The sequence below is a fragment of the Phasianus colchicus genome, chromosome 7 (genome assembly GCF_987193195.1).
Source record: "Phasianus colchicus chromosome 7, bPhaCol1.hap1.1, whole genome shotgun sequence".
Lineage (NCBI taxonomy): Eukaryota > Metazoa > Chordata > Aves > Galliformes > Phasianidae > Phasianus > Phasianus colchicus.
In genome coordinates this window covers 33,181,128-34,102,500 of record NC_143442.1, presented here as the reverse complement: position 1 = coordinate 34,102,500, position 921,373 = coordinate 33,181,128, and the positions used below count along the sequence as shown (strand labels likewise).

The 921,373-nt window shown below is 42.1% G+C and overlaps 8 protein-coding genes, 9 long non-coding RNA genes and 1 other non-coding gene across 55 annotated transcripts; 9 read left to right on the top strand and 9 right to left on the bottom strand.

Moving 5' to 3' along the window:
• Positions 1–119: 119 nt before the first annotated feature.
• LOC116235996 (uncharacterized) lies at positions 120–67,308 on the bottom strand. 3 transcript variants are annotated; one of them, XR_016468048.1, is made up of 5 exons: positions 66,053–67,308; positions 65,339–65,384; positions 62,489–62,578; positions 27,550–27,677; positions 120–223 (listed from the first exon to the last, which is right to left on the bottom strand). It is a non-coding gene; the product is annotated as an uncharacterized LOC116235996 (long non-coding RNA). The 3 variants fall into 3 exon arrangements; XR_016468047.1 differs by lacking the exon at positions 120–223 and adding an exon at positions 25,649–26,608; XR_004168468.2 differs by lacking the exons at positions 120–223; positions 27,550–27,677 and adding an exon at positions 61,607–61,832.
• A 13,451-nt stretch (positions 67,309–80,759) lies between these two features.
• FN1 (fibronectin 1) lies at positions 80,760–130,049 on the top strand. Of its 6 annotated transcripts, XM_090144474.1 has the most exons (47): positions 80,760–81,012; positions 81,174–81,302; positions 82,716–82,853; positions 84,597–84,728; positions 84,834–84,971; positions 86,539–86,697; positions 87,905–88,105; positions 88,577–88,756; positions 90,213–90,389; positions 91,234–91,386; positions 93,209–93,337; positions 94,784–94,927; positions 96,926–97,047; positions 98,181–98,358; positions 98,495–98,671; positions 99,860–99,988; positions 100,097–100,186; positions 100,709–100,903; positions 102,308–102,580; positions 105,630–105,896; positions 107,352–107,446; positions 107,694–107,862; positions 108,122–108,208; positions 108,788–108,979; positions 110,089–110,361; positions 111,380–111,562; positions 112,508–112,597; positions 112,991–113,260; positions 113,436–113,552; positions 113,969–114,133; positions 114,794–114,949; positions 115,705–115,818; positions 117,277–117,546; positions 119,071–119,258; positions 120,308–120,395; positions 120,580–120,759; positions 121,291–121,380; positions 121,590–121,769; positions 122,584–122,673; positions 123,497–123,963; positions 124,487–124,625; positions 126,074–126,238; positions 126,839–126,964; positions 127,515–127,621; positions 127,862–127,972; positions 129,262–129,332; positions 129,928–130,049. In XM_090144474.1, exons 1-46 carry the CDS (start codon positions 80,856–80,858, stop codon positions 129,289–129,291), a joined length of 7,410 nt encoding a protein of 2,469 aa, XP_090000600.1. In that variant the 5' UTR covers positions 80,760–80,855; the 3' UTR covers positions 129,292–129,332; positions 129,928–130,049. The 6 variants fall into 6 exon arrangements, with proteins under 6 accessions (XP_090000600.1, XP_090000601.1, XP_031460435.1 ...); XM_090144475.1 differs by lacking the exons at positions 129,262–129,332; positions 129,928–130,049 and adding an exon at positions 128,354–129,218 and having other exon boundaries at positions 123,629–123,963; XM_031604575.2 differs by lacking the exons at positions 129,262–129,332; positions 129,928–130,049 and adding an exon at positions 128,354–129,218.
• A 2,784-nt stretch (positions 130,050–132,833) lies between these two features.
• ATIC (5-aminoimidazole-4-carboxamide ribonucleotide formyltransferase/IMP cyclohydrolase) lies at positions 132,834–150,301 on the bottom strand. Its single transcript, XM_031604576.2, has 16 exons — positions 150,145–150,301; positions 149,876–150,002; positions 149,432–149,508; positions 148,508–148,574; positions 146,556–146,644; positions 144,737–144,888; positions 144,460–144,616; positions 142,717–142,842; positions 142,458–142,565; positions 141,781–141,866; positions 140,853–140,942; positions 139,704–139,832; positions 138,847–138,939; positions 134,566–134,748; positions 133,656–133,811; positions 132,834–133,198 (listed from the first exon to the last, which is right to left on the bottom strand). Exons 1-16 carry the CDS (start codon positions 150,164–150,166, stop codon positions 133,079–133,081), a joined length of 1,782 nt encoding a protein of 593 aa, XP_031460436.1. The 5' UTR covers positions 150,167–150,301; the 3' UTR covers positions 132,834–133,078.
• Positions 150,302–150,313: 12 nt separating this feature from the next.
• Positions 150,314–157,066, top strand: LOC149917317 (uncharacterized). Its single transcript, XR_016468467.1, has 3 exons — positions 150,314–151,066; positions 151,678–151,778; positions 156,988–157,066. It is a non-coding gene; the product is annotated as an uncharacterized LOC149917317 (long non-coding RNA).
• Positions 157,067–174,326: 17,260 nt separating this feature from the next.
• On the top strand, positions 174,327–254,159 carry ABCA12 (ATP binding cassette subfamily A member 12). Its single transcript, XM_031604577.2, has 54 exons — positions 174,327–174,410; positions 178,859–178,952; positions 192,079–192,226; positions 194,790–194,878; positions 196,276–196,385; positions 197,119–197,304; positions 198,074–198,252; positions 200,671–200,783; positions 201,796–201,889; positions 202,013–206,152; positions 206,780–206,895; positions 207,588–207,694; positions 208,610–208,863; positions 208,988–209,100; positions 209,602–209,726; positions 210,449–210,622; positions 211,538–211,702; positions 212,711–212,909; positions 213,455–213,594; positions 214,145–214,264; positions 215,384–215,474; positions 216,809–216,988; positions 218,293–218,599; positions 220,910–221,024; positions 222,371–222,700; positions 223,572–223,641; positions 223,740–223,874; positions 224,567–224,719; positions 225,441–225,618; positions 227,179–227,397; positions 228,054–228,250; positions 228,574–228,734; positions 229,586–229,810; positions 230,046–230,184; positions 231,594–231,846; positions 232,999–233,085; positions 233,794–233,887; positions 235,402–235,529; positions 236,437–236,524; positions 237,820–237,925; positions 240,366–240,420; positions 240,833–241,010; positions 242,682–242,797; positions 243,362–243,521; positions 244,855–245,123; positions 245,736–245,946; positions 247,227–247,336; positions 247,887–248,031; positions 248,174–248,308; positions 250,506–250,609; positions 250,867–250,959; positions 251,406–251,511; positions 252,006–252,143; positions 253,393–254,159. The coding sequence occupies exons 1-54, from the start codon at positions 174,342–174,344 to the stop codon at positions 253,510–253,512; spliced, it is 11,931 nt and encodes a 3,976-aa protein (XP_031460437.2). The 5' UTR covers positions 174,327–174,341; the 3' UTR covers positions 253,513–254,159.
• LOC149917316 (uncharacterized) lies at positions 223,020–231,726 on the bottom strand. Its single transcript, XR_016468466.1, has 3 exons — positions 231,685–231,726; positions 224,539–224,642; positions 223,020–223,110 (listed from the first exon to the last, which is right to left on the bottom strand). It is a non-coding gene; the product is annotated as an uncharacterized LOC149917316 (long non-coding RNA).
• Positions 254,160–256,573: 2,414 nt separating the features above from the next.
• LOC149917315 (uncharacterized) lies at positions 256,574–265,559 on the bottom strand. Of its 2 annotated transcripts, none has more exons than XR_016468464.1 (4): positions 262,986–265,559; positions 258,221–258,449; positions 257,658–257,851; positions 256,574–257,360 (listed from the first exon to the last, which is right to left on the bottom strand). It is a non-coding gene; the product is annotated as an uncharacterized LOC149917315 (long non-coding RNA). The 2 variants fall into 2 exon arrangements; XR_016468465.1 differs by having other exon boundaries at positions 256,574–257,355.
• Positions 265,560–265,710: 151 nt separating this feature from the next.
• BARD1 (BRCA1 associated RING domain 1) lies at positions 265,711–307,546 on the top strand. 2 transcript variants are annotated; one of them, XM_090144473.1, is made up of 12 exons: positions 265,711–265,875; positions 265,974–266,030; positions 269,568–269,713; positions 277,460–278,427; positions 286,320–286,400; positions 287,098–287,270; positions 291,372–291,482; positions 293,886–293,994; positions 295,364–295,493; positions 296,413–296,505; positions 306,227–306,324; positions 307,010–307,546. In XM_090144473.1, the coding sequence occupies exons 1-12, from the start codon at positions 265,733–265,735 to the stop codon at positions 307,337–307,339; spliced, it is 2,439 nt and encodes an 812-aa protein (XP_090000599.1). In that variant the 5' UTR covers positions 265,711–265,732; the 3' UTR covers positions 307,340–307,546. The 2 variants fall into 2 exon arrangements, with proteins under 2 accessions (XP_090000599.1, XP_031460438.2); XM_031604578.2 differs by lacking the exon at positions 291,372–291,482.
• TRNAL-CAG (transfer RNA leucine (anticodon CAG)) lies at positions 296,779–296,861 on the bottom strand. Its single transcript has one exon. It is a non-coding gene; the product is annotated as a tRNA-Leu (tRNA).
• Positions 307,547–323,742: 16,196 nt separating the features above from the next.
• On the bottom strand, positions 323,743–327,281 carry LOC149917314 (uncharacterized). Of its 2 annotated transcripts, XR_016468045.1 has the most exons (4): positions 327,260–327,281; positions 325,617–325,785; positions 324,689–324,897; positions 323,743–324,361 (listed from the first exon to the last, which is right to left on the bottom strand). It is a non-coding gene; the product is annotated as an uncharacterized LOC149917314 (long non-coding RNA). The 2 variants fall into 2 exon arrangements; XR_016468044.1 differs by lacking the exon at positions 327,260–327,281 and having other exon boundaries at positions 325,617–326,384.
• A 3,830-nt stretch (positions 327,282–331,111) lies between these two features.
• Positions 331,112–368,676, bottom strand: VWC2L (von Willebrand factor C domain containing 2 like). 3 transcript variants are annotated; one of them, XM_031604579.2, is made up of 4 exons: positions 368,075–368,676; positions 365,696–366,162; positions 351,888–352,017; positions 331,112–332,350 (listed from the first exon to the last, which is right to left on the bottom strand). In XM_031604579.2, the coding sequence occupies exons 2-4, from the start codon at positions 366,104–366,106 to the stop codon at positions 332,202–332,204; spliced, it is 690 nt and encodes a 229-aa protein (XP_031460439.1). In that variant the 5' UTR covers positions 366,107–366,162; positions 368,075–368,676; the 3' UTR covers positions 331,112–332,201. The 3 variants fall into 3 exon arrangements, with proteins under 3 accessions (XP_031460439.1, XP_090000597.1, XP_090000598.1); XM_090144471.1 differs by lacking the exon at positions 368,075–368,676 and adding an exon at positions 367,188–367,346; XM_090144472.1 differs by lacking the exon at positions 331,112–332,350 and adding an exon at positions 344,370–346,063.
• On the top strand, positions 332,523–343,830 carry LOC149917313 (uncharacterized). 2 transcript variants are annotated; one of them, XR_016468462.1, is made up of 4 exons: positions 332,523–332,600; positions 333,535–333,642; positions 341,839–342,034; positions 343,750–343,830. It is a non-coding gene; the product is annotated as an uncharacterized LOC149917313 (long non-coding RNA). The 2 variants fall into 2 exon arrangements; XR_016468461.1 differs by lacking the exon at positions 343,750–343,830 and having other exon boundaries at positions 341,839–342,142.
• Positions 368,677–369,110: 434 nt separating the features above from the next.
• SPAG16 (sperm associated antigen 16) lies at positions 369,111–725,511 on the bottom strand. Its single transcript, XM_031604580.2, has 16 exons — positions 725,364–725,511; positions 722,140–722,186; positions 721,523–721,621; positions 716,351–716,478; positions 711,198–711,335; positions 706,305–706,412; positions 705,134–705,251; positions 703,779–703,848; positions 698,836–698,963; positions 666,832–666,962; positions 538,269–538,412; positions 519,007–519,192; positions 497,048–497,174; positions 468,599–468,664; positions 454,697–454,823; positions 369,111–369,460 (listed from the first exon to the last, which is right to left on the bottom strand). The coding sequence occupies exons 1-16, from the start codon at positions 725,422–725,424 to the stop codon at positions 369,282–369,284; spliced, it is 1,857 nt and encodes a 618-aa protein (XP_031460440.2). The 5' UTR covers positions 725,425–725,511; the 3' UTR covers positions 369,111–369,281.
• Positions 380,004–383,280, top strand: LOC116236064 (uncharacterized). The gene is made up of 2 exons (XM_031604581.2): positions 380,004–381,934; positions 382,350–383,280. The coding sequence occupies exons 1-2, from the start codon at positions 381,416–381,418 to the stop codon at positions 382,995–382,997; spliced, it is 1,167 nt and encodes a 388-aa protein (XP_031460441.2). The 5' UTR covers positions 380,004–381,415; the 3' UTR covers positions 382,998–383,280.
• Positions 725,512–726,645: 1,134 nt separating the features above from the next.
• Positions 726,646–744,151, top strand: LOC149917312 (uncharacterized). Its single transcript, XR_016468463.1, has 4 exons — positions 726,646–727,395; positions 732,862–733,037; positions 737,718–737,875; positions 743,349–744,151. It is a non-coding gene; the product is annotated as an uncharacterized LOC149917312 (long non-coding RNA).
• A 426-nt stretch (positions 744,152–744,577) lies between these two features.
• LOC116236066 (uncharacterized) lies at positions 744,578–764,153 on the bottom strand. Of its 3 annotated transcripts, none has more exons than XR_016468460.1 (5): positions 763,591–763,892; positions 760,682–760,768; positions 748,243–748,361; positions 746,737–746,863; positions 744,578–745,289 (listed from the first exon to the last, which is right to left on the bottom strand). It is a non-coding gene; the product is annotated as an uncharacterized LOC116236066 (long non-coding RNA). The 3 variants fall into 3 exon arrangements; XR_004168482.2 differs by lacking the exon at positions 763,591–763,892 and adding an exon at positions 763,926–764,153 and having other exon boundaries at positions 744,688–745,289; XR_016468459.1 differs by lacking the exon at positions 763,591–763,892 and adding an exon at positions 763,926–764,153 and having other exon boundaries at positions 744,991–746,224.
• A 130-nt stretch (positions 764,154–764,283) lies between these two features.
• On the top strand, positions 764,284–869,473 carry IKZF2 (IKAROS family zinc finger 2). 23 transcript variants are annotated; one of them, XM_031604584.2, is made up of 9 exons: positions 764,284–764,619; positions 767,077–767,125; positions 767,854–767,958; positions 822,054–822,320; positions 832,150–832,317; positions 848,651–848,758; positions 856,185–856,322; positions 862,925–863,068; positions 868,062–869,473. In XM_031604584.2, the coding sequence occupies exons 2-9, from the start codon at positions 767,092–767,094 to the stop codon at positions 868,784–868,786; spliced, it is 1,689 nt and encodes a 562-aa protein (XP_031460444.2). In that variant the 5' UTR covers positions 764,284–764,619; positions 767,077–767,091; the 3' UTR covers positions 868,787–869,473. The 23 variants fall into 23 exon arrangements, with proteins under 23 accessions (XP_031460444.2, XP_031460442.2, XP_031460445.2 ...); XM_031604582.2 differs by having other exon boundaries at positions 767,851–767,958; XM_031604585.2 differs by having other exon boundaries at positions 767,044–767,125.
• Positions 869,474–906,324: 36,851 nt separating this feature from the next.
• On the top strand, positions 906,325–917,969 carry LOC149917311 (uncharacterized). Its single transcript, XR_016468043.1, has 4 exons — positions 906,325–907,249; positions 908,393–908,495; positions 910,256–910,422; positions 917,857–917,969. It is a non-coding gene; the product is annotated as an uncharacterized LOC149917311 (long non-coding RNA).
• The last annotated feature ends 3,404 nt before the right edge of the window (positions 917,970–921,373 follow it).

The window sequence follows — 921,373 nt, the reverse complement described above, 5'->3', positions numbered from 1 at the left end:
CTCCGCTGTGTGCCTCTGACCCCAGCTATTGTACTCTCCCTACCTCCCACCCCACTCCAAACCACAGAGGGTTACAATGCTGAATACATCTGTTTCCTGTTTCAGAAATCGTACTTACACATTTCCAGCAGGCACTCTCGTCTCAGACTTAGAGGCAGGCAATTTGATTTACAAGTACTATGTGCTCCTGAACCTATCTGGCTCCTTTGTAAGGTACTGCCTGCTGAAAAAGGAAAGGTGGCCAAATATCATGCAAACCGCTTTCTCGTTATTTGGAGAAGTTTGCATTGTCCCCTTTTTCTCTCAGTGCTATTGAAAGTAAATGCGTGTCTGTGATGCCCTGATATATTTATCAGAAATAATTTAACCAAAGCAGACAGAAAACACATCTTCAAATCTGCAATGATGACTTCAACTCGTCATAAAAAGTCCTTAATAAGTTGTTATTAACATTGTTCTTGTTTGTCATAAGGACTTGTGGCCAAGTGAGCGTACGTGCTGGCTTCACTGCTTTGCTGAAGTGAGGCCAGTGGGTGAGATCCTGGCCAAGAGAAATTAGTGGTTAGAAGGCCATAGTGACTTGGCTACAAACTGCATCACACATTTCTGCAGAAATCTCTCACAGGCATCATTTTTCACCTATCCAGAACCAAAATGAAACTTAAAAATGAGCGCTCTTTACATATGCTGTTGGACATTATGTCTTTGGGATGAGACGTTGCCACCTGTGCTTGCTTGCATCCACGCTGCTGAGTGCACTGTTCATGGAACCATGGCATCACTAAAGCTGGAAAAGACCTCTGAGATCCAACCCCAACCCATCCTCACCATGCTCACAGACCAGATCCCTCAGTGCCACATCTCCATCTTTCTCCAACCTTCAGAGATGGGGACTCCCGCAGTTTTGACACATCAGAGCTCCTTCTCCTGCTATGACGGTAAGCAGTGAGGCTGAGAGAGCTGCATACATTTCACAACTTCTCTACTTCTGCCTTTCCTACCCTCTGGTGCTGTTTCACCAAGGACTACCTTCGAAAACAAGCACACCAGTGTTTCAAGTCTGAAGCATCGTGAAACACATGGGCCTGGCCATGTGCTTAGGGATAAACGTTTGAGTAAATATTTTCAGATGTAGATCCCTAATCTAGAGAACAGCACTGATCCCTGAGAGCATGTTGTTTATTAGTGTCAATCCTGGGGCATTACCAAAAACCCAGAGGAAAAGTCTGTGCTTCAAGATGCTTAGAGGACCGAGCTAACCTCAGACTGCTCAGCTTTTGCTCACCAGAACACAGCATCACACACCACTGGCCTATGATAGACACATAGCTTGAAGATGGAAATATGCAGGTATCCATATTGGCACTTTGCAGGACAAGAAGTTGCAGGTGCTTTGGCCAGTTCTAAGGCTATTCCAGGGAAAAGCTTGTGTGTCCTATCTGCATAAGGAATGAGGAGAGAGAAAGCAAAAACAAATACTCATTGTGCACCAGCCCTGCACCAAATAATAGCTACAGCACTTTATAATCATAGAATCATGGAATTGTAAGGGTGAGAAAAGTCCTCTAAGATCATCGAGTCCAACCGTAGCATGGAAAAGAGCAGCCCAAGCACCTGATGGACCTGTGGGTGTCTCTGTTCATTGCAGGGGAGTTGGAAAGATGGCCTTTCAGGGTCCCTTCCAACCCAAACCATGATTGTATGACACTGTGATGCCCTCTTGCAAGGTGCCAGCTTGTGAAGTAACTTTTGGACAAGACCTCTGCTAGATACGTAGCTGTGAGAGTGATTTTACAGCAGTCAGAGGGCTCTTTTTCTTGGATTGATACTTGATGTGGTAATGATTTTGCAAGAGAATAATATTTTTATTTACCTCATTTTTATTTTCCTAAACATAACAGACTTTCTGGTTATTATTTCTTCTTTTTTTAGCGCACATTTCCTCTCAAAGGAAGCTTTGATTCCCCTGTATCCACAGCTACGCTTGCTGGGAGATAATGGAGGCTTCTGCTTTTATAGGCTCTCTAGATTTCCAGCTGTATCTCAGTAGATTTGAGGGAAGGAAAAAGAAAACTTTGTGTCAGATCAGCATTAATTTCAAGAGAAGAAAGGAGGGAATCCTTTCATTTTTGTCACCCACAACCAGGAAACGCAGCAGACACATCTCAGCATCATCTGCTGTCCTTATTCGTTCCCCTAGGCTGAGGCCCTCCGGAGAGAAAGGATTTTGCAACCCCAGCAGAAATGTTTGTGAAATGTTTATCTGATCAGCTCGGGGCTTTGAAGACTTGCTTTGGGAAAGAGTTCTAACACTTCATAATTCAGATGCAACTGAGAGCTTTGGTGTCTCCTTCTTTTGCAAGGCAGGCTTTGTTTAGGGCAGCAAGTCGGTGTTCTGTACCAAGAGCAAGAGTTAGGATGAAGTCAGGATGTCAAAGTTCACCGGAAAAATATGTCTCTATGTATGCATATTTCAGGCCAAAGCTAGAAATGGGGTAACATGCTGTTCTTTACATGCTGTTCTCTTTCAAGTAGCGTTTCACGTTATCAGACTCACTGAGTAAGCAGTCCCTCAAGGAAAACAAACCCACAACCCAAAAGCCACATTTTGATGCTCACTGCGGTGATCATCTGCGAACGCACATTGAGATGTAATCTCCCTCTGAAAGAAAACCTGGTATTCCCCCTTATTGTCCTTTCTAAGCTTAGTTGAGGAGACACCAGAATCTGGAAAAAGCATGGTGTGCATCTCCTTGTGCACACAGTGAAAGTGGGGGCTTTTTGATATGGAAAAAACGCACACGAGCAACTTGAGAAGAACCAGTCTTCTTGGTTGCTGAAAAGTGGGCAGCAAGGCTCTGCTTCCTGCTGGCCTGCATGTGATAAGAGGAAGGCTTACAAAGAGCAACCCATTACCATCCACCATCATGGACATCCTGACTGGAATGGTCAGGCTCTATGGAAAGGTGAGCAGTCTCCAAATTGGAGCGCTATGGCCCATGTCAAGCTGAACTGTACAGCTCTCATAATGGCAAGCTATGCACTCAGTGCCCAATCTTCTTCTCTACCTGCTGTACACCAACATTCTGTGATGTGCCTACTCCTTCTAACCACCTGGGGAAATACCATTTTGTCATAACACAGCCACTCGCTGTGCAATGTCTGAGCTGCATCACAGAATCCTAGAATGTCCTGGGTTGAAAAGGACCACAGTGCTCATCTCATTCCAACCCCCTGCTGTGTGCAGGGTCGCCAACCACCAGACCAGGCTGCCCAGAGCCACATCCAGCCTCGAATGCCTTCAGGGATGGAGCATCCACAACCTCCTGCATCAAGTTCACTTTGACAGCTCGCTACCCTTCAGCCAACTGTGGTCCAGGAAACTTACTCTGTTTGAAGCTCAGCAATGCAGCGGTGGGGCTGATACTACAGATATCAGTTTGAAGCTAGCTCCTTTAAAATCTGCTTATGGATATACTTGGGCTGTGGTGGAGACGCCGTGTAGGCTGTGTCCAACATGGTGACGCCCAAACTGTCAGCAGGGAAATGTAAACCAAGCATACCATGGTGGGAAAGTCTCCCAAGAATGAGTGATGATCCCTGCAACTCCCAATAGCAATAGCTTGCTTAAACGCAATTAATTCCTACAAATCCCTTGATGATACCAGTTATCTCCTACTGATAACACCATAATCTCCCGTAATCTCTGAATGCAGAAAGAATTCTTTCTTTATAACTTTCATTTTCTCTATGGAAAATGTGGTAATTCTGCTTTCTCCATTTTAAGGGTCACAGAGTTGCCCTGGATGTTCCCCACTTCCCTTTTCCTTCACACTGTAGGTCTTTTTCATGATGTTTTGGTGTGTTGTTTTTTATTTTTTTTCCAGGAACGAGCTGTAATTGGATTGTATTGTTCCTGGTATTTCTTCATCTATGCAACTTTCATTGCTGAAGTAAATGGGCTTGAAGCTTGAGCAATGTGAGTTAAGAACAACAAATGAGATATCCGAGGCAGGAATGAGACAATATGATGCACCGCTCTTGCGTAAGTGCAATATAAATTGCTGAGGTTGTAAACAAGGGTTTCCTGGCGGACCAACAGCACAACATTACAGCAGCAGCAAAAGATGGTTTCAACATTTTCAGGGCTGTGGCACTAAGGATGAATTAGCACGTTTCGCCACAATTTAAAGTTTTTCACGTTGCCACAAGGCAATGAGCAACAAGCACGGCGTATTTTAATCTTTCCAGTTCCTCAAAGATATAGAAATATCTGAAACTTGCCATACTCCGTGGGATGCTGGGAGATATTCCTCCAAAAGGAAATTAAATTTGGGTTATCAGTTTTGAAAGTTCTACCAGCCACAAGGAAAACTTTGTTGTTATTATTATTATTGTACTGATCATTAAAAATGTTTCTAGTAAAAATTGCTGTTTATTTACAAATTTTATCATCACTACATCAGCTGACTAGACATTAATGAGAAAAGGTTGGTGCAATACTATTGAGTATGGAGTACATTTATAGGGAAAACTATAACTATAAGGAGGCAAATATAAGGAGGCCTGGAGGAGAATAAAATCAGGCTGCCCTGAGAGGCTGGGTAGTCTCTTTCTCTGAATATACTCGGGACCCATCTGGATGCTTATCTGTGCGACCTGCTGTAGGGAACCTGCTTTAGAAGAGGGTTGGACTTGATGATTTATAGAGGTCTCCTGCAATTCTGTGAAAATATAAATGGGCAGATTAGGAAAAGTGTAACTTAGACGATGATGTAGGCACCGAGAGACAGAAGGACCTACCACTGCTGCCTACAGAAGTCACACAGACCCAGATGATCCTACATTTCCTCATCCTATGCCAACAGTTTCATATCAGCATCATCTTTTCTCTCAAGCTGATGAAATTTGATGCATGCCCAAGGTGACAATGGTAGATAACCTCATGGAGAAGAATTCACTCCTTAGTGCTGTAAAAGGGACACTTTTTGTCCTTTTTTTTTTTTTTCTTTTTTCTTTTTGTGGTGCAGGGTCCATGGAAGATCTGAGCTGCCCTCCGCTCACTATTAACCGCTCAGCCAAATTAACTACTTGCTTCTGTGATATTACATCTGACACCATACCTGCTGATACCTTCTCTTTTCTGATGCTAACCCACTGAAAGTGAATGGAGTCTACATGGTTATGCCCATGTTGGGGTTAACTGGGACAACTGTATTGGTTTTCTTTTGTCATTGTCCCTTGAGCTTTTCACAAGGAATTGGGCTCCCACCTGGAAGGAGCTCATGTCTGTCTCAAGAAGCAGAGCACAGCATTGGGTTCACTAGGTTAACTACCTGAAAGCAGCAGCATCCTACTTTTATCTGAGAGCTCTGGATTGAAGTATGAGTCCCATTATCCCATGCATACAGTTTCACAGAAGATTCCCCATAGAGGAATCGTGTGACCTGCTCACAGCTTGCCTGCAAACAGAATAGATACTCAAACTCCCATGTCCAGCAGCTAATCACCACTGATCTACACATCAGCCCTTGCCTCATTTTTCCCATGCTGTGGATGGTTAGTCCTTGCCATTGAAGGACACGAGTCTGGCTGCTCAGAAGGAACATAAAGAAGTTCCAGAGTCACCAAAATCAATAAAAGCACTTTGAAATGTTGAAACGTGTATTTTAGGTTGAAACTGATTACTGCAGGCCGAAACATTCTTCTGAAACAAATACCCTGATAAGTGGTTCATGAAGGGCTTTGCTTTCCTCTGAAGCACCCAGTCATGTCTGCTCTTGTTAAAAGGAATCAGCTCCATGAACTGCTGGTTTAATCCTGGCTTGAGACACTTGGTTCTTAAAGGTTTCATGTGGGTATGGATATGTGCATATACATGTATGCATGTATATGTGTATAGTTCAGTATAGAAAATGAAGGGTAGATGCTTCTTAAGACTTGAAGGCAATCGGGATATCATTGCCAAAGCTCTACTCCAGCTTAGCAGCTACCATTCTCAGTTTTATTTGGATTTTACTGTAATCCTGAAGAATCCTGTAAAGTATACCTTCCTGGAAAATATAATACGAAAGGATCCTTCTGAAGCACCCACTGTCCTTGCCAACGAGTTGCAAAGGAGGGAAAAGACATTTGGAAATTTGTGTTCAGAGACTGGGCAAGAGGACTGGAAACTTTGCGGAGATGCTGTTCTGTTGTCCTGTCCTGTTTATCTTCTTTTCCTCTTCTTGTTCCGCTGGCCAGTGGTTGAAAAGAAGTGTTTAGACTCTTGTGAGTCATACTTACCAGAAACATTTTGCTTTGGGCATATCCTTGTGGTTGCCATGATCCTGGTTCCCTTTCTTTCTGCCTTTCCCATTTGAGTGGAAAGACACCAACTACTTTGTGGAAATATTACATGTTCTCATACGAAGAGCACTTCATTGGTCATGTCCAAATTTTTCCATTACAGCAGCCCAGGAACAAATGCAAACAACATTTGTGTCGAACCCATATGATGAACCATTGCTATCTGAGAGGTTCCTGAAAGCCGCTTAAACAGCTCCCAGCTCATGGGAAGGAGATGGTTACAAAGTGGGAAGAAAAAACAAAAGCACACAAAAAAAAACAAAGTTTGGCTGCATTCCAGACTCTTATCTGTGCTGGAAGCATGGAAGACAAAATAACAGTTTTCTAAAAAACACCACATGGGAAAACAACCATTGTTTCCTCCAATCTCAGTTGTTATCCTATGGGGTGGTGTAGTTAGCTCATGAGAGGAACTCTTACCAGAGACAAGCAGCTTCTCCAAGGGTTTCTGAGAGGGCAGAAAGATTGCACGTTGAGTGAAGTGTCACAGAGGGGGAAGCACATGGTTCCATGGAACGACTCCTTGAGCAGGGTGAGCCCTGCCTTCAACTTTGGGTGCTGAAATCGGTGGAAAGTCCCTCAGGATTTCAAGATACAGTGAGTCACAGCCCCTTTTCCTTCCTGAAGCACAAAGAAAAGAGCCACGCTATGAGGGAGCATCCCAGTCCCTTCTGCTGGGAGCCATGGGAGAAGCTCCCAGCTGCTGGCAGCCCTGCCTTCTCCTGGATACGTGATGGAAAGTGTGGCATCCCCCTAGACAGACAGGCTGGGCTTTCAGGTTTGGGTTTTGGTTGTAGACAAGGTTTTTTCTTGTTTCTATTATTAAATGCTACGAATTGCATTCTAGTCAACAGAGATCCACCAAACAGCCATAGTGATAATGGTCTCACCGATCCACCGATATAAACATTTTGTGGGATATCCTAATTATCTCAGAAGTTCTGAAATTCAGAAATGGGTGAATGCCACGACTTTCTGTCTCCTAGATTTCTAGATAGTTCTTCGTCTCAATTCTCCACACCGTGTCATTAACCAAGGGCAAGCACACCCTTCTTGGTATCTGCTGGCTGCCAGCTCTAGCTGAATGGTTCCCAAACGTCTCTGAGTAAAGAACCTCTCCCAGTCCTCAGCATTGCTCATTTTTCAACAGATCTGCAAGTGAAGGATGGTGACTTGAAGGTCACTCTACAGGGTCTAGCAAGCAGCCAGCAATCTTCAAAGATCTGGAACCACTGTGTAAGTGGAAAATATGAATAAGCACATGTTGCAAAGCCACAAAACTCCACCCAAAAGCTCGGTGGGGTTACTCTTTCACCAACAGCCTACCTCAGCCTCCAAGCTACTGTAACTGCTGGAAAGAGCTGGAGGCCTGGGTCATAACCGCTGCCTTTTGCAGGGCATGCTATAATAATACTTTACCAAAACAACCCTTTCCATGTCTTCTGATTCTGTTCACAACTTGCCTTGCATTCTGACATGCAAACCCATTGTGCTGTCCGTGCTCTGACTGCTCAGATTGCCAGGTTGCTTCATGTAATCCTTAACCTTCCTGGCCCTAAGAGGCTTCTCTTGGTCCTTAGAGTCCAACAGAGGATGTCTGCACCAGAAATCTTCCTCATTCAGCTTAACAATCTTGAGCTGAATATTCATCATTCTACCTCCTGAAATCAGTGAAGGCATTCCTGAGTCATCCCTTTCTTATCTTTAATTAGTTGATCCAAGCCATGAGGATCTGTTTTCAGCCTTGTTTTGATTTGTTTGGACTGGAACATGATATTCAGACCTCTATTCAGCCTTAACTCTGCTATATTTAATTTCCTACCTGATGTAACCCTCAGATTTTCCAGAAGAGCCCCAGCTGAGATTTTCAGCTCTGTACCACTCACAACCAAGTCCAGCAGACAAACTCACACCCCTCTAAGCACTGAGACATGCAACAACATTTCCAAGACAAATTCAGCATCCTGTACTTGGACTTCCAGGCTGAAAACAGCTTTGCCTCAGTGACAATAATTCTCACCCAGGAGGGCTGAGTGTTCCCTCTTAGGATAGGAAAAAATTGGTTGTGACACTCAGTGGCCTCACACCTGGCTGGGGTACACACGTCTGGTTTAAGTCCTGGAGTCAGTCCCTGGCCATCCTTGGTACCAATTCAAACCAAAGCTCATGCTGCTCTCACTTACACTAAGAGTCAGGATGAATGCCAAACCAACTCAGGATGCAGAAGAATCAACAAGTGACTTCCTTTGTTCTCATAAGGATGAATCCGTTCTGATCCGAGCTACAAAATGAATCCTTTAGAAAGCCAGCAGAAAGTGAAATCATCTTATGATGTTCCTGAATCCAGCTTGTGCTTTCAACCACGTACCTGGTGGCCATTTGCACTATGGAGCAGAAATCTCTGAACTTGACTCCTGCTAAAACAAAAATCATTGCACCCTGGAAAACTTCTGCAGTGCAGAACCTCTGGTTGGGTCAATGACCAGCATTTCCCAATAGCTTCTATGGGCTGAGTGCCTCAGAATCACAGAATCGTAGGTGTTGGAAGGGACCTCCAGAGATCATTGAATCCAACCCTCTGCTAAAATTCCCTACAATAGATGGCAGAGGTATGAAATTATCTCAGCTGTCATCAAAAGACCCCCAGCAGCAGATGCAAACAGATGTTCCATCACAGCCAAGCAAATGGTGTTCTGGGGAGGCGCATGGCACGCTGTAAAGCACAAAAGAAGGTAGAGGGGATGAGTTGCTGGCCTGTGGGCTGTTTATCAGCCCTGCTCTCACTTTTCTCATGCAGCTCTGTGGGAGGCATTTCTGTGGGACGTGGTAATAAGAGTTGAGAAGTTTTTCCACCCTTTTTTTTTTTTTTCTTTTTTTTTTCAATGCTTTGCTCTTGCTGTAGATCCCAGAGACCAGATGTCTCATATTAAAGAAAGAATAACTCATTTAACTTCTCTTTGGGGACCTACTGGGGAAGGAAGGGAGAAAGAGCTCGTTCTTTTTGAAATGAGAATTCAATTGAGGCGTAGTGGATAAATAGTAGGCAGAGGCCAGGCACGAAGTTGATAGAAAAGAGTATAACTGTACAGTGAGGTTGGTCACCACAGGAGTTGAAGGTGTTTTCTGAAAACAACTTTCACTGGGACAAGCTCTGTAGTACCTGCATTAGAATCTCTCCCCAGGCCACTCCTACTCAGCATCCACCAGTAAAATGTGCTCTCAGCTTACCTAGCCAATTCCAGGGATTTTTATATCTTTTCAGTTTCCTCCAAGTGCACTGAATTAAAACACATCCCATACGCTGTGGATTGAAGAGAGCTGCAGAGCAGCACTCCCTTGTCCCTGCCTATGCAAGCAGATGCCATGCAGATGGAACTGTGCCCTGCAATGCTCCTGAGGCCATCCTATGCCTAGAAGAGACCCAAGTGCTTGGTTTTCCCAAGGACCTTTGTCACAGAAAGCTTCCTTCGCACCTCCTGCATTTCCAGACCCCTCTCTGGAGCAGCCTTGCATGGAGCAGGGCATGACATCATGAGGGATGATGTAACTTCATCCATGCAGCTGCCTTGGCTCTGACAGCAGCAAATCATGGCAGTGCGCTGCGGTGCCTGCTGATTACAGACACGTTAGTCATCCTGCTGTTATTTGGGCTTCTGTGTCTGGCTGGCTTCATCTGCTGGTCCTTGTAACTCACTGACAACATAAGCCATCGTCTCGCACACAGCAAAGCCCCGTGGTTAGTAAAGTGGGACCCCAAACCCACCCAAATTTGAGTTTCTCACTCTTACTTCGTGCAGATGCCATTATTCATGGAAGAGGCTGTGCACAGACATTCATCCCCTTCACAGTGCTTGGAGAATGGGATATGGATATCACCGACTCCCAGCTGGGGCACTGAGATCACTTCCCACAAATCCCAGAGGTGCTTAGCCCAGCTAGAACCCACAGGACATCCATTCCACGCTCACCACAGCCATGAGACAGACCTAACAAAACAAGGCTGAGAGCTGAAAAGACCAAACCCTCAAAAACTTCACTGTGTTATGGGAAGGGAGTGAGACCTCAGGCATTTTGGTGTCCTGGTGGACAGCTGGTATGTCCTGAAGTCTACAGCTCATGCTGCAGAAAAAAAAAACAAGGGCAATGATCCATACCAGTCTGACACAGCAAATTGTTCCCTGGGCTTCTGTGCTGGTGATGGGCTTAAACATAAGTAGCAAGGGATCAAACCAAGCAGCTTCCCACTTGGAATCCATTAGGTATGGAAACAAAGGTGAGTGGCACAGGAAAACCCTGTAGATAGCAATCACAGGGTCATCTAGGTTGGAAAAGAGCTTTAAGATCATCAACCTGACCTACAGAACCCATCACTAACCCTTGTCCCTTAGTGCCACACTCCTGCAGAGCATAATGCACATCACAGATAGGGCAAGATGAGGTTTTCAGAGGTCTTCCATGAAACAATCGTAAGAAGAATGAATTTCAGAAAAAAAATATTAACAGCAGAGAGAGGAAGACTTTCTGTGTTGCCATGGTAAGCAAATGACAAGAGTAATGATGGAAGCAGAGCACCCAGCCTTCCAACACCAACACGCTGGTGAGACTCCATGCAATTGCCTGGATCGAGGTAATGGGATGGACAGGTTACTTCAATGCCAAAATCAGCCATGGTCAAAAAAGATATGCAGTGAGAGCAAGGCAAACGATCAGATGAATGCTGGGGTACCATTATGCATCATTAGCATGATCACAGAAATAGGCTGCAGCACATTTCAGGAAGAATTAGTTCCTGCATTGTTGGGCAATAACAACTACAAGGCACCACAGATTACTGCTGAGCTCCAGGTAACAAGGCTCTCCAAGAAGAAAGACCTAAAATACCCTAACAACAAAGTCTTGAAAAACATCAGCTCGTTCTCCCTGGTCTCTAGAAATGTCACTGGGCAGAGCTGAGCACCCAAAAACACAGGTTTTTGGAACCACTGAGAATCTGGGAGATGTAGACGTGTTGTGTGGGTTGGACTTACAGTACCCAGGACCATAAACATTAGATGTTGACACACTTTCTCTAGGATTATCATTTCTCTAAAGCAGCGGTCCCAAATCCTGTTCAGTGATTGCAAGAAGGGAAGAGTCGGGTAATTGTTTGGTAGGTTGGCTGTGCATTGTCCATCTACAAACACAGTAGAGCTCCCCAGAAACGTTGGCTTTGAAGAGCTGCCCATGGAGTGATGTGAACACCTAGCACATACACCAGCAAATACTTCAATTTCTTATTCCAATAGGAATCCTAATTCCCAATTAGCTGTTCTGGCCAAACACACCAGCTCTTCCTCTGTGTTTCCTTAGATGTCTACAGAAGTTCTGCTACCAGAAAAGACATCTGCCAATACCAAAGCAAGGGCATTTCAGTGTCTGGTGGCACTGACACATGGTAAAGCAGAGATTGCTGCAGTTACAGAAGGGTAGAACAGCTGAAGAATCACCACATGTTCCATGCGGGGCTTCTTTTAGTCTTCTATCTATGGTGTCCTCAACCAGGGAGCTTCTTTCCTTCATCTCTTTTGGAGACATGAAGTGTCATCCACTCCATTAGGATTTATTAGCCCCCATTGGGAGAGAGGAACAGAGATCCACGTGAGTCATTAAGTTTCAGTCCTGCCAGCAGGATGGCCATGAAAAATGATACTGAAGAAGGGTTTTCATTGGCACTGCTGACCCGTTAAATGCTTATAGTGTAATTGTTAATGGGAAAATGGCTGTTTTTAAAAAAGGCAAAACACCAAAACACACCAAACACAAAATGACTCCACAGAACACTGATAAACTCCAGATATTTCTGCAAAGTATTTATGGTGGAATTGGCTTTTCTGCTAATACTTGTCGCAGGGATCAGGTACTCTGTGTCCTCAGAAGAAAGATTATACCAGAAGCTTGTTTTTAATTAAAGGGTGAGCAAAAAAACCCTGCCTGCTGTCTGCTGCAGAGGTCATTAACATAACATAGACATGGTCAGAACTTTTTCTTGGAATATCCCATGTGGCATGAAATGACAAACTCAATGGATGCTTGGGTTAGCTTGCTTTTTTAATTTCATTCGACCCTAGGAAACCTGAAGTTTCTAGCCAAAAATCACTTGGCTAAAAAAGCAATAAAGCATTTGTGTGATCTGTGAATGATTTTTATTATTATTATTATTATTATTATTTTAATTTTATGTTATTTTATTTTGTTTTTATATTCTGGTATTTTGATTGGACCTAATGAGAACATATCTTAACTGAAAATGATTCTTAACATTAACTCTACCCATGAGCTCCTTAAATCTTTCCTTCTCTTTCCTTGCCAGAATTTAGGGCCAGACAACAGTCCTGTTTGATTTACTGAAATAGAAATAGAAGGACTGTGGCTGGCAGGCTCTTTGTGTAGGCTGATGTGGGAAATTCACAGCGTGTGTATGGCACAGCCATGCTCCATGAAGCACAGGAGGTTGGTGTGCAGCTCCGGGCTCCAAACCACAGGTGTTATTCCCTTAGGTATCTGTTCTGGGGTGCTACTGCTGCACATCTGCACAGGTGCAGATGAAGAATCCCAAGTGGGTTTGAGACTGGTCTAGACACAACCCATTGGTCATATAGAGTAATTACAGAGAGAATATCGACCCCATTACACAAACCCTAAAGGAACTGGTTTGAGCACCTGAACCCATTGTACAGCACGTAGCTTGAAACCACTCTGCCACACAAGCACTGCTTTGTAACATAGAGAAGTATGGGTTCCTTGGTGTTTGTTTCAGCCAGAACCATCAGCTCCTGATGGCCACCTAACTGATGCTACCAGGGCAGCAGGAGAAATTCGTCATAGTCAGAAAACAGACTATAATTAGAAATGGGTTAAAAACAGCTGGATGGACCTCATTACTTGTTTTTTGTTTGCTTTTACAAAACCAATACCAAGAATGGTTTGGCTTCTGGCCTCATTTCTGAGCTCATAATATTCATGGGTGGATCTGGGACTGGAGAAATGGTTTCTGTTAAGAGCTGTCGGCAGAAAAATAGCAAACTATTACCCGTTTCAGCATGCTTTCACATTTGTATAGCTGAACCCTCTCTGACCATCATCACGTGTCACTACTGGTTTGGAAATTAAATGACTAAATCAGTCTGTGCTGGATTATCCCTTCTCCATTCAGACTGGGACTCTGCAGAAGATGCACCTGCTCCTCATCCCAGGATCATCAGCTCTGTAAAGTATTTGCAGAGTGGCCTGGGGCCAACAAATATGGTTTACAGGAAACTCAGGTTCAGGTGTGAATATGGGGCTTTGATCATGCAGGATAAAGTCACCTCCCTACTCAGCTGGGAAATATTGGTAATGGATGGATGGTTGGACTGAATGATCTTAGAGGTCTTTTCCATCCCTGATGATTCTATGATTCCAAGATGACAGAAAGAGGACTTAACAGAGGAGGTAATTCCTGTTTCCTTTCCTCCCTCCTACTCACATCCATACATGTCTTCCTGTAGATGAGTGTCTGACCAAAGCACTGCCAAGTTTTACCAAAAGATAACACTACTTAGATCAATGGTGTTGTTCGAGCCACATCTACATGACCTGACATTCATACGAGCCCCCATACTTTAGGAGCCCTGTAAGTCTCTAGTTAATATGGAGTAAGACAGTTATAAGCACTGTTACTGCTGCAGAATTTATTAAGGGTCCTGCAATCTCAAATTAATCCAAGAAATGACTTAATCACAAATTCATCTTCCACACCACTCACATCCATCGGTCTACATCTGCATCAACACAAAGCTTTATAAAGATTTAACCAATAGAAAGCCCAGTGCTTTTCAGTGCATTAGCTTTTATGGAAAATGACTCCCAGCTGTTTGCCATTTCACCATTGTAGCATCAAGTGATGGAACATTACTATCCAACGTTTCCTTGGGTCTTATCACTCTCACAGTCAGACACCTTTTTAATGGGTTCTTTGTATGGAAACGTTGAAGTCTTACTGCAAGCGTGGTCTTGTTTTCAGTCATTGGCTGTTCTTCCCAGGCATTGGTTCTTCAGCTAAAAGATCTGCTTCTCCCTAAAGCACAGGCTGATCTACAAAGAAATAATCTACCAGCACAGCTACTGCTACAGAGAAGCAGCAGCACAAACCCAGGCACATTTCAGTCATCAGCAAGCCTGAACCCAGATTTATGGGGATCATGCCAGGGTGTAAAAAGGTATTTCAGACTGCAAGCCAGTCATTCCTATGTGATCCCTCCAGCCAGGGTGTGAATTCTTGTCAAATGAAGTGATTTCCAGTCCTACATCCTGTCCACAGTGTTGCAGCAAACCAACTTTCTTTGCACAGATACACAAACAAGCCGTTGCAAGATCTCTGGCTTAACTAGAGATGGAGATTCAATCAATTTCTGTGTGCAGGAAGCACTTGATGTATTACAATTCCATCAGGAAACAGAGTTGAAACTCATTCAGGCAGTGGCTGTTACCAATATGCTGCATGCTTTGTCGCATTGTCTTTAACTTATTCTTTATTGCATTTTACTTGGATTCTGGGGCTAAAAGTGACCTTTTTGTAAGTATAGCAAGCAAACATCATCAGCTCTTCTCTCCTCCTATTTAATCAGCAAGTTGTGCTATCAGTGGTGTTAGACCAAGTGTTTGCAGTTGCAACTCAGCCAGAGCTATGCCGATTTTGACTAAGGATCTAATAGCTCCATATTCCTTTGATTGCTCAAGCAAAGCTACAAAGCCTTAGCTGTGATTCTGCCAGCTTACATTGGTCAAGACTGGACTCTTCCTGGATGAGAGCTTTCCAAGAAAAACGCAGTGAGGAGCCAGCCTTCAGCACAGTTATGGGCACGGTGTTGTCTGAGGAGCCATGTTTCTGATGTGGTCATACCTAGGCATGGGTTCAGGATTGACTCAAAGGGAAGAATACCATCCTCTGAATCACCAACAGAGCTTCCTGCAAACCTGGAGGTTTCCTGGCTGTGCATCAGAAGAGATGGCTGTTCCTTTTGACATTGGTGTTTATCCTGGGTAATTTTCCACTACACCAGACTCTGTGGATTTTTCTCATTGGAGCAAGACAGACGGTGACCCACCTATCTGTGTGGATTTATGATGTGCCAAAGGCCTGGTGTCCTTCCTCTGCACACTCAGGTGAGGAATATGGTAATGGATCACCTGCTTTAGCTGACCCTGCCTACGAGGGAAGGTAGGACTTCATGATCTTCAGAGGTCCCTTCCAACCCTATCAGTCTGAGTTTCTAAATTCAGAATGAGAGAATCTGCCTTCATTCATTACATTGCCCTAGATAATCTTTTCCATTCAGTGGTAGGTTGCAACAACACCTAAGTCCTTGAAGGTCCTCAGGAGACATAAAATCCCTCAAGAAGCCTGAACTGAAGATGAAAAAAAAAACAGGCATGTCTTCTTGCATATGCCCTAGACTTCATAATTATGTTCAGTAGAGATAAAGGAGCTTCTTTTGTTATCTCCTTTACCTGAAACTGATGATTTCCCTGACTGCAGAGCTGGAATACAGTTCCCAGCCTTCTCTCCAAGTGCTTCTAGAAGCCTGGATACTTCCTTAAGCCTGTGTGGATTCGTCCATCCAGAGGCCAGATGCAGAGGTCTTGTGAGCCAGATGAACGCTGAGTGGTCATGACTCAGTGCTGCCTTGTTGCTACCTCTGATGGTGCAAGAGCAGTTATGTGTGACACAGCTACACTGTCCTATCTGTCCTCCTCTTGCTGCAAGAATCTGGGGTGGAGAAAGCTAGGAAAGGGATGGCTTCTAGAGAAGCACAAAGAAAGCAATTTCTATGTGTCCAGACTTCAAGGAGGAAGCTTAGAGGGATGAAAATCAGAAATTGTGTCTGGTCTGCACAGTGCCTGAGAGAGAATATGAATAGGCTACTGGCCCTACGAGATGGGCAGTGTGTAGGTCATAAAGCAGGAAACTGTTTAGAAAGAGAAAAGCAGAACTTACATGGGAAAGCACCTTAATAGGAAAGCTCTGATAAGGACTCAAGGGACAAACAGATGTAAAGTTTGCAAATGTTTGCTTCTCCCAGGTGCTTGTTGTTAGAAAGCATTATTCCAGTAAAGGAAAAGTAACAGGGCAAATAGAGGCAAGGGAATGACAAAAGGTGGTGTAAGTCTTGTAAGTCTTAGAGCTAGCAAAGAAGCTGTGTTTTGTATTGTGAAAATCTAGGCTTCCTGAGATAATTCTACAGCAATATCTGGTAAGGGAAGCAGCAAATCTGGTCTGCTGACCAGCTGAACTGATCCTGTGCTGGGGAGATCTACAAGCCCAGATTGTATCTAATCCTTAAACCAATTTCCTTTGGTTTCCATCCTGCAAAAGACATTGCGGCCAACTTTCATGTGCTTCAGTTCTTCTTCAGTTCAGCAGGGACTCTGTTCCACTTTCATAGAATCACAGAATATCCTGAGTTGGAAGAGACCCAAAAGGATCATCGAGTCCAGCTTTGTCCACTTTAGAGGACAATGGCACGTTCATATGTTTTGCTAAGGCCAGAGGGGGCTCCTTTACTCCTACACCTTACCTTGTCCATCACCAGGCCAACAAGCCTCTGTGGGTGGGAAATACCCTTCCTTTCCACCTAAGCCACCATTAACAAGACCAACACCCTGGGACTGACCTGGGACATATTTTTCAAGATCACATTCTTGAATGAAGAGAGGAACGTGAACCCTGATGGAAACGGTTATACTTTAACACACATTTCCTCTGCAGCCTTTCTGCTCCATCTCTTTGTTTTCAAAGCAACACAACGTGACCTTGCGAATATTTCCAATAAAACAGATTCAGTGTCCTGAGCCGTGCAAAATTCACAGATCATTCAGCTACAGAGTGGTTTTGGCCATGCCAAGGTCCCATTCTCGTGCCAAGCCCATGACGGGACTGGGGCTGGGCAGTGGTTCCAATGGAAAACACTTGCCTGGGCTGCGGTGCTGTCTGGGCATCTCTTAGGCTGTGTTAATTTCCCACCTGTGAGGTGGGAAAACACTGCTGTCTGTACTTTCTGAACAGGAGAAATCAGTCGGAGAAAGGTCACCAAAGAGCTTTGCGTATCCCAGTCCAGCCATTTACGCAAAAGGGCTTCCTTCCTCTTTTCTTTGCACTGCTTAGAGCTGACCTGGGGGAAAAGGTCAGTGCTCCAGACAGTCTGACAGCACCCCAAACATCACAGCTGGGTGCATCTTCAGCTCTGCTGTTTATTAATAGGTCAAAATGCTCCTATTGAGCATTATCCTCATGCCCTGGCTCATCATCATCGAAAAAGGAGCTGAAATGTTCACATGTGGCTATGTCTCCCTGCTCCAGTTCCCCTTTCAGGGCCTCCCATTCCTTTTGCAGAGCCTTGAAGGGCTGTTAGGATTCTACCCGGAGGCTTTGCAGAGCACAACAGGTCTGGTGCAGGCATTAGTAACCCTAGAGCCTCTGCATCCTACTGCAGGCAGGTACCGAAAGGAGGCAAAGAAGCATTGCTACATGTCAGAGCTCCTGCTTGTGTACTATATATTGTGTTCTCCAGCATCTCTATCCAACAAGGGTGTATAAAACTGCGTTTTCACACATCTCTGCTACATCCTCTCATGCACTCAGCATTTCCAAGCTTTATGTGCCATGGGAACACAGCAAAACTCGGGGCTGGAAACTGCTTTTAAAAACAAAGCCTGAAAGCACAGCTGATTTTGTATTTGTACCACTTCAGAGGTGCCAGAGCACAAAAATGAGCTCGGAGGATCAGACCAAGTACTGAGCATTCCAACTTCCCCAGTTTATTCCAGTAGGTAGTTCTGCATGGTTCCAACCTATAATCAGCCACGTCCGTAGGCTATGAAGAAATAAATGATGCATTTTTTTTTTCCCTAAGAACACAACACCAAAACTGCCCCTTCTTTTCTTTCTGCATCCGTTAAACAAAGTATTTTACAGAGATGCAAAAACAGAAATTCATCGCTTGGGTGTAACTAGCTGCTACTTAAGGAATTATATAATAACTTGCAGTGAAAGAGAGCCTCCCAGAAAACGAAAGTTTTTGCAAAGCCCTTTTGTTCAGTGGAAACTCGTTTAAAACTTGATTTATGGCACGCTGGAATGTAAAGCTTGGGATGAGATTAATGGTCTGTTTTCTGGTTACGTCACCTACATGGATTGTCAAGACAAGCCTACACTGAAATCACAAAGGAAATCGTGGTTATGGTCCCCTGTTAAAACACTGCTCTGACTGCTGTTTCTAAGTAACTCAACTGGATAACATAACAGATAGGCTTCATGAGAAATGCACTTGGAATTTCCACTGTATTAGTAGAGCGAGCTGCAGCAATGTTTTACATTACAGGTACAGGAACAGGCCATATATTTTTAAATACACCAAACATGACTCATTCCTCAGTTCATGCTCGGATTGGCTGAGAGAACATTTTTTCCCCATTTTGGACTGTATTTCTTTGTGGACTTGAGTACTATAGCAACCGTTTTTAGTATGCTTAGGTTGCAAGTAAATCAGACAGCACTCAGCACCACAGCATGTTGTTGTGAGATTCCTTAAGGCTAGACAGGGAACTCCATAAGCCATCATTATGATACTACACAGAGAGCTGTGGTTGCCCCATCCATGGAGGTGCCCAAGGCCAGGTTGGATAGGGCCACGGGCAGCCTGAGCTGGTGGGAGCAACCAGCCCATGGCAGGGGGTTGGAACTAGATGATCTGTATGGTCCCTTCCAACCCAAACCATCCCGTGATTCTAGATTACATGCAAGTACGGAACAGTAGAAACCAACCAAGACACTCTTTAGGACCAGACCTGCAAAGACCATGAGAAGCTCCCAAGGGCTCCAGCGTGCACCCAGAAGCAGATGGAATTCCATGCTCCCAGGAAGGTAGCCCCAAGCCAGCAGATAAATAATTGAGTAAACACAAGGTGCAGGGAACAACAGCGTTGGTTCAGGTGCAGCCAACCAACGCAGATAGCCGAGCAATTGGATTTGGCTCTGTTTCCACACAGTTTCAGTCCCTGGGGGTGTCTAGTTTAGAAAGCAAATTTCTTTACAATGAAATGTATTTGGCAGCCTGGCTGCAAATCAAGTTCATCTTCGGGGCAAAGGAAAGAAAACACCTCCAAACCTTGCTAAGTAGTTGCTGGGTAATTTATGTCAAATTATTGGTCGCTAGGAGGAATAGATCCAGATTTGCCCACGTTTACTACAGAAAAAAGATCTTTCCTTCAGCCCAGCAGAGCTCCTATTCATTCTGCCAAGTGTCTGATAAACGACCTTTGGGGGTCTTTGTCCTTAGGGGTTTTGTTTCTTTAACAGCCTTGTTTAAACCGAGGAGAAGAATAATAGCCAACTAAGGCTGAGCCATTTGTGGAGCTCTTGGATGTCCAATAAAACCAGAGTATTTAAGGCCATAAACATCTCAGATTTTTAAATCTCCAGAGGGGAAGGTGTGAGAAAGCCCAATAAAACCAGAAAAGTTGATCTTTCTTGAAGATACAAACCACCAAGAAGAAAAGGAAAGGAAAACAAACTTTCAACTATCTGGCACCCTAAATAAAATAAAAAAAAAAAGTTTTAAAACTACTTTTAGGGTTTATGGTGAACTAGCACTACTTCCTATTCTACTACAGAGAGTTGACATCCAACCAGGAGTAATCAAGAGTTAGTAGCACTGCACAAACTTCTATAGAAGCATTCACACTTTGCTGCATCTCAGATTTGCTCTGAAGGAATTATAGGATCCTCCTGAATAAATGGAAGCCTACTATAAATACAAGCCTATCTCTACAAGAATGGCAAATGGATGCATTTTTCCAACAGTCCAGCTCTCCAAAAGGATGGAGCTTTGTACCACGAGAGCTACTACAATGTCTAGCACTGATGTATTTTCTTTGCATGGGTTGAAAGTACGCAGTAAAGCAGCATGAAGGTAATTAAGGCTCTAATTGAAAGCCAGCACATTTATGGGCCCTAGTAGATGTTTTTCAGTAGTTCACAGGGCTTATCATGAAATTGTTTGCTTAACTGAGACCATTCACTGGATGGGGTTTTTATTCTGCTTTTATAGACCATTTTTCTAATGTCAGAAGTTATAATTAATGTAAAATCACTGTGCTGCAGTGCAGGATCCCGCATCTCTGCTTGGGCAGAAGTGCTGGGATGTGGAATGAAGCTCAGAGAACATCCACACACTCTGCTAGTATGGAAACCCCTCATCTTGGGGCCTTCTGGAACATCAAATCAGTACGGTAGGAGCTGAGGAACTCCAAGGGTTCTGTGCTTACAGCAAGCTGGAAGCTGCAGAAGCATAAAAAATCACCTTGTTTCCAACACAAGCAGGAGACAGAGCCACTGCATCCCCCTGAGCAGGAGGAAGTTTGCCTTTGGATAACCATTAACAGCAGCTCAATGTTAACCAAACAAGCCCTCTCTCCACCCACTCCTCCAAACCCCACGCTAAGGCAAACCCCAGCAATGAGTAGAGTTAGTGGGATATATGCCTGATGAGCCTTTGGGACTCTTCCCCGTTGCCTCCACTTTGCTTGGGGTACAGCCCTGTGTAGTACAGCACTCCATGGATCTGATGCCCTGTGATGGACAGGAGCCTTTCCTGAGCATAAGGCCATAATAAAGACTATGCACATATGTTAGTTTTGTGTTATGCATCACTGTGATATCTGGAAACCTTTGAAGACTTCAGTAGGTGTATCCCATTGCACTGATCACAAACCTGAAAAATAAACACAATTTTTTTAAGCTTGTTTTCCTTCCAACTTCAATTTCCTAGCTCCCACCTAGAGATAAATCTTACAGCACTCTGCCCTGGGTGGCAAACCACTAAGAGCTAGTGGAAGACAGATGGATATGCATGGAGGACTACCAGGAAAAGCTGCAGTGCTATAGCACACAGCAAGCAATACACCTGGATTCAGGAAGTCACATCAGCTCCTCTTACAGATCTAAGAACTGTTTCCTACCAAATAACACAGGGTACAAATATAACATACGTGCTGATCTACGAGGTTGTGTGCAGATGGGTGAAGCTTTGGAATTTTTGATTGCTCTTACTTTGGTCAAGAAAAACATGGCTAACGCTACAGTGCCTTTAAACCAAATCACTGCTGAAAAGAATGGAGTTATGCTGCTCTGGCAGAATGTGTGCTCTTAGATATTGTTCATAAGCCTGCTCTAGAAGCTGTATTTTCAAAGAAACCAAGCGCTTTCATAGCACTGTAAACCACACCTCAGTGAAATGCATTTTCAAAGTCCCACTGAGAAATAATTGCTTTTCTATTCTACGTAGAGACTTCTCTTCAACAAGATGTCACTGTGAATCACAGGCACTCCTTTTCCTGCAGTCTGTAAATCTGTATCCTTGCAATTACTGCAAGTTTGCTGCCATGGATTAAGCAGGATTAAGAAAGCCTCTCAGTGCAGTTTGTCCACCTGTGCCTTGATAACCATCTCAGCACACACACGACCAGTTATGTCATACTTGTATTCTGTTTGCAACGCACTTCACAGTAACCAAGTGAACACTGGGAGATGGATCACCCACACCAGGTTTTGTACAGGTCAGCAAAGGGAGAGGAGATAAAACCCAACCTAACAGCACAGGTTATCAGTCTCCAGCTGTTGTTATACGGGTGTCCCAAGGTATAAACAACAGCTGGACATCAACTACCTATTACAAGTCCCTCCGAGCTGCTTGGTACATCATCTCTTCCCCAAATTTCCTTAGAGATAGGGACAAAACAGTCCTGTTCAGATCCTCTCCCTTCCAATCTCATCGTTTCTGAAGAGATGCCATACTTTGGATAAAATACTCCCAAATAGGCACAAGACGTGGCCAGCTTTGAAAGACAAGATAAAAGATTCATCTGAAAGATGCATAATTCTTGAACTTGTGGGTCCTTTTGGAAATGCCAACTAAATTAACTCCTCTGCAGCTTGATTCTGTTCCAAAAACAAAGGAAAGATATCACAGCCCATGTAAAGAAATTCAGTTAAAAGCAAAAGACCTGCAGATGCACTTATAATAAACGTGCTTTTTATTAGATATATCTGGTATATCTTGGGTTAGATGTGGCCAGGGATTTATTTGTAGTTGTGTCAAATTGATTTGGTGCCTAATTTCCACACTACCTTTATCTCTTTACTCGTCTTTCTTTATGATTTCAATGCAATCCCCTGATTTTTATTCTTTTTTCATCATTAATAAAATGTAGAAGATTCCCAGCCTCTAAGTCCCTGCTGCTCAGCTCTGGATGTTGCTGCTGGATGCTTCATGTGTTAACATACAGCTGGCTTCATTCACAAGCCTCAATGCATTCTGCAGTGTAACAGGGCCAGATTCAGACCTGGTGCAAACAGCTGAGGCTCCATTCACACTACATGGAGCTCAGCCTTCTCGTGAGTGTGTCTTTCTATGGAAAGCCTTCAAGATCTACAGCAGATGGAAAAAAAAAAAACACGAGAAGTTCCCTCCTACTCCTTCCAACTTCAACAAGTTGCGTTTTTTTTTTTTTTTTTTCATTCATAAGCACCGGAGCTATTAATAAAATTTGCTGAATGAGAATGGTTAACCCCAAAAAGTGACACATACCTTACGTCCTGCCAGCCAACATGACAACAGTCAAAACAGAAATCGGCCTTTTGGTACATCAGCACGTAACGCTGTCTGCAGTTTCAAGAAAAAATATCAGACGACGTCCTATCAGCTGCAGACAGATGAGTCACTGGCAAGCTGGAGGCGAGCAGACCTAAAGTCACCTCCAGCCTGCAAAACACTTCCCGTCTTCAGTAAGAAGTGCCGGAGGATTCCGTCAATGAAGCGAAATGCCTGGCAAGCAGATGTGTGGTGTGAGCACACTGGGTTCCTGTCCTCTCCCAGGGCACTGGGGGTGGGGTGGTGAGGAGCAGGGGTCAAAGGGAAGGTGGGTTTCTCCTGCAAGATTTGCCCCTGAGCGCAAGAATGAATAACCAGCGCCACCAAAGGAAGACACTGGATGATACACAAATGATTGGGGCTTGGAAAGTGAGAAAGACTTGGTCTGGTTGGGTTTCTTTCTCTGATTTCATCAAGCAACTTGGAGCACAAGTCTTATAAGGAGAAACTGAGGGAACTGGGATTTACAGTCTGGAGAAGAGGAGGCTCGGGAGAGACCTTATGGCTCTACAGCTTCCCGAAAGGAGGTTGCAGTGAGGTGGGGGTCAGCCCCTCCTCCAATGTAAAAAAAAAAAGAGGGAAATTACTCCCTTTGCAACATTCCCCCTCTCTTATAGGCATTAAGGATGGCACAACCTCAGGCTGCTCCTTACCGTTAGACTCCAGTTGCACCCCATTGCTACCCAGGTCTCACCCCACCAGCATCTCAGCCCCACAGCAGTCATCCAGCTGCGGTGTTTTCAGGGTGGAGCAGGTAGGGCATAGCTCCCAGCTCCTGGAAAAACATCTCTGAAGGTTTGGCTGGCTGGCCAGCTTTCCAGCAGATCCACACCCAGATGTGGATGGGCAGAGCTTCAGGACAAACCAGTGCCCAACCTAAGGATGGGGGGGGGAGAAGCGCTGGAAGCTGGGCACACTGCTGGGCAAGAAATGAAACCTGGCATCTGCACCACAGCCAGGTGAGCTGAGAGTTGATGTAGGTGTCAACGTGCTGCTCACATGGCAAGCTTGCAGCTGTTGGCATAAGCCTGAATTTCTGCTGGGCTTTTGACGTGAAAGTTATTTCCTTTGGACAGCTTGCTGTGCTCAGAAGATATATCTGCCCAGGCAGGCGAGGAGGGGCCAGCAGTGAGGTGAGGGCATTACCCTCTCCAAAGGCTGGCAAGAGGGAGTAGGGCTGAGCAGCTCCACAGTCTACAGAAGAGGGAGAGGTTACGTATCAAAAGAGGAATGTGTGCTACCCTTCATTTAAAGCTTGAGACACAGGGAGGTATTTTTCTCACCCAGGGATGATTCCAAGTTCAAAAAAGCCAGATGCAATCCCTGGGTTTAAAACATGAATCAAATCTGAGTACTGGTGTTAGTGCAAAGGACCTCTTTTGGTAATCACATCCCAGATGGTTCAGCTCTACTTTGACCCTCTGGGAGTCACTAATTACCTCATGTATCTCCCATCCAAAGAACCTTCCTTATCACCTGGAGATGAGGGGACAAGGAGAACAGAATGAAAACGATCAAAATCAATTTCCTTTCCTGTAAAACGTTTCTGGTTTTAGAAGCTTTTGGTGGCTTTTTGCCATTGTGCAAGCAAAGCTGGGGAGGCTCACCATCCCCAACAAACCTTTTCCTTGCCATCTTGCAGCTTCTTGGGCTCTCGGTGAAGCTAAAGGCATTCAAAGAGCCCTACAGACCGGAGTTATGCTTCTCAGCATGTGGATTTGTTATCATTCCCCTCTTGGCTGAAGGGATTTCCCCACAAGGCTCAGGTGCCAAATGGATGAGTAAGGAGCAGGGTACTGGTTTCTCTGTTCCTGTTGTGGGGTTGTCTGGCCACACTGCCTCACGGGGGACACCTCTGGCCACAGGGTTGCAGAAGATGGGGTAAAAAAAAAAGTAACCACAGAGCATCTTTCACATGCACTGCTGGTCCCCCACAGCCACACCATGCCCTTTGCCAACGGAAAGGAAAAAAATCCATCTTTCTCCCTGTGAAAAGCATCATCTCATACAAAATTGTCTCTAACCAAACTACAATTTCTTGACCAAAAGAAAGCAAATATTGAGCTGGGTTTTTTCTTGTCCCTCAGCCAGGTGAGAAAGGGAGATTCCCTGTCTTAACTCAGCCCCTAGCATGGTGAGGGACTTGCCCTAAAGTTTTAATGGTGGTTCACACACATTGCCCAACGTTTCTACTTTCTAATAACACAAATACCTTGAGAGATGTAATGGTCATCTCTGTGTAGTGTTAACAACACCCAAAGAAGAATTCTGTATAGGAAGAGAGGCAGGGAATACTAGTGATGTAAAGCTTTACGCAAGGATAGAAGTACTTTATTAAATACCACGTGCCAAATGCTGTAGTGCCAATTGGCTCTGTGTGCTCCTTTGTCCATTTCTAAAGTTTCTTTAAGCCTTATTCAGGCCTTGTTTCAGGATATTCCAAGGAGATCTAAGATAGCAACACTTCTATTAAATATTTATAAAGACCATTAGAGTGTCAAGAAATTAATGTGCTTGTCCCAGTCCAGCAAAATACTTCTGGAGAACTTTTAAATAAAAAGGTATTTTGGTAAAGCAAATTTAAAAATCATTACTTCCTTTGTCCACAGCCTATTTTCATTAGCAGCTTATTCCCTATCTACAGCTCCATCAAATGACAGAATCTCCCCACTCAACTAGATGAGCTCCCAGCAAGGGATATGCATTTAAAGTGCCTTCAAATACCTTACAGTTAGCAGGACCCAAGCCAAGCTACTCCATACGATTGCCTTCCTTACTAATGTAATGGCAAAGCAGACCAGAGACTTCATGTCCCTGCTCCAGTTAAAACCAGAAAATAGACCAGACATATTTTGGATGCCATATATAACAATAACCATTTATCAGAGTTAAGGATCGGAGCCAAACCTATCAAGTCACTCGTGTCTCTTAATGTTTTTAACACTGAGGTCCTCTCATTTTAACTCCTAGCCTATTAGTAAGGTCACCACTTGCTTGCTGCAAGCCAGGTGTGAATCTCAACGTGGTTTTCAGCAGCAAATTTCAAGCAGCCATAAAGACATACCAAGATCAGACAGACCTCTCTGGAGCAGGAGGATTGATCCCACAAGGGGCAGTGGCCTTGAGCACAGCTGAAGGTTGGCCATCCCTGTAGTTAATAGCATAAGCATACGATCACTGCTCACTCACCTGGAGCACAGGTACATCTACTTAGTTTGTTTGAGCGTTCAGGTGGACACACAGACCTCTGTCTAGACATACATCCAAATAGGGCAGGTGGAGGCAACACACGTACAAGAAGAACGTGGGTGGCAGCAGGAGACAGCGAAGGGAGCAGTGTTCAACAGCACAGCAGATGGCTGGGCTTTCCGTTGTCTGACTGATGCCAGACAGCCTCAGGGGGATTTTACTTGGCAGACAGTCCTTCTCCTTGGTCTTGCTTGAGGCCACATCCTGTCACAAGCCTGCGTACCATTTGCTATCCGCTATCAATGCAGGCACGTATCAAGGAATCCATTTTAGCAGAGACCTGGCTGTAACGGATAACATAGGGATAAATGCATCAGACCCCTAAACTGTGCCCTTTCCTCAAAGGAAAATCTATGGATGCTTAACTAACTGGAGCCTCATCTCCTTGTTGAGGATTCAAGAGGAGAAATAGCACAGACAAAGCCAGACACAGGGCACAGCAGGTCAGACGGTCAGCTACATCCATCAGTACTAGATTTCCCAAAGGAATTCACACCAGCTCAAGTTATTTGAGGCTTTATGATCACAGAGAGAAAGGAGTTTGCAGTTGGAGGCTGCGACAAAAGAGAATCTTTCATTCTTGTCCCACATTCAAGCAGGACAGATGGTCTCACGCAACACTGAAAGCTCAGGCTGGGCAGATCTCAAACCATTGCTTAGCTGAGGATTTACCCATCAAGATACAACTTTACAGCAAACACTTCCTGGATCATTCCAGCAAAGCATCCATCCATCCAGATGGACATCTGCCTAGCCCACAGAGCTGTTCAAACAGCACTGCTGGAGAAGTGAGCATCCCAGAAGTCTCCAGTCAACTTTTTTTTAAACTTATTGTTAAGTCCTGAGTCTCCCAAATGCTTTATTTATAAAAAAAAAATGACTCTGCAATGCTGTGTCAGTGACCAAAGGAAATGGCAGGTCTCTTGCTAGTTAAAGTAATTACACAGCTTGTTTGTGAAAAAGTTCCCCTGCCAAAGGAAACAATTTTTAATAAATTTTCTTTAAGAGGCCACTTTTTAATAATCACTTTATAAAACAAGCTGGGAATACAGGCCCACTAAAATCAGATATAGAACTCAATATTGAAGTAAAAACAAACAGTGAGCAGAACGTGGTAAACCTTCCCCTTCTGTGTTCCAAGACCCCACAGAGCCGTCAAGCTGTGCGGTGCCTTGCTACGCTTTCAGGAGTTCCCATCCCCACTAAAACCTGGCTGCAGACTTACCTAAGAGCTGAACAAGCCAAGCTGTCCAATGTTAGCGAGCCATGTGGCTTCTTGCCAGATTAGCTGGGCCTTTAGCTCCCATCTCATTTCCCTTATTTTCTCCCAGCCTTTGCGTGTCTCGTTTTATTCTGAAAGAAGCAAAATGTGAAACGGTCCTTATGCACAAACTCAAGGCACCATCTACCACAGCGTGGCAAAAACACACACAAAACCCCAACTCATTGTTTCATGCTCATCTAGCAAATCTCCAAGAGTGCTGAGATACACCTGAGGACTCGTCACCAAATAGAAGCACAGATGTCTAGACAATAGTGAACAGATTTCCACTTGCCCCTCTGCTGGGATGGCCTGTGCAGGTGTACATATGCAATGCAACCTCAGCCTTGCTTCAGCACCTTGTATGGCTGTGTTGTGATTTCAATGGGGATAATTAGAGTAAGACAAACTCTAGAGTAGCAAAGGAGTTTATTTACTGACAAATATAGGGGATGTACGGTGGTGTGACTCCCCCCATTCTTTTCCTTCCCCTTTTATTAAGCCTCCCAATGCTTCATGCTACCAAAATCACCAGGTCATCTATCAACAGATGCTAGGGCAAAGCCATCCCACGTGAATCAGCCTCAACTACTGCCCATGAAAAAGTGCCAACGCACTGCATTTGCTTTAAACTCAAGCAGAGGGAAATTTTAAGCATAGACATATTCTTCTTCCATCCATCGCCCTACTTGTGTTTCAACAATACATGCTCATCCCATGAACACTGACATTGAGATTTTTTCCTGAACCCACATATTTCAGTTAATCTATCCATGCATGCATCTGTATGCTGATATAGGATAACCCTAGTTTCCCACTTTGAAAAATGTGAGCTGAGATGCTATAGCAGTCATCAAGAAAGCAAGCTTGGGGACCTGCACTTCCATAGATGCAGAGCTCATGGCAGGAGCTGATGCCCTCTACATGCACCTGAGACTCCAGGAGGAGCCATGCCTCCTTTGAAGTAGGCTTACAGCTGTGCAAATAATTACATTTTGGTTTGCTGGCCGAACATGAAAACACGATATTTTGTTTCAGATCCATCCAAAATGCATTAAATTTGAGTACACCAAAAAACAGGATTCATCCACTCCCTGTCTGGGGTCAAACAAAACATTGCATTCAGCCCAAAAAGATAAAATACTATTTTCAATGTACAGTTTTAGCCAGCAACGCTAAAATATACGTGACAGAAGCAAAACAGCTTCATCTGAAGGGCTTGCAAATCAGCATGCAAGTGCATGGCACTTTTCAGAATGCATCAGAGTGAAAATGTTGGCTTCAGTGCCTTCTGTAATGTAAGAGCTGGGATGAGGTGAGAACACACTTCTCACCTTCTCTTCGTGTGGGATTACTCTCTCCTGCTGCTAGAAGTGCTCCATCCACAGACAGAGTCCCTAATTGCAGTGACAGCACCTTTCTGAGCTCCGTTTGGCCAAGGAGAGCACAGGAGCCAGCGGGAGCCCAAGTAAGTGAGAACCTGGGAAAGGATCAGGGCTAGATGGGACAGGTGAAAGATGAGAGAATGAGAAAAAGCACTCTGTACTGCCTCACACTGCAAAAATCATTTCTCTTCCCTGGGCACTGCCATTATCCCAAATAACGGGCTGCATATAAGTCTCCTTAAAATAGACTGTCTATAAAGTGCAACTGGCATGCTTTGGCAAAGCAAAGCTGTACCTAACAGAGGACTGGTTGAAAAACGCTTGGCTGTTGCCAAGAATATTTCACCAAATCGGACCGGGCGACTGGCCAAGCTCTTGCTGTTCCAGATGTGTTAATGTTCAACTTCATTTGGGAGTGACTCAATGCAGAGCCACGCTCCAGGCTCAGCTCAGGGGGTGGAGGAAGCAAGCTGGTCCAACAGTGACATGCAGTCAGCAGGAGTCTATGTATTGTATTGAATGGCCCCAGACCCAGACCTGGCTGTGTTTGTACTCCCAGCACATGCTTCTTTTCCCTCACTGATGTTCTAGTGCTGCTTACAAAGCCAAGGAGACCTTCCCCAAACCTTCCTCTATTATCTCCTATATTTAGCTTGGAGATCTGAAATCAAATCTCTCCCACCTGAGTTCTTTTCTGTTTCATAGCATGGTGTTGTCCCCAAAATTAAATCCAATATTTTTCAGTTTCCGCAAACCTAAGTCAAAAAGTGAGAATGAGATTATTTAATTGCTTATCTTTCATTCAAATCAATTTTTTAATTCATATTGGAAATCGCTTCTCTTTTCTGTTGTTATATTTATAATTATCAATTGATCTGCCTTACATGTTCAAAAGAATGAAGAAGGGACATCATGGAAGCCCACACTAAAAAACCTCAGGGGCATGGCTGTTTAGAAATTGGTGATCTAAGGTCTAACTCTGCCATCCAGCTCCTGATGGTAGTTGAGGAATGGAGAGAAATAGTCCTGTACTCAACAGGGCCCAAGGCAAACGTGATGTATTAGAGAAGCAGAAGGAACAAGATGGAAGATAAGGCTCAACTGAAAGAGGTCAGGAAAGAAGCCGTGACTCCAGACAGCAGCTCAACTGTCCTTTGGGCAGCAGTTACCCTAGTTTACAATGCCAGCAGGAGCTCTAAGCCCAAATTTTGTGCTGCTGAAGGGATGTGAGGCTGAGTTTGCATTCAGATTTTCACTTTGTCCAAATACGACAGGCTGATCTTGCCATCATGATGCATACTGGGGTGTGCTTCACTCCTTTAACTGAAAGTCCAATCAAGTCTAACAGCAACAAACACCATAGAAGTAAATGTGCCTGTGGTTCTTGGAAACCTAGCAGAGTTAAACTTCCCAACAGCATAACACAAGCAACTAGGAGATTATTCAATGCGTTGTGGTGTTTATTAATATTAGATCACCCATACTCACTGGCTGCTTTTCTCTTCTGAGCAGCCAGAGATTTACTTCCTTCCAGATGATTTCTCCCTTTGTTAGTCAGAAGAGACCTACATGAAAGTCACCTTCTGGAAAAATACAGTAAAAGGAAAAAGCCCAATCCTTAAATTGCTCCTTCCCAGCAGTCTGAGTTAATCGCTTTTAAGAGAGAAGCAGAATAGCTCAGACAAGGCTTCCTTTCTGTCACAGAAGAGGCAAGACAAACTTAAAACTGCATTTGCATCCTCTTCTAGACAGAAGGTTGCTTTTCTTCTCCAACCAAGATATATACCTGGCCTGCCTTAAGGGACCCAGTGGTGATACTGTCATACTTCAGCCTTCTGAAAAAAAAATCCACATTGCTTTTCCTAGTGTATCAAGGCAGACTACATCCCCAAGTCAACCACTTGAGTCACTGCTTAGCCTTTGAAAACCCAGGAGGAGCTGCAGATGACAACACCTGACCGCAGCCTGCCAGCACTGTTACTTCTGATGGTTTGCAATGTCTTCAGCAGTGGAACTGCTGATCAGTTTTCTGCTAAACAAGGTGAAAGTCCTATACTGCCTATTTACAGCTTCCTCCATAAACCCTGCTTCTGTCAGGGCTCGAGAAGAGGGCCTTCCATCAACATCAGCACAAGTTGGATCAGGCCTGAAGCAGCTACAAATGTAAGCTTTCTTTACTTCTAACAGGACTTGGGAGATCCTATGCATGGAATTTTGCACTTCTGGATCCAAGCTCATCAGCCTCGCTCTCCATTTCTGGAAGCTTTCAGAAATGTTCAGCCTTTCTAGGGCTTGCATTCATGTAAGTTATCTTTACATCCAGATGCTAAAGAAATAAGCACCATAAATAAATAAATTTGCAAATTTTATTTCGCTTCAGCATGTTATTCACTTTTAAGTGGCTCAGACAGCAGAAGGCTGTAATCACAATTATGATATACTCCCCTCAACTGATAGATCACAGCTCTCATTTTTATTAGGTTGACTAAACCATTTGCAGGCGATTTCACTTTATTAAGGCAGGAAATCTGCCAGCACACGTCTGGGTTCACAGTGAAAGCAGCATGTCCATGTCATGTATTTACATAGGGCCTGTGAGCCTGGTGAAGCTTGGAAAGGAGTCTTTCCAAGGACTCCATGGATTTTGAGCTCAGCACATGAGAAAACTACTGCCATTCATGTTCTTGGAACATCTCTTTTCCATACTATCAATCACAGAGAAACAGTTATTTGGCCCATCCGCAGCACTGTAGCTGAAGGTTCATCACCACCTTCCTGACTGTTTCCTTCTACACCAGTGACAATTAAATATAACTAGAACATCATAATCCTCGGAAGTGTAATTACTGCCTTTCACAAAGCAAGAGTTCCATCACAGCCCTCAGATCAAGGGGGTTCATTTTACACACCCAAGAAAGTTCAGGCTGCCATCCAAAAAGGTGACCCATGCACAGTAGTGCATTTCCATTAATGCCTAACACGATGAAGTTATGGCTAATACAGTGTTTCCATAAGGACTCCCTATAACCACTCTCCATAAACACAAAGATGAATCACTCTGCAAAATGAGACGCTGCAGTGTAAACACAGTGAAGTTTGTGTGAAGATGTACAGGAAGGTCATACACAGCTGATAATTACTGTGTGTTAATCAGAGATGCATTTATTCTCACAAATAGCCTATTTCACCTTACTGTAATGTGAGTGGGCATGTCTATTCATATGAATACTGGCAGAATATGATCCTAAATGTATTATTTACAGTAAGTGGATACTTCAAAGAGTGATTTTTCTTCATTTCAAATTGTCATTAAAAAATCCCATCATAAACTAATAATGCTGATAACTCCCCAAGTACTAAAAGTGGGATTCTCACCTCCATTTAAATGGGATTTCTGTGTGTAAGCAAATAGAAAGACAGAAGAGGAGTTTTGTTCCTTGATCTGTTGGTCAGACAGCAAGAAGCAAAACAATGCATCAGTTCAGATTAAGGCTGGAATCTGGATTGCAGAATGCAGGAAAGCATGTGTAGAATGGAGAAGGGAACAGAAGACACCAGGTTGAGGGTCTGCTGCACAGCCAAAGCTATCTACAGACTTCTCTGCTACAAGTAGAGCTCAAGCAAGACATCAGATGTCTCCATTAAATCTTAAAGCACGAGAGCTCTGACGTAGTCAAACTATTTGTAAGGTAGCAGAAGCTCCTGGTCTCATTGGATCAGTGGATCATGGTGTCATTTTGATGTGTTTGGAGAACGTTTATTGTGAAAATTTAAATAGAGAAGCTTGATGTCATTTTGTCCTCATAAGGACCTCCAGGGTCAATCCTTCCCACATTTTATAACATAAGGGGTCTGGATTTGCAGTTAATTCCCATCAGTCCAAGAAGCAATTTATAGAACTCAAGATATGTAGGATCTCAATACGTGTAGTCAAGCTATAAGCTGCTTATAGCAAAAGCATGCTCTACTGCACACACAGTCTGTTAATCAGGACACTCCAAATGATATGTTACCTTGATGATTAATAAAAGGCACTTAACCTTTCTTTGATTCACAGACCTGCAGAAACACTACGTCCTCAATTTCATAAAAGACATAGCCTGATGTGCAACACCTTCAGGATATCTCGATAGGCAAGAGGGAATATTTTTGGGCAGGAATCATAGTTCTTCTCTGACTGCTAACATCTGTTTGCTAAAGCCTACAGAACTTCCCTGGAGTTTTGAGGTTTAAAAACATTGCTTGAAGATGACATACTAAATATTACGAAAATGTGCTTTATGATCCACACCCAAAACCCCCCAAAGAACATTTCATATTTTCAGACTTCGGTCAACAAAACTTTTTTGGACTGTTTTTAGTTCCTTAAATGATGGGTGTTAAATTAAAAATGAGCCCATGTACCAGAGTTAAGAGGGACCTAGACAGCCATAAACCCACAAGGCCAACTTTGAACTAGATTATGATGGGAAAACAGTGGTTACATCCAACACCACCACCCTATTGGGAACTGGAATCACTTGTAAACACACTTGGAGTCACCACGTATAGGTAAACAAACATTAGAAGGATATTTCCCATCACAGATACCCTTGAAAGGTCTACAGTGGCGTGGTATACTTCAGTAAGCTGTCATCATTCAGATGAGTGCTTAATTCAATTTTCAGTCTAATGAGTTGATAGCACATTGCTGACTTCCTGCAGCCATCACTTCTCCTAGATTGGGATTTACTGACACTGACCTTCCTACTGTTTTTCTGTACCAAATTTGCTACGTTTTCTCATTCTCCTCCTTCCCCCAAACTCAATCCTCTCCACACCTGTGACATGGTAGCTTCTCCCACAACCCCTCCATCCCACATTTGCTTTTCCTCACTGAATGTCTTGCTCAGATCAGTGAATCAGCCATTCCAAAGCTCCCAAGTAGGAACTTGCATGCCTACAAATCCAGGATTGTGCAGGTCCTAGTGAAGAAGGAGGCCTCTGCCTGTGCTAGAGAAGTAGCCAGAGAAAGGTACTCCCTCCTGTCAATAAAACAGGGCACGAAAGAAATAGGCATGCACATCTATTTAGATGCAGGTAATTCCTTCTTTGGAAAGATGCATAAAGATACACACTCCTAGGCATATTAAGGAGAAGATGTCCAAGTATGTTTTGAATCTAGCCCTCATCTTCTGAAAAACAAAGCCCAGGATGCAGAGGCTAAAAATATAAATGGCTCATAATCCTCTCATCCCAGGCTAACTCCACAGAACTGCAGCTGGCATTCCAGCCTTAGCCTATTGAAAGGGAAAGTTTTGCCTGTCTTGGAGGACTGGCTTAATCATAGGTCAGAACACAAGACCATCCAAGCCCAGCAACCTCTCCCCAAGAGCCAGCTACATAAGCAAGCACATGAGGACAGGCATTTAGCACCACCTCCCACTATTCTCTAAGTTTTTTTGGCTCAGAATTCCTGAGCCTTTGTTTTTAGCAACTCCCAAGAAACCTTCTTTCCAGCAATTTCTAACACCTTCTTTGGATTTCAGTAGTTGTCTGGCAATGACTTCCACACTTGACTCATGTGTTATGACAAGATATCTCCTCTCACTCATTGAGAGGAATTTAACTAATAATTTGATGTCTCTACTGTTGGAACCATAAGCAAACAAGCCTTTCTTACTGACCTTCTCATTGCAGGTCATGCAGCTAAAGAGTTTCTTCTTGTTCATCTCTCCCACAATTAAAGTAGTAACACTTCTACCTCCTGCACAAAAGGCATTTCAGAACATGTGCCTATTTTGTCTCTCTATATTATTTTACTCTCCAGTTTTGTATGCAGTCCTGAAGTGAAGGATGTACTGAGGACCTACACATTGCCACAGGCTCATTTTCTTTCTTTCCTTATCCAAGTAATTCCTCGATGTAATTTAACTTTTTCTTCCCCCAGCTGACTTTATTTGCACATGATCACCTACCTTGGGCAGGACTTTTAGGGACATGGTTAAAGGGCAATATCAGTGGTAGGTGAATAGTTGGACTAAATGATCTTAGAGGTCTTCTCCAACCTTAATGATTCCATGATCTATTTTGCCTAAGAAAATGGCTTTCAAAACATTCTCACTCATTAGATGCAAGACTTGCATGCGTGATGAAATAAAAGGTCACAGAGGGAAAACGCCCATATCAACCAAGGCAGTATGGTACTCTAAAGTGATGGTTCCTCTCCAAGCTCAGGATTTAAGAGAGGAAGCCTAATTTATCATCTCAAGACCTAGATGTGAAAATAGTCAGAGCAGTCAGACACCATCCAAAGGACAGAGCACTACTTCAACCCTTTAAGCAGGCAATGAGCAAACATCAGCTTGGCTGTAATGTATGTTTATATATGTATAATATATATGTTTATATATACGCTGACTTTTTTTTTTCCTTCTAAAGTTGATTTGAACTTTATTTTTAGGGCAGCAGACAGCCACAGATGAGAAGGCCTGTTCTTTGGCTGGGATCCAGCTGTGCACATTTTCAGAATCTGAAATGCTGATGAGCCTAGCTCTATTACAGAGAACTCCATACCACTCCGCTGTGCCAGCTCCCTGAAACAGCAGCCAAAGAGCACTTAACGTAACACTGTTCATAAAAGATGAAAGGAGAGTTAAAACACCTTCTAAAGCATCTCTCCAAAATCACTTTCAGGATCCAATGGGCTAGAAACTAACGTATCCGAGCTTGGCAGCAGGGAGGTATTAACATTTGTAGGTGGTAAAGACAGATCAGAACCAGACCCTTAATGAAGTCAGCTCACGCTGGTACAGCTCAACATCATCTCTAGTGCTCTGCAGGGTTTCTCACATAATGATGTCTCAGCAATCTTCATACCAGACCTAAGTACTATGGTCTACCTAGACAGAGCAGCTAGTTAAGTACTGGGCTGAGGTCCTTGCTTAGCTCTCAGCTCTGCTGTAGGCATGCCCTTTGGGCACTGATCTCCGCAGGTATTTTGCACACCTTTGTCTTTTCACGTTTGAGGCAGGCTCTACAAGTGTGGATCTTAGATTTGCCTGGAGTTTCCATGCTGTAAAATGGACCCAATTTCTCTTATTCTCCTCCAATTCTCTCTTGACCTTGCCCATTTGCAGCAAAACTTTTCAAGTAGGAAGTACACTCAAGTCTTAGACTTCCATATCAGCTCAGCTACCAAGAAAGAAATCACCAATATGTTCAGAATGCAGTAATTATTTAACAATAGGAAGCAACATAAAGCAATAACTTAATCTAGCACAGATAGTCAAAATAAAACATGGTGTTCTAAGTAAACAAACCATTCTTGCTCCTGTTTTGAAACTTCTGAAATCCGTTCTGTTATTAAGCCCATTTGTTACTGTTTCTTATTGCCAGTTATTTTCCTAAGCATTCATTTGGTGAATGCCAAAACCCATCACTCCTTCCTATTCAGCACTAAAGTCTAAGCACAATGCTTGAGTATTTTCAGTCTGTTTTGACTCTTTACATTTGCTCAACTGATAAATAAACACTACAGCAAGTTAAAAATTCAGAACAAGAACAGTTTATTAAAAAAAGACTCCACAATGTGAATTTTAAAGGAAAAATCATTACCATTTTGACTAGATTCCATCAAAGAGAGGAAAACAAGCACCCTACAGAAGTGGGCTCCCTTATGCCAACAATAGAAAAGTTCTGATAGCATGTCAGTGACCATCTTCCACTCCCAGTCAGTACCTATTTCCCATATCCTTTTCCCTATCAGAATAAACTGGACCAGTTTGATGTCAGTGCCTTCAGTTCTGGCAGCCCACGTAGAAGTGACTGAACCAACACCAAATGGATGCCTTTAAAGACTGCTGAGCACACAGCCAGCTCTGTGGTTCTTCATCCTCACTCCTAAACCCCCGCAAATAACAAATCCTGCTGTAACCAGAACAACAGATAGAAGGGGAAAAAGAAATCCTTCGGCTTTCCTGGCTATGCTGCATATAAGTAGACAACTTCCCCATTATCTGACATTGGAAAGCCTGGGTACCAGGTCACTGCTGGCCTTCACAGCTCTAAAAAGCTGCACAGCACCTAAGTTATAGAAATCTTCCAGGTACTAATTAATGTACTTTCCTTTCTCTATTCATCTGTTACATCTGAACAATCTTGCTTTCAATTCTGATTTGTCAGGACCTCAAGTGATGCAATGCTTGTTGTCTGTAAGTAAGACAGCTAAATTTTCCCCAAGGGGATCAGCCTCCCCCCAAAAAAACATCTGATTTGAAAAGTGAGCAAACAAATCTTTTTCAGCTAAGTGTTGAGCATATTCCTCTTAACTCAGTGCTTTTGAACACGTTGGCTTCCCTAGCTGCCCTCACAGTTTTCATCCATGAGACTAAGCACCACAAAGCATGCTTGGTTCAGCCATACAGACTGCTTCATCTCCAGCTCATCCTCAGTCTCTTAAGGTAAGACTGCCTGAGTTCCCTGCAAGGCACAGGGATGGAGAAGGTAGGCAGCTTCCATCAGCTGTACTCCTGAAACAGGAGGGACCAACATCCTACAAACCAACTGCAGACACTCAGCTTCAGGTTAGCTCTTCCGCAGCTCACATACAATACACTGAATGCATTCACTGTAATTGAACACTGCTGCTTCAGCTTAGCATGTAATTACATACCTAAGAGGCCACAGAAAAGGAGGGGGTTACCTTCTTGCACCCACAGGGAGAAGAGCCCATTTCTTTCACTAAGTTACAGCAGCAGGTTTGGCTGTTTTACTAATAATATCTTCCCAAACTCCATTTCCAGTCCTATTGACAGGAATTCCTGAAACTTCACCCCAGTACCAAGACAGCCATCAAGCACAATAAATATTAACTTTAATAAAATCTAAAAACTGGGTCTGTCTAGACAGGAAAGGATGAGTAATCAAGCTCTCCAATCAATCCAGCTGCACAGGTTTGTGAGGGTATTTGTTTTAGCCAGCATCCCACTTCTTACTGGCAAGTCCTACCTTATTGCTGATACTCCTATTATTCAGCTTAATTTTCTAACTTCAGGCTTATAAGACCCCTTATGAGAGGTCTTGTCACTTTCAACTGGCAACGCCTTCCAGCTTTGCACAGCTCCCATTTCTGCTGGGCCAGAGAACAGAGAAAACCTTTATAAATAGTTAAACTCCAATCTGATGGCCTGTCTAAACACATCCCTTGTGCAAAAGTAATCCTATTGAAGTCCATAGGGCCATCACATGAATAAGCCCATGCATTTAAACACTTTGTGCAATTACAAATCTAAGATAGCCACGAATGATACTTAAAAACAACAAGCAGTGATCTTTAACTCCCACCTATCAGTGCTGGGGAGAGCTGGGTAGTAGTAGAAGTCACTAATGAGTTTTGTGAGATCAGTAAATTGATGAGACTTGGCTAAAATGGCAAGTTGGGCTCTGCTTTGAATCACTGGTGGCCAGAGGCCCCAGGCTACTGAAGGAAGGGGTTTTCAGCTGACAGCAGTGCATTATCAAGGTCTTTTCAGTTTTACAAGTCTGCTCATGTTGAACACTAATTGGTATATATATGCAGTGCATGCATTATAACCTAAAAGCCATATTCTAAATGGACAAGGCAAAGGAAAATTACTGTTGTCAGAGGTAGCCACGTCAGAGGAAGGTCATGCAGCGTGGCTGTGCTCTTCCTCACTAATTCAGATTTTAAGTCGTTAGGGCTCTCAGCGTGACAGCCATTAAGATGCAACCAAAACAGACCGAGCAAAAACAAGGAGCTAAATGAGTGTAAGGCATGAATTGCTCTTTGTACGGAAAATGAGAATTTTAAGTAGTTACTGAATTCCTTGGACTAAGTTTAGCGCTGCAGTCAGGAACCCTGTGCCACGCTTCGGTCTGCAGGAGCTGTTTCTACACATAGGATTTCATATATGAGATTAGCTAGATCACCCAAAGTCATTAACTGCTCTTCTCTTGGAAGCAGTGTGCTCTAATACTTCAAAACTCAGCAAAACATCCTCTAAGGGCAAAGGGAGCCTCAGCTTGAAAACACTCAAGCAAAAACTCAGTATTTTTTAAGTAACTTTAGTAGTCTCATGGCACATGGCACGTGAGATTTTAATCTGCTGGACACCGTTTCCAAATTTCACCTAAGTCACCCCATTTGTGGCCATCTTTGTTGGCTCTCTCCAGCTACAGACAGAAAACATTGGTCTGAAAGAAATAGGCAATGCTTCCAGGACTGCTAAAACACCTCCTCAGATCAAAAGGCTCAGCAGCTTCCAACAGCTTTGGTTCCCAGAAAGAGACTGTCTCAGAGTGGGTGGCCATTTGGTAGAAATGCTCAGAAAGTGAAACCATTGCAATTCTCTTCACAGAAACATATCTATATGTTTACACTACATCATACAGGAACTCTTATGTAAGATGATGATCTTTCAAGGGTCTTTTCCAACCTAAATGATCATATGACCCTACGAGTTCCAACACTTTTCCCCTATTATTTCCAACACTTTTCCCCTATTATTTGTGGAATCAGACTACTCAGTATCTGCAGATATTTGGGCAGCATCCCAGTTCCCCAGACTTTCAGTACAACGAAGCCTTTGTCTGAGAATTCATTACCAAGTTGATTATTAATTGTACATAACACGCAGCAGTGCCAGTCACTCAGCTGAGGTGTAGAACAGTAACCAAGGGCAGAGGTGATGAATTGCAGCTCCCTTCCCTCTCTCACATCCAAGCTGTCTGACAAGCATGAAAAACCCACAAGCAAATTCATATTTGCCCACCTATCTACCTAGTGGGCTTCAGCACACGGTGGGATAATATTGCACTTGCCAACTACCAGTTTGGCTGGTTGCTTTTCTTCACAGTATTCCACATTCTCCTTTTAGCTCCTTTGGAGGAGTTCAGTTTGCTCTCTGGAAAGGATTTTGGCTCTGATAAACAGAGGAAAGAGTGATAAAGCTCATCTCTGTCTTTATCTGATGCTTACGTGTCTCAGTCTGCGGTAGGTTTGAAGCCAGTGAATTGTTTTGTATAGCAAAGGTGTTGGGTTTTTTTTTTTAGCCATGGCAGTTTTTGGCTCTACTTGAGTGGGATTCAAGATGAGAATAGCTAGCAGAAATGAATGGTCAGATAAAAAGCTTTCTCTGGAGTGTTTCCAATACTGCCACCTATGCAGACTGAACCCTGGCACAAAATCTGGAAAAATAGCTGGCTTGGATTTCTCATGTTTCCTTAGCACTGTGGGAAGCCTATAACTATAGCAAGTACTATTATCGTTTCTGCTTTAAATATAGCATCCAGCCCAGTTTAGTTTTGTCTGTAGTGATAACCGACAGCTCAAAATGTATGCTTATACACCAGCTTTGGCAAGGAGAATACCTGTTAGATGTAAAGGATGTCACACCACAGGTGTGAAAGCCAGCACCAACATTCAGCTGACATCTTCATTAGTCAGTGGCTCCCACAAAAGCTAACAAACCTACAGCATACGTTACCCTACAGACTGCCCACTATACTTCTGATGTCTTCCCAGACAAATGGCATTGTAACCATTGAGCCAGATGCTCCAGTTGTGGCACTTTAAGAATTGTTGCTACTGTTTCTGCATCTTCTTCCCCCATGCGTATATACATCATGTAGCTTTCTTTAGGGAGATCCTCTTCAAAAAAAAAAATGTGGTCAATGCAAGGAGCAGCTTATTCCTCACCACTCAGAGCAAGAGGCTTGATAAAAAACAGTTCATTTATGGTTTCATTTTATTCCAGTGGCTTTTTATGCCATGTCCCTAGATAACACTACAGTAAGGGCTGCCTGGTCTCATGCTTACTATATCAAATAGATGAGATTGACACCTCTGCTGCTTCCAACATCTGATCTGTGGTATCCTGTGTGTTCAAGGACAAACAGCCACAGTGATGCAAGAGAAGTTTTCAAGGTAACTAAAGAGAATTAAAAGGGCCCATGTGGGGAATGGGACACATTGGCTTCACTGAGTGCACCAAGCTTTATGGAGCAGAAATATACATGTGGAAGCAGTAATATACACTGAAATACTGAGAAAGTGGACCTGGAGTGATGCCTACATGACAGCATGGATGAAGTGGTATCTTACTAAGGGCACTGAGGTATCCACATGTAGATTAGGGCAATAGGGCCAGTGCTGGACCATTGCTGTGGTCTGAAGGTGAGCTGGGGAGGCAAGTACACAAAGTCAACTACATCTTGACTTTCTAAATATAAGCACAATCAATATTTTAATCAGAGACTAGACTGGGAAGCAAGGGAAATGAAAGGTACATTGCACAGAGGCACAATTTCCATCACTTAAACCACACATTTCAAAGCAAGCGTTAAAAATAGGCAGTTCAGACCCACACAAATCTAGCTCCAGAGTTGGATGAGTAAAACTGGAACTAGGTTTCCAGTTCAGTCCGCTAAGGTTACACATCTAAACGGACTGAGGCTTGTGCTAAAGCAAGGCAGTATTTATACAAAGAGTTTGGGTTCAAACTTCTTGAGTTTAAAGGTGAAAAGCTGGCTGCTGGGTTAGACTCACAGCTCTTTACATAGTATAGGTAGCATAAGAGGGATCTGCCCAATGACCCTCCCTAGAAGCATGCAGAAAGAAATGATACATATGAAACCTCAAGAAGGTCTCCAGTTTCAACACGTGCATTATATTGATATATTGAGACATCTACCAACTATTTCAGCTTTCCCCAAAAACGCACCATGAAAGTGATTACAGCTGACAAGATCTCTCCATCATCTTTTCAACAGCACAGTCACGGCTGATGTTTTTGTCTACACTTAACATGCAGAGCAAGGCTCACTGATAGGTTCTGGTGACCTTGCACTGCTCTGGCACTGTACAAGTGTTAATAGCACTGCTGTAACACCTCCTTGCTAATGGAGAGAAAACAGCCAAAATACACTGCTAGGCTTGCTAAGATTACGTTGCACAGAAAAAAAAGGAATGGAAACTTGCTGGATAATGAAAAAAGTTCATGATTAATAGGAAAAAAGCAGTAAAAAAAAAGTCAATATTAGATAACCAAATCAACTACAGAACTGAAATATCAAGTTATCAGCACCGCAAGTTTATCTTTGATAGAAAAGAATAATTGCTGGAAGTTATTGGCTGAGCAGCTGCTGATGAAGTCAGGCACCTGTAGGCACCTAATGTGTTTAGAAATTGTGGAACAAAAGGACCAAGTTAAGAGCTTTAGAATGGCTGGGGTTGGAAAGGACTTTAAGGATCATTGAGCTCCTAGTCTTATCATGATCAGACTGTGTAAAAAAAGTCAACTCTCCTCCTTGTAAGCTCCCTTCAAGTACTGGAAGGCCACTCTGAGGTCTCCCCTGAGCCTCCTCTTCTCCAAGAGCTACTCCAGGTCCATAAAGCAACACTTTTTTTTTTTTGTTTCAGGGCTATTTTTCTGAAAAATACATGCAACTTTTAAAGGCTCTCCATGACTTAGACTAGTTGATTCTTAATACATCTGCAGTTTTGGTCTTGTTGTATGAATACTTAGAGAAAAGTTAGTTCACTTTGCTCATCAGCACTTCAGAACCTTTTCCCAAAGAACACAGTTGCTTTGGAGTTCTGTGTCTAATCTAAAGGTCAGTGAATGTTAGGCATATCACAGCTAAAAATAAACTCTAAGCATGGCCCACAGCTCAAAAAAATCCCTAGAAACAAGGTAGGGGAAAGAATAAGCCCTCCATGAAGAAAACTGGCTGTACACAGAGACATGGTGAGATGCTACAAAGATTAGAGCTAGAAAGCTTACAGCATATCCTCTTCCCCACCAGCAATACAGAAATACCCATATATTTCCATGTGTGCAGCTGCATGAATTCTTATGCAAAGAGAAACAGGAAAAAACTGATCAACTCTCAAATAAGCAGGCCTCGCAGCTGCTCACAACCATACTTTACAGCACCATCAGTGCATTATAGCAGATGCAGGCAATAAGCAGAAATAACATCCAAAATGCCTACAAGCAAAAGAAACCACAACCGTTTCCATTTACTGACCTCTGGCTATTCAGCACATCTGAAATATTGCTGGTCATCAGGATTCACAGTTGTTTTACAGCTCCTTAATTTATAAAGAGCTCAGCAAGATGTGAAAGCGGTCAAGGATTTATCAAAGACTTATACAGTAATCTTTCATCACTAGCCTCTCAACAGCTGGTTTTATATACCTTCATAGATCTTCCCTTTGTCCCACGGAAGTCATTGAACACTATGTTAACTAACAGTTGCTCTTTTATTAGTCTAAAATGACTCCATGCTTATGTGCTACCAAATGGATGTGGAATTGATAACTAGCCCACCTCAACACCTTCAGCAGGTTTCACCATAGCACCTGCCTTTCAGAACCCCATTCCCCACCACCATGCCCAGCATGGAAAAGGGGAAGGTCCAAGCAGCTGGCTGCCCTGCAGCAGCAATCAGACAGGGAGTGACAGCAGAATCTCCCCCAGCATCCACATCCCTGTCTGCAGCACAGGGAGGAAATGGCTGGAGCCTCTGGGCTGACACACCAACCTTTCTGCCTGGGCCACAGCAGTGCTTTCACAGGAGTCCATTCTTCAGGCTGTGTATTTAAAGTCTCAGTAAATAACTACTCAGTAGATGTTTTTTTTTTTTTCAAACATACTAATGATATTTTTAAAGACCACTTTTACAGAAATAGATGGAGGAGGAAAAAAAAAATGTTTATTCAGAGTGTTTCATGGAAGCTCTATTAGCTGGCCTTTCACAGTAATGATAACAGTGTCCTGGAGACAAACATCTGGTGGGGCAGGTATATTCCTGTTCAACTAGCACAGGTGCAGGAGCTTATGCTTTGTGTAGACCTTGCTTCAGAATAGCTCACTGGGCAGGAATTCTGGGTGGTTTCTTATGCATTTGGAGAATTTTCCTCTAGCTCTGCAGTCGGTATGCTGTCCTTAGGTCTGCCTGCCACAGCAGGCAAGGGAAAGCAGCAGGAAAGGAGGGATCCAGTCTGGCAGCACTCAATAGTGTTCATACCAGGATCTTGCTCATGGTTTCTAAAAGCCTCTCTGAAAGAGGAACCCTGGAAAGTCAGATGTCTGTTGTGTTCATTGGCATCATGTCCCGCTCATGTTGGATTAAGGATGCAAGCTTGCTTTCTACCTTCATCACACCAAGGATGCTTTGCTTCAGTGCAATTCAGTTTAAGAGGGACACCACTAAAAAGCTCCCTGGAAGAAGCTACAGAAGTTCCACCAAAAAGGAACATTGCTTCAAGTCCAGTAGCAAGGGCTCAGCTTCACAGGTTGGCTCTTCAGACATGGCTAAATGCTCCCAGCTTCGTAAATTACAAGTGACATTTACAATAGAGACCCAGAAATGTTTATATCACACATATATTAAAGCTACAAACATGACAAGGCTTCTCTGCGTTGCAAGCAGCTCCCACACCACCAAGAAAGCCCCTCTCACCTTTAAAGAGGTCTTACATTGACCATTAAAAAAAAAAGGATGTTTTTCCAACACACCACCTCCATACCCTGAAATCACTTGCATTAATGTATTAAGTATCAGACAAAGACAAGCCTGTGAACTCTACAGTTGACCCTGCCTCCTTACATGATATGAACCTTGTAATAGATTTGCAAATCTATAACAGCTAAGCTGAAGTAAACGACTGCACAATGAGCACCTGCTTGCTTCTTTGTGTGCCCTCTCAATACCTAAGCAGGAAGCCCTCTGACCTCTCAATTTGTTGCTGTGAAATACCTTGTTTTATGTACTTAAAAGTCAGTGGGGGGTAAAGAGGCACATTCAGGCTCAGGCAGTGGCCAACAGGTTTCTTGTAGCTGGGTGAAGTTAGGAATGCTATTTGCTGGTTCATGCCCTATAAAACCCACCAAGGCAATTAGGCATGAGAGGTAGCCTTCAATCACATATGTACTTTGCCATGTGGTTCTTGTATTAATCAAGGCAAGTTCTTCAATACATCAAGTGGAGTTGCCTCCTTCTGGGAAACAATGAGAATCTGCTCAAGAAAGCATTTCTGAGAAATAAGGGGCCAAAGCATCTTAGCTGGCCCCACTCCACTGCAGCCAGAGCCCAGAAGATACTGCAGCCATACATTCCTAGAGCATGACTGCTCAGAAGTCTCTCCCAGAGGGGAACAAGAGAAACATTCTGATTAACAACTAATTAGAAAGGGTTATCTGGTCAGAAAACAACATTCAGCCACCTAGTTCTCATATATATAGAGTGATCTTTCCCAAATCATCAGCACTTCAATCTCAGAAACCTCTGAACTTTAGAGCAACTGGGAAAGAGAGAAAGAAACAGAAAAGGATGGGAGGTGCTCTTAAGTGGGAAAGTTTGTTTTCCTCAAAGCTAATATTTTTTAATGAGAACAAAGTTATCATTGTTTCATTCAGTTTAAGCACCAGATAAAAGGATTTTTAACAGTGATGTTCCACTAAGAAATTGCTAAAACCACCAGATTGGCATGACCAGTTAATTGCAAGAAACAAAATGCTTTAAAATTAGCGCTGCCAATTAGCACACAATGCCCTCTTAGTCAAAGTGCAACAACTGAGCACATCAGTCCTGCTGGTCCCTGGTAGGAAATGAAATGGCATGAGCTGAATTGGCTCCAGCAGAGTGGTGTCATTTCCAGACAGAGCAGGACATTCCCAGTACTGACAATTATTTCCATTGCCTGGCTCATACCTTGACTACAATGTTGTGTTAACAACACTTCTGCAATTAAACTGCATGGTATTCAGGTAAAAATCCCCCCACCTCTGAACTATTCAAGTCTCATTCTAGTCCCCAGGAGGGACAAACATTCATAGCATCTAAAAGCCAACTTGCCAAGTGATAACCAAGAAGTGTTCCAGCAAAGATTATACGTGAGGGCTGATATATCCTGAGATCTCAGTTCAAGTGTAGAATGGATTCAGGCTGTAGCCATCCACAGCCCTGTAGCCTCAAGGATTCAGGAAAGACCCACGGATTATGACACCTCGTTCCTCAAATCTGTGCTGTCTTTCAAAAGGGAGAGGCTCTAGACAAAGATGTAACTGGAAGTAGAATGTCACTATAAAATGAATTAAATAACTTCTACTTTTGAAGTTTAGTAGCATTTTTCAAGAGATACTTGGGTTTTAAGAAGGGCAACCTATTCTGCTGGAACTGTGAACAAAAATAGTTCTCCATATTTGAGATGAGGGAAGATAAACCAAGCATTAAGATTTACTGCTAAATATGTTTGTCCTCATTCTGGTGTACAAACCAAGTTTTCTTCTTCCAGGGAGCAGTGAATTTCCAGCACTACAAAGTTGAATTCATGCTGAGACATCACTTCCCAAAGCTGCTTTTGCTTCACATCAGCCCAGATATCAAGTCTCTCAGCCTACAATACCTGCCTTTGCAATGCATCTAATCTCATCTTCTGCTCTGCAATCCAAAGACACCAAAACCTCCCATACAAGACCTCATTTCCAAGCCTAGCTAAGCAACATTTCAGCAGCTCTTCTGCTTGCTCCCCAGATGAGAAATTCAGCTTAAGGACTGAAAAGTAATGGAGGCTGAAATAGAGGCTTATCTTTAAACTGATACTGCATTTCATTGGGTATGCCATTTGACAGTGGCATTTGACCACACTTAAAAACCATCAAGCTAAACTCTGACCTCCCAGCCGCTGAAATCAAACTCAGTTAAGCTGATGCCAATCTGGAAGTCTGCCACAACAAAACTGAAGTGGTTTCAGATTTGAGGCTCCAGCACTGTATCATCAAATGACTTATTCCTAACTTCCCATCGATTGCTTTGTTTCTCACATGCAAAGCTTGATCACACCTCAAGATATCATGCAGGTTTTTCTTAATAATCCTCATTAAAAGGTTTTGCAAGCCAATAGGTTAGAGAGAAATGACAGCATCCTAAATCACCTGTGAGCTCTCATCCTCTCAGACCAATTAGAAGACAGCTGAGAGATAATACCCTACAGATTCCAAATGTACTCATAGTATACAAGTGCACTACCACAATAGTGCTTCTCAAAACTGTGGGGATCTGGAAAGTTTATGCTGCTCTTGCACACGGACCATTGATATCCTGATGAAAAAGGACATGGTGAGGAGAGACACTGCCCTGCAAGAGGGATGTAACAGCTGGATGGCACCCTGGGAATCCAAACATTCTGAAGCTGTGGCAGACAGCTTAATCCACCACAGTCAGAAAAAAGTCATTTGCCAGTGCATTCAGAAACTCCCATCGCCCAGCTGTCTGAATGGTACAGCAGTCTCTGCCACGCTCACCTTTTTTTCATCAAGATCTGATGCAGCTTGCTGTAGAACCATGCTGCACAGAACACTGCCCTGCAGCACACTGAGCAGCACAGCTCCTTTTTCACAGTCCAGGCAGCAGAAAACTGGAGGGATGGAAGAGCCATACACAGCTATTTAGCCCACCTGCTGCCAGAGTTTTCTTTGGAAGTAGTATATCTAGGCAGCAACTCTGACAGCACTTACTGAAAGAACATGCTATTTTCCTTCTTAATTAAGAGCTGAGCATCAAACAGGGATTTATCATTACAGAGCTGCTATAAATAAAGGCTACATGCTTGGAATATGGCAAGAGCACAATTCATCTACCAGAAGTGCTACAAGAAAGGCCTGTCTGCTGTGAAAACACAAAACAAATGAGTGCAGAAGGCTAGCACAACAGAGCTGTGTTACTGCATCTAGCCCATGGAAGTAACCCACCATGTAACCAGGGGTTCTGCACCATCCTTCATGCAGCCTAATCCTAAATCCTTCCCTGATTATTTCATAGAATGATTGGAGGGGACTGTAAAGATCACCCAGCTCCAGCCCCCTTGTCATGGGCAGGGTTTGCAAACTACCAGATGATGCTTTCTAGGGCCCCATCCAACCTGGCCTTGAACATCTCCAGGGATGGAGCACCCACAGCTTCTCCAGGTAACTTGTTCCAGTGTCATTATTTATTATTTAGGTGGACACTAGTTTTGGACTCACCCATACCAGTGATCACAGCACAGAACTGATCTTTGAAATTGAAACAACAGTTTGAGAGTATTCAAAAAACAGTGAAGACAGATACATATGCAGTACAATCAATTTTACCTACTGTCCCCACATAAGCGTGGGAGCATCCTCATGCTAATTATTAGCTTTGGAATCTACAAGGGAAAGTACAAGCTTCAAGTACAGCTTTTACTCAACTTAGACCACTTGCAGGGAGTTCTTGGTGGGAACTCCCAAATATTCTGAGTAAGATGTTATAGTTACAGCTCATTTCCTCCATGTATATTGAGTAATAGTCAAAGCTCTAAAATAATAGCACATACCAAGTATGTTAATTATACAGGATTTTAGAGCTGAGATTCTTTAGTCATTAAGGATCTGATGAAAAACAGTGTACTTTACACCTAGGTTAAAGAGGAAGAATATTTGGAGATTGGAGAAGAAAAAGCAAGAAACTTTGAAATAGGACAAGGAGTTTCTAGAGCAAATGAAAGAACAAGAGATGCACTGGCTGGAAGAGAGCAAGGAGAAGTGACCAGAAGAGATTAAACTTGGATTTACCATCTCCCAACACCACTCCTCCTGAAAATTCACTGTTTATACATAGGGACAAGGGATTACTTGACCACAGCTGAATATAAATTAAAATCTTAAAGAAGCACATTACAAAAAAAAAGCAAGTTGTAAAAAAGCAAGGCAACTCAGGTTTTCCTACTTGTCTCCTTAAATAAATTTGCCTTCCAAAGAATGGACCCTCTAGACTACTTAATGAAAGCATAGATTATTCCTTGAAACATTCAGAGCCATAGAAAGACTCTGAACTCAGTATTTAATGACCAATTTGAGAACAAATACCAATATATAACAGAGGAGAGCAGCATTCAGGGGATAGGCTGCTACAATGCCAGGTCTTAGGGAAGGGTGACTCAAAGGCTTGTCAAGCAGGACAGAAGGAATTAAAGGATTAAAGCAACACTGATGGTCACCCAAAGCAAAAGAACTTCTGTGCAAAGCATGAATTCTCATCTGTAGAAATCAGATGCTCTTCCAGTCACACAAACCCAGATACCCACCTTTTCCTCTATATTAAATTATTGCCCCAAAGCAGAGGTAACAAGAAGGGTTGATAACCGTACAGTTATTCTTGCTGTTCCTTAGGGTATGTTGTGTTTATACAACAGAAGATTCAGGGGGTTATTTTGGAAATAGTACTTCAAAAGGGGGTGAAGTGTTCTTTTCCTGCAGGAAATTCACCATATCCAGCTGGAGTTTGAGATGAACCATTTCTTGAGCATATCTAAGAAACTCAAATTCTTCGTTTTAATCAATGTAAAATAGTTCTGAAGGCCTAAACAAAATCCCAGTGAAAGAAAATTCCTAGTTTGCAATGTGCATTGTCAGAAATACATGTGTCCATTATGGGATACACAGGGAAAGAATACTGTGGTTATATATTATTCTGCATGTGTGTATTTGCTATATTTAGACGAAACTTCATATGTTGTCCATCATATCATCCCATTTAGGGTCACTGTGCAATGATCCTCTCCCCAGTGAGGATCACTCTGAGCTGAAGACATTAAATATAAATGGGCCTCCCTCTTCATTTCATTATGTTTGATTTACAGCTGTTCCACAACTCCTGTATATTAGCATTCCTAAATTGTCAATCACATATCTATACATATTCAATAAGCTTCTGAGGTAATTCATATTTGTTGCTGTTTGGATGTGTTGAGGAGGAGATTGTGCCACATCTAACAGAATCCACCATCTGGCCACAGCCAACAGCAAGTCTGGAGGCACAGAGGATAGTTGGGCTGAAGGAGAATCCCACTGCACCCTCCAGTCTTTGGTGGTCATAAACACTTCACACTTCTGCATTCAGCACACCTTGATAAATTGTTACGTGAACATACACTGAAGTATTGCATATATTTTGGTGTCAGAAACACTCAAGAAGAAACTGTCTTTCCTTTTCCAAGCATCCTATTAGTAAGACTTCAACACAGAGGTTCTGTCTCCAGAGGGAGATCCCTTCTTCCTCCTGAGGATATTTGGGCATTGTGCAGCATCATGCTCTGCTTACAAACTCATCCCAACCCAATGCACGACACCCTGTTTGCAAGACATGCTGACATCCACACATGCATACTTGGCCTTTCATCTGAGTTCACTTTTACTAAAGTAACATTTTCCCTTTTATGCAATGCTCTTGAGAGCTCCAGTTTCCAAGGCTATTTGTAAGTCTTTAATTAAAAAAGAATTTCAAAACACCAGAACTTCCCAAACGAGAAGAACTCACTACTGCCCACTAAGGTCTAACACTGTAGTGCACACATCCCAGATAAAAGTCAGCTTGAAGGTAACAAGGCATTCCCTGAGCCTTCAGGGCTGCCTCTTGCAAAACTGCAGTCTGAAGTGTAACTACAGGCACTGGGGTGGATGACTGCATTGTGCATTCCAGATAAAAACAACTTCTGCTTATGTTTACTTATGACATTCATAAGAACTGCACTGTTGATACAACACTTAGCACGGGGAGAGTAGCTAAGATCAAGTGGAAAAAGTAGGATAGTCTCATGAATGAGAGCTGATTTTAAGCTGCTCACTCTATTTTGAGGCACATGTTAAGCACAACTATACACACCCCATTTATCATTGCCTTAAAGTGCATTGCTTTAATTTCTCACCTGTCCAAAAAAAAAAACCTTACCTACAATTTCTTTGTGAAATATCTAAGCATAGCACAGAGGAAGAATTGAGACAGGCTTCTATTTAGTTTGACATGCAGTGCTGCTTTCTGCTTAATGGTTTGCCTGATGGCATTTAGTTTGCTTTGCTGTTTGTATGTTTCTCTCTTAGCAACAAGGGGAAAAAAAAATAGTGCTTTTTAACTATAGGCAACTGTACAAAACCAGAGCAGAATATCTGAAACTACTTCTAACAAATCATTTACTGAGCTACAAACTGAAGACATACCTTTAACTTTGAAGGAATGTAATTGTGTGAACACAAACAAGCATTCAGAATTGTGATTTCTACAGAAACTTTCTTCCTAAAGAGCTTCACATGTGGAGCAGATTCAAATCCCAAGAAACTCCTGGGAATTGTTGTTCATAGGAATATTCCCAACTCGGTGAGATTATTCATTTATTTTAAATTAGTCACTAGTTTACTTGTAGAAGTGAGTCTGAATTAAAAATTTTTCTTATATACTGCTGAAATAAATACAAGATAAAATCTGGCAGCTTTATTCCACTGGAAGAAAAGAAATAAAGCCATCACCTTTGAGTAAGAGTTCAAGGAATGGGCAAAGGCAGCATGTATAAGACAAAGTTAAAACATGACCAGGCCTGGAGCTGACATCACTGGTTTGAGGACCCCAGCACCTCTTGAAGATAAGGCATCATGCAGTGAAGCTCAGAGAGCTAGAAGGGATCACTGCAATATTTCATAGCCTGGAGGCTACAGAAGTGATACTGAATAAAGTGGAAGGGGCAAGTTTTTACTAAAGATGAGGTATTACCTTACAGCTGGAGGAAAAAAAACCTCAATCTTATCTCACAAAGGTGAGTCTGATTTATGGCCTGTCAAATGCATTTCATGCAGCCTCCGGGTCTTCTGAGCACCTCACAACAGACTGGTGCAGTCAGCTGTCTCAAAGCCAATGAACAGCCCTGATCTCAAGTATTCCAAACACACTCATTAATGGTGAAGAATTAAGAAAATATGGTCAACTTTACTTTTTTCAGCACAATTGGGAAGTCGAAGACTTGTGAGCTGGCAGCACACCTTCATTGGTTTGGAGTGACTTCAGTGGACTCATAGCAAGGCAGAAAACAGGAATTAAACAAGAAGCTTCTCAGGGCACTGAGCTCTTCAAATTCCTTCTCCTTAATCTCCATTACTGTATAACTAGCTGCTGTTTGAGTTTTCTGTGGGAGGGGGAAGCTGGCTCTTATCAGATGGGGCAAGTCAAGGGTCAGAGCAAGAACTCAGCACTGCTTAAGCCTCCCTCCAGTTTTCTTCCCCTCCACCATCTGTATGTTAATCATAGCCTGAATATTGCCCAGAGGTAAGAGTCAAGCTCCCCTGCAGCTCTAGGAACAAAAAAGCACAAGATTATGATCTTAAAACAAGATGGGGGATGCAGATGTTATTTACTGCAACACTTTGGAAGGTCAGCAAGGCTCTAGCAGGACCAGCCATATGCTAAGTGATTCTGCTGAGAGTCAGGATAGCCCTTCCTGTTTTCATATAACATTGGGTATCAATGGCTGCCCACCTCCACCTGGCTCTTTGAACACCACAGCATCACCACTGTGTGCTGACATCAAAGCCTGGAGCTGCAAGCTAGTTGTATGTACTTAGCATTGAGCTGCATGAGACCAGTTTGCTGGTATTTTAAAATCTGCCTTCCCAGAGCCCTGCTGAGACAAGCAGGTGCCTCTGTGCTGTCCCAGGCTTAGCACTCAGGTGTGTTTAAATATTTGTGCATTGTGCCACATACTGGCTGCATCCACATGGCTAACACTCAATGGACAACTCTGAGAATCTGACCCAGAGATTCTGAGAGCTCAATGGGCTCAAGCACACAATAGAACTATGTGGATTTGAACTGTACATGCTTATGGGAAGTGGCAGGCTCTGAATGGCTGGCATCTCTTTAAGCTTACAAAATAATCACATTCTCTTTGGGTCTTGTCACATCCAGGTGACTTTGAAACCAAGCCTCACTAGTTCATACCACCTCTAGTAGTTCTGAACTATGTTTAGGTGAGCCCAGCATCAATGCCACCTATCAAGAATAAGGGGACACTAGCACACAGAACAGCCTATCCAGAATACTGAAGCATACATTTACTGGAGGAATGTAAAGAAATTAAAGTTGAAGTTGGGTTAATCTAAAGATAAGATCCCTCCAGACATACCACTCCCCATGTTACACTCCCTCAAAGCAGTTGCAACAGCTGGGTATGGTCAGCCTGGTAAGCAGCTATACCTCATCCCCTCTTAATGCATCCTGGAAGTGATCTGGTCAGGGAAGAATTTGAGACAGGGAGGCAAAGAACAGGCAGCACAAGAACAGGCTCTGCAGACTACAGCCAGTCTTTGAGTTCATTCTGGGGGCTTTGGTAATGGAAGGGACCTCAAAAACCATCTGGTTCCAGCACCCTGCTGTGGGGCAGGATTGCCAGCCACTGAATCAGGCAGCACAGGGCCCCATCCAACTTGGCCTTAAATACCTGGAGGGACAAGTCTCCCACAGTTCTCCGGGCAGCTGTGCTAGCACCTGATGCCCAATCCAGTACATAGATGCTCTGTGAAAGAATCATCTTTGCCTGCCATGGAAAGGCATAAAAGGAGCCTCATATGGGCAAGGCTCCTTCCAATTAAGGCTTTGCCTGCTGTAGGACTGAATGTACAAGTTTTGGTGTCAACAGGAATATAGCTAAGTCAATCCTTAAGTTAGTTACATAGTCTGAGGTCCTTACATAGCAAAGCCAAAAGCAGTTTAAGGGAAAGTTCAACAGAAAGTATTATGTTTGGACAGACAGAAAACACAATATATATAACTCCTCTGGTGCCAATTAAGCCTCTTCATCACAAAATGTGAGCTGTTAGTATGTGTAGGAGCAGCCTTAAGCAAAGAACATGAAGCTTTAAAAATAAACTGTTTGCATATCTCAATTAGATAGCTGAAAGAGAACCAGCCAGATGAATCAGAAGTTGTTTGAAAAATGCTTCCAGGACTTACCATTGACAAGGCTGACAACATTTTGGTTTCTTTAAATGATTGCACAGAGATTTGAAGGAAAGAGAGCCCTATAAAAAGAATTCACAGAGAAAAGTAAGCACTCCACCCTAATAGGAAGTCTCTCATCCCTTTGAATTAGACATTTTGTTATGGTTTCAAGCTTGAATATCAAATCCAGCATCAGAATATGTCCAGGTCTAACATCTACCAGACAAAATCTGGGCACCATGCAACAGGGTACTTGATTCTAAGCAGTGTCCTCACCAAAGAAAGGAGTGCTCTGGTTTCCACTTCCAGAAGCTCCTAGTAAGCTTTTCATATTCATCCTATTGAACATTTCCCCCTTTGGGGGAACACTTCACCCCTTTGGGGCACTCCTGCCTGTTGATGTACCTACATTTCCACTGTTGAGCCCACTGTGGGTTACACAGCTCACTGCACGTTCAAGGTGATGATTAATTCACAGCTGTAACAATAAACGTTTCCCCCAGAAGTAGTAAGATAAGTCACTTTAGATTGCATAGGGCAGTGACAATAAGAACACATTTGTACCAGTCAGATAAATACTCTGTACCACTCATCTAAACTCTTAGATAAGCTTCTTCGCCTCAGATACCAACAATTTCTAGAACAGAATGAGTCAAACTTTTTGGAGGTTCAGAAACACTGGAATTGAACATCCCTCCCATTTCCTCATTTGGAATGGGGCAAGACTAGTTTTAGCTTGAAGACTCTGAGAGTCTCTAACACTTTCCAAGAAAAAGAAATAGGAGCAAAAAAAAATCACCTTCATTAAAAAGAATTCTATTTCCAGAACACGATAACATTGCATAGAGGCTGCCAAAGCCAGATCCTCATTAGTTCTTAGACAAGCAGAACCAACCTGCCTTCTGAAATGAGTACATTTACAATCATGAGGCCAATTGTCTTTTGCCCAAAGAGTTACTTCACACTTTCAGTAACTGGCTTCACATATGCTTGAGAAAACAGTCTTAAGTTTCAAAGACTTGAAGTAGGAAGAAGTGGCTTGTCAGATGAGTGGACCAGCATGCGTTGCATGAATGTTAAGATAACAAACCACCATTACACCACTTAGGAATAATATTTGTCTACTGAAGTTCTGTCTGCTGCAAAGTCACCCATTTTGAACAGCTTGAAGAGGTACTAAATTAGAGTCAAAATGCTTAAATACACATCTTCATCTACAAGGAATTTGCATGAGGGTTGTGCTCTTAGCAAGAGCTGATGAATGAGGCATTAGCCTGGCATGGAGAAGACTGTGGGTGATGTGACCATTTAAGGCTTGATCTAAACAGGTTTTGGCCATTTATGACTCCATTCAGTACACTCGGACACTTGCATTCACTCTTGCAAGACCAGTCCCTATAAATCTTGGTGCTATTTCTTTTAGAGGTCTGAACCCATACAGAGCTAGGCATGTGCCAGTCCCTTGAACATGGCAAAGTGGTTAAGTAGCAAAGGACTGGCATCATTTGTTATCCCACCCTTAGAGTTACCACACAGTACTCAATTCAGGGCAAAAAATGTGTAAAGGATGCTATGTTTCTATACAAGTATCATTAGGGGTATTGGTTATTAGAGGGCACTCTAGTCTTATTTTTGTAACACAGAGTTCCACAGCAGACACAGGACACTGGCTTGTAAAGCAAGATTTCAAGTCTAGCTCTGGGTTTGTAACTCAAAAAAAAGACTTTTCTCCCTCTGCTTCAATATCTCATATCTATTTCAAGTTCCTTTGGAAAAGCCAGGGACAGGGGAGGGAGGATACAGCTCATGGTTTATTCATATGACCCAGAGGTAGAGGATTTACCCCCACACACTGACCAACAAGACAGCAGCGAGATGCATTAGAGTTGTCTTCCAGTTGTTTGAAAAGCCTGGCATCAGCAAGAAAGCAGGTGATGAATATTGCTTTAGGTGATAAACTTCCCTGGGTAAGAAATCATCCTCAACATGCTGTTCCCAGTGCAGAGCTGTGATCTTAGCTTTCTGGGGACTGCAGGGAAAAAAAACAAGACCAGCCCCAAACTGCTCCAATTTGTGCTAATAACCAGGCTACCTCATGCAATACTGCCTCAAACACAAGGAGGGACACAGAAAGATCTCTTTTGCTTTATTTTTTTCCCAATCCATTCACATTTTTGTCACTATTAACTGTTTCTTGTCTGGGGGGACTCAAAAGATCCAGCCTTCTGTGAAAGCATCCTAAATAGGCTTAATTCCCTCAAACTGTAGTGTCATTTGGGAGCCAGCAAAGGCATTTACTTTATCAAACTCTACATGCAACTCTTAGAAAGCTGTCTAAGGTGGAAGAAACCTTCCCACTAATGCCAAGCAGAAAATAACACATTTCTTGGCCAAAGAAATCTGTATACACCCCACAGAATATTTTAAGCCAACGAAGGAATCACTTCTTCAGCAGTGACTCAAAACGGCTGTATGACAGCAGGAGCATTTTGCAAAGTCAGGATCCTGTCTCCCCCATACTTACCAGAAGTGTCAGCACTCAAGATTTTCCAGTCAACACAGCTGAAATGTTTGTTTGCTCTTCCCTTATTGCGATGCCTTGGAACAAAGGCAGCTGCTCTGGGATGAGGTGACAGCCAGAGCCTTTGTCCTACAGCCAGGTAGGATTCCAAGATTAAAACTGGATGGCACCTCACTAGATAGCTTCCAAAGAGAGCAATCTACAGCTTCTCTTCTGTCACCAATTTCTAATGAGTTCCTGTGAACTTCCCCAAGCATTATGACCTATGTTATCAGCCACACAGAAATGCATTTATGAAGGTCATTCCTGGAGGAATATTCGGAACAAGATTTGCCATTTCCCTCACCCTGTCATTCCGAGTTGCCTTGTATGTGTTGGACAGACAGAATTCACAGTTGAAGACATACAAATGGACACTTGAACATTACTGAAAGCCTCCAAGTCAGTTGTCATCCCAAATTACAAAGTTTTGTTTCAACAATTAAGTTATCCTCTCCAAGTTATTGGAGTAAAAAAATTCTATTTCAATAAAAGAGAAGGCTTTTCAAACAGTGTTTTGAAATACACATGTACAATATTATATCTAAAAATGTTTCCAGTGAAAGCATTCTTCTGAAAGAAAACCCTTTGTCTCCAGATGCTTATAGTGACAAAGCTGCAGCGATGTCAGCATTTTGCCAAAAAAGTTTGAGTTTAAAGCATTCTCTTTCTGTGGAATCTTTGTCAGCAGACTTTCCTACCCCATCTGCTCTCAAGACCCAGTTGTCATTGCAAGCCTGTGTTGAGGAGGAGTCTGATTACAGCCATTACTACTAGCAGTGAGCATCTCAGCATTACTAAGAGGGCACTGTTTTCATCAGCAGGTTTTCAGTTTTATATCCCTTGTCACCCCAGCTTCTCTTCCTTGCCTTTCACATCAACCCCATTTTTGGGTGCTACCTCACGTTTTCTCGTGTATAGGTGAAGGAAAGCTTACATCTGTATCACTTCTAAAGGCTCCAATCCCAGTTTCTACCATACTCTGGGATGGTAATTATTTGGCTAACACCTCCACTGAAGCCATGAGCATTTCCCATAGGTGTTTCAGCCAGGTAAAAAGAAACAATCTACGAGAAGTATAAAATCCATGCCCTGGGAGAAGGCTCCAAAATAATTTTTGGAGAAATTACAAATAGCTAAACAAATTGTCGGCCTTAATATACATGACAGAATTCCTCATCTTTCCTACCATGTCCTACACTGTGTTCTAATGAGAAGGAAGGTATTTACAAGACAATGCTTTGCTTTCCTCCATTGCAAAGTCACACGTGGGCTTTCCTTATTTATATACATGCACCCAACACTTCCTGACTTTATATCATGCTCTTACAACTTTCCATCTGCACAATTTCTGTTCATCTCCAATGCAATGGGATGATGCTCTAGCCAGCTAGCATCTATGCTGAAGAACCTCTACACAGTCCCTCAAACCAGGCCAAGCTCTCAGCTAGTTAATAGCTACTAATATCTCCTCCTATCAAGCTACAGTCTCCCTAAATTGTTGGCCAAGTGGTTGTTTGGATAGCATAAACCTGATAACCCTCCACCATCATCCTGGCAGCCTGTCAGAGGGTTCCTTTCAGCACAGCAGAGAACAGCAGGCTGAAGCCCTAAGGCACTCATAGTCACAGTTGACTTAAAGGCAAGCATTTGGATTTGCATGTAATAAAAGTAACAGCCCTTGATATTTCAGCTTAAATAGGTGAAACCCAGCAGGGCCATTTGTTTCATGCATCACTGCTTGAGCTCTTGACAGCGTCCTTTTCTCTTACTCTTAAAGAATGGCTCTGACAATTGAGCAAGAATCATTTGCTGCTGATGCATCAGCAGAAGGCTAAGGAAGTTATCAACAAAACCTGCAAAGAAGGTGGTTGACATATCCAGGAGCCCCCAGCATTAAAGCAGTACCTGGCTTTTAGGAACTAGCATACAGGAAAGAATACACTTTGCAATGGACACAACCAAGAGCACCAGAAAGCTTTCCCACTTTGGTTGGTTATAGGACTACAAAATAATGAAATGAAATTTTAAGGTCTTTGAGGGGGGGCAGAAATTAGCAGTACCAGCATCACCCACATTTTGAAGAAATTCTCCAGGAGTACGGTTTTCCCAAGCCATTATCTATTTCAGTTTAGCACACACTGTTCCCAAAACAGACTCTTGCTAACAATAACAGAAATAAGTAGTGGTGTTTCAGAAGGATACCCTCCCCTGCCTGTCCCCTAGGGATAAGGAATGTAAGAAGGTGGGTCTGTGGGGGGGAAGAGAGCAGCTAGGAAAGGATTTCTCTAACACTTAACTGCTTGCAGCTGCTATCTGCACTGTACTCCATAAACAAGCCAGGCTTTGTCTCTGGCTGCATTGCTGTGCAACATCCAGCAAGAAGGGAAGCATCTCTGTCTAGACCCCCTTACAAAAGGACCTTCAGTATTTTCTGCAGGAATATTTGCACTTCTCTAAGTAAGAAAACAAGTCAGACCATTTTTCCCCCCCATGTGAGAATGAAGAAACTGTTTAAAAAGAGCACTGAAATTAAGGTAACTGAGAGAATAAACCACTTATTCACTGCCTACATGTTTTCTTAACAGAAATTTGCTTCCTTGTCCTTAGAGTTGCAAAACTGAAAGAAAGTCTTTTTTTTTTTAGGACAAGGTAGATTTTTTCCTTTGTTTCTAACAGGAAGTTTTTCAACATTGTATACCTGTCTAAAGAGCACAGGAAGATGCACTATAACAGCCATGCAAAAAGAGGAAAACAACAGTATTCGTGGTGCTGTTTATCAAGGATATTATGGGCCATATCCCAGATCTATCAGCATTTGGATCAGCATCTCTTCTCCATGGTTGTTCACCATCCATTCATTCATATCCTACCACTGTGAAGGTGCTGCCACAAGGTATCTGTCCTGTGAACAGCCCTGGTTTTCTCCACATGACAATATGGAGAGCTCTTTCAGAGAACTTGAATTCCTACTGCTGCATCTTGCAACTTGTTTGCACGTCAGCACCAAGATAGATCACCTTCCCTGTAAAACAATGAGGGCTTGAGGAAATTTGGCATTTTCCATTAAAATGCTGCTTTGGCCAGAAATTTCCAGCCAGTTTTCCTTTACACCAGACCTTTTAAAGGTAAATGACCCCGATGTGAAGGGGCTTTCCATTTCAAATCACACTCCTCATCCAATTCAAGCAAACCATACTATTTGCTTTCAATCCAAATCATTTATCTTTCCAAAGAGCTAGATTAGAAATAAGTTTCTTCCTATTACTATCTCAACCCTCATTTATGAAAGAAAACAGCAAAACAGTCAGCTCCTCCAAGTTACCAGTCCAAGAGCATCCTATATCTTACACACATGTAATCAGGCATGGATCAGGAGCCCCCAAAGTATCTTATTGCTATAAGGAAAGGTGAAAAAGGGAGAATGGAAGCCTTAAGGATTTGTAGATTCTCTGTGGATCATGGAAATCATGAAGGTTTGCTTGCCTTTAATCCTCAGACAAGAGTGATACTTACAGGCAGAGTTTGCTGTAAGAACAAAGGAAGGCAGCACCAATGGAAGGGCACTGAAAGAAAGACACAGCCACATATGTGCAACAATGGTTGCTTCCAAAAGAACCATAAGAAGTCATATGGCAAGAGAACCAAAGCCAATGACTCATCTGGTGTGATGCTCAGTGGTACAAATCAGCAATTAAGTTTTGCTGACTTAGAGAAGCTGGTGCATTCTGTCTAATGAGACTGCACACAGAAGTCTACTAAGTCAGCTCTCCTGAAGGCCACCAAGAGCCTGCCTGCTCCTCTGCACCCTACAGAAGGGTTTGTTGTTTTAAGAACCCCACGGAAGAGATCTGAAGTTTATGGTGGAAATAGGCATTTGCTCTCTATTATAATTAAACCATTACAGGCCCTGGTCAGCAGAAGAGACACTTTAGAACCCCACTTGTCACACATCTTACAGACCAGGAAAAACAAACACCTATTAAAAAGAAAATCACTAATGCTTGCCATTCTTACAACATTTCATTTTCCCTAAAACTCCAACTTCTGCATAATCTCAGAAAGAAGAACTGAACTCACTCAACTGGTGAAGGACCTCTATGGCCATACAGCACTCCTCTCAAGAAGCCCCAGCTCCAAGAGATGCTCTCCCTTCCATGGCTGGCCCTTAAATGAGCTCAGGGTGTTTTCCCCCTAAGTCAAACCCTTTTGGCCAGCTGGCGAGCAAAGGTGCAAACACTTTGCCTGTGCCCCCTGGGCCAGACACAGCCCTTCATCAGGTGCTCCATCACCACTTCAAGCCCTGACCTAACAGTTCTCCTACAACTGCTTTAGAACAGAGTGACATAAAGCATAAAAATCACAATTCTCAGTATTGGACTGCTCTGCCAGAAATAGCTGACTTTCCTTTTGATGACTGCGTAGCTTGCAAACATCTTGAAAGGGTGTTCCATGATGAGCCGGCAATGTCACATTAAATCAGCACATAGATTTAGGCTGAGGAGTTGTAGCATCAGACTGACAGATCAAAATGTGTAGGAGGGGACTCATCTGTGGCAGCCTGTCCCCTCTTCTGACACCAGACAGCTTTGCTCAGGCTGTTCACAGCCTTGTCTGGGCAAGTTATGAATGTATCCAAAGCCTCTTGTGTTATTCCAAGAAATACAAAGGGACCTCCAAGTTAATCTAGGAAGTCAGCAGAGTAAATTGGTTGACGGGAAGGCATAGGGAAATGAAGCATATATATTAAGGCAAATCTTATTCTATCACTCCTACCCCGCATAATGGTCATGAAATTGTTTTCTGACAGTTCATAGATTTGTGGACTTCCTGTGGCACGTCAGCTCTGGGCCTCCGTACTTTTATAATATGAGAATCTCCAAAGATCTCTACTGCGCCATCAACACTTTTAATTTTACCATTCATCTCAATGCATTTGGCACTTTTCTTAACAGCTCAGCTTCTAGAGACACAGAGCTGTAAGACAATGTCGACTTTTACAGTAAAAAAGCCCTGCTAGACTGTAGAGAAAAGCAGAACAGAGACCCTTACAAATTCAAAGGCCACAAGTCAAGAGCACTCCCCATTAATTTTACCCGTTCAACATGCAGTGAAAGCTGCTTTGCTACTGAGCCACATCGGATGTGTGGATTCTCAATCATTTCCCCATTAGCAAAGCTTTCATAACATCTCTCCTGGGCACATTCAGACCCGCTCACGCCTGAACTCACACTTCAATCTTTCCTTTCAGTCACAAGATCTCTCTCTCCTACTCAACGACTTATTGCCAAGATGCTTACAGGAACATAATTATCTCTGACATTTCTTCCCTGCTGGTGAAGTTGGTTGGCATTAGTCAGTGGGTTCAGAAGTTGAGGCAAGAGGAGTGTGGTCATGTAAGGGAACAAATGTTAGGCAACGCAGTTAAAACCAGCTTACCATTTGTAAACCATGCTCACTGGTCTCAGAGACCTGACTTCTCTCTAAGTGCCTGTCCTCGTGAGGTAGCAAAGCTGTGAGCAGAGTTTATCACACAGAGTGTCAAACGTGAAACGTATTACAGTTTAACATTATGGCCTGTGTATACAGGGAGATAATGTCAAGTTCTGTGCTAGGAAGTGGGAGGCACAGAAAGCAGCTGCTGAGAGCGTGACTACTTATTTAATATATTAAGTACAGACATGCCATAAAAGCAGACATTTCCACGTACTACTGAATTAAAAAATAAATATTATGGTGATTTATCCATTGGTTTCCTGTTGCTAAAGAGATTCTTGTCCCAGCTTTCCAAGGAAGTAGCGTTTTGTAAGCAGCTATGTAAGTCTAGCTGCTGTGTCATGTTTTAAAACAAGACTTTTTTCTGGGCTCACCACCTTTTTGTCTCTGCAAAAACGCTCTCCTTTTCTCTCTGCTGCTTACTGCCCTTTGTGTCTGAATGATGTTTCACTATGGGGAGTGACATAGCCTGTCCTTCCTCTGTTCACCTTACTCTTTTTTGAATAAGACTCTACTTGCTTCTGTTGAGCACCAGCTAATTAAGCTCTCTGCTTAATTTCCTGTGCTTGGAAAGTAAGGTGTTGTTACCTGGGATTGGCTCTTGATTATTTTTTTTCCTTCCAGCAATTCTATCCATCTTCACCAACTGAAAGTGGCTAGCATTTGTCCTTACCTTGACCCTGCCTTGTAACAGACAAATTCTCAAATCCCTGCTTTCAGAAACTTGTGGCAATCCCAGATCCATGAACAGAGCGATCCCATGCTGCAAGAAATGGGAATAAATCTCTCTTATTTTCAGACACATTGACTGGTTTTATACACTTAAATATTCATCCAGCATTTAATCCAACTAAGAGTCCCTCCCTGGATTTTAGGGTTCTCTAGAGTGTTCATCTCATCCTACTGCTCTGATCTCATACTAACTTAGTCCCCCAGAGACTCATCTGATTACTCTCATTTGGACTTCTGCTCTCCCTCATTCGTGCCGTCGGAGGATTGCTATTCCATTGGTGTGGGTACATCTCTTCTGGATGATATCCACTGTTATTGAATCACTTCCTTTGTAAGAAACTCTTTTTTTAATTAGTCTTTGTAAGAAGTGATGGTAAAACATTTTACAGTACGTGATGAAGAAGGCCCACAGGAGGAAAAAAAAAATAAGGTTTTGTGTCTGTTTCTGAATGAGCTTGTGCTATTCTGCAAAGGCAACACTTAGAAATCATGTTAATGAAAATACCCAACTTCATAAAGCCAGTTTTTAAGACTTGGTGTTCAAGTGTAAATGAATGGATTCCAGCCTTAGAATAGTAAGTAGGCTGTGTAAATAGCTTCTGACCTGCTAAATTACATGGCATTGTTTTTACTGAATGATTAAAACACTCCAACACCCACAAAAAACTTCCAAAACAGCCAAGTAAATGCTTTCAGAGAGTGCCACACTTTTTCCTTTCTATATTTGACACCTGCTCGTTTTCATGAATATATCTTAAAAAATATGGCCAGACAGATGTTTGCAGAAAACAAAGAAAAAGGGTCATAAAAGCCATTGAAACAAAATCAGCCCTGCTTTGAGCTGGAGAAGTGGTTCATGATTTCCTTTAGAGAATAAAACAGATTCATCTATCTTTATCAAAGAGTTACAAGCAGTATTTGTTGCACGCTGTCTTTTGAGCAGAGTGAAGGCCAGCATAGCTGTGCAACACCAAACTGACACTGAGGGAAGGGAGATTACAGAGAAAAGCAATAGAAAAGAAAGGCCAGAAAGCTTGCTAAAAGCAAAGAGCATCATTAATGGGAAAACAAAGCAAAACAAAACGAAAATCCATTCTATTAAACATACATTCTGAGGCAGCAGTGATCACTTTGGTCTTATCGTAGCATCACAAGGCTTGAAATGGTCAACAAGAATTGTAATGCAGAGTAATTTGTAACAAGCCATAAGAAAGTCCTTGCCTTGAAATATTTACTGCTTCAGAATGGAAGGTAAGAGGCACAGAAGCACCAAAGAGTTGTTGCAAAAGGTATGGGTGCAACAGCTCCCCGGTCTCTTATTTTCTTGGTGTATAACACGTGTCACTGAAGAACTGTTGGTAATTCTGAAGTCTTAAGGGCTGTCTTGTAAACCCATCAGACCAGTATTCTTGCTGGAGATACCTTCTTTTCAATAAGGCAGCAGGAAAGAGGTAAGGAGAGGATATCCCCATACACAGGAGGGGCCTGATCTACTTGCATTCCTGTGCTTAATGGGATTAAAGTCATACAACACAATTGAGTCCAAGAATAACAACAAAATAAAGGGCTACAGAGTAGAGTGAGGACATTTTGGAAAAAAATAAATCAAACTTCAGGTTGCTCCAGGGCACCATACGTGCTCCAGCATAGGATACACAAATGGTCCCCTGCCCACAACACCAACCAGAGGTTAAAAATAATCAGCGGCTGCAGCACTGCATCATGCTGTTGTGTTGGGCAATCAGACACCTCTGTAAAAGGAACCTTTCAAAGCTATGATGCTAATTTGCACCAGTCCAGTCTGAGGGGTGAACAAAGATCACTTCAGAGAAGAGATGTCCCAGCTGAAAACAAGGAAAATGAATTCATTCCATGGCCATCATCTCCATCAAGTCCAATGTGTGCACACTGGAACAGCTCTGTGCAAACAAACTCACACCAGCTGAACACCTTGACACTAACTACCTGACTTCAATGAAAAAAAGATTGAAGGGAGCTTTGGTATTCATATGTCTAGCACGAAAGAAATCCTTCTTTGTACCTATACACAGCAACAATCCTCCAGTATAACAACTATGGCCAACCCAGGGTTGTGTCAACAAATGACTCAGAAGAGGAGGAGGAGAGGATGGAAAAACAGGCCAAAGAAAGGCAAGACTGCTGGAAGAAAAGCAAACGAAAAACAGCAGTAAAAGCAGCTGTGTTCTGGGGGGAGAGTGCACAACTTGGAAATAAGTGAAATGAAGGAGAAATTCACCTTTCATACTTCCTAATATTTAAAACAAGCCAGTGTCACATTCTCAAAGGGGGCAGGGGAATGAAAGACGTAGTTTGGGATAATTAAGCAAGCATGGGATGATTAAGAAGTTAAAGTTTTTCTCCTTCCAATTCAAACCAACATTACCACCGCCCCAGCTCAGAGCACATTCCATCCTTATTTTTCAAATCAGCCCACTCCTGACCTGCCGGCTGCTTCCCGGAGCAGGGAATACAGCAGGTTTAGCAAGTAACCTGGCCAGGCGTCTGACCACGCACAAAATGCAACAGGAGCTGATATAACCCACACAGGTATTTACAATGAGAAGTTTTGAGGGAAGCAGCCCTATCCTGCATGTTAAAATTCATATTCAATACAGCGTGGAATCACAGACAACCAAAGACCCTGAAAAAAAAAATAGGGGATAGGTGTTTGTTGTCATCTGGTGTTCTCCCTGGAGATATAGAAGAAGCAATTAACAGGCATCAGGGATATAGTTGTGCAGAGAGGTGATGTTAGAGGCTTAGTACAGACCTGTGCTTGAGCTAATAGACCTGCAATCCATCTTTCATATCAGTATCTGAAAAGAGAAAGAAATAGATTCTTAAAAGGCATCCAAGCCATTGCACAGCGCTTCTGATGACTGTCACCTAATGACTGTTACACAGAACGAAATTCATTGCTGATGTAGTGTGTGCTGATGGAAAGGAATCCCATTCCTTCTCGCAGGAGGCATCATTCCAAACTTTGACTGTATCACACCATTAAAAACCCCATCACACTTGCCACAAGAGTAGGAGTGATAGCCTACAGCTCTGGCTCAGATTCAAATGGGATTTCGCCTACTTATAATTGCACTTGTGGTTTCAACCAGGAAAGTTGCTGTTTCCTTTTGTTCTCATAAGTGCTGTGTGTGTGGATGTTGTGCAGATATGCTGCTTCACTCCTCCTGAGTAATTATTTCCCTTGAATAAGTATTTCCACTGACTAATTATCCTTGTGAACAATTCAAAGCCCTCCAGCATCTCATAGGACAGAGATGTCTGATCAAAGTCCTGATAATCTGTTCCTCCAAACACTGGATTTAGTAAAGAAAAGCTTAATAAAGGAAAAAAAAAAAAGCAAACAAAAACTGTAAAGGACAATATGTGAAATCCACTGAATTCCTGGGGGTTTAATTTTTCATCATTCTGCTTGCTGTGGCTCCTCCACTGACACCTCTGCACAGCTCAAAATGCTGTCTGTCACCTTAAGCTTTTGCAAATCCTTCAGTCAACTGTAGGAGTGAGACATGCTCTCTTGTCCCTCACAGCCCAGTATAACCTCTGGTATGTCCTCCAAAACTGAAAGTTAGGATACAGAATTCAAAGGGAGCAGGGAATGATGCTATAGGCTCTAGAGTGTAGCTTTAGAGACTGGACAAAGCATGATCTCATGGGCAGAGGTGGCTGGGGTGAGTCAGATGATGGAGGATTTATCCCCACAGGTATCCTGGTACAAAAGAATCCCACGGGGTTCCTGGAGTCCAATTCTGGAATTCTGGTCTCTACAGTGGTAGAAGTTCATAGAATCACAGAATCCTTCAGGCAGTAAAAGACCACTAAGATCACCAAGTCCAACCGTCCCCACCACACCCACTAACCATGTCAATACAACGTCTGCCCTTTTCCTGAACACTTCCAGGGATGCTGATTCCATCACCACCTTGGACATCCTGTTCCAATACCTCACCACTCTTTTGGAGAAGAAACCTTTCCTAATATCCAACCTGAATGTTCTTGCAAGTGAAAGCTGTCACCCCATGGAGGATCTGCCAACCAGTCCCTCACTCTTCATGGCTGCAATACGGAGAACGGCCAAACCAGCAGCGCTTCTGGATCTATGTTTTCAAGTCTGTTGATGGAAGAACAACATCAGCCCTCAGTATACTGACGGGAACACAGAAACAGACACAACAGGTTAGGAACATAGAGTGAATGAAAAAAAAAAAAAAAACTGATTTACACAAGTGAGAAAACAATTGCCTTCTCTACCTGCCTGCCGGCAATGGATTTTTCCATGAGGCTGTGGTTCTAGGGGCTGCCAACATGTGTCTGTGAAGCTCTTCCAAAATGATTCACTGCAACTTGTTTTCAAAACACGCATATATACACAAGCACACGTACACAAGGCACTTAAAGGGCAGCTTGCATTACAAGCAGAATTGCTGCTTTTGTACAAAACTCCAAAAAGAAAGGAATCCTTGTTGGATGTTATTCCATCTGTACGCAAACTTTGCATATTTATTGGGATGTTACATCCACACTAATCAGAATGTATGGAAATAAAGCAACGCTCGTCACGTAATCTGTTTTCCACTTCTCTTCTGCCACTGCACATTATCAGCACTTCCAATGTAAATGCCCTGGTTCATTTACAAAGACTGTAAACAAATCACTTCTCTGATCTCTTTTGAAATCCAAGAGAAGGAATAGATAAGGTAGGATAAGGATTGTTTTACATAAGAGTACATTCAGAATTTCTTCAGTCCTGAATGTTCCTCTTTCAGGGACTGACTTTAGACTGAATATTCAAATTATTCCAATTAAAACATGGTTTTCGAGATGTCAAGAATAAGACGAACCTAATTAAAAAATGTTTCTGGCCAAAAGTCACAAAAACTTTCAAGAATTTCAAGGGTGGAGTCAGAATCTACAGTGACTTTGACGTTAGATTTGAAATCTGATAGAGACAAGTTGTGATTGCTCTAGGATAAAGGGAGCCTGTGTGGTTTGGCAGCAACAACTCTAGCAAAGAACTAAGGGGTAATGGAAATTTCAGATTAAAAACAATCAACTGCTGTTGGAGAAAAAAAAAGTCTCATTTTAAGCTACATTAGTGGGGAAATGCTTATTATATAGTAGGTAACACTCGGAGGACAAGTTCCATGCTCTGCTTGATCACTGTGATGCCACCACTGCTACGGTGCTCCAGTGTTTCAACTAGTTGGCAAGAGGCTGGGAAGAGTCTCAAAGGGAGCAGTAAGAAAGCTTTAAAAGGTGATCAGGTATGAAAAATGAAGAGACTGAAGAATCTGGGTTTTATCTAAAAGGAAGAAGAAGAAATAAAAAAGAAAGAGGAAAGAAAGAAAGAAGAAAGAAGAAAGGAAGAAGAAAGGGGTGGGGGAGAGGAGAGGAGAGGAGAGGAGAGGAGAGGAGAGGAGAGGAGAGGAGAGGAGAGGAGAGGAGAGGAGAGGAGAGGAGAGGAGAGGAGAGGAGAGGAGAGGAGAGGAGAGGAGAGGAGAGGAGAGGAGAGGAGAGGAGAGGAGAGGAGAGGAGAGGAGAGGAGAGGATAAAAAAGAGGAAAAAAAAAAAAAAGAAAAAGAGAGATGTACCATGTTGCAGCACCACAGTAGGTACAAAAACATGCTTAGGAAAACCAAGATCTTCTCCAAGGCCAACATCAACACAAAATTCAGCATAGATTTTAGTTGTGGTGGTTTAAGAAAAGCTTTCTGAGGTAAGAAGGTGCAGCCCTGAAAAGAGTTATTGAAACCATCTCCTTCACAGGAGGGCTGGAATAGCCTCCACCTCTGGTATGCAAGTTTTTTATGAATCTAAATACACTGGAGACACTGAATGCTCTTTATCTTCTGTACAGTAATCTCTTAAAAACAAACTAGCAAGTGTTTGCATACTGACACGTTAGCAGACTAAGTGGCTGACTTAAAGATCTGCAGAGCTGACATCTCCTCCATCTTTTCTTTCACTTATTGTACCTTATGTCATTCCCACCTACAACATCCAAAACAGTTTTGATGGTTCCTTAATAGACTTTGCAGGAAATTATCTTTGCATTAACAGATTTCCTTCTCTAGTTCCCTCAATACTGTTTTTCAAGTCAGTTACAGGATAATAGAAACCTTTGTGGATATCACACTGATTTATGATCTGTGCCTTTCAGAGAAGCAGTTAAGGGCGATGCTCAGCCTGAGGTTCCTGCAAATGCACTTTTTCCCCCAGCTTGGTCTTATGTCCTAATATGTTGCAAACAATCATAGGTTTCAAAGCCCACCTTGACTTAATATCCAAAAATGCCTTGCTGTGGAAGTATGTTTCCAAATTGCTTATATTTGTCCTTTTAATTCCCCAGATCATCTTGACAGCCTATAATATTTTTCAGATGCCATAGGTCATGCCATAGGTACCTGTACATAGGTAAGTACACTCTCTGTTAGAAGAAAATCAGACTTGTTCTCAGGAAAACTTTTCCCAAGATCTAGTTGTCTACAAATATTAGATGCAAGCTGTGTTAGAAAGTGCCCACCAGAGCAGCATGGAGCAATAATACATCTGTTAGCAGACAAAAACAAACACCTTCCTTCTGTATTTTGCAGTCATAAAATCCACTGCTTCCCGCTCAGGGTCCACTACAGCAAAAGGGAGCATTTGCTAAAAATGTCACAGCCTTAATTCTAAGTTTTGCAATCCAATATAGCAGCAATTTTATTTGGAGAGGCATCTGGATTTTATTACATTCATACACAGTTGGTAGGAGTTTGGAAGAGGAGAGAGAGAAAAAAAATGCTCTCTTTGGAATATTTCAAACCAGAAGCATTCGTCATGCTCAGCATACCCTTATAATATAACAAGGGGGCTTAGGGTGACTCTGCAGTTCACTGCAAAGCTATTGCTACCACAGTGAGTTATTGTATTTATATTTTCATTGCCTGTGGAAACTTGCAAATGGTGACAGGTGAAAAGCTTCCTTTCTTCTTTGTGGGATCGTGTATTTGCTTGAAGCCTCGCTCAGATTCCCTCTCAGCAGGAGAGACTGAAGGCTGCTTTCTAGTCATCCCCCGTGCAGTTATGGACATCAGTGGAGTTTTTTCCTTATAAAAATCTTTCTTTTGGGAAACTTCCACTCTCGTGCTTGTGAAGCTATCACTCTTGTTGGCTCTTCCAGCACTTTAACAAGGCTGTGTCTTCTACAAGCCAGCGTCTGAAGTCATCTGTGGTATCTGAATGTCAAAAAGCATTACCTCTCCTAGAGATGAATCTTTTCTTTAAACATGTACCTAGTGACAGTCATAGTGAGTGTTTGCACTGGTGAGAATTTTGGCCACAAAGGGGGAGAGTTAGAGGCAGATCAGCTGTGATCACACAGCGGTGCTCAGTAGGATGCGAAGGTGTCATCTTAACAGGGGAAAGACCATTGATGCAGTCTACCTAGACTTCAGCAAAGCCTTTGCCACTGTCTCCCACATTATTCTCTTTGAGAAGCTGGCATCTCACAGCTTGGACAGGTACACTCTTTGCTGGGTAAAGAACTGGCTGATGGCCAGGCCCAGAGAATGGTGGTGGATGGAGTTACATCCTGCTGGCAACCAGTCATGAATGGTGCTCCCCAGAGCTCGGTATCGATGCCTATCCTGTTCAATATCCTTACTGATGATTTGGACGAGGGTATTGAGTTCACCCTCAGTAAGTATGGGATATTCATTTTATCTTTGTATACTTTCTGGTTTCAAATGTTATGATTTGGGAACTTTATCGAGTGCACACAAGATTAGAGAGGTGTCGTGAATGCACTGGCATGTCCTTCCATCCCTAAAAAATGCAGTAATGCACACAGCATAAATAAATATACATAATAAATAAACAGATTCCTGAAAAAACTCAGTAGTATTGAAACCTGCCGCGTGGCACTCAAGGAAAACAGCAAATTTAATCACTTAAGATCATATTGAGGATGATTAAGCTCAGGCCATTCCCTTCACCAGTTTGGATACACACAGCAGTGTTGGAAGACACATTTTTGGTACTCAAGGACCGGATCTAAAAAGCCATTTAGTAACACTTGTAAAAAGCAGCTCTTAGCATAAATACACAAATATTAACTCATGATGTCTCACTGATTCTTGGTATAAACCCACGCAGACAACTGTAGCTCTCCAGGGAGAGGACTTTGAACAACATGTTTAAATCATGGGAGTGATATCCACAGCTGCCAAAGGCTTTAAGACCATTTTCATCATTAATCAGGCATAACAGAAGGATCCACAGTGTCCTTGAAAATTGTTCTCCTGGTGTTGGTTTCAATATGAAATCATCGGATGGGCTGCATCCTCCAGTGGCTCCATAACTGTTCCTGTCTTTCAAAAGGCTTCACTGCCTCCAAGGACAGCAAAAACTCTTACTAATGGGAGAGAGTTTAATCAGTATATTCATAACAAACACAGCATTGTGGCTTTCACTTCTTGTTTTTTGTTGATTTTTAATTAATTTTGACATTTATATATAAAATAGTTGATTTTCAAAAGGCCACTTGGAAACCCTCTTGTGGATTACCTCATCTAAGCACATATTTTTTGTGTGCATATTTGTAATTGTTTGAAGGTTTTCCAAACATGTCCTAAAGCCTCGCTACAGTTTTAAAACACAGTTTGAAGAGATTTTGCTTATGAAATTTAAGAGAAAAAAAGAATTTTGCGCAATAATGCTGCTTGGCACTTTGTGATGGACACAAGAGGTTGAAAAAATACTTAGGCCTGCATTCCATGAAAGGTCACACAGATTTAAGGATAGAAATGCACTTCTTTAGGGACACGCGTGTACAGTACACATGTTTTTGGGGGATAGATGTGATCTCCTTAAAAGCTGATTGCCTTTTATAGTTTTGAATTTGACTTTCCGTAAGGAAAGCAGAATTTCTAATGGTTTTAAAGCATCAATCCTTCCCTGAGAGGTTAGACAAAAAGAAAGCCTGCTCACAAAGAAACCAAGGTCAGAAATGGTCTCATTTCAACGGAACAGAATCTAGCAGTAAAATTTCTGCTTTCCTCTTAAATATTACTCTTCCTTTCCTTCTCATGTGTCTACCATAGCTCTCGTCTCCCCAGAAGCTGTGATCTGCTGCCAAGATTTGTTCTGCTCTCTGTGTTATTTATGACCCTGTCGTGCAGTTTATTCATCCACACTTTCCCAGTGGCCAGGCTGAGGATACTGACGTACTGAAGTGCTGCTCACAGAGTGCAGGGAGCGGGCTCTGGAGGGACAAAGCACAGCCCTAGCTCTATTCAGGTGACAGCTAAGGTTAATCAAATGGTGGAATTATGGCAGTGAGTAAAGCAAGATGCTTTAATTAATCTTTGAAAGATCGGGATTAGAATTTCTTTGTCTTAAATATTTCTTTGCCGTGCGCAGATGTTCCATCTTCTGAAAAAATATCCTATCAAAGTTATGTTCCCCTCTTTACCTTCTCGTTTCTCCTTCAGGTCTTTCCATATGAGAAATGTCTCAGGCAGTTATATTTGCCAGAGGAAAAAAGAGTAATTTTTAGAAGCTACGTTCCAGAAGAGACTGTCCAAAACATTATCCAAGGACAGCAGATGTATGTACATCCTTTACAGTCTCACATTTCCACATCCCTAAACACCTATGAAACAACATGAAAAGAGTGAAGAGTCAGTCAGGAGAGAAATGCTCTGTGTAGGATTTACTTTCAGTGTTCCACGTGACATTTCTGATTATAAACTAATTGAAGAGACATTCTGTCAAAAACTTGCCCTTTATTTAATGTGGATATGATCTGCATTTTATACTAACACGCTGTATGGAAAATATGAATGCTGTTCCTGGAAAGTAAGTTATGATCTCTCTCCAAATTGTGAGTAAATTTAGAGAGTATAATCAAATGCAGAAGTAATGTGTAACTCCAGACTCTGAAGATTCTACCTGCTTGTACAAATCTTTCAGTTCAGCTACAGACAGCAAGTGGGTTTGAACTAATTTAGCCACATTAATATCCCAATTAGATGAAGCATATTTAGGTGATGTTTGTTTTAATTTCTGAATGATCTGGCTAAGGAAGAATGTGTCTTCAATAAATATGGCTGGCTTGGGACATATTCAGTGAGAACAAATGCCAGATGCATCATCAAGAGCTTTGGGATATTTGTTTTTAGCATATGACCACAAGATGTGATGCATCTTAGCAAAACTTCCTACTTCACTCAACAATTATGCTCAGCTCTTCTGGTGTTGAAAGAAGCCATTCTGGACAGCATAATGGGAAACTTTCCTCCCTAGACTTGTGTCAAGCTACTTCAGGTTTTCTTTCCTTTGAAACCCCCTTTTTGCTTCTGTTAATATTTATCCCACTCGGAATCATGGAATCACAGAATCATAGAATCCTAGAATGGCCTGGGTTGAAAAGGACCAGAATGCTCAACTAGTTCCAACCCCCTGCTATATGCAGGGTCACCAACCAGCAGACCAGGCTGCCCAGAGCCACATCCAGCCTGGCCTTGAATGCATCCAGGGATGGGGCATCCACAACTTCCTTGGGCAAAAATCATCCTTAGATCAACATGCTAACAAGCCCAGATGCTGCTCCTTTTACCTGCCTAAGTGTCTATCCAGTGACTGCTCCTGTGCCTGTCCAGAAGATGTGGAGGCAGGAATGTGTGGGTTAAATTATGAGACAATCCCATCCCAACACACCAGTCAGAGGTGCTTGCTGGCCTTAGGAAGAAACTTCTGTAAGACAAGGGATATGTCAGAATTGCTGGCTTTCTGAGTTGTGATGGACAATTTGGAAAACACACTGAAGCTTTGAAGTGGTACTTAAGCACTTGGAGGAGATGAGAAGAGTTTCCAAAGCACTGAATGTCACTCCTTGTTCTGGCCAAAGCAATTCATTTTCACTTGTGACATCCTAGCAGTCCTCTTGTAACATACCTGCTAAACCAGCTGTGTGCATAACAGTGGCTAAATGCTATCAGCAACAACACTTTTGCTTGCATATACAAACACCTGTGGCTTGGCAGTGTGAGCTCAATGTAGATGGCAGAAATATTATATAAAATGGCTCATGAAACCATTATCTACTTATTGTTACTGCAATAATTCATCATTTCAAGAATGAGGAACACTTTAAATTCCACACATAGCGTTAGAAAGGTACAAGAAGTAAGTGATGACTGTTGGAAAGCATCAGCTCCAAATCTGAATGACTTCATGGATATATAGTTCAGTACAGGCTAAAAATATGAATTCCAAGGCAGTCCAAAAGGCAAAGCAACCCCAAAACCAGAACAAGGACTATAATCAAAAAACATATGTAGACAATTAACAGTTTTGAATGCCAGCAAAAATAAAAAATAAAATAAAAAAGTCCAGCTCACTATAATCAACATTTGAAAGAAAGGAGTTACTAAGAGGACTAATGACAGAGCAGAAATTGTGTGACTCAGTACAGAAAGTCCTATACATGAGATCCAGCATTCAAGCAGAGAAAATGGAGAAACAAACTGGATTCAGTACCATAAGACACCGTGCCTGTTCAAGAAAGCCAGAGAAGTAGCTTGACTTGGAGACTTGTTTTGCAAAGCCTCTGAGACAAGGTAGGCTAAGCTTAGGTTAGCATGCCTCTAACAGAACTTATAGATTAACAAGGCAAAACTCACAACAAATTGGGCAGGAATAACCTTCTGACTCCCTTACTTTATGTCCAAGCATATCAGCAGTTGTAAAATAATAAATCTAAGCACACTTAGGTTTTAACAGCTAAGCAGTGACTCCTTGGCTCTGAGTGAGCTCTGAATTCCTGAATGTGTGGCACTGACCTGACGTTAGCCACACATCAATCCACTGTGAGTGAATGGAATTGACTGACATAGAATGACACTCCAGCCCTGCTTCACTAACATTTCTTGCTATAAGCAAGATAATGCAGCTTTGTCTTGGAGAAAGGGTAAGTCAGAAACAGCCCTTCTTCCTTATTCTGGGCCTCTCTCTGGGCTGGATTCCCACCAACAGAAGATAAATAGTTGGGAAGTCCCACAGGAGAAGTGACACTATTGCTGGGCCACGGGAAACAATCAAGTTAAAACAAATAAACCAGAACCAGGGAGCATCTTGCTGTCCAGGAGACCTGGAATTAGCAGAAGGGAGAGGGTGGAAGAGTAGGGAAAAAGAAAATGACAATGAAGGCAGGGAGCAGACCCAAGTTCTTCCCCAGAAGCTGGAAAGTAGAAAAAGCAGCCAACAAGAACTCCTGGTTAGCACTGAAAAACAAGTGAAAGTGAGAGCTTTTCTCATCCTAGACTGCAGCCAAAAAACCAGGTTACCAACAGTAAAAGAAGAAATTTAAAAAAAAACAAAAAACACAAAACCCTTCAAAATTGGCAGCAGAGAGCTATCCACGCTCCTTGGCTCCATGTAAGGCTGGGTGGAAGGGGTAAGAAGGAAACAGGGGACAAAGTGCAGCTTGGAGCCAAAATATTTTCCTTCTGAACGCTGCTAGCTCAGTGCCTCTGTGACTCTCAAATTCAACCCGTTACGCACTCCCCCATATAATCATCATAATAAATAGCTGTTTGCTTGCTCAGTGTATTCAACTTCCTTGCATCAGGCCAAGCTCAACCCAGCACTAGCATTTCTTTCTGGGTTTTGACCAGGCTTGCCTAAAACCAAACAAGCGTTGGTGTGATTTGCCATATTTGTTGGGAAAGAATAAAAGCAAATGCACTCAAACCCCAGAGTTTGTGGCTAAGTTCACCTCATGCTGTTGGTGGTGATATCACCATTGCTTAACTTATTTAAGGACTTTTAAGATTGCTGTGGAAAAAGGAAGGGTTTCAATTCTTCTGCTGGGCTTTAAGGGAGACACAAGGTATTCCAATAACATTGTCCTTTCCATTAAGAGAAAATCCTCTGTTATTCAAAAGGGAAATTGTTGTTAGAGTTCTGTAATAGCAAAATAAAGGCAGCCACCGTAAGTAGGAGCCTTCCCCCATTGCCAAAAACAGTGGGATTTTGGCCAGAACACAAAAATTACAAAGAAAATAACAGCCATAAGAAACTATGCTTTTCCAGCTGTCGTAACTTCTTTCCCTCCTTCATCCATTCTTTGCATGTATAGGTTTGCACAAGATCATGGTTTCTCAGCAATCCTCTCTTTGGTGCATTTTGTCCCAGTAGCCCCATTTCTGAGCTTTTTCAAGTTCTCTCATCTTTGCTTTGGGGAAAAGCTGCAAGATCCCATTTCCTTCCATGTGAGGAGCATGACAAGTTGGAGGAAGATAGGAGGAGTGTCACTCATTCTCTACAGCAGTCTTTGGGGACATCTTACCCTCTAAAAGCAGGAAAATAAGTGACACAAGCAGCCAGTTAGAGGAGGATTTCCTTCAAGTGGAGTCGACATCAGCTGGAAAGATGGAACATCCTTCACTAAAACAAGACAGTTCCAATGCTGCCTAAAATAACACTTCTTTCAAGAGCTGACAACACCACACTTGTTGTCTCAAGCCACATTCAGCAGTACTCATGGCTCATCCTGAAAGTGCAACCATATGTCCTGAGGTACTCTGAGAAGTACCCCAGAAGTGCTACAGAAAATCCCCAGCAGGGCATGACATGGGATTTTCAAAGATTTAGGCAACCTGAATAGGATTTGAGTATCTCTGAAAATGTCTTCTTAGCATCTGAAAGTGTTATCAAGAACCTCACCTGGAGTACTATGTCTACATGTGGAGTCCTTAGGAGAGACATGCACCTGTTGGATACGGTCCAGAGGAGGGCCAATAAGATGATCCAAGGGGTGATACACCTTCCCTACAGGGGCAGGCTGAAAGCTGGAGTTGTTCAGCATGGAGAAGACAAGGCTCCGTGAGGACCTGAGAGCAGCCTTTCAGTATCTAAAGGAAGGCTACAAGAAGAAAGGGAACAGACTCTTCAGCAGGGTCTGATGTGACACAACAAGGGGAAATGGTTTCAGACAAAAAGAGGGGAGATTTAAACTGGATACAAGGAAGAAGTTTTTTATGGGAAGAGCACTGGCACAGGTTGCCCAGGGAGGTGGTAGATACCTCCTCCCTGGAGAGACATTTGAGGTCAGGCTGAATGGGGCTCTGAGCACCTGATGGAGCTCTGTGTTCACTGCAGGAGAGTTGGACTAGATGGCCCTTAAGGGTCCTTCCAACTCAAATGATTCTATAGAGAAGGAAAGGCTCAGAAGAGCCTTTTCAGAAAGAGTGTTAATGCATTGGCACAGGATGCCCAAGGAAGTGGTAGAGTCACCACCCCTGGAGGTGTTCAGGAAACATGGACATGTGACACTAAGATTTAGGGGGTATGGTGCCTATGGGTTGGCAGTTGGGCTAGATGATCTTAGACATCTTTTCCAACCTTGATGATTCTATTATTCTACAATAAGTTTTCAGCTCTTAAAGCTGGTATTGTTCTTGCATAAGCTTGCTCTGTGGATGAGGGTCTGTCATGCACTGCTCGTCTGCCACATGGCCACAGGCCTCACAGAAGTTCTCATTTGTCCTTGCAGTTCTGGCATCAGGAAGCACATCAGACTCTCAGCTACCATTCTTGCATTGCTTCATCTGTGATGTAAATCCTCCTTGCAGAATCAGAAAAACAAACTGAAACTTCAAAAGAAGCCTTCTGTACCTGGAAGAAAATGAAAATCTTGAATCCTGTCCCCGGGCTCCTCACCTGATTTTCCAGGGACAGATTCATGAATGGTTAAATGCCTGGAGCTGACTGTTCTGCAGAGCCAACTGCAAAGCAAGAGCCGCAGCTATGAACTTCTCACCACTGGTAAACTACAGTAGTTAGGTGACCAAGCAGAGTAACATAATCCACAGACAGCTACAGAAAGGAAACGCGTTTTTTGTGTTGATGACACCGAACGTTTAGTTATGAAAGACTGGGGAGGAGGGAGAAAAGCAGGGAATTTCCATCAAGAGTGCCAAGATGTAATTAATGCCATGTTAGGGACCATTTATACAGGATGAAATTCATTCCTACGCCGAGAGCTGGCGTAAAGTTACATACCGCTCAATTTGCTGGTAAGAAGCAGGAGGAATGAATTTCATTTGAGGAGTGATGTTCCAGATTCCTGGATGAGACTCTCAGAACGGCTGCACTTAGGAGTGAATGAAGCACTGTGCAAGAGAACCTCAGCAACGTTTGAAATGAATTCTGCTCTATCTAACTCAAACCACAGGCTTGAAATTTCTGATGATGCAGAAATTTTCATTTGCAAGAACTCGCACCAGGAGTTCTTGAAAAATATTTGGAAACTGCAGGAAGTGTTTAGTGGTCTCTCTATATGAAGGAACGGAATCCTCACCTGTTGTCTTTATGATTCCTGTTCTTATGAGTGATAATTCTAGAAGGAGATAATTAAGCCCATGTGGCCATTATTCTAAGGTTGCTAAAAGAATAACAAGTGACCTCGCTTGGTGCTTTCTCTGCTATCAGGACTTGCAGGAGAATGCTTTCAGAGCCAGACCATCCTCCCAGGCATATCCACAGCCCCCAAGCTTTGTGTGCAGTAAAGGAAATTAAGCCAACCCACTGGAGAAGCTTATCTGCAGAGCAGTACAGGGAACAAGAGAAGTCAGGAGGACCTTATAAGGACATGTGCCTTTTCTGGCCAAGAGTGAAAAGTTAGGATTTCAAAAAAGACCAAGAACATGAATCAGAATTGAATCAGAATATCCATGGCTAAAGCAGAGGTTTAGAACATCCTTACTCCTTATTGGGATGCAAAAATCATGGAAAGGTTGTTATAAATTCAGAGTGATCTCATCCTAAGAAAGACTTCAGGTGAATCTTTCTTTCATTGCTGTTAGCTCAAGGGATGAACGAACAGAAGGACAGACAAAGGAGTCACATCCATTTCCCAAAATAACTTAAGAGACATCTCAGAAAGTCTAACAGCATGCAATATAATGACTACTGCATGTTTGTGTCATAATTACTGTCAGAGATTCCTTTAGAAGTGAAACCAGACTGTTTCAAATTTTGTTGAAATACGACTCCTTAGATTATTTCTGGCTGCTAATAAATGATGGCTGTGCAAGAAACTAATTTGAGAATCACTGAAAATTATTACTTTGTTTTGTGCGCTTCCAGTAATGTTTTCTTAAATAAGATTCTTACATTTGTTCCCCTATTTGTGTAAGCAGTGCTGTGGTAAGCATTAGACACAGTCACACACTTGTTAACACTATTTCTCACTCGGTCTTCAGACAGAATAGCGTTTTCATTTTTGTGTAAGCACTCACATTGTCCTGGAAGACTTAGGTGCAATGCAGGATGACAAAAGACATAAATGAGGTCAACGGTTGACCATGCGGAGTATATCCAGTATATACACATTATGAATGCCATTATAAAAATAGTCTCTAAAAGCAGCAGGCTGGAAATTGGGTCACTAAAAGCAGCATGCTGGAAATGGATCTAGAAGTCGCATCTCTTTGGAACAGTTTCCTTATGCTTGAGGAGAGCTGGTAGGTGGCACATACCCAGACCTTCAGAGGTTAGAAACACCCTGAAGTGCCCTTTGGTTATGTTTGTACAGCACCTAGCACCGAGGGGGAGTCTTTCTCCACAAGGAAGACAGCTGGTTGCACCCACATGTTTGTTTGTTCCACCACAGCCAGTTCATTCTGGGTTACCTTCCACTTTAAGCATATCTCCTGGAGTGATTTTTCTTTACCATAATCCTCCTGGGCTTGAAGGCTCCTCATCACCTTTTCCTTCATCACATCAGTTGCGCTTAATTAGCAGCTCTCAGCAGTGAGACTTGCTCACACACCCTGTCCTTAAGAAGCACATCCCAGTTAGAAACGATCATACCTTCTCCTCAGGCTGGTTTCATCAAGAATTCCAGAGTTGTTTTAAGTTGTCATTACAGGACAACACTTGCTATCTCCAGTCTCAAAAAAGCAGGAAAAATCTCTGAAAGCAGGTTCTCATTACGATGATGTGTTCCATTTCTAAAGCTGTCCCTTGCTATGGTGATACTGGTTGTGTGATTATTTTGAGGGGCAATATGTCTCCGGTGGCTAAAAAAATGCAGCACAGCAGATTTAAAAATAAAAATTAGACAAGATGGGAATTGGCTCACCACAGCTCACCTCAATTGCCAGGTTAGGTTTCAATTTCCAGTAAGCTTTCAGCAGGGAAACTCGTGTTAATGGACCCGTGGACGTTTGTCAGGGAGAGGAATAGAAATTTCTTTGAGAACACATACCTGCCATTCCAACTGAGGGCTTTCTGGGAACAAAGCATGTGCTGGGGATGTGCTACCTATTGAATGTCTTCATCCCAAACAGATTATGGCTTGCTTTTCATTGTAGGTCATCCAATCAGAGGAATTAGAGCTTGGTGCCCATTCTGGTGAAGAACTTTCATGGAGATTCAGGAATGTTCAGTGCAAGACAGTACTTCATGTCCACGTTTGTCAGAATTGTTTCAATTGGTTGGGAACCAGAGGAATGTTCAGTGCAAGACATGTTTGTCAGAGTTGTTTCATTAGGTTGGGAACCAGAGTGGACTATTAGATCAATAACCCCTTTGCAAAGACAGAGGGTATCACAAAAACAATCAGCAGCACAATCTTTCTATATGATCTGAGCTTGAGCTCTGGTCCAAGCAGTGCACCAGGACAGGGTGTGCTGCAATACACATGCGGTGCTCTCCCCACCAGCAGCTTCCTGCTTTGGGGCCACAATTGCACACTCCGCTTTGGGACTTCCCTTCGAAGCAGGGAAAAGAGACACTCCACAACGCAGGAGATATGGCTGTGGGAAAGAGACGGGCAGAAGAGCGTGACAAAGTTTGTATGCAACTTGCTCAAGTTAGATTGTAACGGTGAAAACCCCGCGTAGTTCAAAGGGGTGCAAAACCTGGCTCTAACGAAAGAAAAGCTCTCAAAAAGAGAGGGGGAAAGCCATTTTGTCAGGGCAAACGCCCCACAAAACGGCACGGCCACTCCCCCTCTCCGCACCCCGACTCTTTGTGGCTGCCGGCGGGGCAGCGCCGCGTTCTGCTCGGCGGGGCGGTGGCGGCCCCCGTCCGTCCCCCGGCGGCTGCGAGGGCCAATGGGCTCCGGGGCGGCGGCGGCTGCTCCCCCCCGCGCCGCCCGCCCTATATAGCGCCCGGGCTGCGGCGCTGCCCCGACCGTCGGGCTGCCTGCGAGCGGTCCCGTTCCGTGCTCAGATCCCGGCGCCGATCCCCGCGCCGTTCTCCGAACCGTGCCGAGGATGCCGGGCCGCGGCGGTTTGCGGCTGGCGCTGCTCGCCCTCTGCCTGGGGGCGGCGGCGGCTGCGGGAGGGGGCGAAGGGCAGCGGCGCGGAGGGAAGAACCGGCGGCAGGCGCAGACCGCCTCGGTGCCGCAAGCCACCCCTGCGCAGGGCAAGCGTGAGTACCGGCACGGGCTGCGGGGCTGGAGCGGGGGCTGGCCGCCTCCGTGTCCCCGAAGCGGGTGGGGGTCCGCGGTGCTGCTTGGGCTGGTCGTGCCCTGCCCGCGCCCTCGGTGAGATGAAACTTTGCTTTCTTTCCCCCCCCCCTCCCCTCCGCAGAGACTTGCTTTGACAATGGACGCTACTACCAGATAAACCAGCAGTGGGAGCGCATTTACCTGGGGAACACGTTGGTCTGTACTTGCTACGGTGGAAGCAGAGGGTTTAACTGTGAAAGCAAGCCCGAACGTAAGTTGATGTTTTAGCTGCAGAGTGGCTTTTGGTGCAGATTAAGCTAGTGAGTTACAGCGAGCAGTCTGGGTTTTTAGCTGGAGTTTGGTCCTTAGGGTCAGCTAACGGATCTACTCTCAATTACACTGAAGATCTGGCTTGGGATTTTAAGACATGCTTTTCATTAGAGATGGGCCTGCCACCAGAACCCCAAGCCAAACATCACTCATCTCTCTGGAGGATTGGATCTAAACATTAACTTTGGAGCCAACCTCTTCTTTATAATGAACTGAACCGACTCCGCTCGCATGGGGAAGCTCAAATCTGGAGTCACTTTGCAGCTCTGGCTCCATGCAGTTTGATCGCTTCACCCCAACTTCTCATAGCTGTGCGGTGTCGTCAGCCTGTTTAAAAATATTTCAGCTTACAACTTTCCACAGCCCCCCAGCCTGTGCTGTGAGTGTTCCATCACTGAGTGTAAAATGAGATTGTTTAGTCTTCTGCAGTAAAAGTTTAGGTAACAGAAAAAACTTTAAACGCGAAGTCCGCTGGAAGATGTGTCTCTCTGGAATACAGCGTGGTTTAGGTAATCAAATGCACGCTATCTGCCTTTGGTCTCGAGCCATTGGTTTGCTGTAATTCCTTTATCTTGCTCTGGAGATGCAAGAGAGAAACTGGTTTCCTGGCTGATAACGTTCACGTAAGACAGATGGGAGCATCTCAGAGATCTGTTAGGGAAGACTTGAGTAAAGTCCTGCTAGGGTATTTTAAGGAGTACTCAGTTCCCTTGCTCCTCCATAAAAAAAAAAAAGGGTTTATTCTACATTTTCTTCCTCCCCATGTATTCCCAAGTTTTACACTCCCAAAGTCCAGTAGCAGCTATTATGGCACACTTAGCTTCATTGGTCTGGTAGTGAGGTCCTCAACATTGTTCTGTTGGAGACCTCAAGTTGTGTGACAGCACTGGTACAACCCTTCGGTAATCACATAGGCTTGGGCAAGTGTGAACAGGTCACAGGTGGGCCCCTTTGACTTCAGTAGGGCTGCTGCAGAATTCAGGATTAATGCACTCAAAAGAAGTGGATTAGCATGTCAAAACCCACAGCTTCTGGGGAATATTTGCTCCCCTCTGAGTTCTGTACTGTTGCACTTCAAACAGTTGGGGTTGATCCTTTAGGGTGTGCCAGCTCAGGTGCCATGCTCAACCCCTGGCTCACTGTGGGAGGGAAGCAGTGGTTATTCAGCAGCATGGAGATCCCAAGGGGGTTAATTTTGCCCCAGTTCCTTTCTGTTGTTCCATTAGAAAAGAAAGAAGAGGCTGATCTTCCCCCAGAAAAAAAGAGCATCCATGTGAGGAGGTGAAGAACATGCATTTTTGTTGGCCATACATGTTACTAGAGTGGTTTCATGAAGTTCATTTTTCTTTTACAGCTGAAGAGACTTGCTTTGACAAATACACCGGATCCACTTACCGAGTAGGGGAGACTTATGAGCGCCCCAAGGACTCCATGATCTGGGACTGTACTTGCATTGGAGCTGGACGTGGGAGAATCAGCTGCACCATTGCCAGTATGTAACCAAGAGCCTGTTACTAGAGCTCATTCCTTCTTGTCACATTTTCCAGAGCCATTTTCACAATTCTTCCAGTGCCTAATAACTAGAGTTAGGGGGATTTGATCCAAAGCGCATTAAAATCTTGTAAGTGAAAGTCCTTGTCCCATGTATGTACACTTTAAAAACCAAACTCCTCCTCTGTTTAAAAGGGAAAGTCCAATGTGTAAAAAGATAGGCCAGGATGACTGCTGGTGTCCAGCCATACATGTTAATACATTTAGTATATACAGGAATGTTTTGCATCTTCGCAGACACATTTTTCCAGTCAAAATATACTTGCATAAACATCAGGGTCTAATCTGCTATTGAGTCAAAGTTACCCTGTAAACATTAATGGGGATATTCTAAATATTGAGCACTTGGAAGCCATTCCCTTTAGCCTCTAAAAATGTCTTGTCAACCCTGGTCTCAAAGGGAACAAGGGTTTGATATCCAATGAGCCAGCTCTGTGCTTCTGCAATTCCGTTTTTACCTGTCTGCCCCATACTTGTTTCTTTCTGCACAGCTTTCCCTTTCACATCTGTCTCTGTCTGGAAATCCTTTCCGTATTGAGTCACTGAATTGTTCACAATTTCCCTTCAGTTCATAATTAGACTTTCTCTGAGCGCAGATGAAGTTCACTGTGTGTCAGGTCTTTTAGTCTGAGATTTCAAAGTCCCTTAGGCACCTTTGGAAAAGTCTTTCTTACAGCTATTCAGTTTCTTGTTTAAGACACGCAGTGCTGAGCCCAACAGCATTGCCACAAAGGGCTCGAAAGTCAGCCATCATAATAGCGTGGAAAGAAATGCATCAAATATAGCAAGTAGAGCTGGAGCCCTTCAGAATGTAATGGCATTTTATTGAGCAGGGATGATAAGTGTTGTAAGAAAAGAAAGAGTCAGTAAGGAAATTACAAACATAAGAGCAGTCTCATTTCTTCATCATCAGCCTGGTTTAGGGCTCACTGGAGAGTCTCATTGACTGCGACCGGATTTGAATCAATCTTTATAACTCTTAGATTGCCTGCTTTCATAAATGAGCCAATGAAACATTTTAGTGGCTCCTAATAAATGACCAGACGTGTGCTTCTTTCCTTAGAAGAGGATCTTGTTTGCTAACGGCTGTTCACTGCATTTACATTCCTGAGCCTGAGCTGAGCAGTGGGGCCAGAACACCTCAGGCCCATGAGGTGCAAGTAGACTGGGAATTGGCCTTTTTGGGGCAGGATTTCTGAATCCAGGAGGAGCAGTGTCATCACAGCATCACCTTTTCCTCCACACGTTGGCCTGGCTGCTGCATGCCTCAGCTGTGTAGGGATAGCCGTCAGTGTGCATCTCCTTGTCAGCACAAGATGGAAGCAAACCCTCATGAGGATGAAACAACATCTCCTCGGGCCCTGCCAGCCCTGTTTCAGCAGTCAGTCTTGTCTGCGGTTTGAAACCTGGCAGTGCTTAGCTGAGGAGAGAGGACAGGGCTTGGGTGGGCTGAGGTGGCGCCAAGGGAAAGATGGCGCCCTCTGAGGAAAACGGTGGCCGCCATTTTGCAGCATGAAAGAGGCAGCCATGATCGGCCCTTCTCCTCACCTTCTTCCTCCTTCCTTCACTTCCACCATCACAAAACCTTTTCCTACTCGCTGCTGTCCCCGTGAAGACCCCACATCCCCGTGGTGCTGGCTGTGGTGGTGCTCCTCACCTCAGCTCCCCTCTCTCCCACCCTCAGATCGCTGCCATGAGGGTGGCAAGTCCTACAAGATCGGCGATACATGGCGTCGGCCTCACGAGACGGGTGGCTATTTGCTGGAGTGCGTGTGCCTGGGCAACGGCAAGGGCGAGTGGACCTGCAAGCCTTTGGGTATGTGATGGCTTTGTCCTCCCTCAGCTTGGCTGGGGAGCAGTCTCACTGGGATGTCTCTGGTTCCATATGGGGCACAAACACTGACCCTTTTTTCTCCCTCAGCCGAGAGGTGCTATGACAACACAGCTGGGACATCCTATGTGGTGGGCGAGACCTGGGAGAAGCCTTACCAGGGCTGGATGATGGTGGACTGCACCTGCCTGGGGGAGGGCAGCGGCCGCATCACCTGTACCTCCAGAAGTAAGATGAACCACGTTACTGTAAATATTCTGTTGTTTTTTCACTTGCGAAGCAGACTGGGCTTGTAAAATCCAAAATCTCACTGCTTTGTCTGGCTTCTGCTTGAATTTTGCCAGGAACAGGCTTTGTTGTGGCTCTGTGTATCATTTTACAGCAGTCTCCTCAAGAAAAGTTGAACTTTGTACCTTCCACCTCTGTTGGGCAAGTTTTGAGGAGCTCTTTAAATTGCCTCCCATTCAGTTGCCTTGGGACACACAGATAATAGCTCTCTGCTGATGTAAACAGCAGACCTGTAAGGAACTAAAAGTCTGAGGAGGGCTGGGATTAAAACTGAGTATCTGGAGAGCCTTGGTTGAGAAACAAGCCATAAAAACCAAACCAGCCTTCACAATATCAAGTCTGTTAGAACACATGGGGAAATATCATTAACTGTCAAACAGGAATGAATAAAACAGAATGTGTTGTTTGTGAATTTGAGGAGATATTATTACTAACAAAAATGATTTGGCAGTATCTTTTCCCCCCCATAACTCAGGTCTGCATTGCTGTATTGTAGGGAAATTGTAATATAATGACCTGTTCATTTTTCATTTTATTTCTCAAATGTAATTAAATATATAAATTTGAATCTGTATATGTTAGATGATAGCTGTTGCCCAGAAAGTGTCATTATGCTTCAGAATACATGCTGTTAGATATCTTTTATGGCCAGAGTTTTTTAGAATCACTGCTGAATTCTGGGGGGGACATTTCAGCTTTTCATTGTCTAATTGGAAAATCTGGATGTCTGTAAGACAGGTTGCATCCCCAACCCCTTCCCCACACACACATTTGCTAAATTACTTTCTGAATACTTGACACCAATTTTGTGATAAATTACTCTGTTTTCGGTCATTTTAAGCAGTGTGAATTAGTAACGTGTTCTCCACATTGATATTTTATTCTGAGTGCTCTTTTAGTGTCAGGCTGGGATGATACATAAGTCCTTCTGCAGTTCTTCATAAATCCATGTGCATTGATCCGTGATTATATTTGAGCCACTGTATCAAGTTCTCCTTGAATGAGAGCATAAAACACTGTAATGGAAGAACTAGTTGATCCGTGTGTATCTGGCATCCAGACAAAAGTAGTTTGTTACATTGTCCTTTGAACCTGTTTATTCAATTCAGTGAGGGCTGTGAGTTAATAAAGACAACGGGGAGATTTAGGAAGTCTGATATTCCTGGTATTAACTTTTACTGACAGCTTTCCAAACACTTCTTTTGGAAAAACTGGTATTTAACATGTTACCCTCGAATAGGTTCTAGTTTTATTCCTGCTGAGCAAGGCATTAAAACAAGTTGATTTATTTTTACCATCAGGATTTTTGTGATCTCTCAACCTATGCAGTTTAACACAGGTTTTAGAGTATATAGGGCCTTGTAATAATGGGCTGCAAGAAAGGTTGGCTCTCAATAAAGGCTTTAAATTTATCGGCACGTTTGATGGTGTTGATGTTTCAGTACTATAAATGGCACAGTGAAGCCATCCAATGCAGAAATATCTAATAATCGTGTTCCTTGTACAGATAGGTGCAATGACCAAGACACCAAGACTTCCTACAGAATTGGAGACACTTGGAGCAAGAAGGATAACCGAGGAAACTTGCTTCAGTGCATCTGTACTGGTAACGGCAGAGGCGAATGGAAATGCGAAAGGCACACATCCCTGCATACAACTAGCACTGGTAAGTGGGACATAGCACAAAGTAGGGGCAGGAGTAATGAATTGCATGCTTGAAGTGGCTAGGAGATGGTGCTGAATTGCACCATCCTGCCTTTGGCACGTAGCAGATTTGTCAGAGAAAGACCAGCAGCACAGAGGGTTAGAATTCAGGAGATACTCCTTGTTTGTGCATGTGTAGATAAAATTAATTACACTTGGCTTCCTTGCACAGCTGGGGCTTGTACATACAGATGTGATTGCCTGCACAATCATTGTGCAGTAAATCACATGTAGAACCATACACCTACAGGAAATATCTACTAGCTTTGTTTTAAAAACACGGCATTTTGAGTTAGTGTTTGAACTTCATGTATTTTCCTCAGGGCAACTGCCTTGAAATGCCCTTAATTTAAACTCCACTGAGACCATCTGGTTTCTTTGACAAGATAAACGCATCTACTAATGGTTAGGCTTTAAAAAACAGAAATGCCAAAGTATGTATACAATGCAGTTTAGTGCACATAGATAGTTTGTAATTTTGGTATGAAATATTACCTGGTTTATAGATAATCTATTTCCTGCCCAAGGCTTAACAAAGTCCTTACCTTCTCAGTTTTTTTTGCCATTTTCTTTTGGTGTATGCAGTAAAACTTCTGTTTTTCTACAGAAACTACACTGAAACTTTCTTGATTAATGACTTTTAACTCATTAGCACCAGCAGGTTAGCTTCAAACTCTCAGAAAGTATGAACTTCAAAAGGCGTATCACTTCAATGGTGTCAGTGTTCTGTTTGCTGTACCTCAGCAGACCTGAATTTGTGAAGACTGCTGTGGGAATCTTTAGCAAAAACATCCATAATATAGGCGGACAGCCAGTGTTATTTTTCTTCAGTGAAAAAATCAAAATGAATCCTACCCTTGTTTGTTTTTTTTTGTGTTCTCTCTCTACTTTATCAGTACTTCTTTGTTGTCTGAGCAGTTGGTGATCTTACTCCTTTCTAAAGCAACTCAATGGTGGTAGAAACCAGAGGCTATGATTAGCACGAGAGAGGGTTGTTCTTTTAATTTTGAAGTTTACCAAATGGAATAATTAAAATGTGTCTAGGGAGGTTAGGAGTGATGTCTTCAATCTGATGTAGTGCTTAAGTGTTTGTCTCAGCATTTCATTGAAGCATTCTGTTCTTCAGCTCTGCATGTGACATCTCAGTTCTCTCCCATGTTCTACTGCAGGATCTGGCTCTCCCAGCTTCACGAATGTACAGACAGCATTGTACCAGCCTCAGCCTCAACAGCCCCAACCTCAGCCACATGGCCACTGTGTAACTGATAACGGAGTGGTGTATTCTGTGGGTATGCAGTGGCTGAAGACACAGGGCAGCCAACAGATGCTTTGTACTTGTCTGGGCAATGGAGTCAGCTGCCAGGAAATAGGTATGAGTTTTTGTTCAGTGCCTGTTCTGTCCAGTGAGATCTGTGGTTTTATTTTGATGGGCAGTCCCTTTGTATGTGTATCATATGTCTGCTAAAGAGGACATTCTGGAGAAAGATGCAAGAGGTGAAGAAATAAATAGTTGCTTTCGTTACTTGCAGCCTGATTCTGTAGGGCAGAAATATTTCCCAGTGAGTTATATATATAACATTGCTGAGGCCCATGGGGAACAACATTCATAATTTTATTCAAACCAAGCTGCAGTAATATATGTTTAGAAAAGAATGTAAAAGAATGACACAGCTGTGGGACTAAGTCTTCTCTTGGTGTGTATTGGCCCAGGTCCATGGCAGTCATTGTGGGTTCATAGCAGCCAGTGATTTGACCCAGAGGGGCTGTTGCTGTTTTAGAGCCCTAAGATTTGGGGATTGCTTTAAGCTGGAGTCTAATGCTGTACTTTGTTTATTTCAAAGCTGTGACCCAAACATATGGTGGCAATTCTGATGGAGAACCCTGTGTTCTGCCTTTCACCTACAACGGGAGGACTTTCTACTCCTGCACCACTGAAGGCCGCACAGATGGGCACCTCTGGTGCAGCACCACTTCCAACTTTGAGCAGGACAGGAGATACTCCTTCTGTACTGAGCAGAATGGTGAGTGCTTCTCAGATGGCCTTCGAGGAGGAAAGAACAAAAGTGTGTAGCTGTCTGAACAGTCCCGGCAATTTGGAGGGCCTCAGGGCATGTCCTAGTAGCAAGGCAGTTACATGAATGGAGGGCTGTCTGGAGTCAGGCCGTTTTTACACTCTTGGCATCTTTGGAGGGTGCTCATGTGTAGCTTTTGAGTCATGTTCTTTGTTCTTCAGGCTGACCATAGAGCATGCATACTTAGTCAAGACAGAGCTTTGGCTCAAAAGATATGTGGACTTTGTGCTTGGCTGAATTGCTACAGCATTGCCCATATTAGGTTGCAAAGAAGAGGATATCCATAGAGTACAACTTGTGCAGTTCTCTGTCACTGCCTCACTCCTGCCTATCTAGCCAGGTTGCCATATATAGCAGTAATCATAATGTGATTTGTGATTACTGTGATCAGAAGCTGGTGTGTGACTAATGCAGCAGCATTCCTGCTTGTCTGCGGATGGTCAGCGTTCCCTTCACAGCACAAATCTACCTGTGTGGTTGTACTTCCTGGAAAGCCCATCGGGCATCTGTGGAGCAGTATCCAGACAGGCTTCTCTGCAGTCTGACCTTAGAAAGAATTTTTCACATTCCAACACAAAATTGCTGCTTCTTACACTGTACAGACTTTTTAACCGCTCTCCTACCTCATTTTTTTTTTAATGATAAGCCTTTCTGCACAGCACATACAATACTCTTTTTAAAAAACGAAACAAACCCAACAGATACAAAGATAAAAAACCTGGTCCCTTGTCCACACATGGATGTGCACACACATTCTTGCTTTAGCAAGGCTTCGTGTGGTATTCTGTGGGGATTAAGAAATATTGATATAGCTGAAAACTTCAGCAAATACCTCCTTGCTCTCTATTATTTGTAAACCAGAGTTGTACAAGAGGTGAATAGTTTATGTAGATTAGAGCTCTCTTTCCACTGGTGCTTGCAAAACACGAAGCTTTCAACCTGCACAGAGTTTCTGACTTGTCCTGTTGTTCATAAATGAATTGTAACCCTTTCCTGACATCCAAGGTTTTTCTTTAAGCCAAAGGGCATGATTGAGTAATAGTCTCAGTGAGATAATACAGATATGCTGAGAACTGTGGGGTTATTTGATTCTCTAGACTTCGGTACAAAGGGTCTTCAAAGCCACTTCCCAAACATAGTGAGCTTTAGTTTTCCATATTCCCCAGGAAATCCCATGGCTGGGTCCAGCAACTCTTTCCAAAGCAATGTTTGAACTGAACTGACCTTGTGCAAGGCTTATATTTCCAGATCTGAATTAATTAAATCCAATAAAAGAGGCTAGTGAATAATAGCATACAGAGTACACATGGGAAAAATAGTGCTAGCGGTTTGTTTTTAAAGCTGTTCTCTGCATGCTATGGGAGAGCGTAGGTTTGATTTGCATCTGTTTCCTTTTTATCTCCAGTTTTGGTCCAGACACGTGGTGGCAATTCCAATGGTGCTCTGTGCCACTTCCCCTTCCTGTACAACAACCGCAACTATACCGACTGTACTTCTGAGGGACGGAGAGACAACATGAAGTGGTGTGGAACCACCGAGAACTATGATGCTGACCAGAAATTTGGCTTCTGCCCTATGGCTGGTAAGAATGAGAACTGTAAAGGGATTATAATTGCTTGCATGTAGCTCTTTGAGCTGGAAAGTAAGGATCTGTCTGTCACTGGTCAGTTATTGATGACTTCCAGCTTGCATCCAGGCCCAAAAACCTTGAAGGAATTTCTGAAGCTTTTTGTCCTGTTTTCCTCCCAGCTAATCACTTCTAGTAAGGACTCAGGCAGTGTCAGGAGAAGGCTGTTTTTGTTCCTCATTTGCTGCAAGCTAGGCATGTTTTTCAGCTGGTGCAAACTGTTGTAGGTCCACTAAGAAGCACTGAACTGTGTTGCTTGATAGCAAGTAATTTTTTTTATTTTGCATCTGCCAAAGCTTCTCCTTCATGGCTCATCACTTCCTCTTACCTAATGTGTGATTAGGAATATGTCCACACTTTGTTGTGGTCCATTTCTCCACTCCATGCACATCTCTGATCTCCAACACATGGGAGTTCTTAAATGAAAGGTGTTGTGATGAATGGCAGTGCAGCGTCTGAGCCCTTAAGCAGCTTGATGAACACTCAGCTCTTCCAATGGCTATGTTCATATAACAGCAGACATGTAATGAGAGCTGATTGTTTCACACAGCACGCTTTCAATGCCATACAGAATCTGTGTTAGCTTTCAAGTGCTAACCCAATGAACGAACCCCTGCAAGGGAATCTACGCTCATCATCCTGCAAAAATGATATTTGAAATTTCATGGGTGCATATGACACTCTTGTTAAGATGCAGAAACCAATACATGGCATGAAGGGGCACTGCAAATGACATAAGCCCTCAGTGCCTTGTTAACTATGACCTGATGAAGTGTTTTCTTACTTTCTTCCCAACCAGCCCATGAGGAAATCTGCACCACCAATGATGGTATCATGTACCGTGTTGGGGACCAGTGGGATAAACAACACGACATGGGCCACATGATGAGATGTACCTGTGTAGGAAATGGCCGTGGAGAGTGGACTTGCATTGCATACTCCCAACTCAGAGGTACTGCTTTTCATGTTGATGTCACTGCTTTGGTCTAAGTGTTGGAGATACAGAAGAAACTGGTTTTCTTTCCCATAATGGGGAATTCAAGCCCAGACTCATTTTTGTATTACTGATCTTTTCTGTGGAATCCAAAAGGAATCAGAGGGGATATGTAAAGCTCTTGTCTTGATTCCATGCTGTGAAAGTACCGTTTCAGCCTTTGCAGGCTAGCAAGCCAGGGAAAACGTTGACTAGCTTGATCAGTATCTAGCACTACCAATTCTTGTCTATTGTTAGCAGTCAGTGCCACTGAGACTTTAAAGGGATCTCAGCAGAAACCTCTCAAAAACAGACACAACCCCAGATTCATCTAAAGTTTGAATGCAGAACCATCCTGTATTATTGTTCCGCAGTGAAATGTTCGGTTCCTCTGCTGGAGGCACCCTTTGTGAGCTAATCTATATGAAAAGTTGGCAGGACAGCACTGACATTACTCTTATTTACTTATATAAATAAGTGGCCCAAGTGGAGAAGTGCTGAAGCAATACCAAAAAAAGACTTAAAAGCACAGATATTTGATCATCCTACAGCTAGCTCACAGCATTGGCTTGGTGTCTGGAAAAGGCAGGGGGGTTGCTGACGAGCAGCCAAGAAATAACTCTTAATACCACTGCTGAAATGGGATGTAATTTATAGGGAAAGGTCTATTCAAGGGCTTTAGGAGGGTTTTTTATGTGTCTCCTTCAGAACGATGAGAAATGCGCTGCTAGAAGTTTTTCTGGTCTGTGAAACTCCTTTCTCTAGAAGCACAACTAGTTCTCTGCTGTTTGCTTCTCAAGTTTAAGGGGTCTTTCTTGATGATGACATGGATATTGTTTTTTTCAAAAGGCAAAGGTTATCTAAGTAGAACTTTTAAAACACAGCAACTGGAGGAGGTCCTTAGCCCCCATTGGTGGATGTGACCAGTGTTTGGTTTATACTGACGCCATGCTTGTGTTGTGGGAAAGTATGATGGGGAAAGAAGGCCTGGGATTAACTGAGTCACTTCCCCAAGGACAGATGGTCTGTGACTGAGTCCAGAACTGAACTTGGGTCTCTTGGGTCCTGGTTAACAAAACAACATGCTTCTGGGGTGGTTTTATCATTTGTTTTGTCTTTGTGCTCCTTGCTGTGATTAGGCTGGCTTTAGGAATTCTGGGCCATGTCACAGGTTGACATATCTCCATTAAACCTAATAGACCGTACTTTAGCATGGAGTCTGGTTACTGTGCTTTGGGGGAGTAGCAGATTAGTAGGCACCATTAGCATCTTGGATATAATAGGTCTGCTCCAGTCTTCAGCTTACTCTGAGGTGTAGCAGAGAGATGCTTATGATGTTTTCTTGTTGCATATTTGTACCTCAGCTTGACATTTTTATGAATTTGGAGTAGCACTTTCCTTCTTGTGCAATTCTAATGATTTCAGACAGTATTTCCAATCTAGACTTCCCTAAGAGATAGTAGTGTGATGCTTTACATTCTTTCACGTGTGGAATCTGTTGTAAGACAGTTTCATAGTGAGTAATGGATTCTGCTTTGGACTGAATCCTATGGACCTTTTTTCTGCAAGTGGTGCTTTTTTGCATGCTGCTGATAATTGAACTCAGGAGCAGTGATGTGTATGCAGCACTAATCTGCCATGATATCAGATACCAGAAGGGCTCCGTTTTGCATGGATGGAGCTTGTCAGGGTTACTCTCTGTAAGCTGATCAAGAGGAGGGAAATATGTGCCAAGCAGAAGGATTTTGTCTTAATGCTTAAAGCTATTGCTGACAAAACATCTCTGCTCTTTCTCAAACAGATCAGTGCATCGTGGATGGTATCACCTATGATGTGAACCAGACGTTCCACAAGCGTCACGATGAGGGGCACATGCTGAACTGCACGTGCTTTGGCCAAGGCCGTGGGAGATGGAAGTGTGATCCCGTTGGTAAGTCACAGCTGTCCCCACTTGCACAGCCTGTGTTTGACAAGGACTGATTATGGTATGGTGAAACTGGTGTGTGAATGTGGACTTAGTCTTTGCCAACTTTCTGCCTTCTATTGCACAACTGTGAAAGGAGAAGTGACGCTGTATTTATTGGAGACATGCGAGATGGCATTCATGGTTTTTGGGAAGTAAGCTTTGGTTATCAGACATGTCCTAGAAGGATTCCATCGTACAGCATATCTTTTAAAACATAACACTCTTCAAACTGAGGTAACAGGGTGTATGAACCCCAGACTGGGCTGAATTGACTGAAGTCTGGTACCTTGTGCTGTTAGCAGGCAAGGTGCTCAGATTGAGTACTGATAAATCGATGTGCAAGCAGCTGGTGTTGCTAGGTGCAGTTTTTCTTTCCTTTCTCTATCCTGAAATCTTTAGGTCTCCTTATTGAACTGAGAGAAGAACATGACCAGCATATATTCACTTACCTCAGACTAAATTGATTTTTTTTGGATGCCCTTTGTTCTGGCAAAGAAAGCAAGCTCAGGATGAGAACATGTGTTAATAGCACTCTGGAGGTTAGCTGAAACCATCGTGGCTCTGTGCAGGAATGAAGAGATTTCATCTTTTCTGCCTCCCCTCTTCTCTAGTGAATCAGGATTGGAAGATAAGACATGACTGTTTGACTTGCAATTACTAAATCTAGAGAACCTGGGGCTATTGCCAGGAAAATCTATTAGCAAGTAGCAGTGGTTAAATTCTGCTTTATTTACAGTAATATCTATACAGTTTTACTGGAGGAATTTGGATTGTAAAGCCCCTGAAAATCAGTACTTTGAAAGAAGGGGAGATGATTGCAGTTCTCTGTAAAGGTGGAATTGGTTTAATTTTGTTGGCTTTCTCTAAACAAGACTCCTGTTAACTAAAGAAGCATAACGTTAGTTCTCACTGAAAAATTGTATAGAGCCAGAAACATGGGCAGAGGTCAGACTAGAAAGTGTACTGAAGCGTTGGTACAACATTGTATTCCCACTAGCTTAAGCAGATTTCAAATTTGTTTTGTCCTTCTTCAGTTTATAAGATGATAAATCTAGAATGACTTCTGAATATTAGTGGGTCACTTCAGATGTATGACCGAATTGTGCTTAAGCTAGTGGGAATTTTGCCACTGATTTCCTGGAGAGCAGCATGGTTTAGCTTTGGATTAAAGATGAACTCAGTTGACTGAAGCTGCCTGATATTTGTCTTAAAGCATGCAGATATGAATCAGGAACCTTGATTCAGGATTCAGTTTGTTACCATTTGCTCTTCATGCAGCACTATTTGTAAATAAACGTGGTTGCGTTTTCTGAGAAAAGCTATCTTCTGATTTACTCTTCTGTTTGATGTAGGTTTTTCACAATAGTTTTGATATCACACAGTGGTTACCTGTCTATTTTGTGCATTTAGATCAGTGCCAGGATTCCGAAACCCGTACCTTTTACCAAATTGGAGATTCCTGGGAGAAGTACGTCCATGGTGTCAGATACCAGTGCTATTGCTATGGTCGTGGTATTGGAGAGTGGCACTGCCAGCCTCTGCAAGCCTATGCTGGTAAGAAACTCAACAGATGACTCTTCTGCTAAGACATAAAGAAAGCAATCTCTCTATCCCTTACCTGTTCAGGTTCCTGTACATGATTGTACATCGTTGTCAAGTCCTATAAGTGGAAGAGATATTCACTGTATATCAAAAAACCAAAAAATTTTATTTCTGTAGTTTTCAAGGCCTGCTTATGGTTTATAATCTGCAGGTACTTCCAACCTTAGGGAGGTATTCCTTAACTGCTCAAGAGATCCTTTTGGTTTCCTTATTAAACAGAACGTTTTCCACCCACCTTCTTAGCAGACACAAATAGGTGTTACGATTATAAAGAGGGTGCCAGATTGTTAACAGCTTTTCCTGAGGCCAGGCTTAGCTTAAAGCATGACTATCACACAACAGCTTTGCTTTTCATCACCTCGTAGTGCTTAGCAGTGTCACATCTGTAACCTTCAGATTCTGCTGCTTAAAACTTGCATCTATAGCCTTTCCTTTTACACTCACTACAGTAGCAAAATCCACCAAAGAATGGAGCGTTTTCCCTGATCAGCGACCTGAAGAAATCAAATACTTGAACTTTGTTTGCCTAGTCAGTTCCAGGAAGTCTTCATGTAGATGGGCAATGCCTCTGTCAGTTGGGCTGTTCTTTTTCAGTTCTCTGAAACAAGGGGAACTTCTTTACCTGCCTGTTTCAAGTTGCAGCAATCGTTGTCTTCATCTGAAAAAGATGGAATATTAATGTTGCATTGCTCGTACTCTGTTGGGAGGAAGCTATGCTCATGTCATGGGTTCCCTAACCCATTTCTAAGCTTATTTGTGGAGGAACTGCATAAGAATTGGATGTACCAGCTTCAGTGTGAGCTGATTCTCTGTTCTTTTGCCATGATAGATTTAGAAGTATCTGTCCACTCAGTAACTGCAATGTATTTATTCCATAAGTGCCCCATAGTAGCAGAAAGGGAATTTGAACCTGAAGGCAAGGGGACTACCCCTTTTCCTATTGCCTTGTTTCTGGCTTACTAGCTGTATGGCAGTAAGACACCTGGCAGGCAGACCTAGGAGCTGCTTTTCTTTGGGGCAATGAAGTAAGAATGGCACGAATAGGAAGCAGGCTTCTTCTGCTCTTATTTTTTTTTTTCCCCTCAGTTCTTATTCAGGATTGCTGAGCTTCATTGACTCTTGTCAGACTGCTTAAACAAACATTTCCTTGAGCTATGTGAAATATGCATGCCTCCAGACTGGAGACCAGGGATTTAGGCTTTCTATAGACACAAGAGTGACTGCAAATGTGTAAATAAACCAAATCTAATGTTTCTGAATGTAGGTTTGGGGTTAGGAGAGCTTTGAAATTGTGTGTGGGCACAGGTTTATTTGCCTGGAAGTCCTGTTAAATATGTAGCAGGTATATATGTCACACAGTTGTCCAAATAAATTATAAATAGAAATGCTGGGAGCGAGGGAAGGCTGTAGGTATTTAATGGCTAAAACAACACAGTTTTCTGCAGATTCCATGCTGCTCTGTGATGGGAATTTCTGAGAACTAACACAAGTGCAGTGTTGCTGAGTGTTCAGTGAAACCTCCCCAGCAGGGCAGGGAGGTACTGAAAAGAGAACCACCAAATCCTAAAACCTTTTCTTCTCAGTTAGAGAGCTTTGTGAAGAGGTTTTGATGTGTTAATGAGAAGTTGGTAGTCTTACAAATCATAAGAACTTGTATTTTCATAAGCTTATGGACCTGATTTGTCACACCAATCTTTCTTTTTGTATATTGGGTAGTTCCAATTTGCTACTTCATGACACAGGAAATTAACCCAAACAGCACATGCTAACTTCTCCACAGAATGTATTCTAATTCATCCATTTTCTAGCTGAAACCATTAAAGAGAGAAATACAGTCTGACTAGTTTTCCATGTATTTAGTATGCAAACCATGCCTTTTTCATGACTCAGCAACAAAGGTGGAAGAAAACCATCTCCATTATCTTAAGAATGGAAACTTTTGCATTTTAGGAGCAACTGGACCTGTTCAGGTGATCATTACAGAGAGTACAAATCAGCCAAACTCCCACCCCATCCAGTGGAATGCTCCCAAAACGTCTCACATCAGCAAGTACATTCTGCGCTGGAGACCGGTGAGTGTTCCATTCAGCTGGACCTATAGATACATTCAGAGCTCCAGGAATCCACAGCTCCAGGCTTTTATCCGGAGAGTGTTCTTACTGTAGAGTGCTAATCCAGTGTCCTTGTCCTGCTGAGGTCAACTGTTAACAACCTGTGCTGTATAAACACTTGATGTTTTCATGCCCAAATATTATTACTGGTCACCGTGCTTGTGTAGTATCATATTAACAAGAGCAGTACCACAGTAGACAACTTTATATCCTTCCTCACTTTAAGCAATGTAAACCCTTGCAAAAGCTTTCTCAGTGTGTTAGTGCTGAGTGCATATCCAGAGATGAGAACTACAATACGTTATATGCAATTAATGAGCAGGTAATAAGTAGGATACAAAGATAATAACCGTTAGGAGAGAATTAAATAATTAGTCATCTCCCATCTTTTGCAATGTCTAAGCAAAGCTGGTTAACCACTGCTTATACCTCAGGAATAATTCATTCTAATGAATGATACAGTTAATATTACAGTTCCCCAGAGTATAGCTTCACAAAAGACCACTTAATGATTAAGTACACTAGTACCTCAGTGCTGCCTGTGATTAAGAGAACAATAAAGGCCTTGATCCAAAGCCATTAAAAGCACTCAAGTATTTTACTAACTTCAGTGTATCTTGGATCAAGGCCTGAAAGAAATGGACTTTAATGCACTGGAATAGAAACCTCAGAGGATGAAGCATTATTGTAGGGCTTCCCATAGAGATCAAGCATAGGATAGAAGGGACAAACTTTTTGGTATATTCTTTTCAGATGATGGCTTGGAGTTCTGTTGTGAACAAACTTCAGATAAGAATTTCTCAGCCATTCCTTCATGCCTTACTGTCTTTTTCATAGAAAAATAATTTTAGTTTATAAGTTACAAAGAATGTTCATTTTAAAGGAAAAAGTTCAAAGTTAGATTGCTTTTTGATTTACCCCAGTAAAATTTATAATCACCCAAGAAGTTGTTATTTCTGCTTCCTGGCACACCTTTCTGTTCTCTCTTTGTTCATTAGGCATTCAAGTCATTCAGACCTTGGGTCGCTAGATAGGCCTGCTTGCAGGCCATGGAGTCTCTCACTATATACCAACAAGTATCCTTGTTCTTGCAGAAAAATTCTGGAAGGCACTGGAAGGAAGCTACGATCCCTGGTCACCTGAACTCCTACACCATCTCGGGCCTGAAGCCTGGTGTGGTTTATGAAGGACAGCTTATCAGTGTTCAGCAGCATGGACCCAAAGAAGTCACACGCTTTGATTTTACCACAACTAGCACTACAGCAGTGACAAGTGAGTTGAACAGTGAGGTTGGACTGGCATTCAGAGAAACCTGCTGTCCTTCTGCGAGAACGGTCTGTAGGCTATTTCCTACATCCCAGTTAACACAGTGACAATGATTAACTAGACCTCTTTCTTCTCTTTTCAGGCAACACTGTTTCAGGAGAGACAACTCTTCTTCCTCCCATGGTTGCTACTTCAGAGTCAGTCACTGAAATCACAGCCAGCAGCTTTGTTGTCTCTTGGGTTTCTGCTTCTGACACAGTTTCTGGATTCCGTGTTGAGTATGAACTGAGCGAGGAGGGTGATGAGCCACAATATCTTGGTGAGACAGTATTTGAGTCTATTAGATCCAAGCATCTCTAACAACATCACTGTTTTCTGTAACAGTCAACAGAACTGGTGTAAATAGTGAGGTGGTGTAAATAGTGAGTGCTGTCCTTTCGTATGATTGATTCAGTTAAGGTGTGACAGTGGAGGACTCGCACAGATTACAAACTTGCCTACTTGACTGTCCTTTCTCCATCAATGGCCTTAAGGTCAAGTCCAGAATACTCCTGCAGAGGAAAACTCACTGAGCCAGAGGTGGTAGATTTGTAAAAGCTATGTGTAGATGTATTCTTTTCAGCATTTTTGTATTTATGTATTAATTTATTCTAAACTTACTATCTTCTTCAGTGTAGTGAAGGCAGATGAGGAGAGAGCCAAATCTTTTTGAGTTTACCACCCGGCTAACTTCCTTGTTGTTTTTTTTGTCTATGCGTCAAAACTGAAAACAATCTTTCCCAAATCCCCTCTTGGCTATTCATAATCTCATGGATGTCTGTCCCAGACCACTCTGTTGTTTAGTTTGGATCAGATCTTACTAGGCTTTGATAATATGATAACTTAGCTAAGCGAGGAAGCTTGTTAAAAGCACTGGACTTAGACCTGGGAAGTGGATTCACTTTTACTACATCTGATAGGAAGCCTCTCTCACCATATGTAACTTCATCTTAATCTCTTTTTCCTAATTTCCTGTTTTAACAATCATAATAGCAGTATCTCACAAGGATTTGATGTTACTGTAGCTATTAGGACATGTGCATGTGGTGGAAGAACAGCATGAGAAAAAAGAGTAGTACTCCTCTGACCTAGTATTCTCCCTTGCCTGCTGCCCTTTGAACTCAAAGGCTTGGACACATGAGCTTACACTAGGGCTGCCAGTGCCATCAGCACCTTTCTTGTCTGTACACTCCAGCTGCCCAGACAGCTGAGCTATGTTACGAAGCAATTCCTGAGCATATCTGTCTACAGATAGAGGCCTTCAGGCAAATGGAAGCACTTCCCAGTTTCCCATCAGATGTTTTCTACATAACTTCCCTGTTGTGAGCTGAGACCACAGTGCAGAGCAATTTTTTTTACTGCAGGAAAACTGATTCAGCCCAGATTAGAACAGAATTCTCTATGTCATTTGGTAAGAAAGCAACAAGGCAAAATTTCTAAGGCAGTTTTTATTTGCTACCTCTTTTAGATCTTCCAAGCACAGCCACTTCTGTCAACATTCCTGACTTGCTTCCTGGTCGCAAGTATATCGTTAATGTCTATCAGATCTCTGAAGAAGGCGAGCAGAATCTGATCCTGTCTACTTCACAGACAACAGGTATGTGTGGGTGGATGTAGCTGCACTTTGGAAGGAGGTTTTGTTTGCTCTGGTCAGTCGGTACGTTGCATCCTTACGCTTGTCCTCCTGTGTTGTTCTTTCAAACAGCTCCTGATGCACCTCCTGAGCACAACGTGGAAAGTGTTGATGACACATCAATTGTCATTAGCTGGAGCAGACCACAGGCTCCCATCACAGGTATGTCTAATTGGAGCGTGCCTATTTCACAATGCTGATAGGATCTGAAATCTAAGTAGAAAGGAAAATGAACTCCAAAATGGGTTAGTGCCTTCTGCCCAGGCTCAGAGGCCAGCTGGAAGGCACGCAGAAAATTTAGCTTTTGTATGCAAGCAATTAAGGAATGTAAAATCATTCTTCCTGCATTTGTGTTGGGGGAAAGAAAAATCAAGCCCTGTGACCTTCTCTGTACCTGTCATCCAGACCATGCCGTAACAAACATGAACAATATGAACCCTAAATCCACATGTCAAGAGTTACAAATTTTGATACAGGTCAAATGATGCAGTGTAGTTCATTATGAGCCCATGATCTGTAGTGGGACTCAGCAAAAGCAAGCCACAGGTGCTAAAGAAGTTCAGGACTGGCTTTGTGAAACCTCTGTAAAGACATTTGTTTAGTTCTTTTTTCTATCATTTCTTGTGCTGGCTTACTGATTGCACCTGAGAATTGTATGTATACTTCTTTTTATTCTTTTTTTAGGCTACAGAATTGTCTACACACCCTCTGTGGAAGGCAGCAGCACGGAGCTCAACCTGCCTGATACTGCTACCTCTGTAACACTCAGTGACCTGATGCCAGGTGTTCAGTACAACATCAGCATCTATGCAGTGGAGGAACATCAGGAGAGTACTCCTGTCTTCATCCAGCAGGAAACCACAGGCGTCCCACGCACAGGTAGTGACCAGAAGACCAGTCAGTACCCTAACACAAATGGCAGTGCAAGCTCTCATTACTCTAACTGAATGAGTGTTGCCACTCAGTCCTTACATGGACTTCTAATTATGCTTTTGTTGTTGTGTTGTTTTTTTAATTACAAATGTCAGACACTGAAGTTCAGTGGTAAAGTCAAATTTATGAATTGGCACAGTCAAAACACTACTCTGCATTAATACTGTTAGAGTTCTTCAGGATCAAGCTGTGGGCAGGTCAAAAGGTTAGTCTTGCATTGTGTCTATGGAAAAGAGAGCTCAGTTTTTCCTAAGTTGTCTTATGGGGATTCTGCTGAGAGATCTTATGAGTCTGGTAAATCATTTTGCCTCAGCACTTGGCCTACAGATGTTTAAGGTTATGTACTCAGACACAACAACACAAATCTAAAAAGTTCACCTGACTTCTCCATCTCCTTTCCAATCCTAATTGTTATTTTCCATCGCAGCCTGTGGAGATTGCTCAGCATTGGTTGATGTGCCAAAATAACACCGTACAATCTAAAATTGAGGGAGCCACAATAAAAAATAAGACAGTGGTTTCAGAGTTCTTAACTATCAATTGGGTTGAATAGCCAAACCAAAAGAAAAGACAGAGAAAAAATTAGGACCTGATGTGGTAACAGTGGAATGTGACGGTCCTGCAAGTTGCAAGCATATGTGTTGGCAAATGGGAGCCTACCAGGAAGGAACTCAGCTCACTGGCTATGGTTTGGCATCTGAGTCTTCTCAAAATGTGTGTTGGTTAACCTTAGGGCAGTATCACTCCTAATCTAAAGAAACTTAATTTGAATGTAGGAATTCATGGGTGCAGTACTGTTGGCCAATGCAGAGGAAACTGGATTTTGTCTTGACTACAATAGAGCCAGATCAGCCCCTGTACTAGTTTAATTATAAAAGATAGATTTATAAGTTAATTGTAGACATTCAGAACATGCTGTGGATTTTCTAAACTCTCTCCTAATTTTAAAAGCAGGGTCTTGTGTCCAACCTCTGAAGTTGTTCTGTTGTTGTTGCTCTTGTTAGTTTTTTGTTTTTCAAGGTTCTGGTTCTGCATATATTTGACATTCTAGCACATTATATTTGGTTTTTAGTTCTTTTGATGACAGCAAGATACTTTCTGCGACTGAAGACATTAAGTAGTTAAAGCTATGAGGTGACATTCTGAATTGTAGTCTGCTTGAATGTTGTCTGGGAACGTGTGTGTATGTATTCAAAATAAGGTTACCATGACTTCTTTTTGTTTGGTAAATATTCTTGGGCTATCCATTGTTCAGTCAAAATTCACTTCTTTTCCCATGTGACCCCCATAGGTTTTTTCTACCACTTGCTAAGGATCGCTTCTAACACCATTCTGCCTCTTTCTTTTCAGATGAAGTTCCTTCTCCCAGAGATCTGCAGTTTGTGGAGGTTACTGACGTCAAAGTCACCATCATGTGGACCCCACCCCAGAGCCAAGTGTCTGGCTATCGGGTGGAAGCAATCCCTGTCAATCGCCCTGGCCAGCACGGCCAGAGATTGCCCATTACTAGAAGCTCTTTTGCTGAAGTTGTTGACCTGCTCCCAGGAACGACCTACCTCTTCAAGATCTTTGCCGTGAGCCAGGGCAGGGAGAGCAAACCTTTGACTGGAGAGCAAACCACCAGTAAGTTCCTTTCTTTCTTGCTTTTCTCAACCTTTTGAGATGCTTATATCTCTGTCGCTTAGAGAAATAATATAAACAGAGCATTTAAATTGCAACAGTTGTAGCCCAGGAGGTATACCATAACTAGGATGACAGGGCAGGGAATTCATTCAGTCAAACAATGATCTCTTCAGCAGATTTATCTTCCTCCAGGGCTTTCCAATGGGAGTTTAACTCTCGTGGCACTTTAAAACAATTTCGAATGGCTGGAATTCAACTTTTTTATTACTGGCTGAGAATTGATGGGCCCTGCAGTTCTTTTACTGTGCAGATCACAGCCTGTGAGGTTTTTTTTTTTTTGGAGAATACTTACCTTACGGCAGATTTCAGCATGACATAGGAGCCTTGCTGAGACTGCTCTGAAAAATCCCTCTCTCCTTTCTGACAGCTGCGTGCCTATTCGGCTCCACTGTCTTTGGAAGGAATTCTTCATACACATGTAAGGGTAGGTCATGTAATTAAAAGAACTGCATCTTAGCTTTGCCAGGTCAGGTCTGGCTTTCCATAGCCTGTCTCAGCACCCCAGAAATTTCACTGTCATCCCAGTGAAACCTAGTGAACTGGCTTAGAAGGATCTCAGCAGGCAGCTCAGATAGAACCCGGGACCTGGTTTATTTGAAAAAATCCTGTTTACTGGACAGAGTAAGGGGTAACCTGGTGATTGTGCTGTTCTGCAGCTGGGTCACATTATTCCAAGGGCCAGAATTCAGCTATGCGCATTGGCTGCTGTTCTGACACTTTTTGGTAATGAGAGCAGCTTTTGAGAATCCAGCCGGACTCCTATGAAGAAGTAAGGAAAGGAAATGAAGTTATCTGAATATAGTCGTACTTTGGGGGAAATATTATTTACTTACATTCATGAAGTTAGGAACCATGAGTAGTGCCTCTCCCTTCTACCATCTCCCTTGGCTATGCAGGGAGAATAGAATCCTTATGTTTGTCTTTTGATGTAGATATGTGACTGTAGTGTCACACAGATGGTGGGAACAGCTTCTCTCCTCTTTAAAACAAGTCTTTCAAAAGCAAGGATACAACTTAGGAGTCCGAGCTGTCTTCTAAGCATATAGAATCATAGAAGCACCAAGATTGGAAAAGACCTCCAAGATCTTTGAGTCCAACTGTCCATCTACCACCAGTATTTCCCACTAACCCTCAGTACAGCATCTAAACGTTGTAGAACAAGAAGAGGTCAGTTCCCATTTAGATCTGTGAACTTTTTGTCGTTGCTCTCAGGAGCCTTGGCTAGGTGTAGAGCCTCTGTACATCAGAGCACAGACCATGAGATTCAAAAAGCACAGGGCTAGTAAAACGTCTGGAATCCTTTTCCATAGGTCTTGATCATCCACTTAACTGTTTTGCCTAAACCACATTTCAGAAAGTACCCATGTAAATTGCATCCTGTAATCACAAGTCCTGGGAAACAGAAATCATTGGGAGTTCCCAAGGAAAACCCTGCAGCAAAAGTCTCTTCCCACAGTGTAAACGTGATTCTTTTCTTGGCCTTCTTGGCAAAGAGCAGCGTACAAACAAACTCAAGTGTGTGTGTGGCTTTTTATCTTCCCTTTTTACTTTAATATGGGGAGAGGAAATGATAGAAGCCTAACGGAGCTGGCAAATTAAACTGTGCAGGAAGAAACTGAATGTAGATGACAAATGGATAAAGATCCAATCCCTTTCAGATGGCACAGAACACAGGTCTAGATACCAAGAAGAGCTAAGGCTGAATCTTCACCTGTTAGTTGGAGATGGTTCTAGAGAGGGTCACACTCATTCTTTCTCTATTTGAAATATTTTCCCCATCATTGGAAGAAGGGAGTCCTGGCTTCCTTTTCCCTCCCTCTTCAAGAAAAAGAAAAAAAAGAGGAAAAAAAGCAGGTAGAGAAACAAAAAGGCAAAAACTGCTTTTCACTGGATCAACAGGAAGGTGGGGAAAACATTAATTTTATCACAAAAATGTTGTTTACTTGAGGACCAGTGGGGGTGGGGAGCTTCTGCCATCAAAAAAAAAGCACTGATGGAGCCTCTCTTTACTGGTCTCAGTTTCAACCTGGGACTAGGAAAAGTGTGGAAGCTTGCTGCATAGCTCTCCATAACTCTTTGCCACATTGCCTGCTGTGAGCGAGTGAATTGCTTAAGTATGATTCCTCCCCTGAGTCTCATTCTGTCCCAAGAGCTGCTCAACCCAAGGTAGGGACATCTTTGCCACTCACTGGGGACTTTCATGCAGTGCTTAAGAAGTTATGGCACTTCAAGCTTGTTTATGTAGTTCTCTGGGTTAGCAGTCTCAGCAGCTTCCCAGACATAGTGATAAAATAGTGGAGGAAGCCTGATAAGAGCTATTGCACAAGCCCCATGGGAGTGATGAGCATGCTTAGAATTGTTGTGTGGTCAGTTACACAGCCTGATTAGTTTTAAGGAGAGCTAGGAACTGGTTTTCTCCAGAAAGTTGCTGACTTGATTATTTTATCATTAAAATGACAAGGCAGGGGTGCTGCTTAGTTTTGGGAAGGGCTTTTGAGCAGGGCAGGGAGTAGGATTGGGCAAAGATTTGAGAACATAAATCTTTTTGAACCAAAGAAAGAGCTGAAGTTAGGTTTCTGTGCTAATGCTGGTGTTTCTAAATTGAACTGATTTTTAAAAAATGCTCAGCATTCATGAGAAACTGTTGAAATTCCTGAGAGCTGCTGGGTTCATCTGTCTCGCCTCAGCTGTAAGCCTGACTTCCCCTGTGGGATGGCATGAATGGCAGCAGCCCAAATCAGGGCAGCCCAAATCAGAGCAGAATAGGTGCAGATTACTGGATGGCATCGAGGCATGGATATGGTTGTTGGTTCTACTTCCAGCTCCCTCCTTCTCTCTTCCTTGCTGCTAACACATGCCCTAAGTGAGAATTAAAGGCTCAACAGCTTCACTTTCCACCCATGCTTTAACGCAAGGTGATGAATGTGCTTTGGAATGAAGTAGGGGTTAAGCTGGAAAACTGATGCATGTTGTTCTTTTTCCTCCCCAGAGCTCGATGCCCCCACCAACCTGAGGTTCATCAATACCACAGAGCATTCTGTGCTGGTGCTGTGGACTCGGCCCCGTGCTATCATCTCTGGATACCGACTGACAGCAGGTCCCACGAGGGGAGGTCAGCCACGGACATACAATGTGGGCCCTTCTGCCACTAAGTACCTCCTCAGGAACTTGCAGCCTGGCACTGAGTACACGGTGTACCTCGTGGCAGTTAAAGAAGACTTGCAGAGTGCCAGAGAGACCGGAGTCTTCACAACATGTAAGTATAACGGGCACATATTCCTCTTCACTAATGCCTTGGCCCTTCTTCAAAACTGAAGCCTTGTGCTGGAAGTGGCTGTTGTGAATTGGTTTACAGAGGAACCTTTTTGAAGTAGCATTCCAGCAGAACTGCTTGGGAAGTATTCCCCGTTCTTCTCACTGAACTATTTGGCAGTAAGAGTTATTGGCATCAGAAAGCTTCCAGTAAAACATATTCCAGCACAAGTGAAAACTTACTATTGGTACCTCAGTTAACTGAATGACAAAGGAGCGTAATTTTAGGTGCTCCTTCCAGTTGTTTGGCTTTGGCATGGCTAATCAAGGAAAGCAAAGAGCTCCCTTAAAATGAGTAAGGAATAATTAATCTGTGATTTGTATGAAGCTGAAGGCAGTCATTCCTCAAGACCAACAATACTGTCTACGGCAGCTCAAGAACATTTACATAACTAACATAACATAAAGATAACATAAAGACTGCACACTATTGATATATAGTTATTTCATTGCAGTCTCTTACACTTGTGCTGCTTGCATGGAAGAAATACTCAGCAGATGTTGGATGTTGAGGCAGTTCTATAGGAACCCACTTGTGCTTCTAGAATGAACAAGTAGATTTACTTTTAAATAATGAAAAAGTAGTCATACAAACTAACAAAATTCAGTCATCCAAGCCCAGAACCACATCCTCTTTTCAAAAGGGAGTGTGGTTTCTTTTATAACAATGTGAAGTTAAAACAAGGGTTTAAACTTATCACCACAGCAACACTATTGACCTTGGCAGTGTGTTTTTTGCTGACAGACAGTTTTATCTATAAATATTTCTCAATTACATTGTCTGTCTCAGATGAACACTGCCTTTGAGTCCTAGCTGATGTGAATGAAACCATTCCAGTTTCAGACCATAGACGAATAAACCAAGTCTCTTCGTTATTAATGAGGTCAATTCAGATTAAACTCGGTGGAGTTCTTTAGACTGACTCTGAGATGGTTGAAACTTTGGCTTCTGTGTGATGCTTCTGACAGATATCAATGAGACCACAGAGTCCTCTAATTGGCTTTGTGCTTCCTATTACTCCACTGACTTGAAATGGACTGAAGATGTTGGTGAGGATGAGAAGGTCCTCGCTGAGGTCCTTGGAGAAGCTGGATGGCAGACAAGGGTGTAGTGTTGTGCTGATTGAACAACGTATGGTGGCTAAAGGGAAAAAAAACATGCTTTCTGAAGAACACTTCAGATATCATGCCAAAAACAGTATTCACTAAATTGGGGTTGGATGGACAGAAGGACTTAGGAGAGGTCATCTCTCAGATCCCTCCCAAACCACTGGCTTTTCCAAATAATGCAGTTCAGCATCTTACTACGTAGATTTAGCTATTTGGACTGCCATAGGTCAGGTTTTCTAACTATTCATCACTGCAGCAGCTAGATTTTGTCTCTTAATTCTCTTCACAGATCAGCCTGTTGGCTCTGTTCCTCCTTTTAACGCAGAAGTGACTTCGACTTCAATTGTCATCACCTGGACACCTGCCCCAAGGATTGGTTTCAAGGTAGGAGAAACCAAGTGCCATGCTCCTTTTCCTCTTTCTTCATTATGATTGGGAGGACTGATTACAGCTTAAGGTACAAAGCAACTCAGCTTGAGCTCTAGGTATCTAAAAGAAGTTACAGGATTAATGGTTGGTGTGGAGCATACAGACCCATGATACTCATGTTGGGTGACAAGACAAAATGATGATAATTCCATGGGATAGGAGTACTTAAGACTGAAAAGAAAACTTTGCTGCTCCTCTGCAGCTTGGTGTGCGCCCAAGCCAAGGTGGAGAGGCTCCCCGTGAGGTCATCTCTGATTCTGGCAGCATTGTGATATCTGGCCTGACCCCTGGTGTGGAGTATATCTACAGCCTCACAGTCCTGATGGATGGCCAGGAGAGAGAGACCCCAATCGTCAGGAGAGTGACCACACGTAAGACACGTTTGCTTTTCTGCAGCTATTACTTCTTCCACTTGCTTCTTCTGTACTCCTCAGATGAAAGTCTGCCTTCTGGAAATCTGTTGTGGGTTTTTTGATGCACAGGGGACTGTAGTGCTAACTTACAGGGTAACAACTTCAGAAGTCTTGGCTAGTTCTGAAGAATGAGAATAGAATCTGGGAAGAGGGGATGCTGAGGGAGCTAGCATGATTCTCAAAGCCAGAAATGACTCACTTATCTGAATGCTTACAGCACTGTCTCCACCAACCAACCTGCACCTGGAGCCCAATCCTGATACTGGAATACTGATAGTCTCCTGGGATAGAAGCACAACTCCAGGTATCTGTATGACCTCATGCTGACCTTGAAACTTTTGTTGTACCAGGATGGTAACACTTATTTCATAGTGCCTTGCAGTTCACTAAGGAGACATTGATGGGAGGCTTGCTACCAAGACATTTTGGGGGAAAAAAAATCTGGTTATATTCAAAGATATAATTCACAGTTAAGTATAGGTTGCTATAGGACTGTTCATGACTTGTGTTCTATATAAAACAGTATTTGGGAGTATAAAAGCATTCAAATATTTCAGCTGTTCTAGGGATTTGAAGGATTTGGTCAAATATCTTGACTGGTGTGAAAACAGGAAAGCAAACTAGACCTAAAAAAAAATACTTCTGACAGTGAAGAATGAGCTCATGTCACTGAGAATATGCATGGGGTTTCTGAAAGTGTTCAAGATGAATTCTTTTCCCACAGAAGCTGATGGGAGCTATGCAGTTGTTTTCCATAAAATAAGGGTTGAAAGGCTTTTGAAAACTCCACTCTCAGATGTAGCTCTTCTTGATGTGTCATGGGATTTTCAGCTTGGGAAGGTCTCAGAGGGAGCTGAAATAATGCTGGATATCTGTATTTCAGGCATCAGTGGCTACCGAGTGACCACTGCTCCTACAGATGGGCAGCAGGGCTCTACCTTGGAGGAGGTAGTAGGTGCAGATCAGACCTCCTGCACCTTTGAGAACCTAAACCCTGGTGTGGAGTACAATGTCAGTGTTTATGCAGTCAAAGATGACCAGGAGAGCATCCCCATCTCCAAAACCATCACGCAAGGTAATGAAAGCATTTTTAGCTACTCAGAGTTGAGCCAGAGAGGTCTACACTGAAGGACTCCCAGCTAATATCATGGCATAGGGCAGTAGAAGAAGTTTAATGCCCATCTCTGTAGGTGGTTTCATTTCATTTTTGTTTGTGAGGGCTCTGTTTGTGTGTTTTTGTTTCTGTTCAGCCCTGCAGTGATGCCAGCTACTGTGTTTGCTTGCTCTTATAACACTGCTTTAAGATGTCTGTTCTTCACTGAAGTACTGTTTGCAATCTGGAAGTGAACTAATACTGCATAATGAAAGCAGTGATGGCTTTAGCCCTTTGCCATCTTCTGGTGCAAGAAGGAGCTAAGAATGTATGTCTCTGGCTTTCAGCACTCTTTAAAGGTGATATGGTACATGTATTCAGTGCAGATTAATGATGATTTTACAGAAAATTGGCTTTTTTTGGCATCTATCCTGTGAAATAAGTTGGTTTTTTTTGTTTTTTTTTTCCCCAGCAGAACATTAAAATAGAATATAACCACTGTTATGGCATAGGCCAATGTAGTCCCTTCAGATGGGTTGATGTTTTTATGATCCCAGTGATAAAAGTCAGAGTTAACATTTGAACGAGGCAAAAAATCTATATCAATCACTAATATTTCAGAGGAACTTGTTTTGTTTATATTTTAATAGACTTTATTATCTTGTTTTTACCTGGGAAAAAAAAAAAAGGGTATGTTTTATGTTTCAATTTTCTTCAGAAAAGGATGGTTCTTTGTCTTTTCATTCAAAGTAAACTCGTTGCAAGTTAAGTGCCCAGCCTGTTCCAGGCCTTTTTGGAAATAGTATATCTGAAATGCATTGCTCTGGTGGATCTGGGTCCAGTTTTCAGCTTCTCTCTACTCAGAAAGGCAGCTGAAGACTGCATAGAAGGGTACAATATAAAAAGCAAAAAATACCCTATCCCCAAAATTCTACTTCTCCAGCCAAACCCCAAGAGAGATTTTTCATATCACCACAATTGCTTCTACATTTCTGTCGATGTTAATTGTGATGAACACTGCTTTTTTCTCCCTTGTCTTTCTTTTGCCTCTGTGTGTCTTTGCCCTTCCTGTTTGCTCTTTAACTCATTAGAGGTGCCCCAACTCACTGACCTAAGCTTTGTTGACATAACTGACTCGAGCATCGGCCTGAGGTGGACCCCGTTAAATGCCTCCACCATTATTGGGTACCGCATCACAGTAGTTGCGGCAGGAGAAAGTGTCCCTATTTTTGAAGATTTTGTGGACTCCTCAGTAGGATACTACACAGTGACAGGCCTGGAGCCGGGCATTGATTACGACATCAGTGTAATCACACTCATTAATGGCGGAGAGAGCGCCCCTACCACTCTGACACAGCAAACGGGTGAATGTTGATCATTTCTGTGTTTTGAGACACGGACGGTGTTTCATGCTGTCAGTAGCTGTCGGGACCGTGGGGCTTTGTCCAAAGAGGAATCGAGCCGCACGCTGAGGGAAAGGCACAAGGCAAGCAGACCCAGCTCACTCCTTTTTCTAAACAGCTGCTGGGATGGATATGCACTAATCAGCTTTCTGATTTGAATGGCTGCAGACTCAGTCACGTCCTGCTATTCAGATTTCTGGCATCCGGTTGGAACTGAGAGATGTATGTTCACCAGACTTTTAAGCTGTGCTTCCCCAAAATCAAAGTGCCAAAGTGTGGAGCAGTTCAGCAGCCATACTCCAGTTTATCCCTAGCCTTGGTAGCTATTGGAGCTTCAGCAGCCTGTTTCAGTGGCGGCCCCACTCTTTCCACAATGCCCTAAAAGGATGCAGGTGAAACACCACTCCCTGAGTACATGCCATTGACAGCCATGTCACACCGTCGAGGGTCTCTGTAGTGCATGGGCAGAAGGCGAGCTGGAACCTGGTTCTTGCATGAAATCCTATTGTGTTGGAAAATCCTGAGGCTGTAAATCCTTCAACACAAGTAGAAGTAGAGTTGTAAGAAATTAGTGGTATACCCTTTTCTCTCCTATGTGTGCATGTATGAATTCTAGATGAGATGACTTTTCCATCTGTAAGCTGCTGTATGGCAACTTTAAACCTTTCTTGGCTCTACATCTGTAATATGAAATCCAGCTGCAAGAAGCACGTTACTGAAACTTGCTATCTTGTTTTCAAATTAGTCCCACGAGGTGTATTGAAAGTACTGGGAAATGCCAGGAAGCTAAAGGAGCCTGACAGCAGTAAAGGCGTTCTTTTCTCTTAACTGTAGTGGAACCAACTGTAGTTTAGAAGTCCGTTTGCATGGGTCTGACACAGTAGTTTGTTATGCATGAGATACTTTCTCTGGTTTCCTTGTCTTGATCAGCTTTTACGTGTTGTAGAAGACTAAGATCTATTTGTTCTTTCCTGTGTAGCTGTGCCTCCTCCCACTGATCTCCGCTTCACTAATGTGGGGCCTGATACCATGAGGGTGACATGGACTGCACCAACTTCCATCGTGCTGAGCAGTTTCTTGGTGCGCTACTCACCTGTGAAGAAGGAGGAGGACGTTGCAGAGCTGACAATTTCACCCTCAGACAACGTGGTGGTCTTAACAAGTAAGAGGGTTACATTCAGAAGACAAATATAGGAGATTCCTTATATATGTAGAAATGGCATAAGGGAAGGCAGAAAGAACTGTTCCAAGTAGAACTGGCTGAATTCTCAGCTCGTTTAAACAGATGTCAGAGTAGCCTCATGCAAACTTGCAGCAAGTGAATTTTGGCCACTAGCTTTAACCAGGTTAAAACCAAACCACAGGAGCGTTTTCCCATCAGTCCAAGGACAGTCATGAATCAGAGTATGGGGTAATTGCTTTGATTTACAGCCTGGTTAGGTATTAAGAGTAAATACCTATTGCTCTCCTAGTTTGCCAAAGATATCAAGGGCTTGTAGTGCAGGAGGCCCAGAGGGATGATCATAATGTGCAAAAGGTCATTGCTGCTTGGGCTCTGTGTGTCAGAAAATAAATACTGTTTGGGACTTTACAGAACACGGCAAAAAAATCCTGGCCTGTTTTCAAAAAGTGGACATTGGTTTTGATGTTTGTTTGGGGTTTTTTTTCCTGATGCAGAAGCTGGGTTTTATTTGAAGTTTTTCCCCATCCTGCAAGCAGGTTTGTTGAGTGAAAGACAATACCTGCTTTCAGAATATGGGATCAGGTGGGAAGCTCACGTGAGTTAAAATAGCTGTGTGAGAAATCCTTGGCTCTATCCCAGTTTGTATCAGATAGAACTTTGCTGTGGCACATGACTAGATAGCTAGAAAGGACCCCAATGAAAACTCACTGCTTCAAGTCAGCCCCCACAAAAATATAACATTTCTAGTAACTGTAATGCCACAAAAAAAGCTGATTTAAGTTTATCCTGGAGACTCAGATCTTCCACCAGGTAAAACTTGAATACCTCCCTTAAGAAACACTGTTTAAAATAGCACCAATTTGTTAAGTGGCTTCTACCCTTAGTAAAGAAGTTTGTCTAAATCCCTTTACTTAAACTCCACAGATCTGCTTCCTGGTACTGAGTATCTGGTGAGAGTCTACAGTGTTTCTGAGCAACATGAGAGTGCGCCTTTGTCTGGAATCCAGAAAACAGGTACTAGACAAAACCTGAGATACACATGTAGTTAGTGTTGTCCATCGAGTATCTGTTCACTTTATCTTGCTGCTCTTCTTTGTCTACGTTCATCTTATTAACAAATCATCAGCTATATATTAAAGAGCAACGCAGATCTATATCCTGGGAAACACTAGGAAATCTAACATCCAATGTCTGAGAGCCAGATCTGCTGGTTATAAGCAAAGCTTTGTAGGCCCTGGTGTGAATTTACCAATCGTGTAGATGACAGTGAGCTTAAGCAGAGCCTATTGCATCTGTCACTGAGTCTTTCTTGTTTTCTAAGTGTAACAGAGCTTGCTGGTCATGTGTGTTGCCTGTGTAAGAGCAAATATTACGACATATCTCAACACATCTCTTTGAAACACCTAGGGCTCGATTCCCCCACTGGCCTTGACTTCTCAGATATAACTGCTAACTCCTTCACCGTCCACTGGATCGCTCCTCGTGCCACCATTACGGGCTATAAGATTCGGCATCACCCAGAGCACGGCGTTGGCAGACCCAAGGAAGACCGTGTGCCCCCATCAAGGAACTCCATCACCCTCACCAACTTGCTCCCAGGGACAGAGTACGTGGTCAGCATCATCGCCATCAACGGCAGGGAGGAGAGCGTGCCCTTGGTTGGCCAGCAAACAACCGGTAAGCCTGGAGGGATGGGTCAGCTGACTGAAAGTTATGAGGATTCTGCTGTCCTCTAATGGATAATAAACCAGATCTTCTCTTCCAGCTGGTGAAACTGTGCTCATGAGTAAAGGCTCTGTGGTACTGAGGTAAAGCATTATCTGTATCTAAACTCTCATCTCTGTTTTTCTAGTGTCAGATGTTCCAAGGGACCTGGAAGTCAACCCTACCAGCCCAACCAGCCTTGAGATCTCCTGGGATGCTCCTGCAGTGACAGTCAGATACTACCGGATCACTTACGGTGAAACAGGTGAGGGCAGGTGGCCGTGGCAGTTGCAGACCAGCAGCTGTAGTTTGAGGCCATTGGAAAGCTACAACAAATAGCAAAGGCAAGTTTGGCTGCGGCAGACAAAAAATTCCATTCTTATCTCTGAGATCCTTTCATCATGTCTAGAGAATATTGTCAAATATAGGGTTTATTTTTACAGGGTAGTAAATCTCCCTCTGAAAAAAAAAAGCATCTAGAGCACTGCAGTCATTTTAGAGGTGGTGATCTATGCATATTTCATGATTTTTCCTTGGTTGGACTGAAAAAGAATTTGACTCCTAACTCCCCAAAATCAACAATATCCTCTCTTCCCTTGGATGCTTATACAATTGTCCTGTATTTTTGAAATTATGTATATTTGAAGAGATCCATTTCTCTTTCCACCCCACCCTCTTCAGGTGGAAGTAGCCCTGTGCAGGAGTTTACAGTGCCTGGCACCATGTCTCGTGCTACCATCACTGGCCTCAAACCTGGTGTGGACTACACCATCACTGTGTATGCTGTAACTGGTCGTGGAGACAGCCCTGCCAGCAGCAAGCCAGTTACTGTCACCTACAAAACAGGTGAGATCTCTTTATACAACAAAAAAGCACACACCAAAAAACCCCACAACTTTAATTTGACTAACCCCCATAAAATAGCATTAATAAACCCCAATTTCTTTTCAAAGTCATGGGCTGTGTTCTGAGCTCATCATTTTCAGCAGAGCTGCATGTTGTGGTGGCCCAGCATGATAATGACATGATGCAGAAGGGCAACGTGGACTTGGACTTTTGGAGGAGGGAGACCAAACAGAGTCCAGATGGGAATGCAAGCAGTATGTAACTGCTTGCTGTGGAGCTCTCATATCAAGAGTGCCTGTTGGCTTAGCTCTAGTGCTTCTGGTGCCCTGTGATTCCAGTAAGCCCTGGATTTCTTACTCCAGAACTCTCTCCTCACTCTTGATCTGGACCTAGCCTACTGCTACTGCTAGATAAAGGCATCTAGTAAGCTTTGAAATCATGGAAAAGCTCAAGTAACCTGCATATGAGTTCACTCACAACAGCATGGATAAGACCTTCTTCTCTGTGCTGGCATGAGGGATAAATAAGTAGCTGTTTGTGTTTTCTGCTTTAAGAAACACAGCCTAGAAAAGGAAAAGCAGAACACAGTTCAGCAAGGAAATAACCACGGATGAAGGGTTTCTTTTAGCAGTGTACTCAAAACTTATTTTTCTTGCCCAGAGATAGACACACCATCCCAGATGCAAGTTACTGATGTCCAGGACAACAGCATCAGCATCAGATGGCTCCCTTCATCATCCCCAGTCACAGGGTATCGGGTGACAGCTGTCCCCAAGAAAGGGCATGGACCCACAAAAACCAAGAATGTTCCTCCAGGTAAGAGTACACAAAATCTCTTTCAACGTATCTATAAGGAACGCAAGACTTGGGGACTACTATCAGGCACTGAACATAAACTCTAAACCAGACTTATCCTGTTTGAACCTTTGTTGCTTTCCTGCTGGCTTCAGTTGGGTCTCATAAAGGGAAAACTAGGATACATTTTTGCCCTGAAAGCTTTACACTTCTGTGATGCTGCTCTGCTGCAAAACTTTGTTCTTGGCAACCTCTGTATCCCTGAGAAGCACCTGGATTTCAAGGGAATGCTACTGAATTTTCTAGCATCCAGCAAAACATCATCCAAAGTCCTGCTCAGGGTCATATTATGGGGCCCTTACTTATAGTATGTGATTGAGTCCATGCTTCAAGCTTGACCTCATGTAAAGAGAGCCAGGCAGCTCTCAGGTTCTCTCAGGAAAACAGGCAATGGGTTTGATGGGATTGGCAGAGATTAGCTGTCAGGGATGCTTATGATGCATTTTGTCAGTCCTACCTCAGAAAACAGTGAAAACAGCTCTGCTCTTGCTTTTTCTACTGTGTTAATCTTTTAGCCTTGGAGCCTTTGGGCAGGAGCAAATTGCAGGTGCCTCGTCCTGAACTGCTGGAGATCCATACTGCAAAAACTTACCTCATTTTAGTGATGTTCAATCATGAAATGACCGATATAGATCCTTCATTTGCAAGCGCTTAGAGGGAAATGCTCTGCAGCTTTGTGTGGATGCAAAAGTTCTAACAGTGTTCTTTCCTGCCAGATCAAACACAAGTCACTATTGAAGGCCTGCAGCCCACAGTTGAGTATATGGTCAGTGTCTACGCTCAGAATCAGAACGGAGAGAGCCTCCCCTTGGTCGAGACAGCTGTCACCAGTATGTATTTCACTTGGGGGTAACACAACAAATGTTATCTTTTGATGTCTGAATTCACTGAGCAGTATCACATCCCTGGTGAAACCAAGTGACAGGTCCCCAGTTCCCAGGAGGATGCAAGGTGGCCTGTCCTGTGTTCAGTATCACGCATCTAATAGCAGATGCTGGCAGAAATGCAGTCCTTCTTCCTACCCCCACAAAATGCTGCGCTTCTGATTTTCTTTCACTAAAGCTGCAGTCTTTTTGGGCTTTGTTTGCCTTCAGCCAATCGGTGGGAAAAATGTGCAAAGACTTCTTGCATTGAGCTAGGTGGCAAAGGTGATTGCTGTTAAGGGACTGGGCTGGGTTTGGAAGCATTTGCCTCTAATGTAAATCCCTATGTCTCGGGGGTAGGGATTTCCACGTCCATTATTCCTTTGCTCAGGCTTATATTCAAAACCACAGCTCAACCCCAAATAGTTACAGAACTGTCCTAAAGACAGCAGACACTTCTCTGAAACTTTTCAGAGGTGGGAAAAGAGCTCAAAAGTTCCTGGAAAACGCATCATCTTTGCCAGCTAGAAAATATAGAAAATTCAGAACTAACGTAACACAGCAAATGGAAAAATTGGAATCTTGTAGGAAAGCGTGATTTAGATCTGATGTAAAAAAAGGTTTTCCAAATCCTCCCATTTTGTGTATGGGTATAGCTCTGCAGTAGACTTCTGTGGAGCATGGCTCTCTTACTTTGCAGTCTAGCACTGAGCTTTGATCTTACTAGGAAAATCCAATGAACTGGTCTTGCTGGGAAGCGTGAGTATCACGCAGTTGCACCTGTGGACATTCCCTGTGCACGCAATGCAAAGCTGAGAAGTTTGCTTTTTTTGTTTTTAATTGATTTTAAAATATAATTTACTGGGTAATTTGCTTTCTTGATTGTGTGTTAATTGGATATTAATTTATGAAAGAAAAGAGTTGGACTGATTCTCCTCGGTCTGGGGCTTTGCACAGCAGCTTAAAATAGTGAAGAGGAAATACAGCATGAAGCCCAACTTTCCAAGCTGGGTGGGTTGTCTGCCTGCCTCAAGCATAAGGTACTGCTTGCTGGCTCTGGTAGAAACAGGGTCTAATGGCCATACATTTTTTTTCTCTTCTTGATCACTTTCAGCTAGCTGAATGCTGCTGGAGTTGTCTAAAAGGGTAAATTCAGGTACAGAGTGTGTCCTGCCTGATATGGAGCTGGTGATGCAAGTTCCTGTGGGTTCAACAAGGCTGAGACTGCCATTGTGTAGCAAACTCTCAGCCTCGCTCTGCACAGCTGTAAGCACACGTGCAAGGTGCAGCACAGAGGAGAATCAAGTGCCCTCTGCCCCGTGCAAAACCAAAAACTGCTTTGCATGTAATAGAGATGCTTTTTATTTTCCTCACCCACGACCTGCTTTTTATCACTTAACCTCTTACCATTAATTTGCCTAACAGACATTGACCGCCCTAAAGGACTAACATTCACTGAGGTGGATGTTGATTCCATCAAAATTGCTTGGGAAAGCCCGCAGGGGCAAGTCACCAGGTACAGGGTGACCTACTCAAGCCCTGAGGATGGAATCCATGAGCTATTGCCGGCCCCAGGTGGCGAAGAAGACACTGCTGAGCTGCATGGCCTCAGGCCAGGTTCTGAGTACACTATCAATATCGTTGCCATATACGATGACATGGAGAGCCTGCCCCTCACTGGGACCCAGTCCACAGGTACACCTTTAACTACACTGCCCAGCGGGCCACGGCAGCAGCAGCTTCTGCCCTGCTGGTGCTCTGCGCTGGGGAAGCAGCCAACGGGATGTGATTGCCCCCGAGAGGTGGCTTGGTTGGTGCTGGAGAGCTGGCTGCCTGCACAGTCAGCCTGTGTGTGCCCTAGGGAAGGCAGAGAGGCTCCTCCACTCCAAAGTCACACAGAGCCTCTGGGTCATTCATTGGCACTGCCCTAAAGCCCACGGCCCACATGGATGCCCACACCGTGCAGCCACATCTCCTCTGCAAGAAGAGGGCTTGCATTCCCTTATATGCCACTCTGGTTTAACTCTATGTAGAATACGTTTTAAAAAGGAAAAGGAAACTATTCCTTGAGATAAAGTGACATCCAGCAATAAGGAATTCATTTTAAAGCTGGCAGCACTGCCTGACGTGTCTTGGTAGCACCTTTGTAATAAAGGTGTCCCATTCATTTGTGGGTGAAAAGTTGGCACAAATAATTTCAGAGGTGTAATGAAGACAGTGTTACCTAGTGTACAAATTGCTGTACTAAACTGAAGGAGTGTGCTGTAAGGATTGAAACAGCTGGCTGACTACCTGACAGAAATGCAAATAGGGTCATTTTTAAAGCCCACTCTGTGGTTTAAGTTTTGTGGGCTGTTCAGAAGCATATATGAAGTCATTAAAGACTTTCCATTGGCTCTTATGGCCTTGAGATTGAGGTCTGTTTCAGCAAAGCAGCGAGGGAGAATCATCTTTTATTTCCAGTCCATAAAACTAGGAAAAACTTCACAGCAACATGCTAATAGCAGGCACTATTGTAAGGTCTATTTTTACCTGTTTACAGCCTGAGGATTACAAACAGTAAGGCAAGAAAATGTTTCAGTGGATGCTGCTTGTATTATGCGAGCATTTGTTTTTAAAGGTAATAGATACATTAGCTCACAAACTGCCTCTGGCGTGATGAGCCTTATGGCCACCACAGCTCTGCTTTTCCATTGCCTTGCTCTCTCTGTAGTAATTTACATTTGTGTAAGTGGCTGTGAAATGCTTCCCCTCTGCATTTGGCAGTATTTTTTGTCCTCTTTGCAATCCCTGAGCCTGCTTCTTACCTACTTGTGAAAATCATCAGTCACATTGTAGAAATGGACAGAGATGGGCAAGTGAAGCAGGACTAAACCATTAGCTGTGTGATGAAAAGCAGAGATGGGCAGAAGAATGAAAACAAATGGGCCTGCTACAGATGTAAGCACCTCCCAAAACGTTCACCTTATATCACAGCCGGTGCTGTTGCTCACCTAACTTCAGGTTGAAGCAATGAGATCTCCTTATTTTTCCAGAAAAGAAACACCTACACACCTAACCCCTTCCACAGTGCTCTGCGCCCGTGCTTGCAAAAGGCACGCTGCTTTCCCACTGGCATATTTCAGGCCTAAAACAGCCTTGTGTTCAGGAGAGAATGCTATTTTGTTTGAGGCTGCCACCTTCTTCAAGCTAACCACGTGCCAATCCTGATTTCTGCAGCAATTCCACCTCCGACCAACCTCAAGTTCACTCAGGTAACTCCTACCAGTCTTACCGTCAACTGGAACGCGCCGAACGTTCGTCTCACTGGCTACAGGGTCAGAGTGAACCCCAAAGAGAAGACTGGTCCAATGAAGGAGATCAACCTTTCTCCAGACAGCACATCTGCTGTCGTGTCGGGATTAATGGTAACTCTTTGCTTTGAGTGATGCAGACTGTGTTGTAGGAAGGAGACGTTAGAAACCGAAGCGATGTAAAATTCCTGGGTTCCTCATTACAGCTCCTAAGGGTCCGACTCTGTTTGAAGTCTGACCAGCCATCAGCTATAACTACTCGTTAGCATAGTTCTTAAAATGCAAGGAATTGGCCTGCTGGATCTGCATTCTTTCCCCTGCCTCATTTTGCACAGAGGGTGGATGCTTTAATCAAATGCAGATAATCAGGTTCGCAATCAAACAGTGACCCAGTAAGATGCCTTTACTCATCTTTCACAAAAGCAGTCAGATAAGTGACCTAATGCAGTGATTTTCAAGCTGTGATATGGGAGCTCTGGCAGTCCTTTCTATTTCTAAGACATCTGCAAAATGTAAGTAAGAAATGAGCGTCTTTTATGGGTATGCTTAAATTTGCTATATAGCCATCTTCTCCACGGGAAATATTTCAGTAGTTTGTGTACTGGAAAGAGCTTGAAAATCATCGCTTCTGTGGTTCCTGCTATCTTAAAAAGCTACTCGTCTGTTTTCAGGGAGTTTTATGAATCATTTTGAAAAGTGAGCCTTGAAATACATCCTAATTTAAGTGGTCTCCTGATCAGGTGCAGCTGAGGACTAAAGACCATGCTTAAAGCTATAACTTCCACCATTCTCCTTTCTTTACAGCAAGAGAGTTATCATGCAAATAGCATCCATTAACTCCAGGAAAATGAGGATATGAATTCTCTTTTCCTGAAGAGGGAGTTTTGAAGCACAGAGATCCCAAAATGGGGGATGACAAACTTCTTCTAGGACTTTCTCAGCTCCTGTCTGCGTGTGTGCATTGCTCATATTCTCAGTAGCAATGTTAGCAGGGTCCACATCTCTTATTACAAGTGGAAATCATTAGAATCATCCCACCAACCCTCACTGATTTATTTTAAGGTTTTTCATACTTTAATTGGTCACCAAGAAATGCGGCTCCGCAGAACAAAGACGTTTCTCAATGTCACTGCCATAACGTGGTGCAACTGTGTCTCTTTCAGGTGGCAACCAAGTATGAAGTGAGTGTGTATGCCCTGAAGGACTCTCTGACCAGCCGACCTGCCCAGGGGGTGGTGACCACTCTTGAAAGTAAGTGGTGATCCTCCCCAAGTGACCATTTCATTCTGTGATGGGCAAAGAGACCCAGAGACAGAGATTTTGACTGTCAGAAGCAGAGCTCTATGCTAAGCTCCAGCAAAATCTTTCACAAATACTTGGTTAGTAAATTCACAATCCTCGTGGTACTGATGGTGACCCTTTCCTTCTGGTGCAGATGTCAGTCCCCCTCGCAGAGCCCGTGTGACAGATGCCACAGAGACGACCATCACCATTACTTGGAGAACCAAGACTGAGACAATCACTGGCTTCCAAATTGATGCCATCCCAGCAGCAAGTGGCCAGAACCCCATCCAGAGGACCATCAGCCCCGACGTTAGAGCTTACACTATCACTGGTAAGTGAGATGCTTCAGCAGACAGGGACTTCCAGGGTTGTCAGTGAGGATGCTGACATTTTGTTCTTATTTTCTAGTAGAACTGCCATGATAAAAGTAATAAAGGGGGGAAAAAAAAAAGATGAGAAAAAAAATATTTGAGTCATGGCATCAGGTCTCCAAGAAGTTGTTGAAAGGAACTCTTGTGCCTGTTTTAGATGGCTTCCTCAGATGAATGTTACAACAAATAAAATCATAGAATTGTAGAATGGCCCGGGTTGAAAAGGACCATAGTGTTCACCCAGTTCCAACCCCCTGCTATGTGCAGGGTCACCAACCAGCAGACCAGGCTGCCCAGAGCCACATCCAGCCTGGCCTTGAATGCCTGCAGGGATGGGGCATCCACAGCCTCCTTGGGCAACCTGTTCCAGTTTGGAGAACCCCCACCTTTACCAGTGTGGAGAACCTTCAGGACTAACCAGAGCAGCCCTTGGTGCATTGCAGTGTACTTTCTGCAAGAAAGGCTGACCCTTTGTTTCAACTCCATTCTAGGCTTGCAACCTGGCAATGACTACAAGATCTACCTTTACACCCTGAATGAGAATGCCCGCAGCTCTCCAGTAGTGATTGATGCCTCCACAGGTGATGATGCTATCTGATTCTCTGCACATGCTAACACACAGCAATTGCCTCGGGTCAGGCAGAAGTTGTGTATATCTGACCTCATGTAATTATGTGACTCACAGCAACGTGTTTTACTCCTGAGCATGTAAAAGACTTCAGAATATACAACTTGCATAAGGATATTTGCCTTTTATTGCATCTGACTCTTTTCCTTTGTTTCCACCTAGCCATTGATGCTCCTTCCAACCTGCGCTTCCTTACAACCACGAGCAACTCCCTCCTGGCTACCTGGCAGCCTCCACGAGCCAAGATCACGGGCTACATCATCAGATATGAGAAACCTGGCTCACCAGCCAAGGAGCTTCAGCCTCGCCCTCGACCCGGCACCACTGAGGCTACTATTACTGGTTTGTGTCTCTGCTTTCTTTGGGAGTTCCTCATTTTAAATGCTTAAGATTTGCCTTCCTTTTGTGACTGGTTGGGATCTAAGGTGCAACGAGAGGTAGGTACGGCTATAGTGTGGGTAGGTGTGTTTTGGATTAAGTGCTGGGGGGAGCAGATTTAGCACAACTTGAATTTCTCCCCCCATGTAGGTACAGGCAGATAGCTGGGAGCTGTTTGGCTCCATCCTTTGCAGATGTAAATAGACTAGCTCATGCAGCTGGGTGACAACAGTGAAGGACAGCATTACTGCACGAAAGGAACCAAGCTCCCTGCCCACAGCAGAAAGATCTCACCTTTGTTCCTGCTTGGTTTCTGGGGGCAGTACAAAGACGAGTACAACTCAGAATGAGTTGAAATGTGACCATGTCAGCTGGGACTGCAGACACAAAACTTGAGTGTTCAGAATGCATGACTGATGAGGTGCCGGAGCCTTGGGCTTTTTTTGCTCGAGTGGAGAACAGCTGTGGCACCAGGGGAAAGAAATGTCAGTGGATTGTTCAGATCTGATTAGAGAATGGTATTGTATTTGTAGGACAGATGTGTTCTTACAAAACACTATCTTGCATTAGAAACTACAGTAAACGAACAAAGAATCGTAGTAAATATCCCAAGTTGGATGAGACCAAGGATTGAGCGTAAGGATCGAGTCCAGCTCATCACTCCATGCAGGACTACCCAAAAATCAGACCATATGACTGCTCTTTTTCTTAGCTGATCACTATCACATTTTATCATTAGGCTGTCAAACATAAAATTGTTTTTATGTCTTTTCCTTAGGCTTAGAACCAGGAACTGAATACACCATCTACATCATTGCTGTGAAGAACAATCAAAAGAGTGAACCACTGGTTGGCCGAAAAAGGACAGGTAAAACAAAGCTGTGGATTGTTGAGTGCTAACAGGACATGTTTTCCTCTTGGGGAATACTCTCTTAAGACTGAAATAATGATAGTTTGTAAAATATCCTGCTCACACCTTTTCAGCCATTCTTTTTGAGTCAAATAGGCTTTGTAAGGAGGCTTTTCTTCCTAGGGTGCAAGAGGTAGGATTCCTAAGTTACCTGAATGACATTTAACTGTGTTTGAATGCTAAGAATGGAACAACATGCTTGGTGTGGGATTCTTGCCTGGGTACCTGATTGATAATTAAGGTTAATGCTCATATTTCCTTCTAGTTTATCCTGCCATCAAAAGCAGAATCAATTAATTGGTTGCCTGTCTCATTTCTCTTACTCCAACTCCTCCATCATGTCAGATGGAGATCTGCAGCAAAGCAAACTACTAGCTGGACATCCAAATGTGATCTCAGGCCTAGTTTCTCACTGCATCTGAGTGGTTATCTTAACATGATAACAGAATCTCTCTTTTAATTGTCTTCTCAATTTGATCATTGATGGCTTCCGTGGGATGCGGTGTTCAAAACTGTTGCTCAGCTGAATGAAAAATTCATACCAACACACTTCTTATGCCTACGTATGAAATAAATTTATTTATACAACATATAAATATATACAGATAGATCAATCAGTACATTCGTAATAGTCAGAATGAGATCATAAAAAGTGTGTTGCATCTTGGGACAATTGCTAATCTTTGCCTGGATCAATGTACAACATCCACTCTAGCTGTTGAATTTGCTACTGTTAATTTGCCACGCTTTGCTTTATGGCTTCTAACCTTTCTTTGGCTAGATGATCTGCCCACGTTGATTACTGGACCTCACCCCAACCAGCCCGACATTCTCGACGTACCGTCTGTTGATGAGGGGACCCCTTACCTCACAAACAATAGGTACGACAATGGAAACGGTATCCAAATTCCAGGCACTTCAGGGCACCCACAGACAATAGGACACCAAGGTCAGCAAGTCTTCCTCGAGGAGCATGGCTACAGGCGGCCTGTACCCACCACAGCAACTCCCCTTAGGCCTGGGTCGAGACGGCAGCCACCAAATGTAGATGAAGCAATTGAAATCCCAGGGTACCAAGTGCCAATCATAGTTGAACCTTCATACCCCCACTCCCGTGGGCCCAGGCGCAACGACACCACTGGCCAAGAAGCTCTTTCCCAGACAACCATCTCCTGGAGGCCTTTGCTGGAGAGCACTGAGTACATCATCTCATGCCAACCAGTCAGCCAGGATGAAGATACTTTGCAGGTAACTGAACTGTCTTCCCTTGGGGTCTCCAGCTTTTTGCTGTGTTAAGGAGGTGGCAGTCTGTGTTGGCTCAGTCTTATTAATGTGTAGCAGAGAGCAGGAAGGATAAACACCTCTCTTGTAATTCACAGAGAAAAGTGAATTACAAGCTACAGAGAAAAGTGCTCAAACAGAAAGCCATTGAAAGGCTTAGTTAGCATCAACTTTTTGCCAGGGAAGGGAGTAGGCAGGGAGGCAACTGGGAGTTTGCTCCGGAGTTACAAAGACATTAGTGCTGCTACTCCATGACAAAGACTTCCTTAGCCCATCTCAGTTCTTTCTTGGTTTGTCTCCCTGAAATGGCAATAACAATATATCCATTGTACAGTCCATAGCAGTTAAAGTTGGTGTCTGAGGGGAGCAAGCTGGCTGCATCGCAGCACAGAAGTCAATCTAGGCACCATGTCTTTCCTGTGGGTGGGTTGACATCTAAAGAGTGATCACTTTTCCCTTTCTGGTGACGTGGCATTGCCTGTTCTTGCAGTTCAGGGTTCCTGGCACTTCCTCCAGCGCTACGCTCACTGGCCTCACCAGAGGGGCCACCTACAACATCATAGTGGAAGCCCTGAAGGATCACCGGAGACAAAAGGTGCTGGAAGAGGTGGTCACAGTTGGCAATACTGGTAAGTGAAAGCTTTATGGAGTTTAGGTGAACCTTTGATGATCCTGCCTTGCTTTCTTTACTCCAGCTTGGGCGCCATGTGGGTTGCGCTGAGAATAGTTCTGAAAGGAAACTTGTGCAGACATGGAGAGTTTGTAGCAGGATAGGGGGACAAGTGATTTGCGAGTCCCGTTGGTTTTGGATAAGCAGCTCACACTGATTGGGTGACTTAGAGCTGTTCTGATCTGTTGTCTAATCATGAAGAATGTGCCTTGAGGCTCCAGACCCTCCTCTAAGATCTGTGCTGGAGAGAAAACAAGAGATCTGGTATTTGCTGCTGTCACAGGAAAACAGGAATCATGCTGGTGTTGCAGATTCCTGCCCACCAAGGAAGGCTTGCTATCACAAGGACAAGGCATGCTTAAGGAAAGATGCTGGAAGATAACTGCTCTAATAGTAATTTGCTACTGCTTCTGTGCTGGTTATCCAGCAGCACCAGCAGACTGTTCTGAAGGTCTGGCAGTGGGGCAGACTGCCTGCAGAGATGCTGATTAAGCACAGACAGGCAGCACTTAGAAGCCTCGTGACCAACCACAAGTACGTGTGGGCAGATGCAGCCCTTGCCACAGCTGGGAAGCCTGGAGCCCACACACACCCTGTGGGACCCAGGCTTTGCTTTTAACCACACAGGGATCTGGTCGACAATCCTCCCTCCTTTGTTCTCATTCTGTGGGTACTTTAAGGTCAAAAAGAAGAGGGTAAGATGGGGGGAAAAAAAGGAAATGAAGAATTAAGGATTTATGCTGTTCACCCCATAAACTTCTCCATGCATCTCCCTGCTGTCCCCATTTCCTTGGGAAATAAGGCTGTTTTTCCCCTTCCAGCAGCCCAGCTGCCTTCCGTCTGTCACTGACTGAATCTTGCCTCTGATCTTGACTCCTGTCTCTGTACCAATGGTTGTAAAACACCTTTTTGATCAAGGCACGCATGCAGGGTGGAAATCTGTCTATCCAGCAGCATGGCTGTAAGTCTCTTTCCACTCTCCCACCATGAGCTATCGCCTGAAACACCTCCAGAAAGCACCCTTGCAGCCACCAACCTCCTGCCTTTTTCCCCCAGCCTCTCACAGCACACTTCTCATAAACAGACTAAGTCAGGTTGCTGCTCTTCACCAGCCGACACAAAATCTCACATTTGCTTGAAACTTGGCAGATCAAAATGAAAATAGCCTTCACGTCAGCTTTTTTTTTTTTTATCATTCCACTGCTCTGACACGTGCAAATGGAAAATAAATCGCAGGGAGTCTGAACTGCTGACAGAGCCATCAAGTGTATGCCCATGGGGTAGTTTCATTACTAGCAGGATATTTAAAGGAAAAAAAACCCACACATGTATTCAGTGAAAATCATTGTGCCTTTCAGTGGCTCCGATTGCTGTGTGTGATGCCTGTTTCTTCTCTTTTTGTTCCAGTGTCTGAAGGACTAAACCAGCCAGCTGACGACACCTGCTACGATACTTACACTGGCTCCTTCTATTCCATTGGCGAGGAGTGGGAGCGATTATCTGAAACGGGCTTTAAACTCTGGTGCCAGTGCTTGGGCTTTGGCAGTGGTCACTTCAGATGCGATTCCTCTAGTGAGTAGCTTGCTTCTCTCACACCACCCCCCTCCCCATCCCGTGACAACCCGAGCGCTAAGGGCATGTTTGACAGCACCCACCTGATCCAAACATGATGCAGACAGAACAAAAGCCTGATGGAGTGCTTCAATACAGCACATACTGAATTCATTTCAACTGTGCTCTCACACTGCAGAGGAAGCTGGGCAAACAGGGCATTTCTGTGACGTGCATAGATGCAGAAGAGTGACTGTGGGAGAGATGCTTGTTTTATAGGAGTAATATTTATATTTAATTACCTGATACATGTGTTTCACCCATTGAATTTCTGCAGTCTCTGTCATAGTTCTACAGGGTATTTGCTCAAACAAACCAACCCAAAGTGCATTGAAAACATTTTTCTCTCTCACTCTTTAGCCTGTATCTGTTAAATTCCCTTTCATTTCTTCTCCTTTTCTACTGCCTTCACATCCTACCCACAGTAGGACATCTCCCCCCTGGGACTTAGATGAGCTGAAGAGATGTTCTCCTGCCCCTCCTGAGCCAACATCAAGCTGTTCTCCCACTCTGTCACTGCACCTGTGGGATAACACCTACCTCTGTTGTTCCCTTCTCCAGAGTGGTGCCATGATAATGGTGTGAACTACAAGATTGGGGAGAAGTGGGACCGGCAGGGGGAGAATGGCCAGATGATGAGCTGCACCTGCCTTGGGAATGGAAAAGGAGAATTCAAGTGTGAACCTCGTAAGTCTCTTCTTGATTTGAGAAGTCTAAACATCCACCTCAGGGCTCTTCCATTCACTCTTGGCACTGCTGTGGTGGCATGCAGAGTATCAGTATGTCTGATTTGGGTTTTGGAGGTATTCCACTTGCATGGTGACTGATTGAATCTACTCTCACAGGAACGGAAAGCATGGGCCTCACAGTCTCATGCTTGAAAAAATAATTCTCTTTTGTTAGATGCTGTGTGCAGTAACCTGAACTGTCCTCAGCCCTGCAGCCTGCAAGAGGTCTGTCACCACCCTAAGTGGTGTAGGTTACTCCCAGGATGTTTCTGCAGGGCTTGGCACCTGAAGATCCTTTAGACAAGGCAGCATACATTAACTGCATTGCTTTTGTCAGGCAAATACTCTTACGGTCTAGTTGACAGTGTCTGGAGAGCTATCAAAATGATGGATTTTCCCTGTGAGCCCCTGGTCAAACAAACAAGGGGAGTGCACTGGCTGGAGGCTCCTGCTCTGATTGCCATACCGAGCTCAGGCCGTGCAGCTGAGCTCTGCCTGTTTCTCCACAGATGAGACCACGTGCTACGACGATGGGAAAATGTACCAAGTTGGAGAGCAGTGGCAGAAGGAGTATTTCGGGGCCATCTGCTCCTGCACTTGTTATGGAGGACAGCAGGTAGGCAGGAGGGTCTTGGCACCCTGGGAATGAGGAAAGGGGAGGCTGTGCTGTGGTGCAGTCTTAGGAGTGTTGGGTTTGGGGTCGATTGGTGGCTTAATGCCCAGGGCGAAACAGGCCTGTGTAAGAAGGAAACTCGTCAGTAGGGGTGTCTAAGGGACTTGGACTCACTGGTGCTGTATGAATGCTGGCAGCTCCATCTGTATCACTGTCACCTCACCACGTGTGCTCTCCCCACAGGGCTGGCGTTGTGACAACTGCCGCAGGCCCAGCGTGGAGGTGGCCCCCGAAGGTTCAGCTGGCCACACCTACCCCCAGTTCACACAGAGATACCACCAGGCCACGAACACCGTGAGTACACCTTCCTTCCCACCTCCCTTCCTGCGGGTCTGGGCCGCGGCGCTGGCAGATGGGCTCTGGGCAGGGCGTGAGGGGTGAGAGTAGCACGCAGCTTTGTGCCTGATGGAGAGCCGTGGCACAGCTGCCATCAGCAAAGCACCACTCTGCACAGTGCAGGATGCACGCTTGAGCTCACACTTTCACACTGGTGGGATTCATTCAGTGGCACTGGGAGGTGCCTGCATGCTCCGGCTGAGGCGTAGTGCACGTAGTGTTCCTAGATGTCACCTAATGCTGCAAGCCAGCTTTGTGCTGGGAACACCTCCCAGTCCAAACCACAACAGTGTCTGCCCTGATGGGACAAGGCTAACTGCTTTCCTTCCCTCCCGACAGAACGTCAACTGCCCCATTGAGTGTTTCATGCCCCTAGATGTACAGGCAGACACACAACATCCACGGGGAAAGTAACATCCAGCAAGACTTCTTGCGGCAATGGCAACAGACAAACCAAAGCATAAATACCTATCTGCCACGATTACCATCCAAACTGGAGTGATGCTAGCAAAACTGCATCTTTGAGAATGGCCCTTTGCTTCGGAGCCATTTTTCCAAGCTTAAGCTCAACTCACAGCTTCTCCAAGCGCCACTCTTGGAGTGTTTCAGACTTTTCTCACGATTGGTAGCAATGGTCTTGTTCTTGCTCAAAGTGTTGAATGCCAGTCAGTATTTACAAATTTAAAGGGGGTAAAAAAAAAAAAAAGAGAGGGTGGTGGGGGGAGATACTAAATCACAAACTGGTGGGGGATCAGAACGTCAAGGGGGAGGGAGAGAGTTAGAAGTGAAAGGTTCCCATACTATGCAAACAACATTTGAGTCCAACATTCCCAACCTTTAGAGATAGGAAAGTCCACCAAACACTTCTGCTTTCACATAAGCGTGCAGCCAGCAATAAGATAGGAACAGCAAATCCAATCACTGTGATATTTAAAATATGCACAGTCCTGATTCTTTCTCCATGATCCTAGTATTTTTCTAGCTGTATCTTTGTATCTCATACTGTTATTTATCAGTTTTGTTCCCCTGACCTTCAAGTGTTTTTATATGGGAATAAAATGGATTGAAGACACTTAGTAGGCAGTTGACAAAGAGGAATTTGGTGTAATTATGATCAGTGATTATTTTTATACTGTAAGTGCCAAAGCTTTACTACTGTGGAAAAGAAAAAAACAACTCTTTTAATAAAAAGATTTACAAACCAGGCATGCAGTTGAAGCGCTTCTCTTTGCTGCCGTGGAATCTAGGAAGAAGACCAATATTCTGATCTGGAGTAACATTGCCTTGAAACAAGATGGAGCAAACACCTCAATGAAATGTAATGTATACCTCGAGAGAATACTTGTAGAGCAGCTTAAAGGCTTCCAGCTGCACCCCTGCCCCATAGGGTGAGAGCCCCGCTCACTATGCATGCCATGCTGCAGGATGCAGCGGCCAGCTTTGTGGGAACAGGTGGAGGAGAGAGAAAGCTGGGGAGGAAAGGAAATTAAGTGCTGCTTTGGGCATGAAGGGAGGCAAAAGAGAGGGTCCTCGCTCCAGCCAGACGCTTTCAAGACCTAAAATCAAAATAGCTGAAATCAAGTATGGTCTCAGTATTTGAGGTGCCAAAATGCGTGAGGCCATCCACATCTGTGAAGTTTGTTCTTGGCCACATCACTGCCCCTGGTGCACTTCTTCCCCTAGAGATGGGGAAAGACCACAACTCCCTGCTCTCTGCAATGGAGGATGACTTACCTGTGACTGTCTAAAGGGCTTCTTTGGGGGCTGTCACGTTGTTCTTTCACATCGCAGCTATTCCACTGTGTGTGCAATGTGGTAGATAACAAAACTCCATACCAGTTTACATAACAGTGAGCGTGCTCTCAGGCACTGCTGTAAAGAAAGTCATAGAAATCCTTTTGTTACCTCTGCAGAATGCCTCAAAGCCAGACAGCACCTCGCTCTGTGCGGATCTCAAGTCTACCATGCTTAAACCTTGGGGTGAGGGCTACATAAAACTCCTTTTAAAGCACTTTATAAAAAAAAAAAAAAACAACCAAAGCTGATCTTGATTACAATGAACGAAATGAGCACTAAGTCGCTTCAGCTTTTGCTGCCATCCCTGCAAAACCTTTGTACAGCCATTGCAATGCAGAACATTAAAGGCTCTTGCCATGATTCCTCGGCCACGTTCCTCACTTGGCTCCAGCGGCGCTGTATTGCTCAAGTCATGCATTTCTCTGGATTGAATAAAGCATAGCATGGAAATAGAATCTGGCTTCTTGACACGAGAAACACACGTGGCAGTTGTTTTCACAGATTGCTATCTATAGAGCAACCAAAACAATTGCAAATAGGAAGATGAACGCAGGAGAAATCAGTTCTATCCCAGCAATCAATTTTCAGGAGTTAAATGATTATCTAAAACACATGCAAAGTAGAAATGGCATAGACAGATGCAGAAGAACACTTCTATGTTAAACCAGACTTCTTTCAATTTGTCCTTCTCACGGGAGAGCTATATATTTTGGACCAGAGATGAGTTGCCAAAATCCCTGCTCACTGTGCCATGAAGAAATGCATTCCAGAGGCACACAGGAGCCATGCTGAAGTTGTAGCCCATTTGATTTCCTCACTGTAATGGCAAAACAGCACAAACAGAGTAAATATTACAGGATAAAATGCTTTAAAAAATGCATTTGCCCAACCCCTCTATAGAGGTTTGTACTTTGAAAAAGATGAGGGTTCACATTGCTAGTAGAATTTAACATTGGATAGCCACCAGCAGAGCACGGAGACAGCAGAAACTCACGAGATCCCAAACATCAGCCCTGCTTCTTTTATTCTCCAAAGGATCAGCCACAGAACAAACTGCAGATTTTGAAGGTTCTCATGCTTCAGCCAAGTCGTAGTGCATCAAGTGACTGGAGCACCCTGCACCTGCAAGGAGCCCCAGCAGGCAGGCTGAAGGGAAAGGTTAAGCCCCTGCTGCTCCCTCAGCTGAGAATGCTTCTTCCCTGCCCTCTGTTTGCTTCAATGCTTCTAGGAGCTGCTCTGGCTGCCAGCACGGACCTGCCAAGGGCAAGGTGCCATATGGCAGTGGTGTGAAGCAGAGCTGTCAGCAGCCTGCTCTTCAAACATCAAGTGCAGGGACCAGACCCATCTCCTGTGAGAACAGACGTGCTCTCTGCTGTGGGAAATGGATGCTAAGCAGGGCTGGGGAGGTAGCTTAGAATCACTATAGGTATCCATTCAACTAGCAGATGAGCACAGCTTATAAGGAATACATCAGAAGGGGAGCTGGCTAGATGCTTATTATCAGCCTCTATACTTTAGAAGATCAGGATAAAGAACAGGGTAATGGATTCTGAGGGACACTCGTGGCATGGTATGCACCGGCTGCAATCCAAACAGTGACAGAAAAGGCACATTAGAAGTGGAAGAGAAGTCTCAAACTCAACTTTTTAGAAGTACATACTAATAAAAACCACAAGGACTCCAACCACTGCTATTCCACAGGAAGCAATGGCATAGCAAGCAGTCACACTGGCTAGAGCTGGGGTTAGCACAGCCAGCAAGGGAGCTTTAGAACATCGAGTAATGCACTGTTTTCATCCTGGGCTACTGTCTTAATCTGGTACTCTCAAGCTTCTCAGTTTTGCTCAGTTCTGGATAAGAGAGGCAAGACTGCAGCTCAAGGAAGTGTCACACACTTTGAAGGCATCTCAGTAAACTCCAAAGGGTTTTTCTCTGCTAACCTTCACATTTCAGCCAAGACTCGCGTGTTGCTGTGATGGTGTATAGAGAAGACAAGGTAAGGCAAGGTAAGGCAGAGAACACAGGGTAAGGCACACACATACAGGTGTGCACACGCATGCAAATGCTTGACAAAGGTGGTCTTCCCCAATGGCAGCAATGAGAAGCCTTTGTCAAACAGTGCTTGTTCCTTGCATTGGAGCAGCACAGCCTGAGAATGAAACCCCAGGTCCTGTGTCTGACCACCCCACAGGCAGCTCTTACTGTCACAGAGTCACCACCTCAAGTAAATCAAAACCCATGCCCATAGCTGTGGCAAAGCAGAAGCAGAACCAGGAGCAGCAAGACGTGACCTTCCACTCTCCCAGGTCCCTCTTACCTGTGTGCCCCTATGTTGGCTTTAGCAAAGGGAACACATGTGGACATTCCCCCCCGTACCACTGGAGATCAAAGCCATGACAGATTGGTTTATTGCAACACTGTGGGTTGCTCCTTGCCAAAACTGAACAGATTTTATAAAATGGAACCAAAATATCCCTTTGAAATGGTCACTGATTGCCAGCAAAAACGTGCCTGAACTGTTACTTCACTCATCTTAACTGTGCTCCAGATTTTCACTGTTTTTCTAATCAGAGTTCAAATCTGTTTAATACAAACTGTGCAGAGTGGAGAATGGAAGCAGCTTCAGGCAAATTGCTTCCCACATGCCTGTATCTGAACCCTGAACTGAGCTCTGTGCCTGGGAACAAGCATGACAAACTTGCAGGAATGAGCTTCGCCACCTTTAAGACACCAACCTGATGCTGCCTCCAGCCAAAAGCTCATCTAGGACATAAAGGATCCACAATGGATCAAATGCACCTGGAAAAAAGTACGTGCTAATTCCAAAGTAGTGGCTTAGACCAGTTTACAACCCAGACTTTTATCCATTTATTTAATAAGCTGGCCATAAGCCAAACTGACACCATTCCAACGGCCTTCTAATGAACTGGTGAAGTCAGTGCACAATGTATGCCTTAAGATTTACTTCAAAAATAAACCTCAGGACACAGTATTTGGATGACATAAGACAATCTTCATATAGCTGAGAACCATATGTTTATTTGTAAGAGACATGTAGAAATGTAGGAAAGACTCTTCTACGTTAGAGGTCAACCACCTGCACTATTATTCTCTGCTAGTGCAGGGAAAGGTCTTGTTTGCAGATCTTACAAATACCTGCTAAATAAAATACAGATTGCAGTTGCCTCCCAATCAAGCTGGTGATACTCCAGGTCACTGCTGCTGGTGAGACTGTGACCAATGGGGGCCACAACAGCCCACAGAAGCTCAGTGATGGAACAGCCGAAGGTTGGTGTGGATAAGAGTTATTCCCAGCTCATTGCAAGCTTCAATCACAACCTCGTCGGCAGCAGAGCCAGACGGGGCAGCGACGAACTGAACTCCACTCTGAACAAAGACAGAAACAAGCAGAGGGATTACAGGACTGAAACTGCCCTGAAAAGGAGCTGGCAGCCTCACTTCTTCATTAACATCTCACTCCAAGCACTGAAAAAACAACAGCCTCCACTGCCCAAAGCAATTCAAAGAGGAGTTTCTCATGTGAGTGCTCAGCTCTTTCTGTAGCCCAGGAGTAAAATGGCTCCTCTGGAAGTAATAGGCTTTGTCTTGATCTTAAGCTTTTTTTTTTTTTTTTTCTTTTTAAATAAAATTTAATACCCTTTTCATCCTAAACCAATAACCCAACCAATGGCAAGATAATCACCATCCACATGAGGCCAGTAACCACACCACCACCCTGCCCAGGACACACAACTGCAGCCAGCACCCTCATTACAGAACAGAGGCATTCCCCAGAGCTGTGCACTGCACTCAAGCAGGAAACCCAGCCATGATAAGACCTTACCCGTTTGGCTCTGTCAACATTATCCCTAAAAGGGAAGAACGCATCGGAGCTGAGGGAGACAGCAGTCAGCTTGGCAATCCACTGCTTCTTCTCAGCTTCTGTTAGCTGTGCGGGAACCTCTTCAAACATGGCCTGCCACTTCACCAGGTCCTCATCCTGGAGGAATGAGAAGTGCCAGCTCAGCCCCAAGGCACCAGCTGCTGGCAGTACCCAGCAGGGGCACATCAGGATGAGTGATGGTATCCCTCTAACCCAGTGCAGCTGTGCTTTCTGCTCCCACAGCTCTGCTGCTGACAACCTCACACCAGAAATTTTACAATCCCGAGTGATGGTGGGAATGCGCTGCCAATGTCAGCTCTTCCCGCATCCTTTAAACACCTCCTCCTCCCCTCTGCACCCCAAAACTCAAGGATCTCCTCCAAGATGCTCTGTTCAGCCTGCCTGCAGTGTGCTGCTCTGTGTCAGTGCCAGCACACACCACCTGGGTGCGGGGGATGACTTCATGAACGGCAAACAGCAGCTTGGTTTGTGATTCACCTTCTGAACAGCACTGAAGTTCTTATCCCCTTAAACCAGCAGCCACTCCAAGATGATTCATTCAGTCCCCAGTCCAGCTCTTGGCTTTTGATACTTAAAAAGGGCATGCTATTTTCTTGTCTCACTTTGTACTGAGGAGGTCAAAACGATTCCGGGAATCCAAAATGCCATAGAAGCAAACAGCAAAGCACCAGAATGAACAGCCAGCAGGCACGATGGGACAGGGAGAACTTAAAAACTAGGGATTTAAGCATGACCTCAACACTGGGGGCAAACATCCAAGGACACCAAGCTGCACACCAATGTGCAGAGCAGGCTTCAGGACCTCAGGAGACCTCAGGACCTCAAGGATCATCTCAGGGAACCCTCTTACCTCTCCAATGGTGCCAGTGACGTACTGATCGATGGCGTTGGAGATCTCTGCTCTCTTCACTCCTGCTTTGAACTTCATGGAGAGCACACGCGGGTGGTGTCGCAGCCACCAGCTGTTGGCCTTGTCCCCAGCCAGGCGTGTGCAGTGGATGCGGGACTGCTGGCCTGCCCCGATGCCAATGACCTGAAGAGTGCACACAAAGCACCATCACACCCCACTTCAGAGCAATTAGCAAAGACCTCCCACAAATTAGTTGCTCCTTGCTGGATCTGAGAGGAAGCACAGGTAATTAGCAAGGAAAACTAGGAAAATAACTGCATCCCCAATCTCATCACCTGGATATAGGGACAGACAACCTTGAAGCCATGTGTCACAGCCCAACACACAGTGCAAACAAGCCCTGGCATCCTATCTAGGTGAGTGCAAGCTTGCACTGGAGACAAAGCCAACTCGTAGAGTGCTGACACTACTGAAAATTAAATGCTGCTGGGGACGTCTTGGTTACTGGACACTGGCAGTACAACACCAGCTTCACTCTCCTCAGGAATCAGGGAAACTCAGTACTGTCAGGGTCAGCATATTATGCTTTCATACCTCATTACATTCAAGTCTGGAGCCAGACCACGCAATGCTGTGCATCTGTGGCAAGCTCTCCTGCTCCCCTTCAGCCAAGATGAAACGATCAGTGCGTAAACACAGCTACTGAGCTGGGGGTCTGCCTGCTGCTCCTCAGCCCTCTGCCACAAAAGCATGCCAGGCAAATACACCATCTAGTCGCACTGTGATGTCAAACCTCAGGCTGGTAGTTTTCCTCCACAGATTTCAGAGGTTCTGCTTTCCAAAAAGAGCTCCTGCCATTTTATACCAGAGATCTGTCAGAAAGCAAGACTCTCTTCCATAATTTCCTGCCCCTATGAAGCCAAAGCTGAACTGTTCACCAGACTGCTCGCATGGGGTATCACTCCAGGGATGCTGTGTTGAAGCCAGCACTTCTGGCCACCGCCTCAGAGTTTCCAGCTCAGGCTGCAGCAGATGGTAAAGCTATAAGTCAAGCACTGCCCTCAAAGGAATGAATCATTTGTCTTTAATTAATCAAGACACAGTGACTTCACCTCTTACCAGAACCATAAAAACATGCTGCTGGATACCGTTCCCTCAAGGAACAAATGAAAGAGTTGGGCTGCTATCTAATATCATCTGCTCAGCTGTAACTAAACAGTCATCAGCACTTAGTAAATTCATAAGGATATTAAATAGATTCCATGCTCCTCATGGCTTAAGGACACGTTCCCCCCCCCCAGCAAACACTCCTTGATGTCTAACCTAAGCTTCTCACACTCCATCTGTTTGACCTTCAAACTTGCATGGGATTTTGCATCTCAAGGGAGTTCAGTGCTAGCTGCACATAGCTACATGGCCTCATCAGTGGAAGCTCTTCTTCCCTACACATCCAAGAGGGATTACAGTCATCACACAGCACACACTTTAATTCACCCAGCCTTTAAGTGTGGACTTAGCAAGGCAGGTCAGGCTAGCACAGAAGTTCATAGCTGGGGTTGCAGACCAAGGAGAGTCCCAGACAGTATTTCAGCAAAATAATGTGTCCTGCAAGTTATACACTTTGGCTCAAAGCAAAGCCAAACACGTCCCATAAGTGGAATATGTGCAAAAGCATGGAGTGGACAAGATGGGCAATGCCCAAAGAAACTCTGAAAAATGATGCAGGTTAGCCTGAATTTGGTCAGATTTACTGATTAACAAGTGAAAATAGAAGTCCTGTACCTAGAGTTATAAAATCAAATAAAAGGTTTCACAATTGAGAGGGCAATGTGGCACTGGTAGAAAACAGTACACTAAATTAACAGGTTTGGTTTATCCTATTCTGCAGAGAATAAAGAAAGAATAATTTTGAATTGCTAAAGTCAAATAGTATCACTGGAGAAAAGTGTAAGCCAGCATGTTGCAGACTTTGGCTCAGCTGCACTGAAAGTCAGACAAAACGAGTGGAAGTGTTTATTGCAATTAGTGGCAGTTGACTTCCTGCAAATTAAGTGACACTCAGGTCCATTAATGCTTCCTCCCACTCCAGCCTTCCCCAGGACTCATTAACACCAAGCCCCAGCTGGAGCAGTAGTGAAGCCAGGCTGTCAAAAAGGCTCTGGTTATCTGATGCATGGGAGTGTTGAAACAGAACAGAAACAGTGCAAAGCTGAAACAACCCCTGGAAAAACAAAAACAATGGAACTGAAAGAAAACTGGATTCCCCCCAGCGTGGCTCACAGAACCTAAATAAGTCACATCCTGGAAATGCATTGGAACAGGAAATTACTTCTTGTTCCCCATTCTTGATTCGTGCTATTTTCTTTTGCACCCAAATATTCCTGAGCACAGCTGATGTCACATCATAGTAGGAGACAGGATCAGTATTTAATTCTGCACAGCATCACCAAAAGGAACCTGAACTTACCAGTATCTTAAGACTGATTTTCTGTGGACATTATTTCCTGCCCATCTGAACCTTGGGAACAGTGGTCTCACTGCTGAACAGTCTCAAGAGGCTTTTTTGACATTTTAAACCTGAGAGACAGCAATCTGAACTCCTCCATCATCACCTGTAGCATGCTACACTGCTATTTCTGCATTTGGACTGTTGTAAGTCTCATTAGGAAGACATTAAGCTTTGATTTGAAGACCCAACACAGATCTGCCACTCTTGTTGAGTAAGCGATTGGAATGGCTGCTGACCTTTACAAGACAGAGAGCAGCATACAAACCTCTCATCTTTGCCTCTTTGTCTTTTGTGTCACATATACAGCAAACCAAGACAATGTACATTAATACTTGACTGAAATATATCCCTGCAAATACACAGAGCATCAGTGAAGCAAGGCTGGTTACACCCCTGCCTGCCCACACTGCCTTCCACTCCTCCCTCATGCCTTTTTCCTTCCATATGGTACACACATTACCACACACATTGTAGAAACATCTGGAGCAACATGGTAAGTCTAGATTTAGAAAAGCACTAGGGAAACTGCTGCTGTACTAAGGGAAAAAGAGCAAAGATAGTGTCACCTTTGTTCTGGGGCTATGAGAATTAATGCTCTTGAGGACAGAGATCCATTCAAGAGCAAGAAAAAAAAAACTGTAAGGAAAGAAAAATGCCAGCTCTCCAGAGAGGTATTTTCAAGAACCATACAGCACGTGACCCTAAAAAATACTGTGAGGCAGTGCTGCAATGTTTCCAGGCTGTAAAAACAATCTGACACATGTAGATGCAAGAAGAACAGCACTGCAGTTCATTCACAGTCTGTACCTGAAACATACCATTTGATCATTTGTTTGATGCGTTTTGATAATTTATGATGACTGAGACCACCAGCATTCTTGGGCTTCTATTTCTGAATTATCATGATTTTTAAATAACCTGAGATATGGAAAAGTTGTCGTGGAGAGCACAGAGCCAGCTAAACAAAAGCATTACAAGTATGAGCCGCTGGACCAAAAAAAACCCCTATTACTTTCAACACATTTACATCAACTTTTGGATCACTGATTTAAACTGAACAGCTAGTGATGACTTAGGACTTTAAAATTCAAGATCAGGATCTCACCTATACATCTGATAATATCTCAGTGAATTCCAACATCCACTGTAAGCTCTTAAAAACCAAGAAGCACAGAAGATTTCTGATGTCCCCAGGGCATTAGAATGAAAATAAAATAAAATTACGACCCATTTGGACGGTCAGAATCCAGCTGTGAAAGCTACTGTCACTTCCTAAGGCTCTAACCAGACCACAGCATATGCACATGCCCTCACAAAATGATAAAAGGCAGGACAGTTACAAAGAAATGACTCAAGGCCTAACTCACAGAAGCACATAAGAGCTTTTCCAACCCTATCATTGAAAGACCCAGCCTTGTCATTATCATGAAAAAAATGTATTAGGTTTAGGTTTTGAAGCAACTTTAAGAGAAACATGTTTAGCTGTTGTTCTGTTCTAGGACAGTTCATCTATATTTCATAGAACCATGAATAGCCATAGAACAGAATGGCTGGGGTTGGAAAGAACCACAATGATGATTATCTAGTTTTAACCCCCTGCTATGTTCAGGGCCACCAACCACCAGACCAGACTGCCCACAGCCACATCCAGCCTGGAATATTTGTTTCATAGCTTCCTCTGTGCTAAATGATTTTAAACCCTGTGCCTGATCAAAGCACTCTGATCAGCTTGGCTTGGAAGCACAGTCCCCAGAGCAGTCTGGTTTGGTTACCTGCCCATCCTTGGCGTAGCACACTGAGTTGGACTGGGTGTATTTGACAGCAATGCTGGCAACGATCAGGTCTCGGACAGCAGACTCAGGCAGCTGAAACAAAATGCCATTGTCAATCTCACTGACTTAATCTTACCAGGTTCAGATTGTTCTATAGTGGCCCTCATCCTGTAAAGTCTTCTGTATTTGCTTCTTGTCCTCAGAAATGCTCACAGGCCAAAAGCTAAGCATATACTCAACTATGCACAGGACCATAATACTAACTCATGAAATCTGCATTAAATGTTGATTTAAGTACACTCCACTGCTAATTTATTAATATGATTTTTATTACCTCAAGGTCTGAGCTTGCTTCTGATCCTGTGACTAATAATGTACTCATTAACATCTGTTTTTTTAATGAGAACAGTGAGACACAGGAATAACTAATAGTTATCTGATGATGTGAAACCTAAGTGATGAGCAACATCAGGAAGGCCTGAGTTTATGTACTGTATATAAGAGGGAGAACAACACAGTGAGTCAGAGTGACATCACAGTGGACCCCTAGAACACACTGTCTCACCATAAGAAATGAAACAGTGACTTCTCATACATAAGAAATATAAATATTTTGGTAGTCTGAGATAAAGGACAGGGCCCAGCTTCTCTTATGTACACCAGGAATCAAAACAGAAGCAAACTGCACTGATTTGCCCAAGCACTTTTTGGCCAAAAAGCTTGCTGCATTGTTTTGTAGAAAGTTTCATGTCATTAAAATGACAGAGCTCTTAAAATAGAACAGGGCTGACTTCCTTGATGAAAGCACATCATTCAGCTCTACCAGTTTTTTAGCTCCTTTATTTTCTAAGACTTACAGTTTTATTCTTTGTAACAATGTTCTTGAACAAGGATCGGTCAATGACTGCATTGTTCCTCTTCTGCATGAGCTGCAATCCATAGAGGGTTCGAATCTCATTGTCATCTGGCTCATAATTAGGGTCCATCTAAAAGCCAACAGACAGGGCAATAAAACACTGAGCTCTTCAAAGCTCAAGTAACAGCTTAGGTTAGAACACTCTCAGAAGAATCCAGAAGAAGTGAACTGTTCAGAGAAAGCAGTGTTAGAACATCAGGAGGAGTTAGAATTAATTGGAGCACTAAGGTCTCAACAGCAGGAGGTGATAATGAAAGGGTGAAGAGGGGGAGAACAGTCTACATGCTTATATACAACCATCCATGTCGAAAGCCAAAAAATCTCCAGTCTTCCCATCTTACACAGAAAGGTAAAAGCATCCACACAAATATTTTGAGGAGGGTTCCTATACACCTTAATGTACAACTCCCAATGCCTTCAACACTGAACATGATTATTTCCAGAGATGCACTTCCTTGGGGAACACCCACACAAGCTTGCAGCACAGTTAAGCAACACAAGTCAAGTGTATGGGGCCAAGTTAAATGGAACTGTTAAAATGCATTAAGGTCTACCCAAGCATAGGTGATTTAGAGTTCTGATAGCCCCTGTTCAGCTAATTGAGACATGAAGTAAACCAGATTAAGGCTACTAGCTCCAAATACAACCATGTACACGCTTTGTATGGTTTTGCTAATCCTCTGAAGTTACTTCAGATCAACTTTCCATAGTATCCCTGTTCGGGCCCTAAAGCTACAGACTTAACCAGTACAACCTCATCCTTGCAAAGCTAATTGAATTCAGGAGGTAATCAGCTGCCAAGATTGTCTGCAATTTCATTCCTACTTGCCTGAAGCTCCGCAGCCATCTTCTACAGTTCCCTTGGTAGCAACACTACAATTGCAACTTCAGCTAAGCCCTGGATTTTCTTTCTGTAATGTTAATGTTATGTGCTCGTTGGTTGTTCAGATTCAGGCAGAAGTAGGATGTGTTTGGCTTACACTGCAGGGAAGCCTGGTCTCCCTGATCCAGATAGCTGTGGGTGTTATCCAGACACTAACATCTGGTACAGGAAGAGTACTGCAGGGCTGCAGGCAGCAGGACTACAAACCTGAAGGACACAGTAAGCACCATTCTTCTTTTTGGAAAGGATTTTGAGAGCTTCTTCCTCATAGCCAGGAGCTACCACACCATCAGATACCTGCAACACAGAGATCTCAGCACCTATGTCAAAAAGAGAGGGGCTAACATTGCAAACTCTCCCTGCCACATCCAGAAAGGCAAAGGTTTGCCTCTCAGAGGTCTCTAAGTACTATATAGTACCAAAGCCATTACTACAGCATCTGTTTCAGTCCTTGAAACAGGAAACAGCAGTGTTGTTCAGCCCATAGCAGGAGTTAGGAGGAAAAAAAAAAAAAAAAAAAAGCCTCACTTTATATCACTTTATACACAACAGAATTGATAAGTAATGTACTCTTCCAGGGGTAAAACTACCAATGTGTGACATCCTCACTTCTCAGCTCCAACATGCCTAAAAAAATAATTATATATGTATTATAGTTATTTCAACAGTAATCCTCTTGATGACACAGAATGTCAACAAAACACTGCCTTAACAGTGTTGAAGATAAGAGTTTACATTAATCAGTGCCATGAAGCATGAAGATTAAATGTATTTCGTTCATATTCTCATCACCTAACAATGATGGGTTTTTTTGTTTTGTTGTTTTAATAGAGTACCAAATGTTGTCCTCACAAACACCATCTTTCATTTATTTGAAAAGAAATCTCCAATGCACAAGACAGCCTCTTGCACTGTGCTTTCTCCTCTCAAGAAAATCAGAAGCAACACATTGCAGGATGAGTGTCCTGTAAAGCATCAGCTCCCAGCACCCCAGATACTGAATTATCCAAAAAGCCAATAAATTGTCTTGAGTTAAACAGGTCAAATCCAAACATGAATGGCTGCAACAAACCAATGACTCCATCCATTGTGATGCTCCCTTTTCCCTCAAATGATTTACTGCTGCTTAACGAACCTCTCTGGAAATAATCTTAGCAGTAGGCACATCACAGATATCAGACAAGGCAATGAAGTCACCAAAAGAAGACATCCGATCAGCACCTGCAAAATGACATTTTCTAGTCACTTATCCAACTATGGCAGAATATTTCCACCAATCATACAATGGTTTTCTGTGGACAATGACCAAAAGTGGTCCCTAAAGTAGTGAAAAATGAACGACACGTGCTAGTGTATCCTTTAACTTTACCTAAATTCACTTTGTCTTCCATAATGTCAGGTTTGTTTGTTTGTTTGTTTTGCCACAGACAATGAGATAATTAGCAAAGTACCTCAGCTAAGCTGAGGAGGAAATTTTGATTTGTGTTTGTTTTTTTTGTAAGCTCTGAACTTCAAAAGTATAAAAAAAAAATCATCCACCAAATACTGGGTAGAAACATTCCTGTTCAAGTAAGTATTCCCCAGCATCCCATCTGCAGTAGAAGGCTGAATGTGCTTCCAGCCTAGCTCACTTGGAGAGCAATTTCTGATATGTGGGCAGTTAGTTCATTTAGTCAGTTGCTTATGGAGAAAAACCTAAAGAGGAGGAGTAGACTACAAAGGGGAGAGCCAGCAAAAAGCAAAATATGCTATTCAGAGTAGAGCCTTACGCAGAACTCTTTGGACAGGTTAGTTTATTCCTGGGCCTCTCACCTCTGCTTCGAGCGTAGGCAGATGCCAAGGGTGTTAAGGTCTTGTGTAAATCATGTACCATGCAGACTTGTGCCTCCTCCTCGCTGAGAGGTATTCCAACAGCAGCACCTAGTGGGAAACACAAGCAGGGCACTCAAACCAGAATCCTTCCCTCGAGCCCTGCCCCTGGGGCCCTGTTAAGACACAGATACCACTGGCAGGGCCTGCCAGAAGTCAGTCTGTTCAAAGAGAAAAGTCTGGCAGCAAGGAGTCACTCTACCTGCAGGACTAACGTGTTTGAAGGAGGCTGCAGCAGGGATCCCTAATGCCTGCTTGAGTTCCTTCACCAGCTGCCAGGCGTTGAGAGCATCACACAGGTTGATAAACCCTGGAGAGCCATTTACCACTGCAAGTGTAGAGTACAAACAGATTAAAGCAGGCAAGGCCCTCTCCCTACAGTCTGCAAAGCAAGTAGAAGAGATTGTTTCCTCACCAGGAATGGGAATTGGTACAACACTGCTCTTTAAAAATTACCCAGGCTTCTCTGCAACAGGCTAACCACCCTGGAAAGCTTCAGTGGCTTTTGAGGAATGTATACGCTTAGGACTCAAAAGATGCAAATGTAATTCCCTTTCACAGCACACCCTTAGAGCAAGGCTTTGTCCCATTACATCTCCCCTTCTGTGAAAGAAAGGGAAGGAAAAAAAGGATATTCCCCCTCGTGTTTTTGAGTTCTTCAGCTGGCAGCAATTTGGAGCAGAGCCGTATCTTTCTGAGGGAGCCAAACAGAGCAGGATTTTGACAGAGATGTATAGGGACTGCTGTCAGGGAGGAACACAGAAAACACAGCCCTTGCTCCATAACACAGATTTTTTACAAGTCTAGTAAATTTGGGTGGCCGTGACTCAACGAAGTACTCAGGCAGTAGCCAAACTAAATACATGGCATCTCCAATTATTGTCAAATGAACCATTCACAGCCACAGAGCTTGGAGTAAGCTTTTAACAAAGTGCTTGATCAGGCACAGATTTCTGACGAAAGAACCAAGAGTAAAAGTCCTTTGAAAGTTTGCTCCCGAAACCTTTTGCCCCAACACACATAAAACTGCAAGATCAGCACTGACAAAGCAGGACTGGGATCATTTCAGAAGCTTAAACAACTCTTCTCTCTTGAAATGTAATAATACGAAGCCAGACAGGTGAACACAATATTGTTCTGCTGCCAAACCTAGGAGGCAGACTTGAAAGCAAATCAGCTTCCAGTGCAGGAGTAGAAAAGCCTCCTAGAAGATACAAGGCAGAGCTTCTTTTCACCAGCACTAAAAATGATCTTAAGAAAGAAAGTCTGGCTTTTGTTCTCTCCAAACTATAGAGATTCCCCTATGGCAGTAAGGCTATGGAGGGTGTGCACCTGGTAAAAAGGAGAAGACAGACACCAGACGTGTCTCAGCTTCTGCAAGTGAAACTGGTATTCCCTAACACTGTCGCCATTAGCAGCAACAGCACTCTGGAAAATTGAGGCAATAAACCCCTGCTCAAAACTGTCATAGAAAGAAAAGTAACAAAAATCATTCAAGCCTGGAGAAGAACGGCTTGATTTCTGGACAGCAACTGGTGACATGAAAAGACTGGGCATGTATTAAATACAGAAAATGAGCAGAAAAATATCTTGAAATGATGACAACTTTTTCTCTGCAAAATCTCAAGCTGATGTCAAACCAGATGCCCATTATGTAGATCTGCCTAAAGTGTCTTCAGTGTGGACACACCAACTTACACTAAGAGAGAATACGGAGCTACTGTTAAGTCTCATGGGGATAAGCAGTCAAGCTTTTCTGTCTCACATGGCTCAACCTTTCCATCACAAAGACAGTGCCCCTCAGTATAAAGTGGTTCAACATAAGACACTGCTGGGCATCCCTTGCATTAAGGTATGAGATGGTATCTCAGTTCTAAGGGGACTGGCAGACATGCCTGTTTGCCCACCCACCCTCTTTTATTGCTCCCCATTGCCAGGGCCTCACCTGTCAGGGGAAGCTTAGGCCTCGTGGTGTAGAGCTGTGCAGGACTCTGATGAGGATTCATGCCGTACCTCAGGGGCAGCTGGGACACCCCCTTGCTGTACTCCTTCCTAAAGTAGTCAGAGATGGCTGCATCATACTGAGCAGTGTGGGTGAAAGCCTGGGGACAGAACAGGGGATGCTTGTCAGCTTACAAACATCAACTTACAAACGATTCGGTGTTTAACAAAATGAATAAATGAAAGATATTCTCTTTCTGCTGTGAGCAAACATGTCTCACCTTCAGTGCAAGGTGACGTCTGGTTTCTACAGAAGTGTCTTTGTCCTTTGATGCTGCCATCTCTTTAGCTACAGAAGAATAGTCTGCGGGATCACACACAACTGTCACACGAGCATGGTTCTTAGCAGCTGCCCGGAGCAAGGCAACTCCTCCTGCAGAAGAAGCATGGAGGAATGAGGCACTTCTCATCTAGACTCAGCATAACCACATGTGAGGCCAAGAAAGGACGTGCACCAAGCAATCACTTGTGCCAGATGGATGCGCCCACCTCCCCAGGCTGTGTTGAGAAAAGGGGCCATACAGCATCTTGAAAATGCACAAGGCAGTCAGCTAGCATGATTCAAACCAGTGCTGAAAGTGCAAAAAATGGCACAGCTGCAGGGATGAGAAAGTAAACGAGTCCCATGCTGTGCAGAGCACTTGGGGAAAGAACACCTTCCAGCAGCACAGCCACATCCTGAAGAGGACAGCTATCTGCACATATTGCTTAAACACCATCCTCTGCAACGCTGGGCTGGGGAGGAGTCTACAGGAAGATTTATTTCTACTCTACCAAGCAACTGAGGTTCTCAAATCTCTCTGCAAATATTAATGAATACTGTGCAGGTCCTCTGTGTGAGATAAAATGCCATGCCTCCCCCTTAAATCTGACTCTGCACAGCGATTATAACACTTTAAATCATATAGGATACTAGGCTGTAGTAACAGAAAAGCAGAGGCTGGCATTGCTACATACAGAGCAAGTACTACTTCATAAAACATTTAATAGAGAGCTCTGCTGGGCATCGTTTGGACTAAACTACTGCAAGAAAATTCAATCCCAATCCAATCTCATGGCACAAAACTGTGGCTGCACTGTGCACAAGCTGCCATGCAGAGATGCTGCAGTGAAGCAAAGGCAAGTCTTTGGGGGTTAATAACCAGCACGAAGAACAGAACTGCTGATAATATAGGCATCCGTGCTTCAAAACTCAGATCCCTAACTACCCTCCTGCACATGCAGACCCACTTCTTTCCCTGTAATGTCTTCCTGGTTCAGCCTCTTCCCTCTAAAACTGGTTTTTATTTTTATTACATTGCCAGAGGTTCTAAAAGAGATTTAATTGGCTCTCAGTAGGAAGCATGCTCTACATTCTCTTTCCTTGTAGGCCCCTTATGTTGAGCAGTGCACACCTCCCCCGTTTACACAGCGTGGCCTGCCAACCTGTTTCAACAGCCACTTGCTATTGCTTAAAACCAATGAGGTTTACCCAGCTATGCCTCTCAGTCTCCTTGTAGTCCTCGAGCTCTTCTCTTCTAGTGCCTGACACAGAGAAGTTCCTTCTTGAATATTCTCACAACATACCAGCAGCCTGGCTTGGTTGTCATTAATTTATTGTCATATGCCAACTACCATGGATGTGATGTTTTGAGTGTTTGATGAGAATAATCCTGTTGCTGTCAAAATGTTCATAGATGACCTAGCAACTATTGCTAGGAGTAAGTAATCCATATGAGCTTAAGTGGCCAGCTCACATGGAGGCCACACACAAACATTTTAGGGTATAGGATCAGGTTTCCTTATCCCCTCCCTTGAGCCACAGCACAGAAAATGTTCCTTTGACAATAACTTAGAAAAGGAGTAGAGCAAAAGCATTTTGTTCCTGCAAGAAAGCATCCTAAAGAGTTACAAACTCACTTCCTGTACTTCTACATCAAACAGATGTCTGATGATTCCTTACAAGTGTGCAAGGCCTCCAAACAAAAAGAAGAGGACTGAGATCACTTAAAGAACCATTAAGTCTGCCTGGAGAATAAGTTTATTCTTCCTTTAACTTACCAATGTCAATCTTTTCCACTGCTTCTGGTACAGTTACACCCGGAGAAGATACAGTCTTCACAAAGGGGTAGAGGTTACACACCACAACTCTGAGAATTAAGGGGAAATCAGGGTTACCCAGCAAGAAATTGAAAGGTCAAGCTTGACTTGATATGCACAAGGTATTATCAGTGTTTTTGCGGTGTGATCAATGTAAGATTCTATAGGCAAGGCTTCTTTCTCCAGAAGACTTAAGAATGGTGGTGTGTAGTCATGAAGCAGGAGGTGTCACAATGGTGAAACACCAGGGATGGTGGTGGCATAGGCACATACAAGTTAACTCTATGCATTATACAGTGTTACAGTGGTTAGTGCCACAGTTTACAGCTAGCTAAGGAAGAATTTCTTTAAATGCGTGGTCCTGTGTTTAAACATTTTGTCATTTTGGTGAATCATTTCAAAGAACTTCAGAGTGGGCTCTCAGCACTACTGAAAATAAGCATCATCCAACTTTCACGTAACAGTAAGCACTGCAAACAAAGCACAACCAAACAATCTGATTTTCTTCAACTTTTCCAAGAGCAGAAGACAGCCTACATGCCACTTTCTGGCAATGACATTATAATAATTTAAAAAAAAACAAAAAACAACAACATATGAAACTTGAAAGGTATTTAGTGCACAGCCTGCATCCTACAACACCACCCTATGTCTCTGAATTTCTACTATAAGATCCTTTTTTGCCTGTTCTGTTCCCAGTACTCTCTTCTTCCCTCCATTCATGCCCCTGACCTGTTGCAAACCATCAGCAATCTGTGGACTTTTGCTAATGCTTTTATCTGTGGAAATCAAGATAATATCAAGGTTTCCTACCATGATGCGGGTAGGTAAACTTAATGCAACCATACAAAGACCCCCCTGCTGAGGATCAGCTCCTTCTGCTTTACATAAGATGATCTAAATTATTACTTTGGATGCAAATGCATGACTTGATGTCACTGATGTAAAAACATGACTCCCCTGTAATTCAGCAGAGCCTGCTTTAAAACGCAGTGTATTCTGAACAGCTCCCACTGCAGAGTCATCTATGAGGACTCCTGTGGTTTTAAATTCCAGCTTTTCAAATTCAGCCTGGAAACCCATTCATCCTAGGCACAGGTCTTTTAAAATCATTTTTAAAAAGACAGAGATGGACTCTGGCCTAATCACCATAGGCAATCTATACCCCTCTGTCTGGGCTACATCTACAATTTACTATGTATGATTCAACCACTTATTTCTAAATCTAAGTAGTGACAAAAGTGGTTGCTCACAATCTCTAGGTTAGATGCTAAAATCAAGTAGTTAAAACAGTCCCAAGCTGCCCTGCATAAGAACAACAAGTAAATGCATTCTAACAAAAACAGAAAAAAAATAAAAAATCTTGTGCACGTGTTAGTGCATGAACTGTGTTACTTCATTTTCTGGCTCCAATTCCTTCTCAGGGTGGCCAAGTAAGTTTTCTGATTTACATCTGTTTTCTGTCTGCACAAACGATGCATGTTCTTGACCTGTTTTGCATATCTAGTCTTTACTCATGTTGAAACTCAGTAAACATTATGTAAATCTCAAAGGGTATGTTTACTAAGCAAGTATTGCCATCTGATCAAACACCCAGAGCCAAGCTGAGAGGAGCTGCACCAGCTCCAAAAGCACTGAATTCAACTTTGCAGTAACAGTAATAAGGCCCAACAAGTCTCAAAATTTACAGATAAAAATTCCATGGAAAACACATTGTAACTTTGCTTAAATTATTTGTTCAGTGTAGAAAATCATACTTTTAAAAATATAACATCTCCCAAAAGGAAGTAGGAAGAAGACTGCAGTTCTTCTGGTGTGCAGATCCCCACTGCTCCCATCCACCAGCATTGACTGATCTCCAACATTCATTGCAGATTACTGATGAATTGCACCTCACCTTCCCCAAAATTTACCTTACAAGACTGAAATCTTGTTTGTTCATGTCAGCGTTATCTTCTGGAATATTGCGAGCCAAGATGCCTGGTTACAAAAACAGTACATGCTCATTAAAATAAAGGACTGACACCACAACAAACATTTTCTTAATTCAGCACTTCTCTTCAGACTGTGCTTCTCCCCAGATCCATAAGTTTTCTCACTCGAATTCAGATGGTCCTCAGCCTCTCTTCCATTTTCTTGGTTCTATGGCTGTTCAAATTCCATATTAACAATTTTTTTTCTCCCAATACAAAATTCTGGAAGATTCCAAGTGCTGAACAGCAACCTCAAAGCCATCCTTTATAAACATTCCCTTGGTAACATGGGAATGCTAAAGCTGACAAGGAGATTACGGAGAGGAAAAAGGCACCTGTCACTCATCAGCCAGCAATAAGCAAAGCCTATAAAACAACTGAAGCAAGAGGCTGTGCCTCTAGTGGAACAGCACAGGCAGCTGGTTGAGGTCTAGGAGCCAGGAAAGATCACAGCATGCAGAAATCACCCACTAAAGACTATGCTGTCATGTTCCTTATGCTGCACACCAGATTCACCCACAGGTTAAAAGCCAGTGGAGCTCTCTGCCTGTACAGGCCTGAAATTGCCTGAACAAAGAATTCACAAGTGCATTTGCAGAAGAGCCCCATTACTTCTAGCTCCAGGGATGAAAAGCTCTAATTGCAGAGATGCCAGCAAAGAAACAGAGGAAGTAATTCAGCCACCACATGCTTCTTCTCCACCTCGTGCATCATACCTCTCCTTTTGCTGCTAGAGCAAATCTGTAATCATTTCTCAGTTCTTCCTCACGATCCTTAAAAAACCACATCCCTCAATCCCTTCTTTCCACCCTGACTGCCCACGGATCTCTCTTCCAGACTGAAAACACACCATCAGAAACGTACCAGCATGGACTGCAGGATGAAGGGTTTTCACACGTCCTCCTAACATCTCAGGGAACCCTGTCAGGTCCGAAACATCTCTGCTCAATGAGAAAAACACACGGCATCATCAGTGCCACAATGACTTCACCTCTCGATTCTGTGTTTAATTACCCTTAGGGGACATTCTGATCTACTGGCAATGCTAAGAGGCATCATTCAGGTGCAGAAAGGTGGCAGGAAGAGCTGTATCTCTTAGATTTATTCAGGGAGTGGAATGTTGCCATCTTTTGCGATGCCATCCCTTGGGGATACTCATTCCCGTTGGGAGGGGAAAGCGACCATCCTTTGCTTTCGGGCTTCACTGATAACCAAGCGAGCAGGTGGGCAGTAAGTCTGAGCGTTGGACGGCAGAGGCTCCGTGTGAGGAGCAGCAGTCGCACAGCGCGGCCGGAGCCGTACGCGTACCTGACGGGCAGCCCCGCATCCCTCAGAGCTGTGGCCGTTCCTCCCGAGGCGATGAGGCCCAGACCCAAAGCGTTCAGGCTCCTGGCGAACTCCACCAGGCCCGCTTTCTCCGAGACGCTGAGCAAAGCTGAAAGGCGAAAAGGCCACCATGGGGGAGATGAGACCCTTCAGAAGCTCCGCAACTCACAAACCCAGCCCTCAGCTCGCATACGCCGCGCGGCCGCCATGTTGCGCGCGTCCCCTCCCCCCCCCATCCCGCCGCGCGTTACCGAGCTGCTGCCGGGCGGCCATGGCGCGCGTTGCGGGCGGGAGAGAGAAAGAGGAAGGAAAAGAACGATCGAAGGCGGCCCGAGGGGATTTGGGCTCTAGCAGCAGCACCACGTGGGACCTCCGCCCCAACCCGGGTCGAGAGGGCGGGGAGGAAGAGGCAGAGCTCGGGTTAAACGTTGCTGCTTAAAGCTTAAAGCGCGCTGCAGGGCTGCGCTGGGGTTGTGTGGGAGCTGTGCCCGCAGTGCTGGGCGTCCTCTCAGCAGCAGTTCTCAACGACGTGCCTCGTGTTGTTTTGGTTTTTTTTTTAACACAATCGTGGAGTTATTCAGCTAGAATCGTGCCTTCAGACCCCAGCCCGTCCCCCAGTGCCGCATCATGAATCCCTCTAGAGATGGTGACCCACTGCTCCCTCATGAGCACCGCTCCTTCTAAGAAATTATTCCTAAAATTCAACCCGAAGCTCCCCTGGTACAACTTCAAGCCGTCGACTTTCATCCTAAGTTTTGATTTGGGACTTCCCAAGCGTGCATCTGTAGGGTTTTTATCTTCCCCAGGAGCCGTTCCCTGCGTGCTGGTTGTGCGTTAGAAAAGAGGAAATAAATGCAAGTTTTCAGATCCTACAGAAAAGTGGGAAACGCACCCAGAAAAACCAGGCTGTTGTGATTTGTGGGTCTGTAGGCTTGGGCAGTATTGTCTGTGTAAGAAGGAGTCAAGCAAGACGTACAGAACACTAAATAAAGTTGGTATATGTATTACTCTGAGTAGCAGCTAGTGACAAGCAGTAATAAATTACTGCTCAGGAGCGCGGCTGGGGCCAAATGAAAATATACTGCTAAGTGGTACATGAGCACCATCATTATGAAAATACATACCTTGGAGAGAACTGCTGTTGTACACGGAGTGCAGAGCGGTGCAGCCGAGGTGGGCATTGGGGATGATTAATGGGTGTGAAAATGAAAGATTTGACGGGGCTCTGCATATTTATCTGGGGTTGGAGAGCAATTGCATATTCTGGGGCAGCATCTGAGATGCTAAAGGACCACTGTGGATGCTTCTTGTAAAGCAGGGTGTTTGGAGATGCTGCAGATGCAAGCGGATGGCCATGCTGGCCTATGCACGAGAGGACAGAGCTGATATTGCTTTCAGACAAACAAAGAGGCATTATCAGCATAAATAGTGGCATTTGGGATTTTTTTCGCTTGTCCAGCGAGTTTGCTGCCCCTTGGATTGAGGTGAGGCTCCTGTTTGCTCAGGGGCTTGCGTGGAAGGGGGGGAGGTTTGAGTTTACACCGTGTCCTCTTGGACTGTCCAGGGCTATCCTGGCTGTGTGCTCTTGTGTATGGATATAGATGTGACAGAAACATCCTGGTTTAAGGGTGGCCGCACCAAGAAAATAAATCATCTGCCTCCCCGAATGTTTAGTTTTGCTTTATAGAGCTTAACTAATTAACTGGGGTGGTTTTTCTTTGGTGATATTTACAGGATATTCAAATGTCTTGTGCTCTGCTCACATTCCTTTATTTATTCGATAGGAGTGATGTCTGACTGGAACTTTTCTGGTGTTACAAACTGGTGCAGAAGTTCACCTTGAACCAAGAACTCAGTAGCATTATACTGGAAATCATGGGAAGAGGTAAATACTACAATTATAGATACTAAATTAAGGTTATTTCTAAATTGTAGCAGGCCTACATCCAGGAGAGGAAATTCAGATTTAATTAGCAATGTGCTGTGCTGTGTTAGTGAAGAGATGTAAAAGGAGGGTGAGGTTGAATAGACATACAAAAGGGATGGTGTTCTTGGTTTTGCTGTTGTCAGAGCAATACTGTAGATTCCCTTCTCTTGAGACCATAGGGAGTAATAACAGTGCTTTCCAGCTTGGCTGTGAGTCCCTGTTTAATCTCATTCTCTATTGTTACTTTTTTTCACACCAAGAGGAATGTAGAAAAAACAGGTTAATCTGGCTGTGTGTTAATTTGTTAGGGTAGGAGGCCAACCTAGGTTTGTCCAGCTATCACTGCAGCTGCTTGGGGGCTGGCAGAAGAGTGGGCTTGACCTAGCAGTGAACCAGGAAAAACCCAATCCAGATGTAGGAAACAAAGCACAAGCCTCTGCAGCCCTGCCTCAATAAGGAAGGTGTCATCCATGGTGAGTGCTACAAAAGTGGCTTCAGCAAACATGCCTCACGGCCACGAGGCTGCTTTGATAAAAGCACATTACTGTGTGCATCGCTACCTGGACAAAAAGTCTTCAGCTTGGAAGTTATTCATCATACCACGTCTAGTTTCATAAATAAGCTTGATTCCCTGCTTTTATCTGTATGCCTCTCCATCCTCTGCTCATGTACAAGCAACCTCTTGCCTCTTTTATGTACTTTCTGTACTACCTTCATGCAGAAATTGCTCTGTCTTAGCATAGTCATATTTAGGAAGATGTAAGGCAGATGCATACATCTATAGCCAAACAGTTTTATTTACTGGCAGTTATTTAAATAGGAAATAGGGAAGTTGTGGAAATGCTGTCATGGCCTGAAGCAGTGATTGAGCACCTGGTGGGAAGACAGGGCCAACCCAGGGGAGCTCAGGTGCATGCAATGCATCTCAGTGACTAGAAGGGATGGAGACAGGATCCACCCTTTCCCAGACCTTATTTAAGGACTGGCAATGGAAGCAATGGTATTCTGCTGGAGATCTCTGTGTGTCTGAGGCCTTCTGAAGGTAAGTAGCTTTTCTTTTTTCCTTTGTTTCTTTGTCCATGGCTGTTGTGTTTGGGCAAACCCTTGCTTACTGTAGCTTAAGACCTTGCTACTCTGCTGTCGTTGCTCTGCTTTCTATTGCATTACAGAAGTGTAAGTGGGAAACATGTTACATCCAAAGCAGCTCTCCTACCATCTGCCTTGTTCTGGTACTTGGCATCTTCCTTCAGGATGCTTTTTGCCATATGCTGGACCTCAGTTTCTCTAGGTGCCTTATAGTCAGAGAGTATTAGTTTTGCAAGTATTTGTATATATCCCTACACTCAATATTATGAGGCTATGCATCACAGCATTGAGAACTCATAAAAGTGATTGTTTGAGCAGGCTTCAAATGCCTTGTCTCAAATATAATACAACAGGGATGGGAATGGAATGCATAATACAGATTGTTTTTCAATGGTTAGCACTGTATTTTTTTGCTGTTGTTTATCTACCTTTTTGCTTTAAGAGCTTGCAAGAACTGTAGGGTGAAGTCTTTTTGGGGTATTCCAGGAGAAAAAGAGCTTCTAAGCTCTTTAACCGTGATCAAAAGCTGCCTCATGCTGTCCAGGCCGTTTGCCACTAGTTATCAAACCTGTGAACTGACTTCAGCAGCTTAGCTGATGAATGGACTAGCTGGGAGTAACTGGAGAGACTCAAGAGCTCTCATTTTGTGTTGTTTTTTCAACCCTTGCACTGGCACAGGCTGCCTGGAGGAGCTGTTGTTGCCCCATCCCTGGCAGTACCCATGGCCAGGCTGGATGGAGCCCTGGGCAGTCCAATCTGGTGGGTAGCAACCAGCCCACAGCAGGGGCTGGAACTGAATGGGCTTTAAGGTCTCTTTCAAGCTGTGCTGTGAGTCTGTGAATCCTGAGCACCTTTTCTTTCCCTGTACTCTCATTTAAATCACCTCCCTGGGGTTGGCATCCTGTTTATTGGCTGTCTGTAAATCCATCATCACAGTCACATAAAGATGCAGAGATGATGCTAAGATTCAGAGACACCAGAGAGCTTCATGTGCACAATGGATTTTAAAGGTTATGTCTCCATTTCAAGCACCAGCATTAGTTGTTGGGTTTTCCCAAAGCTTTGCTATTACTTTCTAATGCTTTTTCTGCAAAAGAAACAATTTCCTTGTAATAGAACAAATTTTGCAGATTTCAGCCTGAGTTATTCTCATGACACCCTGGATTATGAATGAGACCCAAAGGTGCATAAACCAAACAACAATTTATTTTCTGAATGTTCCCATTCCTTTCCTCACAGTAGTTTGTTCCTATCCAAGCATAGAAATAATAATAATAATAAAAAAAAAAGTAAGAAATAGTTTCTTCTGTTGGCAAATTGTTGTGTATTCTATTGTCTGGAACTCCTATGCAGTGAGACAATGAATCTCAGGGCATAAGACCCCGTGTCAGTGAGTGAGGAAGAAGCCTGTGATGTGTAAGCAAAGGGGCAAAGCAGTGTCTCGCAGAGAAGGTGAGTTGTCTACTGCAGGGCTACTGCAGAGCTGTGCAGGGAGTGGGTTCCCACTAGGGTGCGCTAGGGCAGTTAAAATGGGGATGGTGTCCTTCTGGGATCAGGATGGAAGCAGTGAAGATGCCTGTAAGAAATGGCACCTTTGCTCTTAAGGCAGAGGATGTGATTAGTTTCACCATCTTTTGGTTACAGCTTTTCACCTGTGAAGCCAGCACTCAGTGTAGCTACCTGAGTGCACTGAGGTTTGGGCTGAAAGAGACCTTGTGGAAGAGCCCAGCCCATGCAATGACACAAGGAGAAGATGTGTTCATAAGCCTTTTATTTAACTTGTTTCTTCTCATAGTCCCCTTTTAGCTTATTGCTTTGGATAACAGAGGAAGGGGGAATCTGTAGAGCTCTGTGCATGTCAGCAAGGATAGGAATCCATCTCAAGGACTCATCCATGCCTCTTGTCCTTTGTGCCTTTCAGAGCTGCCCCTAATATATTTCCCCAGCATAACACAGGAATTTTCTGCCTCAGCCCAGGTCTCTCAGATATTAGCCCTTCTCTGCTAAGCTAGATTGCTCCATGTTTACTTAATAAGCTTGCTGGAGCGTGATTCCTTTCATGATCTACAACCCAATACATACAGATGACAATGAGTGAATGTTGGTTTAGGATTCAGTCGGCATGCTAATTCCCTGTGGTTCCTGAGATATTTGGAATTTGCTCAGACAAGATCTGGGAAATGGTGAAATGCTCCGTGGGTGGGGTGAGAGCCTGGAGGCAGAGGTGACGGTTCTGTCCACCAGGCATCATCTGTTGTAGAGTGAGGGGGGGTCTGCAGCAAAAAGCAAAACATAGTCACAGAGGAGTTCTTAGTACACAATACAAATAGTGTCAGGGCTAATAATAAAGTGTCAGGAAGCATATGGAAATCAGTGAAGCTTGGCTTGAGAGCCTGCAACAGATTAAGAAGAAACAAATGCATTTTATATAGCAATCCAATTTCAGTCATCTTTGGTTCACAAAGTCCCTGAAATACTTGTCTTCAGTCTCTCTCTTCTGTAGACAGTGAGGAAAAAACTGGATGGAAGACTAGCTTAGACTAGTCAGTGTTGAAGGGCTTAGGCACTGTTCAACAAACCCCACTGTTCAGTTCCACCAAAACATCCTGCTCATCTTTCTGTCAAATGCCAAGGAACGGCTTACAGGGAAAGGCCAACTCTGTGAACCTGCATTCATTTGCAGCTCACTGTGGGACCCAGGAAACCCTGTCAGATTGATAACAGGGTCATGGGAGACCTGACAGCAAATGCAGACAGAGTTGTGATATTGAAGCATGCCTGAGAAAATGGCAGCTGGCCAAAAGCAGCAGGAGACTCTCCTGGAAAGGCAGGCATAGGAGGCTGTTGATATGTGTTATGATTGTGGCTAACTGTGATCTGGACCCCAGAGAGCTGGCATATAAAGTAAGAAGGAGTCTTGCCACAATGTCTTGTGATCTCACAATAGGAATATGGCTAAACAGGATGGAAAAAGGCAGTTGTACATGTGACATGTCCAGCATCATATAGAAGTCAGTGCCACAGCTGGTGAGACCTTGGAGCTATCTCTAATTGGCAGATGTTTGTATTGTAATAAACATTCTTAGGGTTTTTTTTTTTGCTGATTTCACACATAATAAAAACAGGAGGATGGAGAGAGAATGAAGCTTTTTTTTTTTTTTTTCCATAAATCACTTTTATTTTTTTTAACCTCCCAGGAAACTGGACCAGGTCAATGCATTTTGGCTTGAGAAACATGGATAACATCTTACTGAAGGGGGAAAAAAAAGAAAAGAAAATGAATGTTTTTTTCTTTTCTTTAGTGCTCAAAACTCAGTGGCTTTTGATTCCTCAGGAGTGTCTTGTGCTTTCTGAAATGCTTCTACCCTGTATGCCCTGCATTCATAATCAGCTGTGGCTCTGTTTTTTGCTTCTGACCTTCCTTGCTCTGAGTCTCCAGTCACAACAGGACAAAATCTGGCTTTTCAGAACTGTCTCTCTGAAGTGCTACAGCAAGGAATGACCAGAGGAGGAAGTTTATTTCTCCAGAAAACATCACTGAACCAGCCTTTTTTTCCACCTAAATCAAAGCCAAGCTTTTCATTTAAAAAACAAACACCAAGCATTTGAAAATGATCAAGAGGCCTTAAAATTAACATTTCTTTGGTTGTAGAATAAAGAATAGAATTTTCCAGATAATACTTTTGAGGGGAAAATAGGATTTAGTCATGCAGCTAATTACTCTGGAACTGTGGAGCTGTGATGTTCACGGTTCCTACCAGTGTACAAGCTGTGTCCTGCCTTGCTTGTTGATTTCTGCAGCTCAGATGCACAGAAGAAACCTGCATCCGACCCCTCCGGGGAGAGAACAGGATTAGTGCTGGCTCTGCAGAAGTGCTTCTCTCCTCCCCGCTCTGTGCAGTTCAGATGTTGTAACTGTGACTGTGCCCATCTCTGCTTTGTGCCTCTTTCTCTGGAGTCACTGTGGCCATCAGTTATGCTTTCTCTGGGAGGAGAGTTGGCATGGGGAAGCATTTATAATGTTCTTGTAAAGGTTATTTGTTGTCTTTTTGAAAGTGATTTCATCTTTGCTGTTTTATAGGCACAGGCATTCAAAATTCCAGTGGCAAGCAGGAGCAAGAGTGGATATCCAGGCTCTCAGGAAGCAGCTATTATCACCAAGTTTTATTGTGACATGGATCAGTTGGCAGGAAGTGTATCTGTCAGCCCTCAATCACATTTGGAGGGCAGAACAGTCATTTGGCAGAGTTCAGGTTAGTCATCACCTGGTTCCCACTGCACTATGGCTCTAGGCAATGGGAGGGAACCATTGGCTTTGTTGCTAGCTGGGAGATGTAGGCCTCTATGATCCACCACTGCACCATAGGAGCAGGCAGTCAAATGGTGCCAGAGAGGCAAGGCTCTTTTCCTGTGTGAAATTAACAGGTGCATGGGAATTAAATGTGAGTTCAGTGGTAAAAACAGCCTGGGATGCTGGCCAAGGCAGCAAGACCAGAGGGAACAGTTAGAGTAATGTAATGGGGATTCCTGCAAAACACTCCTATGGACTTCTGACTGTATTCTTCAGTTTACCTAACTAATGTTTTCTTCAGCACTGCTTTTAATTATGATAATATCATTAATCACATAATTATGGGCTCATCCCATCCTTATGAGACTTGGGTAACTAATAAGGACTGGTAACGCTTCAGTTTATTCTGCTGTGTTTTATTGACTGAATTAATGTAGTTGAATAGAAGCAAGCATGCTGGGAGCAGAATCTCCAAAACATAAAATTTTCCTGACAAGATGCAGCATCTAACTATTTCTGGAGAGCAGAAGAATAGGGTTATTTTATTTACACTTGTTTTTATGTACGTTGCTTTCCCCTGTTAGAACCTGGCGGATCTGTTTAGATCTGGTCACATCCATTTAACTCACTTTGTGCCCACAAGCACACACCAGTGTTAGGACAAACACAGTGGGAAAGGATGATTTCTTGAAGTCAGAGGCTGTTTTATCACTATAGGTCAGGTAAATGTCCTTTAAATAGAACACAGGGAGTTCTTCCTTAAGAGATTAACTCCTGCTGAGGGGCTGAAATCTTGCTGTTAGACTGCTTCACATCCTGTTGGTGCCATAACACATGGCAATGAGGACGTTACATTAAGAATACATGGGACTGACTGAATCATGTGAAATGGTTTCTACTTTTATTGACTTGGATGTAATGCTGAAGGTTGGAGAAAGGCATGATGTGGAAAATTAGCCTTTCTGTTCACTTCTGACATTTCTCTGCCAAAGTCCACCTTTACTGTTTAAACTGTTCCTAATTTCAAAGGTTATCAGCATCATACTCTCTGGAAAGAGGGCAGATCTTTTCTTTAGAGACACTTTAGGCCAAGGAGATCCTTTTGTGAGCATCTTGGCCATAGAGAAGATCCTGTATAGTGAACTTCATGGGGCTCTTTGTTCCTGAGGAGCAAGGATAAAAGATGGCTGTAGGAAGTCCAGCATTTGAAGTCCAATCCCCAGCTCTGTCACAGATCTCCACTGATAATGGGAGCAGATTGTATCCTAGAACAACAGAAATAACCTGTGGCTATAGCAGAGAGTAGATTTAGCCTTTTCAGTTTAATCCATAAAGAAGTTTCCACATCACTCACGTTGCTTTCTGGAATCATTTTTATTGCATATCACAAAGCTCTTGATCTGTGTTCTCCTGAGCCAGCCAGCACTAGATCAATTCCCTTCAGTCCCTTCCCATCTTTGGATTTTACCTTTTCACTGCTGTCAGTATTTACGGTCTCCTCTTCCCAAAACTTTATTGTTAGTTGGTTTGCAGCCAGCTTTTGCTGATTGCAGATCTTGCAATAATTACTGGTTTGGGTATTTTTTTGAGGATATGATGAGACTGTTGGTGTTGTTTTGTTGGTTTGTTTTTTTTTTTTTCTTCCAGAAAGTGAAGCTTTAGTTTTTGTTACTGAAGAAAACTGAAAGTTGCCTGAAGGATGAAAACTGGAAGGCAAACAGAATACATAGAGTGCTTTTATAAACTCATCAGTTTTCAAGCTAGTTTCAGACTAACTGGAAAGTTTTGAGTGCTTGGTTTAAGCAGTACAGCACAAACAATATCAATTTCAAGCACATCTTGTATCCACAACCCTTTCATCATTGGCCCCATGGAAACACTTCTGTTTCTCCTATGAGTCTCCATGTAATATTATCCTGGCTAGTTTAAGATCCCAGTTTGTGCTGTGTCATGTGCTGCACCAGTTTTGTTTTCATCTTGCTATTTTATTTTTTTTAACTTCCACATTGGAGCTGAAATACTGCAGCCCTCTGATCTTGCTTTACTGTTCTCCCCTGATTTTCAATTGTGCTTAGATCAGCATTTACTCATCTCTGCTGCCCTTGTCTTTTCCCCTTGTTCTCTTCTCTATAACATGATCAAATTTTGTTTGCACAGGATTTCTATGGACTTCTGCCTTCACTAGCTATGGGCCAGCTTGTCTGTTGAAATTCCCCCTCCTCCCCATCAATATTGCACTTTGACATCTCCTGCTAACTGCCAATCCTTAGCATCCATTTCTATCACTGCCCTCCGTTTTCCAGGAAGAACTTCTGATTAGGCAATAAATTGTGGGCTATCCATCATCATATGCCTATAAGATGCTTGTCAGCCTATGAGGCACAGATCACTCTTAATTGATTGAAGTGAGCCATGGGTAAAACAGCTAAAGGCCTGATTTCCATTGACATCTCCCTGTGATCCTGTCTGATGTGACAGAAGTAAGGCAGAGCCATTGTAAGTGCTGTGTGGTGCAGTGCAGCATGGCTGATTAAAGACCTGCAGAACAAAGGTGGTTTTGCAGAAGTCATGTCAGTCAGCTTTTGTTTGATTTCAGGTTTTATTTTCATTTATTTACAGCATTACCCATTATGTGTAGAGTGTTTGCTAAACAATGAAGAATAATGGTCCTGTCCCATGTAGCTGACAGCAAAAGGGCTGACAAAGGGAAGGCATGCAACAAAATGGTAACTTATGTCTGAATCATGCTTCCCAGCCAGCTGTGCTGATTTAAAAAAAAAAAAAAGCTGGTTTTGTGGGGAGGCTGGGAAACAGCAACAATAAGTACCTTTGTGAAGAAAAAACCATGAAATATTTGGACCAGTAATTTGATTAAAGATGACTTGTTGCTGACAGCACAGGGAAGGGAGTCCTGGAGGGGCATTTAGATTTATTGGACACAGATCTTTGTAGGGGGAGATATTCCTAACAGAGAGCATTGTATTTGAGAAAATACTGAGACAGCAGCACCAGAACTTTGGGCACAGAACAATCTGAGCAGGCAAATGGCAGATGCTGAGTGTGAGATGAGAACTGCTAAGGTAGGGATGGAATGATGGGCCAGGGACAGTTGGTGAAGCAGGGGAAGAAGTGGTTGGAGGTATTTTTCTGCTGAATGACCAAGTAGTCCCATATTCATGTGATACAGAGGATTTAGAGGAAGGTCCCAAAGGTGTTCCAGAACCATGCAGATATGGCATCAAGAGGCATGGTCATTTGACATGGTAGGGGTGGGTTGATGGTTGAAATAGAGGTCTTGGTGGTCTTTTCCAGCCTTGATTCTGGGATTCATCCACTCAGTGTGACTTTGAGATTGGCTCTGTTCCACTCAGATGCAATGACAGAGTCCTACTGATTTCATGAGATCCTTAGAAATCAAAGAAAACTTGCTGTGGCAATCAGTAAATTCAATAAAAGGATCAATTTCCCCAGCTGGACAATTAAAGAGCATAAATGAGGGGTAGCTGATTTCTGTCTCTGAATTAATGTAACAAATTATCATCGATTTAAATGAGAGGAAACTATACTCCAAAGAAAAGGGTCTTCCCTACTAAAAAAATCCTCCATCCTATGTGTGTTGGTCTTCAATATGTCTGGGTAATGAAACTGCTTTTTCTACCCTATGAAGACAGGTTGAGGGAGTTGGGCTTGTTCAGCCTGGAGAAAAGAAGGCTGTAGGGTGACCTGATTGCAGCCTTTCAGTACCCAAAAAGGAGCCTACAAACAGGAGGGTAATCAACTCTCTGAAAGGATAGATAACAGCAGGACAGGGGGAAATGGTTTTAAGTTAAGGGAGGAAGATTTAGGTTGGATGTCTGGGGGAAGTTCTTTACTATGAGGGTGGTGAGGTGCTGGAACAGCTGCCCAGAGGATGCCCGTTCCTGGAGCTGTTCAAGGCCAGGTTGGATGGGGCCCTGGGCAGCCTGGTGTAGTATTAAATGTGGAGGTTGGTGGCCATGCATGTAGCAGGGGGGTTGGAGATTCATGATCCTTGAGGTCCCTTCCAACCTTGGCCATTCTGTGATTCACAGACAACTGGCTCACCACTGGCCATTTGTCAATGACCACAATCCCACTTTGCCAAGAGCAGGGAGCATATCTCAGTGCCCCAGCACCTAATTTGCAGTCTGGCTGGTGTGTATAGTTTGCCCACGGAGGCGGGTGCCATGGGTGTGCTCCAATGATGGAACAGAGACAGGGTTGCATCTGCTGCTCCTTGCTAGGGATGGTAACCCTTATGCAAAGGCAGGGCAGGCTGTAACATTTAAACAGCTACAGTTGCTTGCGTCAGTACACCAGTGTCAGGGCACTGACCTGGGGAACGTCTCATTTTTGCATTGATCCATTGGCTTTGACGTAGAGCAGCCTCACCTCAATAACAGATGTGACATCCTGACACATGCTGACCTGCCAGAGGTGCCAGCTCCTCTCATCACCTCGCAATAGTGGTTCACTGCTTTTGTGCTTGATGAGTTCTATCTTGTGGTGTTTTTGGTTTTTTTTCCTGGTAGCTCCCACCTGCAATAGAAATGTTCTGGGAGGCATCAGCAGACACGACATTCTTTCTACTGTTCATCACAGGGACAGGACTTTGCGACAGATGTGATATGTGTTGGGGCAATGCACCATTTTCAGGCAGCTGAGCTTTAGCAGAACAAGATGCTCAGTTCCAAGGGGAGAGGGATGTTTTCATCAGTCCCAAGGATGAAAGCTAAGCTGCTTTACAATGTAGTCTGATAGAAAGTGGCTGTTAGGGGGAAAAAAAAAGTCTTTAAAAGTCAGGTGTGGATTTGCATTCTGAACTGACAGTTGCACAGGCTGGTAAATCGTACATAATGAATACTTTATTAGCTTAATTTTGTCTGTTTGGGGTCACTGTGAACAGCCCATTAGAAAATAGCAGTTTTCTCCAAGGATGCCAAATAGTTGGTTATTATTTCTGCAAATAATACTGAACCTGTAACTTGTTTGAGAGCAGCTTATTGTGCTATTCAGAGGTCAAAATTAGAGCATTGACTGGATGGATAGCTGCTTAGTGCTTTTCTCCCTTGAACATGGCAGTGTAACTTCTAGAATCAAGTTTCTTGTGTGCAAAGGGCAAAGGGATGACCACAGGCTCAGTTTCACTACCCCAAACCAGCCCAAAACTGTGATATCTCTGCATTATGTGGTCTTTCTGATGCCAGTGTCTATAGACAATACATTTTTCAGCCTCTCACCTATTTTTTTTTTTTTTTTTCAATCATTAGGGCTACGTAGAGCTCTTATGTTTTAAGAGAAGATGGTATTCCCAATTATACCCCAGAACTTGGAACGTGAGGGGGGGGAAATGAAATACCTGAGAGCACCAAACCACAAATATTCCTTTGTAATAAAGCACGGGGTTTGCTCCCAGTAAACTGTCAGAGCTCCTGCTGGAAGTGCAGCGTGCTTGCTGAAAAGCACCATGTGAAGCAGCAAAAAGACTTGTTTAAAAATTCAGATATGTATTTATGGGCTTAGAACTTTTTCCCCCAGAAGTTACATAGCTCCAGTCTTGTAAGTGCAGGCAGCTGTCACAGAAGCTTTCTGTTTCATGGCTAGAAGTACCAGAGGCAACAGTGGTATTTTCAAGAGAGCTTTGATGCAGGATGTTCAAAAGCATTATTCTTATTCTACTCCAAAACCTGGCCCCCCAGAACCTGCTTTGACCTCTTCCAGGTATGAAACAGTTCTACGTAGGCTTTAATGCTCTTCTTAACATTTTCCTCTGTTCTCCCAACGTGCATCTTGCCAAAGAGATGGCTGAAATGTTACCAGCAGTGCTTTGTACTGCAGATGGATTCTGATTATTCATAAGATGGTCAGTGAGAATGGGACTATTTCATGTCTTGTCAAAGCAGCACAAGTAGGATGCTGCTTTTATGAGACTTGCTGCTGCCTTCTCTCAGTCATCTCTTTCATGTGCCTGAGCAGGACTGAGGTGACATTCTGCTTCATAAAGAGCCACAGCAGTGTGTGAGACAACTCAGGAAGCAGTTTACAAACAGCAAAGAGAAAGCTCAGAGAATGGAAATATTTTAAGCTGAATTTCTACTACTTTCCAAGTGAAGATTCCAGCATGAGTACATTAAATTCTCATATTACTCAACAGTCAGGGCTATTTAGCAATAAAGACCTCTGGCACTGAAAGAGACTCAAAACAAATCTTTCCAGCCAGCAATAAAATGCAAGGAGTGTCATGCTGAAGATCACTGGGTCGCGTAGCTTGTTAAGGCAAGAGGCTGGAGGCTCATTTGTGCAATTGCTGCAAGTGATCTTGTCTTATGACACACTCACTGCAATAGATATCTGCCTTGGAGTTTAAAAAAAATTAAATATAGTCCTATGAATACAGTTCTGTAGCCACAGTAAATTAAATTGTGCACATACACACAGAGAGAGCATTAGGGCTTTTTGAAACTCGATCCAGGCTGCATTTGGAATTGGTTTTATAGCTCTTGATTGTTCTCTCTGGAAAAAAAATAACTGCAAGTGATGCTTGTTGTGTGGCCTGGAAAATGAAGAAAAAAAGGCTCAAAGCCAATGTATGCAGCAGCATCTTGTCTGAAAGTCCCCAATTTCCAGTCCAGGGCAAAGGAAGAAAGCAGCCTGGGCTTTTCACCTTTTCTTATGTAAAATGAAGGTGCCTGACTGCACAGCTCTCCAAAGGTTTGAATAATGAAGCAGCTCTAACTAATGATTATATTAAAGTTTGATTTCTGCAGTGCTTTGCACTGCGTTCACAGCATGCAAAGTGCCTTCTAGCCACCAAGGGGAGGCCCAGTCCTGCAAGCAAAAAAAAAAAAAAAAAAACAACAAAAAAACAGCTGGTACCAAGTGCAGCTGAAGGCCCCTAGAGTCTAATTTTGTACAGGACCTTTTCTAAGATGGTCAAAGCATCTTAGCCATTTGTACCACTTCTTATGCTGAAAGTGATACTGGGATGTGGGACTGAGTGAGTCTCAGTAAATTCTAGTGGTACAGAAACACAGCATTTTACATTAACAGAGCCCCAGGGCTCATGCCTGACTCAAAATGATGTGTTCTTTGTCAACCTTTGTGTCCAAAGCAATATCAAAATAGTAATGCAGCACAGAATTGCTTACAGTATTTTATTCCATAGCTAGCTTTTTTCCTAACTTTTTTTTTGTGGAAATGCAGGAGACATTGCACTGATTCTGGCTGGGGGAAAGAGACATTAGCTGGGCTGGTCATGTAAGCCAGTGTTAAGATAAGAGTCCTTGATGTTGCTGTTCTTCTGCTGGGAGGAGAACTGTCTCCTATGGGAGATGGTTGATCTGTTGGTTGATGGCTTCTGCTATTGCATGTTATTTGTTTCTAGGTTTCTTCATATATGTTAAACAGTCTGTGCTGGTGAGAACATTAATGCCTTGCTATGTCATCTGGGCTGACACTGGATATTATCTACACATTTGTGTTCTAGTTTAACTTCTAGGAAGAAGTTATATCCCAGATATATACTACAATCCCATTTCCCCTCAGAAGTCTTTACTGTAGTCTCTGAACTATCAGCTCAACAAACACTGAAGCTCTTTTAGGCCATTTCAAGTGAAATACACATGTCTATGTGGTAGTCTGCCCTGGAACTTCTTTTGGAAAAGAAGACATCAGCTGGCTCCTTTAAGAGGGTTACACAGATTGGTGTCTACAGGGTGGCTCTTCTGTGGTATTTTTCCTCAAGCAGATGTCTGGTCCTACTTCTGTCTTCTTGAAGGCAATGAATGTTGTTTCTAGTACATCATCAAATGTTTTGTTATTAAATAATTAGAGAGTGGTTTTTATAAGCATTCTGACTGCAGAGTTATTGTTGTTATTATTATTATTATTACTGCCTGCTGGCAATGGAGAGGAAGACAGTGATCCTCCCTTGATGTCTGTTGAAACAATGTGAAGAAAATGGGCAGACCTTTGGATCCTAAATAATGCTCCTATCCATAAATAACGCTCCTGAATCCATAAATTCAGGGCTCTTTCTAGTCAGACTGTATCTTCCTGCCAAAAGGCATTCATCCTTATGCACAGGCACAGTGTCAGCCCTGTGCTCCTCTCTCAGCACTGGTCCAGCTGTGTTTTGTGGCTGTGTATTTCTCATAGAACATCTTTTTTTTGTGGTTATAATGGCACCCCAAAGGACACACATCTGCTGGGTTTTCTGATCAGTTCAAAAATTTTCCATCCATAAATTTTATCTGTGTGATGAGGAGAAAAAAGCAAGAAGCAATAAGCAGTCATTTATTTGGGATTTCCAAATGTCCAGGCTGGAGGTGACCGGAATTCTGGCCCAGTTTTGTAACTTGGTAGCTGCAGAACTCAGCACATCCCCTGGGGATGTCTTGGACTCAGAACAGAGAAACCCAGAATACAGTCATCAAAAAGCCTTCTTGCTAATAGCCAGGGGCCTTTTGCTGTGCCCATAGTGCAACTGTACAGTGGTATTTGTTCCATATCTAAGAAAGCACAACACAGTCACAATATCTATTCTTGTCTTAACTTTCTTCCATTTCTGTTTGAAAAATAGAGCTGTAGCTGTAGCTATGGATGGATCAATCTAGCAGCGACAGCTATCTGAGGCATAACCTATCATGGGATCTTGCCCATTTGGTCACCCAGGGACGGGTAAGCTGTAGCTCAGGAGCTCCATGTGTAACGAGGGCAACTCCCAAGATAATGTCATGGCGCAACCCCCAGTGAGGGCGTGCTGATGGCAGGCTCCTGGCTAATTGCAAATTCCAGGTCTCCAATTGAGGCTCAGGTACGTGACAGCACATCCTATGGCAACTCCCAGGGAGCTGCTGTGTTTCCCAGCATGTGTGGTACACACCTGGCTGCCCAACATGCATGCTGTGTGTAGAGATTTGGAAACGTGAGCCAAAATCTCAGCACATGCCTTAAGTTTTTCTCATGTGCACAGTACTGCCTTCAGCTTGGGGAATCAGACCAGAATTCTATGTGAAGGACTTCACTGTTTGCTCTTCAGAAGGATGCTGGGGTGATAGTCATTAGGGAAAGGAGGGCTGAACACTCTCTCCCAGGCTGGCTGTGAAGCCTCAGGATGAGCCACATTCCTTCTCCCATTCAATGAAGATTGCCCATTTCCATCATATGAGTCAGAGGATCAACCTCACTTTGACAGGGCATCTGTCATGTAGTAGTAACCTGGAAAGAGGTTATCTAACCTTTGCTCTGCTAGAGCTTAAGGAGCTGTCAAAACCACAGTCTGAATGGAAGCAAGCCCTACACCACTTCTGTCCGTACTCCTCCATCACTGCAGTACTTGTGTGAGATTATTTCAACACATATTTTTCTTCTACAGCAAGCAAGTTCCCAGCTCTAGAGGCTGACAGGCCTTGTGTAACTTGGCGTTACTCATCAGCACTCCCAGTACTCGTTTGGATCTCAGGGTGTGGTCCTAATTAGCTGATTTTGTAACAACAGCCAAGTGACTTGGTGAGGGATAGACATCCTAGAAACCTATTAAATAGGGGTATAGTGACTGCTTGTCCTTGGAATACTCTTTTGGATTGCTGTTTGCTTCTAGAAATTGAGCCTTTGGGATTTTTTGTCCATCCAACCCGAATAGCTTCTAAATCTGTTGAATAAATTCAGCTAGGTTATGCTGGTGGATAAATCCTACAGAAATGATCAGCCCTGTAGAGATTTCATAAAAACATGCAACCTGGTAGAAGAGTAAGAATAGTTTAAAGGTCTTTATTGATAATCTTGTGCTTGTTTAGGAAACAGAAAATCCACATGGAAAGAAGCATGCATGAATATCCAAAGTATGAGGAAAAAACATTGCTCACAACTCAGTTGCTAAATCTGAGCAAACTAGACTGAGTATGTGTTTTCTTATCTCCTGATAAACTTAGCTTGTGTTTTTCTGTTGCTGCTTTGAAGATCTCTTACCTAAATGGGAAGATATCGCTAAGCTGATTGCTGGTCTCCTGTGGTCTTCAGCAGACATCAACCAAGTCTCAAGGCTTCGACCAGAAAGACATGAGCTTGGGCAAGGACTGCATAGTATTTGAGATCAGGTACAGTCAGACATGTATAACCAAGACTATGCTGTTTGGAACAAAACAAGGCTTTGTTTTGGTTGTTTTTATAACATGGAGCAATATTTAAATTTGTTGGTTGCCTTTTGAATAGTTCAATAAAATCAAGTGCAGGTTCAGCTTTTGCTTTATCTCTGTTTTGGTGTGAATTGATCACCTTTATTTTTTCAGTTGTGTCCTTTGATTTGGAATAACAAGCTTTTCTAACCTTAGTCAAACCCATTAAACACTTTGTGAAGGTTGTCTGTCTCTATGTAAGCATACTTGCTAGTTGCTTCCACCTAGATATTGGATAAGCCAGACAGTACTAGTAATCTCTGCTCTGTTGATACTGGCATCACTTTCTGTGTTTCATTATCTATCAGGAAATACACTCTTAGTGTTATCTCTTTCCAGTGTTTTAAGACAACTGGCTGTGAAGCTAGTCCATCATTTCTTATGGAAGAAAGGAAAAGCCTTTTCATAATTCACATGATTGAGGGTTTAGCTTTCCATCATGCGCAGATGACCACAGTTAATTTTTAACTTCATACAATTTGCATCTTTCAGAAAATGACTGTTTTCATTGCATACAGAACAGCGTGCCCATGGTACAGCTGTTGTCATAAACACATCTTGCTGCTTCTATTTCCTTAACCTTCCAGTCTTTTAGTTATTTTGATTTGGAAGCTTTTTTCTTTTTTTCTTTTGCATCTTTGACGCTTTCATTTCAGCAGCTCACTTGTCCCCAGCCTCGGAAATACCCACTGTTCTTTGCAAAGTCAAATCCATTTTTCATAGTGACCTTGCTTTGACCTTGCTATCTGTCTTTCCTTAAATTCTGTGGGTTCTAATTAGTCCATCTGTCAGCTGTCCAGATTCACGTGACAGGACATGAGCATCGCCACACAGATTGGAAGCTGGCTGAGTGCTTGAAAATGATAAATGGGAAATGTCAGAGGATTTGGATGCTGGTAGCTGTCTAATGTCTTATTGCAAGCCTTGGCATTAGATCTGATCTGAACATTGTTAATAATCAGGAAGAAAGGTTAAAGGACATCCTAATGAAACTGGCAGTGATATCATCTGCTTGCTCTTACAAAGCAAGGCTCTTGAGCAAAGTTTGCCATGTGTTGTATCAGTTAATGCCCTCTTGGAAGCCTTGAGATCCTGTGGGTTTGTGTAGATTGAAAGTTAGACCCTGGCTCAAAGATTTTGACAAAGGGACTTAAGCAAGCAGATGCTACGCATTCCTGTCTGAGCACAGTGGTGGCCAAACTAGTGGGCTTGAGTATGTAATCTGAAGAACTGTAAATTGCCAAGCCTATTTGATGAGCAACAGGGTGAAATAGGAGGGATTCATGGTTTACTGGCTAGCTTTTACTACACCGGGGGGACACTAATGAGCTTATTGCAGCTGTCAAGATCTATAAGCACACTGCCTTTCCCTATCTGTTTCTTGTAGCCCCAACTTTTTTCTAGCTAACCTTAAATCCTGATTCAGCATTGTGCATGAATGGTATCGTGGGATTTTGTAGCTGGTTGAAAAGTGGGTAGCCCGGGAAGGTAGATGCATGTAGGAACCTCACAAATAAAGGGCTCAGCTGCTGGGTGTGGTAAGATGTGATTCATGGAACTGCAGCTTTGCTAGGACCTGATGTAGATGAAAGTGTCCTTAGGATGCAATGGATAGCGCAAAAAACTGGCTGGTGATGCTTATTCCCATCTGAACAGAGGCTTTAAAACCAAAAGATGCATTTCCCTACTGTTCCCTGAGTTTGTTCCCTCTGAACTTGTTATAAGGGGGGTAAACAAAGCAATCCTGAGCTCTTCTGAAAATCCTGTTCCAAACATTTTAGTGTCAGGCGCTTCTAATTCACTTGCACAAGACTCATACATTTTCATTTTGGTGCTCAACTGCTCTGATTTCAGAATATCCCAAAATTCACACTTCATTTGAGGTCTCGTTCCTGAAAACAGGACTGCTCAGTAGAAATATATAGCTGATATCCAAGGACTGTGAGCCAAAAATCAGCAACACAGTTCTCTGTGAAGGCTGTGGATGCAGTCCTCTCTGACCCCTTGCATTTCCAAGCTCAAACACATTGAACATGAGAAGGAAAAACAAAGTCAGTGAAGAAATTCTGGAGATGTCTTTGCTGGTGGCTAAGTAGTAGAGCAGTGGTGTGGTAATGCCATGTCACCTGCAGTTCCCATTAAATATTGCTGCCTGTAGGCATTCTGAGGGCCCTCATTTCTTTTCAGAAGTACTCAGTGATAATCCTTCTAAAAACTGTGCCATTTTCAGGTGCTCGACATTCAGGAAATAGGGAAGAACTTGCATGGCTCCTGCCATGCCTTTGGAAGGAATTTGTAGTGGCCGAGAGAGCAGGTGCAGTCATGCACAGGAAATGCTGTGGGCTGCTTGACAAAATCCTTTTTCATAGTTTTTGCAAGTGGCATACCAGTTAACATAAGACTCTTATGCCTTTCCACCATCATCTAGCACTGTTCACAGTGTTGCCTAATGCTGTCAAGGCCTCGGGCAACTGCTGTCTTACATGTGAAGAAGCCAGCGTTTTAGGTTAGCTGTAGACTTTAACTTTTGCATTTGTTTATGCAGACAAATGTGATGTTCTTTGATTTTTTTTTTTTTTCCTACTCATTCAGGTTTCAGAGTGTCCGGAAGCTTGGACTTCATAAAGATCTACTTTTTGCTAGAGGTATACCCTATGAAACAGAGCTACCCAGCTGAAGATTGGTAGTATCCATTGCATGAAGGCTCTTCTTCCCCTTTTCTGCTTCTATAGCCATTCTGGCAGAAAGAGTGGTACCATCTTAGTGGATGTCATCTTAGCAAAGCATGCTAGCAGGCCACATAACTTGTGTCCATATTTGAGCAGCTAGGTCTGCTCAGCACTGGTCTGCTAGTGCCCTGTGAGTTGCAGGTAAGAGTGGGGGGCTGCAGGCTGCTCTTGCAGTGCTCCTTGGCCTGGCTTGATTTGTTGACAAGAGATCTGTGTGGACAGCTGAAGTCCACACATGGCATCCCTGCGATTCCTTTGCAGATGGAGTCAAACATTTGGTCAATATTAGGTTACACAAACCATGAGGAATGCCCCGCCGCTGCAATTCAGTAACTAAAGACACTGCAGAGTATGCAAGAGGAAAGTACCAGAGTCCTGCCTCTTTGATGAGTCAGAGCATTGCCCCACTGCTCCCCTTACAGATCTTCTTTAGTTCATTCTGCTTTGCATCTATTTTGTGGCATGGTAGTTCATCTGGTTATGCTGCTTCTCTCACTGCTGGAGTGATCACTCCTCCTCCAGGCCCCTGAGGGTGCCTAAGCACTGTTCACCTATGTGTCTATGGAAGACTCTGTGGTTTAGTTGTAGCATGCACAGTCATTGCAAGATTAGTGTTTTGCTCTTGTTTGTTTGTTTTCCTCACAGCCAACAGATTGTTTTCTTTTTCCAGCACTGGCTTCAATGGAGTAAATATTCTGCCCTGGCAGATTTGCTCCAACTACCCCTGTGTTAGACAGTCTTGCAGATCATCAGTCACTGACTCCATCCTCTCTTCTTCCCAATTCTGTCTTGCATCACTTCCCTAAGCTTTCATTTCTCAATAGAGCTAACTTGGCGCACCTGGGAAGTATTGCATTCATTTTCACTGAAGTAAAAGCTCCTCTACTTGAAAGAACTTCTCAAGGAAAGGACTCAGCGTTTGTGAGTTCTTGGTGCAAAGCAAGAAACTTTTTGCCCCAGACTCTGTGCCCCTTGTGTGACATCATGGTGGGCCATAGCCACATGTCAGGTAATGAGCCATGCCTCTAAAGACTTGCTTTGAATGCAATCAGAGCTCCCCTGAGGATTTCTACAGCTGCATGTTCACAGAAGCAGGTTCTGCTTTTCTTCCCCCTGCTCTGAACCACCAGTTTGCCCCTCTGCCCAGAAGAGATGAACGACAGTTCTTCAACAAGAGAAATAACATACTTGACAGTTTATTGGTTAAAGAATTTCGCTTTTCTCTCCTCTTCCCTCTCTGCTTGCATGCACCTTAGCACTTCACTGGAACATCTGCCTGCTCTGGTCGCTCGGTCAGGAATGGCCATGTAGTTGCACAGCCTCCTGTGCCATCTGCAGGAATTGGTAAGTAAAGGAATTAGAAAGCAAGAAGGTATAAGGGATTAATGAAGTTCTCATCTTGCATTTTTGAGCTGGAACTGTGTGGTGTTTGGGGAGATGAGTACAGGCGCTCTGAGAGCCAATTGACATTGAGTTATTCTGGTTTTACAGTGGTGAACTCGAACAAATTACCCTTTGGGTTCTTCCCAAGGGGAATGTTTGTTGTCTCGGTTCACAAAGGAACTAAGGATGTGCATTTGCTAGGGAATATTATTATCCAAATCACAGTGTTCTTTTGAAACAGTTTTTTGACTGAATACCAAAAAGAAGCAATCAAATGCTTCCCTCAAAAGACCTTGGCAAAGCAGTGAATGGTGAAATCATAAATTTCTTCTCTCCTGTTCCCTTAGAGCAAAATTATCTATTTCTGGATATTTTTTTCTGGCCTTGGAAAGGAAGTGAATCAAGTTTGCAAATGGTGTTTGGATCAAATGAAAGGAAATCTTCTGTGCCTTTTACATGTAGCTAAACTAGGGCAGTGTCCTGAGGAGCACTGCTTGTTCTTCACCCACAGACCTCTCTCTCCTTAGGAAGTTTGGTAGAAGAAACATCAGTGTAGAGCAGAGAGTTTAGATGTTCAGGTTTCTTCTCATCACTATCAAAATTTTATCAGGGAAGAACTTTAAGCTCATTGAGCAGCACTTTTAGCTACCCTTAGATCAAAGTTCCTCTGCTCCAAGATAGTTCTGGTTGGCAGGGTTGCCTCTTCCATGTTTACCCTTGGGTGAAGTTTGGCGAGGATTCATTCAAGGTGTTCTTCATTTTTGAGGCATAATGTTGGTTTGTGGCTAGAACAAATGGCATGTAGGAGAATCTATTTTGATCTCTTGTATGAAATATGCTGAGAACAGCAAAGTCTTCTTCCACAGCTTGCCGAGATACTGAAGGACATGGGCAGCATGCTGCTTGTTTGGTGTTTTGTTCCACGTTAGGGCTTGATATTACGTCCCAAGGCTGGATGCTGGGTGTTGAAATCTAACCTTTCAGGGTTTTGATAGTGTCGCCGTGTTTGTTCAAATGTAGTTTCATTTACTGTTCAGTTCTAGTTAATCAGGGAGGGTTAGGTCTGGTTGTATCATGCCTTAAGCAGCTGGAGGCTGACCACTGTGTGGTGGACAAGACTTGCATCCACTGGCAGGGTCCCACGTTCCCCAAGTAGCATAGTAAGCTGAACAGCATTGGGGTATAGAAAATGGGTTTGTCCTTTGTCAGCCCATGTACACCGCTCAGAACGGGAATGAAAACCATGACAATAGATCAGGGTAATTGGAGCTCTTGTAATTGCAGTCTGATGAGTCTCCTTGCCCTGCTGCCAGTGCAAGAGCTTTCATAAGTGAGCAGGGATCCTTTCAGCACTGGAGAAGAGAAGCTGTTCCATCCAGCACTGAAGAGTCAGTGTCTTAAAGAAGTTGGGAAAGCTCAATTTTCTTCCCATCTGGGAAGCTGGGAAATTTGAGGAAAGAGACATAGAGCACAACTTTCATTTCTCAGGAAGTTGTATTGTGTTATGGAGATGGATAAATAGCCAGATTCTTCAATAATCTGAGGAGGATCACTTTACTCGTTTGATGAATTTTAATATCTGGTCTGAAATATGTCATTCTTCTTGGAAAAATGTTTGTGCCCTAAAGAAGTCAAACCTAAATTAAATTTAGAAGTGACCTCTAAATTTTACCACGAAATTGATAGATGCAGATATTTTCATCACTGTCAAAGTACTCCAAGCCATTTTTGGTCAAAACTTCAGTATTTTGCTGTATTTTTTTCAGTGTTAGCAGATGGGGTGATTGAGTGTACCTGGTCTTCTCCTGGGTGGGATATGAAGCACTGCTGGATGACCTAGAGCTCATCAGATAAGTTTATATCAGATTTACAGTCCATGGTGCTCTGAGCAGTCCTATCTGCTGCCAGTGCTCCCCCTGCACTTTACTCTTTCCTTTCATCTCCAGTTTTTAGTCGAATCTCACCACTAGCTGCTGGAAAAAAAAAAATCAACAATCAATTGAATAATAACAGTGCTCAAACCTCACGTCTGTGCTGAAATCTTTGTGGGGTCTGATTCTGCTGTCTAGATTTAATGTTACATTGCATTCAGTCAAGATGCCAGGACTGATCTCTCTGGAAGGAAATGGAAGATGTAGGAAGCTGGGTAATTAGATTTTCATTTATACGTGTTTCTCTTGTTTCAGCTTCTGTGTTGTTTGTTGTTTTTTAATTTCCCTGGGTGGGTAGGCTTGAGATACTCACAAGTATTAAGAAATAATTCCAGTTCAGTGATGCCAGGAAGGTGCAAGCTATAGCTAAGGGTACTTTCTTCTTCCCAGCACTTTCTTGTGAACTCAGGGAAGCTGGAGAGGCCTGGCAAGCAGCCCAACTCCTTACTGCTGCTGACACCTCTCCAGCAGAAGCGGTGTGTGGGTAGGCAGGTAGTTTCATCACAGGGAGGAGGAGGCATGCATCACCTTTTGTTTAAGCAGAAGCATCTTTTTGGAATGCTATCCATTTTATCGGTTAGGGCTTGAAGAAAGAGCAGCCAGGAGAGGCTGGATATTATAATTAATGCAAGTGGAGGCAGGCTGCTGCGTCTGCCTGCCTGCCTGGAGAAGAATAACCTGTTGAATTTGCTAGGCATTGTTGCTGTGAGGACAAAAGCTACGGTTACAGGGAGCACAGCAGCAACAAGTGGATGAAGTAGCTGCTTCAGAGCTATGCTGTGGGGAAGAGACAGGGGCCTGGATTTTGGACACTGGATACCCATTTGGGTTAGAGCCTCCACTTTTGCTTCCTAAACCTGGGGAGGAGGAATACGCAGCCTGCACGGTTTTGGTTGGGTCAGCTGAGGATGGCTGCGCTCTTCCAGCACTTGAGGATCCTGCTGTGGAAGAACTGGCTGAGTGTCAAGAGGCAGCCGGTGAGTGTGAAAGCAAAGCCGTAGAGGAGCGGGAGCTGGAAACCATGGGAAATGCTCCAAGGGATGGAACACCTTCCCTCTGAGGACAGGCTGATAGCATGGATAAATTCTGGAGGAGACCTGATAGCAGTCTTTCAGCGTCTAAAGGGGGGGGTTGTAAGGAAGGGCACAGACTTCTTAGCAGGGTCTGTCATGATAGGACAAGGGGAAATGGTTTCAAACTCAAGGAGAGGAAATTTAGATCAGATATAAGGAAGCTTTTTGCAATAAGGGTGGTGAGGCACTGGAACAGGTTGCACAGTGAGGTGGTGGATGTCCCTTCCTTGATGATTTTCAAGATCAGGTTGGATGGGGCTCTGGGCACCTGATGGAGCTGTAGGTGTCCCTGTTCACTGCAGTGGAGTTAGACCTTTGAGGGTCCCTTCCAACTCAGTTGATTCTATAGAATGAGGAGCAAAAAGGATTCTACACCAGAGGAAAGTCATGGTGTTAAAGTATAAATATTCTGGAAGCTGTCAGTAGAGACAGAGAGGGAAGGAGAAGAATGACATGGAAGAGAAGATGGTCATTTAAGCCCAAGTGGTTGATCTTGCACTGGGGGCTCAGGAATCCAGAATGAGTAGCAGGGGTGCTTCTGTTCCCTTGGACCAGTGGTCTATGCAGACTAAACCATACACAGACTCATGGGCAGACTTGAATTAAGGATGCTTAAATCCTTACCAGCGTGAACAGACCCTGCTCCCTGCTTGAGGGCACTAAGGCTATCCTCTGTAGCCTTTTGTAACAGATGGCCAAAGGAAAAGGACTCTGAGAGATATGGATAGGGCAGATTTCCACTGCAGTCCAGTACGTGGCAAATCAAACACACCAGATGGTCTGTCTTTCCAAAAGAAAGCACTGCCAATGGTGTCCAGAGAGCAGTGTGAATTGCAGAATCATGGAGGCAAATGGTCCTTTGGGTGGCATGGCATGTCTAGGCAAAGCCTATTCTGGTAGTTTTCTTGGAAGCTGGTTTCAGTACAACTGCACTGGAATTCATGGACTGGTGTTGCAACCCATCCCCTTGCTAGTAATCCAAATGTGATGACTTTTAAACTTTCTAGTTAAATGGAAAGCATTGGCAGGTGCAGAAGAGGCTGACAAGATAAATGACCATGGAGAGTGTGATTTAATGATGGAGTGAAAGACCTCATATCACTGCATGCTGCTGCAAGGTCCACTGTGTGCCTGCCCTGTCCTGCCTCTCAGGTCAGGAACCTGATTCAGAGAGTCTTTAATCTGAGTCCTTGTGATCTTCCCCAGGAGCTGCAGACATGCTGCGTGCCTCTGAGCTAAGTCTGGGCCTGCTGCAAAGGATACTGGAGAGTTTTTGTGAGATGCAGAAAAATACCAACAAATTATCTCCAGTTTCTCAAGAGCAATTTTAACAAGGTTGTTAAAACCTGAAGGCTTGGGTCTCTTTCAGCTCTTGCATCTGGAGTAAATGCTAACCTAAACCCATCTGACTGTACAGTCTCACTTGCCCTTGGTTTCTTGTAGAGATGAAACATCTGTAGAATAGAAATGTCAATTAAAAGTTGCATTCCATCCAACTCCTTCCTTTCCCTCTCTTGCCCTAAATTAGGAATCTTGCTCAGACTGGAGGGAGTGTGAGGCCATAAACCCACAATTCTGCTCCCAAATGCATCCTGTTTTTCCTATCCTTTCAGCTTCCTCCTTTTTTATTTTTCACGTGTGTAATCTGTCTGCACCGATGGACCAAGCTTTCAGAAAGTTTGTTGTGTGTGTTTTTTTTTTCCTGTGCTCATTTTGCAGGGGAAGCACTCTGAGCTTCTCTGTTTCTGATAACCCATGAATGCATTCCTGCTGCTGCAGCGATGTTCATTGCCTTCCCCAGGGCTGATTGGCATGTCACAGAGCACTCTGACACAAGTCAGCTCCCATCCCTCTGCAGACTGAAGTGTTTTCCCATTGCTCTGTTTATCAGCCTCTCCTGTGCTAGCAAATAACATTCGATCCTGCATTTTGCTTTATGCTTTATTTCCTCTGTGCACTTTCTTCAGAGCCCCTGAGAGATTGCTTCTGCTTGTGCAGCGTGGGGAGAGCTACAGATTGCTTGGCCATCAATTTGATGAAATCAGCTGAAGCTCTTCATCCATACCCAGGGAAAGCCTCAACACAGGTTACTACTGCTGAGAAAGGAATGGCCATGAGTTGAGGTGGCAATCTTCAGGGAGCAAGGTTTGACCTGACTACCAGAGGGAACTGGAGAAATCAGTGCCTCTTGCACTTTTTTATTGTTTTCCATCTGTCACTTCTTTGCAGTATGCTTACTTAAAAAGAGGCAGAAGGCAGAAAAAAAACATCCAAACACCCAAAAATCTGAGATTTTTAATCTGCTTTTAGCAGTGAAAGAGTCCAGTAACCAAAGGATTATGCAACATGTGGCACAGTGCTTAATCCCACAAACTGAATTGACGTTGATTATGGCTCCATTCAAGTCAGTGTGTTCTACCTGCACAGGTTTGGCCAGGCTGGTTGTCTTGTTTTCATTAACTAGGAAGGCCTGGGACAGTGAGAACACTGTTGTGTGGCAGCTGACATATCCAGCTGCTGTTAAATCCCATTAAATCAAAGGATAGAGATTCTAAAGGAAGAGCTGTCTGGGAAGTGGGGAATGTTAGCACTTTATTAGCTCCAAACAGGGAGGTACAAAGATTTTCTTCAGTATAGGCAATCAGCATTCATTTCTTCCCCCAAAATATGAAGGATATCTTGCCATTCCTTTAGGCAGCCTCTGACTAATATCAATTTCAGTGCTGTTACCCCATAATTTTACTTTAGCCTACATGGTACTAAACTAGGAGGATACCTTAATAATACCACGTGCATATGAATTAATCCAAGTTAAACACTGTGTTTGTGATCTGATTATAAGGCAAATGTGATATATTATATAAAAAGATGTTAGTATCAGGGATGAATCTTGTTGTATAGTGTATGTATAAAGAAAATAGTGTCTGTAAAAGCTAAAATGCTGCTTTCTGAATGCTGAAACTTGAGGAAGACTTTCTCTAAAAGGATGCTTTAGGAACTGGTTTGACACCTGTCAGCTCCCTGTTTTGGGGCATGAATCCTGTTGCCACTTCTGTGGCTGTGTATCATGTCATCAAGGGGAGGTATGGAAGGACTTGCTGTAAAACAACCATCTTTAAGCTCATCACTCTCCAGGATTTGTCTGTCTGTTTGTTTTTTTACGTTCCAAGAAGTGTTACAGGAAATGAAAACACTGTTATGGGCTTGGAATTACCTTCAGAAAAATGGTGTGGGGTAATACGTGCTGATCTGAAAGAAACAGCAACACAGCAATGAAAAATGGGATGATTTTGAAGAAAGACATCTTTTGGAGTTTCAAAAATTGGCATGAAGATAGCACAGCAATTTCGCAGCACAGGGCACTTGGAGATGTACTGGTGGATGGAAAACTCAAATCCATTAAACACAGTACCAAGGTAGCCAGCTAGTGCAGAAGCAGTTAATTATTTGAAGAATTGCATTTTCCTAGCTTATGAAACACCAAGGCTTGCGGTTTTAATACTGACTTTGGGCCTTGTACTTAGATTGGCTTATTACACTGGATGATTAGTAGATTCTGTTTTCTTCATTCTCATCCATTGAAATGGGCTACCCTTGTGTCAAAGGCAAGAGATCTATAAATCTTCATATTTTTTTTTTCCAATGTGTCACGCTGGTTTTGCATCATTTCTCTTTTATCTCAGCTCATCTACATAAGTTGCTACAATTTGGCAGTGGAGTGGAAGCAGGGAGTTAAGTTGTGTGATCAGAAGCTCACATGAGGAGTGACTGAATGGGATTTCTCCAACTGATTGGTTTCACAGCTCTATAATAAACCCCTTCCTTCACTGTCTTGTAAACAAATACTATGAAAATTCTTTCTTTCGGCTCTGCTTTTTGTGAAGGATGGTGAAAACTTCTGGGGAAAAGAAAAAAGTAGCCTTGTCATTTGTATGTCAAATGACTTTTGACGAATAGTTAATCAAATCAAAGTCATCTTTACTAAAAGCAAAACCAACCGTTTCCATTTTTGCTGTTAGGTTTTGTGATCATTGCATCCAAAGGTCTTGTACCTCTAAGGATGCTTTTACTATTACGAGCAGTGTCTCAAATCAGTACAAAATATATCAACAGCCAAACTGAAACACAGGAAAGCTTGTGTTTTTTCAGTCTTATTATTTACTCTTAAAATCTTATGTAGTTTTTCTCCTGCATAGATAATTCTTGAGTTTTAGTAATATGCGTTCCAAGACAGGCATTATTTACAGTGTATGTTATAACTCATTTAGGGTGGAACTTCTGTATTCTAGACAAGCCCTGGGACACATCAATACAACAAACATAACCGATATATTTTCATTGCTGTTTTATAGGTATGGTCGTTCATTTTAATTTCCTGGCCTGTGGTTGTTTTCATAATCTTGGCTATCATCCGTCTCAAATTCCCCCCAGAACCACAGCCAAACTGTAAGTAACTGGTTTGCTTTTATCTCTTTGGGGATTAGTTCTCATTTCAGTGACTGATGTGTTAATTTGATGCTTTTTGTTACTTTTATAAATTCAGTTCTTTGCAGCTTCCAGTGGAGACTTCCTGGGATGTAGCACACTGTAAATAAAGTGTCAGTGTTCCTCTGAGGTTGTTTATATTTATGTTTCTTTCAAATTAGTTTCATAATTAGAAAACAACTTTACAGAACTGTCTCATCAAGATGTGCTCAGATACTGCTGTTGTAGCAGCAGTATAAACCTACTTGATAAATTGAGGGACAAGAGAGCAGCTGAGGGGATTCACATTCAGTGAAATGAGTAAGGGTATAGGATTCAACTAGGGTTAAGAAAACATAGTAAAAACAGTGTGGTCATCATGAAAGATTCGCCTTATGTTTGCTAAAGGAAAAAGCACCTATTTAGGCACTTACTGCTAGGGCTCAGCTGAAAAGTGGTAACTTATTTGGCTTCTGGGACATGATGGTGTATATGAACCTCTACTAGCAAGTCAAAGAGCAGCTGGTTGGTGTGTGGATAGTTGATAGTGCTTAAATGGGTGAAGAGTTTACAAGCTGGTTTTCACTTGCATACTTAGTTTCCTTAGTCAGGAGAATGGTGTCTGTATTTCAGAATGTGAGTCCCCTTGAATCTTCTCTGAAAAATTTACACTGAGTTCAGTGGGTACCACCAAAAGAAGCAATCTTGCACTCAACCCTGGCTATGTTTGTTTAATGAAATTACATGATAAAAAAAATAGCAAGGAGTTTATCCAGTTAGAAGTCTTTTTCCTTTCCACAATGTTAATCTTGGTTTTAATCTAATCCCTGGTTCTGCTCATTGCAACCTTAACAAGTGCAGACCCAAGGGAGGGGAAGGGTCTGGTCCCTCTTTTTAGCAATAGCCTACCTTTGTGTTGGGAAAAATCAATCACAGAGCTGTACCCCCTTCACTATCTGCTCATCAGAGGGGTTCCTCAATATTAATTGCAGAGGCACTGAAAGAACATGCAAGATTCATGCTTCACATCTGACATCTAGTTTGCTAAGTTACATCCTTGTACAGGGAGCAATTACTTATAGCCACATTTTCCCAGCACAGGGTAAGAATAGGCCTTCAAATTGCCCTTATTAAAAGTTTTGCTACACCTGATACATAGGAGAGGCACCACCATGGCCTACCAGCATCAGACTGACACTGAGTGGACAAGAACAAAGTAATGTCATGGGAATGCAGGATGTTTATATTTGAGGCAAGGAGGCTGATACAGACTGGGGAGACAGACTGACAGCAGCAAGGACAAGCAGTTGGCTTCCAGTGTTTGTAGCTATCAGATGTGTAAAATGTATTTGAGAGATCTGTACTTGATGGTATGTGCACTGGAAATGTTCCAACTGGGTTAATAATGTGCAGTTCTCTGATAAGAAGTGTTTCTGTGCTTCAGCGTGATGTATGAAAAAAGGCCACATGGTAATAAACACTAGATATGCAATTAGGATAGCCCTTTTCTCAGAGAGCTTGCAGCCTACTCTGGCTAAAAATTTGTTTATCTAATTTGTAAGCAATGATGGAGAGTCAGAATAAGGGATTTTCTATAAGTTTCACAAAGTCTTAAACAGAGAAGGACGTTCTTCGTGTGTTAGGCTGGACTTTTAACCCCAAGCCCATCTGCTGCCAGTGAAAGGCCTCTTTAGGTTTGTTACGTATCATATGTTCTGCCCAAATTCCCATGAACCAGTTGGAGAAGGCAGGACAGGACGTGTTGTACTTAGCAAGAACTGCAGTCTTTTGGCCAAGTGTGGAAATGGCATTCCTTACACGTGGCTCCAATGGTTGTACTTCCTGTCCCTGAGAAATCAGATAAGGCCAATGTTGAGAGTGCCAGCTGGATGGTAAAATATTTATTCATTTCTGCACATGGCTATTAATTTGAATGTGTATTTATGTTTGCTCTGGGGGATTACATCTGTGAATGATTGGATTGGAAGGAGTTTTCCTAGTAGCAGCAAGTATTTTCATCAGTTGTTCTTTGCAGGAAAGGAGAGTCTGGTCAGTATCTTTGGACTTGTTCTCTTTTCCTGCATGGATGAATTTTGGGGCAAATCTCAGCACCTGAGTAGTCTTTCTATCTAAAGTAGATGACAGGAGCTCTATTGCAATGGAGGTTTTGGGCTGGAAAAGTTGTTAATGGTTGTTGTATACTCCTGTGATCCATGTTATTTAGAAGTCATCTAGGAATCCAAGGGGGATGAAGAACAACATTAACTTGGGAATTGAACAGCTATTTCCTGCTGTTTTTCTAGTTAAATAAGAATACCCACTTGAAGATTACCCTCTTTATTTTTGACAACTAGAAAAATGTATCAACTTTTCTCTTGAAAGCAAGAGAAATCATTTGGGAGCTTTCTTTTCTGATAGGAAACAAACAAAAACAATGTGGGTGGACACGTAGGAAAATGATTACAGGTGAGGTTTTTATTCAACAGGAATTAGATCCACTTTATACCAAATTCCAGTGACAAGTTTAATGGCACAATCATTAAATGGCGACAAGAAGCAGTTTCCAGTCCTTCTGCTGTCAAGAGATTATTGCAGGCAGACAAAAGGAAGCAGGAAGCATAGAATCAAGGCACAGAGATAGAATAAGCTACTCAAAAGCTGAGTTCTGAAGCTTTAGATAACCCCACAAAAAATCTAAGCTTACCTCATATGTTCAGGGCCACAGAAATATCATGAAATCTATTATTTGCTCAATTAAATTAGCTCAAATTTGAGATAAGTTCTTCTGAAGTATGTCTAATACACATTTAATGGTTTATTTCGAGAAATTACCTAGCAAATATCCATCAAGAATGAACAAGTGGCAAGAGCTTCTTGGAAGTGCAAGTCATTTACTTTCCTTTATGTTTGTGTAGCACCTAATGCAACGGGGTCTAGCACTGGGCTGAGCTCAGAAGAGAAACGACATGCCAAATAAACATCACCAGTCAATCACCCTTAGGAACACTAAGAACTGAGGTAAAGTAGTAAGCTGGAATCCAATTTGCTTCACGATTAAAGCATGTAGTATCTTAAAGAAACAACAACAAAAAAACCCCAACCCACTCTTCTTCCCATGTATTTGTTCAGTGATGTATTTCCTGGTCAGCAGAAATTAATATCAGAAGGAAAGGGAGATTTGTTTCTCTGCATACCCAGTTCCTGTGGTGATCCTAGAGTCTCACCTGACAAATTTACCCATCTCTTCGTGCACGTTGAAGTTGTCTCTGTTCACCTTTTGTTACACTCCTTGCATTTGCTGGCAGATGCTGGGTTGTGCTTTGTTTAGTGTGTGTGGTAGGAAGCTCTGGATTGGAAGCCTGCAGCATGGAAGCCACTGAATGGGGTCTGAGGTATCTTCCAGTCTTTTGTGTCTGTATCACCTGTTTTCTAGAGTGAGTGGGGACAGAAGTCCCTTTACGTCACTACAGGTTTTTGCAAGGTATGGGAATTGTGTGAGAGATACAATCTGTCCCTCAGGGCACAACCCACTCAGTCTATAGGGAAGCCCAATTATACTCTTTGCTTTAACTAGCCCTGTCACACCCTACCCGCCCGCTTTCTTCCTTTTCTGCTCTCCTTCTTTCCCCTCCTGTCAGTTTGACCTCATCCTCATTCTCCATAGAAGCTCTCTTGGGTGTGGTTGGTTGCCCACTCATTCTGAAACCCTGCTTTTCAGTGCTGTGAAGAGGATAAGGCTTTGCTCTCCTTTTAGACTCCCTCTGGCTTTCTAAGGGTGAAAGTTAAACATGGTCTACAAAAGCAGTGCCTCATTCACAAATATTTTTCCTTTTTCGCGAAAAGAAGCTGTGCTCTTAGGTCTGGTCTGAAAAAACACCAAATTCCTAATGCCAGGGAATTCCTTTCCTCCTCTTGGCAAAGGACGTTTTCTCCTTCACCTCTGCCCGGAATTTTCACCCAAATTTCATCACCTCCATGGAGAGATGCCTGCATTCACTCAGGTATTTGTGATAGACTCAGTAACAGAGTGCTCCACCAGTCTGTCCTTTGGAGCCTTTGCTGAGTAGTATGGAAAAATTAATAGGTTCCCATGGTAATTATAGGTAGTCAGGATATGGTGACTACACAGGCCACTCCATTCATTTGGATAAGTCATGGGTATTTATGTAAGGTATGATCCACCCTAAGAGTTCAGCCTACTCTATACGCAGACAAGCACACATCAGACTCCCAGCTCTGCTCCATCATTTGCCTGTGGTGCATCAGTCCCATTCCTCTGTGTTCTTTGCACTGCTGTCTTAAGTTCTTGGGAAAGTTCTCTTTGCCCAAGGAGGTTGTGGATGCCCCATCCCTGCAGGCATTCAAGGCCAGGCTGGATGTGGCTCTGGGCAGCCTGATCTGGTGGTTGGCAACCCTGCACATAGCAGGGGGTTGGAACTAGATGAGCACTGTGGTCCTTTTCAACCCAGGCTATTCTAGGATTCTATGATTCTTTTCTATTAGTTTCTATCTGCCCTTTTCTAGACAACTCAACACCAGTTTTGTCAGTGCTTGACTTCAGCATGATTAGAAGAATAATCTCTTCAGATCTCTCCTTAAGTGTCCTTTGATTTAGGTTAGCCTAAGCAAATTGCTGCGATCACAAAATCACAGAATGGCCAAGGTTGGAAGGGACCTCGAGGATCAACCCCCCTCAACCTCCCTCCCACAGGAGGGGCCATCAACCTCCCCATTTAATACTACACCAGGCTGCCCAGGGCCCCATCCAATCTGGCCTTGAACACCTCCAGGAACGGGGCATCCACGGCCTCTCTGGGCAGCTGTTCCAGCACCTCACCACCCTCATAGTAAAGAACTTCCCCCTGACATCCAACCTAAATCTTCCCTCCCTCAACTTAAGACCATTTCCCCTTGTCCTGCTGTTATCTGCCCTTTCAAAGAGTTGACATCCCTCCTGTTTATAGGCTCCCTTTAGGAACTGGTGATGTTTCTAATCAATAATCTTAGAATGGTTTGGGTTGGAAGGGATCTTAAAAAACCATCTGGTTCCAACAGCCCGGCCACTGACATTTACACCTTCCACTAGAACAGGTTCTTCAGAGCCCCAGTCTGCCTTAGGAATCTTCCAACAACAGGACATCCACAGCATCTCCTGGGAACTTATTCCAGTGTCTCACCAACTTCATCTAACCAATTTAAATCTACTTGATTTCAGTTTAAAACCTCTACCCTTTGCCTGGTCACTACAGACCCCCTTTATATGTACTGAAGGTAACAATGAGGACTCTCTGTAGCCTTCTCTTCTCTGGGCTGATCCATTTCTTTGTACAGGCTTTTGCCTTGTGAGGTGCAACTGGAGGATGTTTAGATTTGGAGCCGGAAATTCCTGAGTTCCTAGGATTTTTTTCTCCCTACTGAATTATAACAAGGCCTTGGGGCAGTCACTTAATTCTGATGGGCTTCCTGAAGCACCTGTAGCCAGGTGCTGGGACCTAGAAGCACAGAAGTATTTTTCCAAAGGTGCCGAGGAATTTGGATTGCACTGAAATTAGCAGTTGTTGAGGTCTGTGTTTCTGGAAATGAGGGCGCATTTGTTTAAAGAATCTAAGCACAGACTCTGGAGGCTAGCTGAAGACATTCACCATTGAAAGAGAGAAGCTTTTTGTGTCTCCATCAGCTTTGCCCTGCAGTGCAGACATAAGCTTTATCAGTTCTACATCCATGCCTCCTAGAAGGTCTCCATCACTATTCCTTTCTTCTTTGTGTTGGGTTTGGAAGTTCATTCTCCTTCCTTTACGCCTGCTGCTTCTCCCACTCATTTTCAATTTTTATACTCTGCTCTTTATTATCTCCCTGTTCAGTACACGAACCCAAGGCATTCATAGTCAAGGGCTGATTTCTAATTTATTAAATAAGGGGGTGGAAGGCCAAGGTCTGTGGGCGAGCAAAACTAGCTTGCCTAGTCTTAATAAGCGTGGAAGCAATTGCTGTCTGCTCTGGGCTGGTCTTATTATTTGCAGAGCCTGAAATGCTAGAGGGAAGAATTGGGCAATGAGATGCTTCCTCCACCGAAGCCACCAACACAGGGAGGAGCCTTGCAGTGAATTGTCTGCTTGTTCCATCTCACTGTCGTAGGCAGACAACTGAGGACATCATGTTATTGGGACATTTGAGAAAGCATGAATGCCAGTGCAATGAGGATGAAAAATTCAAGTTGTTGAATCTCGCTTAGCCCCGCTGGGCTTCTGGAAAACTGAATGGAGGCCTGGTGGGATGAACAGAATTATGTGGGGTCCTGCTGTGCTTTTATTTAGAAAAATAGGAGCTGGGTCATGGGTGTACAACTTGTGAATGAGGGTAAGCTGTGTGGTAGAGAGGTGGACTGGTGCATGCATAGTAGCACCTCACAGCATCTTTTGGTTACGTTATGATTTGCATGGGGGAAATTAAAATAACTCCATTTAGAGCTGAGGGGAAGATGGCCAAGTATGACATTGCTTAATGCCTAACAGCATGGCAGAGGAGGAATGCACCTATTCCAGTGCCAGAGAGACTTGGGCTGACACCAGCTCATTGTAATGACACGTGTGGTGTTGGGCCCAGCTGCTGGGAGACTGTGCTCACATACAATGATGGAGGCTCTCAGAGAAGCAAAAGTGACCTCACTACAGGTGCTGAAGGTTCTTGGTGTCTGGCAGTGTTAAGGTAAACTCAAGGGAATGTTTTCCTCCAGTGCTGTCAGCTTAGCAGGGGAAATAGCAGAGAGGTAAATGGCAGTTCTGCTGGTTGGTCAAAAATAGGGTGAAAGAAATCACCCTGTTAGCTCTGCAGTGGTTTTAAAAACAAGCTTTGTCATATGAAAGGCAGTCTAGGTAGAGAGGGAGTGTAATATCAAACCATTAGCTCTGACCCAGAGCAACTCTTAAGTACACATTTAACCTGAAGCCTGAGTAATCACATTAAAATCAGTATGGCTAATCGCTGCTATGCCACGGGCTTTAGACACACTGAACAAGATTTGAGCTGTACTGCTGGGAACTGTAGCACTTACTATCCTCATCCATTTTATTTTCTCAATAACTCTAGGATTTCTGAGGGCATTGGTCTTGCAGGTGTGAAAGAGGAAAGGTTCTGAACCTATTTGACTGTGGGGGTCCTTTGGCTCCTTGTCCTGCTCTCACCACGGCCCTCATTCCAAGGTCTCTAAGAACACATAGATCCATTTTTCCAGGTTCATGGTAAGACATGTTTCAGAGCACGTGAATCTTTCACACAGCATTGCATCAATACAAGCACCATAGCAATTAAATATTCTCTTTCCACTGATGAAAGGATAGGCCAGCCAGTTGTTTGGCTCCTTCTCCATATGCATAAAAAACACAACCCTGCTTCAAAATTCATGTTATCCCATGGGTTTGATTGTCAGGCTTCAACTTCGGAGAGATATCGTGGCTGCTAGCATTACCATAAGGCTATCTACAAAAGATAGCTGGAAATGGCAATTGTGTATGGTTAAAGAGGAATGGTTGCAGTCATCATGTCATGAAAGAGGCATGTGCTTTGTCTTTTTGTCTCTGGATATGTAGCCAAGTGAAGAAATAAAGTTTAAAACAGTGCTGTGCAACTCTGGGAAAGATGAGGAAGAAGTGAGAATGCTGTACGTACACAATTTAGTCCAACATTTTGCTTAGAAAGCTGGGAGGAGGACACCATAGCAGTAAATATTTCCCTTGTATGTTATGTGACTGCTTAGATAACTATAAATCACAGCTGATAGACAGAATTGCTGCTCTGGGTTAGACCTCTGCTGCTGCTCAGGGATGATTGAGAGAGCTTGCAGGAATCACAGAGAGCATATTGAGAGAGCTTGTGAAGCACAGAGCAAGACTTCCACCAGAGAAGCCTTCACAAGTTGAAGGTTTCTTCAGCCAGAAAGTAGATGGCTCGAATCCAAATATTCCTTTTTAATAGCCACTGAAATATCATCTTTGGAGGATTTGTCCAATTTGTTCTAAAATGAATGTCTGCTTTACAGTATATAGCACAATATTTTGGTGTTCATTTAAAAAAAAAACTTTCCCTTTTCATTGTCTGTTGCAAGAAATGATCATTTACTCACTCTTTGCATAACTGATCAAGATGTTACTTATTTATTCGACACACCACTTTTTGGCCATCTTTTTCTTGGCCCAAGAGTTATTAAGTTATTAAGTCTCTTTGTGTGCTGTAGCAGAGATTGAATGCATTTTCAAAGAACATAATAATCCTAATGAAGTCATTTGCTTATCATTGCTCTTAATTCACTGGGTGGAGAGTTGAGATTTGTATGGATTTTTTATGAATGGTGACTTAATGTGTAAGGTATATACAGTATCAATGTATGTGAAATCTGAAGCCAGGAGAATGTTTTCATGCACAAGTAGTGGTAGGGAGACGTTGCTAAATTATGGCTGGATAGAAAACAGGAAAACCTCAACAGGACTTCTTAAATTAATAAGAAAAGATCCAAAAAAGGTAACATACCTCAGTTTATTTAGAAAGTAGCCATTCATAATGGGATTCCTTATCTTTGATGTGATTAAAATGGGATATAGATTTTGTCTGATTTTGCAGGATGGATGGCATAGTTGGGTAGCAAGCCCTGAAAGCAGAACTTCCATGACCTGGTTGTTGGTTTCCACCAGAGACCCCTGACTGCTGGAAATAAGACTCTACCTTGTAGCTGGGTGTGGGTAGGAATGCCTTCTTTGAGGCATCCTTGATGAATTCCAGTGGAAGTGGGTGATGTTAGGGGCTGCACACGTTGCATTGTACCTGCACTCTGCTAAATGCCTCATTCCTTGCAGAGAATTACTGTACACAGCTAGTGCAAACCCCAGCGCGAGAAGACAACAAAACCATTGTGGCAGGGTAAAACATGGTTCATTTAGATTTGGACATTTCAGTCAATTTCAATTAATCTTATAGATTGTAGTGAAACAGTAATTTTCATCTGTCTTATGTGACATTTATTATTAACTTGACATTTTTCATCGTTATTATATCAAACACCTTTACTTGAAAAAAAAAAAAAAAAATGCGTTGCTTCTGCTGAAGCATGATGGAATCTCAGGCATTCCACAAAGTAAAAGCAGTAAACTTTCTCAATTTTATTCCAAAGGAAAGCAAATGTGGAAAAGCCAGAATTCCCAATAGAGTAAAAGCCTTGTTTCTTTTCAGCTCTTGAGGATGTGACCAGACTGGCTAGATGCTAATGAGCAGGGAGAACCTGCCAGCCCATTCAGTGCTGAGCCCTGGGCTTCGTCTGCCCTTTGGGATGCCTGCCTTGTTTGCTTCAGATTCAGTGCCTTTCTTTCAAGCCTGACAGAAAATCAAAGCACTCCACAGTGAGAGAGGACAGCAAAATACCTCTATGCTTCAGTTTCCATTGCTAGCAGCAGTCAGTCTTTACTAATAAGATACAGATCTGGGCTCAAGTTTTGGTTGCAGACAAATAAATTTGACAAGAAATCTGTGGAGGTGATGTCCCAACAGAGCTAAGAAGGGGCACAAGTGATGCAGTGATCTCTCCCTCTGGACTCAGAAGCAGTGTAGCAATATCCTCCAAGGGTAACTGGATTTTCTGGAAAATATAACATTGAAAGCTAAAGGTTGTGACAGTGATAAATGATGTCAAGTGTTGTGGATCTACTCTATCATGGGATTGTAAAGTTGGGGTCTGCTGTGCACAGGAAGTCCTTTTTCCTTGGCTTTGGCACTGCAGAAGACTTGAGTGGGATATGGAGATGCTTTCTGAAGGCATTCCCTACAGGGAAATATGACAGAGGTCATTAATGGTGATAGTAAGCATTGTGTTTCAGATTGCAAAACAATCACCATTGAAACTGTGTCCTTCAAGATTTGCAGGGCGTTTACAAAACTCCTTCAATAAAGTTTGGTATCTAGTGCTTATGCTGTGTTTGAAGTACTGGATAAATCCCAGCCCAGGGAGGGACAGATGGTCATAAACATCTCCCAAAGAGAGCCTGCTTCCTCCCTGGTCATCCTTGCAGAGGTGTGTGACACAGCCAATGGATGTGTGCATGTGGGTAGAACAGCTCATGTGGCTCTGTGGAGTCACAGCTCCATGCCACAAGAAAGTGGATGGAGGAGGGGAGGAGAATGGGATAAGACTTGCATCAATCTCTTGACTCATCTTCTCATCAGTAAACTTCCTCCTTTGCAAGATGAGAGGAACTTACAGGGAATTTGGCCTGGACATTTCAGATTGTTCTGTCTATGGCCTTTCATGACAAACTTCCTTGATTCTCAAACTGCTGTTAGAGTCCAGCCTCTTCCAGAGAAGCCTTTTCTGGCACCTCCCCTGCTTTAGTGCCACAAGCAACACAGGGTTGTATCAGTTCATCACTGATGGATCAGGCCACTTTGCTTGTGATACAGCAACTGATTGCCTAATTTTTCCACTTAGTTCAAGCCATAATGCTTCTGAGTCTAATTCTAAAATATGGCATTGCTACTTACATCTCACAGGAGGATCTTCTGCTTTGGTTGCAGGAGGATCCCTTGTGTGATTTTCTCCTTAAACATCTTTCATCTTTCTACAGTACATGAAGGACATGGAGCTCTCAGAGTGGGTCCAGAGGAGGGCACTAAGATGATCAGAGGACTGGAGCACCTCTCCTATGGGGAAAGGTTGGAGGAACTGGGCTTGTTTAGCTTGGAGAAGAGAAGGCTCTGGGGAGACCTCATTGTGGCCTTCCAATATTTGAAGAGAGTGTATAAACAGGAGGGGGAACAGCTGTTTATGAGGATGGATAGTGATAGGACAAGGGGGAATGGTTTTAAACTGAGACGGGAGGTTTAGGTTGGATATTAGGAGGAAGTTTTTCACACAGAGGGTGGTGAGGCACTGGAACAGGTTGCCCAAGGAGGTTGTGGATGCCCCATCCCTGCAGGCATTCAAGGCCAGGCTGGATGTGGCTGTGGGCAGCCTGGTCTGCTGGTTGGTGACCCTGCACATAGCAGGGGGTTGAAATGAGATGGTCATTGTGCTCCTTTTCAACTCAGGCCGTTCTATGATTCTCTAGCAAAGAACAGTGCTCCCAAGCTCCTGGCATTGTGTTTGTGTTCCCCCCTCTGCTATGCTACTTCAGAGTTACAAGGCTTTAGCCCTTATTTGCTGATACACTGGTAGATGCAGATGGCAGTAGAAGGTATAGCCCTTTCCCTCCTACCTGTCTGCCTTTGTGTATTTGAGCTTTCTGTCCTGAATCTCGTAGCTTTCCAGTTCTTTGGGCTAGTATTTTGATGAAGGTGCTGATAAAGTGAGGTCTGTGGTGTGCCTGTTTGGGTTGCAGTACAAGTTGATTTTTGTCAAGGTGCATGAGAATGCTGGAGATCAGAAGGAAAACAAGGAAAGTGTCAGGGTGTGCAGAAGGCCATTTTGCAGGGCTGTAATTGGTGATCTCAAAGGGCAAGCATCCCAGATGCAGTTGGGGATATTCAAATGGATGCTTCTAGATGAAAGTGCCCTACCGTGCAGTTTCCCTCGTGGGCAGTGGACTTATTTCCACTTCAAAACCTTTAGAATAGCATATGTTTGGTCCTTTGGCCTCAACCCCAGAAGGACAGCCTACAGAGACAAATGAGATCTTTCACTCTGCTTGGTGCTCTGCAATTACTGGGAGCTGGCTCAGCCTGCATTGTAACTCCTGGTGGTGCGGAAGATACAGCAAGCATTGGGAGGCAAGTAGAGCTCTGCTTTTCTCCTATGATAGGGCATCTTCTTTAGTTTTCTTGGGCAGTTCTCTGCTCAGGTACAGAGGAATCACAGCAACATCTAAAATGGGTGCTTGACACTGCAGGTCTTAGCAGCTGCGTGCCTGTTGCTACGTGATATAAAGCAGTGTGAACTCCCATGCTAAACTATGAGTATTTGCAGTTCCACCCAAAATTCTGCTGCCTAAACATTCCCTCTTATTTCTGGGGACCAGCACCACATTACACGGCCATGGGTTGTGACCAGCCTTCCTGAGGAAGGTTGAGAAATGTCTCTTCAGGGAGAGTGGCAGCCAGATATTCCATCTAATACTGTCATTTCCTTTGGGAATATCTGATTTTTGACCAGTGCTATAACAAATGAATGTACTACAAATGTAGGATGTGCTTGTTGAAGGTGCTAGAGATAAAGCTGCTCTGGGCAAGAGTCATAGGTCATCTTTGGAGACTGAACAGCGAGGTAATCAATTACCACAAACTTGCCTGCAGGCCTTCTGTAAATCTGGCTCCGTTCCATAGAAGAAATAACAGCTATGTCCTTTGCCAGGTAATTTTCCAAATGATTATTTTAAATAATACATTGCTGTGATCCAGCAAAAGAGTTTTGAGATTTATTAGAGCGTTTGTCATGGAGAGGAGAAGCATTTGGTGAACTCTGCAGGCTGGCAGTGAGCAGCATGGGGCAAGTGGCACACAAAACACCAAAATCTCTGATTGCTCAGGTCCTCTCGGTATTTTTGGAAATGGAAGACAGGGACATGCATCTCATCCCTGGGCACTGGCTGCCTGCATCACTGGTCACCAAGCAGATGGCACTGGAGCTGCTCTGCAATAGCAGGAGGCATAGGGAGGAGTGGTGATAGATTGCTCTTCTCCCTTCCTTGGGCAGGTCTGCACAAATCGCAAAGGATGTTGTCTGGTCTTGAATCTATTGCTCCTTTCTACAGTAAAAACTGAGACACAGTTCTCTTTTATTATCCTGGCTTGAAGCTGAAGCTTATGGCTTTCTTTGCACAGAAACCAAGTCTTGGAGAACACGTTCTTATAGATGCTTCAAGTTACTCTGGCCATATGCCTAGTTTTATTTAAAATACAAATGCTGCAGTTGCTTTGGGATTGACAGGTATCTACTTATTGGCAAATAGCTTGACTTTTTCTCATTAAATAGCCCTTTCATGGCTCTGTTGGTGTTGAGAAGGGGCTTCTAGTGGAATTTGGCAGAGATTGCTGCCAGGGTGAAATAAAAGAACCTCTGTGAAACTGAGAAACATATGGCAACAAAATGCATGTCTGCATCATAATAATGGTATTTTTTTTCTTCTTCCTCCAGGTTATCTTGCACCCCGAAACCTTCCAAGTGCAGGCTTCTTCCCATTCCTGCAAACTGTGCTGTGTGATTCAGATGCCAGATGTAAAGGCACACCATACACACCAGAAGATCTGCTGCCAAGGCTTAATGACATCTCATCTCTCAGACTGTAAGGAAATTTGAATATACCTGGGTGTTGCAAGCTGTGGAGCAAAATTTGCTTTGAGGTAGAGGGTGCAGCCATGCATGTGTGCATGTGCAAGTGTGTCCACAACAGGCATCTATCAGGTGTCTGTTACAACAGATGCAGTTTCAGATATTTTGGCACTTAGAAATGAGAATGTGGGCTGAAAAGCAGGGAGTTATAAAAACGTTCACATTAGAGACAGCTATTGGTAATGTGTCAGTTGTGTTTCAGGTTTGATAGTAAGAGTTTTACTTATTGAAGAAAATGCTTCTGATTACACAGATTTCAGAAATCAGAGGAAATATATGTATTATATATCATTTATTGCATGATTGTGGCTTGGGTCATACGTGATGTTAGCTGATAAGACTACATCAAAAGAGCCCAGCATGCTTACCTGCCTTCTGTAGTGATCAGATCAAGATGTGTAGTGTGGAAGTGGCAAATGTTCCCCAACAGCTCTAGTTTCTGAGATATGTTTATTCTGGACGGACTGCTCTTTCAATAGAGACTCCAGGTGGCGGCCAGAGTGGTTGTCCTCTGTGCATGCCATTAAACATATAGGCAAACAGATGAAAAAGTGAAACATTTTTTCCCCCCGTAAGCATGTTGATTTACAGAGTGGAGCTGGCTAAGCATGTTTTACTGGAACGCTGGTTTGCTGAAATGCCTTCACTGTACATTTCAATTTCAATCTCAATGATGTTCCAGTGCTAGCCAAGAAGCATTTGCTTTGAGATGTGCCAGCCAGTGTTGTCTCTACATTTTGGCTCCCAGATTCTGGCATATCCCCAGGGAACATGCAGGTCTGAGGTCTGAGAGCAGAAAATGTACACATCTCTCACATCCAAGGTCAAGTTGGTCATCCTTCTTTTCAGGTGACAAGTTGCTCCAGAATGGCTATGCCAGAACCTCAAAATCCCTCCTGGCCAGAGACTGAGAGTCTGAAAAGCTAATGTGGGCTCCAAGTCTTACACTAGGGACTCCATCAGATAGGATCCTGGGTATGGTGCCTCCTCAGGGCTCCTTTGTTCTAGGGACAAGTCAATGGTTAGGATCTATCCATTGGTTAGAAGGAGTCTGGATGATTAAACGTGTGGATAACTGAAATTATACAAGGTGAATCAAGGTCACACAGCAGAACACAACAATGCTGTGGGAAGACAGTGTGTCTGGATGCTCTTCACTTGCTTCTTCAGTATCACTGTTTTCCTGGGCGTGTTAAACAGTGGTTAATTTGGGGCACTGAAACAAAGAAATGGGGACTTGCAGTGCCAAAGCTGGAGGTTTTCCATGGTTTTTCCATAGCTACAAATCCTTGTTGCTTTCTGGTTTTGATTTCTTTACAGCTGTTTAGGAAATAACTATTTTTTCTTGCCAAGTGAAAATCAAAGGATTTAGTCAAAATGTAGCTCAAGTCACATGAGTCCTCAATAAGCATCTTGGTCACTACTGATGCTAGAAATTAGCTGTGTGAAGTATCACACAAGTGTGGATATACTTCCCCTTCGGTTGTCAAGGTTAGCTTTAGAAATGCATCATATTCTACAGGAGAACTTTAAAAAAATTAACTAGGCACAGCAAACCTCACAAGATACAGTAGAGTATGAAACCCCATCAGCAGGTTGACTGGGTAGGAGAAAGTTCCAGTAGCCAGCACGTATAGAGTCAACTCTGCCTCAAAAGCAGAATCATGATGGATGAAATTGTCATGAAGGGGAAAGGCTTAAGCTGTGACTCTGATTGTCTGGATGTACTGTTGTTTAACATTACATAGTTTGTAACATTCAGCTAACCCAGAATGTTTTTTCTACACATTCTGCAAACCTCTGAAACTATTTTCTAACTTGCCCTAAAACTCTGTCTTGCCAGTGGTCAGCAGAGAAAATAGGCAAGGTTCTCATCCTTTATTCTGTTCCCTAGAAGCATTTACCAAGGTGTGCAAATAGTTGAAGTTTCCCTGAATAGAAGGGTACTAAGTACAAACACTGAGCTCAACATCAACATCTCCCAACATTTTTTCCCCTGAAGTGAAATGTTTGGGAAGGATGAAGTAAGGTCTTGATGTCTTGAAGGATTTCTTGGTAGAGGTGTACAGCCTGCTGTTATAACTTAGAGCTGTTTCAGCTTACATCAAGGCCACTCTGGTCAGTCTGATCCTCATTAGCAGTGTTGTGAAATTCTGCTTCTTCTGTTGAGCATGCATTGGTGGGGGATACAGTGAAGCCTTCTTTCAAATAAGTGGGAATTGGTTTAAGAGTAGATAACCAAAAATGTATGTCAGTTCTTACTGTCCCTGTGTATCAGGCATGAATGCAATCCCCTCCATCCATTTAGCATTCAATAGCACTGCAGTGTTCTTTCCCAAAATACATACCAATCTTCTAGACAGAACTCAGCATTTACACAACCAGGGTTTCAACAAAGCTGCCATAAAATTCTGCTATAGACACATCCTGAGTTACACTGTAGTTAAATGTAAGCTTAATCATAAGAAACTGAGTTTTCACAGATAACTTTTTTTCTTTTTCCTTCTTTCCCTCAGTAAGCGGAGGAGCTCATCTAGAGTGTCCAAGGACAACCATCCATCACCATGGAGTGCTGAGGTTCCTAAAAGCAGGAATGCTTCACTGGGTAGGTTATTCACAGCTGTCTGCAAAGCCCTGCTCTTTAAAGGGTGATCTTTCAAAGCACTCTCAACACAGATGCAGTTCTTAGAGCACTGCTAAAATGATTTGTGTGTTCTGTACAGGCACATGACGGGTCATGACATTAGTGCAGATTCTTGGGAATAATTACAAGTAACTGTCTGTAGAAAAGAATTCTGGAATCTGACCAAGAAATCAGGGTTAAATTGTTACACTTCACAGGAGCTATGTGAGATTGCAGACTGTTTGGACGTTAATTAAAGACCTGGCTATTTATGGAATATTACCTTTTTACTGCCAACGAATTTTCCATGAACACCTTATGATTTTTTTTTCAAATGCATCTCTTAGTCACGTTTATCCAGCAAACAAGTCTTCTTCCGTGCCACAGTGGATATTTATTGCTGGTGCTGTTCTCCTCTGACGTGTTTCTCTTTCCTGAAGGAACTTTCAGGCTTAAATTTTCAGTAAAATCATTACAGTTATTATTTATTTGTGGTAATGGCTAGTACTACCTACAAGTCATTATGATGAATAGCCCTTTTGCCAGGGAGCTCACAATCAAATGAATGATTACAGATTTGCATTCTGTGACTGTTCTGCCCCTGTCGTTCAGCGTTCCAATTAACATTCCTGGCAATGCATTCACTCCTTGGTGCATGGGCACACAAAAGGAACTGAACACAGGGGCACAGGGAGAAAAATCAATGAGTGTTTATAGGAACTATCAACTCATGCTGATGGCCACAGTGAAGAAAGAACTCCGTTTTACCCCATATTTAAAAGATAAAATAAAAATCATAAGTCATAGCCTTGGCTGATGTAAACTGGCATAGCTCCTTTGATTTCATGGAGCTGTGTGTTTTGCAAAGAATGCTGAGTGCAAATGTTGGCTTTGGTGTGCATCAGTGGTGACCTAACAGTGTGCCACGATGTGTAGCAGGCAGCGGTGCTCCAAATCTGTCTAAGCTGTTCCTGAATAATGACTATCACCCACTGGTGCCAAGGATACCTGGAGAGCTCTCCCTTATGGGACTGCAAGCTTGAGCTTGTGTGGGCTTCCTTGTAAGGCTGCCTATGTCTCTCCCTGTGTTGGGGAGCTGTGGGACTGTAGAATACAGATGGAAATTAGCATTTGACTACAAGCAAATAGTTAAATACCTTTAATTTCAAAAAAGTTACAGAAGGAAGCAACGTAATCCAGGATTTAATTACTTCAGAAGAAAATCTTAAATAATTACAGGGTGCCATTGGTTGTACCTTTGGAGATGGATTAATGATGGCATGCCCAAAGCTGTAGTCAGTTAGCTAATGTGTAACATGATGTAGCAAAGAGGTTAAAAGACTTAATGTAAAATACAGTGTTTTAAATTGTTATTGCAGCATTCAGGGATTCGGTATCTCATGGAGAAAAGACACTTTGGAATATTTCATCACCATCCAATTTGACTTCTAGCCTCAACATGTTCAACAGAATCCTTAGTTTTGGGAAGGTAAGTCTGTATAATAGCCGTATCTGAGCATTTATGTAGAGGTATATGTAAAGAATTAAAAGCTCAGTGTACCACATATGGCCTTTATTTCTTTAGCATCCTCGTTATTATATGAATTTTCTTTATTTTGGGAAGAGGGAGACAGTTATTGTGGATGCACTTTTAAATTCTGTGGTAAATTCATTATTCTCTAAGTAGAAACCAGATAAACCATATACCTTGGGACATAATACTTTGAATGACCAAAAGTGGCAAGCAGTAACCTGAGGCATTTTCCTCAAAACTTGTCTGAGTTAAGGTGTTCTTTCATGTGAATTTAAAGATGGCTTTGCCACTGAATTCTATATTTGCTCACAGTGGTGAAGCAGTGGTGTCATGTACTGTATGTTTATTATGTAGGTAATTGAATCAATATAGGAATAAATCCTTTGTAATTGAAGCTTGGTAGCACATGAGGGACACCAGTATGCTAGGGACATTTTCTGCTATTAATGGTAGAATATGCTTGCTTATTTTATTAAGTCCTGTAAACACATGCATGCCTGTTTATCTGCATGACTTCCAGAGATTTCAGTGATGCTGTTCACCTGCTAAAATTCTGCATTTGTACTTGTACTGATAGTGCTTTTCACATGTCACTGCTACCCTGTTAAACAAAAAAAAAAAGTCTCAGCACTGTTTAAAGCCATCACAAGTAGAGTATTTCTTTAACCTTGAACATTACACCCTCTAGGGCAAGGTGCAATATTCAGTGGGAGCAAATCTCAAAGTCATTCTGTGTGAGATCTTGTCACGATACGTACCAGCTCCTGGTCTCACCGAAGAGAAGATGGCAGCCAACATCTACAGGACATTCTGCTTTACTGACTCATCGCTTTTAGAGTCCTTTACCCAGGAGTTTAGAAGTCAGTTGTCTCAGGTGAGTGCCTGGGACTTTTTCATGATGTCTGTTAGTAGCCGTGTTAGTTCACACACTTCAACACGGTGTTTTGGAGGTACAGCATGTCCCCACCTGGCTCAGAATAGCTCATCTCTGTACTGAAGTACGTACAGCACATGGAGGTGAACTGGATTAGCACAAACACACAGATCTTTGGGAAAGGCAGAGAGAGCCAGCTACCAAATAGTGGCCATTAAGAGCTCCTTACCGTGCCGTGAGGTTTTGTTTCTCGCCTTTATTGCTTCCTCCAGTGACAAGTAGATAGAGCAATGTGAGAACGTGGCATAAATAAGAATATTTAAACCTAAGGGAGGCTCTAAATTTCATCCTGTATTACACCAGCCATATAACTTCATCCAGTAACTCCTGCATTTGATCCAACAACTCATGACTGAAGCAGCACTTGTCTTTGGGGAAGCTATATAATTAAAGCAAATGGATCCTTTAAAGGTAATGCCTTATTTTTTGCCAGTGTGAGGATTGATATTCATTTTTCTTGTATTCCTAGTCTTTGGACTGTTTAGGACATTCTGAATTTTAAGGCTTGTTTAAACAGAGAATTTATTGAGCAATCTGAGGTGTGAAGTTAAAGCACAGTCACTCTCAGTTACCGCCTGTCACAAGAGTCCTTTGAATGCATTGTTTGTAGAGTTGTGTAAAAGTGCAGTGCAGACTGAAAAGCATAAAAAGACCCACTAGCAACAGGGTTTTTTCTGCTTAAATAATTTCTTCATTGTTATTTTTTAAGGTGCAACACAACCCACAATACCAGGCAGCATTTGTCAACGAAATGGTCTCATTTCTAACGCTCATCTCCCAAGTGCAGAATGACACCTCCCTGTGGCATCTCTTTTTGTTGGCTCCAGATGTGTTTCAGGGCAGCATGCAACTCCAAGATATAATTGATTTTCTTCAGAATGCGAGCAGGTAAAAATAAAATGCCAGGAAAGGCACTGAAAGGTGATGGGCTTGCGCTGAACACTGAGGATGCATCATTTTCACCTTGAAGGGCATTAACTTAAAAGCATAATTGATTTGGGCAATGCCATGGCACCATTAATGCAGCTAGCAGTGCTTTGATTTTCCATGACTTGTTCACTTTTTAATTGGGATCTTGATATGATCTATTAGTTGTCTTCCATCCTACTTCCATATGCATATAGAAAGAGTGTTGAGCAATACCCCCTGTCCTTCATTGAAGGAAAGCCCTCTTTGCTGGATAGTTGTTCTGCCAAAATGGCAGCTAGCCACTTCCTTCCCAGAAACAACAGAGCCAAATTCAAGTGGCTCTGAACACCTCAAGTATTTGTAGGGAAGGCAGAAATTCACTTTAAAGAAAACAGTTACCAGTTACTGCTGTTTTATTCTTCAAAAATGAATCCCAAGAAAGCAGAGGAGGGAGGGATCCTGGTTCTTCTCGTACAGAGCTTTGAATACATTTGACTTTAAGAAAGTACCATTTATGTTCTTGCTCAATGGTTTTATGAGAAAACAGAGCAGGCTTAACTGCATTAATTAACTGTGCTGAAATATTCAGTGTTGTCTTTAGGAAGCACATTAAAAACTCTTCTAAAATGGGCTTAGCCTCAGAATGCCTTTCCTGGTCTTTAGTTGCTCTGAACTCTCACTTTCCTCTAATGGACGTGAGTCACCCATGAGACTGGGGAATCTGTACCAAATCATCTATCTATCTATTGACTGTCTGACTGCATTTGCTAGAAAATATTCTGAAGTTTCCTTTTGTTACAGCATGTGGAGGAAAGCAAGCAACAGGTCTTCAGACATTTTTGTTTTTCTTATACCTATGAACAGTTAGGCAAAGATGTCAAAAGGCGATATAGAAATTTTATCACTTTGGTTATACTCAGGCTTAGAGAAGCTTGCTTTTCATCACTAGCATGTTGCCAAGGCATTTAAAAACCTGTATATCTAGTATATATTTAGTCGCAGGATTATTGTATTTGTTCACACTTACTGGCTTGAAGTATCAAGCTTGAGAACTAGCACCATTTTTGTGCCCAGGAGGAATTAATATTTACTATGTTGCTCTGCTTTGTTTTATGACTGCAGAGTTGGGCAAAGTTTTCAGAGGCACAACAAAGAGGCACAGAGAATTTCACTACCCAGGACCGCAGTGCTTTTATGTCTAGCACAGGGCAGTGTAAACTCATGAGTAAAGAGTTACTGCAAATGGATTGCACAAATAGTATTTTTAATGAGGCTTACAACAGAACATCCTAGCTAGCCTGGCCGTGTCTTTTACTCAGGCAGTTCTGACCTCCTGAAAAATGCTGTGAAGGGAATTTCTTGTACTAAAAAAAAAAAATGTGGAAGACAAGAAATTGCTCTCAACTAAATACGTCATTTATAACAGCAGCTTCTTCACCTCTGAGACAGGTGCTAACAAGCACCTCTGCAAAATGGAAACCGTGTGCACGAAGTCCACAAAACCTTCATGGAGGCATTATGTTAAATGAGAAGAGATCCCTGGTGCTCTGTTCTCACTGGCAGTCTGTTCCCACAAATCACTATATATATATTCATACCACTAGAATCAGCTCAGTTAGGTGTTGTGTGCATCACCAGTAGAACTCTGAGCAGGCAAGAGATTATGCATTCCACAGTGACCTTAGCTAGAGCAAAGAGTTGCTCTTTATGTAGGAGAAGGAAAAGGGACAAATAATCACCGTGAAGTTTTCAGTAACCTGCACACACTGAACAGGCAATCTTTCAAATAGCTTTGTCTGTGATACAATATGACTGATTGTCAGCTTGTTCTTTCCAGAGACTGAAAAAATGTATACATATAGTCCTTGCTTCCCTGAAAGCCTGGTTATTACAATATAAAAGAGGAAAGAAGGAAAATTGGACATGGTAGAAGTTATGTATTTGTGATTGCTTCTTCCATCTGCAAATACCATCTCCAAGGAGCCTGTTCTCTCAGGAGCCTTGTCTGCTCTGCCTCTTGCTTTCTCTTAGGAGGAGTTTCACCCACAGCAGTGAATCACAAGGGCGGTGTATCACCTGAGTGTTTTCTAAGCCCTATTATGAGGATTTAAGTGGTCTATAGATTTTGCATAACCCATTGAATAAATGCTTCCAATGAATGCAATACGCACATTACTGCTAATATACCACCACGGATCTCCCTTTGAAGCCCTTTATCTTTGTATCTTGTGCATGATCAAACAAATACTTAAAAATAGGAGCATTGTCTTTTCTATCAGAAGTTTTAAGAATCATAGGATGTACTCCAGCTGTTTCTTATCTGAACACTTGCTTTATTTCTTCTCGTAAACCTGCAACCACTATTTATTTTCCTTGTGCTTTTTTTTTCCCCTTTAGTGCTGTGCTGGCAGCTCAGAATGTCTCTCCATCACTTGTTACTGATGATAGATTCAAAACTGTTCAAAACGGGGTTACAGATCCCCCATATTCCTTGAATTGCTTGGAGCAAGGTAAGATTCCTGCACACAGTCATATCTCTACTGAAAACCTGTGGTGCCCAGGATAAGCAAACTGCAGGCTAATAAGTAACCATACCAACTGCATACTGTTCAGGGCTCAGCATAATGAATTCTCCTTTCAACTTTTTACAAACATGAATAAAGTACCTCATTTTGACTGGAAAAGCAAAAAAGCTTGGTTTTGTCAGGAGATTATGCATTAACATGAGTTGCAGTCTCAGTGGAAATGGAGAGCAGTAATTTTTACCTTGAGTTTTTTTTTGTCAATACCTGCCTGTAGCTGTGAGCTCTGTCAAACTCTTGTGGCTATACCAAAGTAGGGATTGAGACTGGACTTGTACATGTCAGGAGTAGCCATTCTTTTACTCCATTCACTTTCTGTTTACAGTAGAGATAGAGACATCTATCTCTTAACTGAGGTAATATGAGTGGGCAAGGGAAAGGTTCAGCATGTAAGTGCTGCCAGGGACAGACTCTAAATGCCATCCATTCTCTACTTGTTGGTTGGTGGAGTTGGTGGAAGTTGGGGTGAATAAGAAAGCAGATTAATGACGTGCAAGTAGGAGAAGACATGGAGATGTGAAGAGTGGAGAGGCCTGGACCACAAAAAGATATCAAGATGAGTTTAACCCTGACAGAAATAGATTATGCAGTCAAAACTCAGGTGCAGGTAGTAAAAAGTTTCCCTATATGAACGGTGAGAAATCCAATAATAATATTAGGCCAATTTGTGCTGTGTTACTGATAGAAAAGTGGTCCTAAATCAGGAGGAGACCTCTGTTTGCACTCAGACCATTGAACTTTTTCTGAGATAGAAAATCATTTCTGTAATGGCAAGTAGGATCCTGACTTTCCACCCTGAAGGGGCAGTTCTATCTAGTATCTTGTGTCATGTCATAGGAACCTAACAGCATACATGCATATTTTATGTGACAGATTTGCTAAACAGCTCTTCTCAGTTTCCCAGACTAATATGAATATCACCTTTATCTGTTTGCTGTAGATAAAGAAAAAAGTTTGGTGATCAGATATATTTGTAATCACTTCAACTGGAAAGATAAGTGGACTTTAGTATCAGAGTTGGAAGAAGTTCTGAGGTAAGGCATTGACTAAAGGGATATTACTAACATTACAACTCAAATCTATGATCTTTGCTCTAAATCACATTTCTAGTTGCATTGATTTCATATTCACTAAAATGCTCTTTTTTTTCCCTTCAGAAAAATAAAGTTACCAGAGATTGGTGGAAAAGTCTCCAAGAGGTCCATTAATTCAGATGATTTAGAAGCCATACAAAAGTCTCTACATCGTTTAAAAGGCTTTGAGAAAAAAGTGAATAGAAGTGAATTAAAAAGCTTAAATCTATTCAGAAATTTGAAGAATGAAACATTACAGAAATTGTACGCAATTCTTGAACTGGGAATGACTCCACATCATGATTATAAATTAAAGGAAGAATATAATAAGGAAATAATTGATGAAATCTATAACTTGACATCACAGCAATTACAGAGCAACTTTAACGGGACTTCCATTTTCAATATAATGGCCCAGTGGAAAGAAATTCAGGGTGCTTTAAAATTAGCTACAATGATTTGGAATCCAGTTTTGTTAAATAATTCTAATTTTAGTATAGCACAAACTGAGAATGCTCTCAAAACTTTACTCACCATTAGCATGCCATCATTTCTGGGAGACTTAAGAGATCGTTTCAGTGGAGTTGAAGAAATACCGTCTTTGATTTCTGATTATCTTCTTAAACCTGTGTCGTACAGAAGCTTTCCAGACCAACTCCTAGCTCTCCAAAAGATATTTTTTATATTGACACATGAAAACATAGGTTATGACTACCTACTGTTGCCTGTGTTTGAGCTGATGCGGAAAGTAGAAAGCTCCATGGGTGAATCGCGGTGGCATGAACTGAATGGCTATTGGCGCCTTGCTGAAAAGCTCAGATCAATGCAATGGAATAATACAGGCATCGTAGCCTATGGGCAGTTTTTAGAGGTATTAAACAGCCATTTTGAAAAGCTGATTAATAATTCAAATAGTCTTTTCAGTGAACAGTTTGGTCAACTGTCTGAATTTATAGCAGCTGTATTTAAAGAGTTTGATGGGGAAAACTCTGAGGTAGCCAATATCTCGCTAGTTACTCAAGCCATACAAAAGACCTTGTATGTATTAAAAGACTTACAACTCAACTATAATGTCAGTAAATTAAAATATATAGATCTGTTCTTTAATTTTGACAATAAAACCTTTGAGAGATTTTCTGAACTTCTGAGGACAGGAATGAAAATCCTCCACTATAGAGATGCCAGTGAAGCTTCCACTGAAGAAATGATTAATGCTGTCTATAACTTAACACGTCTTGTACTGCAGGAGTTCAGCGAGTCTTCCTTACCACACAAGGCAAAAATCTGGGAGTTTTTGCATGTAGCCTTGAGCCCTTTTCTTGAGAATAGAGACGGCAGTGCCAGAACAATCCAGAATTGCTCTGCTCAGGATGTGCTCCACGTAACACTTCAGATGCTTTTTGAGAATGCCTCCCTAAGTGAGTCGTTAGCCTCAAGCCCCTGCAAAGACCTCTTTGCCTCCATGGATGTCGAGAGTGGAACTGCGCGCAATGAAACCTTCACCAAAACGTTCCAGCTTGCCATAAGGAACTTGAAGCTGTCTCCAGAGTTTGCTGCTGTCTACAAGAACAGCAGTGAACGCTTTTCCAAGGAGCTGTCGTGCACCATCCAGTCTCTGCAGTTTTCCCTGCGTTTCCTTTCCAAATTAAAGCTCATCTCTGAGGTGGAAAACTCTTGGGTAGAGGAGAAGATGAGAGCTCTGGCTGCTCTCCTGGAGACACTGCTGCAGGGCAATGCCTCCTGCCCCATCCCAGCCCAGGAGGTGGGTGGTGGGCTCCCATCTCAGCTTTTGAACATGCTCCTTCCTTTTGTGCTGAATGAGACAGAACTGAATTCCCTGAATTTCTCTGCCAGCTCTGCAGGCTGGCGTAGGGTGCCTGTGTTTTCTCATCTGTTACCAACTATTTTCACTTGGAACAACAGTATAAATGAACTACTAAAGGTTGGTGGAAATGCTTCCCACGGGTCTGAATGGGGTCACTTTTTGCGTCTGTGGCACGCCACTGGCAAGGTGCTGACCACCAAATGGAACCTAACGGAAGTGGATGAATATGTGAAACTCCTGGAAATTGTGAAAAAAGCCCTAATTCTTGTGGACTTTGGGCTAGCTCCTGGAAGAACATTAGTATATAATATTTTTGGTAATTCTTCTGAAGGAATGAAATCCTCAGATCTGAATGATTATTATAGTTTATTGAAACACTTCTTCAATTCCACTTCTGCTACAAACAGCACGCTGGAATTGGAAGGAATGCTTCAGGAAATGATCCCACTGTATGAGACAGGTGGTGAAGGATTGTTTTACACTAATCCCCAAGGGAAGGAAAATCAAGATATTCTGTCCACAGCTGCAGTGATTTGGAATCGGATCATCTTAAACAAGACTCATTTTAATACAGAGAAGACATGGGAGGTTATCAAAATGATTGCACTTCATGCAGTTTTGCTTGAAGACATAGAAAATTATCCCAGTACGAGTGAAGAAGTGTCATCATTATTTTCTGACTTCTTGTTGACCCCTATAACTTCAGAAAATTTTGCAGAACAGCTCTTGGCTCTCGAGAAGCTTCTTGCTGCTGTGGCAAGGGTGAATACCAGTGATCATTATCTGCTGATCTCTTCTTTGTCTAAGCTAATGCAGAAGCTCCAGAGTTCTCCTCATCGAAGGCAAGGAAATGAACTTCATGCTTTCTCCCAGATTGCTGAAGTTGTTCAGTCCATGAACTGGGACAGCACAGACAGTCTTTCTTTCCAGTCTCTTCTAGACATACTGCAGAATCAGTTCGGTACCATGCAAAATGACTCAAGTCTTCCTTTCAGTAAGGAACTGAAGCAGATAATGGCCTTTATTTCCTCCATATTTGAGCTGTATGATGAAGATGACTCCATGGGAGCCCTATACTCACAAGCCATACAAAGGAGTATCTTTCTTGTAAAAGATTTGCAGAAAAGTTACAATATCAGTGACCTCAAAGCTATTAACCTATTATTTGATTCTTACAGCAACTCTACCCAAAGATTGTTTGAAATGTGGAGAGCAGGAATGAAAGCCCTTCACAACACGAATGTAAACAAAACATTTGAAGAAAAAACAGACATTGTCTATCATTTCTTCCATCTGTTGCTGCCGAAGGAGTTCAGTGAGTCTTTCTTACCACGCAATGCTTCATTAGAGGCTAGAGCAGTGGATCTGATGTTCTTAGCCTTGAGCCCTTTTCTTGAGAATGGAGACAGCAGTGCCAGAACAATCCAGAATTGCTCCGCTCAGGATGTGCTCCATGTAACACTTCAGATGCTTTTTGAGAATGCCTCTCTAAGTGAGTCGTTAGCCTCAAGCCCCTGCAAAGACCTCTTTGCCTCCATGGATGTCGAGAGTGGAACTGCGCGCAATGAAACCTTCACCAAAACGTTCCAGCTTGCCATAAGGAACTTGAAGCTGTCTCCAGAGTTTGCTGCTGTCTACAAGAACAGCAGTGAACGCTTTTCCAAGGAGCTGTCGTGCACCATCCAGTCTCTGCAGTTTTCCCTGCGTTTCCTTTCCAAATTAAAGCTCATCTCTGAGGTGGAAAACTCTTGGGTAGAGGAGAAGATGAGAGCTCTGGCTGCTCTCCTGGAGACACTGCTGCAGGGCAATGCCTCCTGCCCCATCCCAGCCCAGGAGGTGGGTGGTGGGCTCCCATCTCAGCTTTTGAAGATGCTCCTTCCTTTTGTGCTGAATGAGACAGAACTGAATTCCCTGAATTTCTCTGCCAGCTCTGCAGGCTGGAATAACCTGTCCATGCTCTTCAGCATGACACAGAGCGAGCTTCTCATGAACAACATGCTGCAGAGGTTGCTGGATTCTTACAACCTCACCAAATTGAGCTATTTCTCAAGCATCTGGGATGTAGTTGACAGGTCACTGAACAGTGAAAGGAATCTAGCTGAAGTGGCTGCTTTTGCAAAGTTACTGGAAGCAGTGGCAAACAACCTTGCCAGCAATGTGTCAGCTCTAGACATGATAGAAGCTGGCCACTATGTTCTTAAGCTGCTGAACATCTCTGATCTGCTAACTGAACGCACTACAAGTTCCAGCTCAGCTTCTCTCTCCAATAAAACTATTTTGGATGCTGTGTTTGACATAGTCACTCATCACTTCATTGACATGGCAGAAACCCTGTACAGCAAGACCCTGCCTTGGACTCAAAGTGACCAAACCCTGTCACCCACCAGTCTCATCACACGGTGAGTTTGGGTTTTGGATACTAATTTTTTTTTTTTTTGTGAGTCACAACTATCATTTACTTCCAGCATTACAAAAAGTTTCTTCCAGTTGTGCAATTTTGTTCTGAAATCACCTTAATTCAAGATACCAGATGTAACGTGGGTTAAATCAAAGGACAGTAAATTTCTGTCTGAGATGCACATATAATTGAAAGTAGGCTTTCAAAAAATGTCTGTGTTGATATGTCTCAATTCACAGTATAAGTAGAATTCTGTAGGAGGCTTCCCACCAGTAGTAAACTCTTTGGAATCCCTTCTTTTGTGATATGACTTTAATTTTTGTTTCTTAGCCTCCTGTAAGCATGCCTTTCCCTAAGTATTGCATCCACAGTGAATCTTTCAAGCATGTGTTCTTTTACTTATGGTTTGAGAGTAAATGACAGCTTTGGGAGATAATGGCAGAAATAATGGATGAAATAAAAGAGGATGGGTATCCACTTAGGAAATATTGTGAGAGATGCATGGCTTCATCTGGGATTCTTATTTACAGCTGCCAAGGAGCAGCATCTGCACAGCTGACAGGTCGCTTGCTAACATCCCTTGCTTCTGAAGGAGAAGCTGATTTAAATTCCTACCTTATTTTTTCAGGTTTCTGTTTTTAGAATTTGAAAGCACCATCTTACAAGTGACAGTGAATAACAGCTATAACCCTTACCTGATGTGTTTAATAAATGCCACTGAAGTTGAAGACAGCGAATTGACAGGTAATCATGATTCCATTAATGTTGTGGGACCTCAGCTGCAATATGTTTGTGTCTGACTTTTCAAAGGGTTCTGTGTAATGGTGGGAAGGAATAGTGCTACATGTTTTCATCTGCTTGCAATTAACTGCAGCTGTGAGGCTTAGGGAAGCCAGACTCCTCTTTGTTTGAGTTATGTCACGTTGTGGATGTGTTTTCCATCCAGCTATATACAAAAGGCACATGTGCTGTTCTCTGTGTGATGACAGGTTGCTGACACTCAGATAACGAATCCTTATGAATAGAAACCTATTTTCCCTTCCAAGCTTTATGTACCCTTAAGATGACAGCAGTTATTTTGAGAGCCAGCATGATATTTCAAGAAGATATTCATGATATATGCTTATTGTAAAACCTCAGAGGTTTATCTGCTGACAGAATAGAGATGCCGAGCATGCTCTGAAGCTCACTGTTGGAAGTCCTGTTTATAGTGTGGGGTGTGTTTCCTTAGGAGCTGAGCACCTACTCAAACTGGATTAGCAGGTTGCAATCCAGATCTTGGACAGTGATTTCAGAGGTCCTGAGCCAACTGAATGTTGTAGAAGTTAACAATGCTCAGTAGGCATTGGCATGAAAGTGCCAATATCCCCATCTATGAAGTTTCTGTAAGTCTGGTGTTTTTGTTTCGAGTAACTTTTGTTTTCATCTTCCCACAGAAAACATCATGCTGCTCTTGAAGCAAACTCATCTGAAAAAAAACTATTTTATGCAAAATAATACCTCTGAGGAACATTCATCCATACCAGAGCTCCTGAAGCTAAAAGTGAGTCTGCTTAAAATGCTGACTTGAAGGACATCCTGCAGTGATACATGAATATGCAATGGAAATTTTGGAAAACAGCATATGAAGAAAAAAGTCTTCACAGAACAGCTGATAAAAGCTAGAAAGGAAACTGTCTTCTGCCTGTACTTAAAAGTCATTACTTTCCTGGGCTGATGAACTTATTGCTATACAAGTCCTATGCACAGTGTGTACCCAGTTTTCTGAGAGGGTAGATGCCTTACAACACTGCAGTAGTTTCTGAGATCAAGCACCCAAGCAATATTTATTTATGGATTTCCCTAGCCAGCTTTGGATTTAGCAATGCCTCACTTGAATAAAATACTTCTCATATCATATATGTTTTAGGTGTACCATGTATGCACTTTATTCTGTCTCAAGAAGAGAAATAGAAGAAAGTACAAAAAAGCATATTTTTAAAAAGGATAAATTTTCCATGCTGTTACTGCTTATTATATCTATAAAAACAATATTATGAGCTTCTCTGTAACATGTACTCAGGCATACAACAGATGGCAGTTCTTGCTATGGCTGATAATGTAAAGAGGGATGTCAGAAAAGAGGAAAACCCATGGTAGGAGACTAGACAAAGGATTGTAATTTGCACATCAAGCTGGCAGAGGCAGAAGTTCTGACTTATAGCTGGCTGCTGTTCATATGCTGTTTTCATGTACTATTGTAGGGATGACCAACTGGTATCCACATAGCTATACCTATCACAAAAGGAATAATTGGTGTGAGTTGTTCTATTTGAGACCTTTTGGATTAAATACAACTAAAAATACTAATAACCCTACAGAAAAACGCAAAGGAACAGCTAGACTTTAAAACTTACCTTTTTAAAATTCTGTCTTCTAACTTGTGCATTTGTCTTCCTTTTCAAAATGTTCTTTGAAGATATCTTTCCTCCGGAATCTGACAACACTTCTTTGTGACTACGAGAGCTTTAAGTCAATACAGCATATTTGCCATCTCCCTAATGTTAGCTTTGGAGAACTCTGTGAACAGAGTCAATCTCATGAACAGCTTCTCCGTGCTATTGAGCTGAGCAATCAAGTTGTGACCAATGTACTGAATGGCAGAAGGGTCTCCAAGGAGCTTTGGAACGTACTGATTGGAGATGCCACAGATGTCCAGGCACAAATGAAGTGGTGAGGCTCTTCCTCCAAGTTAGACTGCCGTAATATTCTATTTATGAAACTATACAGTGGCTTCTTATCTTCTTCTCATATTCCCAAATTTGTGGTTATTATTATTATTTTTTTTCCAATTTAGGTTTCAAGAAAACGTACCAGAAATTGCTTTTTTTCAAGAGATTCCTCAGTATATGACAGCTTTGAATTCCATGTTGAACATCACAGAGAATTTAACAGATTCCAGCATTCCAGGTACTTTTCTGTATTTTCTTTACAGTGTTCATTTGTGAACATCATCATTGGCATCATAACTTCTACTGGAAATCTCAAGACATGTTTAGCTGCTACTAAGAAATAAATCCTGATTATTGTGATTAAATTAATGAAGTAACTGAACACCATGTCCCATGTCCTTGGGATCCTTTGTCTAGGATAATTCTAGAGACAGTGCTAGGCCAGCCTTGTTTATTCTGTACTGCCCCAAGACTTTGAGCAGTGAAAATCCCAAGTCTTTGTATTTGTGCAAACTTTGCTTTCACTAAACCTGTCATCTTTAGCTCATAGTGGGCAATCGGACTGCAAAACTAAGGAAATAGGACTCTTCTACAAGTTTTTTTTTTGTTTTTGTTTTAATTTGCAATGATATACGGCACTTCCACCTTTTACCAAAAGTAAAGTCCTCTCTATGTTCTTGAGGTCACTGTACATCTGTAGAGAGCTGTTGTATCGATTTCTGTTTGATTTCATTCACAGAAAAGTTAAGAGATGTGTTTAAAAATGTGGACCAGCTCAAAGAGGATCTCAAAAACACAACAAGAATGTCCACAACCAGTATCGATGCTCTTCTGGAAGCATCTCTCCCAGAAAACAGCAGTCACGTAAGTTTGTTGTTATTGTAGTGAGAGATCCTGTTGACAGCACAGGGAGAACAATGGTCCAACAGGGACAGACCAGCATAGCATGTTATAAGTCAGATTAGCCATCAGAAATGCAGTCACTGGTGCCAGTTCAGCCATTAGAGAACAAGAGCCATACGATCTCTTTGGCTGTCACCAATAGCTGGTAAGCTGCTACTGCTATGGACTGCTTGATGCATGATTGCTCCAGTCTGTAGCTGGGGCACAGGTCACTGTAACAGACTAATGAAGACCTAGCAGGGTTGTTGTTGGGGTTCTCAGTGCTGAAAGTTGTTGCTGTCTAGATGGAAAAGCACAGTTCTAGTCAGGATTCGATAATTAGTCAGGGGTCCAAAATAGCTTCCTGTAATGAAAGGTGAGCTTTCCTTCCTTAGCCTCATGTGCAAATGGAGCTCCAGATGCTTTTCCTCTTCCCAGCTATCTTCTCTGGACTGAACCCTAAAGAGTGCTCTTTTCCAGATTTCATATACATCAGTCAATAGAAACCACAAAAGCTTTTGGTACTGTGCAAGCTGAGCAGTAGAACACAATCCTTAGGATTTTTCCCTTGGAGTCGGAATTTTCTGGCATTTTCTGAAATTCCATCCATCAGTGTGGATGGAACAACAGCTGGGCAAGATTAAACGATGTATACTGGAGCAAGTAGTCCAGCCCTTAACAAATCTTTTCTTTCTTTTGCACAGTTAATTTCTCAGATTCTCCAACTGGAGTCTTGTAGCATCCATCCTTCTGACCCACATCTGCAAATAGTAGCAGAAGAGTTCTGCAATCTCTCTCTTTCAGAGAGGACTCGTGAGACGTACATCCTTGGGGTCACCCTGTTACGACACTTAGATGTTTACAATTTCTTATACAAGGTTAGTATTGGATTTGAAGAGTGCTTTCTGTAGTCTTTGCTGCATGTAGTGGCTGAAAGGATTGCAGTGGCCAAAAGCAATGCTGATTTACACAAGCCAAAGATCAGGCTTTGCTCATGCAGTAATCTTTATTGGATATCCGTGCTGTGACAGTGTGGTTGGAAATGAAGATCCCAGATGGTGTAAACCAGCAAACCTAATTTAAAGGCACTGGACTTACTGTAAATGCTTCCCTATCTGCTAGTATCACCTATGTGCTGTCACAACCTATTGAACATTCCCAGCTGAGTTCAGGCTTCCCAAAACAAGGCACTGGGCTAATTATTTTTATCCCTTGAAAAGGAAAGCCTTCAAAAATGTCCCATAAAATGTATTTTCCCAATTTAGTTGTCACTGCCAAATTATTAAATGATTCAAATATCTCACGCATGCACAAGTACATAAACAGCAAGTAAAAACACTGTTCAGTGAGTACTATGTATTGAATACACATTTTAAAATGCCATAGAAGTGATCCTGAGGGGAAAAAGTTGCTAAGTGAGAATGCCAGTCAATTTGGCTGAGGTCAAAAGTCACTTGTAGTGTTTGACATTTGTGTTGTGCTAAATGCTACCTCTTAGAAACTTGGATTACATCCCAGTGAATACCTGATACACGTTTCCCAACTGCAGGTGTTTGGAAACTTGTGCCATTTAGGATGTGTAACATGTATGAGAGAGGGTTGCAAAAGCATGTGGGGATTTAGAAATACTAATCCCATTTATTTCCCATGGGACATCCACTCCCTAAGCCTCCTGACAGTTTTGAACATCCCACAATTTCCATCTTGGAATTAGCAGGAGATCATGGGCGTGTGCCTGCATGTGCACACACATTCGTGCAAATTGTAATTGATTTCCTTCCTGCCTCTTGCAGATGTTATTCCCTAAGGAAATTCAGAAACCTGTGGACAAGATATTAAACCTTCTGACAAAAATGAAATATTTCCGACACCAGGTAGAGTCTGATGTTGATCCATTGCTACAAGCCATTCATTCACTGAAAAAGCTCCGGCAGTCTAGAAGGATGCCACTGAGTAAGGTATGTGTAGTCTGCATTTGCTTTGGAGGTAAAATGCCATTGGAACAGTTTCCACTGGAATTTCTTACCTTAGAAGCTGAAGGTGCACTAAAGCATAGATTGCTGCTTCCTCTTTTAAAGCAGTAAAGTCCTATGACTAATCTCTACTAAACTCTTGCGTTGCCTTAAAGGGAGCACTTAGATTTGATGCAGTGGGACAGGTATGTGTTCAGTGTGGTTGGAGGAGGGAATGCTAGGAACGAAAATGCAGAGAATGAGCAACTGGGTGATAGAGCACTGGAACAAGCTGCCAGAGAGGTCGTGGAGTCTCCTTCTCTGGAGATATTCAAAACCCACCTGGATGTTTTCCTATGCAACCTACTCTAGGGAACCTGCTTTTATCTCTGGGATTTGACTGGATGATTTACAGAGGTCCCTTCCATCTCCTATGATTCTCTCATTCTGTGAACTGTCTTGAAGGACGGTAGACTTCCCCCAAAATATTCAGGTGCACTAGAAGAAATCAGATGGTGAAAACTTGGAGAACTTCCCACTACAAACCATCCAAAACCATTTAAGCCAAGAGCAAAAGTTTGTTCCAGCTTTGGTGTGCTTTACACCATGTCTGCAGCCTCAAGACTGCCCAAAATATTCAGTACAAACCCTGCTGCACCAGCAGTAATAACTTCAGATTGCACTAAAACCATTGGATCCTTTCCTCTTCTGATCTACAGTCTTGTACATATGCCTCTGGATGGCCTTGCTGCACATGTTATGGGCAGTACCCACACCAACTCCCTTACCTTGAAATGATTTTTTGACCTCTAACGTAGCAGAGGTTAGCCATAAAAGCATGCTTTCCCAGGAAAGCCTCTCATTTTGAACAAACAAACTTCTTGTAATAAATCAGTGTAAAAGTACTTAATCCTTGCCTTCTAATTCTGTTATCTCTTTTTCCTCTTCAGAACAGGATGCTTGTAGCATACGTGATATATTTGTGTGCTGCTTTTTTTTCCCCCTCTTCTGCAGGTGCTACTTAAACCAAACAACTTTAGGGTAACACATGGCACATTTAAATCCATGTCAAAAGTTCTCTGCAATCAGGAGATCACACCCCTGTTCTTTGAGTCCTTGCTTCCTGATTTTGGAGACCCAATAAGAAACAGTTCTGCGGAGGATGTCCACGTCCAAAAGATGATGAGGAAATATGGGATTCCTCATGATTCCAGTAAGTCTGGCTTTTTCCATATATTAAATACATTTCAAAGCTCACATTTCCAAAGAGATCCATCACCGATCTTGATGTTTCTCTGAGGGCTCATGGTTTATGCCAGTTGAAGATCTGCCTCACCCAAATTACTGGTGGCTTATTTTTATAGGCATTAAAAGGCAAGCAGCCTGCACAGCCCAGCAGTATTTGATACTGCACCACTTCCCATTTGTTGATGGTACAGTTCTAGGACTTGACAGGTCACTGTTTTTTCTTGATACGTAGTTTTCCCAACTGTGCTGACATTATTAGCTCCACTGAGTTCACAAAACTCCATTTAACCTCCAAGCAGAGAATCCTGGCTCAAACAATGAGACTCTTGTTGTCTTGAGTTCAGCAACAGGAGATTTTGGGGATGGATTGCTTTTGTCAAGACACATTATATCACTCAGTGAAGAGAGGCCTGAAGTCATTTGCTGGACATAGCAACAAATTGGGCCAAGCTTTCTCGTGTCTGGTCTACTTGTGCTCTGTACAATTTATTTGTTTTTCTCCCTTTGCAGCACCGTTTTGTTTATCTTTCTACCTGGATCTGGTCAAGACACCAACTGGAGCTTTAATTTGGTCTTTTTTAAAACCAATGGTGTTTGGGAAGATCCTTTATACACCAGATACACCAGAAACTCGAGCAATCATGGGAAAGGTATGGCTCTGCTTTTGCTACATGAAGATACACCCTCTCAAAGGGATTTTAATTTGTGTCTAGCACAGGCTGGTTTCTTTCAGAAGCAGAACTCTATTTTCTGATTGTTAGGAGTATTAGTCAGATTTATTTTTTTGTAGTTCCATTGCTGGTTGTATGTGTCACTCTTTAACTTTAAATGAATGTTACCTCAAAAAAAAAAAAAAATTGTTCTGATATTTATAGTACAGGGTTTTTTTAAGGCTTTCAGTTCATGAGGCTTTACCTCCATATTTTCAGCTAGTAACAGAGATGTCTCCCAGAATACTCACCAGTAGTAGCAAACAGGCCAGTGATAGGAAGAAGGCATGCTCCAAATGCCATGTATGAAACTGCATTTTTAAGTACTTATTTGCAGAGGAATTTTGCCAGCCAGTGATAGAGTGCAAAGTAAACCCTAAAGAAACCAAACTGAATCTCAGCTATTTATTTTCCTCAATTATTTTTTAAAGCTTTCATGTAAGTAATTAATAAATTGAAACTTACGTGTTGTTGTGGACTTTCTTTATAGTCTAATGCCACCTTGAAGCAGATGGCTGATCTAGCCCTGAAGTCACAGGAATGGCTGGATAAGTCTCCTGCCATCATGAATTCACTGACTAAGTTAAACCAGACGGTTCCAATGATCAAGGTATGAGATCTCACTGTCTATCCTTTTCTCCCACAGGGAGGATGGTTCCTTTCACTAAGAAAAAAACATGGGGTTGGAGTAATGACAGGGACACCTGAGCTCATGCTTTTGGCCCGCACTTCAGTTTCCATGCCTGTCTGCCTGTTCCCATCACAGAAATACTCCTGATGTACCTTTCCATGCAAATCCCTTTTATGAAATGATATGTCTATAATACGCTTTCTGACAGTGGCCTTGCTGAGGGCTGCTGGAAGGCTAAGATGAGCAGGGAATGCTCTTCAGTTTGTAAATTAACTTTCTGCTTGGTGGAGTGATCCAGCCAACCAAGACCAGGCAAGAAATGACTTTTTCAGAAAATGAAACAGTATCTATAATAAGCATGTAGCTCTGGGTGCACACATAAGAGCTTGGAGATGTCTTTGTACCTCAGTGAATATAAATAAAATTTCTTTTTCCCCTTCCAAAGAGCCTTGGTTGGATGCAAAAAGCAGCAGGCTGTAATGCTTTACATACATGCGTCACGTTTGCCATGGTACAAATTGTCACCTTTTCTTAAAAACTATGAAAATGAGATCTCTCAAACTCTAAAGCATTCAAAAATAATTTCAGTGGCTGGAATTCATTGTAATTTCCATGGCACAGAGAAAAAATCCAGAGCAGAAAATGCAAAAGTGAAATGAAATATTTTCTGCTGACTGCACTCAGTGGTGGAATAATGAAATATTCAGCCAAATAAAAAACTGACAGACAGTCTCCAAACTAAATTTTGGACCCTACCCATTCTGTGCTGGCTGTGTTCACAGGATTTAAAACACACAAGTGAAATTAACTGCACTTTTAGTCCTCATATTAAAGAGTATGCTTGATTTTTTTCCATGGGGGTCTAATGCCTGGTGGAGAGTCAAGAGGCATCTTCTGCTGACTCCAGCAAACATTCTTTCTTCTTTTCATTGCCAATGCTTTCCCATCTTGAAACACAGAGTGAAGAAGAGCAAATCAAGAAAGGAGCAGGAAAGTACAAATGCTACTGAAGACAGCTGGTCTGCTGTATTTTAGCAATACACCAAATAACCTTGTGGGATTTGTGGTCAAATGCTTTTTCTCTTTGCTTGTTGACAGAATGCCCTACAGAATCCCTTTGTGCAGGTTTTTATCAAGATGATGGTTGATTTGGATGCAGTTGAATTGCTGAGTCAAATAAACAAGCTTGGTAAGTTGTTTCATGTACCCTACCTTCGTGTTTGTACTTAAGGTCTGGGAGCTCCAGAGTCATCAAACCGTAGTCATCCTCCAGTCCTGCTCTCTCTGGCCAGTATTGGAGATGAAACAGTCTCAGATGTGATTCTAAACCTTGTGGTTTGTCTATGGGAAAAGACTCTTAGAAAGCAGAGGGCTTGTGTGAGATGTTTCTCCTGAGAGCCATAGGAATGGTAGAATGGGAATCTCTGCAGCTGATTGTGGCCACTGGAGGACACTGTTTAGCCATAATTATCACTTCAAATGAGCTACCTGGGACTCTGATGGGAAATGCTGAGCTCACTTGCATCGCATCAGGGTTTCACTTAAAAGTTTTCCAGAGCAGGGAAGGAAGGGATGAGCCCATGCTGGTGAGGCCAGGAGCATCATTATAAAATATCCCCTAATGCCATTTGCTGTTTTCTTGAGTGGTCTTTCAAATTGAGAATTGCTGATCTGCACTGTGGGAATCAGTGCTACCAGCACTGGTGGATGTGTTACCTGTTAGTGCACAGTATGGTGCTCACAGCCCCTCCTGGCTGGTCTCATTGCCCCTGCTCACTTTTCAGTGTGTCCATACATCTCAACGTAAATCTGATCTATGCCAGAAAAACCTAGCATGAGCCAAAAGTAGTTTTAATCTGTTAAAGTCCAAACAATGTGAACATGCTGTTCATGATGACCCCTGTGTTATTTTATGAGTAGCATCTCCTATCTGAACTCCCCATAAAATCATCATGCCTGCAGCAGCTGTTCCATATTAGTTACGCTGCGTTATGCAGTCACCTTTTAAAACAGCCAGCAAACAGCAGTATCTTTATTAAACTTCATTATCAGGTTTAGTACACACATCAGCACAACAGACATAACTTTCCCTTGATATGCTTGGATAATGCCCATTCTCCCCTGAGACAGAGCAGTTCAGCAGACGTGTTGATTACATCAAAAACCATAAGATGCAGAATGAACAGTCAGCATCATATACAGGTCTAGAAACCCAGCAGGTTAATGGCAACTTCTGATTTGGGATGGCTGTCACATCACATCGCTGGCATCCTCCCAAAGGCAAACTCATGAGCATATTACAAATGATTAACATAAAAATTGGGTCAACAACATGCCTTCATTGCACCGCAAAGTGCAGAAATGTGTTTGTTAATGTTATGTGTGTGATGTCTTTTCTTCCTTCATGGTGTCATTGTTGGTATAAAGAGCAGGATGATTTGATGGATTTTTTTTTATTATTATTATTTTTTTTTTTTGCTATGTGTACTGATGCTGTTGGTCTTATTTGTGTTTATTTTCTAGATGATATTCGGCTGGAATTACAGAACAACACTGACATTGTTGATCAGCTGAACACATTAGCTACCCTTGCAGTAAATGTGTCCTCCTGTGTCTCATTTAATCGCATTCGGGCAGTCAAAACCTTGGAGGAAATGGAAAAGATGGCTAAAGAACTCTTCCTAAAGAATGAACTGTTTGCAAGTATGTGGCAGAGTCTCAAGTCTCCCTGTCAATTGAAGTTAGCTTGGTACAGAGTGCAAGCAAAGCCTATGAGGCTTGGCTTTCCACCAGTGACTGTTGTGGGCACAGCTCCCACCACACAGCAGTCAATTTTCACCTAGAGATCTGGGAACTGCACGCTCAGATTTCCTTGTGGCAGTGTTTTTATGCTGTCCTCTATATACCTTCTCTTGTCTGTAAAGAAAGCCTTTGGTCATCTGGCATTTTCTCTGGGTTAATGCTCAGTGGAAATAAGTTCCTCTGCCCTTTGCAGGTCTTTGTGACAGAGTTGCCTTCTCTCAGGCCTCCAAAGGGAAAAGATGCTTTATTGAAAAAGAGACAGTTGAATTAGATGATTGCAAAGATCTTAAGATGCTCCAGTCCTACACTGCAGTATCATCATGAATCTTTCCAGTCATACCTTTAACATTTGTGGGATTGGATTGCAGCTTCAAATCACACTGCAGGGAATAAGAACTTAGACTGATTTGAATGATGGGATGTGTCTTAGTTATTGAAGAATGCACAGAACTCCACAGTTAGGATTTATTTGTCAGTCCTGTGACCTGCTGGTCTTACACCTCATAATTAAGTGTAGGTATAAACTTTTTCTGTTCTTTGAACTTCAGGCCCTGATAATATTTGTCTATTCCCATAAAAAAGGTTTTCCTCTATGTTTGTCCTCCATTCCATTGTATTTACAGCATGCAGTTTCCTAGCAGGACTTTGTAAAGCTTTTATTTTCCCACACATTTCTCAGCTTTGCGGGAGTTCGTGCACACAAAAATATGTGTATAGGCCATGAACCATTGTCAATGCCATGCTCCTTAGGTGTGTATTTTACAGCACCACTATGTGAGCTCTGTTGATGGAGTACAGGTGGGCATGTTCATGAGAAGTGCATGTGGTAAGGGACACACCCGACAGATTTGTGACAGTCCATGTTAACAGCAGGGTTTTTCCAACACAGCTGGTTATTTTGAGAGCCTTTCATATTTGAATGCTCAATAGGAAAAGATGTGGAGGCTTGGAGTATAGTTAGCACCCAGAATCATCAACCACGTTTGGAAGTATAAGGAGCTGCAGTGATGCTTGATTTCCAGTATCAGACCCTTGGTAGTGAACGTTAACAGCCTACCTACCTGAGCATTATTTGTGCTGCAAAGAAATGGGATGATGGACTGTAATGTAGACAAGACTTATAAAGATGAGGAGTTCCTATGTATCTGTGTGTACTGCTCCAATTCTGTCAACTCTGAAGAAAAACCTTTTCTTTCTCTCCCAAGGTATCATTTTCAGGCTGCCATCAAGCTGGAGCAGCCCAGCCCGTGGGGCTTTGGCCCTCCCTCCTGTGCTCAACTACACCATCAGAATGAGCAGCAGAATCACACAGACCACCAACAGGATCAGGGAGCGCATCTGGACTGTGGGACCACACAACTCCACCTCTCAGAGCCAGATCTACAGCCGGGCATTTATCTATATCCAGGACAGCATTGAAAGAGCCATTATTCAGCTGCAGACTGGCAAGAAACTAGAGGAAATAGCTGTTCAAGTCCAGGCCATGCCTTACCCCTGCTACAATAAGGATATGTAAGTTTGTGGGGTTTCCATCTTCCTATAAAATTTGCTGTCCTTCTTTTACTATGAAAGGTAGAAATGAGACTGGGTTTGGCAGGACTTGGGTTAAATATGAGCCTTGGCTTGTTCTGCAGGTGTTTTCATGCAGACAGTGCAGTAGAACTTAGAAAATATATTTATTGGGAAAAAAAAGCCCCTAGGTTTATGAGCTTTGTTCCTACAGATTGCTATCCAGCTGTTCCATTTGTTATTCATTCCACTGATTCCAGCTAATGTTCAGTGTATAGTGAATAGTTCTCCATACAGGTGCCTCTCTCACAGATGCTTTAAGAAGGATAAGAGTGTGAAATTGTACCATTCATTGCCACTGTAATGAGGGAGGACAGAAAAGCTTTTGATGAGCCAAGTTGTTAGGATTAACAGCCTGTTATACTGAGCAGTGCAGCATGAACTGTGTATGGACCAAAATAAGTTTTGAATGGTAAAGCAGATCAAAAAGTTTTGGATCATCTTCCTTTCCACTCATCTTGAGCCAGATCTGAAGCTAATATAAACCATGTCTCTGCCAACTGCAACAGAGAGAAGCCAATCTCTCACAGCTGAGCACTGGTCCCTCTGGCAAGGAAATTTTGGTTGGTGTTGGAAAGCTGGCATCACGGTACATCCTCAGATTTATTACCCTGACCACAGCTGGTGGCCAAGCAGAGTGGAAAACACGTAGGAAAATGATTTCATGTCCATAAGCAGGCTCTGAAGGATGTTCAGCAAGTAATATGAGTAGACTGGGCAGTCAATCCACAATACAAGGGTCTTTCTTAGACCAGGAGTACAGAATGGACAGAGGAGCTTTGCATACCTACTGCATGAACAAAAAAGATGATCTGGGAGCTACAACAGACCTATTAAAATCTCGTGTCAGCCTTGACAGCTGGAAACTCATCATCTCTCCTTAACATAAACGCATGCAAAGTGCCTGCAAGTATGCAAGCAGGTGAGCATTCAAACCAGGTGTCAGCTTCCAGCAAATGTGTGGATTATTGCTGTGAGATAGTTTTCCACAATGATTAACTGGCTGCTGGAGGCACTTAACTTCAGTTATCTATTCTTTTGCTTTTTCTTGGGCTGCTGAGAAAACAGCTTGCCTTTGAGTGTCCCTCCCCACCCTGGGTTCAGGGGGCCATGAGATGCTCAATTATTAAAATACCTAAAGGCTTCCTATTTCCATCCAGTAGAAGTCATCAGAAAATGGCTGTTTATTGATTGTTATCACATAGTTAAAGTCCTGTAGAGAAATGGAGTGAACTTATATACCACCTCACTGAAGGTATAGGAATTCTGGATTTTTAATGGCCTAGAGATCATGCACAAAGAGATAAGGAAAAACAACTGAACAAAAAGCAAACAAAACAAAACAAAAAACCCTTTCCCAACAACAACAACAGAAGAACCAAAAGAACAAACTAAGAAAGAAGAGACTGAAATGCCTTTTCATCGTTCTATATAAATATTATGACCTTGTTTGCTCAGAAGGAAGAAAAATTTCTTGCAAGTGCTGAGTTTTGGAAACTTTTTGACATTATGAGTTAAAAATGTAATTAAAAAACCAATCATATTGGTTTCCTACTGCTGTCGTACATTAAACTTTTCCTAAGAATTATGCTGTTGGGTTTTTTTAAGCCAGCTTTAGAAAGAAGGGAGGAAAGCATGAACCCTGTAGATACAATGAAGTGAATCTCCTACAATAGAAACTTGCTTTCCATCACAAAAGGAGAAGTTTACTTTTGGCCACTGTTGCACCTTCTCTCAGCACACAACTGGCATGGGAGGAAGGTTGTAAGGAGGAGAAACCAAGAATTGTGAAGCCTGTGTGGTAGATATGGCTCTATAATAACCATCCTCTGGAGTAATAGGAGAGACACTCCAAGGAGAAGCATTGATATCCAACCTCAGGCACAGGGAAATACAGCCTGATAACAAAATCAGGCTATTGTACCTATTGACAGGATGGCTGACTGCTGTGGTGTTTCCAAGTGGGATGCACCCACCAGAGTCAGGAGATGCCACTGCTGGTTTCTGCTCTTGCCAGTGGTGCTGCTAAGCAAAACTGTTTCAGAACCAGGCTGGAAAAATTCCTATGTTTTCTAATATATATATATATGTTTTTAACAGTGCAGGAATCTCCTAATAGAATCTTCAGTGCAACAGCAAAGCAGTCTTTTTTTGTAATTATTAATTATACTCCCTGAAAAAAGTCATTCTGTATAAAGCGTTAATCCTTACAACATTTTACATTCAACTAAAGCCTGCATTTGCCTTTTACAGGTTCTTAACCAGCGTGACCTACTCTCTTCCATTTGCTCTGATGGCTGCCTGGGTGCTGTTTATAGCTGATTTTGTTAAAACTCTTGTTCAAGAGAAAGATCTGAGGCTTTATGAGGTATGCTGAAACTTTCTGGGGCGTGCAAAATTATAAACAAGTTTTTCTTATTAGTGGGTAGTAGGTCTCATGTGCAACATTAAATGGAGCAAAACAAACATTAAGGAAAATAATATTGCAAATACCTATTGTTTGACCTGCAGCTTTCGAGTTGTGACATTGTAGGCAATTTCAAAACTATAGAAATGCAGGGCATTTGCCCTTCAAGTGGTGAGAATATTGCTTTGCTGTTCTGAACACTGGAAAAATGGGGACCTTACAAAATTACAAGTTTTTTGAAGATTTAAAGCCCCCTGAAAATTGACTTTGAGTCATACCTACTGGGAACAAAGACATGAAGAGTGACTTACTTCCTATCCTTGAAGTTATTATAATTAACATTTCAGAAGGTGCTACATATTACATCAGCTCCTCTGAAATGAAGTTCTTCGTTCAGGTTGCCTATTGGAAAAGAAATCACATTGAGGCATAGGGAATTTATTAAATTAGCTCACGTTTTCAGTGTGAACACAGTCAATGGAGATGAACAGCAGAGAACTTTCTGGGAGGCTAAGCTTCAGCAAGCAATAAAGCTCAGGCAGATTTGTTTGTTCTCTGGTACCATGGAAACAAACACTGAATCACCAAAGAAGTATATCCAAGAAAGAGCACCCTATGAACTGCAATGAGATTGACAATAAGAGTGTCCAGTTGACAGTCCCTGAATATTGTTTTGGGAACACACTTTCATTGCCTCTGTGATCCAAGGTGTCAGTAATCTTTCAGCTGTGTAATCTGCAACAAGACACCAGCATCTCTCATTTCTTTTGGATTTGGCAAGGCAAATTCTTGTGACTTGATCATCAGCTAATATAAATTAATATTACTTCCATATAAATATGCAAGTGTATCTATTATTTGTTGCTCGGGGGATGTGTGTGAAGTGGTTCACCAGCTGAACCAAATGGTACATTTGACTTCAGCTGTACCTAAGAGTATTTACACTCAGGCCACTGAGTTGAACAGCGTTATCTAAGACAAATAAAGTAGCCAAGATAGCCAAGATGCTTTAGTAAAGTAGCAAATATAAGTCCAGCATCTGCTTTGAAACTTGTGGGTTGTGTCCCATGATGCTTGCAGATCCTGCCTATGCTGTTCCTTTCCAACGGGCTCCTTGCAAACCAAGAGCATTCCAGAAATGTGAATGCATGGTTTCTCTCTGGTTATCAGCCTGGCAGTATGCTGAAGTATGAGAGAGCATATTTTGTTTGTGTGCCCTATCCAGACACTGAAAAAAAGAAAAACGAAAGATCTCTTAGTAAACAGTTATAATTTGTAATCCCTGTTATTTTGCTTTCTCTCTGTAGTACATGAAGATGATGGGTGTCAATGCAAGCAGCCATTTCATTGCCTGGTTCATAGAGTGTGCCATCTTCCTTCTAATCACAGTCACCTTCCTCATCATTGTCCTAAAAGTGGGTGACATCCTTCCCAAAACAAATACAGCGCTCTTGTTCCTGTACCTTATGGACTACAGCTTGTCCATCATAGCCATGAGCTATTTCATCAGTGTTTTCTTCAACAACACCAACATCGCAGCATTGGTGGGCAGTCTTGTGTACATCCTCACTTTCTTCCCCTTCATTGTATTGCTTGTCATTGAAAATCACTTGAGCTTCTCTGTGAAGAGCCTACTGGTAAGTTCTGCTTTTCAATAACAAGGGTTATGTGTGTGGAAGCAAACGTTCACCTTCAACACACTTCAGCTCTTCTTAAGGCTTGTGTCACCAATGTACATGTTTGTAGCCATTCTAAATTCCACCAGTGGGTGCTGACACATGCTACATCACATAATGAGGGAGCTGGCTGTAGCCTGGTGGGAGAAGACCTGTATCCCTCCACTGAAAGCAAAACTTGTGGTATTTTAGTGATTAAGCACTTCCAGCTGAATCAAAGTAGTGTGAGCTATGCATTTTACCCTCCCAAATTGCAAAGCAAAAAACAGCTTACCTTCAACTATAATGAGGAGGAAGGCTAGACAGTAAGGAGTTGAGGTTGCAGGACTATGAGGGAAGGCTGGCTCTGTTCATTCCTTGGTTGTGTGTGCCTCAAATTTGTAGCCATGGAAAAAGAGAGAAAGCTTTGTTACTTGCCAAGAGTGGAAGTAGGTAGGTATTTAGTACCAGAAATCACATTTGTTTTCAAGTTCACCAAATCTGGGAAAGGATACCTTTTAAGTCAAGTAGTAAATTCATTAGCCATGTCAGATAATTTTATATCACTACTTTGTTTCAAAAGCCTAAATTAAACCCCTGGATGAGGGATAAAGTTGGATACTGGGAGTGGAAGCAAAAGGAAGAAAGACTCTAAGGGGATATTACAGCCCATCATCAGAAGTTCTGCCCATCAGAAGCTTGGTCCACTGTTCTTTGTGTCTGCTGGAAAAGATCTTACTCATTTTTCCACCTGGTGTACCAAGCCGGGGAGGTATCTGATGGGTTGTCTGACTTAAAATCTCTTTGAGACTAATTAACAAATCCTTTATTTTCAATTTTGTTTATTCCACAGAGCCTGTTGTCTCCAACTGCATTCAGTTATGCAAGTCAGTACATTGCTCGCTATGAGGCACAGGGCGTAGGTATGTTTATTGAAAACAAAAATACGCTTTGAGCTTCCATGGTTGTGACATTCCATTAACTAATGGACTCTCTTGTATTTCTAAATTCCTTTCTGCAGGTCTGCAGTGGGACAACATGTACAAATCTCCAATGATTGGAGACAACACATCCTTTGGCTGGATGTGCTGGCTCATTCTGATTGACTCTTTCATTTACTTCATCCTGGGATGGTATATAAGAAATGTATTCCCAGGTAAGGATATGAAGCACTGAGGCTGGTGATGTATTGTTTCCTGTGGAAAACAGTGAATACAGCACTGACTGATTCCACGATCCAGGCACTCAGGCACACACAGGACACCTCTGTTCCTAGAGCAAAGGAGCCATATCTTGGAGGATGTGTTGAGAGTATTAATGATGCTGGGTTAAGGAAGGACTAGAGTTCCTTCTGCTCATCATGTGGGTAGGTGGAACCTCTGAAGAAGCTGAAGCCAAGGACACAGGAGAATATGTTTGCTGTCTGGTTGGTGAAAATGAGAACAGAGCATCTTAGCCAGCATTTGTCAGTTGAGTGATTTTGTGTTGCGTTACTTATATCATCCGATTGCAAAAAGTAATTCCTGCCTTGGGCAAGAGACAGTACATTTGTCTTTTGCTTTTCTTCCCCACCTAATGAAGCAGTCCACTGGCACACAGAAATCTACCCAGTGGAAAATGTAAAGTATTCCAGCCCTCCGGCTATGAAGTTACTCAGAATAACAAATGAGCAAATGCTTTCTATTTTGCCAATTAGGGGAAAATCCCTTCCAAGTACCAGTAGTACATGAAGCACATCAAGAAAGGAGAGATCTCCATGGAGTTCATTTTTGTTATTTTGAGTGCAGTCCAGTAGTGGTGCTTCCTGCAGAAACAGATACCTGAATGAGCTTCCTCTTCTTCTTGCAGGAAGATATGGCATGGCTGCTCCCTGGTATTTCCCACTGCTTCCATCTTACTGGCTTGAATACAACTGGCTCCCCTTCTGGAGTGAGAAACAAAGAGGCTTCATCTTCACCAAGCTTGTGTTAAGGAAAGAAGCCAGCCCCAGCAATCGGATATGTATGTGAATACTGACATATGTTTTAAGTAAACAAAGCCAAATTTGAGAAGGGCACCATGCTCAGAAAGCACAATTTTATGTTAATCCTTACTTAGTAGCACAGGAAAAACTGAAAATTATTACTTATCCAAATGGAGATTTGGCTTTTAAATTGTTTTGTTTTGTTTTGTTTTTTTCTTCCAATTCGATGTGGAAATCTAGTACTGACATTCACATGCATAGTAGTTGAGAGGATACCTTGGGTTCATATACCTCACCCTACAGTGCTCTGTGTAGAAATACATTTTTGTTTGTGAAAGGAAACAAAAGGAATGTCTGCTGCTCTGTCCATTTCTTTAAATATTTAGCCTATAAAATTTTATGAGATCACACATACAAACTTTCCAGTTCTACCTAACAGAAAGTAACTCAATAGCTTTGCTGTATTTCCTCTAATTTTATATACTTGTTTAGTGTAGATTAAGTTAGGTGCTCTGAAACATCTGAATGTAAGACCTTTTCACAAGAGATTAATGCTTCTTGTCAGAAATTATAAGAAGTTGCAGAAGTGAAAAGGAGAAATGCAGGAGAGCTCAAAATGTCTCAGATCCTATGAAATGTTCTCTGCATTCCTCATCGAAAGCCACCTGCTTCTGCTATATTATATGCTATCAAAAGCCTTGCTTATCTCTGAGTTGGAAAAAAGTAACTGTCATCTAACCCTTCCCTTTGGTTTTGAAGGTGCCCCCCCGCCTCACCTGGAGCCAGAACCCACTGATCTCACCTTGGGAGTCTCCCTCCATGGCATAACAAAAGTTTATGGATCCAAAGCTGCAGTGGACAACTTAAGCCTCAACTTCTATGAAGGGAATATAACTTCCCTGCTGGGACACAATGGAGCTGGGAAAACTACAACCATGTACATGTCCTTTAAAGTTGGGATTGTTTTGTACCGTTGGGCTCAGCTGGGTGGATATGAGAGCAAGTGGGGCTTCTCAGCATTGGGAAGCTGAATGAAATGCTTTATTAGGACAGATCTCTCTTGTAGTTTTATCTTACTCTTAGATGACCTCAGCAGTCCCTTCATCTACTAGAATTGAAGGTCCCTTTCTGCTTAGGAATATGCTTTTTAGTCTGGTAGAATCCCTGTAGTACGCAGCACAGCAATTGTTCCAGCATTTTGTTCCACAAGGCTTTGGTGCCTGGGGCTGGGTTGCTCTGAAAGCTGTGGGTAGCTTGTGCCAAATTTGAAGTGATATTAGCAAGAAAGCCTAATAAAGGTATATTTCAGCTGTACAGGGTCGTGTGTTGGCTGGGCTAGAATTGCAGTAGGTTAATGGTGTAGCCTTCCAGCCCTTCCAGCGTTGCCATTTATAAATTATAGTTTAAGGTGTTGGATAACATCACTAAAAGAAACCTGTGGAACTTGATTTCTCTACTGATATATATGTATGCGTCACTCTGAAAGCAACATTAAGCTGATAAATAGAAGCCCCAGAAGAGCCAAAAACAGTAAGACAAGACAGATGTGTGCTTCATCTCAGCTTATTATAAATTCATCTCACGTCCTCATAGTAAGTGTAGGCAAAGGTGATGTACAGAAAAATATAATAGCTTCTTGAAACTTAGTGCAGGCTTCAAATCCTGAGTAAGGTCACAAGGTACTTCTCCTCTCCTTTTTAATGAGAGTTAAAAGTCCCAGGAGAGAGTGCAACTCAGGGATAGTGAAGGGCAGTCTGAGATGCATCTTCTCCCTTTACTCCCTTGCAGGACAGCTCTAAAACCAGCCTATATTGTGCAAGTAGTCATTCCACGTAGAAGGTGTTTGACTCAGGTCTGCTAGGTACTACTTGGAAGGTAATTATTAGCTTGAACTAGATGAAATTGCTGCCCTCGCTGAGGTGCCTTGTCAGGATATCCTCCTCCATTCCTTCTTAATAATGGCAGTGAAATCAGGTTTCTCTGCTGCGATGTGGTTAGTATGATGAAGATGTGGTTTTCAATCTCTGAAGTGGTTTGCAATATGAGACTGTCTGGATACTGCAGACAAACCCCAAAGAATGAAGAGTAACTGCATTATGTGAATTCCCAGTGATTAAATTGGAAGTGAAGGGTATTCATGAGTATTGATGTAAGGAACATGCAGTGGTCTGACTTAGGGAGGGCGAGACCAAAGAAGATAAAAGTATATGTGAAAAGTAGCCAGAGCTCAGTGTGTGAGCTTGGTACTTGCCCTCACAATCCCACAGGTAGGGGGAAGGAGGATGTTCTTTGATGTTAATTGGGCACTGCTCCACCAAAGCATGGAGAGACTGCAGAAGAAACTGTGTTCAGTGATTTCTGGCTGCAAGGAGTGTGCTAGTGATGGAAGGAAGCTTGGCAAGTAATGATAACTACAGGAGAATGGAGAAAAAATACCTATGGCTTTCTCTTTTTTTTTTGTTTTTAACTTCCTTTTCTACTTATTTTTCCCTTTCAGATCTATTTTGACTGGGCTGTTCCCTACATCATCAGGCACCATCGTTGTCTATGGCAAAGACATCAAGACTGATCAGGAAGTTATCAGGAAGAACATGGGTATCTGTATGCAGCACAACGTGCTCTTCAACTACCTCACCACGAAGGAGCACCTGCTGCTCTATGGGTACATCAAAGTCCCTCACTGGAGTAAAGAGGAGCTCTACCAAGAAGTTAAGAGGTATAAAAACAGCAGGGTGGGAGAAGAGAGAGAGGGCTGTGAAAATTATGTGTAGTAGCACCATTGCAAAGCTCAGTGAATGGTTTTGAGCACTGTTGCAAACCCAGCCTAGAGTTCAAATAAATGCCTTGATCTGACTGGAGGAGTACACTGAGTGTTGAAATCTGTGGCTGTAAAAAAACAACATTTCTTCTCCAGGAGTTTACAAGCTTCTGTGGCAATTCTTTGGAGATGAGTTTGTAAGCCTAAGGGTCTGATCCTTGCTTCTTTACAGTTTTCCCCAAAAAGAGATTTGATCAACCAGTCAGAAGATGATGCCAGCTTTACTGGTTCTGTGGAGAAGTGAAACAGCCAAAACATCCCAGGGAATTTGGATTTTGGTGATCTCTGTTGATGAGGTTTTGCCTTTAACCTTAACTTGCCAGATGGAATCTTTGAAAACATCCTAAAGAAAAAATTTTTTTAAATTAAAATCTCAGTGCCTGAGCTACATATAGGATGAATCATCTCAGTGCACTGTGACCATTCAGTAGAGCAGTCTGTACTTGAGCAGTTCTTCATTTGCAGTTACGCTTTTTGGATATTTTCAAATATTCTGCTCTTAAAAGTTGCCTGAAGGGCAACATTTGAAGACTGTTTTTTCTTTGTTTTTGAAGGACTTTGAAGGCGACTGGACTCTACAGCCATCGTCATAAGCTGGCTGGTTCCCTGTCTGGTGGGATGAAGAGAAAGCTGTCTATAGCTATTGCTCTGCTGGGTGGATCAAGAGTAGTGATCCTGGATGAACCAACAACAGGGGTGGATCCGTGCTCTCGTAGGAGTATTTGGGAAATTATCTCCAAGAATAAGAAAGGTACTGTGATGAGATGAGATGAGATGCTGCCCAGAGGTAGAGATGCTTTGTGTCCTGAAATTATGGTGCCCCATCCCTAGAGGTGTTCAAGGCCAGATTGAATGGGGCCCTGGGCAGCCTGGTCTAGTATTAAATGGGGAGGTTGGTGGCCCTGCAGGTGGCAGGGAGGTTAGAGATTCATGATCCTTGAGGTCCCTTCCAACCCTGGCCATTCTGTGATATGAAGTGGTTTTGAGCTGCATCATTCAATGCAGCTTTCACCTGTCTCATGTAATCCTGTATGTTTGTTCTGTGTGGGTTGACATCAGCTTCTTCTTTTCCAGGCAGAACCATCATTCTCTCTACACATCACTTAGATGAAGCAGAAGTACTGAGTGACCGAATTGCCTTTCTAGAGCACGGAGGGCTCAAATGCTGTGGGTCTCCATTCTACCTCAAGGAAACTTTTGGTGATGGCTATCACCTAACGCTCACAAAAAAGAAGGTTCGTGTCAGAGTTGGTCCTAAATCTTCAGCCTCATCTTAAGTTAAATGTATGCTTTTATGATAGGCATCTTGGGTGGGAAAATAAATCAGTTGGAAGCAAGGAAGGAAGGAAGGAAGGGAGTCATAGTATCCAACAGAAATGAAGTCCATTGCAAAAGGTTCATATCAGTCTTAAATTTCTGCCATGAAATAGTTATTCCAATCTAATTTCTATGTTGAAAGTAGGATGTGTTGGGTAGCCCTGCTACCCAAAGTCATGCAGCTCTAACAGATAAGGCAGAGGTATGAATCTGAGCCTTATGTGACCCAGGTGAAGTCCTCTTCATCCTCTCTTCCCTGCTGGACCCTAGCTTGCTTTCATGTCCATTGTGCACATCTATTGGGAGGAGCTGAGAATGGTAGCAGTCCCAAAGTGGTTGTGTTTGATGCAGAGAGGCACCAAAGAGCTATGGAGGATCTGCATGTGAGCATACTGCTTCTCAGGAAGAGATATTAACAGAGCATCTTCCTTGAAGCAGAGGGACACTCCCAAGCCAGTCCCCAGGGGGGCCATCAGACCTGCTTCTGGGGCTCTCAGAAACAGGAAATTCATATCTCTGCTCTGGTGGAGAACTGGGCATCCTTGATAGTTAAAGGCAAGGCTGGATGCAGTGTGAGTTCTGGAGTTCAGAGTATCAGATTGGAAGAGATCCATTGGTAGTTCATCTCCTTTTGGTTTTAAAAATGAAATGCTGCATGTCTGTGCTGAGATCACCCACCAACAGGACATGATCCGAGCTGAATCCTGCAGCAGGAATTTTGACATCAGCACCTCCTGGTTGAATACTGAGTGTTTTCCTTCTTTTTCAGAATATGATAGAGGAGTGTGACACCGCTGCAGTGACCTCCCTGATTCAGTCCCACCTCCCAGAGGCTTATCTCAAGGAGGATATTGGTGGAGAGCTCGTGTATGTGCTTCCCCCCTTCAAGTCCACAGTCTCAGGGGCTTACCAGGCACTTCTCAGAGCCCTTGATACCAGCTTGAGTGATCTCCACCTTGGTTGCTACGGGATTTCAAACACAACTGTGGAAGAGGTAGGTGGTGGCAGGTTTTGGATGGAGGAGTAACAGGGAAGGGAAGAAATGGTTTTGTTACTCACTGTGCTATAGTTATGAACGTGGGAAGGTGTAGATGTATGCATAAGTCTATACATCTAGCAGTGCACGAAGCACACCACTGTCTCACCTCTCAGCATTTCACTTAGAGAATGAGATGTTGGAGTATTGAGTATTTTTGACCAATTTTCGTGTGTGTTTTCTTGTTGTGTAGGTATTTCTCAATCTGACAAAAGAGCTAGGGAAGGACCCACAAGAAGATGCAGGACTATCCCAGCGAGAGCCTGGAGCCACTGGCCAAAATGGTGGTGACGAAATGTCTGTGAGCACGGATACTTTCACAGAAAGAGATGGTACTAAATTACCTCCAGATTTTAATCCAGATTTGTCAGAGATACAAACAGTGACAGATGGACTCTTTCTTGTTTAAAAACACATTTCACCCAACCAGGAACACAAAGCCACTGATTCCCTAGAAGCTCAGTGCTCAACAGTTGTCTTAGATCCACTGGTTTGGAATGTCTGAATCACAGAACAAATTACAGAGGGGTCTTGTTTGCATCCGCCTCCCCTTAAATTGATTCCAGTTTTAATCTAATCAAATACAGTGTGTGGGTGAAGTAGCAAATGTATGGCTCTGAAAGCAACTGCTATAATTGATGCAGAGAATTATTTCTATGCAATTAGTAGAATTTGAGAGAAACTTCATGGGAAAAGCAGCAAAGCTCTGAGCTCCATCCGCCCCACTGCTTTTTGTTCTGTCCCAGCAACTGCAGTATGAGCCACACAGCAAAAAGGGACACATCCCATCAAAAGGGATGAATTTACCTTCAGAAGAGAATCAACAGGCCAGGTTGGATGGGGCCCTGGGCAGCCTGGTCTAGCATTAAATGAGGAGGTTGGTGGCCCTGCATGTGGCAGAAGGGTTGGAGATTCATGATCCTTGAGGTCCCTTCCAACCCTGGCCATTCTGTGATTCTGTATGTTGAGGGTTTGAGAGCTGCCCAAGAAGGCATGGTCCAGAAAACATCCTCATCATCCCTTCTGACAAACTAGAGATGTTTTTTGCTTATGGATATATCATTTATAGTTAAGAAAGTGGCTAAGGGACAACACAGAAGTGTTTTTGTACTCACTTCTCAAAGCTGACCTGCATTGTAAATGGGCAAATCCATAAGAGGTAACACAGATGCTTAGAAAAGTGTTTTATGATACCCCTAACGAGAGCACTGAAGATGATTTGCCTTGTGTTGTATTATACAGGTTAATATTTCATAAAGAAGAATAGGTTGCATAGGGTTCAGCTCTGCTTTTATCATGCTGCAACCTTGTCCATGCAAGTGATTGATTAGTTTATGTGCCTTGTTTTCTTGTTCCCTAATGAATTCCCTTATTGATTTGCCTTGGGTCATGCTTTCTAAATGATGAGAATTTTCAGTTTGCAAACACAAAAGTTGCAGCTGAGTAGGGAGGGTGCAGATTACTTCTTGTATCTGGAAGTCTCTTTTTGTCTTGCAAGATGTCAGAATGTGTATGCTACATGTATGCATTTGAAATCAAGCAAAAAACTGGTGTTATGTATCATGACTTGAGCCAGAACCTGAATTCTGTCCAAATGGGGTGTGGTCCAGCCTACTAGTTTTGATTTTTCCATCTGTAAAGGAGAACAGGCAGCCAAAGTAACTCCCAAGGTCCAGTGAGCATCAGTTCTCTGCATTTCATGAATACTGATCCATGGCAAAATGTGTTCTTTTGTACCCAGATCAGCTCCTGATCAGATCTAAGAGCCTGCAGGGTTTACCATTGCTGCTTAAGAAGGCATCAGCTTTATTCATTAAGAGATTCCACCATACCCGGCGCGATGTCCGAGGCTTCATTGCTCAGGTCATCCTCCCAGTCCTCTTTGTGATGGCAGCAATGGGACTTGGAACACTGAGGACTAAAGAGACCGAATACCCGGAGCTGATTCTTTCCCCCTCTCTGTATGGCACATCAGACCAGGCAGACTTCTTTGGGTGAGTGGTGTTGCTTTTCAGCCTTCAACCCATAAAGGCCCAGTTTTCTTATTCTCAAGATTGTTTCTCAAAAGGTGTTATGCAGACAACACAGTGATAAAATCCTGTTCCTAGGAGTATCTCTTGGGGAGATGGCTTGGCTCACACCAGCAATCAGAAAGCTTTAGAAAAACAATCTTTAAGCTGGAATTAACTGTGAAATATGTCAGAAATACTTTTTGTTGTGTTCGCCATTGGAGCCATCTGTCCCTGTGACATCCATCCTGCCTCAAAAGGATTTTTAAAAAGTATTTAATCTTCCCCAGTCTGAAATGGAGGTGCAGCATTAGTTGGGTCCAACATTACAACTATAGGATCAAGTGAACTGTCTGATTACCCTCCTCTCTGTCAGTATAGGAAGATATGCTGTTCTGTCCAGGACTCACTAGTCCAAGGCATGCAGTGATCTAAAGGGCATGATTAACACATCACCACTTACTGATTTAATTGTGCTTAAATATCTGGTTACCAAAATGAATACAATTTGTATCATTCTGGTTTCATGAGGTAAACTGCATTTCTCCAGTGGTTCTTTAGAAAGCAATATAAAATCCATCTCTAATGTTGTTACAAATCACACGTCTGCTGTCAGATGTTCTTTCCTGGGACTGCTCATGCCTTTCTGCTTCAGTACTGCTGGATGGGTGGATGAGCCACGTGTCTTCAAGTCCTCTTTTCCTAAGGCTCCCTGCTTCTCCTGGTAGATCATTGCAGGGGAGACAAATGTATTTTCCTGAATGACCTAAAGCGAATGGACTTCACTGGTGTCAGAGCTGATTGAGATGAGAAGTCATGTCTGGAAATGTCTGTGGATGCTTTTTCCATGAAAACAGAGTTTTGATTGTTCAGAAGTTTCTCTGTATGTTGCTTAGACCTGGAGGCAGTGAGTCACTGGGGTAGGAGAGCAACTATAAGCAATGAACAGCTCTTTTAAACTATGTATCTGCCCTCATGTGCTGCATGTACTGAAGTAGTTTGCAGAGCTAGCACCAGGACGTTTGTTTAGCATCCTAAATAAATCCCATTTCTTTCAGACAGCTTTCCTTTGCTCAGTGGTAATGGAAGTACCTTGAATATTTTCCTTTTTTTGTTTGTTTGTTTGTTAAATTGTAGGAATTTCAATGAAACAACAAATGCTTTAGTTGCTTCGATGCTTTCTTTCCCTGGGACAGATAACACATGCATGAATGAAAGCAATTCGTAAGTACTTCTTGTCTTTTTTCCCCCCATTTAAATCCTGAGTCTGCAAGAGAATTGATGTAACTCCATTAGCCACCAGACCCTCTTTCCATCCTTGATTGTTTGCAAAATTTTCATACGTCGATGCCAGAGGAAAAAAAGTTTCTTGCCTCTTTCCAGACTGACTTACAGATTCTTTAAGCTCACTACAGATATCTAAGTGGCCTTTGGCAGGCTGCTGCAAGCTTGCTCTGCTCATAACTGCATTCTCAACATAGCTGTTATTCATTAATCAAAGCTGTGCCATGAGGACTGGACTGTTTGGGGCTCTAAGGATGAATTTCAATGGTAATACAAAGGGCAGCTTTTGTACTCAAGTGTGCCTCACATCAGCACACAAATGTTTATGTTGAGTATTTGTTGTGGCTGCTGTCAGTATGGCCCATTGCAGCACTCTCTAGGTGTATCCCCTATTTCTGTATTGGAAGATGATTTTGGCTTTGGCCAACTGCTGCGAGAATGAAGCAGTGTCTGGATTCTTTCTAATCAGCTGGATGAATCCAGGCAAGGGGAACTGTGCTGAGAGTTCTCTACCAAGTCAGTAGGAGGACAGGTATTTCCAGAGCAGGCAAAAGGAGGTCTCCTTTTCTGCTGAAGCTTACTGCCATCTTAGTAGCATTTGCACGTCTGGCTATAGAGACCCTCAGAGGAGAATGTGTTCATTTTCAGGCAGTGTTTAAATGAAGACATGCTTGGCCCATGGATCGCCACTGGAAACCCCTCAACAAAGTATTCTGCCTGCAACTGCACTGATGGCATCCAGGTAACTGGAATAAACCCAAAAGAGAGGGAGTTTGGTGGGAAACTATCAGGTTGTGAATGGGGATCTCTGGCAACTTGGTATTCAAAATCCCACCTGTCTCTGGTCTTGTTGATTTTGTACTTTGGATAATGACTGAGTGCACCAGCTTGGGGACAGGAAAGGAAACAGTAACCTCAGAAGATCTGCATGCTCACGTATCTGCCTTGCTCATTTCTGTGGGAAGAGGTTTAATGGTGTTTTTGAATGTTGTATGATTGTCCCATTTAGCAGAGGTGAGTGTATATTCAAGAGGAAAATTGCATTTTATACAGCACTGTCATTATATGAAAGCACAGCTATCATTGCTGTTTGCTCTTCAGAATTTAACTGTATGCAAAGTCTAGATCCATCTGCTTTTGCACCATTCCACATTGTGAATAGTGGTGATTACCAATATTAGTTATTTGCCTTGCAGTAGTACATACAGGACCAGATATGGGTCCTTCTGAGCTCCATGTCTTTAGATGCATATGGGGGAAAGGCAAATTCTGACCAAAAAAAGTTAGAACTTAATGTGTCCAGTTAAGATTGAACTCTCCTCCCCACAGTGCTGTTCACCTGTCTTCAGCTGTATTCCAGAAAGAAACCAAACTCCAAGCACAGCATGATACTATTTGTAAGATAAAGCATGTACTTAGTCAGAAGTTCCTAGACATTTCTTAAAGCACAGCCACTGTATGCACTTTACTGAGCATGTAGTTAATTTCACATCGTTAGAAGTACTGGCATCAATTCTCTGTTAAGTCAGGGCAATGTTCAAAGCTGATTCTCACCTCTAGCAGGCACAGGCAGGTGTTCCTCAGCATGAAGGCAGCTGTTTTGTGTATTCTGATGTAGAGTTTTGAACAGATACACAATAGGAGAGGCCAGGATATTTGTTATGGACGAGCTGAAGGAAGCAGCCAGCATGCTGTCCAGTGTAGGACGTTTTAACCTTATGAAACAGTCAATGCAATTTTGACCCTCAGTGTGTTAAATTATATATTCGGGACTAATCCAAGGTTTCTCTGAAGCTCTGAAAAATATTCCCAATGACTGACAGTAAAGTTAAAATGTAAAGCGTAGCTGCTGTGAAATGCAAGATGAGAGTTTGAGGCCACCGTGGAGTTCTGTGCTCCGTGAGCTGTTTTGCCTTCTGCCGTTGTCAGTGCAGTCGCTCTGCAGCTCTGCTGAAAAGGATCAGAGTTAATTCAGGAAAAATCTTCCTACCTAGCATGAAGCACATTTCAAGGTCTCGCTAATGTCAGTAAATCTGAAGTGTAGACTCAAGCAAAGGTTGTTTTGAAGCACCTCTCTAAATGCACTGAGAACAGCACACGGGGTTGGATGCTGTGTGTCTTGGCACTGTGGTTTCTGTAAGTACTGGTTCCCAGGACCAGAATGTCACCGTTGTCAGCTCTCAGCCCTGTCCTGCTGTGTGAGGTTTACGGTTAAAATACAATCACTGATGTCTTTGTTCCCTTGTCTCCTCTCAGACGTGCCCACAGAAGAACTATACCCCCCCTCACAGGAGGACCTTCTCTACACGAATGCTTTATAACGTTACGGGGCACAACGTGGAGACCTACATTCTGGCAACCACCAAAGACTTCCTGCAGAAACGGTATGGCACGCATCTCCAGCTGCACTACGAGCATCCTCCTAGACTTATATCCCTGTACTTAAGGAGAGGATGGTGTAGTCAAGGCTTAGCAGGACCCCTCTTCTGATAGCTTCTGTCAATCTAGTGGAAGGAGGTAAAATGCACTAGAAGCATAGAGTTAAAGATAAAAGTTTTGTGTAAGTGTTCTGCTTGATCATAGCAGAGAGCACCTGGGGATGACATGTCAGTCACCCGATGAGCTGGTGGCTGGGGCCGCAGATGAGCTGTTGTCTGGCTCAGAAATGTTTCTGAAGAGGAAAATCTGACACAGCCTGTCACTAAGTAAAAACCCTGGGGAGAGATTCTCCTTTAGGTTTAATTGTCTGGGGAGCCTTGGTGTGCACTTCACTTAAGCAAATGCCCGTGTTGGATGGAAGTTAGAATTCAAGTGTTTTCTTGCACCATGGGCCTGTTAGAACTATTATTGTGTCTGCAGCCTGCAGTGCAGCTGCACAGCATGTTGTAGGGCAAAAATAGCCTGCCACTAAGGTTGTCAAGGAATATGTTCACCTGTCCATTGATTTAACCTGAGCTGCTCATCTTCTGGAAAAGAAGCAATCATCTTGTTTCAGTGTGGTAAGCAAGCATCTCCAAAATACTTCTCAAATTGAGGCAGTTTTGTAATAACACTGCTGAGTTTGTTTCCCTTTTTTCCCCAGATATGGGCTCCTGTAGCAGTGTTGGCTTGACATATCTCACACCATGTAGTGGGATAAGTTCTCTTTCAAGTCAGTCTACAATTAATTGAGACTATGGTGACATGCAGTGCATGTATGCCTCAGGAGAGCCCATGCTAACATACACCAGCCATGCTGTTACACTTCTGGGTGAGCGTAACGGTGCATTTCCCTCTGGATTTTTCATTCAGGTATGGTGGCTGGAGTTTTGGGATGCCTTTGACAAGAGATCTCCAGTTTGATATCAAGCCAGTACCCCCCAGCAGAACACTGACTAAGGTAACTCACTTCTACTGGAGTGATGTTGGGTTTGGGGATATTTTAGAAGAGAGAGCGAAAACATCTGAAATCTTGCAGCTTGGCATGGGAGAGGTGACTTTCAGTTCATTTTCTCTCCTCTTCCCATTCTTTTTTATTGGTCTGACTTCTCTTGCTGATAGGAAACAATTTTTCTGCTGTCATAATTTTATTACCCAGATGTGAAAAGATTGGTTCGTGGCACCTTTATCTCATGGGAGAACGCATGTAGCTTTGCTAGGGCTGGCTTGTACATTCTGATTTACCCATTTCTCTGTTTCTGCTCAGTGAAAATGTTGTAACATATCAGCGTTAAAGGCGCCAAGGCTGAAATCTGAGGTAGGAGAGAATTGCAGATGAGTTCCTGTTGTTTCCATGCTAAACTTAGGAAAGTGTTCCTGCAAAAGCAGTGCTGTTCTCAGAGGTGTTCCCAGTCAAAGGGAATTACAGGATTCATTGCTTATTGTTCTGCTGATGCTCAGAGCTCATGTAATCAATTTTCAAATGTTTTCACCCCTTCAGTTCTAGATCTGAATGCTCTTACTATTTGCTAATCATGTGTCAGATTAAAAACCTGAAACTTTGGTAGCATTGGAAGCAAGGCTGACTTCCAGCCCTCTCTTTCTTTAGCAGTACTTGCTTTGCTAGGGCAAGGAGAATAAAATCACTGAGCGTGTAGAACTTGGGGATATATAAAGGTGGGAGCTGTGGGCTGTATTTAAGCCTGTAATCTTAATAGCCTAAGCCCTTTGTGCTTTGGAAGTAACTTACACCTCTAATCTGGGTGCTGCAAGTTGTTCCTAAAGAAGGTAAATCCCCACAAAGTGCATCTTCTCTGGTCTGATTTCTGCCCTCAGTCCTTGGAGTTTATCGTGGTTTTGGAAAAAAGTGATCATGAGTATAGGAAGGGCTGTTGCTGAATGAGAAGGGCTATATTTTCTGCCCTAAAACAATCTCTTCCCACTTGCTTTCAAGGGAAGCTGATGTTTGACAGAAAAGAAACCGCATATCTGTAGCTTTATGTCACATATCCAGTTAGTTCTTTTCTTCTCTCTCAGAAGGCAAATGAAGCTGATGGGATTGCTCATGTTTTAAATGAAATGTGCTTTTATACTCATTTGGTACCTGATGTGGCTTAATCACTGGACTTTAGCTCATAGAGCCTATGTCTTGAGATAACAGCTACGGGCTGATTCATTTGTGCAAGAAGAACAAACCAAAATGATATCAGTAACAATTTATCTCCCTATTTGTTTCAATTTCTTCATTGTGTGCAGGTGTGGTATAATCCCGAAGGTTATCACAGCCTTCCAGCCTATCTGAACAGCTTGAACAACTTCATTCTTCGAGCTAATCTGCCAAAAAATGAGAGTTCCAGATATGGTAGGTGTCCCTTCACATGAACAGGTAATTTCTCCCCACTGGGGGACTTCAGTGAGGTCATTTTTTAAAATTCCAAGTTATGCAGATTCCTTTAAAAACAGCATTGAGAAACATGAATAAATCACTTATTTCATTTGTCTTTGTCAAAGACCCTGGGGAGCTGGAGAGGGAAGACCTCTGCTCCTATGTGAAGCACTTGCTTCATCCAAAAAATGTCAACAGTTGCTATTTGATTTATTGCTTCTCGTTATGGTACTTTTGATTGGTGCCTTTTATTTATGCATGGAAAGGCTACCTCAGATTGTTTGCAGAATGGCCCCCTGACTGATTTTCTGTGACAAATGCTGCCCTTTCAGCCACACTGTGGCCATGCCAAGCCCCCTCACCTCAGGTGTTCCAGGTGGCAGTGAGATAGCTGAGTGTCTCTTTGCTCATAAGACTATTACTCCTCAGTGATGTGTCTGAATTTAACTACAATAGAAAAGGCATCTGCTGAAGCTTTGAGTGCTATGCCACGAATTCAGGATGCAGCAGAATGCTGATTACAAGTCAAAGCAGTGCATCTCTCTCCCCACCTCCACGTATTGATGCACTGCAGCTCCTCTCACAACAAGCAAAAGCAGCACCTTGGCTCCACAACCATCCTATCAATAAAGGCTCGTGCCTTTGAGACTCACAGGGTGCCCTCGAGGTCACAAGGTTCAAGCTTTTCTGTATGCAGTGGCAAAGCTGCAGTCCCTGCCAGGGTGCGGAGAGAGGAGCTTCCAGCAGCAGGAGCATCCCAAAGCAGCTGAATTATTAAGCAGTGATGCTCACCCCATCTCTGAATTCCCAGTGCATACGGTAGTGGGAGCAAAGGCTTATGTGAACAGTCAGAAAGTTTTCACAGGGAAAGTTTGGTACCAGCAAAACAGCAATTTTCAGTGGGAAAGAATAGCAGCAGTTTTTATTCCATCTGTCCTGCTGTGTATGCTTGTTGGTTTTGTTTTTTTTTTTTTCTGAATGAAATGCTTAGTAGTAAACGACCAGGCAGATAATTCTCCACTTCCCACTAATGATCCAATTCATAGAATGGGGGAAATAAAATGAATGGATGAGGATAGCTCCCCTGGGGTAGTGTAAATCCAGTTTGAAATACAATTGAACAGACGGTCTGCGTGGTACGTCCCTGGCAGCTAAATCTATTTGTTATTGTGACAAATAAATGACAGTTTAAGAAGCACTGAAAAGGCCAGATAAAAGCGTGTTGTCATTTCAGCAGTTTGAAAGAGGTGCCAGTCCTGCTTTAGTACATTTGACTTAGCATATCTTTAAAAAAAAAAAATACATAAAGAGCTTTTTACCCTGTCACTAAGCAAGTCATAATAGCTTTTGACTTTCGTATATTGTGCTTTCTCTTCTCTCAATCCCAACCAACAAAAAAGAGTAAGCATTGAAATGGAAATTCCGACTTCTAGCCTAAGCTTCAGCACAGGAAAATGGCTTTATAGTGAAGCATTAGCAGATTAGACAGACGGTATCTTTCTCCCTCTTTTAGAGAAGGAAAACATTTCCTGGCTGTTTGTGGGGCTCTATCAGCAGCCTCAGATTTTAATTCCATTTTGCTCACTGATGACAAGGCTGAGGATTTTTTCCTCCATGGAATGTATTTCCTAGGGAATCTTCCCTTTCAAATCTATTTGCTTGGTTTGGCACCTGGTTGGCTAAAACTGCAGTCTGCTCTTTGCTGGCCCTCATGTCAGAGCGTTCTGTCTTAGGGAATACAATCCCAAATACTCCTTCCTTGTGTAGCTGCCAAAAGTCAGACACCAAGGGAGTTTAAATTTCAGAGTTGCTGTGTCCTAGCAAATCTTTTTGGATTTTATAGCAGCTTGAGGTTCCCCAGCACCCGCTGAGAACTGAGGAATTTATTTAGGTGCCTAAATCCAGATGGAGAACCTCATTTTTAGGCGTAAAATTTATCTTAAACCCTTTCCCAAGTGTGACCAAGGCTCTGGACTTCACTGGAGGTTGGAACTGTCCCAGCAGAGCCTCCCAGCTCCCTCCCTGTGATAGATTTTATAGGCACTGAACAAAGCAATTTCCACTAGTTCCTTTGGACAAACTGTTTTTCTCTGTTTCAGCTGCATAAGACAAAATTGTTCTCCTCACTGTAGAAGTATTCTTGCTGAAGTGAATGATACAGCCCTTAAAGTTGGGCAGGTGCAGAAGCAAGGCCTAGGGTTTGAATTTCATAGCTGCTGAGCATCAAAGTGGAGTCATAGGAAAATGGGGCTTCTCAAAATCCTGCCCCAGGTCACACTGCAATGATAGAGGAAAAAGAGATTTGGTCTGTGTTTCTTCTCTATTCAGTCTTCTGTATTACTGTCAACCTGAAGAACTGAGGAAAGAAACTTTAAGCTAGCTGCTTTTAAAATATATTTTCTTTTTGGTTTTGTAGGTATTTTGTTATCAGCTCACCCATATCCTGGAGGACAGAGTCAAGAACAAGTAATGTAAGAAGATTCATTTGGCTGATGCCTGAATTGTTTAGCTTCAAAAGAAGCAAGCCTGCTTCCTGGAAACCACTAAGCAGCCTAAATTACTAAATATCTCCCTCCAAATGTGAAAACTGCTCTCATCTTGCCTTCCTTGCCTTTATGTATGAATTGCACTCCGTATGCCACAGGATGTTTCTTTTTAGGGTGTTTCTGTGGGATCCTTCATAAATCTGGGGCTCACAATCCTGCTTGATGTTACAGCAGTCATATGACTGAATGCTGTAAGCCTTTTTTTTCCTAGTCATAATAACCACCAACAAAGGACACTGGAACAGAACCAGGTCCTTTATGTTTCTAAGCTCTAACCAGCTCAACAAGGGAAGCCTACCGCTTCGACTCACCATATATATCTCTACTTTCTCCCCAGGCTCAACAGCTTACTTGATATCATAGTTTCAATGTCTGTTCTGGTTGGCTACTCTATCACAACGGCAAGCTTCGTGCTCTACGTAGTAAAAGAACATCAAACTAAAGCCAAGCAACTGCAGCATATTTCAGGCATTGGGATGACAAGCTACTGGGTGACTAACTTCGTTTATGATCTGGTAAATAATTCAAACTCTTAAATGCATCCAGAGTGGCATTCGACAGCAGGAGGGGGAAAAAGTTCTTTATTTAAAGTTGGTTGACTAGGCTTATTAATATTATCACTACCAAGAGTGTTGTGTAGTAATTGTTCTCACAGGCACTGAAGACGATTAAATGTGAACCGCAACACTGGATTTTGCTAAGCAAAGGCATTCCTTCTCTCTTGAGTGTAGGCAAAACGCTCAGCACATTTATATGAGAGCAGCACAGAACAGGCCAGGGCTTGATTTTGACTTTATCATGCAAGCAGCAAGCAGCTTTTTTGTTAGCTTGCAGGACTGCATGAGTTGTCAGGTGGGTTTTATACATCTGGGGTAAAGATTTGGGGCTTGAAACTGGAGCCATTTTGGAAACCCTGTGGGGAATGACATTAGCAGACATCTCACAGCTGACAGTCCTCTACTTGGCAAAATGCATTGCTTAGTTGAATGCTCTCTATCAATTGTAAATGTTTTTGAGCCAGGAAAGATACTCACGTAGCTCTATGCCCTCCAGGTCACGAGCAGGTTGCTTTCTAGAGTGCTGCACTGTGCTGTATAGATTTACTACCACATTCCTAGAGATAGCTGAGCTCCTCGGCGCTGTACTGCATCACGCTGCGTAGACATGCCCTTCTACTCTCTGAATTTTAGTCTCCTTGTGGCAAAGAGGGTTAATAGCACTGCTGGAAAGCATCACACACACAGCATCTGTAGACTAAAGTGCTTTGTGTCTTAAGAATTATCTTTAGTGCATGATGTCAAACGCTCACGAAGGTGCAAGTGCAGACTATCTCTGCTCATGGGCTTTGGCTCTGCCATCTGTGCTGTGATGCTGACCAGCTCTACATATCCTGTGAGTTTCCATCAGTGCAGTTCTGCTAGTGCTAAAATCCTAGCAAAAGCATCGATTTCTGAAAATAGGAATTCTGCAAGTGTATTTGAGTGGCCAGCCCCTCTTTGATGCAGTCACAGCTAAGGGCTGAAATCCCCTGGGGTCTGTCAGCCATAGCCATAGTCTGGCTTGGCACAGCCTCCCTATGTCATGACAAGGGGGCTGGAGAATGGGGCAGGTGTGTTTCTGCTTCCCTGATCCAAACCCTTGCTCCAGCACTGCATATTTGTAAATCAGCCTGTGGAAGAATCCCCGGAGTCCTTGCCACAATCAGTATTCAGCGGGCTGAAACTAATCCAGCACTCTCAGCAACTTGATATTTCTCAGTGAATCCCCACCAGGAAATTCTGTTAAATCCCAAAGCTGAGGAAAAGAGGAACCTCTTGAGGCAGACGCATGGTAGGTCTATAGTTTGACTCAACACTGGGGAGACTGGATTTATAGGGAGCAATGAACTGGCCTCTCTGCAAGGCTAACAGAAAACCCAGAGGGTATTTTTCCATTTATGTCTGTTTTTCCTCTTTTTTTTTCTCTCTTTTTTTTTTCTTTTTTTTTTCTTCTTTTTTTAACATTCAGCCTATTCAAATTGGGTTCAAATGCAAGACTTCCTAAATAAGACTGAGACACTTACCTGTATTTAGTTTCCTTTAGCTACACCAGTGGGACCTAATTCAGACTTTGCTGCTTCTGTATCATTCTAGAAAAATTCTTAAGAATTATTGTCCTAATAACATATTTGTAATATCTTTCTACAGGTACTTTTTATGATTCCTATTGGACTCTCGATAGGAGTTATTTCATCCTTCCAGATACCAGCATTCTGCAACAACAATAACTTACTGGCAGTATTACTTCTGTTGCTACTCTTTGGGTAAGTGTGAAGCAATTTAAATATCAGAGTGAAGAACTGGATATTGCAGGCTGCTGTGATTTGGGATCCAACAGAGGAATAAGTGGGCTTTCTTCTTCAGTGTCAACTTAGCAAGAGGTGACTCCTTCCAGGAACAGAGTGAGCTAAGCTGTTGTCATGCCTGCAAGATCTTTGTGAGGATATAAGACAGTCAAGCTCACAGTGACAGCTCAGGCTGTAAGCAAATATTTACTGAACCATTGTGAACTTTTGAGATGCAACAAGGGGAAAACAAACAAACCAAAAAAACCCCAGGAAAATTCTGGAAAACTTAGCAAAATTATTTCCCTGGCTTTAAGTCCTCCAGGCCCAGTCTATTAGTTTTCAGTCAGGGCTACATATCATGAACTTCTCCCAGTTCTAACAGATATCAAGCTATTTATCCTCCATTAAGTTCCTGCACTATAGGAATCTAGTCATTTGCCAAGACAGAACTGTTAAGTTGTCTGAGGACTTTAGTTATTGGTTTTCAATTGCTCTTTGAGTTACTGTTCAATTGTTCTTTATGCTGTTGGGGATTTATAGATATGCAACGTTTTCATGGATGTACTTGTTGGCTGGAGTCTTCAAGGAGACAGGAATGGCCTTCATCGTTTATGTCTGTGTCAACTTGTTCTTTGGCATCAATACCATCATTACACACTCCATTGTGTTTCTGCTCTCCCAGGAAAAGGCTACAGACCAGGTAGGAACCTCAGTGATACCAAGCCTTGAGTGAAACAACAGGAGGCTTCTTGTTGAGTTTGGTGGCTTTGATCAGGTCCTTAGCAGCTTTCTGGTTTCTGGCCAACCAAGCAGAGGACAGGAGTTGCAGACTACAGGGGCTTCTCTATTGACAGGGTGTGAGTTGCATACAAATCCTGTTTGTTTGTGTAGATCTGCTCCCCCAGCAAAGATGAACATGGTGGTGACAGAGGGAAGAATAAAACAAGAGAGGTTAAAAACTGCCATTGCTGAGAAAGGCAGGAAGGTGTGGATGTCTGATACAAGGTTGATGGGAACTTAAAACTATTGCTCAATTCTTGCAGTACAAACTTGAGAGTGACAACTAGATTTCATTGCGTTGAGTGTGAAGTGTGCTGCGTTAAGCCCAGCAGTGGCTGTCTGTCATCTCGATCTGTAATGCAATCACCTTCTCCCTGCAAGGATAAAAAATGACTCTGAGACAGTGATGATTCCCAAATGTCAAGCCTTGTCTTAAATAGAGATATCCCTGGGAATCAGTGGAAGAAAATGCAAAGTGTACACCTTACATTCAGTTGTTGTTGTTTTTTAAATAAAGGGCGCTTGCTTTGTAAAACAAGAGCTGTGCTTGATTTTGCTCTGTAGCTAAGCAGCCCCCCTAGATTTTAGGAATGTAAGAATATGATCTGCATTTATCCCTCTGTGCCCCAGAGGCAGGGAGGAGTCACTCTGTCCCCATACAAATGTACAGCCTTTCCACTTTGCTGTGTGCGCTAATCCTTTCTTCTGCTAGAGATGTACCAAATCTCTGCATACGAGAGCACATAGCTGGGAGACTCTGCACTCAGCTGCTTTGCCACGAATTAACTGGAAAAGCCTTTATGTCTATGAGAGCCAGATCTTGTGTTTTATGGGGATGTTTGTCTGAGAGAAATGGTTAGGACAGCGCTCCAGAGGAGCAGGGCTGGAGAAGCAGGCAGGACTCTGCAGAGGGTTGGTGCAGTGATGCTAATTTTGGGCAGCTGCAGAACTCAGCTCTGGCTCATGAGTGGGTTTCTGGTTGCTGCATGCACTAAGCTCCTGCAACGGGAACTGGATGCTACTTACTATGGGTGATCACAGCCTCCGAGTTGCCTCTTGACTTTTCTGACCTTGTGTCTGCGAAATGAGCTGTCTCTAGAGCTCTTTGCTCTCAATTTATCTCTGCTCTGAGACACAAGCAAATCCCAATGTAATTGTTACACTTCAGTTCCATAGTGAAACCTATGAATTTATTCCATGAATAAAAACAGTGACTCTGCTCTTGTGGTGTTGCTTTTTTTTTTTTTTCCCAGGGCTTGCGTGATCTAGCTGAAAACTTAAGGCACGCCTTCCTTCTGTTCCCACAATTCTGCTTTGGCTATGGCTTGATTGAACTGTCGCAGGATCAGGCACTGCTGGGCTTCTTGAAAGCCTACGGGGTGGACTACCCTGACAAAACCTTTGAACTGGACAAGACCACATCCAAGCTGCTTGCCATGTTTATCCAGGGCACCGTGTTTTTTGCCATTCGTCTGACAGTTCACGATGGGATGATTCAGAAGGTTTGGAACAGCACACTGGAGTAAGTAACATCTGGAGTATCTCGATGAGAACAGACCGAGCCATCACTCAGTGTGTTCTTTCTGGGTTTCTCACACACCATCACTGTCCACTATGAAACCCATGTATTTCCCAGACATTCTGCAAACACAAAAGAATTTTCCCCTGGCAGCAATGCTGGCACCTATCAGTAATTAGGACATCTGCTAATTATGTGTGTGTTACCAGAGTCTCTTGCTAGTCCTTGCTGGCTCAGGCTGTTGTCCCTGTTTCAGGCCTCTGGCTTTGGTGGACTGGTGTTCAGCTGGCTGATGAGAGGAGTCAGCTCTTTGAGAGCCTCTTCTTTTGTCCATTGAGAAGCAAGAAGCTGTCCTTGGCTCTGTGAGTGTAATCACAAGGCAGAGCCTGCTCCAGCTCAGAATGTCTGCTGAATAAGAGGAAAAATTAGGCATAAAGGGAACACTGGGTTTTCTTGAATTCCCTGAAAAGATTAAATAGGAAAAGAGAATAGAAACTGCAAGCCTGTGTATGTTTGCATGCTTTGGGATCTCCTCAGTACCCCATACATACAGACCTACTGCTGTCTGTGAGTGCTAAATGATAAGGCCATAATAACCTTATTTCTTCCCCTCAGGTTCCTGTTTGACAGAGTGCACGGCAAAGCCCCACTTCTGCTGTCTGTGACTGAAGAAGATGGGGATGTTCAGGCAGAGAGGATCCGAGTAGAGTCTGGCAAAGCTGACTTTGATGTGGTACTGCTTCAGAACCTCACAAAGATCTACCACCTTCCTCACAAACGCATTGTGGCTGTGAAAAACATCAGCCTGGGGATTCCTGCTGGAGAGGTAAGCAAGTTGGTTAAAGCTATGAGGAGGGACACTGGGACAGGTCCAGAGTCCCACCAGCATCTTCTCCCCACTTCTTGCCACTGTCCCAGCATGGCTGGAATGGTTTGTTCTGCTCAGGCTTCTTCCTTCCTTCACCGTGCACTTTTTATATATGTTAATTCTTGGGGCTGCAGTAGCAAATAAAGGCTGCTGGTGGATTTTGATCACTCATGTAGGAGAAAAGAAAAGATGGGAGCACATGGAGCATCTCTGAGACCCAGAGGAAAGTTTGTAAGGCCTCTGGAGACCAGATCCTGTCTCAGGCTGTGAAACTGAATAGTGGGAAGGCTTAGAAGTACTCCTGAGTATCACTGAGCAACAGGGTATATGAAAGGACTTACAGAGCTGGGCAGGAGGACAGCAGCCACATGTGAGCAGTGTGGTCACTGAACTTTTTGGCAGAGGATTTCTCCAAACCACAACTGGGACAGTGAGGCTTCTGACTCCTGGCAAAAATCATCCCAACACTGATGGGGCTTGGGGTGCCATTCCCCATCTGCCACAAGAAGCCATGGCCCTGTGCACAGATACTGTTCCTGCACAGACCTGAGGTGGGTGATGAACCTTGGATGGATGCCCTGCCTTTGGTTGGATCCCAGCACACAAGGATTTTCAAAGCAGCTGATCTGTGTTAATGATATCAAAATAATAGTAATTATCAGCACAGCGGTGATTGCTTATGCGACACGCAGTTGTGTATCTCCAGCCTTAGCAATAAAATATGGATTTTAGCATGAGATACTGAACTGCACTACAGGGAGCCGGTTCTTAATCTTATTAATGTGGTGCATTAGTGAGATTATTTGACGAAAATCTTGTGTCACATTAAGGTTTTACCAATGACAGAACAAACCTCACTCACCTCATTCCTATGAATAGCTCTGTTCCAGTCAATGGGAGGTTTGCACAAATGAGATGAGTGGGATTTGGCCTGTCAGGCGAGCTCACTATGAAAATGCACCTTACAGTAAAAGAAATGACTCTATTAGAGACACGTCCTTGATTCTTCAGCATATTAAACAAACGGTCCTAATATACGCTGCGGTATATTGTACCATAAACAACCTCCATTATAATGTTTGTATGCTCCAAGTATCTCTGCCTCTTCTGCAATTTATCTTGCTCAAGAGGCCAGAGGAAAGAAGTGACAAGCTGCACTGAGCACTCATCTCGGTGCAGTATTTTTGCATTATAAATACAGCATGGTTGCATTTCTACCTTTCTTTCTTACAACCCAGTGCTTTGGCTTGCTTGGTGTGAATGGAGCTGGGAAGACAACCATCTTTAAGATGCTGACAGGAGATATCGGAGCATCCAGCGGAAGGTTGCGGGTCCAGGATCATTCTGGGTATGCAAGATGTGATTTCAGGGGAAGGCACATAAGCTAATCAGCCTGGGAATGGTCTATAAGGCTGGATGGCAAAGAAAAGGAAATATGAAAGTTTGAAACAAAGCCAAACATTCAAAACAGCAAAAATAAGGGAATGTAACCCTTTGAAGATGGCACAGTTTCTGCATTAGGATTTGCATGTGCTGTCATATCTTTGCTGTTCTCAGTGGTGTTTCTTCCACTTCATTCACTACAGATGGGATCAGAAACAAATCCACAGATCTCCCTCTTCTGGAGATGAGAAGGACTCATCTCCAAGCATTCTTTAACAGGAGTAGGCTTGGTGGCAGCTACGCTGTCTGAAAGGCTGATGGAAATTGGAGACTTACATACTAGACAATGTGGCTCACAGATACAGTTCTTTGCAGAGCTGAGGACCTAAACATTGAAGATCTGCAAATTCTTAGCATTTTCCTTCTAGGCTTGGGGAGCGGGTGGGAAGCAGGAGATCCCAGAGTGCATTGGCAATTTGGTGTGTTTAAAATGACTTGTTTAATTCCTTACAAAGGTCCTTGAATGACATCACTGAGGCACACTGGTCTCTCTTTGGCTACTGTCCTCAAGAAGATGCCTTAGATGACTTGCTGACGGTGGAAGAGCACATGTATTACTATGCTAGACTCCATGGCATCCCAGAGAAAGAAATCAAAGGAGTAAGTAACACCAAGACTTGACTTTAAGCATTTTCTAGTTATCAGGAGCCTTTACGTTGATTTAATTAGTCTGCCAATGTATATCTATACTGGTAATTAATTCCTGGACTCTGTTGTGAAATTAGTACTCTTCCACCCCTAGATCGTGCTTCAGCTTCTCCACAGGCTCAATCTGACAGCCTACAAAGACAGAGTCACCTCTATGTGCAGTTATGGCACCAACAGAAAACTGTCAACTGCTCTGGCTCTCATTGGGAATCCATCTATTCTGCTGCTGGTGAGAAATGGGGGCTTGATGGGTGAAAGCTGAACAGATCTCCAGGCTGGAGGGACACTTGAACAGTCTTTCTAGACACAGGCTGCAGGACACTCCCCAAATGTTCATACTGAATAAAGTAGCCTGACATCATGTACATCAAAGGAAAGTTTAGATTCCAGCATACAGATTGGATTTTCCAGCAGGGAGAGGGAGGTGATTGTCCCCCTCTTCTCAGCTCTTGTGAGGCTCCATCTGCAGCACTGAGTCCAGGCCTGGGGCTCCCAGCACAGGAAGGACGTGGAGCTCTTGGAGCGGGTTCAGATGAGGGCACTAAGATGATCAGAGGGCTGGAGCACCTCTCCTATGGGGAAAGGTTGAAGGAACTGGGCTTGTTTAGCTTGGAGAAGAGAAGGCTCCGGGGAGACCTCACTGTGGCCTTCCAGTATTTGAAGGGAGCGTATAAACAGGAGGGGGAACGGCTGTTTACGAGGATGGATAGCGATAAGACAAGGGGGAATCGTTTTAAACTGAGACAGGGGAGGTTTAGGTTGGATATTAGAAAGAAGTTTTTCACCCAGAGGGTGGTGAGGCACTGGAACAGGTTGCCCAAGGAGGCTGAGGATGCCCCATCCCTGGAGGGGTTCAAGGCCAGGCTGGATGTGGCTCTGGGCAGCCTGGTCTGCTGGTTGGTGACCCTGCACACAGCAGGGGGTTGAAGCTAGATGAACATTATGCTCCTTTTCAACCCAGGCCGTTCTATGATTCTATGATACATTTTCCCTAAGATCATAAAGAGCAGTGAGTACCATTTTCTGTGTTAGAATCTTTCAGAGGTCAAAAGTAGATCTTCTGTTTGCCAGTTAAATTTTCCTTGTTCCCAGCTCTTTCTTGATTTGGCGCATTGGCTATCCTGCACAGTCTTGCAAAAAGAATTAGCAGGCAAGGCTGCAAGTAAATAGGAGACCAAAGGAGCAACTTTCAGGATTAGAACATAAATTTTTTTTTTTTTCTAGATCTGGCTTCCATATTTTTCTTTCCTTTTGAACTTTTAAGTTCTTCCATAAGATACACTGTTGCTAAAGTATACTTTTTTCTGAGTTTTTCCACTTGCTGTATTTTAAACATGGAGAACTCTGGGGTGCAGACACACCCAAGGGTTGGAACGCCATCCAGAGGGACAGGTTGAGCAGTGGGCCAAGATGAAGCTCATGAGGTTCAACAAATCAAAAAACAACAAGGTTTTGTACCTGAGTCATGGCAAGAGAAGGCATCTGAGGAGCGTCCTGTCAGTGTCTAAAGGGGGGTACAGGAAAGAAGAGGACAGACTCTTTAGCAGAGTCTGCATTTGATAGGAAAAGGGGAAATGGTTTCAAACTTAAAGAGGGGAAATTTAGATTGGATATAAGGAAAAAGTCTTTTACAATGAGGGTGGTGAGGCACTGGCACAGGTTGCCCAGAGAGATGGTGGATGCTCCATCTCTGGAGACAACTAAGGTCAGGCTGGATGGGGCTCTGAGCACATGATGGAGCTGTAAGTCTCCCTGTTCACTGCAGGGAGGCTGGACTAGATGACCTTTAAAGGTCCCTTCTTACTCTAAGAATTCTATGATTCTGTTCAATCTTTCTGAATATGTTCAGTGCTCTAAGAGCAGTGTTAAATAGGATGCTTAGTGAACATAAACCTTCCTTGCTCTTGTACCTTGCCCAGCTGTTCTGTGGCCAGAAGTGACCACACCAGCTCTTTGATAACTTCTGTGACATGCAAAATCTGAATAAAAAGAAAAGGTGGGGAATTTTTCTCTGTACTGACTGCTGCATGAACCCAAGCTGTTTGTTTCTGCCTCATGTAGTACAATACCCGTAACAATAACAATCTGGCAATCGGAAACCAGCTAACAATTTTATCAGCAATGCACAAAGTAGAAGGCAATATATTGTCTTTCATCTCTGGCTCATTTTCTCTGTAAATGGAGAAATGGAACACTTGCTTTGTTAGGATATGAGAGAAGCAGAATGCAGGTTCACCTGGGAATCAAATGCTTGTTGGTTGCTTCTTGTTTGAGACTCTACTTTTGGTGTTTGTGGAAATGTAAAGCACCAGGATATAAAATGCACAGTAGGGTTGATCTTAGGTGGTGTAATCAGAGCCACTCGGTTCTTATAAGGAATCCAGTGGAAGCTGGGAGTTTCCATGGAGTCTTGTCTTTCCCAAAAGGATGAACCGAGCTCCGGCATGGATCCAAATGCTAAACGCCACCTTTGGAAAATCATCAGTGAGGAAGTGCAGAACAAATGCTCCGTGATACTCACATCTCACAGGTAGGGCTGGTTTGGCTTCCTCTCCAATTTCAGGGTCTTCAAGAGATATGAAGAGGTCCATCCTTCAAATCCTTGCTGCTCCTGAGGGAATTTCAGGGCACTGAGCTGTGACAGCTATGTGGGCTTAGGGCTGGATGGGGGTGCCCACGTAGACCCACTATGCCCTAAGGAAGATGCAGTATTGTTCTCTGATCACCAAAATAATTGCTTTATGTATGCCTCCTCGATGACTCATTAGAGTTTCTCTGATTTTTCAGCATGGAAGAATGTGAAGCCCTCTGTACCAGGCTGGCAATTATGGTGAATGGGAGTTTTCAGTGCATTGGCTCTTTGCAGCATATCAAGAGCAGGTCTGTAAAATGTTCTCACTCCGCTTCTACTGATTGGAATTTAGAGTTACTAACACAGCTTTGAGGGCTCAGGACACGAGACCTTTGTTAACAGGGCATCAAAACAAGGAGTTTTCTGTTTTATGTTCTTTACTGTACCACTGAAATTCATTTAACTAATATGCTTTTTGCTCTCTCACAGCCTTTTTTCCAAGAGATGTGTTTTCCAAAGTAATTCACTGTTGAAAATGTAAAGTGCGTGTTAGGGTTGAGCTTTGATTTTATTATTTATCACAGCAGCCCAGTTCCTTATTGAGTTTCACTCCAGGTTAATAACCCTGACCCCATTCAAGCTGCACTCTGCCTGCATTAGATTTCCCTGAAGAGGCTGTGCAGCACTCTCAAGGGATTTTCTTTATCTGTTTCTCTTTCTTACTGTGTTAATTGTGATTTTCCTTATCTCTTAGGTTTGGAAGAGGATTCACTGTGAAGATGCACTTAAATAGCAGCACAGTTGGCACAGAGACACTGACAGAGTTCATGAAGTCACACTTCCCAAATACGTGCCTGAAGGTAAGCAGGACAATTGCATTCAAGGGAGTCCTTCACATTAACCAGGAGTATCTTGCAAGATAGACATCTTGTAACTTGCTGTACATATAGATCCATGCTCTTAAAATGTAAGAAATTCATACACATGCACTTGTTACAGCTATCAGCAGCATTGCCCGAGGGTTGGATTATCCGTGATGTCTTAAATAACCTCAGCCAAACAGCTGCAGTGATCTTGTAAGGCAGCTGTTTGGTGACCCTCTGCACCTCATGGTTCCAATGAAGCCTGGACTGTATGCAGATACACTTTATAGTAGTAATTAGATGGTCACTGATCAACTGCAAACAGCAATATTTTCACCTTTAGGAACCAGAGGACAGAAGGCATCCTCTGTCTTTTAATTCTCCCCTGGTTTAGTTCCTTTGTGCTTCCATTTTCAGCTGGACAGCCAGTGAGGCAGCTTGCTCTTCACAGGCAGCCTCCTAACTCTACCCCATCATTGTTGTTCCTGCAGGATCGTCATTTCAACATGGTGGAGTACCATGTTCCAGTCTCAGCAGGAGGGGTAGCAAATATATTTGATCTCCTGGAAGCCAGCAAAGAAGCCTTCAAAATCAGGCACTTCTCAGTGAGTCAGACGACGCTAGAGGAGGTAAGGAATTAAAGAAGTGTGGCCATCCATTTTGAACTGTTAACAGGGGAGTGAGCAGACTGATGGTTGCACATAATGGACTGCTGCACACAATAGACTACATTTTAAAGGGATTTCCATCCATATTCCTCCTGGGGATACTTTATCAGTACTATTGCCTCCAGATACTCACGCTGGCACTGGGAAAACTCACAGAATGCTGCCTGTCGCATAAAGGATCTGTTCTTCCTTGTCAGTGCTGATTTCAGCAGTCTCAAGGATGAAGATGAAGGGCAGGATTATGAATCATCCTGGAGCTCAATGCTGGGCATCCTGGTGACAGATTTTTCCTGACAATCATGGAAATTTGCTTGATTTTGTTCTTTCCTGTACTGTATTTGGATTGTAAGTTCATGGAGCATTACTCCAAACTTAGCTTTCATGGCATATTCCTTTCATGTTCCCCCAGAACAACATTCCCACTGGCATCTAAACCTTGTAGAAAATGCCTCAGATGAAGGCATTCATAAGGATTTATCCAGAAGAGAGCAGTCTGTTGAGCATCGGTATCTGATCTGTTAGGTCTGCCCCAGAGACAGGAGGAAAAATGCAAGCCCTGTAATCCTATGAATTGTTGAGCAGATCTGGGGGAGAAGGGAAGGAGATCCTCAATATTATTTAATGAGGGGCAGTAGTTGTGAGAGAAATTAGCTGACAAACAGCAGGAAGCTCCAAGTCATGTTTGGTGAGAGGACGGCATGGATTTTGCGTATGCAAATGTGACTGTAGTGTTTCAGTAAGAATATTTTATGTATTCATTAGATACTGTTCAAACAGACTGTTATGTGTGATTATATATACCTATCTATATAATATGCAGCTGCGCCTGCATAGATGTCAATTATATATAGACAGATAGGTTTATAAAGTAATAATATAGATGTATTACACTGTAATCAAAATGAACTACCACACGGGGGTATTATCTCACTAGTATTTTGAAACATGAGCTGCAGGACAATTAGGTTTTGCAGGAACATCTACCTTTGCATTCCCAGGTGTCCATTCAGCAGTACAGGAGTATGCATCCATTTATTTACATTAAGCCATAAGAAGCACAACATTTGCAGTTCACAGATGCAGTGCGAATCCATTCCTGAGTGCTCTTTCCAGGCTCAGCCAAACGTACAGCCATTCCTCTGTTCTTATTCATTCACATTATCAGTTCTTTACACTGTCACATACTGAATGTTATCCTTTAAACTTTCAGGTTTTCATCGACTTTGCTAAAGATCAAGCAGATCCTGATGGCACGGATGCTGGTCCTGATGTGACATCGGACAGCTCTGACACCTGTAGCCAAGCTAGCACCATAAGCTCCATCTATTGAAAAGGCACTACCAGAAGGCATCACAGGAGCTGGGGAAAAAACCTCCTGACCCCTCTCAGGGTTCTTCCAGTTTCTTCCTGTTTTCTATGACTGTAGGATGGTAGGCATAAAAAGCCACGACTACTTAACGTACTTTTTTGATATGCACTTCTTTTGTTACTAGGAATGCAGTAGGCACTTAAGGCTGGCATTTGGTTACAAATCAGATTGATCTTTTCACAGGTTGTCTTTTTTTTTTCTCCCCAATTCTAGTTACATGATGAATTTTATACCTGTGAGGATTTAGTTGTCATCACCTGCTCCTGCTGGCCACGGCCATTTGCTTACAGGAGAAATGGCTGTGATGGAGCAGAGGAGCTGCTGGCAGTGCAGGGTGTTTGATAAAGCAGCAGCCCTGTGGCTGCCCTCTGAAAGCCCACGCTCTCCTTTTTGCTCTACAACAGACTTTCTGTTGCTCACTTTAGACAGGCTCCCCACCTGTGAAATAGGGCTCATGGCGCTGCCCCGCCTCGCAGGGGTGTTGTGAGGGTGTAGGTGTTGTGTACTGAGTTGCGTATGCCGTTGGTGGGGGCCGTCTTTGCTAATGACATAAAGCTTTTCTGTATGTGTGGGTGATGTCAGTATAAATATAATTATTTTGAAAGTCAGCGCTTCCACTGATTTTGGTTTATTCATGACATGACACCCAGAATAAGCCCTCAGCTCCCAGGCAGCTCTTGGTACCCTATGGAAGACCGCTCCACCAAAGCTGCCTGTTTCTCCTTTTGGCTGGTGCTCAGGGTGTCTCCATTGTGGCAGAAGAACAATATGAAACAGCTGTACTTGTTACATTCGAGCCAAGGGAAACTGTAGAAGGAAGCTGCAGTGCCGCATCTTTCTCATCCCGATCACGAGAGGAGTGTTAGCAGTTCAGCTCCCGTGTGATGCGAAGGCTTGCTGAGATAATCGCACACGGAACAGGCGCTGTAAGTACCAAGGCTGTTGAGGATTTTACAGTGGGATGCAAAAGTTCAGAGTTTAGCTGCTGCGAGGAGGTCACGCTTTCTCCTTCATCTCGGTGTAAACTTCTTGCTGATAGCAGGAGGAGTTTTACTGTGAATTGAAGGTATTATCGAGCCTTGAATTATGCCTCAACCTGCTGGCTGTAATTAAAACTTGGAATTCAGCTTCTTTCCAGAATGCATTTGACACCTGCAGTTTATAAGTAACTGCAAACGCTGCCCAGACATTCATTGTGCCTCCTATTATTACGTCTCCAGCTCTGAAAAAGCTCTTTTTTCCCCCTCTCATTTTCATTGCATATCTTACACAGATCACAGTATAAAATTAAGCTTTTCTCTAATGGAGGGCTTGCGCTCCCTGCAACGGACACAGAGCATGAATGCCAATGATTTAAATGCAGCCTTGTAATACCAATCAGAGTATTATTTTATTATGTCGATGGCTTTGCAACTGCCAGTGAAAGATGGATCTTCAGGCTCTGTCCAGATGTACTTTACATTTAATTGAGGGAGACTGCTACAAAGCTATTCTTTTGTCCCTTTACAGCCTACTAATCAAAAAAAAGAGGAGAAAAAAAAAATAAAAAATAGGAAGTGATTCATTGGAATACTTCAGCAAGTTTGCAGTTTAATTGGGTTAAACAGAATTTTCCAAAAAAAAAAAAAAAAAAAAGAGCATCCTTTGGATTTCCACCCAATTCTGGCATTAATAGAAACATCTGCTTCATGTGAAATGTGTCACAGCCGTGATATACGCTCTCCAGTTTCACTTGCAGGTAAAAATAAAACATCTGCTATTGCAATCAAGTCTGCAGGTATTGGTCCAAACAAGCAAAAGTTTAGGTACTTAAGGGAATTTAATTGAAACCTGTGGAGAAGTAGTTACAACTGCTCAGGGGGTTGAAGCATCTGGCAAGTAGGCTGTATGAAACATCACCAGGGCCTGAATTATCATTTTTTGCTATATTACAAACTCCCCTCTGAGCCTTGTAGATTTAACCTGTCCTTTTTTAAGGTAGGACGTGCTCCAGGCTTGGCTCCAGATCAAGAAATGTGGAAGCTAATAACATCCTACCTCTGAAAGCCAGCTCTGGGTTTCCCATCGCCCCTTGGTCTCCCCAAGGAGGGCTCGTTCAGATTGCAGGATGGAAACACAGAGCTACTGCTCAGAAAATGAGTTTTTCAATAAAACCAGGCAGCCAGCGAGCCTGGTTGTTTCTCTTGGTCTGAGCAGGGAGCTTAAGATCACTGAAAACATTGACTCCAGTGTCCCTGGAAGGGACAGAGGAGCGCTCTGCATACTGCTACACATCACCTCTCCGTGAATGAGAGATGAATGCTGCAGCCAGGGGGAAAGCAAGCTTTTCATCTCACTTGTTTAATGCAGTCTCACTTCAGCCACTCTAGTAACCTTTGTTGGAGGCAGTGGGGAGCAATAACGCCCTGACAGAGTGATCACATGGCCTGTATGTGTTAATTGGAACTGCATGGGTTTCAGCTGAGTTTCATTTAAGAATGCTTTGAAATATTAGCAACAAGGTGTGCACAGTACAACACTAAACAAGTCCAGGGCTGGGGAGTCAAGGAGGGCCTTCATAATTGGTTGCGTGGATTGTCAGATGGATTCAAATCAGTTTTGTAATTGCAGATGTGGACTAAGAGACACTGACTCAAATCTCTGTCCCAGCTTTGCACTGCTGGTGAGAGCATGGCACTTCTCAAGCCTGATCCTTCCTTGGCTTCTTCCTCAATGCAAGTGGCCACCAGGGGCAGCCAAGGAAAGCTGTCCTGTGGGGCCAAATCAAACAGCCCTGATCACTACTATAAATATTGAGGGTCTGATGGGACTTCTTCATCCTTTCATGAGAACCACAGCGGTGGTTTTATCCCCCCACTGGGACAAGAAGCATGTTTATAGGTCAAACGAAGGCATCCAGGTCAACGTTGCTCCAGAAACCAGCAAAGCACAAGATGGGACCCTGGCCTGTCTTCTGGGCCTCAGCTTTCTTACATTGCTGCTGCTTCATTGAAGAGGCTGTAGAGAACCTGGGGATTTTTACAAGCCAAGAAAAATGTAAGCTCCTGCCTTTAATAGTGGAATAGGGTTTTTTTTTTCTGTGTGTGAGTTGGTGGAGGAAGAAAAATGGTTGTTAGATGGCAACAGCACATAGCATGATTTTACTCCCTCTTTTTGCAGACAACAGCTGTGATCTTGCATAGCTATAACAAAATATCTACGGCATATGAGATGGGAGCGCAACAGAGAAAAGAAGCAGTGGGGAGTGACAGAAACGAATTTGCCAGAATTATTATTCTACGACAGTATTTAAATTTAAAAAAATCACTCTAATTAATTTAGTTGTTCAGGGAGAGGGAGGAAATAAGGAAGATGGCACTGAAATAGTAAGAACAACATTAGTATGGGACACGGCCAACACTAACTTACTGTTGGCTTTGCTCCTCACGCAGCTTGCATACGCAGCGCTGGTAATGAGGGAGGATGAGCAGCCCTGCAGTGCTGAGGACGGCCTCCTTGGGGTCCACATCATCCAAAATGAGCCCCCCAGATCTCTGTGACATGGGGGGAGCTGCAGGAGGCCCTGGGTCACCCCGAAGGGCTATCATTTTTAGGAGAACTACGAGTCAGAGTACAATCCTGTGGCATCTGAAAGCCAGCATGTGGCAAAATGGGAGGATGGGGCAGTGGCCAAGTGCAGCCCAGGGTGAAGAAAAGCTGTGGCTGATGCTTGCAGCCCATGGAGCAAAACTTGAAGCCTGATGCCTCTCCATTGTGCTTGGTTCCGGAAATGGGTCATCACCAGGAAGAGCAATCCTGAAGATTCTGTGCTGGGAAATAAGAGAAATCAATGGTGGTGCTCCCCCAGTTTTTAAGGCCCAAAGCAACAATCTGATCATCCACCCCAACCTCCAATTTAACACAGGCTCCTGAATGCCAAGCAGTGGCTCTGTTGCCAAAACAAACATTTGGATAGAAAGGAAGCATCTTTTAGAAAGAGATGAGCTCTTCTCTGACTCCAAAGAAAAGAAACAAAGGAGTGCACCTTCAGGGCACGAGGGAGGATTTATGGTAACACACACAAGAAAAAATCAAAGCGAAGACAAGGTAATAATTGAGGTTTTTACCTCCATTAGCAGGTCAAGGTGAACTCCCAGCCCCTCCACTGTCTCTGTCCTAGTTGCCAGCTGAAGGGGGGGTTTCACAAAGCCCTGGGCTTTATTGTGCAGCAGTGGTTTCACAGCCAGAGGATAACAAACAGAGGTGTGTGCAGTGCAGGATGGCACACCTCCTCCATATCCACACCTGGTGGCTTATTCCTCTGCAAAACAGCCATGTACTAAAGTTAAAACGATACCAAGCAGACTGAAATCCAATTAAAGCAGATCCCTCAGGGCTGCACATCCAATTAGCAGAGCATCTTTAATTACACCCGTGGCGTTTCATCGACCTACGCAGAGAGGACCTTGAGCACAGAGCTGCTGTCTGCCTGGTGACCCATATCCATGAGGACTGCTGAAGATTTCTAGGCAGCAGTGACTGGTGATGCTTTAGTACAAACCAGTGCTTGTTGTCACTTAAAAGCATAGAGAAACCAGGAACCAGAGCAGGCAGGTCTAGCGATACCCAGCTTGAGATTTAGTTAAACAGAGCCCCTTCAAGAAAATAATATCTTTGCAGAGTTGCTCACCTTGCAGATGTTGCTCCCAACAGAGAAATTGCTCCTTAGCCAGCAGGACCTGGCAGTGGGAGGCTCTGTGCTGTGTTGCCAAGATGCTCCATGAACCAAGCAGGCACCAGCCTGGTGCTTCCCAAGGAGCTCTTGTTTGCTGGGCGGCTGCAGTGGGAGCTGGCAAGCTGCAGCAGATGCCTCACTTGAGCTGGGTATCCTAATCCCAAGGGACTGCCTCATCTATCCTCTGCTAGCCATAGGAGCAAGGCAAAGGAAAAACAAAGACAACATTTTCAGCATTTTAATAGCAATTTTTTCTAACAGGTGATAGCTGGAAAGCAATTAAGGTTCAAGTGATTCTGAAAGAGAACAGATTTTCACCCTCCTCAGGGCAGAGGGGTTTCCCTCTTGCATGGACTGAATGTTCCCTCCTTCCAGGAACCTGGAGGCTGAAGCATCTGAGTTCACTTTGTTGAGAAAAGTGATTTAAAAAAAAGAAAAAAAAGCATATATTTTCAAACCAAATCATGATGCTAGAAACATGAGAATACCTCTGTGTGCTTCTCAGCTCTCTCTGGCATCTCTGCATGAAGTACGGGAATCCAAAGTGCCTTTTCACCCTCATTCTTGAGCGTAACACCAGCAAGCAGCCAGACCCAGATGAGAGCCAGCAGTGCAGGCTCAAAGCCTTAGCCACAAACCTGTCTAAGTCCATAGTCAGGCTGCCCTGGATTGCAATGAGCTGCAGGACCTCATCTTGTTCCCTAATAATTCCTCTCTAAAATCCTGTCAACAAGCACACAAAGCTGAGGGAATCTCTTCTTTGTCAGTTGTGCACACCCAGCCTGAGGATTGGTGTGTGTTAAAACCTCACGGATCTCATTTCAATGCAAAATCATGTCAAACTGCACCAAATCATGCTATCCTGCACAATATTGATAGGTGCCCAGAAGCAGCTGTTTCACATGTCTTCACATGCTCCTTCTTGAGTGTTTCTTTAAATATCTCCAGTGTCAGTCAGATGAACAAAATGGAAGACCTTGAGCTTAATCAGATTAACAATTACCATCCATCGCTGCAAAGCAGGCTGCTGTGCTGCTAAATTCCTTCTGCTTCAGGAACTGGGGAAATCAGAGCTGCACCTGAGCAGCTCGACAAACAAGGGCAGCTTGAGGCTCCCTGGGAGGGAGGAGGAGACCAATTGCTGGGGCTGACTTCTTTATTCACTTTTTTATTAGCCTTCAGAGCCTCCCTAGGAATTATTAAAGCTTCCCTAGGGAGCGCAGCACTGCGAAGGGAGCATTTGCTCACAGAGCGATGCTTCGTGCTGCAATAACACTCTGTGTAAATGCGCCAGAGTGGCTGCACCCGTTCCCTCCCTCTCCTGGGCAGCAAGGCTCTGCTCCTTTAACCTGCTCTCCACGTCTTCGGCATTTGAGAATCCTCATTATAGACTCTGCAAGCAACAACTTTTTTTTTTTTTTTTTTTTTTTTTACCTAGAAACAGCTCTTTGCCACGCATGGGTGGATGGCAAAGGCAAAGCTGGTAGGCTTGTTACAAAGTCCCCGGTTGTCAGTCAGAGGTTTGCTGGGTTAAAGGCAGCCTCCTCTTCGGGGCTGGGCTGTAAACTGGGATTTGCAAAAATTTGGGAGGATTGGGGAATACCATTGGGTTGCAGCAATGAACTCATTCAGGGGAGGTTTGGGGATGAACATTAGCCTGTGTATGCACACCTATACACAGGGCAGTGGAGGCAGCACGGCCGAGGATGCAGTTTCAGACAGAGCTCATATTGCAGTGATGGCAGGAATCCCAGGTGCCAAAAGGACATAACTCTGCCAGAGAACAGAAAAATGTAATTACTGGACGAGCCGGTGGGGCGACAGCCCTGACCTGTGAGACAACAAACCCATACAGCTCCTGCGGAGCCTGACGTTAGGGATTATTTTTCCACTGTGAATATCCTACACAGGGTAATTTCCATGCCTGAAATCAGCTTGTGAGAACAATACATCACTGCTGCTCTCGTCAGGTTAAATGACAGGGATGGGTGTCATCTTGGGGCTGCTAAATCTCTGTACTGCTTGTTGGCCTCATCCTGATGAATGGAAGCTGCTGTGTTTCATTCCCCCCATCGTGTCCCCCTTGCTGCTTATGAGTTCTGCCTCAAGTGAGAGCTTGGACCATGTTACAGAGCATGTTGTCCTGCAGGATTATAGGAAATATCTTAAAAACCAGGCAGAAGCACAGCTGTGCACCCAGGACTGCAGATATGCAAAAGCCTGGGGTCATGCACAGAAGATTTTGGGGGGAGAACTTTTGTTTTTGTAAGCTGCAGCTCAAAGCTGGACACACTGTAAATAGGGATCATTAATCAGCTGCTCAGCAGCAAGTGGCTACTGTTATTTATCGTAACAGCATAAATCACTGGGAGCTGTTACCATTTTAATTTGGGTGTAGTAGGGATTAGTAAGGAAAAAAGTAACCCATACCTACTTAAAACATGCATAGCTGTAGCTGCAAGCACACAGAGGCACACTGGTGTGTTTGCTCCTTGCTTTTTTTGAGGGAAAGCACCCAGGGAGCTTTGAACCCAGGGCTTTGCTCTGGTTCAGGCTGGGCACCGTGGGACTTGCAGTCACCCATGGATGTGGCACCTGGGGGAAAAGCAAGAGAGCGCAGGGCACGGGGCTGGTGCTCCCACTGCATCCTCCTATCTCTATAGCAACACCCCAATTTTCCTTTTTAAAAAATTGATTTATTTATTTTATATGCAGCTAAACTCTGGGTCTGCTTAGGCTAAAAGTGGGGCTGAGCCACCCTTGCACCACAGCAAGACCACAGCAGCACCAATGGCATCACACCTCCTGTTTTGAGCCTGGGGCTGCCAGGACCACAGGGATGGAGCTTTGCTCCTATCATCAAGTCCTGCCCTGGGCCTTGGAAGCAGCCTCCAGCCTCCAAAAGAAGTCTTCAAGGAGAGGAAAGGGTTCGTGTTAAAAAGTCATGGCTTTTCCCTCCAAACATGCCCAGTGCCCACAGTCCCAGCAATGTCTCATCTTGATGAAACTGGTGGTGCCAAGCCCTGATCGATGTCGCAGAGCAGACAGCAGCCAAAAGGCAAATTTAAAAGTGAGAGCTTCAAAGGGATGCTCGGCTGTACGTCTTCAAAAGATGTGCAGGGGAAAAGGGAATTAAATCCTGACAAAGGTGCCCTCACAGAAAGGAAATTCTTCTGTGCTCTCTCCACTAGGGAAAAAAAAAGATTACAGCACATCACCCCAAGAGAACAAGGCTTACAGTGGCATGAGTGGTGCCCACGGTGCTTTGTCATGGGCTGGGATGGGTGTGCAGGTCTGATCACAGCTGGCAGCTCACGGCCCCAATACCCTTCAGCACAGTGTGGGGGTTAGTGGGGGTTAGTCCTGATCAGGAACCGGGCGCTGGTATTAGGGAAATGGACATCTGAATATTTAGAGCATTTTAGAGGATTTATTTTTATTTCAATTGAAAGGGAAATAAAAAGAATGTTATGTTTGGGCCAAACATTTCCAGGCGGCTTCATGCTGTAAGGATATCTCTGAAAAGATCACCATAAATCAGATGTAAAGAGAATGAAAGTGATGCTGCACCCACACCTCAGCTCCCCCATGCCAATCACCATTAATTGCCTCTGTCATTTTTAACCCATGTTTTGTGTGTGCCTGATGAATGGGCATCCAGCCAGGGAGAACTTCACCAAGCATTAAGCCTGAGCTGAGGCTCGTGTTAATTATAATTGGGCTATTTATAATAACACTAATATAATCATGATAGTGTAATAGGACTAATTAGAGTGGGGCTAATAATAAGAGGGGTCACAGTACAGCAGCCCCAGTACATTAGGAAATCTGCAGCCAACTTCTTCAAAGGTTTCCCTGCACTTTCATCCTGCTCAAAGGTAATCCAGCATCTGAAAGGTGCTGCAGAGCTCTGCCTTTTCCTGAGCACCCAGGCTTGCAGCGCGCCAACCATATGTCTGACTCTGCCTGCTAGCAGATTGCACCAAATATTTTCCTTTCTCATCGTGGCTGAGCAAACAAACACCATCTGCGGGACTCGTCGAGGGAAATCCTGGCCCCCTGCACACCAACAGGATGGGACGCCAGCTATGCACATCCGCCATGTTGCTGTTGGTGCCTGCCCTGGACCTCTGCCCCCGCCTGTGACAAATCAGGACCTTGCTTTTTGTGATCAGATTCAAAGTAATACATTACTGAAATGCTGGATCCCTTCAGAGGAGGCTGCCTAGTGCTGAGCTAGGCTGTGGGACAGCATTTCAGTTTTAGTGGGTGCATGAAGGCAGGAAGGCACGTTTTTTGCTCCATCTACAGCTATTTCTTGATTTGTTAGATTTACCTATCCTGACAGGGGTTTTGGGCAATTTGTATCATGCCTGTATTCTCCCTCGGCTGAAGTCTGCTGGCACTTTATGGTTCTACTTGGAGCCCAGGGGTCTGGGTGTGCAGCTGATGGGGTGCAGCGTGTTCCCTTCTCAAACCTTAATGCCTTTGGGAATAGAACTCCCAGGGGGGCCTTCTTCCTCCCACCTACTTTGCTTTTTATTCAAAACTCCTGTTTTCCTACCCTGCAGAAGGTGAGGAGAGGAAAAACCAGGTGGATAATCTCAATTCCACAAAATCCCTTGCAGTTTTGACCGAGGTGAGGATTCATAGATACCGATCGCTGGGCCATTGGGCCCAGGTGCAAATTGCCTGTCACCTCGGGGACTTTGTCACTCACCCTCTGCAGCACCAGCTCCACAGCATCTGCTCCAGTCGGATCTTCTGTATGAGAGGCCTCTGGGTTTAGCAATTCACATGGTGAGAGCAGAACCGATGAACCACAGGCGGCTGCTGCCTTTAATTAAAAATGCCATGTCTAACACCAGCAGATGTTCCTGCTGTTGAGCCTCGACTAATAATTTAACGCTGTGTAATGCAATGCTGACTGTGCTGCTTAGTCTGAAAGCCTAATAGACTTTTTTTTTTTTATTATTGCTATTTCCTTCTGGGGATCAAATCCCTCAATATTCAAAATGTTAACATTTGCTTCTCTAACAGCTCTCTAACCAGTTGCTGCACCAAGTGATTTCCACAGCCCTATGTCTTTCAAGTCGACGCTGCCACCCAGGAGGTTCAGAATCAAGCTCATGGAGCTTCGACTATGCACAACAACCACCCCAAGGGTGGCCTGGCAAGTGAGCTGAGCTCAGTCTGTGAAGGCTTTGATTCAGACATCTGAAGAAAGACGGAATTCACACTGCAAGGCTGCTTCTCCTGGAACACTCTTTCAATCTTCTGTTTTGATTCGCCGCCATGCAATGAGTCACATAGTGGTGGTCTACTTTCTGAGAAGCGACAGGGTAACTTTGCTAATGAGTGGAACATCAGGCAGTGGTGTATTTCTATAGGAAGGTCTTTACGAGGCTTCAGAATGATGCAGCAAAATGGTGATGATGCCATCCTTTAACAAATAGAATACAAGGTAGTGGTTGCATTTTGTATAGCAGTCTTTGCCAGATAGGCCACGCTTCAAAATGAAGTGGTAGGGTGGTGAGGATTCTACCAGTGACCTCCTTCAGCACTAGTTTTGCTCTGCAGCCCTGCGCTGTTGGAAATCCTATTATGTGCTCAGCACAGCCAGTACCATCGCTGTCTCGGTGGGTTCAAGTCACGCATGCACCTTGCTTTGCTGCACATGACATCAGACCAATGCTGAAACCACTCTACAAGCTTTCTGTCACGCAGCAAATTCCTTTTAAAGTGTGGGAGCTTTATACTGCCTGGAATGGCTTTCCTCATACTTTAAATACTGCATAAACCAAATTTAGCGATATATTTCTCCCCCCTCCACCCCAGTCTCTGCATCGTTTTTTTTGCTCCTGACTGTCCGATTGCTTATAGTAATTCACTGCAGTGGAAGACATTTCTTAGATTTCCAAGAGCACCCACTCCTTAACCTTTATAAAACTAGGGCGAATGAATCACTGGTGACTTTTACATCTTTCTCGAACGCAAGTATTTGTTCGAGGCTGGCTGCCCAGGGCAGTACTTTGCCTTAGTTAAGCTTAGTTGTAAATGTTTGTAAATGCTCACACGATGTCTCAGCACAAAGGAGACCACGCTCACACAAGTGGATTTACTGAGACGGGCAATAACCATATTTCAGCCGGGGGAAAGGCAGACAAAGTGCTTATCTGTTTTATTGTCCTATACAGTATATATCGGCACCTCATATTTTGCAAGCATAAATGCCACATTGACTTAAGAGCACTATGGATCATGTTGTGTTTGTAATTTTGGCTCAAACGCTTTAAACTGTGTTCAAGTTGCAGCTGGGCAGCGGGTCCATTTGCCACCTTCTGGCATGACGCACCAGGAGATCATAGACTCACAGAATCATTAAGGTTGGAAAAGACCTCTAAGACCACCAAGTCCAACCCCAACCCACCCCATTCATATGCAGTGATCACATCCCTCAGTGCCACATATCCACGGTTCTGGAACACCCCCAGGGACAGTGATAACACCACATCCCTTGAGCAGCTGTGCCACTGCCCCACTGCTCTTTCTGAGAATAAATTGTTCCTAATATCTAACCTCAGCCTCCCCTGGAACCAAGTTAAGGCTAAATGCTGGGCGCTCATTTTTTGAAGCCCATGCAAAGAGCACAGCATCCTAGCAAGAAGGAGGAGGACGTTTAGTCTGCGAGCTGCTGATGTTTAATGGCTGTTACTAGTTATTTTGTGAGTTTATCCTGCTTTCAGAGGGCTGATGGAGCAGGTCCCAGCTGTGTCACCTGCTATCATTCCTCGTCTGCATTGATATCAGCACACGATGGGATGAGGCACCTCTAGGGCTGACCTCCTTGCGTCAATGTTCTCCTTGCACCTACGGCTAATAGCAGTACCAAAGATCAACATTTAACCTTCCATAAAAAGCCAAAACATTTCCCACAGCTTTCACCAGCCAGATTTGCCCGCTCCGCATCGCTTTTGTGAGGAAGTTCCCTCACAGAACGGCCCGTTTGCTTTCACCGCGTTTGCACCGAGATTTATGGCCCGCTGCTGGAGCTTCTCAACGCGAAATGTCAGTAAAGCCCGTTACGCATTGCTTCTGGCACTTCTACTCTATCTTTTATTTGGCTTGGGAGTTATTTCTGCCTAAAAGCGATACATTCCCGCTGGAGCCGCTTTATGTGCTCCAGTAATTACAGCGTGCAGGGGAAGTGCGGGCAGCTCCCTCACAGCAACCCGCTGCGGGAGCGGGAGTCGGGCTGAGCCGCGGGGCGTTACCACAAAAGCACCACAAAATCAATACCGCCGCCCGCCATTCCGCTCAGCACCGCCCCTCACGCACAGCGCCCCCCGCCCGCCCCTGCGCGGGAAGCGCCGCAGCCTCAAGGCGGGCTCCCCGTATGCGCATGCGCGCGCAGCGCTTGGCGCCTGCGCAGTGGTGGCGGGCGGGGAATTTGGAGTGGCGACAGCGATGCGTGAGGCGCTGCGCGGCCGCTCGGGCAACAGGCCGGCCCAGGGCGGCCAGCCCGGCCCCGCCGCCTCTATGGCGCGGCCCTGGGCGCACACCAGAGCAGCGCTGGAGGGGCTGGAGAGGGCGCTGAGCTGCTCCCTCTGGTAACGGCACCCCCTCCCATCCCCTCCCGCTTTCTCCCCTCGGGCTCTGCGAGCCGCCGCGTTACGCCTAACGCTTTGTTTCCTCCTTCTCCCCGCAGTGCCGGTATGTTGCGGGAGCCCGTGTCTCTGGGGGGCTGCGAGCACGTCTTCTGTCTGTAAGTAGCTCTGAGGATACCCCGTGCTTCTCCGCGCTGGGCCTTGCGCAGCCTGGGCTGCTGGGGGCTGTGTGGGCTGCGAGATCCCTGCCAGCCCAGCCGTTCTGAGGTTCCTGGATGCTGGAATCTGTGCCGCACGGAGTCACTGAATGGCTTGGAGGGGACCTCAAAGAGCACTGAGCTCCAGTCTCCTGTCATGGGCAGGGCTGCCACCCTGCTGGCTGCCTAGCACCATGTCTCAGCTGGCCTTGGACACCTCCAGGGATGGGGCACCCACAGCTCTCTGGGCAGCAGTGCCAGGGCTTTGCTTCACTTCTCTCTGAGTAAAGAACTTTTTCCTAACGTCTAGCCTGAATTCCTGCTCCTTTAGTTTAAAGCTATTCCCCCTTGTCCTATTGCTATTAGATCATATAAGAAGCTGCTTCCCTTCTTGCTTGGAGGCTCCCTTCCCTTGCAGTGAGGTCTCTTCAGAGCCTTCTCTTCTCCAAGCTGAACAAGCTTTGCTCCCTCAACTTTTCATAGAGGAGGTGCTCCAGTCCTTTGCTCATCTTCATGGCCCTCCTCTGGACCTGCTCCAGCGGCCCCATGTCCTTGTGGTGAGGGCCTGAGATCTGCACACAGTACTTCACGTGGGGCCTTTAAAGGGCAGAATAGAGGGGCAGGCTGTTATTACTGTGGTTATAGCAGAGGAGAGGGTGGGCCACTTCTAATTTCTCCTCATAAGCCAGTTTAGAGATGCAGCTCTGTCTCTTGTTAAAGCTGTAGTTGCTATGCCAATAATCACAAAATGGCCAGGGTTGGAAGGGGCCTCAGGGATCATGAATCTCCAACCCCCCTGCCACATGCACAGTCACCTACCTCCACATTTAATACTAGACCAGATTGCCCTGGACCCCATCCAATCTGGCCTTGAACACTTCCAGGGACGGGGCATCCATGGCGTCCACAACCTCTCTGGGCAGCCTGTTCCAGCACCTCACCACTCTCATAGTAAAGAACTTCCCCCTGACATTCAACCTAAATCTTCCCTCCCTCAACTTAAAACCATTTCCCTTTGTTTTGCTGTTATCTACCCTTTCAAAGAATTGATTAAAATAAACGTGGAGAAAGACTCACTGTCTGTACTGGCAGCCTATTTACTCCTTTTCTTTAGCTTCACCTTTCTGCTGGAGCTTTCTCCTGTAGGCCTGAATACTAAAACAGTAGCAAAAGATAATTTCCTGCTTTTGTAGAACTGATGACAAGACAGATGCTCTCAGCATCTCTTCCCCATGGAATGGATTTTAGTACAAACGATTCATTTTCATCTAGACACGTGGATGATTGCCCAGTTTTGGCCCTTAATTGCTGTAGAAGGTTCTGCCTTCTGGAGCAATTCCTTGTTTCATTTCACTACCTTCCCACGGTGTACTTGGGGAAGTAAAATAAATTCCAGAAGCTTGCACAGGGTGCAATAAGTATGTTCATATCTGTCTTATGAAGTGATTTTATAGGTGTAATGTGGATTGCATGAGGGTAGCATGACAGTAAACATAATTACGTTGTTGGGTATCAGGCCTTATGGTTTTATATTGGATAATGCTGGCTTATTCTAGTGGATGAATTTCAAACCCACTGTTGAAAGAATTCCTTGGTTTTAGAAAAACTGCCGATGCATCAGAAGATGATGTGTGATGTGGTTTGCATTGATGAGGTTGGAAAGAGGAGCTAGTAAGATTCTTAAGGGTACCCCAGCAGCTCTTCCATGCTGCCGAGAAAGTTTATTTGCCATTATCCCAGTTGTGGTACCCACAATCCTTTCTCCTTCATGTGTCCAACCTTTTAGTCATCCATTCAGTGTCCTTTGATGGCCAGGTCTTGAATGGCAGCTGCTATTTTACATTAATTTGATCACAGACAAACTTGGCAGGACATGGATGGGACCTGTAAAATTCAGACGTGAATTGTTTCTGATCCATTGCTAAAGAAATAACTTTTTTAATATGCCTGGGAAAGGAGTGGGGTGGATGGCAAGAGCTGGCTTACGGTGCAGTAAGTGAAATGTGTGAAAGTAATGAAATGCAGGTAACACATAATGTAACTGGTTCTCTCTCAGCATGGGATTTATTATGAGCAGGGATATTTGTTAAGATTTGTTCCTGCAGTTTTGTCTGAGTAATTCTAAGTTAGCTACAGTTACTGGCTGATGAGCGTAAAAAGCTAACAGCTTGAAGTAATTAGGAAATGTCATCGTATGAAAGTCCTGTTTCCTTTGCACTGCCTTTTGCAGACTTGGGACACCTGAAGTCAGCTTTCCCGGAGAATGAGACCTGTGTGATTCTCATCTTTGCTCAAAGTGATTTGTCTGTCACCTGGGATACATCAGAGCCAAGAGCTGTATGTCAGTCTTTGTGGTCTGAGGACACAGGGCCTCAGTGTTAAGGATCTTTGTGCTCCGAGAAGACTGAATGAAGTGCAAAACACAAACACCTAACAGCAGCTTCTACATTCTTGTCTTGATACTATCTGAAGGCATGAATGGTACTTGTGTGATGTTTAAGGGAAAGATGCCAGTGCAGTTCTACAAATAGTTCTCATAACGAAATTGGCAGTTGTTAAGCTTCTGGTACTGTTAGCTGCTACTCTACTAGTTTTGGGCTGTATCATAGAATCCTAGGATGGCCTGGGTTGAAAGGGACCACGATAATCATCTAGTTTCAACCCCCTGCTATGTGCAGGATCACCAACTAGCAGACCAGGCTGCCCAGAGCCACATCCAGTATGGCCTTTAATGCTTCCAGGGATGGGGCACCCACAACCTCCTTGGGCAACCTGTTCCACATGACTGTGTTTACAGCCTATATGCGTTCACTTTGATCTTCTTGTTCAGGTAACAGTGCTGTGGTATTACTTGCTTTTTGTTGCTCCAAATTTTTAATATGATCTGCTCATGTTTAATTTTGTACCTCTGCCTAGAACTGTGCATTCTACATAGTGGCAAGATAGCAGAGACATTTCTGAGATTAATTCAGTCTTGATTATGTGAAGTTAAAATATATTTTGTAGAATAGATTGAAATTGAGAAGTAATGCTGGATGATGGCAGTAGCAAATCATAAGGTCCTCCCATTGGGCTAATGTATGTAAGATTTGAAGCTTGTATCACAATAACAGTATTAGCAAGAAGCTACAAATGTTAAATGACCTTTATTTAATAAACCCATTTCTCCCCCGTGTTATCTATTTATTTTTATCTAGAGACAAACAGCGATGGAACTTCAACACACCGTGGAAATTTGGATCAAATTGTGGCTGTAGGAGTCATGTGATAACCATGACAGCATCCTGGCAAGGCTCTAGACTTAGCTTGCTTAATTATGGCTTGTCATCTTGCCATGATAAATGTCCTCTCCTGTGCTTGTGACTATTTGCTCACAATAGTAGTTTGTCAGTGTTGAGTGAAGAGATTCTCTGTGAGCATTTGGCTCTGAAAAGGCTATATATGCAAGTACAATAGATAACTTACACTGAGTAATAGATTTTTACTTTTGACTTTCAGATCTTGCATGGGCGACCACGTTGGCAAAGGATGCCCAGTGTGCCATGTGCCAGCTTGGGTGCAAGACATGCAGATAAACCGTCAACTGGATGACATGGTCCAGCTCTGCAGCAAACTGCGGCGTCTCCTGGGTTCAGGCACCTCAGGTAAGAGCAAATATGGGCCTCTGGCAGCCACTGAATCCAGACTGCGGCGTTTCATCTCGTGTACTTTATAGAGAATGAGCAGTGCAGCTCTGTTTAAGATTCTGAAAAGCTGTTATAAACCATGTTTGGAAAACTTGATGTGAGGAGAGCTGTCTGTATGGATTGCTGGTTCTTCAAATCTGTTTTACGAAGAAATCTGCATGAGCGGGTTATCCATAATTCATTAGAATCTGTCTTTCAAAATTAGATGAAAGTAGGATATATTCCCAAGTCTTATGGCAGTTAGTTGAACACACCAGGGGCACAAGTTGTTGTATCTTATCCTAAGGGAACACAAATGTGTAATATCCCCCAGTACACATTTCCTTAGGAGGGTCCATTAAAGGATTAAGACATTATCATGCCCCTCATTTGCATGCCAAGGTATGTATGATATCCCAGTAGTTTTCAGTTTGGGGTTTTTACACACAGAAAACTCTGCTCTCTGCCTAGAGAGAGAAGGAAGCAGGTCTTAATTCATTTATTTTATTCTGGTCCCTAACAGTGAGCTAGTTTGCTACAATGGAATTTTGTCCTTGTTGATTGTACAAGAAGATTGCAGAGTCTGTGCACTGGAAATTAATGTCTATCAAATTTCAGACTGATTGTCAAAGTAGGAAAAAATGAAATGAGTGTAGGTGAATGTGTGACTCTTCTGCAAGCCTGGAGAGGAGCCTCTTATGTAATACTAAGTTTTAGAAAACACTCATTTAGTTGTCAAATGCAGAAAAAGGAATTCTTGCTTCATTGTTGCTACTTAATACGTTTGTCTAAATAAAGGATCCTTTATCAAAGTCTGTGTTCACCTTCAGATTCATTAATGAATTATTGGCATCAAAATACATTGATGGGATGAGACTGGAAGCCTGTTGTCCGTCTGCAAAGGAATATCTTTTCTATAAATCAAGAAATCTTCTGGAGCAGAGAATTCTAGGTGATGGCTTATGTGTGATGTCAGGGAAACATCTTAAGTGGTGAAGGCTTGTTAAAAGCTAGTTGGAGGAGAATCTCTGGGAGGAGGCACTTGTGGTGCTGTAAGCAAACTGTTTAATATGCAGCTGGTTACAATTATTGATACTGCTTGAACGTTCTGCAGAATTTAGAGATGGAGTGACTCTTACAAATTGGTGTGAACTTTCATGTGCTAGAAGTTGGATACTACACATGATGCCGTAACTCTTCTAAAATGAGGTTTGTGTGGTGTGGTTTAACCATAGAAAAAATGAGGTTCTTTTATCATTTGTTGTGTTTGGACTTTAAAAGCAGGCTCTAAGTGAATGTTTACAAGACTGTTCTGTTTGCAGCTGAAGTTATGAACTAATGTGGAAGCTTGCTTTCCATCAAGCCTAGTCTTTGCTCTATTAAGCATCAGAAGTCTTTCAGATGTTGTATAATGATGTTAAGAGAAAAAATCTGAGCACATTGTGATGAAAGGTTTGGATACGTACGTAAGAAAGCACACTTCTAACAGAGCTGTCTCATGCTATGGCAGATCGTAGCTTCAGATTTTTGAGAACAAATCCTTCAGGATGTTTTGTCATTCTTATTTTTGGCAAACCTGTCACTTCTCGTAGACATTTGTCTTGAAGTTAATATATACAAAGTGAAATATGTGTGGAAAATTGGGCTCTTCTTGTTTAGAAGTTGCTTTCATGTTCTTATGGCGCTACTTCTGCCCTGTCAACAATGTTTTCTTCCCCTTCTGTTAGAAGGTCAGCAATCATATTCCTATAGAACAAAGGAAAAGAAGCAGAAGAAAAAGCAGTTGAAATGGGAATTGTTTCATACACCTGTTTTTGAATATCTGAAAAGGTTAAAGTTGAAGCCCTGAAGTTCCACAGTGCTCAGGAGGAGGGATTTTGCCTGCTAGTCCACTGGGATAAAGGACAGCTTTCTGCACAGCTGTGTTTGTTCTAAGAAACAGTAGCAAATAATTCAGGGAAGATTGCACAGAACAAATTATCCTTCTCTTTTAATTTAAAGGGAAGTGCAACAGATGACAGTACAGAATAATATGAGGGATGTGACTGGGGAGGACTGGCAAATAGCTTGCATTTTCTATCCACGTTCTATAGGTTAGCAGCAAAAGCTGAGTCTCAAAATGAATTCATTAGAGATATTACATCCTTTTCACTGCCCACTGTTGGAGCTTTACAAGGATAGTGGGAATCTGGCTGGCTGGTTTCATAGATGGAGTGTTTGCACATCACTCTTCAGTTCTTATGCCATTGCTTTTTAGTGTTGCCAACTCCAAGACCTCTTGAGAATTGTGGTTGATGGGTTGATGGGCTCAGTAGAGGCCAATTTAGCAGATGCCACTGAGATGCTTCAAGACTAGCTTAAAAAAAGAAGAAAGGTGGCTTCCTTGGAAAGAACAAAAGTTTTTCTGGGCTTTTGCTGGTGGTCTTACAGGTGAGAAAATAGCTGCCAGAATTGGTGTCTCTTCTGCTTATTAGATTTTTTTTTTTCAGTTGAGCAAGAATGACACTAGTAAGGTTTTGGTGCTGATAAACAGCACAGAAGATGGACAGGAAAAATGAGAATGTTTCTTCTGTGTGCACCTAGATGTTTGAAGCACTGACCCAGAGGCGTGGACCAAGGTTGAGAAACTTGTTACAGACCTCAGTCCATGCAGGGCACTTATGTTAACTCTATTTGGTGCCTTTATTATAGAGCAAATATTTGTTGAATACACTTCAAATCTAGTGGCTTTGGGAGCCATTATTTAAGATCATGAGTTTTGTATTAGAAAGGTCTGTGTTTCAGTCGAAGCACTGTTCCCTTCCTCTTGACATGGGGCCTTGGACTCCTAGAGGTCTTTTCCAACACCTACAATTCTGTGATCCTGTGAGTAGGGAGGAAAGGCTTAAACTACATTGGAAGAATTCCATGATGAATGTCATGGAGTAGTTTAAGACATTATCACCTCACTGGATGAGATATGTTTCAATATTCCAGCTTCATTTCAGAGCTGAATAAATATAAACAAATTTGTGTCACTTCATGTTGAAACAGACTTGAACATGCAAGAGATTAGCTACAGCATAGCAACTCCAACTAGTAAGTCTGCAACAGCATGCACTGTCCAAAGTTACCTTCAACTTATATCTCTTCCAAAAAACATGGTGTCATCTTAATGGCTGGTTTTAGCAGAGGGGCAGAGCTAGGTGGTGGTTTTGTTAACAAAACAAACAAAAGCATGAGAGATAAAGTCCAGTTTTTCTTCTCTAGAGAAGTTTCCTACTTCACATGAAAAATAACTTGAATGGAATGCGTGTAGAAAAGAACCTTGCAGGCAAAAATGCATGTAGTCAGTTGCATCAACATCAGATAAAGGATTAATCTTTCAATCTGTGGGTTATTTATCAGAACAAGTTCCAAATCAGAAGCTTTTTTATCTGGCCAGTAAAGTATCAAGATTGCCTTATTTTACAGAACTAAGGATGTGTTTGATTAAAGCCTCCAACGTGTGGAATTACTCTGTGGATTATCACTTTCACATTTTGAGGACGTTTCTAAACTGTCTAGCAGAGAGAGATCATAGCATCTTTCTCCTGAGAATATGGCTGTTTCTGTATCAGCTAATGATGAGTATTAAGCAGCCTAATTCCTCTTCTGACCTTCTTAGGGTAGAAATGTCCCCATCTTCTTTAAAAAGAAGAAAGAAGCTGTTAGTTCTTGGATTATTTTCACTTTCTTGTCTACCATCCCTTAGGATTTACAAGGTTTTCTCCCACCACTGTTTTTAGTTCCCTTTTCAAGTGTAGCTTATTACTTGCATTTACTCTACAATATGAAATTACTATCATTATGGTGGGTAATTAGTAAGAACTTGTTGAATCGTGGACAAAGTATGTAGCTGCAAGAGATGAAGATGGATGATTGACAGTAATGCTCTTGAAAATGCCTTTCTAAATACTACAGATGTTTGTATTTGAATGATATTCTTTGAAAACATCATCATAAATGATCCCAGCAGTCACTTGTAGGTGATTTTACCTTGTTTTTTGTAATGTAATCTGCTTCACAACGCATTTCATCCCCTAACTCTACTTTCTCACACAGGGCTAAAGCTTTGCAGGTATTAGTCAAATTTTCACAGGCTTGTCTTGGTACTGGTGGACAGTAGGAGAAATTAACTTTTGATTAGTCTTCATAGCATCGCAGTTCAGTTTCTCAGTTTTCTGATGTCTGGAGGGGGGGTGTTGAACTGTTGTAACAGATTGTATTGCATTTCATGTATGCTGTGACATTTTTCTTAATAGCTAAAACTGAGTTTTTGAATAGCTGGAATTTCTCCTCTTTTCTCCTGTGCTGAATACTTAACTTGCAAAATAATCATTCTTCAGTGAAGGCTCTAATGTTGCACAGATGGTACCAAAGCACTTCCCTTTGATTTTTAATAAGGGACTAGTTTGTCAAAGAGATTTCTCAACTTCTGTTCTGAAACCCATAATAGAGAATAATTTGAAAGGCACACAATGTGCATCATTATATTCCCTTGATGCAGATTAATGATAGCTAAACTACATTTTCTAATTGCTTCTTTTTTTTCCCTGCTCTACTCTGTTATTGCACTACAGCAAAACTTGGAACCATGGCACTCCAGTTGTATCTAGCATTATTTTTGTCTATTCTCAGTCCTTTTTTTAACACTCAAGAAATTGAATTCTATTAGATGTCAGCATTAAGAAACTTGTGTTTATTATGTGCAAAGAGCCTAATTTAGAAAGTATTCAGATAATCTTGTGTATATTGATACAGTATTTAGTACATAAGCAGCGGAGAGTAAATATATTACTTTTATTGTAGGCTCTTTCTAACACTGCCATTGTGGATAATCTTTACACTAATATAAATGTTTAAAATCTTGAATTAATAAGTCATGCTTTGCTGATTTACCTTGTCTCAATGAATCTTTAAAAAAAAATAAAGCTTGCATGTATTAATGAACCAATTACATCTTAATCATACACAGTCATTTTTCCATTCCTGTTGAGATGTAGGCTCTGTGAATTGGCTTCTAACTTCAAGACAGGAAAGAATTTCTTTGGATTGATTTTTCTATGAGCAGTTTTCTCTGAAGGTAGTTTGACTGAATGCACTTAGCTACCAGATAATTCCCTCTTTATATAAATGAACATTTGTATAGTAAACTGCAACAACTTCCTTTCAGCTTCTAAGCACTGTCTTTTTTTCTCTCTCTGTCCCAGCTCTGAGTCCATTAAAGGAATAGATTTTCAGGGAGGATAGATGTGCCATTTGTCCCTATTATTTATAATCCCTGCCTTGTGAACTTCAGAAACAGAAGAGAGGGAAGCAGAATTTGAGAACAGCGTTTCTTAGCAGTTGCTATGCAGAGCTGTTCAGGTAAAGCTGATGATTGCTAAAGAACGTTCTGACAAATGGAGTTTGATGAGTGGCCAAAGGGCACCCACCACCAGAGCAAAGTTGCAGGAACTTCCTTGGGTTTGCATGGCTGGCCTCTGGGTGTGTGAAGGGAATCTTTCACAGTCTGCCTGGTATTTTGATCTCCTGTGAATGCCTCCTCTATTCAAAAACATGCTCTTTGACGTGTGAAGTAGTCAAGTGAGGAAAAATAATCATAGGAAAGCATTTATTTAGTGTGTTTTCAGCAGGCATCCACTAACCTGACTACTAAGTCCCTGATGAGCAACCAGTAATGAACAGATTCATTTAAGAACTCTTGTGGTGAATTTTTCACAAGCTCTCTTGCTGCCAGAAGTGGCATATAAAGAGCTTCCAGTGTAAATACTTAATTGTGTTACACTGCTTTAGATCCTGTTTCTGAAGGGCAGTGCCTTTGATTGCATTTGTCACTTGGACTTTAAAGTCTTCCTGTGCTGCACACATCAAAAAGAATTCTGACCATCAGAAAATTGTTGGACAAATTACTTTTGCAAGCTGATTTCATTCTTGCTCTTCACTTGGAGGTGGCTGGTAGTTCTAGCAAGGCAAATATTTTAGAAGGGAATCTTCTTGTTGTGTAAACAGTGAAGGCAAGACAAATAGTAACTCTTATATTTTGCATCTGTTTTGCAATCAAGTTGTTTTTCTTAAGATGTTATTGTCAAAATGAAATTGGGTATTATATCTTCCTGAAGGCTAGCTTGTTATGAGATTTGAGCTTCAATTTCAATCCTTTTATCCTGTTTGTACCAAGCCCAACCCTAAAGGAGAACCAAATAGCTGCAGTTCTGTACTTGGTAATTATCTTGCTGGTATGGCGTAGCTTTTATTAAATAAGTAAATGATTGATTAGCTAGCCTCAAGCTGTATTCTTAAATACACTTTTATCTGATGCCTTACACATCCCTCCAGCTAAATCTCCTTGTACCTAGGAGTCTCTTTTAATTTGAGGGGTAAATAGGGTAGTTTAAATCAAAATTAAGGAAATGTTTAACCTTGAAACGCTCTTTTAAAAGAAAAATGATATTGGATTGCTAACTGTACAGCTTTGTTTTAAGTGAAATAATTATAAAGAAATCTTACTGTGTGTAAGGGATTGGGAATACTTTGTATAATATCTGAGTTCATCTCAGCTTGTTGTGAAAAACAGTTTATGGTTATGTCCATGGAAAAATAAGAGAAAGCATAGGTAAGATAAATCATCCTTAGAAAGTTAACACACTAAAGGTAGTATGTTGTTGCATTCACTGCCTGTCTTTCACTTTCAATAACTAAGACTTTGTATCATTGTTTTTTCTTCTATAATTTTTTTGAAGAAAAACAGCACACTAATCTTGTTTAAGAAAAACAGAAGCATCCTATCTGCCTTCCTAGGCAAAATTAGTATTGGTTCAGTGATCCCAATTATTAACACATCAGTAGGACTTCTGTGAATGACAGTGTAGTTCTGGGAGCTTGGTGGTTATGGAGACAAGGAGATGTGCTCTTTGTTTCAGTGTCCTTAGTGTGTCATGTTTACTTCACAGGACTTACCTGACTAACCTAAACCAAGTTAGATTTCCAGACAGGAATCTGTGATCTGTTTTAGTCTCGTGGATTGAAAGAGTTTTTAAATTAAATTAATGTTTAACTTAGAGGTCACTTAATACTCTTTATTTTTTTTAAGCCATTGAGGAGACTTTATAGCCCAGTTCTCAACTGTTGTTCCCTGTACAGGATATTCCTCTGTCATTTTGGTTATTGATTTGTACTTTGCTGTACAGTGTGAGTTATAAAATTGCTCCATTGCACATTTTTAAAGAAGCATTTGAGATGATCAAAGCATTCCTTGCAGTTATTTACTACCAAGGGTTAGAGGATCAGATAACAGGATACAATTACTTGTAGATTTTGTATGTTCCTCTGACTCATCTGCTATATCTGTGGAATTAATCAACATTTGTCAGAAATATTTAACATTCTTATAAGCATTTTATTTTTGATTGCTTGCAGAAACTCTGCGTTTTTCCTCAGATAAACTGTAATATTGCTTCAGGAAATTGTTCTGTACTGGTATCTGTGCACAGGCTACTTTGGAAGACCTGTTTCCAAGGAAAACTCTGTGAGAAATAGTTTCTGTCCTCTGTATAACCTGGTCAGAAATTGTGTGTGCTGCTTTGTTATCCCAGGGAGTTAAGGAACTGTCTCAACCTGGGTGTTGTTACCTAGCAAGGCAAGTGGTTGTGGTGCTCTTCAAAGAGTACTCTCTGAATTATTTTTCTTCCCTTTCTTACTTAGATTCAACGGAATCTACGTCTACACCAATGTGCTCAGACTTTGGAGAAAACAGCAAGAAGGGACAAATCAAAATGTGGTTCAGCCCGAGAAGTAGGAAGATTCGATGCATCGTGAACAAGAATCAGCCAAAGCCTAATAGTAATGACCCTTGTCAAGACCCGTCCTCAGTTTATCATTTCTTTCCTTCCCCTGTTCATGAAAAGCCCTCCAAACCAACAAAAAAGCAAACTCAGAGGCAGAGTAAGAAGATGAAGAAAAAACGCCTAGCAGACATCAACAAAGTGTGGGATTTAGAGAAGCCAGAGCAAAAAGGAGGGGTTGAGGAGAAGAATTCTAAGGAAAAGTGTGTGACCATTTGCAGTGAGCCTGTAGTCCTGTGCACTCCAGAACCAAATAGCCCCAAAGAGACACTTCCACAGGAATCTGTAGAGGAAGCTGACTCCTCCAAAAACTTGGAAGAAGTGGAAGTAACTCCAGAGGTGAAATCCTCAGAGAAGGAAGATGATGATGAGGGAGGCTGTCCTGTACGAGTCAGCAAGGAAAAAAACTGTGCTGCAGGGAAATTGCCATCAATAGAAAGCGAAGCAGTGCCTTTGAAACGTGGAAGGGAGCAATCAAAACTTCCAGATACTTCTCAGTCTAAAAGACGAAGAAGTGAGAGGAGCCTTAACAGGAATTCAGACAGTCAGACTTCTTGCTCAGAGGACTTGTCTCAAGATTGCCCTATCCCCCAAGTGACCGAACCCAAGACACCTGTTCAGGTCTGTGGTGGTGTAATGAAGACGAGAAGCTCTGCAGCAAGAAGTAATCCTTCACTTCCAAAATCTCCCTCTACACCATCTACTTTCAAGGCTTGTAATCAAGTAGGAATACCACAGAGTCCTTCTGTGTTCAAGTCCCCTGGTAGTAACACGATTGCCAGAAGAAATTACAAAGGGGAGACTTTGCTTCATATTGCTTCCATCAAGGTAGGACTGTCATCTTTTATTTCACCTTTAAACAGGTTTAAAAAGGCAACGTTGTATTTAAAATATCCTGAAAACCACTTCAGCACATCCTGATTTTGAGGGCAAAGCTCATTATATGGTCTTCCTCATCTGCATTTAGTGAATACTTTCCAACTTGTTTCTTTGACTTCATAAAGAAACAACTATTGGAATCATCAAAGATGCTTATTATTGAAAATCTTAGTGTATTTTACAGTTTCACTCACACTTGCAGGTTCTGAGAAGTGATGACCATTCCGAAGTTTTGGCCTTACGTGCTGGAAATTCTCTGACTTGCTGTAAGGAGTTTATTTAGCTTTCTCAGATCTCATGGAGTGATCTTGATCAGTTTAACTTGACCTGGTAACTGCCAGGATGAGATTTTAATTTCTTGCATAAAGATGACTGCAACTTGAGATAAGTACCTTGTAACCTTTAGGATCTCCATCTGATGCTGACCAAATACTGCATCCTGGGATTTCTGTGCTGAGCCCCCTCTGAGTGTGCTGTTCTTACAGTGGAGGAGGGAGCATAAGGACAGAGTTGAGAAGTTCTCAGGAGACTTTTATATACAATCAGTATTATTCATAGAATAACACCTACCACTCATCTGGCTGTTACTGTGCTAGCCAATTTCTTCTGTGGTAAAACTCCATGGCCTTTGCTCTTTGCAAAAGTTATCCTTGTAAAAGCTACCTGCAGATGGGGTAAGCTGAAAACTTGCAGTCAGACTCATCAAATGTGTTATCATAGTGGCTCTTCTCTGTGAGGGCATTGCAAAGAGTTTATACCCTAGCAATTTAAATGTTCTTTGTGCTAAATCATAATATAGAAATGCTATGTTGTTAATCAGCTGCCTCTGCTGGTAGAATTGATTCACCTGTAAGCATCCTGACATTTATACTGCGCTTCTATTTGTCAAGACAAAGGCTTGATAAATAACTGTGTCCTCTTTCAAAGGCATCCTAATAAGCCACTCCTGCTGCACATGAGACCTTTTTAAGTGGAAGTGGCAGCTGAGCTGAGTTCACATCTCTTACTTGATGCCATTAATACTGAATTAGGAAAGAGAAAATGAGGTGTTGTCCTCACAGGACTCAAGAGCTTTAAAGGATAGATCTTGTTTCTTCTCTTTGTAAGTCCTCTTTATTAAAACACTTGGTTACAAATTATCCTTCCATGATTTTCTGGGAATTTCTGAAGAACAGTATTGTGACTCATTCTAAAAATTGACCTACCTTGATGAGTGTTGACACAGTTGTGGTTTCCATGCCTGATGCTTCTTTGGAACACAAGTACTTCATCCAAGAAAAGAGCGTCAATACGGTGTATTGTGAGATTTGGAGTAAAAACTGATATGCCAATAAGGTGGCTTTTCATTGCAGAGCATTTTGGAGATTGTGTTGCAGCTGTCCAGTGTTGGTAGTATTGCTTGTCAGCATTGGTACAGCATTACCTGAGAAAAAAGGAGTAGGGCTTCTTTAGGGACACTCTAGCTGTAGTATAGGCAGTGCAGTAGGCAGACACCTTAATGCCTTGTCAGTCCTGTGTGTGTGAATCCATTTTGATTTATGTTTTAATAATCACTGAGCAGGGTGGGAAGTAGCTTCCATTCCTTATTGGTTCTGCTGTGTAAAAAAAAACCCAACCCTTTGATTCTGTCTGTATTGCAATGCTTGTTGTAAAGACTTGGTTGACTAGATAGGGCCTAGGGTTGGTCCTAGAGTTACCACACTCTGTTAAATATATTAAAATAAGGCAAGGAGGGTGGCCTTTTGCTTATGGTTTACTTTTATCCATGTCTGGCTACTTAACTCTGAAGAAACTGTTTTACTGTCTCTGAACCTTAGTTCCTTATCTGTAGAGGGAGGTATTATGGATTATTTCTTTTCATTTGCACTTGATTTCTTGAGGTCCCTTCCAACCCCTGTGATTCTCTGATTTGTGGTATTCTTTCTCTTTTTACATCACTACCATGGATGTGTTAGTGCATTCATGAGAAGCTGCTTCATCACCTGGCAGCCAGTACTACTCCATGGCAAAGTGGATTAAGACCAAGTTGCTCAAGCCAGGATGGTGTGAAGACTTAATCTTTCCAGTGAGCTACTGGTGATGTGTTTTGCTATCTTTGCAAAGCAGTGAACAAGTAATTGTGATCCATTGCCACGAATCTGCTGGGAATGTCCAGTCATTGCAAGAAAACATTGCATTCAGGCATCTTCAGTATAAGCTGTGTCATTCTAGATTACTATTTGTAGGAACCTTGCTGTATTTATAACAAATGGCAAATATGTTCTCAAATAAGTTGGTTTTGAAAATATTTGGTTGCATGCTGTATCTGTATTCCCACTGTGCTTCTAAAAAAATCCCTGCCAGATCTTTGGTTTCTGGAAGTATTTTTCTTCTAGTGTTGTGTTACAGGTGAATATTTCTTCATGTTTCTGCAGCCTGCAATGTTTTTCCATGTGTGTAATGAGAAAGTCTTGGAGCTGCCACCCTCTCCCAAGTGAAACAAAGTCTAGTTCTCTGGGACTTCATTAATTGTAAAAAATATCTGTTATTTTCATTATCTGTTAGGGTCTAATACTCTGGATGTAATGAAAGCTAATTGACTTGCCTGTTTTTTCTTATTTAAAATAGATAATTAACAACATTATGAGGCATTAAAATTAAGTGTATTGTTCTGTTTCGAATGCTTCTGAGGGGTTGTTCCCATTTAGTACTTCTACTCTGGTGATAAACTGAGTGAAATCAGAATGGCTCTCGAGAAAGATTCTAGAATGGATGAACTTAATGCTGAATTGCAGTAATAAATGAAAATAAATGCAGCTCTTCCCTCAGCAGACGGCAGTCACGTTTATCTTCCTCCATAGTCATTAAAGCTAAAACTTCCAATTAGTCAAGATACAAAACATGCCCTTCTGCACTCCTGATATTCTAACCTGGTGGGAAATTGCCCCTTCAACAGCCCTTCTGTATAAGGTGTTATTATTTTCTTTAACAATAAAATAATGAGTTATTCACAGTACAAACTCTCTTACTTATGTGATGCTCAAAAATGTGACTCAGTACTATTAGATTTCAGATGCTGTATTAACTAGCTAGTGTGGAAAGAAGAGGATTTCATGAAAGCTTTACCCATGGTTAGCCCCACTGAGTTGGACTGAGTTGGATTACTGCTAGGTAATTCTGTGAGAGTGTTCCTTTTTACTACTTCATTACCAGTTGTGTAATGATGAACTGAAAGAAGGAAATAAAGTTTTTGTGAACATCAGATGACCAAGCTCTAGACCATTTGGATCATTTTTAGGTAGACATCTGACCTTGCCAGCTGTGCAATTCCTTCCTTTTGGTACCAATGTATCTAACTCATGATTAAATGTTAGGCCACGTGTGCACGTGATAGGCATTGCATCCCTTGCTGCTGTTCCTCTTTGGCCTTTAGGCAGTGAACAAACAACATCCTTTGCTCCAGCTGCTTCACAGTGAGTTAGTGCATCCCTTGGTCTGGGGTCTTGCCCAGGCCTGATTCTGTGCAGCAAGTATAACATAACATAAAAGGTATAACATACCTTTTATTGGAGAAAGGAGATCTGTTAGAAACTGGCAGGATGATTCAGGTGCAGGCTTGTCACCTCTGTCTGCTTAAAACTATTTTTGAGAGTGGGCTTCTAGGATTCTGTAATACTCAAGGACATATAATGCTAACAAAATAAAGCATCTTTATTGCAAGTTAACACATATTAACACTAGTAAAGCAAATATATACTTATGGTTAATTAGCCATGTACACACTTATCTGTATTATTTGAAAGTGGTGCTGGTGCAGAACTCACCAAGCTGCTCTTAAGAGTGGGGCTGATCAACACTGGCAGAATTTCACATCAAAGCTGATCTGTTTCATGGAGTCTGATGTCAACCAGACATCCTCAAGTATCCAGGAGTTCTCGTGCAGAGAAGTTTATGCAGTGGAAGCTCTGAGAGAAGCTCCAGCTTGGGCAGGCAGTGAGTTGCATCATGCTTTAAGACTTAGGAGATGTGGACACCAGCACACAGAGCAGCCAGGAGCTGCTGCTGACTTCTGTTTCTCTACCTAGAACAGCCAGTTGAAGTTGCTGGTTTGTATTTTCTTAGACCAATTCTTGCTTTCCCAGACTGAATTTTGCTTTTCACAGAAGTACTTCTGTTTTTTTCTGGGTGATGATTGCAGTTTCCTTATGCTTATTAAAGATATTTCCAGATGTTTCAAGTTCTTATGTACCCAGCTACTTGTGTAGGACCCACTCTGTATTTCCCAAGGATATCTCAGCTTCCCAGACCTGCAGCATTTCCTATTGTCAGTGTTTCAGCAGACATCTTCCTCTATTGGTATTTTCCCTGTCATAACCAGATTGCCTTTATGGTTTCTGCCACCATGGTTTGAGAATTAATTCAGAGAAATTGGAGGTGACAAACTTGCTGTTTATTGGAAACAGTTGAATGGAGCATTCATAATCACTATAAACATGCTGTAATTCATTTTTGGTCCTCTTTAACCACTTTTTGTGAGCTGGAGTTTTCTTCCTGCTGTGCCATATCTTAACAAGCAAACAGGTTTGGGTTTGAAAGGGTTTTTTGTTCATTTGTTTTACCCAAAGGTTGAAATCTCTTGAGCAAGCAAAGGGAGAGGTGTTTGGTTGATGTTGTACACATTTTTAACCCTAACTCTTTGAGTTTCATTTTTGAACTGGTAGAATTTTTATATTAACTTAATAATTTAAAGGTGACTTTCAGTGGAAAATGTGTATGGTTAATGGAAGCAGTAAATGAGAAAATGTCAAAAATGTGCCTAAAGGGACACTTGCAGTTGTTGTTAACCATCTGTTCTTGTTAGCATCGTGACACATAACTGATGTTAGGACTTGAAAGGGGGGAAAAGAACCCAAAATGTTGTCCAAGTCAAGTGGGTTTGGTTTTCTGGGTTTATGCCATCAGTATCTGCAGGAGCTAACTGCTCACTGGAGGGACTGCTTTCAAAGCTGTGTAAACAACCTTCTCTCTGTAAGCTAATGCAACGCTGTCTTCTGGACCTGCCAACAGATGGCCCCAATGCCTTTCCTGCTTCTGTGACTTTTCTGAGCTCCCTTTAAGCAGAGGAAGGGCAAACCCAATCCATTATGTTGTTGTCACTATACATAAGGTTGGTTATGAGCTTCTAATGTCCTTTGCTTTACTTCTTCCAAATAGATAATGTTACGTTCTGCAATAGTTTCTGACTCTTTAGGGGCTGGTTGTAATCTATCATTGATAATGAGATGTAAAAAATCAACATTTCCCTGGGCTTTTTAATGTTAGTGCTTTTCCACCTGATGTTAGTCCTGTTTGCTTCTGAACAAGCAGCATCTCCAGTTGTTTTCACTCTGGCTGCAGACTGAACACGGGCTGTTGGGTCCCACTGGTGTAGCTTTGACTGCTGGGGACTGGTGATTTTTTGCTGGCATTGCTAGGGACAAGCAAATTCAAGGGACCAAATGCATAAAATGTATTTGAATATTAGTCAAAGCATAATTCATGGAATTGTAGGGGTTGGAAGGGACATCTGGGCATCAAGTCCAACCCTCTGCTAAAGCAAGTTCCCTACAGTAGGCTTTACAAAGCATGTTTGAATGGATGATCTCAAAGCAATAGCTGGGTAAAATTGTGGACTCCTACTTTCTTGTGTAGGAAAGGAAGGTGGTATACTGATTTTTGTGACTGGGCTTTGCCCCTACCAGATGCTCTGGAAAATTCTAAACAAGGAAGGGTAAACACTAACTTATGAGTAACTCTATCAGCTTTGACCACCTGTTAACCGATCACTTTGTATGACCCTCTGGTGCCAGTAACCTTCCTTGCAGGAGGGGCTTTAAGGTGTTTGCTAAGAATCTGCTTTGTGAAATTCCTATTTCCCAAGAGGATGTTCAATCACAGAGCTTCTTGGGGGTACGTCATCACAGAATGGCTTGGTTTGGAAGAGACCTCAATGATCTCTGGTTCTGACCTCCAAAAGGCATGCATTCCTATCATGTGACATAGCCAGAAATGAAGTAGTCAATTCAACTGTTTCTTCCAATTTTGAGGCTACAAACAATTTCTTAACATATCTCTTGCAATCCTGATTGACAGCACGTCTGCAGTCTCTGCACAGCACAACTGACGTGACAGCTTCCCACCCTTCTGCCAATCTCAATGCAAGGTGCCACTTGCAGGGAGTGGGTTCCATTTACAGCTTGGAGGGGGGATGTCAAAATACTTCTGTGAACAGCAAAACACTGATCTTTCCATTTTTGATTCTGGTCTGTTGTTTATTCTGTGGATGTTGTTCTGTTGTCCACACCAGCTATGCTTCCTTTAGTAAAGCTACAGCAGTTCTTTACAAATCAACACTTATGTTACTGTTCTGAACAGCTACAGTACTCTGATGCCCACACAAATTATTAGCTATGCTTACTGCTCTAGAGGGGAGTACTATGGAAATGTCAAACCTTTGCTGTATGTGTTTGCAAACTTAACTTTAAATGATAAGCTCAGATCTTGCTTATTATAGATAATTGTATCTTCTCTCTCTAGAGAAAGATCTGATGCTGATCTCACCATTTTAGCTGTTTCTGAATAACTGTTGAGATTTGATGCTTGTCTGTTACCTTGCAACTGTAAAATATTCTAACAGCAGCATATTCTTAAATTGCTTTGAAATGTAATGTTTTACTGGGATATCTAGGTTAAGAATATAATGCATGAAACTTCCCTGCCATCTAATTTGCCTGGCTGCTGTAGAGCCAGTGATTCTCAGTGCTTTCTTTGTGAGTGTTCCTTGCTGGATTTATTTGTGCTGAGCAGAGTCTGATGTCTTCATATTTTCTCTAACTAGAGAGTGAAGATTAAAGCAGTTGTTTTTCAGCGGTGCTCCTACTAACAAAAATAAATGGGATTAAGTTTATTTCTGTTGTACTTAAGACTTAGAATTCTCTCACGTTTTCCTAAGCTGTGCTGTAGAATAACAGTTCCTTGATGCTACATGAAGTACAGAACTTTGTGTTTCATGGAATAAACTTTGTCCCCATGGCTCCTGATATTTATACATTGCAAGTTTGGTTAAGGACAAGGGCAAGATACCAGTTTACATGTTAGTGTTTCAGTGCCTTGATCTAGGGCAGGCATTAGCTATTGTCTTTCAATGCCTTCACCAACTCTGCCCAGTAGCTTCTTTTGCCATATCATTATGGAGACAAATTAGAGGCCAAGCAGAAATCAGTTTCCCTTATTTTCATTTCCTTGCCTATAGTAAAACCTGAATATAACGTGTTTTCCAAAAAGCAATTGAAAACTGTTGTGTTAGAATAAGTGTCAGAGTTCCAGTGAGATTCAATGTGAGCAGTAATTTCAGTGTTAAATAGAAATCTTTTCCTTTTGACTTGTGGGGGGAAAACAATCTACAGGAGCTTGTTTGGCTTATTAGTCTGTTTTACCTGCAGATGTTTCTAGCCAATCATTTATACCTCAAAGAAAAAAAAAAGAGGAGAAAAGAAATAACTTCTGAATAAGCATTACTCATCCTTGATGTTGATTCTAGTGTACCAGATCAAACTTTACATTGCAGGATTCTGAGTTAAGACAGTTATATTTTTACATTAAAATCAGGTGCATATGTATGGGGAAAATGGGCAGCTCCTTCTAACTGAACAATGATAAACAGTTGTCTCAAAAGCAGCTAAGTTTCTGTTATCCTAGCAGTTTTCATATGGAAGACTGATTTAACGTCACTGCAGGTAAACTTATCTTCTTGCATCTCTTAAATTTGTTGTCTTTGTGTGTCTTTATTACTCTGTAATGATAATTATTTCTTACCTATGTAGGGTGACTTAGCAGCTGTTGAAGAGCTGCTGAAAAATGGGGCAGATCCCAACGTTAAGGACAATGCTGGCTGGACACCACTGGTGAGCTGTAGACTTCTTGTTTTTTGTCTTTCTATCAGATTTCATTTCATCCCTCCTTTTCTCATGCTTTGGTTCCCTTTATACACACTTAGGTGACAAAGAATTATTCAAGATAGAAAATGATGGCAGTGCAAAAGAGTTTATTATTAACAGCTGCAACCAAATCCAACTTTCCTCTGCTGGATTAGAACCTGCAACTGAGCTGTCTGAAATTCTGCAAATGCAGAAAATGTGACCATGATACCTAGAAAGTGATTGGTTGCAGACACCTGTATTTCATGAGTACTTAATGTCCTTGATGTTTTTCTTAATGTTTTTGGAAGTAGATGGAGTGGTTGAATGAAAAAATACTACGTGCTTGATGTAGAGAATATAAATAGAAGGCTTTTTTCAGCAACTTCTTTCTCTTCTAAACAGTACTCTTGACTGAGCCTGTAATCTGTGGGGCTTTGTTCTTTGTGGCCTAATTTGAACACAATTGGCCTTTGTTCGCCTCCTCTCTGTGCTTGTTATTAGTGCCAGGTTCCAAGGTTATTCAAGTTGGGAATGTAATGCAGCATCCTCGCATCGTTTTCCCTGCTTATCTTCTGAGAGGGTTTGAAAATGAACACGTTAACTGATATGACAGAGGTCCTTCCTCTGAGCTCTGTTTCACTTGTGTTTTCTCTCTTTCCTGCTTGTGGACTCGCCATGCTAGCACGAGGCATGTAACCACGGGCACCGAGAGGTGGTGGAGCTGTTGCTACAACACAAAGCACTGGTGAATTCTACGGGCTATCAGAACGATTCGCCCCTTCACGACGCTGCCAAGAATGGGCACGTGAGCATTGTTGAGCTGCTGCTTCTGCATGGTGCCTCCCGTGATGCAGTGTGAGTAGATGTAGTGCTGTTTAAGCTGTAGCACCAGCTACAGTAGCCAGGATGTATGAGAAGTAAACATGAAGCAAACCTAGTTAATTAAATGCCATTATTTGTAGTGGTAGTGGAGATGTTAAACATTGCATGCTGTGTTGTGCTTACATCCACCCCTTTTCAAGGTGTTTTGTTTCCATTTCACTTTGTCCTAGACTTTTTTGAAGATGTCTAAATCATAAATAGCTGGGGACTGTCCTAGGAGAGCAACAAAATATGCTTGTCCTATTTTAACACTCTGCTGTTGGCATTTTGTTATAGCTCAGTGAGATATGGAATGCTGAACTAGATGAGTTTTGAACTGCTACATCTGTTTTTTTTTTTTTACTTTCCCTGCACTCCTTGCTAGCAGAAGGTGCTTCAATCCAAACTGCAGACTGTTAGTATACCAGCTGTTAAATGTGGTGGTAGGTGTTTTAATATTGCTGTTGTGCCAGGAGCACCCAACACATGTCAATAGAGGGGTCTGTGTGTGTGTAAGAAGATAGATGAAGCCTTGCGTGCCATAAATTTCCTTGTCAGGAGCATAACAAAACATAAGCAAATTCAGTTTAATCGCTTCAGCTCACAGTATTCACTCTTGAAGATCACAGAATTGAGGTATTCTCAAGAAAAGCATGGGGTTTTCAAAAACAGTCATAGTCTTGAAAAGCACTGGAGCTGGAGAAGGGGGAAACAAACACAAAAAAATAGACCACCCTAACTGTGAAAAAGGGTCAATTGTTCATCTTCACTTTGTTCTTGAACAACAAAGACCCACACATCACACCGTAAGCTGACAACTTCAGAAACTAATTTTCAAACCACTCATGTATTGCTCTCTGGTTGTGTGACACTTACCACTTGTCTGTCTGGTATCTGAAAGTGTAGCACAGACAACAGCTTTGATGCAAGTTTTCAACAGGACTTGAGCACTGCAGGGTTTGCACTGCAGAGACTCCAAATGCCAGCATTGGGACTTTTCAGGTCTCTTATTAGCCTTAATCTCTGCTGCGTGGGCTTAGACAAACTGAGACAAAGCTGAACTTATTTCAGCTCATTCTATGTGAGCAAACATGACCTTCTGTTGAAACAGGAGCTTTTTAATCAGGGAAGGAAGGATTTATTTAAATCTTAAACTTGGCCGTAGTTTTCACTGAATGTGGGTAAGATTCAGTTGTGTGTTAAGGCACTGGGATGTAGGCTAGGTCACAACTCTGCAACCAACTACTTCTAGCAGTATTAAAAATGGCTTCTTCTGAATACACAGTGTTCTTGCCTTAACCTCCAATGTACTCAAAATCTCTGTGTGCTGTTTATAAATATGTAAAAATATATTTCTTAAATCTTTTGGGGAACAAACATAGCCTTTCTTGATCTGTTTGCTGCTTTGGCAAACAAACAGCCCTGCCTGCCTCCTGCCCTGGATAAAGTGAGGCTTCCAAATCTTCTCTATGTTCTCTATCTCTGTCTGAAGTGCTACTGCATATATTCCTTATACAGCGATGAGGGGAAGATGTTTTTTCCATTTTACAGAGAACATAAGAGACATAAAAAGAAGGGGATCTAGAAGTGAGGTGTTCAGACTTGAGTAGTAAGACTTTACTGACCTCTTCCAAACATTGCCAAGAAACAATATAAACAAAAACAACGTATGTGAGACTTCTGAGAATGTCTTATTTCCTTCCCTTTTCTACTGAGCCCTGCTGGTTTTAAAAACAAATTGTTACAATCTTTCCCTGGACCACAACTGTCCAAATCTTACAGGGTGGCTTTCTACCTGTGCTTCTGGTCCTAATTAAACAGTAGTTGGATTTGTCTAGATAAGTGGATTTGAAATCTCTTTGATGTAAAAAGTTTAATTTTTTTTTTCTAGTGAATGCAGGAGCCCTTATAATGAAGTCAAGACTCAAGCAAGAAATGTGCTTTCCTTCAGAGTTTTTTCATATATCCAGGAGCAGCACTTTAAAAACAGGAGGCAAGAGCAGGGTGATCACCTCAGATAGTGCACTTATCATTGTCTATTTGGTATGATTGGTTATAATTGGCCTCATTGTTCTTAATACAGGATATGCTTACCTACAGCTTAGGACTAGCATTGTGAATGTAGAAATTGAGCATTAATGAGCAGAACTGTCATCTCTGAAGGGTGTACTTGAGGGGTGCCTTAAATTTAAAGGTGTGCAGTGTGTAAGCTAGAACTATAACAAATTTTGCTAAGCTACTGTCTTTGCATTGGCTGTTTACATGCAATTCATTCTGGTCATTGCATGGGCTCTTCAAGTGCTCAGTTAACTTTCAGGCTGGATGAGGGCCCTCTTTATCCTAGCAGTGATTCTTCACTACCTCATGGAGTGGGGGAACTTTTAAATAGTTCACTGTGGTTACTCAAAGACTTTTCCTTTAGCTAACCTTAGTGAAATGTGAACATGAAACATGTATTCAAATGTTACTTGAGATATGCAGCATGAAAATCCCCAGAAGTGGCTGATGCGGCTGTTCTGACCATAGATATAACTTGATTATGTCTTAATATCCCTTGTGTGCTGGAGAGTTAATCTATTGGAATTAAAGCAAATATTACATTGAAGAGCCTGCTTAGAGCAGTAGTTTTGAATTTCTGTGTGAATCTTGATTGTACAAGACAAAATATATATTTTTAAAGAAATGAAGACCTCAAGATAGTTAAGATCTCCTGTGCTGCAAGGGATTATAAGATATATCTGGGAACAAGTACAGCCACTTTCCAAGGGACTCAAAGCATGAGGAAGTAACTAGGTATAATATAAAGCAGCTGCATATCTTTTGGACGAAGAGAATACAGGTGAGACTTACAGCATCTCTTTCCAGATTGCAGTTCTAGGATTTCAGTCTTCTTCAGAAACAGATTTCCAAAAAAATTCTAAGATTTAGTAGTAGTGGCAATTCTTTTACCATTTGAAATTTCCACTGACTGGGAAAGACATGAAGTGCAAATGGAAAATATTGTATGTACCAATGAATCTATTGGTTGTCCCACTGGTCTAGTTAATTTTTTAAAGTTAATCTCCTACACATAGCTCTTTTTTTTTTTTTTACAGCTTTTTTTCCACATGCTCATTCTTGAATTCTGCCTCTTTCCTTGCTTCACAGCAAGCCAAGTGATTTGAAAAATTAGATCTGTGCATTGGCAATTTCACAGTACTTTCTAAATGCTTTCACTCAAATGGGCTATCTTGCCAGTTCTTCATGCACAATAAGTTTAGCATTAGTAAAAATTGTTGTTGCCCTGTTTTTTTTTTTTTTTTTTAGGTGTTAGCAGTCTGAGTAGTTGAGTCTGATTCCAAACAAACCTGGGGGAATGTTTAGGGACTGGTTGTTGTCCCCAGTTATGAATGGCATAGAGGTAAATGTGAGTCTGGGGCTTCTGGGGAACTGGCATGTATATGTCCCTCTTATCTGTTCTCCCCTGGTTGCTTGTGTCTTGAAAGTTCCCTGAAACATGTAGGAGGTAGCTGTTAAATTTCTCTTCTGCTACAGCAATTAGTCTCTTTGTAGCTAAGACTTTGTAGGTAAGAATTCAGCAATGTTCCACCATAAACTGTATCCCATTTTTAAAGCTGTTTGTAAGAAGCTCTTTGATCGGTCAGTCCTTAAGATATCACCTGTCATCTCGTGTAAAGCCACACTCAGAAGATTATATTGAGTTGCTCTTCATTGGGCTCATCTTTGTTCTCAGCACAGACATCCTGCTCTTTGATTGGAATTTGCTGGAGCCCTAAGAGCCCTCCACTGAATATTCCTTGATGACTGACTAATAGGAGAGTGTTTGCATCAAAGGATACATCTGACTCTTGAATGTTTAAATCAACTTGCAAGAAGCCCTCTTATGCTCTAGTAGAAAGAAGTGTGCCTTAGAGACCTTGTATTCTGGCTGAAGCACCAGAGGTGCTTATTACTGTCTGATGGTAACACTTCTGTCTGTCTTCCTTCTGAAGGTGGAACTTGTCAGCTCAGCACCATGTGGGCCCACATTCAGCAAACAATAACCTATAGGTTACTGGTATTCCTCAAAATGCTGTGTTTGTGTTCCTATTGCAGACCTAGCGTGAATGGCAATCAATTTCATTTCACAATATGGATCAAAAGTTTAAATCTTCAACAACATGGAGGATTTCTCTTGTTCTTCAGCTTGGCTGCAGACAGATTTGAGCACACTTGTTTTTGCCAATCCTGCTTGTGGGTCTAGAAACAATGTATATTCCTAACATATTAGGAATAGTACCTTTAAATAACTTCACCAAGAGTGGTACCAACTGAACAGAGACTTAGTCTCTTTCTGGTTATGACTACCTCCAGGTGCTTAAGTAAAATGAAGAAATCTGTTTTTTGACTCCTTATTCTTAGACAAGCAAGTCAAAGAAATACCATACCCAATATCTGTTTTACAGAGATATTCCTTACTTTTTCTTTGTAAAAGAACTACTCTCACATCTCAGTGTTGTTTTCCTCCCTTCTGATCAACAAACTGCTTTGATACACATATTCAAAACACTCAAACCCATCTCTTGGGCTCGTGAGCATTTTTTTTTTTTCCAGCTCTGATTTCTTAAGCTCATCACTGTTCACTTTAGTGTGCCACCTTAGCATCCTATGACTGGCCATTAATTCTTTGCTCATAATGAGAGGATGGCATTTTGCAGTACTCTGGTAAGAGATGATTAAAATGTTCTTAAACAATGGGAGAGAGGGGGAGAAGACAATCAAATGAATACAGAGGGACTGTAGAGCTAAAGCTCCTATTTGAGCAGTTTATACTTAATAAATGTCTTCTGCCAATTAAGCGTATAATAGCAGTGGCCTGAAAGTAAATATTCATCAGTTGATTAGTTGTTTTTCCTTTCAGTAGCCAAGGATCTTTGGGAGAAAGGACACTCCCAAACCTTGACAACTAATGTGATTTTTTTTTTCCCTTTCCATTTTTTCATAGCAAAAGTTCAGCCAGCCATCCAGTCTAAAGATGACTTTAGTGTATGTGCTACTGTTTCTCTGCATCCATTGTTCAGAGGAACTGTCCTGCAGCAGTATGAGTGGGATATGACCCTTATTTAAAGAAAAGGCAAAAGCTACCCTGATGATGCATGACAAAGCAGGAACAGCATGACAGTATTTAATGGGCTACAACTCCCAGGACTGGGCTGAGGTTTAACCAATTATCTTTTAGTCTGCAGAATTTGTATTAGGCTGGCTCTCTGCTCATTAGTAACACAGGAGAGCTCTGGTTTGGCAATAATATGAAATTGGAAACTGTAAAATACCGGAATCTCCCATGTGGGGTTTTTGTGGGCTGTAGTGTTCCCAAGAGCTAAAGACAGCAAGCTGTGCTCAGCCAGGGGCATTGAAAGAGTCTGGGGTCAGACCTGTCTTTTAACTTTGAGCTGGCCAAAGCCCCCCAGTGTAGTCAGAATGAAGATTTAATGATTTGAGCTTTTGTTCAGGTTGGGTTGAGTTATGGCCTTGTGGAATTCACTGTAAGCTTCCTGGATTCTTACTCTGCACAGGAACGTGTGGCTAACTAAGAGACAGCACTTGAAAGATGCAGCAGTTTTTTGACCTCTTTAAATGTTTCATTGCTTGATGACAAAGCTTGGCAGGTTTCAGGCACTGAGTCAGGGCTTTGTTCTTGGTGACAAGCTTCCCCTTCATAATGAGCTCTTACTATGCATTTTAACAGCCAGAGTTACATGAGGTGAGGAGAAGAGGATCAACTGGAATGGCCATTATTCCCGCAAAGGGCAGAACAAGCAAAATATCTCCCTGGCAGAGGATTGTGTTTGTTAACAGCAATTACACCTGTTCTGCAGTTTTGGTCTTTCCTCTTCTCACTGCTGTCCTGCAAATGAAGAGACAGAAGCCATGGCTGTGCTTGATGTTGTGGTTATAGCAAATCGTGTCTTTCAGGGATGTTAAAAGAATGTGGGGCAGGTGAGGGGTCTTGAAGCATATCTAATAACTATGAGCTGCCATATAGGATGAACAGCTTTCAACAAAATTACCAAACAAACAGAAATTTGAATGAATTGGCTGTAATGTGTTCTGTGGCCCAGCACAGATAAATAAGATGCTTACTCAAATTTTGGATGCGTGAAGGAGCTTCTGCTCTCGGGAAGAATGCAGATAGCTTTTCCCATAAAAGCCTAACATCAAACTCCAGTGTTTAACTCAATAGGTGGAATCTTCCAGTGTTCCTTTTGTGGCAAAAGGGTAAGCTAAAAATGCATTTTCTTGATCCTGTGAGGCCAGTGAAAAGACGGAAGCTGAAATTTCTGGGTCTTGTCAATGACATCAGCGTATCTCAAAAGAGTTTATCAAGAACTGTAGCATACTTAACATAGCACTCTGAACATCACTTATTCCTCAGCTGAATGCAGCAGCTTGTAATTCGGTATCCATCTGTCTTGGATACAATTCTTATTTGAGGCTTTGTGGTTTTTAGCTGAAATTACATATTAGTTAGAAAGTGGTGGTGGGGAGGCTACCCAGCTAACATACCCAGTTAGTTAAGAATCAAGTCACATTTTATTTACTTAAACCCATCTGTGCTTGTTTTGCCAGTAATATATTTGGTCTGCGGCCTGTGGACTATGCAGAGAGTGAAAAGATGAAGTCTGTACTAATGTTACCAGTCAAGAATGAATCATTTTCATTTAGCCAGCCCTCTGAGGTAAGTGTTCAGTGTGGGTTTTATTTTTTGTTGTTGTAGTTGTGCTTTTGTTTGTTTGTTTTTAAAAGAAAAAGAGCATCAGTTCATCCTGTAAGTGCCAAAGGCTTGGAACTAGGAGGATTGCCTAGATCTCCCCATAAAGGCAGAGGCTTAAAGTAGACTGGGGAGCTAACATGGGTAGTATTATTTCTAGACTACATGCAAGGCACTTACAGGCTTCAGTATTCTGTGTTACGGTAGCTTTACCTGGGAAACTGCTTTGTTATAGGAGAATGGACACTGTTGTTCCTGAAGTATTGTTCCTTTGCTATTATTGGTGTTTTTCTGCATATTTAAATTTGCTCTACTTGCCAAGTTACCTGAAAGCAGCAGTAGTCTTTGCTCCAGGTTCTTTTTTGCTTTTAAGTCTGTTCCAGTATTGTCCTGTTATCCCTTAACCAACAGTGAAGATGTCAGCTCAGTAGCTGAAAACAGCTTTTGAATTATTGGTTTGGTTCTTTTTTCTTTTTTCCTGTTTTTTTTTTTCTAAAGTCTTCTGGATTTGTAACCAAAACTTATCCAGATGCACTATCATGATGTGCTTTTTGCTTCCTAATGAGAGATGATTAAACTGAGCTGGCTGATACAAGTAGTCCTTTCTTACTTCATGGTATGTAGCCTGCTATGATCCCTTCTCAGTGGACAATAAAATACCTATTGATGAAAAGTAAACTGTTGCAGCTAAATCAGTAAAACTGTTGCTTCCACCTGTAGTAAATGTAAGCCAATGGATCTCTTCTGTAGCAAGCAAAACAGTCACATTTTGTACTTGCTTGGGGATGAATGCATGCCAGTGGATGAGTGCCAGTACAGTACCTTAAACTTTCCATTAATCTGTGTTAAAAAAACATAAGCATTCATTACTTCCAGGGCAAAGTATTAGGAATATCTTAGTAAAAAGGAAATGCCAATTATATAAGTTAATCAATGTATTGGTAGTGTAGCTGTTGGTAATGTTTCCCTACGAGCAGCAGATTTTACTGCTACATTGAGAAAATCTCCAGCACTACAGTCAGCAAGACTGCTTACACAATGTTCAAGCAACAAAATGTGTGGACAGCAGTCTAAGATAAACAAAACAACTTTGCACCAGCTTCCTGTTTTTGTAGCTTCCATAAGCTGAACTAAGTATCTCAAATGCCAACCTTTTTTTTTTTTTCCTCTGGAGCTGGCTTTTGCTAAGAGATTTAATGATAGACCATTTCTACTCAGCTTGCCATGAATTGTTTTTCACAGTGCTTATTCTTTATTAAATAATGCTCTCAAGCAAATAAGTTGCATTCTTTGTTCCCAAACACTTGGCTTATGCTGGACTTTTATGCCATCACAGAGCCCAAGCCAGCCTAGAGATGGACCTCTTGGTATCCTGGGGAGCAGTCTTAGTTCAAAACAACAGAAATTGCTGAACCAGCTAGCAACAGTTCTGAAGGCTCGAAGGTGTACTGAATTTAACAGCACAGGTATGTAGTTTTCTTAAAACAGTGACAGCAGTTCTGCACATTATCTGTTAAGATGCTATCTAGAACAGTTCTTTTTATCATTCTTAACTGTAGTTCCTGAAATCCCTGAACTTAGCAATGGTCAAAGGATGGTGTGCAGTGTTGCATGTGAATGCATGTAAGGTCTGCCTGGTTACTGCAGCAGGAGACTTCTGGGGGAGCCACGGTTTGACAGTGTATGGATTTTAAATAACAAGCAATAAGTGCTCCTCAGAAACCCCTTCTCTCTGCACATCTTTTATAAATGTTATCTGCTCACATGAGCTGTCCTGTAAACTTTTTATCTCCTTTAAATCTTACGTAGATGGTCCCTTTAGATACAACTGTGACTATCAGTTGACAACTTCTTTTGTTCTACCTTCCTTCAAGTTTAATTGTTTTTTAATTTACTTAGGTGATGGAGCTGACTTAGGTATCTTTTTTCTCCCCCAATTTGGGGTGCTTAATCCCCCCCCTTTAGTTTTTCTTTGAAGTGCTGCTTCTGCTTGTGAAGGAAATGCTAAGGTAATTTTTTCCCTGTCTCCTTGCACACCCTGATTACTGCTCCAGAATTGTGATTAGCTTTATGTTAAGCAGTGTGGTCACATAGTAAGGTTCTTGTCAGAGTTAAAGATAATTCTTCAAAGGCAACTCAGGTTTATGGGGTAACATTTTTGTCAATTCTCTAAAAATTTAGTGTAATCTTTAGAACTGTAAAATAACTTTTTCACAGCAAGAATGTAGAAACCCACAATGTCTGATAGCACATAAATAGATATATTCAGATCTTCAAAAATCACATACCAACCAAAAGCAAATTATTGTAGCCTATTTGTTCATAAATAGCAATTTTTTTTGGTTCTGAGGTTCTCATTTTTCCATGTGCTTTTATTTCTCCTAGTAACCCACATTGTTATTCCTGATATTCCAATGCCAAGTACTGTTAAATGTATGATGGCTGTTCTGACTGGATGTTGGGTCCTGAAGTTTGAGTGTAAGTATTAAATACACAAAATTCTCTTTTTTCTAATTGGAAATGATGGTTAGGCTTCTAGAGAAAATTGTATTTGAACAACTTTGTCCAATAGCACAAATTCCGCACAGAAATGACATGCCAACACCTAACAGAATCCCGGAATGGTTGAGATTGGAAGGGACTCCTCCCTCAAGGCCATCCCCTGGGCCCTATGCTTTCTCAAGCAGGTACACTACAACAACAACTTGCCCTGGGCTGTGTTCCAGGCACCTTTAGAAAAGAATAGCTTGCTGTCAGAAGTGGGATTCGAACCCACGCCTCCAGAGGAGACTGCGACCTGAACGCAGCGCCTTAGACCGCTCGGCCATCCTGACTGTGTGTGTTAATTACTGGCTTAATGTAAAGCGTGGGGTTTTGTTTATTGAATCTCCAAAATGAGGATATTTCATTCAGTGCAATGTCTTCCTCCTTGGTAGTGCATGCATTGTCACACTTGTAAGTAGCAGTAGGGAATGAATTTGTTCATCACTACCTTATGGGTGGTTTTGAAGATTCTGGAAGACCTCCTGGAAGAGGAGGAAGTTGTCACATCCCTGAATTTCTTACAGCCAGCTTCCATTCAAATTGATTAGAAATTCTTGCCTTGGGTGTAGGATCAAAGCCTGTAGGAAGGTAGGGTTTTGCCTATGTACATGTAAGGTGAGGTCTATTAGAGTTAGGCATTGTAAGCAAAGATATGTTGTCAGCTGATATTAACCCCCTGCTTGTACTTTCTCCCTTTGTTGAGAAAGCTGCCAGACTCTGTGCAATTACAGGTGGGAGTTACCAGGTACAGCAGTCTTGCTCATTCATCTAAGAGCACAGATAAATGAAATAACCCCAACTCTTAGTATTTTCTGTACATGTGAGCTGTGCAGACCGGAGCGTTCTTTTGCTAAAATAATAACCTCCAAGGGAAAGATTATTTGCATAGTATCACCTTAGTATGCAAGCAGTTGTTTTTTGTCATCTTTCATCGTTAGTTTTTATAGAGAAAGTGCTTTACTATGTAGCTGTTCTGTGAAGATGGATTTTGAGTTCTGTTTTTTTTTTTTTTTAAAGATTCCTAATGCACTTGCTAGTACATCTGCTTTCAGTGGAGTTGTTAAAGCCAGCTTCTTCCCTCTGACCTTCGTGGCTAAGTTCTTTTAGCTAATCATCTCACTACAAATGAATTAACTATCCATGGAAAGCTCATAGCCAAATTTCATTCCAGTTTTTCTCTGTGTGACTAAACATCAGAGTTGAAGGATTCTCTAACAGTCTGGATTTTCTGCATTCTCTAATGCTTATGAAAGTATTGCTTAATGCTTCAAAAGGTGCATAATAGTTTTACAAATAAGGCACCACATAATCATAGGGCTTCCTTAGAGTATTCATTTAGCTTCCTGATAGATTTTTTTTCTTCTCTCTCATTATTCTTAAAGGGCCTGTAAAAGCTGGGTACTTTCAGCAGTGCTTTCTGCTGTGCTTCCAGGAGATTGTAGCCTTGTAAGCATTTGCAAAAGGAAAACAGTGTTGCCTTTTACTATGTGCTTATAATGGGAACTTTTTAAATATCTTTAACAGGAGATATGCTGTTTCTCCTTAAGGAGGTGGGTTTAATAACTTCAGGTGCTCTGCTAATAAGCTGGTGGAAGATAGCTTCCTGCTTGGAGGTCAGAATTCAGTGGAAAACTCAGGTCAGAAGCAAGCTTTGAGTTGGGTAATTACTGTGTTCAGGTAGGCAACAATCTGTTCCAAACAAAGACTGAGAAGTCTTTCTGTGGTGAATCACTTTGATGCAGGTTCTTTGCTTCACTTGGCTCAGGGAGCCAGTGTGCTTTCCATCCTGTGTGCCTGTACTTCATTGTATCTTCTTGCTAGTCAGGTGCTGAGGAAACTAATGTTGCCAGTAAAGGTATTTAGCTACCTTCAGCTGGGTAGCAGAGAGATTAAATTAGACCTGAATTTAAATCTTTGTGGAAGAACTTGATAGGCTTATGATTGGGAAAAAAAAAAAAATAGATTAAGGTGAAAGTTATTCAAGGAATATTTTTTTGTTGTTTGCAGCTGAATTTTGTTTTCTGTGGTGGTAGAGTACTGATTAGTACAATCCTGACTGATAGTGCTCCCAGCTTAGTAAGCAACATACTACTTAAAAGTGAGTGATTCTCCTCCCTAGTGGGAAGTGTTAGTAATAACTCATGGGGTCTGATGCAGCTAAGTGCCTATAATTAACAGCACCACTCCATCTGTTCCTACCAGTCTGTTATTAGTCTTCTTCAGAGTCATTACAAATTAAAGATTGTTATAACAAATAATGGGACTCCTGCTGATGGAACATTTGTCTAGGAAAAAGAAGTCTTTGCTTTCCTTCTCCATAACTTTCTCTCTTTATTTATCATGGCTTTTTGACTCCCGTTTGGATAACTTTCCTTAAATGTGATGCAAATAAACTTTCAGAAGTATATATATACTCTGGCTTATTTCTGTCACAGCCACTACAAAGAAATGGGAGGAGGAGTTGCTTATAGTTCAGTGTTCCAAACTGCTCACTTAAAGGAAATTAATGTTCAGTCCTACGCTGAATTTGCTTAAAAAAACAAAGCTCAGTGTAACACTAATGAAATGCTAGCTATGCATAAAACTGGCTGCTGGAATTTTTTTAACCACAAGGTAAGCTGCATTTTACTGTTATTTCTAAAGTTATACTTACAGCCCACACACAACTATTCCACTTAAAAAAATAATTCATGCTTGCAAGCAAAATCATTGAAGTGTATTTATGTTAACTCTTCTGCTATAGCAGAATTTCAAGCTGTTTGTCTAAAAAAAGAAAAGCAGTCTCCTTTATTTGCTTTAGTCTCTCTGCATAATTCTGTAGTGCTTCTGTTTACATGTGTCTGTACATGCAGATAAAATATCCTCCAGCATCATTTGGAGGAGTAACATTGGAGTTTTCCTGCTGTCTGAGCAAATTGTGAGGTGTTGGAGTCAGGATTTCACGTGTGTGTGTCTTCAGTTCTGGGCTTTCCTTTTGTCTGAATGTGGAAGTTATAAAAGGATGTCATTGCTGTGGAGTATTAGATCTTCGCAGGTGAAAAACTAGAAAAATTCCACCTGACAAGTTGTATTTTCCATACATACTGTTCTGTCAGCATTCTACCCACTTTCAGAGCTGTGTAGAATTCAACTGAAACACCGTTGTCACTGTACTCCTTGCCCTTGGCCATATCTTTCATTTGTTTCATTCTTTTCTTGCCCTCATTATTTCTGAGACTGTATTAGGGCAGAAGTAGAGGATCATTATACTTCTGCAAGTTGTCTGAGACAAAGATTCAAGTAATACTGTATTCCCTCTATCCTCTTTGTAGATCACAGGACCATAATTAAAACTAACAGCAATAGTTAATAGCTTTTCAGCTTTTCTTTTGTCTTAAGCACTTATTGTCATCTTTTAAAGCAGGGAATGAGAAACTGGCTTGATAACAATAGACATGGAAATAAGCTCGTGTCAGTCTTTGGCAAAGTAGCTTGGAGAATTCAAAGTATCCAATTGCTGATTCCTTCATCTGCTTTGCTTACTTGGAGCAGCATCAGTGACTCAGCTCCGACCACTTACAAGAATGCAAAAAATCCTGCCCTTCTTGTAAGGACTTGGAACAACTGGGAGTTGGCAGGAAGAGCCAGGGCACTGCATGACTGGCATTTCAAGCAAAATTTTCTTGGAACAGCCTTGTTTAGGCTATTAGACAAGGGAAGTGCCAGATTAGTTTGATTCAGCTCTTCTCAGGCTGAGCTATCTATTTTCTATAAGTCTTTTTAGATAAAGATGTTTATCTAAAGCAAAGCACTTCCTCCTTAAAGCAGCTTAAAATCTTTGACAACTACAATTTCACACTTATTCTGCATTGGAGACTTATTTCAGCTGTAAAGGACTCACAGCTCTGTAGGAGGTGGTAGAAATATCCAGTATGCATATGTGTGCGACTGTGGTGGCTGTGCAGCAGAGAGGAATGTTTCATGTCACCCACCAGCTTCTAAACTTCTGCACTCCTACAGTGGCTGGCACCTCCTGGCAAGGCGTAGGGAAGCAGTTTTGTGTCTAAGTTGGCACAAATTTAGATTGTGCAGCTGCTGGGATTTCCAGAAGAGAAAACGAGTGACTAAATTTAACCTAGCTTCACCTCAGGTATGGCTACCTCTAGTTTCTTTGTTCACAGCTCTGGCAAATGGTGATTGCTTAAAACCACTCTTTATTTTTTATAAGCAAAGTGGTGATTTTCATATTACATGATCCTAGCTTCTGGCAATCAGTATTTAAGGGCTTCCTAAGCATCTGCTCCATTGTGTTTAATAAATACCACCTGGATTAACTTATTAACTCTCCTTCTTAAGAAGATTAATTTTAGTCTGCAGCATCTGGTGGTATTTCCATCTTTTGGAAAGATGGGCTGTGTTTCACCAAACGAGGTCTCTATCTCACTTCATGAAGAAGTGCAATTCTGAAGTTACTTTATAAATCCACAAGACAACATGAAAATTCCTTTCTGTGCTATGGCAGAGATCAGTATTGTTCTTAAGGGAGCAAATTGAAGCTAGCTGTACAAAATTCCTCTAACACTTTGTCTCAGTCCAATTTTCCTCCTTTCTTAGGAAAATAATCTCATCAAGCTTTGCTCGATCTGCATACAAGTCTTAAAACTCAGAGCAGAAGCAGAGTGAGCTGAGGAAGTTGCAATCTCTACTGGATCTTGTCTGTGTAGTATTTCATCTTCTTTGTTGCTATTGCATCTTTTTAAATTACTTTTAGCTGTTCCAAAAGAAATTTGTGACTAACCCCTGCTCCCTGGTCTATTAATGCAAATCCAACAAAACCTCCACTAAGCTAATTGAGTTACTGAGAGCTACCCCTGGGTATCTGGGTGATTACGTTCTTGGCATCCAGCTCTTCTTGTACTTCACCCTGTTTAAACTGTTTTTGCTGATGCAGTTTGTTTCATTATAAACCAATAAGACGTTAATAAGGATTACAGGGCTCTGATCTTAAATTTTTCAAGTAATGATTTCTTTATTTCCAGCACCAGTAGCTGCAGTTGTATCAAAGGTCAATTAATGGTATTGCTTAGTGGGCTCCCTTTTAACCTCCTTGCTTCTTAAATACTAGGAGGTGAGGAGGTGGGGCCAGATGTTCAGTGAATTAATAAGGATCAGTTTAAGTAGTGGTGCTTTACTGATCTTGCTAATGAGGAGTGTGGAGTACTCTTCCCTCCAAATGTGGTGACATCAGCCTAAAACGCAGTGGTATTAAGCCAAAACCTTTCTCTGCAATGTTTTTAGGGACCTTTAATGCAGGCTCTGTTTATGCTAGAATTTTGTGCAACTGATATTATTTATATCTAAACATTGCAAGTATGAAACCAGCTATTTAAGAGGCTCTTAAACTTCAAGTATGCTTTATTTTTGGTGAAGAACGTTGCCTGACCCTTCTGCGTGTGTGACCTTTCCCCAGCATCATCTTCTGGCAGGCAGCAAGCCTTATTAATGAGTGCTTGCAGTCTTGCATTAGGTATTGCAAAGCAGCTCTGGTCCACGTTGGAATGGAAGACAGCCTCTTGTATTGGTAACTGATATCTGACTCAACTACTGTGATTAAACTAAAGGACCATTAAAGTGTAGTTGCAGTAATCATCATCTTTGCTTTAGGAAAAAAAAAAATTGGCAATAGTATCAGGCAATAAACAAACATTTGCTGAGATCTTGGCTAAAAATTGACCTCATTCTGTTTTGTGATTAGCCAGTTTTTTTTTCCAGCCATAAATTTGGGAAGGAAAATAATGCAACTCTGATCTCTATCCCTTCGAAAAATTGTGGGTGTCCTTTCAACATAAGTTTACTTCCTCTTCTAGTTATGATAAGCTTCTTTAAGGGTGTCCTCTTCTTAGATGGAGATTCCTGTGCTGACTTCTACAAAAGTAAATAAGAACCCCTGTCAGTTTTAGAAAAGAGGAGGCATAGTATTGATGGTGTACTAGTTGACTTTTAATTACTTTAATAGCCATTAGTTTTCATTTCATTCTTTTGTCCAGTGTGCATCTTGGCATCAAGTTTTCACTGGGGGCTCTTTACAGTGCTGAACAAGTGATTGCAACCTAAGATGTTCAGGAAACCAATTTAATGTAGCTACTGTTTGAAGTCAAGGGGCATTGTGCCTCTGACTTAAATAGGAGTGCTATAAGGTCACAGAGCTTCTGGAAACATCCCTATGAAAGCAGTAGAGTGCAGTGCCTTTGACTACAGTGTGGTGTTTTATTTCCTTTTATATGTCCTCTCCGTCAAGCTGAGTGTCATCCTGATTAAAAAGGTATTAAAAGGGAGCTGTCATGTTACCCAGCCACTCATACACATTAGCAATTAAAGTTAATATGATCTACTCAGGAAAAAGACCTGGGCTTTATTGAGTCAACTCCACTTGGCACTCAGAGGTTGTCACAGAAAATAATATCCCTGGCTGTATTAAAAATATAAAAATAAAAAAACTTAAAAAAAAAAAAAAAACAAAAAAAAAACAAACACCAGAAGGCCTACAGTGTACACTAATCATCTGCTTGTATTCATGCTCTTAACAGTGAAATTGAGATTTTTTCCAGCATGTGGTTGTCTTAGAAGAATAATAGAGCTGCATGTGCCTCCTGCTTCCAGCTGAGACCATACCACAACCAAAGCTGATTATTCTGTCCTGAACTTCACTGAGACTATGGTAGCTACTTGGAGTCACTGCATCTGAAAAGGGTAATCCAGAAGTAGTGATGTAGAAGCAAGTGACTTGGCACTAGGTTTGGTGTGGAGTAGGTAAAAGGCAAGACAGAGAGGAAGCAAATAAGTCTTAGACAAATATATATAATGAATTGGATAGAAACACAACTCGAGTCTTCTGTCTTTTTATCTTAAATATGAGAACAGAGGGATATTTCAGTTTTTCTATTGCATTATGATGTGTGAATTGTTTAACACTCACCTACAAAATCTTGTATTACCATGCAAGAGTTGCTGAAGAGAAATGACCAACTTGGGAAGAAATGATTCTGAACAAAGTCTGAAGTTGAAGAATGTACTGATTTCTACCACTTAAACATCTTCACTCCCTACCTGTAAGGACAACTTTACCCATGGACAGGGCATTTGTTGTGATGCATGTTGAATCCTGAGGCATCACATCATCTCAGCTTGAGGACTCCAAAAACTCTTTGCTGCCTGCACACAGAAGTGCTAGATAGCTGCTTGAAATGTCCCAGAGCTCTGTGGATCCAAAAAGTCATGTTTGTTCTATCTACCAAATGTGATAAGACCCATGAATCAGAGCAAGTTCTGCTTCTATATCGTATATAAAAAATGAATTCTCCAATTGAAAATACAGTGCTTTTCCATCACCAGGGAACACACAGAGTATTGCTCTACAAAGGAGTGTGTAAAAGCCTAACAGTGTTGCCTCTTAACATACTAATGTTTAAAAAAAAAAAAAAGCAAAACACCTGGATACAGAGAGTGTAGGTTCAGGGCTTTTTACTCTATTTCAAATAGATCACTTCTTTGCCACAAATATATTAAGGGACAAGTTTCTCCTTACTCTAGCTGTTAAGATAAGTTAAAGTTGATGAGGAAACTGTTAGTGGTGCTAAAAAATGGTCTGTTTGCATACTTCCAGTTTTTCAAGGAGACAAATACTTTGGGTTCTTATGGAGACAGTGAAAGAAGACACATCTGGATAAGTCGTGGAGGATTTTCACTAAACGTAACAAAGAACTTTGGTGCCTACAGATTAGCTAGAGAAACTGGCAGTGTAGAATGGGCAGATGTATGTATGCAAAGGTCTGTGTTACATTTTCTGTTAAAATAGATATCTGTGACTTTTTTTTCTTTCAGAGAAGTAATTGCACAAGAACACATTGTAGCCTTCTGTGTTTATTCAGCCTTTTATTACTTTGATATCAAATTTGCACTATTTACTGATGCTGGCACTAGATGATCAATTTGTGATGTACTCTTACGCATAAACCTCAGCTCTGTAGTGGAAAATCCCTCAAGTTGAATTTTTGATGATAAATTGAAATAACTCATGCTCTTAATGAATGGACAGCTTTGCTCTTAAGACTAGCTGAGAAGATTTTTCTTTTACTGTGAGTGATGCCTATTAACATCCAAGCTTTCTTGAAAGAATGACCTTATAAGTTTGAAATAAATTGATAGAGGAAATCCAGTTACATAGTGATGATTAAGGAAAGTATTGATATAGCCTTCAGATTTATTTTCTAGTTAGGAGCACTTTGAAAATAGCTTATCTCTATACATTGCTGTTATGAGTAATAAATGCAGAAATTACTTTCAAGAAAATACACGACTAGCTTGCCCTTCCAGTTTTATGTGAGTTCATATCAATGTTTCTTGAAGAAATTACCACGTGCAACTACCTTATACCTATACATGGAGGGGGAAACGTGTATTGTCATATTATCTAACCAGTTGTTTCTTTCTGTATAAGTTTATTTTTTTTTCATTTAAGTAAATTGTAAGACTTCTAGTAGCTGAAATGTGAATTCCTTTTGCATCTTGCCACTTTATGTGGAGCAGCAGCAAATCTGGTTCACTTTAAAGATCCCTCTAGATTGGGATTATATACTGCTATTTATTCCTGTGGGAATCAAGCACCTTCATCATTGATGGTTTGCTTCATAGTCTTGGGCTTTCTTCTTTTAAGAATAACGCCCCTGCTTCATTTCTGGTTTTGTTCAGTTGGTTGTGTTTCTTTAGATATTGTGGTTCCCAAATTTGCATAGGAAAAAAGTAAGTTGCTTAAATAAAAGCACTATTTGAAGAATGAGAACTGCTCTGGAAGTTGAACTGTGACAACTCTGTAATCCTCATGGAACAGTTTTGCAAAGTTTCTTTCTCAGGTAATTTTTATAAATGAGTGCAGGCAAAATGTTCCATCCTTGAATAGATGACCCCAGCAATTCCTCTTTCCAGAGTCAGGTCAGGAGGTACGTTTCACAAATGTTAGTGATACATCAGCATCAGTGCATTTTAGATTAGGGAAAAAAACAAAAAGCCTTAAAACAAGGTAAAACCATGCTGACTGTAAAAGACAATCTCATTATGCAGCAGTGGTAACAAAAATAAATGCCACTGTTGAAACCTCAGCGTAAACCTGCAGTTTCTGCTGATCTCGGAGACCTTGAAATCCCATCTGATTTATCTAAGACCATACCTATTTAGAAACAGTTTTGTACTTGCTTTGTAATTGCTCTTTATCAGGCAATTGCTTCCATTTCTTAACTGCACAGTTGGTTCTCCTCGCTGGCTTTGAGTTTCCAAATGTTCAGCAATTTGACATTTGACATTAAGTGGTTGACCTTTAGTAGCAGTTAAGAGGAAACACTAATAATTCCATGTGTTTACAACACTGATCTTAGTGTGATATTGCTTCTCTCCATCTGACCTGCATCTTTACAACCACTGCTGTAACTTCTTTTCCAGGTTAAAATAAAATTGCTAAAGCACACGAGATTTGATGCTATGTGGGTGCAGTGCTTTGCATTATGGATAAGTGCAGCTGTTTATTGAAATACAAACCTGTTTACAAAAAAAAAAAAAAGGACTTGTCTAAATTAATGGTGAGATTTGTAAATAACTAATGCTTTCCTTATTGTGGTTTCTATAGGGGTACAAGCCTGTCTACAAAGTACAGTTCGAGAACAAGAGGAAAAGTATGAAATCCAAGGTGGCCCACAAAGAGGCCGGCTCAACAGAGAACAGCTGGTGGGTTTTACTGCTTGAGACAGATTGTCTTAATGACCTTTGGTTTGTGCATTTTTGCCCTTTGCCTCTTGTCCAGGTGCAATAGATGTAAAATTTTAATGTGGCCTCATACAGAAATTTGATTATGTGCAAGGTGATGGAAAGAACTGCGAACATCCATAAAGCAGTCATTTTTCTCCATTAGTGGTTATGTTGCCATAACCTTGTCAGAGGGAAAGCTCTGTTACGTTTATGGAAGAAGCTGCATGGGACAGCAAGTGATGCTGCTTTGGCCCTCTCTGATCAGCTTTAGGAATGAAGTTGAGATAATCTAAAAGGAAAAAATGTTATGAATTTCATCTCATTTCCATATCAGAGCATGGAGTATTTAACTGGGTTAATTTCTGGTTACTTTCTGATTATGCTGGAGGAGTAGCTGTGACTAATCCTAGGTGATAGCTGAAGATCTTGTTGTACTGGAAAACAATTAATAATAATTCTTAATAAGCAAGAATTTACCAGGTAAGCAAACTTTGCTCAGTTGTATGCTTATACTGAGGACCTTATGTGTTAAGTGACTGTTCTGGCTTCTCATGTTGATTATTTTCAGTTGTACTTCCTGTGGGCACTCATTGTTCACTTTCATTTTTTGTTCTCAGTTTGGGAAGTCCTGTTTTCATACTTATTTTTATGTTCCTTCCCTTAGCTGCCTAAGCTGTTTGACGGATGCTACTTCTATTTCTTGGGATCTTTCAAAAGTCACCAGAAGAGTGATCTTGTGGAGCTGATCAAAGCAGGAGGAGGACAAATCCTGGTTAGGCAGCCGAAACCAGACAGTGATGTGACACAGACGATCAACACGGTGGCATACCATGCAGAATCTACTTCTGACCAGAGATTTTGCACTCAGTATGTCATCTATGATGCATCTTCTAAATTCAAACCGGAGAAAATTCGTCAAGGCAAAGTCTGGTTTGCTCCCTCCAGCTGGATTGTAGACTGCATAATGTCATTTCAGCTGCTGCCTGTAAAGTGAACATTCCTGTCTCACAACTAAGACCTTTTAAAAAGTGGTGTATCTTCAGCAGCTGGAAAACGCTGGTCTGAAGCTATGATTTATGTTTTGCACTTGGTAACTCATTTACATGGTCAAAGCTCCTCTGTATTCCAAGATCACTGTGATAGGTTGGAATAAATGGTCTGACAATGGAATAGGGAAAAAAAAAAGATGCTGCATTGAAAAGTTGTGCCTTGGATTATTTACTAAGCTTTATTTTTACATTTAACTTCACTGTAATAATCACTGACATTTTATAAGATCTTGCAAAATGAAGTCTTGTGAATTTTGACTTAAATCAAGCTTAGTTGGTGATAGAGCATGACCCTGTTTCTTTTGTTTGGTATGCTTTGACAAGGATCTACTATGTGTGTCAAGACTTCCCAGCCAGGATAGAATTTGTATTTATTAAGAAAAAAGTCATACACCTCTATAGACACCAATCAGATGATGTGTGATGCTCCTTGTGACTTAAAATTGAATGTTACAGGAAGTTCTTGGCATAGGATAAGCCTTGTAGAAATCAAAGCAGAACTAGTGGCCCAAATTCATTTGAAAGTAAAGTTTTGGAAGTGCATCTGTGAAAATCTTGTTCTAAAATTCTTTATTTGTATCAAGTCATGCTTTATTGACTTCCATCCATTTTCTCTCTTGTATGTGTGTAATTTGATGCTATTTTCTGAAGGTTTTTAAATGTCAGAGCCTTTATTAAATTATGATTAAAAAATTATGTCCTTAAAGATTGATTGCTATCATGGTAACATGGAAAAAATAATCACAAAACAATTATGCCTTGCTTTGCACCATTGTATTTAAATGTACTTTGCTGCATCGGAGCAGTACTTGATTCTTGCTTATTTGTTAATTCCTTTCTCAAATTGATTATAAGTTATTGTCAGAATTTTGCTTCTTATGAGCTGTAAGCATTACATGGCATGTATTGCATTTGTGAATTCCTAACTTAAAGATGTTGTTTTTGCCACGATGTGCAATGAGAACGATGGTTGTGGGGGGGAAAAAATAAAGTTGTTTGTGCAAGGTGTTTGTATTGCTTGCAATAAAACTTAGTGTCAGTCACCTTGAAGTGTCTCATTGCATGAGCTTAGCTTTGGAATAAGTGCAGAGTTCCTATGTGTGTCTCAACAGGTAAATGGAAACGTGAAGTACTTTTCTGTGAACTTGATAAGCTGTCAAGATAGTATCCTATCTTCAAGCTCTGTAGGACGAGTTGTTTTGTGTAATCACTGCCACTGGAGATCCCGTGCAGATTTTAAATATCCTCTGTAGAGCTGTTGGAAATACACACTTCATGGATAACAGGTGTAGTTTTCAATGGCATCTACTAGAATTCAGCAGCTGGAGTGTCTTAGTCTATCACTTACGCTAGGCTGAATCATTGCTCTTCACTAAATGCAGTTCTCAAGTACTTGCAGGTCTGCGTGAGCAAGCAGAAATGTAAGGCTCATTAACAAATGGAATAACTCAGGATGAATGTGTTTTGGGTTTTTGTGCAGATAAACACTGGAAGCAAATAAGGTACTGAGTCAATACTGTGTAGATGTGGTCGTTTATTTTAACAATTGTAGCACATTTTAACTTGATGTTTCATAGCACATCAATATAGCTAATGGGGTATTCTTTGCAGAAGTAACAGCGAGTCTCTGCAGAATTCTGAAGCGTGGAGCTTTTTTTTTGCTATCCACAAGGAAGGGATTTGGCACATCAGGAAACTTCCTATGTTCTTTATGTATAGGCAATAGATTTACAGAGCTGTTCTCTAGCAGCTGAAAAGAAGCTGTACTAGAAATTTGCCTTTTTTTTTTAAAGCAATACTCAACTTGTTGCAAATTTGCTCACGTTTAATTTCATTCCTTTGAATCAGGTAATGTTAACAAGAATAGTTACTATCAAAGCAGCAAGTTTTGCCTTCCCAATTGAAGTACACTCAATGTTAACTCTGGTCTATTTGTCTATCCTTCAGAGAGTGGGAGTTTGGACCTGAATCAACTTATGGGCAGTCCTGCAGCACTGGAAGGAGATTTTGATGCCAGAATTGAAGCAGTTGTTGAACACTGCCGAGCCAATTGGTAAGCATAAAAAACAAAGCCTAAAGTTCAGTGATGCAGACTGCTTAATTCAGTGCTGCTAATCAGAAGCAGAGGTATAGCACTTGATTAAAGCACGTTTGAAAAAAGTCTTGTAGTAAGGATAAATCAAGCTCCTCAAGCCAATGACTGGATTTTGGCTCACAAAAACAAGGTTATAAAACCATGAGTCATGGAACAAAGGGTGTGCAGGGGTCATTTTTCACTGCCTTCAAGTGAGGATGCATTAAAGTAAGTAGGAGGCAGGCTCAAAACAAAAGGTATTTCATATGGTGTCAGCAGAGCAGAGGCACAGACAGCTGTGCTCTTTTTGGGGTGCTATGATATTTTGGCATGGCATGGAGTAGGGAGATCATCAGCAAAAGCATTAAAGGTTGCTAACAAATTTGGTTATTGAGTGTCCTGAGAAAATGCATATGCTTAATGTGTGATTATTGGCTCTGTGGAAGAGGTAAAAATCCAATACTTGCTTTCTAGATTATAGATGTTATAAATAAATTGTATGTTTTTACCTCAAAAAATGCCGTGAATCTCAAGCTAATGACTTTCAGGCCACTGCCCTTGAAATTTATCTCTGTATTTCATTATAAATTGCTTCATTTGGGACAGCTGATAACACCTTCAGTAGCAATGTCTGCAGTTCAGTGGCATCAGGCTATTGTTGATAATAGAAAGTAATGTTTAATCAATATTGCACAACCTTACTGCATGACTGTGGTCTAAGGAAAAATATGAGGTCAGGCCTGTATGTTTTTTCATTACTGTTATTTTTTTAAGAATGGTTCTGCGTATTGAATGAAACATACCTGACAATATTGAGATGCTTCCTTGCATTGCTGTCTCGGGTAGATCCCAGAGAATATAATCATATATAGCTCATACCAATGCACGTTTATACATCTGCTTACTTGTTTTATTATATCTAAAATATCTTCCCTGCCTCTTAATTAGAGAGAAAGAGATGGATTTTCTTAAAAATAAGAGTCTGGTGGGTGTAGGGGAACCCTTCTGTTGCAGCCTGAACTGATGAGCAGCACCTGGTGAAGCAGCCCATGGAGCACAGGTGCAAGTAATTCACTTGTGCTTCCCACCTGACCACAGCCCTCCATGGGTTCATTTAAAGGCTAGCCTCTAAAGGAAGAACATCTGCTGAATGAAGGCTGCTTCCTGAGAAAGAGTGTTCTACAACCAGAGAATCTGGGTGAGTCAGCTTTTTTTTCCTATCTATGGTTATTGCTATCCCTAGGATTGAATATTCATTTGTTATTTGAGAAGTGACTTTCAAAGGAAAGGAAAAAGCAAGTGGCTTGTAAGAACTTAAGGTGTTGGAGAGCTGGATGTTGCATTATCTCACAGGTGTTTTGGGGAAATAACAAGTAATGCTAAGGAGCATTGGTACTTCTAATCTCAAAAGCAAAGCTGGCATGCTTTGGAAGTTCTCATTTTCTGTCTTTTCTTAGCCTTCTTCTGGTGAAGAACAAACATAGAAAGGGCTCAAACCTGCGGTCAGCCTGGGTGAGGCTCACAGGAGAAAAAAGAATTCCAGTAGGGTTGTGCTATCATTGGTGGCATTCCTGTGCTGGTCTGGTGTCTGAATACCGAATTTGATTTGGATGCTCTATTTTATCCTTTGGTTTTCCAGCAAATCAGCTCTTTGTATAACAAAACGCCTTCAAAGCTTCTGCTCAGAACAAAGAGAGAAGCATTCAAACTACAGCCATGTGAAGCTAGTTTGGGGAAAATGTGTGAATGTCCCTGGTCCCTCTGCCTGGGCTTTCTGTGCTGCCAATTGAGAGTGGCAGCGGAAAAAAGCTTTTTGTTTCTCCTCTTTATGCTACTTTGTACTTTGGAGCTGGAGGGTGACTTATTTTTGCTCTTGTAAATAGGATGAATTTGTTGTCTGATTAACTGAGATTAACCAGTTTGGCCTTATAGGGGAACTGTTAGGGCTTGAAGTGGTGATGGAGCACCTGGTGAAGGGCTGTGGTTAGCCTTGGGAGCACAGGCAAATTGTTTGCACCTGTGAATCCCAGCTGGCCAGAAGGGGACCATCAGGTCTTACTGGATGAGTAGCATTTCTTAGGGAACAAAGGAAGATTCAGGTGTCTTTAATAGCAGTACAGCACATTCTGCATTCTCAAACTTTTTTGACTTAGATTAACAGTAGTTTGACTTGTGTTAAATTGTCCTTAAAAGCAGAGGAACACTTTGTATATAATTAGAAGGAAGTTTTGCAGTACTGTGTGGTGCTGTGGCAAGGTGCAGTGCTGGTATCTTCCCAGCACGGGTTGGAGAAGCAGAGATTTCTTCCTGATGGGTACAGCAGGGACATAACCATTTGGGTTGCAATAGCTGTGTGAGCTCAGCTTTTCTTTGCAGCATAAAAGGTCTTGGAGAACATTTTAAAAACAAAACAAAAAAAAAAAGCACAGAACAATAAATTGGGGGCCTTTTAATTGAATTAAATATTAATATGGATAATGCGATCAATACCGTATTGATTGCGTTAGCTGCAATAATGTTTAATTCAATAGGCCCACAGTGCTGGACCTTTCCCCTCACATTTATTTTGTGCTGTGCAGCAGCACAGTGCCCATATCCCACATGCAAACGATATAGGAATTGCTCTTTCTGCTCTCTGAATGCCTGGCCCTGCTGCAGAGCTCCAGTCCTGCTCCTTACAGCTGTGTCAAAGCAGGAAGCTTCCTCTTGCCCTGTCGTGCTTCTGAAGAAGTGCCAGCTTCTGGCTTTAAACTCAGCCAACCTTGAAGGATTTTATTTGTGGTTGTAGCAGGAGGTTTTTATTAAATTAAGCTTCATGGGTTTGTTTCACTGAAAAATTCGAGGCAGATGCTCTCCTCGCTTACACTATGGGTTTTGTGGTCCTGCTGTCTTGTTTGCTGTGTACCTGTTGAATGAGTTAGTGAAAACATCCTGGCATAATAGTCTTGGTTTGTGTTTCTTTTCCTCGTGATATCTTTGTATGAGCTCTTTTAAGAGTTTGCGTGGGTTATTGGTTTGTGTTTTCAGAAAAGCTGTTCCATTACTGAGCCAAAGGCCATTTCATCAGAGACAGAGAAGCCACTCACTGAGTTAGCAGCTCCTGTGGTCCGTGCAGCAGTGGGTGCCATAGCCAAATTGGGCATTCCCATCCCAAAATCTCAATGCCCAACTTTGGGAATGTAAGCCCACAGTCTCTTGCCCAAAGGAGTAAGCAACCAGGTGCAGCAGCTCCTTGGTAAGATGATGTGAGAATGGTACGTGCTACTCCAAGGGCAACGTCTGTAAGAGCCACAAGTCAGAAGGAAGAGCCATCCCTGATGAGTGCCAGCTTTGGAGCAGCCTCTGGGTTACTCTATGGTGATCTGTAACTTGGAGGTAGAAATTTTCCTATGGATGTGTGTGAAGAAGTGACGGTAGGAGCAGAGGAGGAGAGAAAGGTCTTCACAAAGCTGTGAAGTCCTTGCTCACCTCCATGTGAACTGCATGCTGGGGTCTTGCAGAGACAAAATCACACGCTCCAGTGAGGCAGGAGGAGAACGAGCTCTGTGTTTAAGTAGGCAATGCTCAAAATAGCAAAGAGGTACTTAAATGGAAGATAACACTGCCTAGCTTGTGCCCGGCCCAGATATGGAGCTGTTCTGCAGCTGGAGAAAGCCTCAAGGCCAGGAGGCTGTTGGGGTTGGTGTGCGGAAGCTCATGATTTCATAGTGGTGGTCTATACATAATTCATACCTGCCCTTTATCATAGAATGGCTTGGGTTGGAAGGGACCCCATCCCTACAGGTATTCAAGGCCAAGTTGGACGGGGCCCTGGGTAGCCTGGTCTAGCATTAAATGTGGAGGTTGGTGGCCTTGTATGTGGCAGGGGGTTTGGAGACTTGTGATCCTTGAGGTCCCTTCTAACCTTGTCCATTCTGTGATTCTGTGACCATCAAGTTCCAACCCTTCTGCTGCAGGCAGGGCCACCAACCTCCAGATTTGGTACTAGACCAGGTTGCCCAGGGCTCCAACCAACCTGGTCTTGAACACCTCCAGGGATGGAGCATCCACAGCTTCTCTGGGCAGCCTGTAAGGCGTTCCTTCAAAGACTTCACAGTTGCAAAAAAAAAAAAAAAAAATCAGAGTACATGTTAGTGAAAGATCTGAGATTTCATTTTCCTAGATGGCAAATAGTGACCTGGAGAGGTCCTGTGCAGTGAATGAAGAACTGGGAGCTCTAGCATCCCAGTTAGCATTATCCAGGTCCAAGCTCTTGCCCTGGCTGTTGTGGTTCCTGATTTAAGTGGTAAATGAATTGGGGCTGGGGTATATCCTGTGTTTTAGGAGGTTGGCTGATAGCTGTGACTGGTAAGGAAACTAAAGCATTTTCCTCTGTGCCCTATGGGTGGTAAATCTTTGTACATTTAAAAATATTTGACCATGGTGGCAAAACATGTTTGAGTGCAGCAGGGAAAGAGGCTATAACCAGCCATTGGGATGTGTTGCGTATTCCCACACTTAATTAGAGAACATTAAGGTAACTACTGAAACTGTCTTTGAGTATTAAATGATAATATCCACTTCTCCTGGCTTCATTTTCTCCCTTTCACATCCTTTAAAGAAAAGCACTTAAGTGAAGATATCTTTACACTAAGGATATTTGGGACTGGTTTCTGTCTGGAACCCCACAGTTGCTGTACTTTGCTCAGCTTCTGGTATCTCATCTTTGGGGCAAGCCTGGCCCCCCTAGCTGTTGAAAAAACAAAGGATGAGACAAGTTGTATCTGCTTGGACATCTCAGGAGTTATTCCTCCATTCCAGGAGGTTCTCGAGGCAGTTCATCATGGTGGCCTGCAGCTCCCAGGGCAGTGGGCACAGCCTCAAGCTGCTGGAGCTCAGGGAGTGTTGGGACACTGCTCAGCCATAAGGGTTGTGTATGGATGGTGCTGTGTGGAGCCAGGGTTAGACTCAGTGGTTCTTGAGGATTCCTTCCAACCCAGAATGTTCTATGATTTTATAGTTCTCCAATCCTATAGCAAGAAAATAATGCAGTAGCAACAAAGGAGGCTCTTGAAAGTGCTCTACCTTTGGGGCAAGCAACCAAATTGCACTGCAGAAGAGTCTGCTGCAGAGCTCACCTTCCAAATCTGCACCTCCACAGAACCTTTTTTTTGCAGTGTTTCTCTGCCCAAAGCAAATCCAGGAGTTTCTTTAATCGTTTTGCACTTGCAGCCACCTCTGCATGGATCCCTGTTCCTGGTGTGCCTGCTGCAGGTTTTTACAGATGTCCCCTGCATTACAGCATTTGCACGCCATGGTTCCCAGACATTTTCTTCTAATGGATTTTGCATTAGTAGAGAGTATCGGGAAATCTAGTACCAAAAGGTTAATGCACATCCATTAGTCCTTTCTTTCTCCCTCTTTTTTATGTGCTGGTAGAAGGCAACCAATTTCAGTAAATACATTAGGTCTGGAAGGAGTCTGGAAACAATTGAAATTCTGTATGTGCAAAGCTATGGGACTATTAATATTGTCCTGTTTGAGCACTGCAGGGGTTGCAGGTGCTGAGTGATACCTTTCAAGCATTTTCCAGCCTTGCAATCCTTTTCCTCACAAGCAGAGCTGGGGGCTTTGAGAACAGCTTTTATATTTATCATTGAGAGGACTACTTACTCTGACTCTCCAATGTTTTGAATGAAGCTGTGCTTTCACCCACATGCTCCCAGCTATTAGGCTAAAGACAGTATCAAAGTAATTCCAGCTGTTGAGTGGACAGCTGAGCTAGCTTTGAAAAGTAGACTGCCTCTGAACCTTCAGCAAATGGTTTTCTCTCTCCTCCCCTCAAAGTAGCAATTTATTTTCCTGCTAATTGGAGCAAAGTTGAACCCTATCTGTATCTCATTGCTTTCCCTGACCTCCTCTTTAGACAAGGTCAGGCTTTTCCAGTCTATTACCCTAATGACCACAAGTGGCAAGTGGGAGGAAGGGTTGGCTGCTTGTTTTGCCTCCTGATGTTATGATTTGCAGAACTTGCTATGTTCTTTAACTGAAAACTTACATTTTAGCAGTGCAGGCTTTTTGAAAGCTAGGAATCTGAATCATGATATTTTCATGCTCATTGTCCTTACGTTTAGCACTTGGTCAGCATGGGCTGAGACTCCTCACCTTTGGAGTCACCAGACTGGACAGCCATACCCCCACTCTCATCCTGCACCTTCCCATTGTTATTTCCAGATACCTCATTGCTGTTCAGGCTGAGTGCACATTTCTGCATTAAAACCTGTAGTCCATGGAGAAAATCTGCTCTGGTCTTATTGGAGCCCCACTGTAGTCACCTATGTGATAAACTTAGCAGAATCGTAGAACCACCAAGGTTAGAGAAGGCCTCCAAGAGCATCCAGTCCCACCATCCACCTATCACTAATATTTCCTACTAACCCATGTCACTCAATACAACATCTGTTTCTTGACTGCATCCAAGGATGGTAACTCCACTGCCTCCCTGTTCAGAGAGCTGTAGAGAGCAATAAGGTCTCCTCTGAGCCTCCTCTTCTCCAGACTGAACAACCCCAGCTCCCTCAGCTGCTCCCTGTAAGACTTGTGATCCAGACCCCTTGTTGCCCTTTTCTGGACATGTTCCAGTGCCTCCATGTCTTTCTTTTAGTGAAAGGCCCAAAACTGAATGCAGCACTCAAGGTGCCTTACCAGAGCTGAATACAGAGAGGTGATCACCTCCCTGCTCCTGCTGGCAATACTATTTCTGATACAAGCCAGGATGCCATTGGCCTTCTTGGCTACCTGGGCATACTGCTAGCTCCTGTTCAGCCACGTGCTCCTTCAGCCTATAGCATCGCCTGGGGTTGTTGTGACCAAAGCTCAGGACCTGGCACTTGGTGTTGTTGAACTTCAGCCCAGTGATCCAGCCCATGCAGATCCCTCTGTAGGGCCTTCCTACTCTCAGGCAGATCAATGCTTCTTCCCAACTTGGTGTCATCTGCAAACTTACTGAGTTTGCACTCAGTGCTCTCATCCAGGTCATCAATAAAGATATTAAATGAGCTGCTGCAGGTTGGTCTACTACCATTTCTAGTGCTCAGTTCTGCAAGGTGCAGATCTTCAGTGTCCCCACTACTCTCCAGATCCCAGGTAAGCTCTCGTCTTCTGGGGGCTCACTGATTTGAGGATATTCAGCAGAAAGGAACTGCTGTTTCTGTTCAAGGAACGTTTGGACATTGTGTTGAGGAACGTGGCTTAGTGAGAACTATTGGTGATAGTTGGATGGTTGGACTGGTTGATCTTGTAGATCTTTTTCAACCTTGGTGATTCTGTGAAATCTTGGTAGGCAAAGCTGGGTGCAAAAGCAGCTCTGGGTCTACAGGTGCACAATGTTACAGAATCAAGGCAGAAAGGAAAAAAAATAACCCCGTGTACTCTAATTTCACTTAATGAGAAACCATTCACATTTTACTATTTCTGATCTCTATCTTTCCATTTCTATTGTAATGGTAATTATTAACAGAGAAATCACTTGATGGCTTTCACATACCCCCACACTTCAAGTATCTAACAACCTATTGATTCGATAGCTTGGCAGCATTCCCAATTGAGGAGCTGCAGTTTGATTTTCTTTTTTTTAAAACACTTTGATCATCTCACATGCAAAGGATAATTATTTTTGTGGTTGAAACAAGGGGTGGATTGCAGATTGATGGAGTCTGGAGTATGCTCCTGTGTGCAATCCCCATTTGGAAGAAGCGGTGTCTGCATTTTCTCATAAGAAAGATCTTGAAATACTATCTGTGGGTTGGTTTTCTGATCCCTGAATCACTACAGTCAGCAATGGAAAGGTGTGCCATGTATGTGTACAGAGGTAATCTGACAAAAGACAATAGCAGTATTTGATGCTGTGACCATATCTTTATTTTCCCTGAGTATTGTGCATACTGGTGCAGAAAACTGAGATGGTGCAAGAGGTGCTGGAAGGCTCTCCAATGAGTGCTGGGGGAGTCTGCAATGCTGCACAGGTCAAGCTGTGGTCTTGGCCCTGCAGAACATCACAGGCTCTTCTAGAAGAGCAGAGCACGATGGACAAAGATTTGCTCTCAAAGATAAGAATTTCACCTCTATGAAGGTGAAGCCTCTATGAAGCTCTCTGTCTTTGCAGAACTTTTTTTGCCCGTGACCCTGAAGGGCTTCCCAACTGGTCTGTTAATCATCCATATGCAGCTGAAATGGCCCAGTTTGATCATGCAATGCCTAGATGACCTGAGGACCTATGGGGAATAAGACAGTGGGAGAACTTGAATTACGAGGTAGTAGTTTTCCCATCTCATATATCACAGACTGAAGGCTTTATGACTTCAGAGCTTACCGTATTAATTTTATGCATGAGTGCTTTATTTTTTTTCCATACAAGATATATCACTGGCTTTCTGGAGCAAAATATCATTAGACCTGGAAAGGGATTTGGTCACTTACACTTTGTCACCGAGGATCGTTGCACATAGATTATGCAGGCCCGTACTGTGCCATTTCTTATGTGTTTATTAAGTGATTATAAATATCGATCAGTGCGCCTTCAGGGGACACTTTAGATCTGTTATTGTAGCAACATTTCATTTAGAAAAATGACACGCATGCCTTGATTTGTGCCTTGGGAGGGCCCGTTGAAGGGCTTGCCTTATAAGACGACAGTCTGTTCTGGTGGAATCAGCTCTGTTCCACTGTTGTGCATCTTCTCCCATCCCATGTTGAGGTGGTACATTCAGTGCTGGCATTGAGGACTGGATCCTGGATCACCTGGAGTCCTGCCTTGTCTGGGCCTGAGCCTTTGGTTTTATCAAACCAAAAGAGCTCCTTTTGGTTTTATATATATCAGTTCAGGGCATCAGTCTTGAAAACATGACTTATCAGAAGTGCTAAGCTCTCAGAGTCATTACTGTTTCAGTGATAATGACTGTTTTTTTATAAATGAACCTACAAAATCTGTTTTCCCTGGAAGTTTAATCTACTACCACGTAAGCTAAGGCAAAAGAGGTGGTGAGACTGGAAGACTCTCATGTTCCATCTGCTTGTGTCCATGGTTTTCCTTCCCACAGCAGAAGGGATGTGCAGAAATGCCCTTTGGAGCTCTTCTGTCTCAACCAGAGGCCAAGCTGCAGCTGCATCTCTAGACCTTGCTTTTGGTTTGTTCCCAAGATGGTTAGTGCAAAGACCTCAGCTAGACCTGTGCACCGTTGCAGACTCACCCAGCACTCATTGGAGAAGGCAGTTCAAGTCAAGCATTCAGAAGAATTATTTTCCTCTTCAGTCAATACAGACATCTTGAGTTTCCAGGGGAAAAAAAAACAGCTTGTAGAACGTTGCTAATGAAAGTAACTGAAGGCTGGGCGTCTTCTGGAAACGGATGCTTCAGGTTGTTTCTTTTTCCTTAGAATTATGTTTAAAGTGTCTCATGCCGAGTACTTAAAGAGCAACCTGGAAATGTGGCTGGTCTCTGTTCCTGTATTTCCACTTACTTATAACTGAACACTACAAGCCCACCTTTGATTAAGTGATCCATGAAAGAAAAAAGTGCTATCTGGCACTTAAATTTAAATTAATACTTCCGTAATTTATTAATGAAAAGGATGGAGATGAGAAGCAATAGGTAAGCAGTAAGGAGCCCGCATAAATTCATGAACAAAACTGACTGAAATCTTCAACTGCACCCTCAGACTGAGCAGGGTGGACAGCGTAAATATGATTTGCAGCCAGATACCTGGAGAAGGAGGAATTTCCTTGTGTTACATGATTGTTTTTTATTAGTTTGATGATGTACAGTGGGACTATTTCTCTTGGAAATAGCTTATTAGTTAACATTTCATTTTCCTTCCAAAGTTAGCCTCGAAAGCAGCAAGATGAAACACAGCTCCCTGCCATCGGCCGTCCCCAAACTTTATTAATACCAATTGTTGCTGCAAATGACCTGTCTCAGAACGAGTAATAAAGATCTCATGTTGCACGTAAGCAAAACACGCTCGCCCTTAATCATGTGGCATTTCCACAGCAGGGGAAGAGTGAAAAATTTGTTAATAAAAAAAAAACACCAATAAAATTCATGATACAATTGCCTTGGTAGTTATGTAACTGTTATACCTGCTGCTTTTTTTTTAGGAATTTGAGACCACACGCTAATTTAATATAACACCATCGGCCCGTTTCTAGCTGTGCTTTATCCTAATGATGTGCTTGTTTGAAAGGAATGTGAGTCAGCTGTTTTTTTCCTTTATTTTCCTGTTTTCTAACCTACTCAATTTCTCTTTTCTCTTTAGTTGTAACAGGAAGGCTCTGACAATTGAAGGTTTCCCTAGGACAAGGCTTGAGAATGATCACCCTCTGCCCCTGTGCATGAAGGTAACAAAGTGTTTGCAATGTATTATGTTCTTACGGGCATTTCCATGCACTCAAAAACTAATGTAAAATGTCACTTGTTGGGCAAAATGGGAAATGTGTCTGAAATGGCAAAACAAATCTGTAGTCTGCGTGGATTTCTTGCAAACCTGGCTGCTGAAACATTTCTCATTGGGGCAACTGTCTCCAAGGACTTGCGTTGACAGCAGCAGTTGCAAATTCAGTCATATCCACCTAAATTTCTGCACTGAAGATCTCAGTCCTCATTCAGCGTCGTCTTGTTTCTGCCCTTAACACAGATTCACAGCAGAAAATTCCTGTGGTTAAACTATAAGGTGTCAGATTCACTGGCAGTGTATGAACACTGGGTGATTTTAGGCTAGGAAATGATAGTCTGTGTCTGTAATCCACTTTCTGGATGGAGCTCAGGTTGCCACTAATGGTTGTGGTGAGAGGTGGGACTGTGAATGATCCAGCTGGAGAGATGGTGAGCCTGGATCTTCTCAAGAGAACCCAAAAGGAAGCAAGAAAGGACATGTCATTGTCTCACAGCCTTTGTGCTATCTTCACCTCATGGGAATTACAGCATGTCCACTAAAGGGAACTGCACAAAAACAGTGGGACTTGGAGTTTTCAGTAAGACCATGAGGCTAAATCATCTTATGAGGCTTCTCATCACAACATGCTTTGTGTTCCAGGCGCATCACCATATGGTTTCTTTTAATGCAGGAGGAGCAGGGATGGGTAACACTACTGCTTGTATAGAAATGCAATTAAACCAAGTGCAGAGGACTGCAGCAAGCTGAGAGAATAACCTTGAATCCAGGGAAAGTCAGGGGAAACTTAAAGCCAGCTGCAGCTCCAATGGGTCCCTGCACACCCCTTTTGCTCACAGTTTCTATTCATGCTGCTGAAGTTCCAGAAGATGCTCAATACAATGGAAAATTGCTTCTTTGGGTACCATAGCACCTTGGCTTAGAAGTGCTTTAACCTTGGCCTCATGCTTCCTATGGGGCCTGTTGTCTTTGCTACAGAAGTACTGACACGAGCCAGGAGTGTGCAGAATTTTTCATTTGAGTAAAATTAAAGCCTAAAACCTTTACCATCCTCTCAATTCCAGGCATGCTCTGTCTGCATTAAGTTAAGCTTAACACTCAACTTGATCTTGACACACGCTTGCACACTTTTGCACGCTCTTACACGCTTTTGCACTCGCTTACACATCTTCAAGCTTGCTGGCAGATCTTGACACACGTTTGCACTGGCTTACACGCGCTTGCACACTTTTGCACGCTCTTACACGCTTTTGCACTCGCTTACACATCTTCAAGCTTGCTGGCTGATCTTGACACACGTTTACACTGGCTTACACGCTCTTGCACACTTTTGCACGCTCTTACACGCTTTTGCACTCGCTTACACATCTTCAAGCTTGCTGGCAGATCTTGACACACGTTTGCACTGGCTTACACGCGCTTGCACACTTTTGCACGCTCTTACACGCTTTTGCACTCGCTTACACATCTTCAAGCTTGCTGGCTGATCTTGACACACGTTTACACTGGCTTACACGCGCTTGCACACTCTTGCACGCTCTTACACGCTTTTGCACTCGCTTACACATTTTCAAGCTTGCTGGCAGATCTTGACACACGTTTACACTGGCTTACACACTCTTGCACACTTTTGCACGCTCTTACACACTTTTGCACTCGCTTACACATCTTCAAGCTTGCTGGCAGATCTTGACACACGTTTGCACTGGCTTACACACTCTTGCACACTTTTGCACGCTCTTACACGCTTTTGCACTCGCTTACACATCTTCAAGCTTGCTGGCTGATCTTGACACACGTTTGCACTTGCTTACACGCGCTTGCACACTTTTGCACGCTCTTACACGCTTTTGCACCCGCTTACACATCTTCAAGCTTGCTGGCTGATCTTGACACACGTTTGCACTGGCTTACACACTCTTGCACACTTTTGCACGCTCTTACACACTTTTGCACTCGCTTACACATCTTCAAGCTTGCTGGCAGATCTTGACACACGTTTGCACTGGCTTACACACTCTTGCACACTTTTGCACGCTCTTACACGCTTTTGCACTCGCTTACACATCTTCAAGCTTGCTGGCTGATCTTGACACACGTTTGCACTTGCTTACACGCGCTTGCACACTTTTGCACGCTCTTACACGCTTTTGCACCCGCTTACACATCTTCAAGCTTGCTGGCTGATCTTGACACACGTTTGCACTGGCTTACATGCGCTTGCACACTTTTGCACGCTCTTACACGCTTTTGCACCCGCTTACACATCTTCAAGCTTGCTGGCTGATCTTGACACACGTTTGCACTTGCTTACACGCGCTTGCACACTTTTGCACGCTCTTACACGCTTTTGCACCCGCTTACACATCTTCAAGCTTGCTGGCAGATCTTGACACACGTTTGCACTGGCTTACACACTCTTGCACACTTTTGCACGCTCTTACACACTTTTGCACCCGCTTACACATCTTCAAGCTTGCTGGCTGATCTTGACACACGTTTGCACTTGCTTACACGCGCTTGCACACTTTTGCACGCTCTTACACGCTTTTGCACTCGCTTACACATCTTCAAGCTTGCTGGCAGATCTTGACACACGTTTACACTGGCTTACACACTCTTGCACACTTTTGCACGCTCTTACACGCTTTTGCACTCGCTTACACATCTTCAAGCTTGCTGGCAGATCTTGACACACGTTTACACTGGCTTACACACTCTTGCACACTTTTGCACGCTCTTACACGCTTTTGCACTCGCTTACACATCTTCAAGCTTGCTGGCAGATCTTGACACACGTTTACACTGGCTTACACACGCTTGCACACTTTTGCATGCTCTTACACGCTTTTGCACTCGCTTACACATCTTCAAGCTTGCTGGCAGATCTTGACACACGTTTACACTTGCTTACACGTGCTTACACACATTTGCATGCTCTTACATGCATTTATACTTGCTTACACATGTTTATGCTCTCTTACATGTGCATTCACGAGTTTATATGTATTTATGTGCTAACACATGCTTGCAGACGCTTAAATGCATTTACACCACAAGTTTACATGGTTACAAGCATATGCAAACGTGAAAATGCATATCAGTGTGTGTAAGCACATGTAAACACGTGTTAGCACATGCAAGGACATGCAAGCGCCTTCTAATTACCATGCTTGGTTAAATGCATCTTCTGAGTGTAATTTCATGAAATTTATAGAAGCTAATTTTTAAATTGACATTTAATTCTGTAATTGTAGTATCTATACTCCCCATGATGAATCAGAGTTATTTCAGGCAGTTTTGCCTGCAAGTGCTCGTGACGGCTCTGCTGTGTGACACAGCCATGGGCCTGGCCCTGCTGCAGGTCAGCAACACTTGACCTACAGATTCACAGCCAACTCCCACGACAGATGCTATGTCCAGCAAATATTTTATCTTGCAGAGTACATAAATCACTTTCATCCACAGAAAACAAAATCCCAGAGGTGTGTGCAGAGGAGACAGGCTCCTCAGCTTTCTCTTTCCACCAACCTCATTTGGAGGCCATCAGTGGCCTGAGCTGCCCTGCTGTCACTTTCCAAGGGAGATGCATCCAGGCTGGACAGACTGGCTGGATTCTCATGGAAACCAGCTAAGCTGGTTACTTTCAGTGCTTTTTCCCTATTTCACTGAATCATATAACCTGAAAAATACACACACAAAGGACTTCAGTAACATAACATTGCTTGGAATGCATTTCAGAGTTCATGACAACAGCAAGAAATGATAAGGAAAAAGCATCTAAAGCTAGATGCTAATGAAAAAATAAATCAGTAACTTTGGGAGAATGATCTGGCTGGATAAAAACAGGCTGTCTGTACATTCCATGAGCTAATAAAAGGCCTGTGGAGAGAGGCAGAATGTATTGTTTCTCCTGTATGGAGCTCAGCATATATTTTCCATTGGCAACTACAAGTCTTCTTTAAGACTGTACACCTCTGGACATTTAGTTCATTTTGTTTTGTAATTAATCTAATCTTACTTTTGTTATTACCACTTGAAAGTCAATCAGTTCCCCACCTTAAGGATACAGGCATAACTTTCATTTTCTGTTTTCATCATTATTGCATGTGTTTTCATAAACATACAGTGAAGTTTTTCCCATAATCAGTAATGTTTTAATTGGTATTTAACCCCAAATCACCCTTTAAGTACTTCAATATCTCCCTTACAATCCTGTCCAAGCCAGAATGAGGTTTGTACAGGATGATTGATTCCTGTATTCATAGTCATCACCTTTGTTTCCCATCACATACAAGTGACATTTCAGTAAAAAAAAAAATAATGATATTATTGTGGATTATTTGAAAGATAACAAGTTCCTCATATTTTGCACATCCCCTTCTCCTCTCTTCCTCTGGCAGACCCTTCTCCTCTCTTCCCCTGGCAGAGCACATCCATCCATATGGGTGACCAGGATGAAGACACTGATTAACACAGTACAACTCTGTTTCAAAATGTCCAAGACTGGTTTTCCTGGCAAGCTATTTGCTGACCCCTCAAAAGAAAAGTCTTAACACAGATTTTATGCTTTGATAAATGAAAAGCAATAGCAAATACAGCTATTTTTTTACAGCTAATTTGCAAGAACTCAGCCAGACCCAGGAAATGCCAAAAGCTGCTAGTGCAAGGCAGACATTGCACTCATCAAGACAGCTCAGTAGTAAGCAAGCATCATCATCTTTTCCTACAAATTAATCTGCAATGATGTTTCAGTGAACTGATGGACATTTTTCATCGGTTCAACAACTCACCTTCACAGCCACTTCTGTAAACCTCCAAGGCAGGATCCACATAACCAGAAGCAGGTCCAAGCCACCCCCATGCATGGCACTGTCGTGCAGCCCATTGCAGAATGCTCCTCTTCTGCAGCCTGCCCAAAGCCATGGCCTTCAGCCTCCTGTATCTCAGCATCACCATTGTGCGTCACTCAGCAGCAAATGAAGCCTTTTCTGGTGTGTCACTATAAGCAGAAAAAGAGCATGAAAGACTTCATAAACATATATGCCATAATGAACAAAATTACCTTGACTGTGTCCTTCCCAGTGCCAGATGCCTCACACTGTTAATTGGGGCAATAATTATTACAGAAATCCTACTCTGTCCCATTGCAACAAGTCTAATAGCTGCAGCACTCTCTCTCCATCCTTCTGGAGCAGGGTTGGACCAGGTGACATCCAGAGATTCCCTTCCAGCCTCAGTTCTTCTGGATCAGAAGGTTTCTGTGAGAGTTGATGCTGGAAGGTGCAAGCTGACTTCTCTTGGTGCTGCCCTACCTGTCCTTTACCAACTTATAAGGGAAACCAAGAAAATATTGTCTGGCTCAGCATTTTCACTACAGCAGGGGTAGGTCCACCCTTCACAGTGAGATGCAGGCTGTGCTCCTGCCCTGGGTCAGCACTTGAGCTTGCACTGGGGCATATCCCAGCTGTCTGTACCATACCCTTTAGCCTGATATCTGAGGCTGCATACCTATGCCAGGTGCCAAAGGGTCCTGCTTTGACATAGGCACATGATTAAGGTCCCTTTCGCAATGAAAACTGGAGTGTTGACCACGATGTCTGCAGGCTATGTGCCCATTACCAGGACTATTGATCCCCCAACCTCCAATAATCTCCCCCAAGGTGCAAGCAAGCCATACCACTTTGTGTGATTATCCTTATTGCCAGTTTGGGGTCTTACCTGACTATCTGTGCTCACAATTTGGATCTCTCTTAGCAGCCCATGTAGACTGTAGCACCTTCAGCGCGCTGGGTCTGCTGCCTCCAGGCCTTTCATTCAGGTCCCTCAGAGTTTTGTAGAGTCTCCTTCTCCACCCCTGCAGGGACTGAGAGTCCGTCTTCAGGACAGCCTTAAGAATACCATGAAATGAGTCCCTTGGTCACTCTCAATGACTTGAGGCATCCCATTGACATCCATCAGCTTGGTGAGTGCCTTGATGGTATACACCTGGTTTGTTCTCAGCATCAGATAGGGCTGTATTAGCCCACTTGCTGTATTGATGCAGGTCAGGGTCCCCTCAGATTGAGGGATGGGCCTAATGCAATAGACCTGCCATTGCTAGAGAGGACTGTGTCCTCTAGCAAGATGGGCTGTTGTTTCCAGTTTTGGTCTCATCCTAGAGCAAGCACTGCAGTCTCAGCATGCCTGGATGGTATCAGACAGTTGTATGGGCAGCACCCATGCTTTAGCAGCTGCCCACATTGTCTTTTGTCCAGCATGCCACAGCTTCTGATATAACCAGCAGGCGATGTTCTCAGATGGCAAATCCTCAGTGCATTAAACTTGAGCCAGTGTGCCAGCTTCATTATTTCCTGGTGACAGTAGGTGGTGACCATCCACACAGCTCTTGTTTGTTCTTTCCCAGTCCCATTTCTGGCCTTTCTGAGTCAATACAAAGACCTCAGCAGCTGTGCTAAAGTCAGGTATAAAGAAATGCCAGTATCCCAATATACCCCCAAATTCTTGCAGCTGCCTTCGCACTGTAGGGAGTGGGAACACCTGAATCTTGACTGTTATCTCACTGAGTACTACTTTGGTCTTTCCTGACCAAACTACACCCAGCAATTTTCACTGACAAGGTTCTTGCACCTTCTCTGGGTTTACAGCCCACCCTTTTCCTTGTAAATAAGTAGTAAATGAATCTACTTCCATTCCTTATGCCTCTAATGAGTCATAGGATCATGAGTCATAGAATCACTCACATTGGAAAAGACCTTAAAGATCAAGCCCAACCACAACCTAACCATACTACCCTAACTCTAAACAACCCTCCACTAAATCACGTCCCTGAGCACCACATCCAAACAGTTTTTAAACCCAACCACCTCCCTAGGAAGCCTATTCCAGTGCTTTTTCCTCTAAGGAACAATATGCATTGATAGTAGCAGCAGCCGTGCTATGGTAGATGCTGCTACTCCTCTTTCCTCAGCTGCCAAGAAATTTTGTCCTAGTTTATTCAAAAAGCCATTTTTGAAGGGGATTTAATGAAGAGACCATCATCCCATATTTGATCCCATTCTTCAATAATCTGTATGGTACATAGCCATGGGGAACCCAGGATTTCCCCTGGGAGTTCCTCTCTTAATGTATTGGGGGTCTCAGTGACCATCCTATGCATAGTTTTTATTTACTTATTTTCTTAAAGATAACCCACTGTAAATGAGTATCTGCCTGGCTTGCTAAGTGTAATGCTAGAATGTGATGGAAACAGCAATAACAGCAGGGTGACAAAGTCCCAGGCTGCAGCAAACGAGGACAAGCTCAAATGCAGCAGCTATAGATACAGGGGAAGAGGAAAAAAAAGAGTAAGAAAAGTTACTTACCTTCAGAAGGCCTCAGGTATGCAGAGATCTCCAGTGAGATATTCTCACCTCCACTGCCAACCCTTAAATGAGGTCTGGGAAGGGGTGTATCCTGGTTCCACCCCTTCCAATCACAATCAGTGCATTACATGCACCTGAGCTCCCCTGGGTTAACCCTGCCTTCCCACCAGGTGCTCAATCACTGCTTCAAGCTGTGACTTAGCACTGCCCCAGGGGAAGCAGTGTGATCAGAGGGCATGAGCTCCCTCAGAGAAGAGCCTCTGCCCTTCCCTTGTTGAATGAACATTGATGGCACCAAGCTGGCTGTACGTCCAGAGGCTGAGGTCTCTTGTGCACATAGTCAGCCCACCCCAGCCTTGGTGAGGAGAGCACCACCTCTCCCTGTGCTATCCCAGAGGAGCTGGACTTGCTGGATTTGCCTTTCCTTCCAGTTTCCGAGTGCCTAATTACTTCTCTTCCTGGCCTTACATAACTTGTGTCCAGGATCATGCTGGCAATGGGTTATTTTCATGTGCCTTGCATTGGTTATGCACATAAAGCACAGTAAGGCCAAAAATCATTTTCATGTGAATTATTATGGACCCCTGGGCTACTTTATGGGATAGGAGAGCTACTGTGTATTCTCCCCATTTCAGTGTCAGCAGGCAGGAACGTTTGGAAGCAGAGTTCATTTAGATGCTCTTTTAGATGCTCCCCACTGGCCAATCCCTTCAGAAAATGTAGGAAGTACATCTGCAAACGTATGTATGGTAAATTTAATATACGAATGCAGGCTCTTCTTTTCAATATGCTATTGCTCTGTTCCCTGTGTTTTAAGAGCTAACCTTCTACGCTACAATGCTGGGCCTATTTTTGATAAGTTTGTCATTTTCTATAGTGAATTGCTGTTGCAAAAACATATAATTTTGCTATATAGAAAGGCATTCGTTCGCTATACATTCAAGCAGGCTTTCTTTTCACTTCAACAGCTGCTGAAGGGAAGCACGTGATGGCTCCTGCTGTGCTGGAGGCTGAGCTCTTGCTCTTTGGCTTTGCATTTTGCAGAGCCATGACTGCTGCTGCAGTGGCCACAGCCTCCCTGCAGCTGGGACCCCTGGGATGGGGAGGGTTGTGTCAAGTAGGACTCACGTTCATGTGCTGCTGCAGCCATTGTATGCTGCTGGACTATTGGTGCTCAGCATCCTGGTACCGTGTGGTGCTGGATGGAGGGTGCCCAAAGCCCAGGTTTAGCTTGGTTTTGGATGTCTCCTACTTGGGGAGAAGGACTTGTGCCTGGTGATGACATGCAAGTGGTGTAGAGATAAGACTGCTTCCACTGGGGTGTGGAGGAATTCATCTTGTTTCACTGCAGCTGGGGTTTCCCTGCCACTGCCCCCTCAGTTTTTCCCTGGGGAAGTATTCTCACAGTCCCTCTTTTCCTTCCGTAAATGTCTATTTATCATGCTGAAAGTATCACCACTAAGACCTCACTCTTCTCTTACTCCTTTCAAGAGATTTATTCTTCTTTTTCTATTCAAGTCTACTAGAATATATCATTTCTAACTCTGTTCTCTATGCCCTTCATACTTCCAACCCGTTTACACCACCTTTGTCAGCTTTCTCCTCCACCAAGTCCAGGCTCTTTATCCCTTACCACCTTCCTTCCCCTTAATCCACCTAATTCTCTGCTCTGCTCTCTCATGAATGCATCTTGTATTTCCCCAGCGTAATTCACCCACCCTAACTATGGCCAGTTCAGCTGTTACGGAGCAGAGACATTATTTGGTCATCATCCACCCATCCCTCCATCTGTCCATCCCTCCATCCACCCATCCATCCATCCATCCAGCCAGCCAGCCAGCCAGCCAGCCAGCCTTCCACCCATCCACCCTTCCACCCATCCACCCTTCTACCCATCCACCCACCCATCCATCTGTCCATCCCTCCATCCACCCTTCCACCCTTCCACCCATCCACCCATCCATCCATCCAGCCAGCCAGCCAGCCACCCATCCATCCACCCTTCTACCCATCCACCCACCCATCCATCTGTCCATCCCTCCATCCACCCATCCATCCATCCATCCATCTACCCTTCCACCCATCCATCATCCATCCATCCCTCCATCCCTCCATCCCTCCACCCTTCCACCCATCCACCCACACACCCATCCATCCATCCCTCCATCCACCCATCCCTCCCTCCATTCCTCTATCCACCCTTCCACCCATCCATCCATCCATCCATCCATCCATCCACCCACCCATCCATCCCTCCATCTGTCCATCCCTCCATCCACCCATCCACCCAGCCAGCCAGCCAGCCTTCCACCCATCCACCCACCCATCCATCTGTCCATCCCTCCATCCACCCTTCCACCCTTCCACCCATCCATCCATCCATCCATCCATCCATCCATCCATCCATCCATCCATCCATCCCTCCATCCACCCATCCCTCCCTCCATCCCTCTTATCCACCCTTCCACCCTTCCACCCATCCACCCACCCACCCATCCATCCATCCATCCATCCATCCATCCATCCACTCGCCCACCCACCTCTGTCTTTGGAACCCAACACTGCCATAGTGATGTCCTTAAAAACGAGCACACACATGTTGGGCTTTGGAGACGTACCACCTTGACAGCCTCTGTCATGCATTCCTATTGAACGTGTGCAGTTCTGAGCACAGTCCTGTTGAAACTGGGTGCTTTGAAACTTATCCCTGAGCATCAGCCCTCAGGGAATGGGAAGGACTGGAGAAGGTTGTGCTCCTCCATCTATAAACATATGTTTCAGACACCTTTCCCTTGAGACAGCAGCCTCTGGAAGCCCAAGATGAACCTTCCAACAAGATTAAAGAGATGGCATTAATTGCTATCGATCATGGGTCAACAAATTAAATTGCATCTGCAACCACATCTCTGAAAGGTCTAAATGAGAATAGTAGTTAATGGGTCTGGCTGGCCCAGAGCTGTGATTAATTAAAGGGAGAAATGAACTAAAACACAAAGAAAAAAAAAAAAAAGAAAGAAAGAAAGACTGAGATGAGGCTGAAATTCTTTGGAAATAAGCAGGTTATGTGTAAAAATAATTTAAAAAAAAAGTGTAAAGCAGAGAGCTGGATGGGATTTCCATTCTGGATATGCTCTGTCAGGCTTAAGACTGGCTGTACCAGTGACGAAGAAGTTGGGTGTTGCTCCATGCACCCTAGGTGCCCACTGATGAATCTTTAGCGACATCAGTGATCCGTCTTGCCATAGCTGGAGCACAAATAGCATGGCCTTCCCATGGGAAGCTGGGGGAGGTCCTTCTGGGCAGGAATACAGGTGCTGCCCTGCCTCTCAGAAAATAATGGAGAAGCACGGCGTGGAATGTTGATGGTGTTTAATTAATAATGGAGAAAATAATAATATGCGGCACGTATAGCACCGTACTTGTTCCAAGCACTGTACAAACATTAACTACAGTAATTAAGCTGTAATTAATTAGAGTAACTACTAATCAGTGTAAATAATGATGCATCTGGAGGTAGCAAAAGGAGTTTGTGAACGGAAAGCAAATTCCCACATTTGGGATGTGGGGCTGAATATCAAATGGCACCAGTAAAGAGAAGAGAGCACGTGGAGGTTGAGGGGAGGGCCTTGGAGCTGCAGGCGATGTGATGGCAAAGTGGGGAACTGGGGCAGGGAAATCAGCAGAGGAAAATACACCACAGATATAGAGGGTTTTTTTTTTTTGCTGGTTCACACACTTTATATTTAACAAAATAATTTTTTTTTTTTTTAATAATATATTTTTTTACACATCAAATATTGTTTCTAGAACCCTTTTTTTTTTTTTTTTTTTTTCTTACAGAATAGGTTTTTTTTGTTTGTTTTTCCCTCACTAGTTTCAGGCACGCTATTGTTTGAAAACTTTGAAAAGGGATGGATGGTCATATTGGCAGAGAGCAGCTGACAAACCAAGGTGACAATGGCTTTGTTTGTGGTGCCAGCAGGGAGCACATCCTCAGCCCAAGCACAGCAGCGGCTGCGCCAGTGCTCGTCCCACCCCAGCTAAGGATCTGCCCTCTGTTGAAACGCAAAATGGGGAAGAAATGAAAATACCAAGGCAGCTGTGCACCAACCGAGACCGCCTCAATGCATGTGCTGGTTGGATTTGCCATCGTCACTGCTAAGAGCAGGTGTGCTGGGCTGAAGGCTGACCGAAATAACCACCCTCGTCCTAATGGCAACGGGCAAAAAGCAGCAAACTAAGTGTGAGCGGTGACTGGCACAGTAGTAGTGAATCAGACGGAGAGCAACCGGCCCCCAGCAAAGGAGCTGCGGGGAAACACCACTGCTCTCTGACCTGGCTAAGACGCCGTGCTCTCGATGTCCTCGCGAGGACACAAACTCATGGTGCCCACGTTGGCACCCTCAGCATCGCTGTCCCCACGCAGTGGGGAAGGTCAGCACGGACCCAGCGTTGGGCTCAGCCCATGCCCCCTCCTGTCCTTAGTGCCCCCCCACAGACACCACGGAGACCGCCCGCTGCTTCGCTCATAGCTGTATTGCCCCGACCGTCCCAGCTTGGGCTTAAAAAAGTTATCATAAATAAATCACAACAGCAAAAGAAATGAGTGTGGAAAACCGCGATCCGCGCCGTCGGAAGTGAGAGCGGTGAGCGAAGCGGCGCCTCGCAGCCATCGCCAGTCCAAGAGCTTGGCGCAGGACGTTGCATTTCCTCTCCTTTTCCCTCTCCACATCTCACCACGGAATCCCTCCTGAGCGCCGATAATCACGAAAGCAGAGCAGCTACGTAGGTGCTGGGTACGTGGGGCCGAAAGCGTGAGGGGCAGGGAGGGAAACCCTGTCCCTCCAGGAGTGCCCGGTGGCCTCGGTGGTGACCCTGCAGCAGCTGGAGGAGCTGGGACGCGTTGGAGCCGTGCTCGAGGTGGCAGTGAGGGGTTCTGCAGCTACAGAGCCTGCTTGCCCTGGCACTCGCGCTTGGAGCACTGCGCCGGCTTCCACCAGTCCCCGTTGTGGCAGTGGCAGATGTTGCAGTCGTCCACCTTCACCTCGATGCCCGCGGGGATGATGGTGGTTCCTGCGAAGCAGTTGGGACCTGTGGGAACACAGGCACATTGTAGAAATGAATACACGTTCCTCATGATTTTTTATATTTAACTTAATGAAGTTTGGTTTATCTCCCCTTTTTTTTTTTTTGCTGCGTATTCATTTGGTGCCACTTTATCCCCAGGTTTGGCTTCAAGACCGCGAGGACAAGCATTGCTGCTGTAACCTGGTGTAACAGCTGATGGACAGGACCAGAGCCACTCATCCTGCATCCTGAGCCCCAGAGCTGGAAGCTACAGGTGATTTATGGGTTCACCATAGCAATTCATCTCCCAAATAAGACTCAACAGGCTGCCCAGAGAAGCCGTGGCTGCCCCATCCCTGGCAGTGCCCAGGCTGGATGGGGCTGAGGGCAGCCTGATCTGTGGGAGGTATCCCTACCCGTGGCAGGGGTTGGGGCTGGTGGGCTTTGAGGACCCTCCTAAACCAACCAACCTTCCGTGATTTGTATGATTCTATGATTTCATGAATTAACATCAGAGCCAGCAAACTGGGGGTGGTCACACACAAAGTATCAAGGAAACAAGAACACATTTGAGTGCCCGGTGGCTTAAATTACTGCTCCAAAATGTCTCTCCTTGGCTGGCCATGATTTTTTTAACCTGTTCTCCTAGTGCATGGGATGCACTTGAAAGATGTGGTGAGGGGTGTTGCCTGAATTTTCACCATGTTTAAGTGACCTCCCCCCCCTTTAATAAATGCCTCTTCAGTTTTACATCAGCTCCTTCACATTCAAGTTAACAAAGCCAGTACCACAGCCCGAGGAATAAGTCCCTGATAATGCCTGCACCAGAATCTGGCATTTCTTGGTAAACCTTGTATCACAGTTGCAAGCAGGTCAGCCTCTGCTGGCACACCCAGGCCTCATCCCAAGCCACACGAGGCTTTCTCACTCATCCTCAAGGCCATAAATACCAGGGGATGAAATATATTTTATTGTTCTTAAGACCCCTGCTTTGCATGTTATCTGCTGATAAACACAGCGCTCGATGGTATCGATGAAGCAGCCCGTTTTCTCACTGCAATTACCCCTCCTTATTTGATCTGGGAAGTGCAAGGAGGGACCTAACCCTGTTTTGGTCTTGCAGGAAGACTCCTTTGCAATGGCTGTGTGCTCAGCTGCGTTGTTTTCCAGCAACCCCTCGAAACTGTCATTTCTCCCCATGTCTTCAGGGTGTCTGGCTGTGCTGCTGCTGCAGTTCCAACAGATGTTAATTCTCTGCTTCACGAAGCCTGATGGATGCTGCTGCGTTATGACATCCGAGCAGGCTCCTCCATCAGGTAGGCTCATTTTCTGCTGCTAAAAGTCTGGGTCAAACGCAATGGAAAGGCCAATAATTGCAGCTGGCTGTATTTAAAGCTGCAGTAAGCGCCTGCATCTCTCTAATGGGACACTCTGGTCGCCTGCCAGTGTCAGGGATGTGAGGATGGGCAGGCTCCAAACAACAGCCTGCTCTGCTCTCCTGGAGAAAAAAACCCTACATTTAAAACACTTCCTCTGAAAATTAGGGTGACGAGGAAAGAGGAAGATCGTTTTCTCTGTTGCTGCCCCGCAGCTGCCTGTTAATCACATCATTTGAGCATCCAGTGCTGATCCAACACTGACATGCATTTCCAAACAGATCTCTCCTGCTGTGTAACCACAGTGGATCTACAGTGCCACAGCCAACTCGGTGTGGGTGAAATCTTCCAGCCCTCCAGCAGCCAGCCCAGGATGCAGGAGTGGCTGTGATACAAAGGGGAGGCTGATGAGAAGGATGTACTGAAAGCATCACCTCTGAGCTCCCCAGATCACTTGCTTCGGGGTTGGATCTGCCTGTCTCAGCCAAGGACACAGGTTGTCTCTGCATAATGGTGATAAAACATCAGTAAAACTTGCACCTCTGACCTCTTGACCTACTGATCCAAAAAGGACCTGTCAAGGACCTCTGCATCTCACAGGACCTCCTTAGGATGCTGCCCTTCTCTCAGAGGGGCTGGGAAAGGGAAAAACCACAGTATCTTGGCTAAGTCAGAGGAAGAGGAGGCAGCGGTGGATGATCTCAAAATTGCCACCAACAGTCACCAAATTCTTTCCTTCTGCACACCACAGCAAGCCCACCAGTTCCCCCCAAACCAAAAAAGCAACATTTCTACCTTCCCTTTCTTTTAGTCAACAATCCCAAACCTTCCTTCCCAGCACAACGGCTGCCAGCCATCCCATTTTTTTTTCCCCATCTAACCTCTCCCAGCTTGGATCCACATGTAGATCCTGGCTTTCCAAAACTGTTGGTAGCTCATATCACAGCCAGACTAGACCAGCAATGTGGTTCTTTATTATTATTCAAAAGAAGAGGCCACTCAGGAGCACTTGATGACATGTCAAGCACATCAAGAAAGTTGTTTGTGGTAACAGCAGGAGGAACGAGGAGCTTCTCTGGGCTGTCATCGTGTTCTCCCTAACAGCAGCTGCAGCCCCCACCACTTTGAAAGCAGGGCAGCAAACAGCCCTTCTCCTCCTTGCTCAGGGAGACGGATGGTAGAAGTTTGCTGCTCCCACAGACAATGTAATTGTGAGATCTGCTTTGCTTAACATAATTAATACTCATAAAAGACCACGGCACTCCAGGCTGTTTGCTAGAACAGCTGTCAAGATTTTTATGGTGATATAGCACAGAAGTTCAGGCGTTGTTTTGATGGGAGAGATGTAGCACAGAGAAAAAAAAAAACCATACGTTTTGGTTTATGGGAACAGTGACAGTGAGTTTTGCAAGCCTTATGCCTCAGACTGGATACTGGGGTGATGGCACATGTTGTGACACTGAACTCACCTCCTGGAAGGGAGGTTGGAAGGGACCTCTGGAAATGCTTAAGGCCAAACCCCTGCAACAGCAGTATGGGGAAGTGTCCAGCTGGGACTCCACAAACTCTCTGGGTGAGGGTTTGAAGCCCTCCAGCATGGTGTTGTGCTGATGTTGTGGGTTTTACTGGGCTTGCAGCAGCTCTGGATTTAGCTCTGCATGTGCAGACAAGTCATAAGAAGGAAGGAAAATGTTAAGCGAATCACTTCAGGCCAGCTGTGATATTTGGGTTTGCCCTAAAGAGTATCTTGCACAAAACTAAGCCTGTTGCCTTCACTGCAGCTCCTGACAGTGCCCCTTTCAGCAAGGAGCAGAGCTCTCCTCCTTACACATCCCCATGTTCCTGCCAGGACAGTCAGCAGGCACTGTGGTTTCCCAGTGAGGGGAGTTGCTCTCCCCTTCTTCCCATACTGTTTCAGGATGGATGCAGTCTGCAAGCATCCCCACGGACACTCATTCAGATGAATGAGTCCTGATGAATTTGCTTTTGGAACGTAACCACAAATGCACTGAGGCAAAGGGATTAACTGCTGGCAGTTTGTGATGAGCAGCAGGGGCCATTTCAAGTGCCCTCTCAGGGTGGAGGCAGATATTTTTGCATGTCCTCATGATGCAGAGATCTCAAGTGACCACAGTGCAGCGTTTCCAGAGCGTTCCCATCATGTCTCAGCCAATACAACCATGTGCAAAGCAAGGACCAGGTTAGAACTGTGCCCAGGAATAAGGGCAAGCCCTGTATGGGGCTGCCTGCAAACACCTCCCAGCACAGGAGGATGCAAAACACACCAAAAAAAACCCATTGATCACAAGGGATCCTGGCACTCTGCATGCAGATGCACTCTGGAGTTTTGCTAATTTCTGATAAGGTGATGAGGAGCAACGGTTGTGATGGCGTGGATAGTGATGGAGATGAAGACCTGGGAGGAGACCAGGACCTTCTCCCAGTCCTCTCGCTTTTCCCTGGCACTGATTGCTGGCATTCCCACTGTGTTTCACACTCCTTGGGGCTGAGATGGTCCGCATTCCACTCCTTGGGTTGAAACAGTCCAGGTCCACATGGCTGAACCCAGCTCTTCCCCCACGGAAGGGCTGTACATGGTCTTGAGAAGGAGCAGCCACCCCACTCAGATCAGTTCCTCCATTTACCTTCCAGGTTTGGCTGTAGAAAGTAGAGAACTTGCACTGCCTGCACTCTGTGACTTCTTCCATGTCCAGGCTGAGCTCTGTGCTGGGGATGAGCAGAGCAGCATCTTGTTTTTAATGCCCTCCTCCCACCCCTGACGTGCTGACCCTGCAGGACTTTTTTCAGATGTTAATTTTGTTCTGTCAATGCTATTTATGCGATCACTTCAGATTGCAAGAAAAGAGCTCATTTTCTGGCTTTAATTAATGAGTCGAGGAGGGAAGAAGTCTTGTTTTTGCTGCCTCACATCAAGACTGAATGCCCCTCTCGCCACGGGGGAGGAGAAGACAGCGGGTGAAACCAGAGGTGAGACATAAGCAAGTCAGCTGATGGCGCTGAGGTTTGCCTTAATTAAAATTAAAGTTGGTGATGCACCGCAGGCTGGGCTGAAAATACCACAAGGAGATAACAGCCCTGGGGCTTTTTGTGTTAGAAAGAGGCCAAAGCTGAAAAACGCCCTAATGCAAAGCATCCTTGAAGTCTGAGGGTGTACAGGAAGCAGTGCTGGGGACACGGTGGCTCCAGGAGTTGACTTCCATGTCCTCCAGGGTATGACAGAGCCCTATCCATCCAGCACGTTCCCAACAAACACACCATAGCCCAAGACAATAGGCCAACAGAGCAATGCAGACAAAGCCACCACCCCAAGAACATCTGGCAGCAGCTGGATGCTGCCTCATCTTTGGGAGCATCCTCCCTGCCATAGAGCACTTTGGTCTTCCAGCCACCCATCAGCTTTCGGTCTTGCCCCAAAGAATGCATCTCCTCCAAAGCTGCTCATCAATTCCTGTCCCTCTTTCCTGCACATTCCACCCCTCCTGATGCCATGCTAATGTCCCTTCTCCCCCTCTGCTGCCTATTTACATGAGAGATTTTCCCGGCCACAATTCACATTGCTGGGTGCCTGCAGAAGCCTGAGAGTTATTTAATCTCTGCGTTAGAATTATGCAGCATCCCTCTCTCATCTAAATCCACGTTGCTCACTCTCACAAAGCACTACACCATTCAGAGGAGTGCACTGAGGTGAGGCCGAGCTGAAAAGCTACATTCAGGCCAAGGGGAAACTTTGGCTAACCCCAGTGGCACTGACTGATTTAATCCTTCCTGCTTTGCACCACGCTAAGATCATTACTGATAGCTCGTTATCAGTCTTAATCAGGAGCAGCAAACACATGCAGGACAGCAGACATCCAGTTGGGAACGCACCGCATTACTCCTCCTTATCGATGGTGCAGCGTTTTAATTTGATGCAGGGACATAACTTTAGGCCTCACTAAATACTGGAGCAGCGTTTTGGTGCAACGAAGATCGATGGGTGCAATTTAAAGGCAGTCTGTTTAGGGACAGTGACGCCCTATGCTATGGATTGGAGGGGTGTGGGCCAACGCGGGGCCATCACTCAAGAAGCCCAATTGAGAGGGCAGCTTTCCAAGTCAGGTGTGTTCAGTATTGAATAAGGTACTGAGACAGAACAAACACCACCTGTGGACTAAGGCTCCAACGTTTACATGGCTAAAGAATCACAATCATAGACTCACCAAGGTTGGAAAAGACCTCTAAAATCACCCCGTCCACCTAGCATGGATATTGTCCCACTAAACCATGCCCCACAGTACAACATCTAAAGGAAAAGGATTCGACTCTCAAAGATCTCTTTGAACACAGCATAAGGCTTTGGGGGAATACCGGGGTTTCCTAAAATATAGGGTTTTCTAAAATATAGGGAGATTCTAATGGCAGGCAATGAAAGCTGCTCTTAGGTCATTCTAACCTTCCAGGTAAGTCATAGGCTTTTAAAAACCCATCTAAACAGATATTTCCCCAAATGAACTCCAGCCCTTCTGAAGGTACGTTAATTTTTTTAATGGCAAATCAGCTCTTTTGGGGAGGAGAGCCGGCATAAAATGGATTCAATCAAAACAAATCCATTAAGAAAAGCACCGCTGCGATCCTGCACCGTTCTCCCTACCTCCCCATGATAACCTCCCATGGCTCCATCCTTGGGAACCTCAGCCAAGAGGCAATGGGAACCCCTCATCTATGGGCACAGATGGCAAAAACAGCCATTGATCCCCAAGGGCCGGGTCCTTGCTCTCCACCTGAGCATCTCCATTGCAAGGTGAAGGTTAATGGCAAGAGAAGAACAACCGGGATGTTCTCTCTGGGCCTTCTGAGGTTTTTAGCCAACTCATTCACCTCTTGGTTGTGCTCTGTGTGAAAATTTAATGGTTTTATTGCCCATTTTAACATTTTTATGCTTTTTTTTTTTTTCCTGTGGAAAAAAAAGCCACATTTGGTGTAAGAATTAAAACAGTATTTCATCCTTAACTGCAATCAGGGATGATGTACGGGGGAGAGCTGGCTGCATGTCAAATCAATATAAAGCCAGAATTGAATCTAACTTGGTCACTACAGCTGTGCATGATGTTTTATGGCTTTTTTTTTTTTTTTTTTTTTCCGTATCAGTCATAAAATGAGGTGGAAAACTGTGACTGTGCTAATTTCACACAAAACGAGCCTTGTAAAACGTGGGACAGGAGGAAAAAAGGAAGCGGGATTGCTGAGTTGTGCATTTTAGATGCGTAATCTACTGATAAAAAAGTAAGAAAACCAACTCAACCCAACATCAGAGAAGCAAAGCAGAGTGGTCAGCTCAGGCAGACAGTGGCACTGCTGCAAACAATGGTTTGGCAGTGGTTGCTTGCTGGTATGAGAGGTGAAAGGGGTTCAGGAATCCGTGTGCACTGAGGCAGCCTTCATCTCCCATGTGAAAAACGCAGCGCCATCCAAACGTGGATATTTGGTGGGAATGGCTGGTAAAAGAATGCCTTCATGCTTCAAGCCATGCTCTTGACCCCTGGTTTTGCTCTTCTGAGGGCCCATTATGCTGCCTGAATTTAATGGTATCCATGGCTTTCGCACAATGCTTCCTAATGGTGCCACGCAAAGAGTCAGGTTGCTAATAAAAATAAGATGAGTGGAGCTGGTTTTGCATGTGAATGGTTGCATTTAACTAAATCATCAAATGGAAAAGGATTGTACTTTCCTCTGCTAATAATTCTGGGTGCCACTACAAATGCATTACCACAATCTGTGCGGGCTTTTATACTCCAGCAGATGCCATGTGATATTATTCCAGCCTGACAGGACAGGATGGTTATTTTGCACTAAGCAGTGACTGGGAATGACTATTAGTAAGCCTTCCCCGCCTTGTCTTCCCTTGCATTCCTCTTATTTAAAACCAGAAGTGGGATTTAGATGTTAGAACAGCTACTGACCTGATACAATTTAATGATTTTACAAAACGCCTAAAAATGCCTCGCTTTAAAAGATTGATGCTTCCTATTGTATTTTTTCAATGCCAATTAATTACTTAATTCATTAGCAATGGAACACAAGAATAGGCTTTGAAAATCCGGTGCTTTGTGTAGATGCCTTTAATTATGGATAATTAAATACTGTGGAAGGACCTGATTATACCTTTGAGCATTTTCTAATCTGGAAAATGAAACATGCTCTTGCACTCCTCAATGCACGAAGCAAAAGCTGAGCTCAACAACGGCATGAAATAACACAAGGGGGAAAAAAAAATCCCCCAAATCTAGATCAGATGAAGGATTGCTAAACCAAAGCAAGGCAGGGACTGCTGGGGAAGCTCGAGGAATCTTCATTGGTTCCCAATACTTCACTGGGGCTACGCATGGGAGCTGAAGGGAGCCAGCAAGCAAACAGGGTCTGGAGGCGAAGCGACGACGCGCTGCCTGCTGAAGTTGGGAGCAGGTTTCCAGATGGTCCTTTGTACGTACGGCTGCCATCACCGAGGCTGCTAAAAAGAGCAAAGCACTTTCCGAATGAAATCACAGCTGACCTTGGAAGATGAAAACTTGCCAGTGCCAGGAGTTGGTCCGTTTCTTTGGCTTCGTGTTCTTTTTCCATTTATTTATTTACTTATTTTTAAATTTTCTCCTTATTCCTCCGCGGCGATCTCAGTAAGAAAGCCAGCCTTCAGAGGGCTGCAATAAACAATGCTGCTGCCTCAGAAAGGGCTTTAATCTCTGAATAAAGCCAGCAAAATATTTGTTTTGAAGACGGCCCCCCTCCCTCTTGCAGCTGGGACTTTATCTTGGGATTTTTTTTTGTACTTGCTGGAATAAACATGGGGAAAGGAGGCACGCCACCATCCAAATAGAGCCAATTCAGCCATCCGCCCTCACAGCCCACCCCTTCCCTTTCTCCTCTCCCCCTGCTCCCTATTTACGCCGCCGCCAATTCCTCCCTGCGCCCCCGCGGCCAAAAAGCAACGCATTTCCTTCTCCCTTAATTAAAACCCGCTGATGATGGCAGCGAGCGAGAAAAGGAGGCTGTGAGCCCTTCACTGCTGGTGGCGGTGCTGCTTGGCTGGCTGGGAGCTGGCTGGGACCGCGGGGCAGCCAGGCTGAGCCCCTCACACACAGCGGGTTGGCAGAGCTGGGCACAAACGTTGCAGAATTGGGATCTTAACCGCCGCGCTGCAAGTGAGCCATCAGGCAGAGAAACTACGTGCTGCTACAGCCAGTCCTGGGGAAACTCAGCAAACAGCATCTCTTTACCCCCTGACTCCTGTCTGCATCTGTCTCCCCCTTGAAGCCAAATTCTGCTGTTTGTAATGGAGGATGCTTTCCTTCTGGAGAATTCTTATCTTTGTGGAGCATAATCAGGACAGGTCCTGTGAGAGCATACGGGCGGGCTGACACTGGGGTGGCAGGTAAACAGGTTTATACTGGCACAAATCACTCAAGAACATCCACAAGAGGTAAAATGTTAATGCATGAGCTGCCTGTCTTTGTCAGGAGTGGGAATATTGATGGAGACTTTCATAGAATCACGGAATCACTGAACCACTGAGGTTGGAAAAGACCTTTCAGACCCTCCAAGTCCAATCCCAAACCCATCATGCCCATGGAACTGCATCCCTTGGTGCCGTATTTCCATGGTTCCTGAACACCAGCAGGGATGGTGACCCCAGCACCCCCTGGGCAGCTGTGCCAGGGAGGAAATGGAATCACCTTTGTTTCTCTGGTTGACCCACTTGAGGAACCCAAGCAAGACTTTGGGCAGCAAAATCCTTCAGGTATGGGGGAAACTACTCAAGATAAGGCCCTGAGGAGCACTGAGAGATCCAAACCCAGCTCCTCTATGCTTCTCAGCCCCTTAGTCTGGGAGATCTGAGGCAGAGCTTGTCAAAAATCCACAGCCAAAACCCAATTTGGCTCTCTGGGGGGAGCTGTGAAAAGATGAGGTTCTGGTGCAAAACGCAGCAAATTCATTGTTGTTAAGGCGGACAGGTTTCCATTCCTAATCAGAGTTTTCCAAGTCCTTAATAATTACTGTTTGACAGTTCTTGTAATATGCTTCTATATATATTTTTTTCGTTTGACGCAGCTTGAAAAGCAACCAAAAATTATTTCCTTGCAGCACAGGGAGGACACGAGTGCCCTGCAGACACCTCCTGCAAGCACGTCAGCCAGCAGTGGATCAATCCCATCCCTAACTGCCAGCAGCCCCTGCCCCGAGCTGGGACACCATGGCAGGTGTGGGAAGAGGCCATTGCCCATATTGCCAGCTGTAGAGGAGGGATGATGCATCAGGATGCTGCCACAAAGCCATGCAGGTGAGTGATCCGCATGCAAAGGAGCCCCTGGGCTGTCAGCGGTGGCTGCGGTGAGTCAGAGATCACACGGTGAGGCTCTACTAGAATGCTTCCTTGGCCCTTAGGGAATTGGAGCACTGCACCTGTAAGTGCTTGATGGCTGTAGCACGTTCCTCAGATGCAGGCAGATGAGCCGGTGTGGGATCCTCTCCTGCCTTTGCAGCCTTTTCTGGATGTGGCAAGAGCTGAGAGGGGTGGCACGAGAGCACGATGCTGGGTTTCAGGAGGCAGAAAGCAGCCCAGACAAACACACTGACCCACACTAATGATGCACAGGAGAACCAATGCAGTACTGAACAAGGGCTCCTCCATCTGCCTCCCCCAGCATGCCCCAGGCATTGGCATGGTGGTCCATATGGAGCTAACCCTGAGCATGGGACACCATCCAGGGATGCTTCAGTCCCACTCTGGTTCTCAGTGCTTACCTGGGTGAGGATGAGAGCCCATCAGGAAGAATGTTTTCACATCACAGTCGGAGTTTTGAGATCTCTGCTATTCTTTTTTTTCTTTTTTTTCTAAGAGGTTATCTGAAATAATCCATCATCAAAAAGTCCCTGCACCTTTGTCCTCCTTATCTGAAATGGTCTGTATCCCTCCTCCATCGAGGGATCGATGCAGGGCAGTTGGACGAGGTGGCCGTTAAGGGTCTCTTCCAACCCAAACCATTCTGTGATTTTATGATAAAATAAAGATCTATATGGATAGTCGTTCTCCCAAGATTAGAGTTAGTTCATTCTGGAAGCATTAAAATGGGGGCAGCTGATCATTCCAAGTTTTTTTCCCCGACCTTTTTAAGAGTAAGAACAGCAAGTTTGCTATAATTGGCCTTTTTCCCAGGCATGGTGCCGTGAGTCAGCACTTTCTGGCCAGCACATTCCCTTCCTCCTCTTATCCTCTCTACAAGATGCAGCAAAGAAAGCCCGAGCTTTCTTTTTCTTCCAAGATGGAAGCATCTTGGAGAACTGTGTGTGTGTACCCTCATGCAGACCCATCTCACAATACAACCCTGCGTGTGACACCGGGGCTTTTGCCTTTGGTACATCAGCTCCTGCTTCGTTTATTCCAAGAGCTCTGAGCTTCTCTACATGAACAAAACTGCTGCCACAAAACATTTTCAACTGGGAGGAAATCGTGGCTTATTTTATGCAGAATGAGATGCATCCGTTTACATCAGCTGCGGGGTTGTGCTGTATCTGCCACTCCTTGTGGCAATCCTGGGTACCAATGAGATGAGTACACCTAGAAAGAATAAACCAAGGGAGCCCCCACACACAGTGCTGAAGATTAGGGTCTGGTGGGTGAACTCACTGCTCATCCATCCCTTATTTTGTTCTATTAGCGGGGCAGGAGGAGCCACACCACACCAACAAAACCAGCCAAAGCAAATAAAGCAAGATTCTCTCTTCCTCTGGGCTTTTATTTGCTGATGACTAAGCCTAAGCTCTTCAACCTTAGGTATAAATTCTGATCAACACAGCACAAGGGTTTTCTAAATACAAACAGAAAAAAAACACCAAGTAATTACCTTCAACCAGCCAAGCTCTTTGCAATCTGTGCTGCAGCACTGAGCTCTCACACCTGCACTGAGGGTGAACACCCCGTGCAAAGCAAGAGCACGAAGAGAGGGGGAGTATGAATACAGGGGGTTGGAAGGAATTGGATGCTGATGTTCACAGGCAGAAGGGCATCCTTGGACAACAGGGACCAGCAGCTGAGATGTGAGACCCTACCAATGGAGCAGAGAGGATGGAGACAGCTGAGAAGGTGGAGGGAAGGAGAGGGAAGCAGGAGAAGAAAACTTCCAAGTGCCTTTTTGAATTCTAAGTTTTCTCGGACTCACTCAGCCCTAATCTTTAATTCATATTTTCATTACAGTCTCTTTGCTCTGTAAAGTCTGCATTTCATGTAAAAGGAGAAGCTCAAACATCAACTATTTGACATAAGTCAATCCCTTGTTAAAGTCCCCTACTCTACATATATGTTGGCTCCAATAAAAGAAGCATTAAACATTCATTAAATTAGAAATACACGAAGACAGTGTCATGCCTCTCTTCTCATACAGATATGCCTAATAAGCCCAACCTTTCAGAGCAGCGAAAGCAAAACCATCTCTAATCCTTTTAGAAAGCCTGACCATGCAAAGCACCCCAGTCTTCTGCAATTTGCCTGTGAGTCACCCAGAGAAATTAGCTACTGCAGGTCAGATCCTCAGCAGGAGAAAATATGAGTCAGCCCCTCTGCTGGGGTTACACTGGGTACCACAGACCCGGGATTTGGCAGTGGGTTTCTCTCGCATGGTTTTACAGCAATGTAATTGGATAAAAATGTCATTTTTAGTCTCTTCTGCCTCCACCCACAATTCAATTAGGTGGGGAATTGCAGTAACCACGCCTGCTTGGATTTCAATACTGTTTAGTCTGCTTGTGCTCTGCAACAGGTTCCCAACCTCAGCCTAGGACCTTCTTCTCCAAAAAATCCCAACCAACCCACCCCTCCTCTACAAAATACCACTATGACAATAGTGGATCTTGAACCACTGCAGCCGTAGACTTGTGCACATGAATTTCAGCAACGTTTTCCCAAGGGGTCACCCCCAGTAAGCAGATGCTTCTTCACAACCATCTCCATCTGAAGAACAACGCAGGCCACGTGTAACACATTTCCCACTCCTCCGTGATCTTCACAAGAGCTGTGGAGCAAGTCCCATCCAGCAAACAGCTTCTCACCATCCTGCCATTTAAGGTCTTGAAAGACATTCATTCCAAGCTCTGCTTGAAATGGAGGCATGGGAACAATGTTTAGGATCCTGGGTACAAATTCAGGATAGCTTTCAGCTCCTGCCATCTCCTTCTAAGCTTCAGGAAGTACCCATATTCAAGCCAACTCCGCTCGATGGCAAGGTTTGGAAGATTTATCCAAAGCTCTTCACCAATTCTAGATGGCTTCCAACATCTGTGTCCAGAGGGTGCAGGTCACAGTCCTGAGTATATTTAAGCTGGAAAATCCAACCTTTTGAGACTTTCAAAACCACCCGAGGGCTTCATGGATACCTCCGCACTTCACTCTCATCAGAAAGTTTGGCATCTATCTGCCTTTAAATACTTGGCCCGAAGTAATGGAGGTGAACAAACACCACTGAAAATCAATTTCAGTGAAATAACTCCTTTTTAAAGGAACGGTAAAGTAAGCATTGAAGTATTTTGTCAGGTCAATCATGGCCTAGCCCAAATATACTGCCTTGTTTTCAGTCTTGATCTTTTACCAGCTTTCAAATCAATCCCTTTCTTCCTCGGTTGCTAATCAAATCGCTCCTTTAATTGAGCTAACAGGGCACCACAGTTTACATTCCTGCTGGTAAACACAAAGAACATTAGCTGACAAACAATCAAAAAAGCATCCTTTGTAGTGGCAGGAATTTTCTTCCGTGTTCAAGCTTCAAAAGCATTGATTTTCATAGCTAGGCATAAAGCCTTGACGGGTTTTTGCCATCACAATGTTAAGGCAGCTTCTACAAGTTCTGCAAAAATGGAAGAACACTCTTGACTCGTGTTGATGTCCAAAATGGAAGACTCCTGATTCAGGATGGAGGCTCTACATCTGCACGTAAGGCTGCCAAGCATTCCCCCATCCCCACGTGTTGGGCAAATGCTGCTTGAAGAAGGGTAAATCCCTCTTCTGGCCCTTTGTGTGCCATCAGGATGGGCTGCTGGTGGCGATGGGGTCAACTGAGTGCTCAAAAATCCATCTGGCTTCCACAGATATTTTATCCACCATGAGCAAAAGCGTGACACGGCCACGCTGCTCTACCAGCTTCATTCTCCAGGACCTATGGATGGAGTTGTGGAGTCCAGTAAGGTCCAGTGTGGGGAAACGTCTTCGTCTTGGCCGGCCACGCTCAGCTTGCATCTGCACAAGCAATCAGCATATTGCATAGACTTTGACTGAAGGGTTTTTAACTGCAACCTTAAAATCTGGCCATTTCAGGAATTCCTGAAATAAATTAGAAGAGGAATTTTATTTAGTTGGTGGGTTTTTTTTTTTTTTTTTTTTTTTTTTTCCTCCTAAAGGAATTTCCCCATGGCTCCAAACCACTGTTTTCCATAAAGCAAATGAATATGAAGTCTTCTCATGTCGTCTTGCCACATTTTCTGTGTTGTCTTTATTCAGCAACAGTTGCATATAATCAAATGGCAGACAAAACATCCTCCTCTCCCCCAGACCTTCATTTTTTCCTCACACTTTCAATAACTTTTCTCCTCATCTCATGGATTTTTTTTGTCAATGACCATGTAAGAAGCAGATGCTTTCCAAAATAATCACCTGGAGATTCAGCGATCCACATCTTGCAGATAAATAACAACTTCTATTTATGCAATAAAGCACAGGTAACGTAATATCCAGGCAATGGGTTACATGATATTAAAATCTTGGCACACTCAAGATATCTGATAATTCAGAACAGTGAAGACCACGTGGGGATGTTCCTTCTGTCAGTACTGGTTAACAACTTGCATCATTAATCCACTGCCTTTGCTTAAAATACAATAACTGATTTACATTCACATGGAGCCTTTTCTCCCCCTAAATCCCAAAGGGTTTTGCAGAATTAACACCCTGCATTGCTCCTGCAGCACTGTACCTACGAGCTGCTTGGGTTCTCTGCTGCTTCAGAGGTATGGCCAGCGACTAAATGGGCAATATCAAGGCAACAAGGTTTTGCTGTGAGATCTCCCCACCCAAGTGAAAGCTGCCTAATTTATGGAAGTAGAATAGGTTTAATGAACGTGCTTTCTCCTGGTGGATGGCAGGCTAGAAGCAGCCTGGCCCTTGGGGGGCTGCCTGCCCACGTCCCCACATCATCTCCCCTGATTGTCCACCTGAAGGCACATGGAGCCAACTGGGGCACCCCTCTGGTTCTTGGGGACATCAAAAAAAACACCTGCTTAGGAAAAAAAAAGGCACTTCCACAGACTGTTTACTAGGAAAAGGCAGCCCCGAAGGTCAGCCCCTGGGGGTTGTTCCACAAAGCAGCATGCAAAATCCACTCTGAGACAAACGTAAGGCATGTTTGTTACAGGAAAGGCTGCCCTCAGTTCTGATGGGCTGGGATGAATCCTCAGGGATTTTCTGGGCAAAGCACACGGTGTGACAGAAGGAACAGGCTGGGCTGCAGAATGGTTATTTCAAATTAACTCCAACTGAGAAATAATGAGCAGCAAGTTTACGTTCTCAGTAAATTAAGAGAGAAGCTTAGGTAAACTGTGGCTTTATGTGCACGTAAATAAATTATTATTTACTTGGTTTTGTGCTCATGCCCTTAAATACAAAGATGCTCGAATGGAATTATTAATATTTATAGCACATTATAATAAATATCTGTAACAGCTTCACCTGAATATACGCTATTTCACCAAGGTAAAATCTGCTGAAGGTCAAAGCAATCTTTCACTTGTGTGTGGAGGGCAGGATCAGCCTCTTTACTTTGAAATCTGCATCAACTGCAATAATTTAAAGCTTTAATTAAAGACTGGGTGTCAGATTATCTAGGAAACATCTTCGTGCTGCCCAGTATTTCATCAGGGATGGCTCCAGAAGCCCACACTAGAGGAAGCACACTGACCAGGATGTATTTAGCTTTTATCTGTCTTATTGCGTAACCAATGCTTTGGTTGAGGGTTGGTGGCATCAAAAATTGAATTAAGAGCAAAAGCCAGACCCCCAAATAGAAACATACAGCGCTTATTCTGTTCATCCCTCAAGTAAATGAAAGTGCCAAGGCAAAGCCTAATATTTTAGCAATTTCGTTAATGTATGTGTAAATGGGCGAAGGCGCTTTTGAAATGCTCTGAAAAGAATTTCACACTTCAGAGAGGGGAAAGGAGTTAACAATTCTATTGTGGCTCTTATTGGAATTTTTAAATTAATGTCCCTGACACAGCTGTGCCACAGAATCCCCCACAACGACAAACTTTTGCTAAAGCCGAGATTATTTTCGGATACGATTCTGAAGGAGCAATTTGTGAAATAGGGAGCCGGGTGGGCACCTGGGAATCCTGCAGCCCTCTGCTCTCCTCCAGCCCTTCCTCATGCACTGTGAGCTTCATTTGAAACCATATCTGAGTTTTATTTCACGCTGCTTTTTGCTTCTGCAAAGCAGCAAAAGGTGGAGGGATGTGCCAATGGCCCACAGGTTTGCAAACTGCAGGAGGGGAAGAGATGAGCGATGATAAAGTAGGGATCCCTCCTGTCATAGAATCATAGAATGGCCTGGGTTGCAAAGGACCACAGTGCTCATCCAGTTCCAACCCCCTGCTATGTGCAGGGCCACCAACCAGCAGACCAGGCTGCCCAGAGCCACATCCAGCCTGGCCTTGAATGCCTGCAGGGATGGGGCATCCACAGCCTCCTTGGGCAACCTGTTCCAGTGTCTCACACCCTCTGTGTGAAAAACTTCCTCCTAATATCCAACCTAAACCTCCCCTGTCTCAGTTTAAGCCCATTCCCCCTTCTCCTATCACTATCCACCCTCGTCCCTACAACACACCAGATGCTTGTAGACCACATCCAAAGGGCTAAAGGAAAGGCAAAGAGCAACGCTGCAGTGATGCATGAAGGACTTAACAACCACGTGCCATCATAATGAGAGCTGACTTATGGGGAGGTTTGGAAACAAAGAGTGTGGGGTCGGGGGGGTAAGAATGACACCTGGGCGCTAGGTGCAGGGGGATGGGGATTGTGGGAGAGATTTCTGCTTGGAAAGGCTGTGGCATAGCTGCAGGACTGCTTGTGGACAGCCCCGAGCTGGGATTTAGCAGTGGGAGGCACGGTTTTGATCCTGCAGAGGAGAGAGTTAACAACAGCTGACACACTTTTGTCTGGAGCAGCCACAGCGCCTCGAAATAACGTCTCGGGGCCATAATTCTGCGGTCTGTCACTACCAGGAAATGTGAAAGCCAGTGACCTTTCATCTCCGCGACAGAAATGCTGCGCAGCACCTGGAGCCATCGCCCTCACAATGCGCTCTGACAAACGGGGACACGGGAGCCCCCAAAATCACCTCCTGCTGAACTCGGCTCCGGGTCCCTCGCCAAGCAGAGCCGGCTTTGCGCGAGCTGCAAAGAGACAAGAGTTGGGTATTTCTTTTGACAGTAAGGGATAAATCTGCTTTTCAGACTGCTCTTAAACGATGGCGGAGGGAGGGAAATTGATATTGGCTTTTTATGAATCTTCGGGTCAGGTACGTTCACATCAACAGATTTTTGCATTAACCTCGCTGCTTCGCAGCACTTTTGCCCTTGGCAAGACATAATTAAGAAAGGCACAAAAATCCATCTGAACGTATCAAGAGGAAATTATTCTCCACTTAATGGCAGCAACAGCTAAGCAAGCAGGCAGACCACGCTGCTAGCAGAGCGCAGCAAATGATGCAGGGCACTGTTTTAACCCCAAACACCAACATTTTAAGGATCAGCTTCTGAAATGAGGATTTGCACTACGTGTGGTTCCAGGGATTAACTTTTTCTTCCCCCCAACAGCTATATCCCTTGAGCTTCTTCTCTTTGCCAGTCTAAAAGGATGACCGCAGACTGAGGCTGAGCTAAAACCTTTTCATCGCACCGAGACACGGCACTGTAATGTCTTCACTGCTCTGGTAGGAAGCAAAAGCTACTCAATGGAACAGGGGGGAAAAAAGACATTAAAGAAAACGGGAGTTTGGTCATTTAAGTAGGACTGTCAGCTTGTGTTATCTTCATGCATTTGTGAAACCGAACTTTAATTGACTGGCTGCAGTGGAGAGCCGAAAGATAAAATTGTGGTCTCAAGATGAGCAGACAGCTTAAAGTGTTGTGATCCTCATTCATTAGGATTTGTCAGAGGGTTTCAGAGGGGAAGAGACACAGCCGTCTCTGTTATTCTTTCATATGAAGTTACCAAAATGTTAAGAGGGAGGTGAAGGGTGGGCTCTGCTTTTGAAGCCGCATCCAAGAAGAGCAACATGGGACAACAGAGACTATTTTAGCACTACCTTATTTCTGTCTCTCTGTGAATTATTTCATTCTGCTTCTGAAGGATAAAGTCCGCAGCACCTCCATGCAGATACACCCCAAGGGATGAGCACACCACCGCATCGCCTTCACTCACTGCAAGCCCTGACCTCCGTGGCCCCAGAGACACCCAAGATGCGTAGGCTGCTTTAAGAGGGTGTTAAGAAATACTTCCCTGCCTAAACCAGATTTCAGAGAGCTTTCTAGCTGTGTCTTCAACAGGAGAGGGAAGGGAGGAGTAGAGAAACTCAAGAAATCCATGGACAAAGCCCCAATAGTGAACCCGTTGGCATCTAGCTGAGGGTCCAACCACTACCTTGTACCCTGGAGTTCTTCATTCACTGGGGGAAATGGTCATGGTGGGGAAGGGTTGGTAGGGAAATGCAGCAGCTCCTGGGCTTCTATGAAGACACCTTTGGGAGTGTACTCATGAGAAGCCTGAGCAATGCTCACAGCTTGGATCTGTGGGATGTGAACCAGCATGGAACCCTGTATGCAAAGGGAACACAGAGGTGGTCAGACACACACTAACGCTCTTCATTTGAGTTTAAATGAGCCTCCCTGTAAATGCTGGTGACAGACACAGAGATGGCCACAGCAACTCCCAGGGCAGGGTGCCTCTCAACAGTCTTCTTTCAGTGCTGGAAACCTCACACCCTGCCAAGATGGACCATACCCCAAGATGTTAGATAGAGCTGGCCATAACCACCTTCTCTCCAAAGTCTGCTGATGACAAACTAATGACATTTCCTATGGACGTTTTTCTGCTTTTCAATAACAACATAAAATTCTAAACAAAAACCTTTTTTTTCCAAACTGCTCAGAATTTTTCCAATTCTTTAGGTCGGAATACTTTGCATTTCCAGTATTTTGCTTTTTCTCTATCTTAGAAGACCAGAAAATATGCTGAAAATGTTATTTCTCTGTAAACATTTTCATTTGTGATCCAAAAACAACCATTACTCTTTCATTCTACAGCAGTGATGAGTGTAGGGGGTAATACATAAGGATAGCAAATTCTAAACATGAGAAGACGAGCTGATGCAGCCACTTACATGTTAAGAAAGCCATGAGAGGGTTTATGTGACGCCAGCTCACCTCTCGATCTGTCTTCACATCAACATTAGGAGAAAGGTGCTTTTGCAGAAATGTATGTGTCTAAGGGCTGTGGAATGGGACCAGAGAGACCTTCTTGGAAGCAGATTGATTTTCCAAAGAGGTACTTTCAGCCATCCCAAAGCCTTTCTTGGAAGTATTGGCAAATCCAAGACCAATTCATGAAACTGTTTCAGCAAGACGGTGAGGGCCAATGCTACACACACAGACTCCAGCACACGACTTACAGTGTTACTGGCTTGGCCAGAGTTTTAGCAGACCCAGAGGGAGTTCTGTCATTGATCTCAATGAGTTTTGCCCCGGCCTTAAGTAATAATCACTAGCACTTTATGCAGGGACAAATCACGTGAGACAAATCATGAGAAAAAAATAAAGCAACGGCATGAAATGACCATCACCAACATCATGACTCAATCCTAAAAAGCCTTGCTTAAACCAGCAATCACACCAAAGGCAATGAGAAAACACAAGGAAGGGGAGCCTTAATTTTCAGAGCAGCTGTCTCGTATCTGACACCCACACACAAGGAGAAGTCACAGCCCCAGTGCCAATCTGTGCCAATGGAAGCAAACCTCCTGGCGATGCATCGGTAATGACATTTAATGAAATGTTTCCTTTATATCTCTGTTAAAGCCAATACAGTACTTTCTTACCATTTTTGCAGACCGGACAACACTGCTCTGGTTCATAGACTGGGTTGACACACTCGGGAACTGCGCAGTCTGCTACAACACAGTGAACTTCATTGCTGGGCTCGCAGCGACACCATTCGCATGGCGAGGGCTAGGAACAAATCTCAAATTAGCCCATTTCTTCCCGTAGCTCAAAAGTTTGCAACATTTCTATCTTGCCATAAGATAAACACATCAACGTTTAATACCTCTTGACCGCATCGGTTCAGCATGGGTAACACAAATCAACCTGTAGGATAAAATAGCAATATCTGAAATAGGCAACCAGAACATCAGAAAAAGCAGTGAGTGTGGTGTTTTTCCTGCAGAGGGTGAGTGGTTTTTTTTTTTAATCTTTTTTCAGACTTGAATGTTCTTCAGTAGGAAGACCAAGCAGAGACCACCGGGTGAGATGGAGTGGCCTCTACGTGCTCAAGTGACATAGAGCACACAGCTCTGCTCTGTTTGTTATACAGGGTCTTTGGAAGACCACGAATGGTGGCTCTTCCCAGGAACGGATGGATCCAGGAGGACATGCTGATCTTCCAGGTCACACTCGTTATCTCACATAGACCAGCCCAGGCAGCAAATCCCAGGCTGTCAGGAAGATGCTGTGGAGCTGGCTCTTCCATCCACTAGACCCTCTATGTGTTTGGCTTCCAGTTCTCAGAGCACAGGAAAATAGTGTTGGAGAGGCAAAAACATTCAATTCCATGTTTGTGCAGCACCTGAGTCGAGGGTCTGTAAGCACTCCTGTAACACAACCATCAGACCTGGCCCTGGCCCTGCTTCTGCCTGTTTCAACAAGGTTGGTGAGAAAGTGCTTTGCACTGAGCATGTGAATAATTAAGAGCCTGAATAACTGCTGAAGTCAGTGAATTTGGGATTAAAGCACCCAGCTAAATGGCTTTGTTTAAGCTCCATCAATTCAAACAGGAATCTATACGCCTCCAAATGGTAGAGTTGTCACTGTATCACTCTAAGAGAAGCTGTGAAAATTCTGTTGAAAAACAGAAAGGTCAGTGTGCAAGGCTCCCAGTACCCTTACGTGTCTGAGACAGTGGCAACAGAGCTAAGAAAGGATGCCAAAGGAACCCGAAAGGAAAATAACTTCCTTTCGGTACCTGTGGGTTCAACATCTAACTCCCAGCTCCTCAGCAATGGTAGATCCACTTCAGCTAGGAAATGTGAGTGATGGAACAAACCCTGCTTTGCATCGCTGGGAATCTGCAGCAGTGGGATTTACTCCGCATCCAAAACAAGCAAGTGGATGCAAACGAAAAAAGGCATCATCCCCATGTGCTTCAAACCTCAGTGATGCATCACTCACGTCTACAAGACAGGCACAACCCCGTGAGCCCTGGTTCTGGCAGGTAAAAAGCTTTTCACTTCACCTCTAAGAAGCTCCATATGTCTCGCGTCAAATAATTTATTCCCTGGAAATTCATTTCTACCTTAAAACGCACAAATTAAAGCCTCCCTTGCTTTGTCTCAGCATCTGCAGTCTATAATTCCCATCACCTCTTATTTGCTCACGGCTTTGGCAATTTAGATAAAATCAGCACTCCTTGAGCAAGGGAAGAAGTCTGTGGAGGTGGAATTCCTCTCTCTAATTATCTTTCCTCATTCAATCCTGCTTTGATTTCTGTCTGAAGCACCAGGAATCTAAATTCATTTGACTGACATTTCTTATTCAAGGCTATTTAATAAGAAGAAACAATGCAGAAGAAAATAGACAGAACTATTTGCTGAGGGATCAATAAGAAAATTGCTGCTTTGTTTTTACTCATTTTAATCGCTAATTATATGGAGCACTAGAAGTAGATCTTATGATTCGTGGAGGCTTTCAGTGATGTATTCTTCAGGGCTTGCCCCCACCTCCACTATTCCAGGAGCTGCAATTCTAAGAAATAATGTGGTGCATTTTCAGGACTGCAGCTCAATCTATTGCTTGAAGAGGATCAGCAGATGCAGAAGATGCCCCTGAACGACCGTGCTACTGAGTAAATGAGACATGACATACACATCTTTTGCTATTGTGTTGTCGGTGTAACTTGAAAATGACACTGTAATAAACCATGATGCTGCTTGACACTGAAAGCAGCTTTTCAGGAGGGAAGAACCGCATACAATTATCAGAATAAAAGCATGCCTTGGCAGTGCAAGGAGCAGGCAGCCAGCAAACAAAAAGGCTGCTCTGGCACGAATGGCAGGACTTTCTCAGCCACCAACTCCTCCCCACCTTACCAAGGTCAAACGACACGGTCTTGCCTCCGGGATCTCCCTCTGTCTGAGCACTTTGTTCATTTACTGGTGTCCCTGTACTGTGGCTCGCCTCCACTCCAGCCTTCCCACCCACTTCCTTTATGAACATCACAGCACCTTCTCCCACTTGCTGTGCCTCGGGATCATTTCACGGGATCTACCATGCAGCTCTGCCAATCTTGACATGTTCCAGAATTGGGATTTAAAGATCTATCACCTGATGGATGGTTTATCCTTTTGTATCTGCTGAAGTTCATCCCCTAGTCAACACCAGCTCCTGAGAAGACGCACCCATCCCTATTGAAAAACCAGGCTGAAAAATTACAGAGGGTTCCTAAAGTACGATAGAGAAAGGACACAAATCAGAGGCTGTGCCACATTCCCACATGGACAGTGAATGCATTTTATCGTGTCCCATGAGATGATGCTCTGGGAAAAAGTGCTAAGATTAAAGGATCATAAAAGGCTTGGGCTAGAAGATGATTTATACACTCCACCTGTCCGAGGCAGAACAATCTCTGAGAAGGTCTCCAGGGAAGGATTTGTTAAGAAGGATTTCAAGACATACTGGTGCAGAAACATTCTTCTCACCATTGTCCAAAACAAAAGGACAGTGAACAAAAGTTCACAGTCACAACAGACAGAACTGCGTGGCTCCTTACTTTTCAATGTGTGTTCTGAGAAATGGACTTGCCATTAAAACCAAAGGAGCAAACTGGTTTTTGTCAAAGATTCCAGTACTGTATTTTGACTTGGAAAAACTGGTGCAAAGCACCTCAAAGCCTTTTTTACCCACTTTTCACTTATGTCAGGACTGAGAGCACTAACTTCTTTTGGGAGAAATGCCCTCTTTGATGCTATTGTCTGTGCAGGGGCCAAGTCAAGCCAAGATGGTTGTAAGTGGATGTGACATCCACATGTCACGGCCCAACTTCCATTTCAGTTGCCAGACTACTGATCTCAAGGAAGGCTGTAACCCCAGGTCTGGTTGGGGCTGCAGGAGGGAGGAGTGCTCAATCCAACAGCACGGCTGGAGAACCTGAGTCTCAGGTGTTGTCAAATGGGAAACATCTGCAACCCACCAGGCTCATTAACAAAGAAAGAGGGAAGGAAAATTAAAAGAGAGGATAGAGAATATGCATGGCTAATAAAGATTTTATGTGTGTGAGCACATCATTATAAACTTGATAGATGATGCAAACAAACAAATGGAAAAGGCAGCAGAGGAAACAAGTTATGCTCTGAGCAGGGGAAATCAAGAAGCCACACTAGCGTGGATACCATATCTCCTAAACTTCACTCTTGCTTCCCAACATTTTCACCTTGTCTAGGAGCAAATGCCAGCACATGTGCCAGAATGTTGCTTGCTAGCATCACCCAGCTACTCCTCACAACGACAAGGGGTTCCCTTCCTTACAGGACCAGGTCCTTCCCTGGCCCTTAGGTTTCATACGACCACAAACTTCATACCTCTGAGAGCTCTACACTGGAGGGCTTTAGCCAGACAGATAGCAAGATCAAGCAGTTCTTCAGCCTTAACACTAATACTTCCCAGACTTTAGGGAGAGGTGGAGAAAAGAAAACGGATAAATGGATTCACAGTGTCCTTGCACTCTCTGCCTATCACACAATAGCCCTTCATCAATCACACATAGCTACAGAGTGATACAAACTCCACGCCTATTATATCACAAACACTTGATCTTTGCTTTGAGGAAGGAAATAGAAAGGCTTCGTGTAAGTGTTTACATCCATCTAACCATGTTACAATAGACACATACTGATCATCACACGGGGCTGTTCAAGTTGGTAGGACACTGAGTATTTCCACTTCATTCGACAGGCCTGCAGTTGGGCCCTCTTCACAGTTCTTCACAGCTAAATGGGTACCTTTACAGAATGCACAGAATAACTGGGAAATACGCTTGGTTGACTGGAGTAAGAAATGGCACAGAACAGAAGTAAACCCAGTGGAACTTCTTTCTGAGCCCCATGGGAACTCAGGGATCCATCACATCACAGCAAGCGCCAGGAAGGCGCCAAGACTGGGTATCACTGGGAACTTCATCAAGCTTGTTAACCTTACTGAAAAGGAAATGGTACATAAGTATGTGCCTTTTTTAGACTATGCTGCCAAGGCAAAACCGCTGTGCATGGCAGTTTCACTGAACATAGAGCTGCTATGCTTTGTTCCCTGTAAGAGCGTGCTAGAAAAAGAAGTGCAAATGCCTTAAAAGGGTAGGAGCTGCCACCATCTCCATTCTGATGATGTCAAGGTTTTGAATGCAATGGATCCAACCTGGATCTGCACACATTTGATCCACCAGTGGTATCCACATGTGCTGTACCTCCCAGGTAAGGACTGGATGTGTCCCATCCCTTTGGAGCACTGAGAGTCATGGGAGGAACCCCAAAGACCATCTTCACCACCACCAATCTCTTAGATTTGGAGAAAGTTTGCACCGGTGTTCATACAGCAATTGCACCCCCTCCCTCCTCAGATGGGCTCTACTGATGGCATCCTGCTCCGTGCTGATAGAACAGCAGGGGAAGCAGAGCAATGCAAAGTGAAGTCTGTCAAATTGGGCACTTACATCTTAAGAGCAGCTGTAACTTTTAATGACACGAAGGACAATCGCAATTCTGATGGAGATGATTTCTGTAGCTAGTTTCAGGCTGTGAATTTATTGGCAGGAAGCAAGTAAGGGAAGAAAGTGACAAAGAACCCGATGAATAAAATCGGAGGTGGAAATGGTTTCCACATTACAGCTGAGGTGGGAAGTCATAAACCAGGGGAGAGGAATAAAGAGAAACTGGGACAGCGTTCATTGAAGATACTCCTGGAGTTGAAATTAGAATCATTTTCATTGTTATTGAAATTGCCTGTGATCTCAGGCAGATTAGCAGGAGATGGCAGGAAAGTTCAGAGCATGCTTACAACGGAGAAATTTGGCAGATGTCAAACTGCAGAGAACAGTGAGTCCCACCTGAAGGCGAGACAGATTCCAGCACTGCTCCTTCCACCCTTGCACACAAGCCACTGTCTAGATTGTGTTAGAAGTCTGGGAAATGGCTCTGTGCATGTGTACGTGTGCGCTGATACAATAATGTGCATGGGGTAAAAACTGCAATCATTTTTGTCACTTAAAAAAAAAAACAACAACCAAACACATCCATCCAACTTGGCAGAGACAGAGTATCAGCTACACTACAGCAAAGGCAATGGATTTCCCATTGGTGGAAAGTTGCTCAAATAAACAATCTGGTGAGTGATTATAGACGAGTATAATGACAGAAAACACCATCGGGTTGCAAATGATTTTGCAACAGGAAAAAAGTACTAAGTCATTAGATAATTTACTTGCAGCGAAATACTGGAGCTGTATCCTACTCACATGGAGAACTGGCAATACAAATGAGATGTGCCATCCAAAACTTGAAAAATGCTTGCACCATGCTGCAGATGGGCTAAAACAAGGAGCTGGATTCCAAGAAGCCGATGCTGAGAGGAGATTCTGTTTTTCTAAGGGAGCCTTCAATACAAGGCTGGAATGCAGTGACATTTCTCACTCAGTGCAAACGACAAGAGGTGCAAATATGTTACAGAAAACATTTGCTATAGATGGTCACTCCACCCTACACTCAACACAGTCACAGCACAAGCAGGTTGAAGATGACCTGCCTAATTTTCTTCGCCCAGAGATGCTCTCACCTGTCAACCAAAGCTCTGTTGTGGTTGTTCCTAACTGATACTCATCTATTCACATCTACCAGCAGCCCAGTGGCTGGGCTTTGTGCTCATGTCTTTGCTACATGCCATACAACCCAATGGGTTCACGAGTCTCCTGGGTCTGGAGAACCTCTCCGTTACCACCTTGAGCCAAGCACTGGCCCTTTTTCCATGGGTGCTGCACATCTGCAGTCTCGTGGTTGCTTTTTTCCACTGAGAGCATAACAACATGACTCTGCACTTCTGCTCTCTTTGTTTTGATATACGTCTCATTTTATTCCTGACAATGGTTGCAGACCCCGGGGCAGAGGGAACCAAGGTCTGCACTGCTTTGGAGATGATTTTTATGACTCGATTATGATACTTTTTCAGTTCAGACATGCACAGGGAACAGGACTTCTTTCAAAATACTACGGATATGACAGATAGGACTGTGGCTCAAACGTGGGATGTACAGCCCCACTTGGACATAGGCAAAATGTCGGTGTGCTCTTCACATTTGTTAAGCTCCATGTAAACTGGGAGGGAAACTGGGCCCAGCTGGCAGCTTTCTGCTCTCCATTCCTCCCTGTCTGCTCTCACCACTGCCCACAAAGGAGCCACGTCAAGGTGAAATTCTCCTGGAGTAAGGAGAAGTGAACCAAAGACCTGTTTGGGAAGCTGATCCTTTCCATGTTAGATTTCCCTACAGCTCAATCTGCTGCTTCCTTCTTCATCCATGCCAGGAGATGGGAGAAGGAGGCAAGATCAGCAGCTTCATGCTGACTGCTTTGCTCTTGCTCACCTCCACAAGCTGAGGGTTTGCTCTGGTGCAGGTGCTGCAATCAAGAGCTCCTTACACATCTCTGTTAACACGCTCTGATGCTTTACCCCCTTTTTCTATTCCCAAGAAAAGAGATGCTGGCTGAAGCCAAGCATATGTCCAAGCAGAGGTCCCGAGCTGAGCTGTTTTTTTCACTTCATGTTGCTGACAGCACAGAGGCTCAAGCCTTGTGTCCACACCATGGGTCTACGCCAGCCCTGTGCATGTCTGCTTGGGTTTGCTGGGCTTTTGGTTTCCTTTGTTCCAGGCTTTGACAGTGGCACAGTTTTCACTGCGTGCTGAGAGCAGGGAAAGGGCAAACAGATTGTATCAAATGCTGACTTGCTCCTGGTTTTGTCTCTCATTCTCCATTATCTGACTCTTTTGATGGTCCAGCCCAACTTGTGACTTTCTGGCAGCTGGCAATGTGGGTGAGGCAAAGTCCACAGAAGAGGATCTGACGGGACTGAACATCCCAGTGGGATCCACGTGAATTTTTATTTTGCAGCGAGTCTGAGCGCTCTCATTAGCTGACTTATTTAATTACAGTTTTAAAAACAATAACTAGGATAATTATTTAATTAAGCATTATTTTCAATCAGTGCAATTCTGCACAAAGCACGTTCCAGCAGCAAAAGCCACATACCTGTGCTCCCCCTTGCTCCGGTGGGATATGATTGTCTAAACCTTTTGCCCATCATCTGGGAAGATTTCTATGGGAAACACCCTTAGTGATAAGCTGACAACTGGAGGACCTCATGCTCATCACTCCTACAGAGAGCTCAGGTGACAGAGAGGGACACAGCCTGGGCAGGCCAAGGATCAAACGTGTCTTTCATTGACCTTCCCAAGCACCGTCTCCAAAACTTTAGGCTGGATTCTACCCTCTGTCTGGCCATGCAGACAGATATTTCCAGCTTTCTGGCCATCCCTCTCATCTGGCTGCAGGCAGAAGCAATGGGCCGTTTCCTGGAGCAAATATCTGAAAGCACAGCCACAGCTTTGGCCATACAAACATCGGGCACATGTTCATTCCTGTGTCACATTTACTGGAATAATACCAACCTTTGGGTTTGCATGCATAGGCCAAATTCTGCACTGCACCGAGGGATGAGTAAAAATATTCCTGGTGATTCTCTATCACGCTGTTTTGGATCTCGTCCATTTCAAAACAGGGGGAAATATACTTGAGGTGCACCAGAGCCACTGAGCTCTGAGCTTCTGAGGCTATCACATATCCCTGCCATCTGGGGAAAACAACGGCCTTTTTATAGCCAAATCCTCAATGCAGCCCATCACCTTTCACCTACTATAAAAATATACTTGTGTGTAACATAATATATATGCTAGAGAGTCAGTAGCTAAGTACATGATATAATTTAAAAAATAGCTTTCGCTACAGATCAATCTCCAACATGCCTATCTATTTTTGTATGTTTTCTTGGTACAAATTATGACAGAAATACAGTAAGTCAGTAATTTCAAATTCCTTTGCATAGACATTGTCACTGTAATTTTGCCAGGAGGGAGATAATAAATCATACTTTTCCATCTGACTGATGTTCTGTTTCCCCTGTCTGATTTCAATGGCTCTATGCTATCTTATGAGCTGGCATTGTTCATGGCTCCTTTTATTAAAGCACAGGCACGTTATTGAAATTTCTTTTGTATTATGATTTTCTAGCCATACGTGAAATTGCAGAACACACAAGAAGGGAAAATATGCCCCATTTCTTTGAGTCATAATAAGAGAAGAAAAACAAAACTGCTGCATATATCTCAGGGAGAAAAATGCTAATATTAAAATATGGGCCCCATGCTGGCTTGCGTTGGTAATCGGTGTCTTGCAATTTATGAGTGAAGATCTAGAAACCACTATTGATTTGGATCACTGCTCACCTACTACCAACAGGTTTTACTAATGCTCCTCCTTGCAGTTATGAGCTCACCGTGATTTGAGCACTTTCCAAGATGCACCAGGAAAACAAACGTGTGGACGAGAGCAAAAAGCTCCATCAAGAATCTTCCCTTTCTCCCTGCTTTGGTTTATTTTCGTGGCACTTTTGGAAGTTTCTCAGATAGAAGTTGTTGCATCTCTGCTCTATCATACTGTTGTGATTACTGGCTGGGGAATCACCTTGGTCTTCCTTTACCTTATGGCAGAATGCACACGCTGTATTTCAGGACTGGGAGATGCTGGGATGGCAGCTGAATCAACTCTTGACTCTGCTAATGCCTTCTGATGAAAAGGTATTATTTCATTAAGTTCTATTACTATAATTGCATTAATAAAACATTTTTTAAAAGAGCATTAACAAAGGAGAAGGAGGTGCTGCTATTCCAAAGCTGAGCTTTTCATAATGAGCTGAGAATTAGTATACAAGAATGCCATGTTTATAGAGTCCCTCATTCATTTTGGATTCTGATTACAACCCGACGATCCCTGCGAGAGCTGCAATCCCTACTGTGCAAAGTGCTGCTCAAGAAGACATCAAGTCAGCAAGATACAGGAGCCTGGCTGGAGGATTACGGGTGATTTGCAGACAGAGATACATTGGAAGGAAACACGAGAAAGAAAAATAAAGGAGAACTCCAGGAGTGAAGCCCGGGCTCTTTTCAAGTCAGCAGAGATTCTGTCCTAGAACAAAGCTAAAATTTGCCCTTTCCCTTTTTTCCCTACACAGTGAGATGGCCTGCCCTTGGGCAATGAGCTCTCTCACCCCTCCACACCCGTGCTTGATGCAAGGCAAAACCATTCAGGCATCACATATGGGCTTTTTGAGCAAGGATTGGCTGGGAGGGGAGCAGTGAAGGGGGGAGATAACAAGGAGGTGCAGCCTGGGAAAGGCCAGCAGCAGAGAGGCAGCAGCAGAAGTTAAGCCAATGGTTGCAAGAAACTGCAGTTTTGTGTTTGGCAGAAGGAAGAAGCACTCAATAAATGTCCCTGATCTTCAGACCTGCTTCCAAGACCAAGTTCATAACTGCAAGTTGAAGGGAGCTGTTCTTCTTCAGACAGAAATGTTACCAAGCTGGCAAAGCTGGGATGCCCAGAGCTCTTCCTTCCCCACCCAAAGGAAACTTACCTGAAGGCAAATGGAGAAATTCTACTACCTGTGGCTACAAGATTTCTGCTGGTGACTTTGAGGATGGCACCACGCTACAGTAAGCCATGTCACCAGCAGCATCTGCTGAGACAAAGAGCAAGTTCCCACCTGCATGGCCCAAATTTAAGAGAATGCTTCAAGATGCCAGCTTGGCAATCTCTTAGGAACTCAACGCCTGCTTCCCAGCAGTGGCACTCAGCCATGTATTCACAAAAGTCTACGGATGGTTAGGCTGGATATGAGGGTGTGGGAGACTAAGATGTGATTGCAGACTTTGCAAATGGACAAACTAAGAATTTCCCAAAGGCTGTGGCTACAAATGTACCTTCACCAAGGCCATAAATTGCATTTATTAATCCGGGTAGGCACACGCTTTTCTGGCAGTAAGTTATGCAGCTGAGCAAAAACTAATCAGCACTTAGGAAAGCTGTTGTCTCACTGACATTTGCACGATTTCTCCATCAGCTGCCAGCGAACATTCATCACGCTGGCGGGACGCTGTCTCCTTTACTTTACATAAGCTGCTGTCTGGGAAGATTCATTTAACACCCAGCCATGTGCACTCCCAATAGCCAAGACTGCTCTCAGGTTTGCTATTTGCTTGTTTTTTCTCTCTGGAAGAAAGGGGAGGGCTGGCAACCTTGCTGCAAGCAAGTGCAGAGCTCTTGGGACTTGGACCTTAACCTGCAGGGTGGAAATCAAAACTCAAGCAGGCTGCGAAGTGACCCCATGAGTGACCACCAGTTTCCTCTGGGGAAAACAGACACAGTGCCTGAGACTTGCAGCATCCTTCACACTGACCCCTGGACTGCCATCACCCCATGATTGCTCTGGGAAGGACTGCAGGAGACCTACGAGAGCAGATTTGAGGCCAGCAAGGAGAGAAGTGAAAAATGAGATTGGGAAAGACATCACCATAAAAGCAACCAGCCCTGCAGCCTTGGCTGGGGGCATGGATGAGTCCCAGGCAAACAGAGGGGATGGGACAGAGGTTCCATCCAGGCAGCTGGAGCCCAAAGACCTCAGAGATCTCCTAGGATCCATCACAGGGCTATGAAGATCCTACATGGGGTTACTAAACCATCTGCAAGGGACATGAGGTTTTACAAAGCATGCAGAGAGACTCCTAATGGGTTTAGATTTACAACTGAACTTCAGTTTAGCATTTCATCGGTACGTGTTAATGATTTAGGGGCACAAGCATAAACATTTGGACAGCTGTCTCAGCTGGATGGCTTGTTGTCGTGTTTATATTTTGTGCTTACGATCGCTGTGAGTCAGAAAGATTAGAGGTACAAAATCAGCCCACTAGAAAAAAAACACAAACAACCTAATTCTTTAAGAAACGGGTCTTTAGAAGTACTCTTTTACCCTGAGATAGTCACAGCTCCTGACAGTGGTAAGAAAATAAAAAGATTAAATTGCATTCGGATTTTTCATCCTAAGCCTAAATAGAAACCCAAAAACAAGATGGGAAAATTCTCCCAAATGGAAACCTCTCACCAATTCTGATTTCCCAGTGAAAACCAATTTCCTTGAGAAAATAATAATCCTAATATGTGCAGAGATCAAGCAGCTGAAATTTGTACATGATGAGTCAGCCCTGGTGACAGTAATAGAGCAAGTGCGAATATTTGTATGCAGACACACATGCTGAAAGACACTTGCAAAAGGTTTTCAAATGAAAGCTCTAATGGGCTGCCCAGGGAGTGGTGGAGTCACTGCCCCTGGAGGTGCTCAAGACACGTTTAGATGTTGTACTAAGGGACATGGTTTAGTGGGAAATATTGGAGGTATGAGGATGGTTGGACTGGGTGATCTCGGAGGGCTTTTCCAACCTTGGTGATTCTATGACACCACTGGCTCCACTTCCATTGAAAGCAGCCTGGTTTTGAGTTGGAATGACTGGAGAAAGCCTCTCTTCCTTGGCAAAGACAGAGGTCAGTGCGTGAGGAATGGACTTCAGAAAGTTTGCAGACCCTATAAATCCAGCAGGATGAGAGAAGAGCAGAGTTCAGATCCTCTAAAAGCTATGGACTGCTCAGGATTTCTTCTAGAAAGTTGTCTGACAAAATCTTGGTTCTGTTGAAGCAAACAGCAAAATAACCCAATGCTTCAACAAAGTCGGCATTTTCCTTCAGAGCAGCAATTTTCTGAATCTTGGAAGCTCTTTGTTCTTTTTTTCATATTTCTTTTTCCCCAAAACATCCCTGGAAGTGCACACTGATTTTCCACTGCCTGAATCTCTAAGAGAAGCAAGAGTTACTTACTCTAGTAAACACCTAGATTCCCCCCAAAATCAGCTTCTGCCCCGTTGCACAAAGCACTGGGTTCTCTGTAAACACAGGTTGAGATCAAGAGCTTGACCATGAATGGATCAAAGCTGAAGGATCCCACATTAGTCCCAGACTGGGTGGGCCACCACCTACTCTGCCTTTTTCTGAGGATACTGGAGCTTTGCTCCCACATGACACCCTGCAGTTGTTGAACACAACAAGCAGCCTTCCTCCATAAATTCCACTTCTCTACTTCTTAATCCTTTACCAGGTGGGATTACTTCTTTCCTAAAATCCCCTCCAAAACAACTCCTTGCAACTTTTCCAATCGTATGCCAGCGTGGTGGGATGGGAGACCACTGGAGAACAATGTTTGTGGGATGAAACTAGGACAGCTTTTATAGGACAAGAAGAAATTGTGATTTAAGCAGCTCACAAGATCAGCATCATCATGCTCCTCTGCAAAGCAGAGAACAAGATGAGCAGAATGGCTCTTGTGGATATGATCCTCATGGATCTGTTTTGCCATGTTGCATGGCCAAGACAATCTAGAGCCTTAAACAAGACTTAAACAAGTCTTCTCCTATTCATCTGCAGATTCCAGCTGCAGATGGATAGGAAAGATGAATGTAAACTATGCATGATATATGAAAGAAACTAAATATTACCTTCACTGAAAATGCCAAAAAATAGCTGGGAAAAAGGGAATTGCAATCTATGCTACAAGAACTTGTGCAGTACTGAGATTTATATGGAAGCACTTTCATTGTCAGAGAAGAAAACACACTGGCAAGTGTATAATGAGATTGGGCATGTAGCCACAAAGAGTTATAGGCTGCTGTTAATTAAGGAGGTATGAATTTTAATGCCATGTGACCAGGGAGAACAAACTTGTGTATACCTGTTGCCTTTACGGACCCCATTCTTCATTGAGACATGCTGTTTTCCTTAGTAGAATTGAAAACATGTAATCAAACTTCTAAGAATAAGAGGTGCAGGTTGTGTAAAGGGTAATGGCTTTTGAAAATCTGGTCTTATTTTCACAACACGTTCCCAAAGGGTTTCTTCACAACTTTTCTAACAGGAACTCTACTGTTGTAACTGAGCCCCCTGCTTCTCAGTACTTCAGATGGTCATCTTACTATAAATTAATATTTTGCCATTCTGAACAGCCTTACCACACTTGCAATGAAAACATTCCACACAGCCTGCAACCTACCTGCATTCTCATACAGTTATGAGCAACAATTCTCAGTACTGTATCATCATACTCTGTTATCCAAATTGGAAAAGGGGTTATGAAAGAGCACCCAGTATTGATTTACCACTACTTTTACAGACTCCCCTGGTAGGCCAGTTCATGCTGTGAGCAGCCAGGGAAGTCGTCCAGCATCACAGCTTCAGAGGATCAGCATTTTGTTTGGGGACTTCTGGCTGAACTGAGTGCATGTGAGGGGGAAGGTGGCACCTTTTGCATTAGCCTGACCTCCATCACAGCTGAAAAGATCTCTGCTATCAGCAGCAAGCAAATACTGAATGCCTTTGAGAGTCCCCAGCAAGCCTTCTATCACACTAATATAAAAACTTGGGAAAAAAAAAAAAGTGTTCCATACCTTAAATTCCTCCAATATTTTGTAATTTTTCCCATGATATTCACAAAAGTTTTTCACTTCCTTGCATTCCGGACAGCATCCATTGTGTTCCACTTTTGTACACTTTGGGTGGATTTTAGGGCATTCGGGTTGATCGCAAACAGGTCCATCCTCAGTACAAACGCAGGGACAGTTGGAATGCCCCGGGAAAAAGCGTTCTCCCAGTTTGTACACAAAGCCACTGTCATCCACGCAACCCTTCCCTCGGTAGTCATCAAAGATCAGATTGTCATTGCTGGAGGTCTGGTCCCCTTCATCGGCGGGGTAATCTTCGTGGTTGATGGCAGCCGGCGTGACCAAGCCAGGGATTACAAACAGCAGTATCCAGGCTTCATGGATATGAAGAGCCATCCCCCTCCTCAGCTTCTCCATGGGATCTCACGGCCGGATAGAAACAGCTGCTTCCATAAGGAGACCAGTGTTGTGGTCTGAAAGCAAACAATTTGAAGTGAGAACTCAAAGTATTAAGGAACATCAACTAATAAGGGCTATACCTTCAACCAGCCTGAAAGAATAAATCAGTGCTTTCAAACTGTGCAGATAGCTATCACTGCTTCATTTGGAATAAGCCTCTCCTGAGTTAGGTATAATGAGAATAAAGCACATGAAATACATAAATTAGACACACTTCTGTAAGCGTATGCCCACAAAACATCTCTATACAAATGATGGCTCAGAGAATCACCTCATTTTTATTTCCCTCATGTGCAGAGTTTTCTGTTGCACCAGAAGTTACAGCAGCTGCCTGGAGTCGCATGGGGATGGACAGCCCGGAGGGATTTGAAGCCCAGCTTAAGCGTGGCCTTAACCTCCTGCTGTGGCCATCGTCCCTCTGTGTGCCACATAGCCCTCTTCATCAAACAGAGGGGGGCTGTAGAACAAGGGAAGCACACTCTGCAGGCAGATCTGCATCCAGCATAGAAGATGGAGCTGGATTGTACGCGGTGCATGAGAGGTGGAGCAGCAGAGTTTCACATGCAGCATTTAGGAGGAGGAAGAGGGGCTGCCTGCTCCGCCAGCAGCAGGTCTGTATGATCCTGACTGAACACACGAGGCACGATTCTCCTCCAGTATTCAGCATTCCAGTGCTTCCCCGGGAGAAACGCTGAGAGCAGGATGCTAAATGCCTGTGTGGTGTGCAGAGCTGCTGAATCGTGGCTGGAACCTCACTATAAAACTTCGGGAGCGCCGCAGCACAGCCCGACCTCGCCGTGCTCAGCTCCGCAGAGGGAGAAAGAAGCTTTGCCTGACCCCAGGGCTGAGCTCGGAGTGAGGCTCTGTGCATCCCTGGGTGTGCGATTGGTTGCCTGCCGTGCCACATCACCGCCCGGCCCCGCGAGCAGCAGCTGTGCCGTGGGTTCTGACCCCTCCAGGGAGGACCGGGCAAAGTGCCGCAGCAAACTTTTCAGTGAGATAAGATGTTAGCTCTGTATTGAGGAGGGGAAGCACTCACCAAGCACGGCTCGTCTGCGGGCAGGCAGACGCACAGCGCACAACGCACATCGCCTACACAGCCAAGCATGCCCCCCTCCACCCCCGGGGGGTATTCCTTCAGCACTGGGATTTTAGACGAGCTGCAGATGCTGAGCCAATTCGTTCTCATTAGCTGAAGGAAAGCAGCAGTGGCGGCAAGCTTTACTCCTGGAGAAGCAGTTGAGGGATCCTGTTGACAAAGCAGTTTTTCCAAAGCCACAACAGAGGGAGACACCGGATATTACACAAGCTTTATCAAATTCAAAAGATATCTTCTTAATTGAAGTGCTAGCTGCATTCCCAGCACAAGGAGCCTCTTACACCTGCCAGCAGCACCTATTGTAACACGCTGTTTGGGATTCGGGAGGTTCACGTTGCTTTAGCCAGCTCCAAAGTGGATGCCTACCAAAATGCTACAGGTAGGTTGCAATACTGCAGATTGGTGGATATTTAGGAAACAAACAAACAAACAAACAAACAAACACAACATAGCAGGAGAAAATGAAGTAATTCACGTCTGGGGAAACATGAAACAATGGAGAGAAGGCGCTGAAGTTTGAGGAGGGAGCTCTGCAAATTAAAAACCGAAAGTTCTCTGAAGCTCATAAATAAGAGCACAGTGCTTCCTACAGCCCGTGGCCATCCGAGCTGTCCCACAGCAACTGCCAGGCAGAGATCAGACAGACTGCAGGCAGCTCGCACCGACAGACTGCAACAAGTAAACAAGCGCCGCTCTGCTCGCAATTAGTTTACAGCCCAACTTTCTCATCATTTCTCATCAGGAGAGGGGCCAGGACCATCGCTAAGTGCCTGACTAAAACGCTTCCATCCACCTTCCCTCGCCCCGAGTGAATAATTCACACTTACCTAATCAGGCTCGGTCTGAAAGCCGCGAGGGGTCACAGGCCAACATGGACTAAAAGGTTAGACAAAAATTAGTGAAAGCAGTTCCTCCTAATCACATTTTCAGCGTTGACTCATGGACAATCCCTTCTCCTCCACCTCCCATCGCAAAACGCAGGAAAGCAGCAGCCCAGCAACCACGGCATGAGAATTAAGCTTTCACCCGGCGCCGAGGATTCAGAGCGAGCAGCGGCGCGGCGCTCCGGAGGCAGGGATGCCGTGGAGAAACCCCGATGCCAGCAGCGCAGTCATCGCGGAGAACTTGGGCTGGATTTCCTCAGGTCTCAAGTGGAGGGTAGGGAGACGGAGAGGAGGGGGGGGGAGTGGGAAGGAGGAAAAAAACACAACAACAGAGAGATCCCCTCCCTATGCCCAGCGGGTATCTTGCAGTGCAGGATTTGCCACAGCCGGGGAAGGAGGGGGGAGAAGCGGGGCGCGGGGGCTGGCGAGGCGGCGGGCAGGCAGAGGGAGGGCAGAGGAGCCCAGCGCCCGGCGGGCCCCGCTCCCCTGCGGGGACTCCCCAGCCCTGGGGATGGGCATGGCTGCCCCACCCCCTATTAGTGATAATAATAATAATTAATTTTTCAAAAAAAAAAGAAAAAGAAAAAAAATAAATAAATTTTTTTTTTGGAGGGCGGGTGGGAAATAAAAAGGAAAAAATAAAAAGAGGGAATGGGGAAAAAAAAAAAAAAAAAAAGAGGAATCCAGCTGTGGGGAGAGGCACGCAGCCCTGCGGTGATCCCACTGCTGTCAGTGCTGCGCTCCCCAACTCGGCCTCCTTCCTGCCCCGGCGGCGGCCCGAGCGGTTGCTGCATCCAAAATCCCACCTTGCTGCATTATTAAAACTTCCCGTCTTCCCGCAGGCTGGAACTGGGGAGCCGTGCGCTGGTGGCTCCGCTGCGATACGCTCACAATCGATCTCCCTGCAATTCGGCTGCTCTGTCATTAGGCGTCATCGTAAAGCTATTTCTGCCCGAGCGACCGAATGAGGGATGCTGGATGCTGGGGAAAACAGCGTAAAGAAAGCCAAACCGGGGCTTTTATTGGGTTAAAACGCAGGGTAACACTCCTCTAGAGCAACTATGCCCCTTGCAAACGTTAACTACGGAAACGCTTTGCTAAGCCCTCTCTGCTACGCTGTTCTTTCCACGGAACGCCTTCAGGTTCATCCTTAGGTCCAGAGACAGACAGTGCCGTCGGCAGCCCCCGAGAGCAGCTGCTCCACCGGGCGATGGAAGGCCACGCTCTGCACTTCTGTCTCACCGTGACCCCGCAGGTTATGGAGCTGGGCCAGCCCAGGCTGCACAATCTTCACAGCCCCATCGCTGCTCGCCACGGCCAAGGTGTGACCTGGAATGGAAACACAGAGCAATGTCAGAGGGTTTGGCAAGGGCAGAGGTGCTGGGAGTTTGGAGCTGGCGGTGTAAAGATGAACCACGTCTTGCGTGCCCCCGTTTGCTGAGATAAACGATGGGAAAGTTGAGTAGATCAATGATAATGAGATTGGATTCAGAGTGATTAAGTGAATCTGGAGACCTGGGTATGCTAGTCATTAAGGGCACAGCTATTCCACTTGGGTGCAATTATTTAGGGCCAGATTCTGACTTGCAGGCTGAGCAGCAGAGAAGCAGATGCTCCGCTGATAGCTGGAGGTATCAGAATCACGCTGTTACTCTTCTTGGACAGAACTGCCCTAAAGGAAAGGGCAGTTCTCAGCCAAACTGCAGAGAGGTTGGGCACCCAACTGAACCGAATGCCCCACTCGCTCAGAGCCTTATGGAAAAGCCTTACGACAGAACTAAAGCTAACTAGGTCAAAAAGCTTCTAAAGAGTCTCCAGTTTCCATGTTCTTATTGACAAACCAGACAGACCCAGGTTTCATCACTCCCAATGATGCAGAAAGTCAGTTGTCCTCCTACTTTAATACCAGCATGGGTACCAGGTGGAAAGCGACGTGTTTAGCACATTTATTTACCCTGCTGTCAGATACAGGCTCCCTCCTTTTGGAAACTAACTGTAATAGTCATGAGTGCCACATACAAAAAAAAAAAATATATTTATATATATAAATAAATTAAAAAAAAATCAAAGAAAAAAAAGAAAGGATTGACACATTCATTTCAGAATGCTGATGTGGTCCTCCCAGCAAAGAGATCCAGTCATGACCTTGGCCAAATGCCTTGTTCTGTTGGGAGCATGTTCAATATACCCTTCAAATGATTACAGCTCTGTTCATGTATCAATATTTTCCTTCTGAAAGCAAAGGCATCACCAGCAGAGGAATAACTATTGACACTGACAAAGTCAATCGGACACTAAGGCCATCATTTTGGGGAAGATTATGAAAAACGGGAGAGATTTGGGCCATTCTAGTCATGCAAGGAATTCACCAAAAAGCCAGTGAGAACCTATCACCCATCAGAAGTTAGTGGGGAAGAATCTGACCTCCCAGCCTGAATCCCATGCAAGCCATGGTGTTGGCTGTGACCATACATGTTGTTCATCCAGGAATCACATCGTCCTTCCACTCAGCCTAATTCACAACCATTGGCTCACTTGACAACCTGGGAAGCAAACCAATGCCACTTCTCCATCTCTCAAAGGAAACACAAGCCTAAAGCTGCTCACAAATGCGTTGAGAACACTTAATCACATGTTATGCTTAGTGTAGTCATGGATGCCTGTGCAGGAAAGGCAAATGGAAGGTAGAGCTAACCATGATAAATATGCCCTATTTGCAAACCTTTACAACTACCCAGTTTCCTCATCTAGAACAAAGCCTGACACAGCAAAGATCTGTAGGATGGATTAGAGTGTCCAAAGCAGCAGATGTGAATATTTATTACAAACTCTCTTCCAGGAAGTCTTTGCTGACAGAAGCACTGCATATGGATTTCACTTGCAGCCAGGCTCTCCAGGCAGTCGCTGGGATGACTTCTCCAGGAGCCAAATAAATGCCATTTTGCCTGGAGCCCTGACACTGCAACAGCTGGGCAGGGGGTTAATGTCACTTTCAGCTCCTCAAAGCCATAACGAAGTGCTTGTTAAAAACAGAGAAGGACAGGAGGGAGACAAAAATAACAGGAAGGCTTGGACAACAGCAGCTTACCAGTAGCTTATGAGGTGCAACAGCAAATGGCACATGTCCCCATGCCAGGGAAAGGGCTTGGGTGAACAGGGCAGCCCTGGGGAGGAGTAGTGTCTCACCTCCCATACATTTGGTGCCTACCACCCTGTGATGCACTGCTGCTCTGGCTACGAGCACAGCAACTCCTTGCTCTGTAGCAGAAGGATGCACTGCAAATACAGGCAGACAGGGGAGAGGAATGCACCAAATGATCGTGTTCCAACACCCATTGTGTCACTGCTGATCTACGCACCCATAACGCTTTGCTCATTATAATGTAAATTTACTCCCCCTTTCCTTCCAAAAGGAGATATTTCTTTTTGGGAACAAATTGTGTTTTATTGCTCTTTCAAGACGTTCTCCAATTAGGAAGCCAAACAAAATCTATTACATAATTGTCATGCGAAGCCCTGTTTTGATGAAGGACGCTTCCTCATGCACTAACAAAGGCACTTTGATATAATACTCAGAGCAAGACAAAAGCCTGGAGATAACTGTTCCTTCATACACCTTCGGGTAAATTGTCAGGTGGGGCAGGTCTGTGCAAATCCACTGCGCTCAGCAGGTAATGCAGAACTGCATCAAAACAAACAGTTTCTGATTGGAAGATGCAGAGCACCTCCAGATCACAAACTCAAGGTTGCAAAGATGTCCAGCTCATCAAAGCCGCTGCAGATCTGCTGCTACAGCCACAGACCAGCAACATGGGGAGCTAAACCCAAGCTCCAGCCCTGAGCTCATTCTTCCTCCTCCACCTGGCAGCAGGAGTGATGACAGAGCACACTGCCATGCCAAAGAGACCCTACGGTAGCAGCCCTTGTAGTAATTACACCTAATCTGTTGTTGCCCGTTGCTAGAACAGAGGTACTAATTTTTCTGATGTACCCCTATTACATCCTTAGAATAACATAAGCTCTGACCATCTGGTCATTTGCTCCAAAAAGCATGCACTGAGTTAGAAAAGGTAGAGAGAAAAGCAGCAGAAGCACCAGAAGGTCTAAACGACTGTGCAAGCAGTCGCTAAAAGGGATGCTGACTTACCCCAGCAAAAATATTTGTGTGCTAAAAAATATTTGGCTGTTCATCTTTTCTCTCTATGTACACTTGCACTGCAGTCAAGCCCAGGATGCCGCTATGTTTCCCTTTTAGGGATCCATAAAGAAATCAATTCCTGAGCCACCTACAGGGTTTAGTAGTCCAAACTGTCACCCACATGGCACGGACAAACTGCTGTCTGTTTTGGTCCCTTCCCACTCAAACTATTCTATGTTTCTACGAATCTCACCCCACCTGGAAGCTGTGATGCAGCCCATGAAGCCACCAGCAAATGGGATGTGGTATTTCTGCACATACCTTTTGGGATACAACTGAATTTCCCAAGTGGCCAGTGCCTCTCGGCTCCTTTTGCTTCCAGCACTACAGCAAGCTCCTGCTGCACATCTCCAGTCCCAGCACCCCCCAGAGAACAGGCTCTGTTCCCAGCACCACACGTTACCTGGCCAGGCTGCCACCTCCAGCCTGGCAGTGCCCTTTGCTTTGGGCATTGATGAATTCCTAAAGCAGTTCTGCTCTTTGAGCTGGAAAAATATTTGTGCCTCATAAATGCAATCGAAGTCACCCGTGCCCTTTTATTCCTGGTACTAAAGACATATCTCAACATTGTTATGAGAACAGAAGTGGACCTTAAAATCAATTAGCACCTATGTTGCTACATAAATACTATCAAAGCTAAAGCCACATATGTAGATACAATACAAAACCCATCTTCTAATTTGAACTGGGAACTAAATTTAAAATAGTGCTGGTACATTGAAGCAATGGAATTGGTGACTGCGTTTCTTCAGAACACAAAATTAATTTGCTGGGTTGATAGAACCAAATTACCTGGGGTAGAGAGAACAAGACCTGCACTTGTCAAAAGACAGCCTGACAATTTATATTCCATAAGGTCCTAATAGAAATCACAGCCCCAATTACTGTCCTCTTTGTAAAATGAATTTTGAATGAAACCTTGCCAATTCAGTAGTGCTTTGCTGGAGACAGCGACACCTCTGGGTTGGGAAGGCAGAAAAAGAAGGTCAGGTTGTAGGCACTGGGCTCTTCTATCAATAAATGCTGTTGGCCAAAGTCTTCAGATTTCACCTTCACACCACTGCAGCTGGGTTACCCAACAGAGGGATGCTCTTGTTCAGATACAGAGCAGAACAAGGGAAGAGAAAGGGAGAGAAATCACCTGCGTGTAGCAGCAGCAGTGACACCCAGAGTAAGGGATGCTGGATTTGGGCAATTGCTTCCAATGCAATCATGGCCACTATTTTTAGGCTTTATCGTAGATAATTCAGACGTAGTGACTCTGCCAATTCAAAAATACTTAGGCTGCCTAACCGTAAGCAAAGCATTCATCTTCAAAGACGCAAAGCCCAGTTATTTCTTGAGTCATTAAAATTATGATCTCGCACAGATTTAAGACATTCTGTTTAACATAACTGCATAGAGAAGCCTGGGACCATTACTGACGGCAGAGATGAAATAATGTATCAAAGAATGAAAGAAAGAAAAGCTGTGATCAATAGGGAAATGATTTTTATACACATCAGAACCAATTTAAAGAATTCTCTAGGATCAATTTAGATAGACAGAAATGCTTCTCAGCATTTATTACCTGTGGAGGGAATATTGATCCCATTCATTGATTTCTCCTATGTGCATAGAGCAGCATCTGGTTTTGGTTCTGGTTTTTGTTTTGAAAAGAAAGATGCCCCAAAATGGAAAATATCAAGAAACGACTTAAGGACTTTCATTAATGGTTCAACCAGCGTCATTACTCAGAACTTCTCAACTCCAGCCCAGAAAAGGCACATGATTGTTAGTCGATACAGAGCAAGGTTTTGCTGAAAGCATGCTCACCGAGGGCTACTAACTCCTTAGTTTTCTTCAAGGAATCTTTGCTCAGGATAATATTAGATATTATTATAATATTAGCACTCAGCCCTGCTGGATTACACGCTCCCTCTGCTCGAGGACCTTTAGTCATCAATGGAGCAGCAGCCACGTGCACTGAGAGTCACCCAGCCCAGGGGGTCTCAGAGGATCAGGGCACCTTCCTGGTGCCTGTAAAAGATACAACACCCCAGTCCCTGCCTCAAACAGTCTGCAGTCTAAGCTTAATTTAAAAAACAAAACAACCACCACAACAACAAATGCAGAAAATAGATCAGGGAGGACAAGGCTACAGGCAATTATGAGCTTAATTAGCCATGATACTGCTGCCTTGCCATAGCAAAATGTTTTATGGGCATCCTGGCAGCAGCAGATGACTGAGTCTGTAGTCAGGTCTATGCACAGCACCATGCAGAGGTACTCAGATTGATGATGCACTGCTCCCCATGCTCAGTGAGATCAGGAACACGCAGCACACCCACAGCATCCCCAGCCAACGGGACCCTGCCCAACCTGGACACAGCACAGCACCACAGCAGCCTTCTGACCTCCCTGTGCTGTGGCAGAACACCCACTGGGATGCTGGGATGCTCACCTGGGGAGCAGAAGGAAATCACAGAGAGGTTCTGCAGCAGCTCATGAGCTGGCACACAGTCTGACTTGGGGCGAAGACAAAGCATTATCTTTGCAGAACCCTTGGAAGGGTGGAGAGAAAGGCAGATGGGAAGGTTTCCAAACGCTACAGTGTAAGATTCTTCATGCAAATGTTAGCATGCTTGTCTAAATAAGAGTAAATAAAACGTTTAACAGATGCTGCAAACCATGATTGCAGCGGCTGTAGATAAAACTCTTCATTACTGTCACACCATGTGGAATGTTATTTACCAAGCAACCGACTTCACCATACGATAGATGTTCTACTTGGTTTTTTTTGGTTCTATAAACAGCTTTCAACAAATACATCAATTATTCCTCGTCTTCCGAATGCACACCACATTCTGCTTAGGAATGCACTTTTTAAAATGTTGTTCCAAGTCTTCCAGCCTCAACTGGGAATAAATCCTCCTCAATATTACCCTCCTGGAAATGATGACAACCTCCTCCTCCCTTTGCCTCCCCAATGTGTTTATTTGGATCTTTTCTGGGAGAGGACAGAAGAACAGTCCTGAGCAGGCTGTAATTTACTTTAATATTCCTAATAATGGAGACAAAAAGGCAAGCTGGGAAAGAGAGAAGAGGTCCAACAATCTGCTGATATAGGATTTTTATATATTGGTATCAAAACAAAAACCTTTTGCCATTCTTTAGTGTAACGACTTTTTTCCCTTCTCTTAAATAGGCAGAGATTTGGCAAAGCACGTTAGAGAAAATAATCTCAGAATGTACTTAAACTCGTGACTCACCTCATGCAGGTGAAGTCATTCAAATTCACTAATCATCTGCTTAGATAATGGTAGGACCAGGGAATTGAAAATAGATGCATCATGGCAAGAGTGAGGTATAGTACCTGTTTTGTAATGAACAAATTCACCATTATTTGGCAATAATTAGGCCTGATAAAAAGAAAGGCAGCTTTACAGACTGGGTGGGGGCATATAATGCAGGTTTCTTAGACCCAAGTATTTAAAGAAGGCAATAAAAGAAAAGAAAGTGCTGAGAAGTTCCTTAGTCAAATTGCTCCATGTAAGTTGGCAAAGGTGGAAGGTGATTTCCTTGGAAGATAGAAAAACCCAAACTGCCTGCATTTCCCTTCAAAGAGCAGGGCTGTGGAGAGATGGTTGTCCAGCAGGCACTGGGGGCTTCTCTTAACTTCTTACTGGGAGAAAAATGCGACCCAGATGAAGGGGCATTATTTCCAGAGCTTAAACAGATCTCAGAACTCGACAAATCCTTTTTCAATCAAAAAACCACCAGAAAGTCACTTATAGCAAAGAAAGCGTTTATCTGATAGAAGAAAATCCTTCACATAAAAGAACTTTAAGCTTTTTGTAAGGATTTCTAGACCTGGACCATTACTGTAAAGCTCCCTTTCAGCTGGACTTGAGCTTGTTTCTCTTTGATTTTATTCGGCTCTTTGGTGGCATTTGGGATTTTGAAAATAGTTTTAAAACAAAATAGAAAAGGCAGAAACTTTAGGAGCAGAGTCTTCAAGATGTCAGAATCTGTCTGGAAGAATTTAAGGAACTCTTGGATACATTCAGAAGATATTAAAAAATAATATATTAAGAATGAAAGGGTAAGAGAATCTTCATCTTCTGTCCAGAACTGTTTCTTCTCTTGAGTGTCTACATCAGAAGCAACACATCCACGACTCTACTGCATGCAGTGTTATTTCTATAACACGTTAACTGGTTTCTTGCTGTTTCAAGAGTCTGAGAAGAAAAATACCATCGCTCTTACTTTAACTAAAAAATTTCATTTAAAATATAAAACTTACTGATGGGTTAACTCAGAAAAATTAAGTCACAGCAAAACTGCTGTCACCACAAATTGAAATTTATTCTGGTTTCTGCTACAAGTGAGATCCCTGAATATATATTTTAGTGTGAAAACATGCTTTCCTCTGAACTTCCTACTTGACTGCAATGCATGCATTTTGGGCATCAATATACGTCTCATTTTTAAGTGTTCAGCGGAGCTGAGAAACGTCCAAAGACAGGAATTCCAAGCATGCAGGAACTGAGCTCTGACTAATGGTAACACCGCTTTAAAGGCATTCAGAGAATATTAGATAACCTGCTATTAATTTTCTATTCTTTCTCCTTCCCCACTCTCTATTTTCAGGTGCCTGCAGCCATTCAGTTAAAGACTCTTTGGCCCTCCTTCCTTTCCCAAACGATGAGATGGATGGGCTTATGTTACGGAAGAGGAGACCTGGATGTGAGCAATGATTTATTTTTCCCTTGGATGGCTTGTGCAGCATTCTTTCCATTAACTCAACAGGAATGACCAGATGCATAACAGCTTTTTGACACAGGGTGGGATTCATCTCATCTACCCTTACCATCCCACAGCAGAAATGGAGAGCGGTTCGTTCCCATGGGCTCCAGGTGAGCAAAATCCAGTGAGAAAAACTTAATTTTCAAAGAAACTCACTCACTGATTTCAGACATCTATCACAAGTGACTGCGCACTGCCAGGGAGGGACTCGATATATCTCATCTGCAGACAGCTGAGGCAGGGGGAGAGATTTAAATCCTGCTTGAAACCTGCAAATGGGCAGCTCAAGAAAATGTGAGGAAGAAGTAGAAAGAAATTCCCAAACCGCTTTGATGGCAGACTGGAGTATCCCAGAGCTGCTGATTGTGTCTAGGCACTTGTAGGCACCCCAAGGCACGTAAAAGCTGCTGAAAGTCACACTAATACAGGCAATGACCACTATTAAGCCCAACTCTTAATGAACCAATTTTCACACTGTGGTGACAATCCATAATGTAAGCAGCATTTGGTAACAAAGCAGATCCTATGCATAGTCTGTGATTTGTAATCCTAATAGCTCCAAGACAATGGACTCATGTCCACTATATGTCCAAGCTTATTGAAAAGGAGTGTAATTAACATTTCCTTTTTTCAAAATAATCAAAAGAAAAAAAAAAAAATCAAATAAGATCAGGAAACACTTCAATTTTTTTCCTTAAAGCTCGTTGTTGTTATCACTACTATTTCAAGCTTGGAGGATGATGTTTTGTCCACCAAGATGCTTCCCTTGCCCCAAACCCTCTCACTTAGCCTGAGCTTTCCCTGATAGCTCATCCATGCTCTGTAGGCTCCTCAGCTAGCCCCATGGCCAGCCTGAACAACTTACTTCACTTGCAGGTAGCCAGATAGGTGGGTCCAACACCATCCTTAGGGTTCTCTGACTTCAGCTCCCCCAACTCATAAGTTGGTTTATTTTCATCTCTTTCTAAGCTTTTCTGAATTAAAATAATGTGATTTTTAATCCTCTCTTTCCTGGTGTTTGCTCAGTATCAGTACAACGGAGCCCTCAGATGCTGCCTGCGCTAGCCTGATAATTCAAGTGAAACAGAGCATTACAGAGCAACGAGCTTCTTTTTTCCACATTTCAACTAAGCAGTATTTTAGCATGATAGTAAAAACAGACACACAGTAAGGGTACGAAAACAAGAAGAAAAACCAGACGTAGAAAAACAAGCTCAATAAATTCTTCACCGACTACAAAAGCTCAAAGAATTGACTTCTAACATAAGCATGTTATTGTCAACAGCGGCATCTCTATTAGGCTTGTTCCCTTTCCTAAACATTCCTATTACTGTCATTTCTCAGCTTTGTCATATTCACTGCCTTGACAGCACAGACACTACGCTGCACAATCTGTCAGAAGGGCCAGCTGATTTCCTCCGTCTTCTGACACTTGCAGGTCTTTAATATCAGGCTGTCAGAACGCCAAAGAGAAAGGCGTGTGCTTCCTCCTCCGGTGCTGCTCCCGTGACTGCCAGCACACACACTTTAATCATTAGCCTTACACTGCTATGAAATTCTGGCTTTGGTGCCCTTGGAGCCCCGTGCTAGAAAACACTGCTGGCAGAAACCTAGGGCAGAGTTGCATTAGTCAAATGAATTCTTTACGTTCCACAAAGCTCATCTAGTTTACTTTCTGAAACTTTCTTTTCGTGACTCTTTTTGAGAGGGGAGCTGCAGTAGGTGTAAGCCTCATTCAGTGACAGGTACAGGTGAAATGGTGTGTGCTTAACATAGATCTCTCTGCACCTGGACCATTTGTCTGTAGGTCTCCTGTGATGGGCAGCACTGCTTTCCGTAGTGTGCAGCTTCTTTGATCCAATATGAAACCAGGAGAGAAGAACAGGAGCCCAAACCAGGCAATAGCCTGAGGCACTGATGGCACTCACTGCAAAGGCAGAAATTCTGCGTTCTCCATCCCTGGAGGCATTCAAGACCAGGCTGGATGTGGCTCTGGGCAGCCTGGTCTGCTGGTTGGTGACCTTGCACATAGCAGGGGAGTTAAACTACATGATCATCGTGGTCCTTTCCAACCCAGGCCATTTTATGATTCTCTGACTCTATGATTCCTTGCTCTGGTCCCCCCAGTGCAGTAGAATGAACTATTGCCCAGACCCATAACTACACTGGGTTAGGTCTTTTTGAATGTGTTCTGTTACAGCAACACACTTTGCATACAAAAGAAATAAAAAAGCTGGTAAAGGAGATTTGGGGCCCACAGACACCATACAATCAGCAGGTCTGCAAGAAACAGGAGCATGCTCTATGCAAAGCACCTACCTGCAGGTGGCCTGAATCAGTAAGCTGGTAGAAACCATTGCTAGATACTTGTCTAGCTTCTCAGGGTCTGTATTGATGCCCGGAGGGTTCTGATTCAGGAGAAGAATGAAAAACAATCTAAGCCTTTAGCACTCAGACTGCCAAGGGACATTTGCTGCAGGAACCTACTAACTTTTATAGGCACAAATCCACCAGCAAGTGCAGCAGTGAGACATGGCATCAAAGCAGAGGACAGGCTTGGAGACAGCTCCAGCAAGAGCCTTACTCCCTGCAGTACCCAGCACTTCATTTTTCTATGCACTGCTCCCTGACTGCGATGCAAAGCGATAGCCCTGCTTTGTGCAGCTTATCTCCTCGGGCTGGTTGGGGCAGGATTCTTACAGCCTGCCCAGCAGAGCCTCGAGGCATTATTAAAAAAGTCATAAATAATAACAAAGGCGTTTACTGCTGTGAGTCAACAGATCTCCTGGCTGCATGTAAGCACGAAGTATCGACTGAGCCATCGGAGATAACACACGGTGTCACTACCCTGGGCTGCCCCGCTCCTCCTGCTGCCAAAGTGCTCACCTCTCGTCCAGTGATGGCTAAATAATGGAAGGAAACATGGCCTGGCTGCTGCTGCTTGCAGTAATGAATGCTGCTGTCGAGTGTAACAAATGTCGTGTGTCACGGAGGCATTTATGACACTAATACTGGAGCACTGGATAGCATCCAATAACAATCTATGGTGAGGTAATGGGACGTAGCTGCAGAGTGTTGAAAAGGGATCCGAAGCTAATACAGTTCTTACAGTATCAGGTATATGCAAAATATCCTGTAATACCACGCTCAAGTACTAGGAAAAAAAAAACAAAAAAAACCCAAAAATGCACACTGTATGATACATTACAGATTTTGCAGATTTATAGTGCTTCAGATGCAGCTCCCTGCCAAGGTTTTAAAAAGGGTTCCCACTTCTGATAGTTTTATGGCATATCTTATCCATTAAACGCTAGAAATATAGGAATTGTGTTTCATTTGTTGCCATGGATCGCCACATTACTGCTTTTATTCAAAACCCACATATTTCTAATTCTTTATGGAATATTCATCCATAGCCTGAGAAGCCACCAGAGGTCTGAATGAATTTGGCTCAGCCCCTGCAGTCCAAATGATCAAGTAACAGCTTCAAAAAGAAACTCATACAAGAATATCCTGAGCTGGGAGGGTTGCAGCCCAGGGTAGTGTTGGCCCTTCTGGCTCTGGGGGAATACAGCTGACACCAAAACACGTGCCATCACCAGAGCCTCCAGATCCCAATCCTGGAGCAGCTCTCTTGCCACCCATTCCCTTGTCTGTACATAGAGCCAGGACTGCCCCACAATTCAGCACAGGCTCTTGGTAAACTTCATATCGTTGCAGCTTCCACAGCCATTCCATTGGGCAAGACTAAATCATAGATCAGAGAATCACAGCATGGTTTGAGTTGGAAGGGACCTACAAGACCATCAAGTTCCAACTCCCCTGCTAAAGGCTGGGACACCACACACTAAACAAGGTCACACAAAGCCCTCTGAAAGGCCTCTTTGAAATGGAGTGGCTCAAGATCTCTTCACGTTAGTGATGTCCATAAACATAGCATGCACTCCAGTGCTGCATCCAGAGAACACTTCTACATCAAACAGTGCCTTTACAGAGAAGGTGCTTCATCCTGTACAGATGGGTGTGATTTAAAAGGCTCAGAGAACACCCCAGTGAACAGTGGGACATCCCTGGCAACAAGTGACATCGGCTTGGGCGGCTCCAGCCCTGCCTTGGGCAACGCACGCTCATGTCACAGTGCCACACAAAGGCATCATGGTGACACCTGAGCATCTCTCACCGGAACCCCCAGGCAGTGCCGGCACATTCCCCGTGCCAGCAGGCAGGGTGGGCACTGGCTCGCTGCACAAGTGGGCGCACGCTCAGTCTTTGCTTCAAACCAGACAAGAGACACTGAAATGGAGGCATCAGCTGCGGAAAGAGCTTCTGCTTCTGATCTGGAGGAGCTGTTGGAGACTCAAGGCTCCACTTCCACTGTCCTGGCAGCTCATGACCCAGCACCAGATGGCCATGCTGCTGCAACACCAACAGTGCAAGTAAAGGACTCACAAACGTTTCCCGATGAAGAGGAAACCAACGGTTTCCCTCTGAGTTCCTCCGAGGAAGGCGCTGGCCAAGCCAGTGTCTTCTCAGGCCTCAGCTTCCCACAGAAACTCTGGGTGCTGGCCGAAAGCGACCAAGTGAAGAGCATCTGGTGGGGCCACGGAGGAAACTGCCTCGTGATCGAGGAGCAACTGTTCATGGTGGAAGTCCTGGCCAAGGAAGCACCTCTGAGAGCATTTGGATGTACAAGCATGAAGAGCTTTGTTTGCCAGCTCAACCGCTACGGCTTCACCAAAGTGCCATGGGGGCTGGAAAGATCTCTGTCCATTCCTGAGCTTCTGGCTGAGGAAGAAGCCACTGCTGTCCACAGGAAGGTAAGGGCATCCATTGGCCCCATGCAAACCGGCCCTCACAACAAACTCACACAATGTCTGGTCTCAGTCAGCCTGAGCTGTAGGACTGAAGGGACCCATTGGCGTGGTGACACCTGGCTCAGCACCACACGGTCGTTCATTTGCTCTTCCCACCGGCCCTGGCTTTGCACTGCACTGCTTAGTAGCAGCTGCAGACATCGGAGGGCTCTGAACTTTATTTATCTCCTAGAAGCAAACCAGAGCATCATACCAGCACTCTGAAGAATACATCTGCATCTCAGCTGAAATTAAGACACTCATAAGCCTTGTCCATACCCACGTTTGCCCTTAGCCACAAGAAGCCCGAGATCCTCCACCTTGCTGTCCCTCAGCCCCACACTGACACCACCTAACTCTTCTCCTTTACCGTTTGCAGTTACTGCTCTACTCCTGCCCATTCTTCAGGAGAGACGACCCGGGGCTGCTGGAGCACTGCAAGCGAAGAGCGGCCCGGAAGAGAAGAGCCGAGGCTGCCCCCAGCCCTGGCCTGCAGGAGGCTCTGAGTGAGAGCCCCCAGAGGAGCAGCCCGGGTGCCCAGCCCACGCCAGAGAGGAGCCAGCAGGCAGCAGATCCACAAGGCACGCAGGCAGCAGCAAACGCGGGGCCCCCGCCGGCCAAGCTCCCCAAGACAGACGGCCCCGCGGCCCCGGCAGGCGCTGCTCACAGCCTGCCAGGCCCTGCCGCAGCACCAGCGCCGCAGCAGTGCCAGGCCCTGCCCTGCTTCATGCTGCCTCCGAGCAGCAGCCCGATGCTGGGTGCCGCCTGCGCTCCTCCACCGCACGCCGCTCTGCCCTTCGTGCTCCCCACTTTCACACCCGGCTCTCCTCGGCCCGAGCTCTTCCAGACACCACAGCTGCAGGCTCCCTGGGACGCCCTGCCTTTCCTTACCTTCTGCTTTGCAGAGGCCATCAGGGCAGTGGCTGCAATGATGCCACCGCACTGGCAGCCCCGCGCAGCCCCGCACTGCCCCACGTGCAGCTGCAGCCAGCACCAGGCAGATGCCGGCCATGGGACGGCCCTGTAGTGCTGGACCCACTTGTTCCTAGTTTGTAGCCCATACGTACATCGTTCTGGAAATAGAATTTTTCATTAAGGAACCTTCTTATTTCTCATGTTCCTTTGCTTACCTATTTACCTTCTTATTTCTCATGTTTCTTTGCTTACCTATTTACCTATTTATTTGTTTAATGTTTCTGGAAATAAAACGTTTCAATAAGAAACTTTTGGCGTTGTCTTTGTCCTTTTAGTCTGAGTTCAAGCATTTCAACGGCTTTCAAGTTTGGTTCTACACTTCTTGCAAAGTTAGGACACTCAGGATTGACGTTTTAATTGCAGCAATGGCAAGGAGAAAAACAGCCGCCACTTTTATATATAAACTCTAAATCCCAGACATATGTATCCAAAGGTTTATTCATAGTTCTCTCTGCCATTCCTCGGACAGTGCTAATAGGCTTGTTATGGAGCTAGGTTATTTTCACAAGAGCTTTAGCAACCTACCCAAAGTAGATAGGCCGGCATGCAGAAATGGAATTTCAACTGGCACTTTTGAACAGAACCTTTTCCCAAAATAGTTTTTTTTTTTTTTTTTTTTTTGTAATTGAAAAAATGTCTTTCAAATGGAACCACTTAGCATAGCTCTGAACTGTATCCAGAATGGTCATAAACTGCTGCTCAGAGGCTAAGGGCCAAGATTTTAACTTCAGATATAAACGCATTAGCGGATGCCAATTCTGCTAGCAGTGAAATCTGGCCTAATAAGCTTGATATAAAGATTTTGTTTCTTTATTCCCATTTCTGCTTGCAAAATCAAGGGAAGCACTTAAAGCAGAGCTCAGATGAAATATTCCTTGAGAAAACTCACCGTAAAAACTCTATCCAAGCATGCTCTGCTCTGCTTCAAGCTCAGGAGCGAGCCTTCACCAGATTCCCTTGCACTTCATAGACCACAAACAGAACAAGAGCCTGAGCTTCAGCTCCACTTCCATCCAGCCACACTCCTTCCATGACACTGCCCATGAATTGCCTTGCCTAGCTCTCACCACCTCATTCACACAGTAAGTTTTATGCTGAGAAGTTCGTTTTTCCATGGTTGAATCACTGATGAAATCCGAGGTCCTAAAGACATCAAGTAATTGTAATAAGTAGCATGAGAAAATCATTTCACTCTCACAATCTATAGATTAACGCAGAATTCATGGAATTCTTTTGTTATTATAAATACAGTTTAAATTAATCTTCTGATCTGCTCTATTACAAAGCAATCATGGCAAAAGTGCATTAACTAAGAACCAGTTGCACAATGTGGAGACAAAACCAATCCAGGACGTAACTATATACATTCACATGGAGGTGACTGAATAACTGCTTTTAGTTTGATTTAGAAGCTGAGCTGCAGGAAGTAGAAAGAGCATCTATGATGAAGCTGCCCTATGCACAACATCAGCAAAGCTTCTGTAGGTTTCTCCCAGCCTGGATGCCGATGCTCTTCAGGAAATCTGGAATTATTATTTCAAAGCTTTAAACAGCAGCTTTTAAACTCAAAATCAAATTAGGGAAAAAAGAAAAGACAAGAAGCCTACGGATTGTTGTGGATGCTAAAGGGAGATTCTGCCCCAAAATTAAAATCACATTTTTCCATAGCACCTGAAGACCAGCGAGGCAAATACTTAAGTCAGTGCAAAGTGTTTAGCATTAGATATGAATGAACAAAAGAAATCAATGGTAAACTCAGGATTAGGACCTGAATCTCTTTCTGAGGACATTAAATCAAGCCAGTAAACCTGTGTTTGAAATTCTCTTCGTGCTACACGGATCAGTTCTCATCACACAGACTGCCTCAGTAGGATTCAAGGGGTAAGACTTTAATTCCTCTGAAAGGCACAGGCATATTACAAACAGTTAGCATCATCCATTGCCTGTACATGCCATTTGTAGACCTATTTGTCTTCCACACAACTGCATTTCAATCTTATTTTCATTAGTCATCTGTACTCTATTTGGATTAATTATGAAATGAAAAGGAGTACTGTTATACACAGCAGAGATGAAAAGCAGGCAAATGGAGGAGCGTAATCCACTCCTTGGCTCTCAGAACAAGCTATAAATCCACACCAGCTGCAATTTGCCACCTCTATCTCAGTTCAGCTCCTCCAGCTTTGCTGGTCGGAAAACAGAATGCGGTCCCTCTGGCTTTGCATTCCTTACTGGTATTTCTTCCCTCCCCAAAATTCCATGTCACAGCCTCAAAATCCAGACACGAAACCTGTTGTCGTTGTTCTAAAGCTTGGCCTAGGTTTTAAGCATGAGAACAATCAAAAGGAATGAAGTCTGAGGAGAGATTTCTCGATGCATAAGGATTGCCTCTTACACCTCAACTCACTGTGACTCAATAGGAAAAGAAAGTGTAGAAACCTGAAACAATTTCAGATTAACCTGGTTGTGTCTGGACTGGTAAATTATTTTTAAGTGTGTAATATCAATCAAGAGGCATAAACTGCTTCAATTGCTTCCAGAGAAGAGGAACGTTCTGTCTGGAGGCGTTAAGGATTTGGTTGAGGGAACAAAGACCAACTACAGAGCTGTGTCATAGAGAAAGAAAGGATTGTAGCAACAATCAGATAAGATCTCCCCTGGGGGACACGGCCATGGGGGGGTGTTCCTCCAGCAGTGATGGCTGGTTCCCACTGATTTCCAGAGTGCAATGTGAAATGGAATTGGCTGATTGATAGCAGCCATTAGAAAAGCAGGTAGGCAGCAGCAGGAAGGAGTTAGGAGAAACTGCTTGCCAAGTAAGTGCTGTGATATCCCGAGATGAAGCATGAAGCTGTCTGCCCAAACGTTCTTGCCATCGCTCCACAATTCAGCATTCTCATTTCCTTCCCATTTATTCTCCAATTTCACGATGGAGCAAAAAACAAAGACAGTGTTGTGAACGCACCTGATTTGCTTAAAGAACGGAGATTCATTTTTACTCATCTCGTTTGTATGTGCGTGAGCTCTACCAGCTGCATTTATATTGCCTAGTTTGCACAGTCTGGGGCCAACCCAAATGGTTTCAAGTAAGAGTTATTCATTTAGCAGGAGCAGGTAATTCACCGACTACCTGAATTGTTTAGGCAAATTCCACGTAATATCAAAGCTTTTGCTTCTCATATGCTTACACAGTTTATCTATAACTCTCTAAAATGCACGTCTAGCATCATTTACTGCCTACTCACAGCTGGAAATCCACAGCTGGGTTTTAAAATCATGGCATCAGAGGCAAAATACCAACAACATCAAGTCCCAAGAGTCATCTCTCTTTGCTCACACTACTGCCAACCTCCAGATTTCTGATCTTAAGGGCCTGATGGAGAATAAATACATGTTTTGTGTTTCATTTATCTCTACGTTATTAAACCCTGTTTGTGCTTCTCCCAGATATGTGTAACGATGTGAACTTATTTCACGCCACAATGGATCGTGTCATCAAAAGTCATTATTCCCACTGGAAATGCCTTGGCTGCTTGCTTGGCTTGGGAGAATTCGATATTCCTGCCTCAAGATTCTGTGATGGGAATGAAATTCACGGTACGTAGGTAATTACATCTGGTCCTACACTGTGAAGATACAGGCTCTCGGAGCCGAGCATGTCAATACTCTGTGTTTATATTTTTGCAAGATAGGAGAAATTCAATTTTATTCAGCTATCTCCCAGCGACTTTCTGCGACTATGTATCAGCAGAATTTTTTTTCCCTTTTTTTTTTATTTTAAAGATAAATTGCATGGTGTGCTATCAACGATACTCTGAATTTAAGAATAGAACCTATTAGTCTGTCACTCTTCCAGAGACACAGACCTTGAAGAGTCTGAAGAAGCAGTCTTTATGTGACAGCATAATAAGGATGTCAGGCCCCCTCCCTCCTCCCCAGATCTTCTTGAACGACATTTTCCCCAGCAAGGAAAATTAATACACTTCAGAAGTTATAAAGTGCAGGAAAACGTACATCAGCCATCAGTATGATTTTTCTAAAATGAAGCAGCGTGGAAACCACATTCTTAATCAACTTTCCTAAAACGTCCCTCTGTCTTTTACTAAAAAAAGAAGGGAAAAAAAAAAAAAGAAAAAAAAGGAGAAAAAAAGCTTCATAATGCTTTTACCGTGTAGCATTAGATTTGCTAGTGAAGTGTGGAATATTTTTCTTCTTATGTTATTAAATTTCAAAGACACGCTCCTTAGGGCTTGTCTTAAGTCTGTCATCTGCTCTGCTCGTAAAGACTCTTACCACTTGGACAGCTCCATCCCTCCCTGCGGATCCCACCGGCGAATCAATCACAGCGGCCCGGCCTCTGCTCCAGGCAGGCTTTCTCAGCATGCCAGAAAATGTTTGCGTTTCATCACCGCTTAGCTGGCTTTTGTCATTGCTTGAGAGTTGTCTGTATCGCTTAGCGAGGAAGGGACACGCACAAAGGGGTTATCTCCTTCGTGTCAGAGGCAGCGCGCTGCTATTATTGGGAGGCAGCAAAGAGAGCGGCTGGTATCTTGGAAAGGATGGGGGAAAAGTTATCAAATTTAACTAGTGCAAAATAATGAGAAAAAGGAACGAAGAAAGTGAAAGTGGAGATGGATACAAACGAGAGGGAAATGATAAAGGATTAAGGAACATGAATCAGGAAACCGTTGCGTCAACGGGAAAAATAAACGTGCTATAAAAACAAATGGAGGCAAAAGGAAACAAAATGAAATGAAGCCAGCAGATTCAACTTAAAAATAAGAAGTAAGAATCATTATTGACGTTGTTCTCCCCGCCAATACTCTCTATGCTGTTTTTGAGCTGTGTGTAGAGAGGGATATGTAAATTAATGCCCAGTTGTTGAAGAAAACTCAAGACAAACATCAGTTCAGGGAGAAAGGTGCCATTTCTGACTTGCTGATGGTAGGAAGCTTCTCTTGCTGGTATTTCTAAGGACCCCGCAGAAAGCAGAAGACAGATGTCCTTGACAACGACTCAAGTAAACTGAAAGGATAAATATTCCAAGCACTTCAGTGTTTGTGTCACTGACCTGTCTGTGTTCAAGGAAATAGGAGGACTTACCTAGGAAGCCAACTTCCCCAACAGGGCATAGGGCATGTGATGGAGAATCAGAAACTAGAGGAGAAGTCTGTGAGCAAGCCATGCGACCACTGTTACATCAGGGATTTACCCAGGGCTGAGCCCAGGTTTGGCAAGTGAAGTATGGGAAGGTCTAGAAAGGTGTCAAAATGGCTAAAATCTGAGGTTACAACGTTTCAGAGCCAATACAGCATCAGAACAACCGCCAGCACCAACTACAGACCTGAGAGGCCTTCAAACACACAGCTGAATTGAACCAAGCAGACCCAGGAGCATCTTTGGAGAAAAACTGAGAAATGCTGGATCCAGCTGTCTGAGTGCACAGACATAGCTTCTATCTATTTCAGAAGAACCAACTGGTCAGAGGAAAAACAAATGCTGCCTTTGCACTGTACTGGAAGTTGAGAAGGCAACTGGTAGTTGGTAGCAGCTGAAAGCACTGCCAGTTTCCTGACCAGCTCCCTGCAAAGTAACACACACAGAGATGACGGATGACGATGTCCCTAGCACTGAGCAATAGTCTCTGCTATACAAATCATGTTACTTTGTGTTTAGAGGAGGAAGTGTAGTTGTACCATTACAAGAACTGCTGACAGCTTCTGTTATTAATGGTCCCACGTGTGTCTCCTGCCATCTGTGATGGGTGGAAGATAGCGACCTGTTAGTGATCTGCACCAAAGTTAGTTTTCTTGACTATTACTTAATGGAAAGGCAGATTTTTTCTGAAGATCAGATGTGTGTTCCTTAGTGGCTCTCGATGCAGAATTGTGGCCCTCTGTGCCAGGCTACAGCCCCTCTTCATTTCAATTTAGTGTTTGTCCAGGAAACCTGACGTCTGCGTAACCGCAAATGGATGTGCCAGGAGACAGTGGGGCTGCTCTCCCCTCAGCCTTCACTCTTTGGGCTTGTCAGCTACAGCTTTTGCTAGAATTGCAGTTTACACTCTGCTGGGGTTAATGCTTTCATTAATTTTCTTTATTTTTGCCATTTCATGGTTCTTTCTGTTGTTTTTTTGTTTTCCAGAAGAATATGTTAGTCATCCAAGTTGGAGCTAAGAGAACAACCCCACATTTCCTGCAGCAGCCACCCAGCCATTTCAAAGACTCAACTTGAAAACTGACCAGAAAACCCCAGAGCAAGCTGCAAGATGACTTGGATTTCTTGATAAATCTATAGAACCCAACTGGCACAGAGCTTGATGACTGCTCCAAGCATTTGTGCAAGCACAATGGGAGAGGCAAGCATGGAGAGGACTGAATTTCAGTGACAGGTCAGGTGCCAGCAGAGGTGGCTTTGCTGGCAGGCTAGTTAGGGCTCCAATTTATCCAACATAATGAACACACTTTCTCTCTCCATTCTAAAACGAAATTAGAATCTGTCTCTGAATAGAAAAGTTGCTCAGTCCTCTAATTTACAGTCTGCTAAATACACAAAACGTATTAAGCTTCATAATGTTTGTACTGAGGGTCTAATCATGCTAAAAATTGTGTCTTTACAGAAACCTTCAGGCACAACATTGCAAAGTGATGGCTGGATTTGCACCTGCTTTGGCTGCTCTCAGAGCTAGCATTAAAGAAATTCACTTTGGAACAGGAATAGATGATGTCAAACCTTTCTTAAATGAAAGAAATGAAGGGTTTTGAAAGTAAAGATGAAGAAAATTGGCCAGATTTTTTCTTTTTTTTTTTAACCTTCTGAAATAAATAAGGTAAACATAAATATTTTCCACTCTTTGTTTATGAGGGAAGGCTAAAAACATCACTGTAAGGTCAATTACTGTCCACAAAAGTGAATTAGTGACAGTGCAGGAAATCCTTTCATCAGTTATTGCAGACTGCTCTCAAAACAACGGACCCTGTATTTAATCACATTATTCTAATTAATTTGCAAAGAACATTTATGGTGGTAACACTCAGAAAAAAATAAAAGTAGGCAATGAAGTTTCTATCCTGAGATGAACTTGACCCTGGAATGAGCACAAAACGAGCAAGATGAGGGTGGGGAGGAAGCACTGCCCAGCTAACCAAGCTGCCTTACAGAAGCTCAACCTATATGACTCTACTACAGCATTTGCCTACCATGTTATTTTAATCACATGTAATTACTGCCAAACAAAAGCAAGTCATGGCAGGGGAAGAACTGGAATCAAGAAATAATTAAAAGTATCCAGGGATTTCTATTAAGACCCAATTTAGGAGAGTCATTTATTTAAATTTTAATATTGCCAAGCTAGAACATAATTTAACCCAACAAAGCTCAGCTTTTATTTAGGTAATCATCCTACTGGATTAATATTATGGTTAAAAAAAAAAAAAAAGGTCAATATTTGTATTTATTCTGCACTAGTTTAACAGTGCTCATGCTGTGTCCATTCTAGTGGATGGATCTGTGGTTTAAGGATGTCCCACTCTGTACTCAAAGCCTTGTCTCAGGGTCTCAGCAATGCAGGGATGTCAGCCCAGCCCATGTCCACCCCAGGTGTGCTGCTATGGATTTTCAGCAGCGTAGCCCAGCATAGCACTGGTGTAATAAGGCAGAGAATCAATCCCTCTCTTTTATTCCTGTCTCAGCACTCACCTGGAACCTCACAGGCACAAAACAGAAAGCTAAGGGTTTCCTCGTGAGACAAAAAAGGTGAAATGCTGCTGTCAAGCTACTGCTTTGCCACAACATAATCCTTACAAGCATCAGAAATAAAGGAGGAGATCAAACTAGTGCATATTCTCACTCGTTTACATAAGGTAACTTTGAGAATAAAGCTGGCTGCAGAATACTTGGAAAGAAATCACTGGAAGGCAGATTTGCTCACTGTTCTCATCTCATGGTCCTTTTGCATGCAAAATTCCCATTAACTTGTGCATTTGAAACACAGACAAGATTCTACACAAATCTGCCCAGGCATCCTACATGTATATTCATCGAGGAACCAGAATAAACCTCAGTCAGGTACTGAATATTTCTCTTAAAGAACACTTTGAAAATACAAGCCAAATTCTTTTTTAGATATTATGTTTGAAATTCAGGGGCTGCACTTGGAAACAGGAAGGTTTTGGAGGCCAATCTAGGACTCCTACTACTGGCAGGTAGATAGGAATCACCCCTTCCATCCATCCATCCATCCCTCCATCCCTCCATCCCTCCATCCCTCCATCCATCCCTCCATCCATCCACCCACCCATCCATCCATCCACCCATTCACTAATATTAAATGAAAGACTGGTTGCTGTTCAAAGCAGGTTGCTACCTGATGGCCAGAAATCTTCCCCACATCATGTCAACTCTAAATTCTCCATTCATAGGGGTATTAAATCATTTTCTGCAACTTCTGGTCTTGGCAACTGTCAAGGGCAAGACAAGTGAGCAGCTCCAGGTGGACCATCGCCCTGATGTGCCACCACAATCTGCATGTTCCTACAGATTTCTGTCTTTAATTGAATTTTGATTTCGGCTAAAAGGTTTACTTTACAAAAACAACTCCTAGGAACAGCGGAAGAAAGAGAAGACAGTAATTTCCCCAGAATGTTTTGCAACAATTACAATTAAAGCAGACCATCAAAGGCTTTGCCCCCACATGGTTTTAGTGAGAACCATTGTATAGCATCATCTAAAGTCAGGCACTAGGAACTCGCAGCCAGTTGCACTGCATTTGGAAGAAGAGTTTGATGTCTGAGGGTGCACTGTGGCAACCCCCCTAAAAGGTTAACTTGGACTGCAATACTTCTTGATAGTAAAGAAAGCACTGAGCACAAGGCTGGGATGAATGCTAAGTTAGCGAGGCTGATAGCAAAAAGAGTTTCTATCAGGAACAGTGAAAAATTATCCCTGGGGTTTAAGCTAAAAAGGGCACTGGATGACTTCAGAAGAAGTAAAAACCCTTTTGATTTTAAATCCTTGTAAAGCAAAGTCAAGTCGAACCTGTCACCATAATCTGAATGGCAGCTTCATTTCAAATCCCTCAGAACATATAATGTTCTGATTTTAAAGGTTAAACAAGCAACAGAAACACAGATTTATTAACGCCTACCGTGCCCCCCCCCCAAACCAGGTTAAGCTGAACAGACTATGCTGGATGCCAGACTTAACACAGCACCTGACAGCTAGTGGTTAGGAGGAGGTAGGAGCTCTGCCCAGCTTAAAATGATGCTTTTCCCCACTCATTCTTGCTGGCATCACTTTGCCAAGAGGGAGAAAGAGAGTTTTTGTCAGAGAACTCTTTAACATACATGAACACATGAGGAAAACATCTTGTTTCTCTCTGCTGGTCTAGTCTGTCAGAATGAACAACTCCCATCCCAAAGCAATTTCCTTCTGTTTTATTAAAATGTTTTGTCCTACAACACACTGGGTAAGGTTATTTACAGATCTCTGATTGCTTTTTTTTTCTTGAAAAAGCCCGGGAGCTATTTCTCTCTTCCCTCCAGAAGAGGGAGGACTCATGCTAATTAAATTCACTTCTCTCTGGGAAGGGGAACATTATTCTGTACTACTGTTTTCATTACAGTCATAGATGCTCTCCTCTTCTTCACAAAGCAAGAAACACAAACGACCTTTTCAATATATGATTTCCAGACAGAAAGGATAAAGACAAAAGGGTTTAGAAAGATACATGGGATGTATGTAGATAGAGGAGACACTTCATTAAAACTCAATTAAAGGTACATGAATTTTCAGTATATGAGTATTTTCCATTAGCTTCCAGTGAAGGAAGGTCTTCCAAGAAGCTATTCATACGGGCAAAGGTAAGCATGTGTTTTACAGTACTTACATAGATCTGGAACAGAATGACAAATGATTTATTACTTCTCTGGTTCTCTTATTAATTAATTCCCTGACAGCCTGCCACTCTTTCTCTCTTATCAATGCATCCACTCATTGGCATACAACCTCTCTCTTTGATTTTTGCCTTCTCTAAATTAACATCACGTGGAGCTGAATGACTGGGTGACAAAGTTCTGGAGATGTGATGACTTCACATCAATCACCAACTTGGCCCATTTTGCTCTTTTGCAGAGGAAAGACCATATAGGAAGAGCAATAATACAAAACAACTGTCTTCCAACCCTAGGAAGACAATGAAGCTTTTCTTGTAGTGTGTACACTCAACATGGCATTGATTCAAGACTGATGGGTTGGGCAACTGGCAGATCTCCAGCTCAGGGAGATTCACAATTTTTCTATCAATAAGGGAAGACAATCTGACTTGCTCTTGACTGAATTTTTATCCAGATGCTTCCTCTAATGAATGCATCAGGAACTGCAACACCTCGCTGCATAAAAACGTATAACCTCTTAACAGACCTTCCAACAACATCAGAAGGAAAGTGCAGGGTGGTTACGCACCAGTCCCAGTTAGATGGAGCTGCCTTCCTAAAGTCCTAGGCAACTTCGACATAAAAGACTAGTAACAGTAAAAATAACAAGAAGCCACAGACATAACAGAAGAGCCAAGTGGGCTCGGAGGGCTAGAATATCCTCCATTCCTACTATAAGAAATATTTTAAACTGGCTGAGGTTGAAAAATCAAATCCTAAGGGATGAAAGTGTTGACATATGATATCTCAGTAAGGTTTGAGGTTTGGAACAGAACTTCTGAATAGATGCATAGGGATGGGAAAAGAAACACCATCGTGTATGGGATAGATAAGCCCTTCACACCTGCTGTAGACATCCAGCAAAATACAGAACGCATAATTATCCACATCATCTTGGCAATGCAGGAAAACATGCTAAGGGAATCCCAGTTTTTTCAAGCTCCGCTAGAGTAAGTTGGAAATCTCATCACATTAAGCCTTCAGGATCTTGTAATTTGCTCATAGTTAAGCCCCATGCTCGTTATTGGGGAAACACAGCCACTGCACTGAAGGTTTCAGTAACAATCTGTAATTAGGGAGGTTTTGTATAGAGGAAAGAGGAGAAAATTTGCTGGATTTTGCAGCCACGCTGACTAGAACAGGAACAGTAGGCATAAGAAGTGAGTACAGTTGCCACAAACAGGCATGGAAGAAAAATGGTGGCAAGAATCATAACCTGAACAAAAAGAGAAATCCTAGGGCCATGAAGGTGTGGAAGAAGTTTCAGCATGCATTAGGAAGCCTTGCCAGCTGCCTTGTGAGCACAGCGATTCAACACTCTGCTCTCGGTGAACTTCCTTTTGAAAAAGTCCTTCTGCCAAAGTAACTGATCTGTCCCCGAGGACACCCTTTCATTCTTACTGTTTGAAAAAAACCTTTCCATTAGAAACATAAAATCAAGAGGCAAATGTTAAATAGGAGTTATTTACATCACAAGAACCAATTTCCCATCATTTTAAATGTTCTGTCTTCATTATGTCTAATGTCCTGGCATTAAAGCTGTTAAATTAGGTTAGAATCTTGTCCGTTGACTGCAGAACTACTTATAATTTAATCTTCCTAATAATATTAAGTAGGAACCCTTCGAATTAAGAAGAGGATGATCTATTACCATTTCAAGCGTGTTTCCATGCAGGGGTGAGGATAACAATATAAACAAATTCTATAAAGCATGAGTAGTTTAAATACGTTATTTAGTGAAACCTGAAAATTGAACCAGCACCTCATCAAAGATGTAGGTTGGGCTTCGTGGGGAATTCCATATAATTTATTAGAGATGGAATCAAAAATGTTCGGTAAAAGCGTAATGGGGTTCCGTAGCAATGATTCAGAAACCAAGCTGTGGTGAGCAGAGAACACTTCTTACTCTGCGTAATTGTAAAAGCAGTGCAATGGATAGAGAATTAAGGGGCAGTTACTTGACACTGGCTCAGTGAAAGCAGGATGAGCCTTTCTGCTGTGGATCAGGAGCTGCGGGTTTCTGTGGATGCATTTACAAACTCGATGGAAAAAAATGAACGTATTTACCTTGCTTACATTCATTCTGGTGTTATCTGTAAAGGAAAACTAAATGCAGTGTACAGCGAAGTGTCCGCAGCCATAAAAGATTACACACTGAATATATCCACAGTTCCCTCCACTATTTGCAATTACTTTCCCTTTTGTGTGCTTATCCCTACTGCCTGCAAACTCTTTCAAATACATGATATAAGCAAACATAAGTTCCTGTGAGTGTGCTTTTCCAATGCAGAATGATACAACTCTGCAATAGTAAATTACAAGGGCCTTCTTTTGGTGCACTACCTGCAAGGACCTTGCATGTGCAATAAAAACACAAGTTTTCTGGCCCTTTCAGAGGTTTCTATCCTGGGCAGCTCACAAGGGGGAAGTCACATGCATTTAGAAGGTCAAGGTGTGTTTGAATCACTATGAGCCACATTAAAAACAGTTAAAATGTGCCAGGTGTTAGGATGAGATATGGGCAGAAACTCCTGAATTAGCTGGTTCCAATAGTGCCAGCTCATCAAGTAGACAGACGGGTACAATGTACACAGACATAGGAACTGAAGCATAGGTTTTAGTTTCTGTCTGGTGTTTCCTGAGGACCTGCATTTGAAATACACTAAAAAGCATCAATTACCATTTCTACTGGCCAGATACGTTTCCTCCCACTTGCAACAGAAAGCAAAGCAACAAAATCCACTGCAGCACTTCAAGAAAGAAATTACATGTCTAAATGTATTTTCCATAATGACTCCTAGCATGTTTGAAACTATACATCAAATCCTTCGTTCATCTATCTCTATCCCCTTTTAATGTCTTATTTAATTATCCTGGCAATATGTTTTGGTTTTTTTTTTTTCAGCATAAGCTAAGAAACAGTGCAGGATTCATGAATCTAAAAAGCACTTAGGGTTCAGTGACAGCTGTGTGGGGCTGCACTTGGGATAGCAGAAGGTGTGCATGTAATCGGGAGCAATACTGTTCCCTTACAACCTCCAGTTTACTTGACAGACCAGATAAAGCCCCGGGATGATTTTTGAGGCCACAAAGATTCTAAAAGTCATTTTTATATTCCTCTTAATGGTATGAAAAAAATGGGACAGCAACAATACTACTGCTATAAATGACTTTGTGAAGAATCTCTCCTGATCTTCACACCTCAGACTTTCTGTCACAGGCACAAGTCTAATGTTTTCATTCATCATCCCAGCGCAGATAAAAATGATCCATTCTTTGAGGAGCTTATTGTCTTTGGATTACTTCTTCTAAACATATAACCTTATCTATTCAAGGTGGATGCCTGGCTCAACCGTGACCTTGTCAATCTCATTAAGTCTTGAACGAATTTTCTCAAATTTTCTTATCAATCAAGGTAATTGCTTCTTGCAGGAAATCCAATCTTCTGTTAACCACATCATTACCTGGTGATCGAAGTCCTCGTGCTCTCTGTAAGGTGGAATCACTCAAATCACCCACCTGAATAGATAAGCTTAAACCCACAAACAAATCTCCAGATGTCATTTCCATTTCAGCAGCAGCTATTCCCCAGTTTATCAGATACCTTGAACTACGTTTAATAATTAAAATTACTTTGACATCAAGCTTTCTAGAGCTATAAAAGATGACTCTATATTGCAGAGGCCATGTTAGATGAGCAAAACATGAGAAGAAAAACCTCTCTGAAGAAGTGAATTTTAAGCAGGGAACCAAATAGTATAATGTAGTGTGGTATAGTATAGTATAGTGATTGCACATGCAACATCTCCATCTCCATTTTACTCACTTGTGGCTTGCTGGCCACACTAATTCAGGCCAGTGATTAAATACTGAACTTTCAAACACTGAAATACGTGAACGTAATGAAGAAGACTGTGAGGAATGGTTCGAGGGAGCAAGTAAGGAAACTTGTTGTCCTGATGATACAGATGATAGTAAGAAAGATTTACCAAGAGGTGCCCTACTTTCAGACACGTGGTGCTCTACCAGCACAAGTGCTCTCATGCAGTAGAGACTGGTGTCCTATGCTGATGTTTCATGGATCAAAAATACTAACTTCATGCACAAAGATAGATCAGTATTTCCAGTACCCGCTAACAAACAATACTTTTACCACCATGTATCTCCATGCATTTGCAACATCAGAGAGGAAAAAAGCATACTGATGTAGAAATCTGTCTCACACTCTCCCCTGATACCCAGGCAGTAAACCATCTCCCATTCAGTGGGAAGGAATGTCATCATGGACTTCAGAGCAGCCAAGATTCTTCCTGTTGGCCTGTCATAGAGAAGCTGTTAGGAGATCTATTCAGGTCCCAGAACAAAGCAAGCAGATTTGTACTCCCATGAACACCAGAGCTGATCATGCACACAAGTGTGTATGCTACACAAATCCCTTACGTGTTTGGCTTTAGGTACACACATGATTTTATGTAAGAAAACACACAGTCCAGCAAACCAAAGACCCATTTGCCTTCAAATGTGCTGCAGTTAACAGCTACACAAACACCAGTGCTCTCTGCAAAGGAGGAGCCCTGGCTGATGAAACCAATCCAACTCGTCTCTCTCAGGAAAACTTTAAACCTTCTGTGGTCTTGCATCCTGTTCCACACAACACAAGCAATTCATCACACTGCAGACCTTATTTTGCACTACAATGAGTATTTCTCAGTCTGTTAAGCTGCAGATTAATTTCCCTCCCATCTCAAGTCTGGGATGTTCTTGTTTCCTTCTGCTCTCAAACTTATTAGCTTAATAGAATAGCTCAGATTGAATGCATGCGGAGAAAAAACGCTTCTCAGCAGCCAAAATATCTTCAGCTAATATTTGATTAACACCAGCATTTTCCTTGACCATGTCATTAAGGACCACAACTAATTCATATTCTCTCTTAAAACTTGCAAACACGTTAAGATGCACAGCTGCAACAGAAGCACACTTCTACTGGCACTGTTTGTGAATCCACCACCCCAAGCAGCCCCTGATGCCCCACACTGACCCAGCTATTTCCATGCTAAGTAGAGATGTCCATGGCTTTAAGACAGAACAGATTTTGGGGCACTTGCAGATCACTCCTTGGCTCCACACCAGGGATTTGCAGCTACAGTCGCATTTCTGCTCTTTCTTTCCCCACCCCCTGTAAGCCCAACACTACGACTGAAACAGAATAATCACTTTCATGGAAGCTTTTGTAAAAAGATCACTAAAAAGAACTGAAAATATGTTATCACCAGAGAATAGCAGCTATCTGCCACAGGAGTGAAGAGCAAGAAAATGACTGTGATTGTGCTTTACAGTTCACCCCTTAGGCACGAGGAACACTGGAGCCCAAGGACAAGGGCAGCACAGAGGAGGTGATGTGTGAGTGAGCTACACAAGGTCACTGGCAACCTTATTGTCCCTTTTACGTGACCTAAATCTTTCCTTCATATCTCCTGCTCTGGTCTCATAAGGAAAATAAATGCTGGATTTTCGGATAGCCTGTACTTTTACAATGACCACGTTTAAGATTATATTTGGCTGACTGCAAACTTTCTGTAGACATGCTTTGCATTCAGGACATAGTGGGTCTTGTAATCAGCAGAACAAATAACGCAGCACATTTTTAAACAAGATTTCTTCAGTCTTTATGGATGACAGACAGAAGTCAAGCATTAGAAATATTCAATTGAAATTTCTTTTCTTTTTTTTTTTTTTTTAATGCTTAATGTTCCTTCCCTATAGGTATGTAATGATGCGTAAAGCTAATTCCGAGGTAAAAATAAACATAAAATTGCTGAAGAAATGATTGCTTCTTTGTTGCTCGTGCATCATATAATTAATACCATGATGAGATCCAACATGTTAAGGAAATAAGAATTTGCCATCAGCAGACTGAAAGAAATTTGTTTATTAGTTTACTGTGATTCAATTTATGAGAATGTGCTTCATTGATCTTTGCAAAAGAACTTTAATTGGAAATGAATATCACAATCTATTTACCACACCACTAAACCCAGTCTGCTACAGCTCATTAAAACTACACCTGCTACTTAATTTTCCAATAAGAAAAAAACTTTGAATTAATACAATAAGCAGCAGTTAGAAAGTAGGCTCAGTAGACCACTGTTTTAATCACAGTGTTCCTTGCGTGTCCTTACGAAGTTCTGCTAGGAGCTGATTGGGACTTTGCGTAGCATTTGCATCAGAGCTTGAATTTAGTCACTGTGTATGTTGATTGCTATTTGCAAGATGCAAAGTCATTCCTCCTTTGCCTGAAAGATCTAAAATCCATATGCAGCATGCAGATTCAGACGAGAGATTTGAACTCTTCCCGTCGCTGATGTTCATGCCCTAAAGCAAGGGCAAAAAGGTCCAAGAGAGCAAACTCCATCTACCATGCAACCTCTGGAGACTCAAATCACCTCTGTCTAGATAGGTGAATCAAGGAAGAAGACTACAGGGTGTAATAGCCTCGTGTCCTCGTCCCTACATGCAACCAAGAGTCAGAGCTATCCTAAAGATTTTGAAGCCTGGAAGCTGTGTGTTTCCACCATCGCAGGAGATTCGTGATCCTTGAGGTCCCTTCCAACCCTGGCAATTCTGTGATTCTGTGAGATGAGCATATACACAGTACCTAAATTACACATGTAAACACATAAATTACACAATGCTTTGATTGGGATATGCAACGTAGACTTCCTCAGCTCTTTGGGGAAAACGCTTTTTACCTCTAAGTGTGCAGGGGCCACTTTTCCCACCTCTGACTGGGGATGTTGAATCACCTGGGTCCACATTCCGTGGTAACAATGCCCTAGGATAAGAGTTCTTTCTCACCCCCTGCTAAAAGACAGGGATAAAATAACCAAGCACAGTCACTAGCAGGTTCAGCTGGCTTGATGCAGGCTTTCCCACACCACTCCTCTGAGCCACACTACAGCCTCAGGGCTCCATTCAGAGTTACGAGCACTTACAGTTTATCAGAGGGGCTGAATACCTCCTGTCATTGCGTGGTGGCCCATGACTAAGTGCAAAGACAGGGCTGCTGGCTACCACAGCCAAAACAACAGCAGGGTGGTAAAGCAGGGTGTGCTGGAGGAGGAGAAAGCCTGGCCCTCAGTGACTGCATCACCTCCCACTCTGACCTGCTGCAGCCAGCATTCCTCCTGCCCAAAGCATCAGTGGTGCCAGAACCACAGCTTGCCAATGCAACACGAAGCATCCCACCATGCAAAAGCAGTGCCAAGCTACTGAACATATTCTGAGTTGGAGATGAATGAAAAATTCATAGGGAATAACAAGAGATTGATTTGGAGACCTCTGATAATTTTTCACGACCGCTTCACTGGAGTCTTTGCTATTCAGCATACCAGCAAAAACAGCAACAAACTGGGCTGGCACGGGGAGATTTTCCCCCCAAATAATGATCCCACTCACAAGCAGCTCCTCCTGCTCCTCCTTCCCATGAGTCAGTCATTTCTGTGCTTAAGATTTAGTCTTAATTTACTAAAGTTCCTCAACAGTGAGCGTAGAAAAAACGTACAGCTCTTCATGATGTAGTATGTTTATCCTGATTACAAGAAACAAGCCAGCAAGTGAAACACTGTGCTCTCCTTCATAAAGCCATTTTCATTTTAACACTGTATCTAATTAATAGGATTCTTCTAACACGATTCCCCTTTGCGCAATATTTTACGAGACTCTGAAAAATTAATTCTTCTACAGGTTACACTCGGAGTGCTATCATTTTTCATTAAAGATGTGTGGTGAGGTCAGCTTCTGACCCCGCATTTTGCAAAAATGGAAGGCAGAACCACCTCAGGGTTATCACAGATGTATCATGTCAAGAAAACATGGTACGGAGAAAGCCTCTGTGGGAACTCTGCCCTCTGGTTAGTCAGGCTGTCTCTGACAGAGTTATTTTTTTTCCCATGGAAAACACTAATTTGTCAAAACTGAAACTGCTCCCATGAGCAGAGAAACTCCAGACCTTGGGAAAACACTGGGGAAGATTTAGAATGTCTCATTCTGACTTTCCTGGGATGAAACATCTCAAGGGATGGTTATCTCAAGGGGTGGTTTCTTTAAAACAACTTTTCATTTTGAAATTCAATTGAGCATTTGGTTCCAAGAAGGAATTGGATATTAATTAATGAAGATTGCCAAATCACCTTTCGTCTCAGCTGGGAATATCCTTACAGGAAGGAAAAAATGTTTTCCATGTAGGTTTCTTCTCTATCCTAAGGCCTTCTGGTGAGTATCAAGGTAGAAAAGGCAGTAGGTGGGAGAGATGGTCAGACCCTACCGAAGGCAGAAAGTGGAAGAGATGGTCAGACCCTGCTGAAGGCAGGAGGAAAAGATGGCCAGATCCTGCTGAAGGCTGAAGAGATGGCCAAACCCTACTGAAGGCAGAAGGTGGAAGAGATGGCCAGACCCTACTAAAGGCAGGAGGAAAAGATGGCCAGACCCTACTGGAGGCAGAAGGTGAAAGAGATGGCCAGACCCTACTGAAGGCAGAAAGTAGAAGAGATGGCCAGACCCTACTGAAGGCAGGAGAGATGGCCAGACCCTACTGAAGGCAGGAGAGATGGCCAGACCCTACTGAAGGCAGAAAGTGGAAGAGATGCCCAGACCCTACTGATGCAGAAGGTGGAATAGATGGCCAGACCCCACCCAAGGCCATGATCTGCTTGGAATGGCAGAGGCTCCACAGGCTGAGTACCATGCTGTGCTAATGCCTCACCGCATCACAGCTGAAGGAAAGCTCCTTAGGCAAGGCCCGTTCTTTCTGACTTTCTGCATGAGCCTATGAGTTGGACCGTTTCATTAATTTTCTTGCACTTAAATTGTTCCCTACTGGCTTGTGAAAGTGTGATTAATATTCTTTAGGAATCTGTTATTAATTCTTCATTACAGTGTAGTCACACAAAGGCAAAGGGAATATTATGTCTGGCTTGTTGCACCTCACCAACCATTTCAATAAATATCTTAAGGAATGGAGGGTGTGCAGAGAATGAAGAGTACAGGGGACTGCTTACATCCCTACCCGCTGCAAAATAGATCACCAACTTGTCTGATTTAATAAAAAAATGGTACAGAGCAGAGCTAAATCACAGAGCTGGATGTTGAAAAGTACAGTACTGCAAACGTGTCTTAATATATTCAGCAGTGAGATGGATATGTATTATATACGTTATTTATTTTAGCTGCACAAAGGCAAAAAGGTGGCTTTTATATGCTATAGTGTTCTAATAAATATCTTGGCTCCAAAATAAAATTATGTATGGTATTAAAAATGAACTACACCCAAAACACACGACCTGTAAATAACGAATATCCTATAGGGAGAAAAAGAGCTAAAAGAATTCACCAGTGAATAAATACAACACAGCATAATTACGGGCTCTTGTGTTTTTCAGCCAGGGTACAATCATGCAGTTTACTCAAAAGTCTTCTAATATCCTCTGGGTACATTCTGCATTTACGAGAAAGCTTTCTGTTGTGAGCTCGCTCTCTTCCCTGCCTGGCCCTCCACACTCTTTAAATGCACTTTTGGGAAAAAGTCAGCACTTGAAAGGGGATGGAAGCGGATTCTCGGAGAAACAGTGAGCTATTTGAAGTTCTCATTTTGTCCATTCACCGTTTCTCAGATCCCCCCAGGTGCAAATTCCACCGCTGTTCACAGCTGGTTTTCGGGCAGCTCTGAGTGGCTTTGGATCACATCTGATTTGCTAAGCTTATCGTTTTTTAGCTATTAAGGGGAGGAGGAATATTAAGACCTTATGTATGCCGTTATCATGTTACTATTTTGTTAAGACTATTTAGCAAAGTCAACCTTTTAAGATCCCATACTCCATGGTAATCCAAGTACATGTAATAACACACTTAGTGCCACCTGTGCCCATTTCCCTCATTACGTACCTCCTGGCAACACCAGCACAGATAGAAACAGCCAGACAGACACAGTGCTGACTCTTATGTATAGCCTTCAGGGAGCAATAACTCCAAGTTACGTTACGTGTGTGTCCATGCCAGCTGGTTAGGATTGCAGGCCTTCCACCACCAAGTCAGATGGGATCTGCTGGTGTCATTATTTTATCTCTGAAGGCCCCGATTATCCAACACTGTGAGTTGGGGGAATACATAAATGTCTGTATTTAGCACTTGGACTCTTCTCTTATCCTGAGACTTCTATGAAAAAGTCACATCGGAAATCCAGTTAAAACTGAAATCAGAGAGATCTTCTATAGAGATTATTTACCTTAAAGGGACCCAAATATAGTATCCTAAGTCCATCTCTCACTGATACAAATGGATTTGCCTCTTTCTTGCTTTGATCAATGGAAACTTGGTATTTTGTAAGGCAGTTAAGCATTCCAAAGCTTTCCTAGGAAAAAAAAAAATGCCCTGCTACAGGTTGTGTTTATAAAGCACCAACCAGTGACAGTGATAAAGTCTGACTGATTTGCTAAAGCATGAAATCAAAGCTTGCTTTGTTCAGAGGATTAGCACACTTACTTTCGACTGTGCATTTCTTACAAAAGGTGCACTTATTAAAAAAAAAATAAAAAGGCAGAATAAATCTTCTGGGATCGAGATCATAAGTGTATTGAGTTAAAACTAGGTTCACTCAACCACCAACAGAAGGTAGTATTAAGATAATGTTTTAAAGCAGTCCCAGGATCTGAAAACAAACTATCTGCATGTGGATCTGAATCAGCTGAAGAACGCTGCTGCTATCAGAGGGAAAGCTGAGCTCTACGAACGAAGGCAGACTGGCTGATCCGAGGTACGGGGCTGCAGACAGCACCGGCCTCACGCTGCAAGGGATGAAAACAGCTGGCTCCCCTGACACGAATTACACACGCTGGAGTAGATTAGGGAAGACACACATTGTAATGAGAAGTGCTGCAGAGTGAGCACTTGTGTGATGACAATGAGATGAGGACTCATTCTCCCAAGCCCATTCTCTAAGCTGTTCTTTCTCCCACAACCTCGGCGCTGCTAAGAGCTCTCATCACTCCTTTCTGCTAAGCACTTGCTGTCTCATTTTCCTCCCGCTCATCGTTTACTTGCTTCAGCTCCTTTTTCTTCACTTAGCAGGTATTAGAAGTTATTTCCCTCCCCTCCAGTTATCTCACCTTCAAGCCTGCCCTCCAGCCCCTGCCCTCCTTGCAGTGGGAGCCTGGTGAGCACCAGCAGTGTGCCAAGTGCAAGGTTTTTGCTGACGCTGGTGCTGCTGTGCATTTCCCAGTGCAGTGCCCTGCAGCAAGGCCAGCAGGCAGGACCAGGTCAGGGTGGAAGGGTTCTCTGGGAAGGGACAAGGTCCCGAGGCTTTTCTTCCACTCTACTGCCACCATCCAAATCGTGGAAGGAGAAGCTCAGGATGAAGCTTTGTAACACGAGTACTGTTTAAGATGTACATTGATCACTTCAGAACATGGAAGACTGTGGTCTCGATCCTTGTCATTTTCAATAAATCCTTCATCTTCACTCCTACGGGATCACACGCCAAAGGCGAGGTACGCCCTGCCCAACTTTAATCATCTACAGGTTCTCTGTTCAGATGACACTGCTGAGTTATTTAAACTATTTTTGGATGAGCTGAATCACCATTCTGAAAATAACTCTCTCCAGAGACCGCTAAGAGAACAGCTTCTAGATGCCTGCAGTCAGCTGAGATGGAGCCTTTCACAGACAGGTGAACAAACTGCACAAATCAGGACTGGGCAATGGAATAGTTTAACTTCTTCCTAACCCAAGCAAGGTACTCGCCTACTATTTGCAAGCTACTGTCTTTGTTTAAGTATGTATTTAGGCAGTAAAAGTGTAACTTGAAAAGCAAATAGGAAAAAAATATACTGTTATTTGGAAGCACTGATGTTCAGTTGGTCAATTTTGAAGAAGCTGTTTTAGTTCAAAAGTGAGAATCATGTAGATAAATATACATCATTAGTACTAGTCTTCCTCACAAGACATGTGGTTCAAAGGAAAAACTTCTCTTGCAATCAGTAACCTATTCTGTCTTAAACGACCGATGTTCTGCATGCCACAAAACCATCTGATCCCATTCAATGTAACAGCCAAACCTGGCGGAGCAAAAACTTGAGAAAATGTACTCACAGCCAGCATGAAAATAACAGGGAGTTGTAACAATACCAAATAAGTAGCAGAGCTTTGATGAAAGAGCGTGGTGAACACAAGTGAGGAACATTATTTCATCAGATGGGTCTGAAAAGTCTGCATTGATGTTCTCAACGTGGGCAAACTACACAGATTTCGACCTGCTTCTGGAATGACCCAGGGATGCCACTTCATCAAGGACATGCTCCAGAGCAGCTTTTTTTTATCATTCCAATTCGCACGTGCAAGAGAAAAAAAGAATAAGAAAATTCTGATTCAAAATTAAACAGAGCGGCTGTGAAAACTGCGATTCACACTGCAAAGCCTGGGTGTGAAAAACTGTACCCTAATGATTCAAAGCAACTCCAACCAAAGTAGGCACATATAAAGGGCCAGACTTCGGTTACTTTTCTCACTGAATTAAGAGTTTTCCTTTACAAAAAGCCCCTCTTAAATCAATGAGTCTATTCTCAGAGTGAAAGGAGCACAATCAGATCCAGTGCTCCTCATGTATTGATACAAGCACATCACAGGCGCCTGGTAATGACAGTGCCTGGTACTTGCAGCTATCTGGTATTGAAAAGTTGTCATCCTAACACTGAGCATCGCTTGGATTACAGATGCTTGTTAATGACAGATTTGGACAACGTGTCCAAGTGGAATTAGGTTTCTCAAGAAATCAAAACAATTAAAAAAGCACATTATCTTGCTTGGATTAAACACTAAAACGCCTCGATGGCTTGTAACACAAAGATTTACTGCGTACTTAAAACAAACTCCCAATGCAAAAAGAACCAAGTTCCAAATGAATAACAGTCTCTAAGAGAAAGGTGTAGGAGCCACCACACATCTCTTGGTACCTCACCCAGCCACATTCACACCAGCAAAACTGACTGCAGGACCTGTGATGCAGGAGCTCCATACGAAACGAACCACTGCAACTCCCTGCTAAAGGATACGTTGCTTTCCTCTCTTCAGGGTACACAACCGACCTTGAATTTGGAGGAAATTTTCTGCAAAAAGCAGGGAAGGTCTATAGATTGGTTTACGTCTCATTGATGATCTCACAGCAACACAATCCACTGCAAGCTCCTGTTTCCAGCTTGCCAGGACTGAAAAAGATGCATCTGATCATGGGATAAACGAGGATACACAATGCAGTTGAAGCAGCAATGACATCATTTTGCAAGTTCCTCAGGCTACTTTATCTGGAATATTGTGTACAGTGGAGTTTGACAGCTTAGTCTGAAGGAGGGCAGCTGGGAAGTCCAAGGAAGATGAAGGAAGCAAAGAAAAATGCAAAAATGAGGTCTGAGCAAGGCTAAGCCCCATCTGACAATGTATACTACAAGAGTAAGCATGGAGCGAAAGAAAAACATCCAGAAAGATAATTCCATACAAAATGACCACTTACAATTAAATGTAACCTAAAAATTAAAAGGTTTCTAACTATCAAAAATGGGAGGCTCTTTAGTAGAATTAGGAAGGGGCAAATCGTGATCAGAGGACTGGAGCACCTCTCCTTTGAGGAAAGGTTGAGGGAACTGGGCTTGTTTAGCTTGGAGAAGAGAAGGCTCTGGGGAGACCTCATTGTGGCCTTCCAGAATTTGAAGAAAGAGTATAAACAGGAGGGGGAATGGCTGTTTACAAGGGTGGATGGTGATAGAACAAGGGAGAATGGTTTTAAACTGAGACAGGGGAGGTTTAGGTTGGATATTAGGAGGAAGTTTTTCACCCAGAGGGTGGTGAGGCACTGGAACAGGTTGCCCAAGGAGGCTGTGGATGCCCCATCCCTGCAGGCATTCAAGGCCAGGCTGGATGTGGCTCTGGGCAGCCTGGTCTGCTGGTTGGTGACCCTGCACATAGCAGGGGGTTGAAACGAGATGGTCACTGTGGTCCTTTTCAACCCAGGCCATTCTAGGATTCTATGAAAAAACCCTCAAACTGCTGTCTGTAAGGGTATGCAACATCATGTTAGAGGAAGAAAACCATCTGTAATAACTACACGAGAATGATGCTACAAAATCTCCACGTTTTAGGATGTAAATTGACTGTGGAATAATGGACTGCAAGAAAAGTCAGTTAGCTTTAATAAGGTAATGAGTATATGAGGCTCTTTCCCAACGTGGCTGAAATCAGTGGTTTTCCAGTAATTTCAGTGGAATTTGGAACATATTGCACACGTTCGCTGAGCATTTCATTAAGTTCTCACTTACATGAATGTTTAGTTAGCTTTCAATGACTGAAATTACTAGGCATACTAGTATTCGTTTTGCCATCCAACCTTTTTAAAGGTCAGTAAGTTAATGGAGCTAACATTTAGATGTATTTTACTCTTCGCACATTCCTATTAGCTTCCACGGAGCAGCAAAGGGACAGACTGCTGCAAAGTTCCCTTGTGTGGTTAATTTATCTGTAGAAAGACTTAGAAAAACACACGGTATAAAAAGTGTTTCATCTTGGGAGGAAGAGGGAATGGACGCAGACATTATACGTACAGAAGATGGAAAGGCAAATAGAAGAGGAAAGACTTGAAACAGTAATGTCTTGGCAATAAATGCCAGCCTACAAGAATCTGAAGGCAATGAAAAGAAAGAGCAGATTAAAAAAGGTGCAAATAACATTATTTTGAATTGCTAAAGATATTGTTTTCTCTTTGGAGTAACAGTTTTATCATGCACATTAAAACGTATGATTTGCTTCATTAATCACACTCATTTCCCTTCCAGAGGTAGGGATACGATCACACTGTATTTCATAGGACCAATATAAAAAGGCTCAGCTTTTATTTATTTATTTTTTTTCATTTGAGTGTTCAGTCTGATTACTGTGAAAATCATTTCCACCCTAAAAAAGTTTAAATGCTTTGTGTCTGAATGCGCAGGCTGCAATTGTCAGCAGCATCTTTTGCCTACCTGCAGTTTCAATTCCAAATTCCCTTTTCTGTCTCAGAAAAGAGAGATTTATTTCTAAACAGGCTATCGAGAGTGAAAGATCTGGTTTCAGATTTTTGGACTCTGAGAGAGCTGCAGCATAAGTTAAAAGGGAAAAAAGACAAGAGAAAGTGCTCTTTTGGAGTGATGTGGCACTTGGTTAAAACAATGCCTATTAACAGAGTGACTAATGAGGACTGGAAAGGCAAAATACTGGAGAAAGGGAACGGAACTGAACATTTCAGGAAATAAATATACGAGGAAATTACTTACTGAATCATCCAAACAAAAAGGAATGATGTGTCATTTTAACAAGAAACTTAGAAAGGCAAAGTCCAGCAATACCGTGGCTCAAACTCTTGGCTCAAGGTTCATTATATGATATTTGTGTAAGACAAAGCAAGCTTCTCCTGAATTTCTTCTGAAAGCAGAAAATGGCTTTGTGCAGCCAACGATGAGAAAAGGCAAGCGAGATCACATTGAAGAGCAACCAATAGAAGAGAAGGAAAGTTTTCAGAGATAAAATATGTTGGTGGAGGGCAGGCTGGAAAGGGAAGATGCTGTGCCCACCAGCACGATCTCTGGATGAAGAAGAGGTGTGCCTTCACAATACTTTTTCAGTCACTATGTTAAACAGTTCAGACAGAACTGCTTTCACAAAGGAAAACTAGTCTGTAGGTATTTATTACTGCGAGTAATGCCTCGTAGGAAATTACAGAAGATTCATTAAAAATATGCTCGTGGGCAGTTTCCTGGAAACTGAAAGAACACAAGAAAAATCTTTAATGAAAAAAAAAAAGGCAAAATCATACAAAAGTAATAGAGGTCAGATTCACAGCTGGTATTAAGTAGCAGGGACTTGTTGTCTTCCCACTGAGGACGTGCCTGTTTGAAGCAGCTGCCCTGCAAGAGCAGTAGGCTGAAGTTTTTTTTAATCAATTTATCATTTCTACATTCCTTCAGCCCCTGAGAATGCCTTGGTTCTTCCCATTGTGCTCCCAATCCCTGGAGGCGTGGACCACAAGGCTGGATGGGGCCCTGATCAATCTGATCTATTAACCTGATCTAGCAGCAAGCAACCTTGTCTGTTGCAGGGAGGTTGGAACCTGATGATCCTTGAGGTCTCTTCCAACCCAAGCCATTCTATGATTCTATGAAACAGAAGAGGAAGACAAAGAGAATAAAAGTTGTCATCCCTATCAGTTCGTGCCATTGTTTGCTTCCCGTCCATGACTGGACTTCCTTTGGATGTGGATTCAAAGATTGGATCTGTAGGCCCTGGATTGGCACAGGTAGGACCTGTACACTGAATGAAGGTTGCTCAGCATGCTCAAAAAAATCACATACCACTTCGTGTGTTACACAACAGCAGCCACATCTTTTAGTTACGCAAATGTCAACTCTCCAGCAAGGAAAATGGCACAGAAAAATGTCTGCTACTGGTTCTGGAAGTGGGATGAACTCCCTGGCGAACTCTAAAGCTCCTAAATCAACAGGAATTGTCCATAGTAACAATTGGTTTTAATGAGCGTGCATCTTAGTAAACTGCAGCTAAGCTTAATATTCATTTCATTTTATGGAATTTGTTTTCTTCCCTCTGATAATTTGTGTGCGTGTTTACTCCACTAAAAGCTCTAGGTATTATATTTTTATTTGTATGTTAACTTAAATTGCTGCTTAAACAGAAAGGACAGGACTAGAACGATCATAAATGTGAACAGAGTCTACTCAAACATTCTCATCCTCTCTGCCACAATGGCATGTGTGCACTTAAAACGTTCTCCTCATTAAACACAAAGTGTTGGAGCAATATAAAATGCTGCCAGCATGCTTCTAATGCATCGCTGCTTTGGAATAAAGCTTTCCATTCTATTTGAGCTCGAGTGGCTAGGTTGCATGTGAATAATTTAAAAAGTACCAACAAAACAAATTTACCTATATCTGCAGGACAGCAAAACAAAACAAAACTGCAGTATAGTAAGCAGAGTAAAGAGAAACATCACCATCCAAACCCAAGGAAACACTGAGATAGTAGCTGGACTGCAGCAATGCTAAATCACAGCTGATAATACAGCACAGATACTTCCCTCCCTAAACCCTACAGGCACGTAGCAGCACTGTTAGCATCCTAACAAAGCATCCCAAGGCTGCAACAGGCTCACCTCCACATCTTTCATGAATTTTCCTCACTTTACGACCACGTGAGCCCATCAGCCTGAAGTAAAGCTTGCTCTCTGCATTACAGCGTTTCTCTGTCCAAGCGGTGTTACACAATACAGTGAGATGAAAGGCAGAAAACTAGCCTGGTCCTTCATCTCTCTCTCAAAAGCTGGTATATCTTTACCTTTCCCTGGAACCAAATTTAAAGTTCTTAAAATAGCCGAGTCTCCCGTGTAACAAGGGAAAAACTCTGGAATTTTTATGCAACATGAACACTATCCAGTGATACAAAGGTAGAGCATTTTCAGGCTTCATTTTGCTGAAAAAAAAAGTTGTTTGTTACTGAGTAGTGGCTGCACCGTGTGAGCTGTTTGGTCAGGATGTGTGACAGGCAGTGTGAGCGCAGTGAAGCAGTGGCCCAGCCTCTCTGACAGCATCACTCCTGCAGGAATACCTGTTGGTGCTGCTCCATTGGATGCACAAGCACGGCTCTCCATGCTTGTGCAGCTCACATCCAGCTCACACCAGCACTATTTGCAGGTTTCTCTTTGCTGAGAAACACACTGGGCCAAGGGAGTTGGTTCTTCCCATTGTGCTCCCAACCCCTGGAGGTGTGGACCACAAGGCTGGATGGGGCTCAGGGCAATCTGATCTATTAACTTGATCTAGCAGCAAGCAACCTTGTCTGTTGCAGGGAGGTTGGAACCTGATGATCCTTGAGGAAGGAAATGAAGATATCAACTCAGAATTATAATACGGAAAAATAATCAATATTCTCCGTAGCAGGCAGTCACACTGAATGCAGATGATGTGCACGATATGATCCCATTTACTGACTGCGAGCAGCTTGAAGGCACGCTGGATTCACTCCTCCAAATGGTCAGACATGGATTACTGTTATTGCCGCTTATTTTATGGCACACAAATAGCGAGCTGAGTGCTTCAGAGAAAAGATAGAGTCCCCTTCTCCCAGAGCTGTGTTAATTCATGGACTGAAACCCAGCACTTCGGAGCTCTCAGTGATCTCCTGCATGCTGGCTGGGTCTGGTTTTCACTATTTCCAAGGCAAAGAACTGAAGGGGAATGGGAAGGAATCTTTCAGGTCAGTACGGCGTGAAGACCTAAGGCAATTAACACCGCAGTGGGCGTACAAAGGCACACCCGTGTCTCAATGAGAGCCCAGCCTACCACCCTGGGTCTGAAGCACAGAGCCCCTCTGCCTTCCTAGAACCTATCCCTGCCCTGCTGCACTTCAAGGCCAACGCATTTCTCACCAGCAGAGAAATCACTGAAGGTGTCTTGAAGAAGCGCAAGACGTAACACACTGACAACAGTACCCCCGACATGTGGCTTCCTTGAGTTTCATTCCTGCAAACAGGTTATAGGTGACTTCTTAAAATAAAAAGCAGTAACAGAGCTTGATAAATCACAATGGAGAAGTCACTCGTAAACGTATTATGGCAAAGATCTGTCTTGATTCTAGCAAAAATAACCTCTGCCAGCAATTCTTCCACCTATTATAGAATCATAGAGGCCTTCAGACCTCTGTGGTCAAAAGACCACTAAGATCCCCAAGTGCAACCTCAACCTCAACCCACCCCACCATGCCCACTGCCCACAGCCCTCAGTGCCACATCCCCACGGTCCAGGAACAGCCGCAGGGATGGTGACCCCAGCACTCCCAGAGCAGCTGTGCCACTGCATCACTGCTCCTTTTGAGAAGAAATTGTTCCTAACATCCAACCTGAGCCACTCCTGGTGCAACTTAAGGCATTCCCTCCTGTCCTGTTGCTGTTACACTGGAGAAGGGGCTGCTGCACTGCCCTCTTGGAGGTGGCTTCAGCTCAGCTCAGCTCAGCTCCGGCCTCTGCTGGATGCAAATCAGCCACAGCTGGGCTGGAAATTAAAGCTTCAGCTCTGTGCTCTCCACTGAGGCACTGTGAAACCAGGATTTGGATTTCTGTGACTTTGCAACTCTGCCACAAAAGTTGCTTGACAGCGGCTCTAAGAAGAAAAACGTTCTTGTAGTTTTATTTTTTTTTTTTTCCTCAGCGTGCAGTGCCACTTTTCTCTTTACATTAATCATTTCTTGGTCTTAATAATAGCAAAGTTAGAACATCCATACAAAGCCATAAAGAACGGTACTGCAGTGCTGCACTGCTGCTGCCCTGATGATGGAAGGCATGTCCAGCACCAGGGGCTGAAAGCTTCAATATATCGTATTGCCACAAATCCTGCACACTGTGGGAAAGCCCACTGTCCCAAGCCAAGCCAGAGTTCCAATAAGTTCACTGTTACATCTGATGGATTCTTCTGGCCCTTCCCTCTCAGGAACTGATGTTTTTAGGAGTTGTCACACGTGTTTCATGTTTAAGAGAGAATAAACCAGCCTGAATGCTTCCTTTACTGTTTTAATTAGGCTCAAGCTTTCATCTGCTTACGTTTTCTTTAAAAAATGCATAAAACTATGAATTAAATATATGCATCATTACTCATCAAATTGTTTATCTCTGTACTAATTTTATATATACACACACATCAAATATTCATGTGCCCCTTCTCCCTTTTACAGCGCAGTAACTTCTCACTCCTTATTCCCCCACGTTTGTGTTTCTATTTGCATTGTTTAAGTTGAAGATCACTTAGGTAAAAGCATCCTTAGGGTATTCTGTCTAAAAATTCCAAATTAAGTGCTGCTTTTTTCCCTATGCCGGTAGCAGAGAGCTGTCCATATGCTTACGTTAAGCCTCACAGCTCTTCGATTACCCCTTAGCTTGTAGTTACGCAGCTATAATGCAGTTTAGATACATTCCATAGCTGCTAATAGCTCAACACACCGAGACCTTGAAGAATAACAACCAAGGTTATTTAGCAGCGTAATGCAATAAAACGTAACAGACTTCGCCGTGTATGCAAAAGCAGTAAGTCCTCGGCTGATTTGAAGGCATCTGTTTCTTTAAAGTTCTCAGAACATAAATGATTTAACTGCTCCGCACACGCACAGACACGACCACAAGCCAAATTTACCGCAAACTTTGCGAGCTGCAATAAATAGGTAAAGGCATAAATTGCTGGTAATTAGGAACTTACTGAAGAGGGTAGTTAGAGGAATTGCGCTGATTCAGAGAGATGAAATGCAAATATACTGGCTTACGTGTACGGGGCTGCTGCACCTGTGCCCCAGCTCGAGCACTACTTCAGGGAGCCCTGACCCGTGCACAGCCCCTGAGGGTGCAAATCACAATGCAGACGCTGTTGGGCATCTATGATCACCGCTGCACCAGTATTCACGTAACCAACCCATACACGCAAGCACTGATTGCCACCAGCTCTGCTTTTCCATCACCACTGAATGGTGGTGGCTGTACCACAAGGAATCACTAGCACAGCAGGAGGTGTCAGGCTGGTGGGAGGCTGAAATCCCATCAGCAGAAACGTGATTTCAGTTTCTGGGGGTTACGACTGAGTGGGGCGATACATGGATGGGCATGGATCTCAATGTCCCTGCTGCCCGTGGGTGGGCAAACAGCCACATCCTGACTGCTGTTACCAATGGAACCACTGGTAACAATGAAACCCCACAAATCACTGGGGAGCAGTCTAAGATGTGGAAAAGGGGCTGATGGCTAGGTGGGACGTCTCCTCCCTTCCTGTCCCTTTAGCAGTCCTGATCTCAACCCTGGCATAACCACATCCCCACAATGCTATGTAAGCAGCAGCAGAATCTCCACCTAGAAGCAATCTGAAGTAAATATCTAGCCCATGAAAACCCTCTGATCCCATCCCACAGTTAGATAAGCCAGCATTGGACTCTATATACAATTGCTGGTATTCATGATTGCTTGAATGACAACGCTGGTGCATAGCAAGGTCTTCTGTCTCCAGATCAAGTGGGGGATGGCATCTGGGGAGACAGATGTTGGCCAGAGTAATGACTATTGTTCGGATTCAGTCTATAGCTAAAATAAGCTGTAACACAAGCCAGGCACAAGGGAAATCCATTCAATAAGCAGCCTGAACAAATCTATGTTCAATTAATGTAGCTTTTCAAACACTGTGACAGTGTTTGTGCTCTAAGAAGATGGTTAAGACATTGCTGCCACCAATCATTACGGCAGTTCTCCTTCCTCTCGGGAAGCGGTGTCAGTCCAGGAAGGGAGCACAATTAGCAGTAACGAGAGGATGTGGGGGAGTGCAGGAGGAAAGGCAAGGCTGAAATCACTGCTGAGGCATTCCTTAGGAGAGAAGGAATTCACGAAGGGGGGGATGGGGACATGGAAGGGAAAGACAGAAAAAAAGAAGGAAAGAGGAAAGACTGAGAGACAAAACCATGTGGAGAAAGGAAAAGGAAGGGGAGGAAAATCTAACAGAACAACCCTTGCCATTATTGTCCTGTTCCCTCCCTTGTCCAGAGCAGATGAGAAGCAGCACTGAGCTGCAGAGTGGGTATTTTTGGGGCAGCCAGCTTATGCCACATACCGCGCACAAAGGCTGAACTCAGCTCCTCCATGCGGCACTCACGTTCCTTGTCCTCTTGTGCCTCCCCAGGCACTTCTTTTCAGGAAACCCTGGGGACTTGGTGCCTCCTGCTGAGCTGCCCCTTCTCCTGGTTTAGCTGTAATTAGCAAATAGGTTATTAAAGGAGGACTGACAAACACAGGGAGGTCTCGACAGATGGACTAATTATATAAGCTTTATTTCCTTAAGCATCCAGGCTGAAAAGAGGACAAACCACGAGAAACAAGAAACCATGCTGAGAGTACTCTCTAAAGTGTGTGGGTAGAGAGCCAAATGGGAGGATGAGGGAACACAAACCAAAGGAGTTTGCTACAAGAGTTGAAAGGAATGAGCAGCAGAAGGTGGGGATGCTACTGGAAGGCCCCTGGCAGCAAAGGCCAGCTGGTTTTGAAAGGAGCATCGCCTGTAGTTTTAAGGATGAGATGCAGTTTTAAGGATGAGAGGGGACTAGGAGGGAGAGTTTGGTGGGAATGATCCAGGACATAACAAAGGAGGAGAAGATGATAGAAAGGACACGGAAGACAGGAACAACTGCTGAAGTCTTCAAGGGGTGAAGAGAGAATGAAGAACAGAATAGATCTCATTTGCACAAAAGTGAGATTCACCGAATTCAATGTTGCTATGGTGATTTACATCACCTGAGGACACGGGTCCAACTGTTTAAGGCGATGCACATAATTATTCTTTTTATTTTTCCCAAATAAGTACTTGCGTTCTGCTTATATGCAACGTGTTTCATAATTCAGAATTCTGCCACGGTTTGACAGATGATTGATGCGCTCTCATTACCAGAGCTAGGAGCAGTCTTAACTGGAAACGTGCAATTAGGAAATACGTTCTGCAACAAATGGCCTTTACAACTTAAACGGTACCTGAAGAAATGTATTTTAATAGATAAACACATAAACACAAAGAGAAGCAAAAAATCAGTCTTTCGAAGATTGGTTTCATTAAAAATGTCAAGGAAGGACAATGACCACGGATGATGATTCAGTGCGGCGTGGACCCTGCGTAGGCAGCAAGGGTCTGAGAATCCCATGCAGCCATAAACAGTTTGGCAACATTTGGCAAGTTATTGAAACCCCTGTGCTTACGTTTCTCGACTTGAGTAACTGCTGGAACTAAACTTGCCCTAAGGATGTATTTTGAGACTTCAGTAATAATTCCTAAGTGCTTGGAAAAGTGCTACATCATGTAAGTGAAGAATGTCATTATTAAAATTGCACTTCAGAACTCATCACTAGCAAGGATTTGGTCTACAGCTAAAACTGCGCCAAAAACATCATTAGCTTGCAAACCTCAAAGCTGCCATGGCACGGCGTGGGCAGGACACGTCCCCAGCCCAGTGGGGTTGCACTGCTGCCTCCAGGAAACATCCAGTTTCCATCACAACCAGTGCCTGAGTTACGTAGCAAAGCCATTAGCACTGCACTTGCTGCTCTGGGGTCCCACCGTCACTGGTGGTTGAGTCTGCGTTGTGACTGGGACAGCTCTACATCAGTTACTTGTTGTTCCTCTTGTCTCCAACATGGGACAAACGTTCGTATAACCTGGTATTGTTATGTGAGCACCAGGAAGGCTGATTGTGTAATACAGGAAGGTTACCTGATGCTGCGACTGCCTGCTAATGCGAAAGGCTTGTTAGCTGTCTGGTTGTCTGGCAAAGCTTAACCAGCTCTGCCTCCCAGTTCAGACAGGAGCACTATCACCTTTCTAAAATAATTCAGCACGGTCTTACGCAGCAGATGCGTAATTCTCCTCTTCCACCATTTCATTCAAGAAGTGGCGTTTTGAAGATTGAAGCTATGCTGTACAAAGGTAAGCCCTCGGACTTACTTCAACCTGCAATTTCCACTTCCTTCACACCCAGGCAGAGCAAAAAGAGCATGCGGGAAAACGAGCAAAAAAAAGGAAGATTTAAAATCCTACCGCTGGTCTGCGAGTTTCACGCAACAGGAACAGATGCAAATAAACCCACACTGCATTTGTAGTGCAGGGATTATGTATGCATGAACTGAAAAGCTTGTCGAGACACACGGCAGTGCTGAGCCCACTAAAGGGGAAAAGCTAATTTTGATGCCAGACTTGAAAAATATAAGGTTTTGTACCTTCTATGAAGTGGTAAGGAAAAAAGGTGTTATAAAAGGTCTTCAAATTGAAGGCTGAATTTGTTCACTCTGCAGTTTTCCTGCAATACAGAATGTGCCTAACCTTTATAGCTGGGATGCCTCCCGAGGGAGACGCATCACTCCAGCTGAGAACCACGGGCTTAAATCACATAATATTCCTGCAGACTGAAAATAGTTATAGCCTTGATCTACCCGCTCCCGGATGGCTCCTTACACAGCTTTTTGGGACAACTGGCAAATACACGCCCTGTGCTCACAAATCTCACTGAAGTTTGCTCCAACTGACCACAATGGAAGCACGTAAACTGCTCCATCTATCTGTGACACATCAAGCACAAAGCCAGGATTCAAAGCCAGTTTGGGACTGATTTGCAAACCATGTACTTGTCTTCTGTACGTATAAAGACAGGACATTGTGCTGAGCTCTCTGCTGCTTCCCCTGCAGAGCAGCCCTACTGCCTGTGTTGAAATGTAAACCAAAGAGGAGGGATAGAGAAGGGGTTTGTAAGCTAAGTGATTGGATTTGATTTGCAGTTCTGCTTTGAACACTTCCTTTCTGTTCTAAATAAAACAGCAGCCATGGCTAATAACTGATCCCACCTTGTTTTCTGATGCTGATGTCCCTTACAAAGTCAGGCAACTGCGAAGCATCCTGGGACATCAGCACCGGGTGGGGCTCTTAATTGCTGCTCTAACATTTAATAATCACAACTAGAACATGAATAATGAAGGTGCACAAATATCTGGCAGGCTTGCACAAATGCTCTCTCACAGCCCCTCTTCGTAGCATCCTTCAGGATTTGCCAGCACGTCTTTAAAGCTGGAAAGTTACGTTAGAAAAAAGGCATCCGTTGCATTCTGGAAAAATAAGGCATGCAAAAGTCACTGCAATCAACGTGATTTTTTTTCCTGTTAAAATCTTACCCAGTTTTACAGCTTTGTTTTGTTATTTCTGTCAGATCCCCAGATTCATCTTGTAATAATGTGCTCCCTCCCCAGAGACCCAGCCAGTGCCTTTCAGCAGCAGCAGCCTTCCAGAAGTTCCACTTAGCTCACAAAGCAAACACAATGTTTGGCACAATATTTCAAAAAAGGTCATACTGTGCTTCCTAACTTAATGGCCATTTATATTGCTTTACAACATTTAAATTCACACTCTCCTATCAAGTGGAGCCATGCCATCTAAAAATAAATGCTTAAAAGCTGAATAAAAAAAGATGCCCTAGATACCTGAGTTTGGGAGTGTTTTCTGCTTATTGGAAGACAAATTCTGATGCCCTTCTTTGCAAGTCCTTGAAGTCAAGGGTAAGTCCACTGAGAGTGGCAGGATAGATGCCAAGGATGTTGTTCCAAGGCAGTGGGTAGAGCCACAAGCTCCAAAATTCCCAAAGTCTATCCCGGTGCTCACGTGCTCACCAGCACAACATCCAAGTTCCTTGAGCTTCGTACCAATTTTCACAATTTCCTGCTGAATGAAGGAAAGGGCACCAGGCCTGCAGGGCAATAATGCACAGACAAATGCAAAGCAGGAATCACAGAGCAGAGGCTGCTGAACAGCAGAGATAGGAGCGTTTGCCAGTAGGCAACCATATAAACCAAAACCCTGGTGGTAATGCTTATTTTGCTGAAATGGAAATGTTTAAACCTAAACTGTTGTTTTCTTTGAGGTAGCACAATCTGATCAGCAACCACAAGGATTTAAAGCAAGCACAGCTTGGAAATACAGCCCCCATCATTAAAACAAGCCATCCTTTACTGCTCTCTCACACATCCAGAGATAACGATGCATTGAATGAATGTATTCATCTAGATACAGAACCAGCTGAAGGACATGGGGCATTTCTTTGCAACTTGAACCATCACTTATTTCTGCATTCCTGCTCTTGTTGCCTGTGCAAGTGAAGCAGCTGGTGCCCTGCTGCTACAGATGTGTGGGGCACAAGCAGTTAAGAGCCTGGCATTTCCCACACTGCATTTACCTTTGCTGGAGTACCTGCAGTGACTCCCTGTGCTCCGAGGGGAAATGACTGCAAATGTCACTGATCAAAGTTTTGCTTCCTAGATTTGACTCACTGGCACCTATTTCATGTCCCTGTCTTTCAAGCCACGCTGAATGTTTGAAAATTGCAGTGTGTCAAACCTGTAGGCAGCTCTCACCATCAGATTCTGGGAATTCTCCATCATTCTTTCATTCTCTTTTACTCAAACCATAGGATTTCCCTCACCTGCACAGTAAGACAAAGCCATCCACAGCTTTTAAATACATATATATGCTCAACTGTACGTTAATTAAAAAGAATGCTCATCTATGAATGCTGACTGAATTGGCACATCGATATCCTTAGTAGATTAAGAGAAGGTACCTCAAATGAAAAACATTACTTTGCCTATTTTATATTCCTTTTGAAGGGATTATGTCTGTAACTTTAAAAATCTCTGTTTTCTACCAAAAGATGAGGAAAACTTGATTCATTTAAAGAAGCTTACTATACCAGGTGGTTTCTTCCACACTTCTTTGCTCCTGTGAACGCTAAATGTGAGTTGTTACAAACTGGATTACAAACATTGTTTTTCAAATTAAATGCACATTTTACACAAATTCCAAGTTTCTGCACGTTTTTCCTTCAGGCTGGCAATGAAATGGCAATTAAGGCAAGTTCTACAGACGGCCACGAGAACATCTACCCTAAATCCAGAAGGCACAAAAGTCACGTTGAATGTTTCAGAAGGAGGTGGACTCACGATCATTAGGCAGATCTCAGGCAGCTCCACTCAGCATGTGCCCCTCAGCATCACTCTTCAGACTCCCTTAACTTCTGTCCCTTTGATCTCTCCCTAAAACACAGCCTGAACTTAAAGATAGCCAAATGTGCTGGCAGGCTTTTCATCAGCATCCAAGACGTCCAAGCACTTCAGATGAAAATATCAGTGTGTTCTTGAATGGCTGTCTCTGAGCAATCCAGCAACAAGCAGTAGCTGTTCATGGCGCATCAAGAGCATGAGGACACTAACACAACTGGAAACTCTGATTCACATTGCACTGGGGGTGGGAGACAGAAATGGACCTATTTCTTCTCCTTCCCCTAGATGACAGTAGTAAAAATTGCACATCTCCAACAGTAGCTACATTTGGACAGACAAGTGACAGAAGTCGGCTCCAAGAGCACATCCTATAAACATGATACCCTGCAGACCTGCTGTCCTGCACTGAGTGGGCAGTAGGGACAAATAATAGAGATGAATACTACAACATCCCTAAGTTAGTTGCACAAGTGCTAAATTATTCCATCTTAAAAACTTTCTTTGGGCACAAACTACTTTCAGTATTTACAATTTAAATAAGTAAATTATATTCTTCGGTGAACAGAGAGAATAACCCAGAAATCAGATGCATGGTCATCTCCCATCACATTTTTGCAGATCTATAATGAAAATGTGAGAAACTGTATGCCACTCCTTATCAAAACCATTCTGTTCATTAGTTACAATTCTGCAAGTAAACTTCCAGCCACGGCACCAATTAAATCTACTTAGTTGTGTTTGGGAGTTAATTAATAGTAAACTAAAGTTCTGAATTTCATGCAGTTTTTTCTTCCATACATTAAATTTGTCTCGTGGTGACATTTTGGGAGATTTTTTTTTTTTTTTGCTAAATTACTTTCATTTAATAAAAGAAGCTACTGAAAGATCCTTGGTGCTGCTTCATGTCTTTATGTCATCCTAAGAGATTCTTCAGGATATATCAGCAAATGAAGGAATCCTTTCTCCCTCATCGTGTTCTCAGTAGCTGGTTGTATTGCACTAGCATTAGGACTTCCATCAAAAGCTGGATTGAGAAATCCTTCAAGCTCCTGGCTGACTTCACTCCTGTCTACTCTTACTTATGGGATGGTGTTACGTCTTTTCAGCCACCAGAGGTATTAAAGGGAAGGGAAATGAAACATCCCAGCCTTCAAGCAAGCAGGTATATCTAAGATAGACTTTTTTTGTCATGTTAGAATATTTATGCAGTGGATACGAATGAAAACTGAAATACATTGATAGAAAGAAGGTGAAGAACAGTTTAGGGAAAAAAAAAATCATAATTAGTTTTGGATTTTAATGCTAATTGACTGGTGGACCACTTGTTCCATAAGCTTTCTACCACCTTCTTTTCCTTAGCTAATTCCTTCATAGAATCATAGAAGGGCTTAGGTTGGAGGGGACCTTAAAGATCATCAGGCTTCAACGCTCTGCTATGGGAAGGGCTGCCCCCACCAGCTCAGGCTGCCCATGGCCCCATCCAACCTGGCCTTGAGCACCTCCAGGGATGGGGCACCCACAGCTCTGCAGGCAGAATAAATAATTTATTCCTAACATCACATCTCAATCTTTCCTCTTTTAGCTTAAAGCCATTCCCCCTTGTTCCATAACTATCAGACTATGCTTTCTGTTTTAACAGTGTAGAAGACACAAAGGAAGGACCGCAGTCTTTTTATTATACCTGTACAGCTACAGTGGCTCCACTCACATGAGATTTGCTATTCATGTTGAATGGATCAAGAGTCAACAGCACAAATCCACCTCGCTGACCCTCTGGGGACATCAGCAGAGCTGGAAGGGATGTGAAACCTCCTGTGACCACAATACCCCATTCAAGATTGAAAATTGTTTGTTTCAGAGCCCATCATGATCCAGGAGTCAGTGGGAAGAACAAGGAGCCACCAGAAATGGAACGTGGTCAATTCATTTTGATAACAGCTATTTCAAAGAACAGTTGAGGTCAGCTGTAAAAGAACGATATGCCAGCTTACGCTGAGCAATCTGTGCTACAAAGCTTATGGAAACATGAAATTTGTGTTAAATTCCACTCTGTTTCAACAGAATGACACCCAGAAGGATGTCTGGAGGGAATGTTAGTTTACATAGCAGAGTAGCACACAGTTCTGGGTCGTCGGTCAGCTGTGTGATATTACTGTTAACAGGTTTTTTTAATGTACTTCCTATAAAAGTACTATGCTAAGGTCTCCAACTTGCTAGTGCTCCATTTCATGTCATTTTAGCTATGTAGTTCTAGTGGTGACCTACCGAACAGAAGCCAGCACAAAGCTGTTACACCAATACACAAGAAGCAATACGAGGCCAGTCATTCTGAAATAAATGTGTTTTAAGTAGGTTTGCGATGGCCAGATCCTTTCTGCATGCTCCACTGTGTGCCAGTACACCAGAAGATGTGACAAATGAAGAGATCACAGATCTCCACAGTTTCTTCTGGTACCGCTGTAAAATAATGCTTCATCTGACCCTCTAACTATATTTAAATTAATTAAACCCATTTATCACAATAAGTTCTCTGAAGTACTCAAGGATGCAAAGTCAGTTTTTCTTGCTCTATCAAGCATCCCAGTTTTCTGTGTGGGTAGGATGCGACCTATAAATTACCATGATGAGTAACTCCATGAGTAAGAACTTGGGTCAGTTTTTCATTAAAATTAAAAGGTCCCCATTCTCTGCTGTCAGATCATCAAGTGCTGCTGCAAAGGGAAACAAAACACTGTCAAAGCAGAGTGATGATATTTTACATCCATTTGCCCTGGTGTAAGGAACACGTCAGGCTGTAGGACACTGTGTAGGCAGAACCATTACGCTCTTTCTCAAGGACAGTAAGTTAAATCCTGATGTTTTAACCTTTATTCGCAGAGAAAAAAAAAAAAAAATTCTTACTGGTGGAAATCCACTTCCATGAACGCACAGGGTCAATGTACTACTTAATTCCTACATAAATCTTCTGAAGATGGACAAATTTCAAGAGGCACCGTGATGCATCGCTTCTGCCAATCTGAGGGAAAGGCAGCGTTACTGATAATTCCTGCTGCTGATCCGTGGGGTTTGAAAGTTGGAGAAGTGTGAGCAGGCTGTCAACTTATGAAGACTGCTGGTGAGAGGCAGACTTTAAGGTATTCTTTTTTTTAAAATGCAGCATTGAAACCTCCTGACACTACTGAGCATTTTACACAGGCAGAAACTACAGTGTAAGGAGCATGCTTAAAGAAACAGTTGAAAATAAACTAAAAGCATGTTCTAAAGCAGCCTGAATGCTCACAAGGCATGACTTTGCAGCTCTGAGTTGTACGTTTTCATGGTGAGGACAGCTGGATAGAAGCAAGGAACTGAAACATTCTCTAAATTACTGTCCTGCTCATTTGTAAGAATGATAAAGGAGAAAAGCTCTGTTTGAAATGTGACTTCTTTTCCTCTAGCAATACCACCTCAGTTTGCAGATGGCCTTGGTGTTAGTGGGAGGCACAGGATGAAACTCCATCACATCACAGTGTCCACAATACTTGCAGAGCAGGGCAGGGCAAGAAATGGCAGCCATTTGCTCTGGAAGGAGACTTGTCACCTACAAAAAATGCCCCCCCTGAGCAATGTGTGCTAAGGAGAGAGCCTCTGTGGTTCAGCTCTGCAACCTGTGCTGGTAGACGCTTTGCAAATGTGGTGGTTATTTACTGATTTATAAGAGTGCCCTTCACAGGGAGATTTACAAGACTGTATGAAGCAGAACAAAGAAATGCTCCAAGTATCTCATCTCCAGTGAGCGGAGAGAAGGAATTTTTAATGTTTGACCTTACACATATTGAAAGTGTTAGACGGTTTCATCTGTTTTCTCAAATGAGAGAAACATCTATACCCAGAAACTGCAGAGGACATAAACAGTACCTACAGTGAATTACTGACCTGAAAAAGGCAGCTTTGGGCAAAGACGTGAATATTAATCAACACCCAAAGAAAAGGAGAAGTCAAGGAATGAGGACTTGTTCAATAGAAATAATGAAGATTTACTTTTTTATCATGCTTTTGTACCAAAAGGGATCTAAGGAAGAATAAAGATGTAAGAAAGACGGATGGCAGAGAAGTCTATTAGAAGTGTTACTGTACTCTGAATAGCTCATAAATAGGTAATGAGAAAGACAAAATCATAATACAGAATTACTGCCACCATAAATATCCCGTATATTCCATCGAGTGGATCACACAAATATCACAGACCATACAGAGCAATACCATATGTAACACACACTATGACAATCACTAGATACGTGAAGGCAAAAACGTGAACCAATGTCTTTCTGGTGTAACTCACACAGATCTGCTCACTGAATTGCTTAGAAGGCCCTTCTAAAACAGTGATTCAGTCCACTTGGAGACTGAGGAGTGACACAAAAAACTTCTACTTTAACACCCGACACGACTGGCTGAGGTGCTAATGGTGGATACGGGCTGAACATCCACCCAGCCTACACCCACACCGGGCTGCATGGGGTCACACAGCACGGTGTGGTTAAGAGCTGGGCCAAAGACAGATACAGCAAGGAAAGGAAGTGCTCGGTATTGCTGCTGAGCTTTGAGAAATGCTAGAGAAGTGGATGTGTTAAGACTGATGTACCAAAGATGGCTATTGGTGACGCTGGAGAAGCTGCTCTAAGGTATTGCCCCGAGCCACCATGGGAGGTGCATATTAACCACTCTAGGAGCCCAGCACACAAACAAAGGCAAATGAACAAATAGCTGCCTCTTTTTTTGTCTTTTAAAAGAAAAAGGGAACAACCTGGCTCGCTGAGGACAGATGTCAGCCTTCTGAGTGCATGAATATCAGCTAGTTCTGCGGGTTTCATTGACCTGAAATACAAGTTCTAAGTCACAACGTGAATCTTTTGAACCTACATGCTCAATCCTACTATAAAGATTTGTTTTTAAAGAGAGGATTTCATAGTGAGCAGCAAAGCATAGTAATGATTAATACCCCGATTGCTAGCAAGAGCTCTGAACAGCTCTTACTTACACACACTGACATTCTCTTGCCAAAGAAAAAACACAGTGGCATTTCAAGTTAAAAACACAATGTTCATTGAAACAGAAAAAGCACTAGCTGGCACTGAGAATAACAAATGACAAGGTCAGCTGAACAGACACAAACAGTCCAGAACATATATGCAACATAGTCTGTGCAGCCGAGATTTATTTAGCCTATGCAGCAACCACTGTAGTCGTATTAATAAAGCTTACATGGGTCAAACAAAAAGGTGCTATTTTAAAATTCCTGACTAAATGCAATCATAGACTCTCAATCAGCATTTTTAGCAGGGTTACTCATGGAAGTTCATTAATTAATGCTGGAGACCCATAATTTTTTTCTAGCTTTAAGAGGGACTTACTGCAGGAAGGAAGAATAACCTTAACATACAGAAAACCCAATTAGAACTCAACAGAAGAGGCTGAGACTATGAGTCAGCAACAGACCAACAGCTGGGATGTTTCAAGTCTTCCCAAAATCTTAGATGTAAGCACCTTCCCCATCTTTCTGCAGGGGTGGGAGGGACAAAAAGCCAAGTTCTGATGCAAGCACTGAGAGCCTCTGCTCCCTCTAAGCACTCACAGAGGACTTGTGATGCTCCAAAAAGGAGCTCAGACTAAGATATAAGTCAGCCCCCAATCAGTTTGCATGTATTCCTCTGTGCCATGGGCTCATGGGCAAGGCAACCTTGTCTTGTAAAGAGAACATGTAAATGAAAAGAAACATGGCAGCTTGATCAAAACTTCAGTCCCCCACCCCCAGGTCACTTTGCAGAGATATCAGATGGATCACAAAACCTGGTAACGAAATAGGAAAAGGCTTTTCAAAACCAAAATAAGTTAGGCTTCCTAATATTTCTGGATAAAAATCAGTATGTGGGGAAAAACAGTACATGAGAGAGTGAGAGTAGAAGAGAGTACAAGAAGGATACTTATACAGCTGGAATCAAACAAAGCTATTTTCGACAGCTCCAGATTTTGAAATGAATCTCAAGAGATAAACCAAGAATGGTTAAACACAATGCTGAGTAGGAAACTACAAAATATAAACAAGCCCTAAGCCCAGGAGTATTTCTTGATTTATTGGATTTCAAAAGCTGTAGGAAAAAGACATTTGATTATCACCAAGTTTTGAAGAGAGGGAAAAAGAAAATAAAATTTGCACATTTCATTATATCTTCTTGCTGAAGTAAGATTAAGCAATTGTAATATTTAAGTAGGTCTCACAGTAACTCTTCCATCTGGACACATCAGAGCTTAAAAATCTGGCCTAGTACATGCATGGTAGTATGGTCAGGACCCTCAGTGAAGGTGAGAAAATAAGATGTGGTTACAGTCTCTCAAATGGGAATAAGGTTGTTAATGCAAAGCCTCCATGACTGGCCCACGGACTCACTGCAGTGAGCATTTTCATCAGTTATCCTGGCACAGAAAACAAGACTCAAACTAATTGAACAGTAATGGCACGAAGTTAGATGGCAGTGGCCATAGTGACAATCACATACATGAATTGCTGGTTGACATCAAGGTCCGGAGCAACGAAAATGAAATGAATTGTGATACGAAGAAGAGCAAAATCTTGTCCTGGAGATGAATACCAACCTCCCCTATAAACTGAAGGCGCAGGAGATACATGGAGCATTCATAGGGCAGTGATGCTCCCTCCGGGTGACACAGCCATATACGTCAATGTGATGCACCCATCTGCTATCACACTGAGGCAGGAGATGGCATCCATCAGTGCTATCGTATGGCACTAGCAAAAGCTCATTTGTAATGCCCAGCACAAATTCCAGCTCCAGGTGTTCAGAAAAGATACATTCAGCCTGGCACGGGAAAGGGCCTTGTGTGGGAACTGAAGGGCTGATCATCTGAGCAGGCATCATAAAGCCTGAGTTATCTACCCCTAAGACAAGACAAAGGTTGACAGAGGATATGACTGCTCAGTAAATTCTGCTGAAGTTTAAATACCAGCAAGGAGAGAAGGGCCAATATACATAGGAGGAGAAAGGGTACACTTCATTTGGGGCTGGAACTTGGAATAAACTTTTTAGCTCTCTGGAGAGTAAGGTTCTGAAACTGTCTTTTAAAAGCTAATAATTTTTAAGGCCAATTTTATAAAGAAGGATTATCTGACGTGTTTGCCTGCAATTACAGAGAAGTAAACAAGCTCACCCAGGAGAGCTGTCTTTTACTTCTGTGTTCTCTGATCCTAATGGCCAAAACTAGCTCAGTAAAACAGATGGAGCTTCATTTCCTCTGCCAAGCCTTGATCCGAACTTGTAGATCTCAGAGACCAAGGCAGCCAGAGACAAAAAGGGAATGCAGTCCACATCCCTTCCTGCTGGGCTGCACCACTTCGCCTCTAACAGCACTGCGGATAGAACTCTGTGGAAACCTCTGCCATCTCTCAGCAAAACGAGGCAGAATGTCCTCCTCAGTTCTGAGCACTCTGCCAGTTGCTTTCATCTGATTCCCCTCACCATTTTGAGTGAAGGATTTTTAAAACCTTCATAAAATCCAAGCATGCATTACAAGAAACGACCACGTTTACGATCCCACGTTATGTCAAATAATTACGTATCAACGCCATTTCCAAAACAACTATTTTTCTCCTGGTAGCAATACAAGCACTGCACACTCTGCCACACACGAACCCAGCGTCTCGCTTCGGAATGCAGCCATGTAACAGAGTGGCTTTTCCATCTGACTTTGCACAGTGAGTACGTGGTGTACGCTGCCCTCAGACTGCTCTGCATTCTGCTCAGCAGAGAGGGTTACCCCGTGCCACCACGAAACGCTACGCAGCAGACGTAAAAAGAAAAAAAAAGCATTTAATAATACATAATAACTTCTGTTCTCTCTCCATTTATCAATTTTTTTTTTTTTCCTTGGTTTGTTTTATTTGCAATTGGGCCAAGAGCAATCACTGCTGGAGACAGAATTATTAAAACCGTCTCGACTTATTGTATTTCCTGACTTCTGAGAGGCTATCCCTTAGAATTACACTAAAACACTCCCAGCTCCTCCTTCATAAATCAGAAGCCTTGGAGAGCAAGGCAGCATTTAAGCGAGGTAAATCTCCAAAATGCTGAGTAATGCCTTTATCCCATCCATCTTTTACGCTGTCAAAATATTAGCTTTTTGCTCCGCCACATGTCCTGTGCCCCATACGGCCACTGGGATGTGACTGAAAAGAAAGGGAGCCCACCAGGCACGGTCTCCAGATTTCAGTGGGGCTGACCAGCCTCAAGGACTCCCCTCCTGCAATGGTGGTTCTGTTTGGCAGGACGCTCCCCACGGCCGTGACACGAGGCAGCCATCGGCTCCACCGATTGCTTGAAAAAATAAAGCTGCGGTGCCAAGGAGAAAAGGTAGAAAGCTGCGTGTGATTTAAGAGTGAATCACGGCGTAAATCTCGCTGGATATTTGCCACTAAGTATTCATTTATTTGAGCTGGCACACGTAGAGCGGCAAAAACTGTTTCTGAGCTACATAAGGGAACAAAATCTAACCTCTCTGTCTAAGCTCATGACAGGGCAGAGCAGCAGCACCCGCAGGGCGCTCGTGCAACCATCCCAAGATGCTGCCCTTTGCTTCTGCTGTAACATCAGAAAGAACATTCTGATGGCCTCATTTGCTGTTTCTTCAAGAGCCAGCAAATGAGCAGAGAGGAGTCCATCTGCTGTAATGACTTACGGGCGTCTGTTGGACGTGGAACTTGGTTGGGGCCAGTCAGCGTTAATGCGACGCAGCAGCCTTCCAGCCCGAGGTCTGGGGCTGCTCAAGATGTCTTTCCCATGGCTCCCAGACATCCAGTAGGCGGTTCAGCATCTCAGAAATCAGGGCTGGAGGGATGCTGAGGAGGTCATTACTCCTTCTGTCATCTCAAGGCAAGATCAGCGTCACCGCAAGGATCTCTGTCCTCAGAGCTGCCAAATGCTGGGGTAGAACTTCCCACCGCTCTGGTTCTCAGCAATAGTTAGGCAACTTTCATTAGAAATTCACTGATACGACATAGTCTGCACCTCAAAGGCTTAAGGAAAGAAGGGGTATTTCATTCAAGACAACAGAACTACTGCAGTCAGTGCTGATGAGGGAAAGTTATGCCTGAGTCCTCTCTGAACCCTCACCACAACCACTGATAGGTTTTCTGCTGGAAAAAAGCCTAAGCACCATCACTCATTCGTGCACCTCCTGCTTCCTAAACCCTTAGAAAGCAAGAAGATCCTTCTCTGATAGAGTCAATATCTAACATGAGAATCTGGAAACATTTTTCTACGTACTACTATGCAGACTGGAATAATTTACATTACAATTACCTGTCCTATTGTTGCAAAAAGGAGCTGCAGAGAGTTTAGTGCAGGGAAACATTTCACTCCGCTTGCCACTGCTTGCTGAGTTTGAGCAACCAATAAAGAGCAATTCCATGAAGGCTCAGAGAGCCCAGTTGCTATAATGCGTGCAGGCACTATGCATCACTTCTAAAAATAGGACACCGTGGAATACAGTGCAAAAAAAAAAAAAAAAGAAGTCAGAAACAAAAATGTGTCCCAAAATCTGGCGTTTTGCTATCTGTCCTGAAAATTGATCTTGTGCAGTAAAAAGAGAAATGTGATTTCATGCCCACAGACCTGTGGCACGAGGGGGAGCGACACCCAGCCTGCCTGCTGCCTGCTACTGGTTAGAGAATCACAGCACGGCTTGGGTTGGAGGGAAACTTAAAGAACACTTACTACCAATCCCCTGTCATGGCCACTGCTGCCCCCACCAGCTCAGGCTGCCCAGGGCCCCATCCAACCTGGCCTTGAGCACCTCCAAGCATGGGGCACATCCCACAGCTTTATTGGGCAGCCTGTTCCAGCACCTCACCATCTGCTGAGTACAGAATTTCTTTCCAACATCTAACCTGAATTTCCCCTCTTTTAGTTTAAAGCAATTCCCCCTTGTCTCACTGCTATCAGATCATGTAAAAAGTTGGTCCCCTTCTTCCCCTTTGAGTACTGGAAGGCCACAATGAGGTCTCCCCAGAGCCTTTTCTTCTCCGGACTGAACAAACCCAACTCCCTCAACCTTTCTTCACATCCAGCCCTCTGATCATCTTTGTGGGCCCTCCTCTGGACCCACTCCAACAGCTCCACATCCCTCTTGTGCTGGACCCCCAGAACTGGACACAGAACTCCAGATGAGGCCTTGCATGGGCAGAGCAGTTGGAAACAACCAGATGTTGCCATATAACCTGGGACAAGTTCCCCGCACGCATTTCTTTGCATGTCTTTCTCTGTATTGCTTACTTGGACCGTGCCGCTTCCACCCCTACAGTAATCCCACACCTACAGCTTCTGGGGATGCATCTCTGAGCCCACCAGAGTCAGGCTTTCAGGCTGTGAGTGTTCCAGCTTTGATCCCACCTGTCAGATTTCATCGCCTGCTGCAGCTCAGCTCTAAAATCTGCTGCTCTCCAACACAACCAACCACCACTCAGCCCTGGGGGAGTTAATGAGTGAACTCACTTCTTCACGTGGCCATGCCCAGAGCTAGGAGGGCATAAAAATGCCCCAACGTGGACCAGGAGGTGGGCAGATGCAAACTGCTTCACAGCGTGCAATTCTTGTGCGTGAAAAGGAAGGCTGAAAGGGGACATGGTGACCATCCTTGTGAGCGTGCACACGGCAGCCTGGGAGATGGACTGCAGGGAACTCAGTCCCTGAACGGAGGCCAGTGAATAACACGCCCCATTTGGCAACTGCTTCCTCAAGTGTAAACAAGTGTGCTTTTAGCATGAACCCCCCTTTCTTCTTATAAAAACAAACCACATTTGCCATATCACTTGATGTTCTGAAGTACCTAAATCTCGACAACAAGCAAAAAAAAAGCACAATTCTGCTTTTTTAAAGAAGCAGGAAGAATGGTTATCACGTCAGCTCATAATAAGAAGGGTAGAACTGCAGTAAAACTGTGTTCTGCTTTCTAAGAAAGTGGTCAGATCGGTAGGAGAGTCATTAGGATTACAAACTATTGCACAACATACTGCATATTCCATAGGAATTCAAGTGCTTGTGTCTTTTTAACCACTTGAGGCCAGCAGGAGGCAGGCTCCCACCTGGGACAAAGCACACCAGTAACAACCCATAGGAGAGGCCAGCAAGGAAGGGGCACAGCAACAAAACGGACTGACTTGAACCTGTTTTGCCACCACTGCAGCAATGCTGCAGCCTTGCATACAGAAGTCTAACCTGCAAAAGTGCAAGCAAAGAAGAAAGAACTCAACAAAATAAAGCACAGTCCTCTACATTCACTAATGCTAATGGCTAATGCTTGCCAAGTGTGGCAAGGAAAAGCCTGCTTACAGAACAAAATCTGCCCGTACCGATAAACACCTGAATGGAAATCTGCCCTCAGGTCTGTTATACAAACTTGAGGATGCACTCTTATTCCCAGTTTTTGAGATGATTTTCCATTAAGGTACACATTTGCAGCATATAAAATGATAGTTATGAAAGAATACGTGAGGCTTCAAATGTATTCTGGTTTAAATACAGCAAAGTGGTTAACAGAGCATTTCAGAAGTGTGTTTGTGTATATTCCACAGGTGAAGATTCGCCAGTATCTCCAGGTGAGTTACATGAAGAGTCAGCACTTCTCATCAGTGAGAAGTCACACATTATTTGTCTTCTGAGACTGTTTCTAGTGTTATTCTTGTGTTAAGGTCAGGTTCTTATTAAGTTTTAAGATTTACTGTGACCATGTTTCAAATCTTAGGAAATGCCAAGATTTTCCTCACTTTTTCCCATTTACTGCAGCTTACTTCTCTTCCTTTTTTTCTGCCAGCTGCTGTAATTGGTGGAAAGCCAGAGAGAGCAGCTCAGCACGGCACTGCTTCCATCCAATGGGCCTTCACAGTGCCTGCTGGAGGACCTGAATCCCACAGGCGATGGGCAGCACTTCCACTCTTCATTCTCCTTTTGCAGGGCACTGATAGGAACACGTCAGCCAGGCATGGCACAGAACACAGGGATGCTCAGCATCACACCCTGGGATGCTGGGATACAGGTGGGCAGTGGGTTTTGAGCGACTTCCCCTTTCCTCCCACAATAAAAAGAGCACAGCTTGAGGGTTTTGTCAGGTTACATCCACTTAAAACTTAAAAGCAATGTAAGTCCACTTTATACATCAGCTCAATAAAACACAGCAGATCAGATCTTGTCGCTGAACTTCTGTAATTCACACATTTTAGAAATTACATTACATGATGCTTATTAAGCCTAAGCTGTAAGATCTTCTGAAGTTTACTTAAACTTTTAAAGCAATTTATATAAAACTCAGATTTTGGCTTCCTTAGGAAAATACATTAATGATCTTTATGCTCATTTAAGATAGACAGTTTCCTCTTGATAGATTCAAGAGCTAACCAGAAAATTGTTTAGACGATTTCAAGCGTTATTGCTCTCTGATATTAAAGCAGCACCATAAGAATAAATAAAATGAAGCAAATTCTTCCTCTGGAGCTCACATTAACAGCAATATTCCAAACTCATCCTGAATTCTATTTAAAATTGGAGTGGTTGGGGTGTTTTTTTTTATGCCTCTGCCTGGGCCGAATTTCAGGAGATGTTGCATTAGCATATAATGGAAAAATGTTTCCAAGCACTCCCTTGTCAGGCATGGTTAGGATTACACACCCTGGCCTTGTCTGGGAAAGCACTTGAGGACCACGTGTCACATCATGTAAAGTTGATGCAAAAGCCCCACGTTCAACCAAACACAAGAACACCGACAAGTTCATTATTTCCAGCACAAAATAAACCTATTCCCTCCACCTGCAGTCAGACAGCATCCCACTCATGCCTTAAGAACACAGTGTGACAGGGAATTAAAAAAGAACAGCTGATGTATCATTCTTTGCTCAGTCCAAATTGGAAACCTGCATGCCCTAATGGCATTTTGGTTTCCAAATGAGCTCTTTGAATAATATTCCCTTCCCCTCTTTCCATTAGGATCTCCAGAAATTAATAATTTAATCCAGCCTTACAGTAGGTCACATGAGTGGGAACTTCTGAATAAAACAATAACCATTCATACCCACATTTAAATTGCTGGGAGGCTTCTGAGGTTCAGTGCCAAATAACTAACCTGTCTCGCCATCTGCAGGGGCTGGGGCTGCTGAAAGGCTGCACTCAGTCGGCGTGAGCTTCACCTCTGGAGCTGGGGTGAACCTGCTCAGTTCATTTGTGTGGGATTTTTTGCCCACAGGGAAAGGAGCACATGGAGAACTCAGTGTGCAGGATCCCCTTGTAACAATACACGTCTGCTTTCTACAGCTACACACAATTCCTGGGGCTGCTACTCACTCCCTCATTTTGGGTGCAGGATCACAGAATGGCTTGTGGACCTTAAAGCCCCTCCAGTCCCAACCCACATGGGTTGGTTGTCCCCAGCAGTCTGGGATGCCCGGGGCTGCATCCATGGCAATGAGCATCCCCAGGGATGGGGTACCCACAGCTCTGGGCAGCACTGCCAGGTCCTCACCGCCCTCTGAGTGAAGAATTTGCTGCTGGGCTGCAGCAACACTTGGCAGATTTACCTTTTCTGTGAAGGTCTAAATGAGGTCACATTTGCTAACTTCAGGCAACGCAGTGAGCATATCAAGAAACTGCACCCAGCTCAGAAGCACCAAGTTTGGGAACACCACGTAGCAGGAGATTCAGCCAAGGCTACAGCAGGATTCGGCAGACAGGATTACAGGATTCAGTGCTTTGTCTCTTATGCTCTCAAAGATATGTGGTAGAGGAAAGAAAAAAAAGGGAAACAAAAAAGCAGACTTCTCTGCACTCCACGCCACTGCAGAAACTTGATCTCTCCTGAGCCAGGGGCTGCAAGGCTGAAAAGCTCTGCATGTCCTTATACAGGAACAGGGGATGGAGGGAGGCTCGAGCCCCCTCCTTCCAATGACAGATGAGGAGGATCCAGATGTCCCAGCCATCAGTGTATCAGGAAGGGGGGGCTGATGTTAGTGAGAAAAATGCTGTTACATGATCCCAGATTTTGAAAAACATCACTTTTATTTTGCCACTTATTTCTGTTATTCTCTTCCTGCTTATTCCCAAAGCCAATTAAAATGCAAACAGGAGATTTTAAAGGCTTGAGTTTGATAACAGGCAGCAAGACAAGCGAGGCATGGGACAGCACTGAAATATGGCTCTTTAATGTGAGCGTATTAATAGAAATAATTGGATTTCTAAAGTCTCCCAATTGCAAGCGTCACCTCTTATCGTCCATTAAATCAATTGACATCCTGCACTTGTTATTTCAAAAGCGTTACTCTTATTTCACCAGAGTGCTAAACATGCTCTGTTTGCTCTATTGAAAGTTGTAGAGGCTTCTTATTCAGTACAGGCTTAGCAGCCTGCAAGCAAGACTGCAGCTTTCTTCTCAGCTCCTTCCAACGTTACCTTGCACAGGGACACTCGAGTGATGTGTTTTTACTACTGCTAATGCCGAGTAAGTCATTTTGCCAGTCGAAGTTGTGACAACTGTGTCACAGAGAGAGAAATAAGAGCAAAAATGTGTCTGTGTTTCTTTCTTAATGGTTAAAAAAAAAAAAAAAGAAAGAAAGAAAGGAGCACTTTTGTTGTATTTCCAGGAAGAGGTGTCAGTGGAAGCTGAAGAACAGCCAGCGTGCGCCTTTGTGGCTTTCAGCACTCATCACTTCAGCACTGGGGCTGCGTGGAAAATTGCTTTTTGCTTCAAGAAAAAAAGACACTAAAAGTTGTGTAGAAAGGGATTCCCCAACAGGAAATTAAGTATTTCCATTGAAAAGTTGTATTTTCTGAGCAAACAAAGGGAGAAGATAGTCACGCAGTTCAGTTTCACTCTTTCTGCCCTCAGCTCTGGATTTCTTACATATCCATACACCTAAATACAATGCACTGAGTATTTTCCATCTAAATGTGAATACAGTAATGAAATAGAAAAGAAAAAAGAAAGTGTCCCTCTGCTTCACATCACTGTACCAAATGCTGCCCCACATTATGAGCTGAATAATCCAATCGAAAAAGGCAGCCACTCAGACCACCAATGCCAGTGCCACAGTTCTGGTTCATGCCCCCCCGTGAAGCCATAAATGCAGACTGAATACCTCATTTCCTTCCTTGAAGTGGCAGCATACGGAGAAAAAGCAGCTTTAGAGATCAAACTTAATTTGGGGCCACAAACAGGAAAACGCCTTAATGATAATTTTATAACAGAACTTTATGTCAGTGCAGAGCATAGTTCCTTCGACGCCTGAAACTGCTCATTTCCATAAATTAACATGCCTGGGTCTCTTTTAATAGTAATCATAACTTTGCATTTCCTGCTTGTAATGCGTGGCCTCAACATAATTACAGTATGCTCCTTGTTTTAGCACCGTGCAGATCCCCTCTCCCCACTCAAGCTCTGCTCAGCATAGCTCTGCATTAGCAGAGACACAAAATGAACCCGCAAAGTATATGCAGAGATTTACTGCATGCACAACACTCTCACACGTATATGCAAATCTGCATTTGCATACCCAAAATGTCTGTCTGCTGCTGCTAGCAAACATGTTTTATTTGTGCACGCGACGGCTGTACATGCAAATTCCCTTCTTCCAGCATCAATTATCCACTCCCTCGCAATCAATTTGTTCCCCTTCCCCAACAATCACTTTTGGATCCTATATTGCTCAGTTTTCACAGAAGTCAATAAACAGTGCCACATCCCTCTCCTCCCTCTCTGTTGCAGGCCCTGCTTCTGCTCACTGCACTCAGGAGAAAGGCAGCAGCTCTGGCTTCCCTGCTGCGTGTTCCTTTCCCAGCTGCCTGCCGCAGGGCACCCTTTGCTAAAGAAACAGCGTCCTCCAAAGGCAGTGCTCCAAAGATCCACACGAGGCTCTGGGACCACAAGCACCTGCCAAAAGACAGGGCTGGAGAAAATACTGCAGAGACAAGGGGAGAAAACACTGCATAGATACATTGCTTTAATACCTACAGCAGAATACCAGTTTTCACTTTCCTTTAGAAAAGCGCTGCCCTTGGGAACAAGATGTTGCAGTCTCCATGGCCACATGGACAAGGGCCAGGACAGTGCTGCTGAAGGCTCTGTCATAAGGCTTCTGCTACAGCAGGATCTGCAGCTCTTCTGCACTGCTTCCATCAACCAACTCATCACCAGGACGCATAGATCCCCCTCTGCCAGCTCAGGACAAACCTCATTCCAGTGCTTCTGCCCTCCTGTCCTCAAGCAACAGTGATTTTGCACAAGTGTGACCTGCTTGCACCCTCCTGCAGCAGAATGCCGAGCTATGCACTGTGCTGCCCTAAAAAGGAGAAAAAAAAGCCCCTCTTGGCTCGAAGCCCCAGCTGTGTCCTCTTAGTTTAATTTAAGGCGGCGAGGCGCTGGCACAGAGAAGCTGCCGATGCCCCATCCCTGGAGCTGTGCATGGCCAGGTTGGATGGGCCATGGGGGTTGGGACTGCGTGGGCTTTAAGGTCCCTTCCAACCCAAGCCAGTCTATGATGATTCTATGGTTTCACACCTCATACTCAAAGGAAGAGCTCTATCCTCTGCAAGAATTGAGCTCATGCCAGTCGTAAGAACGGAGCTAGCTGAACTACAAAAATTTCATTACTGATCGTGACCATTAAACCACTTTCAGATAGGAAAATAAATTCAAATGGGACTTGGTAAGCTAAATTTACTTTCAATTTTTTCCTATGTAGAAGGCTTATTTGCCTAATTTAATGTTTTACAGCTATCTTCAATGTGCAAATACTTCCTATGGTGAATAAGCAATATAAAGAGCAAAAATAAAAAAAAAATAAAAAAAAAAATCAGAAACTCTAATTCTGAAGTTTGCTGTTTATTTCCTTCCAGAAAAATCAGTTGAGTGAAGTTAGGTTCATCATATCACATAATGTCCTGGGCTGAAAAGGACCACAATGACCATCTGGTTCCAACCCCCTGCTATGTGCAGAGTCACCAACCAGCAGAACAGGCTGCCCTGAGCCACATCCAGCCTGGCCTTGAATGCCTCCAGGGATGGGGCATCCAGGTTAATTGCCTTTAAGTCCCTATGAATAAAGCTTTGCACTGACAGTTACAGCACTGTTTTGCTATAGTTGAGTATCCCAGAGCTACTCAACGTGTAACTGTAGTTCATTTCACTGCCACATCAGCACGTGAAGATAAACATCAATAGCAAACTTCCACAGCTTGCCTCTGGTTTTCACCAACTTGCTATGCAGTGGGTGTAATTGTGGAGATGTTGCTTGGTCTAACTTGGTCCAACCAATGGAAGTCTCAGCTCCCTTTAATATATTCTCTGCCCACTGTCATCATTCATGGTGGCAGCAGCAATGTGTTGGCTCATTATGCTGTGCTAATCTCGCTGCCCGATATTCTTTCCCCCAATCAATCCGTTGATTACAGCCAGTTTAAATCTTAGAGATAACCGGGATTCGGAGAGTTTCCAAAGGACGATGGAATTGGAATTAATTAGCATCCATTAGGAGAAAAACAAAGTCCTGCAAATAGCAGAGAGAAACAGAACAGCTCACAAGGACAACGGTTATGGAGCAGCACGTGGGCACATCTGGCTTTTACACCCTTATCGAGCAGAACAGCACAGCATCCTCAGCTCTCATCTTCGTAATCAAGCTATGGAGAAGCTAACTCTCATACCAAAATTAATTACACCCTGAAATCTTACTGGTGTAGCTCGTTATTGGCTCCAGATCCCAGGTTGTTCTGATTCACAGCTCATCTTTCAAGCCTGCAGATAGGAGCACTGGAAGCTTCTGCCGGGTTATGCGTACAGCTCTACCAACCCCACACATCACACAGCCAAGAGGAAAATAGCATTTACACAGAGAACCAGGGGAAGTTCATATAGAAAGGGGAAAATAGCACGGCTGCTTTCTTCAAACTGTCTTTATGTTGTGTGCTATTATTGGCAACTTAAACTCTACCACTAGTAATATTAATGACTTCACACCTCGGAGTGCTTTTCCGTGCATTTTACCTTAAATTGTGGCTTTTCAAGAAGAAAGGGGGAAAAAAAAAGAAAAAAAAAGAAAAAAAAAGAAACATTATTTACCTGGCTGGCATTTAAGGAAATAACAAAAATCTTTCTCACTTTTATGGACAACGGTAACATTTGCAGACCAAAAAATCATAAATGTCCTGTAACAGATGCTGATAGCCTCACTGACATGACAAATAAGAGGCATTTAGCTTTTAATGGCTTTTGTAATTTTTTTTCCTTCGGAGAGCAGCACACTGTGTAAAATGTATTTTAGTCATCAGCACTTGGAAGCAACTTTGCCCATTATTATTCTACATTAGCTCCACTTGTCGATGCGATGACAGAAGACCCATTGGCCAGCTGTGATCTCGAGCTGAAGGGCAGTGCAGCCACGGGTCTGTCTGTCCTTCTGCACCAAGGGAAGGCATCAGGAGGACCGTTTGGGAAGGGATGGTGTAGGGATGAACCAGATCAAGGCCAGGAAACCCAATGGATTTCATTTCTTACTTCTGTCGCATGTGCATAAGGAGATATCCCCTCATTCAGACATCCAGAAGCTAACTAACCCTTTCTTTCCTTCAAGTAAGCATCGGGTGAAAATAGTAAAGCGTGTTAAGGGCTCGCTAATTGATGATATATTGCCTTTAATTAATTTCCAACTATTAAAGTTACTTAATAGAATTTCATATTTCTTATTTGAAAAATGACGGTCACAGGAAGCAATGATGAGAGACAATTACAATTATCACTGAGGACCATTAATATGTAAATATATGGGTAAGTTAAGACTGCTAATTTAAGTTGCATAATTGCTGGATATTTCTGAAGTTGGAGCCTAATAGGCTCTGCCATTATTCGTGCCTATTTTATGCATACGCTGACAATGATTTTTATTCTTAAAATACCACGAATAATAGCATCACATTTATTTTATTAACTGATACGGGCACTAATGTCACATTCTGCCATTCAATCATTTCATTTCTGTCTAAAAATACAAGAGGTTAAAAAATTGCATCACTTGCACACCTTCACGCCTCAGCTCATGAGTCAGTCGCAGGTATCTGGGTGTGAGAAGCAGCTTGCACACTGGGCAGGTTGCTTCATAATCACCCCGTGGCTTTTTTTCATCCTTCCCCTGCAACATCTGATATTACAAACTTTAAAGCACAGATATTTTTCAAAGGTCAAGATAGAGAATGGATTTGATCCAAGGATCCCCAGCTTAGCGATCCAAAAGTCAAGAGAACTCTATCAAATGTCAAGAGAAACTGGAGAAGACTTCAGCAAATTATTTCTGCACTCCTTCTCACTTATGCAACATGTATGCAAGAGGGATGGTATAGCCAGTTCTTCTCATTCAGTGATATTCTACAGATTTCATCTTGCTCCAGACATGTAAAAGAATTTAAGTGTGGAAGAGGAGAATTTGCTCAGCTATGATTTTTTCTCTGTTCCTTATAACTTTTAAATCAAGACAGTCCTTCAAAAAATATAATCCTAAATTATGGCTTGCATTATGCAGACCATGAAAATAAATGAAGCGTAATATTTTCTGTCTAATTTTATAATCTCAGCACATCCTTAGGTTTTGTTTAAAATAGGGTATGCGTTCTACAGAGGATTCTGCATAGAGCAGGATGCATTTTCCTCTCGGAAGAGAGAAAAACTGATGGTGAATATAGGAGTTTTTATATTTGATTTTAAAGGTTTTTTTTTTTCCTTGAGGTAGATGCAGTGCAAATAGTTGAGTGCCTCACAGAAAATGACAGGCTTTCAGCTTCCAGAAACACAAGGAATTTTCAGTTCTAAACAAGTCTGATGATATATATAATATACAACCAAACTAAAATCATTAAGATTTCCTTCACTTTGCCTTGCATGACTTAAAGTAACACCTGATAGTTTTAGACAAGGATGAAATCAGGTCATACACTATCAGCAGGTGAAAAAATTTCTTGGAATGTGTAACAGGCATTTAAAACAGCTACCTTCAAGCACTTCCTTAGGTATAATCGAAGGTGGCAGAGTTGCAGCAAAAGCCCAAAAAAAGTCTGGTTTTATTTCCACATTCTCCGTGCTGCTGAAAATTGAGAAGAGATATAGGCCACGAAGAAGCAGCTACCTTTGCTACTTGCCCTTTATTTTGTAATAACTACAACGTGGCCTTTCTGTAGACAATTCACTCATGTCACTAACCGAGATATAAAGAATAAATCAAGCTCAGTATCTGAGCCATCTGTAATAAAATTTTAACTACTGATACAAGAGATACTTTTCCATAAATTGACTCACCATACAATTGGGCTTGCTCCAAGCCCGTAAGACTTTATCTGCTAACCATTTGGAAATAGTAGATGATGACCCCCTCGTAGCTGACAGAGCCAAGCAGTTAAAAAGAGTTTTAGGCTGCGTCTCCAAAGGCCTCAGTAGGGAGCCCAACAGCAGTCTGGATTTGTTTAGCTGTGATCTACTCTCAAATATGAACCTTTCCTTTAATCCCTGCTTTGGATTGCTGGAATTGCTGGATAGGTCAAGGAGGAATACTTTGCTACAGCTAAACAGTTAGAGAGAAGTACAGTCAGGTTCCAAAAAGATTAAAAAAAAAAAATATATATATATATATATATATATGTATGTATACACACAGTATATTCAGTATATATATATATATATATACTGAAAATCTATCTAGAAAAGCCACTGTTAGAATAAGCAAAAAAAAAAAAAAAAGATTAACATTAAAAGCAAACTATCAAAGCAAAAGTCAACACAGCAAAGAAATAGTAATAAAAAAACAAAAAAGCAAACAACAGCTAAAAAAGCAAGCCGTAGCTGTACGACAGCTCCACTACAAAGACTCTGATGGTAACTCAGTTCTTGTAGGTTACCGAGGAGAAAGCCCAGAGCAGCCTATCCACTGTTCCTTTCTGTAAATTCACTTGTGGACACGACTCAGATGTCATCTGCACACACTCTGCTACAAAACAGAAACACGTTTATATGATACACCTTATAAAGACCATAAACACCTTATAAAGCCATAAAGACCTCCATGAAAAGGTGCACGAGTGCAGCAGAGGAATCAAAGCCAGCTCCATCAGGCACCAGCAAAGCCTTTAGCATGCTGCTGCCAGCACGGAGAAATCCAGCATTAATCAGCATCGGGTATCGTTTGCTGTCTCCTCTGTACGGAAGAGCCCCTAGGCAAAGCAAAAAGTACAGAGACAAATGTCTTTAACCTCACTGGTCTTGAAAATCTCATCTCCTTCTGCCTAATCTTTTTTTGCCCTTCAGGGAAAAAATGTGCTAACACCCCAAATCCCAAAGGTTTTCAGTTGAAGATCAATCGGCCTAGCAGGCCTGGGAGGAGTGTCTCATCTTCCACACAAATACCAAAAGCACAAAAATGTTGGACAATGGGTCTCGTGCATGCTCCATCCTACTCCAGCTCTCACAAAAAGACAGCATGGTGAAAACATATCCCATATCTGACACATAGCCATCTTACAGAATCACAGAATCATAGAATTGCCAGGGTTGGAAGGGACCTCAAGGATCATGAATCTCCAACCCCCCTGCCACACGCAGGGCCACCAACCATTCCACCTAATGCTCATCTTACACGAAGAGGAAACCATCCATCTCTAAAGTATCCATGTAATAATTTCCTTAGTTATTATACTTACAGCCACTGTTTAGGATAGAGAGGTCAAATATGAGGTAAAAAATAATTCCCCACAAGTGATGCAGAAGCCCTGCCATGAGCAGTGATGTATGGAAGTCCATGAGAAATCACTGCCAGGAGTGGCTTGGGGTTCTGCACATGAGATCTTTGCCAACGACCCAGCAACACGAAATGATGGGCTTTTCCAAAATACTGCCCTGTGAGCACAGCGTGGGAAGAGCGCTGCACTGTGCTCCCAGCCTTCAGTTGCTGTAAAGTTCAAAATATAAAGCATATTTCGGTGGTCGGAATGGAATGACCCACCTGGTAGAGAGCAGCAGGCTGCAGGAAAGCCCTCCAAGCAGCCTTCTGAGGCACCAGAGATGATTGGGAACTGTCAGAAGTGAGACGAATGAACTTCTTTCAGTTCCATGGAAGCTGGCAAGAAGAACTTTTAAAATTCAAAACTCAATATTAAGATTTCTTTGAGGGAACTAACTGAATTTGTTCCTTTTTGATTTGACCTCATTTTGTTTTGCATTTGTTGTGCCCCTACAGTTTATGCCAGGAATTTACACTTTGATAACCTTTCCACAATGTGAATTAGATATAAAATAAGCTATATTTTAGGTTTAACAAGAGATGGTTGGAAGGCTTCAGATGAGAATAAAGGAGAAGGATGGGGAACTAAGAGAAGAAATGACTATAAGCCACTGTGAGTCTAAGGTGTATATAAGTGGTTTGCAAACATTTTTATTCATTACAGAATCAGAGGAGAAGAAATTCATGTAATTTTATATGCTGTCAAGCATTTGTCTTGTAAATGTTCCAAGAGACAGCAGCGAAAATATTAATTCTATCTTTTCTTATAAAGGAAAGAGAGAGAACAAACAGGAAGAACATCCTTGAATGATAAAATGTCTAAGGAACCTGGTGGGAATTCTTCACATAAGATGTATTCTTCTTCAGGGAACAGGAGAAGATGTAAACAGATGGGCTTATGTAAGTAGAACTGGCAGCTCCACAGATAGCTGCTTTCTTTTATATATGGTTTTGCAGATTCACCAGCGTATTCAGGACCACTCTGCCTAATTATTCTCAGCATTTTGCCCATTTCATATGCTCACAGTATAATGGCCAAATATAAAAATAATTAAAGCAAACTGTAGTTTAAATCTCAATGGAAACAATCCATTTTATTCAAACAAACCTCTTCAAAAGGGAACTGTCTGTTTTACGAATGTTAGTCCATCTGTTCGTGATAACTCCTAAGGAAATATTTGTTTTGCTTAGAAACACCAAAGCAGATTACAGATGAGGCATTAGATTGGGTGGGGTGTGCTTGCTGCCTTCAAATCATTAAGCATACAAGTGTGTTTTTAATTTTGCTGGTCTGATATACATGAGGAAGGGCGATGCCTTAATCCACTGTCATGAAGGCGTGTATCCATTGTCACTGGGCTACTCTGCACGTATGTCCTGATGAACACTCAGGTGTCCCTCCTCTTAAGCTGATGCACCATTAGCTGTCTTGTTTCCATGAAGATGGCCAGGCTGTACCAAGCTTCTCCCCTCTCCCCACCAATTACAAGAACAGAACGAGGACACCAGAGAGAAATGCAGCTCAGCATACCCCCAGTGCATGTCTACAAAGAGCAGCAGTATGTACAACACAGCAGTAGAGCTGTGCTATCTACCATTTTACAGTGACAGGATCATAACGGTCCCTCTGCCACATCGTTACCCACAAACCATCTAACGGGGTAATTTCTGGTAATAAAACCTTTGTCTAACCCTCAGTGCATCACTCTCTAAAGCCCAAACTGATTGTAAATACATAAGTGAAGAGCAAATCAGAGCCAAAGGACTGTAATCTGAATACACTCGTACATAAGGTGAATGTCAGCTCTGTGTTAATGGATATGATTGGGCTCTCATCTATTGAGCAACCCTGTTTATATCACTTTGGATCCATTCCACTGAATCATTTAGACGTTCACCTCAACACTACTAAAACTTATAATTGCAGAAAACATCAGGACAAATCACAGAAGTGAACATCAAATCTAAGAGCAGAAGTGCTTTCATAGCAGTAGAAGGAAAATGCTAACTGAAAATAAATGAACTATGAAAAAAAAAAGGATTTATTATAAAAGTGTCCCTAGATAGCATAAAAGTTTGAAATAAGCAACCCCAAGAACCCCCCAAGCCAGCAGCATGCAGGCAGAGGAAATTTAAGACAAGAGGACACAGCTTCCAGTGAAGGTCTTTGAAAAAACATCACAGAGCTGAGATGTTTAACCTGACGAATTCCTAACAAGCAAAGCAACCCAGATGTTGCTTTCGTAGCTGAGTCCCCACCGGGTCTCACTGACAAATATCCTGGACAGACAGCAGTGAGCCTGCCAGCCAGCAGCTGGCTGAGGCTGGACAACAGCCACCCAGAGCTCAAGATGAAATCCTTCATTGAGGTCTGACGCTGCACTGTTCTCCCTGGAAAGGACCAGCAGTGAGAGATGGTCCTCCAAGCCCCGGTCCTCTGAACCCTGGCTGTCTGCAGAGGATCTGCTGCACGAGGTGCCCGATGCCAGCGGGATGTTCAGTGCTTCCAGCCAACACCATCAACCTTCTCTCCAAACTTCAGGTCTACTGACCAGCCAGGGCTTTCGATGGCACTCTAGGAGAGCATTTCCTGTGGAAAAGCTTAATAATGGCTGTGTGATCCGTTCTCACAGACTTCTATTCCTGTCTCCTTTCCCTGTGTTCTGCACCAACAAGAAAAGCAGCTCTCAATGTACTCAAGGCCTATTTCCCCTCATTTTGTGTTACTGTTCCAGCAGTCCTATCTAGAACTACTAGAGCTGTCTATTAATTTACGCAAACACATTAAGAAAAAAAATCGATAATAAATGTTATAATTAATTCATAATTAAATGTTACGAGAACACAAGATCAATCACGATACCAACAACACAAGGCAGATCCCAGTAACACTTCACATCAGCTGCAGAAGCTGTGAGAGGAAGGCTGTGTGCTCCAAGAGCCAGGCGGCTCGGTGCTGGCACAGGCTGCTCAGGGAGGACATGGAAGAGCCCTCTTGGCCACAGCCTGTGCGAGGGCAGTGCTGGCATGGATTTGCTGTCCCTGTGTGTGACTCAGAGGGTTTATCTGCCTAAATGAAGCTTACAGTTCTGCTGCTCCATCAGACCGTGACTCTAGGCAACTCTGTGCTTTGCCAGTGCTCAAACGTAGCTCGCAAAACACAGCTAAAATATTAATCATTAATTGCAGTCCCTACTAAAAATGCCCATTATGCGTACTATCAGAGAGATTCCAAATGTCATTCTATACAAAATAGAAGGAAAAAGAGTAAACAATTAGGAAAAAAAAAAGAAACAAAGAAAGCAAACAAATGCTGGACATAAAACAGAGAGGGCTGCTTCTATTGATGCAAGGAAAGACCTCTTCAGCCAAATACAACTGAATATTAGAGTGCTTTAAGCAGACAGCAGTGACTGGTTAGGAATGCAGAAAGGGATTACCCTTATTAAAAGGCTGCTATGAACTGCTACTGCAGTTCTGGCAGGGAAGACAGGGAAGGAAATGAATTTGATAGACTTTGTTTTAAATTGTTTTGTTACAGGCTGCACATTCCAATTCCCAAATTCGGCTACACTTGTACTCCAAGGATAGTGTCAGCTCCTGATCTTAGCATCCAACTACAGATGCACATCCAGCTAAGAAGCCAAAGCACTCTGTATGTTATAGACAAGCCACCCTTGTGAGGTGGTCCTTGTACCAAAAAGCCTACATCCCTCTCCTCTATGACAGATTAGAAAGCCACTTGTGCCTTATTTCAACCAGCTTCAGCCATGCCAGGAAGCAGAACTATGCAGAGAGATGGCTGCTGTGATATACCTGCTCAGGCTGTTCTGCTGTTGTTCTTAACATGGAGCAGAAGTCATAAACCTTCATATAAGATGACTAAATGCTTGCCAGAATCACTGAGTATTCAAAGAGTTGTTCTATAAAACCTTAAATACAAAACCAACAGGAGTTACTGAGGTAGGAAACCTGCTGCATGTGTGTCAGAGGAACGTCTGGCAGCAAACATTACAGGTGAATATTGAAGTTCACTGATAGTGGAACATTACTCGTGTTTTTCAAGACAACAACACATTTCAGTGTCTTGCTGGAAGATCTCAAGGCACTGTGGGATGAAGTGAGAGAACAGTGGATGTAACCTGATTCTGGGAAACTCAGAATGCCTCTGATGAACAAACATATCTTTAATCACACCAAGTCAGTAACAGGCTGTCTGCTGCCCTTTGTCACTCAGGACGGAGATCTTTTCATCACTGTGGATACTTCTTTGAGAGCAAAACCAGGAAACCTCATTAAGCTTCTATTTAAAACTGAAACTTCGCCGTGTCTTGCAGAGATCATACAGGCCCTGTTCCTCTAGGAGGAATTAAGGGATTCAATCAGGTCTTTCCTTTCCTTCAATCAATTTCAGAGGGGAAAAACAACACCTGAGTAGATATTCCCCTACTCCCCAACAGCCTGTGATACTCAGGGAGAAACAGCTCTACACAAAATGCATTTCTGCAAGTTGAGAGACAGACAGAGAAATGAAGTTAAACCAAGAGGAAAACCAAACCAAACAGTTAGTTGCACCATCCAGGGCAGGCTTTGGAGGCTGGCATCAGAGTTTCTTTTTGTCCTTATTTTCCCAGTCATCGTCATACATAGCATTTTGCCACAGAAGAAGAAAGGCAATTAAATGCTTTGTTTTGTTGCCCAAAAATCTCAGCACAGCAACTTCTTTCTGCCCTGTTAATGGCCAGGCATTTGCTCGTGCACCCATTTGTGAAAGGACAGGTGATACCTGCAGGCTTGGGAATGAAATCCATCTCAAAAAATTGAGCGTGCAAACTTTGCAGTCTCTCCCCCCTGTGTCAGTTATCTAATCCAAACATTGCAATTTTCTTCAAGGAATAGTTTTGCATAAGCATAATTTAAATGAAATTTTATCCCAAGCCTTAAATTCATTCAATCTGAAGAACTGCAGACGCCCAAGTCCTTTTTCCTTCATGGACAAAGACAACAGTTAGGCCATGTAAAACTCAAGGTTCCACATATAAAGGAAATCCATCCCACTTTCAGCTGTGGGACAAAGCTACAATTCTTGCCCCTTGTCCCAAGTCCTCAGAAGCCCTTGAAAAGCCCACCTGATAGACAGTGTGTGTAGACTAGAGTAAATCCATGTTTGCTCCTGAAGAACTTCCAACACAGTTGGCTCACTGGCTTGAGGGGATCCATCAGATCAGAAAGTCAATCTGCTAGATTCCCATCTGTTGGATTGAATACACCAATCTGTGTCTTGTTGAGAGAAGCAGAGGGACAAATGTTTCAAGCCAGCCAGCAGTTTGTTTTGCTGGCCTACAGGCCTCCAAAAAAAAAAAAAAGAAAAAAAAGAAAGAGCTAATAGCTGTTAGTGGCAATGGCATAACTGCTGACACCCTGGATTTAGTCTGATACCCTTTTCCACCTGGGCATGCAAAAGCAAAGACTCTCAGTCCAGTTCATAAAAAACAGCAAGTACTCCCAGGACATCTAGATGGAGATTATATTGTTAATCAATTTATTTTGCATAGCCTCATGGATCACTTGCAATTGATGATTAGGCATTTTAGCTCCTCTGACAATTTGTCAATAACGTGAAAACAAAAAAAGGCTATAGACAGCATACATAATTTAAAGATGATCTTTTGCTTGAGAGGAGATGCCACTTTCAAAGCTATGAGAAGAGCCAGTTTGTGAATGTATTTCATCTACCAAGTGGAAGAGCTATTCCAAGGAATCAGATTTTTTTTTTTGTAATTACTATACAGGCATCCATAGTGAGTTACCTGTTAACTAAATCAAAGGTGAATAACTCTACTTTGGAGTTCAGTTATCTTCTAAAAAGCGTACTGAAAAAAAGAAAAAAAACAACCAGCAAGCTTGATAAAAATGTAGTTTCTAAGTAACTGTAAGAAGGTTTTTCAAATTCAACCTAGACTAGCAGCTTAAAAAAAAAAAAAGTGGGAAGCTAAATCTTGCTTCCTTCTTGTTATAAAGACCATTTTATATGAAAACACCTGACATTTAGCTTTAAAATATTCAAGAAGAAAATAGATAATTTGCTTCTAGAAAGAACAGGAATGGTGGCTAAACTGACCAAGCTACTTCAATTACTGTTTCTTTTTTTTCCCCACCATCCAATCTGAACGGACTCTGTCTCCTGCATTAGTATTTGCTTCCCTTAAATCAAAATGTCCAATTGCATTTTTTTTTTATAAGCATAAAAACTACACTCTGCGTAATTCTGGATCAATCCACAAAGTTACCAGCTAACTAATGACTCTTGGTTATTGATGAACAGTGATGAAGGTGCAAATGGCTGTTCCCTTCCGTATTACCCGATCCATCCAGTCCTTGGCAGAGAATGCCATCACTGTTCTTGCTTGCTTGTTGAACATACACAAAGCCCACACAAATACTAGATCAATATAATATCTTATTTCAAAAATCCTTGCTTTTTATTACAGATATGAATAATGAATTCAGTATTGATTCACTTCTTTAGATATAATAGGGATGCTTCGCTCAAAACACAAGACCTGGATAGCTGTGAGGCTGGGATGACCTTCAGGAGCCCTTACCCTGAATGTCTGCAGGAATAAGCTAATCAGGAGATGAAGCTCTTGTATCTAAGCCAGGCTTGATATGGAGCTGTGTGATTTGAGTGAAAGAAACAAGTTCTCATTCAATCACTGTAAATATGTTCGAAGTGGGAATTTGCTAATTGTAGCACTCTGTAAGCTGGAAGTAATATAAACAATAAATATGAAAGAGAATACACGGGCCTAATAAAGTCATAAAAGCAGTAAATGCTAGAAATGAGATGCTGAATACATTCATATTTTAAAACTTGTGTCTAGTTTAAGAGGGATTATAAAAAAACAACCTGTTGAAAACCCTTTTAATTCAGTTTGTGGGTAGCTGCTGGAGAATCAAATTTTTGATCAGCTATGTCCCACTTGGGATGCATAAACCTCCAATTACTTTCAGCTTCTGTTAGTTTAATACAAGGATGGCAAAAATCATGTGGACGTTCCCTTCATTTACTACTGGAACAAACAATTTGCTCATCACCATGTTTTGGCTGACTGCCTGAACAGCTGAAACTGTCGCTCCTCCTTGAAGAAGAACATTTCACCAGTCAGATAATAATCCGTTCAACCTGGGGTCCCCCAGCAAATCCCAAAAGGGTCAATATATTGCTCTAATGAGGCACAGTCCTGGCTTTCAGAACACTGTTTTTCTGCTGGCTCTATGCACGCAAGCGAGATGGGAATATTCAGTACTACAGTAGCTACTTGAAAAAGGCTGGCTCTATTAAATAGCTGTCCATCTTTTTGCACTCGAGGGAAAGATGCATTCCTCTCTAACAAAGATGAAGGGAATATCAATGGGGCTAATCTCTTCAAAGTGCTCAAAGCTCAAAGCAATTGCCTGCAGCCCTACACAGTCCCCACCCTCATTAGCTCAGCAAAGAAAACACAGGCAAAGACAAAATACTACCCTGCAACTGGAGAGAAAACGCAAAACGGGGCTTCCAAGCCTTCTCTTTCCAAAGGACAAATATTTCATACATCTTAAATTATGTGTGTACTGGCAATAAAGTCATATATTTTAAGAATCCCTCCTAACATTTAAATATTGTGGAGTTTGCTCGTATTGAAAAATGGTTGTGACACAACAGAAATATTGTGTGGCGCAGCTCTTCTGATCAACAGAAGGGAAAAATTAATTGCCAATTTCTTCTCTTTTGTGAAGGTGAAGCAGTCAGAAAGCAGAGCAGTGATAGTTCCACACCCCCGTGAAAGGAGGAGACAAAACCATCTGTCAATCAACTCATATTTACATGAGATCCACACCACCCTCTGCCTCCGAAGTAAAGAATTTTATAGTCAGGAAAACAAATGCTGAAAACAAGAAAGGAAACACAGCAGAACTGGAGGAAGAAGAAAGATGAGATGAGGGATTATCAGCAAATAATGAACGCGGCCCTGTGCTGCATCCCTTTATGATGACTGTAGGTGGTCAGCAGATGTCCTAAGCATCCCTCAAAGGAAGAGGGCTGACCCAGGTGTGTGCTTAGCTGACCCTACCACCAGGCCAAGGCAAAACTTTCTCCAGGGAGGCCACTGATGGATCCCACAGATCTCTCATTCCAACTGGGCAGGCGACCCAACGTCAATACTGCTGCACTGCCTACCAGCACACAACTGGGGTAACAGCGTTTGCCTATTGCAAGACCTGGGATTTCAGCTCAGAGACAAAGCACTAAGGGCCTCTCAGCTTGGCTGAGGTGAGCCAGCCCACTACCACTTCTCTCTGAGCTACAATTTTTGAAAATACCTTATTTTTATACGACCAGCTTGGACAACAAATGACGGACCTGAAAGTTTACTTCTTGTAGATCAAGTCACGCACATTCAGATACTGATGAAAATATGCATCACAGTCTTCTTTTAAAGTCTTTCATTTTCCTTATCCTGTTCTCTGTGTCTGATTGTTGAATGATGTTTCCTTTTGTATAGGAAGTTTTCTAAAGGGGAATTCAAGCTTGGTGTATTTTGAAAGAGTGAGGGGAAAGGAAAAAAAATAGAGACACTCCATTGCTTGCAATGAAGGAAGGGAGGAAAGGAAAAGAACTAAGAGAAAAGAAGTAAAACAGGTAGGAACTACTCTCAGTTTCATAAGAAAAGAGTGAATGTTTCAAGGGAATTGTAAAGATGTGATCTGTAACAGGGCTTCATCACCCTGCTGCTCTGGTATGTGGAACTATAACAAGCCCAAAGTGATAAACAACTCCAATCAGGAGCTGTTTGAGCTCTGCTTGAAAACCTCACTGCAAGAACAAGTGCAAACAGTTATACCTAGACCTATTTCAGTCCATGCTGAGCTCTCTGGATAGCAGCATAAACTTGCATTCTTTCCATCACCTCATGCATGAGCACCCAATGGACCCCTGCATGAGTGCCCAATCCTCTTCTGCTCGACTGCCTCACCACTTCACGCATGTGTGCCCGAGCACCTTATGCACTGACACCCAATTAATTCACACAAATGCACCCAATTAATTTCAGGAGTGCCTCATCAGCACATCCACGGGTACGTTATGAGTGCACACGTGGTGCATGAAGGACCATGCCTGCAGTGATGCCCAGAAGGGTGAATTGAGGCCAGGAACGCGGGAGGAGAGACATGGGTTGGCCTAAACTGAGAATGGAACAGTTACTTTAGTGTTTGGTTAATTCTTCATATTTCAATTCCCAAATCAATCATTACAAGTTGGTGTTAATCAGCAATAAATTAAATTAAAATTAACTGAGTTGAGACCGTTTGGACTGCAACAGCATGTCTGAACACTGAGAACGAGGAAGGACTTAAGCATTGAATCACAAGGGAGAGAGCACCCTAAGCAATCAATTGCTGCTATCAAGTAATCTGCCCTAGAGATTAAAGAACACAAAGCAATAAAGCATTGTAATGAAAAAAGGTTTTTAGTGAGAAATGGGGGTCACAGGGAAAATGCACATTAATTTCAGCACATAATCGCACCATACGGACACAAGCAGTTTGTTGCTAAAATGATCACTGTGGTGAATACTGCACTAGAGATTCTTCTTCCATCAAGTGTGACTTTAACTGTAAGCAAGAGGGTGACAAACATAAACGAGAAGCTTCAGAAATGACACAATCGTCCTGCTCCAGTTTTCTTAATATCTGGATCACTGCAGGTACATGCAGCCCCCTCCAGAGACTGGGGAGGGGAGGTGTGGGCCCAGCCCCCTGTGCAGCCAGCAGCAAATGGCAAAACTTACCATGCATTTTCCCAACAAGGCACAGTTTATTCCAGCCTAGAAAAACCCCTTGGCATTTCAAGATCAAGCTTGAGTTAACTTCCTAACACTTCTGCACCCCAGAGCTCCTAACGTCTAAAATAAACCACTCCCTTTTATCACAAGAGAACATTGACTCTTGCATTTCATTGTTTTAATATTAATTTGCAACTCTTACCTTCTTTCAATACATTCTCCTTCCATAAAAAAAAAAAGATACATACTGCCCACTGAAATGTTTCACACCTCTTTAGCACTGAGAGTAAGGCTGTCCAGTGCAAAGTCAGCAGCAAGTGGTGTCCCTCCAGTGCTCTTCTACACCTTCATCAGTAACACTGACAGTGGGATGGAGTGCACCCTCAGCAAGTGAGAGCTGGGTGCCCCCAGCATGCCCAAGGGATGAGCTCAAACACTGGGCCCAGGTGAATCTCGTGGACTAGATGACCTTTAAGGGTCCCTTCCGACTCAAACCATTCTATGATTCTATGATGCTAATTCATGAGAACTACAGGTATGTAAGTGAAACATTCCCTTTCTGCAATAAATAAAAACGACCATAACTCCATGGCCAGTTGTGCATCCCCCACCTGAATATTACCAGACTGGATAACACACTCAAGCCAACAGTGGTGATCTGGATTTTCTTTCCAGACTAAGTCACGACAGCAAGAGGAACAGAGAAGGCAATCTGAAGTAGAAACACTTATACCCAACTTTTTCTTCATTGACTTATTTAAGACACAAGTGTGGCTCTGATGAAGAAAATGGCTTCATGGTCAAACATTCGTGCTATGAACAGCATTCAGATCATGAGAGTTAGCCAGACCCATCTGCTGTAAAGCCACTGGGTAAATCCTAATGATTTCCATATTTGTTCTTAATTCTATTTCTTTGTTGAGCAAATCCCATACAGTGAATCTAACACTGAAGAAAGACATTTCCATTTTAAAATAACAGGTTAAGATGTCCCCATCTACATTACATTTGCAATTATAGTTACTTAAAAACAATACAAAGGAAAAACAAATAAAATCTCCCATAAGTTAGGCCTTACTATCTCTGACCTCAATATCATTTGCTGACACAGACAAACATTTCATAAAGCTCTTCTATCATTATTAGCCATAATTTAAATAATTACTGGGCAGGAAAAAAAAAAATCTGTTCAACCATGGCTCTCTAATCTAGTAATTAAATCCACCTGCAGGAAGCTGAACAATTTGTTTCCTGCGTATGGCTATTAATGCAGTCAAGTATTTTACACTAGGCAGTATATCACCAGGAGAGACGGAGGCATACAGCCAGTAATTAAGCCACACTTTGATAAGGTCAGAAACATCCACCCAAGCTTCTCCACAGACAGAGGTCTCAAATGAGACAGTTCTGCCAATGCCCATCAGGCTGCTAGTTAAACATGGGATATATTCTCCTATCATCACCTGGGTGGAATTCTGGCATATTCTGGCTGTTTGACTTATTTCAGCGTAGTTATTACTTCTTGCTAAGCCCACTCTGAGTGAATAGTTTGACCAAGTCCACATATAGATGAGTATGTTATTAAACAGACAGCATGGGAACTGGCTGGATCATGTTATCAAGTTCTCTGCGTTGCAACAAACACATCACACACCACTCACCTGACGCATCAAAAGCCATCTCTAGATCACTCAGAGTAACTCTGGTTTAGTTAGCTTGAGTCTAAGCCAAAAAATAATTATGACAGCATCAGCTCCACGTCCATGAGCTCCGGGTCTGAGTCCCACGCTGCAGTTCTAGCAGTAACCAAACAGGACACTGCAGCATGCCACCCAGATGCAGTGCTGAGAATGCATTCCTGCCAGCCACAGCACTTGCCAAGCAAACTGAAAGCTGCTCCATAACAAACAGCTATCTGCCAACAAGGTCTGTTCTGCAGATGGGTGCTGCCTGTAATGGGTGTGCGTGTGGGCAGTGCCAGCATGCTCTCCCCACGTCCACGGTGAGGTCATGAAAAGACCATTACAACTTCTATGTTCTGAGCAGAAAGGGCAGCTCAAAACATAGGCGTTGTACTGGTCTCTCTTAACCAGATATCTTCATATCTTTAGCTAGGTGTATTTGTGTCCTTTTACATTATGTCTCATTTTGATCATCCATCTCAATTTGATATCTCTGTTTTGTGGTTACTCCTGCAGAGAAAATTCTGGATTTTATCCAAATGATGGGAAATTTCGCCCATTTAGATTACCTGAAGCCAATAACCTTTCTACTGGAAAGCTCCCATCTGGCTAGAAGTACTGCTGCTGCATTTTTCAGCTATGTGATTCCTTTGCAAATGACCCAGCATTATGCTCCAGACATGAAATTTTCTTCAAATCCTCCTCAAGAAAAAAATGTGCTCTTGTTCCAAATTACACACATAAATAGAACAGTGGTTTAATTTGTCTTTAGGAAGCTGTCGAAATGGACAGTGTCAATATATTTTATCCTTGGAAATGAAAATACCTTATTTAACGGTACAGTAGAGAGATCTGTGAAAATGCTACATAAATACTATAGAGTTTGATGGCAAAGTTTTCTGCCAAGTGGCTCAGATATTGATATTATGTATTCCACAGTATGTGGGTCATGATGACAAAATGTGTTATTAGTCTTTCTCAAAATGATTCCTTAATTCTCTCTCATACTCCATTGAAATATCACATTGCACGCATTTAACATACAATGCAAATGCATACATATTTTAAAATAAGCAATAAGCAATATGTATCCATTCAGTACTCAATAAGCAATATTTATACGTTATCATATCATCCCTCCTTTGAGTAACAGTGATTTTCTGAGCTAGGGGGAAATTTTGTGCTGCGATATAAATGCTTGTCCAAGCTTTGGAATAGAGAATTAATATACTTTTTATAATAACAAAAACCAACAGTTTTCCAATAGCCCCTCTTCAAATGAAAATGCAGCTTCATTTGCAATACTGCTGACACAGTAACGCATGGCTGGTGATGAAAAATACCTGGTTACTTTGTGCACAGTAAGCAGTTCTGTCAACACAATGAAGGTCTGAGGTGGTTACAAGAGGACTTAGTAAAGTTGGTTATGAAATGCAACTACAAAATTAGCAAACGAACAAACAGCATTGAAGAATAAGCAGCACTGGAACAGAAGTGATCTAAGTTTGCTATTCCCAGTGATCACTTCTATATTTTACTTAATACTTTTTGTAATTGCACTTCTTTTTACTGTACATTTTTCCTTTTATACAATAGTCCAGATTGCCAATCTAGTCCATAGAAAATGAGTGCATTAATTGCCCGTTGGTATTAAAGGGCGTCTTGTCTTTCAAACAAACACGCCTATGCTGCTTCTCATATGCTATCTGGCTTCAGAACTTCAGAGACATTTCAAAACAAAATGTGCCTTAGGCCAAATAAAGTTGTGAAGGCATCCTACCGGAGTGACTGAAGGCGACCTGGTTGGCGGAACGGGGACCTGTATCCACAGACAGGATGGGGACCGCCTGCCGCACGTCCCACAGCTTCAGCACACCACGGGAATCACAGGAAGCAATCGTGTTGCTCTGTCCAGGTTGGAAACAAAACCAAGGCATTCATTAGATATTTTGGCAAAGAAGAATGCAAATGATGTAGGGCTGGGTATGTCCGGATGCCAGGCACTGAAACTGTATTTTAAGTAGAAATAAGTTAATGTGTTTGGTTAACAGAGCCTCTTGATCGCTACTTTAACTTGAAGACCAGCACTACCAAAGAAAACAGTTTATTAGAAACCTTAAGTAAAAGAGAGAACAGAGGTCATTTTGGATTTTGATATTAGTGTCCTCCAAGAACATGGCTTGTGATTATAACTCTCACAGAGACACAGGATTTACTTCTTATTTAAACCTCCGGTATAAAGATTCGAAATAGCAAATCCCCAAAGCAGCTCAGCTGGTGTGTATTCAGAGTTATTAAGTCAGTGTTTTTTTCCAATTTGTGCAATGGTTTGAGAATAGATTAACAGATAGCGTTTTGCAGGAGAATTGCAATGATACAGAACTGAGACTCGGGGAAAACACTGGTCAGGTGCCACATCCATGGCTTTGTCCTATTTGGCTAATATTTATTTCTTTGATGTAAGTAACACATGCAAGAAAATGTGTGGGGCCATCTAGCAAAGAGGAATTAAGATCAGAAAATATCCATTGTCTTCTCAAGCAGAAAGGAACAGCCTGCAAAACACTATCATGCTATAAGTTTAATGAAATCTTTAGGTCCATTTGTAGGGTACTAAGCTGCCAGAACTCCATTCTGGCTTGTTACGGGAAACAACATGGAGTGATACACAGAAACAAAGCAGTCATTAGCCAGAATTCAGCTGGCAACACATAGGCTCTCAGCACTTGTTACTTTGCAAAAAAGCACGGTTACCCTATCTGCATCACACCTCAGCAAGAGTGGTGCTGCTGAGCATGATGCTGAGCTGTTTGTTTTACTTATCTGTTCATCCACACTTGCCCAGTGCTTTCATTTCAACAGTAGCGAAAGTTCAGTAGGGGAAGTTCAGCCCATGCAAATGATGAGGGCAAGCAAGCCATGCACGAAACAAAACAACAAAGAAATGAATGCAACAGCTACAATCTGAATCATGACACGGTTTGATCTGGATCTCAACAAAGCATGTTTTCAGTGGAAAACCATCACCGTGCGTTCTTCCCTGTCCATTCCCTATCCTTTTTTAATCTTCTCATCCTATTCACTCCCATGTTGATTTTGTCCATCTCTGTTACATGACAAGTTGCTGGAAGGCACCACGTATCAGATACACTGAAGGCCCACAACAACCATTACTTAAGTTCTCTGCAGGCTGCAATGTGTGGCCATGCCAGAAAGAACCAACCTGCAGGATCCTCACAGATCCACGTGAATGGAGCAGGGCTGGACAAACCTGGTGTGGGAGCAGCATCCCACTGTGCTTGGTGCTGTGCAGACAAGCTACAAAAGATGGTCCTGCTCCAGAGGCTTTGCAGTCTATCCCAGAAACGAGATCAACCAGCTCCCACTGACACATCTCTGCAGGCTTTCTATCCATTTCCTCCCAGATGCCTGTGCAAACACACTGTGCATCAATGCAACACACGTAGGATATCGTGCCCAACATGCGTGAAAAGGAGCAGACCTCATCTGCAAAAAGAACTGAGAAAACACAGGGTTCTGATGGCAACCTGTAACACACGCTCAACGTACAGGACTCTGGTGGCAATACACAACATATGATAACAGGCATTTTCTGTGCCTCAGAATACTCTGCCCACAACCTTATCATCCAATGCTTTAATTATTATTGATACCTACGCAGCTCCTACACCAAAAGCATACCAAAAGGATTTTCTTAATGAGTCAGCTATTACATTTCACTTCTTCACTTGCCTTGATCCCCATTACACACCTTTTCTAAATCAAGAGAGCCGAAGATGGGGGATAACAACTTCTCAATAGGAACAAATAAACTGTGAATGTAATCAAACTTAAGGACTATTTGAAGCTACATGCCATTCAGAGATGAAGAAAGGAATAAATCATATGTTAAATGAACTCATTTGCTTCTGGCCATGGGCCATTTTCAAAAGCTTTAAAGTAGAATCATTACGAATTCTTGTATGAGCTTTTGGCTTTTTCGTTCCCTTCGCAGCTACTGTTCCAGTTATTCATATATGAATGAACTGCATTGCTCGTTGAGTTCTTTTTGCTTCTTGCCACAATAACATCTTTTTTCTGATGCTTTTTCAATAATACATTACACAAAACATCAAGTTGGACTGTTAGGGCTCAACTAATGTTCCTACATTTAGAAGTAGGGTACAATGAGATCCAAGGAGAAGAAGATGTGCAAAATGAGCTTTATATTGTATGATTTTCAGTAAGATTACATTTTATACCGCATCACCAAAGTGCAGTTGTACAATGGCTGCTCCGAAAGTAATGCCTCCTAAGTTGAATTCCTCACGTGGAAAGAACAGCACCCACTGACACTGAATGTTTATGGAGACCAAGCAGTGGATGTGAGCACATGAGGTGGTGGATGGTGTGTTTCAGCAGCAGTGACAGTGGATCATCTGTGCTGGTGCAGGTTATTACGGGCGCAGCATGCAGGCTTTTGTTCATTGCTGGCAAAAATGCACAGCTAATGGTGGTGACTGTGTTGAAAAATAGTGTTCTGTAGCTGAGAATTTGCTCTATCATATGGTGTTATCGTGCTCTTTGTATCAGTTGTTGTTTCCATCTCTTTTGGTGTGACCTACATATTATATCCTCTAATCAAGGAGCACGTAGAATGATTCACAAAACTGGTGAGAGCTTCTTCCTAGTCTATACAATTAAGCTGGTACTTTTGTGAGTGTGGATGCTCAAGTAATTAAAAATTTATACAAGGATTCAATTAGTTTGAATTGAGAGACTGGTTCCAGGCTCCACTGGACTTTGCCTTCACAGTTCTGCCTCCTGACTCTTTGCCTTCTCTGCCCTCCTAATACACATCTCTAAATTACGGGAGAGCCCCCCTTCAATGGGTACATGCAACATAATCCCAATCTCAAAAGGCACTTAAAAACCATTGTAAAATAATTACTTGTAACCTCATGATGATATCTGCTGATGAGAAATTCAGGTTTAAATCGTTTCCATTAAGTTTTTTAAATCTTGTTTTCCTTTTTTTGAAATACTTTTTTTTTTTTTTTTTCCTAGTGAATATTAATAATGATTAACAGTGGAATTAATCATCAGGTACAAGTTAATTTAATTTCCTGAAGATTACCATATATCAGTAACACATGAACTGTAACAGACAGCTTTATCTAATTTGGACTGCAATAAACCCCTCCCAGCAGTATTCTCATCCAAGTTCTGTTCTGAAGGAAGGTCAGCAGTTGTTTCATGGCCCTCTGTGAATGTTTTAGGTGAAACAATGAGTGAAGGAGCTCGCTCTGTCAGTTTGATAACTACTTTTGCTCACTGAGCATCAGGTAATGATACTGCATTCACAGACCCCATCTCCCATCACTTACCTCCCTGGCCTGGTGATGCAGCACTGCCAGGGTCTGTTCTGTGCCTGAGGAGCTGCAGCTGGAAACTGTTTGCCATGGAACCCCAGAAGACTGTATGATGAACAGCTTCAGCTGCCTCAGACTGAGACAGAGTGGGGAAATATGCATTTCTAACATGCACCCTGCGGGACACATCCCAAGTCACTTAACTCTACCGCCATTTTATACGCATTAACTTATTTTTTAAGAGGAGGAAATCATTACCTCCCACATTTACAGCATGAAGCACATCAGAAACCCGGTGAGAGCCGTTAACCTCATGCCTTGATGTAATACAAAAGCTAGCAGCAGTCAGAAAAAAGTGTGATGGGGCACAAGCAGCCAACAGTCCTGTGCCTGAGCCATCCCATCTCATGGGCTGGATCCAGGCTTTCTGAGCTGCAGAGAGCCAGGGCTGGGGAATCCCAAGGGAATTCAGGCAGGGGTGGATGAATGTGCTGCAGCTTTAACAGGGAAAAAGACTCTAATGTCCTATTAAGCCAAATGAATTATGCAAAATATCACAGAGATGGAGAAAAAAATGCAGATGTGTTCCATTATTAGACTGATGACTAATCAATCACCACCCATTTTTGAAGCATCGGGTTTAAACCACTCTGGTTTCAAATGAAAATAGCATCTTCTTAGAAAGACACAGAGTTACTTAGCCTGGTAAAACTATAGAACTACATTACCACTTTGAGAGTGCGGCAGTATTAATAGTCATTTTCATCAAGAGTGGAGGCTACAGGCACTGCCAGTACCTTCCCATCTGATTTTGCCTTTTCAGTTTTGAGTTTGCATCACAATCAAAGTAATGATATATGTCTCAAGGCAGCTACAGACAATAAACATCTAGAGCTTAGGCAACTACGGTCTGGTATTCTGTTCCTGTGGCTTTTTTTGTCTTAATCTAATAGTCATCAGTTGGCAAGAGGAGCTCTTCTGGAGGAGAGGAGAGTCAACACAGATGCGGAAAGAGTCTTCCCAGAGCTCCACAGTTGGCTCCTCCAGCTTTATTTGCAGTTGTCAACGGGCAACTCCTCATTTTGCACCGTGCAGTTGACTGTTAAAACTTCTACAACTTGCTGCAATAATTTACTGGGTTGTTTTTCTCTTAATATTATGGCCCGATGTGCAATTTTTGAGTGCACTGACTGTGTGTGCTCTGGGGCAAGAGCAACTTCCCTCACAAAAACAGCTCTACATGCTCTGCAAGCATTTGATAAAAGACAATATCTATTATTAAAAACCATTATGGATTCATAACTACAAGAATTTGCTGCAAGCTCTCTCTCAAGCTCACTTACAAGGCAATCTCAGCACCTACCCCACTAACTTGAGGGAGATCACTGTCTCTCAGCACAACTGGTGTTTTCTGTCAGTGGGAGCAGAGATGGTTCTGGTCCCGGCACAGATTCTATTGCTGGCTCTCCTGACCATCAGGGGCTCCAAGGAGAGAGCTCTCTGACCAAAGGATGAGTGCTGTCAGTGCAAACAGCACAGCATGTGAACAGCCAGGCAGCCCTCGGGAGCAGGAGGGAGATCTCTTACAGGAGAGGCACAGCGATGCGTTTGCTCCGCAGCAACCTAAGCCTGTTGTTATTGGAAAGTGAAGAAACAAATATGTTGGGAACGGGGAAAAAGACGTGGGTGAGATGTGTGTGCTGATAAATGAACAGGTATGTGGGCCACGGCACACTAAGGAGCTTAAAGACATCACAGTAGGAATGTTTATCTCATTCCCTTTTTCTCAGCGATGATTTTGTGACAAGGTGAAGAATACGTCCTCAAGTGCCATTATTTCTAGATTATTAACTTTATCCTTTCAGAGCACGCAGAGACCCATGAAGAACATTCCTTCTGTTCAACAAAGAAGGAGTTCCACTGAAAATAATCAAAGATGATGGCAGAGCTTCGCTGCAGCAGAATCTCCATTTCTACCACCTTTAAAAATAATGATGGATCATGGGTCTCTCGCTTGTTTACATGCACTCTGCAGGCTTTCCCCTTGCTGTGTGAAACAGAGGGAATCACTCTTCTCTTTGCCACATCAAGTAATGTGAAGTGCCTTGTGGTGTTTGAGGAGAGCAACACATGCCAGGCTTGCAGAAGCCCTTTGCATAAATTTACATATGAAACCCAAGATCACTGCACTCCCTGCAGAGTTACTGCTAGCCATCGTTGACATTGCACTTGAAAAGGCACTGCAAAGAGAGCAATATCTTTTACAGAGAGGTTTAAAATAATCAATTTTGTTTTTCCTTTTTAACCATCAAAGAAGGGCCTTTGAATTCTGGGAACTGAGCAGTGAGAGGAGGAGATGAATGATAATTTCCATTACTGGCTTTTCTCGCTCTTCTGAGAGCCAACATGACTGAACTGAAGCTGGGTGACATCATTACCTGATTAGACTCTCCTGAAAGCAATATGCATCGCAATTCTGAAGGCGTGCCATGTTCTTCTACTGGGATTTTGCTGTCGTTCAAATATAAATCAGTTAATTTTCAAAAACGGGGTAGTATTCACTGCAGTAATGTGAATATATAGATGTGCTACGTGCTCTCATAAATACATAAATTACTGTTAGTGCCAACAGAGCTATTGTTGAAACTGTAAACTGCAGGCCATTTTCCAAAATACATCATCTGAGTGGAAAAAAATACATATGAGTAAACTAAGGTGCTTTTTTAAAACAGAAATTATCAAAGGGATGTGGAAAGTGAAAAAGTTCAACTTGATATTTGACTAAGATGTCTTTGGGCGTTTTGTAAGGGATTCCACGTGCACAAAGAAGAAATATCAACACTTTATAAATGCATTCACGGATGTCTGCCCAACTCTGTACTCCTATGAGCACATGAATGGAACGTTTCTCCCGGTTTCAAAGTATTCCAAGCCAAAAGAATGGCCAGTACAACAAATTTCATCCTGTTGGTTCAAGGTCTTCCTCAAAAAAAAAAAAAAAAAAAATCAAATTAGAATCATCTGCATTCCTCTCCCCACTAGATTTCAGCTCTGCAATTCTCAATTATTTTCAGATTAAATCATTATTCAAGTACCTCCTAACAGTGATATTTATTCAACTACAGATTAATTGCATCTTCAGAACAAAGAGGTCTTTCCAATTTTGGCCCTCTTTTCATTCTTGCCTAAATGCAGCCCTGCTATGGAACGAAGCCATGCACTGCACCGCCAGCTGCCCAGCGCTGCTCCAAGCACCTTCTGGCCACAACTTGATGCTAAGGGCAAAGTGGTTCAAGAGCCCTCTGACTGCATGCAAGCACTCACTTCTCCAAACCACGCTCTGCTTAATTCTGAGGAATTAACATAGTGCAAATATGCTTCATGTTGGAAGAACTCTCACCTCTCTGTGCATAGCAATGCAAAACCTCACCGACAGCAGCCCACTTACCATTGTAGGGGGCTAATGCAGTGGGAGCCCACCCACAGCAAAGCCAGTGGGCTGCAATCGAGCAGATGCAGGGCGGGCAGCCTCATAACTGAGCCCTAAGCACTTGCTGTCACTCCTATCCAAGTCAGTGGTAACAACGGCTTAAATCTCACGATTTACTGAGAAAATTACTGTCGCACGAGGGAGTTACGCGATAAAGCGCAGGGACAGCAGCCTGCCTCCTCATGTATTTTAAAACAGCATTTCCTGTGAAACATCATATGCGAAGGCGAGTTTGACTGTAATTCAGGTGGGAAATCGAATTTTAAAAAGCTTGGCTGGATCCCGGTATTCCGATTTTGTTTATATTGTAAAACGACATGTTTAAAGAACAGCTGTTAAAATGAAAAATGAATTAGGCTGGGGCCCAGAATCCACAGCATAAATCTGGCACAGGGAGGTTGGCCGTGCTGGGCCTAGGCCAGGAGATGCCATTTTTAACAGTTCTGATTCCTGCAGTTGCAACTTAGGATACACAAATTAATTCTTCTCCTGGAAGAAAGAAGGGCAGATCTCCCACACTGCTCGCAGTTCTGCATGCTAAGCAGCGTTTGCTTCTGGGATTGTATACACACAGGGTCACATTCACTGCACAACACCGAATTCTGCAAGCAAAATCACATTAAGGGAGATAATCTCTTTTTCTTTCAATTACACTTACGAGCAAGTGGACATAACAGTATATTTGTGTTTGTAAATGTGAAGTCTGAAAGCAAGAGAAACTCCCGCATGGTCAATTCATTAGCTGTTCCTCCTGAGGATCTTTTCAAGGACTAAATCTCACCTAAGGCATACAGCATGTTTTTCATTTTTGCTTTGGCTTTTTTAAGTTGCTCAGAATCAAATTAAGTCAATGCCATTTAAATATGATGCCACACTTTCTGCTTTAGACATCAGAGTTGTCTGCAATTCAATTGTCTGTGCATCACAGCATGTATGCTGCAACCCAACCACAAAGCCTAGGAGGCTCCAAAAAGGAAGCATCCAGAAGCACAAGCCATCACTGATTTAAGAAGTGACAACAGGCTAGGTGCACTTTATTCCTACCAAAAGAAATTCTCAGCTTCTAAAACATCCAGACCTACAACACTCCAGAATATTTTGCAGTATCCTGTAAATCCAGTCAGAAGTTTGAGTAAATGTATATTTATATAGACTCACAGAATGGTTTGGGTTGGAAGGGACCTTAAGGCCCACCCTGTTCCAATCCCCTGCCATAGGCTGGTTTGTCCCCACCAGCTCAGCTGCCCAGGGCTCAACCAACCTGGCCTTGGGCACCTCCAGGGATGGAGCACACACAATTTCTCTAGGCAGCAGTACCAGGGCCTCACTGCTCTCTGAGTAAACAATTTCCTCCTAACATCTAACCTAAATCTCCCCTCCTTTAGTTTAAAGCCATTCCCCCTTGTCATACCACTCTGTAAAAAAATCTTACCTAGCAATGGTGTGCAAAATCAACGGATGGACTGTCTTGCTCAAATAATTACAAGCCAGATGAGCATTAGGCACGGTGCAAATGAATTTCATGGCAGACTGAGCAGCAAAGCCCTTCCTGCCTGCTGTCTGCCCCACATTTCTCAGCCTGCCCCATCCCTACACGGGGTACCTGCAGGAGTGCAGAAGTCCCAGTGACCACGACTAGAAATCTTGCACTTCCTGGCAGGTTGGAAATACCTTTGCAGACCCCACCAGAAGGAAGACAGAATGAAAGCAAGTCTCTCCCTGTTGAAGCTTCTGTAGATTTGCTTTGCTGAATTTTACAGGATGCTTCGTGACCTACTGCAGGTACCAGTGCAGGCACAACAAGGAGCACCAGAAGGGGTTTTTGGGTTTAAAAGCAAAGCCAGCCCAGTGGCGAATGGAAGGAAGGCATGAATCCTGCAGCATGGGGAATGAGGCAAAGTGTCGTGGCAGAAAGAATTGGTGCATTATAACCCTGGCAGTAAAGGTCTCTGGGGCAGCATCATCTGTTCTGTGCGCCAGAATGAGGATTGCTCTGTCACTGACTCACCGAGGGGTGCTGCACCTTTATTAGCAGACTGCCTCTGTCCTCTGGGACACAGAGACACAGCGCCACATAGCACGGTCAGATAAGAGCACACATATTGCTGCTTCCCTAGAGAAAGAACTGGGGACATTTCTGTAACTTCCCAGCATTTTGGTAGAGATATTCTTGTTTGTTTAACCAGCCTTCTGTATTAAGACTCTGGTATCGGAGGCAAAGAGCAAGAATATTTACACTGATCCTGCTAAAGATGGACCTACCTGAGCCTGCTGGAGTGCTTGTCAGATTTTCTCTTGTCTGTGTGGGTACCACAGGCACGTACTTGCTAGCTGGAGGGATCTGCCAACAGCAACTGCACCAGGGATGATGGGAAGTGATTAAATGGAATGCCCGGCCAAAGGAAGAATGGATTCCAGGAAAATCACTTCCAAAAATAGGGAGCAACATGAATATTTCAGAGAATGGATTGGAAGTGTATTTTAGGACAGTTTTCTTGGTTCCACTATTAGCAGAAAGAGCTTTTTGCCAACAAAAAAATTGAGCATTTTGATGCAGATTTTGTTCCCTGCTATGACACAGAGACAGAACAGATTTCTTCTTCCTGTTCCCTTTGTTTTACTTCTCACAACTTTCAAAGGGCTGAAAATGGTTAACTAATGATACCAAAATCTGTATTTAAAATGTAATTCAGTTCTGTAATTATATTCCTTATGCATGGAGACAGAAATAAACTAGAGGAAGAACCCATTAGCCCTTTTGCATGTATAATTGAACACGTTTGATATTACTAGGTAACCTTTGTAAGTAACTGGCTTTGAGTTTATGCAAAGAAGTGAACACTTTGAATACATAAATAACAATAAGAACAGATATTTTTTGATTTTGCATTCTGTTCTTTTCTTGTTTGTGTCTGTGAGACGCAGTCAGACGGCCCTGGCTTTATGTGGCCATCCACAGAAACATCACAAAGATCTGACTTTTGCATCATTTTGGTGCAGTAATGAATAAGAACTGACATCAGATATCAGTATTATTGGCCCAGCTAAATGGTAGCTGACATCAAACTGGACTGCTGGAGAGGTAAACAAAATTGAAATTTTGTTTTTGTTTAAAAACTGTCTGACATTATTTGTCCTTCAGTAAATCAATGGCAGAATGAGATAAATGCTCTTTGCATTTTGGCTTGAGGAGGTAAAATCGGGCAGTTGCTATCAAGCATATTTTTATAGTCTTGTAGGTTTTCCTAATACAACCTGTAACTTCAACATTTGTTTTGTTGAATGGAATCTTGGTAACCTCTGTAATGATTTCTTAACCTGTAAGCATCACACAAACACAACATGGCAGATAGATACAAACAGAGGAGCACGATAATCATACCCTTATCTCACCATGAGTGCATACCTATACACACATAAGGGAGTAAATTTTCTTCTAGTTTGAAATGGTAATGATCCAACCAAGCATCTATATTCTTTGTATTTCATTAGCATGCAGTGATTTGCCAAGCTGGGAAAATGCTGTGCGAAGTATGTGCAGAACTTTGATTTCCAGTGCTCTTTAGGCCATGCTTACATTTTTCTATTACACAGTAGAAAGGGCTGGACAACATTCAAGAACAGGTCACCACTTCTTGTAAGGAATCTATTATATGAAGCTGCATTGCTTTCCCCTGTTCCCCCTGTTTTCCCCCTGATTAAAATCTTGTACTAATACAAAAACACCAGTGGCTTGAATTTTCATCTTTGCTTGAGTTACACGGATACATATTAATATTCTCCATAATGGGCACGAGAGAAGATGGCCAGGGCTGATACAGATGTCCCCACTCCTGGATGCAGGAGTGAAGCTCCTCCAGCACCTTCTGCCCATTCCCAGACTGCATTTAGGCAGTCCTATGGAACCCAATAATTACGTGGGGTCGCCTGAAATCAAAGAGTCATAGAATCCTAGAATGGCTTGGGTTGAAAAGGACCACAAAGATCATCCAGTTCCAACCCCCTGCTATGGGCAGGGTCACCAACCAGCAGACCAGGCTGCCCAGAGCCACATCCAGCCTGGCCTTGAATGCCTGCAGGGATGGGGCATCCACAGCCTCCTTGGGCAACCTGTTCCAGTGCCTCACCACCCTCTGTGTGAAAATCCCTGTAATATTCCAAAATCAGGGAAATTACCTCTACAGTGCAGTCTCAGTTGGGCATCTCTAAGGAGGGCATCTTTGGTTTCCCAGGCAAGGTACATTCACATATATAAGATACATACATCTTTTAGTGCACTCAGAGACTTTGAAGAGAAGTTGAACACGTACAGTGGCCTCTAAAAAAATACATCCTTCCCACCACACGTGCACATTTCCACCCAAAGGCTTTGCCTCTAGTGAAAAAGAAATACCTGAAACAATTTTCTCAGTGTGACAGTAAAAGGGACTGTAAAATTAAAGAAAGACACCATTTTCTACATCAATTCAAAAGCAGCTGCGCAGATTTTGCTCCCATTTTCCCAAACTTCTGACAGGCACAGAAGCAGCCTGCCTTTTAATTCCTAATCCAATCACAGCATCAGAAGGCAGAGCAGAGCATCCATTCGAGCAGAGGCACTCAAGCAGAGCTCGTGCCCAACTGTTAACTACAGTTTGCAGATGTATGGTATAGTAAATAAGTTACATTTCAGGGAGTTTAATGAGAATTTGTTCAATCTCTATAAAGGCATTATTCATTTTTACTTTTTCCTCATACAATACTCTTCCCTCTGTTTTTGGACACACTGCCTGGATAGCTCTCTGATCTAACTGGAAAATGTGCTCTTTGTTCCTGCATTCTCTGTACAGCACACTGTGTAATGAGCATTTCACGGTCCTTCAGAACTCCTTTGGCACACAGCAGCCTCAGCCACAGCTATCACAAGCCCACTGAAGTGACTTAGGAGCCTACTTAAACAGACTTGTATCCTGATAAGGATGTGAAGTTTCAGGCTGTTTCACCATTACAGCACTACTCCTTCAGAATCCCACCCTGCAGAGAGGACTTCTCACACAGCACGGGAGCAGCTTTGGGTCCTGTGCTGCTAAGGTGTTAAACAAACAAACAAAGAATACTCAGGCAGCACTCTGCCAGGAGTCAGCCTTCAATTTTGCCATTCCAGACTTAAGAAATAAGATTTTTCCAACAAATTCTTGCCTGACTCCAAAGCTTTGGCCAGGTCTACCCATGGGATTTTCTGCTAACCACTCTGGAAGTGATGCTGCACCTCTGTCTCAATGCTTCATGGTCAATCTCCAAAATCGTTTTGATAAAAGTAGTTAAGAATGTTAGCGTTTCAATAAAGGCTTTTTCCCTCAAAAACCATGCATGTTTTAACAAAAACTTTGTCACCTGAGGGCTTTACTCAGCTTGCTTAGGGTGGAATGTTCATTTTCTTGGTGGGCAACCAAGAGAGGAGAAGAAAACAATTCCTTGGTGCTACACGAGGTTGAAATACAGAACTTTTGTTGCCAGCCAACCAGTGTCACAACTGTAAGTTGTGCAACTCAGGACCAACCACTCAGTCTTTTCAGTAGTTTTTCTGTACATACAGGGTTAATTTGTGTAACTGCAATTACAGCTCCTGAAATTATATTCCTCACTCAATTTAATGAATGCTGCTCCGGATGTTTCCATTTTTACTAATTCAATCATTGAGAATGTCAAGAAATGACTTTAAGTCTAGGGTTTAATGCCAACTATAATATTCTATACCAAAATAACATGCTTAGCTGGAAGATTATCAGCACACACCCTTCCAACTTCCTGCTCATCATTACAAGCCACATTAAAGCACGAGGCTCTTTGTAAATACTCAGGTTAGAGACAGTGCTATATGACTGCCAGCACAGTGAAGCTTTCCCTCACAATTCTTAGTGTTAAACACTATTTTTACTATACTATCATGTTCCAAAAGACTGAGAGGCAGGCTGTGCCTGTCAAACATACACACGTGTGGCAGAAAAACCCTGGGAATCCCTATTCACCTCCTTGAAATAAGTTTATCTCACACTTGGTGCTGCATTAACCCCTAGGGTTGGTCTGAAAAACACATATGGTTGCCATAAGTGGATGGTACAGCACAAGTGGATACTGCACAATATTCAGGATCTCCTACAGCTGAAAACTGGTACCTTGCTATGCTTGTAATAAAACACTAGCAGTGAGAGCACAGGGAGAAGGAATGCTGATGAGGTGCTTTTCAGGAAAGATGACAAAAAAGCCAGTTCCTTAGAGAAAAGAGTTCAAGTGGTGGCAGAAAGCAGCATATGCTTCATTATTTCCACACTGGTTTTAAGAGCAGTATGGGCAAGAGAGCCAGAGGAACCGTAAACTGCAAATGCCTTGCGTTCTGAATATTTCAGATGACTTCTAAGAAACATTCCTGAACAAACGACTTACCTTACAGCTTGCATGCATTTTGATCACAGTCTGTCACCAATCCCAAACCCAAAACAACCCACTTTTGACAACAACTGTAAAATTAACCATCCAAGAAAAAAAAACTCACAGCAAACTTCATTTAAGTAAAGTAATTAGACAATGACAAACGAGAATGGCTTAGATTATCTTGCAGTGATGAAAGGAACACAGAGCTAGGTACAAGGAAGGGCAGCTTCATTTAGCAGTCTCTGGGACTCTGCCCTGGCTGGGAGGTGTGTGCTGCAACAAAGTCCTCCAGTTCAGCTGCAGGGCTATCTTCTTCAGCATAGCATGCAGTATTATTTACCAGAATAAGGAATGTGGTGATAACAATTTCAAATAAACAAATGAATAAACATCAGTGCACAGAACTTACCTCCAGGCTGAATGTAGCATGATTGCAGGAGTGCAGGTGACCGTAGAACGTACAAACACGGAGACCCTAAGAATTCAACAATAAAGAAAGCAAATAAGTTATAGTGCTATCAATTATTCTACATTATCATCAATGCAAAGACCTTGATTTTATGGCTGGGTGCAACAGAAGGCATTCTGTGTGCTAAAAACAGAGCCCAGTTGCTAGAAGAGCAATACATTTCTCACAATTACTAAGGATTTATCTATCTCCTTACTTCATGTAATTGCTTCCAGAAAAGGTACATTCAAATACCATGAAAAAAAAAATTACATCTACCAAGCAGGAGGGTTTGAATTAGAAAGTGTAACCACTGCTTCCAAAAGACTGAGCCCTGCTCTTAGGCTGTGATTCAGTACGTGTTTCTTGATACTCCACACACACCATTAAAGTCTTCCTTAAGGAATCACAAGCATGAAATCAAAATTAATTATCTTTTGTCATCTTCCACATTAGGCTGTAAGCGACCTACATACTGCAGGAACATATGTCAGATGTCATCACTGATACCTGACTTGTTCTCCCAATGCAGCAAGCATCCAACCACAATATCTCATGCTAAAAGGAAGTCTTCGTGACAGAGGTAGCAAAATAGTGCACTTCTGGTTTAAAATGTCACTGGTTTAATGGGCAACAGCAACAAAAATACCATCGGAAGTGAAACCCAGCAACCAAAACAAAGCTACAAACACCAAACAAAAATCAAACCGTACTCCCACTGGATTTGAAGACTTTTGCATGGAGAAAGCATCCTCTGTGTTTATGAACATGTTTAACCAGTGTATTCTTACTGTTTGCAGCAAGCCCTTCCATGAAAGGAGGCAATGAAAGAGATTTCAGTGCCACGTAATTCTAGAAGGACTCTACCTACTAATATCCTGTAGCTCACATTACAACTGGAGGAATTCAGTCAACAAAACTACAGTTAAAAGGTATTTTAACATCTACAGGCTGCTGCAGATGTATTGGTGCTAAGAGCAAAGAGGGAAAAGAGCTGGTGAAGGTGGAGAGCAGCACGGACACGGGAGCACAGAGGCAGTCATTACCTGCAGATAAACTACACTTGGAAATTGGAGGTCAGCTGTACAACAGTGAGATAGGAAAACTCTCCTCAACCTCAAGCATTGGGAGAAGAAAACTTCACTGACTGTAAGCAGGAGCCTGACAAGTCTGGAAATGAACGACCTCCTGCATGTGGCCAAAAGTTGGAGGTCAAGGTGACTCTTTCCAGTTGCATTTATATGGCACTGGGATAAAGCACACTACCAAAACCTTCATTCAAGGCCAGGCTGGATGTGGCTCTGGGCAGCCTGGTCTGGTGGCTGCACATAGCAGGGGAGCTGGAACTAGATGAGCACTGTGGTCCTTTTCAACCCAGGTCATTCCATGATTCTATGAAAACAGCAGGCTGCAGGCTACTCCTGCAAGCCCCATTTTGTTCGTTTCCATGTTTTTCACTTCCATTTCTTAACTAGTCTCCTCTTCAAGGCCACATGCACTGCTGAGATCAAACCAAGAGATCAGTGTTATCCTCATGCACGTCTCACAACAGAAACTAACAAAGAACAAGACAAGAAGAAAGGCTCTGGACTACTGAAGCAATCCAGCATCTTCAAAAGAGCAAGCACATCAACTTCCAGCACAAAAAGGTTGTCAGAGTGCAATTCTTTGATTCTTCACAGTTTTCAACAGAATTACAGGTCAAAAAACCCCTAACAGAACCCCCAGGGTCGCTTATTTAAGTAGTTTTAAATAATAAACCCAAGCCAAAATATCCTGATAAAAAGCAAATTTGAATAATTACCATCCAATTATAAATTCACTGCCGGAATGGAAATGTGATCGCACAAAATTCCCGAGATACTACAGATAAATTAAACTTGATAAAGTTAACACAATTGGAGCCAGCTATAATGAAGCACACGTGGAGAAGGAAAGCAAGAGCAAATTTCCAGGAGATAAAATCAGCAGCAATATCAGTGCACTCAGTTCACAGTAACAGCCCAAACATCAGCACGTGTTTTGTGTGTGAGAAGCAATGCCTGTACAATAAGTGTGTTGCTCAGCAGGGCACAGTATTTACTATCAGACACTCTAAAATACCCATATACACACAGTTGCCTTTCCACGAGGACAGAAAAGCATGCCATCACAAACAAAAGCACATGGATGCTGTGCCACACAATGAATGGGAACTTCCTGTTTTCCCTTCTGTCAGTCAACTCAGCCCGAAAAGGATTTTAATAGCAGTAATAATAATAACAAAAGCTATACAAAGGGAACAGTTCTGTAAAATGTTTTCCAATGCTATTGCTGAAACTTAATTTCCAAAGCACTGCTTTAATTTTATTGAAGGCACAGCTAGTGTTTCCTTTACCAACACCTGGAAATCTGAGCCTCCCACTGAACTGCACTTCTTCAAGGTTCAAGACTCGCCTAGGAAACGCATTGCGAGGCAAAGAGCAGAGGAAAAAGGAGGAGCTTGTCTTAATATTTATGCTGGGGAGGTGGTGTCGGTTAGGGAGAATGGCATTCCATTGCAGCTACCCTCCAGTCTTGTGGGACCATTACCCCTGAGAGCAGGAGAAACGCCAAAACGTTGGAGCAGGGCTCTGCAGCTGCACAAGGGCACGTTTTGCCCACGTTTAACCTCCAGTGTCTATCCAGTCTCCTTGAATCTGACACCCGAGCTGTTGCAAAGGGCAGTAAATTACGGAGAATGCATTATTATTAACTGAGTCATCGGGTCTTGATTGAAATATTAATGGGAGAAATCTCCGTTCTATTCACTCCTTAAGCTACTGCCCAATTACATTAATAACCATACATTCTTCCTCTGCAGAAAATACAGAGATAATAGCCACATTCAAAGAAAACAAAATATGAAGGGTTCTGCATTTTTTTTTTTTAGATGACTATTCAGACATGCACAAACACGTGTAATTTTCCATTTTGAAACCCAGAAATTAACATTAGAATCAGCAGTTAGAAATACCATGGCATTATTTCGTGCAGCATATCAACCCCTCGGCTTCCACTGAACACGGATATTAATTGTCTTGCCTTGGATGGAGTTATCTAAGGGACTTCAGATAGAGAACAAAAACATTTCTGTTTTTTCAATGCGATCCAGCATTGTACCAGAAAAGCAGAGTGACCTCTGGCTTGGTGGATCTGTGAGCAGCAATCCTGCGGCCAAAGTGATTAAGCAAGGAGCCTAAATTCAAATGATTTTTTGTTCTTACTTTCAAAGGATAAAAGCCTGAGAGTTCTGAATCAATAGAGAAATTGTGCTTCAAATCTACCCTCCTGTGTCCATACAGATACACAAATAGGAGGGCAAGACACCAGAGGCAGGAGACAATTACAATTCATATTCCACAGCTTCTTTGCATCTGCATAATTAAGACGAACCATTAATTCATCCAATGCAACAGTTGACCACTCCTATACTTATTTTACCATATATACTTCTTTTATTTGTACTTAGTTTAACAAAGCAAGCAACTAACCACAAAACTTAACAAATCATAACAACTTTGAGGGAAAACAAATCACACCCCAAACCTGTTGAGCACTACTGAAGAACTGCTTGTGTTTTCTAAACTCTGCTGTTTTCTTGGATTTTGAATGCTCTACTGGTTGTGAGAATCTGACAAGAACAAACTTACTTTGCCAAATTCAAAAATCAAGATAACAAATCCATTAGATTAAACAGAGCATAATGCAATACATGCAAGAGGCAATTATTAGCTTGATATGATACGAGCTTTTAGAAACAAACATCTGAGCACGTGGTTTATCTACACAGTGCTCAATGAAAGACCTACTTGTAATTCTTTGGTTCAGTTAGAAGTTAAAGGAATATTTTCATTTAGACAGACTTAACTTACAAAGTGTTCAAATCACGAGGACCTGAACAGTAGAACTGGTCATCACATGTTCTCTATCACAAAGAAATCCAACTAAGCAGTTGCTCAAGAAAGGTATTAACCCATAGGGGGAAAGAGTGAATGGAACAATGCCTTGAATTAAACTTATATAGCTAAAAGTTGCTTAGGAAGTCAAATAATGTGAAGGTTAGGAAACTCATTCCACAAGACCTAAGCGTACCACGTGCACTGGCTGTTGATGAGGAAAGGTTCTCTCAGTCTCTCTTGCTGAATATAGCCAAGGACCTCCATTTTACGGTGAAGTGTAAAATGAAAAGGCTGAATCCTAGTCTGTTCCTTGCGTTTTTCATGCATGGTCTGTCTACGTGGTCTTTGCACAGATTGGTGCCTGGTTTACCTGCGCTTTGTGTCAGTGAGGCACCAGCAGGCTCTCCAGTGAATGCATGACGTCCCCAGTAGAAATAAGGACTCTGAAGGCATTCCATGCTTTGTAGGGGATTTTTCTGCATTGTTGCCTTGAAGTAGGTGCACTGAAAACACCAGGAAGGATTTGTATCTCCTTATTAGAACACAACCTATTGCAAGTTTACTTTCCAAAGAGAGAAAACTCATCAGAAGGGGATGTGATGAAAACATAAAAGCTGAATAAAAGAGCCCAGAACCACTTGCCCCTTCCACTTCCACACACCTGGCTTATTTCTGTCAGTCCCTTTGTCTCACCCAGCACTACCATGGCTGACTTCAGCATTCTCCTGCACTCTGTGATGTCCACGTGTGTGCCCTGCCAGCAGCGAGTTCTGCTCTCCTCTCCATCTGCCCCATCCTGCCCCACCTGGAGCGCAACGTAAAAAGAAATTATCCATCCCCAGCACCTCTGCCAAGGACTTCTGGGAGCACGTGGCACACGGTATGTGTACAGTAAGCAGTGAACAAACAAGCAAAGCAATTTTACCAGCTGTCACTGCAGGTTTTACTCTATTACCTCAAACAGGGACCTTCAGCAAAGTGTTTGCTTCTGTTCTCCCAGCTCAAAATAGAGCCTAGGGGGGAAAATCATGCAGAGAAGACTCTTTCTTGATGTAAGAGTAAGGGAAAAGCCAGTGGATTGCTCAGACATTCTGTAATCCAGTATGTGAGGGAAAAAAAATTAACCTGCAACTACAATTTGTGTGCTTTACTACACCAGGATTCACAGGTGCAGGTGTGCACATCGAAGTCTAAATACTTCAGCTGCGGAGCTACTTGCTATTCTTATGCTGATCTCCCTCTCTCACAGATAGCCCCAGTAATTCAGTATATCTTCCTAAAGAAACACAAGAGAATTTTGAATCTCTTTAAAATGCATGCACTTACAGAACAGCTTTCATTTGGGGAACCATAAAAACATGAGAAAGCTGCTTGGTAACGCTCCAGGAGCTCTGCCAGGCTAACCCTAATGCTGGGCTCTTCCTCACACAGCATCTTCCCTCCTCTTCTGTTAGCAATACTGGCTGTTAAAATACAGAAAAAGTAAATCTTATTGAGAGGCTCCTGAATTCTCACATTTCTGCATCCCATCTTTTACCTGAATGCAGTGTGAATGCGTCCTCTGCACCAAGCATGCAGCCACATTAATTCTGCTTAATTGGGAAGAAAAACATGTTTCTAGGCCAAGACCTTGTATGCTAAACCTGTTCAAAGGGAACCTTTAGGACTCTTCCCTAAAAACGCTAGAAACAGGGGCTTATAGTGGAAATGCTGACAGGTGGGATTCTTGCCAGCATAACATAACCTGACTCTAAGATAAATGTTTCATGAATTAAAAAAGTTGAAAAAGGCTTCTCTGTTCAGCTTTGTTCTTGAGATGAAAGCGAATTATCTTTTTGTCTTCTACTGACACTTGGATTTTTGTTCTGCACTCTGCTGAAACCCGTAACCACAGGCAGTATTTAAATAGACATGGCCATGTGGGATTCTCTCCTCACTGAACTCCTGCAGGAGAAGTTCACCTTCTAACTATAGAAAGAAGGAAAAAGGTTTCCTAGCAAGGAGATGCCCTCCTGTACCTGCTTCTGTGAAGAGAGAAAAGCCATCTCTGCTTAGAGGGACCACAAGTGGGCAAGGCTCCACTGCACAGTCATGACAGCATCCAGAGGTAGAGAAGGAGAAAGCTCTTTCCTGGCCCCATTATTCTCTTAGAAGAAAATAAATAAGGGGGGGAGGGGGGGGAATGGGGTGGGGAAACAACCAAAAGGTATTGAAATTCTTTCACTAAAAGCAGACCTGTATATTATTTCCCAGGTTGATATTGGCAGGTGGCTTCAGTCACAGAAGCTGCAGCATCTTAATAAGGATTCATAAGGCAGGTGGCCATACATCACACTGTCACCTCCAGAAGAGCCAAATTCGGTGATGGCATCGCACCTGCCCAGCATCACTGCAGGAGCAGTGGTGGCCAGGGGTGTCCTGAACACTGACATTCACAAACTGCTGATATCACAGAGCAGGACGAGGCCTTTGTCCTTGCCACAACTACTAGATTCTTTTTTTTTTTTTTTTTTAAGCCATATTTTACATGCAATTAACTCTGTATTCCAATACCTCAGAAAACAGCAAATGTTTTCAGGGGAGTAACACGTGAATGTCAGAAACCCAACAAGACTGTCTAATACTAAATGCTATGAACTCTGCTGTTTTAACCTAAAAAAGGATCCAAAAGATGAATTGTAAGCTGGCAGAAGGTGATGGTGGAACGTAACTAGTTAAGTTCAGAGTGCAGTGAAAGCAAAGAAAAGAAATATAAAAGAATTTTATGCTGGCTGTGAAAATGAAATGACATGAAAGTAGAACAGTGAATACATAAGTTAATTTATATATAAGAAACAGCAAGTGGGCTACATGGGAAACCTTTCTTGCTTCTCAGTTGTAAAGGCAGAGGACTTGAAATTTAGGTTTCCTGCTTAGCAAGATTTCACTTGTCCTCTGTTCAGAAGTAAGCACTGTTGTGGGCTGCAGGAGGGCTATGGAGAAGCTGGAAGTTGTCCATGCACATACAGCTGGGGACAGCTTTGCACAGCTCCTGCACCAGAACCCATCTCTCCTATGGCTGACTGCAGTGCTCCAGTTCAGAAACTGGTTCTTCACCTTGTCTTCCTATTTGCTGCTGTAAAATGCTGTACACAACAGCCATCAAAGAGAGCAAGACAAGACACTGTTCTCTGATCTTATCTGAGGATGAAAAGTTGAGTATCTGCGTGAAGGATTTTAGGGTTATACAGTGCTACACTCCTCATTTTGGTCCAAGTGCCAAACTGCTGCCTGATGTGACTTCACACCAGAACATCAGTTATTTGTTCACACAAAAGAAAACAACTGAGTGTTTTTAACTGAAAAAGACAGCACAGAAGAAAAAGCAAGTACATACACAACCGAGGTTATTAAGTAAGACAAATGAGGTGGTCCCAAAAACAGAGAAGGAAAAGCAAGGCTGCAGAAGATCTTCATATCACAGTCAGTGTAAATCCAGACTGAGTCAATGGGATCAAAGTTATCACTTGTCTGAGTCACTTGGAGAGCAATTATTTTCACTGATACAAAGGAATTTGTAAGCCACTTGCGGATTTTGTTCTGGCACTCATTACGCATCAAACACAACTCAACCAAACTTAACTCAGAGAAAAACACCAAAACAAGAAACAGAGAAAAGGGCAAACTTAACAGAACACGTCTACAGTGCTTCTTCAGTAAGCTGCTGTTGCTGAATAGTACTCTGCAAGTCAGGCTTTTCTCTGATCTCCATGTTTTCCACTCGTGGACCCAGCGGGGTAGATTAGCTCCCAAAAGTAGGCGCCTCTGCAGAGCAACTCAGATCTGAATGGAAAGGAAACAAACAGCTCTTTCTCACCACGATGCAGTTCCCAACTTCTGCCACTTCGGGAACAACAGCACTGCTGACCTGAGAGACAGATGCCAGAGCAGAGAACCAACTGAGGAAGTTATTCACTGGCAAAATAAGTCATTGAAATAATACAAAGGCTTTGTTTTGCAAAGCCAAATTTTGAGAGCCAAGTCAAATTTTGACTCAAACTTGTAAGTTTCACGTCGTCGTGGGCCTTTCGTGTTTTCAACCTCCTGTTGAGCTGAAATACAGACACAATGACACAAAAAGGCATCATCCTTTCTGTCACTGTCTCACACTATCAAAATGAATTATCAAGATGAAAGTTCTGGGCCCTGCTGCAGCAAGTGACAAAACTGTTTTTGGTGTGAACACCAGCACTTGGCAATGCCTTTTCTAGATAAAAGGTTTCCCCAATGACAATGTTTCATTCACAATGTTTCACTGTGTATGAAACGACCTACACCAACAAATACGTTTATGCCCAGCCTGTAAGTGTGCACATACACACATCCTTCTGACTCCCAGCACAAAGAGCAGTCCCATTAAAGCACCTTGCTGGATCTCAGTGTATGCATTACCAGCACTGCTCTTGTACCATGGCACTGCTCCCACTGGAAACCTGCATTCAACCTTGAGGGAGAGGAATTAGGCAAACCACTGATTTTGCAGGTCCCACCTGTTCAATACAGCCCATTAATCCTTCAACAGAAGAATTATTTTAAGACTAAGTTTTACCATTAAAAATACACTCAATTGGTTTAGCATTGCTAAGCCTATTAATGTTTCCTAATGAACTTAATAACTTAGATGAAATACAAATAGATGCTTTTTTAATACAAGAGCTGGTGACTGAACAAGGATGACAGAGCATGCAACCACTTCTGTCACCTTCAAAGAATCACGTGCAGAGGGCTGAAGGCAGAAAATCTTTACTTGGAATATGCTGTGACAAAGCTGATGTCAAAATAAGTTATAAATGAATGCCTACCTCGATATAACCTTCATGTACAAGAAGGCGGCGAGACAAATATTAAAATTTTGGGGAAAAAGAAAACCAAATCCAAACTAGTAGGAGCACTTTCCCCAAAATGTTTCTGTCTGGTGCTAACAGGGTTACTGGGGAGATGAAACGAAAAACATTTAACGTCTGATAAGCAAGAGCTCCTCATCTGGTTTAGCACCGTTTTCCCAAGATGCTGTGGCAAAAGACAGCAGATAGATGAAGTTACACACCTGGCAGTCTTTCCAAAGATATCTTCTGAAATTACAGTATGATTACATGTTAAGTTAAAGAAAAGTTCTTACAGAGTTCAACCCATTATAGCCCGGGGATGATATCTGAGACCACACGTATCGTGACAAAGCTCAACGCTCTATAAATGACAGATCCATTATCTAGCAGCTCACAGGACACTGCAAGCTTCATTTGCCACTGACAAAAATCTCCCTGCAGAATATATTTCCCAGAATTTTTGCCCCAGAAGGGTTGTGACGGGGGTCAGAGAAAAATATCCATGTAAATACACATGCAGCCAGCAGGTCTGCACATATGCAGCCTGAGAGCAGTAGCAGGTATGTAGCCCCAGACAAAAGGATTGCAGCCTTCGGTTTCTGTGAGTTATTAACAGCAGTCTGCTCTGTAATTGTCGGTGAAATAATCTCATTGACACATACAAGTTAGGAAATAGAGGTCTCATTAACAAAGCCTCTCGCCTTTATTAGATCATATAAATAACCACGAGAGCCTGCAAAAGATCGATTACAGCCTTTAAACGTTTACAGAATCAGTGTTTAATTAAGACCATTTTAATATGCAAATCAAGCCTAATTATCATCATTTGTTAATGTTAGTCTGCCTGGGCTCTAAACAGATTCAGCTACAAATATAGTAACAGTATCATATTTTTCCTGCTTTTTTTTTTTTTTTTTTAATTCCTAGGAGGAACAGCAGAGGAAACAATCGAGTTGTGCCACCAGTACACATGAAAGCTTTCAAAGCAGCCCTTCCATTTACCATTTGGAGATGAAGGTCAAGAAAGCACTCAGCCTAGCATAATATCTAGCTGAAATGATACGCTTTTCTTCATCCACTGTTTTTCAGAGTGCTTTAATTAATGCATTTTCCTTCAAAGTATATAACCCCTCCGGGAGCTTCTTTTGATGAAAATCTGCCCTTGTTCAGCACAGTGATTGAACAGATCGGTTCGTAACACGTTGCCAGTCAGGAGCTGATACTGGGACTTCTTGTCTTCCTGTCCCCCACTCTATGGGAATGGCAGCTCTCCTGCACAGAGAAGCCACAGCATTATAGCAAAGCCCTTGGAAATTCCAGACTGAAGCAAACAAGAGAACACTGCCTCCAGCAGTGCAATGGGAGGAGCGGTGGGGAGGAATACAAAGCAGCATGGGAGAGAACAAGAGGCTGTGTTTTGGTTTAAGGACTCAAAGCACTCATGAATGCTCTCTGGGAAGCAGTGGCAGAGGGACAGCTACAATACAGCCCTTGTAAGAGTAATTTCCCAACACAGCTGTTCTCCTGTGAAGCTGTGAAGCCTTGGGCTGGCTTAGGATAGAAGAAAAGCTTCCTGCTTCTACTTTACTGTGGCATGTTGGGTGTTTCTAAGTAAATGAAGTCCTAAGAAAGAAAAACAACAACCCAAGGGATGTGTAGTTGCAACAGGTAATGAGTCTTTCAGAACAAAAAGAATGTAAAGGAAACTTTACACACAACTTGAAACACTCCCACTTCAAATGGGATTGGAGTGGCTTTTACCTGACCACCCTGTGGATGGAAGGACTTCATAGAGAAAGTTGCATTTGGAGCACAGCCACAAGAATCTGAGCTAACTACCAACAAAAGGGAGCACCAACAAAGCTGAGATGTCTGAAGATCATTGGTAACTGTAATGATAGGTGGTAGCACTTTCCAGCTTAGCTTTCATTAGACAAAACCATCAGGATCTTCAAAGAGCCTGTGCAAGCTTGAATATCAGCGGCACTTTGTAAAACAAGTGAAAGAAGGGTATCTTCAGGAGAACTCTGCAAACCAAGAGCAGGAAAGGCTGGAAATAACACAACCCGTGATGGTGGTTGATGAGGCTTAGAGAGGGTGACACTGTGCCAACCCAGCAGCACAAGAAACTGCCTACTTCTGCAAGCCCAGCCTACGGAATGAACGCTCACGCTGTCCATGGATATCATTCCATGCTCTCATTGCACACTTTCATTAAATATACAAATGCCCATTTACTTTTGCATCCTGCTGAAGCTTTGGCCCCAGCATCTCAAACCTTGCCTGCAGCTCCAGTGATGGAAAGTTAACATCTCCAAACTCCCTTCTATCTCTGAGTGCTGCCATGTACACTCAAGGAAGATGAAAGAGTACCTGAGTCAGACACAAATCTGATAACATCCCAGGATACGAAGAGATATCTCAGAGAGTGGATATTACTGTCAAAAACCAGAGAGTTTTAAAAATTAATTTGGAAAAAGAATTATCTGCAGTAGACATGCACATCAACAATCCTGTTCCATAACAACATTCAGGCACATACCAAATTAAATGCCACTTCTTACAGAGCGATCCTCTCAGCGTTCAATCATTGAGGGGCCAAGATGCAAGACGACTGCTATGAGAACAGCCATGAATAAAAGCTTGTTACTTAAACAGCACTTTGTGCTGCCGAAGCCTTACTCACCAATGAGGATGGAACGAGCCCATTTCACAACATAGAGAAAAGGAAGCGTGCTGGAATACAGGCCTGAAAAGCCATGGGAAGCATCCTGATGCTGCGTTCAAAAACAGCGCAAGGCAAAACTAAACTCCATTTCTCGGGCAGAGCGAGCAATCAGTGTGAGTCTCAGCTTATCACTGTTGCAGCTCAACATCTTCAAAAGCACGGTTTTGTTTAGTAATACAGAAATACCACTGAAAGTTTTCTTCTCAGAAGACGCTGTCTTTTTTAAGATAGGCATCTTAGATGCTGTACTGAGGCACGTGGTTTAGTGGGGAAATATTGGTTGCAGGTGGACAGCTGGACTGGGTGATCTTAGAGGTCTTTTCCAGCCTTGGTGATTCTGTGATTCTAATAATATGTGGCCAAGCAGCTCCCTGGTTCCAACACAGATGTGTATCCACCAAATAGAGTGGCAGAAGAAGCACAATGAGATATCACATTATGCACATTTTCTCTTCAGTGAACTGAACTGCAAATAAATGACTCAGAAAGCAGCATGAAATGAGGACATATCACCAGTGGGGTTTTATAAATATTATTTGTTAGCAGAAGCAACTCTCCTAACAATATATGACCTGTGACTAATTCGGGGGGGTCAGAATGACTTTTGCCCTCCCCCTGTGTAGGGCATTATTCTTCTCTAAAGAAGTTCAGAGGTTAATGAATAAAGTGTCAGCAAAAAAGAAATGAGACTAAGCAAGAAAACGCTCGTTCTTGGGTTCTGCTATAAATAATGCTCTCATTAAAATTCTGCCTTGGAAGAAAGGCAAGTCCATTAGTCTAGGAGCTAATTTTTACTGGCTCCTTAGATGTATGCATATTAAAAATTCAGCTTTTATAATTGCCAGCCATCAACCACCTAGTCAGTGCTGTTCTTGGAGTTTTTAATTATTTACTTCATTTGCATAGACACTCCAATTTATGATCAACCATTTAGTTATCAAGGGACAGTTTTAGTAATTCCTCTTTTACATTTTTATTTATTCCCTCCGTATCCCCAGCAGGAGCGCAGGGACAAACTTCCCCCAGCACCCTTCTAACCACGATGGAGCAATGCAGCTCCATGCTACCTGCTAAATGCCTTCATCCCACCTCAGAATGCTCTCAGGAGGATGCCAGGACAATGCTCCTAACCCATATTTTGGCCTCCTCATCACAGGGTGCTGCAGGTCTTCTCCTAGCATGTTGTTCTCAAACGAAGGAGGAAGAGCTCACACCTGAGCACATGATACTCGTGTGCTGCCAGTGCTCTGGCACCCTGCACAAGACCTGTTCAGCTTTGGGTTTTTACTTTGGGACTGTTTTTTCTTCTCCTACAACTTAGCTGAGGATAGCATTGCTCCTCCTCACATCCAGCATCGCCCTTCCTCATCACAAGCAGGTCCCTGCCTGCTCTGTTCATACTTCTGAGCAGACATGGTGTGTCTGCCCAGCTCCTCAGAAATGCAAAAAAGAGAAAATATGGGAAGATGTAAGCTGGGAGAGCCACCATCTCCCCTCAAACGCATGGCCTGGGCAGCTCATGAACCCTTCACGTGAACATCAGCACTGAAACTCAAAGAGCCCCCCAGTTTCTCGTTCATCCTCAAAACCAACTGAATTATCAAACAAAAGATGGATGTTGTTTGTCAACAGCAAGCTGCAGCCACAAGGGGAAGGACTGATTTGTAATCCCCGCTATCATCGCGCTCCTCCCCCGGTACCATCTGTGCTGGCTTTCTGCAGACAGCAAATGTGATGGGAGTGGAGCAGCCTTGCCTGGTAGGAAGGGAATTGATTACCAATCCTTCTTTCTGCCAGGCAGAATTTCTTCGCTGCAATTCATACTTTTCAATGGGCTGGCTACAGACAGCCTCCAGATGGCTTTGAGGGGAAGTGAGGGCAGTGACACTGGAGTTTACAAATCCATCATTATTATAGAGCCTTTTATTAGGTAGAAGCTTCCAAGCAGAAAAAAAAATAACAAAAATATATAATACGTTCCAATTTTTGGTTTGCTGTTACCTTCCCTTAAGCTCTTTTATGTCCTCCATTCCTCCTGACACCTCTTCTTTCTCTTCTTCCACTGCTTTTACTTCCATCTCTCTTGACACATATTTCATTTATATTTGATTCTGTCCTGCTATCATCTGTCTCTCTGCTAACCTACTCCATCCACAGTTACCTGATATGGAAGTAAAACATGATCTTTCTACTCCATGCTGTTGTCACCTCTGTTTTCCACATCCAGATCCTCCTCTCACAAACGGGGATGGTGACAGTGACAAAGAATGGAGCAAGGTCTACCTGATTTTTGTAGTCCTGAAGCTGTCCCATTTATCATTTTGATTCCTTTTTCTCATGCCAGGATGTCAGGTATAGTAGTACAGGACCCACACAGTGTGCAGAGAAGGTAACAGAGAGCAAAGGAAGGTTGTAACCTCCCAGCCATAAAGCAAAGCATCCCAAGAAGCTCCCTGTATGTCAGGGCATAGCTACGCTGCTGAGCTGAGGCCATAGCTGCTGTATGTGATGTTTTGCATCAGTGCACCAATTATGTAAAGGGAGATCATGAGTGGAGCCCCAGACAGGCAGAAGAAATGGGAAATGCTGCCATTTCAGAGACCAGCCCTGAACACCCAGCATGGTGGCCTGGTTTCATTCCCACCTCTGTTTTCTTCCATGTTTTAGCTCATGTCCTTTGCTAACAACCAGAACAAATGAGCTAAATACTAACAATACATTTGTTGGAGAGAAATAAAGACTTGTTACACAATATACCTCATCAAGAAACAGACCAGTTTGGGTTCCTAATATCCAACCTGAACCTCCCCTGGCACAACCTAAGGCCATTACGTCTCATCCTATCACTGTTACCTGGGAGAAGAGGCTGACCTCCATTTCACTACAGCCTCTTCAACACTGCATCCCTTCTCATTCAAACTCTGGAGGAGCACAGTAAGGCTCTGCAGGACCTGCTTTTTACTCAAGTGTATTCCATTTGGATATAACTCTGGCTGCACAGTGTTATGCTTAAGTCAAGAAGTGGGAAAAGAACGAAGTTGGCAAGGTTCACTTTGCACAAAGAATTCAAACAGGGAAAAGATGCAAGTTTCCACTTTGGATGTTTTGACAGCACCAATTATGGTCAGCATCCTTGGGATCCAGCCCTTCAGCATGAGAGCAGCCCATTGAGGGATGACAGGCACTGGGTCCTGCACACTTCTTGAGCCTCCATGGGGCTGGCAGTGAAAGCTCCAGCCCAGGGCATGACTCTGGGATGCTGCCTAGCATTGAGAGAACTCTGTAAAATACAATTGTTCCTACAAACTGTATTTGGAAGAATCACCATTTTGGGACAAAATTCTCTTCGACCAGATTGTTTGCAAACAATGTCAGGAGATACTCTACTCTGTGTTTAGGTCTGTGGCAAGCCCTTAATCACTTTCATTACCTGGGAAGCTATATACAATCATAATTGCATTTACTCTATTGATTCAACTATTGGAAATCAAGCCATTTTGACAAAATATTTCTTCTTATTATGCTATTCCTGACAGTTGAATACTGCTGAAAAATAAAAAGCAGGAAATCATTATAGTACGTTCTTACTGAACAGAAGATTGTTCTAAATTGCTAAAGACAGAACCAATTTATCTAAGCAGAATTATTTAATAACACTATGGATTAGCATTATGTAGTTAGGTAGGCAGAAACTATAGAAGCTGCCACTCTTCCTCCATTTCATTCTTAAAGAAAAGGAGGTCTGCTTTAAAAACAATCAAAAGATTTTATTATTATTTTTTTTTTTAACAGAAATACCACCATGTCCTCCTTCAAAAATCTCTCCTAATTTGTTAATGCTCAGAAAGCTTATATTATTAGCCCATATTTGCAATCCATGCTACCTGTACCTGAAAGCTTGATCATTTCTTCTAAGCTTGTAAGCTTAGAAGGAGATTTATAGAAAAGGAAACAACTTTGGTTTTTCTCCTGGCAGTAAGCCACTGTTTTTTCTGATTCTGTAATTTTCCTGCCTCCGTGTTAAGCAGATGTTTATTTAAATCATTTAAATATCTGTCTTTTCTGTTTTAGACACATTTAGTATTAAGGGATGCTCCCTGAGTAACAGCATACATTAAAAGTTAATTAAGAGGAAGTTAAAGGATAAGGAAAGTAATTACCTTTTCCATAGTCTCAACAGACACTTATTTTACTTTGGCAGGTTAAAAACGAGAAAATTTGGAATGGAGGTATGGAAATCGGCAATACAGATTTTTAGGAAAAAGCTTTATTGTCTGTTTCCTTACGTGCTAATTAGAAAACACAATCCGATTGCTAATGTTGATTGGGACCAGCAGGTAATGCTTCATTGATCTGAATCTTACATTACTGAACCTTTCAAATGTGCACGCCTAAATCAAAGAGACGTCATCACCAAAACCAAGAAAGTGATTTTGACCGTGATGCTATTCGGCACAACTAACTTGTTTTGTCAGTTACTCTGCAGCATCCAATAATAATGTCTTCAACATTTCAGGTTTAACTATTTACTCTTGACTATTAATTAATGTTTCAGAGAGCAAATTACCACAAAAGAAGTCTATGCTGACACTCCCTGCAGGCGTTCAGGAAATGTTTAGATATTGTACTAAGGCGCATGATTTAGTGGGAACTACTGGTGAAAAGTGGATGGTTGGACTGAATCATCTCGGATGTCTTTTCCAACCTTGGTGATTCTATGGTTCTATGCCTAGCACGGTTACCATCAGCATTAGAATGTAAATGGTGTGAATGCACGATAATTTCTGCTGAACAAAGAAGGAAAATATTAAAAAAAAAAAATAACAAAAGTCCACAATCACCTTGATTATAAGGACGAACACAAAAAAATCTGACAAGCAAAGTTAACACAAGGGCAGCTGCCAAGAGGTCACATGCCTCCCAAAGCACAGCCTCTGAAACAGCATATACCACCTGCTTCTCCAAAAAGCACCAAGCCCCAGCCTTAATTTTCCATGGCTCCATCCCCACTCATACTCTCAGTGCATCTCTGGAGAGGTGGTGGGCTCAGCAGCAGGTCCCACTGGTCTGACTCCACCTCTGACCATTCATATAAAATAGAAAGGATTTAAATAAAAAGTGGGACTGTGGCCCAGCTGTATCAACATACGTCACTGAGAACCTCCAGCCCTGTCCTGAGCTTGCTCCCAGTGGAAAATCAGACCACTGATATTTATTCTAATCACCAACAGGAGAAGATTATGTCCGAAGGCTTTGTCGCATTGCTAAATTCTGCTTCCTGTGTATCAGCTTTGTCCCACTGTTTCCAATCTGCGTGTGATAAATGTCTACTTTTGAAAGATTGTTGCTTCTCTGCAGAGCATTTTTAGAAGAGAGAGGGGAAAGAAACAATCAGCTGAGTAAGGGACTGGCATGTAAAATACTATCATTTGCAAAATGCTGGCCTGAAATGCACTTGGAGGCAGAGAAGCTGGGCTTAAGCCACAAGAGGGGAAGAACAGGAACGCAATAATTATGTACTTATTTTTAGAGAAAACGGAAAGCCAAATAAACTATAAAACCAGTGTTTACCAGTCAATGCCTCCCATCCTGAAAACCACACTGACCAATGCAGGAAGGCCAGTTCTCAAGGGATCAACTGGTGGTACCTTTCTGGCAGCACCTCATTCCTCCTGTCTTTGTGCCAGGAGGCTTCAGGTCCTGAAACAATTAATTTAAACTGTGCTGCAGCAAGCTGTTGCCAGAAACCTGAACTTGAGAGACAATGATGCTGCTGCTGAAGCTTGTTTTTCTGCCATGGCTCAGAAATCACCTGAATCACAATTACAATGGGCTCTGAGGCTGTACTCCTGAATTGAAGTTGATGGAGCCCAAACTGCCAGAAGAGCGGGACACAAAGCACCCAAACACAGCATTTGTGATGGGATTAGCGTGCTCACAATTGGATTTGGCATGGGACAGCGTGTGACTGGGGTAGGATGAGAAACCGCATCCCTGCTGCTTTGATAGATGTGCATCCTTGAAGTATGCCTAATTGTTGCAAGGAAACAAAGGAGACAACAGCAAACACAGGAGGAGAAAACAGAGATGAAATTCTAAGTGCTCCTACCATGCTGACAAGAAGCCTGCCTACAAACGAGGGAGCTCGGGCAACTACTACACTGCAGGAGAACCTGGCTGCTGGCTAGACTGACGCAGTAATTCACACCACTGATTGGAACGCCATCCTGTTGTGAGTGAAGTGCAGCCCGGCATGGTGATGGAGATAGATCTCTTAACTGCTTCACATAAATTACAGTATGTAATTAGTGCAGCCAAACTCATCACTGCCAAGTAGGGACAGTCGGGGTTCTCAGGGTACCAGCACCGCACACAAGTCACGACTGGCTGACAGTTTCCCAATTACCACGCCATCCCATCACCTCATCTGCAGAACAACAAGAGAATGCGTTGCTCTTTTTCTGCAGGCTGGCTCTGCTGTGACAGGATAAAGGGAAATGGTTTCAAACTAAAGAAGGGGACCAGGCTCCGAGCTGATATCCCTGTTCGCTGCAGGGGAGTAGGATGAGATGACCTTTATGGGTCCCTTCCAACTCTAATGATTCTATGAAACCCACTGTACTGGAGCAATTTTAAGTCCAACTGTACAACGCAAATGAGGTGCTGCATCACTACTGCTGCACTCCCACAGCCCATCCTAATGCCTCCCCTATGTCCACATTAGTGCTCTACAGAACCTGATGCTTCCTTGCAGGAAAACCTGCACTTTTTCCTTCACTACCACTGTACCAACCAGGCCTATCTCATTTGCATCAATTTAATCCTTTCTACAGAATGACCCAAAAGACAGGAATAGAGAAAATGACCCCAGAAAGACAGAATTGAATCTGTTTGCACTTTAGGACTTCAGCTGAATTATCTTTGGATTATTAGGACAGCACGCTGTACAACAGCAATACTCCTACCTCCTAATGTGATTCTTCACCTACAGTCTAGGTGAGCAAGAAAGGGTGAAAGAGGAGACAGAGAAGAGATGAAGTGATACATCTACATGCATAACCAAATTCCTGGTCACGTGAGAAAGAAGTATCTCCCAGATTTCATATCAGTTTCATATTAGACAAACCATACTGCTTTTTAACATAAAATGACCTCAGCTGTTCACTGTGCTTTCAAACATGGAAGCTGAAATCCAATTATAATCAAAGAGTTGCATGTTGGACTTCGACCATGAAGTGTGAACAACAGTTCTGCATGCTGTGGCCTTGGGGGTATTAGAGCATAGCATTGCTTTAACCTCTGTCTGCTTGCTGGCCTCTGTACACTGAAAATATACTACAACATTTCTATCATAGACAAAACATTCGAGGTACAAATTACCACTGCAAACTTTCACTATTCATTAATGCGGGCTCACTACTCAAACCATCTAGACAGCCTGCAAAACCAGGACCCTCCACCATTCTGTTAGGATGACACTCAGTCTTAAACTGACTACTTCATTTTGATTGAAACAGCAAGAAAATATCTTTTAAGCCAATAAGTTGCAAGCTCTGAAATCCTATTTTTCAATAAAAAACACAGCAGAAGTCGTCCCAAAGGCCTGCCTGTTTTACAATTCATGCTTTTTCCCAGATAGTATCTCTTTTTCTATTACAGCAATGTGTGAACAGGAAGTCTAAAGAAGCCACCCACTGAGATTGTGGAGAACCAGAAGAGAAGTCAGTCTGTATACAGGCTGCACTGGCGAGATGGCACTGATGGATTCCAGGCAGGGCATACAGCAACACTTTGATTTACTATTTACCAACCTAGAAAGCTGTTTATTGATATTACATAGGTCACAATATTTATGTTAAAAGATAGAAAAGTGATTTAGAAGGTCTGATTTTTTTTCTTTTTTAATAAATCTTTTTGAGAACGCAAAGTTACCAGGTCATCAAGTTTCTTAAGTTTAAGCATGCAGAGCTGACTGGGATGGTACAGTGGGTTATTCTGATATACAACAGCAGCTACGGGAGTTGAAAGTTCAGTGTAGTCTTTGAGTTTACAAATAAAAGCTCATTATCACAAATTCAGAGTAGACAAACGTGAGAAGACATTTTACTTCAATGTGAGAGATCACAGAATTATTTGGGTTGGAAGAAACACTTAAAGATCATCTTGTCCATCCTGCCAGGCAGGTTGCCCAAAACCCTATCCAACCTGTTCTTGAACACCACCAGGGGCGTCCACAGCTTCTCTGGGCAGCCTGTGCCAGTGCCCCACCATCCTCATCATGTAGAATTTCTTACTGGTGTCTGAACCTATCCACTTTTAGTTTAAAGCCATCATCCCCTGTTCTGTCACTACACTCCCTAAAAAAGAATCCCTCCCCATTTCTCACATAAGCCACTTTTGGCACTGGAAGGCCAGTGCCAGCTGAACAAGGCCAGCTCTGTCTCTACAGAAGCCCTGATCCGGACCTCTGAACATCCTTATGGCCTCTCCCCTCTGGACTCACATCAGCAGCTCTTGGACAATCCGGACAGAAGGAAGCGGAACAAACTACCCACTTCTTTTCTTCAGCATAACATAGTAGGTGCAGGCAGATAGGAGAAGATGCTAATGCACTAGGAAAGCTTTCCATAAGAAGTTCATGCCTTAGCCTACTCTCCTCAGCTACTTGCGGAAAGAAGATTCCGCAATTAATTGTGAGAAGAAGAAAGACAATTTCATAAGCAGTGCCTTTAACTTAAAAGACTAACAGATTTACCTTTCTCATACAATCTGAATGCAACGGTAAATTTTCCCCCTACTGCCTTGTCAAGAATCAAGACTGCCAAGTCAAGAAGGAATCTGAGCAAATGTGCTGAAGCACAACTTAACTGAAGCAAGCACAACAATTCCAATCTATAGAAAGGTATGCAGCTGCTGTGCACAGTGACTACTCACAGAGGGTCAGTTTCCCAAATGTTTATAAAGCCATTGGTATCAGGCAACTCCTAGAAACCCCTGGCACACATATTTCTTTGATGCTTACATATTTCTTACATGCTTATCTGGATTCTGTCTCCCACAGTTTAATGAATTACCCTGGGTGTAGGAATACCTGTGATCCATAGCAGCCATCTGCACAGCAAACTTCCACACGCACACTTCAAAGTGTGGCTTAGTTTCCAGTCATCTTCCATGCGCAGTCAGCACAGTGATACTGGCCTATGTTTGTCAGCAGGTGCCAGAACAGCCATTCTTCAGAGCTAGGCAGTACCACACCAATTAGCTACTTTTACAGGGATACACAAGGTAAGCGTTTCATACTGAAAGATCTCCGGCAGAGGGTAAAGCATTTGTAATAGAGCTTTCAATTCAAATGTCTTTTGTTCCCTGGCCTGTCAGGACACGATAGCTAAATTTCAGTGACAATGCAAAAGCCTAATTTTACTTCATATAACATTATGAGCACTGTCTGAAAAGCCCACAGAACATAGCCAGCACAGAACGCAGGAGTTCTTCCTTCAGGGGAAGGTAAGCAACGCCTGGCTGCCTAACTTGCTTACTATTCACTATTTTTCTCTTGTAAATTCGTAACTTTACCTGTTCTTAAGTCCATAAGCATCAGCACTCCCTTCTGACAATGTTAACTGGAGCTTCGAAAATTTTCTGGCAAACACTTTTGTGCTCCCCTTTCGCTACGTTTTGCATCTATTGACACCTGTGGGCCATTTCAACGACCTCTAAAAACGCCTCCTTACCTCTCCTGGTTATATAAAAGTTGTTAATAAACAGTTTGCAAACCCTGCTTGTGATGCTAAAAAACATAAAAATGGTCCCACTGAAATCTGGCACTCTCTTTGGCCAAAACTGCTGGTTTCTGCCTTGGTCACTGTTTGGAGCAGGACCAAATTATGGCCATAGATCTCCTTAGAATTTCACCCAATGGAGCCTGATCTGGGAAGAGAGGCATTAATATAATACCTCTTAAGTAAATTTAACTAATATTTTTAATTAATTGAGGCATTGTGTGGCCAGTGGTAATCTGGTAATAACATTACTACACATACACACGCACTAAATTGCTATTTTACTAATGATTCATTTGCTTTACTCTTGCCTCTTTCAAAAAAAACCCGATTAAGTTGAAAATGACCTTTTGAAGATTGTACTTGCAGACCGATCTTTTCATTTTTAATTACTTACTTTGCTTTAATTGTTACATTAGGAACTATTAAGAAAGCAGCCAGCTTCATAATCAATAATTTAATTAGAGTTTAAGGAGCAAGAAGTCAATGCAAACGTTATTCTGCAGTCAGGCCTTTCCCAAAGCCTTTGTAGAACTTTATTCCCGTTTTGTTTCAAAGTGACATTGGCGATATAAAAATTAAATTCATACGCCCTGCAATACATCATGTGCACGCATTATAGACATACACAGGCAGTCGGTAAGAAGTTCAGATCCAGGTCAATCTATTTGCTGCCCAGACAGGAACACATTCTGCTTCTCTCACTTCATTTCTGAATAATGGGTGATGCAGCCAAATGCCGTCGCACCACACGCTCCAGCAGAGCCCTCTCCCTGCTCTGCATGCCAGGAGCCACCGTAGTGAAGTGTTTACTGACATCTATAGCAACACTTTCCCCCTGGTTAGAACTTAACATATTTTACATTTATCTATTTATAGCTCTCTAATTACTACTAATATTCCAAGATAACCAGCGGGCGACTGAAAATTGATCCACTCTAATTTTACAAGCGATGAGATCTGATTCAATCAGCAGCAAACGAGTACCCTCCTCCATCCCATCCTTGCTGCAGGCTGAGAGCAGCCAAGCAATACCAGCACTGCGAGCACAGCAGCAGGGATGCAGTGTCACATACCTCTGTAGAAAGGGAGCAGAGGACCAGTGGGGAGGCTGTGGGACTGAGAGAGGAGCTGAGACGCCTTCTGAGATGCCCAGAGGTCCTGCAAAGGACCCTGCTGCTCCCTCCTCTATAGCAGCTTTCCTGACTGTGAATATCATGATGAAAAGGTGTTACTTTAATCAAACTAAATAACCACATCAGTGCCAAGATAAAGCCATTTACAAATTCCCCACAAATGGGGAGGCAAGCTGGGTATTAATTTTAAACTCACAGAACTCACTTGTCTTCTCAAAGGCTTCTCTTTGGAATGAAGCAGGAATGTGGCTTCTCTACGTTGCACAAAAAGACAAGGTGTAAAATGGGGCTGCCTTCCAGCTGGCAAGAGGACCCGCAGTCCAATAGACAGGAGCAGGCATGTCAATGAGCAGGAACAGCTTAATGAAACTGTAATTATAACCTCTTAAGAGCCGCTAATTCACCTGGAGCTTTGCAAAACAAGGTAACTTGTCTGATCTAAAATGTTTAGAGCCTAATTTAAACCTAGTTTAACAGGGGAAGAAGCCCATGAGATCAACCGATTATACACTTTGTTAAACTTTGGATTTCCTGGCTTGATGTGGGAGCAAAACCAGGAAGGCAGAAAAAGGAGGGACAAGTCAGTAATGGAAAGCCAAATTGGACAGACAGAGTCCCAGCTCCATTCTGAGGGGTGCTCTTACTACAGCAGCCAAGTACATTTGGAAGGCTGATGGTTCTTCTGCCTCTGAGGAATAAAAAACCAAAACAAAATAAATAGACAACAAAACACACACAGAACACATTCCTGCTTCCATCTGGGTCAAGTGATCCAAACTGCAGAGTTATATGCTCAAAATTTGAGATACTTGGTTCTAATTTGTCTTTTCACACAGAAGCTGTTTTGGAGGAAAGTCGGAACGCAGCATTTTTTAAAACGACAGTGACCATAACCAAACTGTTTTTCTATTATTTTTCAAGATTAAAAAGAAATCAGGACACCTTTCCTCTGCTGTACTTTTTGCTTTGAACAAACAAACACTAAGCCTCTGTGAAGGCTTCCCAAACAGCTACCACAGAAATCTCTTCAGGTTCTACTTTTCCATGTTATTTCTTGGAGCAAATAGGCTCTGTTCACACCTGTTTGATCTTGATTCCATACTTTACAGTGACTCAGGAATTTCTTTTCATTTTAAGACAGGGAGATCTGAAATATGAAGGCGTTATTTACAAACACATACAACAAAATGAGGAACACCAAATTTGTTACGCTTCATGCCAGGAACTGGACTTACTCACGCACATCCCTTATGCACAACAAAGTAATTCAATTACACTAAGAGCTTCAAAGTTCTCATGGAAGAGGTCTTCATCTTCAAAAGTGACAAGTTCAATCTTTAACCCACTTCTGCAGGGGATTGACTTGAACCATAAACTGCCTGTCAATGATTTTTTAAATGACCTATCCTGTATATCCTGTATATCTGCTCAGCTCTCAAATTCATTCCTCTGGAGTTCAAAAGGGTTCAAATAAAACTGACAAACCCAATACCCTGAGGATCTTCTGACTGATAATTTTGTGTCTAAGGTGTTTACTTGGCGATAAATCAACCGTACCCAGCCAAAAAATGCGAAGAGAACCAGACTGGATTTCAAAATATCCTCCCCTGGCTGCTCTGTGTCTGATCCTTAAATACTCTGACAACTTACCTGAATTTGTCCAGTGAATGCCCACTCCAGGAGGTCAAATGAATTTCCACAAAGGCAGCACCCCTACAAAGATCTGCGTGTTCTCACATATAGTTAAAACCGCTGAAGAAAAGGTTCTGACAAAACCCATGTTGAAAACCAACTAGTCTAAAAGATAACTCATATTTCAGTGGAAAAAGAGAACAGGTTATTTTAGGGAATTCCCAATTCAGAGATTACTGAATTCTGACAAACTAAACGCTGAAAAATAAGTGGTCTAAAAGATAGTTCATATTTCATGAGAAGAACAAATGAAGGTTATCCAAGGAAAATATCGATTTGGAAGAATTCAACTGAATGCTAAGCAAGTCAGAGCTGAGCAGCGTTCAGGCACAATGCAGCAGGGCTGCCCTGTGCCTCAGGCATTACATGGGCTGCACCTTGAAGGAGAAGACTGCAAGACTGAGCTTAGCTCAGCATCCCTGCCATTATTCTGCATCCATACGACACACGTAAGCAGCTGAGTCCTCCTTGCAGAAGGGCAGCGGGTACAGAGGACCCCTGCAAAGTGGCTACCAGGCAGCTGGGCTGAGCACCCACCGTGTTGGCCCTAATGTTTGGCATGTCCCACCATACAAAGCTTTACCATAAAGCTCATAAACCTCTTCTAGTGGCTGAGAGAGACCCGATTAATTCCTGTCCATGAAGAGACTCCAGCTCAGGATGAAGCTCTGCCTGGGTTCCCGCTCCCCTCCCTTGCCTTGGGACAGGGGCCTTTATGCCAGAATGAGAGCATTCTGGCCACAGCCAGCTTCTAGCTCAATGAGAGCTAATTATCATTACAGGGAATTATTTCAGACAGGATTTGGGACAAGCTCATCCTCTCTTCCTCTTTCTTCAGAGATCAGTGCCTGCATTATTCATCAAAGAACACACTACCTCGGAGCTTTTAACTTGTGGTCATGCTGTTCAGCCCACAACTTACAGCCCATGATAAAACTTGATGTGCAGAGCTGGAACTTACACTTGGTCACTGCAGAGGTGCCTTACCCCTATTTAAATCAGTTTTGAAGCAGATGGCAAAAAGCTGAGAGGCCCAATTCTCTCCTGTTTGGGTGTCAGGGAGCTTAGCCTGATAGTGGGGTGGAGGTGGGATTGTTTCATTTGTATTATTACCACCAGCCTTCTGCAGAAGGAAGGGGGACAAATAGAGCTTACCTTAAATTGCTAGGCTTCATTGGAAAGGAAATCATAAAGACAGAATTACATCCTGGACAATTAAATTATTTCACTACAACCAATTGAATATCTGTAGGAACCAAAATTGACACTCAATCTCACACCAACAAAAGGAGGTGTTGGATGCCTGAACACTGGAGGCATTCAAGGCCAGGCTGGATGTGGCTCTGGGCAGCCTGGTCTGGTGGTTCGTAGCCCTGCACATAGCGGGGGGGCTGAAACTAGATGATCACTGAGGTCCTTTTCAACCCAGGCCATTCTATGATTCTATGAAATAGAAAGAGAGAGCACTGTCCAGTTAAGAACACACAGAAGTCCTCCTAAATCCTGGTAGGACACATTTCTTAGGGTACTGCTGCCAAATGTTGACTTCTATACCACAATCGGTGCCCAACTTAATAAATGAGATATCCAGCTGTAGAACCTGACATTTCAAAAAGCAGAAAGCAGGTGAGACAGTTACTAAATCGGTAAGTTTCAAAAACGTAGAAATGAAAAATGCAAGTCTTGTCTTTTTTTTTTTCCTCTCTTCTATTTAATTAAGTGTATAAACACTAGGTATTTTATCTGCCTGAGAAAGAGCAAAGACTCAGCTTGGCTCAAGCGTTATCCTGCCAAATCTGACCAACCCCAAAAAAATCCCTCATCAGAATGCGGGCAATGCAGATGAGTGGCAGGCTGCTTATCACCAGAAGAATTAATGCAGGCAGGTGAACTCGTACTCTCGGGGTCTCATGTTCATTCGCACCTCTCACATTTATCAGCGGATGCACTTTACAATTCATGAGCAGAGATGCTCACTGTGATGTGTCAGCAAGAAAATATTTTGGGCAGAAGCCAGAATGTGATCGTCTTTCTACAAAACTGGCATAAAGAGAAATAAAATCCACAGCTTATCTTGGCACAAGTGCCATCAGCTCTACTGGCAAGTAATCCCTACCATGAATTGCAGCCTCAGCCTCATGCACACAATCCAGTGGGAGTCTGGTGCAGTACCAGGACGATTCCTATCTACATCCAACACCAACTCCATTTCTCTGCCCAGAATGCTTGGAAAGAGCTATAATCATCTAAATACTGTCAGTTCTGTGTTCTCATTTCCCTATAGGCAATATATAACTTAGTTTTAAAATTACGGCCATTGTGCTGTAAATTTATTTTAACCATTAGATCTGACCCTATGTTATCTAGGAAAAAAAAATAAAAAAGCAGTCACATATTTCCAAAGTCTGAAGGCTGCATTATAGCCCCAGCTTAGTAATTACAAAGATTTATGTTCCATTCTACCCCAAATCCAGAGCTCATTGTCCATTCAACTTACACAGCCCTGACTTACAGTCCTCTGCATCCATTATCTTTAATAATAAAGAGCTGACTGAAGTTAATGATTGAAGAGCAAGATGTGATTAATAGTATGAATCTAATTTATGAGAAAACAAACCGGAGTATGATTTTCATGTTTCATTAAAATTATCTTAAATGTACTTCTTAATGCTAATTGATCTTACAGAGGTGAGAAAATATTCTGTTCCAAAATTAATGGGAGAAAATCATTCATCATCTTTCTGGAGGGAACATTAACTGTCATTCAGTATTTAGGGAGATAGCATCTTCATAGAGATTTCACCACCCAAAGCGATGCTCCGGTGTGGGAATGTCTCTGAAACTGGAAACATTTCCCACCAAATGGGGAAATAATTGAACTGAATAAACACACAACAGAATGCCATACGCAGAGTTTTGGTTTTGCAAAAGGCCTCTCCTACCTTCCCCAAACTACTCAATGTTGAAAAGCAGCGCTGGTGAAGGGCTTTTTTCTTAAGTTAATAGTAAAAGAATTTTTCTTTCATAATGTTAATTTGCTATAGACAGTAGATTACTGAGACATTTGCATAGTGAAGTTCCATGCAGGATTTACTAAGGACAAAACAAAGCAGAAACCTTGTCTTCCAATGAGTTTTTTACTTCTGTCTGTATTTCAATGTTTTCTCTGATTGAATTATTCATGTTCAGATATCAAATATTCTTACAAACCAAGGCATTTAATAATAATGAGTCTTGACTGGCTTCACTCCAACTAGTTGTGCTTTATGCCCAGGACTGTTATTAACGACCTTCTATTCAGTCTGTTTCTATGATCCATAAATAGAAATCGCATAATGAGCATCTCAAATATTCTACTGTCATTTTCATGTCAGTTTTTTTCATGCTGTGTTTGTAGAACTCTGATGGCAATATCTAGTAACACTTAGCATTAGCTTCTCGCTTCTTTCCTCTCAAACCTCTTCCATCAAGACAGCCTTCTCTGCTGTGGGCAATCCCATATTTAACACTGTTCGCAAAATGCCAAGCGACCACACGACCAACAGAAGTGGTAATTGGAGAATTTCAAGAGTTGCTCAGTAAGAAATATCACAACAGCAGCAATAATTATTGAACTTTCTGATGAAAGAGAAGAAAACGCCTCTTACCCTGTACTTGCATTCGACCTGAACAGGATTTACATATTCGGTCTGCAAAGCACCAGGGACAATTACTCCTGCAAGCTACTAAATCCATTTATACCTATACCAAAGAATGGAGGTATAGAAGAATAAAGGAACAGATGCAGTTTCTGACACTGCCTACAGCAATATGTTCAGGAGAAAAATCATACATATTGCATGAGAAATCAGCAGTGAGTTCTGAGGGGAATTCCTTCTAAATGAAGAAAAATATTTCAGACTTCCAAGTTATTGCATCTTATATTTCTCCTATGCTCTCTCTCCCCATTTCCTTAAAGCACACGCCAGCACTTAAAAAAGAAGCCAGACAAAACTCAACTGACGCTCTTCTATCTACTGACTGGAAGACTGAACTGTGCTGCATCCTAATCCAGACCATCACTCACACCAAAGTCTACCTGTTTATTCAGTTATTTAGGTGCACGTCCATTTGTTGAAATGCTAAAGGGTGATATTTTTGGTCCAAGAATAATAAGTTATGTTAATGAATATTCCATTATCACATCACCCTTACCTCCTCTTTGGATTTTGAACTGGCTTTCATTTTTCTCCTACTATCATGTCATCAATTTGCTTGAATTCCAGAAAGACCAGGAAGATTGCTTACCGTTCTGGCATCCCAGAGAGATAAAGTCTTGTCAGCAGAGCTTGTGAGAACAACGTTGGAGAATGGAAGAAATTCAATGCTACTGACTGAGTCTTTATGACCACGCATGGTATATCTGCATCTCTCACTGTAAAAGACAACAGAAATATAGCACTTGTCATTCAGGATAACAAGAGATGAGTTAATAACAGACTTTTTCTATGCAGCCCTCTCCCTGCTGATCAGCTATGAAGTAACATCCCACAGGTTCCTGTTTAGCTTTCTTCTCCATTTGTTTGGTTTTCTTATCTTTTAATGGGTTAATTTCTGAGAAAACGCTACTACTACTTCTCAGTTCAGGGTGTGAGCCTGACGCAGATGGAAAACTACACTGGAAGCTCTTCCTGTTGCAGTTACTAGAGAGACAACAACTAGAGCACTGCACAAATTTAGCAGAGGGTCGCTAGAGTTAGGGTTGAATGGGTGGGTTGTGGTTGGACTTGATGATCTTGAATGTCTTTTCCAACCTGAGCAATTCTGTGATTCTGTGAGATGGCTACAGAGCGATGGTGTTATACAAGGTTTTTGGCCTCTGTTCTGGTCTTTGTAAGGACAGCAGAACAGAATGATGTCTAAAATGCAGTCCAGCTGAAGAGAAGGAAGAAACCAAGAGTGATGCACTGGGACAAAGCAGAAAGCAACAAACAGATCTGGGATTATTCACATCAGAAGGAAAGGCAAAGGCTTAGATTCTTCACTTGGTGAAAGGGAGGCTGAAATGAACTGGCGTTCACTAGCCACTGTGGCTATATACAAGTCACCCATGCTGATATGGAACTCATCTGTGATTTCGTTAGCTATAGATAAAACACCATCTCTTAGCAGTGTTTGTGATGTTAAAACCTGTGAAAATGTACAAGGAGGAGAGTATACTATGGAAAAACATAATCAAGTCAGTAGCAGCTCCATCCTCTTTGTTGAGCTGGCTTAAAAAACAGTTGGAAAAAATAAAAGCCAACAACCCATCATAAATTACTACAGCTCTCAGTGACAGCTCAGAATTTTATTCCCTGCTCATGTGATTCTGACAGTAGAAATGCACCTCCCGAGCTGGCTGCTGAATATATCATTGAGGCTTGCAAATTAGATTACTGGGTGGCTCTTAACTGAGAATTTCTTACAATATTTATTAAGGAAGCTGTCAGCAGAGGGAATTAAAGATGTGATTTTTTTCCCTCCTGCCTGCATGTTGCCAGAAGAGACTCAGAGCTCTTGCAGGTTTTGTATCAGCAGCTCTGAAGATCAGACACAGGCCAGCCGAGCTCAAGGGTTTTGATGGACACTCTCCCAAACCACTGATCTAACTGAGTGAGTTCTCAGCCTATTGCACTGCCTTTCCATTTCCCAGGCTGAAACACAGATGCTGTGCTGAGCCGAACACCAACCTTGTCCCCACAGAAGAGATAGCAGAAGGGAGATAAGTTACTTCTGAGCAGAAATATTATCCAAGAAATATATTTGAAAGGAATATTAGATTCTACGTGTATCATTTTACAGAATCTATGTTTTTCTATTGCAGATAATAGATTATACTCTTCAGTATTATCTATTATATAGACTACGTGTGTTATTTTATCACCAGGCCTCATTTTAAACTATTGATAAATTATCACAGCTGTTAGCACTCAGTGCATGCTATATCTGATATTCATGATCGCTTGATAAATGACAATAAAATCATTTCAATAAAATAACTTTTTGTTTCACAGCCTCGTAGCAATGTTTTATACCACATAATGCCCTATTCATCTCCACTCGTATAGTTTTATTTGTGTAGAGGAATGGGATTTTTCAAAAGGGGTCAGCGATTTTCTGCTTGCCTGATACACTGAAGGGAGTTTTGAGTTGCTGAACATTTACAACCAAAATCGTGCCATGTGCTTTTGTGGGCACTTAGCAGTTTTGAACAGCTTTACAGAGCACAGTGCTCCACTACCTTCCTGTAGCACAAGTGCGCGTGCCCTCTCCAAAGGCAAAATCACACCTTCACCTGCTTGGGGGGCTTGGGGATGAAAGAAAGCTGGGAAAGGGTGGGAAGGAATGGAAATCAAGGGAATGTTGTCCCTGAGTCAGTGCCTTAAGATATGGGCCACCCCAGGCAGACGGGCTGCAAGAACAGGCTTGCAAGAGATTAATTAGGTGCCAAAGCAGGAGGGCCCATTCAGAAGGTGAAAATGGACTAAAGTGATGGACCATGACAGGAGCAGAAGGGAAGGAAATGATTTGTACTTTTCCATCAAGAACATGCACAATCAGACCTGATGCAGTTGTCAGTCTCTCTCCTTGCCGCTTCCATCCCGTTGCGTACTGATGAGCGAGCTCTGGCTCTCAAGATTTAATTTACCACTCTGGGAACTGGCTGACTGATATTTCTAAAAATCTCCAACTGCTATATAAAATAAACTCATCTTTCCTTCCAGCTGAGATATAATTTCAGCAAGACTGTCTTGTACACAAGCTATCTTTTGGAGAAGAGGAGAATATTTTATTTAGGTATTCTTTTTTCCCCAAAAAACTCGATAGGAAGGGTAGACCATCATCCTGTTTTTCACAAGAGCTCATATTTCTATCCAATGGCTTAAGTTTATCTATATTAGAATAAATCTGTAGCAACATACATTAACTATTGCTTTTTTTCCTATTTATGAACACGCAGCCTTATAGATATATGCTTTGCTCTCTCTGAAAACATTAGTTTGGAAAAGAGGGACCCTTGTCTATCAACAATTGGTTCATAGGCATTTGTAGTTCTCTTGGTGCTTAAATCCAGAGACAAAGATCCTGAATGATCCTGCATTATGTCACAGAACAGATACTGTCCCGTGGCTCAGTATTTTGCAGGTTGCATTCACAGATCCTGCATTTTTATATTTTTGCAGTGTAAAACACCACACATTTTCTTGACTTGTAATTATCCTCAGTGTTTTCTTTTCTACAGGGTCTATTTTCTTTCCCATACAATCAGATACAATAAAGATGCCCTTCAACAAATCAGCAGCTCTGTTCCGCCCTCACTGGGTTTCAGCGTTTCCTAAGAGCTCCAAACCAACACGTGCAGGTTGTTACAGTCATAAGCACACCTACACCATTAATGTCAGCACTGAAATTAGTGTAACCCTTATCGATATCACTAGCTTAACAGCAATGGAAGAAATTTCCTTGCTCAATTCCTAAGAGACTTCTCCTCGAAGAAACACATTCCAGAATGGCCCATTCAAATTCAAAAGTTCTTTTGATAAAACTGCATGAAAACGAGATATGTGATGCTGCCACTTCCATAAGGCTTAACTGAGCATTACCTACACTAAAACACAAAAGCAGCCAAATTATGCACTAGTTAGCTGTTCCATCTGCAGAGTAACTGAAAAGAAAATACAGATAGCAGTTAGGTATCTCTTACACTGCACTTTTGCATCCACACAGATTAAGAACAAGCTGGTACTACCTGATGGGAACATTTTACGACTGCCTGGATGTATTTATTGGTACAGACTATATGGGGCACGAAGCAATGGAGAGCCTGTGGTGCTCCATACTCATTTCTAAAGATTCACAGCAAATGAGATGTGTTGCCAATTCTTTTACTATTTGATTTTTTTATTTTTTTTTTTAAGAAACATTCATGGTTACTAGCAATCCTATGTAAACAGGACACTATGTGTCACAATTTTATTTTTTTAAGTAAGTGGTTTCTACACCGAGCTCTCACTGGAAAGAAATGTAGGTAGGATGATGCTGTTTCAATGATTAGTTGGTTAGTCATAGTTGTTCTAGTGCAGAACCATATTAAATCTCATTTCAAGCATGGTAATTAACAGCATCCATAAACCAATTGAAATTAATGAGATTACAGCATGTACTTTGGAGACAGGGCCTCTGGCAACCATCTTTTTACATGCCTTCTGAAGCAAGGCACCAACCACACAAACCCTCTCCAACTGTGCCATCTCCTCCAACAGCAACCCTCTCAAATCCACTGAACGAGCACTAAACTAAACCCTTTTTCATGCCTGTTGAGTAATATCCTACTATGTGACCTGCAATCCCTATCAAGCAAAATGTCAAAGTAAATTACACTGGAAAGTCACTTGCAAGAATGCGGACAGAACATTTCTGGGGAAGCTGTGTAAGGTCACACAAGATCAGCTCTGATCGCGTTATAGGATTGTAGCAGTTAAAAGGAGAATACCTTTAACAAAAACAAATCCTATCAATTTCCCATTATATGGCTTTATCTTCAAAATGTGCTTAAATTAGTCATAGAACTTTTCTAGCCAAGATCAATGGGCAAGTATAGCAGACGGGCTGGCTTAAGACATTAAAATGCCAGTTTGTTTTATGCTGTTATAAATGCATCCTATCATGTCTTTACATTTTATGACCTCTATTTTATTTCTAGGTAGCTTCACACATGACACATCCAATTATTCATGTCAAGAATGTAAAACTACCAATATTTCAGTAAAAAGTACCTACCATCATTTATGACAATGATTTTTTCCTTGACCCATTATTTCCCTAAATGCAACACATTTTCTAAGACGTTGACATGCGAGGACAGTTTCCCTGCAAAGCACATTTGTCTCTAAAAAGATATATGTTGGTGTGATGGTGTCAATATGAGACACTTTGTTCAATTATTATTCATCTTCAGTAAAATGAAACTCTCCTCAAACTCAGAATATTCATTTGTGCCTCCTTTCAAACTAACATCTGACACCTGGAAAACCAAATGTTGAAGCACATGGTACTGCTGCTTCTGGGAGAAGATATGCAGACCTTCTAATACTTAAAATATTTAGAAAAAAATATAAAAAGCATATAAATTCCATCTTTCTATGCGTAATTCTTATCAGTCGGCACTCATGGAAGATAATCTTCACAACCTAAGCACTGTGCAAAACAACAAGGAACGCCTTGGCCTGGAAAAAGCTGCGAGGCAGTGCTTCTCTGGCAAGGACCATTTTGCAGAGCCATCTCTGACTTACTAAATTATCTGAAATCGTTTTTCATTACTGTTCTCAGACAACGTTCACTGTAAGAGTTTATAAATAGGCAGTGAGCAGAAGCAGGATGGCCACCACCAAGGTCAGGGCGTGCTGTGCAGGACCAGTAGGGCCATCTGAAGCCCATGAGCACGGCCTGCAGTCCTGCTTGCTGCCGGTGTCAGGAGTGGGACCATTTCCAGGTTCGTCACTGCAGGAGCCTGACAGCTCACACTTGTGGTCTAGTGCACAGTAAATTGGGCGTGCAAAAGAAGACCAAGCCCTGCAGCGGTACGGACTGAACTGGTAAGTTGAAGGGTGCAATCCTGTCCCTTCTTCCTTTCTTTTCCTTATTCTCCTGCCAAAAGCAAAGATTTAGCAACTAGGAAGGCTTAGCCACAGAAGAATGAACCTCAAACACAATATATATGTTTTACTAACATTTTCTAAATATATAAACAAATATTACTCATCTGACTCTACATTTACAAATCTGCAATACAACAGAATCATAGAATGGCCTGGGTTGAAAAGGACTATAAAGATTATCTAAAGATTCAACCCCCTGCCACAAGCAGGGTTGCCAACCGCCAGACTAGGCTGCTCAGAGCCACTGTTATTTCTGCACAGAAATACCATTAAATCCTCTTCTTAGATCTCATGGGGAAACAGGAGAATTTACAAGTGATGGTTTAACTGTTACTGCCTGAACTTGAAACATGAAAGTTCTGAAACTGATCAAAACCTGGTTATTTTGATTAAAAAGACATGAGTAGTCACTGAGATCTTTGTCCTGCTTGGCAAGCTTCGAGAGGCTGCAGAAGCTCATATTTCAGAGTACAGACTTCTCCACTGAAATCTGGCCCTGATCACCTCCCTGTGCTTTCCCCAGAAGATGAACTGAATCACAGAATCACCAGGGTTGGAAAAGGCCTCCAAAAACATCCAGTCCACCTATCACCAATATTTCCAGCTAAACCACGTCCCTCGGTAGAACACCTAAAACATTTCTTGAGCACCTCCAGGGATGGTGACTTTCTTGCAAGGCCAGTTTGCGAGGACTCATTCATCTACCAGCATTACTGCTGCTGGAAGCAGTGATAAGCCTGCAGTGATTCACCAGCTGAACAGACACCATACTGCTGCATGCAGGATGTGGAGGCACTCCTCTTCTCCTGGCTCTGCACTACACCTACAGATGTAGGGCACCCATCCATGTGCACGACCAGGTATGCCCACAGTCCAGATCAGATTGACCTGATATGCTGCAAGCCCTCACTTCCAGCAAAGCTCTAAGAGGAAACTGAAAGGCAACATCTGAGCGTGGCTGGTCCTTAGACTTGGATTTTGCCTTAATGAGTGCCCACTAGCAGAGATATTTTGGGGGTTCAACCTCGTAAGTGTTCAAATCTACCTAGAGCAGGAAAACCAAGTCCAACATAGTGCACTCAAAAGCTTGTCTGTAAACCTTTTTCCTCCTCAGCATCTACAGCAGGCTTCTGTGGCTCCATGATGCCACCTGAACAAGTGGGGCACAGCCCTGCTGCCAGGTATGGTCCAGGTGCTGCTAACAAGCTGCTCAGCCAGCAGCAACATCCAAATAGAACAGGAGAGCTCTTTTGTTGTGCTGGAGATTTATTTTGTCTCCAGGGACCTTGCCTCCTTACATATTTTGCTGTTCTAAAAATTACTTTGTCCTATTTCTGATAGTTGGAAGAGCCTCTCTGGCAAATAATGCCCAGAACAGGAAAACCAAATGTAACTGAAAACAGAAAAAAATAGGAAAGAACATACAGAACAGAAAAAGAGGGCAATGTGTTACAATAAATGAAATCTAATTACTTGAACTTCAGATTCAGCAAGGTCTAATAGTGAGGGACATTTGGTCAAAACTTCCCTAATAAATTTCTAATTAAGCAGCAGAAAGCAACTCTCCAGTCATATTTCTGTTCTGCAGTGAAATTGGGTAACAGCCAAATAATCACAGTCCTTGAAATATTGTTCTACGATGCAGGAAAAAGCGGTTGCAAAACCATGCCTTACCTTTGGGATTAAAATGTTTATTTGTCTCAGTTTGCTGTAACTTATGTAACAGAACACGTGTAACTGGAAAAGAAGCCAGATATAATTCTTATGTGTTTCCTGAAAGATTTATAGAAGATCTTGGCCATATGTGTTTTAGTAAATGGTGGGTATTTATTCAGTGTGTGGAAACCCGCTAATAGTGAGATGCTGCTCAGCCTACTGATGCTGCTCAGCCTACTAAGTCATAGCACTGAAAAAATACTCACTGAGAAAAAAAGGACAAAGTTTTAAGGACACACGGGTTGCTCTAACACTCAACACAGATTTTAGCAACTGATGCTACCCTGAGATAGAATAACAACCCCTGATTTTCTACCATTGAGTATGGACTACGTTGCCTTTGTTCAGGAACTGCAAAACAAGAGACTTCCACAGTACTGCATTTGGTTGGAGCTAGGCAGCAGACAGCTACAGAAGAGAAATACAACTGCATTTTGCTCTTTGTGTGATTCAAACACTACCCCAAGCCAAGATGTGGTTTGACAAACACTAAGAATTGTAGCTATCAATGACAGTGGCTCTGCGTGTTTCACATGATTGAAACGTATGAATTACAGAAATAACAACACTCGACTTTGGTTTTCTCCAGGAAGTGTGAAAAACTAATAGTCTGTGCCCATCATCTTGTCCTTGTCAGTGGCTTGGAACATGAATAAAGTCTGCTCACTACCATAATGAAGATTTAATTTCTCAACGCCTTACATTTCTTTGAACAAGTGTTGTGTAGAAATCATTGAGTGGCTTGGATTGGAAGTAAGAGATGGTGGTGTGTTATTTTCTGCTCACAAAAGAAGAGTTTGAGTGAATTTGTATTATTATTATTCTTTTGTTTTTACAGGAAAGATAAAACTGTAAGGCATAAGATTTCTACTTGAGAATGCTTTACAGTGCTTCTGTTCTTTTCCTGTTAATGGAAAAGAACTTTAAATCAATATAAGTAAGCATACATCATCATGTTGTGTATGCAAAATAAGTGTAATTACCAGAAGAATAGCACTCACAAGATCAGCCTGATTTCCAAAGCAATGGTGATGCAGAGGAATCCTTTACAGACACAATCTAGAAATAACTACATCTTTAAATGCAAGCATTTTCTTAAACATTCAACTGAATCAGAACCAGAAGATGCATCGCTCTGACCAATTTAGCCAACAGAAACCAGTATTTCCACAGCTATCTCAACTGAGAGTCCCACAGGGGATGGTCAGAACTCAACCACTCGTACTTCCATGTGCAGCAGGAAACCAACTATAGTTAGTTCAAAGAGAACAAAGGCCAGGTGAAAAGTTTTATACAGCATACATGTTTTCATATCAGATTGTAACACATTCTTCATTGCTTTTTATTAGGCCCAGTTGAAGTCCATACCTTTTCAGGATTTCCTTTCTATCCTACTAGTCAGTACCTGATTGCTGGCAGCACCAAACATCTTTCAGATGATGGCAACAGCTGCTGCAAAACTCCACTTTGCATTGCAACTGGGCTCCAAATCAACTTTGATGAGTTATTTCAGCTATTTTCCTTTGAACAGAAGCATGTTACATTTGATCCAAATTTTTCAGCACTTTCATATGCTTTAACTTTCAGTTATCTTGTGTCTCTAAAGGGGCACATTTTCCCAAGGTGAGAACCAGGTCAACAAAAATGACTTTGAGACAAAGTCTGGGTCAGGAATAAGATATAAACATTTATAGCTGGAATATAGATCCTAAGCTGTTTTCAAGGACCATCTTGTTCCTACAGAGAGCCTTGCTCTTACTTGGGAACATCAGAAATGTTTGATCTCTCTCACCCCTGATCTAAGTCAGAAATGAGAAATAAATTTGCTCATACTACTCTGAGGAATTCAGCTTAGGAAGCACTTCCATAGCATCAGTATCAGATAATTACGGGACACAGATGCTACTAAAACCACACTGCTAACTACTCCTATCCTGATGCAGGAGTACACACCTTAGATTCCTCAAGCCAATTTCAAAATCCAGGTTCAGTTCTTCCCTCTGCCTAAGGCAATTCAACATACGTGCATTAATAAGCTTTCTGATCATGGTTGTATCTTTCTAACTTTCTTGTGCAGTCTGCCTACATGCAGAAAATAAATGCAGCCAGCTGAAATGAAGTTTCTGTAGACTGATGATGTGGTCTGAAGTGGTCCCCTCCAAGGTCAGCTCTTATATTTCATACTTATTGAACAAAATGCCACCTCAGTCCTTGGGACCGAAACTAGAACACAATCTTCTCTACCTCTGAGATGCCCAGTACTATTTGGAAGGTAAAAAAGTATTACAGAATTGTAGACAGCAAGCAATCTCAGGTTAAGAAAGGTACACTGCTATTGCTTATGTAACATTCTGACTCCACCTTTAAGTGCTCAGCACTTTCTGCAAATCACGCTTCCTTAAGGGATTTTTTTGTTGGACAGTTAAAGATGGGAGCACCAGAAATCACTTATTGAAAACCATAGCCTTATTTTATTAAACAATTATCTCTTACTCCCTCAAGGCATATGGGTACCAGATAATCAGATAAGCACAATCTCAGTAATAATAAAATAGATGTAAACCATTTAAGCCGACATTAAACACTGCAGAACTACTGCGAGCGTGTTTTCTGCTCAGCAGTTCTGCGGGAGAATAAGCAAAGGCTCGCTCCCCAGCGGCAGTGGGTTATCCACAATTACCATTCCAGCTGACATCAGCATTCAGCCCATGCCCTGCTTCTGCATCAGTATGGATGCTGCCATTTTTTGTTCCTTTTGCTTTCCCCTGCGAGATAAACTTTATGGGTAAAGCTTCTGCCTTTTCCGGCTAACCCCAAGTGTCTCAACCAGTTCGTTTGAGTATTCAAAGATAATAACATGTGTATAGTTTGACAGATCACTGCCAAGCAGTTTTATTTTTTGTGTGTGCATTTATGCTTACGTTGGATCTGTTCTACGCAGACAGGTTGCTGTACGGTCTTAGGCTTCCACAGCTTAAGGAAAATACCAGGGAGAAGATGAGTCATCTACATTCGATACTCAGCTCTCTGTTCTGGTGCATTTTGAGTGTTTTGGAGACTTCATCACATCTTCTATGTTTCCAAGTCCCTGAAACAAGTGCTCTGAAGAAATAAACTCATCGTACCCTTGTTATACAAAGTGAAGGGAGAAATACTGATCATTGCTCCCAGTCCACACCTGCTGAAAAAGGACTTCTGAGGCATCTCGTTCAGGTCATTTTCTGTTTTGAATTATCTTTACAACATTAGACCAGATAATCTTCCTATGCCAAATTAAAACGTGTATTTTCCGTCGAATCCTGATATCCCGTGGTGGGTCTGATCTAAGCTATTTCTTATGAAAAAAACACTGACAGAAGTAATAACAAATAATTGCTTTTTGTGGGATTGAAGCCCTACAAAATACAGTATAGAAAAAGACATTCTTTAAAATGCTAGCCCTATAGCACTCAAGTTTAAAATAACTTGTTAATGCTTACTCTGAGTTCATCCTGTAGAAATCTATCATACCATATTCCTCTGCAACTTTATATATTTTGGATAAGACTCAGAAAATTCCCTGACAAAGCTAAGTCTCAGATTCTTCTAGCTTTTTGGTGCCTAAATAATCAATTAGGTGCTTAATGGGATTTTCAGCAGACCCTACGTGCCCACTCCAACAGATTTTTCCATCAATCCTGCAGGCACTGTTAAAGATCCAACTCTTTGTGCATGCTAAATGAAGGGAGCCCACCCCACCAACATCTGCTTAGGTGAGAACTCGACTATGTGACTTCGTCACAACCAGGCAGAAGCTGACAAGGGGAAGGCTCATCTTCCTACAGGACAGCAAGCAACTCTCCCAGGGCATCTGTTTGCTTAGAGTCAATTTGAAGCTGTGTGACGGATGCCACGGGATCCGCTGTTTCTAAAACAAATTATTTCCCTCCCTTCCAAAAAAAATTAACTACTGACGAAAGGGAATGAATGAAACAAGACCCATACAGGAGAGCAGCAGAATAAATCTACTGAGAATAAATCAACAACCACAAGGATGCAGCAGCATTTATGAAAAGCGGTTTAATTTAAATATCACCCCTCTGAAGCAAGCAAAGAGGGCAAATCAAACTGCCATTAGTTTACCTTAGAACGCTGTCACTGGTCCAGTCTTAGAGTGATGATGTTCCACATAGGACAGATAAAGCAATAACAGCAGCTCCTAATTTCCACAGCTCCTTATTTTTATGTGAGATTAGACATCTCTACGCCCCAATCCCAACTTGGATAAGGAAGAAACAAGCCAGTAGCACAGGTACAGCACAGCTTTCAGTACGCAGCTAAGGGGACTTGGGCCAGCTGTGCTCACTGAGCTTCACGCACCACTGCACTGGGCACAAAGCTATCTGCACACCACGAATGCTTCTACCTGAAGCTGTTGTACTATGGTGTGACATACAGAAGAAATGGCCTTTATAAAAAAAGCCAGAGAAAAATCTGCAGTATACAAATCAAAAATGCACCAACTGGTGAACATTAAAGGCCCCTTTTTATTTGGTGTTATACTGCAAACCGTGAACTTAAGTCCTTCACCTTTTACATATAAAATGCTGCTGTATATTTATTTAAAAAAGCAGTGCAGAGGACTAAAAGCCTGGGCCAGGACTGTGGTATTGTAAATTAATATGCAGTTACTCACAATATTAATGGATGGGTTTAACCTACAGAGCACAGATTCACAGCACAAAAAGCAGCACTGCCCTCGTCGGTTGTTAGTTTATTTTCTCCTACAATTTTAAATATGACTGAAACTCCTTCAGATCTATTAAATGAGAAAATCCTTTTTGAAAACAGTACAACACGGCTGAAACACAATAAATATAAGCACTTAAATATTTAAGTGAAGAAAATGAATTTCAGTGCATTTTCAAATTGGTTTTCTCAGTGCAGAGTTTCTTTATTTGTCCAAATAAAATGGATTTGAGTAGGTGGCAGCTTTAAGGAGATTCACAGTGCTGTTGTGAACTTGGGAAGATATTATGAATAATGGATTTGCTGTGCTCTTCGACACAGAGCCACAACAAAAACAATATCACTCTGGGTTCTCTAACAGGAAGCTGCCGGAGCGAGGAATAAAACTCCTGGCCTCCTCATTGAAGCTACAGGTGCTGGCATTTTCCTTCAGCTCTTTTTCATCATCACTGTAGCAAGTCTTGGGACCAGCCCTGAGTTTTCAAGCAGGGAAGCTACTCAAACACAAAGCATGAAGGGCTGCATTCCCAAGGCTACCCCTCCTCAATCTGATTTACCACCTTCTTCTTCAGAGCACATTTTTGTACTATAGCTTCTCTCTTCTAAATACAGCTGGGAAGGGCTGCTTCCCTCTGGCAAATAGCTGGAAGGAAAGGTTAGCTTGAAACTCACATGCAAAAGAATTGAACTGGTTCGCTTTCCTCCTCCTACGGGTCTGAATATATGAGGGCAGCTCTGAAAGTACTGCCTCCTATTTTATTATGTTGACATCACCTCACACACATAGGAACACCAAGTAGCACCTCACATTAGTTCAGCTAAAAGCACGCTGGAGAGAAGCTCAGTGACTGGGATCTTGAGTTCTGGTATCAAAAGGCCATCTAGGCCTCTGCTAACTGATTTTAATACTGGCACTGTATTTCTGCAAGCTATGACACATTCTCCTCCTTCTGGAAATACATCTCCAGCAAGGGACTACTAAGATCTGTAGCTGTAGATATCAAAGCTTAGCTCATGCTACTGTTGTAGGCACTGAATATTCCAAGTACTGCCGAGGCATGAGTGATAAACTGGTAAGATTTACAGGGAAGTTTCACACACAATTAGGTTTTCACCAAGTCACAGTGCTGGCTGCTAACTTCCCACCTAGCGTTGTTGCATATCGCATCCTCAAGCCATCACCTTCATCCTAACCTTCCAAACACAGCTACCTCATACTCATGTTACTGTGAAACAAACTCTGAATTGAAAAGCTACGGAAATCGTCTTTTAAACAGCAGAACATCATGCATACTATTTTTTTCAAGATTAGAAGTACTGCTTCAGAGGAGATCCCAGTAGAACTCCAGCTATGTTTGCACTGCGCAGCTTTACTGGCATGCCCTCTATGCAAGAGTAACACACACACTACCTGTTGTGTATTAAATAATCCACAATTTCTGTCCATGTTTTACTACGGTCTCACTATTAAAACTATAACCTAGAATTTCTGTTTCAGTGACAGAATTAGGTTTTTTGAAAGATATCATAAAATACAAAGGAACTCAGTGATTTTTGCATCATGTGGATAATTCAAATGCATATTTAAGTAGGTTTCTAATAGATATACGTGCCTTTGCAGTCTCTGAGTTCAGTAAACATATGCATAAATATTGCTTTTCAGTTGGTGAAAAGCTTCCTAGATGTGAAAAATATTGGCTGGCCTAAAATGAGATTTTTGCATGACACTGCTCTGACTATTGCAAGTGCTGAGAGGAAGCTGGCCATGTTTTTGTTTCCTCACTTACACTGAAGCCAAAAAAAAGAAGTTCTCATGAGAAGCTTGAGACTGGCTATGTAAATAGTTTGTATGCTTAAACTCTTCTGTCTTGTGGATGTCATGATTCTGAGATGTGTCTTGAAGAAAAATCTGCATATGATACCAAAGTACATTTTACTATGTACTGTTCTACCCGGCATAGAGATTTAAGGTTTAGGTCAGAAGTCACCCTGAGTCTTTTGAAAAACGTGACTGATAAAACAATCCATTACTGGGTTGAAAACCATATATAATTCACACCATAAGAAGATAAAAAGACAACTCAGTGTCTTTCAACTTCAATAAAAGACTCCGCAGACCTTTTCTTGTACATAAGGAGTCATTGTCTAAGGTTTGAGATAAGGACTGCCTTCATATTTCAGCCAAAGCTAATGAAAAATGAACAGTTTGCTTTAACAGGACATACATGGTAGGACAATTAGAGCTACAGCTTTTGGGGGGAAAAAATCTGACAATACAAGAGGTTTTTTTAAGAATTCAGGCTTTGTGCAAAAAAAAGTATAGAAACAACCAAAATTCACACACACCCCCCTCTGAGGACTGCATGGAACTAGAAGACAAAAATTCAAACAGGAAATATATTTGCATAAAGACATCCATTGGAGCAGACCTTCATTCTGACATCTATTGCCCAGTTCAGCCAGTTTCAAACTAGAAGGCATACAGAGCTGACAGGAGTCTAGCATTCAGGTGGAGCTGCCTATCCAAGTATTGTTCTCATGCTAAGACATACTCCTGCTCTTGTTACTTCACTGGAGATGTAAGCACAGAAAACTGGCAGTCCCTTGCATTGCAGCACACTGTGACTTTAGGAAACAGCACTCCACTCCACTCTGCATCACAGGCTCTGCATGTAATACTTGCACTAACTGGTACTGACAGGATATGGTTGTGATGATTGAAATACTTCACTTTAATGAACTGTTGTCTTCAATAAATTCTGTAATAACAGCTGACAGCTTTCACTGCGGTATGAATCGCTCTCTGTTGGTACAGTTTTTCTGTTTTGGTTGCAATACTCTAAGACAGTATTTCTAGAAAAATAGGTTAGACGAAGAAAAGACTGCCAGTAATGAGTGAACACAACACAAAAGAGAGGGGAAAAATAAGATAACGAGCAAGGATATGTAATAAAAAACTATACTAATCCTTAAAATATGCTGGATATCTGGGTGCTGTTCCTGCACGTTTGAATGTAGGACAGAGGAAACACCCTGTCAAGAACAGAACATTATTTAGCAGGAGCCATAATTACACCACCTGCACGCTTGGGAATAAGACAACGAATTCAACTTGCACATTGTCAGAGAGAGAAAACAGCTGAGCCTCCTACAGTAGGATCAAACAGACTACAGTTTCTGGACCTGCCAGTCTGTTTGGTTAGGCTTTGATGGAAGGAAGCTTAAGTATTGCATCCTGCTCTTGAACCACAGCTGTCAGTGAGTCTAGCAGGCATTTTGACAGCAGAGGTAAAGCAAGTAGGAAAGGTATCCAACTCGCAGGAGATCACAGTGCTTTAGTAGTTCCAACAAAACGTACTGTTCTCCAAGTAGAATCCACCAGCCAGCTACGCATCACTGAAACCCGTGCATCTCTGAGCTGATAGAGAAAACTGGAACATAAAAAAATTGACTCCTGAATGAGTTTTCCAAGCTATACTGAATGCTGAGATAGTACAAGAAAATGGTTGAGGTAAAATACAATGAAGAATTGAAAAGACAGAAAAAGGACATATTTTGGTATTAAAAAATCCCAACAAAATCTTATCATTCTACTTACTAAGAAATTCAAGCATGCTTCTCACATACAACCTAAATTACCACAGACACTTACAGTAAAAACAACCACATCAACAGATGCCACTGATTTATCCAGACCTGTAGCCAACACCACTTCAGCAGAAAGCACACAACTGCCATAGCATTTAGCATCACCTTATTACTATCTTCTTCAAATCCAACAACTGTTTCTTTGTTTTGTTACCAAGGGATGGGATGTCACTTTTTAATCACAGAATGGTTTGGGTTGGAAGGGAGCTTTAAGATGATCTAGTCCCAACCTCTGTGCCACAGCACAGCATATAAGGCTCACTTCAGCAATAACTCACTATACAGCCTTTTCCTTACCAAATGTGAATAACTGCATCACTAACCCAGCTGAGCCATTCTGAAAGAAGTAGGTATGACTTGTTTCATAACCTAGACTTGCAAATACACAGCCATAGTAAACATTTCTCATTACCAAAGCCTGATGTTCTGCACTAACTGTACAAGTTCAAGTAAGTTTATGATACAGAGTTCAGGCTACACTTCTTAATTTGGTTCTGTACTTCAAGATTAATCTTTTATAGAATTATGAAGATTAAACCATATTTTCCCCTTAACCCAACAACTTTGCTTTGGAAATATATATATATGTATATATATATTTTACCTGATAATTCACCATCTTTAAATTGATATTTTAAAATTGGCTCCCTGGGAATCATAAGAAACAGGTTTTAGAATTCCTTTGGTCCTGAAAAATGTGTCATGGAACTGTTACATAATTATAAATTCAGAGATTTAGGCATGAGCCTCTTTTGTATTTGAGGGATTAACAGCAGGTTGTCTCCGTAGTGCTCCTCAGAGGATTCCAAAGGGAATTCTCCTTTATCAAGACGGCAAGCACTTCCTGATAGGCTGTCAGTACACACATTACAAACTACCCAAAGATGGCCCTTCCACACATCCTCTGAGTTTTTCTCTGCCTGCCTTCCAATTTCCTGGAGGACATCTGTCTTTTCTGAAAATGGATTAGCTTCACATTTACTGGAATCAATTAAACATGGTATCTGGCCAGCAGTTCTTGGTGCCTCTCCCACTGAAATCTGAGGCAGGTAACAGTCATCCAGGAAGGAAAATCTTCATGACAACTGGTTATATGCCCTTGTTCCTGTTCAGAATGACCAAGTGGGACTCCATTTTCAACTTTCTGTGGCTTTCTTTATAGAGTCCTAATGCAGATATGTTGGATGTTGTGAAAAATAACCACAAATCCAATGAAACATATTTCATTTAAAAGCTGTCCCTTGAATAAGAGAAAAGGGAAGAAAACAGAAAGATGTGAATGTAAAAGATGCCCAAGAAAGATGGCTAACATCAGTGACTTCACATTGCTTGGATGGTAGAAAGCAATCAGTTTGGCCAACTTGGTAAGCCAAGGAACATTCACTTCTTTACTGAGACCAAAGCAAAGTGAACAAAAAGACACTATCATAGCAGTTTAAAATCCATTTAAACATGCCTTGCACTCCATTCTGTCAGACTGTGTTAAGAATAAGGAGAATACAGTACTATCATTTCATGGTATCATTCCAAGTGAAGCTATAGTTGATTAAGGGCTTCTAATTAAACAATCCACCTGTTTCATTTCTTTTAAATGCACACTACCCACTGAATTTCCCCAAATTAAAATGCTTCTTATGAGGAAAAAGTCAAACTAAAATCAGCAACAAACAAGTGGAGCTGGGATACCAGAAGGTAAGACTCTTCATGTGGGCTTAGGAATGAATGGATTATGTAAATACAGCAGGAATTGATTTGTGTCACGTATCTAACGCTCCAAAAAGACAGAAAAATTCCTGATTTGGGCACAGGAAAGCACAAGTTGTCAACAATGGTTTTGGTGTATATTTGGAAAGAAGTAAAAGGACTTAAGAATATCTTAACAACCAGGTAATCTATCAGTGGTGGTACAGGATAATTAAAAGTGATCATGCTGTACATATATATATATATATATATATATATTTTAAGTTTTCAGCAGAATAAATGCACGAGAAGACTACTCAGGACTGATCATCAATGTTAGCTATTTTTTAAACATTGAAATAAAATTTTGACCATGGGAGAAGTAACAGGGACTTAGCCCAAATTTATTCTGTTAAGAGAAAGTGAAAAAATAAGCGGCAGATATAAAAACAGCCAACAGAAAGCAGCAACGGATCCCATTCTGAGAGCTTTATTCACCTGGAGGTCTGCTGCAGGGCAGCACGGAATTACATTTCTCCATGGCCTAATTCCACTGAGTTTTGCACTGGTGGAAGGAAGCAGAGAAAAATGCAGAACTGTACCAATTACTATCCAGTGGATATAGTGGAGGAAAAAAAAAAAGCTTTCACATTATGTCTGAATGTTCTGGCCTTGGTGCAAATAATTTCTCAAGCTTAAAAGCATAAATAACATTTTTTTTTGCATTTAATAGAGAGTCTACAGCATATGTTTACAAAACTAAATAACCACCTGTGTTTACACGAGATATACGAAGTTCAGTTTGATTTGCATGTCAGAGATCAGGCTGTGAATCTCTGACGATATTTACAGTTGGATAATTGAAATTAATCCTACCAAAATGACTTTGACAGTTCCGAATTTATGGTCTGAGAAAACAATCCTAGAACTGTTTGCTGAGCCATTAACATGGCCGGCTATGTATTTTCAGTCTAAGCTACACTGATGAATAAAATCAATTTGCAAGTTACAAAGCCTATTCCCTTCTTTCTCTTCCTCACTTCCTGTTCAAGTTGCTTCCTATAAATCATGAAGGAGATGGGATAGTCTTGAAGATAGGAGAGATACCTGAGTTTTGCTGCTTTGCTTTTTATTCTCAAACCATGCTAGGTATGTTACTCATCTCTTCTAAAGGCATTATGGCCTTGTTATTTCCATTTCCTCTAAAAGCAGCCAACTTCCCAGGAGAACACACAGTCCCTCCAACACCCTCAAGCCCTTCCATACCTTGGATACGGTTACATCTTTGCATGTGCTTGTCTCTTCAGGAAAGGTGAGAGGTGCTTGGGTTTGTGTCTGTTAATGTTTTCTGTTTTGTTTTTGTAAAATCAGAACAGACCTTTAAATAAAGGGCATGTAAGCTGTCAAGGAGAAGAACACTTAACCACAAAGCTACCTCATGTTATTCTCCTGGCAGGAATGTTATTCGTGGCTCAATATATGACAGTTTTCCAACCTTCCCAGAACAAAAAAGGCTCAAGAAAAATATCTATTAAAGAATTAATTCAGCAAGTTTCACCTCCTAATAAAGAAAAAAATTAAGCATTGAGAGCGCTCATTTTTCTTATCACTGGCAAACAATAATCTAATTTAATAAAATGGCTGACAACCTTTTCCTATTTAAAAGGTATCAGACCCTGCATTCTTTGGATTCCAATAATGGATTTGACGACTGTGCAAATTGCACCTGGTTTTGGTACTAAAAGGACAAAAAACCTCTCCACTTGAAGGACACGAAGTTCTGAACCACAGAAAACTGTTGTAGGAATCTTAAAAGTTATTATTATTATTATTATTATTTTTTAGGAATCTATAAAGATATGTTCCTAACATATAAGAGCAGCTTCATGAAATCTGAAACAAAACAAAAAGACAACTACCAGTGTTTAGAGAATTGTACACAATTGTATCTCAAGTATGTATTTAACATTTCCCTTTTAGAGAGGTGATAGTTGACAATTTTGATATTCATCTCACTTCCCACTGCTCCCCAGTATGATGCTTTCCAGGAACACTCAAATTGAAAGCAGGCATGCAGGCATACATCCAGATATACATTAGGGATGAAAGGAAGCTCTCGTTTATAAAATGTTGATTTCTTATTCATAGAAAGAATTAATCACAAGATTAAACAGTAACTGTGATCACTGATCATCATCCTATTGCAAGTATGTTATCTTGTGCTCTGGCCCCTGCTCAGAGACAGCTTTGTGAGAGCTGGCAGACATCTGGAGCAGAATTCTAAAGAAGATGATGAGTTAAGACATTTGGGGAGGATTTCTTTCCCCAAGCATTGCAAACCTCTGTGGCAAGCCTGCTCCACCCTCCTGCTTTGTTGCACACGCTCAGACCATTAAAAGCATCTGAAGGAGGTTACAGACTGACATGGTACATTGAAGGCACAGCTGCCTTCCTTTTATCGCAGAACTCCAGGCACATAAATTTACTGGGGGCACTCAGGACAACACCTAGGATTAGTTTTGCCAAACTCATCCAATTTGCAGGCAATTAGTATTGCAAGCCAAAATAAATTCCAAGTTCCTTTGTATAGTATTTCTGTATACAAGTATCAATAAATCAACACTCCAAACTAAAAAAGACCAGGTTGCTTAACAAGCAAGTAACTTTCTCTTCTCACTTCCCCCATCCCCCTCAGTAAATAAATGCATGAATTGCCATATATTCTGTTTGAGCTTATTTTTCACTTGAATTCAGTCAACTTAGGCATAAGGTTCATTGGCAGCTGACAGTTCTGCAGAATTATGTCTTCGGTCAGGCTGTCTCAAGCTTGAAATCATCACATCACGATGGATCCTGCTCCCTTTAGCCACGGACAGTTTGGCACAACTTAAGGTCTCAATAATTGTAAGCTGATATATAAACCTTCCACATCATGGCTGCACTCCTTACTGTCTTATTTTCAAATGCAAAATACTCTTCAAATACACTGAAGGTAGAAATGAGAGCTGTTAATGAGTGCGAGTGGGAGGCATGGGTTGGCAACGAAGATTTGCTTTGATACCTCTGACTACAAAAGCTTCCTCGGCAGAGAAGATGCTTCAGAAAGTCCAAATAAAACCTCCCTTATGCAAATTCAAAACCATTTCGACATAAAATTAAGACTATTCTTAGTATTATTTTTTAAAAGTCATGCATGTGTCATAAAGGATAATCGAAGTATTAAAATGCTACAGCAGGTTAAGAAAAGAGGCAATGAACAATGCAACAGATTCCAGGCATTTTCACACTAGAGAAGAACACTGACCCTTAATTTCTATTACTGATAGTGAGGGTGGAAGCACCATCTGTTGCCAGAAGTGATTGGTGATTTCTGCAGTGCATCCTACTTCCTTGAACTTTGCCAATCTTTTTGGCTATGGCTTTATAAAACTTGAGCATTTGTTCTGAGCTTGTTTTAGTTTCTGCTCTGAGCTTAGTCAAAATAATTCACCTGCTTCAAAAATAAGCAAATAGAGGAAGGATGCATACATTGGTAATGCCATAAAGAAGAAAAGGGTTTTCTGATGTAAAGCTTTCCCAGTTCATAACTTGAAGACAAGACTGAAAATCTCATAATAGCAGAGTTCAAATCCATTCTCAAAAAACTTGACTAAATTAGAAAATTCTTAACCATCTCAACTGATTTATGGCTAGTTGGCCAGTACAGTGGTACTTCACTTACAACGAGAACTCTGAAGCAGCTTCCCCAAGCATGACCCCAGTAGGTCTCTAAGTGTCTGCTGCAGGGCTCACTGCACTTGGAGTAGACAGGGAGGGATTGAAGCAATATAAGAGAGAAGGAATTCTCCCTTGCTTTCTCAGTGAAGCTTCCTCCCCTCCTCTGGGCAACACTCCTTTGGGCAACAAGCTTGAAGGAGTATTTTGCCTCATTCGAAAGCAAAGGGAAAGAGGATATGACAAACCCACTAGGAGTGGGTCATAACAAACCAGGGAAAACACAAACAAGTCTGAAGAATTCTGTAGACAGGCAACATTCAGTTGTTGAAAATCAGATTTAAGACAGTAGAGTGGTTTCAGTAACGCTATTTGTAAGTTATCCCTGAAGTATCAACTCCAAACAATATCCTGTTCCATTCCTTTAAGGTGCACATTATTCAAAATATACCACCTCAAATACAACTGAAGATAGATGAGGAACTAATGATTAATTGGTAAGCAAAAATGTACTTGTATTTCTTTAAGTACCTTCATAGAACGCATTTGCCAGAGCAATAAAGAAAATGAAGAGGTATAGTTATTTATTAATCAGGAGTCACCTTGCCAAAACTTAAATAATGAATAAAATAAATTTCCACTTGTCCAACTTATGAATGTACAGCACACTTGAATTTTAAGTTAGAAATATGAAATGGAAAACTCGTTTGTATTTTTGTTCTGTTACTTATTTACTTTATGTACTGAAGTTTCATAAAACCACGACCTTAAAAGCAAACAAACAAAAACGAATAACAGCAATAAAAATGACTGCAGAATTGCAGATGCCAAATAAAAGGAAACAGTCTTTGTGGCACTATCTTAATTTAAGTCCTTCTCTGCTAATTTGAACAGCCTTCTCTAATAAATGTCATCAAGGTTGTTTTTCTTGCACCACTCCCTTTAATCTACTCATGTTCCTAAAGGGAAGTCCACAAGTTGGTGTCAAACGTCTCTTTGACTGGGCTGAAGCATAAAACACTGATTATTAATTACAGCTATCAACCAGATAATAAAGAATTGCCAGTAATTCCATACCTGTTGACATCCCATATTTTACTTGTGCTGTCCTTAGAGGCAGAAGCCACAAAATCACCACACGAATGCCACGAGCAGTCCCATACAGCTTGGGCATGTCCTTTGAAAGTCAGAACGCAGCCCCCTTTTGAGAGGTCCCATATCCGTACTGTTGTATCCCCACTTGAAGTGACCAACTGAGTGCCACTGTTAGAAGGAAAAAGAAAGACTAGTTAAGTAAACAACAGTAGATTTTATATATAAACATGATATTTAAAAAAAAAACATTTTCTGATGCATCATAGACAAAGAGGTCACATATTAGATATCAAGAGAGAAGAAAAGACATGAAGTCATTATTTCCCACGAGAAAACAAATACGGGTCCCAGAAATGACATTCCTACTTTGTGCAGCCTATTTATGAGCTTATTGATAACATAACTGAAGCCCAGGAAACCACTTTCAAAGTAGAATAAAATAGCTTCAGGGAAGAATATATTTTTTTTTATTTCTCAAATCCATACCACTTCCTATATATAAATTATCATTTAATTGTAACATTTTTGTCTTCTGACTCACTACACGTCATCTCATGCACTCACTACCTATTGACTTCAGATATGAGTGTAGTTCCAATGCATTTAAGTGTGGACGCAGTGTGTCAGACTCAAAGCTCACCTGGTTCAGCAACTTACATTCTGTCACAAAGAGGAGAGGACTCTTAATGGGAAAATGGTAAGAATGAACGTGTAGAGTAGTGTAATACCCTCCCAAAGCCTCTGTCTCAGGATTTCTTTGAGACAGACACTGTACATTGTGCTTAACAACTGCTTATAGGCTGTTTTTCTCATGACTACCTATTTTTGAACACATGCACGCCTCCAGTACCCGCAATCTCATGTTAATGAGTTCCAAAATGTAATTTGGCATTTATAATTATTTTCCTGTCCTAAATACCTTCATTTGATGCTTCTAATTCTATTGGAATCTATTACGATGCGAAGTAAACACTGACTGCACATGAACACTCTTCCAAGCCAACAATGATACTACAGGTTCCCTACCACATTATTTTACCAGCCAAGCTGCAGACTCAGCCTGCGGACTCATTCCTCGCACTGAAGTCATTCCATATCTTTGACCATCTTTTGCCATCCTTCTCCACATCTTCTGAGATGAAAGAAGCACTGAAGAAACAGGTACCCAATGGAGGTACCCAGCAGCACAGCAGTGCTTTCAGTTTCGTTCCTTGTTCTGTTCATTCCATCAGTGTTTTTAGTACCACTGCACAGAAATCCACAGAAAAGATTCCTTTCCTGAGTACCAATAACTAGTTTAGAGAAATTACTATTTATTTTCCTCATATGCATTATTTCACATTCATCTGCATGGAATTTCATTTGCCATTCCATAGTCAACTTTTCCAAACTGAATTCTTCTCCTGCACCTTCTTCACACGGACCCTTCATTTTTATTGCCATCGTTATTCTGATCAGCAAACCTTTCCACTTTTTTTTCTTCCAGTGTCCAAGATCATCCTAATAACTTCAGTCCCAGCAGAGATCCCTGAGGGACACAGGTAATTTCTCCATTCAGAACATGACATTTTATTCCCATTCTTTCACCAGTTTTTCAGCTCACAAGAGATTTTTCCTTTTCTATTCATGGCAGCTATGCTTTTTGTGAGAGTTTCTGTTGAATGACCTTAAGAATCTACTGAAAACCCAGGCAGACTGAATTGATGAGATCTCCCTCATTCAGTGAGCCCTGCAGAGAACTTCCATAGATTTGAGACGATTTCCTAAATCGCGTTGAAATTTCCCAGTGCTTCAGTATAACAATTGCATTGAGCTATCCTGAAATGTTGCCCTTAATATCATTTCTACCAGTCCTCCCAGTATAAAGGTTAGATGGACTGATCTACATTCATCCCACGGCCTTTTAAAACATTGAAAAAGTTAATGCACCTTAAGTGATATAAGTAATACTGGAGGTTTCCTATTATATTTATGGAAAAGTTAGTTAAAGGCCAGAAATCCATCAACCTTGGGTATTCAGACTAATTTCTCCGCAGTTATCTCACCATCATCAATACAAAGATTTTGACAAAGCATATAGGTTTAAAGCCTGACTGAGGGCTGCAGGAGGAGACCCTGATTTTGTCAGGGAATAAATGTGTTTTCATTAATGGAGCTCTCGTCATTTTAATAACTCGAGCTACATCTCACTTGTGGAGACATAAAATTAGCAAAATGACAAATTATTGTACCCTTTACACATTTAGGAAATCAGAACTATTTTAAAACAAATTCTGAAGCAGGTATAAAGTGGGACTGATGAAATCTATAATTGATTCAGAGGGTAGCAGGCACTGCCACTGTTGTGAATCACAAAAGAAGATTTATTGCTTATGCATTTTTTAATATATAATCCCCAAAATACCACATGAAGAACTCGTTCCTTGGGCTGAATTTTAAGAAGATACTGTCCGGGCAGTGATGAAAATCTTTCAGGAAACAGATATGAGCAGGAAGGTAGTTCAAATGGATTCAATTTGGCAATCTGTGGCAGGGGAAGGAGTTACAAATGAGGTTTAGCACTCCTTGCAGATCAAAAGGAGAGCAAAGCAGAGACACAGAAACAAAAGCACAGCCTGTGGAGGAGAAGTTTGGAGGGACAGACTGATAGCAGCTAAGGGGCAGACGTGCTCAGAAGCAGAGGGACCCCAGCACCCCAGCCATTGCAGCACGAGCTCCTCAGCATCCCTCTCTAAACTGCACCATCACTCTGTACACATGATACAAGGTTACCTGAAGTAAAACAAGACCATTAGGAAAAGTAGATTTTTTTAATGATTTAGCACGCCAGTCTCTAATATCTGCCACAATCCTCTACTGAAGGACTGATTTGAAAATAATTTTTTTAATACAATAACATATGGAAATGCAACATTATATGCTCAGCCTTAAATTTACCAGCAGCTGCATACACACCTCTATTTGAATTTAAAATTCATCACTAACAGAGAAAGCTCACATTAATTCTGTGGAGCATGTGTATATATACACACACACACATATATATATATATGAATGAGAGGACAGTGAACAGTTAATTCTTTTTAACCAAACAAATCAAGGAGACACACAATATATCAGGAGAGAATAACAAGCAAAAAATCCTACCCTTTTTGGTCAGCTCACAATAGAGAGTCTATGACATCTGTAATCCCTGAACTGTTTCTATGGATGGGATCTTTTTTCCTAATAGTAAATAGGCACAGTTCTACTTCTCGAGGGAATTTTTCATGGATTCCCAATTGATGCCATAAGCCCACTGCTCCAAAAAGTTATTGTAGAAGACTTCAGGTGACTGATTACCTTCATGAAATACCAGAAAAACAAAGGCAGTTAGTATGCTGATGGTGCAGCCCTACAGAAAGACCAGGATATCAGCAGGAGTGCCTCACTCCTATGCTCTGGGATAATGGGCTCTGCAGGCAGAGCTGAACCTTGAGCTGCTCCAGCAGGGTTACACTGAGGCTCCCTCTGAAGATGGTGTAGCCAGCAGGCTCTTCTGCTTCCCTACATTGGCTGCCAAGCAGCACCACAGGCCCCATCCTTCAAAACATACAAGGACTGTCTTATATCAGCCAAAAAAAGCAATATCCAGCAGCCTGAGACCTTTCTCTTTCAGCCAGAGTGACAGTTTTTCATAACCACTGAGTACACCTGGTCTGCTTTATCCCAAATCCTGGCACAAAGGTTACATTTGCTTTCTCTACAATTTACTTGATAAATAACAGCAAGGTAGGCTTCTCTGCCCACCGTATCTCATCCTCAGGGTCAATCTCAGGCATATGAACTTCAGCAGATGCCAGGGACAGTACTGCAGATAACAATTCTGTTACTATATTCTACGCTGCATTAAGTGTACACAGCACATCTGTGGTGCCAGCATTTGTATGTATTATTTATGTAGTGGTGTGGACGCACCTGGAGCTCTGCAGACAAAGTAAAATGCAGTTCCTTTCTTGAGACAGTTCCAGCCTAAATCAAAAGGAGGTGAGCAAAGCCTTATACGCAGTGCAGGCAAATACTGGTTCTCAAAACAACACGCAGAGACAGCACTTGTGTTCAAGTTGTGTCCTAGAAGAGCTGCAGCAGCAGGTAGCTTCTGACTGGAACTCAACAGCACATCAACATCAGCAGCTCATCAGATAATTTTAAACATGCCATCTAAAGCACCGTGAGATTAACGGCCTTTCACCATGGCAATTGAAAAACATTTTAAAATCAATCTTAAGCAATTGGAAAAATTGTGTTTCTTATTTACTTCTATTTGTGTGATTATTCTAAAGCAAAACTGTAAAAACCACAGGACTATTTGCAGTATCAAAGCAGGTAGACCCTAAGCACAGCAAAACCCAAGGGCAGAACTGTAAGCAGTGTTAAAAAATACTTTAATTTTGCTGACATTACATGCTAAGCTAGAGAAGAAAGAAGCATCTAGTGCCCAGCTGCTTCCTTCACAACTCTTACTAGAAAAAAAATGAGTTGGTCCATCAAAACCAGAACTAATGAAGCCTGAATATCTATGGAAGTGTATTTTGCACCACCACCTTAGCTGCTGATTAAATATAAATACTGGGAATTGATTGATCTTTTAGACTTCGAGCTTTGTCAGAATTAGCCTGCAGGTTAGAAGTTACTAGAGAGCATGGGAGATCGTGTCAGGAACCAGTGCAGAGATGCACACAGAAGGTATGGGGGGGCACATCCTTGTAAGCTGCATTTTCCTGGGAAACAAGGCTAAAAACTGTGAGGCAGTTACATGAGGAAAGCACAGACCTACCACTAACATCCCAAGAAAGCAGTATCTCACTTTTCCATTTGATACTAAACACAACACAAGGGACGCAAATGCCAAGCATGAGTTCAAGCTGCAGTCATTATTGCTCTTCTCTTTTGTCCCGGTCTCTCATAGGCTTGTAACCAAGGAGAGATGGTGAAATCTGGATGAATCATAAAAAGAAGTTGAGGTCAACAGAATATTGAGAAGATTCCCATAAAAAAAAAAAATACAGGTGATTTTTTCCACACCAGGTGGGAGACCTGCCTGACAACGTGGAACAGGACAATGTGGCTAAAACTTTCTGTGGGTACAAAGGAAGACAGCACAAAGCCCTAAAAGAGGAATACATCAGAAGTCACATGGGAACAGCATCTGGCTTAGAAAGTCTTGATATGAGAGAGCCCAGGAGGGTGCTAGGGCAAAACTTGACAAATGTCCTTCCAGTTCCTACCCATGTCCATGCACTCCCTGGTACTCCGTGCTCCGAACCATCATCCCATCCCAATGATTTGCATTTCATGTCATGTGCAGCCATGCTCGAGTTCTTAGCCTGCATATAAATAAAACACTCAGCAGCACAAAATCTGATTCCAACAGAAGTTGCATCCTTGAGAACACAGGCTTAAGATATAATTCACTTTTTTTAGTTATTTTTATTTCCGAAAGTCTGAGTCACATTATTTCAAGTGACATTTCTTATTAAAACCCCCAGGTTTTTTGATCCCTATGGCTCTTTTTGGCAGTTCTTTCCATTATCCTCATAGGCTACATGCTTGTCCAAGCCATACCTTAATTGCAATGCTACATTGTTCAGAATAATCTTAAGCCAAACTTCTATTTATTAATACTCAAAAAATGTCATTTATACAGAAAGCGAAGGCTAGAACACTAGAAACATGAGATTTCTTTTCTTTACTTACATCGTTTATCACCAAAGCTGAAAAAGAACTTTCCAAGGTGCAAAAATCAATCACAAACTGACATTTTATAAACCAATGAGAAAGTTCAAAATCAGGAATTGGGGCAGTAACCAGCAGAGGGTGGATGGCACATAGGTGTGTGGCTTTTTGTGCCATCATTCTCCAAAAGCCTGCCACCGAAAGCTACCAGCTGGAAATCAGCAGAAAGTTCTGTCAATGCATAGTATGCCAAAAGTAAACTCAAGGTGATTTTTCAGTCTTCATTACTGAATTGCAAGATCCTTTGAGCACGTGCTTGTGTCTTCAGATTGACCCATGACAGGGTAACTGTGTTCCCTGCCATCCCACTTGGCTGACAGCTGGGTGTGATAACAAAGGGAAAGAAGTAAAGCATTCTTCAGGCGTGGGTCGCCCTGCCAGACCCTACCAGCAGACACAGCATCATGAAAAGTCATTTTTATTTATTTGACAGAAGTTCATCTTTTTTTATTAAAACTTCCCTGAAGCTGAATTTCATGGCTGCAATGCTTTCAATATAACATGCTCCTACAACCAAAAAAAGATTCCCAGTGTGGTACATACGAATTCTACAGAATGACTTTAAGTTGATTATAAGCACATCCTAACCAGTTGTTCAAATTCTAAAGCATTTTCCCTTTCTGAACTGAGTACTGATGGCAGAAGTCGTCCTATCCAATCATACACAGAAATAGCATTTCACCTGGCGTTTCCCATTGCTCTGACAAGCTTGGCTCTGTCAAAACGTGCAATTAGACCTTTATTTCAGGGCTTTGGGCTGTTCTAAATGCAGCCTACAGTTCTGCACCCAGGGTCAGTACGATGATATTTTGTCACGTCCACAAGGCAGCACATTGTTCCCAAGCTCAGGTTATAATCTACACGGCCTGCAGTCAGACCTACTCCATTGCAATCCATTAGCTTGCTAAGATTAGCCTGGTCCCTCTGCAGAAACACCGAGTGCGTTACCATTCACTGCAGGCTAGTCTTTTTAAAGTATAAAAAATGAGCTAGCTGTCTTTCAACGTCATGTAATTAAGAACAGTTAAATGAGATTTTAAAATAATTTAGGCACCTGGTAGAAGGCAGTTTTAGTCCATACAAAATTGCCTTTTAGGAGGCTTTGGAAGCATGCCAGGTAAGGAATAAAAGCAAAAAGATAAAACTAGCTACAATACTTGGAAAATTAGAGGTAATGAAATGCACGGACAGCAGGCACTGGACAATGCAGGGCTCTGTGCAAGACTTGGAGCCCAATGAATGATTACCTTTGTAATGGTTAAAATTTTCATGAATAAAGTTTTCACATCTGGCGTCCTATAGCACAATACCACACCCTACCTGCCATGACATAAGAGAACTTCAGCATCCTGTTGGAACTGGAGGAGATCATACTAGCTTGGCCAATGAGTCTGAAATTGCAAATGCAGCATACAGCAAAGGTAGATTCAGATTCTGGCCATACAGCTGTGCCATCTTGCTTTAGGATATTGCCAAAAACTAACATGTTTTCCCATAACTGTTATCTGTTCTTTCCCTCCTCAGCATCCATATCAGTTGAACACTTCCTATACAGTACTTATGTATTAAAAAATAAATTAGCGTATTTAAACCACATAAAAACATGCACAGTGCCAATCAATAGCCATAAAATACATTGAACAGCATGTTAATAATGTGCAATGCTTAATATCAACACCCATCTCATTCGACACATCTTTTTTCATCTATTGGAGAGACTCCAAGATCTCAAATTCTAATGAAGGCCTGTTGATGTAGGCAAAAGTGTGGCTTGGAAGGAGTTCAGATACATGAATCCCACATACAGAGCAGATTTATGACCTACATTAACAATGATAAAGTTGTGCCACAGTTCCTCTGTAAGGCAAAGTTGTGGATCAGCCATTTCCAATCCATTATCAGTCCCAAATGGCTGTCCAGTCATGCCTAATTCCAATCAATGGGCAGTAATGAACCACAGTCATCAATCTCATTTGCATGCTTCTACAAAACATCATTTTTAAGCTGCGTATTTATATGCATAGAGAGTTCAAAGAGTGCATAAAGATTTCCCAAGTCTGTGAGGAGTTCTGCACTGACATGGGAACATTTCCCAGGAACCTGGAAGACCAACTCATGCTGTGCAATGAACTCTTGATAGCAAAAGCTCGAGGAAGAGCACGTAACAGTGCATTGGTGCTTATATTGTGGGCAATATCAGACCTCAGAGCCATGCCCTGCTGACAGGAATCTACCCAAAGGCAGGGGATTAGCCAGTGGAGGCAGTGATCAATAGCAAATTAAAGCGTGAGAATGAAGGAGGAGTTGAAATGCTGAATATTAAACAATCCTGGGTGTAAGAAAAAGCAGCATACCAAAATCCATCCTTTACAACAGTGACTTTATGCAGTCTAATATCTGAACGATCAAGGGGGAGAGAAAAAAAAAACAACCACCACCCAACACCAGAACTGCAAACCCAGCTCCTTTTAAATCTGATCCCAGACATGGACACACACTGTGGCCCTCTTCCTTTCTGTTCCCTGTTCATTTTATATATTCACTACCCAAAAACAAAGAATACAATTACAAGCTGAGAACAGGCTTCCACATCCATGTCCTTCAGTGGTCGAGGGAATCCTGGTTCTTATTTAGTCAACACTACCTGGTCAACATTGCCTGCTACTCATGCCACTACTGCAACTGCTTAGTAACTGAAATTATCCAAAGCACTGAAATGAAAAAGGCTGAGAGAAAAAAATATATGCAATAAATGACAGCCACACAACTCCTATCTGGTCTTTGCCCAAGACGAGTTTTCCTCATTTCAAACACCAAATTTTATTGCATACTTAAGACCATTTTGAATTCATTCACAATTGGAAGCAATAATGCAAGTTCCAAGCCTGGAAACAAGATTCATGGCAGGAAATCCAAAATCTCCCCAGGCTAATTTCAGAAGACACTGCCCAAGGGTCAGGAAATAAATTATATATGCTTTACTAAGAAAACATATTAAATACTAAAGGAAAACACTTGGAACTGTTGCCACCATACAGTGGAAGGAAACAATATCAAGAACTAAGAAAGCATAATGAAATCCCTGCAAGGGTTAAATTGCTATATATGAACTAAAATATCAAATTTTAATTTTCTGGCCAGAAGATTAATGAAACAAGTCTACCATATTATTAAAAGCAAAACAAAGCAAGCAAGCAAAAGGAAACAAAAATACCAGAAACCTTCAACTCCAAATAAAAATTAATATCAGTGTGAATACTTACATGAAAACTAAGCTCCTATCTGGAAAGGGATGCTTCCATATGATTCAATTAAAAAAAAAGCGTTCAAATATTTTGGGTTTATTTTCAACTCAAATATCTTCCACACTGCCTCACAATCAAATTGCCTTTCTCCAGTCAACTCTAGCACTAATGTTTTTTTATTTTAACTGCCACACATTAGGAAATGGACATTTTAACATAAACATAGATGTCTCCTTACCTACTCCACTAGAAACCCTTGCAGCAGACTTTAGGGACAAAGTAATTGCCTTTATTGCAGAGAAGAAAACAATAATGAAACAGGAATGTTAAAGACATCAAGATTATAATTGCAAACAATGAAACATAACACAGAAGATTCTATTATAAGAGATGTTTTGATGTGTATAACAACCCTGGAAAGAGCTGGAGTAAGACATTTAGCAGAACCACAGGATTAGATTGACAGCACTGCAACCAACCCAAGCAAGGAATCAGTAAGTTTCCTGTATTTTAACTCCAAACTCTCAAGCACCAAAGCTAGAAGAAAACCTGAACTACCCAAGGCCCAGAGTCTTCTGAGTGAACAGAAGTATCTTTTTCTCAAAACCAAAGCAAATGACTTGAGTATCTGCAAAACAGCATTACCTCTGGTGACTCATGGGCAGCAGCTGTACTAGGAACAGCTGAAACTAAAAGCCAGGGTGAAGCATAGTGCAAAGAGTGCACAAATGGCATGAAGAGCCATCAAATTTCAACCGAATGTTCATAGAGCATATTCACGGCTCCACTGAAGCTGAACTAATACATTTAGAAATATACCACTTTATTAGTGCTCTATAAGAGATTTCAATTGCATTTTCCTCTTTTTCCTTTCTAACAAAGAGTTCATCATACGAAGAGAACTTTTTCAAATAAATTCTATTCCATTTCTGCAGCAGATCCGACTATCCATATAGCTGATGAAAAGTTCTCTTACTTTCTAAGCATCTAAACATTTAAACCAAAATATTAGAGATTGCCTACTAAAACTTTTGTTGTAAACAGATGTACCTTGATATCTGGTTTGGGAAACTGAAGAAGAGTATCACTGCCTTTTCAACCAATACGATGAGATTGGCTTGATGATCCCAATAGCACCTACAGCTGTTTGCAGGTCTAAAATTCACGTAATCAAAGAATGTAACATGCAAAGCAGTCATTTAAAAATAAGACCATTTCTATGTAGGCAAAGCATTCAGTACATTTGAAGATTATTTACCTTATAGACAAGCTAAGAATTTAAGTGACATTGTAAAGATAAGATAAATAATGCAATATAAAGTCCAGCTATCTTTTTAATACCATTAGGAGCTCAAATACATTGAAGGTCACACATTACAGGTGTGAGGACTTAGGTCCTTAAGAAGGAGGCTTTAAGGAGATGCTTTGTTTTTTGTGATGGAGGGGCAACGAGGTCACGAGTAACAACTGCATTATATTATCTGAGAGAAAAGAAAGATGCAAACACAGAGGAAAGAGATTAGAGAAATAAACCACAGAAGCCCTGTAAGAAATCCCAAAGAATTCCTGAGTTTGAATTGAACTGTTTGATTTGACCAAATTCAAATTCACTACTACCATCATTAAAATTATTTCCAAGACAAAACCAAAGTGACAACATCGATCCTTTGGAATTCTATCTCACTTTGTCATGGAAAAGGGTTTGAAAAACACAGCCAAGGATTGAGTTTTATTATTTAAGAGAATTCATGCATGTAAGACTGGCCAGACATCAAAGAGAAAACATCAGTAGTTAAATATTTATTACACAGAAAAGTAGAGAAATATCATCCAATAAAATATATTACATAATTAAATATCCCTTGCCTTTACTCATTATTTACTTTGTGAGGAAGATGTAATCCTTCCTCAAACCCCTAGGTGCACAAAAAAAAAAAACACACCACAGTTTTAGCAGAAAGCTCCAAAAATGAAAGCTTACTGTTATCCTAGCATTCACTTTCCAAGCTGTTGGCACTTGTGGCTGTGAACCTGCACCCAGCCCTTGGCAGGAGAGATGGGGTTTTGTGGCATGGCTTTGGCCTGAGGGCTGCTTGGGCAATGAGCTGCTTGGGGGCTGCCATCAGGGTGCTGCTCTGAGCCATTCCCAAGGTGTTCTGTAAGACTTTATGATATGCTTTTAAAGCAAGATTGCCTCCAACTTTTTTTGTCACCATCTTACAGACACGTTATGTGTCTGTTCTTCCTTAGCTGCTCTCTTCTGCTGACAGCAAACTGCCATAAGGACAGCACTAGCTCTGGGGAACAAGGGACAAACCTAAGTTGGTGGCTTGCTTGGAGGCTCACATAAACATCCTGTGAAAGGGAATTTACAGTTCAGAAGCCACATTCCTTTCTACTTCCCTCAAGAAACGGGAGGAAAAAAAGTTATGCCTCTCTGTATGCACATAAAAAAGGGAAGTAACATGTAACAGGCAAAACACACAAACAAATGAATAAACCAGCTACGCTTTCCACAACATTTACAACTGCAACTCCTTTACAATGCACAAGAAACGTAGAAAAGAGACAGGAAGCAATTGGCATCAGCATCTTATCATAAATTCCTAAAATGCAGAAGACCTGACTTCACTTTGGATGCAAAAAAGCCCTAAAGCCTATTGCAAACCACACGCACAACCACCACGCTGAGGGCATTCGAAACAGCTCCCGTCGTACCACTGCTTTTACAAGTCTCAGCCATACCTGCAAATCAGCAGAAATATCTAACAGGACACTCAAAATGGTACTGACATGAAATTACTGCTCTTAGGAACAGGATGGCAGTTTACTTTAAGCCCTCTATTCATTAGTTCTACACAAAGATTTCCAGATGTTTCCAGTGACTGACTTTTAAATTTTAACAAGTACGTAAAACCACCTGTAAAGGCAACCACAGAGTGGCTTCATCAAAAGGCAGCATTTTATTGCCATGTGTTTTCCTCCTTTGGAAAGATACGTTTGGACTGCTCAGTAGGAAGACTGCTCCTCCTGTCAGCTAGCTTCCTCTCTTGGTCTGCCATCAGCATCTCTCTCTCCTGCTGCTTGCTGAATTACTGTAATGGAGATATTATTAGCCAATCACTAACTTGGAGTGGTCAATATTTCCACCGACCAAGAAGAGAAGCCAAAGATGGTTTTCCAATAAAGCACGGTCGTTCTGGGTGAAAAATAAAGCCTATTCAGTAACCACACTATGGAAGAGCAGATTTTTTGCTTTTTAAAGAAATCAATGTAATGACAGACTTTTAAGGTTCCTGATATCAAAGAAACACGTTGCATTTTGTATTTCGTCCTGCCAAGTATTTCTAGCTTTGAACAGCTTTTAAAGGACAGTTCAGGGAAGTGAAGAATTTACTTAGAGAAAAGTAGCGCACACTCCCAACAAATCTCCACAACTGAAGCAGCTGAGCCTCAAATTCAAAATTTACACAATAGCAACTTGCTTTTTTCTTCCTATTGATACGGGAAACTGTACTGCTTTAAAAGTAGATGCAACAATCCCTGTAGAATGCTACCAGCCTAATTAGAAATGACTCTGAAGTCAAATGATGCAGATGGCCCACGGTCTGCTGGTACAGCCATCACAAAGACAGAAGATAGAAGGTAAGGTGGATAAGGATGACTTGACAACAACAAAACCATCTAGAAGTTTGGACATCTGCTTGATATCTGGGTCACATAAGAAAATGCTCCTCAGCACGGCAGGAGCAGCAGAAAAAAATCCAATTCTGCACAACAAAATAGCATCTAAACGTGTAGCAAAGTTACAATTATTACCATCCCATATTTTCCAAAGGCACATTGCAGAATTGATCTCTAAAGGAAAATAAAACAAGATGCATACATCGCTTTTTCTTAAAGCTCATACTCACCAATAGTTAACACGTCACTCTGAAATGATATAAAGCTTATTATAGAAACACATCCCAGAAAGCCACAGAGAATAACCAGCAGTTGCACATGCCAGAACAGATTAGTATGGGTAGAAACATTTGGCTTGTGAGAGTGGGTAGAAGGGGAAAAATTTTAATCAAATCCATTACCTGGTTATCGATTTCTTTTTGCCAGACTGATCCTGTAGAATACTTATAAAGCCTCTGACATTGAGATGTTTGGCCAAAGATATTGGATTAGTCTAAGCAGAAGCTGGGCTTCTCATGTAATCTCTCATATTTCATTTATATGTGATTTATTCCTTTGTCCAGCAGAGGCTTTTTATTGATAAAAAATAATGAGATTGAGAATCCCAAAGGAAATGTAATGCCCACCCACTCAAGCATGCTTGTGAAGTAAAAATAGTAGGCTTTGTTGGCTTGAGAGAGAATGACGTTATGCAAAGACTGTTTCCTTGTATAAGAAGCTTGAAGCTTGCCAAAGACTTTTGAAATAAACCAAACTATTTTTGAAATAAAAACGTTATCACACTTTCATGAAAACACCAAATCCACGCTTGACACTGTAGGCTGGGGAACTGACTAAAAGATTTCTGAAATGGTCTTTTCCCTGCAGAATAAATGAACGGAGATTCCTGTATGAGTTCAGTTTGATGAGACATCGTACCAGATGTGCAGTCTGCTAAAAGCGATGCGTTACAGCCTGCTGGGTGACTGAAAATTAATCACACCCGTCAGAAGAACTTTCTAACCATTGTCAAATTGAATACGTAACCCGGTAACTGAAGGCTTTGCTCAACTACAGGAGAATCAAAGGTTCTCAAAGAAATTAAATCATTATGCCTTTATGACAGAAATACTGTTCAAAAGTCCTAAGGAAAATGTGCAGGTCTATCTTGCATTTCTTTAATAGCTATTAACGGTAATAAAAGGATAAATAAAAAACATCTGTTTCAGTAGGAAATCCTGAATAGGGCTTTAAAGCATCTATGTCATGGCACAAATCAGAAAAATTCTATTTCACTATAGCCAATGGAGACTTCTGTGATTAACATGAGTCTTACAGCTCTTTCTTATGTTAATTCTCAGAGCAGATTTAGAGGCTTTTAAGTCTCAGCCTGGTTCTCTGTAAAGCGTGGTACTGAAAAACCAGCAGGAAAAGTCTTCTAAAGATCATCGTTCGTGGACTATTCATTCACAGCCACCTCTGAGCTCCTGTCACTAAGAGGACCTTAGGTATAACAGGAGCTCTCCCGACCAGTCTTAGTTTCTGAATACAGAGCTCTTATCAGTGACCTCTCTCAAACCATCTCAGTTGTTTTAATGTGACTGTGTGTCAAATCCATCCATTTGCTGAGGCTTCTGTGTCACATATAGCATTATTTAAAAAAAATATTAGTTGCAATACATAACCAAACAGAAGCCAGCCGTTTGTTTTAGTGTCAGGTCATCTGTCTCACTCTCTTCAAACCCTGAAGCTATTTCTTCACCGAGCACTGATATATGAGAGCGCTGTTATTGTCAGGAAGGCTGGCATGGATCAACGCATCAGTATCTACCAGTAATAGAGCCCTCCTCACCAGTTTGGTCTGTAGGGAGTCAGGAGCTGCAGAGGTAAGGGATGAAAAAAGAGGAACGCTCCCTATTTGCAATTCACCTTGATAATCAAAGCACTCCGCCTCTTGAGCTACATGAGTGTGTCCACTGTGAGATGCTGAAATTGTACATATACCTGCCAAGCTGTCGAGTCTTGTTTTTGCTCCTCAGCATCTCCCTCCTTCTCCAAGCACAAGCCTTCTGGGGCTCAGCGAGCAGAGGGCAGTGTCAGATTCTGCCTGTTACTGCTGAACAACTGATCGCATCTGTCTTGAAATCCTGCTCCCTCCTCCTTCCCATGAATCCCTCCCCTGTTCAACCCAGCCTCTCTCCCCCACAGCTCCATCAGAGGGTTCTCCATGCCCTCTCTCCATTCCTCAATTACTGCATGGCTTTGAGGTCAGTGCTTTCTTTTCACCTTACAGTTCATCCAGTTCACCCCTGGATAGGTGGTTTTGTTTTGTTTTAAACAAGCCCAACTGATGAAACAATAAAAAATTTAAATCATGTTAAAATAAAACCAAAGACTTGACTGAGTAATAATTCATTTCAGTTTCTCAGTTCATTCTGACTTTTCAATTTTGCTCAGGGATTTTTGTTCTATTTTTTTTTAACCTTAAAAGTGCAACAAGGAAATTGGTTCCACTCTAACAGTCTACTTCCAGAGTCGCACATTTATCATTCAGTGCTCTTCAAAACTGAGAATATATCATTATCTTTCTCTCATTCAGGATCTCCAGTAACATTTTTGACTTGGGAAGCCACCATAGTACTCAGGTACTCATAGCACCACACATTTCAGGGTGGAAAAAGATTATTCCAAGCATCCAACTGTGTTTTCCATATTATATCCTATGCCTTAAACATCCCCTGGAGCCACGGCAAAGCTAAAGCAAACAGCTTTTGGCTGCTTCTATGTTGGCCAATGTAAGGTTGTTAGCAACTCTGCACTGCTTAGCTTTACACAGTTGGAAGAGACCTTGGTTTTACAGGCCAGCACTTCTGCAGACCAAATATTAATAGACATTTCATTGCTGATCATCACTAACCTCTCAATCACTTCAGGAACAACAAAATCTCTGCTGTCAGTAGCCTGCTCCTCTGATGTTCTGCAGAATCCCCTAAATCTTCTGGAGGATTCAAGCCCAGCTGCAAATACTAATTCCTCCCTCCCCTTTATTCAAGGCTTCCCATCCACCTCCTTAAGATATTTTGCTAATTCTTCCTGCATCCTGTCCTTGCACTGCATAGATTTTTGTTGATGTAATATCACCTCCTTTAGCTTTCACAGACATAACCTAAAGCTGCTTTTGTTCCAGGAGAACATGGATTGTTCTTTTGGCTCAGCATCTCATCTTTCTCTTGCTCAGACCTCATCATCTCCTTTTTCTGCAGTATTGATCATGACTACCTTTATTTGTAAGATGCTTGATGCACTTACCCTATCTTTTTTCTCTCCCCTAATTATCGAGGAGACAATTCCCACCTGCAGTTTTCCAACAGTAACAGAACTCACAGAAAATCCATGCAGCTCAAGATAACTCTTGTGGCATTTTTTTGTTATAATAAACAAACCAACAACAGTTTTGATTTCTTTGCTCAGCAACTCCTTGAGTTCAAACAGCAACTGAAAAGATACAAGCAATTTGGCCTCTGTCTCAGGTGAACAGGAGGCTACGAGGAGCTGACAATTTGACAATTTTCAGTGCAAGTCTTAAATAGCTTTCAGAACCTACAGTTGGTGCTTTTTTTTTTTTCCTCTTCCAATTCAAAGGTTTGTAAATAGAAATTCACTGTATTCCACAGAGGTGAATGCTTGCATGAAAGGGGCTACAAACATTTCACAAGAGTTGACATGTTGAATATTTATAAATACATTAAGGATACTACACATTAATACAGACAGACATGTGTGCTTAGCATGAATATGGTGTTTAACAGCTCACCAGAACTTTCTAGGACATTAACACACCTCTGCTACGCCACAAAGTTTAATTTTTCAGCCATTCAGGAATGGTAATGATGAAGATAAATCCAGTACGTGCCCTGAAATATCTTAGTGCAATCAGACTAAACTTCTTGAAGGTATAGCAAAAACATCCCCAACTATTTGTTGGAAACTCTCAGGAGATGCAGCTTTTACCTTCTACTCCAAACAACTCAGTCCAGCTGGCGTTTATAAGCAGACTGCACAGCTCTTCAGCTAACAAGTTCACGTTGGCTGTGGCAACAGTCATTCAGGCTCCCTCTCTCCTTCACAAACATAAAAAGCAAGCTGAAAAATATTCCTATAACAATAATACAATTCCTGTGATAGCTTACAGCAGTGACAGGCACTTGCAACAGCTAATTCATCTACAGAGCATCATTCAGCCAGACTGGAGTCGAAAGAGTGTTTGTTTTTGAAGTTTGACCAGTTGCCATCCAACCTTCAAAGAGGAAGCACTGTTCTCCTCCCTCCATCCAGCTGCTGTCCTCTGCTGATGACAGCACCTGTTTGAAGTTTTATTTAAAAAGCTCAAGGCAAAATTCTGCACTCAAATCTGCAGAGAGCATCACAACTGATGTCCTGCTGTCTTTGCACACAAGGAGCTGGTCTGCTTCTGTTCCAGTGCCCTGGGAGCCACCTCAGCACAGTGAGAGGCTACAGGGAACAGATTCTTTTTACAGATGGAAGAGCATCAGGCACAATGTAACAATGCACCATATAGACAGGAGGTCCAGCACATCACGTGCTCTCATCTACCCACTACGTACAGAATATCTTTCAGACTAAAGGTGGAGATGGATCTAAACCTGATTTTATAGATATAGAAAATAAAAATTAGAGGACAACAAAGAAAATGTAAAAGCAAAGGAATTTAACCCATATTTCCATATCACAATTAAACAGTCCAGACGAAAATATTTTTCTTTTCAACTTCTGGATGAACATCCTACTGAATATTTAAAACAGAAATAAAACTAGCCTATCTATATTTGATTCCAGAAAACTTTTCTGAGAACTTTCCATTTCTACTTCATTATTTTCATTTCTGGAATACCTGATATACAGGGGGGCAAAAAAAAAGTATGATTAAATGCCTTCTGTCGCAATATATATTTTCTCCAGTAACATAAGACAATATTGTAGAAGCACTGCTTTTGAATCACTCCAGAGCATTCAGCAGGAGTCAATTTATACTGCAAGTGAATAATGATGTACCTCAACTCATTTTAATTTCAATAATTGAATGAGAAATAGGAAAGTCTATTGAAAGGACTGTATTCTGGTCAAAGACTAATGAGAAAACAGTTTTGAGTCTTTGAGTCAGCGGGTGTCATGGTAACAATGCATTATCGAAATCTGATTAGCGTGCCCAGCAGCTTTATAAATGATAACATGCTCTTCTAATTGTATTTCCCTTTCTTTCCCTACGATGAGTTTTATATTCATAACTGGTAAGAAGCAAGGCAGCATTCTGTTCAGCTAAAAGTTAGGCTTAGGATGTCCAGCATGCTCACAAACTTGGTGCAACTTGTCACCCAATAATGGAAAATTTTTTCCTACAATGTTGATGTAAGAAGCTGAGACTTACTGTCTCTCCCCTTCCTATCTCAATTATATGGGATTTTGAAGTCACACATCACTCTTTCCTTTCAAATCTATGAAACTGTTTCTAAGGATATATACATGAAATAGAACATCGTGAAGCATGAGTGTCTAATGAAAAGAACTATTTTTCACAGGTGGAGAGGGTGCAAAAGTAAAGCAGAAGGGTTAAAATTTGCCCCAGGAAACATTAGTACAGATTCCTGAGGTTTTGAAAAGTGGGATTTTAGAGTGTTTGGAGGACTGCACACACATTTAACTCACAACAGTATCAAAAATTGTGAGGAATTATGAAGTTAAATAGGATTCTTTTCTCCTTCTCATGAAGGAAAGAACTAATACAGATTAATAAACACAATGAAAATAGGAGGTTAGAAGCTTAGTAATATTCCTTTTATAACCAAACCAGAGGTAAGTACCCTAACAGACTTTCATTAACAGTAAAGGTTCTATCACAATTGCAGCCTCAAAAATGTGAAGCAAAATCATTTCAATATACAGACTCAGCCTTAAAAAAAACCACAAAAACACATTTTCTTACAGTATAAGAGCACTATTTTCATCAGGACGATCAGGAAATCTACTAAACTTCTGGCTTATTTCTAAGACCACTGTACCCTAAGTATTTGTTTCTCATTTTCCACATTCACGCTTGTCTACTAATTCAGCTCCAAATCTGTACAAAGAAAAAGGAGAAAAGCTCATGCTCTTATTCTCCAGGTAAGCTAGAACTCATCTAGTCACGTGACAAATAATACAAGAAAACAAGTTTTCTGTATTTTTAATAATGGAACAGTGTTTGTTACAGTGCATGAACACAAAGAATACGCGGTCAACTTGATCTAAAAGCTTATTACTCCTTGTTACGTGCACTGGCACGTGGACAAAGTTTAAGACGTACAAAATACTAAAAGCAATCAGTGTTAAGTCAACACAGCAAAAGCCAGAGGAACACTTATCTACATGTTTGGAAATTCAGCAGAGAGCGCAGGGTTACGCCGAGAATAGAAAGTCATCAAAGCAGGCCAGTGAGCAAAGAAAGAGCAAACAAGCACTCCCCAGAAGAGATTAGTACTTGTTCAGGGGACTGTTTGCACTAACCTTGGATGGAAGCAGCAGCCTGAAACCCAATCAGTGTGACCTTCACCCACCATGATGATGTCCCCATCAGGAAAAGCCCACATTTTCCATAGGCGGTCATCACTGCCAGTGACTACCATGTCTTTCAGGGGATGCGAGGCCAAGCTGCAAAACAAAAGAGAGGCAGGTCATATTCTGTATCAGTATCATTTCAGCAAATTCTAAACATGACTGTTTCTGGACGGACTAAAGAAGCAGCAGCGTGACGCTCTCTATCACAATCAGAATTTAAAATACTTGCTATGCAGATGAGTTTCTGCTTCTACTGATGAAAAGAGCAGAACATGACTGACATCTGTGAAACCAGAGTTGCTTCCACACCCTCTTGAAGTTCCAGTGCATTAAAGCACTTGAATGTATGTTTCTAAGCACCTTGATTGTTTTTAGAAAAACCCAGCAGGATAACACAAACAAACACAACCTGTGTGAATCGCTATTTCCCACTCAAAATAATTTCAGAAGTACTGGCTTGTCAGCCTGCTGAAGGGAATAAGGACAAAAGGACTGCTTTCTCCGCTGTCCCCATAGGTCTGAAGTCCTCCAGCACTGAGAAATAGCTCAAATTGCAGTCCAGTAGCTACTGGCTCTGCCATCACTTTAGCACCAATTCACTGGGATTAGGCCACGGTCAGAAAATCTATTTCAACTCTATACTCAAATCATGTAAACATGTTTTCCATTTTGTATTATACAGCACACCGGGACATAATGGAAATCACATACTTATCACGTCCCTATACTGCAAACTTGGTTTATTTTTGATTTGGCAAATGTAGCACAGCCCAAAATGGATCTAGAGAAGAAAATAAATCTGTTGGAAAGGTAACGAGTGCATATTTCATACAGATTTGGTTATTTGATTTAAATTACTGTTATGCTTTACCATTTGTTGAACATCAAAAAGTGTCTAGGAGCTGAATGAAGTCCCAGTATTATTTAAACAGACTTAATCTGGAGTTCAGAATTAAAATGCAATGAGGGAGAAAGGAATCACAACCTGTGCATGCACCTATTTCAGTTGCGCACCAGAGCTGACAGTTTTCAGAGAGAAATGCTTATAAAACACAACCAGAATAGAGAGAGAAGATGCCAAGCGGCTAAATGGGAAGAAAAGAGAGGTCATAAAAGGCACACAATTACTCTATCACGAGAATACCTTTTTTAAAATAGGATCTTCCTCCTGCATTGTCATTATTTCATAAAATTCCTAAACCAGAACTGCAGCTTCTACTATATGGGGAAACATGATTCCCTCTGTCAAACCAATGCCAAAAACACACTCATGTCATCTAGCACATCTGTTCCTGCAGTTTAAGGCACAATCTAGGAAGATTCCTACAGATTCAACACTTGGATTCATCTGTTAGAACAGGATATTTGGGTTTTACTCATTCTCTAATTTCTGAGAGAGAAAAAAAAAAAGTGTTTTTTTGTCTTGACCTAAATAAGAGTAACTCCATTTGCATTTGCAGGGAGAAAAGAGAAGGAGGGAATGACGTTATTTAAATTCTCCAGAGATGCACAGAGAACAACTGTATCATTTAGATTGGCCATAAGAGATATGTAGGAGGGCAAGGAGGGAAGAGAGATAAAAGAAGAGAAATTAAAATCTTGAGAAGGCATGCCAGTGGCTTGCAAACTACTAGGTGAAGACAACTCTCGCAGAATTTCCCTACTATAAGGGACCTCTGACACACAAAAATCCTGATACAACAATGCTTTCTGGAATACACACAGGCACATAGCACTACGAGGTGTGCTATGCAAAAAGAGGACCCCACTTTCCAGAAAAATTAGTGGGATATCTACAAAAGATGAATCCATCAGGACTTCATCCACTCTTTCCTCAGGTTCTGAAACGTCAAAACAGGCTGCATTAAATAGAATCTTTATTGGCATGCACACAGTAGTGCATATAAGCATCACATTGATTAGCTAAAGTTTTTCTCGTAATCTATTTCAGATAATTCAGATAGCAAAACTCTCTCTCCATTTCTCAGTCGCCAATTCTTCCCTTAAGATGTTTTGTGTTAGTTGAGTGTATGCTTATTAAGACTTCCTATCAGTTCTTTCTCTTACAATCTTCCCAAATAATTGCTCTTGCAGATGCATTATACAACTTATATTAAATCACCATGTAATCTCTCACTGAAGATTCAAAGGAAAGTTGACACAAGTTGGATCCCTCCTTGCTTTCGGAACATACTTCACTCCTGGCTCGGCTGCAGCTGCCCATCAATACGAGCTGTGCTGCCAGGCACTCTGCCTCATCTCCTAGGAACATTTCTCCTTCCCTCAACCCTCCCAACACATTTCCTGTCCAGCTTTTGAGAAGTCAGAACTTATCCAGTGGTAAGAAATTTCTGGAGAGCTTAAAGACAATCCATCAAGTGTATTCTACATGGAAGAAAACTTCTGGTCATCACAACAAAACCCACAAGAACATATTTCACGGATTTTTAATTGCAATACTCTTATAAAAGTTGCTGTCCAACATTTTTTTCCTCCATGCCAATTTTGTAGGGACACAGTGCACACTATTTAATTAACAGCAAGTATGTGGCATAACCACTGTCGCACTGCTTCTGAGAAAGGGAAGCCCATTCATCCAAAGAGAGTTCTATACGCAACGTTAATTAGGCATCCTTGTCTTCATTTCTGGCAATGCAGCACACTATAGATTTTTGCTTCATCTCTGTTCACAGGCTCTAATTATTTCCAGCACAGGTGACTTTGGGTAGATTGCAATGAAAATCAATAAAGGAACATGCGTGATAGAAACATCGGTTTTCTCCTCCTCTGGGGTGGAAGTGGGATCAGAAAAGACTTAGTCAAGAAAAAGAAACTCAAAGATTTGCTGCTGTTGAGTGCGTACGTTTACACAAGTCATTTTGGCATTATAAGCCATTCTCATTTCTTCAGCACTTGCCATGGAAGATATATAGTGCTCCCAGTAATTTGCTTTCAAAACAATCATCGATTATTCTAATTTATTTTGAGTAATACATAAAAATATGCTATCTTCAAGATGGAAAACACTTTCAGTCTCAATACGTACTGCATTTGATCACTCCATATGTACAAAATCAACCTGCTGGTTAAAAAGTGTTAAAGCTGTCTGTGTATCCTTAACTGTGTGTTTGTTTCAACACCAACACTGACTACAGTGCACCAGGGCAGGGAGATATCAGTTAGATGATAAGGAAAGCCTTCTGGCAATAAGATTTCTGCAGCACTGGAACCAATAGCTACCTGCCATCATTAGGCTAGTCTTAAAGTTCTCAGAACACCTTGCACCTATTACCCAGGCAGACCCGACTGGTTATGCCTGATGTACCTCCAAGTCCTACAGTAGCAATGCTCCTCCAGAGTCCCAGCTCATTCAATGAGCAAAGCAGTGCTCATACCTGAGGGGCAATCATCAACTTAATAAAAGCACCACCTCAACCCACTTTGCACAAATAACTGCAGCTTAACCCCAATTTCACAGATACAGAACACTGAGGTGTAAGAAAAAATCAACTATTTTTTCAAAAATAATTTCAGGGGCTAGAATAGGTCACCAAAAAAATTACTGGATATTCAGCAATTCTAATGTACAAGATCTCAGGAGACTGCAGGAGCAGCAGGAGTCCAGAACTCTAAAATTAACACAGAAAATTTCTGTCTGAGGAGCAACACCCTGGTGAAATTAACAATGGCTCAAAACCCAGCCTTGTAATGGAAACTTGGGGAAACACAGATCTCTCTACCTCTACCATTAAGCTCTCCAGGCATGCTGGAATGGAAAAGCAGAGCAGGCTTTGAAGGCAGGAATATCACAGGCACCGAATTCAAGAGGATGGCTTTTCATTAAGGCCTCAAAGCAAAACAAAGCGTGCTTCAATTTTAGGAACTGTTTTACTGAAATCAGGGATCCTCTTCACACGCATACACCTAATTACATCGCTGGAATAGGGCCTAAAAATCTAAAGAGGTTTTAAAAGCTAAAATTTTATTCCAGCCCCGATTTTGCTGGCACATAGCTAGTGCTGAGACCCAAGAGAAGTAAACCAATCCGTTATGAACATAAGATGTGCAGGCTGCACCACGTAACAGCATTGCAGTTTTTTACCTCCTGTGTTTGCAGGAAAATGGAGGCCGGAAATCCACGGCGCTTCAGTTAGCGGCCTACGGTGTGGGGAGGGTCCATGCCACCACCCCTCTGCGGCCTTGCTCTCTAATGTTAGGGCCAATACACCACACAGGAGTTTTACATCATTAGAAGGGCTGATTATTATCTGATGATAGCTTGAAAAGCCATAAATGGCAGCCAGGACGGAGTCTTTTTTTTCTCCCATCACAAGCACTGTGGAGAGGGAGCAACCGAGTACTCAGTCAGCTCCTTTCTCAAACAACTTTCAGCACACTTTTTTTCCCTCTTTACCTCCATAACAGCAGCAAAGACGATAGGATATACCAAAATGGCTCTCATGCTCAATTTCCTGTCAAAATCTGGTCCCCAGTGTAAAGTTTATCCGAGCTGCAAACAGCAAAGTGCTGCCCTGAGCCAGGTGCTGCAAGCAGCTCTCCCTGCCACCCAGCCCATGCAGAGCTCCTGCCGAATGGGTTTTCCTGACAGGAATGGCAGTCTGTGCAGAGCCTGTGCTGCATCAGGGGAAGGTCTGCATCTCGTTGGTTTCTCAGCCTATCTCGGCCTCCTCCTGCCCTGCTGAGCAAGCAAGAAGCTGGATGCGGTCTGGCCCTCAGCCACGTCACCCAGCAGACACACCACAGAAGCCTCATTAGCCATTATGCCCATTACACTTTGCCCTCATTTGTTTTCTTTGAACCACATCTCGCTAGTACAGTTATTTCTACCACCTTTTCATCTTGGCTTGAGTTATCTGGTCTCACCTGCCAGTGTACTTGAGCAACAATTGGAACCCTGACATTTAATTCAAGGGCTTATTATGCAAGGGTAGCATAACTGAAAAGCTTTGTTTTTCTGTTTGAGGTCTTAAAATGTCTCTTTTTAACAAAATGGAACAGGGAAGAAAGCTTGCAAAAGAGAACTGAAAAGAAAAAAAAAAGGATGAAACACAAACTATAAAGAGAATTTAAGTAGGAGAAAGCACCTACAGCACAGAGCTTGTATCTTTTGATTCATTTATGTAAATGCAGTCTGTGACTGAGCTCATTCACAGTCATGTTTAAAAATCTCAGTCCTATCTGGTAGAAGTCTGGTCTGCTTCCCAAGCTCGCATCACACAGGAATTGGGAGCAACGGCCGTGGCTGGGACCTTACCATTCCTTGTTTCATCTGTCTTGCCTGACTATCAAGCCTTGAGACAGAAATTAGAAAACAGTCATACAGAAACTTCAACCCACATTTCGAAAAGACTTAATAATTTAAAATGCTATCCAATGTACTTATTCTCACCATTATGCAAAAAACATTTTCAATCTTAGCTGCAAACATATTTATTCTTGGGGAAAAGCATAAATTCACACACTTTCCAGGGCTGATTTCCTCAAATCAGCCTTCCTATTAACAAAACAAGAACTTCAAAAAGCGAACACTACACAGCATACAAAGCCTCCACAAATAATTGTACTAAATGCATCATTATCACTCACAGATATAGACACGGTTGTAGTGATAAGTCAGTAGAGCCTATTTTGTGATGCTCCGTGCTTGATCGCTTTATCCACTGTGTTTGCTATTATCAAAACCCACTAATTTGTAATAGCTTTCTGAGTATTTGTAACCTACCTAGGTTTTACTGCATTAGATTTGATTACAGACATGCTGGGCCACTCTAAAATCATTACCTTCTTAACAGCTAAGCTTAGCCCTACATCACATCTTAGAAAAATTCAAAACTATCATGTTGATTTGCATGTGTTTTATTTAGGTTAGATAATATGCACATTCTTGAATTATGCACTGCCAGGAGTCCTGATCATTTCACAGCATATTAGCTTAAAAACATACATAATCCCTCTCAAGATAGAGCCCTTAATCACATCACAGAAAGAGAATTTTCCTAGAACCTATATGATAAATTGTCCATGTTGTTATATACTCATGTACTGCAAACCTCAGCAACCCAACATTAAGCCTTTTATCTAGGATCATGCTTGTAAATAACAACAGGCATGAATCTAAATCAGTTCTTAGAGAATCTTCGTTTATTCATTTCTTCCTTTTGCTTACAAGGTTGCTGATAATTACTGCTGGCCCAAAAAGTCACTTTGTCTACAACATCAGCTGTTACACATTACAGAAACAGCATTTCTAACCTGCCTTAAACCAAAGCAGTGAACAATCCAGGCAATGTTACTACAGAGAAAGCTACTGTTTATTTTCAGACTGCAGTTTATTATTGTTGTGCTGATCTTAGTTTTGTTTTTCTTTTTTATTTCCATTGTCCCACCATTCAGATGATGACAAAGTTGGGCACGGAACAATGGACAGATATCACATAGTTTGGAGATACTTCTATGAGTCTAAACGTTTAAAAAAAAAAACCCACAGAACAACAACAAACTAATCCATGAGTCACTCTGAGTTCACAAGTTCTCATTTCATATGCATCTGAATCAATTTTCCAAGCTGAGTCAACTTACCCGGTACCCGCTGCACTACAAAAAGTATTTAAGCCAAAAGAAAGAGCAGCAACAAAAAATTAGAAGCTATAAAAAATGTTGAAATATTCACATCTTCCCCCAGTGACTCCACTGGGGAATGAGAACTACACCCCCCCCTACCAGGAATGATTTAAACCATGGCTGCTACTGTCAGCAGCATAAAGTTAAAGCATTCAAAATAGCACTGAAATCAGATTTCCCAGGTCTGCACAATCTTGAATCCAGTCCTGAAAGCGATTTCACTCCCCAACTCAGGCCAGATCATAGGCCAACCTTTGCCAAGAGCCTACATATATGTGTAATATACATATTTTTATTATTATTATTTTGTTGTTGTTTTACACCAAACCTGTGACAATGAACCACTTCACACATAAGGCAAAGAGAAAGGCAATGCAGGCAAACTTGCATAAACCTTCCCCTACTCAATCCGTAATTGTTGCCTGTTTTTGACCTGTGCTTGTGGGGTACTGAGATAATAGCTTGTCTTCCCTTGTAATGAAAGACAAACTGCTTTTCTAAAAGGCAATTTTAGCTTGACCAACTTGAAAAGATGCAGATTGCTTTCTCAAAAGCTCCTATCTGTGGCATGGTTTGAATTAGTTTTCATCATTACTGTTAGCAATTCCCAGGCTCCTGTTGCATGGCAGCTTTTTCACAGATGATTAGGAGCAGTGTTGTGGTATATAAGGGTTTAGAATGATACTACTCGAAACTTACCAGTTGGTAAATTCTATTAAATTATCAAGGTTGCTAAAGAAAATATTTATAAATATAATTTGCAATTAGGGCATTAAAGTGTCAACTCACTTTTCTAAATCAATAAGAAACTATTGCATTAACTTTTCAAGGTCACTTTCCTCCCCTGTTTCCTTCACACAAACTTTCAAAGCAGGGAAGGGTATGCTCTGTGCTCTGTTTCAGTACCATAATGCAGAAAAACGCTTTCAGCAACAGAATTAATGGAAACTCTTGTGGAGAGAAAGCTGCATAAGTAAATAGTTTCTTCACAGTTTGGACTCCGGTTGCATCCAGCACCAAGAAACAACACTGATACACAAAAATCATGCTCTTAACGCTGCCAATCTTCGTAATCAGACACGTATGTATGAGAAAGAAATGGATTCTGGGCTCAGAAGGGATCACAACAACTCTCTAGTCCCTAAAATGGAAGCTGCAGACCCCAGAAGAGCTGCTGAGCCCCTCACACTAGCTGCACAGTTTTCCCAACAAAGCAGGCCACTCAACTTGTTCCATGATGTTTTGAGAGAGAAGTTTTCCAAGCTATTTGTTCTACTCTAGCTTGTCCTGCACAGAATTACAGAAATATAGGCTGCCATACTCCAGTTTGTACCTAGGATGGATTGCGCAGACTCACCCAACAAACACTTGTGGAAGTTCTCCTTTCAAACAATGTTCTATATGACATGTCTAGGTGTTTGGAAGAGGAGGAGGATTCATTTGAAGTTTTTTTTGAATGCTCATCTCTCTGAATGTAAATTACACTGATTACCTTACTACTTCTCTCATGAATACAGAGAACAGTTTCTATTTCCTTAAAATCTCATTTATCAGATGGTTGTTACTAACATCTTAAACTCAATTCCCTAACTCATCCAATTCACTAAACTTTCTTAAAAGTCAAGATCAAACACGGACACAATATGTCAGCTGAGGCTTTGTTAACCTAACATGGTAGAAAGCACATCCCTCTTCACACATTCCACAAGTACCTTTCCCTAACATCCAGAAATAGGACATCGAAGCCTAAGTTTCCTGTTTTCTCTCAACACACATTCCATTTTACATTTGAATTCTTTTTCTTCAGCATATTGCACGCATTTCATTGAATTTCATCTCGCTGATGAAACCTCGCCAATTTGTCAAGTTTATGTTGAATTCTGATCTGATAAAGAAAGTTATTTGCATCCTCTCTTAACTTGGTGTCATCTGCATATTTTATAAGCTATTCTGTATTCCATCACTCTCACTGCTAATGAAAACACTGAACAGAACTGATTTCCCAAGGAAATTCTCAGAATGAAACAAACACTGGAGTTCAGCCAAGAAGTTCTTGCACCCATTCCATACCACTGGTTTGTACTAAAACTCACCTGGTGGAAATACACACAATAAATATTTAAAGACCTTAAGTGCAAGAGATGCCAACATTTGCCTTACTCGACTGTTGCAATAGTTCACAATCCTCTTGGGGGGGATGGGGGGAGCTGAAATTGAAAATCTGACCAGCTTTATTCTCCAGCTGCACATAACATGCAATTTATTCCATCAAAAAGAGAATACCCACCTCCAAGAACTACAGACTGACTGATGGATTGCACTAGATAATTCCTTAAAAATTCTATGGATTAATTTTTACAGACTAAGTACAAAGTGAAGTTAAGAATGCCTGAGATGTTTAGGAAGACTTGAACAAAAAAAAATATTATGTTTTAGGAGAATCGAATTATTCTTGTTTGCAGCTGATGGGTTTGCTATAAAATTATGTACCATTGCTTGAAAAAAAAAAAAAAAAGGACATCCTACTGAGCAAAACCTTTGAAAGTACATGACGTGCAAGCAGAGTAATGATCATAATGATGTAGGACATCATTTGTTTAACTATCTTCTATCCACACTGGTAACTAGCAATAGAACAAGAGGGAATGGGCTCAAGTAGCACCAGAAGAGGTTCAAGTTGGATATTAGGAAAAATTTCTTCTCCACAAGAGTGAGAATGCACTGGAACAGGCTGCCCAGGGAGGGACTGGAGTCACCATCCCTAGAGGTGTTCAAGAAACATGTAAATGCTGTACTGTGGGACATGGCTTAGTGGAGAAATATTGGTGGTAGGTGGATGTTTGGACTGGATTTTGGAGGTCTTTTCCAACCTTGGTGATTCCATGATTCTATTCTGTAATCCTCCCACTGCTGGCTATTCCTCTCCCTCCTAAGCCAAGATGGTACATAGTGGCCTCTGGAGCATATTATCATCTATCTCTGGATTGCCTTTTGCAATCAACAACACATCTCCATTTTACCTCCAGATGAGGTTGGCTTTCTTGATTTTGTCACTGAGCCCTCAGGAGATGTTTTCATGTTGCCTGTCAAAGTTTCTACTTCTCCTACTTCCCACATCCTGCCCTCTCACACGCCAGTTAATTAAGCAGCTCCCTGCTTAGCCAGAGAAACCTCCCACTGCATACCTTGCACAAAGGAACGGTTTGCTCCTGAGCAGTGAGTAATCCTTAAAAATCAGCCAGCTCTCTGTGACGGCAGTGTCACAAGAGATGCAGCCCAGCAGTGTCCTAGGCAAGCCCAGGTATAATTCCATGAGGTCCAGAGCCCTAACACTGTTGCTCACCTTTCCAGCGTTCTTCAGGATCCTGTATTCATTTAGCCCATGGTCATCATAGCCCAAAACACCTTCTGCAGTCACATTTACTGCCCATATTTGCAAGCAGCGGACCAATTAGAACATTGCTCGAGCTGGACTCCAGCATTTCATTCAGGCAACTATCAACAACACAGGCTAGAAATTCCCAACTGTTTACACGATGCCATGCTTCCCCTCCCAGGTGTGGCAAGAGGCATTCCTGCTTTCCTCCCTTTGTATCAGCCAATTTCCATTTATACAATTAGTATCTCAGCATTGTTATAACGAGTACAGAACTTACACAGAATTTTGACAAATACCTGATAATTCTTCATATTGATGATGATCTCATATAGAATAATAACTCTCATGAGTCTCTCAATAGCCACAAAGTTCTCTACATTCTGAGATGTACCAAACTACCTATCAGACCCTGTAATTTTTTAAATTTTAAGATCAAAACAGGTTGATGGAAGAATTCAAAGCCCATACAAATGTGCACATATAGTTGAAAATTACTGCTGGTAGGTATGAGTCTCTCTTGTATATATGGGAGCACTACAGACCAGTTGCAGGCGATTGCCTCCTTAGCGAAGAACTTCTCTAAAAGATATCTTCTCACTGCTCAAAACGTGATTCTTTTCAAGACCAACACCTATAAAACAAACCTTCAGTCAAGCATATTTAGAAAAATGCCTTTTCTCAAGTGAAATCCAAGTGATGGGATACCAAATTACAACTTTCCACTTTTCTTAGCATTCCACAACGATCTGCAGACCCGGCTATATTCAGTAGTAGTTCTAAAATCTTAGGGCAACCCTAACAAACTAAATCTTCTGCTGTGCCAGGAAGCCAGCCCAGCAGCTAACCAGCTAGAAACAACCTCCTTTAACACAGTAGCATGAAGGATCAAGGACAATTTCTAGCCCTCTTAGTAGCTATTATGCTAGCTGAAGCTGTCTAAGGTTAACATCCAAAAGTGAGACTCCTGCAAAGACAGTGTTTATATACTGTGCTGGAAGGGTAAAAACATACTGGTGACTGAAATGATTGCTTACTTTCAACAACTGCAATTTTATAGCAATACTTACCTTAAGGGTCAGCATTTATCCTGCTTCCACATGGCTTTTGATTCATTTCAAACTGAGCTATCATGAAGGATAAAGACCAGTCTCAAAAGACCACCACCCGTCAGTGCTCATTAACAAAAACAAACAGATAAGTACTTCTAAAGTATTCAGCACAGCCCTGCTTCTGGAGCACGAAAAAGAGGAAGAAAGTTGCCTGCTGTATTGCTGGGAGACTGAGTCATCAGTGGAAAGAAACTGTCTATTTACAAATCAGTTTGTAGAATTTTATGACTTTTTTCTCAAGTGTTTAGCATCCTACATCCAAGTGATACAAGAGCTAAGAAAGCCTCATTTCTATTTTGCCATCACCACATTAGTTGATGCACGTACAATGTAAAACAAACACTACAAAAACAACCCCAAACAACTACATTTTCTACATGTAAAGAGTAGTGTATCATTAAGATGCCATAGGGCTATGAATGAGGAGAGGTTTCTACTTATTCTTGACATGAGACCAGACTCATAGAATAGGCGGCATAATAATATTTTCCTGTTAAAAAAAATAACCACGCAGAAGAATCTGGAAGCAATAGGACACTGCATCTTGTGCACCATTTAGAAAAAAAAACATGTACACAGTAACAAGACTTGCTGCTGATAAAGTAAAGCTGTTGGAGAGGGTCCAGAGGAGTGCCATGAAGATGATCAGGGGACTGGAGCACCTCCCCTATGAGGACAGGCTGAAAGAGCTGGGTTTGTTCAGCCTGGAGAAAAGAAGGCTGCGGGGTGACCTCATTGCAGCCTTTCAGTACTTAAAGGGAGCCTACAAACAGGAGGGAATCAACTCTTTGAAAGGGTGAGTGACAGCAGGACAAGGGGAAATGGTTTTAAGGTGAGGGAAGGGAGATTTAGGTTGGACGTCAGGGGGAAATTCTTTACAGAGAGAGTGGTGAGGTGCTGGAACAGCTGCCCAGGGAGGTGGTGGATGCCCCGTCCCTGGAGGTGTTCAAGGCCAGATTGGATGGGGCCCTGGGCAGCCTGGTCTAGCATTAGGTGGGATGGTTGGTGGCCCTGTGTGTGGCAGGGGGGTTGGAGATTCATGATCCTTGAGGTCCCTTCCAACCCTAGCAATTCTGTGATTCTGTAAAGGTATGAAGCTCAACCTCAAAGAACAGGCTCCTATCAGCAGTAAGGCACATCTGCATTACTGCATATTTTACCAAGATACTGGATATTTAGTGAACAGGAATTGGGACACTACATGAGAAGTGTTGCCAGCAGCTGCTCCAGAGAGTCCTTTGAGATACCATTGATCTCCTGTTCCATCATTGATGAGACTATATTCTCAGCAGTACCTACGAGTGACGTCTATATTAACATTTCCAGACTGAACATGCAAGTTTTCTGAAGGGCAGAGCCCAGTTCCTCTGAACTCAAGATATCAGAAAATCTTGTAGACTAAAACTGATTGCTTTGTACCAAACAAAAACCAGCAAGCTAAACAAAGCTCTTTATCAGCTTTACACAATTCCTAAGCAGCTGACCAAGTACATGAATCTAGCTCTATTACACATATTAATCATAACATCCATTAGGCTATTCCTTACTTTTCATCAACATACATTGCAGACTGATGCACACACCCCATGCCTATGGCAAGCTCAGTCTTATTTAAGAATTGCTAGGAAGCAGAGAGAAACAACACAACTCCATAATCTATTTGTCACAGGGGAAAAAAATCATCAGTATGGTAATTGTAGAAGAGCAAAATACTGTTTAAAGACCAATGCTGGCAAATCTTATACTCCGCGTAGTGAGAAAACTAATGAGGCACATCTTGGATTAAGTTTAGTTTTATACATAGTAGGAACATGTTGAGATTCTGAAAGCACTAAATAATACTTCTTATGTAAGCATTTTCTAGTAGATTGAAGATTACAACAAGTTCTGCTCTACTGTTCCACATAAACAAGAACTTAAACTCAGGAATTAATACAAACTGTATTACCATTAATCGCTTTAATTCGGCAGAAAACTTCAAGTCAGTTTGATTTTAATATTGTTTCATTTTCTAATGAAAAATCCCCTAAGTTTTTTGGAAGGTCGGAAAAAAGCATGACTTTTCTTTTTATATTTTTTTAAATAACGCTCGCTGGGCAAAAGCATCAAAAGTAAAAGTAGCTGATGAAATTACTGAAGCCACTACATATAAAGCTGTGGGCATCTAAGAGCAGCCTCATGATTTCCCCGACCATGCGGAGTACAAAGGGAAGCAATCTGAAGGCGAAAAGCTCCAACTCTCTATCTTGAACAGACAAAAAAATCCCTTACAATAGCTACAGAGAGATGGAAGTGGAGTGTCAGTCAGCAAGCAAGCTGTGCCAAAGCTCAAGTTCAGCACATCAAGTAAAGGTGACAGGCACAGAGCTCCTTCCTGCATGGCTTTTTGGTTTGGCACTGTGCACCAGTTTATATACAGAATAAGTAATGCCAACAGAGATGCTGAGCTGCTTTTTCCCCAGCTCACACCAAAATCATTCAAGGGAACTTAGCTAGTCCAGACATACAGCTTCAAAATTCCTGCTGTGCTTTGAAAACAGAGTAGGTACAGAGCCATACCTACAGAACAACAGGACACCTGCCTTGTATCACAGGCTTCCATACTCACCTGCCCTGAGATATGGTTGCTCCTAAGACAGTTCCCATGCTCACCATATATGTGCTGTGGTGAAACAAGAGGCAGGCTTCCAGGACTGCATCGTCATGCTTGGCTTGGGACAGTCTTCTCTCAGGTCCTTGCAAATGCTGAGCTGTTTACATGCCAGCATATGGCATTACTTAGCATATAACATGTAGTTCTGTGGTGTTGATGCTCAAATCCCCGCTGCCAGACCCTCAAAATTAATGTCATAACAGAAACGCTCTGTTCATTCAGTGAGACTTGTACACACGATCACTTAGAACAAAAAAAAAAAAGCCATTGAAGTTCATGGGAATTTGGGCTTAGTATTTCAGCAGGTAGTGCTATGCAAACAGCTCCTTCATGTGCTCCCTCTGTATTTAAATGCCACTGATCAGCTGTGTGCCACCAGCAGCGAGAAACAATGCCCCACGTCCTAATTCCACAAAGTAACTGCAAAGTAATAAAACCAGGATTTATAGAAACATCTACTTTAAACTGTTTTTAAAGCTTCTAAAGTATCTGGCCTAGTTTATTTTACCTTTGCAAACCTGTACAAATAAACGTACTTAAACAGTTAAGGCTTTACAAGTAAGGGAACACCGAAGGCAGCTGTGCCAAAATACTACAGCTTGTTAAATCGCACCTAAAATCTCCCTTAAAAATAATAAATAAATCACACGTTTGAGTGTACAGGGGTATATAAAAGCACAGCTTTATAATGCTCCATTTAAAACCTACTCCCACACACGAGATGAAGAGGAATTTGGGCTCTCTGTACTAATTCAAGGGCTCAAAATGAGTAAATTTGGAAGAACAAGGGATACAAAAGTATCCCCTCAATTTTAAAATACCATTTGATCCTGTATGATGCTGCAAGTTGTGATGCTAATGAAGCCCAACATTTAAGCTGCACGCAAAACTTTATGCACAAAATGCACTCCACAAAGCAGAGTTAACAAACAACAGCAATTTATTTTGGTGTCAGAAGGATTAATTACATCCTTAAACTTAACTACTGCCCCATGCCCTTTTATCACCTGTGCACAGGTATCAACACAACACTGTGCACTTACAGCTCTCTATTCCCAGCTCATTCGTGTCCAACCTGAAGGCTCCACTTCTTGCCTGAGCTGTATACTGTGAAAAATTTATTTGATGAACCTGAGAAATAATGCCTTGCCCCATTGCTGTATACATATTATACACGTTACCAGAGCTTGCAATTGCAGCTGGCCTTTATATTTGGATATACTTACATAGAATACTGAGAACAAGTATCCATGTAATTAGCACATCAATCATGTTGTTCTTTAATGTAAATGAAGCACTAATATACTCCTCCATAAACTCCCTCACTATAACTAATGCACACTATTAATTAACCGACCACAAGCGAAAGAAATGCAGAAATCCACTAGAAGTACACAGACTGCAGCAGCTCAGGCAACAAACATCCCCAGCAACGACCCCCATTCCTGCAGCCACCATCCCCTGCAAGTTCTTGGAGCTGCAGACCTCCACCTGCCTGCATGGCGTGCTGCAAGCTGCCATCCTCTTTGCAGCACCACAACAGCTCTCTTTTTTCCTGTTCCTATGTCTTGTTACTCACAGCTCAATATTCTCTTTCCAAAGCAAATGAGACACGCTTAAGCATATCTAACAATTTTGATGATAGCTTCTTGTAGGGATATCATACAACCAAAATGGTTTGGGGAATTCTTCAGAAGCCGCTGCTTGGGATTGATGGGCTTCTCCCCAGACGCCCATGCAGCTGTACCAAAGCAAAGCAAACTCTCATTTGCACAGCTGCAGGTACCCTCTGCTTCCCTTTTCTCTGCATATTCAAACTCATACAATTATGCTACCCTAAAAACTTAGTGAAGGCCTTCCCTTCAAATGCATGCCCGCCATCAATACAAGCCTCTCTGAACCCAGAAGGGGAAAAATGCAGACATTATTTATTGTATTACTGTCTGCAGCCATTGTGCAGCCCACAAACAGGAGGGGAATCAACTCTTTGAAAGGGTGAGTGACAGCAGGACAAGGGGAAATGGTTTTAAGCTGAGGGAAGGGAGATTTAGGTTGGATGTCAGGGGGAAGTTCTTTACAGAGAGAGTGGTGAGGTGCTGGTACAGCTGCCCAGAGAGGTTGAGGATGCCCCATCCCTGGAGGTGTTCAAGGCCAGACTGGATGGGGCCCTGGGCAGCCTGGTCTAGCATTAGGTGGGATGGTTGGTGGCCCTGCGTGTGGCAGGGGGGTTGGAGATTCATGATCCTTGAGGTCCCTTCCAACCCTGGCAATTCTGTGATTCTGTGATTCTCCCTGCTTCCCAGCAGACAGCCTGCCAGCTCCACTTGGACAAACACCAACTGATAGTTCAAAAACCTGCACTGCACCCCATTTTGCTCTGTTCTGCTGGGACACACTTCTCCACACACCTTATTGTTTCACTTTACACTGACCGTGTGAGTGAATTTGCCTTGCTGTTCTCCACCACTGCACTATCACTCTCACAGAGAAGTATTTCCTAACATCCAACCTGAACCTTCCCTGGTACAACTTAAGACCATTATCTCTCCTTCTTGCCAAACCACCTGAGAGTTCAAATTTATCTTCATACCTACAATGCACCTATGTAACTCACACATGTTTTTCACCAGGACTCTTAGCCACAGACAGCAATACCATCCTGCCTGTTTCCCTCCTTCCCCCCAGTCTATGCACTGACCTAGTTTAGAAGCCCTGAGAACCTCGAGAGAGTTATTATAATACTGAAAACTGGAAACCCTGCTGAGACACATCCCTCTAAACAGCACAGCACAGATAGCTTTTCCCTTAGGGACTTCCCATCTTAAATGTCATTTTCTTACTTTTGTTTGCAAGAAGATCCATTTTACTCTTTCTGCATGCGTTAGCAGCAAATCAAAAATTTAATTTGTGACATTTTGAACAGACAGCTCATCAGGACAGTGCCACGATCCCACTTGGTCAGTGTGTGTTCAAGCCATAGACTTCACTGGTTATGTGGCTGCTTATCACACACCACACATCTCAAACAACATGGGGACATGATGTTCAGGTCCTCCCCCTTCCTCCCAAATTTTTCAAACAGGTTTCTTTCAAAATAGTTCAAAAATAGTTTCAAAATTTCTTTCTAACTCTCTGTTTTTGGTTGTTGTTGGTTTTTTTTTTGCGAAGGCTTTTAGATCTTACTCAATTGACATACCAGAAACTTCCTCCCTTTTCTTTGCTACCTGCAATATACCCACCAAATATCCTTCAAAAAAAAAAGGACTGTTTACACCATGGAAACAACAACCACTCAAGAAGCATTCATCCAAAGCAGCTACTAAATCATCCACGGCACCAAGTGCACAGGCCTGGAACTTTCACCCATTGCTTGCCATGGTGGAGCCTGGAGCTGAGGCCAACGACAGCAGTATGTTGTGTGGCAATCACAGCTATGGACATGGGCAACCCACCAGAAGACAAGATCAGTTTTGCCACTCGGTTCAGCTGTCCTTGACAGTTAATTAAACATCCATTCCCTGCCTTGATGGATGAAAGAGCTGTCCTAAGGTTAGACAAATGACATTTCAACTTTCCTTAAGTTTCCTCCTCCTTGCATCTTTCCCAAGAAAGAAGCACCACAAATGAGCACCCTGAGCACAGGCAGGGCGGTGCAGAACTCAGCCAGTACCAGGTTTTCTTTGTGCTCGCCTCTGTCCCAACTTATGCTAATGTGTGTGTAGAACCAAAGAGGAACAGGAGATGGAAAGGAAGAGGCAGATGCAGCAAGTTTTACCTGTGAGACTAAAAGGCTGTGAGCTACTCTGCTATGGTACACAAACATAATAAATATGCATTTATATAAATAAAAATGTAAAATAAATATACACTGGGAACACAGAACCAGTTGTGACAGACCAGCAGGGCTCACCCCAAGGCTTCTATTTTCACAGGTGTTGAGGCTACAATGAGGTGACTCTGCTGACTACAGCGCGTCCAAAATAAAATCATTAAATGCAATATGATGTGCAACAAAGGGCCCATTGGTGGAAAAAGGAAAACAAGCAAAGAGACCACAGTCCTTTCCAAGGGCCCAACTCCTTCAAAGCAATAACCCAAGGCTCCGCAATCACCACATCAGCAATCACCAGATGGCAGAATTTACTCACAGAACTGAGAACTACTCCCACACCTTTCAGAAGCAGTCAGAGAGCAGATGAGCACGCAACACACATTGCTCACCTACCACACTTTGTAGCCTAGGAGAGCAGAGAGGTCAGAAAGGAGCTGATCAGAGATGCAGCGCTGCTATTCAGATCCATATGCATTCAGCTCTTTGAATTCCTGCTGAAATAACTATAGCTTGGTAACTGTTTTCTACCACTGCTCATTTCCTTTTGCTCCCTGAAGGACCGTGCTTCCACAGAAAGAACAAGACATATCCAACACAAACCAACTTCCAAACTCATTTTGTTTCCTCCTCAAATATGCAAATAAATTAAATAAAATACCTTGGCTTTTTTTTACTTTAGATTGGTACCTAGAGACAACAAAAAAATTACTAACCCAATTTTGCAAGTGAGGTCTCTATTGCTGTCTGCATTCAAACAGTCAAATGATTGAGGGGGCTGCTTGCTTTACATAAGAAGGTTCAGCATAACAAATTCCATCTGAATAAATAAATACTGCCATTGTACTTCATGGATCAGATTTTCTGCATTTTTCCAGTGTCCTAAATGTTAAGCACTGTTAAGAAATGTGAGATGCACCTTTAGACTATTAAAAAAAAAAATAGACCACAAGGGATGACAGCCCAAGTTGTGAAACAGCCTTTTCCCAATGATGCAGAAGGTGTAGCTACAACATGCACGTCGTGATGGGGAAGAAGACAAAGTACAGTTCAAGCACAGAACCAAACCTATCTGCAATCAATGCATAAAGGACACACTGTGGCAGATGCTTGCAGAAAGCCTCTGTAAGATAAGAAATGTGAAAAGGGCATTTTTTCAAATAAACAAAACTGTGACAGCTTTTGTTAGAAGAAAGAATTGAGGAAGAGCTGGGCCTAACAGGAAAAAATTGGCAAGAGCGAATCATGTTTCACAGCAATGCGATGAATGACTGCAGGGGCAGACAACCTCAGAATAAGACGCTCCAAGTCCCCCTTCTGTACTCTGACACAGCATTACAGCCAGTTGTTCTGATAAAACACCACGTTATTTAAATGTACACACACATACACACAAGAAATGCTTTGTTCTATAGCAGCTCTGGATGAATTCAAGCAAGTGACTCCTTAAAGCGCAGTGATGTAGTTCAGATTAGTCCCCCAACACCAGCAGATTACAGAACCTTAAGGACCAGTTCTCCTTTTGCATCAGCTCTATACACATCCTCCAACAATACAAAAGTTTTACAGTATAATTTGTAGCTTACGTCATCAGTCACATCATTTTAAAGAAAAGACGACTCTTAAATTTGAAATGTTTGTGTCAGGAAGAAAGAGAAAGAAATATAACACTTGGGATTCTGCAGGGAATTAGGTGTTCATAAAGTGCCTACATATGGTGGTGGTTCCCAGCCTTTCATAGGTCTGTTCGGTGCATTTTCATCTTCTCTTAGTGACATCTGATACATGACTGCTGACAGTACTCTACAAGTTCCCACCGAGAACCAGACACACAAACTCACCCTACGTGAAGGGAGCTGTAAGACTGCATGTAACCTGCCCTGGGATGAAGATGGGGAAGGTAACTGCATAACTCACAGGATGCAGAGGGCTTTGTGACTGCTCAGCACAGTGGCAGCAGAAATCTGCAGGGCAAGGAAGCTGCTATGTCACACTATTCCTGGTATGTTGGAGCAGCACGAATAGATAGCAACCTCATATTTCACACAAATTAGAATCGGATTTTTTTCTGACCAGTGCTCAGGGGTTTCTAGCATCAGGCTTCACGCGAAGATCTGTGGCAGGAGGGAACACACAATCAGTATTATCAATTTCCCGTTAAGCTGTGAACTTACAAAAAATTCAATTATGAGTTGGATGTTGAATATTTAACAAAGAAATTGGTGTTTTCTAGCCATTCCGCAATGCCCAGAGCTCCGGGCTGCTGTTCTAAACATTCAATAAATTTATAAATAACTCAACTGTTTAATTTCCAGAAAACTTATTTCTGAGCTTAATTTATTTCCATTTCTTTCTTCCCCTAGGTTAACAGGGTGCAAACTACATTTCAGAAGATGCTAATGGAATTTCTCAACAGTTTCTCTTACATACGTGCACACGTAAATAGCTTTAAATATCTGAGCAGTATGAAACAATGGACAGTATATCCCACTGTACTGTGTTGGATAGATTGAAGACATGAAACTAAACCCCATTTCTGAAGCTATCTGAATGGTCTAGCAGGCTTACTGAAACACTCTGTCCTGCCTTTATCAGAGAACTGTTGCAGTAACAAATGCTTCAGATGGTGTCTGGCAGTGTAACAGCAAAACCAAGTGGGGGACACAAGGCTTTCAGAGAAGAACAAATGGGAACAGGCACAGAAGTAAGATCAGGAAGACATGAGAAATAAGATTTGGGGCAGTTTGTTCATAGCACAGTAGGCTGAGAATATCACTGGCAGTAAATCAGGAAGCTCAGGCAGTGTTTGCTGTTTTACAAGCTCAATGGTACATGATGTCATGTTACTGCTAGACAGCACACAGTTCCATTCTTTCAAACCCTGGGATAAAACAAATGAGTCAACACATCACGCTGCCAGATGAGTTATATGTTGAGACACTACTGTTATGTATTTCTTACTTTTTTTTATTTTGACATCTCCACCTACAGTGAGAATGATTCCTAGTAGGGAGCTAAAATTAAACAGTAAAACAGGTATCTTCAAATGTATTTTGAGTGCTTTTCGGCTCTGAAATTTTAAACGGCCTTATTTCCATTTCTTAAGCACAGATGACACAGCCAGAAACTGATATATTTCAATTGATTCACTCAATTTGTTTTTCAAGTGCAAAATTGCAGAAGAAACTTTCTCAGTACGCGCATCACGGTTAGGTTTACAAGAAGCTGGTTCCCTGCAATGGATCAAGGGCAGAGATTCTAGCTGCACTCCACATGGCCTGAGTGTGGAGAAGACAGACTCAAACATTTCAAGTGAGCACAGTGACAGGATGAGATGTGACACACAAACAACTGCAAAAAAAAAAAAATCAGATTAGATTGTAGTGAAAAAGTCTTACTATGATGGTGATTAAAGAGTGAAGAGGAAGCCAAAGAGGCTGCAAAACATTTATGCTCACAGATAAGATGAAGTCCCTGGCTGGACTCATGTAGGCAGACATCCTCTGAATGCTGCACTGGACCACACAACCTCCAAAAGCCTGTTTCAACTTCAACGAGCCCATGATTTCAGGAAGACAAGTCGCATCTGAAACCTGATGTGCCAGAAGCACTAAAGATGGACGCAGCAGGCAGATACATCCCTGGTCAGCCGTGTTCTCTCAGAGCTAAAATGAAACAACCACATGAATAGAGATGGTAAACGTCATCTTCTGACATGCAGCCAGGATTGGTGATCAGTCTGGACGTCCATCCAAGGAGAAGGACCACAGGATGCCCTGAATAGGACATTCTATTTGCAGTGTAATCAGATCCATTGAAGTCCTATGATCAGTCTTAATCCTTTCTTCTGGCATACTAAAAATAGTATGCAACCTAACCAACATTTAGGAAAGAATGAAATGAGGTGAATATTCTATTTTGAAACATAGTACTAGCAGAGTGAAGTAGAAAATTTTTACACCGATTATTATAAGAATTCTCAGAGTCCAATTCTTATTTCATGGAAAACAAAATGTTGTAACAGAAAATCATTTCTACTAATGCAGAAAACAAAGCTATTTTAATTTGTATTTCCTTTCTGCATGGTCCATAAAGAGAATCTATAAGAGAAAGGCATTTTAAGACAGAATGAATGAATACAGTTTACAAAAGGCGGTGGAACTATTGAAAAAAGTCAGCATTCTGCATTTTCAAGAAAGCAAGTCAATTCAGGAAGAAGAAAACTGACCTACTGAACACTCAAAGTCCCTTGCTGTTATTCTATGGCATTTTTTGTCACATACTCTAGGGATGAAACTGGCCCAGCAGACAACCAAACACAAAAACCCCTATATCTTCACTCCAATCGCCTCTGATTGAGGACTGGAGAGTTCTGATTGTTTTAAATGTTGAATTAAAACCTAATCCTTTAAGAATCTGATCTGCACAGATGATGATTTTGCCCTTACCAGTATTTATTAGCACAAATCTTCCTGCTCACGTAGATAATCCCATCACGTTCAAAGCCAGAAATAGATATGATGCTGTACTAAGGGTTTTATGGAGGAAAAGAGAGGTTGTCAAGGACACAGATAGATGCAATGAAAACAACAGGGTTTTATCCCTACTGATAGGTAAAAACAAGAGTGGAAAGCTAAAGTGCTGATAGATGAAATGCTGGCATCAACAGAAGAATGAGTGACACACCCCTAAAAGGTGGGAGAAAAGGGAAATTCTCTCAACAAGGTTTTCTCTGGACAACAAATGGGCTGAGCATGAATGAGGTGAAGAGGAGCCAGGAAGGAAGTGGTTTTAATTTGTACAAATTTGACCAATGAAGACTTCTAACCACTGCAAATATTAGCAAGCCTTCTTCAGTGGGGAAAAGAGTACTAACAGCATAAAGGAACAAGAAATACCAAGGTTGGAAGTATATCTGGAAGAGTAATTCGCCAGTAAAGAGGGCTGAACAAGTTTATCTTATATATAATGAGACAAAATGATTACTTTCTGATGGCTGCAAGTTCCTTATCTGCATTTGTGCAGACTAAAAATAAACAGTGCACTTCAAAATACCTATACAAGAAGGAGAAATCTCGAGTGGTAAAAGCAAAGCCATGTACTGCAATTTCTAAGCCCAACTACTCTATCTGCTAATGTGGTTATTAAAACACCCAAAATATTCCTCACGTTCTGGCAGTGTGGGTGACAAGAGAAAGATGTGTCTGAACCCAGTTCCAAGGTACTGCATTTCCACGATGCAGGCAGCAAAAAGATGTAAGTGGAAGAATATAGATGTTTTAAACTGATTAGTTAAATCCTATGGATAATAACTCACAGGAAATTTCAGTCAAAAGGATAAAAATGCATAAATAAAAAGGGACAGGCTCAGTAAGATTATTTTATTACCTACAGAAATGCTAGGTTGTGTATTGCACCTCAAGACACTCCAAGGAAAGGGGCAATGACAAAGCAGCAAAGGGTTACACTAATGACTATCTGTACTTAAGTCCTAGTCCAACACACAGCAAAGTCAAGATGGAAAGTAAGAAGCTTTAGTGAATGTTTAAGTTCTGCAGTCAATCACGTTAAAATTGGAATCTTGTTTTTCCTCCCCTATGACTCCTAACCATCTTGTTAGATGCAATTATCTGCTAGTTAATAACAGCTTAAGTAGATGACAGTGGGGGCTTTCATAAAACAAAATAAAAATGCCTTAAATTAAAAATGCAAGCATTATGCTACGTACAAGCAGCATGACACACGAGTATCACAGAGTGAAAAGCCTTGAGCTCCACACCTACACCTCACACTGCATGAGCCACTGGGGACAGAGGTGCACAGGCTGCCAGTAGCTGAACCTGCTCTTCCTTAGTGCACAAAATAAGTCTGTAGTTGCTCTGTAGTTCAGTCTTATAACAGTGTTGTTGAACTATATAGCAGCAGCAGTTCTAGCAAAGAGAGGCCAAATGGGTCTCACAGTAAGAACTGACCATCTTCCCACTAAGTCCTTGGGTTACTCAAGAAAGGCATGCAGAGTCAGTACTGGGGGACATGGCTTCCATAGCGTGACCATCACTCACACTCTGGGAGCTCCAGTTTCTCCACCCATAAAACAATCACCATAACATTTCTAGTTCTGGAAACTTCCTCAAGTTCAGTGCAGCAGGTTAAGGAAATTCAGCGTGTTCCAGGGCTCAGCCACATTGTCCTGAAATAAAGGCAGCTTTTAGAAAAATCCTTCAGTGTTCACACCTCCTCCTTTAGAGTGTAGACTTCATGTTTAAATCTTGTTATCCCGAATTGACTTCACAAGTAAGCAATTAAACTGACAATTCTTCCTCGCATATCCACAGGGCACAAAAGATAATTTAAAAGCAAAACTTTTGAAGAAGGTTTATTAAGATTTTACATCTTCTGACTATCAATAAGCTAATAACAAAAAGAGTAGATTACTTAAATAAAGCCTTCCTAGAGTAGAAATTAGCAATGAAAAAGCCCAGAGAAATCAGCATTACATTTGCCATGACTCAACAACAGCCACATAGAATGTGTCTCAGAGGCTCCAGCACTCACAGCGTTGCACGTCAATTCAAAGAGGACTTCTGAATGCAATCTCTTTCCAAAAACCTAGGCACAATTATACTTTAGCTTAGAGCTGAACTGTCATAAAATAGCACATAACCATTTGGCAGCAGAATTATGGTATGTCACAAGCCCCAGAATAACAAAGGGGTATAATTTTCTCACTAAGACACCGCTGAAACAATTTTAAATTTTACACCGCAACCGTCTGGATTTAATTAAATGGTGCAGCAGCATCTCAATATTGCTACTAACAACATCAACTTTAATCAGTTATTGATACAGAGGACCAGGAAAAGCCCTCTATTTACTACTTCTAACTAATCCCCACGTAGAGATGCTCTCAGCACTTCATCAGCTTGCAGCAGGAACTGCTTGCACTCAGAGGCAGCAGTCTCTGCTCATTCACACACACAACATCACAGGCCTGATTCAGTTCCTAACTTTTTCTCTTCTTCTCTGAAGACTGGAAATAAACTTACGCTTTTCATTAAATTATCATCATCTCCTTATAAGCTAATTAATTACCTTTTTAGTTAATCCTTTGGCGCTTGCAGCACTATTAACTTTCTAGAGGGCATGTTTTTAGAGGTGACAGGTCCTGAGGGGAGCGTTTCTGGTGCAGCCACCCATCAATACCTTCGGCAGTTTGATTTACAAAATCACAGCTTTGAAATCCTCTCCCTGCTGTCGCCACTTCAAACCCAGCATTAATCATCAGCTTCAAAGAGAAACTATTATGTTTATCTAAACTAGCTTCAGTATTTTGTGAATTATGACTAAGAAAATTAATAGGAGAGGGCAAACAGTAGCAGGAGCAAAGAGCTTTCTTGTTTATTTTCCTTAAAACCCATCCACCTTTCTCACAAAATGTAAGCACAAATGTCATACTATTACCTTAATAATGCTTATGCTAATATTTGTACTAAGCCTCTAAATCTTCCACAGTAAACACGGCTTTCCCTAAATCTGCAACAATCTGAATAAGCTTTGTGCTTACAGTTAATAAATCTCCTCTTGATAAACCTGACTCCACAGCTCTTTTTAAGTCTTTATAGAAACGCAGAACACTCTTGTTATTCAGGGTAGAGTAGCATGGAATAACCAAGAAGCCTTTTGTGCCTACCTAAAAAAAAACACCCAGATCCAATCTCCTCTTTCTCCAAGTGGCTTTTAGGTCTAAATGATCACGGCTAAAGATATCCTTTAAAATCACCATCATTTATGGATATTCTTTAACGCCAGCATGATTAACTTTATCATAGCTGACACTATTCATCTGTCAATAATACAGTATTAACAACACTGGGAGCCATGTAATTAAAAAGAAAAGGAACACCTGCTATAAAATCAGAATCTCTCTGGCCCTGTACCATTTCAGCCTACTCCCCACATCAAGTCTATTAGGTCAGCTTTGCTATGAATACTGGCTTTGAGTTCCTTAGCCAACCATGATAATTACAACTAAAAATTCACAATCCATCCTGAAGTCTCTCTAGGTTTGTTTCTGTTTTTAACTAAAGCAGTACAAATAAATCCCTATTTCACAGGGATGGACTCATCCTAAGTGACCATTCATCCTCTGAATATTAAAATGGAAATGTGTACACTTACAGGTTTTTATTTATTTTTAATCATTTAGACTGTCATAACAATGCCAACACCCGAAGTCCCCACTGTACACCTGGATGCCAGTCTGCCTTTGATTCTGGATATGAAAAGTACCACTGTAAAGATTCTACTTCTGTTGTTACCAGGCTGAGACAGAGGAAGGCCTTTTTTGTCTGGGTAAGCTGCTGCTTGTCTTGTTTCACACAGAGATGACAGAGTGCTAGAAAAAAAGAGAGGGATAACTCCTGGAAGCCTCGTGTTGAGAAGAACTGGTGAAGCAACCAAAAGGCAAAGTTTTATGGGAAAACCTGCAGAGATGGCTGAGGGAAGTTCTTGAGGTTTTTAAGGGAGGTTAAGAAAAGCAGACTGTCTCATGTACTTGTACTTCTTCCTATCCCAAACATGGTACGTCCTCCTTAAAACATCACTGCAGCCCGCACTTCCACCAGTAACAAATCAGAGGAAGCAGGTAAATACAAAAACACAAAACTAACGCGATCCGAGTAAATGAGTAGAAGCCTGATGTCAGTCTTCTCAAACCTAAAAAATACACTGCTTCATCAAAGAATGAAGTAACGCTCACCTACAGAAGGCAGATAAATAGTGAGGAAATTAGAGATCTTCACAATTAATAATCCACTCAGCTCTCGCTCTTACCTGGGGGAGCCAAGATGCTTCACTTCCAAAGGATGTCAAACAAAAAATTCTCACAGGTGACAATCAACTTTTCCATTGTATTTCAGTGCACAGGAGGGATCAGGGCCTCTTACGTTGAAAGAACTTGACAGGTTTCTTAAGAGTGACAGCTGCCAAATTTTCAGTAGACTAAATGAAATAAACATTCAGTATCAACTGTCATTTCCTGCATATTTGCACAGCAGAATTCTGGATTCCATTCCTTTCTGTTTTCAATAACACTAACTACAATCATCTGTTGCTAAATACGAATTCCTTGTACCCTCCCTACAACGTATTCTGAAATTAACATGAAACCTATCTTCAACTTTACTTCCACTCACCTTTCTCAGTTAAAATCAAAGAGAGCATTGGTAATCCACCCTAGTAATGACACTTGATACAGTACTGTATCAAGAATCCAACTTTGGGTCCCAATGTCATCAACTCTGTATAGATCACTAAATAAATTAACACTCCGAGTTGGCAATCTATCACCCGAGTCATGCACGTGCATTTACACACACATATATACAAAATCAAGACCGAATTCTGCTCTCAAAGAGACCTAAAGGACAACAAATTGATTGTCACTTACCTGTCACCAATTCACCAGCTAGCAAGCCCAGACTGCAAATGAGCATAAAGCAGCAGACAAAATTTAGGGTAGGCTTTACGAGAAATCCACTCGCTTCCCGACACAAATAAAGGAAATGATACTGTCAGAACCTGCCATAATCAGCCCCTATTAATCAGCCATAATTTGCTCAAACACAGGCAATAGTGACACCTGCTAGTATAGCAGTAACACAGTAATAGAAATGCTCCTGTCCTCCTTCTCCTAAATTGCAGGGTGCAAGTAACTACCAAACTTCCACAGGCTGAGCAACTCAGTTCTTGAAAAAGTCCTTGGCTTTCACAGAAACAAAAAGTTGGATCTCTTTGATTGAATTATAGAAACTCCAATATCACTCTACAGCTCTGAAAGGTGTTTTTTTTTTCTGCTTTCATGCTGAAAGAACGCTTTATCAGTCGCTCTGAAGAATACAAATTGCCACACATTGCAGCAAATGGACCTTGTTCAATACCTGCAACTGAAAGAAACGCTCCAGAAGAGAATGGGAAAATTCAACTTTAATGAAAGCCTTTAACAGGCATCATCTGTAACGCAGTCATTCAGGTGAGCAGGGCTTTACATGGCGTGCATCCTAAAATTACACACACATACCCAGCACACACCTATAACCCTTGGATATTCTGTGACACTTCTCTGCTTCGGCACTGCAATTTCAGTCTGAGCCTGGTTTGTTTGGTTTTTTTTTTAGATTATAAATACATCTCAATATACATATCTTATAATCTCAATACAGACATGAAAGCAAGCCAATCTGCTTCTCAATTATGTTTCTCCTATTCTTTTATAGAGGAGTATAATTACTGCGCTCTCCAAAAACAGATTGTATGCAGCATCTACCATGGACCTTCCCCCACCATACAGGCTACAATGAAGCTAAGCAGAACGAATCAGTAGAAAGAACCCAACCCCAAGCATTTAACCTCTTCTCAGATTGGGAGGAGACAGTTAAGCCTCCTACATCATCCACTTCAAAGTGCTTGAAAGCTCAGTTCTTTTGTACTTCTGTTGTTTCTCAGTTTCTATCAACCCCTTGAGGTCCCAGAATTTGGGCCAAGAAAAACTTGTGTGTGCAGATACATTTTGCTCATAGATTTTTTGATTCTTATTCTTTTCTATCTAGAGCATTTTGTCTGTTTCAGTAAGTTCCAGAAAATGCTGTTTCTACTCTGATACGTTTAGAGGATAACGAAAATGTAAACTATTTACATTCTTAACAAGACAAAGTGATCTCAAACCCTTAGTGAAAGAAATCTTTAGGCAAAACCAGACAAAGCCTGTTATATGCTGACCTTCACTAATATTCTTTAGAAATGACCAAATGGTTGCAGCTGCTGTGGTTTCCTTTATAGCTCAACCACCTTTTTGATTAAGTGTTAAAAGGACCCTTCTCATTACTTCTGGAAGACAGTATTTCTCCAAGGTCTGCTGATTTAAATGAACATTTGAGCTTCCATCTTTTAAAGGCTGTTATTTTCTACATCCATTTTCTGAACTTAGAACAGAAGATCCCTCTAACTCCTTTAATCTTCTTGTTAGCCATACACATCTGTCCTTGCAGGAATCTTGCAGAGCATCGAGCAGTGCAGCTCCTAATTTGAAACCAACATATAATCATTAGTTTCAAAGTCACATTTTAGGTTGTTCGGCTTTAGAAGGAAAACAGCTTTTCCCCCATGACTTCTGAAACCTTAAACTAACGCCACTGGAGACTGTGATCACAGAAAAGTATTTATAAAAGTTAAAATGAAATTAAATTATTAATAATTTGCACAAACAGTATCCTCAAATAGAAGAGTCTGTCTAAATGGAAAAGCCACACATGGAGATCAGAAGAAAAGGCCAAATTACAAAAGCAAAGATGAACAAACAAAAAATGCACCAAATTTTCCTGCTACTTGCCTTGCTTCAAGCAAGAGAAAAAAAAAAAAAAAACACCAGAAAACAACCTGGTACAACACCCACTGATTCATGTACTGAAACCAGCAATTTCAAATCCATCCTTACTGGTTCCCACTAGAGATATAGCCCCCAAAAACTGAGCTGCCAGAGCAACTGATGCAGTAGCTTGAGTTCCCTGAGTTACGAGTACCCTCCTGTGAACTGCAGCATCTCTCAAAAATACAAACTGGTATATCTCATCACATCACACAGTTCTCTAAGGATGTGAAAGCTGCGGGCTAATAAAAAGAAAGAAGGACAGAGCAACCCAGACCTTGTTTTCATGGGATACACTGGCTAGAAGTGGCTGAACTATTAAGTGGTAGTTTATTAGCTCACAAACAGCAAGGGAAGAGAATTTCTAAAGAGGTCTGTGACTCTGGAGGCTGAACTGAGGACTCTGTCTGATCCAGAACAGACAGAATGACATAACTCGGAATTTACTTATTAAAGAGCAGTTGATCCAGTGTGACCCCACGACAGAAGGCTTCCCAGAGAACCCCATCTCACAACAAACAGCAGGCAGGCAGTGTGGGCAGGCTGCAGGAGCAAACTGCACAGTACTGCTTCTCCCAGCCTGGGGACTTCTGCTTTCCTCATAAGGAAATCCCACAGTCAAGAATAATACAGGTGATGAAGCATCTGAGAAACAGAAATTAAAAAAACTAGCATACCTAGAATACATACATATAATAGCACATATAGCCTAAGTGCACAGAACTATATGCATAGCACATGAGCTTTCATTAATAGCATGTTCTGCTATAGGAACCCACATACTGCTTTTTCCTATATGAAAAAAACCCCAAAGATCTAGTGATGTTTTTGTATTTCTATTTTTTTTTTTTTTTTTTTTTTAATGAACATATAACTAGGTAAAGTGCTCTATCATCTTCAACCTGATAGAACAACTTGCTTCTCAGTCGATGTTACCAAACACGATTGAAGCTCTGGCCTCATGTATTTCTCCAGTGCTTCAGAAGAATGAAGCTAGCCAAAAAACACCAAACCAATCTGAGGATGTACACGTTCCAAGTGAATCAGGCAGTCAGTTGCTTTCGGCTCACCAACAGCCAGCACAAACTCTGGAATGGTTAACAAACAATGCACAGCCACATGAGTACACTCAAAAACAAGATTTCACTACTGTAATGTCTATCCAGCAGCTACATATCTTTCAGCATTAGAAGGAAAGCAGGAGTAACTCTCAAAGTGTCTGCAATGCCTCTTGGCCATCTCTAAGTACTCAAAAGCAGTTCTCCCCCCTTATCGTGGAAAACAATGTGACCAGGTCCCTCAACCTCTTTGCAATTTGTGTGCTGCACAATACCATCTACTTTGCCACCCCTAGTCTGTCATCAACCACACATTAATAGAAAAAATATATTAAAGTAGCTTATTCCACCAATTAAGAGACTCAGTAAGCACACCTTCATGAGAAGTCAGAAGAGACAGCTGGAAGGGTATTTAGGCAAAAATTCTAAAGATAGCACATAAAAATCTGGATTATTTCCTTCACTATTTTTTGGTCTTCCCACTTCAGGATCCAAACCAAGTAATGCAATGAACACCACAAAGCAGAAGGGAACAGAATTACCATCCTGTGGCCCAATTTTATTTTGTAATTTCATATATACTACAGTTTGCTGCTGAAGTTCCACACTATTATCACAGTTCATGTTGTTAGCATAAAAGAGAGGAATTTCACCAGCTAGCTGAATTACTGTCACAATATCTGGATGGAACAGTATTAGGACTGAACTCAAGAGAAAGGTAATGACTTTTTAGAAGACACTGTACCATGGAATACCTTCGCTAAGCAAAACAGATCAGAAGCATGTCCAAAAACATGGGGGGAAAACAGCAGATATTGTATTTAAAGATGCTATTCGTCTCTGTTAAGATTCTGCTTGCTTTTCTGTTGGCCTCAGTATTAGGATTGCTTACTGTAGTACTTAAATGTAAAGTAGAACACATTCACTCATTAGTAAAGAATTCTAAAAAAGAAAAAAAAAAAATTTGTTTTAGCATCTTAGATCTTTGACAAAGAAATTACACTCATTGCTGTAAGCCAGAGCTTCCATGCTGCCAAGAGATGGAAAAAACCCATAAATCAAGTGCTTCCTACCTATTTGTGCATTTCACAGCAGATCATACCAAAAATTACTTCAATTCAGTCAAAATTCCCATGATGACAGATAAATGACCAGAATCATTTTAGTTACCAGCTCTCAAAATTATTGCTTTAGAATATGATGTAAGAAACTTGCAGCTGGGTAGGTCCCTGTATATAACTGCCATTCATTCATGACTCTTGGAGTTGTACACCAAAAGCTGAGCTGAGAGGCAAACTTCCAGGCTGTATCCCCCACCTTGGTGCTCACCAGTTTCCAATGGGCCTGCACTAAGTCTTGAAATGTTTGAATGTCAGAAAGATTCCTAAAAGTTACCGATACCCATATATAAGCTCCTACAAACATGCCCATGACTTACAGAGAACACAGCTGAAGGGAGAAACACTTCAGTGATGCTCACAGCCTCTACCCTTCCAACCGTCCCTTCAGCAGGTAGTTCCCCTCTGTGATGACCAGTTGCTGTAGGGCTCCATGCTTAACAACCAAGGAATCTTTCTATCCCTGTAAATACAGCTGTGTTCAGTGAGAAATTCTTTGGCTAAAAGAGCCTTCTGTCAGCCATGCTGACTTTCATCTACAAAGGATGGATACAAAATGCCTTATTTCCTGAGTCTTCCATTCCTGATCCCTCGTTTTCCAGGTAGCAGGCTGACTATCCCCCCACTGTTAATGCATGCTGGAGGTTTTCTTGGTTTTTCACAGTTCCTTCAACGCTTTTTGCTTTCTGCAACTTCAGGAAATGTATTCTGCCTTTTCTCTCTGCCTGCCTTCACCTTCAGTGGCACTGACATGCTCAGTGGTAAGAAAGCTGCTCCCAGAAATGATGCTCCCCCTTGTGGTAGGAGGGTTCGGAAGGACATGGATCTGCAACTACTATGTTTTTTCCATTTCTTCAGATGCAAAGATGCACTGAAATGTGTTATAGATGCCATTTCATAGCGAAGAGCAGAATGCTGGAAACCCATCTGTTTCACAGACAGAAAGGGCTTACTATGCATTACTGTGGCCATCCACACGACAGCACTGCACTACGGGGTTAAGAAATGAGGCCATCCTTTAGAGCAGTCAGGCACCATTCCAGTTTCCTTGCTCTACTCACATCATCACATCACCCATCATCTGGGGACAGATAATGCCACTTTCCAAGAGTGAAGCATTCCCTTTGCACTTCCAAGCAATCTGATGAAGTTTTAGCTTTCCATTCACAAGAATGTTGCCTATATGAATGATGCTACAGTCCTGTTACTCCAACAAACAGAAGCAGCAAAACAAAGTGTTCTTTTTTGCCTTTTGCCCAGCAAGCTATCCTAAAGCAGCATGCCAGCAGGAATAGTATGAGAAAAGAGAAACAAACAAAAACACAGCAATAAAACAAATGTGTACCTGACAACACAGATCAGGGAAACTCAGGGAATAGGGTCTCTAAATACTATTTAGCTAAGATACAACAATTGATCATACAATCATTTTAAGCATCACTGGGACCTTTAAAGATATCTTCGAGAAAAACAGCAGAAATAGATCATTTTAGCACAATATTGTCTGCCACACTCTGCAGCCTTGGTGTTACGACTAAGGAAAAGACTTGTTTTTTTCCTTTTCTGTGGTGATAATGTAAGCCTTAAAAGAAGATCCAGTGAGAAATCAATTTCCATATGCAATTTGCTGCAGCTGATCACCAAAGGACACCATTTCCATTAAAAATGGAAAGCTATTCTTATGTTACCAACGACAAAACATTCACCATCAAAATCAGCTAGGATAGGTGCAAGGTTTTGAAGTGAGGCCTTCCACAATCGCAAGCCATAATTTGCATTTGGATTTGCAAGAAATAAAGGCATTCTTCGCTTGCTTTGATGTGCTAAGTGAGAAGCTAACAAGATAGTCACTTCAAAGATACCTTATTTTACTGAAGGACCTTAACTTTTGCTATCAATGGGGCCACGGTTTCTTCTCAGTAGACTCAGGTTATTGGGTGGCATAGTTTTTAAGCTGTCTGTACTCATAAAAACCTGTCTTGTATAAATAAAAAAAAAAGGAAAGGAAAACAAGCAAAAAGCAGCCTGGCCATCATGATAGGGTAATGCCAGCCAAGCTGATGAGCTTGTAATTTTTGAGGTGTCTTGCAATAGACATTTTTGTAAAAGCAAAAGCAGAGTAATACAGCTGCACCCTAAGGGATAAACATAAAATTGCAACAAACTTTTTTTTTTTAAATTTATCAAGAACATGATTTTAAAAGCTCTCTCTGAAGGCGTTGTGGTTTTTTTCCTTCCCCAGAGGACTAGATTTGGGCACGGAGAGTTCTGCTTGGTGCCAAATGAATATTTCACTAGGAAATCAGGCATTTAACTCAAAATTATTTTTCACTCAAGAAGCTCTAAAATCGCACACGCAGAATTAAATATGTGTTTTCAGACAAAATGATCTTTAAGGTCCCCTTCCAACCCAGATCAGCCTAAAACTCTGTATAGTGGGCCTATGTGAACACTGGGGAGAGATACTTTACCAGAGACTGCAGTGATGGACAAGGACTAACAGCTTTAATCTAAAAGAGGATAGGTTTTGATTAGGTAGCAGAAAGAAACTCTTCTCCACACATTCAATTTTTAAATGACATAGTGAGCAATTTAGCTTATAGCTCATTTAATAATGATTCACAAAGTTCACAGAATAAAAAGACATTCAAGCACTTGAAAATTACTTTATTTTGATGTCAAAATGGGCTCCCCTATTAACCACTTCAGTGAATAAAGGCCAGCAGAGCAATTGCAAAGCCAGGCAAGTTTTCATTCTCATGTATAACAAAGAGGAACAAGTTGCAATTTCTCTCAGTTCTTGCACATCCCATACTTTGAGAAAAGAAAGCAAAAAATCCCACATCTTACTCCTGATATTTACAGCAGTGCATTCTTCCTGTAAGTCATTTTCATATTCTTCAGATACCAGAATGGAGAAGATGAAGATCATCTCTGTTCTCACTTTAAAACCTCTTTTTATTTTTTTTTTTTAAACCTTATTTATGGGTTTTTTCCTCCAAGATTGAAGAAAACTCCTGACGAAGTTTGCATGAAAACCATCTGATAAAAATGAAACAAGTTTCACCTGCTCTGCAATGGGACATTATTTCACCACCTTATAGTATATTTACTATATGTAAATCTAGATGCTGTAATTTAACTAGAAAGAAGTTTTACATCAATCTGACAGTTATGAGCCTCAGAAGAAAAGGAAAACAGAAGCAGTAGCTAATATGATGCATGCCCGTCTTTGCTTCCTTCCCCTGCCTTTTCAAACTACACGTGGGTGTTATTTTTTAAAGGATCTTAGTGCTCCTAAGGAAATCGAATTAACTGACTCTTACAGCTTAATATAAGAAAATGGACACAGGGCTTGTTTCTTCCCTCATTTACGAAAAGAGAGAACAGCTGCTTCATTCACTTTTACAAGAAACTTAAGATTTAATACCATAGGTTTGCTGCTAATAAATAAATGATTAAAAAGCATTTCTTCTGTTATGAAAAAGAACCTTGCCATAAGGATCAGAGTTGAGTGCAAGCCTAGAAGTGAAAATAAGTCTAAATTCACACGCTTGGAATTATTTGCTGGGGAAAAAAAAAAAATCATTAAGTGATTCAGCACCTCCAGTCAGTGCAGGCTTTAACCAGGAAGTTTCCTTAGAATTGCTGAATTGTTAGCATTTTATAATATGAAAGATAAGAAGCTGTGATGTTTGTAATTAATATCCTTTAGATATTAATTAGATTGCTTCTCTACTCATCTCTCAATTCCATCAACATGGTAAGTCCCTTCTATATGTTACTAAGGCTTTGGCACAGCTGCCTAGAGAAGCTGTGGGTGCCCCATCTCTGGAGGTGCCCAAGGCCAGGTTCAGTGAGGCACTGAGCAGCCTGAGCAGGTAGGGGTAATTCTGCCCATGGCAGTTTATCTTGACAGCCCCTCCAAACTTAAGCCATTCTATGATTCTATACTTACAACTTTAAGAAAACTGTACCGTAGATCAGTGAAGCCACTGATCTATTTCCCAGCCCCACCAATGGAATGATGCAGTTCCTTATCATAAACATTTTAATGGCCTCGAGTCATTCAGGAGTCATTACAGTCTTTTTTTTTCTTTCCAAGGAAACAAGTAATATCACTTAGACATACAAGAGTAGAACTAAGCCTAAAATATAGCAATAATGAAAATGAAAAGCCATTTTCAGGCTCATAGTAATAGATTCTATGAAATCACGTTCACAAAATTGAAGTAGAATTGCTATCCAGCTTACAACCTTAAATCCTTTAGCTGAGTGATATAGGAAAACAAACTATAAGCACAAATATATGAGCTGCTGTGACTTGTCATAGCTCCATTAATCTCAGCATTCCACCTAGAAATGTTCTTACCCTAACACTTAGATATGAATATCTGCTTTCTCTTTTTCCTTCTGAATTCAAAGTAGCTGTGTTGCTAGTTCAACTATTGCTTAATGCAAATTTGCTTATTCTCATTTCATCTAAGAAAAAATGTGTGCAAGCTTCTACTCTACAACTTTTTTTAATAGATATAACTATAATGCATCACTTTACCAGTTTCTGAATTCCTCCTCCTTAGAAATATACAATGCAGTATCAGAATTAAATGTTCAGCAAGAAAAATTGGAAGCCTCGTATAACACATGAAACGTAGATCTTTCAGGCACTGGGCTTCATAGATTAAGTAAAAATGGTCAACCTTCAGCATTAGCAAATCATGAAGAAGGACTAAGACCATTTATTATGATATGCAGACTCTGTCAGATAAAGGAAGTAAGATAACCAGTGTTAATTTTATTAGTAAGATCTTGTTACTTAAAAGAAATGTGAAGGAGCCATGTAGCCTGGAAGTACTACTGCAGGCTGGCTGTTGCTGCTTTATGGAAATCCTAGAGTGAAAAGATGATACCATTCTGCTCTCACAGATAAAACAAAATACCTCTTTCACATATTCACCACAGTGCCTGTGTGCAAATGGAAGCTTGGAAGCGTGCCGCCCCTGAAGCCTTCAGAGAACAATGTTAATACTAAAAAAAGAAAAAAAAAATCATTCCTCATGATAACTGAGTCGATAGGACCTGTTCTTGGTGACTCTTGTCACCCATTTATTCCAAAATACAGAATCCCATTCTCTCCCAGCAGACATTTAGATCTAAGATGTTGGGAAGGAAGGATTCCCAAGTGACAACTCAAATTTCTTCCACAGTAACGTAGGCAAAAATAATTCATTTAGATTCCCTACCATGGAGTTACACTCCTTGACTGTGGACGTGCATATCACACACAGTGTCAGCTCAGACTTCTACTAGCTGTCTTGTTCCTCACTGTGTTACCAGTTGACCAGACAACAGAATGGTCGTGATCCTTCAGAGGAAGGTGTACATACACAAGTTTCCCACTGCTTTCCACGCACAGAAACCTGTGCAATTTCATTCCAGCAACTGAATTTGGTATGCAGTACAATGTAATCTCCAGCTAAACAAGTATGCATAAAACCCAATAAAGCGTATTTGTAGAGAAAAGAAAGCCTACAAAGCATTACTGATAGCAGTTTAAATATCTTGTGTCTTAACAGTATAAAAACTTGCAATAAAAGAAGACAGTAAAAACTAAGTTCTTGGCCTTATCGTATTAAAGAGATTAGACAAATACTTGCACAGATGGCAAACAAGAGATATTTATGCAAGGATGTGTGAAAAAGTCTTAAAGCCACAAGATTAGGAAATTAAATTTGAAGGGAGAAAGCAAGGGTAGCATGAAAGCACAGAGAAAGAAATAGAACAGAACAGTTAGGAAAACATCCTAGAGAATTACAGGAAATGGAAGCAGAGTGCTAGCTACCTAACAGTGTCTCAAAAGCTTCACAGCTGAAGAAAGCTTGAAGCTATTCACCGACAACGTGGAACAAATGCAGAAAATGTACTCCAATGAGCTGAGCTGGATCAGGTTAGAACGATCCCAGCAGGAGCGGTTAAAACCAGGCAGGCTAAAATGAGCAATGGTAAGGAAAGTAATTAAAATAATGAAAACGTAACTTTTGAAAACAGAGGATGACTTTTTTTCCTGCAGCTGAAGAAGAGGGAGGAAAACGGTAAGAGCTAGAAAGAATCTAATAGAAATTTGAAGTGTTAAGAAAATGACACTGAGGACACATTCCAGATGATGGAAGAGATAACGGGGATGATAAAACCAGAGCCGAAGAATTCATAACTGCATGTGTCTAGATAAGAAACAGCTGACTGGGGGTGTTGGTAATATGATGAGTGTGGGATAAAAAGCAAGGGACACAAGAGAGCCTCGGAAGGGGAGATACAGAGCTCTGCTCTACCTTTGTTATCAGCAAGCTGTCAAGCCAGAAACACTGAAGATGCCAGATGAAAAGAATGCCTGAACAGCGGCAAACAAACCACAGGCTGACAAACAGATTTGCAAATTATCTGCATAAAACCAGCATCTGACCATGTCTGAAAAGAAGAGGTCATCCAGTGATAAGACTCACAGGGAGAACAAAGTCAAAAGCAACACAACATTCCTACAAAGTAAAGAACAATGAAAATGTCTATAAAAGAAAAAGATGATGTCCAAGAAGCTGAGTGCAAAAGCAGAGAATTGCACAGCAAGGAAAGGAATAGAAATTATGGCCGGGGGGAGAATGGGGAACAGGGGGGAAATGAGTGATCAGCTTATTATTATGAAGAGAAGCAGATAGATATACAAGAGGCAAAGACTACAAAGAAAGGAAGAATAACAACTGGAATTAAGGAATTAGGAAGTCTATAGGTTAAGAATGCAAACTTAGCTGTACAAGAAATACATGCTGGCATCAGATCAATAGCATCAAAAGCAGCTGTACAAGTATGAGTTAAGATTACATTTGAGATGGATTATGCAACAGTAGGAAAGTAGGAGAAACTGGAGTTAAAGGTATGGACTACAAAATTATTAATTGTAAAAGACGTGGTAAGGAAGAAGGAACTAAGAACTGCTAAAAGATCAGTGAGTCTTAGAAAGACACTCTATTCATTATGAATTATGGAGAGGAATAATTATGCAAAAATAATTGAATCAGGAAGATAAAAAATGTCTATTAGTGCAAACGGATGAAACTAAAAGAGAATTTGGTGTGCTTAAGAAATGATCCAAATTGTGAAGTCAAACAAGGAAGGATGAAGCAAAGGCCAAACTATCAAGGAAATTAAGATGAGGGATTAAGGACTCATCGCGGAGCCATAAAATAAGTTGGCCCTCAGAAGATATCCCACATGTCCTCTGAACATTCATATCACAGTTTTTATCTGTAGCCCACGGTGATGCTCAGTTCATCAGGAAATGCTGTGTGCCACATCAGGAAAGGGAAGAGCCCAAGGACAGCCTGAAGTGGCCACTAATTACAACACTCGTGTCAGCGTGACTCTCATTTCATCAGAGTACAAGAGGCAAGATGACGTTATCACTGTGACTCATCTAAAGAACCCTGTCTCATGGAATATGCGAGAACTCATGTGTTAGTCATGGTACAGCTGCTAAAATTAGGAAAGCTCTGCAGTTTACATCAGCCAATATCCAGTTCAATCTCCTAACTCATCATCCTTTGAGTCTTTCATTTGCCTTCCTGTGCTCTAATCCCATTTCTGCCCTCTGAATGCAAAATTAGACGACTTCTTCTGTACAAAGTCTACCATTAGTCACAAAAACATTCTACAGATTATAATGAGCATTTACTTGACAGGTGTTTTCAAGTCCCTACAGTCAATGTATTTATTTTTTGTTATCTAAGCAAGCTTTATTACAATAGTACTTCCAATGAATCCTAGAAAGGGGATGTAGCATTGCAAATGAGTAAACCCTAACATTAAAGTCCTTCATCTGTTCTCTTAATGTCTGCTGGGAATGGTTAGTAAAACCCTTCACTCACATTAGACCTGTGTTTTTCCCAAGTTAACTACAAGCTTCCTTAAAGAACAGCCTCATCAGAATCAATTACCCTGCTTTTTTAAATAAGATGCTGTTCAGTGAGAACGAGCTGAAGACTATTGCAATGCATTAATTAGTGCACTTCTGGAATTCCCTCCCACCAATGGGATATCCAATAAACTTTAAAAACAAACAAAATGTCAAATAACGGATTGCTTGTAACTATTAACTGGAACCCATACAATCAGCAACAGCTGTCTGAGTCCATGAAAATGTTTGATTCCTTCTAGAGTCAGTAAGAAAATTCACACTGGTGTTGGAATGAAAGAGATGAGCTCTCATATTTCTTACCTGGGAGCAAACATTTCTCTTACCATTATATTTTCAAAAATAAATTAGCAGCTTGGAAAATCTTTCATAAGCTGAAACACAGGGTTGGTGTGCCAGGCCAACAGACTTAAAAAAAAAAAAAATAAAACAGAACAGCACAAAACCTTTCAAGTTCTTTTCCCATTTCACACTAAATACATACTGATCATCTCTACTGCAAGTTGCACAAACACAAAAGAAGCGACGAACAGCTCAGCACAGAATCTTTCATCAAAACCCAGGAGCTGGAGATCTACACTGGCATAAATGAACCTCATCAGCTGCTTTCAGTGTAGTAGTTCAAATCATTTAGCTGTAGAGAGAGAGAGTGTACTAATGCACATGAACAAGTAGGAGAATAATTGCGGTATTTGTGGTTGTTTGCACTGTATTTACAGTTGTTTTCTGCTGCTCTAGTGATGCAAAACAACTGGCACATGCTAGTTAATCTGGCTCATTTATTTGTTCATTCATTTTGACCACCGTAATTTGTTTCACAACATTTGAGCAGCAACATAATTCTACAGTGAGCGTAATATGGAACACTCCATAAAGCCAATAAAGTCAACTGGAATAGGAGACCTCAGCACAACACCCTGCTGCTGAACAGCAGGAAGAGAAAGGCACGTTTTCTGTCTGGTGGTTATAATGTGAGAGGATTAGCAAGGTGCTGCTGCAATGAGCAGCTCCTGGCTGTTTGTTTCCAACTTGAAAGCGTCTGATCGACTTCGAGCTGCATCTGGTTTCTCTGCAGCATCCTGATCCACCATCCGTGGACTCCTCATTCAAACTGCTGAGAACCCATACAACTATTAAACTATAGAAGACTACACCATGGGAATGAAGGAAAAATGCAACAATTGCTTTGCTGGGAAAAAATAAAAATCATGAGTTGGGCTGAGAAATTAAAAGAAACTTTTCTGTGTATGACTGTATCATTGTTTTGCTGTTAGTACAGACTACTAGGGAAAGATTGTGGCACCAGAATAACAGACACGCTGTTCCAAGTGTAAATATGCAAAAGCTTTATCTTATTTGTATTAAAACAGGACTTACAAGATTTAACTGAGTCTGTAGCAAACAATAATCGGATTTCATTTCTACAAGTCGCAAAGAAATTCCCTTCATATCCAAAATCTGGAGGGGAAATTATAACGTATCATAATGAAAAAGGGATAATTTCATTATCATCTGGGTATTCAGTAATTATGCTTCTTTATATCAAATTATTTCCATCTCTTACCACATATCCAATAGACAACTGATCCTTTGCCTCTCCTTGCCCAAACACACATTACAGATTTAAGAAAAGCACAGAAACCACGAGGAAGCTACAAAATGAATAAATCCCATGACACCTAAATTATTCTAGTTGAAAGCTATCATGGGCTTTATAAAGAAATCATTCTGGCTTTCCTAATTTAAATGGTCTGGGAACAGTTTTATTAAAACACCGACGCTCTATTTAACCATAAATTACTGACATATTTGGGAAGCTAAACCAGCGTCCATCAAGGATTTTTTTAAATGGATTATTGATTAATGCACACAAGTTGATGCTGTAATACATTCCTTAGACTGGGCTGCTGGCAAACTGATGTGCAAAGCCAAAAATGGCACCAATGGCTTGAAGAGGAAGGCGTTCATGTATAAATGTGGTTACAGAATTAGGATCTACAGCAATACCAAGCAATGTCAGTAAAACAGTGCAACATTTCTCACGCGTACAATTCTTCCTATGACAGAACTGTGTTATGTTTTCATGAATTTGTATTTTAATCAACTAATCTTTCCACTTCATGCTTTCTCTTTCTCCCCGTTTCTCTTTTTGGAAGTTAATGGTTTTTTTCTTCATACATTTTAAGCAGCTTTGCAAAATCTTACAATCATTACCAGTTACTACAGATGTCTTCTGGTTTAAGTACAGCATAAAGCCAGGCAATTTCAGATACCATCTTATGGCAAACAGTAGGAGTTGAAAAAAAAAAAGATTTTTAAATACAAACGACCATTTAAGTGGAAAAAATTGGAAACACAAAGCACAGTGTGCTTCCTGGCTTAGTTACCTGTACAAACAGAGCTCTTGGAGATCTGCACTTTATGATTAGGCAGGTAAGTTCAGTGCAGCAGCTGCGCTGCATCTGGAGATTTCCAATAGCAATCCTGCAGTAGAGAAACCATTTAGAGCAATCTATGGACACGCCTGGCAGATTGCCAACAGCCACATCCATATGGTTCCCCATAGATCTAACACTATCACTTCTTCTACACTAATATCTTACGCGCCGACTTCTCCTGCAGTTCTGCAGTAAACAATGATTACAACAACCCTCTATGGGGAACTCAATTTGCAGTCATCCAGAAGTTTGTGGGATATTTTAAACATTCCTCTTCAAACCTAGCCTAGCTGTAACCCAGCTTAACCGTGACCAATTTGCTTAGATGCCTGCTGGAAAATAAGCTCTCTTTTGTTCCAAAGATATTTGCAGCAGGCCGGTAATTTCTTCCAAGTTCAGCCTAATTGGAGCTGGAACTCAAGGTAATTAAAAACCTATTTCAGGGGCTTTAGTATAACTGGTATTTTGTGGCATTGAGCCACTGGTAGAGCACTACCTACCAGTTCAAAAAGCACATTCATTTAGGTATAACATCAACACATGTTGCCCTGTAACTAAGTAAGAGTTATGAGGAGTTGAGCCAGACAATTGAACTATTCATCTCCCTGAAACAGAGACAGATCAGTGGAAAAGAAAAACACCCATTATTAATAATTGTTGTAAGCATATTGGAATAGCAAGCAGAAGCTGTTGATTAATTTTAAGTCTGAATGAAATGAGAAAAATAAAGAAAATAACATTAATGTCGGTTCATCCCATTGCCCACCGTACTGAAAGATGCTGAACCAGAAACCACTGAAAAAGCATTCTGGCACAGTTTTAAATCCACGCTGTAGTAGCCACACTAAATATTAAAGTGCAGATTAAACATATTCCAGAGAACCTTCTGACCTTTCATCACTTATAGTTTATTGTAGTATCTCACAGACACTGCAAGCACTTACCTTTCACTTTGCAGATGATGACATAATTGAGCCATTTGGCTCTACTCCCTCTCTTTGCCCCCTCCCAGCACCTCTTCTGTAATTTCAGTGAGCTATGTACTCATGACAAGGAAATTCTTATGAAACGTGGACTGCTCTCTGGTTTTGTTGTTTCTATTTTACTTTAAAAAAAAAAATTTGAAGGGTTTTAAGAATATACATAACAAATGCTTATCCTGATGTGAAGGTCTTGCTGCAAGATAACATCTTTGACCTGTGACATCACTGTATCTACACTCTCGATGCTCAAGACTTCATCCATCCGGACCCTGAATACTTTTTAGAAGGACAGAGACCGACAGCTTCCCCAGAAAGCTTCTTCTGTTGCTTAGTTGCCTTAAGGATGGAAAAGTTCCTTCCTACATCAAGTCAAACCTTGTCCTCCAGCATGAACTTTCATTCGTGATCTGGAAGGTCAGCTCATGGACTATGACCTTCAGGTTTTGAAATACGACCTTCAGGTTAAGGAATCTTTTCAGGGAAATAAAGGAAGAAGGGAGCACATGAACCTTCCCAGCTCAAAGGTCACAGGTATGTTTAGTTGGCAGGGATATCAAGGCCCACATTCCAGTTATTTGCATACACACAGCTCTTACTCATTTCAGAAGGAAAAGCACTTCAGAATACAAGAGAAAATGACTAAACTCTATTTGACATTAATACCACAATTACAGTTCATGCACTGTATCTGGACAATTCCCTCAGCTAAATTACTTCATCTTATTTACTAATCATCTGGAGTAGGATTCACAATTTTATGATGATGGCAAAATGGAGAGAGATACAAGAATGTCATTGACTAACCCTCTATTTTCACATTATTTTGATGAAAAATGCTCATTTTGAGAAGAAATAACTTGGCAAGATGTCTGAAAAAATTCCTAGGGATAATATTAAGAAAAAAATAGTGTTTTAGTATGAAAAAAGAAGACTGATTTTAACTACACGGTTTTAAGGTCGATAATGGTTCCACATCACAGTCATTATTTCCCATATCTCACTGAAGATCTTGAACAACTTCCATATTAAGTACAGAGCACAGATGGCACTGAACAATACACACATAATTAAAACATTATTTTCTTATTAAATTCAGTAAGTGTTTCTAAACCCATGAAATTTCTGTCTAACCTCAGCGAGACAAAAACTGCACCACAGTACGCCTGTAATAAAGAGAAGCCTAATCCCAAGATAAAAACTCTATTATTTGAACATACAAATGATGATAAAAGAGCACATATACATCCTGTTCAGCCACCAGCACTGTGATTGAAGGCACTTGATAAACCACACACAAAATCTCAAAATACAAAAGTCAAACTAGACGCTCAAACAGCCTCCTGCAGCTTCTCCATTGGCAGGCTCCTCCAGGTCCATACCTACTGCAATCATCATGGAGGCAGGGTGCACTGAGCAGAGTGGGAGGGTGGGTATGTACACTGTTGGCCATATAATCCTATAGTAAATATCCCCATAAAAACAGCAATTAAGGCTTTTGCACACACACTAAACGCCGTGTAGCTTTCTGTCTTATCTGAGCAGCAGTAATGAACAGCCCTAAGAAGCCAAAAAGAGGAAGGGTTGATATTGTCAGCCTGCTCAGATGTCACATGATGAAACCTAAGTATTGATGTGAAGCTCTAAATCGATAACAATATCAAGGGGAAGCAATTGTTCCCGTAACGGTGATCATGCAGCACTGAGACAGTGATAACATGATTCTGAACTGTGAGAGTATTCTGAACAGAGCGCGTTCTGTGGCACGACTATTTGAATTCCATTTGGAATTACTGCAAAGGAGCTGAAAAAGTTAAAACTAGGCTGACATGACAATGGAATACATTTATTTCTCACTCAGTCCCCTACCAGAAAGTCACATTGCAGTCCGTAAGCACCGTCCATGCATCTCACACAACTGGCTTCTCCCTGCCAAGTACCATCTCTGCCCTTTTCATTTCTCTGTGATACATCTCCACAATTTTGCCTTTATATTGCTCCCAATTCTAACTGTGTCAGGCTTTCATTCACTTTGAAAAATACCAAGAAAATGAGTTAAGAACGTCAATACAAATTTATGGGGGTGGCATTGCAATGTCAAATCAAGAATATGGTATCAAGATGAAATACAACAGTGTCAGGATAAATGTACCAAGCTGACAGCACAAAGTCAAACTGGAGCAATGTCACTGCAGATCTGCAGAAACACCATTCATCTGTCAAAACAAAATCATGTCATTATACATTAAGCAGCAGCTTAAATAAACTGGAATGCAGAACTACTCATTCAGCCAGCAATATCCCACCCACTGTCTCCAACCAGCAAGTAAAAACCACAAGTGTTTAGCAGGAGGAGTCAAGCAAATTAAGATGGGACTTAGCACCTCAAAATCAGCTAGACTCAGAGCAGAAGTGAGCACTAATGCAAGGGAATTTCTAAGCAAGAACCAACAACCGTGCTCAAACCACTGAAGTAAGGAGCAAAGTAATTGTCAGAGAGTGGCCACAAAATGAGGAGCATTTATTCCTGCCAGACCAAGTTCACCCACCTTCCCACCTCCAGCTCTTCACTCTCATCCATGCAAGGTGTTTTTCTTCACACGTTACAGTCTGGCCCAAAACACAGCATTTTTTCCCTACTTCTCCTAAAATAAACCAGCTCAACTCCTCATCCTCACTGATGGGAGGTGAATGGATGGGGTATAAGACCTAAGAAAAAGGTCTGTAGTGAGCTCTCTCAGCAAGCAAACAAATCAGTGAGCCACCTCCATTTCTCAAATCAGGAATGGAAATAACTGTGGAAAGGCCAAAAGAAAGCAGTAAGTCACTTGAGGTTAGAAGTCTCTCTGCTTGTACAGAATTTAGTACAAGTCTATGAGAAACATCCCTCTATTTACTGATAATAATCATCTTGATTTCAGTGTGATCCAACAAGTTCTTCATGATACCAGCTCTAAATCTGAGTCGAAACTAAAACATAAGCAGCTTCTGCAATGCTAATGGCTGTATTCCTCAACATAACATCCACACTGTTCAAAATATGAGATGAAATTCAACATTAAGAGACCATGTAAAGAAATGCAGCCTGTAAATTAAACTGAAAGGTACAACCTAAAATCTGTGCGCCTAGGCTACTAGTGAATTAGAAAATAAAAAGAACATATACAAACATAAAGAAGGCATTCTCTCGATCCTAGCTTTAGTATAAAAGGAGCTACAGATATAGCATAAAGCTAAACACTGTAGTCATGTTTAAAGAGATTTATTCTAGGAGAGGAAAAGAAAATGAAAGTTTATATTTCACTTAGGGATGTCCAGCACTGGTGCTTACGCTAGTCTTCCTCGGGACATTAAGTGAAAATATTCATACTTTTGATATTCCTAGCCAGAAAGGTTTTCTAATGCAATATTTTCTTTTTAGGTATCACTTTCCTGAAACAAGTTTCTGGCAAATGATGTTTTTAATCAGAGAAAGGAGGGAGAAGAGAGAGAAGGGAGGTAGGGCAAAGATAGGAAGAACAAAACAGGGGGGCAGAAAAATAATCTACTTCTCTTTACTAAGAAAGCATTCAAACATTATTGATTGACAGGTTCCTAGAGACAGCCAGCTACATGTGTTAAGTGTAGGTTTAGCTCCACTAAGGCCACATGCCCCAAAGTTAAGCAAAGATAATTGCATGTTATTTGGAATTGCTATAGAACACAATAGTTACCCAAGCATAGCTCTCACACCTTTCTGCATGTTACTATTTTCAGCAGTTTCCAATTAAATCAAGATTGCAGGTGTTAACGATTTGCTTAGAAACATCTGTGCTAGGCAGACCTCTCCAATGGCTACACAAATTTTGCCATGGTTAATTTCTTAGCTGCCTCTTCACCCTGCAGCCAGGAATACACAATAGCAAATGAGAAACTGAATTTATACCTTCGTAACGCACATCATAGCAATTGAATGGCACCTGAGCTTAACATATGTACATTCTGAAAGCATTAATTTCAAGAAGGATATATACCTTTCCAAGTGGAAGAGGCAGACTTCACTACTTGGTTGTTTTTTTTTCCTGTGAAGGTTCCATTTCAGTGGGCCAAGAACAAGAATGAAGACAGCACTGTCATTTCTAAGAGTACGTAGGAAGAGACGGAATAAAAACCAATTTTCAGAGGTAGAGAACTATGCCATACAATTTCTGAGGCACAACAAAGCCAGGTTTGCTGTAGGAACAGTTACTCAAGCAGGCACAACCTGGTTCCTCTCCCTAAAAACTTCAGAGTCTCAAAGTGGAACTTCAGTTTAATTCAGGATACTCTTTTTAGAAGAGCCGTTATCTCAAAAACAAGCGAACAGCTTCCCGTTGTCTACAGAGTTAAATCAAGCTAAGAGAAACATCGGAATACTCTGATGGTGAATAGTTAAACCTCATGATCAGGTGAGAAAAGGTGTGCAAGTGAAACAATTTGCAAGCACAAATTCATGTGATTTTTGTTGAGTTCTGATCACAGAAGAAAACTAAAACGTTATTCTAGGCTGACAGTTGTATTATTACTCACTCCTCATCAAAAGAGCAGGAAGATGATGAGCTTCTAAATGATGCATTATGTGAATTCTGAGAGTCCACGACTGCCTGCTCACATAACCACAGACTTGAATTTATTTCTTACAATAAGGGGAATTTTCTTGTTCCTGTAAAACTCTGCTAAGAGCATCGCATATTGGATCATTGATCTTTCCTTTAAGTAACAAGATTCTATTTTTTTTTTTTGCCAACTTCCTACTTGGTATCAAAATCAACAGGAATCAGCAGGGAAGCTGGTTAAATAAAGATGAAGTTTTCACTACAGAAGTGCAGAAAACATTATCCTGCTATGTAACAGAAAAAGACCCAACACTGCATATGAACCACAAAGGAACAAGCTAGGCTGTAAATTCCTTTATCTTGGTTAATTAACCTAATTCGGTTAATTACCCAGCCCAATCCTCCTACAAATCCCCCTCTAAAAACTCCTAGGTATGCCATATCCTAAGACTGCCTTGACCTTATTTATTGAGTCAAGTCTCCAGATAGCACAGAAGTCTCTAGTACAAACTCCACTTGAAACACAGATCATTATTATTTATAACTATAATGAAGCATGATAGCATTTATTTCAGCAGATTGGGGTCAGTATAAAGTTATTAGAGATCTGCCATTGCATGGAATTGAGAAGACAATATAATTTGGTCATTTGAGGTTGGTTTATTTTTAGATATCAAAAGGTATGATCTATATGTAAAAAAAAAAAGAGCCATGTTTCTGATTTTTGAAGGACTCAAAACAATGTTTCAAGCTATCCATCATTCTACAGCTGAACAGTGGCAACCTCCCCCTCTTTTAGTATCTCAGGATTAAAACACAAAGGTAAAGCAAAAGCTTGATCCTCAACTCTTGGTCTGAAAGGAGGAGGCATCCAATGCAGACACCATTTCATCCTTTTGAGTCTCCCAATGCCAGCTTCACAGTTCATAAGCAGTTGCTTAGATCTCAATATGTTTAGGATAAATAACATGGCATAATAGCAGGCTGAAGGGCAGCAGCAAAGGCTGTCTTATAAGGAGATGTGATAAGGCATCATTTTTCAAAATATTACTTGTGAATCTGACTGGTAAACATCTTTGGACAGCTTCAAGGACTATTGCATACACGAGGTGAAAAAGTCTATCCATTTGCCTTGAGAAGCACTGTTCTCAGATGTGAAGAAAGTGCATGCTGTGCTTCCTTTACAAACCTAATGAAAATACATGTGGAGAACCAGCAAAATTATCATCAAAAAAAAAAAAAAGAGGGAAGATGCATCAAAAGTTTCCAGGATCATTGGTTCCTAAAGCCAGAAGTGCTACAACAGAGGCTAATATCTATATTTACATTATCTGAACCACTACTTACCAACTAGTCTGTCCAGAAGGATTTCTCTGTATACACCAATTTGAACATACAGTGTGTCAGAGTAACCAAGCAGCTTACATTTATTTGGTGTTGCAGTTTGCCTTGATTCCTCACTGTGAAACGGCCACCTAATTCTTTCAAGTTAGGCATTATTAAACATTTCTCATGGAGAGCAAGCACAAAAGGAAAGAAGCTGCTACCCAGGATAAAGAAAGCATTTATAAATCAATTTCTGCTTAAACATGAAGAAAAATTAGTTCAAATTGCTGCCTTTTTTGTTTACTTATGGCAGTCCCAATTAGCACCAGGTAGTCCAGTTCCCAAGTTGCTGCACAAACAATAAGTCTCTGCCTCAAGAGCTCACAGCTTAAGATTATGAAGAGACAAAACACAGAGAAGGCAGAGGCAGCACCAAGATGAACACAGTGTGCATAACAAGCAATTTCCCTAGTGCTACCAACACAGCTACTGTGAGGAATTATGATGAGCTATGCTACACTTCCAAGAGCTGAGCACTGAAAGAAAAGAAAAAAAACAGTCTCTCCTTCAGAAATGAATACTCACATCTGTTGAGACAACTTTTTAGGAAAAAAAAAAAATCTTCCAAGCTCTCTAAATCTATACATTCAATTTAAGAAACCCTGATTTAACAAAGTATTGATGAAAGCCAGAAGAATATCTCATTGGTTCTCAGTTGCCTATTCCTGATTTGCCCACCAAGTTCCTGTACCTGATGACACACACTGGAGCTGCAGCCTGCAGGCTTGCAGTTACCTTGTGTATCTTCTCAGAAAGAAGAGTTCAATCTAAAACCCTGAAATATTGATATCCTTCACAGATGACTTCACACTCAGCCTTAACTCCAAAATGCACGTTAATGAGCCACTGCACAAATCACAACTTCTGGTGCAAACCAGTGGAGTTTAATTTAAGGAAGATAAGGAGGAACACAGAATGAAATTCCTGTGTTGCTGATCACACAAATGGTTTAACTCTAAATAAAATCCGAACAGGAAAGATCCATCTTTTCCACTACCTGCATTCATAAAAAGGTATATTTATGAATATTACAATAGAATTTCACAAAGCTAACAGCCACTCTAAGATTAACAGAACTTGTTCCATAAATACTCATTTATATGAACACCTCCACTGACCCAAGCCAAACTGTCTGCTTCCAAAATCATTTATCAGTGACCTTCCAACTGCCAAATACTTAGCAGAACTTGAACATGGGTCTTAGTGCATGGAATAGCCTCCCACTTGAGGCAGCCGCATTCTTAAAAGAAACTGGAATTCCTAGATTATCAGAGACTCCCTTCAGAAGGAACCTAACAATGCTTCAGCAACAACAACTGTAAATTGCTCCTGTTCTGCTTATGAAGAAGCACAATTGCTTCTAACAGATTCTTAGTGCTACCAAAGTACTCACAGCCAGGCCCACAGTCACATGCAGAAAGAACTGAACTCACCCAACAGGTGAAGGTGGCATGCAGCACTCCTTCTCAGGAAGCCCCAGCTCCAAGAGATGCTCTCCCCTCCACGGCTGGCCCTTATATGAGCTTCCCCCTAGGTCTGCCCCTTCTGGCCAGCTGGGGAGCACAGGTGCAAACAATTTGTCTGTGCCCCCACAGCCCTTCACCAGGTGCTCCATCACCACTTCAAGCCCAGACCTAGCAGTTCCCCCACACTGGGTTTGCTGTTTTTTAAGATATCAGAATGTAGTCCTTCTATCTGCTGATTACATGAAACAACCGGTTTTCCAAGCAAAAGCTCAACAACACTATCAGTTCTGCTAAGGATATCCCCACCCCACTGGTTTATGAGAAACAAGATTAATTGCACCCTTCCCTCATACACACTGTTCTTATGCTACATCCCCCAGAACACAGACCTACATTCGTCTACTCAAGAAACAGACCTCTCTATCTTTAAGAACTTTTTCTTTTACATCTTAAGCAGCAAGGTATTCTCCTGAGCAATTAATACAGGTGGAATAGATAACTGATACGTCACACAGTCTCCTCTGTAGTTCATAAGCATGTCAAAGATATCTTTACAGAGGTGTATATCACGATAAGCCACCTTCTAAATAGCCCATATAGCAAAATAGATGACTTCAGGTATTGATAACACTGTATTCAAAATAAACTACAGCAGGCTTTTTTTTTTTTCTTTGTACTTAACAAAAGAAAAACAGTTTTATTATTGTGCTCTTGAAAAAGAGCATCTGTGCATTCTGCAGCCATGACTGATATGAACCCTTCATTTCGAGTGTTACTGCTTCTTCTCTCATTAAGATCAAGTTCAGACCCCGCGGAACTGCCAGCTCTGTACAATGTTTTACACAAGGGAGGACTCAAAACATGAGAGGCCAAATGTTCACAGGATAAAATCCTCACATCGTGGTTTAGCTGTCCACAGTAATTAGAAAACCTTTGATACGTATCTCACGTTTGGGTGAATGTTGCTTTCTCTTCAGCAGCAGTGTGAACAGCTACACAGATATGAAAAGTGCAAGTCAGTTACGATCATGTAAAAGTGTGTTAACTTCTATATTTAATAATAAAAAGAAAAATGTAGCCTGTGGTTTATTTCTCACGAGCCGGCGGGGGGGCTGGTGTTAAAATTATGGTCTACAGATATTGAAAGTTGAAAGTTCTTTCTTGACTGGCAGATTTATCCTGGCCTAAATATTTGTGACTCTGTACAAATACACTGTTGAAAAGCTGCAGCGTAACGCATTGAATCACGATCACTTCGACTACATTATCCCTTACCTGGATGCCTTTTTCAGCAAGCAGCACAAAGTTTCCTAAAAAAAAATACTTAAGAGGTCTGAGAGATGAGGGTCACTTTCTGCTCAGCACACAGAAAGAAAAGACTGCAAGCTGGCATCATTAACAGCTGTGTTACAATGCCCAATCAAGCACCCACAAGTTAGCAGGTGTCAGTTATCCAGGACCACTGGTAGAAGGGTCAAGCACTTCCAGCACACAAGCTCCTACACCTGGCTATTACAGAATAGCTCTGTCCTACATGGTAAAATGGACTCCAACCAGCCATATCCTAAAATTTCCATTGCACTCCCAACACAGAAGAGCATACAAAGGCTGTACATACCCAAAGCAGAAATCAGACACTGTTAAAAGCAAGTCAGCTGACAGCTGGAATTAAGATAACATACTCTGAAAGTTTGTACAGCTTTCAGAGAAATATAGTGACAAATACATTCTTATGTTAAAACGAGGTCATCTTGTCTCTTGTGTTTAAGAAATGGGATCCAAGTAAGCAAATCACATCAATGGGTTCGAGATGCTACTCCAAGCAGCTTGGCACTTCTAGCTGCTGAAATCTCTATGCCTACCAGAAACCCTGACAAGCATTAAATTAACTTTACATATTCCACTGAAAGATCACTGTAACATAATGTCAATACAGAACTGAGACACCTTTCAATGATCATGCAAATTATTGCGAAACTCATTAATAATCTTTTAAAGTCTAAGCAAAGTCTGCATAGTTTAAGTGATTAAAAAAAATGAACAGGAACTTGGTTTTGCAACGCTTTTGAAATCAATTAGGTTGCAAGGAGATTATGTCAATGATGAAAATTGTTAATATATTTACTCAGCATACAGATTACCTGAATACGTTATGCAAAAATGCCTATGAAATGGAACTGAATTATTGTGAGCAATGCACGTACAACGCTGTTCCACGCACTGAAACATATACAGAAGTGACCTACGTCCTCCAAAAAAGGCTCCCCCTGCACTGTGTGTTCAACATCTGCTCTCTTTAGTTATACTGCACCACACCCTTCTCCTTTAAGCAAAGAGTAGAACAGGCAGAGACCAAAGGAGTAAGCACACAGATAACACTGAAAAGAGCCTGGAAAGCCTAAAAATAAAGAGAAATCAACAATGGCATGAAAACATAAACCCAAGCACAACAATATTCAAATAGCTTCTGCTGATGTTTAATGTGTTGATATATTTCCTATCTACCATGTCTCATTTTGAAAGACTCAATTTATAAACTCTCTTTTAAACTAAGTACATTGCTGCATATAGATAAAATCATACTGGCTTAATACCATCTAGGATCTGGGCTCATATACGTGGTCCAGGCAAACAAATTTTGCACTCTGAATGCAAGATTTTAAGAAGGGAGATGTTTTCCTGCTTGTGTAGAGCATTAGGCTTAAGGGAGCAGCAGTACCATTGAAGGTCTTACCAGGTATCTTAGCACAGAGATGATTACATGAATAAAATCAATGCTTTCATGGCATTGCCGACTTGATTAAATCACTGAGAAATGTGCACATAATGTGAAAGCAGAAAAACACAGCCAATCTTCATACAAATTATAAACCACATCCAGTTCAAACGCTCGGTAATCACAATCCCACCCCAAGAACAACCACGAAGGCCCCTCTGATCCTCAGGAGGCTCCTTTCTCTGCTGTGGTTACAAACGAGCCACATGTCTATTTGGTGCCAGTCTGCCCTAACTAACGAGTATCTGCTGTGCCTCTGTGCCATCAGAAATCAAGCATGGAAAACAAGGGAGCCTGGCTAGCCAAGAACCCCCCACACAGCTGTAATCAGCGTGAACAACAGCTCCAACTGTGGAGCCCTAAATATTATACTTGCAATTCAGATTTCATATTACTTAGTTTGAAGCCTTGCATTAACACAGTATGAAACCAGTGTGAGAGCTGCCATGTTAATTTGCACCTATTTGTAACAACAACCCTTAGTGGTCTCATGCCAAATAACAGGCACAGATTAGTTTATTTTACATTGGCCATGATTCCTGCCTAAGAAAGGATGTAGAAGTCTTTGCACAGGCTACATCCTGAGGTCCTCAGCTTTTACTCATATTCAGCCTACGAAATTTCAACTAAATCAAACAGAATTCCATTTAATGCATTATTTTGAATAAGGAGAAAGTCCCTGCATTGTTTGCACAGTTAATTTAATTTTCAGTATTGCTCTGAGTACCAAGAGGTAAAAATTAGTTTTAAAGCATCTATATTCACTACAGTAACATCAAGTAAACTCTGAGTGTGTGTATGTATGCATGTATTACGTATTCTGAGTTCCACAAAGCAAGATAAAACAGTTGAAAAATGTAATACTGATGCAAATAAATGTGTATTTGATAAAGAGAAACTCTTACTGGCATTAAAATACAACAGTAAAAGAAAATCCTACCAGATCTAATGGAGATATGCACCTGACAGATGAATGGGTTACCCCGAGCATAACTCATAGCTTTTAGAACGTTCTCCAACTGTGTTTCTACACACACCTTAAGACACAATCAGACAGCACTCGGAAAAGACACTGCAGCTCCATTTTCTGCTTTTTTCTTTCCTTGTCATCTCCTTCTTTGTGTTGGCATAAGAACCTATAAAATGAATCAGGTCAGTGAACTTGTCTGTGTTAAAAATAACTGCCTTTCATTTTGCTGGGTTAATTTTAATCTGTATCAGCTTTCTGATTCAGTTCACAGCACAGCCATCTAAAACTCTATGCCACTGCAAGCCTGAGCATGGCAAGAAGGCTGGAATAAAGGCCTGAGAAATGAGAGAAAGTTTGCTCATTCTAGCAGCAACACCTGCTTATGACCCCCTACCATGCTCACAGAACTCTGCTGTCAGTTCCAACAACCACTTGCCTGAAATTCAAGAGAAGAATTCAGCCTCATCCTTTCATCACAGCATCAGTCCTAAGAACAGCAGACCAATCCTCGGATACTGAATTCCAAAGCCTATACACATACTGAGAAATGTGTTTGTGTTTTAACTTCTCTTAGATTTGTGACAGATTAGTATTTGTTGTGGTTTGGTTTTTTTTCCCCAAATATACTTATAATTCCATTTATGTCATACTGCCCTAAGAAACATAATGAAGTACACAACACGCAGCCTTTAAGCAGATGGTTCAGAAGGTGGGGGAGCAATGCCCCTCCAGTGTAAGCGAAGATCAGATTTGCCATCCTGAGGAACCTGAACATCCATAAGTCAGTGCATCCTGGTGAGATGCAGCCTCAGTAAGTTTGCAGACGACACAAAGTTGGGAGGGAGTGTTGATCTGCCTGAGGGGAGAAGGGCACTACCCAGAGGGACCTGGATAGACTGGATCGATGGGCTTTGACATGGCTACAGGTGGATGGCAGCTGGACATAAGCCAGCAGAGTGCTCTTGCAGCCAAAAGCCAATTGTACTCTCAGCTGCATCAAAAGCAGTGTGGCCAGCAGGGGAGGTGATCTTGCCCCTCTACTTAGTGCTGGTGAGGCCTTACCTGAAGCACTGAATCCAGATGTGGAGTCCTCAGTACAGGAGAGACACAGACCTGTGGGAGTGCATCCAGAGGAGGGCCATAAAAATCATCCCAGGGATGGAATACCTCTCCTACAAGGACAGGCTGAGAGAGCTGGGGCTGTTCAGCATGGAGAAAGAATGCTCCGAGGTGACCTGAGAGCAGCCTTTCAGTACCTCGAGGGGGGGCTATAAGAAAGAAGGTGGCAGACTCTTTAGCAGGTCTTTTGTGACAGGACAAGGGGAAATGGTTTCAAGCTAAATGAGAGAAGATTTAAATTGGATACAAGGAAGCAGATTTTTACAGTGAGTGGTGAGGCACTGGCACAGGTTGCCCAGAGAGGTGGTGAATGAATGCCCCATCCTGGAGACACCCAGGGTCAGGTTGAACGAGGCTCTGAGCACCTGATGGAGCTGTAGGTGTTCCTGTTCACTGCAGGGGAGTTGGACTAGATGATTTTGAGGGTCCCTTCCAACTGAAATGATTCTATGATAATACTTTTCGAAAATACATATATTTGAAATTCGATGTTATAACATCGAGGTTGAGGCCACCTAACCAAACCACGTGTTAAGTAAGAGTTATTTCTCCTCTTTGTAAATTCACGTAGCTGCCCTTACTAGCCCAAAAGGTCAGCTCTAGAAAGGTGACACGAGGTGACCATCCATTTTGTCCTTAGATGAGCTAGTCTGTAGCAAGAGCAGATTTTTCTTGCACAACTTGCACTACCTGCTTTCTTTCAGATGCTCACATTTGCAGGGAGGAGAATCTGGATAGAGAACAGCTTTCAGAAGGTTTTTGCTACGTTAATAATTTCGAACTTTCCTCAAATAGCAAATCTGCTGTACTTGTTCTATGGGACACTGAACAAAGTTAGTCTTCAAACGTTTTCTTCCAGAAATAAAAGCAAGTAAGGGCACTGAGAAAATAGCTTATCTCTGAGGCTAGTGAGATCAAGGGACTAAAAATACACACAGTGATGTCTTAAACCAATACAGAACCACTGCACCTGATCTTGTCCCATCACAGCTTCACAGAAGGGTAAACCAGATTATTGCTGTACAAACTCTTTTCTGAAAACTGCTTCCCTTTTCCCCCAGCCTGTGCTTGCACGTGACCTTTCAGCAGCAGTTCTTAGGGGCCCAGTGCCACAAGGCAATTTGATTTAAGGTTTCTTCTTTGTTTGCAACATCTTCTCAGTAACAAGGCTGTAAGCTAGGAAGTAGCAGGTTCATCTATGGATGCCCTGATTTTGTGGCAAACCAGTGTCACAAAACAGATCTTCCATGACAGGTAATCAGTAACTTTCCTCAAGAGGTGGACATGAAGCCTTGCTACTACAAAACTGACTGCCCAATCATAGCTTACTTCTAAGAACTTGAACGTTTAACGAAGTGCCATTAAGTGTCTTCATGATCCTAGCCTTCGAACCGAGTGCATTAAGACACATTAAGGCATCAAAACGTAGGTTAAATTGATCAGTATATTAATGAAAAGCTATTGAAAGAGAAGTGAAACACTATATTCCCAAGTGCAATCCTGCAGAAAGCTGCTACTTGGGAAGTAACTTTCCTATAAACTCAGCTGCCAAAACGCAGAACTGAAGTTAATTTTTTTCAGAGAACAGTTCTACATGAAGATAGCGATTATTCTCTTCCAGGATAAAGATATTTGCTGTAATATTCCATGCATGGAAGATACCTTTGAATCAAAGAGAAAGGAGACCAGGTACAAGGTTTGAAGCTCAGTTAACATGCTAGCTAAGATGAATCACAGAACTCTTGAAAAGAAAAATACATCATCCGTGCAAAAGGAAAGAACAGCCTACCATGGAAAGTTATGGAGCACCGTAAAGCTGCCCAATAAGCTCCACCGTAAGCGTGGTTTGGACTTGAATAGCCAAGGGCAAAGTTACTAGAAAAAACAACAAACAGGAAACAGGCACATTTTCTCATCATGATAAGACTACCGTAGCATATTTTTAACAAAAAAGGACCCTTAGCTCATACAGACTGCACTCAGCAAAGTACATACACATAAGCCACAGAAATAACAAACTATCAAACAACAAACATTTATGCTGGCTTATAGTGGAAAAACTACCTTACTGCTGCAATGGATCTTCTCCACATCTGAGAGCTCTGGCACCTTTAAGGTAATTCATTCCTACAGCCTAAAGCTCCTCTCTATACACTGTGGAGCTACACCAACATCTGCAGACATGATTGAAAGGTGCTGCAACCTTTCAATTCAGTACCAACTTACAAAGGCTTTTTTCCCCCCAGATTGTATCACATACTTAATAAGGTATTAAGTAGAATACCAGAATAACTTTTTCATTTTGATGTCAGTGCAGGATGCCATTGTCTTTCTTCTGCATATGTACAAGAAAGGAGTATAGAACTGAAGAGCACACATCGCTCTTCTGTACCAGACCTACAGCTGATTCAGAGGCCTTCTCTCAAGCCATTTAATACTTACAAACACTTTTTCCTATTCCTTATTGATACAAAATGAACACTACTCCATCCCAAAGGATATAACTACTGACATGATCAGAGTGTGCACTGGTGGCACAAATTGAGGGTGGGAACTCCTGTACAGCTACAAGGTCTTCAGACGTCGGCTTCCCATTTCACTCCTGCTAAAACCCCATCCTGTAGAATATGCCTCCAAACAACCAGCACTCCTGCAAGTGTTTTATTTGTGCACCATGTCCTTGCACACCTTTGCTGTTTAGCTATTGAACTGTTATAATGACAACGTGCCAAATATAAAGAACACTGATAGTATGACGTCTCATCTTCACATAGCTGTAGTTGTTGATAAATACCTCCCTTTCTCCTAGCAAACTCAAAGTGAGAGTTATACTTGGCACTTACATACTGCTTTACATACTGAAAGCACCATACACATGCTCCCTCATTAATCTCTGTCTATGAAAAAAAGTGCTATATTTATTTCAGTTATAAGGAACTAAGATTATTAATAAGCATTGTTCCATGTACTTATTCAATTCCAACATCCCATTTTGACCCAAACATAAAGAAAAGTGTATCTGCCTCAAGGAGTTCACAGTCTAAATTGGGAAAAATCTGATGAGGAATTGTAGAAGCACACATCACACTTAATGCAAAACTCAGCAAAAGGGAAAAATCGAGATCACATTACATCAGCCAAGTTCATGATGGAAAATTCAAATTATTTCAAGAATATACCAAATATTTTAAGCCTAAAACACTCACCTTAAAATCTCAATTGGAAACAACCACAACAGGATCGTTAGGTGCTTTATTACCCATGATACAGTACAGAAGTACATAGATTTAAATAATTTAAGAAATCTGACTAACAAGAAACCACAGGTAGCTGATCTATGGTTCTGAATAATCAGCCAGTTTCAATTACATAATATTTGATGGTGGTTGTCCTTGTTCTACTGAATCCTGATGCAATACACAGGATATTTTGTTACTACTACAACATCACCTCGTGTTTGAACAAGTTACAAACACTGCATGTCTTGGCAACCTTTAATGTGGTGTTGGTGCACACACGCATAATTACACACTACAGCATCAGAAATCTTTTTAAAAATTAGCAACACTTACCAAACTTCCAGGCACCACGCAAGATATCCTCGTGTCAGAGTTAAAATTCACATGTCACACTTGTTTGCTCAACTTCACCAATAAACAGGTTTGTGTTGCTCACATAGGCAGCCTGAAGTGACAAACCTCCTCTCAGTATGACAATTTTAACATCAAAAAAAAAAAGAAAAGAAATGGATATCCTTCCTGGAAAAGTCAACACTTTACACTCAGCTGGGGAACAGGACTGGATGGGAGTTATAACTTGCACGTAGATGAGACAGTGCACTGCATATTAACTTCATATGCTTGCACTCAGATAGAGACAATGATCTCTTTGAGCCACATCCCCGCGGCTGTTCAGCTGAACGTTTCAGAACAGATTCCCAGAGTTCAGAACCCAGCAAAAGCAAAATCAGGGGCTAAACAGCAATAAAAAAAAATCCAACATGATTGCTATTTGTTATCTTCTCAATTAGGCTTATGTTTGTGTCCTATATGATTTCAACTACTAACAAAGCTGAAGATACAAAGTCATTTAAAGGGCTCATAGCTGTGTATCAGGCAGATTTCCTGGGAAGATGTGCTAAAGGGAAGGCTATTGATTTATACACTGCAGTTTGTATGTTCTGTTCCTTACTCCTCGCGCTGGGACAAACATACTTAACTGTTGCCTTAGGCAACTGGTTTGAAAATGGCCTCGGTGAAGTATGAAAATAGAGAAAACATGAGATTCTAACTAGTGAGGAAGTAAAACAAGTTAAAAAAAAAAAAAACCCAAAACAAGAGAAAACAAAATGGCAAAAGCCACAATGGTAAAATACACTGAAAGTTTCCAAGTGTGATACAGAGGCTTCCCAATGCACAGACCCAGGGCACGCCAAGGTGCCCCAGCACATCATACCTGAGAGAAGACTTCCTAGAACTGTCACAGTTCACCACCTCTTGAAAATGCTGTATACGTTTCTTCAACAGAGTAAAAATGCAGATACGTAGCAGAGCCCAGAGCTCAAAAATTGAATACTGAATATTTCTTAATGAAATTACTCCGATTTGAAAAGCTCTCCGCTGTTTTTTCTTACAAAACACAGTGAAAACAAGCTAGTACCATGTTAAAATGCCATTTTTCCTACAAAAAACCCCACCAACAGTTGTTATCTTTCTTCATATCACAAACTCACATAAAAACCAACTGACAGGTTCTCAAGGTAAAATAGCACTTAGGGAAAGAGCATGACAGTTCTTTTACACAGACAGTAATTTGAGCTAAGCATAGGTAGCTATTGAGAAGAAAATGGGAACTGGGTAATAAATACTTTTCTTAGATGAGTGGTTTTCTATTTTTCTCCATTTTATAGATCGAAAATGGTGATTTCACCATTCAAATTATATTAATACATTAGTACTGGATTAACTTAGAAGAATCAAGTATAGAACTACTTGGGAATGTGATTAACACAAACATTTAAGGGATAGCAACTCTCGGTTGCATATGATTTGTCACAGAAACTGAACGAAATGGAAAAGCATTTCTGTATTACATGATATGCTTTCTTCTAAAATACCAGGAGCCAAATACTACTTTAAGTAGTTAGACTTTGAGCTCAGTTAACCCAGCTTTGGCTTCTGACATGAACTGAGCTGAGCAAAAGCTTCCAACCTGAAAAAAACTGAACACTCCAATGGTGTCTGGGATCCAGGGAGCTGATGCTTGGACACGATCTGCTGGCAAGGCTTTGGCAGCAGCCCTTCATCCTTTTATTTAGGTGATCTTACAATACACAGAATTGCATTCAGAAGCCGATGAAGGAGAATAAATTGCCACCATCCCAAAACCAAGAAAAAGAATATAGGAGAGAGGAGCACCCTTAACATAAGAACAATTCAGATTTATCTGATGTTTTGATCAGCCATTGCCAGAGGACACAGAAGGAGGGGTGGCAGTGCCCTTTTTTGCTACTGCAATGGCATTTTCCACACTGCTTGGCTGCAGTTCCTTAGTACAGTACAATACCTTGCCACCTGTAAGGTACCGCAGCAGCTCACCAGCTTTTATCAGAAGCCAGATCTTCTTAACACAACTGGAGTGGTTAAATCCAACACGAAGATGTCAAAGATTTAACCCTACAGGAAGGGTCAAAACAATTTGTCTTAAGAAAATGGTAGTAAACACCCCCACGCAACATCCATGTTAGACTGCAGAGACGGCAGCATCTTCCAGAACTGTGGGGTGCATCTATCTGACCGTTTCAGTTGCATGGAGATCTGACTTTTTCCAGCAGCAGCAGGGCTATGTGCTACTATCAAGAGCAAGGCTGCAGCAGCCTGCTAGAGAATGGCCCTTAGCACAGACTGGCAGCAGCCCTGAATTCAAGGTGTCTTTATGCCACCAACCTCTTATCATACTTATTATGTTTCATCCCAGTAGCAAATAGATTGTGTCTGGAATTCATTCTTGCCTTTGTAATCCAAGCCAACACAACAGACCCTGATTTAGGAACAGCCACAGCACAAAGCCTTCTGAAGTCTTTTGCATCATAACTGAGTGGGAAACCATAGCCAGCATGGACTAACTCATCACTGAATGAATGCATAGCAATAAAACGGGCCACAGGTCTCTCTTCTATGTAGTGATCTAGACACACATTATTGAGTAATAATTGATAGTTCAAACTTGTTTCCAACTTGTGCGTTTTCTGCACTGCAGCTTTAAACATCACGCATACATCCTCAGTAAAATGAAGGGTAAATCACACAGGGATTGAGAGGTGTGGTTTTTCAGGAGGACAACAGTGGGCACTGTAATGAGGGCTTCACATTCACACTGACACCAGCTTCACAGGAAAACCAAAGAAAAATCATGCCAGCACCACACTTCTTCAAAATGATTCTTTTCCCTACAGACTCATGACAGGCTCAATCAGGCCCACAAAGGCCACGAAAAGGAGACTCCCTGCTAACGTGAATGGGAAGAGTTGACGCTGACTTCAACATAAATACGCTGATTTACATCAACATCAAACCCACAGCCTCATTAAGGGCTGCTTTATTACGTGTTACCTAAATATACTCTCCTTAAACCTTAATAGGAAAAAAAAAAGGAAAATCAGAGTTCTGCTGCTCAAAATTTATTATGCAATGCTCCTAGTTTGACACAGAGTCAAGCTTTCATTTCCCTAAACAATAAGAGTTAAAAAGCATACCAACTGCACCAAGAAGATACATAGGTGCATATTATTCATGACTTATTTTAAATTCTTTCCTACTCTTCTCTCTTGATATTACTCCTAACTCATTATTTCAGATCTGAAATAATTCTGGAAACCCTTTGGAATATGGAAGCATATTCTCTTCCGTCTGCAAAACGCAAGCCATTTTACATACTGTATCAGTGCAGACCCTTTTTCTGAGCACAAAGAAACACTCATATTTGAAAGATGAAGAACGTATTGATTGATCCTGGAGGCAGATTAGTAAGCAAAGTCAAATCAGATTTAATTAACAGTTACTCAAATGTGTATTGATGGATAAGATTTACTCTAGGTCTGTGTCTTTACTCTAGGCCTGTGACACAGAGACTGCCCTGGCAGAGCTCTGTTCTCAGCTATCAATTAAATGTTATGAGTGTGACACCAAGGAAATGCCCTGGCAGCCAGGCCACAGCCTCTAAAGCCCCACTGCAACAGCTGCTTGGCATTCATGTTAATTATACCTATGTCAAAGTTACCATTCCCTTGGCATTTCGGTATAGAGAATATATAATCCCATGAATAAGCAGAGATAAGCAGCGTTTCTTATACTGTAACATAAATCAGATTAAAACTAATACTCTCTTCCTGTACACAAGCCAGGTACTTTGCATTACATGCCAAAAAAGAAAAACAACAAACAACAACAACCCAAACACACAGATACAGAAGTGTATGTGAACTATCCTTGAGACCAGTAAACTTGGGGTCACTGTTTCCCCATCTCATAAATGAAGCAGCTACAGAAAAGTTCTGAGTTAACCAATCACTGGAACAAGCTGCCCAGAGATGCTGTAGACTCTCCTTCTCTGGAGACACCCAAAAGCCATCAGGACACTTTCCTGTGCCACCTACTATAGGAACCTGCTTTAGCAAGGGACTGAACTAGATGATCTCCAGAGGTCTCTTCCAACCCCTATGATACCATAACTGGAACAGCTTTATTATCACAGCAGAGTTTTATTTATTTATCTATATTCCCAGTCCAGGCCCTACGACTTATTTGCTGTGCTGCCAGAAAAATGAATGACTTGGATTAGCCTTAAAACTCTCAGTATGGATCTTAGCCATAGGAGTCCCTCAGCAACAACATAAGGGAACCTAATTCTGACCAATAACTTTAATCACACTATGCAATTCATGTATGGGAATTAACACAACATATAGCAGTAACAGACAAGCACTAGTAAAAATATTAATTTTAAATATAATTTAAGAGAGAAAGGGAATAAAACCAAAACACAGTTTTCATAGATGGGAAAACCAATGATCAGTACTTCTCCCAAAGAGTCTTATTTCACCTCCACCTTGGTCCGAAAGGCATTTCATTTGATTTCACAAGTTTTTCTATTCTTTTATGTTTAGCACAGAGAACATTCAGACTTATGGCCAGCACAGACAATAAGATTACAGCAATCTAAAACGTAGGTTTGCACCACAGCTTTATCCCAGAAGTGCAGTTCTGCACAGAACACAGGATCTGTTTCTCAAGGCAGTTCTGGGAACAGAAGCAGTGGATGTTTCTGTTGCAGTTATATTCAAAGGAATAACAAAGAAGGTGGCATTCCCACCTTCTATGCAGTAACCTTTCCCTTCCAGACATTTCCTAAGTACTACTACATGCCCGTGTAAGTGTGGATATGGGAGCATAAAACACAACTACTGTGACATTAAGAAATAACAAGAAAATGTTTCAGGCTTTTAAGTGTATAAGACATTACTTGAGGGTGTGTGTGTGAGACACAGCTAAGAAAATAGTTCATTCATTATTCAAATTCGGGAATGGACTCGGAGAGGTTCTATTAATATTCCAAGTAGTAAAAAGCCAGAATCTCCTTATGCAGACTATATCTGTCTAAATCTTGTTTACAGTACAAATGTCTGAAAACATTATTGAAGTTCTAAATTACTTCAATAGCGTGGCAGTACTTCAGATAACTTTTTTCTGCTTCTTTTTTCCCCCTTTATGTATTAAAAACAATCAAGAAAATAACCTTCTAAGGTCATTTTACTCGATTTCTCATACAAGATAAAATGGCACGTCCATAAATTATTGAAACAGTGAAATATTGTGAAGCATATACAGAGTTCAGCACCACAAATTGTAGTGAATCATCTTCAATCAATTAACAGATTACCTTAATTCAGCAAAATTCAATACCTGCATTTTTCTGATTAATATCTTGTGTACCTCTCAAGTTCCAGTAACTACTGCAAGAAGTATCTGCCGAATCAAAGACAGATTATGCACGTGCTGATACAGAATGCAAAAGCCTGTGAAACTGGCAGAAATCTCCCCTGAACAGGGGACTGACAGTTAGAGCTACACATGCTACCCCAAACTCAGGGTTCTCATCTAGCTTGGTTTACCAGGGGCCTTAATGCTGTCAGCTCTGATTTGCTTAGAGTGCTTAGCATTAAATTTCTAACACACTTACAGGCTAGGGTACATACACGTACTCACTGCCATGATGGCTTCTCTCTGGGAAAGGAGATTCCAGTGCAAAGGTTCCTGCATCTGTAATCCCACCAAAAGCTTGACAGGATTGGAGTGGAGGTGCCCTGATGCAGATGCTTCTTCCAAACACCTCAAACTCAGTGCAGCTGCTTCCATTGTGCAAAACAAAGGGAACTCAAGCACAACAAGGGATAACAAAGAGCTAGGAACTCCAGACTGTGTAACTGTAGCTCCTTTATAGTAATTTCTATGCCAAAACCTCTTATTAGCTTACCAAAAACTAAAAAATCTGACTGATGTGAGGCAAGTGAAACAACCACTGTCAGCTCCCAAATGGAATGCTGATAAGGCTGAAGATGGAGGACCTAGGAGATATAGGAGCTTCGAGTACTACGAATGCTTATGGCATATTAGGAGAGCCATAAGCAAGATGGCTTACTGCAGTAAGTGTATAACAGCAAGGTGGAAAATGGAGGCAGCGGGAGCAGCAGTTGGCAGCCAGCAGGAATGGAGCACTGGGGAAGGACAGCATCAGCAGATGGAGGTAGCATGCACAGTTGAGACTTGCCTTGTCCTGCTAACAGAGCGCATGGTCTCTACTCTTCTACACTTGGTGAGAATTTTATGCCATAGATTACACTTAAATACCACTGTACTGAAGTTCAGGAGATCAACAGCATCACGATAATCAGCCAGGACACAAAAAAACAATAGTTCTGCCTGATATCATACCTTTCCACACCAGGTAGCACACACAACACTAGAAGCCTGGATCCTATAAAAAAAGATCACTGTGATCACAACTTCAAATGAAAGTACTGGGGCTAGCCTTAAACTTGATTGCAACAACCAGTAATTTTGCCTCGGCAGCTCAGAAATCAGCAGACACGTAAAGCAGAAATTCACGGTAGGTTACCCAAGAAAATGCACAGCACTCAGACACTTATCCTGAGCTAAGCTTCCTGCTGCTGGTTCCTCTAAATGTACACGATGTGGTCATCACTGGGATGCTGTATATTCAGGCCCCTACCCAGCCCTGAGACCTGGACTAGGCACTGAACTCATGAGATAAAATCATTCCCATACTAGGGAAAAGGTGAGGAACACCTGCATCCAGTGAGGCACCAAAAAAAGAGGAGATACTTAGTGGTTTTACTAATTTAATTTTCTTTTTTTAATTATTTTGTATTGTTCTTTTAAACTGTTTATCGTCCAATCTTGAAATAAGTCATGAAGAAGCAACTAGAATAGACCTTCATGCTGAACTTCAGCCCTTCTTCCTGTACAACCTGAAGTCTTCTGCTTCTCACAAGGAACAGCTACCTCTAGAGCTTCTCTGACACTGCCTGGAGGCAGCAGGGAGCTCAGGACTGTCCACATAGAAAATCAGTGGGCACCAGTCCCCATCCTGACCTTTTTCTCAGAGCTCAGAGAAGAAGAGATTAGAGGTCTTGGGGAAGGATGAGCATGGGGTACAGGGGAGAATGGGTCATAAGAAGCAGTAGTTGGTGCTGAGGAACTCCTGGGTGATGGTCATGATGCTCAGTGATGAGCTGGCCTTTCCTAGATAAAAACTGAGAGCCCCTGGTGCAATGCAGATGGATGGGGTGATATCTCCAGGACATCACAGTGTTATGGTGCCTGCCTGGCCTGAATGGAGATGGATCCATTTTCACTGATTCTTCTTCTGGAGGCAGATCCATCTCCACTGGCTTGGCTTTGCTGTCTAAGATGGGAAAATCCATCAGCTCCGCGTTGCTGCTACTCCCACAAAGCCAGAGCTCTTCTCCTGGAGGAGAATCCATCCTCCTCCACTCGAGGAAGTTCCTCAGTGTGTCCCAGACAGTGAGACACTCCAGTACTGGCCCTCTTTAACAGAAGCCTCTGTTGTTTGAGTCTCAGGCTGCTTCGCAGCTGGTGTTCTGGCTGCAGGATCCCCCTGTTTATAGGGCTTGGAACAGAAGTGAGGTAGCTTGAGACATCAGAAAGCCACAGCAGTAATAGTGTCCCACGAGGACCAAAAGATCACTGTGTTGGGGATGCGGGGCTTGTGGTCTGAAAGTTGCCATAGTTTTGATGGCAGAGAAAGGGTGCATACGATTTGAGGCGGGGAAGGGATAACACCAGGCTCACCAGTGTTCAACTACAGGACCTCATACCAAAATCTGAGGGACTGTACGCTAGTGAGTTCCTTCAGCTCTCTCCAGAAGGCACTGGGTACAGTGAAGCACATTTGAAATGTTTCTCCACTGATGCACACAGCATAAGGAAAAAACCAAGAGGAGGTAAAAGTCTTGGCTCGGTCCCAAAGCAACAGCATGGAACTGCATCAGGAGAGGATCAGGGTGGATGATAAGAAAAGGCTGTGCAGCAGAGGGCAGTGGGCACAGAACAGGCTCCCCAGGGCAGCAGGCACAGCCCTCAGCTTTCAGAGTTCAAGAAGAGTTTGAGCAATGCTCACAGATGCAGGGTTTGGGGAGGTCCAGTATGGAAACAGGATTTGGACTCGATTTAAAGCACTCATCAAAATACATGAAAATTGCTGCTCATTTCTACAGAGTGACCATACAGCCTTCTAAACACATTTGGTAAAACTCCACCCCATGCAAGTCAATTGTTTTACTGCAAAAGCAGAGGAGTATCATTAAGATTCAGAACACAGGTTGGCTCTGAGATAACATTAACATGTACATGAACTGGAATTTACCAGAGAAAAACAAACTAGAGACTCAGACAACAAACTTCAGTATCCTATGGAAGTTAATGAGAAAGATGAAACCAAGGTCATGCAGTGCACTACAGAAACTATTTTATTCACTCTCATGCATGACAATTTTTTTCTTGGGCAAGTATCTAAATGACAGTCAAATAAGCAGTCTACCATATGGAACAATGTTTTTAATTGATTAGACTTTCAGATTTTGCACATTTTCCCACCCCAACAAAGCATACATTAATAAAGGAATATACTATCAAAATAACTATACTAATTACAGGAAAATAAAAAGAAAAATTAACATCTGATTTGTAACAAAAATTGTATTATCCTGCTTTAATTAAGATATTACACACTCATTTTCCTTGGATGCTCACAATCATAATTACTGCATGCGTGGGTGAGCCCTTGAGTTACTTTTAATAGAATTTAACGTGTATTGGTTCCCCACAGGCAATAGCATATTAATAAAAACAGCCACCTCCTATCAGTGGTAGAAGTAAAAATGGAGATAGACACTAAATCTGCAAAAATAATTTAGAGACAATTTTAGTAACACTTCTTTTTGCTAAGCCCTACAGGAATATCACCATCACAGGCCTTTCCTTATTTAGCTACCAAGATGTCTAAATTCCACCACTAGCAAATAACTAATGTGACAGGCTCCAGTCTTGAGCCACTCCCTATGCTTAGAAATATTTCATTTTTTCCCCATCTCTGAAGAGTTTTACATACATTCAAGTGCAGACAACCATATGCCAGTTGGTGCTGTTGATAAAAAATGACATAGGTTTCTTTAGCACCTGTAAAGTGAGCATGACAAACTTACAAGATTACATTATGCCACTAAGTATTTTGCTGAAACAGCTGCCAAGAAGAGCAGGTGATTAAACAGCCATTATTCATATGATTACTATTTCTAAAGAAAGGTAGCAAGAAACACTGTATTAAAAACTTTGGTATTGTAATACCATAATAGACTCTGTTACCCATGTGCAGAGCCATAATAGTTTTACATATCAGATACCATATTCAACATATATTCCAACACATGTGTAAAAACAGAGATATAAAATTTGAGTCTTCAACTCAGCACAGACCAGCTCTACTGTGTTCTGAGGCATAGAAGCTGTAGGTAAAAGCACCCCTGTATGTGAGCTGGCTGCAAGAGGATGCAAGAAAAAACCACAACAGAGCAAGCACAAGTTTGTATTTCCCTCCTGCACTTATTCTAGCTTACAATGTAACAGTCCACACAAATAAAGTATTACCTACAAAGACAATGTTTTCTAAAGACTGTCAGGAACGCAGCCTGTAAGACACCTCAAAGATCACACGAACTATGACAGGTTTCAGATGCCTTGACATCTGGGGAGCAATTCTGCCAACTCTTCTAGCCTAAGTTGCATCAAGTTGCTCTGTATGCGCTGAGCTGCACGTTCTCCTGGTTACTGCCACTGGAAGCACTCTATTCCCTTGATCTTGCTCCTAACAGAATGGACTATCCATTCCACTTCTGGTGTCCTTTTTTAGGAAGCCTGGATATTTAAGTCTCACTATCCCAGTTTCAAAGCCCAGAAATCGCAGCTGACTCCCACTTTTATTCCCGTATGAATGATTTAAAAAAAAAAGCGTAGATCTTTATTTTAAAAACTGGTTAAACTGATTAAAGGCTTAACACAAAACAGTATCGACTCTGCACATCATAGCTGTAAAATATCTCAGCCACAGGCTACAGGAACTTAGAAATTTTAATACATTCAACGACTTCATCTGAAAATCCATAGAAATATTTCTGGGACAGTTAACCTGAAAATGAACTACCTTAGCTAAGATGATGACTGTGGCAATACGGCCAATTACTTGGTGTCTGGGTCACGGTATTCAATGTCACCAAAATCCTCTGTTTCTGAACTGTCTCCAACTGCATTTACTTTCACTCAGCTACGTAAGTGAAGTTTCCAAACTTCAGAGTATCACATACTTTCCCAGAGGAATTCTGAACACCCAGGCAAGCACTGAGAAGGATGCTACAGAATCCTTCAGGCAAGGGCATCTGAGGAAAGAAAGTGGATTTTTTCCATGTGCCCCTACTATTTCTGCCTATAAAGTTCCCCAGGACAAAGCAATAATCCACTTACAAGTACAGCAGAAGGGCTGCTTCCTCGAGACAAGCGCATGCTCTCTTCTAGAGAGCCACAATTACCTTTTCACTGCTGTTCCCCCCTGCACCTTGTATCATTCTAACAGACAGCAATCATCTGTACTTGTTTATCTAGTATTCTTTCATTTATAGTTATAGTAGATAAAACTAAATTATCATCACAGCTCCTAGACTGAAAATAGATCTGTCATTTCAACCTGCAATTCACATTTTTAATTGTAGAATCATTAGTCGTGAGTTGTTTTCTTTCCTCAAACACCCTTACCTGAAAGAAAAAAGTGGTGAAGAAAAGATCTGCCTCTCAATTTCTTCTACTAATGTAGCAATTTTGTAAGATATTAACTTACTTGAGCACAACATTACACGAGCAGCCATCTAGCTCCTTGCCTGTCAAAGCTCAATGGAGCATGTCACTACTGGATTGATGATGGCTAGGTGTGTCCTTCTAAAAATCCTGTGTTAGGTACATTGTTTACACTCAATATCACCTTAATTCTGATTCATGAAGTTGACTTGCTTCCAAATCACTCTGTGCTATAGATGTATCTAATTTAAAAGTGAATATGGTTATTGAAGCTGATAAAATGAGACAAATATTGCCAACAAGAGAACTGTCAGAGCAGACGGAGCCTTGACATGACGGTCTGCTGTGCCTGAATAGAAGCAGAGGAAGCTAGATCAGGAACCCAACACCCACAGTATTCTGCCTTTCTGGAAGAAGGTAAGAATAGCTTTTCTCATCAGGGACACAAGCAAAGCCAGCCCTTCTGAAAGGAATCACTATCAGCTGAGGAAGGATAGAGAGAATGAATAAGGTTTTTCTGAAGCTACTGCTATCCTACAAGTGCAGCACCTCCTCCATGGTTTGATCAGCATTTAAATGTTTCAAGTTTTATGCAACTCCATTTACTAGTAAAAAGATTAATTGATTACAGAGTAATTCTTCGAAGTGATCTCTCCAATTATCAAAAGTGAGGCTACATTACTCAGTGATTTTAGTTTAACAAGGTATTTCCATAGCTAGTAATCATCTCATTATATTAGAGAAATAGCAGCACCGTGGCTTAACTCCCATACCAACATGAAAAGGAAGTGGATTTTTCACTATACTTAATTTCACACTCTGAGAAAACTACCTTGAAAGGGTACCATTTCTTTTAGATAAAGAGAAAAGAGCTTTTGAGTACCAACACCCCCCCTGAAGAAATCTCACATTCCTCAAGGCAACCTAAACGCTGCCTTGCTGGTTGTTGTTTTTCCACTAATCTTATACTTCACCATTGGAAAGACAGTATACTAACTTCTGGTTTTTTTTCCATTAACATGGAAGTGAAAGGATTTCTTAAATTCTACGTTTTCAGTATTTTAGAAGATACAAGTGAACAAGACTTGAATAAAAACTGAAGCACCAAAGCAAATCTCTAACATATCATTAATGAATCTCAGGTTATTCTCAGCACTTAAAAACTGTGGGGGAAAAAAAAATTAACAACTACTGCAATCCTTCTGACTACTAGAAGTCATCAGCAGGAAGTACCATCCATAGAAAACACAGTTTTATCAAAAAGTCTCTTGCTGGGAGGCTCGGATGCGAAGCCCATTAAATACGCAAGTCATCGCAATGTTCTCAGTGCTTCTATTATTTTCAGACTGTTAGAGAATGACCATCAGAAACAGCAAACTGTAGGAGAGGAGCCATCCTACAGTGTAGTTCAATTTTTATGCCTACTTCTGGTGTTGAGTCAGTAGTGGTATTACTGCATAGGGAACTAATACATACTGCGAGAGCTGACTTATACGCCAAGATATTTGAGCAATGCTTCATTAAAACTAGATTACAGCAACATTTCCATGCTATCACACATACAGCACTTTAGCTGGGATTCTGCCTTTCAGAGATCTCAGTAGGAAACAGTCTGTTTTTCCCCTACACCAAAGTTCTGCTTCAACTTGAAAAAACTCAATTTGTGCTTAGTTTTTATGCACAGAGACGTTGGATTTTTCTTTTTCCACCACATCAGAAAGGTCAACTTTGACAAACACTCTAAAGGAAATGCATAAATGTTTGGCTTAGGAAGACTTCTAATGTAATAATAAAGTTCAAAAACATCAAAACAAGAAGATTTATGTAGTATAGACCCAAGCAAAACATGCTTATTTACTTCAATTTCATTTTTCATGCTTATCTGAAGAATATGACAATGGTGCCTCTGGACAACCAAAACAAGTCTTTCTGGACTTTATGTCAACTGTCAAACTTGTCAAAAATATCTCAAAACTCCATTTTTAGAGCACTATCAGCCAGCAGTAGCAGTCAAGAATCTACATGAATCAAGGTGTTTTTTTTTTTTTTACAGGAGGAATGGATGCAAGCTAAATAGAAGAGTTAGAATTAAACTGAACTCAAGCATTGTGTTGAAGCCCCTACTAAGCTTTAGTCTGCTCACAAGTTCAAAAAAAAAAACCAAAATTAAATATTTCTCTTATTTGTGAAAGATCATACTCTAAACTATGATCCATTTAAGAAAAATGTTCATTGCTTTAGAAACAAACAGACTAAAAGCACTGCACGTAGGAATGTCACAGTTCCCTAATCCAAACTATGATTTCTTTAAGAAACAGATGTTCTTATATGTATAGCTAATACATATAGCTAATAAATCTGAAGTTATTAATATATGCCTTCAATAGTCAAGCTTATTTTTCCACTGAAATTGCAAACCTGGTTGGCAACTATAAAGCAGAGAAATTAATCTCTCTGCTCCTCCCTTTTCTAATACTGCACATTTTTCACTGTGCCTATGTTAGAATTTTTTAACATCTGTCCACAGTTCACTTATAGTGTGCTAAATTAAGAGAACCTTGCAATCTTAGGTACTTTTTTTTTAATATGTAGATCAGTGTACATGTGGGTAATTTATCATTTAATTACTCAGTAATAACTGGAAAAAGATCAAATGATTTCTCCCTTTATAGATCAGATAATTATTGGTTATTTCTGTGGTAATTTGTCATGATCCAGCTGGAAGAATTAGACAACTATGAAGTGAAAGTGCATGTAATCATTTAAGCATTAACAATCTGAGCTATACAGTCATTTCTGCAATTAAATACAGCTTTAAGATTTCAACTCCTATCCATTCCAAGGACCTATGAGTGAATATATTTTTTAAGATGTCCCAGTGGACACGTCACTCAAAGAGTTATCAGTTTAGCAAAGCACAAGGTTAAATAATTCTGCAAATGCCAGGAAGGGAGGGGAAGATGCAGTACTGGTGAGCTTTGCTGGCTTCAAGTACACAGACTGCAACCTGATCCCCAGTTCCCATCCTGCAGGAGGGATCCTCTTCTGCCACAGAATCAAAAAATGGCCAGGGTTGGAAGAGACTTCAAGGATCATGAATCTCCAACCCCCCTGCCACATGCAGGGCCACCAACCTCCTCATTTAATGCTAGACCAGGCTGCCCAGGGCCCCATCCAACCTGGCCTTGAATGCCTCCAGGGATGGACAGGGCATCCACAACCTCTCTGGGCAGCTGTTCCAGCATCTCACCACTCTCTCTGTAAAGAACTTCCCCCTGATATCCAACCTAAATCTTCCTCCCTCAACTTAAAACCATTTCCCTTTGTCCTGCCATTATCTGCCCTTTCAAAGAGGTTTCTTTCACACACAAGTCTTGAGAAGAAACTTTCTGAGAACATTCCTAACTATTTTCTACCATCTACCAGTTTGGTATTCACAAATGAACCACTCAGGTTTGTAAAAACATGGCTCAAAGATATAATTCTATATGGGATCTTCCCTTATTTTCCCTTGAATACGCTTTTTTTTCTTTATTAAGAGCATACTGTCTACTTAGGAGAGTGAGATTTAAACACTTGCCAAAAAACATCAGGGAAAAAGAAAAGCAGTCATGAGAGAGAGAAACAGAAAGCAAACAGAATCACAGAATCATAGAAACACCAAGGTTGGAAGAGACCTACAAGATCACCCAGTCCAACCATCACACACATTACCTAACCACGTAGCCCCAGTAACTGGAGGGAAGCTCTGACCAGGTCATGTTTTAACTACACAGGTTAGAACTTAGAACTCCTTCCACCAAACCTGCCGTCTCACACGTCTACACATACGTATTTAACACATAACTCGTCCTTAGAGAGGCTCCGTTAGTTTTGCACCTACTTATAGAACTGAATGCAGGAATTCGCAAAGTGCCAGTGGAGTCCTGCAGAAGTTAAGCCTTCACTGCCTGAGTTTGCCCTGAAATAACACTCTGGGCATAGATACCAGCTAATGCTGAGCTCCACCTGGACACACTCCTTATGAACGTTTTCTACTGTAAGCAGCGAGATGAAAGATTCAATAAAAATTTCATCTTCTCTGAATTACATTACAGTAATAAAAATTCAGTTGATAGCCTGCAGTAGCATCTGGCTCCCAGCTTCTCTTCTACCCTTCCTTACTGTTCATTTTGTTGGCTCTCTTTTAGCAAAAAAATGCAACAACTATAATAAAGAGCGTGTGTGCGAGCTAGGCAGTGCACAAGAAGAGTCCTGTAAAACAATGCATTACACAATTTGGTATTTTCAGTTTTACAGAGATCTGGATAAATATTCTTATTTGATCTCCAAATAAATATCCTACTTTTAAAAAGGAAAATCATAATAATCCATTTTTTCCCCCTAGTTTAATACTGGAAAATTGCTATGGCAAAGTTGGCATCAGTAGCTTAAACCTGTATACACTCATATTAATGGGACGGTTTACGGTATTATAAATTTATAATACTAGAGGGCACGTATACTTTTAAGATATAGAGAAAAAACAGAGCCTAGCAAGCTAGAAATATCAAACTAACAACTCAAACCACTCAAGCAATTTCTCAGGTCCTTAGTGTAACTGCTGTTTAAATATCTCCCACGCTGATTATTCTCCATCACATTTGCAGGAACCCAGTAACCAGCTGGGCCACCCATCCCATCACAGCAATGTTTCCATTCAGTTTTCATTTAAACAGGAGGAAAGGCATTCTGCCCAATTTTGTCTGTCTCCTGTCTAAGGAATACAATTAAACATGGTTATTATTTTATTCAACTGCAGTGCATGCCTGAATGTCACACTTGATAGGAAACAGACCAATGTTTGCTAGTCAGAAATTTCAAAGAAACTGGACAAGAGAAGACAGCTACTGAATTGTACAACTCATCCATCATTTAAATGAAAAAAAAGATCACTATAAGAATATTTCTTTTTTTTCCCTTCCTCAAGCTGCAGTTATATAAATTCTCAGAGTGGAGCGTGGCCCATTAGAAGAAACAAAGACAAGGAAAAAACTGTTCAACAGATTTGCCTTCACTCCAGAATAATAAAAAAGCTGGAAAAGAAAAGGTAAGTCCATTAGCTAGGATTTTAAATAACACTAACCCTGGTGCTGCTTGACTGGAAAAGAGCAACTTACAATAACAGAACAAACACAGCCTGAAGCTGTACTTAGGGCAGAGAAATAAAGCAGCTGGGCCATTTCAAAAGCCAACGTGATCTCAAAAGCACGTAAAGCTTAAAAACATTCCTTAGAGAAAACAGTAATTAAAATACAGAAGAGTTTGAAGGAAAACAGTTTTACTAAACACAATGTTAGGGATCTAATTTAGCAAGGTAACTGGTGCAAAGCTGGTTAATCTGAATTTCATCTCAATATTTCATTAGCAGCTTCTGCAGGAAAAAAAGATACGAAAAAAGGAACTGCTCATCTTGATGAAGGCTACTCCCTTCCCTTAAAGATCAGCTTAGAGGGCAAGTGTTATTTAATGCTTCCTTAAAGCAAATGTTAAACAGCATGCAATGAAGCACTGTGACAAGAGGATGGGAGCACGCTAACTCTGGCTTAACATATGATAAAAGTCAAAGAGGTAGGATGGTGTTCAGTATCACAAATAAAAGATCATGCAACTACCTACAGTAATTTCTGCCGCCTTCTGGAGACACATCTTTAAGTGATGGACATATTTTCTTATACTATGAGCAAAGCACTGTAATGCAGCCATGAAAAAGGTTGTCACAGTCTTTGGACACAGTTTCATTAACAACTGAACCAAAATCATGACACGCTTTAAGACAGACTCTTATTTTCCATGATCCTTATTCTTCCTTCACCAACTCCAGACCACTAAATACCCTCAACACAAATGTCTCAAGTCCACCCTGGGACTATTCCTCATGCAGTGTTATTTTTATTTTATTTTTGACAAATACCACCGAACACATAGGATGGTTGAGGTTGGAAGGAACTTTTAAGTCCATCTCATCCAACACCCTGGGCTGCCTGCCCCTATTGCCTGCCCAGCATGATGCCCAGATGGCTTTTCAAGACCTCTGGGACTGGAAACTCCACAATCTCTTTGAGCAACCCATTCTAGTGCTTGATCATCTTCACATTAAGAAGGTTCCCTCATCCTGGGCTAAGGCATTAAAGAGTCTCACACAAACAGGACCAACGCAAGGAAAAGCAGGACAGTAGCAGGGCCTTCATTTTTTCAGCAGCAGTGAGCTACCAGGCTGGTTCATCCCATCTGTGAAAATACAGCTTAGAAATGCTTCCCAAGTGAGAAGGAAAAGTTTCTTTTGAAAAGAGATGTTCTATTATAATATGAGATGTAAAATTTTTATGTAAAATCCTGGTTGCTTAAATGCAGAATTTGAGTTAGAACAGATATCCAATGCTAAAAATGAACAAGAGGAGACAAAGAAATTGCCTTACGTAGCTGTCATGGTTTTGGTTTTTGCTTATTTGACTTTCAGTATTCAACATCAAAACATCGTGTACTGGAAGTGTTAATGTTCTAACTCTACGTACCTATTCCTATACATTGCGGAAGTCACGGGATCTGACCCTTCCGGGGGGGGCGGTCTCTTACTGCCTGGCAGTGGGTGCTGGAGGGTGCTTTCCTAGCCGTTCCAAGCTTTTTCAGGTTTGACTCGGTCTCGGGAACTCTCTCTCATATCTTATTTCATTCATTAGTCTCAATTTCAATTAGATTGTATTATATTGTATTATTTTGTATTCCGATATCATAGTTAGTAAAATAAGTTTACCTCCATAGATTGTTGCCGCTGTTTCTTTCCTTTTCCCCCTTCCTTCCCATTTTGTGGGCCCAGGTGGGGGGTGGGGAGGGCAGGGGCATACTGCCCCCTGTCACGGGCATAAACTGATCCAGTTAATTCCGTGACAGATTTTGGTGGAGAATGCGGGCATAGCTGCCTTTTGTTTTTGGTTTTTGCTTTTTGGCTCTTAGAACGAATCTCGCTCTCTGCTCTTAGAGAGCTTCGTTAGGGAGCATTATCAGTAGTTCAGGTTTTGTGCTGGGAAACTTGACCTTGAAAGACCAGGCGTACTGCCAGTATTCTGGGATATTTGTAAACTTTGAGCACTGCTTAGTCTGGGTAGTGCCTTTTTTTCCTTTCCCCCCCCCCTCTTGTTAGTTTCAATTCATTAACCCTTTTTGAGCAGAAACCAGTGATGAACCCACTCTTTTTCGTGGAAACGCTGAGTAAGGGATTAAAAGCTATGGTGTTTCTCGCGACCTACTGGCGAATCATCAATGTCATCTGTACTTGTTGTGGAATGGTGTACGTATATAACTACATACGGGCACTGACGGAGACGCCTGTATGGTACCTATCTTGGTACCTATATGCAATGTTTAATACGAATTTTGACACTTGCATCCCGGATGGAATGACTAATTTCACAAGCAACTACATCCCAGATGGAATAGCTAATTTTACAAACCACACGATGTTCAAACCAGTTTCCAGGTTTTCCTTTTGGTTTATCAGACGCTTTTCCAATGCTGAGTTAACTCTCATGCTTGTGGTCGTAATATTACTCTCCCTGAATGTATTCCAATACAGGAATAGTAAGCAGAAGGAGTCTCCTCCAGAACCAGAGAATGCTGACTGGCAGGGAATATGGAGAGGTTTAGGAAAAATCTTAGAAGCATGGGGACCCGCAATGTCATGGGATTTCACTCTTGAGCACCTGTGGGATCCCCAGAAACTTAGCCAGTATTTGGAACAGGGGCAGTGCGGCTCAGGTAAATCTAAGGAGGTACAACTTATTTGGGGTTTGGCTTGTGCTTACCGTGCCATATATAATACTGTTTTGGAGAGAGAGAGTTTCCGAGCTGAGGTTCAAGCCAAAGGGAAAATCAAATCTGATCAATTACAGGAGACACCAGTAACAATATCAGTTGCCCCTGTGGAGGGCAAGAAATGGAAACGAGTGTCCTCGCGTCTAGAACGGAAAAAAGAAGAAGAGGAGGAGGAGGAGGTGGAGGAAGATCCAGGTGAGGGGCCCTCCTCGAAACCACCAACATCAAGAAAGGCAAAAGGAAAAACTAAGAGACATGCAGAAGAGAGTGATGAAGAGGAAGTTTCTATTACTACTCGTCGGCCTCTGAAGATGACTGAAATCCAAGGCTCAAGAAAGGAATTTATACGGCGCCCAAATGAAACTATCGTTTCCTGGTTAGTTCGCTGTTGGGACGACGGGGCCAGTAGCTTGTCTCTAGATGGTAACGAAGCTCGCCAATTAGGAGCCATTGCCAGAGATCCAGCTATTGACAGAGGAATTAGTCGATGTCTGGATGGGGCTGCCTCCCTCTGGGAACGAGTATTAACAGCCGTGAAGGAGAAGTACCCCTTCAAAAGTGGCTTGAAGCCTGTGACGAAAAGATGGGATACAGTTGAACAGGGTATCCAGTATTTGAGGGAAATAGCCGTGGTGGAAATGTTGTATGACCCAAACTGTGTTTTTAACGACCCACAAGGCCATGACCCTGAGAGAGTGAGAACAACGCGTGAAATGTGGCAGCAACTCACATCAACAGCACCAGCCAGATACGCCTCTGCACTATTGGCAGCATCGGACAGATACCAGGACCAACAGAGAAGCCCCTTAGTTTATGAATTGATTCTTATGCTCCAAAGCTATGAACAACAGCTACCCCCAACTCGCGCCGCCATCGCCGCCATCTCACAAATGACGGAGCAACTGAATAAAGTCCAAGAGCAAGTGTCTTCACTGATGAATCGTGACAAACCTGTAGAAGTATCAGAAACGCTTGATGAAGATCAGAATAGTCAAAAGAGTCTACTGAAGGAGCTGATTAAACTAATACGGATTGAACTAACTAAAGACGATGAACCCTCCTTCTCAGGTGCAAAATCAAAAATCTCAGCTGTTAGAGGCAAACGCTCTCCAGCTCCAGGAAGGAATCCTACATCGCGACTTGCCTTGTGGCGTTACTTACGTGACCATGGAGAAGACATGAGGAAGTGGCACGACCAAGCTACTCATGTACTACGAGCACGGGTGAGAGAATTACAAAGCAGATCAACTGCCAGTGCAGTTGCTCCGGTTACCACAGGTAATGAATAGAGGGGCCCTGCCCTCAGTCAGGGGGGGGAAAGGGATAATAGAGTTTATTGGACTGTGTGGATTCGATGGCCTGGCACATCAGAACCACTGAAATATAAGGCATTGGTGGATACTGGTGCACAGTGCACTCTGATGCCCTCGACTTATGAAGGGACAGAATCAATCCATATTTCTGGAGTGACTGGGGGCTCTCAAGAATTGACTGTGTTGGAGGCCGAGATAAGCCTCACTGGTAGGAACTGGCAAAAGCACCCTATTGTGACTGGTCCAGGGGCTCCATGTATACTTGGTATTGATTACCTCAGAAGGGGGCATTTCAAGGATCCTAAGGGGTATCGATGGGCCTTTGGAATAGCTGCTATAGACACAAACAACATTAAGCAGCTGTCTGTTTTGCCTGGCCTGTCAGAAGATCCGTCTGTTGTGGGACTGCTACAAGTAAAAGAGCAACAGGTACCAATTGCTACAAAAACGGTGCACAGACGGCAGTACCGCACCAACAGGGATTCCTTGCTCCCCATTCATAAGTTGATTCGTCAACTAGAGAGTCAGGGAGTGATCAGCAAAACTCACTCGCCTTTTAACAGCCCCATATGGCCAGTGCGGAAAGCCAGCGGAGAATGGAGGCTGACGGTGGACTATCGTGGCCTGAATGAGGTCACACCCCCACTGAGTGCTGCTGTGCCGGACATGTTAGAACTCCAGTATGAACTGGAATCAAAAGCAGCCAAATGGTATGCCACCATTGACATTGCTAATGCCTTTTTCTCCATTCCTTTGGCCAAAGAATGTAGGCCACAGTTTGCTTTCACCTGGAGGGGTGTTCAGTATACTTGGAACCGTTTGCCCCAGGGGTGGAAACACAGCCCAACCATTTGCCACGGGTTGATCCAAACTGCATTAGAACAGGGCAGTGCCCCTGAGCACTTGCAGTACATTGATGATATCGTTGTGTGGGGTGATACAGCAGAAGAAGTCTTCACAAAAGGAGAGCGAATAATCCAGATTCTTCTGCGTGCTGGTTTTGCTGTTAAGCGGAGCAAAGTGAAAGGACCTGCTCAGGAGATTCAGTTCCTAGGTATAAAGTGGCAAGATGGCCGTCGTCACATCCCGACAGATGTGATCAACAAAATCACCGCTATGTCTCCACCCACTAGTAAGAAAGAGACACAATCTTTTTTGGGTGTAGTGGGCTTTTGGAGAATGCATGTTCCAAACTATAGCTTCATTGTAAGCCCCCTTTATCATGTGACGCGAATGAAGAATGAGTTTACATGGGGCCCTGAGCAGCAGCAGGCTTTTGAACAGATTAAACAGGAGATAGCCCGTGCCGTGGCCTTAGGGCCAGTACGGACAGGGCAGGATATAAAGAACATCCTCTACACTGCTGCTGGAGAGAAAGGTCCCACTTGGAGTTTGTGGCAGAGAGCCTCAGGAGAGACCCGAGGCCGACCCCTGGGATTCTGGAGTCGGGCCTACAAGGGGTCGGAAGAGGGCTACACTCCAACTGAGAAGGAGATCTTAGCTGCGTACGAGGGGGTTCGGGCTGCTTCTGAAGTGGTCGGTACTGAAACACAGCTCCTTCTAGCACCTCGACTACCAGTGTTGAACTGGATGTTTAAAGGAAAGGTTCCCCCTACCCATCACGCAACTGATGCCACTTGGAGTAAGTGGATTGCGTTGATTACGCAAAGAGCGCGGATGGGGAACCTCAGCCGTCCAGGAATCCTAGAGGTCATCATGGACTGGCCTGAGGGTAAAAAGTTTGGAACACCAGCAGAAGAAGTATCACGAGCTAAAGAGGCCCCACCATACAACGAATTACCAGAAAATGAAAGAAAGTATGCCCTGTTCACTGATGGATCGTGTCGTATTGTGGGAAAGCATCGCAGATGGAAATCTGCTGTGTGGAGCCCCACACGACAAGTTGCAGAGGCCACTGAAGGGAAAGGAGAATCAAGCCAATTTGCAGAGGTAAAGGCTGTCCAACTGGCCTTGGATGTGGCTGAACGGGAGAGGTGGCCAATGCTTTATCTTTACACTGACTCGTGAATGGTGGCAAATGCTTTGTGGGGGTGGTTACAGCAGTGGGAGCAAAATAACTGGCAAAGAAGGGGTAAACCTATTTGGGCTGCTGAACTGTGGAAAGATATTGCTGCCCGAACAAAGAATATGGTCGTGAAGGTGCGCCATGTAGATGCTCATGTGCCCAAAAGACGGGCTACTGAAGAACAGCAAAATAACCACCAGGTGGACCGAGCTGCCAAAATTGAGGTGGCTCAGATAGACCTGGACTGGCAGAACAAGGGTGAATTATTTCTAGCTCGGTGGGCTCATGAGACCTCGGGCCATCAGGGGAGAGATGCAACATATAAGTGGGCTAGAGACCGAGGGGTGGACTTAACTGTGGATGCTATTGCACAGGTTATTCATGACTGTGAAACATGTGCTATAATCAAACAAGCCAAGAAGATGAAACCACTCTGGGAGGAAGGACGATGGCAAAAGTATAAATATGGGGAGGCATGGCAGGTTGATTATATCACCTTGCCACGATCCCGCAGTGGTAAGTGTTATGTGCTTACCATGGTAGAGGCGACCACTGGGTGGCTTGAAACATATGCAGTACCCCATGCTACCGCCCGAAACACCATATTAGGTCTTGAGAAACAAGTCCTTTGGCGACATGGCACCCCAGAAAGAATTGAGTCAGATAATGGGGCTCATTTCAAAAATTCTCTTGTAAATACTTGGGCCAAAGATCATGGCATTGAGTGGATTTACCATATTCCCTATCATGCACCAGCTTCTGGTAAAATCGAACGATACAATGGGTTGTTAAAAACAATGCTGAAAGCAATGGGTGGCGGAACATTTAAGCACTGGGAGAAGCATTTGGCAGAAGCCACCTGGTTAGTCAATACCAGAGGATCTATCAATCGTGATGGTCCTACCCAATCCAGCTCTCTACATACCGTAGAGGGAGATAAGGTCCCTGTTGTACACGTAAAGAGCATGTTGGGAAAAGCAGTTTGGGTTCTTCCAGCTTCTGGAAAGGGCAGACCTCTCCGCGGTACTGTTTTTGCCCAGGGACCTGGATCCACTTGGTGGGTAATGCAGGAAAATGGGGATGTTCAATGTGTACCACAAGGAAATTTGATGTTGGGGGAGTGCAGACAGTAATTCCATGTATATAGACGTGTGCGTGTGATGCATTTGTAATCATTTTGTTTGTTTGCATATGTGTGTGTATATATATATATATTAAGCGTGATGTAGTGATGTAGAATAAGGGGTGGAATGTCATGGTTTTGGTTTTTGCTTATTTGACTTTCAGTATTCAACATCAAAACATCGTGTACTGGAAGTGTTAATGTTCTAACTCTACGTACCTATTCCTATACATTGCGGAAGTCACGGGATCTGACCCTTCCGGGGGGGGCGGTCTCTTACTGCCTGGCAGTGGGTGCTGGAGGGTGCTTTCCTAGCCGTTCCAAGCTTTTTCAGGTTTGACTCGGTCTCGGGAACTCTCTCTCATATCTTATTTCATTCATTAGTCTCAATTTCAATTAGATTGTATTATATTGTATTATTTTGTATTCCGATATCATAGTTAGTAAAATAAGTTTACCTCCATAGATTGTTGCCGCTGTTTCTTTCCTTTTCCCCCTTCCTTCCCATTTTGTGGGCCCAGGTGGGGGGTGGGGAGGGCAGGGGCATACTGCCCCCTGTCACGGGCATAAACTGATCCAGTTAATTCCGTGACAGTAGCTTGATAAACTGGAAACTGAAGGAGAGCTGGATGCTTCCAACATTACTTATTGGATTAAATTATAGAAGCAAAACAACAATACTGTAGAAGTTATACTTAGCATCTCTCTCTCATTGAATTTTAACCTGAAAACTGAAAGATGAGTGATTAAATAGGCATGAAAGTTTTTAGAATTCCAATCTAAACGATTACACGATTATTCTTGATTCTAAAAATTAATTTGAGCAAAAAAAAAATCCTATCTTAAAACAAGAATGAATTAAGAAGTAACTTGAAAGTATTAAACTTTGCAGCTGTCTGTACCAGTAGTGGGATGGAACTCTTCTACATCCCTGAATTTTTCTGTATACTACACTAATAAAACAAGTAGTATAAGGCTGTGCAAAATTACCAACAGAATGCAAACTACCTCATGTATCTTTGGAAGAAACATTTTCTAAGGATTGCTATCATCTTGCAGAACATATTATGAAGTTTTCCACTATTGAAGCATCTATCCATTGTCTACATGCAAAGATCTGAACTACATGTTCCTGACCTTCATGGCTTGGGAAGGTTTCCACCTCCCTTTCCACTTTTTCTCTTGGATTTTTGCCTTCCTCTACCTCGCTGCTACTTACCATAAAAGAGACCATTTTGAATCTGATCACCATTTCATAGCAAAGGCTGCAGAATGTCTAAAAGACACAAATGCTAGATTTGCTCTGCTCTCCTCCCTTTGCTGAACAATACATTCTTGACGCACTCTGGACAGATGAGATCAGATACTCCTTTCCACAAACATCAGCATCCAGTTACCAAGAAGAGCAAGGACTGGAGCTCATGTTTCTCTGCAACAATCTTCCCTTCTAGACAGCAGTGCTAGCAGGAAAAGCAGAAAGATAACACACGGCACTCTGAAGTAATTTCTTTTCAAAAATGTAGTATTTCCTTGGGGTTGGGAGCTTTCTGGCTCAGTTTGTTTTGTGAGGGGGGTATATTCTACAGCGGAACTGCAGATTTGATGTACTGTAAAGAATGCTAAAGTCTTAGGCAGACAGAGCTATACAAATGTACACATTGAATGGAAGAGTTCTACATCACTGGCTGAGGTCATCACACCACCAGGACAGGAGTACAAACCTAACACTTCCAGGCTCAACCTAAATTAGGTTTCTTCCATTACGTTGGTGTGTGTGAGATAAGTATGTGCAGTAAATAAAAATTCACCCCGTGAATATTTGTGTTCCCATGAAATACCGATCACTTGTCCACAGGCACTTAAAGCTTCCAACTTGCTGGATTAAGCAAATAATGTGATTGTGCCAATTTTCTGGCTGTGCTCCAACTACTTTCAAGAATTTAACGACCATCACTGCAGGGATTTTCTTGAAGTGTTTACCATGACTGTTTATGTTTAGTGCAGGTATGATAACATCAGTTGTTCCCAACACATGTGGGATGCAGCAGGTAAGGCAGAACGCTCCTGCAACAATCCCAGCTATTAACTAACTTACCAACTCTGCATGAGATGCATTCTCAAAGTCATGAATACCTACCTCTGAGGTGCTTTTGAAATCGGGTGTCAAACTGTAGGCACAAGCAGTGCATGTTGTAGGCAGCAGCTGAATACAACAGACTCCTTGTCTAAGAATTAAAGGTAGAATGCGGACTCTTTCCTATTCTGTGTTTTGTTTTTAAAATAAACTGCCTAATTTTTATTTTCAATTGGTGGGTAACTTCTGAACACAGCGTTAACTTCACTTGCATACGCAACAAAGTACAGAGATGTGTTGTAGTAGTACTTCCCAGTACTGCTCCAGTCAGTAGTCTTGACCTCCATTTGAAAAATATGCAATCAGCTAGCATACATTTGTATGAACATTCAAGTACTGGAGATTCCCCACCACCATGTCCTTAGTATACATGGAAGTAACTCCATGGCATCCACTCGAATTTTCAAAAGAGTAATAAGTTATACAACACTGAATCCAAGTTTATTTTATCTCCTATTACTGAATGCAAAGAAATCAGTTTTCTTTGCAAGTTCAAGCTTTGGCAATCACTGAGAACTACTAGACAGCTCACTCTCAAAAGCGTATGCCTGAATTCTTTAAAAGGTTATACCATACACAGTTAATGAGATGTGATTTCCAAAGGACAGTTATGACATTTCTTAAGCTTGCGTATCGTTGATTTTTCAAAAGCAGAAATCAACAAATTGAGCACTCGCTGTTAAGCCTTTCTTCTCATCATAAAAAAAAGCGATACCACCAACACAACAGTAACTTTAGTGCTGGTCAGAGACTTTACCAGCAGGCTTCAGCAAATCCTCATGACATTTTTTTCAACACACGAAAAACATTCACATGAGCAGCTCATGAAACACACAGACTAGATGATGGACTTTCAACAGCTGGTCATGCAGAAGAGATGCATCCTGTAAGCCCTATTTAGCCTTAACTTTATCACAGACTCGCACATTTGACCGCTAAATTTGGGACTGCCTAATTCTGCACAATTAGCTTTTAGCTTTTTCTCTCCTGCTTACCACCACACATGAAATATGGAGTCTTGACACACACAACCCATCTGCTAGAGCAGGTGCTCTACAGTCGGTTGCAAAGCAAAGTGACCAGGGGGATTTTGAATATCCCCAGAGAAGGAGACACCACAACCACTGTGGGAAGCTTGTTCCAGTGCTCTGTCACCCTCCCAGTACAAAAGCTTTTGATCTGCTCTATACTTACAATGGAAAAAAAAATAAAATAAAAAATCTATCCCTCACTTCCAGCCATTCCAAAGGAGAATGACAATTTGGGTATTTCATGGTGAATGCTTTTCCTTAAAGAATGTTAAGGATCCTGTTTCTAGGCACTGAAAGATTTTGCAGTTTTAATTATTTCATATTCAGGAAAAATTACCAAGTTAGTTAAGCTTGCAAACTTTCCATGTATTAATTAATTTTTTCCGCTTGGTTTGAGGATTTAAAACATGAGTGTGTTCCACAGCAAAAACATAGTGTCAAATTAGTATGTTTAAGACTTGTAGTCGGTATCAATTACTGTATGGGAGAATTAACAACATCTTTATGAATACATTAATGTACTGTAATGCATTAATGTAATGCATTTTGATGGAAAACAATCAAAAGCCTGAACTGAAATCCTGAAGTTCTGAAATACAGCCTCAAGCTTACTTTCAAATTTAAATAATATTTTACACAAATAGTTCTGGACTTAAAAATAATGGAAGATTTGGGGTTGGGTTCAAGTTGCTCTTGGGTTCAGAGAAGCGCCTAATAGCTGAGGCTGGAAGGGAGCCCTGGAGATCATTTGGTCCAAACTCTGCTCAAAGCAGGGGCAGCTAGACCAGGTTGCTTGAGAACATTTTGATTCTGAGCATCTCAAACGTCCACGGGGATTCCACAGTTCCTTTGGGAAAACTGTTGCAGTGCTTGACTAACTTCAACATCGTTTTTTTTCCTCTCAGGTTTAAATAGAAATATCTTGCATTTCTTCTGGCCAGGTTCCTGAGCCTGACTTTAATCCACATCCGCTGCCTTTTTTTAAAGATGCCTGTACAACTTGTTTCACAGCCTATAGCTAACTTTCAGTGAATTAAGATAATGCTTAGAAGTTTTTTCTGCAGTATTTTAGAAGTGAGAATCTCACACTGATAAATCTTACATTTGTGTTCAGACTTCGACTGATAGCATTCATCATCAGGGATCACCCAGAAACTTCCATATCTTGGAAGCATCAGTTAATGAGCAAAAAGATTGCAAGCTGCTGTCACAAGCACCATCAGAGCCCCTATTTCAATGTAGCTGACAATCAAAACAAAGGTTTTAAAACACCTACTGACCCTTGTGACTTCTCTTCTCAGTCTTAACAACTCTGAGGGCAGAGTTCCTTCCCTCTTTGCATCTCCACAGATCAACAAGGCAAAGAACACATGAACTTACATACAAGAAGTAAATACAAATTTTCATCACCTCTATTAGTACAGTCTCTAATCCATCTTAGTCAGATAAAATGCCTACTCAAAATACTTAACATGTTTTTGCTGCTCCTACAGCTAAATGAGTCAGATACTAAGCCCCAGATGGTTAAGAGAATTTATGAGTATTTCTTAACGAGCCATCTTCAAAAGGTAAATAATCTTAAGATTTTGACATACCTGTTAACATCATCTGGATCAAATCTAAGTTCTCTTTCAGCTTCTGAACTGCAAAATATTTGCTGCAATCTCTTAATTCACTATTAGGTGTTCTCTCTCCTAAGCTCTCCTTTGGGACAGCAAGTTCTGTAGTTCACAAGTACTATTTTGATAGTCACTGTAAAGCATGTGGAATTGGGCAATTAGCTATCATTTCCATTAAAATCTAGTAGACAGTTCCTAGAACAATGCTTCCAATGTAATAACTACTACAGAAGCTGAAGCCTAATTTCTGCTTTCCCTGCATAATAAGAAAGACAATCTGTCAAACAAAACATTTTTTCCTTACAAAACGTCCTTTCAAATGTTCAGAATGTTTTACATAGCAATGCAAACATCCCATGATAATATTGTATTCCTTTTCCAAGCTAAGTATTTCATCAATAAAAATCAAAGAACTTTATCTCAAATCTCATTACGCTTCAACATCTCAACGTATTGAATTTGTCTACAGAAATATTCTTCCAGCCTCCACTACTTGCAGCCAACCAGAAGCACTGCCTTTCGAGTGCTGACTTTCCAGCAATGAAAAGAAATGTTATTCCTCTTTTGCTTTGTTTCCCTGCAGTACATCAGGATGCGAGACAATAGTTATGCCACTATGATTTGATTTTCATTTGATTCTCAGCATACTTGGGTCAGATGTTGAAAGCTTGAAAGTAAGGACACATTAGAAGTTTGACAACCCTATTTTTAAGCCTCTCCTGCTAGCTATGTACTTCTCCCTAGGTGTATTACAGTCAACATTTAAAATAAATGTATTTTGATTATAAAGGCAACAATCCCAGCTCTGTGGATTCCTTGATATGAATCTCTCTCTGTAGGTAAATGCCTTCAAACTTTCATAAGCAAATGAAGCCAAAGCCCTGTGTGTCTATCTCTTATTACTCACACAGAGAGCAGTTCACTCCATAAGTTTTGATTGCTCACATGTTCTGTAGAGATCTATACTACAGGTTCATAATAAACAAAATTTGTAACTCTTGCTGTAGGACTTGTTTTTATCATACAGACAGGCAGTAATGCGAAACATAAGGTACTGTCACGCAGTTGCAATTAAGAATGTTTTGGGCAATTCTGAATGTTTTATTGAATAAAAAAAATATATCAGTACCAAAACCACCTCAAGAAATAGAAAAATCCAAAACTCAACGGCCTTCCTGAACAAAAAAAATAAAGGTGAGAGCCAGTTAGAAGGAAAGATGATTACTTTATAAGTAAACCATACAGCTGACCAATCAAATCATCTGTACTCTGAGGTTTCCATACAGTCTCACACCAAAGGGTGCAAATTGCTCTGATTTGAAAAATACCCACCATTTGGATACCAAGGTTGGGATGATAACACAGTTATAGTACCCACAGCACAGCGTAGGTCTCAGTCTCAGCAGCCAACAGGAGAGCTGCAGAGATTTACAAATCATTTTTCAACCTCAAAAGAGATAAATTAATCTTTCTCACACGAGCACATTAGTATTTAAAAACATATGGGTAGTCATTTGGTTTAAAATACTAATTTTGGCATAAACATTAGTATTTTAAGAAAATACAGCATTCTGATTATTCTTATTAAACAGTACCTCTCAATGAAGGGAGCAGAAACAAGAGACCTGTGTATAGAAAAGAATTGTAGTATTTGGACATGACACAATTAAGCAAGCAGTTCACAGAACACCTGCAAACTTCTAAAGGGCAGAGCCATGTTTCACAGATACAGAGAATTGCTTTGTAGCAAACAGCTCCATTAAAGAAAAGCTGTTCTCAAGCATTTTCTTAACTCACATAATAACTCAGTCACACGTGCTATTTTAAAATTACAAATAAGAACAGTAACATGTTAAGATGGGTAACATTAACAACAGGAAGAAGTTTCCTATTCTGCATTCTTTCCTACCCAGTAGATGTTAGGCTTCATATGAAGGAGAAGAGGGAACGAAGCATGAAATGCAATAAAAAGAGTGAAGTTCTCCAGCAATTCTGCTGTTTCTGCCATCTAGAAGTTATTTTATTGACTTCTTCAGCACTCTGTGTTATACATAAAGGAAACCTCAAAACACTGAGACCCTTCAGAGTGAAAAGAAAAACAACCCTAAACACCAAAGAAACTTAGGAGTGAGACCTTGCGCATACAATAGCTGAATTCAGGCAGCATTGATAATTTCTTCTGCCTAGAGGCTTTCCAACCTAATAACTCACATATTTTAAGTTGTACTGGGAAATAAGGCATCTTCATGCCAACTACTCCCTGTAGAACATTACTGAAACAGAACGGTATTTGAGATATTAGTTATAAAGTCACAGCAGTTGTATTTACACTGTATGTTGGTAGTGCTGCAGCTGATGAACATCCACTGGTGAGGAGCACTGCCACTGAAGCCTCTCAAAAATGTATAACTATGGCTGAAGTACTGATAATCTCCATCCTCGCTGCACACAAGGCCAAAGAAAAGATACAAAAGATACAAAATTAGATGAAGTGTAAAATATGGTAGGAAGAGATCACACTTTTAGATCATCAACAAAGTTACTTAGGTTAGCCATAACTAATCCCATGGCTTCCTTCACAAAGATCCTCAGAAAGACAGAAGGAAATTGCAATGAATTAAATAACCCATACACTTACAAGGGTTAGAATTTAATCAGGTGAACTACACAGTATCACCAGAAACCACCAGTAAAGATGCCAAGTGTCACTTGATCGTACTTAAAGAAAACACCTATTAACTTGACTTCCTCTAACTGGATTATGGGAAAGGTGACAGAGCTGCTTTTATTTCATCCTGCATGTGTCTGGACACACACTGGAAAAAAAGATCAGAAGCTCAAAGAGCTTCTAAATGCTACCCAGAAGGTCAGTTCGGTTCTCTGCTCAGTCACAGCTATGAATTAAAATTGAAAGAATAGCATTCCCATCACTGAGCATTTATTTTTAACCAAAAACTTTTTCTCCCTGAAAAGAGATTTGAGCTCTGTAACAATGAAAAAGGCATTAAAATTTATGATCCTGGGTGGACAGAGAAGATGACTGAAAAATAAGAGAGATTTTGTCCTTGCACTAATGCTTTAAAGAGAAACTACCCTTAGTCTAAGCATCAGCTTAAGTGTTTTTGTTTCTTTATTTAAAGAATGTATTTCACCATAGGAAAAGAAAAAGCCATCTCATCAAGCAGTAAAAGCATTGTGTGGGAAGGGCAAGCTGTTGGTAGATGTACTACCTTCACAGATAGCACCCTTGGCAGAAAGCTCCACTCAGTCCCAAGCCTGAAAAGTAGCAGGAAAAGTAATTTTGTAATGTAAATACCATTCCAGAAGTTTAATATGACCAGATTACTACAGAACAGTTACAGCATTATGACTGTTCAGCTTTGCACTACCCATTCAAAATAAAGGATGGGATCCTCAACATCCCTTCAGTATTTCATAATACTAACTGTCCCAGTATCAACACCTGTCATTAACAAGTGCACAATGATGTAGGGACAGATGGTTGAATTTTGGACAAGGACCTCATGAAAGAAGTCTGGGCTGACAAAATTCTTAGCTGCACAGATTGTATTATTCAAATTAAAAAATAAAAACACCGGTGACATTAAGATCATTGAATTACTGCATAGTTATGGCATATACAGCTTTTAAGTGGAATGCATTTTACTACCTAAGGTTTCAAAGCATTGCTTTTTCCTGATATTTAATTCATATTATTAAAAATGTAATATTAAATAAACACTGTTTAAAATCTCAAGCAAAGGGAAAACTGCTTTGCTGGTTGAAGAAACCAGTTTTCCCCTCAACACCCAAAAGGAAAATATTCACCCAAAATCAGCAAAAATGTTATTCCCAACTTCCACACCCATCTTTAGAATGGATCATATTCCAAGTGGGAATTTTCTGGGGGGAGGGAAGTCAGAAGCTATCAGTCTGAGCATCTATCAAGGAAAATACAATAAAGGTACCAGATGTCTGCTGCAGAAACATACATAACTTATGTTGAATTCCTATAACTGTCTCCAGTCTAAACAATTACTTTATAACCTGAAAATAAAACGTTAGTACCTTATCTTGTTAAAGGCAAAAAAGCTGTTGTATTCATTATACTTGTTACAGCAAAGCCTGTCACATTTCATTAAACAGTATAATACTGTGATGTGCTTAGTAATAAAAACGCAATAAAATTACGTATCTGAATTCCTTCTGGGGAAGACATCCATGATTTATGCAGCCTTCCCACATTCAATGGAGCACACAACCAACGTTCATCAGGAAGGCCAAATCTCAGGGTTTTTCTTTGGAGAGAGCATCACTTATATGCATAAGGGTACTTCTAAAAATCAACAATTTACTCCAGACCAAGAGTAACAAAAGTTTTTTTTTGTTCAAGCAAACTCTAGCGTGTAGATTAAACTCAGATCTTGACACTCTTTCAAAGATTTGACGTCAGATTTTGTTAGTGGTTTAAGCTTTTGTTGTTTTGGTAATGCTCCATTTAACAATTTAATAGAGATGAGAAAGTTGAACACACAAATATGTTTTGACTCTTAATTACATATGGCAGAAAATAGAATTGCACTAAATCTACAAAGCCTGTTGACAAACATCTCCAGAAATGCTTTTGTGTCATACTTGTAAGCATATTAATTAGTATGTCACTACCATTCCTGAGAAACTTTCTTGAAGTACTGGATTCCTCAAACTCTACTTCCAAGTAGACAGCTAAACCCTTGAAGTGCTACTTTAGAGCAGAGACCTGCTGTAGTTCCATACACAAGAGGTCAGCACTTACTGCTCTCCCTCACGCTTCCTGAAAAGCCAAAACTCTCCTAAACCTCCTGGCTAACAAGAAGGGAACACATGTTTCTTTTTTAGGATTTCACTAAAGTTTTGGAAAATAACAGAAATATCTGCAAGGTTCTGTAAGGTAACTTGCATGTATTTCAGCCTTACTTGCATTACTGCTGCTGCTACAGGCTCAGTATCACCAGTTTCTGGACTGTTCTCTCAATGCACCAAACACCTGTTTATACAAGGCATTTCAAGAAGGACAAAAACAACCTTTAGAAAGAGTAGGGCTTTTTTTTTTTCCTGTGGTTTCCCCGTTGGTTTGAGAACTAAATGTGAAAACATACTGGCAAAAGAATGGTAATGATGTCATCAACCTGCTTTATTAGCACACGTTGGTTGAGTCTATATGATCAATCGCTAACAGATTTCTGTGAAGTTTTCAATTGTACTTCAAGGTATCAGAAATACTAAACCATGAAACTGATTGTTTCAAACTACAGAATACCAACCGACATGCAATAATTGTCTCTCCTATAAGTATTTGTTAATGCAGTTAGACAAAAACCAGTTGCCAAGTATTTTTACTCGTTTGCTGAAGGGGTTGTATGAAGATGTAGCTGAAAAGTGCATTAAAAAGCTGATGAAGTGCTTCATCAGAAGACAAACAAAACGTAAGCTCTTTTTACTTTTGCCATACAAATTAATTCTGTTAAGAGTTTGTCAAAGCTACGGGGGAAAAAATAAATCCTATTCATTGGACAACAGAAGATTCAGACGGTTGATGCATCACCCAGTCAGAGCTGCGGATGTAAAAGAAACATCAGCAAAGTACAACTATGATTGCCATGGATCAGTAGCTACAATTATAGCTATCACTTTGCTGTACACCCCCAAACCTTTCACTGTGCCCTTTACATAATTTGGAAGCATGTTATGTAGGAAGTCTTAGAGCTAAATCAGTTTGGCCGCACACAGTAGGCATGGATCTTTCTGCTTAACATGGTGTCTTGGTAAGGTTCTCTAGAAGTATTTATACATTCATAGTCACAATGCTTGTCCACCAGCAACGGGTAACACTGCTGTCTGGAGACCACAGTTCAAACCTACAGCACAACCAGCCACACTGGTTCTGAAGCACGTCCTTGGGTCTAAATAGCACTGAGAGCTGTGAATTTCTGTAACTTTGTCAATTTAATATACAACCAAAAAAAAATTCCATGTACAGAGCATCACTCTCTGCCTTCACACTGTGTTTTACTAAGGGTATTTTGAGGGACCAACCACTTAAGATACCCATTTGCAGTGGCAGTGTAAGCACAAAGGGAGCTGTGATGATGGCACAAACAAGTGGCACGCTGTGCAACGAGACAGTCACAAGAAAGTGCCCAAGATCTCACCTGACAAAAGGCATTAAAAGCCCCATCAGACATTCTTCATTAAGAAGCAGACTACTTCATTTAGGAGGCTCTGGTGTCAGGACTCTGTGAAAAAGCTTGGATTTTTGCCTAAAACACAAGACTGTATTATAAATTCTACAAGCACCAATTCTAACTTATTGAAATACAGACTTTTACCAGAGTGACCAGTTCCCCCCAAACCTTTCACTTTACTCAGCGATAAACATAAACTAAGTTCTTATAACTATTTGTATCACAGAAATCTTGTAAACTGTCATTACAATATTGCACCATCCTTTCATGTTACCTTAACACACACAGATCCTTTCTCACAATATTTTGTTGTTACAGTACAGCAATTAAGTTTCCATTTACAAAGCAGACTTCTAGATCATTACCTTTCTGCAATACAGAAGATTGGAAAAACATGATAAAATCAGGCTGCAAAGCTGCAGAAGAATTAAGAGTAAGATCAATTTAACCACTGCATTCCTCAAGCAGCTCTATGACCACCTTCAAATGCTTTTATATGCTAGCTCCAAATGCACACTGGTTCCTCTTGGTTACAGATGAGGTATCTATCATCCACTCAAGTTTGTACTGTTAGAGCAGTTGCATTTTTCTACAGACAAACCAACCTAGAAAGATGTCTGGCACACAGCCATTTCATTCTTACATGGTTAGCTATTGAGTGCATTAGTCATCTAAACAGAAACCCCCCAAACAGGGCATATGCTCATAAAATTAAGATCTGCTCCCAAACCCTGATTTATTTCAAATTTCAGAAAGTGAGCTTCAGAAATGTACATTAGGCACAGCAAGAGTCAAGACATCAAAGCATAGCTACAGGAATACAGGTGCAGTCATTACTGTACTCTTGTATGGTTCAGAGAATGAAATGTTAATGGACAGCTAGGATGTGGTCTTGGTTATCAATGACAGAAGCAAGAGCTTTTTACATTTGAGACATTCTACCTTGCTACTACATAGCCACAAAAAAAGTCGAAGTTTAAGAAAAAAACAGAAGAATGATTAATAGAAAATCCTATTATCTATATATTTACCCATTTCAATTGGAAAGCTGCTGAGAAAACATGCTTGTGTGAGCTAACATACAGTTCTCAGCTAGCATTTTAACTCTCATTTATAACACCTTCAATGTGCTGTGAAATTGAGAAGCAGAACGAGATCTATATTCCACAGTGCAAAGAAAAGCAAAAAAATGAACTCAATCCTGAACTGAAATTCCTGAAGTGCATCAATGGAGCATCAGAAGCTAAATATGCCCATGACACAAGCATTATGCATATTATGATAATTTTCAATATGACCACATGGCACATTAGGATGGTCACTGCTCAATTAGCGAGCAGCCAAGGAGTGGCCTTATGCTATAAAGCAAGCAAGTTATTGTTATTAGATCACATTTAGAAACTCAGTGGCACTTTACAGAACAGACAAAATTAGCGTCTTCAGAGTTTTTTTCTAGTACTTTTTACTGGCATCATCCAAGCAATTCATCTCCTCAGTCCAGTCTCACAAACAAAACTATATTTAAAAGTACCTGAGATGCATGAAGATCAAACTTCAGAGCCACAGGATGACTCAATAGTGCAAAATACTGGTGCAGAATATGCACACAACTCTAGCCAACAACCACAGCCACCACGTGCTTAGCTTCTGTGCTCTCTTAAAACTGGGCATCAGCCACACACAGCACGCATTCTGAAGTCAGTCCAGTAGCTTGCATTTCACAAGAACTGCCCAAAGCAAACATCCTGCAGACAGGCAACACACAAAGAAACTTTGGTCATAAGTTTGTTATGGTACTCTAAATTAAAAAGAATCACAACTGCTTTCTTTGCTTTTTTTCCACGTGGTGAATCGCTTACCTTAGGTAGCATGCAGCTATCAAGTTCAGTACATGCTCCTCAATACTTAACAAAAAGCATGGTACAGTCATGTTAAATGCTAAATAAGTTTGGTCATTGCTACATTACTTTTGAAATTCAACCTGCATCTAGTAGAGGCAACATAAGCATACAATAAAAACAAATCAGTGTCAAGATAAAAGCATATCTGCTCCCACATGCTGAGACATTCCTCCCATAATGCAACCCTAAAACTAAGAAATTGTTTAAAAATTGTTTAAAAAAAACCGAAATAATAAGAAACCTTATTGTGAAAAGCTTCATCAGCTCTTTCAGATTAAACCCCCACTGCACAGCTCCACTTAAAGTTTGCATTTGCTTGGTATTCCTCCCAGTATACATATTAAAACACAGCACTCAGCATTTCATATATTCCAGTGAAGTTAGTATCTGGCAGCCTCTACTTTTTCCCAGCCAGTGCCATTTCAATTGACATATTATAATAAGCATTAATTTTGTTATTACGACATGTTTGAAAACTATTAAATGAGCAAGAATAAAATATTGCCAGTTGCCACTGTGCCCTTTTGGAAAGTGATTTTTGATAGTGATCGTTTGCATATTTTGAGCTGAGAATTTTCCCTACAGAGATAACACAGCAGCAGTTGCCAGAGCTCCACAGAGACAAGAACTGCACACGCAAGTCAAGTAAACTGTGGGACACTGAAAAGCTGCAGAAGACTGAACTTATACGTAGTAGAAGCAGAATGGCACTTGTAAGGAAAGTCACACTGATTTCAAGACCTTTTTTTGCTTAAGTATAAATCTAACAAGTTAAGTCAATGATTCCATTCAGGCTCTGTAGATTTACAGAATGTTGATAAGGGAATTTAACCCTGTAAGTGCACAAAACATCTGCCCAGCAGGCAAAAGATTAATAAGTCTTCAAAATTGGTTGCTATCCAACTCAAAAACACCTCAAAATCATCTTAATTAGTATGCTACTATACATCTGAATCGTATGCTACATAGCCCAGCTTTGCTTCATGTTTATTCCATTAACATGTATCGTATCTCCAGTACAACAAGGGGAAAAAGTGACACTGATGTCAGACACGCTGTATGCACAGTGGTTAGCAACTCCTGCCTGCAGATCAACCCACTCCTGAAGAGCACAACGGCCGTTATCATGGGTTGGAACCAACTTAGAAAAGCAAAGATGCCTGGAAGATGCTACTGAAAGCCTTGGAGGAACAGCTAGCAGTACCGTGCTGTGCTCTGCTTCTACACCCTTCTACCAACTAAGCATGAAAAGCTTTACCATCAGCAAGCTGCAGTGACACAAAGTGGTCCAACTTCTGGTAGAAGACAAATGCCCTGAACAGCTACCTTTGCTTTGCACCCATCTTAGAAGGAGCCATTTCAATTCTCAAAAGAGTAAATAACACTGTAAAAACAACTATGGCACAATTTCCAGTTAGCAATAATGCCTACTGCTAGAAAAACTGTTTTGCAAAGGCTCAGGATGCCAAATATCACCTCCAACTTTTCACCTCTCTTTCTGGAAATAGCTATCTTCAGCAAATTGATCATCTAAGTATTTTTGGTGCAACGTATTTCCAAAAGAAGATGCTTTTTTTTTTTTAACCTAGTTTTCCTAAAAAGCAGCAGAGATTAATTTGAAAAAGAGATAACATGCCAGGAGCACCTCCTTCAGCAAGAAGTTAAAATCCACCAATCACAGGGATGTGCCATTCCGGATGCTACCAACCAGACCCATCCTGAACTACACACTTCAGTTAATTCTTCTCTTCATACAGATTCCATAGCTCAACCTTAAAATAAGTCAGGTCCACCAGTGTGTCTACCTCCAGCTCTCCATTACTGTTCCATTACCATTGATTTTTACCCAAGGACACCATTGTTATTTTTCTCTCCTGTGTACCCACAGCTCCTACTGGGAAATGGTGCCAAGCAGCCAAGATCTACAGCAGAAATGCCCTTAGAGAAGGCATGTTTCTTTCAACAATCCCTTCTTGCATTGAACAGCCAAAATTGCTCACCTCCAGGGGGCAGGGATCATCACCATCAAATAGAGAAGAGCACTGTGTGCTTCCCCATCCTTCACATACGTATCTCTGAAGTGAAATGTTAAACACTTGATAACAGAACCGTGTTATTGTTCCCATGAGCACAGCTGTACTAGCCACCACACTGCAGCCATCAATAAAGCTATCATTCCCTCGTTACTTTTCAGATAACTGCACGCTACTAATGAACTGCAGTCATTTGACTTAGTCTGCTAGAAACCACAAGGAAGAAGAAATTAAAATAATTTCCATTCACTTCCTAATCTGGCAATGAATAGCAAACCGATGCATCTTGTGGAGACCGACACTCGGTGATCATTTACTTCCAACCAATTGCTATTTAATGAAGCACAAAACCACGCTGATGAAACTCACAAGGGTGATTGCAGACTAGGGTTTCGATATCATACTACTGCATAATTAATGTTAGGATAACATAGAGTACAATTTCAACATGAGGAAAATCAAGGTAGCTAGGAAGTTCAATAACAACGCCTGCTCGTGGCACAATAAGGACTGATTGGCTTTGCACCACCAGCATTCCTCATCCAATAGCAACATCAGCTTCACTAGGAAGGTTTGATTGGCAAGGGATGCAATGTCAGCATAAGGGAGATGCTTATATCAACGTTGAGCACTTCACAGCTATGAGCTTAAAACCATAGTAATGGTACGGAGCCCACAGTTCTGTCAGATGTCTATCTTACAGAATGGTTAACCCAAAACACAATGCTCACCTAAACCTTCTACCAAGTAACAAAGCAAAAATTGAAAATCAGAATTAACGTATTTATCTTCAGAGCAAAAAAGTAGCTCCCATTAAGTCACAACCACTGTCCTACCCTTTTTCTTCCATTATTCAAACATCTGACAGCATCCACATACAAAGTTCTTGAAATAAACCCAAAAAGTGAATAAAATGTCAGGTTTGATACATTTAAAAAGCAAAGCTGCATTTCTTTTTTAAGTCAATTGACAGTAAACAGACTTGCCTGTCTATCTGTCTTTGTCTAACTTTTTCCAGCTGGATAAACCCAACTGCTATTAAAGTTGACAAAAGACAATGATATTATTAATGAAAACAGCTACACGATGTTAGACTTTTCATTACAGGCTCCTAGTAAGCTTCAATTAATTGCATGGCTGCTTTGCCTAAAAAGGCTGTAGATGGGAATAAAGGCTGGGAGGAAGTAGGTATTTTTCAACTTCTCACTTTAAGGTACTCAATTCATCATTTTCCTCCTCAATTTTAAATAAAATATTGCTTCTGAAAACCACTCTGAAGATTAACTGTAAGCTTGCTTCCACTAAGAACAAAGATATTAAATCACAAATCTGTATTTTCAAACTATTCGTACACTTTCTAATACAAAGAAGGTTCGTATCCCACCATCAGTAATAATGCACTTGGTTAACAGAACTCATTTTATACAAAACATTTCTGAAAAAAATACAGAAATAACAGCACTAGCCCCATATTTCACAAACTTAGGGAAAATCTTTCTGCCCTCCTGCTTGATTACCCAAAGGCACTTGCTTCCCCACTAACTTTCTTTCACCTTACCAGCACGAAAACCCAGCCAAGGCAGCTAAGCTAAGACACATGCCAGTACTTGAGGAATATACTAGGACAATGAGCAGTGCAAAATGCTCTGGTGATGCTACTCCAAGTAGCATCAAGTACCAAGTGATGGTACTCCAAAACATAAGTAGACACAACTAAGATACCTATCTTGAAATCATAACATTAATGTTTCAAAAAAAAAAAAATCAAACTAGAAAAACTTAAAGATTTGTGAAGAAGTATATGAAAGGTATAATTATCCCTCTCAAGAAAAGTTCCAAGTAGAGAACTCAGCTGACCAGCTGTAGACAGAAAAGAGGCACAGATGACGTGCCGATCCACACCTCACATCCCACACCTTATTTCATGGATGATTTGTTCCTCCTGGCTGCTTTCTGACCACCTCTGCTTTGTCTGAAACGATAAGTATCTCTTTAGTAAAAGATGCAGGGAAGAGCTACGTGTGACTGAACTGTTCCTAAATTATTAATAATTCACATTAGAAATCCTCTCATTTCAGAACGCAACATTATTACCTCTATGAATCTTTCCTATACACTCAGAGCTTTCTTCTTCCTATAAACACCTACACCAGCAATTCAGACAGACAGAAATTGAATTAATCCCTGCACTTCATTAAAGAGTCTTAATTACTGCTGTACCCATACTCAATTACCACTTTAAAATGGCCGGCCTTCTGCCCTAGTTTTGAGGCATACTAACAGATACTTCAAAGAAACCGCAGACTTGCTCAGCACAAGAGCAGTGTTTCTCTATAAGCTGTTCCTGACTTCTAATCTCTGTACTTCTTTTCAGCACAGATTTAGGAAAAGACTGAAGAAATGAAAATTATTCTTTGGGTCATGAACTTTTTACTTTGTAAAAAGTGCTTGAATTATCCCAGCCCATTCCTACAAACATTAAATCCAATTTTCTCTTAATTAATGCAAAGCAATGAAGCTTCAATAGGTTCCTGGAGCATTATTCCTTCCTTCACTGTTACCCTCACTTGCACATTTTTCTAGGTCAGGAAAATACATTTTAATCTTCCTCTTTCTGATAGCATGATTACATCCCTTATGAACTTGCAATGACTTCAGTCCAGCCTTTATTTTGTACCACCAGATTGCTACCACTTATAACTCAGCACTCCAGGTCTCAAACTATTTATTGACAGAGAAACAACTGGTCAAAGCAATGTGTGTGACCAAGTCATTAACTGTCACTTTATTTCCTTACAGATTTTAAAGCTATGAGAAGGCCTTTCATTCTTTGTACTGCTTGCCACATCAGCCTTGCTGAGCAGAGGATCTTCAAACACAGAATCCTGATCCACCCTGACTGAAAGGCTTCAGAGTGTACTCCAAGAAAGCCTTAGAATACCTAATCATAGATGAGTAAAGCATACTAAAATGCTTAATCATTAAATGCGTTCAACAATTTAAACTACAGGTGGAATACATAAAAATGAAAGGTCTCTGTGCATGCTCCACAGTTGACAACTTTCTCATTTCAGTGTCATTCTATTTTCTGAAAGCCCCCTAGGAACACTCATATGAGCTACGTGAACATCTTTGCTAGAAGCCTTGCACCACACACCTGTCAGTCAGTAAATGTCAAGAGCCTGGACTTTCAGGAAAGTCATCTAATGAAGGTCTAGAGTTTACAACTCAAAATAAGCCAGTTTATGTGAAATGCCACACAAAACATCGTATAGCAGTTGAGAGGTCAGCCACAGTAACTGTTCCACCCCTTTTCCATTTATGAATAAGCACTTTGGACAGTGCAGCTTTTGGCTCTGATGCCAGCTATGAGGATTTAAAAAAAAAATCTGCAACTCATTTCCACACCAGAAAGGTGAATAACTAACATTGTTAGCTTCAGCTCACAATAAAACAGCTGCTTTAGAGGGCAAAGATGAGGATATCCAAGCCTGTGGTACTGTACAGCTGCCGTAGTCTTGGCTTTGAAGAGTAAGAGAACTGCACTGGCATCCAGTATTGGAGAAAGAAACTAATACTTGAAAAACAATGGTCTTAATGGATTTCTAATTTCACTAGCATTAAGTACTGCACAATTTGCACTTCACGATCACCAACTATTTTCATTTTGTACAACCCAACAGGAAGGTACATAACTACATCAAGTGCCAGTCTTCAGAATTTTATTTTAGTATTCAATGGGAAACATAATATGGAACTTAAAAAAAATCAGTAGGCAATACAGCTAGCCATGTTTCTCCTCACTGGAAGTGACTTTGGTATGTCAGAGCCCATTTTTATGTCCTTTTATAAGCATTTTGTAAAAAAGGAGCCTGAGAAATCTGATCTAACTATAAAACTAGATCTCCTAAAACAGGTTGGTCCAGACAGCCCCTGATGGTCCTTTCCAGCCTACATTATTCTTGTAATTCAGTAACACCAGACTGGCCACCACAGAAGGCCTTTGAGAGCAATAAGTGTATCTATAAAGTAGACGAAATGGAAGATTATAAACATGGTTATTTTCTTACACAGGTAAGCATTATTAGTTTCACTGTGTGTACATCTGCTCTTCTATTATTTCTCCATGCCTTCTTTTAACAGCCTATCTACTTAATGGACTAAAACCCACATTTTAAGCACCTTGAAATATTTCAATCTAGCAAGGAAAAAAAAGTCCTTCCGAGCCACACTTCCACAGTTGTTACATTGGAAAGTTCATACATTTGATGATAAATATTACTCTTCTGAACACAGCTGTAATGCATGAAATGCTTAACTGGAGTATCACACATTGCTCTCAGTTTATTTGTCCTAGCAAATACATCCTCTGTAACAATTAAATTGAGATATATGAAGACATACTCGACAGTGAATAAGGGATATGTATTACCTCCTCAGAAAATTGCTGGAGCGCTCCCAACAAGCCTTCAAAAAAGGAATGCCCTGCACTGAAACTCCACAGACTGCAAGGTAACATCTCACTACCTCGTCTGCATCACTCAGGCTTCTACAAATGCACAGCTTAGACATATTTCTCCTTACCAGCCCCCAAATTGAGCCATTCCAACTTAATGGAATTTCCTGTTCAAATGGGAATCACTGGAGCTCTCTTATACCCATGCTGTTTGGCCCATAGTTTATATTTCTCTTCTTATTACTCCTTAAATAACAGTAAGACTTAAGTAAGAGAAAATAAGCCTTGTGACCAGTGATCCTGTAGGTAAAGGAAAGATAGAAAGCATTACCACAATGCTGTCGCTTCGTGTTTCTGAATTTTAGCATTTCTAGTCTTCATGAATGTTGGATGAGGACAGCATATCTTGGCAAAAATAACATGAAAAGCTTTCCAACTGTCCAAATAGCATAGTTAATAAACGTTAGCATAGGTCTACATTCTGATGGGTTACATTCAATTTCCTGTTAAACAAGCATTATATTACCACGTGGAAGACATCCTTTTGATAATAAGCAGTGGAAGACACATAAATGGTCTATTAAAGGATAAAAAGAGGAAATGAAATAACTGAACATCTTTTAAATCACTTGTGTGCCATTCTGATGCATTCAATGTGGTACTTATTTTAAACTCTTTATTTCATAAAGTACATCAAGTTCATGATTTAAAACAAATTTCCTAAGAGACTGATTTGCTCCTTTTCTTCTGACCCATTTCACGACTGAAAGCAGCAAAGCTTTGGGATCATAAAAGGACACGTTATCTGAAACTCACTACCATTGCTCATCCTTTACATTAAACGACTTCATTAGGGAAATTCCTATTCACAATCACAAATATACTTTGCTTAACAGTTTTAATGATTGCAGAACTGAATGAATGGATTTTCAAAGGCAGCAATTAATAAAAACATGAAGTGCTCCCTAAGGTCTATAACATGACCGAACATGAATTTACTAAAATGTTCTCGTTAAGAAATAATATATTCTACAGATGATTTGCTAATCTCACAATTGCACACACATGCAGAAAAAAAGTTAACCAAAAATACAGTTTTATTCCTGTTTTGTGCTGTTTAATTTCAAGAACTGACAGCAACAAGCACATTTCCAGCCAACGTGGCCCTTCAGCTGTTGATTAGTAGAAATCAAAGTTACATGAAAATTCCTCTTTAAGTACTGAGTTACTGAAGCATGTTTTATTTATCTCAGATTGTGATTTTACTATTTCAAACTGAATGAAATTGTAATCAGAACAGCATCCTTGCAAAAGGAGGATGGCGTACAGGAAAGCTCCTGCAATCAATCCTCCATCCAACTTCTAAATCTCTCTCTTTTTTTAAAGTCCATATATTTTATTATTTAATCCAATTACTGAAGCATTACTTAGGAGAAAACCAAAAAAGGTGCAGGGATGTTTCAGAATTTACAGAAGTCACTTCTGAGCACAACAATTTCCTACATTCTCTGCATGCATCTTGAAATGCACACCAGTTCAGAATACAACAGAACTCCACACTGCTGTCACATCATTAAAACGTTCACATTCCATTAAAGGAAAAAAAGCTGCATGAAAATAAGAAACAGAAGATGCACAAATACCTATTTAGAAACAGATACAGAAAACATTCTAGAAGCACAGGAGAAAACAAGCTTTGGCACCCAGATGAATTATCATCAACTCCCTGAACAGTGTTTTGTAGTTTTACATTACCCACAAATGCATGCAACCTACATGAGCTTTAATTGCCAATGTGTCACTAACATTCTTCAGCACTTCCATCTGATTTTCCTAAATTGTTTCTGGAGACAAACTTTATTTTCACATTGATACTTTTCCTTCAAATTCTCCATACATCTTGTATTAATATAATGTACTTTCAACAGGAAAAGCTAGCTTATATGGTTTGCTTGTGGTTGCTTTGTAAAAAGGAAATACTGAAGTTAAAGGTAAAAACTAGAAAATACAGAAACCTATCAAGTGTAAATGAGATTGATTCTTAGAATAACAGACTCAAGACTAATGGCAACCCAGCACCAAAGATGAGAGCAGCATTCCTGACTGCAACTTGTACTTGCTTTGTTAACACTACAACATCGTGCTCGAATATTTGCTGCCCTGCTACTGCCCACGTGACTGCTACATCAGAATATGATGCTTCTAGAATATCTAGCACCACATAACTACTAACAGCTACTAATGCAAACTGATCTGTTACTTTCATGCTGTCACTTTAATTTGAAACTTGAAGAACGTTTTTCTTTAATTGAAGAAAACTATGCCCTTTCCAACAGTGGGAAGATTGATAATAGGTGTGACTAATATGACAAGCCAAATGCACAACCCTAGCATACATTACAATGTTAATTTCAAGAGTACATCACCATTCATACTTTTTATGTGTGTATATATGCAAAAGCTGTTCTCAGCTCAGGTATTCTTGCAAGGAGCAGCTGGAAATAACTTCATTCTACAGTACGAAGGAAATAAAATGAGCAAATATGTAAAAGGTTGCTCAGCTCCATCAAACTGTACACACCATGAAAACTAATGGTAAGACAGACAAAGTGCTTTCTTCTGGACATGACAGCAAATTCAGAAGTTCCCCTGTAATATGGCAAAAAATGTATCAGGCATGAATCAAGCTATCTCCACCTCCTGCCTCTCACACCCAAATTACATTTTCTGCTACCTTTAGACCTCAAACTTGAGGTTTTGAAAGCGAAAAAATATTCTGCCAACAGAAATTCAAGAAATGAGGCAGTAATGGAGCTGCTGCTGTAAGTGAAACAGTCCTACAGGATCAGCATACAAGCATGTTTCCCAGCACAGAGGCACTACAAACTCACTCTGTCAGGATCTACAGTTGATGAATAAGCCACCCTGAGCTCATCAGCCAACCTGTGAGCAGGCAAGCACTGCATCTCCTGCACTTCTGCAGATGCAGTATTCACTGTGCCATGTGCTGGTTATAGAACTGTACTCTGAAATTAGCCATTTCATCTGTGGCAATTATCAAATGGAATCAGGATAAGAAGGAAAATAAAGGTACTACCCTCATTTTAAAATGTTTGCAAATGCAGTAATGCCATTTCAGACTTGTTCAAGTCATACATCATCACTTCAGTCAAAAAGGACAAGACACAGAAAAGGGGATATAGTAACTTTAGATGACATTTAAAGCAGGACAAAGATTCAATTTTTTAAACCATAACTATTTTGTAGGGTCTACCATTAGTGACAGCAAGTAAAACACTTGGCTTTGGAATAGGCTTTAACTGGCTGTGGGTACTCAAAACTGAACTCCCTGGTACCATTTCTAAGATCAGAAAAGCACTGGTGAAAGTGAAAGAAGTGCAGCAATACCACTGTCAAGAAAATAATAACAACAATAAAATCTGAGCCTAGTTTCTAAGGAGAACCGTCCTCTACATTCCCGTTGTTCTTCTGATGAGAAAGCAACTAAATCCCTACAGAGAATAATAAGCAATGAAAACGATTTTAACAGTAAAGTTTTACAACACAATTTACATAAAACAGCTGTTGAAACTGCATGAGCAGATTTGTGTGGCTATAACAGAGTTACAGCCATTGCTATTGTTACAGTAATTGTCACTCCAACAAAAGAGAAACCCATCTCAGCTCAGCCAAGCTGCATTTGCACTCTTGAAGGCCAGGAAGAACAAGAGCACCCATGGACACCTACTGCTGCCCACAAGTACACCAGGGTGCTTTCATGGCAGTAAACAACTCTGTTCTATGGCACACATCGTTGTTCAGGAGCTGCACGAAATTAAAACCCCAATTCATTTTCTGTCAACAGAAAACAATCTAGATGTTCTGTACTAAGTTAAGGCCATTATCCTCATATCAGAAATTACTCCCAAGAACGGTAATTTGCTCATAATTATCACACAGTTATGAAAATCAATTCAGTGCACTGGCACTCTCAACACAGGGTTGAATATGTCATGCAAGTTTGTTCTGAAGCAACAATTCACTACTTCAACAAGTCTTCGTTTGCAGTTGGCAGTATCAGGTAATACTGTCAACCTACATACAACCTATATTTGCACAACCTGGGAAACAGCCAAGGCTTTACACAATATCCTGCAGACTGTTTCACAGAACAGACCTCAAGCACCCTGCTGAAAATCTCAGCACATTTCCATGAGATGAGTTATTTAGAATAGCAAATCCAGTGTGATTTTTATGGACTATATTTTCATTGATACAGCACTGCACTTAGTAAAAACACAGTCCCTGGGTACTATGTGAGATACTAAGGAGACAACTTCCAACTGCAAAGTGATTGCTTTTTTCTGAGGCATACAGTGGCCCATTGCCAGATGTCACTATCTGCTGGAAAAAAAACCCTCCCTCAATGACCAGATGCTGTGTTCAAGACCAGAGGGAGCCCTCCTGCAGAGAAGCACGTGCACACACATAGGACACACAGCTCTGCACGCTCCTGCTGTCACAAAGCACAGCAGAGGTGATGCTGTGGGTTGAAACGCAGGCACTGGACTCACCGAGAAGTGCCACGCATAAATCTTGTCTTAATAGATAGAATGGCCCATTTTTCCATTTAACAGTCTTTATTCTTCTGTCATTTTAAAGAGATAGAAAAGACATCAAAGACAATGTCACTTAATTTATTCAGGAGTGAAATACATACCTGTCCCCTACAGCCATTAGCAGCAGCACCATTGCGAGCACACTAATAGACTCGTGGGGTAGTCTTGTCCCACGGTTCTGTAGCAACAGTGGAACTGAAAGGAAGCAGGACAGCTGGGTTTTGTGCAGAACTTGTTGCTTGCAATCCGTGCTGAATTTTTACCAGGAAAAAGGTGCCCACAAACAGCTCCAGTGCTGCAGCTCACACAGTACCAAGAGCAACACCGCGCTGATCCAAGCGGTCTTATATTTTCCAGCTGATCTCCACACATCACATCCTTAATTTTCCTATAACCGTGCTGAGGTGAGGGACACAAACGTGTCAAGAGAAGGTACCTGTGGCACTTCAGAAATAGACACGCATTTTTGTATAAGTACAATACACACATGACCTCTCACTGCTTGATTCATGACCTACCACAAAATCCAAAGCTCTAGATTTACACGCATGCTGACTCAGGGCTTCTGCAAACCCAGCCCAGAGTCCTTTCACTAAAACACAACAGCCTGAAATGCACAAATGCAAAACATCAAATTGCTGCAATGCCAATTATTGCAATATTGAAACTGTCTTGTCAACAACAACAAAAAAACCATTCTGACAAAAGCCTACTTTAAAAAAACACGTGGTGTTACTTCAGAATGACAACAGGAGCCTGCACACAAAACCTCTGGACAATGTTTTAACTACACATAGAAGTGTTAAAGAAACAAAATACTACAGCTAAACATTTCAGCAAACTGAATTGCAACTCAATAGAAAAAGCAAAACTGTCTCCACGTGAAAGCCATGCACAGTACAAGCTTTCCATCAGGCCAGAGACACTCCTTAGGCTGTGTTTATAGAGTACCCTGAGTTGGAAGGGACTCCTAAGGATCATCAGCTCCAATTCCCAAAATTGTTCCTCCTTCTCACTGAAGAAAACTACTCTTTCATATCACATTCCTCTCTGATAAGTTTTATCATCTGACTGATACAGCTGTAACGTTACATCCAATTCATCTCCATCTTCCAGATACTAAAAAGGCAACACTGAAAACTTCAAGTTTCAGTATCTGATAGATGAGATAACCTGAACCTGTAAACCAAAAAGAAAGGATGCCTTTAGACGAATCCATAGAAACCAACTATAAATGCAGACATGCTGAACAAGCAAACACTTCTGAACGTCACCAACGATATAAAAAGAGAATGCTGTAAGAAAAGGAAGCTTACTCCTTGACCTCCTCAGAAAACCAGGTTCCAACCTGAGAACAAAGTCAGCTTAATAATAGATGTTTGATTAACCAGTCATCTCTTTGCTTCATATTAACTTATACAATATGTCTGGCCTTGCCACCCCTATCCTCCAGAGATCCTGATAGAGAACAGGGTCTGGACTAAGAGCACTGACTTCTATAGAGTTAGTGCTGATTAATATGTGTTGCTAAAGATGTTCACATTCTCCTCTTCCTTCTTTAATTGGCATCTTTTCGGTCAGAACATTTAATCTCTGGACCTTTCAATTCTTATATGGCTTTATCATTCACTGTAAGCAATTACATCCCATGCACTTTCCACAGTTTAGATTCTTCAAAAACAGAAATCTCATCTTTTATGTGACCTTAGCAGATGCGGTTTGGCTATTATTCTTTTAAGCCTTTGAATGTAAAGCAGACTTGGACTCATTTTCATCATTCATCTCATGCAGCAGCTGAAACTGCAGTCAGCTCTTTTAATCCCACAGAAGGCCTTTTTAATGGTTTTCAAATACCGTGTCCATTCCACCAAACACACAAGGCAAGGCTGATCAAAGAAATAGGGCAACAGCACCTACAGCGTACTGTTCCTGTCACGTGCAGGGCTGTCACCTGCTGCTCCCGTTGTCCCTGCAATGGGAAGCCCTGACACGCCGACAGTTCTAGGAGATGTTTTGTACCACATCTCTTTACTGAATCCCTTTTTTAGTGCATACATGTTGCTTGCCTGGCTCATTGCTAGCAGAAGACTGCTAAGTAGCTAACAACGCAAAGAAATAATAGGTTTTGGGGTTTTTTCCCCCCCTGTTCAAACCATAGTCAAGTAGTTCAAATTCCCTCAAGGCAGGCAGAAATAATTACACTTCGCAGCTGGAAAAAGAAACTATGAAGATAATTGAATTCCATTTTATTAAACAAAATATGAGTGGCACGCACAGATATTATATTTACCTCCATTATAGCACAATGACATGAACCAAAGCCATCAAAAGTTTGAGTACACACTGCTTCTGCAGTTCTTCCTGTACTGAATGAAATTCAGGTATTAGATACAGAACGAGGAACCACGGAAAGAAAATCACACCAGTTTCTGAAGTAAATGCACGTAAATCCCACACTTATCAACTTCAGCAATTGAGACATAAAATGCAAACTTCAGAAAATTGTAGTTACAGTCCCTGAAGTAGCTGTACATAACATTAGGTTATTTGAACATACAAGAAATGGTATTGGACATGCAGAGGTTCTCACTCCTTACTTGCACATTCACAGTTGAAATCACAGAAGGTTTGAAAAAGCTATCCAAAATACAGCCATATATACTGCTGATTTCAAGTCTGTGACTGCTTAGTTCTTGATCCCAGATATGAGATACACTACAGGGAACCATAAGGAAATTCTCATTGTCTATAAGTTAAACTTTAGTGAGGTGTTCTTGACTCAAGTGGTGCACCAGCACAATTCCATGTGCTTACAAGAACCATCTGATTTTTCAAAACCAATCTTGATAAGGCCAAGTGAGCACATTGTCTCAGAAATCCAGAAAAATGAACACGACATGCTTTTCATCAAAATATATCAATAGAAGCAAAGGTCAGAAACTGCTCGAGTTCTTTAGAGCAGGCCACCATTAGTTGCTGAACTGTAGTAAATTGTTTCATTTCTTTTAAGTTTTCCACCTGAAAGAAAACCTGTAAAAATTCCAGTATTTAAAAAAGAAATACAGATGGAGCTTTGAAACATTTCTGTATGAATATGGTTCATATGAAGATGTAAGGAATTTCAGGAGCAAAGGAATTTACAAAGCACTGTGCTCTACAGTATCCATTTCATCATGGAGTGAAAACTTCCTTTAGATCCTTCCAATTTTTCTAACGTTCGTAGTATCTGTAACTCACACAGATTTTCTAGCATCAAATACAAGTGGGATCACAGAGCAATCTTGTTCATTTCTTGCACTTGACACGATCTCTCTTCTCTCTAATCCCAATTTTACACCGCCACTGATTCCTCAAACAAGTGCCAAGACAGATAAACAGACACACACACTCCCACACATCATTCCCAAAATCTCCTTTCCTCCAGGAAATCAAAGTAGTAAGCATGAACTCTGTCAACAGAAATATTAATCATACGTAAGTTTATTTCCCTTTCAATTCCTTCTATGTTATGCTTAACTTATTAGGAAGTTCATCAGAAATGAAACACTAATTCAACTTAAAATCAAATCTTCTAATGACAGCACATCGATCCCATCTGACTGAAACAGACTTTGTCACACAGGAGCACTGCAGTACGAGCAGAAAGGATGCATGACTGCCCTCTATTGAGTGCCGTGTTACACCAGATGGGATGGAGAGATGATTCACCCTACAGCTTGCTTCCAGTCCCGCCGTTTGTGCAGCACTGTGGCAAAAAGCACTGGCAGGGACTTACTATGTCTGCTTTGGAGTAGCTGTAGATCGCATTGCTTCTGCCCTTAAATGCCTCCTTATGCCTCCCTTGGCAGAGAACTACAGCTGAGAGGCAAGCAGGATAGCACTCATCTCTTCACAGAGCAGCAGATGGCTTCAGCCTCTCCTATAGAAGTATAGAAAGTGAACAGTGTCCTTCCATCTCCCATTCCCTGGGAGGCTGCTACATTCTTGCCCAAACAGCATTCTGCCCTACGTACTGTGTGGTAGTAAGGTACTACCTCACTACCAGTGCTTAAAATTACAGATGATATCTAACTGAACGTTAGCTGTGCTGCTGAGTAGCAGGTCTTCTAATCAAGCTCCATTTCCCAAGAATAAAAGAAACAGAGGAATCCAATACTTGAGCAATACGAAACATATTGTGAATTAAATCAGGACTGCGACTTTATTTTAATGCAATTACTTGCTAATTTAATATCTCTGAATAATTATTGCTCTGGGGCTTTTGCCTGTAACTCAATTAACTCTTCACATTTTATTCAGCTTGTAACGTACAAAACTATACTATGCTAATGGAGAAACTGCAATTATTTACTTTGTGCATTTCCTGCTGACTGAGGTTATTGTAGCATGCAAGAGATGTCAGCACATGAGAATAAAATACTGATAATAGTGCAGCATATAAGAGACTGCAGTTCCATCATCTGTCATTGAATTTTTGTTTTTTGGCTAAGCAGGAAGGCATTACCTTGTTATGGATATTGTGTATGGAAAGTGTGACACTGCTGAAAGCCCATCCTCAGCTTCAACATGAGTTAGAGATTTTTCCAATGGGAAAGAATTGCAGATAGCACTGAATTAAATGCAATAGTCACATTCTTCTTGTTTACTCTAGTGACTGCTGTTTAAAAGGCCTATATGACCATGAAGGCAGATTTAGGAGAGATTAAACATTAAGCTCCTTTATTTGTTTAAAGGAGTAACAACAATCACGTTGCATTATTTCATATTAACAGGCTATTCAAACATCAGTAATATAAAAAATAGTTAATGAAAGACCATGCTGCCAAGTGCTCCAGTGCCTTTGTCCAAGTTCTATTAAGGCTGAGCCTTTCAAAAGGAGAAAAACACATTAAGTGAAACAAGAAGTTTTCACATATTGACTTACATGACAATTAATCATACGATATGGTATTTTATTCAAGTCAAACAGAGCCTGAGATAACAGTGCTGTGAGTTAGTTTGTGAGGACTGCATTGCTCTCAGTAAAGCCACAAGGTTAACAACACACCGATGTTCTGGCAATCTGCTCCAAACTAATTCACAACATTTCCTCTGCAGTGCTAAGGGTGACTGCTGTAGTTGATATTCAGTGGCCTTTAAGAGGCATGCCAATAAAGTGAACCAACCTTACAAGACTTAAAAACCTCCAACCAATAAAGTTAAGAACAAAACAAAAGGAAGCAAAAAATTCAGCATGCATTCGTAAGAGAACAAGAAATATTTACTCATGAGTGGAAAAAAAGGCATACATAAAACTCAAAGGAATCAAAAGGAAAAAGTAGAAGCCGTAAAAGTCAAAAGTCAAAGCATGAAAACCTTCTTTGTGAGATAGAGAACACAGATTTGAATTTCAAACAGAATGAAGGACCCTTAGCCCAAATAAACTGAATTGCTGCCAGAATGCTGACTCCTAACTCACAAAACCAGAATTAAAAGAATAGCTATTAAAAGCAAATGAGAAAAAAAAAATCCAGGCTTTGAATTGTTTTTTGTAGCACCTGTTATTAGATGTGAGCTTTTTTTCTGCTGTGCTTTCTTACATTAGATAAAAGGATTCTCACAATCAGTCAAACAAAGTAAGAGTTAAAATGACAAGCAGCAGCAAAGAACAGGTCAGTTTCATCTCATTATTAGAATCACCGACACCAGCGTGGTGTGAATTCAGCTCACTACAAATACAATCTGGTATTGAAAGACTTGATTGATTTTAAATGGGAGAACAACTGATTTAGGACTGCACGTTCCCTGCTCTCACTACGTAATGACAGAACAGACTACTTGGCTTCTTAAAGCTGGTGTCCCCACTTCAAAACCAACCAGTGCCTCCCACCTGCATGAACAAGTCTCCAGACAAAAGATTGGGGCAGTCACGTTTTTAAAGACAGCAACATGACAGTTCTGGCTAATTTAATAACTATTTTGATGCCTTTATCAAACACTCTTCCCCTCCAAACCAATGCTGTTATACTGTCAAGATAACAAGAGAAAACATGCATAAATCTTCAGGAGGAAGAAAACAAACAGTAAAGTCTATATAGCTTGATCTATCTTGATAACAGACACCTTATCATATGACTTTTTTAAGCTTTTTCATTTCCATAGCATAAGATGTTGAGATTTCTCAGCTCCTCCACACCTTTTGTGCTATTTAATTCACAGAGGTTCCTAAAATCCTTGAACATCCAGTTTTTATAATGAAAGTGCATTCAATTATCACCCAATCACCTACCACTACCTCTATTCCATTACTTTTAAATGCAGTAAGAAGTACAAAACACACTATGGGGCTTGTAACAGCATGGAATAAGAACTGCATTAAAGCAGATGTCTTTTGACACAGTAAAAACATACTCCCTGATTGAATGTTTTGCACTCGGGGTAAAAACTGTCCATCAGTCTTTCCAGGAAAAGAGCAAATTGCTCAGTAAGCAGCAGGTATCTAAGACTAAAAGTAACATTTTTACATCAAGCTTAAAATAGAATTCATTTTTACGACATCCTTCACACCACAGAAAGTTTCTGTTGATGGTACAAGGCGGGTCACACAAAATCTAAGTCAACACAAAATTAATTCTAGATTTGGTGATAAAAGCTAAATCATAGTTCTAAATTAAAGGAGTATGAAACTCACTGATAGCACCTCAGGAAAGTTTCATATTACTTCATTTCAGCAGATGTAGCACAGCTCAAAGGTCTATCTTTTATCTAAAAATTACAGCTTTCAAACTGATAAGCATCCATCCATGTGTGCTCCTAAGTATATAAAAGAAAAATTTTCAAAGGCAAAAAGGACAACAAAGAACAGTGTGAAATTAATGCTGAGAGCTCAAAAAGCCCACAAACCACACCCTGTTCCTAACAGTGACACTTCTTACAGCTGTATTCATCTGTGATCCTTGTTCTCTGCAAAAGCACATCTCAGACCTGGCCTGGCCTCATCAATAGAGAGGAAAACATATAGTGATAAAAACTATGTGAAATTAAACTCTTCAAGTTTCTTCTGTTCATTCCTCATGATCTGCAGCTTCCTCCAGACACGGCAGATGGAGAAGCAGAAAGAGTTATGAAGAGGTTTCAAGCAATGGAAAAATAATCCGCAGAAGGGCAAAGAGAAAAGTCAGTTTTTCCTCAACCTCCACTTCATTTCTACTAAGAATATGATTCACAAAACTTGTAAACAGGCCAGAAGCCAGATGACTTGCAAAAAAAATCCCTAGGACATACCACAAAAACAACCCAACTGAAAAACACACCTCAGAACATACATTTTTATAGGTGTTCAGCATGAATATAAAAGGAACTTAGAACAACTTCAAGACAGACGTATTTCTTTCCAAGTCTGATGAAGCTGCTTTCCATTGTCTTTCCAAAGATTAACTTCATTCTTCAAAAAGGACTCTCATTAATGAGGGTGTCTGTGCATCTTCACTGAGTAGTGAAACATGGGAGACCAACGCACGTGCAAGAATATGTCAACTTTTCTCCTGTGTGCTTCTTTTAAAAGCATCACGTAGACCAGTGTTTTCACCAAGCTCCATTCTAAAGTGCTTAAAACATACCCTTTTGTAAACCTGAATCTAAGTACAAACCACCTTTGCAACTGCCACACAGAAGATTCAGCTAAAAGGTTCAAATTGAAACACAAAGCAGAGGACCAGGAGGACTGATACAGATGACCCTGAAAGAAAAGATCAAAAGCAAAGAACACAGACTTTAAGAAGACAGAAACTTAAGGATCATATCAACAACTCAGCCTACTCAAAAGCACCTTTGGGACTGAAAGACTGCTTAGCTTGTGACTGGCAAAAGGAAAGTAATCTGTGTTGTGGTATGAAGTGGTCATCTTCCTGCAAAGGTGCTGCTTCTATTTGAAAGTCAAAGTAGTCTATAGACCCCCACATTTCTTAAGGATTTTCCCAAGCTAGCCAAATCCCATTTTCTTGCTCAGGATGCCTCCAATATCACTCAGGTTTATCACTCAGCTTAGGTTCCAGTTACAAACACTACCAGATGTGTATGCAGTGGGGGTGGATAATACTCCAAGTGATTTTCTTCCTGTGGGAGTTGTTCCCTTTAGACTTTGTTTGGAACTGTTTCCCTCCCTTCAAATTCTTCTAGACCTTAATGTTATCTGAGAATTTTTAACTTACATGCTTTCTGCAGAAAGGGAAAATGAGTATAAATGGGTGTTTTATCTTTACTGTGCCTCTTGTGAATTTCGGTCCCTCTTCCATCAACAGATAATGTTTAATCTAGTAAAGTTTGGCATAATTTAAAATAATGCTAGTCTCAAAAGTCTTGCGGATCTCTAGCATTTGGAATGTTATTCTTCTGGGAACCCATTAATCTTCACAAAAGGGTCTCGAAGGGCCGTATTAATTAGCAGATCCAAGTAATCTGCAAAAACTAAAATACAGCCAAATTGTTCCACATATACTGCCAGCTCATTAAAATACCAAAAACCTCAGTTCAACATTAAACAATTCCTACAAGGATTTGAAAAAGCTTACACAAGTACTATATTTAAAATTTGTTTAAATGCTAGGGTAATTTACTATGATCTATGAACACAATTTTACATAATTAGCCTTTTAGCACTCAGGTTCTAATGCAAGTTATAGCTGCTACTATAAAGTCACAAAGGTACGTCCATTCCAACAAACTTCATGCTCCCATTCTCCTGTTTTTCACAAATCATTTCCTTTAGTCTGCCCAAAAAGAAAAATGTAGACCCAAAGCTAATTCACCTGAACATGAATTTCAGTAGCTGCTTTGTCTGTCTGTATTTTCCTTCTTACCAAAAATAAAGGTATACACAGTAGGTAGTTTACTTCCTGTGACAGAACAAATTAATAAATCTGTTTTTTAAACGCACCATTTCCTTGCCAGCTCAATCACAACAGAAATACATTCATAAAATGACTTGCACATCAGGTCCAGGCCTATCATAAACACAGACCATCACACCATGATCCATATGAAAACTGACAGAGTTCAAGATACAAATCCTAAAAGAAAGAGGATATAAATAAGGACAAACAGGATTCATTTTCAGAATAGGTTGAAAACTATACCCAAGGATTAGGGATGAATTTTAAATGCTTAGCACCTAGAGTTTAGTTCAGATGGCTCTTCCAAAGTCACTCCTTAAGAGCCCCCAAGGTTACCCACCCCAAGCATGACAGTGCCTAACCACCCAGCCCCACCTTTGTCTCAGGCTCCCCCACTGCAAGGTCACACAATGCTTCCCTCATTACAAAGTGCAGGCACTAACAGGTTGTTCTTTACAATCTGTCAAAGACAAAACATCATCTTTAAGGAAAAAAAGATGAGTTAAAAACTGTGCTTTCCAGTATTCTACTTCTTGAGCTCTGCCTTGACTTCATTCCCTTTAAGGAAAGTATTAATAACACTTTTTGGTCTGCATTTGAACACATCTATACCCTCTTAAAATTTAAGAATGGAATTAGAAATAGCACATACAGTGCAGACTGTCTCACAGATACCTGAAAAGCACATTTGAGAACTCAGTCATACAGCAAACATAAGGTACAGGGATTGCTATGTGTACAAAAGTGCACTGTTACATCAGCACACCACGGACAGCGAGGCAGAATAATTTAAATACCTGAAATATACAGCTGTTTTGCTCTGTGCTATAAAAATAGGCAACACAAAATGGAGTTGAATGACATTTCCACACTGCAAACCTGTACATCATTACACAGCGAGTTAAAAGAGCCCGTCCAGAAACCATTCAATCAGAGTTACTGCTTTGTTTTCTGAGGCAAACCAAGTTCCACGCATGTTTAACTGTCAGTACATCAGGATAGTGTTGAAAACTACGTATTCCTTTGAAATATTTTTCCCAACTATTCAGAAGCCCCAGGAAGTTATTTTTAGATAAAAAGCTCTCACTGATCTCAGCGGCCATCAATCTTCCTTCATTTACTGTTGTCTTGTTTGTCCTCTCCCTGTGCTGTCTTGCCTTCTGATAGGGAAGAGATACATTCAAGCTCTGCTCAAACCAAAGAAGTTGTTTCCTTGTTCCCCAACTCCCTCTGAAGACAGCCAGTGACACCACAGCCAACACTGTATGTGGATGTGATTAAGGATGAAGAATGCTGCATTAATTAGTTTTAAAAAAATGCATGAAGTTACACCAGAAATAGTCTGGTTGGGTGAAACAAGTGCTACTGGCTTTCTGGTTGATGGCAGCTCTACATTTTGAAAGTGTTCCCCCAGCTTCTAGTTGTCAGCTATATAAAAACACATTTTACTACAAAAAGGCATTTTTTAAAGTGTTTAAAATAAACCCTTTAGGAGAACACTGTGGTATTTGGCACCTACTGATTCCTGTAACATTTTACCAACTGTCTTTAAGAGGTCCTAGAAGCTCATTACAGTTGTTTAGTCAGAATTAGGTTTTGTAGCTCAGAAGCACATTCAAACCACAACAGGTGCAATGGCAAAACAACTGTAAAGCACCACTTAATAGTAATGCATTGCTCTCAAAACCAAGCAGCAATGCATGACAACAATACTGGCAACAAGGGCATGGACGTAACAAAAGCAACATGCTGAACAGCCCAGTTACACTACTGATGAGAACAAAGAGGGAAAGTCCACTCAGCAGCAAAAGATCAAGTCCTAACACAAACTCTGTAGCTAGAAAATAATCAGCTGTCAGCTATCAAAGAAAATTATTTCTCAAGTAGAAGATAAAATACTCCCACTGGAATGTTTGGGCTGGATGCTTAAGCAGTGGGGAAAGAAACAAACACTAAGGCTTGAGTTCATGAGTGAGAGAAGCTTCCCACCTGGTATCACCGCTGGGAGAAAAATCTCCTGTTGCTGTGTATGAGGAAGGAAGGAGCTCATGCTGGAAGCCAGCTCTTCCCAGATGAGGGGAGGCCATCTGGGCTGCCCAGGTGTCTATCACTGTAATATCAAAAAGGCTTCTGACTCGAATTTGCACAGAGCACTTTTGCCTTCACTTGTACATCTGGATGTGGAATAACTTGACATGCACTCAGAGTTATTTTTCATTTTGTTGCTCTCTAAACTCTGCAATTGCAAAGGCTAATTAAAAAGGAATACATGTATCAGCTAAAAATGCATCTAAGATATTTTCCTTCATGAGACAAAGTACAGAACTGTTCTTTTCAACTGAAGAAATTAATGGAAAACATTCATAGTAACCTATTTCTGAACTTCATTTTATAATCTAAACATTAAAAAGCAGGCCAAGAACACTACCTGCAGCCACACACACAACTGTATGCTATAAACTGTAATAAAGCAAACATGTTCTACACAGTTTCTGCTTAAAGCCCATCACTGCAGACAGATGGATTTATTTTGATGGAAAAACAAACACCTTTCACCAGCACAGAAGCTCAGTCTGGCAATCACCCTAATAATAATCACCTATTAACTTTCATGACTACAAACACAACTAAAGAAGGATAATCACAGCCTTAGACTTTCACCTGCATGACATTTTTGTTTCTCAAATGCAGATGTCCATGTCCACCACACCGAAACTTAAGTCTACACTTTTTTGTTTTTATTTTATTACATGTTAGAGTTGTAAAGTTGATTTGCTGTAAAACACGAGGAGATAGCAAGAAATCTGGCTACTGTTCTTACAGCATTCAGCATCAATTAATACAAAATGAAAATCAAGATGTTCTCTCGATTGGTTCAAGAGAAAGGGTTTATGATCTGTTTAACTCTGCAGATGATCTGTCCTACGCTGTTGACTGCAAAATCTTAAACTACATCATTAACTAAATTTAAGACCGAATTAAATTTTCAGATTTTATCAACATTTACAACTAGGATCACGTTTCTAGAATATGCCAGATTTCCAAGGAAATCTTGTCATTTTGTTCAAATCTCTATGTGGGAGTCACTCTCATCTGAAATATGTTCACTCATTTACTCACCTGCATACAGAGTTTCTGAGAGATGGGTCTGAATTAGACTTTGGGCACAAGTGATATAAGAAGTTTGGCCCTGAAGACGTGCATAAATCCTGGAAATATCAGCATTAGTATTAGAAAGTATTAGAAAAATTATTACTGTCATAGGTCAGCTGCACTTGAGAGTTCCCAAAGCCCTAAACGGGGATTCCTTACTCCTTAGCAGATCCACACAGTAACCAGTGTTGGCAAGAAACATGAACTGATGTAATCTGACGATGATGCCCAAAAAATTACCTAGTTTTATGCCAGTCATAATTAGCTATAATAGCAGCAATTAAACCCCATTCTGTAAACGAATTCATAGTTGTAGCTCATCACAGTCATGAGTCTTTCACTTGCTTTTAAGTACAAGAGCACATCGTCAGCTGAAAAAAAGATAATAAAAAAACAAAAGCATCCATTAGAAACAGCACACAGCCTATTACTCCTTCACAAACAAGTTTTGAAGAGTGTCACTGGTAGCAGTATCCTACTCAAAGCTGTTTCCTCTATCAAGATGCATACAAACTCTCAGCCTAAAATACTCCTGTGGAAATTGGCACCGAGTAAGGAGGTGGCAACCTACTGGAAAATACTATTTCTAAAAGGCAAATTTTGGTGAAGCACTCCAAATGTAAAGAATTCTGTACTGCAGGGAGACAGCTCTGAAAAAAAAAAAAATCACACAAACACAGAATGGTTTGGGTTGGAAAGGACATTAAGGTCAGCTAGTTCCAACTCCCTGCTGTAGGCAGGGACACCTCCCTCTAGACCAGGTTGCTCACAGCCCCATCCATCCTGGCGTGCAACTCTTCCAGGAAAGGGGCATCCACAGCCTCACTGGGCAGCCTGTTCTGCTATCTCACCATCCTCACAGTAAAGAATTTCTTCTTGATGTCTGGTCTAAATCTCCCCTCTTCCAGTTTAAAGCCATACCCCCTCATCCTGTCGCTACCTGCCCTCATAAAAAGTCCCTCTCCAAGCTTTCCTGTAGGTCCCTTCAGGTACTGGAAGGTTGCAATCAGGTCTCTTCAGAGCCTTGTTAATGAAAATTAGAATGAGATAAACAAGGAAAAAAAAAATCATGTAGAGAAGCCAACAGGTGAAATGAACATTTGTAAGTTGACTTCAGCATCTCAAACTAAGCCCAAGGAAATTTACGCCCCCCTGTACCACTAAAAAAAAAGTTGAAAGACCAGCTTGAAACTTCATCTTTCAAACTGAGTTCAACTCCTCCTTCTTCTATTAACCTTATCAACAGCTGCGCAGCTCAGAAAATATCAAATATTGATATTCTCAGAATTTGCCATGCAGAAATTACAATGGAATTAAAACAAAAACATCCGTGGCAAAGAAACAATATATTTATTTTGTGAGCATGCCATTACATAAAGAAAGATTGAATGTGAAAACTCACAGGCACGCTTGCAAATGGAACAGTAGTGGAAGCATGCAGTAACTCCCATAATTCGCTCAATAAAGAAGGCAGCAATTAGCAATCATACCGGATGTTTCCACAGCAAGATGTCTACAATTTCATTTGATCACAATGTTGTCTTGAAAGTACAGCTCTGTAATAACAGTGCATTTGCAAATTCAAGAGAATAGCACCTGATCAAGACTGCAGAGCCCAAGATACTGAAATTTTAAGGTTGGAGGTGCTTTCTCTGGGCAGCTCAGATCGCTTTGCAGCCAAAGGCAGTGCTGTCCTGCCTCATCTTTTAGGCAGGCACAGCTGGCAAGTATAAAGAAAAGGCAATCCCCCTTATTTTAAACACAGAACTTCATGCATTCTGATCTTGATGAGGAGCATACAAAATTGGCTAAGACCACATATGCTTTTTCATCTCCACTGCCCTGGACAAAAATCCTAGAATCATGTGGCCATATAGAATAATCCCAACAATTTTATAACAGTTTGAATATTGTTCCATGGCACATAAAATACAGTACCTGAAAAAAAAAAAACCACAATGTATCTTAAAAGTTAAGTACAAATCATGCAAATGCCCTGAAGGAACACTGTACACCATTCTTGCAATGACTGTTAGTTCAGCATTGTTAGAGATATTCCTCCTTATATTCTCTCCCCTTCCATTTCCAGAGTATCACAATATATTCTGCATAGAACAATCCAGTTGTCAGAAATGCCATTCAGCAATAATCCTTCCTTTCCCAGGAAACAAACTTTGTACCTTTTTGGCCTCTTTTTATCTACTTTTCTGCCTCAAATATTCATAGTCTTGACACAATTACCTAAAAACTAGTGTTAAAAGAAATACATACTTTTTCCAAAGATACGTGTGACCTTCCTCATACGTGGAAATACACTGTCAAATACCAGAAAAATTAAAACTGAAACCTGGAATCAAAACAAAGACTCTTAGGTAACCACTCCCTCCACATTTCTTGACAAAGAATGGATGCTGAAAGCATTATAGAAATGTAAATGAATTTTCAAGTTACAAAAAAATATCAGTGCTCAACATTGAGGGGTGTTTTTGGTTTTTTGGGTTTTTTTTGTTTTTTTTTGCAGATAGGTATTAGAATCTTCTCAGACACTTAAGTATAAAGACAGATATTCCTCACCTTCTGGGAATCCTGGAGTTTAATGTTTTTATGTTTTAAAACAAATACTTTTTTTATTTTCTTAAAAACATTTCCACAACGTGGATTCTGTCACACAAATTATTTTTCACGCTCATTAAAGCATTTCCTTTCAGTAGCATCTCAACACCTTGTTTACACATCATAAAAGAAATTCATAAAATTTATTTTCAAGCAGCTCAGCATAGGCTGGCTGTTTCATGAAGATCAGAAAACTATTGACCCAATCTATTCAACCCCCTTCTTGTCCACAGATTACTAATAAGTAAGGGAATAAAAAGATGATAACCCAAATTTAGAATTGCTGACAGTTACCAGGCACAATAGTTTCCAGTCTACAGAGAATATAGAGGAACTTCATAAAGTTAAGACAATCTTTTTACAATCATGCCTTTATAATCAAGTACTTCCAGGGTTTTCTGCCAAGTCTGCTTCAGCAACTATGAAGGTAACTAATAAAAATATACTTTCCCTCCACTGACCTTCCCTGAAAATGTCCTATTTTCTGATAAAGGTGCTTGTTTGCTAACAAGATTACAGAGCTACCCAGCTCATTGCATGAGTACGCCATAAAAGAGCACAATACAACTTCAAATTATTACTGTTATGCTTTCAAGCTGCCCATTAAAGTGATGGCAGAGGCCTTCCCACAGGAGCCATCAATGTGGTCAAAGCTGCAGGCAAAGCTAACGAGAAACAAACTCCTCTCAACTGTGGCAGGCAGAAAAGTTACAGAGAGGGACAGGAAGGAACTTTCACCAGATGATTCAGAGAAGAGGCAAACGCAAGGGAAAGGGAAACACGTACCTCTCCCCCTATTACTGATGTTAGGTGGGATGATGCTGGCATGGAGGGCTGCTGCCAAGAGCCATGCTTCCTATACCAAGCCCTCATAGAGCTTTTCCAAGTGTGATCCAACCTGTGCTTGCTGATTATTCAGTTTTTCTCCTTACTAAACTGCATTACAAGGAGCTAAACTACATCTGACATATTCCTACAAGTACTTCTTCCTCAATAAGCCGCATTAAAGCTCTTACAGGGACACTGTATGATAATGAACAGATTGAAGTCCATGAAATAATCTCTCTGTTGTGATGGGGTCTAAATGCAGAAAAAAAAATTAAGAACTTAATTTCTATAGAAAACAGTGATACTCTGAAATAGAAAGCTAGAGCATTGAGCTGTGACTTAAAAGACATCAATTCAATTTCAGGATCTTCTCAGTATATAATCTTGAGGAATTATTCCCCACGAGGATAAGACAGCCACACAGAACACTACTGTGGAGATAAAGGTGGCTCAGCCAGCAGGGCAGGCAGTCACACGAGTGCATACACAGATATGCCTTCTTTGTCATCTCCGAGCAAAAGAACTAAATTAAACCTGCAGAAGATTAAGCCTGTATAGCTCACTGCCACCTGACATTCCATCATTCGGCTTTTGGGTGTCCATCCTGGTACCTGAAGCTGAGTTTGTGAGCAGCTCAAGCTCACTGTAAGCACACGTCAGGGAGCCAACAGTTGGATGGCACTTGGACTCACTGAGAAAGGACCTTGTTGTCAGTCTGTGCCTGACATCAGTCCACTGAGACAGAGATGCAGTGGGGGCAATAAGGCAGACACATCATATTCCCCCTCAGACCACCATAGGTGGGGACATTGATAGGTGTTAACCACCACACCCAGTGGCTTTGGAGTTCTCATATGTTCTTTGGCAGGAGGACAAAGTTTCCATTTCTTTGCAATGGAAACATCTGCATATTTCCTCATCAGCTTCACAGATACTTCCTTTAGTGAAACTCAATGAAGTTCCTGCCGTCTGCTCTCCAGGCTGCTCTGGTTCCCAGGGTGTCAGCTGCTATACCTGGTTCTGTGCCATCTGCAAACTGCTGAGGGTACCCCTGCCCCACCAGCCAGGTCATAAACAAAGTTGCTGAACAGGAATGAACCCTCCAGGGTCCCCTGGGGCACACCACCAGTGACTGGCCTTCAACTAGACTCTGTGCCACTGATCACCACCCTCTGCACACAACCATCCAGCCAGATTTCTATCCATCTCACGTTCCATAAAATAGAAGTCAGAGCTAGGAAGCAGGGGACTGAGCAATTTGTATGAAGGTGAGACTCACTTTCTTCATCTTTGATAAAAATCTTTTATGTGTAAATTGAAAGAATAATTAAAGCTTTGGATTTTGGAGAACAGTAACAGAAAAGAGATACCTGCTGTTCTAATAAAAAAGTAAACTCCTTGCATAACATCTTTAAAAAGGTTCAACATTATAGACTACTTACACAATTACATGGATGCAGATTTCTTTTAGCAGTATGTCTAAGGCCTGAAAAGTGTCCTTCTTCCTGAAGTGATTTTCAGATAGGTGCTTTTTTGTCTCAGCCAAATTACAGAAGTATTTTTCATGTGTTAACATGAAAGAGATTACATGCTGAGACAGTCAGTCCCAGAAAAAGATATACCACCAGGTTCCAGACCAGTTTGGTAAGAAGAATTGCATTCTAGAGCTAACTCTGTCATCAGAAATAAAGCTCTGAAATTCAGACTTGGGGGGAAAAAAAAACCATTTTTAAAAGTTACAGAGTGGTGGATCTTGAGTATGAAGCATATTGTATGAAATAAGATACTAAGCAAACTGAACAAAAAAAGATGGGTAAGCTCTGAATTGCTGATGTGGGAAGATGAGGAGTGCAAGACACATCCCATAGTTATCATGGGCCAAGAACTTCAAAGCCTGCTGTGCTTGAGCTAAACACCTGCACCAGCTACACTGCACATCAGGTACCTCTAAAATCAGGTATAATTTCCATAGGAAAATTAAGCAGCAAGTAACACTGCTAAAGCAAATCTCTAGTTCACTGTGCAACTCATACAAGAAATCAGCACACGATGGCACACTTAACCGATGCTGTTAATGGAAAAATGTAATTTAATAAAATTACTTTGTAATACTCCAGGGAGTCAGCTTCCTAAATTTCCCCTCTTTGATGAGGAACTCCAGCCCGTGAATTCTGAACTCCCTTTTTCTATCTTGTGTCCTCTCAGGATGCAATACGATTCATATGACTGATCACCTCTTGGCAGATGGACCGTACTCCGCCTGGCATCACACAGAGACAGAACAAAATGACATTACTTCACCAGCTGTACAGAAACACAGAGATGGAAACAAATGGTTGGAATACAGGAGAAAGGGAGACGACATTCATCAGTTTGACAGGCAGCAGTCTCAGCAAAGCATCAAGCTACCCGATGTCAGAAGTGTAAGGCATCACAAAGAAGAAAATCAAGGAGTGAGAAGAAAGACATCTCAATGTTAATATGGAACTCTCTCCAATTGGGACAGGTAGTAGAGGAAAAACTACCAAGATGTTTGCTTACAAACTGATCTACACTACTTCCATTACCTCATTCATACCCAACGAATGTTAACAGCCTGCTTCTTCCATCTTTTGTAAGAACAACAGTCTGGAAATGACATTGAAAAGCAGTGTGCCTAAAGACTTAAAGCAGGACACTGACTGAAACGAGTGGCATGGTTCTGTAAATGAGGCAGAATATACTGTATCAGATTGAAACTCTAGAGAAACAACACGCATCTGCACCATTGTATTCTACAGCAAACTTCAGCTGAATTCAAAAGGAAATTCCTCATGTTAACACTAAGTATCCTTTCAAAGGTCATTCCTCTGTATGCACCTGTAAGTACATCTGTGTACCAATACATAGGTGTTTACACAAAGGAGGAAAAAAGTAGAGGAGCTAAAAGGGAAAGGATACAGAGGTATGCAGTTTTGTTCAATCTCACCTCTATAACTATGCATAAGGCACCACGAGACTAACTTCAATTTCAATTTTTGAATAAGCCTCATAAAATCACCTACACATTTTATGCTGCAAGTCAATTTGCATGGTTCCCAAGGAGATAAGTTTTAATAATCTCATCTGGAATCCACTGATAAAAAAAATGGGGAAAACTAGCATAAGAAGATATAATGATGAATTAGTCCCTATAGAAAACTTATCTTTTACTGGGTCCATCAGGAAAGCCTAGATAATCACCAAACATTTTGTATTTGCTTTTCTTCATACTTATCTCCAGCTTTGTATTTTACTGTGCCCAGGTAGAATGGTTTTGATATTCTATCTTTTTCTTTTATAATATACTGAACAGGAATAAAAGACGTGGGAACATTAAGTTACTTGTAAACAAGGAAATACACATTCTCTATTTGTACAGGCATACATTGAAGTTATTAGGTCATACGCTTTTTGAGTTTTACCTACAATCAAAAGGCATTTTTTGAGCAATTGCCACATCAAATAAGCTTTGAGTGGAGAACTGCAACCTATGTGATGCATGGGCAGGAAGGAGATGGAAAAGGAGAAGGCGTCTTAAAAATTTAAGAAAAAAAGCCAGAAAAGGCAATGGAGCCTTCACTTGTCATTCTGCTCGAGTTAAAGGTATTAAAAAAGGTCAAAAGTAAATACCAAATACCCAATATTTTCACAACATGCTTTTTCTGATAAAAGATTTGAACAAACAAAAGAACACAAGAGAAACAGGAGTTTTTTCTAACTACAAAATATATTAAATTACATGTAAAATACAGTATTGCACTGATCTCAAACTCATGCCATTACTGCTGTTTTTTCAGCTGCACTTCGGATAAGCATCTGTCCAACATAATACATGCTTCTTTTCTATTTTCTGACATTACTAATCACTGAATAACATCTGCATAGGCATTTCTCTTCTTCCAAGTGAAGACAAAGTAAACTGTGACAGATGTACCACACCGAGTGACGCTGAAGTATCTTACCTGCTAAGGCATCCAAAGCCCTTGGGAGGCAGACAGCAAGTAAGGAGAAAATGGACAGTAAGCAAATAAGATTTAGAAGATCATTTATGCATTATAGATCTTACAGCCTTTCTTGCAGGCACGGTAAGATTTACTAGGATACTTGCAAGGACACTAGAGAAATGTGAGCTTAATGCAGAAGAGTGTCTGTGAGAAGATTTGAGAAGTGGGAAACATTCAGTTTGGCAAGAAGCCTGCATGGCTTCCCAAGGGATTTTTTTCCCTACCCAAGGGAAGGTGCTAAATTGAAGGTCTTAAAGCATCAACTTTAAGGCATGTGAAAAGTCTGAATTTGGATTTGCTGGAGCTGCATTTTCTACAGAAATGTTAAAAGATTCTATTAATACATACACACAGATTCTGTTCTATCTTTATTAGACATTGCTTCTGGTAAGAAAAGCCTAAATCCAAAAAAGCAAATCTGGTCTCCTCTTAAGTCAACAGGATGCTTTCTATTTATCCTATCAACTACAAGAAACAGTTCTCATCCAGTAGCTATTGGTTTCTCTATCTTCTGTCTGTAAACAGACAGTCATCATTACTTTAAGTTTAGTGGAAGTTGAATATTTTTTCTTCAAATGCACCACTTTCATTTAATTCCCCATACATAGAATTTAATCCAAGTCATTCTCCCAGAAAAAAAAAAAAAACATGATTTATGCATTTAATAACCTCTGGGACTTCTGAGGAAAGTCAGCATCAGGACCAAATAGCTGCTCCATCAAACTAAAAACAACCACTAAAGCTCTGTGTGCATTAGCTGTATGCCTCAAGATTCCATCATCTAATAAGGTATGAGCTCTGTTTGAAACTTTACCCAAAACTTAAGTATTTGCAACTTCTCTTCCCCATTTAAATCCTTCATCGTTTGCTGCCAGTGGAGTACTAGAAGTGTCCTTTCCTTCAACATAAAGGTTTGTTTCCTTGAAACACACAGGAACACTCAGTGTTTTATTCCTCAAACAGGGAAGGGTGCTTAAATACTACAGAGGAGACACTGTCAAAAATGACCCGCTGATACCAAACAAAGCAACAATACAATGTTCAGCATTAGCAAGACAAGAAAAAAAACTCTGTCCAGTCACTTACAAAGATTGATTCAAAGTAACGATATACAGACAAGAACAGCTTTTTTAATTAAAACAGCTTGGAGTCTTGAATGTTGTTTTTTCATAGTTAAACATGCAGAAACTGCAATCCACTGTGTTCATAAAGAGATTTCTAAGCAAATGAGAGGTTCAGTTACAGTCTGCGTTTATAGTGCTTACATTTTTGCAAGAACATTTTAACATGTTTTTTGCTTTTCCTGCTTTTATGTTTTTATGTTTTTAAACAAGCAATTCAAATCATTTTAGAGCTCTATTCGAGCCCTCACTTTGCTTAAAGCACTACCTACTGATGAAAGTCAACATCATATAATCGTATATTGTTAAATAAATGCTCCAAAATTGTTTTGTTGGGTTTTTTTTCCCTTTCTAATTTAGTTGCTGTTTCTTGAAGCAAGTTGTTAAAGAGTTTCCAAATAAGTCTAAAGACATCCAAATTATTTTTAACTAGTAAATTAGTGGTATTGTACCCTCAAGGTGTATGACATCCATTTACTAACTGTGGAAAGAACTCAGAATTTCCAGTACATACAACCATCTCTTCTAGCAATAATTAGAAACACTGGATATAACTAGAATAATTCCTTTCAGCAACATGTAAGATATCATTCAAAACAGATAAGAGATGCAAAGAATATTCTTACATTACACACATTACACTTACCCTGTTTCTGTTCAAGTACCCAGTAACTGCAAAACTTCGGTAGAGGTGTCCTTCCTTGATGAGCTTTTGAGCAATCACTACTCAAAGTTATACACTATGTATTTTAATACAAGTAATTTGCAATACAATTTAAAAGTAGCTTATAACGAATCTCACTTTTACTGTAGGTAAAAGGAAACTTTTGACAAACATTAACATGGAAACTATTACACTGTTGCCTCTTGCATAAGTCTTGGGATAAAACAACCTGGAAAGATTAAAACAATTTTGATTCTACCTGGCTCACTGAAAATCCTGCAAGGGTGGAAGGGTTTTCCTTCTCTGTCAGTCTTGTTTTTTTTCCCCCCCAAAAATACACCACTGTTGCACTAACTGCTTTTTGATAGGCCCACTAACTCAGTAACATTTCAGGTGGATTTAACACAGTCTCTTCAAAGTAGCAACGCTGATTTCTTTCCCAATTGGCCTCATATGACTATACAATACAAGAGAAAATTATTCAAAGTATTACCTCAAGCATTTGAGGTTAGGCATTAGCCAGATGGAAAACAAGAATCAAGTATTTGAGAGACTAAGGAGGAACCCTGTCAAGCTAGAATAAAACAGTACAAAATACGTGCAGCCAACTGAAAGTCTGTGAGCTTTGCACTACAGTTATTAAATATATATAAAGATTGTTGACAATTTCACAGACAAGATTTGCCTGACACTTACCTATCCCAAAAAGCATTTTCTATAATTTCTGTCACTGCTTTACTTGGCTCTGCTATTCTGTACTGCTTAAATAATGAAAACTTATTTCTTCACAATGCTGACATTTGCACAGGTCAGTCAACTGTCAAGCTTCTATCCTGCATGAAAATTGCCCACACTTTTAAGCTTTTAAAACATAACTAAACTGGATTATGTTTCTTACATGTAACAGGAAATTAAGCTGAATACTGTTGTTTTGGGGTTTTTGTTTGTTTGTTTGGGTTTTTTATTTTTTGTTGTTTTTAAACAGCAACACCCTCAGAAGTAATCTATTAGCAGCTGGAGAACAGTAAGAAAAGTATCATGCTACATGAAATTACTTTAAAGATAAAAACAATGATGATTTTAATCTTTTTAAAAAATCATTAACTAGACTACTTGGAATCATCATACTAGTGCTAACTTTTTTTTTCCCCTCTGCCTGTAGCTAGCAAGCCCTGAAATGTCACTGCTTACAGGCTATTGCACGCTGTAATCTGAATTTAAACTCTTCTGATTTTTGACCCAAGGGAATAAGCTGTAACCAAATACAAATAGCAAAAATGTTCAGCATTCTGGAACTAGACTGTACAGACATCTGTGTTTCCCACTTTTATATCTGCTAACTGAATTCCACCCTTCTTACAAAGATGAATCTCAATTTGTAAACAGTTCTGCTCATATGTTTTCCTGTATTTACGCTCCCACTAAATTTCATGAACATTTTCTCCACTTTCATATTCTTCAGAGAATCTCCCCCTGACATTTCTCAAAATGCATGTTAAATTAAAGCTTCTGAATGATCTGCTGAAAAGAATAAGACTCAACATGTATTTAACAATAAAATAAATGTACTGCTCACAGCTCCTACCAGCTCACTGCTGAGACATGCAGTCTTAAAGTGTTTTCCAGTTTATACACTCCATGTTTCAGGGGTCGACTGTACTCTGTGGCAGGAGCAAGGTATGAGTTCACTTGGGTATCAACAGGGAACTCTGAATCCTAAAGGAAAAAAAATAGATAATTTTCAGAAAAGTTGCAGTTCATGCAATCTACTACTTATTATATTAACTTCAAAAGCACAATTCTTCCCCTCTGCTCAATTTTTTATGAAATATTAAATCACTGTTGTCCTGACTTTATCCTGATATATATTGTTAAAGATGAATACAGGCATATCTGGAAGACCGGTGCCTGTAGTGAACCACTGCATATTATGAGATTTATTAATTTGTTCTTATAAAATTATATTCTTATGAATTAATGTCTAGACAGTTACAGTAATACAACATTGCTCTAGGAAGAGATCAATCATCAGTATTAATCATTATTTGTAACCAAATATAAACAGTGAACTTACATTTACTATAAGAACATAGAAGATCATAGTTCATACTAGCTAAACTCCTCCCATCTATACCCCAAAAAACCTCGTATGCATTTCAGAGTAGCAGCAGTGGGAAAGATACAGCTCTGCAAAGTGGATGTTCTGAGATAAAGCTGTAAGTGACAAATAAAATTCTGCTGGAATTTGAACTCACAACTGAGTGTGTGTAACGATGCAGGTGTAAGTAACAATCTTGGCTGATGCTTTAATCATAAGTTAAGTACATCTTATGATGAACACAAAAATCCGTGTAAGAAAATCATCTCTGTGCAATTCATCATCTCTGCATTCATGAAGTATTTGGTGGTAGGCAGTCAAAAGTTAATACCAGATTTCAAGGAAATGAACTATTTTTCCTTAAACAGAAAAAAGTTTAACAAGTACAAAACCACCAATGTAACATGCAGTGCTCTATCCTGCACTGTACCACCTCACGATCAACAGTTAACTTCATTGACAGCTAGAAAGCTCCTTCAACTAACCTAGTATGGATGAACTTCCCTCTCATCTTCCAAATTACTCTATTCATATTTCATTTCTTTCACTTTATCTTACATATATCTCCTAAGCAGATATGGAAAGAGTCAAGTCCTAGCAACAAGCTCAGTACCACAGTACCCATGGTGCAATCACTGAATTACCAGCTAAACAGAAACAGGCAGAGAAGGTTGCCACACATGTACAGATACACAATACAACACACAGAAAAGCAGACACAGGTAAATAACTTTTTTTCTCCTTCATGTATATATGCAGACCCATGCCAAGAGTAACTCCAGGGAGTATTCCTGAAGGTCACACTGTTTGGATAAGAAGATCCTGTCTTCTACTCAACCAATTTCACATGCAGCATCTTTCCAACAGAATTTACCAGCGCTTGTTGAAGAGAGGACTGGAACCCCAGGGTGCAGCTCTGACATCTGCTGGTGCTGTTCTATCCACTCTATCTAATGGGTATTTTCAGATTTGCAGCCTTTTATGGGCCTCTCCAAAGCAGCAACACAGTGAGACAGCATCTGCACTGGATCTGCCCCTTTTAAGATCCCATTACAGACTTGAGGCCAAGTCTGTTCTTCAAGGCTCTTGTTCACTCATCATAAAATACAGAAAAAGATCTATCGTGTAGGCTGTGCAAAGAGGTTCTCTGTCCTGGAAATCTGTGGCTTCAAGTGAGAAAGATGATTTTCTTTATTCAGATGAAGCTAATTATACATTAGATATGAATTTAGAATGAAACCTGAAGATAATTTCCCCTACGAGACATCCAGAGACTATGGCATATGTACTTATCTCATTTGGTAATAAAGACAAACAGCACATAAAACAGATAACGGAAGGCAAAAGATCAGATGCTGATTGAAGTGGATGGCACAGCAAAGATACTTGGATAACATGTTTAAGATACACTATAAGACTGGATTCGTACAAAGACCCGCATCCTTCAGATCTATTTGTAGCAGACATAAGAATACTAGAAACTGAACACTAAAGAGAATATTTTAAAGAGAATACTAAAATAGCTGGAGTCAGGACTGGCTCTGCCAGGTAAGAGGGATTGAGAAAGAATGAATGGCCCTTTTTTCTAACAGCCAAGTCAAAGAAACAGACATCAGATGGCTGTTTGGACATCGCCCACACTTGTCAAGTACAAACAGCTTGAAATAACCATTCAAAACTTCAGGCAGGTAAACTGTATACAGCAGCATTCGAAACTCATAACATCTCTGCAAAAGAGAACTGATATTACATCGTGACAGAGAATCTTTTTCATACATAGCTAATATATATCCATCATTATCTGAACATGAAGTCTTTCACTGCATTTGAGCATCAGCTTAACCATGTGCTTTTAAGTAACTTGAATGAATTCTCCACACTAAGAGAAAAAATATCTATTACTCCAAAACTGAGTGGAAGGCAGATCTTGTGTATTCTTCAAAACACATTTTTTCTTGCAACTGCAAAGCCAATAAAACAAATTACGTATAATCATATACAAGTTGACTTTCAATCAGTATGTATTCTTTAGGATAAGACTAGATTTATTACCAACTCCAATTAACCCACCTAAACACATTTATTAAAAGTAGATTGTCATTAAAGAATGTAAGGAGGATAACAGCACACAATCTAAGTACTCCACTAGTCATTCTTACAAAGACTTACAAAGGCTATAGTTTCTAACAACTTGTAATCCTTCTCATTTGCAGCATTTTCAAGACATCCCGCTGGTAGAAACTTTAAAAGAATGAAGTTATTGTATTATTTAAAACACCCACAACAAAGATTAAGAATGGGATAAAATCAACACATCTTAATCTGAAGATGTGCACACACAGAAGGATACCCACTTCCATTGTTGTTTGTACTTAACTTGATGGCAACAGTTAATTTAAAGGAATAAGCACACATGCGATTTTCAAAATTACAGACTATCAAGAGAATATCATCCTGTTTCTCACTTCAGAAGCTTTCTAGATCACACGTCCTGTAAGGATGCTATAACCCTGAATCAAACTCTCTAAATGACTATCAGAATTACTATTAATGTTAACTAATGCCGTTGCTAATCAGTGACAGTGTAACTATTACAGATAAGACCTAACAGGTATTTTTCAGCAGCCTACAGCTTCAATCTTACAAGCTCAATAAAATCAGTCTAAAATCCAGTGGTGTTTTCCTGTTCTGTACTGCATTTTCAAACTTGACTATTAAAAAAGTGAGACTGGGTGACAAAAGCTTTAGATGTTCAATGCCTCACACAGTTGATCACAGACATTGATATAAGTTTCATCCCACCTAAACCACTTATGTTTCCCCAGCAAAGCTAAGAAGCTACATACTTAATTTTCTTCATGTAAAAACTTCTCTATTTTCTGTGCTATTCTGGGGTAAGGTTTTACAGGTATGTCCAACTTCAGCTTCAAAGTAGCCTTAATGATGCTCAGCTATTCCATTCCCAGAACAACAGATTCCATTTCTGCAGAATGGGCACTGGACTGCCAACAGTGAGAAACCCAGGGTGTTGGTCTCGCTTTTCTTCTGACTGAAAAATAAGACAGAAACAAGGGAGATTCTGCAAAGTAGGCAACCAAAATCATCCTTCTCATCTTAACTCAGATATCAACAAGGCACCTGTATCTTGTACTGAGGTGTTAACTAACCACCCACTTCACACTGATTAGCCATCTAAATGCAGTTTCCTATACTTGCACTTTTTTTTTTTAAAAGACATTCTTAGTAACAAAGAGGAGCCAAGAATTGCAAACATACTCCGAAAAGCACTGGGATCTCGGAGGATTTACACAGAGCACAATTTTCAATGTTTACACACACTATTTGTATCTTCATTTGACTAAGCAATTTACATATCCACACCTGAGTTTTTCCTGTGAGAGTGAATTGTATGCTTTTAAAAGCAACAATGCAAATACTTTAAGGAAAATCAACCTCCAATTAGTACCAAAATCATCAAGGTTCTATTTGAAACTTAAGTAGGATAACAGAAATGAGATTTCTTTATATGTCATGTTTAATTACAATTGGGGAACAAAAAGTTAAACAACGTAGGGAAAAGAAAAATAGAAACACTCAAAATTAGTAAAATATGCAAAGCTCCCAAACCACTTTAATCTTGTACTGCCCTCCAGGAGGAAATAATACACTTGTGGCTAAAATAATGTTTTTACACAAACTCAAGTTCTGATTACATTTCAGGCATAATATTCCTGCAGATCTCTGAAGCCAATCCCATACACTGTCCAAATTTGGGAGTAGTTGAGTCTACAGTACTTACTATACAAAGACTAAAAAGTGAAGAGGATTAACTACAAATCAAGAGACTCCAAATCTGTGCCACTGCCTTTGTGCAAATCCAAGAAGCTGTGTTTGTTGTTTCAGAAATGTTACCCTTCAAGAACTACAAATTTGCACAACCAGAATAGCAGCATTAAGAAAGCTGAGAACAACTTAGCTACTTCACTCCCTTTCAGCAACTCAGACTAAAAACTGTTAAATGTAATCAGATTTACTCATTTCAGAGCAAACATACTATGAAAGTCAAAACTAAGGTACTCTGAATAAAAAGTGGCTGAAAAAGTCTTGCATTTTTCAGTAGAAAAAAAATAGATACTGTTTCAGTAAATACTGCTGTGAACTATTGCTGCAAAATTCACAGATATAGTTAAAAAGAGGATAATATGAAATATCAGTATTTCTTTCATTCTTCACGGAAAACAAGTCAATAAAAAAGTACTTACCCTAATTTTCCTCATCTACAAAGCAATGAAGTCTTCTGCATTTATTTCTGAAACTGTCGTTTTGACCTCCTGTGCTGTGATGATCTTTTATTTTACCAGAACGTGAGATTCAAACTCAGTTGTAGAGATAATCCATGAACCATGGGATCACTTGCCACAGCTTGATTCAAGTGCTCCCCAGGAACACAGCTGGGGAAGCCAGTTAAAACATACTGAGTCTGTTGCTGCTATGTACTGGTTTTTGTTCACTCTTGTATCTGCTTTGACACAGACAGTAGCGCTATGAAAACATGAACGTAGCAACATGAAAAGCTATTAAGGTGTTCTCTTACATCACTATGAAAGGGAAGGCAATGCATTTCCTGCCTGTGAAATTAAACATCCTGTTACTTTATCAAAGGCAAGGAATATTAAATTCCAAATAGTGTCCTAGAAAGAATCTCTGTGAACCATAATTCTGAATGCACGTCCTCAGTCTCTGACAACAGCAGAATGGTTGTACCTGCCCAGACCACCATCTAGAAACTGCACCATCTTTAGATAATAAAAGGTGAAACAGACTGTTAGCCACTGATAAAAAGCAGCCATAACATCCACTTCATTTACATGTAGTATTTCCATGGCTGTCAAAAATACTAACAGAAAAGAGTAAGCACCATCAACTCCATTTGTCCTGAAGGCAGAGGGAAGGCATCCAAATGGCAGATCCTTGGCAAAGGCAATAATGCAAACACATCCATATCCCCATGTAATTAAGGATCCAGTACTCATGATTTACCTTGAGAGCTCCACAGGAACCAGAGTTACGTGAACTTGAAAAAGCATTCCCTGCTTTGATATCTCACAGATTGATACACAAAAACAAATCCCAATAACAGAATATCCTCTTTTCTTCTCCTCCCCCCCCTCCATCTAGGTAAGAACCTAAGCTTTAACATGTGATCTGTGAGAAGATAGTGATTTACTGCAAACCAAGCTGAAATTCTCTACAGGAGCTTACAAACCAAGCTTTGTCTCTTTCATTTTCCTTAAGGAAGATGCAAAAGATTTTCCTTTGTCAAAACAAAGGGCAATAAGAAAACTGGAACTTCCCCCAAAGCTGAGAATAAACGTAGCCTACTATAATACGAAAAGAAACATCCAAATTGGTTTATCTAAACAACAGCTCGGCCTTGTTTGGATCATCATTACTTCTAGGTTTCACTACACAGATGCGAGAAATTGAAGTCTACACCAACTAGCTTCACTATGCAATTGCCAGCCAAGAAATCAAGTTTTGGTCACTTAATTCCAAAAGACAAAAAAAAGAAGTTCAACTGAGGCAAGGATCATTTGCCAGTCAGTTGATGGATCCAAGTCCTCTGGTGAGGGAAGAGAGGAGCAATCTCTCTCTTCTTGCCAAAAATCAGCTCCATAGCATCAGTAGCTCTTCCGAGTTGAAAGTGACAAAGCTCTCAGACTGAGTCTACACACACACAGGCACAATTATCAGCACACCTCCCAGCATATCCACACACAACTTGAAACAAACACTATTTTGTTCAGAAACAAAATCTAAGTAAGAAAAATGATATTATTCTTAGGATGTAGCTAGTGCATTGGTCCACGTCTCAGTCAAATATCCTGACTTGTGTTACTGTCTAAATAAATTCAAGTAAGTGTTCTATTTTTGCTCTCCAAATTAGGAAGTTCTTGGGCAAGTTCTGTGCTAATCACGGCTAGCCACATTTATACACCAATTAAATTACCTTCTTACTCAAAGTTATAAAGAGATGACAAAAATTTAAGAATTGTTTGCTCGAGTCTCTTGAAAAAAAAAATCAGTTCTTCCTACGTTATGGAGGAGATCTTTTGCTTTTTTATTTCACAAGATCCAAATTTCACTACATTCTGTTTTTCATATCTTAGTTCTTAAGTGCAAAAGTAGCCCCATGGAAATCAACAGCCCCACTCAAAATTACAAATACGGTTTCCAAAATAGGGCTTCAGTTTTACACTACATCTCAGCTCTTGACCAAATTAGCACAGCTTTCAATCTCCACAGGCTAAGAATTACCAAGAATCCACATATTCAAACGATATAAAACAGAAGAAATTTCAAGATACAAATTTATAAACCAAGAGAACATTTAATTGCTCACAATGAATGAATGAATCTAAGTCACTCAGCTATTAAAAAAAAAACATGTCAAGCAAGAAAATTTAAAAAAGCAAATAACAACACAAGATTTCCAATCTATTTATTTCTCCTGTAGTTAGAATTATTACAAGAATCAGACAACTCACAGTGAAAGATGTGAATATAAAATACTATTATGATGGCACAGGACATAAACTTATTTCTAGGTTTGAAGTTCTCATGAAAGATTCAGAACAGTGCCTATATCTCTCTTTCCTGTGATGAAAACTCCTATATTCCACTCTGTTCTGAGTTCTTAGCTTTAGTGCAAGTTTCAGTTTCATTCAAAAGGACTGAAATGTTAACCAAGTATCTATTGAACTAGTATTAATTGCTTTGCTGCAGTACTGACAGAAGATTAATATAAAATACAGTCAACCAGAATTATTCCATCTTCCTCGTATTTTCTGTAACTGAAGGAAAGCACATCTAGCAGATTGTAACACAATTCTGAAGATAACTCAGTGCAGCCAATGAACAGAATGCCATCAGCAAAATATTCAGTACTGCGTTGCCTGATAGTTTACTCTGAAACAATTCAATTTCACAAAGTGCCAATGTCCATACTGAGTGTACTACAAGTTTACACCTTGTTTTATTATATTAAATCATGACTACAATTATATCACAATCATCTGAAATACAAGGAAAAGAAGTTGAAAGCAATAGCAGGAGAGCACAGTAAAACTTTTACTGCATACTATATCTTGCCTAGCTTGCTAATAAAAAAGAAAAAATCACCTACAGAGGCTGTGCCAACATAAATCCCCCTTGTTCAGTATATAACTCTGACAGCTCATCTTTTTGGTGGGGTTTTTGTGTGTGTGTGTGTGTGTTTTTTTTAAATAAACATGAAGATAAGATGTAATAGGTTGTAAAGTCAGATTAATTACAAGAGCTCCTTTAGAACTGTTCTGATGTTATATACAAGGCTGCTGTCTTCATGCAACTCTTCAGAGTTCGTCAAGTGGTGCTAGCAGTAAATTTAAACCTGAAACTGCTCCTGAGGATGGCATTTTCAATGGGGTGACAAAACAAGTCTTCCACTGCCTATGCAATAAAGAAACTGGAAAGCAGCAGCACTGTAAATACAGCTGTATTACAGACACTCAATGCTTTTTTATCTTTTTACTAGAGCTCTTATTAGCAGCCATTGAAACTTACAGAAATCGTCTACCATAAGGAGTATAAACTTAAAGACAGAAAGCTACTGCACCACACTAATATTTGGTTTCTTTTATTGCAGCTATTAAAGCCACATCTCTCCATTATTAATTATCTGAGAGATTTGAAGAATAAGAGGAAGCTAACAATTACGAAATACTCCATCACTGAAAAGTTACAATTTTCTTCAAATTTTTAGTACAACAGCTTAACTGTTATTGCCATTATTTCAGAAAGTAAAGGTATCAAAAGGAAAAGCCTTACTCTTGACAAAACGTACTGCCAAACTCCACAGAAATAAACCAACAGCAACATTTTAGCTTCCGGTAAAGCTTAAAAACTTCTCAGCTCCTCAGTTAATCACATCTCTCAGTTTAAAGCAACATCGCTGTGGGTGGTGCTCTCAAGGAAAAACACACCATTCAAGTGGGAACTGCACTGTGATTTGTACACCAGACACATTCAGCTAAGTGTTCACAGAGGAACAAAGCAGATGCACTATGGGCACAACAGCCATGCTAGGGTGTTTCAGAATATTTTGCTTTAGGAAGGGACTTCTCCAAGGCCTTCACAGCCAGCCACAACACTCAAGGAGATCACACATTCCTATCAAAGTACAGCAAACCCAGGGGATATGCTTGTGAAACCCACTGAGCTGCATGGATATCAAAATCAACTGTTCACTGTAGATCTGCCCCACCTTTGGGAGGACATCTATGCCATGCAGCAGTGCTGCTTGCAGCTTTTCTTATTTCTTCTACCATCTCACAAAACATCATTTCAGCCCCTTCTTTTGCTTACCTATGGGGTAACAACATGACAACAGCCTCCTGTGAGCCAATAAGACGAGGCAGGAGCCACAGTGAAAAGCTGCTAATGGTTCTGACCGGTAAGTTCAGTTAGTCTCAAAATAACACAGTGATCAATCAACCTTTCATTTAGTAGTCCTTTACTGGGGGAGAGGAATATGATTTAAGGAATTAAAATGAATAGTATGTGTTAATTTCAAATTATGCAATGTTGCTACTCTAAGTTACAAAATCTGTAACAGTACCCACATGTCTGAACTTCAAAAAATCTACTCTGGCTACCATTAACAGAAGTTATGAATATAAAAGTTAGCACCCATAGAAGAACAAATTCAGTGCTGTTTTACTGGCAGCAATTCTGAGTGCACTGACCTGAGTCTTGACTCACAGCATCACGTCGTAATGATAAAATATATTCCTGTTTGTGGTCCAAAAAAACCCAGAAGTCCTGTCTAACATACAGATGATCAATTCTTTACAAGGTGTAAAATGCTATTTATGTTCATACACCATAAATAAACACCCTAATTTCAAATGAACAAGTGAAGATGCTGTTACAGAGCTCAACTCCACCATTTGCCATGGAGAAGTGACGGAAGGTTCATGAGAACACTGCAATAACTTATGATGATACCATGCATGTATTTGGTGCCTGGATTTTCATTGCAGTTTTGTAGGTCACAAACAACCATATGTTATTCCTAAAGATGTTACCCTCCCTCCCCCCTCCTTTAAATGGGCTGTACTTGAAAAAGCTACTATATTTACAACCAATGGTAAAACAAACAACAGTGCAATAAAACACACAAACTTCTACCAATTATAATTTTATTTTTAGACTTAAGTTTTTGCTTACAATGCAATTAAGCTTCAGTGGTATTTTAAATTACTGCAGTACATGCAGAGTGTGCTATACAGTTCAATTAGGCATGTTAAAGAGGTAATTTTGATTATATGATAGAGATCAAATTACTTCAGTTTCCTGGCACATTTCAAATACGTTGCAGCATTATCATTTTATATAGATATTAAAAACTGCTCACAGCAATTAATATCAATACTCTCTCCTACAGAAGGATGCTACAGCGGAGTTGATTAGCAAGTTGCCCAATTTCTATTCATTTCCTTGTAACAGCCACGTGAATCAACAGATGTATGGATAATATGGTATGATAGACAGCACAGTACAATTGTTATTAAATCACAAACTATATCATACCTATGCCTTATGCTGTATTCATCCCATTCCAATACTCCAACTGGCTGAAAAACCCTAGGCATCACAGGCAGTAACAGCCAGCTTACCACCCACTGGTTGGGAACCCAGTCTAAAAGAACGTTGTTACAGAGCAAATAAAGACACTCATATTTAGCTCACATTATGCACTAAGTTACCATAAAATATTTGTACTGATAATCTGAAATCAAACTGAAAAAGATACCTATGAAAACCAGCTTCCCATCGTGTTTAGTAGAATTCTATTTCATCTAAAACCATCCTTATAGCACAGTGCAGTTTCATTGTGAAAGCAAAAAATGTATTCATGTCAATGCCTGGGAAGGTGTGAAGCTGTATGGGCCTTCTTCTACCTCTTTACTCAATCCTGTTGTCATCACAAGAGCATGTTGCAGGTTCTGGCTAACACAGCAAACTCAAGAACCTGTCCTAGCACATATGGCCTGCTTGGCAGCTGCAGCCTGGGGTCTCCAGACAACTGATGCACACCTGTCTCCTTGCTGGCATCATTTAAGAGATGCTGACTTCAGTGAGACAGTAAGGAAGCCTGCCACAAATATGCTGCCAATATGCTCTGGTTCAATAACCATGGAAAAACTACTGGCAATCTAACATAGACAAGGACTTCATCTGCCTTACCATCTTCTCTCCATAGAAACACCTCTCCTTCCATTGCAGAACCTCTTAAATACACTGAGCAACAAATACGCTTACAGTGTACCATTACCAAGTAGCTGCCACCTCCACAAACCACCTGCAAGGGATAAGTAAATGAAGATCTGGCATATGTTTTGTTTTTATGACCATTTTAATTAAACTAGGTGCCTTTAAGGTTCCTAAAATTTAGCTCACATCGCATCTTCTTGCAGCAGAAGTACTACAGCAACTCGGTCCTTTTATGCTTTTGGCACAATTTAAGGCTTACTCCACTACCTAAAAAGTAACTCTAAGTGTCAGTATCACTTCTTTCATGGAGTTACCAATACTTCTTCTATTCAAACGTTTCACTTTGAAAAGTTCATTCTGAGCGTGCAGGTTTTTTTTTTCTTTTTCTCCTGAGAAATAAACAGGACCTCTGAACTCCTGACAATATAAAATCTACTTCCACACCTACAGAATCCCAATGCACCTTACAAATATTATACTGTAATTGCACAGCAGGCTGAGAAGATGAGATTTACAGACAGACATTACTTCTTTAAATATGGGAAGACTACATTAAAATACTTCAGAATACAGTTAAGAAAAATAGGTTTGTTATAACAGTGGGACTAATGCATTATTGTATACTATATGTATATACAATTTTTAGAGTATATGCATTACAGCGTGGAAGACATGAAGCAAAAGAAAGAATGTGAATTTATGAACGTTAAACATTTCCATATTTGGAAAAATGTTTTCAAAGAAGATTTTTTCCATTCTTGCTGCTGGACATAAGCACTGATGAAGAGAAAAAATGAAATCAGAAGACTGCTATGCACGTAGTCACGTCACGCTTTTAGCAGGCACATCAAACACTGATTTCTAATTGTTCAAGTTCATTGAAAATACTTTCCCAACACAAGCTTTGCAGCCAACACGAAGTTCAGTCAAAAAGATCATAATCACAATGAACAAGATCATTTTTACCAGCTATCAAAATGATTTTTGATGGTGATACGCAACATGAACATCGAGGCAAAGCGTATTCCTTTTCAGATTTAGTTTGACACGATCCAATTTTGAAGATGTGTCTTCTCCTAAAGGTTCTCTCCTGACACTGCTATCATCCAACACCGGTGCTAAAGAGTCATACAAGGATTTAAGTTCACCATTCTCTTTCCCCTCGCTAACTTCCCAAGTCTCCACAGAAAAGCTTCCATTTTCCTGAAATTAACATTCCACTTTTAAGGCATTGGCAGAAACCTCAAAAATTGCATTTGCATTCTCTGTATCTAATATACATTAATTTTTCATGTGTAGAAAAGCACTAGCTGTGATCATCTCAGTAACTGCTTATATAAAAGCACAAAGGATTTACAAACGTTCGTATATCAACTACTTCGTATACAGTGTAGTAGTAAACCACATTCTGGGTCCATTACTTACTGATTTATTTGCAATTGCCCCTTACAGACACTGTCCATGTTACCCCCCTTCGCATTTTATCACACCAACTCAGTTCCAGGACAGGTAGTAATTGTTATTCCAAGCCCCACATAACAATTAATAATGAAAAGAGAGCTCTAAGTACTTGGCCATGGATTCTGAAGCATAGACACAGAGCACTCTATATGCCAATGCTGGAGAACAATGCATTCTCTCTAACAAAAAGTTGACTATTCGACCACAATACGTGTTAGCCATACATACCACACCAAAATATGATAAAGATGACTAATCTTTGCTGTAACTCAGCGTAAATATTTTCAGCACTGCAAAAAGTGGATGGTACAGAACAGGCAACGAGGTACAGACTGACTTCACAAACAGGACAGTGAAATAGGAAACTGTCAGAAAGTACCTTGAGGTGGAAGGAAATCAGTCCCTTATAAATTCATCAAGATACATTATGAAGCCAGAATGGACAGCATAAAATCCAGGTCGTTGCACTTGCTTGAATTAACATCTACCTGAATCAGATATAGCTTAGTAAGACAATCAGCAGCTATTACTTCGAAATTGGCAGAACATCTGTCAAAATGGAATAAGTTACTGCAACTACAGTATGACTGTGAAATGCCTAAGTACACTCACTGGTGAAAAGCAACACTTTATTTCCAACCCAAAATTTCTTCAGAATCTATTTCCATCTACTGAATCATGTTCTACTTTTGTCTAAAGTAAATACTCCTAATAGGACCATTTTCTGCTCCCTTTGCAGGCGGTCACTGCCAATGATGGAAATGCTCCTTAATTGAAACTAAGCAGATTACATAGCAGGATTTGTCAAATTTTGACTAGTCTCATATTCCTCACCCTAATCACACCACTACAATAATACCATTTGCCTGGATTTCTCCAGCACTGCTAACTAGACCTGTTAGAATGCATCCCTCTTTTGCAGAGCACTGCATAGGGACTTCTTGCTCAACTATCTGAAGTATTCATTTCTAGCATGACTCTCTTCCTATAGCACAGCCTGTTCTGCACAGGTGTTTCTAGATAACATTAGACATGGCTGTAGATAAAAAAAAAAGTACATTTTTGTGGGTAGTTTAAGTCTGTTCCAGATTTCTCTGCCTTACTTAGCCTTACTCTCTATGAATTAAGCCCTCCCCACTATGCCATCTATAAACTTTATCAGTAATTCTAAATGCAGTCTGTTTCATATTTTTGAGATCTTTTTCCACATCACACATAAAAAAAACTCTAAATAGCATACAATGACTACAACATATCTCTGAAAGACACCCTGATAATATCTGATGATTCTCTGTTTAAGGATTCAGATCCTTCCTTGTCTTACGAGCAGCAATCTTTAGGCTGAATTTAAGTAATAATTGCTTAATGTGGATAAATCTCCTTTTTACAATCATACGATGATTTTTACTAACATTAGTAGTAATTACATGTATATTTCTTAAGTTCTCCATGTTAATCAAGTTTTTCATTTCATGAAAAATCTTGATTGTATCTAAAATACAGTTTCAAAAGCATCCACAGGCTTCTAGCGGAAACAAATGGATATGATTGTTTAGTACAGAAGTAGATGAAAAAACAGAACCTGACTCCTAAGTTGCAAAGCAAATACTGAGGTTTTGTGCAAGATATCAAAACTGCCAGATGTTGTTCAGTGCTTAAAAACCAGTCCATGTACTATCAACAGGAAGATAATTAGTTTACGTCAGCCAGGACAGACGGCATGTGGAACCTAAAACGAGTTTTACTCCCAAACCAGATATGGTTCACCCAATAGATCTGTTCTTGTTTTGTATTTAAAACAGCATCTCCTCTGAAAGAATGCAAGTAGCACTTTGTATTGCTTTTGTTACCATTAGCCCCTCAAAACCAACTCAATTTTGAAAAGAAACTAGATTCCATTTGTCTTTTTTTAGTCTCCCTTTTCACTTTAGAACTTCCCCCTCATACACAGCAGCTTGCAAGTCCATCCCCTCTAATTAAGTCAGAAGAAATAGCTGAAACTAAACCTCCACAGCAGCTTGCCCAGCGAGTGAACCAAAGCAGCTTATCATTTCATTGTTACCCTAGGCACTGCCGTACTGCCTCCACAGTTCCAAAGCCTTTATTGGAGATGCCACACTTCATTCTGCTCATCAGTAGTTACACCACAGGTATGAAGAACAGGGGCATTAGCTTTATTAATTTTTATGAGTGCTATGTGTCAGTGCATCTCTGTGGGCTCAGAGTAACACTGCTGTCAGCTTTTATGAGATGAAAGTGGTAAAACCCCACAGAATTGACTGGCCAAGGTTTCGAGTCTAATATTTAGATAATACCAGAAATTTATGATGGAGAGAAAGGTAACCCACAAAGCCACCCAGGAAAATAATAAACCACACAGCCACAGGTTGAGTCAGCCTGTTCTAATCCACTGACACTTCTAAAATTAAAACCTGGACTAAAAGTTTTAGAAAGACTAAAAGGACAACCGGGATGAAATCAGAGGGAGACGATCCCAAGGAAAAACAGACATATGTCAGAAATTCTGCCTCCAAGCACACAGAAGCTAGCAGCATACAGAACTAATTTGGAGGAAAATAAAATGAAGAGAAGAATAAATGAAATTCTTATCCTGGAATTGCATAGATTTATTACATCAAGAATAGCTAAGTGTCTCTACATACCTTCTCAACATTTTGGCTGGAAAGATCATTCAAAAGTACTTTCCCAAAAAGTTTTCAGAGGCAAACATTTGATGTACTTATACATCTGCTAAGATTCATGCAAAGTCTCAGACACAATAGATTTGGAATCCAGCTTTAATAGTAGATGAGGCAGAGCACCAAAATAAAGGTTGAACACTAAAAAAAAAAAAAACCTGCTGCTGAAACTGTTCCTATCCACAGTGGAACTATGTGGGTACTATAAAGATACCTGTAGCTGTGGTGCCCAAGCAATATGAGGCAGTTGCTTAAAATATTGCTCTCAGGAGAGTTAAAACACTTATGACAATGACACCATTGTCCCCCCTAAAAAGATACATGCAAAATCTAGTAATTCTTGTCATTTCTTTTATCTGAATCCAAAACTAACCACAGGAACCACGCAGTATCAGCATAGTTCACTTGCAAGGTTTTAAAAATACCTAAAACTCCTGCAATTTCTGCTCACAGCTGTGAACAGAAGAAGAACTTTTCCTAGGGTCCCCAGAAACTGTACCTGGCTTTCTAACCATCTTTGAGATGTCTAGAGAATTCCTTTCAGGCTACCAATGCAGCCAATTAGCTATCAGTGTAGATACTTGTTACTGCTGAGCAACATAGTGTGTTTTGAGTATGTGTTGTGTGAGTTTTGTTTTAATCATAAATAACCGTTAACAATACAAATCAAGGGGAACTCTGATTTGTTTAGAAACAAAGAAGCACAAGCAAAACCCACGACGACTCTAGCAATCATTCAATACATGAGAGATGGTACTTGCAAGGACTTTGACATTCACACTGCATATGCAAAGCACCTACATAGGAAGCAAGCAGGCTGAAGGATGCCTGTGCTGATAACCTTCTGAGCCACAACACCAACAATCAACACTCAAATTTCCGATGAGCTACAGAACTTCTGCTCCCTCTTCCCTCTTAAAGCAATGCTGTGCACACTCAGCGCTCACAGATGTGTCAGCAAAACGGCCTGAAAGATTTTGTTCAGATTTCTACTTAATAAGATCAACCAGCCACTTCTTTGCTTTGCTTCTCTATTTGATGATATACGCACACATTTTTAATTACTTCCTTTCTCCTATCAGAACTAAATCAAAGCCTCACCAAACACCTACTCCACAATGTCTTGTTCAAATCACAAATGATTGCATTTCATTTCTTTCCCAATATATTTCATAAATAATCATTACCTGATATTGTGTGAACAGGACATACCGTCCATCCTTCTAGTAAAGTATCCTCTTATTTTGAGAGGTTTTGTTGTTGTTTGACTAACCTTAATATCTTAAACTATTGCTTTCTGCCCCCCTTCATTTCAGCCCCTAGCAAAGGCTTTTTTCTTGCAACTTCCCTAGTTTGTGAAAATCTACAGCAGTTCAAACCCCATTCTCTAGAATTCCCCTCAGGCCCTGATTCATAGGTGGTAAAATTATTTCTAGCCACTGTTTGGATAAGCCTGAGTACACTTGTTAACTGTGGGTTACCCTTACCCACAGTAAACCACACAAAAATACAATGAATCAATTCTAAAGCTGAACTTCACTCTCACATCTATTATGAAATAACTTCTGTTTATGTAAATGCCCATCTTCTGTCTCATCTTGTTGGCATCCTTCTTTTATGTCTTCAGCAAAAGCTTTAGCATAGCAAACCACTTTAAGATATTCCTCATTGCAGTAAACCCAGCAGGACAGAAGTAGGCAAAACAATATTCCATAGCTATTATTCTGCTTGTGTCACAAGTCCTGTCTCAGTCTCCACTGATCTCGAAAAGTAAAAGGTCCCCTATGCCTTTCCACATACAAATTCACCCGTAGCTTTTTCATTCTACTTTTGTACTTTGAAATTCTAAACCAATCTTCCAGATGCTTATTTTTTAACTCATCTAAAAGCTGTGGCTCAGTCTCACTCTGCTTACTTCAAGTTCACAGTCACTGCCACATTCTTAACAGCTTTTCACTCAGTTATTCTTTTTTCCAGTCTCCATGTTTTCTTGAATACCTAAATAGTATGTGGAAAACAATCCAGAATGATTATTTCAGTTACGTAACAAAAAAGACCTGCACTGCCATCCTTCCCATTTTTAAGTACTACTGCAATTGGCATGTGTTTCAAAGTGTTCCTACAGTGAAAATAAAATCATAAGGAGAAAAGGTTCATCAAAATATTTTTTCAGAAAAATGCCTTTTGGAACTTGGGCATGAAACCTACTTATTCAGTAGGTTCATCTTCAGTTAATCACTCCCAATCAGGGATGCGTGATTGCAAACTCCTACTTGTTGGTATTCAAGCAAACATGGCATCATTACAGCTCACTTTTCATCTGCTTCACAAGATCCACAATCACCTGACCAACTGTCCTCCTCTGTACTTCTCCATGCTTATATTCATTTTTGTATTAAGTTGCAAATCACCTTTTTATTTCCAACCCTCCAAATCACCCACAGAGCTGCCTTGTCTTCCTCACCTGTTGTTTCATTCTTTTCTCTCTCATTTCCACCCCTGGCTGTCAAACCAACATCTTAAATCATTCACGTTTTTGTTGCGCTTGTGTCTTCAATCTGCAGGCACTAGAAGCAATATTTGGCAAGAGCTTTCACATATTAAAACTATAAGAAAGGAAAAGCTCACAATTTTTACTCAAAGTAACTGCAGTTCCTAAAGGCATTTAACAATTTTAAAGTATCTTTTCAATGCGATAACAACCACTGCTGGAAAGGAGATAAAAGGCTTGTAATGTTTCAGTCAAACTGTACCTCTGGAACACTCAGATTTACCCAGAAGGAAATCCAGACAAGTCTCAGATTTCTAGCCCCTAATTAAAGGCAATCCTGTCCCCAGATCAGGCTGAGAAATTTAATGAAATTGCGCTGATGATTTTAGTTAGTCCTATTATAGGACTAACTTTTGTGGCATGGAGAAAAACATAGGATGCAGCTTGATAACATTTATCAATGCTCACTAAAACATAAACTTCACTTCCACATCTCAATTTCTATATACATATCCCTTTTTCTGGATAGGAAAAAAATAAATCAAATACATGTAGATAATGAACTTCAATGAAAGATAACGATATTATTGTGTTCTTTCAAGAGTACCTCAAAGACTAAACGCTTCTCAAAGCAAAGTGTATTCACTCAGAACAAAAATATCTAGAATATGATATTTTAATACTTAAAAAAACAACCACATGTTACATTCACTTATTAATAAACTATCCAGAAAGAGCAGCTAGCCTAAAATACTTCTGGTCATTTCTTAAGTCCCAAGTCTCCTACTGAGAGCTGGATGCATCACTTCACAGAGAGGCTTCTTTAAGACATTCTATGATGCTCTTCCCTTTCAGCTCAGGTCATTTCCTCCTTGCTAGCAAAGTGGAAGCTCAAATCAAGTCCTAAAGGTTTTCAGTACTGTCTTCAATGTCTACTACAGCAGTAATGACAATTATGGGGAAAAAGCATCTATGGCATACAACCCCATTTTTCATGAGAAAAAGGAGAATCAGCGCATTGCAAACGTACAATTAAAGCTAGTTACACAATCACGGTTGATAATAAGGATCCTAACTCCTCATTTTCATTTGTCTAAAATTAAGCTGCACAGAAATTTTTCATCCAAGGTTTCAGTGCAAATACAGGCTCACATTTTCAATGTGCCTGTAACTCTAATGCTGCCTTAATCACATTTTTTGGAGGCTTCCATCAAGGTGATGACTACATTCTCTACAGAGATGTCCTTTTCTGACTCAGAATGTAAGGAGACTGTGAAAAGCAAAGCAAAGATAAATTCTTATCACAAAATCTCAAAGGAGTAACGCTTTCTAAATTTCAGGTTTCTTCTTTTTCATTTAAGGCTCAAGAATGTAAAGCTATAGCACTGTTTAGAAGATATGAGGATAAAACTGCACTGAATTATCTGTATAGACCTCAGGGAAAAAAAAAATATGGCAGCAGCCAAAGCAACATTCAGAGTACATCTCCAGACTATCTACTGAGGAGCCACTGAACAGAAGATCTCAATAAACTGCTTTGCTTGTGGGATGTTTTGGTTCTGATAAATAAGGCATCTGTAGCTGTTATGAACACATTTTGATAGCTAGGTAAAATAAAATGATTCAATGATTCATACAGCAATAAGTCTTCAGAATTTCAGCTGTCTAAAAACAAAAAGCCCTGAAAAAAGTATGCCTTACTGCATTAGAGTAGGACCACACAGACCTAAATACCATGATTAAATGAAAGTTACAGAAGAAAACTACTGATACAAAGCCCTCTACATCTGGACTGCCTCTCACCATTGTCTCAATTAGCCTCAATGTTCCTCGACAGCTTCAGCAGATTTCTGTCTCAGATGAACAAAGGCTTTCAGGATTCTCTAAGAAACCATCACAGTTTTGAACTTCCCCTCAGACACCGTCACCTACCATACAGAGAACAGAAACAAAAATGAGATTTCACATCTATTATTACAGTTCTAACAGCTAACAGCCACAGAGATGATGCTTTGCCCTCACACATACTCGTTCAGCTTCACCTTCCCTTGCACTGACTTCTTTTTGATCTCAGGGTGATCCTGTTGACCCAACTCCAGAAAACAGCAACCACCACAAAAAAAAAAACAAATTACTTCCTGTAGACAACGAAAGAAGAAAAAAGAAAAGGAAACTGGCACAAAACTGGAATCTTGTCAGTGGGAACGAAGCATTAAATCTGTTGAACTGATCATTAAGGTACTAGCTACCCAGAAAATCAGCCTTTGCAATACATTACATAATTAATGACTTCAAACAGAAGTTGGATATTCAACTCTTCAGCATGTTCAAAACAAATATTAGACAATAATATTAAACCAGTTGGTACACAATCCCGAAGAACTATTCTGGCACCTACTCCTACTGGATTCAGCAACAGGAACCTAAACACTCCTGCAGAACTTAAGACACTAATTGCTACTAAATGCATAGGTACTACTTTAAGAAGACAAACAGAAAACCTTAAAGCCTTCTAGGAAATGGTCTGCATCATTGAGTGCATGGCTAAAGCACATTAAGAGGACATAAATTAGGTCTACCTCTCATTATTAAATTTAGGTATATTTTATTTGCATAGCTAGCAATCAAAATAGATTTGAGGCAGACTCACCAAAACAGAGCTCTAAAATAACTAAGATCAGCACAGCTGTGTCACTAATATATTGAACAAAACAATCCAATGACATATTAATGTGATATTCAAATACATTTGCCTAGGAACAGAAAAGATTACACTTGGCTTCATTCTTACACTTTGCTTCCTTCTTCTCATTCCTTTTATTATAGTATAACTTACTTCTGACATGAATTTCATGATGAATGAATTCAATTATTACGAGACTTTAAAAAGTAATAAAAACAGCATTTGACATATTAGGGACAATTTTTACAACTCCAAAGATTCCAATTTAAAAGCCTTCCTCACACTCATAAATTGTTAAAGAAAAGCTTTTTACTCCAAAGAAACAAAAGAATTGTTTCAAAAGATAGACTTTAAGACCATCTGAGGTGTGGCATAGAAGCTGATATAGCCAAGCGAGAGCAGTGTCCCACAAGGTGTCGGTGTGTTCTAAGCTCCCAAGCAGTGGCATTAGAACAGCTGTGGCATGCTCAGCCTGATTTCCTGGCAGAGGCTATTGAGCCATGCAGAAAACCAGATGGTGGCGTGTATCCTGAATGAAACCACACACAGATTGTAAAGAGCACTTTGCTATCATCCTCAGACCAAAATCAAGCTAAGGTTAAGGATTTACACAGGTGTTTTAGAAGTTTGTTTGGTTGTTTTTCAGGGAAGAACAGAGTAGCTATCCAGCAAGATGTGGGATGTATCCAATTAACTTTAAACCTGATCCAAATATCAGCAGCCTTCCCTCCCCTCTCATTGTTTTTATGTTCACACAGTTTGTGAAGTACTTAATTAGTACATAATAGGCTGCTTTCCATTTCAAAACAAACAAACAAAACACTAAAAATAAACAAGTTTCAGCAAAGCCCTTTCAACTTCTCTTCCTCGTTAATTCCAAAACCATTTTAGCCTGGGTGGATTTTTGAGGTCAAGGTGGTTCAGAGGTTTGGTGGTAGGTAAAAATTGCCTGTGAACTGATTAATTTATAAAATGAAAGGGAGACAAAGATCACATCCAGGGAAGTTTAGCCAACAACAGAGAAGACAAGCAGCAAAATAAGAAATTGATGGAGCCTATAACATGGAACTCTAGAGAACACCTCTTCCAAATTGTTATCAAGTTTGGACAAAAGCAATCTCTTAACAACTACATATTAAAAATTATAAGAACAAGACACTAGAAGTGACATTCTTTATCTCCAAAGGATAATCTTTCAAAGTAAAGATATCTCATATAAAATGCTATAATGTGATGGAAGGTACAGCAATAACAGTGGGGCAGCAAAGTGCTAAGCTGCAGCAAATGAGAACAAGCCCAAATGCAGCTGCTGTGGATGCAGAAACGAAAAAAGAAAATTTGCTTACCTTCAGAAGGCCTCAGGTAGGTAGGGATCTCCAGCAACATCCCCTCACCACCACTGCCAAGCCTTAAATGAGGGCTGGGAAGGGGTGGATCCTGGCTGCATGGCTTCCAATCACTCAGTACATTACATGCACCTGAGCTCCCCTGGGCTGGTCCTGCCTTCCCACCAGGTGCTCAATCACTGCTTCAAGCTGTGACTTAGCACTGGCACTACACTCATACTTAGTTTCTATCCTGACAACTATTTTTTATATTTAGATTAATGCAAAACCAAGGATAATGCTGTGATCCGTGCTGAAACAAGTGGTGTTTATCATAGAACCAGAGACTAGCACGGATTGGAAGGGAACTTCGGAATCACTGTGCTGCTCTGTTTTTAAGTATTTTATCTGCCAAGGAGGGAAGCTTGGAAAATTTCTTTACTACTGAGAACATCTTTTTATGGCCATTTTCTTACACCACGGGCATGAAAAATGCATAAATGAACACGTGACACAGCATATGCATTGTTACTAAGTTACTACAAAAGCTGAGTATCATACCTGAACTTAAAAATACTACTATCTATATACAACACAAGCATGGAAATGTATACAAAGAAGTATCTGTTGAACAAACTGTACTGTTGCACGTGACTGGACTTTTTAAAACAATGTAGTGTTTTTTTTCCTTTTCTTCTTTTTGTACCTTTTAACCTATGGAAACTTGTGGAAATTGCTATTGATGTTTAAATCACAGCAGACAGTCTCAATTTTTGCTGTATTACTTCAAGAGAACAATTTCTTTACTGGTGCTGCAGAATCCATTTTGTAGGTTTGTTATGCTTGTTTGCTTTTTAGCATGAGTGAAGCATTCCTGAAACAATAAAAGCTTCTTTGGATGTGTAGTAAATGTCTGACTGGCTGATCTGCTTCAGATGATCTACAGTGTATAACGGATTATCTGAACTGTATACACCAAATAAAAACCTGCAAACATAATAAATACAGGGAAGTACCACAAAGTAGAAGAGAATAACAAGAAAATCTGCCAGACGAGTTTGTGGTAATACTTGCATCACGTCAGCAAGGTTTGGTTGGTGTTCTGAGCAACAATATTCTATGCTAGCATTTCAAGCTTTTATAAATATACATTTTTTTAAACTTAGTATCTTAGTTCAAAGAACTTAGAGCATTTACAAGGAGTAGAAGTGGAAGAGTCACCTGTAACTGCTGGGGAGAAGAAAGGAGGACTCAAAGGAAACAACAGAAGACTGAGTGGTGCTTTTCCCAAAGACAAAACTCCACGGTAAGAAATCAGACTGCTCTTGTTTAAATCCCAATTTGTTGCATTTTCCCATTCCATTGCAAACATAACTGTGGTCTCCTGCAGAAAGTATGCTGGCTAGCAGCTGTACTTCATACAAGTGATTGCCTTTAGGCACAGAAGACTTAATCCACTCTCACTGTCTGAACAGCCCTCTGTAAATGACTTCCATCCCCCTGTATACACGTTGTATAGGGAGGATTCCAGGAGGAATCCTTCACAAAGGGACCATTCCTCAGGAGATCAAAATCCTTACCTGGAAGTTGTGAAGGTGTTACTATCTTACAGCTGTTCAGAATGCTACTTAATAAAGCACGAGCTGAATTCAAGGACAAGCATGAGGAAAGTACAAATAGTGGTGAACAGCAGCAGCCTCCATGGGCCTTTCTTAAACAGGGCAAGGCCAGTGCTTGGTTTTCTGCTGTCCCACTGACGTCTCTCCTCAAGATTGAAGAAATGCTAAGTTGTCAGTACCCTGTTAGACCTCAGTCTCCTTACTGGCTCACTTCGGTTATGGCATATAAGGGAGAAGAAAAACAGGAAAACCATGCTTACACTGAAACAACTTGTCTTAGTCGTGACCAAACTTTTCAGGCTCACATTTATACTGGAAATCCAATTATGAAAAGCCCTGTGACCATTATTATTACCTTCCTAATAATGAGACGCTCCAAAGAAAAGCAATGAACATTTCTGGGGAAACAGCCTGATTATTAATTCATAAGCTGTTTGGAATACAGCTTTAACATTTTATTTCATTGCATATCCACAGCATTCAACAAAAACAATTAAAACTATTTTCTACTCCCAGAAGTCAAGCATTATTTGAGCATACAAAACAAACAGCCCTGAACATGATGAGCAGCACATGTTCCTGCCACAGCACTTGCAGTGCTGTAGAGAGATTTGTTACCATGAAGACTAAACACTAACGCTGAATTTCATTTTCCTTAGTGATGTTTACATATGCAAAGGCTTTGTTTAAATATTGGAAAAAGACTGAAATACCCAAATCCATAACTTAGTATAAAACAGTTAATTTAAAAAATAAATACCACAGTTAGTTAGCACCTGAGCCCTTCCTTCAAGATTTTAAAGTCTGAGTGCCTATTTCGTATTTCAGTCACATTTCTGTAATTTGAAAGGGATCCAGTTTCATGGATGAATAATTTAAACACAACCAAATTAAAATGGAAAAACAGAAAACAATTAGTATTGTTAGCTTTGGTCTCACTTAATTGACATTAAACTTTTTTTTTTTTTTTTTTGGAGAATATATCATGCAGCAGTTCACATACTGCTCTGCCTTTTATCTGTATCCCTGAACAGCAGTGTAAGTTAACCACTGAATTTTATATTACAAATGGCTCTTCTGGAAGAATACTTCTTTAAAAATAGTGGTGATTATTATTCCCCCCACGTAAATTGCTGTTAGCATTCTGACTTATAACTGTGTATCAACAATTAATTGTAATTCATGCATTACGTGCATTTTATTAATACCTAAAAATAACAAATCAGATCGTTGTTTTGCTAGATTAGAAATTAAAATGATGCATATAAGGATGCCAAAATTATTAAATAATGGCTCTTTCCACCTCTTGCATTGTAGATTTTTTTTTTTTTTTTACAGTAAAATAAATCTTCAGTAACAAAAGAATTATAATTGGAAATAGACTTCTGTGGAGTTCATTTCTTCCTCTCTCGCATGGAAAAAAATCCCTTAGTAAAAATGTATATTTTTTTTAGCTGTAATGAACTCTGTAGCAATAGCATCATGGCCCAGGTACCCGAAAGATGCAATACCATAAGTCCTGTACAGTTCTCATACTAGTAGTTTCCATTTCCACAGAAAAAGTGTTTAAAAGTGTTTAAAAAAGCATTACAACTGCAGAGTTACAAAGAAATGCACTGGCAGAAGCTTGTTTAGTGACATTCCACCTGAGCACGTTTAAGAAAGCGTGCTGTAAGCACAGTACATTCCTTTGAGGAGGAACCAGAACCATTCTCGTCCTCTCCAAAATTCCCAAACAATTGCTGAGAGAATTGTTAAGGTTTTGACGCTTTAACTAAAGGGGAAGCAAAGCATTTTCCTACAGTTAATGAAATTACTCGACTACCGTCTCAAAGGCCTAACAATGCTGACAATACTGACAGTTGTACAAGCATAATTCTGTCACCCGCTGCGTGCGCTTTGTATGGGGGCTCTTGTTGTGCTGTCAAGTTCTCTCCTAAATCATGCAAAGCCAAAGCCTGCCATAAAGCACAAAGCAAATGAGAGCACACTGCGGGAAATCCTGCAGGATAAGGAAACACTAAGTACAGCAATTCTCTTCCCATCTGACAGGGATGTCCTGAGGAACGCAGCGACAGCAAAGCTATTTTTTTTTTTTTACACTGAACTGATTTATCAATCTGCCTCTAGTTTTTGTTGCTGCTGCTTTCATTCAATGTGAATTTGACTTTCACCAAGTCACTTTTCCAGGAAACTGCAGCATTGGCATATTAACACAACAGCAGTTTTATCATTAGCACCTTTTGCAAAACGTGAGGGCAGCTCTAAAAGTAACGTCTCCTGCTTTGTGATGTTGACATCAGAGGTGGATGTTGGTGGTATGGCAGTAGAGTTAGAACCTTCCCACCAATATCCTGTTACATTCTGCTGCTGTGTGACAGATGGCAGCAGAGAGGCAGGCAAACAGAATGCTGCCTGACATGGAAGCTCCAATGCATCGAAAAGAATGTTGGCAACACTGCAATATCACAGTGTTTGCACCAGGTGGGTTCCACAAATGCTCACACAAGAGAAGGAAGAACACCACATGTTTGTCAGGACCTACTGAACCAATGTGAGTCAGAAGGTGAGTTTCCTGAATCATGTAATTACTGGTTATGAGACATGATGTCACCACTATGAGCCAACATTGAAACAGAAGTCCACAGATTCCCCATTGAATAAAACATTCAATACAGCACCTTCAATAGGTAAAGTAATGCACACTATCCTTTGGGATAAGAAAGGGATGATCTTCCACATTTCCTGGAACCTGGAAAACCATCAACTACAACTGCTTCATCACGGCACAGCCTAAGCTGAAGGCTCAAACTCCCACAGTCAGGCCAGAGAAGACAACTTTTCTCCTGTGACACGATAATGCCAGGCCCCAGAACAATCTGAAGTCTGTGGAGTACATTGCCAATCTTGGCTGGGCTGTCCTGTCATACCCATCGGATTTGGTGGGTTATGACTTCCATGCAATGAAAGATGGACTGCACAGGCAGCATTTCTAGCAATGACACCATCATAGCAGTTGTGGAACAATCCACTGGTACAGATTTTCACAAGCATGACATGCAGCCTCTTGTACAACACTGGTGAAAACGCAGTCAGTGTTGGTGACTGTGGTGAAAAATTGTTTTCTAGCTGAGAATTTACTCTATCAAGTAGTGACAACATATTGCTCTTTTTATTTGTTGCAGTGTCCATGGAAACAGAGAGGAGCCATTACTTTTGGAGCAACATACTTTAGAGCAAGGCTGAGATTCACAGCTTCTCAATAGGTGCGCTGTTATTCTGAAGTCAGTCACAGCATTTGTGTTCAACTACACAGAAAAAACATAAATGCGTAAAGCGTATCTACAATTAGATCAAGTTTCCAAAATTCTTATGTATTATTTTCAGTCTCAGAGGCCTGTTATTTTATTATGCTTAGCAATATGTAATGACTCAGAATAAGCAGTGTTCTTCAGAAGAAAGAAACCCTTTGAATAACTCTGCAAGGTAATTTCATCAAGGGCCAATAGTTTAAAGAATCAAATGTAATCATTTTTAGAAATGCATGACTTTCGGTGTCTTAATTTAAGAAAGCTGCAATGATGGATGGAAAATTGTATCTGTGTTGTCTTTTGTAAGTTTTCTTGCAGGTGTTTTTCCCCTATGTAGGTATGACACATCTAAAAAAACATTTAGGCAAAACCTAAAACTAAAGTTAGCATTACATATAAAAGCATAGGTTTTAGCTAAAAAGAAGTTGTTTGGTTTTTTTTTAAGAACTATTTTCAAGTTTATTCTAGGAGCTTAAAAAAAAAACAGTGTGTTATCTAATGAACAGATAACAAATTAAATCAACTAAAGAACATTTTTGGCTCACACTCAGAGGATCATATTCTTAAAATCTGAGTCCCAGAACAGTAATTTCCTAAGTAGAAGAGGTATAATACTCTAAATATGATCATACTTGGCTTCTTCATACCCACTACCATCACAGCAACCCCCAGTTCCCACTCCATATGTGATGGCAGTCCTTCGGAAAAGGTGCTGTTCATTCTCTACCTCTGGAGTCAGAGTCATGCTCATTGGTTGTCAAATAAGCATTTACAGCTGGCAAATCATCTGACTGCCTTCCCATCTGCAGACACTAAGTTGTGGAACTCCCCATCCTCTGCCATTGAGTCTAACTAACAGTAGAAGGTGATTTTGATATCACTATTCTTTATATAAAAGGAGCCTGCTTCTTTAGAGAGGGGTGAAGGTGTTTTCTGCCTAAATACAATTTTTTGATAAATCTAATAATGGCAGGGAAGGAAATCCTCTGCTGGTTGGTCAGTGCATCCTTTTTTCCCCAACTACGCCAATGTTATTCCTCAGACAAACCTGCCTGTCCTGTTCCACTGACAGGAGCTCCCTAGGCAATCTGATCCAGAACCGCACCATACTTACTATTACGAATTTTAATATGTAATCTGAAGTTCTCTTATTTCTTACGGGAATTTGACCTTATTACTTCTTGTTCTATCACGTTATTTCTTTTTTTTTTTTTTTGCAGAATTCATTTACATTTTAAATATTACAGCCTTTTTTTCCCCTCTGTAAAAAATGCAACTTCACTCCTTTCACCGTTTCTTTCACAACTGAGTTCCACAGACTTCTAATCATTCTTGCTGCTCTAATGTAGGTGCAACATTTCTCCCACAAGACAGAACTGTGAGCCAACTGAACATGACTCTGCACTCAAAGCTACACGCCAAGTGAACAAAGCAAGAGGGTTATTTCACATTCTCTGTACAACATTTCTGCTTTACACCGCAGTACAGCATTAAGCTATTTTGCAATATGTCACTGTTGATTTATGCTAATTTTGTTTTATACAACAAACACTAGATTCTATTCTAAAGAAACAGTATTTAATCAACTGCTTATTTTCATCTTGATCCATGTTTGTACAGTTGACTGTTTTTGTAAAGGTAGAGTTCTGAACCTTTTCTTACATTGCCTTTTTTTTCCCCCCATAAATTCTCCAATGGGTCAAGTTTTGAATTGTACTCCTGTCCTCAGCTGCACTTACTGTTCCAGCCAAGCCCAAACAGAATAAAGTGGCTTGCAAATTTAGTCAGTGTATTTTGTTTCATTTCCCACCTCATTAATGAAAACATCTCTCTGCAAATGCCTACTCAATATAGCTGTGTGTTATTTCAATCTGTCTTCCATTCATTAAGAAGGTTTTCATCAGGTCAAATTTCCACGGATTCTTGCAGGAATGACCTGAGAGATGGTAACCAAAGCTCTATTAAAAACATAGAAGCACTTACAATTAACAATAAGACATAAATTAACAATAATCTCCTCTATCACAGCATCTCTTGTTTCTTCCATATGTGCAGACATTTTCACTTTTTCAATCCAGAATTCTTTGAGAATTTCAACTTCAACTACCAGTCTATAATTTCTTTTTACTTAGTTCCTCATCTGATACGCAGGCACGTATTTTCTCTCTCATACTCTCGAATGAAACCTTTCACAATTCTAACTGGTATCAATTTTCTTAGGGATCTGACTGGAAATGTATCCCAATGAAGGGCCATAGAGATAAGAACACCTGACTTATCTGTCACTTTTCTTCTCTCTACTGAAAATCAAATCAGTACCTTCTTGCTAATTTTACTGCAAACCCAAAATGATTGCCTATTTCATTTACTACCCTTCCTATTTCTCCAATTCTGCTCCAATATGGCTTACACATTTACATATAACTTATAGTCAAGCTCAATAACCTGATCAAGAAATCATTTATTTTAGCTTCTCTTCTGTTTCACAGAAACAGAAGCAGTGGCATTTCTAAATTTATGCTATCTTGCATATAACTGAGGAGAAAACTGGGTTTCATACATGTAAGCATGTGCTATTTGGACTCCAAGCCTTGTGAATTAGAAAAGCTAGCAGTTACTTATGATCATCGGATTTCACTTCTGTAATTTCTTTATTGTGCCACTCACCATAATTTCCAAATCCATTCCACAGAGACAGATAACATCTCAGTCACTGGAAACGTCGGGTGCACCTTTTGATAAAATTTTATACCAAATAAAATTCCAGAAAATGAAACTGCGTTGTAATACATTATATGTGGAAATTGAATCAACTTGATATAGAGAAGCTGCAATTGCCCTGCTAGTATAACTAATAGAAATCAGAGAATGTAGTCTGTGGGGAACCTGACAAAAATTAGTAAGAATAATATAAAACTGAAAAATTAAATTTCTAGCGAATAGAGGAAGTCAAATTATCAAAGCTTCCTTAATTTTAATGATCTGTAAGTGCATTTTAATTTATTTAAATGTTCAAAGCAGTACTCTGAGCAAATTAATAATCTAATAATATTGACGCTATCGATACTGGCTTTTTAAGAACTAGATAAGTAATCAGTTCAGCCTAATTGCCTGCTACTGGATGATTTGACTCTTGTAAAATAAGATTTCAAAATCAAGAGAATACAATCTCTCAAAAAAAAAAACTTCCAGTTGTTTTTTCACTACTTCAAGGATAAATTTCATCTCAAAGGGACACTGGGTTTTAAATTACATGTCAGCTAATACAGCATATTACAGTAAGACAATATATGCCTGTCCTTCGAGTCAATGTTCTACCTCAGCTATGAGTCATATTTGCATCTACTTAGAAGTAAGCAGAGGCATTTCTTACATCATTATTTAGCTACAAGACACAGAAAAGACTTTAAATTATTTTAATCTCCATAGCTGTACAGCTAACACAAACATTTATAATTTTGGCTCAAGGATATAACTTCATGACAATATATTTGCTTTTAACTATACTTCTTACTTCATTTGTGGTATAAAACAAGTGCAGACTTTATTTAAATATATGTAAGCAATTCCACCCCCGAAAATACATTCAGAGAGCGATTGTCATCACTACAAATGAGAACAACACTATTATTTATAGTAGATTCTTTAATAAAGACAGCCTCATTGAAATGGAGCATTATATAAAAGAAGCTAAGTCACTTAAGAGACAGTCAAATTGACCTGATCTTTTGATATGGGCCAAAGGAGATGAGGCAGACAAGTTCTATTCAAAAAGTCACATAAATTGATCTGAAGAGGGCAGGGTTCTCATTTATACCTAATCCTTTCCATGGGAACAAACACTTTGCAAGCCAAAATGTTTAGCACAAATACGCTATTTATAGTTATTAGATTAGTACTGTAGTTCAATAAATGCACACCACAGGACAAAGTTGTGAGAGCACGTTTGTTTTGAGCAATTTTAACTTACCCTCTTGCCCCCTACAGACTCATCATTTCCTCTGATGTTTATGTGAAGTGGTAAAAAACCAGCCCACATATGATTTAATTCTCAGAAGCGATCCGTTGTTAACCTCATACCTAAAATCTAAAATTGATCAGTCAAGACAAAAATCTAGCACATTCAAATGTCCCTATTTTCTGATGTCTTATTTCTGGACTTGCTCCAGTTTTTTAATCCATTGATTAAATAAAGACATCTGGGCCTCTGTTAGGAGTCATTTGGGAACATAAGATCTGCAGAAGCACAGATGCTTGCCAGAACCAGTCAACTAACAGCGCTCATGAACTTCAAGAACAAGAGTAAGCCAGCCAGGCAGACTACCTGAGCAGAGTTGATATATTCTGAGGGCGAAACATAACTCCACTAAAATCTAGTGTAAAAGTAGTGATGACTTCAGTAGGAGCAGGAACAAAAATAGGATTTTGTAAGCCAAGGAATATTCATCTGTTCACAGGTCAAAATGAAACAAAGAGCTATCTATGAGTCTAAGATGAACACTTCTAAGCACGAGGTGAAGAACACAGAAGGTGAAAGGGACTGGCAGGTGACTCAGTAATACTCAATGAGTAATAGGTGGGTGAACAGTAGAGATGGAGTTACTTCCATGAGAAGGAAGTGCTTTAGAAGCAAGACTGTATACAAAAAATTTGGAGACATTGAAAAAAGAAATAAATTGATATATTTTTCAGAAGCAGAATTACACTACTCTATTACACTATTTCAAACGAAATAAATGCTTTTAAAAAAATCATAACAGATAAAATGTACGAAAAACTGGAGACATATCTTTGTAGAGATATGAAAGACTGAAGTTGGTTTTCACTACAACAACCTAAACAGAAATAGTGTTGTGCTTTCTACAGAAACCTATCAACCATAACAGGGGTTCCCAAACGGAGAAAAATAAGCCAGAGTAACATTTCTAAGAGCTTACAAATTCCACATTTTAGAATGTTTACCTCGATCTTTACTATTATAGAGCCCCCAAATGTAACTTTAAAATAAAGAAATAAACAAACCAAGTAAAGAAAACAAATATTTCAACTAGAAAAACTGTTGGGAATCCATTTTTGTACAACCTGCAAAATGGAACAGCAGCACATCTTGGTACACTCAAGTTAAGAAAATACCACTGACAATTAATAATTCACCTTATTTTTCTTCTTTTTAGTACCCTAGATCTAATTCCATTTAAAAACCAGCTGAAACAAGCTGAAATGCTTGAGAAGTCCTATGGAATACATCAAGATTCCTCCCAAATTGCAGAAGACACATAACAGAACAATATGCATTAATAGGCAGTGCTCTTTGTGGGGTGACTACATCAGGCTACTTTGAAAAGTAGCTTGCTGGCCTCAGCCCATAAGAAGCTCTATCATTCCCTGAAAAATTACTCCCAATAGAAACTCACATTGAAAAATAAGAATTTGATACCTACTGACCTACTTATGTTCATGAAACATCTGTAACTACAGAACAGACTGCTTTCAGCCACTTTGGATAACATCCTTCACCACAGCTTACTCATTATTTCAAGCATAGGTTAGTTAGATACTGAGCAACTAAGAAGAAAGGTGCATACCTTTGGATATCTCTTCTTCTCTGAATCTTTAACCGGACCGGCATCGAGCATTTTTTGCTGCCTTGCCTCCTGAAGAGCTTTCTGAGTGGAACCTTCCAAGCCCTTCTTCCTTTCACATTCATGGCCAGCTATAAAACAAAACCCAAGATAAGTGTCATCAGGATTGTTCACTTTCCTGAAAAATGTCTCTTGATATTAACTAGACATAAAAAGTTTCAGCAGAAACACTGCTTTAAATAGAAAGATATTCAAGGTTACTGCAACATACAGTTTTAAGTATTCCAAGAAGGCATATAACTAACAATCCACTAATTGCTTTAGAGGGACCTATTTCAGTTTAAGTAAGAGGTAGCTCAGATTTTGCCCTCAAAACATTGCAATAATTTTGAATCTTTCTGTACAGGACAGAGTCACAATAAAATGGATGCAATTCATCATCTCACTGCATCCTACCTAATATCTACCACAAACGCATTACTCTGATTTACAGCTTACATTCCTTTTTACTTCTTTGCCCTTTCTCACAATACACCTTCCAAACAAGCAATTAGTTACACATTGACAACAGCACAGAAATCCTAAGCAGTTAAAATAGCTGTAAATTGTCAGAATAGGTGGAAAGGAATATGAGGAAAGATATGGCTCATATGTACCATCACACAGCAAATCTGCCAGTATCCAGCAAAAAGGATAGCATTCCTCAACACCCTCAGCAGTGGCAGCTTCCATGCATCTGAGCACAGTCCATTTCTATCCCTGCACCTAGTTACAACAGTCTGCAGTATGTACACACGACAACAGGAAAGTGTACAATTCCAACAGGCTTTGGACAGTTACATTGCTCCAGAAACAGATTACACGGCTAAAATCTAGGTTGAAACAATTGAAGCTAATGCTACACATCTAAATGTTTGCTGTTGTACAAGAAAATGTGAGTAAAAGCTTGACCACAAAATAGATGCTTTGTCTTTATAGAAGAGAAAAGAAATGAGGAAACCCTCTCTACTGTTATTAGTGGTTGGCGATCCTGCCCACAGCAGGGGGGTTGAAACTAGGTTACCTTTGAGGTCCTTTCCAACCCAGGCCATTCTGTGATTCTCTTGAGAAAAAAATAACGGATTTTAAAAGTACAAAACTTTCCTATATATCAAAATGAAGTAGAATTAATTCATACAAACAGCTGTGCCTGGTCTGACAAAATATTCTCACTGCTTTGGAAGTTAAATCTACCATCACAGACACCTTAAATAACTTTGTCTGAGAAACTGTATAATGCAAAACAGTTTTCTAAGCAAACACTTCCTCCCCACTCAGCAACTCCTATCCGTGGGGCCTTTGAAATGCACATACTTGTAAATGAACACAGAGTTATGATAGTTGAAGGGCTTAGAAATCTGAAGCCATTCAACAACAAGAAGCCAAACTGCAAAGAACCATTAGGACTGCATTAAGATGTGAGCAGCTTGTGTTTATAGATCTTGTATTTCGACAGCACCGCAGCTAGAACTGGGACAACTAGGTTTAACTGCTTTAGCTGGTGGCTTTTAAATTCCTTTTTACATGACCTTCTAAGAGCAATTACAGCAGATCGAAGAAAGGAAAAGAACAGTTATCAGGCTTAGCAATGAGGTAGTTCAACCATGACTAAAGAAGCTCACCGAGTTCAACTTTTGAATATAATTGGGTAATAAATAAGCAGTTCCTGTTTTCAGAAAATTCAAGAAACACGCTGAGCAAATAACAGCTCTACAAGATGTTCAGAGAACCAGTTGTTAGAATAGCATGCAGTCAGGTTTATAAGTAAACCGTGACAAAATAGCTTAGTTCTTAAGGCTAAAGTGTTGGGTTTTTTTCTTATAGAACTACTTAACATTATGTCTTGATCCACAAGTAAGGATGCAAATGACCTGTTAATATCTATCAATATCCTAAGAAATAATAATAGAAAAGAATTCTCTTTGATAATTAGATTTCTCTATGTACGATCACGGCACCATTTTTCTGAATGGCTTTAATGTAAGTCTTCTTGCAAAAAAACTTCCAATCCTTTTTAAAAATAATCTCAACTCAAAACGTAAAATCAAATTACACCAATTTATCTTTCAGAACTGACTTCTGAGCACACGTAAAAAGATCCTCCCAAATGGCCAAGTCCTAATCCTAAGCACAAATTAATTTCTCTATGACTGTTAACTGTTCTTCCTGTCAACTCTAAACATGGTGAGTGAACAGAAAACAAAGCTTTAAACTGGTAAGCATTTAAAAAACACCTGAAGATGACCAACTCTTGAAGATTTGGGTACAAGCACTTGGGTTTGCAAAGCTAAATAGCAGTCTGACTGGCAGCAAGACAAAAACAAACAAAAGAACACCTAGTAAGTAAATTAAATTATATGCTCTGTATCACAGATGCTAGCTCATTCAATTATTTAAAAAGCATCAGGCTAAAGGTAGCTACATCAAATGCCTAGTAAAATACCCAGAATAGTTGTCCTAAGCTTAACATTAAATTCTCTTACTTTCTCTTCTACCCAGCTGTCAGACACACATTTATAAAGCAAGCTCTGAGAAGCTTCCCTTTGTTCTCAGTTATACTCTGCACAGTTCACACTGAAAGCAAACAACACACAATGGATTGGTTGTGCTGGACCTCACTGCTACTATTCAAAACTTCTAACTCTCGAGCAGCTCCCAACCTAGGTACTAGCCACCCTCAATGCCCTCCAGCCAAAGTCCTTGTTCCAGGTGTTGCACTGCCAAGCTACTGTGTGGGAGGAAAGCAGCAGCAGTGATAGGCAACCTCCTGCTGCCAGGCAAACAGCCATCCTCACACCTCCAAGCTCCGTGCTGCAATGAAAGCAGACAGCTGGCCAGAAAAGGCATCTCACCTTGGCAAACTTGCCAATCTGAGTGCTCACTGACTTCTAACTGAAACGTAGCAATGCACAAAGTATCAAAGTCCTGAAGAGATGGGAACTGGAAAAAATAATGCAGCCGTACATCTCTTTGCAGCAGAGACTTGCCAGTCCAACAGCACCGGTTTCTTCTGAATTCAGAACTTAAATTTAGAGAAAAATGCAGCAAACATCTCACCAGTATGCATGCGCTGCTGCTGCTCAAGGTTTCAATTGCACCATCACATGAATAAGAATTTGAGAGGCTACAGAAAGTATCTGAATCAGAGAATATCACCCACTGAGACATGAGTGTGACCTACAGAGTGCAGTAAGAATTACGTAATATTAGAGGGCAAAGTATTGGCAAGAAACGAACTGAATTACTGCTTAATTTGCAATACACAGGCTATGAAGAAAATTAAAGCTTGTATAAGCATGTGGGTGGCTGATGAGCTTAATAATTTGTGCAGGAGACTAAATGTTTTTTTTTATTATTATTTTTTCATTTATAAAGTGCTCCCCTGCTTGTCACTTTCTGGTATTATTAAGTGCTCTCAAGATTTCTGAAGAATAAACAAGAACTGTGAGCAGCCGGAGAGCAGTTTTTGGATTCACTCAGATAACAAATGAAAGCATGTGTAGTGGGAAAGGGATAGATAGAGCATCTATAATGCAAAACACTAGCATGGGGAAGAACCTACAATATATATTTGCAAACCGGAGTACAATGAAAAGCTGAATGCTATATGCCCTCCTCCTAAACTAACAAAACAAAAAGCCCATTCTCTAGCTCACTGTCTGAAGTGGAATGAAAATGAGTTCAGCTCACTCCAGTGGGACACAGGTTTGTATCTTCAGTTGTAAGAAGACTTAAAGATGAGGGGAGAGCACATCCCACACGCACAGCCACAGATAGAAATTCTGGGGCCCCAAAATGCGCCTTGTTGAGAAATACAATATTAGTTCATACAAAAAGGCATCAAAATCCAAAAGCAGGAAGATAACAGTATTCTACTGTTTTAATAGATGAAATTTATAATTACAGAACTTTTTTTTTTTTAATTTAGTAGCTATTTGCCTCTATATAAAATAAAAATTATGGCTTAGTTTATACCACTAAGTCTGCAGAACTCTTCCAGATCCATACAGAAATAAATTGGTATGCTCTTTAACTAAACAGAAGAGATAATTGAGTGTGCTTCAAAGGACTTCTTTAAGCCCTAATTGCAGGAAATGATTCACTGGGAAGCTGCATGGTATGTAATACCTACATGACTGAGAAGTTATGAGTTCTCTAATGTCAAATCCAAAGTACTGCTCGTGACAGAAGCTAGGTGCAAAACACCGTTCTCCTATGAATGCTCTGTTGTCAAAGAGTAGAGCTTACTGCTTTCCTTTATCATCTTATCTACTTTCATGAGTCTTTTTTAAACCTGTTTTCTTTCAGACTTATTTCTCTCTCCGTCAAATTCAACTGAAATTGGAAGCAGGTACAAAATTATTAGTGGAAGAGGTGCTCACAAATCTGTGGTAGCACGGACTTCACTTACCTAGCAAACCAGAGGACAATAAAGTGCCAAAAAAATTTTTGTGATAGTTAGGAAAATTGAATAAATGCATAATTATTAAAAGCAACAGGGAAGTTGTTTGAAATCATATTATACAGCTAGAGATGTACACTAGATACACTAGTATTTTCAAAATGTTCCCACAGCACCACATACACCTTCTTACAGGGAACTTAAAAAAAAAAAAAAAGCCCACTCATAAAAAGAAGAGTATTAGTAGATAAAATAACAAAATCAGACAACATAGATTCCTAATATTAAGTCCTTCCACAGTTACTCATATTCATGATGTCATGAGCACTGTCCTCAGCCAGAAAAAAATATTCCCATAATAAAACTGCTGCTCTGTCACCAAGACAGCTGATAAAACTGTTTACAATGTTAGTAGTTTTAGTTTACCGTTACACCAGATTTTGTAATGCACCACAACATGAAAAAGCTCATAACCAGTGTGAGTTTGTTGTTAGGATTATTTTACCTTTTTTTGCAGGAATCTGAATTGCACATCCAGATTCTAGATTATGTAGTATAGCTTGTAAACCTGTAACCTATTGTAGAGCAGAGGAGAGAACAAGAAGAGGTTATACGAACTCTGATTTTGTTGTGCTCACAACATGCATCACGGATATCTGTTTAAGCTATATGCATCTGTTTTTATTTTCTGTAAGTTAAAAACATTAAATCTAATTCTAGGTTTTGGAAACACCCAATGCAACAGTGTGATAAAAGACAAGCCATCCACAATTTCTCAAAGTACTTCTATAATTTTCTTAAAACAAAGCAGCCAGGTGTAATATTTGAGACCAAACCCCACTAGCAGCTTTTAACCACTGCTATCACTGATCTTTAATTTCATGGTACAATATGACATGCTGCCACAAAAAAAAAAGGTGTTACAAAAACACCAGCACTCCAAAATTCTTACAGTTCATACAAGACAGCTCTTTCCAATGCTATGGAATCTCAGGAATGTAACCATTTTACGTTTTGTATTCCTGAGTCAGAATAACTACATTTGGACAGTAACCTTTCTTTTTCTTTAACACATCTTCTTTTATTTATTGAACACTTTTGAAGTGAGCCCTCAGGTGACCTGAGCAAAACAGGAGGCAGACGAAAGAAGGAAATGAGAGATGAGGACTATTAGAAGAGAGCGTCAGCATGCTGAATTCCTTTCATGTTACCCACGTACAGCCAATGCTACTGTTGAAATGCAATGCATTTTCAGAGTTTCTTTCTCCTTCTAAGCAAACAAGCTATTAGCTAAACACAAAGATAATTTTCTGTTCTTTGCCCATCCTATCTGTGCTTATAGAACCTTCTGCTAATGGAATGGAATGTCACGTATACTAACCTATACATCAAATAAGACCACAGAAGCAAAATATACTCCATTATTCCTGCCATAAGATCTCTGGTACCTACTAGTTAGGAAAAAATACATTTGGATACTTGTAACTCCTGGTTACAACTAGGAAAAAAGTAAATAAATAGTAGTAAATTTAAGAGATTTCTAAAAGCATAGATGGAAACATATGAATCTGTAGTAATAACACACCTTTCCTCAATCTGTTGACAAAGAATGAACGTGCAGCAGCTGCACATTACTTAGCACTGCTCTTCCAGCATTGGCAACAAATGAGAACTACTACCTAGAGCACTAGGATTCACATATTTTCAATATTAACATATTACCAAATAAAAACCTCACTAAAATATCCTGCTTCAAGCTATCACTTAAGCGAGTTGTTCTACCATAAATATTCTGTTTATCAAATTATTTACCAAAAGCACTTCGTACAGCTTCGCAAGTAGTGGCTGCCATCATTTTACCTGCCCAACTGCTCTGTCTCTCTCCAAACCAGTTAACATCTTCTGCCTCAGTGCAGACTGGTATTTCTCAGTCAGCTGCTTCAGCACTGGTTCGTATGAAGCATAATGCGCCTTCAGCCTGTGAACAAGAAGAAACAAATGTTTCCTCAAAGATGAGTTAAATAAGAGATTTCTGCCTATGTAATTCCCCAAACTACTGACTCAGATCCTAATCCAGGCAAAATGTGTAATGTGGTGATGATTTGTTAACTGCACGGAACGTTATATTTAGAATACTTAACCACTTTAATTCCTCAGACCAAATTAAAGTCAGATATATAATCTCTCAAGAGAAACTGATCAGTGCAATGCATGACACTAACAGCTTCAAAGAGACTGCATTTTGCAAAATGCTGACATACAGAGGCAGTGAACAGTGCTCTCCTGCATTAATACATATAAATTTGAAAGTTAAATGCATAGAACTCATAGCTTCTGTTGCATGTATTGATAACAATAGTGACAGGCCAGAATTCTAGGAAAACGTTTGGAACTGTGGGTATAAAGCACTCTACAATTTTGCTTTAAAACTAATAAATGTTCATAAATGTGCAAAAAAAAGATTCTAGACTCAACTCTTCCAGCTGGCCCAATGATTTTCATATGGACAACATACAAGATCTACTTGTTGAGGGAAAGAGACACAACAGTAAACTGAGTTCTGTTATGTTTTCTGAATGACAGAATTATGAAATTAAATTTTCTAAAATGAATTAGTTTAACTTAATGCCAACGGCCTTTAAATGCCTCTATACTATCTTATTTCCAGGTGTATCAGGTGAAGAGAAACAGGAAGTGTCCTAAAACCTGGTGGGAGGCCAACCTGTGAAAGGCATTAGTAATAACCCAGTACTAAGAAAAGAATAGCTTACCTCATTCCAGAGGTGAGGGCTCACCAAAAACTCCCAGAGAGAAGTGATCACCCAAAAGAGATGTTTCCCTCTCAGACACCAGCCCTTAAATGAGGTTACAGAGGGGCAGTAGCTCCCACCTGTGATCCCAGGGCAAGCCATGCCTCTTTACCAGATGCTCAATCACTGGTTCAGGCCATGACCTAACAGTTCCCACACACTAGGTAACAACTGAAGATGTTATTTTTACATAAATAAAAATGTTTTTTATATTTTTTTACCTTTTAATGTCACATATAAGCCTGTTTTTCTCCTGGACCACTCGCTTATGGTGCATCCTATGGAAGTCACGTTCTTTCTGCATTTTTAGGAAAGCATCTTTTGCTTTGCTGCACATCAACAGAAAATGCATGAGAAATGTATTAGCTTCCTCCTACTGTGTGCTGAATTCACACAGAATACACATTCAGATATGCACATATGCACTGTATCCAAGTGTGAGACTTGCTACTATGCCCTGTGGTAAAAAAAAGAGACATACTTTGAGGTTTTCTGTTGCTTAGTGGCATACAAAACCATAGAGACTCTTCACCTCCTTACCTTTTCTCCGTTCCTTTAGGTGGAATCCATAGGGATCCTGGCATTATAAGCCTCAGAGTTAGCAGGACATATCAGAAAGACACAGACAGATGGAAAAGTGCCCCAGTGCCCTACATGTGTTATATATGTGTTTAGAGTGTTTCTGGAAGAAAACTACACTAGAAAAGTTCTAGGCTCTACCCAATAGCATGCAGCCTATTCCCAGGCATTATCCTCTGTACATAACAGCAGGCAGGAAAACACCAATTTCAAAATTGCAAACGTACCAATAACCTGTTTTTCTTTAAGTATATTCTACATACAGCCAGAGGACACAGTCACTTTCCTCTGTAAACTTAAAATACCCCTCTGCGTATTTACAATATAAAAATTCTCCTCGCTCTCACTTATGTGTATTTGGTAGGAAAGATTAGTACATGCATTATTAAATTACAAAGGAAGCTTGAAATTACCTCGCACAGAAATCAGATATTTGCTCTTTGCAAAAATAAAGCTCATTTCATCCTCAACAGAGGAGTGGAATTGTTAGGAAAACCATTATGACAACAGTGCACGCAAAAATTACAGGTCCAGGAACAGGACCTCTAAGTATTACACATAAAATGCCTTGTATTTAATAGTAAAAATAATATATACTCACTATATATGCACATTTGCTTTATTTACTACTGATACAAACTATCATATCTATGTGAATCACTGCTTGTAGCAGCAACAGTCAAAAAGATCTGAAGAAAAGCACAGTGAATTTAATGACAGTGTATAGCAGTCAAAGCTGTCAGTGAAATGCAAACAGGCAGCAATTCCTCTGCAGGAACCACTAGAACAAGCCTCCATAAAGCTGCAGGAACATACATAGCTTTGTGCACACACACACACTAAAGTTGTGAACCAGAATAACTTGGAACACTGACATAGGGATATAAAGCACAGATTAATGATTCTGCTGAAACTCCTGAGGATGGCAAACAAATTGAGAGGTAAATGAATCACTGATTTTAGTATAGTTCTGCGAAACGCCTCCATCGTAACACCGCTCACATAAAATCTGACTTGCCATAAGACCTTGAATACAAAACCCATTCCTTCTAAGCTAAGCAGATGGCTTGGTTAAGATACATGTCAGAGACTGCACGCCTAGCCACTCAAACTCTTCTGAAATAGTTTGATAAAAATGGCAGAAGAGGGCAGAGCTCAATTAAACCAAGTAGGGATTTTCAAAGTAAGTTTCGTGCCTCGTTCCAACTGAACTCATGTGGAAGTCAATTCTCCAAGAAGCTGAAAATTGTAGCCTTAGGAATATTAATCAAAGTAAAGAGAATGTTAGAAAGTGTATACCCTCCTGCTTTTATTTAAAATATCTAACAACAAGAACGTTAAAAGTACCACATAATTAAACAGATGAGTTTAAATATGGAGCATGACACAAAAAATGTGAACCTTCTGTATTTTTTCATGGTGTAAATGAATAAATAAGTGCAGGACTGTTAAAATCTTGGCAGCGAGGTAGGAATCAACTGATTTTATTGCTGGAGATAGGAGGAATAGTAATAATCAATACATTTTCCTAGACTGCTTTGTTTTTAACCATTACACTGCCTGTAACTGGAGTGAACACTTGCGAGCACGTTTCCAAAAATCAAGGCAGAAAGCTACCTAAAAATATTTTTACTTCCTAATTGGTATTTGTGTACTTATTAAATGCACTGACAAAGATCCTAAGCAATTTTCACTCCATCTACGAAATAAATTCCTAGAAGTTTAAAGAATTTCTATCTATTCTAGCAGCACATGTAATCACTTGCATGTAAGTGCAATGCAATCTTCCAATTGATTTCTCATCATGTTGTCTACCTACACATTTAAACACAGAAGTAGGAAAAGGATCTGGTCACAGGAAAATATCAAGGCACTTAAAATTAGAGAGCCAGAGTTTAACATGGTTATGAAATCATAATCCATTATTCACCTCACAACCAAAGAGTGTTATTATAACATTAAATTCTTGAATGACAAATCATCACTGAAGAAAATGAATTAAACTAGTTTACTTTAAGAGTTAACAATTTCCAGAGATAATTTTTTCAGGTGTTTCTTGTGTATTAGGAAGAATATCTAGGCTACTATTAGAGAAATACTATGTCAGATAGCATCCCTTATCAAAGGATCAGAGATCAGCTGTGGCTTTCAAGATGAAACTAAGTGGAGCATACTTCAGTATATTTTAACTATTGTTACACAACAAACCTATTCCTACCAGAATACACCCGTTTTTAGTAATTTATTTCAATTACTAGAATATCTAAGCTTTAAGGGAATGGCTGATTTATTGCTTTTAATATATACATCTGAGGTATTTTGTTATATTTCAAGATGATTTCAGATAGTGGACAATCTGTTACACATGTACACTCGCTGTGTAAAGTCAGTGAGGTCATTTGTCATTTTCCCTATAAACAAAAGTCACAGTGAAACACAACCAACAGACTGAAATCCACTCTATGTGCTCACTGCTTGTCATACAATCACATAAATACTACATTAATATATCCAAAATTACATTTCCCTTCTAAACACCCTTCCACCAATTGTTAAACAACATTATTGCAGAAGGGAACTAGTTTACAGCTGAGCCCCAATACTGCTTTCAGTCCCAAACACTGCCTCTTTTCAGCTGAAGGTTGTCAAGAGAAGCAAGCTCAAAAAATACCAAGTGTGATTAAAAGCTATCTTCAAATACACTTCACAGCACTGCATTCTAACTGTGAAAGCTTTCTGAGAGATCCACATAGCAAAATATGAGTCTTTCTTTGATAAGACATCATTATTTTCTAACCAGTCAAATCAACATTTCTTCAGAGCTCTTAGCCAACCTGATGTGAGTGCAGGTTGGTGAATTCTCTCTCTCAATACTTGAAAAACCAGGTTGTCTTCTAGGTAATTTTGGCTCCTGACAAATATTAGCTTTATCATAGCAAAGGTACTGACTCTGGTTACTGAATGGACAAACAAGAAAAACCTCATTAAACACCTGAATTAAAGGAGATAGAGCCAGGTGTCACAGCCAAGGTTTAGCCTAAAGACAAGGAAATACTAATTCACTATCAACAAAGTAAAATCTTTGTTTCCCTCTTTATTCCAGAAACAGGACTGTTTCAACTCACAGAATATTCAAAACAAAGAAGTGAAACGAACTGCACAAACGAAAACTAGGAAAATCATTTTATATTAAAGAATATTGACAAATGAAGTAGGTACCACTGTTACAAACGGTTCCATGGTTACTTACATTCAACCGTGATACCAGCAGAAAGGCTATGAAAGTTCTCCCTGGCACTGCAGAAAGCAGGAGTAACTGTAACACTGCTTTAATATGATACACGTGGAGCAAGTGCAACATTTAACAGTGAATGCCAATATAAGGAATTTGCCCCCAGCTGGTTTAAGTCCTATCAAAAAAAGAACTACCAACAGTAAGGCATTTCAGAAGGGCTAGGCTTTTATTGCTGTCTTCCACTGTGCATGTGAGAGCTCCTTGCCCTCCAACATACACAGGAGACACTCAGCACTGAAAACAAATGTCCAAAAAAATTGCAGATGAATATAAAGGAGTGTTTTATATATGGCTCATCTTCCAGTCTAATTGATGGTGCGCTATTTGACCTTATCAAAGCTGTTTACATAGCTATTAGACAACAGTCAACTAATTTTTCCAATTAAAAGGTAATAAATCATTATCACTGGAAAATAATTTGATTATAATCACTGCTGGTGATAATGACTATTTAAGATCTAAGTAGCTGTTGTTCATATAGATGTTAATGAAAACAAATATCTTGACCAATCTAGACAAAAACCAGGAAGATGGAGGGTTACTTTGTTTGCCTGATTGTCTTATTCATGACTGTTGCTTATGTGATTTCTACAGGCCCATGTTTTGAAATTAAGCAGTAGGAAAAAATCAAAGCAAAGTGTGATGTTATCTCTTAAGGTTAATTCCTAAAGAACACGTGCAGATCGACCTTTCTTCAGAAAAGGCTGCATCTCCACTACACAGGCTAAATATTTTAACTCTTATATCTTTAGTACAACTGCCTTGGAACATCACCTACTGCAATTTACACATAAATGTAATCAATGAAGGTTATTTATACTGACATACTGCTAAGACCAAAGTGATTGATTTCTTGCCTTCTTTTTAAGAAGAGAGTAAAGAGTTTTTTTCTATGCTGACATTTTGTAGTAGTTCTAATTTATAGTATGATATGTTACTACATAATACGTATGATAATTTACATCCTTCTTCTACAAATAACAACCTCTTGATTCTTTGCATTAATTTATTCTGATCACTGCATCTTGAAAATTATGTTATAGAGCCCAGTAAAGATAAAATAAAATCAAGATTTTTGTTTCCAAAAGAACACAGAAAAAAAATTACACTTCAATTTTAATTATCACCTAAAAGTATAAATATGTGCAGCCAGCATAATGAACACAAATTTATTCTTTCCATTAAGCACTTGGGTTTACTTTATCTGTATATCAAAGTTTCATTAAACCAAATGACATACTTAGCAGCACGTTTATAGCTGTCCAGATCTTCCTTCAAACGCATATTCTCAGCCTTCAGTTGCTGGTTGCAGGTGTACACAGTTGGCACAAACCCAATGTCTTTGGCTGTGAACACACCTCTCTCTATGAGTTCATACCTAGGAGAAGGAAGGAGATTTTATTCCGCGTTTCCTATTTCACAGTTCATTGGTGTTTCCCCTCCCATGTCAGCATTTATAGAAATTACAAAGGCAGGTATTTCCTAACTGAAGGCATTTACCTCTTTTATAATCATCAGCAATTAGCAATAGTGCTATCCCAAACCAGTGGGACTCAGGCCATTCAGTCACAGATTGGTACCTTCTAGTAATGTTCACCTTTTGAAAGGACATCAACAGAAGAAGCTAAGATGAATCTAAGAGGCAATAAAAAGACAAGCTTTGACACTATTAATTTTAGTCTTAAAGACATTTAAACGAGGAGCAACTGAAAGTATCTAAGTACCTTCTATACAAAAAAAGAAAACAGTAATGTTAAAAAGGATTCAGCAAAAAGGTGAATGGCATCACAAAAAATGTTCTGCAGAACCACGCTTGTTCAAGGAATGACTGTAAGCTATGAGGATCTGTCCAAGCATTCCAAAGCATAGCAAGGTTCAAGCTCATATATACAAACATAAGATATTTCCATGCATGCACACGCTGCAGAGATTCTTCTGGAATCCAGTTCATGTAAGTACAAAACCTTTATTTCTTTGTTTGCTTCTATCCTGAAAGAAGGAAGGGCAAGACCTTCAGCTAGTACAAACTTCTACAGACACACTGAAGATAAAGACACTGTGCAGCCATGATATCAGCTCCACATAAGTTCAGCAGAACTGTAAGTAGTTCTTATCAGATGAAAACCAAGCATACGAGCTTTATCCCTGCTCATCTTGACTGCAGCTGGGAGAAACTCACAAAAAGAAATGACAGGAACATTATTTCAGAGGAAACGCAGCAGTCAGTAAGCGCAGCATTCCTAGATCAAGAAACCATGCTGCAGAAACAAGAAGTTCTACAGAATAGGGGACTCTTACTTAGTAAGCAACTGTTACCTGAGATCTTTCAAAAAAAGTCAAGGGGAATGTTAGAAACTCCTGTATCCAAATGACTTCCTATAGTCAGCTGCTTGTCTGAATTCTATGGGTAGCTGTAGAAACGCTCATTCCTACAGATTAAGCTGTCATTCACATTTGACACCAAAAGACATTAGGATTTTGAAAGATTAAGCTGAAAGCAGAAGTCATTGCTTCTTCACTTTGTTTTCTTAAGCAAATTACAGTGGCAACAGACTTCTAATGTCAAGAAGGAAGCTCATTTATTTTATGATTACTGACTGATGTGCAGATATAATTCCTACCAAAAATACTGAAGGGCACTTCTCATTGCCAATGATCATAAATCTATTAATCCATTTGCCAGGAAAACTTCTTCAATGAATGCCCCAACAGCACTTCACGAAAAATACCAACTTTCTACATAGGACACGTCAGACATGGATAATGGATGAAGTCAGCCTCCAGAAGAGCTAAAATCTCTGAAAGACAATTTTAATGGAATACAATTAATGCTGACAAACTCACTCTCATCTAAGAGCCCTCTCAAAAATGAAGGTTTTTGGGCACACAGTAGAAGTAGAATAGATAAACACAGAACATTGCGAGACTTCATTTCATCAAGCCTGTAAAACTCAGACAGCTCCTGCATGCCCAGCTGACTGCCAATTAGTTGTTGCTCTCACTTCATTCCATTACAGAAAGGAACTGTGACGCAAAGTGAAATTAGTTCTGTGCACACATGAGCATTTTTTTTTTAAGGTTTTCAGAACAAATGAGTTGTAATTCTTGAATCACCACTTACAATTAACTAAGAATTTGGAACCCGCTGGAACAGATGGCCAACTATGATCTTATGATCAAAGCCCACAGCAGACTGACTAACAATAATACATTACTACTTTATCAATTACACTGAATTCAAGCTCCTAAGAGTTCTAAAGCAATCAGGTTGCAGACAGGCCATGCAATTAAACTAACTGATAGACAGCTGAGGATAATCTTTTATCAAGGGATAACTCATCTAGAGATGCATTCAGGAACTATAATTTCAAGTTTTGGCTTTTACAAGAATTTCTTACAGAAAATTATCATTTTAATTGATAACCTCTTCAACAGTTTCAACAGAAAGCTAAGAAAGAAACGAGCACAAAAAACAAAGCCCTGGTGTGTTCTTCCAATCTATTATTGTGGCATATAAGTAGAAAATTCATATTATCATGTTATGCTTGCTCTGTGGGCAAGTGACTTGTGCAAAACTAGATTAAGACAAAGAGGATCTGAGCTTCCATCTCCTGCAGCAAGAGACCAATTAAATAAATATAAATTTATGCTTCTGTGATTAAGTGAGAAGTTACAAACTGAATGTATAACCAGTGTATACAAACAGTATCAGGAAATACTTTCGTTTGCTCCTGATCCAAAATATGCAAAGTGTATTCACTTACTGCAGTTGCAAGTGTCCTATAAATCCAAGCTGACACTTCTACACAGACATGTTTCAATCATAACAAGCTCAAGTTGAGAACACAACTGATTCTTCTGAATGACCTCAAGAATGGGAATAAAGGAAAAGCTGGGAACAACTGATTTTTATTCTCATCTTCGTAGACAGACACTCAGCACAATGCCTAGCACCAAGACCAAGACAATATGGATAACCCCGCTTGGGTTTTGAAGCAAACTTGAAGCTACTTGAGTATTCTTTGCCAGCTCTAATTGAAAAAACTGAGTCTGTTTTAGTGTGATGCTGTTCTGGAACTAATAAGCCCCATTTCTCTCAGGGTTTATGAGCCTGGGGCACAATGTACATTAACAGAACTATACGACTTTGAGGCAAAGGAGGACCCACAACAGAAGAAACAGAAGAAACTCAGGTCTGTCTGAAACAAGCAGATCGCTTCCACCGTCTTCAGGGAGTTATGACATGGAGGATCACAACCTATATCCATTTTCCTCTACCAGAAAAGGTTTTAAATGAATCTGCCCTTATACTCAGGGAGGACATGGCAGCTTTGCTTCAAATGCTCTGTTATGCATGACCCAGACAAACTTTTCAAGGTATACTAAAGAATCAGATAGCTTTTCACCTTGTACGATCATGTAAGTTTATTCACAACTTTAACCATATTAAAAAGAAAAGAATTTTTAAATCATGTTTCTGCAACTTGCCTGCAGGGCTCAATTTATTCCCAAGTGAAACATCTCTAGGTCTCTAAAACACTTGGAGATAACCTTTCAAATGAGTTTACTAACTAAAGGCAGTGATAGCTCCATGCTGTGTGTGAGCAGCAAATGGCTCATCTGCTCATCAGACTGGTACCAGGCAGCCAGCAGCAGTGAGCTCTCCGGGATTAGGAGCTGTAAACTGTCAGATACATCAATTCACAGCTGATCAGCTCATGCACTTCACATTGCAGAGCTGTCAATCCAGTGCATTTCATGATCAACAAAAGCACTATAAGTTCTTGTATATCAAAGGAACAGAAAGTTTAAATTATTTTTTGAATATGTAATTTAATGTTAACTCTAATTTTAATTTCTTTAAAGTATAGTTGGAAGGAAAAAAATGTGCAAATAATACTTAATTGAAGAAAATGACTGAGAATGCTACAATTTTTTTCAAGACATCAAAAAAATGAGTTTGCCTTAAAATAAAAGAATCATGACTACTTACATGGTCATGATTGTTTTATTTATATACTTATGTGCTGGACATAATACCAAAATGTTTTTTTTCAAACTCTGAAATAAACAGATCATTCGCTTCAATTTAAGTGACCTTTAGATCTTAGACAGACAATTATTTCAAAGCAGCTCTTTTGATAAATTTTCTCTACATTAATTAATTTCTCATTTGAAATTCCATTAGTACTTGATCACCACAGCGTGAGACCAAGAGAGCCGTCCCAATACATAATGAGGAACCTGAGTACACTAATCTGCTCTTACTTTCATTAATATTGTAAATTATCTATCTCAAACCAACAGGAAGTAAGGTTATGAAATAAGGTATTAAAACAGCTAGTTGCTATACAGTAGGACTGTATCCTGACACACTGAGCTTATTTGTAATGCTACTGAAATTAAACATACTACTCACAGAGGAACAAAAACTGCATGTACACCTAAGGATTTATAAGATAGAGCCTGCTAAAACCTGCTCTTGCTCTGTTAGAAAGCAATTTGAATTTTGCCACCGATATAAATTCAGACAGTAAATGCTTCAAAGGAAGCTGTAGTTTCACAAAAAGGTCACTATTTATATCCATCTAGTATTAATTATCTTTGCCCATAAAAATTGCTAAACATTTTCCCATTACACTACCAGTCCTATTGCTGAAACAAGTACAGAACCACAGTGCTCCTAATGATCATTTAAGTCACGTTGAAATTAATAAACAAAAGCAAGCCAACTACCATTCTATTCTGACTGACTTACTAAGTCATACAAAGTGTCAAAGACTGTGCTTATTCTACTTCAAAATACAAGTTCACCCAAATTCATGCAAAACAAGTAAAGCAGACTTAGTACTATGATACACTACAAAGCACTCAGTGTTTATGTGAGCACCCAGGTTTTGGAAAGCAAGAAAATGGCAGAAGCACAGTGTTTCTCAGCATCACTGAAATGAAATACTGGTCATTTTGACTGGACTTATTTCAATCAACAATTTCTGGATTGCAGCTGGTTTCTAATTTTCTTTGGTAGCCAATGGAGATGTGAGTATATTTAAACAATACCCACAAAGAGGCATTTCTCTTCACTTGTCACAAAAGAGGCCCAAGGCCCTGATCACCACAGGCTTGCAAACACCTGGAGTTAGGTGAAATGTAGAAACATCTTCAAATGTACCTGTTCAGCAGCTCCCTGGATTCAGCTTTTGGGAAAATCTGTCCTAAAAATAATAGTTCTCATCTAACACATTTATTTGTTCAGTAGACATTGCATATTTGTGATTCATTCTGAAAGTTTTCTGGAAATGCACCCCAAAATATCTGAAATACCTGAATTCTGAGCTTCACTTCCTATTATCCCTATTGTATCCTATTATCCTGTTATTTAAAATGTCTTACCATTCAGTTTGGAAGCAGTCAAGGGTTCTGGACATACCCAGACCAGCCAGAAAATTGCAGAAGAAGTCATCCATCGCTTCAGGTATTTCAGATACTGATTTCTCTGAAGTCAGAACTGATTTGGAAGCCTGAAATTAGAACATGATATTTTTTATTAAACCTACAAGAGAAATGTAGTTATCACTATTTCTGAAGTCATCTAAAGTCACAGATCTACCGGAGTACAGTTGAATGCCTCCCTTCTCTTTGCTTATCACATTTGCAATCACTGATCTAATACTTTCTAGTATCAAGATCTATGGAAGGTTATAGGAACTAAGTAAAAAATTACCTGATTTAAGCAAGTACTCTGAACCTGGCATAAACTGATAAGGGTCTGAAACTAGTTGAACTAATGGATGTTTCTCTGTCACTGAGCAGAGAGGAAATGTTAGTTCTCATGTCCCTTTGGCAACCTTCAAAGCTACCCACGAGGAAATCAGTGTTCTACCTTGGACATCTGCATTCTTTGGTAGATGATAGTAAAGTGGCTTACTCTTTTTTTATATAATTATGCATATAATGGAAAAAATAAAAGAGCTGCATCTCCATAATGAGACATCTTTGGAAGCCCCACAAAAACCAGTTTTTCCTTTTCTTCTCAACATCCATATGCAGATAGTGAAGTGCCAGACAACATCCCTATAAGTGTTAGCAGAAGGCAGATGGTGCACCGAGGCTTCATATCCAGCCTCCAGTGCCACCATCAATATAAACAGCTACTAAGATAAGGTCAACTCATGGGTCAAGGACAGTTGCCAAAAGCTGAATCAAAACAAAACCGAGATTTTATGAGAGGAAAACTGCTTTTTAGACCTTACTGCTGTAATATCAATTTCTTTACTTCACCTAACTGCATTCAGCCAACTCAGTGCATGGCTCATCCAGAGGGGTTTCAAGACACGAGGAGTTATGAAAGTAAAATACAATACAGCCTGAAACTTCCTCTCCCAAAGCTATTTAAAGATTATCAGGTGAAGGAGACTGCTGCAACCTGGCAGTTAGCTGACATACATAAATGTGTTTAGGGAACTTCACTTTGGGCAAAATATTATAATGGACTTGGTCAACAACACAAGCTACTAAGACTGAGTGGAGCCCTGAGAGCAGGACCCAGTAGTGCCCCACATCATGCGAGACCCAGCTCCAGCTGCTCCCAAAGGGACTCACCGTTGGCCAGAGCTCAGCTCTGAGCAATGCTGGGTGCACCTCTAGGAGAGTAGGCATCAGAAAGAGAAAAACTGCTGCACAACAGCAGCTGGAGAGAGGAGTGAGAGATTGTAGAGACACAGCCCTGCAGCCAGCAAGGTCAGAGAAGAAGGAGGGGAAGAGGTGCTCCATCAACATGACTGCATAAATTACCTGGAGATAAAAGCATTTTTCCTGATAAAATAAAAACACATGGCATTCTCTACATTGGATGATCTCATTGCCATTTTGTATGAAACAAAGTGTTCAATTCAAGCAACCTGCCTAACAGACAGAAAAAGTGGATGGGCAAGATCAAGACAATAGAAGGGATATTACAATATGCCACGTACAACACAATATTTAGTATATATTCATTACTGAAAATACAGTATATCAGATAGGCCTGCTTTCTAATTGTGGCAATATGTGAAACAAAGTGCACATTTGCAGACATGGCAGTTGCACTCTTATTCTTGCTTTTCCTTCTTTATTCTAAGTCTGATGTCTGCGTTTAATATCATTCCTTGTAGTTTCCCAAGCACATCTATAAAGCCAGTCTTGGGAAGAAATAACACAGCTTGATTCCTTTAATAGATGGAAATATGAGAGGAATCCATTTCATCTGTGCAAAGGGGAATTTATTAGCTAGCTACTAGCACTGAGAATCATTTCAGGACCTGAGCAGAGAACAGCAGAGGGAAAAATGAATGCAGCCTATTTGTACGCTATTGGAAGAGAGCTTCAGGAATGCAGAGGGAAAGTTCTGTTGCAGCCCTCACAAGCAATATTAGGCTAACCACTTTCTTCAGATCTATAGAATGGCAAGCAGTGATTTTTTGTGTATATTGACCTCTTAAGAAATGAGGAAGAACAATTAATATATGGGGTGTGAACAGACCTGAACAGACCCCCAACAGCAGCCACATAGACAAAACCATTATTTTGACTCAGCAGTCAGAATCCTTGAAATTATTTGCTCTCAACTAAACACTTCTCTTTGAATTAAAATCCTCAAAAGACTCTGAGCATAAGGATTGCACACATGACCAAGAAATCAGTCACCAAGCACATAACCCTATAGATTTCCACAAGACTTGGAGGATTTTTTGCTCAGTGAAGAAAAATTAACATCAGGTAAATCATTTCCCTTGAAAACAAACTGGAACATTTCTGTAAAACTCAGATTGGAAAAGCAGGAACAAAAAAAAAGTTCAAAGATTTTTAACAAGATCAAACAAAATAATCAAACCTATAGAGCAAAACAGAAGGTTAATGATGGCAATGTAGCTTCATGTTACCATCTGGGATACTAAAAAATAAAGGTCTTGGAATGCAAGTGCAAAAGCCCTATCTACTAAAGAAAGCAATTCAGTCTGCTTTCTTTTATCTGTGTGATTTTCTAGAAGTTCTGTAACCTTTTCTTAGGGTCTCTACGAGCTGAAAACATCCTTTAATATGCAAAATATTCTGATACTCATTCTGTTTTTCAAAACACTTGATATAACTTTATAATGTCTTAAAGCAAGGAGAACAGACAAAAAAATGAATCATGAGTTATGACAGGAAAGGACAAATGGAACAGACACAGTAAGTACAATCACTACTATGCAAATCATGTCGTGGCCTGCACGACTCTGTTTTGTATCAGCTGCCTCTGACTGGGGGGGGAAACAGCATTCAGAGATGAGGGCTCCATCTGCCTCATTTCTCTCTGAGGATCCAAACACAAAGATGTGCTGCACATGGCAATTTCCAAGTAAGGGAGCCCCAAACTCCTCCAAAGGCCAAGAGTTCCACTGCACCCAGGCACAAACCCAGGAAAGGGGGGAAAAAAACCACCTCAATATCCCCTGTAGAGACATAGCTTTAATACATACATACCAATATTTTAAAGTTTTGAAAAAATGGTTAAATGCATCATCTCATTTGCTTATGTTTGCTCTCCTTCATTTAGTAATTAGTGCTAGTGACTTCAGAAGGAAGTCTGAAAATAAGAATTAGGTTTTCCTGGTTATGCTTGACCTTTTTCTTATAGAGTGTAAAAGACTCTGCAGTAACTACAAATACCCACAGTTTCTAAGTTGAGTGCCTGCATTTGGCAAAGTGCTAGAATATTTCTGGATGCTCACTTGATCCATGCTTTTTCTGTAAAATCTCTTTTAAGAAAACATTTGCACGAAGCACTGAAATGCAATCTTTAATAAGGAATTAGGTATACAGGTTACTATAAACAGCAACTACACACAAGAATCACTTAGAACCATTGCAGTGAAGCTCTCTGAGGATGCTGTTATTACGTGATGTAACTTATTTTAGCCAAGCTTAGAAGCCTGATAATTGGAAAGAAGAAAAAAAGCACTGATTATTTACTGTGTGCAGACAGCCTTCCACCGTGCCTCTGAGCTCATAGCTGGAGCACTGATTCAGTATTAATTCATGGACACGGTGCTTCTACTTGGGTCAGTGAAAGCACGTGCTGCAGCGCTTGGTTCTCAGTGTCACTGGAGTCTTTGAATCTCACAAAACACACTGCACATCCTTATGAAAACCATCCAGGAACTAGTAAGTATATTCATTCTTGCTTCCATGGCTGTCTACAGGTGGAAATCATGATTTTAATTTCAAAATTATGGAAAAACTGAAGCCTCCAAAAAATGAATCAAGACAGACACCTGCTAGCATAAGTATAAAATCAAGAAGAATTTGAATTCAACCACATTTTCTTTTGATTCAAGTAAAGCTTGTCTATCTTCAATTGAAGTAAGTGGGACAGATACTATTTCATTCTCTTAAAATTCAATCAAGAGAGGTAAAATGTTAGTTCCTTATTCCACAGTCAAGTAACAGATAAAAGATATTACTCCTGGTTTCCCTTTTTATTTGAATGCCAGTTCTCACACTGAAATAGGTATAAATGCAGTTATCCCCAAAGAGCATTATCCAGTGTTTGGTTAACTATCAGTTTTAAAAGCTTCTGAAGTCCTTCCCTGAACTGTCAGTCATAGCCAGCTTCAAAACACATCAAGACTTTGATATGGCTAGGCTTTACTCAAAGTTTCATATCAAACACAGAACTGATTGGGGTAAAAGAAAATACAGATTTTTCCTCCATTCTGATAGTAAGAATTATTCAGAATTTGAACTTAGCCTGTTTTGCAAAGGCAAAATATTAGTAGGATAATAGCTTAGTGATGAGGCTATAAGACAGGGAAAAGCACTTCTCCATTAGACTGCAATAACTCAATAAATTCAAGCAGACTGTACTTAGGAAAATGTAATATAATGATCCCAGTGTGCAACTCCAAACTATCACATGACTGTTTTGAAATCCAGCTGTAAACATAAGAGGCACTCAAAACTAATGCTATCTGTGAAAGGCATTCAAGGCCAGGCTGGATGTGGCTCTGGGCAGCCTGGTCTGCTGGTTGGTGACCCTGCACGTAGCAGGGGGTTGGAACTGGATGAGCATTGCGGTCCTTTTCAACCCAAGCCGTTCTATGATTCTATGATAATCGACACAACGTAGCAGTATCTTCTTTATTTTTAACATAGAAACAACCTCCTTCAGCAAAGCCTTCAGGTACACATTTCTGTGGGTGTGAAGTACAAGCAGTTGCTTTCCTGCGTAGGGGATCACATTCTCATTCATTCTACTCACAAAATAAAACAAAACCTCACTGATTTTACTAATGTTTTAAAACAAATTATGTATTTGAAATATGACTTAGTTTACAGGCTATAAAATGAATGGAAGTTAAAGGAAGATGGCACACAGGTAACTCAATCTTTTTCCATCACAACACGTTTAGTCCTAGAAACTTCTGAAAAGTGTAATCTTCTCCACAAAATATCTCATAATTCAATTAAGTGATGACATGTACTTTTTAACCCAGCAATACCAGCTAAAATTCTAGTCTTACTGATTTGTCATAGAGTTCTTACTAAAATGTGAGCATCTTCAGCCTGCTCTTGAACAGCCTGCAGAGCCTCAGACAGATCCTCATCACCTTCCTGAAGACTAAATTCATCATCTGCTGACACCTAAATGAAAGGATTTAGAGCACAAATATCAATGTTTCATGAATCTTCCCAAGCCCAACTGTTTCTACCTCCATTCCCACCACTGAAAACTATCTCATTCCCATTAAAAATATTTTGCCTGTTTACATTTTGTTTCCCATCCTTGGGGACATTGAAGGTCAGAGTGAAATGGGCTCTAAGCATCCTGATCTAGCTGTAAGTTTCCCTGTTCATTGCAGGGCAGTTGGACTAGATGGTTTTTAAGGGTCCCCTCCAACTCAAACAATTATATGAGTCTATGATTCTGTTCATTAACAATAAGCTGAAATGGATACACCTGTATCTTTTTAATACTTAATTTTGAAATAAAAGGCATAATGAAAGCTCATACCAAATCTCTTGACCACTAAAGATATCATCAGACCTCAGAAAAGGAGGTTCACTACTCCTCCTAAGCTACTTTTATGTTGAAGCAAAACAAAAGAATCAAAACATGAATACTACAGATATCACATAAGATAATCAATTTAGAACATTACCTCTTCATACTGATAATCATCCTTAGAGTAGTCTGTGATAGTAATTTCTGCAGGTTTTGTTAAGGCTGAAACGTTTGATGCATGCACTCCAAAGGACAACCAGCTGTGATGAGCACTCTCACCCCTGCTCTTAACCACACCAAATGGAGATGAGTTCAAAATTGAACATCTGAGATCAAACACTGAATAGTTCACCAAAGCCGATGCAAGAGCCTTAAATAATAACCACAGCACATCCACAGTACAAAGAGAAGTGAACTCTGAAATGGTAAAAATCCACTGCAAATTATTTACAGATCCCCCAAATGGCTCAGACTTTTCATTAAAATAACAAATGATGTAAAACAAAACTAAAATAAACATCTCATCCACCAGCCTGGCAGCTCCGGGAAGTATAACCAAAATGTTTTCTGTAAGATGCACTGCTGTTTCCCTAGGAAATCAGTTAGCCTACAAATGACCCACGTAAATAAACTAGAAATTAACTTCTGAAGAACAGTTGGCAATTCACTGCTTCACATACAACCATTTTAAGTGGTAACTTCTTTTTACAAAACAAAATAAAAATGGGGAAAAAAGCCATGATTTTCTCGCTTAATATCACTTCCTTAATCTGAAGTCTTCAACTAAAGCAAACAAGACAAAAAAAACCAAAACAAGACAGCTTTTTGCTACAGTTTGTGCAGTACAACATGTACAGAAGTACCATCTAGATTCAAGATCCCAGCACCACAGCACGCAAGCTATCAGTTGAACTGTAAGCATCCAGAAGGCTCCCATGCCTTATCCCAAAAAGAATAACCACCTTTGGTTTGTAAAGATGTGAGTCTTAAGTTAGAAAAGCATCATTTTCCTTTCTAAACAAACAAACACAAGAGTGAAATCTCTGCACAGATAAAGGCCTAACTTTCAGTAATCAAGTCAAAGCACGTCTGTGTATCTAGAACTGCACAATTAAACCACATGCTTTCTACAAAAACTGTTTATATAAGTAGGAAGCTGGTATGAATGCTTCTTGAAAACTTCCTACCTAGGCTTAGGGATGTAAAGGCAAACACCTGTTTGACGTGCCCACTTATTTTCTTCCCTAATTACCGCAGATGTGGAACACAGGACTTGAATGCAAGTCACAGCCTCTCTGCACCTCAGGTTTCTTCCTCTGTAAAAACTTCATTCTCTAACTTGAATGATTCTCAAATTTAAATTCTAACACCTGAACTATGCAGGAACTCATTAAAAAAAAGTTATTGTGTTTTCTTTCAGAAGGAAAAGCAAATAAAACCAACAGGAGCCTCACCCTCCAGTCATTAGCTTCAGCAGGTCTACATCTGTTCTCCATTACACAAGTAATCTGGATTATGAATTCTGACTTCAATGGCAGATCAAATAAAGCATACAGTTCAATTAATGCACTTTTTCTCAGCACAGTATTCCAGGGCATGTATGTGCCCATAAGGATGATGTAAGAGAACTGAGATGGTAATAGTTTATGTTTTGGCAAGACTTTCAGGAGCTGTACTCCATCCAAGGTGGGATAACAGCCAGGGACTGGGACAGAAGGCTGGACTGCAGCTCCCCAGAACAACAGGAACACCGAGGAGCAGGGTCTGACCACATGGCAGTGAAACAAATCCCAATTCCTGCACGTTGTACATTCAACACAGAGAGAAATGCCCATCTGAACTGCTAATTACATAAGAAAATGAGAATAACAGCAAGGCACAAATGCACAGCATAAGCAAGGAACAGCTTTCCGTTGTTGTTCTAAAAACAGGGACAGCAACAGATGGGAATCTGAGACAAAGACACATCAATACTGTCATGTTAGGGTAATATTCTAAGACTTCCCTTTTTTATTAAGATACTCCACCACTAACCAGACATACTCACTTTACAGAATGGTCACACCACATAGCGTGACCACTTGTGTGCATTTCTGAATGAACTCAATGATTATTTCCATTTACATGAATATGCAGATATGTATGTTAAAAACTAAACATCTGAACACTTCTCTGGAATCCCTAAGCCTCTTCATCACTTCATAGTACAGTATTTATCAACATTAGTTTAAATAACGGACATTTAGACCACATTTTTGACATCTCAACTTATCCACACCATGTTTACTAGTCTTTTAAGACTATTTTCTCTAAAGCTATCTTCTGCATGGGTGGTTCTTCAGCTCAAACTCCCACCTTTGACTGCTTTCCACAATTACCAGACCTTTCAGCTGCAGTACACCTTCACAAGTACTTGTGAAGTTGTGCAGCTCTACCTTCAGTACACCTTCACAAGTAGAAAACAAGGGGAAGCTCTATTTCCTTGCACGAGTGCAAATAACAGTGCACAGACTAAACCTTTAAATGAAAAACACTGATAGCCAGGCGTATAATTAAGCCATGAAACACCGTTTTAACAGCTTTCCAACCATGACATTCCCCCAACAAACGCTGTGTTGCTGTTGGATTGGTTTAAACACACACACACTGAACACAACCCTTTGTTCAGCTCACTGCACAGCCTGAAGACAAGCTCATAAAGCCAATCTTCCACTTTTTTTTTTCTTTTTTTTCTTTCTTAATGGGCTTACATCCTAACTCTAGCAAGAGAACTAAGGTATTGGCAGTGCCTGATGAAATAAGGACTATCTGACCCCCCAGTTGACAGTTAAGCACTGCTACAGAAGGAAGGACAGAACCAGACCGACCCAGTAACACAACCAAAGTTTGGGTCATCCAACCAAAACATGCCTTGAAAAGCTGTGTTCCACTCTGAGCAGAATCTGAGCCCGTTTTGTTTTGTATGAAGCCACAGCAGACCAAATCCTTTCTAGATCCTGGACACAGCGTGCTGAAACCCAGTGAGTGTCTGGCAAGGAAAAGGGCTGCTCCTCGGGTCACCTCTGCTTTTTCACCAGCAATGCTAACACACAGGAAGCAACAAGAGGCTTCCAGTAAAGAACTGTAACTTTTTAGCCCTACTGGGGGATAACGTTACCCCGAGGTTCAGTCAGGGTGCCTCAACACAGCAACAACCCCTCATTCTCCCTTCCCAGCGCCATCCCGTAACATCTTCCTTCATCCCTTCCCCCCAGCTCCACGAGGCAAGCTCCCGCCCCGGGCCGACAGCTGGGGACACAGGAGGGCAGCGAGGGGACGGAGAACCCCGCAGCCCGCCCGCCTCAGGCGAGGGGATCACCCCGCGGCGGGGCGGAAGGATACTCTGCAGGTACACCGACGCCTCAGAGCCCGCCGCCTCCTCCTCCTCCTGCTTCTCCTCCATGGTCGCAGCGGCCCGCCGTTGCCAGGGCGGCGCGGCTCTCGCGAGAGGAGGCGGTGAGACTCGAGGTGCCGTTTGCTGCCCCTTCGGTTTCCCGCCCTCGTCCCGCGGCGGGGCGCGCGGGCGGAGCGTGAGGCGGGGCTGGGCGCGCCGCGCTTCCTTGGGCGGCTCAGGAGCAGCGCTGCGGGGCGGCGGCCGCCTCCATTTCTCTGGTGCCTCTTAGCGGCTTTTTGCTGGGAACTTTCTGACTGGGAAGTGCCCTTTTTCCTTTAACGGGAGAAAAACCTGCTTCGGTTTCCTCAGGGGCGAATTCGTTCTTCATAGGAGTTCTGTCACCGCAGCAGGGCTGCCTGTAGACATTGTGCTTCTGCACTGTGTTTATGTAGGAGCATAACCCTGCGTTTTCCATAGGAATCACTTGGGAAGGAAGCATCCCAGGACAAAGCACTGAGCAGTTCCCTTCTCTACTTCAGAGTCATCTCCCTCTGCAGTCCCTATGAGTTTTTCCCTAGTCTTGACCACCTCACTAAAGTGCATGCTATCCCCCATTGAACACAACTGGTGCAAGCTTTAAGAGGGCTTGGAGAATTACCTCAAGAGTAATTCTTTATTAATTCCCATTAATTAAGGACAATTAATGGGAAGGATGAAAGGATCTCAGTCCTCTTCTTTATTACAGGAATGGTTAAATGTGATCAAAGTACATGGGGAACAGGCTTGATAAGAAAGAACGAGCAAAGAAGAGATATAGGCATAACCAACCATTAAGAACGGAATCAATATAAATTACAGCTAATAACGAAGAGCGAATCTTTGATGGTGAGAATAAATAACATTCGACTGATTTCCAAATATAATGGAAACTTCTAGGAGGCTTTTAGTAACAATGGAGTTCTTTGTAGTTGTTCTGCATTTGGTCACTTGATTCACCCTGCTTTATAGCCCTGTAGCAGTCTGAGATACAAAGGATTATCTTCTCCCAAACATCGATAACCAGTTTGTTACTCCATCCCATAACTTCTCATGAGGAAGACATGGAAGCAGCACCTGCTGTAGCTTGAGCATTTCATTAGACTGTTTACTTTTCTCACACACCTTAGCTGTATCTCAGCCAGGAAAGTTTTATTATTTGAAAAGATGGCTTGTGGGTAACCCAGAATGCTACAGAAAGTGTTACTACTTCTCCCAAGCCTGAAAAGGCAGTCAGCTCTTAAATGGGTCTAGGAGAGGTGGAGCCAGGCTCCACCCCTTCCTGCAGCACAGGTGAATTGCTTTCACCTGTGCTCCCAGGGCTGACTCATTGCTCGCCTCAGGTGATCAATCAGAGGCTCAGGACGTGACTCAGCACTTCCCATACAATATCCTATTGAATCCACCAAGCAAACCAACAACAATTCTGAGAAGTTGAGTTACAAAACCAGAACGTCCATCCAAGCTGCTTTCAATGACTTTCAGGCCCTTGCAAGAAGATCTCCAGGTGTCCACGCTTCTTAACAACAGACAACAAAGAATTTGCTGGCCCGCTGACTTTTGCACACACATTCCTCATGGTCTTCAGTGCATCTTCTGCGGAGAAGGGACAAAAGGAAGCTGTCAACTCACCTTTCTGAATGAGCGCACAGTTTTGCCTGAAATACGATATGGACATCATGGTGACAGTGAAAAGGCCAATGTCCACGTGGCCATGGTGCAGCATGGGACCACAGCTGGAAGCTAGAACGAGCTGGCAAATGTCTTGTTCCGACTTCTGCTATGCCATCTGGTTTCCAGTTCGGCAACTGACATTAAATGCATTTTCTCTGTATTACCATCTGGCAGCTGCTTGTACAACAACAGAGCAACACGCAGAATTTGGCTAGCAGTTATCTTAAGAATCATATCAAGGATACTTGAAACACTAATTCTGACACAGAAATGGCTTACAAGAAGGGGAGTTCCTTTGGCTGATGGCCTTACGTGCACAGAGTTTTGCTGGTAGGAAAATAGAATGGAAAGTTCTATATCCTTGTATTTTGCATGTATTTATGTTACAGAAGTCCCATAAAAGTTTCTAAAGGAGTAACCATACAGGTTTCTGAAGTGTGTAATATTTTATGCAATTAAATTTCGTTCAAAAGTATCTACGCTTGTGCCGTGCAATGGATGTATGTTTCCTTTTCCAAAACCAGAGGAGCAGGGCTTCTTTCTTTTCCTGAAATGATGTATGCCAAAAGTGAGCTTGGTAAAGAAAAATCACAGTAATTACTTTGTACAGACACAAGTCTCAAAAAATGCTTTAACAAATTTCATCTTAAGAATTTAAGAATAGTCAGCTGTAGTGCAACTGGAGAATGAAATACAGTAAAACAGCTGTAGTGACAGGGCTTCACATTTCTGAATGTCAAATTAGTAAAGCTTAGGGGGCCATTGTAAGCTTGCTGGGTTTTAAATGTAACAGAAAGGAGTGATTTAAGACATGCAGTAGAAGTTTCAAAAAATGATTCCCTGACAAAACAAATCAATATAAATTTTGTTCTCTACTTCCTGCTGTGCATTCCTGCCTCTTTCCTAGTCCTTGTGCTGATGCTCAAAAGATCCTCATAATTTAAACCATCTGAAAACCAATCCAGAAGAAAAAGAAGTTGTTTGGGTTTTTTTCTTCCTTTGATTTTTTTTCCCCCCCTTAATTCCAGGAAGAGCAAAACTGAATTGTAAGATATTTGGCAGTCAGAGTTAATCATGAGTTATTTGATGCAGTGCTATTTTGTCTCTACTCTGCTGAAGAATATTCAGTGTTTAATCTCCTACTATGTTTCCAGACTTTTCTATAGATTAGACCTAGAATATACTAAGTCTCTGGAAAGAGGGCTTTGAGTTGACTTCATAAAAATGAGAATTTCAGATTCTAAATGCATCAGCAGTTCTGCCGATTCTCATTCTTCTAAGCACTTTATTAAAAGCATAACTACCATTGCAATACCAGTCTTGCAATTCAATCACCTGATCCAAAATCCATTATTTGAAGAATTACTTAAGTTTAGTCTGGTTTCAATTTCACACAGCTTTTTCACATGAAAGTGTGCAAGGCAATCTCTTAAAAGCCACAATATGAGTGCAAGCAGAAGTATGAATAGGTTTGAATTCACTTATGGAAAAATTTGAGAATGACTTACTTGAGTAAGTAATATAGAAGTACAGTTGATGGCTGAACAGATTTTACAGGGCACAGTGCTGTGAAGTACAAGTTTTCTACTGCAGACAGGAGTATAATGTATACAGTCTAGCCTACACACTGTAATGTATAATAGAAGTTAATCTATCCATGCTGATGCTGCTGTTTCCAAGAACGACAGCCTCCATATCTTCTGCCGTTGTTCCCTTGAAATTTCTCAGGAACATTGGACAGATGGTGCATTTTGACTCCCCATGCACTGAATTGGGAGTATTTCTGTAGCACAGACAGGAATAAATTGTACTTAAAGAGAGAAGAGAGTTGACAAAGTCATTTTTGATTTTAGAAGTGTAAGTGACCCGTGTTCTCTCAGAACTCCAGTTTTATGAGCACAGAGTTATTTATGCAGCTTAAGGAAACTAATGATCATCTGTTACTGGTAATTAGAGGCTTTCTGTGTCATAATTTCTTCTGCTCTTTGAAACTAAGTCTAGTTAACATGGCTTTCCATATTATGCATTGCTAAATGTTTCTTTAGCTAGCCACAGATTAGCTGCTTTCTGCTGCAAGTTACCTGAATTTGAAAAGCATCCTCCTTTACACAAAAACATGGAAAACAAAAACCTGCGCTGCCCTAATCAGTGCATAGTAACAGAGACAAGAATTGAGATATTTTGTTAGAAAATGCACAAACTAGAGGACAACTAACAGAAAGCTAACAGGAATGATTACTTTGTTATAACGTGCTTCCCAGTAATGTAGCGCTTACTACTCAGACAATGAATCTTCCCTTCTGAAGTCTGAGTCTTGTACTGATTAGCACATGCCAGAATCATTGTGACTGTTTTCCTTCTTTACCTGCTTGATTTGTTTAAATAAAAAAAAAAAAAAAAGAAGAAGAAGAAGATAAAAATGCGCACATGAAAACCCAACATGGCCAAGCTTTCTGTCAATCAGCTTCAACACGGACTGAAAAGAATGTATCTAGAGAAAATATATAAATTATTCAACACTATTGGGTGCTTCAAAAAAAATCACTTAAAATTTCTTTCTGCCCCAGTCCTCTCCTGTCAGCTGTATCCTAATCAGCTCAGCACAGAATACTTCACTTCCTTTCACCCTTTTTGTGCCAAAACACCTGCTTGCTTTCTCTTTGATGCTTTCCCTACTTGGACTCATTGCATCCTTTTTGTTTGGGTTTTCCCCACTCTGACTTCTGACCATTTCAGTTTGTGTTGTTAGCAGCTTTGCAATCCTTGGGTGTTTCTTCAGCGCGTTATCTTTTCAGAGATCCACCTGCATGACAGTGTGTATTGCTGTTCCAGGAGAACAGCCACGAAGTTATCATAATTGGTCACCAAGTTCAAAGCTCACTGAATTTGATGCCCAATAGGCAAGGACCAGTCTCTGAGTGGTAGCCAAAAGCAACATTTGTTACCAGAGTATTCAGCCAAGCCTCTGCTAACTGCTTAAAGCCAGTTGTATCGATTGATGGAGATGAGCAGGGAATTTTAATTTTCCCAGTGCTGTTTTGTTTGTTCCTAGTGCAAGGCAATTTTCTCACATGTGGGATTTGAAGATATAAATAATTAGAAGTCAAATCACCAAACTCCAATCTGTCTTAGCTGAAAGCAGCGTTGGTGTATACAAGTTACTATATGTTGTTATAAAGGAGACTGTGCAGTCTTTGTGTCCACTTTTTTGCTTCCTTTATTATCAGATAGAGGACTTCGGGCAATAATTATGTAAATTATTATGTAATTATCCAAAATGCTGTTCCTTTTTTTTTTTTTGAAAGTCTTTTATATCCAGTACATTACAACTTGTGATGTAGATGAAGTCTGCATCATTTTTTTGGTTTTCATTTTCACATATCTTTGATGAAAGCTACAGTACAATATTGACGCCCTATACTTAAATGTCAAATCTTTGCTTTGAGGTTTTTGTAATATTTTGTTTAAATATTGAAGTGTCACAGAATTGCAGTCTGGAAATGCTATGTTTAAGTTCTTGGCTTTTGTTTTTAGCACAGCCATAACTCTTGCTACTAAGCCATTTGCTCATTTTGATATGAGTAAGCGTTGGTAATTCAGCTTCTCTTAAACAATAGCTGGATCTTGGGCACCAGGCATTGCATTTGGAGACACCTAAACTGGTTTAAAGCATGCTAGCACATATACTAGAAGCTTAACATAAACTCTGCTTACTGTAATTCATGTTCCTCCTGTACTTCGGATACATTCCCAGCAATTAGAGCCAAATCCTCAAAGTTGTCTGAGGAGAGACGCCAGAGACTAAGGAAAATCCTCTATAATTTCACTGATGAGACCTTAAAAATGATTATGCAAACTTCATCCTCTTTCTGAAAAGAGCAATTGCAGTACCCAGAAAAAGCTTATTGTATACGAGCCCTCACTCTTCTACTGTGCAATCCCTGAACTCTGGGATGAGGTTCCTAAGGCCTCAAGAAGGACATCATTTCACATACAACTCTCTTCAATGCCTGCTTGTTGACCAGATGAGACAGCTCTCTGCTCTGTGTTGGTTACTGTACTAAAACACACGTTTGTAAGGCTGCTTTGAGGGCTACTGATTTCTTACCACTGGTCAGGAATACGGAGAAATGTAGCCTTACTTTGAACAGTAGTTCGTTCTAGTAGAAGTTAATATTATCTGTCCTTCTGGGGACTGCAAGATTTTTCTTCAGATGAAATAATAATACTAATAAATTGAAGAAATACCTCACTGTAACAGCACTTTTCTGACCCTTTTTTTCTTTTTAATAGCAGAAGAAATATTGCAGTTTTCACAAGCTAGGGCCCGCAGATCGTTTCTGACTGCGGTTGTAATTCCCACTCTTGCTGAAGAACGTTGTTGGCTTTAAGCAATACAACTTGTGGATGAAAATGTCTTTACACACCGAGTTGGGTTCTGAGTGGGCTGAAGTTGTTGCAGAAATACGCATCTGGCTTTTCAGCCAAAATATATTTAGCTTAAGAGTGTGAGTACAGGAGGTGTGGGGGATCTCCTCTCTGTCATACCTAGTGTTAAGTAGAATCCCTCTGCTTAACACTTTCAGATTAATCCATCCAGCCGAGTGCACTCGTCATCATAACTGAAGGCAAAACAGGAGGCTCTGCCCTTAGCAATGCTTTGGGAATCCCTTCTTCTTAGTCCCCTGCAAGCATGAGAAGCAGTCCTTGCTCAGGCCTGGCTCTGGGCGCTTCCACACCCTTCAGTCATAGCAGATGCCCAGCAGCACTGTCCCATTTGCACCAGTTGGGGCCTTTTGCCCAGCAAACCCAGTGCAACGACATGGACAGATCATGCTGGATGCATCTTACATGGGGATCCAGGCCACCACCAGGTCCTCCTGTGTCCTTCCCACACAACATAAGAACATAAGAGCTGTGCTAGGTGATCTCAGAAGCTTTTCTCAAACTGTCCCCAAAAGGAGGGGCTGCCAGGAGGAAAGGATGCTATAGGCCACCACAAAGTGATACTCCAGGAGCTCTTATCTGCAAAATGGGAGAAAAAGACTGGTTGTTAAGTTGCTATTATTTTGTTGTTTTTATTTCTGTTACCAAAATTAACCCAGCAGCTGAAGGAACACAAATTTAGGAACAAGTGAAATTTAGAATAAGATGGCAGTGGGGAAAGTAAGGCTCAAGTAGCAAGTGTTAGGAATGGCTCCTTTGCTCTTCACTTCTTGGCAGCACAGTTGGGGGCACAGCAGTCAGAGTCACTGACCAGCTTACCTCCCTCTAGGCTTTAGCACAAGAGAATAGAAACCTCTATTTTGTTTCTGTGGAATCATCATTACCTTTTAGTAAAAATCTAGTTCTGTACAGTGTATCTTTTGAGGTGACCTTACAGAAGCACATAACCAAATTGGTATTTAATTAAAAGATGCCTGTGCAATGAAAAGTACTAAGCGTAAGGAAATTCTGAATAAACTTTTAAGAGATTATCAGCATTAAAACTGCCCTGGAGACGGCACAAATTCTTAATTGAAATGTAGCATATGGAAACAGTCACATGAGAAGGGTTGAATAATTCAGTATTCATCATTTGACATTTTGTTGTAATTAGTAAAAATAAATAAATCACAATATATACGTCTTGTATATTGATGGTATTTTAAACACCGTGAAAGAAAATCATTTCCTGAACAGAATTAGCTGCATTTCCTTCCAAGAATGTTGTGTCTAGTTCCAGAAAGCCATAACATTACTTTCCATTATGGTATGTTACTGGAAAAAGTGATTTGTTTGCTGTCTTGCCCATAGGTGAGAGGCAACATGCAGCTGCCCTCAGAAAACATACAGGACAGAAAATGAAACAATGTGCTGAAGCTGGTCTGCACCCAGTGGGCTTATGGGAAAGCAAGCAGGAGAACGTCGCTGCCTCCAACCCTTCCTGATTCAAGTCTTCAAAACATTACTGGGCACCCAGCATATCCAAGGTAAGGATGTCCTCTGTAAACACACTGCTTTTTTTGGTTTTGTTCAGCTGCAGAGGTTAGATCTTCATGCAAACAAGAAATCAGGCTATTTGTATAATTTGTTGCATCACTTGATGAGCAGGACAGCACTGCTGTAAGAGCTGGGTGCCACCAGGACCCCTTCTCTTTTCACTGGCCCCCATTCCCTGCTCCAAATGGGAGCATCTGGATGATGAGCACACGTATACACTACAATGCAATGTATGTCTGTCTTGCACAAGGTGCCAGAGCATTGATGTTCCTTCAGCTGGATCACTTGTAAAACACAACAGCCTTTCCTCTGCTCTCCATTCAGCATAGCAGAGCACCAGCCTTCATCCCCCTGGCCCACACCTGGTGATTTTGTGGTGAGCCAGCAATTACTTAGACTGGCATGTGGTCAGGTCTCACGTCAAAGACATTGATCACCTTTACAAGTGAAAGATTCCCCAATGAATAGTTCTGACAGGAATAATCACCTTCCTGGTCCATCTTTCCAGCCCAAGACTGTGTCTAACAAGCATCTGACATGAGACATGTGGACTACCAGCGTTAATGATTTAAAAATCTTTGTGTACACCACACAGACATCAAAAAACAAACACATGGACCCAACCCTCCGTAAAATCAGTTGAAGTTTCCTTATCAACTTAAGATGGACCTGGACTGGATCTAGCAAAATGAGCCCATCCATTCTGTTGCTCACAAGCTCTCATTACAAGTGTCATTCCTGGCTTTCTGGAAGCTACTTGTTATTTTCTTAACAGCCAGCAGGCAAATTGATTTGCACAAAATTTATAACAAAGGCAATAAGCAAATAGCAACTGTTATGTTGCCTGGCAAATCTGATGCTAAAGAGGGCAAACAATGTCAGCAACGTTTTCTTCCCCTCACAAGTTTTTTTTTTTGTTTTTTTTTTTAAAATTAGATTTGCTATACTTCATAAACACATGGCTAAGTCTGTTTTCTCCTGATTTGCACATGAGTCTCTGTTTAATAAATGTATCAAGGCGGTGCAGAGTACTATTTCTTACATCTGTGTAATACACCAAGGGCTCCCTGGCTTTCTGTGAAAGAAAGAGCTGAAATATTCCCTAGATCCTGGAGACAGTTGGTTATGACCAAAATCTGACTAATCTTTTCCAGCTTCTTCAGTTAGTCCAGTTCAGAAATCTTATCCTTCCTCACCAACTGTGTCTGACTAACAGCAGGTTTTAGAGCAGGAGGAATACAGGAATAAGCTCTACATTTTGCACACTAAGCTATCTAACATACATGAAAAATATTATGACCGTTAAGCCCCACAAAGGCACTTTGCCTGTTTCATTATCACACAATACAGTGTCTTAATTTGCATTTGATTAACCTCACCGTGAGTGTTAATTAATATTAACAAGTAGCAGTGATTCTAAATACCAAGAAGGCATCAGTGAAACAGGTCCTGTGCCTGGGTATGACAGCAGGACCAGCGCCCACAGGCCAGAAGCTTTGTTCTAGAAAGTCCAACCTGAACTGGCACTGAGAACTAGAAGGCAAATCTGGGTGTAGATCTTGCAGGTGGACTCCGTGAAGTCCAAGCAAAGTCTCCAAGCCCAAAGATTTGTTCCTGCACATGTTCCTGCACAGCTTAGTCCACCTTGGATCTATTGAGCATGATGATACGGCGTTGCAAGTGGTTTTATAGAGCCACAGGTTGTTAGGCTACAGCTTTGTTCACCACCATTAACCACACCGCATCAATTAATTGTGCACCCAATACACCATAAATCTGTTAATTAAAATAAGATCTTTTACTATAGCATTTTTATAACAGCCTTCCTTCTAGACATGCATTCAGTTACGCTTCTTCCACTGTACTTCATCTGCTGTACGCTTCCACCAGTCACAGCTAATTAGCAGTGGATGAGCTACACCATTGCAGAGCTGAAATGATATTTGAAGCTGCTCACAGCCATTTCCTGCCCATGACCCCTGCAGAGGCAGCAGCCTTGCCAGAAAGGCTAGGCAGAACCTGCAGCAGGCTCTGCTGCTTTCTGCACTGACGCTTGTGCCCAGGCTGTAATGAAGAACAGCCCATGTCCTGCGCATCAGGCGTGAAAAAGTGATATAGGAACAGCAGGTCTGCACACCTGAAGGCTTACAAAAGGGACCATGTGACTCGATTGCCATTAAGCTGCATGATATTATCGATGCTAAAATCCCATGTGAGGATTGTTGGTTTTGCCCTTAAGTGTTTCCTTCATTTTCTGTAATTATCTCCATGAAAATAAGGGACTCTAATAGCTGTATCTATAATCTTATAGACTGAACTATCCTCTCTACTCCTTAGTCTTTATCACATAAAGATCTTCAGTTCTGCACAGGGTATTTGCAAGTATATTCCAACTATGTCTGTTCCTCTGATAGCATATTGGCTGTTCCTTCATCAGAGGGAAAGTCTGAGATGTGTTAGAGTAAGGGGAAAGATCCCATGGGCGTGAATGGCCTTTGGACTATGTCTCCATGGAAGCTTTTATCCTCCTGACAAAGTGGTGCAAATTTCCAGTGACCAGGCATTATTGAGGGAATGCAGTAGCAAAAACAAAACAAAACACCCCCAAAACACAGCAAAAGACACTTCTAATTCCCTTCCTTCTCAACTTCTCAGGTGTCATGTCAGCTTGTCTCTTTTGGCAATAAAGCCTCGTGCACTGAGGGCATGCACTGCTCACAGTGGAAGGGGAAACAGCAAATCTCTAACAGATATTGTGCTCCAACTATTTATTATCCAGAGAAGAGATGTGCAGCACGAAGGCTGGTAACTATATCATGAATTAAGGCACACTGTGTTCCCTCTTTCCTGCAGCATTTCATCCACCACAGGACCACAAAGCAAACCACTGTGGGGCACACCAAGACCCCACTGGATGAACCACCCCACACCAGCCAAGAGATGTTTTCTTCCCTTTTCTCAACCACCCCAGGCCACACAAAGTGCCATTTTGCTTGTGCCCCATCAATATAACTTCTAGGGTTGTTGTTTCTGGTAGAGGGTCTCAAAGTGCTTTTTCTGAATAGCCCATTGAGTCTCATGCTTGTGTCACCCAGTGCAGTCAGACCTAAAAATCCCTTTTCCCCATCTCAGCTCTCAGGCATGGGAAGACTTCAAAACTCCATCCACAGCACTGCCTCTTCATGTAGTGAGAAAATTGGTTTCAATGCCTAAAAATAAAAGAGGACCTTTATATTATCAGGCATTTGGGCCTTAGTAGGAAGCTCTCTTGTCGCTGACACCTTGCATTTACTGTAGTGTTTCCACAGGGATGTCATGCTACTTGGTTCCTATCCCAAGAGGCAAGCTCACAAATTGACCAGCTGTAAGGGCTCCTGCTCCAGAACAAAGAATCAATAGCATTCTGCTCGGATAGTCTCAAAGAGTGCTTAACTTTTAATTGAACACTGGAAAAGAAATTGCAAAGTGCAAGAACTCAAAACAGCATGAAGCCCCGCATAATTATCTTTCTCCTTGCAGTTCTGTATGCAGACTGGAGACTAATTAAACACATGTGCAGGCTGAAAAATGATTTGCAAAAATATATCTTTTGTCATTTTGCAAGTGGACTGAAGCAGAAAGTGAGTGTAAACAAGGAATGGGAGCTGCTGCCCTGCGCTGTTTGCTCTGGTACCTCGGGTTTTAGCTTTGCCTACCTACAGTAAAGGCAACACAGACTTTGCATTTGCTTGCAGTGTCCTGAACTTGCTTCATCTCAATGGTGAACACTGGTCCCAGGATTTGAGAGCAATATATGGCACTACATCACCTTTGAAGGAGCTCTGATGGTCCTGGGACCGCTTTGTACCCCACACACTGCCAGCCCTGTGCTCCCCTGCCCGCTCCGTGCCTGTAGCTTGGCACCTAGGCAAGGCAGCCTAGGATGCACACTGCGAGCACAGCCAGAGCTGCTGCACATCCCCATTGCGCAGCCAATGCTGCCACCCTAATGCAAAGCAGAGCATATACGTGCACCGGGCAGGAGAGGAGAGCATCCGTGTGTGGGGCACGGAGGTGTTTTATCCGCTGTGTTGCAGGAATGCAAAGGCAGGCACAGTGCTCACTGCTTCGGGGCTCTTTCTCAGCCTCGGACGGGGTGACAAGGGAGCCTTAAAAGATGTGCAGGAGCGTTAAACTGATGGAAAACGACTTGGCGCTGTCACTTTTATAGATCTTAAGGCATTAGGCACCACGAATGCTTTAAAACCGCCCAGAAACGCGCCGAATGCAGAAAATAAATGCCTATTAGCTGAATATTTTGCCTCTGCGAACGACGCTGCGCTGCTCCCTCCTCCTCCGGGAGTTTCCCTGGGCGGCGGGCGGCTGCCGCATGGCAATGCTGACATCTGCCGGCGCTTCGCTGCCGTCCTGCAGCCCGCAGAGCGTGCGGTACGGGAGCGCAGACACGGGGAGGAGCGGACCTCGGAGCTGCAGCTCAAATACCGAGGGAGAGCGGCGATTAATTGGCGAGCGTGGCTGTGCGGGCATCGAAGTACGGCACCGCGAAATGGTTGCGTGTCAAAAAGTTGCAGAGTTTATAGGAAGACGGGTTATCCCTAATTACGTTTTTTTAAGAGTGCCTTTATTGGAGTAGCCCTAATGATAAGCGGTTAATTTCTTTAATAAACCAGTGCTGCAGCCGTTCCTGCTTGTATTTCCTGAGCAGCAGCAGCAGCCCGGCGCTGCACACAACAGGCAGCTGGTGGTGCAAAACACAGCAGTCTCCTACAACAGCCCTGCCTGACCTCCTGATGGAAGCCCTCTGCAACAAGAAAAACTCCTCAGACAGGTTGGTGACGGTGGTGCTGTCTGGTATGCTGGAGAGCATGAGCCAAGCCCCTCTTTTGCTCTATTTGGACTCAGATCTCCTTTCTGCTTGCCTAACCCAGAGCGGCAACATTTTTCCCTTTGCTTCCACAATACCGTGCCGTACTGAATCAGACGGGGAGGGGGAAGCAAACAGTAAAAAGCGTCTTTGTAAGACAGAAAATTGGTGTCTCGCTGAGCTGTTCTCTATCCTAGCATTTGTAACGCAACACCGCCCGCCTCTTGCAACACGCTCACGGTGCGTGTGTGCCACGAGGAGCTGTTTGTGTTGCGGCTGGGGGAAGATCAGCAAGGCGAGGTGCTGCCTCTGTCCCAGCTGTCCACTGTGGCTGCCTCTGGCTTTCACCTTGCAGGGGCTCACGTGTGCCCATTGCCCTACAGAGCAGCATTTCTGGCAACGGTGCTTGCTGGTGTGAAGGAAACATCTGCAGACCCTCACTGGGTTGGAGGTCTTCAGGTTCTGGGCACTGAGTTCCCAGGTGGTGATGGTTGGACAGGGAGGGAGAAGGACCACGTGAGCCAACAGGAGTGAGGATCAGGGCCTCCTGTCACCACTCAGCGACAGAACCTGAGCCAACACTTTGACATCGTGGCTGGAACTGCCTGGGGAAGGAGGGGACTTGGGGAGCTCCTGTCCCTGTCCTGGCAGCACAGGAGGTCCCACCTTTGTCTGGGAAAGCTGCCCCAAGGTAGAGACAGTGCTTTCCAGCATGAGAATAAAACTAAAATGCAGCTGTGGCTAGATGGAGAGAGAAGCATGGAAAGCAACACTCCTGTGCCCCACATGAGAGTGCTCAGCCCTACCTGCATGCCAGGGGGCACAAAGCATGGGTGCATCAGCAGGCACAGCAGGGTGCTGGCCTCGTGTCCTGCTCTCTGTTGGTTAAGGCTGTGGGTTTTGGGTGTTTGGCACCTTCCAACTTCCCTAACGTTTAGGGAGAGGTGGGGGGAGACATATAATCCTGCTCTGGTTGTTTTTTGAGTGTATGAGGTAATGAATGTCTTTAGTACTTTAAAGGTGCTGTGAGAAGCTGCAGGGCATGTGTGGATGCCAGCGTTTTATGGAAGGGGTGTTTTTACTGCCAACGGACTTAAAAAAAAATCCCTCATATTAATAAGGCTGGATATTATTGCATGTCAGGTGTTACTGTGAATTATAAAGTACTTCTTACTCGGTGGGTAATGAAAACACTTGGCGCTCAGTCCCAGTCGCTAAGGGTAGATGGTGGCAGCTTTATCTACAATAGCCAACTTGACCCAGAACTTTCTATCGTTTTAAATGATATTTTAGTGCTGCCTTCTGCTTTCAGCTGAGCTTAGGGCAGCTTCAGCATTCACAGTGTGGATTAATAGAGTTCTAAAAAAAAACAAAAGGGGACACTGCATGCTGTGGTGGTGGTGGACCCAGACACTGCTCCACATGATCGTGTGGATGGATGCTCCTTGTGCAGCACTGCAGAGTTCATCCTCTTATAACACAGGCTGCTGTTCACCACTATTATTCCTCTGCTGATAATGTGATTGTAGGAATGCCAAAAATATCTCCAGGAGAAAAGGAGTGGAGATGGGTGCAAGTGGAGAGCTAAATAATTGCTCTCAAGCATACTTGTTTAAAAAAAGCATTTAACACCAAAAGTATTACTACAAAATAGCTGTGAGTTGGCAAACACTCTCATAAGGGGATTCCTCAGGACCACACTGGAGTATTATTGTCCCAAAAGTGTATTTGTATGTTTTTAGTATTAAAAAGAAAGAGAGCAGGCCTGCTCAGAGCTCTGTCTGTCACTTTCTCTTGATAGCATTCTTTAAATGATTAGGTTGGGCATGGGTGTATCTTGAGAACTGGGGATTACAAGTGCAGTACATTACAAGTACAGTACCTTTTGAGAGGTAGGCAAAAGCTTCCCACCTAGTGGGCTGAAAAATCTTGTAAGCACCCAGCAATGTGGTCATCCCTTGGCAGCAGAGATGGGTGATGTCACCCAATCCACTCGGGATCTCCTGCCTTGTTCCTGACTAGGTTCGGTCCTGGTCAGTCCCATTTGGCATGGAGAAAAGCTCCCACATGAGCTATGACGCCAGCAGCAGAGCCAAATCAAGACAAAGATGGAGAAAGATGGGTCAAAGGAGCTGCTGGTGGATCTATTTTCATCATACTTGGCAAGCCAGCATTTTAGCCCGTGCTTATTTTATTAACTAGAATAAGTCCAAGTCTGAAATGCGATGTAAAGGGAGGAGGAAGAGAAAATAATCCCCAATTCTTCAGATTGCTGTCCTCCTCTGAGATACGAAGATGCATCAGGAAAACAGCAAGGAATAATCTTTGGGATTACAGCAGAAGCCAGGAGATCCAAACACAAGATACACTGCAATTACCTCAGGGATGAGAATAACTTGCAGCCAGCCTTCCTCTGAAATGCAGGCGGAGAATGACCACAGATGCCTTACAGGAGACTTAATTGTCCTTGCCAACAAGGCTCATTATCCATACATAAACATATGTGCTGCTTTTTTAACAGCAAAGTGCACTTTTTCAAGAGAGTATTTTACATCTGAACTGCTTGAGTGTCAAATTAGATGAGTCTGGCTTGCTTTTAATTATGCCAGCCATTGGTTTGTGCAGAAGGAGAAGGGCTGTGCCATTTCTGAAGGCACAAGAGGATTGCTATGTATAAAACAGATAGTTTCATCATTCCACGGAAGTAATGCTAGAGATCAGCAATGAGTCTGAATTTGCATTTCAGAAGGTTTTTGCTCTGGGTTTCAGCCAAGATCACCTTTTCAAGAGGTTTCTGCCTCCCATTGATTCAAGTTTACATAAAACGAGAGCTGGACCTTGAGTCTGTTGCCCCACACCTCCTGCAGTCACTAGTACTTCAGCAGGCAGGTGGAACACACAGCCAGGCTAGACAAATAACTTTTTATCCTCATTCTGCATTCATGTAAAGCAGTGGAGAACCAGACCCCAGGGAAACAGGCAATTTCCTGCAGGTATTTAACAAGGTGCGTTAGGAAAACAGAAAGAGGATGGCAGTTCCCAGGACAGAATTGACAAAGAAACCATTTTCCCTCCTTGGGCTCCATTTACAGGCACCTTGCTTCTGATGAAGATGAGCCCCGGGTTTTTCCAAGGCCATGTAGTGTGCTGTTGGGAGGGGGCACTAACTGAGGAATAAGGGAATGGGCATGGGGCAACTGGAAGAGCATCCAGGCAACTTGGGCAGATGGGGTGAAAGCAGCGAGAGGATTCATCTTTTTTCCAAGCCATCGCACGGATGTTAACCAGGAGGCCTGCTCACATCTTTTCAGTTTGGCCAGGTTTTTCAAATAATGAAGATAACTGCAGCGGTAATCAAACTGCTGGATATTCTAGTGGGGGAAGTGTAGCTTTAACATGCCAAAATGCAGCTTCTGCCAAAAGCTGCTCTATGAACAAGATGGTTTTTGTGATCTGGTGTTCACTTCCCTATTTTCGTACGCAGGAGTGAAGAATAACTGTTTTGGCAAGAGGTGGACATGTGTTCTGTCCCATGAGCAGGCTGGCTGGCACAGTGCACCACGTTGGCAGAGCCTGGGCAGTCCTACAATTCACCACAAGTTAAAATCACTGGGGTTATTTTGTGTGCAATCTAATGAGGTGCCCCAGGAGCCTCAGCACCATGATTCAGAGTGCTAACACAACCTCTGCCATCACCATGCATGGACTTGCAAAGCACAACTTGTCCTTCTTTATTTCTTAGGAATAAAAACTGATAGCCAAGCCTGGTTCCTATCAGGCCAAGGCACAGATCTCTCCCATGAACAGGACAACAGACTTTGCAAGAGTATTTTTGGGGTGCTAAAGTTCTACTTTTTCTAGATAATTACATTAAAACATGGAATTTTGTGATGAAAGCCATACTTATAGTATTGAAAGCCTTTTAAAAGTCTGTATTCACAATGAACTCAGCAGGAAACCATCTGTGTGTACAGGAATGGGAACCTGATGCCTGCAGCAAGTCTCGGCTCATCCTATTTGCAAATATAAGTTCAGATTTGAAACTCTTAACTCAGGGTTCAGTCTCTCATATTAACGTGAAAAAACCTTTCAGAATCAATTCAAGATTTCTGTTGTCAGAGCAAGGCCGTGAACTGAGGCTCCTCAGCCTCCTGAGTGCCACTTCTAAAATCTCAAGGTGCTTTGTACTCTTCATGTCAAAAATAGGAGGGGAGCTGTATGAGTGATGGCTGTTACTTCTCAATTAGTACTGAAGCGAGGAGTCCTGCCTGTTTGTACCAAATGCAGCATCACCAAACCAATGTGTGCAACCAAGCCCAGGCATTTAAAAAAGCTGAGGCATAAGTCACTAACCAGCAAGAGGTCAGAAAACCAGAAGACGTTATAGTCCATTCTAATCGCCTTCTTTCTTCTTGCTAATGTCCCACTCTTTAGGACTTGGTTCTCAAGAGCTTTTCCCTGCTGAAGGTGTTCAACATTCACTTTTATTTTTACATCCTTTATTACTCTGAGCTTTCACTCCAAAAAATGGGATTTATTACTACAAAAAGTGGGATAACTGGGAAACTCAGTGATGTCTTGAGACTCAGGCTGAGGTCAACAAGAGTGAGCAAAAACACTACAGAACAAAACAGGGATACAACAAGTAAAAACATCCGACATACCTCCTTCTTCATTAATGAGATAGAAAATGGACACAACCCCACAAAAGAAAATCCTCTGATGAACCCAAAGCGTGAACAAGAGAGATATGAGTATATATCAATGTATAAGGATATGTAAGGATAATATATAAGGATATATCCTGCAGAGGGAGCAGTAGCTGTGCCCCGTGGCTGGAAGGAGCTCTGGGCACAAGAAGCAGCACACGGGGAATGGCAGAGACAAGGGGCACAGACACCTTTGTGCCCTTGTTTTGGTCCCAAACCTGCAGTATTTGGCTCTGCCCGGTGTTCAAACACTGCAAATCAAATGCTGCACAAATTGAATCACTGGTTTTAGAGGAAAGCTCTGGGTGAATGACAAGGATAGAGAAATTTGGGCTTTTATGCATGTGTGTTTGTGAAGCTGCTTTTTATGGAATCACAGAACCAGGGAATATGCTGGAAGGGACTCACAAGCTAACCTCTGAGTCTGATCCTGACTCCACACAGCACCACCCAAACCCTGCATCTGAGAGCTGTGTCCCAGTGCTCCCTGAGCTCCGGCAGCTCAGGGCTGTGTTTACAACAAGTGCATGCTGTAGAAGTTCTCCCAAGACCAACAGCTGGCAAAGCTGCTGCCTGCTGGGCTCCTCTGTTCCCATTTTCAGCATGCTCAGGTGGTGCAGGGCTGTTTCAGGGCACATAAGGAGCTTTGCCAAGGAGCATGCAAAGGAAGGCTGTTCAGCGTGGGTGACTATTCCCCTCCCCTTTTTTTTTCCTTTCTTTCCCCCCAGACAGAGCCTTGGCACAACTTCTGGATCTCCTACGTTGCCATCTGACTGCAGCGCTCGTCTTGTGTGGCACTTGGCACCAACTGAAGGACTTTTAGGCAGGGTTTTTCGCAAGTAACTGTGAAGTCTCTGCATGGTGCGAGCTCTGGAATTCACTTTGAAGGTGATGATAACTCCAAAATCTGCTGGAAAAGTAACTCTGGTCGCATCCTCTTGTGGCAGCCTGAAGCTTGAGCAGGTGAGACTGGCCAGGCCACACAAGGATGGACATGAGGAATTGTGAGACTTTCTCCTAGTGACCAGGAAAGGACTCAGTGGAGGAAGTAAAATAGGATGCTTACTTAACAGACTGAGGTAATTAGTACGTGCCCAGCTTCAGGACTGCTGGCAAGGTACATAAATCAATGGGAAGGGCCAAGTGAGGTTTAGTAGGTGTTAATCCTGTGCTTTGTCTGCTAAATCTCTACTGAGATGAGCAGACACTGGTTGTGTGATCCTGGTTACGGGATACTGCAAGCTTGGGAGAGCCTGGTTGGGTTTAATGCTCAAATTTCCCCAAAACGTGGATCCTGCTCTACAATAACAGCAGTAAAGCTATTCTACATTCTAATGCATGATGGTATGATAAATGTAGTGAAACTGAATCCCATCTCTTATAGAGCACCAGGATTTGGGGGGCTTCTGCAGCTGTCCCATCCTGGGGCAGGAGAGGAGAAATGCTTTTGGGCTGGGGCTCCCCTGTGGGCAGGCTGTAGGTGAAAAACAAGCAGGTTTGTTCCGTGCTGAACATGCCCACGTCTTGTCACACAAATGTGCAGCATGCATGAAAACAAAAAACAAGCTGCAGATGGACACCGGCAACCTGTCACTAAGCACAAGCCTCTAGATTCAAAATAAACAAAATGCAGCAGCTAGAGTCTTCTGAATGGAATCTACACAACTTCCATTGCACGTATTGTGGTGTACTGATCATCATTTTCAGCCTGGGCTTGAGTAGAAGAGCAGGAGCTGGAAGAAGTGCCCCGCTTTGGGATCAACAAGCTGCTCTCTTGCTCCATAGTCTGTGCTGGTGTTGAGAGTAATCAAACTTCATCAGCATATAAAATAATTTGCTGAATGAATCATGAACTCCTACACTTGTTATCAGCACTGTGGTGGTGTGTTCGAGTCCTGAAGTGGGACAAAGCCCCTGGGGAATGGCAGCAAGCTTGATCAGAGCAGATTCCTAATAAGTGTACGAAGCTCTGAGTTGCAGAACCCAGGTGTGTGTGTGTGCCCAGAGGTATTAACAGGAGCGAAACACTTGTATTTCCAGTCATACACACTGTGGTTAAGAGAGATATTTAGATGACCATCAAATTCAATTATTTCTTTATTAGCAATGTACAGAGACATTTCTGCAGCTCTGTAATTAATTTTAATTGTGTCTACGAGTTGAGTTCTATCAGAGTTTCAAGTGAGATGCTGCCTCTATGTCCCACAAGGAGGAACACAACTGTGGGTGTATAGAGAGGCAAAAAGTGAAGGTTTGGTGACCTGCGCTACTCTAATGCTTTGTTTGAAATTTTCTGAGCACAGAGCTCCTCCAGAGCATGTCCTGCTGCACCCAGGGGCTGGATCTGGGACCTCTGCCCTTCAGTACAGAGCCCAGTCTTTTATATCCCCATCTACACAAAAAGAAGTGGAAAATGGAATTGACACACTGTTCCACAAATGTTTTCTCCTGTTCCATGATGTCTGGGAGAGATGTGAGAGCCTCGCAGATGTTCACAGTTACTCACTGGTCACTTTGCTGTGGTTGGTTGGGGTTCCTTCCTCTCTCACTACTTCTCTCGGTGCTGTGGAGCCTCAGAACATGCCAAGGAGTTTCTCAAGTGCATGGAAGCAAGTCATAGCAGACAGGGGAGAGGCCTTAGAAGGTCTTTCTGGTGGTCTCTAAAAAACCTGGAGAAAGACAACAGCAGCCTGAGACCCACTGCTCGTGGTTCCCATTGCTATGGAGGTGAAGTGCGTGTAAGTGCCATCAGGTCACCCCTGGGCTGGGCAGGGGAATGGAGAACACTGCAATGGGGGACAGGGCCAGAGTAGGGCATGTCCTGTGTGTTCCTAGGGGGGAATGATCTTAAACTGAGAGAGAGCAGTTTCAGGTTAGATATTATGAAGTTTTTCACCCAGAGGGTGGTGACACGCTGGAACAGGTTGCCCAAGGAGGTTGTGGGTGCCCCATCCCTGCAGGCATTCAAGGCCAGGCTGGATGTGGCTCTGGGCAGCCTGGTCTGCTGGTTGGTGACCCTGCACATAGCAGGGGGTTGGAACTGGATGATGATTGTCGTCCTTTTCAACCCAGGACATTCTATGATTGTATGAGTCTATGATTCTGTGCCCATCTGCGTGTGCCATGACACAGATAACACTGCATGGCATCAAACTGTTTATGTTTTATAGTATTTTAACACAACTGTTTTTGAAAGGACTAGGTGTCGAAGCACAAAGCACTGTTATGAAGTATAAACTTTACCACGACTGAGAAAATATTTACCCTGTTTTTGTTTGCTGATGAAAGACCATCTAGTGGTGTAAGGAGAGAAAAAAAAAAAAAAAAAAGAGAGGCAAACTGTGCTTCTTTTTAATTGCAGCCTGACTTTTGATCAGATGTGTATTTGGGGTTGGGGGAGGGGAAGGAAAGAAAAAGAAATGAGACAGAAATGTGGCTTTGTGTGCGTTCTGCACTGCATTATTATTCAGTAAGCCCTAAACCACAAAAGCTCCTCCGGGAAGGTTCATTATCACATTAAGCACCAGGTAGGGAGGGGATGCGTGGCTGGCAGCAGCAGATGATATTTCACTTTGTTTGGGTTTGTCCCCCTCCCTTTTGGGGGCTGTAGAAGAAAACAGAAGAAAACAGAAGAAGTTCAAGGTGCAGTTGCGTGGAGGAAAAAAACAATAACACAAAACAACCCCAAACCAAACCAACAGAGCAGCAAGAGGCGAGTGAGTGCAGTGCAAGGTGCTGGAGGCACGTGACAGCTCCATGGGGCATCTGCTCAGCATCACCCTGGCACCTTTGTCTGTCCACTGCAAGGAGCAGGGATATGGATGTGTTTGCTTCCCAAATTACTCATTTGTGATGGTTCAGTTTTTGGGTGCCCCATTGAGCCAGCGGGGAGAAAAGGAGACAGGATTTTGTGAAGAAAAGGCATGAGATGGGTTTCAGGTGAATGGCAGTGGCTGCTGGCTGACAATATCCTGGCAATCAGGGTTGGCTGTTTTTAGCCTCTCCAAAAAAAAAAAAAATATAGGCCATATTCTCAAAGAGATTATACATTGTTCTCTCTCCTCACCCCCCAGTAGTGCATAAGATATTAAAACACATTTATTCTGCTTAGTTCACCTTGTTTTAGAAACTAAAATGCCTGCAGTGGAGTGCCTGCGTGGACTGGGCTTTTGGGTTTAAAAATCCTCTTCTTCATGCAAGGGAATTCCACGGCTTCAGGAGTGACTGCCTCCCCAGTCTGTGCCTTTAAAAAAATGCAAAGATACATCACTTGTGCGTTACATTTTATTGATGTTACTGTAAAAATACATATTTGCTTGCATTCCTAATTGGGGAAGCACAGATGGCAGTGGCTTCTGTTGGAGCGATATGCTCTTTAAAATATCTGCTAACATTACAACAGCGTATAGTCATTAAAATGACTGCGTGCCCGTATGCGACAGGAGTTTCGTGCTGGGGAAAACAAGTTTTCTCTTTTTTAGGGAGGGAGGCCTGGGTTAACCCCTGCTTGTGCTCATGCCTGGCGCACAGGGATGAGCCCAGCAGGTTTGGGATCACCTCTCTGAGCAAAAGAAAAGGATGAGCAAGATGGCATGGACTGCAGGTAGCTCCTCTTCTTCAGAAGAGCCCTTTCGTTCCCTCTTTCTATCCAAACCAAGCTGTCACAAGCAACTGCAGAGCAAGTGAGCAGCACTTTGCAGAGCGCCTGCAATGTGTTGGCAGCAAGCAGCCAGAGCACGCCAGGAGTGGGGGTTGCTCTCAGCAAACTCATTTTACAAGCAGTTTTGCTCAGGAAGCCACTGCAGGAGGGTATCTTGTACTCTGTGACACCTTCCTATCCCAGAGAGCTTGCTTTTGAACTGAGGGGGTTTTTGGCTGATGCCAGCAATTCTCTCCTGTCCCCTCTACTCTCCTTGGTCAGAGTGGCAAAGGTGCTGTATGATGGTATACAATGGTGATAGGGTCACTATATGGCTCTTATGGCAGGCTTGCCCTCTGGTCAGCCATAACTGGGCTGGGAGCATCATGGATATAAACGCATCTGATAGCTGAACACAGAGTGGGATTTGCTAGCTAGGTGGTTTCCCCCCCTCTTCTATCTGGGAGGTGATAGCGGAGAGGGAGAAAGGTTTGGAGGATTTGGAGGGCAAGAAGGAAAAGCATTTTTAGCCCTAGGGCAGGGTTTCCCTGACGGCAGCACAGCTGGATGCTTGCTTCTGGAGGGGGAAGCGTTTTTGGTGGGAATGTGGTGTTTTGCAAGGCTGGTGGGGAGGCTTCAGTCAGCTGGGCGCCCTATGCCCGAGCCTAGCAGTGCACATCGCCCCGCAGGGCTGCTCCGTCTTTGAAGTCAATAGAAAAATTATCCACTCCTTTGATGCACTTTGCATTGGGCCTTTCAAGTCACGTGAAAGACACCCGTGTTATTAAACCACCAGCAGCAGAAATACTCTGTCGGTTACATCGGCTTTTATTTTTTAATGGCAGTGGTAGGTTTAGCCTTGGGCACTATCTGAGGTTCATAAATAACGTATGTCAAGTGTAACGCACCTACAGAAGAGCCACAGAAGACAGAGGACTTGGCTGTTTATCTCCCTGCATTTTTCAGTAACGAGCCACTCGTACCTTAGGAGGGGTGGATGTCCTCTAGCATTCATTAATAAAGCATCCTCAAACAGCCAGCCTTCTCCTTGATTGTGCAGGGCTAATGCGATAAATATCTTCTTTCCACGCTCTCCTGACAACTGAAAGACAGGAATGCAGTCTAACTTAAAACAGCGGTCATGCAAGAATATTACAGATTTCACAGCACAGCAAAGCCAGGGCTTCCCATTTGGGAAGAGTGAGGCATTTGGTGGGGAGCAGGTCTGTAGCAGAGTGTGTTTGCTGTAAGATGACTGGCAATGTCAGCCTGAAATGCTGCTCCAAAGAGGGTTTGTTTTGAAGCTGTTTAGCTCCTTAAAAGGAAAGGAAAAAAAAAAAAAAAAGAAACCGAGGTCAGCCATGAAAGGGAATTTAGTAGCTATAACTCATCCATAAATATTTGCTTTCTGCTCCCAGGTGGCTGATTCCTCTGGTTTGTCTCTTAAAAGAGGAATACCCATGGGACATTCCATTTAGAACCATCCCGCTTCCAAAGCTTGTTAACCACCCGATGCTGGTAGCAGGGAGAAGGGCCGGGAAGGACATGACCATTCCCCATAGCTGTCAGCATGCTCCTGTGCTGCCCCAGCAGACAGCTTTGGATTTGCAAAGGAATGTTACTATCCAGGCTGACCTTTAGTTCTTGCTAGTGGTCTCCTTCTGTTACAGCTTGTTTCCATTTCCCCTCTATTCCCTTTTGTCCTTCCCAGCTGGACCAGTGACCTCACTTCCAACCCAGCCACCTCTGATTCTTGAAACTAAGGAGTCCATAAAATAAAGAGCCAGGGCGTTCAACCTGTGTTTTTCTCCCTACAAACTCTGCACTGATACTAAAGTAGCCAAGTGACAAACTTTTTTCAGCAGCACTACTAGAAAAAAAAAAAAAAAAAAAAAAAAAAAAAGTGTTAAAGTCACTGCTGAAGATTTGGGGTTTTGCTTAGCTAACCGCAAATGCAACTGGAACCAGCCTGGTAGGATACAGTTGCAGCAGAAGCAGACAGGTGTTAAATAGCACACCCCGGGCTTCAGCATCCTCCAGCTCGGCAGCTTTGAGGTGGTTTCTGAGTAATAGGCCCTAAGTTCTTGTTCAGCTTTGAGGAACCTGGGCTGACGCTCACTGAGCCCCCCAGCCCCCAGAGCTGGAAGCCACAAGAATTCAAAGCCTGGGAGGCTCAGATCGTCCCACAAAACCATGTCTCAAACAGGTCTGCTCCAAGCAGCAGTCCTGAAAGCAGCTTTCCACACTTTTGCATGTGGGCAGAAGCACCCAAGTCCTAATAATACTATTTGTGTGAAAATGCCTCTTGAATGTTCAGCGCTTTCCATGCAAACTATTGAACAGGAATCTGATGTACAAAGTGTGCCACGGTTAGTTTCTCACACGGCATGAGATGGCTGCTTACAGAGTAGCTCAAGGAGGCAAGTTGGTGAACAGAAACACTCCAGATCTCTTCTACAAAATGAATGGGACAGTCGGGGAGCTCCCGGCCTTGCCAAACCCCACTTCTGCTGGTAAGGGAGCAGAAACAAAACCAACTTGGAGCAGAGGAATGGGGGTGGGTGGAGAGTGGAGGGGCCTCAGCTGGGTCCCTGCATCCCCCAGCACATCTGGAGGCCACAGCTGGGCAGTGAGGCCACGGCTTGTCCTGCTTTCATAGGGACATGCAGATAAGACTTCTGGGGGGAAAGGCAAAGGAATTGAAGGAAATACAAGAAATACAAGAAATACATGAGAGAGACAGCTCCTCCCTGCAGACCATAGGGAATTCTCCCTCGGACCTGCCGTTTCTTCTCTTCTCTGCATCCCTCTGCTGCAAAACCAAGCTCTTAAGTGCCGTGGGTGGGGAAGAGGCGAGTACTTTGCAGGGGCTGTCAGCACGGTGTTTTAGCTTTGGTGTGTTTTATTTTTCTTTTACAGAGAACTCAAAACTGAGAACAGGGTTTTATCGAAATGTTTCTTCTCACACACCTGGTGGGAGGGAGGAGGAGGGACTTTTTTTTACCTGTAGAACTGAAAGGAATTAAAGCATCTCTGCAGAACCTAAAAACGTTATTATTCCTGCATTTGCTCAGAAACCAAAGAAGAACAGAATATAATTTTAAAGCCTTCATTCTGCGCCTTTGAAACAAACACTCTTCCTTCTGATAAATGATTAAAGTACCAGCAATTTATTTTTTAAAGGAAAAGATCACAGAAATTGCAGAGCTCTACTCCCAGAGTCGGATATGAGTTGGTCCTTGCTGAGGCTGTGCTGCTGTACTTGGATAACTGCATACTTCCCGCTGTGGTAGCACAGAAAGCAAAAGGGTACTGACCTGAAATAATGCACACAGTGGCAATGAAACTGTAGCTTTAGTTTTCTCCATGTGCTTGATAACAGCCTATGTCCAGCATCGTGATGTATCGTGACACTGGGGCCTGTTACAGCCAGTTTGGTTTCTGTTTTGGTGGTTTTTGTGTGTGTGTGTGTGCTTGGGCTTTTAAAAAAGTCATTACAAGCAATGTTATGGACAAACTTGTAGGTGTAAGGTTTTATTCTTCCTCTGCCACCACAGATAATGAAGTTTTACCAACTCCCTTTTATTATAGTAATCTAAAACTGTATCCTGTAATAGGATCGTAAACATTTAATGCAACTCAGTGCTGTACAAAGAAAAATAGCAAGATAGGTGTCTAAGGGTGGACAAACTGATGGGAGAACAAAAGGAAATCAAAGCAGGCCAGGCATCGCCTGTCCAGAGCCTCAGCAAGCCACGTCCCACACTGCATGACAGGGTGTGCTGTGAGCCAGGTGGGATGACTCATGGCAGGGAGCATCTCTGCTGGAGGCACCAGTGCCAGGATTTGTCCTTTGCAAGGCTGGTCAGGAGCTGCTGGCAGGGCTTGGGACGCCATGCTCTTCTTCCTACATGCATGTGAGCCCAACAGGCTCCAAAAGCAGAGGGGGCCACAGCCCTGCACCATCCATCCCTCTGCCTGCCTGCACATCAGCCCACCACTCTTGTCCAAAGCACTCGTGGGGTTTTGCCCTGGGTTTAAACGTGTATCCAAAGGGTTGTGCTGAAAGGCAGCCCTCGTCTCTGTGGTGTTTTCTACAGTTTCAATGCTATCTGGTGTGTTCTGTGGGGACTTCAATGTATCATCTCATTGCTTACTTTAAAGGAAAGGGATGTTAATTACTCTGACACCACAAGAAGCAGAAATACTGCCTAACTGACATTCATGGGTGCATTTCAAAGAGCAGATGTATATTGTTATAGCACGGCAGTTACGTTAAGCCTGCACAATAACAATAGGAAAAACTGATAGTAAACATCAAAATTATCTGCCTTTCACCACAGAAAAAGAAAGTTAAAGTGCAGTGGAAAGTTTTGACTTGTTTTGTAAATCACCCCTCTCTTTCCTGCCCTAGAAACCTTCTGGTGGGGGAAGCGTTCTGATGGGAGGAGGCAGCAGGCAGCCTGCATGACCCTAATTCTGTTCTGTGAGAGCCTTTTGTTTTATGTGGATGTGCTCATGAGGAACAGCCCCCACCCACTATTAAGTACCCTCACAATTTACTTTGCTGTGCCAGAATTGGCATCCTAACACAGACAGGCACATGTAGAGGTAGCAGATGATAGATCGCTTTGGTTTTCTTTTTGGGCAAACCCAAACCTGGCTGGAAGCCCTGTAGTTTCTGCTGCCTTCTGTGTCAAGTTGGGTATCGCTGATGCTCAGCAATGTGAGCCCTGGTTTATGTGGAGGGGACAAGGTGCAGAAAAGAAGGTCTGGAATGCCTTTTCAAATGCACAATTTGTGACACTACCCTGGGTCTCATTCGTTAAAAACGGTAGCAAGAAATCATTGAATAGTTAGTGCTCTTAACTCTGAACGAGGAACTTGACCAGAATAAGGCAAACAAAGTTGTTCCTTAGTTGTTCTGCATCCGTTTTCCTTTCACAGAGCCTTTGCTGGGCATTTCTTTCTGTCCACATTGCAATCTGTTGCCTTGCTTGCAGCTGTGGGCTAACAGATAATTAAAACTAGCCCTTTTTTTTTTTTTCCATCATTTTTTCTTTTTAAACAGAAAACTTGAAGTTTAACACACAAAAAAACATACATGGACAGTGGAATAATTTCCATCCAGTGTGCTGCTTTTTTCCTTAAGGAAATGGAAGACTCCAAGTCCAGAAGTGTGCTTCCAAAAGTGGGAAACTTCTGTTTTGTGGCAGACATTTTTCAAGTTTGGCAAAAACCAAAATGCAAAACAAGATGTTTGGGGCTTTGATGGAAAATGTTCCATCAAATTGCATATTTTTCTGTCCACCGAGATAAATGGTAAAGGACAAGTCTTCAGGCCCTATAAACTCTTATGGTTAGTTTTGTTTTTCACATTTCTTCTACTCTACACTAGTTAAATCAGCAAATGTTTAGTAGTTTTGACTAAATTCTGCCTTTCCCCTGTGGTTTTGGCCTTAGTATTATACATGGTGTAGGTTGTGGCCCAAAATGAATAGCCTGGCATTGAGAGCAACACAGTGCAAATTTCATTTCATCCGCACAGCTTTCATGTAGCTGTACTGCAGGTGAGCTTTTCTCCCCCTCTTTGCTTTAGAGAAAATGGGGAACATCGCTGTGAAAAGGGAAGCTTCAAAAATAACGTGTGATCTGGAAGAGTGAGAGCATAAATTATCAGAGACAACTTTCAAATCTACATTTGCAAGTGTTACAATCAGACACGTTTTAGAAAGTAAACTGTAGTAGTTTTAAGATAAATGGCTCCCCAGAGGAAAGCAATAAATAGTACAGCCACACGCTCACCGTGCCTTGGCTGGGTATTTCCATTATTTATGAAAAGGTAGAAAGCAAGCTACAGTTCCACAAAGCCCTTTGATCAGTGTATTTTTGAAATAACTTTAAAAATAAATTTAAAAAACAAAACAAAAAACAAAACACAGAAAAGTAATTGAAAGACTGGAAATTGTCTATGGATTTTAAATATGCATGAAGGGCAAAAAAATTGGGATGAGTACACAGTTTCTCTTGAAATCTCTCCTCTTTATGAATGATACTGCAAAAATGATTAAATCACTGGATATCAGTTCTGTTTCTGTACCTTATGCTGCCTTTTCTGACTCTGACATCCATTGCTTCTTGCATCTATGGGCTATAATGTCTTTGAGCCTTTGATGGCCACGGGAGACTTAAAGCAAATACTAGGTACTGTTAGTGCTAGTGCGTATGTGCAGGAATTCAGGCTGGAAAATATGTCTTTGGAACTCATCTAATCCAACCTTCTAGACAGGGCTAACTGCAAATGGAGAGCTTGGTTTAAGCGTTTTATTTGACTGGGACCCTGACTTGAAAACTGGAAGGAAAAGGTCTACATCTTGCACTCTGCTGAAAGGAAGCTAATGGCCAGGAACAAAGTACCTGCACTTCTAACTAACAGTTATCAAAGCAGTTGTCTCATGACAGAAACAGAGCTGGTGAATTCATGGAAATACTGGTTGTGACTCTATAAACAAGCTTGCCTTGGAAGAACTGTTAAAACTGTCCCTTGGGATTTCCTCCCAGAATGCACACCACTTTAAGAAGTGTCTGGATTGCACGTCTAGACTGCGTGTCTGGATTTCTGTGCACGTATTGAGGGATCTTGTTGAAGGTATGGGCAATCAGAAAGCTGTTAGCCCTTGACGTTTTCCAGGGTTTCAGCATCTTGAAGTTCCTCATTTCACAGGGAACCCTCATCCAGCAGTCTACATGTATAAACTACACATATAAACATATGGTAAAGTACAGAGTACATGATTAGTCTTTACCCAGGAGCACTGTAACTTTACTGTCACAGTTTCATCAGTGTGATCTTGGGGAAATATATGCATTGCTGACCTTGAAGATTCTCTATGTGTTTTTTTTTTTCCCTCTGATGGCTTTCTCAGAATTCAAACCTGCAAAGGTGTTGGTGTAAATTTGCAAAGGGCTTCAGTTTCAGAACTGTCCTCAAGTCTTTTGTTGCTATACAGGAAAGATGACTATTTCTGTTGCTGCAGATACATCACTCAGTATTAGTGTAAGAAGGTGGAGGGAAGTGTACTAACATACCAACCTGACAGTTTATATTCAGTAAAGAACTCTCAACAGGATTCACTGGAGTAGGTAGGATGCTTATTTTAAAGAAGTTAATTAAGATCAAGATGATACATCAGGACAAAATGCTTAGTATGGGCTTGGGAATTTGCAGAGACACCACACTGTAACTCCAACCCAAACAGTGGGCTTCCAGAATTGTGAACTGATAGCATGGGAGTGCACAGGGACTCTGTTTTCAGTCACGACTGCAAAATTGCATGTTTGAAATAGGTGCTGCACGTCTGCGAACACACAGCCTGTTCCCGTGTTTCCACACAGAGAGCTGGAGCATATAATGCCTCTTTGCAGAACTTAAGTAAGCAAATTCTAGGGATGATAATGGGTTGGGTTCTTTCTTAGAAATTTCATTGAAAATTGAAATCTGAAAGCCAACAACTTGAGGTTTCTCTATGTAAAGAATTATTTTCCCTGGAAATCCTACAACACAGAGACAAAACTAGTCTTAATAAGGAAAAGAACACTCAAATGGAAGCCAGCAGAGAAAGTCCATCATTTGTGTGGGCATGAATCGAGGTGAGGATTCACCCGTATTCTTGTGATTTCTGTGAAGGAAAACATGGGGGAGATACCTGCTGTTTCACTTCAGTTTCAGAGAGGCTGTCTGCCCCAGAGAGGCAGCGAGGTCCCCTCAATCCCACCACCTCTGTGAAGTGGTGGCATCTGGGAACAAATGAGATCCACATGCTGCAATCCTCATCCTCTGTCCATGAGACCGCATGCTTTAGCTGGGGAGAAACTGTAATTTAGGCAAGCCTGGACTGCAAAGTGAGATCCAGTAATGGATAACTCTGCTGAAGGCTTCAAGTACATCAGTGCTTGGATATGGCTTTCCCTCCAGCTCCTTCCCTGCTGCTCCCAAATGCACTGTCAGACAAAGCTATCTCACAGGGTATCTCGTGTTCACAAATAATGTCGTACAGCATCACCTGAATAGTTTTAGCTTGTTGACCAAGACCCACAGCCTGTACCTTGCTGGCTCCCCATGACAAGGTTGATGCTTCAGAACCGAGTCTTGCTAATGGCAGGGCCAATTCAAAGCAATTGGACTTGGAAAGTCAAGGGTGGAGGGGGGAGTGTTCTCCCTTAGAATATTTATGCTGGGTGTCTGACAATGAATGGCTCCAACAACTTTGGTTGATTCCCTCAAATGTCACTCATATTCACAGCTCAGGATGCAGCCTATCCTGAAGTGAGGCCATGGCTGAGAACAAGCTTTTGAGGCTGATGTGGGTGTAAATAGCATTACAGTAAATATGGAGCAACACCCTGGCCTCTGTTCACACTACAGAAGCTGCTGTTGCGTGTTGGCTTCAAATTGTTAGTTAACCAGCTATTAAGCATCACTGAATAATCTTGTAACTTCATCAAGTTCCTCTAAAGCAATGCAAGGTGATGCTTCACTCACCTGGAGAAATTAAAATTGAAAATGTAAGATGAAGTCAGAGTGCTAGTCTCTGTTGGCAGGCTCCAAAAATAATTATTTGAAATAAGAGCATAGTTTGCCTATCCTTGAAAGCCCTCATGAGAAGATCTAAGTGGGTCAGCATTCAGAAAAGGTGAGCACAGCTTACCCCAGCTCCTTTCTCCTTGCAGGCTGAACCAGCTCAGTGGGACAGGCAGGGAGAAAAGTGCATGGGCTCAAGATGCTTAGCACTGGAAAAAAAAGTCCTTCCTGTTTAACAGCTGAAGATACTCTATACTGCCTGGAAACTGTGATAAGAAACAGAACAGTGCTTTAGAGATACCATGCCTTAAATTTTGAATAATGTACTACCATGATGTTTAAAATAGCTAAAGTGCAAAGTGATCGTGCAGGCATAAAAGGGCACACTGGTTACATGAAGCATAATAATGTACCATTCAGCAAAGCGACATGTTCCATGTAGAAGATAATGTACTGCATGAAATCAGTAACATGGAGCAGAGTGGAGAAGAGTTTAAAAGAGCAGATGAGAGCAAGAAATAATACCAGAGGGTAGCACATGATGATATATGACATGTGGAGGAAATAAAAGAATTAGATTGAATCTCTGGGAAGATTGAAGTTCTCCATGAGGAGATAAATACAATCTAAAACAAAGATATTCAGTAGGAAGGAGCTACTTACGAGGCAATCATGTTGAAAGTGCCTAAGTGGGTAGCAAATCAGACAGAAGCATGCAATGCAATTGAAAAATAGAAGTATAAATGGCGATGTGATTTGGGCTGTGCTGTGACAAGGAGGCAGAAAGGGACACGTCTTCACACAGCACAGAGCCCGTGCTCAGTTGGAAACATTATCTTTGGGAGCCTTGCTAACAGCTGTAGTGATCGGAGGTGACAGTGAAGAGGAACAAGAACTGCACAGAGAAATCTGGGACGCAGAGGAGTGAGACCTACATGGGAAGAGAATTAAGTCAGTCTCCATCTGAGTGGCATAAAGCACACGGATGGCTGATGGCAAACAACTCATGCAGGGAAGCGCGGCAGACCGTAAGCACAGCAAGGCTGAGACTGACCACGTGAAATCTCACCCTGAATTTCAGGGATAAAAAAGGTCAGTAAAGCCGGTCCACCTAGAAAGGTATTTTGTCATGTTGGAGGCATTTGTGTGACCATTCCCTCACGATACGCCAAAGGAACGAAGGGAAGCCTATCGTACCATGCATCATCCCAGTTTGTGGCAGAGGGCTCTGGGGACTACTGCTGGCCACGCTGATGTCGTCCATTGTAAGGAAGAAGGGCTGAGATGCACCAGAAGGTTCTTTCACCTTTTCTTTCTTCGGCTCTGCCCTGAGGCAAGGCTTGCTCACTAGCTCACCGTGTCTCAAGTACTGGGGGTGGCCAGTGGGTGTCAGTTTTGCTCTATGAAAGAGCTGATGGAGCTTCCCTTGTCTAAAGGAAGAAACTATTCGAAGGAGGCAGTGGAAAAAAATCAGTGAGGAGAAAAACGTTTCTATGCTGAGGAGGTCAGCCCCACGGTTTGGTATTTTGTTTTTTGTTCTTTTTAAGATGTCCCACTCTGCTTTGAGCAGTCACAGATATTATATTGTAGGGAAGTCTCAATTGTTCCTCTTTCAGTACCTCCAACATTAGGTTGATGACAACTAAGTGAGGATTTTTCAACAGAGGTCTTTCATCAAGAAGAAGCCACCATCTGCGGTCAGAAGAATGCTTTATTTCAAAAGGTCATACGTGCAAATGTGCAAAAACCTTGCAAGAACCTGCAGAAATAACCAGAGAGTCATGATTCTGTTGTCAGCCTATGAAGGCAGCTCAGTGCAGTGTGGAAATCACTTTATGATCAAGTCAGTGATAAAGTCTTATGGATGCTTTGGTTACAATGTCCATGGAAAAACATCTTCATATTTTAAGGGTCATTTTCAGTGCTATTTTTAACCAAACTTTGGAGCTGAACACAAAATTATACCCCTTTTGAATTAAAAACTAAGCCAGCAAACCCAAAACAGCAACAAGCTCCTACCAGAGGCATTCAGCTTCCTCATGCAGTAAGTTGAGACCCAGTACTTCTGTATAGCCTCGCTATAAACTCCATTTTGCATCAGGACAGTTCTGTTCTGGGAAGCACTCTTCAGCAGTGTGGCCCAAGCAATTCAGAGAAGAATTTTTAAGATAAAAATGATGATCTTAATATCTGCAAGGTTTTAATTATTTATTTATGTCCTGATTATAGCCCTATAAACTCTGAATCTTTATTTTTCACTGTAGACGTTAGACTGTTCCTTTTCAGCTGAAGTCAGTAGGAAAACTTCTATTGAGACTTGTGCTATAAGCTCAGGCCTACTATGACAACTTTAGCCATGGTTTCACTACCCAAAATCTTAATTAGAAGAATCCCCAGTGTTGCTAATAAACAGCAACATTTGTTCTTCCAGATCTCAGAAAGAATTACAATGTATTAGCAGAAGCCAGTAGGAAAAGACTGTATTTGTCATAGAGGGACCTAGTGATGTCTTCATTGATTTGAACACCCTAAGGAGAACTAGCAAATGCAAACACCACCCTCTTAAAAAACAAACAACAAGGGAAAAAGATGCATTTTCAAACCACAAGAATGAAGTTATGTTTTCTTTGCTCGCACAGTTATGTGTGGGTAATGTCTAGGTGTAGAGAAATGTTGTTTCTTTACTTGAGTAAAATAAGAACACATAAAAGTGAGAAATTAAGAAATCCTCACCACCAAGCAAAACAATCTGAAAAAAAACAAACTGTATCAGTTCTGTTGCTGGAGGGAGGCAGCAGATTGTTACAATAAAAACCAATAGGCAGCTCTTAAAGGCTGTGGTCAAACACTGTTTAATGTAACACTGGCAGCAGAGTAAAAAGATGCTAATGTTTTATTTTAATTATCTGAATTGTTGCCTGTGGTTAATCAAAGTTAACCTGAATCCACTTCAAAAACGATTATCTGGCCGGTTAATTTAAGGCATCCATATCTTCACCAGCACCAGGACACCTGTACGATGACCCTGATGGGCACAGAGGAGGCATGCAAAAACCCTGTTTTTAAAATACTCCCAACTATCCACTTCCACGGCTTCCAGCCATAGCCAAGTCCCAGCCCTTTTCCTGAGGCATTCCTGATTTTTAGCAGAGTTGACAGAGGAGCCAAAATATTATCGTTTTCTAGGCGATGAACTTGAAGTACAAACCAGGATATTCACCCATTTTAAGTGTAGTTTAGCCCAGCTGATTTCTCCAGCCTCCTTCTGTAGTCACTGGGGAAGGAAACGCCCCTCTGTGGTGCTTGGAGTTGCAGCCTGGATGGATCAATCTTTTTCCATGGACTTCAGAAGCAGCCTGGAAATATGAGGCCAAAGAAGGTGCCTATTGCTGTTGTAAATGGAGGGGGAAATGAACATCCTTCTCCAGAACAGGTAAGTGAAAGCAGTGATCCAAGCTTATGGTCAGTCTCCAGGCTGTGCTTCACCTCTGAGATGAGACAGTGTAAGGCTTTGGCTCAATTGTGCCTCTTCAGGAGGCAGAGAGCTGGGCGTTTCTGTTTTTTCAGTTTTATGCTTTGGCTTCATTACTCATGCATGAGACTCTGACAACATACTGTTTCTGCAGTGATCAGAGCAGCGTTGATCAAACGTGAATGGGGCAGAGGGGACTGACCCCTGCCCTGCTCCCCTGCATCATAGCACATCCACACACATTCAGGAGTTGGTATCAGCCTGGAAGATGCCCCACAACCTCTCCTGGGCTTTCTAAAAGCATCAGCATGATGCTGGAAAAGTAGTGAAGAGCCAAGAACTAGTGATAGTGAAGTACATCCCAGGAAATCTGTGCTGACTTTCCAGGGCTGTGGGGTGAGCCCTGGCTGATGATGTCTGTGCCCTGCTGGCTCAGTGTTTTCTTGGAGCTCCTGGACTCCAAGGGCCACTGGTGCATGGCTGCCCTTTGAGAGGTAGCTTGCATTCGAGAACATGTTCTTATCCCTCAAACCTTTGCCAAGTTACAGAGAATTCCTCCTTACAAGCTCAGATATGTAAGCATTGGGTGGCCATATCTATTTTGTCTTTCACACAGAATGAGAACTACAAATGTAGCTACAGTGTACCAGGCTGAGCCCTACAAGGCCTGTTCCCGTGCTGTTTGCAGCCTAATTTGGTAGCATCAAGGAAGGTGTTTATAAATGTCTTCTGTTCTATAGAGGCCCCTTCAAACCTAACTGGAGGCACTTGACCTTTTGGGATTCACGTTAATTCTGTCAAAGAGAAACGTGAACAGGACTCCATTCCCACCAAATGTTTAAATGTTGCAAAGCCATGTTTATGGTTATTTGTCATTGAATGTTCCCTGGTACTTTGCAGTGCTAAACCCAACCAACACCTGTAATTTTTACCAACTTTCAGCAGCAACTGCCCAAGTGCCTCCATCCTTCAGTAAAGTAAATGGTTCACCATACTTTTGAAGTATACACTACTATGCTGTTCCCTGTTCAACACTGGATGTATTCATTTCTGCTGGTATTGAGATTTCTGGTCATAAGCAAAGTAAAGTTGGACTCTTAATTTTGGTGAAGCACTAAGTGGGATGCTAGGTCATGAATAAATCCTCATTGTGCTAGGGGCTGTGCAAAGAATAGAGATGAACCCAGCCTCAAATATCCACACTTAGTAGCTCATGTCATAATTAAAAAGTTGTTAGGACACTTCAGAATCTCCCTACCTCGTAAGTGATGCATCCATATACATTTATATCTCCATAATAAAATAGAAAACCTGTACACTTTTATTGTTGATAATAAAACATAAAATACGATGCTATTTTCCAGCTAACCTGAATACAGCAATTGGAGCACCTGGGGAGAGGAGGAATCTTCATCTCTTGCACTCCTTTGGTTTATATATACCTCAAGTTCCTCACCTGATAGAAAGAAGCAGAATTTGTTGTGGAAAATGTCTCACACAGAGCACACTGAATTCAGGTGGAGAATGCAGAGCAGGAACTCCTGCCCTTCTAAGAATCAAATGCTGTGCATTAATGAATAAAGCTCTAACAGTAACGATAAGAGAAGAAAATACAGCAACCACGTGATGCGTTAGCAGAATGTCTTACAAAGTCCCCCACAAAGCATCCGCTGCTCTTGAAAAGCCTAACCAGCCCAAGTGAGAAACTATTCACAAATTTAGTATTCAGATTACACACTCCGTCTTTTCAACCGCTCTCTGTACAATGAATGCCTGTACAACTACAGTAACAGACACAGATCTACAGTTTCTGTGGCCTTTGAGCTATTATGAGCATTGTGCCTCTCCATAAATTACATCTGCATGTCCTGAAAATACCAACTGTTTTAATAGGAATTAATCTATAGGCTTTTATCTTGCTGAAATACAAGGGGTGCAGTATGTTGAGTTGCTTTTAAAATTAATAGGGTATGGCCTGAAAATATTCAAGGATGTTCATTATTTTCTTTATAGGTCTCTTTATTGGTGCATATAAGCATAAAACAGTGCCTTTTTGTAGTAAAGAGGAGGAGATGGAATACTGAATAGATTAGTGCTTATATGGTTGTAGATTGCCCGACACAGTTAAGTAAAGAAAGGTCTACGTTTGTCCTGTTCAAAGTATATTGGGATTCGATCCAATTTGTTGTCAAAGTACCCCTTCTTGGTTAGAAAAGAGAGGATTCAGTCTGAAGGCATGAAAGCTGACCCGGAGGTCCTTTGCTCAGTGGTGTTCATAGCTGTCCAAGGCAGCAGTGTGGTAGATATGCCTTTTTTAATTTCCTAAATCTGAATAAACCTTGAGCTTTTGCTGTGATAAGCCATTATTTATGTAGATACCTAACACAAAATTTTGGAGAGCTAACTCCTAGAATGCCTTGACCTTATAAAAGCACACGAACCAGATAATTTAAAACAGAATTTACATAAAAAGCCTTTTTGCTTGCATTGAATAGTAACGTGTGCGAATGCACACACACACAAGTTAAATGCATATATAGTTAAATACTCTGCTAAAAACAGGCTGAGCCCATCACAGACCTATCGAAGCATGTTACTGATGAGCAATAAGGCATTAATTTCTCCTCCCAGCCTCCCTGTTAAATTGGGCAGTTCTGTTGCCTCCAGCACAGCGAGGGAGCTCTGAGGCCCACAGTTACCCTGGGGACACGTCAAGTCTCAGGACTGGGTGGCTGTTCCCTGGGCAGCGGGGCTGTTGTGGCAGAGCACTGTCTACAGCAGGCATGGCTGTGTGAGGGCTGCTTAGGTCTTGTGGATGGAAACAGAGGGGAAAGGAGTTCCAGATATAGCTCTCTGAAAGATTTGCCCAAGTAGCTTCTATAGCATGGCAGAAGTCTGCGGCAAAGCTGAGAGCTGCTTTCAGGCTATTGCTCAGCTGAAGTAAAACCTCTCGTTGCATTATTTGCTGCAATTTAAAAACAGAAGTGAAACGTAGAGGAATAATGACTTGATTGATATCACACAGAGGACCTCTGAACGTGGTTGGATGTGAACACTGGTGTCCTGATCCCTAAAACCACCTCTTGATCCTCAAGGTTGTCACAGCTGCTCCAGAGAGTATAATCTGGGGGCAGTTGTGTGGTTGATGGAAATCACTGGAGCTCTCGCTGCAGCCCCTGAGCTGTGGCAGAGCTGAATTTTGCAATAAAACCAATGACTCACCCTATGCCCATGTTGCTGTAGTAAAGATGCTCTCATCTCTGCAGTCTTTAGACTTAACAAATTAATTTTTAAGGGTGAACCCTTTCAGGTTAGTGTCTGTCCCCTGCTTTTCCTTTGGTCACTCTTGCCTGTTTTCACAGCTTCATTTGGTTTTGAAAGCTTATGGAGCAGCGGGATTAAAACCAGAAATAATTACTGCAGAGGACGGGTCTGGTTTTTCCCATCAGCTTCCATGACTCAAGCCGGTTCCAACAGCTTTGGGAGAAAAGCTGTTAGTTATTAAATTATTACCTGTAAGGAGAGCCAGCTGGAAGCTTTCAGCTTTCAGCGTTTTGATAAAAAGCGTCATAAAAATCTTGACAAAACGACAAAACTTCCAGCATTTCAACGACACCTTTTACATTTACCCATGCTTTCCAATGCCTTGTACAAGCTATCGAACGCCTCCCAGACCTGCATCTCGGGAATTTTGACCCCACGGTGACAAAAAAAAAAAAAAAAAAAAAAAAAAAAAAAAAAAAAAAAGTGCAAAAACATGAAGTGTTTGCTGTTCAGGTTCAGTGAATTCATTTGGACAGCTTTTGGGAAGTCACTTTCCATCTGGAGGAGAACGTCCACAAGGAGAGTTATAACGGTAACGGTGTAATTACACAGCTATAGCTATGCCAGTCTATTTTCTGAGGTAGGCAAGCCAAGTCTAGTTGCTGAAACGTAGGCGTGGGAAACAAGAAGTCTGCTTTCTAGGCTCAGCTCTGAGCACTGCTCTTCATGGCCTTGGGCCAGTCCCCTAACCCTTCTGCCTATGCAAAGTGAGAAGAGTTAAACTAACCCGCTTCTCAGATGTGGTGCAGTGACTAATTGGCTAAAATTTGTAGCGCCGGCGAGGGAGTGATTAGCTTGGCTCAGGCACCTACAGCCTGCCACAAAGAGCGCGGGCAGGCACGCTGCAGGAGCTCCAGTCAGCGCATCCCGAAGCTCTCTGGCAACCGGTGATGGGTCAAGGATAACTCCACCGGTCTGCGTGCCTACCTTTGGCACTTCACACTGCCTCGTTACCTGCGGTAGCGTTTCCTCACGCAGGTGCCCAGCAGCATCGCTGGTTTTTCTGGGAAGAAACGTTTCCTAACAGCCAACCTGGACCCGGCTGCGGCACGCAGCGGAGGCCATCGGCTCTGGTGCCGTGTGGGCAGCGGGCTGCCAGCTGGTTGTCCTCAGGGAAGCGCCGCGGCTCCCGCCCTTTTTCCACCACACACCGTGCGCGGGAGATGGGGAAAGAAAGCGCCGCGGTGGAGCTTTCGTTTTAATCCGGGTTTTCCCTCCTGAGCTCAAAGCCTGAAGGAAACGAAAAAAAAAAAAAAAAAAAAAAAAGCCAACCAAAAAGCAGAAATTACCTCACGTTCACTCAACGAACGCCCAACTTCGCCCTCCGCCGCCCGGTGCCCTCAGGGGGCGGTGCGCGCGCGCGCGCGTGTGTGACTGTGCGTGTGTGTGTGCGTGTGTGTGTGTGTGGTGTGTGTATGTGTGCGCGTGTGTCCGCGTGAGGCGAGGCGGCACTTGTCCTCTAATCGATTGCCGAGCGTGCTGAGCGGCCCCGCCGCGCGGCCCCCTCCCCTCGCGTGCCCCCCCCCCTCCCCCCTTCCTTCCATCCATCCATCCATCCCTCCCGGGTGAGGCGCGCGGGGCGGCGGCGCGCTCCCGCTCGGTGTGTGCGCGCGCGCGCGCGCACGCGGAGAGCGATTGGGGGGGGCGCGCGCCTGCGGGCGGGTGCGCGCTTGCGTGCGCCTCAGTGTATGTGCGCGTATGTGTGTGTGTGTGAGGGAGTGAGTGAGTGAGTGAGTGAGTGCGCGGTGCCTGTGTGTGTGTGTGTGTGAGGGCGGCGGGCGGATCGGTTTCTCGGGGTTTGACCAGCTGTCCCAGGCTAACCCTGCTCTCCGAAGATGGAGGAAGTGCCGGCAGGATTACCCTTAGCGACCGCGCCGCTGCCTCAGTTTCCATAGGCGGCCGCGCACGGGCGCGGGGCGGCGGCACTAATAAAAACACAAACAAAAGGGGGCATGGAAGTGATCCACTGCCTGCGCGGCTGAGGTAAATCTGCCCCCTCCCCGTGCCGTCCCTCCCTCTCTCCCCTCGCCTTCCCCCGGGAGCGCGGGGGGCCCCGAGCCGAGCGCGGCCCGACTTGTTGCTGCTCCCCTCGGGGACGCCGCGTCAGGAGCCCCCCCGACCCCCGCCCTCGACCCCGACCCCCCCGGGCGGCTCTCGCTCCGCTCCCCGTTACTCGGCCCTGCCGCCGCCACCTGCGGCCTGAGGCGCGGCGGCCGTGCGTCGGGGGACCGAGGGGAAGGGGGGGGGGGGGGGTGCGTGTGGGGGAGAACGGGAGAGGTTGTGTGTGGAGGGGGGGGATAAAGGGTCCTAAAGGAAATAAATGAAAGCGGCGAGGCAGGACTTGGATCACTTTGACAGGTCGTGAGAGGGGGGGGGGGGCCGGAGCGGCTCCGGGAAGTTGGCCTAGGCTGCCCGCCCGGCGGTGCGCTGCCGCCCGAGCCCCCCCGCTCCGGTTGCTGTGCCGATTCGGAAGGAACCGGTGGATCAAGTTTTTCTCTCTCTCTCTCTGCTGGTTAATCGCATTGCTGTAGCACCGGCTGACCTCCCTCTCTCTCTCTCTCTCTCTTTTTCCCTCCCTCCCTCCCTCTCTCCCTTTTTGTTCTTCATCTTCCTTGAAAGTATGTGCCATTCCTGAGCGGCTCTCCCGGCGGCTCATCCCGCGCTGCCCGGCTCCGCATGCCCCACCTGTAAGTGTCGGGGCGGCCGCCTGGCCCCCACCTCCCCCCTTTCTCCCTCCTCCAACTTTCCCCACCTCTCCGTGTCTGCAGCGCCTCTCCTTCTGCCCCCCTCCCCGGCTGAAAGGCTGAGCCGCCGGGATTCCCCATCACAGCCTGAAAACGGGGAGTAAACTTTTCTTTCCTTCCCCTTTCCCCACTTTGAAGAAATAATAATAATAATAAAAAACAACAACCCCAAACGGTGCTTTAATTTGGGTTACGGATGGTTCTGTGCCTTTTTTTTTTTTTTCCTGTCTTCCTCCTCCCTTCCTCCCGTTTCTTTCCTTCACTCCATTGGCTGGGGTGCTCTTTCCCTGTTGCTTCTGATGCCTCTCTCTTTACTCACTGTGTGCCTGCCTACCTGGACTAGGGGGAAGAGAAGGTAATTTGGGAGGGCTTGAGGAAGCAGCTTGCCCGTTTGGGAAACTTTTTAGAGATTTCTCTGTGTGTTTTTTTTATTTGTTTGTTTGGTCTTTTTTGTTGTTGTTGCTTTTAAAGTCATGTGGAAAAATCAGTCACTGTAGAGAGTTTGGTAGCAGCCAGGCAGGTTGAAATTTAAGTGTTATGTGCTGAATGCCTTGGGAATTTGATCTGCTTTATACCAAAGAAGAACACAGAGAAAAGTATTTATTTATTGGGGGAAAGGCGGGAGGAAAGCGGGTTGAAGGAGGGGGAGGGAAGTGGTTTTGGAGACAAGAAGTGAAGCTGCCTGTTTTCCAGTAAGTAATGGAGAAATTCCAGGAGCCAGGGCTAAATATACTTGGCGATCAATACAGAAATGGCTCATTGTGAATAATTTAGCTGCCTGGTGCAGTGAGAGTTTTGAAACTAAAGGCAAAAAAGAGGCCGGGGAGGGAGAGAGGAAATAAAATTCTCCTCTGGTCATGTTGGTTTCTTAACTTTTCCAGTTAAAAGAACATAGTTAAGATTATTGATCCCTCACTGTCTCCTCTTTTTTTTTTTCTTTTTTTTTTTTTTTCCCCTCAATATATATCAAATGATAGCTAGGGGGTGTCATTCTATACAGTTACTTGGGTTTCTGGAAAGTAATAGCTTGTTCTGTGTCAGCAAAGTGCTTCCAGAAACTTTAAGATTGCTTCATGCCACAAAATGCATGGCCTGGGAGCATTAAGTGTGATGTTCAGCCCCGTGTTGGGGCAGATCAACGAGGTGAGGAGGAACAGGTGTGTGTACAGGTGTGTGTGCTGCTGTGAGGGGCTGCTGTGAGGCAAGGGCTGGTGGCAGCAGTCTGCAAGGGGCACGGGCACTGAGGGGTTTGTTTTGGTTAGGGCAGGGCAGAGTCTCCTGGAGTAGGTGAGAAAAGAGTGATTGTTAATAGTGCTAACTCCTGCAGGTCTGTTCTGTCTGTGAGAGCTGACAATTCATAAAGCATTACAATCCCTGCTTCAAAGGGACAAGTGCAAACTCGGGGTGGGGGAGCTAAAATCGGGTAAAAAAAGTGAGTGGGGAACAGTGAGGGTTTTGGTCAGACCAAGAAGATCCCAGCACAGCCTGCCCAAGGGTCAGCTGGATTTCTCAGATAATTTGCAGGGAGGGTTTGGTGATTTGCAAGCGAGCACATGCACTACACTTGTGTGTTTCTCTAGGCAATGGTTGCAACAGCAGCAAAATGGGTATAACTACTCAGGGCTTTAAGTAAGTTTAATCGTTTAATGGTTGATACTGACAGGTGTCTTTGAGGGTGTACTTTTCTGCCTTGCAGCACTGCACTTTGACTATGGAAGCAGAGGCTGCTGATGGATATATAACATGTAAGTAGTCGTTTTATTTGATTATTCTATAGTACTTTCTTTTTTCCCCGCTATCTTTCTGTAATGCGGGCACCTGAAACTTTAGCTTCCTTCTGTATGGTCTTTGCTGTCAGATGCCACTGAGTTAATGGCATTTAAACATAAACTTTGTGTGTGATTGAAAAATGTGTGGGTATGGGTGCATGAGTGAGCACCTCGCAATTTAAGTATTTGCTGAGGATGAATGAACTTTGTGAGAGAGAGCACTCATTTTCAGAACCTGCAGCCAGCAACTTTCTTCACTTTTTGCTGTGCATTTCTTCTGCGTTCTGTGTTAGGGCAAAATGTCTTATTTTTGAGTGCATTGTTTAACTGTTAGCTGACCAAAGGCTCCGAGGGGGAAGGTCTGTCTTGTGAAGTAGGAATTCAGTCTCCTGCTATCTGGTCCTGATTCTCAGTGTTTGCAAATAGAGAATACTAATTTCTGCCGAGACAAAGCAGTGGGACCAGGATTTTTGTTAAGGGTATCTGCAAAAGACTGGTGATGGGTGGTTTGAGGGAGCTCTTAAAATCAGTCTGTCAAATATTTCCTTCTGGCCACTGGGAATCCAGTGTTCACAGGCTTTGGAAGGCTCCCCTAGCAAAGGGAAGGCAAACAGGGGTGCAGGGAGCTGGCAAGGCGTAGTTGTTAATCGTCGGGTTGCTTTGCTGGGATGGAAACTTATGGGTGACTTATTTTGTGAAAGCAGGTGACAATGAGCTTTCACCCGAAAGGGAGCACTCCAGCATGGCTATTGACCTCACCTCAAGTACACCCAATGGGCAGCATACCTCACCAAGTCACGTGGCAAGCAGTAAGTCTCTTTTAAACGTGTTTCTCTCTGGCAGCGTTTTTGGGTTAGTCGGGGTCCTCGGCTTGCTTTCCTGGTCTCACCCGCTTCTGTAGGCTTTGCCAATAAAAGAGGAGAAGGAACGGGGTAGACTTCTTGTTCTGTTTTCTTGTTCGTGCTGGTGTCTCATCTAACCATGAACGGGATAACCAGTCTGAACTATCCCCAAGTGGCATTTGAGAGCTGGTCCTTACCTGTTCCAGGTAGGAAAACTCTGACTTTGACGTGTGCTGGTTTTGTTTTGTTTCGTCGGGTTTTGCAATCCAAATGGAAATTGTTGTTGCATTATTTTTACTGTTTACTGTGCTTCCAGAAGCAGCTTGAAGCAACTTTATTTGAAAACAAACACTTCTTATTTACAAAAAGGCTTTACTCTGGCAAAAGTATGAAGTTAAAATAGCCGGGTTTGACGGCAGGTTGTATTTTACTGTTACCATTCAGAACTTTCAGCATCCTATTCATTACCTTAGTTTTGCCTTGGCGAGTCCAGAGATGACTGGGATAATGGGAAGTTTATGGCACTCAGCAGTTGACTCGCTAACACACTGAGAGGATCTTGATTTAGAGTGTCGAGGAAGAAACTGAGAAAATGTGAAGAGATTTGGGATACTGAGAGCGTCAAGTGCTCACAGGATGTTTACAATTATTTTTCACATGATAGCACGGCGGTGAATAAATGTATTTGATACAGAATTCATAAAACTAGCATCTTTTCCTTTCTGTGTTTACTTTGAGTTACAAGGTTGCATTGAGATCTTTACCTTAGAGCCCCTCAGTACTTGCATTAAAATACAATGTGGCAGGCGTTGCTTACGGCATGCTTTCAGAGGGTTCCTCTCTGCGCTGTGTGATACTAATTTTCATTCTAGTGTGTATGCTATAGAGATGTATGTATCCCGTGTATCTTTTTAAACTGACTATATATTATTTTCACCAAAAATCACTAAAGGAAAACGGGGCATTTAGGGTTGCCTGCTTTAAAGACGTGGTGTGTTGCCTCCCGACTCTTCCTTACTGAGTAAAAGATGTTCCTTTCCTTTAAGAATTTTTTCTTTCCTCTTGCAAATCATGAGTAAAACACAGTTTTTATGAGCCTTTAAAGCTGAGGGTTATTATGAAGATCTCCCAATTATATGCATGTTGCTGGAGAGTATGATTGCTAATACTCTGGACTGAACTTTATATGACAACCTATCATAATTCAGCATCTTCAGACAATTCCAATGCTGTTGCAATGGGATTCTGATATATTTTATTATGTTGTAAAAGTTTTACTACTCACTTTCTTCATTTTCTTTGTTTCCTTTTTATTAATGGGAAGGCTTCGTTGGAAGGGGAAATAAGCTCCCTGTTTTAAATCTTCTTTATAATCTAGACTAAAAACCGAAGTCAAATTAGGGAATAAAAAGGTCCAGGATGAAGTCATGCAAAAGTACTTTAACACATTCAGTATTTTCAAGTTCATTGTGTTTAATGTTTTGAGCAATTTTTAAGTGTTGTTAGTTTGTGCAACGCACGTGCCTTGGTGATGATCTTTCTTCCAAATGTGTTTTGTGGTATCTCACAGGTGTCTCAATTGCTTTCATCACTGCTGGCTTTGCATTAAGCGTGCGCTGCTGTTGGAAAAACGAGGGGCTCTCTCTGGGGTTCTTAAGCCATGCATAGCTAGAGCTTCTGAAATTTGTCGTCTCTTATATTCTTTGCAGGCACAGAAATGTTTTGGAGGGAGGCAGTTTGTCTTAAGCATGGTAGATATTGATTATGGGTTGTTGGCTTTTGTGGCAGCTGCTAAGATGGTTCACTTAAGGTTTTTGGCCCAATCTTGAAGCTAGCTTGCATAGACTGAATCACCAGGCTGTACTTCGGAGCTTTCAGTCTGATGTGTGGGGAGCCAGAAGCCTGTTTAGATGTGGGAGGGTGAAGTGGAATGGCTGTTGGTAATACTACGTGCAAGTTCAGCTGCTGTTGCTGGACTGAGCCGTTGTCCATCCTGCTGCGGTGCTGCAAGGAGGCCCGTGAAGTAGCAATGTGTTGTAAGCAGAGGAAATGTGTAATGTTGAGCACGGTTTAATTTCTAGCAGAGTTGCTGCTGGCTTGCCACTCCAGTGAAACCCAGGGCACACCATTCCACCTGGGTAGGGTTTGCTGATTGATCCATATCCGCTCGGCTCCAACCTGAAATGTTTCAGTCCTGCTTCTGTTGCCAGCTGTCCCAAGGGAGTGGATGGCCCCGTTTCGCTGTGTGCCCAGGATATGCACCTGCAGGGTAGAGATCTGCATTCTGACCTTTGTTCCTGCGTTCCGTTGACTCATTTTGAGCCACAGCTCTTAATTTAGCTTTAATTTGTGTCTGCCTCAAACAGAGACAAAACCATAAGAAGCAAATTTCTTGGATCTGTACCGAAATGACTGAGCAGTGCTCTCCCAGCAACAGTAAAATTATGCGTTAGGTAAAGAGTTTTGTGTTCATTAGCCCCTGGCAATTCCATGTTAGTAGGAGTTCTGGCTGGGCTACTGATGCTTTTGGGTTCTGTTCCAAAAGGTTTCAGGTTAAATATTTTGGCTCGTGTTGGAGAGTTGTCTGCTGCATCCTCTAACCTATTATCATTTTCAAGTATCTAGACTGCATATATAGGTTATAGATGGGGCCGACAGTCAATTTGCCTCGTGAATGAGGTGATCCTTAAAGATAAATCACAGCAAATCACCTGTCATAGCTAACTAATGATCTTACACGCACCTTACGGTATGCATCTGCCTTCAGCAGAGTACTGTATGCATGTTGGCAGATGCTCTGTTCTAAAATACTTCATTGTAGTTTTATGTAAGCAAAGATTTAAAATACGTGTAAATAGTCAAAGTGAATAGGTTGATAGATCATCTGGCTTTCTTCTACAGCAAAAGACAAATAAGTGCTATGCCTGCTGATTAGGGATTATGTGTTTACGTAGCCTCAGATCTGGAGGTCTGGATTCTGTTTAGAGCTTCTGTGGGGGAACGCTTTTGATGGGTGATGCTTGGAGATGGATATCTAAGGCCTGCTCAATTAACTCCGTGTTGGTGCTGAACAGTTCACTGTGTGGCCTTAAGCCGTTTTCTGGACCCTGCAGAGTTCAGGGGAGTCGATTTAACACTCACTGAAGGCAACAGGACCAAGTTGCAGGTGATTAGGAAACTGAGAATAAGAACCGGCACGCTACTTTAAAAGCTGATGGGGAATCTTTATAAAAGAAGCTCCTAAAAGAAATAATTTCCAGCCACCTCCTCAAAATACCACGCTAAGTTCTTACTGTAGTTATTAAGTATTTTTTTTTCCCCTGGAGATTAAAACAGGCTTAGAAGAGCATCCCTCTTCGAGGCTGCAGGGGCACCCGTTGGTTAGTTGTCCTGATACTAAGTGGTCACTCCGTGTGGGATGAGGGCTGCTTCTCTACGACCACTTGCCTGGTGTCCTATGAAAAGTAACAGCAGTCAGTGACAGAGGAGACTTCCTCTTAAATTAGAGACCTTACAGCGAATGTCCTAGATAACTTTCTTATCTCTGCTTTCATAGACAAAGGGAGCCATTAAATGACATGGAGTCAGAACTATCTTAAGTATCAAACCTCACATCTGATGTTTGAAACCGATTAAAACTGTGGTACGCTTTCAAGATGTGTTTATAATAGTTTAGAAGCATTGGCAAGTTGTGAGAAAGTTTATTAAGAAAATACATTGTTGGCTCTCTCAGTTGAGAAAAGTAATGAGGTGATTCCATTTACTTCATGGTGGTGAATGATTACGCTGTTGGGACAGCCATGTTAAGTGTGAGTGATTTCTGTAACTGCATTTAAGGTCCGAATCTGGTAAGAGAACTCAGGCAAGGTTTTGCTAAGAAGTGGCCAATACCATATTCCTGGCAATTTGGGCAGGCTGCTGGACTACAGCGATACTCTTCTTACCTTTTGTAGCTTCGGAATCCTCAGTCTTTCTTGATTACTTTCATTTTTCAATTGCTCGCTGCCATACGAGCCGCTGTGAGCAGAATGTTTTGTGGGGCTGCCACGGTGGTGGTACACATCTGCATGTGTAAAGAAACATAACTGGGAACTCTGTCTCTTGGAATGAAACTGTATAAAGTAAGAGATTGCTTTGTGCCTCATCTACGCACCAAACAAGCCTTGCCATCTCCAGAATCTATGGCTGAGGCAAGTAAGGCTGGACCTCACTTTGCATTTCTTTTTGGCTCGATATGTGCTTTTTCTGTGCATGAGGTGACTGAGGCCGAGCCTCTGCTTGAGGCTTTTCTTCAGTTGTGGTGGTTGGGGCTGGCTGGACTGGGCTACAGGGAGAAACATGTTGGTGCTTTGCAGCAGTTACTCCCTGACACATGCACTGGTGCATGAAGAATTCTGGCAGCCTGGCTGTTGCGCTCATAAGTGGAGATCCAGGTCTCCAGTTCTTCCAAATATCTGCAAAGTGTGAAACACTGCATATGGTGCTAAAAACTTGGACTGGATTACCTCGTGATGCTGAGGAATCTCTTTCCCCAGAGTTTAAGGAGTAGAGTAGACGACATCTCGGATATCTTTACCTCAGTGCTGGGATGTGGACTTCTGTCAGTCTACTTATGTCCTGCAGTCCTTCTTATCTGACTTCCCTACCTTGTCAGTGTGATGTTTAGAGAACTCAGCTATGGAATTTCATGGTGCTGCCTAAATACAGATGTGTCTGTCGCTTCACAGGTCGCAGGGCATTGAGCTTAGGCATAAGAGATGAACTCCAAGTGTGGCAGAGAAATGGAAGAAGTGAGTGACTTTGATGCTTGCAGGAGAGTTTTCTTTAATTTAGTCTTTTAACCTCAGATTTGCTGAGAATTGCTTTTTTTTTTTTTTTTTTTTAGTTTAAGGAGGGGGAAGAAAGATGAGGTGACGATCGGACTTTAAATTTTCATCCATGCATAAGCAGTTGAAGTTCTGCAGAATTGTTGCACAGATTTGATTAAAATAAATAAATTAAAAAAAAAAAAAAAGAAACATATTTGCTGGGATGCCTCTTGCTTTTATGTTAATCCACAACGCATCAGATCCTTCACGTTGGGATAGTTAAAATCTTGAAACAGTTCCCCTGATACAAGTTACATGTAGAGGAACACTAAGTAGTTACTGCAACAGTGTGGTGATGTTTTCTTTTTGTATCTGATGTCAGTGTGTCTCAAGTATTCCCAATGGAATCAGGTACTTGGTTGTAAAAACATTCCTCCCTTTTGGTGAGCGTTATAATGAGGGTGGAGTGAACTGATCAGTTAATCTCATTAAATAGGTTTTATTCATTCTGATGGAACTCTCTTGAGAGGTCATCTGCCAGAGCTTTGTTGCAGCACACACCTTTCTTAGGGAGCTTCTCTTATTTTCTGGGACTGTCAGGTTCAGTTAACTTTCCTTGGTACACACCCTGTTACAACACTCATTGCTCTTGGTAGCTGTAGAGTCAGCATGTTTTCAGTACTTGCTTATGGAATTTTGGTTCCTTTTCAGACATGCCAACAGAAAGAGCAATCCTCGTCTTCCTTTGAACACAGCCCTCTGACAGCAGCTGTAGTACTGGATACCAGTTAGAGTGCTTTGTCTTTCACTTTCCAGATCTTTGTGAAGGTCTCACTTATATTGAAATCAATGAGTGTTTTCTCTTGAGAAATCAGATTTTAGGCCTTTTTTTCCTATTTTCCTGTGGGCCATTGGCTCTTCTCATTCTCCAGCCGAATGTCTGTTTGCAGGGCTAGGCTTTCTTGGTGGAAAGGCAGCTGCCTGCGTTGTCCCCATGCATTTGTGAAGGCAAGCATTGCAAAAAGGGAATTTTGGAGTGATGTTAATTCTAGCCAAGAGGAAAAGACAACCGTCTTCTGCTTTTACTTCAGTATGCTGTGGTGAATGAAACTCCTTACGGGATGTCTGCCTTGAGGCACCTCTGCAGAAGATTTAGGAGAAGGCATTGCTGCTCTCTCAATAGTGATGAGGTGTGTTACGAGCCCGTGGTGCTGTGCCCATGCTATGGCATGTTGTCCCCTGCCTACATGCATGAACTTGTTTTGGAGTCCCAGCAGCAGAGTGCTGCATCTCAATGGAAGGAAGCACAGCTGTGGTTACTGCTGAGCAGCAGTGAGGCTTGGCAGACATGGCTCAGAGCTAGGTGACAGGAGGCCAGGTTTTCCTCCTCAACTCTTGTTGTTGTAAGGGAGTCCTTTTGTGTTTTTTGTGTTGCTTTTTTCCCCCTAATCACAGAGACCACATATCACTTGGATTTGGGTGGCATGTGTTAGACTTGGTGAAAAGTTGCTAAGGTTTTGTTGGACATCTAATTCCTACTGCCCCACAATCATACGTATACAGCAGTACTTTAATACCAGTGCAGCTTATTTCCTGTCTCACACAGGAATAGCTGTGGTAGTCCTAAAGCACCTTACTTTGGTATGATTACATTAGAGCAGCTGTAACACTTTAACTCTTCTCCCTCAGCTGAGCATTACCCGGTCTGCATGTGAACAGCCCCCTCTTTACACCACACAGCAAAATGTGGCCTTGATCTGGAGCCAGCCCTACATTCTGGGCTCCTGCTGGCTGTGCTGTGTCAACCCCTGGCTCTGGAGGGCTGTAATCCCTCAGATGCAGAGTGACATTGACAGAAGCTACTGCAGTGAGCGTGGCTGGCAGGGTCACCTGCAAGGAGTGTTACAGGTAGGACACTGGAGTGTGTTGGAAAATCAGTGATGCTATGTCTGGTAAAGCATGGGGTTGATTCATCCCCCTTGTCTGTGTGCAGGTAAGTCATCTAGACTGAACTAGAACCTCCTGTTTTTTTTTCACTAATTTTTGCTTCCTCAGTACCTTTGTTTTTTGACTCTATTTTCTGTTTTTTGGGTTTATGTTCCATTATTCCAGTGACTGCTCTGGGATGGCCAAGCAGAGCACTGCAGAGGTGGTACACTGTGTGCACTGTACTTGCTCTTTTAGTTCAGGACAATGATATAAACATAATTGCTCTGTCTCTATGTGAGGAGAGGCCGTGAAGCCCTCTCAGTTCTCCTCTGGTGTGCTTATGGACACTTTCCAATGAAGCCACAGTTACCAGTCAGATCCCATTGTGGGGGACACCTGCAGGTGACTGGAAGTCAGTCAGTGTTGATACCACGTGTGTGGCTGTCCAGGGTGTGAGCATAGCTACTGCAGTAGGGCAGAGAGAAAGGGACTAATGATAATGATAATCTTGATGTTCTTTCCCTCAGCGTCACTGGGCTGGAGGAGGTACTGTGAGGATTTGGCTCTACTCTCCTTGCCAGAGCCTTATGCAATGAAGATAAAAGTCCCAGCTGTGTCTTGGTGCTGCTTGTGTCAGCCCTTTGTCCTGGGGGCAGAAGTCTGAAGCGGTTTCCAAAGTAGGCAAGACACAGTGAAGCACAGCAAATCACCACCTTATCTTCCTGTCCTCTCTATCACCTTTTTTTTTTTTAATGAGATTTCTTCACGTGTGAGGAGGAAAGACAGGCCACACTTAATCTCTAGCCTATGGTAGATCTGGGGAGGGCTTAAAACCGAGGCGATGTTTTACCTGTAAAAGTCCATATATTACAAAGCCTGAGTTTCTGATGAGGCTTTGCTATGTATCCCCTTTGTTCTTCCCACTTGAACAAGGAAAAATAAAAAAGTATTATCCTAAAGATATCTGTGCTCAGTGATAGGTTGGAGGCTTCTCAGCTCCTTATTAGCCATGTTTCTGTTGCATTCCTCTCACCGTCCTAATTATATCAGTAAGAAGGGATGTTGTCCTGTTTTTCTCAGGGAATGTCTGTTCCTTTGGTCCATGAAAGTCAAGTTGGTGAGTGGCACAGAAAGCTGGCTAGAGAAGCCTCTGTTATGCCCAAATTCATAGTGAATTTTTTTATAATCACTTCATGGCATGGGAGCGTTTGTACGAACAGTGAGAATTCACACGTACTATCCTAGTGTCTAACTCAGCCTCTGGACAAATTATGATTAATTCAATGAGCAAATGTGCTCTCTTAGCTACTGGTGTATCCATAAAACACAAACCAAGAGCATTTTTGGTCACTATACCTGGGTACCCTCTGAACTCCAGCGGCATGAGTTAAATATCAATACCTGCTCCTGTCCACAGAGCAGCAGACAGAATGGTGTGAATTCCCTTATTTGAAAATGAAAGAAGTTGACTCTATGAAAACAGCAAGTCTTTTTACACGGAAGAAATACCAGGTCTATTCATCCTGTGAAGAGTAACTGTTCTCTTGAAATCATGGATGGTTTAAAAGCTTCCAGGAAAGAGCTTGCAGATTCAAGACCATATTTGGGTTAGAAATACGGTTTGGGGAGAAGGAGTAGGCAAAAGAAAATGGGGTTTTGGTTTATTTTTGGTTTTTTTTCTTTAAACATATCTCATGATTTCCTGAGAAATTGGTATCCTTCAGTGTACGTTTTGCTTTGTGCAGGTAATGCCTGCAGAAGGGTAGCAAACATGAATAATCAGCAGCTGTGTGTATCTCTTCTGTCTGTTCTTAGTTAATGCTGTGCATGCAGTACAGGAGCCTTGTGGCGAGGTGCCTCTCCCTGCATCTCAAAGTCTGTCATCAGCTGGCCCCCGTTTTGCCGTGAACTGAAATATTTTGGAATGCACCTTTGTGCCTCATATTCACACCGTGCCTTAATCCTCATCATTCTTCAAACGTAGGCATATTGTAGACAGAAATGTATGTAACAGTGGTTGTATCTCCCCAAAGTGGGTCATCTTTACAGGTGTTTTAACCTTGCACTAGCACAGATGGTACCTGGGTAGGATAGATACATCTCCATACAGCTGCATAGAACTGTCTGTGCTGGGAGCTGTACTCCATGCACTCTGTTTGAAAATTTTCTCTAGTTTTAATACACAGTCCTTTCTCTCCATCACTGTTAGGTGTTATCCTTTGGATAATCTATTCTTATAGAATTTAATGTAATAATATCTCTTCATTATATCATGCCTTTTCAGCAATAAATCTTGCAGAGCTTCACAAAGGATGCCTGTTTAAGAGATACAAATGGGTGAACAAAATTATAGGCTGAAGAGGTGGAGATAAATTAGAGGAATTAGTATGAATTCAGCTCCTATAGGTGGGAGGCAGTCAGCTTCATCACTTGTGTGTGTGTGCTTTAAAATGTCAGATTATAGGTTGCTCTTGAGTTCAGAAGAATGATGTGCCATTTGTGTAGCCAAGGATCGAGTAGCGTGTGACACTGCAGAACTGTCTGAGTTTACTCTTGCATTCTCTGAAATCTGTATTCTGTCAGTTGCACAAGGTCTTTATTTCTTCAAAATCCCTTGTCTTCATGTAAGAATCCCAAGCTGGATTCAGGGTATAAATGCTATCACCACTCAGCTGTCGGCAAAGTAGCCAGCACCAGGTAGGGGAGGCTGGCAGCTGGCGGGGAGAAAATCTGCAAATGTGTCCAGGCCTGGCTTGTGACAAGCCTGTGCATGTGTGATGTGTGTGAATGCAAGGGAAAGGCACTTCGGGGGAGTTTCGGTCCGACACAATAGAGACGTGCAGGCTTGAAAAATATTACAGTCATGCAAGTCTTAGGGAATTAGGAATCCAGAAAAAAAGGAAGAGATATGAATTTGATCTCTGCTGAAGGGAAAGCTATCAAGCATCGCTCTTTTGAAATGTCAAAGGATCTGCTGCATGGGAAAAAGTTGTTAGAAGGCAGTCTCTGTGAAGTCTGTTCCTCACACGACCTGCTTCTTGGTAGATGTTTGTGCAGGATCACCTCGCTGTGAGACCAGACATGACTCAGTCTATCAGCATGCAGCATGGTTTCAGGTTGCTGTCTTACTGCTCTTAAAATGCTAAAATGCTGTATGAAGATATTTGCTTTTTTTCCTCACGCTTTTGGAAAGGATGAAACGCTTTAATGTCATTAGTGCTATTGTTATTTAAATTTAGCTTGTGACTGCTAACCATTAAATATTTATAGAGAAATCGATAGCAGTGAGATTTTTGCTGTAGTAAATATATATCACATATGTATTCAAACCCAAACCAGTGGGTTCCAGGAAATAATCTATAACAATGCTCTGTGAAGTATTCATGTCAAGATACTTTATCTATGTCCCAAATGCAGCCATTTCTGCAGTGGAACTTTGTTTTGAAAATAGCCTGGAGCAATGCTGCCCTGTGCCTTAGGGAAAGAGGTTCCTGCAAAATCTATCTGAGCCCTCCTTCCAGGGCAAGAAACTTCCTGCTCTCTGGCCCGTAAGATCTCTCTTACCTCAGAGGAAGCCCAGACAAGCTGGGAATCTGCTGCCTAAAATTTCATCTGTAGATCAATAATTGAAAATAGTTTTAAGCCAATACCTGTTTCTGCAGTTGGGACTTAAGATGTCATTAGAGGCAGGCTATTGGAGTGATATGGAGAAAGGTGTGAGAGATGTCGAATACCTGGCACATGGGGAAGGGGAGTAGCCAGTTCCTTCTAAATGCTGGGCTTCTGCATTGCTTTCTCCTGCAGCTGTCTGAGTAAATCAGTGGGCCAGCAAGGAGAGGAGCTGAAGTAGTTGTTGCGGCCAGGTGTTCTGGAAGGGAGAAAGCTTCCTTACGAGTTGGAGGTGAAATCTCAATTTATAGTTATGAGCATCGTTTATGATATTAATTCTAATTATATACATAAACACTCTAATGTACTACAATGTAATACGGTAACAGTTGCTGAGCTTTGGCTGCTTTCAGATAGTGGAAATAAGCTGGTGGTTGTTGGCCAGGGTTCAGAAGCATTTCTCAAAATTTTGTACACGATATGAACATCAAAATTTTGTGCGGATTAAGCAGTTATTAATTCTCCCCAATTATCCTTCAGATAAAACTACAACTAACTCATTAACTAAAATTAATTGTAAATAAAGCTGATCTGTTGTTGAGAAGGCTAATTAGAACGGTAATTGTGTAATGATGATGCATTTAATTCCAGAATGTGGATTTGAAAGCTACTCCTTTTGGCAGTGGTAGAGTAAGGTGTTCCAAAATAAAGCAGGATGCTCATTGCTGCCATTGTTCTCTTAATTAATACTGCTAGGATTCCCCTTGCTTCCCATCCTCCTTCTGTCCCCTGTAGGGCACTCAGAAACTAACTCTGCACACAGTGAAGGCAGTGGCCAAGCTGCAGGTAGACTCGGTTGGATGGGAGGTGAGGAGTGGAGGTGCTGTGCATGTACCTGGCATTGCTGTTACAGCCCTGCATGCCTGAGCTGTGGGAATACTGCCTGTGCTTTGGGATTTGCTGCCGGCTCGCCATGGAGATGCATCTGGAGTGTCAGGCCAACAAAACTGAATTGTGACTCATGTTTTAAAAATGAGTGAGTAATTTTCCATGCAGTTTCATTACAGTATCTTTTGCCCCAAGGATTATTTACTGTAGATTAATTTTCAGCAAATCTTCACTACGTAATCTGGAATTTTAATTAGAGAGGAACTGTTTAAATCAAATAGCGTTTTTATTCCAAATTACCTTCTTCTAACAGTAAGATCAGCACCAGTCCTCAAATCGGCAGTGTACCTGTTAGCCTGCACACACAATTTCTTGTTATATTCTTTTGTCCAAATGTATTAAATGCTGTTTGGAGCTGCTTTTTAGCATAGTGCTTTAACTATCACTTGAATCACTAACGAAGAAATAGACATTGAATACAGAGCACACGATTCACCTTTTCTCATCGTTTATAATCTGCAGATTTGTTTTGAGTTGATTGAGAGGGAATTGCAGTACTGAAGTATGTTCCTAATAATCAGACCTGAAGGGGATGTTGATTATAAATTCATTTTACCTATCTTCCTTTTCAACTTTTTCCCTACAAGTTTTTTTGTGTGTCCTGGTTTACTGGGGGGATGTAAAAATTCTGAGAGCGTGTTTTTAGTTACATCACTAATATTAGAACTGAGTAATCGGGTGGCTTTGGCAGCAGTCTCATTTATAAATTGTTGGTGAGCAGATGGCTCACCAAGTTGGCATGCCAACTCCAAACTTTCACAATCATGAGTCAAGTTTTAAATTGCAAGATTGCCTTACATGCCATGAGATTTTTGTTTGTTTGTTTTAATAAATGTAGTTTTCAATGTAGCTTCTCATTTCTGAGCTGTTCTGCAGAGGCATGGCTGTTCAGCCTCCCTTAGGGTTGGGATGCTTTATTTTTCCTCTTACTTTGATGAAGTGGAGATTCTTCTAGCCACTTAACTGAAAATCTTGGTGCTAAGAAGAAACAGCACATACCAGGCTAATGCTCAGGAAAGTGAGATTTGGCAATCCTGCTTCATGTCAAATAGGTAAATAGTAACAATCATGATTTTAGCAACTCCTGGTCTGTAGGAACAGCAATTTGCTAGAAATGCACTGCTGATATCTGTAGTCTTGAATGCAAATCTGTGCCCATTTGTTTGTTTCCTGAGCACATGGCTGAAGCGTTAGACAGCACAGAGTGCAAATGTTACATTTTGCAATGCAGGAGTGAATACTGTCTGTAAGCAAGGCAGTAGTGATTTAAAAAAAAAAAAAAAAGAAAAGAAAAGCTTGAGTGCACAGATACTCACTGTGAAGTTCAAAAAGGGTCAGATCTTGATCCACTTGATAATTTGGACAAATAGTAATGGAAGGATATTTATTTCAAAGACAAAACACACTTCTTCAGCTAAGAGGAATATGGTATAGATGGGTTATAGTGCCTAACTGTGGGACCTGTTACAGAATGATAATTGGAACTTATTTCTGAATGGTTCCACACAAAGTGTGCTGTTGTAAATACTAAACAACTGTTTCATCCATAATCACGTAATTGGTGTGTGCAGCTAATTAGTGTGTTCAATTTAGGTCCAGATTTTTGGAAATATCTCCTGTTCTGGTCCTGATTTAGCAAAGCTCTTAAACAGATGATTAACTCCCATTGGCTTTAATAGGACTTAAGCACATTCTTAATCAGGGCCATTGTGTCAAATCACATCTCTTGGTGACAATCAGAACAACCTGCCAGAGCTGTAGTAAAAAATATCTGCAGGTCTTCCTTAAATGCACATCGAGATCTCTATAACTTGTGAGGCATTTTGTTTCAGAGTCTGAAACGGTGTAGATTTCTTTTTTAAAGCAAATGCTTTTTGTCATCATCTAATTGTATGTATAAAGTTTAAAGATTTTTAACTAGCTTGGCAGGAGGCTGTTTACATCAAATCTGCTCGATACACCTTTGAGATGGAGAAGAAGAAAATAAGCATCTGAGAATGCCTTGCTGGTGTAAAAATGTCAGCGCTGATAGATATCTGTGATGGAAAATTTGTGTGGGAGTAATAATTTAGTAATAAAATAGGTCAAATTAATTCTTATGCTGAAGGGGGATACCTTACAATAACCATTTTGTAATTTTATGTTTGACAGTTTGCTCTGCATTATGTGGATAGGTGGAGCTGAGATAATGTAATCCATTTCCAATTGTAAACAAGATTGCTTTAAGAGCTGCTGTAGTAAGATGCACGTTGGCTGACTTTAAGCTGAAAGGTAATTGCCTCTGAATATTAATGTGCATGTGGGGATTTTGTTTTTAATTCTGGGATTTCATCTTTGCCCTATAGCAGCTCTGAAGAGGCCCTTGTTTCCCCAAACCCTGCTTTGCTGCTAATTGAAGCTGATGGCAAACGTTGTGCTTTGGGCCCTTTGCTTTTGTTTTCTGTGGTCTGCATACCTTGGAGAATGCTACTTTCTTTCACTTCTTTTGTTTGCTAGCCACCTTTTCAGTAGATAAGATTTATTAGGAATGTTCTTGCTTTCCTGTAGTGGCTACATCCAGGTGCTGGGCTAGGGGAGGTCATGAGGAAAGGGAAGAAGTTGCTGCACTAATTGAATTGTAGCCTTTTAGATAAACGGGAGTTAAGGTCCTGGTCCTGTGCTGTGTACCTAGAGAACTTCCTCAGGAATAACTGGGGACCTAATCCCCAGCTCCCACTTAGAGCTTCTCCATCTGTTTCTACCCATATTGGAGCAGACCTATATCATGGAGGCAAGATCTGGGTAGTGAGAAGCTTAGTTTTGGGGAATGTTCACTGGCTACATTTGCATATGAAATTTTCAGGCATGGAAGGGAACAGCTGGTTTTCAGCTGAGTAGTAGTTTGCCTTTCCTCCTAAATTCTTGCACCTGGTTTCTGTGAGCATTGTTATTCTCTGCTTGCAATGAGACTCCTCACTGGCTATGAGGGGGCCTGGTGCTGAGCGGGGTGTAACTGCAGCTCTGCACTGATGTAAACTGCAATCCAGTGGTATCACAGGAGCTTGAAAATCTGGTGCCACGTTTTAAACTGTACGTGTTTCAATGGCACTGGACTTGTGGGCTGTCACTTGTTACTTTGGCAAATGAGTACAAGACTGTTTAAAGACGTTAGGACTGCCAAGTGGCCTGCATGCCTTTCTAGCCAAGATGACTATTCTTAAGGCATACATTTTAAGTAGGGTAATATGTGCCTTGCTCTGTGAGGTTTGTTTTTTAAATAGAGAAAAAAAAAAAAAAATAGGGCATTTTTAGCTTGGATCAATTCCCTAATCTGGTATAGTGCATGGTCTCACACTGAGAAGGTGATGGCTGAGCAAGAGTGGGAGCTTCTGCTGCTCCCAAAGAGAATCATAGAGTGACCTGGGTTGGAAGGGACCTCAAGGATCATGAATCTCCAACACCCCTGCCACAGGCAGGGCCACCAACCTCCCCATTTAATACTAGGCCAGGCTGCCCGGGGTCTCATCCAATCTGGCCTTGAACACTTCCAGGGACGGGACATCAACAACCTCCATGGGCAGCTGTTCCAGCACCTCACCACTCTCATAGTAGAGAACTTAAGGGGGCAGGGTACATGCTGACCTGTGCTACTGGCTGGACCTGGCAGGTCTGTAAATGGCTGTTCTGAGTGGTCATGTCTTGCAGAGAGATGGGGGTCAGCAGCTGAGAGACGATGGCTTCACAGCCAGCCCTTCTGCAGATCGCCATTAGTTTGTGTTGGATACAGCCTTATATAACGTCTCGAGTTAAACAATGGGGCAGGTGATGTTACTGGGTGTGAACCACTAAACAGAGTCTTCCACATTCCTGTGCCTTGTACAGGCTTTGGGATCTTGAGTTTGTTTGTTTTAGAATGATTTACATTCTGCAGTGTCCAGTCTTCAGTGGTTCAGTCTGTCCACTCTTGAAGTCAGTGGGAGTCCTCTTGGTAATCTGGTTATTCAACTGTTCCAGGGGTACCTTCCCTAAATAAAATTACTTAGCTGTGGAAACGTTTCACTGTAGGCCAGCAGGCAGAAAAAGTGTTGTGTGTGGGGTGTTTGTGACTGTATCTTGCCTGGTAAAGAGCCTCCCTCTGTACTGTGACTGCTTCAATACTATGACAAAAATAATATAGAAAGATTCTAATAACTAATTAACTTGTTCATTAATGGATTGAGTGTTGTCTTAAGGGCAGTAGTTCTAGTCCATGTAATGAAAGTTGACTGGAGGTATGTCTTGTGGCTATGACAAACTTTGTTTTATAATAGCATGTATTTTTCAGTAGCTGCTTGCCATGCTGTAATGTGGTTGGAGTGGGAGAAACAGAAAACTGGCCATTTCCCGGCAGATAGCGATAAGTTTCTACTCAGTCAGAATGCTCTATATGCTGTGATAGGTTTATAATTATTATCCTAAGATTGATGTCTTTGGGGGGAGTGTAAATTTGTGCAGCAGTAATCCATTAAGAAATCAATAATCATTCCATCCTGAAATGCAGTTTCTGTACAACATTATAAATGCACACCAAAGATTTGATTCTAGGCTTGTCTTCCCTCTCCATCCCCTCCTCTTCCCTGAACTCCCAAGTTCAATGTCCTTCACTGTCTCAGAGAAGTGGTTACGTGGTAGGACCCTTCTTTTCTGTTGGAAAAACAGGGGTGGTAATAAGAGCATCATCCTGAGAGGCTGTTGAACTTGTTGTGTGATCTTTCCTTTTCCCACAATGCTGTTTTTTATCTTGGGAAATTCCCCCTCTTCGCTACCTCACTTTTATCCCTGCTAGATGAGGATGATGAAGATTCATGCACTGTTTCTCTGTAAAGGACTCTGGAGAGGAAGTGTTAGGTATGTGCAAAGCTGTGGTACGTGCACATTTCCTTTTCTTCACTCTCCCTCCTCATTCAGTCTTCACTTATCATCACGTGAGTTTGACCGTCAGATGCTGCCGTGTTCTGCAGGACTTCCTCTTTTTGCTCTGAGTTCTCCCCAGTTGGGCACGTTTTTGAAATGCTGTTGTAAGTAATCCTCTGATCTAGAGAGCTGGAAACCTCTTTATCTCAGAGTAAAGGTGTTCACAGCTGATAAATAATAGACTGCATGATGGAGCCTGGGAGTGCTACTTTAGTTTCTCTGTGGAAGGCTAGCTTATACAGCACGAGATACTGTGCTGGTCCAGTTTTGATCTCACAAGGAAAACTGCAGATGGGAAAAGGAAATACTATTACAGTAGTAAGAATGCACTTACTGACTTCAGTAGTCAAAACATGGAGTGCTTAATCATAGATTATTAAGGTTGGAAAATACCTCTCAAGTCATAGTCCAGACATCGCCACCATGTCCACTGAACTGTAACCCTAAGTTTAGCCAGCTCAACTGTTGATTGAAAAATGGAATATTCTTTAATTATGTCTTTATCTTACGTCTGTTGTATTTGTTATCCAGCTTTAGTTTCACCTTCTGGTTTCTTGTCTACCCCAGTAAAGGCACATTCATCTTGAGGAGTATGAGATAACTTAGTTCTTGCTTTTTACTGTCTTAGAACATCTAATGCATGGGTATTCACCAGCATTCTCACCAGCATTGTGAGATGGGGCGGGCAAGACCAAGTGTTCGTCACTTCTTTCCTTCTGAGATGCAAGAGTCTCAGGTTGTGTCCAGAGGTCTGGCAAGAATAGACTAAGAGGTTTTGTCTTTGATTAAAATCATGAGTACTTTAGCTTACCAGAGCAAGCCACAGGAATACCCACCTGAGTAGAATTATTCATGTATTTCAGCATTCACAGGCTTGTGCTTTAGGAAAGGTGTGTGGAAGAGCTGGTGGTGCAAGAAGCCAAATGTGATAAATCCCTCACTGTCGTTCTGTGTGGGGAGAAGTACCATGTCTGCCTCAACTGTGGGGTAGGCTGGGCTTTGGTTGGTTTGCAGAGGAAAATGTGAAGTTTCCATTATGCTAATGGAAAAAAGCCTAGATGCCAGCAGAAATGCTTGAACATCAGTTGTGTTTGATAGGTGTCCATTCAGCACTGGCTTTTTGTCTGTTTAATTATTTTTTTTTTTAATTCTTTAAGCCATGAGCTCCACACCGTGCTGTTTTCCCATCAATCAAGGTTGCTCCATTTACTTTAGAACTCTCCCTTCTGCAAGGGTTGGCACTTTGCTGTGAATCTCAGCTCTCCTTAACTTTGTAACTCGTGTCACTTTTCTGTTGGCCTGCATACCAGTCAATGTCTCTTCTATGTCAGTATTATTCTTAATAGTGAAAATTGCATTTTTTTTCCCCCTTCTGGTCAATTTGTGATACAGAAGCAGCAGCTGACTGACAGCTGATTTTTCTGCAATGATTTGCTGAAGTGCTCATGCAAATGGTGTGTGGCTTTTCAGCAAAATAAGACTACTTTATCACATCTTTTTGGGTTTTACCCATGACCATTTTTTTCCAGTGGTTGGCAGAATGGTGAGTGCTGAAAGCCCAATATGGGCTCACAGGATGCTGAGTTTAACAGATAGGGCTCTATTAGCTCTCAGCTGCGTTTATCTTTACTTTACAAATCTCTATTTAGAATTACCTGCAAGTGGTTATTTTCCACTGTGGTTTCCTAAGACTCTTCTGCTTTTGTTATTGTTGTATTTTTGAACTACTAAAGACTCACCACCACCTATATAACTATTATGTATATATCCACTGACAGCTTGAATGACAGGTTACAGAAAGTGGTGTAAATTGGTCTTCGGAACAAAAATTCTCTAAAGAGAAATATTTAATAAATTGAACTATTAAGAGATGCTATCTCGATCAATAAGTTGGAGTTAATTGGCTGTGTACAAAGCATTTTCAAGCCATTCCCGTGAAGATTCTGCAAATTAGGTTTAGGGCTCCTTTCTGGTGGACTGCTAAGCTGCTTTCAAAGGCCAGTTTTCAATAACAGTTAATTTTTTTAATGATTATTGAAATAAAATTAATTCAATTTTCTTCAGTGTCCATTTTACCTTGTAGCTACGTGTCTCACAAAGTGAATTTAGCATGGTTTAAGAACAGTTTTAAGAACAGAATAAGCTCTGCATTTCTTTTTTTTCCCTTTCATTGCGTGCCTCTAGGAGTATTCCATGCTCTAGTGACTACTCTAGAAAACAGTCCCCAGCTACTCTGTGCTATGTGTTATGTATGTGGGCAATAACAGCACTGCAGACATATAATACTCACTTGTGTCACCTCATTTTTCAATTTTTCTGGCTGTGAGCGCTATCAAAGTCTCCCAGGTGCTACATGCTGACTGCAAACTGGGTGTTAGGACCAGTGGTCCTGAACTGTTAGTTCAGCGTGAAGCTTGCAAGCATAGTTTAAACCCAGCAGAATTAAAAATGAACCCTAAAGCTTCTGGTTAGCGTTAGGAGCAACAGTTAAGTTGCAGAAAGGGATTTCATCTGAAGGTCTCAAAAACATGGTTAATGGCAATCAGGTGGGATCCTTGGTGCTTTCAGAGAACTCACTTGGCAAAAGCCCCTGCCTTTGGGATGTTTTGCTTGGGAGTATCGTGGGCCTGACTGCTAGAGATGGCGTGGATTGCTGGAATATCTGTAGGTAGGTAAGAGTCAGCTCCTGATGAAAGGTCCTTAGTGATTTAGTCAGTAACAGCCACAAATGGAAGCTGAAAGGCCTGTCCTCCAGCCGTGTGGTTGCTCCTTCAGACAGCATCTCCTCCTTCATGGGTTGCACAGAAGAGTTAAATGTGTTTATTGGAGCGCTTCCCCTTTCTTGTCTTTTAAGTGTTTTTTTCCAAATGTCATCTCTAAAATTTAAGGTAAATTGTAAGAAAGAAATCCTTAGCACAACATCCATAAAATTAAGTGAGGAAGAAAAGGCATTCTGCTTTGAACTAAGTGTTTGCCCTGGAAATTGTTCTTCCCATTGTGGCCCACCGAAGGTCTTCACCCCAACTCATAATCCAGAGGAAGGTGGTAGTTTCAAACCAGTTGAGAAATGCTCTATTGGAGTGAAGAAATCATAACAAGCCTTGTTGAGGCTGATTGTCACTAGCTCAGTTGGGAAGAGGGAGGGGGGTAAATCATTGAGTAGGTATATCTTCCATTCAGCAGGAGCTACACATGATGGGATTATTAGTATTTCTAAACTAAAGCCCCTGACAGATCCTTGGATACTTAAAGCTGTTGTGATGCTTTACCAGATGGTTCAGAAACTCAGACTGGAGTATCTCATTGGCTGGTGCCGAACAATGACATTTCAAACCCACACGTTCATTTGGATTTTAATTTTCAGGGGGATTAAAGCTTTTTGGAATATGGGCTGTCTCTTTCCATATATATGCTCGGCACCTTATGTAGTTGAGTTTTGCGGTGTCTTTATAATTCACTGTCGACTGTGTTACTTCTGAAAGAGCAATTTGAGCAGTGGCACAATATTAACTGCGTACCGGGGCCAGCAAAGCACAGACAGGATGAGCGTGCAAGTTGTTGCTTATTTAATGCAGCTGCTTTGTTTTATAGCTGGTAACTGCGTGAACAGGTGATTATGCTAAAACATGCCATTTTTGATGCTGTATCTCTCTGTTCTTTTCACTTTTCAAATCTCATCTTTGAAGCCCCAATCCTGTAAATACAAACGCATTTGCATAACTCGATACGAGCAGAGTGATGCTGTCTATTCCTGTTAGGAGTTGAGTTGTTTGGTCCTAGCTCAGCCGAGCACTTTTAATGAGACCCCACAGCTCTGAGGGAGAAAATCAAAGGCAATAGGCTGGTTTTTACTCCCTTTCTGTCCTGTGGCATTTTGAAAACAGGACGGAGTGCCCCTCTGGCAAAATACAGAGATTTTCAGAGCCAGAGTCTATCTGGCTACCCACATGGCTGTCCTGGCTAGCACTGGGACCTTTGTGCTACTCCTCAGCTGCCTTGAGGAAGGGATGGGAGTATTGCTATTAAATTCCCTTGTAAACTCCTCAGGGCAAAGATTTCTGTTTGGTTGAGTATAGATATATGGGGTGGTGATGCATTACCTTGTAGAAATGTAAGTGCAGGGGTGATTTGGGGATTAAGGAAAGAATTCGAGCTTCATATTTCAGGAGTGCAAAATTTATCTATAACACTTGTTTAAACAACAATGTTAATGCACATTTTACACAGCAATGAACTAGGATGCTTTGCTGGCAAGTGAGAGGCTTTGCTTCCCTTCTGCCCTTGCTTACCCTTTATGCCTCTTAACGTTGGTGGGGATGGGGTTTGGTTCTGTTGAGAAGAAAAAGGACATTTTATATAATCATTTTTGTGTGTGAGGATGGTACATCCAATTCCACTGTTCTTGATATGATTCATTCTATTTGTACTGATGCACAGTATTAATGTGCGGGCTGGTTTTTTTCTGTTAAACAAGTATTCCCTTGGCTTGTCACAGAAAGCTGACACATGTTGGTTCTTCACTCAGGGAGTTCTGCATCTGTCGACACTTCAGACATAATCAGTTTAGATTTCTGCAGCTGATTAGTGTTCACCTCTAACCAAACTGAGAAGCTGCTCCTCCAAATGGTAACAAATAATATCCTAATTAGTTCTCTGCATTGTGCTAGCAGGAGTCTTAGCTGCAAGCAACTGGTCTCGGAGGCCTTTCTGTTCCAGTCCACTGCCTTTACAGACTGTTGTATCAGCACTTAGGCTGGGCTTTTATTCCCCCTGCCTCCAAATGCTCACAAAGCAATTAATTATGCACCTGACGATAGACATTAGGCACGCAACAGTATTCCACATACGGTTATGAACATTTCATTAGCACCAGTTGATTTATGTATGATAATAAGAGCAGGAGAAGGAATGCTGGGCAGGACTCCAGGATTATCCCATAGCCCCGGTGATGTTAAGTGTCCCTGTGAAGCTAGCTGAGCTGACCACCCAGCGCGGCTTAAACTCTGCTGTGCTCAGAGGAGAAACCAGCAGGATGGAGGGAGCAGGAAGCACAGGAGGGAGAGCTGTGCAGAGTAGCTGCTGTACGGCTCTGCCTGTCTGGGACTGACGGCGCTGGGTTTGACCAGGAAGTTTTAAACGGGTTTATGCTTTTGAGTCCGATTAGCTAGTTAGCAAAACATGCCCATCCCTGTCTATTAAACTCTGTGTACTTCCTCTTAGCTGATGGGTTGTGGTGGTGTTTGTTGTTTTTGTACAAGCCTGTTCTTTAAAACAACAACAACAAAACAAATAAATTTAGTTGAAGATGTAATTTGAATTAATAGCACTTACAGGGCACGGCAGAATATCTGTTGTCATTTTGCTGAGTGGTGTGGGCAAATGCAGGTAGATTAATTTGACCAAAATAGTGCAAAGAATCAGAGAATGAAAAGAGGTTGAGGTGGGGGAAATGCCTTAGCAGCAAGTACAGCTGTGGCTGTCCATGGGTACACTGAGCATTGAGGCAGATAAGTATCCAGTGCTTCAAAAAGGGAGTTTTAAGACGTGAATTGTCTTCTCAGGTTCAATTCAGTAACTCCTTAGAACTCTGCTGAAGTTTAAAATTAAGAGAACCTGTTTTAATAAATGTTTCAAAAAAAAAAATTATTACAAAAGTGCTGCTCTAATGTATGTTGCTGAACTGTTAAAGAGTTACCTAGAAGTTACCTACTAAATTGGGGACCTAAAAGTAAAGCTTGTTCCTGAAAATGCTTTATTCCTACAGTTGCTGCTTTTTCTGTTGGTGCAGGGCTATTTTCTTCGCTTCATTCAGAGTTCAGTCAAAGCAGCTGAGACAGTGAGGAGGTAGACTTTTAATTTCTTTTTTTTTTTTCCAGCAAACTGTTGAATAAGGACTGCTTTGAGAGGTTGAGGTAATTCCAAATTGTGTTCAGGATGAAGTTGGTGTAAATAACGAGTCTAAAAATCATCTAGGAAAGGAAGTTTTAATTATCTTTAAAACAGACGTGAGTAAATAGATTCAAAGCTGTTTTTAAAAGTGCCAAGTGGTAACAAAAAAGGGGATCTGCTATAGAGCTTAGGTTCATTTGTAAAATCGCTGCTTTTTTTGGGTAATGGTTCATTCATTTTTTTTTTGTTCAGAAAACATTTGAGAGGTCCTAATATGAGACAAGGTTAAGCTACCTTGTTTAAGCATTGAAACTGATGTTTCCTACTTGTTTTTTTTAAAACCCAACGTTAAAAGGCAATTCAAATCTCTTGATTATGAATTGATTCACCGTTTTTCTTTAATAATATATATATATAGATACACGTTATAAACAAGAAACAGTATATCAATATGTTTGGGTTTTGAAGCAGCTGACATGCTGTTACTCAGTTTTTAGTTAAACTGAGAAGATAAATGGATGCAACTATTGTAAAGTGCATGAGAAAATGTCTAAATGGAAGCTGATGGGGGTTCTCAGACTGTGAGTTTGCAAGTTCCTTCTGGTTCAGTCTCAGAATTGACTGATTTCTAATATTCATTAATGATTTTCCATTAAAAATGATGAGTTACCAGTACAACTTTCAAGTTAAATCAGAAGGCAGTACCAATGTGAAGGAAAGTCAGAAGCTTGCAGGGAAGGAGCTGACTCGCATTGATGGAGCAATGAAAATGAGAAGAAATGTGATCATGCACTGTGCCAGGCTGCACGTGGGGCTAGCAGCAATTTCTCTTGTAACCTGCATGCCTCGTAGCTGAAAACAAAAGAGGAGAAGAAAGAACTGCGTGTTTTTAGGTGATAGTAGGTGTCTCTCAGATGCCAGTATAATACAGTCATGAAAGATGCACGTGCCATGATGTGATAGTGCCAGTGTGGTGCTTGCAGCAGAGATGGGAAGTGCTGATGCTGTTCTACAGACCTGAGAACCAGGGTGGCCTTGCCTGCACAGAGGTCTGTGCTGCAGTGTCTAGACATCTTCTGTTTGGTGTACAGCACTTACAGCTAGTTCAGGAATCTCTGCTCTCTGTCAATAAATGAAGGTGTATTTGGTCAAGTCTCATCAGCTTGCTAAAGTCAAGCCTTTTGAAAAAGGTGTGAGTCTGTGCCTGGTGGTGAGTAATGGAAATTGGGGGTTGACATAGGATGTAAAGATGCTTGGGCCATAAGAAACACCTTCCTCATCCTCAGTTCTTGCTTGAAGGCTGATGTCAGTCCCTCTCTACTGTGAAGCTCAGGCCAAGGTCTGTAATGTCTGTGCACTTACACAAGGTCTTGCTTTCTGTGGGCCATATTTTGGTGGTATGGCAACAGAAGCGGTCTTTTTCAAGGCTTTGTGTAGCACTAGCATGAATTTGATATCCCATGGAATGATGTAAGCTCCAGTAGGAAAACCTTGGCAAGAACTGTACTGTGTTTATAGAAAACCAACAGTTGACTACAGGCAGTGCTGAGATGCCTGGAGGCAAGTTTATGGGCTTCCTTTAGAGGAAGGAGATCCTAGAATCATAGAATTGTTTGAGTTGGAAGGAGACTTTGAGTCACCTAGTCCAGTTCCCCTGCAGTGAACAGGAATGTTTGCAGCTACATCAGGTTGCTCAGTGCCAGATCCAGCCTGACCTTGAATGTCTGTAGGGACAGAGCATCCACAGCCTTTCTGGGCAACCCATTCCAGTGCTTTGCTATCCTTATAATAAGAAACTTTTTTTCCAACTTGACCTTGTTGAACTTGGTGAGATTTGCACAGGTCCATCTCTGAAGCCTGTCCAGATAACTAAATGTGGATGGCAGCCCTTCCTTCCTGTGTGTTACACACCTCTGAGCTTGGTGTCAACCACACCTTTGCTAAGGATGGACTCAACCCTACTGTCCACATCACTAATGAAAATATGAAATCCCGGTGCAGGCTTCCTGTCACTGGTCTCCAGTAGTAGTTCATCCATCAAATCATGTCTCTTCAGTTTAGAGAATTGGATGTTGTATTGCTCTAAATGATATAAATGAGATATTTCTCTAAATTACACAAGCTATGCTAATTGTACAGAACAGTCAAGCAGCACTTCCCTTTTTCTGCAATTAAGTAACTTGAAATTGGCCAGGCTTACAGAAAATTAAAAATAAAAAACACTTCTAACAGAGCAGAAGAAATTTCATATAGACGTGTTTGCTGTGACCTCACCAGGGGCAAGGGGATGATTTCAAACATCATTTTGATGTTTAGCATGAAAACACAGGGTCATAGTACTGCCAGTGTAAAGTGAGATACCCAGTTTAGCAGCATATGCCATGGGTATCCATAAATAGTATCAAACATCAGCATCTCAAATGTTTTACTGTGTGCAATCCTCTTCTGTGACTAAAAGCAACCATCAGACCACAGGTGTGGACATCCTCAAATCCTGGTTTTTACCTGAGCTGTTTGCTTCTGTCTCTGTGTTTCATCCTGATGTAGGAAGAATGGACTACAACAGCATAGGCAGATGCCTGCTCCTGAAGCTGGCATGTGGTATCATCTGCTGAGCAGCTGTGGAGAGTCTAAACAAATGGAATGCTCTTTTGTGAGCCACTGAGCGAGCTGGGGAGAGACCTCACTGCTCTGTAACAACTCTTGCGAGTCAAGCTTGATGTCATCCATGCAGCAACAAGCAAAATACTTTGAGGAGGATAAAATAGAGAAGAACAGATTTTAAACAATAGATCTCTATTTCTAATACATGTGATAAAAATACAGAGATGTGACTTTTTACCCTTGAAACTCATGAACTTAGTGTTTTATGCCTCTCGTGCACATCTTCTGTTACTTTCATGTTATCCCTGTACTCAGAACCCAGTCTTATGTACCTTACAAGGAAAAAGTTACATTCAAGGTAAGTCTGAGGACTTGGTGTTTCTTATCAGTGCTTCATGACATTAGGTGCAGATCCTGGAAACATCATGTTCTTACTTCTAGTTGGCCTGGGTGCTAGACTTTTCCCTGCCTGTTCTGTGAAGGGCAAGATTAGACCCATCTTTACTTGCAAATAAACCAGGAGCTGCAGGCATCAGGGTTTGGGCCTTTGCAGTACTGGAGGTTTAACTGATAAATGAAATTCTGGTGGCTATTAAATTTCTGACTAAGTCGTCTGTATATTTTTTCATAAAACCTACTGTAAGCTCTGTGTAAATATTCTGGCAAATTTGCCTTGGTTTTTATGGAAGATGTCCATACAGAATTAAAACCTCATCTGGTGCCAGGTTTTCAGCTGATGTAAACTGCCTTAAGTGCAGACCCAGTACAGGGCCTGTGATTTAGAGCACCTGACTTTCTAGCTTACTGACTTGCCAACATGTCTACTGAACGTAAAGTTCCATGTTAAGCCATTAGTCAGTTTCCTTTCCCTTATATTTATCACTTGAAAAAGAACGTCATTCTTCTCTCGTATGTATGTTAAATCATGAGTTTGCTCTAATGCTCAAAATTCAGTTTAACAGCCTATCTCTCTTCTGCTATGAGGTAGGCCAGTGTAATGTCATGTTTTTCAGACAAACCAAGAATGCTGCCCAGATAGTGAATAAGACAAGGGATTAAATGGTTCTGGCTAAGAAGAATCTTGGGCAACAGCTAGTAGGCCAGTATTTTCTGAGGAAGAATTTATTATAATGCATTTGAGATTTGTAAATGTTTCTGTTAACGCCAGAACACTCTGGGGTGTATTTTCAAAAGAGTGTTTGCTAATCCTGTTAACAAATAATGGGATTTGTGCACGTACCTCCCATGGGCTCATATGGAAACATACCTTGAAGTATCAGAAGTTTCCTGGATGCATGTTTAAGACTTACTATGTTCTCTAAAGATTAAGAATAGGATTTTCCCAATGCTCTAAGTTTTGATCTTATTGAATGTACATATTGGGAGAAACTACTACTGGTGGTTAAAATAAATGGTGGAGTACTTCAGCTTTACCCCTTAATGCAGAGTTGTCACGGTTCTGGACTGCCTGCTGTTACAGTGGAGGAGTCTGGGCTCTTCTAGGAGATGAGTATATTCATTATATTTAATCAGGGGAATATACCTGCGGTGTTATTCAGAAGAAAAGCTATTCTAATCAACCTTACCTCAAGATCTTGTCTGTCAAACCAGAACAATACAGACCTGTGCATGCATATGCACTGAATATAATGTTGGTGTTTGGTTTTTCATGAGATTCACCAGATTAGTGCCTGCTTGCTCTGAAGTTGGCTCTTGGAATGTGATGATTGAATATCTCACTGACTATGTGACAAATAGGGCTTGGTTCTTGCAGATTTGTTTCCCTGTCTAGCTTTATTTCCACTGTGGGATGACTATCTCTGCAAGGATTTTGACAAAAGGAAGGAAATGCACATTTTGCTTGAAAATTAGTACTGAGTTTTGCCAATTTCCTTTAAATGGAAAAGTGAACCTAACGTATCTTGTTATCAAGGAGTTTGTCTGCTGGAGGCAAGCTGAAAAATGGTGTCTGAGGCCTATGGGCACAAATAGACCCCAGTTTTATATTCATGCAGCAGCCCTTAAATATTACATTAGCAATATTAGTAAGACCAGACAGATCCAGGATTTTCTGTGCCCGAGGCTTGCAGTAAAGCTGGAGAAAAGAAAAACAGTTGACTTAAAAAAAAAAAAAAAGAGTGTGCTTAAAAGCTGGGAAGTAAAGAGAAGTGTCTTCCTCTGTGCTCGTGGCAGTTCTGCTGAATAATCACTTGGCAAACTGCAGCAGCATGATAGGGAAGCTCACGGTTGCGACTTAGGTATAGGATATTGAGGGAGGCTGGAGGCTTTGCTAATGTTTGGCTGGGTGTTAAAAGTGTCCTGTGATAAGAACATGTTTTCTATCAAACCATGTCAGTGGTCCACGGCATTTCACGTACTTAACTGAATGCAAATGAGGAAAGCTGATGATTTTGTCTACTTGGTAGTGGGACAAGGAAAATAGAGGAAAGTTGTTGGAATAACTTTATTTTTCACATCTTTTCTGGAAAAAAAAAATAATAATTCAGGTGTCCTGGACTCTGTCGTTTATTCTTTCTGAGCCCTTGGAACTGGATTTTTGTTCTTGGCTTTTCACAAGAGATTGGTCCAACAGAAAAACAGCTGATCCAGGAGCTTAGCTGGATTTGAGCTTACCTGTTGTTTAATAAGTCTTCTCTAAGCTCAGTTAAAAACTTCAGTTTTCTTCTCCAAGTTACATTTGTCTGAACTAAGGAAGCACTGAAGCAAATCTGTTTACTTGTATTTTTCTTTTTACACTGCTCTTGCATTTCTGGATTGTCTGTCAGAACGACCACATGCTTTGCTTTTTACTGATTCTGGTGTATCATAATGAAATTTCTCAGTCACTTATCTTGTCATGAGTTAAAGATGGAGGAGCTTTTCCTCCCTAGCATATTTTCACCTTTCCTAGCTTTCAACAGAAATATCACTGTGACCAGTGTAACATATGGCTTAACCCTTCCTGCTGACCAGCATGTTGGCTTATGGCTTTGAGTACTTATAAACAGTGAGTGTGCAGTATCAGCCTGTTAAGCTCACACAGCTGTATGATGGCTCTGTTCCTTCACTGATTCAATTTAGTTGCATTATTTTGTTTCTTTTGGTAACAGTAAGGTGATGTCCAAATGTAACAAGCTGAAACATGAAGGAGAAAAGCAAACCAAAACTGCTCTTAGTTGTGTCAAATATGTAATTAAATGAGTACCTATGTATTCTTTAAGAGATTTAAAGTGACCTCTGGATTGCTGCTCATCTTATTTCATACTACCCTGAAGTGTTTTCACTTTTGGTACCCTTTGGCTCTTGTTCTTAACTCTATTTACTGTATAGGCTCCCACTTCAGATCTTCTTCCAAAGCCCTCCACCTTAACTGTTGCTGCCTGGTGCAGAATCTCGTGAAATGCTTTTTAGCACCGAGTGTACAACATCCCCCAAATTCCTTCTTGTCATTGCAGTACCATCCTCGGGGAATTCCAGAGGCTTTGCTAAGCGTGACCTCTTCTGCCTCAGTCCAGCCAGCACAGTCTTAAGCAAGCAGCTTTCCACATTTTCCTGGCGTATCATTCTTATGGCATGCAGTTTCCAAAACTGTCTCTCCGCAGTTGATTTTCAGCATTCTGGCTGGTAGCGTTACCACTCTTCTCTTGACCTGATTCAAAGTGGTACTGAAATGTATGTTTTTCTAACATAATTCACTAAAGATTAAGCCTGTATTGTAGGAATCTTAGTATGGGGTCATTTGTGTGACATGTCATTATTGTGATGGACTAAGAGCTAAGATATTTTAAAGGAAATGGGAGCTTTTGTATATAAGAGTTCAGTATGAATAATAAAGTTTTTGGCTTTTTACCCACGGGGATGCAAGTTTGTGGCATTCTTTCGTTTTATTTAGGATGGTATTATCTGAAAACTGCAATATGCTTATTTCTGGTTTGCAGAGAAGGCACTTTCAGAGCAAGCTGATAATGCGCCAAAGTCTCTGAAACCTTAAAGTTGTGGTTAGCATAAAGGCGGTTTAGGAAATTAGGTCACCATTACCTCACTATTCTGTTTTTTTTCCTTAATTATTTTTTTTTTTTCAATTTTAAATCCTGTCATGTATTCTGTAGTTGCCACTACTGTTGCTGTTTCACCAGTAGAACCCAGGATGGATGGAATTCCAAGCTGGCAGCTTGAGGAAGCTTGAACCTGAAGGCCTGAAGCTTCAGAGAGGTGCCTACACTGCACAAAGGCAGCACCAAGAGAGAAACTGTTGCAGAGTATTATTTGGGAAGGAAACATCTGAGTACAAACTCATTTCTGGCACTGCAGGAATAGGCTAGATTTGGGATCAGGGTGTTTTGCAGGGCTCCTGCTAGGCGTTGCTCTCTGGAGCCACAGCTCCGCAGTGAGGAGCCTCAGTCTGCTTGGGTGGATATTTGCCTCTGCACCATCAGCTGCAGCAATTTCACTCAGCAGAAATCATCCCTGTGGGGGCTGCCAAGAGAACAAAAAAAAAAAAAAAAAAAACTTGAAAACCCAGACCTATTTATGTAGACCAAAAAAAAAAAAAATTGATTTTTTTTCTCCCCTTAAAAATAAATAAATAAATGCTATTAGCGGAGTCTGGGAATAGCTGAAAGCTTTATTCCCATCTGTTACACTGTGCGTGGCTCTTTTAAGGTGTGACCTTATCAAAGCTGGAATCAAAACACAAAGTAGAACTGAAGGCAGGCTCAATCTAGTCGAGATTCCCTTCAGTAGACCATGGCGATGGTGAACAATGGATGTGCTGCTGAAGTTCATTCTTTCCTTAAGTGTGGTTTTATCAGCAATTAGGGTGTAAAAAAAATTGAGCTTATTGGCTTCAGGATCCTTCGAGCTTTCTGGCTTGCACTTGCTTTGCCTAAAAATAAGGCAGGTTTCTACTCCAACTGTTGTATTGACTAAGACAGTGCAGCTTCACCTGCTGCATTAGGAGAACAGGCATTTGTGCCTTGTTAATGGGATTGCTTGTTAAACTCCAGCTGCAGAACCTTTACTGTCACGACTTCTTCAAGGGACAGGAGGAGGATGGTTTAGGTCCTAGTCTTCCAGGCACAGGAAAATGAATCATTTTGGAGAAAACCAACCCGGTATTGCGCTGTGCTGGATTTTGGTTGCTTTTCAGGTGTGTTCTAAGTACTTGATGAGGCCATCCATGAGTCAGAGGGAGCTCTGTGACTAACCTGGTGGTGATGCAGGTAGGGAGAAGAGACTAGGAAGGATAAGGAAGGATCCAGTGGACACATTGTATTTGTAACCTCTGAACTCTGCAGAGTATTACTCAAGCAGATAAAGGTAAAATTGGCATCTTCCCCATTAACCCTACTTTCTCAGCCTGCACTTAATCCCCAGGGATTGAGGGAGGTGGAGAGAATGTTGTTGCACATGGGGGGCTTTTCAATATGAATTACAATTTGGGAACTGCATTATTGTTGAATTGGCTATCAGGACCTTAACAAATACCAAAACATCAACCTCTTTTTTCTTTTTTTTTTTTTAACTACATCACCTGTGACAGCTTCAGTTTACAGACTCCATTCTTCTTGTGGAAATTTTATTGTGTGACCGTTTCCTTGTTTAGTAATACAGTGGCTGGGGAGGAAGCAACTTTATACTTTTGATCTAATTTTAAAGCCTCAGAATAGGTCATTCAGTCCTCCAAACAATTTCTAAAGATTTTCAAATAAGGTATAACTTGATTTAGAAGGCAAGGAGTAAAGTGTCAGGGCCAAAACTTTGAAGGAGCTTTTATGTGTAACCTTATTGGGATTTTTAATGGGCTAAATACAGCGTTGTAGGCAGAAGCTGTAAGCTGAGAAGCCCTCCATCTCAGCAGATCCTTGGGGATATGCCCTTGGGAGGGTTTCAGACTGCAAGAAAATGTGGAAAAACAAGAAGATTGCTCTGGAGGGATGGACATAATGTAGGGAGAGGTTGGGAAAGATAAATCCTTCTGGCCCCCTTCATTATGAGAGTAAAACGACACTTTTGGCTGGAGGCCAGCGAAACCTGGGAGATCTCGGATGGTGCAGACAGGACCAGCAACAAGTTTGGTCAGGGAATGGATTGGAGGAGTGCAGGTCTGCCTCAGCCTTGTGGGTTTTGTTCTGAAGGCAGAACTTTAACCCCTCTTTCCCCATTGCTTTCCAGAAGCAGCAGCGAGGCAGGGAGACACAGCTCTTGCAAGAGAAGTGGAAAACTTGCTGGGGATTTTAATTAAACTTGGAAAAACAAGAGGAGGTAGAGGAGGAGGTGTGGGATTGTTGGAGGAGCCGTTTGCTGTGACTTTGACCTGATGACACAGAGGCTAGCAGCCGTTCCATCATCTCCACACCATTAGAATTCAGAAGTACTGTGCAGAGAAGAGTAGCAGGTAGATTTGCAAAAAAGCATTTAAAACCTGTAGGTATCTTAACAAAAGAAACTGAAAATGATTTTTGGTGAGAAACCTACTTTTCTAAAAGGTGCTGATTTTGACTTAATGTTGCTTTGCCCTTTTGGTTTCAGCTGTGTTGGCTGTGACCAAGATAGGGCTGAGGTGGTGCTTTAAAAGCCTTTAAAAATCTTTAGTACCTGAACTCCTCAATAAACTAAAATACAGCACCTCTCATGTGGCCACGGAAACCTGCTTGTTATGTTACCTTGCATTTCTGTCTGAAATAGGTGAAAATGTTGCTCTAGGAAATTAGGCCATTAAGGGCTAGTTTATCAAATGAATTCAGGGTCACTCTGCTCCCCTTTATAGTACATCTGCAGCACAGCCAGAGGTGTGGAGGCTGCAGGTTGTCTTGAAATTAGTTCATGTGTGCAGAGGGGGGCAGCAATGATGTGTGGGTGCCTGATGGCCCCATGTCTCTGCTGCTTTATAGGAGCATTTAGAAAGCTGGCTCTGGCAGCTGGAGCATGCTGGGCAGTCTGGTGTCTGTGTATGATCTCAGGGGACAGGGCTTAATTTTTTTTGTAGGAGTTGCATGTAAACATGGGAGGGTAGAACTTGGCCTGTAAATAAGACCTAGTTGGGAATAAGCCTTTTCCAGAGCCAGGCTCATATAATGATAGTTTTCATTTCTTCAGCTAGACACAAATGAGGGCCACAATCCTCAAAATGCTTACATGGGAGCTTTATTTTAAGATTCACCAAATACTCAAATTAGCCTGCAACTTCAGGGCTTTTAACTTAAGCACACATCTAAGCTTTTTTAGTGCCTCTGGCCACAGAGTGTTTCACTCTGCTGATGTATTTGTGCTGTTGCAACTGCTGTAAGCCTGGGCATATCTTTCTATTTCCATAGCCTGAGATTTATTTTAAAGCCCAGCTTAGTAAAGCTGGGGAGATAGTGAGGGCCATTGCTCTCCAGCAGCATGAGGTAGAGCTGACCAGCTTAATAAATTTCCCATTTCTAACTAGGAGGAATTAGCAGATGTGTGTTGTCCTGCTTCTGACCTCCTAAAACAACATGAGGAGTACTTCCACATTGCTTTGTGCCATTTGAATTTTAGCAACCAAAACCTCATGGAAGTGACTTAATAAGATTTTCAAAGATTTAAGGATGCTAGGATTTAATTTTACATTGCTTGGGTTTTTGTACAGGCAGTGCCCTAAGGGATGGTACCATTGATCAAGATTATGTTGGTTTTTTTTTCCCCCTGAAAATCATAACTAAGTGTTTGTCCGTGGGGACAGAGTGCTGGGCTGTTAGCTGGGTGTAGTACCAGGGATTTGTGAATGAAATGGGAGTTGCTTTGTGTCAGAAGGCTTCTCAGGGCATAGGGAAGGGAAAGAAGGGTTGTTTGTGGTCAGGTCATCACACTGAGCACCTCAGCACCACTCCTAATTTTATTCCTCTGCTTACGAGTATCGTCAGCCTCTGCTGTTCCCAGGGCTCTTAGTAACAAATACATCAAACCTTTGCATCCTCGAGTCATTTCTCGCTGTATCTTCTCCTCTGTGTCATGCAGTACTCATGTGTTATCTACTCACCTGGAGCAGATCTGAGAGGTGCTGCGGTCTGCAGGAATGAGAACGGGGCTGGGAGGCTGGAGGTGGAGAAGCCAAGTTCTGGCTCACGAAGCAGACTTGAAAGAGAAAGGCAAAGCGCCTTGCTCATTTTTCTTACCTCTGCTTGGAAAAGGGTAAGAGTGTTCCCTGCTTGCAGAACAGTTACTTGAATCTCTCCCAAATCTTTGGAAATGCGGCATCCTATGGGACGTAAATGCCCTTTAGCGCCTATCAGCAGTGAGCTGAGAGAGGATGGTCCTCCTTGGCTTGGAATGGTGCCCATGTGCTTGGTACTTTCTTGTCTTCTGCTCCTGTTTACTGTTTACCTGTGGTTGCGAGGAAGGAGACATAGCAAAGGTCGGCTGTTTTGTGCGTGCCAGTGGAGATGGATCCAAACCTCTTTTCCCAGCACGTCTCCTTGTGTCCTGACATACCTGTTAGTCATTCAGTTTTTCAGAAACACTCATTGTCCATTGAATGTTCACGTAGGAGAATTCTGGCTCTCACCTTTTTCTGTTCTTCTGCAGTTTTACTTCATTAGCACCTTTCCTCCAGTTGGGGAAAAGGCTGGCAAACAAACACCTTAACACCTGCCAGCAAGGACCACACCTTGGGTTCTTGAGAGTCATAGCACTCGGTTTATTGCAGGGAGTACAAAGCTGTTCTCCAGCTCTGCTTCAGCAGCAGCCAAGGAACTCAAACCAACTGATGATAATGTCTGTTGGAGTAATCTCTAACCTGAGAGCAGTTGGTCTTAATATAAGCTAAATAGTCATTTTTTTCCCCTTTGAGTAGCACAGAAATCCTGTTGCTCCTTTGCAGTTTCACTGTAGGAAGTGATTATTTTTGTTAATGTCCTATGAAATATCCAAGCATAGCTGTAATTCCCTGTGTGTTTCTTTAGGACCTTTTATTTTTCCCTTTCTTCTTCCTCCTTTAAGACCTCCTTTAAGAAAATCCATTGGGTGGGGAAGCTGTGAGTCAGCCTGCAAGACTTCTGCCCCAGCAGTGCAGGTGGAGCGAGGAAAGACTCCAGCTTCTGCTAATCTCCTTCTTTCCAGCAGCTCGCTCTCGTCCTCCTGTGTAACCTGGGATTAGACCTGGCCTCACTCAGTGTCCTGGGTGGAAGCTTGTCAAGAAGAAGGACTTAGCATGTTGGGCAGCCAAGTACAGCCACGTGGCCTGGTATTTTCAGGGCGGATCACAGCATGCCTGTAATGAATCCTGAGTTGATTACAGTGGTCACACTGGTAGAATTCAGGACTCTCCTCACAAGAGCTGTGTACATAATGCCCTCATCATTTATAAGGGAGGGAAACTAGTTGATAGAAACCTTTGAATTACCTGTCTCTGGCACTGATGGTGAAAGGATGCCGGTGGTTTAGGGCATGCAAATAACAAGTGTGCTCAGCTTCTGCACAGGCACTGATAAGGAGAAGTTATGGAGCTAGGGGTGTCAGCTTGGAACAGGGTAGTCACATCTTCTGATCTTAACATGCCAGAGTCCTTCCTGCATCTGGACTTCTCAAACCATCCTACCCCTTTTGTTATTGGTGGCTTTCCTTTTGTAATTTCACAGTGATTTAACAGCAGTTTCTGTTTCATCATACAGTGCTCTGCATGAGTGCTTATAACCTCACTGCAAAGTTGTAGCATGTTGAAGCTTTTGCATGTGAGTGTCTCTCCACGTCATCTTAGTTTCTGCTGCTTCTCTGCAGTTGTTTCTCCTATGGAAATAGGGAACGGAGTCTGTTTTTCACCTCTGCAGAGCAAAAGAGCAGATCTCAGGCTTCATGAAAACTGGCATTTCTGGGAGAACTTGACTGTATGTGGAAGACAAATGTGCATTACTTTTCCCTATTCTTGGTTTGAGGTGGTGGCTTGGCTTTTTTTCTTCTCCAAAAACCAGAAACATAGTTGAAGAAAGTACAAGCTTTTCTGGTGTAAATTAATCCTTGATCTGTAATAGACAATTGGGAAAAACAGATTTTGTTAACATAAAGTACTCTGCCTAAATCTTTCTCAAATCCAAACAGGGCTTAAAGTAATGTAGGAACAACTTCAGTATCATGTGCAAACCTTGGAAATGGAGGTAGGAGTGAGGATTTTTCAGGATTTTGGAGGAGAAAAAACAGGCAATAAAGTGGAACAGAAGTGGTGGTGGGGATTCTCAGCCGCCTAAAAATGAAAAGGACTAGCAGTGTGACCCAGCTTTGCTCTTTTTTTTCTTGTAATGATGACTTGCTCTGAAGGTAGTTTAAGGCTGTCTAAGTAATAAATGGCTTCAGCTTACACAATTAGTGAAAGATGTACCAAATTCTGTCTAAGAGTCTGTGGAGTTGTGCACTGAATAGGATCCTGTCCGAATGTCCATTAATCTCAGGAGCCTTAGCCATGCAGAAGCTAGGTATCTAGTTTAAACCAGTTGGTTCGTCAGCTGTAGGCTTCTCCAGAAGTCATTGTCTCGTAGAAGAGGTGGAATGAAGTTATTTGCCCTCTGGAGATGTGTATTTATTTGGACTAACTTCACAGGGAGCCTAGACAGTGCTAGCTGGGTCTTGGCTAGCTGAGTGTTAGATGTGTAAAACTAGGTGGCATAAATTTGCCCTCGCAGCATTAAGTAGTGAGGTGATAGCTAAACTCACCGTAGGGGAAGACAAAGATGGGAATGCATGCCCTAAATCAGTCTGGAATTTGAGTGTGGCAAGGACATCTCTCATGTTGGTAACTCTAAACGCAGTGGTTGTTTTGATTTTACTATTTGTTCATCACAGCAATGATCTTTGTAGCATCATCCAGGGCGCTGCCTCCTCTGCACAATACAAGGAGTTGGACTCCGTGCACATGCAGCCAAGTGGTTGCATCCAAGATTGAGTTGGGGGTAAAAATGATACCGTTCTGTGTTGTCTGAAATAGCAGAGAAAATGCAGTAAGTACACGGCCTGCTTGCTGGAGCATAGAGCTGTGAGGGACAGACAGGATGACTGGTGCTGGGTATGTGTACAATCTTGAGAGAACAGTGATGCTGGAGTTGTGGGAGTGGGTGTCTCATCAAACTTGCACAGCAGTTGCCTGGTAGATTATATTTCTTTCTATTCCTTCTGGCATTTCTGTAGTACACAGAACTCTCATCCAGGGTCAGAGCTCTGAGAGGTCTTCATTGAACTTTGTAAATACAAAACGCTTACACTTCTCTGCTTTCTTAACTGGTATGGCAAACCAAACTAACCAACCCCACTAAAGCCCTGACACTCCCTGTGCAACTACCTCAGACCTCTGCCATCTCCCATTGCTTGTTTCTGTTGTGGTGTTGAAGTCTGCAGCGAGCTTTTGGTGACTGTTGTTTTTTTTTTTAAGAGGGAATGTCCCAAAGTGTCCCAGTCTGAAAAAGACTTGCACTTGCATTGTGATCAGAAACAAGTGAGGGCTGTTCCTCGTTCTCACTTGGCCCCCAACTACCAGGCATGCCACTTTTAGCCTCTTCAGGGAGGTGACTGGCATCACACCCAGGTACCTTTGTTCCCACTCAGAGAAAGCAGATATCCATTTGCAGTTGAATTGACTCAGAATGGCTTTAGGCTTCATCTAGAATGCAGAAAAATAGTTTTGATGTAGGCAGTGTGCACGACCTGCCTCTGCTGGGTATGTGCTCATGTTTGTCCTTAGAGAAAACGATCTAGAGAGATTAAATTATTTTCTTAGCTCCTAATGGTGTCCTGCTGTCTGCTGCCAACAGCTACTGGACTTCTTCTTAGTGGAATTTCTGCTGAAAACATGAAAAGACTGAATGAAACACGAGGCCAGTCTGTAATTGCTGCATTCCTCACTCGGTTGCATCTCAAGACACACAGTTCTGCAGCATGACCAGATCTTTCCTTCCTTAGCCCTCCCAGTCCCTTCAACTTTGCCAGACTGCTGCAGTTCTGGGGTTTTCTATTGTTACTCTGCTGTGTTTTTATGTTGTTGTTTATTTTGTTGAGTTTTTTTTTGTAATCTGGGACAGTTCATAAACTCACCAGCGAATAACCTGAAATCCAGCCAACAGAAGCCCAGATCTGGCTATTTGTTTTGTGTCACTTGTAGACTATTTTTCATGAAGCTCCCTAACGATGTCCGCATTTCCTCAAGAGAGCAAATGGTCGTTAATCCTTCAGCAGAGAGGAGAAAACAAGCAGAGTTTGCTTCCAAGAAGCTGCAGCAGCCTTTGACCAGCAGTAAACAGTCTTGATAGCATCGGTTATGCGAGGATAAGAATTGGAAATGGCAAGGCCAGTTTTGGAACAACTGTATCCTTGTTTCTCTACCCTTGAGGACGAGGCGGACAAGTGCCTACATGTGTTGGATTTTGTTAGCTGGATCCAGTTGCTGTGCTGAGTTAATGAAGGTCACGTTCGTGTGCGGAATGCTGGGAAAGCAAGGGAAGCTGAAACCGAGCTGGCCCATCCCCAGGCAAACTGGTTTTAACCAGGAAAAAGTCTGAGAATGCGAAGAAACTTCTTGTACATCACCTCAGGCAGTTATGTATTCTGTTTCCTAGTTACATTTTTTTTTTTCCTGGTATCAATTCCAAAACAAACAAATGGAGAGAAAGAAAAAAAAAAAAAGCATTCCTTAAAATAACCCTTTAACATCTTAGGCCAAATTCTATTTTCCTCGCGTCTGAAGGTAAGATCTGACTGCGCTGGTACTGACAGAGAGCACCCTAGATCTCTGCTGGAATGATCATGAAATGAATGCGATGTCTTATTACTAATTCAGAAAGAAAAATTGGAGTGGTGGGGCTGGGTCATGTATTGGCAGTACACTGAATAACAGAACAGATAAATGGGCAGGGCACTGCAGGTGCAAACTTCCTCCTTTGCTGCTGTTGCACGCTTTTCTTATTCTGAATATAGCAGAGCACCCCGGCCTCATTTGGGGCCTGCAGGCACAGCTCTGATGGAAGGGGTAGCAGTAAGGCTGTTGGAACAGTGACTGTGGTGTTTAAAAGTAGTAGCTGAGCACAAATGTTTCCTGTTGGGCTTCTTGGGAGAAGTGGCACAGGCAGACGCAGCTCCCACAGTGCTTCTGTTAGCTGGCTTCTGTTGTGAATGCTGAAACCTCAGGCCTCCTGTATTGACTGCAAATTTTCACTTCACTGGAGTATTTGCAATGCATGATTGTCATACTGTAATACTTGAATAAACCTTCTTTTTTTGTCTCTGGGTGAGCACATCCACTTCCCCCTCCTACTCTGTGTTATTCTAGTCTTTCGACTAACTTTTGACTCCAAAAATTTAGGGAGTTTGTCATGCCCCACTTTCAGACTGACCATTTGATCTTCTTGACAGCAAAAGTAGAAGACATTTCTCAACCTCCCTGCGCTGCTGCACTCTGTACCTTCTCTATACAGCTCTTCAAGTGCTGTATGAGGTTCTGTAAAGGATCCTTGGCTCGGTGCTGAAGGCAGTAGGGCACACAGTCTCTTTGGTGTGCTCCAGCAGCCAGTGGAAACAAGGGTGAGCCAGCTCGTGTGCATCTTAGCTTTGGCAAGGATGATCAGAGCCATAGCTCAGCAAGAAATCGGCATTCCTTCTGCAAGTGAAAGGTCAGGAGTGCAGAAAGCTCACTGCCTTTTTAAGAAGGTTGAAAGTTTGCACTCCCCCCCACCTTTTTTGAAAGGAAAGCAAACAGGAGGATATTTTCTTATGCAAAGTTGGACTGCTTGGCTGAGAACGTTTTATGTGATCTATTTAAGCAGAGTTTTGGAAGACTAGAAATCTCTGGGTCAAATCCATTCAGTCCTGCCATTTGCATGACTCACCAGTGGCTGATGGCATTTGGTGTCCACGTTCTGACACCAAAATTCTCTAGCATGCAGAAGAAAGTGATAGAAACAAAACCCCAAGACATCACTTCTGCTGCCACCAGGGTATATAACTGGCAGTTTCAGGCCTTGTGCTTTCTGATAACCTCCATTGGTGATATTCCTCATGGTGGTAGTGGGTGTGCTGCAGGAGGAAATACCAAATGAATCTGCACGGGCATTTTGTTGTGAAAATCTGTAGTACTGGGCAGTGCTCTAAGGATGCTGTGATGTTTTTCAAGCAGGAACAACCCAACCCAAACTAAGTAGAAAGCATATCTTTACCAGAAAGAACACCTGTGCACATATGTACACATACTTTTTCTACACCAAAAGCACAGGTGCAAACGGTCTATTACCATTTGAGTGGCTAGAAAGATACAGAGTAGCTTTTTTTTCTTGCAGGAAGCCTTTGGTGTCTAGAAATCAAAGCTTCTTGTAAATGTGTGCAAGTCCTGATGAGATCTAAATTGAGAAGATTTTGAAAATCCAGTTGGGATTTCTGATCAAAACACCCTTGCCATCTGAGAAGGCAGAGGATGTAGCTGTGCCACAGCTCAGTGGGCTCAGTCAAGCTGAGCAAGTGCTTGAAGTATCACTGAAGACCCCAAGGGTGTGTAGGGTTCTTCACTGCTGGAGCCTGTCCTGCCTTACATCTTCAGGATTTTCTCAAAGCCAGCCCTGGTGTCTTCAATGTAATAAATCCCCTCTTTAAAGCCAACCCCAGTCATACCCTTGTGTTTAACTGTAGAGTGAGGGAATAAAATGCGTGAAGATCAGGTAGGATTTTGTTCCGTGTCTATTCGTCTATTCCAATAGATATTTTAGCAGATACTAGCAGATGTAGTTGCTTGTTCTTTCCAAATTGCTATTAATGTCATATTTTGTCTTATGTTAATATCCAGATTTCTTTTTTTATCAATATATTCAGTTTAAATTATAAGAAAAACTCACTGTAGGAACAGAAATTGATTTTCCTTATTAGCACCGTCTCTGGCCATACTTATAACACTGGAAATAGTGAGTCATGGAATCAATAGCACGTGATATGGTCTTTGTGAAGACATCTCAGCTGGCACGGTCATGTTATAAGACATCAGCATAAGAAGTTTTTTCTCACTCACTTGACTGGGTTCTCTTTTCTGCAAACACATGAAGTCCTGCCTTTCTTTCTTTTCCTTGGAGCCTGTGTTAAACTTCACTTGTCCTAGGTTTTTCTGCTTTGATTCATTGGTCCCAGCATTAGAGAACTTAAAGGATGTACAAAGATTTTTTTCTGAAAAACTCTTCAGTAAAAGAGGCAGGCTGTTAGTACTAGCTTAAGCCAAAATATGTGAAATGAAAATTGTGCAAGTTTCTTTGCAAGCAAATGTATCCTGTGTCTGATGGAAAAGGCACTTTTTTTTCCACCAATGTTGGGATTCCTTTAAGTAGTGCATGGCATGCTGAATTAAGATTTGTTTCTACTTCCATTGACTTTAGCACAATAACATTTATCTCTGACATCAATCAAATTATTGAACTGAACCCTCGTGAAAATAAAGACTTTTGTCCTCTGCTTTGTAGATGAACTGAGAGGCAAAGAGATTTAGATTCTGGTTTAAAGATATGTTTAGGTATCTGAAGATGCAGCTATATGCAAGTAAGATTTATGGAAGTGCCTTAAATGATGTACAGTGGAAGTTTAAGGCCCAGACAATTGCAGGGCCTTTGTAAGTTCAGGAGGCACTGGAGTGTCTGTAGCAGCCTTGTGCTGATTTCCCTGGGCTCAGGCTGTTTGGGAGCTGAGCTTGTGTGGGACAAAAAGTGCTTTCAGGAGATGCTGGAAGTTGGATCCTTGAGGAACCTGTAGGCTATAGCTGGGGACAACATTACTCAGGTATATGCAGCTATTTATAGTCCCCATTTCTGTTTGTTCCCAGTATTGTACAGCAACCTCTTCTCATCTCAAGTCATTATAGGTGCTTCAGATGTTAGTTTTTCATATTTTGGTGGTGTTCTGATTGTTTTGTAGTGTGTGTTGTTGTGGTTTTGTATTCTAGATGATGGCTGCTCCAAAAATATCTAGGTTTAAACAAATTTCTTACTTCTTGGTATGGAAGACCAAACTTCAGACTGCTTTGCATCCTTACAGCCAGTGGGGAGTGAAATGCAGTGGCAGCTGCTAGGTAGAAACAAGAGTAATAAACTTGTCTGGAAAGGCAGCTTGAGAGCAGGGCCAGAAAGGAATTTGAGTCAAGTCTGATGAAAATGCTGGGAGAGAAAACACTTTGATATTGAAATGGCTTTTGCTGTTTAAAGTGGAAAGTGTTTCCATGTTTGTTTCAAAATGATCTATAGGAGCTCTGAAGGGTCAGCACTTGAGAGGGGAGGTTACACAACTTCCAAAATATTTTATTTTTGCTCAAAGCAGTGTCTCAAGTCAAGTTAGTTTTACAGCAAATGAAACGTTTGTTTGACCCATGTGATTATTTTTTTCTTTCTGTCTTCCATCATCAGTGCAAAAACTCCTCCTTCCTTATGTCTCCCATCAGAATTGGAAGTTGGAGACTGGGATGTTCCACCTCCGTGTGTGTGCTTAAAATAAACCTCTGAGCTCTAAGTGTCTCAGGTTCTGCCTTGTGTCAGATGCTTTGTTCTTTCCCTTGAGTGTGAATCCCCAGTTGATACCTTTAAGGAAGCCTGTGATTCCCAAAGCTCCAGGCCTGAAACAGCAGAGCAGTAAGGAAGAATTAGTTATACAAGCAAGTCATTTTCTGCAAAAGGTGCTGAGCTTACGCACGTGAATAAGAGTTGTTATGAAGCATGAAAGGAAATGAATGGATCTGGTACACACATGAAAGCAGAGAAATGAAGCATCACATGGGGTGCATAAAGTTCGATGTCCTACCTGTGGATGTGTGTGCTGTCTTTTTGAATCTTCAGATCAAATTTGGCACCAGTGTGGTTGGGTCTGGCGCATTTCTGGTCATAACCATTGCTAGTAGGATTGTGTGAGTACCTACACTTGATGAGAATGTGACAAGAGAAAATTGAATATAAAGTCTGCTAGACAGCCAATAAATTTGTTTTATATCTTTATCTCATCCTTGCTTGGCAATTATTCCAGCAGGCACCAAACTACTTGCTGCGAGCTAGAGTGCTCAAATAACCTACAGTAAATTCTGGATATATCCTGTACTTAAGAGAAGGCGTAATCATCTGAGGAATTCATATATTTGGTGTGGATTAAGGTAATTTTAAAAATAATACATTTTGGATTTTTTTAAAAGACCAAGGCTGGTCTGATGGTTGCTTACTTAGTACTACATAACTGAAATGTGTTCGTGTTGCCACCAAACCCCTGTTGTCTATTTTTAAGACAGTGAGGCGGAGTTGTCGCTCAGGTCCTGCTGCATTATTTGTTGTAATTCAATAGACTGTTCATGACAGCATATCACTATTAAGTTGTAGCCCTCCTAGGTTATGATTTTTGGAACTGTGAAGCAGGAGCTGCAGGATTTTGGAGGCTGACTATGAAAAGAAGTTTATTGTTATTTCTTATGCTTAAATCTGCTAGGTAAGTTAAAGCAGCCAAATAGGAGATCTGAAGTAGAAATGGTATGCAGTTAGACACTGAAAAATCTCCACCTGTCTTCTACAGGAAAGCCATTAAAATACTGCTTATTGTGTGTTAGTTTTCTGTTTGTTATCTGAAATGCTACTAGAGGCAGCAGTTTGTTTCTAACTTGATGCTGCAGCATTCTCGCTTGTCTGCACAGTTGACCCGATCCTGTATGTCATCAGGGAGGAGATGTTTAACTTGTGACACTACTAATCCTTTCCTCAAGGCTTTTTGTTCTTCCTGCACAATGTCCTTTCATTGCTGTTGTGAGCTGGAACATGCCTGTTCAGCCCAGCGATGAATTCATGTAATTACCTATGTATTTGTACTCAGCCCTGTTGACTTTAATGTTAAAGATTGGTGATTGCTTAAGTATTGCACTGAATCAGGACCCCCGGGCATTTTCACGTGTACGAGCTGACTTGGGAATGATTGTGCCTTACTGTAGCTCTCTGCCCATGGGAACAAGATGCTTGTTCTTGGCTGTGCATGAGGAGCATCCCAGCATCCCAGCTGCGGGCTTGCTGTTAACAATGGAGATCTGCAGGTCCTGGTTGTTCTGTATGTGTGTCGTCGTCTTGCTCATTTTTATGTTGCTGATATAGATGCATTGGAATAGTGCTGCGTCTTATGGAGAAGGCTGCACTGTTGTCAATCAAGCCCAGTCTATGTTGGTCTTGGCGTAGGTTGGCATCAAGCCTTGTAGAATATCACTGTCCTCGGCTGGAAGGAGTAACAGCCCTGGAAATCGCATCTCAAATTGCAAAAAAGTACCCTGGTCTCTGGTCAGTGTGCTGTCAGAGCCAGGTGGGCATGTCCTGTTCCCTGCAGAGGCTGATCTGTAGTCTGCCCTGGTACACTTTGCACTCAGACTAACGCGAGCCTTCCGTCAAGGAGGGAGATGTTACTCTGGGGCAGTTCCAGTCTGGGCTTCTGCTGGAGCCCTGTGGCATCACTTTGTCAGGTTGATGATGGAGAAACGGACTTCTGCTTTCTCCATCGCTTCAAAAGCCATCCGTGTTGCTTCCTCAGTGCTTTGATATTCTGCCAGCCGAGGGAAGGAAGAACCGTTTATAAATATTTCTGGTAATACAGTAAGTACTCTCACATGTTTTGCTCACTCATTTTCCGTATCCAGAAATCTATCCGACCAGAATCAGTTCACTCTCTTTTATTAGCAGAAATAGATCCACAACAATTAAAATTGATTTAAAAAAAAAAAATAAAAAAGACAAAAAAAAAAAGTAAGAGAAGCAGCAGCAAACACAACATCGTATTGACCGGCTGTGCGTATGTTCACACTGGCTTCCAACCCATGGATAATTACCCCTCTGAGACTGTGTGCTATGTACAGTACAGTGATGGAATTATGCACTTTAAAGAGCTTGAGTGAAGCTTTCAGGATACCAAATTCTTTCCTTTATTTTTTTTTACTTTTTTAAACGTCTTTCCCTTCTTGTCATTGCAGTAATGATTTTTAAGTGCACGTGGCCCGTCCTCAGAACCAAAGTAAGTCAGGGCAGTGTTTTCCTGAATGTTACTTTTCTTTGGCACAATAGAAGTGTAGTGGTGAGATGATATTTGGGGCTTGATCAGAGGATCCCCTGTGATTGGCAGCCTTCATTAGCGAGGGGAAAAGGGTACAACTCAGATCTTGCTCATTCTATTCAGTAGCAGGTACTTAAATGGGGATTGAAAAGGAAGGAGAGTTTGAAAGAGACCGGGTACAAATACATGGGCTTGATTAGTTTGGCCAGTCCTGAATCAACTTATTTTAACGTGAGAACCAGCGATGGTGCTTTCTCCAGTCTCTTCGTGAAGGAAGTTGAACTGTTTTGATTGCAGTTTCACACAAAAGAAATTAAAATATTTCCTACAAATTTCAGCCTAAATTGTTTTTGGCAAAGGGATAAGCAAGTAAAAAACAGGGCCTTATCGTAGGAAGTGTCAAGCAGTCTTAATTTTAGGCAGAGATACCAGCTCCTCCTAGAGGAAAGGAGCCAGTACGTAAATAGCTTCCAACAGAGCCTTCACCCAGGGAGACAAAAGGTTGGCGTGCAGAAGTTGCAGCCAATGTGATATCTGAGCTTCCCAATGGGTTGTGTTGTGTTTGTGAGAGTTGAGTTTGGGCAGTCTGAGGTTTGATGTTTGGGCAGCAGTTTTTCATGACGCTCTCTGATATTCAGGGGGAGCTGAAGGCTCTCCAGATCTGGTGAGCATCTTTGGAGAGCAGCTCCAAAGGTGCCCTCGTGGCATTTGAGAAAGTGTGTCCAGCGGTGGGGCTGCTGGAGGCACCCCTCTTTCCAATGGTCCCACCACCCTCTTTCTTCCTCGCTCCCTTAAACGTGTGCAGATGATGAATAGCAGATGTCCTCATAGAATACTTTGGGAATATTTACTGTGGGGTTTCGCTTTTGTTTGCTTTTCTGGTGACTTGGAGATGGCATGGTGAGAAAAGAAACATGTGAGCTAAACCTGTTGGTTTGAACATTGTGTCAGAAAATATCCATAAATTGCAAGTTACTACACAGATGTATAGATTTAATGAGACTGTGTAATGCCATTTATTTATGCTAAAGAAACTGACACATACGGTACTGAAAAAAAGTTAATACTCTAGGAGTTATTTTATATTTTTCCATTGCCATCTGTCACTGCCTACATAATAATGATACAGGTGAAAGCCTAGCATTTATAAAAATAAATAAATAAACGGGAGTGAATAGTCATTTAAATATCTTGCTGTTTTAATAACTGGTGTGTTTTAAGTTGTGGGAAGGAGGCAACAGAGATGCTTACCCCACCCCCTTTTTGTTAGTTTATTGGGGCTTAGAGATTTAGATTCGGAAAGTGATTTCTGAAGGGGGGTGGGGGAGAGAAATGATGGTGAAATGTTTTGTCCTTTAAATTTGGAAAGGATGAGGCACTAAGCTAGAATCTGCCATCCTCATAATATACCGTTGGTGTCTGTTTCTTGCACCAGCCTTTTCATGTACACCTTTAGAAGTAGGGGATTTTTGTGCTCTAAGCCCTGTCTTAATGTGCAGCAGTACTACTGGGGTCTCAAAGCATGAGTGGGTTTCTCTGTATCCAGATCCCAAAATCCTGGTCCCCATTGGAACCATCTGAAACTGGTAAAGAAAAAGATGCAAGGGAAATGCACTTTATTGTCTGTCTCAAGTAAAAATACGTGTCTGAAAGCAGCACCCTGCTGACAGAGCTCAGCATTTAACAAAGGCGCTGTTGGCTTTTAAGAGTTTTCATTTAACTTCATATGGCCATGCTATGGTTAGGCAAAACTGTTTTCCCATTTTTTTTTTTAATTGCAATAGAGCCCAGTGCAGCAATAGCTGTGAAATGCTCAGGGAGAAGTGCAGGGGCTCAGGCACTTGCTGTGGTCCAGGGCTGCAAATAGTCCTTGTTCTACTGAATTTCACCAAACCATTCCTGTACCAGGGGAGCTGCCCATAGCTTTGCATCAGTCAGCTGCCTCTGAGGGTGCAGACAAGGCTGGCTCCAATAGACAGGTTTCTTTGTTAATCTCCTTTGTACGATTTGGTGACAGAGACGGAATATTTTTCTGACAGGTGCTTATCCTATAATTTTCCATGGGTTGATGAGTCAGGGGAGGTGCCTCCTTTAGAGGAGGAGGAGGACGTGGCTAGGTCAGGTTGCATTAAGATGATTTAAAGTTGGTACAATTAAAGATAAATACATGCTTTCCTGAAAGCTGTGAATGATCCAAAGGTATAACTTTGCAGTGAAAGCCTTTCACTTACGTAAAATGATGTCTATTGCTTAAAATATAGTGGCAAAGCCAGAAAATGAAGCAGAGTGCCTGGTCCAGACCCAGGGAAGTCATTCCATATCCTTCAAGGAACTTTGTTGGATGCATTTTCAAATACAGTGCAGATTCCTAATGGAAAGTTCCTTATAAATGAAATAGTTTTTAGTGTTATAATTACTGTCTTTGCGTATGTTGGAAAGCATTTTAGGAAGTCATGCACTTTTTAAGCAGCAGAGATGACAATGAGTGAGCAATGAGGTTTTGGTCACTTTAAGTGGATGTTATAAATCACTTTATTTTTGTTTATAAGAGATGATCCATATATAGCTGCAGTTTGTCAGCATTTTCCATTACAAACTTCTAGTTTTGGGTACCATGCAGAGTGTCTCAGCAGGCTCTTAGAAAATCCACTTAGAGGTAAATGTTATTATTCAGTGAGTGTATGCTTCTTCTCCCTTATTGGAATTTGAAACGGTTTTAAACATAAAAATGTGTTCATGGTCTTAATGTTTTAAGAGACAGTATTTCGCACAAGGGCTGAGCCTGCTCTTATTTTCTTTCCTATTTCCATGTTCCGGTGTACTTCAGAAATAATTCTACTGAAGTAAAAAAGAGCGGTAATGAGAGAGGGGACTGACTTAGTGTATGTATTACACATTGCAGGCTGTAAGAGAATGGCTTTATTTAGATGAGCAAGAGAAGGGCTGGGAAGACCACCCACATCACCAAACCCTGTCTGCTGCAGGTCAACGTAGCTGTGAAGCAAGAGCTTACAATGCAATGGGGCCCTGGAGAACACCTGCTGCACAGCACAGCCCCACCAAGGCATCCCCTGGCTGCCTGTAACAAGTATAAAGGCAGTGAGACTAAGATGGAAAGCTGCAGTGATCTATGGATGTGGCAGGAGAGCACACAGGCTGACCAGGTTTTGCAGGAAGGCAGGTTTGCTAGGTGACGATTGACCAGAAAAGTATGTTTTGTACAACATAAGGAAAATTTCTGCTGCCTCTTCCCCCACCAAAACAACCCCAAAAGGAGCAGAACAAACAGACATCCAAAAATTTGGCCTCAGGGAATCATCATCCGTGGCTCCAAGCCTAAGAGCTGACTTAATTTGGGCATCATTGGAGGACACAGCAGCTAGTAGCTGAGCACTGCTGTGTCCTGCTTCTCTCAGATGAGGGTCAGTTCTGACACTGCCTATCAGTGTGGGGATGAAGAGGCTCTTGCTTGCTCCTGAGGACAGTCAGCACAAGCCCTGTATTATGTTAGGCACAATATTTGTTGCACCATAGTTACTTTGGAAGCAGAGAGGAAAAAAGGAGGGGGTGGATGGGTCATCAGTAGTGCTTTTGCTACCCTGGGATATGAATACATGACTCTCACTCATGTAACTACAAGTTGCATAAGTGCATTTGTGGGTGAAATTTGGCCTGAGGATCTTCTGGAGAGGAATCTTGCAACACTGAGCAATCATCTATCTCCAGTTTGGAGTTCTTTTGCCAGGTAGAGGTATGCAGCATGGGTGGCTTCTGGGGAGCAAAGAGTCATGCCTGAGTGCTGATTATCTGGGGCAAATCATGGTCCAGATGCTGCCATCCTTCCTTAAACAAAGATGCTCCTTATTCAGTGTCTCAGCCTTTGCACTTCAGCAGGGTTCTCACCTGAATGGGACTGAAAAATCATCAAAACCATCAGAATTTAGTTCTGTGATAGAAATTTCGGGTCTTTTCGCTGCACTTGTTGGGAGGTTGTGTGGTTTTCGTAGCTGAAGTATTTGTATAAATATGTATAGTCATTTCAGCACAGAAGTGGCTCTGCAGGTTTTGCTACTGCAGTGGATAGCTGGACTCGGAAAGCATAGCAGGGGTGCTGCTCCCCATCAGCCAAAGCTGATCTGAGTCCAGGTGGGGTATTCCTGTTCTTCCACAGCCCTTCCTTCTTCGTGCAGCTTTCACAGTGGCAAAAATATATCTCATCCTGCTGAAGCATGTTGGTTTTCTCAAGAGGGTTGGTTTCCAGCCTGAGTAGTTTACCACCCAGTTTCTTGAGCACTGGTCCCAATAGAAAGGATTAGCTGTGCAAGGGGTGGGGAGCAGGGGCGAGTCAACTATAGCTTTTGTCAGCTAAAACCTGGCTGAAGCTTGGCTTAGTGATGCAGACACATCCAAATTTAAACTAAACTTGGGTGTAGCAGACCTGTTAGCCTACACTTACTGCACACGACACCTCCAGAAGATATGAAATAACTACCCTGTTGCATTTTTTTTTTTTTTTGAGAGTTTAAATTGATTTCAGGGGTAGCAGGCTGGAGCTAAGATTCTTCAATGTGAAAACTAAAAATTTCAAAGGGTACCTAAATAAGCTGATGAGTTCTCACTGAATTTCTGGCGTATTAACCAACACCATGTGGCATTCTCAAAGACTGCCATTTGTGGCATGCAGAAAAAGACTCGGCACGAACCTTATAAATCTTGCCTTTCTTCCCTCCTCCTTTTTATTAGTTATGAGCTATTTTCTCAATTTTACAGTTAAGAATGCTCACAAATGCTGAAGTCAATGTGAAAACATGGTGTCACCATCTAAGATTGATACTTGTTCAGCGGCCAGAAGCTGAAACTTTGGCAGCTGGTGGCAAATAAATTTGACACCCTGCATCGGGGATGTCCATGTGTAATGTAAGAGGCCCTCCCTGATCAGGCTATTGTTGCTTGTCTTGGGTAATTCCCCTTTCTTTGCAGGTGACATTCACCCTCATTTGTTCCATCCAGATACAGCTTCAGTTCTCTCTCAGCCTCCAGAAATCCGCAGTCTACTGAGCAACCAGAACTGAATTCCCTTGAAATTCACCTCCCTAACCCTAAAGTGAAACTATTTCCATTACATGTTGTTAGGGCAGCGTTGCCCACAGGTGTTACTTAAATGTCTTTCTTTCTCCTGGACATTTTCATTACCTACCCCAAAGGAGATACTGGTCTGCCAAGTGCCTCAAGCAGGCCTGGCTTTCTGTCTTCCGCATACAATTTCATCATATTTCCAATTTGCTTTTTCATATTGCTCTGTTTGACTGATTCCAGGTGATGCTGTCTCATACTGGCAATGAGACTGCAAAAGAGTGGATTCCTCATTTGGTTCTGCTGCTGCATGGCTCTATTCACTCCTCTTATACACATACCTTCTTAGAAAGGGAGGTCTGTCAGTGCTCTCTTCTTTGCACATCTAATAGCTCACCATTAATGAAGATTTTCAGGTCAATTTTGTTTTAATGAGGAGCCAAATTCAACTAGCAGCAAGAAACTCAACGATCAAGTTTTCTATCCACTGAGACCCTTTTATACAGATCCAGGAGGAAAGTATGTTTAAACATGCATTGAAGTCTCACTACGCTCCTGGAGTGGTGTAAACACCTTCTTTAAGGACCCTTTTCACTACCAGAGTGCTCCTAGAACAAACAAGAGTCAGGGCTCATTGTTTCCAGGTTTTGGCATCCCTTACCTTAAATTTTAAAAATCTGTCAGGGCAGAGGAGTTCTCCTGCCTCCCTCTGCTCTACACTGCTTAATTTTCATTTTCCAAAACACTTGCAGGTTTGCCATCCCAGTTCTTAAAATGAAATGTATTTTACTCGCTGTTTGAGTGCTTTTAATAGTATAAAGAAAGGATTCCCCATCCAAGCACTGCAGCATTTAAGAACTAGGTAGCCAGGTTCAAAATGGGCTAGAAGTTGGGTCATTTTCTGCTTGTCATGAGCTGCCAATTAGCAGTGTTGTTAATCACTGCCTAGAAGAAGATGGGCACTGGAGCAGTTAGTGTCACTGACCATTGACAAGGCAGTATGCAGAAAGTCTTGCTATAGCTGCCAGTCACTGTGCTGCAGCATTGAAGCTGAGTCTCATTTCTACAGGGAATCGGCAATTTCTTCATTTCTTTGCATTCAAAGATAAAGACAGGCTGTAAATATTGCATAGGTAGTGTTCCGGGCAGTGAATCTGCTACAGGCCCTGGGAGAGCTAATGCAACACCTGCCCTGCTCTGTCCCACGAGCATGGTCAGGGAACACCTTGTGTCTGTGGACATCCTTCATTGCCTTCGCCCACAGAGCCACCCCAAGGCTCTTTGGGGGTGGCAGATTTGAATTTTGCATCCTCAAGGCTGTGGATCTGAATCCGGGCCAGAGTTTTGTTTTCTGCTGGTGAGAGGAGAGGAGCTGGGGAAGAGGCAAGGGTCAGGCGTGCTTTTTCTGCTGCTCCGGGGGCAGCAGGAAGAGGCTGGTGGCTAACCTCCAGCTGGAGACCACAGTCCCTTGGTGACAGCGGCCAGCCTGCTTCTCTGAGGCCACAGACAAAAATAAGCAACGACCTGGGACAGCAGACAGTGGAGGAGACAGGCATAGCCCTGCTGTATGATGCTCCCTGTTGTGTTGGGCAGTAGGATTTTTGTTCTCTAGTGGGAATTGCACTTGAGCTTGCTTAAGAAAGGATGTCCAGAGCTGTGCCTTACTGCCTACCTGGCCATCAGATCTGTCAGTGAGATGAAAAAGTGGCTTTGGTTTGACTTGTTTTTCCTAGATCTTACTTTTGTGTGAAACAGATTTCTATGACAGAGGATGAAACACTTAAGAACACTTTTTTGAAGTGGATACTCCAACTTCTGGTGTGTAGCTACAATAATTTGTGGGTGAAGAAAATATTTGGGTACTGAAGAGTTGCCAAAATACTGTTTAAAGGGAATTGCAGTTTAATTAGCACTTATCAGACATTAGCAATAATTGTTTTCAATTTGACCGCTCAGGGTAGAGTGTGATTCAGGCTCGTTTGGTTGATGCTGTGTGGTCTGCTGGACGTATGCCACTAGCTTCTTGTCCAGAGGCAGAAGCTTTTGGGGCTGCTTGTCTCTTTTTGATGAAGATGAGATGTCATCTTCAACTGGGACAAAGTGGAGGGAACTTGTATTAGCTGGAGGCAAATGATTTGACTCGAAGTTACTGCAGCAAGATGGATTAGAGTTTATCTCTACAATCTCGTTTCTGTGATTTTTAGGAAAAGTGCCAAAAACTTAAATAAAAAAAAAGAAAGAAAAAAAATGTTTCCATTTGCTTATTTATGCTTTGTTTTGGCAAGGAATGAGAAAGCTTGCCACTTTTAGCGAGTGTGTGAACAAGAGAGGCAAGGGAACCTGGGGTGAAGTTTGACATGGAGATGCAGCTTAGCCATAAACATCCCTCAAATATTTCTTTTCCCTTTGTAGCAGGGTTCATTATGCTTTCTGAGTTTGTGGCTGTAGGTGAAACAAAGGCAGTTCTATAAAGTGAATGTAGTTTCAAAGGCTGGCTGAGAACAGAGAAAATAAACTGTATGCAATTGAAGCACCCGTTTGTATACAGCCGTGCACCAGTGTGATGTAAGGCAGCGAAGATGACCTGATTAGCAAAGCCCTCACAAACTGCTGAGGAGATCCTGCTGCACCAGTGTTCCCCTCCTTGGGGACCTGCAGTTAGTCTCAGCTGAAGGAAGCCTTTATACAGTAACAGGAGCTAACCGAGGGCTTTTGAGAACGGTAAATACAACTGTGCATGTGTGTAAGGGTGAGGGAAGTAAGTCGTGCAGGCTGTTTAGCGCCCTTTCAAAATAGCTGGGATACATCAAGAAATGCAGCCTAAATTACGTGGGCTTTGTGAGCTACATTTGCAGGAGTTTGGGAGCTCTGCGTGTTTTGGAAGGATGAAACCCAGCATTCAGCAGACAGAAACCCTAGGGCAATATAAAGTAAGTGATCTTCCAGTTTTGTAAGCTCTTAAAACCTTGCTTTCATAGGAGTGAGCAGCCAGAGGTCCGCAGACTTCCATGGCAAGTAGTGATGATGTCTTGGTGCTGTCTAGTGATTCCATGTCAGATACGGACAGAGAAATCTGTGAAATTAATGCGAGAAGACAGATAAGATACGACGTTGTCTCTTTCCCTTGTGAGTACATATAAATATGCACAATTGATATGAGGGTTTTTTTTCATTACTTTATGCGTTACCGTGCAAAGAGAATGTATGGTACTGTGGCAGCAATGCAGGATTTTGGGTCAGGAGCTGCCAGTACCGTTCCTGGCTCTGCCAGAGCTACTTGTGTGGCCAGGAGTATTAAATCCTGCTCCTGAAGAAAGCAAGTCATTTATTCGAGCTTTGTTTTCAGACTTGCTGAATGCCCCAGAAGGCTGTTATTATTAGAGGGAACTGCTGTTCCCCAGCTCTGAAGTCGGGTTGCCCATGTATCACAAGCACGTGCTTTGCACAGCAGGTGGGAGGAGAACCTGAGCATCTCTCTGTGCACCACAGGCACAAGGTGAGGCGACAGTCACCATTTTGCACCCAGGGCACAGGCAGGAGCTGAGTTGCAGCCAAGCTCTCTGTCTGTGCCATTGTTTCTTTTTTTTAACAATAAATGCATCTCTGTGGCAACAAAATATCAATTCCCTTCTATAATTGTAACGCTGAAGTATATTGTAGGTGCAGAATTTTGTGATGACAGTGCCTGTGCTGGTATCAGTCTGCTGTGATCTGTCTGTCCTTGTTTGGGACGGGCTTTGCTGTGATAGTGCTTCCATTCCTGAGCTTCCATTAGTGCCTCGATGAATAGTTGAAGATGCATTTCAACAATTTTACGGTTAAAAAGCAGCATCTTATCGTTTGGTTTCTGGTGCCTTTACCCCGTTCATTATGCTTTTGTCTGGTGGTAACGGTCATGGCTTAGAATTGCAACATCAACATTGGTCTCTGAACCGTCTGTTTTTTCTGACCATAAATTTGGGGGAAGGAGGAGAAAGGATGGAGAAGGAAGTCAGAGGGTTAGTTCTTCTGATATTGCTAGGGCAGCCCTTGGAAAATGTGCTGACTGGCAGCAAGCAGACCCAGTTATTTCTGGTTCTCTTGTTCGCTTGTCAGATCGGGCCTGGAGCGCAGGCCTCCAGCAGGGCTCCAGAGGCACGGCCAGGCCACACGCCTGCGCTCAGATCCTTTGCTGCCATTGGCACTCATGCTAATGGCCTCGGTGCAGGGGTCAAAGGCTGCTGAGATATGAAGGCTGAATCACCTCCTTTTTAAACCCCTCAGTAGGATCAGGGCTCATGGAAACTGGCATGTGGGCTTGCCTTCAGGCTGACGGTGCGGTTGGAGAGCGTGACTCTGGGAAAGGCCTTGTAGCAGTTTCCAGCAGCCGTTGGAACGTGGGTGTGAGGTGATTAAAACACCCCTGAGCTGAGACCCCTGTGTGAAAAAGCCTGATGTGTTCCTTTTCTTCAAAGATTTGCTGAACCCACAAGCACCTGTTACTTGCAGATTTGCCCTGTGACCTGAGAATTAAAGAAATCGGTGGTGGGCCCACTGGTCTAGCCAGGCAGATAAGAAACATCTCTAAGTGTGCTTATTTTACAGATATAACTAAACCAGCAGTGTAGGTCTCACTGTTTGCCTTGGCAGTATCCCATTTGCACAAATCAGAATATAGAGGCACAAAAGCACTTGAGGCTCCTCCAGAGCTGACATCCCCTCATCGAGAGACGTGCCTGTGCAGGCAGGCTGGTTTGAAGCTTACTAACAGGAGCCCTGCTTCATCAAGTCCCGGCATTTTGAGCAGTCCTGTCTGTGAAGTGTGCTCATTTCTGTGAGCTCTGGTGGTGCAGTGTCCTGTCAGAGGAAAAGTTGTGGGCAGGGGGGATGTAGATGTGTCCTGGTGTACTGTACTCATGACTTTGGTCCCTTGAAGGGAAGGGAGCTTCTGTGCCTTGAGTGGAAAAGAGGGAGGTCAGTTTTTAAGCATGGTACATCTCTGCAGCTTTTGATAGGTCTCTGGATCGCTCCACACCTTAGTTTCAAAGCTCTAAATTAGAAACAGAAAACTGTCTAGAACTGAAATTCAGTTGTAACTGGTGTTGCTGTCACTACCATGAGGCACTTGTGTTGCTCTGAGCCTCTAATCTGTGTTTTAATACTGGTAATAGTAGCAACTTATACTAGCATTTGGGAACTTAGAAAACACACATTTTAATGTTGTTTTTTTTTTTGTTTGTTTGTTGTTGTTTGTTTATTTTTTTGTTTCAGCAAATTCAGTGAAGGTAGAAATGCAAAGTGATGAGGAATCTGACAGGAAGACCTTCTGTCAGGAAGATGAGGTCAGGGTTCTCGATGAAGGAAGCAGCCTGGAAGAGCCCCTCACTGAGAATAACGAGATGACGGATAACAGAAAGATTCAGGAGCTATCGAGCGAGGGAGGAATCCGGCTTCCGAATGGTAAACTGAAATGTGACGTCTGTGGCATGGTTTGCATTGGGCCCAATGTGCTAATGGTACATAAAAGGAGCCACACTGGTAAGCAGCTGAAAGAAAATCTGATGACTGCCTGTGGCATCTGATGTTGATATTACCTGACAACTGTTCTCTCTTCCCTTTTCATTCATGGGTAGCAGGAGACTGGGGTGGGGAAAAGTGGGCTTTGCTGTTTCAGTTCTCTCCTCTGTTCCCTGGATTCTGGTGATTCTGTGTTTCTGGCAAGTGTGGTGCTTCCTTGGTGTTCATTTCTAGTTTTTGGTTCTTAAAAATGTGACAGGAGTCTGAAAATCTATCTTTCTACTGATCTTGACTAGGGAGAATATGGAGGGCGTGTGTGTGTGATTGTGTGCAACATTTTTATATTTTAAGGTGAGTCTCAGGGCTTTCCCTTGGAGCTGCTTGTAGATAGACAAGGGCAGCAGCTCAGGTGTCACACACCTCCACAAGAGGCTGGGTGACTGTGCAAAGCCATGGCAGGTAGGCATTACCTCATGCTCAGATGCTTATACTAGTGCTCAAATGGGCTCATGTGACAGCTTCATCAAAGAAATCTCACCTGAACTGTTCTTAGGACAAGCACTAGTCCGTGACAATGTAGATGCCATTTTTATGGTATCTTTCAATCCTTACATTTTCTCATTTATGTCTATTACTGTTAGCGCTACTACTGACTGGGGGCCAAAACAGCTTACCTAGCCTTAAGGATTTGAGAATTCAAGAGGTAGACAAAACCTTTGCCATAAAAGAAAGAAGGGGCCACAAGTTCAATACAAGTTTTGAAGGAGTCTGGACAAATCTGGTAAATGAAGGTACCCAGAGGCTGATCCTTAACTTACTCAGGGAGGAGGGATAGTTACCTCCAACAGGAAAAAAAGAAAAAAGTGGGGGTGGTGCCAAAAGACAATATTATGGAGTCTTATGGAATCTGTCACACAGAGCCTTTGATTCAGAAAAGCTATTAGGCACATGTTTAAGTTCTGTGAGATTTAAGATGTGTAGCACCTGAACTGCTATGGTATATACTTTATGGCTTAAGACATATGCTTAAATCTTACTGAAGTTAAGCACAGGTTTCTCTGGAGCCTCAGGGGGTGTTTATTCATACTTATTTTGAGAAAATGAAAGATATTTTGTTGTGTTTTTTTCTTTTTTTTTTTTTTAAATCTCTCTCTGCTATTATTTAATGGGGTAAGAGGCTCCCACTGTAACTGAGATATCTGACAGGATATAAAAAGAAAAGTGGAGTTTTAAGGCAGAATAAGAAAAGACTTGGTATAATCCCCCTGTAAACCTGGTAGTTTGCAGTCAAGTAGTGTGCACTTGATGGGAAAGAAATCAATAGAATTTCTGTACAGAGGAATAATAAATATATATTACATAGTTAATGCCCTGTATATAAGCTGTATTGATAATAACTTAACATAAATGTATAATGCAAAGCATTGCAGTATCGTTTATGATGCAGTCATGATTTTAGACAGCAGTTACGACGGGGGAAATGCATTAGCTGAAGGAGTGAAATCTTGATTAACAATTTGACATGCTATTACTAGAAAAGGGAAAGAGAACAGAGAATGCAACAGACTGAGTCTCCAGCTTTCAGCTGAAAAGTTTTCACTGGCACTTGCATCTATCTGAGCATATGTATTGTAGGTGCATCACAGTCCACATATTTGAACTTGAACAGCTAAATTAGACCTGCTAATTTTAGATTTAGGTGCTTAATTAAATAGCCTATGTTAGCTAGCTCATGTTTTAAATACAGACAAAGCTGCCTTTTTGGTTTAAAGAAAACGTGAATTCAAAACAAATAGGACAAAATCTCACCTGTGTATGGGTGACAACCACTGCACGTGTGTGTTTATAGGTAGGAGTTACATGGCTAGTAGCTTTTGCCTTCTGACTAGTGGTGGCTCTGTGTTGAGCTACGTCTCTTCTCCCATCTGAGCAGAGGAGTGTGTTGCTTAAGGTATCTGCATAATGCAATGCATATAAAAGTGCAGCCTGGTGCTCTACTCTCGGTACAGCAGTTGGCAAATTTTGCGGGGGATTTTTTTTCCCCTGCTTTGTTTGTTTGTTTTTTAATACATGCTGCTACTTCACTGTCCACAACAGAAGGAGAAATTTGCTTGGATTTCCACATCCTTGATTTTAAGGAGTATTTTTAACATACTGGTATCTCTCTCCTAAAGTGCAGTACTTGAAAATATATTGCCACTTCCTCAGCAGTTGGGCTGAATGGGCTGGCCCCAGCTCTGGAATGAGCCCTGGCCTGTGGGCAGTCTGGTTTTACAGCCCAAGGGAGGATGGTGGAGGGGAAGGGAGGTTGTGCCCAGTAAGTGGAAATGGATGATGTTCTTTATCAGGTAATGCGACTGGCATGTAAGTCCTTACCTCTAAAGACAACTTGTGTGTGCCTTGGGAGCTGGATCCCGCCTTACGTTCCTCTTTATCAGTACACAGCCAAAGCATGGTCTGGCCAGTTGTTTGCACTGGCAAAAACTGAAGTCCTTTTTCCCTTCCCAAAAACCTGACAGCATTCTATGTAAATCACACACAGTGCTGTGGTCATGGCAGAGGTTGTAATTTGCCTGTATGCCGGGACAAAAGTGTGGCTTTCCTTACGTTTTGGAACTGTAGCTTAGTGAGAAGCTGTGCCATATGGCTTTGACTGTGTTGTGCACATAAAGGGGGACAGTTTCCTGCAGGCGTTATTCCTCTGCTGTGATTGCCCTGCCACATCACGATAGTTCAGCCAAACTCAACTGGGGTTGGGGAGAATATCCTCTCCTGTGGGTAAGGACAGAGCATGACAGCTGGGAGTCCCAGCTCTCATCCTCATGGAAAGCATCCATTTTCTCTCATGCTTATGGCCACTCTCTGCCTTGTTAGAGTTAGAGATTTCCCTTTTATCCTTTGGAGTTGCATAAAGGACAAATGATGGTCTGCTCCCTGGCCCCTCCATAGCAGAACTGCTTGTTCGATGCCTCAGAACACAATGTTTCTCTGAAATGCTGGTAATTCAGGTGAACCATTTGTGTAATCTGCACAGCCATCACGAGAAAGGCCTTTCTATTTATTTGTCATCACTGACAGAAAAGAAATGTTCGATATGGGAATTAATTGTGTTGCACTCTGTACTTTAGTGAGCTGGCTAACCGTGATCCCTTCCTCACATGCCACATGCTTGTGTCCGAAAAATAGCACGTGTCAGCATAGGTTTGATTTATTTTCCTTCTTCTCTATCCTCTTTTGGTCCAAATTTCATATTCCACATCAAGTGCCCCAGGTTGCAGCATCTTTATCAGAGCTTTTTGTTACCGCTGCAGGTAACGAGTCACATAATATTGCCACTGGATATGCCAGGGGCTGTGCTTGGGGACGCTGAGGAAAGGGGAGAGGAAGAAGATGAGGTCAATAATCCAATTTGTCTGAGCTAATGAAAAGGAACGCCGATGATTTCTCACCTTTTCAGACTTTCTGCTAGGGGGCCTGAATTAAAATGTCCTCAGTCCTCATTTTGTGCAAAGCAGAAACTATTTACTGCTACAGCCATGCAGTGGCCATGCTCAGTGAGCTCCACACCTCTCGCTTGCACTGTGAATAGTGATTTTTCTCCACAGACACCCAGAGGTAAAGGGTTTGTGCTGACACAGCCAGACATCAAACTGCAACTTCAGGGAGCAATGCAGTAGCACAGAGCTCTTGCCACCCTTCAACTGGGACCGCTGCTGTGTTGTTTTCAGCCTTTTTGGAGTGCTTACCATGGAAGGGTTTCAGATCTTTCCCTGCTCTCCGTGTGCACTGCAGTACCATCAAGTCAGTAAAGTGAGATAAGGTAAGCACCAGTGAGGAAAACCTTCAGTTCTACTATCTCAAGCATGGCCTTGTAACTGAGCATATGCAGCATTGGAACTATGAATTTATTTTGAATATTTTGGGGGGGGGCAGAGTTCAGGTTTTTGGGGTGCTACTATTAGATGAGGAAATCCTAGTCATACTGCTCTTTATAAAAGACTTCTCTGCCTAAAGCAGCTAACTAGGAAGAAATCTAAACAAATGGTCATATTAACACACAACAATTAACTCCCTTGAACTGCCTAATTCTTCTAGTACAAGAGTTTAATTGGCTTTAATTTGTGATTTGTAGCCTACTGCAGGCTACCTCTTGGAATAAGAATCATCTGGCAACGAATCAAAAGTCATAGGGCCAAATTTCGGAGAGTGATATTTTCTACTTAAGTTCCTAAATGAATCATCTGACTTCTCTGAAAGTGTCATTTTGTTCTTAAGCGTAAGGAAGGAGAGCTTAGATGTTTGAAATTTTTGAAATGGCTTTCTGCATAAGGATGTGTCTGACTTGCAGTACTTGCTAAACACATTTGGTTTTGGCCTGTTCACAGAAAGAATTTTTCACTTTTCAGAAAGTGGTCATAAATTTGTGTATGGAGGACACTTGGAAATCACCCAGAATTTCCCAGAAGTTTTTCCATAGAGATTTGCCACTACTGTTTTATAATAAGTGGCGTTATCTTGGAAGAGGGTTTTTCCCAACAACAACAACAACAACAAAACCAACCCAAAAACAAACCATAGTAAAATCACGGATTGGCAAGTGAGGTGCAGCTTGTTGAGCGATGAATAGAACAGTAAGTATATAAACAGGGTAGTCCCCAGAATAACAGGCATGGGAATGGAGCCAAATCTGGTGCTCTGTATTTCATTGGGATGAAGGCATGTTGCATCTCATTGCCTGCCAGTGTGTTAGCAGTGCTGCTAAGATTTCATCTGGGACAGAGCAGGATCAGAGCGGTTGTAAAAGTGTTTCTTCTCACCCGAGTGTTAACAAAAAGCCTACTGTCGAAGGGTGCAAATCAGGACTGTCAGTATGAAGAATTACTTTCTCACTGGCAGCAGGAGCGTAGTGATTTTACAGAAAGTAGTTAAAGTAATAATAATCCTGTTTTAGAAGAACCAAAGTTATCCTTTGTGTATCAAAAATATGTGCCAAACAGGAATGGCTGAGGTCTTTGATATATATTTAACCAGAACAGATGCTAAATGTAGTCCCATTGGACCTGGATTTTATGTTTATAAAGACTCTTTCCTGGCTTTCTCTAGCATTCTAGAGGCTTTAAAACCTGTGTTTTTTAAAGGAAAAAAAAGTAATTAAAGCACTCATAGGAAGGGACTTGAATGTTGCTCCGAAAGTAAGCAGGCCCTGCTTTTACCAAGAACGTGTATTAGTTTGTGAGCTGCTCCTTTTGGTTTTAAAGGGACAGAAGCTTTCAGACGAGGGTTATGAAGTGTGCTCAGTCAGAAGGTCTGTGGGCACAGGGTATTAAAAACAACACCAGATCTAGGGAACTGGGGGGGTCCCCTTTCCCAAATTCTACATTTAAAGGTTTTAAGCCGTAGAAAACACAGTGGAAAGCAATTGATTCCAAGTGGAAGAAGTTTAATTTCTCCATCTTAGGAGAGATACTTATTTATTCATGTATATTTTGACAGCCACTTGTGACAGTCTCATTAAAAGTGTTAGAACAGCTTTGGCCGCGCTCCGTCCCCGCTTACATTTCTGTTTTGATACAGAAAATGTCACTGATGTATTTTGCAGGGGTACAGAATTCAGAGAAGGCCAACTCATAGCGAAACTCCTGCGCAGCACTTCCGTGCTGAGGCGGTAAAGGAGAATTGTTGTACAGGGAATCGTCCGATTAAGTAGAAAATGGAGTCAGTTTGCTCTTTGAAATAACAGTTGGCATATACGTGGTAAAATATTCCTGCTGTTTATAGCAGTTAATCAGCTATTTTGGCTGGCTTTAGGCTGTATCAGCTAGAAAGCACTCGCAGCCTTTGCTCTGAGGTCTCCGTTGAGGTGCCATGTATTAAAGATATTTCTAAAAGGACTGTGTCATGCTAATAAACCCAACTCTGTTGGCCCACGTGGCTTTTCATTTCGGTATTTGTTTATACAACAGCAAGTTGTGTGCTTTAGATACTGGTGTAGCTAAAGAGAAGTCATATTTCAGTATTATTTTTCCTGGAGAAGAGATAGCTATAATGGATGCATTTTAACCAATGAACTGTGTTGTTTCTGCAGTGTTTTACTGTAATTTAGAGGTAAATATTTGAAATTACACTTGTTAATCAATACTTTATATAAGTATAAAATGATTTCAAAAAGAAAAGAAAACAAAACCATGGGCTTTGGGTGTTTTTGTTTTGTTGGAGGCGGGGCGTTATGTTTTTTTCTTAATTATCAGTGATGTTCCCTGACACAAGCTGCTCTTCTTAAGCCTTTAGAAAGGTAATACTTGGCAGCTCTGGCTCACCTTGCCCTGTCTACTCCTGAAGTAGCTTTAGATAATTAAATTCTCCATGCTGCAGAACAGGGCTCTGACTTAAGGTCTTAAATCTGGAGCTGAAGAGAAACATCTTTTTTGTTTGGTTAGCTGTTTTCTCCCTCTCTCCACTGAGCCTTCTTTCAGTTGCTAAGGTTGGAAGGCTTCTTTGCCCTGCTTTGGCTTTAAAAGAGAGAAAAGATTTAATATTTATCAGTAGACGAAAAGTATTTGCAGTCACACAGTTTCCAGTGTTAAAAAGCAAAAAGCTCATGTAGTCGCACATTGCAGTACACGTCCTTTTTATGAATTCCTATTTTAATAAATCAGTACAAGTTAACAGAATCAAAAGGCAAATGCATAGCTATAAATGGCGAAACACACACCATGCTTAGAACTGTCCCTTGCCTCCCATGGTCACGCATGCAATCTATTGCAATGGTCTCTGATTTCTCGTGTATCTCACTCCAAAAGACAGGAAAATGTTTTAAACACAGGAACTACTATGTAGAGAGGAAATGTATTTAGGTAAAGGCTCTTCATGAGTGAAGTAGAGCTGCCCAAGCCAGTGTCAGACAGGTTATCCCATGTATTGTGCAGTACCTGTGGGCTCATGCAATGCAGAATGGGAGCAGCACTCCTTCCCAAGTGCTCTGGCTGTGCAAACCAGCATGGTGTAGAGACCAGATTTCTACTCTCTGATGCTAGAATTGTAAATCTACCTAGATCTGGTGTGATAATTGTTCACAAAGGATACACTTCAATTACTATTAGCTGAATCTTAGGATACAGCATAGTTGTTATTAGTGGATGGTTAGTTAGAGCTATGATTAATTTCAGTTATGAACAAAATACTGCTTTTCATAGAAGTGTAAGGGAAGTGAGTAAGGATGTCAGGATATTACTTTGTTGTTAGAGAATAATAATAATGCTGGAGTACAACTGAAACCTACTAGCAGAAGACAGCAGCAGAAATAACAGGGAGAGCAGTCTTCTCAAGGCACTGAAGTGATAAAGAAAAGGTTGGTTTGCTACTGTCTCAAGTCGGCATTGAACAACAGAGTTTATAGAAAAACATTAAATCTTATTACTCAGTTTTTGCTTTTTTGGGGCAGCTTTCTATTGGATGTTTGTGGCTCAGATTAATTGTACTAGATTTAAAAGCTGCTACTGCATAGTATGAACGTGACAAAAATTGATTGTCATCCCAGAAGCCTGCAGTTTAATCAAGAAGCAGGAAATACCTGATTGGACAAAACTATAAGAAACAGATCAAAGTAGTTACTCAGAATTAAAACTAGTAGGAAAAAATGAATTCCTTCTGGATTAAAGTAGTCTATTGAAAGTGAAGTGTGCTCTTGTAGCAGGTTCTGTACGTGGCAAGAAAGGAACAGGCTATTGGTGACTTTGTGAAGGATGTTCTCATGTCGTCTTTGCCACTGAGCTGAAGTACAGTGATTACTTGAACTCCTGACTGAAGACTTTGAACGTGTCTTCAGCTGCCTGTTTACTGGGGAATAATACTTGCTCATATGTGGCCTCCAAGAATATCAAAGAAAAGTTGGGTAAAACACACAAACTGCATGCCTTAAAAACCAGCAGGAATAAAAGAACAGACTTGAAACTTGGTGAGAATCCTTCTGCTTTCTTTAATGTTGTCATCCCGAAACTGAAGCTGTTATTCCTGAATACTGAGAAATGTGTCAGAGGAGGGAGTTTTGCCTGTTTTCTCAGACACCGAAAGCAAAACAGAAAAAAAAAATACACACGCACACACACACATATATATACATATAGGATTTGTTGACTTTATTCTCTTTATGTATCTCTGTTAGGACATTTTGAAATGATATAAAAGAGGATAATGGCTAATCAGATCCTTCAAATGTATTGTGGGAGTTTAATGGAGAAGCCACAAACTCTCTATCAATTCCAGTGAGCTTGCATTTGGTGTATTTGGAAGAAGAGCTTCATGGCTTAGTTTTTCTTTATTATTAGTCCACAATGTTTTTGGTGAGATGGCAGCAAGCTTAATACCTTCTTCAGTGCATCTGCAGTTGTTTCAGATGTATCTTCAGCACACAAAATGAAGTTGCAGAGATGTGGTACATATGTGGCACATCTACCTTCTGCTGCCCTTCTTACAGGACCATGGCATGGGCAGTGATTTAAACCACCAAAGCAAAACTGCTAGAGGACACCTGTGAGAGTTCTCTTCCTCCCTCTTTCTATTTGAATCAGAAGACAGATGTTGGTGTTTACACCAGACACGTGAACTACTATGATAAAAACATTTTTGTATAGCCAGGGAGTAACTGTTTTAAAGCAATTGAAAAAAGGAGTTGGGGAGATGCGAAAGATCACCGAGTATGTTTATTTTTCACAAGAACTGTGCTTCATGCCAATGAATTCAAACTGAGGAGTCCTGATAGGACCTGACCAAGGCTCCATGATAAGAGATATGCTAAAAAAATGAATGGAAGTGCTTACATCTGAAATCTGATGTTCCAGACCTTGTAATGCTGGGGAGCCCTGGTTAGTTGAAGTTCCTTCATCATTTAAAGTCTAGCTGTAGTAAAGTGCTTGGGTGAATGGCAAGTGCTGAGTATAATTTTGTGCCCTGCTGACTCAGTCTGCCCAGTAGGATGTAAGTAGGTGCTTATACCTGACTGTGTGCCCAGAAATGCTGGGACAGAACCGAGTGTCCTCAACAAATGTTGATCTAGATTATGGTCTTAATAATGCTTCAGAAAAAACCAATGTCAGTTTGTCAGATTTCTTTTCCTCTTTAAATATAAAAAAATAAGAGTTTATTGATCCAATCCCCACTATCAAGGGCAAATATAAATGATTGGCATCAACATAATTTGTGTGTGTGTGTGTGTGAATGTTTGTGGGGTGGATTGAGTAAGGAGTAGAGTTTCTGTTAAAATTAATTATTTATTGCATCAAACAAACCTTTTCCGTTAGTTTTACACAGATTTGCCTATTTCTCAATTTAACATCATGAGACTTTCTTAGCCTTTGCTACTTCACAAAGGTTGTGGACCTGATTGTCACTTGCATTGTCTTTATACCACTGCAGCAATGGAAAGCAGCCTTTAAGAGGGGGCTTTAAGCTGTAGTGTAAGCAAAAGGTTTATTTTAAAACAAAGATTTTAATACCTGTCTAAGTCCAGTCCTTGTGTTCAACTTCAAATATTTATCTGGATTGGACCAATACTGAAAATATGTGCAAAACCATAGAGATAAAGACCACAGACTCCAGTTATGGATCCAAATTTTGAGCAGAGCTCATCATTTACTGAAGACAAAACCTCTGAGATTGGGAACTTCACAAAAATCAGGCAGCAGTGATCAGCTCAAGCTGATGCTGTATAAGGGGAAGAGCCCCATTAGGGGCTTAACCCACAAAGCAGAAGAAATGGTCAGACCTATGTGAGATGACAGCGCCACAAAGAGTGGGACAGTGGGCACCTTCTGGAGTTTCTTGACGGCACTCTCCCTTCCGTTTTCCCTTTCAGGTGAACGCCCCTTCCACTGCAATCAATGTGGAGCTTCTTTTACCCAGAAGGGGAACCTGCTGAGGCACATCAAGTTGCACTCTGGGGAGAAACCGTTCAAATGTCCCTTCTGCAGCTACGCCTGCCGACGAAGGGACGCCCTCACAGGACACCTCAGGACCCACTCCGGTGAGCCCGCCTTGTCTTCTTTTCCCTCTTGTTGGTTCCTTTCTCACTACTGCTAAAGTGAAACAGGTTGTGAAAATAACCGTGTTTCTGGTGGCTCCGGGGCTGCACCGTCCTCTTCAGATAGCACAGCTCTGAGCTTTGGAAAAGCTTTGACGTGAATCAGAAAAGTGTGGTTCAGCCACACCTCTCCTTTTGTGTAACTGAGCTTCTCTGCTGATGCTATCACATTTCCCTTTGAATGTCTCCTTGGGTGTATCCAGACTTTGCTGGCAGATTGTTCTGACACTGTAGGCCCCAGAGTGGCTGTGAAATTCCACAGATCAGAAAAATAAATTTGTGCTTTTGGAAGTCTGCTTTGCAGCTCATACCAATTTCTTCCTCTATTAAATGCCGTATGCTGGTAGAGTTTATACTTGCTGATCTTTCAAGATCCTTCTGACTGCATTTTTTATTCAATTATTTCTCCTGTAAAGTTCTAATTCATAAATGTATGGGAGAGATTGAGCTTTCCCCGCCTGCTTGATACAGTTTTTTTGATGGATTTTAAAGTAACAGTCTAACTATACTATGTGTTAGTAGTCATGTTGATAGCCCTGGTGATCAGGATTGGAGGTGTTTCTAATCTCTATATGCTACACCAAAGGGCTGTGTTCTGCCCACTTCACTCGTTTGTGTAGATCTTTTGAGTAAGATCTTAACTTGCTGTGATTTTTATCTACTAGGATGTTCAACTTTTATGTCCAGACCATTTATGGGAGACTGTGTTTTTCACTGTTGAATGAGCAGAGATAATTGGACTGGTTAGAAGTGACAGGATTACAGATGAACTTTTTTTAAGGTGTTAGCAAACGTGTGACTACTGAAACATGGTGGTAGAAGTGCGGCTGCAGACAGAAACTCTGCGTGTGAAAATGTCATCACGGAGCTTTCTGACTATTTATACACATTTATTCTAAGAGTCAGCCTCACTTCAGTGGAATTTTCTGTTTTATGAGCATTAGGGTGCTGAGTTTCCATTATATTTCCAAGAATCAGAAAGGATAAGCTAGTAAATTTCTCCAGGTACGCAGGAGGCTGCACTGTTGCAAACATACTTCAGACAGAAAGCATGAGCATGAGTGCAAGCACGGGGCTAGGCTGAAAGAGTATTGCCTGAGAGGTGTCAGCTGAGAGGATTTGATCTGAAAGTCAAAAGGGAAAGATGTCTGTGGAACAGCGTGCCTTGTGATTTTCACACATCTGACCGTAACAGTAATTTCAACTTGAAATTTAGTAAAAAAGAGAACACAATGAAGATATCCACAATTTAATTAAGAAAGGAATCATGACGTCGAAGAACTTACATGGCAAAACATGAATGTTGAGGTTGAAAATCATTTTCACAGTATGAATATAGATTTTTATTACCTAGATCCAGCTACTGATAGCAATTATTCATTCTTCCTGTGTAAAGAGTACATGGCTGATCTTTCTGCTTTTTGCGTGAAGATGAAACACAATTAAAGCATGGGTTTTTCAGAAGGCATCTAAGCAGCTTATGCATATGGGTCCCACTGGAGCTCCTTCCCTAACTGACATAGTTGTGTTCAGCTGTACTCACAATGCAATTTTAAGGGAGTGTTATCACTAAAAGCAGTCAGCTACAACTGTTTTGAGTAGAGACTCAAGAGAAACAGCCAAGTGCTCTCTCATTGCTCTCCAAGACAATTTCTAGAATAGCATTCAAAGATGAAGAGTTAAAAACCTGCAATATTGCCCAACCTAGCACCCAACCTATATGGGCATGGAAATGAATGTGTCTTTCTGTCCCAGACATGTAGCTGGGTTGGTTTTATGCCCACAGTTGTGAACCTTGTTCATGGAGAAGATGGATAGACATTCCCAAGGGATTTAAACTGTTTCCTATCTGCTTACTCTGCAAGTGCTTTTATGATTTAATAAACTGCACATCAGAGCCTTGCAGGTAGGCCTTGAAGACTACAGCAAAACTGTGTGAACTTCATCAAGTTCATACATTTTATGTTATTTCTGACCAGAAAAAAAAACAGTATATCATGTAGTTGTATTATAGACAGAAAAGATTGAAAACAATTTTGCAGTATGAGACTTCAATCCAGTTTTAGTCTGGTACATTTATGCCTAAATTGAGGTGAATCTGAATATGTTTTGGCAGTTATAAAAGGAAAGCTCTTTAGATCAGCTCCTTAGTTAATACAGTTTAGAATCATATCTCCTAAGCATGGCAAGTATTATTATTTGGCATTACCTGAGAATCTGGCACATGATTTCACAAATGCAAGACAAATTTCATTTTTTTATGTTATGTATCCATTTCCTCTTTAAACAAGAGTGCTATTAATTAAGAAAAAGAAAAAAAAAAAAGCCACCACTTTTCTTCTCAAGAATGTTTTAAGCTGCTCACTCTAAGTGGAAGGCAATATATGCAAGAAGGAAAGGAATTGAAGACATTTTTTATCTTTTTTTTTTTTCTCCGAGCTAGCTTGATCTGTGATTTTGAAAGCACTTTGTGTCACTACTTAATCAGTTCCACCTCCTCATCACTGCTGCCAGTTAGTCCATTTTTCCTGTTCCTAGTGCAGGGTTTTCATACAGTAGGACAGGAAAGGTGAAAAAGTAAGGAATTACTAACATAAATTAGCAGAAGCACCTCAGAGAGGTTTGAAATGAAACTACTATTAGCTTAAAAATATATATATATTGTTTTGGTGGCTGTTTTTTTGTTTTGTTTTTGCCTTTGTAGGATTATTTGGTTTGTGCTGTTTAATATTATTTCCTTTTTAAGTCTTTCTGAGTATCATGATCTTGTACAGAATTGTATCTTATTATGTGTTTCTAGGATGACTGGTTAGCAAAGTATTACTTCACATCTGTAGTACTTACTGCTGTTTAACCCTAAATAATTAAGGACTTATCTTGCAGTTATTCGCTCCTGCAGTTATTTACCTTTTACTGACATATGCAGTTCTGATGAACTTTGTGTCTATATTTTCCTCCCACACACAGCTTCTTTGGTTTCAGCAACATAATGATGCCTTCAGGACAACAGTTGGATAATGCCTGGGGAGAGATTCCTGCAGAGAATTGCACTAAGAGCTAGCTTGAGCCTGACAGTTCTTACAGGAGTTTCAGATACTGTTTCTAGGATTAGCTCTGAGGTTCCACAACAGAGGTGATACTGAAGAGATGCCCAAGCTGGCTTCCAGGACCTGAGTCTAAGCACAGGCTGTAGGGGGCTGGAGCAAAAGCAGGTAGCCCCTTCCTGAAGGGTGTGTGACCAGGTAGGAGGCATTGGCTTTATCTTGCCTAACATTTGCTGTTCTAAAGAGGAAGATATCCAGACAAAGCCAGTCCCTGATGGAAGTCAGAAAGGACCTGCTGTGTTACCCTGAGACATGCTCATATCCTCTGTCATCTCTAGAACTGCACAGCTAAACAAAGACACGTACAAGATAGATGAGACAAATTCTTCTGTAGGCAACTAATAAGCAAAGCAAAACTTTTAAGGAAAACGATTGTTCTGACAGATCTGATATTTAATGCACCTAGGTGTGTATCTTTGTACTTCAAAAGATATGGTGTACAACCTGATGCTTCTTCATTCTGAAAAATCAGGCTTTGCTGAGAGGGTGTGTAAAATTATCAGTTTTGTTTTGGAGGTGAGTTCCTTGTGTCTAAAAGAGCCAAGTCAACCTTTTCCACATAACACTATTTTAAACAGAGACACTTTGATAGTTCTGAAAAAAGCCAAGGCTGCACTGATGAGCAATCTAGAAAAGCCTGTAGAAAACATTGGTGTGTTAGTTTTCAGAGCGGGGCTTGGGTAGGAAGCAGTAAATGAGGGACAGGATCACTTGCTAAAGAGGAAACAAAAAGCAGAGTTAGGTTCTCTTAAGTGGGAATCCCCGTGGGACACCTGTTACATGATTTATGTAATTAAAAGGCTGTCTGGTCATGCATACACACAGGCCAAATAAAGCCTTCTCAAGCATCCTTAATTCTAGAACTTCACTATTTTCCTGTCTTTGTCTTGGCAACCTCAATCACATTCCCTTACTGTGGGAGTATGTATGTGCTATTCATATATGACAGCAGTTTTACTGTTTATTTCTTCCTAAAAACTGGGTAGTCACATCATTATTTTTTCCTGTCACAAAAGCTTTTCCTCACAATGCATTTTAAAATTTGCTTCCAAGCCACCTCTTTCCTTTCTAGAAAATTATTTTTCCCTTTTCTGCTTTTTACAAATATTTGTTTCTTCTTCCCTCTCTTCTTTCTGTATTGCTGCTGCACTTTGTTACTACCCAGCTTTTTAATAGCACTGAAGTAATGGAATCATATTATTTGCAAAAGAAAAGCAGTGAAGCATTTGTTTTGAAAAGAAAGGCTTAGGCAAAAACTCCCAAAAGCACACTCTCAGCAAAGTATGTACAGCGCACAACACGTCTCATTAAAAAGGTAAATTCCCCTTCTACGTGGAAAGGAAATTTAGTAACTCTTTCTGTATTTCTGGCTTTGCAACTCTACTTTTCTTTTCCATAAGGGCTTTTTTCTTGGTTCCTTGTGTTACCAAACAAAGCATCCTCCCAGCCACGGGTGGTGTCCTCCTAGCCTGCAATTGCATGGTTCTTGTCAGCAGGACCTTTTCTTAGGGAAATGGAGCAGTGATGTTTGTGCATGCACTGACTGCTGAGAGGCAGAAGGGACCCAATTCTTAATTCTGACAAAATGCCTGACCCAATGCATGTCTGGGAGAGTCATCTCAGTCATCTCACCTGTGAGTGCCTCAGTCCAGCTGAAAAATTGGATGAACTGGCACACAGCTGAAAAACACAACGCTGTGCATGAAGCACTGCCTGTCAAAAGCCAGTGAGAATTATTGGGAGAGTGGCAAAGATGATGATTAAGAATAATAACGAGTCTATGTTGTAAATTGCTTTTTTCATCTCAAAGAGACTTGTACCACTTTTAACAACTCCACTCTCAAAAGACTTGGCTGAAGTCGATGTCTACTCTGTAACCATGCTTTTAATGATGAGAACATCATAATTAGAAGAGTCTTGGGACCTAAAGGTCTCATTACACCCAGAGCTGGACTGACTCAAGTATATCATGAATGAAGGGAAAAGAATTTAATGTGAGCAAGTAGGACACTATCTGAAAAATGAAGAAAGTACGTGAAGGGGAGGAGACAATATTTTGCACACAAATCCTAGTTCTGCAAGTAGGTTAGTAAACAGCATCTTTCCTCAGCTGTGATGAGCCAGTGGGCTTTTTAGAGCTCTCTTTCATCAGGCAGAGCTGCTCTTTGTCTCAGTTTTTCTTACGCTGATTTAGTTGAACTCAGTGGAATTAATCACTTCCCCAAATCATTTGATTTTCATATCAGATCCCAGCTTCTAATCTGCTGTTAGTATGTGCACAATACCAAAGCAGCTCTGCTTTCTCATCAGTGCTTCCAGTACCTTCCAGGCTTTCACTCTGTGCTGTAGTCTCTAAAATCTCAAGTATTCTGCTTTCCATATTGTTTGTATGTGCAACATTGGAAGTTAAGCAGATCAAAATGTATACAAGGGTAGGAGTTTGCTATGTAAGGCCTTTTATCTCCAAGGCATTCTTCTTTGAAGCTTAATCTATGCAGAGTCAACTTGTATCCCATGCTTCACTAAATCTGAACCTGAGCCTTGAAGTGCTGGATTCACTTTCACCTCCAGAGCCCTAGTGCGTCAAGTGTAAGCTACACAAAACGATCATCTTTTTCATGCTCAGAATTATCTTGGTATAGAAAAATCTTAGCATGACCAAGCTTCTATAGAGCACATTATCAATGAGAAACCCTCTTTGATTTAAAGATGCTGTAAGATTATGATCTTTCCAGAAAAAGGGACTTGGACTTTGTGTTCAGGGGGAACTTGTGAAAAGGCGAGTTTCCACCCAAAGCAAGAAGTATTTGCTTTTTGCTTGTTGGACCTTTAACAGTCTTGAAGATTCCCTCTTATCTGCAGCAGTTATGAATCAGTCCTTGACTGTTCAACCCAACAGATCTGTTTCTTATAGATAAGACAGAGAAATAGGAGAAGTGGTCCTGGCAAGCATGGGTAAATGTGCTGTGTGTACCAGCCTCATGAATCTCTCTCAGCAATGGGTATCAGCTTTTCTCTGTCTTTTTTTTTTTTTTTTCCTTTCTCACTATGGTGTGCAATTGAGATGATGGGAACAGACGCTGTACAGTTCCCTGCTTCTTCAGCATGTAAGCAGAAGTGCCCCGTTCCTTCTAGTGCTTTGGGCCCACTTTGTAAGTTGACTGATTAGAGAAAGGCTCACCCCACCTGCTAGCAATGAGAGACGCCAGTACTGAGGAATACAGTTGTTCTGCATGTCAGTTCTCAGCAAGATTCTTAGGTGCTAAGAGTTATCATGGTGTCTGAGACAAGTCTTGTGCCTCCTGCTATAACCTGATGGAGCACAGCCTTGTTAGGTCTCTGCCAGAAGCAGGACTGCCAGCCAGGCCTCTCTTACCAGCAGAGAGAAGTGGAAAGAGAAGATCTGGAGAGAAAGGTTGCAGTGTCTCTTCCTTTCCTGATCAACCTAGTTTCCTTTTCTTAGTGAGCCAGGGTAGCAGACTCACGTGTTTGGTGTCAGGTTGGGTCTCTGGATCCATGGCAAGGATGAGTTTTGCGTTAAGGTAGGGAGGTCCTGCATCCCAAAATGGGGAAGGAAATGGAATATTAGTGCCCCCAGTGCTGCAAATTTACCATGAAGAAAAGTTCCCAAGGGCACATTTCAGTTCTGCACTGCCATAAATTGCTCACAAGGAGAGGGCAGGGTGTCCTTTGCCTTTTTCTTCAGACTTTCTGGATCTTCTCTCACTGCATCCAGCTCAGACAGCACCATGGTAGTTGGGGTGTCAAGGTCCTTGTTTAGACAGCTTCAGCATGGTGTAAGATTCACCTGGAATCATCTCTCATTAATATTACAGAATCACACAGAATCACAGAATGACCTGGGTTGGAGGGGACCTCAAGGATCATGTAGTTCCAACCCCCCTGCCTAGCAGGGCCACCGAACATACACCTTTACTAGATCAGGTTGCCCAGAGCCTCGTCCAACCTGGTCTTGAACACCTCCAAGGACGGGGCATCCACAACATCCCTGGGCAGCCTGTTCCAGGACCTAACCACCCTCCTAGTAAAAAACTTCCCCCTAACATCCAACCTAAATCTTCCCTCTTTTAACTTAAAACCATTTCCCCGTGTCCTGCTATTATCAGCCCTTATGAAGAGTTTACTCCCCTCCTGGGAGTAAGTTCCCTTCAGATATTGAAAGGCTGCAATGAGGTCGCCCCGCAACCTTCTCTTCTCCAGGCTGAACAAACCCAACTCCCTCAGCCTGTCCTCATAGGGGAGGTGCTCCAGCCCCCTGATCATCTTCGTGGCCCTCCTCTGGACCCTTTCCAAAATCTCCATGTCTTTTTTGTACTGAGGGCTCCACACCTGAACACAGTACTCCAGATGGGGCCTCACAAGAGCAGAGTAGAGAGGGACAATCACCTCCCTATCCCTGCTGACCACCCCTCTCCTGATGGAGCCCAGGATCCCATTTGCTTTCCGGGCTGCCAGAGCGCACTGCTGGCTCATGTTAGGTTTCTCATCTATCAGGACCCCTAGGTCTTTCTCTGCCGAGCTGCTCTCAAGGACAACTCCCCCCAGCCTGTACAGGTGCCTGGGGTTCTTCCGGCCCAAGTGCAAAACCTTGCACTTTGCCTTATTGAACCTCATTAGGTTCACCCGAGCCCAGCTTTCCAGCCTGTCAAGGTCCCTCTGAATGGCCTCCATTCCCTCCACCGTATCGACTGCACCACTCAGCTTGGTGTCATCAGCAAACTTGCTGAGGGTGCACTCCATTCCCTCATCGATGTCATTAATAAAGATGTTAAAGAGCACCGGTCCCAAGACAGACCCTTGAGGGACACCGCTCGTTACCGGCCTCCACCTGGACATAGAGCCATTGACCACCACCCTCTGTCTGCGGCCTTTCAACCAATTGCTTATCCATCTAGTTGTCCACCCGTCAAATCCACCTCCCTCCAGTTTGGAGATGAGGATGTGATGGGGGACCATGTCAAAGGCCTTGCTCAGGTCCAGGTAAATGACATCAGTTGCCTTCCCTTCGTCCACCAATGCCGTCACTCCATCATAGAAGGCCACAAGATTAGTTAAGCATGACCTTCCCCTGGTGAAGCCATGCTGGCTATCTAGGATCACGTGCTCGTTCTTTATGTGATCAAGCATATTGTCCAGGAGGATCTGTTCCATAATCTTCCCAGGCACGGAGGTGAGACTCACCGGCCTGTAGTTACCTGGGTCCTCCCTGCTCCCCTTCTTGTAAATGGGAGTGACGTGACCCTTCCTCCAATCGTCCGGGACCTCACCTGACAGCCACGACTTCTCAAATATGATGGAGAGCGGCTCAGCAACCACCTCAGCCAGCTCCTTCAGGACCCTGGGATGCACGCCATCTGGCCCCATAGACTTATACTCATTCAGTCTAAGGAGGCACTCTCGGACTTGCTCAACCCTTACAGTGGGGAGGGATTTACCTCCTTGGTCCCCACATAGAGGTATGGGGGTGCAAGACTTAGGGACGTGAAAAATATTGATTTGTTCCTTCCTACTTAGTGTGTAGTGCCAGCAGTGAGATGTGTGTGTCTGGTACAGGGCTGCTGAAGTCCAGATTTGTGCCTGTTTTCTGTCTGCTCTCCATGTTAGCACTTCATGTCCTTCTCATGAGACAGGCCAGCCTGAATAAGTGCTCTTCTGTGCTCTGGAGAGAAAATGGACACTTTTCCATTGCGAGTTTATACCAGTCATCTTGCTTTGCAGAAGCAAATGTGATGGTGACTTTTTCTTTCCTCCAGGCTTTTATTGTGCTACAGTGCTGCATGTGGGCTTTAGCTAGCATCAAAAAAGCAGATGAATATGATAGCAGCAGTCTTAAGCAGCATGCCTAACCTGTTCTTTAAACATCCTGAGAAGCTGTTTCTATTGCTTCCCTAGGGAGATGATTCCACTTCCCATCTGCTTCTTACAACTGACTCTCATCCTGATACTTAACCTAAACTACAGTTTCTTTTGCTGCAGATCATTGCTTTTCCTAACACCATCTTCTGTGACTGAATAATTCCTGTACTCAGTTTACACTGCGACAACATTTATAGTCTGCAGTCATCTGTCCAGTGTTGATTCTGCTCTAGACTGTTTTTATCTTCCCATCTTTTTTGATTGCTGATTTTGAATTTTGGCTACTCTCTTGTGAGGGATCTCGATTATGAAATCATTGTACTCTTTGGAAATAAAATAGTAGAGTTGCAGACCCCTTAACCTCATCTCTGCCTCAGTTGCCTATCAGTGAAATAAAAATAAGACCACTTATCAACCTTGTCGTGGTGGAGAGAGTGCAGGATGCATGTATGATTGCAAGGTGCAGGCATATTGCTGCAATGAAGGGCATGTCAGTACCTAGCAGAGTATTCCATCGCTGACGGTGACCCTGCTGCATAGCATTGTGTATTATCTCCCCAGTTTTACGTATCCTTTGTTCAATGGTGAAATGAGATAATTACAAAGTGGAAGGAATAATAACTTTATATCGTTACCATAACCACTGAGGTATTATATCCTGGTACCCGCGTGATTATCTTAGACACAATAGTGAGGTGATTATTAATAATACTAAAGGACTTACTACTTAGCCTGCAATTTTTGCATCTTGTTTCCTTTATGAACACTATCTATTTCATCAGCCCAAAGCCTGTGTGAAGTGGGTATGTGTTGTTGCCTAGCTTTTCAGTGAAGGGAAAATGAAATAGGAAAAAGCCCTAGGAGACCCAATTTGCAAATCAGGTACCTAACCACCAAGGTAGCTTAATTTAAGTTACTTGTCTTTATGCACCAGAGCTACGATGGACAACTTGTCAGGTGAGAGACTAATAGCTTAGATGTTTAAAGGTATACAGTTCATTTGTTCCTTTAAAGTCAACCTACGGAGGCCTCTTTTGGCCTTATTTTCCTTGTAGGCAGGGTTTATTACACAAATCCAATATTTGGATGCTCAGATTGGCACGTGGATGTACAAATTAGGAATCAAGGGGCAGCTGTAAACACAGGCGTTACACAGCCAGCCCTCAGTCTTTGGATGTCTCATGGCATAACTGTTAGCTTGAGCGATGCAGTGCAGTGAATCAGGAATCCTCCTGTTCCACAGGCAGCCTTGTGAGGTAGCTGCAGTTGTTTTTACAGAGCAGAGATCCGAGATGTGACAGCTCTCTTGTGCACTTGAGATGGAAATGCAGTTCTGACTCTACAATGCCACGTCTCAGCAAAACCGAGACCACTTGCACATACTTTGTTTGAGCAGCAAAATACCACAGCAGCCCTAAGGAGGAAAAAAATTTTTTTTTTTCTTTCCCTTGAGAAAACTATTTTCGAGGGCAAAAAGCTTTTGCATATTGCCTGTGAGGAAAGGAAGTGCACCGTTTGGAACTGGCCTTTGTCTGTTGTTGGAGGAGCCCATGATGCCTTTCAGTTTAAGAAAGTTAAAGTTTGGAATCAAGCGTGGGTTTGAGGCCATCTTTCATTGCTATCTTTGAGCTGCTTTACAGGGCTACGTAAAATGGAGAGCTGCCACTGACGTTTTTGGTAACATATGAGTGCTTTAAGGGGTAAGAGAGGTACTTTTGCTGTCTGGAAAGAAAGCCGAGAGAAGTGGTGGTGGGCAGGGGGTGAGCATGTAAACTGGTTAGCACCATGCCATAGCAGAGCTGGAGAAAACCACAGCTGATCTGTTCTGAGCTCTCAGCAACCTGTAATTATGAATTGGCTTACAGCTAGATATTGATGGATATCACTCGAGAAGGAAAATTAGAATGTTGAGATTTTTTTATAGTGAACTGGTACTGAACTCTGCGTGACTCTCCTCCTATTTATAACCCTGTATGAAGTTCAAGGAAACCTGTCCTGGAGGTTTCCCATGAGAGGGAACTGTGTTTTTACCTGACTAAAGCTTTCTGGATATTTTCCCATTTTTTATTTGATCTAAGTGTGAACTTTCTCCACCCTCTGCCCCTCCTTCCTTTCTGGAGTAGTTAGCGAGGCCAATTACAAGGAGGATTACACAAGAGATGCCAGTTGCACACAAGTTTTGCATAACTGTGCTGTGTTGATTTCAGACAGGGTGCCCCAAGTTCCCTCTTTGCTTTGCAACAGAGAGATGAGATCTCTATCTTCATTCCTGAAGCTGGAGAAATGCAGCTGAGGCCCTGCCTATTGAAACTTTGACAAAGAGCACCTGGCCAGGGCACTCCCCAGCCACACAGTTATCTGTGTGCTGCACAGCATTGCCTTTTGGGAAAGCCTGTGCCTTAACCTTGCTCCTTTTGTTCACGTTAAGTATGCAAGAGTGTGTGAGCAGTTTGAGGGGCTGTGTTGGTCAGCAGGAGCTGTGGGGTCAGTCAACTGAGATGCTGCTGTCCTGAGGCTCCTTCTGCCTGGAGAGCCAGTTGATCAGAGTAGAGGATGGGGGAACGTGCTCCCCACATGTGTGTCCTTCCGTCCCCTCTGGGGGAACTCAGGCCAGCCTGAATACTCTCATGTGCCCTGGAAAGGCTTAGGGCCAAGCCTGTGGTGAGGATCCTGATGAGGGAATTAAGACAAGCTCAGTTCCTAGCGCTGATTTTGGACCCGGTTCACGTTGGCTCTTATCTTCAAAAGCACTGAGGTCTACTTGATTTCAATGAGAATTACGGGCTGTGTGTGCCTATTGACAGTGTGGGCCTTAGCCTGTCTGTGTTGCAGTTCTTAGTGCTAGAAAATAGCTATTTTCTTGCTCCTACCTCTTCTCAGTTAGGAGTGGAAGCCTGGAAAAGCACAGTCTTTCACCCCCACAGCCGTGCAGGACCTGGGCTGCTCTGAAATGCATGGGACAGAGCGGCTCTCTCAGACAGGCAGAGCCCTTTAAGGGCTTGGAGCTATTCCTAGTAAATAAATCACACATAAAGGATGCAGTGGTGAGAAACTGATGATGAAATTTTTATATAGAAAAGCGACACGGGCCATAGACTCTCTCTCACTTGGATACCCTTCAGCTGCATGCGCTTTGCTGGTCTCCTTGGAGACAGTGGCTTGTCTAAGAGCAGCTAGCTTTGGCCAGGAAAGGCTGACACTTTTTGCTTTGTGGGCCGGAGCTGTGCTGCTGGGTTTCCAGCAGCTGTAGAGGCATGATTCAATAACAGCAGTTCTGTATGAGATTATTGAGTGAGTATCTTTCTCTTGTACCTCTCCGCGGGCACCAGTCGAATCCCCGAAGCAAAAGACAGCTTTGAAAATCTTTGAGGAGAGTCCAGCAACCTCCATCTCTTGGCAATCAGAAACGTTTGCGAAATTCTCCCTCCTCTTTCCTTCTTCCTAAGAGCTGAGTCAGCTGGGCTGGCATGTCTGGAACTCAGTGGCACTGCGAGCAGGCATGCTGCCAGCTGCATTACACACCGCATCCACAGAAACACGTCACTCCCCCCTCACGCTCTCTTTTTTCTTCCCTTTGCAATCTCCACGCTCTCCCTTTTATTTTTCCTTGTTGATCCGTGTTGGTGAGTCAGAGAAACCTGCTCATCCACAACCTGTTCCTTCTTGCCAAATCCTGGAGCAGCACTCCCAGCTTGTATTAGGTGTCAGGAATAGGTTATGAAAACTAAAACTGATATAGGCAGTGTGCTGGATGCAGAGCACATACTGTAAATGAAAATTAAATGCACAGTAAATGTGCCACTTAAAATGTGTTCCTAATAGAGTGATGTCTTTTGTAGGAGGCACATTATTCTGTGATTCATATGTAATATCAGTTTTCTTCCTATAAAACACCAGGATAGAGCAGGGAAATGATTTAAGGCATAAGTAAAAGCACATTTAGGGAGAGACATCTCAACACCAGTGGATTTTAAAACAACAGGAAAGCAGAAGATTTCCAGTAGGAAAATAGGTTTGTACACAAAAGTGTTTTTGAACTGTGCTTTTGATAACAACTGTAGTATTAACCTGAAGAAACTGCATTAATGTTGGCAGAATTGATGAGATTCTAACTCCAGGAATTAAAAAAACAAATCATGAATCTGAACACTTCAGGTTATAAATGCTAACAAATGAGGGCAGTGAAAGGTGATAAATTGGCCTTTCTATTCACCTAAAGATGGTTTTTTTTCTAAGGGAGGGAGGGAAAAAACATGTAAGCTAATCTTTCCCTTTGGTCAACTGACTCCAAGAGCTGGAAGCTGAAGGAAGTCATGGTACCATAGCTTGCTAAGGGGAGAACTGCACATGCTTTTAGCACTGTAGGATCAGATCTGTCTCAATATCCATAGCTGCATTACCGTAGAGCAGCGTGAAACGATGGATTGTTGGCATGCTTTGGAACCGAGCAGCTTCATTCCAACAAAAAATAGATCATCCAGCAGAAAATGTGCTTTGTTTGACTTTTACATGCTGCAGTAAAATGTCCACAGCAGCTGTATTGAAAAATGTATCCATTATATTCCTATCATTAGCCTTCTGCAAACGATGAGTTTGGCCCAGGGGCTCACGAGGAGCCAACTTCAAGAGACTGCAAGCACAGATCTGGTTCAGAAGCACAAGATTTCTGCCTTAATCAGCATAAATTCCAGGCTGAATTAGAGATGGTTGATATATGGACACAGAGATATGACTGCATCGTTGGTGAAGAGGTGGGAAAGGATCATTTTGTGTCAAGTAACATAGAACTCAGAGAGATACGGTTTTCTCTGCCCAAATTCAAGCCAAAGATGAAAAGACAAGGAAACTTTACTGTCCCCAACATGTTCTGCAAAGGATGAACCAATTTTTTTTTTTTCTCCCAGGCATTGTGAAACAAGAAACGTTTTACACACTTCTGCTTTTGCTTCAGACTTCTCATCGAAATCCCCAGTTTGAATAGTGTGGTGAAGGCTTCACTGTGATTTTTTTTTTTCTTTCATCAAGGAATGCAGTTAAATGTACTCAGAGTTTCCTAAACTCTCTGCTTTTACAGGAAACCTTTTAAACATATTTTTGAGTGTTTAGAGAGCTGTGTCTTGTTTTCCAGCTTTTCTCTCTTTTAGCCCAAGTAAATGCTTTTCTTTCCTGTTCTTTTACTTTCTTTTAGTTTAATTTCACACCCATATTTAATTTCCTTTCATTTTGTCTGCTTTTTTTTCAGCCAGGATACACTTTCTGAAACTATCCAGAGCTTGTATTGCAAAACTAATCACACCAATAAAAGAAACACCCTAAAATCCCAAATCATTGCTCCCTCCCTCCCTCCCTTCTCATTATTTCAACTGACCAAACCTTAAAAAACTCGAAAGAACTGCAAGTGCTCTGGCAATGTCATTATTTGTTTTCTGTTCTACAAGAAAATCTAGGGAAGATACTGAGACTAACAGGAATTGCTGGATTTTACTACCCGAAAGAGATTAATGTAACCTCAGTGTCAAACACAGATATTTGATATGTACAGGCTTGCACTAGAACAGAGGCTGTCCAGAAGCCTGGGTTCATTTCTCAAAGATCCAATTGTTCTCTAATAGACAGTTTTCATGTTAATTTTTGTTTTGCTGAGAATTGTTCTCATCAAGAAATTATCCTGTTTTTTTTTTTTTTTTTTTCCCTGCTAAATGCCATGGCTAACTTTGAACATGGAGTGTTGAATACCAGCAAGTGGCAGCATGATTGCAGAAGGAAGGCATGGTGGGACAGGAGGTATCTATCCAGCTCTTGTGGTGTTGGATTCCTTTGCTTGAATGAAGCCGCAGTAAGTGCTGTGTGCTGAGAAGAGCAGTGAGCTGGAGGAGCCTTTTCAGCAGCAGGCAGCACAGCTAGGCTCAGTGCTGTCTGCTTGTTTCCCTGTCTCACCCTTATTTCAAGCTCTTCTGTAATCTAGTGGTAAAATCTATGTCAGGCACGTTGGCAGAGAACTACATATGTGAGAGGAGTCAGTCCTCATTTGACATCTGTGCAAGAGATGACAAAACCCATGCTTGGACAGCAGGTATTTATGAGACTAACACAGTGGCACAGACCACGCTTGTTCTTGGGCAATAGGGAAAGTATGAGTAAAAATTTTCATGTCCCAAAGGAGCCCATTAGTTTTGCTGCCTGACCTGTTTTTGGAAGCAAGGTTCGCTTTATTGCTGGCCTTGATCAAAATAAGTGAAAACTCCCAGCTCCAGTGGTTGGGAAAAGCACAGGAACTGTCAACATTATTTCTTCCTTCTTGCTATTATCTTTATGACAGCTTGCTGCTAATAGTCTGCTTCCAAAACTCTGTTTATGGCATTGACAAGAAAAGAGAAAATTTACTCAAGGGAAACTAGAGTCAAATCTCCTGATATCAGACACAAAGCTGGAAAGGGGTCAGGTGCAAAAAGAAATAGGTTTTTCTCATGCAGCAGTGTATATGTAGAACTCATTGCCATGGGATGAGAAGGAATGATCTAGAGTTAAGGGCTTGTTTGGTGTTTTTGTGCAGGAAAAACAAAACTACTTCATGCTATAGTGGAAGTTAAATGTCAGGTATTCTCTCGCCCTTTATTTAGATAGTATAAAATAACTGGTAATACTACGTTTGGCACTGCTTGCTTGAAGTAATTCAAAGGTTTTGTTGACTTTATAATGAAATGCTAAAGGGCTCCTGCAAGATATGCAAAGGGACAGCACTTGGAATAACTGAACTGTAAGCAACGGATGTAAATTGGCTTCGGGGAATTACTTCCATTTACCCTGCCTATGAATCTGGCCCAATGTCTGTGCTTGTTTTACCCAAAGGGGAAAAAAGCAAGAAAAAAAAATAGTAAAAGCACAAACGAGAGCTTCTCAAGGGAGTGTTTGTCCAGCAGCATTCCTGCTCTGAGCCGAGGTATCCACACCCTTGCTGGGCTGTGAGCTGCTCCTCTCCCCCCAGAGCCTGCTGCTTCCTGGCATGACTCCCACTGAAGTGTGGGTTCCCTCCTGCTCCTGCTTAGCTGTGCCACTGAGCAGGCAAGGCAGGGGAACAACAGAGCCACCTAAATGTGTTCTCGTTGTTCCTCTTTGCTGTGCTTCTGGAGCAGATTTAAACTGAAGAGGGTATTTTGGAAGGTTTGTTACATAAACTGATGAATGCTCCACGTATCAAGTCGACTTTAATATCATGTTAAAGGTCTGAAGTGGAGTGGAAAGTACAGAGCTAGTAAATGCAGTTAAGATTTAACCTCCATCCTGCTTCCACCCAGTTCCAGGTATAGAGATGGCACTGCAGGAGGAGATTCCTGTCCAGAGCAGACCACTGAACTACAGCAGTGAGCTCCTGTATATGTCGCAGGACCTCTTACCCTCTACAAGTGAGTTGCAGTAAGCCTAGTTGCCTTTAAGCGATTTTAAAGCTGGCAAAGTGATAAAAACACCCAGTTATTTGTAGTCTTCCTGGTTTTTGTTAGTTTATCTCACCACCACGGTGCTATTTAGACACATGTTTCTTTTTAATAGTGTTTAACCATTTCAGAGTCCTTGTAAAATTTTTGAGACACCCCTGCTAAGTGCCAGGGGTGCTTGGAAGGTATGGGGCACGTTGGTATGGCACGAGGACACTGCGCTCACAGCACAAGTGCAGAACATCTGTGCTGAGACTTTCAAATGGAGGGGAGATCTGAGAGCTCTGTTGCCGTTAATACCAACTGAAGTGAGTGTCAGCTCCTTTCTGCTGGCTTTGAAGCTCTTATTTTGAAGGTAAGAGAGTTAAGAGAAGTATGTGATGAGAGCTTCTGTCTGTTGCAGTACATGTTTTATGGGACATGAATTCAGAGCAAGTAACCAGGGATTTTGTCCTTTTCAGAAATAAGTACAACGTCGTCGTCCTTTATGTGCATTTTACTTGATTTACTATTTCATTTGTTAGCATAGTTTCACTTAGACAATTTTTTTTTTTCCATTTTCATACATTGTTCCACACAGATGAAGCATACAAACCTGCAAAGGAACCTGTTTCTGGCCTGTGTTCCAAAGGAAGAAATCGGCTTGCAAACTTGTTGCTTTTCTGTTTTTAATGTATTTAATGGGTGCTGAGAGACTGTGACAGGATGGTTTGGTCTGGATGGTTAGGGAGATTTCAATAATTGTATGATCGTGCCAGTGAAACAGGAGTTTGTTTGTTTGTTAAGCTTCTGGCACAAAAACTACTGCCTACTTATTTATAACCCTTGTGGCAGATTGGAACGTTGTTTTATCTGTAAAACTGTGCAGATCAGTTAATAAATAAACACAATCTGATGAATCAAATTAAATAGCAGAGCCAATAACTGCTAGAAGCTGTGAGATAAATCACAGTGAGCTACTAAAGAAATAAAAGGCTGCAGGCAGTACCTGAAGGTACAAATAAGGATCCCAGTGCTATAGCTGTTGTACTCTTGATTTACACTGCACTCTGGCCTGTGTGCATTATATACAAAGGTGTAGTCACTTGAAAGTTTGCATCGATAGCTGTGTTTGCCTGTCCTCTCTGTGTGCACATGTGTATTTGTAGCATGGATGAAATCCTTGGAGCTTATATATCATCTATTTAACACCACTTGCCACAGAAGGAAGGGCTGAGCATCAGGAGCACAGCACTGCTCTGCTAGCTGCTTGTTGTACAACACCATAAACAACTGGCAGGTAGATGTAGGTGTTAGGCAGCTGTTTTGTGCTCTGGAGATATGTATTGCAAAGACAGGTGTGCCTAGAAAACAAAGGGTGTGTAGGTGTAATGTTTTGCCGTTGTTTTACTGCGTGCTGATGTACTACAAGCATACAGTGGTGTTTTGCTACTAGCTGGCTAGGGCTGCTGTAATAGTATGGGGTAGCTGTTGACAGAAATAACTTTCCATTGACTGCTGCTGTGCAAAAAGGGCAAAAGGTATTTCATTTGCTGGGAGGTTCACAGTATCTTGAACAGTTGTATATGTATTGATAGGCAATTGATTATCTGTACTAAGAGGCAGTGGGCTCTGAGGTCGTAAAGTGAGTCAAGTGAACTATCGCTGTTGTTGTCCTGCTGTATTTTGAGTCCACTGAGGATTCTAAAGTGCCTGGAAACATCTGGAAGCACAGACATATCTGGCTGGTCTCTCCTCTCCTGCATGACTTGGTGAACCTATCTGTTGCCACAGCCTCAAAAACTCTAGTATTTGGCCTACAAGATGAAAAAAGAGACATCAGAATCCCACAAGGTCCACAGCGATCCCTGCATCTCTGTCAGAGGTCAATTGTTAAGAAGTAACCAGTACTTTCCTCTTTCTAAAAATGAGAAAAAGCAAAACATATGGCTTGAACTCCTCCAGCTGTTGGAGGTGGCAAAGAGCTGGAAGACAGAACTCCTGTAATGTTACCGTAATCAAGTTATTATGTTTTGTCCTTCCTCCCTATCAAGCAATTGGAGGAGGCTTCCTTTCAGTGAATCTGCAGCTTATTAGCAAGCAGGCCTTTTGTTTTAGAGCTGTGTTAAAGTCCAGTGGAGAGCAGAGTACTTCTGTATTTATCTGCCACTCGAGTGCAGAGACATTGGCACGTACCCCAGGTATTGCTGCTCCTTTCAGAACTGACAAGCATTAAAAGATTATGGCAAATTTATCTTAATACGAATATAAAATGGATTATTTCTGAAAATCAGGCTGCTTTAAGATGTCATAAGTTGAGCACTCAAAGATGGAGGCTGTGTGTCACAAGTTGGTGTGTGAGTGTGCTCTGCAGACTTCTGTTAGATGCTTACATCTTGTGACTTCTGAATGCAGGTTGGCTTGGACAATATTGGATTAGCTGTGGGACTTGTTATTTCTGAACTCGAGTGTATACTGGTTATTTTGTGTCTATATGTAATCTCCTGGGCAAAAAAATAAAAAAAAATTAAAAAGGAAAATCAAAGAGCCTTCATGAATTTCAATGAACACATTTACAGTCATTAAGCACAGCAGCGAGATGCAGCGTCAGAGTGGGAGGCAGTTTCCTTTGTAAAGCTACGTGCTGCTCAGAGCCAGCATGGGATTAGGTCTCACTTTTTCTTTTAATTAATTTGTTCAAAAGTCTATTATTTATGTAAATATTTTGTGTGTGAGGCTTTGGGATAGGCAGCTCTGGGACACACGAGGTGTTCTGTTACATTACAGCTACGAACTGGATGGACCATGCTTCATCAACACATCTCTACTGCCTCAGTACTTTTGGCAACATCTAAGCACTACCCCAAGCCCTCTTTTTTATCTTCCATGTTATTAAAAGATATGGAAAAATCTAAAGGTCATTCTACATTTCTCTGGGCTGATCATTTCACAGCTCAGAAAGATACCATGCCTGCAAACAGCCTAATATGCCACCAACTTTTTTCTCTGATTTGATTTTCTTATTCCCACTTGAACCTCTACTCTATGCCATCCTAAATATCTCCTTCTGCTCTTTAATGTTCGTCCCATATCTAATAAAATCAGTGTATTAAGTCCTTAATTTCTCAATAGAGATATGGACCATATTTTTCTATGTCTACCTACTTGTGTGAACTCCACCAAATTAGCCTCTGTGTCTCTCACAAAGTGCCTGAATTCATTTACATGCTGCGAAGAAGGGAATTATTACCTTAATCGTATGTATGAATAATTGAAGCATGGGAGATCAGTGTAACTTGCCTGCAGTCACAAAATTTGTAGTGTAACTAAGAATTGAACCCTAGGCTCCCTAGTCCCAACCTAGAGCCTTAATCATATTTCCTACTTCGGTGTTAAAATTGATCTTGCCACATTAAGCCCCGTTCAAGGCTCCTTTGTGGTAGGTACTTTGTTATCTGCAGAGCATCTCCCATCCTGGGCAGTTTCCAATCTGATAGAAAGCGCAGCATAAAGGCTTTATGACATTTTAATACTGCTTGCATTGGGAGGACCCAAGCAATGCAGCTGTAGTAATGCATTTTCCTGTATGAGCTGTGCTGCTAATACCTGAGCTGCTCAGATAGACGGGAAAGAATTCTTCTCCAAGCTGTTGCAGAGAAGAGTGTGATACCCAAAACAGGAAAGTGTGGAAGTAGTCAATTCTGCCTGCTGAAGCCAGGGAATATTTGCCATTGGTATTAATGGAGGCAGGGTTTTCGCTCGATGAAGAGCATCGCTGCTCATAACCTGTTCCGTAGGCCTTTCTCATGCCGAGTGCTTATGGCAAAGTATTACCTGGGATGCCATGTGATTTCCCTTTGACTTACTTTATATTCTGCTATGCACTCCCATCTCTTTTGAGAACAAAATGCTGCGTGAATGCCTTACAGGCTCTTTCTCTTTCACTGACCTTCTTTTATGACTTGAAAGCAGTTTCCCTAAGCCCGAGTCTGCTTTCTGTCTTGAATATTGACCTGAGTGTTGCACCATCTCATTGTTGCTGCTTGCAAACTTCTCAGCTATCAAAGTTCACCCACAAGGACTCCAATATTCCTCACTCCTGAGCACTTTGTCTCCTCCTCCTCTTTCCACACCTCCCTGCATGCAAACATTTTCATTTCACGAGCAGACTCGGTTGCTCTGTGAATTTCAGCGAGTGGTTTACCTGTTTCATGGTAAAAAATCTACTTCAAATTGAAATGTCTTTTTTCTGCGTAACTGTCATAATATTTTCCATTTGAGGCTGAGACTCCACTGTGGGTTTTCTGTGCCACATTGTCATCTGTATGAATCTGAGCTTAAATGTGTGGAAACTCTGACATAAAAGTAAGAAAAATAAGGTGTGTTTTTTGTATTCAAGTCAGCTTTTTCATAGATATGGCCGCTGGGTTTTACCCAGTGCCGTGGTCTTTCCCAGTTCAATGACAGATTGAAGATTTCTCAAGATTTCGGGCTTGTTTGCATTCACTGTATCGTGTCACTTTTATGAGAATGAGTGATGGTAATTTTCTATCTAAAGGTGATACAGGATTAATTACCCCAAACCACCTTTCCTAGATGCCGCTGCCATTGGTACAATGACACGGAGCGCTGAACACCACGTCTGTGTGACAAGGTCCTTGGTCAGGAGCTTGGGGAAATCAGCTTCAAGCTGAGCCAAGCATTGGATGGCTCCATAAAGAATTCATTGAAAGAGCAGCCTTTGGTGTGGGCTTGAGAAGGTAACATTGGTTAACTTCTCAATTATATATTCAACTGCGTTATAACACAGTTGAACTCTGCAAAGACCAGGACCTGTGCTTGGGAGCACAGCTGTATGTTTTGGGGGCAACTTTTGACTGTTAACTTTTATTGACTATACCTTCGCTGACAAAGGCTGAAATGTTTCTTGGCAGCTGTGTGGTTTAATCGGGTAGTTTGCTATGTGGAACAAAATATGCCATTGAGAAGATCGCTGGAACTGAATTCTCTAAGACACCTTTACATCTTTATATTGTGAAGCACAAAAAATGGAAAAATGTACACCTGCTGGCAATGTTCATATCCACAAACATGTATTTTTTATCGTGACTTACTTTGATAAGAGCAAAAGGGGAAATTTGTGGCTATTTCAATGTCTTGACGTTTGTCACAACAGCGAGGTTCCTAAAATCCAGATTGTAGCTGCTTCCCCTGCTAGCTGCGTTCATCACTAGATTGTGAGCATTGCTGGTGACATGAACTACTGGAACCTGTTCCCTCTGGGGACTGACTTGATTGAGGGCACAATCCAAGTTGCAGTTGCTTTGTGTAATTTTATAGAATAAATCAGTTTTTCCCTGTGTCATGTCTAGGCTATGATGCAATTACATCTGTTGAGAAGGGAGAGTCGGGGGACCAACTTTGCAAATGAGCCCAAGGGAGTTATGTTCAAGTCTGCTGAATTGGAATTCACAAACTTCGCTCTTCCCTGTTGTGTTTGAGCAGCTTCCAGTTGTGTATTAGGCAACGTGGCTAACGTTTGTCACCTGTTGTTTATTCTCCTGTCTTCTCCCTGGAGGAAGGAGTTCATGTGCTGGAGTATTTCTTTCCCTGGGGAGTTACGTTCCTCGAATCCCATACTGCATGTAGAAATCTTGCCTTTGTCATTAGCTTTTATCATCTCTTATGAACCTTGAAATTTGATGGGATTTGGGTAGCTGTATGTCCCAGATATCGTTGGGAAAGCTCTCAGCATCATTGTCTAGGAATAGTTTGTGAAATAGTTGCAGTGCAAGTAGCAGTGATTTGAAGAGGGGTAACATCAGCTATTTTTTATTATTATTGTTGAATTGATTTTTTTTTTCTCCTGCAAGCTGGTAAGATAATATGTTTATCTGTGCTAGATGGTAATATATTTAATTAATAGCATCTACGTCTCGAGTAGCTGAAAGCAATCGCACGTTTCCTTTTCATCTTATGGTTCACCTAAGATTTTGAAAGCCTGGCGTAGCCAAGCAGGGTGGTCTAATTCAGCCCTGCTTTGGATCTGTTAGCTTAATCCCTTCAGCTGCTTTAGATTTCTTGATTTGACACCAAACTAACACAAAAATTTTCCTGTCCAACTTCTTGTTGGTTATGTGTATCCTCCCACTGTGCCCCCTACATCTTCCCCTCCAGCACTGAAGCAACCCCCAGGTCTGTCATACAATGGTAGGAAGGTTGCCTAGGAGTGACAATGTTTATCTGTCAGTAGTCCAGCTTGGATTTCATTAAGTAAATGACAGTGAAAAACTTTCAAGACTGGGACAAACCCAATAGAAACATGCATGTTATCCAATAGAGGATATTCTCTATGTCTTTGGATGGAAACTAAAATTCTTACCTAAGATTTTGAAGACTCTGTAAAGTTTGACTTCCCCCATCCCTCAGCCAGCTCTGAAAATGTCAGCATGTGGTGTTTTACTGGACTTGTAGCACTGACTTAATAGCTCTTTAGTTATTAGAGAATAAACGATTGTGTTCTTCAAGTTGGAATTATATTAAAAACCTTTATTAGCATGGCTTGGCAAACTGTACTTCTGGCTAGCTTTCTGGCCTTGGGTTAGACTGTTCTTGTGGTTTCTTAATGACATGCTATGAAAGGGATGTACTTTATGGGAATCTGGTGCCAGGTTTTGCGTGTTTTAAGAGTCATTTGCCATTTATTCATATTGCTCCTGAGTGAAAAGCGCGCACACAGAAAAATGCAGTTATATCTTGCATTCATCTGGCTTGATTTTTGATGTACTCAGCTTTTTTTTTTTCTTGTTTTGTTTTTAAATATCATCTGGTCTGTGTGAATTACGGGGGACAGTTTAGCTCTGACATGGAACAGGGGCCGTTACCAACGTTACTTTGTTGTCTGTGTTTTGTTTTTTTCCGAACCTTCCCTTGGTAATTTTGGCAAAGCTGCTTCACTGAGAGAACTCCTCTGTGCCATGAGATGGGTTTCCCCGGCTCAAAGCAGAATTAGGCCACTGGGGCAACACAATTTTGTGAAAGCAGCTGCTCGTGCCATGGGCAAAACACCTCAGAAGTTTCTTTCCCACGAGACTCGGTGACACAAAAGCAGTGCTGGGATGTGATTCAACTGTTTGGGTTGTTTTCCCCTCTTGTTTATTTGCTTTACGATCAACAAGTCCACCTCTTGTTGCTTCTGCAGATACCATGCATTAGTGTGAACAGCTGATGGAGCCAAGCACCCAGTGGGTGGGAGGTGTGTGCGTGGGGGGAAATGGGGCTGGGAAGAAGGCATGGGACTTGAGTAACCTTTCTTAGTTGTCTTTCCATCTCAAGAGCAGTTTGCTGTGAAGATGTGATGCTGGTAGCATAGGTGGGCTGCTGTGGATCTGACCTGACACTCTCATTCTCTCCACAGTGGGGAAGCCTCACAAGTGCAACTACTGTGGCCGGAGCTACAAGCAGCGCAGTTCGCTGGAAGAGCACAAGGAACGCTGCCACAACTACATGCAGAATGTTGGCATGGAGGCTGCCGGGCAGGTCCTGAGTCACCACGGTGGGTGGACACCATGCCTTGAGGTCTCTTGCACTTGGAGCACATCTTATGGGGGTTTTCCATCTGTTTTTCCTCCTTCCTTTGTGCTTTGCATCGCTTCCATCTAATCTATTGCTTGCACTCAGATATGCAGGAGGAGAAAAGATGAGTTAAAGTCCCCACTCTGGTTTAACAGCATTTTTTTACTGATTTTTTGAATTCGGTATTTCATTTTTTAGATATATAAGTATGCAGACATTAAAGTAAATTGATAAAGGCACCAGTGCAAAGTTGCCATAAAAACTAAGGAACGTATGAATCCCCTTCCTCTCCTTGGTGAAAGTGACTGGTACTTCTAAGAAGTAAGGGTGGTAGACATACTCAGAGGTCATCATTTCTACTCCTTATAGTAATACATTATATAAAAAAAATAAAAAGGAAAAGAGGATGTAAAAACCTCCAGAACAACATGAAGTCAACAGTAATGATGAAAGTAATTATATTAAAAGAAAAGTTCATGCATTTGCATGTTTTAGTGTTACTGTGCTAACGCTACATGTGTTAATATACAGAAATGCTGAAGATTGCCAAAAAGATGGTTGAAAGCAAGAAATGTCAAAGCCTGAATTTGTGTTCAAACATTTCTGTAGTTATTGGTATGGGGAACAAGCATAACATCTGACTGCAAGGTTGTAGGTATATTTGTAGTGCCAAATAAAAAGCGTTGTCTGAAAATTATTTTCATTCAAAATCAGTGCTTCAGACACTCAACATCTTTTAACTTCTAAAAATTAACTTTAGATATTTGGCACTCAAAGTACTTACAATTTCTTATTGTGGAGGAAATATAAAAATGTATATATACTTTTTCCATTACGAGTAGAAAATACCATAAACATGAGAACATCGAGAAGATAGACAGTAGGTAAATGAAAAGGGGAAAGAACTTTTTTTTTTTCCATTTTGCTTTTCATTGTTGAGAGTAGTCATGTGGCGTCATTTGGAAATCAATTATGTAGAAGTTCTGAAAGGTCACTTCTAAAAACCTAAAAAAAAAAAAAACAAACTGAAATGAAATCTATTCAACATTTCTACTATGGACTATTTTTTGGTGGAAAGAAAATCATCAAAAATTTTAGAATACTGTACTGTGAAAATTTCAAATCTATAAAAGCATATAACCCCAAATGTTTCTACAGCTCTATTAAATAATTACTATCTTTTTAGATAACTAAAATCAACCTGTAAAATCTAATGGATGACTTCAGAGACCTTGAAGTTAGCGATTATCTGTGTTAGGCCTGATTTTATGCGTGTAAAAGTCAGTAGAAAGAATCATCTTAGGGCTTTGCTGCTTGCAGGTACCCGTTCTGCACTTGGTGGAGCACTTTGCTGATAGTAGTAGTTCAACCACATGCTCCATTCCCAACAAAATACGTGCTCTTCTCTCTACAAGGGTGGGCCTATCTGATTAACCAGGTAGCTGATGATATCAGCCAGCATTTTCTTAGGGAAATAACAGTTGGCCAATAGAGGTATGACAGTAGGAGTCTTTCAGAGATCACTTTATAGAGTTTCTTCCCAAATTCTGCTCAACTTACAGATTTATTTTTCACTAATTGGTGTTAAATGGGTTTACTATTGTTAGTGTGCTTCTGAGGAAATCTAAAGCCTTTTCTAAGCAGCTCAATGCTGTGACAACAGGGGTAAGTCTTTAACCTTGTCTACCCAGAGAAGTTGGAATAGCTGACTTTGCATTGATTTTTCTAACAACTGAAGATAAACCAGTGCAAACCCAATAGGATCATCTATTTTATTTACAACCTGACTTTGCTTGGACTTAAAATAGAAATGGTCAGACAACCACTTCATTTTTTTTTTTCAGCAAAATTAGCTTAAAACAACACTTTGAATTCAACTGGTGCCTATTTCTCCCCTTGGCAAACATGACTAAATCTCTCCTGGCAAATGTTTAAGGGACTTCACATCCTCCTGGTTAGAGGAGGTACAGTGACAGGTAGTTCTAGATCCAGGTGGGTGCTAGTGATAAATCTCCCTTCATATCCCAGTGCTCTCACCTGGGAAGCTCAGTGTGTGCTGTACGGTTCTGCTATGAGTCCTTTCTCCAAGGAGCACAGAGGCACCAGAGAAGCATGCACAAATGATTGCTCTTCACTTTGCTTAAAGTTAAGGCTCAGGCTAACTCTGAAGAATGCCTTGATTTTCTTCACTCTCGTATTGCACACTTTGAAAGGATATTCTTGGGGTTGAGTGAATATGTGTTTTGGAGATATCAATTATTGCTTAATTTTGCATCATGTTAGTGTTTAGCTTACCTGTCCCTCTTTCCAAATACTTTGTGAAGACTTTGGTTTTGCTGAGTGTTTTGAGGCCTGCCCAGCTGAGATCTATACCTTCTCCAGCCATGTGCTGCAGTTGCTAAAATCGATGCTTTGTGTTACTTGGATTTGTATGCCTCTGGAAACATGGCAGAGGAACTCCTGTCCAGTCCTTTAACAGCATAATGTGAAGAAAAGGTGGATGTGGGGATGTTCTCATTCCTGCTGGCATCCTGCTTTTAGGGTGTAAGTGGCTGTGCTGTGTCTCAAACTATTATGGCCAGTGTTTCGGATCACTCTAAATTATTGTTGCAGAGGTTAACTCCAGTAAACTTGGGCAGCCCTTTGAGAATTGGGAGCTTTTCAAACATTGCACTCTGGTTGATCAAATTATAGGCATGCTGCAAATATTTGCTTTAATTTGAATTATCTTTGCCTTGCAGACGGCTGGCTCACCTGACCAAAGGCACAAGGGGAAGTGAGAGGCAGGGAGAGGCTGGGTTCAGCACGTGGGTAGGAATGCACAAGTTCCTGGCACTAGGTCTCCCTCCATCCTCTCTCTGAACTGCCCTTCCTTGTGGCTGGGGCCTGCCCCCAGCTCAGCACAGTGGCTCAGTTACACGATGTGTGCCGCAAGAGAGCTCTTCTGATGTTGTCAGCCATTCTCAGCTAAGCAGTTCTGGTCCTTGAGGTAGAAATTAGTGTGTGGTTTTCTAGCTGGCGGTGTGTTGGGGGTGATGAAAATGACAGCCTCTGAAGGCAGCATGTCTGATGTTTGCATTATCAAATAGGGGGAAACACTGAATGCCAGCTGTGGTTTATACTCATATATATAAATATATATATTTATATATATTCATCTCCACAAAGCAAAAAGTCCAGGGAAATTCTTAAAATAAAGTGAAGAAGGATACTCTTCTTAGGAGAAGGAGAAAGGATCTTGGCCTGAGGCTGTGAGAGGCTCAAAGGCCAACTGCACACAAAATACACAATGACCCTGTGTCCTTTCCTCTTGCTCAGTTGCTTAAAATGTAGTTAAAATGCTTGTCCCGTGGGGTACTTCACATCAGGGTGTGTGGGAATATATCCTGTCATTTATTAGTGCACACACATACACTTTCTAAAATAGCAATATTGTGAACTTAGGAAATTGAGGGTGATGGGGTAATACTAATTTATACCAGCTGAGACTTAGCTTGGTGTCTGTTGTCTGCACACAAAAGTATTTATCAGCAAAACACATGCTGGGCAATTTTTTGGCTTTTTTTTTTTTTTTTCCCCTCACTGGAAGAGCATGAATCTTTTTTTTTATTTTTTTTTTAAATAACAGAATGTGTGGTTTCTTATAAATGAGGAAGAAAAAACTGAAAAATATCCCCATGACCCTAACACTAATGTCTTCAGGAAACTAAAGAATTTATTCTGGAGACCATCCAGGTTTGCATATTGAGAGTTAGAGCTTGAAAACACCATTTGATGTTAACTGCAGTTGAGGACGTCAGCTACGTCAGGGAGAATGAACATCCAGGAATGCACCCTGATTACAGAGTGAAAGCATCCCTTAACAGAAACATTCTCAGTCTTGGGTTTTTAACAAGCTGGATGCATTGTTTTTGGATTAAAAGTCCACCTGAGATGACACCATAATTTCATAGGTTAAAATAAGCAGTTGTATCAAAGCTAGTTATAACATGTCAGCTGTTCTTCTAGCTCCTACTACCCAAGGTAATGAAGCACACCTAGGCTATTTCCATTTCTTCTCCTTCCCAGGAAGTCTATGTAACAATGCACATTCTGGTAACTTATTCTCACCTCAACTCAAAACTCAAATACTGGTGGGATTGAGTGGTTATGGAGATGAGTTCTGAGGCAGGAAACAGTTACAGCATACAATATAGAAAAGAAAATGTTTTTATTGGTGATGGTTTTAGTCTTAAAAGTCCAAGCAGAATTTTTGCCTGATTCAGAAAAGAACAGATGTCTTTTTTAGCACTATTCTTTTTTTTTTTGTGGAAGAAAGGTTTCAGATTCCATCTAGGAAATTTTGCACACATATGCCCAACAGTAGAATTATTTCATTATTAATCTGTATAGGAAATACAAATGTCACTAAATTTGGGGTTTAATCAGATAGCTGTGAAGGTAATTAGGCTTTCAATTGATTTTCTGAGCAGGTACAGTCCTACAAAGGCAGCAGGTCATCATATGAGATATTTAGAACCCCCTGCACCTCCTTAGGTTCCCACTTCAAGTCTTGTGCATCTGGCATGCCAAGGACTGGAAATTCTTGAAGTGGCACTCATGTCCAAACCTGTCCCATCACAGTGAGGACAATTACAGCCACTGAGCAGGAAACCAGGGTTCTCACACAGTTATTTGTTAAGGATAGTCAGACACCAGTTCCTAGTGAAAATCAACAGATGTAACCATTCCTTTCTTATAAAATCTCAATAAATACTTGAGTAGAACTAGTGCAGATGATAGCTCTGGACAAAAGAGTGCTTGCATAACCTTAAGAATTTAGCCATATTGATGATAATATTTCAGACCTCCCAAACTGCACTGGGTATTACTTAGGTCACTTGAACACTGCATCCCAGTTTGTTGAAACGAATCGAACATTGCATATTTATGCTTTTTCTTCCTCTTTCACTGATGCCAGCAGGACTGCCTTGTAAATGAGAAACTATTGTGTTTCTCAGGGGGAGCATCCTGTACAAATAAAAAAGCAGCAGAGTAAATCATTTTATAGCATATGGGAGATTCTAAAACTCGAAGTACTCAGCTTGCCCTAGCAGCAGAGGCACAAATGGAATCAAATGAATAAATTGCTATGTTTTCTTATTATGAATGTCTGAATTGACAAGTTCACCTGAGCAGATACTCTGTTTTGTGATTGCCTGGTATTTGTTCTTCCTTACCAGAAAGAAGGCAAAGATGAGGCTTTTAACACCTCATTTTTCATGTATTATGTGCTAGCAAACAGCTACATGTTTAAGAACAGATGAGTGATTATTCTGTATTAGGATCCTGAAGGCAGTCAAGTTACATGGGAGGGAGGAAAGCAGGCTGGTGATGCTCCTTTCACAATCACAAAGAAAAGGTAACTGAATGAGAAATGACACCAGAGGCTGCAATAGAAGCAGTGGGAGAGAACTAGCAGAAGATATGGAGGTTGGCCTTTCTCTACTACCCCTGCAATTGCAGCTGTGACTTCACTAGAAGATTTACCTAATGAAGAGAATGTGATAGGATGCTCACAGCTTCCAAATCACAAGAACTCTTTGGCAGATCATCCCACTTCCTATTTCTCTGCTATTTATTCTCAAATAATTTTTTTGTAATACCTTAACCATCTTTTTAGCACACAGACAGTGGTTGATGATCCTCCTCAGAGTTCTCCTGCTACTTTCTAAAGAAGAATGAGGAGCAATATGCTGCTGGGCAGTGGGAAGAGCTACCTATGGAATCACACTTGACATGTATTGTGGATGACTCAGGCTTTCTGAGCTTAATTCTCAGCGTGGTACCACTGACCCTTCTGGTGTCCATCAGAGGTTGCAAATAGTGGGAGGAGAGGTGCAAAACACTGGCATTTACCAATTGTTAGGTCTGTGTCTGATGGGTAAAAAAGCTTTAGTTCAAAAACTTGTTAGTTTCTTTCACTGGTTCTTAAGGGAATCCCCATATAATGTTAATCCTGCGATTTCAGTGCAATGTGTGGTGAAATTAGTCTCAGATATAGAAATAAAGGAAACCTTAACAAATACGGTCTTCATTTAGGAAGCCTCTGTCTCAGGGAATGCAAAGCTATTGTATGTTTTCTAGTCATTGAGATCAGTGTAATAAGAAAATAAGAATGATAAACAAGATAAGGTGATATTAAGTGAGTCCACAAAGATAGCCATAAAGTTACGCTGGTAACATGGGATCATGTTGTAGGGAGGGAAAAAGAAAATGTGATCTACAGAGGGAATTTTCTGAAGCGCCATGTACCATAGTTTTCTCTTCTCCTCAGTGGGACCTTCTGTATTCAGAACAAAACAAGTCCTTTATTATATATGAAGTGTAGCTTCTGCAAAAGAAGATGTTCCCAAAGACAGGCAATGGAAAAGTGTGGCTCTGCCTGCTCAAAGGGGAGTGCTATCTGAATGCCCACTGTGTTCTTGCATCTTGCTTTATTTTGTGTTGCTCTTGTTGCACAATCAGCAGAGCTCAAATGTTTTGTGTCATCTGTCAAGTGTAGACCAGACTTGTCTGATACAATTTTTTGGTTTTATGTAGTACCTCCTATGGAAGATTGTAAGGAACAAGAGCCTGTGATGGACAACAATATTCCTATGGTGCCTTTTGAGAGACCTGCTGTTATAGAGAAGCTGACAAGCAACTTGGGAAAGCGTAAAAGCTCCACCCCACAGAAGTTTGTGGGTAAGCTTGAGATACGCCTTTTATTATTTTTAGAGTGTAGCTGTAGGTTGCTAGTAACTTGTGAAAGATAGCCAAAAAAAAAAAAAAAACACCAAGGGGAAAGGTAGCACTCTCAGAACATGATTGTGGTGGGGAGGGGCAACAGTTGAGATGGGTTAAAGCACAGCAAGAAATTCTGAAAACAATAGAATTAGTTTTGCCAGTCCAGACCATTCAAAAGTGAGGTCCCCATAATAATAAAAATGTCTTAGAAAATCCAGAGCTTTTTACTGTGCCTTAAGTCTGTTTTGTTTTGTTTGTTAACTTTTCCATGACCCTTTGTCTTTTTGACAAAGACTTGTCATCTTTCCCTCTCCTCACTCAGCAAGTAAAAAAGTAAGACTCATGTAATTATCTGCCTCCATATGTGTGTGTGAAAAAAAAAAAAAAAGAATTATCTCATGACTTGTAACTTGTATTAATTCTTGAGAGTTAGCAACAACTGGTCTGATAATACCGGCATAAGGAAGCAAAATCACATTGCTTCTGTTAGAAGAAGTGCTTGCTCCAAGTGCAGTGTTCTGCACCTGATAAATTTCTTAGTGCGTGAATATAAAACAGTGTTGGATCACTTTTGATTACCAAATTTAGAGTCCTAAACCCAGAATTCCTATTTTGCTTTGTATCTTGACATCTTAAAATTCTTCAGCTCGTAAAAGAAGACGATTTAGCAGAGGGTTGTTAGAGTTAGGGCACTATGGTTAGGTTGTGGTTGGCCTTGATCTTTAAGGTCTTTTCCAACCTGAATGATTTGATGATTCCATGGTGTGGAAAATTTTTCTGGTGTTGAGTTGTAGCTTAAATCTACTTTTCACAGTCATTGAGGCAGTGTTGAACTTGTTAGGAGGTGAGGTAGGACAGAGTTATTTGGGCTAAGTATTTGCTGCTAGATGCTGAACTAAGGTAATGTGTGTTTTCCACACTCACTCCCTAGAAGGACAATATATAGATTTTAAGAGTGTTGTATACTCATTCTGAGTATACAACTGAGGACACCTGTGGAGAGAGGATTGAAGGACTGTAGGCAATTAAGACAGCCATTTGGAAAAGTCATTGCCCCTTGGCTAAATAGAGATTCAGACAGATTTGTTAAATCACTGCTCAGGATGGTTTTAAGCTAACCCACATGATTTTGAATTGTAGAGGGCTAACAGCATGCAGCATCTCACCTGGGGCCACTGACACACTGACCTGACTGCTCACAGTCAGCTGGCCATCCTAAAATACAAGTGCACTGACTAAAAATTGTCATGTCCTTTCTTTTCCATCACCTTCTTTGACAGGATTTGGTAAGAAGCAATCCAACCCATGCAAGGAATGCTAGGAGGCATCAGTTTCTTTTCTGTATTGTTGTTAGTCTTCCAGAGATAAAAGCTTAATTCTTAATCTGTTTTCTTTGAGTGGTCTGAAATGAGTTACTGTACAGCTGGTAAGAACTGGAGGGTGTGTATTGTGTTTTAACTTACTGCTGTGATGTAAGTTAGGGTTGAAAAGGCTGACAACGGGAGCAGGACTCTACTGACAAACCAAATCCGGCTATAAAAGATTGTAGGCATGGCAGATTTCCATAGCGTTGTCTTAGTAAGTGCTGTGCTTCCCTGCACATTGTGATCAGCAGTGAAATAGTTGTCTGTGCTGACATTTAAGTTGATGTGCTAGACCTCAGACCTCTTACAGCTCGGAAAGGAAGAAGGGCAGTTCACACCTCACCTTTTTTTTTCTTTCTATTTTCCCCTTTAGTTGCGCACAGGCTTAGATGTAATTATATTTGCAATACCTCTTAAAGGTTATCTTTGCAAGGGTACAGAATTCATCTGCGAGGGTGTGAGGGCCCTCTTCCTTCCCCCTTGCTTTGGAGTACTCATGCTGCTGCCATAAGCAGTATAGTTTTGCATGTTATAAGTGTACCTCACAACTGAGTGGTATAAATAAAATCAGTTTCTGGAAGTTGCAAATGACTCTTTTTTTAGACCAGAAAAGAAGAGTCCACTCACATGCTTATGGTCATACGTTGTTACTGTCTTTCTTGAAAGGCAAACTTAGCAATTGGAAATCCTTGCATGAGATACGCTGTAGCTTTATGTTATTCTCTTAAGTAGGGTATACTTCTTCGTTGTAAGATGAAGTTATTTCTTTTATAAGCATAACGATCATCTTGGTATTCCATTTTTCTGATGCTAAGAATTCAGAGTTCTATGCGACATGAAGCTTTTTATCCAGATTCAGCTGTAGGGGAAGGTGTCCTCTTTCATATTTACTGTATCTTATTTTTCTGCCATTGCTGATCTTTCCTGGCAACAGTGTCTGAGCTGAAAACCAGCAGAGCCTGTGCTTTGCTACCTTTCTTTTTCACAGTGACCTCACTTTTCTTCCCATTTTCTCCCCAGTGAAATATTGTTCAACTCTAGCAGGAAGAACTTGTAATGGTTCTCTTGATTGCAGGAAATTTTCCTATGCATACATCGGGCACCCTTCCAAAACTACTTAATGGTGTTTATGAGAAGGTCATGTAGGCATAAGCTCAAATCTTTGCATGCTGCATCTATCGATGCTTTACTGCTCTTTCTAATCAGCAATCTCCAAGGGTCAGAAAGAAACTTACCCAGTGGTATGTACTGTAACTGACTTTTCCAGGGTTTCTTGTGGCTTTCTCCAGGGTGTCAGATGTTGCAGTTGCTGTAGATACTTGACAAAATGGACTACAGGTATCACAGGACAGACGTGACTCTGATCCTTGATCTAGCTTCAGAAACCTGTTTTGAATGTCACAAGGTGATCCACAGCGGAGAGTGTTTCTTTTTCCACTTGAGTAATGTAGGACAAGAATATACAGAATGTAAGCATAGTTTGGAATGAAAATGTAAAATGATTAGTTAGTCTTAATATAGGTTTGGCTGAAGAGGAATTAAAATTGAAAACTATGTTAGATTGATTTGCTATTATTTCTTCTGAGCTCTGTATCTTATGTCCTCTTCTCCCCAAGTTATCATTTATTTTACTTTTATGTGTGTCATGCCATTTTTTAAGGCTCTGACATCTTTGAAACATAATTAAAGGAATGAATAATTCAGGTCACTGGCAATTTACTATTTACTCTGCTGTCTGGTGGAATCACTAAATGTGGAAGAAAAAAGGGAATCAAAATGATGTCTGCATCATTCATCCAAGTCATCCATAAAGGACAAGTGTTATTTCCTGATCTCTCTAGTCTACAAAGGATTGAGAGCATGTTTGGAGAATGGATCAAACTCTTCCACCAGATCCAGTTCCTTGTTCAAATACAGGAGCGATATGGGTGGCCAGAGCAGGTGACAGGGTCTGATGGGCTTTTCCATTTTCTTTTCTTTCTCCCACCATGCCAAAGACACCACGTGCCTCCTGCAGCTTTCTTCCCACCCTACCTGGGAAGTAGCTGCTCCATTTCAAGTGGAACTGGACCGCTAAAATGTCATCCATGCTATTGGCAGCAGGACAGCCATAATTGTACTGAAAAGAGGATGTTTGGCAAGAGTCATCCTTAAGCCATGTTAGATAACTAAAGCTGTGAGCATTTGTTTTTTCTGTATTTTTTTCCAAATGTCCAAAGTACGACAAAGAAACAGTTTTCTATGTTATATTTTCTTTCTGTGAGCTGTAAGTGTAACACAGCCAGTCTTAGGGAAATGCATCTAGATACATAAATATGGTATCTAATCACAAGCACATGAGCAGTATTGCTGAAGAGACCAGGAATATTCACGTGCTTTTCTTTAAACTTGCATTTAATTACCTTGCTGATCAGGGCTAAGTTCCCAAGCAAAAGGGATGCATCATCTCCAAAGATAACCTGATTGTTTCACAGGTAATGTAAAATTATTTCTCTTTGTGTGTCAGTTTAAGATAAGGCATACTAAATTGAAGGAATTATTATAGCCTAAAATAAAATGCTGAATGATAGCTATGTTGAAATGTACTAATGCTATTTGGAAGAGATTGGGGATTACAGTTCTGTTTCTTTCTTATGTTGGTTTATACGTACTTTGTTCCAAGCAATTTTGGCAAAAGGTAATAGATTTTTTGGGTTTCTTAGTTCTTGGATAGCCTAACTAGTTGTATGCATTGATTCCCTGAATTAATTAGCTTACACCATTGAAAAAAAGTGTGGTTTTATGTTCTGAGGCAGTGAAAAGTAACAAAGACAGTGAAAACCCACCAAAATTATTTATCAGACTTTGTAAAATCAGTTTAAAAAATGAACTGTTAACTAACGCTCATGTGTGTGAACACATGCGGGTGAGTGTGCATCTTGTATCTTAGACATATGGTTATGCATATCATCTTTTCTATTTAATTAAGGAAAGTTATTATATGAACTTTCCTTTTGCTGACTCTAAAGCCATCACTGGAAAAGCAGTGCTCTGCACTGTGTCCCGATGTAAGCAGCTGCAAATCTGTTAACTTTAAAGGGAATCTGTAATCTGCATCATGCCCTGTAACTAGCTTAATCTACCTGTTTGTGGTTGTGATTGCATGCATCTGTAATGCCACTGAAAATATGTGAATTTGGACTCACACAGTGATGAATCAGTCAGCTTTCATCGTCATTCTAAGTGTGTTTATCCTATGGCAAAGAAGGTCACTTTTGCCTTTTACCAAATGAAACTGAGCTATATGTGTGATTTATGTTTTCCTGCCTAAACAGATGCAGGGCTTTTTTGTCTTTTTTTTTTCATTCCTTTTTCTTTCCAATTGGGGGTAGGTATTTTCTTATTAAGGGGATGAGCAGCAGAAGTACTTTACCTTGGACGGAAGATGTCAGGTGCTCACATTATTTTCTTCATTCTGTGGCCAGCTTTGGAACTCTGGAGTGCATTTTGCTTCAAGCTGAGATTTTCTGTCCTCCTTCATCCCTTTTACAGTGAAACTTTGGAGTGTCTGCATGGATTTTTCTCATTCATTTCCTCTTGTCCCTTAGGTGAAAAGCTCATGAGACTTGGCTATCCAGATATTCACTTTGATATGAACCTATCCTATGAGAAGGAGTCTGAGCTGATACAGTCTCAAATGATGGACCAAGCCATCCACAATGCAATCGCCTACCTTGGAGCTGACTCACTTCACCCCCTGATGCAGCACACACCAAGCACAATTGCAGAGGTGGCTCCAGTCAGCAGCTCACCTTATGCTCAGGTCTATCATCCTAACAGGATAGAAAGGCCCATTAGCAGGGAAACAGCTGACAGTCACGAGAACAACATGGATGGCCCGATCTCCCTCATCAGACCAAAGAGTCGAACCCAAGATAGAGAGGGCTCCCCCAGCAATAGCTGCCTGGATTCTACTGACTCAGAGAGCAGCCACGAAGACCGCCAGTCCTACCAAGGAAACTCTGCCTTAAACCCCAAGAGGAAGCCAAGCCCGGCTTATATGAAGGAGGATGCCAAGGCTTTGGATGCCACAAAAGCTTCTAAGGGCTCTTTAAAGGATATCTACAAGGTCATCAATGGAGAAGGGGAGCAGATCAGGGCTTTCAAGTGTGAGCACTGTCGCGTTCTTTTCCTGGACCACGTCATGTACACCATCCACATGGGCTGCCACGGCTACCGGGACCCGCTGGAGTGCAACATCTGTGGCTACCGAAGCCAGGACCGCTATGAGTTCTCATCGCACATTGTTCGAGGGGAGCACACATTCCACTAGGCCTTCTCATCCAAAGGGGACTCTTATGAAGTAGAAGAACTGCACATGAAGAAATACTGCACTTACAGTCCCACTTTTCCTCAGACATTGATACGCCTGTTTTTGTTGTTGTTGTTGCTGTTGTTGTTGTTGCTGTTGTTTAATTAATATTATTGTTAACCTTATTTTTTTTGTGGACTCAATTTCATTTGCTTTGCCCGGCTTAAGAATGGAAAGAAGGAAGGGGAAGGGTAAAAGGGGGGGGTTGTTGTTGCTGTCACTTGTTGGGGAGTGACCTGATGTGTTTTTTGTGGGAGCTGAAAGGCAGTTTTCTGTCTCAGCTGTATATCATGTCCTATTTTGGGATGTTGCTCAACCCTGCTAGGTGCTTTAAAGTCTTGACGAGTTGCCACTCATTTGTAATTTCAGACAAACAGAAACATTTCAGAGGAGAGCCTTTTTTTTGTATGTGCAGATATGGCGTGGGGTTTCGGTGGCTGGAATTCCTTATTTTGCAGAATGAACAATTATTTTTAAAGCAAAACTGCTTAGGGACTTAGGAGCATCAATCTAAATTATCATTCCTTTCAAAATTACTTTCTAGGGTGAGCTTTTTTCCTGGACGCAGTGTGTATTGCCCCTCTAGAATGTAAAGAAAAAAAAGGAACAAAAAAAAAAAAAAAAAAAAGAAGAAAAAAAGAAAAGAAACGTAAGTCTTAACACTGTACTACATAACAACAGTTTAGTTTCATAAGTCTGAGGGCCTTCTGTGGTAAGTTTGAGGCTCTGCATTTCTATTTTCCTTAACTTATGAAGCACCTTTTTTAGAATTGTTGATTTGCTGTTACTCCATGCCTATGTGTTGACTCACTGGCTTCTTAGAGACCCTTGGGAGCCTTAATTATTTAGTTACACCCTATGGTTTAAAAAAAAATCTAATTTACAAATAATGTTTAAACTTGCTTCTGGGACCGTAAGTGGCCTAGGAGTGGGTGAGAGTCTGTAGTTTACTCAAGAGGTTCTGCTGCTCTTCTAAAATAGTTTTATTTTAAAATGACAGAGTTGAAAATAACAAAAGTACTACTAGCAAAGTGTTCATTTAATATAATTATATATCTATATACACCTATATAAATACTTTCTCATTCTATTATCACAGTGTTAACCTCTAGGCAATAGCCTAAACTAATACTGGCAGCTGAGAAAGAACTAGGGGCCAGATCATCGGCCAGCATTAATCCTCTTAGTTCCACTGAATTTAATGGAACTCCCCCAACTACTTTAGCCACATCAGAATCTGGGTCTTGATCATTTTTTCTGTATTTGACATCTTATTCGCTGAACCGGTGACTTCCTTTTGTTTTCATGTCATCAACTGTCCTTTAATATAGGAGTGAAAGCACAGGTTTTACTGAATGGCCTTTGCTCTTGGGGACCACACCAGCTCTGCGTATGACCTTCCCTGCATCTTCAGCAATTGATACACGGAGGTGCTGTGCTTTCATGTCAATTCAAATTTCATTTCTATTCATAATTTATTTATTTCACTGTAGAGAAAACAAATGAAACAAACTCCATCGCAATTCCTTGAGCTACAGACTGGACAACAGCAACCAAAAAAAAAAAACAACACACCAGTGTGTTTTCTTTCCTTTGTTTCTCTCCCCAAAAGTAACAAAGCCAGCAACCACCCAAGTTGCAGGTTGCATCAGTTAAAAACTGGGCTTAAACCTATGTGACAGATTGCCATTGAAACCCAACTGTTTGTACCAATCACAATTGAAATGTTGTTGTTGTGCAACAAGAGCACAGCTTGAGAATGGAAAGAATTGCATGAGTTTAACCCCCTCCATGCAAGTGGTCTCCATGCGCTCAGTGAGACCTGCTCCAAAATATAAAGTAACTAAAGTATAAGAGAGGGAGCAAGATCAGGCCATAATGAGTTCCCATCTGCTCACTTCAATCTGCGTGCACACACACGTGCCAGTTTACTCTTTGTTTGGAGGGTACTGTTTTGTTGTTTTTTTTTTTTTCTTTCTCTTCCTAGACCTGGAGTATTTGAAAGAGGGAGCTGAGTGGTATCGATTGAAATCTTTTTATGGTGACATTCTTGGCAGCCAGAACCTGTGTTTAGAAAGGATACAGTAGATCATGGCGAGATTACCTGATGACTGCTTCCCAGCACTGAAATGCTATTAAGTAGGAGCTGGTAAAGTCTTGCAGTAGCCTATTAATTATAATACAATATGGAGAGAAATGTCATCTGGTGTAATGTGAGAGCTATCACAGCTGGGAATATACGGGCTTTGGAGAGACAGATTTAAAGACCTCTTCCCAACATTGTTCTTAATGTTGTTGGGTTCCTCCTCCTCCTTCTTTCCTTATTCTAGCATAGAGAAAGTTGCTGCCATCCTCCAGGCCATTCTCATTTTCTTATGCTTGGTGCAATCAAACAAGTTTGTGCAGGAGGAAAAGGAGATGCTGTAGGGCATTTCTTCCTTTCTGTATGGCTGATTCACTGGAGCAATGGAAGATGGCTTAGGAGCTGTGCTCTGCATCATCAGGTGTTTGGAAATCCAGAAGAAGGGAGTTGCTTTTACTGCATGTCACAAGGGGTTGGGGGGAAGCAGTTGTTATTTCTGCTTGGGCAGCAAAGGGTATTTAGGAATGATGTGCAAAGGGGAGGGTGCTGAAAGTCACTGGGCTTGCCTGGGGCTCTGAAAAGACTCATCTGTACAAAAAGAAGGGTGGCTGAGGATCACTTTCTGTCTGTGGGAGCTATGACAGTCCTTTCTCCCCTCTGGTCAGTGGGAAGAACGTGGGCTTTGGATTTTTCAGAGATTTAGCACTAGGGAACAAGTGTTAAAAAAAAAATTGTGCCTGTGCTTGGGAAAGGGACTGGGGAAAGGCAGAGCATCATTTGTGTATCCACAAATAATTTGTTCACAATTATATCCACAGCTTGTTAGAGTGCTCTTTCATTTGCTGATGGAACATCAATACCTCCTGCAGTGTATATCCTATAGGTGCTTCAGTCATCAGAGAGGGAGACGCAGCTGTGTTGTAGCTGGCTTCAGTCAAGCCCAACTCCTGATTCCAGTGGCAGCATGCAAGAATTGTATGGGAGAAGTACTGTGTATTGATGCTACAGGAGCAGAGAACAAGGAAGGGGACACACTGTTAAAACTGCTTTCCAAAACCTTTGTTTCTTGGAGAGCGAGAAGATGAGTGATTGCATTAATTTCTATTATCAGTGTCCTTTTCTGAAGGCTCAGTGAAGTTTTTCATCGGAGAACTAGGGAAAGAAAAGAGATTAAGTTCCAATTTGAGTTTTGAACAAAGTTTTGGACTACTGTTTGTTTTAGTGTTCAGTTCCCACTTGGCATTACTGTTGAAAGGAGCAATCCCTGGTTCCTCAAAAGCAGATGCTTAGTTGGCCTAGGGAAAACTAATAGAGAGTTTTTATAGAAGTCATTTTGCCCCTTTATGGAAGCATGCAAGCTTTTCTAAGAAAAGCTGTTGAGTTTTGTCAAATTCATTAGTCATTCAGAGCATACTAGGAATTTCAGTAGATAATCCTTGGCCTGCAAATCCAATTGTTCTGAGTATTTGGTGTTTGAAATCAAACCTGGCTGATTTTTATTGGACTCTCTTGAAATTCTTGGAATCAGGTTTCCAGTTAACATGCATTTGCAAATTCAGAATTGGCTTCCTGAACATTCCTCACTTTCATTATATTAAAAGGAAGAAAAAAAGCCATTTCTGCAAACATCCCTGCCAATAAACCCTTGCACTTCTTTTTACATCCAAAATGGCAAGATTCTGACTCAATTTAGAGTAGCACAAGCCTATTAATTCTCATAGAAGCATGGCTGCTTATTGTGCTCTTGATGTGATCCATATTCCTGGAGCAAAGGGCGTTATCTATATATCTGCTGTTACAGTCAATAGATTTTACAGCCACCCTTCTTTGCAGTCAGATAGGAGTGCACATCAAAATATATAGCATTTTTCAGCAAAGCCAGCTCTTTACTCAGTAACTTATGAGATTAAAATAATTTTATTCTCCTTAAAAAGTGCTTCCATTTATGAATTGATGAGAGAGGTGTCTGGGCTTTAACCACTGTTGGTCCACATTAGAGGAAAAATCTGAATTTGTAAACTGGCCTTTTTTTTTTTTTTTTAATTGTGGTAGTAATTTCTGCAATCTGAGGGGACAGCTGTGTGGAAGTAATGTATATTTACTTATCAGTGAAGAAATTCTCTGTTTTTAAAGAATTCCCAAATTTCTTTCTGCTTACAAGAGCACTCCTAAATTGGGGCTGTTAGGAAGAAGAGGAAGGCCATGAACCCAACCAAACTCTTGAAAACTGGCCTTCAGTAGGGTATTATTACTATTGTCTAGGTCCTGAACTATTGTTTTTTTTTTATTATTTTCTTATTTGAGAACACGTTGTGAAAGATGACAGAGAACAGTCCTTCCTCCAGAGAAAAGCTTTGGAGACAATGTAGGGAAAGGTGCTTACTTCAGCCAAGGACAGGAGCAGTGCTAATGCAGTTCCTTCAAGAGGTAATATTCCTTTTACTTAACTCTTGCTGTGCATTATAATGTAATAAGGAGGGATAAGGGAGGCTGCACTGTTACCTGAATCAACTAAACTCAAGGAGGGAATTTTAGGAAGAGTGTGATGAAATTGACTTTGATGCTAGAAATGTGCATCTTTGCTTGGCTTAGTATCCTTTAAAAACAAAAATAGATGGCAGCAGTGGCTTGCGGTCTAGAGCAGTTGGAGATGTTGAGAAAGTATATTTATATATATGGTATTGTATAATTAGATATATGCTTTATTGTAAACGTGCCTTTTTAAAAAGCATTTTGAAAGTTGACGATGTCGTTCATGATATCTTGCCCTGCCCTTTCAGAATGCACAACAAGAGCCAACCCAAAGTAAAAAAAAAAAACCCTTTCTCATACCACGGGCAAGGCAGATCCCAGACTGCTGGGTCAGGAGGGAGCTGTGCTACTGTTTAGTTGTGAGGTGTGCAGGAAGAGGCTGCAGGAGTGGGAAGAGCTGCAGTCATCCTGGCCAGATGCATCCAGCATCCAGCAGGAGCTGGTCTATAGGGCTGGTCCCAACCAACTGGGTGTTGGAGGATGTGACCATGATGCCAGTGCCAGCCCGGTTGTTGGAACAGAGCAAGGAGAAACCCATCTGGGTGATGTTATGGGAGAGGTGTGTGTTGGAGACCAGGAGGAGCTTGCTCCCTTCTGTATGGGTTTATGAGCTGGCATACTTGGATGAGAAATGCAGAATTGTTTTGGTGCTTTCCTGGCAGGCTGCTGACCTCGTTTCAGACCTGATTATTTTACCTGCAGCATCAGTGAGTGCTGGCACAGGTTGAGTCTAGTGCCAGCTCCTTGGCACATGTCTGCTGGGGCTGACCATCGTGGTGGGAGGATGGATAAGGAATTAGGGATAGAAGAGGCAGAATTTGCTCTGTAGCGACAGTATTCTCTTTTATCCCATTAAGTGAAGGGCTGAAGGCTAGAGAGACCATTGCCAATTTCCTGTTTTAGGCTAATGCAGCAATCCCAGTTATTTCAGCTCACTTCCAGCCCTCAGAATGGTGGTTATTGCCCTATTCACATGGACCCCTATTTGGGAGTACAGCTGCCTATGCTCTCCTGCTGCAACATCCCTTTCTTTTACATCATGAGACTTACTGTCCCGTGGGCAGCAGTGATCATCCTCGTATTATTTGCAGTTAAAAAAAAAAAAGCTTTACAGTTAACCCCGTGCTTAAGGTGTTAGATTAGGGCTTTCCTTACTGAGTGGTACAGCACAGCAATTTCCACCAGCTCTTGGTCGGCAGCACCCAACAGCAGGGTTCTGTGGTAAAGGCGAATCCACAGGTGTGTCTGTAGCAGCCTTAATCCTTTCTGCCCAGCAGTGCTGGCAGCCTGCAGTCCACGTTGTCCACTGATGTGAAATATGGGAGCCTCCTGCGAGGCAGAGGGGAGAGCATGATGCCGTTATTGGCACAAAGAGGCCAGTTTGCAGTAAATTGGGCCATTTAGCTTTACCTCAAGTGACGTGGAATAAGAAAAGCTTCTTGAAGGGGGAGAGGTCACTGAATCCCCGACTATGCACTTACTGGGATTTGACATTGCTTACTGGAAATGGATGTTCGCTTCTGAGCACGCTGTAACAAGGGAAGGACTTTTGGTTATTTTTGTTGTTGTTGTTGTAGTTCAGATTCTGAAACTGTGATCGATTCTTTTGACTAATTGTCAGGTGTTCTCAGAGCTTGAACGTGTTCCCTTCCTCTGTCATGTAGCAGTTCCCTTTGGTTTTCAGTTGTTTTCTCTTTCTCCCCCTTTTCCTTCTCTTAGCTTTAAGTCTGGGCCTGCTCTTATCTCCTGTAGCTTGGGGCTGTTTAGGGTTTTTTTGTGTGTGTATGTGTGTTTTTTTGTTCATTGGCTGTACAGTCTGTTTACATATTTTTGTACTCAAGTGTAGTTTTATATTAAAAACAGGAAAAAGAAAAAAAAAACATAGTTGAATTGAGAAAAAAAAATATTAAGGTACGTACTCTTTGTAACACTTTAAAGACCTAGGGTACCTTCAGAGATGACTTTGCAGTGATGTAATTATAATACTGTATATTTGCCTTCCTTTTTAGTTATTTTTATTTTCTGGTTTATTTTTTTTCCTAAAATGTATATCTTTTTATGAGAAACTGGAAACTTTTAATGCAAATGTTTAGAAAGATTTAACATTGTAAAGTAAAAAAAAAAAAAAAAAGTCATATAATTTTTTTTTCCTGTTGGAAGAAAATGCTTTAAAAGTTTTACTACTGTTGTATTCCAGGGTGGGGGTTATCAACCCCAAATTTCCTTCTTATGCTTCATTCTTGGGTCTTGCTTCCTAAAAATGCTCATTGCAGACATGGATGATGATTCACTTGTATTAGTTTAAAAAGAAAGTCACAAAGAAAACCACCTTTTAGGGGTATTTTTCGGTTCAAGTGCAATACTTCCCCTGATGTCTTATTAATGTACTATGGTTTCCTTTTCCTTTCCTCAGTCAACACAGATCAGTGAAGCAAAATGCTCTATCTTAAATACATGCAAAGATAAGTTTTGAATAAGTACATAAATTCAGATTTTGGCTGACAGAAGGTGAGAAGCTGTAGGTTAAGACAGAAGCCCAGCCCTTAACTCCGCTTGTATTCGGCACTGAAACACATCCAGTGGTCTGAACTGAGGACAAATGTGTTCTTGCCTCTTCCTTCCTTTTCTAATTGCAGCTTTCTTTTCTTCCTTAAAAAAAAAAAAAAAAAAAAAAAGAAGAAATTAAAAAAAAGAAAAAAAGCACTTAATATTGACGTTTATGGAAAAATAATAGAAAATAAAAAAGATGACTTGGTCCGATCCAAAACCCACTCAGTGGAGACTCTCATTGAGTTTGATGATGGATTTTGGATTAGGCCTAAGCTCTTAGCTAAGGCATTTGCTCTAATGGGAGAGATTTGCCTGCGTAAGAATTACAGGACTTGTGTCCTTTATCTACCTGAGAGACCAGAAAAGCTTCTTTACAGTTGTCCTTGTCTTATATATGTTTAGATGGGACTTGTTTTACATACTATACATATTTATATATAGCGTATTTTTAATGCCTTTTCCCCCCTCCCCCCAGGTAGGCTGAAACCTCTGTTCTGTAAATATGTATTTAGGTACATAACAAAAAAGAAAAACCCCAGTGAGATTCTTGGAAAGGCAGTTGCTGCGCATGCACAGGAGCCACTTTTGTCTCTTAAATCTGTATTTAAGATATTCCTTTTTAAAAATAACAAACGTGAGGAGACCATATCTCATTCTGATGGATTGCCAAAATATTTCCCCAGACTCGGCAGTCTGAGCTGAAGAAGAAAAGTGCATTCTGTGGGTGACTGCCCACGGGTTCACGCTTTTAGGGCCAAATTCTGGTAATCTGCTGTAGGCTGTATAGGTTCCCCCTCCAACAGGGACCACGCTGGAGCAGTGGGGGTTGTAGCAAAGCGCAAAGATCTTGTGAACGTAATTTCAGATCTTGACCCGTTTGTCTCGGCATCTTTTGTGACATGGGGAGCTGCTCTCTGCCCACTCAGGTGCCGAATTCCATGTTGGTCCTGGTTCCTCCCAAGCCAGGATTTTTAGTTTTGTGACAGATGTTCTGAGCTCTCAAATTGAGGAACCTAAATAAATAAATAAATAAATGACAGAATTTACTCCAAAACGCAGTGAACACACTGAGATTTGCCCCACTGCTTTTCTTAGAAATTGGAACATCGTGCTCTTGTAAAGGAGTTCAGAAACGATCACTGTTGCAGTGGTGCATGTGAGCAACCCCGATGTAAACCCGTATCCCTCTGCTAAAGAGTTTCGCTGCTGTAGACTGAACTATGGGACTTATTTTGATTTTATTTTCCACCTTAGTCTACATGCATACATATGGTTCCACGTCTGTATGTGTGTGCTCTGTACATGTGTGAGTGTTGTGCAGCCACGTGAGAGTGTGAGTCTGTATGTGTGTATAAATAAAAAGAAGCTGCAGAAACTTTGTAATACTTTGTGAAAAGGATTATATTATAAAGGTTTGTACTGTCTTGAGTGCACAGCTACTGGAATAAATGTAGGGAATCTCAGGAACAAGCATATAATTTGTCCAAGAATTATTTCTTCTCAGAAGTGTAAGTGCAGTTTTTAATTCTGTATATTATTTAATATTTTACCAATAAAAATAAACTTCTGACATGAAAGGGTTTTCCATTCAAGCTTTCTGGAAACATTGGTGTATGTATACATTTTTCTTTCTCTCAGCAGGAAACATGAATGGCAATTTTACACCTCAAAGGAATCACATTTCGTACCTGGTAACAAATCCTATTAGCTAAGTGGAGAGGCTGAATGAGTTACGAGTTGGGGTTATGAGTATGGGTTATGAGACCAGGGAATGGGCCAAGATCCACTTTGATGTGCACTGAGGCTAACGATCTTTCCATCAACTTCAGCACATAAAGTTTTTCAGAGTTCGACAAGTGTTCCCTCTCAGGTGCTATTCTGTAATATGGTGGCATCGCTTACCTGACCTTGGGCTGCCATGTTTTCGGTATGAGTTAGTGGCCTGAGGTCCAACTTGTTTTGAAAAACGCTCAGATCACTTAAGGAATTACTTTGACTCCTTCCCTCAGCTTGGGTTTTTGGCTGAGTTCCCCTGTGCTGTGTCCAGGGGCCATCTTATGAGTATGGATTTATTGGGCAGTTCACATTGCTCAACTCACTCTTACTTTCGTAACACGGCTGTCGATCTGGTGGCATTCATGATATAAAAAACAAACAAGCAAGCAAAAAAAACCCACCTCTCCGGAATAAAAGTTTGGTTATTTGTTTTAAGAATTGTAAATTCTTGGTTAAAGATTAACCGGCCTCTCCCTGGTAATAAAAGTGTTCATCATTGACATGAGAAAGGCAAATGCTTCAGGTATCATCTGAATAAAACTTAATCTTTTAAGTTGCTTGATGTATGTTGTCTCAGAGGAATGGCCCTGTTTTCCTTCACTCAGGATTGCCAGCTCCTTGGTTTTGCTTCAAAAGGAGCCAAGAGTCAGGTAATTTGACAGTCCCAATACTCGATGCATAGGAATTAGGTTGTGCCATTGTAAGGCTGAAAAGATGGGCTGATCCCTTACAGCATATGGTGGAGATCTTTTCCTTCACTGCACGGGTAAGGTTTGGAGAAGATAAGGAGAGGAACCTTAGGTAGAAGCTGAATGAGCTGTAATCATTAGGGCTAATGAGTCGTTTGTCTGCACTTGTAAGGTCTGTGCGTGACCTTGTGTTACTAGGGAAGAATGAAGTGTTAGAAATCTGCTGGCAGCCACTGAGGTCCAGCATTCTCGCTTGTTCATGTGTACAGATGGGTGCAAGTCACACGAGAGTTTGCCATTGCCTATTTCTCAAGAACACCCTTCAAGGTCAACCCTCACCATTTTGGCTCTATTTAAGCAGTAGGAAATCACATCTAATCCTTTCCCTGCAGCACTTTTGCTGGAAAAAGCCATTGTTCTATTGAAAAATAGCACTTTTCTGATTATCAACCAGCGTCTGCATATTCTGCTGTCATCACACCTTAATTTGGGGTAGGGGAGGCAACTGGTTTCAAAATACTTGATAGTTCTCTCCGTGCCTTCTCTGCTGGATCTAATGATGTAATTGCAGTGGGCCTTCAGAACTGCAGCACCGCCCTTCGTGGATCAGTCTAATAACCAGGTAAGCCACATATTTCTGACCTCCCTGCCCAGCACATCGGAACTTGTCACCAAAAGGTGGTGATGACCGCAGTGAGCTGGGAGCAGCACGTTCTGACAAGTGCCTTCTGCAGCTCTACCAAAATCGAAATGGTTTTCCCCGTTACAGACATCACATGCTGGTTCCTGGCATTCACCTCCCTAGCTCTAAGATTTCCAGTTTTATGTGGTACTTTCAAGAAATTACTAAAGCTCCATCCGAGGGCGAATTTGTGTTTTTAGAAAGCGGTGAATCAAAGTCGGCTTTCTCCATCTCTGCACTTGAATGCTAAATCCCAGCCCTACAATGAATCATTCCCCACTAAGACACTGCGGAGCATCGAGCACAATAGTGTTCGTGTGCGGGAATGGAAGGCCCTTGAAATCGCATTATGAAACTCACAGTAATTGAGGGGCTAAAAATAAATTTTGCTCGGGTTGCACTTTGAATGGGCTTGATATTTTTTTCTTTCTTTTTAGTCAATCCTAATGCAGTTAGTCCTCAGTAAACTCGGCTTTACCCTCCTGCCCTTCGGTGCTCGTTTCTGTCTCTTCTGATGCATCACATAAGCACGTCATAATTTCCAGCATGCAATTATCAGTGTTTATTCTTCTCTCACAGCAGAGCACCTCAGGAGCCACGCTACCCCCGGATACGATGAAATACGAGGTGAAGGGATTAGCATGTAAGTACTTTGGTTGCTTAAAAATTAAGGCTAAGAATGAAAGCTCTTTTCAAATGAATACGCTCATGAAATAGCTGGCGTCCTCTTCATTCCTGCCATAGAGATTATGGATGAAGTATCAGAATACAACATTTCCCAGAGATTTCTGTTGGTAGAGAAATCCAGCCCTCCTAATGAGACTATATAAACGCTCCATATTATCTCATTATTTTTCATTAATCCATGCGCGCCAGCCCGCCTCCACGCGCTGTAATTCCATGTTACCACCCGTGTTCACATTAAAATAGGAACAGATTATTCAAGACTCCTACACGAATCGTGAACCTCTCCCCCTTCTGATCTGTTTCTACAGCCCCGGGATAGGGGAAGTTTTCCCCCAAGGCGGGAGCAGGGCCTGAACCCCATCGCCTGCCTCTGTACACCCCAATCCCCCTTCTGTGCCCTTCAGATGCTCCTGCTGCCCCCAGCACCTGAGTGGGGACAAAGCCACCCTATCAAAGCTGATTTTTAGCATAAAACTGCTTCTCAGTGAAGGTGTTCTCTATGGAAAGCGGCTGCTTTTCATAGGCACGGGTGGATTTGGGGATTCTCATCTCAGGAAGAAAGGCTGAAACTCTAAACCCCCTGAAGGCTTCTGGGTTATTTTGTTTGGTTTCAAGAGGAAATACTTCCCTCCCCTCAGCTGTTTTCATATCAGTTCAAATAATGTCAGGACGCAATTTGCTGCTCTTTCCCATTATTTTGGTGACTTTTCCTGTTTCAGGCTGCCCATGTGTAGTTTGTAGGGTGTGGTAAGGAATGTAAATTATTATTTTCATGTAGGTGTGGTAGCTATTCAGTTGTAAATCCTGTTTTCAATCCTTCTGACTATTTTATTTGTGATCTGTAATATCGATCTGTCTTCAGGGCAGAGAGCAGTGCCATCTATCAGGAGCAGTGACTTTTATTCCTCGCTAAAATAAAGCACTCAAAGCAGCCCCTGAAATCTATGTGATGGAGGAGGGAGGGAAAAAAAAAAAAAAAGAAGAGATCTCGCTTGAAGCCTTTTTTTTTTTTTTGCTTGTTCTTTGAAATGAGCTGAGGAATTTGTTTCTGTGGTTGATTTGTTTTTATCAGTTCATTGCAAAATGTGACTGGCCTCCCTCTTCAGATCCACCTCCTGTGGTAGCCTGCCAGTGGCTGTCTCCTGATAACAGACTATATGAAATCAGAAAGGGGAAAAAAAAATAGTTTAAAGATTTGCCTTTGAATGTGATTCATGACAGTGAAGAAACGGGAATAACTGAAGAAAAAGAGAGCTCTGTGGCTCTAGTTGGGCTGCAGTGAAGTTATCAGGCTCCTTCAGGTCCATGATAGTCAGGGCAAGCTAGTGTCCAAGGCACAGCTTCACAGCCTCCTCCCAGCAATACCTCCAAGGCTTTGGCTCTCCAAAGCTGTGCACCCTGCCCTCTGTGCATGGTGTACAGCAGCAGATTCCCAGCTGCTGCAATCTGCTTGTTCTGCAGCTAAGTTCATTTGTACTGTGGAAAGGCTACTCTGAGCTCTTCTGCCACGATCCGAGTGCTGCAGAAACCTCACCTTGCTGTGTGTGTCTGCAGGTGCATCTCGTAGGTGCACGTGCTCTTATACACACAGGTCCTGTTCTGGGGACAGCTGTGATAGCCACCAAAATGGGCCGTCCTGAGATCACATCAACCCGTGGTAGCACTGTTTGATTTGTAGTGGTCAGTTCAGTCCACGCCTCATTTACAGATAATTCCAGGTGTAGATTTCAGGTGTGCAGCCACTGCAGATGTCACTTACTGCTGGATGGGTGCTGAGGTTCTGGCTGGTGTCATGTTCTTCATGACACCCAGGTCCAGGTGCTGCATCCCCAGACATGCAGAGTTTGGGCAATGGCTGTGTTTCCCAAGCTGTGAGTGCATAAGTCAGATGCCTGCCATACATACTGCTGCTTTTTTGCCATGAGGAGGCACGTAATGTGCTTTTTCGTGGGAGCTCTCTGAATTTCTTCAGTCGGATGCTGTCTTTGTTTTTGTTCAACTTCTTTCCCTTTATTCCAGTGAGGAAACAACAAGTTGTCAGCGGGCGCTAGAACAGAGCAAGGCTTAAATCAATGTGGGCTGATTGATTATTTGCCTTATGTTCGTTCTTAGAAGTCCTTCAGAGCTAGGTGGTGTAGTAAAGAGTAAACAACAGGTCCCAGCCAGCACCAAAGTTCTTATAATCCCCATATAAAAAGAAACCAGGCTTCTCATGTTCAGAAGTGCAAAGATGGTTCTGCACTGCTGTTCTGGCTGCTGTATTTGTTGAGGCATAGATACCAGGCTTGGAGGCATTGTGCCAGTGGTTGTCCCACCAACATGCATCTTGCTGCTTCTTGAGCCTTTTCCTCACATATTTATAGATGGATATGTGCAGAGGTATGTAACTATGGGAGCATACATCCTTGTGTTCCCACAAATGGCTTTTCAACACTTCCAGGTCAGTGTTTTCAAATGCATGCTGTGCTTTTACCCTGTGTGCAGTTCGCCTCTAAGCTCTGTCTAAATATCTGCTGTTCAGAAGGCAACCTTCGTCCCTGTGAACGTGACCTACATTGCTGGTTCTGTGATGTCTGATGTGACACCGAGATGTGCTGAAGCACGTGGCTGTCAAATGTATCCTGCTACCCAGCAGATCCGGATGGGTTTGGATAACGGGCTTATCGCCATCGTTATCATGTTCTCACAGACCTGCCTTGTCTGTGAACATTACCGGCTCTATTTCTCCATTTTTGGTTAGATCTTTTGATAAGATATTCAATGATTTGGGTCAAAACCAGATCTAAATGGGACCCTACTGCTGCAGCTGGACGATGCCTTGTTTGCAGTTCCTAGTGAAAACTCTCAGGTATGAAATCCATGTAATATGTGAGCATTGGTTTTATTTTCTCCAGAGAGGGAGCAGATGATAACAATGTGGATAGAACACCATTTCTGTGCTGGTCATATCTGCTGGGAAGGAAGCGTATAAGCTGCAGTGCGTTGATGCACCCTGTGCAGGATGCTTTGTGGGAGATGACTTTATGTAACAGATGAAAGGTGGAGGACTCTCTTAGTGTAGAGTCAGTTATAAAAGAGAACTTGAGCTCTTCAAGAAGGAATGGCTTTGAAGATAGCATCACTAGCCAGCTCATTCACCTTCATGTGAAATTGCTGATTGGTTTGTGACCTCTGACTCCTGCCAAACGGAGGGGAAGGCAGTGCTGCCCATGTACTTCATTGCACCCTGTGTGTTGCTGCACTGTTGGGACTTCTTTGACACTTGTGCTGCAAGCAGGGAAACTTCAACTGCTACTTCAGGCAGATCTGTGCAGGTCTAAGCTGGGCTGAATGAGATGGGGAAGACCTGTGGTGCAGTCCTGACTTCAGTCGCTTGCCCCATTTTTCTTACGTAGAGCCATAATCCCTTATCTCAGGTTTCTTTTTTGAGAAAAAAGTTACTGCAAAATGTGTCAAACAGGGTGAATGTATAGCTCTCTATGGACATCCTCCAATTTGTTGCTTAGAGCCTCACATCCTTTTCCCTACTGGATCAAGAAGTTCCCAGAGCACAGCACTGCATATCTGCCTGGGCAGTTACGTAGGCAGAGGTAATCCACAACAGCTATTTTGGGCTGTTTTCCTATGTAGAGAAGCTCTAGTTCTTATCTAGATGGAACAAAAGTCAGGCCTGTTCTTGTAGATAAAATGCTTTCCCTTCTAACTGCCTGATGGCTTATCTCTTGTCTTGCAGCATCAGCCATAACCCTTCTCCTGACCCACTTAACTTCTTGTGTCGAGCAGAGCTGTAAGGACAAGGGGTGGGGATGATTCGTGATTAATATTCCCTTTCTTTTCATGTGGAAAATTCTTCAAGCTCTCCACACTTACATAATTAGCAGAGAAATCTCTATTCTTAATCAGCTGATAAATTATCTATGGACAGGGCTCTAAGAACCCTGGTATTACTGATATGGCTGGGTTTGATATACCATTGGATTTCAAGAATTTTTGTTTAGAATCTCCTGACAAAATAACTTTTTGAACCCTTTGACACTTGCCACCTTGCTTTCTTTGCCTGTTAAATAATAATAACAATAGCAAAAAAAAAAATAATAATAATAATAACTGCATTATCTCTTTTCCATATCCAAAGCAATTTCTATGAAATCAATATTTTAGCAAGCATAGCAATCTACTACTGCTTGCCTACTGAGCTTCAAAAAAAGATAAGAGCTGAATATAGGTAATCAAGGCAGTGAAATACTTGTCTCTGGGTTTTCAGTTTGAATTCAGCCCACTGTCAGGTACAGCCAATACAGGCGTTTGTTAATCTTTTTGGAATTAAGCTGGTACATTTAGGCCATTTCCTAGCGAATGATTATCTATCAAAATGTTTTTTATCAGCTGGAGCTGGCTGGTGTTAATTCTGATAGTTTCTTGGAGAGATACAGCATGTTAAGCAGAAATCAGTTTCCTATTTCACTGTTTTCATGTAGTATTCTTAGTTCCACAAAATGTGGTGGGGACTACCCAGAAAACAGTCTTCTCTCTGAATCTGTGTGCAAATAAAGGCACCAACACGATAGAGTTGACCTTGGTAATGCACTGCCACTGGGCGGTCTGGCAAAGCGAGGCACGATGGCAGTTGTGAGTGAGATGGTTGAACTGTGGGCTCCAGAGCATCCAGGGTGGATTGCTGGGAGGCAGCCCTGGAAAATCAAACTGTTGAAGATGCAGTCATGAAGTGGGACTAACACAGGGGCTTTGTCTTTCCTCTTGCAACTGACTTATGGGGCTGGTAGGCTGGCTGCCAAGACAATGGATGTAATCACGGGCACATCCAGTTGTGAGGGCTGTCACTGGGTTTTGCTTTTGGGAAATGGTGAAAGAAGGAAGCAAATGGGTTAATGGGCATCTTTGCATTGCACCAAGTCTTTCACATTCTTGCGTTTACCTTCCTGACTTCAGTAATCATAGCAAGTGTCACCATCACACCCGCTGCTTCCCAGGGAGAATTGCACCACGTCATCTTAGATGTTCTTCCACGTATTCATTCATGGATGAGGAGGGAGAATGATACCTGCTTTGTTTAACCACTGCAGAGCCATGATTTCACTGTGCTGGCATATTGAGTTGCAGTCATGTGTCACAGATCTTTTTGCTTGTCACCTCCCATGTTCTCGCTATTCATTGTCACTTTGAAATTAATTCATGCCTAATTACTCCACCCAGAGTTCTTCTGCTCACCTGGTGCTTCCTTTGGGGGGGGAGGCTGGAGAGGGGAAAAACAAACCCAACAACTGTGCCCTAAACCGGTATGGTTAGTATATCCCATATGTGATATTTTATTTAAACATTTTCCCTAATGTAATGCATGTCTACACCTATTTATTTATTTTTAAGTACACCTAAGTGTATTGAAGGCCTGGGAGTCTGTATGCACGTACAGGGAAGTAGAATGTGCTAAAATAATGGCCACAAGGATGGAGTTTGGGGAACCACAACTCAAAAAGCTCAAAGCAGTTTTATGCTGTGTTGTGTGGAGCATCTTGGCACTGCCCAGAGGCTTTGCTGGACTTGTCTCATGTGTGACCTCAAGCTGAGCAGCACTCATAAGTAAATTTGAACCAAAACTTTCACCAAAAGCAGCACTTTTCTCAGATCTTGTGCTTGTTCAGGAATTGTAGGGAAAATACGGATGGTGGAAAGTGACCAGAGATGACAAAGTGTGGCTCAGAAGGGGTCTTCTGTAAGACAAGTTTACTCTGGACAATTGTCATCAGATAGTTGTCGCCATCACTGTTGTCCTTGTCAAAATAATGGAGCAAGGACTGACTCTCCATGCAGAAGTGAGGGAAGGAGAGCCAGGAAATCGCTCTCAAGTGGAATGGGTTTAATATGAGAAGCTGCAGTAGTCCAAATAAAACTGATTTGCCTTATTTGCTCCCAAATAAGCACCTGAATCAGTATAAATCAATGCTAACAGAATCAATAAATGTATCTCAATTTAGTCTAGCTTAAAATCTATTTCAAAAGAGAACCGAAGGCAGGCTGTAGGAAAGCATTTTAATACACTGATGCATGAAATACTGCTGTCAGAGAAATTCAGATTATCTTGGATAAAGGCATTATAGCAGTGAATGAAAATAGGCAGCAGAGATGCAAGCAAAGAAGCTGTTAGAGCAGATTTTTCAGGAGCTGTCAAAAGGGGTGAAGTGAGAGGTGGTGGTGTCCTGGCACCAGGTAACGTTTGTGATGCTGCTCCTTGTGCCTCAGCGCCAATCAGAGCTCAGTCCCCAGCAATGCCAAATGGCATTATTTTATTTAACTCCTGAACTTCTACCAATAAGTGAGAAATACGTGTTTATTTTCTTTGAAACTTAGTCATCTCTGACACACTTGGTGCCATTTCTGTTCTGAAAAAAAGGTGGTATCGCTTTCCACATCATAATGCCTCCTGAATTCTTTGAAACCTACCAGTGGAGTGCCTCAACCTGGTTTTTACAGCGTTTTCTCGTGTGAATTGCATGTTTGTACCTGGCTTGCAATATGTGCCACCCAAAGAGAAGAAGCTATTGTGGCAGCCAACCAAAAGCAGGGCTAATGAAAAGGTCAAATATATTATTAAGCATTAAAATTCTGAGAAATCCCTGTTGTGCAGGAGATTGTGACAAGAAGAGGAAACAGCACAGCATAAGTGATCTCTCCTGATAAAGATCTTGTGAGCAGAGAAGAGCAGAGGAAGTGGGACACGTGTGATGAATCCTATGATGGTATGTGGGCCTCCTCATCAGGCAGCCTGCTAGGACTTGGGCTGAAATGTTGGGAATTTGGTTAAACTTGGAGATGGTTTTGTCTTTTTTTTGTTGTTTTTTAATTACATGAAATGAATGGGAACTTTGTAGCTGCGTAAGGGCTTCTGAGGCTGAAATTGTCCAATAGCAATAGAATGGCTATTCTTCCTCTGGCCCAGAAATGCACCCGAGAGATAACACGAGGCATCACCTCTCTCATGTCACCATCTCTGTCACAAGCCTCATGTGTGACTTGGACTGAGAGCTGGGTTGGACCAGCAGTGCTGTCCTGGGAACCACCGGGTTGGTATCAGGGCTGGTGACAAGGAGAGCTACAAAGACCTGGTTTAAATAGTTCTGGTGAAGAACTCTAAAGGTTCTGTGAAACCTCATGTCATCGTTGTAAGGCTTTGGTGGGTTTATGATGTTTTATAGATGCATCATCTATAGGATTGCCTTAAGGGTGACAGAGGTCCACCTGTACTGCAGCTATAATCCATCCAGCAGTGCCCAGATACCAAGTCCCAAAGCATGGAGTGAGATGGAACCTCTTCTGAAGGCAGCAGCCTCTCCAGACACTCTGCCAAGCTGAGCCTGGATTTTGCAGGTGAGTGGACAGCTGGATTTCTTCCTCTGATCAGGACACCCACTTGTGTAGAAGCACATGCCCTTCCCATGCGACAGCTCTTGGATTTCTGTTGGGGTTTTGCGGCCATGTTTGATTTCAAAGCAGCAGTGGTGGTGATATTTGGGCAGTCTGGTCTAGCATTAGGTGGAATGGTGGTGGCCCTGCATGTGGCAGGGGGGTTGGAGATTCATGATCCTTGAGGTCCCTTCCAACCCTGGCAATTCTGTGATTCTGTGATTCTGTGATTCTGTGATATTTGTTTTTTCACCCTCATATAGACACAAGGGCATGAAAAATTGAATTGAGGAGAGGAAGAAAACAAATTTCATCAAGTTCACCAAAGAATAGTTGATTCATAGCTGAGGGTTGCTTGCAGCAGACAGGGTGGGGTTAGCTAGTTCACCCATGTGAACAATTGCACTGCTGGGTGAGAAGAGGCAATGGTGTGGCTGCATTTCATGAAAGGCAATGGAGAAAGCAGGGAATGAGAGAAAAGCCTTCTCTCATGCAAGGGGAAGAAAGGAATTACTCCATTTATTGCATCTCAAAAATGTGGGATGCTTTTCTATGCAGCACTAACATGAATTGGCTTGATTTAATGGAGCTTTTGACATGAATAAGATCATCCCAACATTAGTTCAACCAAAATATTAGACAGACAAAAGTAACTGTACCATCTTCCCTCCTCACACAAGTAGTTACCTCGTTCCAATACTTAGAACCACAGAAACACAGGGCTGAAATGGACTGCAGGAGGAGGAAGTGAGTCCTGCCAGTGTGCGATGGATCTCCCTTGTGCCCCAGAGGATGCTGTGGTCCATTCAGTTGTGTTTCCCCTCACGTCACAGGAAGCACTGTTTCTGCAAGGCATGAGGGCTGGAACCACCTGCCCAGCCTCTGGAAGAGGCTTTGTGTTCAAGCTGCAATGGACAAGGCTTAGGATAACCAAAATGGGTGCTTGCCAATGCTGTCTTGCTATTATATTTGGTGCTCACCACAATAACTAGACAAAGAAGTTTGGAGATTGTAGCAGATTAGCCTGTGGTTGGTTTGAACTGATGCTTTGTTCTACAGGGGCTGAATCTTGCAACAGTTTCAAGGGCCTGGACTTTTAAAATTTTTGACATAAGGGCTTTTTCCATCTCTTCCCTTTCTATTCGTCAAAGAAGGAAAGCACAAACCAGCAAAAGCCCGTTTACTGCCTGGGACTTTGCTCTCTTTCATGTTTGTAATTCTCCTTGCTGTTTGCTGTCTAGTGTTTTCCTGCTTCTAGAGATGTTACCGAAGAAGCAAAAGGGGAAGTGAAATTCTGGTGATGCAATATTTTCCAGGTAAATTGAAGTTTTGCTGTGTGGAGATGAAAAGAAAAACTAAAGCCCTGTTTTACTTTCAGGCTTCCAAATGCTGCTGTAACGCTCTTGCAGCCTCTTTGGGAGGGAAATTACTTTTGATACATGTGCAGATAACACAGAAACAAGACTGTTCTGGTTGTACCATGGAAACTCCTAACATTACACTGCCCAACCCATTATGCAGCTGTTCTGAAGATCCATGTGATTTGTCTTCTTTAAAAAAAAGTTTTTCCCAAAACAAAGAGCTTCCTTTTACCTCCTTCAGATGCAGCCCTTCTGGAGAGGGCTGCTCCTAGGCCAGGAACCTGCCTCTGATTGCAGGTGGCAGCCTGTCAGGCAGGATTCTTTTTTTTTTTTTTTTTTTTTTTGCCACCTGAATAAATGGTTGGCCTAACTGAGGAATTCTAAGACTATAATTCTTCTTCTCTCTGGGCATGAAAAACACACCTGTATTTTCTCACAGAATACTCTTTGAGGCAGAAAATTGGTGTTCCCTCCCATGCCAGCATGTGCGATGTGTCCTTAAGTAAAGAGCAGCTGAGCTCACCATTTGTTGCTCCATGGGACTCCATCTGTGAATGCCTGGTGCCTTTGGTTGTGTGCTGGTGCTCAGTGCACGCAATGGGTTGGAGTTGGGGGCTGTCCCATTGGTTCCCTCTGCTGTCTGCTGCTTCTCCAGCTGTCCTCTACTCCGTTTTGATGATTGGATTAGGTGATTTTAGCGGTCTTTTCCAACCATTATAATTCTATGATTTTCCTTGATTTGTTGATGGCTCATTTCTTTCTCAGCTTTTCTAAATGTAGTGAGGGGACAGTCTGTGTCCGACAATTATGGGGAAACTGAGGCATGCAGCTTGGAACTGACTCTTATCTATCATGGGGCAGCTCCTGGTCTCCTCTCAGAGGAACCTCTACTCCCAAAACCTTGTCATGAAACCCAGTAGAGTTCTTCAAGCCTGGCCCAGCACCACCTCCACTGCTTTGTCCATAGTATTCCCATCATGCTCAGGCTGCCCAGAGAAGCTATGCATGTGGCCCATCCCTGGAGGTGCTCAGGACCAGGCTGGATGGTGCCCTGGGCAGCCTTATCTGGTGGGGGCAACCAGCCCATGGCAGGGGGTTGCAACTGGATGAGCTTTAAGTTCACATTCAACCTAAATGCATCCTATGATTCTATACATCCTCCGACCATCTTTACACCCAGCAAACAGCTCTATACATTCTCATAAACCACCATCTCCTGCCCCTTAACATATAGGATATCTCCCCATTCCGTGAGCCTCTCCCGGCTTCCCAAAACGTCCATAAGAACCAGCAGCACATGTAGCTCTAAACTACAGAGAACTGAGCCAGAACCTAGTGCTGATACTTTGCTGGTCCCTCCAGGCAGGGAGGTGGGCCGAAGAAGCACAAATGCAGGATGGGTTTCACCTGCATGTTTGCATCCCCTTGTGTGCTTAAAAAAGAGGGCAAGTTTAAATGGGGAAGAAGATGAGAAATAGTCTGAGATTTGACTATGAGATGTAAGTGTGCCTTGGGTACCCAGAGCACTATGCTCTGTAGCTGGGGTGTACAAGAGTATGTTAGGGATTTGTGCACCCGAGTCTTGCTCATTTTGTCAGGCAGCTTCGAGCTTCTCAGAGTTCTGTGAACTTCATCATAATTTGCGTGGATGATGAGTGCTTATGTTCAAGTTGTTATCTTCAGAGAACTTCAAGTCTCACTGAGTGATGATGGCTGCGTGGTAAAAGTTACCTTTTCTCCTGGATGAATTATTCTTGAGTGATAATTTCACTCTTTCAGTGTGCAGAAAAGATGCATCTGATCTTCATTCAGAGGTTGCAATTAGATCTCATATTTGGCAAAAATGCTTTAGCCAATCAGATACTGAATGACAGCATCTTTCATTTTCTTTTCAAGGGAAAGAGAGTCATCCTGCTCAAATTCTTAAACTGAAAGATTGAAGTGCCAGGTTGAGGAGTAAAGGTCCAACGTGACAAGATCCCAGGAGCACAGAGCTATGGAAAGGTGAGATGAGGGATACCTCCACCCTCATCATTCCTCTGCCAAAGTTTTCCTGTTCCATTTGTTGAACTGGGGCAACCACCCTATGGCGTGATGCTCAAAGAATTTTAGAATCGTTTGAGTTTGAAGGGACCCCTAATGGCCATCTGGTCCAACTCCTCTGCAATGAACAGGAACACCTACAGCTCCATCAGGTGCTCAGAGCCCCATTCAGCCTGTCCTTGAGTCTCCAGGGAGGCGGCATCTACCACCTCTCTGGGCAACCTGTGCCAGTGCCTCACCACCTTTATTGCAAAAAACTTTTCCTTATATCCAGTCTAAATCTCCCTTTTAGTTTGGAACCATTTCCTGTTGCCCTATCACAGCAGACCCTGCTAACGTGTCTGTCCCCTTCTTTCTTATAGCCCCCCTTTAGATACTGAAAGGCTGCTGTCTTGTCTTGAGACAAGCAGCTCTTCCTCCTACCTGCATCTTCATCCACTCCAGGCTCAGGTTTCTGCTATGGGGACTGTGGAAGCTTTGCTAAGGCTCAAGGTAGCAGCCTTTCAGTCCCTTTCTCAACAGCTTGACCCAGTGAAATCAATGAAGGTGTAACCTTTGCCTCTGAGAGCCTGAAGACTCCTTACCTATATCTAGAAGCATATCCATTATAACTGAAGTATTTAATGCAAAATATAATAGCACATATTCTGGAATAAGTGTTGACTTATTTTAACTTGACTTAATACATTTTCTTATTCTAGCTTAAGAGCATCCAAAAAAGCTCTTCTAGTCAATTTTCAAGTGTCAACAAGCTGTTTTTCTTGGTCTCACAAACTCAACTTTAAAATGGGAATAACTTAGTCTCCCATATGGTGTCGAAAGCTACTTCACAGTGGAAATCTCCTGTATATTCATACAAAATTTTAGAGGAGCAGGTGGAAAATATCTGGCAATTAAAGTTAGTGCTATGGAGCTAGGACTTGGAGTGACATAGCCAACCTATTCAAAGTCCACACGTTCCACTATCAGCAGTTGGTTACGTGACTGTTCCTACTGCAGTGGGGGAAAAGCCCTTGAAGAGATGACAAAAGATTTCATCTGATTTCTGATAAGTGCATTTGAGCAGATGATTGCATTTATCTGAAAGGAAATGGTTAAAAGCAGTTCTGACTCTGACATTGTATGCAGACTTATTGGGGTATTAACAAAGAAATGTAGCTTTCCGTGAATGCAGGAAGTTGCCTCCAATAAACTTCACAAAGTTTCACAGAAAAACAGGCACAAAAAGGTCACTACTCTCCTCAGTCCTTCATTTGTAGTTTTATTTCGAGCAGTAGATTCTTCTACTCATTTAAAATACTCGGCTCTGAGCCAGAATATGACTGTTGCCACCATCCTGTAAGGGAAGCGTTCATCATCCTCTTGCAGCAGCAGCTGAAGGTGTATCAGTCACCATTTTTCAGAACTGCAGAGTATTTTTATTTTCATGACTCCTTATAACTGGTGTTAGATGGCCAATGAAGAATTCTTCTCCACTGCAGAAATGGCAGACGTCTGGAATGTTTGTTTCTCTGCCCTTATTCAGTATGTGCAGAACTAATTATTCTCTGTGAAAGGGTTTACTAAACTTTCCAACCTAACTGGATGGGAAGCACCAACGAACTATCACAGCTCCACAATGTGGGACTCGCAGGGAAGGGTAAGCATCTACAAACAGCTGTTTTGGCTGGAAATTGGTTTACAATACTGCTTCAAATGGTGCCCACAACAGTTCCATTTGCCACTGAATATCTGCTGTCCCTGGAGCATGGGACCATGTGAAAAGATGTCCAGAAAAGAGTCATTTTTTACTGAGTGGTGAAAATGGATATGAGCAAGCCAGGTGAGCCCAGGCCTGCAGGGATGCTCAGGGGATGCTGGATCTTTCTGGGCCCAATGCTTGGAATGCTGTAGGTTCTCTCTATCCCGCCAGGGGATGATTGGGGCAGACAGGGCTTGGCTCAAAATTAAGCAGTGGAAATTAAAAGAACATGTTTAATCTCAGCTGGAAATTGCTGTGTGTTAAATACAGGATGGTTCTTTATTGCAGCCTGTGAAAGGCTTTGCTAATGCCCCTGATTTATTGTAGAAGCTGAAATAACTTTGCTCAGCAGGATAAGCACACGTTTGACTTAGTTCCAGGTGTAGTGACAGCTGAAAGCCATCAGAGCTGGGAAGAAAATAGCTGCCAATAGTCCTGCCTGCCTCAGATGACCATGATTCTCCACTTGCCTTGTCAAATCCTGCTCTCTTCACTGATAGAGAAGAGGACATGATTTCCCTTTGAGAGCAGGAGCATTAACAGTTCTATCAATGTGTTCTCTGTGGGAGATGAAGAGTCCTGGAGAGAAAATTCTGTCTCCCTCTGCTTCTTCTGCAAAGGCCTCCAGGTACCATACTGGGAGGACACCAGGCATGGGGAGAGCTTTGACATCATGAGGCCACAGTATTCAAGAAGTCGCTTTCAAAGATTTGCCATTGGAAAATGCGAAGAGAACATTGTTATCAGCTTCTGACTGCAGCAAACAGATACCAGGCCAACACTTCTTCCTTCTTCCATGAAAAGGACAGCGAAGACCAGGTAACTTTCAGCACCTCTTGACAAGGAAATGTTGGTGGAACCGGAGGGGTGGATGGGTGCTGGAAGATGTGTACCAGCAAACAAGCCATGGATGTGATGAAACTAACCCAGGCTGAGGTGCCCAGCTGCTGCAGATGGATAAGATTTTGCAGCTGTTTAGTATGGGAACTATATGTGAGCTGTGCATTGGCAATATTTTGACATTCATGTTCGTGTAGCACTGCAGCTGGAGTTTAAAAACTTCACATTTAAATACATCTCCAGAGAAAGAGATGATCTGGGGCCAGTTTAGTTATAGTGCAACATAAGTAGAAGTAAGCCTGAGGGTGCATTGTTCCAGAGGAATGCTTTCCCAAACAGGTAAAGGACAGCTGAGTGACCAATTCAATAATGTGATGTATGAAACAAGAGCCAAAAAATGGACTTTACTAGTAGAAAAACATTATCTTCAGGCATTTGGGCATTTTGTGATCACGTAACATAACTTTGCAAGCCTTGTATCTCAATCATGCTGTTTATATCTACTAAACAATTGGTTTTTACTATGAGGTTTTACACCTAATGTGAGCTGTGCACTTTTTTTTTTTTCCTAATATGCAAAATAATTGGATTTTTAACTACTTTGTAGATTTGAAGCTAGTCAGACATACAACAGATGGTTATAAAATATGAATTTTATATTTTTCAGGTAGAGATTAAAAAGTCAATAGGGCTGGGACCCATCCTTCAGAAGTCTGTGCAGGTGTGTAACTCAGCACTTCTGTACCTGAAGGCATTTCTCTGTGTGCTGTGTCTTAGACTGAGTCCCAAAAATGCCAAATCCAAGTGCAATGATATAATTTAGGGGCACTGAAGGTAGCCTGGCCTTGAAATCCCATCTCCCCATTGCCAGATGCTTCTGCAGCTGTGTATTGTACCTGCCCTTATATTGATATATAATCATAAGCTATTTATAAGCTATAGTTATAGTTGCAAGCTTCTTGGATGGCTTAAAATCTGTAGAGGTAAAAAAGACAATGTATTTCAGGAGGGTTTGGGCAGAAATAAGAGCCCATGCTTAGAGATGTGTCTTGTGCACAGGCATGCATGAGAGGGAAACCACGTGGCTGTGGCTCTCTCTGTCACAGAATTGAGACACTTGGCCAATTCCCAGGCACTACATCCGTATCGTCATAGAGTCATAGAATGGTCTGAGTTGGAAGGGACCCTTAAAGGTCGTCCAGTCCAACTCCTGAGCAATGAACAGGGACTCCAGCAGGTGCTCAGAACCCCATGCAGCCTGACCTTCAGTGTCTCAGGGAGGGGGCATCCACCCATCTGGGCAACCTGTGCCAGTGCTTCACTACCTTTATTGCAAAAAGCATTTTCCTTATATTCCAGTCTAAATCTCCCCTCCTTTAGTTTGAAATCATTTTCCCTTGTCCTGCCATAGCAGACTCTTCTAAAGTGTCTGTCCCCTTCTTTCTTCTCTTCTATTTTGTATGCTAAACTGAGATGCTGAGTTTTCTCAGGAGATTTTGAGGTCTGTGACCTATACTGGCCAGGGCTCATAGTGCAAATCCCATTTCTTTTTTGCAGGATCAAGCTGTTCAGTTGCTCTGAGCAGCCCTGGTCTTCTGCCAGGGCTTCACTGACTGCCATTACCTGGTGGCAGAAAAGAAAGAGGCTCTTTGGAGTTTGTAGGTGGCAGCCCCTGTGAACCGAAGACCACAAGGTATGTAAGCACACACATTTGATACAGATCTAACCAAGCTTTTAAGAAGAATTCCCCTTAGGGCTGCAGTTCCCACTTGACATTAACCACTAATATTTATTTTTGAATGTGATGCATCAGCTTGAAGAGATTCCTAATATGGAAAAAAGTCAAATTCCAGCAATTGTGACACTTGATCTGATGTAGATCTCTGGCCAGAAATCCTGTTTGGTGCAGAACAGCCACCCTCGAGTTCTTGCTCCCCAATTAGGGAGGTGTCAGTGTGGCTGAGCAGCAGTCTGGTAAACATAGGGGTGTTTTTATTAAACAGCTTTGGGACACCAAATTATTTACACTGACCTTGTTTTCTGGCTCTTCAGAGGCTCAAGGAGAAAGCTTGAGATTCAGTAAGAAGTAATGCTCCTTCATTATACTGCTTCCCATCTGTCGGGTCGGGTTTTAGGATCTATATGTATTCATCTCTCAGGGAGTGATGGGGATCATACAAGTGTGGGAAAAAATCATGAATGAAACTTCATCAGTGAAGGCTCTGAGAGCATTTTCATGCATGACAAGGCCACAAACTGAGTTGCAGGTGAGCAGGCTGGGGGCTGCGAGCTGTCTCAGGTTTGTTCCTTGTAAGGATGTGTGCCCCTTTCATTATTTTTGGGGGCCCAGTGAAATACTGGGTTGCTGAAAGGAGGAGCAGTCACTTCTGAAGCATGTGGAGCCACATGCAGCAGCCATGGAGGGAAAGCAAGCCAGGTCCCCTAGCACCACCACTGGGCAAAGCTGGAAAGCAGTTGGTGCTCCATGGCTGTAAGCAGCGACGTGACAACAGAGAGTTTCACATTCCCTTTAATGGAACTATTTATTACATTTTGGAAAATGTAATTAAAAGTGAAATTGCTCATTTAACATATGGTTTATTGGCCCCATCTAATTAAAACCTGCCTGAGAGAGAAGTGCTGCAGTGAGTGCAGGTGGGATCCTGGTGAAATCCAATGCCTTCCCAGGGCACAAGCATAGCGGGGGAAAAAAAGAAGAAATTAAAATAAATAAAAGGTGCTGGCTGCAGGAAACAAGTGACATGATTTCCTATTGCACACCATATTTCTCATTGCCTTCTGCAGAGAATAGGTGCAGGACTGGGGCATTGCACGTGTGATCTCCAAGCTGGCAAACTCGCAGTGAATTTTTCTGTCTTTTTGCACTGCAGACCCATAGAGACGTTTGTGTCTTACTCTGCTGTTCAGCATCTTTTGGTTATACTCTTACCTATTTCAGCAGCTTTGGTAAGTGACACAGTGGTGCTTTAGCTCCACACTGGTGAGGATAAGCCCAGTGCTCTGATGTGTAGATGCTGGATTTTTGCTGTGCAAGGCTCAGGAGGCACATTCCTGAGTATGTACATGGGAAATGCAGAACCTAGCCCAAGGAGGCAAGAGACTCTGGCAGCTGCATGGTACAGCACTGGACCTTGCAGCCATCATATTGAATCTGTGTACCCAACGTGCACTGACACCTCTGGGCTAAGATATTGGTGTTCTGCACCTTTTATTAAGCCCACCATAGAGATAACTCTTGAATCCGTCGGAAATAGAGACCTATGAGTTAGGAAAGGATATCTTAACAAAACCAGTATTCATCCCGTTCTGTAGCTTTTTCTACCCATCATGGAATACTTGAGGTGAATCTAAACAAGCACAGTGTGGATACATGTTTATGGACATGTAGCCATCTCCACCAACCTTCTCCTCAACACCCTGTACCTCTCTGGACACAAATGCTTTGGTGTTGCCCTGCCCACAGATGGCTTGGCTGGAACACGGCATCACCAGCACCAATTAATTTTCATTGTGGTATTGCCCTCGTGTTTGGGTGGTTGTTTTTTCCTCGCCGTGCTGTAAGCGTTTGGCATTTCACTACCATAGCCAAGCAGGAAGAGCTCTCCTCCTGCTTGCTGCAGAGCCAGGCTCCTCAGCACCCCTCATTTATTAACCCTTGCTCTCACACCTGTTCTCGCTCTCGCACCTCCAGAGCTCCACAGCCACTTCTTGCACCTCCCACAAGTGCACATGCTTTTGCTCCGAGAGCCTCCCTGGATTTTCGGACCTGTGTGTGATCAGAATGAATTAGACTTGGCTGAAGCATGGGATTATTGCAGACCTGTCACTTCACAGTATGTTCCTGTTACAGCCCACACTCGTGTCTGCTAGTATTTTAAAGTAAACTTTAATTAGCATCTCCCAAAGAGTGTGAATAAATTGTTTTGTTGTTGTTTTAGGTTTGGTTTTGTTTTAGGGAAAGGAATGTTTACTCACTGAGGACGTGTTTCCAAACTCTTCCTCCACTCTAGTCCTGGCTTTCTGATGTCTCATGCATACAGTACTGTGAAGCTCTGTGTGCTGCTGGTGGTAGGAGCAAGGTTGTTCAGCAGCAGGGTTGGATGTGCTGTGCAGGCACGTGCAAGTAGTGATGGAGCATTTTGAGGCTGGTTTTGAAGCAATGCTGACTGACTTCTAATTGACAAAATGTCTTCTGTTGACTTGTGAACTGTTCCATGGGGGTCACTGCTGGTGTGTGCCTTGGTTTACTTAGGAACATCCGTGTAACAGTGCTGTGGTCCAGGGACACCAGAGAGATCTCCCCTGTATTGTAAGTCATGTGTGCCATGTGCTCTTGACATGGGCTGTAGAACATCTTTTCCAGCCTTAGACTTGTGGAAACATGGAATCATTAATACTGAAGAAGACCACTAAGCTTGTCTATTCTAACCGTTGACCCATCCCCATCATGCCCACTGGCCATGTCCCTTCAATCCAGAAGGGTGAATTGGGTATCTGATGTGGTCCAAAAATCTGTTTACAGAAAAGAAAGGGGCGTAAAGGAGGTTTTGTACACGGCTGAACTCAAATAACTTCACTGTTAAAATGAATTGTATTAATACTGTGTAAAGCTATCTTCCACTCAAACGGTTTGCTAGGCTGAATTTACGCAGATGGTGAAATAATGGGTTGGAAGGGGATGAGATACAGACCTGTCTGCCCTCTTCTTGGGCAGAGCCATGAGGAAAGGCAGAAAAATCCTGCTGAGATTGGGGCGTTACCTTTGGGTGCTGGCACAGACAGGTGATCCCCACCCCATACCAGCTATTTTAAAAGGTGGTGTGTGACGCGAGGAGAGTAAACCTACTGCTTGGAATACCAAAGGCAGGAAGAAATAAAATAACAATGGGGAAAAGGACAAAATTGAAAGGCTAAAGTAAGGCTTTGGTGATAAGAACTTGGCTCCGTTGGCTTTTGCATTGCAAGGGAATGTATTTCTGCAAATGTGCTGGTATGAAGTAGTCAGGCACATACATTGGCTCCTTTTAGCTTCACCCATGCATGGCTTCGGTTCCACCCATCTTGTTTAAACAAACAGACTTAGTGGGGATAAGGCAAGGAAAATCCTGTTCTCTGCTTGTGTTTGTTCTTCCCTCTGCTCCTCCAGCAGGGACACTTGAAACACAGATGGAGCTCAAGGCGTTAGGTTTTAACAGATCCAAATCAATTTGATGTGCCCTTAAAAATCCCGCAGCCATTTCCAGTGGCATCCACAGAGCTGCTGACAACCAAGCATGTGCCCAGTCACTAGCTGCTGCATGTATTGGTTTTCTCATACGGAAAGCCATTCTTTCCCTGTCATGTGAAGGCTTTGAGTGTGGCTTTTTGGTGGCCTCAGCAAAAGAGCATCTTTGGAAGTTACAAAAGGGCATTATCTGGAGCATCAATGTGGGAGCAGCAGGGCAGTGGAGAGTGGGTGGTCATCTTGTGCTTTGGAACAAGTTGTTCCTACAGTTTCCTGGTGAAACCTCTTAGTTAGATGAAACCTCTTGAGTGTCACATAAAAAGCTTCCCTGTAGGAGGCCAAAAGAGGATAATGGCTGCAAATCTTAAATCCCAATTCTGTATTCCTGTGCGCCCATTGCTTCCTGGTATGAGACTAGGAGGGATGCAAGAGAATTGGCAGCCTGCACTATGCTTGCCCATTGTGTATGGCATTGTCCTTATTTGCTTGAAAATACATTTTGGTGGCTTGCAAAAATAACACGAGGTGTCTAAATTAGGAAGATTTTTCTGTTTATGCTGCCTCTGCTTTATTCCTACCCTCAAGGTCTCACAGCAGTGATGGCGTCAGTGGACCTCAGGAGACCTGTGGTCCAACCTCCCACCTGGCAGGACTGTCTCCAACGTCAGAACAGCACAGCTATGGCTTTGTCTATTCAAATCTTGCTCATTGCTGTGAATAGAGATGTTACTACCTTTCCTGAGACCTATTCCAGGGCTGTGCTACTCTCCGAGTGAAGTTTTTTCTCTTAATGGCTACTCTGTACCTTATGTAGCCACAAAAAGCAGCCCTACCTGCCATAACCAATAAGAATTTGGCCATCATCATTGTAACACCGTCGCATGTGTAGGAGTTTGTCTGTAGAAGATAACTTAATTGTACTTGTGCTCAGGAAATGACTCTACACTGACCTTGGCACTGCTATGCTGGAGAAAGGTTGTTTAGGTGGCCGTGACCTCCTGTATGTGGAAGAGTCGTGCCAGGCCTAAGTCCTACCAGACACATAGGTTAAGTTGATCCCCTGCCAATCCATATTGCAGGCTGTTTCTCTGAAGAAGAGTTTGATTTCTTTCTTCTGTAGCCTTCTCGACTGAAACCAGCAAGATGTATAGAATGCAGTAAGTACTAAAATTGCTTGTATGGGACTATAAGGGACAGAGCTCTGACCAGGAAGCATAGGCATAAATTCCTGTGCTGCAATGAAATCTTCCCTATCATTTTTTCCCTTTTTCTGACTCAGTTGATCTGGTTGCTACGTGTTGCTCCATCCTGGGGGAAGCAGAGTGCTCAACACATTGCTCACCTCTCCTGTGACCTCTCCGCTGCCGCTCCTTTGTTGGATGACAGCAACAAAAACAACACAGAGAATTCCCAAAAGGGTGAGGACACCTTAATCCCTTCAGAAAACCAACCCGATACTTCATGGGTGGGTCTCTGCTAGCCTCAGAGTAAATTAACATCTCCTTCCTCATCCACAGCTCTCTCCTTTCTGATCACAGCAAATGCAAGTGCTGAAACCATGTACCTCTGGCCAGCGTGCCTCCTTGTTCCCAAAGACATTTATGGGACAAAGACCTTGTTCTCTTTAAATCCTGGCTGTTTCCCCTTTTTCCAGCTCCACATACAGCTTATCTCCTCATGGCTCAAATTGTTTGCCTAGCAGATGATGAAAAAATCCCATCATCAGCAATGGCTTATATCGGTTGATAGTTCTGCTTCTTCTTTGCTGGCCTCCCTCATTATTTCCTGTAAATGTGCTTCTCTTTGGGCTGAATCCTTCCTCTATTTAGCATCTTTCTTTTGTCCTGTATCTTCTAGGGTCACATCTCCGTGGTATCCAGACTCACTGGCCAGTATTGGATGTTAACCACTAAGAGAATTTACCTCCATTTTTCAGAGAAAAAGGCCAGAATAATTGAATCACCCAGGTTATGTGACAGATTTTAGGTGGAACAGGACTTCTGGGCCCCATTCTTGTCCAGTCAGACCATCCTGCCCATGTGGTGCTCCAAGAGAAATGTGTTCCCTACCACAGGCCACAGCTCAAAAATCCCATGTCAAGAGAAACTGAATGATGGGCAAGTCTTCCTGCTCTTCCCTGGCTTGCTGATTTATCAAGCAGGAACTTAGCAAGCCAACAGCGTGTTCTACAACTTCATAGCAGGGGTGATTCATATGGACTACTGATGGCATCTGGCACCAGATTTTGGCTGGTTTTGTGAAAATAGTGAATCCCCTGTGGATATCTGGTCAGTAGACGAAGTTGTTTTTGTTTGCTCTCACCTGAATTTAATTTAGACTCAGGTGCCACACATCATCTTCAGTAATCCTCTTAGCCACGATTTGGTTGCACCCTCTTACCTTAAAGAAAGGAATTTGATAATGCACCAATGAAATGAGCTGCAGCAATCTGACATTCAAACCCAGACAAACAAAACTCTCTTGACTCGCTTGGAAAAAAAAACCAAAAACCACATCAATTACATTGTCAGTTGTATTTACTTTACACAGCCCTGAACCATCCCAGCGATGAAACATGTGCTGTCAATGTCTGTGGTGAAGCCTCTGTGGTTAGGGATGTGCTTGGGTCGCCAGGATGGAGCTGGGGAGCTGGAGCAGCAAAATACATTCTGTAAGCTTGAGCTTGCTGTAAATTAGGAAATTAATGAAACAAATGGAAAGAAAGGAAAGAACTTGCTGGAAAGGAGGAGTTTCTTGAGTTCCTGCAACATTAAGACAGTGCCTGCTTTTCATAATGGGATAGTGCAGAAGTTCTCAGTTTTGTTCTTGTCTTTCCCAGCACTTAAAGCTGCTGTTGCGACCTGAGAGCTGCTCTCTGCATGGGGCCAACGAGCAGCAAGTTGTCGTTTCACTGCTGTCACCCCTGCGTGTTTGGTGGGGAAAATTAAAACAGACACATGAGCAAAATAAGTGTCAGAAAATGACTAATTATGGCTTATAAAATTACCAGCTCAGTAGTTCATGAATGGAATGTGCAGGGCAACCGTGTATCGGTGTAGACTCCAATTCATCCTTCAAAAGCCTCATCTGCAGAGAAAAGGGAGAGAAGGAACCATGCTGGAGCCCATGGGAGGTGCAGGCAGCCCAGACCCCCTTTGCATCTCATTCCTTGGAAGCAGCATGAGGGTTGTTCAAAAAACGTGTAGATTTTGTACTGAGGGACATGGTTTAGTGGGGAAACATTAGTGATGGATGGTTGGATGGATGATCCTGGAGGTCTTTTCCAACCTTGGTGATTCTGTGAAGCCCATAGAAGTACATAAGGATGACAGCAACCATGGTTTGCTCTTTGTTTTGAGCATGGGGCACTTTACGGTGTAGCCAATATAAGTTTATAGTCCAAATGACAAAGCTAGTGAACAGAACTGTTTGCCAAGGCATGGCAAGGCAGACGTGATTCACCAGGAGGTAATTACTGGCTTATCGGAAATTACTGGAAGTTTTTGATTGACTTTATGTGTGTGAAAGGCATGTCTACAAGCAGGGACTCTGTGTCCCTCTGCAGCAATCTTCCTCGGCAACAGCAGGAAAGGATGACAGCTTTTTTCTTAGACTTCCTGCAAGGTAGCCAAAATCTCTCCTTTAATAACACGCCAGCTGCATCCTTAGTTGTGAGAGTCTGTATCAGTAACTGATGTGCCCACTCTGCTTTGTTATATTGATCTTCCTGTCTGCTCAGGAGTGTTTCTGCAGAGCCAAGGGAACAGCTCTTGGATACAAACATTTAGCTTGGCATCACACAGGCCATACATGCAATGACTTTTCCTCCTAGTTGACTCATGAAGGTAGGTGTGCCCTCTGCTTCTTCTGGAGCATCTGAGTGGAATAATTCAAGTGGAAAGGCACACCTTGTACCTTGCCTTGTGTCCTTGCCTTGCCACAGGGTGGGTAAAGACCCAAGGTTTCAGTCCTGCCTTGTAGAGACCCTAGGCACAAGGGTGCAGGGGCAGCAGTTTGGACTCAGTTTTGTTTTATGAGATAGTTTTTGGTCATCTTACCTTCAAAAATGGATCAGGCATGTGTATCCTTGGGCTTCAAATCTCTCTCTCTGAACAGCCACCTGTGCAAACCTAATGAGTGTTCTACTTAGCTTTTGTATGCCATTATCCTATAATACCTACATTTTTAAAACAAAATTATGTTCCCCTTGAGTAAAACCCTTTGCAGTAGGCATGCAGCTTGGACCCCTACCAAGCCTTGCAGCAGCACAGGCTGCTATGGAAGAATTGCTCTAACTTTGAGAGCAGAGCTTTGTAGAAGTGGATGAATAAGGACATGAGGCTTTCCGATGGAGCTGGTTGCACTGAACAGGTCACTGTGATAGGTTTTCAGAAAGTTAATCTGAATGTAGCAAAATGAAAATATATTTTTCCTAGATGTTGTTACTGTAATGAGGTGGCTTTACTGGGGTATTTCTTTTGCTCTGTGTACAAAGTGTGACCTGGAGAGCCAGCTTGTGCACATCAAAGTTAGTAGTGCTTTCCTTGAGCGCAGTTCATGGTTTTAAATCCTGACCCCTGCATGGTGAGTACTGAGTTCCTATGGCACTTAGGCTTCTCAGGAACTCACTCAGACAAACAATTTGTCAAATGTGCTGCAACATTCTCTTCTGCTTTTGTGCAAAGCTGGGTATTTTTTACTAAAAATGTCCATTTTTGTGTGCACATCTGCTTCCCACTCTGAATCTTGGTGTTTATGTATCATATTACTGATGGCCAAGCTGTTCTGGATGAAACACAAAGTATTTTTATGCAAAATGGTGTCAGCACATCTCATTGGAGTGGTGGTCCTCAGTGCCTTCTGCTGCCATTCTCCTTTCTGGGCTGGGTTTGGTTGCAACCCGCAGCTCTCAGGATGTGCATGGATAGAGAGGCTGTGTGCTAAGCTAGAAGTGTTGTGCTTTCAAGGTCTTCTGAATTCCAGTACAAAACCCCAGGCTACAAAACAAACCAAAAAAATAAAAAAAAAAGATAAGAAGAAGAGTCTTAAGAGATGAAAACTGAAGCACGGCAACACAGTTTTGAATCATGTTATTCCTTTGCTCAGCAGAAATGTTTTACTGAAAAATACAGTTCTCCTGTGGAAAACTCTGAGAATCCCCAAATTGTGTTGTCAGTACTTCCAGGAGGAAAATGCTTCAGTCTGCTCAGCTCCTGTAACACAAAATATTTTGACTGTAGCTGGGACTTTAAGAGCCCACTGGAATGCACAGAAGTCGATTTTTTTAGCAAAAAAAAAAAAAGATCTCTAGTTGCATAATCTGAAGGCTATCTTCACAGCTCCATAACGTCTGTCCAGTGGTCTGAAATTTGGAAATGTATTTTGATACCTGAAAAGTTTATTTGCGGAATTGCTGAGATGTCAACCAGCTGCACATCCAGCTGTCTCGCCTCATTGATTTTGGTGTGATGGTGATTTACAGCTCTGGTGACGTGAGCCTGGGGATTGCTGTGCATACGGCCGTCGAAACCAGGGGCTGCTCGATGCACATGGCTCGTGCTGCTTTCATTTATCAGTAGGGGGAAAATGGTCTAATTGGGTTGGGACTGTTTATATGAGTGTGTTTGTTTCCAAGAGTGAACGGGGTTTTGCTTTGTGTTTTTAATTTAATTACGCCCGCATTAGTGCTTTGCTGGTATTAATGACGTTTTGTAAATTATAGTGTCTCTGCTGAAATGCTGGAAACTGGGTGTACGTTAGTCCCACCTGAGAAAAACGCAGGTTGGTTTTTATTTTCAGTTGAAATGTTCAGAAAACACTTTCAGCTTGTAATGAGCTGCTACATGGATCCATGGAAATCACCGCTCGCTTGTGTTTGTATAGCAATTAAAAGGGGATTACAGATGGAGGGGTGCTCGCACCCATTCCCCTCCCCTGCACTCCCAGGAGCCTCAAAGCCACATTGTTCCCTATAGCGGGTGGCATTGCTCTGCGTCACTGCTGTCACCACCAGCCTGGGGGACAGGGTGGGCTGTGGAAACTGGAGAGGGCAGGTTCTGCCTGGGAGAGTCCTTAACTTAAACCTAAAAAAATAAAAGGGTTTGGGTGAAGGTGCACAGTTAGGTTTTCTTCTACTGAAAACGTTTTCCATGGTATTGAATGTGTCCCATCCCTCTGCAGGATGAGTGTGAGCTGCAGGATGAGCGTGAGCACGCAGCAAAGGCTGTCCTTGCTCTGTGAACTCCAGTGTGGCATGCAGGACTCTTCTTCTGAGGCAGCACCACGAGGGGCTGTGCTCCAGCCCCACCACACACAGCTCCACAAAGCCCTTCCACTCCAAGGGTTAACTGTGCCTCTGCTGCGGCAGGATGGCGGGATGCCGTGGGATGGTCAGGCACCAGCAGAGCCGGATTCCTGCTCCCCATGGAAACCACCTCCCATAGCGCCCATCCCTCCCCACACAGCCCTAATCCTAGCCTTGCGGTCACCCCGAGAAGCCTCCCAGCTCTCTTATCTGCGAGGATCTCCCTTGAGCAAATATTTACAGGAGTCTGCTTAGGGAGGCTGGGCAGGAGGGGCAGGCAGACAAGGGACGCAAGATGGCTGCGCAGGGACACCGCTGCCATCCTCTTTGTGTGGGGAGAGCCTGGTGGGCACCGGCATGGCTGCACAGTGGGCAGCGGGGCCTTGCAGCGCTCGGCCTCACCTCAAGCATGAGTGCAGGTGTGGGTGCCACTAACTTAAAGGGCGTAGAACTATCAGAGAGCATCCAGTGGAGGGCTACAAAGATGGGGAAGGGTCTGGAGGGCAAGGAGCGTGAGGAGCAGCTGAGGGCTCTGGGTTTGTTCAGCCCGGAGCAGAGGGGGCTGAGAGGAGGCCTCACAGCAGCCTGCGGCTCCTCATGGCGGCTGCAACTCCTCATAAGGGATCAGAGCTGCAGCACTGATCTCTGCTCCCTGGTGATGGTGACAGAAAGGACTGACACCAGAAAACAAAATCCAGCATTTATCCTGTCCTTGTCAGCAAAACTCACAGGAGGAGGATGGAAAGCTGCTCAGAAACTCATCCTCCAGACACAGCAAGCAGTGGGTGAGATGTCCATCCCTCTCCAATGCTTGGTGCAGATCCAAGCCCATCTCTTACATGCTGGTGATTTAGCACAGGTGCTTATTTCTAGAAGTTTACAATTAAATGTGTTTTCGGTTGGCTGTGGGCTACGAGGTGTTTGGAAGATGAAGCCACCTGAGCAAAGGGAGGGTGTGGGCTGGGCAGTGGTGGATTTCACAGCCTTTGGTGGCAGGTGGGGGGGACAGTGTGGATTGTTACAAGAGGTAAAGGGATGACCATGGGCACTCTCCTAAAAGCAGATAAAAGAGGAGGTCTGGGCTTCAGAACCGAGGAGAGGCAAGCCACGTGGTGCCACTGAGCTTTGACAGAGCAGCTCTAAGTACAGAACTGTGAGAAAAGCTCAAGCAACTGACAAAAGATGATCCTGGTAGTGGTGTTTTGGGCCGATTGTCAAGAGTCAGAATTAGTCACCAGGTGCTTCCTGCCTCAGCCCCTTCATTTGCAGGAGGTACGTGTTGATAAAGATCAGGCTTCAGATCCAAACCCCAAATCTCAGTTGCTCTAAGCATGCAGAGCGAGGCGGCCAGCTCTGCAGCTGAAATTCATAGTGAAACCCAGGGGTGCGAGGCACCGGTGCGTGCCCCACCTGCGGGGGAGCAGGATGCGTGCTGAGACTGCCTCTGCAGAGAACATGGAGATCCTCAAAGGAATTACAAAAAAAGTACACATATATATATATATTTATTATTTTTTTTTTTTAAGAAGGAAGGAAGGAAAGAAAGAAGAAAGCAGACTTTGGGAATGTAGCAGTTCAAGGTGTGAGCTAGGGTGAGTTTGTTCCAGCTTTGGCACAGCCTTCAGTCTGGCCTTGGTCATAGTTCTTAAACCTCTGACACACAAGATCTGATGCTTTTCTCCTAATGATGACAGCTCATTGCTCCAGATATACCTGTGATTACAGGTGCTATGCTCACTTTTCCTTAATTCTCTCTCTGGAGTATGCAATCAGTCCTGCCTTATGGAGAGAAAGTGTATATGAGAGCTGGAAGGGCTTCGTTACCCTGCTAATGGTACAGAAAACAGATGGGAACCTGGGAATCATTGAGTTCAAAGTAATGGTCAGTCTGTGCTACATCATTCTCCCTGAGCAGGCACACTGGGAACGTCTGAGGAGATAAGTTGGCAGTACATAGTGCAGCACAGTAAGTAAATGACACCTGGAACCCTTTACAGCACGAGATGGCTTTTTACATATCCACATACTGCTCTTTTGCACCATTCAGACTATCTGAAACAGAGGAGGTGTACCTTCACCCTTCACTTGTGAAGCCCAGACACAAGTATACGTCAAGGTTAAGTGTGATTAGATTTTTGAGTTATTCTGAAGTCCCTTTGTGTACACATGCCGTGTTCCTTGTTATAAAACAGCTGGCTAAACAGGCACGACTCAATATCAAAAACCTTGGAAAGGATAAAAATCCACCTTCTGCTAAAATTGAACCTCAGCTTTGCCTCTTCTGCCTGCCAAAACTCACACTGTATTCAGAATACTGCGTGGCTTGCAGGGGCATCTAGTGGTTGAATATGGGTACGTGTGGCTTTACAATGTATTTCCTACAATCCAGCATCAGCTTAAATCAGCCTTCTTGTCTTAAACAGGTTCATCTCCATCATCACACAAAGAAGACCAACAGGAGCAAACCTGGAGGTCAGAAACACTGCCAATAACATAACGTAAAACTTACCCCTCTCCTCACTCTCCCCCATCCATCCTCAAATACCAGTTTCAGATAAAAAGCAAAACTTTGCAGGTTTGCAGGTGACTTCAGTCTCATCCAGTTGAACATGTGGAAATTATACTGAGCAGAAGGGCATAACTTTTTAAATTGGTGTATCCCCCCTCCAGCACACCTGACTCTGAGCTGCTGTGAGAAAGCAGAGGTGTCTAGGAGCTTGAAGAAATCTTGCTACTACTCCAAAATGTTTGCTTGCATAGTTTATTTAGCTCAGACATGCTTCATTTCAGAAAAAGCAAAGAAATCACAGAAATGGGCAGGAGGAAAATCTTTGCATGCTGTTTTTCAAAGCTACAACTTTACAGTATGCCACAGGGATTCAGGATAAAATCTGCCACGGATGCTTCATTCTCACCTTCACATTAATATTTCAGGTTGGAGATCTGTTAAATTTCACCGGTAATGAAAGCCTACAGAGTCTTCCCACATGAGTCTGAACATCACCCCTTCTCTTTCCTTAAGCCTTCAAAGAACAATACCTGTGGCAAACAGTCCCGGAAAGTAAAAGTGCAATATATAGCATATTGGAGGCTTATATACAAGGCTCTTTTGTAAGGACTAATGACTCATGCCTCCTGGATTTATAAGAAAATGAGCATAAAAGCAATTACTGGGGTGTGAATTATTTTGTTTCTTAATGACCTGACAGTTTTGACAGCTTCTAGCTTGTTATCTATCACAAACTCTCTTGATCTTTCAACTTTAACATGACTTTTAATTATACTTTCTTATTAGTTAAAGGACAAACAATCTATAATCTGGTTTCATTCAGTCTGACATATTTAAACAATAAAGGAGCCTTTCCTTCCAGTAGAGCAGAAGGGTTGATTTGGTTGCCTGATACGGTAGCTGTATGAAAAATCACAAATAGTTCAGGGTTTGTTCTTCGTGTTAATCTTTTGGGAACCAAAGAGCATCAGGGACAGGAGTGGTCCTTCTATTTTTTCCTGTTATGTGAAAATGTGTATTTGTCAATCACTGCTTTTTCTTTGGTCATTTTCACTCAGTCTGGGAGAAAATAATCTACAGAACTGTCCCATGTCCCTTCTTTGCAGATGAGTGCTGCAATCCATCCACGTGGGCTTTCTGTGTTGAGTCCTTCATGCCAGAGCACTGCATGTTACAGGAAACTTGTCTCATGGAGGTAAACAAAGTTCTGTAAGTAAAAGCATAGCCCTTAGCCATCAAGCATGATTTTCTAATCTTAACAGTTTAATGAAAAGCATGGAATCACTTTGTTAGGAGGAATTTCTGTTGCTTAGGACTTTGTGTTGGAAAGGGAGGCTAGAGGGCACGATGCTGCTTCAATGGCCCTGGATTCACTCTTCCCTCACCTCCTTCATTGCCATTAGCAGTGTGGTGGATCTTCTGCTGGTGATCAGCCTTGCTTGTCCTTGCTATGTGTTTGCTCATGCAGGAGTCCTGGAGGGGGGAAAGCACAGCTCAGGCAGAGCTGTGGAATTGTGCTCTGAATTGTGCATCAGAGCTCAGCTGATGGAATTGTGACACTGCCCTCACCAGCCAGGAAGCCCAGAGAGCATCCCACCAGGGCTGCTGGGACACAAGACACACAAGCCTCCAACCCTTCTTGAAGGTCTGCTCCACCAACCCCTTCCAAGCCTTCACTTGAATGGATTGGAAAACTAGCACCAAGTGAGAATAACTGAAGGAGGCAGCGAGCTTCAAGCAATGTTGTGCTTGAAAGTATTTCTGGTCTCCCAGCGTTTAGTCTTCTCTGCAAAAGAGTGGGTGGGTAGCAGAGCACTCCTGGAGGCTGCTGTCCTAAAGCTGCTTTTAACAAGGACACCCTGTTATGTTTATCTGTCATGGACTTCTCAAAACTCTAAACTAGCTTTTTTCTTAGTGGGCAACTTTGAGATGTTTTTAAAAGACCTTTGCTGTCAAAGGAGTAATGCTTGGGTCATTCTGTACCCCAGAGACAACTGGAGTTGCCTTTGTGGCCTTTTCCTATAACAGCCGTGCTCCATCCCACTGCAGCACAGATCCAGTGAGGAGAGATGTGCACCCCTACCTCTTGAGTAGCACAGACAGCTTTCAACAAATGGTTAAAAGAAGTACCTGGCATGCAGCCAAGCACTGTAAAATCCTAAAGCAGCATTGATTTTTTTTTTCCTAGTGAAAGAGAAGAGCGCTGCTCACCCAGTCCATCCTGCTCCCAGGCAGCTGCAGTGCCCACCCCTCCTGTTAATTCACTTCAGGGCAGGTTGTTAGCTAAAACACACCGCTGAAAATTGCCCAGCTCAGGCGAGGTGCAGGCTTAAGTGCTGGGTGTCTTTCCCCACCCTTCCCCCCATACATGTCCTGCTAAGGCTTAAAGTATTAGATTCTTCTGGGATCTGCTTAGCACACGAAGAAAATTGTCTTGTTAAAGCTATGATGTATTATGTCAAAGACATACCCAGGGGCTGGATACTGGGTAATCCAATAAAGTCCAAGCCAAAGCAATGTTTCATTTTCTGTGAAATCAGAAATGAAATGGCTAATTAAACAGTTTCTGCTAAGCAGGATGACACCACTCTTTAAAGAAAAGCAAAGAGAGTCATGCAGGAAGGTCTGGCTCTTGGCTACCACATATTTGTTCTGACTGGGAGGGCAACATACCATGTCTCATGTTTCCTTTCCCAGAACACATCTGTGCCTTGGTGTTCTGGGGAATCTGGGATTGTTGGCAATGATAAATCTACTTCAGACTCTTGATCCCATTTCTATTATAAAACACCTTGAAATGTGGGGCTGTGTGTACATTCAGAAGTTGTGCCTTAGTTATAAAAGGCAAAGGTGCGTGGCACGAGTTGACAGACTCAGGTTTTACGGCTTTTTGACTTATTTCACAATGATGTTCAGATTCCAAAATCTGAAAGTTTGACACAACTAGTCTCTCATTTTCCAAAACACAGGTTTCCCTTCCTGTTCCTGCTGTCTCTAAGGAGCATCACACCATGTTCTTCCTGCCCAGTTGACACAAGAGCAATGCCTGTGCGGGCCAGTGCTAAAAGACCAGATCTCTTAAGAACTGAAAAGAACTTGGAAGTTGTGCTGATGGACATCATATATACATAATGTGGTAAGACATGAGTTGGAGATAAATTTGTTTTCCACAAATCAAAGTTAGGAGAAGTTCACTGTGTTCTTCAACCACTTATAAGTTAGGGGGAACTGGGGCTATTTTCTCCTTGTGTTTATGCTTTAAAATACACTCTTTAATGCTATTATCATACATTTATTTTCTTGTTTGACTGGAAAAGAGAAACTCTTACAGTGAGGAAAGAAACAACCTATAAGGCCAGAAGGCCTCTGGAGTTGCAGAGATATTAAATAGATCCCATACATCAGTTGTTTTTTGGTCTGTCTAGTGACAGGCCACTGTTTATCTTATGATAAAATAGCATGTTAGGGAAATGTCTCTCTCAAGTGCATTTCTATAGGAAATGTTTTTGTAGAAAGAAAATAGAAGGAAAAGGTAAGATGAGAAAAGTAAGGAGAAAAAAAAAAAAAAGTAACTTGAGAAATTCAGGGGCAATAAATCACCACACCAGATGGTATTCATCTGTGAATTCTGTGCAGAGCTATCAATTTAAAAAAAATTGCACGGGAGTGTGCCATTAAAATGCAGGCGTACTATCTGCCTGTGTTCATTACCCATCTCTGTGGTGTCCCAGCACATAGCAGGGGATTGGGTGTGACATGCCAGCACCTTTGGGTGCCTCCAGAGCCTACCTGACAGCCCCACCGTGGCCTTTGAAAATGTGGAAAATTTCACTCAGTGGATTACATGTGTATTTGCTTACCGATTTTCTTCACTGTTGTGAGGAAGTGCAACTGAATAGGTGGATTCTAAATAACATTTTTAAAATCCATCAAATGCTGATGTGCTTCTGTGTTTCTGCCAATTCATATTCCTTCAGAGACGAATACTTTATGTCAAGCTCACATGCCTTTCATCCTAGGCTTTTGGATGCCTTTGCCCCATTTGTGGATGAGGAGAAAGCTCATGATACAGCTAGATATGGTTTGCTGATCAGTAGAAATCTCATTTTGACATCAAACCCATCCTTGTCATCCTGAGCAGGGCTTTATTTCCATGTCAGGGAGACAATGAATGGAAAAATGGCTTGTCTCAATCCAGTCTTGGGTCTACCAGATAAGAGCCCAGCAGGATCTGATCAGCACTCGCAGCTAATCACTGGCCACTGCCTGCTCTCTTAGAGGAAAGTGTTACATAGGATGCAGCTAGGAAATGGTAAGAGGGTGTCACCAGCATGTCATCTGCAGAGCTAAGTTCTGGCTTTATCTGACTCAGGTGGTTGTGGAGTCTTCTCTGGAGAGATGCAAAACCTGCCTGGGTGCTTTCCTGTGTAAGCTACTGTAGGGAACTTGTTTTAGTATGTGGGTTGGGCTAGGTGATCCCTAGAGGTCCCATCCAACACCTACAATTCTGTAAATCTGTGGTTTTGCAAACTCCGTGGAAAGCATCAGCAAAATAATGGACATTAAGGAATCCAAGAAAAAATGCAAGAAGGTAATGGTGCATGGATTATGGGGTTTGCATTGCAAGCTTGGGAAATGGCATTGTAGTGCCGATATAAGCTGGGAATTCAGTGGCAGTAGGAAAACTCCTGGATCTCTTGAATTGCTTTTTCTCTTTTCCTTGCTTTGTGAATTGCAGTGTGAAGATAAATTCAGAAGATAATAGTTGTAGCAGTTACGCAGGGGCATGAAATAAGTGGGTCTCTGAGCTCTGTAACTCAAAGTGCGAGCTGCTGTCATTGAACATTTGGTAAAGAAATGGAAAATAAAGATGGTTGAGGAAGCCAGGGCTGTGGAAGTTGGCAAAGCATCCTTCTCCTTCCTCTGGCTTTCATTATGAGGCAAAATTGTCAGTCAGCCCTGGTCGTTCCAGACCCAGATTAAAGCAGGAGATGCTGGCTCTATGGCTTATGCATCCTGCTTAGAATATATTCAGAGGGTGGGTATGCTTCTATGGAGAAAATACTTCATTAAAAATTGTGCTGTTTTGTTTGCCTGTCCTAAAATGATGTTTTGCAAAGAGAAGAAAATTGATTTAAAGGCCACGGGAACAAATTGAGGGGTCAATTTGGACTTTAATTCCAACAATTAATTAAGGAACTCTTCAGAGAGGTTTGTAAAATGAATATTGATCTCGGATCTCAGGCACTCTGCAGTCATGCCTCGGTCCCGCTTCATATCTTCACATTTTGATTTATGGGCTGTGTTTGGCAGCGGCGGAGCTCTGTGACAGCACGTGTCTGGATGAGCAGCAGTCATAGAATCATAGAAAGGCTTAGGCTGGAAGGGACTTTAAAGATCATTGAGCTCCAACCCCCAGTCAGGGGGTCATCCAGGGCACCTCACCCTGCTGGCTTCCAGCTCATCTGAGCATTGCTTTGTCCCTACAGCAGCATAAAATGAGCAACAGGTCTGAATTCTGCATTAGCACAAGGGCAAAGTGCCCTTACTGTAAAGGAAACTTGTCTATAAAAGGACTGTGAATGTCACGTTTGGATTTTTGCATGGTTTAGGTCTGCTCGGCTGGGGTTTTTCGTGGCAGAGCTGCAACCTGCTGCTACAGAAGCTCTGCAGGGGTATATGTGGACCCTGGCAGGTAGGAAAGCTCCTCCTGGTGCATGCTGCAAGAGGGTTTGCTCTGTTTGTGTGTCCTGCCGCACAGCACAGACACTGTGAGGCTGGGCAAAAGGAGGAAAATTAAACCCCATGAGTGAATTCTTCTTTCTCCTTCTCTGTTCTTTATTACGCCTCTTTCTTCTCGCACTGAATGCCTGTTTGAAGCCAGCAAGATTGCAGTTGTGGAGTTTTGGGGAAGGGCATAGCTCCACTTGATGCCAACCTCCATCTGTAACAGAAAATGTTAGGACAGGTTAAACTTGGGCAGTTCGTCTTGATGCTCTACCTGGCACCCCTCATCTTGCAGGTGCCCTTGCAGAGCACAGCTCAGTGAATGGGTCATGTCAGAAGAATCTGCAATCTTACAGTAAGTGAAAACATCAAGCAAGCAGGAGTTTGCAGTGTCACCCAGATGTGAAACAAGTAGCATCAGGTTTAACACTACTGCTGCTTTTAGAAAGCCAATTTCCAGTGCAAGAAACCATTCCCACCCACTCAGTACAAAACTCATCCCCTCTTCATGGAGCATAATCAGATTAAACAGATGAGAGAGAGAAAGCATAACAGAGAGAGATTAGGTGTAAATTCCAGTCATAATGTAGCTTTGAAAATAGAAATCAGGGTTTTTAACATTGAGAATTACTGCAGGACTGAAAAGTGGCCCTGATGAAAAACAGAGTTGATATTCAGTCTTATTGTTTTATTTACTACTGCATTTACAGTGCACCCAACTAGTTAGCCAGCTACTTACAAAACATATTTAATGTTTGGAGGCACTCAGTATGGCTATAAAACTGTTTTTAAGGGCATGCAAACACAGCGTGTTAACAGCATTACACATACTCTTGTTCCCAATGGAAAAAAAAAAAAAAAGAATTCCGAGTAGCCTTGGTCTCATCCTGAGCCTGGGAGACAGGCTGCAGAGCTCACGCTGGTTGACTTCCCGGCACTCGACGGGAGCCACTTAGAGGGATGAACTGCGGAGATCAATAACCCTTACATGCTATAAGTGATGTAGCACCGAGTACTTCGGGGCCGTTAAAAATCCTGCCATAAAGGATGGCTTGCTAGAAGCCCAGAAATTAAGCAGGAGGGAATCAAACCCGCACAGTGGCTGTAGGGACGGAAAGTCTCGGAACACGCGGAGATGAGAACAGGCGCCGGAGAGAGGCACCCGCCTGCGTGTTTATCCATTTATGAAAATCAGGAATCCAGAAGCAAATACGCTCAGCAGTCCCCCAGTGCAGGTAATTGAAAGCGAGTGCTGAAAGCATGAGCTTATATGTCATGCTCCAAGGGTTAATACTCTTCTGGGGCACTTAAGATGAAATCCCTCTGAGTCCACGCCGTGTCTCCCGCCTATCCCTCAACCATTACTTTGTTTCTCCTTTCCGTAAATTTTTATTATTTAGGACAGAGTGATTTTCTTCCTTGCGAATCTCATGCTGGCTCACCCTTTGCATATTATATTCATCAAGAGGCTCTACGGCTTTCTCTGAGGATCTTTGCTGCTGTTTTTCCTGGTAGTGTGGGGAGGGCTTAGGAGTCCTGGGAGAACCATTAGTTCCTTTTGAAAGGATTGATATGGACTTGGCCTTCTTCCAGTCCTCTACTGTAGAAACTGTAATTTATCATTAAAAAGCATACATTATTTTTGCGAGCCGTTCAGCTACTTCATTCTCAGTTCCTTCAACTTTTCTGGACGGGTGCCATGGAAACCCAAATGATTTATTATTATTTAGTGGTTGGGATTGAACAGGCGCTTCTTTATTGCCCTCTGTACATCTCCATCAGCAGGAGCAGCCCAGTCCCAGCATCGGGTGCAGGAAGGATGGTAGGACCGGCCAGCACGACAGGACAGTGTGTTCAGCATCACCTGCTGAAGCTGCTTGGCATTGTGCAAGGGCAACAAGCTGAGCTGGAGGCTTTGTGTTTTCTTTAGGTGTGTTGGGTTTCTGAAACAGAGGAGTCAACGCGAGATTTCTCTCCTTTCATGTGCTACAATATGACTGTATGTACTGTATTTGTGTATTTGGTCTCAAGGTGCTGCTCTGTGCATCAGTCATTTTGGTATCACACTGAGGTGCTGTCAGCATCCATGTCTAGCTGGCTCCAAGCCTCCCCTGTAAAGCTGACATAAAGGTCTAGGTCAGAAGCTTGTTTCCCATCATCTCAACAATCCTTGCTTCTCTCTGCTTTGGCAGACTTCTTGTTGTCCTGTTGGTATGGGAATAGGAATAAGCATCATCTCCTTCCCAGTTCTTCTTCCTCTTCACTGATGTTTACTGATGCTTTCTGGTTACCCCACACTTATCTCAGCCCAATTATTTCAATAAAAGGCTTAGAAGAAATAACTTAGTGCTGCCCTATGGCATGTAGGAATGCTCCAAGTGATACGTTAACAAATCAATTAGCCAGAGTAATACAACGAGCCTGCTGCTACCTATGCACAAGAAATGCAGAACACATGTAGTGCTGCCTTACATTAGTGGCAGGATGGTCAAGTAATGCAGGACAGCAAACTTCCTCTCCTGAGATTATTTTGCTGGTGCAGACACCAAGACTGAGACATTTAAACAAGAAGACGCAGATCTCTGAGGCTGAACATAAAATATTTATATGAAGAGGCCGTGGACCAATAAATTTCAGTTATAAATGTTTACAGCTGAAGGTAGTAATAAATAACCTTCCAAAAGCAATATTTCAATTTGCGCTTATTGTACTTGTACTACACATTACATTTTCAGGAAACAATAATAATTATAGCAGGACATAGAATTAGCTCATGTTTAATGAATGATTACCCAGTTTAGTTGGGATCGTTATAACATCAGGACACAATTAAAACTGTGAAATGTTGTTTATTCTGGAGAGATATGGGACTGTTTCTCCATGGCTACCATTTATATGACCAACCAATGCATAATCTGTTTATTACGTTGTGACAGAAGTAGGTAAGCATTAATAAATTTGTCAGAAAACTCTTGAATTTCCAGCCATTTAACTTCAGTTCTGCAGGTTTCACATGAGCTTTGGCAACGGAGAGTTAAAGCCAGGAGAAAATTCACTCTTTGATAAGCTTAATGTCTGTTTCCTACTGATGCATAAGGACCCAAATCTAGATCGTTGCAGGTTGTCCTCTTGGATCCCCTCCCACACACTCATTGCACCCAGCATGGCTGTTTGCTCCTCGTTGCTTTGGACAATGCAGTCGTCTTCTTTGACTTGTGTATTTCTCATAGGGCAAGGCATAGCTTTGTTTCAAGCTGTCATCTAACAATTAAATGCATGAGATTGGTTTGGAACAGAAAGACGTGATTTGTTTATATCAACAGATGTGTTCACATCTATTTTGGGTTAATGTAGCCTTGTTTGGTGCAAGCAGAGTTATTTATACTATGTAAAATTGAGTCAACCCAGTGCAAGCACCTCCTAATTCTGTCTGTCTGTCAGTCTAGCCTCCTGGGGCTGTAGTTTTCCTGTGGCAGGAACCCCTAAGCTCTTTCCAGTGCATAGTGAGGAGCTCCTGGCTTGCCCATCTGGCACATCCTGGTAGAGTGGGAGACAGCAGAGTTACAGATAACTGTATGAGCTTGCAAGCAAGCTGGAGAACTCTTTTGACCTGGCTTGAGCCTTTGGTAGGTGAGCTTCACTTATCCTACTGGAGGCTGACTGTAAGCTGTTTCTCAGCAGCTTCAGAACAATTAGCTTTCACTGAACAACTTTTTACTGCTTTCAAACTGGTTTTCTAGGCACTGTTTGGATCTACTTAGTGGGTGCTAGACTGCTGTGCTCAATACTGATGAGGTTTAGCAGCAATGGGAAGGACGTTTGGATACTAGGAAGGGGCAGACCTGGAAAACAGTAAGACAGTAACTTATCCTATGTGCTCCTTAGGTTAATGCACTCAAGGAGCTGCCTTCCTTCTTTCTGTCTTCTCACTGCTTAGAGACTATGAGAAGCTAGCCAAATTTCCCCCTCATAGTCTGCATCTCTGCTAATAAGCACCAGAGATAAATTTAGCTGGGAAACCAGACTGGTTGGTTTGCCTTTTGGGGGAAAGCAGCCCATTTGTAGGCTTTGATCTTCACTGCGATGTCTGGAATGTGCAAGGAGAGCAAAAAGGAGAGAGAGGCAAACATTTGAATGCAGCTCTCAGTGACAGCCTCCCTCTCAGAGATCTGTGTTGTCTCAGCAGTGGCCCATAAGTAATGACATGTCTGGTATCAGCACAATTTCCACGCTCCCTTCCACTCTTCTCAACAAGGTTGTGACCTTTTTAGGCTGCAGAAAAGCAGTATTTCAAGACAAATCTTCTCATTAGCAAAAGCTAAAGGAATATTTCCAAAAGCTGTAGGTGGGAGCCTGGATGAAGCTCATACAGCCGATGCACGAAGGGAGCTCTGCTGCCATTGATGAGCTTCTCTTGCTCCTAAAGTCAACAGTGTGGTCAAATGTTTTGGTGCACAGGGACGCTGGAGTCAGAGGTGAGCTTTGTGCAGAACAGCCAGACAGATGGAGGAATGGAGAGACTCCAAAAGAATGATGGAAATATTAATAAATATTAAGGTTCCCATTAATTATTGAATTGTTAATTGAATTATTGAAGAATAAGTATTAATATTCATAGCATCCAGATTGGTGGTGATAGATTAACCATGATGGCATAATTTAACAAATTTTAATTTTTTTTTTTAAATAAAACATTGAACAAATAACATTTCCACCATTTTTCTGTCTTATAAAATGAAGTGTGAAGGGCTCATGAATATATGCAGCCCTTACTGATTTAAAAACAAGCTTTTGTGTATTTTATTTTTATTCTTGATAGTTTTATGTTAATTTTTTTTCTCAGATTGTCTCCCAATAAACCTCTTCTACACTCCCTGAGACAGGAAGAAATCTATGGTGAAATAAGCTTGTAGTAGCAGCACTATAAATCCACGGCATAAGTAAGTACAGTAGTAAGTGCATAATATGGCTCTATTCCTTTCTACTCATTTCTCTTTCTGAAGTCTATATAACACAGTGATTGATGTGTATGGAAACCTTTTAGCACATATTAAACCAAGGAGTCAAAATATTTTTTTAAGCTTTTCCAAGATCTGTTGATCCAAATTCATATCAGAATCTCCTGAAAGGTTACGTTGACTGTTTTCCAAATTCTTTTTCTCATTTAATAGTTCCTGTGTTTCGTTTATTTTCATGGCAGTGGTATTGTTGTAAAATGTAGGGAAAAAAAGAAAATTCAGAATGGCACACAAAAACTTGACAAGGAACGTTTCTGAAACAGCATTTCCAAAGTGAAATTTACAGTTTTCAGAAAGCATCAGATTTTGAAAAGCTGATTTGGGCTCATTAGTAAGAAAAAACGAGTTGTAATCCAAAAATGGGTATGTTTAACCTAAAAGGTTTATTTTGTTGGAGAAGAAGGTTTAGCTGAGAGCACCCCACCAGATCTGACAGTAAGCCAAATTTTTAAGTCTCAACTCTAGGAACCCTTTCAAACAGATGTGTTCACTATCTGCCATTTTATCATTTTTTCTTTAAATTATTTAACTGCACTTCACAGGGAAAAATGGTTCTTTGACTTCCCTCACAATATAACATCATGTCAGAAATAGACTTGAGATCCTGTTATTTATATTACTGAAGTACTGAATGGCCTTGCTTGAGAACAGGCTGTTCCAGCATTAACTGGAGTTCTGTGTTTCAATGGGAGATGCTCTGTGCCAGGAGGTAAACAAGAAGGACAAGGAGTCCTCTGACAGCTGGAGCAGCCCAAGACCACCAGCTGGAAGTGGTTAAGTACAAGTGGCAAATCTAAGCCATTTTCCAAGGTATCCTACCGTGGTCTGTTTATCCATCTTTCCTCTCTGGTAGCTGGGATGAGCCTGGGATGAGTTCCTGGGGGACAAGAGGTAGAAAATTCCTGCTTTAATATAGTGTGTGTACTGATAAATGAGTTTATTAAGGAAGCAGATCCAAAAATGCACCTATGTTGTAATGCAGCAGATGATGAGCTGACCGGGAATGGGGATAACTAAATTTATTCATTCAGTGGGTGGACATTCCTGTCTAATAAACCACAATGACAGATCCATCATAAAAAGCTGGGCCATTAAGTTTCTGATTAGCAAACACAAACTGGAACACCTCCTGGAAGTCTAGAATGAGGCATCTGTGCTAAGTGCAGGGTCAGGCTGGCCCACCTTTCAGAGCCACTGCTGTAGTTATCTTTTAGCAGGAATGGCTAGTGAGGCTAATTTCTCTAGGACTAAAGCTCAGAGTGGAGCTTTATCTTTTGTTTATTTGGATACAAAAAATGTAAATGAAAATGAGCAGTTTTCCTAAGCTTTGGAGTAAGTTTCAATACTTTGTTATGCCTGTTTGCACACCTATCACTGAGCATTCTGTAGCTGTATTATATTGTTTTGTTTTTTATTTTTCAGTGGAATACGGATAAAATAATGACTGAGGTTTGAGCTGCATCCTTGTGTAGAGTGAAAGATGAGGTGATGCTCCTTTAGCAGCTGTTGCTCTTAGAACTTACTGAGAGCTTTGTTGGTACACGAAGCTCTTTTCAGGACTGCACTTCCTCTGATATATTAGAAACTATTTCTTGGCATGAAGTAATTAGGCAAGGCAATTGCACAGCAGAAGGCATGGGGATGCTGACTGATCATGGCCTGCTCCTTGCTCAAGTGCTGCACTCACTGATGAGCCCATCCTTGCTGTTGACAGTTGTGTTTTTTGGGGGGCAAATAAGGTCACTGGAGTCTGCAGGCTTCCACGGGGCTAAGGCAATGACCTGGAGCTCCAGGAGACATCTCTGTAGAGCAGCACTTTCTGTAGGCAAACATGGGTGTCCTCAAGGAGAGGTGGTCATTAAATGTCTTCCCAGAGCTGCTCAGAGACCCTATCTGTAGTTTGAAGCTTCTGTGTGCCTGCAGCCACTGGAGCACGAGGGACTGTGTCTTGTTTTCTGACACGTGTTTGTGTAAGGGGTGGGTGAAGTTGGCCCAAAGAGACAGCAGTGCCCTTCCTCCCAGTTGTCACTACATCTGGAAGACAAAATTGATTTCTTTTCTCAATAATAAGTTCCTGCAGAGCTTCACTTGTTGTGAGTTCTCCAAATGGGCCCATTTCAGGCTGTCTGTGGAGAAGTTACTGGCTTTATCTTGCTCCCTGTTCACCCAGAGGCTGTTGGTGCTCAGCTTGGCACCGATGGCAAATGACTCAGCCAGCCCACAAGGATTGCAAATCTCTTTGGGAATCCTTGCTTTATGGCTAGCGAGAAGGTGATATTGTTAGTGACAGCACAGAAAGATTGGCTGAAATAACATAAAGAGGTTTCCATGGTGATCCCTTCATACCGCAGTAAGTTTCATCCTGCAGTCAGCTGGGTTGTGCTTCTTCCCCCGGAGGAAAAGTCTTCTGCTCCCCCCGTGTTATTAGTTACTGCTTGTGCTGAGAAATGCCAACACACCCCAAGCAAAGCCAGCAATGTGGGAGTCTCTGCAATGGCTTTGTGGATTGTCCCAAAAAGGTTGGGCTGGTCGGGTGGTGTGTGAGTGCTTTAGAAATCATCTTGCTTTCTATTATAGATAAATACTAGATATCAAGATACAGATGGAGCTGAAGATAATAGAGGAAAGAAATAGTTTTCATCCCACTTTATAGCTGGGGAAAGAAACAGTGCAATGATGGAAGAATCCCAAAACCAAAGCCCAGCTGCCGTAAGAGGCAGGAATTAAACATGTTTTTCCAAGCTCCGGTCTTCTCCTCAGCCACAGAAGACACTTTCTCTCCCATGGTGCAGGGATGTTGATGCCAGTAAGTGCTGATCTGCAGAGAACATGCTGGCGGAGAAGGGAGTGACTGCTCCACACTTGGGTGACTGCTCCAAGAGCAGCACTGAGAGTCAAGGAAAAGGCATGGGGTCTTCCTAAGCTATGTGCAGTCCCATGAAAGCATGACCTCTCTTTCCAGGAGATGAGAAAACCCCTCTGGCTGCCAGAGCTGCTTACTCACAGTGCCACATCAGCATGACAGCTCTGAAGAAGTGAGCAGCTGCAAGACATGCCTTGCAACAGCTTCCCCACTCATCATCTCAGGATAACGGCGTCATCTCCATCTGCATCTCAGTGATGAGTTGCAAACACAGTGCAAGTCAATCTTTGCCATCCAAAACATGCTTAGTAAGAGCAGCAGTGTTTCTCTGAGAAGGTGTGGCATTGAATGCAAATGAACAGTGTCTTGAGCTGGCATTAATTTATGCCACAGAAAAAATCTCTTCCATCTGCTCCACGTACTACATGACCAAAAAAGTGTTGACCTATGCATGGCCACACTCAGACTTCTACAAATGG

What these genes read in the sequence shown, in the direction of transcription:
- LOC116236064 (XM_031604581.2), top strand. Translation starts at nt 381,416, where the DNA reads ATGGAGGCATCAGCTGCGGAAAGAGCTTCTGCTTCTGATCTGGAGGAG. An exon ending in CCACTGCTGTCCACAGGAAG is followed by an intron (nt 381,935 to 382,349) that starts GTAAGGGCATCC and finishes TACCGTTTGCAG; the next exon opens with TTACTGCTCTACTCCTGCCC.
- SPAG16 (XM_031604580.2), bottom strand. Translation starts at nt 725,424, where the DNA reads ATGGAGGAGAAGCAGGAGGAGGAGGAGGCGGCGGGCTCTGAGGCGTCG. An exon ending in AGCTATAAACGTGCTGCTAA is followed by an intron (nt 706,413 to 711,197) that starts GTATGTCATTTG and finishes GTTGATGTGCAG; the next exon opens with CAAAGCAAAAGATGCTTTCC. An exon ending in GGTCGCCTTCAGTCACTCCG is followed by an intron (nt 369,461 to 454,696) that starts GTAGGATGCCTT and finishes TTTCCATTCCAG; the next exon opens with GTCACACCTTGGCCGTGGCG.
- ABCA12 (XM_031604577.2), top strand. Translation starts at nt 174,342, where the DNA reads ATGGCTGCGCTCTTCCAGCACTTGAGGATCCTGCTGTGGAAGAACTGG. An exon ending in TTAGAAGTCAGTTGTCTCAG is followed by an intron (nt 197,305 to 198,073) that starts GTGAGTGCCTGG and finishes TTATTTTTTAAG; the next exon opens with GTGCAACACAACCCACAATA. An exon ending in AGGAAAAGGCTACAGACCAG is followed by an intron (nt 243,522 to 244,854) that starts GTAGGAACCTCA and finishes TTTTTTTCCCAG; the next exon opens with GGCTTGCGTGATCTAGCTGA.
- ATIC (XM_031604576.2), bottom strand. Translation starts at nt 150,166, where the DNA reads ATGGCCGCCCGGCAGCAGCTCG. An exon ending in GGCCGCCCGGCAGCAGCTCG is followed by an intron (nt 150,003 to 150,144) that starts GTAACGCGCGGC and finishes TTCGCCTTTCAG; the next exon opens with CTTTGCTCAGCGTCTCGGAG. An exon ending in TGCCTACGCTCGAAGCAGAG is followed by an intron (nt 141,867 to 142,457) that starts GTGAGAGGCCCA and finishes GTCATTTTGCAG; the next exon opens with GTGCTGATCGGATGTCTTCT.
- IKZF2 (XM_090144470.1), top strand. Translation starts at nt 766,454, where the DNA reads ATGCCACAAAATGCATGGCCTGGGAGCATTAAGTGTGATGTTCAGCCC. An exon ending in TGCTGATGGATATATAACAT is followed by an intron (nt 767,126 to 767,850) that starts GTAAGTAGTCGT and finishes ATTTTGTGAAAG; the next exon opens with CAGGTGACAATGAGCTTTCA. An exon ending in ACCAAGTCACGTGGCAAGCA is followed by an intron (nt 767,959 to 822,053) that starts GTAAGTCTCTTT and finishes TTTTTGTTTCAG; the next exon opens with CAAATTCAGTGAAGGTAGAA.
- FN1 (XM_031604575.2), top strand. Translation starts at nt 80,856, where the DNA reads ATGCCGGGCCGCGGCGGTTTGCGGCTGGCGCTGCTCGCCCTCTGCCTG. An exon ending in AACCAAGAATGTTCCTCCAG is followed by an intron (nt 114,950 to 115,704) that starts GTAAGAGTACAC and finishes CTTTCCTGCCAG; the next exon opens with ATCAAACACAAGTCACTATT. An exon ending in GGTGGTGACCACTCTTGAAA is followed by an intron (nt 120,396 to 120,579) that starts GTAAGTGGTGAT and finishes CTTCTGGTGCAG; the next exon opens with ATGTCAGTCCCCCTCGCAGA.
- BARD1 (XM_090144473.1), top strand. Translation starts at nt 265,733, where the DNA reads ATGCGTGAGGCGCTGCGCGGCCGCTCGGGCAACAGGCCGGCCCAGGGC. An exon ending in ATGCTGGCTGGACACCACTG is followed by an intron (nt 286,401 to 287,097) that starts GTGAGCTGTAGA and finishes TCGCCATGCTAG; the next exon opens with CACGAGGCATGTAACCACGG. An exon ending in TACTGAATTTAACAGCACAG is followed by an intron (nt 295,494 to 296,412) that starts GTATGTAGTTTT and finishes TATTTCTCCTAG; the next exon opens with TAACCCACATTGTTATTCCT.
- VWC2L (XM_031604579.2), bottom strand. Translation starts at nt 366,106, where the DNA reads ATGGAGAAGCTGAGGAGGGGGATGGCTCTTCATATCCATGAAGCCTGG. An exon ending in AAATATTGGAGGAATTTAAG is followed by an intron (nt 352,018 to 365,695) that starts GTATGGAACACT and finishes ATTTGTTCCTAG; the next exon opens with CCCTCGCCATGCGAATGGTG. An exon ending in TTGTCCGGTCTGCAAAAATG is followed by an intron (nt 332,351 to 351,887) that starts GTAAGAAAGTAC and finishes GTGTTCCCACAG; the next exon opens with GTCCCAACTGCTTCGCAGGA.